General features: G+C 37.8%; 4 protein-coding genes and 3 long non-coding RNA genes across 77 annotated transcripts; 3 read left to right on the top strand and 4 right to left on the bottom strand.

Moving 5' to 3' along the window:
- Positions 1-55676: 55676 nt before the first annotated feature.
- Positions 55677-60500, bottom strand: LOC100056207 (F-box only protein 22). Its single transcript, XM_070242217.1, has 3 exons — positions 60382-60500; positions 57302-57664; positions 55677-57189 (listed from the first exon to the last, which is right to left on the bottom strand). The coding sequence occupies exons 1-3, from the start codon at positions 60498-60500 to the stop codon at positions 56439-56441; spliced, it is 1233 nt and encodes a 410-aa protein (XP_070098318.1). The 3' UTR covers positions 55677-56438.
- Positions 60501-126051: 65551 nt separating this feature from the next.
- Positions 126052-129385, bottom strand: LOC138918765 (uncharacterized). The gene is made up of 2 exons (XR_011428489.1): positions 129272-129385; positions 126052-128242 (listed from the first exon to the last, which is right to left on the bottom strand). It is a non-coding gene; the product is annotated as an uncharacterized lncRNA (long non-coding RNA).
- An 18121-nt stretch (positions 129386-147506) lies between these two features.
- MBD5 (methyl-CpG binding domain protein 5) lies at positions 147507-564191 on the bottom strand. Of its 28 annotated transcripts, XM_070240854.1 has the most exons (18): positions 563353-563962; positions 499799-500044; positions 399358-399451; positions 396000-396068; positions 349659-349805; positions 276171-276292; positions 218151-218324; positions 207965-208075; positions 207402-207680; positions 203844-203946; positions 202564-202744; positions 189721-191856; positions 176503-177528; positions 174736-174944; positions 170154-171362; positions 159069-159142; positions 151059-151134; positions 147507-148116 (listed from the first exon to the last, which is right to left on the bottom strand). In XM_070240854.1, the coding sequence occupies exons 9-18, from the start codon at positions 207512-207514 to the stop codon at positions 148045-148047; spliced, it is 5199 nt and encodes a 1732-aa protein (XP_070096955.1). In that variant the 5' UTR covers positions 207515-207680; positions 207965-208075; positions 218151-218324; positions 276171-276292; positions 349659-349805; positions 396000-396068; positions 399358-399451; positions 499799-500044; positions 563353-563962; the 3' UTR covers positions 147507-148044. The 28 variants fall into 28 exon arrangements, 26 of the variants coding, with proteins under 26 accessions (XP_070096955.1, XP_070096957.1, XP_070096971.1 ...); XM_070240856.1 differs by lacking the exon at positions 499799-500044 and having other exon boundaries at positions 563962-564191; XM_070240870.1 differs by lacking the exon at positions 499799-500044 and having other exon boundaries at positions 177202-177528; positions 563962-564191.
- Positions 241267-255838, top strand: LOC138918764 (uncharacterized). Its single transcript, XR_011428488.1, has 3 exons — positions 241267-241453; positions 248681-248764; positions 251562-255838. It is a non-coding gene; the product is annotated as an uncharacterized lncRNA (long non-coding RNA).
- ORC4 (origin recognition complex subunit 4) lies at positions 563253-640947 on the top strand. Of its 41 annotated transcripts, none has more exons than XM_070240893.1 (17): positions 564234-564379; positions 608102-608150; positions 609246-609319; positions 609409-609477; positions 610096-610366; positions 612137-612213; positions 612800-612890; positions 619033-619108; positions 619575-619660; positions 622095-622143; positions 623963-624114; positions 626660-626833; positions 633066-633152; positions 637157-637265; positions 638014-638109; positions 638193-638260; positions 640486-640947. In XM_070240893.1, exons 7-17 carry the CDS (start codon positions 612888-612890, stop codon positions 640672-640674), a joined length of 1089 nt encoding a protein of 362 aa, XP_070096994.1. In that variant the 5' UTR covers positions 564234-564379; positions 608102-608150; positions 609246-609319; positions 609409-609477; positions 610096-610366; positions 612137-612213; positions 612800-612887; the 3' UTR covers positions 640675-640947. The 41 variants fall into 41 exon arrangements, with proteins under 41 accessions (XP_070096980.1, XP_070097006.1, XP_070097000.1 ...); XM_070240892.1 differs by having other exon boundaries at positions 564277-564379; positions 610092-610366; XM_070240890.1 differs by lacking the exon at positions 610096-610366 and having other exon boundaries at positions 564229-564379.
- Positions 640948-643914: 2967 nt separating this feature from the next.
- Positions 643915-729223, bottom strand: ACVR2A (activin A receptor type 2A). 3 transcript variants are annotated; one of them, XM_070240559.1, is made up of 13 exons: positions 728851-729081; positions 728361-728494; positions 680076-680283; positions 676266-676375; positions 675918-676072; positions 664717-664740; positions 660711-660854; positions 658206-658349; positions 657009-657154; positions 655135-655249; positions 652410-652548; positions 648624-648754; positions 643915-647676 (listed from the first exon to the last, which is right to left on the bottom strand). In XM_070240559.1, the coding sequence occupies exons 2-13, from the start codon at positions 728413-728415 to the stop codon at positions 647482-647484; spliced, it is 1566 nt and encodes a 521-aa protein (XP_070096660.1). In that variant the 5' UTR covers positions 728416-728494; positions 728851-729081; the 3' UTR covers positions 643915-647481. The 3 variants fall into 3 exon arrangements, with proteins under 3 accessions (XP_070096660.1, XP_070096661.1, NP_001229478.1); XM_070240560.1 differs by lacking the exon at positions 664717-664740 and having other exon boundaries at positions 728851-729223; NM_001242549.2 differs by lacking the exons at positions 664717-664740; positions 728851-729081 and having other exon boundaries at positions 728361-728783.
- Positions 729224-790863: 61640 nt separating this feature from the next.
- LOC138918710 (uncharacterized) lies at positions 790864-795394 on the top strand. Of its 2 annotated transcripts, none has more exons than XR_011428411.1 (3): positions 790864-791325; positions 793056-793105; positions 793439-795394. It is a non-coding gene; the product is annotated as an uncharacterized lncRNA (long non-coding RNA). The 2 variants fall into 2 exon arrangements; XR_011428410.1 differs by having other exon boundaries at positions 793051-793105.
- The last annotated feature ends 232121 nt before the right edge of the window (positions 795395-1027515 follow it).

The raw sequence follows: 1027515 nt of genomic DNA, 5'->3' as shown, positions 1-1027515 counted from the left end.
GCGGGAAAGGATGTCAACCAGGGCCACGGCAGCCGCCAAGCGAGCCTGTACTTATAAAGCGCTTATCTCCAAGGCGCCGCGAGCGCCGGCCAATTCGCATCCTGCAGTTTGCACATCCCCGGGAGGTGCGGAGGGTCCGTGCCGTCTGCCCACTCAGAGGGGCTCAGACCCGCCGGGTCTCGCTCGCCCCGAAAACGCGCGCTCAGACCCAGCTCTTTTTCCCTCACCCCGTTTTCGCTACCTGCCCGAAAGAGCTCTCCAAGGTAAAGGCATCCTCGGCTTCGCGGAAGGATGCTAATGGCAGCCCTGATGGTTCATGTTTGCGGCTGCCTGACGCAACAAGTGCACTTGAACCTGTCCCCCAAACTTCATAGTTATTTAGTGGATGGTGGAGACTGACTTCAAAACTATTAGCGTTCTTAAAAGTTAAACTTACACAGTGTAACCAAGGCAACACGCATTTCCGAAGTGGCAGATGTGTGTAAAATACTGAGTGCTGTGGAAGACTCAAAGAAGTTTGAAATAAAAGTTCCTGCCCTCATGGGGCTTTCCAGTTAATGGGATGACAGGACGATTGGAAAGATGAATAATAGTAAGAGATATAAATAGTTGAAGGACAAGGCAAATGGAAAGATAAATGATAGCAAAAGTAAGTGTAAACACTTGAAGAAAACTATACAGGAGAGATGACACAAGCACAAGAACGTGATTAATTACCAAATGAGTTGTACAGGCAATAATTGCCCGTAGAGTTCAGAGAAAGCAGACATTACTTTGGCCTGAACTGGTTAGAGAAAGTTCTAAAGAGGAGGGGAAATCAAGTTGACTCAAATAAACACCAGCTATTGTTGACATCAACCTCTTTTTAACCAAGAGTTTTTCTTGGTTAGTCTTTAAGCTTTGCAGTTTTCCCACAAAATCCCTAGGAAGTGTGTAACACATTTTACCATTTTCTAATAATTAATAAATATTCTACCTAGCTCTGACAAAAGGAGACGGTTTACTGAGGTCCAGAAGTGAAAAAATTGATTCCTATAGTCATTTCTATATGACATCAAAACTCTCTGTCTTCCTCCATTACCTCCTCCTTCTCATCCACTTCTTCCCTTCGTTTTTCCTCCTCTTTCTCCTCCGTTTTCTCTCCGTCTCCCTCTTTGAAAGCAAAATGGTGAATATGGACTTCATGGCAGTTGTCTAAATTAGTCTAACTCGTTTGGCCCAGCAAGACTTCAAACATTGTTTAGCATAGCTTGAGTGTTTTCTATCCACTGTGTTGTTGGAAACAATGGAAATGCTGTGACTCACTTCTTGTAAGCACTACCTTCCTCAAGCTTATAGGCATGTCCTGCTCTGAGTGCTACCCTCTGGAGCAGTTCCAGTTCTCTCCAACGAAGAACAAGACGTTGTTGGGAGGGGGTCAACACTGCATTCAAGCCTGAAAGGGAGGGGATGGGGGGAAGCGATGTTTGAGCAAATGAGTCATCCAGGGCTTTTATCTGAGTGCCCAGCACTTCTCAGGTTCAGAAGGGATAGTTTTCTTCTATTCCCTGTATTTATTGTTACTCTCAAGAAAGGAAATACTGAGTATCAAAAATATACCAGTCACTATAGTGGTACTTTATTATCTCAGTTAATTGAAATCCGCTTAATTCTCATGATAACCCTTTGAGGAAATATTATAATTTTACTAATAAGGAAACTAAGGTTTGGATAGATAATTTGCCAAGTTTCAGCAGTAATAACTCACTGAACTGCGTTCAAATCCAGGTCCAGCCTGACTCCAAGACTCTTGTTTTCTCAGCAATGCCACCCTGCTATGCAAGCTCTTCAGTTTAGAGGCCATTCAACATTCTAAAGTTGCTGACCCAAATTACTGAGACTTTTTAACCAATGGCTAATAGAATGCATAACCCAGAGCCTAGAGATGCAGTAGCCTCAAGCAGGAACAACATCTGCTCTGTTATTCACTGTCTCTCCAGTTCTGTGCCTCACACATAGCAGACACTTAATGTATATTTATTGACTGATATTCCCTAAAGAAATTCAGTCATACTGAACCCATTCCACTCCAGCTTGGAGTTCACATACCTTGTTGGCCTGTCACCTGCCCTAGCCACTGCTGCCAATATTTGCACTTATTATGGCCTACCTTGCTCTACAGCTTCCTACCTTTGGCATAGGAATTTTAGAACCAATTAAAGCAATTCAAAGAAAATCTTTTGAAGCCTGAAATTCTATTACAGGAGCAAGTTTTTGCTGTAGTAGTTATTTTGTTATTCTTTTTCTTTAACCATGTAACAGATTTCTTCCCCAAATCTCCATTTTCCTCTGGCCCTATAGGTAATGATTATAGAGCTGGGAATAAAACAGTTTGAGACAAATAACACAATACGCTTTTTAAGTGAGACACAGCCTGTGTTTTCTTGGCTTCCAATTCAGTGCCCAAACCAGAATGCCTCTGTTTCATATTTGGAAAGTAGCTTTTATTTGTATACAAATATTATTTTTCATGAAGTTTATTTCTATTTGTTGAATACCCATACACTTGTTAGTGCTAAAAACAGAAAATACCTTTTCAACTTTGAAGTAGATCCTATTATAGAATGTCTTTATCAAAACCTGTTTCAAATGATTGTGCAGCCCAGTAGCCTATTTTAATTTCCATATACAATGCACTGAGTACAGTCATTCTCAAATCAGTCCACTTCAAATATGCTCTGGACCAATTCCAAATGACATGCATTTAACCAAGCAAGTGTAGTATATCAACATCCAAGAATTAAAAATAGTTTTAAAGCCATATCAAAAATAAAACCACTGTCTAAATGTAGTCTAAATTGGAATAAAGGTCAAGTAACTGTAAGAATTGGGATTATAGTCCAGTTTCCATTTCCCCATACTATAGTCAGGGCAGGCAGCTTCCAAATAATAAATTACCTTTTGAAAGGAACTTTAAAACTAGTAAACACAGTTGTTATTCAACTATTTCAGAGTTTTATAAATGTCACGTTCATTCTAATTGGCTCCCTGTTTCAGCAAAACCAATTGAAAGTTAATTGGGTTGGTGTGTGAACTGCATCCCACCCCCTACCCCTTATGTTCTCAGGAATGAGCCCAGTACCAATAAAGCTTCGTTGTTTTCCATATGTAATCTGAATCTGGGGTCTGCGTTCATTACAATCAACTGGAATCAGCCCCTTGGTTCCAGTGCCCTATACTGAGGCAACTCTGAATCTCTGAGACATAGGGATGGAGACTGCACTCAGAGGTGACATGCTAAACATCTACTTCCACCTTTATATTCGCCGCCGTGGGAAAACCAGACGCTAAATAAAAATTGTGGCTATGGCCCAGTCTCTTAGCAGCATCGCTCCTTTCAGACCTGGTTGGAATCACAGGGTGCCACCTTGTGTATAAGCTGACGATTTACTTCCCAGTTTCACAAAGGATCCAGTTAGGCTCAAAAATAATCAGCCCAAAACTCTGTATTTTATTAACCAAGGAAAAAAACGAGACAGATGTAATTGAAGGAGACAGATTTGAAAACACACAGCTCCAGAGGGTCCTCAACACTCAATTTTGAATCACACTGACAGCCTGTCTCATTTGTTGCCCCACCCAGGCCGGAAAACACACCCAATGCCCCACACATGGAATAGATTGACGCCGCTCACTCAAGCTTTTGCATGGGGATACCAGAAATAAGTAAAGCTCTTGTGACAGAGCTAATGAGTCTGACTAGGACAATTATCTGTGTCCAGACAGCAAGCGAGCTACATAGATTTAATTTCAAGACTTTGGATTTCTGAGTGGTACTAGGTTCCGTCGAGTATGATCCTACTTACTTTAATAAAGTGCTGAATTTGAAACGAGGGAAACACAATTGTTGGAGCAAGGCCACAGGAGGTAGAATAGGATCCTTTCCAGTCCAGCTACCTTGCCCTCGAGAAATTCCACGCTTCTCTAAATTCAGCACAGCTGCCATTCAGCTGAAGCCATTGTTATGTTCATGGAACTCGCTGGACCTTTCCTATTATTTTCAGTAGGGAGTTGGAGTGGAGAGCCTTGGGATTTGGGGCTACAGGTGCACCTCCCCTCTTGGTTTAGGTCTACTGTAACATGTAGTCCTCCCAATTGCCTTCCCTGGCCTCCTCCACCAGCACATCCTTTTCTCCATAAACTTCTCTAAAAGGTAACTTGAAAGGTGGCTTCTCTCTCCTTGAGAAGGCAGTTTAGTCCCACTGATGTGCTGGCACATCTCAGACGGCTGAAGCAGGCTCAGAGCACCTAACTCACTGGGGTTCAAAGTGTTAGCTGAGGAGAGTCCATTGTTAAGAACCTTGGGTTGCTATTCCAAATGTGGGTCCCCTCATCTATTTTTTTAATCTCTACCACCACCAAAGGACTAATGTTTATAAGCACAGATTTGTGAATGGAATGCACAGTTGGAATCCTGAATTTTAAAAGATGGGCGAATTGATTTAGTAACAGGCAACCTTTATTGATCTTATCTTTATTGTTCCCCAGAACAAAATAGTCTGTTTCCTAAGAAAAGTTTCTAGTATTAGCATATTGAGACCTCCTAAAGAAAATCCTCTGGAATTTGCGTATTGAAAGCCCCGTAGGGGCTGACCCCGTGACCGAGTGGTCAAGTTTGCTCGCTCTGCAGACCAAGGTTTCACTGGTTCCAATCCTGGGCACGGACATGGCACCGCTCATCAGGCCATGTTGAGGCAGTGTCCCACATGCCACAACTAGAAGGACACACAACTAAAACATACAACTATATACTGGGGGGATTGGGGGAGAAAAAGCAGGGGGGAAAAAAGATTGCAACAGATGTTAGCTCAGGCGCCAATCTTTAAAAAAAAAAAAAAGAGAGAGCCCCCCCCCCCCCCAAACTCCAAAGTGACTTGTTAGGAGGCAAAAAGGAAAGCAATTACATGTCTCCAAATTGGAAAAGAGGTCTACTTGTCCTTCATCAGCTATTAAAGGTGACTTTGGCAGAGGAAGAAACAGAAACCATTGAAGTAAAACACACTAATTACCTAGATATTTACTGGCTCATCCACACCCTTCACCTTGTTTCAAAAAGGACTTCAGGTAGATTTTAAGAGTAGCTAAAATGTGCAAGGATAGCATTTGGGTTCTAAATTTCCTAGTAACATGAAATTTCCTAGTCGTGTGAAAATAGGAAACCTTGTCAGCTTCACAATTCACAGTGTCCATTAGATAAAAGGATTGTTCAGGAGATTTGAAGTTGTTCCTGGTCCTGACTATAAAATCCAAGAGTTCATAAACAGAGCAAGTAGGAGGTATGACAGACACCTCAAAAGTATCCTTATTAAAGGGGCATCCTAGGGCTATTTCTTATAGTGACTCCATGTAAAATGATGGCATCATATGCAATCCAGCACAACAATTCTGCAAGGGTTAGAATGGACCTGGATGTGTGAGGCCGTGAGCACCACCCATGCAGATCCAGGAGTATGAATGGACTCCATGGCCCCCAAGCAGTCCTCCTTGAATAGTTGGCTGGTGTTTTTCTCCCCACCGCCTCATGATAAACTGTGCAGCTGAGAGCTCAAAATTGTGCTCTGTTACAATTGCCTGACTTGTGGCTCTTCTAAGTGCCCAATTAAGGGCAGACCCATGAACCTTAAATAACTGTGATGTAGAGGATAGAGTTAATGTCCTTCTCTGGAAAGAAAGGAGCTTAACAAGGACCAGTGCCTGAATAGAATGCTTCCCTCTTGCTCTTGCAGTGAGCTAAGTGTCTATCTACCGGCTGGGCCAAGAGATAATTTTGCCTTTGCATAAACAAGGTATGCATTGCCATCTCAGTTTAGACAGCATGGGGGCGAGGGAGCGGGGGCGGGGGGAGTGGCAGGGATGGAGAAATGGTGTTCTTGCACACTGCATCCACTTGAAGGGTGTCCTCTAGTTGGTGGCAATAGCTGTTTGCCAGCTTTGTTTCATAGCTGTGACTCTGCTTCCAGTACTTACGTTGTGGCTTTACTTAGAGAGCAGCCCCATCTCTAACTGCTACTTGTCATAGGCAGCTTTTGTAGCCCAGCAGCCTGTGCCAAAGCTGATTTTGAAGGAAACTGAGCTTCAGAGTATTCTCCTTTAAAGGAAGATGTCGGCAACTCCTACTCAAAGCCATGGGGGAAGTCCCGCATCTTCCACACTTTCCTACTTCAGCAGTCCTTCGCAGCACCGGGCATTCCCCTCTAGAGCTGGCACACAGGCCTGTGCCTACAGATGACCCAGACTTACCATTTTAGGTTAACTTAATGAGACTCCATGGACAAAAAGATTGCAGAAGTGGAAGTCGGTTTGAAGGCCAATTTTCCCCACCACATGGATGCCCTCCGCTAAGTTTGGGGGCAGCTATAACCTCATCTGGAGCCTGCTGCTTGATGGCCCTATTGACTGTCTTGGTTTTTTCTCCTGCTACTTTTCTATTTCATGGGGATGAAATGGCCTAAATAGTATGCTTTAACCCATGTAAGCAATAGCTTCAGCCATTTAAAACATACCTGAGTGGTTAACCAAAGAAAACAACGTTTGAAACTTATTTTAGGCATAGAGACAAGTCTGGAATATTCTACCAAAATATTCCCTCTAGTGAGGGAAATGAGATTGCAGGGAAATGGGTGGTAGGAAAGAGAAATCCTAACTTCTCATTTCATAAACCCCTCCATATTGGTTAAAAAATAATAATAATAGTAATTCTAGATAAATGATTTTAAAAACTCATTTAAAAAGACGAAAGTCATCCAATGGATCACACTTGGGCTTTGGAGAGAGACAAAGCTTGTCTCCATGTATTCTGTGACTCTTGTTACATTGTTATATTAACCTCTGTGACTTTATTTGTGAAATGGATATAATGTCCCTATCTTATAGGCTCCTTAACATGATACAAATTGGCTAACACAGTATCTAGCAAATAGTAGAGGCTCATGCAACATTAAGACTACTGTTTCTTTTCCCTTCTCTCTGCCTTTTTATTTACATGCCTTGAGGTGATTACAATTAGGTAAAATTAGAACTGTAGCACAAGTAAGATGAAACCCTGAATTTCTGCTCTGGTTTATGTTTTATTTTAAACTTTTTAATTTGAAACTAAACTAAACGGAACGTTCCTCCTACCCGCTATAACATCTCATCCCCTCACCCTGTTTGGGTCTCAGGCATGGAGTGGAACTATTATTCAAGTCATCATAGCCATAGGGGCCTGCCGAAGAGATAACATTGGGTCCTTCAAAATGAGAAGATCTTATCTCTTTATTAAGATATATACTTATATCTAAATACTTAATCAGACTCTCTGAAAAGTCTGATGTATTTTTCATTTTCCAAAAGTTCTCTTCAATAATTATAAGATGAATCACATGACCTTAAGATCCAGATTCGAGGGAAAAGATCTACCTTTTCTTCCTTCTTTCCTCTCACCCTCCCTCACTCCCTCCTTCTCTTCCTTACTTCCATTCTCTTCTTATTTTAGGAAATTTTTAAAAGTTCACGTTTCTGTCTAAACAGCAACATAGTTAGCTCCTGTTCAAAATCAGAAAGAGATAGGCTACTCAGCTGTGAAAAATCCCATCACAATCCATGAGCTAGCTTGTGTCTGAGTTTATTTTCATCTGAGGAATAATGCTACCATGTTGACAAGTGGGATCAGAAAGGACATTAGCAGGGGTCATAATATAACATACTGGGAGGCCTTACAAAAGAATTTATGAATGATATTGGAAAATAATCTTTGTCTAATCTCTCAGAGCATATCCGCCCTAATGTGTGCCCTTCTACACGTCCACTTTGGCTTTGTAAAAAGCCAGATCTCCCTCAGAGTCCAACCTGGTGACTAGAATGAGCCATTTGAGTAGGGTTTTTTTTTTTTCCACAGAGGAAGGAGGTAATGATACTGGTTTGCTTGCATGATTTGTAAACTATCTCTGAAGACCTTTCCAAAAGAAGAATTTCATAAATACAGTCAGCTTGTCCAAGTCTCCACTTTGAAGGATCACACTGATTTAGATGTATGTATGTTGGTGTACTTACTAAGCTAAGCCCTTACTGACCTTCTCTCCTCTTTATTATCCACTGATAAAAATTAATTAAGGGGAAAATATTGGAACATGAGACAGGTAGCCTTGGTTTTATCAACCTTTTCTGACTCCTGAGAGATGAGAAAATTCTCCAGACAAGAGTTTAGCCAAAAAAGAACAATAAACATCCTTTTTGGCACTGTGTTTTTCTGACAAGATATATATTCTTTATTATTTTTACAAATTTATGAACAGCTCTTAAGGCATTCCATTTAAACAAGATAGAGAAAATTCAAGCTTGATTTCATTTGTTAATTTTAATATAGCCTTTAGTCTGTACAGATTTCATCACTTTTAGAGATATCTTATCCTAATTAGAAATAATTTGCCATTCTGTGAAATAGTAAGAAGACAGGGAATAGCCCCGAAATACTTAGAATTGAGAATATCAACTTCATTTTCATCCTCAAACCAAAGATTTGTTTCCTACCCTAGAAGTTCTTCCTTGTTCTCACCAGATCAGCTAACAGCCCAGAGCAGGCACAATTATTGACTTCTCCTCTGCCCTGTTGCCTGATCTATAGCAATAAATTCCCAGAGTGGCTGTGCAATTACACACAATGTGATCACTATCACAGCAGGCCCAGCTAGATATGGATACACACCATGATCACTTACCCAGGAGGCACCGTTCAATATGGTTAGACAACATGATCACTACACAGCAGGCCCTTTTCAATATGGATTCCTAACATGGCCGTGACTAATATACCAGGCAACTTACATGCATCTGGACTGCAACCACCATCCCTGCAGGAACTGCTTGATGGGGACGTGTCATATAATACCTAATTCTACATGTGCACTCAAATGTAGACACCCTAGAGAAGGTCATTTAGCACAGCAGGTTCTGCCATACAGATATTTGACCATGGATACAGTGGAAACAGTTAGATTTGGCCCTGCAGACAACATGTGATAGGACCTTCCAATGAGACTGCTAACATGGCAGGCAATATTCTGACTTCAGCCAAATACTAATAAGCAAAAGTCTAATGATGAATAAAAGATTTGTAACTTAGAAAATGTCATAACAAATGGACCCAAAGAAAAGGACAAGGAGCTCACTGCCTTATGAGGAGTGCGGATGTTCCTGCACCCCCATCACCAGTGCCTCTGGCAGAAAAGGATGCATTTGACATTATCCTGCTACTCTCACTAGAGCACATGCTTGTGATGGAAGGTGCTGTGTCTCTGAGCTGCTTTAATGTGTGAAAATACACCAACATCTTTGTGTAAAGTCATGTTATCAACAGTTGTGTAGAATAAAAGTTTTTTAGGCAAATAAATGGAATACTTCTTTTTTGGCCAGCTTTAAAGAAGCAAATGGATTTGCAAATTTGAAATCAACATGACAAAATTTGAAATCAAATTAACAAAAAGGAGAGTAATTACTTTATCAAAAAGCTTTTCATTTACTTTTAAATGATGCTCCTCCCATAGATTTCAATTTGGTTGTTCTGGAATGTGGCCCAGAAATGTACATTTAACAAACATGCCAGGTGATTCTGCATCAGAGCATTTTATACAGCTTCATCCCTTTGGTTCTCTTTTCTTCCCCATCTTTTCCTTCCTCCAATTTTCGTCTTCCTCTTGCTCTCACTATGTCTCCTCTTCCATTGTCTTGTCTTCTTCCTTTCCTTGTCTCTACACTCCTCCCTCATTTTTTTCTTTTTTTCTCTAAGTATGGGCAAGCATAGGGAGGTTGTTTGGAGGGTCAGGAGAAAAAGAGAAGAATGAAAGGCCTGCCAATTTTATCAGCCTCAAGCCATGTTCCAAAACAATGTGAGGTCTCACTGTATTCCCTGTGCCTCTTTAATTGTAGCACACAGATCGTACCACCTAATTTTCTACAGTCATGGTTAATAGAGAGAAGATAGGCAGAGATCTTGGATTAAGCCTGCAATTGTCTGAGTTTGGTTCCATCAACAAAAAGATGCTGCGTTTAAAATACTTATAGCACATCTGGATTGGAGCAACTATTGTTTTAATTTCCCACCAATGGTATTTTTAAATAATGAAGCTCCAGTGTTCATGGTCATCCCTTTCCTCTGCCCTCTACCCAGATTCTCCGTCTATTTACTGGTCTTCTGGTTTTGTTTGCTTCTGCCATGGGCTGTTTTATTGAACACAAGTGAAGCAATATAGTTTGCAGAACCCTAATTTAGGAGTCAAGAAGCCTGTATCAACATCTGGCCCTGGAATTAGCTAACCCTGTGATCTTAGACAAGTTGTGAAACCTCTCCAGTCTCATTGTCCTTGCTGTAAAGTGAACGTGTTATCTGCAATGCTCATTCTAGTTCTAAAATTATACAGAATAAAAAGAGTCATATTACTCTTCCATAATGCTTCAAGATAAATAAGTCTAGGTGTAAATTAGAACAAAGTTTAGTGTCCAGAATAAATGATTTTTTTATCCTTAAAAAAATAAAAACTAGTAGTATGTTATCTAGAGTCAGTATTAAATGGCCGCCAAATTTCCTACTGTTTTTGTTAGACCATAATCAAAGGTAGTCTGAATGGTAAAACATAAACTTAAAAAGACATTAATGTTTTAAATTAAACTACTGGTTTCTTAAATTTCCTTGTTAATAAGGTTATATTTATTTTTATCATGGTTATCTTTTTAAAAAACTACTGGAAATCTTTTTTTTATTTTATTGAGGTCGTAATAGTTTATAACATTGTAAAATTTCAGGTGTACATTATTATTTGTCAGTCGCCATAAATAAGTGACCCTTTCCCCTTATGCCCACCCCGAAAACCGCTTCCCCTCAGGTAACCACTAATCTGTTCTCTTTGTCCATATGATTGTTCAGCTTCCACCTATGAGTGAAATCATGCAGTGTTTGTCTTCCTCTGTCTGGCTTATGTCACTTAACATAATGCACTCAGGATCCATCCATGTTGTTACAAATGGGACGATTTTGTCTTTTTTTATGGCTGAGTGGTATTCCATTGTAGATATATACCACATCTTCTTTATCCATTCATCAGTCGATGGACACTTGGGTTGCTTCCATGTCTTAGCTATTGTGAATAATGCTGCAATGAACATAGGGGGGCATAAGTCTCTTTGAATTGTTGATTTCAAGTTCTTTGGATAAATACTCAGTAGTGGGATAGCTGGGTAGTATGGTATTTCTATTTTTAATTTTTTGAGAAATCTCCATACTGTTTTCTGTAGTGGCTGCACCAGTTTGCGTTCCCACCAGCAGTGTCTGAGGGTTCGCTTTTCTCCATATCTTCTCCAACATTTGCTGTTTTTTGTCTTGGTGATTATACCCTTCTAACAGGTGTAAGATGATATCTCAGTGTACTTTTGATTTGCATTTCCCTGATGATTAGTGATGTTGAACAACTTTTCATGTGCAGGTTGGCCATCTGTACATCTTCTCTGGAAAAATGTCTGTTCATGTCCTCTGCCAATTTTCTGATGTGGTTGTTTGTTTTTTTGTTGTTAAGTTGTGTGTGTTCTTTATATATTTTGGAGATTAATCCCCTTGTCAAATACATGATTTGCAAATATTTTCTCCCAGTTGGTGGGTTATCTTTTTGTTTTGTTCCTGGTTTCCTTTGCCTCACAGAAGCTCTTTAGTCTGATGGAGTCACATTTGTTTATTTTTTCTTTTGTTTCCCTTTCCAGGGACACATGGTATTTAAAAAGATCCTTCTAAGACTGACGTCAAAGAGTGTACTGCCTGCATTTTCTTCTAGGAGTTTCAGTGTTTCACGTCTTACTTTCAACTCTTTAATCCATTTTGAGTTAATTTTTTTGTATGGCGAAAGATAATGGTCTACTTTCATTCTTTTGCACGTGGCTGTCCAGTTTTCCCAACAGCATTTATTGAAGAGATTTTACTTTCTCTGTTGTATGTTCTTAGTTCCTTTGTCTAAGATTAGCTGTCCATAGATGTGAGGTTTTATTTCTGGGCTTTCAACTCTGTTCCATTGATCTGTGTGTCTGTTTTTGTACCAATGCCATTCTGTTTCAATTACTAAAGCTTTGTAGCGTATTTTGAAGTCAGAGATTGCAATGCCTCCAGCTTTGTTTGTTTTTCTCAGGATTGCTTTAGCTATTCAGGGTCTTATGAATCCATATGAATTTTAGGATTCTTTGTTCTATTTCTGTGAAGAATGTCATTGGGACTCTGATTGGGATTACACTGAATCTGTAGATTGCCTTAGGTTGTATGGACATTTTAACTATGTTTATTCTTCCAGTGCATGTGCATGGAATATGTTTTCATTTCTTTATGGAAATATTGATTTCTTTCAATATGTCTTACAGTTTTCATTGTGTAGGTCTTTCAACTCCTTGGTTAAATTTGTTGCTAGATATTTTATTCTTTTTGTTGCTATTGTAAATGGGATTGTATTCTTGAGTTCTCTTTCTGTTAGTTCATTATTAAAGTATAGAAATGCCACTGATTTTTGTAAGTTGAGTTCATACTCTGCAACTTTGCAGTAGTTGTTGATTATTTCTAATAGTTTCTTGATGGATTCTTTAGGGTTTTCTGTATATAAAAATCATATCATCTGCAAACAGTGAGAGTTTTACTTCTTCATTGCCAATGTGGATACTCTTTCTTTCTTTCTTTCTTTTTTTTTTTTTTTTTTGGTTTAATTGCTCTGGCCAAAACCTCCAGTACTATGTTGAATAAGAGTGGTGAGAGTGGGCATCCGTGTCTTGTTCCCATTCTCAGAGAGATGGCTTTCAGTTTTTTCCCATTGAGTATGACGTTGGCTGTGGGTTTCTCATATATGGCCTTTATTATGTTGAGGTTCTTTCCTTCTATATCCATTTTACTGAGAGATTTTTTAATCATAAATCAATGTTGGATCTTGTCAAATGCTTTCTCTGCATCTGTTGAGATGATCATGTTGTTTTTATTAATGTGGTGTATCATGTTGGTTGACTTGAGGATGTTGAACCATCCCTGCATTTCTGGTATAAATCCCACTCGATCATAATGTATGATCCTTTTAATGTATTGCTGCATTTGGTTTGCCAAAATTTTGTTGAAGATTTTTGCATCTATGTTCATCAGTGCTATTGGATTGTAATTTTCCGTTTTTGTGTTGTCCTTGTCTGGCTTTGGGATCAGAGTGATGTTGGCCTCATAGAATGTGTAAGGAAGTATTCCATCTTCTTCAATATTTTTGGAATAGTTTGAGAAGGATAGGTATTAAATCTTCTTTGAATGTTTGGTAGAATTCTCCAGAGAAGCTGTCTGGTCTTGGACTGTAATTTTTTGATTACTGTTTCAATCTCTTTACTTGCAATTGGTCTATTCAGGTTCTCTATTTCTTCTGGATTCAGTTTTAGGAGGTTGTGTGAGTCTAAGAACTTATCCATTTCTTCTAGATTGTCCAATTTGTTGGCATATAGTTTTTCATAGTATTCTCTTATAATCCTTTGTATTTCTATGGTATCCATGTTAATTTCTCCACTTTCATTTCTAATTTTATGTATTTGAGGCTTCTTTCTTTTTTTCTTAGTGAGTCTAGCTAAGGTTTCTCAACTCTGCTTATCTTCTCAAAGAACCAGAACTTAGTTTCATTGATCCTTTCTATTGTTTTTTTGGTTTCTGCTTCATTTATTTCTGCTCCAATTTTGTTACTTCCCTCCTTCTGCTGACTTTTGGCTTTGTTTGTTCTTATTTTTCTAGTTCTGTTGGGTGTAGTTTAAGATTGCTTATTTGAGATTTTTCTTGTTTATTAAGGTGGTCCTGTATTACTATGAATTTCCCTCCTAGGACCACTTTTGCTGCATCCCATATGGGTTGGTATGGTGTATTTTCATTTTCATTTGTCTCCAGATTTTTTTTATTTCTCCTTGAATTTTTTCAATGATCCATTGGTTGTTCAGCAGCATGCTGTTTAGTCTCCACATATTTGTGCCTTTCCCAGCCTTTTTCTTGTAGTTGATTTCTAGTTTCATAGCATTGTGGTCAGAAAAGATGCTTGGTATGATTTCAATCTTAAGTTTATTAAGGCTTGCCTTGTTTCCCAACATATGGTCTATCTTTGAGAATGTTCCACGTGCACTTCAGAAAAATGTGTATTCTGCTGTTTTTGGATGGAGTGTTCTATATCTATATCTAAGTCTATCTGGTCTAGTTTTCTGCTTAAAACTGCAATTTCCATGTTGACTTTCTGCATAGATGACATACCCATTGATGTAAGTGTAGTGTTAAGGTCCCCTACTATTATTGTGTTGCTGTTAATATCTCCTTTTAAGTTTGTTACTAGTTGCTTTATGTACTTTGATACTTCTGTGTTGGGTGCATATATATTTATAAATGTTACGTCCTCTTGGTGAAGTGTCCCTTTCAACAATATATATTGCCCCTCTTTGTCTCTTATTGCCTTTTTATCCGGAAGTCTACTTCGTCTGATACAAGTATGGTAACACCTGCTTTCTTTTGTTTGCCATTAGCTTGGCATATTGTCTTCCATCCTTTCACTCTGAGCCTGTTTTTGTCCTTAGAGCTTAGATGTGTTTCCTGGAGGCAGCATGATGTTGGGCCTTTTTTTTTTTAATCCAAGCATCTACTCTGTGTCTTTTGATTGGAGAATTCAATCCATTTACATTTAGAGTGATTATTGATATATGAGGGCTTAATGCTGCCATTTTATCACTTGTTTTCCAATTGTTCTGCATTTTCCTTGTTTCTCATCCTGTGTATTTCAGACTGCCAATTTAATTTGGTAGTTCTCTATGGTGGCATTCTCGCTTTTCTCATTATTTATCATTTGTGTCTCTGATTGTTTGTTTAGTGGTTACCATGAAGTTGGTATAAAAAATCTCATAGATGAAATAGTCCATTTTCTGATATTCTTTTATTTCCTTAGTCTAAACAGATTCCATCCCTTTCCTCTTCCCCTTCTAAATTATTGTTGTCACAACTTATTCTGTTTTGTGTTGTGAGTTTGTGGTTAAAATGACAAGATTATAGTTATTTTTGATGTTTTCCTTCCCTTTATCTTTAATTTTATATTTAAGTATTTGCTAACCTGTTCTGATAGAGAGCTGCAATTTTTTTTTTTTATTTTCCCTGCCTGCTTATCTCCTTGCTCAAGGCTTTGTAAACCATTTCTTCTTTATTTCAGGTATGAGGACCTTCTTGATAATTTCTTGGGGGTGGGGGATCTTGTGGCGATGAACTCCCTCAGCTTTTGTTTATCTGGGAAAATTTTTACTTCTCCATCATACCTGAAGGATAATTTCTCTAGATAGAGTATTCTTGGATGAAGTTTTTGTCTTTCAGAATTTTGAATATATCATTCCACTCTCTCCTAGAAAGTAAGGTTTCTGCTGAGAAATCCACTGAAAGCCTGATAGTGGTTCCTTTATAAGTTATTTTCTTCTGCCTTGCTGCTCTTAATATTTTTTCTTTGTCATTTACTTTTGCCAGTTTTATTAATATATGCCTTGGAGAAGGTCTTTTTACATTGATACCATTAGGAGTCCCATTATCTTCTTTTGCTTGCAATTCCAGCTTCTTCCCCAGGTTTGGGAAGTTCTCAGGTATTATTTCTTTGAATAAGGTCTCTGCTCCTTTCTCCCTCACTTCTCCCTCTGGAATATCTATAATCCTTATGTTTCATTTCCTAATTGAGTGGGATATTTCTTGGAGAATTTCTTCATTTCTTTTTAGTCTTAGTTCTCTCTCCTCCTCCGTCTGAAGCACCTCTATATTTCTGTCTCCAATCTGCTAATTCTGTTCCCCATAATATCAGCTCTGTTATTCAAGGACTGAAGATTTTTCTTTATCTCATTCATTGTGTTTTTCATGTCCAACATTTCTGATTGATTTTTCTTTATAGTTTCAATCTCTTTTGTGAAGAATTCCCTCTGTTCATTAATTTTGTTCCTGATTTCATTGAACTACCTTTCTGAATTTTCTTTTAAGTCATGGAGTTGTTTTAGGATAGCTATTTTGAATTCTCTATGATTTAGATTGTAAATTTTTGTGCCTTCAGGATTGATTTTGGGTGCTTGCCATTTTCTTCTGGTCTGGAGTGTTAATATAGCTTTTCATACTGTTTGATGGGGTGAATTTGTGTCTTTGTATAGTGGTAGCATTTGATTGCAGATTTAATCTGCTGCCACAGGAGGGTGGGGGAGGTGGGTAGGAACTGTGTATTTTGAGACTACCACAATCCCTGGCCTCTATGCCTGTCCTTTGGAATCAGTGCTTATATGGCTTATCTGTGATTGCCTGCTCACTGCTGCTGCTTTATAAAATGTATGTGTATGTGCTCTGGCAGGGGTCCCTTGCTCTGGCTGACTGGCTGAACTGGTTCACTGGGCAGAGGGTGGGGTGCTTTCTTTTGCATGCATGATCCTGGGGCATTCTCACTCTGCCCTTGCTATCTGCCCTCCTGGTGTGTTGGCTTGATGAGGACACCCCTGCAATTGATTGGCCTTCTCTGTGTGGGGCTTTTTCATGGCTGGGAGTCAACTTGGAGAGTGAAGGCATTCCCACAGAGAGGTGACCGTCCTCCCCCTCCTCACAGAGCCATGCACAATCCTGTGCCCTAGATGGCTGCTGGGGAGGGAGAGATGATTCCTTTACCTCCTACTTCTTCCTGGGGGTCCAGCACTTTAACCTTCAGACGTATGGCTGTGTGGGTGTCTCAGACATTTATTGTGTTGTGTGAATATCCTCTCTTGGTTTATGAATGTCCTTCTCATTGTATCTTAGGGAGGAGAGTCTAAGGGATTAGCTCATTCCACCATGAGGCTGACGTCACCCCTCCAGAAATCTTTTTTAAAATTAAACAATTCAAATGGATTAAAATGTTAGCACCAGAATCCACATTTAGAGGTTCTCTGAATAATATGAGTAGAAAATATTTTTAATATTTTTCTTATCACTTATAATAAAGATGAGAATATGATGTAGAATTAAGGCATATGGCATTCTTAGGACAGAAAATCTTTCTTCTTGGACACAAAGTATCAACCTTTATGGAGATATTCCACAGAAAAAGGGGGAGAGCTGCGGGGAGGGGAGGGGAAGGGACAGAACTAACACTTATGGAATGACATCATTTACCAGGCACTATACTGAGGTGTTTTTAATTAATTTAATACAGAGGCATTGAATACCTTCTATGCCTAACCTAGGAGCTGAGCATGATATGGTAAGCAAGAAAGACATGGCCTTGCCCACATTTAATCCTACAACAATCTTTAGAAATCCATATTTTTGACCCGTGTTCTTTGCACCAGTCCTTTGCACTGCATCCTATTGCAATTCACAAAGTTTAAAATGTTTCCTCTCATACCTTACAAGACATAAATATACCTTTTCTTTTCTACTCTATACCTAATATTGGTGATGAATTAAGTGCTATTGAGTAAAGAGCTATTCAGGATCTATAAAGCAGGTATTACCTCCTTTTACTCACTTAACTAAATTAATAAGAATATTAGCATTCAACTTTTACCATCTACCTAGACAGAGAAGTCAATCAGAAAAATTAACAACAGCCTGAACTTTTCTTGGATTTCATAGAGTTCTATATTTTTTTGTTTTGATTTTAAATTTTTAATTGTGGTAAAATACACATAATATAAAATTTATAATCTTAACTATTTTTAACGGTACGGTTTAGTATACAATATTCATATTGTTGAGCAACCAGTCTCCAGGACTTTTTTATCCTACAAAACTGAAACTCTATACCCATTAAACAACAACTCCCCATTCCCCCTCTGCCACATCAGCCTCTGGCAACCACCATTCCAGCTTCTGTTTCTAAGAATTTGACTACTCTAGGTACCTTATATAAGTGGAATCATACAGTCTTTGTCTTTTTGTGAGTTAGAATAAGTCCTCTTGATTCTTCCATGTTGTAGCATGTGTCAGAATTTCCTTCCTTTTTAAGGCTAATAGTCCATTAAATGTATACATCATGTTTTGTTTATCCATTCATCCATCAATAAACACTTGGATTGCTTCCACTTCTTGGCTATTGTGAATAATACTACTCTAAACATGGGTGTACAAATATCTCTTTGAGACACTGTTTCAATTCTTTTGGTTACATCCTCAGAAGTAGAATTGCTAGACCATATGGAATTCTGTTTTTAATTATTATTTTTTTAAAGATTGGCCGTGAGCCAACATCTATTGCCAATCTTTTTTTTCTTCTTCTTCTTCTCCCCAACCCCCTCCCCCCCACCCCAGGTACATAGTTGCATATTCTAGTTATAGGTCCTTCTAGTTGTACTATGTGGGATGCTGCCTCAGCTTGATGAATGGCGCTAGGTCCATGCCCAGGGATCTGAACCAGTGAAACCCTAGGCTGCCAAAGCAGAGAGCGCGAACTTAACAATTTGGCCACAGGGCCAGCCCCTATTTTTAATATTTTGAGGAGCCTTTATACTGTTTTCCATAGCAGCTGCAACATTTTACATTCTTACCAACTGTATACAAGGGTTCCAATATCTCAATATCCTCACTAACACTTTTTATTTTCTGGGTTTTTTTTAATAGTAGCTGTCCTCGTGGTATCTCGTTGTGGTTTTCATTTGCATTTCCTTCATGATTAGTGATTTTGAGTATCTTTCATATGCTTCTTGGCCATTTGTATATCGTCTTTGGAGAAATGGCTGTTTATGTTTTTTGCCCATTTTTTAGTTGGGTTATCTGATTAAAAATAAGTAACCTGGTTGTGTAGCTTCTTGTAGTTTATATAGCATTTTCACACACATTGCTACATTTTATATTCACAATAACTATGTGGGGTTGGCAGGTAGATATTTTGCCATCTGCAACAACAAAAACTGAGAATGAGAGAAACTAAGTACTTTGGTCAAATAGCAATTAATAGGCAGGAACAAGAGTTCTTGAGTTGAGTTGTATATTGTTTTTATTTGAACATTTAAAACTATGCATTGTATGTAACCAATAGAAAGAGCATGGAATGAATTTAGGGACCACCCATTAAAAATCATAGAGAGGAAAACCAAGCTGTGAGTTGGAGATAAGTTTTGTGGTGTCTTGCAGAGCTAATCTCAATTTCCATGCCCCCCTGCACTATGCATATTTTCTTTTTCCAGGTGTCAGAGTCAGAAAGCCGTCATCAACAGGAATCTTTCTTTTCCAAACTGTGAGCTGGACCTCCCTCAGTGGCCTTGCATCTGTGTGCTGAAGAAGGTAAAACTAAGAAGCAGTGGGAAGGAACCCTGAGAAACTCAGTCACAGACTTTCCCCATCATGGTCCTAAGATCATTGTTCTTAATCAGAGACGATGTAAGTTAAAGGTCCAAGACTCCCAAACTTGATACTGGTTTACCATATATCTTGACCCAAGTTTAATACTCTATGCCTTGTTGACTTTCTACAAGAAATTATGTGACCCCTTCACAAGAATTACACAGAAGGTACATTGACTGGTAATATGAACTTTTCTAGAGTGTGTTTCTGCTCTCAGCTCTGGAATAAAGAGAGGATATTGGAGGAAGAGTAAAGTATTAGAAACAGTTTATTTTCCAAAGACCATGTCCTTGGGACTTTCACTTTTTTCACTTCATTCATTCATTCAAACATTCAGTAATGCCTACTGTGCGTTCTACTTTTTACTAAGTAGAAAGGCTATGATGATTCAAGATAAGAAAGTATCTGCCATCAGTGCCTATTGCCTAGCAGAGGAGACAAGACATGTACGCAGTTAGCTATGGTACAACATAGAAAGTGATAGGTATCTTAAGAGAAACCTACACAAAAAATGCTATAGGAACAGAAACTACGGAGAGATCACTTCTGGCTGATGGGCCTGGCAATATGTCAGAGAAAGCTTTAGAGAGAATTATTATCTAAGCCTTGAAAAATAGGTGAACAGGTAGAAATGCGGCAAGAAGTGCATTCTTGGTGGAAAGAAATGTGTGAGCAAAGGTACAAAGGAGGAAAGAATACGGTGCATTCCAGGATCAGGAACCTGAAGAATAAAGTATGGTGAGTTGAAAGATCTAGGAAATAGTTGGCAAATCTTCCAGTCCTTGTCCTACCAATTACTGACTCTTTAGTCAAAGTACTCAGTTTCTCTCACTCTTAGTTTTTGTTGTTGCAGATGCAAAATATCTACCTGCCAACCCCACAAGGTTATTGTGAATATAAAATATAGCAAAGTGTGTGAAAATGCTATATAAACCATAAAAAGCTATACAAGTTAGAGGTGTTTTTATTGGTACGTTGGGGCCCAATGATGGAAGGCCTTGAACTCAAGCTAAGGGGTTTGCACGAGCCACATGCATCGGATCCAGAGGTGCTTCAGCGAGAGTTCCCATCGCTTCCCAGGGAAAATCCAGTTACTTCTTACACAGTGGAATATAGTGTGGTGTGTCAGCTATATACGCATGTGTGGTACCTGGTATAGACTACACACCTGTAACTCATGTTATTAAATTAACCTGCTGCATGTTCAAAGTTTTAAGCACAGCCTTCCATGTTCTGCTGTCTTCCTGTTCTATGGGCTGACAGGTTTCTCCTCTGGCCTGGACACTGGGGCAACCATTTTGAATTTCTTGTTCTCACAACTTCCCCCTCTCAAGCCACACTAGGTCATTCGTCCCAGCTCACTGATTCCTGAAGAACAAGATTCAGTCCTGATCTGGGGCCCAGAATCCACTACTTACCTCACATTGAAAGGGATTCCTGCTTCACACAGGTGAAAACAATTTAAATTAATTGAAGGTGAGTGCATTTATACCCAACAATGTCTCAAAGGATCTGCAGTCAAAGTTTGTCATTGGCTCTACATTTTTGTTGGTTTTTATTTTATGCTTAACTTTTTGGTTGTCATTAACAATGGATTATTTGCAAAATTAAAACCTTTCAAAATAAAGAGAAAGTGAATTCTTTGTGAATGTGGTGGCCTCTTCATTCCTGTGGCACACTCGCTAACTGCTCTCAATTGTGGCACCATTTCTCCATGATCAGATGTTTTGCATGGACTCCTACTGGTCTTCTAATTCCAGTGGTCTCCTAACTAGACACTCTTCCCTGGTCTTGCCTTCTTCTCATCCAGTCTCCACAAAGGTGCCAGAGTGGTCACTCTGAACATGAAAATCTGTCTGTGCCTTTCCTTTGCTTCCTTAGCGTGCCATACAGCCTCTATGACCTCACCCTCTGCCACTTCTCCCCAGTCCTCACTCCCCCAGCCTCAGTGTCCACATCCTCTATGTCATACCACACACCCCCTGTGCTCCAAGCTGGCCATGCTCTTTTATAATTTGCTTTTTCACATGCGATTCCCTGGAGTTTCTGCTCAGTATCCTCTTATTTCACCTTCAAGTCTCGTATCTATCAATCCCTTCTCCATGAAGGCACCCTGATGAGGATGTCCTTCCATCCTCCCCCCACCTTGGGCATCACTGATTCAGGCCTTCTCTCAGAACTTCATGCAAAATTAACTCTATTGGGGCATTATTCATATTGTATTATCACTGTTTGTTTGCTCATCTGTCACCTCACTACATCCTGAGCTTTTTATTTTTCCAAGCCCTGGTGTCTGGGAATGGTTGAGCCCAATAAATAGTTGTTAAATGAATGAATAATGTACCCACAGGCCTTGACTTTAGAAAGTACTCTACAGATCTTAGTTCCCTTTCAGCCTTTTTCATATCCCCAATTCTAGGTAGTTCCTAAAAAACATAATTTCCATTTCAGCTCAACCCAGGTCACCATAGGGGGACCCCAACCACAAATGTTCACCTTTAGGGAGTTATCTTACCAGTCATGATGAAAAGGACATTTTCTATTTTCAAGCAGTCTAGAGTGAAAGAAAAATCCTCACATCCATCAACTATATTTCACTCTCTGGCCTGAATCAAGCTTTCAGGTACACATTCACTTTGGAGAGAAATGGTTTTGCCATATTCATTCCTACCCCTGCTTTGTAAAACAGAATTTTACCCAACAGAAGTAATAATAGAAAATAAAAATAGAGGTGATATCCCAACCAATTTAAACTAGAAATTCAGTCCAATATTGGATGCCTTCTCTGCGCCGGTCTAGGTGTGAGCTAGGTCTTTGCACATGTCCTTCTCTCAGGCTGGAGTAATTTACCTAGTCCAGATTTCTCAACATTGGTACAATTGACATTATGGACGAGATAATTTTTTGTTGTGGGAGATTTTCAGTGCATCTTAGGATGTTTAGCAGCATCCCTTGCCTCTACCCACTAGATGCCAGCAGCACCCCAACCCAATTGTGACAATCAAAAATGTCTCCAGATATTGCCAGCTCAGGGGGGTACAATCACCCCAACTTGAGAATCACTAACATAGCTGATTCCTGATCGTCTTTCATATTTTAGCAAATGTGGTACGACCTCTTGGAAGCCTTCCTTGACCCCTCAGAGTGGATCAAATGCTCTGTTACATGTTCTTTTAACATTGTATACCATTCCTTCACAGTATGTATCAAAGTTTGCAATTATTTATTTATTATGATGCTTCTTTGCTTATTATTTTTCTCCTAGTCTATAAGATCCATGAAAGTGGAAACTGACCGGGTCTGTTTTGCTCACTGTTGTATGCTTTATCACAGCACCTGGCTCATATTAGGTACCCCATAAACAAACAGTGTGTAAAAGGGAGAATGAGGATGCAGAAATTAAAGATGTTATCTCTGCCCTCAATAGCAAAATTCAAAAAAATCCGGAGGAAACATAGGTGAACCATTGACCAGAAGTATCTAGGAAGTAATGCAGTTCAAGGGAGATGGGAGCTTGTAAATAATATTCTTTCTGCACAATTTAAAGACAGTGGAGAGCAGCTATGAAATGAACATGGCAGGAAAGCCTCTGATGAGACACCATGCGGGGATGAAGCACATACAGACGTGGAGTCCTCTGTAAGAATTGTGTCATGGAGGCTAATGCCCAGGAGCTGAGGCTCACATAATGGACAATAGGAAGGCCTTCACAATACCATGTTTAGATGGCAGGTCCCCGCCTGCATGAAAAGCAGCAGCAGCAGCTGTGGCCCTTAAGAGACCCGGAACAGGGAGAAGCTAGGGGAGCACGTGTGGAGGATTATCGCTCTGGCTTCTGATACATTCTGTATCCATGGCTAAATTTGTAACAAAGTAAAACATGTTTTTCTTTCCTTTAATGAATAAATAACAGATCATTCTCCTTCATGAAGGTGTAAGCAAAATAAGAACTGAACTATTTCATCTTCTCTATCTGCTGTCAACACCTTTTCCAAATAAGAGGTCTTAAATTGTTCACATCTTTTCTTGCTCTAAACTTTTTGCTTTGACTTGTTTGTCATTTGTTTATGACAGAGATATTAGAGTCAGGGTCTTGGCATGAAAAAGATGGACTTGATAAAGGGATTGTTCATAGGATGTGTTGGGAAATCACAAGGATAGTGCTGTATCTGGGGCCTAGGACCAGTGAGGCACTCTTCTCACCTTTAGGCCTGAGGGGGTAGAGGAGAGGATAGTGGTTACAGGAACAGAGACAAAGGGGGCTATATAGGTAGAAAGCACCACCTGCAATGAGCTGTGGCCTCAGAAGAGGATGTAGCCAGCCTGCAGTGACCAGGCAGGGAGAGAGCACAGAAAATGAATCAATACCCAACTTTGCTCTCCTTTTTCTTTCTCTCTCTCTCTGTCATCTGTGGTTGCTCCTCTCTGATAGCAATCAAGCCAGCAAGGTCACCTGCTGATTCAGTCCACAAAGGTGAGCCTCCTGGGGCCCAGGACAGTGAAGAGAAGGGTACAGAGAGGACATGGAGGGCAGCAGAAACTATCCAGCACAGTGTTTTATTACACATCATTTCTAGAGAGTACACGATAACATTATTTCAGACTTAACACCAACGGTTTGTAAAATCGCATTGATTTTTGTGACATTGTTTTTTACCAGGAGATGGAGTATACTTTCATGTGTGTATATATTTTGAAAGTAGACACAGTATAGAGAAATCCTGCATGACTGTCTCAGAGACTTGATAATTTTTATAGTCATTGTAGCGGCTCAGACTAAAAACTAGGCTAGCACTAGCTTCCAAGCCCTCCGTTTCACTCTTGAGCATGGCTGCTTGAAAGAGACTGAATAAAACTTAGCCTCCCTCTGCCTCTCTCCTTTAGGGGCATGATAGGATCACATGATAGAGGCTTCTTAACTTTCCCTACGAAGGAAGTAGAAGTGGCAGAATTGAGAGGAACCATCATGGCCCTTTGAGGAAGTCTAGAGGGAGGGGGAGAAAGAGAGAGAGAAGCACTTGTTGGGATGAGAGGCACCTTGGGGCAATAGGTGGCTAAAAAGAAGGGTTAGGGTATTTTCCTGTGTGTCGTGCAATATTACATCTCTCCCCTTGGAATTTTCTGAGACCTAAGTAAAGATTTAAATTACTTCCCATTTTTTTATTTGAACATGAAGCTGCTCAGCTAGAGGCCCCTAGTCATCCTAGCCTTCTGTAGGCTACAGAAGCAAAGAACAGATGGCCATCTGGGCAGAGGCCCTAGAGCTGGAGGGAAAATATGAACAGCCTGGGAACCCAGAGACGCCAGCTTCAACACTATGCCTAGGTGAACTCTTACCTACTCTCACCCACATTTTCTAGGAAGAGAGAGCACTTTCATCAAGGGCAATATGGAGGGTTCATGGATGAAGAGAGTACTAGCTCAACACACTAATAGGTGCAAACATTTAAGAAATGGGTTGGCAGCCACACTTACAAGAGAGACCCCATTTCAGGATAATGAAGCCTTCTAGAGATGGTTCTAGTTGCCATCTGAGAGGAAGCCTTGGTTCTGCCTGTCCCATCTCTTGAATCCTTGTCTGGGCTTGTCACCCATGTTCTCATCTGTCCTGCTCACTGCTTGACACTCCTTCCTGTTCATAACCTTAGCCGCCACTGTGTGTACCTTTGATGAGCCCCTCTTGCAAACTCCAGCCCTAGCATGCATGTGAATTACAAGTTTTGGTAGCTGCTTTTCTCAACAATATATTTCTTCCAATCTTGTTTGGGATTCTTAATACTGTCTTGGCTTAAGATATGTACTATTTCTACATCATAACCAGGACCAGTTGGGACCTGACGCTAAACCAAGTTCATAACACTGTCCTCAGGATACTCCAGCCTCTAGGATACTCCAGGCAAGGCTAATCACCTTAATTCCTACAACTTGGTATTATATAACTAGTATTTGTTTTTTTCTATAAGTCTAGAACTTTGCATGAATTATCTCATGGAATCCACAGGAAATGCTTGCATGTAAAAGAATCCTACTTTTCCTGTTTTATAGATGAAAATACCAAAACATAGAAAGATTAAGAAACTTCTCTAAAGTCAGGCAGCCAGCTGGTGGTAGAGCTGGGACTAGAACCCAGAACAGTCAGACTTCTGAGCCTATGCACTCAACCACTGTGCTACATGTCCCCAGAATGTATCTAACTCTCCAGAAAGAGGATGACTCAAGATCTTCACATAGCTGTGCTCTGCAGTCTGAAACACCTGCCCTCATTCTGTACGTGGTGAGCTCCTCCTCACCCTTCAAATGTCAGTTTACCTGTTTCCTCCTTACAGAGACCTCCCTGTTCACCAGTCTAAAGACAGTCTCCTCTGCTTATATTCTCCCATGCCTCCTGTTCTTCTCCTTTGTTGCATTTATTCCCGTATATAGCCCTTTACATGTTTGCTTGTCTACTGTGTTGTCTTGCTCTGCAAGGGCTGTGCCTGGGTTGTTTTGCTCAGTACCGTGTCCCCAATACTCAGCTCAGAAACTAGCCCATAGTAGTCAGTATCTTTTGAATAAGGAAATAAATGAATAGACTTCCTTCTGGCATTCTTCTCACACTAGAATCTTCCAAAATTCTGCCCATTACCTCAATTGTCGAGTCTGTGGCAAATGCTTTTTGCTGTTTGCTTACTGCTAAGAGAGCAAACATTCATCCTTTGAAGGTGGATTTTATTTTCAGAGATAAATAAGTCTTTTGAGGTCAAATTTGCAATGAGCAAGTTTGTCACAACTGGGTAACCTAACTTTGGTTCAAAAATGCCTCATGATTATAAAGTAGTTAGACTTTGTGTATGTCCTGTAGACACTGCAGAAGACAGGTTCTCATGGTTGCCCAGTGGCAGTGGTCTTAACCAGGGTACAGGGAACAACTCAATTGGTTGCATACATTCTAGCACATCTGTTCAAGATTAGCTTTATTGCCCTCTAATTTGATTTCCTATGTGCCTATTTAGTCTAGAGTCCTCAGACTTTTTGGATTTTGGATTCTTTCGTATTCTTAAAAAGTATTGAGGATCCCCAAAAAGCGTTTGTAATAAGGATTGTATCTATCGCTATTTACCATACTAAAAGTTAAAACTGAGAAATTTTAAAAACATCTATTTATTAAATCACTTAAAAATAGCATTTCTTTTGATATTTTGTTTTGGTTAAAGTATATGGAAAAAATCCAGTGTCACTTAGGTATGAGGTTGGAAAATGGAGAAGTCTTTTAATAGCCTTCTCAGATAATTATGGGTATTGTTTGATACTATTCCAAAACTCAACAATTGGTAGTTTCTTAAAGATTAGTTCAATGTGAAATATGAAACAATATCAATGAAATTTTTGTGCTTTGTTACGTTAAAATTCATTCCCCTATCTTCCATGATTTGAATGGACTCATGCATGATTTTATAATATCATGTATTTGGTCACTTGGCAAATATTGGTTCACTGAGTTACACACATCTCCCAAAGCTTCATGCATTTTATTATACGATATCAAAACATTACATTCATTAATATCACTCCTCATATTGTCAGAAAAGTCTTTACATTTTGGCAAGTTGTCAAGCTTATGGTGGAGGATACAAGTTTTCCAAAATTAGTAATTTTTGTTTGAAAGCTTGAATTTTGTCATTGGCAACAAATACTGTCAATTATTTTCCTTAATAGTGACAGGCCTAATTTATTCATTTTCAAGAAAATGTCTACAAAGTAACCATGAAAAAGGCGGTAGTTTAGCCCGCAATCGAAACAATCACACAAATGTTTTTCTCTGAGCTACATTGCACATCAGCACACGGAAGTACTCCATGCCTACTGGCCAGTGTGTCAGACAGAATATCAAAAAGATACATACTCAAGGTCAAGATTAAGTGAAATTAATAATTTTTACTGCCCAACCAAGGAAATTTTTAATGAAACTGGCTTTTCTTTTTCTCTTTCTGTTTTTGTTTACTGTGAGTTTGTGCACTGGAGAATACAATGCCTGTTGCCTGGTGCTGCTATCCCGATTTGTGCAAAGGCACCAGCAGGTCTGACCGCCATTTGCTTTCACACCATCAGTGCAAATGTCAGCACAGCAGCAAAGGCAAACAACATCTCAGTATTATAATGAAAATAGTTTTGACCTTTCTAATCCCCTGAAAGGACCCCGTGGACTTCCAGGAGTCTGCAGACCACTTTTTGAGAACTGCTGTGTCAGTCTATCTGCTATGAAACTTGACAAGAGCCTTCTGCAAAGTCGTGGCATCAGCTTCCAGAATAAAGTGACCAGACAATACAGCTGTAAAACAGTGTAAGCCTAAAACTGGAAAAGGGCTCAAAAACCATGAGGAAAGAGAAGGTGGAAGAAAATAGACTCTGTTATAGACAAGATAAGCAATTTTTGTTACAATGTCTTTGGATAGAAAGACATTACATTGGCACTGATTCTAAAATCTCCTTCTCTTTGCCTACAATATGCTTCAAGAAAAGACTCAATGGTCCTGTGTCTCACTGACTTCTCTAATTCCTATTTCCCAGAGTACACAGAACTATAAGTTTGCCTTTTTTTTTTTTTTAAAGATTTTATTTTTCCTTTTTCTCCCAAAGCCCCTCGGGTACATAGTTGTCTATTTTTAGTTGTGGGTCCTTCTAGTTGTGGCATGTGGGATGCTGCCTCAGCATGGCTTGATAAGCGGTGCCGTGTCTGTGCCCAGGATTCGAACGGGCAAAACCCTGGATCCCCAAAGCAGAGCTTGTGAACTTAACAACTCGGCCACGGGGCCAGCCCCCACGTTTGCTTTTGAGAACAAAGGCAACAGGAATTCAGGGAGATGCTGTCTTACTTAACCAGAATTTGTCTGTTAGCACAAATGCAATTGCTTCCTACCCATCTGATTTGAGTTCTCACTGCTGGCCAATTTCACTGCATCTTCTATCTCTTTCCAGGGTGTTTAGTGGCTAATTCATAAATGTCTGATGACATCTGGGAGAGGACAACTTTGTGAGTAAGACAATTATTTATTTTGGAGAGTGGGCTTTATTCTTAAATTGAAGAGCATGATCGTTCCTTTAAAGAACGTTGCAGCCATGGAGCTGTTCTCTGGGTGGAGCAAATGGGTTGCATTCACAGTCAAGGAGCAGTGAGTAGGGGAGCCCATCTCTTAAGTCCCTTTGTGTAATGTTGGACAACCTGGGATGCTGTGTTTGCATGCCTGGCCTTGGACAGGGATAATCCAGGTAGAGTCATGAAGTGGGAGAGAGAGGAGAACAGCTCATATTTGTCACATCAATGCAGTTTGACTCTTGTCAGGGAAAACAAAACTCTCTCTCCTTTTGGCATCTTCCCTGGCTCTGAACTGTGCAGGCAGAGTTCTCCTGGACAGAACTCATTCCACTTCCAGGGATTAGACTTGCACCAAAAACCTCACACTAGCACCAGGCCAGTGAGCCTGAAACACTGAAGGAGGTTGCTGACTAGGAGGCCTCACCTTGAGACTGTGAACAGACAGCACTGGGGTAGACATGGTGGTGAAATCCCAGAAATGAGTCAGCAGCTACTTCGTGTCCCTGCCCGAATAGTGGATGACATGGACCCTGCTAGAGATCCTGATTGATGAACTGGAATCAAGAGAATTTTTCCAACCCTCTGTATCAATAGGCAGGAGAGAAAGTATTATGAAATATGAACCATCCAGGAGAAGGGAAAGGGAACCAGCATGTTTTTCTTGTTAAGAGGAAAGCCTCATTGACTGGAGAAAACTCGGCCTGAGCCAAAGCTGTTCACGGTAATAAAAACAAAAGTGCCTTACATTTTCTAAAGCACTTTACTGTTATGGAGCATTTTCACATTCACATGACCATAGTTGCACTTCACTAGGACCAAATGAGGTAGGCAAAGGGAAGAGTGAGCGCCACAGCTCACAGAAATGCTGGAGACTATTTCTATAGCAAAGAAATAGACACCTTGTAAGAGCTGCCTGTGTATTCAAGCCACAAGCCTGTTTCTCAGTGTAAAGCTAGAGGGAGAAATGAACGCTTTTAGAAAAATTTCTTTTTGATGTCACAAAACACAAGAAGGACCTAACTTTTCTCTCACATGTAGAACATTCACAATGAGAACAGAAGGTGTTCTGTTTTGGACATTTCTGATGAGGTCGTTTCATTTTTCTTTTCTCTTTTCTTCAAAACAAGAATAAAGGCATCCAGTGACTTCCAGTTTGCCTTAGTCTTTGTTACTCCAAGGGCAATATGAGTTGATAGTGCACACAACTCCAGTAATTAGGATTTGTTTGGTACCCAGGTAAAATTGCCAGCATCCAGAGCTTTCTCAGCTTTAAGCTCCCAAGGGCCTCCTGTGGTACTTAAAGTCAGAAGAATTGGGAAGAGACTCAACTTATTTGAACTTAGGCTTCCAATCTGTGAACTGTGATGATAATATCTATATCACAAGTTATTACAAGTGCTATATTAAAGGAGATATCACACAGATAAAATGTACAGCACAATTTCCTGGCACATTAGTATAGAGTAGACTCATTCAGTGCTATCCTAGAATTGACCTGTGTGAGCTCCCAAGAACTGACTATTATGTTTCAAGAACTTTGCTAACCAGTTGCTAAAACATTTGTAGCTCGAAACCAACCATGGTAAGAGGATTCACACCATAGGAATTACCAAGCTATAAATCAGAGTACCTCCCCAGCCAGTGGCTAAAGATTTACAAGCACACCACTAATGCTCATAATAAATGTGTTTTTCTCTTGGTTTTCAATTTCTTATTTGATATTGTTCTAAAAAATGGGACAGGTGTTGCCCCAGTGGCATAGTGGTTAAGTTCACGTGCTCCACTTTGGCAGCTCAGGGTTCAGATCCTGGGTGCAGATCTTTATACTGCTCATCACAGTCAAGCTGTGGCAGTGTCCCATATACAAAGTAGAGGAAGATTGGCACAGATGTTAGCTCAGGAACCATCTTCCTCAAACAAAAAGAGGAAGATTGGCAACAGATGTTAGCTCAGGGCCAATCTTCCTCACCAAAAAAAAGACCAAAACAAAAAAGGATGAACTAAATATGTATTGGGTATAAATATTTTGAAAACATAATGAATTTTATTTCACTGGGGCGAAGCCTCTGTTGAGTTAAAGCACCAATGAAAAAATTGCAGGATTCCAGGCATCAGCAAGCTTAGTGGTTATGGCAGACACTGTTGGCTGCCTCCCCAACAGCCATTCTCCATGCTCTTGCTTCTCTTCCCTCATTACAGACCTAAACTCCTTGATTTCATAGAAGATAGGCCCAAATCCTAATTTATAGCCTAATTTATAGATGGATCACCATTGCTCCAGTCCATCATGGTAATATGATTCTCCTTTACCAGTAACTGGTCTAGTGGTGGGCATATAACTGAGTACTGGCTTCCCTTCTCAGATTAAAAAAACAAACCCATACTAAAAGAAAGCCCTTGAATCTTTTTCTTTTCATTCACTTTGGTATGGGGATGTGATGCCATGTGACCATAAGGCAACAGTCAGGCAGAAAAAAGGCCGGCTCCCTGAGGATGTCTGAATGGAAGAGTAGAGAGTGTCTATTTCTGTGACAACATCATTGAGCTGCTGACCAAACCGTGGACCTACCTCTCACCAATAAAACTGGTTTAAAGCACAATTATATTTCTCTATTACTTGCAGCCAAAGGCAGTCCTATTTAATACAGGAAGGGCAATATATTGCAAGAGCAGCTGTCTTTTCAAAGTTCCCTAGATTATATTTTGTAGTTGATATCTACTTATAAAGTCCATTCAGGCTCTAATCTCAAAGAACAGGACTTAAGTGAGGGGGACCATATGATGGTGAAAAGAAGACAGGTATGGAATGGGGAGAGGAGGCTTTAATGGGTCTGGGGGCTTCACCTTGGACCTGTGTGGATTTGTTCAGCTATTATAATTGAATCAAGCATGGGCAGACATCACTTTGAAGTTCTTAAAGGGATTCATTGCATCTTGAGATCCCACTCACAGGATATTCCTGTAGGAACAATATTATTAGAATCTTCTTAGGATTATTCTTAGGATTATTTTATCCTGAGTTATTTTGAACGCTTACCAGAAAGGATTTCTTGGAAATTAGTTCACAGTTGGCAAATAAATGAAAGAGATTTTCAGAGAGAGGTGTAGATGGTAGTGGGGCTCTGTAAAATCTATACCTATTACTCTTTCAAACAAAATTCGAAAAGAACTTATCATCATATGTGCGAGAAAATAAGAACCCAAATAGGATGAGGCTTTTCCAACAGAGGGAATAGTGAACTAGTGCATGGTGTATTGGCCAGGTGTCAGAATCTGCTTATGACTCCCCAAAGGACTGGGGATTCTTGTAGCCAAGTCAGTGGAATGCCAGCGGCAACAGAGTGGGAGGAGGACATTTCGAAGAAGTAGGCAATAGGTCTTGTGCTGGAGGCAGAATCAGAAACATCTCTGCCTATCTGGATGGTTTCTCTGCGTGCCCCCACAGGAGGGGTTTTTCCACACTTGCGGTAGGAGCACTGGGCTCAGGAGACAGGAAGTGTGATTCAGGAGGGTATGAAAATAGCCCTATGTGCTTTGTCTCCCCACTGCCACAGTTCCCAGCTTATCTCTTTCTCTGCACAGTCTGTGATCATATCTAATGGCAATTTCTTCCCATACCCCAAAGGCTATAAGCTTCAGAGAACTCAGCTGCCAGATGAGTGCCCAAGAGGGACAATGACGATAGTGAGAAGCCACATTCACATCCTTCAGCACTAGGAAATGGCAGAGAATGCTAGGAAGTCTATGAATGGCCTCCGAGGTTGTTTGGAGCTTATAAAGTCCTCCTTTCTCCTTTTGCTGAAAACTCCCATGGAAGTGAAAGGAACCTCTGTCTGGTTTATTTCAAAGAGGGGTTTGTAGAAAAAAATATTCAACATTATCCAAGTAGCTCCTTAACTGGCTAATTTTCAGAGGTAAATATCTCAACCACTCCAAAACATTTCTTTTTCATATTAGTCAAAGAGAATGGTGACGGGGTTTGACATCAGATGTATTTTCCATTTACACATTCTGTTTCTCTCTCATTAGGGAGATAGCCAACGCTTAAGCCTTTTCAGAAACTATTTTTAGGGAAAAGCTGCTCACTGATAAGAGTTCATCAGAATAAAATCAACTTCAGGAAGCAGGTGAGTTACTGCAAAGTGTTCTTGTTATTTGGGATCAATGAACTCCAACTCTCTTAATGCTGTTGCATATCCATGAAAGAAGCCTGATTCTATGTAGAAAAGTAAGGGAGAAGGTGCCACGGACTCTCGAGAGTTGTGGGCTTTATTTGGGGGTGTGAAGTCTAAATGAATAAGGATACAGCCACGCACTTCCCTCACATCCAGGAAGCAGGCACAAAAACCTCTGTGTGTGTGTGTGTGTGTGTGTGTGTGTGTGTGTTTAAGCTACAATCATGCTACAATTACATCATTCAAAATAAGACCATAGATAATTTCAGTGACAGAGATGCACCCAAGTTACCTCAGAAAATGTGTGTTGGGAGCAATGCTTCTGCTGCTACTGCTGGCGATTTTTAGAAATTGGGAATCCAGGAAATCCAAATACCCTGCTATAGGGAGAGAAGGAATTGGAGTAGAGTTAGGTGAAAGGGAGAGGGGGATTTGTCCAACTTCACACAGGTGGCCTGCCATTCGTGCCTCTTCAGCTACTCCCTTGGTCCGTGCCTCTAGTTCATTATTTCTGCTTTCTCAGAGTTTCTGTCTCTTCATCTCACTCATAGTTTCTGTTTCCAGCCATGTGTGGATCCGACTCTACCTCCCAATTTCTCTCAATATGCCCCTTCGCCCCAGAGCTTGCTTCTCCCTGCCTCAGTCACTAAGTGTTTCCTCATTCCAGGTCCTGGGAGAGAATTTGGTGGCCCAGTTCATCCTTTCCTATACAGCTGGCTATCCCGAGGATTGATTCCCCTTGGATATAGCCAGTTGTAACCTACAAATAGAATCATGTGGTTCAACACATAGCAGTCCTGACAGTCTCCTGCTTGGGGGCAGTAGATGGGGCTGTTCCTATTGACAATGGTGGGTACCATACTGACACGTCTCATATAAATGTGTGAGTATGCAGTTAAATATCCTCTTAATTTAAAATTATATTAAGGATTTTTAAAATTAGATTTGTCTAACAAGACTAAAGTTTATATGTGTGTATATGTGTGTGTTTTATCCTGAATAAGAATTTTGAGGGAAAAAATATCATAGAACCTGCATCTCTGTTCAAATGTTCCCTCCTCATGGAGATGAAATCTGTTGTCAATCTTCCTCTTTTTTCTTTTGTTGGCTTGAGGAAACTTAGCCCTGAGCTAACATCTGTGCCAATCTTCTTCTATTTTGTACATGGGTCACCACCACAGCATAGCTTGACAAGTGGTGTAGGTCCACACCCAGGATCCAAACCCACGAACCCAGGCCACCAAAGTGGAGTGCACTGGACTTAACCACTATGCTATGGGGTTGGCTCCCTTATTTTTGCTGGGAAAGATTCGCCCTGAGCTAACATCTGTTGCCAATCTTCCTCTGTCTCTTTTTTTTCCCTCCTCCCCAAAGTCCCAGTATGTAGTTGTATATTCTAGTTGTAGGTCCTTCTAGTTCTTCTATGTGAGCCACCACCACAGCATGGCTACTGACAGACAAGTGGTGTGGTTCTGTGCTTGGGAATGGGGCTCAGGCCACCAAAGCAGAGTGTGCTGAATTTTAGCCACTAGCCCATCAGGGCTAGCTCTCATGGAGGCTTTCTTGACCATCCAATCTAAAGGAACCACTGAGTCACTTGCCTCTTGACTCCTTATCACTCTCTTTATTTCCTTCATAGTTCTTGTTATTTGAAATTACATTGGTTTTTTTCTCTTCCCCTCTTCCCCAGACTGTAAGTTGCCTTAGGGCAAGGACTTGGCTGATCTTGTTTACCACTGTATTCTCCAGCACCTGAGACAGTGACTGACACAAATAAATATTTGTTAAATAAGTGAATAATAAATACATGGAGTCAATGATGAATGCATAAGAGAAAAAATACTATGTAGTCTTTAGATCTCCAGGTTTAGAGTACATGAATCACCTGGTTCTTGTTAAAAATGCAGGTTCTTTGTAGTGATCCTGATTGAGCATTTCTGGGGGAGAGTGCAGCATTCATCATTGTAAACAACCACTCTGAGTGATTCTGATGTGGGTAGTGCAAACACCACATTTTGATAATTTCACATTTCCATTTGGAATTCCCTAACCAGTCAATACAAGAACAAATGTGAGATTACAGGGGCCAGCAAGTGGAAGATTGAAGTGTGTTCCCTTTGGTATCAAGGGCTGTCATGACCTATGTCCCACCAACTAGTCTGTGACCCCCAATTAGATCATAAGTTGCTTTTACCAGAAGAAAGAGAAATGGGTGTTGGGTAGGTGTAAACAACAGATGTCCACTATAAATATCTTGGCAAGATAGCATCACTCTCAAACTCCTTTGTGTGGCATTGAGGCATTTCATGACCTGATTCTTGATGACCCACCAAGCCACACCTGTCACAACGAACCAATCTCACTATTAACAGTGGACCTGCTGACCTTCAGCAGTTTCCCCTAGACTACATGCTCTTTATCACCTCTGGGCAGTGGTGTGTTGGTAAATGTTTATCAACTGGCTCTTCAGGGGCAAAACCCTCTGATAAGTACTGTTTGCCAATTTCTGTGGTGTAAATACTCATGACAGATTTCAGACTATCAGCCTGAAGTCACTGAATGTGGGGTTGGGAGGAGAGGCAAACAATCAGCTCTTCCAACAGGTACAAGCAGGCTCTAGCACATCACTGCCTCTAGGTCTTCATGCTGTTCTTTCTGCCTAAAACAACTTCCCCAAGTTCCTCCACATCTTCCCACACACTTCCAGGCTGATTCCTACAGAGCTTCAACCCGTGGCCCAGCCGTAACCTTCAACTCTGCATGGAGACAGTGCTCCTCCTGCCTCCTTCCAAGCCCCTGTGTTCCTCTCTGATACAGATGCTCATGCCTGTCTCCATTAGACCATGAGCTCACAGCATCCACTACATTTTGCAGAGTGGTTAGCATATAGTAAGTACTACTCCAAAATGTTTATTGCATGAATGAGTGAATGTACTCCTAAAATCTCCTCATGTGGGCAGCTGTAAACTTGAACTAGTAGGAGGCCACACAGAGCATATTTATTAAAGATGTAAACAATGCAGCTTGGAAATGACTTTCCAAGAGTTGGGCTAGTCACTGGCTCATTCTCACTTCATTGAGATGCTTGTGCCCAAGAGATCAGTAATTCACTTCTTTCTCCCTAGTCCTGTGTTTGCCTTCACTGTCCATGAAGCCCGAGGGAGGCATTCATTAGTGAATGAGCACCTCACACAAGGACAGAAGATATCTGTGCCAGCTGAGAGCCCTGCTTGTTTTGTTTGAAAGAAATGCTCACCAGAGGGATAATAAAGCCCTCAGGATGGGGTGTGTGCGGCGGGGCAGGGAATGCTGGAGCAATGGTGCAGGGAGATGGGGACAAGGAACACTGGAGAGGGAGATTTGAGGGATGCTGACTTATTCTCAATGTATTTTCTGAGCTTGGAGGGAGTGAACATTCTCTATTCAAAGGGCTTTGAAGGTTGGTTTAACATCATACTCTTTTTCTGGGAAATTAGAGATAACAGATCTTTCTGACTCAGCAATAAAAAGGTAGACTAGCATCTCAAAGAAGGGTTGGGATCTACTTGTATAGGAGGTAGGAAATACAGTTTTTATGCCTCCTGGTACCCCATGGAAGAGACTCGTATGCCCATGTCCTTGTCCTCCCCTGCACCTCCACCCTATATGACAGTTAGGATTGGAGTGACGCATGGGCGCACATTCATGGGCACCCTGGCTGTGGCAGCAAAACAGACGGGAAGAGGATGATCGACAGCTGCTGCCTCATGAGAGTGCCTCTATAATTACATGGACCCTGTTGGAATGGAAGAGAACTCTCATTTCTTGAGCCTTGTTATACTCCATAACGTCATTGTTATTGGAAGAGTTTTCTCCTCCTTCTTCTCTGCTTCACTGACTCCTTACACTCTCCCCAACAATTTCTAACACACTTTCATGTAAGAGCAAATATTTCCAGACCTCCACCATGTGCCAGCCCTGTAGTTAGATGGACGTAGGAAAACAGAGGCTTGATCTTTGTCTTTAAGAATTTTACAGACAAAAGAAGTGGTTCTTTACCTGAGTCCATGATCCCCAAGAGAGGCCAGGGATGGCCTTCAGATGTCTTGTGCATGCCTTGACATTGAATGCAAAATTTCAGTTGTCTGGGAAGAGGGTCCATCACTTTCATTGGTGTCTCAAAAAGGTTCCTGAAGTCCACAATGTTGAGAGATGGGCCCATGACTCAATAGAATTAGGCTGCCATCACGGTGTCAGGAAAGCACGGTGGTCTCCCAACAACACTGTGTGGGGGTCAGAGCTCAGAGGTGATGCCCAGAAGGAGAAAGCAGGTGAGCTTTGGCATCAGACAGGTGAACTTTAAGCCCTGGCTCTGCCACTGAGCCACTGGGAGACCCGGGGCAGTTGTGTAACCTCCCTGACCTCAGGTCCTCACTTGCTGCGAGAGCTAAATGGGACAACGCACATGGTGTTTGAAAAGTTGGGCAACGTAGCACAAACTTCTTTTTAAATAACTTGGCAGTTATATTTTCCAACGCCATGCTCAGTATGTTTTTCATCAATCTCCAGACACCTTTTCAGGTGAAGAACTTCTAAATTGAAGCAATGAGTCCAGTTGTTCATCTGGAAAAGTTCAGTAAGGACTTACCTGTTCTGTGTTTCCAGGCTTTTCTGACAGCTCTGTGGTACAGAGAAATTTAGAAGGATTTTACCTGAAAAGGTGTCTGGAGGTTGAAGAAAAATAATATGGAACATATTATTTGAAAATGCAGTAGCACACTATTTAAAAATAGATTTATGGTCCTAGACTTTACAGACACCCTCTATGTACAGATTGTTGAGACACCATTTTATTTTGTTTTTTCCTGTGGAAGAAGCAGAGGAATGCTGCTAGACATCAGCTAACAGCACAGCTAGTGGTCTCCTAATTCCTGGTCTATATTCTGTCAATCATTCACCACCAGCATTGGAGTGTGCAGGTGGCCACATGCCCCTATCCTTCTGTCCCTCCATCCCTCTGTTGCTCTCAACTCCAGTGGCATGGCGGTGTCTAGCATTCCTCCTGAATGCTCTCATCCCTGACAGATGACTACCCTGGGTCTGGCCTGAAGGAAAAAGGCTGCTCATCAGAGAACAATTCAGTCATGTCTATTCATATGAATATGGTTTTTAAAAAGCGATTAGAGACTAAGAAGCCTGGAGGAGTCTCTGTCACTCTCTCCTTGGGATAGGTGCTTGGGTGCCCCAGCTGTGTGCTCCCAGAGACCTGCGCTTTCCCTCTCTTGGCTCTTAGCACCCCAGATTGTAACTGCTTGTTCAGTGGTCTGTCTTCCTCCCTGGCTCACAGTCAGTACTCACCAACACATCGTGCTGCTACACAGCACGTGCTCAACATGCATTTTTCAAAGAATTACTTCTTAAAGAAACTTAATGTCTTCCTGAAAATAGAAGAAGATTGTTACTTGAGATTATTAAGTTATAGTTGGAGATAGAAGTTCCTTGAATAAGAAATAAGTCCTGTTAGGACAGCTAGACATCTGAGGTACAATTTCCCAACTTCTTTTCTCCTGGGAAGCTGTGTCATCAACATGAGAAGACACACAGGAAGTGAAAAAGCACGCTAAGGTGCTAATGGATTTTATTAATGAAGCAGGGAATGCTATGGTGCCATCTCTGAGTCCTACAACAGCTTCATAGATGGTGTGATTAGGACACCAAACACACTTCCGGGTCTAGAAGCAGTGGGAGAAGTGGTTCCCAATCCCAGCAGGTCAAAGGATCACCCAGAAGCTTTTTGGAAAATACAAATTCCCAAATTATACCCGTGAAGGTGCGGATTCAGGAGGTCTGGAGTAGAGCTCAGAATTTGTTTTTAACAAATGCTCCCCATGATTCAGTTAATCAGTTAGGTTTGGGGACTGACTTCTGAGGGACCTGTAACAGGAACTTCTGAGGGATCTATAAGTGAGTAGTCTTGGACAGGGTCTCTATGACTCCCTTCTGGAAAGCAAAGGTTGAGTATGCGTAAGAATCACCGACAGAGCTCGTTAAAAATGCAGATTCCGCATGCGGTAGAAAGAGGCTAAGATGACAGACAGACTACAGCAAATATTGGTAAAGATGTGTGGCAGCTGGAATTCTAATTACTTTGCTGATGGGAGTGTTAAACTGTGCAACATTTTTGAAAAACTGGCATTTTCTTAGGAAGTTAAACACACACCTACCTTACGATTGAGCAATTTCACTCCTAGGTATTTACCCAAGAGAAGCGAAAGCATATGTTCACATAAAGACTCATGCACTAATATTCATAATAGCTGAAAACTGGGAACAGCTTCTGATGGACACACTCTGAGGCGGCCCCCAATAATCACAGCCTTGTATAATCCCTTCTCCTTGAGTCTGGGTGAAATTTGTGACTTCCTTCTATCCAATATGGCAAAGGTGATAGAATGTCACTCCCATAATGATGTTATATTTGATAAGATCCTGTTTTAGTAGACCAAAGAGGAAGGTGCTCCTGCTGGCCTTGAAGGAGCAGACAGCCACATTGTGAACTGCCTGCGGAGAGGGCCACTTGGCAGGGAACTGCAGAGGGCGGCCTCCGTCTGATGGCCCATAGGAAGCCAATATATTCAGTCCTACAAGGACTGCAAGGATCTGAATTCTGCCAACACCCATGTGAGCGAGGAAGAAGACCCTCAGCTCCAGACAGTAATGCAACTGGGCTGTCACTGTCTCACTGTGGTAAGACTCTGAGCCTGTGGCCCAGCTAAACCGTGCCAGGACTCCTAATCCTCGGAAATTGTGAGATAAGAAACGTGTATGGTTTTAAATCACTATGTTTGTGGTAATTGGTTACATTGCATAGAAAACTAATACACAATTCAAATGTCAATCAACAGATGAATACATAAACAGGTGAATTTATAAATGGTAGTACATTTCTACAATGGACTATTACTTAGCAACAAAAAGAAACTAGTGATTGATATGTGTAACAACATGGTGAATCTCAAAAACATTGAGTGATAGAAGCCTGACTCAAAACAGTATATGTGGTATGATAGAAATGAGAACACCACTTGCTTCTGGGGGCTGGGTGATTGACTGGAAAGAGGCCTAAGGAAACTTTCTGGAGTGATAGAAGTCTTGATCGGGGTGGTGGTTACATGGGGTGTATACATTTGTCGAATCCCATTGAATGTATAAATATATGCATTTAATTGTATGTAAATTATACTTCAATTTTAGAAAAACACAAGTACCTCTCCCTCCAGGTTCTGATTCAGTGGGTCTAGGGCAGTAGGATGTAGGATTCTTCATTTTTAATAACAAATCTAAGACAGACAAATCTAAGGTAGAAGTTGTTGGACCACACTTGGAAAAACATCCCAGAACAGTGGGTCATTTAAGGAGGGAGGATGGAGGAATCAGGAACATATGGTTTCTTCTGACTCAATCTAGCTTTCTCCCAAGGGACCTGTATTCTAACTAGAACAACGTCTTCATTTTTATTCAGCCAGTCAACAGGCACTTTCACTCGCTCCAATTAATTGAATATTTTCCAAGTACTTGCTATTTATCGTATTCAAAGCAATCATAAGACATAGCCATTCTTCCAAAAGAGCTAAAAATTTAATTGGGGAAAAATGCCCATACATGCATGAAACTGAAACTCTTCAATCGCAATATAAAGCAAACGGTAACCACCCACTCCTCTAGTTGTCGAATCTAGTTTTTCTTGGTCTCTTTCCCAATAGCCCTACTTTCCTCCTGTCCGTGTATCTTTTTATGGAATAGTTAATCATTTTAGCGATCATTCAGTTGTTGTTCCCCCACTAGGTTTCCTCTATTTTTCGAATCTTGAGGTTTCTTTCTCTCCTTGTAACCATTTTTGTTTTGGTTGGCTATAAATCATGCTGCTGGGAGATTCCAGGAGCTCTCGGTTGAGGATCATGGCAGTTTTAGCCCCACCTGCCTTCCCTGATGTCTTGCAAAGCTCTTGCTACTGCCCCATGTTCCAAGAACCAAGCAAGGAAGCTTACTCCAATCACATGCCCGGCTGGACAGATGAAATACAACATCTTAATCCCCCAGATATGACTGCTTTTCACTGAGCTGACTTCATTTGGGGAAATTTCTGTTAACTACCTAAGCACAAATTTTAATCCTCATTAACTATCGCAATCTATAATATCCATGCAGATTCATATTTTTGAAGGCTTCCCGACTGTTTTCTACATCATTTTCCTCAATTACAGATCATTCTAAGTGATGCTTTTCTATTATGGACAATAGAGCGGTCGATGGTCCAGAGAATAATGTTTATCTTTGGTGATAAAGGTGGAAAATTTCTCCTTTATAAAGGAAGAGTAAATTATTTCAATCTGCAAATGCTTTTCAAACATATTGTTGTTACAGTAAATTCCCATTTAGAGTGTCAATCTAGAGACCCAAACAGAACACAACATATTTAGAGAAAAGTAGCCGGGATGGAGAATGCACAGGGAATCTTTGGTCCAAAGAGGGTAAGGCTCAGATGGGCTGTCTTCAAATATAGGATAGGCTGTCTACATGGCTCCAAGAAGTAAAATTAGGTCTAACAGTGGAGGGTGCCATTCAAAGATAGAATAAGCTTCTTGGGAAGGTTTATTCATTTTCTATGGCTGCCATAAGAAATCACCACAAATTTGGCAGCTTAAAACAATACCCATTTATTACTTCACAGTTCGGTAAGTTTTGGGGTAATTTGTTACAGAGCAATAGAGAACTAATACACATAGCTTTATCCTTAATGCCTCTTTTTGTTTTCACATTCCACATCTAATCCACCAGAAAATATTAACGGCTCTACTTATAATATATCCAGAATCTGACCATCTCTCACCACCTCCACTGCCAGCACCCTGGCCCATCATATCTCTGCTTCCATGTCTGCACTACCTCAGTCTATTCTTAAAGGAGCATTCACGATCCTTGTAAGACATTAGTTAGATCATGTCACTCCTCCGCTCAAAGCCTTGCATGTTTTTCTCATTTCACTCATATAAAAGCCAAGTCTTACAGTGACTCTGCATGATGTTCCCTCCCCTCCCCCCATCCTCTCTAATCTCATCAGTTACTCTTCTACCCCCATCCCTATCCCTCAGTCTCCCCCAAACACTCCACCACACTCACTCTTTGCCTCTGTTTAAATATGCAACCCTCTCTACCTTCCATGCCCCTCCCTACATCCTTAGCACTTATCTCCATCTGACATATTGTTTAGGCCAGCCTGTTTCTGCCTAGCCCAGGACTGCTCTGATGGGCAGTCTTACCCTAGATTTCCCCAATGGGTCGGCAGAGATGCTGTCAGATCTGCAGCATGGTCTGAAGGCTTTCCCTGCCCAATCTTGCTTCCTTTCATCTTTTATGGGCATTATACTCAATAATTTCTTACACTCCTAATTCCATCTCAGTATCTGCTCCCCAGAGACCCAAACTAACACAAGTACCGTTAGAAGAACTTTACCTATACTAACTCATTTAAATGTGTGGCTTTTTTTCTCTTCTAGCTTCCACTCATAGAGCTTTCTAAATTTCTTAGGATCTAAAATCCTAGCAGGATGGAAATTAACTAAGCTTCCTAAATCCTTACTCTTATCAGAAAAACTCTCCCAGTTCTTAACCTTAAATCATGGAAAATTCCTCCATTTTTCTCCTTTTTGGAAAGAAAATCAATCTTTGTTAGATCCTTTTGCCTAATTTTAAAATTTTTTCTGTCTTTTCACTGCCACACTTCCTAAACAGCTGTCTCCTTCTTCTCCCTGCACACCTGTGCCAGGTGCCTGGCAGTCTGGCTTCCCACAGTCCAGGAAACTGCTCTGTTGGAACTCCTGCTGTGGCTGGCACTCTCAACAACTCCCTGCTTGGAACTGTTGACTCTGTTGGATAGTGGCCCACATCATCTCCTTTCCCCTCCTCCTCACTCATCTATTTCTTCTGGATTTTCTTTGCTTTCTCATCTACTCCCTCATCCTTTGGTTTGGATATTCCCAAAGACACAGTGCTTGGCCCTCTTCCCTTCTGTCTCTGCACACTTTCTTCCAGAGAACTCATTCATTCTCATGGCTTCAGCTATCACCTGCAGATAGCTCATGATGTTGATCTCTGTCACTTCAGTGCTTTGTTACCACTTCAGAAGAGAGGCCATAAAGGAAAGCTTGACAGGGAAGCCAGAAGCCATAAGGTAGACACTGATAAATTTGATGACCAAAAACTTAAAACACCCACGTGGCTAAAAATCAAGCCAAGTAATGTGAAAAGAAAACCAACAAACCAACCTACCATAAGCAAAGTTAACAGATTAATCATAAATTGAGAAAGAATATAATTCATATGGCAAAGGACTAATTTTCTTACTATATAGAGGACACTTACAAATCCATAAAAACACCCCAAAACAACTCAATAAGAAAAAAATAGGGAAAAGATATGAATAGAAAATTGATAGGGTTAAAAAAAAGGCAAGTGGTTGCTAGGACAACTGGATATTGGCAAACAAAAGAACAAATATGGTCCCCTACCTCACAGCATACACAAAGGTTAACTCAAAATGGATCAAAGTTTTCAGTGTAAGAGACAAAACTATAAAACTCTTAGAATAAAACATAAGTGTAAATTTTTGTGACCTTGGATTCAGCAAAGATTTCTTAGATATGATGCCAAAAGCACAGCAACCAAAGAAAAAAATAAATAGGACTTTTTCAAAATTAGAAACTTTTGTGCAACAAAGGACACCATCAAGAAAGTGAAGAGACAAGTCATAGATTGGGAGGAAATATTTGCAAATCATATATCTGATAAGGGACTAGTATCCAGAGTATATAAAGAACACTTACAAATCAACAATTAAAAGTTAAACAGTTTTAAAATGGGCAAATAAACAAATTTTAAAATGGGCAAAGCATTTAAGTAGATATTTCTTCAAAGAAAATATATAAATGTTCGATAATCACATGAAAATCTGCTCAACTTCAGTAGTCATTAGAGAGATGCAAATCAAAACCACGATGAGGGGCCAGCCCAGTGGTGCAGTGATTAAGTTCGCACGTTCTGCTTCAGTGGCCTGGGGCTTGCTGGTTCAGATTCCGGGTGTGCACCTACGTGCCACTTGTCAAGCTACGCTGTGGCAGGTGTCCCACATATAAAATAGAGGAATATGGGCACAGATGTTAGCTCAGGGCCAGTCTTCCTGAAAAAACAAAAAAAAGCCATGATGAGATACCACTTCACATGTACTAGGAAGGTTATAACTTCAAAAAAGGAAAATAAGAAGTAATGATAAAGATGTGTAGAATGGGAACCCTTATACTTTGCCAATGGGAATGCAAATGGTACAGCCACTGTGGAAAACTGCCGCAGTTTGGCAGTTCCTCAAAGAGTTAAACACAGAGTTACCACATGACCCAGCAATTCTATTCCTAGCTATATACTTGAGAGACTTGAAAACATATGTTCATACAAAAACTTGTATATTGTTTACAGCAACATTATTCACATTAGGGAAAAAGTGGAAACAAGCCAAATGTCCATCAACTGATGAGTGAATAAACTAAATTTGGTATATCCATACAACGGAATATTATTCAGTCATAAAAAGAAGTAAACTACTGATCCATGTTACGACATGGATGAACCTTGAAAACGTTATCCTAACTGAAAGAAGCCAGTCACAAACAGCCACATAGTACTTGATTCTCTTTACAGGAAATGTCCAGAATAGGCACAGCCACAGAGACAGAAAGTAGATTAGTGGTTGCCAGGGAGTGGGGGAGGGGGGATGAGAATAACTGCTAATGGGTGTGGGGTTTCCTTTTGGGGTGATGAAAATTGGAACAAGATAGAGGAGGTGATTGTACAATCTTTTGAATAAACTGAAAACCACTGAATTGTATACTTTAAAATGGTGAATTTTATGACATATGAATTATATCTCAATTTAAAAAGTGAAAAAAGCAAATGGCTAATAAACATGGAAATAGATGATCAAACTCACTAGCAATCTTGCCTATTCAAATTAAAACAACAGTCAGGATTTGTTTTCCCATCATTAGACTGGCAAAGATTTGAAAATCTATAACACAGACAGCATTTCATGGTTGTGGAGAAACATATCCTGTTAGGGGAAGAGTAATCTGGCATATGTTTTCATACTCTTCGAATAAATAACCTCACTTCCAAGAATTTATCCTATTCTTATATTTGCACATAAATGTAAGAATAAATGTTTAAAGCTGTTGGCTGTAGCATTGTTATTAAGAGTAAAAAACTGGAAACTATTTAATTGTATGTAGGTTTATATGTAAGGATGCCAGCAATATATTGTAATGTTAAAAAAGTTATCACAAATTTATATATATAATAGCTATAACCTTTTAAAAATGTTACATTATATACACTTATATACCTTACATATAAATATATATACATTATATATAAAATAGATCCCATTTTTGTCCAAAATGTATGTATGCATGTCAATTTGTAAAATAAGCAATAAAGAAACATACAATGAAATGTTAGGGTTGTTAGGGGTGGGAGAAGGTGACATTTGACGGAAATTTTACTTCCTATCCAACATTATTATTTAAAAATTTAAAAAGGAACATGTTTGAATCTTCTATAATCGGAAAAATTAATCGCTATTTATAAAAATTAGCAAATATCTTGAAAGCTCAAAACATAATATGAGTATGTTATGGCATATTTTAAGATAAAGTGACTGTTTTAGATAAGAAAATAAAATTTCTTAGAATCTGCCATCTAGGGTATCTAGAATGTTTTTTATTTTTTCTCTCTCACTCACACGATTACTAAGAGTTTTTATCTTTTTCTACCTAAAGAGAAAAAAGCTGGGACTTTGATTGTAAGAGGCTTCTGCTAGTGGACCGTAGTCCTGCTACACAGAGGGTGGCTGTGGTTGTGAAGAATGATTAATTGCTAACATTACTACTATTATCAATAACTTCAGGGGCTGGCCCCGTGGCGGAGTGGTTAAGTTCGCGCGCTCCGCTGCAGGCGGCCCAGTGTTTCGTTGGTTCGAATCTTGGGCGCGGACATGGCACTGCTCATCAAACCACGCTGAGGCGGCATCCCACATGCCACAACTAGAAGGACCCACAACTAAGAATATACAACTATGTACCAGGGGGCTTTGGGGAGAAAAAGGAAAAAAAATAAAATCTTAAAAAATAATAATAAAAAAATAAAAAAAATAACTTCACGCTAACAAAGGACTTCTGCAAATCTCACCTCATTGAACTGAGGGGCCTAATGCTATTACTCTATGCTCCTGAAGAGCCGGTTCCTATTTCATTAACCACCTTGTGTCCCCAGGATCTAGCTCAGGTAGTGTGCATAATACGTGTTTTCTAAACTGAACCAAACTGAAGTTGGGGCGAGAAAGAGGCAGAAGGGTCCCAATTATTCACACGTATTAGGGGAAATACAGGGGTGAAGAGGAGAATGTTGACAATAGAGAGAACCCTAAAGCCATTAAATAAGATTTCAAATTTCTCCCTCCCAGTGCTCTCATCCCACCTTTAAAGTCTAGACAGGAAGGCAGAGGAGAGTGACAAGAGGGAAATGGACGATGGGAAATGACCAAGGCAAGCTTCACCTAGTGTCTATTTTCCAGAAGCCAGTCACGACCCCTGAACTTCATAGGAAAGATTTTGCCTCGATTAGGTAAAAGTATAGGCATTTGATCTTCTTTCCTCCAATCACAGTGAACTGTTTTGTTTCTGTTTTTGTTTTCAGCCCACCACAGTCTGATCTATCTTCAGTATTTAGCTGAGTTCTACCAGGAGGGTGCTATTGGAAATTGTCACACTTTTCAAACACCTCAGCTGGTGATGAGCGTGGCTATACAGCAAAGGATCCGAAGTCTCCTTCGAAACTGCCAAGCTCAAGGTTTCAGGCTGGGACTTGCAGTTGCTTTAAATTCTCTCTCTGCTCTGAATTCTGCTCAGTTCAAATGAAAATCATACTTCCTACATCAAGAAAGACAGGGAGCCATCTGAAATTTCCTGAAACACCTGGAGCCAGGCAGGTTGAGGCAGGCGATCCTGTCGTGCTGCCCTTGACAGGTTGATGATAGCATCTTTTTTTGGTCTTTATGTTATTTACTGGCAAATTCCAAGTAATGTCAGTGCTGATGAATGCAGAGCAGCCACTATGACTGTGCTATCACCACCGCCCAGAGCCAAATGTCAACTGATCGAGAGCAGTTTTTTTCAAACAGGAGGTGGTGTGATCCATTGGTGGGTTGGAAAAAACACCGCAGTCGATCAGGACAGCATTTAAAAGTAAAACAAAGTAGGACAAAAGTGAAAAATATCAGAGTTTGTAGTTCATAGAAAACATAAGACTGTTTTATGAAACAAGTTTTAATTCCATATGTGTATGTGTATTTACGTATGCTGTAGTTTATAATAGAATGTTAAATGCCTTTCTTACAGTTGTGGTCAAAAGAGATTGAAAGCCATTGATCTGGAACAGAGGTTGGCAAACTATGGTTCAAAGGCCAAATCCAATTCATCTGCTCTCTGAATGGACCACAAGCTAAGAATGGCTTTTACATTTTTAAATGTTTGGTAAAATATCAAAAGAAGAATATTTCATGACATAAGAAAATCATACAAAATTCAAATTTTAGTGTCCAGAAAGTATTATTGGAACGAAGCCATACCCATTTGTTTACGTGTTGTCTGTGGCTGCTTTTGCAAGAGTTGAATAGTTAGAACAGACACTTTATGATAGATCAAGCCCAAAATACTTGCTATCTTTGTGGAAAAGGTTACCAACCCCTGAGCTAGAGGACTCATTTTTATGATGCCTTTTCGTCCAGTCTGTGTATCTGTTCAATTTGGATTGTAGAAGCGATAAGGGAACAATCTGACAAGATTGGAGTGTGATATTTTGGGAGTATTGTGGACACTGTGCTGCTCCCCATATCCCCTGGGCACCCTTGTCCTGTTTGGTGTGCCCCTCCTCTGGCATCTGTGCCTTCCAATGGTGCACACCTGCGACTTTCTGCAGAGGCCTGCCCTCGGGCTTCTGGAGTGGCTCTGCCCACCTGTGTGGGAGCTAGAAGTGCCCAGGAGTCTCAGCTACTGCAGGCAGGCCCTTGGCCAAGATGCGAGGGTATGAAATGCTAATTCTCTTGCCTCGAGTCATGAGGACACAACTCTGAAGGTTAACTTCCGTTCCAGAGGTGCCCGGTGGGATCAGGCAGAAGTTCTCCTCCTCTGGACGGGGCCTGAATCACACTCTGGCTTGATCTTTCTTCCTTCTCTGTCCGGCTTGCCCCATTCCCTTCCAGGTTTCCCAGAGCACTTTCTTAACACTTGGGACACTTGAATCCTAGTCTCAGAGTCGTCTTCTGGGGAACCCAGCCTCAGAGCGAGGGAGCAGGGGGAGAGTTCGTAAAAGGCTACCCTTTTTGACAAACTCTGGCTTAGCGAGTCCCACCAAGCTGTCTTGCTGGATGTGGACTCTGTGTGCTGTTGCTGATGTTTTTCAGAAAAGACAAGGGTGATTTTCTCATTGAAGATGAATTTGCAATGCATTGTAATTTCAAAGACCTCTGGGATGAGTCAAGAGAATTGGATTCCAATTCTGATTGATCCCCTGGGCAAGCAGTAATCTCTATGAAACTCATTTCTCCCACTTGAGAGGGAGTTAGACTAGCCAATTTTTAAGGTTTTCTTCAACTTGCTGAGTCTCCTTGTGAAGTGGGTGGTTAAAAGCATCTTCCAGATGCCGACTAATCCTGATTGGGCCAGCTAGCTCACGAACTTGGCTGGACTCCAAAATCCAGACTCCAGTGCACTGCCCACGCATCAGAGGCGCCAGACCTGTCACCCCTAGGTGGGCACTCAGAGTGCAGCAGAGCCCCTGCAGGGGGCCCAGTGCTTCTCCAGACATTGGCAGCCAGTCAGCAGCACTCAGGGACTTTACTTTCTTAATGTGGAGCTGCTACATGTAGTTTTAAGCCTTAATACTATCAACTCTCTCCTACCCCCAATCCCAGCCTGGACTCTGCTGTCCTGGGCTTCCTGCTTGGCATCTTATCTTTGGTCTGTTATTCTTTTCTGTCATGGTCACTCTCCATAGCTGGTCATTTTTGCAGAGCCACACAGCAGTGGGGGGAGGGGAAGCCTAGAAAGGAAATGGGGAACGTAGGATGGGGTTGTGAGAAGGTAGGTGACTGTCAGGCACCACTTTATTTTTATCTTACTCATTATAAAAATTTTAAACAACACAGAAGGATATACTATTTCTTCAACCACGTCTAAGGACCCCTAGGGACTCCAGATATATTGTCTGACGTCTGTGAGTTCTTTACACAAAATTATTTGTAATTGTATCTGTTCATTTGGATACCATCTCAATGATTAAATATGAAAAACTTCATCATCTGGATTCTAGAAGATGACCACATGCAACTTAAAGAAAGACTTCAATTTTATCACCTTTGTTTTCATTTGTGTTTATAACCTTCCTGAGTCAAATGATAAAGTGACAGCATTTTATCTTTTTACTTTTTTCCACAATGAAATCAGCTTTATTGTTCACCTTTTAGTTTATGTAAACAATCACGATTATTTAAAAATATTCTAATATCACATGAAAGGACAAGGAAAAAGTAAAAATCACTCAAAATCCTACCACTCATCCCATAAACATTTTGACCATCCATTTCTGGGTTTTAACCTTTTGTAAGTTGGAAAGCAGGTCTAACTGCCACAAGGTTGGCAGGTCCCAACATCAAAATGATAACTGTCACCCTTATGTTGAATTCTTTTCTAGTTAAGAAAAAACTTGTCTTTGGCTAGCTGTGATAATTTGTACTTGAGTGGCATTTTCATATACAAAGACTTAAGTTTTTAAAATTATTTAATAAGTTGAGAATTCAAGTTGACATCCTGAAAATTAACATGATTAAAATGAGTAATGTACTACTTTAATTAATGAGCAGTAATGAGAAAAGACCAGAAGCAGATCTGATGTGAAGATGGTGCATTTGGGTCATCTGAAAGCCACAGGACTCCGTGCTTGTATTAGTTTGAACATTTCAATTGCAGACAAAATAGAAAAAATGATAAGAAAACTTGAATTATGGTCGTTTTGCAAATGATATGAATGAATCATTTCCCGTTTTTACCATTTTCTTTCCAAATTTTGACTATGAACTCTGTATTGAAACTGCATTTTTTCAACATCTGCCAAAAATAGCGCAAATTCATATATTGTTTTCCTGTTCCCCCAAATATTTAATGTTTTAAAAAAGTTATGATAGTAGCCTTACTTTTAAGGAATAAAACCAATTTACAGTTATCAAGTGTCACATTAAAATTGGTCCATGATTTTGGTTAAATGTGTCCTGATTATCTGGAATTTCAAACATAGACTTGAAGTTTTCCTATTTTTATAGTGTAATAGCAATGTAAAGAGTATTATCAAAAGTCAAATGCAAAAAGATTTAATATAGACTTGTACCTGAGCTCACTCACATCTTTCTACAATTATACCTTCAACAGAGATCTCATTTCAGCACAACATCATTTATCAGTTGGAGTTGGGTTTTTTTGGTGAGCAAGATTGGCCCTGACCTAACATCTGTTGCCAATCTTCCTCTTTTTGCTTGAAGAAGATCGTCACTGAGCTAACATCTATGCCAGTCTTCCTCTATTTTGTATGTGGGATGACACCACAGCATAGCTTGATGAGTGGTGTGTAGGTCTGCACCCAGGATCCAAACAGTGTACTCTTTGTGTGTTTTTGCATTAACTAGGGGATCCCAGAAAGTTAGAACATTAATAGAAATATAAATCCAAAGGCAATTTATAAATTGAATGCCAAAGAAATCTATGTAATAAAAACTCAAATTGGGAGCCTGGCCCGGTGTCATAGTGGTTAAGTTCATGCGCTCTGCTTCAGCGGCTTGGAGATTGCAGAATTTCTAACAGTTATACCTATTTAAGTAAAATTTAGGATTAAAAATTTTAATCCAATAGCAAATATTCAAAGAACTATTTCCCTTTAAGGGATCCATAAATTACTCGAATTTGAGAAACCCTGGTGTGAGGTTAAAAAAAAGTTCCTTGTTGCTATTGCATGTTTTTAGGCTACGTGTGTGTGTGTGTGTGTGTGCGCGTGTGTATGTGTATTTGCCTTTTATATCAATGGGACCATCCCATACATGTTGTTTTGTAACTTGAATTTTTAATTAATAATATGTCACAGATCTCATTCTTTCTAATGCCTATAAAGTATTCCTTTACATGATTGCTTAGCCAGCCCCTCATTAGGATATTTTTGTTCTTTCCATATTTCGTGTTCTCATAAAGAACATTGAGATGAATATCATTGTTCTTTTTGGAAAGTTGCAGGGTAATTTCATAGAAGTGAAATTTCTGAGTCAAAGAGAATGCACACTTAAAGTTTTGATAGATATGGCTCAATTGCTTCCCAAAAAGGCTACATCAATTTCTTACCCATAGAGTATGGAAGTTTTGCCACACTATCACCAGTACAGACTATCATAGAACTTTTAAATATTTGGAAATCTGATGGTTGAGAAGTAAGAATTGCATGAAAGCTGAGTTGGTGGTATTCCATGTTTCAAATGTACATAGATGCTGCTGTTATTGTTGAAATACCAAATCATTTCAAAGTGTAATTGCATTCATTTCTCTACTTATCCCTAAGCATTTTTTCAATCAATAGATACTTAAGCCACTATCCTGCAGACGTTTATGATTTTGTTTCTTTCAAGAAAGGGTACTCATGGTAAAAAATGTTTGGAAGCCTACGATATTTGGGGTTCTTGTCTGCATGAGAATATTCCCCAATATAATGCAGAGAAAATGACAGAGCGGGGCCTGGTATGGGGCAGTCCTGGCAACTGCCCTTTCTCTTGTATTGATACAAATACCATCCCAGCTGCCTCTGGATTAAAAGAGGTCCCAGGAAAGATGGGATCTCTCTCTGAGAGGAGGTTTTTCTTAAATAAGGAATAAAAGTATCTTTTGTCTTTTTTGTTTCCAATTTCCAGAGTCTTAATTGCCACTATTGTGGAATTAGCATAAGTAGACAATATCTTAAAAAAAAAATATGCCAGGCCCAGTTCATGTATCCAGGTGACCTGGAAGCCATGCTCAGTTCGTGCCACTCCACTTGAAGTCCTTTGATGGCAGTTGATGTGCCCATTTCATCCTTGCATCCCCCAGTGCCTGGCACACAATTGAGTGAATGAGTGCTATCATGAGCACACACGCACGCTTGTAAACCTGTGCAGGGTGGCGTGCTTTCTAATGCCTTTCTCACCCTCACTCTTAATTGGGTTTTAGTCTTTAGAGAAATCCTCTTAGAAATGACTGGTATAGGTGCTTCCAATTTAGACTTTCACTGGAATAGGTGACAAAATATTTGAAAAAATGAGTACAAATTCTCTCTGAAAATACAACTAACTGACTTAAAAATGAAGTTTCCTGGGGCCGGCCCCATGGCCCAGTGATTAAGTTCACCTGCTCTGCTTTGGGGGGTACAGGGTTTCACCAGTTCGGATTGGGTGCGGACATGGCACCACTCATCAAGCCACGCTGCGGGGGCATCCCACATGCCACAACCAGAAGGACCCACAACTAAAAATATACAACTATGTACCGGGGGACTTTGGGGAGAAAAAAGGAAAAATTAAAAAAAAGAAAGTGAAGCTTTCTATTGCAAGGGCAGAATATAACCTCCTACTCTGGTTCAGTTGACACAATTCCAAAGAGAAAGTTTATACCTCTGTTAGTGTTGTGGAGACTGGCTTAACCAGTTACCAACTCTACTAGTTACCTTCATCCAGAGTGGAAAGCTTTGATTACTTATAGAAACTCTGTCACTAAGAGAAATGTCAAACACCACATTTCTGAAGAATTTGAAAACTCCACAATTTAGGAGACAAAAATAAAAAGCAAATCTAACAACGGCCAATAAGAGAAGTCTCTCTGCAGTATTACCTGACCTCTCTTGCTTTTCACTTCCTTTAAAATTTTTTTTAAAACTGAGATATAATTCACATACCGTAAAATTCACCCTTTCGAGTATACAATTCAGAATTTCTTAGTATATTCACAATGTTGTGCAACAATCACCACCATCTAATTCCAGAATATTTTCATCACCCCAAAAAGAAATCCCTTACCCCGAGTCCTGACAACCACTGATCTACCTTCATTTCCTTTTACTTATGTCTAGTTGATAGTGCCTCTAGCATTGGGGAGGCAGTGGTCATCAGCATCACAGGCCTTGAGAGAATTCTGTTTCCCAAGATGCTTTTCTCTTTCTGCCCCATCAGTACATACTATTGATCAAGTACGGAAATCTCAGGATTCTCTGTAGGGCAATTACTTTTTTTTTTTTTTTTTTTTTTTTTGGTACCAAAACATTAAATGAAGTTTATTGGTTTCTGCCAATGTTTTCCACTTTATAGTAGCATATATTCTTGTAACCTGTCTCATTGTGGTGTAAGGCAGAAATGAAATATATAAAACAAAAATAATATGTCTTACAAATATTTGACTGTTCTTTAAAATACTAAAATAACTTTCTGATAACATTCTTTCCATAGTATAGATATTAATTTTGTTCATTTAACAAGGATGTTTAATGCTGACTATGTTCTGTTATTTTAGGATTTTCACTAAGCAGACGCACACCCAGTTTCTACAGGTGAAATCAAGTCAGTCATCTAAAAACCTCATAATTTCCAATCAAATTAGAGTCTTCTGTTTCCAGTAAAATGGAATTTATGGTGGTGCTAATCTGAGTTAGACTGTGTCGGCAGAAAACGACAGAAGTTGATTTTTTTTCTTAAAACTTTCTGCACAATGAATAGAGAATTCTCAGATTTGTAGTTTATTTTACATTCTCTGCATGTTCATCGTATTAAGTTGACAATCAAAATCAGTGGCAAAACTTTTCCTATCTGGCCTGTCTTGTCGTACTAGATTGAGAAGTTGGTATGTGTGCCAATATTTAACCAAAGTGGAGAGAAATGTATTAGTGAAGTGACCTACTGGACCCCCCTTCATTAATATAGGTCACTGTAGATTATTAATTATATCAGTGTGCACGGTGTCTATTTCCAGGTCTTAATCCCAAGGCCTACCTTCCCTCCTCTTCCTTAGATTGTTACTTGGCTTATAAAGAGTTTAGTTCTACTTGAATAAAAGGGAATGGAAATAGATTCCTTGACAGCACTTTTACAAAACAAATTGCAGCTGCGCAAAGATTTTGCTTTGAAAGCATATAAAGGAAATCAGTATTTTTAAATGTCTTGATCAAACCATCCTATGAATCTGACTATCACGCAAGAGAAGGCAGTTTAGTGTGAAGACATGAAAGGTACATCTTTACTTCTCTTTGTGCTCACATCAGTTTTTTTGCGTGATCATTTTCCCAGTTTCACGACTGACTACAATGGTTACCATTTCTAGGCACTTCGTATATTTTTAGCTGAAACAGTAATTATTCCCTTAATGCTTGCTTTTGTCTAAGACAAGCCTTTCAAAATTGTAGTAAATTAGTTACTTCATTTTAAATTTGGTTAAACTACTATTCCCCTTCCATGCAACATCAAGGCCTCTGGGAGGCAGGGCAGATGACTTTCATTTTTATCAGTACTACTCATTTCTATTGGGTTAACTTCTCCCCTTTCTATTCTGTACCAAGGTTACAACCTTGTAGCCAAATGAACTTATTGTTCATAACAAACCCCAAAGGCTCAGCTGTAAAAAAGAACCCTATGTTAACTTCAAATATTGTATGAAATGACCCTGCAGCAGGCTCTCCTTTGAGAAGTAATAAAACATTTTATGAGTATTAATTTGAAAAAATAAACTCATTCAATCCTCAGGCTCATTTTGTTCATATTCTCAGTTTTTAAAATCCTTTTTCCTCTAACTATTCAACCAACTCTGGTTAATATCAGGGACAAAGAAAATTTATGAAGTATTTTCCTTATGAGCTATGTAAACATATTCAAGGACTCAAATTTTCAGGTACCGTCTACTTGATAATGGGTACTAATGTCAAATAGAAAAGTTAATAGCTAAATAAAAATGACTAAATATTAACATTCACAGACTAAAAGTTCTATGACAAACTTTTTCTTTGGACTTTCTTCAGGAACTAAGATTTAGGATAACCACAAATACACAAGTATTTTTATCATATATGTAAACAGAGAAAAATCTTTTAAGGTAAAAATTGGGAGAAAAATGATTAAAAATAGAAAAGCAGGAATGTTAATACATGTAATTTCACTTACCTTGCAAGTTTTCTACCCATTTTGTTAGAACCACTGACCTTTACCAAAGTGCCATACATTAGTTATATCATACTGTATTAGGTAGAATATGCTAATATAAAGATATCCTGTAACAAAGACCTGGAAAAAAAAGTGGCTTAGGCAAGATTGATATTAATTTCTGTCTTGTAAAACAATCTGGAGGTAGGCAGTCCAGGCTGGTTATGGTAGTAGCACTTCAACAAAATTACACAGCAACCCAGGATCCTTCCGTGTGGTTCTCTTCCACAGTAGAGCGCTGCCTCTTCTCTAGAGTCCAGGCTGCCTCACTACCAGATCCACTTCCAAGTAACAAGATTGAGAAAGGGCAAAAAAAACAGTCACACCATTTTGAAGGACACATATTTCCGCTCACAGTTCACCAACCAGAACAGTCATACTTTCGAGAGACTGACAAAGGTAGTCTTTGTTCCAGGAGAATGTCTGTGCCTAACTGAAAACCAAAGGTTCTATCACTAGATGAAAAGGAAAGAATGGATACCGCGGGGAAACTGGTCTTCTCTGGACATAGCTCATTTAGATGCTTGCATAATTAGAAATTCAAACTTGAAAATGGTTCTACTGGGAATATGCCAGGATTTACTAGCTGACAAATACCTACTATGCTGGGTTTACTTTTCTAAAGGATTAGTTTACTTCCTTCCTTCACTCACCAAAAGCAATACAATACAAAACACTATCTCCGAATGAGTTCCAAGGTATGTTTTATTGGTATAAAACCAAAATAAGGTGATGTAATTGTCTGGTCTGCCAATTAGCTACCCAGAACTAGGTGAAAATGATTTTCTCTTGTAATTTTTTTACTGACGGAAAAGGAAAAATTTTTTTTATGAAATAATACTGATTCGTCTTGGCAATTTATTTGACTCAGCAACTGCAGAGTACTAAAACAAAAATAGTTAATTTTTATCAAATAAGTAAAAAGTCGGTAATAATTTTGTTACAGCTTCTGAAAAAACTGGTAAAATTATAAAGCAGAGAAAGATTTCTCAAGCCATCTGTGTATTTTTCTCCTTTATTAAGGGAGAAAAAAAAGTCTTCATGATTCTGCCAAAAGATCCTCTAACAATGCAGAAGTAGTCATGGAATGTCTTAAACCTCCATCCTATTGATGAATCTTCTTTCAATCTTCCTATGCAGGAGACTATTTAAAGTCACATTACACAGCAGCTACTGTGCAATAATAATCTGATGCAATATAGCCATGATCAGTTTGCTTGTACCTGATGCAAAAGCTCTCAACTCTAGGCCTGCATTATGATATGTAAAAAAGTTGTCCTCCATCTAATATCTTAAAAACTACCCCCAGTGTAATCATTAGAGCATCAAAGCTACAAAACAGATCCATATAAAGTTATTTTTGTTTAAAATACACATATCCCAAGTTTCCATTTTCTGGAAAAGGCAGAGCCCAAAAGTTACACTGCAAAAGCCACTTTGCAGGTGGCTTTATTTAGTTGACCCAAGATGAATCAGTGCCATTATTGTTGTATAGCTATGAAACAGATCATCATCCTTTACTTCATTACATTTCTTCAATATAAAGTTCCCAGTGACTATGCGATCACAGCCAATTTCTCCATTTCCAAAGAAGCCAAATAAAGGAACACTAGGAAAAAACTTTCTAAATGCATCAGCCTCAACATTCCCCTTGGCTCTGTAATACTGAAAGCCCCTGCCAACGCATGCAAACATGAAGCCAATGGTGTTCTGTTCTGGAATATTGGCTGCTTTGAGGCGCTGCATCGCAGCCTCAGCAGTCTTCTCATCATTGACATCCTCGTTGAGAAGCACTGTGGCGCTCTGAATTCGGTGTCCGCTAAATGACAGTCCAACCACACCTGTGGCATCAATATCCAGAGGGTTCTTTTCAGAGGTCAGCGATGCCAGGTTGTCCACCTGGCCTCCAGCCAAGATGACATTCATATCACTGAAAGTGCTTACGACTCGCTGCAGATAATTACTGGCTCCCGCCTTACAGCAATTATAGCCAAATACAAGGACCACACGAAGCTCAGGGTTATCTAAAAGACCTACTTCAGTGAGTTGATGTCTTTCTAATGTTAAATTCTTTGGATCCTTAATAAAATGAAAAGGTTGTATTTTCACTCCTTCAATTTGAGGGAATAACAGAGCAAAACCAGATTCTCCAATTTCAATTTCCTGAGGTCGATTGCTACATGATCCCATTGGAGTCACTTGGCATAGTGGTTAAGTTTGGCACACTCCGCTTTGGCAACCCACACCGTCAGGGAAACCCACATATAAAAAGTGGAGGAAGACTGGCACAGATGTTAGCTCAGGGCTAATCTACAATTCCTGGGGTCACAATCCCAAGGACTTCGCATTGTTTTGGGAATAGCTTCTCAAGGGCAAATGCTGTTTCCATGGTAGTTCTTTTCCTTGCTCTCTTGTGGCCACGACACTCTTCCAGACTAATAAAAGTTTCTGAATCAGCCATGTAAAGAACTGTCCGTGGTAAGATGTGAACATTCTCAAGCTCCTCTGCCGCCGCACGGACCAAGCAATGCTGCTCCAGGCGGCCAGCCGCCGCGGAGCCCGCAGATATCCAGGTCACACGCCGATGGGTCCGCAACACTCTGCGCGCACACTCCCCCCACAAGCGGCACACGCGGTCCGGGCAAGGCAGTACCGCAGCTCCGCGGGAACAGGTTCTGTAGGGCAATTACTTTTTGTCATATGAAAAAAAAGAGAGTGAGTGTGTGTGTGTGTGTGTGTGTGTGTGTGTGTGTGCGCGCGTGCGTGCGCATGGTGACTGGGGAAGGATTAACTGATGAGCATATGGATTATTGCCTTTGCTGAAGTGGAGTATTGATTGTCATGGATGGCTGAAGATCACATTCTGTTGAAGAGATAAAATAGCTAGGCAATTTCTTTCAGAGTTAAACAAAGACATTTGCCATCACAGAGTCCAAGATTGGGTCTTAAATTCATTAACATATTACAAAACCCTTAACTTGCTGACAATTTGTGTCTGGCATTTTGTCTGGAAATGGAACGAGATGGTTCAGGAAAGAGCTACATAGGAAGGTGTGAAAAAAAAATCAGCCCTGACATCCAGGAGTTGGTCTGGCACTCACAGCTGATCTTGTTCTCTGGTTGAATATATAACATTTCACAGAACACTAACATCAGGTAAGTGAGCAAAAGTGAGGCCATCTTGTTTTGCCAAATGGCCCCAGCCCCTCCTCTGTGTGACTATTTGCTGCTCTGCAAGTACTTTAAAAAATTCGCATGCTCTCCTGATTTATGGCCTCCACTCACGTACGTACTCCCTGATACCTTGATAAATTAAAACTTTCTTCTGTGAGTTTCTCTCCAGGAACAGGCTGACCACAAGTGGGAAACACACCTACATCGTATCCATCACAGCTGACAGAATAGAACAATGTGATGCCTGGAGCCCATGATGCATGGAGACCAACATCCCTGGGCCCCCTCCTCATTGCCCATTTTCCCTATATAACTGCTTCAAGATTTTGTAAACCTTGAAGATGGGTTTTTGAGACATTAGTCACCCATCTTCCGATTAGCCGGTTCATCTAATTAAACTTCCTTTCTCAATCTCTAATTCGTGGTGATTAATTGGCTCAGATTGCAGTGAGCAGAGCAAGCACATTGCTTGGTATCAATCAGACAACGCCATTCTATGACCATGATGGATCAAGATGAAGACCAGGCCACTCTGTTATTATGCCTGCACAGCGACTAAACATGAATGTTGCCCAAACCATGAAAATGACCAAACTTCCTCCTATCCTGGCTAATAGGAGTGAGTGCTGCTTCCTTACCAATCCTAGCTTTAGTTTACCCTCATTTCTCTCAGATTTATTAAGATGTCAAATCACAGAACTACCTTTGTTTCCTGATGGCATCCAGTCCAGAGCAAGGCCCTGTTTCCTTGAATTCTCCTCAAAATCACCTAATGCAAGCCCAAATCCTACCATAAGTGCTTTCTAACGTATTTTGCAGAGATGCCCCACAGTTCTCCCTCAATGAAATGAGTAACAGACTGAACTTATTCACCTACACGTGTGTTCCTCACACTCTTTGGCTGGAGGACATTGACAGGGGAATAGGTCATCTTCTATAAGAGTGATTTCAGGGGACCATACAAGGGTTCCTGCCCTGACACTATTTCACCTGCCTACCTTCCACAAGCAGTATCAGAAATTCCACCAGGAGAATGTTAGTCCTTTGGGTCAACACTTTAATAATTACCTATTAAAGCAGAAATGCTCTTACAGAGGAGAACGACCTCTAAAACACTCTCAATCATAGATGTTTGACTTTGAGCAATCCACTTTCATATTTCATTTGTTCTTTAGATTCACTCACACTTTGGCCCTCTGAAATTAGGACACATCCTATGACCCATAGCATCTTACATTTTTTGAAACATAGTGATGCTTCTGAGCTTCAGTTTCCTCAACTGAGAGATCTAGTGGTGGGTTAAATACTATTTTCCAATCCTCAGTTATTTGCAAACAACTCTCACAATTTTTGCTATATGCATCTGCTACAGTAAGATATTCATATGCTATTTGCCTTTTTAGCAACTCACTTTTGAAATTTAAGTAAATGTAGCTTTCTCCTCATAATAATATCCTGGGCAAGATATGCTAATTATAGCTTTCCCTAAAACTTGTTAAAATATAAACACAACTATATAAAAATTTTAAAATGGTTGTTCATGTTCCACCTAAAAATCATCTTACTTATACCCCAGAGGGAGCTGCGCCACGCTTAGAAAACACTGGACTAGCTGATCCCTGGGTGTCTTCCTAGCTCCTATGTTTGGTGTTTCTGTGGTACAGTCTGTCCCCCAATGTTTACAGTCTAAGGGTCAAGACTGACATAAACAACTCAAAGAAAAGCATACAATCATGCGTATTTTGAAACACAAAAATAGATCCTATTAACTCTGTGGCTTTTAAGTAAGGATAATTGTGTTGGAGTCACCGGAGCTTAAAGATTAGTTAGCTTTATGTTGGCAGAAAGCATCAGATCTCTTGATACTTGGAAACACACACGAAGGATTTCAGATGTGATGTTTGCTTTGAGATTTGGTTTGGGAAATAACGGAAGCAGATTTGGTTTGAGTAGTCTGGCAAAGCCTCTTAGAGGACGAAAGAGTTTAGAAATTACACAATCTCTTCCCTTTATTCCCACCAGCCAGAGGTCCTCTAAGCCCTTGCCACTCAAAGTATGTTTGGTGGATATTGGCAAGGCCTGGGAGCTTGTTAGAAATGCAGGTTCTCAGGTCCCACCTGCAGCCCGGTTGAATCCGAATCTACGTTTTTCCTGATTCCAGGTGATTCGTGTGCATGTTAAAGTTTGAGAAGCGCTGCTCTAAACCACCAGAGCTCACCTTAGCCACTGCTCATCTACAAATGGTCCTTCAAGGACATACCCCAGGTCAGATAGCAAGGGCACTAGAGGTCCCTGATAGATTAAATACATCAGATTCATGTGTTTCCTTGCCACCATCTTTGAGGGACACCACATCACACAGACCACTTAGGAAGTGAACACTTATTTTATTTAGGGGAAAAAATAAACATCAGTTTAAACTAAAATCAAAACCCCAAGCCATAACTTGTGGTCCTTCAGCTGACTGAGGCTGAGACTAAGATTAAAATAACTCTCATTTTCTTCCTTCTTCCGCCCATCGCCACCGTCCCACACACCTGCACTCGCTGGGGCAGAAACACGTGTCCTCCATTGTAAACTGGCCAGCTTCAGTGTGAACACCTAAAGTGGTAAAGATCCATGTAAAGGAAAGTATTTAGGAGTGAATTTGTTCACATGCAAAAGAAAATGTCGTTTTTTACATGGAGAAGGCATGGGCATTTCTATGAGAAAACATTTTCCCTGGAAAGCATTAGCCCAGAGGACTCCTTTATTGCTCTCAGGACCCCTGTTCCTTCCTTCATTCATTTCGGCAATACTCAATGGGTATTTGTTGAATGAATGAATGAAATCACTTCCTCTCATGAGCAACAGCCTAGAAAGCCTTGTTTTCCCCTCAGCCCCTGTGGAAACTCTGGATTTTTGCCAAAGCTGTTTGATAGCACGTTTGCTGCCATCATATCAACAGAATAACATCAAAAGCGTTTTTAAAATTTCCAGTAACTAAGCAGAAATTGATTAAGAAGGCCAAAGGAAATAAGCCAATCGGAAGACAGAGAAACAGCCAATGGCTGCACATAACCATGGAGACTCTGCCTTTTTAAGTGAGCCGCACTCTAATATTTAGATATGAGAGAAAATTGTTTTATTTTTAGTGTACTGAAATTCTTTATTCCTAGGCTTCCATTCTGAACTCAGAATATTGAGTTCAGAATACCAGCCTCCAATATTGCCACTGTTTTATTTCTGTGTCATTTTTCAGCAGCATATTCAAAATTTTTCCCAACTAGCCTCTCAACATTTGCTGTTGGGGATGATGAAATGTTATTGTTAAAATAATATCTCATGTAATTATATATAATAAGGGACTTTGATACATCCATATGAGTAAGAGTAAAGTCATTTATTTGAGTTTAAGGGTCCTTCAATATGGACATTCTGACAAACGCATTTCAAACCCTAAATATTAATGTGTTTTTATTTTATCCAGATACTTCCAGGCAAAGAGGAAGAGTGGAAAGGAGTGGCCAATTCTGTGCCAAACACTCTGCTGGGAGCTTGGTGAAAAATAAAGGTGGACAAAATATTATAATGAAAGATATTACATATGACCTACTATGTGCCAGGTATTGTTTCAGATTCTAAGTGTCAAAGGCAGAAATTCTACATAGTGGTTTTCAATCATCACTGTACAGTAGCATCACCTGAAGTCTTTAAAAATATAAATTAATACCAAGACCCCATTCCCAGAAATTCTGATTTAATTACTTGAGGTGGGCCTGGGACATCAGGGTTTTTTAAAAACTCCCTAGGTGATCTGCCTGTGGGCCAAGGTTGAAAACCACTGCTTTGAAACATGTGTATTAAGTATTATATTAATATCATCCATATGTAAGTCAGAGTGGTGAATTTATTGAGATTTCAGTGTAAATAATAGATAGAACACATCTTTCTTTATGATTCTGGAGAACACAGGCCAGGTCTTTTATTTCCAGTACGTATCACAGTCTATAATCAATAAATGTGTGTGGAGGATCTTAATAATGATGACTGTGCGACTTCTTGAAGTCGTGCTCATACTGCCTGGCCCACCTCAAGCACTTAATACACGTTTATTAAATGAAAAAGAGGGCTTCAATTAATGACACAATGATGATGAGGTGACACAGGACCATATCGCTTCCTTGAAACAAGGAAGACATAGAAACTGTGCCAGCTCCTCTCTTCCTGGCTCTATGGAACTTTACTACCCATCTCCTCAGCTGCAAAGGACTAGCAGGAGCCGTTTGCCACAGATGGACCAGAGAGCCCTGAGCCCATCTCTGGGGCAGCTGTGGAGGTCTTTGGACTCCCCCCCCCACCCCCCGCCCCTGCTGCATCTGAGGCTCCTCATTGCCAGGGTCAAGTTGTGATCAGGCTAGGAAATTAGGTAGGGAGTGCCTTCAGTGGGGGCATCAGGCATGACATAGCACCATGGGAGAAGAAACAGTCCATGAACCTTGGTAGCCAGTGACTGAATTCTGCTGTGAGAGTATCTCCTTTATTTTCTCACTTTTAGTTAAACATTTCCCTTTCATAAATTCTTCCCTCTTTGATGTGACTGACTACAGCAGGACTGAGCTCTCAGGCACTGAATGAGATTCATAAGATCGAGGGATATTATGAATGTGTACATGTGTCTATAAGTTGTGTTTAACATCACTTTCTATGAAAGAATTCCTTTAACAATTGGTGATGCCAGAATTTATGTAGCATATCTTGCTGTCTTGGTACATACTGTACAAGATGTATTACATTGTGTTCTTACCATGGGAGCATCCCGCTATGTTAAAACATGTTGTTACAGAGATTTAGACATATTGGGAATCAAACTGTTTCATGAAGACCTATAATACTACAAAAGACATGTTCCAACATTGTCAGCCATTTTGGTGGATGTTAGTCTCTTCCCCAAATACCAGTATGATAAAGAACTCTCCACTATTTGACAATAACATATGCATCTGGCATGTGAGGTTCTATGTAGGATATTCTACAAGGAAGTCACATGTTGCAGCACCAGCCATTGCAAATGTAGAGTTCCCAAGTGTCTCCCCTGGAAAGATACTAGTTCAAATGGAAGCATCTACTGTTTCTTAAACAGATATGCAAAGAGCAACCACTGGGGATATGCAGAAAGGCAGCAGGAAATTCCTCAGAATTCTGGGAGCCCCAATAGACACAGGTCTGTTCCATGATACCACCTGCAAAGGAGGACGTTGGCAGGAAGAGGGTTCACTTTTGTACGATGGCATAATTGTAGGAGAGGGATTCTATGAACAAATTAGACAACCTCTTCTTCAGCTCTTGCCTCCTCACTTGGTCCATCTGTCACTAATGCTCTTACCCAAACCTTCACTTTGTCTTCTTGATTACACTTAAAAATGCACACACACAAAAAAAGGAAGAAGGAAAAAAAGGAACCTGATTTCCAGAATGAAGAGGTAGGAATATTACTTCATTTTCCTAACTCAAAACTTTCCTGGGATTTTGTTTATAAGAGAATGACTACATTGTCCATAGTTTGATCTTATTTCCTTTCACATTTCTTCAATTTCTTAGTTTCTTTATTGAAAGGAAATTATTGCAGCCACCTAGGGAAATATGTTTGAGAATTAGAGCTGGACACAAGAGGGGAGGTAATAGTTTGCTGGAGCTGCTATAACAAAGTACCACAGACTAGGTGGCTTAAACAACAGACATTTATTGTTTCACGGTTCTGGAGGCTGGAAGTCCAAGATCAAGGTGTTGGCAGGGTTGCTTCCTTCTAAGGGCTGTGAAGAGGAATCTGTTCCATGCCTCTCTCCTGGTTTCTGGTGATTTGCTGACAATCTTTGGTGTTCTTTGGCTTGTAGAAGCATCACCCCAATCTCTGCCCTCATTCTCACATGGGCTTCTCCCTGTGTGTGTGTGTGCCTCCAAATTTCCCCTTTTTATTAGGATATCAGTCATATTAGATTAGAGCACACGTTAATGACCTCATTTTAACTTGATTACCTCTGTAAAAACCCTATCACCAAAGAAGGTTTCATTCTGAAGTACCGGGGGTTAGGACTTCAAATCTAGGGGAACATAATTCAACCCTTAATAGAGGATCACTTTTTCTGTGTTGTGCATGGCTGTACTGGGCTACGTCTCGCTTCCTCAATGGCAGAATTGACTAGACAATGGGTGGTTCTTCCCAGTTTCATCCTGCTGTTTGACCACATGACATTTGTCTCTCTTGGTATCATCCTTCAAAAGAAATAGTCATTACTGGAGAGAGTGAAAATAGTGACTGGGTTTCAAAGAACCTGTCCGTCATCCTTATGTGAAAACAAAAACTCGCTCATACTCTGCACATCCTTGTTCCTGTCCCTCCTCATCCCTCCCTACTCCCTACCCCTTCTCCCAGGCTGTAACCCCATCTGATATTTTCTTTGACCCTCCTCAGTAGTCACTCTGGCTTCAGTGACTACCTGCTGCTTTGCAGAAAGCCAAAGCAACAGCTTATCTAGGTCTCTTTCTCAAATAGCAGAAATGCTGAGCCTTCCTGCTGGGACCCTTTGTCTCTCTCAGCCATTACCACAGAGGAAGACAATCACTGACCCACTGACCAGAGATCAGCAATAGGCTTATCTGTGAGTAAAGGGGTCAGTGGGATGAGCTGAAAATGCCACACCTGGGGGGAAAATGAGTTTAGATGAGACAGAAAATAAATGGAAGAGTCCACGTAGCCATCCAGAAAATTCTGCTTGAAATTTTTGCCCATCAGGTTTCTTGTCAGTCTCCTTGCTACAGAGAGAGCATACCCCTTAGCCAGCCCTCAGGCTTAGGGAACAAAGCTGCAAAGCTGAGGGGTGGTCTAGGTGGTTCTGTTTTTGTTTTTGTTTTCCCAATGGAAAAGCCAGCACTTTGCTCACAATAAAACCATTTACAGAATTTGTGTTCTCCTGATGCTCTGACAGCAACCAAAACCAAAGGTACTTTTGCCTCAGGGAAACTTGGAAACTAACTGAGTTAATACAGAGACTGGGAAAAGTTTATTGAAAATCATCTCCCAATACATCTGGGTGTTACAGCTTCCAGAAGGATGATTACTAGGGGAGTCAGAGAGACTAAGAAGAGACAGAAGAGGGAAAACACATTTTGTCTGAGAAGATATCGGAAAAGGCATGACCTGGGTGTGTTGGAAAGAGCATCCATTTTGGAGTAAAAACACCTCTTAGCAGATGACTCAACCTCTCTGAACCTCAACATTTGCCTTTTAAACTTGCCAAATGGGGAAAATAATCCCTGCCTCAGGGGTAAATATGAAGTGAGATAATACAGAATTACAATATTTTTGCCTCTACAGGTCACTTGGAGGCAAATTCTCCTGCCCATTTCCATAAAAGTATCTCAATATAGTCCTGACTCTAAGGCAGGAAAGGACTGGGCAGGAAAATGAGGGACAATCAACGCAAGAAAAGGAAGTAGCAGCTTAATGCTGAAGCGGCTCTCCGTGTGCAGACTTCCCTGCAGGGCACCTCTTACTCCGCTGCATCAGATTGGCCAAAGTGAGGCTGAGATGACATGCACGTCTCCAACGGAGGCTGCCCTGGCTTCACGTCCCCTAATCCAGACTCAGTCTCTCCTTCTAAACGCATGTGTTTCTGTGCACAGAAACACGTCCACCTGCACACACATGTTCATGGATTGACAAGAGACTTTATTATTGTTCTGGTGTAGGAGGTGAGGAAGAAAGGAGACTTTCTTTGATGACTACAGCTCACTCTAGCGTCTCCCTTCTCTCCTAATTATGTGCCGTCTTTGTAGTATGCTGAAAGTGTTCCATGTATTGTATTGTCTTCCCACATGAATGAAGGGCAGGGAACGAGTCTTTTATTTCTCTTTTATGCACTGAAGTTATGGAATGCTGAGCAGATAGATGTTCAATAAACGCTTTATTAACTGGATTTCCACTCTGGCTATAAGTCAACTTGTGTTAGACCAACTCTTCATTCAACATGTTAAAAAAACCAAAATCCTACTGAGTGAATTTGAGGATCTAATTGGCTTTATTCAATGATTCCTGAATCAGGCAGCATCCTGTCTAACAAATAGAAGGGTGATCCGAGGAGTTGTACAAAACAGAAGGGTTTTATAGGCAGAAATGGGGACAGGACAAGAAACTTACTAGCAAAGCAAAAGAAAGGATTGCTTCAGGCAAGGTCATCTTCCCTTAGGCAAAGGGCAGGGGTCTTATCATGTAGATTACCTCACTAGTACAGCATTCCAGACTGATTGGTTTAGAATTCCACTCCTGGGAAAGGCTAAAACTGCAATTAGGTTAGCTATTAAGTCTTGGTGGGGCTTAACACAAGTGACTCCATTTTGGGCTTCTTGTTTCTTTTTAACAAAACAACTAGAATAGCTGGATTTTTTTAAAGATCCATCTGTTTTTAGTGATCAGAGTTACCAAAGCAGGCAGAAATTAGGGACAGGATCCTGGGGAGAGAGGAAATGCATTGAGGTGAGACCAAGGTTGGGGACACTTCTCCACCCCCGAAATTTGCTGCTTCATAGGAGGGATGGGGCTGAGAGACAGGGGATACGATTAGCAAGTGATAGCTAACCAGTTATATCTCTAAAAACCCCTCAAAAAACCGAATGCTCCTAGAATTCTGAGAAAAAAGAAAGGGATGGCTAAGAGGTAGACAAGCTGAGCACAGTCTCACAGGGTTGAGGAAATAAAAACTGGAGCCGTGGGCTCACCAAGGAGAAGGGGCCTGGGTAAACACCGTAGGCTCACAGCCGTGATCCTTGAAGGGCTGCACCCAGGAGTAAGGAAGAACCAGAAATGACTCTGTCATCAGCAAGACCGAAACCCAACTTCAGATCAGAGCAATCCAAGTCGGGATTAAGGTGAACAGCCCTATTCTAATCGACTTGCAGAAGCAAAAGGAAATGCACTCTGGAGGACAATAGCATCATCCAGAACTTCTATACTTTCCATATGATGTGGAATAAGGCTGCCCCAGCTAGAGAAGCCCAAGGTGACCTGGCCTACATGCCAAACTATACGACCCAGTGGACTTTTTTTTATGGTATGAATTAGGACCGCCCCAGGGAGAGAAGCCCAGGGCATCCTCACCTACATGCCGATCTATATGGCCAGATTCGTATCTAAAGTTATATGACCGCACAATAACCAGACCCCATCTGCACTGAAATCATTTAATGACTTTTTACATCATCTTTTCTTTTCTCCAGTAAAAATAAGTCACGTACCCATGCCTTATAAAATTAGCCCTAACCCTCAACTCGGGGCAGCAGCAGCAGCTCTGCCTGCCTATGGGTCCTGTCCCCATGCGGCAGCAGCAGGAGCTCTGACTGCCCATGGGTCCTGTCCCCATGCGGCAGCAGCAGGAGCTCTGACTGCCCATGGGTCCTGTCCACATGCAGAGGCAGCAGCAGGAGCTCTGACTGCCCGTGGGTCTGGTCCCCACACACCAGCTCTGCCTGCCCATGGGTCCTGTCCCCATGCCAGCGGGGGCAGCAGCAGCTGCTCTGCCTGCCCATGGGCCCTGTCCCCATGCCAGCGGGGGCAGCAGAAGCGGCAGCAGCAGCAGCTCTGCCTGCCCATGGGTCCTGTCCCCATGCTATTCCACACTATTCTCTAAATAAAAGAGCACTACTGCCAGATCTTGAGAGTCTAAGAAATCTTTCTTTCGACTCCTCGGCTCACCGACCCCGCATCACATAGAGTTATGCAATGATATTTCCCTTTATATATCTCCCGTACCCTTGATTTCAAATCCTTCTGGTGAGATATGGAAAAGCATGGAGAGTCAGAAACCCTGGCCTCTAGGTCTGTTTTCTTATTTACACAGTGAGACAGGTATATCCAGCTTTGAAATTCTGGCTCTATGACTAGAACTGGACTCTGCCTCAGGCTAACTGTGCTGCCTCCTGTTCTAATCACCTCTTATTTACCCCATTTGTGAGGGAAGGATTCCTGCCCTAGGGTTATGGGGATGGCCAAACAGAGGACGCTGAACACTGGGCAGGTACACACATATGTACTCACATATACTCACAGCACAGGGAAGGAAGACACTGCATGCCATGCAGAACCACACAGGGGTTGCACTTGAGAACAGAGCAAACAACCAGGGGTGGTGGGAGGCAGGCTTTGTAGTATCAAGAGGTTGCGGTGACCCCTAGTTCTCATGGGAAGATGTGATTGGCTTGTTTGAAATGTTCCATGGGCTGGCAGGGACTTGGAACCCACTTCTCAGGGATAGGCAGGAACTGTGCCTAGTGCCTTTGGTAAGTAAGGTTGTTTGGCAAGAGAATCTCATCTGTGGGAGAAGAATAGGGAGGGGAACTTGCCATTTGCCAAGTTAGGCCATTTGAGGCTCTCCCAGTTTCACCAGTTGTCAAGGCGTTACATAATATTGAGCCTTCATTTTAGGCCTTACACCACACTTCCCAGAAAGAAGGCCATATATCTACACTCAGTACCCAACTCCTGCTACTTGCCTTGATTGTCTTGACTTTTCACGGATCCTTACATCTCATACATCTTTCTTCTTCTTCTTCTTCTGCTTTTTTTTTTTTTTTTTACAGCTATAATACTTTTCTTTTTTATTAGTTCATCCATTCATTTTTTTTATTGTGGTATCATTGGTTTATAACATTATATAAATTTCAGGTGTACATTGTTAGATATTTTGATTTCTGTGTAGATTACGTCATGTTCACCAGCCAGATACTAATTACAATCCGTCACCATACACATGTGCCTAATCACCCTTTTCACCCTCCTCCTTCCCCACATCCTCTGGTAACCAGTAAACCAATCACTGTTTCTATGTATTTGTTTATCATTTTTTCCTTCTTCTACTCATGAGTGAGATCATGTGGTATTTGACTTTCTCCTTCCGACTTATTTCACTCAGCATAATACCCTCAAGATCCATCCATGTTGTCACAAATGGCCAGATTTCATCATTTCTTATGGCTGAGTAGTATCCCATTGTGTATATATACCATATCTTCTTTATCCATTCATCTCTTGATGGACACCTAGGTTGCTTCCAAGTCTCAGCTAATGTGAGTAATGCTGCAATGAACATAGAGGTGCATGTATATTTACACATTCATGTTTTTGGGTTCTTTGGATAAATACCCAGCAGTGGGATAGCTGGATCATATGGTAGATCTCTATTCTTAATTTTTTGAGGCATCTCCATACTGTTTTCCATAGTGGCTGCACCAGTTTGCACTCCCACCAGCAGTGTATGAGGGTTCCCTTCTCTCTACGTCTTCTCCAACACTTATTGTTTCCTGTCTTGTTAATTTTAGCCATTCTGATAGGAGTAAAGTTAATATCTCATTGGAGTTTTGATTTGCGTTTCCCTGATAGTTAATGATGTTGAACATCTTGTCATGTGCCTGTTGGCCATCTGTATATCTTCTTTGGAGACATAACTGTTCAGATCTTTTGCCCATTTTTTAATTGTGTTTTTAGATTTTTTGTTGTTGAGATATACGAGTTCTTTATATATTTTGGATATTAACCCCTTATCAGATATATGGTTTGCAAACATCTTGTCCCAATTGTTAGGTTGTCTTTTCGTCTTATTGATGGTTTCCTTTGTTGTGCAGAACTGCTTGTGTTTTCTTCTAGAAGTTCCAAGGTTCCAGGTCTTACATTCAAGTCTTTAATCCATTTTGAGTTAATTTTTGTGTATGTGTAAGATAGTGGTCTACTTTCATTCTTTTGCATGTGGGTGTCCAGTTTTCCCAACATCACTTAATTGATGAGAATTTCCTTTCTCCATTGTATGTTCTTGGCTGCTTTGTTGAAAATTAGCTGTCCATGGATGAATGGGTTTATTTCTGGGCTCTCAATTCTGTTCCATGGATCTCTGTGTCTGTTTTTGTGCCAGCACCATGCCCTTTTGGTTATTATAGCTTTGTAGTATATTTTGAAATCAGGGAGTGTGATATATCCAGCTTTGTTCTTTTTTCTCAGGATTCCTTTGGCTATTTGGGGTCTTTTGTTGTTCTATATAAATTTTAGGGTTCTTTGCTCTATTTCTGTGAAAAACATTGTTGGAACTTTGATAGGAATTGCATTGAATCTGTAGATTGCTTTAGAAAGTATAGACTTTTTTTTTTAATTAAAATTATGATAGATTACAACCTTGTGAGATTTCAGTTGTACGTTATTGTTAGTCATGTTGTGGGTACACCACTTCACCCTTTGTGCCCTCCCCCCACCCCCCTTTTCCCTGGTAACCACCGATCGGTTCTCCTTGTCTATATGTTAACTTCCACCTATAAGTGGAGTCATATAGAGTTCGTCTTTCTCTGTCTGGCTTATTTCGCTTAACATAATACCCTCAAGGTCCATCCATGTTGATGCGAATGGAACAATTTGGTTCTTTTTTATGGCTGAGTAGTATTCCATTGTGTGTATATACCATATCTTCTTTATCCAGTCATCAGTTTCTGGGCATTTAGGTTGGTTCCACATCTTGGCTATTGTAAATAATGCTGCGATGAACATAGGGGTGCCTGGGACTCTTGGGATTGCTGATTTCAGGTTCTTAGGATAGATACCCAGTAGTGGGATGGCTGGGTCATAGGGTATTTCTATTTTTAACTTTTTGAGAAATCTCCATACTGTTTTCCATAGTGGCTGCACTAGTTTGCATTCCCACCAACAGTGTATGAGGGTTCCTTTTTCTCCACAACGTCTCCAACATTTGTCACTCTGGGTTTTGGATATTTTTGCCAATCTAATGGGTGTAAGGTGGTATCTTAGTGTAGTTTTGATTTGCATTTCCCTGATGATTAGTGATGATGAACATCTTTTCATGTGTCTCTTGGCCATACTTATATCTTCTTTGGAGAAATGTCTGTTCGTGTCCTCTGCCCATTTTTTGATCGGGTCGTTTGTTTTTTTGTTGTTAATCTGTGTGAGTTCTTTGTATATTATGGAGATTAATCCTTTGTCAGATAAGCAGCTTGTAAATATTTTTTCCCAATTAGTGGGCTGTTTTTTTGTTTCAATCCTGTTTTCCCTTGCCTTGAAGAAGCTCTTTAGTCTGATGAAGTCCCATTTGTTTATTCTTTCTATTGTTTCCCTCATCTGAGGAGTTATAGTGTCTGAAAAGATTCTTTTGAAACTGATGTCAAAGAGTGTACTGCCTATATTCTCTTCTAGAAGACTTATTGTTTCACACCTAATCTTTAGGTCTTTGATCCATTTTGAGTTTATTTTTGTGAATGGTGAAAAAGAATGGTCAATTTTCATTCTTTTACATGTGGCTGTCCAGTTTTCCCAGCACCATTTGTTGAAGAGACTTTCTTATCTCCATTGTAGGTCCTCAGCTCCTTTGTCAAAGATTAGCTGTCCATAGATGTGTGGTTTTATCTCTGGGCTTTCAATTTTGTTCCATTGATCTGTGCACCTGTTTTTGTACCAGTACCATGCTGTTTTGATCACTGTAGCTTTGTAGTATGTTTTGAAATCGGGGATTGTGATGCCTCCGGCTTTGTTTTTCTTACTCAGGATTGCTTTAGCAATTCGCGGTCTTTTGCTGCCCCATATGAATTTTAGGATTCTTTGTTCAATTTCTGTAAAGAATGTCCTTGGGATTCTGATTGGGATAGCATTGAAGCTGTAGATTGCTTTAGGTAGTATGGACATTTTAACTGTGTTTATTCTTCCAATCCATGTGCATGGAATGTCTTTCCATCTCTTTATGTCGTCGTCAATTTCTTTCAAAAAAGTCTTGTAGTTTTCATTGTATAAATCTTTCACTTCCTTGGTTAAATTTATCCCAAGGTATTTTATTCTTTTTGTTGCGATTGTGAATGGGATTGAGTTCTTGAGTTCTTTTTTCTGTTGGTTCATTGTTAGTGTATAGAAATGCTACTGATTTATGTATGTTGATTTTATACCCTGCAACTTTGCTGTCACTGTGATTGTTTCTAATACCTTTCCTATGGATTCTTTGGGGTTTTCTATATATAAGATCGTGTCGTCTGCAAACAGCCAGAGTTTTACTTCTTCATTGCCTATTTGGATTCCTTTTATTTCTTTTTCCTGCCAAATTGCTCTGGCCAAAACCTCCAGTACTATGTTGAATAAGAGTGGTGAAAGTGGGCACCCTTGTCTTGTTCTTGTCCTCAGAGGGATGGCTTTCAGTTTTTGTCTGTTGAGTATGATGTTGGCTGTGGGTTTGTCATATATGGCCTTTATTATGTTGCGGTACTTTCCTTCTATACCCATTTTATTGAGGGTTTTTATCATAAATGGGTGTTGGATCTTGTTGAATGATTTCTCTGCATCTATTGAGATGATCATGTGGTTTTTGTTTCTCATTTTGTTAATGTAGTGTATCACGTTGATTGACTTGCGGATGTTGAACCATCCCTGTGTCCCTGGTATAAATCCCACTTGATCATGGTGTATAATCTTTTTGATGTATTGCTGTATTTGGTTTGCCAGAATTTTGTTGAGGATTTTTGCATCTATGTTCATCAGTGATATCGGCCTGTAGTTCTCCTTCTTTGTGTTGTCCTTGTCAGGTTTGGGGATCAGAGTGATGATGGCTTCATAGAATGTGTTAGGGAGTACTCCATCTTCCTCAATTTTCTGGAATAGTTTGAGAAGGATAGGTATTAAGTCTTCTTTGAATGTTTGGTAGAATTCTCCAGAGAAGCCGTCTGGTCCTGGACTCTTATTTTTGGGGAGGTTTTTGATTACTCTTTCTATTTCTTCACTTGTGATTGGCCTATTCAGATTCTCCAATTCTTCCTTGTTCAGTTTGGGGAGGTTGTAAGAGTCCAGGAATTTGTCCATTTCTTCTAGGTTGTTCAATTTGTTGGCATATAGTTTTTCATAGTATTCTCTTATGATCCCTTGTATTTCTTTGGTATCTGTTGTGATTTCTCCTCTCTCATTCCTAATTTTATTTACTTGAGATTTCTCTCTTCTTTTCTTGGTGAGTCTGGCTGAGGGTTTGTCGATTTTGTTAATTTTTTCGAAGAACCAACTCTTTGTTTCATTGATCCTTTCTACTGTCTTTTTTGTTTCAATATCATTTATTTCTGCTCTTATTTTTATTATTTCCCTCCTTCTACTGACTCTGGGCTTTGTTTGTTCTTCTTTTTCTAATTCTGCTGGGTGTCGTTTGAGGTTGCTTATGTGAGCTTTTTCTTGTTTAGTGAGGTGAGCCTGTATTGCAATGAATTTCCCTCTTAGGACTGCTTTTGCTGCATCCCAAATGATTTGGTATGACGTGTTCTCATTTTCATTTGTCTCCAGATAATATTTGATTTCTTCTTTAATTTCTTCGATAATCCATTGTTTGTTCACTAGCGTGTTGTTTAGTCCCCACATTTTTGCACCTTTCTCTGCTTTTTTCTTGTAGTTGATTTCTAGTTTCATAGCATTATGATCAGAAAAGATGCTTGATATTATTTCAACCCTGTTGTATTTATTGATGCTTGCTTTGTTTCCCAAAATATGGTCTATTCTTGAGAATTTTCCATGCACACTTGAGAAGAATGTGTAACCTGCTGTTTTAGGATGAAGTGTTCTATATATATCTATTAAGTCCATCTGGTCTAATTTTTCATTTAATTCTATAATTTCCTTGTTGATTTTCTGTCTGGATGTTCTATCCATTGGTGTTAATGGGGTGTTGAGGTCCCCTACTATTATTGTATTGTTGTTGATGTCTTCTTTTAGTTCTGTTAAGAGTTGCTTTACAAATTTCAGTGCTCCTGTGTTGGGTGCGTATATATTTATAAGTGTTATGTCTTCTTGGTGGAGAGTCCCTTTTATCATTATATACTGTCCCTCTTTATCTTTCTTTATCTGTTTTGCTTTGAAGTCTACTTTGCCTGATATTAGTATAGTGACACCTGCTTTCTTTTGTTCATTATTATTTTGGATTATTGTCTTCCATCCCTTCACTCTGAGCCTGTGTTTGTCTTTGGGGCTGAGGTGTGTTTCCTGGAGGCAGCATATTGTTGGGTCTTGTTCTTTGATCCATCCTGCCACTCTGTGTCTTTTGATTGGATAGTTCAATCCATTTACATTTAGAGTGATTATTGAATGTGGGGGCCTACCGCTGCCATTTTATGTCTTGTTTTCAGGTTCTCTTCAATTTCCTTTGTTTCTCGTCCCATGGTTTAGTCTGTTCTGATGGAGAGCTGCTACTCTCTGTTGTTGTCCTTCTACTTATCTCCTCTGCTCTTGGTTTTGTAGCCCCTTTCCTTTTTTTTGATTTTTTCAGGAATGAGGGTTTTCCTGAGCATTTCTTGAAGAAGAGGTTTTTGTGGCAATGAACTCCCTTAATTTTTGTTTATCTGGGAAAGTTTTTATTTCTCCATCATAGTTGAAGGATATTTTCGCTGGGTAGAGAATTCTAGGCTGCAGGTTTTTGTCCTTCAGATTTTTGAATATATCATTCCACTCTCTTCTAGCCTGTAAAGTTTCTGCTGAGAAATCTGCTGATAGCCTGATGGGGGTTCTTTTGTAGGTTAATTTCTTCTGCCTGGCTGCCCTTAGTATTCTCTCCTTGTCGTTGACTTTTGCTAGCTTCACTACTATATGCCTTGGGGTTGGTCTTCTTGCATTGATAAAGTTTGGAGATCTATTGGCTTCTGTCACATGAAGTTCCATCTCTCTCTCCCCAGGTTTGGGAAGTTCTCAGCCATTATTTCTTTGAATAGGCTTTCTGCTCCTTTCTCCCTTTCTTCTCCCTCTGGTACACCTATAATCCTTACGTTGCATCTCCTAATTGAGTCAGATAATTCTCGGAGAGTTTCTTCATTTCTTTTTAGTCTTAGTTCTCTCTCGTCCTCTGCCTGCAGCATTTCTATATTCCTATCTTCCAAATTGCTAATTCTTTCCTCCATATTATCGGCCCTACTGTTCAGTGCATCTAGATTTTTCTTAATCTCCTCTATTGTGTTCTTCATTTCCAGTATTTCTGTTTGGTTCTTCTTTATAGTATCAAACTCTTTTGTGACATAGCTCCTGAACTCGTTGAGTTGTCTATCTGAATTCTCTTTTAACTCATTGAGTTTTTTAATGATGGCTGTTTTGAAGTCATCATCATTTAGGTTATATATTTCATTGTCTTTGGGGTTGTTTTCTGTGTGTTTGTCATTTTCCTTCTGTTCTGGAGATTTAATATATTTTTTCATATTGCTTGATGGTGTAGATTTGTGCCTCTGCATAGAGATAGAATTTAGTTACTGCTTCCACTTGTTTCTACTGGTGTGGTGGGGGGACAGCTGTTTATACTGCACTGACCAGGAACCCTATCAGCTATTGCTAACTGGGCCTGGGCCACTCCTTTCAGTCACAGTGGTCCTGTGGGTTCCCTATTCAGCTGTGGGAGCCGTCACGGGGGGGCTACAGGCTGCTGGTGCCTACTGTTGCAGACCACCTAGACGTGCTCCCTCCTTAGGGTCTGTAGCGGTGTTATGGGCTTTCCCAGTGGCCAGGGGCAGGATCACTTATATTTGCAGCTCTGTCACTGTCGGTGCCCACAAAATCTCACTTGTCCACTATGGGTCACAGCAGAGCTATGGGCATCTTCTGCAGTCTGTGGTTAGCTCACCTAGCTATGCTACTTTTGTCCCAGGGTTTTCCAGCCTTGTGGTTGCCATGTGGGTGCTCTCTACTAGTGCTGTGCAGAGGCTATCACTGAGTCTGCTGTGAGACTGTAGAGTTTCCCCCTGGGCCACGGAGCCGGGTCGCTGGAACTCCACCCAGCCCCAGTCCTCTCCCCTAGGATCTCGGGGAGCCCCTTGCCCTGTCTGGGGGATAGCTGGAGGCCTTGAGTTCAGTGGCAGCTGGCCGGCTGCTGCCCTGCCTGGGATTCTCCTCTTCGGGACCCTCCCGGCATTGTGGATGCTGGGCAGAGACCTCCGCTAATGGCAGGTAGAGACTTTGCCTGCTGCCCGGATGGAACTCTGGAGTTTCCCTGCCAGGCTGTGGAGCCAGCCGCTGGAGCTCCACCCAGCCCCAGTCCTCTCGCAGGAGATCTCCGGTAGTCCCAAGCCCCTCCCGGGCGAAAGCCCGGTCAGTGGAGCCGGCAGCAGCAGCTGGCGGGCCGCCATGCCATTTGGAATTCTCTCCGGGAGCCTCCTGGCGTTGTGGATCCTGGGTGGAGCCTCTCCGCTAATGGCAGGTAGAGACTTTGCCTGCTGCTCGGACAGAGCTCTGGAGTTTCCTCCCCGGGCCGCGGAGCTGGCTGCTGGAGCTCCACCCAGCCCCAGTCCTCTCCCAGGAGATCTCTGGTAGTCCCGAGCCCCTCCCGGGCAAAAGCCCAGTCAGTGGAGCTGGCGGTGGCAGCTGGTAGGCCGCCGTGCCATTTGGGATTCTCTCCGGGAGCCTCCCGGCATTGTGGATGCTAGGCGGGGCCTCTCCACTAATGGCGGGTAGGGGTTTTCCCAGCCGCCTCCGGTGTGTAACTCTGGAGCTTCCCTCTGGGCTTAGGTGTAATTGTGGGGGGCTTAGGTATGGCTCTGGTCACCTGTTTCCACCGTCGCTCCTCTGGTGTGCGCTCCCTCCTGCCCTTGGTGTGTGGCGATGTTCTGGGGGCATCTGCTGGAAGAAAGCCGCTTGCAGGTACTAGGCTGTTCGGGGGTCAGGGTAGGAGAGTTTTCACCTATCTCCACCTCCTCCTGGAGGGAAGTCCATCCACCTTCCGATGTATAGCAGCGTGGGTCTTTCAGGTGTCCTGAGATGGCCGCCATCTTGGATCTTCTTCCTGAAAGTATAGACATTTTAACTATGCTAATTCTTCCAATTCAGGAGCACAGAATATCTTTCCATTTCTTTGTGTCTTCTTCAATTTCTTTCAACAATGTTTTATAGTTTTCAGTGTACAGAGCTTTCACCTCTTTGGTTAAGTTTATTCCTAGATATTTTATTCTTTTTGTTGCACTTGTAGATGGAATTGTATTCTTAATGTCTCTTTCTGCTACTTTGTTGTTAGTATATAGAAACACAACTGATTTTTGTATGTTGATTTTGTATCCTGCTACTTGACCATATTCATTTATTCTTTCTAAGTTTTTTAGTGGGTTCATTAGGGTTTCCTATATAAAAAATTATGTCATCTGCAAATACTGACAGTTTCACTTCTTCCTTTCCAATTTGGATCCCTTTTATTTCTTTTTCTCACCTGATTGCTCTGGTTAAGACTTGCAATACTATGTTAAATAAGAGTGGTGAAAGTGGGCATCCTTGCCTGGTTGCTGTTCTTAGAGGGATAGCTTTCAGTTTTCCTCCACTGAGAATGATATTAGGGACTGGCCCAGGTGCATAATGGTTAAGTTTGTGTACTCTGCTTTGGCGACCTGGGGTTTGCAGGTTCAGATCCTGGGAATGGACATATGCACCACTCATCAAGCCATGCTGTGGCAGCGTCCCACATAGATGAAGTAGAAGGACTTATAGCTATGATAGATGACTATGTACTGGGGCTTTGGGAAGAAATGAAAAGAGGAAGATTGGCAACAGATGTTAGCTCAGGGCCAATCTTCCTCACCAAAAAAAAAAAAAAGCATGTCTTTGAAAAAAAAAGAATGCTATTAGCTGTGGGTTTGTCATATATGGGCTTTATTACTTTGAGGTACTTTCCTTCTATATCCATTTTATTAAGAGTTTTTATCATAAATGGATGCTGTATCTTGTCAAATGCTTTCTCCGCATCTATGAGATGATCATGTGATTTTTATTCTTCATTTTGTTAATGTGGTGTATCACGTTGATTGATTTGCAGATGTTGAACCATCCCTGCATCCCTGGAATAAATCCCACTTAATCATGGTGTGTGATCTTTTTAATGTGTTGTTGTATTTGATTTGCTAGTATTCTCTTGAGGATTTCGGCATCAATGTTCATCAGTGATATTGGCTTGTAATTTTCTTTTTTGTGATGTCCTTGTCTGTTTCAATATCGGAATAATGTTGGCTTCATAGAATGAGAGAGGAAGCTTCCCTTCTTCTTCAATTTTTTGGAAAAGTTTGAGAAGGATAGGCATTGTCTTCTTTGAATGTTTGGTAGAATTAACCAGAGAAGCCATTGGTCCTAGACTTCTACTTTTTGGGAGGTTTTTGATTACTGTTTTGATTTGCTTACTGGAGTTTGGTCTATTCCAATTCCCTATTTCTTCTTGATTCGATTTTGGAAGGTTGTATGATTATAAGAATTTATCCATTTCTTTTAGATTATCCAATTTTTTGGTGTTAAGCTTTTCATAGTGTCTCTTATAATCTTTTGTATTTTGTAGGTGTCCGTTGTAATTTCTCTTCTTTCATTTCTGATTTTATTTATTTTAGCCTTCTCTCTTTTTTCCTTGGTGAATCTAGTGAAAGGTTTGTCAATTTTGTTTATCCTTTCAAAGAACTAGCTCTTTGTTTCACTGATTTTTTTCTATTTTGTTTTAGTCTCTGTTTCATTCATTTCTGCTCTGATTTTTATTATTTCTTTCCTTCTACTGATTTTGGGCTTTGTTTGTTCTTCTTTTTCCAATTCCTTTAGATGCACTGTTAGATTGTTTATTTGGGATTTTTCTTGTTTGTTGAGGTAGGCCTGAACTGCTGTAAAATTCCCTCTTAGAACAGCTTTTTCTGTGTCTCATGGATTTTAGCATGTTGTATTTTCATTTTCATTTGGCTTCAGGTATTTTTTGATTTCTCCTTTGATTACTTCATTGATCTAATCGTTCAGTAGCATTTTGTTTGATCTCCACATATTTGTGGCTGTTCTGATTTTCTTCCTGTAGCTGATTTCTATTTTACACGTTTGTGGTCAGAAAAGATGGTTGGTATTATTTCAATCTTCTTAAATTTATTGAGACTTGTTTTGTGGCCTAATATGGGATCAATCCTAGAGAATGTTCCATGTACATTTGAAAAGAATGTGCATTCTGTGGTTTGGGGATGGAATGTTCTATATATATCTACTAAGTCCATGTGGTCTAGTGTGTCATTTAAGGCCAATGTTTCCTTATTGATTTTCTGTTTGGATGATTTATCCATTGGTGTAAGTGGAGTGTTAAAGTCTCCTACTATTATGGTGTTACTATTTCTCCTTTTATGTCTGCTAGTAATTGCTTTATATATTTAGGTGCTCCTATGTTCAGCACATAGATATTTACAAGCGTTATCTCCTCTTGTTGGATTGTTCCCTTTATCATTATGTAGTGTCCTTCTTTGTCCTTTGTTACAGTTTTTATTTTAAAGTCTATTTTGTCTGATATAAGTATTGCTACCCTAGCTTTCTTTTCATTGCCATTTGCATGGAGTATCTTTTTCCATCCCTTCACTTTCAGTTTGTGAGTGCCTTTAGGTCTGAAGTGCATCTCTTGTATGCAGCATATATATGGATCTTGTTTTTTTACCCAATTGGCCACCGTATGCCTTTTGATTGGAGCATTTAGTCTATTGACATTCAAAGTAGCTATTGATAAGTATGTACTTATTGCCATTTTGTCATTTTTTTCTGGATGTTTTAGTAGTCCTTCTCTGTTCCTTTCTTCTTCTCTTGCTCTCTTCCCATGTTGTTTGATGGCTTTCTTTAGTATTATGTTTGGGTTCCTTTCTCTTAATTATTTGTGTATTTATTATAGGTTTCTGGTTTGTGATTATCATGAGGTTCATATATGGTAATCTATGTATGTAGCAATCGATATTGAGTTGATGGTCTCTTTAGTTTGACCTCTTCTGAAAGCTCTACTCTTTTGCTCTCCTCCTCCCACTTTCTGTTTTTGATATCATATCTAACCTCTTATTTTATGTGTGTGTATCCATTACCCTGTTATCATGGAAATAGGTAATTTTAGTACTTATGTTTTTGACCTCCATATAATCTTCATAGGTGGTTGATTTGCTATCTTTACTGTATTTTTCCTTTACCAATGATGTTATTGCTTTTTTTTTTTTTTTGATAATTTTCTTATTCCTGTTTGTGGTCTTCTCTTTCCCAGTTATGTCTCCTGATCTAGGAGAAGCAGCCTTAAGTAATAGATGCCTTTTGAGGCCCATCAGTGTGCTTCCCTCTCATCACCAGTTCCAAATGTTCCAGGAGTGATCCATGTGTGGGTTAAGTGTGTCCTTCTGTTGTGGCAGGATTGCTCTTGCTGACAGTGCCCGGAGAGGCTCAGCTGCCCCTCTGACTGGTTGGTTGTAATGCTCAGATATGCGTGGCTGCTATAGACCCTTCCTTCACTTTATTGTGTTGGGGAGCCCCAGACTAGTTGGCTACAAGTTCTAATAGCACATTCCTGTTGCAGTTTTTCTGTTAAGTGAGTAGGGCCCCAGCATGGATGGTTGCTAGGCTGCCATGCAAGGGAGCACCCAATTTTTTCAGGCTTTGGGAGGCAGGGCTAATCCCCTAGGTGGCTGTTTGTAAAGCAAAGGTGTTCTGTTACTGATAAATTCCATGGCCAACAGGTCCACACACACCGTCAACACAGTCCTGGCCTATGCACATGTCCTGATCCCTTGGAGTGTACCCAGCTGCTCCACTGCAGAGGCCTACACACACTCCACCAATGCCCCACCCACTCCAACTGCTCCTCACACATGCCCTGCCCCCCAGAGGCAGACCCACTCGCCTGCCTGCAGAGGATCCAGGCACCTAGTCTATGCAGGCTGAAACGTTACCTGAGGGTTTGCTCTTGTGTGGGGCAAGTTCCTAGGGCAGGCTGCCTGCCCTAGCTGAGCTGAATTAAATCATGCATTAGTAGGTGGGGCAGACCCTGGGCTAACAGGCCAAGGGAAGAACTCCAATGGCGTCTGCCAGTGTCTGTGTCAGCACACCTGTACTAGGTCACAATAATGGCTGCTGCCAATGTCTCAGTCCCTGGAGAGGTCTCATCTCTCATCAAGATGCACCCAGAACCTATCAAGTGAGTCTCTCTTCATCAAAGGAATGCACACCTTTCTTTCTGGTGATTTTAGGTTGCTTTCCAAAATGGGGGAATTTGTGCATGGGCCCTTTAAGAGCTGGCTTTTTTCTGCTTATGTCCAATAGGTTTTCCAGGGATATTCCCCATTGCAGTTAGTAGACAGCAAAGCCAGATATTATGAGACTCATCTCAGTTGTGCTGAGTCCAAAGGGTGCTTAGAGCTCTAATGTTCCCCTGCTGAGGTCCCCTGCTCCTCAAGGGAAGGCTGCATACCTTAGGGTTGCTCCTGGATGGCTGTGAAGTGCTGTGGCTTGTGAAGGTGACTTTTTTCTCTCCAGAAAGGAATTTCTGCCTCAGTCAGGACTGTCCCTTGGTGTGCAGGTTCTTTTTATCCAGTTTTCAGTTCTCTCTCAGGGGTAATTGTTCCAAGAATAGTTGTAACTTGGTTGTGTTCATGGGAGGAGGTGAGTTCAGAGTCCCCTACACTGCCATCTTGTCACCAACCCTTCATACATCTTTCTTATAGTCTTATGGCTCTCACCAGAGTTTGAGTTCTTATCACCTCACATCTGTTGCAATAACATTATGCAATAGGTTTCTCTGCCTCCAAATATCCCCTGGTTGAATCTGTTCTTGTCACAGCTGACATAATAATCTTCACAAAATACCGCTTTAACCACATGGCTTCCCAGTAGCTCCTCACAACCTTTCTATAGCTCCCTACTGAACTTGTGATTTGGCTTCTTCGAGTTGTGCAAAAATGCAGCAGTGGTTAGCACAATGACAGACCAACTGATCTAACCACGATCCTCTGAGCTTCAAGAGCCAATTCTCTGATTTCAGGATAAGAAATGAGATACCTGCCTCTATATTGCTACTTTCTAAACATGATCAAATAATAAAATAAATAAAAAGTAAAGTTAGTGCCAATTTTCTTACTGACATTTTTCTTTTCAATAAAATAGGTAATGTTGGTTGTGAGAATATGTTTCTTATTTATCAGAGCCAGAAGGAGCTATTTTTATCTTGAATGATTAAAAAAAGATGTGGCTGTAACCATTTTTCTTTTTCCTGAGTTGATCCTTTGCAAGAAAAGATTGAGGAAGACAGGCCCATCATAAAGGCTTTCATTTCCCCTGTTAACAACCTGCCTATCACAGGGACCACACAGGATTCCCCTCACATAAATCTGTCACTCTTTCATCCGGCTGACTTTTTTTTCAATAGACTTTATTTTTTACAGCAATTTTAATTTCATAGAAAAAGAAAGTACAACAAGTCCCAATATATGCCCTGCCTCTACATATGCGTAGTCTCCCTCACTATCAACATACCACACCACATTTGTTACAATAGATGAATCTGCATTAAGACATCATTATAACCCAAAGTCCATAGTTTACATTAGGGTTCGCTCTAGGTGGTGTACGTTCTATGGACTGAACAGATGTATAATGACATATATTCACCATTGCAGTATCATACAGAATAGTCTTACTTCCCTAAAAATCCTCTGAGCTCTGCCTATTCATTCCTCCCTCCCCCCAGTCCTTGGCAACCACTGATCTTTTTAGTGTCTCCCTAGTTTTGTTTTCTGCAGAATGTCATATAGTTGGAATCATACAGTATGTAGGCTTTTCAGTTTGGCTTCTTTTAGTAAATAATATGCATTAAAGTTTCCTCCATGTCTTTTTGTGGTTTGGTAGCTCATTTCTTTTTAACACTGAATAATATTTCATTGTCCAGATGTATCACAGTTTATTTATCCATTCACCTACTGAAGGACATCTTGGTTGCTTCAAAGTTTTGGCAATTAAGAATAAAACTGCATCTGGCACACTTTTTCTCTTGCAAATAAACTTACCTGGGCTGGCCAGGCCAAATGAGGCTATGGTAGGAATCCCAATTAACAGCAGCATCATTAAGTGTTACTGTCTGAGGGTTGTGTTTGAGTAAGATACCTGCTAACTACAGCCAAGCACAGGGCTGCATCATAAAATTCAGGTCTGACCACTTTCCAGGGATACCCAATTTCCCCAGTAGAAATTATTCAGTTGGACTCCACAAGCATTACTTGAATATATTCCATGTTCAGGTAGACCAAGAGGTGACTAAGATGACTACCTGCCCTCAGGAAGACTTGAGAGCAGTGTAGAGAGCCCATTACTACTATAATGTCCATAACAATGAACACTTATGGAGCAAGTACTAAGTGCCAAGTGCTGTGCTAGGTACTTCATTTAATCTACACAGTGACCCTGCAAGGACATTTTACAGAACAGGAAACTGAGGCTTAGGCAGGTTAAAGGAAAGCCCTCCCCAGTTGAACTGAAGAAACTCAAAGTCCATTTAGGACTATCTGAACCTGTCCCTGTCCATTTGTTGGTGACCTTAGGACATTACTCCTTGGACCCTAAGGTCCAAGATTATGTTCTCTTTTACTTTCCTTCCAAGCCAAGGGCAGGATCAAGGACTCATAGGAAAAACTCCTCCTTGAGTTTTACACACACACAAATCACAAAAACTACAACAGGCCTCTTATCCTAGCAAAGAACCTCCATGCCTTCCTAACAAACAGTTTGGTCCCCCTAAATAAAGATGAAGACCTCCAGCCAGGAATGACTACCCACCTTAAGAGGGAAAGGGAAGAAGGGAAGTGATTCTGAGCCTGTGGGGCAGTGGACTTTGCAGTTCTTGCCTGATACCTGACCCAAGAGCTTTCTGTGACAAACCATTCAAGAGATAGGCTGATTAAAAATGAAGGGTTGGCAGGGGAGGTCAGAAAAAGAATAACCACCACAAAGTAATAAAACACTAAAGCAAAACAAGAAAGAATTAATGAAAATATAAGGAGAAATTAGTGAACTGAAAACAGTAAAACTAATATAAATATACCCAAAAGCTGATTAGTTAGCAAGAATAAAAAATACAATAGGTAATTTATACTCCCATCACCAGGGGGATGAGAATGGTCTAGCTACTGCCACTGTCGAATGTCAACCTATCAGCAACAGGAACAATGCTGAGTTCCCCATAAAGTACCGTCCCTCATGGGGACCAACCAACCAATTGGTGGTAACCTGGTTATGTTGGACTCCTCCCATTCTGCAAGGTCAGTGATTTCTCTTGGCCAGGATGGGCACATATTATAGGTTTTGATTTGCCTTTCCAGCACCACTATCCAAGGGCTTCCAGGATGTTTCATTCAGTGACATAGAATCCTGCATAGTATCACAAAGGACCAAAGGACTCACTTTACAGTCCGGGAGGTATGCTGTGGACACATGCCCATGGATCCACTGATCATATTACATACTACTCCACCCAAAAGTTGCCAGCCTGATTGAATAATGGGATGACTCAATGCCGAGGTGCCAGCTTATAGAGGATAGCATCTTCTAGGATGCAGTATGCACCCTGACATAATGACTATTATGTTGGGCTGTGTCCCCAGTAGGTAAAATTCATGGCTCCAGGAGTCAAGGGGCAGGGGTAGCAGTGGGTGAGGAAAGCTGTGCTTACTATCATTCTGAGTGATCCACTTGGGAAATTTATGCTTACAGCTCCTGCAAATCTCTGTCTGTAAGTTTAGTGGTCCTGGTTCCCAGAGCAAGAAACTCTTCCATCAGGAGTCACAGAAAAAGTCACATTCAACTTTAAGCTATGACTGCTGCCTTCTCACTTTGGGCTCCTTGAGCAAAGAGACCGGCAGGCAAGCACAAGCATTACTGTCTGGCAGGGGTAATTGGTCCTGATCAGTAGGAGAGGTGGACTGCTTTTACACAATGGGACAGGGTAGATTATGCTTGACACCCCAGTAATCCACTGGGTGTCTCTTGATACTCCTCTGCCTGATTGTGATGGTTAATCCACAAGTGCAGCAACTCTAGCCTGAGGAGGGTATGGCAACCAGGGACTCAGAACCTCAGGCACGAAGATCCTAGACTAGTAGAGGTGACTGCTGAGATTGAGGAAAATCCAGAATGGATAGTAGACAATGAGCATCAGTTGTATCAAGATCAGCTGTAGCAGTGGGGGCTGTAATTTGTGTCATTAACCTTATTTAAGTTTTCCCAGAGAATTGAGGAGTCCTGGAGGTTGTGTTTCCAATGAGATAAATTTATTATACTAAAAAGTAAATCTGAATGCACAAGGGGTGGACTGTAGTGGACACTGTGGTACACTGCCCAGAATCCCTCTTCAGGGCTGAGGCACCCATTCCTCCATCTGCTGGAGGACTATTGTTTGCTGGTGGCTTGGCTCTCAGTTGAGTCTCTCCCCAAGAATTGCCCTTTGCTGAAGGGAGCTATCTCACCCAAGGTTATGCCCCTTGCTTGTCAGCCAGGGTCTAGCTGACATGAGCGTCCAAAATTCTGGCCCCTTTACCTCAGTTTGAGACACCTCTGGAGGGCCAGTCCAGCTTCAGAGCTGAGGCCCCTGATGTAGTTGACTGCATCACAGTTCAACTTCTCCCTCTGCCATCCTGTTTCCCTCGCTGTCTTACAGTATTGTTCCTGAGACCATACCCCAATGATCCACATACACACAACACTCCATCTCACAGTCTCTTTCCTAGGAAATCCAACATACAATACAGGTGATGGGACATTTTAGAAACTGACTCCTCCTGCTTTTTTTGTGGACACCAACCATTGCATCCTTGAGAGCTGGAAGCTGAGGGAAGCTGAGGGTAGGGAGTGCAGAAAGATGGCAGAGGAATCTCAGAAACACCCCCCCTTGCATCCTTGGCTAACGGTTGGCTCTTCAGGGCAACAGCAGCAGCAAGGGTGAAGCCAGGAGTTCTACAGGCTCGGATATTTTCCTTTTCTCTCAATGGTTCTCACAGAGCCTGAGGCCAGAGGACCCTTCTTATCGCTCTTTGGCACTGGTTTTGATTCTGCCTTCTGTGGGATATTTGAGAAGCCTCCTGTTAAGCAATCAGCGAAAGAGCTAACTACTGCCAGGAAGGAAAATAAAAGCACTCCTTCCACTCTGCTCTTAAATGTCTCCTCAAAGAGAAACTAAGGGATATTCCTAAGCAGGATGTGGCTTAATATCTTTCTTTTAAAAAATATTTCTAGCGGCCTACACCTACAGGTAGCTTTATCCAAAAGGAAGCTTTATCAACCTCAAAATCATTTCTTCACATTTCACTTCTCTTCAACTTTTTAAATGCGTCCTTATAGTCTATTAGTCACCAAAAAGACATTTAAAGCAGACCAGAAACAAAGTCAGAGAGACGATGAATGAATTGGAAGATACCTTCTTGCGGTTTTGGGCCCAGCACAAAGTGAGACTCTGGCGGTGTACATTTTAGCCAGACTTTCCTCAGTCTCAGATGTAAATATCTCCCTGTCTTAAGGTCAGCATTGGAGTAGGAGAAATGGCAAGTAGAAGAACGAAAAAATGGCACATGTAGGGTTGCTGCTGCTTCTTCTCTGTCATGATACAATCATACAAAGGGAACTGGAGAGAACAGGCCCATCTAACAGGTAGGTTCAAAGACACTGGCTGCCAGCATGCTCTTCCTCCTTTCCCCCTCCTGTGCCTTCTCTGATGCTCACTCTCCAGGCCCCAGAAAGCAATGACAGGAAATTGCCACTTGGTTTGTATTATAATTCTCTTCTCTTGGGCAGAAAGTAGGGTATTGTGAGCACCAAGCAGTGTGGGGAAGATGACTCGAGGTATTTACTTCAGCCTGTCCCTGGCTGCCTGTCACACAGGGAAGGGCTGATTTTTAGGATGGATGCTGTCTGTGCCTGAGAATCTTCAGGTCACTAAAGGGCCAATGTACCACAAGATGCATCCATGCAGCAACCCATTTACAACAGAATTTCCTGATAAACTGACTTGCCTCTCTTACAAAGGCTGAGCTATTAGACATACTTTGCCTCCAGCAGGCGACTTCACATCTCAAGGATGGAACACGCAGTTACAGGAACAAGGACAAGCAGAACAGAGCCCTGCTCTGCCCCCCTGTCCCTTGCTCTTCTGCTGTGAGGTCCCCAGCCTGACCCTCCTTTCTTCTCCTTGGCATCATTCGCTGACTCCTTTCCTGAGTGCTGAGGTGGGGATGTTTTCAGAAGACCCAGGAGCCTTCTTTTATCAAGCTGTCCTACGAAGAGCCATTTTGCATCTATTAGCACTAACAGAGCCAGGATGTGGTGATGCTGAGAAACCCCATCACACGCTCTCGTGTGTATGCCGGGTGGCACAGCACAAGCGACGCGTTCACACATACCCATGAGGCTTTCACCGGCTCACTCCCAGGTCTGGGCAAGGTTGGCCCCACAGGGGACATTTTCTACTGCAGTCCAGAAAGCTCTTATTTTGTTTTCATTTAGAAACCTTTTTAATCCATGAGAACGGCCACAGTCCAACAACACGTCCAAGCTCAGGCTCAGGAAGCCTTCTGGTTCAACACAAGGACAAAGAGGACTATGGCCCATCATGGACACAGATATTTTCTGTACCTACACCTCATCTGCCATGTCCTTTCCACCATAAACAGGTGCAACCATCTCTTTCTATCCTGTGGCTTCAGTTGTCTGGTCCATGGAAGAGATGAAACAAGGTCACTGTTGTGGTGGAATGAGCTGGTGATGATCAGTTTATTAGGCTGCTTCTAGAAAAATCTGTCTACCTTGACAAGCTTCTGTGTGCTAGGCTCTTAGGATAGAAAGATGACTGAGAAGGCATAGTTGTAGAGTCCTGCCATTGAGGTGTGGCATATGCACTTATAAAAGCATATGTAAAAACAGCATACAGAAAGAAGCAGATTATCCTGTTTCTTTTTTTCTAGTCTTTTTGTTTTTTCTACTTTGAAAGAGAGGTGGTTGGGAAGCCCCATAGAGTAGACAGCTGACTGGGATGTTGACATACAGCCCACAAAACTGTTGTAGGACTCACTGGAAGGAATATGGCAGTATGGGCCCTGGAGTCAGACATTGAGGTCAAATTCTGCCTCTGCTCCTTGCTAGCTGTGGGGCCTTGGGTAAGTGACTTAACCTCTCTGTGTCAGGGTTTCCTTATCTGTAAATTTGGGGGAAGCAAAAGTTCCTCTCTTACAGACTTGTTGTGAGGATTGGATGATTTAACACACATGAAGCTCTTAGCACGTCCCTGGCATACATTAAGTGCTCAATAAACATTAGCTAGTAGACAACTTCAGAACATCTGCCTTTGTTCTTCCCAGGATGGGGATCTTTTCATCTTGCCAGGCAGATATAAAAGTAGAAGAAAAAGAAAACCCAAGAGATGGGGAGGGAAGAGGAGAGGGAAAAAGATGGGACTGGAAGAGTGAAGGGAAGGGGAGAAGCAGGAGGCGCATCCCGGGGGTGGAGGGGGGAGTTTCCCATAAGACTCTGGGGGCCGAGTGAGAGGCCTCTCCCACGGAGAAGGAGCGAGTTATATATTCCAAAGAGGACGCATGGCCCAGGGTCTCAGAGGATCCAAAACAAGAACATTTACAGGAATTCTGAGAAAAGTGAGAAGGTGTAAGACCACAACTGTGAAGGATACACACCCCACAGTTTCACATGTCAGCCCAGGAAATAATGCAGCATCGACAGCAGGGGAGACGTGATTGCGCACCAGTGGAAGTCAGTGTACACACTTAACATTTGTTGTTACATGTGTTGTTATAGGATATACAGAATTTCCTATTGATTAAATTTCTTCTTGTAAATATGAAGGAAGAGTGTTTATCCAGTACTTCACACATTAGGGAATGCTGGAGAAAAGGGCAGAGAGCACCATATCATTTGACTATATTCCATGCTGTTGATTACCTGGCAAATGTATGTTAAAAAACGCCCCGATGTGGGTGCCTCCGAGGGATGAAGAGAAGCTTCCAGGTAGACAAGCAGGGAGGGGATGGACACACCAAGCAGGGGGAGGAATGTGTCTAAAAGTCCAAATATGAAGAAGAGCATGGTTTGCAGAATGCACCAGTGGCAGGGTATTACCTGAGGGTAAACTGTAAGGAGAGGGAGATGAGGCTGAGCGCTGAGGCCAGGGCCAGGACATTGAACTTGATCTTTCTAAGGTGTGAGAAATCACTAAATGGTGTTAAGCAGTGAATGTCAGCTTAGAAACACAGTGGAGAATGGTTTCCAAGGGGCTGCAATGGGTCAGTGAGGAAAATGCTGGGGACCTGGTGCAATAGTTCAAGTAGACTGATGAAGGCCTGAGCAAGAGCAGAAGATCCAGGGTATGCACACTTCACCTTCTGGAAGTGAACTCAGCAGCATGTGGAGCGTTTATCAGTAAGAGAGGGCTGACTCCCTGGTTTCTGGTTTGAGTGATTAAGGAGAAGATGGCGATTCAAGAGATAGAGTACGTGCAAGATGTAGGATGGAGAGGAGGCGTGGAAAGGGGAATGTGTGTAATATGAGTAGGAGTGGAGTTAGTGAGAATTTCCAAAGCAAAGTGGAAAAGACGCTTCGCTTATCTGCCATTCTATCTTTGTGACCTCTCCTTTTCTTTAGAGAGGGAATATTTGAAGACACTCCGAAGGCAGAACAAACAACTGACGTTTACTAAGTGCTTCCTTTGTGACTTCTCTTGGTGGTTAAGTATTTTACCTACGTTACCTCATTCGAGCCTCAAAATAGTCTTATGAAATGAATATTATCATTTCTGGTTTACAGATGAACAAATTGAGACTCAAAGGGATTAAGCAATGTGCTAAAAGCCTCATAGTTAATAAATGGTAGAGCTCATACCACTCTACGAGAATAAAGAAAATTTCAAGAAAGAAGTAAGAAGTTTTCATTGTTCCTATTTCTGGGTGGAGGAAGATATACTGATAAATTTGGATGAACAAATGCACTTTGGCAGTTCTATGAACACCTTACATTTATATGTTCATACTTTTCAAAACATGTTTGCATTCCTTATCTCAGATTTTCCTAAAAATACCTACAGGAGGAGCCAGGGCAGGTGTTGGTGTCTTCATCAGTCAAGGAACAAATATTTGGTGGGCATGACCACTGAGCAAGTCACAGTTCACAGGGTGTGGGCTGACATTTCATTCATGGTCCTGCCTGAAAGGGGTTTACAGCCTAGTAAAGAACAGCTACAAGGGGCTATAACACTACAAGGCCTGCATGCTAAGTGATAAATGGAGGCGGTAAACCATTAGTTTTCAAACTGTATTTCCCAGATCCTAGTGCCCCTAGGGCAATGGTTCTCAAAGGTTGGAATGATTTTGCCCTCTGCGGGACATTTGGCAATGTCTGGAGACATTTTTGATTCTTACAACTTTGCTGGGCAGGGGGCGGGGAGGTGGGGGTGGCAGGGGTGTTAACGTCTAGTGGGCAGGGGGCAGCTATGCTGTTTAGCATCCTACAAGGCACAGGACAGCCCCCCACTAAAGAATTATCCAGCCCAGAATGGCCACAGTGCCGAGGCTGAGAAAGCTGCTCCAGGGTAACACAATTACTTGATTTGAATTTCATTTTTTAAATTACATTTTACTTTAAAATAGCAATAAAACAACAGATATGCTGAAAATTACTACATACTAAATTTTAACACATTGTACTCACCAAAGGGTTAACTTGTGCTGCCAAATTAAATGCTTGTGTGGAGAATTTGGACTAAGTCTTTCTGGCATAGTGATTGTAAAGGAGGACAATTTCTTAAGATTACCTCCTATGAAGAATATCCTAAAATTTCCAGACAAGTCATTATTAAAACAAAAAAAACCCGTTGCTAACTATTTGTATGTATCAGGGTTTTCTCAATAAAATACAGAAATAAATTTGGAAGCTGAGGCTGACACGAGACTGCAAACTGTCATCCACAATACTCAGTTTCATATTTTTGCATTTATCAAACAGCCTAAATGACTGACTTTAAAAGTAAATGCTGTTAAGCTTGAACGTATAAATTTGAGTTAATGAAATACTGATCTCATTTGGAAAAAAAAAAAAAAAAGGCCTGTGCTACTAAAAACAAATTTGAAAACCACTGATAACAGGGCAGAAGCTCCATGGCCTGGGCCTCAAAGTGTGTCACTCAGATCAGCAGCATCAGCATCATCCAAGTGCGTGGTACAAATGCCCCACCTCAGACCTTCTGAATCAGGGTCTGCATTTCAACACGATCCCCTGAGCTTTAGAGTTTGAGAAGCGCAAGTCTATAGGATTTCACAGAAAAGGAAGCCAGTAGGCGGCTTCCTGTATAAACAGTAAGGGCTGCAGGCAAGGTGGGATTTCAGCAGGGTATGATTCGAATTAACCAGACAGGGACATATGGGGAGGACATTCCAGGTGGGGGAAGGGGCAAGACGAGAGGGCCGGGAACAGATGACCCTAGCCGGACAGACGGTTCTGCAAGCAGAACACTTAGGAACAGTTCGACGAATTTGGGGGCAGAGGGGCACTTGGGGCTGACAGAGGCAGCAGCCAGCCCGCTCCCCCACCCTGGGGCTGCTTCATCAGGGGCTGCTTCAGGCCCCCTTACCTCCTTGACAGAGCAGCCTCTGCTGAATTCCGGCCGAGGATTGCCAACCTCTTCGCCACCATGAATCAATTAAACCTTCAATAGCCCCAAGAAGTTGGGACTCATTATCTTCATTTTGTAGATGGGGAGCCAACCACTTCCGGAAGCCGTAATTACTGAAGGTCAGAGGGCACCTGAGGCAGGAAGTCTGGTCTATAACTGCCCATTCCTGGCCCTCCCAGGTTCTCGCTCGCAAGGGGCACAGAGAAGGAGCTGCTCTCCGCTGCTGCTGGGAGCTCTTCCAGAGCTTAAGGGGCTTCAAGGAGCCCTGGCAAGGAGAAAGGGGGCTATTAGCATCTGCACTCAGGCCAGGGTCTGTGGAAGAAACAAGACTCTAACCTCGTGCCGGGTGGGGGCAGGCTGCTGAGAGGGTTTACTGGAAAGACACTGAGACAGGGCAGCCTGGGGGAGGGAAGGGGAGGGTGGAGAGGAGGCAGCTAGGAAGGAGACCTCTAGCGAGGCTATCCCTGAGAGTTGAAACTGTAAAATCCCTCTAATCAAGCGGTGAGGAAACTTCAGTTGAGTCAAGAATCACCTCATTTTCTTAAGAATACAAATAGGCCTGACTGAAGCCTTATGTGTCAGCTGAATTCTTTACAGGCCCACATATAAGCCCTGGGAAACAGTATGCAGCTTGGCTGGTGGCCTGTAGTGTTGATTCTTACTGGGACCTCTTTGACCAGCCCTGATTGTGCTAGGATTCCATCACAGGCTCAGCTTTCGCTCAACCTCTTGACCCAGTGAGGTTTCTAAGCTGAGGCAATGGAGTCCACTCTAGAAGAAAAACAAGGGCCCAGGGGATAAGGGGAAGTGTCAGGGCCAGCTACTCCATCCCTTGAGGGTCCCCTCAGCCACCCTGTCCTGAAGGTGGAGAGGGTGGGATGCCATTGGGCCCTGCCCTGCAGTGCTCAGGGCACAAGTTGACTTCAGCTGGAGCCCCTTAGCTCTGCCTTGAGGCTGATTCATCAACTCCTGGAGGCTGAGTGTGTTGAGGCCCTGCCTCCCCTTGAAGCTGCCCTTTGATTCCTGGTTAATGACTCCCAGCTGTGCTGGTCCTGAGTCCCTTCAGACTTTCTGGGAAGAAAAGGCTCTGAAACCTGAGCTGTTTACTAGGCTGTGGACACTTGGGGACAGAGCAAGTGCTGTTGGTCCCCAGGTGGAGGCTGCACTGTGGCTGGGGGCATCTCCATGAAGGCTGGGAGACAGAGGCTGAGGTTGCTGGGGGGAAAGCAGAGAAGTCACCCCCAGCTTTTGGCCTCTGAGGCCTCCTGGGCAGGCCTCAGGCATGAGGTCTCTCCCCAGATTCAAGGATTGATCTCTGAGACAGGTCTCAGCCTAAAGAGCCTAGGACTTCACCAGGGCAGAGGGACAGGGGTTTCTTGCCTCGCCCCCAGACTCCTGGAACTCACTCTTCTGCGATATTAAGAAACTGTTCCTGACAGCTGCAAAAATCCAGGGAGGGGTAATATTAAGCTGAGAACACCTTACTGTAGGGAGCCTGTTTGGGACCTTCTGCAAGGTCCAGCTAATGGAGAAGTTGACAGGAGAGGGGAGAGGTGCAGAGCTAAACAGGGAGGCCCCAAGTTCAATGTTATGTACTCAGTTAAGGGGTGCCACAGGAGGGCGTACTCCCCTATCATCAGGAGGTAGTGTGGTGCATGAGAATCTCTGGGGGAGCATTTCAGGGGGAGGCAGGGCAGAAGCAAGAAAGGAAGACAGTGAAGCTCAAAGCTGAGCGCTCAGCCCAGCCCCAGCCCAGGTTCCTGTTGCTGGTGTCTTTGGTGAGGGAGCCAGCCATGGGGGGCCAGACTGGATTTGAGCTGCTGAGGCAGGTGTCCGGCAGGGCTGGTAGGGAGACAGGACACTGTCACTGCTGACAGCTTGATCTCTCCAGGGGCCAGGGCGACAGTGGGGCCCAGGTGATTTCAAAACCTGAAGCCCTAGACAAGCATAAGATAACCATATATACATACTACATAACTATTAAAAATCGTGCTATTCTTTAAGAATATTTTAGTATATGGAGAGATTCTCATGATACATTTCTAAATGAAAAGAAGCTAGTATTACAAACAGTACATACAGATTTCACTTATTTTGTTGAATACACACACAGACACACACACATAAACGCTGCAAGTGCGCTGTACTGAAAGTAAGCCAACACATCAACACTGGTTGTCTCTGTGTACTTGCATCCTGGGTTACATTGATTTTCTTCATGTTTTTCTGTACTTTCCAAGTTTTCTATAATCAGCATGCCTCGCTTTTGTAAACAGAGAGGACAATAACTATTTACTTAAAGGGTAGCACTAGTTCTATTTAAACTGATAGTTCTGTTGAAAGTGTCAAAGAGTCAGTGAGCTGTGGGCCAATGAGCTGGGAGCTTGGTGGACACTGCTAGCTGCCTAAGGGAATCCATTTCCCTTCTTCCTTCCTACAAGAGCTTGAGTTTTGTCCATGCTGTGCTCCGTATCTTCCATTTGCCCTTCCAGACCCACTCTTCGCTTCTCTTTTCCTCACTTTGAGCCCCGGGAGGCTGACCTTTATGGACCACATCAAAAGCTCTGGTTGAGTTTGGCTAATAGGGGATACCAGCAGGAGATCAAAGAGAGACAGAAGCAGGAGACCTGGTATTGATTCCTCTGGCTTTCTCCCAGTGGGCTAGCTATGTCTCTCTTTTGAGAGTTGTGGCCTCTTCAAAAGACCCACTCCCCACAGCTCTCTCTGTCTCTAGGTTCCCTCCCAGACCCCTGCAGGCCTTGGGGTGGTGTAGTGTGCTGAGTGGTGGCCTGCCAAAGGACGCATCCTAATCCCTGGATCTGTAAATGTAACCTTATTTGGAAAAAGGTCTCTGTAGATATAATTAAGTTAAGAAACTTGAGATGAGGAGATAATTTTGGATTATCTGAGTGGGCCCTCCCTCCAATGACAAGTGCCTTTATAAGAGAAAGGCAGAGGGAGAGTTGACAGAAGAGAAGGAGGCAATGTGACCATGGAAGCAGAATTGGAGTGATATGGCCACAAGTTAAGGAATGCTGGGAGCCACCAGAGGCTGGAAGAAGCAAAGAACAGATTCTCCTCTAGAGCCTCCAGAGGGAGATCCTGAAGTCTAGCCTCTAGAACCAAGGGAGAATAAATTCTGGTTGTTTTAAGCCTCCCCGTTTGTAGTAATTTGTTATAGAAACCACAGGAAACTAATACAGATGGTAACAGGATGCCCATTATTACTAGCTCTGTGGGGGATGGGTGCCATGGTATTTTTTGTGATTTCCCTATGCCTTTCCTATACCTTTGTAATTAATCCCACTATCAAACCATCTTCACATTACCCAGCTTTCATCAGCCACTTGTTTCCTGCCTGGAGCCTGTCTGATATGAGTGTCCACTTGCCCATGTGTCCCAAGGTAAGCTGACCCCCTCCCACATCCAGGGGGATTCTGATTTGTCCATGGAGTCATGGTAATCCTTTTCCCCCTACAAGTGATTTGTCCAAGAGCAGATGTATCCTTACTCTGGCCAAATCAGAGGGAAACCTGAGGGGCTTCTGGAATAGTTCCTTGCTCCTGTGGGACAGCCAAAGGAGGAGATGGTCATTCTTTCTCTCTCCTTCCTGTGGACATCGGCATGTCTGAGCATGATGCCTGCAACTGCTGTAGCCGTCTTATCACCCATTTGAGCCAACTGGTGGGCCAATGAATCCACCAGCCCTGAAGGTAGTCCTGCTCTGGGCTTCCTGTCATGGAAAATAATACATTTATGTATCACTCATTTTGATTTGAGTTAGGTTGTGTTATTAGCGGCTGGAAGCCTACTAAATGATGGAGAGTAGAATAGTTGTATGTTGCCCTAAGGCAGAGATGGTCAAGTGGTTGTAAATATCCCAGCACCTTTAAAAAAACTTTCAAAACTTGAAAAAAATCTTGATAAAAAAATTTCATGATATATATGTGCTCACATTTGGTTGGTAAATAGTAGCAAAGCAAAATGTGTAGAGATTTATAGTCAACCACCATGTTAAATGGGAAGGGGGCCTGAAATAATAGCAACAAAGTAAAACAAAAACAATTCTGTGCAACACAACTGGGATATTCAATTCAGCAAACCATGATTAAACCTGCTGTATGCTAGGCACTCAGCACCAGGGTGTCAAATGGCAATGAAACATTGGTCATTTTCCTTGAGGTGCTCATAGATTGTTTAAAAAAAATCTTTTTTTTTCCAGATTATGTTTTATCCAAATCATAGAAAAATAAATGTAAAACTCTTCATCCAGCAATACTTGTATTGTTCACTTTCTGCACTGCTGTTGGTTATATGCTTGGTGAGAAATGTACTGTTAAGGTCAAAATGAGTGCAATTCAAAGGTAGAAAAATAGAAAAGAATTTGATTTAAAAATATCACATAAACAAAGTATGGGAACAAAATTAATCTTTACCCCAAAATGCTAAAAATGCTTGTAAAGTATTACTTGGAACTGTAGCAGGTATTTCTCAGGGTCCCGGTTTGAAGAGATCCGGTTGAAGGTTTGAGGGAGCAACGATAGAAAGCTGGACCTACCTGCCAAACTTCACATAATAAAGCAGATGGAGATAGAGCCATTTCTCCACCAGCCAAGACCCCTGCTCCTTAATTCCAGGATGAGGAAGTAGATATGCCTCAGTAAGCAGGCAAGTTTCTCAATCAAAAACTGCTCTTGGGGCCAGCTCTGTGGCCGAGTGGTTAAGTTCGTGCACTTCGCTCCAGCAGCCTAGGGTTTCACCGGTTCAGATCCTGGGCACAGACATGGCACCACTCATCAGGCCATGCTGAGGCGGTGTCACACTTAGCACAACCAGAGGGACCTACAACTAGAATATACAAGTATGTACTGGGGAGCTTTGGGGGGGGGGGGGCAGAAAAAAAAGAAGATTGGCAACAGATGAACAGATGTTAGCTCAGGTGCCAATCTAAACAAAAACCACTCCTGCCAGCCTGATAGTTCTCTATTGAGAGACCCATTCCTTAGGATCAAGTAGGACCACTCCATAAATACTCTTTCAAATACTAGTACCCCTGGGAGGGGTATTCAAATTAATTTACAACAGTGGGTGATTCTTTTAGTTTTTTGACACAGAGAGAAATGGGACACAGGAGGTGAAGAAGAGAGGGATTAAGGGACTTGTTTGGCAAGGCTGATACAGGTGGGACATTCAAGTTGGAATTCCCTGTCAGGCAGAAGGCTGAGTGAGGGCCCTGGAGACAAAGCACTCACCATCCTTTTGCCTCTCTCCTTGGTCCTGTTCCTCATCTCTGCTTAGCCTTCCCCTTTTGAGAAATGCTTAAATAGAAGCCAATCTCACCCAGTGAACTTTTCCAAGGTCTGCTCCATGGAACACTGGTTCTACAAGACGTTCTTATAAAATGCTATGGACTGAAAGCCCTCGGAGAGTCACAAGTAGGTTAGCACATTGATGCCTCTGAGAAGTCCTGCAGTTAGGAATACTAATTGTGGATTGTGTTTATGTAATCCAGCATTTCCCAAACTTTTTTTAATCAAAGAACTGTCCAGTACATGTGAATTATCATGTCTTAGCAAGATATTCTTTTTTTTTTTTTAAAGATTGGCACCTGAGCTCACATCTATTACCAATCTTTTTTTTCCCCTCTTCTTCTGCTTCTCCCCAAGGTCCCCCAGTACGTAGTTGTAGATTCTAGTTGTGAGTGCCTCTGGTTGTGCTATGTGGGACACTGCCTCAGCATGGGCTGATGAGCGGTGCCTTGTCCACACCCAGGATCAGAACCGGCAAAACCCTGGGCCACCAAAGCAGAGTGTGCAAACTTAACCACTTGGCCATGGGGCCGGCCCCTGCAACATATTCTGATAAATGCCTATCTGATGTTCACGGTTTTCAGTTGGAGTGTTTGTCATCCAAGTTTTCAGATACTACAGTCCTATATTTCCTTCTTGTGCCATTTCCCTAGTTAATTCCACCCCATAGCGTGTGAACAGGGAAGAGAAGAGGCCAAATCATACTGGACACTTAGCTGTTTCTTGCCAGTTTTCCTAGCAAGTGATTTGGTTGGGAACAGATTTAAATAATTCCTTACTTTGTAGTTAGCAGGTTAGCCACAGATTACAATGATCTAGGTTCTCGTTTCCTTATTAATATAGAAAAATTGCAAGTTGGCTTCTACTGGGTTGTTCTCAGCAAAACTTGTCTCCTTTAAAAGCAGTAGCCTCCTTAGTAAGCTTCTTTTTATTATTCTGTAATTTTTGGAAAGAGCTCAAACATCTCTCCTCCCTAAGGAGAGCTGGTTCAGGAAAACTACTATTGTTCCTGGCCAGAAAATAGTTCAAATAGAATCATCACAGATGTAACTGGATATTCAGGATGTTGCCTGGAAGCCACCAAACTACGAAGTGTTTGAGACCACAAGAGACTGACCCAAGGCTCATTCTAAGACTTTGCTCCTCCAAGTGAGTTCTCTAAACCAGAAGCTGAGAACTTGTTAGAAATGCAGAATCTGAGGTCCCACCTCAGACCTACCGAAGCAGAATCTGTGCCTGAACAGATCCCCAAGTGATGTGTATCGCTTGTACACCAAAGTCTAAGAAATGTCAGGATTCATCCCACCATTTCTCATTCGTTCATTCGCTTGTTCAACAGGTAATTATTGAGACCTCACTATGTAAAAGGCTTTGTTGTAGGAGGCCACGAGGAACATTTCAGGCAGATGGCACATCTAGAGCAAATGCCTCAAGGGGCAAATGAGCTTGGAAACAGAAAGAAAGAAAGCCAATGTGGCTAAAGCTTAGTAAATTCGGAAACTCTGAGGTCAGAGAGATCGAGAAGGGCCGGATTATGTGCACCAATGGTTCTCAAATTTAGGGTGCATCAAAATCACCTGGAGGAGGCTTGTTAAAACACAGATTGCTGGGTCCCACCCCCAGAGTTTCTGATTTCGAAGCACTTGGGTGGGGCCATGAATTTGCATAGCTAACAAGTACCAGGTGATGCTGACGCTGCTGGTCCAGGGACCACACTTTGAGAACCACTAATGTAGAGCCTGTGGAGCCTTGTAATGAGTTATAGTCTAAGTGTGATGGAAAGCATCGAAGGATTCTAAACAGGGGCATGACAGGAACTGCTTTTCATTTCCCTCTGTCACCAACAGAAGAGCAGATCTTTCCAGTCACCCATTATCACCTGGACTTATCCCTTTCCTGCTTTGCTCATCATCTGGTTTGACCCAATTTCCCACCCTTCCCCTGTATTTCCTCCCAAACATTTCCATTGTGTCTTTTGGAAGTCCATCCCCCACTCTCCCCCCACTCCCCAATCTATGATTCTCACACATCCTTAGCCTGTAACAGCCTTCTCTACCCCTCCTTGCCTTAGTTAGAGCCTGGCTGGTCCCAAGGACACCGTATTCCTGCAGCTTTTTCTGGCACAGCCTATTTGATCTCTTAGAGTCTGCAGACTTCAAGACTAGGAGGTAGGGTTGGTGCCTGAGTGTTCTCCATTACTGTTCTATGACCATAATTCCTATCACCTCTTACAAAGTCCCTGCCTGTTAGAGGGTCCTGCCATGAAACTCTACCGCTACTTCACATGTCCTCATTCATTAAGGGCCACACCCCTGGTTCTCCATCCTCCTGTCTACATAGCATTTTTGTCAATCTCAGTGAAGTTAACCACACCAATGACCCATCCAGCACCCTGGTTTCTCAGTTTCCTTGATCTTTTCATCTCTAATGACCTTTTCTTCCTCCATTCCACTTCAAGGTCATAGTCTGAACCTTGACATCACCAGAAACTGTCAGGCCTCTGCAAGCCCAAATGCCCACTGTCTTCCACTGCTTCCTCTCCTCTAAAGCACTTGCTCAAGTTTCCATTGCAACAATTCTTCAGCTTTGTTGAGGTCTGCTTTCCATTGGCTTCATCACTTCTTTCTATGTGCATCAGCCACCTCCTTTGTTCACTCTTCTTGTTCAGCTTAGGGTTGGTCCATCACCATAAACACTCCCTTCAAAAACTTTCATCCTCTGATCCCCTTATCTTCCAGTATAGTCTCTCCTATAAAACACTAAATGGATCCAACCATCCATTTCCCCATACTTGCACTCAAGTAATTCAATGTTACTATGGGAAAGCCATGTAAACCAGACTGTTTTCACTTTAAATTCATGATCACAGACCTCAAAGTTGTACTCAAAACTGCTAGACAATATTGCTGTTTTCTGGTAAACTAGCATGCTTATGTTTTGAGGCTGCATTTTCATACATTTTTAATCTTTAAAACTCACACAACCCTTCTTGCTTCTTACTCAGCTGATGATCTCTCTGCATATTTCATTGAGAAAAGAGAAGCTATCAGCTGTGAACTCCCTCGTTTTCCCACCTTAAATCTACAAGCACATCTACACTTTCCAGCCTCTTCTCCTTCCCTCTGGTCAGATGTCTGTTGCCCATCAAGGATCCATCAAGCCACTGGTGCTCTGAGTGGCCTCCCCTCATTGGTTCAGTCATCCCCCATCAGCATCTCTCTCTCTCTGTTGGATCATTCCCATTGGCAAACACGCATGCTTTAGCATCTCCCATCAGTTTCTTCTGTAATTTATACCTGCACTTCCAAATAATACACCTATTTTTAGCTTCTTCAATTTTAGACACTTTCAATTGCTTTCCTGTACCCTCCTCATGTACATTCCCCCTCCTTACAACATCCTAATGTAGTTATATCATCTTTTTTTGCTAAATTAATGTCTAGTATTTGCTTTACTATGACTTACATACTCACAACTAAACCATATAGGATGAGTCAACTTTATTTTTCTTGGGGTTACTAATTACCTCACAGCTGGACTTCTCACACCACAGCTCAGGACTCCAAGAGTGAGTGTTCCAGCAAATAAGGTAGAAACTACATGACTTTTTAGGACCTTGGTTGGGAAGTCACATAGTGTCACCATGTTGTAATGGTTGAAGTAGTCAAAAGTCCACCCAGACTCAAGGCAAGGGGCATAAACCTCACCTCTCAATGGGAGGAACATCAAAGAATCTACGTGGCTGTTTTAAAATGGCTACAGAGACACATACACTTATACTTGCATTTGAGTAGAACGTCTTTGGAGGGAATCACAAAAAATGGTAAGGGGAGAAACTGAGTGGCAGGACAAAAGTAGGAAAGAGACTAACTTTGCCCTATAAGCCATTTCTATCTTTCGAATTTTGCATTATTGAATTGTTCTTGCACTACCTTTTCAAAAAATTAAATGACTAACTATTTTTGACCATGTCACAGGTTTGCCTGGAGCTACACTTGCCCTTAGAGGCCATGTCAGTTCCCAGGATACTCTAGACCACTGCTGTTCAATGGAACGTTCTGTGGTGATGGAAAGATTCTATATCTGCATGGTCCAATATAGTAGCCACTAGCTACATGTGGCTACTAAAAGTAAAATTAAACTAAATTATAATTTAATTCCTTAATCATACTACCCACATTTCAAGTTCTAGTGGCTAGTGGCTAGTGACTAGTGGCTACATATGGGACAGCCCATCTCTAGAATGTGGGAGAAGCATACACAAAGGGGATCAGAGTGGGGAGCATGAGATTCCTTGGGTCAATGGTCTCAAAACACTTTTACACATGCACTTCCTGGAACAATTTTAAAGAAATCTATACTCTCTTGCAAAAATGAAAGTTGACATCTATATGCTTCATCCTTAGTTTAAAAGTTTATTTTTGTTAGGAGTTATAAAAGATTAAACATTTCATAAGATGAAATAAGATGAGAACTAACCATAATTAGAATAAATATTTCATGAGATGGTTTGATAAGATAAGTTTAATTACTGAATAAAGCAGACTGAATCTGAAAGAAATCGTGTAAAAAATTCAGCACCACTACCCTGTCCTGCTTTTGTTGTTCTAAATTTAGAGCATCTCAGTGTGGGCCACTGTTCCCCCTTAAAGGAAACACGTAGGAGACAGGGAAAGACAGGAAGCCCTAAGGGGTGAAGGTACCTTGATGAATCATTAAAGAAGCTCCCCAGAACCTACCATATCAATCTCCCCTTTTTTGGCTTGAAGGTTTTTACGCCCCAGAGCAAAGCTCCACGGTGAGATTTCAATGGGTTAGGGGGACATGGGAACACTTGTGAGATGATTTTAGAAATCTGTACTTGGATGTTAAGACTCTGGAAGCAGATTTTCTGAAAGCGATTCTCTTTAGCTCGTTCATGGACACTTAGCCCCTTAAAAAGCCTGTAGACCCCCACGTGTACTCGAACCCTGGTTTGAAGACAGCTGCCATAGGAAGAGGGAAGTTGGGCTTGGCGCCCAGTTGCCTGCTGCTGCTGCGGAAGTTTCATTGAAACCTGCCAAGGAGTGAAGATAAGGACAATTCCCAGGTGCCCTTGGAGCTGAGGCAGGGTAGCCCCACCAGTGTCAGGCCACAGGCCTCTGGTCTTCTCTCCAAGGCTTGTTTGTCACTAATGTGGAACTATTGCCTGGATTTCTTCCACAGAAGCTCACTTGTCTTGTCTGGAATGTTTAAACCTGTTTCAAGTGGTAAAGGCCAAACATGGAGCTGTTTCTTCCAGGGCTTGGGAAAAATTGGCAAGGCAAGGCTTAGTTCCTTCCTACCAGTTGATTTTGTTCCAACACTTTCCTCCTCTGCATCGCCTGGTTGTCCCCTCTCCATCTAATTTCTTTAGATGGAATATAGAATAGGACAGGTTTGGAGAATCGCAGTTCACTAGAAGAGGGGGAATGGGACTGACTCGGTGCATCAAAGTGGACAGTAGTCTAAGCAAGAGATGATTGGAGAGTCCTCCTCATGGAGCCATTATGTCTGACTTCGGTACTGCTTATAAGATGAAAATTATATGTAGTCAAAATTACTCTTAAAGGTCTCTGAAATTGGCCACCCTCACAGGATGGTGTTTATGTGACATATTGGAAAACAATATACCATCTCTCAAAATGTCCAATACAGGCTCCCCTTTTTTTCTGGCCAAGTAAGGATAAATCAGTGTTTCTTTGATCATATACTAGATGTGGAGTTGGGTTGCATCTAAGAACTATATTGTATGAAAAGTATGTTTGTTTAAAGCCAGGAATCATACTCAGTTTGTGGGGTGCTCATATTGTAAGAGAAGGGAGAGAGCTGAGACTGGAAGGAGAGTAGAGCTTCTCTGTCATGTCTCCCTTACATCGGGGCAAATGATCATTGATGGGCTGATGGGCAGAAGCCCTGAGAGTATTTAAACAGTCATTTAAAAATCTTCCCCTGCCCCTTTTTCTTAGCCCAGCAATTTGTAGCTGAATTTTCTAAGTCCGCATCTGTGTGTGATACTTCTCTACTGTATTCCCTTGCTCCTTCTCTATTTTTGGTCATCTCAGGAAGGTAGCAGGTGTTTTTGGATTGCTGCTCCACACCAAGGACTGCTCTAAGTCTATGCATATCTTCAGACGGGGGTTAGCACAGAAGCCCCTTGCCCTCACCCCCAGTCCCCATTTAAAGACTCCACCCCTGCCTACTTGCAGAGTCCTAAAAGATATGAATGACAAAGAAGATGTACACATTTGGCCCACTTCCTCACACCTGTGGGTCCTGAGACTGCCAGGAAGTAGCAAAAGTGGCAGCAATTAAACACCTAACGATCAAATGAGTGTCTAAATGGAGCCTGCCCTGGGGGAAGACAAAAGGGACCCAGGGACATCCAGCAGCTGAAAAACCTGATTGGAAATGAAGATGGATGAGTTAAGTCTGGGAAAATGAAGGCACTTCATTTGCCAAGAGGAATGCCATCTTGATGATCTTCAGTGGAAGAAGCTTAAGCCAGAAATGCATTTTCTCCAATTTTCTGCCTTTGGTGACATTTAAAACATCAATTAACAACTTCTATAGCATGTTATCAATTTGCCTGTAATTGTCATTATAAAGAAAATCAATTGCCTCCTATCAACGTGGTTGATTTAATAGCTTTTAAGACTTGTATCCATTTATTCCATCATGTTAACCTTGGTGGTACGAGCTCATCTCTTCTTGGAAATTGATCCCATATTAACACTCTCACAAGATAATTCACACGCTGCTGACTTTCTTGGCCCATCACACCCCCTTTCCTTAAACTTACACTGTCTGTTTCCCAAAAGGCCCGTTGGGAAGATGCACTGAGGCAAGCTCTCAGAGGGGTCCCTCTGGGTCAACTACCTAAATAGCCCTCTTGCCCTGCAGATGCCAGAGAAGAAACAAGGACAAACCAGCCAGAGAACAAGAGGCCCCTCTGCCAGCAGTGGGTGATGCCAGCTCCTCAGGGGAATCATATTTCTCGTCCAACGCTGCCAATGACTGCCTTCTAGAATATTTAATAATAACTTGACTGATGCTATATCACCTCTATCTCTGTGTTTTATTTGAAGTACCCATTACCAAACTATCAGGATGTTATTTATCCAAGTAGAGAAAAGACTGGTGTTTCCCTCTTTGACTCTGGATCCAGCCCTTGTGCACTCTCTTGGCCTCAGGACACCCTTGTTTCCATCCACCTCGGCACTGTCTGCCCGGGATTATTAGTTGCCTGGTACACTCTCTGCTTGTGCACAGTCAGGGGCTGACAGTCTTTTAAACATATCCCCATGCCCAAGCTGACGATTGTGCTCACACTGCACCTCCCTGGAGATGCCCTTCCACTCCTCCTCTTCCTCCAAGACCTAGTTCTAGCTCCCTTGACATCCACCAGCCATTCTTTCCCTTCTCCATTACCGACATCTTCTTTCTCTGAGCTCCAATAGCCCTCCCAAGCTGCTCCTTTCCATGGCACCTATTTCTGCCTTGGAGTTGTTAATGTGTTTCTATGGGCAAGTTTCAGCTTCCCAACCAGACAGGACTTCCCCTTCTTCAGAGCACAGACTCTGGCTTATTTATCTTGAGATTCTGCCTCACTTCCCTTACCACCATGTCTGGCGCCTGCCTCACAAGAGTAGGGGATCCAACTAGGGTAGAGCAGTATTGGTGTGCAGCCCTCAGGCCCAGAGTGTGCGGGAGAACACTTCAGCCTCCAAACATGCGACTGTGGGCTCCACAGCTCCTCTAGGTTCTTGCTCAGCTTCCCTTTTCCATTCTGGAACCATCAGATTTTTTGGTTGTGCAGGCCAAGGTGGTCCCTGGTGCCCCTACGCTGGAGTGCTGGATGGCAACCAGCTGGGTGGGCTCCGTCACTCCAGGTGGGATCACACTGAGGGTTGAGGAGTGTGAGTCCCTCAGGCAGCAGAGAACTTGAGATCACAAGATGGAAAAGAACCAAGGCAGCCCCTGCCTTTGCTGTGTCTCTCCCTAGAGTTCCTCAGACAAATGAAAATAATCTTCTTTCCGTTCTGTGACACTTGACCATTGTATTCACTGTTCCTAGTCCTGCCACCCTTCCGCCTGTCCCCTGCAGAGGAGTTTTAGCCCCTCCATGTGGGTAGGGGTGGAAAGGTCCTTGTTCAGTTATTTGTTTATACATCAAAGTTTTATTGAGTGACTACTAGGTGCCAGTGAACAAAACAGACCCCTGCTGTCACAGAGCTTACAACCTGATGTGGGGAAGGCAGGTAACAAACAATATGCATAATCAATCATAGTGTTATCTGGTATGCTAGGAGACAACTGAGTGTGAGGGAAAAAGCACCCACGTAGGGTGAGTGAAACACATTTGGGCAGTGAGGGTCAAACCTCAAATTTCCTGGATCACAGAGTTCAGCCTTCCAGAGACGTCTTCCACGTATGGAAACATCACCCTTCTCAGCACTAAGGAGATTTTCAGGTAGAAACTGGGTGTCTGGTAAAGCTCAGGGCTGGTGGTGGAAGAGGATCTTAGAAGGAAGACTTGGGACCTTCCTGATGGCATTCTCATTAGTTTCCTAGGGCTATCATAACAAAGTGTCACAAACTGGATGACTTAGAACAACAGAAATTTGTTGTCTCACAGTTCCAGAGGCTGGAAGTCCAAAGTCAAGATGTCACCAGGACCATGCTCCCTCTGAAACCTGTAGCAGAATCCTCCCTCCCCTCTTCCTAGCTTCTGGTGGTTGGGGCAATTTTTGGCATTCTTTGGCCCATAGATGCGTCACTTGATCTCTGCCTTCATTGCCACATGGTGTTCTCCCTGTGTCTCCGTGTTTTCACGTGGCCGTCATCTTATGAGGACATTAGTCGTATTGGGTTGGGCCCTTATAAGTAGGGCCCCACCTTGCTTCAGTACAACTTCGTCTTAACTAATTACATTTGCAATGACCCTATTTCCAAATGACCTCCATTTTGAAGTACTGTGGATTAGACTTCAACATATCTTGTTTCAGAGGACACAATTCAACCATAATAGTATCGAACTGGGGAGAAACGGGGTGAGGGCCAAAGATAGATGTGCCCTCAAAGCTGGCAATCTACAGGAGGGAGAGCGAGGGATGGCCACAAAACTCTCTTGAAAGTGGGAATATTTTCAGAAAGCAATCATGAACACAAGGGCATGGATTAGGAAGAAAATAAATCTTGCAGAGTAGAGTGAAGGGGAGAGAAAGTAGGGCACGAATAAGGGGAGAGGAGGTGAAGGGAAGGACAGGGCACCTGAGCCCAGGAGGACCCACGGGCTGTGAGAGACATGGGAAGGGAGGGCAAGAAGCACGTTCTGAAGGACAGGAAACCACAGACTCAATGTAGGAAATCTCGTCTTTGCGAGGAGTTATTTTGGAGTTCATTAAGCAATTTCCTGTGTGAGACTAGAAGTGTAGTGGGTGTTCTGTCCAGGAAGCTGATGGTCTTGCCTCATCTTGGTTTAAAAGGTGGAAGAGCACATGGGAGGAGCCCAAGGCCATGGCGTTTTGAGCCAGATCCCCTGAGCTCTGGACCCCAAACCAGGCTGACAGAAACCCCAGGTAGGGGGCTGGCAGAACTGACTGGAGAAGCAGAGTTGCTTCCTGTGGGAGCTGAGCCCAGGGCCTGGATAGACACTGCCTGCCCCTACCCCACACCAGGGAGTGGGCACAGCCAGGGCCCTCCCAGCTCTCTCAGATGCAGAAAGGAATATCATTCCTAGCAGCCAGCTAGACCCCCCAAACGGCATCCTGCCCACCTCTCTCCAAGGGCATTCAGCTTTAGTTCCAGGCAAGAATGAATGAGTTGGGGAGGAAGGAGCAGATTTCTCTGTATGGGGGTCTAGAGAACCACATATGCCTCCTGCCAGACACAATGCTGTACATTAGCACAGATCTCTGTGCTATTCTGACCTATTCTTCAGGGTCATCTCTCAGCAGATTTGGAAAGGAGGTGATGGCTGCCACGCAACCTCTGATCACCTAGAATCCTAGGTTAATGTGCAGGACTTCTAAGTCCTCTCAGTGGGTTCCTAACCTTTCATGTCCCCTGACAGTGTCCATCAAAACATCCCTATCTTATGTCCCATTTTGTCTCCTAATACTAATAGGTGGCAAATATTTAATTTGATAAGGCAATCAGAATAATGTTGTAAAAGACCTAACTTGTAAATAGATTATTATTCTCAACTGACTCTCTTAGTCAGAGGTTTTGGTGGCCCAGAGCAGGAAGGAACTCTAGGCACTTAAGCAGAAAAGTCACTTATGGAAAGGATAGGCAGTTGTTCACAGCGTGGGCAGAGGGAACGAATCAGGCTTCTGTGAGAAACACAGCTGAGCAGAGGTGACTCCTGGGAACATCTTCTAGGTTGCCACCCCTGGTGAGTGGACACTTGGCACCCTTAGACTTGACTTGGTCATAGCACCTGTGGATAATTTCCAACTGGCCTTGGCCTCTGGGACTCTTCTTCAAGATTGACAGTCCTGGGCTGCAGCATTTGATTGGAACACCAGGTCCCATGTCTCTCTCCAGCTTTCTGGAGGTGGGGAAAAGATGATCCATAAATTTTGTTTCTGTAGTAGAAAGTGGAGCTCTTTTCCCTATTTTAGGATTCCTCTAAAATAGGAAGAATGTTCAATGTGGGCAGCCCAAAAGAACAACTGTCCACTAGAATAATATGTGTGAATATTTATAAGAGTCTCCCAAGGTGACTCCCTAATCAGCCGCCATGACAGATGGACAGGGAGACTCGCCTAATGTCATGGGTGGAAGCCTAGCAGTCAAGGCTCAGGTCCTCTGATGACAGATCTGAGCACTGTTGATTGCAACTGGCCTCATTAAGTGCCTTGCACATAGCTGATGCTCAACCAATATTTGCTGAATGAATGAATGAATTGTTGGGTCTTCCACTATGTAATCACCTGCCTGAAATACATCATGAAAAGAGGCAGGATTGAATTATCAATAAATAAAATGAAATCTGAAGGCCCTGGGGTAAGTTACTTAATCTCTCCATATCTCAGTCTCCTTGTCTTGTAAGATAAGAAGGTTGGATAATCTTGGAGAACTTACCTTTGAACAAATTGCAAAAAGAATTTTTTCACATATAAGACAATGGGAAATTTGAACACTGATAAGATAATTTGATGATGTTAAGGAATACTGTTAATTAATTATTTTTTTTAGGTGAGATAAGGATGATATGGTTTGGTTTTTAAAAGTGCCCTTGTCTTTCAAAGATACATGCTGAAAGAATTTTGGATGAAATGATATGATGTCCAGGACTTGCTTTGTAATGAATCGGAGCATAAGGCAGTAGGAAAACAGAAGAAAATGGCCCTGAGTTGATCATTGTTAAGTCTTGGCAATGTGTACATGGGGGTTTGTTACACTATCTTGTCTACTTTCTATGTATTTGAAAATTTCCACAATAAAATGTTTTTTAAAAACTCACAACTCTCTTTTCCTGCAGCTCCTGTAGTGCCCATCCCAGTCAGAGCTCATGGTGGACCCTGGTAGTTGCCAACATCTCTTGCTCCTTGGCTCTTTCCTAAAAGAACCCAGTTTCCCTCCAGGTGCCCTCTCTTCACACACAGCCCCTGTGACTCAAGGCGAGGCGATCCCACCCCCAACTCCAGCTCTGATTAGTCTCAGCCAATGAGTGAGCCCAACATTTTCACCAATGATTGGTTCTGAAAGGACACAGGGTATGAGGAGAGGTTTGCTGGGGCTTTTCAGAAGTTTCCTCCCTACTCCCTGGAGGGCTGCTGGAAGCACTTCTCTCCTGCTGGAAGGAAGGAGGTGGCCCCAAATGCCACCAGCAGCTGTGCTACATCCTAGAGGAAAACCAGCCTCAGAATGAAGCCAACATGCTGAACAGCAGAGCTGAGAGATGTAAAAAACCCGAGTCCTTGATACAAGTGCTGAGCTGCTGGATCAAACAGCTCTGAAGCCCACTCTCTCTCTGGATTCCCCATTACATGATATAATAAATGTTCTTGATGTTCAATTTGATTTTTGCAACCAAGAATATTTATAACCAAGAGTATCCCACAGATACAGTGCTCAGTGTACACTTGCTCTGACTGTGGTGGAATGAGGACTAAGCTAAAGGGAGGGACCCCCTGTTCCCCAGTTACTGCCACAGTTCGGGATGCAGGAAGCAGACTGTGTAGGAGAAAAGAGAAGGGCAGTGGTAGGAGGGGTCTTTCAGAAGGTGGAGACATTGGCATACCCTGGCATCATTTTCAGTCCAGATAGATAGTTCTTCCTAATGTCAGCTCATCTTGTTTTGAATGACAGTAACCTGAAGCTCCAGACGCAAGATCAAGTGTCACCACTAGGAAAGTTGTGCCCAGCCCTCGCTGCTGTGGATCAACTTTGGAATACGATGGTGCTCATTCCTCAGCAGAATATTCATCACAGAAATTATGCAAATCCATTTTTATTATTGAGGACTGCTGAGAAAGGCCATTAACAGGAGCAGGCGGCAGGGGAGGGTATGTAGCCTGTGGAGGGCTCTGGCTTTGCCTACACATTAGAGATGGAATTGCTGGTCTTCTCCCTCATTCTAGGGTCTCACTTCTCTCATCCTTTTTACACGGACTTGAAATCCAGTGGATGGCACACTTCAATGGAGCCTAAGGTCCTTCATAAATCAGAGAGCATCTCCTTAGGTTGCCAGTGAAAGCTGGTGTTGAACATTTCAGGAAGCAATTAACATCTAACTGTGGGAAACCTCAGAGCAGGGGTCATCCTGGACTCTCCTCTCTCCCACATCCCTTGCATGCATTCAAGCCCCAACTTTTTTTTTTTAAAGATTTTATTTTTTTACTTTTTCTCCCCAAAGGCCCCCAGTACATAGTTGTATATTCTTCATTGTGGGTCTTTCTAGTTGTGGCATGTGGGACGCCGCCTCAGCGCGGCTCGATGAGCAGTGCCATGTCCGCGCCCAGGATTCGAACCAACGAAACACTGGGCCGCCTGCAGTGGAGCGCGCGAACTCAACCACTCGGCCACAGGGCCAGCCCCTCAAGCCCCAACTTTTCACCCATCGCTCCTCAGTTGATTCATTCTCCCCTTTCCACTTTCTCTGTCTCCACCCCCATGCAAATTGTAACCATCTCTCACCCGATGATTGCGAAAGTCCAACGGTCTCTCTGAACCCATTCCTGCCCCTTTCCAGCTCCACCCACCCCACAACAGCCAGAGTGATCCCTTAGAAATGCAAATCTGATGATGTCTTTTCCTTTTCTAGAACCTGTCAATTGCTGCCCACTGCCAACCCTGTTCTCCATGCCTCTGCCTACCTCCCCTCCACTCTCTCCCTGTCCTCTCCACTCTAGAACCCTGGACGTCTTGAATTCTTTAAAGACACCCATTCTAGCCACTCTAGGGCTTTCCATATGAGCTGATCCCTCGGTTTGGAGCTGTCTGCTCGCCATCTCTCCTCCTCGTTTTCTCATAGCCCACTCCTGTAGGTCTTATATTAAATGTCACTTCCTTAGATGGAAGTTTTCTTACTCTCTCTCCTGCCCCCAGCCAAGTTACACCCTCTTCACATGTGCCAACAGTATCTTGCCCTTCCCCTTCTTAATATTCAGTGTAACTGGAAATTTTGCTTAATATCTTTCTTCCCCATTAGATTTTAAGCTTCGCAGGGGTAGAGATTTTGTCCACATTGCTCCACATTCCATCCCAAACACCAATCACAGTGCCTGGCACATAATCAACAATTAGTAAATAAATATTGGTTGGCTGTCTGTCAGGTGTAGCTACTGCTGAGGCCTCCCGGAAGTGCAGCCCCTAGTACCCCTTGAGACTCTATTCGACCTCGTAAGCATCCACGAAGCTTCACACCTGCCAAGTTCCCACTCGAGAGGACAGAGCATGGAAAGAAACAGACAGAGACAAATCAGAGTCCAGTTTGGAACCTGGAAGCAATGCTGTTGCCTTACAGAGAAAAAACGGCTTATTAGAATTCAGGACATTCCCCTTGCAAGTAGACTTATTTCTTACTGTTTGTTCTAAAATGTTTTGTGTGACTCAAAGATACAGGCTACAGACTTGAAAGAGAAAGCAAAGGCTGAGAGGAAGAAAGGCTGGAGCCATTTCCTGTTCGCCCACAGTCGGCACCAGGGGAGAGAGTGTCCTGGTCCTCCTCCTGCTTCCTTGGTGATAAGTAGAAGTCTTTAAAGTCCCCAAGTCAGAGCTCTCTCCTGGGCTGCAGGGAGAGGTCTGGTGGGAGAAGCCGCAGCTATGATGCCCAGTGAGTGGGGATCATGTGGTGAAATGTGGTTCCTCTCCCTGAGACGCAGGCATCTGGAGCAGCTCAACTTCCTGAAAGGAGATGTGACCTCGGGGGCAGGCGTGCACCCCTCCCCCCTCCACACAAGGCTGTCAGGCCTTCTTTCAGGGTTACGTGAGCCTCCTCTCTACTCTGGGCATAGAACATCCCCCTCTCTTCAGTCTGTTACAACCGCTAGAAACTCATTGCCATGTGTCCCTCTGGAAAAATCATGGAGTCACTTTCTCCTGGAGTCAGATGTGGAATGGTTGAGACTGTTCTGTCAGGAAATGGGCCACTGATGGGAGTGGAGTGGGAGTGAGGGCCAGGGTGGGGCAGCCGAAGGCTAAAGAGCTTAGTAGCAGGTTTCTGGACACAGCCAGGTGGCTAAGGCATCATGGCCTACAGGGGAGCCTGGCCACAGGGACTCTGAGAGCCTGTCATATTGGAGCTGGGGAAGGCCAGAGGTGGCAAGCATGGGGCAGTTTGTCAGAAGGCTCCAGGCAGGGGGGTGGCGAGATTCAGTAGGCATAATTTGGCTTTGGGCCGTGTGACTGAGTGCTCCTCACCTCTGTGAGGCTCGCTGTCCTCTGATAACATAGTGCTTGTTGTGTTCCTGAAGAGAAATGCGTGTGCATTCCCCTAGCACACAGAAAGCTCTGGATTCAAGAGGCAACCTGAGGTACAATTATTACACAGGGGGCTGAGTTCAAGAACCTCACCTCTGTTCCTTCCACCTCACCACACTGCCTTCTGAGTGGTCTCTCTAACACATAAGCCGATCCTGTCAGTCCTCAGCGAGGGAGCTTTCGAGGCCTCCCTGGGGCCCACATCAGAACTTCTCCAATTTTTCTGCTGAAGTATCCCTAACAAGAGTGAATGCATGCCCCGGAGTAGGAGAGATGAAATTTCTTTTAAGTCTCTTGTTCTATCTTAAAAATTCATGTGAATTTTTATATCTTACTCCATAATATATTTACACTTGTTTTAATGTAAATATATTATTTTCTTCAAATATTCAAATAAAATGGACAGTTCTAGGAAGTTTTGGGGGGAAGGGGGTTGGGCGCTGAGGAAGAGGGGCTTGGCCCCTCACATTTGAAGCCTTGTTTAATTCTCCCATGACACTACAAGGGAAAGACTTTTTTTTGGAAAAGAATTAAAACACTACAGCCTTTATAAAGCAGCATGTGAGCATCCCCCACGATGTAACTCCCTAAAGAAACCCTTGTAAACAGTGCGTGTCGTACCTTTGTTCCACCCGCCTCGCTGAGTTGTTGAACATCCCTGCCCCCTGGAGTCTGTGAGGTGTGTCTCAGTTGTACAGTTATTTGCAGACAAGTCACTTCCCCTTTAATGGAGAGCAGCAGCCTCTTCCCGTATCCCATTCTATTAATTAAATGTAAGCTTTGGCCCAAAGTCAGCTGTGTTAGAAACCAAGAGAAATGACAAGAAGAATCTAAGTTCTCAAGACCCTTGCCTGATCTTTGTTTTAGAAGTAGCTGAACCTGATGGGGGACTCACCGTTGGGTGGAGTCGTGAGCTGCGAGGGAGCTACTCAGCGATCTGTTTGCATAAAGAGAGGAGGTGACATGGACTTCAATCCAGAGCCTGGTGGGGAGGAGAGATAGAGCAGGAAGTCGTGCTGTCTGTGCCCCTGCCCTGTGGATGAGGGGGTGGGGTTAGAAAGAAGCTGCAGGCAGGTCAATGAGCTGCTTGTAATGGGGACTTTGGAGGCCCAGATCCGGAGGATGAAATACAACACAGAGTTGGAGGAAGGTCCATCACCCCATGTCTGTAGGGCATATAGAGGCTCAAGGAGGAAGGCCGTGTTCTCAGAGGTCTAAAGCGCTCATGAGAGGCTTCGTGGGCAGCAGTCAGCAGTGAGGGAGCCAGGCAGAAGGTCCTGAGAGAGGAGATTGTTCTTTCACACAGAGGAGACTCCAGCAACACCCAGGGGAGCCTTCAGGGGATGCCCAGGCAGAGACAATGGGCCAGTATAACTTATTGCTAACGTTTATGTGGCCTAACAGTCACATCCAGGGAAGACTTGGGGAAATTCAGTTTAGAGAAAAAGTCCATCAGCTCAGCATTTAATCACGTGGTGGTTTTTTTTTTTTTTTGGCCTATATATGTTCCTAAAAACGGAAACAAAAACAAAACAAACTAGCACTTATACATGGAATGATTTGCCCCTTCAAAGTGGTACCTCAGGAGGTTACGCACACATTCCAAGATGCTCACGACATTTGCAGAAATCATCTTCGGGAACTGGCTTCAGAGCCGTCCTATGAGTCATCCTTTAGAGTCAGCTGATCTGATCACCCAATTCATTCTTCAGATTTGCCTTTGAATAATTCTTGTTTGATTCCAAAGATAAAATCCTCTATCAAACGATTATGCTCTTTCACCAAGTCTGTTTCTCCGTAGACTGTAAATTTCTTGACCCAGTGAAGCATGTCTGGTTCACCTTCAGCCACTCACACCCTGGCCAGGCCCTTCAGAAATGCTAGATCAATATTTTGTTCACTCCATTCCACAGCCTGTTTCTACCACTGTTAGGTCTTTTATACACTGCAGACATCAAAACGTTTGCTTTCTCTTCTCAGGTAGCTGCATAGCTAATGTTTACTATTTATATTTATACTTATTATAATATTTATTCCAGAAAAGGAAGGGTTATTCCAAGTCAGCACCCACCAAAACCCACAGGAGAAATGCCTTCTGGAATGAGCATCGACCATTTAGCTTTTTCTGTTAGTTGACGTCACAGAGAACAATCTGTCAACATTTTTCCCTACGTTGCTTTTCTTTTCGGGGGCATGGAATAAAGATGAAAAAACACAGCTCTGGGAGCACACAGAACAGAGAGCTGGCACTTGAAGGATGATTATGTATTCACTTATTTATTACAATTTTTTAAAAATGGCCCAGCTGCTTCGGCTTACACAATCTGGGCTGAAATATTTCTCTCAATAGTATTCTCATCTGCTGGTTACAATACTGAGTGATTTAATGCAAAGGTCTTTTAACTCTAAAAGAAGAAAATCAAAATTAAGTAAAAAATAATGTTAATGCCTGAAACTGGGATTTAAGCATTCAAGTGTGTTCAAGGAGTGTCCACCAATTTGCTTCCCCTTCCCCATGAGTGGATCCATAGCAGCCACGTTCTCCAGAGGTGCACATGAGAACCACCTTACCTGACAGAATTTTCCAATTGCTCACGTGTGTCCTTCCTGGGATCTGGAAGGCCCAGGCCCAGACCTGTTCACTTCTATCTTGTGAAACTCCCCCAGGCGATTCTGACGCAGACAGCTGGTTGAGAATATGTGATCTATGGCCATCCGACCACTGCTGACCTGTGGTTACTCTCCTGTGATCATCATTATGCCTGATAAATTATGTTTTCATCAAATGATGGACTAGCCCAACTCCAACTGTCTTAGACAGAAGGAGGAATTTGCTGGCTCATGAAACTGGAAAGTCCAGGGGTAGGTTTGGCACAAGATGTTGCTTGATTTAACTACTCCAGTGCTGTCAAGATCGGGCCTCTCTCATCTCTTTCTTGGCCCCCTCATGTGGTATTTTTCTCAGACAAGCTCTCTTATAAAGGCAAGATGGCTGCCAGCTGCTCTGTTCTCGGAACCTCCAAGTCCATCAGAAAGTTAGCCTCTATTTCTCAACTCTCTGAATGAAACTCTGTGATCTGACTCTCTCCTTGATCCAAGTGGGGTCCCAAGGAACCATCTCATCTGTACCAGTTGGGGTTCACTGGTAGAATACAGAAGCCACTCTAGACATTCAAAGCAGAGAAGCATTTAATTACAGTATCAGGTGCTTACAAAATTGTTGGATAGTCTGAGGAATGAGTTCTAGGTTGAATCTTCAGAAATGACTCCAAGAATACAGCAGAACTGACCTGCTAGGGAGAACTATGACTCCTGAAACACTCAGGACCTTGGGGGAATCAGGAGGCCACCACCAGAACAATTGAGTTCAGGACCACAGGTCATATTTGTGATTCAGGGATCAGGAGGCCAGGAAGCTGATGGCTTCACTGTCATTGCCACCAACCTGCTTCTCAAACCCAAGACATGATTGACCAGATGTTGGACCACTGCTGAGGAGAACACTCTCCATGAGCGTGTGAGCCTACAGAAAATGTGGAAGTCACTGGGAAACTGTCTCTTCTGCACTTCTGCTTCCAAATTGAGTTTGAGTGGAAAATTTTGGATAATAATTTGCATTCAGATCATTGCCTGTAGAAGAGTCTAGAAAAGGTATCTTTTTAGCTGTGCAGCCCTGCAATACTGTGCAGGGCAGTTGGAGAGGATTCTCAGGACCAATCCACCACAAGAGGAGGCTGCAAGGCTTTCCTTGGTCAGGCCTTAGCCACCCCCCTCACCCCCTCCACCTCCCTGCCCCCGTGCTTCTGGGACTGGGGGAAGGGTCAAATCCCTCTATAGCCCGAGGACTAATAGTGGGATGAGGTTGGTTATCCAGAGGAAATTACGTTATAGCGTAAACATTATGCTGTTACTAGAAAGAGACATAAAAGATGCTGAGTGACAAAACCAAAAAATGTCTCCTGCAAGGCACATGATACTTTACTGTTTTAAGAACCTTTGCCTACACTACTACTTTTTTTTTTTGCTTGAGGAATATTCACCCTGAGCTAACATCTGTGCCAGTCTTCCTCTGTTGTGTATGTGGGTCACTGCCACAGCATGGTTGCCAACGAATGATGTAGGTCCCCACCCCGGAACCAAAACCAGGCCGCTGAATTGGAGTGTGCTGAACTTAACCACTAGGCCACGGTGCCAGCCCCTACACCACTCCTTTTGATTCTTACAAAAGTCCCGTGAGGTGGGGAAGGTCAAATACTATTATTCCCGTATTACAGATGAGGAAGTCCAGACTCAGCCAATCTCTTACAGCTAGTGAGAGGCAGCGCTTAGCTTCAGACCTGGTCTCCTGACTCCATCTCATTCCCTTGGGCTGGAGCAGAATATGGAAGAAACTTCTTTGTGAAAGGAAGATTCTGAGCCCCAGGCCTCATGTGCAGAGCCTTGTGCCAGGGGCCTTGAGGGAGAAAGCATTCTCCTGCTTTCTGGCAGCCATGGCCGGATCAGAGCACAGGGCCATGGAGGATCCTTGCACAAGGAAAGAGGCAGGAAACTTACACAAGCACTTGGATGCTTTGCTTTCCCTTCATTTGGTCTTTATTTGAAGAATGAAACAGGGAGTTTCACGTTTGTTTGTTTAATGCTGAGTGTTCCAAGATGCCACAATATCATCTTAAATATCTGAATTTAGGGCATAGTTTGGTTCATGTTTCTCCCAAAAAGCAATATTTTTTGCATTAGCCATTCCCATGTAAATGCAAAATCTTCTTTGATAATAGATCAAAGCAAATCCCTCCTCCCAGCCCTCCTAGCGGGCGGCCAGAAATGACTGGGTTTGCGTAAACCAGATTAGAGCCGCACAGAGCTGCTACCAGCATTACCAACGCCTCCCAGCGTCAGCACCCAGGAAAACTTCTACTGCCAGATTAGCAAGAGCTTCCTCTCCACCGGCTCTTGGAGACTTGGGCCACCATAATGACAAAGATCTCAAAACTGGATTGTACAGTGTCCTAGCCACACCACATCTTGAAGCAGGGGACTTGCCCCAGGGCCAGTGGGGCAACAAGAGTTCAGGGGCATGTTCCTGGGGAAGAAAAGGAAGCATCAGGGCCTGCACCCTGGAAGCTCTGCCTCAAGGTCACATGCTGCAGGGCCCTGCACAGCTGCTGCATGCAGATGGCTCCACCCTGCTGGGCAATGGGGCCAAAACTGTGTTTGAGATCAAGGAGGTTCTTCCTTTTCATGTGTGTGGTTGGGTCCTCCCACTCCTAGAATCCCCACCATCTGCCTTAGTCAGCTCGGGCTGCTATAGCAAATTACTATAGACCGGGTGGCTTAAATAACAAATATTTAAGTGATGGATGCAGTGAGAGAATGCTTTCTCACAGTTCTGGAACTTGGGAAGTCCAAGATCAAGGTGCTGGCAGTTTATGTTCTGGTGAGAATCCTCTTCCCGGTTTGCAGAGGCCTTCTTCTCAAGTCCTCACATGCTGAAGAGCAGAGAGAGAGAGCAAACTCTCATGTCTCTTTTATAAGAATGCTAGTCCTATTTATGTGGGCTTTACCTTTATGACCAGATTACCTCCCAAAGGCCCTACCTCCTGATACCATCACTTTGGGAACCAGAATTTCAACATATGAATTTTGGGGGCACACCATCATTCAGTCCATAACAGCATTCTGCTGTAAAGACGGCTTTTGGTAGGAGCCAGTCACTCCTGGGGTCCTGGCCAAAAGTGGCCAAGTTGGGTCAGTCTTCTTGTTATTCACACCACGTCCCGGTGAAGCCTTTATAACATTGCACATAGTGAGCTAGTTGGTTCTCTTTTCTCCCATTGCTTCATTTAATTAAATTAAGAAAATACTTCTGTTATGGGTTGAATTGTGTCCTCTCCCAAACTTCATATGTTCATATCCTAACTCCCAGTACCATAGAATGTGACTGTATTTCAAGATAGGGTCTCTAAGGAGATAATTAAGTTAAAATGAAGTCATTAGAGTGGGGCCTAATCCAATATGACTGGTGTCCATGGAAGACGAGGAGATTAGACATGTACAGAGGAAGGACTCAAGGAGAAGACAGTCATCTACAAGCCAAGGAGAGAGGTCTCAAGAAACCAACCCTGCCAACCCCTTGATCTTGGACTTCCAGCCGCCAAGACTGTGAGACAATAAATGTCTGCTATTTAAGCCCTCTGTCTATGGTACTTTGTTACAGCAGCCCTAGTTGACTAATATATCCTCTCTCCAGACCAACTAGAGAATGATTTCCTGCATCCGTTCTGCAGCCCTTTCTCTTAATAGCACTGCTGATAATTTGCCTTCTGGATTCAGAGATGGTAATGAGAGCATCACCCATGGGTGTGTGCTTGGAGTTCTTTCCAAAGTATGACCATGGAATCATTCACATACGCACTCTTGCTCTGGGGTTCCTCTAGGGCCAAGGAAATGCAAAGGCATACCAGGTGCTTCTGGCTGGGAAACATTCCATGGAGGGTAACTGAGAGGAGAAGGAACCCACATGTATACGATGAAGCTCCTTGGTCACCACCTTTACCATTCTAGCCAGTTGACTCACCAAATACTGACACTGCCGTTTCTTCTCAGCATTGGTGGCTTAATCCAGGTGGATCTTGCTTTCCCAAGTCTATTCCCAATGATGTCGGCACAATACACAGATACACGTAACGTCTGGATTGGCTTGTGTTTCCTAGATAGGGTTAGTGTCTTGTCTCATGCAGCCATGATGGGCTCATTACAGTCATACATTTGAGTTGATCCGACATCGTCAATGACAGTAATTGACAAACCATCTTGCCCTCAGCCCTTCATGGTACAGTTTGTGTTCTTGTTATAGCATTTATAATAAGGGTTGTGAAATCTTAAGAGGATAAGGATTAACAGCATCACAAATGGTTGTACAGTGCAGATCACCTCTCCCCCTCAGAAGTCCCATGGCACCTACTGTTTGAGCCATCCCAATCTTTCTGTCTGCACCCCAACAATCATATTTCAATATATCTCCCATTTCCTTACCAATCTCCCCTTTGTGGATAGGCTCTTGCTGGGACCATCTCTGTCCTCCCCACTCTACCCCGCACAAGTCCTGGCATGCACAGGGGCTCAGCTGATATTTCCTGCAGGAATATCTTATGGTCATAATTTAGATTAATTTGCACTTATTAGCAATTTTAATTTCAGAGTATTTCTTTTTCATCTCACTATAACCATCATAACAGTTAAGGAAACAGAGACACCTGAAAGTCCAGGGGATTGGGAGGAAGCTCTGCTCCAGTTTTCCAAGCATCATTGTCTTTTTGTTCTCTCTGAGTCTGATACTCTTAAGACAAGTCTCTCCTGAAATATTGGCACAGTATTTTCCGTGGTGCCTGGACTGGAATAGACATTCAATAAATACCTGTTGAATGGATGAATGAATGAATGAATGAGTAAGCAATGAACATCAAGACCCAGAGTAAAGCACAGATGTTCTTATTTAACATTCAGCCAACCAAAACCTCAAAGTTTCCTAAAACTCATGCTCATCTTTGGACCTGATTGCCTCCACCTAGACCATTGCTTTGGAAGCATAGTCACCAAGTGCCCCCAACCTCAGAAAAAGTCGTAACCTTGGTGATCTGGACCAATCGCAGAGCGTCCCACAGCAATATAACTTTCTCCAAAGCCTCCTGTTCGACCTGAAAAGTCCACGTGGATTTTTCATCCTCTTCTATAACATAGCTGTCTTCATGTCTCTATTTTGAATTACCTGAGTGAAACCGATGCTCTCTGAAGATGTGTCGTGTCTATGAGGTTTCCAATGCCTCTGGCACATCACTGTGTATCTTCAGAGGTCTATGTTCCCCTAGTGATTAGCAAAGACTTAGGCCAGGGTGCATGGAAAATATTAGAACTCCTCCTCATGTGTATTTTTCATTTTATCATTTTTGTGTATGTTTTGCCCATGTTATTAATGGTACATGTTACGTATAGTTTAGAACGCAGTACATGTATTTACACGTCAATAAATAAACACATATTGCAGGTGCCTGCTGAAGAAGTTTTCACTAAGGATTTGGTAGTTTCAGAAATGTTTGGAGACCATTAGCTGAGATTAAGAACGAGCTGTTCCTGCCCAGCCCAAGGTCGACAGCCAGCCCTGGGTTGAGCTGCCCATGCTCACAGTGGGAGAGCACCCGGGAGGGTCTCCCTCCCTTCCTCTCTCTTCCTTCCTTCCCTCTTTCCTTCCTTCCTTCCTCTCTCCCTCTCTCCCTCCCTCCCTCTTTTTCTATCTTCCTTCCTTCCCTTCCTCCCTCCCTCCCTCCCTCCTCCCTGCTCTCCCTTTGTCTCTCTTTCTTCCTTTTTATTTTATTGGCTGTAATGAGAGCTGGTGAGACAAGATGTGGAAGGACAGACCACCCCTTGGGCAGCCTTCTGGCCAACTTTCCCCACCTCTGCAGAAATCCAGAGGGGCTGCTTCTTCCCTGCAGAGAAAGTCCTCAGACTCAGGCCTAACCTTCATGCTCTCACAGCTCCCAGAGTAAGTCTGGGCTGAGGCCTCGTCATCTCCATTCCTGATGCTGCCTCTGGACAGGGACCACCAGGAGGTTTCCAGAGGCGCCTGCTCTGACAGCTGGGGTAGCCGAGCATCTCAGAGCTGCCCCCTCAGCCCAGCCTGGGTGAGAGAGCTGGGCCCAGGCTCTCCCACCCACCCTAGTCCCAGCCACCACCTCCTCCAGCCCCGGGCAGAGGCCTGTGCCCCTTCTGAGCCAACATCCCCCACTACTGACTTTGTCCAAGGCTCCAAATGGGGGCACCCACCTCTAGGCAGGTCAATTTTTGGGGTACAAGAAGAAGTGCCTGGGCTTTGGTGTACGACAGGTCTGGATTCAAATCCTGCCTCCTGCAGCTAACGGCTCTTTAATCTTTGGCAAGCTGCCGGTACCCCGTGAGCCTCATTTCCCTACTTCTGGAACAGGATGGGAGGCAGGTGCCTGGACCTGTGACCCGGGCTCCCTCCCAGCTCTGCCATTCACTCTGCACCGAACTTCAAAGTAGTAACAGCAGGTCCTGCCTCCTTAGGCAGTCGTGGACTCTCATGTGATGACGCATGAGATGCGTTAGCCTGGCTCCTGGCCCATAGAAACCCATGCGTGATCAGTGCCCTTGGTATTACCACTGAGAACGACTACGAGTCTGACATACAGTTGGTATTAAATAAACATTTGTTAGATAAATGTGTGAGATGCTCTGGAGGCCAAGTCCCTGCCCTGGCACTCTAAGGATGCATGTCCGCTTGGCGCTAAGACCAATGGAGAACAAGCCTGTAAAGTTCGTAACTTGTGCACATCTTCATCTCTCTGTAGGGTCTGGAAAGGGGATGGGGAGTGAGGGTCTTTGACCTCATAAAAAGATGGGGAAGAGAATTCTTCATTCTTCTGTCACCTGCTAAGTTGCTGACTTAGGGCATCCCCATGGTATTTCCGAGGGTGGCACAGCCCAGCCTTAAACCTGGCTGGCAGCAGGACCCCAGGGCCCCTCCTGTCCCAGCCCCCAGTCCAGGTGGGCAGAACTGGGGGATGAGAGTGTTCCTGGATTCTGGGGTTTGGGGGAGAGCAGCCTGACGCTCAGAGGCCACTGGGAGCAGTGCTTGTTACCCCTCATTCCTGCTGGAGGGTGCTGGGAGGATGCAGTGAGAGCACCGGCAGCTAGAAACTTGGCTTGTTTGTGACATCCAGAGGTCAGAGAAGGAGGCAGCTGGTTGGCAACGGTACTCATGAGGCTGGGAATAGTTTAATCTCAGACAGGGTGCATCTACAGTTGCATTTTTAGCTTGATATCAACAAGAGCCTGGAAGCACGACATTCCTGGTGGGCATGTTCCCAGAGTGCAGACAGATCCAGCTGGGGCTGCCGCAGAGAGGGTACCAACAGGAAAGAGACCTGATAGAGAGTGACACACACACACACACACACACATGCTCACTCACAAAGAGCGGGATCACGGAGTCCAGAGAGCTTCCTACAGCTCTCAGCCCTCAATAGGCATCAGAATCACCTGGCAGTTTGTTACAGACACACGTTTTGAAGCCCCACCCCAGGGATTGCAACCTGTAGCGCTGGGGCGATTTCAGGAAATTTGCATTTTAAATAAGCCCCTCAGGTGGTGCTGACCAGGTGATCTGTGGGCCACACTTGGAGAGACACTTTTTTAATGCCCAGAATTATGGTGATGAGGTAATGAAAGTCCAGATTGCAAAGCATAAGAACTAAATAATTTTGGAGCCTGGGTCACTTCTGGGAAAGGCAGGTCTATCCTCACCCAATTGTAGAACACTGGGCCGGGGGAGTGTGGTTAAGGAGACAGGGTGCCGGGAATGAATGAAAGAGAGGATCCCAGCTTAGCAAGGGAGGCAGAGGATGCAAGGACTGGCCTTCCTGATCACTCCTCCACCATCTGTGGGCCCAGTGTGGGAGCAGCAGGCAAGGACAAATCCGCCAGTGAACTGACTCCTCATAGAGGCCAGGCCTGGCCAGCATCAGTGAGGATCCCCCTGTGGTCTTCCTCCGTTCCTCCCCTAGGCCCCTGCAGCACCCCTTCGCCCATAGATTTCTGGTCCTTTCCCCAACCCGTCTACACGAGCCTGCCCCACCAGCATCTTCCTCCCCAGGAGAGGCCCCAGTGAACACGTCCCAGACTTGCTCTCCTCTTGGGGACAGAGGCAGGTCGGAAGAGAGTAGACAGCCATCACTGGCTCCATCTTTACTAACTGGAGGCCTTGGGGTAACCCCTGGGACACCTCGTCTAACAATTAGCCCATCCTCCCATAGCACTGTCATGGGGAGTCACAGAGAGGAGGCTTGTGGGGGTGCGTTGAGAGGTCTAAGAGCATTTCAAACATCTTTTCAAGGCATCGTTTGACAATATCTTCTCAGTGTAGATGCATGCAGCATGTTGATTTTTTTGAGGAAAATGTTTTGTTTTTCTTCCTGTTCTGGGTAGTTTCTCTTTCCATTTTCTTTCTTCTTTTTTTTCAGGCAGGGGGCTAAGCTCTATGCTTTTGTTTTTGAAAAATCCCTTTGGGGGGATGAGGAAGAGAAAGAGAGAAGGAGACAGCAGTGCCTCTAGGAAACAGGCCCTCAGGGGACAGCTGTGTGCTCCTGCAGCCCAGGGGAAGGAGAGGAGGCCTGTGGGCCCTGTGAGTCCCGCACCTCTGCCTCCTTCTGGCAGCACCTGGCGGGCAGGACCTCACAGAGGAATGGCTGTGTGGCTCCTAGCCCCAAGGTCGCTGCATGTCCTCAGGGTGCCTGAACTTCAGAGGACAAGGAAGTTCTTTCAGAGGGAACTCATGAATGTTGTGGAAAACAAACCCCAGGCTGGAAGGGACTTACACCTTCTGGAGTCCAACTCTCTCACGTTAAAAATGGAGAAACTGAGGCACAGAGAGGTAAAATAACTTGCCGAAGATCATACTGCTAGTTAAAGGCAGAGTTTCTTATGTTTCTTTGAAAATAGTTTGGTTTAATAATTAAAGAAAAGATAGAGAGTGGGAGGTATAAAAAGTGGAGATTTTTACCTTGTCAAAATTAAGCAGAACACATTTAATATTTTACAAGCATTCTAGTATTTAAAATTGTTGCCCTATTTCACCCCTTTGATTAAAGTCTATTTCAGAACAAGAACTGGCTGCGTTTCTTTAAAGTGCAATGAAGTCACACCCTGATTCTCGGGGACACAGAATTCTCGCTGACCCCCAGGATCCAGAAGGCCAGGGATCCGACAAAAACACCTCCGATCTCAGGCAAGTCCTGAAGTAATTTGCTTTTGAAAGTCACATCCACTTGTCTGTGTGGATATATGGGACAGCTGGAAAACTCTCCAGGAAAGTTCCAGAACACCAGCAGGACTCCAGGTGGGTTGGATGTGGAGTGAGGGAGTGAGAGGCAACCAGGACGACTCTGGCTCCCTGGTTTGTGATGGTGAGAAAGGAAAGGCTGGTGGTTGGGCAGGAGGCAGGGTGAGGGTCTGGTGCACAAGCTCGGTTTGGAGTGCATTGAGGCCAGGGGTCTGTGAGGGCCTCTGATTGGATGCATCAAGCAGGCGAGGGTGAGTTAGAGCTCAACAGGCTGTGGCCCTGGGAGCACAGGACCTGTCTTGTTCCCCATTGCATCCTCAGTGCTTCCCACAGTACCTGGCACATGGCAGGCCCTGGGTAGAGATTTGTGCAACGAGGGAGTAAACCAGCCAAGACAAGTGGGTCATGGAGGGAAGACAGAGCTAAGCGAGCCCAGGTCCTCTGGCTCCTCCTCCAAAACCCTGGGCAAGGAAGTCACCTCTGTTCTGTTTCCTCACCTGTAAAAGGGGACGCTGATCCCTGGCCCCTCGCTCATGGGATGTGAGGAGCCTAGGGTATCAGGTGAGTGTCACAGCAGTGTCACCCATGTGGCTTATTTTTCCTTTCAGTTTTTCTTTTTTCACTAAAGAGGAATTTTGATCCTGAACCAAACAGTGAACTCAGATCAACTGGCCAGATGGGTCGTGCACTTCTGGGCGGTCACATCCTCAGCTCTGGCTACATTTTTGATGCTCTGAGCCTATTTCATGCGGGGAGGGGCTGAAAAGGATTGACTGTGGGTCTGCATGTGGCAGGAGCGCTTAGGGGTAGAGGAAAGTGTGATGCTGTCTGGAAACAAGGCCAGAGCAAGACAAGGACGAATATTGTGTCACTTTCTAATGGCCTTTGTGACCTCTGCTGGTTTCTGAAATGCACATCAGACTTGGGATCAATTTTAGGATTTTCAAGAACGAGGTACCAGAGACAAACTTTCTGAAAAACAAATTGTTAGTCAGCATCAGGGGTCTCAGAAATGTGCAGCCTTTGTCCAGTGACTGCACTTGGAGACATCTATGCTGAAGGCACCACCCCAGCGGCCACCAGCCGCATCTCATGCTGGGCTGACTTCACGGCCATGCTGGGAGAGGGCTGTCCCAGGGCACTCTCCACTCCCTGGTCTCCAATCTCACTGAAGATGCTCTTTTCTGTGAACTAATTCTTTTCCTGTTTCTTAATTTTTATGAGGGGCCTTTCTCTGCCTTGCCTTTCTTGGCACCTCCGGCAGCTCCAGGTTGAACTGCACAGTCACTTTCGATCTGACTCCATCTGTCTAGGGACACACCCGATGTAACTCTGAGGTCACATTTTCTCACACACACGTTGGGAGTGTCTACGTCTAGGGGAGAGTCGTTCTCTCTCGAGGTGTTGGCTGCTCGTTCCAACAGCACAGCCACTGCAGCAGACGCCCCCTGGAGCTTGCCTCAGAATTGCCTCAACCACTGTCTTTGGAGTAACCGATGACGGCCAATTTTTAACCATTCAGGAGGTAAATTTAGTTTTAAGAGCTACAGAAAGTCATTTGGGGGCCAGTCTGGCAAAGAGTGGGTAATTTAGCTGGGTTATAGCACTTGGGGTCAAACACAAGAGATGACTCTAAAGCCACAAGATCTCCCCACTGCACTCCTCGGCCCTGCAGGCTGACTCCTGAGATGTTCAGACCCAGGGCAGCATCGTTGGGACACGTAGGAATGTCCCAGGGGACCAATTCAGGGGACGCTGGGGCATAACCCATGCTGTAGACGCTGCTTGTCCCCTCTCCTCCTCCCCAGGGCCAGACCTACTCATGGGCATTTTGATGACTGCCTGTGTGAGCTATCTTAGGGACGCCAGAAACAACTCCCCTTCTCACTCAGGCACTTGTTCATTTACTCATAATATGTTATTTAACAAATATTCTATTATTCTGAGCCAGCACCATCCCATGTGCTATGGATACAGTGAGGAACAAGACAAATCTGATCCCTGTTCTGCTGAAGATTATTGATAATCTGTCAGGAAGAGATGGTCACTGAACAGACGATAACACGAAAAATTAAAGTTAAATTTTTAAAAAATTCTAAAAGAAGTCAAAGTCTTAAAAAATTTCTTAATAATGAGTTTAAAATTTAAAAAGAATTTGTTTTAGTGAAGGCACGTTCTTCTAATAACTGCAAATAAAACTTGAGAGGAAGGCATATCAGGATGTGATTAGTACCAACACTTTAGTATGAATCAGTTACCAAACTTTTCCCTAAATTAGAGCAGAACCAGGCCTCTGCTGTGGGGTCATGTGGTAGGCAAGATTTGTTAAAACAGCTTTATTGAAATATAATTCACATACCATACAATTCACCAGTTTAAAATGTACAATTCAATGGCTTTTGGTGTACTCACAGAGTTGTACATTCATCACCACAATCCACTTTAGAACATTTTCGTCATCCTAAAAGAAACTCTGCACCCCTTAGCCTTCACTCCCCAACCTCTCTTTCCCCAGCCCTAAGCCACCACTTTGTGTCTATAGATTTGTCTGATTTGTACATTGCATATAAATGGAATCACACAATGAGTAGTCTTTTGTGCCTTCTTTCACTTACCATAATATTTTCAAGGTTCACTCATATTGTTTCGTTTATTAGTACTTCATTTCTCTTTATTGTCAAACACTATTCCATTGTCTGGATATACCACACTTTGTTTATCCATTCATCAGTTGGTGGACATTTGGGCTGTTTCCACTTTTTGGCTCTTTGAATAATGCTGCTGTGAACATTCCTGTACAAGTCCTTGTGTGGACATAGGTTTTCATTTCTTTTGGGTATATACCTAAGAGTGGAATTGCTGAATCATATGGTAACTCTATGTTTAACCATTTGAATAACTGCCAGTCTATTTTCCAAAGCAGCTGCACCATTTTACTTTCCTACCAGTAACGTATGAGGGTTCTGATTTCTCCATATCCTCACCAACACGTATTATCTGACTTTCTGATTATAGCCATCCTGAGTGTGAAGTGGTATCTCACACACATTGTGGTTGTTATTTCCTTTTCCTTGATGGCTAATGATGTTGAACATCTTTTTGTGTGCTCACTGGCCATTTGAATATCTTCTGTATCTATTCAGAAGCTTTGCCCATTTTTTACTGGGTTGTCTGTTTATTATGAGTTGTAATACTTCTTTATATATTCTAGATACAAGTCTATTATCAGATATATGATTTGCAAAAGTTTCCTTTCATTCTGTGGGTTGTATTTTCACTTTTTTGATAATATCTTTTAAAACACAAAAGTTTTTAGTTTGACAATGTCCAGTCTATCTCTACTTTTCTTTTGTTGCTTGTGCTTTTGGTATCATATTTAAAAACAATTGTCTAATCCAAGGTCAGGAAGATTTACACCTATATTTTCTTCTAAGAGTTTTACAGTTTTAATGCTTACATTTAAGTCTTTGATCCATTTTGAGCTCATTTTTGCAGATGGGGCGAGGTGGGTAGGCAAGTTTTAATATGAGTTTGAAGGGGAGGGATACAAAGTACAGAGGACACTGAAGAATAAATGATAGAAATATAAAGAAACATCAATAAAAAATTAAGAAAAGAAATATGGAATCATTAGTTCACATAAAAGAAAATTTTTGTGAGCAACTCTCTGAACCCCACATCCAATCCACGGGAAATCCCACTGAACCTGTCACTAATCTGTATGTGGAATTCATCCAGGTGGCCGAGATGGAGAGGTGGGAGGACGTTCCATGCAGAGGAAATGGTGACAACACGAGATGAGAGAGACTGTGGTGCGTTCAAGGATGCATACGCAGTTCTGGCTTCAGCATCGCTGTGAAAGGGGGCAGGCCGAAGAGGAGGGTAGAGATGAAAGGCTGGCACAGAGGCTCTGCGTTAGGCAGCTGGGCCTACCATAACAAACCACCACAGACGGGGTGGCTTAAGGAAAAGAAATGAATTTTCTCACAGTTCTGGAAGCTGGAAGTCCTAGCAGTCGTGGCAGGGTTACTCTCTCCTGGGGCCTTTCTCCTTGGCTTGTGGACAGTTGCCTTCTCACCGCGTCCTCACATGGCCTCTTCTCTGTGCACGCACTCCTGGTGTCTCTTCCTCTTCTTATATGGACACCAATCCTGTTAGATTAGGGCCCCACCCGATGACCTCATTTAACCTTAATTACTTCCTTAAAGACCCTATCTCCAAATACAGTCATGGTGGGAGTTAGGGCTTCAACATATAAATCACAGGGGAACTGTTAGATGGGTTGGGGGGTTGGACGGGACACAATTCAGTCCGTAACAGTCTCCAAAACTACATTCGGGAGTTAAAGTTTTATCTCGTGAGTTTTACGAGCAGTCACGTATTAGATCCGTGCCTTTAAAAGTCTCCTCTGGCAGCAATGTGGATTCTCAATGAGAGAGGGGTGAGCTGGAGCAGACAGCCCGGTGAGGAAGCAGTAGCAGTCATGCAGGACGGGGACGGTGGTGGTCTGACCTAAAGCAGTGGCAGCGGGAGTGGAGAGAATGGAGAGATGTTAGGGAGGTGCAGATTGGCTGTGGGGGCATGGGGAGACCTTCTGGTGGAGGGAGCTGCTCTTCACTAAAAGAGCAAAGGGAGGCCAGGAGCCTGTTTACAGGGCAGCTGGTGGGACAGAGGGAAAGCGAGATAAGCCCTAACAGATCCAACAACGAGAAGGCTGTGGCGAGCTTGGTGGGCTCGGTTTGGGAGCAAGCCTCACAGCAGGGGGCAGGCCTGAAGCTGCACTGCCACCCGCTCCACCACCCGCTCCTCAACCCCTCCCTGCAAAGGAACGTGGGCAAGTTCAAGACCTCTGCGCTGAGCCGGTGACCTGCCCACAAGGATAAATCTTGCAACAGAACTGGCCATGCAAATCAAGAAAAGACCAAGGAATTAAGAAATGTCAATACAGAAATGAAAGTTTAAAAAGTGAACACAAGGTAAGGAATGGAGATGACAGTTGTAGGTGCTCTTTCAAAATGTTGTGGACAGCGAGGAGATGGGAGCTGGGGACTTTCTGCTCAGAGTTTTGTCTGCATCTTAGCTGAGGAGGGAGAGAGACCCGGACACATTTGTCTGCTGGCTGGAAGGAGAGACCAAAGGTGCCCAGGAGAGGCAGCCAAGGAGGCTCCAAGGTGGCAGGATGGGGTCCAGGGCGCAGGTGGGGGACTGGCCTTAGACGAAGGGAGCGTGTATTTTTCTGCTGCAAGAGGAGGTCAGGAGGAGAGGATAGCAGCATAAATGGCACAGAGCAGTTTTGTCTCATGAGGTGAGTGGCGTTCTCATCTGTGGGCTTCCCCCTTCTCTGTTACAGGTTGTGTCATTTGGGGCCCACTCCTGTTTTTCTGTGGAGGAACTCCAGCTGGACTGCCCCACCTGCCCTCTCTCCCCCCAGGCCTCCCGCCCCCTGTGAGGTGTTAGAAGATGGATGATGACTTTGGGAGAGGAGTTGAGAAAGCTCCCTCGGGCCCTAGCCCTCTCCTCCCTTCCTGCTTACCTACTTACCTGCTCCCTGCTGTGTGGGGAGGAGGTGACTGGCTGGGACCACCGGGTGTATGGGAGTACTAACTCCCCATAGATCTGTAGCGAGGAGGCCAGGGGAGGATTTGGGAGGTGATAGTAAAATGGTACGCAGACTGGCTTTGCAGAGCCCCACCCTGGTGGGCAGGATTCTGGAGCTCCGCCCTCCCCCTTGATCCGAGGAGCTCAGCTCTATGTACCTCCTTTGTTTCTGCTTCCCGGTAAGATTTCTTTTGAAGAAAGACTTCTTGTGGTTTAAAGAATCTTTTTTTTTTTAAACCACAAATCTAGTGTGACTCTCTCATTTTTCAGATAAGGGCGCCCAGAGAGTAAACTCTCTCGTCTTCCAGTTTTCAGTTTTGATTTGGGCATCGGATGTTTTCTTAAATTGGATCATACTTTTTATCCAAGTTCCAAACTGCAACCAAAAGAATGACAATGAAACAAATTTCCTTTGAAGGCTGAATTCAGGTGGCATTGGCAACAGCCAACAAGCAAGCAGGTGGCCGGAAACGAAGGAGGCACACGTGTGAAGCTGCAGCTCTTCCCTCTGCTTCCTCAAGTGCAAGCAGCCAGCGAACACAGGGCTGGAAGGCGATTTGCAAAGCAACCCAGGAGGGCCTGATTTCTAGTGTGATCCACTCGGGTGTCCAGAACTCCCATAGAGCCTTGGAAACACATCTCTTGCCAGGTGTCCCCAGCCACTGACCAGCCCCTCCAGAGCGAGGCAGGAAAAAGGAGGGAAACTCCAGGACGCTTCCGGTCCCAGTCATCAGCCTGTTGCTTGCCTGGTTGCCTGTCTCCCCATGTTCGTCAGCTCGCGCTGCCGTAACAGAACACCACCGGCTGCGTGGCTTAAACAACAGACGTCAACTTTCTCACAATTCTGGAGGCTGGAAACTCAAGATCAAGGTGCTGGCAGGGTTGGTTTCTCCTGAGGCCTCTCTCCCTGGCTTATAGACAGCTGCCTTCTCACTGTGTTACAGCCTTTTCTCTGTGCACGCAGCTCCTCTTCTTATATGCACACCAGTCCTATGGAATCAGGGCCCCACCCTTATGACCATGAAAGCCTGTCTGAGAATACAGTCACACTGGGGATTAGGGCTTCAACTTATGAAGCTGGGGGTGGGGGCATGATTCACTGCATAACAGTCCCTTAACCCCTGAAGTGAGGATGCTTTGGGTGGAGGTTGATCCTTTCACACACCTCTTCGTCATGTGTTACCTGAATCAGGTCTGACACAATTCTTAGTAACTCTTTCAACAGCCCAGGCGTGGTCTGGGAACACAGGCAGTGCAGAGGGCAAGTTCCTTCTGTTTTGCTCTTTGAGGTCTGAAATCCTCAAAACCCAAATGCTGGGAAAAGTGGCCTTGTCTAATATGACCCTCATGGGGCCCTCCCTGCCCTTTGGAGATTTAGATTGATTCCCTGGCCTCCCTACAGTTTCCGTGTCCCACTGTCACCAGCTTCTCTCTGACTCCTTGCTAAGTTTCTTGGGCTTCTTGGCCTCAGACTAGACACAGGCGTCCATCCCTTCACAGTTTCCACACACTCACATCAGACACATGCAGCATGTTCATGGGTCACTTACTTTCCTGACGATTTCAGGTGGGGACAGAGCAAGACCATATCAGTATGGAACAACCTTGTGCAATCTCCTCCTGGCTCCTCTCAGCCCCCAACCTTTCCCAAAGCCCAGGCTTCCCTGCCTTATTTGGGGTTCAGTTCTCATGTGTAGTGGATGCTGTGGAGTGCCGCCCAGGTCCTCCCATTCACGAGCGAGGCATGATCCCCCGTCTGCATGGTGTGCTGCCTCCTAAAGCTCTCACAGCTGAGTTTCTCCCCAGGAACCGCCCTCGTCTCAAGGGAACTGCCTCAACTAACAAGGCATCCTAGGCCCAAAGACTTCTCAATGGGGGTGAGGTACAGAGGCACAGCCCCCATGCCTCGGTTTGGGACAACTCTGAGGGGCCACCGCAGCTGGAGTTCCCCATGGAATTGGCTGTAGCCTTGGCTACAACTTCTCCCTCTCCTCAGCTGGGCTGCCCTCACTCCTCACAGGTGTTCATCCTGAGAGCATTCCCTGACAAATTCCTGCCCTCAAACCTCCATCTCAGAGACTGTCTCAGGAAAACCTGACCCAAGACCCCAGTTGGCTGCCGCAGGGGGCAATTGCATCATGCTGATCTGTATTTTCCCAGTCTCCCCAGTATCCTGGTAAGTCAAATTCTCTCAATTTTTTTAATCATCATCCACATTTTATGGACAGAGAAACTAAGGCTCAGGAAGTTGGAGGCATGCAGGCCCAACCACACCCATTCCATTCATGGTTGAGCCAGTGGGAAATGCACAGCCACTGGATAATGTGTAACTCCTAATAGTTTGGTTAGTTGACTTGCCATGTAGCACTGTGGATGCCTGATGGTAAAAGGAAGCCAGATGGTCCTGGCTATAGGAAAAGAAAAATCTCTCCCTCTCCCTTAACCCCATCCCCTCGTGCTTCTTTGCAGGTCTGCTCCATCAACAATCTCTCATATCTCCAGTCTCCCCCACTGGAAAGCTCAAATCTCCCCATCTGATTTGGTTCAGGTTCTTTCAGTTGTCAGGAACTGAAACCCATTCTGGATGGTTCCAATAAGCTCAGATGATCTCAGGAAATCCAATAAAACTAAAGAGCCTCAGCTTAGGAAGGGTTAGACTGCAGGGGCCTCAGAGAGGGTCTCTCAGATCCCTTTTGAGAGGCAGTAGTGCATGTGGCTGGAGCGAGGACTCAGGAGCCAGGCTATCTAGTTTGTATCATGGGTTTACTGTGAGTCATCTTGGGCACAACTTCTTTGTGTCTTGGTTTCCTCATGTGTAAAATGAGGATAATCACAGTACCCATCTCATAGGATTGTTATGAGAAATAAATGAGGTAAATTAATGTAAAGGACTTAGTATAGTGTTTGGCATATATGAAGCACTATAGGTTGGTTATTATCTCCTACTGGGGGCTTCTCCACTTTTCTCCTTGTATCTGCTATTCTCTTTCCCAGCCCCTTCCTGTGGGTCCTCATAACGTAGGTATGCACATGACCCAAAAATAGCCACTTTATTCTCCTCTCCTTGATTTTCAGCTCAAGGATCCATTCCCAAAGAGCATCTTTCATCTGTGCCTCTTGGTTGGGGCTCCTATGAGAAGGAAGCTGATTATCCCATCATCTTTTTGAGCCTGATTGTTCAAGTGATATGTCATGGGCCACTCAGGTTGGCCCTCTTCAATGAGGTGCTCACCTCGGTCTAGTCATCTGAGGCTGGAAGCATGGAGATCACCGATTCCCTCTCCACTCAGCAGGCACATTGGGCAATGGTAAACTCTATGAGAAGAGAATGTAGGGGGCAGAAACCCCAAATATGCTGCATGATCCTGTGAAAGAGCCACAACCCTTTGACTTCCCCCTTCACTATGGTTTCTTTCACTTCCCCACATGTTGAAAGAGCAATCTTTTTGGATGGCTTTTCTTCCTCTCCACCTCCTTAACCCCTTGCATCTGACTTCCCCCTCTACCCACTTACCTGGAAGTATTTCCTTGAAGACCCTATTTGTCTTCTAGAAACAAAATCCACAGACATCTGCTCAGTCCTTTTCCTCCTTGAACTCCTTGCATCATTCAGCCTCTCAATCCTCCCTCCTCTGTGAAATCGCCCTCTTATTTTCCAGGCTGCTAACCATCCTTATGGTCCTCCTGCCTCACTCATCAGCTTAGCCAATTCTGCTACTTTAACAGAGACTTGAGTGTCTAATCTTCTGTCTTAGATTGTAAGCTTCTAGAAGTCAGAGACTGTGTCTTGTACAACTCCATATTCCACATGGACCTACACACAGTAAGTGTGTAATTTACATTAGGAGAGTTTTAATCAACTTTTTCTAGGCTATGCTTTAGTAACAACCTCAAAATTCTAGTGGCCTAAAACAATAAGTTTTGTTTCTTGCTCATGTGTCTTGACTCCTGCAGGTCAGCTACAGCTCTGCTAAGCTCTGTCCAGTTCTGCTCTACACGTCTTGTTCACTGTGGGATCAGATTGAAGGAATAGCTCTCATGTAAAATTAAAACTTATGGATAAAGAAAATAGCAAGAGACCTGACAGAAATACACAATGACTCTTAAATCTCCTTCTTGGAACAGGCTCTGTCACATCTACTCACAAACCATTGGCCGAAACTAGTGCATGGCCAAGCCTTACTCAGCAGGGTGGGGAACTAGGAAGACAACATAAGTCATATGGCAATGAGGTCCTTTTATAGGAAGGGGATGTGAACAATTGGGGAAAATGATAGAGAATTTCTCAGTGATTAAAGAGTACTCTTTAGGGACCATCGACAGGGAGAGTCTTAAAGATATTGAACAGGAGGTGTAATGGCATCGGTATTTCCACACAATGAGGGATCCATTTTAGGTTATGACTCCAACCAGAATATAACTAACTCTTCCCTTTAAATGGGGCATAAAGCTCTTGTTCCTTTTGGTGCTGTGAATATTTATCCATCTCCACAGGGAAATCAGAAAACAGCTATCAGAATGCGCAGGTGGTAGAGACACGAAGCTATAAAACCCACAATACCAGCGCCAGATTTTTCAGAGCTTGAGGGAGGAAATGGAAGCATTTTGTGGGAAACAATGGACACTTTATTGTTTAATGGCTATGTTTTGTGCAAGAGCAAGTGCAAAGGCTGGGACTTATCACCAAGAATCTATGGCAAGAGTCAGTAGATGACACTGGTCAAGAACAACATAGGGACCCCAAAGTTGACCTCAATCAAACCAGAGCTGTGCCTTCTGCTAGACAGGTGAAGAGTTCTTGCCACTTCCCTAATGAAGAGGAACCAGAGACAATCCTTAATGTTCTTTGTTGTTAAGCACAAAGAATAAAAGTTATCTTTCACCACAGTGTTGGGTTAGTCCCGACGAGTACTTGGAGTTGGTTTCATTGACTCACTGAGGGATTGTTATGTATCTGGACTGAGTGGGACCTACTTTCCTAGGAGATTCCTGATATCCAGAGTGGGCAAAACAAGGTGAACAGCGCCTCAATACAGAATTTAGTTTTACTGAGGTTTGTTTGTATCTGGGTATGATAAGCGTTGCAGGCACACAGTAAGCATATGCTGATGGAAGAGATTCATTCTTCCTGGAACAGATTGAGCCTGAGGCCAGTTCCCAGGAAGGATGAAGAGGCCCCTAGTGAGACTGAAACTAGTTAATGAATTCAATCACTCTGTCAGTCTATGAACTACTTGTTATAGGGCATGATTTAAGAACCCAGAGGTTAGTGTCACCTTTATCAGCACGGGACAATTCTGAACTATCCTTGATGTAAAACTCAGCCTCTAAACTAGCTATAACAATAAACCCAATTATACCAAATCCATTGTGATGTTTTGCAATTTCATGAAGATTTTCAGAGACATAGGTGGAGTTCACATGGCACAGCACATAGCATCTTTTTTGTAAATCTCTTTACAAGAAAGAAATCTCTTTTAGATAAGTCTCTTCTCCCAAAATCTCCTGATGTTCCCATGGGAAATGAGGTGGGTTGGAGGGTCGAGGAACTGCCTTTTTCTTCATCCTTCTACTATAATACTCAGTACCACCTTCTCCCTCCGAGAGGCTCCTTCCTGCTCTGCAACCTGGCTAGGGAGGCTCCCTTCTATCTCCCACAAAAGGGTTATTATGGCATCTTTCCCTCAGATCTGACCTCCTCCCTCCAGAAACTTTCACATAATAACTACCAAGAAGAGGAACTTTTCTCCATATCATTATGAACTGTACAAATATGTTTTTGTGTGTGAGGGTGGATAGAGTTATACATCCACTTACTAACTTTGAGAAATCTATTTCGAGTACCTGAACTTCACCTTATGCACACTTATACACATGAGACAGGACATGAGGAAACGTGACAGCTTTGCTTATGGGATAAGCACCTGGACCCGGAGCCCACCTGGGCTCCTCTCCTGGGGCTACCACTTTCTACCTGAGTAACATGGACAAATTACCTAAAATCTTTAAGTTTTAGATTCCAGGTCTATAAAACGGGGAAGTAATAGTACCTGTCCTATAGAATAGGGAGTCGTATGTAATTTAACTCTCACAACGTGTGGAGTGCTTAGCATTGTTCATGGCACATGATAGGTTCTTCAAAAAAATTAGCAATTGTTTTTACCTTAGCAATTCTTAGACCAGCAAAGAGAATATGTTACAATCACATATTTTGTTAAAAAGTGGTGTAGTGGTTTTAAATGTCTGCAAATTTTTGTCACTCCATCAAGAGAGGGAGTTGGACTCCCTTCTTCTACAATGTGGGCTGGCTTTAGGGCCTTTCTTCTAACCAATCAAATTAGGCAGAAGCAATGACATGTGACTTTGGAGGCTAGGTTAGAAAAGGAAGCACAGCTTCCACCTGGCTCTTTCTCTTGTATCTTGGGACACTTGCTCTTGGAAGCCAGATGCAAGGCTGTGAGGAAGCCCAGACCACACAGAGAAGTCACGTGTAAGTGTTCTGGCCAACAGTGCCAGTTGAAGTCCCAGACAGCCAGCATCAATCAGCCCCTGGACATGGAGGGGAAAGCCTTCATCATGACTCCTCAGGCACCAGCTGACTGCAACCAAGACCCCAAATGATAGCCACCTCCCTGAGCCTGGGGTAGGCACACACAGGGGATGTGACACAGCAGTGGTGAATCTTGACAGGAATTGCCACTTATGTTCTTTGCTTATTTCCTAGTTTGAAAATGAGTGAATGACATAGTTGCAGAAGAAAATATGAGTTACTTGTCATCATCTAAGTGGCCTCATTTTTAGGCATGTTGACAGATACACCACCTTTTTGCCCCCTGGAATGACAGGCTGTCACACTGGGATACCTTACCCCATCTTCCCTATCATCCTTGCCACAATTATCAGGCTTTCAGATAATTTCTTTGATTTCACAGGGACTTGTAAATCTTGGCCATAGAAAGTATAGACATGGGGATGGATTGGTGAGGGTGTTTGCTGCCCATCAAAGTAGTAAAAAAGAGAAAGTCAAAATCCATTCCAAGGGAGATAATTGCTTGCTGTGGGGTATAAGGACATGCACACATTAATTGGATTGTTCCTTGTTACCCCATCTGTTTGATTTACTTCATTCCAACAAAAAGGAGAGCGTGAAGTACAGGAGACCCATATTACATGGAGAAAGTGCTTCCAGAGATTGTCTCTTCATTGTCAGCCCATGAGTAGGTAGATCTGACAGAGATTAACACAGAAAACCCCAGCAGAAGTCTCCTTCATAAACACGAATTAACTAGAACATGCTGAGTATTACCCCTCTTCCAGATAATCTTAGAATATTAATCTGAAAGGAACTTTGTTGTCCACTTAAAATCTTTAGGCCCAGTGAGTGGTGTGACTTGCCCAAAGTCACATGGATAATCAGCAACAGAGTGGATTCTACAGCACAAGCCTTCTGACTCCAACCCTATGGCTCTGGGTTCTAAACATAACCCTACTAGATTGCTGGCCTTAACCTGGCCATTCTCCATGCCTTAACTGCAGGGGCCAATGACATCTTGCCTGAGCCTCTCAGAGGGCAACTAGGTTTTTACCTTGAGGTTAGTGAAGCAAACTTGAGCTACAGGCATTTTTCCAGAAGGACAGGAAAAATTATCCATCCCTATATTATGGTCAGGGTGACCTTTCTAAAAGAAAATTATATGATGCCATAGAATCCTACGGTTATCATAACATTCGTTACACTTTAATCATTTTTTGGTATGTGTCTTTGACACTAGACTATATATTCTATTTGGGTGGGAACATGGCAGTCATATTTACCTTGTATCCCAGAATAGTACTGGCATATGCTAAGCACAATAAATATTTATTGCTATGTGTATAGATGAATGAATGGCTGTTACTGATCTGGTTTAAAAGTGTTTCAAATGGCCTTCCATATTCTGCTGGCCTAGAAGACCTGCTGGCACCCCACTTCCACCATGAGCTTAGGCACTCTACTTCTAACATTCTGCTAGGCTTATTGTCTAACTTTCTCCTTCCTGGACATTACATTCAAGACTTACTAATCCCTCACCATTCCCAGAAAACCAGGCTGTTCTCTACCCCTTCCCGTGCCCCACCCTCGCCCCTGGCCTTTACGTTTCACTCTCTCTCTCTGGAATGTCCTTGACTCCTGCTGGTAATGCCTGAACTCCTACTCTTCCATAAGTCACTTATCTGATTCCCCAATATTTAAGCCTCCCCCTATTCCCAAGCTCTTTGTCATTCATACCCGGCTCATGGCTCTTGTCAGTGTATTGCAACAATTCTTTACATGTCTTTTTCATCCACTGGAACACGAGCCCTTGAGGAGCCTTTTTTTATTTTTTTACTTTATCTCAGAGATAAGATGCTCTATAAATACTTTGGAGTGAAAGAATGAACAAATCACATCCTTTGGAAATCTTAGCATTACTTGGAAGTGTGGAAATTTACCCAAATTGCTTTATGGAAGTCTTGGTTTATTGTTCATTTGGTTTATTCTTTAGGCTTATAAAGCTTCCAGAGCTCTGAGTTCAGATCAGAAATCTACCATGAGCCACTTTCCCTCTAAGCTGGGCTCCTCAGGAGGAAAATCCTCAGGAGAGTTAACTCTAGGATCTCTAAGTAAAGTTTGTCTTTATGCCTTGAAAAGACTTTAACACATGAGTCTATATACCTTGGCCTCATTTGTAAGATGTTTTGCGGTTTTGTAAAGCACTTTCATATGCATACTCACGTGAACTTCATGACAACCCTGTGGAGCAGGTAGGGTAATATCAGTGCCCCTAGGGACAGATGAGAAAACTCAGGTTCGGAGAAAGTTGGGCACTTGTTCAAGATCACAGAGCTAACAGCAGAGCTGGGACTAGAACCCAGTTCAGCTCCTTTTCCACAATACCATGACCTTATTAATGAGCTGCCTAGAATCACACACCTTGGGGACCTGTCGAGAAAGCTCCAGAGCTCTCCTGAGGCTGGGAGTGCATGGAGTACATGTGCATGTGCATGGTCAGGGTGCTGACCCACGTCTGTGAGCTGGCAGGCCTCCCATGGCATTGGCATGCCCTCTTACTCCTACCAAGTGTGGCACAGGCAGTATAGGACCTATGGTCAGTCCCTTGCACACTGGGTCAGCAACTCTCCTGAGCAGGTGACAACCTGGCAGTGACCCTGTCTCACACCCAGAGAAATATATTTATTTAGTAGACAGTTTGAGCTTATAGAAGATCAAAGTAATTTACATAAGCTAATATAAAACATACATTCCATGTCAGTTTTCAGATTTGCAGGAATGCTTTCCTCCCTTTCTTCTTTCCTTTACAACTTAACTAGAATTGAACATAAAAAGTTGAAGAAGAAGAAATGAGTCCCTCCTCAAGGAGCTCCAGTTCGTGGTTCAGTTCCATCACTGCCTTTGCTCAGTGGAGATACTCAGCCCCCCAGTATTTCATCCCTTACAGTGATTTCCAAAGTTGAATGCCTTGCACGATTGAATTATCTTGCACAATGCAAGATAATCCATTGGGGTGAGAGACAGAAATACAAAAACTTCTATTTCTGTTTGGTTTTTTTGTCTGTCTTTCCTAATTTTTATTTTGCATGTTTTATAACGCACATGATTTATTAATTCAGTAGTACACACACATATACAAATGCATTTAACTTGTATGTAGTATATCCTCAATTTATTTTTATTTTACTAATAGGAATTTCTGATGATAAAGTTTGGAAATCATTGCTTTAGAACAAGGAAAGCTATTCTTTGAGGCAGGAACTACACCTCTTTTTTATTTTGTTCTCTACTCAGAAAGCTGTGGGCTCCTCAGGATGGCAATCGCTGTGGCCTGATCTCCTTTGGCTGACCTGAGTGCCTTATGAGGCAAATGCACACACCACACCTTCCCCTCCTCCCAGCAGCCTCACCTGCTCTAAGGCTGTCTTGGAAACTTGGGCAGAGCCAGAAAGCCAAGAGTAAGGAGAGGAAACAGTCTCTCCTCTCCTTTGTTGACTCTTGCTCAGACAGATGGCATGTCCAGAGAAAGCCAGTGCATTTCTCCATTCCAATTCTTGCAAGCTTTCTTTTCCAGCTCCTGTGAATTTTTGCTGCCCATTCCTTGCCAAACAAACCAGAACAGGGAGACTTCGCCTGAAATCACAGGCTCCTGAACCTCCATGCTTGTTTGGAAATTTAAAGGAACCTACCGCTTCAAGATAATCCCTATTTGATTGGAAAAGGGGCACAGAGCCTGTAAAAGGTCACAGATGATTTCCTAAGGATATCTTGCCTGACCACGAAAGCTATTTAAGATTAACTTGGCGGGGAAAGCTATGTTCTGGGGGGACTCAGTTACAGTCCAGGTACCAAAGCCTAGGGCGACCAGTCCTCCTGGCCACGTTCCCCACACACTGTGCTCTGCAGCAGCCCAGGGAGCTGAGGAGACAGGAAACCCTAAGCCCCTCGCGAGCTAGGTGTTCAGCTGAACCTACTCCCTCCATCAGTGTTTAACAAATTCTGTCCCCTTTTTTAGCAAGATGTGCCTAAGGCTTAACAGTCTGAAAAGTCTAGCTACAGTATTTAGACATAAACTTCCAATTAAGAAATAAATAATAATCCTTATTAGCACTTAAAAATACTCCCACTTCAGATTATTAGTTCTTTCCTCTCCCCTTTGAAAAGCATGCGTTAGTGTATTATCTCTTTCATTTTCATGCTAGTCTTCTACGCACAGCTAATCTTAGGATAGCTATGAACACCTTCCTCCCCCCTTTCATATTCTCAAATCTTTTGGGAACTGTCTGATTCTTGCTTGATACAAAGTCTTACTCCTCTCAAGAGCACCTGTGTTTCAATCAGGTAAGAGAAATAAATGGTTAAATGTGAACAGCAAGATCTCCTTAAGTGACCAGCCCACAGAATACTGGTTCTCTCTTTAAGAGAGTGAGGGCTGTGCCATTCCCACCCGTGGATGAAGGGACTGAGTGAGGCTAGGCCTCTCTTATTAACAGTAGCTAGACTTGCAGAGCACACTATGCCTGAGACTTCTCCAAGTACTTCACATACTTCATTTAATCCTCAAGTAATTTTAGGACCTTATTATCCCCATTTTTCAGATGATGAAACTAAGGCACCGAGAGGGTAATTTGCCTGAGGTTACACAGCCACTGAATGACTGGATTCACAATAGGACTCTGGCCCCAGGATCTTTTCAGTGATTTGTCCTAAAGCATGGAGCCAGTCAGTGGCAAGAACTAGGACCCCAAATTCAGTCTCTTAAGTCAAATAACACTTTTGCCTGTGCCAAACTCTGCATTCCTCAATTTGACTGATTTTAAGTTGTTTAAACTTGTCACATCTTGAGCTACTTATTTGAAGAGCCGGTTCCAACTTCACTCTGAGGCTGAAGGTTAGAAGTTCGGCTTCTGCTCTGGTTATCACAGCCAATGCGCTGAAATTCTTGGAGAAATCATTTTCCAGACTAGCTTATCGAGAAATCATTTTGCTGGTCCAGTGCTGCATGTGGCATTACGGACAGTAGAATTCATCTAAGAAACACCCTGGGTAGTAGATCCAGAAACTCTGGGCTGGAAGGAGAGAACCAGAAAAGGCCTCTGCGACGCAGTCTGCTTTGGGAAGGTAAACCACTCGCCTACCTTTAAAGACTTCCTGGGGAGACATAGCAACCCCAGACACCAACTCTTCCTTTTCTTTGACAACACCTTTTGCTGGCAGGAAGCTCTCTTTTCTAATCTAAATCTTTCAAACTGTAGCTTCACAGTAAACATTCCCTGAGTGTCTGCTATGTGCTAGGCACTAAGCTTCAGCTGCATTATCTCATTCAATTCTTACTCAGCCCTATGAGGGAAGTGCTATTATTACACACACACACACACACACACACACACACACTTTTTTTAGCTGAGGAAGCTAAGCACAGAAAGGTTAAGTAACTTGCCCAACTAATTAGTGGCACAGCCAAAATTTGAATGTAGATAACCCCCATCCAGGGTCCAGTTTGTAAACATCATAATGGGCTGCTTCCCTGTTGAGGGCCCATTTGCTGTGTACAGGACCCTGTGCTAGAGGGAAGGGCTATTTGCTGGCCTCTGGACACCAGGATTGGATGACTGTTATTGTATTGCCTCTGCATTTTTTTTTAGATAATTAGCTTTCAAAAGCCCTCAAGTTCAATGTTTGCTGAATGTAGGAGGTGACTAATTGTGGTTGGCGATACCCTGAAGAGCATGTACATAATCACAGGCTGCAGTGGATGATGAAAGGCCATTGTGGTGTGCCCCCTCCTGTGGGGCAGAGGTCCCCGAGGCCAGATGGCCTTTTTCTGGGCCCTGACTCTCTATGGTCCTGCTTTCCTTTCCGTTCATAATCCTTGTTGCTCACCTGGTACCTGCGACATCTTGCACGCTCCTCTGTAGTTTCCTGTTTTCCTGTGGAGATGTGTAGCTTGAAGAGTTCATGCCAAAGGCCCACAGCTGATCTACACTTACCTGTGTATTCTGGTTAGCAGGCCTTGCTTTCTAACAATTTAACAAAATTTGGGATTTTAAACTTTCCCGACTTCTGATCCTCAAAGTAGAAACATTATTGTTTTACCAATAGAGCACTAATTTGTGTGAAAGAAATATGGAATAATGTTGTTGCAGTAACTGTAAGTGTACTGGATAGCATTTTTCATGACTATTAAAGTGAATTTACACATATATATTATATACATACCTCAGGACTGGGATGGAACTTGCTCAACAAATGTAATATGAAGAATTATGGTGGGCCCAGGTTTTTAAAAATTTTCAAGGAAGCACATACGTCTAAAAAATGTTGCATTTGAAAGGAGACATTTGCTCTTCAGTGTTGTCCCCCTCCCAGTGCCTGTTCTTCACACTGCAGTCAGAATAATCTTTTTAAAACCCAAACCTGATATCACCCCTCCTTAAAGCCCTCCAATAGTTCCCCGTTACCGTTACACTAAAGTGCAAAGTCTCGACAAGACTTGCCCAGACTCCCACTTTGCTCTTCGCCCCATTTCTCTTCATAACTCCCCTTGCATTCTACTCTTCAGTCATTCTTCTCTCACGCTTCATCCAACCTCCAGGCCTCATGCATGCCATTCTCTCTGCCCCTAACACGTTCTCTTTTACCCTCCGCCAGGCCACATACTTCTCTTTGGCCTGATTCCTATTCATCTTTCCCTGATCCTCACTCAAGCCCCATCCCCAGTGAACCAGACCGGGACCTCCCAAGGGCTCCCCTATCCCAGCCCTTAACACCCTTTATCATACTTACCTGTTTAATTGGCATCTTCTTGGACAGCTCCGTGAGGGCAGAGAATAAGCTTGTCTCATTTGCTATTGAATCCCCAGTGCTGTGCACAGGATGTGGCATAGAGTGAGACTCAAAAAATATTTATTGAATCAATAAATATATTGATGATATCTCCAAGATCTACTGAACTGATTCTATCAGAACTTATAAGAGGATTACACAAACACTCCTGATACCTGAGCCAGGCTGCTGTAGGGAGCTGTTAAAATATATGCATACCATGGTCCCCTTAGCCAAATTCCTCATCTTGACCCAAAGGAGGCAGCTACACCATCATCAGGAAGCCTTCCACCATCTGAAGCTCCTTCCGTTACCCAAAGTGGGCTGTAAGTCTTCTCGCAAACTCTGAACCACAGTTATTTGGATAACTTTCCTAAGCCCTACTTGGGAGTTCTCAAAACATGGTTGTCCTGGGTCTTATGATCAACAGTGTCAACTGTGTTGAAAATGAAACTGCGACTAATGTATTCACTTCCTTAACCACGGACTGAGAAGCACTCATTTGGTATGGATTTTGTCTTGGATTTTGATCTAGGAATCAGTTTCCTGTTGATTTTAGCATGGAAAACATGCCCATATTTTACACAGACATATGTTCCCTAATTGATTCCATTAAGCCAGTGGTTTTCAAATCTCAATTTATCTCCCACCCCTGCCCCCTACACCCACCTCAAGAGACATTTGGCAATGTTGGGTGTCACTGTTGATTGGTACAACTGGTAAGGGAATGCTATTGCATCTGGTGGGTAGACACAAGGGAGGCTGCCAAACATCCTATAAGGCACAGGACGACCCCCACAACAAAGCATGATCTCGCCCCAAATGTCAATGGTGCCAAGGCTGAGAAGCCCTGAGTTGAGGTAACACTCTAGACAAGTTGGCGCACAAGAACTAGGCCCTGTTTACCTGTGTGGTGCTTTCCAAGGTGTATGGAAACAAAGCTGAAAAGAGTAAGTTGAAAAGCAGTAAGAAGACTGTGGTTCTTCCCCTGCCTATGATTTAGAAATTAAGATGCACGGTCTGTCTCTAAAGTAGAATAATCCAGTTTGGGGAGGTTACCTAGGTAGATGCCAATTCTGGATCAATGAATCTCCTGTGGACATCTCATCATACAAGGTATTTAGCATGGAATTGAACAGATTCTTGAGTGTGAAAAGGAGTTTTCAGTTGTACTGAATTCAAAACCATATTTGTTTTTCACTCTGAAAATGTTCAGTTCAGATCATTTTCTTTTCCTAAGAGTACAGCCATTTGGACAAAAATATCCATTTGAAATGCAGGTGAATGTAAATTGCTACTATTCTACATAGACAATCCAGTGTATTTATACTTAATCCATAAAGGCATGATGTTACAAAACACATTTGTATATTGTGAAGCCATCTGGCATCAAATTTTCCAATTTATAGACAACTTTGTATTTACATAACAAATTATTAAGTCAACCACTTTTCTGGTTTATAAAAGGTCACTGAGGTACACACACAGTGTGTATAAAAGCAAATAAGGCTCATAATACATATTTACAGTAGATACAAATTAATCTTTCATATTTGAAGATAATACTTTTTATATATTTTTTTCTATATCAGACTCCCCACTGTTAGCAGGATTTCCCATGCTTGAGTTGTTTATTGCTTCTTGGCTCATTGATTTAATATTCACGTCTGGGTTGTTTACACATATGAATTACTAATGTTCTTATCTCTTTGGCTAATGCAAATGTGATAGAGTGAATGAAAGAAAAAGATAAACTAATTCAATACTACAGTTCTGGCTAGTTGATAGTATTTGTTCACAGTCCCTAAATGAATCAAGTAATGGACAACTCATCTTATATACTACATTGAAAAGTCTTGTGTTACACTATTTGGGCATATATAAATGGGCAAAGTAAACAAGATATCAGATTTTCAGTAAGGTCTAGAACCGTGGCTTTCCTTTCAGAAAGAGGAATGTCACTAGCATCTTAAGCATCTTAGATTTTAAAATCTCAATGCAAAACCGCTTGTGACTTACAAGAGAACATTGCAAACTTCATGGAAGATTACCAAAGTTAACTATAGTGTGTTATCATGGTCTGACACGATAAAAGCAATCACCTTATGGGATAAGTCAGTTGAGATCTTCATAAAACTTACAGAAAGCAAAGTAGCCACCCTCTGCTCCTTCCACAAGTCTGCAGTGTTACGTTCAAAAAGGAAGGTTGTGCTTACTTAAAAAACACACATAGCAAATAACTCAAAGTCAGGGTCCAAATGAAAGACTAAAAATGGCCCATGATATCACAAGGGATGAATATTCCTCTTAAAGCATTTACATTCATAATGGACTGAAATGTACAAATCAAAAATGTCCCTTTAAATAAATAAAAGCCCTGATTTCTTTTAATGCTACAAACAAGACAAATCAAACAAGAGCTAGTCAATTTTCACTCATTTGAAATTATCTTTAGAAACTACGTAAAAGCGTAGCTTATTCTCTTTGTGCTTCCTAAGACTCTTAAGGGACACAAAATAAAATTAGATATCCTGTTCCAAGAGATTGGACTATTATGATCTTTAAAAGAGCAAAAATTTTTCATTCTGTTTGCATTCTCAGATTTGTTGGAAAAAAATTTTGTTTTAGGGAATAAAAAATGTACTAATGTAGAAGGGCTAGCCTTCATTTTTAAAAAAATGACTTGGTTTCAGTACAAAGAAAGAAATGGCTCTATGGGCAAAATTCAAGCATGAGTGACCAATTTTTTAATTGTAAAGTAGGTGCAACATTTAAAAAAATGTTACAGCACTGCATGACCTGTAATGCTAACAATATTTACATTAACTGCTTACACGAAACAACTGTCAAAGAGAGGGAAAAAAACCCCATGTGGACTGAGACAACAACACCTAGCACCCACATCAAAGCCGTAAGCAACCCGTGAAACCATGGGCAGACATACTTTACACGGTCTGCTGATGTAAAGTATACATTGGTGGCGGAAGCACAAACCTAATTAGCTGAAAATAGCAAAAAGAAGGCTTGGTCAACACAAACTCAGTCTGAAGACAAAAAAGCAAAGGCTAAAAAAACTTCTGCATATCAACACACACACACCCCTACATACACACAGATACACCCAACATACAAACACACATATGTGCCTATCTGCGAATAAAAACCACTGTACACAAAACAGGAGAAAAGCGGTTGGTGCAAAGAAAAAAAAGGACAACACTAATGGTTTAAATATACCAAACACATCAACTTAAAACAAAAATGTGTCAACTAAACTACACAAAAGATTACTTCAGGTGACTGCATGACAGACCCAGCAGGGAATCCCACCATTACACAAAAGACAACACGAACCCACCCCCCAGAAGGAAGGGTTCCCGCCTCCAGGCCATGAAGCCCAGTGTGGTCAGTTGCATTCCATCAGGCTTGGGGGTAGGTGAGAGTGGTAGTGGAAAGGACAGAAGACACAGGAGACCTGGGGGAAGAACTGAGAGCTGTTGCTATCAAAAGTGAGCCCAGGTGGAGCGCTCTGCTGTGGCCCCAAGAAACCAACTGGAGGAATAACCTTGGTCTCCTTTTTCCTGAGTTACTGGAACTCTGCTACATCGTGGAACTGCGGAGTTTGGCGGGGGTGGGGGGTGGGGGGGGAGGCAGTGAGGGGGAGGAGTAAGGGAGGTGGTGGGCATTTAGCGATCCAGAGCATGGACCTCCCAGTAGCCCCGGCATTAAGCTGTTGAGTGAGCTCCAGGTTAGGGGACAAGGCAGCACTCTCTAGGGATTTTAAGGGTTTAGGGGTGGGAGCTGGTGGTTCTAAGAATAAACGTATAACAGAACACTTCTTTTGATAATCCATCAACAGAAGTCAGGCTAGAGGCCTGAAAATCTGCTCAGTTGCCTGGGAGATAGGGTTATCACCACCACCACAAAAATTGTGAAAAAAAGACGAAAAATTATGTTGTGCTACATTTCTTATTAATAACCTTGTACTTTACAATGGCTCACAGTTTTAGGTTTGTATACTTGTAATGTAGTATTTTCTCTCTACATTTGTTTCATATCTTTTTCTTACTTAATATAATATAAATAATTTGGTTAATAGATTTAACCTGCACATTTCAGCCACATTAATATATATATAAGAATCTGTTAATGGTATAAATAATTCTTTAAATAAAATAAATCTGATATGTTACATAATACTGATAAAAAATTACCATTGCTAACAATTTTGTAAGCCACTTTAACTTCTGGTTTAAGTAATACTGATGAATGGATATGAAACTTGCTTTGATGATTCATATTTACTTTTGTCACTACAAAAAAACTGAATTTTAACCAACCTTACCTCTGATAATGGTTTCAAGGTGGGGCTCTAGCCTCCATGTATGGAAACAGAAAGTTTTACCTTGCCAGGTATCGTTTGCAAAAAAACTCAACTCTGAGCATCAATGGTGGTGCAGCATAAACTATCTAATTCAGCAGGTGGCTCTCACACATTAACTACAGAAATGACTGAGTAAAATAGTCCATCTAAGATTTTTTTTTTATAAAACCTATTCTACTTTAAAACTTAGGTAAAAAAAATATGCAACAAATGGTTGCAGTTTTTGAATTCTTAATTTAGACGTGTGAGCCCTCATCCCTTTAGAAATCTGCAAGGTTTCAATTTCCTAGACACCCGAACTCAAGTCCAGTGCTTCCAGGCAAAGTTCATTCCAAACAAACAATATAAATGGACACTCAGTGGTGTGCAGTGTATGTCATAATTCAGGTAATACATCATCATGCCTTTTCTCTGCTGTTAGATACAAAAACAGCATCTTTTACATTATCATAGAAAAGCATTTAGGTTGTATTTTTATTTATCACTTTACACTGGTAGTCTCTGGTAGGTGTACTCCATAGAAACCAAAGAATTTTGTACACTATTTCTTTGTACAATAAAAGATAAAGTGTGCATTAGGTACGCTTGTACATGACAATATTGTACAATATTTACATTTCTGATATCACCATGAAATTCTGTATTTTCTATATACAACATTGAAAATTCTTCAGAAACATTTGGACTATTTCTTATAATCACAATTTTAGTATTATAGAAAAAAGAGTTTCTCAGTAATCTCTTGACCATTTATCACTCTCATCCTTCAGGGATTTTGATTGGTTTTTCCAGCATTCATTATCCTTCCTGATCAAAAAAAATACTGTATCACTGCTTCTTTTAGCACCCTGTGGTGGTGTAGCTATCTGCCATAGTATAAATATTGATATAACATCGGCTATATCAATACCTATATACAGATGTATCTGTGCACGTTCCTTTAATAAACACTGTGCATTGGTGGAATAGTCCCTGTTATCTGGAGATCTTCCTCCTCTTGGGTTTGGGGGGTCTCATTTGTCTGTCTCCCTGTGGGATTTGGTGAACCTGGAAATAAAGAGGTGGAAAAAAAAACCAACAGAAGTTGAAATCACAAACACCATTATGATTTCCAGCAAAGAAACAATTGGAAATAGGCCTCAGCTTTAATTTTCGATTATTTCTATCCTAAGGCATTTAAAATTTTTACCAAGACCCCAGATCTCAGTGCACCCACAGTCACTACAGAGAACAAGGAATCCTGGAAACTGACAAGCAGAGCAACACTCTGTGGACCCCCAAAACAGTGGAAGGCAAAGGAGCAACTGGAGAAAAATCAAACATAAGGCAAGGTGATGAGCAGTTCCTACCCCTGCTGTACATTTAAGACAAAAATAAGGCTTTTTCTGTCAGGGATCCCTAGATCACCAATTACACTAGAGTCTGGAAAAGGGATAAATACATACCAAACAGGTTTTATTCTTTACTTCATCACCCGACTTATTTTACAAGTACCAGGAAGGGTCAAAGATTATAAGAACATGCACACAGCTCAGCCCCAGGAGGTTTAGTTATGAGAAGAAACAGGATGGAAAATAGAATACCCCTACCATCTGTTGGCAGATCTAAGCTTATGGAGTCTGGGAAGAGCATTTAATACAACTCACCTTTACATACTAATGCAGAAACTAGCAGCATTTAAGGGCTGTGTATCAGACTGAGCAGTGGTGGGGTGGTAGCAGAGCATGATTGCCAAGTATCAGACAGCAGGTGTGGTTTTGAGGGGCAGAGGGCAGGTGCTAGGGAAGTGATCAGGTGCCCCATGTTGTACTGGCTACTGATAGGAGAGGGCAAGGTCAAGACCCAGGAAAGGCAGCATGGGCCCAAGGCAGTGGTAGCAAATGCTTAACAACCAGCCCCTGTGGAGGGACACAGATTAGCATATGCCAATTTCTGTGGTGTAAATACTTGCACCATGGCCAATTTCAAGCTACCAAGGTGGTGTCACAGAACTCAGAGTTGGGAAGGGATGTGCATAATCAGCTCTTGAGGTCCACTGTAAGTTGGCTCAATTGTATGTTTTAAAAATAACATTTAGATAACAGCAAAGGCCAATGTTATTCAGAGTCAAATGCAGAGAGCTTTTTAAAAAATAATATTAAAAAAAAACTATGAGTTTCTCAAACTGCCTTTCATCTTAACCCCTCCATATACACTTTTTAAAACCACTAGTCTCTGATAAAGAGCAATAGCTGAAAGCTACTTAAAATTGAAGAAAGGAGCCTTTATCCAAGATTACAAACTAGTAACCTGTGGACCAAATGTGCCCTGAAAAGGTCTTTCATTTAGCCATATGGTGTTCTAATAGTTTTAAAATAGCTGTCAACACTAAAAAATGAGAAGTTTTACTTCTACACTTCTGCTGTCTCATGAAAAATGGGAAGATCATGCAACACTGGTGCAATTCTCCATATGGCTCAGATCTGCTGGAGCATGGAAGAAGGAGCTCCTTCTGGAGCGAGCACACTCCCCAGGTTGCCACGGTCCCCATCACTCCCAACTGCCCTCTGGCCACAAAGGCCAAATATCCTGAGGCAGAGACTAGCAAGATGCTTGCCAAACCCATTTTCTCTTCTTCCTGAGCAGGCACATTGTATAATGCATTTCCTAGTCCACTTGAGTTAAGAAGGCCATATGATTGGGTCAGGCCAGTGGGAAGTCAGCATGAGTGACTTTCCAGGCCTGGTCCATAGAACCTATCCTGGCAGTCCTCTGTGTACATTCTCTTCTCTCACCTGCGGAACTGGATGCAAAGGATACAGTGGAGTTCTCTGGGGCTCTAAGGAATGGTAGACACTTAATATAGAAAAAACCTAAGCCCCAGAATGACTGTGTGGAAAAGCCCTTCCCCAACCAGAACCAGACCCAAGTCAGCAACAGCTCACTTGGTTGAGCCTCTAAGACTGAGTGCTGGTAGGCAGCTTACCCTGATCAGTGCATCTTGGTTGGCGTTTCTCAATCTACTCAAATTGCTGTTTTTCTCATAACTGATCTACTTTACTTATTGATAGCACTTGGCCCCAGAAGATATTTCAATTTTTAATCCCCACTCAGGAATTTTCCTACAGTTCGATCAGGAAATTTAAAATATCAAGGCCTCAATTTGGCCATCTGTGAAATGAAGGGTTGGATCACAAAATCTCTAAAGCCCATACAACCCCAGCATTCTATGAATCTATAACTTACATCTGTCATTCAGTAGCCACTGGATGGGTTTCATATAACCTTGTTAACACAACGTGTCAAGTAAAAGTAGAAGAAACTACCTTTCTTTGTTGAATAGCTTAAGATAATTCACATTCTTTTAGCAATTACCAAAATTATATTTTGAGTGTTTACATTAGCCAATACGTGAATTAGAGGATAATGATTAAACTTCTCACATTCAATGCTGTTATATGCACAGTCCAATAAAAATGTAAACAAAAAGTAGACACTACTTCTTTAAAATCAGAGTTTATAGTGTTAAAAAATGTAACAACAGTATTTTGTGCCAAATATTTTATTTTTTAGGTAACAAGAGAAAGGAAATGAGAGGCCTATGCGCTCTTTATCTTGGCCCTATTCTTTCCAATTTCACTTTTCTGTTCTATGGACAGAGTGAAATTTGCATTACTGAATATTTAGGTAACAGTAATGGCCACTGCTATTCACAGAGTCAAATGCAGAAAGTTTACATTGTGAACTTCAATCTGCTGCTTGCATTTTAAAAGAATGTTATGTGGAAAAAAACAAAAGTTATTTATCTCAGAAAAAAGGCAGAGTTAATACGGCTGGGTTATTTTTTCTTAAATTACTTTGAATCTTTTCTGATAACAGTATTTTTTCCAGCCCAGTAATTTAGTATTGCTACCTGAGCTGCTTGACAATATTTTAGAGACTTTACCAAAAAGTATAATACAATTTATTTTTAAAGAAACATAGTATAATGAAAAAATAAATTAACTTACAGTCCCAGACATTTTGTCCAGTTCACTCATGGCCTCATGAATAGCAGCTTCTAAATGGTTATTTAGCTTTCCACTTCTGGAATTAATGAAAACAACACACTAGATTAATATATTAAAGAAACAAAATCTCAATTTAATTCCCTAATCAGAAGTACTAATTCCACCAGAGAAAGTCAATTTATATTCGCATTTGGGAAATTCAGATGACAAAACACTCTGGGATGCTTACCACTGAATATTAAGAATAAAGGGGCAGAACGACAGCAAAAAATTAAACGTGATTGGGGAAAACTGATTCTTTCCCCTTCTACATGCTTCTTCCACAGTCTGATGATTTTGCAAGAAGGTTGGGCCATGGGTCTCTTTTCCCGCAGAGGCCGCTCACCCTCCTGGACTCCAGTCTGCCCTGCGCAGTCTCTTGTTCTGGCTTGTCTCTTGTTCTGGCTTGTCTCAGGCAGCCAGGCTGTGTGGCCAGGGGAAGGGCTGAGGGGCTGAACTGCAGGCTCTGGCCACTAGGGAGCTCCCTCTGCCCTCTCTGGAGCGTCCTGGCTTCTGGAGTTGAGCAAAGTGAAGGCTGAAATCCTGGTGCTGTTTGTTCCAGGTGGGAAACGGCCTAACTCGCTGCACTTGAGGCTCCCTCCATACTTGGGCCCACCACGTTTTCTCCAAAACCAAAATAACATAACTATGTGAAAAGATAAGAATGACAGTCTCAGAGTCTCTATCCCTCATCTGACCTTTTCTCTTCACTCAGCATTCCATTACATACGTTTAGCCTGAATAACACACACATGGCACGTCTGCCATTACTGAAACTTACCTCTAGGAAGCTGTTGAACTAATTACTAAAATCAGGCAAATCCATACTATCCACCTCTGTAGTTATGTACCTTTTGTCCATCCTGACTGTTAACTTTTCCTTCTTTACATATATAAATAACCACCCAATTATTCTGAGTACTAAGGTGATTCATTTCATTTTTCTTGTCATGACAATTACCAGAGAAGCTGCAGAGGTAAACCTTTTTGAAACAGTACTAGCATGGCTTTTCAAGAGTTAAGTCCTGTCTCAGCATCTATATGGAGACCGGAAATGTACAGTTGTGGAAGAATTTGGCTCACACTCCCATTTAGTTTGGCTCACACTGTGTTTAAAAACATATTTGAACTTTTGCAGAATGCCTTTAGATGAGGCCTTTGGGATTACCACAGCCCTCACCAGGTTCTATACTCATGTACCAGGACTGGATAACCTTGGAGAACCCTGAGTTTTCCACTCCTGAGTAGTAAACTGCTAGGCACATTGTAGATACTCCATATATTTACTACATAAATATATTTGTCCAAAGATAGCATGATGGCCCTAAATTTTGGAAAACATATATGTACCAGTCAGTTTGAGAGATTAATGTACTGGTTTTAACTAAAATATAAAGGGTAATGCAGCACCAACCCCCTTTTGCTGACCTGTAAGTGGCCTCTAGCTTTTATATTTTTCCCATTTATTTTTATAAATGTAAGCAATGCAGACAAGTGCATAGAATAAGTTAACAATTCCTAACAAATCCACTTATAAGAAAAAAGTGTTAATAATTTACACATTTCCTTTAAGTCTTTTTTATTTAAAAAATAAAGCTGAAGTTCCCATTTGCCGTCAATTCTGAGTTCCATTGTCTCCCACTCTCCTCCCCAAAGGCAACTGTGTTGTGTATCCTTCTAGTATGTTTTTATATTTTATATGACATATCTATGAACAATACGTAGTATTGTTTTATGGGGTTTTTTTATACATATACACAAAAGGTGTCCTGATACACACAGCATTCTGCAACTTGTCTTTTTTTCCCTTTATCACTGTTTTTGAGCACTGTCCAAGTTGATATAACCTATCCTTATACTGTCTTGTATTTACCTACACATTCCAGTTGTAAGAGACCCCCGGTATCTCGCGGAGTCAGTCTGAGTCGTTTTCCCAATGAGGAGTTTGCTAAGCATAATTCTGGGTGACTGGGTGGGAATCCAATCCCAGGGCCATCTAGGCTTGGCTGAGGTTTTTGTAGGCTGTTTGGCAAAGGTTGTGACAGTATTACACCTGGCCTCATTGCCTGACAATATTACGCCTTGTGTGACATAAACAGATTTAGCCTTACTATTTCTTTTGCATTTAAAAGTATGAACATGTTTTAAAAGATATTTATTTGTTATGCATTTTTATTATAATATCTTATGCGTTTAAAATTCACTACATAAATGTAGTCTAAATGTCTAATGTATAAAAAGAAGGTAAAATGTTTCAGTGAAAAACCATCAGAGGGCTGGCCCTATGGTGGAGTGGTTGTTTGCGCTCTCTGCTTCGGTGGCCCAGGATTTCGCTGGTTCGGATCCTGGGCGTGGACCTAGTGCCGCTCATCAAGCCATGCTGAGGCGGCATCCCACATGCCACAACTAGATGGATCCACAACTAAAATTACAACTATGTCCTGGGGGGCTTTGAGAAGAAGAAGGAAAAATTTAAAAAAAAAAAGTGTCATTCTGCCGAAGGGAATTAAAAAAATTCACTCTATTTAAAAAAAAAAACCATCAGAGAATCTTGGTTCTCTTACTTTATCTTAATCATAAAAATAGCTACTATTTATTGAAAATTTTCTATGTGCCAAGAATTGTATTAAATCTTTATATAATTACTCATTTAATCCTTACAATAATTCTATGAAGTAGGTATTACGACAACTGTTTCTATGCAATACTTCATGACTTCTTAGGGAGAATTGGTGAAATCAATTCCAATTTTGTAATGAATAAGATGGATATTTAACTACAAATAGTTTTCAAAAGTAATAGAGTCATGAAAAAATTTTCCCTATGAAAAATTGCAATAACATTACCATTAAAGTATAAAAATAATTTGACATTGTTGGATGAAAAGATAAAATTTTAGGAGTTTATCATCTTATCCTTCAACAAGATACTTAAAATGTTTGTAAACAACTTGTATTAATTTAAGTTAAAATAGTATAATGTCTTTCCCTTAACAAACTTAAGTAATCAATAGAGGGAGAAACGACTACTTTTGGGAGAGAATAAATATAGAGACATAGGCCATTAAATTCCTTGAATACATCATGAGACTCAAGAGGTAAAGAGAGACTCTCCCAGATGTCAAATCTTCAGTCCAATTTTTACACTAACGGGTCAGGTCAGGGAAGAATGAACTTAAAAGAGGAAGAAAAAGTGCCATGAGTTCACGAAATGAACAATTAGTCAAAATTCAGTCTTCCAGCCCAGAGGCCTCCCTGTGGAGTCTCTTCTACTATTTTCTATTCCCTGCTGACACTTAATAATAAACATTTTCACTAATGGACACTCTAAAACCTACTTGATTAAGAAATAGATGTTCATATAATCACATTTCTTGTTATTAATGGAGATAATTGCCACTTCTCCTCTTTCTTGCCTATACTGTCACACGTTATCCTTATCTTCACTAATCAAAAAGCCAGTACACATCTGTGAATGGTACAAGCAATAAGAAGGAAATGAGAAACTCCATGTTGCTCTACAGTCAGTTTAGAATTTAAGCAACTCACTTCATGTAGAACGGAACAAATTTGGGTCAGACCTAAATGTCAAGAATCTTAGATTCTGAAACCTAACCTGGACAAAGTATGCAGATTTAAGAAAACTTAAGACACTAAGTATCATTTCTTGGTTTTAAAGTGAAAGTGTGATTTATTTTTATCACTTTGTCACTTTCCAACTTCATAAAAATCAGGTTACTAAACAAATTTATATGCACATATAGACAGATTCTCACTTAAATGAGAATCATAATATATCTAAAAGTTACAGAATTTTTTCTTTTTTGAGAAAGATTAGCTCTGAGCTAACATCTGCTGCCAATGCTCCTCTTTTTTTTTTTTTGCTGAAGAAGACTGGCCCTGAGCCAACATCCATGCCCATCTTCCTCTGCTTTATCTGTGGGACACCTATCACAGCATAGCTTGATAATCAGTACGCAGATCCAGACCCGGGATCCAAACCAGCTATCCCCGGGCCGTTGAAGCAGAATGTGCAAACTTAACCACTGCACCACTGGGCCTGCCCCTGGAATTTTTTCTTTAAAGAAAGTATTTCCTCTTTTAAGTACAAAAGGACCCTGAGTAATATCTTCAATAAATATGTTAATATTTCTTTTGTGACTGGGCTGTAATAAGCACATCAATTTAAAGATATTTATTGTACAGTTTGATTGTAGGATATTGAGGATTAAAATGACTACATAGAGTTCTAAACATCTAGTGTGGTGGTAGAATGTTTCAATTGGCAAAAATATCTGATAATTTTCTTTGCTTCACCTGTATCTTTATAATAAAAATAAGTGTTTACTAAATACTTCCCATAGGCCAAGTACTGTGCTAAGGCTCTCTTTATATTATCTATAAATGATAACAATCCTAAGAGGTAGGTATTAACATGCCCATTTTAGAAATGAAGGATTTAGGCTCAGAGAGGTTAAGCAACATACTCAAGGGGAGACAGCCAATGAAGTGGTAGGGAATAGAATTTGAACTCAGGTCAAAAACCAACCTCTTAACCATCTTGTTCCAAATGATACCCTCCTTTTTCAGTCTCTTCTCTCTCCTTTTCCCCACAGTTCTACAAAAGCAGTCAAATCTTTGTCATCCTAAAACTTCTTCAGTTATTTTTCTGGAACTTTTCACATTAAGGGTAGAAAGAAGAGTAAATAATCTGTATCAGCTCTCTCTACTCCTTTCTTATTCACTCTTCAACCCATGGCCACTTGGATTGTATACCCACCACTCTACTGGAAACTGTTTTCAGTAAGGTTACCAATGGCCTCCAAATTGCCCAGTCTAATGGAGGTTTTTCAGTTCTTCTCTTACTGGACCTCTGTTGACCATTCTATCATCCTGGAAGGTTTTAGTCTTTGGCGTCTAACACCCTACTCCCCCACCCCTGATTCTCCTCCTCCTTTCTGATCATTCTTCTCATCTTCTTCATTATCTCCAGTAAGTGTTCAGTGCCCTAGTGTTCAATCCTTAGTCCACTGTTCAAATCGGTCAAAGTATCTCTGTGTGATTGCAGCCATTTTTACATAGTGAAATACCACTTCTTCCCAGTTTCAGACCTGTGTGTCCGACCTATCCAGGGGCACCACACGTTGCACTCAACAGTTCTCTTCCGTATTCTCCATTTCAGTCAGTGTGTCCACCACCCACCAAGTCACCCAAGCTAAAACCTGGAGAGTTGTCCTTGATTACTTGCTCTCCTTCACATGCCAGTCAATCTCCACGATGCTCTGTCACTTTTACCTCCTGTTTCTTGACCACATTCCTTCTCCTTCATCCTCATTGCTTGCCTCCTGGTTTGAGTCCTCATCCTCCCTTCTCTTCTGCCATGACCTCTGAAATGATCTCCCTGTCTCCAGTATTGTTCCTCTAAAATTTACCCTCCACACAGCCATGTCAGAAGTGAAAATCCAACCACAAGTCGCCTCAGACACTCCCAATAGGATCAAGGAGCCGATGGGCCCTTATAAGGCCCTTCACGATCTGGTTCCTGCTCACACCTTTGTCTGCACCCCTTACAATTTCCTACCCGACGCCTTACAGTCCCCAGATCCAAACTCCTGGTCTCATCTCAGCACTATCCCACCCACCCCATCTTGGTCCTTGTTTCCTCTGCCTGGCTAATATCTATGTAATGTGTAAGGCTTGGCTCAGATATCATCTTATTTAGCAAGAATTCTTCTACCTGAATTTAATGTCATTTCTCAATGATCCAAAAACACACTATACACATTGCTGTCATTGTAATTTTAACTTTTTTTTTCTTCTTAAAGATTGGCACCTGAGCTAACGATTGTTGCCAATTTTTTTTTCTGCTTTTTCTCCTCAAACCCCCCAAGTACATAGTTGTATATTTTAGCTGTGGGTCCTTCTAGTTGTGGCATGTGGGATGCCGCCCCAACGTGACCTAATGAGCAGTGCTATGTCCGTGCCCAGGATCCGAACCGGCAAAACCCTGGGCCACTGAATCGGAGCGCGCGAACTTAACCACTCGGCCACAGGGCCGGCCCTGTAATTTTAACATTTTAATTATTTTTGTTTTTGTATCTGTCTCCTTCACTGAACAGTGAGCTCCAGGGACTATAGCACTGTGCCGGGCACAGATTTTTTTTGCTAAGTTAGTCTCCTTAAATTGGGGAATAAATAAATGATCAAATAAATGATTCAGTCCAACACATCATTTATCTTGTACATTACATTCAACTAATTATTTAAGCCATTGGGCCTGAGTGTCCTCATCTATAAATGGGCTCAGTAATTCTGGCCCATCTTGTGATTGGGAGAATAAAATAATGGATTTTAAATCACATGAGCAAAATGTAAAGTACTCTACTGGGCATTTACAAGGCAAGTCAGTCTACTTAGACAATGGTATGATAAATAAAGCTGTTTTTACTAACATGTGCTTCACATTTTCTTCTTTTACCTTGCCAATCTGCAGTCCAAGTTTATGGTTTCATGAGCATTCCTTTAGATAATGCCACTTAGGACTCATATAAATTCACCACAAATAGTAAACTGGCTTTGAAGAAAAAGTTTTCAAATTGCTGTTTCTTACTCATTACCTTTCAGAAATTGCTTAATAGCAAATTTATGGGAAAATAAAGCTCATTTCAAGGCAGTAAATCTAAATATTTGGAGGAGTTATTTCATTTCTTTGTTATCACCTCTGTTTTGGATACTTTTGAACATAATCCAGCTGTCATGCCTCATTGGAGGAAAGATTTTAGGGATTTTTACATGAAATAAACAAGTACCATTGAATATTCTATAGCAAACGCCCCATTGCAAATTTGTGATGTAGGTAATTTGCAATTTTCTTCCTTTCATCCCGGCCTTGTATTAACTTTTGTAGGCATTATCCCAATACTAAACTCTGCATGGGAAGTGTGGCCCTTGCCACGACCAGTACCCACTTGCTATCTTCCAAAGGAGTCCTGAACACAGGTGCACAGGAGTTGCCCCTTGCAGTTGGCATCTTTTATCAGACATTCTAGTGAGGTGAAGAGAGTCTCCCCAAGATTTGTTGAGTTCTAAAGTTTTACCTCTGGCAAGAATTTTTGAAGACACCACTAAGAGAAAGAGAGTGTCCTTTAACAGACATTATTTATATCATTACATAAACCTTTTATACAGATACACTAATAATCATTCCGATCTTGTAATTCTTGGATGTTTGATAATACGAAAACTATAGTAACTGAACAGATATGTTGATTACATATATTTTAAAATAATTTTCCAAGTACATAATACAGAAGCACATTTGTAGTTCTCTACCGTAAAATGAAATAATAGTTATGATACAGAAAAGTACATTGCATTACAGTGGAAATTGTGTTTCAAACATTACCTACTTGTCCATACTATCTTTACTCAGAATATAAAGATCCAGAAAAACTTGAATAATAATGTCCCAAAGTTCAACTTCTTGTTATAACTCCAAAGGAAACCTATTGCCCCTGCCCCAAGAAAAAATTTTTTACCGTCACTTTGATTAACAGCTAATCTGCCTAAATTATTTACATGTGTACAACTGGGGTATCTCGCCCCAAAGTATTTGAATTGCAAGTGGATAAACTTTTGCTGCACTTTCAGAGACCATTTAATTGCTACATGTTGAGAATATTAATCATATTTTCTTTCCCACTAAATGAGAGGGATGGAGATGGAGGGAGTGAGGAAGGGGCCGATAAAGAGGGAAATCTTACTGCAGTGTAAATTACTAAGAAAAGAAAACATTTTCTGTAATAGCTAATTCGGCTTGTCTATAATGGTTCTCTTTGGTGATAACTATTAAATAATTCTTAGGCAGGCCCCAAGATGGACAAAATCAGTCAGATTTCATTGTCCCTTTGGAGGAGAACCAGTAAATTATATCCTTGAAAAACAAAATGGAAGAAAAAAAAATAGTGCTTACTTTCTGTTCCTTTTCCGGGCTCGACTGTAGGCTTCTAAACCTTCTGTTAGTGTCTTCAACTTCTCCGGCTCCACCTGAGTGAAGGTATGAAGACCAAACCACATTACCCAGACCTGCAATTGTTAACACTGTTTGTACTTTCCTGCTGTACAAGTAGGCTCTGCGCTGGGGGAGAGGAGGCTAAAACTTTCACTATCCTGTCAAATGTCCTGTCCTCGCTCAGGCAGAGGTTGGTTCCGTGGCTCCAGGCTGCAAGATCGATGGAAAAGACTGTTTGGCTTTCAAATTGTCAACATTTTGAAAATAGTGTTTTAAGAACAAAACTTGGAATTTAAATAACCTTCAATACACAACACATATCAGTCAGAGATCTTGGTTTGCTTTCTCCGCTGCCTGATGCTCAGCAACTGCAAATCTGTATTCCATCAGGGGAGGACAAGAGCAGTGGTTGGTGAAGGGGTTGGGGCTTTGGAGCCAACAGAGAGAAGTCTGAATCTGACCTCCTTGATTCCTAGCATGAGGAAAACAATTAAATTTTCTGAGCCTCAGTTTCCTCCTCTTTAAAATGAGGACAATAATACCTACCTTCCTGCTAGAATTGCTGTGAGAATTAAAATGCAGCCAGTCATGTTGAACACTTAGCCAAGTACAGAGCAGCTATTATTACCTAGAATGTATTAGGCTCTGCAGAGGCCACAAAACTGTGGGGCAGTGGTCCATGCATAGTCCTTACTGACGTGGGAAGAGGGTGTTGCTACATCCATGGGCACGTCCTCTCCCCTGGCCTGCTCTGTCGCTGTAAGCCTGTGTGAAGTCCACTACCTCATCACAGGGCGGCTGCCAAATGGTGGCTGGGGGATTTCAGGGGTGGGGAGGTGCCTCCAGTAATCTCTATCATGGTTCTCCAAGCCACATCCCCTAAGAAAAACAATTAATAAATAGGAAAACATGTGTGCAACTTGTGAATAAAAACACCTTTAGAAAAACATTGCTATTTTTATTGATCTTAAAAAAAAAATCTAAGTAAAGACAGTGTTGCTTGCTGTGTAAAAAGCTTCAAGGCAAATCCCCCAGCTATCCCTTAACCCAGTTTTCTCCCCACCCTATGCTACTTTTATATAAAAATTGAGAGGTTGCCAAAAGTGCCTCATGGGTAAGAAAATAAACACTAATAAGCAAGAAAATTATTAACTTTTGTCTTTAAATCTTCCTTACTCATGAATATCATTTATAAATAATTTTTCTTTGGCAGCTCAAATCTAGTACACAGTAGTGATTAACAAAGGGTTTCCATTATCAAGTCTGAAAACAAGCATTGCTAATTATTCAATGAGAAAAACAGTCAAATAATAGAAACATTTTCCTTTTCATGATTTTTGTATTTTGTCCTAAAGGATCAAAATATCTTATATGCACAAGTTCACTGGGGATAGGTGATCTATTCTGTGCCAGAACAAGAGATAACTTCGTTCCAGTAACACCTTACAGGAGCTATGAAGAAAAGTATCTTATTGGGATGACTGGAAAAGCTTAAGTAAGCTGAACATATCCATGTGCCGTTTTAAAAAAAAAAAAAGGTGCCTGGATACGCTTTCATATTTCATGTTAGAAATGAGGTTCCATCTTGTATTTACTCACACGAAAAGAATACGGAAAATGTTTCACATGTTACATTTATGTAATTTATAGCTAATTCCACTTATATTTAAATGACTTTCTTGGCAGCAGGAAGGAAGCTTTCCTGTTGCATAAACTTCTATTAGACACAAACTGGGGTAGTGAGAGATCTCAGAAGAGATGGATGCAGGCAACAGAAAGCAGATTCACAGTGAAACAAAGCAAGACACCACAGTGAAAACTTACTCTTTGGTCTTAATTTCAAAAATTGTTAGGTCAAATTATTTTTATAAATCTTCAATTTTTATTTTTAATTAAATAAGGAATAAGGGGCAATAAAAACATTTCTTGTGCATTTATTATGTAAAATGCACTGTTTTATTATTTAATATGGTAATACTGCAAACCAGTATTATTTTTGTTATTTTACAGATGGGACTCAGTAAGTTTAAGTAGCACGGCCAGCACTGAAACTCTTGTCTGGTTCCATAGCACTGAACCTCTCTCCACCATACCAACTCTAATATACATAGAAATGTAGTCATTTTATATATATTATATCATATATATACACACACATATGTATATACACATGTCTATATGTATGCACATGCACAGACATACTGAAAAAATTAGGTCAAATTATTTTAAATCAAATTATATTTTCATAGAAATTCAGATAATTCTTGTCCAAATTTATCTTAAAAAATTTTTTATGCTTGAATAATTTCCTGGTGATTTTTCTGATCTAATTCTCTACCATGATTTCTTCACTTACATTTGCCTCTAAGGCTGTAAGTTACTCTTGTAATGAACTATGTTATTTATAAAGGATTCAATGACCTTGACAGAGAAAGCAACGATGGTGCTTTCCAAAACTAAATATAAATAAGATACACATTTCTGTGTATTTTTCATAAGACAAGATCATACATATCCAGAGGTAAATGTTTAGTTTATTTTGTTTCAGAATTTTAGTACTCTAGTGTATTGTGAAATACAATACATGAAGAGTATGTGTTGTTTCTGGGGAAATATTCATAGACTTAGACAATATTTAAGAAACTCTTTAAAGATACCCCCCCACCCCAAACAGTATCAGAGAAGAACAAAATAAATTCAATTACTAGTCAAATAGAAATCATATTTAATTATTTAATGAACACTACCTCATAAATTATTTAGCTAACTTGTAAATGAAGGAAGTACTGGGAAACCAAATACATAAATGTAACATTAAAAAGGTTAAATGCACACAAATACTTTTTATAAAACTTACACTGAAGGAGCAAGTAATAAGACATTTAATACTTTAATCTGCAATTATAATCTTATATTCCTGTACCTTCACAAGCCAGGAGTTCCATAAATTATTTAATTCCTATCTTGGTGAGAAACTGGGGTAGGACTTTCCAATGTATTTTTACTCATAATCTGCCCACATATTCTCATTCTAATAATGATGGTGCTAATAGTAACGGCCATGATAGTATAACTCTTTTCACATGTCATTTAAAAATTAGAAAAAGATACCCAGAATTTATATGTATTTATAAATCACATCTTACCTCATGTGTAAATATATATATATGTTGAATATTTTTTACTCCTAAATCCCTTCTTTCAGTTACTCAAATTCTTTAGATACAACAATTCTTCAACATAAATAGTCCTATAGCCTGTTCAGTCAGGTTAGAAAGATACTCACAGAGCCAGACATTATTATATGGTGGAGGTTTAAGAGTCTTCTGAACAAGTCTGAATCTCTGGTTGCTTATTTTGTTCACAAGGCACATATTAGACCTTTGGTAATTTCATTAAGTTTGATTTGGGGCCAGCACAGCAGCATGCAGTGTATCTCAAGAGTAACTTAAAGTCTATGACAAAAGGAGACCCAAACCTCTCAGAGAGCCAAACTGCCCCTCTGAAAGTGAGGGATAGCATATATCAGAAGAAACTGAATCGAAGAACTGAGATCACTTTTGAATAGAGCCAGTTAACTAGAGATGATGTAAAATTCCCTCAGGCTTTAATCCTGACAACAGGATTAAGTCTCCTGGTGATTACTTTGCTGCTACTTAGTGCTGAGGCAAAGCTGTCAGTCACACAAAGGTCAAAGAATAGAGCACACGCCACATCACAGATTTCATAGCAGAGATAAGACAGCTGACCTCAAGCTCCCCTTTTCATCCTTCACTTCTCCATCCCATTTCTACATCATCAGCCCCTGTTTTGGGGGAATGGTATAATACAAGGAGTCCTAAGCTTAGAGTTAGAAGACCAGGGTTGGAACCTGGCTTAACTGCCTGTGACTTGTGTCCTTAGGAATGCCACTTCTCTGAGCTTCAGTTCTCTCATCTGTAAAATGGGGATAATTGTGCACATCTTTTTGGGTCACTGAGAGAATCTAAAAAGACAACAAACATGAAGGTGCTTTGTAAACACCAAAGCAGTCTTTCCCAAAGTGCCACTGGTAGCATGTGAAATTATTTTAGGTGGAACATGGACAGACTTTTAAACACTTTTTTTTTTTTTGAGGAAGATCAGCCCTAAGCTAACATCTGCCGCCAATCCTCCTCTTTTTGCTGAGGAAGACTGGCCCTGAGCTAACATCTGTGCCCATCTTCCTCTCCTTTATATGTGGGGAGCCTGCCACAGCATGGGTTGACATGCGGTGCGTAGGTCTGTACCTGGGATCTGAACCGGTGAACCCCGGGTCACCAAAGTGGAATGTGTGAACTTAACCGCTGTGCGACCAGGCTGGCCCCTAAACATTTTTAATAGTTATACTTTCCTGTAAATTTGTATTAGAAAAATACAAAAAACACTATACTTAGATTTCACATGTATTACACCTTAGAATAAGACTGAAGAAGTTATTTAAAAAGTGGCTTGAAGAGTGCCTAGTACATAACAAGTGTCCAAAAAATATTTGTGGAATGAATAAATAAACAAGTAAATGAATATAAAGAAAAATTTTAACTAACTGATAGTATAGGTAACATGCAACTTCATCCGAAGTCTGGGAAACACAGCTATGAAGCAATAAGCAAATATGAGGCATTTATTAGGTTCATTATTATCAAATATTTATTAAAAAGTAAATATTTTAGGGGCTGGCCCCGTGGCCGAGTGGTTAAGTTCGCGCGCTCCGCTGCAGGCGGCCCAGTGTTTCGTTGGTTCGAATCCTGGGCGCGGACATGGCACTGCTCATCAAACCACGCTGAGGCAGCATCCCACATGCCAGAACTAGAAGGACCCACAGCGAAGAATATACAACTATGTACCGGGGGGCTTTGGGGAGAAAAAGGAAAAATAAAATCTTAAAAAAAAAAAGTAAATATTTAAAAAAAATCTTCAAGCTGAAAAAGTCCTTCAAACTTAAAGTGCAATATTTCGATATTTTTTAAAGAATGGGAACTAATGATAAATAAGTAACTCGGGGTAAAAAGTTGACTCACCTGTGACACTATGACAGAAAAAGATGAATCTAATTTTCCAACAATAGTATTTGTGAAAAAATCGATAAATAATCTCATTTTTTCAAATGAACTAACCAAATCCACATTATTACAATTTTAGTCAGTGGCACTTTCTGAGGCCTTTTGTGTGTGTGTGTGTGTGTGTGCTTTCTTTCTTCTTCACTTTAGATAGCAGTGTTTTTAAGTACTAGAGAACTATACTACAGGACTAGAGCAAATCTATTCTAAATACTATAACACATTTCATATCAACTCACAACATATAAATAGAATTAAATGTTTTGGATAAACTCGTATTTCTAAAGAAACACTGTTTAAAAGTTCACATAACAGAAGGAGGTATTTACCTCAGACCTGAGATTCCATTTGCTACTATTCACATGAAAATTGTATTGACAAGCTCAAGAACTCTGTGCTGGGTCTCAGTTAACTGCGAATGGAGATAGTCTTCCTTTTCCTCTGTAATCTTGCTCAAGAAAAAAAATCAAATATTCCACAAGTCACTAAAGTTTATAGTCTTACCTAAGCTTTGTACTCAGTTTAGTCTTTTTCCTAACATTCACATTTTTGGTCTTATCTAGCTTTTCATTTTTTTTTTATTATCTTTCAAATTTTGATCAGGCACCGACTTTGTTTGCCTGGATTTTATCTAGCTTATTTCTTTTCAAAAACTATTTTGCTTCCTTTTCAAGAGGATCCTGTTGCTATAGAGCATTGATTGCCCTCGCTGCCCTAGCAGCCAAAATGCAGCCCAAATACTGTGGATATTGATTGGGTACAGAGAAAAGGATTCATTTCCAGTAGAGGTTAAGAAAATATATTAAGCAAAGCGAATATACAAAGAACACCTTCAGCAGAGAATTATAATACCAAAGAGTATAAACAGCTAACACTGAAAATCAAGCACAAAAAGAATGTTCTTCAAAGTAAAATGTTTAAACATCACAGGAAGACACACCTCTCAAATTTAGTCTCCAGGCTCAATTTCTTAAGTTACACATCCCCAGAATGCAACGGTAAGCTCTCTCTGGTTTTGCTCCACACTGAAAATATGTGTGCGTGTGATGCTGAACTGACATACAGAAAGTGTATTGTCCCCAAATAAACTTGGTTGATGAGTTTTGTCTGTTTTGAACAACTATTCAGAGATCTATTTTATCTCCACCTGACAAATATAACCGTATGGAAAAAAGCCAAAGTGTGGATCTAGAGAAGAGTCTCTACACCCTCCTTTTAAACACATCCTCATTTAATCAGGTGCCGTTATACTGAAATGGAGAACTTTTCTGTGTCATCAGGAGATGTCTCTACCTATCCAACAACAACAAACGTTTCATTGCAAAGAAACATTTTGGTGCCAATCTAGCAATAAATTCTTTCCTAAATTTGGCTTGAGTCAGAATACACATCGAATGTAAGAGAAACGAAATATGAAGACTAACAGGACAATGCTCAAAAAGAGTGAAAATGATCTACTCAGAAAAAAATAAGAACTTTATTTCTTGATTATTACTTGAGACTCAACCCTTTCAGGTTGGTTAACGTAAGATCAAAGATGGCAAATGATAATTACAAAATGTATTTTAGAAAATGAGTATTTTTCCTATTTTTAAATAATTATTGAAACATAGTACATAAAGATAACCATTTTCCCCCACAATTGCATAGGCTTTAAATATTTGCATATTATAGGGTATAGGTGTAATGCCAACAGAAGCCATTTTCCTTCCCAAGAATTCCTTAATACTAGGCCAAGATCAGGGAGTGCATTTCTCCGACCATAACGATGCACTGGAGCACAGCACTGATCTTATTCCTGGCCACTGAACCTCCAACTACAAAGGGTTCATGGTTCAGAGAGAAACTAGCACCATTTATTTAGAAAAAGTATAAATATCTTCAAAATATACTTCACTACAAACTGATGACTAATGAAAAATGTATTAGTGAGGAGATGCCACTTTCTGAATGGTATAATACAAAGTACATAATATTCTTCAGTGCTGTCACATGGCCTCAACATTGGGACAGTATTATATAGCTGTGATTCAAGACAACTTTTTAGACTGTTAAAAATCTCCACTAATTAATATTGTTGCATGTAGCGGGTAGGGTAGGAAGGCAGAGGAAGAAAGTCTGACTTTAACTCTTTTAGAAGCTTTGTGAGAAGGGGGACTTTCAAGTCCTCTCAACAAAGTGCTTTAAAATGCTTCCAAGTAAAACTCCTTCTTGACATGAACAGCTAATATTAACTTATAATCAGATACGCCAATTTGTATGCGATGTGCTGAACTTCATAAAAAATAGTTACAAACTATTTCATTCATTAAATAGATTCTTTATAATCCTTTCATTCTCAACCTGGTTAGTAAATCCTTTATTCAAGGATAGTGCACAGGTGAACAATAACTAAGGTCAAATTACCACAATTTCATAATGGTGGAATCCAAACAGAGAACAGGGATGAGGATGCTAATTTTTACTGAGCCTCTTTCATGTGCTGGGTAACCTATTTATGGTATCTTATTTAATTCCTAAAACCTCACTCTGAGTAGGAATTAATATTCCCACTTAAGAGATGAGGAAAATATAGCTCTGGGAGATTAAATTCCTACCCAGGACCACGTAGGTGACTGACAGAACTGAGATCAAGCTCATGTCAGAAAGCCCAAAGCCCATGTCTCTTTCTGCCACATCCTGCTTTCTCTCTAGTTCTCTGTAGACTGTGTATTTGACGTTTAGAAATCAAACCTCTTAAGTAATATCAGAAACTGCAGAACATTCCTAATGCATTATTAGTAATTCTGTTCCATTTAACACCCCGCCAAAGATTAAAAATGCCTTTCTAAGATCATAAACTGACCAAGTCATTTACACTATAACGACAAACAGTCTGCTAAAGTAGCAACTTATGGACACATGGAGACCTCAGCCTCGGGCAGGTATCAGTGCTCCAATCACAGCATGGACCCCTCACGTCAAAGACCACTCATGCAACCTGAAAACACAGAGGTGCCTGGCTTGCTTTGAATTAGTAATCTGCAATACTGTTACTTACTTATTTTTCTACTTTGCCTGCTTCTGAAAAAAATTTGAGGTGGCTTGTTGAGAACAAAGACTGTAACAGAAAATAAATGACAGGTTTATGGGATGTGGAGGGTGTATAAGAAATCTATTCTAACACTTGAGTTAACGTAGATTTTATCTGGAGAGATCTGACAGGATCTTGGATTGATTTAAAATTGGTGGATATACAAATAGTATAAAAAACTGAAAGGCTAAGAAAGTTTAACATGATAATGTGTAAGAAAATTGTTTAGCAAACCTTTTCTTCTGAGATACTACAAAGATAAACACTAGGGGAAATGGTCCCACATTCCACATTAGTAAGACAGAATTAATAAGATTTTACTATAATAAACAAATTCTTTATGGAGTAGGTCTCTGTCTTTCTCTCTCGACTTTATTAAAACGTCAGGCATTATTACCACAGTGTATAGAGGGGAACCTAATACACTGTCTACCTTTTTAAAAGCTGAAGTCTGATTATTAATGCACAGGATTTTATTTCTCAAACACTGCTGAGGACTAAGGGGTTCTATGTAAATAAAAATTACATCATAATTGGCTCACTTGACTAAGAGTACAAATTTTTAAAAAGTTTTACTGGAAATCTTTTCAAATAGATCATGCTTTGTCTTACACAGATATTGAACATAGTTTAATTTTTTTCGTGATGAAACAGGATTATTACCAAGATATCAGGCAAAAGCCATTTGGCTAGAAGTCAGACAGACTTGTGTCTGAAATTTCACCTTTTCTGGTGTTACAAACTGAGAACACTGTTTGGCTCGCTGGGTATCATTAAATAAGATATGAGGAAGCCCTTCCTTTGTTGTGTGAGCTATAGGAGAAAAAACAGTGCTTGTGAAGTAGTACTTTGATTTTTTTATGTGCAAAAGTGAGGTAGGTCCTAAAAAGACCAGAGGTTTCTAAAAATATTAAGTGCCCTGCAGCTTTTAAGGCTGTTATACCTTGCTTTTTAATGATAGATAAATATTTCATGTGTTGTTACTATTACATGTTTTCAATTTTGCACCTCTGAATGTGTGCTTTAAATGATTTTTTCTGAATTACTAAAAATATTTTTAGTCTATCTTGATATCAAGATTTTGATATCAAGGCTTTGAGAATGCCAAATTACAATGTTAGCCAATGGTAGGGGGAGTATCTGAATTTAGAGAAACAATTTCATGCTTCCTATTAGGAATTCATCTCTTGCCTACAATAACAAAGAAGAATCCAGAGTTTTGAAACGTGTATTATTATTTTATAGTGAATGAATACTATTTGTTTACTTAAATGAAGCAACATAAATGTTTCATGATTCTTGGACTTCTAGATAACAACTTTTTTTTAAGGGTATCTGCCCGAACATTAGTGAGTAATTCAATCTCAGTAGTTTGTGAACACAGACTAATCAGAAGATTAGGACCATAGTTTAACGTGAAATGTGTTAAAAGTACATGCCTTTATTCTCCTGAGGACATAAAAAGATATTTAGACAAGGCATTTAGGACAGGAAGAATGTTTCCAGGAAAGGAAGGTCATAATCTTTTCTTTAGTTAAGTTTTTTGTAAAATGCCACATAAAAAAGACAGTTTCATCTGCACACAGATTGTAAGACAGTTCAGTGCCTACATCTTGTAGTTGCAGCCGTTCCCTTTATATCATAAAAGCCCAATTTTGCTGTTTCTAATTATTTTTTGAATAAAATGTCGAAAATATTTAGGTTTGTCAACATAAAGAATGTTTTGTCTGGTCTCAGAGAGATTAGACAATAAAAAGTTTTCTGACTAGGGAGTATGGAATTCATTTTCTTATCAAACGTAGAAACATAATGCCCAGAGTGTACCTGACAAGTATATATTAGGCATCATAAGCAACGAGTTTTAAGGACCTCCCGGTCATTTGGAGAAAGACAATCTTTTTATTGTGCTGACAAAAATGCTATTGGTTTCCTGCCATTAAACCTAAGTGCCAGTGGAGGTTTGAGCAGAGTTGAAATAGTTTTATACAATATGCTCTTTAAGAGAATAATATGTACCTGTAAGAGTAATTTTTATTTCCTAAGGAGGTGAAAAATTATATGTTTCTTCATCATATGTGGGGAATGTGCATAATTATTTCTTCCCAGTCAAATATAAACTTTTCTGTCTACTTTAAACATTCTGCATATTTCTTGCCTAGTGAGCCAATTCTACCAATTGTGAGGGGGAATAAAGCCCAGAAGACCCCTACTAATTTCTTCTAAATTGAATGGTAGTTTCATGGAGAAGTTTTCATTTAATTTATATGATCAGATTGTGTTAAGTAGAACCAGACTTTGGGGTTAAACATTTCCATATGTTATAAAGGCCTAGAACTTTTCCTGAAAGGAGACAGCATTCTGAACTCAGACATGACCTGCTGCTTCCAGAAATGGCTGCAACTCCACGCCGCTTTTACCCTCTCCCCAGCTCTAAATGTCACACGTAAGCACATGGAGGAGAGGCTCTCCCCTGGCACTTTCTGTTGCCTGGGAGGGCCCCTTCCTCTGCTGCATTCCTGGACTCCAAAAGCCACCAGATTTTTTCCCAGTCATTGCCACTTGCCTTCATCCTCTGTGTGCGGAATGAAGAATTAGGTAAATGCAGGGAAGGAAGGCAGAGTTAACAAGAATCTGGAAATCTGGTTCCTGGGTTAGAGCCACCCTGAGCCCTAGTGGGATCTACAAATGCTTCACAACTCACCCCTTGTTGATACGACATTTTGGTGACTATAACCATCCCCTCTTCATTATACGCTCCAGAAGCTTGTGAGACCTCAATGAGTCATGAAGAATCCTAATTTCAAATCCAAAGAATCCAAAGTGATGATAACAAAAAATAGTAATTGATATCTGAACAAAGGTTAGTTATTTGACAATGGATAAAGATTGGTATACCTTCCCTTCCTCGGGGCTTTGTTGACATGAATTGTGAACGTCGTCTTCTCTTACTAATTTTCCAGGCCAGGAAGTAAGTCCTTTGATTTGGCCCCAGACCAAGTCGCCAACGTTGAACGTCCTTGGCCTATAATGTATCAACTCATTTGAAGAGGGGGAGTCTGGATTCCTTAGGTCATCTTCACTACTAATGCTTTTAGCGTCTGAAGGGCTAGGCACACACCCATTAATGCTTTTGGCATTAAAGTCTCCATTATAATGGATGTAGTCTTTGACCAGAGAACTTTCCAAACTATTTGAGGAGCTTGGAGACTGCTCCTCTAGGACGAGGTCTTGCCTTGTGGTACTCAGCAGCTCTCCAAAGCCCCGACTCTGTCGAGGTCTGTTCCCATTAATGTGTGCACATCTTTCCACAGTGTTCTCTAGTCTCTCCTTAAAAGTCATCATAGTTCTTTTGTAGTTATTATACCTGAAATTTTCCTCCAGAATTTTATCCCCTTGACAGTTTCTTGGTGGTAACAGTATTGGGTGCTGTTCCCCAGGCAGAAATGGCAGTGTAGAGACATTATTGGACCTTTCATGACAAGGACTACTGTGGATATGGCCTGGATGATCTAAAAATTCCTCGCATTTCCACCTGTTTCGTTCCCCTCCAGGGCTTTGCTCCCCATCCCACTGTTTTTTGGATGTGTGGCAACTTGCTGCCTTGAAATATTCAAACCCATCTCCTTCATTTGAGTTTTTCCCATGGTCCAGATTCCTGGGCAGCCGGGCCCCTCTTGCATTCCTCAGCCTACCATCATGATCGACACTGCCCATGTTTCGTCCATGAATGACCGCACTGACAGCACTGGGGAGACTTAACGGGTCACCAATCGAAGCAGTGAAGGCACTCATGGCACTCAGAGCTGGAATGGGGCTGATCTGAGTTGTACTGTTGACTGCAGTGGTGATGACAACCTGCATTCCTTTGCTGGCTGCATCAACAACTGCCTTGTAAATGGCATCTACAGAAGCATCACCTTGGCCACCCATAACAAGGCCATCCTTCACCTGCTGACCAAGAGATGGGTCAATCCTCGGTTGCAACTCACAAGATGTATCTTGGAAAGGCGGAAGTGTAGTGTTCGGATTCTCAGGAAGTGCTGTGAGCCCCGGCTGAGTGCTTATTCTTTTGTTTAGGAGAGTTGCATCTTCCTGCATCCTCACCTTAAAGAAATAGAGAGGAAGCAGTGAAAGGGAGAAAAAAAATTTAAAGATTTCGAAGAGAAAGACCGTAATTTTAAGATTTACCAAAAGACAAACACATATAACAAGGAAGGAAATATAAAGAAAGAACAAAGCTCAAAAATGAAATAAAAAGTCACCCTGTGTAGAAAAACTTGTGTCTTGATTATACTTGGGTACCATTTCTTTGGTTGAAATCATTCAACAGACTTTTTTTTAATCATCCCTACTTTACATTCTCTAGAAAAAGTGAAGTTGAGATGGTTGGGCACAAAATGTTTTCAGGTGATGACTCCATGTATTTAGTGTCATTATACCTTTTGCAACTTGGGATTCAAAGAGAGAAACAAGTCAGTCACCAGCACAGCTCAAATCACAGAGGCAACCAGATTTTGAAAATGATTTCTAACTCACTGATATTTCTACTGAACTAAGTGACATACAATACAAGATAAAACAAAACAAAATACATACACTCCTTTCTTAACAATAAAATATTTCTGATATGACACTATATTTTTGAAGTTTTCAGATAGGGTAGTAACACCTACTCTTCAACCTTACCAGGCTACCAGCTGAGGGACATTCCCATGCTATCAACAGTGACAGTGGCTCTCTATAGAAGTGGTTCCCAATTGGGCAGAGGTGAAGGGAGGGAATACCCACCAGGGAAGAATATCAATGGTCAGGACAGGAAGGATGAGTGCAGTTTGCAACTGTCCTGAGGTTATTCTAATTTCACCAAACCTGTCTAAGAATTGCTGCTCCAGATCCTTGATACTTCAGATTTTCCCCACAGTGATCACTCCCTTACTGTCTTCACATCCTTCCCTTCTATACCAGAGCCTGGGATCCATCAGCACATCAACCACTCTCTTGCCATCCTCCCCTCGTCTACACCTACCAGATAAAATCTTGGATAAGTTTAACTGCCTGCCTTATCTGTATCTACTGTGAGGATGCTGAGTATCTGTCTATAGGAACTTATGGCTTCCAACTGGGGCTTATTGTTTCCATCAATCCTATGATCCTCTAGTTAGCTATCACTCTCCTCCATAATTATTCAGATCTTCATCCACATCTTTGAGCTGGATGCTATACCATCTCGGCACTATTCTTAGTAGATAACCTTACTTAACAGAGAAAATGGAGTTCATGGGTCAAGAATTCTTGTAATTCTTATACTCTGCTATTTCCTGGCCCCAGCAGCACACAGTTCCCTGCAACTATATGTGTCCCAAATCCTGTCCTGCTTCCCAGTGTATGAGGGGCCCCTTCTGCTCTCTGAGGGCAAGTTCTCTATTTACGTCTGGATCCCAAGGTACTCCTCAAGGATCTTGCCTGATCTGTTATCCCTTCTCTTAAGTTCAATCTCTTCCACTTTTTTGGGCTCTTTCCTTTAGTATATAACTATGTGCATAGTTAGTTTTTGAAGGAGTAATCCACACTCTTTAATTCCTAAGCTTTTTCATCCTTCTATTATTGCAATCTGGCTTGTGCTCCCACCTCTCCACCAAAACTGCATTCTACCAAGTCACTGGTGATGTCCTAATTGCTACATCTAATAGATTCTCTTCAGGCTTTATCTACTTGTTTTCTTCAGTGATATGGTTGAACACTTCCTCTTCCCTTCTAAATTATTTTATTATATAAGATGTATACGAATATTTTCTTATTGCCAAAAAAGATAAAAATTTTCCTCATTACTACCCCCTCCAAATCTGTACTTTCCCATCCCACTCCAATCCCATTTCCCTTCTCAGAATTAATCACTGCTGGAGTGCATCCTTGCAGATACTTACTTTTAATACATTAAAGTATGTTGGTGTATATCTAGTTTCCCTTCTTTCCTTCATTCCTTCCTTCTTTCCTTCACATAAATGGTGAGTATTTTAATATTTTTCTGCAATACCACAGTATTGAAGTCTTGCAATCTTGCGGATCTTTCCATATTAGATTATACAAGTCTACCTGATCTTTTAACCTACCAGATAGACGGACATAGCATAACTTATTTAACTATTCCCCTACTGATGGACGCTTAACTGGTTTCTAATTTTTTCCACCACATACCATGTTGTAATGAACAGTCTGGTATGTGTCCCTTTGTTCACATTTGAAGATTTCTCTAAAATAGATACATGGAAGTTGAACTTCTGAGTCAAAGGACATGTCTATTTAAAACCTCATAACCTATCAAATTACCTTCCAAAAGGAATGTATCAGCATACAATCAGACCAACAATACATCTAAAAGAATCCATTTCCCCACACCGCAGTCAGCAAGGGAATCATCAATTTGATGGACATATTAAAGTTGTAATTTGTATAACTCTGATTATTCTTTGCATATGTTTATTAACTTATCTTTCTTATTCTATGAATTGTCTGTTCATATCTATTGCTCTAATCAATTATCTTTTTTATTCCTGATTTGTAAGAACTCTTTTTATATTACAGATGTCAATTATTTGCTATTATTATACAAGTGTTTTTTGCCGGGTTGCCACTTGTCTTTAACTTTGTTTAGAATACCCTTGATCATATAGAAATTTTAAGGTTTTATGTATTCAACTCTGTTATTTCTTTCCTTTTTGACTTCTTGGTTTTGTGTCTTACCACAAGAACCTCCTCTACCCAAGATTATTTTTAAAAACTTCCATATTTTCTTTTTTTGTTTTTTTTTTTAAAGATTGGCACCTGAGCTAACATCTGTTGCCAATCTTCATTTTTTTTTTTGCTTCCTCTTCTCCCCAAAGCCCCTCCAGTACATAGCTGTGTATTCTAGTTGTGGTCCTCCTGGTTGTGCTATATGGGTCGCTGCCTCAACATGGCCTGATGAGCAGTGCCATGTCCGCACCCATGATCCGAACCGGCGAAACCCTGGGCCGCCGAAGTGGAGCATGCAAACTTAACCACTTGGCCACAGGGCTGGCTCCCTATATTTTCTTCTTATATTTATTGAGTGTTACTCTTTCTATATAACTCCTTAATCTTTCATGAATATATTCAGCTTGTATAACTAAGGGAAGACCAGGGAGAGAGAGGAGAGAGCTGGGGCATGTTAAGGATGAGGATTTTAATCGTGAGAGTAATGGGAAATTACAGAAGAGTTTAAGAGGGTAACATGATCAGCTTTTACTCTCAGCTCCAAAGTCACTGAGATGCTTCAGGCAAAATAAAATAACCTTTACACAAAAGACTGGAATGTTTAACAATATTCATTATTGAGAAATAACAGTATGTAGAGGTGAAAGGGCACATAACTTCCTTCTTTCCTCTCTTCCCCCAAATTAAGTGTTTAAACAAACCTAGACATTGTTTTCTGCTTAAGCAACCCAGGGAAGGAGAGTACCTGAAAGTTCTGAAACAGACAAGCCATGGGGTTATTGTTAGCTGGGCAAGGAATTGCGGACTGTCCTTGAAATGCCTGGAGGTTCTGGTACCCCTGAAGAAGTTGCTGCTGTTGCTGATTTGGAGGAAACATCTGATTGTTGTTTAACAGCGACTGTAGATGAGTCAGTTGATGGTTATTCAAAGTATTGTTTATTGAGGACATGTCACCTATAGTTTGAAAAACATAAAATGTAAGTCAATGTGATTCTTTGGAGATCCTATGCCTATCTTTGTACCTGAGGATTTCTGAAACAAAATCTAAAAACTAGACTTACATGGTAATTCTTTTCTCTTTTTCTCCTCAAAGTCTTACTAAGTGGTAAGGAAAGAATAGTTTTATTATTTAATTTTATCTTCAGTAGTTAGTTTTTAAATTTTATATCATGGAGAGACTACTTAGTCTTTGCTCTATCGATTAGGCAATCTTTATATATTGAGCTTCAGTGTTATACAATTCCTTGAAATTATTTTTATTGGAGCATCAACAATTAAAGGTTGAAATTAGTCCTAAAATGTTTTAGTAATCATAAGTATTGGACCAGATGATTAAAACAAGTTAGTTTGATCAGGCTTTTTTTTAACAAAATTTTTTTCTCAAGCCACAATCATCAATAAATACCAGCAAATAAAATTGGATTTGGTTTAGAAATATGTATTTTGTTTTTAAGTAAAAGGTGGGTCACCTGAAATTAAAATTGTAAAGAAAGCTAACAATGCAAAAGAATTCACTGCCATAATCATTAAATATAAATATTATATAATTAGATAGGATTAAACTAAATTTATATTCAAATTAACTTATTTTGAAATTATCTTGAGGATAATGTCATAGAAATTGTCTTGTAACTTGAAATATGTAAATCTGTAATGCTTTTTAGATTATTTGATTTCAACACTAAATAGAACTAATTAAACTGTATTATAAAGAGGTCCATAAAATCTGGAAACATATTTTTTTATGTACTGAAGATGTCTTTGATAATATCATGTATATTTGCCCATGTTTCCAGACTTTGTGGACACTATCTCTGTACTTTATATTATAGTTACCTTCACCAATCAGTTGAATACACTTGACATTTTCTAACTTTTTGTGATAGGGTAATCTACATGAAGGATTTTTGTTTTTAAGCCTCAAAGTTCTAAAGAATAATACTGTCTGAGGAAATCTAGCAGCAGCTATTGGGGTTGTCTGTTTCTTTGAACTTGGGCAAATTTTAACTTTGAATGTTTTTATGCCTTGTTTCTTATTTTGCTGGATAAACATTTAGATTTGTTTATTTAGGGATCACCTGGAAAAACACTTCCTCAAACTGTTTTCATCCACAGTGCAGCTGCTCATACTAACCCTGTGATGCCACACCAACTAAAATTCAAATAAAAGTTATTTTTAAGATGTACCTGTGCTTTATTATTTGAAAAATAAGACTCTACTTGGCTTAAGAGAATGATGGGTAGGTTAGGTTTAGGTGGCATCAGAATTAGAAGAGAAAGCAGATTAAAATGGTATTTAGTATTGCTAGAGTAGGGGAAAAGGAAAAAGTCATTTTCATGTTCGTATAACTATGGTTGTGAGTGGGTGTTATTATATTTAGTTCCTTAAGCAAGCTGTGACATAACAAAAACATTTTTAAAAATAGTGTGACAAAATGGAGTTTTTAAAAAGGAGAAAATAGAATTAGAAAAACGTTTCTTTTGTAAAAATTTGTGAAAAAATTTAACTTACCAAGCAGACCTGTCCCCAGTAGAGGGTTAAGTAGCTGTGGCACCACAGAGTTACTGTTGAGTTTAGCTGGACCAGGTGTATTCCCAGCATTATTAGATATATTCAGCAATGTTTCTGCCATTGACACCACTGCTGTCCCACCAAGTGTTGAGACAGTCAGTGCTGCCACTGCTGATGATGTAGTGGTTGTGGTAGTGGTTGCCTGGGAGGAAGTTGCTATGGAAACCTCTGGATGATTAGCGGTGTTGGCCGATGCCGAGTTCAGGACACCTCCCAACAGCTGGGGATTCAAGGCCATTAATCCTGAGGCCCCAGTGACAGCTGGGAGGAACAGGGGGTTAAAAGTAGTGTCACTGCCTGCAAAGCTTGGTAAAGGGTTCCCCAGGGGGCTGGTTAAAAGGGTCTCAGCTCGGCTGTTCTCTGACTGATTGCTTGGCAAATGGTCTGGTGGGGCTGTCATCTGTGTTAATGAGGGTAAAGGGGTATTTTGCTGTTGCAAAAGATCTGAGATGGTCAGATTGAAAGATGGCAGGGGAAGCATGGCAGCTGCTTGGGCTTGGTTCTGAAGCAGGGCTGCTAAGAGCTGAAAGTGAACAGGTTGCAATACCTGCCCATCCATGTCACCGGAGAGAAAAGCTAAAGCAGCGTTTACATTCGGGTTGAGAAAACCTAAAGGGTGGAGGTTGATCTCAGACTTGCCTTCTCCTGCTGAAGGCTGGAGGATATTTAATAGATTCTGGTTTAGGAGATGCTGTTGATTCACTGGCAAAGAGATAGGTAGAGAACTGAGGAGGCTGGGGTTCAAGGGGTGTGGAAGATGGTTGTTTGAAGTGCTGTTGGATGGAAAATGAAGTGCGTGCTCCTGGCCAACAAAGGGAAAATCACTCCCAATGGGCAGCTGACTCTGCAGTGGGTTTCCAGCTGCGGTGGTGACTATAACGCCATCTTGAAGAACAGATGTTGTCTTTGTGATGGCAGGGTGGTTGGTGCCAGCTATGGCTATGGAGGATGATGGTCCTGAAATGCCTAAAATGAAAAAAACACAAGCCATTTATTAATTACAGATGTTAAGGAAGACAACCCCATTAAAATACATTGAGATACATTTCAGTTAATTCATTACAAGTCATCTTTGCTGATTTTAATCAGATTAATTGTAATCAGAGATAATTTGACACCTGTTAATGAAACTTAAGTTTAACTTCACACTTCCTAATCTACTTGGAAAATAAATATATTGAAGAAACTTAGCATATTAAGAAAAAGCTGTTTCTAACTACCACATAGCTTGTTTTTCATAGCTGGATAAGGTGAAGATGGGGGAATCTGTGTGGTAGTTCATTCAATTTGGTAGATAAATGTAACAAGGCTTCATTTTTCAAAATACATTTTTTTCATTTTTAAAAAAGCTTTTGGTCTTTATTTATAATTATAGTACTTGCTTTTGGTGAAAAGAAAAAACCAACTAGAATATGCACGAGAGTATAAAACAGAAAGTAAAAAGTATCTTGAAAATAACGATTACTATTTTAGTGTATAGTTTTCTGGGCTTTCCCCACCTGTACATATATACATACGCAGATGTATATATACATATTACATATTTTAAACAAAAATGGATTCATGCTGTTTTGTAACTTTTCTTCATTTATCAATACATTGTGAATATCTTTCCATGTTAACTCACGTTAACTACACAAACATTTTACTAACATCATGTGTGGATATACCATAATTTAATCAACCTACAGTCACTGATATTTTGATTGTTTACAGTCTTTTATTATTGTAAGCAACACTATGATAAACATTTTTATTAACTCATTTTTGCCAATATGCCCAATTATTTTCTAAGGATAAATTCTTACAAGTGGAATTCCAGGGACAAAAGGGTTATATATCTTTAAGGCTTTGGATACATATTATCAAACTGCCCTCCAGCAAAGTTGATCAATACACATTCAATTTACATTTCCATAAACAGTGTATGGCAGTGCTCATTTCTCACCAACATTATCTTATCATTTTAAAATGTTTGCCACTATGATAGCATAAAGATACTTTGTACTCATGATTTCTTAAATCAGACCAGTCTTCAGCCAGACAGCATTCTTAATCCTGAAAGTCTTATGCTAGAGATGAAAATTCAGGGAATTTAATATTTAAAAGTACAAAATTTCAGTTGCTTATTATAATTGTTTTAGTTGTTCTCAATCCAAGCTGCACAATAGAATTACCTGGAGTACTTACATACACACACATACACAAAAACAAAACAACGCCTGGGCCCTATCCCAGACCAGCAGAAAACTCATCTCCTGGGGTACAGCCTGGGCAGTAGTATTCATTGAAATCACCCCTGGTGATCCAGATGCACTGGGGTGAGGTGGGAGGGTGAGAATCACATTCTGTTAAAAAGGAACCTACAATCATCTTTTCATAAAAAGGTCTTCTAAAGGGGTGCATTGTTTTATGTAATACATGTATTTGGCAAATATTTATTATTACAAGCATATGCATTTAATTTTATATTAAACATGTATATGGTATAATGAACAATACCAGTGTTACTGACAATCTAAAATAATTCAAACACTTTACTGCTGTGCTATGCCATAACAAGAAACTTTATATTTGACTATGTTACCTTTGAGATCTTGTCCAAACACAATGAAATGTTTCCATAGTTGTGATAGTAGTACAAATGTAATTTTATATTGTTTTCTCCTGATGTAGTAACACATGAATTTTTCCTTTTTGATATATACTTTGTATTAATATTTTTAACCACATAGCATACAGATCGACCATACTTATTGAACCATTCTGATAAAGTTGGCATTTATATTTTGATTTTTTCATCATTTTCTCTAACACAGGGATGAACATCTTTCTGCATATGATACTTTCCTACCTTTGAATTTTTCCTAAGGAAAAATCCTTAGGATCTCATGACATCATTGGTATGATTGTTATGAGAATCAAAAAAGGTAAGTGAAAGGCTTGTAATGTGCAAAAGTCTATACAAATAAAAGGAGTAATCATTGTCATCATTATTATTGACATAAGTAGTTGTAGTTAGTAGTGGTGATGTGGTGATAGTAGTAAGTATAAATCAGCATATCCAACACACCTTATAGAATATTCCTATAGCATGACTTTGCAATTTATCCCAGCTGTCATGTCTTGCTTTTTTTTAAAAGCTCTCTGTTTCATTTCAAGAATGAGATTTAAAAAAACCCTGTTTGAAAATATATAAATATTTATGAACTATTATCATGAAATAATGACTATGTTCACAGAGTAGGGTAAGAACATATTGAATGCTGAAGTAGGCATATGATATACAATTTTTTAAATATTAATTCAGATTTGTAATAAAATACTCAACACCTTAAACATTTCATTGCTTCTTAAATCTTGCTGCTATTTCCATAAATAGGTACTGTGCTTTATTTGCACTTGAAGATCATCTTTTTAAACAAGCTAATAAAAACTCTTACTTACTAGTAATCACTATCTCTGTCTTTATTCCTGTCTGCTAAATAATGACGACATATTTAAATATACAGATCACCATTCCTCTAACCACAGTCAGAGCACATTTTCAAAATACTCTAGTGTATATATGGCAAGGCTTTGTAGATGAAGGATTTCCTTTGAGGTTATTATTTTTTTATCTTTGTTTTGTAAGAGAGAAGCACTCATACTTAAGATTCAAGAAAGTAGCCATTTGGGGATATTATTCTAAAAGTTCTCTATTTAAATATTCTTGAGGAATGACAATAAAGAAAATATAGTTACTCTGGGTTTATTTTTGTGTTACAAACAAGAAAGTGATGAATACCACAAGCTTTTTAAGGGTAATACATGGATCAAGGCCTATTTTTTATTTTCTCTAATGTTCAATAGATCAATTCAACAAACAGGTATACTCTGCTGAACAAAAGGATAGAAATGGTGATACAAAACAAAACAAAACCACAACACCCTGCCCTTTCCTGCAGGAACTCTGAGTTTAGGCAAAGTGATAAACACACAAATTTCCCTGTCTCTCTTTTTGCTCCCTCAAATATACATTTATTGAGAGCTTATTATGAACAAGGAAATTTTAAAGCTTTTTTCATATAGCTAGTGTAACTATAGTGCAATATACTAACAGCTATAACAGGTATGTAACAATTGTAAAAGTGAAGGTGTCAGGGAAAACTAAGCAAGTGGTAACATTTCATCTGGGATTTAAGAGTGGGAAAAGAGACAGAAAGGACTTCTAAGTAGAAGCAAAATAATTTTAAAAAGAAAGACAAGGAGATAATAAAGTGCATGGAGGGTAATAGAGTCCTATGCATACTCAGAACAAAGAAATAGGACTGAAAATATTGCATGCTGCTTTCCCACACACCCAGCCCTCCTACCCATGGTTAAACCTGCTACCTTAGACAAGCAGTGATGAAATTTGAAATTATCTTTCTAAACTATTAAAGGCAAGGATCACTTATTCCCTCCATATCTGCATATGCTTGGCATTAAAGAAATGCTGGTTGGTTGAATGAGTCTATTAAGATCACAAAACTTGCGCTCAACTTCTAGAAATCAGGTCATTTGATAGTGTGTGTGTGGCACATATGTATGTGGAGAAAGGGAGAGAACACCACCCATTTGTGCAGAAAGTGAAAACCGACTCTCCAGTGTATTGGTCCAATGCCAGGAAATAAGAGATGCTAGAAAGGAGATGGCCGGAAGATGATGAGTTATTTCAGAAGACTCCCAGGTGCTCCAGGGAGTCAAAATCACATTACAGAGGAACAGGTCCATCTCAAAGAACTCTGAGCTGCTAAAGTCACTCATTAATGCTTGGGGTCATTCAAGGAGGACTTGAATTTTTATAGCTGGAGGGAAATTGGGGATTGCTTATTTCTGAACCACTTAACCTTGAATAGGCACTCTTTGGTGAATGTACTTCATAGTTCTGCACAAAAAACTTAGGGTCTGTTGTGGGGAAAAATGTTCTCTTAAAGTTCATTTTTTTTTTTTTTTTTTTTTTTTTTTGCAGCCAAGATGTTTTGTCCTTAGTCTAATGAAAGGGAAAGTTGCTAAGAGTTTTTTAAAAGGCAAACTATTCACTAAACATTTAGCAGTTAAATAACCAAAAGGCAGGTGGGAGCCTGGAACAAGTTAGTAAGTTGCAGAAGTTCTTTAGTTGGAAAAAATGATTATTTCACATGAGCCAGCAGCACCATGAACTTGCATAATTTCTTTTTCTCATTCTCTCTGTTGTTTTTAAAGAAGTAGGAGAGAAGATTGGAAAGACACCCAAATAAACTTTCCTGTTGCCATATCATGTGCCTAGACACCCAATCAGGGATTGAGATAGTCTAGTACAATGAGGAAACAATGGTGGGAACTTGCTCGGTGGGGTAGATTTCCAGATATCAACAGTGTTCTTTGCACACACATATAATTTACGATGTGTGAGTTATATATGTATGTATACGGAAATAGCATCAGAAAATTTTTTAAAGGATATTTTCCTACTAATTTCATTCTTGACATGTTTTATCTGCCTTATTATTTAAAACTGCTTTTCAAAACAAAAGTGATGTCTACCTCTTTAAGAGTTCTCTTCTTCACCACCAATATTCTTTGAGAAAAGTGGTTGCTAATATCATGCTACACTCATCTAAGGCTGGCTAAGTATTAACAATATTGTTGTACGTGTCTTTGTACATGTACAAAAGAGGGCATAAAGCTCATATCAAGTGGACCAATGAGGTGTTTAAAAACGTTATACCACACTTTGATCTATAGCTCCAATTTTGAATAAATACTACTTTATGCTAGAAAACTTTTTCTAAATTGATATGCCAAAATACTGATTTTTAACCATAAAATTCAAGAGCCTAAGAAATGAGTCATATAGAAGGTACTCCTTCACCAGTTGACCTTTATCATTTGCTCTGGCAAGTGTACTTTAACTGCAAACGGGGTCAATGGTAATCCTTAAAATGAACGCTCCTAGAGACAAGAGAAAATATCACGCCTTAATGTGTCTAATAAATTGATTCACTTTTCAATCCCATAGAATTTTCTCTATATTTACAGGATTGATTTTAAAAAAATAAATTGAAAGATAACTTTTAGAGGAAGTCTAGATCGTTCAATAACTTTTTTCCTCCCAAGCCTTAGTAATGGCATGGTAATATGTATTTATATATTGATTATACATATCAATCTCTATCTTTGTGCTTTGGATCCTGATGTAAATTCCTGGCATTCCTTTACCAGAAATAGGCAGGAAGCCCTAGGGACTAGTGGCTATCTGTTCTCTACAAGGAAGGGAGGCAGGGACCCCAAACCAAAGCACTTAGGAGCTGAGAGGGAAGGGATCAACTGCATTGTCTGAGACCCTCATCAGGGCCAACCTGCTGGGGAGGAGGAAAGAACACGGATGCAGCTTGAATCTTGGAATGTGATGTCTCAGTAGTTAATGACTATATCAAGGTCAGACTTGTGGTGGTAATGGAGTCAGACAAGAAAAAGAAATGTGATTTTTTTTTTGGCTACTCATCATTTGTTTCCTCTCTTGACACATAGAATTACTCTGAAAACTTGGAATAAATGAAAAATGCTTGAGATTTTTCCCTTGTTTACTCAAGTAACAAAAGGCTTTTTTAAACAAATGTTTTTTATCGCATTTTTGTTAATATTTATTGTAAAGAAACAAATGTTGAGAAAAGAGGTTAAGTCTCTTGCTTGGTAGGATTTCTGTTCTTGGAATATGCTAAAGTTAAAATGCTTCATCAATATCCCAATTGTAACTTTTATCTCATTTTGCTTAATGAGCAGAGCAAGAGTTTTTAGATTATTAATACAGTTAACTTTGTATCTTTCCATTGTATGTTATTTTATCTGCAGCTGAAACAGTGCTTAGCCCATACTAGGTGCTCAATAAATATTTGCTGAGTTAATTGCCTCATGAATATTCTAAGACAGCGTTTAAACCTATCTGAGGCTGCAAAATCACTTTAGTATGCCCTAACCAGTACATTTTGATAAATGAAATAGAAAAGAAAAAAAGAGTCCATTGGGTAGCTGGGTATTATTTTGTGGAAACTGTTTCTGTTAACTTATATATAAGAGTGCTGGGTCATGTCCTGTTAATGGGTGATAAAATCTTTTCAGTGGATCATGACTGTCATAAAAAAAAGAAATAGAACAAGATAGGATAAGACAGAATGGGTCAAAAATATCAGAGTACATCACATGTAATGTGTTTTTTCCAGAAAACTTTTATTTGTTATACATTAAAAACATATCTCTAGTGGATTGTAATGCAAGTTAATTTCTTACTGTGGGAAGAAGTAAAAAAAGTTTACTTTAGGATCAGGCCTCAGAGCTGCTCAGCTCTGTGGGGGATGGTCTATGGAGTTGTGCTCCAGGAAGCATATTTATCAGACTATAGGGTGAAAGGCGTCCCTGTGCACTTGTGCAGCCCAGGAGCCCTGCTCCACAGTGTTTGTGATAAATACTCTCTCCCATGAGTCTTGGATAGATATTCCAAACTTCCCTGGACTAGCTCCTATCCTAGGAGTATCTCAGTAACTACTTCAGGCTTCTGTTGTCTAGTTCCATTTTTAATCTGTAAAAAGGTGAGTTGTTACTTTAAATTTGCAGGAAGTATAATTCTTAGAAAATAATTTTTACTCTACTGTTTGCTTGGTTGGCATTAATGTTGTTTGATATAAGTTCCTAGAAAGTAAGAACATTATGATTTGATTTATTTAGTACTACATGCATGTGGAAATGAAATCCGTTCTGATGACACTATAGGAATATTTTTAAGCATTATTTTTAATGAGTCAAATTTTTTTAGATTAACATTACTGCCTAGAATTTGGATACTTTCAGAAGCTACTTCGCTTCAGGGTTTTCAGACCACTTGATTTTAGTAAGTAACAGCTTATGCATCCACTAGAGAACTGAAAGATTTTTAGTGGCTTTATAAGTGAGCTTAGTGTATTGCAGTGGAATAAAATTTTCCCAATTTGCACACTGGGGCAATTTATTTCTTGAAAGGTACAAAATAAATCATTGAATCAGCAAACATATCACACCACTCTGAGTTATCACCTTTGATTACATAGACTCGATGTCTAAAGTCAAACATATTTTAACTCCTTCTTTTGTACACAAGGAAATATTAAACCTGGAATATGTAAACAAAACAAGTGGTGTAACCCTGATATTAGGAAACCTTCTTAAACAGCAAGACATTGTCTATTGTAAAAATATCTTACAGCAAAGAAGATATGGCTCATTTTGCAAAAATTTAACCCAAAAGAATAGACATAGATTTTTATCATACAACCAAGAATTTAATGTAGTTTTGGTATTTGGTTAAAAAACAAGAGCAGAAGGCAACTTTTAACCTAGAAGCCTTGTGCATCAGATGAGGGATAAAATCTAGGCATTCAAATTTTTGGGTGGAAATACTTTCAATAGCAACTATTATTAATTCTGTCACAACCTTAAAGGAGCTTCTGCCTTTCTTCACTCTATGTTAGTCTATATAAGACTAGAATATTATTTCTACACAAACTTCCCATATCCTGAGAGGGCTAACCTATATAGCACAATCCACGCTCGAGCATTTTTATCTCATAACCTTTTTGCACCTATAACCTCAAATGTAGGGAATGAAAATTTCCCTTTATTTTCTTTACTGGCATGTTCTGAGAATAAATTAATACACAGAACAAAAAACCAAGCTCATTACTTTACAGTCTTTTACCCAAAGTGTTCTTTTGTGGTCTCTACTTCATTTCCTTATACCTACCATATCAATGGCTGTACTGAGTTTCAATCAAATGTATTTTGTGCTGAAAGAAAAACACCTTCTTTCCCAGAGCTTTAAAAAATATATAGAAATATCCATGAACATGTATCTATTCATAGGTTTATTTATATTCTTGTTAGTCATTGTATATCTTTAAGAGTTAAGGCAAATAAATGTTTGAATTATTTTCTCTTCTGGTACAAACTCATACTCTGCCCCATCAGAGGATTATATTTTCATGTGTTTAGAAGAGGTGATTAAATGTGTTTTATCAGAAAAAAAATAGAATATAAAAAGTATTTTAAAGTGAAAAGTTGTATTTAATGATTTTATCACATTGGAGGAAGAACAGGTTCAGTTATTAAGATGGTTAGCAGAGTAGTTTAAATCTTTTTGTCTTTCTGAAAATTGTGAAAAGCCAGAGGGCCATGGAAGGGATGGATTGTCATGTGGCCACTGAGAGGGCTAGGTCCTCTGCAGAGGCCTGGATTATTGGCAGGTGTGTCTTTGTTCTATAGTCAGCGGGCTGGCAGCAGTGAGACGCCCGAAGGAGGCATGAGCCTGATGAAATTTGCCAGTCAAGGGCACTTGATTTTTGATTCCTCCCTAAACCAAAACACCACAGGACATATGCTGGAAACCACTTAAATGCTGAAACTTGTCTCTCTTCATAACCGGAAAAGTTGCTTTAAATGTCTACTACTAATGGATTTCAGAACATACCTGCATTTAGCAGTGTGAATGTTTGGACTAAGAATCAGGAACTTTGGGGTTTGGCTGCCAGATCCATCAGAGCTTTGCTTTATAACTTGAAGAATGTCACCAAGTATCTTACTGGTCAGTTTCTAAATCTGTTACATGGAAATATTCAACTTTACTTGTTATTTGATGTCCAAAAGGCTAACAGAATTGTAAACTTTACAATGCAAAGTGTTTAGACAGCCTTAGTGGAAAGGCAATTTCAAAACATCAACTAGAATTAATAAAGCCTTGTATGGTGAGTTTTAGAAATGTTTTCTAAGCATTTCAGATCTTTTATCCATATATCATATCTTTAATCTTTTACTGTCTTTGCCTCCAATTCCCATACCTGAGTTGCAATACATTTTGTAAATGTGTCCCATAGAACTCACATATAGGCCTAAAAAATCACTATTGGGGTTATTTATGATAGGAAAATTCTCTTTAAAAGAAGTTTTTGAAAATAATTACCAAAAAAATTAAGCATTTTCAGAGCAAGTGATTTCTTGTCTTAATTGATGTCTTAATGTAACATTTTTGAGCTACTGCTTAGGAGAGTGGAAAAAAGGCACTGGATTGCGTTCCGTCCAGGCTCTGTGACCACAGAGTAGAGTTGGACCACATTACCTGTGGGTCTCTTTCACCCTCACTGTGCTATCATGCTTGGAATGGCAAGACCCGCATCTGCATAGTCGTCTCCTTCAAAGGTTTACTGACACATCACCCACTAGGAAACTCATTCCTATCTGAGTAAGTGAGGTGATACCAATTCATTAAAATAAAGGTCACCAAATGTGATTCACAAAGTGGGGAGCAGTTCTCTTGATATTTTTGGCATTTCATCTGTATTGACACAAACATTCTAATCATTGTAAACTATGATATCGGAGTCCAAAGAGAGAAGGCAACAATAACTTGACTTTTGTCTAAAAGTGCATCAAAAATTTACAAATGTGGCTTCTAACATCACCATTGTGCTTTAATTCATTATGTGTTGGACATTTTTAAAGATTTTGAAAGTGAAAACAGTATTTTGGACCACTGAATGTTTCAGATAAAGAACTTAGAAGAAGAACAGCTGGGAAGAAAATGGATTTTAGAATCTGAGGAACCTGAGTTTGAACCTTAATTCAGTTATGTATGATCTTGGACAGTTATCTGTAAAATGGGGACAATAATCCCTTATACTTTGGAAAACTGCACAAATTAGAAATCCTATAGGTAAGTCACCTGGCACATAATAGGTACTCAATGATAGCTATAAGCAATGTGTTAAGAATAAAATGTGTTTTTCTTCTCATTTCTTACTGGTATGCTAGGAATACCCAGCAAAACCTACAGGGATAGCTGTGACTGATATCTGCTGTCTAACTCTGAATGCTCAGCTTTGGCATTTATTTGATGGATGAATAAATGTCAGTGTAAATAAATATCTGGGCTAAGCAATTACAGTGACAGTATACTTAGTTGACACAGTTCACTACGTATCAAAAAGAAACATGGCATTAGAGACCTTGTCAATATTTAGCTCATCAAAAGTTACATTAATTAGTAAATCCACCCATTTTCAAAACCAGCTGCACATCATATCTATGTACATTAATTAGTATTTAATTTTATTAGGTTTAATATTTAAAAAATTCTTACTGACCTAGGTATTTATCAAGCATACGCTTTCTGTTAGCTTACACATCATTGGTCACATCCATATCATTACCAGATATTTATTCTTGTCCCTTTTAGCTATTTATATGCTAACACTTTTCTTATATTAATAAATTTTCAACCTGTGTGTTTTGACAATCCCAGCACTAGCAATCCAGATTCAATGTTTTACAGAGATGCGTGGAACAAGAAAATACACATCCAAGACTATATAAAATAAGTCTAAACTTAACAACCAGAAGAAATAAGAATATAAATAAATGTTGGTCTTTTCCATTGTAGATGAATTGAAATACATCATTAATAAAATACATACACTTTGCAATATGAACTTAGACCTGAAACAAAGTCAGTTGAGGTAAGGGGTATCAAAACTTAAAGATTTAATACAATGAGACTAACAATGTCTCATCTATATGATTGAAGGTATGCTTAATAAATATGGTGTATTTTTGAATAGTGACTGATTTTATGTAACTTTAATCTGCTAAATGAGTAAGATTAAATTTTCATTTGTGTGGAATTATCTAAAAAGGATTATGAGTCATTGAAAAGTTGGAAGCCCCTTTGGAATAAGTATCCTGTTAAACACATAAAAAATAGTTTCATGAGATTCCTTAGACTAAGAATATCAAGAAGGCACTAATCATTTCAATTATCTTCTCCACCTTATATTCTTTTTAACACAAGAGGCCGATGAACAATTCTTCATTAAATACTGACATCAAAACATAACACATAACACAGGCTGTGGAGGATGGCAGGTATAAGTAATGACACCAGGAAGGAAAACATTTGATTTTACTATCAGCAATGAAGACATGTAGCTTATAATGCTTTTCCAGCATGGTGGTATAATGCAGTCTATACGTATCTACACAATAGCTTATTATTAAAAGCCTCAGCAGTTTTCTCATTTCCAGTGGCAATCTGGTTTTTAAAGCCCACTGTTCTCAGATCTGAATAATATCTTTTCTACTATCATCTTTTATTTCCTCTCTGTCATTTCCCACAAATCATTCAAACCATTAGTGTTGGCTTTTAGGTATTCTTTCTAATGTTTTCATGGTCAAATTTTCTGATGTCTCAATGAATTCACCTCTTTAGTGCTTGTTTTGTTTTTTCTAACAATTTCTGAGGATTCTATTACACAAAATACAGTTCTTTCTAATGTGTCTACTTTTAAGTAAATTTATCTCCTTCATTAATAGTGGACGAAGAGATATAATCAATTCAGGTTCAAAACCTTAATGTCAATGGTAAAAATACAGGTTTAGTTCTATAAGAAAATTGTAGAACAATTTCAAGATCAAAAATTCTGGAAATCAGGTTTTCAAGCCTTTTTTTATTAGAAAACTTAAATTATTACCTTTTTTTTAAAAGGGAGGAGCCAATAACCATTTTTGAATTTTCTCAAACAATAATAAAGGATAGCAAACTAGAATAAGAAAACACATTAGAAGACAGCTTTCTACATCATACAACTTCTAGTTACCTTTTCCTATCCATTCACCTATTTCTGGTCAGCAGCAAGAACAAAAAATCCATTTATTTTTGCCTTTTTGGGTTTTCCAAGATGAGCTTCATTTACCTGAATACAAACAAAAGCTATGGGAAACGGCTTTTATATTGGCATAGACCAAGTACGTGTCTCACAAACCAGGAAACCCTGCCTTCTATGGCTTCTTCTGTAGTTTAGAGTCCAATGGTTATAAAACCAACTGAAAGTTGAACAATATTCAAAATGACACAGATTGACAACAAATAACGGAAACACATGGAATCCTCTTGGCTATTTTTTTCTAATAGACAAATCCCTAGCATTCTGTAAATAAAATTATAAATACTAAAGAAATGATGAGAATTTCACAATGGGGAAAGGATCATTTCTTATCATAATAAATATTTTGGTACAAATTTTAAAAAACGTAGAAAAGTTTAGTACCTTTGGGTACTTTTTTCTAATAAAACCATACCTGCTTCAGAACTTGTTTGATTATAGCTGCTAACAATGCTGTTTGGTATCACTGGAGTGGAGGACGTTGAAATTCTTGACTGAGGTGGATTGGGATGTAATGAATTTCCTAAAGCCATGCCCGACTGACTGAGCATCCCACAGTTCCCGCTAGCCTGAATCTGATTTATTAAACCTGCAAGATGGTGGTTCGGGACTGGACTGTTACTGTGAACAAAGTTAGTGTTTGCATTGTGGCAGTGCACGGCTTCCCCTCTTAAAGGTATGTTCTGTGTCAGTGAATTCTGAAGAACACTGGAGTTCATATTGGGATCTGTAAAATGCAGCTGGTTAGCAGAGCAAGGCAAAGCAGTATTTGAGCCCCCACAACCCGGGGCACTATTGCTACTCAAGTGAGAGCTTTGACAACTCATAGACTGTAGTAACTGAGACATTGAACTGATGGGAAATGAACCCTGACCCTGCTTCCTTAGCAAGTCGGGTCCAGGTTTAGGAACTGCAGAACTATCCATTTGCGACTGTCTGAGCAAACTCAACACTGTGGTAGGTGGCTGTTTTCTTTTCCGCAATGAGTCTTTTTGCTGAGACATCAGCTTATCTCTTAGTGCTGCGCGACCACTTTGCCCTTCACCTGTTGGGAGAAGCATGTTGGCAGTAGGAGGGAACATGGTGTTTAAAGTGCTGTGTCCTTCAGTGTTGCCACTGCCAGCAACAGCTCCAGAATTGCTACTGCTGCTATTGTTGTTACCAGCAAGTTTGTTTTGATTTGCTAGCTGTGCTTTGGCTGCTGCTGAGAGTAAACTACTTGCTGGAAAGGAGGCAGCATTGTGCTGGTTCAAGATCTGATTTAAAGGCATTCCCAGCAAACCAGGCTGACTCTTTACAGAACCACTTCCGGCAGATGCAGTAGGAAAAGCTGCACTGCTTGGGGTATTTAGTACATTACTCATTCCAGCAATTAATGGGTTAGGGATATCCTTGTACTGATGATGTCCATCGGACTTGGTAGAAGGGCTTGATGGCATTGATGGCCTTGGGGACCCTATTGTTGACCTTGGTGACCTGGGTGGAACCTTAATACCACTACAAGTGGCCTGGGGTCCTAGAGGTGGCATCATGAAATTTCCGTGATCTGATGATGTGGAAGATGAGCGTGATCTTTGGGGCGATGCCTCAATCCTTCCAATTCCAGTCCCCATCATGTGCACTGGGGATGTCACTGGAGAAGGGGACAAGGAGGTTGAAGCTGAATGCTGAACTCTTTGTACATGACTCCCATGATTCATGTGACCAGGTTTTACGGTTGGCAAAGGGAGATTACTTGGCAAAGGAACAACAGCAGGAGGCATGCTTACATTCATCACAGGTACCTGAGAGTGGACATTTGAATGGAAACTAGTTGGATTAATGATAACAGGGTTCTGATTCACTGGTTTACTAGGAATAGGGTCAAGAATGCCAAGTGGATCTTTCTCAGAAGTTAATGGCTTTTTCTGAAGAGCACAAGAAGGTGGAGGAGGGGGAGGTGGGCCTTGGGGTGGTTTGTGGTGGAACATTGCTCGTGGTATTTCCATATTACTTGAAAAATTACACATTGGTTTTTTCATTACTGGACTCTTGGTAGTCAAGGTTGGGGAAAGAGGTATATTAGTCCTTCCAGCCATTGCACAGGATGACTGTACAGGAGAACCATGTAGCATTACTGAAGGTGGAGAAAGAGGAGTCCTACTCAGGTGAATAGGACTAGAATTGGGAGCTCCATGAAAACCAGGATTATTTCTTGTGAAAACATCAGGGCTTCCAAGTGGGTCAGTCCTTGGAGAGATTGAGCCATCTCCATATATCTGGGAACCTGACGACGCTGGGCTGGGCATGCCTCCATGGCTGCCACGGAATGGAGATTTCTGTCCATGTTCACTGCTGCCCAATCTCTGCCGGGGGTAGACAGGGTGGAGTTCTTGTTGCTGGCTTCCAGGCAGTTCTTGTACATATAGCCTTCCCATGGCATTTGATGATCCAATCATTAACTTGAAAGGATTCTTACATTCAGGCATTACAGAATTTGTAATTCCTTCATGAGACTTATTTCTTACAGATCTTGGAGTTGCTGCCCGTGAAGGTACTACTGGAGTTGCATCTGATGTGAAAGAGAAAAAAAGTTCTGTTAGTAGTCTCAATCCTTTTGTGTTAGGAGGGGGGAAAGGAAAGAAAGGAAAAAATGAGAAAGGGAGAGCATCTGGAAATAGAAATTTGCAAATAGAAGCTGTGACTCTATGCAATTAAAAAAAGTTCTGCATTCTACATTAAACTTTGATTTAAAAAATGTACATTATTCTCCCTTGGTTGACCAAAGGTTCTCATTAACTGCTCATTATACTTGTTTGCCTCTTATCTATTAAGATAGGATGGGGATCTGAATCAGTACATACTGACGTTAGCCATTCTAATTGACAGCCCAGATGGAAATGATGATGTTACTATTTGGTTGGATTTGAATTTTTTAAGAACACAGTAATAACAGAAAATCATAATCTGTGTGGCATAATATCTTCTTGGGTGATTTAAACGAATTGCCTTTTTCACCAGAAAATCTGTTAGGCTATAAATGTTTCTGTTACCTTACTGAAACCTTGTCAGGACGGCTACAGAAACTCTTCCTTATTCCAACATTTTCACTGTGAGAGCAAAAGGGTCTTAATTTTTGTGAATTGAGTGAATGGGATTCTGAATAATGGGAGTGATAACAACAGTAAATGCAGTGATATTACAATTATGCTTAGCTTCACATCAAGCCTGTAAAACTGTAATACTGCAGTTTCTCTGCCCTTAATCAGTCATTATTGTAAAAACAGCTTTAGTCAACCAAATTAGGTAAAAGATGGCAATTCTTTTTTTAGGATAGAATTCCTATGCAAAATTTAGTCAGAGTGCTAAAATCTTCAGTACGGGGTTCCAATTGAGTATTCTCTTTTTACACAGCACATTGCTCCCTCGCTGGCTTTTTGGAATCCCTTCAGTTCTTTTGGAGATCAGACAGAATACAGGCAACGAAAGGAAGCTGGGTCATCATACAGAATTCTCACTCTATCATGTCAGAATTCTAGATTTAAGTTTTTTAGCCCCTAAAGATGTTTAACTATTTTATAAAGTTGTGCCTTCTAAAACAGGGATAGCAAATAAAATTAGTTTCCCATCAACTGGTGATGACTGCTTAGAGAGCTATGTTGAAAAAAATGCTGAGCTTCAGCTGGGCTCCATGAGAAAATGCCAAGGAGTCTCTCCCAGGTACAGGGGATGAGAATGGTACCATTCATACTATATGTTGGCCATCCCTATTCTGGGACTTACAACAAATTAGCAAGTATACTTAGATTCATTTGCAATTAGAGGTATATTTACTTGAATGGATAGTTGCATGTTTGAGACAAACATACTTCTCTTACCTGCTAGGTAGTTTACAGGTTAAATCATACCATAATGATTTTTAAGATAGTGGTTCTCAACCTGGGGTGCACAGAAGTCTAGGCAAGTGCACTCAAGATGTAAGAGAATGCAGTGAACATACATTTTTCTTGGGAAACATGGGCTTTCTGTTTCTAGCATGGTGGAGATTCTTTGATAGAGTGATTTCTGGATATATGAAAAGTTGAGCACCAATGATATAAGAGAATTACAGCAGATAAGCTCAACTGAACTTATTTTCTCATTAAGGAGAGATTTTTGAAGTTTGTAACAAAAGAAATAATCATGAAAAATATTTGGGCTACTGTGCTTGGCATATGGTGAGGACACACTTGTCTGTATTAACATCACTAGCATTACTAAAGGATTGTGTCCTTTTCAGTAACAAAACTACTGAGTTGTGTCTTTTCTTGGCTATTTATATAATTTATCTACAGTTCAATGATTAAAAATATAGACTTTGGGGAGGTGATGTCAGCATCATGATGGAGTGAATTGTTCCATTTGTTTCTCCTCTCTAAGTTACAACTAAATGGACATTCACTGACTACCAGAGGATGCCTGCACAGCACAACAGGATGTCTGAGAGATCTATGCAGCCCTGCACCTGAAGGTAGGTGGGCTGGATCCCTGGGAGGTAGTGGAACTGGGTGAGTGGATCTCTCTTTCCCTCCCTGGTAGCAGCCAGCCAGGTTGTGGATCCTCACACAGTGGCCAATGTGACTGTAAGAGGAGATGGGGGCAGCTCGGCTCCCAAGAATGCTTTTTGGGTTGTAGCCCAGCCTGCAGGAGTGCCCACCATGCCATGGTAGCCCCGCTGGTGGGAATGATCTACACCAAGTGGTGGCGGCTCAGCCTGTGCAAAGATGCCTGCCTGCTGACCACAGTGCTGGGAAGAAGGCACCTGCCCCACTCAGAAGGTGCTCCATCTGCAGAGCACAGCAGCCTCCAGGACCCATCAAATAGTGGCTCAGCCCCCATGTAGGCACCCCTTCAACCTAGCACAGCAGCTCAGTGCGTCCCCTGCCAAGCGCAGTAGCCCTGCCCATGGGAAAACGACCCATCTACCTGTGCAACCTGCAGAGCAGCTGCAGCCAGCCCGTGCAAATGCGGAACAGCCCTATCTGCACAACTTCCAGCAGAGGGGTGGGATCAGAAAACACATCTCCTGCTCCCCACCAGTGGTGGCAAGTGGAATCTGTGACCTGATACTACCACAAATGGGCTGGCAAAGGATCAATTCATCAAACACCACGAAACTACAGAAACACTTCAGAGCAGAAGGAAAATGACAAGTCTCCAGAAACCAATCCTGAAGTCACAGAAATTTACAATCTAAATGACAGAGAATTCAAAATAGTTGTCTTAAAGAAGCTCAATGAGTTATAGGAAACCTCAGAAAGACAGTTTAATGAGCTCAGGAATAAAATTAATGAGCAGAAAGAGATTGAAATTCGAAAAAAGAAACCCAACAAATTCTGGATATGAAGAACACAATTAATGAGATAAAAAATAATCCATAAACCAAAAAAAATAGAGTTGACATTATGGAGGTCAGAATTAGTGAATTAGACGACAGAAATATAGAAATGCTTCATATAGAAAAGGAGAGAGACCTAAGATGTTTTTTAAAAAAATGAAGAAATTCTTCAAGAAATATACAACTCAATTAGGAAAAGCAACATAAGGATTATTGGTATTCCTGAGGGAGAGAACGGGGAGAAAGGAACAGACAGCTTGTCCAAAGAAATAATAGCTGAGAACTTCTCAAACCTGGGGAACATTCTGGACTTACAAGTACATAAAGTCAATAGAACTCCTAATAACATGACTGCAAAAAGACCTTCTCCAAAGCATATAATGTTAAAACTGGCAAAAGTGAATGACAAAGAAAAAATATTCAGGGCAGCAAGGCAGAGGAAAATAACCTACAAAAGAACCCTTATCAGGCTTTCAGCAGATTTCTCAGCAGAAATATTACAGGCTAGGAGAAAATGGAATGATATATTCAAAATTCTGAAAGACAAAAACTTTCAGCCAAGAATACTCTATCCAGTGAAACTATCCTTCAGATATGATGGAGAAATAAAAGCTTTCCCAGATAAACAAAAGCTGAGGGAGTTCATTGCCACTAGACTTGCCTTTCAAGAAATGATGAAGGAAACCCACCTATTTGTAACAAAAGGCAAAGTTTACAAAGCTTTGAGCAGGGAGATAAATAGAAAAAATGAGAAAATTGCAGCTCTCTATCAGACAGGTTAGCAAATGCTTACTTATAACATAAAAGATAAAGGGAAGGAAAGCATCAAAAATAATTATAAACACTTTAATTTAGTCATAAACATACAACACAAAAAAGAATAATTTGTGACAACAATAATTCAGTAGGGGAAGAGTAAAGGGCTGGAACCTGCTTAGGCTAACGGAGATAAGAGGCTATCAGAAAATGCACTATCTCATCTATGAGATCTTTTATACAAACCTCATGGGAACCATTAAACAAAAATTCAGAACAGAGCAACAAATCATAAATAAAGAGAAAGTTGAGAAAACCACAGAAAACCACCAAACTGAAATGGCAGTCAGAAATACAAGGGAAGATAAACTATGGAAAAACAGAACACCCAGAAAACAAGAGATAAAATGGGAATATTAAGCTCTCATATATCAACAATCATTCTAAATGTAAATGGATGGAATTCTCCAATCAAAAGACTCAGAGTGGCTGGATGGGTTAAAAAACAAGACCCAACAATATGCTGTCTCCAGAAAACACATCTCAGCTCTAAAGACAAACATAGGCTCCGAGTGAAGGTATGGAAGATGGTATGCCAAACAAACAGTAAGCAAAAGAAAGGAGGTGTGGCCATATTTATATGAGACAAAGCAGACTTCAGGACAAAAAGACAATGAGAGACAAAGAAGGGCAGTATATAAGGCTAAAAGGGACATTCCAACCAAGAGGAAATAACACTTATGAATATATATGCACCAAACACAGGAGCACCCAAGTATGTAAAACCACTATTAACAGACCTAAAGGGAGAAATTGACAGCAACACAATAATAGTAGGGGACCTCACCACCCCACTTACATCAATGGATAGATCATCCAGATGGAAAGTCAACAAAGAGACAGTGACCTTAAATGAAACACTAGACAGATGGACTTAATAGATATAGAGAGAGTATTCCATCCAAAAACAGCAGAGTAGACATTCTTCTTAAGTGCACAAGGAACATTCTCAAAGATAGACCATATGTTGGGAAACAAGGCAAGGCTTAATAAATTTAAGAAGATTGAAATCATATCAAGCATCTTTTCTGTCCAAAATGCTATGAAACTAGAAATCAACTACAAGAAAAAGGCTGGGAAATGTGGAGATTAAACAACATGCTACTGAACAACCACTGGAGCAATGAAGAAATAAAAAAATACCTGGATACTAATGACAATGAAAATACACCATACCAACTCTTACGGGATGCAGCAAAAGTGGTGCTAAGAGGGAAATTTATAGCAATACAGGCCTACCTCAACAAACAAGAAAAATCTCAAATAAATAATCTTAAACTACACCTAACAGAACTAGAAAACTAAGAACAAACAAAGTGCAAAGTCAGCAGAAGGAGGGAAATAATAAAAATTAGAGCAGAAAGAAATGAAACAGAGACTAAAAAGAACAACGGAAAAGATCAATGAAACAAAGGTCTGGTTCCTTGAGAAGATAACCAAAATTGACAAACCTTTAGCTAGACTCACTAAGAAAAGAAGAGAGAAGTAAAAAATAAATAAAATTTAAAAATAAAAGAGAAATTACAACAGATACCACAGAAATAGAAAGAATTATAAGAGAATACTATGAAAAACTCTATGCCAACAAATTAGATAACCTAGGAGAAATGGATAAATTCTTAGACTTATACAACCTCCTAAAACTGAACCAAGAAGAAACAGAGAATCTGAATAGACCAATCACACGTAAAGAGATATAAAGAACAAACAAAACCCTCCCCCAAAAGCAAAAGTCCAGAAGCCTTCTCTGGAGAATCCTACCAAACATTCAAAGAAGAATTAATACCTATCCTTCTCAAGCTATTCTGAAAAACTGAAGAAGATGGGATGCTTCTGAATTCATTCTATGAGGCCAACATTACCCTTATACCAAAACCAGACAAGGACAACACAAAAAATGAAAATTACAGGCCAAGATTGCTGATGAATATAGATGCGAAAATTCTCAACAAAGTATTGCCAAATCAAATAATAGCAATATGTTAAAAGGATCATACATCATCACCAAGTGGAATTTATACCAGGAATGCAGGGATGATTCAATATCCACAAATCAATCAATGTGATATACCACATTAACAAAATGAGGAATAAAAATCACATGATTGTCTCAATAGACACAGAGAAAGGATCTGACAAGATCCAACATCCATTTATGATAAAAACGCTCAATAAAATGGGCATAGAAGGAAAGTACCTCAACATAATAAAGACCATATATGACAAACCCACAGCCAACATCATACTTAATCGTGAAAAACTGAAAGCCATCCCTCTGAGAACAGGAACAAGACAAGGGTGCCTACTCTCGCCACTCCTATTCAACATAGTACTGGAGGTTTGGGGCAGAACAATTAGGAAAGAAAAAAAAATAAAAGGTATCCAAATTGGAAAGGAAGAAGTAAAAGTCTCTGTTTGTGGACCACATGATTCTATACATAGAAAACCCTAAAGAATCCACCACAAAACTATTAGAAATAATCAACAACTATGGCAAAGTTTCAGGGTACAAAATCAACCTACAAAAATCAGTTGCATTTCCATACACTAATAACGAAGTAGCAGAAAGAGAACTCAAGAATACAATCCCATTTACAATAGCAACAAAAAGAATAAAATATCTAGGAATAAATTTAACCAAGGAGGTGAAAGACCTGTACACTGTAAACTACAAGACAGTATTGAAAGAAATCAAAGAAGACATAAAGAAATGGAAAGATAATCCATGCTCATGGATTGGAAGAATAAACATAGTTAAAAAGTCCAAGGCTAGCCCTGTGGCCAAGTGGTTGGGTTCGCGTGCTCTGCTTCGGCGGCCCAGGGTTTCTACCAGTTCAGATCCTGGGCACAGACATGGCACTGATCATCAGGCCATTCTGAGGTGGCATCCCGCATGCCACAACTAGAAGGACCCACAACTAAAAATACACAACTATGTACTGGGGGGCTTTGGGGAGAAAAAGGAAAAATAAAATCTTTAAAAAAAAAAGTCCACATTACCTAAAGCAATCTACAGATTCAATGCAATCCCAAGCAGAATGCCAAAGACATTCTTCATGGAACTAGAAAAAGGAATCCTAAAATTTATATGGAAAACAAAAGACCCTGAATAGATAAAGCAATTCTGAGGAAAAAAGACAAAACTGGAGGCATCACAATCCCTGACTTCAAAATATACTACAAAGCTATAGTAATCAAAATGGCATGGTACTGGCACAAAAACAGACACACAGATCAATGGAATAAAACTGAAAGCCCAGACATAAAACCACACATCTATGGACACCTAATCTTTGACAAAGGAGTCAAGAACATACGATGGGGAAAGGAAATTCTCTCCCATAATTGGTGTTGGGAAAACTGGACAGCTAAATGCACAAGAAAGAAAGTAGACCATTATCTTACACCATACACAAAAACTAACTCAAAAATGATCTTCTGAATACCACATCTAATCAGGTAAGGGAAACAAAAGAAAAAGCAAACAAATGGGACTACATCAGACTAAAAAGCTTCTGCAAGGCAAAGGAAATCATCAGCAAAATGAAAAGACAACCCACCAACTGGGAGAAAATATTTGAAAATCATATATCAGACAAGGTGTTAATTTCCAAAATATATAAAGAACTCATACAACTCAACAACAAAAACCCAAAAAACCCAACCAAAAAATGGGCAGAGGATATGAACAGACATTTTTCCAAAGAAGATATACAGATGGCCAATAGGAACACGAAAAGAGGTTCAACACCACTAATTAGGGAATTGCAAATCAAAAGTACAATGAGATGTCAGCTTACACCTGTCAGAATGGCTATAATTAACAAGACAAATAATAACGAGTATTGGAGAGGATGTGGAGAAAAGAGAACCCTTATACACCGCTGGTGAGAATGCAAACTGGTGCAGTCACTATGGAAGACAGTATGGAGATTTCTCAAAAAGTTAAAAACAGAAATACCATATGATCCAGCTATTTCATTATTGGATATTTATCCAAAGAACACGAAATCAATAATACAAAGAGATTTATGCACTCCTATGTTCACTGCAGCATTATTCACAATAGCCAAGATGCGGAAGCAACCAAAGTACCCTTCAACTGATGAATGGATAAAGAAGATGTGGTATACATACACAATGGAATACTACTCAGCCATGAAAAAGGCAAAATTGTCCCATTTGCAACAACATGGATGGACCTTGAGGGTATTAGTTATGTGAAATAAACCAAACAGAGAAAGACAAATACCATATGATTTCACTTATATGTGGAAGATAAAAACACGGGATAAACAGAGCAGATTAGTGGTTACCAGAGGGGAAGGGGGTCGGGGGATGGGCAAAAGGGGTAAAGGGGCACGTATGTATGGTGATAGATAAAAACTAGACTATTGGTGGTGAGCACAATGTAGTCTATACAGAAACTGATATATAATAATGTATACCTGAAATTACATAATGTTATAAACCATTATGACCTCAATAAAATAATATAGAGACAGGCGTATGAAAAAAATACAGACAATGGCATTTTCTAAATTCAATAGAATTTCGAAAAGAGCTATGATATAGAAAGGATTTCTTGTAGAAAAATAGTTACCATTTTAAAAATAATATGAATACTAAATAAACAAACAGAAGCCATGCTTAGGAATAGTTAGGAATTAAAGTATTACAAGAGTTGGCAAATGTAAATGCTAGGCACTCATCAAGTGCTTTCATGTATATTCAACTGGACCTTTCAAAAGAATAAACAGAAACTAAATATATGTTTATGTTTGTAAAATAAAGAGAGGTAAAAACTACTATGTGAGTCTTCTTAACTTTTAATTATTTAAAGATCAACCTTTTTAACATACTTTAAAACTAGAAAATTGAAATAAATGCTATGTCTGAAGCTAGTAAAAGAGTAGTAATTAATCCAATAAAGTATACCATTTTAAAAGGGGATAGAGATATACCTCTTACACCTGTACTAGTTAAATATTTACCTTTAATTTCAATAATGAAATTTGTATAGATAGAGTATAAGAAAGGAGCTGGATGAAGATTCTATTAAGGTCGTTAAAAAGGCAACATGGTAGACTTTGTAGAAAGATATAAAATTGTTTGATATAATATGATGTGAAGACACCAGCAGAGTATGTGCAAACACACGTGTGAGGCAATATGCAAAAATGAAAACAGAGTTACATCAAGGTGGCAGGATAATGGTAAATTTTAAATAATTTATTACTATTGAATGTCTTTAAATTGTTACATATCTTTTAACTTAAAAAACATAACTCATTAAAAGAAAAAGAAAAATCCCCTAAAAGATTTTTTTTCTTACATACCTTAGTGGAGCAATTTTTTCTGATCATTCCTGTTAAAGTTTAAAGGTTAGAAGGTTATTGGAAAGGAGCTCTCTGCTAATTTTTCTCTCCCTGTCTTCTCGACATGAGTTCTAAGTGTGGATCTTTAAATACCTGTATGATGTCACAACCGTTCCTCTTTGTATCTAAGGCTGTTAATAATTTGGCCTCAATTTACCTATACAGGTCTAATCTTCCACTCAAGTCAGATTATACAGGTTTGAACTTCCACTCAAGCCAGATTAGTTTCCACAGCATCCCTTAATTATGCTACTCATTTTGGATAAGAATTTTCTTATTTCTCTCATATGTCTAAATCCTTCCATTTTCCAGGGATGGTTCAAATCTGAGTTATTCCATAAATCCTTCTCTGATCATTACGGGTTACGCTCATCATCCCTATGCTTCAGAACTCTGCAAAACAATATCACTTATCCTTCATAAAATAAAATACTTTGGCACTTAGCAATATTTATCCTGAATCATTATTCAAGTATTAAGTAGACTGTAATTTGGAGGGAGTTCATATTCTAGTTTATTACAAAAAGAAGTTCCTCAGTCTTGAACTATAATGCCACAGATTACACATTAATCATAAAGGGAAAGGGTACCTTAACAATGGAGAATTCAGATGGACATAACTTTAAGCAACCAAACTTAATGATATCAATATAAGATAAATTGATAATATATGCCTCCTAATGAGGATATAACATCACCTATGCAGCATTCTTACCAAAATTTGTTTAACCTAAAAATAAATATGAGGAAACAATCAGGCAAATTCAAATTGAGGAACATCTGGCCCAGACTCTTCAAAAATGTCATTGTCATGAAAGATTTAAAAAGTCTAGTGAATTGATGTAGATTAAAGAAATGTAACAACTAATTGCAGTGTACAATCTTTGCATCCTGGATTTAAAAAAGACTAGATTAAAAAAATATCTAAGAAATTATTAGGACAATAGGAGAAATTCAAATATAGGCTGCATATTAGATAATAATATTATGTAAATTTCCTGAATGTGATAATTAGATTGCGGTTTATGTAGAGGAATATTCTTGAGGGTTGAAATACTTAGGGGTGAACTGTCACCATATCTGCAACTTCTGCAACAAAATTCAAATTGGTGAATCTAGGTGAAGGGTACATGGGTACTCAATGAACTGGTCATGTAATTTTCCTTCAGCTTTGAAATTTTTAAAAAACAAAAGCATGTGTGCATGTGTATGTGTTGGGGGACTTATAGAAAGTTCCTGGCAAGGTGATTCCTGTTAGTAGGTGTTTAATAAATGGCTATTAAATGACTGAAAGAATAACACTGCTAGTTCTCGAAAACATTGGTAGTTGCATTTGAGGACTTAATACCACCTGTTTCAATCCAGCCCTAGGAAAAAGGCTATATTTGTTTCCTAAAAATCAGTAGCACTTTCTCTTTTGTTAACTCAGCTCTACATACCTGCATAGCATTTGCATGTGCTAAGTAGTTTTTATTCTGCTTGTTTAACTGGGTAGTTTGGATAGGAAATTTTGGGAACTGGTTTCATAGGAATTTTTCAGAACTAATTTGCTATTTGTAATAAAATGAGAAAACATACATAACTTTAAGCATTGTGTATGCTTGAAAAGTGGACTTGGAAAACGCTTGGCAAAGTGATTTCTTATGATTCCTTCCCCAGGAGAGGAGTGGGGAAGGAAAATTCCTAAAGCCTTCACCATATTACATACTTGTTCCTCCTCCAGGACTGGTGAGCACCAGTGAAGGATGTGGAGCTTCCATGCTTTTATGAAGTGTTGCCACTGCAATGATTTTTCTTTTATGTATGCATAGCTTTGTGACGTCTTCATCTGCTTTAACATCTTCTGCAGTTCTCTGTTTCACAGCAGCTCCAGGATCAAAATTAAACACCTGGAAAAAGCACAGCCTTTGTTTAGAATACGTCTGTAAAAACATTAAATAAAAAGATCTCTTTGTTTAAAAAAAAAAGTTTTACACAGATTAAGCCATAAATCTAAATAAAACTTTTTCAAGTTTTTAAATTTAAGAAAAGCAACTTTATATAACTTAATATATACTTCTGCTAACTCATAGTTTTTAGTGGCAAATAACTAAAATCATCTTAATTCTAAGACAGCGAAGATAAATACATGGAAAGGTATAACATCTGATAATCTCCCCAATTTTAGATCCTTCCTAACGTTAGTATAAAAACAGATGAAGTACAGTTTAAAAACCCTAAAAGCTGACATTTCTACATGCTAACTTTTTCTTTTGCTTTATTTTGTTACTATATTAAGACTACCCTTTCACCTATTTAAAAAGATCTATTACTCTATTAAAAATATCTTATTTATATTATTTATTATCTATTAAAAATATCTATATACTTGTAAGCTATTTCAAATACTTTTTTGGAATGAGTGACACACAAGTAAAAAGGAAAGAGTTATCTATTAATCTTTAGTTTTTAGAACTATTTTAAATTATCTCTATAATAGATATTCAGAGAACATGACTTGTTTCCATAGCAAATAATATTTTATCATTTAAAATGATTTTACTTTTTACCTTGCAAAGGAGTAAGGGTTTCACGTTTTGGCTAGCAGGGTTCAGCTTTGTGATTTTAGAAACATTTGTGGCAGATTTATCAACACTAGTGCTAAAAATAACATTGCAGATTGAGCAGTTATAGTAGGGAAAGAAAATACTGCACTATTAAATAGTGAGCATAGCTATAGCTCTAATGAAAAGGTGCAAAAGAGGTTTTAATGAAATATTTAATATGAACATAGGTTTGTTACCTTTGAAAATGAGTCTTGGATTTGAACTATTTTCCACAATCCTTAAGCATTCCAAAATGCATGCAAAAGATATCTAATCAGATAAAGACTTTAAATTGCACATATTATTGAAGTAATATAAAAATGAACTGCCAAATGAGAAAAGCAAATATATGAAACACCTAAAAAATAGAAAACTGCTGATAGATCTATTGTGAAATGGTTACCTTGGGAAGAATAAGAGGACATTCCAAGCCACACTTGCATGTTCCGTCAGTAAGCAGGTATGTTTTAACCTGCTCCAAGCAAGATAACAAAGACCCACTGGGACTGTAAAAATAGTTTAAAAAAACATCAGGAAATAATTCTGACTGCACATATTATATGAAAAAAAGCCATAATTTATAGTCTTACTGTCCTTCACAGGATAATATTTTCGACTAAGGAAAAGCATTTTCTTTGTCAATATTATGTTAGCTACTAAATTATAGCCTTTAACGCCATTGCTCTTTCTTCTGAACCAAAATATTTCTCAGAAAAATACAGATCTTCATAGAAAATTAAATAAAAGTATTTTGAAAACCAAGAGTGGACTAAGGATGGCAAAAATGCTATTCTTAAGGACAGAACAGGCAAGAAAGGAACAAGAAAACTACATGAAAGTAATCATTATCATTTTAAACTACAAGATCTACTTTTAAAGCTATTTGAGGAAAAACTGAAATTTAGAAACACATTGGAGGTCAAACCAGAAAGTTGCTATGTCTACAAAAGTTGACGCTAACAAGTTCTTCCCTTTAATCTTGAAGTCTAGAACCAAGTTGTCCCTATGTAAAAACAGGCTTTTCTTTTTTCTGCTTCATCCATGTGTTTCTTTGAAGCTAGATCAGTGTGGCCCAACTCAAATTATACTGAAGAGCCAAACCATACTGACAAGAAGAGAGGAGCCAAGCGGAGCTGACAAAGGATGGGCAAGTCTTGAGGAAATACGGTTTTAAGCAGCAGAAATGTGCCTTGCAGATCTTCTGGCTGCTAATTGGCTAGTGCACCCAATGTTACTACTCTTCAGGTCACAAAAGTCAGTACAATACGTGAATACAAAAAAAGTTCAAGTCTACAGATTAGGTACTAATTCAGATGACAGGATAAGTCTTTGATTTTCATTTACAATGAGGGTTAGTTCAAAATGAGCAATTTCCATTTTAGGACTTCTATTATTTATACATTGATATTACAACTTAAATGCACATTATGCTTTGAACATTATTCTATACTTTTCATTCAAGAATATCTTTTACTATATATTTTACCAAGAATATCTATTTACCAAAACCTTCACTTAAGCTTTTGGATCAAATTTATTCATAAACAATACTCTCCATTTCGTATACAAAACATTACACTATTGGAGGTAGACTATTTTGCTGCTACAAAACACAGGTAGTAGGTTTGTATCTATAAATGACTCAGTTTTAAAATGCAATTCTTATTTATGGACAATCATATAAGTGACTTATGCATGTAGAAAATCTCAATTAAAATCCTCAACTTTGTCAACACACTCTCTGACTTATTTAGGCTAACAAATTTTTCCAGATGACATGTAAAGAATAATAATTCCCTTATTACAGAATTGAGTTCCACCCCAGCAGCAGGGGCAACAAGTTTTTGGAGGTCTGCTAATCTTGATAAAACAAAATCACAGTTATCAAGGGAAGAATTCACGAATTTTATGAAAAGAAACTGCCTAACGTTTTACAGTTAAAGAAAGTGTACAGACTGAATCCTAGAGGAATTTAATTGTAAAATTAAACCTGAAGACAAGAATTTCTTAATTCTATTAGAGTATCTACTCTAGACACTTTAAAAACACTTCCTCTCCATCAGTCAGTGGGTCCTTTCCTTCAGTTGTAGCTCTTTAATTAACTTTTGGGAGTAATAATTAACTAAAAAAATAGTTACAAGTCGTATGGCATAGATGAAGCTTAGAAGATTGGAAGCAGGTGGGAAATTTAATGTGTAGCCTCAACGCTACCCTGAGGCAGGAGCAGCTGGAGACTAACCTAAACATTACAAGCAAACTGCGCGTCGAGAAGGGAGCAATAGAAGGAGGGCTAGCCTCCTATATACGTTCAAGCAGTAATATGTTAACTAGTCATAGAGAAACAAACCGAGCTCATGCTGGCTTAATTTAATTTGAAGGTTTTAGCTTATCTGGCAAACTTAGTTTCTAAAATAATTCTTAGTGTACAGATTTGGATTTGGAGAACTCACACTAACAGATAGTGAAGTCCAGTCAGACTTGGAAAATCATGAACAAGATAAGTGACAGATTCCCAGACTTAACTGGCTTCAGCTTCACTCTCAGCAATTTGAAAAGGTGATTTATCTTTCAGAAGCAAAAAAATAAATAAATAAAGATTTTAGAGTCGTTTGCTCTAAACTAAATATATTTGCTCTTTACAAACCAGAAAAATCATAAATATGAATAACAACACTGATATCTTGCTGTATAGTTATAACAAAGTATTTCTGGGAGTTTGTTAACAGTAGTGGCAATAGGAACACTCTGAGGAATTTATTCTATGTGTCCTTGTCCATCTTATCTACCATGGAACAGGCTCCACATTCTCTGCTTTCTTATCCCTTTACTCCAGTTAATACCAAGCACATCTTTAATATTATAGAAACAAAAAATTTATGTGGAAAAGAATTTCAATTGGTAATTAAATTTAACCTCAACAAACACTTTACATAAAACAAACGAACCCAGGATAAAACCTGAACTGCCTTTCTGAGTTGTTATGGCATAAAGTTGTTTGTGTTTCTATAACGGAAAAGACCTCAGTCATGTAAATACATCTTTACACAAATGGAGAATTCCGTTGGAGCTTGGATATAACAACCCGCACTGAAAGTAACAGCATTAACATAGTGATGCAGTGTGATATCTTCTAAAAAGTTCTATGTCTATTTCTAATAGTTTTTTTTATTACACCACAAAGAAAAATTTACGGTATCCTAATCTTTCATATACTTACTGGAAAACTACAAAGTAAGGAACTTAGGTGCCAATTGTTTAATAATAAGACTAAAACTTCTTGCCAGCAGTTCAGTGATTCCATTCAACTTGTTTTACAGGAGACATATGCCATCAAAAGTTAAGAGCAGGCATCTGCATTTTTTTTGTATAATTTTTACTTGTGAGATGAAGAGCCATCTTCATCATGACTTTTTGTTTTTTTTTTTACCATTATATGCAAAAGAATAGATTAAAAAACTGTGCAAAAAAATACAGAAATTATTTTTAGTTAAATATCAGGCATTAAGAAGTTTAATAATTGAAACTACTTATAGATAAAAATACTCAACTTTACATTAGAAAAGCCAGCTGAAGCACTATGAAGGCTAGAACAATATTTTTAAGAGACATTGGGTCTATTTCCAGTATTTTTATTCTCCTGTGAATGTGGTAATGATGTTTATATGGTTCTTTTAGAAATCTTCATATTTTTCTTTATCCTTGTTAAAGAGATAAGCAGAATGACACCTTATATACACAGAAATAATGCACAAAAATTCTCTCTGGTAATCTAAGGCAATTTACACTGCAAAATAGTACGGAATTAAAAAACTCAAATATTTCTAGCTTGAAGATCATTTATTCAAATTTATTTGAGATGCTGTCAGTCATGGTATTTTGTTCCCTCAAAGAAGAACAGACTCTACCTCTTAATTTGGGGACTGTACCCTTGGAGGTAACACAGGTAATCATAAGGGCTCACCTGACATAAAGCACTCCATTTTGATCCACACGACGCTGCCAACCCACAGGAACTTGTACAGCTGGAAGACCTCCATCCTTGTCCCCTCCGTCACACTCCTTGCCTCCATTCATTTTCTGTGTCTGCTTGGGACTCTCCAAAGATATCAGCAATAAGATGATATCCTTATATTACAGGGCATGGTGGCCTTCAAAAATGGCCAATGCAGCACAGTTTTTCCCAGACTGTACAAAATGCATTGGGAAGCTTCGGCTCAGTTTGGAACCAAGTCCTTGAAATCTGCCATTGTGGAAAAAATCAGTTTCCCATTATAATCTACATTAAATAACCAGTATTTAATTCCTAAGGATGGGCTACATGGGTAAAAATGAGTGTTTCTGACTAAGGAAAATCATATTCAACAATGCTGGTACCTGTCTGAAGTGGGGGAGGGGAGGAGTGTAAAGTTTTTAGTTCAACATTTTGTCTTGAACATTGACGTTGGACTAAAATAACCTCTAGTATTTAGAAACTGGTTTCATTTTTACAGTGTGAGTTGGTTAATATTTCCAGGTACTACCCGCCTTTATAGGCCACATTCTTTAAGCTTTCTCTTCATCTTCCAATCTGAATTCAAGATGTTGCAGGCTGGTTCATCTGATGTTTTCATGTCTTCAAAATTCCAATAATGTAGCCTGAAACATATGTAAATATGTAATCTCTATATTAGTGTTGAAAAACTGAGAAGCTGCACACTTGTAAAACAGAATAACTGCTAAGTGTATCAAACCACTTTGATATCCTCTGCTGTCAAAATCACGTGTTAAAGTCCACCTGTTTTCTCCTTCCAACTTGATTCACTTATTCCAGTTAAACCAATTTGCTTGCTCTTTACCACATGCAGCTTTCTAATTACTAGAGATAGACTCATAATTATGGCACTACACACACACAACCTCCTTCTAACACACAATAAAAATATATCTATCACCTCTCATGACCTGACAACTGAAAATTTGTGTTAATCCAATCACATTTGATCACTTAATTCTACATACTCCTATAATTTACTTTTCTTTTCTAATCATCATATTGGCCTAAAGAAGAAAACGTTTCTTTTTTTTTTTTGAAGAAAAAATTAAAAGGAAATAAACTTACAGTAAATTTCCTAGTATAAGTGAAGGTTTTTCCCCACTGTTCTTGAATATAAGAGGGAGAGTTGCTTTATGGTCAAGATTTACAAATTCCCTTCTGTTACGGAATTCTGTTATTAGGAATTCTCCTAATTCCTTTATTGTGCTGTATGGGGAACACATCCTGGCTTGAAACAGCAGCAATCAATGCTAGTGTGGAAAGCTTAGAAGAGGTCATCTTAGTGGAACTATTAAATAAAAAAAGATGGCAAATAAATTTTAAAAAAGATTTAGTACTTAATCCTGGTGGAGAAAGTGATGTCTCTGTTGCTAGCATTATTGGTTGCAGTAAACAAGACGTTTTATAATTAATTTAATACATAGCGTTACATTGTGTTACATAGTGTCACATTGTGGGACTTGTAAAACTACACTAAAGGATGAATTAAAAAAACTGTTGTAGTGCTATATGAGTGGGACTTGTTGTTTGTAATAAAAATTTCCAGTGACAGCATCATCCACAGATTAAAAGATGCCATATCTCAAACAACTTAATTGGAAGTGAAGATGACATGCTCTGGAAAACTGTGTTAAATGACTTAAGATTCATATGGAAGTATTAAAACTCTTTAAAAATTTTAAATAAAAGTTAATTTAGATAATGTTTTAAATACGCATGTATAAAATCAACAAATTAAACAATATAATTAGACACATAACTACTTAAGCTACATTCCCAAAAGTCTACATATTTAAGTTGCCCTCAAACTTTGTTTTGGATCTCTTCATTGGGAAAGCAGAAGAATGCCTCACAGTAAAAGGCATCATGCATTCAGACATATGTCTTATTTCAGCTTCAGTTCTGAGACAGAGAATGTTGTAATGAAGTATACTCATTTAGAAAAAGTCAGGAACCATGCTTATGGGTATGGGAAACACGGGCAGGCAATGGGAAAAGAAGCAAAAATGTATTGGGAAGTATTAGTGGTGTAAGGAAAAATGCCAAGCAGTAATATTCCCAATGGTGTCTCAAGCTGGTAATTTGCAATGCTGGGCCCACTCCACTGTGTCTGTGCTTCTCACAGAAATGACCCAGTTGCAGGCAGAGTGTCCTATTTCTGTCTTCCATTCACTGTACCTTTAACCTGATCATGTATGTGTTTATTCATGTTTCATTCAGCAGTTAGTGAGCAGCTACCACATACTAGGTACTGTGCTATGTGCTGAAGTACAAAGATGGTAAGACACCACTTTATCCAAAGCCCAGTGTAATATTTGGCACTAAAGAGCTGGTCAGTGTGGAAGTACAGAAAAGGAGAGAGGGAAGAGGAGAAAGGATGGAGAGAGCAAGGCAGGGTCAGCCCCTGTTTCTCAAGAAGTTCTTGCCTAGTGCACTACCCAGTACTAGGGAAAGATGTGAAAGAGATACGAATTTTGTGCCATCCTGGATTCTGGGTTTTGTCAAATAGCAACAGAATCTGATGACTGAACCTGTTTTTTTATAGTCCCTTTTCATGCTCATTCTATGACCTTGTTTTTCCTAAAGAAATCTCTTCAGTGGTCTCTGATCATTAGATTGGACCAGCTCTCATTTTCCCTACTTTTGAGCTTTCTGACCATTTGATGCCTTTTTTTGGGGGTCTGTCTGCTCCTGCATGTGACTCCAACTTCCACAAGACTGGCTGGCTTGCTCCATTAAGTAATTTGTAGATCTGCCAGATAATAACATTAAAGTGATTCCTGCCAAATGTCTCCCTTCCATTTCAGTAATCAAAAGTACAAATATCTGATGGCTGGGTTTTGCTTAGACCAGCAGTTCTCAAAGCGTGTGGTCCTGGGACAAGCATCATTATCAATAACAACTGGAACTTGTCAGAAATGCAAATTTACAAGCCTGACCCCAGACTTACTGAATTAGAACCTTTGGGGGGCAACTTGTTTTTTAACAAGCCCTCTAGGTGATTCTGATGCATGATCAAGTTTGAGACCCGCTGGCCTACACTAACGTCCCTGTTTCTCTTCCTAGGACATGGCAGGTTTCACATCTCTACACCGTGTGGGCAGCCAGCCCTCACTCACTTCCTTTTGTCTTTGGGAGGGTCATCCTTTCGTAGCTCATACTTCATCCTTCTAGAGGCAGCTCAATTGTGAGGGTCTTAAGGAACACCTCACAGAGCAGAGGCCCAGTAATTATATAGCTATCATTTATTTATGTGTAAGTGGCACTGATTTTCTCAACATTCATTTTGTGAAATTAGAAAATTCAGAGAAGTTTAAAAAGATGAAAATAAAAACTGAACCGTAATCTCACTGGTGAATAATAACCACTGCAAACATGGATGTACTTTTTTAAAATCATTGTTTGTAGAAAGTCTTAAAAGCACACATAAAAAAAAGAGTTTAATAAACAATGAACTACCATTCCAAATTCACAATATAAGTATTTTGTCAGTTTTGCTTATATTTTAAAATAAAAGACAGAAAATATTACAGATGAAGTTAAACACTATCCCCTACCCTCATCCCCATCCCATTTCCCTTTTTAGTAATATTCTCCTTCCTTCCACCCCAAGGGCAACCATCATCGTGATTCTGGTCTGTATCCTTCCAGGCTATGTTTTTATATGTTTATTACCCATACGTGTATATGTAAACAACATTTGGTATTGTTAAATGTGTTTTAAAATTTTACATAAATACTGTTATACATATATATCATTCTGCAACTTGCTTTGTAAAATTCAATATTGTTTTGAGAGCTATCTCTGTTGAGATATATAGATCTATTTCTGGTGCAGATATATAGATCCAATTCATTAATTTTTAACATCTGAATAATATTCTATCACATGATTATGCAACTATTTATCTATGGGTATATCAACCATATTAATGTTGGGTTGTAGGGTCTGCACATTTTCAACTTTACTGCCAAACTGCTCTCCAAAGTAGTTGTACTGATTGCAAAGTTTTCCTATGAATAAACGTGCCTTTTTCCTTAAATACTGAATTATTACCTCTTTGTATTTTATTTTCATCCTGAGCATTTTACTATGGCATTAAATATTTTTCCAAAATATGACTTTTAATCACTGGACAGAAATTTCCTGGATTGATGTATATAATTTATTTACTAATTTCCCTTTTGTAGACATAGATTTTCTCCTAAATTTTCACAATTACAGTCATGCATCGCATAAGGACGTTTCAGTCAACATCAGACGGCATATATAACGGTGGTCCCTTAAGATTAGTACCACATAGCCTGTGTGTAGTAGGCTATACCATTTAGGTTTGTGTAGGTACACTCCATGATGTTTGCATAATGACGATATCACCTAATGACTTATTTCTCAAGGAATGCATGACTGTACAAGTAAATCTGAGATAAATATTCCCATACATAAATCTATGATCATTTTGATAATTCACTCAGAGTTATTTGATAAAATAGAACTGCATAATTTTAGGGCTGTGGTAAATTTCTTGAAGTGCCAGGAGGGTAGTTTTATTTTTTATTCTTTTTTAAATTTTTTCCTTTTTCTCCCCAAAGCCCCCCTGGTACATAGTTGTATATCTTAGTTGTGGGTCCTTCTAGTTGTGGCATGTGGGACGCTGCCTCAGCATGGCTGGATGAGCAGTGCCATGTCCGTGCCCAGGATTTGAACTGACGAAACACTGGGCCACCTGCAGCGGAGCGCGAGAACTTAACCACTTGGCCACGGGGCCGGCCCGGGAGGGTAGTTTTAAGAAAGCACATCAGATAATGTTTCTCAAACTTCTGAAACCCATGCATGCCCTCTTTGCTAAATATGAAAATCTGTTCTACTTGCCTTCGAGATTTTGATAACACTATTTTCTATATAGAATCATCATTCAAGATTTAGTCAAGCTTTAATTTTATAGTTTGGATGATAAAAATAACAGTTTCTCCTCTATTCCAGATTTAACATAAAAAATACATATCTACAACATTTTCTCTTCACCTCTCCTAAAGATTCCATTATGACCCACTTTGTTTATATGGCTTGGCTTAAGCCCAACAGACACAGGTTAAAACAGAAAAGAATTTGCGTTATAAAAGTCACCTCCATCTCACTAATACTCAGAATCAAGGACAGATCTTATATTTATGATAAAATTTAAATTTATTTCACAAACAGTTCTGATAGCAATAATGAAATTCAAAAAGTGGGGTATATGGGTGTTCTGAGGAGGATATATGCCATAATTCTACCAATGTTTTCATTTTCTTTCTTCCTTTCAATGTGCAAATTGGTCTATGAGAATTGGCTTTTGGTGAATTGAATTTTATGACCTGACTTACTTCTTTACATTGGTTTCTTCCAACCATATAGAATTCACATTAGATGTCATCTCCTCAAGAGACTATACTGTAAACCCTAGGTACTCTCTCACACTTTGTTAAATTTACTGATACCTCTTATTATCCAATTTTTTTCTTATTTGTTTGTTTATTGACACTCTCTCCCCATAGGAATGTAAGCTCCCTCAGAGGAGGGACCTTGTCTCTCTAGGCTCTCCTATATTCTCAGTTCCCAGTATAGTACCTGGCCTACAGTGGGTGCTTAAATACTTCCTGAAGACTATGCATATTCTAATTAGTCAGTATAATTTTATATTCTGATTTTTACCATGTAGGCTTATAAAGTTTGAGCAACACATGTCTAAAATGAAAGAGAAGTTTTTAAAAGAGGCCAAGAGAAGCCAAGGAGTGTGCATGTTGGCAAAATACACAAAGGAAGGATTTTTTACTCTAGATTTGTCCCTAATGATCTCACAATTTCTGGGTGATAATTTCTGTGTAGAAAAAGTATGATAGAGATTCTAAGAAAATTAATATGCTAAATTTATGCTTTATTTGTAAGTTCATCAGTTTTATTTATTAAGTGGTTTATATACACACTTTAATTGGATTAATAAAGGAACCATTATAATAAATGAATGCAATAATATAAAAATTAAACATATTTCAACAGGATGTTAATTAGTGCAATAGACCTTTTTTCTTTAATCTGCTTTACTGACATTCTTGTCAACCTAAGAATAAACTCACTACTTTATGCAGTGTTAAATGTATATTTTAAAAGTTATACCCTAAACATCATCAAAATTAAATATCAGAGAATACGACATCATGAAAATAAGTAAGTAGCTCTTTTTATAAATCTTTCTGAATAATATCAAACATCATGAATTCCTCTGAATAATGACACACAAATTTGACTAATGGTAAAAATAATGAATTGATTTTTGAGCCATGTGATCTGATAAGTAAATTCTATTCAAATGTTTATAATGACATCACACACTGATCTTGTGCTGTTACTTGGACATACAGCAGGACAGAATAAATACCCAGTGAACTATAGATTTATCAAAGTGAGACTATGTAAATTGGGTAAAACACCAATATTTAATGTGTTATATAAGTCTTAATCATCATTTATACTTTTTATACTATGCTTATAAAGTTCATGAAATATTTAAAGTTAAATAAGAAGTCCACTCCATTCCCACACTTGCAAGAGTGAACGCCTCATGTTCTCCAGTTGAGAACAAGTCTCACATAAAACCTACCTCTATACTTAAGTTCCAACAACAGATATGATTGGATTTAAAAAATAGCATTAGCATTTTGGAGAGTAATGTCTGAATGACTACAGCATAATTATCATTTGATTGGATAATAAAAGGATGTACTCATAATCTTTCCATCATTATTAGTTAAATTATGCTTGTTAGAGTAACCCTAAATGACATTTGCCCTTTTCAATTATCTTTCACCCTCACGTCAATTATTCAAACAGCTCCTTCACAGCACTTAGCCAGTCTCCTCATCCAAACTTCCCATCTGTTTCACCTTTCACCTATTTATTCAAGCTACACTTTTATTTAGGAGCACACTTATCTTGCAGTTATATCTTTTTTCATTTTTTAAACACCTTCCAATAGATGAACCCTATTTTCACTCTGGTTATTATTTCCATTTGGTTCTTATCTTCATTGTGCAGCCATCTCTTCTAAAACACACCTCTCAGATACATCTTTTCTAAGAGATCTAGTGCCTCTGTTAGGCTCTACTTACTCAGCCCAAGTATCCCTAGTACATTTGCAGTTGTTTTACACAGTTGTATCAGGATATCTTAAGCACAACTTTCCTGCCCTAATCAATGAAACTCTCTAGTTCCTGACGTCCTTGCCCTTTCAGTGCAGAAGAATGTAAAAGTTCACAACCCGTGCATGAGGGATCACATTCACATAGGAAGACCACATTTTTCACAAACTCTGAAGGTAAAAGGATGGGCTCCTGAGAGTGAGGCCAGTCTTCAGAGTCTAGGTAACAAGCATCCTGGCCTACGCCCATCTATGGTCGGGAGTATTATTTATATCAGGTCATTTCTTGCTACAAACGTTCAGCAAGTTACCAATGTAGTCACACAGAGAAGCCTTCAGAGAACTAAATGCTGAGTATACTAGGCTGACATTGGCCACAAATATTTTGTAGCTCCTTCCATCAGGAGGTGGAATTTATTATTCCACACTGAATCTGGGCTGGCCTTGTGATTTTCTTTGAGCAACAGAATGTGATGGATATGCTACCGTTCAAGTTCTGAGCCTAAATCTCAAGAGGCCTTGCATCTCCCACTCTTGCTTCTCGGAATGCCACTGTCATATGAACAACCTGAGCTATCCCCCTTGAGGATGCAAGACCATGTAGAGAGAGAGAAGTCCAGCTGGTCCAGCCAGTCGAGCTGAGGCCCCAGTCATGTAAGTGAGCCCAGCCAACACCATGTGGAACAGGGATGAGCTGGCCCAGCTGAGTCGAGCCTAGACTGCTAATCCATAGAATCATGAACATTACGTCAAACAGCTAAAAACTATACTATACTCTAAAATATGGTTTTATTTAAATCAATTATAGTATTGAGAAGCTATGTAGCTCTACCCTTTATTAGCTTGTGACCTTGGGCAAATTTTAAATTTTCTTTCCTTATAAAATGGAGATTACAGCCTTATAGAATTGTTCTGGGGATCTAATAAGTTAAAAGTCTTAAACCAGTACTTAGCACACAATAAATATCCAAGTTGTTATTATATATACATAGCTATTAAAATGTTATAGAAAATTTAATAGCCCTGGGAAAGGTCCATGATATGGTCAGGTAAAAAACCATACTACAAAGTTGCATGTGTAATTATAAATCTTCATTTGCAAAGATGCTAATACATATGCAGAGACAGGAACAGAATAGCACTATTCTCCCAGTGGTTTTCTCTAGGTAGTGGGAACACAAGTGATTTTTATTTTCTTCATTGATTTCTGTTTTTTTGAAATTTTCTGTAATAAAAATATATTGGTTCTGTAATCAGAAAAAAAACATTATTTCCAAAAAATTATATGTTATATTTATACAACAGCTAATTAATGTTTCCCTGATCCTTAAAAGCATTAGGGAAGCTTTTTTATTGGAAACAGTCACAGGCTTTGTGCCTAGTATTATCCTATTATTTCTCTTTCAGTTTTAGCAAAGTAGAGAAAAAGATACAGAGGGAGAAAGAATACCACATTAACCTTGATGATCTAAATACTAGAAGGAAAAATTAAGGCTATCCCTTTGATTGGTTCTAAAATGCCTCAGGGTGTTACTCTTATTTTTCTGCCTGGAATACCGTCTCTCATCTTGACCCTCTTGTTCTTCACTAAACCAACTCCTATTTATCTCAGTTTAAACGTCACTTCCTCAAAGAAGCCTTCCCTGGTTTCCCCAACCATTATTTAGCTTTCCAAGTATAACTTTGGTTCCTCTTGTAGTTCTCCCTTATAATATCCAGTAATTCACATATATTACTAAATCTAACTGACTTTGTCTTTGCCCTTGCCATTTATGTGACTGCAAAGAAAAAGCAATTGAGACAATTAACCTCAAGTTAAAGCTTCCCTTCGTGCCTTTAAAAATATATATGGAAGTGAAAAGTGAGGGTCTGTATGCATATGTAAGAGGAGCTTACTATGCATTTTATCTTAAAAGAGAAAAAGTGAATAATCACCAGCTACCAAATACATATCCTTAAAAAAAATTTAGAGAACTCTTTTAAAATGTAGTAATAGGTCATACCAGAACATACGTGAACTAATTGATAAAGTCACTAGAATTCTGAGGGAAAAATTATTTATGACTTATTTCTGTATATTAGCCACCAGCATAATTTGCTATTTTTGCTTTGACATAGTATAGTAAAGTTTCTAACAGGAAATATTTATAAAAAATACTTGTCTGGGGCTGGCCCGGTGGCACAGTGGTTAAATTTGCATGCTCCACTTCGGCAGCCTAGGGTTCCCTGGTTTGGATCCCGGGTGCGGACCTATGCACGGCTTGTTAAGCCATGCTGTGGCAGGTGTCCCACACATAAAGCAGAGGAGGATGGGCACGGATGTTAGCTCAGGCCAGTCTTCCTCAGCAAAAAGAGGAGGATTGGCAGCAGTTAGCTCAGGGCTAATCTTTCTCAAAGAAAAAAAAAATACTTGTCTACACTGATATAATCTATTTAAGAGTGCACTACGCAAGTTTAAGAATAATTTTTGCATCTTATCTATGCATTACTGGTGTTCTGGCTATTCAAGGTGTATCTCAATACACGTAGATCAAATCATTGTTGAAAAATGATGTACACCAATATTGTTTTCTCCTTAAACTGTACTAAAACTGACACAGTTGTGAATTAATGCCCTTTTTAGGTTGTACAGTATACTGAAACAACTATTATTTACCTACTTTTACTATAAAAATGTTTCGCACTCTTCAATTCACCTGGCAGTGGAAGCCAAGTTTCTACGTGGAGTAATTAGTTCTGCATAGAGGTAATGTACCCCCCAATAACCTTGAAAATCAGGTTACTCTTAAAGTGAAAACAGGAAGACTCCTCAGCCAGTGAAGAAACCCACCCAAAAACATTGTCTCTCAATATGTATAAATATCTAGAAACATTCAAGTCCAATCAATATCTCCAGCAAACATAATTAAATACAAAAGACAACTATTGTCTAATAAATTGTCTGATAAGGTTTGTCAAGCAGCAAGTGGAGGAAGATGGTCTCTGTGTGGATTCTAGAAAGGGGAGCCCAAAGCATACAATGTCTAAGCCCCACAAAATAAATGATCTTTTACTGTGTTTGTGCAGCTCATATATCAGGAACAAAATAATACCTGTAGATGTTTAGTGATGTCATATGAAAAGTGTCTCAAGGAGACTCCGTTTACATTTGACTGTTCACTGAAATGCTGAGGGTGGCAGGGAAAATGCAGCAGCCAAAGAAAACTTATGCACAACGTACTCAGGCCTGAGAGTAAGAGAGTTTCAATAACACAAAACCAGGCCTGGAGTATTTTAGAGAACATGCTGAAGAAAAGCAAAACCTGTAGAAAATAAAGTCTCTAATTTAACAAAAAGGTAAGCAACATATGAGACCACGTTACAAACAGGAGGATTCGGCCAAATCCCACTTGTGGAAGTGTTTGGCTTGTACACAGCTTAAGAATAAAAACAACAGTGAATTAGTTGACGATATTTAAACCAAAAGATTTCACATGAAAATTTGCATTTCCTGCTTTACCTGAGAAACTGGACAATGTGGTAACACTAGGTCAACATTCCTGCCTTGCAACAATTATCTGGAACGGAGCAATGGCTGCTCCTTCAGATAGGACTTGGCTCTCCAGTTCACTGCAGTGGCTTCCTGCTTCATTCCCACCAGCCTGGCCTCTGTAGGCACTTGGGTTTCCAACCTCTGGAATAGAAAGGACCTTGAGATAAGGCTTGAAGGACTCACTGTAGCCCTTGACAAGAGGTACAACTTACTTTTTTTTAATGACCATTTAACCTACACTTAATAGTTTTTTCACAAGGGTGGAGGATGAACTCTCAGTGGATCATCATGTATTATTAGTATGTGTAGGATCACCAGAAAGCCAGCTAAAACCACAAGAACACAGTTAACTTTCTTTATGAACGTGAGTTGACCAAGACTGTGGTGATTCTTGAGTTAGCGGAAGTAGAAGGTACAGAGACCTCTCATTCAACTTCAATCCTCTCTTTCCTTCTTTCTTAGCACCATCACCAGCAATACCATATTACCATTATCTCAGGAACTCATCTTGGGATCAAAGAATTATGGAACCAAATTGTACATTACCATGATTTGATTTATAAAATGCCACTGATTTTTTCCCTTAATTTAAAAAATTTTCTTTTAGTAAATAAGGAAAAAAATTTTATAAGAGCTTCCAAATGTGTACTTGAGATCTTACTGTATTTTCTCCTACTCATCTGGGAGACACTAACAAGGCTCTTCCTCAGACTGGGTAAAATAATCCTAGGGACAGTCTAACTCATTTTGTTCTGTTTCCATGGTCATTGGATGACCTTCTGATTGTTTGGTGGATTTCATAGATGCTCTGATATCATTAAGTAAGTGACTTGGATCCCAGGTACAAGTATTTCAGTCAAAGAAAACATACAACATATAAGTCACTTGGCTTATAAATGAATTTCTTGTAAATATGGATGGTCTGTGTCAGACCCTAGAGGCCCATCACCCTTGAAAGCAATGGCAGAATTCACTTTTTAATTGGAAGAGCTAAGAACCACATCTTGGACCACAGTTACTCCACAGGGTGCTCCTCCTCCTCTGAGGTCTTTCCTGAAGCCAGCCTAATTTTTTTTCTTCTTGTTTTTGGGCAAAAGCAGAACAGAGGAATGTGCAGGATGGGATGTAGCAGCATTCTTGAATATTGCTGTTTCTCAGAATGCAGCCAGGAGAGACATAGGAGAAACTAAGGGATGTGGGACCAAGGTTAAATAACTATATTTTATAATCTTGATATACTAAAGGTACTCCAGGCATTAGATTTAATGTTTTAAGTATTTATTTGGCATCAACTACATGTGAGGTACTGTGATGGATACTAGGGACCCAAACATAAAGAGAACGTAGTCCCTATTTCAAGGAGCTTATTGCCTGGGAGGTGGAGGGTAGGGAGTTGGGCAGTCAGGTAAACACGTAATTATAACATTGAATGATACCAGCTATGATAGGGCTAAGTATGGAGTACTAAATGAGCACAAAGAAAGAGCTGGTTCAGTTTTCAGGAATCAGAGAAATGAAGAGGAAGGATACATCTGAAGATGCACAGAGGTTAAACAGGCGAAGAAAGGTTAGCAGGAGACCTGAAACTTCACCCAGTCTGTGCAAATTATCTTAGCTCCAAAAGATTAATCTCGAAGATTTTACACTTCTGTCTGATAATAGCAATTCCAATATTGTACTCATTTTTAGCTGGTAAGCAAGCATAAAGGTCTCATTTTGTCAGACCTTTTAACCTTGAGATGTGATAAGTGATGATGCATTACTGAATGTTTTCCACAGGAAGATCTGGAAGCCTGCCTGATGCCTGAAAGAGAAAATGATGACCTGACAGCCAGATAAGCAAATATTGTTCTCTAGAAGAAATACTATCAAAGAACGATGATTCACTTCAATAAGAAAGTAATATTAGATGAGAGTGCACTGGAAGCTGAAGCTAAAAGGAGCAAGATGTGGATGAGGGGGTCTTAGCCTTTAGATAAAGTAGTTCAAAACTGTTTGGAAGAATATCCTTTAATAAAAGAAGTCCATAAGTGATGGAAATAAGATGACTATTGTGCTAAAGTTATTTTACCCAATTGTATAAATAATATTAGCTGACATTTATCTTACCATCTTCTGGGAGCTGTGCTGAGCACTTTATGCATACATATATTAACTCATTTAATCCTTGTCACAACTGTATAAGTACGTACTATTATTTTTCCTTTTCTAGAACTGAGGAAACCAAGGCAAGAGAAATTAAGTAACTTTACCTTCTCTTTTCCTCTCTGATAATTTATATCCCCCTTTCCTACTTTATTTTTTTCTCTTTAGTATTTATCACTAGTTAACATACTATGTATTTTACTATTTACTCTATTATTATCTTTCTCCTCTAACAAGAATATAAGCACCATGAGCACATGGATACATTAGTCATCATAACAGACAAAAATCTCCGCTATTTTTTGCTTTGGGTTCCATAGCTCCTTGAAGGCTGCTTTGTATCACAACTTCTTTATTTCTCACATCACAAAGTACAGAACCCTATACATGCTGGAGCCAAAAATATTTGTTGAGTGAATGATGAGCACAATTAATCAGTACACATATACTGAGCTCTTGCCATGCTCAACACTTTGCTAGTCACCTAAGATAGGGAAGTGCAAAATACCATCTGGGTTCTCAAAGAACTTAACACTGAGGAACAGAAATAAGTAGAAGCATAAGGAATACCTAAGGTACAAAATAAGAAGTCCTCATATTTCATTACTTTCATTCTTCAATCATCTAATGATGGCTAAAAACACTTACTCTTCACTCCTCCCAAGATACCCTAGGATCCTGCTGCATTAAACTTTCTTTAGCTAAACTCCAGGGTCAACTCCTCCATGAAGACCCCTCCAGCCTCTGGCTTACAGTTACTTGTTCATTCCCCTCTCATTCTACAGTGCTGCTTACACATATGTAACAGCACACAGCACACTCTGTTTCATGTATACTCATTCCTTGTTTCATATATTTTTGTGCGTGTAGTCACCAAACACATTGCCAGGTAGATGGTATGCAAATAGTGTGCTTTGAATTGAATTATTTATTTTTCTCATCTTTCAAAATTCTAAAGAACTTGTTTTACTCGCCTAAAATATAATCATAAATAGAAAAGTTCTTGTTATAATATGTTAATATCACCCAGAGATACACAAAGTGGCTAACTGCAGGTATGTATTCAACCATAATTGAATGGAGGCTGAATAGAAACTACTTTTCTTATTTTATTTTCAGCACAATTTCTAGATACGAGGAATGTCTCCAGCGTCTAGAAGAGATCCTGGTACACAAAAAATTAATTGTTGAATAAATGAATGCCTGTATATAAACCACGGAATTAAATGCTAAAGGGCATGGCACAAACTAAATGTACTATAGGAGATGATGTAACAAATAATAGAAAAAACAGTGATCTAAGGGTTATGAAGTCTGGCATCTGCAATTTTCTAGCTGTATAACTTTGAGCAAGACACTTAACCTTAGGTTTAGTTTTTTAATTTGTAAAGTTAATGGATTGGACCAGATCAGTGGTTTTTAAATTATTTCAGATGTAGATCTCCTCTGTCTAATAAACTCTAAATGGAACCTCCATTATATAAAACAGAAAAAGAGATTTGTTAGTAATAATTCATTTTCTAAGACCAAGTTATAATATTACTTATAAAATCCATCAATAGAATAATGGGCTATTTTGATTAATAAAAAGTATGAAATCAAGGGATATGGGTGACAGTTCCAATTCTAAATCATTTTCATCAACAAATTCACTTCTGTATTTTGTTTTGGCTTTATAATATCGGGACAATTCTGACTGCCACAGAAAACCAACTGCAAATGGAAACGTTTTTTTCTTCTGCTTTTTTTCTCCAATTTCCCCAGTATGTAGTTGTATATTTTAGTTGTGGGTCCTTCTAGTTGTGCCATGTGGGACACTGCCTCAACGTGGCCTGATGAGTGGTGCCATGTATGCACCCAGGATCCGAACCAGTGAAACCCTGGGCCGCTGCAGCTGAGTGCGTGAACTTAACCACTTGGCCATGGGGTTGGCCCCGAAACTTTTTTTTAATACCTAATTTGTCTTTGGCAATATTAAAATCTCTGCAATTAAAATGGTGTAGAAGCTTAAAGAAGGAGTAAAGAAAATTTTGTTTCCAAAATTAAATGATGGTATCTAATCACTACTCATGTTTCTGATCATGAATACAAAATATGGGCAAAACTTAAGTTAAGCCAGGAAACTTTCTTTAATACAACATTATCACATTAATTTGTCATTGCAAAACTGTTAAGGAGTGATAAGGATACGTGGCAGGAAGATGCCCCTATGTCCTGTTCGTATTTATTCAATGGAGCATACACATGCTGTAGCAGTGCTCTTGCTTGCATAATTTGATTTGGGTATATAATAATGGACTCAAGTTTTTTAAAAGCCCAGCTAAAAACTTAAAAATAAATATGCCTACCCATAGGAAGTTCAAATATCTACATGAAAATTGGTAGCAAAGCTTTAGTCAGCAGTCCATAAAAATACAGACTAGCAGCACAGTTTATTTTTGTTTCATGATGTGTTCGTGTGTTACAATTTGGTATAACACATTTGAGTGTCCACGTTATTTTTAGCACAGTGTTAAAATACTTAATATATTTTTAAACATTAGATTTGTGTCCAACATTTGGAAAACTCTGAAGAAATTCATCTAAGCTGGATGTTCTTCTGGTCCTTTCAATTCTATCATTTCTATATAAGCTAGAAAAGCAAGATAGACTTTATAAAGGTGATTTCAACTTTTTCAACTCATTTTACATATATTTACTGAGAAGAGACAACTATGGGACAGGGAAGACCCTGATCAGATTAAAGTGGAGAACTTTTGTTAGGGAGTGTTATGAATGCAGCTTTAAAAAACGTGTCAATCTCCCTAGTATAGGGTAAATCTCTATGCACATGGGCTAAAAACAGCTTTAGTATCACAGATCCACGACATTTCTAACATAAGCATTGCTGGTCTACAGGTATCTTAATTTATAAATGCAATTTCGCTCCTACGTAGTTATTTTCTGATAATGAGATCTGTCAGATGGAGAATAATTTTTCAGTGACTTTGCCTTTATTTATTTGAAGAACATATTCTGATTTGAACTACAGAGGAAACTCTTAACTGACCTCCACTTAAACAAATCACTGAATTAATCAAAACAGCATTTCTCTCTGAAAACAGATGAATGTTTACTTCTGCTCTTACCAGTTGAGTTGTGTGCTTTCCAATGTCAGCTGAATCTTTTCCAAAGCTATCTGAGCCAATACTTGCTGGTTTAATTTAGGTATTTAATAAAATATTTCATAAATTGATAAAATGTAAGTTAAAAACAGAATGACTGTTTCCATGAAAATTAAGTTGAAAGCATAGCTTTTAACACCAGCCTCTTAAAAAGTGAAGTTGAATGAGATGGGAAAGAGGAGAATTTGGGAAGGAAAACCTAAAAATCTTGAATAATTCTGAATTCAGATCATCTTGCAAGTGTTTCTGAGTTCTTGTTCTTCTCGAAAGTTCAAAAAAAATTTTTTTGATGTTACACTATTGGTGTAAAGACAACGCTGTAATAAGTAAAGTCATAATTACAGAGACTTTGCTCTGAAAAGATTGTTGACTGAATATACATTTATACATTATAAATGAAAATAAAATGCTTAATTTTAAGTATTTTTTATGATTGTCTGCTTTAATAAATCTTCAATTAATGAACCAACTACAGGTTCAGATTGTGTTGGATAAGAGACCTTCTCTATTGCTGTTACAAAAGTAATACTTATTTGTGACCAAGAGTCTGAATTTCACATTGAGATGATGAAGACGGTTTTAGGATCTAAGGTCTAATTTCATTTGATTCTCTTATTCTTTCAAAAAACATATTGATAAAGAAGTTACTATATAATTATTAAATTAAAAAATCTTAGTGAGAAATGAGAACTCTGAAAATAGATATAGCCAGCAATACCTTAAAATAACTGACATAAAAAATGACAGAATTACAATGAGAAATTGATCAATCCACAGTCAACAAACATTTCTCAGAAACTGATAAACAGGCAAGAAATTAATAAAGATATACAAGATCAGAACTACACAATTAACATGCTCAGTCTAAGGGAAATACATAGAGAACTACATAAATCTATAGGAATTATAAAAACGTATTTTTTAAAAGCACACCTGAGATTGGAAAAATTAGAATAGTACAGTGGTTAAGAGCATGAATACTGGATCCAGCTGCTGGGATGAAAATCTCACTTCTACTACCTGCTGTGTGACTGAGGGCAAGCTATGTCTCAGTCCCTCAGTTTCCTCATCTGCAAAATGAAGATAATAATAGTATCTACCACACAGTGTTTAGAAAGTTGAATAGATGAGCATTTGTAAAGTACTTAGTCCCTGGCCCACATTAAGCATTATATAAACATTTGGTAAATAAATAATAATAACCGGCCATAGAAGAAATCTCAATGATTCCAAACAAGTGAAATCACGTACAATGTATCATTTGATAAATTCTCATAAATATAGAATATCATAAGAAAATTATATCCCCAAACAACCCTGTATTTGCAAATTTAAAAAAGTCACTCATGGGGCTGGCCCCGTGGCCGGGTGATTAAGTTCTCGCGCTCCGCTGCAGGCGGCCCAGTGTTTTGTTGGTTCGAATCCTGGGCGCAGACATGGCACTGCTCATCAAACCACGCTGAGGCAGCGTCCCACATGCCATAACTAGAAGGACCCACAACAAAGAATATACAACTATGCACTGGGGGGCTTTGGGGAGAAAAAGGAAAAAATAGAATCTTTAAAAAAAAAAAGTCACTCACATTTAGGCAGTGTTGAAAGCCAAGTCAAGGTCAGTAATCATGATTTTATGGCAGAATCCAAAATGCGACCTTATCTATGAGAACATGACTTAGAGGAGAGCAGTATGGATAGAGCTGGACCTCTGGCTTATCTTATCGAGTACAGGCATGGTAAAGCAAAAACAAAATATATCACATAACATTTGAAATTTAATATCAACTGGTCTAAAAATACACACATGGAGGGAGGCAGAGAGAGAATGATAAAGCAAATACAGCAAAATGTTAACAATTGGTGATTTTGTGTGAAGAAAGTTCTTTGTATTATTGTAACATCTAAGTTTGAAGTTATTTCAAAATAAAAAGTTTTAAAAATGCAAGAAAAATGCAAACAAAACCAAAACAGGACCAGAGTTTGGAGATAGATGGGCAAAAGACAGAAGGGTGATGAAGTTTGAGATATGGCAACTGTGTTATTGAAGATATGGAAGAAAGCTGGAAAAAAGCTCTATCTGAAGTTAAAGAACATGCAGTACAGGTATAAAGGAAGGAGCAGAGGAACTGTGGGTATACAAGAAGCAGGAGAAATAGTCTCACCTGAAGGAGTTAAAATATTGGGGAGACAAAACTTAGACACATGAAAATTAGAAGGAAAAAGTGATTGAATGCTCAAATAAATAGAGGAGAAAGAAAAATTCTGTATCACATCAGAAAAACTTAATATAATGGCTATTCTACTTTTGAATCTCTTCTCCATCTTTTCTAACTCCCCCAGCCTCACATACCGGTTGAAATAATTCAAGCTTAATAAAAAAAAAAAGGTGGAGGCTATAGAAATTGGGAAGAATAATCCAACTCCATCTTGCATGAACGGAGAAGGACTGAATTTGGGAAGGGGATAGACAGGTAGAGAAGGAATAAATCTTCTGCAGAAGTTGATCGAAATGGGCCCCTTCACAGGTGTTTATGTGGAAATGAACAGGTCTTGAATATTTAGGAAGACAAATAACTATTATATGAGGTATAATGAATAGAAATAAAGAGATAAAACTGTCAGTACTTGAAGTCAGTATGATCTTGTACCCAAAAAACCCAAACTGAAAAAAATTTAAAACCAATGACAAAAATAGTTAGAGGACAGCTAGCTCATATATACCAACATACAAAAACAAGGTGAAATTGCCACATCTAATAATAAACTACGTTTAAAAAGTTGTATTATTGGTGCAAGAATAGGCAAGTAGTCTAAAAGAAGAGAGTGGCCACAAATAAACTCATAGAAATGCAAATTTAAATTCATGATAGAGGTGGCATTTTAAATCAGTACGAAAACAATGACCAATTCAATAAATGGTGTTGGGACAATTGGATACCCATTTGGAAAAAAACTAGTTACTTCCATAACTCATGTAATTTACAAACATGCATTTCAGATCATTCAAGATTTAAATGAAAACCAAAAACTAAAACAAACTAAAATATAAATGCATTAAGAAAATATAAAAGAATATATTTATTTGTGCCATTTATGAAGGCCTTCTAAAGGAGATACACAAAACAAATGCCATAATGAAAAAGACTGGTAAACTTGACTATATCAATTTAAAACTTCTGTTCAGCAAAAGGGCCACCAAAAACTTAAAAGACAATTGATAGCCTGGGGAAAATATCTGCCACATATATAGCACTCAAAATATTAATATCTGGAGTGTATAAAGAACTTCTAAACATCAATAAGAAAAAGATAAAGAGCCCAAAAGAAAAATGGACAGAAAAATATGGATAAGCTGAGAAGAGGAAATGCAAAAGGCCAGTAAGCATAAGAAAAGATGCTCAACCTAAGCAGTAACCAGAAAATGCAAAATAAAGCAATAAACAAGCATTTCAGGGGCTGGCCCAGTGGCACAGAGGTTAAGTTCGCATGTTCCGCTTCTCGGCGGCCCAGGGTTCGTTGGTTCGGATCCTGGGTGTGGACAAGGCACCCCTTGGCAAAAGTCATGCTGTAGTAGGCATCCCACATATAAAGTAGAGGAAGATGGGCACGGATGTTAGCTCAGGGCCAGTCTTCCTCAGCAAAAAGAGGAGGATTGGCAGTAGTTAGATAAGGGCTAATCTTCCTCAACAACAACAACAACAACAACAACAAAAAACAACAAAAAAAGCAGCATTGCTTTTCACTTATAAGATGTGTAAACATTTAAAAAAGATTGCTGATATCAAGTTTTTTCAGGAATATGGGAAAATAGTGTCATAAATTAGTAGAAGGAGAAACTATTAGTACTTTTAGAAGGGTAATGTCTCGGTATCTATATGAATTTAAGATGTGCACATCCTTTGAAACAGCAATTCCTCTTCTTCATCATGCCTGGAGAAACAATCAAATGTGTGCACAGAGAATTATGTAAAATGATATTCACAGCAGCTTTGATCATTAGAATGAAAAATAGAAAACAATCTAAATGTCTATTAATTAGGGAATGGATAAATAAATTATAAAACATTCATACTATGGAACATGATACAACAACTAAAAGAGGCATTTTTATGGTGATATGGAAAAATTTCCTAGACATACTGTGAAGTGAAGAAAAGTGAGTTTAACATATTCTAAATATGAAAACATTTAAGTAACATTTAAATAGCATTCATAGGTTGTAGTAATTTTAGTATCTATAGATTCATGAAAATGGGTTCCTCTTTTCATAAAATACCCAGAATTTCTAACCTCTTCATCTTTGGGTAGGCTTAGTAAAAGTAATCTTTGTATCTTAATCTTCAGAGACTAAAATTACGTGTTAGTTCAAACAAACATGTACTGAGCACCTATATATATCTAGGTGCTCAAAAACAAATAATACACGGTATGTTCCTGCAAAAGCTGTGCAATAACTTTTGGAAACTACTTGGGAGCTTCACCTAAGTGGCATCAAGCTATTAGGAAGAACAAAATTATGTTTATTTTTGGAAATCTACACAAGCTGAATATTTACTTTCAGGTACTGACTCAGGCATGAATTTTAACATATAACATAGAGCTGTCCAATTACTCAAATACTGTTTTTCTCTGTTCATTAACAGACTTCAATATTTTATAAGAAAAAGCCTAGAACACTAAGTATAAACCTTTATATAAGCATTTGACTTTGTTTCATTTTTATTATGCAAATGTCCTTGAAATTCTTTAGTTTATAATCCAAATCCATTTCCTTGATGACTTAAAATGCTCAAAAAAATTGTTTTTGGACCAAGAATGAAAAAATGACAGTGACCTTGATACCATCATTGAACACACCAATGTGTTACATTTGCGTTTCAAGAATACTCAGCGTGGCAGGAACTCTTGGGAATCTGGAATGACTTGGAGGTTAAAACACTGAAGTTGGCTTAGGAGGCTTTAGGAACATTAAGAGATGAGATGATGCAAGCAATTTTATCTCTGGGCAAATCCATCTAATGTTAATGAAAAAATTTCCATGGCAACCTGACACAGAACCAAAGGTGTAGAATAAAAAGATAAAGCTTTTTTAGTTCTAACTATAGGTACCACGTGAAGACTTTACTCTTTATTGCAGCTTTTTGTTCTTAAACATCAATTGGGATACATTTTAATATTTTATTTTTACAGTTTTCAAGATGGATACTGATGATTCAGATTAACCAATCAGCTAATAAATTAGTCTCTACTGACCTGCAGAGTCAAAGTCTCTGAAATAGGTTATGTAACTTTTAGGGGCATATATTAATTTTAGCTCATGGCTAAGCAGTATTACTAGGTATTGATTCATTACTTTTGTCAGAAACATATCCACATTACAATCAGAAAACAGATGTTAACATATAAATCATCTGTTAAACACAGCAGGCAACTACAAAACATAACTAATAAGTTTTTACACTAAAATCAAGAGGGACAAATAAAAGGAATTTACCAAATTTATAAGAAAATAATCCTGAAAACCTCAAGTAAATTTCAAATTTAGACTATCCTGCCATTTCTTACTAGTAATAAATAATTAATAAATAAATCCAAGTATGTGACTGCAATGATAATTGTAATGTCTCAAGCACGAACAGTTCGTAGACAGCTGCAGTGATAATTTTTATATTTTAGGCATGAACACTTCAACAGACAATATCATTTTTGAAAAAAAAATGCCAGGTTATTGTAATACAAGTGCTGTGATTTAACAGTATTATGTGACTAATGCTGAATGATAAAGGGATAAAATCCTATACTATTTCATATTTTCAACCTTAGTTTTATATTAGGCATTACCAAATGGCTCAATACTATATACTTTCTATTTTTCTAAGAAAATTCCTGGCAGTTTCAAGCTACTTCATATATATATAAATATATATACACACATACACATATTTATGTATATTTATATAACATTAATGTTTATATTCATGTAAATATATTGAAATATATTATGCACACATAAAATATCAGCGAGCCACTAGGAAATTTCATACTACAAAGTCTTCATTAATCTTACAAAATACAAAAAGATGACTTGTCATAAACAATTAAAAATGAAACTGTATTTAGCAAATATACATGTTTTGAGATGATAACGATGATAATCTTTTTCATTTGTTCAGCACTAGATAAACAAGAGTAACTGGGTCATACTGACTCATGAATTCAGATAATGAGGATTTTACAGTACCTGTATGTCCTTTTTCCCTTACTGGACCTTTTTTTTTTTTTTAAAGATTGGCACCTGAGCTAACATCTGTTGACAATCATCTTCTTCTTTTTTTTTCTTCTTTTCCCCATACTCCCCCAGTACATAGTACTATATTCTATTTGTAGGTCCTTCTGGTTGTGCTAGATAGGATGCCACCTCAGCATGGCCTGACGAGTGGTGCCATGTCTGTGCCCAGGATTTGAACCGGTGAAACTCTCGGCCAATGGAAGGTATCTCTTTTTGGCTGTGTTAAGAATGGATTGGGAGAAGCAATCTGCTAGAAGTCTTTGCAATAAAAGCTGACAATCTGAAAAAATTTTGGATGCCTGTGCACAACTGTCTCTTAAGCTACTTCTTTGTATTTAACTCTCACTAACAATAGTAGGCATAATTGCAATAATTGGAGAAATGGTTCATGTTATCTTGGAGATTGTAATAGCCCAGGAAGTACATATTGGGAGTGGTTACACAGGTATTAAGGATTTTGGAAAACCATATTTCAAAGTATTCAAAGACACATAAAAGTGCATTGTCAGTATCTGTTATAAGGAAGGCAAAAAGAGTTTTGAAGTTATGTTTTTTTTAAAAAAAGGACACTCAGATCATGACCATACAACAAGCCTAAGTCCAAAGCTGAAGAAACCAGAGAGACATTTGTAGAGGCTCAAGGGGTTACACAGGGAGCTTAGCACATGGCTTAGGTATTAAGAGGCCATGTTTGAAAAGTAAAAGGAAACACACATAAACCTATGATTCAGCCTTCAAGACTTTATGTGACTTGATTTTTGAATACTTCCCCGACCACATTTTGTACTACTGTCTTCTTTGTAAATGACTCTCTAGTCACATGGTTTATTCTGTTTCTTGAACATATCAAATTTATTTTGGACTTTGGGTTTTTGCAGTTGCTGTTCCCTTTTGTAAAACTCTTCTAATATTTGAGCTCAAATGTCATTTCAAAATGCCATCTTGTTTATTTTCTTCATAGCACATATTCCTAACTAAAATAATTTGTTTCTGTGTTTACTGCCTTTCTCCCATCACTAGAATTTAAGCAAAAGAGAAAGGATTTTGTCTATCGTTTTTATGGCAATGTCCTCAGTGCTTAGCATAGCATCTGGCACATTACAGCACAAAAACCATTTATTGAATGGAAAGAAGGAAGAAACATAAGAAGGGAGGGAAAAATGAAATGGCATGTGAGAAAAATGTCAAAAATTTATCAAGTATAGAATTAATTGAGGCTTTAGAGAAACCCTAACGATATAAAAGGAACTTTTACAGTTATGATTGGAATTACAGGAAGATTAAGGGAAAGACTTTAATTGGATGAACAATGAAATTAAAAGAAAATTAAATTTCAATTTTGTTTCTATGTTTTTGATGAAAGAGAATAAACCTTATGTCAAAATGAAAAAATAAAATTGATTAAGAATATATCATAGAGGACTTTGGATTCTGGTCAAGATGGAATAATAGGGGTCAGATTTGCCCTCTTGCTTGAAACAACCAAAAAAACACAAACAAAATATATGAAACAATGGTTTTTAAGACACTAGACAATACGCAATCAAGGACAGTAATCTTTCAGAAACAGGAAACAAAGGAGATGACCCCTAGAACTGTCCTAGCTTATTGCCTTAAGTGAGTTTCCAGTCTGTGTGCAGAGAAGGTGAACCCAGTTGGAGCTTAGCAGACTCTCCAAGTTGAGGAGACATAGCCCAAGAGTCAGGGATACCATGGCTGTGAGAGTTTGCAGGACAGAGTGCAGAAGAAGAGAGAGCTGCAGAGAAAGAAATGCAGAGATCTGCAGATGGTTACCTTTGAGTGTCCAGCAGAGTACTGGTCAGTGCATGCATATGAGGGAACTAACTGAGGCTGAGGAGAGAATCACCTGAAAGGATAGAGTGAACGGCATTTGGCATTCACACTGGGCTAGGAGCTAGAACACTTCATAACTCATAAGGTATAGGGTAGAATCTCAGAAGTGTCTTGTTCAGTAGTGGGGAATAAGTAGACTTAGACTAAACACTGTTCTGATACTGCCTAATGAGTCTTAAAAGTAAGATCCAGAAGGATCAAATTGTTATTTCCAAGTAACTTAGCTGCATTCCAGAGCAAAGCTGAAGAATATTTAAAGGCGTACAAAAATACTTAGTACTTAACAAGGAAAAATTCACAACGTCTAGCACCAAATAAAAATTATCAGACATGGAAACAAACAGGAAAATAAAACATAGTGAGGAGAAAAATGAATCAATCTTGGATGAACCTCCAGGGAATTATGCTCAATGAAAAAGCCAATCCCAAAAGGTTACATACTAAATGATTCCATTTATTTAACATCTTTGAAATGACACAGTTTTAGAAATGGAGACCAGATTAGTTGTTGCAGAGGTTAGGGATGGGGACAGGGTGGGGCAAGATAGAAGTGGGTGTGGTTATAAAAGAGCAACACGAGGGATTCCTGTGGTGATGGAACTGTACCTTGACTGTGGTGCTGGATACATGAACATACATATGAGATAGAATTGTAAAGAACTAAACACACACAAAAGCACATAAAGAACTACAAGTAAAACTGGGGAAATCTGAACAAGACCACTGTTTTGTATTAATATATTCTGGTTGTGATGTTTTACTAGTTTTACAAGATGCTACTATTAGGCGAAACTGGATAAAGTTGACATGGAATTTCTCTGTATTATTTCTTACAATTGCATGTGAAACTACAATTAAATCAATAAAAATTCCAACTAAAAAAATCGATTGAAACTGATCCAGACTGAACAGGTTTTAGAATTAGCAGATAACAATATAATACACTTATTATAACTGTATTCTATACATTCAAAAAGATTAAAAAAAACCCCAAACTGAACTTCTAGAGATGAAAACTATAATGTATGAGATGAAAAATACACTGAATGGGATTAGCAGCAGAATTAGACATCGCAGAAGAAAAGATTAGTGAGCTTGAAGACGTAACAATAGAAACTATCCAAAATAAAACACAGAAAGAAAAGGGACTGAAAAAATATGAAGAAAGAATCAATGATCTGTGGGATGATTCAAGTACTATACGTGTAATTGGAATCCCTGAAGAAGAGAAAAAAGCAGGAGACAAAAAAAAAATTTAAAGAAATAATGGTTGAAATTTTCCCAGATTTGATGGAAACTGTAAACCCAGAGATCCAAGAAGCAAAATAAATCCCAAGTACAAAAAGCATGAAGAAAACTACCCTAAGGTACGTCATAATCAAATTGCTCAAAACCAGAGATAAAGAAAAGGTCTTAAAAGCAGCTAGAAGGAAAAAAACCATGTTATGTACAGAAGAAGAAAGTTAAGGATGATAGCAGAATCCTCAATGAAAATAATGCCTGTGAGAGGATCGTGGGCTCTCATCTTTAAAGTCCTAAAAAAATCCTCCAAAACCTGTCAACCTAGAATTCTATATACAGCAAAATTATCTCTCAAAAATGAAGGTGATATAAAGACTTTTTCAGATACACAAAAGATGAAAGGATTCATAACCAGCAGACCTGCATTACAAGTAATGGTAAAGAAACTCTTTCAGGAAGAAGCAAAATGATACCAGATTGAAATCTGGATCTAGGAGAAAGGAATGAAGAAAACAAGAAATAGTAATTGTATTGATAAACATATAAGATCTTTTTCTTATATTTAAATTTCTTAAAGATATTAACAATTTGAATTTAAAAAAGTGTGCATGGGGTTTATAACACACGAAAAACTAAAATATATGACAACTATACCATAAAAGTCAAAAGGGGAAAAATGGAAGAACACTAATTATAGGGTTCTAATACTACAAGTGAAGTGATATAGTATCATTTGAAGGTAGATGGCGAGAAGTTAAAGTTGTATACTATAAACTCTAAAACAATCACTAAAATAAAACAAATAATTATAGCTAAAGAGCCATTAAAAGAGATAAAAATGGAATCATAAAAAGTACTCAATCCAAAAGAAGACAGAAAGAGAGGGGAAAAGAACAAAGAACAGATGGGACAAATATAAAGCGGAAAATATGGGACAATGATAGACTTATACCTAACCATATCAATTACCACAGTAACGTAAATGGTCTAAACACCCCAGTTAAAAGGCAGAGGTTGTCAGATTGTATAAAAAAGCAAAGCCCAAATATATGCTGCTTACAAAAAATCACACTTTAAATATAATGACACAATAGGTCATTTTATATATATATATATATATATATATATATATATATATATATATATATATACACAACTCATAGGTCACAATAGGTCAAAAATGAAATTATGGACAAAGATAAATCCTGTTAATACTAACTGAAAGAAAGCTAGAATGGCTTTTGTGATAGCCAAAACTGAAAACAAGCCAAATATCTATCAACAGGTGAATGGATAAATTAACTGTGGCACATCTAGATAATAGAATATAACTCAGAGGAAAAAAAGGAACTATTGACTCATGTAGCAGCAAGAATAAATCTCAAAATAATTATCCTGAGTGTAAAAAGCCAAATGAAAGAAGAGAATATACTGTATTCTTCCATTTACATAAATTCTAGAAGATGAAAACTAATCTATAGTGACAGAAAGCAGATCAGTGGCTGCTTATGGATATGAATGGGGGTGAGGAGAAAAGGGAAGTAGGGATTAGAAAAGAATATAAGGAAACTTTTGGTGGTTATGGTTATTTATGTTCATTATTTTGATTGTGGTGATAGTTTCACATATGTTGAAACATCAAAGTACTCTTTAAATATGTGTTATTGTATGTCAACTATACCTCAATAAACTCATTAAAAATAAATAAAAGGAGGAATCATTTTTTCTTACAGAAGAATTCCAATCAATAAATGCAGAAGGAATGAGGGAGATAGGAAATCACTGTTAGAACACCACAGTTATAATTGTGGCAGGCATGATCCATCAATGAATGCTAAAAATAGTAAAATAGTAGGTGAAGGTTTAAAAAGAAAGACAACATTTGCATAGTATCAAAGTTTCTCCTTCCAAATATCTATTAGTTATAAAGCAACTAATTTATAAGGTATAGCTATATTTATAATTTATATCTATTTATATATTCATGTAAATTTCTAAAGTTATATTTATTAGCAACTTTACAGTGGAGAAACCTGACAGACACCTGCTAAACCAAGTGATCAAGGTTAACATCATCAGTAATAACACATACTAACATCATGTGCCAACTGTTATAATACACTGAGAAGGGTACATCACTTCCTAATATTTGTATGCCAAATGCATACTCTCCATCTAATCAGGACAAAACATCAGGGGGACATTCAACAAAATGCCTGACTAGTACTCAAAAGTGTCAAGGTCATGAAAGATGAGTAGGGACTAAGGAACTCCAATAGATTGGAGGAGACTAAAGAGACATGAAAACTAAATGTAATGTGGGATCTTGGATTGTATCTTGAAAAGAAAAGGTACATTAATGGAAAAAATGGTGAAACTGGAATAAAGTCTACGGTTTTTAATAATATTGTACCAATATTAATATTTTGGTTTTGATAATTGATAAAGATCATGGCTAAGCAAGATGTTAACGTTAGGGGAGGGCAGGCAAAGCCTATACGGATATGCTCTGTACTATTTTCGCAATTCTTCTGTAAGTCTAAAATTATTTCAAAATACAAAAATTTTTAAAAAGAATAAATCACAATCTCAGACAGGTGAAAAAAAGTAACTGATCGTTCATCTGCTTTAACAGATCTGCTACCTGATTCTTGACCTATATGATTTCCTGAAGGAAACAAATGAGAGAACCTGGAGATGAGACGACTGGATTGATGAGAGGACTTGAAGAACAATGGAGACTAGAAGAGATACTGGAAGACTAGATAACAAAACTGTTCCTATCTTTTTAAAAAAGGAAAAGAAAGTGGAGATCTCAAACTACAAACCAGTCAGGCTTTAAATCATGTTTTTAAGCCTTCCAAGATTTCTAGAAGGAATCAATGAATGGATAGCTTTACATGTGTTTAGAAAGGAAGGTAGTGATAACTATGACCTAGTTTGGCTTCCCCAAGAACAAGTCACGTCAGACTAACCTCAATCATTTTCTGAAAAGTATTACTTGCCTGACAGATCTGAAAAATGCTCTAGACCTGGTACATTTGATTTCAAGAAGTTATTTGGCAAAGTCGTTAGAAATCTCCTGTGGACCAGATGGTAAAATAGAGCTGCGTGATATTTCAAAAGTCACACATATTCATTATTGACTAAATTACTATTCATAGATTTATGACTCAATGTTCAAGTTCAATCTCCTATTAGAAAGAGTTCTCCACTGGCAGATCAAAAGGCTTTCTATGCAATCCCATCCAAACAAACATTTTCCATTAGCTAGGATGAAGACACATTGAGCTGGAAGAATGGCTAATGGTTGCAGAATTAGGATCCAAATATCCTTAGAGAGGTAAAAAAAAAAAAAAAATCACCTTTAAAAAATAAGATTAAATGAAAGATAGAGAAGATATAATTTACAGTATATGATTTAAAAAAGACTTTTTTGCTAACTGCAAGTTCAGTGAGTCTTGCTGTATAATATGGCTGGTAAAAGGGCTAACAGGATCATATTTATCAGAGAGTGATATTCAACCTAAATTAGAATGGGAAAGTCTTTTGATAAACTGGAAGCTTTTTCATATTTCATTCATCAATTTTCTTTAATTCACAGACAAAAAATGAGAATAAATAAATCTTCATGATAGATGGAAAATTCAAATGCCTTTGAAACAAGAACCTTTCTTGAAAAATCACCCTGCCCAGATGGAACAAGAGCATTATATCTCATTATACCCCGTTTTTGATAATGTTGGTGAATATGGGTAGAACAAACTCTGTTAGAAAAATGGAGCAGCCTATTTATTAGAGTATCATGGCTAACGTCGAGTGAGAATATTTTATATAAGCTAACTCAGCACAGGGCCAGGATGGCAGTGGAGTGAGAGCTGGAGAAAATAAACAGAAGACAAATGTTTATTAAGCACTGGTAACAGATGCTGAGCAGTAATTTTCCTATTGTGTCTTAGGTGCTAACCTTATTTTAACTAGAACCAGTTCCCCTTTTATTCTATATGTTAGGATTCCAACTGAGATTTCATTACATAAAAGCTTCCTATAGTTATCAATAAAACAAATAAAAAAATCAGTCATCTTTTACGATATAAGGATTAGAAGGCAGAAGTATAGGGACCACAGTACACACACTCATGAATTAACCAGAGAATAATAAGGCCAAATATAATCAAGTAGACCACGTAATCAGTTTGCCAGGGATTGGTAACCTCTACTAAATAGTTGGCCTCAATATCAATCCTTTTCCATTTCACACATTTTTATTTCATAGAGAGATACTGAGGGCCTGAACTAGAATTTTGAGAGTGAGAGTAGAAAGAAGGTGTACAATTGAGTAATATTTGGGATCTGAAATAAGCAAGTCTTAGCAATTACACGGATGTGTGGGGCCTGAGGATGATGTAGGGAGTCCAGGAAAGGGATAGCAAATCAGTTTTAACTCACATGCTACATCAGTCAGGGTCCTGGCAGAAAACAAGACAGTACACTCAAATTGGGTAGTTTGTAGGAAAAAATAAAATCTTTAAAAAAAAAAAAAAGGGGGGGCTGGCCCCGTGGCCGAGTGGTTAAGTTCGCGCGCTCCGCTGCAGGCGGCCCAGTGTTTCGTTGGTTCGAATCCTGGGCGCGGACATGGCACTGCTCATCAGACCACGCTGAGGCAGCGTCCCACATGCCACAACTAGAAGGACCCACAGCGAAGAATATACAACTATGTACCGGGGGGCTTTGGGGAGAAAAAGGAAAAAATAAAATCTTTAAAAAAAAAAAAAAAATTGGGTAGTTTGTGGAAAACTTTATCCATAAGGATGTGGGTAAGATTTAGGGGAACTGACAAGGGATAATGTAAGACCCCAGGGCTGGGAATACTGGACACCCATCATCACCCCTAAGTTAGAAAAGAACAGTTTCTGGAATAGAAGAGGGTATTGACAGGAGTTGTGTCCTTCAATAAAGAGAGGCAGACAACCTACGGCAACCTCTGTAAGAATAAATATCCCAATATCACTCTCCCTCCACTTTCTGTTCTTCCATGAATGCCTCCCAGCAAACCCAACTAGAATACAGAGGGCAAGAAAGCTCCTGATGTAGTCCTAAAGGTGACTGCACAAAGAGCAGAGTGGAGAATAACCAAGGTACTAATCCTAACTGACTGACAGTGGTTGCCTGAAACACCATGTAGAAAAGGCTTTTGTGATGTCATCTAACTGCATTAGGACAGATAACCACGAGAGGTATATGCCTAGTATGAGAATAGGATGAGGCAGTGTCAGCATGTGTGTTCATTGAGTCACATGTCTGTTATAAACATGGGATGGAGGAATGGCAGCACATGTGTCTTATGTTTTCCAACCCTGGACTATGAAGACTTTCATAATTCTAGTTTGTCTGAATGGTGAATGGCTATACCACAAACGAAACAAACAAAGAAAAAAACACAAGAGGAACAAATTTGGGAGCAGGCATGACAAATTCACTTTAGGATATGTTGACGTTGAGATGCCGAAAGATCATCCATGGATATATGAATCTGAAGTTCTATGGGGACGTCTAGGATGGAAATGGGAGTTCTGGAATAAACAGTTTATAAATGACAGTTGAAACTAAAACTGGAGAGAATTAGGGTAAAAAGAGTAGTGTGTAAATATGAAATCTTGAGAAAATCAACATTTTCAGTGCGGGGGGGGGGGGGGGGGTTGCGGCACAGGGAAAGCCCACAAAAAGAAAAAGAGCAAGAGTAGTCAAAAGGTTATAAGCAATACCATGGAAGTGTAGATTCACAGAAACCAAGGGAGTAGAATATCTGTAGAAGAAAGTTGCCATGAATGTCAAATACTGACAAAAGAGCAGTGAAATTAGAACTGAAAAATTTCCACTAGCTATGGCAGTTAGAAGATTAATGGTGCCCTTGATGAGAACAGTTCCAGGAATACAATAAAAGAGGAAGCCTGGGGGCTAGCCCTGTGGCGGAGCGGTTAAGTTCCTGAGCGCTCAGCTTGTGCGGTAGCCCAGGGTTTCCCCAGTTTGGATCCTGGGCACGGACATGGCACTGCTCATCAGGCCATGCTTAGGCAGCATCCCACATAGCGCAACCAGAGGCACTCACAACTAGAGTATACAACTATGTACTGGGGGGCTTTGGGGAGAAGAAGAAGGAGAAGAAAAAAAAAGGAAGATTGGCAACAGATGTTAGCTCAGGTGCCAATCTTTAAAAAAGAAAAAGAAAAAAGAGAAAGCCCGCTTTCAATGGGATGAGAAGTTAATGAGAGACGAGGATGTGAACATAGCACTACCACTTTTTAGAGTACAAGGGATGCGGTGAAAAAGAGAATGAGTTCATGGTAGCTAAATGAGAAAAGGACCGAAAGAGGATTTCTTTTTTAGAGTGACAAAACTAAATAAAATTAAAGTATGAGGAGAAGGCACTAATGGAGTGAAACTGAATATATACGAATGAGAGGACTATCAGAAATGACTGGAGTTTGTTCTACCAATATGTCCCAAAGGGAATATCTCTTGCCCACCGCCCCTGTCCATCACAGCACAGGTTATATGGTGTGGTTCTTCACTCTTCAATACAGGTGATTGACTAATGATAGGCACATAGGTTGGTTAATGACCTGTTACCTATTATGAAAAGATGAGTTGACAAATTGGATTCTCTTTGTTAGGAGGATGAACTAAGAAATATGGAAATAATTGGCTGATTAGTGGTGGAAACTCAGATGAAAGGGTAGTGATATGAAAAGATAATGCAGGGTCAGCCCTGGTGGCCTGGGTTCACTTCCCAGGCATGGACCTATACCACTTGTCTATCAGTGACCATGCTGTGGTGGTGGCTTGCATACAAAATAGAGGAAGACTGGCAACAGATGTTAGGGCAAATCTTCCTCAGCAAAAAATAAAAAATAAAAATAAATGTAGTAGTAATGAGCCATGTTAAAGCTGAAGTTATAGAAAACAAAAACCATGAGTGGCTAAAGGAAGCATCTATAAGGTAGAGCATGAGGAAGCTAGCTTTTACAGAAAGAGAAGAGAACAGAAACTGTGGAGAGAAGCACAGGTTCCATGAGAGACGATATCTAAAGAAGAAAGAGAGAGAGAGAGAACAAGCTGCCTTGGTGTCTGATAGCTTTCCAGTTATGGTCCACTGGCATCCTTACATGAACTCCTCTTTTCTCTTAACATGAATGGGTTTCTGTTCCTTGCACCCCAATCTCTAACACTAAGACAAGGACTAAAAGCAAAGCCATGGAAGAGATAGGAAAGGAAAAGTCAAAGTGGAAAGGGTTGACCTTAACTAGGAAGGGAAAATCCTATCCTCAGTAGTCTTAGGAAAGAAAGTAAGAACGAGTGGTGATGCAGCAGTCAAAAGGAAGTTTACAGCTCAAACACATCTATCAAGAAACAAAAAACGTTACAATCAAATGAGTTAAGCATCCAACTAAAGAAGGTGGAAAAGAGCACAGAGCAAGCTCAAAAAAACAAGAAGGTAGGAAATAATAAATAAAAGGGCAGATGATGGAGAACAACATCAACAACCACAATAATAACAAACAACAAAGAATAGCGCACCAAAAGCTGATTACTTGAAAAGATTAATAAGATAAGCAGACTTCTGGCAAGACCTGAAAAAGACAGAAGAGAGAATGGACAAACAAAAAATACAGAATGAAAAGGGGAAATAACTATAGATACTACAGAGATTAAAAAAGTAAGAATGAGTATTATGAACAACGATATATAAAATATTTGAAAATAGAGATGAAATGGATAAATTCCTAGGAAAATACAAAATATCTCAATTTTTATAAGAAGAAATAAAGAACTTGAATAAGTAATAAAGAAATTGAAGCAATAGTCAAAGATTACCCTTTTAAGAAACCCCAGGACCAGATGGTTTTGCAAGTAGGTTCTTCCAAATTCTCAAGATAATGTTAATTCCTATTTCATGTAAGTTGTTCCAGAAAATATAAAAAGAGCAAAAGCAAATTCAAGTTATTTATGAAACTAATACAATCTTGATCTCAATACAAGATAAAAATAATACTGCAAAAAACAATCTAGCTGCAAGGTAAATTTAGTATGGCAGAAAACAAGAATAAGACCTTATATTTTTATTGGTGCAAAAATGCATTTGCTATTTGTAAAATCTTAAATCAGGAGATTTGTAACATAAAGCAGTAAAAGGTGTAAATAATAACTAGACTGTAATAATAAGTCAACACTGCTTAAATATCTACCTTGTAGTTATAAGCATGACCTTTTCCTTCCGATTCAAAACTACAACGTATCCACAGTGTTTCTCAACAACTCCTCTTTTTACTCCAGTCTGCCAACCTCCCACCCCCTGCCAGTGTATTGTGTCACTGCTACTAATCCCTCAGGTGTGTTAAGGTTCAACATGAAGACCAAGAGTATCTGCTCTGTCTCCAATCCATGTGGGAGGAGGCTGGACTTTCTCTTTCAAAGTTGGTGAACTTCAGGCTGAGAAGGTCAGACTTCCCAAGCCAGGAAAAAAGTGAGAAGACAGAGTTCCGAACAACGAAATGTCTGCTATTGGTTCCCCAAATCTGGTACGTCTGATTAACTTGAGTTAGGACGATTTAGAAGCACTGGTTTATAGCACATAGGAATCAATGAAATTAGCAGTCTGTTGTTTTCATTTTTGAGTGCACACTCTCCTTCTTCTTACGGTTTCAACATCTACTCCCTGCTAACCTGTGAAGATGACTGAACACTAGAGACGTCTTTGGAAAAGCAAGGTGTCAATCACAGACCACGTCGATTTTCTGTTTTGTTATTTATTTGCAGGGGAACACAAAAGTCTGGGCAATGTATTGTTTATTTTCCTTAATCTCAGACTTTTGACTCTGGAGGTGATTTATTTCTTTACATTGCATTATAGAGGTTGAAGAGGAGATTCTGAAACCTAAGGAAACAGATTACGTGGACCTAAATTTAAAAGATTAGATAGGAATATTTCCCCACAGGATCGCCAAACTTCTTAATTCTCTAACGTAGGAGGGTAGTTTCCTTTTTCCTTTATCCAGAAACTCTTGCAGGAGTGAGAGCTGAATAATTTGTTAGAAAGCCTTTATTTTTAGCTCTCTTGGTCTCCATATAAGAAAAAGAATATCAAAAGGCCTGTGGCCTATAATGTTTCTGGAACTAACTAAATCCCAGTGATGCAGAGCTAAAAGAAATATACTGTAACTCCTAGTAAGAATTACAAGCTATATTTAAGAGGCTGAAAGGCAGTGAACTTTTTTAAACTTAGTTTTAAACTGTTCAAATTTGCAATTACATTGAATGAAGGAATGGAAGTGAATCTTTGCTTGTTACCACTATCCCCTAAATTAATATTGGACTAAAATATTTCTTTAAAGAAATCAAGAGATAATATTTCCTAAACTTGTAGCAAGAATGAATGGGACAGATTTTAAAAGTGCTGTCTGTCCTCCAGGGCTGACAGATAAACATAGGGCAGCCATAGGCTGTGCAGGATGAAGAGAAGTTCCCCAGGTAAACTAGTTTAGGGAAACTGTTTAGCACAGAGCCAGAGCTAAGTCTGGTTCTCCTTGGTTTAAGTTGCTGTTTGATTTAAACAAAGATTTAAAAGAGCTGTAACACAGATATAATACTTTAGGTCAAACACACCTAAAAAGGCACGGAACAAAGCTCTTTCAGTACTCAGGCTATGGTGTATGTCAGTGCTTCTCAAACTGCAGAGTGCTTAAGTTTAAGTTTTTAACCAGTGTTGCTTGTTAAAATGCAGATGTCCATGCCAGACTGAAGATATTCTGATTGAGAAGCTATAGTGTAGCATTTAGGCATCTGTATTTTTAACAAGCATCTCCAGGTAATTTTGGTAGAAGTAGAATTCTAGATACAACATATTAAAAAACACTGGTCTATAATATAAAAAAGAAATAGAGTATTTGGCAGTTTCCCAATTGATTTTGTTAATAAAAGCGAGTCAAATCCCATAACAAAGATTTGGACTTTGGATTCATGCTATGTCACTGTGTATTGTCTACACTGCTCTTATTATAGAAACAACCATGGCAATAAGGAAATGTAATATCATTTCTTCCAGAGAACCCATTCTAGTATGAACTGTGTCTACGTTATTAGAAAAAGACATTTGCAATAAGCAGCACTGCTATTATATTCAGGAAAAAACCAATGAAGTAATTTCTACTTTGTGAGAAAAAAGTAAAACAAAAATTTACATAATGTAGTATACCAGACTGAGGAAAGCTACAGCAAAGAATCATTAAATGTTTCATTTGTTTTTCAATAACTCAACACAAGTCAGAGAGAACAGAAAAAAACTGGATACATACAAACGTCAACAGAAACACTCTTTTATAGCACACATGTTCTATATCTGCATCTCTTAAGGAACAAATGGAAAACCTAAGACAAATGTTTATTAATTTATCTATTTTCAGAACAATGATTTGTAAATATTTGTTTTTATCTGACAACTTTATCAATATATCTCTTAGCTTTTAGGCTATTAAGCTTTGACAAGATACAGAATTGAAGAAATATGCCTGTTGTAAAAATATCTGGAAGCTTCCATTAATTCTTTCTTATGTGCTTTCTAAAATCAGGCAGATGAACACATTAGACGGAATTACTGTCTGCTGATAAGAAACCCGTTCCTTGTTTTAGGTGACCCCCAAAGTACATTACTTGTGAAATATATGATGACAAAAGAAAAGCATTCTTTTTTTTTTTTTTTTTTGAGGAAGATTAGCCCTGAGCTAACTACTGCCAATCCTCCTCTTTTTGCCGAGGAAGCCTGGCCCTGAGCTAACATCGTGCCCATCTTCCTCTACTTTATACGTGGGATGCCAAACGGTGCCATGTCCCCACCCGGGATCCGAACCGGCAAACCCAGGCCGCTGAGAAGTGGAACGTGCGAACTTAACCGCTGCGCCGCTGGGCTGGCCCCAGAAAAGCATTCTAGAGTCAAAATTACTTTCAGGCAGGAAAAGAGATTTTAATAGTATAAGATACATTAAATCATCTGAGTATTTGCTAAAATTCCTCATATTCAATGCAGAGAAATATTAAGTCATTATCATTCAGTCTGAGCAAAGCAAGAATATGTCAAAAAAATAGCTGCCCTGCAAATTAAACCTGTAAATTTTTTTTGTTTTTTGTGTTAAAGTATAAACTCATGTGATAAAACTATTTTTAGATACGGATTTTTTTTTCCTAGTAAGTACTGTTCTTTAACATTGTTTTCTGAAACACGCAAAAAATAATCAACATTTCTCTAACCCCTTTATGAAAGAAAAACATACTTTGAAATATAACTTGAGACTATCTAAGATTAAGAAAAATTTTCAGAAACCTTAGAACGTTTTCTTCTCTGGTCTTTTCCACTGTTAGGTTTATTAAAGAGTTCTAGGAGTTTCAATTCACTGGCTTGAATTGTAGAGTTTATAGACCTATGCAGAGTGATTTGTGAATACGCCTGTTAAAGGATGTAACCCTTCCTATCCTAATCAGGCCCTTTTGCTTGCTTTTCTTAGAGAAATATGAAAAGGAATTCCAAAAGAGGTTAATATCAAGAACTTCTGAACACAAAAAGGATGAGTGCAGGGTGCACATTCTATTTAAATTTCTTTTCTTTTTTTAAAATATTTGATTGCATGATCTTTATTTATTTATTTACTTACTTTTGAGGAAGATTAGCCCTGAGCTAACATCTGCTGCCAATCCTCCTCCTTTTGCTGAGGAAGTCTGGCCCTGAGCTAACATCCATGCCCATCTTCCTCTACTTTATATGTGGGATGCCTACCACAGCATGGCTTGTCAAGCAGTGCCATGTCCACACCCAGGATCTGAACCGGTGAACCCTGGGCCGCCGAAGCAGAAAGTTCGAACTTAACTGCTGCGCCACCAGGCCAGCCCCTATTTAAATTTCTTAATTAAAAATTGCTGTTATGGACTGAATTGAGTTGCCCTAAAACTCATATGTTGAAGCTCAACTCCCACCCTCAACATAATTGTATTTGGAAATAGGGTCTTTTAGGAGGTAATTAAGGTTAAATGAGGTCAATAGGGTGGGGTCCTAATTCAAAAGACTACTGTCCTTACAAGAGGAAGAGACAACCTGGGTGGGAGGGCACAGAAAAAGCCATGTGAGCACACAGTGAGAAGGCAGCCATCTGAAAACCAAGGAGAGAGGGTCAGGCAGGATAAAGTAAATATGCCAACACCTTATCTTGGACTTTTAGCCTCCAGAACTGTGAGAAGATACATCTCTGTTGTGTAAACCATCCAGTCTGTGGTAGTTTGTTATGGCAGACTTAGAAAACTAATATAATCATATTATCTATATAATACGTATGTAACATACATATGTTATAAAGCATAATAATAAAATAAATGCCCATGAACACATACTAACTCTCTAATCTCAAACTCCCTGTCATAGAGAGAATCATTATCCTAAATTTTGTATTCATCATTCCTTTGCTTTGGAAAAAAAGTTTGATCACATATTTAGGTATCTCAAAATGATATATTTTGTTCAGTTGGTCAAGTTTTCTATTCCTCTGCCAATACTACACTTTCTTAAATTCTACATCTTTACAACAAATCTCATTATCTGACAGAGCAAATCCATTCATCGTATTCTTCTTTAGGAGTCTGTTGGCTATTCTAGGCTCTTTGCTTTTCCATATAAAATTTAGACCCAAGTAGAGTTCCTCAAAAATCTTGTTGAGAGTTTTCACTGGAATCACATTGATTTAAGAATCAATTTAGAAAAAACTGACATCAAGACTATATTGAGTCTAATGTACCAGTGCAACTCTCCATTTAGATCTCTAATGTTGCTCAATAAAGTTTATAGTTTTTCCATAGAGACCCTGCAAACTTTATTTCTGCGTACTTTAAGTCCCTGTGATTCTAGTAAATAGTATCTTTTCTAACTTTTTGTACATTAGAAATGCAACTTATTATTACTTTTTTTGTGAGGAAGATAGGCCCTGAGCTAACATCTGTTGCCAATCTTCCTTTTTTTTGCTGGAGGAAGAGTTTCGCTGAGCTAACACCTGTGCCGATCTTCCTCTATTTTATGTGGGAGGCTGCCACAGTGTGGCTTGACGAGTGGTGCTAGGTCTCCACCAGAGATCTGAGCCTGCGAACACGGGGCTACCAAAGCAGAGCATATAAACTTAACCACTGGAGCGCGTGAACTTAACCACTACACCACCAGGCTGGCCACATAAATACAACTTATATTTTAACATTGATTTTATAGTCAGTTACCTTGCTAAACTCTAGTTTACCTGTAAATTATTTTCAGTATTACATGTAGACAATCATGTCATCTACAAATGAAGGCAGTTTTATTTCTTCCTTTCAAATGCTTATACTTGATATTTCTTTTCTCTTCTTCCTGTGGGGACTCTGACTTCCACTACAATATTAAATTGTCTTGTTCCAATTTTAAAGAAAATGCTTCTAGTATTTCATTTGTAAGAAGATATTTGCTGCATATTCTTGATAGATAACATTTATCAAGTTAGGGAATCTTCCCTTCTTTTCTAATTTTGCTAAGAGGTCCTCTCCACCCCATGAATGAGTCAGAGAAGTTTTTAAAAAATCTATTGAGATGACCATGCTTCTCCTTTAATCTAACATGCTAAATGACATACAAAGATTTTTTTTCTCCTTAATGTTAAACCACACTTACATTCTTTTGATGCCCTTCTTGATCATGATGCATTTTCTTTTTTTATACATTGCTGTATTCAGTTTGCTAACGTTTTAAGATTTAATATTAACATTCATGAGTGAGAGTGAATTGTACTTTTACTTTTTCTTGCTGTCTTTGGTTTGGATATTAAGGTTTTGATATAGATGTATATTGCAGAGTTTGGGGCTATTTCTTCTTCTATTCTCTGGAAGAGTAAGTTTAAAATGACCTGTATTTAAAAGGTCAGAGGTCAGTTGTAACTGTGGGGCTAGTTTTTGGGATTTTTTATGAGATGGTTTTAACAAAAGATTTAATTCTTTAATGGTTACAGGATTATCTTGGATTTCAGCTTTTGCTTGAGTCACTTCTGGTATGGCATAATTCTTAGGAGTTTGTACATTTCACTTAAGTTTTTATTAATTTTCAGCATAAAGTTGTTCATAGTATCCTCTTATCTTAAATCTCTAGTTGATTTGTAGTTGTGTATCCTTTTTTTACTCAGAATATCATTTATTTCTGCTTTTTCTCTTTAATTTTTAACTGATTAAACTTCCAGAAGGTTATCTATTTTATAGATCTTTTAAAAGATCTGTAAAATTTCAGGCTTCATTGATCCCACCTGCTAAATGTATGTTTTCCTTTTCATCAATTTCTGTTGTTTGTTACCTCACTTCCTACTTTTTCTTTTTTTACAAAAAGCTGTTGTTCCTTTTCTAACTCATTAAATTGGAAGCCAGGCCATTAATTTTCAGTGTCCCGCCTTTTCTAATGTAAGCATTTAAGGCTATGTAGCCTATAAATTTGAAATGTTTAGTTTTTGTCCAGTTAAAAGTATTTCTTTTTTGGTTCATAAGTTATTCAAAGGTCCTTTTTAAAATAAATGTCCAAATGTATAATCATTTAAAAATTTGTTTTGGTATCAACTATTATTTATATGTCAGAAGATGTGGTTTGTAAGACAATTCTTTGAAATTTGCTGACATTTTAAGGTAAAAATATTGTCAATTTTTTGTAAATGATTAATCACTCGACAAGAATACATATTCTGTAATTTTTGGGTGTACAACTCTATACAGACAAATGTATGTTAAAATTGTTATGATATTAAATCGATCAATTTCTTCCCTTAATTTTACTGAATTTTAATATTTTAAAATGTTTTGAGGCTATGTTATTATGGGTATAGAAGCTTAATATTTTATATCTTTCTAGTGAACTGAACCATTCATTATTATGTATTGGCTCTCCTTATCTCTAGTCATGCTTGGCACATCAAAATTGATGCCCTAGCTTTTGTTTGTTTGGTGTTTGCCCAGCATAAGTTTTTACTATCCTTTTATTTTCAACCTTTTCATGTCTTTATATTTTCAGAATGTCACTGGTTATGACTGCCAATGTATTTAGACTTCTTTCAAGTATCTTACCTTTTGCTTTCCATTTGCCCTACTTCTTCTACGCCTAAAAAAAATCTGTCTTCTAGCCTTAAAATATTAACTGGTGTAGTTTTCATTTGTTTGAAACTTATTCCATTTTCTCCTTTCTATTGGATTGGACAACATATACTTCTTTTATATTCTTTTAGTGGGTTACCTTGGAAATTTTATGATGTATACTGATAATCCTTGCTGTATCCCTCCCCAGGTTTTCATGGTATTGTTGCCCAACATTATATTTTTGTCATTTTATCCAACTCCTGAAACTTTAAATAATAATATCTGTTATTATTAGTAGTGGTAATAGTATTTCATACAGATTTTAGTGAGTTTAGTCCTGCTTGCCAATTTTTTCATTCATTTCCTTCTATTTTCCTTTGGAATTATTTTCCTTTTTTCTGTCATTTTACTGATTTCTCAATTAATCATTTCCTTTTAGAAGTTCCTTTAGTTTATGTCTGTTGGTGGTAAACCGTTTTTGGTTATCTATCATTTTTACAAACTTGGCTTAAAAGAAAGTTTTACCAGGCACCCAATTTTAGGTTGACAAATATTTTCTCTCTTTAAAAATATTCCATTGATTTCTAGTTTCCATTGTTGCTGTTGAGAAGTCTGTTGTTCATTTTGTTATTTCTTTTCAGGTGATTTGTGTTATTTCCCCTCAGGCTGCTTTTCGAGTCTTTTCCTGTTTTTGATGTCCTGCAGTTTTACCACACAATCTCAAGGTCTGGATTTCTTTTCATTTCCTCTTGCTTATTATACACTGTGATTGTGCTCTCTGTAACTCCTGCTTATCATTCCTGGAAAATTACCAGTTATTAGCTCTTTAAATATTGCCTGTCCTTCATTTCCTCTATTTTCTCAGTAGGAGTCTTTGATTAGTCTCAGAATTTCACGTTTTAGCCTATAAATCTCTACCTTTATTTCATATATTTGTCTTTCTCTGCTGTATTTTGTCATTTTCAAACATCTCTTCCAATCCACTAATTCTCTCTTCAGCTGTATGCAAACTGATATATAATCCACTCTGCCAAGTACTTGTCTGTTTCTGCTTAAAGCCCTCATTCCCACTCTTCTATGCTCTGCTTTTTATTGTATGAGGTGAGGAGTTTGCAAATGGCTGGATTCTCTGACAAGTTTCCTACTAAATCCTTTCCAAAAGAGGCACCAGTGGGAGATTATAAGGTGCTATTGGGGCAGTAGGGATAAGGTGATTCTGGAACACATCAGTTTGAGAAGCAGCAATAACTTTTGATAATTCCAGCTCTGGTTGAGACACTTTGGTGGAGCGAAAAGTGACTGTAACAGCATCTCAGTGGGTTTAGGCCTATAGACTCCAACCAAGGAATGTTAGCAGCTTCTGAGCTCTGGACATTACTCCTTTTTCCTTTTTATTTGCTCTGCCAGTTATCCTCTCTTTGGTCTTTCTGGTCCTTTTTAATAACCTGTGTAACCAATTCCTTGTATTAAATGGTTTCTGTTTAAAGTAATTAGAATAGTTTCTGTTTTCCCTGACTAGATACTGACTAATACATCTACCCATTAATGATTTCTTTGTCATTTTGACAATTATATTTTCAATTCTTCTAAGTTTAGTTCTGCTGTATTATTTTTTTAAACATTTCAGATTTGCTTCTATATATTCCATATTAGCTAACTTCAATATCTGCATCTTGGAGTGTCTATATAATTTGCCATTTCTGCTAACTCGCACTTATGGTGGCTTATTTCCTTATGTGTTTGCTTGACTTTGACTATGAACTCATATTTGGTTGACATAATCTGTAAACAAAACAAAACAAGAGGGAAAAAGCCCACCTGGAGGATTTAAATGAGAATTATTTCTTCCAGCTTCCCCATCTTGCTATTGGCCTACAGCTTTCTTTTCGGTTAAGTATTATTATTTTAACTTGTCATTAAGACAGCCCCACCTGTCTTGTATGTTTATTGCTCAAGCTTTAGTTTCAGTCCAAATTTTTTTTCTTCCCTTGCTTGTTAAGATTTTGTTTCTACCCATGGAACCTAGCAATGAAATAACATTACGTTTTATTCAGGATTTGGGTGTTTTGTATTAAAACAGCCTTTGAGAGTAATCTGTTATACTGCTGGAAATGGATATCTTCATACTGCTTTTCTACTTATTCTACTTCTGTGCTATTTGAATATTTTCAAATAGTATTATTTTTACAATAAAATTCTAGTTTCTAAAAAGATTTAATGTAGTAATGCAGTTTAGCAAGAACGTATTATATCATTTTTCTTTACAATTAAATATTTCATTTAAATCTAACAATAAATAATAAACTATGAAAATCAATTATTATGTTTAATATAATATTTTTATATGATGTATCTTAATCTCTCCAAATTCTTTTCATTTGGTGTGATAAAATGTAAAAATTCAATCTCACTAATATTAAAAATAGGAAGATGAAAGCCACAAAAATTTGTTACTTTTTAAACAGGTCAACAGATAGCCAATAACTACATGTTTGTAATTACCTAATCACACATTTGTAAATAAATATTTTTCCTACATAGATTATTAAAATATATCTAAGCTCTACTAAATTCGAAGTGAATTTTAATTAGAATATGGACCCTATGGAGATACATTAAGATAAAATTAGCCAAAATTAACAAATAAAAAATGCATTGATTAGAATTAGTGTGTTATTTCAGACAGAATAAGATAAACATTTCTCTCTCTCTCTTTTTTAATAATAGAAAAACCCTAAGTATTTCTGGTAAGGAATAAAAAGTTCTCTCTAACACAGCTGATGAGCTATATATGATATAGTATAAAAACTGAAACTACCCTGATAAAAAGCTGAATTATTTATTCACCTTAAAAGCAACATGAAAAGAAATTTAATCATGCCTTCATACTTACAAAGCTATAACTTATTAAGCAGTAAAAGAAATACTTAAAATAAAGAAATTACTGTTACTCTTCACTTTTGGAAAGCCATGCTCCTAAACTCTTAAAACAGGTTAGCAAATTTGGAGGTTAATTTGAAAAAGTAGCAATATGATTCAGGTCAACTTTGAAATTAAGCAGGAAACCAAATGCCGTTAAACTGATTTTTCACTATTTTATTTTTGCTTAGAATAGTTAAGGATTAATATATAAAACCATTTTACTCACAAAAATTATCATTTTTTAAGGAGTGAAAATATATATAAATTAATGAATATTGTAGAATGCATTAAAAGAAAAAGGCGATTTATATGGCTTATCTATAGTTCCTCGCTTATGTTCTGAATTACAAAGGGGAATACAGGAAGGTCTTTTTCAAGAGGCTCAACCCCAAATCTTGACTATATAATAGCTAATTTCTATACTGTGGGAACATCTTTCCAAGTAAATTTAATGTGATGACAAAATTGATACTTTAATTTCATTTGTTCCCATGATAACTTCAAGAAATATGTACTCACTCAATTCACCAAATTTCTGAAGCCCAAAGTTTAACTTCAAAATATGAACTAACTTTCCTTCTCCTCCCTTGCTTCCTATAGGTACCCGGTGATCCTATAGAAGCACAGAGAGGATGCAGAATATTTACAATGTACAGAAGGGGCAGAAGACAAAGCAAAAGGGAAGAGTTGGAGGAAGCAAGTGAATTACCGGAGGACTACAAAGCAAAGATAATTTTTCAACCTTCTTTCTAGATTTATATAATTTCTTACATGTTGATGAAAAGGATTTAGGGGAAGCAGTGAGAGACATATAACTACAACATCAATGGTCAGACTGTAAGGTAGCATCTATTAGTTCATAAGTTGTCCATTAAGCAAAGACATAGTTGCATCTTAGTGGCTTTCAACTGGCAGTGATTTTGTACTCCAGGGGACATCTGTCAATTTTTTTTTTTTTTTTTTTTTGAGGAAGATTAGCCCTGAGCTAACTACTGCCAATCGTCCTCTTTTTGCTGAGGAAGACTGGCCCTGAGCTAACATCCATGCCCATCTTCCTCTACTTCTTTTTATATGTGGGACGGCTACCATAGCATGGCGTGCCAAGTGGTGCCATGTCTGCACCTGGGATCCGAACCAGTGAATCCAGGGCTGCCGAAGCAGAACATGCGAACTTAACCACTGCACCACCGGGCTGGCCCCTGTCAATGTTTGAAGACAATTTCGATTATCATTATGTGTGAATCTGTGTGTGTGTGCACTACTGGCATCTGGTGGGTAGAGGCTAGAGATACTGCTAAACATCCTACAATGCATAGAAAAGCCCCCAACAACAAAGAATTATCCGTTCCAAAATGCCAGTAGTGCTGAGGGTGAGAAACCCCACCTTACGGGTGCAGGTGTGCTCCTCTCTTTCAGTTCAAGCATGGATGATGGTTAGAGGAGCCAACACTTGGTAGAAGTGATTCACTAAGAGAAGAATTTGGATGCTTACTGAGGACAAAAATTGGGATGAATTTTCCAGAGAAAGACAATGATCTGTATCTGACCTCTAGAAATTTTAAATGATGCAATGAAGATTTAAAATGAAAAATAATCCAGTTCACTGTCATCTGTGGACATCGGTCATCTGTGGTTGCCAACAAAGTTTTGAACACTTTCTTTACATGTGTTAGTTTTCTACAGTATGATTCCAGTCTTCTTAAGGCGGAAATCAGTACATTAGCATTCTCCCAACTGTCTTACAGATAGGCAGTACCTTAGGTCCCAGCAATCAAATTCATACAGTGTGATTTGAAAGTTGAATCAAGCAACCTGATGACGCAACTCTTCTTGGAGAACTTGATATGCTGTTGGAGATAGCAGGTTTTGGGGGATGACAGTGGTGTTCAGACTGATGCATCATATATGCTGGGTGCCAATGGAAATAGTGTCTTTGCTAGAGAAGCTCCTGGAATGCTTGTGCAATGTTATTGACTGGGTAATTTCAGAGCTGGCTCTCTGGTTCTGCTGAGGTCTGTTAGCTACCTAATTAATACCTTTTAACATGTCTCTTCTATTGTTAAACTGGCCAGAGAAGATATTTGTAACAGAATGTTGACTGATACAAAAATATATGATTTAAAAATATATCTTCCCTATATTGTTTTGTTACTAATAAAGTTACTAAAGATTCAGCAGTAGGCCTAACACATGCTATTAAACCATGGTGTTTTGGAGCTGGTGCTTATAGAATTTTCATTAACAACATGTATTATACTTTGGAAAGGATGTGAAAATAAAAGTGCAAGGCTGTGGCATTCAGGATCAATATGTAATATAATATTCGTACACAGCAGGCATTAAATAATGTTAGCTAAGAGGTTAACTTGAATTCAATAAAATCAGTATAATGGAATAGTGATTAAGTATTTAAAATAGTATTGTTTTCTAATGTTAAAAAAAAAGTACAAGCAGGAGTAAAAGAAAGGCACCAAAATGGAAGTATAGTCATACGAATGTATGACAGAAAGGAAGCCAAACATGATAATTAAAGAGGACAGTATAATCTGTGTTATTATTATTATTTTGTTTCTGCTGTACCAACTTGCACATCTGCCTGAGAGCTCATCCTCCTCAGTATCCCAGAGTCCTGAGAGGATCTACTCTGTCCCCCACACCTCAACTTCAGGGCAAGGGAACAGACTGGTCACCTTCAGGCTCTCCTATAAGGAGAAAACACTTAAATGGAAGGTCAACAGGGGCTACACCTTCACTTTCTTCTCTTTAATGTCACTTTAAATTTTAGGTTACACTTAGAAAGTGTTCAATAAGCACTTGTTAAGTAATTGTAATTTACGGAGGTTAAAAAAATTTAAAAACCAGGACCTTAGTAAGACTCATAAGAAGAAATACAGAACCTAATCTCATATTGCTTAGTATTGCTCAAGGGTCTTTTACACTGTAAAAAGACAATAGGATGATTGAGAATTGTTAAACATCTACACATATGTTCAGAATTGGTCCATCCTCTATCTGATTTGTAATAAAAAAAATCCATGGACATACGCATGTTCACATGTGTGTCTACACACACACATAGAAAGATGCTTATTTAGTCTGGAAGAAGTAAATAGGCCTGTGTACTAAGATTTGCAACATTCTGGGTGTGGCAAATTGGCATCTAGTAAGTCACTCCAATCCAATTAAATATTTCAGTATATTATATCAGTAATATAATCAGGTAAGCCTAAATTCAACATTTAAAGGGCATGCACTGAAAAAAGAGAGTGTGGAGGAAAGCCAGAAAGTCAATTATAGTTTTATCAATAATTCTAATTAGTAAATATTAAAAAAAAAGGATTGTATTCACCTGATGACTATTGAGAGTATTTTATTTGGTTTGTGTTTTCATTGAGGGTCTTCCAATAAATGTAACTGGTTTCAGTCTCTAAAAGAGGTGACTTGTATGTAGGTAGAAACTTGTCCATTTTTAAATTTAAGCTATTATCAATATTTATGTCATATCAATATCATTAGTTCGAAATTTCAAAATCTTAAAGGTTCTAACATACTTTGGTCCAGAAGTCTTATGGTTTACAAGTATTGGAAAGAGAATGGACGTAATGTATGAGAAATGAAAGCAAAAATGCTATTTGCAAAATCTCTCCTTTCAATAACAAATACAGAAGAATATGCTTGTATTTTTCCCCCTATCAGATACAAATCAATAAGAATTATTACTGTTAGGTCATCATCTGGTTTCTCACTGTAATAAAATGCTATCACTGAACAAGAACTATTATATCCTGAATTGACTGAAATCTACCAAAATCATGAGTGGAAATAAAAAATAAGTAAACAAAATCTTATCAAAGATATTCTCTCCTCTACTCTCTGAAAACTTTGAAGAGTTAAGCCTATTCAAAAAGTAGGCCTGCTTACTTTCCTGTGCTGTTATAGAATTAATATTTCATTTTTCACTAAAGTCTGTTCTTACCAAAGTTAAAATTTAATTTTGTAGTCATATCAACACATAATCTTTTAAAAATTAGATAAGGACTATAAACAGCTAAACTATGTGTTGATTCTAGTATATAACTAAAAGATAAGACGTAAGTCTTCATTACACTGTAGAGAGCTAATTAAAACAACTGCTCAAGGCTTAATTACTTTTCCTCCACCATTCTGCTGGCAGAACTGGTGAAAATCAGAGACAGAATTGTAGAAAATAACGACTGTCCAACATCCCAACTTCAAATGTATGTGACTTTCCATTAAGTCTTTTTGCATGGTATTTAACGATTAAACTCCTCAAACTTCTTGAGCCCACTATATTTTCTTCCACTTAGCTTACTTCATTTAAACTCGTGTTCTCTTTGCCAACATTTCCCATCTTCTTACCTGTCATCTTAATTTCTATATTCCCACTTTTTCTTGTATTTGGAAATCTCCCTCTCTGTTCAAGGCTGTTTCTCCAAATTCATAACTACTACTTTTCAGAAACACTGCATCATAATGCTTTTCCTACTGGTGAGCGCTCATAGTATAACCATGATGTACTGACCTTCACATACAAGGATGAAGGTAATGATCCAACAATCATTAGTAGGTGGTGAGTCTGAGTTGGGTTTCTAGTAGTGAAGAATGGACTTTCATTAATGAACCTGTATTGCTTTTCCTGGGTGCCTCTCAAAGCCAATGGTATGTGTGAGTTGTATGGCCTGAATGAGTCTACACCAGTTAACCATAGAGAGCCCAACAATCAGAAGAAAGACAAATATTTTCTTAGGAAAAAAAATCCTCATTATTATTATTTTAGATGTCTAATGTAAATGACAAGATTGTATTTGTTGTAACATATAGCATATCACAGATATTCAATAAATTGGTACTATTAATGAGACTATTTATCTTTTTATTCCCCCTGCTTCTTCTCCCCAAATCCCTCAGTACATAGTCGTGTATTTTAGTTGTGGGTCTTTCTAGTTGTGGTATGTGGGATACCGCCTCAACGTGGCCTGATGAGTGGTGCCATGTCCGCGCCCAGGATCCGAACAAGTGAAACCATGGGCCGCTGGAGCAGAGTGTGTGAACTTAACCACTGGGCCATGGGGCCGGCCCCTCAAGACTATTTATCTTAAAATAAGCTGAATTGGAGCACAAAATTCACTTCATATTTTTCTAATCCCACCTTTGGTAATCAAAATTAATGACTTCCACAACTACCCAGTAAGGGTTAGGAGCTCTTACTACATACCTCCATGGCACATCATGCTTACTTTTACCACATTTATTATATTTCATTGTCATGGTTCACTTGGTTTGTCTTAAGCAACTTGAGAATGGGAACTATATCTTCTATGACTGCAACTTTAATCCAACTATAGTACCTGGCACATATGTACATGATTTATGATATACTCAATGAAGAAATCAATGAATGAAAGCCAAATGAGCTGTTTCAACAAGGCATTCAATCACTAACACTAAGGGTGAATTTAACATATTGATGTCTTTTACAGGAAAGTCACTAAATGTATAAGAGAGTCATAATACTGGTATTACGGAAAAAAATCACTTTTACATTTCCAATGGAGCTACTTCTTTGAACCCATACCTGTTAGGAGATTACAGAACCAAAAATGGCTTTCATAAGAAGTGTAAGATGATGATGAAACCATCTAAAGTAACACAGATCTCAATTTGTGATTCTTCGCCTTTCTTCCCCACTCTTAATTATGAATTTCTTACTAAAGATCAGACAGTTTAGAGAAGCTGTAGCAAAATTTTGAAAATCCTGAAGTTCTGGATTTAACCTAGTATTTATAGTCTAGCTTCCTAGAGTATTTTTTTTCTCCATCTGCTGTTTGTTGATATGGTGTAACCTTATACTCAGATTACAAAAACACAGCAAGAATGAGTTTCTCTCTTTTAATATGTTACAATAAAATTCTGGCTTCAAATCATGGTGTGAGACAGTTATTCTCTTGCTAAAAAAATCTGAATGAGAAAGAAAAAGTAGGTCAATATTGGTGCTGAATCCTTTCTTACATAAATAAGAGCTCCAAGATTTAATTCTATAAAATATTTTACATGATCACACATGACCATTTTCTCAGAAAAATTATATGGTCATCAAAAGGTCAAGAATATTATTCACATTTTATTCAGTATGTTTTGAATATAGACTATCAAATTCTTGGTGGAACTAAAAAAATATCTAAGATTCAACAGGAAAAAAAAAACTTCATTTGCCGAAATGCTTATAGATTTACCTTTTCTTAGAAAGCTATTGAATTTTCTGTGAGGAAACAATCTTTCATCTCTCTTAGTATTTATAATGTTAAGAATAATAACATTCCTTCTTACACAGAAGAATCAAAACAATTTTAAAATCCTGCTTCAAACATACTTAAACATACTTGGTCCCTCTCAGTTTACCCCTTTTACTTAAACTTTTGCTTCTGGTTTAGACTTTTGGATTAATTATATGAGGTGATATCTGAATCTATGACAGTCTTGTCTCCTGACTGTCTATTAAGTGGTAAATGTTTTTTAAAAGTTAAACTATACTACACTTTTACTTTGACTAGCAACTCTCAATGTCAAGCAACCAAAAAGTAATAATTGACTTCTAAACATAAAACAAACACTAATTTGTTTATAAAGACTATAGCTTATGAGTACAAAGAAGGCAGAATTTATACTAGGCAGTTTCTTAGTACAAAGTCTTCTTAAAAAACCTATTTCTCAATTTAACATATAATTTATTACCTTTATAGAGTAGTGACAATGCTTTACTATAAAATATAGAAGGTGAAAAAGGTTCCTGGACAAAGCTTTTGTTACATTTGAATTAGGCAGGTAAAGTGGGAGATGAAGAATAAATAAATGTGTGGCAGGTGAGGGGGAGATTGGGGAGAGAACGGATGTAGTAGTTTTGTGTGTCACTTGAAATAGCTGTCTATTGTACATCCTCTAAGTGCATTCACTTAAAATATTAATACCCCGAAATCATATGGTACATTTAACATGAAGAATTTAACATGGCTCACAAATATACTACAAATTCCTTTTCTTGAGGGAGGGGGGTTATTAACACCATATTAATTTTGTGTCATAATTTTATCAATTTGGACAAAGAGCAAGGTCTGGCCTTTTTTCTTACATACCTGGGAACAATTTGACCCATTAGAGTGAAATAGGCTTTAACTCTCAGTGGGCCTACTCAAGTTAAAGAAAGTATTACAACTTTTTACTGTGGTATAAATTCAAACTTAGAGAAATGCTGCAAGCATAGGATAAGGAACTCTCTAGAAACTTCATCTAGATTCCTCAATTGTTTACATTTTTCTCCAATAACTCTGTCATCTAAGTATCTAATTTGTTTTTTTGAGAGTAAATTGGAGCAATGTGTGAATTCATTTCCAAAAACTTCAGTAAGGATTTCCTTAGAACATGGACATTCTCTTACACAACCACGATACAATTTTCAAAATCAAGAAATTTAATATATCTCATCCATAGTCTATATCCAATTTTTGATAATTGTCCCAATAATGCCCTTTCTGGCATTTTTTAGCCAGCCCTGGTGGTCTAGTGGGTAAGATTTGGTGCTTTCACCGCCGCAGCCTGGGTTTGTCTCCTGGTCAGACAACCACACCACTCACCTGCTAGTTCTAATACTCTCGTGGCTGTGTGTTGCTGTGATGCTGAAAGCTTTGCCACTGGTATTTCAAATACCAGCAGGGTTGCCCACAGTGGACAGGTTTCAGGGGAGCTTCCAGATTAAGACAGAGTAAGAAGAAGGACCTGGCTGCCCACTTCCAAAGAAACTGGCCATGAAAACCCTATGAACAGCAGAGGAGGATTGTCTGATATAGTGCTGGAAGGTGAGAGGATGGGGTAAAAAAGACCGGGCAGGGTTCTGCTCTGTTGCACACAGGGTGGCTAGGAGTCGGCATCGAATCCACGGCACTAACAACAAAGCATTTTATACTTTTAAAAAAAAAACCTTGGGCCAGGATCCAATCTTTTATTACATATTACATTTAGTTGTTAAAGTCTCTTTAGTTTCTTTTAAAATAAAACCTTTACTCGGCCTTTCTTTGTCTTTCTTGATTTGACATTTTTGAAGAATGCAGGCCAGTTACTCTGTTAAATGTCCCTCATTTTGAGTTTGACTGATGTTTCCTCATGATTAGTTTTAGGTTATGCATGTTGGTTGGAATACTATAGAGGCAATGCTGTGTCCTTTTCAAGTGCATCATATCATGAGGCATAGGAAATGTCAGTTTAATCCAATATTGGTGGTGTTAACTTTGATCAGTTTGTTAATGTGACGTCCACCAGTTTCTCCACTGTCAAATTACTAGTTTTCCTTTACAATTAAAAAGTAATATGTGAGGAAATATTTTGAAACTGTTTTATATAAAGTTTTATCCACTAATTTGAGCATCCATTGATAATTTTCTAATTCATTATCCCTTGTATTGGTTGGCATTCTAAGGTAAGGAAGAAGGGTTTTCCCTTTTCTCTCATTTACTTACTTATATATATTGGTATGGACTGATGGATTATTTTACTTAGTATGCTATAATTCATTATTATCATTATTTATTTTGATGCTCAAATTGTCCCAGATTTGGCCAGAGAGAGTCTCTTCCAGCCGACTCCCACCCCAAATATTTTTTGCAAGTGAGTTTTCCTTTAAAAAACTCCAATTATTCCACTTTCCACTCTACCTACAAAGAAATAAAATATTCTTACATTATTTTTTTATACAGAAAGTTACTATAATGTCAAATTCAAAAATGTTCTAGAAGAATATGTTATGACATATGACACTGATGACTACTAGATTGTGACAAAAACACTGTTCCTATTTCTGAAAAATGATTTCTTCTTTAGCTATTATTTCCTTAGAGTTGCAAGATATGCAACTTTTCTTTTTTTTTGAGGAACATTATCCCTGAGCTAACATCCGCCACCAATCCTCTTCTTTTTGCTGAGGAAGACTGGCCCTGAGCTAACATCTGTGTCCATCTTCCTGTATTTTATATGTGGGACGCCTGCCACAGCATGGCTTGATAAGGGGTGCATAGATCTGCGCCTAGGATCCGAAAGGCGGAAACCTGGTCCACTGACGTGGAGCACATGAACTTAACCACCTTGCCATTGGGCTGGCCTCTAAGATATGCAATTTTTTAAAGTAAAAAATATGTGCATGATTTTAGAGTATTTCGTCTAGAAACCATAAAGACTAACACTATATAACAACTTTAAAAATCTTTAACACCCTACCTAAATAACCTAAAACCATGCACATATTATTTTTAATTAATTAAAACGATCTAATTTAATGTAGAGTTGTTATAGATAATACTGTGACAAGACATTTTTCAGATAACACTGGTCACTCACAAGCACACAGTTGGAGTTCTTTGCTTATAAATGTACAGTCCTTTTTTTTTTTTAAGGAGAAAAATGTAGATAGATAATTTAAAATCATTGAACATAACATTTTAGAATTATAAGGAGGTATGGAATATATTTAGTCCTGTATTTCCCAAGTTGTCTTCTGAGGATCACTTAATATACATGGTACAGATATAGGGTAACACAGAAACCTTTAATATTATATCTATCTTTGGGAGTTTCACAATGCACACTAATACTAGGTATGGAAACTTGCTTAACTTTGTTTAATCCAGAATTCCCCAAATTTGAGCTCAGAACTGAGATTTTTTTTTTAGACATTCATTCTTAATATCTTACTGGGCAATGGTAGTCTCATTTTTCAGAAGAGAAATATCTTTTATATCTCATAGATAGCTGATCGCAGATCCAGAACAGAAAATGGAAATCTCCTGGCTACTGGTAATTCTCTGTCTTGTTGCAACACACTGCTTCCTGTGTTAATACAAAACCACCTCAGAACCTTTTCGGTTAAAGTCCTCTTTCCTAAGAATTACTAAGAGCAGCATATAATTATTGTGAAACATGCTTTGATGCTCTTATTAATGTCTAGTGATTACTGTCCAAAATACGGGATCAGTGATTCTCTGTTATGGAGTCTAGCTTCTATAACTTAACACACTATGCAACTTTTAAAAATAAGTAGCTATGTATGATAATTTCCTATTTGTCTGACTATATCAATAATGTGAGCCCTGCTTCTGTCAAAGACTGGATCCTATGCAAAGCTGAAACAGCTGTATTAGTAAACACTGGACAAATTCATTCATTCATTCGCATACCCTACCTTTTAAAAATGGCTTTGCAATAGCTCTCTATATTGACACAGTAATGAAACAGAACAGTTAATTTCCCAAACTAGTGTCCTAGAGAAAAGGATGAGATTTGATGTGATGCAAAATGTGAGGTCAAACAAGTTTGGGAAATAGTAGGTATACAGAATTCTTTTCTCCAGGACAACTCAGAAGATTTTGTACAATAAGGGCACTGTGAATTTCTAAGAGAGAAAAATATGAAGAATGTGTGTGTGTCTATGTGTTTGTGTGTGTATTTTAATTCCCCAAATTTACTTGACAACTGATACTTTCTTCTCACTTTCATGATACAGTTTTAAGAAGACTGTTCTATGAAACATCACTTTGGGAAACACTGATCTGGAAAAAAAGGAAGAGCAAATTCATCCAGGAGCTAGAGACAAATCAGAACTAGGTTTACTATTTAATTATAGTAAATTTCCAGTCTTGATAAGTTCCTCATGCCCAATTCCCAAAAAGGTATTAATATACTCTGCCCCACACTTTCTGTTTAGAGTCCTGGTTCCAGGCCACTCTTTTGTATTTGTTTATTCCTTATTTGTTGATTGCATCTCATTCTGCTCAGCTTCTGTCTCACTGAATTGCAGTCCTTACTTCTGTCTCTTCTTGCACTTCAGATTTGATTCTAGCCACTGGGTTTCCGGCTCATGGCCTTAGACTTTTTAGTACAGATTCTGGTCATCTGCCCTGGTACTTTATAATTCTTCCTAGCTATATAAAGAAACCTGTGAATTAGTTTGGCAAGCTAATCTTTCTATCAGCAAGAGGACAAACAATACTACAGAGCTGATCCTTAGCAGAGCTGTGCTTTAATTTTCTTAACTGAGAATTGTGACATAATCTGTTATTTCTTCTATGTTATAATATTTTTGCAATAAGTAAAGAGAAAACAAATCAGATTCTTTCAATACATATATGATTTTCTATTTGAAAGTCAGTTACCTGTGCAGAGGCTTTAACTCATTCAAAGCTTTCTTTTCAGGGTTTTATTTTTTACACAGAAGTATAAAAGGGTGAAATGGCTTTCTACACTGGGAGAACATGGCTTCCTGAATGTAAAAGCTGACTTTTTGGAAGAGATGCTCTATACCAGTCTGACAGATGATAAAATTAAATTCTCTTGATGAACATAATTTTATAATGCAGACTCTAGATACAATTTTATTTTTTAATAATTTAACAGAGTTCACCTCAAATTAGGAAATGGCAACGGACTAATTGCACCTTATTGTGGCTAGATTTCAAAATTAGTAGATTACTATAATACTAAACACAATGCAAATAATCGGGGAAAATTCATAATGAGTCTTATCTGGCATAATCTAAAATTTAAAAATGAAAATGATTATGTGTGCATTTTTAACTGTCATATAAAAGCATTATGTTTTATTATTTGAATATTTTTTGAATATTTTTAAACAATATTTTAATGCTAGCTTAAAAAATGATGGTGCAGACTTTTATAGAGACCTTTTAAAATACCAGCAACATTAAACAGTGTGCACCCTGTAATGTGGAACCAGAATGTTTCTGAGGTTTCACAGTAAATATCAGCAATGCAGCACACTCTACCTCAATTTTCAATATCTAGGTCACATGGACCACTTTGAACACTGTGAACAGGAAAAAAACCAAGCAGGCAGATTTCTGTAGAGCCACCAAGAAATCATAACATTCAAATTAAGAAAAAATAGCATAACATGGTTTTTAAAATATTTCCTACATGAAATAGAAGACAGTGCCCTAAAAATGAATTCACCTATTATGTCAACTGAACAATACGTTTGAGAAGTGTTATTTACTTAACGTCCTTTATTTTTACTACTCCCGTAGATTGTGTGTGTGTGTGTGTGTGTATGTGCGTGCACACTGAACAGTCAGGAACAGATAAGAAGAACATACTGAAAATAAACATATTATTAATCAAAAAGCATATGCAATTAAGGAAAAAATCTTGCAGTAGTTAGCAGTAACCAGAAACTATAGCTTCCAATTACAATAAAGGCAAATAGGTATGATAACGCAAACTGAAATTGCAACCTTTTTACTCACATGAAAGACACAGAAGGTTGACAATATATTTTAACTATGAAAAATGCACAGTGGTTTTGTAATTTCTTTTACCCATAATCATATAGTTGCAGATATTTGGACCTTGAAATCGTCTCTACTGTAATTTTTTATTATTTTCCTTAAAATTTACTGGATTTATTAGGTTATGGATTTGAAACTTCTCCTTGCCTCTTCACCAAGTTATTACGTGAAGGACAGGAAGTAAATATGTTTCTCAGCAAAAATGAGAGATGCTAATAATCTATAATAAAAGTCTGCTACCATTTATAATTTTTACACATGTACAGTTCTTTTTAAGGGAGACAGAAATGAAAGCAACTTGTCTAAGTGCATCTTTCTTAATCTACTGAATATCACTAAAGGGAAATCGCGCATATGTCAGCGTAAAAATTAAGATGGGAAACAATGAAAAACTACATTTAAATGATTACGATTTATAGAGAGAGAACTTTGATAAAGAGATTATTCATATTATAAAGACTTGGCTATAATCAACGTGTATTTCTTTAACAGCATGAAAGCTTATAAGTATCTTTTAATCAAGTACACAAAGGAACTGCTTACCACTGCAAGAAAGCGGGAAAAACACTTTTACATGTAACATTCCATTGGTTGGCAGGAGTTCCCTTTAAAGTACCAAAATTTTCATATAGATATAGGTTACGGGATTTGGATAAGAGAAGTTACTCTAGTTATGGAGATGTTCTAGAGGTGGTTTAAAAATGGGTCTATAGTATGAAGAAAAAGGGGGAAAATGGGCATTACATATTTTAGCTCAATTTAGTCATCATCACCACCTTATGAGAAAGAATTTTGATCCTCATTGCTGTCAACTAACCACAAATAAAAGATATAAACTTCTAGAACTCAAAGTCTGGTTTAAAGTTAATTTATTGCTATTCTATGCCAAATAACATTTATATTCAATAATAAGAGATGTGTTGGTATCAAGTGATAGATGGAAAGTACTGCTAGAGTAGGTAGAGATTAGATTATTTCTGAAAAAAGTAACTTCTGTTTTGGCTTGGGGATTAATGTATTATATAAACATAATTTATTAATATAATATATTTATATAATATAATGATAATAAAAATATATTTTGCTTTTACTAGGAGAAAGTATTTAACTTGTTTCTAGATGATTCTATTTCATGCTATTGATCCATTTATTTAGTTCTTTGTCTAAAAATATACTATCTATGTCATTATTTTAATAAACAATTTTATTGCCTATATTTTGTGCTAAGTGTTATAAATATCACATAATTTCATCCAGGAAAACCTAGTCTGTTAGTTTATGTTGCTATATTTCAAACTCTAGCTAGAACGACCTTTGTTAAATGCCATTTGATCTGGCCATTTTTCTGCTTACAAACTTTCATTGACTTCTAACTAGAGATGGTAGGTAGACCATACACGTTTTTACTTCTTTAAAGATTGGCTAAAATGACAGTACAGGAATAAAAAGTAAATAACACCACAATGGATGGGGATAGACCATGAAAAGCTCAGAGATTTCAAAACATTAATGTGAGCTGGAAAATAGAGAGGAAAAAAACTGCTCCAGTGGGGCACAGGAAGCTGTGGCCTACAGCAGACAGGGAGTGGTGAAAGCTAAGATGGGACCCATTGATCTATAGAACCACAAGAGGTCCAGAGGCTCATGATGCCTGCTAAGAGGGCAGCAGTGAGAGCACGAGTGAGAGGCACGGCTGAAAATGGGGAGACTAATTGAATGTTTGTACAGACGTACCTCACATTATTGTGCTTCATAGATATTGTGCATTTTTTATAAATCGAAAGTTTGTGGCAAGCCCCTGTCGAGCAAGTCTATCGGCACCACGTTTCCAACAGCATTTGTTCACTTTCTGTCTCTGTCATATTTTGGTAATTCGCACAATATTTCAAATTTTTTTCATTATTATTATACCTGTGATCAGTGATCTTTGATGTTACTGTTGTAATCGTTTTGGGGCACCGTGTACTGTGCCCACATACGACAGTGAACTTAATCTATAAACGTTGTGTGTGTTCTGACTGTTCCACTGACTGTCCCTTCTCTCCTCCCACACAATCCCAGTTTCTCTACCTCTCTCCTTGGGCTTCCCTATTCCATGAGACAAAATATTGAAATTAGGCCAGTTAATAATTTGGATGGCCTGTAAGTGCTCAACTGAAATGAAGAGTTGCACATCTCTCACTCTAAATCAAAAGCTTGAAATGATTGAGCTTAGTGAGGAAGGCATGTTGAAAGCTGAGACAGGCCAAAAGCTAGGCCTCTTATACCAGTTAGCCAAGTTGTGAATGCAAAGGAAAAGTTCTTGAAGGAAATAAAAAGTGCTACTCCAGTGAACACACGAATGATAAGAAAGCGAAAAGGCTTATTACTGATATGGATAAAGTTTTAGTGATCTGGATAGAAGATCAAACTAGCCACAATACTCCCGTAAGCCAAAACCTAATCCAGAGCAAGGCCATAACTCTCTTCAATTCTGTGAAGACTGAGAGAGGTGAAGAAGCTGCAGAGGAAAAGGTGGAAGCTGGCAGAGGTTATTTCATGAGGTTTAAGGAAAGAAGTCGTCTCCATAACATAAAAGTACAAGATGAAGCAGCCAGTACTGATGTAAAAGCTGCAGCAAGTTATCCAGTAGATCTAGCTAAGATAATTAATGAAGGTGGCAACAATACACAACAGATTTTCATTGTAAAGAAAACAGCCTTATATTGGAAGAAGATTCCATCCAGGACTTTCATAGCTAGAGAAGAGAAATCAATGCCTGCCTTCAAAGCTTCAAAGGACAGGCTGACTCTCTCGTTAGGGGCTAATGCAGCTGGTGACTTTATGTTGAAGCCAAAGCTCATTTGCCATTCTGAAAATCTTAGGGTCCTTAAGAATTATGCTAAATCTACTCTGCCTGTGCATGGAACAACAAAGCCTAGATGGCAGCATATCCGTTTACAATATGTTTTACGAATATTTTCAGCTTATTGTTGAGACGAACTGCACAGAAAAAAAGATTCCTTTCAAAATATTACTGCTCCTTGACAATGCAGTAATAGTCATCCAACAGCTCTGATGGAGATGTTCATCTCTGATGAACAAGATTAATGTTGTTTTCATGTCTGCTAACACAGCATCCATTCTGCAACCCTCGGATCAAGGAGTCATTTTGACTTCCAAGTCTTTTCATTTAAGAAATACATTTTGTAAGGCTATAGCTGCCAAAATAGTGATTCCTCTGATGGATCTAAACAAAGTAAATTGAAAATCTTTTGGAAAATGTTCACCATTCTAGATGCCATTAAGAATATGTGTGATTCATGGAAGGAGGTAAAAGCATCAGTATTAACAGAAGTTTGGAAGAAGCTGATTTCAACCCTTCTGGATGACTTTGAGGGGTTCAAGACTTCAGTTGAGGAAGTAACTGCTGATGTGGTAGAAATAGCAAGAGAACTAGAATTAGAAGTGGAGCCTGAAGATATGACTGAATTGCTGCCATCTCATGATAAAACTTTAACAGATTAAGGTTGCTTCTTACAAATGAGGAAAGAAAGTGGTTTCTTGAGATGTAATCTATACTTGGTAAAGATGTTATGAAGATTGTTGAAATGACAACAAAGGATTTGGAATAGTACATAAACTTAGTTGATAAAGCAGTGGCAGGATTTGAGAAAGAATGACTCCAATTTTGAAAGAAGTTCTACTGTGGGTAAAATGCTATCAAACAGCATCACATGCTACGGAAAAATCATTCATCAAAGAAAGAGTCAATCAATGTGGGAAACTTCACTGTTGTCTTATTTTAAGAAACTGCCACAACCACTCCAACCTTTAGCAACCACCACCCTGATCAGCCAGCAGCCATCAACATCGAGGCAACACCCTTCACCAGCAAAAAGATTGTGACTCACTGAAGGCTCAGATGATAGCTGGTATTTTTTAGCAATAAAGTATTTTTTTATTAAGGTATGTACATTGTTCTTTTAGACATAATGCTATTGCACATTTAACAGGCCTCAGTATAGTATAAACATAACTTTTACATGCACTGGGAAACCAAAAAATTCATGTGACTTCTTTAATGGGATATTGGCTTTACTGTGGTGGTCTGGATCCGAACCTACAATACCTCCGAGGTATGCCTGTATAAGGAACAGCTGGCATCCACACCCACTGAAGCAAGGCATTCCTAAAGCAACAATCAAAGGGTTCCCCTTGAAGGAAATCGATCCTAGAGCAAAGAAGATCTTTGGTATCTGGCATGTAGGGGATGGACTCTCTACTGTAAAGGCCAGTTCTCTGGCCTCATCACCCTAAACACTTGAAGTCAGGAAAAGCTGCCTTTGTATGCAAAGCACCTAATCAGCTGTTTATGGTATCACTATTAAATATGAACCTGTAACCAAGGATTGCTGGATATTTAAAGAAAGCTTCCTGCATAAAGAAGAGAAATAAAAATAAGCAAATAGAAAAAAGAAGCTGAACTGGACAAAATGGGTAATTTGGGGGAAAAAAGTGAACTTTAAAAAGAACTCTAGCTAGTATCCTCAGGGACAGTGAGCAGATATCAGATCCACAAAATAATAATGATGATGATTATAAGAGTAATGATAATAGCAAATACATATAAGGCTTTCTATATGTCAGATATTCTTCTTAGTGTTTTACATTTATCGACTCATTTAATCCTCAGAATTCTGAGATAGGTATACTGTTATTATCTCCATTTCAGATAAGGACAGACAAACAGAATTTAAAATTGCTCAATGTCACAGAGTCACTAAGAGTGGGACATGGGGATTCAAACTCTGTTGCTCCAGAATCTGTGCTCTTAATCACTACCTTCTTCAGCTTAAAACAAACAAAATAAATGACAAACAAAAACTTCAGAGAATATCAAAGACTCTTGGAAAATAAAAATATAATTTTAAATTTCAACCATCTTATGAATATCTTTTTTTCTTTTTGGTTTGGTTTTATGAATTGAAAGTATATCCTGGAAATAGATTTAAAAAGAAACAGAAAGTATCATTGAAAAGGTGAGACATTAGATGTTCAGCTCATGTGGTCCCTCATAGAATAATAATAGAAGCTACAGAAGGAAAGAAAAAGAAAAGAAAAGGAGGGATGGCCCAGTGGTGTAGTGGTTAGGTTTGTGTGCTCCGCTTTGGTGGCCCAGGGTTCACAGGTTCTGATCCTGGGCACGGACCTAGCACCGCTCATCAAGCCATGCTGTGGCAGTATCCCACACAAAACAAAGGAAGATTGGCACAGATGTTAGCTCAGCGACAATCTTCTTCAAGCAAAAAGAGGAAGATTGGCAACAGATGTTACCTCAGGGCCAATCTTCCTCACACACAAAAGAAAAAGAAAAGAAAAAGGAGGAAATTACTAAAGAAATAATTTCCTAGGGATGAAACTCTTGAGAGTACTCACTGAACACAACATGAATAGATAAAAGCCTACACCTAGACACATCATTAGGAATTGAAAAACACCAAGAAAAACAAGAGTGGACCCCAAAAGTTGCCGGAGGTGAAAAGCAGATGAGCTACACAGGACTAACTTAGGCTAGTGTTAAAGAATTTTAGAAGACTGTGGAGCATCGCCTTCCAAGTTCAGAGGGAAAACGATTTTTATACTAGAATCTCAGACAAACTAGAATTCAGATGGCAAGCAGTAAGATAGGCAGCAATTACTCCTTCTCAGCACCTTTTTAAAGGCAGTCCCTTTCCTACAGTTTTTAACATGATGATTGTTAAGACTGTTATAAAAAGAAGTTAGTAGAAGCGGTACAAAATGTCAGTTTTTAGACAGTGTTTCATGGACAGCACGTAGTTAAATGCAGCACCTTTTAATGTGTTTTCTCCCTCTCCAATACTGATGCACACCTCTTCCCACCTTCCGGCAGTCAGGCCCTGCCCCCAGGCTTGTACCTTTTGATGTCAGAACCTGGATACACCTCTAGTGAAAATAAAATAAAGAACATATCAAACATGTGAAAGTTCAAAATGTTTATCATCCATATATTCTTTCCTAGGAAATTGCTAAGGATATGCTTCATTAAAGAAGGATGTACAATAAAAAAGAGAAAAATGTGCATTGCCATGGCACCAACTGGAAGCTCAGGGAAGGGCCCCAGGATGACAGTTGTGCAGCCAGAGGATGTGAGGCTCTGGAAGAGCAGTTCCCAGGGAAAAGAACAGAAAAAGAGACAGATGCACCAGAATGTTTCACATAATGGAGAGTTGGAAAGAATCTGGATGATGATAAAGACAAACAATGCAAGAAAAACAAAAGGAATTCAAAATTTTAAGGAAACTAAAAAATTGCATGAATAAGGACATATAACCAAAGAAGACTACTTGGAACTATAATTAATCATTAATTCAAATGTTTCTGTGTCCGGCACTGTTTTAGCTACTGAGAATATAGTAATGAGGGGAAAAATAATAAACTAAAAAACATCAAACAAATTAGTTAAAATAGATAATAATCCTTGTTTTCTTGAAGCTATAGTCAAGAATGGGGAGAGCGACAAAAATTTCAAAAATTAAGTGAAATAAAATATATACATCGTACTAATAATAAGTGTAATGGAGAAAAACATAACAAGGCAAGTAGAGCAACAATCCCAGGTAGGCAAGTTGCTATTTGGGATAAGATGTCCAGGGACAGGCCTATCTAACAGCAGCCACTTGGGTCAAGAACTTAAGGAAGGGAAGGATCAAGCAATGTGGTCATTGGTGAATGGACGTTCCTGGTGAAAAGAACAGCAAATACTAAGATCCTTTTCACACAATAATATGAATACTTAATTTGGTTATAAAATAGATGTAATTGGCACCAATTTTAGAAATACAAAAACGAAACAACTGAGGACAGAACCACAGAGAAGGTGAGTGCACTAAAAACGTCATCTGACAGAGGGGACAATCCTTAAGCAGCATCTATAGTTAATGGGACAAGAAGTAAAGGTATTAGTTTATTACCTACAGTTACAACAGAGAAGCCAAAAATAGAGATAAAACTAAATGAAGAATGACAGAGAAAAGGTGGAGGTGTGTAGGGTGAGTGAGTGAATACGTAATGCCTCCTCCTTTTATATGTGTGTGTGTTAACATATGACACCGAAAAGTGATAAATAAAAAATGTAAGGTGGAAGCAAATTACTTTTACCTGGATAAAGGAAGATAAATATTAGCAGGAAAAGGAGAAACAAAAGTGAGTCTTAAGTGGGAAAAGCTGGACCAAAGAACTATTGACTTTAAACATGTACGCATATTAATTTGATTTAAGCACACTTACCCACCCACACCCACACCCTTTGGAGGTTTTCCATTGCTCTTAAGATAAATACCCAAAACATGGTCTACCAGGCCCTGCGTGCCTCACCAGCCTCACCTCGTGCCTCCCTTCCTTGCGTTTTCTGCTCTAGCCACCCTGGCCTCCTTTCAGTTTCCTGAGCAAGAAAGACCCTAGAAGCTTCTGTCTATGCTCTTCCTTCCATCTGAAATGTTTCTGGCCCAACATTCCCCACCCCCGGGCTGACTTATCCATTAGGCACAGTAGGCACAAAAGGGTAGGGCCCACAATACTTTTAGAGGTCCACGAAAATGTTTTAATATATACTATTTACATATTTATCTTCATATCAGTATAACTGCAAAATATAATTTTAAATATTTTTTATGGAGGAAGGGGCACATGAAGGCAAAAGTGTCTAGGTCCCACAAGTCATAATGTGGCCCCTGCCTATCCAACTCCCTAATTCCATTTGGTCTTGTGAATCCTACTCCCTCAGACCTCAGCTAAAGTGCCCCTTCTTCAGGGATCCTTTGCCTGATTCTCCCAGATTATATGAGGTCCCTATATATGTTCTCCCATCACCTTGTAATATGGAAATGAAATAAATAATTGTGTAATTTTCTTTTTAATGAAATCAGGAACCATGTCTATCTTGTTTACTACAGTCATGTGTTTCTTAATGATGGGAATATGTTCTGAGAAATGTGTCATTAGGTGATTTTGTCATTGTGTGAACATCATAGAGTATAATGACACAAACCTAGATGGTATAGCCTACGATACACTTAGGCTATATGGTAGTGATCTTATGGGACCACTGTGGTACCTGTGATCCGTCGACTGAAATGTCGTTATATGGCACATAATTGTACATCCCCAGCACAAAGCCTTGTACGTAGTGATGTGAGACCCTGAAGGACTGAGAATTTTCTACTGTGGCTCTCTCCCATATTTAGTTTTCTGATCCTGGACTTACTACTTACTATTTAATCTCTTATTGACTCAGTTTCCTTATTTTAAAAATAGAGATAATAATGGAGTTATGTGTTAGAAGAGTGCCTGGCACATAGTAAACCCTATTTAAAGCCTAGTTCTTCTTCTTCATGTTTTAGATGATTGTTACTACACCTCTCTTTTTATTGCTATTATCGTCATCATTATTATTCTATACATTGGGTGAGTTAGGAAAATGTTTTGGTTTGTTAATTCTCTTTTACTATCTATTATGTAAATATGTTAAAAAAAAGCGAGGCCATTTTAACAACTTAAGTCACAAAGATTTTAGTGAAGAGTTAGAGAAAGCAAATAACTATAAAGACAGAAGGAAACCAAGGTTTTGGTAACTGAAAATACATAATTATCCATGAATTCAAGACTTCAGGGCTTTCAAAATATCCACAGTAGCCTTTTACCTGATAAGATCAGGCCAGAAGAATATTTTTATCAAAGAATAGTAAAATTGGAATTCTCTCAAATACAAATTTCCATGAAAATCTAATAAAAATGAAAGGTAGAATTTACTATTTTTTTTTTTTTAAAAAAACTTACCTGTTTACTCTGAATAGATGCTCTACAAAGCTGAACACAATTTTCAAGAGTCATACTATTTTCTTGGGGTTACAATTTTTTATACATAATTCCTTTGTAGGTAAATAAAAACACCTACCCCAAAGCAGTAAAAATAAAATAAAGCAACAGTAATGAAAAGCCTACCAATGGTTTTCATTTTGGTAAATATTTGTCTTACCATTTAAGCTTCAGACTCCTGAGATGACCCTTGGGATAAAGTGACAGACTCAGGTTTGATTCCCTCTGGTATTTTGAACAGTACTCCACAAACTAAGGACCATTTTTGAGGATAAATGACTGGCTAGGAGCACTAATGTCCCAAGGCTTTGCCTGGGGCCTATAATCTCACCTAATCATTATTCACAACCCCCTAGAAAAGCCTAACGCTAAAATTGTGATTGCCAGTTAGAACTAAACTTGCAAATTCATTTTTGAAAATCCTTTCTTCTTTCATGATTTCATTTTTTTGTTTAATTCATGTGAATCTTTAGATATCAAGTGCAAAAAGCATTAAAAACTAGAGCAATCGCCAACCTGTTTTGAGCGTTGCTTTCTTTACTAATTTATAAAAAGCCATTTTAATAACAAAAATGCTTAGGGACTATACTACATAATACATGCAACTGGATATAGAAAGTCCTTAAAAGGGATATGAAAAGCAGTGATAATGAGGAAGAGTTTAGTAAATTTAGAATTTTGCAACTCAGTTCTCATAAGCCATCTTTTATTTGAAAGACCAGAAGAATTTTTATAAATGCAAAAATGAATTGAGGAATGCAATAGTCCCTGAAAATCAGGGAGTAAACTAGAGTCAAATCATGCCACAAATTTCTTTAATGAGGGCTTTCATTTTTTTTACTTAGGATGTAAAAAAATATTATTTCTTGCCATTTATGCCAAATCTTTCCACTCTTGCTTTATTTTTAGGATTCACCATTGCAATCCTCTCTCTGTTCTTCCAGTAACTCTGTTTGCTTGAGTTGATAGTGAAATACAATTTCTTACTGATTATAACACTTAAGAGTCTCCTCTTTTAAAACCAGCAATGAAGAGTGAGGGCTATGTGTCTCAGACTGACTGGGGTAGAGTCAGATGCTTTACCTCTGTAAAGTGGAAATAATTGTTCTTACCTCAAGGTACACTGTGAGGATTAAATGAGACAAATGATCGAAAGTATTTAGTGAATTGTCTAATATATAGTAAGAACTCAATAATTGGTGTTAATAATGATAACTTTTTAGAATCTTTTATTTTCTTCTTAAATGTCTTGTGAGAAAACCGTAAAAAGATCATTGTGACTCTGGACAAACTCGAGTTAAACTCTCTGGTCTTTTGTTTTCTCATTCATAAAGTGAAATGATATAACAATATTAATCCAAAGGTCTCTCTCAACTATAAAAACTTACATGATTTTACTTAGCTATGGCTAAAGTTCAGACTTATTTTCCTTCTCTGCTATTCATATGTATGACAATTCTATTTCTGGTTGAGATTAACTTTGTTTTTGTATCCTTCTTCTTTGAATAAGAACCACATCTGATGATATTCTGTACTCTTGTTGTCATTGGCAATCATGGGATATTTTCCTAATTTCCTATGATGAACTACTACCTTCACTATCAAACCCCAGAGAAAACCCTAAGAAGGTAGTTCTTCAGAACTGATATATTAAAAATAATCAGATATTCATCACAGACAACATGTAAAAGTTTGTATTCTATCTAATCCAAGGATTTAAAATATATAGTATACATATATATAGTAGACCCTAACAATATAGTAACATAATTCACAATTAAGGATAGTACCTTCTGAGGACACAAAAACAAAATTTATATCATGGTGTAAAAAGAGTTATAGCTTCTAATAATGTACTTTAGTAAAAAAGGAAACAGAGCCTTTTTATTAAGACATAAGTTTAGTAAGAAAAAAAAGTAACAAAAAAACTCAGATATGTATATTTAATACATGAGATACAAGCCACACATTTTTTTTGGTCACAAGTATTTAGTATAATTAAATTCTTAGACTATTCTCAAATCCTAAATTATGTAACACTAAGCAAATGCTGATCTTTGGTGTAACATTATATGTATGTTGCAGTGGAAGTCGGATTTTACCAAGACAAACTAAAGCAGATGTAAAATACATCTTAGGTAAAATTACCTTTAAAGTCATTGTACATACTGAAATATTAAAATATAAAATGATTTAATGTCTGGATTTGCTTCCAAATAATATAGGAAGTATAAATGAAACAAGATTAACCATGAGTTCTTAATTATTGAAGTAAGATTGAGGTACACGGGGCTTCATTATACTATTCTGCCAAATCTTCTATGTTTGAAATTGTCCGTAATAAACAGTTAAAAAAAGAAAAAAGCCAATGTATAGACAGATACCAAACCAGAAGCCAAGACGAAAAAGACAGAGAGATTTAACCTCATAAAATGCTAATCTTATATGGTAAAAAAAAAAGCACATAAAACAAAAACAAAACATAAAAAAATGAAAAAATGGGTAAACAATTATAAAAAGTGATTTACAGTGTTAATATTCTGAGTATGATTCTTGATTCTTATCAATCAAGAAAAAACAAAGACCCCAAGAAAAATTTGGAATGGGGCATAAATGAGATAGTCATAAAAGAAATATAAAGGACAAATGAAAATATAAAAAATATTCATCTCGCTAGTAATCAAATAAATGAAAATTAACATGCCATACATTTTTCTCATTTCTGGTTTATTTAAAAACAAAAACAGTAATACCAAATGACAAAACTATAGAGAAAGTGGCACTCTCATACACTGCTGGTAGAAATGCAAATTGATAGAGCCTTTCAATAAATTTACCCTTTGATCCACCAATTCCATTTTTAAGAATATACCATAAGCTAGCATTTTCCCAACTGTTTAGTGGGATGTTGACAGATGTTATCTGTGTGTGTGTGTATGTAAGCCTAAGTTTAATTTTAAATGCAAGTTTATACAATGGCATTAAAAAATTTTTCCCTTTCTAAATTTTTTCTTTTGCTTTTAAAAAAAAAAAATAGACTTTACCTTTTAGAGCAGTTTTAGGCTCACAGCAAAAGTGAGCAGAAAGTACAGAGATTTCCCAAATCCTCCCTGCCCCTAAATATGCACAACTTCTCCAATCATCAACATCCTGCAGACAGATCTTATTTTAAGAAAGGATTCTATAGTCAAATAAGTTTGATTTCTAATATCTTAGTATATTACTATACATTGCTATTCTCTAAGATGATGAATAACAGACACTAGTTCCTTATGTTATAAGGCATGAAACCCTTTCATCAGAGAGCATGTTTAGGAACTAAGGTTCTGCAACACTTACTTTTGGAAATTGTCCTAAAAAAAATCATTAGACATGAGTACAAAGATGTTTGTACAAGGATGTTCACTGAAATCATATTAACCACGGGGAAAAATTGGAAACATCCCTAAATACTCAACTGGAAAGTGGTTACATAATTTATGCTATATTCTTAAACTGGACTATTGTACAACCATTACACAATGGTAATGTGTATGATATTTACTGATGTGAAAAATGCCACAACAAATTGCCCACTAAGAAATGCAGTCTAGCTAAGAGCATTTATATTCTATTGTTTCTAGTCCTAATCATAACAATTATATAAATACATATATTATACATCATATACTATATGTCAATAAATTCAGAAAGAACAAAATATAAAGAGTAGTTATCTCAAGGTGGTAGGATTATTATAATTTCCTGTATTGTTATCTTTTTTTTTTTTACAGTGAACACGTATTAATTTTATAATAGAAATATTTTTTGGAGGCAACATGTTTATGTATCTTAACTGCTTGGAGACATCTGGCATTTTAATCTATAGATGTCAGTCAGATGTTTTTCATATTTAGTAAAATTAAGTTCACAGACAAGAAAATTATAGTCACATAAAGAATTCATGGAGAGAACACACAATTCCTACCTTCTGGAGAGAAACTGATAAAAACATAACAAGTGCTGTGAGACCCAGCAGAGTAATGGAGGCAGTAAATCTCTAGATGCTCTATGCCTTTATGAGTCCCTATAAGGGAGTACCTCTTCTCTCTGTAACAGAAATAACATAGACATACACATTTATTTAAAGGAGCAGCTGAATGAAAATCATCCTTAAGTACAGACTGGAGCTATTCAGGCCACCTGTGTTCAAGCAGGGTCTCACAGTTAAACAGTTGGAAATATTACCACTTACTTGCTGTATGTCCTTGGGAAAGTTATTTACCTTCTCTGTTCCTCAGTTTTCTCATCTGTTAATGGAGATTATAATAGTACTCAACTAGAAGGGTTGTTGTAAAGGTTAACATTCACAAAGTACTTACAACAGTGGCACACACCATAGTATATGCTTTATAGGTGTTTTTTTAAAATCAATACCTGGGTGGGGTTGATTATATTAACAGAAATCTTTCACAGAGCATATTAAGGTCATTGACATTTTACTCTTGTTAACATCTCAAGTAAGTCTCACCTCAATTCTGTGAAGTACATATTATTATCATCTGGCCCTCAGTTTTGCAAATCAGAAACTCGATTTTATCAGCTCCCCAAACTGTTACAAACACACAAGAAACTGATCAGTTTAAAAGGGGAACTTTTTTGTTGTTCCAAAATGACAGCCAATGGATTGGATAAAATACTATTTACTGATATCTGGTCTATCTAAGTACCAAACCACTTAGAAATTACCTGATTAGTATAAAATTAAAGCAAGGAGAACTGAAAACTCAAACTGGACCTTCTTTCAAGCCATAGTAGTGTGCTTGTCCACTGTGTTACCAATTTCCTCTTCCTCTTGATATGATCCCTTGAGAAAGCACAGCACCACCAATAGAGTATTCTTGCCAAGAATGTTTAATCTGAATCTCACAATAATAAAAAAATTCAGGAAAAATCTAAATTATGGATATCTTGTAAACAATTAGCTCAAACTTTTCAAAAATGTCAATGACATGACACAAAACGGCTGGGAACTTTTTTTTAGATTATAGGAGATTAAATGGATATGACAACTGAATAACTGCATGATTCTTGATTGGATTTTGGATTGGGGAAAAAAAGACAGCTATAATTACTGGACAATTGGCAAATTTAAAATACAGACTTTTAAAATCTCTACCAGTTAATACATTTAAAATTAACCTAGGTGGTTTATTCCTGTAGATAAAGTTATTCATTCATTTATTTATATATGTCATAATTTATTAAATACCTATTCAGTGTTATAAGCCTGCAGATACCAAAAATTCTTACCACGTAACAGGTAACAGATCCTAAAATATAGACTTGGCTTGGCCAAAGGAGAGAGGTGAGGGATAGTGAGGACCCCTCTATCTGGCAAGTTAGCAAAATAGCTAAACTATCATCTGTTATATTTGAGACTCAGGCCATCTTCCTGTGGAAGTATTTTCCTTTCTAATGGAAGGGAAAAATTCAGAATGTTGGAGCAGGCTGCTGTTTCACGCAGCCTTCAGTAAAGTTCTGTAAGAAAGAGTGGCACAGAGGGACCGGCCCTGTGGCTGAGTGGTTAAGTTCGTGCACTGCAGCTTCGGTGGCCCAGGGTTTCGCCGGTTCGAATCCTGGGCGCGGACATGGCACCGCTCATCAGGCCATGCTGAAGCGGCATCCCACACGCCACCACTAGAAAGGACCCACAACTAAAAATGTACAGCTATGTAGTGGGGGGCTTTGGAGAGAAAAAGGAAAAATAAAATCTTAAAAAAAAAAAGAAAGTGTGGCACATCAAGTAACATAGAAGGGAAAAGAAAGATAGCTTTGCCAAAAGAGCTACTTTCTGTCTGTGGCTGAGAATCAGATAATCTGGAGCCTGGCAGGATTGAAGAAGCCAAATTATAAATGTTTTATAATTATCTTTTATTTATCTTTTGAATAGGTTATTTGCATGACATAGAATTTGAAAGATACCAAAAGGCAGTGAAAAATTTCTCTTCCAATCTTGTCCCCCAGACATCTATTTTCCCTTCCCAGAAGCAACCCCTGTTACCAGATTCACGTATTCTTCCAGAAATGTTTAACGCATTGCCATATCTACACATGTATTCACAGAAATGGAGCAGGCTGTATACACTATTCTATACCTTTCTTTCTTCAGGTAATATGTTTTATCATTTGATCATTTCAGTACTTACCAAACTGCCTTATTATATATTACTATAATAAATCTTATACCAGAAAAATTATAGAGTAGACAAGAATGCAAGAGGATATAAAAGATGTTTTCCCATGCAAAGGAAATGAGATATTGCCACTAGGCAGGCAAAAGCATTGAAGTGTCTGAGTGCAGAGTACTGAAGATGATGACTGAGGAAGCTACCTGGGAGGATTTATCTGAACACATCTTTGGATTCTTAGCATGCCAGTGTATTGTGGCAGACCCTCTAAAAAAGTTACTGAAGCCTCTGCCATGAGAGGGGTGCAAAAATGGCTAAGACTGAAGCTGGCAGACATAAGAGAGACTGGGGTTTGAAGAAACAGGGTGAAGAGTGCACGGTCCTTACAATTGGAGATCATGGTGAGGACCATGGTAGTAGATCCAGTGTATGAGGTCCAGAGGCCAACCAAGAGGAACTATGTCTCAGTGGATGCTGGCACATGGTGCCAAAATGCCAACGGCCAAGCAGTAACTCAGCAGAGACCGGAAAACAGAGAAGAATGTGGAAACCCATACTCATCCATTGATGCCAGGATGATATGAATTACCCCAGGAACTTGGGGAAGAGTAGAAGGAAGGGAGAGAGAAGGGGTAGGGGAAGAATCTTAGTTTAAAGCCTAAATTGACTCAATTTTAATTCAGAAGTAACCAAGCAACTATCAACTGGTAAGATTAAGCTTTCCTTTATCTGTGGAAATGGTGGTGGTGGTGGTGGGGTGCAAGGAAAAGGGGTTTGTGAGATAAGTCAATTTTACATGTAGGCAAACAATATTTTACACAGTTGAGATAAACAACTATAAAATTTAAATCTACATAGCCAACTCACAGGCCTGTTATAAGGATTCAATGAAATAGTTGTGTGAAAGTGTACAAACAATAAATGGTGTGATTTTTTGGTTACAATTTCTGATAGTAACCTTTCTTTGACTTTTCCCCAAGTTCTGGATACCTTTAATGCAGTCCTATGATTTCAGATTTTATTATACATACTCACTTCTGAAGAGTACTAGCTTTGAAGTAAGTCATTCTTGGGTTCAAATTCTACATTAGTCACCCACTAGCTGTATGAATTTGGGGAAGTAATTTAACTTCTCTGAGTCTCTGGATCTTTATTCAAAAAACATAGTGTGATAATAAAAAATTATTCCATACATGTATTAAGTATGATAATGAAACATACTACATCGCACATTGTCTGGCCCACAAGTGGACCTACTTACTTTCTCTAAAGTTTAAACTATGTTGCCCAGTTTTTGATTTAGAAAATTTGATCATCTTGTCATACGTCTTAACTACAAGAGATTGAACTCTGTAATATATGGCTCCTAGTTACTGTTCCCAGGTTGATGAAGTAATAAACATCTCCACATGCTGTGAAGGAAGCAGGTCTGTGTCATAACAAAAGTATTTAAACATAAAATATATGTTACATAAACAGGAATCTCCTCAAATCTTACTCTGAGACTGAGTATCAGGATTGGAGATGGTAATTTCTCATTTTCTCCAAATAGAAATTGTCTTTTTTAAAAAGGTATTTAATTCAAATCTAACAAATGTTAAAAAGAACAAACTACTCAGTAGATAATAAAATCAATAATATTGATTCTGGTTAAAGATGGTAGATTGGACATATACATTTAACTCCATCCCCTTTCAAAACCACACTAAAATACAATATAATATTAAATATCTTATTAAAAAGCATAAAGAAAGAAAAGAAGAACAAGAGATGAATGATGATAACCAAAATTTGGAAGCTAGAAGGCAGAAGGACTATAGCTTACTGACTTAGCAGACTCAAGCAAGTTGAATCCTAAACCAGCAGTAGGTAAAGCCAGGAAGCAATTTTATTTGCACTACAGTTTTCAAAAAGCTTAGGACTTGGTGGCACACAGACTTACGCAAGTGGGTTAAAGGTGGAAATAAGAGCAAGCCTGGCTGGAAGTCTATTTAAGAATTAGTTTCTTACATTCTCTCTCTGCCATTCACAACTGAACAAGTATCCCTCCCTGTTTCATCCCAGCAGAAGACTAAATGTTTATTATTTGGAGTTGGTAAAAAAGAAGGTTCCTGAACTGGGAAATTTTGAAGAATTCTGGAGGGCAGAGTAGTCTACAGAAAACAAAATTGAATGAAATTTTATATGCTGACTATTGAGACTTCCAGGTATTCTTCTACTTGGTTTGCAGAATGCTAGTAGCTCATCTTATAACATTTAAGCAGGAGAGTGGAAGATTCTTCTTTGGTAAATCTACCTGGACTTAAAAGGTGTTCACTGAAATGGTATTGAAGGTTCCTGAACAAAACCTCATAGTCAAATCTAGGAAATTCATGGTCATTAAGTTCTAATTATGTGTTATCTAGGCATCCCCCTTTCTTTCTACCTTAAATATGAACTTGACAGCCAACAATCACTAGACATCTGAAGAAAGCCCCTAACATGAAGGTAGAGCCTAAAACAAATAAACAAACAGGAAATAGAACTACTCAGGGAAAGAAAATTTTTAAAAAATTACCTTCAAAGAGATAAGAGAAGGACTGTATCCATGAAACAAGAACAGATTGCTTAAAAAAAAAAGGAACATTCAGGGAACAAGAAAGTGCTGCTGAGAAAAAAATTGTGATAGAAATGGAAACCTCAATAGAAAGGTTGAAAGATCTCCCAGCAAGTAAAGAGACTAAGAGAAAGAACATGAATAGAAAGGATAATAAAATTAGAAGATCATTCTAGGGGGTTCAACACTCAAATAACAGAAAGAAAAAATAGACAGAAAGAAATCATCAAAGACATAATTCATGAAAATTTTCCTGAATTAAAGAACAAGAATGTCTAGATTAAAAGGGTTCACTGAGAGCCTAGCCAAATGAATGAAAACAGATCCCCAACAAGACACATCACCATAAAATTTCAAAACTCTGGGACAAATAGAAAATTGCAAAAGCTTCCAGTGGGGAAAAATATCTAAAAGAGAAATTAGAATGTCTTTCAACACTGGAAGCTAAAAGACAATGGAGAGAGACCATAAAAATTCTGAGAGAAAATAAATTCCTAAGCAGAATTTTGTACTCAGCCATAACATTACTCAAATGTCAGTTAAGCAAAAAGACATTTCAGATAGGCAAGATCAAAGCTATTGGTAGAAGTGCTCCATCAAAATGAGAGTAAATGAAGGAAAGACATTAAAAACAGGAGATCCAGCTCAAAACGGGGATAAAAAAATGAAGCTTCAAGGTGATAGTAAAAAGAGACCTGTACCAGGTGGGACAGAGGTTGCAGCTTAATTAGAAACAAGTACAGGGGCTGGGCTGGTGGCTGAGTGGTTAAGTTCACGTGCTCTGCTTCAGCGGCCCAGGGTTTCGTTGGTTCAGATCCTGGGCGCGGACATGGCACTGCTCATTAGGCCATGCTGACGCGGGGTCCCACATGCCACAACTAGAAGGACCCACCACTAAAATATACAACTATGTACTAGGGGGATTTGGGAAGAAAAAGCAGGAAAAAAAAAAGAAACAAGTACATGGGAAACCAAGTAAATGAAAAAAAAGAAAAAATGAAAAATAATTACTAATTTTAGGGAGAGCAGAGAATGAGATACATGATAAGGTTCAGCTATGAATTGAGTTTATATAGTTATAAAATGTGTGTAATTGAATATTAAACATCAAAATTATGATACAACTATACTGAGAAGACAGCGTATTTGTGATGATAGGGTAGGGGACATAAAAGAGATCTAAATCTACAGCTTCCATAGTGGGAAATTAATAGATTATATGTGAAGCTGAAAAAAAAATTAAGTAGAAATACATAATCATGTTATTTAAAGATATTCTTCTTCATAAATACCAAAAGAAACAGCTGAAAAAGAACTGAAAGTAATTGCTTTTGGGAATTGGAAAAAGGGTGAAAGAAGGTGCAGAGCAGGGGACTGCTGCTTTTTCTAAAATAAGTCTTGTAGCACTACTTGATTTTTTAAACCAGGTACATGTGTAACTGATAAATATAAAACAAAACAAAAAAACAGCATAAAATTAACATTAACAGTGATTTGCGGAAACAGTAGATGCTTATCAATTCTTAAATGTGGTTACATATGAATTATTTTGTTATAAAACCTTGTAGGGTAAGTTTCTAGAAAACAGGCGTTGCACCAGACAAACATCTGCTATGACAGCCAATACACGGTGGGTATCTAAACATTGCCACTTTAATTGATAACAGTGAAAAACAAAAACAGGCACTGTAGTGGGTTCTAGACTTTCTGGGTTCAGACCTTGGCTCTACCTCTTTCTAGTTACATAATATTGGAGAAGATATTAAACCTCTTAAGCTTCCCTAGCTGTAAAATTCTTATTTCATAGGAATGTTGTGAGTGTTAATTGATATATTATAGGAACAGTGCTTAGCACGGTGCCTGAGACAAAACGAATGGTTAATAAATGTTAGTTATTTTAATTTTAACTCCAAATTCCTAACTCTGAATTGTAAGTATCATGTCTACTGTACCTCCTCCCATCCCCTTGCTCAGACCTTGGGACATTTTATTTCTCACAAATGTCCTATTCAACCACCCCACAGAGATCAGACTCAACTATCACCCTAAAATCAATCATGCCTGGTTCACTTTGAAACAGACTAGAAATAAATGTCATAATTGGAACCATCTCTCTTTTCATATCCATTGCTGCTTCCTTTTTCCTCTGAGGCAGCCTGGAGCAGGATTTCTAACCAAAAGACCTAAGTTTGGGCAGGTCATTTTGCCTCTCTGAGTATCCATCTTCTCATCTGTAAAGTGGAGATGATAATACCTACTAGAGTGGACATTTGAAGTTTGCCTCCCCACCAAGCTTTCCTGTTACTTCTGTTAGCTATATACTGATTTTCCTTTAGACAACTTACTCATTCCCCAGCTCTAGAGGTGGGCCTAACTGCCGAAGCAAGTCAGCATATCTGTTCACATTGATGTATCCAAAGATGGGCACTTAACCAAATCGAGACCAGTGACACTCAAAACTGTCAGGGCCACCAAGTGTGGAGCTGACAGTGGAGCCAATCCAGAGAGAAAGAGCCGGGAGCCCCAAATTAGCCTATCTTAAGGTCATTCCATCCTATGAACCAAAATATCCTTTTTTTTTTTTTTTTTTAGCCTAAGCCTTTGTGCATGCGTGTGTGTGTGTGTGTGTTTGTAGTGGTAGGGGGAGAGGGGAGGGTTCTTCACTGCACCAAATGAGTCTTAATTCCTACCTACCTTGTAAGTATTATCTCCACTGTTTCTAGGATCAACTGAGATAATAAATAAAAAAAATATTTGGTAAACATAGAGCAGTATGTAAATATTATCATAATTTTTAATAAAATAAGCCCAACTTCTTCACAAAGCAAACTCTGTCTTATAACAGTTATAACTTATTTTCACAAAAATCAAAGTACCCTATTAAAAGTCTGGACATTCTAGGGGCTGGCCCTGTGGCCGAGTGGTTGAATTTGCGCGCTCTGCTTCGGCAGCCCAGGGTTTTGCCGGTTTGAATCCTGGGCGCCGACATGGCACCACTCATCAGGCCATGCTGAGGCGGCATCCCACATGCTGCTACTAGAAGGACCCACAACTAAAAATACACAACTATGTACCAGGGGACTTTGGAGAAAAAGGAAAAATAAAATCTTTAAAAAAAAAAAAAAAAAAGTCTGGGGCTGGCCCTGTGGCCGAGTGGTTAAGTTCGCGCGCTCCGCTGCAGGCGGCCCAGTGTTTCGTTGGTTCGAATCCTGGGCGCGGACATGACACTGCTCATCAAACCACGCTGAGGCAGCGTCCCACATGCCACAACTAGAAGGACCCACATCGAAGAATATACAACTGTGTACCGGGGGGCTTTGGGGAGAAAAAGGAAAAAATAAAATCTTTAAAAAAAAAAAAAAAAAAGTCTGGCTATTCGAGATATTATTGGTGAAAACATATTTTGAATAAAAATATAAGAATGTGCAATTGTTGTTCAAATCATTCCAGGTCATGCATGTGATAGCAGCTTATCCATCAAACTTAAAAGGTTAGGCCAGTGCCCCCCAAATCTCTGTTTTACTCTTTGATATTTATGGTTGTATGTTCCACAAACCTGTTTGAATCCTTTTGAAAATATGTATTCTGTGCTATTTCCAAGTGAATTTTATCAAATGTAATTAGCACAGTCTAGAGTAGTACATTTGTTTTATTATTTACAAACAAAACACTAATTAAAGGGAAACTGAAAAGTGGTACCAAGTCCCTATAAAGCTGATCTTACAAACCTTATAAATACTTTATAAAGTATTTATAAAACAAAATACTTTGAAGTCAGAATAAACCTGGAAATAAATGGATACTCTGAATGAGCTCAAAGCCTTTAAAAAGGTACTTGTTATCTTAACTAGATCTATCTCTTCAGTCTATAGGATTAACTTGACTGGCAATTCTTTTCTTTCTGGCTAAAGCAAAAGTAAACTTTAGCTCTAAATAACTGCTGCTTTACAGTACTCGCTCCATCTGATATGTCCTTGATCTTATCTCCAGATTAGAGTCCTTTAGGTAAAGGATCAGATAATCAGGTAATGACGATGATTTTTGGTCTCACTCTCCATTATCATTACCTGATGATGACAACGAATATAATACCCATAAAATCATGAGCATGAATGTACACATTTTCTCATGATGAAAAATATCCAATAAAGAATTTGAAAATGAACTATACTGGCCCTTTTTTTAAGAAAAGAAAATGAAATAAGAATGATATTCTCTAGTTAAAAACAAGTTATAATATGAAGGTCACTGGTAAAAGTTTAATACCAAATCAAAATAGTGTTAGACTGATTATTAGGTAGGAAACATAATAAAATGCTTAAATGCCAGTCCAATAAAACCAACAATTCTTAATAAACCAGAGTTACAAACTGGGATTATGAAAAGTCTGTTTTCTTAATAAATACACTTTAAATCTATTTTGTCCTTCAAAATGGTTATCTTGGGAGGCCATAAACCAAGCCCAGAAATGCTGGAATTGTTAAAAATATTTTTGGAATTTCTCTTTTGTAATCGCCTTTACAATTAGCTTTTCACCACACAAGATCCCTTGTTGTTTTTGACCCAAAAAGACATACATAACTTTTGACACACTAAACTCAGTTTGAGATGACATTTAGTTGCTTTCAGAATTCAGATGAAACTAGCGTGTGTACTCAGAATAGTCTGTCAAGGAACAAAAGCAAATCCATAAATATTTCATGCAAAGGCAGTAGGCATGGAATAAGTCTACATTTTCCAAAGTGCTGCTGAGAAAGAGTCAAATAATAATCCAGATTAAAAAATTTTGTATTTGCCACCTTCCCTACAATTATATCTTAAATTAGAAACAAAATAGCAGTCTGAAAATGCAGACACAATATATTAAATTACACACTGTAAGATTAAATTTTTTAAAAATGAGCAACTCCTAGAAATTAATTCAGTTTAACAAACATTTATTGAGTGTATTCTATATCTCTACAGTAGTGCTAGGTACAACAGAAAAATAAATAATACACAGGCCAGATCCTCAAGGCATTTACAAGCTAGTAGAAGAGGAAGTTATGTACAACAACCACTACAACATTCTATGTTAATTATAGACTTGAACACTGTAAATGAAGGTAAAATCTTCGTTGTATAAGTTAATTCACATTCAAACACTTTAGTCCATATTTTCTCATGTCAGTCCTTTTACCGCTAGCATTGTGTACCTTTATAAATACATATCACATTAAATTGTATAGACTTGTATATATATCTGCCTCCTCAGTTGGTCTATGAGCTTCTCTACATCAAGGACTAGAGGTCACAGCACAAGGTCTAGTGCAACATACACGCACAACAACTGTATAAATGTTAAGGCAGGAAGTTAAATGTACTATCATCAAAAGAAATGCAAAGTGGTATGAGAAAACCAAACAAAGATTAGTTTAATTCCCATTGGAGAGCTTGGGGAAAGCTTCAAAAAGAAAGTAGCATTTAAAGAAAATTGAGGGCTGGCCTGGTGGTGCAGTGGTTAAGTACGCACGTTCTGCTTCGGAGGCTTGGGGTTCGCTGGTTCGGATACCAGGTGTGGACATGGCACCATGTGGCAAGCCACGCTGTGCTAGGTGTCCCACATATATAAAGTAGAAGAAGATGGGCATGGACGTTAGCTCAGGGCCAGTCTTCCTCAGGGGGGAAAAAAAAAGAGGAGGATTGGCAGATGTTAGCTCAGGGCTAATCATCCTTCAAAAAAATAATAATAAAGAATATTGAGATCTCAATATGGAGAAATATAAGAAGAAAGGATTACAGATAGATGGGACAGGAAAGGTTTGCAAAAGGTAAAAAAAGTACTGAATATGCTTTAAAAATAGTTACAACCCAGTATCACTGGAATTCCAAGCTTTTGTGATTGATTGATAGATGCATTAGAGGTTTGGGGAAGAGTAGTGGGAGAAACACCCAGAAAAGTTAGTAGTGATCTGAGTGGGTCTGCTTTCCCAGCCTGGAGAACTGGAGGACCAATACAGGAGCCATGAAAATGGCCCTTGGGAATCTAGCAGCATGACTTGATACAATTCAAGTATCTAAACTAGTTTAGAATAACGCAGAGCACTATTTATCAAATGGAGTTTCATGGAATATTCTCTTAGAGAAATGTAATACATGTTAGCAGAGTTGAGTTCAATCCAGTATATTTTCCCAAATAATTTGACCATGGAACACTTTGCCACAAAATTCCTATAAATATCTCAGTTTGCAATATACTATTTTAATTTCCCTATGTTTAATATGTAAGGTATCACTATGCCTTAACTGAAAATTTGAGTCATTGAATGGGTCTATTTCAAGCATTATAATGTTTTATTACTATTGGGAACAACTCCTAAATATCCACTAATTTGGTAGCAAAGGATGTGAGATAAGATCATAATAAATAAGAAATTACAAACATAAATGAACTTTTGTCTTATATACACAAACCTACATGAAACATTTAATAGTTCATGGTGGATTGATCTAGACTACAGTGGAATTTAGTGAAACAAACATAAGGTTTGACTTAGATATAATATCTTAAAAATATCAAGAAATTGGAAACAAGGGGAATGTCCATAAGTAGGGGAATAGCTGAATAAATTTTGGTATATCCCTACTACGTGATATATTGCAATCATTAAAAAAATAAATGAGAGCTATTTCTACAATATATAGTAGTGTGAGAATGCAAGGTGTAGGGGGGTGTGTGTGTGATCTCACTTTTTAAAGCAATGAACAAAATTCCTCTCTCTCTCTCTGCGTATACACATTGAGTATAAGAGGGATATATACTAAGTTAAGAAAAAAAGACTGCATAAAAATATGACCATGATTTCATGTATATGTAAAATAAAAATATGATCTAAGAAAATGAAGAGTACGAAAACTAGAGAGTTTACATCAAAGTTGATTATGACTAATATAATAAATTATTCCCTGTTTGAATTCTTTGATGGTTTCCCATTAATTACAATGGGGGCTAGGGTGAGTGGGACATACATTACTTAGCATGAGTTAGATATTCCTTCACGACCTGATTCTACTTTTCTCACATTCCCAGTATATCTTCTATTCTAACTACAGTCATGCATCACTTAACAATGGGGATATGTTCTAAGAAATGCATCGTTAGGCAATGTGGTTGCTGTGTGGACATCACAGAGTGCACTTCTTACACAAACCTAGATGGTATACCCTACTTCACACCTAGGCTATATGGTACCATCCTTATGGGACCACTGTCGTATATATAGTCCGTTATTGACTGAAATGTCATTATGTGGTGCATGACTGTATTCTAAACAACCTAGCATTTACCGGAATGCTCCGTGCTACTTCACAGTCCTGTGCCTTTGTAGACACCATGTCCACTGCCCGAAATGTCCTTTTTTCTCTTCTTTGCATGTTCAAATCTTACTTAAACAATTTATGAGTAAGATCTAGCCATATAAATATAAAAAAATGTAACATATTATATAATAAGCATCAAATAAGTGTTACAGGAGTTCAGAGTCCTGACTGGGGTAGTCTGGAAAAGCAAGTATTTGAATTACATCTTGAAAGTTTAGCACTTTAAGAGAAGTGAGGAGAGAAGGTATTCCAACCAAGTTTGAAAGGACGAGAGCCAAGATATGGGTGGTATACAGTGCAAGACATCTATTGGAGGCAGTGTCTGGTATGCAGCCGGTATGTGGTAAATAATTGTGGATGGGTAAATGGATGGATTTAAAAGAGGGTTAATGCAGGGAAATAGCAAGTCATAAGGTGGGAAAATTGGAATGGGGCCAGATAACTGAGAGTATTAAATATGCAGCAAAGGCTCCTAAAATCTATTCTGTACACCTGGACTCTTCAAGCAGGAGTATGTATCCCTAATGTGACACTAGGAAGCCCAGGATAAACATGAAGTATCCTTCTGACTCATCAATTTTATCTTAAAATTTAAAGAATTAAGTAATTTAAGTGGTATCCTTTTTTTTTTTTAGTGAGGAAGACTGGCCCTGAGCTAACATCTGTTGCCAATCTTCCTCTTTTCGCTTGAGGAAGATTGTCGCTGAGTTAACATTTGTGCCAACCTTGCTCTATTTTATGTGGGATACCTCCACAGCATGCCTTGATCAGCGGTGCCAGGTCCATGCCCGGGATCCAAACCTGTGAATCCTGGGCCACCAAAGCAGAGCACACAAACTTAACCACTATGCCACCAGGCCGGCCCCAAGTGATACCTAATTTTAAACATTTTTATATTAAAACAGATGAATTATGGAGTGGGAATTAAAATTTGTGTGAATTTTTAAGATAAAGCAAGAGATTTCAAAGAAATGTTGAGCTTGTGGTGAGGTGCTTTCAGCTATACTACCAGATGCTAGTGGTTGTTCTTTTACATCCCTTGCTGGCAGCGGAAATGTAGAGTCATGAAGGGGATGTGAACCAGGTAGTAACAGGATTAAAGTGATGATTTACTTATATTAATCTACCAGCAGGATGCTGGCTGGCCTAGATTGGGGAGAAGATTAGAAATCTGTATCCTAGCTAGAGAACTATTGCAACAGTCCAGAACGGTAGCTACTAGAATGGAAAGAAGCTTAACAAGCTCCATTAAGGAATTTAGTTATTTTAACTAACATTACAACCACTGCTATATATAATAATTGATTCAGTGACACTAGACTTTCCTTATATGAGAGGAGTTTACTGTTGGTTAAGGACCAACTCTGGTGCCAGAATGCTTGGTTTAAATATTGGTTCAGATACTTAACTAGTTGTGTGACTTTGTACAAATTACTTAACTGTTTTGTATTTCTACTTCCTCCTCTGTATAATGGGGATAATGATAATACTAGCTGCTTCACTGGAGTGCTGTGACAATTAAATGAGTTAATACAGGCATGCTTCACTTCACTGTGCTTCGCTTTATTGTTCTTTGCAATATTGTGGTGTTTTTTTTTTCGTGAGGACGATTTGTCCCTAAGCTGACATCTGTTGCCAATCTTCCTCTTTTTGCTTGCGGAGGAGTGGTCCTGAGCTAACATCTGTGCCCGTCTTCTTCTATTTTGTGCGTGGGTCGCATCCACAGCATGACTTGATGAGTGGCACAGGTGTGTGCCTGGGATCTGAACTTGAGAACCCGGGCTGCTGAAGTGTCGAGTGCTGAACTGACTTGCTACACCATGGGGCTGGCAGCAGCAGACATTGTGTTTTTTATAAATTGAAGGTTTGTGGTAACTCTGCATTGAGCAAGTCTACCAGTACAATTTTTCCAAGAGCATTTGTTTACTTCATGTCTGCGTGTCACATTTTGGTAATTCTCACAATATTTCAAACTTTTTCATTATTATTTCACTTGTTACGGGGATCTGTGATCAGTGACCTTTGATTTTTCTATTGTAATTACTTTGGGGTGACATGAAACATGCCCATATAAGATAGCAAACTTAATTCATAAATATTGTGTGTTCCAACTGCTCCACCAACTGGCTGTTCCCCCATCTCTCTCCCTCTCTTGGAGCCTCCCAATTCCTTGAGACACAATAATATTGAAATTAGGCCAATAAGTAACCCGATGACGGCCTCTAAGTGTTCAAGTGAAGGGAAGAGTCACATGTCTCTCACTTTAAATCAAAAGCTAGAAATGATTAAGTTTAGTAAGGAAGACATGCCAAAAGTTGAAATAGGCTGAAAGCTAGGCCTCTTGCACCAAATAGTTAGCCAAATTGTGAATGCAAAGGAAACGTTCTTGAAGGAAATTAAAAATGCTACTCCAGTGAACACATAAATGATAAGAAAGAGAAACAGCCTTATTGCTGATATGGATAAAATTTTAGCAGTCTAGATAGATCAGACCACTCACAACATTCCTGTAAGCCAAAGCCTAATCCAGAGCAAGGCCTTAACTCTCTTCAATTCTATGAAGGCTGGGAAAGGTGAGGAAGCTGCAGAAGAAAAGCTGGAAGCTGGCAGAGGTTGATTCACGAGGTTTAAAGACAGAAGCCATCTCCATAACATAAAAGTGAAAGGTGAAGCAGCCAGTATTGATGTAGAAGCTGTAGCAAGTTACCCAGTAGATCTCACTAAGATAATTACTGAAAGCGGCTACACTAAACAACAGATGTTCAACGTAGATAAAACACCCTTATACTGAAAGAAGATGCCATCCAGGACTTTCATAGCTAGAGAGGAGAAGTCTATGCCTGGCTTCAAAGATTTAAAGAACAGGCTGACTATCTTGCTGGAGGCAAACGCAGCTGGTGACTTTAAGTTGAAGCTAATGCTCATTTACCATTCTGAAAATCCTGGGGTCCTTAAGAATTATGCTAAATCTACTCTGCCTGTGCTCTATAAATGGAACAACATAGCCTGGATGACAGCACATCTGTTCACAACAGGGTTTACTGAATATTTTCAGCCCACTGTTGAGACCTACTGCTCAGAAAAAAAGACTCCTTTCAAAATATTACTGCTCCTTGACAATACACCTGGTCACCCAAGAGCTTTGATGATGTACAATGAGATTAATGCTGTTTTCATGCCTGCTAACACAACATCCATTCTGCAGCCCATGGATCAAGGAGTCATTTTGACTTTCAAGTCTTCTTATTTAAGAAGTACATTTCATAAGGCTATAGTTGCCAGAGATAGTGATTCTTGTGATGGACCTGGGCAAAGTTGATTGAAAACCTTCTGGAAAGTATTCACTATTCTAGATGCCATTAAGAATATGTGTGATTCATGGGAAGAGCTCAAAACATCAACATTAACAGGAGTTTGGAAGAAGTTGATTCCAAACTCATGAATGACCTTGAGGGGTTCAAGACTTCATTGGAGGAAGTAACTGCTGGTGTGGTAGAAATAGCAAGAGATCTAGAATTAGAAGTGCAGCATGAAGATATGACTGAACTGCTGCAGTCTCACAATAAAACTAACAGATGAGTGGGGCCAGCCTGATGGTCCAACAGTTAAGTTTGCACGTTCCACTTCAGTGGCCCAGGGTTTGCCGGTTCAGATCCCGGGTGCGGACCTATGCAGCGCTTGTCACGCCATGCTGTGGCAGGTGTCCCACATATAAACTAGAGGAAGATGGGCACAGATGTTGGCACAGGGCCAGTCTTCCTCAGGAAAAAAGAGGAGGATTGGCAGCAGATGTTAGCTCAGGGCTAATCTTCCTCAAAAAAAAAAACAAACCAGTAATGGATGATGAGTTGCTTTTCTCTTTCTTTTCTCCCTGAGGAAGATTAGCCCTGAGCTAACATCTGCTGCCAATCTTCCTCTTTTTGTTCTTTATGTATGTGAGCTGCTGCCACAGAATAGCCACTGACAGGCAAGTGGTGTAGGTCCATGGCCAGGAACCGAACCCGGGCTGCTCAAGTGGAGCATGCCAAACCTAACCACTAGGCCACCATGGCTGGCCCAGGAGTTGCTTCTTATGGATGAGCAAAGAAAGTGGTTCCTTGAGACAGAATATACTCCTGGTTAAGATGTTGCAAAGATTGGTGAAAGGACAACAAAGGGTTTAGAATAGTACATAAACTTAGTTGACGAAGCAATGGCAGGGTTTGAGAGGACTGACTCCATTTTTTAAAGAAGTTCTACTGTGGGTAAAATACTATTGAACAGCGTTGCACGCTACGAAGAAATAGTCCGTGAAAGGAATAGCTAACTGATACACTGTTGTCTTATTTTAAGAAATCACCAGTCACCCCACCCTTCAGCAACCACCACCCTGATCAATCAGCAGCCATCAACATCCAGGCAAGACAGTCTGTGAGCAAAAAGATTAGGATTCACTGAAGACTCAGATGATGGTTAGCATTTTTAAGCAATAAAGTGTGTTTTAATTAAGGCATGTATATTGCTTTTTAGACATAATGCTACTGCACACTTAATAGACTACGATATATTGTAAACATCACGTTTATATGTAGTGGGAAATCAAAAATTCATATGACTTGCTTTATTGTGGTGGTCTTAGAACTGAACCTGCTATATCTCCGAGGTATGCCTTGGTAAACAAATGGCAAGCAATAGGATATACTGGAGTATATGAGGAAGCCATTTGGTGTAAAGCAAATTCGGCCTGACCTTGCTTTTCCAAAAGGGCCTGACGTGACCCTTGAGCATGCATTGTATATCTGCTTTAAGATTTGCTCTGTCCCAAAGACTGGGGGATCTTAGCAAGGCCTGCTTGTTCAAAGCCCTCTCTGTGTCCCTTTTTCTCTGCATGGAATGGCAAGCATTTGTTTACCAAATATTTGCTATTCTCAACTTCTTGTAAATTGTTTTCCTCCCCTTTGAAGTACCAGACCACTACCCCCCTTCTCCTTTGCTCAGGATAGCTTTCAAGCCTCAACTGCCTGACTACCTGTGCGTCTCATATTCTTATGGGGCCCCTGTATATAAGTAAATAAATTTGTTTTTCTCCTGTTAACTTCTCTTGTGTCACTTTGATTATTAGACCAGCCAAAGAACCTTGAAGGGCAGAAGGAATATTTTTGCTCCTCTATATTACCCTGTTGCCCCTTCCTTACTATTAAAAAGTCTGTTTTGAGTTTGATAATCTCTTTTAAAAATGTCCACAGCAAGTGTTTCTCGCACCTAATAAGATTATATCTATTTGATATAAGTAAATATTTTCGGTTACAATCAATTATTGATAACAAAAAATGGAGAAAAATGTATCCAAACATACTCAGTATAAGCAAAGTCAATGATATGCTGTATATTATGGTACATTACACTGCATGGATAGTTTTTATTAAATTAAATCATATGAAATTGCCCGTATTCAATCATTTTTGACTTAACAAAAATGACGATTTCATATGGTTCAACATATTTCCTTAAATATAGTTTGCACAAATATATTCTTTCATTTGTCTGAATCAAATTCTACACTTTTCTTTGTTAGTTAAAATAACCAAGAAATGATGTGGACCAATAAGGTCAACAATAGCAAATAAAATCATTTACATAAAGTAATAGTCTGAAACTTGGAAAACTTTGTCTCTGCCTTCAACCTCTAATTCCTCCCCTTGCCCCTGCTGTGCTGTTGTGGTAAGCAGGCTGGCCTAATGGTGGCCTTACAGACTTCTTCCCGCCAACTTTGCATATATTAGCCACCAAATGCCTTGCCTTTGTTTGGGGTATTGCTTTTATAACTATGCTTTAAAGACTTTCTGGAAGGGTAAATTTGTTCTTCAGAAACTTAAAGACCTTTGACTCTACTAATGAATGAAAAAGCAAATTGTTTGTTTGATTTACCACTGAATGCCTTTTGTAATGATTTGGGGGATTTGGTAAAATTCAGAAGGTCGCACTTATTAAAATCAGTAGCAGCTCTAATTATTTGGCTGGCCATGTGCAATCTGGTTATCTGCAATCATTATTTCATGCTCTGAAAACAACTAAAAAGACAAATAGTATCTTCAAATGTAATTTTAGTTTTGAATAACTTGAAATAAAGACATAACTATATATATAATACATAATATAATATGAAGATACATTATTAGCATGTGTATATTTTTTTTAGTTGTCATTTTCAGTTTTAAAAAAATAAAACAAAAGCTACTCCAACTCTTCAAAAAAAAACAAAACAAAAAACCAGAACTGCTTTAATACCTGGATATCAAAAGAATCTAATCTACGTTATACATCCTTCTGAAAGTAAATGGATTTCATAAAAATGTAAGTGTATTTATTAGCAGTAGCTATTAATAATAGCAAGAAACGTGGAAAACATATTGCCCTGGCCTGTTCTGCACCTTAGTTAGCTTCAAAGGTTAAAGGGCTGTCTGGTGGGAGAGAGGAGGTCTTCACTCTAGATTGCTACAAAAGGAAAAATTAAGATTATCAGGAGGACATGGCCAGGAGGCAGGGTTCGGTTTGGAACTATATAGAACATCTTAATTTTATGAGTAAAGCTCAAATCCAAGTAAAATCACCAGTGTTTCCTCACTTCCAATTTAGTCTTCATGCCACAGTCAAAGTAATGTTTTTCAAAATACAAATCTGAGCATAACATCTGCCAATTAAAAACTTTCAACAGCTTTACATTGTTCCTAATATAAAAATAAAAATGTCTTCACATGGTCTTGTAGAGCTGGTATGATCCAGTTACTTAATTTCTCTAGCAACTTTCTAACCATTTACACCCTTCACCAATTAGCTCACTTCATCTTCTGGACACTTCAGGCTCTGGTATTCTCTATGTTCCTTCCATCTACATGGCTTCCTGCTTAGAATGTTCTTTCCTTCCCTTTTGGCAGAGTTATCCCCTATTCTACTGGCAATTAACTATACAACAGTATTATTTATTGCCGTATTGGCCTGTGAATGAAGTGCTATGGAAGGTACAGAGAGCTGATTATTCTATTTGGTACCCTCGCATCTTAGCTACCAATAATAGAAACCAACTCAGTATAATTTCAGCAGAAAATAAATTTATTAAAAGAAAGCAAGCTTTAGATTCAGCTTTGGAGGCTACTCAGCCAGGAAAAGAAGCTGCAGTGTGCAATGCTCCTGCATGGAAGCTGCAAGCTGGATGCTGCCACCAGAATAACTTTTCTGTTATATTTGGAAACTGGAAGTAGCTGTTGCTGCTACTACTACCGCCTTTTCCAGAAATGATGTCTGTGGTCTCTGTTTTTTTCATGTCTCTAGATTTTGCTTCAAAGACTGTGGTGTGCATGCCTGATTGGCAGAGTCTTGTTTATGGACTCATGCTCAATGTGTGAGGGAGACTGAGAAAGTAAGTAGTTGGCATTTTGAGCTTCTAAGGTAGGAACTCTCTCTCATTCAGAAGGTAGGGGACCCCCTACACACCGAAAGAAGGTTCTGGTACTAGTTAGCCAACAACAACACACATCCACTAGATTAAGAATGGAGACAGAAGTGAGGAAAACTTTTTAGAGAAGGTAATATTTTAGTTGAGTCTCTTTCTCTCTCTCTTGTTTTTTGGCTTTTGCTGAGCAAGATTTTATGAGGCAAAGTGAAAGCAAGTGATAGGGAGGATGCTGCAGGGAGAGAAAAGAGAATAGCAATGGTTCTTAAGTAGTTGCAGAATCAACTGGGGAGCTGTCAAAAAAATCATCACAGATGAAGATTCTGATTCAATACGAGTGGATTGGGGCCCTGGCATCTCACATTACTATTAAGATATTGTTGCAATCACTTTAAGCATCTCTGATAGCAAAAGCACGGACATGTGAAATAAATGATATGCTTGGAGGAAGTAACAAGTTGACCCAGTATAAGTGGAGCATAGGAAGAAGATCAGAGATAAGGCAAGACAGGTAAACTGTGGGCAAACAGGAAAGATTATTCTATCGGCCACCAGACATTTTTGAAAATGGGAATGGTACAACATAGAAACTTATTAACCCTGCACATGGATGAAATATAATACTTCAGTGGACAATAGGAAATGACTGGATATTGGTTATTAAACAAAATAGAACAAACATCCCTCCCAAAATGGAATAAAACTGAGCCTTATTTATATGTCTTGCATGTATTTGCCTGAAGGCTTAATCAAGCAATAGATCCAGAAGATCTTTTCCTCCTGTTTTTTGGGGGGAAAATTAGAATAAAGGATTAGTAGTCAATAGAAACTAAGTGGGGAAAAGCAAGAACTCTTAAAACTCTTTAACTCTTTAAACTCTTAAAGTTTAACTTTAGAACTTTTAAAATTCTAAAGAACTTTAGAAAAAGTTCTTTAAGCAGAGGACAGAGGAAAGCTCACTTTTTGCCAGAGAAGCTCTGGAAAGGGAATGGTTGCTGGAGAAGGAAGGAGGGCCTGTCCTGGTCTGTCTTGGGTTAAGTGGGGGATAGAGTAAAGGGAAACTTTCCACTTTCCAGCTTTGTCACACTGAGTATGGATGGAGGCAGTAACGTGACAAAAAATGAGATTGGCTATGATCCAGAATTGCTTATTCCCTTTCCTTGCATATAACCTACAAAGTATCATTTATATAAACAGGGGTCTTAAGTTAGGTTGCACCTATCCATACATGTTGGCTCTAAGTCTACACACATATTATTATTTGGGGATGCTGTCATTCATTGACATGTAGTATACAAAGCGGTGTGTGGTATCATGACGCTCATTTCTAAAACTATAACCAATATATTGATAAATTACAAATCACACAGTAATAAAGATCCTTTTGAAAAGAACAGATAGGTTGATGGGATACCATCCAAAAGTTAATGGCCCAGATCCACTTCTGGAATGGATGAAGAGTGAGGAGCTCACCAGTGAAACAACTGTGACTGCAAAAACTATAAAAACAAAATCATTTAAAATTTCTGGAAATTGTTCTAAGGGTACAAAGCAAATAAAGAAACATTTATGCAAGATAATCTACTATATCTTGGTAAGAACAGTGATGTTCTGTGGCACTTGAGTCATGACCCACTCTTTCCCTTACTCCTGTCCACCAGCTCAGCAAGACAGAGGTTCCACTCCAGGTGGGTGTGGTCAAGGGCTCCCAGCTCCCAGTCAAGGGCTATGGTACCTCCCAAATCATCAACATTGCTCATCACCCCAGCTATGGGCTGCAGAGACTAAATTCCAGCAAGTACAGCTGAGAGGTCAGAGGCTCCCTTCCTGTACCCAGCCCTTTCCTAAAGAGCATAAGTTTTACTCCAGGTAAGGTAGGCTGAGAACACTGGGGCCCCAATCATCCTTGACTTAGCTCAGCCTTAGGGCAAAAGTTCCACACCAGCAGAGGAAAGCCAAGAAGATGAAGGACTCCTGCCCTGCCAATTGCCCTGCTCATAAAACAGGAGTGTCACTCCAAAAAAAGTGGGCCACTGACCCTGCCCTTAGCTTCAGAGCAGTGGCTCAGAGATTCTGCTCAGTGGGAGAGGCAGGCCATAAAACATAAAAACAGAGAGCTCCAAAGATCTCCCCAAAAGAACTGACTTTATGTAGAACAGAGTGTGGGAAAGTTCAAGCTTAAGGGTGCTCTTGAAACAATGGAGATTCTGCTGTTAAGTGAGAAGAGGAGGCTAATAACTCCACAAGAGAGAAGCTAAATGGCACGCCACATTAGTGAACAATAGGAAATGACTAGATTTATCAGTTATTAAACAAAACAGAAAAATAATTCAAGAAAATGGAGGGTATTTACCAGAGAAAACTAAGGAAAGAGAGCTAAGAAGAGTCTTTAAGGCGTTAGAAGAAACTTCACAGAATGACTTTAAAACCTATTCTAGCAAAGGGGCCACAAATTAATTGGATGAGACTGTGGAGCAATTTGTGTCTTTGGGCCTTATCAAAAACAATAGAGCATTCCGTTGGCAATCAGTGGAGCTTAACAGACATGTGAGATACCACCAGAAGCAGAGAGCATATCAGAGATCAGGGAAAGAGACAGTCAAAGAGAGTTCTGATATAACTTCTGTCATTCCAGGATGACCATGTGCATAGGGGTCTGAACTCTCTGAGAAGTATTATCAGACACTTAACACAGTGGGGGAAACAGACTTCACTAAATAGTTCAGCTAAGTATTAAACAAACAAACAAACAATAACAAAAGTCCTGTGAGAGAGGATTAGTATCAAGAGTTGATATAATATACTACATAAAATGTCCAGTTTTCAATAAAAAAATTACAAGACATGCAAAAAACAAGAAAGAATGACACATGCACAGGAAAAAAAGTGAACAGAAATTGCCTGTGAGGGAGCTCAGATGTCAGAAAACAAGGACTTCAAAGGAGTCATTCTAAATATGCTCAAAGAACTAAAGCAAAGTATGATGACAATGTTTTAACAAATACAGAATATTAATAAAGAGAAATTATATATAAAAAAAGAACCAAATGGATATTCTGGAGTTGAAAAGTATAATGACTGAATTAAAAACTCACTAGAGGGCCCCATTGTAGACTTCAACTGGCAGAAGAAAGAATCAATGAACGTGAAGATAGACCAACAAAGATCATGCAATTCTGAAGAATAGAGAAAAATAATGAAAAATGAATAGAGCCTCAGAGAAATGTGTGACACCATTAAACACAGTAACATATGCATAATTGGGAGTACCAGAAGGAGAAGAGAAAGAATTAGAAACAATATTCAAAGAAATAATGGCTGGAAACTTCCTAAATTTGATGGAATTAATGACACAAAGAAATAAACACTCAGATATCTTATACTAAAAATGTTTAAGACAGAGACAAAGACAAACTTTGAAAGCAGTAAGAAAAAAAGGACTCATCACATAGAAGGGAAACCCAATCCAGTCATACATCACTTAACGAGAGGGATACATTCTGTGAAATGCATTGTTAGGCAATTTTTTCATTGTGCGAACATCATAGAGTGTATTTACAAAAACCTAGATGGTATAGACTACTACACATCTAGGCTTTATGGTACCAATCTTATGCGATCACTGTCATATATGCAGTCCACTGTTGACCAAAATGTTATGTGGCACATGACTAAATTCAGAAGATCACTCTCAAGAAACAATGAAGGCCAGAAGGCAGTGGGATGACATAATCAAAGTGCTAACAGAAAAAATCCCCAAACATCTGTCGATCAAAAACTAGAGAACCAGAAATGGTAAACAAGGGGCTAGCTCTGTGGCCAAGTGGTTAAGTTTGCACACTCTACTTTGGTGGCACAGGGTTTCACCAGTTTAGATCCTGGGCACAGACCTACCACCGCTCATCAGGCCATGCTGTGGTGGTGTCCTACATACCATAACTACAAGGACCTGCAACTAGAATATACAGCTAATATACAGCTATGTACTGGGGGGCTTTGGGAGAAGAACAAGAAAAAAAAGATTGGAAACAGATGTTAGCTCAGGTGCCAAACTTAAGAAAAAAAAAATGGTAAACAAGAAGGCTAATATAGCCAACTCTATAAATATGTACTTGCTCTCTTTTCACAAACTAATAATTAGAACTAATAATTAGAACACAAACTAATAATTAGAACAATGTATTCTTAGGTTCACAATCCATATAGATATAAGTACATAACAATAATAGCACAAAAAGGGAGAAGAGGAAATAGAGCTATACAGAAATAATATTTTTCTCTCACTGGAATTAAGTTAGTATGAATCTGAAGTAGAATCAGATAAGTTAAGATGTATATGGTACAGCCTAGAGCAATCAGTAAGAAAATAACCAAAAAACATGGTGAAAAAAATCATTACAAGAACTAACATAGCACATGAAAAAATATTCAACTTAATTCAAAAGAAAGCAGTAAAAGGAGAATAGAGGAACAAAAAAGATACGAGAAATATTGAAAACAAAGAATGAAATGCCAGACATAAATCTAAATATATCAATAAGAATAAAAGTGAAAGGATTAAACAATATATCAAAAAGCAGAGACTGACTGTCAAATCCATCAAAAGGCAGAGACTGACTAGATTCAAAAAAGAATATCCAATATATGCTACAGGTGACAGTTTAGATCCAAAGATACAAATAGGTCGAAATTTATGAAACGGAAAGGCATAGATCATGCAAACAGCAACCTTAAGAAAGCTGGATAAAACAGATTTGAAAACAAAACTAGACATGAGAGATAAAAAGGGACATTTTATAATGATTAAAGTCAATCCATTGGAAAGATGTCATAATTATAAATATATATATACTTAACAACAGAGCCTCAAAATACATGAGATATAGTTGACAGAATTGAAGGGAGAAATGACAATTCAACAATAATAGTTGGAGTCTTCAATATCCCACTTTCATTAATGGGTAGAACAACTAGGCAGGAGATCAGCAAGGAAATAAAAGACACCATAAGCCAACTAACTATACTTAACAGACATCCATAAAACACTCTACTCAACAATATTAGAATACATATTTCAAGCGCACATGGAACATTATCCAGAACAGACCATATCTAGGGAATAAAAAAGTCGCAATAAATTTAAAAGGACTGAAATCATACAAACTGTTCTCCAGTCATAATGCCATCAAACTAGAAATCAACAGAAAGAAATTTAGGAAATTAAAAAATATGTAGATATTAACAACACATTCTTCAATAACCAATGGATCAAAAAAGAAATCAAAAGGAATTTTAGAAACTCTAAGATGAATGAAACTAAACAACATAATAAAACATATGGGATGAAGCTAAAGCAGTGCTTAGAGGGAATTATGACTCTAAGCACCTATATTTAACACAGAAGAAGATGTGAAATTAATAACCTAACCTTCCACCTTAAGACACTGGGACAATAAGAGAAAGTAAACTGAAAGAAAGCAGAAGGAAGGAGACAATAAAAACTAAAGTGAAAATAAATGAAATGGAGATTAGAACACCAATAAAACTAAAATCTGGTTCTTTGAAAAGATCAATAAAATTCACAAACCTTTAAGCAGGACTACCAAGAAAAAAGAAAGAAGACTCAAATTACCAATATCAGAAATGAAGGAGAGGACGTTATTACTGACCTGTAGGAAAAAAAAGAGAATAAGGGAATAAAAAGTCAAAAAATTAGGTAACTTAGATGATATGGACAAATTCCTAAGAGACATAAACTACCAAACCTGACTCAAGAAGAAACAGAAAATATGAAAAGACCTACAACAAGTAAAAAGATTGAATTAGTAATTTAAAAACTTCCTACACATGTGTCAATATACATTCATCAATTGCAACAAATGTAACACTCTGATGGGACATCTCAATACTGGGGGAGGCTAGGCATCTACAGGGACAGGGAATATATGGGAAATCTCTGTACCTTCCCCTCAATTTTGCTGTGAACCTAAAACTGCTATAAAAAAATTAAGTCCTAAAAAACAACAAAACAAAGTAAAACAAACCACTTCCCACAAATAAAAGCCTACAGCCAGATGCCTTCACTGGTGAATTCTATCAAACATTTAAAGAACAATTAAACATTTAAAGAACAATTAACATCAATTTTTCAAAAGTGCTTTCAAAAAACAGAAGAGGAGAGAACACTTCTCAACTGATTCTGAAGCCATTATTACTCTGATACAAAAATGAAACAAAAACATCACAAGAAAAAGAAAACTACAGATCAATATCTCTGATGAATATAGACACAAACATCATCAACTAAATAGTAGCAAACCAAATCCAGCAATACGAAAAGGATCATATACCATGACTATGTGGAATTTATCCCAGGAATGTAGGGTTGGTTTAACATCCAAAAATCAATAATTGTAATACGCATTATCAATAGAATAAAGACAAAAACCATGTCATCATGAAAGACAAATGATGTTCACTCTCACCACTTCTATTCAACATTGTTGTAGAGGTTGTAGCCTGGGAAACTAGGCAAGAAGAGGAAATAAAAGGCGTATAGTATGGGAAAAAGTAAAACTATCTCTATTTCAGATGATATGATCTTGTATACAGAAAATCTAAAGGAATTCTCTAAGGAACTCTAAAAATTAATAAATGAGTTCATCAAGGTTACAGCATAAAAGACCAATATACAAAAATCAGTTGTATTTCTCTGTAATAGCAATGAACATTCTGAAACAAAATTAAGAAGCAACTCCATTTAAAATTGGATCAAATGAATAAAATATTCAGTAATAAATTTATCAAAAGAAGTACAAACTTACATTCTAAACATCGTTGAAAAAATTAAGACAAGTAAATGGAAAGACATCTCATTTTCATGGATGAACACGAGCCTTAATATTGTTAGATAGAAGAATACCCCAAATTGATCTTTAGATTAAATGGAATTCCTCTCAAAATCACAGCTGGCTCCTCTGTAGAAATTGACAACCTGAACTTAAAATTTATCTGGACAGTCAAGGGACTCAGAATAGCCAGAACAAACAATCTTGAAAATCAATAACAAAGTTGGAGGACTCATACTTCCTTATTTCAAACATCTCAAAGCTACAGTAGTTAAGACAATATGGTACTGGCATAAAGATAAACATATAGGTCAATGGAATAGAACTGAAAATCCAAAAAAACCCCCTGACATTTATAGTCAATTGATTTTCAACAAGGGTGCTAAGACAATTCACTGGGGAAAAGAATTTTCTTTTAAATAAATGGTGCTATGACAAATGGATATTCGTATTTTTTAAAAAAATTAAGTTAGGCACATTCCTCATATTCCATTCCCCATTCCTCAGAAAAATTAACTCGAAATAGATCATAGACCTAACTGTAAAAGCTAAATGTACAAAACTCCTAGAAGAAAACAAAGAAATAAATCTTCATGATCTTAGGTTAGCCAAAGTCTTCATAGATATGACACCAAAATCACAAGTAACAAAAGAAAAAATAGATAAGCTGTACATCATCAAAATTAAAACTTTTGTGCTTCAGAGAAATAGGCTTGTGTTTAGAATATATAACGAATCCTTAAAACAATAATAAAAAGACAACCCAATTAAAAATAGGCAAAGCATCTGAATAGACATTTCCTCAAGAAGATATAAAACTGGTCAATAAGCACATGAAAAGATTCTCAACATCATTTGACATTAGAGATACATATTTCAACACTACAATCAGGTATCACTTTACATCCATTAGGATGATTGTAATAAAATAAAACAGAATAGCAAAGATGTGAAGAAATTGAAACACTTAAATACTTCTGGTAGACTGTAAAATGGTGCAGCCACTTTGGAAAACAGTGTGACAGTAATCTAATGTTAAATATAGAGATACCATATGAGTCAATAATTCCACACTTAGTTATATATCAAAGAGCAATGAAAACATATATTCACACAAAAACTTGTATACAAATGTTCATAGCAGCATTATTCATAACAGCTAAAAAGAAGAAAAATCTAAATGTTCATCAACTGATGAATGGAACATAAAATTCATATGTCCATAAATGGAACATTATTAAGCAATAAAAAGGAATGAAGTAAGGATATATGTTACAAAATGAATGAACATTAAAAACATTTACTAAGTTGCCCACTCTAGGGACTGGCTCTATCCAACAGTAAATCCTCAGGCAACTTTTCCGCCTATAAGGACTGGGTGCCTGGATCCTCTGCAGGTAGGCGAGTGGGTCCACCTCTGTCAGGCAGGGAGGGCATGAGGAAAGGGCTGAGCATGTGGGCCCTTGGTGGACTGTGTGGGGACTGTGTGTAGTGGGGTGACTGGGTCCGCTCCAGGGGGTTGGGACATGTGCACAGGCCAGGACTGTGTTGATGGTGGGTGTGGACCTGTGGGGTGTGGGGCTTATCAGAGGGAGAAAACCTGTGCTTCTCAAAGAACCACACAGGGGACTGGCATCACCTTCCAAAGCCTGAAGCAACTGGGTTACTCCCAAGCCTGAGGCCCAGCCATGGTCAACTGCAATCCTGAAAAAGCTGAAAACAGGTTGGAGGCCTATGGAAATTGTAAGCCCTTGAGCCTAGCAACCAGCCATGCTGGAGGCCTACGCACTTAGCAGAAAAACTGCAACAGGAATGTGCTATCAGACCTTGCAGCCAACTGTGCTGGGGCTCCCCAAACCTGAGAAACTAACTGAAGGGTCCACAGCAGCCACACGCAGCTGAGCATTACAACCAGCTGGCCAGAGAGACAGCATAGTGAGAACATCAACAAAGAATTGGAAAATATCAAAAAGAACCAATCGGAGATGAAGAATACAATACTGGAAATGAAAAATTCACCAGAGGGACTCAATAGCAGAGTAGATGATACAGAAGAACGGATTGGCAAGCTGGACAAAAGACTAGAGGAAATCACCCAAGCTGAACAGATAAAAGAAAAAAGAATTAAAAAGAACATGAACAGACTAAGGGAACTCTGGGACATGGAAACAATCCAAGTGCCCATTGACTGATGATTGGATAAAGAAGATGTGGTGGTATATATTTACAATGGAATACTACTCAGCCATAAAAAAGACAAAATCATTCCATTTGCAACAACATGGATAGACTTGGAGGGAATTATGCTAAGCAAAATAAGCCAGACTGAGAGAGACAAACACCAGATGATTTCACTCATATGTGGAATATAAACAAACACATGGACAAAGAAAACAGTTCACTGGTTACCAGGGGAAGGAGAGTCGGGGGTGGGTACAGGGGGTGAAGGGGAGTACTTGTGTGGTGACAGACAAGAAATAATGTACAACTGAAATTTTGCAATGATGTAAACTATTATGAACTCAATACAAAAAAAGAGAAACCAATGCCAAAAGACCACATAGTGTATGATTTCATTTATAAGAAATATCTAGAATAGGAAAATCTATATAGAGAAAAAGCACATTAGTGGTTGCCTCAGGTGGGGTGAAGCCACAACAGAACTTGAGAGGAAATGAGGAGTTATTGCTACTGGGTACAGATATCTTTTGGGGGTGAGGAAAATGTTTTAAAGTTGATTGTGGTGAAGGGTGCACAACCGTGTGAATATGTTGAAAAGCACTGATACACTATAAATGGGTAGATTGTATGATTTATGAATTATATGTCAATAAAGCTGTTATACATAGTTTAAAAAGTCAATAGCCCAACTATACTATTGTGTGCAGACTATAAACAATGCCTGAGCTAGAACTTTGCCATGAAGTGGGTTTCAGAAAATGAAGTTTTGTGTCAGAGAGGTTTAGACAATCCAAGCCAGTGACATTAAAAAAATACATGAGAGAGATCAAGGAGTAATCTGTTTCAAATTGAAGTAAAGCTTTATTTTGGTGGTTCACTAATCTTTCCTTAAAATATGAGATAGAACTCAGCACACGTAATTAGGTCAAAGTTACGAGGAGCCGTTCTATTGGGTCTCAGAAGGAAATGAAGAGCAAATAACGGGTAGCAAGAGCAGGAGTTTGGGGTTGCCACATGAAATGAATAGGCATTCAGCTTGGTTTCTGATGAGTCAAGAGAGGCCCGTTAGGGTCTGGAAAGGAGACTCAGGATTTGTATTGAGGCCTCTTTCATCTAGAAGGAGAGAGAGTCACGGCAGTGTGACTGTGAATGTGATGAGGTCCTCAGTACTTTAAAGTAGTTCTAGTTCGCCTTTTCTATTTTGAAGTTCCTAAAAACTGTTAAAAGGCAGAGTTCTCATTTTTAAAAAGTATGTCTTTCCCAAGAGAAATATGATTTAAGCATTGTTTCTTAGATTAAAAAAAAAGCAGCTTGTTTTTCCCATTCTAAAAATAATACATGATTTTTACAGGATTATTAGAGAATACAAATGAGAAAGAAAACAGTTTTACCACTCAAAAACAAATCACTGTTAATCTGTTGATTTTTTTGCATATCTTCTTCCAGACTTTCTTCCCTATGCTTTTTTTGGTAAAGCAGTGATAATACTGTACTTAAATTTTATACATTTTTAACAAAAAAGTCCATGTTTCAACAAATTCTTTGCAAACACTATGCATAATAACATTGTATTACTGCACTGTAATTGGCTTGTTACCATTCACTATTGTTTATCATTTAGGTTTTTTCCAAATTTAGTTACTTTAAAAAATGTTTCAAAGTTTCCTTGGGATAATGCTTTTTCTAAACTTCTTTAGAATAGATTTTTAGAAATTGGGTCAAACAATAATAATATCTTTAGGCTTCTGGTATACATATATATCTTAATTGCTTTCCAAGAGTTGTACTAATTTACATCCATCAGCAATTTAAGGATCTGTTTCTGAATACCTTCATGAATATGTCATCTCACCCTCATGAGCTATCATCTTAGAAAAGTCTTTATAGTATGAATCTGAAATTCCACTTACAACCTATATTGGAAGAAGAACTCATTATAAGTTTAGTAAGAGGGGTAATGGTTAATATTTGCTATAATGGCTTTGAATAGTTTTGCGAGAGTAGTGTATCACATATTAAATAGGAGTCAAGTTAATTTTTCTTATTGTGAAAAATAATGGGGTTATCAGTCAAATCAAATAAATATTTTGGCCATGTCTACTATTAACAAGGCACTATAGTAGCAGTTGGAGAGTATGATGGATTATAAGAAGCTTATAGCTTGACTGGAAAGGTATAAGCACAAAAACAGTTCAACAGCAATGTGAGATTAAGTTTCAGAAAATAGCAGAAGAGTTTTTCAAGATTGGTACAAAATTATTTGTCATAAAAAGCAATATGGAGAATGAAGCTTCTAGAAGTTCAGAGGAGAGAGAAATCACCTCAGGTCATAAGATTTATTTTCTAATTACAGAACTTACCACATATATAGGAAACCTAGAAAAATCTGTCTTAATGTTATTCAAAAGTCTTTGAACAATAAATGTCAGAATTTTAAATATTCTGATATTTAATTAGTGTTTATAACATTTAACCATTAATATCTCCCATTTCTAGACTGCTGTTTATTCTTTTTATTATTTTTACTTCAAGACTCACTAGCTTGTGATAGATTGCACTAAAGTCATCCCTGTAGGAGTTGTTAATTGCACTTGTGGTTCATCTAGTCCTGTCATCAAGGTTTTCTTTTCCCTGGGATGGATTTGTGCTTGGGGCATTCTGTAATGAAATAATGAGTCAAGTGGTACCACATTCTTTTGTCTAATATCTGTTACATAGAAAAATATCTTTCTTGACTAGTAGAATATTATTCATGCTAAATAAATACCACTATCAACACTGGGAATCCAGTTTAGACAATGCTAAGAATGAATTTCCATATTATTACTTTGAAGAAATTAATTCACTTTTTTCCAAAGTCTGAAGTTTATATACACACACATTTTTGTGAGTACTTTTAAAAAATGTCAAGTTGATTAGTTTATGTAAATGGGGAAACTCTTACATTAAACTCGAAAAGCCTCAGAATCTGCCCACCCAGAAAGCCACAGTTCCACATCCAGAAGACTAAAAGGACAAAACAGGGAGTTCCCATTATCTGAATATTCATCACCCAAGGAAAAGTTCTCACAGCATAAAATACTGACTAATGCATGCAGCACTCATTTAAATGTTCCCTACTCAAATATTCTTCCCTGATCAACACTAAAGAGCCTGTCCTTACATTACGACAAAAATTTTGTTGGTTGGTCTTTCTTTAATCATTTGATGTTGTAAATGTATCTGTCCTTTGGGATGCTATTTATGGCTATAAATAATATAGTGAAATTGACTCAAAGTCAATATTGGGAAAAATCTAAGATTTTATGAGATTACTGAAAGTGATATTTAAATACTACCCAAATCACACATAAAGCTAGTTAGACCAGTTAAAACGTGAAATAGAGAAAATCAGCAAGGATTATGAGATTCAATGGGTGCTCCAAAGGAGAATAATTTGAATATCACAGGATTGGAGAGACCATTGGGAAAACTGGAAACAACCCTGTGAATATTTTTGCAAAAAAGGAACCTCTTTAAAAGCACTCTAGAAAGTTACACATTAAGGGCAGGATGTCATATTGTGTTATCAATTATGTTAGAAATTCCAAAAAAGAAAATAAAAATGTCATTCATTCTTTGTTGATTTTCATTATTCCCACAGTTACAATTATAACCTTATTTAAATAGCCTTTGGTTTAATACTTTTCATAATACAGTCCTACTAAAACTTCCCTTTCTACTCCCATGCCCTCACTACTTACCATGAATTTTTAGTTCCTATTTCATTTAGATTCCTTGTCCTGGTACCAACTATTCTTAGATAACAGCAATAACAACAGAGGACTAGTAATAAAAAGCATCTTGACTCTTAAAAATAATTGCAACCAGATTAATTTCTTTTTAATACAGATATGGATCTTAATTAAACATGCTCATAAACAAAGCATTCCATAGTTCTGGTACACTGTTCACAAAGAAAGCAATGTCCATCCGCTTCAATCTTTGTTTAGACCATGAGAGATTTCAATGGAGCGAGTATAGGGTGTTGGGTGAACAAGTGATTAAAGCTCACCTAAATAAACAGAGGTCTGCAAAGTCTGGAAGATTAAAGTCAATGAGAAGTTATATGGTAAGTCAGCTCATCAGCTCAGGGATCGAAATGCAGAAGAAATATGATCATAACTCTGATTAACTTTGCTGTAACATCTCTCAGCAACTAAGGTTTTTAAAAGATATATATTAAAAGTCAAATGACATGGGTATGGAATAATCAATTTATCACATTAAAAAAAGCAAGACTCATTTGGAAAATGATAAAAGTCAATGATAGTTTTCGAAGATGGAAAGAAAATATGTTTATTTATCAAAAGGAGAAAAAAAACTCTATGTTAAGTAGTCCAACCATTAAACCAAATGTCAGATTCCATGTTTGTAAGAATACTTTAATCATAATAACTGTACATTTTTTTACTGAAATATTATTGCTAAATACTACGTGGAAACCTGAAACACTGGTAATAAAAACAAGTATTTGCTGATGTTAAAATTTATGATAACTTTAACTAAGTAATATAGTATTCCGAAGAATAAGTAGGAAAAAATGAGTGAAGAGGCCAGGTACCAGAATGTAGTGAATTAGAGTGTACGCCCCAATCAACAGTTGCTATGGGCAATTGTGGCCAGATAGTCTGATTATTCAAGTGAAGCCAGAAATTTGAATTTTAATGTAAAATTTCCCGATTTTGAAAGATTATATGATACAAATGATGTAAGTCCACTGGCTGAATCTGGCCTGTAGGCCAGTGGTTGACAAACCAAGCATAAAGCAATGCTATTTTGGTTATGTATGGCTGATTTACATTTATGGTAAAGAAAGAAAATGTTTCAAACACTTTAGTCCAGTTTTCTCATGTCAGTCCTATTAACCAACACCATTCTTACTTTGAGTAAGTATACAATTGGAAATACAAAATTATAAGACATTTTTACTCATGCTTTCATTTCCAAACGTTTTGACATGGGGTAGGAGGTAAACGAAAAAAAAGAAGTTATACGTGTATCCAAACTTGTGAACATTTAGTGAAGAACAATTACCATCTCAAAGATACACAGCTACAATCCAGACTACTTTTTCTGCTTTCCTTCAGTTATCCCTTAGTTATTTGGAATGACAGAGTGCTGTAAACTGAGCTATCTGTTTCAGGAGCAGATGCGAAAAGTAGCTGCTTTAAAATGTGATTAAAATATGAGGCCTCAGTTTAGTATTTATTTTTCTGTTTAAGCTTCAGATTGTAGGCTCAAGCAACTTTAATCAAGAGAAGAAGAACCAGACAGCTGCTGCAGCCCTAGTCCACTGCGTACGCCTCTGCATGGGGAATGCTATAACAACAAACAATCACAGCAAACAGTCAACTCTATCTTCTGCCAAGACTGTGAGAAAAAGTCACTCATATATTGGTGGGGGGAGTCCAGTGATGGTGTACAACCTTTATGGAGAGCAACTGGCCAATACTGATTAAAATTAAAAATGCATTTATTATTTTATATCCTGATTCTGGCAGTAGTTACACAAATCTATGCATGTGTTAAAATTTATAGAACAGTACATAAAAAGACAGAAAAAGTCAATTTTATTGTATTATGATTAAAAAACAAAAAGCAAGTGACCCTAGCATGTGGGCATCAGGGTTGCGGCCATTTTCAGGTTAATAATCACAACACATTAAAGGTGAGTGGTGCTGACAATTTCCATCCATTATCTCATCTAATTTTATGATCACCCAATTGAGATACAGACTAGTCTCCAGTCTTTGCAGAGGAGTACACCAAGCCTCCATGACAGGGGAAGAGACTTGCCCAAAGCCACATGGAAAGGGAGTGAAGCCCAGAGCAAATGCAGGCCTGTCTGCACAGTTTCACCCAGACTCTACTCCCGATGCCTGTACTCATTGTTGTTTTGAAGTGGTAGAAAACAAGAAATGTTTTAAAAAATGCATTTACTCTTTGACCCAGTAATCCTACTCTGAAAATAAATATATCCTATAGATATCCTACACATGTACAAAATGACAATATTCAAAGTTTTTCACTGTAGCAGTGTTTATATGAGCACAAGACTGAAATTGACTGAAGTGTTCCTCCACAAGAGGCTGATTAAACTATGGTACATACTTCCAAAGGAATACCATATGGCTACAAACAGGAATGGAAAAGCCCTCTAAGTACTGACATTAAAATAAACACAAAAACAAAACAAAACATCAAGATAAACTGTTCAGTAAAAAAAGCTAAGTGTAGAACAATATATATAGCATGCCTCCACTTGTGTAAGAAAGGTGAGAATATATCTGTATCTATATCTATCTATGTGTTACGTTTGTGTGTAAAGACAAACACCAGAAGGATGCACAAGAAACTAGTAATAGATTTGACCAGGAGTGTGACCAGGAAGCAAGATATTCAATGAATACTTTTAATATTGTTTTCATTTTTGAGCCATGGTGAGAAGTTAAGAAGACAGTTAAGAAAGAAAGGGGTTAAAAGACAACTGAATGGAGCTATAAGTTTATGTGCTAACCTTTTATTTGGCTCCTAGGAGCAGCAATTTTATTTTAACCTTTGTTCTGTTCCAGCAAGAACAAAGCATGTTCCACTTAGAGTAGTTTCTGCTACATTTGAGTCTAGAGAAGGAAGGGAAAAACTGTACTGGGGACTTAGGTGGGGGAACACATTTCTGGTGACTTAAAATAGAGCTATCAACTAAGGATAAACAGCTCAGTTAGATTTGTTCAGCACATTTAATATATATATTAAAGGTATATAATAATTTTATCTGAATAGGGAAGGAAATGCCTGCTCAACTGACTTCAGAACTAAAATTAGGATTCCTTGATTTCTGCTTCAAATTGCTAAGAACTAAATATTGTATGCTGTGTTTGAAAGGGCAAAGGATTCTAAAGTTTTGGCCTTGCAGTCCAACCATCAAATACAAATACTGGATAGTGTATATCTACTTCACTGCCATCCCTGAAGAGTCATTCTTCACAGAATCCTCACTGAGAGTTTTTCCGTATTACAAAAAGTGCAGGATGGATTGCAAGTGAAACAAACTTTATAGACTCGGGGTTTCCTGCTCTCCATATGAGCTCTATAAAAGCTGCTGTAATCAAGACAAGCAATCACAGCTTATATTTCTAGGGTGATTTACAGTTTATAGATTGTATTCTCATACCTTATTTCATTCAATCTTTACAAACACTCTGGTATGTGGGTATTATCATCTCTGTTTTACAAATTAAGAAACTGAGGTTCAGAGAGGTGAGGTGATTGGATAAGATCCCACCTCCAGAGATTGGCAGAGGCCAGTGTTGAATCCAGATCTCCTGATTCTGAGACCAAATGATTTTCTATTATAGCCCAGCTATACATAATTATTAATGTCTGTCATAAATACACACATGACTAGTGTATAGATAACTAATGATAGTTATATCTGATGAGAAGGTTAAGTCTTAAAGTTGGTCTGCAAGGAAAAAATATCCAGTGGTCAAAATTACCTTTGAAGATCATTTAAATCACCCATCAAATGTAAAACATATAGTGTGAGGAGTTTAACAACCCCAGTAATATTTAATTTCAAAGTACAAATTAATATGTCACATATACTAGGTAATACCTAAAATACAATTTTATGCTACGTGTATTTCACAAAAGAATGAATACAGGTGAATTTTTACAATTAAATGTGCATATCATGCAACTCCACTATACAAATAATAGCTAACATTCATTGAGGGCTTACTACCAGTCACATATTACGTACGCTAACATTTTATATATTATCATCTTTAATCTTTTACATTTATCTATGAGGTAGATAGAAATTCAGAAATACAGATAAGGAAACAAAAGGCTTCGAAAGGTTGAGTCACACAGCAAGTAAACATCAATGCCACAATGTGAATATATCTAATTTTAGTCTAGAAGTCACAGCCCTGAAATATGAATTGGTGATACATCTATCTCAAAGATGATGGCTTTGAAAAAAGATTCATATCCCAATTTCCAAATTCTTATGTGAAAACTACATTGACAGGACTTCTGGTCAAGGTGGCACCAGGAGTACATATTTTAGAGATTTCTCTGTTTCAAAGAACAAGAAACTATGAAACAAAATCAAAAGAAAAGACAAGAATAGATGTATATGAAAAAATACAACAAAGTTGTTGGAAATGAAAATAATATTTATTGAAAAGGAAAACCCTAGTAGACAGTAGAAATTCTAGACTGGATACAGTAGAAAAGACAGTAAACTGGAAAATAGGATTCAGGAATTCATCAAGAATGAAATACAGAGGCACAAAGAGATGAAAACTGTGAAACAGCAGTGAACAGTCATGGAGGATAGAGGCTTTAACAGACATCAAAACAGGAATTTCAGAAATAGAATACAGAAGGCACGGCAGATAAGCAACGTTTGGATATATAATGTCTGAGATATTTCCAGTACTAATCAATATGATATCTAAGATCAAAAACATCATCATCACTAAATTTACAGAAAGACAAATAAAAACAAATCCACACCTCAATCGTCCATAGAGTAAGTGCAAAAATCAAAGTTAATAAGAAAATCTTAATACTATCAGAGAGAAAAAAAGATTATCTGCAAAGTAACAATAATTAAACGGCAGACTTCCTATTTGTATCAAAATACGCTGGAAAATATTAGAATAATATCTTCAAAGAACTGAGGGAAAAATAACTGCAACCTAAACATTTAAAACTAGCTAAACTACCATTAAGTAGGGATAAAGATATTTTTAGGCCTATAACAACTAGTTTATCTGCTAGACATGTTTGTTGAAATTACTTATAGCAAGAAGAAAACTGAACATTGAGGGAAGGTATGGGACATAAGAGATAATTGTGAATATAGAAATCAAATTAATACTTCTTTTAAAATACAACCAACAAAACACAAAGGTGGAATTACAATTCTAGACAAAATTATTAAGAAAGATGGCAGATAAAATGTGCAAAGAATATTTAGGGAGAGGATACACTATAAATGATTTTAAACTCTGTGAGAAAATACTATAGTATATTAAAAATTAATGGGTAATGATTAATAGGCTAGAAACATAAATTTATAGCTTCCAAACCAGCAGAGAAGAAAAAAAAAGCAGAAGAAATATCAGTTCAATAGATGGCATGAAAGGAGGAAAAAGGAAAGAAAAATTAAACAAAATCAAAATAAAATGGTAAAAATGAGTCCAAATGTGTCTTGACTACAATGAATACAAATACATTAAATTAGCTTTTAGAAAGAAAAATACTATCACAATGGAATTAGAAAAATGAATCCAGTTTTAGAACGCTGAGTTAAGCCACCCCTAGAACCAAATGATTCAGTGGTATGAAAATAAGAAAGAATGGAAACGATATTTGATGCAAGTACTAGCCAAAAGAAAGAAAGAACATAGAAGATTTGAAGAATACAATTAAAAAGCTTTTCTAACAACAGCTATATATAGAACCCTGCACCAAAAAATAGGGAATCCTTTCAAGCACATGAGAACATTCATGAAAAATGATGACATACTAAACCTCAAAAAGTATAAAAGATTCAGAATCATATAGACCAGACCTCTAATCATAATGAACTACTGATTCACTTAATGAATACAGACGAATCTCAAATGCATTATGTTACATGAAAGAAGACAATCAAAAGGCTATACATGGTATGATTATATTTATATGACATTCTGGAAAAGGCAAAACTATATGGAGTGAAAACAAGCCACTGGTTGCCAGGGGACTGGAGTTGAGGAGAGGGGTTGACTACAAAGAGGTACAAGGAAATTTTTGTGGGTGATGGAAATTCTATATTTTGACTACAGTGCTGGTTAAATGAATGTGTGCAATCACCTAAACTCAGAACTGTAGACTAAAAAGGTGATTTTACTTTATGTAAATTATACCTTAATTAACCTGGTTTCAAAAATCCTGCTTAATTAACAGTAATAAAGGCATTGCCTCAAATGCATTTATAGAATTAAAGTATAGATTAAAAATCAATCCGATGTTTCAAAGAAGTGAGAAAAAACAGAGTAAATATAAGAAAGAAGAAAGAGAAATGATAAAGATAATAATGTAAACCAATCTCTAGCCAGACTGATGAAGAAAACAAACAAAAGACATTATAAATGAAAAGGGGACATAATTACAGATACAGTAGACATAAAAAATAACAGAATACTAAAACAACTTTAGGATATATTTGATAGCTTTCATGAATTGAACAATTTACAGATTTTATGCCTAGGTTTTCTCTGGTAGAAATCGAGTAAAGGGATGGATTTTACAAAATGCTTCATGGTGTCATACTGTAATCAAATTTTAATGATTTGAATTTGTCCTGAACTCTCATTAGGAATGTTTTTCCTATTACTCAGATTTATCAATCTTTTCAGTCCTAAGGCACTGAGCTTTCCATAAGTTCTTATCATTTCTCATAACTAACTGCCTTACCTACATGGTAACTGTCCATTCAACCAGACCTTACAGTTAACTTGTATTCTCAACTGGGCTTAACATAACGCTCTATAAGTACTGTGAATGACAACTGAAAATTGTTATTTAAGAGTGATGTTGAAGAAAAGGAGACACAACTGTTTTCTCAAGTTATAGAGCCAAGAGTACCTCAAATAAGTATACTAAAACTAGAGAAAAGGTAAACTTTCCCTTTCTTCTTCCTTGGTTTTAACCAAAGAAAAGAAGGGGTTCATTCTGAGGAGTCATATCAAATATTTCCCTATAAAACAGATTTACATCAAAAAAGAGCACATCACTTGAAAAAATATCTTACAAGGTAACTAAAGGCAATGTGTAACTCTTGACTGGAACTTAGACTAGAGAAAAAAATTGCTATAAAAGGACAGTATTGAAATAATTTGTAAAATTTAAACAGACTATATATTAGATGATAATATTGTATCAATGTTAAATTTTCTGAATTCAATAATTGTTTTAAGTCATGTAGAGGAATGTCTTGTTCTGAGGAGATATTTGCTGAAGTATTTAGGTAAAAATCATAAAGTCTGCAACTTGCTCTCAAACGGTTTAGTCAAATAACGATAAGTGATCCATGTATGTGTTGAGACATAAATCAAATTTGGCAAATGTTAAAAATTGATCCATCTAGGTTGAAAGGTATAACAAAATTAATTAAATTATTCTTGCAAATTTTCTGTAGTTTTGAAATTTTTCCAAATAAAATTTAAAAAATAGTTAAATATATAAATAACTAAGAAACATTTCAAATTAAAACACATGTTCAATAAAATATGAAAAAATTTTGCAACTATAAAAATATGAAATCAGGAAATATTGCTTTTAAATGAAAAACATGATTACTAAATTTATAAAAAGTTTTAATAAATGCTGCTAGCAGCAAATAGGTGAATTTAGAAGGCTCTGTTGAAAAATTCTCCTAGAACTCAAATGAAAAGGAAGAAGAAATACAGGACAAAGAAAATGATTTAGAGGATGTGATGGTTAATTTTATGTGTCAACTTGGCTAGACTATGGTGCACAGTTGTTTGGTCAAACACCAGTCTAGATATTCCTGTGAAGGTAATTTTTAGATGTAATTAACATTTAAATCAATACACTTTGAGTAAAGCTGATAAATCTGGCAAAGTGAGTGGGCCTCGTCCAATCACTTGAAGGTCTTTAAAGGAAAGACTAAGGTCCCCCAGGGAGGAAGGATTTCTATCTCTAGATTGCTCTCGAATGCAAGACTGCTGGCCTGCCTTACGTTTCTCAGACTGCCAGCTGCCACAATCACATGAGCCAATTCCTTAAAATAAATCTCTTTATATACATAAAGATAAATCTCTTTATATATTCATATCCAAATATAAATACACATATCCCACTGGTTCTCTGAAGAAACCTGACTAACACAGGACAAATCCAGGAGGTCCAACATAATAAGAATTTGAGTAGGTGAGAAGTAAATGGAAGCGAAGTGATAATCAAAGAATTAATACTGGGAATTTTCCCGAGATGAAAGAAACTATGAATTTTCAGACTGAAAGGGCTTCCTCAAACTTAGGCAAAAAAGACTTAAACCTAGAATACCCTAGTGATACTTATGAATTTAAAGAAGTTAAAGAATAAAGGAAAAACAAAACCCTACATGGGTCTTAGCAGAAAAAAACATGTCATCTAAAAATTAAAAAAATAAGGTTGACATCAGACTTCTCCCATACAACCAAATGTAATAGAAGATAATGTAACATATACAATTAATTTTTAGAAGTAAACAGTATCTACCCAAGAATTCTAAAACTAGCCTACTTCTATCATTCATTTCCAAAGACATGAAAGTATTTCATAGTCATGCAAGGACACAATAACTTTACCCATCCATCATGGAAAAAAAATGACTTTAAGAAATAAAAAACATTTTAACTATAAGGAAGCATCAGCAATAAAACCATTAAAACTTTGGGTTATTTGTTAACTTAACATGGTTCTAAGGCAATGCACATGTTAAAATGATCATTTAACAAAATTTAAGTAATGTGAAAAAAATAACTAATCCTAAGCTAAAAGTCAAGATGATTTCAACAACAAAGTGGTGTGTGGGTGTGTGTATTTGTGGCAAGAGTAAGAATGGGAGGAAGTAAAATCACGTTAAATCTCTCATTGTACATATAAGGAACCACTACATAATTTTGTTCATGACACTGAAAGAAGAAGGAAGCACTTGTAAAGTAAAAATATAATGTAAAACTTCCAAATGGGAACTAGAATAAAGAATGATAAAGAAAAACTTGGCAAGTATAGCAAAATATAGGAGGAGAAAGACAAAACGAAAGAGCAAAGAAAGCATTTTTAAAAAAGAGTCCAGCATTGATAAATACATATAATGAAAGTGAACTTCCCATATACATAAGGAACACAGGCAAATTCAAGCATTCTCACCTTCCAGGGCATGTATGAGATGAAATAAGAGAAAAAGAGAAAAGTTTTCTAAAAAGAAGTATAAAAAAAGAGAAAGCATAAAACAAGAACAAACATATTTCTTCTCATAATAACAGTAAGATCATTCAGTTCTTTGTGTAGTAAAACAAGACCCTCAGATCTGTCTAAAAAACAAAACCCAATTCTTTGCTGCTTTCTATGCTATAAGATTTCTACCTAATTCTACCTATATAAGCAATTCTATGCTATATAAGCAATTCTATGCTATAAGATCCACATCTTAAAAATTTCTAAGCAAAGGTTAAAATTAAAGGAATAGGTAAAGATATATCAGGCAAATATAAACAAAAATAAACAAAAATAGCAAGAGTAGCAACATTAAGACCATACTTGTAGAAATCAAAGCAAAATGTATTATACAGGCAAAGTGAATTATTTTAACTGATTAAAAAGTATAGAGCTACAATAAGGATATATATTTTATGAACTTTTATACTACAAATAACACAGCACTGAGATATGAAACTAAGCTATTTGAAATTCAAGGAGAACATGAAAAGATGGATGTAATTGTTTTGGGAAAATAACTTCTCTCACAGTCATTTAAAAATCAAGCATCCAGAAGTACATTAAAGAATTAACCAATATAATGGATATACATAACATTGTATATAACAGAGAACATAATTTTCTTTAAATGTGCATGTAATGTTTACCAAAATTGGTTATTTTCCATACTACAAAGAAAACTTCACTGCACTCCAAAAATTAAAAAATTTATAAGCCGGCCACTAATCGCAGGGCAATAAAACTAGAAACGACTGACTAAAGATAAAGAGAATAAATAATATTATCTAGAGACTAAAAATCATTCTCCAAAGAGGAAATAACAAATTACAGACGCCATATTTTAAAAATAACAATAAAGGCAGTGAAAGCTCTTAAGATGGGTTTCTGTTATGAGACGATACGTTGAATTCATATTCCTATCTCTTCTCTCTTCAGAACTCATTAAAATACTAGTAAAGAAATAATTTTTTAAAGGGAAAAACAATAAGAAAAATGGATGAGGGGCTATCTGTTAGTGGAAAAGGGAGTTTAACTTCAGAAAGGAGGAAAAGTAGGAGTGGTAAGTGATACAGCAGAGCAACAGAGTTGGTGCCAACCTCCCTTCCAGGAGGAAGCCTGGAAAGGCAGGAAACACAAAACATGACAAATTTTAGTACAGAGATGTAGGAATGAAAACAAGAAATAATTGAAAGCCAGAAGACAAAGCTGTGGGTTTCCCAACTACTTGTTACCCTAGAATGCTCAACAGACAGTCAACTTCCACCCCTACCCCAAGCGAAAAAACTGAGCTTTCTTATCTAAAGAAATTCAACACATCATCTGGTACGAATTAGGGTGGTTAGAATGAAAAGCAATGCTCTCTATCAGAGACAGCAGCATTTTACATTTATGGGTGTAAAACATAACGGCTATTTTCATGCCTACCTCATCCAAAGGTAAGCCGGATGATACACTAGTCTGTTCATGTATACAGAACTCAGAACTTTCCTATTACTCTATTTAAAAAGTAAACAGGAGCCAAAGATCAACAGATACTTGAGGTATATCCACCATTATGAAGAGAAAAAGAAAGACAACAAATACGGAGGAAATTGACTTTGGAGAAAATGGAGAATATTTACAGGATATAAAATTAACTTTGAAAAACTTCCAAAGCATTACATCCTTAAAACAAGAACACAATATCTTTAAGAAGAAATCAGCATGGAATAAGAATGAACTCTTGGAAATATATGATTGCCAAATTCAATAGGGAGTTTGGACAATAAAGTTAAGAAAAATCTTCAAAAAGAATAAAAAGCACAAGATAGGATATGAGAAAAAAGTTAAGAGTTAGAGAGGATTAATTCTAAAAAGTTAACATTCAACTAACAGAAGTCTCAGAACGGAAAAAGAAGGGACTGACAGAGGGAAAAATAATCATAGAAATAATAGAAGGTAGACTGTTAGAGATAAAAAAAGATATAAGACTTCAGATTAAAGGATCCCTGTATGCCAAGTACAACAGATTAAAAAAAAAAAACCCACAACTGGATGTATCTTTATGAAATTCTGCCTCACTAGATAAGGAGATCTTAAAGGCTTCCAGAAAGAAGAAACAAGTCACATATCAATCGTCTGATCAGCAATACTGGAAGAAATGGAGCAATGTCTCAAAAGTTGTGAGGAAAATGATTTTGAGCTTAGGCATCTAGCAAAAGCAGTTTTCAAACAGGAAAGTAGAATAAAGACTTTTTCAGGCATACAAGGACTTAAGCTCACTTCCTATGTATCCTTTCTTCAATAATTACTTGAGTTTGAATGTCTGCTTCAGCAACAGAAGAGAGGAAATCAAGAAAAGGGAAGACAAGGTGAAAAGGCTAAGGGACAAACAGCTGTCACTCAGGAGAGTTGATTAGACACATGTTTAAGCTAGCAAAGGGGAAAAAAAAAGAGAAGTCACTGAAGGAAAGACAAGAGATTCAAGGAAGAATATTGAGCAAAAACAAATCCAAACTTATAGTTAAGTGTAATTGTTGATATACACCAGCAAAAGGAAATTTAGCAACGTTCTATAATGGTTGTGGGTGTAGAGAAATGTGAGAGAAAATTCAAGCACCTTCAAGTTTTAATTTTGTTAAGGTACACTGATTACCTCTATATTTTATTAGAAAATAAAGGTTTATATATATATGGGTGTGGACAAAAATTAAAACTGCATTCAAAATTTCCAAACTACCAAAAGAAAAACCAAGATGAAGAAATTAGATTCAACCCAAAGTAGGAAAATAAATAAAATGAACAAATATGCAAGACAGATAACTACACAATTACAGGGCAGGAAACAGTGCAAATATACCAATAGTCATAACACACACTAATACATTTTACTCCTCCATTAAAGACAAAGACTCTGTCTTAAAAAAAAGGAAAATCCAATGACACATTAGTTTTAAAAAGGCACACTTAGGGGGCCGGCCCCATGGCTGAGTGGTTAAGTTCGCACACTCTGCTGCAGGCGGCCCAGTGTTTCGTCGCTTCGAATCCTGGGTGCGGATATGGTACCACTCATCAAGCCACGCTGAGGTGGCGTCCCACATGCCACAAGTAGAAGGACCCACAACTAAGAATATACAACTATGTACTGGAGGGCTTTGGGGAGAAAAAGGAAAAAAATAAAATCTTAAAAAGGCATACTTAAATCAATATGATGGAGAAACACTGACAATCAAAGGATAAAAAAAAGATAAATCATGAAAATGCTAACAAAGAAAGCAGATATCAGAAAAACAATTTTTAATTGAAGACAAACTTCATTAATTAAGACAAGAAGGATATTTAAATTGATAAAAGTCAAATTCCAGAGGCTGTCCCAGTGTGTAGTAGTTAAGTTCATGTGCTCTGCTTTGGCAGCCTGGGGTTCGCAGGTTTGCATCCCAGGCGTGGGCCTACCTACCACTCATCAAGCTGTGTTGCAGCAGCATCCCATATACAAAATCGAGGAAGACTGGCATGGATGATGGATGTTAGCTCAGGAACAATCTTCCTTAAGCAAAAAAGAGGAAGAAGATTGGCAACAGATGTTAGCTCAGGGCCAATCTTCCTCCCCCGCCCCCCCCAAAAAAGAAGAAGAAGTCAAATTCCAACAAAAATATATAATAATTTTGACATTTTAGTCATATTTAGAAAAATATGTTCTTTAGAAAAATATGTTCTATGTATATATACACACAACATATAGTATTAATATTACATATATGTGCACATCTACACACACACATAAATACTGTTTAATACTACAAAAAGAAACAGTCATATCTATAACCATAGTGGAAAAGTAGAGTACTCTCATAAATCAAGAATCAAGTAGTCAAAAATACATGATAGAAATACCAAGCTTCACCAGCAGAAAATATATATTATTTCTAGATGCCCATAGAAAGCAATTATAGGCCATAAAGATAATTTCAATAAATTCCCCAAGTAGAAATTATGAAGATAACATTATCTAAACTAAGAAATAAAACTATAAATCCACAACAAAAAAATAGCTAAAACTATATCCTTGTAGAACTAAAAAAACCCTAAATTTTCCTAAATTATGCCTGTATTAATAATGCCTATATTAAAGAGGAAATAAAAAATAAATAATAGGCTATCTAGAAATAATTGACCTCAGAAGAAAATCCAGAGCTTGAAATCCATTTATTAAAAAAGAAATAAAGTTTGAAATACATGAACCAAGTATTTAATTCAAGGAGCCAGAAAAGAACAATATAACTCTAAAGAAAAGAGAACAAAAGAAATGAATAGTGATAAACACAGAAATAAATGAAATAAAAACAAAAGGTATACTTGAACAACCACAGCTAAAGCTTGCTCTTTTTAAAGACCAGTAAAACAGATGGTTCCAGTGCTATTTCAATACTTTGAATCTTAGAAAAGAAGGAAAGCCTTTAAACTCATTTTATGAAACATAAGACATGACAGTGACAAGGGAAAAATAACAACTTAAACTAATCTCACTATTCTTTCATTCAGTAAATATTTACTGAGTGTCACCCTGTGCCAGGCACTGTACCAGGCACCAAAGATAAAGCAATAAATAAAAAGACAAATCCCTACTGCACCTCCAGGGAGATTAGATTTTAAAAATAAGCAAATCAAATGCTTGACCAGGTAGAATTTATATGGTGAATATGAGATATTTATTTTGGGAAATTTAATAATATATATTATATTAGTAGGTCAAAAAAGAAAAACCATATGATGATCACCATAAATGTCTAAAGTTATTTGATAAAGTTCAGTATCTACTTCTATTTAAAATGCTCTCCTAAGTGTACCAACTAAACTAGCAAGATAGTTCACGAAGGTGGCCTGTTAAAAAATAAATGTACAATAAAAATAAGAACAAGAAGAGTTTCATATAAATAGAAGCATACCAGGAAAAGAGAGAGAGTTCACAATGGCAACAAAAAGCATATATACTCGGTAATGGTAATAAATCTCACAGAAGCCGTACTATTAAAATCAGTAGGAGCAGGATGGGCTTTTTTAGACAATAGTTTATTTGCATAGAAAAATAAAATTAGATCCCTACCTCAAACCATATCTAAGGCAAATTCCAGGTGGGTTAAAGATCTATACATAAACAGCAGGCTTAAACATAAGACAAAAAAATTAAAGAACATTATATTTTGTTTATCAATAATACATATATTTAGCAAAAATATAAAAACATCCATGCATATGAACAAATTAATTTCAGAATAGTAGTTACCCCTGGAAAGGGAGGGCAGGAGAAGGGATGAAAGTAGGCTTTAGCTTTGTCAATAATATATTTTGTGGGAGAGAAATCAGAATTAAATGTAATTTGACTTCATTACAAGTTAATTATTTTCTGTACTTTTCAGTATGCTTGAAATACTTCATAGCAAAAAATTGCAACATCTTTAATCCATTAGGTCTTTATTTCAGTGTAAATTGTGAGATTAGTGCACTAATTTTATTCCAATCATCACAACACTATTGAATAATGCATCCTTTCCCTAATTTAATTTGAAATGCCACCTGCATCATACTGTAAATTTTTCCATACTTGGGGCTATTTCTGTCTTTTTTATCCTGTTCTTTTTTATCTGTCTATTCTGGTCTTAGTAACTCTGTATTCTAATTACTAAAACCTTGATAACAAATTTAAAAATGGATAGTCAGGCTTGCATTACTCCTCCCTCTCTCACCACCCTTCCCAAGTCAGCATTGCCTGGTACCTCCTTTCCGTTTATTATTCCTTACAGCATTCAAAATAAAAGTCAGAAGATCTGGAATGTTTCCTGATGAAGCTTGGAATCATTTTTGTCAGCTCTGCAAAGACAAGGATTTCCCTATTTTGTTCTTTGCTGTATCTCAACAGCTTCCACAGGGTTTGACATACAATAGTCCCTGAATAGATATATGTTGGCTGACTAAATACAATAAAGATGCAAATTCTCCTCCACATTAGTCTACAAATATAATGCAATCCTAGCTTTTCAGGATTTTTTATGTTTGGCTTTTTTTTCTTTTTTGTAAAATGAGTGAATTTACTGTCACTATGTTTTTAAATGTCTCAGCAAAGTTTTATAATTTTCTTCAGCTAACTTGTGTATGAAACTCCCTATTTATTCTTGGTATGATTTTTATTATTGATATCCTTTTTCTTTCTTTTTAAAACTGATTATTGTTAAACACAGGACTTAGTGATTTTGTGAGTTTATGTTTTATCCAGCAAGCTTGCTGGTATCTTCTTTTAAATCTACATAGATAATAGTAACACCTGCAAATAATAACATTCTGTGTCTTGTTAGCCAATTTGTATATTTCTCTTATTTTTCCTCTTCTTATTGCATTAGGTAGAATTTCTAGTATGTTGAAAAGTTGGAATGATAACAGGCAACCTTTTCTTTTTTTCAGACTTTCAAATGGCATGCTTGCTGTATTTTTTTTAATCACTTACTTATTAAATCTGCGGCCAAATTGAGACACCAAACTCCAATGAGCATCCAAGGGTGGCAGAGGCCAGAGGCATGATAAGTAATGTCCAGTGGAAACTAAATCAGCAGCAGCTTCTGAAGCAGAATTTTCTTATGGTAAGACATTGACTAGGCTTTGCCTTTTTTTGGTTTCCACTACTTTCTTAGGCCTGGTACTCCAGTATTCCTATAGATACTGTGAGTTCTATGATGTTTCCATACAAGTCCTTTCCTGGTTTAGATAGTTGACTTCTATTATTTAAAACCAAAAATCCTGATTGGTACAACTATCAATTGGTACAAGTGCCTAGCAATTATCACTAATGATGCTCTTGCATTTTAGAAATTGCCACTATTTTTCCAGGTAGATCAAAAGCTTACTAGAAAGTCCAAGGGTTTTGAAGCCAGAGAGACCAGGTTTGAATACCACCAATGATACTTACTGGTTGTATGACCTTGGACAATAGACCTAATCTAATCTCTCTCAGCCTCAATCTCTTCATTCCTAAATTACCTTGAGAATTCAACAAGATCACGTTAAAATTTCACATATTCTGTATTTATCTCAAATTCCTAACTCTGCTCCCTTATTGCATGGCTCACATTATATCTATACTTTCAACTCATGCATACTTCCATTACTGTGAACACCACTTGCCAATATGATCAACTCTCTATCTGATCAGGCTATGAAACTCCTATGCATAAATCCAACTGTTGGCTTTCTTCAGTACTATTCTAGGGTTGCCGGTGTACTACTAGAGAAACGGGAAGTAAGCCATATAAAGCCAAGCTGCCTTTTTGCCAGATGCACAATACTCTGTTCAGATAAAAACAAACAAAACAGCAACCTATATCCAAAAAGCACTGAAAAGTGAAGAGATTTTAAATCTTTACTGATCTCTCATGGAGAAGCCCTAATGTAGGATTTCATTGCTAATGAATAGTGAAAGATGTCAAAATTCTCTTTTGTCATCTCCTTGAATCACAGAGTGGGGCAACTGCCCCAGAATCTCATTTTGTACCCTCAAATCTTCAAACTGTCTCTAAGCTCCACCCAGTATGACATTTTCCTTTAATACATCCCCTCCTCCAGTCTTTCTGGATTGATTATTTTCTCCCTCTAACTTCCTAATGTAAATCAATCAACTTTTTCGGCTTCTTTCAATTCTCCTCCCTTCCCAATATATAAAACAGCACAAAAAACTGGCCCTGGAGCTGAGCAGGCAAACAGGGAAAGATTTATTAACTTTTAAGTATTCATATCGTTTATCCTCCTCCATGCCTTCCAAGATTTCTCCTTTCCCTCTTCTTCTCCCTTCCACTTCCCCCATCATCGCTCTCCCTCTCCCTCTCTTTCACACACACACTACAACTGTATAGATTTGGGCCATTATATATTTTGATCTAAAACCTCAACTGTCTTTAAAAATTCTTGGCAATCTTACATTTCCCTTCTTGGTCCTTTTCTCTATTTCCCAGCCCAGATCTTTCTCCTGAGCTCCAGATTCACAAATGCCTACCTTCTGGACATCTCATTTGAGTGCCTTACGGGCGTTTCAAAAACAAAATTTACAGAGAATGAAAAACTAATTCTTTTTTTTATTGTAAAATTGAAGTAACAAAAGCATCTAAGTTATAGAGCGGTTGTGAGGATTGCATCAATTAATATAAAGCTCTTGTAGATTAAGGGCCATATAAATGTTTGCATTATTATTTTATGGCTTTATATAGCCTTTTTGTATTTCAGTCTCATCTATAAATAGAAATAACACGTACAGGGGCCAGCCCCATGGATGAGTGGTTAAGTTCATACACTCTGCCTTGGTGGCCCAGGGTTTCGCTGGTTTTGACCCGGGTGTGGACATGGCACCACCTCAGCATGGCCTGCCTAGTGGTGCCACATCCGCTACTGGGATTGGAACCGGCAAAACCCTGGGCTACTGAAGCAGAGTGAGGGAACTTAACCACAACTAGAACACACAACTATTTACTGGGGGGCTTTGGGGAGGAGAAGAAGAAGAAGAAGAAAAAAAAAACCAAGATTGGCAACAGATGTTAGCTCAGGTGCCAGTCTTTTAAAAAAACAACAAAAAAAGAAATAATATGTACAACATAGGTTTTTTGATATTAGATCATATAAAGAGACTCACATTAGATATCACATTCTCTGTTGAAGCATTCCTGGACCTCCCAATTCCCCAACACAAGAATAAATGTATATGCCCCCACTACAGCCAGTATATACTCTGTATCATAGCATTTATCATATGTAGTTATAACTGACTGCTTCTATATATCTCTCACTACACTGGATGTTCTCAGACTGCAAGAGCTACATATCCACCAGTACCTTTTCCTACTGTACATCATAGCAAAATTTTATTGTAAAATGAATGAATGAATATATATAAAACACCCTTACCAATGTCTAGCAAATAGTAGGTGGCTAATATATGTTAATTCCTTTTATTAATTTTCCGTCTATGGTAGGGATGGTAATATGACAATCCCCTACTATAGTTCTCTCTGCTTTTAATCTTGACCTTTACCAAAGTACCAGGCTATTTGGTGAGACCTTTTACTTGTACCTAAGCCAACTGTCACTGCTGAATTTCAGTATCCCAACCTCAATAATCTCCTCAATAAAAAGAGATTAAGTCCCTATTTCTATTTCTGGCCCTTTTTCTGAAGGGCCAACACTGGAGAAAAATGTCTCTAGCATCAGTTCAGGATACATTCTTCAAACATGACAATGCCATGTGACATAGGAAAACTTGATTTTTCTCTTAAACATCTTCATGGACCGAAGGTTTGTTCAGTTTGAAGATTGTGCCTTGGAGATCCCTTAATTCTCAGATATTTCTCATAAAGATACCTGGTATTTTACAGATATTCATAATTAGAATATGAATCAATATCTCTCAGTGTTTCTTAATGCAGACACCTCTGATATTCTGGATAGGAAAAATCTTTGTTAGATGGGACTGTTCCATGCTCTGCAAGAAATTTAACACTGTTCCAGTAGCACTCTACAATGGCTAGCTCTCTCCATCACTGTGAAAGCCAACAGTGCCTCTAGACACTTTACTTTTTACATACAGAAGTAAAATGTTAGAGGAAATCAACACTTGCATTAACTGTTGAATATGTATGCATTTAAAAAATATTACCTTTGAAATGTTTTTACATGAACTCAGTTTTAAGGTAAACACACAAAACTTGGCACTGTCTCTTAAAATATGAAAGAATGCCTCTGAAAAATGACCACAACTCTTCGAATACCATGAACAGCCAATATTTTAAGTTGAATAGAATGTAAAATGCATGCTTCAAATAAATTTGTATGGACAATTCTACCTTTCGCTCATTAGGTATAGTAAGCTACGGAGAACTTTTTAAAAAATACTTTGAATAGGTATTGATATTTTCAAATTCTTTCTGTCATTTTCATCAAGATGGTCATACAAACCAAAAATATTATGAAAATGCAGATCAATCATTTTTTATTTGGATGATAATAAGAATGGTAAGTCACAAGGAAGTCCATAATGCATAAATAAAGGAAGTTCTCACCTTTCTTTACTTATCATGACACCACTGCAACAACAGTGAAATAAATAATTCAAATACATCAAGCAATAAGGGCTTCTGAAGTACAGTATTTATTGAGTCAAAAGGAAATACAAAGAAAGTCTTAACTTACAATGCAACTTAACCTTTTCTGGTTTTTTTTTTTTTGGAAGATTAGCCCTGAGCTAACTACTGCCAATCCTCCTCTTTTTGCTGAGGAAGACTGGTCCTGAGCTAACATCCATGTCCATCTTCCTCTACTTTATACATGAGACGCCTATCACAGCATGGCTTTTGCCAAGCCGTGTCATGTCTGTAACGGGGATCCGAAGCGGTGAACCCTGGGCTGCCAAGAAGCGGAACGTGCGAGCTTAACGCTGTGCCACCGGGCCGGCCCCAAACCTTTTCTGTTTTGAAATAACTGCCCTGGCAGGCTCTTACATTATTTTGAAGAAGTTGGAAGTCAGGCATTCTTACCTTTCCTCTACACCCATCTGCCCACCACCTTTTCTTTTCTGTTTAAAGAATATTTATTAAGCATTTTTTGTACCCATAGCACTATACCAGGCACTCAGTTATGTCAGGGTGAAAAATGAAGGAAAGGGGAAATGGAAATTAAAGCGAGATATTGCTACACACCTATTAAAATGGCCAACATGTGAACACTGATATCAAATGCTGGTGAGGATACAGAGCAAATGAAACTCTCATGCATTGCTGGTGGGAATGCAAAATGGTAGAACCACTTTGGAAGAAAGTTGGGTGTTTTCTTAGAACACTAAACATACTCTTACCATACAGTCCAGCAATCACACTCCTTGCTATTTATCTAAAGGAGTTGAAAACTTATGTCCACACAAATACCTGGACAGAGATGTTTATAGCAACTTTATTGATAACTGCTAAAACTCAGAAACAACCACATGTTCTTTAGTAGGTGAATGGATAAATAAACTATGGTATATCCAGACAATGGCATATTATTCAGCGCTAAAAAGAAATGAGCTATCAAGTCATAAAAAGACACAGAGGAATCTTAAATGCATATTACTAAGTAAAAGAGGCCAATCTGAAAATGCTACATACTACCTGATCCCAACTACATGACATGCTGGAAAAGCAAAACTATGGAGACAATTATAGATCTTTGGTTGCCAGGAGTTTGGAGGGGGGTGTGGAAAGGCAGAGAATAGCAGATTTTTAGGGCGGTGAACATACTCTGTATGGTATAATGGTGGATACATGTCCTTATACATCTGTCCAAATCCATAGAATGTACAACACCAAGAGGGAACCCTAAGGTAAACTATGAACTTTGGGTGATTATAATGAGTCAATGTAGGTTCATCCTTGGTAAAAAATGTACCATTCTGGTGAGTGATGTTGATAATGGGGAGGCTATGTATATGTGGGGTCAGGTGGCATATGGGAAATCTCTGTACCTTCCTCTCAATTTTGTTGTGAAAGTAAAACTGCTCTAAAAAACAAAGTATTTAAAAAAAACAAAGGAAAGCAAGAAAAAAAGACATATTTAAAAAACACTATTTTTCAAATAGTTTATTTTCTAGACAACAAAATAAAACATTAACAAAGAACTAGATTAAACAGGCACACTGCAAGCAATGAAATATAAAGTGGCTGAGTGGAACAGGAGAAAAAACACTAAATTTGAGTTAGAAAACTTGGGATCGAATCCTAAATTTCTGTGTGAAATTGGGCAAGTCACTTAATTTATTTTTCCTAAGATTCAGTTTTCTGTCACATAAAAATAATAACATTTCTCTTAGAGTTGTTTTGAGAATGAATGAGCTAAATCTCTGAAAGCACGAGCATAGCAGCACACATAAGTAGCCACCCATTAAATGTTTCTTTTCCATAAAGTAGGTAAGTGAAAAACAAGGCAGGATCACCATCTGCTGGGATTTTTTATCCTGTTTCATTAATTTGCCTAAATTTCCTAACCTATAGGAGGAAATACACTGACATAGAGGAGCAGAAAAGCCCTAGCTGTCTTCATTCAAATCTATTTTGCCAATCCATTCCCCACTTTCTATACTATTTTGTGGGACCCAGTGAAGAAAATGGTGTATCTTAAGGCTAGATGTTAGTTGTAGTAGCAGAATTCAGAACATACTGTTTATTACATTAGACAAATGACCTACAAAGGCAGATATGTCCAGAAGAGCCAAAAATAGAGAACAAATGGGATAAGAAAGTAGCTAGAAAGGCAGTTATAGAGTAAGGGTTCTTGACTGTGCCACTATTTACATTTTGGGCTGGATAATTTTTTGTTATGGAGAGGGGCTGTGCATTGTTGGATGTATAGCAGAAACCCTGGTCTCGTATCATACCCCATCCATAATGAACACCCAAAATGTCACCAGATATTGCCAACTATTCCTTTGGGGGAAAAATTGCCCCTGGTTGAGAACCACTGGTTTAGATGGTAACAGTGGCAGGGAGAATAAGAGTGAGGTAACTAATAATACTGTCCAAAAGATTCACAGTTAAAAACAGGCACAATTTAAAAAGATTTATCAACACAAAAATGATATATGTTTATATGAATCATGTCTGGGGTAAACTATCAGCAGTAACTCTCAAGTAGACAATGTAATATCTACCTGATACTACAAAAGAAGAATGAATGTAATGTAATGACTATGTCAAAGGTCAGAAGCTGAGAGAAGGGAATAATGAACTGGATGGGGGTAGACAGAAAGACATGGGAGTGAGTCAGTTCAGTAGTATCTTTTTCAGTGTGCCAATTTAAATTATTTCTTAAATTTTTTCCAAAACAGCAGCTGAGGAACACACAATAGTGGATTTTGTCCCTTTAGATAAGTGGGCAGATGGATAGACGGGTAAGAGAATAGGAAATAAAGGGTCATTTGAATGCAAAAATCAGATTAAAATATAAGAAATCTTTTGCCCGTTTTTCTATATATTTTTTGTACTGATTTGTAATAATTCTTTTTCAATTATATGTGTTGAAATGTCTTCTCCAGTTGTAACTTGTGTTTTCATTCTCTTTAAGGTGACTTTTGAGAGAAGGAAGATCAGAATTCTAATGAAATAAATTTAACAATCTTTTCCTTAATGACTTTCATTTTGTATCTTAAATTTTCCCCCACTCTGAAGCTATTCTAGTAAAATTTTACAGTTTTGCCTTTCACATTTAAATCTTTACTTCACCTAGAGCTGATCTTTACATATGGGATGAAGCAGGGGTCAAATTTCATTTTTCCCTCAATGAATAACCAATGATCCCAATACCATTCACTGAAAAGTCAACACTTTGTCGCAATGGTACCTCTGTTATATATTAAGTTTCCACCCACATAGATGTTTCTAGGCTGTCTATTTTGTTCCACTGGCCAATCTATCTATCTTTGTACCAGTACAATGCTGTATTAATTACTAAAGCCTTATACTAAATCTTCATATTTGGTAGGTCAAGTCTCCCCACCTTACTATTCTTCAAGTGTATCATATTATACCTTAATGCCTCCCTTTATTAATTGGATTTGTTTTATATTCAAATTCATATTCAAATATAAAATTTTAAAAATATAAAATTATATTTATATTCAAATATAAAATTTGTTTTATATTTATATATATTGTTGATAATTTTAATATCTGAAATATTTGTGAATATTATTCTTATGAATATTGTTTCTGATACTCATTCATGATACCTTGTTTTGTAATTTTTGATTGTAAACATATTTGATATTTTACCTGTGGGAATTTTTTGAGTACTGTATTGAAGGTAGATTCCTTCAAAGAGGATTTATGAGTGCTAGATGCAGACCCACCCAAACGTGGGTTTGAATTCTGGCTCTGCAACTAATTCAAATGTCTGTGAAAAAGTCAGTTAATGTTTTTGAGACCATATTTCTTGATATATAATTAGGTAATAATGGTTTCTATCATGCAGTTATTGTGAGGACTACCAATAATCTATGTGAAGCATATGGCACGTAGAAAATGCTTAATTAATAGCAGTTGCTATAATTAATCATTTGCTCTTGCCAGTAAAACAACAGGTAACTATATCAAAGTTCATACTTTCTAAAGCTTCACTCTTATTTTGAAATCTGAATCACATAACAATCAGGTGAGTTTTATCATCTGCACTTTATAGTTGAGCAAAAACTTGCCCAAATTCTCCTATTGGTAAGAATTTAAACTTGAAACAAAACTGCAAATGCTTAATTTGCTCAGTCTCTCTCAAAAACAGTTCTGTCTCATTCAAACAAAAACAAGAGAGCAGAGACGGCAAGGACCTAGAAACTTTCCTGCTGGTTAGTAGAATATTTTCATCAATAAAATTCTTTCATTAGAGTTAGTAAAAGGATGATTAATGATGGGGAAAATAGAAGCAGAGTTCCAAACAGAAAACTGCTGTGAACCTAGGTACTAGTCCAAGGCCTAAGGGTTTCTAATACTCAAAAGATGAGAGAAGTTTTAATATTCTTACTTAAAGTAGTCTAGATAATAGAACTAACAAACCTCTAATAGTGGAGTTAGATTCAATTGTGATCATGTACTTCCTGATCTAACTTTATTATTCATTTGTACCCAAGCCCTCATAATTTTGTAAAGCATGCTCAAAAATTTATCTTTGCTTCAAATGCTTCAAAATGACATAGGAGAACAATTACATGTAACGTTCAAGAATGTGGGCAATTATGTAACTTTTCAAGCCTGATGCTGTCTGGTCTTGTTATGATTCATGGAGTCAAAAAAAGAAACTCATTCATGTGACATCTGCTTCCTAAATCACAAGCACAGTGTCTAGGACACCATTCACCATCTATGAACCACCTCTGAAGGGCTGGACTTGCAAATCCAGGTCTGTGAACAAAGAACTAGAATTTCAAGTAAATATAAACTTCTTGAAGGCAGGGAGTTGGTCAGTCTTGTTCACAGCTATATTACTAGTTTCTAGCACAATGCCTGGCAAACAGTAGATGCTCAATCAATATTTGTGGAATGGATAAATAAATAATGAAAGAGTAAATAATAATTCCTGAGTGATTATTTGAGTTTTCACTCTGCAAAGACAAAATGACCAAGTACAAAATTAAATAATAAATGTATTTTATTTATAACTCATGACATATTTTTTCCTTAATTTAAAAAAACCCAAATAATGTAGATTAAATGAAGTACTACGCATTTAGAGTAAAAATTCTGCTACTAATACACATGCAAAGTTAATGTTATGGTTTAACTACTTCTATTTCATAATGAGTTACTTTTACCCATCCCTTTAGTAAAAATAATGAGAACAGTAATATTAACTGTAACAATGTTTCTACCCTAACCTGTTATAGCCACTAAAATATAGGCTTGACATACATTATCTCATTTACTCTTCACAAAAAACTTATGATACAGATATTACCATTACATTTGACAGATGAAGAAAATGGAGTTTAAATAAGTAATTTGCCCAAAGTCACCAAGATGGCAAAATCCCAATTAAAATCAGTCTAATTCTAAAATAGCTGGTTTGACGATAGAGAAAGTCAATGTACCTATACAGACTCACAGTACATCCAGCTTGCTATCCAACCTCAAACATGAGAGAATAATTCTCTATCCTTTCAACATTTATTGAACATCTATTACGCTTCAGGCATTATGCTAGGCTCTCTTAAAGATCATTTGTAATTCTGAAAGACAGTTAAAAATACATATCAACACTGCTCTCTGGGAACTTACTGTTGAGAGCTATACTCTGAAAGTTTCCCTACTGTGTTCACATCCATGTGTGACATGTGTGTTTTGTTTGTCCCACTAAGCTACAAACTTCTTTGAAGCAGAGTGTTATCAGATTCATTTTTTTTGTATACTCTAAAAATGCCAAGCACAGTGCTTTGCTCATACAAAGTTCTTAATAAATACTGTTCAAAAATAACACTATGCATAAACTGAACTAAATTTCCTTGGATGAGAGAAAATGCAAATGAAGATTTTATCTTCAAATCTTCTGTGCAATTATCTTATAGTTAAAGAAAATCATAAATGCCCAAAACAAGACAGTTTTATTATTTTAAATATTTTATTTCATTGGTAATTTTAATAACATTGTTAAATTTTCATGGAAAAAAATATAAAATCTATTCTGATAAATCTCATGTTCTATGTAAATAGGCTTTGTTTGCCTGTCATATGCTATAACCTTGGGTAATGTTCTTTTTCTAATACGGCCATCTCCTACAATCCAAGTTAGTGCATATGATTTCACAAGGATAAAAGGATTCAATTTTAAAAAGGATAAATAATAACTTTTCTATTTTCTCTCAGAGCCATTATTATGATTACAGAAATATATGAACACTTGTTCTGTAAGAATTATATATAAAAAAAGAAACTGCATCCTGACAGGAATTATTTTATTTCCTCTTCTGACACTGCATTTTGCTTCTTAGACTAGATAAAAACAAAATCAATTTGAAAGGACAGATTTTAATCTGAGATGTTACTGAGTATTTTTTTTGTGTGTGGAAAAAAGACATGTGGCAATTCAGGCTATGCATTAGAGATCAGAATCTGGCCCTAAGTTTGCATGATTGATGGGTTTCTATTTCAACAGTCATAAAGGTGAATAGTAACTGTAATAATGCTTACCACAGAGAGAATTGATACAACCTCAACCAGTTTCCCCTTTTATCTTTAGCATTAAATTGCTTCCACTATAGCAAAAAGTTTTTTAAAACCACATGCAAAATCTTATGCATTGCTTAAATATAACACAAAACTACACATATACACATCTATAACATGATTCCAGTAGACAGAACAAACACTGATGTTAACTATTCATAGAAAAGCTCATTCAAGAACCAATTTCTGAAATTATATGTTTGCCCAGGGTACAAATCATTCATTTGTGAGTCACAAGTAAACCCAGAGGAGAGAAAAGTTCATTACATAATGATATATTTTTTATTATACTCTTTACTGACCATATATACAAATGCTACTTATTTTACTGGGCCTGAGTATTCTCACTGAATATTCTGTCTGGCTCTAAAATTGGAAACTTACTTTGACTCATTCTTTTCTGATGGGAAAAAACGCTATAGTAGTATCTTCTGGTCACCAGTCAGTTGGCTGGCTCTTAAATGCTCATAGGAGAGAAAAGCGCATCACCCAGAACACTGACTATGCAGTCTTAGCATTAGTAATCTTCATTTTGCCCTTCATCCTCTGTATCACAATTAAGCAGTTTCTCCTTCTTATATGGGATAATACTAAAACTGGAATCTCTGGGAGACATAAACTTATCTTGCAGAATTAATTTAATTAATCTGTGCTACTGTTACCTAACAGTAAGATCTCGGGTAAATCATCCTATATAGAATATTTGACCTTTCAACCTTATAGAATAATTGTGGTAATAAAGGGTAGCAGCATTTATGAGTGGCAAAGAAGTTCTAGGTCATGTGCCACACGTTTTACATATATCTGCACATTTAATATTCAGAAGCAACCAATGTTCTAAGGTACATACAGTCATTTCCATTTTACATATAAAGACACTAAAAATCAGAAATTTAAAGTAACACTATAATAAATGGTAAAGCCAGGAATCAAACCTAGGTCTAAGTGACTAAACTGAAATATACATGAATGTGAAATAATGAGGTGAATAGGTAAACATGAAAGTAAAAAGTTCCAATTTTTTACTTCTGGTAATGGTGGAGTAACTTGAATCAGACTTGTTACCTCACTGATAAGAACTGTGAACTGTGGAAAAAATACTAAAACAAACAAATAAAAAACAACTTTTGAAGACACAACGGAGAGTGACCAAAAGGAGGCAGAAACAGAAGAGAAAGGACTTAACCCATGAAAGAAGAGAATATTGCTGAGCAAGATCGACATTTACATGGCTTTTCTCCTGAGGTAAAAATTTATGGAAGCAGCTAGAACTGAAGCAGAAAGCCACACTCTTACTGGCTTGAGATATCAGAGGTGAGAGTTTGGGATTGAGAGAATGGCTGACAACTGAAGGATGCGGGAGGTGGATTTCAGAAACTAGGGAAACACAGAAGAGTTAATAAATTTGTAGATATACTCCCACATGGGCTGACCCCTGAACTGCGCATGCATGGGAAAGACTCCAAAGAACTCAGTGTAAAGTAATAGCTGGAAGGCTGAGACAGGGATTTCTGCTGCTGCCCATTGCATGAGACAAAAAGTTTGAAGTTTGAATCTCACCAAATTAAAGCAGCTTGGTGAACAACTCAGGCTTTCCACAGAAATCCCTGAAGGGCCACATTTTAGGAGCAAAAGTTATATCCCTGTACTAAGAGGGTCACCCTAGAATTAAGGGCAAAAACAAGAGACCTACTCAAACAAAAAATAAACCCAAGCCTTCACCAGATAAAGATGCACGGCCAGTGATTTAACTGTGAGAAAAAAGTCAATACTCTTCAGAGGAATATAACAGAATCCAGAGTCTCTAAAGTATATCATCTATCCATTATACAATAAAAAATTTCGAGACATGAACACATAGGAAAATGTGACCCAAAGTTCACAGAAAAAGCAGCCAATAGAACAGACTCTGAGATGACTCAGACAAACACTTTTAAGGCCACTATTATAAATATTATCAAGAACATAAAGAAAAATACCATCATAATGAATGCACAAATAGACAACCTTAGCAGAGTAATGGAAACAAATAAAAAACGAATCAACTACACTTAAAAATGGTCAAAATGATAAATGTTGTTATATACATTATACCACAATAAAAAATTTTTAAAAATAACTATATTGAGTAATCTATGATACATGTATATGAAGTCCCAGAAGAAGAGAGCAAAAATGAGTCAGGAAAAAAATTTGAAGAAGTAATGGGAAAAATTCTCCTTTTTTGATGAGAAAACAACCACCTACAGATCAAAGAAGCTCACCAAAACTCAAGAAGGAAATATACAAAGAAACACAATCTGGGCACATCATGTCAAATGGCTAAAGTCCAAGAATAAAGAATAAATCTTAAAGTAGCTACAGAAAAAGACAGTTTAACTCTGTCATCAAAGAATTAGTTCATTATAATTCATATAACTCTAGGAATTCAACTACTTACTCAGTTTTGTTTCACTTTTTAAAGATTTTTTTCACTTGCAAATACCTATTTTTTCCTCTACTCACAGCTATGAGAGCTGTAATGTTATGCATCATATCTATGGTGAGAAAAGTATTTACGGCTGAAAATTTGTTAAAAACCATAATAATAACATTGTTCTGCATGACATAATCTACACATAAATCAAAATATATAACGACGTACACCTGAAATTTATATAATGTTATAAACCAAGGTTATAACAATAAAAACAATAGTTTCTGGATATACTAGCTAATTGGAAGGAGAAAGAAATAGAAGATATAAATATTAGAAAGGAAGATGCAGGGGCTGGCCTGGTGGCACAGTGGTTAAGTTTGCGTGTTCCGCTTCGGCAGCCCAGGGTTTGCCAGTTCGGATCCCGGGTGCAGACATGGCACCACTTGGCAAGCCATGCTGTGGCAGGCATCCCACATATAAAGTAAAGGAAGATGGGCACAGATGCTAGCTCAGGGCCAATCTTTCTCAGCAAAAAGAGGAGAATTGGCAGCAGATGTTAGCTCAGGGATAATCTTCCACACAAAAAAATAAACAGATGAAAAAAATAACAAAGAAAAGAAAAGAAGATGTACCACTCTCAACAATGGAGAGATCAATCCAGACAGAGACTCAATAAGGAAAGAGGGGATTTGAACAATACTGTAAACCAAAAGCACCTAATAGACTTGTACAGAATGGTCCCCAACAGTAGCAGAATATACATTCTTCTCGAATGCATATGGAACATTTTTTAGGATAGACCATTTATGAGCCCAGAAAACAAATCTCAACAAATTCAAGAAGACAGAAATTCTATCAAGCATGTTTTCTGACCACAATGTTATAAAATTAGAAATCATAATAGAGAGACACCTAGAAAATACACAAATACATGGAAATTGAAGTGTAGATTCCGGAACAACCAATGGATCAAAGAAGCAATCAAAAGGGAAAGTAAAAAAACATCTTGAAACAAACAAAAATTGAAATACAACGCACCAAAACTTGTGGGATACAGCAAAACCAGTTCTAACAGTAAAGTTTATAGCTCTAAATGCACACATAAAGAAAATAGAAAGATCTCACATAAACAACTCATGGAACTAGAAAAAGAAGAACAAACTAAGCCCAAAGTAATCATAAGGAAGGAAATAATAAAGATTAGAGCAGAAATAAATGAAATAGAGAATAGGAAAACAACAAAAGATTAAAAAATGTAAGAGCTGGTTCTTTGAAAAGATAAACAAAATTGGCAAACCTTTTAGCCAGACTAACAAAAAAGAGAGAGGAGTCAAATATGTACAATTATAAATATAAAGGGAGACATTTCAACAAGAACCACAGAAATACAAAGGAAAGTAAGAGACTACTGTGAACAATAATATGCCAAGAAATTGGACAACCTAGAAAAATAGATACATTCCTAGAAACATACAACCTACCAAGACTGCATCATGAAGAAATAGAAAACCTGAACAGACCAATAATGACTAAGGAGATTGAATCAGTAATCAAAAATGTCCCAACAAACCAAAGCCCAGGACTACAACGTTTCACAGGTGAGTTCTACCAAACATTTAAAGAAGAATTAATACCAAATCTTCTCGAACTCTTCCAAAAAACTGAAGAGAACACTTCTAAACTCATTTTACAAGGCCAGCATTATCCTAATACCAAAGTCAGATAAGGATAATACAAGAAGAGAAAACTACAAGCCAATATCCCTGTGAACATACATGGAAAAATTCTCAACAAAATGTTAACAAATTGAATTCAACAGTATATTAAAAGGATCATACACCATGATCAAGTGGGATTCATCCCTAGGATCCAAGAATGATTCAATATATGCAAATCAATTAATGTGACACATGACATTAACAAAATCAAGATCAAAATTATATGATCATCTCAATAGATGCAAAAAAAGCATCTGACAGTAATATCCTTTCATCATAAAAACTCTCAACATAATAAAGCCCATATATGACAAGCCCAGAGCTAACATAGTTAATGGTGAAAGGTTGAAATCTTTTCCTCTAAGATCAGGAGCAAGACAAGGGTGCCCACTCTCACCGCTCCTACTCAACATAGTATGGGAAGTCTTAGCCAGAGCAATGTGGCAAAAAAGATAAATGAAAGGCATCCAGTGCAGAAAGAAGTAAAATTGTCCCTGTTGGCAGATGACATGATCTTGTACTGTCATGTATCATTTAACAACATGGATACGTTCTGAGAAATGCATTGTTAGGTGATTTCATAGTTGTGTGAACATCATAGAGTGTACTTACACAAACCTAGATGGTACAGCCTACTACACACCTAGGCTATATGGTACTAATCCTATGGGACCACTGTTGTATATGTGGTCCATCGTTGACTGAAACATCATTATGTGGCACATGACTGTATACAGAAAAAGCTAAAGACTCCACCAAAAAACTATTAGAACTAATGAGTGAATTCAGTAAAGTTGCAGGAACAAAATCAATATACAAAAATCAGCTGCATTTCCATACACTAACAATGAACAATCTGAACAAAAATAAAGAAAACAACCCCATTCACAACAGCATCAAAAAGAATAAAATATTTAGGAATAAATTTAACCAAGGAGGAAAGATCTATACAATGAAAACTATAAGACATTGATGAATGAAAACGAAGAAGACACAAATAAGTGGAAAGATAATTCATGTTCATAGATTGGAAGAATTAATATTGTTAAAAAGTCCATACCACTGAAAGCCATCTATAGATTCAACATAATCTCTATCAAAATTCCAATGGAATTTTTTACAGATAGAAAAAACAAACCTAAAATTCATATGGATCCACAGAAGACACCAAACAGCTAAAGCAATCCTGAGGAAGAACAAAGATAGAGGAATCATGCTTCCTAATTTCAAAGTATACTACAAAGCTACAGTAATCAAAACAGTATGGTATTGGCATAAAAACAGACAGACAAATGAAAACATAATTGGGAGCCCAGAAATAAATCCACACATATGGTCAACAAGGGACTAAGTTGACAAGGGAGCAAGAAAATTTAGTGGAGAAAAGATAGTCTCTTCAATAAACGATGCTGGGAAAACTAGATATCCATATGCAAAAAAATGAAACTGGATCCCTATCTTACAACACTCACAAAAATTAACTTGAATTAGATTAAACACTTAAATGTAAGACTTGACACCATAAAACTCCTAGAAGAAAACAGAGGGAAAAGCTTCTTGACATTGGTCTTGGTAATGAGTTTTTTTTGGATATGACATCAAATGCAAAAGAAAGAAAAGCTAAAATAAATTGGTAGCACTACATTAAACAAGCTTCTTCTACACAGCAAAAAAATGAGCAACAAAATGAAAAGCCAATCTATGGTATGGGAGAAAATATTTGCAAATCATTTATCTGATAAGGGATGAATATCCAAAACATATAAGGAACTCATACAACTCAATAGCAAAAAAAAACCCTGATTTTAAAAATAGGCCAAGGAATTGAATAGACATTTTTCCAAAGATACACAAATGGCCAACAGGAATATGAAAAGGTGCTCAACATCACTAATCATCAGGGAAATGCAAATCAAAACCACAAGGAGATCACCCTACACCTGTTAGAATGGCTATTATCAAAATGACAAGAGATGACAAGTGCTGGTGAGGATGTGGAGAAAAGGGAACCCTCAAGCACTGTTGGTAGAAAGTAAATTGGTGTAGACACTATGGAGAACAATATGTAGGCTCTTCAAAAAATTAAAAAGAGAACCACCATGTGATCTAGCAACCCGACTTCAGGGTATACATCTGAAGAAAATGCAATCACTCTCTCAAAGAGATATCTGCATACCCACGTTCACTGCAGCATTATTTACAATTGCCAACTCATGGAAAGAACCTAAGTGTCCGTGAATGGATGAGTGGATAAAAAAAATATGATATATATATATATATTGGAATATTACTCATCCATAAAAAAGAAGGAAATCCTGGCATTTGTAACAACATGGATGAAACTTGAGGGTATTACGCTGAGTAAAGTAAATCAGACAAAGATAAATACTGTCTGATCTCACTTATATGTGGAATCTAAAAAAAAAACTGAACTCACAGAAACAGAGAGGACTGGTGGTTGTCGGGGTTGGGGGAGGCAATGGTGGGGTCAAAGGCGGTCAAAGGGTACAGACTTCCAGTTGTAAGATAAGATGAGTAAGTTCTGGGATGTAACGTACAGCATGGTGACTGTAGTTAACACTATACTGTATACTTGAAAGTTGCTGAAAGAGTAGGTCTTAAAAGCTCTCATGGCACACACACACACACACACAAAAGGTAACTATTTCAGATGATGGATGTGTTAACCTTATTGTTGTAATCATTCACAATATATACATAGATCAAATCACCACACTGTACTCCTTAAACTTACACAATGTTATATGTCAATTATATCTTAATAAACCCAGGGGAAAAGAAAAAGAGGCAATTATATCCTTATTTCCATGATGACACGCATGTATACTTGAGAAACACAAGAAAATTAATGGAAAAACTAAGAAAGAAAAAGAATTCAGAAAGATAGTTAGTTATATAATTAATTTATGGAAATCTATGATTCTCCTATATATAAGCCATGCCTGGTTAGAAAATAAAAACTAGAAACAAACCCATTTAATATGAAAAACACAACAAAAATAAATATAAACAAATCCAGATATCTGCAAGACGTAATTTGTTTTCAGAATAATCGATATTCTAAGACTGCTTATTCTGCCTAAATCAATCTATTATTTTAATAAGGAATTATCTAGGAATATTTTAAAAACAAGAGAAGTAAAGAGGGGGACCAGTCCTTTCAGATATTAAAAAGATTGGAAAGATACAGTAATGAAAGAGTCTAGTCCTAGAGAAGGAACAGACAAATGGAAAATGTATAATGAAGAATCTTCAAATATACTCCAATATACATAAGATTTTAATATATGATAAAAGTGACATTTTAAGAAAATTTTATTCAATAAAACTTCTGAGACACTCACAAAACTCCAGAGGACTTAAAGATTTAAACACAGAAAGTTTTTATAAAAAAATTTAGGGGAGGTAGGGCTGGCCCCGTGGCCGAGTGGTTAAGTTCGCGCACTCTGCAGCAGGTGGCCCAGTGTTTCGTTGGTTTGAATCCTGGGCGCGGACATGGCACTGCTCATCAGACCACGCTGAGGCAGCGTCCCACATGCCACAACTAGAAGAATCCACAACGAAGAATACACAACTATGTACCGGGGGGCTTTGGGGAGAAAAAGGAAAAAATAAAATCTTTAAAAAAAAAAAAAATCAACTGTTAAAAAAAAAAAATTTAGGGGAGGTAGATGAACAGACAGAGCACAGAGGATTTTTAAGGCAGTGAAACTGCTGTGTATCATGCTATTATGGTAAATATATACCATTACACATTTGTCCAAACCCATAAAAATGTACTACACCAACAGTGAAGCCTAATGTAAACTGTAGACTCTAGGCAATAATGATGTGTCAATGTGGGTTCATCAATTGTAACAAATGAACCACTGCAGTGAGGATACTGATAATGGGGGAGGCTATGCATGTTTAGTGGCAGGTGGTCTATGGGAAATCCATATCTTTCTCTCAATTTTGTTGTGAAGCTAAAACTGCTGTAACAAAATAAAGTCCCTTAACAAAAATTAAGCCCTAATGATGGGAAAGAAAAAATGGTACCATATATTTTATAATCTTGGAGATAAACTCCAGAAGCCATAATAGAAAAGACTGATAATTTGACTAACCCCAAATTTAAAATTTCAGTATGGAAAAATAGAAACGATCATAAATTGAGTTGAAGGGCAAATTAAACCACAAAAAATTTTAAAACACATGAAAAAGGGCATATTTTATTAATATACAAAGAGCTCTTAGAAATCAATAATAGAGAGAAATAGTGGAAAGGCCACTAGCAAAGAACAACAAATCTATTGCATTTATGTAAAAAAAAAAAATATATATATATATATAAAACTATATGCATGTGTGTGTGTATGTATATGCGTGTCACAAGTTTTTGCACACGTTTACTTGTATATGGATAGAAGATTTCTGAAATGATACATAAAAAAGGTTATAGAAGTTACTTTTGGGAAGTAGAAACAGGAGGTTTCTACTTTTACTTTTTATTCTATACTTTTCTATAATATTTGTTTATTTTAAAAACCATGAGTATGGATTGCTTTCATAATTCAAAAGCAAAACCTAAAACAAATACGTTACTTCTGATACCGACAGTAATGCACTGATTGAATCAATATATATTCATTTCTGTGGTCCTTCTCTTCACTCACTAACAGTACTACATGTTGAATATTATGGAGTTAAAACATTTCAAAACAGGGAGTGATTTACTAAAATCTTGTAAAACAAAAAGCATTAAAACTCTAGAGAAGGGAAGTTAACTAAATAAAGGTAGTTCAATTTTGTTTTTTTAGGTAGTTCAATTTTATTTCTGAACTTCTTTCCTTATCCTTAAATTGCTTTTGAAATATACAGCAGAGGAAAGGAAATAATTATTGCCGTTTTCATTTTGCTTCTTTAAAGTCAGAACTAGAGAGTTTTCCCCAGGAATTCCTTTCTCTTCACTCCTTCTGGGGCTCCGGAATTAATTGAGTTCTTCCTCCAAGGCCCACCACACTCAGACCTTTCTCTTACAGATGTTGCTTCTCTATCCTCAGCAGTTTTTCTCCGAGGAAACTAGCCTCTCTCCCCAAGAGTCTGGCTACTAACAAGCAATAGCTGGATTAAAAGCAACTTGATCAGTTGCTTGCTCGGCAAAGGAGCATGCAGGCAAGGAACAATGATAGTAATTAACGTTAGGCTCTGAGTCTTACCCTTTAGTAGAGTAATTTGAGATACAATATATTGACTACTATATAGAGTTTTCAAGAAGTTTCTCCCCAAAGATCCTGGATCAAGATGACACTTTTTCTAATAATCATATTGCAATTTCTTTCTGAACATTTAAGTACATTGGAATTCCCATTTCATACATTTCAGTTAGCTCCTAAATGATAAAAGAAATAACCAACATGTGTATAAATGAAATACAATTATGTCATTTAATTGCCTCCATGACACTATATTGTAGTGATTATCAAACCTAGTGCATTCTATTTTTCTTCATATCCATAAATTTTGTCTTCTAATATGGTGTTTGGCACAAAAAATTTTTCAAAATATATAAATGAACAAATAAATGCAAAGAAAAGACTGTCAATTATTTACAAAAATGGTCTATTAGAATAGGAAAGGGCCTTAGAGTTTTTCTAATCCGTAAGAGTTCCATAAGCCACCCCATCCTATCCCTAATCACCATTACTACCACTGTCACACTCCTAGCAAACGGTTTTTCAATCTCACTGGGAACACTCTATTGATGTTAAATCCTCTACCTAAGAAATTAGTCCATTCCAGTTTCAGACATACCCTGGGCTTTGGAACATTGACTTCTGAGGGCAAAACTACAACTCCTAATATTTTCCCCAGGTTTTATTATTTTTTTTTTTACCACTAATACAGGGTATTTACTTCATTACTTCACTGTTACTGATGCTCTTCATACTATAAAGTCCTTATCATTTTATTTGCTTATTTATGTCCTTAAATCCCTTATTTTTCAGTTCAAAGTTTTCCTAATTAGATCAGCATATCTCTAAGTAAATATTGTATTTCCAGTTTTTGTGACGCATATTCTTTTCCAAAAGTCCACTACTCCTGTATCATCTCCGCTTCTAGAGAATCTGATTCTGTGGACTAAAAAATGCTCAAAGTCACACAGCTGGTAACCAGCAGAACTGAGATTAAGCAGTAGAGATGGGGCCAAAAGATCTGTTTTTATAAAGCTCCCCAGGTTATGCTGAAACATAGCCAGGCTGGAGAACCACTAGTCTAGTAATATGATCCAGACTTTAGAAAATCAAATTCCACTCATTAAATACACAGTCAACTATTCATTTAACCATGTACTCCGCTTTTTCCCCAAAGTTTCAACCTTCATTTGGAAAATGAGATAAAATATAAACCAAACCCTTAAGTCCTTCAGTTTACTGAAAAGTTCTGGGGAATAAAGAACATATCTCTACTGCCCAGAACTGCAAACTCTCTAGTTCCTTACCTTTGCTCATCTTTTAGCTTCAGAATTGCCTCCAATAACAGTGCCTCTGGATGCTGTCTACAAGCAGAGGGGCTAATTACAATTTCCTTCATAAACATTTATTTAGGGCCTATTATATGCAAAGAATAATTTGAAGCAAGTTTTACATACCTTCCAAGTATGTTTTGGAAATTTTATGTGTTTCATGCAAGAATGGAAAAACATAAGGACCACACGATAGGGTTTTATAACCCCTCCCTTCTCTTTCAGAACGTCAAAGAGAAGAAAACACACACAAAATCCTTTTATTGAAGTGCTGAAATAAGAGTGTACACCCTGTGTAAGTTTTATTACATAAAAAGTCTGTGACAATTGTCAAAAATATATGGGAGATGACCACAAAGAAGATATGATAAAAATGTAGTGATGACCTATATACCATATACCAAGTTATATATTAAAAAGACTTCACTGGAATGAGCTTTACTAGAATAAGCAGTAAAATTAAGGTTAAAAATATATGGTGGCTGTGTTCATTTTGAAAGGTCAACAATTTTCTTAATTTTATTTTAAAGCAAATTTCTTACTCATGAAAATAAAAAGTAGTCCTGGTCTGAATCAAGCATAGCAAAGGAAAAACTGACTCAGTTCATTTACAAATTAGTATAACTATCAGAGCAATTATAAATACAATTGCTATACCATCTCTAAAGTCTTTAGGGCATCTCATTTGTTGATACATGTAATATGCATACAATCCTTTGATCATAAACCTGTAACCTTATTCTTTGAACTCTGATCTCAAGTAAACAAAGAAACAAAATGAGAGCTATCATTTTATAATTTAAAAAAGAGCTACAGGGGCTGGCCTGGTGGCATAGTAGTTAAGTTCATGTGCTCTGCTTCAGTGGCCCAGGGTTCGCAGGTTCGGATCCCAGGCACGGACCTACACACTTCTCATCAAGCCATGCTGTGGTAGCGTCCCATATACAAAGTGGAGGAAGACTGGCACAGATGTTAGCTCAGGGACCATCTTCCTCAAGCAAGAAAAAAAAAGAGGAAGATTGGCAACAGATGTTAGCTCAGGGCCAATTTTCCTAACACACACACTCACACACAAAAGAGCTATAGAGTAGATGGAAAAAAGTATTATCATGAAACTATCTATGTTCAGGAAACAGTACTGCCAAATCATTAGAAGCAAAACATGAACATCTACTCGTGGCTCATGTCTTGTCACAAGTGAAACAAGCTCTTTCCTAGGAGAAGAAAACTCTGTTTTTAAAATCAATTTTTCTTCCCTAATTTTATTTTCAGTTAAAAACAAAACAAAACAAAACATTGTTACGGGTTGAACTTTGTTCCTCTCAAAAGATATATTCAAATTCTAACCTTGGACATGGGTGAACGTGACCTTATTTGGAAATAGTGTCTTTGCAGATGTAATCAAGTTAAGATGAGGTCATGTTGAATTAGGGTAGGCCCTAATACACTATGACTGTGTCCTTATAAGAGGATTGGAGACACAAACATACAGGGAGAAAACCATGTGATGAAGGATGTAGCAATTGAAGTGATGAGTCGATAAGCCAAGGATTGCCAGAAACACCAGAAGCCAAGAGAAAGGCATAGAACAGATTCTCCCCTAGAGCCTTCAAAAGAGCATGGCCCTATGGACAACTTGATTTCAGACTCCTAGCCCAAGAACTGTGAGAGGATACATTTTTGCTAATTTAAACCACCCAGTTTGTGGTAATTTGTTACAGCAGACCTAGGAAACTAATACAGAGAACCAAATTGTCTGTTTACTTTTATTGTTCAAGTGGAAATATCAAATCAGTTTCTCAGACTAAATAAATTTTTGATCAATGCATACATAAAAGATATTTAATCTCAAGAAGAAGATTCTTCAAATCAGTTTGCTTTGCATATGAAATATTTCTCCAAATAATAGTGGTTGATATAAAGTGAAAATTTTAGAACAGGTAGTGAGTTCATGAATACCCAAGTAAAATTTCTTGCAAAACTTGGAATGTACACAGGTTTCATGTGACTAAAAGGTTAACAATCTTTTTTTTTTTTTTGAACAACTATGTTTTTTAACAGTGATTTCTGGATAAATTGCATTTTCACATGTTTAAACATAAATCTTAAATTTCTTGTTGGGAAACTTCAATGCAAACAAAATTTAGTAGCAGTACAACAGACATAATGATGTAAAAGGAATGTGGCATGAGTATATCCAACAAATTCATTATTTCTTTTGCAAGAGTTGAGCTTACTATGAGGAAACCTGTTTTTAATCATTTCACAAAAAGTAGAATAATTACATCACCTATTTATTGAATTATGTCCTAGGCAAGTGCTAGGTACCCAAGATTTTTACTTATGTTATCTATCCCATTTAATCCTTACAGTCATATTATTATTAGCATCCAAATTTTAAAGATGTACAAATTGGGGGTCAAAAAGAATCACTAATTTGCCCAAGGTCACACAGCTGGTTGGTGTGGCACAGTTGTGGTTTATCAGTCACTCTGTTCTGTGAACTTGTTTCCTTGTACAGCAAACTTCTAAGTCATGCCTGCTATGTTCTAACTGCCATTCTAACTACTGAAAGTTTTTACCACTTTAATTTGAAAATAAACCTTAAAACATAGGAAATAAATGAAACAGTCAGCACTTTATCAATTAGAATATAAATATCTGTGGCTTATTAATGACATGGTCATAAATAGAATGCCATTCAAAGAGAACAAAAGGCTTCTTAATAGAACGTAGAAGAAATATAAATTAGAGCTGACACAAGATATGTTGTTGTGGTTAAAGAATAACTTAAAATCAAAATAAGATACTATATGTGGATGAATGAAAAAAAGAAACAGAGAAATCTGATAATAGGTTGCTTATGGAGAAGGACTGTTTATGTGAACTCTCTTCAGTAATTTAGCAATAATCAATTTTAAATATTTTTTAAAATAGTTAAGTGGATTATATCAAACTAAGAAAAGATTTAAATCATGATTAAAGTATAATTCTGAGAAAAGAAGTTTTAGAAACAGTCACTTAATAAAAGTGTGCAAAGGGTTATAAGAAAGAACTTCCCACTCCGGACGCTGATAAATTAGATTAGTTTCTTGAAGGAAGCAGTGGAATCTATTTCTTTGAAGATCCTTACAAACAGAAGGCATACATTATCAGCAGTTCAGAAAGGTTTAGGTGTGTCTCTGCCAGAAGGCAGCCAGTGGATAACCACTAACATTCCACAAAGCCAGGTGACTGCATAATAATACTATTCTGATAACTGTTAGGCCAGTGCAACTCAGCTGCTTTTTCTTTTCTTTGGTGATCAGGATCTGCTGTCCAAAAAGTTGCAGAATAATTTAAACATAATTAGATGAAATTTTCCCCAACAGAAGAACAAGAATTAATTTTGACTCCAGTTACTGAAAGAAAACTCAGCTCTACACTGGGCTCTTTAAACATTTATAGGCTCCTTTACTTAGAAAGTATTCCTCTATGTACAACTTAAAAAGCAGACTCGTTTGCTGGATGACCTAAGGCCTATGAGTTACTAAGATTAAATAAAAAATTCTGAGCATATCTATAGTTTCTTTTATAAAATCCTTTGAAAAGTTCAATTTTAGTGCATTCCACTTAAATTTTTTAGGTTTACTTTTATTTCATTTTATATTCCTCTACTTAAGTCTTTTTCATGAAGACAGAGAAGGCAGATACTTTACATTTAAATTTTTTTTCTTTAAAATACAGTCAATTTCTTTCCAAGCAAACTTTCCCTTCAAAGGGTAATGTAATTAATTTCGGTTTTGAAAATAGAACTGTGCTCCACAATTCTTGGCCAACTGTTCTTCCAAGAGGACTAAGAGCTGCTAAGAAAGTAACTAAAAGTTCAATGAGATCGTTTGATGCGGGATTCTCACAAAAAGAAAGCTGTGAGGAATATAAAGGGATGACTTCCCAAGATTTTGGAGCACTTTAGAATAGTTGTCAAAAATAAGTGAAAAAAAATGCTGGAGTTAAATAAAAAAATTCATACATGGTATGGAAAACTGTAAAATAAATAGAAAATAACTCTAACTTCCCAAACTGTTTAGTATTTGTAGTTGTATGATATGTGTGCCCATGATAGAAAAGAGCCGTGTTTTCAAATATGGGTACTTAATTTCTGTTATTTAAATTTTTATTGTGTATTTAGGGATTTAATGTAGCTCTGTACTACGTAACAATACGCAAAAGCAGCTTAATGCATTTTCCGACTTGCCACAGTGCCCAAAAAAGAAAAAAAAAATGGAAGAGAGAAATAGCTTAGCTATCCTTACATAAATTGCTATATTAAAGAACACTTTTTATTTTTTCATTAAAATGCAAAACAATTTTACTTGTTTCTACATACTTAATAACAGAAAACTCATAGCACAAATATTTCATTGCTTGCCTCCAAAAAATTGCTGACATCCTCTGTGGCCATCTGCAAAGGTGATCATTCCTTTGTGTTTGATGGAATTAGAGAAGTATCAGGGTTTGTGGATTGATGAAGGAAAATATTCTGTGCTCTTGGCTTCCGGTATTTATTTCCTTGGTCCTGTTAAAAAGGAAACAAGGGTGAATTTACCAATTTTGAACAGGTAGCCAGTTATTCTATATTCCTTTAGATTCATATTTAAGGACATTTTGAGATGTTTACAAGGTCTCATTAAGAATTACATAATTTTAGTCTTACACACAGGCCTTATTAAATATATAACTGCAGGTAAGAAAGAGCTCTATCAACCGGATGATTCAATTCCCATATTTTACAGTACGGGAAACTGAAATCCAGAGAGGTTAAACAACTCAACCAATGTTACAGCCAATTAGTGGCAGAGCCAGCATGAGAAAACAGTTTTTATTACTCCAAGTTCAGGGCTCTTTCCTCCAGCTGTCTCTCAGCAGGTAGAAGAGAAGAATCTTTGGAAGAGGGAGGGAGACTGGGAAGAACATTATCATGACCAACCTAATTTCTTAGCCCTAATGCTTAAAGAAAATTCTAGAACAAGAAACAAAAAACATGACAGTTTAATAATATTTAGGGTTTTAATTCATAGCACTGGACTTGCTCAAAGAGATATTTTATTAAAGTATGATTAAGATATTATTTTATTAAAATAACAAGTCACCGTCAAATTCCTGAATTTCATTCGGAACCATGATCATTTTTTTCCCAGTCCTTACTACCGCAACAATCTACTAACCACATAGCAAAAGAGTGATATTTTTATTATCCACAGAGCAACAGAGTGATATTTTTAAAAAGGAAACTGGATTTTAGATATTCTCTTGCTCAAACCCTCCAAAGATTTCCCATAACATTTATGATAAAGTCCAAAAGCCTGATCTTGTCTGAGATGACTGGTTACCTCTCTGTCAGCCTATCCCATCACTCTTCCCCCTGCTTGGTATTCAAGAGCCTTAGTGGCCTTCTTGTTCTTCTTCAAATATGCTAAGTACACTTGGTCTTCCTTCAGACTGGAACACTTTTCTTCAGATAGCCACATGTCTGTTCCCAATGACTGAAACACTCTTTTCTTTTCCCTTAAGAGTTCCATTGCATGTTTCAAGAATCTGCTCAAAAGTCACCTCCCAGAGAGGCCTTCTCTCACGACTCCAGCTAAACAACCTTCTCACCCTCCAACCCTCAGCACCCTCCCCACTGGCCTTCATTCTCTATATCCATATCTGGTTCATTTCCATTCATGCTATTTATAATTTATAGATATTATACAGCCTAACACAATCCCTATGGGGGCCAGATGTGTTTTGGAATTAAGTATGATTTGAGCTTTTGAAGGTAATACAGTACATGTACTGCAATTATGTAACACATTCCCCCTCCCCGCCCCCATCTGCGAGCTCTGGGGCAGCACTCTGAAATCAAGTATGTTAATATTTTACAGCAAAACATATATTCATTCTAAGTGGGATTTTTAAAAAGACAATATATAGCCTCATATCGGTTTTACTACCACATAACTTAAGATTAGGTCAGGTTTTACCATTATATGAGTTGCAAAAACTTTCAGTTTCAGAGCTTTTTGGTCTTGGAATGAATTGTGAAATATACTACATATTAATTTTTTTATTGCTTGTCTCCCCTATATGTTTGTGTTCCATCAAACACAAAGCAATGATCACTTGGCATGCTCACCAGACCAGAGATCTTTTTTTTTGTTGCTGTATGTCCAGTGCCTAACAGATAATAAACACTCAGTAAATATTAGTTAAGTGGATAAATGAAGGCTTCTGTAAGGATTAGTTGTTTTTGTTGTTTACATTATAAGTAAATCCTATCCTATAGTAATATAATTTCTGTTAATTGAAAGGATACTTGAAAAAATTATTTAAAAAGCTTCTTAAAATTTTTTCTTCTTTTAAGGTTCACTAAAAGAAAAAAAAATGATAAATGACACTTAGATAAAACTACAGAAAACAACACCTGGGCTGTGTAATACAGTGGGAAGAGCTGTTAAGTAGAATTCTAGTGATCTTGGTTTGCTTCCTGAATTCCCATTCTCTAGTTAATTATCTATTTATCATTCATCCATCCATCCTCCATCCATCTAGCTCTTTCTCTTTGATTCACACATCTTATCATTCTTGCCCAATTCATTATTTGTAAAACGAGAAGGTAAAACTCAATGATCTTTAGCAGTTCTATGATTCTACTAACAGTTAAATAATTGAGGTAGCAATCACTATCCCATAAGCTGGCTGACCAGTCTGAAAGATATATAATCCTGCTCATCTACTCTACAATTAAAAAAATAGACACTAGTTTTTAATTAAATTTAAACATATCTAACCCCAATGAAATGAAACATGTGCCAAATCTGTATTTTATATCACAGATACACAATCCTGAATTTTTGTATGAGTCTCTGCATAAGAGTATCCCTAACAATAACAAATATTTATTGAGCATTTACTATGTGCCAGGCACTATTCTAAGATCTTTACATATTTAAATACACAACAACTCCATTAGATAGGTACTAATACCACCCTATGCTGGATTGGATCACTCCTCCATTGTCCCACCACACCACCACGGAAGGTGTATGTGTATCTCTCTCTTTGACTTTGGGCGTGGCCATGTGGCTTGCTTTCACCAATGGAGTAACAGCAGGCATCATACAAGGAGAGCCTTGAAATATGCTTGTGCAGTTGGGCTTCTTCCCTTGTTATCCTATCTTTCACTCTGAGAAAAAAATGCTTCAGATAGTTGTCGATCCAAGCAAGATGAGAAACATGTGGCACAGACCTAGACTCATCCTCTACTTGGAACCATGTCCAGCTGAGCTAACCCTGGATCAGACCCACTCCTCCATACTTGCGGACTTCTGAGTAAGAACTAAATGCTTACTGTGGTATACCAGTGAGATTTCGTGGTGGTTTGTACTACAGCAAAAGCCCACTGATAAACTTCCTTTTATAGCCATGAAAATGAAGGTGAGAGATTGAGTAACTTGTCCAAACTTTGACAGCTAGTTAAATGATAGAGCTAGCACATGAAGCCATACAAGTCTGTCTCAAGGGCTTACACACTTAACCCTTATGCTATATTGCCAATTCATTATACTGGCTGTATTATATGATAAGCCATTTACCAATATGGCAGTGGGTGATCTGGCAGACATTAGAATTCATAACTGTAAATGTAGTCTATCTAATTCTCAATAGACAAAGTTGTTGTGCAGCTTCAAGTGAAATGTTTTATCTTGAGAAATTAATAAGTATAAAATAAATGTACTGTTTTCTAGAATCAGATGAATAAGACTATATATCTCTTGAGGTAGCTTCTCAGCTTATCCTGCTATCAAATAGTGGTCCTCAGTGCTGACAGCTCTACATGATTCGACCATCTGACTTTGGCTGACCAATGCAGGCATGCATCTCTGATGTAAGCTGGACCAGTTAGGTTTCTCTTCCAGTATTTTGAAATCTAGACACACGACTGGGAGCCACCACCAATGGCTCTACTCTGGAGAAAGCTGAAATTCCCAGAGATATTCTTGTTTTTTCCTTCCCATCTGCCAATTCTCTGAGATACTCTAGCATTTTCCCAGACAAATGCCCTTTCTGAATAAGTTTACCAAAATCTGCTTTTCTTGTTGCAACCAAAAGAAATTTAACCAAAATAGGCTTTAAAGAAATCCATTGTTCTTCATGTTATAACTTAAAAGTGCAGAGTAAGGATTTCTTAGACCAAATAAAGCTTGTATTTGTTTTATATTCTATCAAGTAATTTTGTAATTTATAGTTATGGATTGTGTGTTCCCTGATACCTGTTAAAAGAATTCTTTCATATTTCAAAATGCAATGTCCATGAACCCTCAAAGGGTGTGTGGATAGAACTATACTTCAGTAAAGTTAAATAAATTAGATTTCCTTTGTAATCCTACGTATTTTATTTTATGCATTTAAAAACACTTTGTTTATAACGAGCTTTTTGTATTCCTTTTGATAATGAAAGGCAAGTGACATATGAAATTATTTGTGTCACTGATTCACTCAGATAATATTTATGAGACTGAAATATATTCCAGACATTGTTTTGGGTACTGAGGATACAGCAGGGACAGAATAGACAAAATCTCTGCCTTCACAGAGTAGCGATAAGAAAGAATATGTGGAATAAAATGTGAAATTTCATAGTACTATTAGTAGTGAACCTGGTAGAGCTATACAGTAAAAAATGAGAGTAGCTTATAAGCATGAGAGTATGGAGGCAAAACGCCTGGAGAAAATTTATGTGCAATCCTTAATCTATACCTAATCTTCAAGAGGGCTATTATCAGCATGTATAGAGAGCCCTGCCAGAAATCATACCTAAGGGTAAATAATAAAGGGCAACCACTGCCACAATGGCAATATTTACGTTACATTTTTACTTTATCAGTGATTTCATATCTACTATTATATTATAATCACTTAATACTTCTTCCGGATGAGCAGGTAGAAAATGGAACCTCAGAGGTTTGAGAAACTTGACCATTTTGAGCTGTGATAGAACCAGGGTACAGCTTGATTTCCAAGTCTCCCCATTTTATTTTCATTATATCACACTACATCATCCTTACAAAAGACAATTAGTTTCACAGCAGGCAGTGCTGAAATTCCTTTTTACCTACTTCTGTGAGCTACTTGTGAAGTGGGATAGAGAAGCAACATTATTAGAGTTACACAGAAGCTACTGGTTAGAAATTGAACATCTTTCGTTTTCAGGCATATGCTCAAAACAGTAAGAACTTTGGGATGGTGTGATAGATTTGGTAGTTGAGGAGTTTAGGAATGTACCACTAGAGCAAATTTTCCCAACCAGTGGATTTAACCACCTAGAGCAGGGGTTAGCAAACTTCAGCCTGCAGAGAAAATCTGGTCTGCCACCTGTTTTTATATGGCTTGAAAGCCAAGAATAATATTTATATTTTTAAATGGTTCAAAAAGCATCAAAAGAAAAAAATTTCAAGATATCTGAAAATTATCTGAAATTGAAATTTCAGATGACGTAACCAAGATGGCGGAGTGAGTAGTCTTCTTTGTCTCTCCCTCTTTGAATCTACAACTAATTGGACATTCATTGGTTAACAAAGGATATCCATATAGCATCTCAGGATGCCTGAGAGACCTGTGCTGCTATACATGAGAAGGCAGATGGACTTCCCTCCGGGAGGACATGGAGATAGGTGAAAACTCTCTGACCCCTGACCCCCAAAGAGCCTAGTACCTGAAAGTGGCTTTCTTCCAGCAGACTCCCCCATAGCATCTCCATGCACCAAGGGCAGGAGTGTACGCACTCCTGGAGGAGCGACGGTGGAAACAGGTGACTACAGCCCTACCTAAAACCCCCGCGATTACACCTAAGCCCAGGGGGAAACTCCAGGGTCCCACACCGGTGGGAGGGAAAGCCTCTGCTCGCCATTAGTGGAGAGGCCCTTCCCAGCATTCAGAACACTGGGAGGCTCCCAAAGAGGAGAATCCCAGAGGGGGCAGCAGCTAGCCAGCCGCCACCGGACTCACAGACTCTGGCTGTCCCCCAGACAGGGCAAGGGCTCCCGGAGATCCCATGGGAGAGGACTGGGGCTGGGTGGAGTTCCAGCGACCTGGCTTCGCAGCACAGGGGGAAACTCCAGGGTCCTGTACCGGCAGCAGGGAAAGCCTCTACTCGCCATTAGCAGAGAGGTCCCGCCCAGCACTCAGAACGCTGGGAGGGTCCCGAAGAGGAGAATCCGGGCAGGGCAGCAGCCAGCCAGCTGCCACTGGATGCCCGGACCCTGGCTGTCCCCCAGACAGGGCAAGGGGCTCCTGGAAATCCCGTGGGAGAGGACTGGGGCTGGTTGGAGATCCAGTGGCCCGGTTCCGTGGCCCAGGGGGAAACTCCAGGGTCCCACACCGGTGGGAGGGAAAGCCTCTACTCGCCATTAGCAGGGAGGCGCCGCCCAGTGTTCAGAACACAGGGAGGCTCCCAAAGAGGAGAATCCTGGGCAGGGCGGCAGCCAGCCAGCTGCCACTGGACTCATGGACTCCTGCTGTCCCCCAGACAGGGCAAGGGGCTCCCAGAGATCCCAGGGGAGAGAACTCGGGCTGGGTGGAGTTCCAGCGGCCCAGCTCCACAGCCCTGGGGGAAACTCAAGGGTCCTGTACCAGCGGCAGGGAAGGCCTCTACTCGCCATTAGCGGAGAGGCCCCACCCAGCATTCAGAACGCCGGGAGGGTCCCGAAGAGGAGGACCCTGGGCAGGGCAGCAGCCCGCCAAACACTGCCAGACTCACGGACTCCGGCTGGCCCCCAGATGGGGCAAGGGGCTCCCGGAGATCCCGTGGGAGTGGTCTGGGGCTGGGTGGAGTTCCAGCAGCCTGGCTCCATGGCCCAGGGGGAAACTCTATACTCTCACAGCAGCCTCAGCGAAAGCCTCTGTACAGCACTAGTGGAGAGACCCCGCCCAGCAATCACAAGGCTGGAAGGCGCTGGGGCAAAAGTAGCATAGCTACGTGAGCTAACCACAGACTGCAGAAGATACCCATAGCTCTGCTGTGACCTATAGTGGACAAGTGAGATTTTATGGGCTCTGACAGTGACAGAGCTGCAAATATAGATGATCCTGCTCCCAGCCACTGGGAAAGCCCATAACACTGCTGCAGACCCTAAGGAGGGAGCACGTCTAGATGGTCTGCAACAGTAGGCACCAGCAGCCTGAAGCCCCCTTGCGATGGCCCCCACAGCTGACGAGGGACCCCACAGGACCACTGTGACTATGAGGAGGGGCCCAGGTCCAGTTAGCAATAGCTGACAGGGTTCCTGGTCAGTGCAGTCTAAACAGCTGCTCCCTACCCCCGACACACACACCAGTAGAAACAAGTGGAAGCTGTAACTAAACTCTATCTCTATGCGGAGGCACAAATCTATGCCATCAAGCACTACGAAAAAATATATTAAATCTCCAGAACAGAAGGAAAATGACAAATACCCAGAAAACAACCCCAAAGACAATGAAATCTATAACCTAAATGGCGATGACTTCAAAACAGCCACTATTAAAAAACTCAATGAGTTAAAAGAGAATACAGATAGACAAACCAACGAGTTCAGGAGCTATGTCACAAAAGAGCTTCATAGTATAAAGAAGAACGAATCAGAAATACTGGAAATGAAGAATACAATGGAGGCGATTAAGAAAAATCTGGACTCTCTGAACAGTAGGGTCGATAATATGGAGGACAGAATTAGCAATTTGGAGGATAGGAATATAGAAATGCTGCAGGCAGAGGAGGAGAGAGAACTAAGACTAAAAAGAAATGAAGAAACTCTCCGAGAATTATCCGATTCAATTAGGAGATGCAACATAAGGATTATAGGTATACCAAAGGGAGAAGAGAAGAAGAAGAGGACAGAAAGCCTGTTCAAAGAAATAATGGCTGAGAACTTTCCCAACCTGGGGAGAGAGATGGAACTTCATGTGACAGAAGCCAATAGATCTCCAAACTTTATCAATGCAAGAAGACCAACCCCAAGGCATATAGTAGTGAAGCTAGCAAAAGTCAACGACAAAGAGAAAATACTAAGGGCAGCCAGGCAGAAGAAAATAACCTACAAAGGAGCCCCCATAAGGCTATCAGCAGATTTCTCAGCAGACACCTTACAGGCTAGAAGAGAGTGGAATGATATATTCAAAACTCTGAAGGACAAAAACCTGCAGCCAAGAATACTCTACCCAGCAAAAATATCCTTCAAATACGATGGAGAAATAAAAACTTTCCCAGATAAACAAGTTAAGGGAGTTCATTGCCACAAGACCTCCTCTTCAAGAAATGCTCAGGAAAACCCTCATACCTGAAAAATCAAAAAAAAGGAAAGGGGTTACAAAACCAAGAGCAAAGGAGATAAGTAGAAGGACAATAACAGAAAGTAGCAGCTCTCCATCAGAACAGGTTAGCAAAAGTTAAATAAAATATTAAAGATAAAAGGAAGGGAAACACCAAGAATAAATATAATCCTGTCATTTTAACCACAAACTCACAACATAAGAAGAGAAAAAAAAAATCTGAGAATAACAACCTAGAAGGGGAACAGAAAAGGGATGGAACGTTTTAATTCAAGGAAATAAGAAGCTATCAGAAAATGGACTATCTCATCTATGAGATGTTTTATACAAACCACCTGGTAACCACTAAACAAATAACAAGAATAAAGACACAAATTACAAATAAGAAGAAAGCCAATACAGAAATTTACATATCTGAATTAGTAATCCAAAAATCATGGGATGAGAAACAAAGGAAATGCAAGAGAATTGGAAAACAAGTGATAAAATGGCAGCGGTAGGCCCCCACATTTCAATAATCACTCTAAATGTAAATGGATTGAACTCTCCAATCAAAAGACACAGAGTGGCAGGATGGATCAAAGAACAAGACCCAACAATACGCTGCCTCCAGGAAACACACCTCAGCCCCAAAGACAAACACAGACTCAGAGTGAAGGGATGGAAGACAATACTCCAAACTAATAATGAACAAAAGAAAGCAGGTGTCGCTATACTAATATCAGACAAAGTAGACTTCAAAGCAAAACAGATAAAGAAAGACAAAGAGGGGCAGTATATAATGATAAAAGGGACACTCCACCAAGATGACATAACACTTATAAATATATACGCACTCAACACAGGAGCACCAAAATTTGTAAAGCAACTCTTAGCAAAACTAAAAGGAGACATCAACAACAATACAATAATAGTAGGGGACCTCAACACCCCATTAACACCAATGGATAGATCATCCAGATAGAAAATCAACAAGGAAATTATAGAATTAAATGAAAAATTACACCAGATGGACTTAATAGACATATATAGAACACTTCATCTAAAAACAGCAGGTTATACATTCTTCTCAAGTGCGCATGGAACATTCTCAAGGATAGACCATATCTTGGGAAACAAAGCCAGCATCAATAAATTCAAGAGGGTTGAAATAATATCGAGCATCTTTTCAGATCATAATGCTATGAAACTAGAAATCAACTACAAGAATAAAGCTGGGAAAGTGGCAAAAACGTGGAGACTAAACAACATGCTACTGAACAAACAATGGATTATTGAAGAAATTAAAGAAGAAATCAAATATTATCTGGAGACAAATGAAAATGAAGATGAAAACATGCCATACGAACTCATTTGGGATGCAGCAAAAGCAGTCCTAAGAGGGAAATTCATTGCAATACAGGCTCACCTCAATAAACAAGAAAAATCTCACATAAGCAACCTCAAACGACACCTAACAGAATTAGAAAAAGAACAAACAAAGCCCAAAGTCAGTAGAAGGAGGGAAATAATAAAAATGAGAGCAGAAATAAACAATATTGAAACAAAAAAGACAGTAGAAAGGATCAATGAAACAAAGAGTTGATTCTTCGAAAAAATTAACAAAATCAACAAACCCTTAGCCAGACTCACTAAGAAACAAAGAGAGAAGTCTCAAATAAATAAAACTAGAAATGAGAGAGGAGAAATCACAACTGATACCAAAGAAATACAAGGGATCGTAAGAGACTACTATGAAAAACTATATGCCAACAAATTGAACAACCTAGAAGAAATGGATAAATTCCTAGACTCTTACAACCTCCGCAAACTGAATCAGGAAGAAATAGAGAATCTGAATAGACCAATCACAAGTAAAGAAATAGAAACAGTAATCAAAAACCTCCCCAAAAACAAGAGTTCAGGACCAGACGGCTTCTCCGGAGAATTTTACCAAACATTCAAAGAAGATTCAATACCCATCCTTCTCAAACTATTCCAGAAAATTGAGGAAGATGGAGCACTCCCTAACACATTATATGAAGCCAACATCACTCTGATCCCCAAACCTGAGAAGGACAACACAAAGAAGGAAAACAATAGGCCAATATCACTGATGAACATAGATGAAATTGAAATGTCAGTGTCCACAAACAAAGCTGGAAAACAGTCATGCTCATTTGTTTATGTATTTCCTATGGCTGCTTTCACATCTCAACAGCAGAGCTGAGTAGTTTCAGGGACATTCCAGCCTAGAAAGCCTAAAATATTTACCATCTGGCCTTTTACAGAAAAAGTTTGTTGACCCCGATCTAGAAGGTCACAGAGTTTTCCAAGGAGTTCATAATGTTAAAGGCAGTAATGACATCTGTTTAAACTTGTAATTAAAAAAATCTAATAACTGCATAGTTATTTAAATATTTCTTCCCCTCAAGATCACCCAAGGCATTTGAGTGAATGACTACCCCAGGGGCTTTAGAAGTGTGCTTGTACCTCAGCCACTCAGTCAGCTGATCACTTGGATGACCTCCTTGACACCATGGTCTTTGTGATTACTACGTAAGTTTAAATTGTTAACTCTCAGTCCTACATTTTGAAATTTACTCTCACATAGATTGCTGGTTAAAAATAGCAAGCACAAAGAAACTTTTAGTGACATATAATTAATGAGAAGCATAAAAATACTATCAAGACAGTAAATTTGCCTTAAGATAACCACCATCAAACCTATAAGTTGCATTTACCTAATCAAAAGGAACTTTTAAAAGTTTCACTTTATTAAAAGAATAATGGTGATGATCATATCCAAATTTTTCTTAAGCAAAATCTTCTCTAATTTAGAAACTAGAACCAGCTGATTTCAAAAGCATATGATATAAGGAAGAGATCATAAAAGCAGTTTTCTACCTACTTTTGATGATGTAACTTAGAATTACTCTTCAATACACATTTAAATACTCATTTGGTCTCAAAGTCAAATATTGTTTAAAATATCATCTTAATTTTATATTTACTGGGGTCAAATCATTTTCCCCCTACATAATTTAAAATAAATTAAGTAGCAAGACATTTACTAGAAGGGGAAAAAGCTTAAATGTCTTTATTATGCATAATAAATACTAGTTTATATTTAAAATGAATTTTATGATACAATTTTTAAAAATATAGCTTCCCAACATTTTTGTAACTTAAAAACAATGACATCCTTTTTGAAATTTTAAGATTTATCCAATAGAAAAGTGTTAAGAAACATTTTCCCAACAATAGAAAAAAAATAAGTGAAAATATTTGTTTCTCTACTCATTCACTCATTATTCCTTCAGCAAACAGATGAGTACAAACTCTCTGCCATCCACTGTAGAAAAAAGCCAAGAGATAAATGACAGTTCTCGCTTGCAAAGAGCTTACTTACCGGCCAGTGGCTGGAAAAGAGACAAGTATACAGATTGTTAAAATACAGTTTGATAAATTCTCTAATAGATATAAAGCAAGCTGCTGATAGATATAAAGAAGCTGCTACATTATAATCTTGGACAAAAACAAATTCAGTTTCTAGAGGTGAGAACAGAAAAGGGAGAATAAATTAGAGATAGTAATAAGGTAGAATCCATTGGGCATACTGACCAATTAGATCAGGGGAGTAAGACAAAGATTTTAAATTATTGTCAATAAAGATGCCCTTTATTTATACATATAAGGAAAAAGAAAGAAGGATTTAGTGAATGTTTACTCAGAATAAATTGAATATTCTCCTCTACAGATGACCAAATATCCCTCCTCTCTTAATTTTCAGATATTACACACAATCTTTCATCCAAAACTTTTGAAAGCCAGATGCATTCCAGAATTAGAAGATTTTAGAATTTTGAAAGGCAAGCTTAAATTCATTACAGCTACTAAACAAGTATACAATTATTAGTTTTAAAAACACAGGTTTTTAATGTCTAAAACATACATCAAAGACTGCTCTGTACCAAACTATAATTTCAGGCTTCTTGTCACTAAAGACTAACAACTGATTCAAAAAGAATGGACTCTCACAAACAAATGACTAAATACACAAAATGTAGTATATCCATACAATGAAACATTACTTGGTCATAAAAAGGAAATTCTCACATATGCCACAACATGGATGAATCTTGAAATATTACGCCAAGTGAAAGAAGCCAGACACAAAAATCCACATATTGTCTGGTTCTATGTGTATGAAATGTCCTAAACAGGCAATGCTATAGTGGCAAATAGATTACTGGTCGCCAGGGGCTTGCAGTAGAGGGGAATGAAGAGTGACTCCTACGGTGCATAGGGTTTCTTACTGGCGTGATAAAAATGTTTTGAAATCAGATAGTAGTGATTGATGTACAACATCATGAATATACTAAAAAGCACTGAATTGTATAATGTAAAATTGTGAACTTTTATATCAAATGAATGATAATAAAGCTGTCATTAAAATTTTTTCTTTAAAAAAACTGGACTCATTTTATCAGATAATCTTCAATTTCTAAAGTATTTAGAATAAGCTGTCATGATGAATTATACTAGGAAAATATTTCTGTTTGTGACTGTGAATAACCACAGTGATCTTGTAAGATCTACTTAAAAGAAAACAGCAATAGAGTTCTTCACATATTTCACATTTAAAAATCTAAACACACACAAATAAATCTAAACATGGAAGACATATAATAGTACGGATAAGTTAAGAAAAGAATCAAATAATAGAATAAGCCTGGGTCAGACTGTAGTATGTCCTTACTTCAAAGATACAACAGGGGGCCAGCCTGGTGGCACAGTGGTTAAGTTCACATGTTCTGCTTCTCTGCAGCCCAGGGTTCGCCAGTTTGGATCCCGGGTGTGGACATGGTACCGCTTGGCAAAAGCCATGTTGTGGTAGGCATCCCATGCATAAAGTAGAGGAAGATGGGCATGGATGCTAGCTCAGGGCCAGTCTTCCTCAGCAAAAAGAGGAGGATTGGCAGTAGTTAGCTCAGGGCTAATCTTCCTCAAAAAAAAAAAAAAAAAAGATACAACAAAAATTAAAAGTTTCAATCAAATGCTGAAAATAGTCATAGAGAGTTAATCTGGCAATTTTCTTTCTGAATCCAAAGTCCAAATTCTTTTTATTCCAAATTAAGTTAGAGAATGTTTATAAACCAATCTAAAGCCACCATAATAGGATCACTTTGATCAATGGCTTTTGGAAACTAGAGAAAATTTAAAATTGAAGATTCAATCAGAAGATTGAAAGAATGAAGAAACTAGAATCTGTCTGAATTTGAACCACCTTAAGTTTTAACATGTAAAAGATGAATTATAGAGGAAAAAACAAACAAGAAAGAGACAGCAAAGTCCACCAAAATCCATACTCATTTGTTTGGGTCCCAGACTCATGTTCTAGCAGGCTTGAGCTGAAGATATTACTCATGAGGACACATAATTGGCTCAATTATTCAGGTATTAAAATCTGCTGAACAGCACCTTCCACTGGCAGATCACAGCTAGTCAGAATGGATAAAGAGAGAAATTTACTTTAGTAGATTGGGAAAGCCTACACCGAATTTACAACTGCATAATCTTCTATTGTATGTGTGTGTGTATGCCTGTGTCTGTGTGTGTATACGTGTACATATATATAGGAACTATGTAAAGACAAAACTTTTTTAGAGCGTAAATAATAAAACAAAGGATTAAGTGAAAATTTACAAGAATCAAAACACTCTATATATGTAGCAAGAAATCAACACACTTTCTTTAATAGTCACAGACAATAAATTGTAACAGGATAAAATTATTACCAATGTTTATTTCACCTTCTAAATTATCTTTTTATAATTTGTGTTTTATTCACATTGAACAATGGAAGTAAAATGGGTAACCTTTGATTTATAATATAATAATATGATTACTAGATTACTAGTAATTAGTACTAGATTCTAGTATATGACCATGAGCTAAATTCAAGCTGCTCCCAATATTTATCCTAATATGTGGTAAATCACAACAACAATATTAAAATATTCCTTTTTGTTGTTGTTTGGCCTTCAAAGATCATAAATTTAACATTATTAAAATGTTTAATAACATACAGTATAAAATACAATTGGATCTAGGTAATTTAGCAAAATGTGAGCTTCCCAATCACTTTATAAACCTGCTATCTCTTGAATTGTCTGTGTAAAATAATGTTGTATGTTTGAAGTATTACAAAAAAAAGAATTCAGCAGTATTTCACAAATGGTACACTCTTAACATTGGAGGTAGAAAGGGATGATGGGTAGGGTACATACACGTGAAGAAAACATGGCAGTAGCAATTGATTTGCATGAAAATCAGTGTATAGGTCTTATTTAGGATGAAGAAATTTGACTAATGCTTGCAGCTGGAAATAAGTAGTTTTACGGCTTTACTTTTCTTTTTGAAATGAAAATGATACTGAGATCTATTACATAGCATAAAGATACTGTGATCAAATGTATTTATTAAGCTTTTTAAATAAAGTCCACATTAGAATTTTAGTTGGAACTCAAAAAGAAATGAAAAACTAATGCCTTCCTTCAATAGGTAGCAGTGTTTATTCTATACTTTTATTATGAAGTAATAAATGAAACGAAAAATCTCAAACAACACAAGAATATATATAAATGCTCATGTGTAGCAAATTCAATGGAGTATTATGTTGACATAATCAGTCTTAGAAGGTGATAAAAATCTATGTATTCATGGTAAAATCAAATGAAGATGTTACAAAATATTAATATCAATGAAAAGACAGAAGTAATAATAAGGGTTAAAAATCACATTTGGATTTGGAAAAATTTTGTATTAAATATAAAGATGTTTAATAAATCCCATGCAGAAACCTAGCTGGAGACACTTAATTAAAATTTAATTTGCTCCAAATAAATTCTTTTACTATAATTTATAGAACAGAGGCACTTGGTGACACTATTTCTATTAACTTTATAATTCATGGAAATATGTGCTTTGTTATTAAAAGTTTAGTTTTAAAGTTTCTAAGAAAAATAAGTAATTAAAGAGAAAGTTGGGGAACAAAGAGTCCATAACTGACAAACAAGCAAAAAGAATCTATAAAAATCATTGCAATAGTCAAGTGATGTTTACAGGCAACCTTCTTAAAAACAAGAATAACCGATAACTAAAAATGTTAAACAAGATACGTAGTAAGATCACAAAATAGTTTCCAGTCACACAATTCACCTAAAAGAAATGAAGAGTTTATTTATTTATTTATTTATTTATTTTTTTGAGGAAGATTAGCCCTGAGCTAACACCTGCCACCAATCCTCCTCTTTTTGCTGAGGAAGAGTGGCCCTGAGCTAACATCCACGCATCTTCCTCTACTTTTTATATGTGGGACACATGCCACAGCATGGCTTGCCAAGCAGGGCCACGTCTGCATCCAGGATCCAAACTGGCTAACCCCAGGCCACCAAAGCGGAACATGCGAACTCAACCACTGCGCCACTGGGCCAGACCCTGAAATGAAGAGTTTTATAATTCAAACCTACTAAAGTAGCTATGTGGGTGAGGGAAGAACAGTAGTGTCCTTATTTCATGTCTTCACAATTCTATGACATGCAAGCTACATAAAATCAATTGATTAATTAATGTGGAATAATGGAAGGAAAATTCTATTAAGCTTAATTCTCCACTGCAGAATATTTTCAAGTCTTATACATAGGAACTAAAGTATAATTGGATAATATAAAGTAAACAAACAGATTTGTACAATTAGCAAGAAGCCCAGTCCACCCAAAGTACACATCACATGTATTTTCATCTAACATCATCCTTCCTTCTGGCATGCTCTTCCATAGCCTTTCTCATTCTCCAAACCCTCCTCATATTTAAAGACTTAGCCTAAGCCTCAAATTTTCCATAAAGTCCTGTCTACTCCAGCTCACAGTAATCGCCCCTTTCTCTGGATTCTTGGTTAAGAGTATATCCACTTAAAAATCATGAGATACAGCAAAAAGGAAACTGATTTTTTCCCTATCACAGAGATATAACATAATTTGTTTATTTTTAAAGTCATTTTCTATTTATTAAAATAATTCATGATCATGGTAAAATCAAAGCATATAGAAGGGTGTAAGTGAAAAATAAAAGCACCATCTCTTCTCTCCACAGATAAACACCACCAGTAATTTCTTGCATGTTTCACTCTGTAAATTTTATATACCTGTCTTAGAAACTTTTGGGGACAAATGTATTTAGGAAGCTGGAGTTTTTCAGATTTAGAAACGTAATCTGATGCATTTACTGCCTATTAAGTAACACCAGCCAATGATGTATAGGTAGCATCTCGTAATCAAATACATTAATATTTCTGGAGTGAATATTCACCCTTTGATACAAACATGGAACATAAATAATTTCACATATTCATAAATAGCTTTTTTTTTTTTCTCAGAAGATGTCTTTTATTTTCCCAGCTTTATTGAGCTACAACTGACATATAACATTGGTAAATTTAAGGTTTACAATGATGATTTGATACATGTTTATGTTGCAAAATGATTACCATAATAATGTTAGTTAAGACATTCATCATCTTATCTAATTACAACTTTTTTTTTGGCGAGAACATTTAAGATCTACTCTCTTGCACCTTTCAAGTATATAATACAGTATTGTTAACCATAGGTATCATGCTGAATATTAGATCCCAAGAACTTATTCATCTTATAACTGGAAGTTTGTACCCTTTGACCAAAATCTCCCCATTTCTCCCACTTCCCAGCCCATGGCAATCACCATTCTATTCTGTGTTTCTATAAGCGTGGGCTTTTTTTTTTAGATTCCACATATAAGTGAGTTCATACAGTGCGTCATTCTGTCTGATGTTTCACTTAGTATAATGCCCTCAAGGTCTAATCATGTTGTCACAAATAAAATTTACTTCTTTTTATGAAATATATATAAAATATATATATTTCAGTCATAAAAAGATATATATATATCACATTTTCACAAATATATCACATAAATCTTATATATACCAGTAACATTGTCTATATCCATTCATTCATTCATCCATCGATGGACACTTAAGTTGTTTCCATGTTAATGTTGCAGTGAGCATGGGGGTACAGATGTCTCTTCATAATTTCATTTCCTTCAGATATATACCCAGAAGTGGGACCATATGATAGGTCTACTTTTAGTTTTTTGAAGAATTGCCATACTGTTCTCCATAATGGCTGTGCCAACTTACATTCCCACCAACAGTGCACAAAGCTTCCCTTTTCTCCATGTCCTTACCAGCACTTGTCATTTATTATCTTTTTGATAATAGCCATTCTTAAAGGTGTGAAGTGATGTCTCATTGTGGTTTTGATTTGCATTTCCCTGATGATTAGCGATGTTAAACACCTTTTCATGTACCTGTTGGCCATCTGTATGTCTTTTTTGGAAAAACGTGTATTCAGATCCTCTGCCCATTTTTTAATTGGATATTTGTTTTTTGGCTGAGTTGTATGAGTTCCTTATATCTGGGATATTAACCTCTTATCTGATATATAGTCATAAATAGCTTTTAAATTCATGATGAACTTAAGCGCACCCTTGGTTCCCAGGTCAGTTAGGTTTTGCAGCCAAAATGAGTTGGAAAAAGAAACTTGAATTTCACAGCTTCTTGCCTTTTAGAACTGCAATTTATAAACCTGTACTAACTCTACCCATGGAAACACAATATACTACCCAATACCTATAATTATAAATTATAATTGTATCACGATTCACTATAAATGAAACAATCTTGTTCTCTGTCAGGGTTCAATGACTGAAATCTAGAGAGAACACTACATATTTGAGTCTTCCTAAATACAGGTAGAAATTTAATACCACTGGTAAAAAGTCTCTTGGCTGAGTTGTCTCTGGGTTTGTGTCTAATTCCTAGAAGCAGTTCTTACAGAGAATTCAGATAAGAAAATTCAGAGAGTAGGTCAACTGAAGATGCTCTATCAGATGTCATGTGTATTCATTCAATGTCTTTAACTGCTGTCTCCAATATCATGCCTTGCATTGCTTCCAGATGTATCCCACGTTCTCTCTTTGCTATTGAGTATCGCTTATTAATTATTTACATCCTTTATACACGTTTGATTCATCTTTCTCTCTTTTCATTTCCAACTTTTTTTTTTCTTTTTATGTTCTCTTACTAGCTGTGTTCAGTAGATGTTCAATCTGGCTGATAATCCATCTAAATCCTTCTGATATTTCATAAGCATTTGCTTCATGGTTTTATAAAGTTCTTACACACTAAAACTTTCAAGCATTTATAAAAAAGTGCTCAGAAACACATACAATTCACATAAACAATTTTATATGCTGCATTAAGTTCAAAATAGGTACGCTGTTTACTTTTTAAAACTGAATAATTGAAGCTTAATTTTTAAAAGATCAAATTAAAAAGCATTCAGAAATGCATTCCTTTCTTTAAAATAATCACTACCTGCCTGTTACCTCAATTTTATAATTCAGACCTATCTTATATTTGTCACCTACTAATATAGTAAAAATAACAGGCATGGTTTGCTCAGGATCACGTGATGCTTGCACATTTATTGTTTAGAATGATCATATGAAAACCATGCTCAGCTAAACCTTGCAGAAACAAATCAAAGTTTTGTATAAATGTAAATAAGCATGTATGTATCTCCTTTTAAAAAATTATTCAAATGAGAACATTCTATTTATAATGTCCTATAATTCACTTTTTTTAATTTAACAAGGGCATCTTTCCATAATACCAAAGGGATCTATTTCTTTAGACCAGATAAGGCCTATATCATGCAGCTGAATATACCTGGAGAAAAACCTGTAACAATACTGACTGGTCTCACTTTTAAATTCTCAACAACATGTATTAAATAGTCTATCTTTTCCCACTGACATGAGATGCCATCCTCATCATTTTCAATATTCCTGCATTTATTAGGTCTGTTGCTATAGTTCATAATCCTGTTCATTCTGTCAATTCTTACACCAATATAGCTTTTTTCAGCTAGGGTTCTGTGAGAGAATTACACTCTAAAGAAACATGTGACTATTTTCTTAATTATCTCAAGGCTGGTACTTTCCTGATTCTCCCAAAGATGGTAGACAACTAGTACCATTCTAGATGCATAGGAAGGAACTTAATTCATTACATACATAGGCTGAATAATGGCCACCCAAAGATATCATGTCCTAATCCCTGGGACCTGTAAATGTTACCTGATAAGGAAAAAGGATCTTTCCAGATGTGATTAAGTTAAGGATTTTGAACTGTGCCAATTATCTTGGATTATCCAGGTGGGCTCTAAATGCAATCACAAGGATCCTTATAAGAGAAGAGCAGATACACACAGGAGGGGAGGAGGCAGTGTGTCCAGACACACCAAGATTGAAATGATGTGGTCCTAAGCCAAGGAATGCTGACAGCCACCAGAAGCTGGAAGAGGCAAGGAAATGATTCTACTCCCTAGAACCTTTAGATGGGGGAAGGACCCTGCCAATACCTTAATTTTGGCCCAGTGACATTGATTTCAGATTTCTGGCATCTGGAACTATGAGAGAATAAATATTTGTTGCCTTAAGCCACCAAGTTTGTGGTAATTTGTTACAGTAGCCATAGGAAATTAATACAAAACAATATGTCTAGGCATAAGATGGCAGTAAGAACTTAATTGAAAGTTATTTTGGTAAACACACAAGTTACCTATATGGATATATTAATCTTCTGCCACAAGATCTTAGTAAATTCTCTTATTATTTCTAATAGTTACTCAGTTGATTTTATTTTGGGTGATGATTCCAGTTATACAATCACATCATCTGTGCACAGGTGTTTTAACTTTACCTATTTGATTTTTTTTAAAACTTCTAATATCTTCCTCTTGGTCGGTTCCCTTCACCACAATGTTAAATGACAGAACAGTGGGCATCTTTGTAACATTCTTGACTTTTGTGCAAATGCTTTCTGTGTTTTCTCATTCTTCCATCATGCCGATCCCTGCTTGATCTGTTATGGACTGAGAAGAGAATGAATAAACTTTCCAAGTCTAGTGTGTCTTTGAGTAACATCCCTTGTACCTGCATTATTTTTGCTTTATAAGTGTTGATGCCATGTTATTTGATTTGTACATATTCATAACCGAAACATCTTCATTGTGAATTGCACTCTTTGCATTAAAAAATGACTTTGTTGGAGGAATTCCAAGATGGCGCCGTGAGTAGTCCTCTTTGTCTCTCGCCCTTCGAGTCTACAATTATTTGGACACTTATCGCTTGACAAAGGATATCCAGACAGCATCTCAGGACGTCTGAGACACCCACGCGACTATACATCGGAAGGCGGACGGACTTTCCTCCGGGAGGATGTGGAAATAGGTGAAAACTCTCCGACCCCGACGGGCAGCCTAGTACCCGCAAGCGGCTTTCTTCCAACGGACGCCCCCAGAGGATCCACACACATCTAGGGCAGGAGCGAGAACACAACAGAGGAGCGACGGTGGAAACAGGTGACCAGAACCCTACTTAAACCCCCCGCAATTACTCCTAAACGCAGAGGGAAACTTTGGAGTTGCACACCTGAGCCCGCGGGGAGAGTCTCTCCCCGCCACTGGCGGGGAGACCCGGCCTGGTGCTCGGGGCGCCCGGAGGGTCCCAGAGAGAGACACGGAGGGCACGGAGGTCTCCCAGCTGCCGTTGCCCGCCCCGTGGGACTAGGGATTGCCGGAGATCTCGGAGAGGACCGGGGCGGGGGAACTTTCAAAGGCGGGTCCGGCGACCCGGTGGGGAAGCGCCGGAGCTCCGCCAGGCAGCAGACAAAACTCTCTGTCTGCCGGTAGCAGAGGGGCCACGCTGAGCACTCAGGGCTCCCTGCAGAGGCCCGGAGAGAAGCCCAGAGGGCGGGGCGACCCCCAGCTGCCGTTGCCCGCCCCGGGGGACTAGGGATTGCCGGAGATCTCGGAGAGGACCGGGGCGGGGGAACTTTCAAAGGCCGGATCGGCGACCCGGAGGGGAAGTGCCGGAGCTCCCCCAGGCAGCAGACAAAACTCTCTGTCTTCCGGTAGCAGAGGGGCCACGCTGAGCACTCAGGGCTCCCGGCAGAGGCCCGGAGAGAAGCCCAGAGGGCGGGGCGACCCCCAGCTGCCGTTGCCCGCCCCGTGGGACTAGGGATTGCCGGAGATCTCGGAGAGGACCGGGGCGGGGGAACTTTCAAAGGCGGGTCCGGCGACCCGGTGGAGAAGCGCCGGAGCTCCGCCCGGGCAGCAGACAAAACTCTCTGTCTGCCATTAGCAGAGGGGCCACGCCCAGCATTCAGGGCTCCCGGCAGAGGCTCGGACAGAAGCCCAGAGGGCGGGGCGTCCCCCAGCTGCCGTTGCCCGCCCCGTGGGACTAGGGATTGCCGGAGATCTCGGAGAGGACCGGGGCGGGGGAACTTTCAAAGGCGGGTCCGGCGACCCGGAGGGGAAGCGCCGGAGCTCCGCCAGGCAGCAGACAAAACTCTCTGTCTGCCGGTAGCAGAGGGGCCACGCTGAGCATTCAGAGCTCCCGGCAGAGGCCCGGAGAGAAGCCCAGAGGGCGGGGCGACCCCCAGCTGCCGTTGCCCACCCGGTGAGGCTAGGGATTGCCGGAGATCTCGGAGAGGACTGGGGCTGGAGAGAGTTCCAGAGACCCAGCTTAGTAGCCTAGGGGGAAACCCTACAGGCTCACAGAAGCCTTAGGGAAAGCCTCTGCACAGCACCAGTAGAAGGCACCCAGCCGCCAGCCACAAGGCTGGAAGACCCCAGGGCAAAAGCAGCATAGCTAGGTGTACTAACCACAGACTGTAGAAGATGCCAATAGCTCTCCTGCGACCCATAGAGGACAAGTGAGATTTGGTGGGTGCCGACAGCAACCGAGCGACAAATAAAAGTGATCCCACCCCTGGCCGCTGGAAAAGCCCATAACACCGTTGCAGACCCCAAGGAGAGAGCGCATCTAGGTGGGCAACAACAGTAGGCACCTGCAGCCTGAAGCCCCCCGTGACGGCCCCCACGGCAGAGGAGGGAATCCAAAGGGCCACTGTGGCTACGAAGAGGGGCCCAGGCCCAGTTAGCAACTACGGACAGGGTTCCTGGTTGGTGAAGTATAAACAGCTGCTCCCCCCACCGCAGCAGCTGAAACAAGTGAAAGGAGCAACTAAACTCTATCTTCATGCGGAGGCACAAATCAACATCATCAAGCAATATGAAAAAATACATTAAATCTCCAGAACAGAAAGAAAGTAACAAATACACAGAAAACAATCCCAAAGGAAATGAGATATATAACCTAAATGATGATGACTTCAAAACAGCCATCATTAAAATACTCACTGAGTTAAGAGAGAATTCTGACCGACAACTCAACGAGTTCAGGAGCTATGTCACAAAAGAGTTTGATACGATAAAGAAGAACCAAACAGAAATACTGGAAATGAAGAACACAATAGAGGAGATTAAGAAAAATCTAGATGCTCTGAACAGTAGGGCCGATAATATGGAGGAAAGAATTAGCAATTTGGAAGATGGCAATATAGAATTGTTGCAGGCAGAGGAGGAGAGAGAAGCAAGACTTAAAAGAAATGAAGAAACTCTCCGAGAATTATCAGACACAATTAGGAGATGCAACGTAAGGATTATAGGTATACCAGAGGGAGAAGAGAAGGAGAAAGGGGCAGAAAACCTATTCAAAGAAATAATGGCTGAGAACTTCCCAAATCTGGTGAGGGAGATGGATCTTCAGGTGACAGAAGCCAATAGATCTCCAAACTTTATCAATGCAAGAAGACCAACTCCACGGCATATAGTAGTGAAGCTAGCAAAAGTCAACGACAAGGAGAAAATATTAAGGACAGCCAGGCAAAAGAAACTAACCTACAAAGGAACCCCCATCAGGCTATCAGCAGATTTCTCAGCAGAAACTTTACAGGCTAGAAGAGAGTGGAATGATATATTCAAAAATCTGAAGGACAAAAACCTACAGCCGAGAATTCTCTACCCAGCAAAAATATCCTTCAAATACGATGGAGAAATAAAAACTTTCCTAGATAAACAAAAATTAAGGGAGTTCATTGCCACAAAACCTCCTCTTCAGGAAATCCTCAGGAAAACCCTCATTCCTGAAAAATCCAAAAAAGGAAAGGGGCTACAAAACCAAGAGCAGAGGAGATAAGTAGAAGGACAACAACAGAGAGTAGCAGCTCTACATCAGAACAGATTAAACCATGGGACGAGAAACAAAGGAAACTGAAGAAAACCGGAAAACAAGACACAAAATGGTAGTGGTAGGCCCCCAAGTCTCAATAATCACTCTAAATGTAAACGGATTGAACTCCCCAATCAAAAGACACAGAGTGGCAGGATGGATCAAAGAACAAGATCCAACAATATGCTGCCTCCAGGAAACACACCTCAGCCCCAAAGACAAACACAGACTCAGAGTGAAGGGATGGAGAACAATACTCCAAGCTAATAATGAACAAAAGAAAGCAGGTGTCGCTATACTAATATCAGACAAGGTAGATTTCAAAGCAAAACAGATAAAGAAAGACAAAGAGGGACAGTATATAATGATAAAAGGGACTCTCCACCAAGAAGACATAACACTTATAAATATATACGCACCCAACACAGGAGCACCAAAATTTGTAAAGCAACTCTTAATAGAACTAAAAGAAGACATCAACAACAATACAATAATAGTAGGGGACCTCAACACACCATTAACACCAATGGACAGAACATCCAGACAGAAAATCAACAAGGAAATAATAGAATTAAATGAAAAATTAGACCAGATGGACTTAATAGATATATATAGAACACTTCATCCAAAAACAGCAGGTTACACATTCTTCTCAAGTGCACATGGAACATTCTCAAGGATTGACCATATTTTGGGAACCAAAGCAAACATCAATAAATACAAGAGAGTTGAAATAATATCAAGCATCTTTTCTGATCATAACGCTATTAAACTAGAAATCAACTACAAGAAAAAAGCAGAGAAAGGTGCAAAAATGTGGAGACTAAACAACACGCTTCTCAACAAACAATGGATCATTGAAGAAATTAAAGAAGAAATCAAATATTATCTGGAGACAAATGAAAATGAGAACACGACATACCAAATCATTTGGGATGCAGCAAAAGCAGTCCTAAGAGGGAAATTCATCGCAATACAGGCTCACCTCACTAAACAAGAAAAAGCTCACGTAAGCAACCTCAAACGACACCTAACAGAACTAGAAAAAGAAGAACAAACAAGGCCCAGAGTCAGTAGAAGGAGGGAAATAATAAAAATAAGAGCAGAAATAAACGATATTGAAACAAAAAAGACAATAGAAAGGATCAATGAAACAAAGAGTTGGTTCTTCGAAAGAATTAACAAAATTGACAAACCCCTAGCCAGACTCACCAAGAAAAGAAGAGAGAAATCGCAAATTAATAAAAACAGGAATGACAGAGGAGAAATCACAACAGATACCAATGAAATACAAGAGATCATAAGAGAATACTATGAAAAACTATATGCCAACAAATTGAACAACCTGGAAGAAATGGACAAATTCCTAGACTCCTACAATCTCCCCAAACTGAATCAGGAAGAAATGGAGAATCTGAATAGACCAATCACAAGTAAGGAAATAGAAACGGTAATCAAAAACCTCCCCAAAAACAAGAGTCCAGGACCAGACGGCTTCTCTGGAGAATTCTACCAAACATTCAAAGAAGACTTAATACCTATTCTCCTCAAACTGTTCCAGAAAATTGAGAAAGATGGAGAACTCCCTAACACATTCTATGAAGCCAACATCACTCTGATCCCCAAACCTGACAAGGACAACACAAAGAAGGAGAACTACAGGCCGATATCACTGATGAACATAGATGCAAAAATCCTCAACAAAATTTTGGCAAACCGATTACAGCAATACATCAAAAAGATTATACACCATGATCAAGTGGGATTTATACCAGGGACACAGGGATGGTTCAACATCCGCAAGTCAATCAACGTGATACACTACATTAACAAAATGAAAACCAAAAACCACATGATCATCTCAATAGATGCAGAGAAAGCATTCGACAAGATCCAACACCCATTTATGATAAAAACCCTCAGTAAAATGGGTATAGATGGAAAGTACCTCAACATAATAAAGGCCATATATGATAGACCCACAGCCAACATCATACTCAATGGACAAAAGCTGAAAGCCATCCCTCTGAGGACAGGAACAAGACAAGGGTGCCCACTTTCACCACTCCTATTCAACATAGTTCTGGAGGTGCTGGCCAGAGCAATTCGGCAGGAAAAAGAAATAAAAGGAATCCAAATAGGTAACGAAGAAGTAAAACTCTCGTTGTTTGCAGACGACATGATCTTATACATAGAAAACCCCAAAGAATCCACAGAAAAACTATTAGAAATAATCAACAACTACAGCAAAGTAGCAGGGTATAAAATTAACGTGCATAAATCAGTAGCATTTCTATACACTAACAATAAACTAACAGAAAAAGAACTCAAGCACTCTATCCCATTCACAATCGCAACGAAAAGAATAAAATACCTTGGGATAAACTTAACCAAGGAAGTGAAGGATCTATACAATGAAAACTACAAGACTCTCTTGAAAGAAATAGGCGATGACATAAAGAGATGGAAAGACATCCCTTGCACATGGATTGGAAGAATAAACATAGTTAAAATGTCCATACTACCTAAAGCAATATACAGATTCAATGCTATCCCAATCAGAATCCCAAGAACATTCTTCACAGAAATTGAACAAACAATCCTAAAATTCATATGGGGCAACAAAAGACCGCGAATTGCTAAAGCAATCCTGAGCAAGAAAAACAAAGCCGGCGGAATCACAATCCCCGATTTCAAAACATACTACAAAGCTACAGTGATCAAAACAGCATGGTACTGGTACAAAAACAGGTCCACAGATCAATGGAACAGAATTGAAAGCCCAGAGATAAAACCACACATCTATGGACAGCTAATCTTCGACAAAGGAGCAGAGGGCCTACAATGGAGGAAAGAAAGTCTCTTCAACAAATGGTGCTGGGAAAACTGGACAGCCACATGCAAAAGATTGAAAATTGACCATTCTTTTTCACCACACACCAAAATAAACTCAAAATGGATCAAAGACCTAAAGATTAGGCCTGAGACAATAAGTCTTTTGGAAGAGAATATAGGCAGTACACTCTTTGACATCAGTTTCAAAAGAATCTTTTCGGACACTGTAACTCCTCAGTTGAGGGAAACAATAGAAAGAATAAACAAATGGGACTTCATCAGACTAAAGAGCTTCTTCAAGGCAAGGGAAAACAGGATTGAAACAAAAAAACAGCTCACTAATTGGGAAAAAATATTTACAAGCCACTTATCCGACAAAGGGTTAATCTCCATAATATACAAAGAACTGACACTGCTTAACAACAAAAAAACAAACAACCCGATCAAAAAATGGGCAGAGGACATGAACAGACATTTCTCAAAAGAAGATATGAATATGGCCAATAGACACATGAAAAGATGTTCATCATCGCTAATCATCAGGGAAATGCAAATCAAAACTACACTAAGATATCACCTTACCCCCGTTAGATTGGCAAAAACATCCAAAACCAAGAACGACAAATGTTGGAGAGGTTGTGGAGAAAGAGGAACCCTCATACACTGTTGGTGGGAATGCAAACTGGTACAGCCACTATGGAAAACAGTATGGAGATTTCTCAAAAAGTTAAAAATAGAAATACCCTATGACCCAGCCATCCCATTACTGGGTATCTATCCTAAGAACCTGATATCAGATATCTCAAGAGTCCGTTGCACCCCTATGTTCATTGCAGCATTATTTACAATAGCCAAGACGTGGAACCAGCCTACATGCCCAGAAACTAATGATTGGATAAAGAAGATGTGGTATATATACACAATGGAATACTACTCAGCCATAAAAAAAGACGAAATTGGCCCATTCACAACAATGTGGATGGACCTCGAGGGTATTATGTTAAGCGAAATAAGTCAGTCAGAGAAAGACGAACTCTATATGACTCCACTCATAGGTGGAAATTAGTATATTGAGAAGGAGATCTGATTGGTGGTTACCAGGGAAAAGGGGGGGTGGGGGGAGGGTACGGAGGGGGAAGTGGTGTACCCACAACATGACTAACAAAAATGTACAACTGAAATCTCACAAGGTTGTAATCTATCATAACATTAATAAAAAAAAAAAAAAAAAAAAATGACTTTGTTCATCCCATTTGATGTTTATGTGGACTGATTCCTCCGGTCTGACTGAAGTATTTGTTTTCCTTTATCGGGCTTAATTTTTGTACTTCTTTAGTTTCCAAAATTTCTAAACCACTTTAGTTGTGTTTCTTGCATATATCAATGAATAGAATTTTGTTCTGTGATTTGGTTGGAATCCACTGTTTAAAAAACTAACACAAGTTAAGCCCATTTACATTAATTTTTCTCTTGGCTGATTCTCTTCAGTACAATGCTAAATAATAATTGTGACAGTGGGCATCTGATAAATAGAATTGGTCTTTGTTCTGTTATTTGTTTAACTTGTTTTCTGCATTTTTTAAGAAAATATTTTATCATTATCCATCTCTTTTCTCTCCATGTATAGTTCCTCTGTATTTTTGTTCCAGTAGTTGTATTTATAACTCTATGCAACTTTGCATTTACAAATTAAATTATCCAGGGGCTGGCCCCGTGGCCGAGTGGTTAAGTTCGCGCGCTCCGCTGCAGGCGGCCCAGTGTTTCGTCGGTTTGAATCCTGGGCGCGGACATGGCACTGCTCGTCAGACCACGCTGAGGCAGCGTCCCACATGCCACAACTAGAGGAACCCACAACGAAGAATACACAACTATGTACCGGGGGGCTTTGGGGAGAAAAAGGAAACAATAAAATCTTAAAAAAAAAAAAAAAAATTAAATTATCCAATTTATATAGCTTTGTCTTTTATTTCTGTATTCAAGAACTGTTAGTCCACTTCTATAAGGAATTTGCTATTAGTATATTTTCTGATACTTTGTTCCTGCTCTTTCTGCTTCATATTTCAGTTAATATTTTTCAATGTTTGTCTTCGTACTATTAAATTCTGCTTATGCTTTTTGTATTTGCAGCTTTAATTGACATTCTTTGACTTGCAAGTATTAAAGAGGTAGAAATCAACAAACTTACAACTACAAAAACTGAGAGGAAAGGGGAGAAAATAGATCAAGGTAGTATATCATTTCTAATTTCAGTGAATATAGTGTTTACATCTTATTCTTTAACTCTGAGTCCTACCTTCGCTTTAGTCTTTATTTTACAGTTAAATCCTTTCAGTGCTCACTATTCACCCTTCTGTGGCAATTGTTCTAGTTATTTCCATCTGGTTGGCATTAGTTCATTTTCTAGGAATTTTTTCAAGAAGGGCACATTTGACACAATATTCTCCAAGTTCAAAACTGTCTGTAGTCTTTATACCTGAAGATGGTTCGACTGAATTACTTTCTTTTCTTCAAGATCCTGTAGATGTTACTCCACTATCCACTGGCACTAAATGGTGATGTAGATAAATCAGAGATAAGCCACAATATTTTTCCCTTTTATCAGTGACTTGATCACTCCTTCTTCATATTTAAAGTCCAGTAACTTCATGAGGACATGCCTCAGTATTGACAGTTCTAGGTTAATTTTCCCTGGCTCATGGTGCGTTTTCAATATGTGGATTCAAATTGTCTTCTATTTTCTAAAAGTGTTATTAAATTTTTTCCTTAAATATTTATTCTTTTCTATTACTTTGGTTTTTTTCCTTTAATGTCTCTATCTCTGCTTACCTATCTATATACATACAATAAAATTTTGTCTCTAAACATTTTATTCTTTCTTTGGTTTGTTTTATTCATTCTTCTCATTTTAATCTTTTATATTCTTTAAGGTACTTTCCATATTGTCCAATGGTTTTTCCAATTTCATCTTTGAAATAAATACCTCTTTCCTAAGTTTAGCCAGCTCATAATTCATCTTCTCCTCTCTTTCCAATGTCTTTCCCAGAGTTCTGGCTTTCTGGATCATGAGTTTTGCTCCTAGAGTTCATTGCTTTATTCATTTTCTCTCTTCTCTCTCTGCCTCTCTGTCCGTCTATCTGTCCCTCCCTCCCTTCCTATTTTCTTTCCTTCTTTCACAGAGAAACTCATACAGTATATTTTCATCAATATTAGGATTCAGATATAATCCCCAAACTCTAAAACAGACAAAAGTAGCTGAGATCTAGCAGGAACCACATGAGAGTAAGTGAAGAGAAGCAGTCTTAGTGAAATATAATGGAAAAGGACCCCCACAGTGCAGATCCCAAAAAATGACAACAAAAAATATGCCCTTAAGGTATATAACACCCTAAGTTGCCACAAGCCTTGTCTGGATCACAGGTATGGGGACAGAGGTGAGCTGAGTTGCCAGTAGAATCCACCAGACAGTTAAGTTTAGAGAAGCAGAGAAGGTGGGGGCTACACAAAGAATACAGAGACAAGTCACTTTTACTGAAAGTTTTTTTGTCTGTAGCAGCATAGAAGATTATTCCCTTGTGAAGACTAGTAAACCTAGAATAATACTCTGGACCCTCCTTTACTTTCACACTTTCTATAAACATGCAAGCACATGCACACACACACCCCCTCTTGAAAATGGCTAGCCAGCAAAAACCATTACAATCAGTCATGAGTAATAAAAAAGGAACCAGCACAGCTCTGATAACAAAGATACTCTAAGAAAAGAGAATGAAAAGAATAGTAAAACATAGTAACAGGCAGCAATTAATCACTAGAAAAATGTTACCACAGTGCAAGGGGGAGGTTGGAAAATCGAACATTTTCATATGCTTATTAGCCATTTGCATTTCTTCTTTGATAAAGTGCATGTTCATGTCTTTTATAAAAATGATTTGTCTTTTCCATATTGGATTGTTAGCACTCTTTGTACGATAAGAAAATCTTCCTTGTTGTAGCTACCAAATACTAATTCTTAGGTTTTCAAGTGCCTTTTAATTTAATTTTTGGACTTTTTCTAATCATTTAAAAATTTTTACAGTAAAAAATAATCAATCTATTATTCTACGGCTTTTAAAGAGTTGCTTTTTAAATAAAACACCAAAGTTATCATTCAATGTTTTCCAAAGATATTTTAAATTTCACAAATCACATCAATCTCATGCTCAAAACCCATCAATCACTTCTTTTTATGGTTAAAACAAAACTTAAATTTAAAATTGCTTAACATGACATGACCTCTAATGCCTTTACATGTCTGGCCCCTCCTATCTCTTCAGTCATATTTCAAACCACTCTTGCCTCCACTTTCTCCATGCCAGCACACAAGGTTTCCTGCTATGTCTCAAACACATCAGTTCTTGCTGACCCAACAGCCTTTTCATCTGCCATTCCATTTTGCTGCCTGGGCCACTCTTTCCCCAGACATGGCTCCCACTTCCATCATTCAGGAGGTTTCTGCGTAAACATCATTTCCTCAAAGAAGTCTTCCCTGATCATCTTATCTAAAATAGCACTCCCAACTCCCCATGACCCTCTATCTGCTTACCATATTTTATTTCCTTTTTAGAACATGTCACTTTTTAAAATCACATTATTTAATTATTGACTTGCTTAGTGTCTGTCTCCCACAACCAGTAGTAAGCTCCATGAGGGCAGTGACTTTGTCTCCTTTACTGTTTGCGCCAGCTCCTAAAATAATCCTCAGCAAATAGTTGGTGCATAGATGTATTTTTTAAATGAATAACTAACTAGATGATGTTTCCAATGCTTAATTTAAAAAAGTTTTAAAGCAGCTTAAAAAAATTGCTTCTAAGAGCTGGCCTGGTGCCATAGTGGTTAAGTTTGCACGCTCCGCTTCAGTGACCTGGGGTTGGCAGGTTCACATCCTAGGTGCATATCTTCACACTGCTCATTAAGCCATGCTGTGGTGGCATCCCACATATAAAATAGAGGAAGACTGGCACAGATGTTAGCTCGTGGCCAATCTTCCTCACCAAAAAAAAAAAAAAAAAGGCCTCTATTAGTTAAAAAAAAAAGCATATGAAGGCAAACTTTAAGTCAAAAGTGTTTCTTTAGACGTTTTTGCTTTTAAAGTTTGCCTTTATGATGTTCTAAGTATTTTTAGAGCTCATCGGTACATATATAACATGTTATTTCTTGTGTGGTGAGACAAGATCATATTTCTGTTTGAACACAATTTAAGTTTGATTTATACTTGCTTTACACGTTACAATTTTATCAAAACTGAGATTTTATATCTGCAAGCTCCTTAAGAAAGTATCTATATTAGATTGCAAAATCCTTGCCTTAGTGTTGATTAGCTTCTAGTGTGGGTAGATAATAAATATGTACATTACATAATGCATTGGAAAATTCAAGTGCTTTGGGAAAAAAGAAAGCAAGGTAAAGTGAAAGAGGGTTTCAATTTAAAATAGAATAGTCTTACAAGAAAACTGGAAAATTTACAAATACATGGTGATTAAACAAAATGCTACCAAATAACCAATGGGTCAAAAAATAAACCAAAAGAGAAATCAAAAATACCCTGAGATAAATGAAGATGGAAATGCAACATACCAAAACTTATGGGATACAGTAAAATCAGTTTTAAGAGGGAAGTTCACAGCGAAAAACAACTACATCAAAAAACAAGAAAAATCTCAAATGAACAACCTAACTTTACACCACAAGGAATTAGAAAAGGAATAACAAATGAAGCCCAAAGGAAGGAAATAACAAAGATTAGAGTGGAAATAAATGAAATAAAGACTAAAAATACAATAGGAAAGATCAATGAAACTAAGAGCTTGTTCTTTGAATAGATAAACAAAATTGAAAAATATTTAGCTAGACACACTAAGAAAAAAAAAGACTCAAATAAGATCAGAAATGAAAGAGGAGATATTACAGCTGATACTACAGAAATACAAAGTCATAACTATCAACAATTATATGGCAACAAATTTGACAACCTAGAAGAAATAGGAAAATTCCTAGAAACATATAACTATCAAGACTGAACTATGAAGAAACAGAAAACCTGAACAGATCAATTACTAGTAAGGAGATTGAATCAGTAATCAAAAACCTCCCAATAAATAAAGGTCCAGGACCAGAGAACTTCACTGGTTGAGTTCTACCAAACATTCAAAGAAGAATTAACACCACAGTTCTCAAATTCTTCCAAAAAATAGAGGAGGAAGGAACACTTCCAAAATCATTTTACAAGCCCAGCATTACCCTGACACTAAAACCAGACAAGGATGCCACAAGAAAAGAAAATTACTGGCTAATATCCCTGATGAACATAGATTAAAAAATCTTCAACAAAATTTTAGCAAACAAAATTCGACAATACATTAAAAGGATCACACACCATGATCAAGCAAGATTTATTCCAAGGGTGTAAGGATGGTTTATCATCTGCAAATCAATCAATGTGATATATCACATTAACAAAATGAGAGATAAAAATCATATGATCATCTCAACAGACGCAGAAAAAGCATCTGACAAAATCCAGCATCCATTCATGATAAAAATTCTTAAGAAACTGAGTATAGAAGGAACATGCCTCAACATAATAAAGCCACATGAGACAAGCCCGCTGCTAACATCATAGTCAATTGTGAAAGCCGAAAGCTTTTCCTCTAAGATCAGGAACAAGGCAAAGATGCCAACTCTTGCCACTTTCATTCAACATGAAAATTCTAGCCAGAGTCTTTCTATGCAGTAATATGAGCCATCAGAAAGAGAAATTAAGAAAGCATTCCCATTTACACTTACATCAGAAAGAATAAAATATCTAGGAATAAGTTTAACGAAGGAGATGAAAGACCTGTAAACTGAAAACTATAAGACATTAATGAAAGAAGACAGAAATAAATGGAAAGATATTCAGTGCTCATGAATTGAAAGAATATTGTTAAAATGTCCATACTACTGAAAGCCATCTATATATTCAATGCAATCCCTATCAAAGTTTCAATGGCATTTCTCACAGAAATAGAACAATCCTAAAATGTGTATGGAATGACAAAAGACCCCAAATAGCCAAAGCAAACTACTGAATGGTAGACAATATCTGCAAATCATACATCTGATAAAGGGCTAATATCCAAAATATATAAAGAAATCATAGAACTCAGCAAAACAACAAACAATCTGATTAAAAAAATGGGCAAAGGAATTGAATAGACATTTTTCCAAAGAAGACATACAGATGGCCAACAGGCACATGAAAAGATGCTCGATATTACCAATCAACAGGAAAATGATAATCCAAACAGCAATGAGATATCACCTCACACCTGTTAGAATGGCTATTCTCAAAAAGACAAGAAATAACAAATGTTGGCAAGGATGTGGAGCAAAGGGAATACTTGTGCACTGTTGGTGGGAATGTAAATTGGTGCAGCCATTATGAAACACAGTAGGGAGGTTCTTCAAAAAATTAAAAATACAACTGCCATAGATCCAGCAATTCCACTTCTGGGTATTTATCTGAAGAAAACAAAAACACTAACTTGAAAAGATATATACACCTCCATGTTCATTGTAGGATTATTTACAATAGCCAAGACATGGAAACAACCTAAGTGTCCACCAATGGATGAATGGATAAAGAAAATGTGGTATATATATATATGTACACTGGAATATTATTCATTCATAAAAAAGAATGAAATCTTGCCATTTGAGACAACACAGATGGGCCTTGAGGGCATTATACTAAGTGAAATAAGACACAGAAAGACAAATATTATATGATCTCACTTAGATATGGCATCTAAAAAAAAGAAAAAAACGAGCTCATACATACCAGAGAAGAGACTGGTGGTGGCCAGCAGTGTGCGTGTGTGTGTGTGTGTGTGTGTGTGTGGGGTGTGAAATGGATGAAGGGAGTCAAAAGGTACAAATTTCTAGTTACAAATAAGTCATGTGGTTGTAATGTACACCACGGTGACTATAGTTAATAATACTGTATTGCATATTTGAAAGTTGCTAAGAGAGTAGGTCTTAAAAAACAGAAAGAAAATAGAACGGTCAGACAGGCCTTACTGAGGAGGTAAAACTTAGGAAAATGTTTGAAGAAGGCAAAGGAACTATCAATATAGTCAAAAGAATGCATTTCAGGCTCAGAAGGCAATTCTGGAACATATTAAGAAATGTTAACATCATCAGATAAACTATAATCTCCCAAGATAACTATTTTGGAGGATTTAACACTCATTTGGATGGCATGATAAATTTGTTTTAAAGTCAAAACATTTTACTTAGCCATACTTTGTATACTGTACATCTGTTTTTTTGTAGAGTAGACACTCATAGGAAATATGTAATACAGAAGTGTATCAATAAAGAAATCCGTAGAATCTATATTGATAACAAAGCTTTTCCCCTTTAACATATTAGTGCATTTATTATTTGTTTTTCTTTTAAATGCCACAATTTAATGCACAATTAAATGCCACAATTAAAGAATCCTGAAATGCTGAAATATATTCATATTAAAATTACCATCAAAAGTCTGCCACATTATTTGCCTTTGTAATGGTTAGTTTTCTGCATCAACATGGATAGGCTATAGTATAGTTACTCAGTTAAACACTAATCTAGGAGTTGCTGTGATGGTATTTTATAGACGTTTTTTATAGACGTTAACATCCAGAATCTGTTGACTTTAAGTAAAAGAGGTTATCTTATACAATTTGGATGAGCCTCGTCCAATCAGTTCAAAGGATGTAAGAACAAAGCCGAGATTTCCCGGAAGAAATTCTGCCTCTAGACTGAAGCATCAGTTCATGTCTGAGAGTTTCTGCCTGTTGGTTGGCCCTGAAAATTTCATACTTGCCAGCCCATGATTGTGTAAGCCAATTCCTTGAAATGAATCTCTTTACACACACACACACACACACACACACACACACACATACTCATAACATATATATCCCTTAGTAATTCTGTTTCTCTGGAGAACTCTGATTGACATAGTCCTCTCAGACTACATTAGAAGCTACTTAATGAAAGGCACCATGTCTTATTGTGATTCCTGCATCCAATATAGTTCATAGCATGGTGCTTTATTGAAAGAATAAATAAAATCACAGAAAAGCATTTTAATTCCATAGGTAGGTGGCAGCTAATTTTGCTACTGAAGCAGAAGAAAATACCACATAAACATTTATAAATTTTATACAATGAAATCAACAGAGAAGAAGGAAAACAACAATGAGAAAAATATAGCCAAGTTCTTATATCTAATATATACAAAGAAATTGTAAAAACATAAAACCATTATAATTTCTCTGTACAAGAAAATCTAAACTTACTGAGAATTCTGAGTGTTTAAAATAATATCATAATACAGAAAAGCAAGTCAAGTGCTTTATGTGATTACTTTATTTACTACTTACAACAACCTGAGATAGGTAATACTCATATCCCCATTTTACAGATGAGGAAACCAAAGCAGAGACACTGAGGAACAAAACTAGGTATTCAGTGATGGAGCTCTTACGAGGCCATAAGGACCCAGGCAACTGGAGTGCTAAACATGGAGGATACAATACCAAAAACAAAAAGGCAACTAAAAAGGGTTCAATCTTGTTCAATCCTGATAAAGAAATTCAAACCAAAACAACTTTGCAGTTCAACTTTACATTTTAGCAATGAAAAAAAAAAAGAAAAATGTTAAAAGCTATTAAGGCTTTGGAGAAAAAGATACGATCTGTATTGGTCATGGTAATATAAAATACTTTAATTTTTAAGAAGTTAGTGTAGCTAGTCATTAAAAATTTCAGATGCTATGGGTCTAGCTGTGGCCGAGTGGTTAAGTTCGCACACTACACTTTGGCAGTGCAGGGTTTTGCCAGTTCAGTTTCTGGGCATGGACCTAGCACCACTTATCAAGCCATGCTGAGGTGGTGTCCCACATGCCACAACTAGAAGCACTCACAACTAAAATATACAACTATGCACTGGGGGACTTTGAGGAGAAGAATGAAAAATAAAAGATAAATAAAATAAAAAATAAAATAAAATAAAATCTTTAAAAACAAATTCAGATGCTATGGCATAGTAATTCTACTCCAAAGAATAGAGTCTATGGAAATAATAACAATAAAAAATAAGTTTTTACTAAAATACACGCAATAGTAAAATGCTGTAAGTAAGTAAATGTTCAAGAACAGAAGAATGAAGAGCATGATGGTTTATTAATAGAATACATAGCCATTAAAATGATGACTATGGAAAAGCATTCTCAAATGATGACATATGGAATGCTCTATGCAAGACGCATACTCTATGATCTTCTTGGAGAGCATCACACATATTAGCATATTGAAGGCTTTCCTGTAGGAAAGAAACTTCCTTTGCTGTTCAATATTTTCCAGACTTATTTGAAAACAGAACCCTTTCTGTATCAGCTACTTATCGCTGCACAATAACAACACTTACATTGTTTACAAGTTTAGGCAGAGTTTAGCAGGGATAACTTGTCTCTGCTCCGTTTGGTGCCATCTGGGGCAGCTCAAAGACCTGGCACTGAATCATCTGAGACTTGCTCAATCATGCCTGGTGTGGTGGTGGCCTCTCATGTGGCCTGGGCTTCCTGGGTTTGGGGTTCTAAGGGTGAGCATCCCAAGACAGACAGAGCCAAGCAGAACAGTAGTATTTTTCAAGATTAAGCTTCTGAAGCTACCTAGTGTCACTTCCACTGCATTGCACTCATCGAGGCAGCCAAATTTCAGGGAGAAGGAAACAGATTCTACCTCTGGATCAGAGAGTGGGAAGGTTCTGGAAGAGCATGTTGGATCAGAAATATTTCTGTGTCCAGTTTTGGCAAATATAATTTGCCATATATTTTTTCAAGTAATAACTATTAATTTCCCAAGTTTGGTAAATGTTAATGGAGGAACATTAAAAGCTATAATATGTATATATTATCTATGTAAAATATATACATATATATTTTTCCACACACACACTACTTGGCCTAAAGAAAAATACCTGTTGTTTGACACAGTAAAATAGTCCAAATCACTGTGAATGAATTAGGCAATTTCCATTCAAATTCATACGAAATAACAATGGGAATCAGGGCTGTCTTCAGCTCACAGATTTCCCATTGACCACTTGGGCTACAAGATTGTCCATATCCTTGTGTTTCTCAAGAGACACCAAATTTCTGAGGTACTGTCTTATTGATATTAGTGATGAAAAAAATCTTAATTCAACTTAGAAGAAATCTATACAAATGGAGACATATCTATTTTGGTGAACATAACTCTTGGTAACAAGATTTATCCAAGGGGATTGATTCTTTTAATAGCAATGCCTTCTGGAATTTTATTTCTTATGAAAGACTTTTTCAGAATATTTCCCTCATGTAGGTATAGGTACTAAATAAAGGAAAGAGAGAATATTTTTTAATGGTGGCACAAAAACATATTCAAATAGGTCTAATTACCTTTACAAGACATGACAGATTAAGACAATATAAATGAAACCAAAGTGGAAAGATCTAATGTCTACGAAAGTTTAAAACTTAGTGAGAACGAAAAATTACACATCCTTTCTCAAGAAGCTCCTGGAGGACTTGCTCCACAAAAATGAGAGTGCAAGATTTAAAAAAAAAAGAAGGTTTAAGAGTCAGGAGTTTCAACATAGGAGAGAAAAAGGGTATCCTATGAAAGAAGAGGGATCCCAGAATGACACCTGTGCTACCAGACTGCAGCCAGGCCACACTGTAATAATGTGACTCAGTTAAGTTGAGGGCTGGAGTGATGACAGCATCATGGTGGAATGAGTTTTCCCAGTAATCTTTCCCCTTCAATATACAAGGAAAAGGACATTCATACTCCAACAGAGGACATCCAAACACAACACAAAAAATGTCAGTGAGACCCACGCAGCCATACAACTGAGGGCGGAGAGGCTAGAGCCCCCCTTGGAGGAGGTGGAACGAGGTAAGAGAAAACTTCTCTCCCACCCCTAAAGACTGTGATCAGGGACCACAGGTGGCCTCTGAGAGGAAGGAATGGGGAAGGGGATGTTCATTTGCGGGAACATCAAAGACTCCTGAGAGCCCTTGCAACCTAGAGAGAAGCCCTCTACTAGGGTGAAAGCTTTTGCGGGGGGCGGGGGTGACCTTATCAAGCCAACACCCCAGGAGAGCAGATAGCAAGAGCAGAGGGAAAAAACCCTAAGAGCACATGGGAGAAAGTGCTCCTCCCCCCACCTGCTCAGTGCCGCTCCAGGCCCTGGGATTTCAGCCGAAGGCAGAGGGCTCAGAATATGTGGCTCTTGACCCCTACCCAGTGGCAACAGGTGGTAACTATGACCAAATAACACCAGGATGTGAAAAAACAGAGCCACTCTCTCTAGCAATATCAAACACATTAGATCTCCAGACCAGAGAGAAAATGACAAGTACCCAGAAATCAGTCCTAAGGATGCAGAAATATGTAATCTAAATGACAACGAATTCAAAACAGTTATCATCAAAAAACTCAATGAGGTAAAATAGAATGTAGAGAAACAATTTAATGAGTTCAGGAGCTACTTCACAAAACAGATTGAAACTATAAAGAAGAATCAATCAGAAATGTTAGACAGAAAGACATAATGGAAGAAATAAAACAAAATATGGATTCCCTGAATGCTTGAGTGGACACCATACAGGAGCATATCAGCATAATTGAAGATAGATAGGTTGAAATGCTCCAGATAGAGGAGGAGAGAGAACTAAGACTAAATAAAGAAAGTCTCTGAGAAATACCTGACTCAATGAGGAAATGCAACATAAGAATTATAGGTATTCCAGAAGGAGAAGAGAAGAATGGAGTAGAAAGCTTGCTCAAAGAAATAATAGCAGAGAACTCCCCAAACCTAGGGAAGGAAATCCATGTGGAAGAGGCTGCCAGATCTCCTGAATATGTCAATGTAAAAAGATTTACTGCAAAGCATATAGTAGTGAAACTGGTAAAACTGAATGACAAAGAAAAACACTAAGGGCAGCGAGGCAGAAGAAAATAACCTACAAAGGAACCCCCATCAGGCTTTCAGCGGATTCCTCTGCAGAAACCTTACAGGCTAGCAGAGAGTGGAATGATATATTCAAATATTTGCAAGACAAAAACTTTCAGCCAAGAATACTCTATCCAGCAAAAATATCCTTCAGATATGATGGAGAAATAAAAACTTTCCCAGACAAACATAAGCTAAGGGAGCTCATAGCCATGAGACACCCCCCACCCCCCCGCCCCCGGGCAAGAAATCCTCAAGAAGGCCCTGAAAAAAAAAAAAAAACAGACAGAGAAAGGGGTTACAAAGTGTGGAGTAAGGAGATCAATAGGTAGCCAAAATCAGAGCAGGATGGCAAATACTCAAGTACAGCATTAAAGACCAAGGGAAGGAAAACACCGAAAACAAAGATAATCTTGTCATTTTAACCACAAACTCACAACACAAGATGAAATAAGATGTGAGAAAAACAACTTAGGAGGGGAAGAGGAAAGAGACTGAATTGGTTTAGTCTAAGGAAATTAGAGGCCATCAGAAAAGGGACTATCTTACCCACGAGATTTTGAATACAAACCTCAGGGTAATTACTAAACAAAAAAGCAGAACAGAGACACAAATAACAAATAAGGAGAAAACAAAGAAACATAAGATAAAAAACTACATAACTCAACAAGCTGAGGGTTGTCATAATTCTCCACTGGCTATTTGGATGGTTTTTTCTCTCTTTCTCTCTCTTTTTCATTTCTTGATCAGTCTAGCAAGAGGTTTATCAATCTTATTGATATTTTCAAGGAACCATCTTTTGCTTTCATTGATTTTGTCTACCATTTGATGTGTCCTAATTTACTGATTTCTGGTTTTACATTATTTCATTATTTCTAGTTACTTTGGGTTTAATTTGCTTTTCTTTTTCTTAAAATTATCAATTTCACTCTAAGCACTGCTTTAACTACATTCTACAAATTTTAATATGTTGTGTTTTCATTATCATTTAGTTAAAGATATTTTCTAATTTTCCTTATGATTTTTTCTTGACTCATAGGTTATTTAGAAGTGTGGTGCTTAATTTCCAAATAATTGGGAATTGTTCATGCTTTTTTTGGTTACTCATTTGTAACTCAGTTCTTTCTGTTTTTTTTTTTTTTCCAGAGAACAAAGTCTGGATGATTTCAATCCTCAAAAATTTACTGAGACTTGTTTTATGGCCCAGCACATGGTGTATCATGGTAAATGTTCTATGCATAGTGGAAAGAATGTATATTCTGCTGTTACTGAGTATACGTTCTATAAAAGTCAATTAAGTCAGGTGGGTTTTTACTGTTCAAGGTTTCTATATTACTTACTGATTTCTGTTTACTTGTTATGACAATTGTTGAGACAGGAAGGTCGAGACGGGAAGGTTGAAACATCTAACTAATAACTGTGAATTTGTCTATTTCTCCTTTCAACTCTATCAGTTTTTGCTTCATTTATTTTTAAGATCTATTGTTTATTATCATTTAGGACAGTATGCCCTCTTGATGAACTACATTTATCATTTTAAAATTTCCTCTTTATCTCTGGCAAAGATGTCCAGATGTCTACTCTGTCTAATATTAACTTAGCCACTTTAACTTTCTGATAACATGCATTTGCATGGTACATGTAACTTTTTTTTTTTTTAAAGATTGGCACCTGAGCTTTCATTTGTTGCCTATTTGCTTCTTCTTTTACTTCTTCTCCTTCTCCCCAAAGCACCCCAGTAGATAGTTGTATATTCTAGTTGTAGGTCCTTCTGATTGTGCTATGTGGGATGCTGCCTCAGCATGGCTTGATGAGTGGTGCCACATCCGAGCCCTGGATCCAAACCAGGAAAACCATGGGCCACCGAAGCGGAGCATGTGAACTTAACCACTTGGCCACAGGACCGCCCTGGTACATTTTACTTTTAACCTACCTGTGTCTTGATATTTAAAAGGCACTTCCTCTATCAAGTACACCAGGGGTTGGCAAACTATGGTCCAAGGACCAGGTGGTTTCTTTGTAAAGTTTTATTGGAACACAGACATACTTACTTGTTTACATTTTGTCTATCGCTGTTTTTCTAGCTACACCAGCAGAATTGAGTAGTATAACAGAAACTGCATGGCCCTCAAGCCTAAAATATTTACTATCTGGCCCTTTGATAAAAAGTTTGCCAATCCTTGTAGTATAGAATTGTTTACTGGGTTTTTATTGGTCTAACAAAACGTACCAATTCATTGGAGTGTTTAGAAAATTTACATTTAACATAATTATCATGTAATTGGATATAAATCTGTCATCTTGCTATTTATTTTCTATTTGAACCATCTCTTCTTTCATCCTCTGTTCCTGCCTTCTTCTGAACTAATTCAGTTTTTTAGTATTCCACTTTATCTCCTCTATGAACTTATTAGCTATATCTCTATTTTATATCTTTAGTGGTTATTCTGGGGTTTAGACATGCATTTTTAACTTATTACAGACTACCTTTACAAACCAGCACACCACATCTTGAATAATGTAAGAATATTATGAAATTATACTTCCATTTCTCTCTCCCATTTTTTGCAATCTTGTCATACATTTTACTACTACAAACACTATAACCTTCACAATATTTGCTCTTATTTTTTATTACTGTTTTTGATTTAAACAATCAATTGTCTTTTAAAAAATTTAAATGAGAAAAAATCAGTCTTTTATATTTACCCATATATTTCCCACTTCTGGGGCTCTTTGTTCCTTTGTGTGGACTATATTTCATCTAATGTTTTTCTTTTGCCCCAAGACTTCACTTAGCACTTCTTGTAACACAAGTCTGCTGGCAATGAACTCTTTCACCTGCTTTGTGGTGATTTTGTCTGAAAACATCATTATTTTATATGCTTTTTGCTGTATATAGAATTTTAAGTTTATAGCTTTCTTCTTTCAGTGCTGATCTCATTCCAATGTTTTCTGATTCTCATTGTTTCTGATGAGAAGTCAGCAAATAATTATCTTTGGGGTTCTTTTGTATGTAATGTGGCTTTTGTTCTGGGCTTCTATGATTTTTTCTTTATCATTAGTTTTCTGACATGATGTGTCGGTGTGGTTTTCTTTCTTGTTTGGAGTTAGTTGAGCTTCTTGGAATCAGGAGTTTATAGTTTTCATCAAATATGGAAAAATTTTCGCCATTATTTCTTCAAATATTTCTTCCTCCTGGAACTCCAATTACACATTTTTTAGACCACACGGTAGTAGGACAATGAGGTGTTATTCATTTTTTTTCAGTTGTCTTACTCTCTGCTTTGGTTTGGATAATTTCTTAAGTCCACTTATCATCTTATCTGCAGTATTAATGCATTGCTAAACATATCCAGTGGATATTTCATTTCACATATGGCAAATTCTATATTTTCTACACACATTATTTTAATGTTTTTCTTTAAATCCTTGAATATGTGCACAATCAGCTGTTTTAAAGTCTTTGCTAATTATATCATCACTATCATTTCCGGGTCTGTTTCTATTAACTATCTTTTCTTGGCTTGGGGTCACATGTTCTGAAGACTCTTATGGTTTTGTTAAGTATCCAGAATTAGTTGTCTTCCCATCTGGTTCTGTATATCTATGCTCAATTTGGATAAGAACTCATAGGGAAAAAAAACAGGTGACTGACTTTTCCCAAACCTCAATAGCAAAATAATCTGCTATTTAATAATCATAAGTCTCTATTTTAATTTGAGCCTCTTTTCTTCATCACCGCATTAGATTTTCTTTATTCCCTTGAGGGCAATTTGATTTTGGTAATGTTCAGGGCCCTGTAAAGTATTTCCTCCATGATATTGCAATCTACCCTCTTGTTGACAAACCTCATGGGAGAATTGTGACTGTTTCCATTTTCTTTCCTTCTACTCATTTTTCATCCTCCCTGACTTTCTCTATAGTACTATACTGAAACTAAACCAATGATCTAACTGCCAGCTCCAATCATCCTTTCCCATTCCTAATATTCTATGTGCCATATGTATGGGGATACATGATCAAGTAGGCACTAGATGTTCTTCATGAGGATGTTAGAGCTGAAGACAAAGAAGATAATTAGTTTCAAAATTACTTTAATAGAGGTATGGAAATAATGCGAAATATCAACATGTAAGGGCTATGTATGAAAGCCCAGAGAGGTCAAGGAAGCCTTCTAAATAAGTATAATCACTGTGATGTCCAGTATACCTTACACCTCCAAGAAAAACATATCTGACCATTCAGATGAATTAGTTTACTTATTCTGATAAAGCAACAAAAATTATATAAGCCAATAATTTTTCCTTGATTTCAAACTTTCAGACAAAAATTACGTGAACAAATAGAGAAGAAAAATGCAAACTAAATGCTTGGCATATCCAATCTCCCACATTCTAGCTGACTGCTTTTGCCTTATTAAAATAGGTATTTGTTTGTTCATTAATTTGGAGTACAAAAACAATACACGCTTACTGTAGAAATTTAGTAAAGTACAAAAAAGAACAGCAAAAATATTCACCCATCATTTTATACTAAAAGATAATCTATTACATTTTGGTGCACGTGTGTGTGGACATTCATTTTTTTTTTTTAAACAAAAATGAACAGTGCATTATCTCAGAATAATTTATTCTATGAATATACATCATTTAATTAACTCGTATTGTTGGACATTTAAATTGTTTTCACACATCATGATAAAATAATTCTTTTTTTTTTTGAGCAAGATGAGCCCTGAGCTAACATCTGCTGCCAATCCTCCTTTTTTTGCTGAGGAAGATTGGCCCTGAGCTAACATCTGTGCCCATCTTCCTCTACTTTATATGTGGAATGCCTGCCACAGCATGGCTTGATAAACGGTGTGAAGGTCTGCACCTGGGCTCTAAACCGGCAAACCTTGGGCTGCTGAAGTAGAGCACACAAACTTAACTGATATATCACTGGGTCAGCCACAAAATAATTCTTGATAATACACTTAAGAGAAATCACAAGAAATGTGATCTCTGGGTCAAAGAGTACACACAATGTAATGCTTTTGTTAGAGTTTCCTCCAGAAAAATAATACCAAGCTGTTGGACTAGACAAACTACTGGGTCCCTCTCCAAAGATCAACTCTAGCAGGAACTGCAGAGAAAAAAAGCCAGAAAATAAGAAAACTTGAAGCTGAGTAGTGGAGAGGACTGGTCTGAACTGGTGAATGTGCTTGGGTCTTGGAACCTGAGGTTCTAGGGCAGAGGCAGCCTGTAAGCTGTAGAAGACAAAACAGAAAATGAACTATTGAAGTTCTGCTTTTGATTGTTCCCTGGTATTGCCCTGAAACAAAAAATGACTGCGCCCATATCTGTCGGGACTCAGACTACTGTACAAATGCCCTCGGAAGTAAAGAGAGTACTTATAGACAGCTGAGAAAAACAGGTGGGAACTAACTAATCTTGGGCAGTCATTTCCCTGCCCTTTTCTATCAGATCAAGAGTTGGTGAATTACAATCACCAGCTTTGGATGCTTCTTCTCCCTGGTGGGATGGGGAGTTGGGGGAGGGGGGGTGGATGGTAAAGCACAGAGTTGAGGTATCATTTTGGTCACTTGATAAATCAGTAACTGTGATTTCTTAGGTGGCCTGGGGGTTTTCTACCTACCTCCCATCCTCTGAATTCACTGCAAATGACAGGGACTGGGTGCTGGCCTGTCCCATATGTAATGCCAGATAGAGTAGCCAATATCCCCAGGGAAAATGATCTTACAGGTCAAAATATCAAGACATTTTGAGTAGCTCAACTACTTCCAAAGAAAAACAACATACTGGCATACAGATTCTACGAAAAGCAGAAATGCTAGATCTGATGGTCCAAGAATTTAAAATTAGCCTAATAACCATACTAAAAGAGATAAGAGAACATATTAGCAATATGTAATAAAAACAAGAAAACAAAGAAACAAGTAGAAATATTATAAAAAATATAATATTTGAAACATAGAGATTGGATAAAGAATAGAATTAAAATGAGGAATAAATTAATGAATTTGAAGACCAGTTTGAGGAAATCTTCAAAACTAAGAAAAGGACAAAGAAAAAGAAAATATAAAAGAAAGGCTAAGAGATTGTCAGTGCTACATCTGAATAACAAGGACATAGAGAGAAAAATAAAAATATAAAGAAAGAAGTATTTGAAGAAATCATGGAGATAACAGGAAAAAAAAATCACGGATTTCCAAAGTATTGAAGGAAACCTAAAACCTAGAGTTTTATATACAGATATGCAGTCATTCAAACATTTCAAGCATACAAGGCCTCAGAAAACAGTTGTCAATGAAACAGTCGAAAGAGAAACAAATTCAAAAAATGTTTAAAAGATGTATAAAGCAATGCTTATCAAATATCTTGGTAAAGTTTGTTGTATTTATTAAAAACAGTTAAGAGTGAAGAAGAAGAGAAAATCTGACTACAATAGTTTAGAATTTAAAGTAGATGATAGCAACATAGGGAGTTGGGAAAGGAAGGGATACAAAGGGATGCCAGAGTGTACAAGAATCTTTTTAGGGGAGATGTATAAATAGAGGTTTTTTTTTTTTTAAGAAAGAAAGGATTAAAAAGAAATAAAAATACACAGTCAAAGTGTGTGAGAAAAACTGAAATAAGATGCCAGAAACATATTCAAATATATCAAAAATTATAATAATATTATGTGCTTATTGACAATTTTGTTGTTGTTGTTAGGTCTTTCAAGTTCTTAATTATAATCTCTACTCCTTTTTTGTGTTGTAAGTGAAAATACTTTTAATCTTTCTTCTGATAATACATGTACTAAAGTTCCAAACTCTGGAGATAAAGTGAAAATCTTCCAGAGCTAACTACTATTTGGTATCTACTGCAGAGGACATTAGACTAGATGATTGCCTATTTTTTTCCCAACACTTATCTTCCCCGAACATAATACCTTACTTATTCTATTGTCAAAATACTTAGCTTTTACATGACCTTGACGCATGTAACCAGAAATATGGTAATAGTTTTAAAGGATTTAAGGAAGTCAACTCAGGGCATTATTAACCAAAGTTTCTGGTTATAGGAAAGTAGAAAACTATTGGAGTACAGGATTAATTTAGGTTGTGGCAGTGGGAGCTTAAGTGAAGCAAGACTGGGCAGATCAAAGCCCACTGGTCAGGGTTAGGACATTGAGTCCCTGGTCAGTTCGAAAGGAGAGTGAACACTATATGGCTGAGTTAGATGAAAACACCAAGATTGTCTAGACATTTCCTAACTCAAAGGAAACTGGGTCTGGGCGATACCTGTAGGTGGGGAGAGCATCAGGTGTCATCAGTACACATGGTCGGGGGGGAAGGAGGGGCCTGAAGAACCTGAGGAAAACACCCGAATAGATTAAAAAGCATTAAAGACATAAATAGCCTAAAAAAAACTCTCACAAAAATCCTCAGAACCAGATAGTTTTACATGAGTTTTAATGCATGCTAAAGAAACAGTAAATTCTTATAAAGTTGTTCTAGAAAATAGAAAAAGAGCAAAAGCTGCCCATCTCATTTCATAAGGCTAATGTAATCTTAACTGCAAAATCAGAAAAGGAAAATGAAAAGAAAATCATAGCACATTTCACTTAAGAATATAAAGTCTAAAATCCTAAATAAAATATTTGCTAAACAAATACAATAATACACCAGGATCAAGTAGAGTGTAAACTAAGAATGCAGAGATGGCTTAACATTAGAAATTCTATCCATATAATTCACAACATTAATATACCACAGGATATCACATGATTATTTTAACAGATACACAAAAACCATTTTATAGGATTCGATGGCTATTTATTATAAGAATACGTAGCAAGCTAGAAATAGAAGAACCTTTCTTAATCTGGTAAACATTATACATTAAAAACTTTCAGCAAACATTATACTTAAGTGAAAAACTAGATGCACCTTCTTTAGGATTCAGTATAAGATGAGGATGCCCACTGTTACCACTACTGTTAAACATAATTCCAGAGGAACTGATCACAGGTATTGGAAAGACGAAAGAAGTAAAAGTAGAAGGATGAGAAGGGCAGCAATAAAACTGTCATTATTTGTAGTTGATATATGACCATCTATCTTGAAAAAAGAACAACCCATTAAGAATAAGAGAGTTAAGCACTGTTGTTAGAACCAAGATCAAGTTTCAAAAAATCAGTAGCATTTCTGTTCACCTGCATCAAGACATCAAGAAAATATTTTTAACTGAATACTTAAAATATAGATGTGTACTTAAAGAACATCATGCACAAAATTAAAAAGTTGAAAGAATGGGAGTAGATTTTTCTTTAATATCTAAAACTGACAGGAAATGAACATCTAAAGCATACAATAAACTTTTAAAAAAACATTAATCAGGAGACAGATTTTATTATGAAAAATAAAGAGCATGAAGAAGCAATTTCAGAAGAGGGAAGCCAAAAAGCCAACAAGAATATGAAGAAATACTCAAACCCATTAATAATAAGAGGAATTCAAATTAAAACAATGAGCTATAAAATTACACACGTTAGACTGAAAATATCAGAAAGCTAGATAGATAATGTCAAGGGTTGGCAGGGATAAGGGAGTTACTGCTGGCGAAAGTACAGACCAAAGTATTTATTTGATAGACTATCTGGCAGGACTTGGTCAAATATATATATTTAAACATCTATCCTATTACTCAGCAATTCTACTCCTGGATATATATCCCAAAGAAGTCCTTGCAATGTTCCATGATAGGACAAGTATGAGAATGTTCACCATGGCATTGTTTATTGTGACAGAAAGTTGGAAGCAATCTGGGTGGCAATCACTGGGAAACATGGATAGTTAAAACAGGGAGCTACAAACCATGGAATACTATGTAGCAGTTAGAAGCAATGTAAACACAACAGCATAAATAAATGATAAAAACACAAAGTTAATAAAATAAAATAGTAAGAAACACAATGAGATACATAGTACAATACCATTTACGCATATTAAAATTTCATGTACATGAATATAAATGGAGGAAGAGGCAGGGTAGAAAAACAGTTAAGACAAGCTCAACCATGAGATAACTGTTGAAGCTGAGAGATGGGCACATACTATTACTCTCCTTTTCTTTTTTATCTATTTGAAAATTTTCATTTAAAATCTTTAAGAAATACATATATATAAAACAATACTCATATTATGAAAATACAAACAAAAGAGGAGAGTACAGTAGATATTATTTTAGACTATCATATTAGAATGGTTTCCTATGGGTCTCACTCAGGAGCATGGGAGTGGAAATGAGAATAAAAGAAAATACATAAATAAATAAAATAAGTGCTTTGCATGGACCAGTGATGACAGTGTGCCATGAGCTGAGGAGTGTGATTAACTCTATTCTCTGTGCAAAAGGTCCAAAGAAAAAAAGGAATGCCTTATTATTTTTTAATCAGAAGGATCTGTTTTACACTGTGGAAAGGAAGAAACTGTAAAAATAATTTTCTAATTATTATAATTCAGAAAACGATTAAATAGCTGTTCCAAGTAACTAACTCATCATGTAGAAATGGATTAGAAATAAGTAATATCATTTATATTTTCAAGAGAAGTTATTTCTGACAATAATATTCATCACAGAAAACTAGCAAAATCACTAAGCTGCTAACCACAAATTAAGGAGAAAAAATAGACTCTAAGTACTTTCACTCTAAAAGAATAAAGAAAAATAGAACAAAGGAAAAACATTCCCTTAACAGAGGCGGTAAACTGTTTTATTTAGTTCACACAGTGGAAAAAGTGGATTTTTTTCACAGCAAAATTTTATGCTGATAACAAAAATAAAGACTTTTCAAAATTTGTATGTCTGGTTTCTTTTGAAAAAAATTCATAAGATCTGATTTTATTGGTCTTGTATTCCAACTTAGAAAGGACTCTAGAGCCTTTCACAAGTCACATACTCTCCAAGGTTCCATTGTACCCACCTGACATGCAACATTATTTAAAGTACCTTTTTTCCATTTTGTACCCCTTGTATGTCACTCAAAATTTTACCAAAACGTATTTATAAATTTCCTTAGTAATGTAAGTATGTAAGCAATCATAGCAGGCATGAACAAAATATGCTAAATGAAAGGATATGGTAGGTCAAGACAAATCTTTGGAGACTCCAGAAATAGTGAAAAGAGATTTGGTATTCAGAGATAATACTACGAGTACAATACACTATAACTGGGTTTTCTGGAGTGGTTAAAGAACAAGTTCTTAACATATTTAAGGATTGATTAATGAATACCTTAAAAACAAAGTACAGTGGATAGTGGTTTTTGTTGAACCAGTTTTTTTAAGTTTACTGACTACATTGCGCTCACAGTTTTGATGTAAGACACTGCATTTCTTCTACATTCTTAATTGGTTTGCACTCTTCCACAACAATATATCAATATTATCAACTGCCCATTATAAATGAAATTTGATACATCCTGTCAAGATAGTGTTAGGGCATAAAAATTTGTGTCTGAATACGAATGATTGTGGTTGCAAGGTTGCTTAGCTAGGGCTGGGGATAAAAAGTAAGCAAGTTTAGCAACTCAAATTGCAATCTGGCAACTTCAACCATTTAAATGAGATTATTTACGAGGCTATAGTTATTACTTACCTGGAGTGTCTATCTTTTAAAGATCTTGTCTGTAAACCATATAACCTTCAATATCTACTTCCCACATGCAGAAACTGATATCCTCAATAAGCATCTAAAAGAGAAACAAGAAAATAACATGAATTTGAGGTTATAAACATTGTTTCATTTATTTTAAATATAAAAGCAGATACTGAAATTCTCTATGACTTTCTTTGATAAGTTTGGGCAAAGAGGTATGTATCAACAGGTATATTTTACGTAAATAAACCGTAATGAGATTTTCCAAACAACACACCAACTGGAAGAAAGTATTTGCAAATCATATATCCAAAAAGGGTTAGTCTCCATAATATATAAGAACTCACAGAACTCAACTTCAGAAAAACAAACAACCCAATCAAAGAGGGCAGAGGATATAAACAGACATTTTTCCAAAGAAGATATACAGATAGCCAACAGGCACATAGAAGGATGCTTCACATAATCATCAGGGAAATGCAAATCAAAACTACACTTAGATATCATCTTACACCTGTTAGAATGGCTATAATCACTTAGACAAAAAATAACAAATGTTGGAGAGGTTGTGGAGAAAAGGGAACCCTCATCCACTGCTGGTGGGGATATAAACTGGTGCAGCCACTATGGAAAACAGTATGGGGATTTCTCAAAAAATTTAAAAAAGAAATACCATATGACCCAGCTATCACACTACTGGGTGTTTATCCAAAGAACTTGAAATCAAGAATATAAAGAAACTTATGCACCCCTATGTTCATTGCAGCAGCATTATTCACAATAGCCAAGATGTGGAAGCAACCCAAGTGCCCATCGACTGATGATTGGATAAAGATGATATGGTATATATATACAATGGGATACTATTCAGCCATAAAAAAAGACAAAATCATCCCATTCACAACCACATGGATGGAGCTAGAGGACATTATGTTAAGAGAAATAAGCCAGGCAGAGAAAGATGAACACCGTGTGATTTCACTCATATGTAGAATATAAACAAACTTATGGACAGAGAGAACAATTTAGTGGTTACCAGGAGGAAGGGAAATGGAGGGTGGGAACAAGAAGTGAAGGGGCACATTTACATGGCGTCTGAAATTTCTATAGCACTAATTTTATCTGGCTACCTAGTTTCTATAAACATTTTTAAGAAATACAATTCTAAACACATTGATTCTGATGTCCTACATGAACATAACCCCATTGGAGAAAATATTTTCCTCGTTCAAAATGGATAATTACAAAAATATAGTCTTCATTACATTTGAGTTGCCCATAAAAAGCCAAAATCATAGAAAACAACTAGTTAAATATCCTGTCCTCATGAAAAGGTCAAAATTTTATTTCCCTTATCACTTAAATTGCTCAATCAGTACTTTACACCAACCTAGTGAAGCTTAGCAGAAGCCTTTAAGAGAAATTGCCGCTAATAGAGAATTGGGACTATCTAGAGAAAATGTTCTTTGCTGAAAGAATTTGATCCTGATTTTGTTTGATTTTTTAAATCAGCCAGAGACAAGCAGTTAGGGAAACAGGATTTAGATGCTATAGTGGTTTTGAGTACTATGGATTCCCAAGCCAAACATCAATATTTTGGATTAGCAATGTCATTGTTTCTTTTGGTCATTAATGTAGATCCCTGTTTATTAGTTGCAGCTGCACAATAAAAACACTTGGGACACTTTTAAATATATTCAGACAGTTTATTCATTATATATTCTGATTTAACTGGTATGACTTGGGGCAAGGGCCTAGGCATTTTTTAAAAGCGTTAAGGAAGAATATCTGTTCTTCAAGTTAAGAAGCAATCTCAATGCAACTATTTAGCTTAGTTTCTACAGATTAACGAATAAGACAATAACTTCAAAAAAATACTGTCTACAGATGTCCATGAAAACTACTGTGATACTTGCTAATCTGACTGTTAAATATTTAAAATGACTTCAAAGCTTCTATGACACAAACACACACAAACCTACCTCAACAACTATGTAATATTTTAAGTTACGTGGATCCAAGCATGACATAAATGGTGGCTGCAGTGAATCTCATACTATAACGCACTTAAGGACCAAAGGTACTACTGTAAAATGTGGACTCCCGGGTGCCATGCCCAGAGATTCTGATTCAGAAGAACTAGGCTAAGGCCACTGATTCTCTACTTTTACAGACATCTCTGGTGATTACAATGCAAAAGCTCTACAGTTCCTGTGAAGCAGTGCTCTAAGTATTTCTCAACCCTGACTACCTCTAGACCTTCATTATTAGCACTTATAAAAATACTTAAGTTTTATTCTAAGATTCCATTTCTAATCTTAAGAAACAATCCCGAGAACCACTAGGCAAGAAATAGCTTTATACATAAATAGGATTTCAGCAATAAATCAATGTAGATAAGCTAATATGATGTTTATAGATTATATATTTTGTAAGCTTTGCTATCCTCCTAAGTAAACCGTGTAGGTAATCAATAAAATACTTGTGGCAAAAAAGAGAAAACTAGGTTATATTCTATAATGAAAATTTAACCTGAAACCTGATATGTAACTAGAAACATGACCTCAATGTCTTACAATTAAAAATTTTTTGTCCCCAACTTAGCGGGGGGTGGGGGCGGGTTGGGGAAAGCTCTTTTAGCATCATTTGCTGTTTAAACACAAAGCCAAAATTTTTTAAAGAAAAAGTCTTGAATCATTTCCTTCAAGAACACACACACACTAACATAACTTACTAAAAATAACAGTAAGAAAGAGGCTGTTAACATTTTAGATTTGAAAATTCTTATAAACAGGTCTGGAAATACTTCTCAATAAAAATAATATATTACACACACATACTCTTTAGATTCTTCCTGAAAAAGAAAAGTTTAATAAACAGAGGTAAATATCTGAGTCTCTGTTATACATAATAAAGATGGCGATCTCAGTAACTACTAAACTTTTAAAGAAAACTATACTTATTTTCTCTCATCTACCTAGTTTGGAAGTGCTCCCAAAAAAGTATTCTTTCTACATGCATGTGCTGCTAAAGACTTCAGGTTTTTGTATTAAGTCAAGATCAATCTTCAGTTTATGACTATAGTTGATTTTCTTTTACCAGGCCTAGTGCTGCTTCACAGCTGGTAAATAGTCATGGACTTCCTAAACGTCTTCACAAACGGAGCTATTCCACCCGCAAGATACACTGCCCATCTGCCTCTGTGGTTTACACCTATGAAATGAAGTCCCAAGGTCTTTTTGCAAACCTCTTGTTCTTCTACTACCTGACCCCAGCTGCCTTTCTCTCTTATCTCTTGGTCAACTAAAACTTAGCTCAAATACTGCTTCTTCATTGAAGGAAATTTCCATCAACTTGACACTAAAAGCTCTTTCTCTTCTGATTTCCTATAGTAATTATCGCAAATTACTTAGCTAATCAGGCTAATCAGGCACTCATTTATGGTCCCTTTCTTCTATCTTTTGCTACTATTTAAGATTTGGCATGTTTGTTTTATTTCCTCAACTAGATTATAATTTCTCAGCAAGCCCTAGCCTGAAAGCACTTAATAAATATATGATGGTTTTATTTGTTGGTTTTTCTAGTAATTAAATATAGTACTTTACAGTGATTGGATAAGGCACCTAGCTTTCTCTTTGGTATACTTTACTACTATGAATGATTTAAAAATTGTAATCTCCCTATGCTGCATGAACTGTCCCATCTGTTCTGAGGACTACTGCACGTAACTCTCTTTTCTTTTTTTTTTTTTAAAGATCTTATTTTTTTCCTTTTTCTCCCCAAAGCCCCCCAGTACATAGTTGTATATTCTTCATTGTGGGTCCTTCTAGTTGTGGCATGTGGGATGCTGCCTCAGCGTGGCCTGATGAGCAGTGCCGTGTCCGCGCCCAGGATTCGAACCAACGAAACACTGGGCCGCCTGCAGCGGAGCGCGCGAACTTAACCACTCAGCCATGGGGCCAGCCCCAGCACCTAACTCTCTTAATGCCTCATAATCCAGGTAATTTTGGTTAACAGAGAGTAACAGCATAATAATTACCATTATTAGTAACTGAATTAACAAGAATGAAAATATTTTTCAATAAATTAGACTATATTTAAATATACTTAACATAGAAGTCATACGGAACATGGTTCAATGTTTCCTTAGGAAAACGACATATTTTAATAAGAACCAATAACTCTGTAAATCACATAATACTCTATATCCTTTTAAATATACTGGTAAGAGCTAACGTTGATTGATTTCTAAATTCTAAGTAGCATAATTTAATCCTCACAACAATCCTAAGAAGTGCTATTATCATCTACATCTTACAGCTAAGGAAATTGAACAGAGAGATTAATTTGTCCAAAGTTTCACGGCTAATAACTGGCAGAGCTGGGTTTCAAACTCATGCAGTTGATAATCACAGTATTTCTTGAAGGCCCCATCCAGTAGCTGGGAAGCCTTACCTCCAGTAAGCTCTGGAATCTCCAGTAGCTCTGGAAGCCTTATCTGATATATTTTCACGTCAATTTCCGCCTTACACTCTCCACCCTTTTCCAAGGTTTATCAGGTTTCCCACTGAAAGGAGAATGCCATGGTGGTTCACTTTCAACTCTTCTTCCTCATAAAAGAGGATTTCTATGTCCTCATTTAGCTGCATATACTTTCTATTATTTCTGTGTAATTTACATAATAAAGCTTCTGTGATGCTAAGGGTTTATCCTAAAAATCTCACTCTTGCTTCTGAATGTAATGTTCTATAACCCTAATCTAATTAAGATCCATTAAGTATGGTTCAATACAGGGATATTAAATTTACGGTTTTAACTCATTATTTTTTTACAAAAAACTATGCCTTATTAAAATATTACTGCACTTCCAATTTTAAAATATAGCAGTTTTTATAGAAAAAAAAAACAGGCTTTCTACGTCTCTGAGCTATGGGACTAGATCCAAACCTACACTTTTACAGGTGATTGCTTTCATAGCATTAGAGTATGCAATTTCATAGCCCTCAAGATCCCACTCATTCTGATCTGAGAAGTGACTTTTAAAAACTCTAATTCACAAATTTCACATGTGGCTGAATGAACAGATCATAGCAAGAGGTTATAGAATAAGATAAAACCTCACAAGTGTTTTATTTCAACACAAACATTCAAAGAATTAAAAATATTATTATCCAATGTTTCCTTTTTTAAAGTTTCCAAATTTCTTCAGTATAACAGAGCTCTGATCATGCAATCCATGGAAGATTTGTTTTCTCAACTGCTTTTATCACAGAGAATAACCTTGGCCTGAGCATATTCAAGCCATTGCTTAGTAACAGAATCATCATTAGGTTTATTCAGATCACTCATTTGGTGGCCCTTGCCTAACTTTTATTTATGGTTTCAATGCAACTACTCTAGTTTTGCAGTAAAAGTGTAAGAATTCTTTATTGGGCATGCCCATGTCACTTTCAAGAAGAAAGACTACAGGTAATTCTAAATTCTGTCCACCAAATTAAGCCTAGTCTTTAGCTCCCTTGCAACCTGTCCAGATGAAGCCAGATGATCTGTACGAAACTATATTTAAAGTCCAAAGCAATTGAAGTTCTCTCTTTTGATAACAGCCAGCCTATTCAACAGATTAATAGAAGAGTACATATTTTCATTAGAAAAGGAAAAGAAGCAATCACCTAATCTTCAACAAAGGAAGTAAGAACATAGAACGGAGAAAGGAAAGTCTCTTCAATAAATGGGCTTGGGAAAACTGGACAGCTATATGCAAAAGAATGAAAGCAGACCATTATCTTGCACCATACACAAAAATTAACTCAAAATGGATTAAAGACTTGAGTGTAGAAAGTGAAACCATAAAGATCCTAGAAGAAAATATAGGCACTACACTCTTTGACATTGGTCTTAGCCACATCTTTTCAAATACCATGTCTTCTCAGGTAAGGGAAACAAAAGAAAAAGTTAACAAATGGCATTACATTAGACTAAAAAGCTTCTACAAAGCAAAGGAAACCATCAACAAAGTGGAAAGACAACCCACCAAATGGGAGAAAACATTTGCAAATCATTTATCAGACAAGAGGTTGATATCCAAAGTATGTAAAGAACTCACACAACTCAACAAAAATACCAAACAACCCCATCAAAAAATGGGCAGAGGATATGAACAGACATTTTTCAAAGGAAGATATACAGAAGGGCAATAGGCACCTGAAAAGATCCTCAATATCACTAATCATTAGGGAAATGCAAATCAAAACTACAATGAGATATCACCTCACATCAGTCATAATGGCTATAATTACCAAGACCAAAAACAACAAACGTTGGAGAGGATGCGGAGAAAAGGGAATGCTCATACACTGCTGGTGGGAATGCAAACTGGTGTAGCCACTATGGGAAACAGTATGAAGATTTCTCAGAAAATTAAAAATAGAATTATCATACGACCTAGCTATCCTACTACTTGGTATTTATCCAAAGAACTTGAAATCAACAATTCAAAGAGACTTATGCACCCCTATGTTCATTGCAGCATTATTCACAATAGCCAAGATGTGGAAGCAACCCAAGTGCCCAGTGACCGATGAGTGGATAAAGAAGATATGGTATGTATATATATATATATATATATATATATATATATATACACACAAGATATGGTATATATGTATATATATATACATATATGTGTGTGTATATATATATATATATATATATATATATACACACAATGGAATACTACTCAGGCATAAAAAAAGACAAAATCATTCCATTTGCAACAAAATGGATGGACCTTGAGGGTATTATGCTAAGCGAAATAAACCAGACTGAGAAAGACAAACACCATATGATTTCACTTATATGTGGAATATAAACAAACACATAAACAAAGAAAATAGTTCAGTGGTTACCAGGGGAAGTGGGGTGGAGGGTGGGCACAGGGGGTGAATGGGAGTACTTATGTGGTGACCATAAATGATGTACAAGAGAAGTATTACAATGATGTAAACTATCATGAATCTCAATTAAAAAAAAAGAAAAGAAAAAGCAAAAGAAGCAATCCTTTTGTTCTCATTTCACCCCCCTCCCCCCGTCCCCAGCATTCTCCAAAAATGTCCATCTTATCTGGACAGGATATCTCTTCAGCTGTAATAAATAATCAATTTGGTTCTCATAGACCACCTTAATTACATCTGTCACTTGGGGAATATCAGTGAGTGATTTTTGGGTACACTAACATTCAAATACCTTGAGAGCTGATCTTTTTGGAGAGAAAGATGAAGAATAAGATTTTGCCAAATACAGTACCAAGAACATGCATATTAGAGTTCTGACAATAATAAATTTGACCTTAGTTTTGTTGTCCTATTGGTGGTGTTGATAGATAATTAGCTATAGACAAATAGCTAATAGGGTTGGGACCTAGTAAATGGGCTGGCAGCTCATTTATTATTCTAATTTTATATAGTCTCTCCCACTCTTAAAATAAGGTTCTTGAAAACCACTATGGATTGGGAATTGAAGGTTGAGTATGTTGTAGAGAAAAAAACAGGATTGGGAGTCAGAAATAATATGAATATGAAAGTCTACGTTAATAGGTTTACGCTCAATAAAACAAAAATTTTAAAAAGGAATCATATCCTTCCATGTGCGAGAACTTTTCAAGGAATTCCTCTGTGGCAGTGTATAAAATACACTATAAAGTTATTTTATATAGCTTTATTATATTTTATAAAGCTATTTTATTTTTGGAAATAATAAATATACTAGCGATCTTGCTTTCTTCCTCCCTCCAAATGTCGGTACTGTTAGAAGTTTATGACTAGGATGATGTTGTTGCTATCTTCTTCAAATCTTCTCAGATTCTGCTTTTTGCCTTGCTGAGTCCTGACTCAGTAGTCTCTCTTACACATTTCTAGCAGTGTATCCCTCCTTTATCTTTTTCATGGCTTCCTTAAAAAACCACTACCACTAACACCACCTCCATTTTCTTTTCTAAAACATCATATGTCTCTTTTTTTCATTATCGTCATCAACAGGAGTTGTCCACATTTCCAAAAATGCTAGAAATGAGATCTTTTTCAATGCTAGAAAGTTCTGCAGGAGGAAAAAGAAAGGAAGAGAAGAAAAGTAACAGTGATAACCACCGCTGTTCTCACTATTCAGGATTATGCCAAAAACTGTAGATAGAATTACTTGACAAGAGGTAGGGATATCAAAGAAGAAATTTCAACATCAGAAGGTATATTTAAATTCCCTCTGAAACATGCTAACCTTGAAGGTCCCTTCCAACTCTATGATTCTATGAATCTATGATTAGGAATTACAAGAAATTTTATGAGCAAACAAGAGAAGAATGCTTTGAAAAAAAGCATTCACAAGTCAAACACCAAAGTTGCACTGCCCCCTTTTGGAGGCAAACATTCATAAACATTTAAGAGGATAGCATTAATTTTTAAAAATCTATAGCAATGTGGCAAAATATAGGCATTAGTTGTACCAGCCAACAACTTATTACCTAACATATTTAATTAACCCCAAGGTTAAAACAAACAAGACACTATAAATTGATGGTGGGCCAACACAAAGAATAAAACAAAACTCTTGGAGTGATGTTGAAATTGATACCACCAAATGAAAAAATACAAAAGAACTGGAATTTAGTCTAACAAAAATGATGTTTCTGCCACTGCTGAAACAGAAATTGGGTCTATGACCCGGTGTGTGTGTGTGTGTGTGCGTGTGTGTGTGTGTATGACAGAGAGACAGAGAGAGAGAAAGAGAAGAAGAAAGAGAACAAGAAAGAGAGAGAAAGAGAAGAGAGAAAGAAAGAATATTATTTTTGTGCACAAAAATTAAGAGGCTTTGGGGCTGGCCCGGTGGCACAGCGGTTAAGTGCACACGTTCCCCTTTGGTGGCCCGGGGTTTGCTGGTTTGGATCTCGGGTGCGGACATGGCACTGCTTGGCATGCCACGCTGTGGTAGGCGTCCCACATATAAAAAAGTAGAGGAAGACGGGCAAGATGTTAGCTCAGGGCCAGTCTTCCTCAGCAAAAAGAGGAGGATTGGCAGCAGATGTTAGATCAGGGATAATCTTCCTCAAAAAAAAAATTAAGAGGCCTTGAGCCAGCCCTGATAGCCTAGTGGTCAAAGCTCAGCACACTCCACTTTTGTGGCCCAGGTTCTATTCCTGGGTGCAGAACCACACCACTTGTCTGTCAGTAGCCATGCTGTGGTGGCAGCTCACACAGAAGAACCAGAAGGACCTACAACTAGAATATACAACTATGTAGTGGGGCTTTGGGGAGGAAGAAAAAAAAACAGAGAGAAGATTGGCAACAGATGTTAGCTCAGGGCAAATCTTTCCCAGCAAAAAAAGAGAGAGGCCTTAAAGAAGGTGCACGTAATTGGAAGCATTTTTATGGTTTCATGATAACATTTTTGGGCATTTGACACATCAAGACACTAACATCCCAAAGAAAAATACTATTATAAAAACAGATTTCATGAAGCTATCATAAATCTAGTTCAATGTCTAAAAATGTCCAGATCCAGAATATAAACCATAATGCTTATTTACATGGTGATAAAAAAGATAATAATAGTTCTAAAAGCAATTCTACTGTATTGAACTAAACAAATTACTAGAGTGTGATAGCAGCGTAAGCAGAAAATACTGAATCACAACTCAGAAAAAGTCTTTTTAAAAGATGTTCTCTTTATAAAAACAAAAGAAAATCATGTAAGTTGAAAAGTTAATAAGATATGGTAGACATTAATTAGTACTTGTTAATTAAGACTAATTTGAAAGAAAACTAATTAGAGGGAAGATATATTAAAATTAACTTACAGAAAAATTTTAAATAAATATAATTGTAAAGTATGTGCATACAGACTAAAAAGTGCTCTCTTGTAGGTATATTTCAAACAACCAGCTGCAAAATGCAGCTATAGATTATTAACATTAGTATACAAACTGCTTATAGGTGAACATCAAATTCATGCTGTAAGAATTTTTAAAGGTTCTATAATATACAGACAGTCTCCTTCCAATATTTATGGTATTGATAATTTAAAGCATAATGTTTTTATATAATGCATACTTCAGCCAAAGTGACTTCAAATTATCAAACAAAACAAAAGAAAAAAACCTCTCCAAAATGATGTGTCCTCATTACTGGCAATAAATCATCAAGGTATTATTCTAAGCTAATAGAAGAGACTTTAGCCAACATAACTGACAAAAAAGCAACAAGTAGTTGCATCTTGGGAAAAGAGTAAAAAGCTATAAAAGAAAGAAATGGAGAAAAAAATACAAAAATGAAAATTTCCTACATAACCAAATCAAATTGTACCATAATTTCCAATAGAAACAAAAAGATAGCAGGGAGAGGTGTTAGAACTCTATGAAGGAGGTAGAGAAGTCCCCACATATTAGCAGACTGAAAGAAGAAAATGACAAGCAGAGAAAATGCAAATAAATGCCTAGAACAATAGGAATATCGTCCTTAGTGATGTCTGAAAAGGAGGTTAATGTGACTAAAGTACCAAAGCTGCCAGTGCTTGAGGGAAACACTAGGCTCTGACTTTCTGCAGATTTTTGGTGCAGGAACTCATAACAGCAAAAGACACCATATTATGTGAGGAATTCTGTGAGCCAGCAGTAGTGCCTGATTTTATGATGTCTGGAAATAGCTATCTTTTACCAAAAGGGAACAATATTTCAAATCCTACCAAGAACAGCTCAGTATTACACCAACCTGCCAAACAATGAAGAGGTTTGTCAGAGAAAATAACACATTGACACAAGAATAAAATCCTTATAAAACAGAAAAGGATGTCTGGATTATACAAATTATCTCTAAGAGTAAACAAAGATGAGGTCATTACTGACTTGGTGAAAGATAACTGAGAAATCAAAAAATGAAATCCAAACTGAATTTGGATTTGCAACTGAAAAGAGCTTCTGAGTCACTCTGATTTATTAGAGATATTTTAGGTTTAGAGGATTGTCCTCTCAAGTTTCTTTTTTGAGGGTTACAAAAAATAAATGGTATCATTTTAGATCTTTCAAAGGTGACAAATCAAAAGCTAGACATATAAAATGTTAAATATTTCCAGAAATTTGTTCCATCTTCTCTATGTTTGTAATGAACTGAAATGACTATGCAGAAAAATAACCACTTGAATGTTTAAACCAAAACGTTATAGGCCCTTTTGCTCTACGTGAATGATTTAAGTCTTAATACCACCTCTCACACATGGCTTCAAAACTACTTAAAATTAATCAAATATTAAATGTTCCTTATATTGCTGGCATTCATAATGCTGTGGTTTTCTGATGGTTCCTTAGCCCTGAGAATATAGCTGTAGATAGCATTGTAGATATAGTAAGATGCATCCTATATAATATATATAATAGAGAATTTTAACATGGTACAGTAAACTGCAAGTCAGTATGTGGAAGGAAAAAGTATGGGGGGTTCATGTTCAGTAAAAACTAAATATAAAATATTTAAAAATACCTATTGATTGGCTGGTTGCAACAGAGCAACTGAAGTAAAAAATAAAATGAAATATTCAGTTATTCATATAAAGATGATAAAAACAAATAATTTCAAGGCAGTCAATATGTTGGCAATAGATGCCTCTCTACTGGATTGAATCAGATAAAATTGTCCTTTTTATTATTCAAAAAAGGCTGAATAATGGTAATTTCATATGGTTCAAACCAAATGCATTAGTTAACATAGTTCATTTAATTCCATGAAATTGCAATACAAACCAAAAAACAATGTATTCATTGCCTAAAATTTGTATTTCAAATAACTTTTCTACCACATAAAAACCGTGAAAGAGGAATAAATACTATCAGTGACGTGTCTTGCTCCCAGATTATGAAATTAAGAGATAAGGTTTTTACCAAACTTGAACATACACTATGTAGACAATGAGGTAAAAATCATCATTGTTTTATTCTTCTTGGATGTGGATGGAGAAGATGTAATAAGAGGAGAGTTATAAATGAGAACAAATTCACATTTGGAAAAAAGCAAAGCAACAAAGTCCTTTATGTTACTTACAATAGCTTAATAAATTTTTTGGCCAAACGATCATAAGCTGCGAGCTTCCACCACCAAATTATTGCAAGTTCACAATTTTTTAAAAATGGTTGACTGTAAAGGCAATCTATGTTGACTGGCAATTGATCGATCAATCAATCAATGTAACTGAAAAAGGACCATATATTTAAGTAATAGTTTAGCCGAAATCTCAAGGAAGGGATTCTCAATTATGCCTGATCCTAAAAATGTGTCTGAAAAAAACACAATATAAAAAAAAATTAATAGCGCATTTAAAATTTTATATACCCTAATTATAACATTAGGTATACCATAATTACCTATTCAGATATATCTAATATTTGGTCAGAATGAATAGTGTGGCTATATCAGTTGTTAAAATACTAAATAGTAGAAGACTTTCCTGGTTGTTGGAAAATAGCCACTGCTTCAACCTCTCCACATGTCCCCTTCTCTAGGGACCCCTCCCCACCAAGACTTCTCCAAATTCTAATCCCTAAGGAGATAACATCTGGCAGAGCAGGGGCCCTCCAAGACCCTGGCATCCACTCTGATTTGTTGGTGCCTGCACCATACCAAGTGTTATATATTTTGAATCTCTCCTCTGTTAATAAGACAGGAATAGTAGCAGAAGCTTTGAGTTTGGAGTCAGACTGACTATAATACAGCAGCTCTGCTACCTAGATAATCACTGGATCTTTCTGAAATTCTAACCTCCTCTTTTGAAATGGAGTTATTACTAGCTACCTAGTAGGGTTGACAGTGGATTATATGAAATGACATAAAGTACTTATTAGCACAAGGTAGACATACCATTTACTTTCCCCTCCTCTTCCTAGAAACATAGTAACTACTACATGGAAAAAAAAAAGCAAAAACTGCAGTCTTTTACTCACAAAAGGGTCATGTTTCAAACATTTTTAAAGTCAGTAGTCTGGTACTTAGAATGCATTTTCCCCATAATAATTATTATATAAAAGTATTTACATATTTCAACAATTTTATAATTTCCAATTTTATCAATAATGTACTGTTCTCATACATGAAAAAAAATTTATTGAGCATTCGTATATGGTAGGCACTATTCCAAGAATTTTACATTTAAATTATTTAATCCTCAAAACGACCTTATGGAACAGTATGCTTTTATCATGCCCACTTAACAAAAAAGGAAATCAAGGAAAAGAGGTGATAACATGCTCCAGGTTACATTAGGTAGTAAGTGACGGAGCCAGGATTGGACCTAGGCAATTAGGCTCAAGGGCCTATGTTCCGAACCACTATACTACACTGTCTTTGGAGTTATTTGAACCATAAAACATATAGAGATTTACAAAAATTAAATATTGAGAAAAAATACACAAATGTGATATAAACAAAACTGGTCAAATTGAATAAAAGAAGAAAAAAGTATACTGAACTTATCTTGCATGTTGGTGGCTTGAGGAAAGGCAAGCTGAGGTAGACTTGTGATGAGACTTGTGGAGATATAAAGTGGTCTATACGGTCAAAGGCTTTAAATGCTGCTAATGTTGGTTCTTTTTTTTATTGAGGTAAAATTGGTATGTAACACTATGTAAGTTTCAGGTGTACAACATTATAATTTGACATCTGTATACGCTACAAAGTGATCACCACCAAAAGTCTACCATCCATAACAACACAATTGACCCCCTTCACCCATTTTGCCCACCCCTAAGCCTGATAACCACCAATCTGTTCTCCGTATAGATGAAGCTATATATAAAAAACCCTGAAGACTCCACCAAAGAACAGCTAGAATTAGGAAATGAATTTAGTAAAGTTGCAGAGTACAAAATCAAGTTACAGAAATTTGTGGCATTTCTATACACTAATAACAAACTTTCAGAAACAGAAATTAAGAAAACAAGCCCATTTACAATTGTATCAAAAAGAATAAAATACCCAGGAATAAATTTAACTAAGGAGGTGAAAGACCTGCACACTGAAAACTGTAAGACACTGATGAAAGAAACTGAAGAAACACAATAAATGGAAGGATATTCTGTGCTCATGGATTGGAATAATTAATATTGTTAAAATGTAAAAAATTAAAATTGTTAAATGTTATACCCTTGAGACTCCTGTGAATGCTCTGTGACCATTTCTGGCTTTGAAAGATTGCTTTTTAAATTCAGTTTTTGGTGTGCTAAAATGATTTCCATCTAACGCTCTTAGTATTTTTAGATTGCTTTTTCTTTTTTTTTTTTGAGGAAGATTAGCCCTGAGCTAACTACTGCCACTCCTCCTCTTTTTGCTGAGGAAGACTGGCCCTGAGCTAACATCCATGCCCATCTTCCTCTACTTTATACGTGGGACGCCTACCACAGCATGGTGTGCCAAGCAGTGCCATGTCCACACCCAGGATCTGAACCCCGGGCCGCCGAGAAGCGGAATGTGTGAACTTAACTGCTGCGCCACCAGGCCGGCCCCACTTTTAATATTTTCATTTAGGTATTTTATTACATTTTACTTCTACTAACGTATCAAAGTTGCTGTTAAGTATTTTATTCGTTTATTTGACATATTAAGTGTTCTAAATACTAGTTTTCAGTGTCTTAGGATCTTAATACTTTCCTACTTTATTTTCAATTCTTTAGCATTTTTAGGTACCCCTAAACATTTATATTTGAGCATTTTTACTGTATTAATGTTTTAGTTTAGACTATAGGTCTTGGTAAATTTTTTGTTAGAATTATATTCAATTTTTGGTTAAAAAGAATTTTTTCCTAACTCTGGAAGTAAGGTGATAAAAGGTGACCACGTTAAGATTCTTTTAACTACATAAGTTTGCTAATTTTTACCGGTATTTGATGGCTAATAATTTTAATAGTTTTCGGTCACAGAAAAATGGAAAGGAATCTATAATACTAAATATTCCCAGTCCCAAAAAAATTCAAATAGATCACCTTTTTAAACTATTCTAAACAACTATCATAACAGTATAAAATAAATAATACCAACCGAAATGGCAAGGATTCTCATCGTTGCGTTTGTTAGATAGCTGTCTTAGTCGGGTTTCCAAGGAAATAGACTCTGAGACTAAGACTGAGTATACATAATTTATTTGGGAGGTTCAGAGTAACCGGCAGGGGAGTGGAGAAGGTGATAAGAAAAGGGCAGGCAGCTAATACACGTTACATCATTAAGCTAGTAATCATAGAAGCCAACTGAAACTTAATCTCATGGGGGACACTCTGGCAAATGGTGTAAGACAGATGTCTCAGAATTGTCTAAGCCAAGGCCAAGGAAGCTGAAACCTGTCAGTCATTGCTTAAGGTCTTTTCCCGGTGCTTCCAGCAACTCAAAGGCAGTCCTATGGTTTAGACGCAGGTGCTGGCCTTTCAAAGGTGGATGTGCACAAAATGGTGAGGGGCAACAAGAGCATATGGACAGAGAAGCACATTATCTATTACATTAGCAAGACCAGTAAGCACCCCCTAATTACCACAGTGATCATTCCAACAAAGTAAATTTAGCCTTGAATATTGGTGAAATTTTGGCAGAACAGTTTTACCCGGAAGCTGAGAGTATGCCGACAAAATCTAGGTATTACTAACAATAAGCCGGTTTGTAACTTCTCAATTCAAAATGCTAACAAAATAAAAGCCTGGTACTAAGACACTAGGAAATATATATAAGCTCAAGGAATAATGTCAGCCTATGATTTATTCTTTCAAGGAATAATCCTTACGATCCTTACAGATTCCTATGATGTCCCAAACTATAGCAAGGACAAAGACCTACCAGAATAAGGGACGTGAAGGATCATCCTAAATAATCAGTCTGGCTGTTTCCCTAGTAAATGGCTACATTCCCACAGCAACGTGAAGACACATGCTATGAAAAAACAAACCATGGATTAAAGTCATTTGGAGGATCTACAAATTCTTTTTCCAAGAAGACCACACTTCCCTGACCCAAGTAAAATTTCTCTGATTCGGTTTTGAATTATTCCTCACTTTCAAAGTCTTTCCTGGTCCCTCTCACTATTTGTCTGACTTGAATCCTTGGGTCTCTTTCTTTTGGAGTATTCCATAGCCTTTATGTTTCCTGGGGTCAGGTGATAGTGCTGACAGGAGGTCTCAGGTCCAGGTCCCAGCCTCACCATAATGCCAGAGCTCCTTTGGTGAATGAGATGCCAAGTCTAATGGATTATTATTTCTGGATCTTTGCTCTGCTCAATGACTCACTCTGGATTAGAGTTTACAGACAACTGGAAAGCTAAAACTGACTGAGCCCTGTGGACCAGACAGGGACTTGCTATGGTTACATACTGCCCATTGATGCTGGTTTATTACAGAGTAATGATCTTTCGAAAGTTAACATCAGTGAAAAAGCTAAGTGTATGTAAACTATATATCTGTACCAGGACCAATATTTGTAGCTGTGAAACTGATTTGTAGCTGTGATTATTTTTTGCAAAGAATAGGGAAAAAAAGGTGGAAAGCAAGTGTGTATGAAAGTGAAGAAATGACATTTCCCCTTAAACTGTACTATGCTACAAATCATACTATTTCCAGTAATTATGCATGCATTTACTTCCTTTGAATTATACTTTCACAACATAGTTGCCAAGCATTGGTCTATTTCTACTGCAGAGAGTAGGGCCCCAGAATTTGTCAGGGCCCCTCTGCTATTACTCTGTGGGTTCCGTGGTGGTCAGACTTACTTTTAAAGTGTCTATGCATTGGGAGGGTATTTTAGGGGTGGAGAAGTAGCAGGAAAGGAGAATAGTAAGAGATTCACCCAAGAAAAACATTTTTCTTTCTCAAAATGAAGAAGTCTGATAAAGAAGTATAACGCGTAAAGCAGTAAACACTTAGGAAAAAAGAATTAAATTGAATTTTGTATATTTTAAAAGACTAGTAATATAAAATTAAACACTATTAATAACTCGAGTAAAACAACCATTTTATGATTTCTTACCATCTCAAATTTTAATGATCAGAATAATAGAAATTTACAGCTGGAAGGAACCTTAGCAATCCCCTAGACCTTGCCCTCATTTTCAAGAAGAGAAAACAGAACTAAAAGGTTGACTTGCTGAAGGTCATAGACAGTGATAAAAAGGCTAGGATTCAGGTTTCTTCATTTCCTCTTAGATGTTCTTTTTACAAATAATTTAAAAATATTATTAACATAGGTTTTTTTTTTTTCAATTTGCAGATCTTTTCATTTGAGTTCCACAACATTGTACCTTCACATAAATAATACCTGTAGCGAGTATTATTAGCACTGCACCATCTCCCCACATGAATATATTTCAAATTTGTATATCTCTATGTACTTATAATTCATTTTCTTAGTAAGAGAATAGTTGAGAAAAGATGTTTGTATACGGCTGCATATTAAGACTATGGCTTCACAATTCTTAACATTTCCATTAAGATTATGGCTTCACAATTCTTAACATTTCCATTAACATGAAATATATATGAATACTGTAAATTTTTTTAAATTTACAGCAAGTCACAGTCTCAAAGATGGAGCTATTTACTAAAAGTCATACCTTCTAAAATTTAGCAACTTGTGGAAAGGGAGGAAGGAGACATGACATATCTTTTAAAAAATTACCCCAGCACACTAACCCAAAGTTTTTCTTCTTTTTTTCTCTGTTTTTATTATTTTTCACTCCTCACCAAAACTTCACATAAATAATACGAGAAAAGTGCTTCCATGGCTCTTCATCAATCTATAAAACGTTTTTAAGCAACAATGTAATACGACTTCATTAACGAGCCCTCTGGGTACAGAGTTTTTTTGGCTTGGACATGAAACAGGCTGAAGGAAGTTCCAGTCTTGAAAAAGCTGGCTCAGAATGAAGGCCAACATGGACATGACAGGTCTCCATAAACTAGTCTAGATCCACCTGAGGGAAAGGTCCATTTGCAACAAGAAATATAGTAGTATAATTATATTCTCACAAGTGCACAATTGTTTAATTATGTTAAGAGTGAAATAGCTTTTGGAGAAAAACTGTAACAAATTAATCCTATTTATAGCATAGCTTCTATAAGAAAATGTGTTTTAGGTTCCCATTTTGCAGGCTGACAGAACAACTTCCTCTTGCCATAGATGCCATCTACTGACATAGAGGCAACAAGGAGGCTGGAGTTAAGCCTTCCTCTCTAGAAGGAGCTCCACGGGCATAGCACAAATGCGGCATTTGTTAGGTCTTCACAAATCAGATGTTCAGAATCCAGAATGCGTAGACTCATATTCCTAGGGAACGGGACAATCTATAACGATTTAGTCACAGAAATTACAGGTTTTCAAGGGACAAAAATCAAAATATTTTTTCGCAACCTGTGGAAACCCGATCTGGATTCAACTAACACTAAGTTTCTAGCTTATGCTATACGCTTTCCCAAACAAAATGTGCTTTAATCATCATCGAAATCTTAGGGTATAGGTGATATCCTCATTTAGCAGATGAGAAAACTAAGAGACTAAGAGAGGCCAGAGCTCTGGTCCTGGATTGGAAAACTGCGGAGCTGAACCCAACTCCAGTGCTCTATTCCATTTTTCCACATTGCTTTGTGATACCTCTGATAATGACTTACAGTTGTGTCAACATTAAGATTCTAAAATTATTTGTCTCTGTTTTATTACTAAGTGATCAAGGTAGCTTATAAAATATTAGTACCATATATTAAAATGGAAATAAGTGAGGAAGTTGAAACAAAGAAACATTTTAAGTGAGAAACGTTTAAGATTAAGACAGAGTTGTGGGAAATGAACATTTTTACATATCATTCTGATGATGGTACAGTAACATGTTAATACATAAGACCTGCTTTAGCAACATAGCGTTTTTTCAAAATATCATTACCAAAATAGAAACTGCATGGGAGGCTCAGCAAGGTTATAAGGTGTAAATTGCCTCTGGAATTCTCTTTTCTATGGGTTCCTCTCATTTCTAGTGAGGTACCTGTCAACAACCTAAAATCAGACAAGGTCTCCCTTTTCCCAGGTGACTAGGATGATGTGATCTCTGGTAACACTGCCCTAGGAACCTAGTTCCATTTCCTACATGGTTTTTGGAGGTAGAAATGTATTCCCAATTCCAAAACAGTAAATTAGAAAAAAACAAAAAGAAAAAAAGAAAGTGTAACTGGAGGTTTGAGAGTTTTAGTTATTTCCTGTTAATGGAGCAATGCAGAAAGTATATGAGACAACTAGTGCAATGACCAAGAACATCTACACAGATGTTTCTAGCTCCTAAACATATTCATTTCTAAACACAGTATAATTCAAATCAGATCAAACTCACTTTAATAAATTATATTAACGTAATACTAAATTTTGATCATGTTATATATTATGGAAATTGGAAGGTATATTACACCTTATATATGGAAAATCAAAGGAAGAAATCATAAAAAAGTCAAACAGCTGCTAAGTATTAACACTTTCCAAAATAATACCTGTAAAATCCATTTTGAACACATCCTTTCAATTAAATATTTATTAATTAGAATCGAATCACAATTCCCTCCTGGGAAAAAGAAGAGTGTATACATTTAACAGTACAAAAAACTGCACAGTATAACAAAGTTTACAAACCTGGCGTTTATTTTATAAATGCTTTTGGATCTTGTGACATAACAAATTCCTCACTACTCTGAAGAAAGCTAACGCACTCTTCAACTGGGCTAAAGGGTAAAGTGCCAAGTGTGTCTGTCAATATTTAAAGTCACGTGTCTCTGAAATGACTGACACAATGGAAAAAGTGCAAAGGGAAAGAAGTTTAATCGCATCCCAGGTCAGTCTCATCTGCATGCTGTTCTCTTCATCAGCACATACTTTGGTTTCCTAAGAACCTGACATTCCAGGTCCTCTACTTCCAATCCTGCCACTGTAAGATCTGTACGGGGATAAAATTACACATGATGTACATTTTAAATTCTCCTCTCTGATTACCTATTTACCTATTTTCCTTCCTACTTTCCCTCTCTTTCTTGCTTCAAAGATAAAGATTAGATATGGTATTGCTTACTTCTTCCCCAAACAGACTTTGGGAATAAATAGGTACCACTAGTTTAACACTGGAATTTAAGCATTATACTAAAATATCTCTCTGAAGAAACAATAAATGCTTACCTACCAAACGTATTTCCGGTGTTGTTAATAAAACCTGGCTCTTGAAGCTACAAACAATTAACTCCTATGTAGCTATCTCTGCATATATATAATTGGATTTATGCTTGTTATTTAGACTTCCATTTTGTTAGAAGATAACTGAGTCTTCTCCCTTAATTCAATACAGTAACATTTTGAAACCCTACCATGTGCAAGGCAGGTTTTAGGTGCTTCTGGGCATTTTAAGGAAAACAAAGAGTTGGAGATACCAAATACACACAAATCACCATAAAAGCAGAAGTACAGATAAAATGCCATGCAAGCTAAGAGGAAGGAGAGAGTAATAACTCCTTTATAATTCTTAAAGAAGTGACATAAAGCAAATTAAATTATGGTGGACTGAGATTCAAAATCCAATATTAAGGAGCTTAGACACAAGTCTATCCCTAATTATAACTTGCAACAAAAAAACGCATAAATTCTTTGTGCTTATCCTTCTCAAAGAAATCTCCTACAATAGATGCTATGTCTTGGAATGATCCCATTCAATAGCTTCTTGTCATATTTCACATGACCTCTGAAAATGATATCACCTCTAGGAAGCTCTCTCACCTGATCCCAACAACTATGGTTGTTCTCTATAGCATGTAATGACTACACTACCCACATTATTTACTGTAATATCAGTGTACATTTAGAGAACTACCTTAAACTTTGGCGACTTACTTTGTCTCAGTCACTATGCTGAATTGCTTTACTCATATTTATTCTCTTGTTCCTCACAACAACCCTACATGATACTTAACAAAATTTCATGTGTCAAGAAACTAAGGTTTAGACAAATTAAGTCACATGCTCAAAGTAACAAAATTAATAAGTTGCAGTTAGGAATTCTAGTTCCAGAGCCCATACTAACAATTAATAAGAAATACTACCTTGTTTAACATTTTTATAAATGTTATATTAAAAACTCTTGGATATGAAAGTCTGAGATATGACAACTCTATTTGCTTTATGTATAACATGGGACAATTGTACACCAAAATTATCTTAACACTTCTAATTTAGAAACACATTTAGAACACAATTTATTTGCAGACAGAAGACTGATATATTTGAGGCTTTGTGGTGCTGATGTCCAGTTTGGCACAGAAAAATAAAAGCTATGATGTATAGTAGAAAAACCATGGATTTGGAAGCAGGATACTAGTATTTGAGATTTAGTTTACTACCTGTGTAACCAGAGCATGTCAGTGGACTTTGTTTTCGCATCTGTAAAGTGGGTATATGAACAGTTTTTACTTTGCAATGTTTCCATGAAGATTACATGACATGATGGATGTGAATGTATCTAGCATATCGTTGGGAAAATGGCAAATATTCAATAAATTTGATGTTCTAAGCTAGCCCACCAAATCTTATTTAACCTATTCACAGCTACAAGACAGCATAAAGTGCCAAGTACAAACTCTGAGTTCAGAATGTTAATACTATTTTCTCTTATCATGGCTTTATACCATGATTAAGGCATGGTGAAGGCTCTGAGTATAATGAACAGACCACTGATAAAATCAGAGTCCCCTTGGCCAAAGGTCTTAACATAGATACAACTGCAAGAGACTATAGTGGAAAATCTGCATTTAAACCCTTGGGACTAGGGCTTCATGTGTTTAAAGAAGCTCAAGGAACACTTATAATTTTCTTCCAATCTTTTTCTTAGTATGCTTGTTTAACAAAACTGTCAAAACTGCATAATTGTGTATTCAATGCTCTTCATTTGACAATTCTCTTGAGCATTTCCCCAATTCATTAAAAATCCTTTACAAATATTATTTGCAATGGCTACACAGTAGTCTAGCATATGAATGTACCATGTATAATTACTCCCTTTCAATTAAACAGTGATGTTGTTTATAAATTTTTGCTATTATAAATAATGCTGAACTGAACACCACTATTCATTAACATTTGTATATTATGTCCTTAGGATAAATATTTAAAAAAATAATTTATTGAGACAGTGACATCAGCAACATGGTGGAGTGAGCAGTTCCCTTTGTCTCTCTCTCTTAGAACTACAACTAAATGGACATTCATTGATCACCAGATGATACCCACACAGCACCTCAGGATGTCTGAGACTTGTGCTGCTATACATTGAAAGGTGGATGAACTGCCCCTGGGGAGGTAGTGGAGATAGGTGAGAACTCTCCAGCCCCCAAGCAGCGCAGTATCTGTGAGTGACTATTCTCCTGGCTGAAGTGTGAATAGCACCACTGCAGCCCTGAGGGTAGGTGTACACCTTGGCATGACTGTGGCAACAGGTGACAGCAGCCCTGAAGCCCCCATGATTGCTCTTTGGTCCAGTGGGAAAGCCCACAGTCCCACAGCAGTCCTAGGGAGTGACTTGCACTCAGTGGGGAGGCCTCGCCCACCAAGTACATAGGCTGGTGTGACCTAGGAGCAGATGGTGGCAGAGCTGCGAGTCCAGGCAAACAAGCCCCTGGCTGCCTAGAAAGTCATTACACTACCGCAGTCCTGAGGGAGGAGCTCACCTGAGCGGGTCTATAGGAGCAGGTGGCAGCAGCTTGGAGTCCCCCTGTGACTTTTCCCACAGTTGGTGGGAGTCCACACAGGGCCACTGCAATCCCAAGGAGTGGCCCAAGCTTGGACAGGCACAGCTGACAGGGACCCTGGTGGGCACAGATTACACAACTTCTGCACCCTCCCCCCAGTGACAGCAAGTGGAAGCTCCAAACAAATTCTGTCTCTATGCGGAGGCACAAATCCATGCTGTCAAACAGAATGAAAAGATATACGAAATCTCCATAACAGAAGGAAAATGACGAGCACCCAAAAATCAGTCCTGAAGACACAGAAATGTATAACCTAAATAACAAAGAAATCCAAATAGCTATCATTAAAAAACTCAACGAGTTAAAAGAGAATACAGATAGACAATTCAACAAGTTCAGGAGTTACTTCACAAAAGAGCTTGAAACTATAAAGAAGAACCAATCAGAAATGTTGGAGACAAAAAACCCCACAATGGATGACATTAAGAAAAATCTGGACTCACTGAACAGTAGAGCTGATATTATGGAGGAAAGAATTAGCAGTCTGGAGGACAGAAATATAGAAATGATTCAGAGAGAGGTAGAAAGAGAACTAAGACTAAAAAGAAATGAAGAAACTCTCTGAGAAATATCCGACTTAATTAGGAAATGCAACATAAGGATTACAAGTATCCAAGAGGAAGAAGAGAGGAAGAATGGAGCAGAAAGCTTGTTCAAAGAAATAATAGCTTTCTCAAACCTAGGGAAGAAGCTGAAAATCTATGTGACAGAGGTCAATAGATCTCTAAACTGTATCAATGTAAAAAAGACCAACTCCAAGGCATATAGCAGTGAAACTGGCAAAAGTCAATGATAAAGAAAAAATATTAAAGGCAGCAAGGCAGAAGAAAATAACCTAGAAAGGAACCTCTATCAGGCTGTCAGTGGATTTCTCAGCAGAAATCTTATAGGCTAGAAGAGAGTGGAATGATATTTTCAAAATTCTGAAAGATAAAACTTTCAGCCAAGAATACTCTATCCAGTGAAAATATCCTTCAAATATGATGGAGAAATAAAATCTTTCCCAGACAAACAAAAGTTAAGGCAGTTCATTGCCACAAGAACTACTCCTACAAGAAATCCTGAAGAGGGCCCTAATACCTGAAAAATAAACCAAAAAACAAAAAACTCAAAAACAAAGGGGTTACAAAACCCTGAGTAAGGAGATGAGTAAAATCAGAAAGATCAGTTCTCCATCAGAACAGGTTAGCAAATGCTTAATTATAACATTAAAGATAAAGAGAAGGAAAACGGGGCCAGCTTGGTGGTGCAGTGGTTAAGTTCGCACATTCTGGTTCTGTGGCCTGGGGTTCGCTGGTTTGGATCCCCGGTGTGGACATGGCACTGCTTGGCAAGCCATGCTGTGGTAGGCATCCCACATATAAAGTGGAGGAAGATGGGCATGGATGTTAGCTCAGGGCCAGTCTTCCTTAGCAAAAAGAGGAGGATTGGCAGCAGATGTTAGCTCAGGGCTAATCTTCCTCAAAAAAAAAAAAAAAGAAGAAGAAGAAGAAGAAAAACAACAACAAAAAATATAATCTTGTTATTTTAACCATCAACTCACAACACAAGATGAAATAAGATGTGACAATAACAACTTAGAATGGGGAATAGGAAAGGGATGGATCTGGCTTAGTCTAAGGAAATAAGAGGGTACCAGAAAATGGACTATCTGTGAGATTTTTTTATACAAACTAGATGGTAACCAATAAACAAATAATTAGAACAGAGACACAGATGACAAATAAGGAGAAAAGTAGCATAGAAAACTACCTAACTGAATTGGTAGTCCAAAATACATGGGACAAGAAACAAGGGAAATGCAGGAGAACTGGAAAACAAGTGATAAAATGGTAGCATCAGGCCCTCACACATCAGTAATTACTCTAAATGTAAATGGATGGAATTCTCCAAACAAAAGACACAGAGTGGCAGGGTGGACTAAAAAACAAAACCCAACAATATACTGCCTCCAGGAAACACATCTCAGCCCTAAAGACAAACACAAAGCTTGGAAAACGATACTCCAACTTAATGGAGAACGAAAGAAGGCAGGTGTTGCCATACTTATATCAGACAAAGCAGACTTCAAGAGAAAATAGGTAAAGAGAGACAAAGAGGGCCAGTATACAATGAGAAAAGGGACACTCCATGAAGAAGACGGTACACTAATACTTATGCACCCAACACTGGAGCACCAAAGTACATAAAGCAATTATTAACAAACCTAAAAGGAGATAACAACAACACAATAATAGTAGGAGACCTCAACACCCCATTTACACCAATGGATAGATCATCTAGATAGAAAGTCAAAAAGGAAATTGTAGAATTAAATGAAAAACTAGACCAGATGCACTTAATAGATATATATAGAGAACAGTCCCTCCAAAAACAGCAGGTTACACATTCTTCTCAAGTGTACATGGAACTTTCCCAAAGATAGACCCTATGTTGGGAAACAAGGCAAGCCTCAATAAATTTAAGAAGATTTAAATAATATGAGGCATTTCTTCTGACCATAAGGCTGTGAAACTAGAATTCAACTACAAGAAAAAAGCTGGGAAAGGGGCAAAGATGTGGAGATTAAACAACATGCTACGAACAACCACTGGATCACTGAAGAAATTAAAAGAGAAATCAAAAATTATCTGGAGACAAATGAAAATGAAAACACACCATACAAACTCACTTGGGATACAGCAAAAGAGGTTGTAAGAGAGAAATTCATTGCAATATAGGGGTGAAGTGGTGTACCTACAACATGACTAATAATGATGTACAACTGTAATTTCACAAGGATGTTAACTTTCATAACCTTAATAAAAAAATAAAAAAAAATTTACTTGCCATGTATTTTTCTTCTTTTCAGAACTGTCTACAGTGATAATTCTGAGATGTTATTCCATGAGGCATCTGCAGTAGTTTTTATGGTGGATGCTTTAAAGCTTTCTATGTAAGGGACACCAGGGCTTGTGCTGGCTGAGGATGAACTTGAGACTGTTCGAGGTCTCTGGAAGTGCCAGGAAGGCTAGTTTTGTGTTTTGGGATACTTAAATACCCATACTGGTGAAATCATTCCAGCGCCTACGATAAAACACTAGGCCTTTTAAAAATAGTAACCAGAAATGGAAATTTTAAAGTATTATAAAAAAAAAGAACAAATATTTAATTCAAATAATATGTAAAAAATGATTTAAATATTTAATGGTAATCATATCAGTCTATATGACTAAGAGCAAAGGTATTCTAAAAATCATAAAAACAACAATAATGCATAAAGTATGATAGGGAAATTTCTGCAAAGTTTTAAAAGTCAGAACTAAAGATACTGCTAAATAAAGAATGCAATGCCTTCCGATTCTTTAAAAAGATACAGCTCAGATTCATACATCAAATTGATTTGGGCAGGACAGTCTCTGAGAAAAGTCTGTGATTCCTCTGCTAAGATGTGCTGAGCACCATCACAATGCTGTGATTTAAATGAGCTATAAATTAATACTCTTTCCTGTAAATAATTCTCATTGCTTTTTGGTCAAAATTAACTGAGCCTTTGTTTATATTAATTAAATTCACTAAACATTTATTAACTGCAGCTAAGTGCCAGGCACTATGTTAGGGACCAAGGATACATAGACAAAAACAAAAAACCAATAGACCCTCAAGGAGCTCACACTAGTGGAGAAGTTTAACATATAAACAAACTGTTACAGATTGAGACAACTGCAATGAAAAGTTCACACAGAATTGGGCAGAGGCACAGAAGAAATGATTAGCTTAATTTGAGTTTTCAGGGAAAGATTCTTATAGAAGATGACATCTGAGATTAAGTTTGAAGATAAAAATGAATTCATGAGATTGGCAAGGGCCAATGAGCACACCAAGCATTTGGTCAGGTACGGAAACTTGAAATTTCTCCCTTCTGTGGGCTAATTATAAGCTGTTCTGCATTACTAAGTGTCTAAAGGTAAGAGTGGAACCTGTGGGAGCTGATCCTGAAGAGGCAAAAGCCAGATTAAAAAACATCGTGTGCTTTGTTGACAGAGCTTGAATTCAACCAAAAGCCAACAGGGCATCATTGGTGGGTTTTAATTCTGGGAGATACATTATTATATTCAAGTTTTAAAACCGAACACTTTAATAGATCCTGAAAATACCATGCACGATCTGGCTCCTTTGTACCTGTCCAGCTTGATTTTGAGCCACTCTCCGCAGTCCTCTCTATGGCGACAATAAACTGCATTCCATTCCATTTTCTGGGCATTTGCACAAGCGTTCGTCGCTTGGAAACTTCTCTTATCTTTGAGGGCTAGATCCCACTTATCTTTCAGATCTAAACAGGAAGATAATTTATCCTGGAAAGCTTGTGCTCACCTTCATAAACCCACCCGCCATGTGCTACTACCAGTGCTTGCACGTCCCTTCTCAAAGTGCTTATTACATTGTCATGTTCCCTATATGCCTGTATGATTTTCTCTCTAGTAACCGTGAATTTTGTAAGCACAATGATCATATCTAGCTTGATGACCATTATATCCACAATACCTAGGGCAGGACCCAGAACACAGAAGTTGTTCAAAAAATATCTCTTGAATGAGTGCTGAATATGAAGTTTGAAGCAAGCAGCAGATCAGTTGGGTGACCAATGATAAGGGCCTAAGGCAAAGGCAGTGAGAATAAAAAAGACAGACAGGAGAGTAATATAGGAGTTGGAATCAATAAAACTTGGTGACTTACTAGATGTAAGAGAAGGAAAGGAGAATGATAGAGGCATAGTTCCCAATTTTTAAGGAAATCGGTAGATAGGACCAACACAATCATGTTCCCTATAACTCTCTGACTTCTTTCCTACTGCTCTCCCTCTCACACAAGCCAGACACAACGGCCGCCTCATTGTTTTCCCAAAATGTCAGGCACACTGTTATCTCAGCGCGCAGTGTCCATTTCCTCATCCTGGAATAATCTTCCACCAGATAGCCACATAGCTTGCTCCCTCACCTCCTCAGATCTTTGTGCAAATAGCACCTTTTCAGTGATGACTTTTCCAAGCATCCTCCTTAGAACTGCAACACTGTGGGGTAAAGATTTGTCAATTTGATTACTTCACTACCATATCTTCAGCGCCCAGAACATAGCAGGCACTCAATAAATGTTTAATTAATTAATAATTGAATGAACAGTGTTGCCCATATGGGCATAGAGATGGGGGAAAAAAGTATGTAGAAGATGGATTACAAGTTCATTTTTAGATACGCTCAGTTAGAAGATGTCCCTGGGATATCCAACTGGTGCTCAGGGAAAAGTACATGAAGCATATGATACCCAGAGACAATGTGTAGAGGAAAATGCAAATTTTAAAAACCTGTTGAAATTGGGAAACACCAACATTTAAGGAGTGGGCAAAGGAAGAAGAGCAAGCATATTAGTCAGAAAAGGAATAACCAAAGGGGTGGGAATGATGCTGGAAAAGGAGAAAAGAGAATTTCAATATGTTCAGCAGTATCACATATAACAGAAACTAAAATAAAGGAAGAGAAGGACTCATAGGATTTCACAATTAGGTCACTGTTAACTTTAGGCAATGAAGTTTTAGAGGAGCACAAAATAACCTCAAGAATAACCACCACTTATTGAGCATCTACTTATATGCTATGAAAGGTGCTTGGTGCTTAAAATATATTGTCTCTAATCCTTCCAATCATACTGCCAGGTAGCTATGCTATTATCTATATTTTCGGGAAGAAACTTAGGCTCAGAGAGGTTAAATGGCTCTTGGCTATAAATAACAAGTGAAAGAGCTAAGGTTTGAGTTGTAATAAAAATATACTTAAAAATATTTTGTTCATTTGACATTCTTGATATAAATTCCACAAAATTAATTTTCCAGGTAATTAGTTTTCCAAGTACAAAAAGTTTGTCACTTTAAGCATCAATACTCACAATTTTAAAGATCTTTAAAGAAATTTTTAAAAGTCTTTTACTTGGCAAGTCAAGAATGCCATTATGAATATCAATTGCTACATTTATGCCTTTGGGAACTCCTGAGTTGTCCATAGTTTTTACTTTTATGATGAAAGGCACTACAATGATTTATTTTTTGAATATCCGTGTCTTCATTTTATAATTTTTCTGCCTATGAGCCAGAACCATGCTAAGTGCTATACAAATATTATCTCAGGTAATCCTCACCACGACCTTACGATTTAAGTTCTATTATCAGAAATAAGGGGCATAGAGAGGTTAAATAACTTGTCCAATGTCACACAGGCTGGCAGAGGTTCTAGGTCTCTGAGCCTCCAACTCCAAAGCTCACATTCTTAATTCTGACTCAGCTGTTTCACAGGCTGATTTTCCAATGAAGTCTGAGTCACTTTGCAGATAGTCCTGATTTCCAGATAAACAATTGCAGATAGAAAAGGTATTGCCTTAAATGAACTCTGAGATATTAAACTTCCAGAAAATTTAATGTTAACTGACAAAAAAAAAAAAGTTAACCCCTTAGAATTTTGGACAAATTCTAACAATTTGAGAAAAAAATGGAAGGATGTAGTACATTAAGCATAACTTAACCGCCTGTTGTTAAATGTTCACTAACTCAGCAAACCTTCAGTACTTGTTAGTGCCCTGTCCTAATAGTTTAATAACTGCATTAAATTTCCTACTTGCTGCCAAACAAATTACCGCAAATTTATAGCTTAAAACAACAGAATTCATTATCTTGTTCTTCCGTAGGTTAGTAATCTTGCATGGGTCTCAATGGGCTAAAATCAAGGTGTTGGCAGAGCTGCATTCCTTTCTGGAGGCTCTGAGGCACAATCAGTTTCCTGGCCTTTTCCAGCTTCTAGAGGCTGCTCATGTTCCTTGGCTTGTGGCTCCCTTCCTCCATTTTCAAAGCCCCCTCGCACAGGTTGAGTCCTTCTCTCGTGAAATTGCTCTCACCTTTCCTGCCTTCCTCTTCCATATCTAAGGACCCTTGTGATTATACTGGGCCCACCTGGATAATCTAGGATCTCTCTATTTTAAGGTTAGTTGATTAGCAACTTTAACTCTATCTGCAACCTTAATTCCCCTTTGGCATGTAAAGCAACACATTCACAGGTTCTGTTCTGGAGATTAGAACATGGACATCTTTGTGGAGTTATTTTTCTGCCTACCACAGTAACCAAGAAAATCCTTAACTACAGCTTATTATAATCCTACTATTGAAGAACGGAAATGGAGACATGTTTTCCATGTCTTTTTCTTTACTTCTTTTACTGATAGAAGAAGGAAAGAGATACTTGGATGACTGGGAAATACTAAATTGTATTACACTATCTTGTAGGAAAATTTAGACTGAATTTTAAGTTTATCTTGCTGATCTTAAAAATAATCTGCAGATATCCTCAGTCTGGGCAACAATATTTAGCAGCATACTGCTATGGTCCTGAAAGGCACTTACTTTCTATAAAAGTAAGAGTATATTTTTGTTAGTCTTCTTCCGTTCCTTCATCCTTTGTCCTTGGAATTTACAAAAAACTTTCACCCTGCCTGCACATGCGCTTTAGACTCTAAATTTACATACACAATCCAGTCTCAAGCTATTTGAATGAAAAGCATCAAAATATTAGTAATTCACCTTAAGTGTTGAGTGAGGCCTGCACTTTTCAGAGGTTTTACTGTATTTTAGAAGAGCCAGTTATCCCAACTAAGTTTTCCAGTAGTAAAAATACGCAAGGGAAATATTTTTAAGCCATGAGTGGGGAAAGCTTTAGTATCTCCTGCTTATTGCAGCTCACCTTCCTCTCTTTCTCACATTTCTTTCAGTTTCCCAGAGGGTGACTTAATCTACCCCTACTTTCATTGCATGAAGTTCCACAAGGAGGAACTGCTAAATCAAAGATGCTTAAAATAATAATTCACAAATTGTCAAATAAAGGCGAAGTGTCTCTGATATTAAGCAATAATTACCAACTAACCTTTATTACAATAGCAACAAAAAAGATAAACTGCATAGAAATAAATTTAAGACATAAGTACGATCAATATTAAAAAAAACTCTGAAACTCTACTGAGAAAACAGGACATAAATGGAATCACATACCTTGTGGTTAGAATGATGTTAATACTGGAAAGGTGACAATTCTCCCCCAAATAATACACAAATATATTTACTGCAGTGGTTCTCAAAGTATAGTGCCCTAGACCAGCAGCATCAACATCATCCTTGGAATTTAGAAATGCAAATTCCCAAGCCGTAAACAACCCAGACTTTGTGAGTCAGAAACCCTGAAGGTGAGGCCCAGCAAAGTATGTTTTAACAAGCTTTCCACATCATCCTGAATGATATAAGCAAAAATCTGAGATCATTGTTTTAATGTAATCTCAACAAAAGTAAAAACAGGATTTTTTTCCTCAAGAGGGAAACAGAACCAGACAAGCTGGTTCTAAAGGTCAGATGGAAAAATAAACATTAAAAGTTTGGCAGTAGAGAAGGGACAAATTGGCAAAGACATCAATGGAAAAGAATGAAGAGTCCAGAAATATTCTCTATACATAAAGGCATTTAGTACTTAACAAGAGTGGCATTTTAAATCAGAGGGGAATGGAGCCAAGACAATTGGTTAGCACTCACAAATAAACAACGAACCAGCCAAATAAATAAACAAATGGAACAACAAGTTTCTGGAAGAAATTATGGATAAGTTTTTAAAAACTGAGAAGAAGGAAAGGCCTTTCTAGGCAAGACATAAAACCATAGGAAGAAGACTGGAAAATTTGACTATTTAAAAAAAAATAAACAGAGAAAAAATACTGTATACTATGCCAAATGACAAATAATCAACTAGAGAAAGGAATATTTGTAATATATAAAACAGACAAAAAGTCTACTTACTCTAATTCACAAAGAGCTATTACAAATCAAAAACTCAATAAAAAAAAGAGTGAAGGATACGCAAAGAGGCACTGTTAGGGGTGGTGTGTGTGGTGGGTGGAAGAAGAAGATTTACAAATATATGAAAAGATATTACAAGAGGAGAAAATTAAAACAATGAAGAGATATTTTTCCATCTTTGAAACTGGCAAAATATATTTGATAATACAATGTGGCAAATGTAAGGAGAAACAGCATTCTCTTTTACCACAGACAGAAGTATAAACTGATGAAACATCACTGAAGAGGCAATTTAGCTACATCCATCAAAATTTAAAAACAAATACACTTTACATTTCATAGGTTGGAATACATCCTATAGTAATACCAGCACAGATTATCAAATAGATGGAAATGCAATAATGTTCACTCCAGCATTGTTTGAAATAACAGAATAGTAGACCAACCCAAATATCTGTTACTAGAAAATGTATAAATAATGGACTTTCCATCTTTGGAATACCAAACAACTACTACAATAAACTGTGATAGTTCCATGTATCAATCTGGATCAATATCTAAGGTAATTACCAAATGAAAAAAAAATGGTGAAGAATAGAGTATACAGCATCTTTCTATGTACATATAAAAGGAAACATAGATCTTATCTCTATACACACACATGCTTCTGAACAGGCATGTTTATGCTTCATAAACAGGCATATGTTTATGAAGGATGCACAGTAACTGCTAACACTAGCTAATATTCTGGTTGGGATTAGGGGACTAGGTGTTTAGGGTAGAAACCTTAATTATGATACACTTTTGTTCTAATTGTACTATTTCAATTACATTTTAAAAATATAGCTCAATATTCAGAATGGTTCAGTAGAGACCCCCAAAAATAGCTTCTGGGGCTGGCCTGGTGGCATAGTGGTTAAGTTCACATGCTTCGGCAGCCCAGGATTTGCAGGTTTGGATGCAGGGTGTGGATCTATACACCACTTATCAAGGCATGCTGTGGCAGCAACGCACATACAAAGTAGAGGAAGACTGGCAGAGAGATTAGCTCAGGGACTTTCTTCCTCAAACAAAAAGAGGAAGATTGGCAAGAGATGTCAGCCCAGGGCCAATCTTCCTCACCAAAAAAAAGAAAGGGAAAAAAGTGCTTCTGCATAAAAGCAATGATAACTGTCAAAAAAAAAAAGTTTTCAAAACTCTGGAAACTAATGATAGGCTTACAATAATCCAAGGATTGTTTATTAAAGAAAATTAGCTGAATCTTGGTAAGAAGAGCAAATCTTGTGGCATTTTAATTTGCCCTAGTTCCATTCCCCTCTCAGGTTCTAGAGCAGCCTTAAAAACCAAGAGTCTTACAACTCTGGCAGCTGTAAAAACTAGTGGCCTATCAGCCACTGAAAGGATTAGGATAGGTTTAGAGCTCCCAGAAATGTCCATCCCCAGAGAACTGTTGCTATTTAATTTATCTGTAAAGCTCACTAAATGGCTCCATTTTCAGGGTACTTCATTCCACCTCAAAGCTGCCTCTGTGTAAATAGTCCTATCCCCAGGGCATTTGTTGAAGACAAATCAGTGGCAACTGTTTAACATGAAAGCTATTGGAGGTAGCTTTAACAGTCAGGGCTAACAAGAGGCTGATAAAAATAATTAAAGGGAAAATGTTTCAAAACACGTGGCTATGAAAAGCTCCACTAAATTCTTGGGGCTCCAGAGGGTCATGCACATGCACAAGGCTTTGTGTATAACCATGAAACACCTGAGAAGGCTCTAAACTCTCACCTCAGGCCAACTTTGAGGCTATGTGTAAGCAAAAAGTGCAGGCTAAGGCTAAGGCAGAGTTCTAAACTGCCTGGTGTAGCACTGATGTCACACCCCAACACATACATACAGCCTCTTGGCAAAGGCTGAGAAACTTATTAGTTCAATCTCCCATCAATCATTAGCTGACTACTAAGGTAACAGAGCAGAGATTTTAGTGGCCACACACAATAAAGAATTCAGACTTTAAGGAAAAGTCACTTTAAAAACAAATAGAAGCAACAACAAAAACAAAGAGCAACAATAAGAAACCCTGGGGAGGAGGGCATCTGACTTTCTAGAGTTGACAATATTTAAAACGTCCAGTGTCAACAGAAAAATATGAGATATGCAAACAGGAAAATATGGCCCATAAATAGGAAAAATAAATAGAAACTGTCCCTGAGGAAGCCCAAAAGTGGACTTAATAACCAAGAATTTTAAGTCCTCTATAATAAATAAGTTCAAAGAACGAAAAGAAACCATGTCTAAGAATTAAGGAAAAGTATGCAAATGGTGTCTCATCAAATAGAGAATAACAATAGAGACAGAAATCATTAAAAAAAGAATCAAACAGAAATTCTGGCATTGAAAAATATAACTGAAATGAAAAACTTCACTAATCTGAACAACATATTTGAACTTGCAGAAGAAAGAATCAGTTAATTTGAAGACAATGAACTGAAGACAAGTCAGTTGAGATTATTCAGTATAAGAAGCAAGGAGAACTAAAAAAGTTAACAGAGCCTCAGACACCTGTAGGACACCCACCAACCCAACGTAAGCAACTCAGGAGTCCCAAAAGGAGAAGAGAGAGAGAGAAAAACAAAAAGAATATCTGAAGAAATGACGACTGAAAGCTCCCCAAATATGAGTGAAAAAAGAATATTATTCTTAATTTCCAAGAAGCTCAACAAACTCAAGTATGATAAACTCAAAGAGATCCACAATCAAATACATCATAGTCAAAATGTCAAAAGAAAAAGACAAGAAATAATCTTGAAAATAGCAATACAAAATAGACCCATCATGTACAGGGGATCTTCAATAAGATTAACGGCTGACTTCTCATCAGAAACCATGGAGGTGAAATGGCATTAAGATGACATATTCAAAGTGCTGAAAGAAAAAGACTGTCAATAAAGAATCTTACATCCGGCAAAACTATTCTTTAAAAATGAAGAAGAGGGGCCAGCCCGGTGACGCAAGGGTTAAGTGCACACGTTCTGCTTCCGCAGCCTGGGGTTCATTGGTTCAGATCCTGGGGGCAGACATGGCACCGCTTGGCAAGACATGCTGTGGTAGGCGTCCTACACATAAAGTAGAGGAAAATGGGGACAGATGTTAGCTCAGGGCCAGTCTTCCTCAGCAAAAAGAGAAGGATTGGCAGCAGATGTTAGCTCAGGGCTACTCTTCCTCAAAAGAAAAAAAAAAAAGAAGAAGAAATCACGATATTTCCAGAAAAACAAAAACTGAGAGAATATTTTGCTAGGAGTTTTGCCCAAGAAATAAAGAGAATCCTTCAGGGTACACTAGACAATAATTGACCTCTACATAAAGAAACAAAGAGCATCAGTAAAGGTAATTACATAGGTAAACATAAAAGACAGTATAAATATATTTTTCATTGTAAATCTTTTCTTCTCCTATATGATTTAAATAGAGACAACTGCATAATTTTAAAACTGTGTTGATGGATTTATACTGTATAAAAATATAATGTATATGGCAATAATACTAGGAAGTAAAAAGAAGGGAATAGAACTATACTGAAGCAAAGGTTTCGTAATTAAGTTGGTATTAATCTAAACTAGATTTTCTGTTAAGATGATAATTACAATCACCAGGGCAACCAATAAGAAAATAACTGTAAAACATAGTGAAAGAAATAACAAGGGCAGGAATGCAGCACTGGTTGGCCAGGTGGTAGGGGTGCTGAATTTGCATGACAAATGTGGGGAGAAAGTGACAAGTACCCGTAGTGCATTTGTGGAGAGATAAGAGCACAGAGACACAGGAACACCAAAAGTGGAAGGAAATGATGCAGCACTCCAGGTGTGTTCAGCAGAGGAGGAGACCTAGCTGGAGGACCAGATGGAATGGATTAGCTGCTGGGGGGCAGAGCTTGCCAACCAGAGAAGAGTTTCAACTCACACATCCTTTTCTGAGGGGTGAAAGTACCAGAGGAGCAGGGCCTTTCATTTATTAAATCGCATCATACAAATGAGATGGATAGACAGGCCAATCCAAGGGTCCAGGGAAGTATGTATCATAGGCACCATGCAGCTGAGGTGTACTTTGGGTAGTTCCATTTATTTGCATAATAAATATAAGCAAATAATTTGAACAAAGATAGCCTGGAATGACCTATTTATCAAACGATTGGCAACCAATGACTAAGATGGACATTTAATTTTATAACCTATAATTTTCGTGAATATATTTGCATATCTGAAAAAAGAGACAACAAAGGAATTAAAATTGTACACTAAAAAAACATCTAGCAAACACAAAAGAAGGAAATAATGAAGGAATAGAGCAGGGAAAAAGACTTAACAAACACAGACAGCAAACAGCAAAATGGCAGATGTAATTCTTACCCAATCAGAAATTACATTAAATGTAAATAGAATTAACACTCCAATCAAAAGTCAGATTCACAAAATGGATTAAAAAAATGATCCAAATATATATTGTCCATAAGAGATACACTTTAGAGTCAAAGACAGAAACAGGTTGAAAATAAAAAGGATGAAAAAAATATGCCACATAAATAGTAACCAAAAGAGAGCTGGAGTAGATACACTAATATCAGACAAAATAGACTTGAAGACAAAATTTTTGCTAAAGACAAAGGAGGACATTTTATAATGATAAAAGAGTCAATCCATCAGAAAGACATAACTATTGTAAACACATATGTACCTAATGAAAATGCCCCAAAATACTTGAAGCAAAAACTCACAGAATTGAAGGGAAAACATAGACAAGTGAACAATAATAACCAGAAATCTCAGTATTCCATTTTCAATAATGGACAGAATAACCAGGTGGAAGATCAACAGGGAAACAGAAGACTCAAACAGTACTAAAAATGAACTGGACCCAACAGAGATCTATAGAACACTCCATCCAACAACAGCAGAATATCATTTTTCTCTAGTGCACATGGAAATTCACAAATATGTGGAAATTAAGTGACATTCCTAAAAAGTCAATGAGTCAGATAAGATATCACAAGAGAATTAGAAAATATTTTAAATGAATAAAAATGTAAACACAATATACCAAAACTAATGGGATTCAGCTAAAGTAGTACTTAGAGGGAAATTTATAGCTGTAAATGCCTATATTAAAAACACAAAAAAGATCTCAACTCAAATCAGGAATAAAAGAGGGATATCACTACCAACCTTACAGAAATAAGAATTATAAGGGAATACTATAAACAACTGTATGTCAAGAAATTAGATAATTTAGGTAAAATGGACATTCATCAAAAGGCTGTTTGTTGTTGCTTTTAAATATTTGTGTATTATAAGTTCTGCAAAGTGTCAAATCAACATACAATTGACTCTTGCTTTCACAAAAAGTATGATTTGTAATTTTAAATTGAGTTTATTTTACCAAAGTAATACATGCATGTAGTTCATGAAGTAAAATAATACTGAAAGGCTTATAGTGAAAAATGGCATCCTTTTGCCTCATCCTTCTCTACTCTCTCTATGTCCCCAGAGGAAATGGTCCTCAACTGTTCTGACTTTTTCCTCTGGGATTAACATATATATTTCTAACTGATATTCTTATACTTCTATTTCTTCATTTAACAATTTTAAATACTATTGGTTGATTCTCAATCATATATGAAGACTTAACTCTTCCATATCCTTATCCTGCATTTCTACCCATCTCTGATGACAAAATAATGTTATAATTTTAGGTTAAATAGCCAATGTCTACATCATCATGACTCGTAAATACTGTAGGCAAAGAAGTGAACTAGGATCATGCCTATTATTTCTCGTAGAGTTAATATAATTGCTTCATTTTTTCCACTCACCTAGTTCTTTATGTACTTAATACAATTATTATGTACTCTTCCAGTCACTGCTACAAGTGTATAAATATTTTTTTGATATGCTCAAACATATCAATTTCATTTGTTTCCTGGAGTGCTCCTTCCCAAAGTCTCTCTTTTATAATATGGAACTGGTTGCCCTCTTGGTGTGATGAACAGCAGCCATGCCGATACTTTTCTTTATCCTCTCCTGAGTGAGATTCCCTATTTTCAGTTGTCTAGGTCTTTCTCTTTCTTAATTTACTTAATCATCTAGATAAATCACATTCTCCATTAATTTCCTAGGAATCAGTCTAGGGAAAGTATTTTTGCAGGTGGCAGAGGGAATATTCTTTCTATTCTGCCACCATACTTGATTTTGGCTGGGTAAAAAAATTCTATGTAATGAAATTGTGTCCCTTATGATTTTGATGGAATTGTTCCATAGTGTGGCTGTGTAGAAGTGCAAGGCCTTTCTACTCCTTTGGATGTGAACTATCCCCACTCCTTGCCCTTGGGAAGCTCTTACAATCTTTTGTTTATTGTTGGTATGCTGAAATTTTGTGACGATTTTCTGTGGTGTGGGTATTTTTCATTCATTGTGCTGGATAATCAGAGGGCTTTTTCAATGTAGAGATTCATCCTTCAGGTCTGAGAAATTTAAAAGTATTATTTAATCATTTCTCATCCACTCTACTTTTCTGTTGTTTCTTTATGGGAGTCCTATTTGCAACACAATGGGCCTCCTCAGTTAACCCTTGAATTTCATGATTTTTCTGCCTTATGGTTTTTTTAAATCTCTTTGCATCTTGTTCTACTTTCTAGGAGCTCTCCATAACTTTTTCTTTTCTTTTTGAGTAAGATTAGCCCTGAGCTAACATCTGCTGACAATACTCCTTTTTTTGCTGAGGAAGGCTGGCCCGTTCATGAGGAAGGCTTCCCGTTAGGAAGGCTAACATTCATGCCCATCTTCCTCTACTTTATATGTGGGATGCCTACCACAGCATGGCTTGTCAGGCAGTGCCATGTCAGCACCTGGGATCTGAACCGACAAACTCCGGGCTGCCAAAGGGGAACCTGCGCACTTAACCGCTGCACCACGGGGTCAGCCCCATCTTTTCAAGCCTATTTAAGTATATAATTACATTTTATTTATGTTATCATATTTTTAATTTCAAACTCTGCCTCTTCTAATTTGTAAAATTTAAATAGCACCTTATTCTTGTTTAATGGACTCATTTTCTCAACTCTTGAGGATACAGTTTGTTTATAATTTGTTTCTCTAATGTGTATGTTTCCTTTCTTTTTCTTTTTGCTTTTGAATTTTAATATTCTGGCTACCTTCATTCTCAGTTTCCTCTGGATCTCATTACACTGTTGTTTAGGTTTGACGTGTTAGAGGTTTCCCTTAAATTGTTAGACAACTGTTGGAGAGAACTGTTGGACATTCTCTCACATTAAGAACGAAGCACCAAAAGGAAGTATGGGTAGAAGTTGTTAACTGATGGGCTTCATTGTTAATCAGATAAGATTAATCAGATTAATCTTAATTAAAAGATTAATCAGATAATCAAGTCTTATTTGTAGGAGGATCTCCAAATGTCAGGATCTGAAGATCTCTTGCTCTAAAGATATGCAAGAGGCCTCAACAGTAAAGTGCTATTTCCTTACTCTGATTTACCATACTGTTTGAAACTCTGCTTTCAGGAGGCTTTCCAAAACCTACAGCACACTCAAGAATATTTCATAAATCCATCACCTAATCTGACATTATAAAAATTATTTTATAATTAATTCTGATTATAATTTTAAATGATTTGTCAGTTTAAAATGGTTTGGCCAAAATAAAGTTCCAACTATTTAAGACATTTCCACAGACTTTCACAATATGTTAGATATGTTTTATACATCTTTCTTACCTCTAAATACACTAGGAAAAAAAGTACTTTGGATGACACAGCATTTTAAAGTTCAAATTTCAGATAACTCTGATTCAAATAAACATAGAACTAGAGAGGATTTCGAGCTATCATTCCAAATTAACTATCTTATTTTGTAGAATAAGAAATAGCATTTGAATCATTTCTTCAGGAGATTAAATTGGAGAATTGTAACTAGTCAACTATCTTTATATGGGATGGCAAAACGCAAATTAACTTTAAAAAATGGGCAAACATTTAAAGCTATGCACAATGCTTTTACTTGCCTTTGTCTAAAACAGCCTACATACTTACAGTATTTGATCAATACTAAAATTATTAGTTGTGTTTTGTGCTTCTGATTTAGTTATGCAAAAATATACATTCTTTTTCTAAAATTCAAAGTAAAAATCCATTGATAATATACATGAACAAACAAAATGTCTTTGGGATGATATTTAAATCACAAGTTCAGTATGCTGTGGTAAAAAGAGCACTGAAATAAGAATAAAGAGATCTGGATTCTAGTTTGTTACTAGTAATTTGAACCTCGGCAAATCATTTAACTTCTCTGGGCCTCAGCTTCCTCTGCTATTAAATAAAAGCACTAGACTAGACAATCTCTATGGGCCTCGCTAGTGATGAAAATTTAATTACTTCAACATAATACTTCTCACAGCAACAATATTATTAACTAACTCATAATTTGAATGATAGTTTTACAATTCTCATGCTTAGGTTCTGTCACAATTATTCATTCTGCCATTACCATGATGCAGAAGCTTGACCTTAAAGGTTAGAAAGAGTTTAGGGTACATTGGAGCCCATCAAGCCAGGGAAGGGCAGGAACCAAAGCTCAGAGTGATTAAGTCCACACACGTCCAGTGAACATATCAAAGGACAATGAGAACAGGGGGATCACGAGAGTTTAATATTGGAGAAACCTTCCTGAGGGCAAGGGCGCAAGCATGACTGGGACTGTGCTTTAGGTCGTCTGGGGAGAGTGGACATAAAGAAGACATTATCTATAACTATTTTCTCTGCATGTACCAAGGCCTAGCTTTCACACTATTTTTTCTAACATTCTTACATCAGAGACTTAACAACTATCACATCTTACTTGTTGCCTTAAGAAAAAAGTTTAAAGACAACATTCTGGGACAATATGCTCAAGAAATCAACCATTTCCCTTGTACCAACAGAGGCCCAAGCTCAGTCTTTAATTTGATAAATTATAGATAATCTATAGGAAGTAAAGCTAGTCTCAAACTTTGCTAAAAATTACAATTCTAAAATGCAAAAATTCCTCTAAAACAATATATAAAAGTATTTTTCAAATAACATATTAATGAAGTTACAAAGTATGAATTTAGCTTTTAAAAAGAAACAAAACACTAGAAACTGCATTCTCTCAGATTTGCATCCCAAGAGAAGCAAAGATTTATTTGAACTCTTCCAAAACCCAAATCAGATGTTTAATAATTCTTCCAAGGTAAATATTTTTTGAAATTTCAAAATCCAATGTTTTAGTAGTTCTTTTTAAAAGGCTTTATCTTGTGGAGGTCAACAGACAGAAAACTTGGAGATTTGAATTAAGCACTCTCTCTCCCTTGCCCTCCATATCTATTCAAACATCAGGTCATATATGTTCAACTTCTATATCTCAAGCATTCAAATTCTCCTTTGCATTCTTACTGCCTCAACTAGTTTAAAGTCACACTTCTTCTTGATTAGGTTAGTGTAACAGCTTCCTAACCTCCCACTTCATACTGTGCTCCATACAATCCCTTGAAATACAAATTTCCTCATTATGTTTCCTTCCATAACATTTTTCTATACAGGTATTATGTCATGTCATGTAGCTACATGCTACTTTCCAAAAAGTTATGTGGATATACCATTTTAAGACTAAGATTTATTCCTAATGAAGTAAATAAAATACCTTGATAAATATAATTTTCTTCTACATTCTGATTGAAATTTAAGCCTGAATTCTCTGGCTAGACTGCCTGAATTTGACTCTGAATGCGAACAAGTGTCTTCACCTTTCAAGTGTCTTATCTTTTACATATGTAACATTAGGATAATAGCAGGAATATCTCACACGATTGTCCTAAGGATAAAAGGTGTAAAAATACACATAAGTCTTAGAACTCACATGACACTGTATATGAGGTCTTAGTACAGGACATTTCACACAGTAGGAAATTAGTAAACGTTAGTACTGTTTACTGGCACTACATTTTATTATCGTTATTTTTGTCCTCATTTTTGTTACCTGAGATTTAAGTTTCTCTTTTAGTCAGTTTTCTGATAAATAATTCACAATCTGACATTGATATATAGATTCATCCTACACACTGTACAAGGCAGTTTTAAAATGGACCTTGAAGGACATGTAAGATTTTAACAGGCAAAAATGGAAAAGGAGGATGCCCAAGGAGGAGAGGAGATAAGCACCAAAGGAAGAAAGGAGGGGCAATGGAGGGACTATATGGAAAGCAGTAGAATAGCCCTATAATGGAAAGAGCCCAAGGTAAAACAGAGAAATAATGGTCAATACAGATGGGTTCAAAATTAGTCAAAGAATGTCAGCTTAGCAATCAGAAAAGTTAGTAGCAAATAACATGAAAAAGTTTCACCAAGACTAGACTTAGTAAGTATTATATGTATGTATACGAAGAGTGAATGCAAATGCTATATGTTAACTGAGAAAATCAGAAGGGACAGACCTTCTGACTACAAACAGGAGGACTTAGGGACCTTGGGCAAAGGATTCAAAGGAAATTAAGAAGTGAAGCAAGTCTCTGATAATTGAGTCTCAGACTCAATTAAGAAAGGGATGGTGCTAGCCCTAGTGGCCTAGTGGTTAAGTTTGGCATGCTCCACTTCAGCAGCCCAGGTTCGGTTTCCGGGTACAGACCTACACCACTTGTCTGTTAGTGGCTGTGCTGTGGTGGCGGCTCACATAAAAAAGGAAAAAGAAAAGAGGAAGCTTGGCAGTGGATGTTAGCTTAGGGCAAATCCTCCTTGGCAAAAAAAAAAAGAAGAAGAAGAAGAAGAAGAAGTTGGGTTGAATTAACTGGACAGAGGATTCGTGCATTAAGGATTTTCTAAGTAAGATTTCTGCTTAAAGATAGCTACTGTCTGATTTAGTTACTGCTTTGACTGGCAACTGGATAAAACCTCACATTTTAGAAAAGTAACTCTGTTGACTGAATGACTACTCTAATGCCTTCTTTTTAGCAAGGGAGAAATTAAAAGAGTGAACTACATGACCAAAGATATTCTGGAAGGAGACTCCAAATCCATGGTGATGGTCACAACAAATCTATCCAGAAAGAGACCACTGTCTTATCAGACTTAGCCTAATTTCCTCATTTGTAAACTTTCAGAATCGAATTTCCTAAAATTTCTCTTCTTTTAGCCAAAATTTCTGCTCCTCTTTTTCTTCTTTATAACTTGTCTAGGACTAATCTCCCCCCACCCCCAAATTATAACTTCAATCTAAATGTATTGAAACACAGGATATACTTTCTTGTCTCAGGTTTCTTATTTGTAAAACAACATATTACAACTAGAGGACATCTAAGACTACGAAATTCTATAGTTCTCTGAAAAAGCTGAACTTTGAAATTAAACAAATTCTTTCTACTTGCTGAGAAAATGGCTGCCTGAGAGTGTGTCCCTGATGCCTTTAGCTCTCAATTCTAGTACTTCTCCCTCTGATGAGCACCAGGTTGGTGATCAGACAGCTCAAAAAATGTGCAAAGCCATGGGATATGCTGAGACTCTAGAAGGAAGGATCAGGTACCCAATTTTTTTTCCTTCTGGGGTTGACAGAGGCTGGAGGAGTTGTGGCTGACAGGACAGAGGGTATCACCAAAACTCCCAGGGTCCTGAGAGATCTTGGCTTTTGTTAAAAATAAGCACATCCCATTTGTGTAGTTCTAGGAGTTCCAGCTGATATCTGTGGAAGATCTTCCAAGCAAACATAAAGATGGCTGCACTTGCTCTCTACTCCTAAGGAGAACTTTACCCCAAATAAACCTTCTCTTGCCTCAAGAAACGGTGAATAAGCTTGTCAGTTGGTATATTTAAAGCTCACAGAACAGAAAATTTGGGCCTCTCAACACTCAAAGGCTGCACACAGCTATTATTAGGCAAAGAGAAATAATAATGCACCCAAGCAGCCCCAATAATCAGAGAGAGAAAAAACAAACAGAACCCTGAGACCTTGGAAGCACCTAATAGAATGCAATTGCTGGAGGAGGAAAAAAAAAAAAACATTAGTAACAGTAATACAGAGGAATTATCAGCTTTAAAACATATTCTGGAATTTATACATCTGATTTTTAAATTTAAAAGTAGAAGAATTGAAATAAAGTATGTCCCCCTCTTGAGCCCAGAATTACTGGCTTGTAAGACCAAATGGAAGAAATATCTCAAAATATGGGGGAAATATACATAGAGAGGGAAATCTTTGGGGAAAATAGACTTGGAAAATAACTCCAACAAAAAGTGCAGTAAGGAAGATAATAATCACTAGGAAAAGAAAAAAAACCAAAAACATAGAAAACAGATGGAGGTTCTGAATTAAAAAAGAACACAAGTTAACGTTCCCTGGTTTAAAGAATTGTTTGTGAATGAGAGGGCTCACTAAGCTCTAGGTAGATTAATCAAAGAAAGGTATATAATTAAACATATTTTGGTAAAATTCTTATATTATAATGATTAAGAGAAAATGTTACAAATTTCCAGAAAGAAAGAACAAGTTACTTAGCAAAGAAAAAGAATCAGATTGACATCTTACTTCTGTCTGCAACACTTGAAGCTGGAAGACATTGGAATTATGAGGACAGAGAGAAAAGGATAGGCAACAAACACTTCTAAGCCCAACAAAGTCATCATTTATCTTGCAAATTAGCAGAAAGAATTGTGGATATGCAAAGATGAGAGATAATACCACTCCTCTAAACCATCTGATGAAAATATTCAAGAAGGTACCTGAACCAAACAACATATGAATCAGAATAGAAATCTCAAGATAGAAGATGATGAAGAGAAAACAGCGCAATAAGCCCTGCAATATGTATTTTAAAACTAAATGGGTAACGATTATCTGACAGAGAATTTGTAATATAACTGTGAAGTAAGGATTCTTAAAATAGAAGAGACATATGGCAAGGGAAAAATCTAGTAAATCTGAAACCAAAAGTACTGAACTCTGTCAGTAAAACTGAGGCATTGGAAGGGCGTATGGAAAAGTAAAAGCACCCTAAAGGTCTCACTTGGGAAGGGGAATGGGATGGAGAATTAAAACATCCCAAAACTTTCATCAAGGAGAGGGGTATAGAATGGATTGGTGGAGAGTTTATTTGGTTTCTGGTTTTCATATAATTGTGGAGAAATACGTGTTAGCTAATGAGTAGCAGAATAAAAAAGAAAATTATTTCCAGATTAACAAGGCACAAAGGGAAATAATAATGCAGTGAAAAACAAAATTAATAGTAACTTCAATAAATCAGTAAAAATAAAGGGAAGAGAGCAAACAATGAAATAAATAATAAACAAGGTAATATGGAAGAAATACAATAAGGTACTATATATCAGTCGTCACTCTACATAATGATAAGAGGATTCTTCTTAACTAGAGGGAGTTTTAGATTGGGTTAAAAAGTAAAAGCCAGTTACATATTTTACAAAAAACATACTTGAAAGAAATTACTAAATATCTTCCTTGTTTTACTAAGAATTTCAAAATATAACTGTAAATATATATGTATGAATATCTATCTAAAATTAAGATAAATTAAGAGCTGGGCATGAGAAGTAGTAAGTAAAATCAAATTTAGTTTAAAGATTGGATGATACCTGGCCATTCAGCAAAAACAAATTTTTTCATATTCCAGAATACTCTAAAGGAATATTTTCTTTACAACATTCATGGTAATTTGGATACCTACCCTCATCACCCTTGCTTTGCAAATAAATTTTCCTAATGCAATGCGAATTTGGGGACAATTATTTTTCTTTTCAAAATAAGTTAAAAATAGTATGTTTAACTTGCCTTTTTTCTGAAAATAGTGTGACTTTATTTAAATATAATATTTTCTGTATTTGACAACCAAAATGACAAGAAGAACGAAGAAAACAAAGTGAAGGCAGAAATGTCAGACGAAGAAAGTTTATCCAAACGGAAATAAAACCTTGGTGATAAACAAGGGCAAATTCATACCTCAATATCATACTGAGAATAACTCACTTGGAATAACATAATTTTTAAATCTAACGTTTATAAGGTAAACTTCAATACCAAATCTCTTGAAATATGAAAACAGAAAATACACTCTACCCTAACCGACATTTAATTATATCCCAAGAAAAACTTATACAACAATTGTTCTAAAAATATAATATGTATGTTCCTTTAAGAGATGAAAAAACAGAAATTAAACTACTCTTGGACCTCAGGAATAGCAGATGTAAACTTTTCGGTTTCCTTTATAAATGATTACATAATCCTTCTAAATTATGTATTCCAAAACAATGACTGTCAATTTTTCTTTTAAAGTAACATTCTGGTATAGTACTATCAATATCCCCATTTATAATAAAAACTGTTAAGTATGGACTATCCAATTATTTTTAGGTAGCAAGGATAGCATATGAATACATAAGATATAAGTTACGTTACTAAGTCATCCTTCAGATAAGGTTTCACTGTTTCACGCATTTTGTATAAATGAACAAATATTCTTATGCAAATATGTGCATGTGCCTGTAAAAGAAAGAAATGCATAGTTGCTATAGCCTACGAAACCAGGTTCTGATTAGAAAGAAATCACACTATATTCTAACATTCCAGCAAAATCCAAACCATCTTGAAAAATAATGTATAATGAATTGACGATTTAAAAACATTTACCAGTCTACCCCACTGAACTAACCTAGATGAAGAGACATTACAGCTGAAATCTCACTTTCACTCCTGAATAACTTTCTCAAAGATTTGTTTGGGAACTGTCTCATGCTTAGTCACCCTCCAAATATGATTTTTATGAGCAAAACCAGTTAGCTATTTTTGTGTTATGCAAGATGGGAAAAGATGTATGAGTATTCCTTTTTAAGTGACATAATTTGATTTTTATGCTTATTCAATATTAAAAAAGCAGTTCATTTTTACATTTCAGAATTGCCATATGGATGTACTTCACTGAAGATCTCATTCCTATTGAAAGCCTGGAGAACTTCTGTTTACAATAAGAGGTAAAAGCAACAGAAGATAATTTATGCATTGTCTATGTATATTTTATTTTCATTGCAGTTTTTGAACAGTAGACTAAGTAGATTTAGTCTCTAGAAAAATAAAAACATGAAGGAGTAGATCCTAAAAAACTACCACAACGCATATAAAATTCTCTTTTTATAATACTCTAATAATAGTTTTGACTACTGAGCACCTTCAATGTGCCAGGCATTGTGCTCAGTGGATTATCCCATTTAGTCCTCAAAATCGATCTATGCAGCGAGCATAATTATTCCCGTTTTACTAGTAAGGAAATAAAGTTGGAGAGGTCACACGGGCAGTCTTAGCTCAAATCTGACTTCAAAGCTCTTTCCTCTAAAATATTCTAAAAGTCAATTATCAAAAACATTTACCTCTAAACTGACAATGTGCAAAGCAGTCATTAGTTAATAGCAACCAAAAAGACACATACACACATACATACACACACACATTCCTTAGGTAAAAGGTCATCACGCTAAAAAGATACAGTAACATCTCACTCATTGGGAACCATCAAGGAATTAGAAACTTTAAATAAACTTTAAATAAATTTTTCCAGATAATTATAACATAGGACTCTATTCACCATTTAAAATATTTAAGGGAATTTTTCTAAATACACACAATATATTTTCCTAAATTCTTAACAGAATGAACTTTAAAGAATAATATAACTTTTCTTGATAATGCAAGTTTACTTTTATGAAAATTGGGATTTCTTCTGTTTAACAAGTTCAGTGAATGTGCTTTAATTATAGCGGTGAACTTAACTGTCAATGAGTGCAGTACTATTTGCCCTTATTATAGTAGGACCCATATGACCATGCTTTTTAATTTCTTAATCTTTTATAATATCTTCCTATTTCCTCTTATTAGTTGGCTATTGTAAACATGCCTATCTCTGCCTGGTATGCCCCTTACTCCCTTAAGAAAAAACCCTAAACAATTGCAGGTTGGGAAATAGAAAAACAAGTCAATCATTCAACCCTCCTAACTTCCTTCTTCTCTTTTCTCTATTCCTTCAACAAATACTGCCTGGCTTCTTTAGGTCCAGGCACTGTTCAAGATGTTGGTTAGAATTAGATTTTATGTTACAACAAATATGAAAATGACCGATAAACAGCTTCTCTAAAATATTAACTCTTTGGTCTTTGGGACAACTCAATAATATGGAGAGTACCCTAAAGAGTGAGAGAATAGCTACCAGATAGGATGAGTTAACAATGTCTCCACTTAGGCCCTACATTTCTTGAGTATAAAGAAGATGGCATTCTCCTACTAGATAGAAAGAACGACACTGTGATAATGTAAATGGTACACATGGACGCTTACAGACAGAGGAGCCTCAAATAGAGTGTGAGGATAGATGAAGGCATCTATATAAACAAGAGCAGAGAGAGGAAAAAAAGAAAGCCTTTCAGCCTGTGATTATGATAATATTCTAATATAATCACATAATCCTAATATAATCTAGAGGTAAATCAGAAGCCACTTGCATGGGCCCATCACATCACTGGACTACTAGACCCCATCCCCACAGCCTTCCGTAGGTCTTAGCCTCTACCTGGGAATGCTTCATTTATTAAATCACCCAGCTGATGCTGCTGATGGTGGTCCAGGATCCACATTTTGTTAGATACAAAACTATAGGAGACTGGGTAAAAATAATACAGTATTATGCTTGAAAAAGAAAGCTAAGGTTTCATACAAACTGGAAAAAGAAAAGAGAATGGCTGTGGCAGTTCAGGTATTATCTGGATACAGCTTTGGGTGCAGTGTTTCTCAGTATGGTTCACTTAATACCTGTAAAATAATCACCCTTAGTGCTTATTAATAAAAGGTAGATTCCTCAGCCTTATCCCAGATCTACTGAATTAGAAAATCTGGGGTCTAAGCCCTCTAGAATCTCCATTTTTAAGAAACTCACTTCTAAGAATCTAAAAGTAGTCCTTTATAATAAACAGCTATAACTAGAAGCTATATTAGAAATAAAATACCCTTAAAGCTAAGTTAAAATAGATTTTCTATCTTACCTACATAGAAAGGCCATTCTTTCCTTTACTCATTAAAAATTTATGGAACACTTATTACATGTCACACAATGTATCCAGATGTTGGTTATATAAAGATGACCAACAGAGAGTCCCTGAATTCAAAATTCTCGGAGTCTAATATTTGTAAAGACAATAAAATCAACAGTCTTTTCACCCAATAAGCTCTAATTGATTTCTATTTTAGGACATGGACAATTGATCATTGCAATTATAACTTGACCCACAAATCTTCTTTAAAAAACAGCAACAAAATAAGTCCTTTTGATTGACCTCTATACTGCATCTTATGACAAAGAACTTCTCATTCATCTCTTATTATGAGGAAGGGAGATGTTACGGATGAATGCAGTTTTCAGGTAAGTGAAGCTTTACTTATTAAAGTGCCCAAACTATTTTGACTCTAATCACTACTGGTGAGCTTTCTAAAATACATGACATATTAGCCAGTCTCGCCTAACCTTGCCCAGGAGAATCATTAACCATCATTGAGTAAATCCCTGCTGCTACTCACCCTGGAGCATGCTACAATGAGGAAGAGCTGGACTGCAAATCAAGGTCTGCAATTTGGCATGTCCATCCTTTGGACTTCGGATTGGAGACTTACATTTAACACCACTGTTTTCTCCTTCTACAATGTCTTAATACACACACCTGTCTTTCTTGATACAAGAGTCTTAAAGTATCTCTTTGGTATGATAATTTAACTGGTCTGTGAGATAGGAGCCTCGAATTCCCAGAGTGAATTTTGTTTATATCACAAAGCTTATATTTTTAGTCAGACAATCTCAAACAAATGTTTCAAATTTATTGAACACTTTCCACATGCTTGTTTCTAGATGTTTGTATGCTAACAAATAGAAATTTCCCTGTCATAGTAAGTAATATATTGAAATAATTTTGCATGGTTTCATTTACCTAGACCATCACTTACTGTACCAATGTATAAAAGAATGATACACTAGAGGCATTTGAGGTGTACAGGGTCATTGTTATAGCATGTCAGTTTCTAGAAGTACAGTGTTTCTAATGTACTACGTAGGAAGAATTGAGAGCTGTCAGGAGAAACAAGAAGACGAAGTTTATTTAATCAATTTAACTACAACTTAACATTTTCTTAAAATAATGTATTAACATTTTTTTCAAAATAGTAATAATGGCTATAATCCTCTCTTTTACGACAAAATGCTTGGGCTTTGAAACTATTATTTCCCTAAATGTCCAGATTTTGCTTATAGATCCATGGTTCCATAATGGAGTTATTGCAAAGCCTACAGAAGCCACCAAAATGTCTGTAATGTCACAAAATTACGTAAATTTGAAAACTGAATTTGAATCATAAACATTTCAACAATGGAAAAATCGTATTAATTCAAAAATTTTAAAGGTGTCAGTTAGGGAGGCAGTCCAAATTTCAGCATGCTATTGAATAATGTTTAAGTATTCTATAGATAAAAGTTAGTACAGAAAGAAAAAAAAACTGAATTACCATATTATTTAATAAATATGAATACCAAATTCTGTATTTGCCTATTCACCTATTCAATAAACTATGTGTGTATATATATATATATATATTTTTTTTTCTTTTTTTTTTGAGGAAGATTAGCCCTGAGCTAACTACTGCCAATCCTCCTCTTTTTGCTGAGGAAGACTGGCCCTGAGCTAACATCCATGACCATCTTCCTCTACTTTATATGTGGGACGCCTACGACAGTATGGCTTTTTGCCAAGTGGTGCCATGTCCACACCTAGGATCTGAACTGGCAAACCCTGGGCCACCGAGAAGCGGAACGTGTGAACTTAACCACTGTGCCACCGGGCCAGCCCAGTAAACTATATTTATAATATCTGAATTATCAACTTTTGTAGTGTAAAGCCAAAAAAAGCTAAGCAGACGTAGAACTAATGAGTTCTACCCCAAGATTTCAACATTTTCATCAATTGCCATATTCTTAAAACTTATTACCAACAAAATGTTCCTTTTTCTTAATGCTCAGTGATACTTTCAATTCACTGACAACCTTCTCAGTACAATGTATCAGCTGTTCTTCCACTGAGCCTATAAGTTTTCAGACTTAAGACTATGATCTGGTCACTATTTCGCTTAGGAAGTTCCTTAAGTTTCCTTCCGCCACAGCTTGTGTTCCGTCTTCTTGTTCAGGACTGCTAACACCTCTTTGCTGCTTTTAATTCTATTGGAGTGCTGGATCTTTAAAATTGGGGTTGGATGGGTAAAGGCATTTTGGAGATGATTATAAAATGACAAAAAGCAATTTGAAATTGCTGGTTTAAAATAAATAGAATTAAAGTTTCAACAGTTACAAGACCAAAACTTTGTGCTAAATATTACAGTTGCACTGATAGGAACATTTCATCAGATGCCAGGTTTTTTTCCTTAAAGAAACAGAAACTGTGCTGGTATACTGACTAAGGGTAAGTGCAAACATTTTACACAAACGAAACTCCTTAATTTTAACTAAGGTTTTTCTAAGACAGAGATGGAGGTTAAGCTTTAGATATTTGCTGCTGGTAGAAGTTTTCAGATATTTAAAGAGCGACTCATTGGCAATACATGCATATATATACATAAATTTTCATATACATACACGCTGATATATATATATATACACACACATATACATACATGCATACATATGTATATGAAAATTTATGCACTACTTTTTTGTACTGATTGTCACTGCCAATCCATTACATGGCAATGTATAGGTATGAAGGAAAGAGAATAGGTCCATGAAGCAAGAAACTTGGGACTTAGTTTGTTTCAACTCTAATTAATGTGTGACCTTGGACAACTGTCATTGGCCTTCAGGATACCAAGCCTTCTTCTTCCAAAAATACAGGGCTATTATATGGATCAATAATATAAATATTGCATATATTATGTGCATGTAAAGTAATATATGTAGACACGTTTTTTAGAGCATAGTTTTTCAACTGTCACAGTAATTTATTACTAATAATGAAGTACTAAAGTTTGCAAAAAAATTTTTATATATTCTTTTCAAATTTATCTTTAATTTAACTTATCTTACTAAAACATTTTTAATTTTAATTTAAGGAGTGCTCAACGTTACCCTTATACTGTAAATTATATTCTCTCTCTTTTTCAATTAAGTGCGTTCTGACATGCTTTCTTTGAGTAAGGAATGTGTGGTACATGTGACTACTATCCATCATGGAGTCACGTTGGATAAGAAACTATCAATAGCTGTTTAAATATAAACTGCTGGGGAAAAAGATGGTATTATCATTGTTCCTATATTAAAATCGCCCAAGTACGAGGAGGAGGTCTCCTCGTACACACTGTAATTCATACATCGTAATGCTGTAATTCATACAATACCTCACTCTGAGAAATGTTAAGTACAAAGGATTGCTTTGTTTTTTCCTTTTGGTGTGTATGGAGTATGGCAAGGAAGCACCTGGGAGAAAGCACTCACTATATATAGTGAGAGAGAGCATGAACACTCTGGTTATCACATATGGAGGGAGGTATTTAGCCATCTAATAATTAAAATTATATTCCTTCATCCAAATCCTTTAGTAATTTTTCCTTTGTAAAGGTAGCTACTTCTTGACCTACACTTCTCAATGCCCTGGGGTAGATAACAGATTTCTTGAACTTTTTTTTTTTTTTTTTTTTGAGGAAGATTAGCCCTGAGCTAACATCTGCTGACAATCCTCCACTTTTTGCTGAGGAAGGCTGGCTCTGAGCTGACATCTGTGCCCATCTTCCTCTACTTTATATGTGGGATGCCTACCACAGCATGGCTTGCCAAGCGGTGCCATGTCTGCACTCGGGATCCGAACTGGGGAACCCTAGGCCACTGAAGCAGAACGTGCGTGCTTAACCACTGCACCACTGGGCTGGCCCCTCTATTTTTATTTTTGTTACTGCTTCCCTGTAAAGATGGCTAAAAACAGAAGAAAGCATGTACTTGTAATAGCAACGTATTTTTCATTTTCCTTCTAAGCTAGTCATATAGCTCTCTAAATTTCTCTTTTTACTTTCCTTTTCAGCATAACAGAAACTTTTCATAGTTAATCTTTAAAAAATATTTAGAAACATTTTTAGAACACTTCACAGAATTATTCGTCCTTTCAATATTTACTGACCGAGTAAGTGGCAGCCATTCCTTGTGGTAGCTATAGGCCTAGACCTTAAGGAAGTATAATACAAGAGATAGAAAAATAAATAAGGCATCTGCCGTACAATATGATAAATGTTGAAAGGAGTTAAGCAGAGGATGCTGTTGGGCTCTGCTGGAGACACCTTTGAGGTTGAAGATAGTCTTCCAAGAGGACATCAAAGACAAATCCTGAAGTCTGAGCAGAAAAGTAAAAATTTGGGAAGGGTATTTCAAGCAGAGAGAATATCATAAGAATTTATATAATACATTGTATGTCTGTCATGATCAACATTGACCTTTTAGAAAGATGACTATGATTTCAATATGGAGAATGGATCAGAAAAAGGCAAAAACCAGATGCTCACCACTATTCTAATAATTTATGCAAATTAGCAATGTAGCTTATAAGCACTTATATAAAATGAAATAAACAACATTTAAGGTAGAAAAAGAATGCTCATTAAGCCATTTTTGGTAATGATAAAAAGTTAAAAACAAAACAAAAACCAAAACCATAATGAACAACAACAAAAATCCCTAATCTGTAAACAAGGAACTGGTCAAAAAATTACGAAAGTCTCATATCATGGAATAATGTGCAGTCAAGAGAAAGAATTAATTACTGTATTTTTATTGAGTCTAAGATGCTAAAAATGGTAAAATATAATGTGGATACAGAGACATTAAAATAAGAAAAAGTGCTTCTTTCTTACTGATGAATAAAAATTGATGAAATACGGTAATTTTATACATACAAATTCCTATATTTCAAAAACATCTTTAATGTTCTAACAATATGTATATAGTCTTAATCCCACTTGTGTATAAAGAGGGACTATATGTGTTTCTATGTCCTTTATTTACACATATATATTTCTTATATTTAGATAACTACAATTTCTTGATTTGATATATTATATATATACTTATCTTTTTAACTGATTTATATATATTTTCTATTCCTTGATTTTCAGATGGTATTCATTTAATACCAATATTTCTGGAAAAAATCCATTAAATTTAACATACACACCAATTGTAAGAAATATACTAATTTCAAAAATATTAGAAGGTGAAAAATTCTGTATTTGAAATAGTAGAAGTACAGTAATCCTTCTATATGCAAGAAAAATGATTAGAAAGATACAGAAGAAATATAATATTTAATACCTCAGGAAAAAACACAGTGGGGAAAGAGCACTTATTTTTCACTCTCTATCTTTTAAAACTCTTAGAGTAATTTTTTTTAAAGTTTTATTAAGATTATGATAGTTTACAACCTTGTGAAATTTCAGTTGTACATTATTGTTAGTCATGTTGTAGGTGCACCACTTCACCCTTTGTGGCCTCCCCCCACCCCCCCTTTTCCCCTGGTAACCACCAATCAGTTCTCTTTGCCTATATGTTTAACTTCCACCTATAAGTGGAGTCATATAGAGTTCGTCTTTCTCTATCTGGCTTTTTTCACTTAACATAATACCTTCAAGGTCCATCCATGTTGTTGTGAATGGGACGATTTTATCCTTTTTTATGGCTGAGTAGTATTCCATTGTGTGTGTGTGTGTATGCGTGTGTACACACACACACCATAGCTTCTTTATCCAGTCATCAGTTGACGGGCACTTAGGTTGCTTCCATGTCTTGGCTATTATAAATAACACTGCAATGAACATAGGGGTGCATGGAACTTTTGGAATTGCTGATTTCAGGTTCTTTGGGTAGATACCCAGTAGTGGGATGGCTAGGTCATATGGTATTTCTATTTTTAATTTTTTGAGGAATCTCCATACTGTTTTCCATAGTGGCTGCACCAGTTTACATTCCCACCAACAGTATATGAGGGTTCCTTTTTCTCCACAGCCTCTCCAACATTTGTCACTTTTTGTTTTGGATATTTTTGCCATTTTAACAGGTGTAAGGTGATAACTTAGTGTAGTTTTGATTTTGCAGTAATTTTTTTAAATAATAAAACACACTACTCTTGAAATTAAAGTTTCTTAAAAAAAAAAATCACTAAGGACATTTGCATTAATTGCCATCACTGAAGTGATCTGTTCTTTGTCTTGCTGGATCCTTCCCTCTTTTGAGTCTCTACTTTCCTACATGTTCTATCCAATCTCCTTCACTGGATCCCCTTCTACTGCCTAATTCAACATGTTTCCCTATTTTCAGTTCTCAGCAGTCTTCTTCCTACACAGATACCTCCCTTGGAGGCTTCATTTATTTAATGGTGTCAGCTCATCTATATGTTCCTTAGGCCTCATTTCTCACATGTGAATAGTAGATAAATAAAACTGGAAATAGTCTATTACCAGTTGTCGGGTAGACATTTCTTTGTGGATCTCACATAGTCAGTACACAATGGACATATTCAAATACAACAGATCTTATTTATTCTCAATCCTACTTTGACAATTGTTCTACATCTTGGTTATTGAATCATAAACTTTCATGCTAGAAACCTCAGAATCACCTCTGACTCCTATTCTTTTTCCAAGGTCCCCAATCAAGGGAGTTGCCAGTCAGCAAACAGTGTTGAAGTTATACCTATGTTGTTTCTAACATTCTCCCCCTTTCAAAGCCCCTTATCTTGCATACATCTCTCATTTGGATTATAATAGTTTTTGGAGTTCTCTGTTTCTAATCTCCCCATGTCAATTCATATTAAACTCATTTTTCTAAAACATAGACTTACTAACTTAAAAATTTGAAAAACGTCCCACACTATAAAGCTCAAACTCTTCAGTTTTTAATATTTCCACAAATATTTAATAAGTACTTATTATACATCTGCATATGTGATCAACAAGAGAAAGACTTCAAAGAAACATTAGAATTGGAGGTAAAAGCTAAGGAGAAGAGCAGCACTTGATGAGACCACAAAATTTCATATCCTTAGTACTCACTACATCCTGCCTAACTCTCCACTGCCCACCTCCATCTGTCTACCCTTAGTCTTCTCTGCTTTGGTCAAGTCATTTAGCTCATATATGCTCTCTCATATTCTTATTACTAAACTTCTTCTTTAACAGACATAGAGTAGTAAAACATAGCCTTAAAGGTGATGAAAATGGCCAAGAATGAACTCTATATAACACTTCACAGTTTATAAAGGCTGCTTTCACATCCACTGCATTTAACATAGTTATTGACCATTTACTTGACATTTTGAGTCTAACATAGCATAGTTTACTAATTACAGGAAAAAGATAGTCAACCTAATGAATAGGTAAGGTAAATATTTTCATGAAACTATCCTGAGAAAAAGTTAAGAAAATAAAATACCTCACTTATGCAGTTTTTAGGAAGCAGGTGTTTGACATAACTAATTTTATAAGTAACTGATATTACCTCTTCAAACATCTACCTTTAAAAAAATTAACCGCTTCTGAAGAAAAGCATCTTAAAATATACTATTCACATTCCTGCCATCCTAAGTACAAAGGTAAAGAATAATTTTAACTTTACTTGATAATCCCAGTCCATCTATTACAATACAGTGTCATAGTATCATTTTGTATCTCACCATTTTGTAAGAGGAATTTTTTAGCTTCCTCTTTAAACAGAGGTCATCTGTTTTCTATTCAAATACTCCTACAAATCTTTATATTCTGGTATTGCTAAGCTTTTCTGTACTGGACAACTAGAAAACCATGTTAAGAGTCAATAGAGTTAGTGAGGGTCTAAAGAGAAAGGGAATTGCTTTAACACAAGAGCTTCATGGTATCTACTTTTAGTGCTTTGGGTCTTTACATCATTTTACCTCTGTATTTGGAGTTGTACTCAAATGGCTGCTGGTGCTAAAATTTATCTCCTATCAAAAGTGGTGAGGTCTGTTAATTGTAGAGTTTTTCTAGGTAGCTGAAAGAACAATTTAAAAATAGTATTCACATTTTATAAGATGAGAGTAAATCATATGCAATGGTTGTTCATAACCTAAGGAAATTACCATGCTAAAACTGATGCTCTCGTGGTTGACTCCAAAGAATCCAAAGAATTTCATTTCGAAACTTCTTCTCAGATCTATGTGTAACTCATAACAACAGGAAATAAGAAAACATTGTATTTGTCTCCTTTCTTTCAATTTGTCCAAATGAATTCTCAGAATACAAAATGATTTTTTTTACTCTGATATAAAAAGCCTAGAAACTTAATTTTTTAAATTTTAGGATGTCCTTAATGAACGTAGTCCCTCATGGCAAGATGTGTTGCTTTTCACAGCTATTCATTCATGTTCTCTATGAAAGTAGCTTAACTAACTAAGTATCAAACCCAGGATGATGCCTCTCAAGCTTTTGTAAAGACATGGTACATGGCATTTTAAAAGACACATGATCTGAAGAACTAAAGTCTTCTGTAGAAACAGGCAAGGCATAAATAAATACAAACCAAACTAACTTAAAAACTTCCCAAAAATTGGACAAGGGTTTCTGAGTCTTGTATTACCTGATTTTGCAGGCTCTAGATATGTAGCCTTAGACAAGTTTGCCTGAATATTCTTCTACTAAGAGAAATATGTGATTACTGTTGTTTAAAAAAAGACCCAAAAAATCCAAGAGATTGAAATAAAGCTTTGAATAAAATGTTATTTTCTTAAAGAAATGTGTTCTAAATAAGCTGTATGTGTTAAAAAAAAAATAGTGAGATTAATTCATGCATAAATGATGCACATTCTTAATAACAACTAAGATATATTAGTTCTTACAATGGGGCCAACTGCTATTCTAAATGCTTTACTTGTAAATAGTCCAGTCTTTAAAAGGCCCTATAAGGTAGGTACTAAAATCAATCAAACTCATCTTTGCAGATGAGCAAATTCAAGTGCACAGAAGTTAAAGTTGCCCAAGTTCACACAACTAGAAAGTAGAAGCAGTGTTTAATAGCAAGTAGAAGAGCTGTTAATATAACTGAAGGATATTTTAGCTACTGCAATGTCCATATGATGTGGATTCTAAAATACAAAACGTTGAATACAGTGTAAAAATGGAGGAATAAGTATTTTTAATTCAATAATTTAAACATCACACTAAACAAAACAGAAATAGCAGGGAACCTCCTCAACCTTTAAAGGGCATTTATGAAACCTACAGCTATCATCATACTTAATGGTGAGAGACTGCATGCACTCCCCCAAGATCAGGAACAAGACTTTCAGCACTTGTATTCAATATTGTCCTGGAGTTCCGTGTCAGGACAATTAGACAAGAAAAAGAAAGAAAAGACAGCCAGATTTGAAAGGAAAAAGTAAATCAATACTTATTTACAGAAGACGTGATATTATATATAGAAAATCCTAAGAATCCACTAAAAAACTATTAGAATAAACGAGTTCAGTAAGATAGCAGGATAAAAGACCAGGACAAAAGTCAACTGTATGTCAATTTACTAGCAATGAACAATCAGAAAATGAAACAAAAAAATTCCATTTATAATAGCATGAAAAGAAAATACTTAGAAATAAACTTTTTAAAAAGTATAAAACTTCAGCTTTGAAAACCATAAAGCATTTCTGTTGTAAGATATTAAAGAAAACCTAAATAAATTGAAGGACATGCTACATTTCTGAATCGAAAGACTTAATATTGTTAAGCTAGTAATATTCCTGAAATTGATCTACAGATTCAGTAAAATCCCTATCAAAATCCCAGCTGGCAATTTTGTAGAACTGACAGACTGATTATGGTTTTACATGGAAATGTGGGAATAACCAAAACAACCTTGAAAAAGAAGAACAAAGTTAGAGAACCACACTTCAAGTAATCAAAACAAAAGTGGTACTGGCATAAGGATAAACGTACATTAAATAGAACAGAACTAAGAGTAAAGAAATAAACTCTTACATGTATGGTCAACTGGTTTTTGACAAGGATACTACAACCATTCAGTGGAGGAAAGAAGAGTCTTTTTCAATAAATGATGCTGGGTTCAACTCAAGATCCATGTTAACAAGAGTGAAAGTAGCCCCTTCCTTACACCAAACATAAACTTTAACTTAAAATGGATAATAGATTTTAACATAAGAGCTAAAACTATAAAACTTTTAAAAGAAAACATACGAATAAATCTTTGTGACCTTGGGTTAGGCAAAGCCTTCTTTAAATATGATGCCAAAAGCACAAGCAATAAAAGAAAAAAACCTGAACTTCACCAAAATTAGGAACTTTTGTGTTGTAAAAGAAATCATCAAGAAAGTAAAATGACAACCCACAGAATGGGAGAAAATATTTGTAAATCATGTATCTGATAAGGGACAACCCAAATGTCCATCAATTGATGGATGGATAAAGAAAATGTGGTATATCTATATAATGAAGTATTATTCATCAATTAAAAAAATGAAGTTAGGATACATACTACACCATACTACACCATGGGTGAACCTTGAAAACATTATGGTTAATGAAAGAAGCCAGTCACAGAAAGACCACATACTGTACAATTCTATTTGCATGAAATGTCCAGGATAGGCAAATCTATAGAGAAAAGACAGTAAATTAGTGATTTCTTAGAACTAGGGTAGGGGTGGGGGAGAAAAGAGTGTGATCACTAATGGGTACATGGATTTTTTGGGGGGAAGGGTAATTAAGACACTCTAAAATTGACTGTGTTGATTCCTGTACAACCCTGTGAATATATTAAAAATCATTGAATTGTATATTTTAAATGGGTGAATTATACGGTATAGGTTATATCTCAGTAAAGCTGTTAAAATAACTTAACTATCATCTTTTTTACCTTATATAAATTACTTGTGAATGAAATCTACCTTAGGTGACCTGGGGAAATGCCCCCTTTGTGAAAGAGAATAAAAAGGTTAAAATCCTTTCGGTCATGTGTTCCCTAGTTTGACCAACACCAAGCAAGAATAGTTCTAGTACTGACCTATTATCAGATATAATGGTTTAATATTAATCATTGTAAGGCTAAAATGATTAACTTTTAAGTTTTTCTTGAAAACATAATTGATTTATAGCAATAATTTAAGATGGCAAATTAATTCACTTTTGTAACTTGGGGGCACATTTTTAAGGTAACTTATTTAGTAGACTCAGACCATGTCACTCATCTTTTTAGTCAGTCCATGGGAACATTATTACAGAGGATCACTCATTCTCTCTGAATATTTACTGAGTACTGATTATGAGCTTGGCACAGTGATAAGTGCTGGGCATTTGGTGGCGGCCATTCTTCGAGTGCTATAGTGGAATACCCGCAATGCCTACTCTAGTAATGAGCAGGACAAAAAGCTTTATGGTGTTTTATGCTTTATGGTGAAGATTTCCCAGGACTCATTTAATTTTTTTTCCCATGTAGTGGAGCAGATCCAAAACTCTTTTTTACCGAAGATGAAGCATGCCACAAGCGTGAATTTTTAATTCAGTCTGTATTGGCTTTTCTTTTCTAGCTATGAGGCCTTGAACAAGTTAATTAGATTCTCTGTGCCTTAATTTCCACACCCACGAAATGAGAATAATGGTATCTACCTTATTGAGTTCTTATGAAAATTAAATGAGATAATCCATTTAAATGCACATAGACTATTGCCTATGTGATTGAGTAAAAACTCAATAAATGTGATGACAGTGGCAGTGGTGGTGGTTTACATACAGGTGTTCTTTTATGTAGAGTTGAATTCTTTCCCATCTAGGTCTGTTTTCTGGTTAGGCTCTCTAATTATTTATAAAAGCATATAACTTTACCTTTTGTTCACCTGGCTTTCAAAAATATATGGATATATCCTGAATTGGCAAGCTTGAACAACTGATTTCTATCTAAGTTCCATGCAAGGTCTGGCTGCAAGAAATGATATGTAGAAAATTACTTGAAGGTGATGTAATTTGTCCATTCTTCTACCTATTGTAAGTTCTATGGCTACGTAAAACTTGACTCTCAAAAGACTACAAACTTGGATTAAATATATCTTAGCCCTTTGTAGAAACTCCATTTTTTTAATTGAAAAAGTAAATGAACAGCCATAAGAAATCCATTTGTGTACTTGTTATTGAAATTCTCTAGAAGCTACAGCTATGTATCTTTTCATCATCTCCAAAGATGCTTTCACATTCTAGAAATGCCTTTTTTCAGCTTCTCTTGTGGGTAATTACTTAAAAATTAAAAAAAGGAAAAACTGAGAGAAACGATATTAATGAAACATTATTTGTAAGCTATGTCTTTTTCAACTCTTTTAGGTACTATTGTTAAATAAACTTTCACCAACAGAAGGCTATAAACTCAAACTATATTCTCTTACCTACACTATATAAAAAGGCATAAAATAACAAGCAATGACTTTTCTGACCATTGTAATGTATGGAAAAGGACTGAACTTCTATTCTACAAGTTTATCATATTCAGTAATAAAAATTCACTGTTTCCCAGCCTGCTTCTGCCAGGGAACCCCTGTAGCTAGACCTATCCATGTGCTAAAGAAGCCCAACAGAGGCAACAATATTATTAATGGAGATCTACACAGATAAGGATTACTGGATAAAAGGAGGATCAGCAGCTCAAAAGAGAAAGACCAAGGTGAACAAGCTGTGCAAATGGCACCCAATGAAGAGAAATAATGCAAGGAATAGGAGAGGTGATTAAGATTTTCTAATTTTTTTTTCAGTTATATTTGAGAGGTGTTATGCCAATAAAACAAGAATATACTACCATGGAAAAGGAGTAAACAACAACAAAACAACAAAAAAGTTGCACTAATCTACACACTCTCCCGGCACATGAAACTTAGAATCTCTCCACATCCCCAGGTGTTATTATTTTTAAACTGAGTTAATGTGAGAAGCAATGGACTAAATCCATTGCTATTTTTATCTATAATTCTTGCATGTTTAGTTTTCAGATGCTTGTTGTTAGCAGAAAGCAATGGTAAGATTCAGAGGTCTGGCAGGGCATTTCAAAGTCAAGGAGGACTCAGGAATTCTTTGTCAAGGGAAGTCCTGTGCACTAAAGGAATCTGGCAGACATCCCTGGCTCCTGAACAGTGAATACAAGCAGTGCTTTCTCAAAAAGGACCCTAGCATTTCCAATATGTTCCCTGGGGGAGTAGAGAAGGAGCAGTACTAACCACATTTTAAAAAATGGAGATAAGTATTTAAATGTAGAAAATAAAAATGATAAAATCTTTAGAACAGAATATAGGAAGATAACTTTATAATGTTGCAGTAGAGATTTCCTTTCTTAGCACAACACAAAGACCAGAAATCACAAAAGACTGACACACTTGACTAAACAATGTATAAAACTTAAATGTGGCAAAAGGTATAAACGAAAGCAAAAGACATGAAAAATTGGGAAAAAACATTTATAACTTACAAAGAGACTAGTAAATATTAACATAAAAAAATTTTGCTAGAAATTAAAAAAAAAAAGCCATCCAAAAGACAAATGAACAGAAGAAACCAATAGGAAATTCACTAAAGAAGACAATTTATAACAATGGAGATATTTTAATGCCTACTATGTGCCAGGTATAACAGGTATAGAGTGACTGCCTTACATGAATTTCCTCATTAGGAGAGGATACAGAATTCTCAATAATTCTATAAAGCGGCTTCAAGATTCACATGAATTTTATAGTGAGGTCAATTAGCTTGCTAAAGTTACAGAGTACGTCAATGGTGGAGGCTGGGATTCAAGCTCTAATACCATAACTGAGAATTTTATCACTGCACTCTACCAATAATAAACAATTCCACTGCTGTAGGTGTATTTATTTTATGGAAATAATAATAAAACACACAGATGTTTGTACAAGACAATAAGTGTACTCACTATTTGTAATTAAGTAGAAAATAATCTAAGTAATTATCAATAGGAAATTTATTTACTAAAATATAGTATATCCATACCATGTAATATCATGCAGGAATTAAAGAGTAAGCTAAATCTATATGTAGTAATATGGGAGAATGTTAGCAATATACTGGTAGATTTTTTAAAAAGCAACTTGCACAACAGAATTACAGTATGATCTCACTTGTATGAATTTTAAAAATTAAATATATATAACTATATATGCTTATATATGTACTTATATAAACAGATATATCTCTAAAGAATATTATTATAGATAGGAATTTTTACTTTCTGCTTTTTTACATTTGTGTACTATTAGATTTTTTAAAATAACATACATAATTTTTATTGTTTAGAATAGGCAATAAAAACACCCTGATTTGGGGAAAAAAAGAAGGGACATCTACATTACTCAAATGATCTCCTATAAAAGCTCACAGTTTTTATATATCAGTAAATTGTCCTATGCTGTACACAGGACAATTATGTAACTTTTTAATTACTTTTTAATTTATATTGGAAATTCCTAACATGTTATTCCTAAGGACAGCAGGTAGTAACTAACTTATTCTCACCTCCAGACCATTAAACAACAATTTTATAGCCTGCTAAGAGACTATCTAGAGTTCTCAGACAGCGTTTAAACCAGCACTTTCCTTATCAGTCTTCTTTAAAAATTACATTAAGCTATTTCAGTACAGAATACTTCAAAAAAAATTAGTTGAGGGCCAGCCCCAATGGTCTAGTGGTTAGTTTCAGCGTGCTCCACTTTGGTGGCCTGGGTTCAGTGCCTGGGTGTGGACCTACACCGCTTGTCTGTCAGTGGCCATGCTGTGCCAGTGGCTCACACACACACAAAAAAGAGGAAGAGTGGCAATGGATATCAGCTCAGGGCAAATCTTCCCCAGCAAAAAGAGGAAGATTGGCAGCAGATGTTAGCTCAGGGTAAATCTTCCTCAGCAAAAAACAAAACAAAACAAAAAAAAGGAATTGAGCAATATGTATCAAAAATTTAAAAATTTCAATCTTCTTTGATCTAGCTATTATGTTTTTTATTCAAAAGAAATTGTGCCCAAATGTTTATTTTATCAATGTCAGCAGAGTACTAGTATAATACAAAATTTAGATCAACACTAGGAAGGTGTTTAAATAAGCCATGGAACAACTATGCAATATTACACAGCTATATATAATAATAGTGCAGAAGAAAGTTAAATAACCTGAAAAGATGTCTATAATATATTAATGAAAAATTTAAGTAATAAAATGGCATATACAATATAAACTCACTTAAAAAATAAAAATCCCTAAAAAGGAAGATCTGGGAGGGTAAGCACCAAAATGTTTATCTCCGAATGGTGTAATTGCATTGATATTTATTTTCCTTTTCTATATTTTCTAAAGGAAAATAATATAACTTCGTAATAACAAGATTAGTTTAAAAAATAGAAAAGAATGTTTGTTGCGTTATGTCTACCATATGGTATACATAGTCATCTTCAGATTATTCATAGAAGAAAAACGGGGTAACAAAACCAAAGTGATGGGAACATCATTTGCTAATCCTGTTTCACCAGCCTGTCCTGCTCTTCCTAAGCCCTTCATGCTAAAATTGGCTGTTCGTAACAAAATAAGATGTATTGAGGCTACTCACATTCTTCCGCAACAGGGGAGGTAGTGAAAAGGTTCCTCAATGCATGTCATTTTAAGCTCCTCTATCCTGTAACAAAGCTGGGGTTGTCAATAACATTTTAAATAGAGATTAGAAGCTGTTAACAGTAAATGCCAAAAATATCAATAGTACAACTTTGAAAGTAGGTACTATATAAAATAAGAAAGTTTTACACAAGGCAATATTCCCAGCAGATGAAATACAATGCACCTGTCATTATCTAAGAGTTAAACTTTATGTGCAAAAGTGAAGCATTGATCATTAGATCATTGAATGAATTATTAGAAGAACCTAGAAGAAGCTGCAAGTCATACCACCTATTTCTCAACTCCAATCTCACCTCAAGTGTTAGAGTTGGAGAGAATTTGTATGACAAAATGAGCAAGTTTTTTATCTACAGTTTGAGAGTAAGCAGCTGCAGATACAATACAGCTGTAAAGAGGGCCACACAATAAAGAGGGCTGACTCACTGTATGCTGGAGTGGAAGTAACATCAGGGCTTGTTACCTACCTATCTGGTCTAATGAAATTCTCAGATTATCAAACAGATCCAGATGTTTAGATGTTAGAGGTTAGACCAAACAGATGCCTGAGTTTGAGTTAGTCAGTGGCAGAACTGGGCCTCCTGGGATTTCTGAGTCTATTTGAAAGATTTTTTTTCAAGTTCAGCATTATAATAATAGACCCAATGACACTGACAAGTCATAAACAGAATGCAATGGGAATTAGATCTAAATAAAAATTTTATAATTGGGTGGCAAAATAGACAAAGGGAAAGAAGATAATGACTCAATGATAAGCATTTTAAAATTGTAAATTTGTAAAGAGAAGAAATAGCACTTTAGACTGTTATTTTTATTAAGTACTGGAAACCATAAACTGCAAAGAGGCTCATGTGATAATTCCTCATGCTTATTTTATTTTTCGATGTGTGAAAAATTCACAAAGACATTAATTTTGCACCAAGTAGAAAGTATTTGGTACAAAGGTTTGTTAGGCCATTTTAGAAAACCATTTCAAGAAAAGCTAATGAACAGTATGGTTTTTTAAAGAAGGAAAGAACATTTTAGTTCATGATATTTATGACAGGGCAGAACCTCCAATAAAAAATACACACGCCGAGGAGATTGTTGGGGAACAGGATTTCAGTAGAGACTCTAAAGGTTCTTACAAATGCATTGTGTACATACACACACAAACAACTTCTTATACAGGCTGAAAAAACCATGAACTAAAACAAACTGTTAGAGAAATTACTACTAAGGAGATCTAGTGGTAAGTACAGGATAGCTAAATTTAAATTTTATGATGTTATATATCAAAGTACAAAAATACATTTCACTTTTCCAACTTCTTTGAAAAATGTCAAACTTAAGGAAAGTTCCAGAAACAGTATGCCCATGGAACACCCAACTACCTTTCACCTAGTTTAATGAATTTTTAACCTCTTACCACATTTGCCCTGCCCCCTTCATGGGTGTGTGTGTGTGTGTGTGTGTGCACATATATCTACTTTTTTTGCTGAATCATTTGAGAGTTTGATGCATGCATTATGGTACTTGACCCATATCAACTTCAGTTTGTATCTTCTAAGAACACTGATATTTTTTCACACAATATGATACTATAATTATCACCTTCAGGACATTTAACACTGATGCTTAATATGATATAATTTATAACCCATATTTGCATTTTGCCATTTGTCTCCAAAGCATCCTAACCTTTCGTTGTTTTTGCTGGGTTTTTTTTGTTTTTTCAAATTAGGATCCAGTTGATCTTCATTCTCCTTACATCTGGAGCAATTCTCCAGTCTTGGTTAGTTTTTCATATTACTGACATTTTGGAAGAGCCTAGGTCAGTTTTTTTTCAGACTGTTCCTCAATTTGAGAGTGTCTGATTAATTCCTCATGATTAGATTTAGGTTAAACATTATTGGTAGGAATATAACAAAATTGGCATCTTTTCCTTTTAAAGCACATCATATTAGAAGGCAAATGATGCGAGACTGTCCTGTATTGATGTTGTGAAGTTTAATCATTTGGTTAAGATGATATCTGCCAGATTTCTCCATTTTAAAGGTATCTTTTCCTTTCTAATTAGTAAGTAATCTGTAAGGCGATACTTTGAGAACAAGTGAATACCCTGTTTCCAGTTTTTTACCCAATAATTTTAGCATCAATTGGTGACTGTTGCCTAAATCAATCATTGTTACTGATGTAAATAAAGGTGATTTTCTGGGCCACCTCTGGTGGCCTAGTGATTAAGTTTGGCATGCTCCACTTTGGCGGCCCAGGTTTGGTTCTTGAGTGTGGACCTACACTACTTGCCTGTTAGTAGCCATGCTGTGGTGGCAGCTCACGTCCAAAAATAAGAGGAAGATCAGCAGCAGATGTTAGCTCAGGGAGAATCTTCCTCAGCAAAAACAAAAACAAAACAAAAAAGGTGATTTTCTATTTTTATTATTCTTTGTATGTTTATTAGCTGGCATTCTTCTGTAAAGAAGCACTTTCCCTTCACTTCTTCTTCTCTCTAATTTCTTTCACATGTCAGTGTGGACTCATGGATTACTGTTTTTAATTCATTGTTTTAGAATCCATTTCTATCATTACTTATCAATTGTCACAAACTTGTCCAGAGAGAGTCCCCTTAAAGCTGGCTTCTGTGTCCTTTGGACATGTCTCCTCAGTGTTTGAGCCCATCCTAAAATACATTTTAAAAATAATGACCTATTCCAAAACAGAAGTAAATATTACATCCAATAGCAGAACCCTACTAGAAGTATTCCCTCCAAACTAAGGGATAATATAAGGATATTAATAATACCAATATTATTTTAAATGGCTTTGAAATACTTTTTACAAATGCAGAACAACAGAAAAAGAAACATAATGAATTGATACAACATAGAAAAAGGGAAAATATTACTTTGAAGAAATGATTGTATGCTATGAAATCTAAAACAGTCAGCACAGAAATTACACAACTAATGAGTTTAATAAATTTTCCAGATATAAATTATACTAAAGTAATATCACCAAGTAATAACTAGCTAGAAAATACAAAGGAAGAGATTTAATTCCAAATAATAAGGAAAAACTGCATTATTTAGAATGCAATTTAACGAGAAGTGCATTTAATCTTTATGAAAACAACAATGAAACTTAATTAGGAGATTTAAACTACGACTTAAAGAAACGGAGAAAATGTCATATTCTTGAATGGGTGGCCATAATACCATAAAATGAGCTTTTTAGTTAAAAGTAGTGACTTAAATATGTATTCATCTCTACTCCTTCCTGAAACAGCATTTAAATGATAGTAAATATATATATTTTTTAAATTATAACACTACAGGAAAAAACAAGAAAGGAGACAAAAACAGATAAAAGATGTTACTACAATTTTGGAAAGTGGAAATTGGATTAATTACAGATAACCCAAGGAGTGAGAAAGGTAAAGGAGGGAGAAAGGGAGAGAGGGAGGAAAGGAGGGGGAGAGAGAGAAAGCAATTCTATTGCAGAATCTCAGAAAAGCTTAGGAATGGTACTTCTGGATATAAGAGTGCAATAGGGAGGGCTTTAAATGTAAGGATTTGTTCCCATCCACAGATGAATGGATAAAGAAGATGTCGTATACATATACAATGGAATACTACTCAGCTGCAAAACAGAACAAAATCATTCCATTTGCAATAACATGGATGGACCTTGAGGGAACTATGTTAAGTGAAATAAGCCAGTTAGAGAAGAATAATCTCTGTATGACTCCACTCATATGAGGAATTTAAAAATGTGGACAAAGAGAACAGATTAGTGGCTGCCAGGGGAAAGGTGGGGTGGGGGGTGGGCACAAAGGGTGAAGTGGTACACCTAAAACACGAATGACAAACATTAATGTACAACTGAAATTTCACAAGATTGTAACCTATCATTAACTCAATAAAAAAAAAATGTAAGGATTTGTTCACAATTTTTTTAAAGAGGATGCCAAATAAACCAATCTCCTTCCCTCTCTGGAACGAGGTGACTACTCAAGTAGATGACTGAAGTTTTATTCTCTAGAAGGTTGAACCAGAGAGGCCTTAGATTATGAGACACCAAGAAGAGCTGAGCGTGGAATAAATTGCCTTGTTTAACAAGTGGGATTGAGTAAAAATTTATTATACCACCAATCCCTTTCCATTGATTGACTCCCAGAATGCTAGTACCCAGGCTTTTATTCCAGAGGCAGGAGCTTGGGAAATACCTGTGTAATCTGAACTGACCAAGAGTAAAATACCTTGAGATACTGACATTTGGTGATTTCCCAACAAAGAGATCAGTTCATTGCTCATTTAACTCTCAGCGAAGCTTTGCAGTCAACAAGCTCTGCTCATAGCCCTCAGAGACAGGATTCAAACCATATAAACAGAAAAATAGTGAACTTGGAGAAACTGATACAATTCAACAAACTTTAAAAATTAACAAACTTTAGGGGCCGGCCCTGTGGCTGAGTGGGTAAGTTTGCACACTCTGCTTCTGCGGCCTAGGGTTTTGCCGGTTCGGATCCTGGACGCAGACACGGCACCGCTCATCAAGCCATGCTGAGGCAGTGTCCCACATGCCACAACTAGAAGGACCCACAACTAAAAATATACAACTGTGTACCGGGGGGCTTTGGGGAGAAAAAGGAAAAATAAAATCTTTAAAAAAAAATTTACAAACTTTACAAAAGTAAGAAACTATACTGTATCCAGGAAACACGAAGCAGAAACTATAGAAAACAAACTCTCAGAGATACAAAAAAGATCAGAAATGAAAAAATAGCATAAATTTATAAAAAGAGGTCAAAGATAAAGTTGAAGAACTCTTCTACAAGGTAGAACAAAACAACAGAGAAATGAACAATAGGAAACTAGAATAAGACAATTAGAGTCTAAGAGGTCCAATATCCAAATAACAGGAGTTCCAAAAGGATGCAACAACATTATCAACAACAGCAAAATTAGAAGAGAGGAAACTATCAAAGAAATAAAACATGAAAAATTTCCTAATGGAATACCAAAGTCAAAGGATGAAAACAGAAAAAAACAACAAGGTGAATAATTAAGAGAGTATAAAACACTGAGGAAAAAGAGAAGATTTTAAAAGCTTCCAGAGATTGGACAGGGGCAGCTCCTAGGCACAAGGTGAGAATCTGAAAGTAACTGGTCTTTTTAACAATAATACTGCAAACCAAAAGATAATGGTCTTAAAAATCCTGAAATAGATATAAGATTCAGGAAACAGAATTAATGCAAACTAATTTTCATTCCTGTTAATATTTCCTGTTAATTATGGAACACAGTTTTAGAAACACTTACAGAAAAAGCTCAGACAAATCAGTAAAACAATCAGACAAATCTGAATTGAATTCTAGCTTAACCTCTCGCTAGCTTTGTAATCCATGAGTTGGTTAGCTTATTTAAATCTGTTTCATCTTTAATAAGAGGATAATAACGCCTAACTCAGAGCTGTTCTAGGAATTAAATATTACTTTTAGGAAACAACAAAAAGGTACTTGATAAATTATAGCTGTTATCATAAACTTCAGAACTATCATTTTTATTTAACTGCTGTGCTAGCTACAATAGATAAGTGCTAAAAAAGTAAATATTTAAACAATTGGAGAAAATACATTAAATTTTAATAATTAAACAAATAAACTATAATGTGGTTATCAAATTGATAATTGAAAAACCATGTAGAAATATGGAAAAATAATTTAAAAATACTAAAGGAAAAAGCAATTACAAAATATATGTACAGAATAATCTTAACTACAGAAAATACATGTACCTAAGCATTAGAATTGAAAAACCAATATGAAAATATGTAAACATTTGTATCAGAATACTGGCATTGTGAATTATGACTCTTATTTAAGAATTTATTTAATGGAATGTTATATATTTTTAATGATGCTCAGATCATTGTAGAAAATACAAATAAGTAAAATAAAAATGGGCTAAAAATCACCTAAAACTTTATTCCCAAGAGCTATTACTTTTAACCTTTGAGATTAATTATGGTTATATATATATATATATATATATATATATATATATATACACACACACACCATTGTTTTTAAAAACTCAGTTTGTATATTTTAGCTTGCAATCATTTGTTTCTCCTCAACAAATTATCACGAACTTCTTTTAATGGCATAAATATACTTTAAAATTGCCATTTAGCATTTTATTATATGGATATTTTACACTCAATCCGTTATCTTATTATGAGATAATTACTTGCTTCCAGTATTTTAATTTTCTATAAAGTGATGTATTGACCACTCTCGTGGCTAAATCTCTGCGCGTATCTTTAATTCTTTTTATAAATTCTTAGAAATGAATTTATGTGTCATAAATATAAATGTTTTAAGAATTTGGATATACATTGCCAAACTGCTCTACACAGCAGTTGTAGCAATTAACATTCTTGCCAGTAAGAGATACGAAGGTATCTGGATTCTTGAATGCTGGTTAATTTTGAGTTTCAAATCCTGTTTCCTTCCTTTATTCTTTCTTTCCTTCTTTCATTTTTTTCCTTTCTTTCTTTTCTTCTTTACTTTTCTAATTTGATAAGAAAAATGTAACCATACAGTTACTTCAATCAGTACTTCTTGGATTACTAATGATTTTGAATATTTTAAACATTTGTGTCTGTTTATGTCTTTGCCCAGTTATTTCTTGAAGTGCATCCTCAGAGTTAATTTGGGATTTTAGTTTTGGCTTTGCCATTTACAAGCTGTATTAGAGACTTCTATTTCCTGTAACATGAGCAGCACTTGAAAACAACTAAAATAAAATGAGACATATAAAAAATATTTCTTAAATGTTCCCATGAGCTAACAAAAAAAAGTAAGGAAGCCTGAGGACAAGACCAAATAAAGACTGGTATTCATAGTGGTAAGGCAAGCACTTAAATTGTCTTTTACCTTGAGAATGTTTGCTGAATCAGCTGAACTTGAGCATTAATTTTTGTGGCCTCAAAACATGGGGTGTCCAACAGTAGACCCTCCATAGTACTGGGACCACAAAGCACTATTCACTTTGTATAAGAGTAAACTACACATAATAATGGTGATCGTGATAATAAAAGGAAAGACTTATAAAACTTACTCTGTTCTAAGTGCTTCAAAGATATTAACTCATTTAATCCTCACAAAAACATAAAAAAGTACCATTATAATCCTTATCTTAAAGATCAAGACAGTGAAGAATAGAGATGTAATTTGTTCAAAATGCAAATTCAGACAGCCTGGGTCTAGGGACAAAGCTCTTAAGCAGTATGCCATACTCTGCTTTCCTTATAGGAAATGCAAGGAAAATTGCCTATACAGAACTTTGGCACTGGGTAGATGGAAAAAATAAGTTCTCTCAGAGGATTTGTAACAACAAGCTAACTCTCGCTGAATTCTGCAGTCTCTCATTTGCTACACAAAACCTCAAGCCAAGAATATAAAGTGGCCCTATATTAATAGTATCGTACTAATAGTATACTCAGGTATCTGATAGGAACAAATGTAAACCTTGAAAAACCCACTTTCATCACAGGTATCAAAATATTTTCATATGTAAAATTTAAAGAAACATGAGCAGCTCAAGATTCTTAAAAATCATTTACAACATAAAAAAACAAAGCACTACATGTAAAACAAACAAAAATATATGGCAGAATCACTCATAAGAAGTTGCCAGGTATTAGAATTACTGCAGAGACAATATAAATATGTTTAGTATGTTTCAAGAAATAAAAAGTTTAACAATATAAGAAAAGAACACGAATACTGAAAAGGAAGAAAACAATTTTTAAAAATGCAAAGTATAATAATCAAAGTAAAATAAATCAATCAACAGGTTAAACAGTAACTTCAATATAGCTGAAATAAGAATTACTTAATAATTCTTGTGTCTGTTTATGTCCTGGAACAGAGAACTGTAATAAAGAAGTAAACAAATTACATCAAATGTTGTCCTGAGAGGTAAAGAGGCATGGAAAATATTGTGAAAAGATCTAACACATATCTGAATTAGAGTTCTAGCAAAGAGAGAAGGAAGTAGAGGCCATAGTGCAAGAGCAAAACTGTAGAAAATACAAGAAAAAGAAAAGATCTCAAAAGCAAACATAGAAAAGATAAATTATATTCAAAGGACTGACAGACCAATAATTAAATTTTTGAAATAAATAGTAGAAACCAGAAGACACCAAAATAACATCTCAACAGGCTAAAAGAAATTCACTAGTAGCCTAGAATTCTAGACCCAACAAAATTCTTCCAACAATGAGAGTGAAATAAGGTCACTTACAGATAAAGACTAAGAGGGTTTATCACTTTCATATCCTCACCGAATATACTTTCCAGCAAAAGAAAAATAATACTGGATGGGATATCAGAAATGCCAGAGGAATGACAAGAGGGAAAAAAGTGGTAAATATAAGCAATATTAACATTATAAAACAGTGATAGTTCTTTCTTACAGAACTAAAAATGACAGAATACATATAATAAAAATATATAAATTGGGAAAAGGTGAGCAGAGTTAAAAGGCTCTAAGGCTTTTTTGTTTGGGTAGAGAGTAAAGGTTCATACATAATTTAAAAATTACACATGTTAACGTTTCTAGGGTAACCAAGAAAAAACAGAGTATGATTTCCAAATTAATAGAACAACAAAGAATGAGAAAAAAGTAATGAAAAATACAAAAAGAAGGCAATAAAGGGAAGAAAAAGAAACAAAGATACGGTGGGAAAATAAAAACACAAAAAATGATAGAAATAAATCCAAATATATCAGTAATTAGAATAAATGTAAATGGATTGTATGCTCCAGTTAAAAGATAAAAATTGTCAGGTTGGATTAAAAAATTTTTAGTTATATTGTTTTCTTTTCAAAATATACATACATAACAAATAAAAGTACAAAGTGGAAAAAGATAATGGCAAATATTACCAAAAATTATATTGATGTCAGTGAAAATATACTGTCAGGCAAAAAGCATTACTAGAAATAAAGAGTAACTCTTTCAAATGATAAAAAGTTTAATTCTCCAGGAGGATATAACAACATCCAACTTGTATGAAACTAATAACATAACCTCAAAATACACAAAGCCAAATTTGACGAGTACTAAACAAACATTGCAAAATGGGAGGTTTTAATATAGCTTAGTAATAGAACAGTCAAGTAGGCAATGCCAAAAGAACTTCGAAGATTTGAACAATTACCTTTATCTACTGGATATATAAAATGGCAACAACAGCTGTAGAATATACATTATTTCAAGTACATTTCCAAAACAGAACATTTCAAAAACCTGATCACACACTAGGTCACAAAAGCAAGGCTCAGTAACTTTTAAATAATTGATATTAATCAAACCACATTGTCTTACAACAAGATTAAGACAATTTAATAACAAAAAGATAACTAGAAATAATTTAACTTTTGAAAATAAAAAGCATATTTCCAAATAACTCAAAATGCAAACTGAAATTAAATAATCAGAACTAAATGACAACCAAAATGTAATATGAAAAATTGTGTATATACCAAAAGCAATAACTGAAGAGAATTTTATAACCTTAAACGCCTAATATGGAAGACAAAGTTGAAAATCACTGATCTGAAAATCCAATAAAACAGGTTTATTAACAGAAACAAAATAAACTTAAAGAAAGCAGAGCAGTCAATTACACCTCAATAAAAAATAAATACGAAAGCAGAAGACAAGAAATAATTAAGATAAAAAAGAAATTAATGAAATTAGAAAATAAAAATAAAATAGAGGTAACAGCAAAGCCAAAAGGTGACTCTCTGAAAAGCCTAATAAAACTGCAAACCTTCGGAGAGACTTAGCAAAAAGTAGTAAGGAAGGAAGGAAAAAAGGGAGAGAGGGAGGAAGGGAAGAGGAGAAGGAGGAAGGCAGACATGCAGAAATAGCTATTATCAGAAAATACATAAATATAGATGCTGCAATATTTAAATAATAAGAAGATAATAAAACAGTGTCATGCTAATACATTTGAAAACACAGTGGAAATGGACAAATTTCTTGAAAAATATAGCTGACCAACACTGATTCAAGATTAAACAGAAAACTCTGAGCAGTACTATTAAAGAAGTTGAATCTACAGTAGAAATCTTCCCACAAATTAAATTCCAGGCCTATCTATACAATCTAATGTACTATTTAACCTCTATGATTCTCAGTTTATATATCAAATGGGATATTATAATATCCCATTATATTATCTCCTAAGTCTTATACAACCTCACAAGCATTTAATTTGAGGATTTATAAAAAGGTACATGAAGGCAATCTGTGAACTCTAAAGTGTCATAAATACCCAAAATTTTTCCACCCAATTTTAGATTTAAATCAGAAAGCCTACAACTTTAAAAATAGACACATTCCAAAGAATCCACCAAAAGGACAAGTTTTCACCATAAGGTAAATCTTATTTTGCTACTGCATCCACTAAATAATATTCTTGGGGAAAACTGACCATGAAATAATAACAACTGAAAATTAAGAATAATGAACAAATTTTAAACTCATTTCTTTTTTTTTGAGGAAGATTAGCCCTGAGCTAACTACTGCCAGTCCTCCTCTTTTTTGCTGAGGAAGCCTGGCCCTGAGCTAACATCCATGACCATCTTCCTCTACTTTACATGTGGGACGCCTACCACAGCATGGCGTGCCAAGCAGTGCCATGTCCACACCCGGGATCCAAACCGGTGAACCCCAGGCCATCGAGAAGTGGAATGTGCGAACTTAACCACGGCGCCAACGGGCCGGCCCCAAAACTCATATTTTTAAAAAGTCAATATTGTGTGTTAAAAATCTTACTGATAAAGTTATACAATATAATTTAAATAATTTAAAATCTTAATTATTTAAATAAGTTAATATAATTTAAATATAATTAAAATAAAATATTTAAAGATACTTTACATTTAATTTCAAACTCTTATTTTTAAAAAGTCAATATTGTGTGTTAAAGCCTTACTGATGAAGTTATAAAATATAATTTAAATGACAACTATTTTTTGTTTAGTACTACAGGTTTAAAGATCCAAAGGAAGAAAAATATTGTAGGACAGGACAAAGAAGCATAATAAAAACACTGGTTCAATGTTTCATGGGTAACAAGGTAATGCTTTTTTCCTCCTACTTCCTCCTATTCCTCTTTCCACTCATTCTACGAATGTGTGCTTCATAAAATACCTGTAAATCTATTCATATTCTTTTTTTCATGTATGCCTTCACTCAACAAAGACTGTTAACATCTACCAGTGTCAGACACAAGATTAGCTGCTGAGGATACAAAGATGGAAAACTGTGAATCTACAAATTTTACAGACCCATGAGGAAGAGATAGATAAATAAAAAGAAGTACGTAATACGCAAAAGGTGCCACAAATGTTCACAGAGGAGGTAGACTTAACACAAAATGAAAAGATCAGAGAATGTCTCCTGATGGAATGACTTCTAAGCTATATATTAAAGAAGAAATGATTTAGCCAGGGGAAAGGGAGTTAGATGGCCATTCCAGGAGGAGGAAATTTAGGCCACTGCTGCCATAGCTCCTCATATTCCTTATAACCTCATTGTGCACACATTATACCACATTGGTCAAGTACAGTGCCTGCCATAAAAATTACTTCATAAGGAACAAGACTTTAAATTTACTATTGAATAATACTAAAAGTGAGTTTTACTGATATGCTATATATTATATTTAAATCATTCTCCTAACTCTGGCAAGACACCTTAAATTTATTTTTAAACTAAACTTCAGAGATCTGTTTGAAATACAATGTAATTTTAAAAGTCATGCCGATCTTGTTTCAGTTTTTCATGCATTGGCATAGCTAGAAATTATCAGAAAGAAGTCAGGGGCTCTATGATGGGGATGAGAAAGTTGGGCATATCTCTGGTCCAGAACAAAGAAAGCCCTTTCTTTCTTCACTTCACTGAATTCTGAGGCTGACTTTCCAAACTATTCCATGTATTAACTTGCCACTTTAGCATGTGGCATTATCAGAACATCAACAGGTTGTGTGGCTTCCTGAAAAGGTTCCCTGAACTAAGGTCCCTGGCTCTTCCTCCAGCAGTGAGCGGCTTTTGGGAATGCTACTTACACGACTACTTCTATTTTAACTTTTCTATGACTTCAGTATTGTTTACTCATGAGCCACTACATTAAATACTAAAATATTTTCAAGGCTGCAATGTTTTCAATTATGTTAATTTTGATCTCTGTAAGAAATGTAAGCCAACCATTAGGGATATATGTTTCTCTGAAGAGGAAAAAAGTCACTGATGGAGAGCAAAATAATAGAAAGATCAAGCAGTAACACAGCTGGGGTTGTGTTTGGCTTTGGCACCATAAAGAAAAACATAATACAAGTGGATAATGTACATTTCATTTTCTTCATGCTGCTTACATGGATATGTGAGGAATTTATTCTAAGGTAATAGTTTGATTTCCCACAGAATGTCTTTTTTTTTTTTTTTTGGTGAGGAAGAGTGTCCCTGAGCTAACATCTTTTGCCAATCTTTTTCTTTTTGCTTGAGCAAGATTGTCCTTGAGCTAACATCTGTGCCAACCTTCCTCTATTTTATATGTGGGATGCCACCACAGCATGGCTTGGTGAGTGGTATATAGGTCTGCACCCAGGATCCAAACCTGTGAATCCAGGCCACCTGAAATAGAGCACACGAACTTAACCACTATGACACCAGGTGAGCCCACTCACGGAATGTTTTATTTTCTTACAGGCAGCTTATTATATTCTGATTAAATTTTTCCATCTATCTTTTCTTGGTGAGTTGGGATGTTCTGGTCTTGTATGACATGTTAAATTTTGCTTTTCATAGTTTCTTTTTTTATACTTTTTTGGTCATAACAAAGATCTTAAAACAAATTTTGATCTGCCAATGAACAAACAGTGAGCTCCTAGCAGGGCCAATATTATGCTCTTCTAAGTCTTCACTCCAGAAAATGCTCTATACGAACAATCCAGATTTATGTATATGTCTGTAGCTGAATAAAATAAGCAGTTTAAATTCTCATCACTCCTATAAGTGTTAAATGAAAATCAAAATAATATTCACCTGAGAAATATTACAGACAAACTACAGGTACTGATACTAAACTAAAAGAACACAGTATTTGGAGTTAGGTGGATCTGACCTAGTATCCTATTCCTACCACTATGTCACAGCTGTGTAACAGACAAGCCACTTCATTTCTTCCAGGCTTTTGCTTTCTTCTCTGCGAAATAGAATAAAACATACTCTTCTGAGTTGTTGTGAGGATTAAATGAGGTAACAAACGTATAGCACCTGGCAAAAATAGTGGACACTACCATTTTTCGATTCTACTTTTTACCAAAGTGGACTGGGAGGTCTTTTTTAGGTCAGTGACTCTGAGATTTGCCTGAAGTAGGTGAAAACAATATCCTGCTTGTCTTCACGCCCAGTTCAACCTTGTTCCTACAATATTTTTGAGGCAGGAGAAGGGAGGATGGGATGGGTTTGAACAGCAAACGACATTAAGAATAGATACATGACTTTTAAAACTTTTCCTTCTAATTTTAAACAGGCTTTCCTGGATCATTTTAAATCAGAGGACTCAGTGGACGGTTACAATAAGCAAGGGAAAGAAGAAAGGACTTAATTTTGGGTTCATGGCCATGTATGATGTATGTATATAGAGATTGTCCAGTATGTTTATGTATGTATATACATGCACACACATCTTGCACAAACACATATATAAAAGAATATATAAAACAATTCTAGGCATTAGAAAATCAGAGCCAACCAAAGAAAAACAGATATATAATACAGATTAGTTTTAACTTTAACATCTATTTTTACTGAAAGAACAAAGTTTTTTCAAAGTTTAGTATTCTGTTCATGTTATACCTGAGGCTATTAGGCAGTATCATGCAATGAAATGAGGTTAAAAAAAAACAAAAAACAAAGCTGCCCTACCTAGCTAGCAGGCTTGTAAAGATGATAAAGGAGTACTGAAGTTTCTTGACTTAAAATCATTTAGGTTCTGCAAGGATGTTCATTTAATTCCGTTTATTTATATGTCTAAAGTGACAACATAAAAGTGGTATGTAGTGTAATTTTATTACTGTTTTAATTAAAAACTTTGTTGTTTTCCAATCGAGTATGATTTTTCTCAGTACCATTTCTAGCCTTCTTTCTGCTTTTGCATATATCGAACAGGATGGGGCTACTAACATTTATAAAATACCTCAAAAGTAATGTCAAAGACATCATGGATGAATAACCAACAGGTAAGCTATAAAGGACAATTAATGACTGTTAATAATGCAGGGGAATATAGATTTGTTCTTATTTGTGAACATTCTTAAATGAGGAGTGTGCAAGATTGTACTTTCCAAAGATGCTAACAATCAATCAATCAATCCTTTCCCACATTCTCTTCTTACAATGTGACTGACATTCCTCTCACTGAGAGGTAGGTTCTATGTTCCCTTCCCCTGACCGTGGGCAAGAGCTTATGACTGCTCCAACAAATCGAGTATGGCAAAGATGATGCTATGTGATTTCTGAGGCTAGGTCATAAGAACAATAAAGCTTCCACCTAGTTTTCTTCTTCTTGAGATACTTGCTCTTGGGTCCTGGTCACAATGTTGTGAGGAAGCTCAAACTAGCCCATGAGGAGAGATCATAAGAAGAGAGTGGGAAACGTAAGTTTGAGACCATGGCATTTGAGCGCTCTCCTTAATGAATGCTCTTTTCTACCTTTACCCTGCTGTAAGCACATGGACTGAAAGGGAAGACCTTAGAAAACTGGAGGAAGTGGATATTCAGAAACTGCAGTACATTTGACAGGAATGAACAAAGACACACCGAAGTTAGCAGCTTTCTAAATGAGTCCTTCCTAATTCAGAGCACCCAAAATATACCAAAGGCATCAGGTCTGATGAATTTCAGACGTAAAACAATCTTCATTCTGGATCCAGAAAATTTTGCACATCAGACAGTTTTCCCTGGGTTTGTTTTACCTTTCTCTCCTGACACTCTCTCTCACTCCCTCACGTTATCCTAGTCTGAAGACACTTAGATACCTCAGGGTAACCTCCAGAAATCCAAAATCTCCTAATTTATCCAGATTTGCCATTACAAGTGTCCCATACTTAGGACCATACACCTGGTAGGTTTCAAGGTATTACTGATTTCATACATTTTTTTCTTTTCATTAAACTTTAATCTACATGAAACAATATCATTATACAAACTATCATATAAACACATTCATGAATTGACAAAAGTATTAAGTGGATCCCAATTTTTTGAAAAGAAAATAAAGACATCTAACGATTCCAAAATTATTCTCTCCAATTCTCGCAAGTTTTTCCTTCCATTCTTTAATACTGATTTAAATTAAGTATTGATTTCATTATAACAATTAAATCTAGAGTGCAAATCACTTTATCCCTCCCCAGGGTTATCAACAGGAGAAGAGGGACTTGTTTACTTAAATGAATCACCCACAACAGAATGTGAAGAATTACTTTTAAGTTAGGAAGGTCTTTCAGTATTCATTGTCTACTCCAGGTATTCTATACAAAAAGTCTCTCAGGTAGTAAAAGCCCATGCTTTTTGCAGGCTCCTATATTTGCCCCTCTTCCTTGCTGTCACCTACTAGGTGACCTCCTCTTCAAAAACCCCTTGCATTTTTTTATCCTCTAGCACCTGACTCACAGGCTTTCTCTCCTATCCAAATATTACAATCAACCAGAGTAACTTCCATGTGCTACATGAATGACCCCATACTTATCTTCCATTTCTTGATTTTTCTTGGTGATTCAATCAAACATTTCCATGGACATGTCCAGATGTCATTACTACTATACCCTCAAAATAATAAATTTAGACATTCTACTCTCTGACTATGACCTTCCAACTTTCTAGAATTCTCCTCTAATTATAATCCAATATATACATTCTCAAAGTAAGTCATCTCCAAAGTAGGATGTGCAAGACAGATCAGTACAGGCAGAAAATCTTACAACTTTTTTATCTCTTATAATCTCTGTTTTATATTTTTTCTAACTTCTGTTTTTGCAGAATACATAAAATAGGTTGCAGGTTATATAAAGTAGACTTTATTCAAGTATACTTATGTAATTTATTTAATATGCTTTTATAAGTTTTATATAAAGTATATTTGCATAGAAGTAAATACATATAATTTATAAATATATATATATATATTAGCGATATGTGTTTAAAAAAAACTGGAGACCATTTCATAGGGTACTTTCTACCTTTTGTCCTTTCTCTTGACTGCCTTCCCTACTCTGCTTTTATCACATTGTATATCACTTCAACCACTCACCTGTCAATATTTTCAATTCCCCTGTTCCACTGTCCTTCCATTGTACCTAGGCTCCTGAGTGCTTTGAGAGAAAAATAAAATATAAAACTCTCTATATAGTGGTCACCGTAAATCCTTGGTGAGCATGCTCAGTTTGGGTCTCAATGATCACCAGCAATCCTATTAGCTTTCCCTCTTTACCTCTTTCATCCTCTACAGTGATTGTTTCAAATGTTCATCACTTCCCTAAAAACTCTGTCCTTACCATCTCTTCCTTCACTCCCAGAAGATGATATAAAATGCTGGTTTACAGAAAAAAAATCATTGTCCTTTGACAAGAACTCAGCTCCATCAATTTTCTACCACCAATGCGATAAACTGGCACTCACAGATTTCCAACATTTCCTTCTTCTTCCTTCCTTAGAATGGAAAGATGTTTCTCTTCCTGTGCTCGTTTGCTAGTCACACTTCTCTTACCTCTTTATCCTTTTTGTTGCTAATCTGTTCAGTCTCTCTACTGCGCCCCCCCAGCCATAAAACAAGCTCAAGCTTCTCCCATTATAAAAAGAGCCCTCCTCCAACTTCAAGTTCTCTCCAGCTACTACCCTTTTTTCCTCCACCCTTTAACAATCAAACACCATGAAAGTAGAGACATCAACTGTCTCCTTTTCTCTACCTCTCACTTACTACTCAAATTACAGAAACTAGGCTTCTATGACCATTAATTTAGGTCATCAATTCATATTCATGTTGGCAAGTACAATGACATTTTTTGATCATTATTTTTGGTTACTTCTCAGCAGGTTTTGACTCGGCTCATTCCTCGAAATTTTTCTTTTTTTGGCTTGGAGATATGGAAATTAATGAAAGAAACCTTAACTAAATTGGAGTTGGGAAGGCCTGTAGGGGAAGCTCTTGTGCCCTATCACACTTTGTCAATTACTCCAACCAGGAAGAGACATATGCTTGCATCTTGGACAGGAAGTACAACTACTTTACTACTGAAGGAAGATTACTCTCCCTACCCAGCAACAATCCAGCCAGTGAGAAATACTGCAGCACAGCCAATGAGAAGTTGTCGTCACCCTGAACTGTTACTTTCCCCCAATGGACTTTCCTTTAGAACAGCCCCTCCCTTCTCCCCCTTTTGGTCTATAATCACAAGTTCCCCTCCTTTGTTTTCTAGATTCGCCTGTGGTTTGCCACGATATGCACAGCCTGAATTATAATTCTTTTGGCTATTCCTGAATAAACTCATCATGAGGGTAAAATAACTGGCAAATGTGCCTTTTAAGTTGATAGATACAACAGATAGTTTTCCTATTTCACTGATCACTAGTCTTCTTTGTGTTCTCTTCGTTCTCTGGCTAACCCTACATCAATGGTTCTCAACCTTGGCTGTACATTAGAATCACCAGGGGAGCTTTTGAAACATAGGATATCTTAGGACACACTGAGAACAACTGAATCACAATCCCTGGAGTTTGGAGCACAGGTACCATATTTATTAAAAGCTCATTTGATGATTCAGGTGTACTGTGAAAGTTAGGAACCTCTGCCTTAAACATTGTCCACAGGCTTCTGCATAGGTCCTCTTCCCTTCTCACTGTATGCATTTCCCTGTACAAACTCACCTAGTCTTATAGCTTTAGTTATGATTTATATGCTGATAAATCCAAAATATGTATCTTCAGCTCAGATCTCTCTTCTGATATCTAGACCAATGTACACAACTCTTTTGTATGGACATAAATAACTCTGATGTCTTATATGTCTCAAACTCATCATGTCCCAAGTTGAACTAATCACTCCCCATCCTCCATAAAACCCACTCTCCTCTTATTATTGCCCACCCAACAGACTACTAAATTCCAACAATTATACCTCTTAAATATCTCCCCAACCTACTTCTTTCTATTCCCATTCCTTACACAGGTCACTATTGTTGCTTACCTGGATGCTAGAGCTTCTTAACTGGCCTGCTACCTACAATTCATGTTCTCCAATCCACACTCTTCACTGCAACCAGAATGATCTTTCTAAAATGCAAACTTTATTACATTACTCACATCACTCAAACTTTATCACGCTTTAAACCTTCCAGCGGCTTCTCATTGCCTTCAGAAAAAATTTTAAATACCTCAACACAGCTTATAAAGTCCTTCATGACTGTGCCTATGCTTGCCTTCCCCACATATTCAGTGTTCAAGGACTAAACCTCCAGTTCTTAAAAGGGCCATCTTTCTTTCTCCTCTAGGCATTGGCACAATATTATTTCTACCTAAAATAATCTTTCCATCTCTTTCCTGGTCTGGCTAACCTCTTCTTAATTTTCAGGTCTTCATTTAAATGCCACAACTTCTGGGGAAGCCTTTCCTGAATTGTCCAATCTGTGGTGAAGACCAGTGGCATTGTTAGTGCTCAACAGATAGTCAAATGTAGCTCCTCTGCATTTTCTAACATGCTTTCCAGTTAGGTTGGGGGAATGAGGCTGATATCTGGCCAGTAAGATGTGGAGGAAAAAGACGTAACCACTTAGAGGACTGGTCCTTAAATGTCCAATGGGATTATCCAGTACTCCCTTCCCCTGTCACGGCAACCGAAGAAGCCACATGTTTCTGTAAGATAGAGGAGGGCTGCCTCATATAAATTGGACATTAGTCGAGTGAAAAACAAATTCCTTATGTGATAAATTACAGGGATTTCTGGGTTAACCTGTCATCAAGCTTAGCCTAACCTACCCTTACTCACAATAATACATGGCTTCAGCTATACACTCCCACAGGATTCCTTTACTACTTAACACAATTTGTTATTGCTTATCTGTCTGTCTTCTCTGATAAGACTACTAGCATTCTAAGAAAAAGTTTAGTGCTTCTCTCACTCTCTGTCTTTTCTCTAGAATCAAGCATAGTGCTTGAAACATAGAAGGCATTGAGAAAATATGTTACATGAATGAATGGATCAATATAATTTACTTTGTTTAGTAGGATACTACAGTACCACCACTTTGAATTTATAAGTAATACTATACACCAGATACTTTATTTTTTCTATGTCTTTTATTTTTAGTTAAAAGCAGCTATATAAATTCTGTAGGCTGTTTTATTTTTTCACTTAACATACAAATGTACCTTCGTTATTACAAATTCATCATAAACATCACTTATAACGAGTGCGTAATATTCCTTTATAGATAAATACTGTCACACACCCAAACATTTCTTATTCTTGGATATATAAGTAGTTTCCTGCAAACAATTTTAGATGCACGATAGCTTCTATACTTGTTCAACTTAGATTTTGAATAATTACTCTCACATTTTAAAAGATTTCATTTTCTTTTATACTGTAGTTTCCCTGAAAGCTAGAATTTTGTCTTAAAATTCTTATACCTCTATGGTATGCCTTGAACTGAATAAACATTGACAATATGTATTGATTAAATTCTTAACAAATAAAAAATTGAAGCTATCAATTCCAAAACAAGGGTACTTCTACATATTATATAAACAAGACATCTGAACAAACAAAATGTAACCTAATTACCCTACAATTAAGAAGAACACAACAGAAATGGAGACATAGCATTGACTTTGATGATTTTTTGGCTCCTCTTCCCTGCCATAATTCTCCAAAGATAAGTGAAGTTTTAATTCTAAGAACAATGAGAACCGTGGAAAGCACAATGGCTTGGGGTCAGGAGATCCAAGTTCAAGTTTTGGCCACTTCATTTAGTAGTTGTATATCCTTAAGCATATCTCTCTGTATTTCTATTATTTTTGAAATGAGAGCAGTGTGCTTCTTTCTAAGATAGGGTTTCTCAACCTAACATTATTGACATTTTGGACTAGATAATTTTTTGTTGTGGGGGCTGTCCTGTGCACTGTAGGATGTTTAGCAGCATCCTTGACTTCTACCCGCTAGACACTAGTAGCAACATCCTGATGCCCTCAGCTGAGGACAATCAAAAATAACTCAAACACTGCCAAATGTGCCCTGAGGAGCAAAAATCAATCCCAGTTGAGAACCACTACTCTAAGATAAGGAAGAATAATACTTTATAATTCTATAGCTTTGTCATTTCAGCAACTTATCCCCCCAATTTTTCCAGGACACCTAAAAATTACCAGGTTAAAGTTTATAGTCTGTCTGCAGCATTTCCCTTTTGTTCTCTGCTCTCTTGTAATTTGCTTTGAAATAGTCAAAAGCATATCAAAGAAAGAAAATGAAAAAGTGTAAATGTTAAACTGATTAAACGATTTGTCCCAGGGTATTAAAAATTGATAATATGGTTCTTTTAACTCTTAACAGTGTTTCAATTACTTTTTCTATATTCTCTTTTAAGAAGAAAAGGGTACCTCAATTTCCCTTCTCCCACACATAAGAGCCTTTAAGGTGGCTTTATAGCTTAGGGATCCCAATTAACATTTAGCATTGCAAACACTGAACAACATCTGAAACTACTTTCTCACTCAGAACATTTTCTATTCAGGTCTGTTGAAGGTCCTAAGAAGATTCCAAAAGGAATCTAAATCATAGTAATGGCACTGATTTAAAAATGAATATTATGCATAGAGACACGTATTGCTCACAGGTAATTTGTATTTATACTATACCATATACTCTCAAAACACTTTATAAAAGTTAACTTTAATAAATAAATGTTCCCACCTTTTATGAGGAATGAATTTTAAGCATCTGAAAATGAAGTCTTCAAATAAAAGTATCTCCTTAAAATACACTCTATATTATCATGTCACTTTAATACTAAACAAATCAAGAGCACTTTTTACTTAAATACAGATTGTATATGTATTAAAGGAATTAAATAATGAACCCAGTAAAATAAAATATGACAGTAGTCAACTATAAATCATTTCCCAGCAATTAGATTTACTTTTGTATTTCTTTCAAGATGTAATGTAGAAATAACATAAGGAAGTCGTTTTACTTCTAAAGCAATAGCATAAGGAAAAACTTGTTCACTTTCAAATACTTCTTTAAAAATGTTATCTTATTATTCACTGTTCTTTTAGGAATTTGAAAATGAACATTTCTATGACAAACAACATTTTTCCACCTGTGAAAAAGAGTTGCTGAATCTGGATTTCTTAATTGTGATCCAACATTTTCAAGTGATTAAGCATATGTTGTAAGCAATGTCAACCTTTTAACTACATTTAGTGAGCAAAGGCAATCTCTTGACATAACTTTATTTATCCATTTATTATTTATACCCTGCTAGCTTCCAATAATGATTTGAGTTGATCCACCTCATCTTTCATACCTTGGAGTTATGAGATAGCACTGAGAGATAGAAAAAGCACTGGTTTTGGAATCGGACACACATGAGTGTGAACCCTCTCTCTGTGGCATAGTACCCATGGAACTTCGGTCAGTCACTTATCTCACTCTCTGAACAGCAGATTCTATACCTATTAGCTCTAATATCTGTATGTACCTGGCTTGGCATTGGCATTCTCTAAGTTGTATTTCCTCCTCTTCAAAAACGTTTAATTAGATTTTTAGAAAATTAAACATGCTGTTTATCACAGTATTCTGTTCTAGATCAAAAAAGATAAGACTTTGAGCTTGTGCCTGACAGAGAAAACAACAGTCTCAAAATATCAATGCAGATGCCATTCTGGACTCATTCTTTTTTTGAACTATTTTATATGTATTTATACCATTGAATATACTTAAATGCTACTTAAGGGGTACATATGAAAATGACAGTAAAAATCATGGTGTCAAGACAGATGAAATGTAAGTGGGATTTTGAAAAAATTTTAAAGGCCTAAGTAAGGCACTTTAATTTTAAAGTACCTTTAGTTTGGAGCGCTGGGATTCAAATACAGAGCTCTGTATTGAATTTTCCTTCTAAAGATCTGTAGGAAATACTAGACTACACTAATCCTTAGAATGCCAATGCACTTCTTTGATCAAGCTCTGTCTGCAAATTACTAAAAATTTAATCATTCTTTGGAGCAGTTGATCTCAAAGTAGATTCAAGAGAATTCCAAACAAAGAAATTTCTTTAGAAATTAGAAAAACTTAATTTTAAAAATATTTTTGGAAGCTGAGTCTTATTATTTAAGCAGACAAAAATTATGTCCTCAATTCACTGAATTAGCTATACTGATTGTCAATAGAGTTGTATATTTTTGAAATTTCTGCATGTGCGAAAATTTAAAAAATACCTTGTTAACAAAATCATGCACAGAAAAAAATGCATTTTAAATATGGTAATCTGGCTTAAAAACAAACAAAACTGATAATTCTGACAATTTATTGGTGCAAAAAAATGTCTAAATCAGTGGTTCTGCATGAGAATCATGACCTGGAGGGCTTATTAAAACAGATTCCACGGCCCCACCACCAGAGTTTCTGATTCAATAGGTCTTGGGTAGGTCCATGGAATCTGCGTTTCTAACAAATTCCCAGGCAATGCTGCTGCTGCCGGCCAGGTTAATTTAACAGGCTACGACAACCACTGGTCCAAATATTCCTAAATCTTTAATATTTCTAGTCTTCTTTAATGTGATAATCTATCACGTTTTCTAGACCCAATGCATGCATTTATTCCTACAGCTATTTCTTGGCCAGCCTATTTAAGGTTCTGGTGATAAAGTGGTGAACAAGAGAAACAAGGTTCCTCCTCTCATGGAGCTTAAATTCTGCTGGCAAGAGACAATAAACACATAAATAAACAGGAAAACACCAGATTAGGTGCCATAAGGAGAATTAAAACAAGGTGATTTGACTTGAGTGATTACTTTAGATTCATTAGTGGTTGGAGAAAATTTCTCTGGGGAGTTAACATTTAAGCTGAGACCTGATTAACAAGAGCCAGGCATGGAAAGATTGAAGGGAAGAACATTCTAGGTAGAGGGAACAGCTTGTGTAAATGTTCTAAAGGAGGAACAAGCTTAGTTTGTCAAGAAATACACAGGTTAATTTGTATTACAAATGAGGGTGAAGAGACAGGGGCCAAATCAATCACGTAGGGTCATTTGGGCCAGGGTAAATAGTTTGGAGAGTTTTATACAAGTGAAGAGCTCCCACATACTATACTGAAAAATTCTGTCATTAGAGTACAAATAATAAATACTGCAATTGATCTGTTGGCATTGTATCTGTAAGAAAAAGTCTCACTATATAAATAATAGAACACACTTCTGTTCTTTTGTTTTTTTTTTGAAGAGTCATGCACATCCTAGTTGCTTGTGAATCCACCCTGTGTGGTTACTGAATTTAGTTTTGTTTTATTTAAATTCTTCTTTTCTTTTTTTTTTAAAAATTTTTTTCCTTTTTCTCCCCAAAGCCCCCCGGTACATAGTTGTATATTCTTTGTTGTGGGTCCTTCTAGTTGTGGCATGTGGGACGCTGCCTCAGCATGGTTTGATGAGCAGTGCCATGGCCGCGCCCAGGATTTGAACCAACGAAACACTGGGCCGTCTGCAGTGGAGCATGCAAACTTAACTACTCGGCCACGGGGCCAGCCCCTAGAATACACTTCTAATTGGTCAAGGGATGGTGCTAGTAGCAATAGGCATGGTCTAAAAAATTTATGGCACCTAAAAAAAAAAGTCAGATGTTCAGAGGGCTCTGTTACTTATTAGCCATGTAGTCAAGGGCATGGTAAACTGTCTTGTTCTCTGGACCTCAGTTTCCTTATCTATGAAAGAAAACAGAGTAAGCATCTCCAAGACCTGCTATGAAGTTTAAATAAGATGATGAATATACAATACCTAGTAATTACCTTTTATTTTGTGGGTACTTAATAAATAATACTTATAAAAATATTCCAGATCACTCTCTTCTGCTCTTTCAGATATATTCATCAGTTCAAAACAATGAAAGGATTGAAACATGCTAAGTTTTCAAGAAAACTCTTTCATATCTGAATTGCCATAGCTTCAACTTCCCAATGATCCCATATCCTATATGTGACTTTATTTGAACATTTATACACCCTTGTACAATAATAAACCCAAGCATGATGAGCATGTATTTTAAACCAAGATTCAAAAACCTATACACCAAATAACTGTTGATGTGTTCACCAATATCAAATTCAAAGTATAGGATTACAGAGCTACAACTGTTCCAAATAGCTTTGCACCTCTTCTTCTAGAACTACTCTAAGAATCAATTTAAAAGCCTCACAAAAGTCTACTGCTTTTTAACTTTTACCTGTTTTTGACCAAGAAACAAATAAACAAAACACAGAAACTAAAACCTTGCTCATTAGACATTACTCAGAAAGACAGTTGTCTGTAAATTTAAACTTAACCCTCAAAAAATGACTGATAATAGATAACATTCAAAATAATGGGACAGACTGTGAAGACAACCCAAGGAGTTCCAAAAGTATTCAAGCAAAGCAGCAGCACTGAAATGAGTGCATAGCCTCCCATGTGATTACTTTCTAAGAAAAGATACTTTTTTGTACAGATAATTTCTAGGATATTTGTTTAAAAGCAGTCTACCAGTGAGTACATTATGTGTAGGTATACAGGACAGGGTGAAGTTGACAGATCATTCATAGGAAAGGGTCCTATGGGAATACTCCTTAGGAAACTGATTGTCATATAAACCAGTAATCTTCAAGAAAATAAAGATCATGATTAACAAGACGCCAGGCTTTTGGCTGTTCTAACTACTTGGTAGTAAGTACTCCAATATTCTTTCTTTCTGGTCTCAGTTACTTAATAGCTCTAATCATCTAACATATATTTTTGAGTAAAAGCTATTAGTCTTCCTTATGAAAGGAAAATTGAGAGACAGAGAGAAGAGTTAAGTGGATCATTCAAAATTAATGATAAAGGTGAAGTGGTAGGGGCCGGCCCAGAGGCGCAGCAGTTAAGTGCGCACGTTCTGCTTTGGCGGCCCAGGGTTCGCCGGTTTGGATCCCGAGTGCAGACGTGGCACCACTTGGCATGCCATGCTGTGGCAGGTGTCCCACATATAAAGTAGAGGAAGATGGGCATGGATGTGAGCTCACGGCCAGTCTTCCTCAGCGGAAAGAGGAGGACTGGCAGTGGTTAGCTCAGGGCTAATCTTCCTCAAAAACAAACAAACAAAAAAGGTGAAGTGGTAGATAAGAAAGAAGGGAACCTAGTCCCATTACTTCCAAATAAATAGAGAACCACAGATGGTATAAATGGAAAAAGATTTAGGCAGGGCAGTTCCTGGAGTCTAAAGAAGAAAAGAGTGAAAGCAATAGTGAAGCTAGGAGAGCAAAAACCCCATCCCCATCCAGCATCTTGTTAAAGGAGCCTTTAGTAACAGTCTGGGCCTATTGGAATTCCCACTCACATTGCATGATGGGATAAGTGAGCCTTGGAAGCCAGGTGAAGGCAGAAGTAAGGGTGTGTTTATGTTTGAGGATAGGCCAGGGTGGGGTAAAGATTAGATACACTCTAAAAACATTTCCATAGAAACACTGTCAGAAGATCCATAGAACTGTTAATAGAACTATATATTAGTTAATATTTAGTTAATAGAACTAAATACACATAGAACTCTTAATATCATGCCTTACATACATTATGGATTGATTAAAGAGACATAACACCACCAAGCATAACTGCCATGCAAAACAGTATTTCTATGATAAACAGATTCTGAATGACAAAACTGATATACAAATGAGACTGCCTATATTAGTCTTCTCAGGGTGATAAAGCCTGTTATGGTTAACAGTTACTAAATATGTTGACTCCAAGGTCACATGACTAAAACTACTAATGGTCACAATATCTCTCATTCAAAAACCTTGGGGCTAGTAGAATTTCAGAACTGATATAACATATATGTATGTATATTTATTTATTTTAGAAAGGTAATACAGTGCTGTAACATCCCCAGAGGTGACTAGGGCAGCACTTGAGAATCAAACACACTAATATTTCTGCAGTGAAAGAGAAGAACATTCACATATGGGAGATATAAAGCCTATAAATAGTCTCACACAAATTCAGCTCTGGATTTGCCACCAAATGAGTTAAGTTCAAGTCAGATTTTGCTTCCTGAACTAAATATACTTTCACTTAACTTATTCTTATTAGAAAAAGTGTGGGTTTTTCCCCCTCAAATTTTTGGAGTTAAGAATTATAGATAAGGAACTCTGGACACTTATATCAGCATTTATAAACATTATTCTTTCAACACACTTGAATGCATGATTCTTTTTTCTTTTAAAAAAGAAAATCTGGGAGCTTCCTAATTAGCTAAAGACTAAGTGACAGCAGCCAAAAAGCTTTAAAATACCTGGATATCAGTAACTGTTCTAGTGCCCAAGGATTCTTGCAAAGGTTTCAAAAGGTTTGAGGCAACGGGACGAGAACAAAGTTTCTCTTGGACCAGATGCTAGAAAATGCCACTACTCAAAATAGGAGACTTAGATTAGTCTCTCTGCCACAATCAACAACAATTACCGTAATAATAATAATAGTGACGTGGGAAACCTTACTTTACACTGGCTGCCAACAAAACCTGCCATCCCTTGTTTCCTCACACTCAAGTGGAATGCCCTGAATCTGGGTAGTGTTGCTCAATGTTGCCCTGTTTCTGTGGTCATGACCTGCTGTGTTGCTTACACAGATCAAATACATTTACGTGACACAAAGGATGCGATTCCCAGGTCAATCTTCCTAGTGTTTCTTTCTCCCTTCCTCCTACTGACCCCTTTCGTGCCAGCTTCTATATCAGTACTAGTTGGAATCTTCTCACTTCTGATTTCAGGGGCTTCTCTGATTTCAATTTAGACTCCATCTTCTATTGTTTGAGAATTTATATTTTCCTCCCTAGAATAGCTAATTTTCTGGCTGAAGTCGTGTTTGCTGAGACCTTCATCATTTGTCACCTCTTATCAGTCTAAATCAACTTTGGTCCCTGGCTTCTCTTGGCCTGCCTTGTCCTGCACCATTGGTAATGAGAGCGGAACTGTCACTCTTCTGAAAGTACTGGTTTATAGTCATAAAATGTGTCTTCCTTTTATATTTTCTCTTCTTCAGAAATGCTCTCATCAACCTCCTTAATCAAATGAAATGGAAGCCATTAGCCAAATATTTTGCAAAAAGACAAAAACGTTATATTTGAAAGAAAAGGGGACAAATTTAAAGATAATCAAAACTATTTAATACAACTCTTTAAAAATCCATTGTCAGGCCCAGCCCTGTGGCTGAGTAGTTGAAGCTCCTCGTGCTCCGCTTTGGCAGTCGGGGTTCGTGGGTTTGGATCCTGAACATGGACCTACTCCACTCACCAGCCATGCTCTGGTGGTGTCCCACATATAAAAAGTAGAGGAATGGGCGGACCCAGTGGTGTAATGGTTAAGTTTGCACACTGTGCTTCGGTGGCCCGAGGTTTGCAGGTTTGGATCCCAGGTGCGGACCTGCACACCGCTCATCAAGCCACGCTGTGGAGGCATCCCACATACAAAACAGAGGAAGATTGGCACAGACATTAGCTCAGTGACAATTTTCCTCATCAAAAAGAAAGTAGATGAAGACTGGCACAGATGTTAGCTCAGGGCCAATCTTCCTCACCGGAAAAAAAAAAAAGTAGAGGAAGACTGGCACAGGCATTAGTGCAGGGCTAATCTTCCTCAAGTGAACAAAAAAGGATGATTGGCAATGGATGTTAGCTCAGGGTGAATCTTCCTGAGGAAAGAAAACCCCACTGTCATTAATAGTTTGAATTTTCAACCAAACAGATAAGGAAAAATGATGGCAATAAGAAAATATTAGTTGAGCATGGGGGCTTAGGGGAGTGGATTGCTTAAGAATGGGAGAGAAAGTCTTCAAGAAAAAATTCAGCCATCAATAAAAGAAATGGCAAAAATATTCTATAAATAGTAACAAGATATCTTGTATTTACATAATGGCTTTCTTCCAAAGAATTCATGGTGATGTATTTCTTAAAGTGAAGACAAATTTTCTTTTTAAAAGAAGCTGAGCCAATATAGGGTAAGCTTGAATCACTTTTTTAATTATATGATATTCAAATATTGAAGATTATTAATTTCTTGGGCCTAAAAAAATAAGTAGAATACCAAAGACATTGTTTTTTTAATCTGAGACAAAGATCTTAATAGGTCCAAGTTTCCAATGAAAGATCAATGTAAAAACGATGAAAAATTTATATTTAAATAATGACTTGGAAGTCAACAAATACTGTATTGAAATATTTAAATATTTTTAAAAGCTATATTTTAAGAGGTAGAAAATCAGAGTAGAGATATTACCTTAGATCAGTCAAAACTATTTTGTTTCTTCAATGACTATTATAATATAATACCCTTGTTTTATATATCCTTTCTTGGGAATATCTTAAATTCTAGTTGGGTAGAATTTTGCAATCCCAAGGTAAAGATGAAGCTTCTAGTTAGGCATGTCACAGAGAGTTGGTGTCATCCTATATGAGAATAGAAGCATGGAAAAGGTCAAGTGATTTGCCCAAATTAATGGTGAAGCAAGGTAAAGATTTTGTTATTTGACTTCAAGTCCAATGCTTTTAAGTACTACATAAATGCGTGTTCTACAACATAAAACTAAGCATTGTAAACAGGCAAAACAAGAGACTTTATATAGTATTGCCATGCCAGGTTTTCAGCTTTTGTGTGTGCAATGTTTACCTCGGGGAAAAAGTCTCCTGGTAGTGAAAATGTAAAGGATACAGAAGTATTTTTTATAAATGATATAAACAATGGATAAAAAAGGAACTATTTCAGTGAGGGCAACTATTTCAATAATATAGGGCCTTGATTGGGATGCTCTATTTCTTATTTTTGGATGAAAAATGTTAAGCAAACATTATAAAGTAAAAAATATAAATATACTTGGGGGGAACCATATATGTGTCTTTTCAGCATCTTTTTTAAAAATTTCATTTTTAACAAAGAAAGTATGTTTTCTGACTCCCAATCAAGTAGAGGTTATAATTTAAAATATGAAATACTAACATGCAATCAATCCTTTCACAAAAATATTCTCCACTTGAGAGTAAACATTTCCCAGTGTTTCAAAAGTCATGTCTTTCATAATCAAAGTCAACCAACCAAAAAGTAGCTTTGTGAATATGGCTATATCTTGAGTTTTGAAACTAAGAGTCCCTAACATTTTATAGAAGAGAAATATTGTATGGTTAATAAGAGCAAAGGGGGTACACACATTTTATACATTTGACTTTTGATTAATTTCACTAGTGAGGGAAACTAGCAAAAATGAGAGACAACAGAGCTCAGGTTCTGGGATGGAACACACTTGGATTTGAATCTCCACTCTCTTACTTAGTATCTGAATGACTTTGGGTAAGTAATTTAACTTCTTTGTGCCCATTTCCTTAGAAGTTTTTTGTGAGGATCAGAAGAAATCATGCCTATAATGGGCAAGAAGTATAATGTCTAATAAATATCGGATATAATTACCAACAAGCCTTTTATAGAGGATAACCTACTCATTTTGTTGGAAACATGCCAAATGGTCTTGAAATTGTGCCAAGGCTACCAGCAAAAAGGTATGATTGTTTTATTCCTTTTTGGGTTTCAAATGCATAAGAGAGTTCTGTGATAAAAACCTCCTTACCCTGAAATCTCACACAGGTTAAGTAATGGAAGTATAACAGTTGCAGATGCGTGAGGTTAATGTTTTATGTTTCAATTGTACAGAAAACTCCACAAGGGTTTGGACCATGTTTGTTTCTTTTACCACTTATCCTCACATCCAGTACAGCTCTGGTACATGGTAGCGACTCAATAAATATCTGTTGAATGACTGAGTGAATAAGAGAATGAATTAACTAATGTCAATCCAAGAAGATACAGAAGGGCCAAAAGATGAAGAATGGGAAATACGACTTTCTGAGATAAAGAACAATCAGAATGAGATGCTGGTGGTCCTGGGCAAATGGCAAAGACCTGAAGAGTTCAGAGAACCTGTCAGAGCCAAGGAATAAAGAGATTTGAAGAAAACCTGACAGAGAGATGGACATATGCTCTAGAAAAGGCACGATATCACAAGAGACACTGAATGAATGACAAGAATTGGAAAACTCAGGGCTCAGAGTGAAAGATTCTATCACATAAACATTCAAGAAGTTCTGGAGAGAGCAGTTTCAGCCTAAAACTATAAAGGTCTAGGGACAGAGAAAAGAAATTATCCTTTCTCAGAGTCTAAAGGATCCATAAGAAGAAATGCCTCTGATTTTACATATGAAATGCAAAATACTTCCTCAAAGAGAAAAGAAGCATGGACAGACAGAGCAGCCAAAAAGGATCAGCTACAGAATAAATGAAAGCAGAAAGATTCAGAAGAATCTAAAAGTGATTTACATAGAATCACGCTGAAGTGAATAAAGGAAATAACAAGTATACTGGCCATGAGTAAGATTAAATTATTTACCTACTAAATTAATGCCATCACTTTTAAAATGAGTAGTTACTGATATTTTGTATGGTTTGTATTCTAAGATACCTGGAATTTCCCCACAAAAGCGTGAGTTAGAGTGCAGCAGGCACGATGTGCAAGAAATGGAAGGGTTAAAGCTATGATTCTGGGGTAGACCCAGAGTAGGGTGCATCAGGTCATCCAAGCGTGCACAGAACTATCGGGGAGCCTTCTGAGTGGGTTGTGCTGCAAATTCAGGGTCCATTTATGTAAAACAGACCAGGACTATGCAATGTGCCTATCACCTCTCTGCGCTACTTACTATACTCTCATTTCTCCTTAGAGCCTGGAGTTTTGCTATGAGTAAAGGGTGTGTAACTCTTTATCAAGGTTGAGCTTGCCTGGCTCCAAGTTGCTACATTCTCTATAGTTCAAAACATCTTTAATCCTTATGAAAAGTTTCATATTCCTCTAGTTTTACAGCTTAAACCAGGTAAGATGGCGAGGGAACAGGGAACATAGCAATTTACACTGGAACTATCTGTACATAATTAATTAGGAGTTAATCGCATCTCTCTCTCATATGTTATCTGCTCATTCAATACGTACTTATTAAGCTCCTACTATGTCCCAGAAACTATTCTATACACTACAGATTCAAAAATTTAAAAAGACAGAGAAGAACCCCACCCTTATAGGATTTTTATTCAAGGTGTTTGGGAGAATGAGGAGGTTTGGAGGAGACAACAAAGAAGTTAAGATTTATTTAACCCTTTTTACATTAAAACTTATTTGATGTTAATTTTCAAAATTGCCTGTCACACTGACACTGTAAGCTGTGAGCTGCTTCTTATAGTGAAATATACTCTAAACACAGTACAGTGTTTTGGGTACATGAATTATCCTTATATTTAATATAAGTGCCTTTGAAACATTTGCCATAATTAGAAGCAGTAAATGCCTTCTATATTTAATCTTAGCTTCCTTTATTGCATTTTGTAAACACATGCTTATTCTTTTCATCATAAAAGTAACAACCATATTACAAAAATACTAGAATCTAGAAGAAAGAAAAAAAGGTCCTAATCTTAGCACCTTAATACAATCATTCAGCATTTTGATACATTTCCAGCTAATATTTTTAATGTTTAAATAGTTGTATATTTACATAGTTGCAATCATAATATGTATTAATTTTGAATATATTTTAGTTTTAAGTATTTTTCACTACTTCATAATTTTTACCTTTTTTTTTTTTTTTTTTGGTGAGGAAAATTGGCCCTGAGCTAACATCCATGTCAATCTTCCTCTATTTTGTATGCAGGACGCCACCACAGCATAGCTTGATGAGCAGTGTCCAGGTCCATGCCCAGCATCCGAACCTGCGAATGCTGGGCGCCGAAGCAGAAAGCATGAACTTGACCACTATGCCAACAGGCGAGCCCCAATTTTTGTTTACTTTTAAATTTAGTAGATATAAAAATTAGCAAAACAACTGCATATGTATTTATCTCTCTCCCTAACCATCTAAAAACTTTGAGAACGGGAGGAAAAAGTCTATTTTAAGCCTAACTACTCTTTAAATTGAGGCCCAATACAAAAGATTTTAAGCCTAAATAATGCTAGATTAGATTTTGTTTTAAAAAAGCATTATTATATATGACAAAATCTTATATTTACATTATCATACATTTATACTTTAGATTTGCTCTTGAATAAAATTAATGGGAAACTTTTAATGAGATTATTTTTTTCAATAATAAACATTTACTTGGCAACTAGTAAAATATCAAGTTCCAAACATATAACTCAAAAGTTCAGAAAACTAAAGAATCACACTTTTTAGAAGAAAAGAATACGTATCCAAATTAAATTTCTGCTTCTCTCATGACTCAACATTCCTGGATCATTTTTTGAAGTTAGCTGAAATTTGCTATCTGTAGAAGACACGTCTAAAACTAAATGCAGAATACACTGAATTTCCATATATACTGATTTTATTGCAGGAGTATGATTATAATACATCCCTTGCATTACAAGATATAAATGCCTCAGCTGGACCACAACATACTTACAAATTTAGCATACAGATAACTGTCTGCTGTAATTGAGGGAAAGTTTAATCCCCTGCCCCTAATTCCATGCCTCCAGACTCCATCTTCGCCTTGATTCTAAACTTCCTTTACACAATAAGATTACGTGTTCTTTTCTGTTTTTATTTTCTTTTAATAATTCCAAAATATCCACAAGAGAGAACGCGGTATTTATTAACACGACAACATGGTTTATTAAATTAACTAGCTTCAGGGATCTGGACACTAAGGGAAATGGGCAAAGGCAAGTTTTAAGAGGGAGGAGAGTGGTCACAAGGATAACTGAGATAGGCTTGCAGTGGATGGGTGGGGACTGCCTCTCTAACTTGAGAATTTCAGGTACCTAGAAAATGGTGTCTTCTCTATATTCATCCACTAGCCAAGGAGATTCTGTGAAGCTTCACTTTCTCTAGTTCATATTATTAAAACTGACTATGCTTCTCTAACTACAACAACATCCTCGGAGGCTGTAATACTACAAACATTACTGTCACCCTCTAAAACATTTGAAAATCACTGATATCAGACAGGCTGAAAGAGGTTAGGCCAAACCCAGTACTCAGGATATTGGCAACACAATGGCAGTGGTTTTGAGATTGGAAGATACAGCCAAACTATTCACAATTCTGCTGAGATTCCTGGTCAGCATTTTATGAATTAGAACTGGCCTAGGTGGCAATGAGTAACTTCAGATACTTGATCATTTCAATTTTGTTTTAAAAACTTTAATGATGGTAACCTGGAAATACATTTCACTGGATTAATCAAAATGACGACAGAAAAACTATACATCAAAAACAGGTGAGAGAGATGAGTCAACAATATCAAATATTATTTTCTATAAATACATCTGATAGGTATGGGGTCATTTGTTCCAGTCTGTGTAGCATTCATCTCCATGAATAAAATATTTAGATTATAAAATATTTTGATAGTTAAAATATTTTGATGATAAAATAATTAACACACGTATTCTTTTATGACATTAAATTTTCCAACATAATGACAGGACTATTAGCCGTAATACCCAGTGATGTGAAATTACATTTTCAATTAGCATTAACCAAAAGAAGTTCACAATTACCAAGAAAAACGCTAAATTTATAAAGTGGAAATTAGAGATGTGAAAGGGTCAAGAATATGTGTTAAAAGAAGTATCAATGGATAATATACTTACACTGGACTATTTTAGCTACTGCTGAAAGGCAGTCATGTGACCTTGGTGTATAATGGCACATTTGCAGTGGCTAAACCGTACGGCAGTTCACTTTATGGAAATTAACAATAAAATGACTATATAAGGAAAAGGCAATTTTAAATGATAATCTCAGAATTATATACAGTAGCAGTCAATTGCCACGACAAGTGGATCATACATAATCCACAGTAAACACTGGCACATTTGGTGTATTTAGAGCAATCTGCTACTTCTCAAACAAATAGAGGGCTGGTAAAATACTATTCCAACTTGACATACAAATAAACAAGTACCCACTGGATACATAGGCCATTCAGCATCCAAGCTCAGAATCTGATTAGAGTTACTGGAATCACAGACCTGAGCCACATCATTGTCATCGTAATCAGTCATAAAACTAGAAAGAACCTTAGGAATCACTTGGAAAAATATGCTTGCTTACTGTTAAGAAAAGAAACTCTAGCATCCATAAAATAGTTGAGAGTAACGTTTAAGGGTTCAAGCTCTGAAGCACCAGATCTGAAAGAGGACTTTCCCCAAATCTATAAAAATGTGATGACTATGAACAATTCAACAGGATAGAAGCTGACCTTGACCAAAACTAGAATTCTACAGACTATTGTTAAACAGGTTTTTTTGGCATTGACAATCTACATTCCACATATCAGAACAACTTAAGTAGATCCTAAAACTGGTGTGGAATCTGGAAGAGTTCCATAATGGAACATGGGAAAACATAGTGGGGATACAACTGAATTGAGCTCTGATGGTCAATACGAGACTGTATTAAGCACAAGCTCAATGTACCTTTTCTTTTCTCATGCTATAAAAGTTACATATTTTGGAGGCTATTCCTCCAAAACTGCTTTAGAATAAACCAGAATTATTTTATACAATCCTATTCCTCTCAACCTGAATACCCTCTTCCTTTATTTTGAACTTGAGTACCAGGAGTGATTCTCAACTGTCCTTGTACCTCAAGTGCCTCATTCATAGCAGAGACTCTACATATAGTCTTTAAACCACAGCCTCATATTCAGTTTATGAAATATCTAAAAGTATAATCCTTAATAGAGTAGCCCAGTCCATAGTGCAGAAAATAAAAAGTCTACTTTGATGTGTACTTCCACTCCCTGACTTGGATTTCTAAAGTCCACAAAGTTTAGGTCTTATTTCTCCGAGGAAGCAGATATCCTTAGGGTTGCTTTACTTTCTGTTCCCAGCACAAATCATTACTTAATATGTGCATATACACATTTTAGGGGTCTGACCATCTCGTGGCTACCTACCTATGCATTAAATTGAGTAGGGACCCCATGACTCCAATGCCCAGTAATAAGACCACTCAATCACCATTCCAACAACACAGGAAAAGATTTATATTTCCATAGAAATGTAGTATCAGATCAAACAAAAGGCACACTGTTAAAAGAAATCCAGAGCTTACAAGATAATTGTGTATCTTTTATCTGACAACGGGCTACATGGCAGTTAGTTTGAGGAGCTTCAAATTTAAGTACAGATGTTACAGTACGGAAGTCAGCAAACTGTTTTACTGTAAAGGGTCAGATAGTAAAAGTTTTAGGCTGTGCGGGCCACCTATAGCCTCTGTTGCATATCTGTTTTGTTTGTTGCTTTTTCAATCCTTTAAAAATGTAAGACATTTTTAGCTTAAGGGCAATATAAAAACAGGCTGCAGGCCAGATTTGGCCTGTGGGCAATACTTTGCTGAACCCTAATAGAGAATTACTTGCCTCTTGCCACTCTGAGAACCTAGAGAGGAGGGATGAAATGTTTTATTCTCTTTAATATCACCATTGTCTAGTATAGTGACTTGCACATAGCAGCCATTCAATGAATATTTGATTAACGAACCAAAAAATGAGTGAATGAATGAACAGATCTTTAGCAGTCCAGTAACAGAATTATTACTTACAGTGTTAGCTATCTGTACTGCTCATCAATAGCTGGTTCTTCTCTCTGAGGCACACAGAAGGGTAACTTCCCAGCCTCCTTGTAATTGGATGTGTGGCCTCTGGGTTGGAACGTTTAACTGCAGATATAAAACCTTCCAGGGCTCTTTTTTTTTTCCTTTCTTTCTTTCCATCATGATGATCAGCAATCATTGAAATGGTGGTTGCTCCATAAGGTCCCTAAGCGACTATTATGAGTAGAGGTACCTCTGACCATGATGGACATGCAAGGAGAACAAGAAATAAACCATTGTTGTTTTAAACCACCAAGGTTTTGTGGTTGTTTCTCACTACTTAATAATACAGCCTATCCTGACTGATACACTACCAATCATACTCTCATCTTCAGCCTACATGCAATCTATTTTAAAACTCACATCTGGCTCTAATACAAAGCAGAAAGACAAAAGCATCTTTATCACTATTCTAAAAAATCAAGTGCTCTGAGTTTTCAAACTGGTTTCTAAGGGTGATCTAGGATAAATTACCATCATTTCACTTTTGTGACCTGTTTTCCTAACCAGGATAAGATAATCAGAATAATATTTACTTCCTAAGACCACATTTATAGAGCAAAATTAAGAAAACAGCTATATAGATGTTACTTACAATTGAATAAGTTAGCTAATTACTAGTGGCTCCTGATTTCTTGCAGAACAGTTGTTTTGATCACTAATACATTTATGTGAGAACTGAATAAAAAACTGGGCAAGTACTTTCTCATATAAAAGTAAGTCTAATCAATTATTAATCCTAAGAGAGAAAACCTATAGATTCACAAACACTTAAGAGATATACCAACCAATTCCAATGTGTGGATCTTATTTAGATCCTGATTTAAACAAACAACTGTAGAAAAACAAAAACCAAAAAAAACACAAAAAACCAAAGTTAAATACAGTTGGAAAAATCTGCAAACTGATTGATGTATTATGAGAATTAAGGATTATTTCTAATTTTTAAAAGTGTGATAATGGTATTGTACTTATTTTTAAATTGAGTTCTTGTCTTTTAGATATACATATAGAAATATTCATACATGAAAAAAGTTCTAACAACTGATGTTATAATCCTTTCAAGACAATTATTTCCATTTCTCTTAGTCTAGTCTAGTGCCTTAGGAAAAAATGGCAATGAGATAGAAGTGAGACAAAGAACAAAAGTATAGTGACTTCTATTCTGATTTCAAACAGAGTGAATCAGTTTTTACCTTTGCCTGTGATAACCAAAAATATAAAGCAACAAACCTGACTACATCAGTCAGGGCATCCAGTATGCCCTACAGGCCTGTCATCTTTGGCCACTCTTTGACATGTAAATCCCTCTTTTGGAGTCATCTATAGTCTTCCTTCCTTGCTTCATTCTACTCTGGGCTTCTTCCCTGTGCCATCTTTCCAATAATCCTTTCCCACAACGCTTTTCTACAGCACCTCTATTACTGCTACTATAATTACTAATTAACAAGCGATGATCCCCTATACCTCATTGTCTTCACAAAATGATCCCTCAAGAGACCTATTTGCCTTAATAGAAACCCAGAGGACACCTTTCTTTGGTGGCCCTCTCTAGAGGAGGAAACCGTTATTCTCCCAACACCTTTGTATAAAACTATAATAGAGTCTGAGGGAAATAGGTCAGCATTCCTCTAGCCACTCATGGTCATTTCCAAATCATTACTGTCATGTATAAAATTCTATTCCTTTGAGGTTTATTATTTTCCAGTTACACCCACTACTCTTTTTAAAAGGAAATATCTACAAAATTGTTTAACCAGAAAGCTCACATTAGAGTTTGTTTTTTTCCTCCTCATCAATATTTACTGGAAGTCCAATAAACACAAAGGTAAATACTACAGAGGTTTACAAAGGAAAAAGGAAGCGACCAAAGGGAAAAAAAAAAGAAGATATACACAAACTACAAATATAAAAGGTCCTTCTAACACTGAGAGACCTGATGAAGCTAAGTAGACTAGGCAGTGTTATCGCTGCTTTGTAGAAGTTAAAGAACCAAGATTGATGGGGAGAAGAAACACCAGCTGAGAGAAGTGGAGAATACTTTGGGCAGTGGTTTATTTATTGTTTGCAAAGCATGAAAGCTTTATTTACTTTTTCTGATTAGGTAAATCATAGATACTCACTGTAAAACATCCATAGAAGGAAAAGAAAAATCCTGAAAGGCCAGAATAACCAGGGTCAACCATTTTATGCAAATAGAATCATATTATACACTGTATGCTATTTTATCTGTTGTTTTATAAATAATGCACACTTCTATATCAGCAAGATAGAACTATATGACATAATAGTTAATAGCATTGGCTTTGGAATCAGACTTCCTGGGTCCATAATCCAGCTTTTCTACTTAACAGTTGTGTGACCTTGGGCAAATTATTTTTGTGTAAGGTAAATTTCACCTTTAAAATGGTGATAAAAATAGTATCTATCTCATGAGGATACAATGAGATATATTACACCATATTTCTTAGAATAGCACCTAGAACATTAAGCGTAAGTGCTCAATAACTATTAATAAAATAATTTTTACTTCTAAATCTGTCATTTTTATAATTTTATAATGATTTGATAAATGTATACACTGCAAAATGATCATCACAATAAGTTTAGTTAATATCTATCACCTCACATAGTCATGCATTTTTTTCTTATGAGAACTTTTAAGACCTTCTCTCTTAGCAAGATTCAAATATACAATATAGTATTATTAATTATATATAAATATAATGCTGTACATTATATCCCCAGAACTTATTTATCTTATAACTTACAGTTATACCTTTTGACCACCTTTTACCCATTACCCTTTACCCATTTCACTATCTCCCACTCCCAATCCCCCTGCATCTGGCGACCAGCAATCTCTGTATCTCTGAGTTTGGTCTTTTTATTTACTATTTTTTTTAATTTATTTTTTTAAAGATTGGCACCTGAGCTAACAACTGTTGTCAATCTTCCTTTTTTTTCTTCTGCTTTTTCTCCTCTAATCCCCCCAATGCATAGTTGTATATCTTAGTTGTGGCATGTGGGATGCCACCTCAAGGTGGCCTGATGAGCAGTGCCATGTCTGTGCCCAGGATCCGAACTGGTGAAACCCTGGGCCGCCGAAGCGGAGCGCATGAACTTAACCACTCGGCCACAGGGCTGGCCCCATAGTTTGGTCTTTTTAGACGTCACATGAGATCATACTGGATGTCTTTATCTGTCTGACTCATTTCACTTAGAGTAATGCCCTCAAGGTACACCCACGTTGTCGCAAATGGCAGGATTCCCTTCTTTTTAATGGATGAATAATATTTAATTGTGTGTGTATATGTGTGTGTGTGTATATATATATATACACACACACACATATACACCACATTTTCTTTATCCATTCATCCATCAATGGACACTTACGTTGTTTCCATGTCTTGATCATTGTAATATTGTCTACATCTGTCACTTTTAATGACTATGTCATTATAAGAAGGCACCATATGTATTTAAATTATCCTCTATTAATGGACATTTGTTTCCACTGAGGCAATGTTTTTAAATCTAAGAGCAAGGAAGAAAAAGGGATGAGAAAACCATTTATACAGTTTTAATTTGATCCATGAAAAACAATTATGACACTGAATTTTGACATTAACTTCAAAATCACCAGTTTTAGCAATGTGCCCTCCCATTAACTCTGAGAGTTTTATTTGTAAATCAAGAGAAAAGGAGTCTGACTTACCTATAACCCCTTCCCTCAAAAAAACAAGAAATCTAAAATTAAGAGAATGGTGACCTTTTTCTCTTCCAAACTGACTTTCTCACCAGAAGGGGTCTTGATCTGATCTGTCTTCTTGTCACATAGTAACAAAAAATCATCACAGTAAGAATCTCACACTTCTAAGGAGGGTACACTATTTAGATTACATCAGGTACTAAGAGACTAAAATACTTCTTTGGGAGGATTCTTGGTCAGTTCTATGGGAGGAGTCTAAGGCCTTGGGTATGCAAAGAAACCTAGATGGAGTATTCACTCCATCTGGCTATCATTTCATTTCATCTCCTATGCTATTTCTGTTAAAAGGGTAAACTTTAGAGTTGCATATGTGTACTCCAGAACATTAATAAAATAAAACAAAAATTTGTATTTCTCAAGCAAATCATTCTGGTTGATGAGTTAGAAAGCTTACAAAAAATATACATAAACATTTACCACTGGTGAAAGGAAATACTATCCCCAGTCAGATCCAACTGATCTAGTTTTCATAGCATATGAAAATGTGGAATGATAAAACTTCTGAGCTGGTAAATAAATCTGATACATTCATAATATTAAGAGCCTATCATGGAAAATAATGATCTATTGTCAATGGTAATCAAGTGCCATGTTATTCAGTTTTCAAACAACTACTGATATACATGCCCCCTAAAGAACTAAAATGATATGTTATGTGATATGTTAAATCTAAAAGCATTCAACTTACCACTCAATCAAACCCTTGGTTGGTATATAGGTTATGTTGCCAGGAAAAAAATGCTAAGTCTAAATAAATCACAATAACAGCAGCTTATATTTTTATTTATACTGTATAACATATATACTTTGAGAAGTATTTTTTAGATACAGAGCAAATCATGTTGATAATTTGTAAAACAGAAGTTTTATCTATAAAGACTAAAGTCTGCATTTTGGCCCAGACATTTTTTAAATGTTTGATTCCTGGTAAAACAGGAATCTGTTTTGCATCTAAAAATACATTCTCTTGAGGGATGACATTGTGTGAGATGACATAATCTAGCAAACTTATTTTTAACTAAATGATGACTCATTTTTACTACATAGACTTCAGGTAACTATATACGTTTATGTAGTCCCATTATGTAAAGGTGTTTGTTACTTGAATTTCAGTAGGTCTCAAGATATTATATCTATTACAATAAATGCTATTATCATATTGGATAGCATGAGCAGGGTAGACTTTATCTTTGAATTAGCATACTGAATTCTCTAGGCGAATGAACACTGGTAAACAATGATTAAAACAAGCAGTATAGATATGTACATTTAGGTATGATTTCCTCCAGATGAGAACATCTGATCATGTAAGACATTTTGTAAAAATGTACTGTCCAATGAACTTTTAAAATTGTCTTGGGCTGGCCCAGTGCTGCGGTGGTTAAGTTTGCACATTCCACTTCAGTGGCCCAGGGTTCGCTGGTTCAGATCCTGGGTGTAGACCTACACACTGCTTGTCAATTCCATGCTGTGGCAGGTGTCCCACATATAAAGCAGAGGAAGATGGGCATGGATGTTAGCTCAGGGTCAATCTTCCTCAGCAAAAAAAAAAAAAAGAAAGAAAGAAAGAAAGAAAAAAGAAAAGAAAAAAGAAAAAGAGGAAGATTGGCAGCAAATATTAGCTCAGGGCTAATCTCCCTTAAAAAAAATTTTTTTTTCCCCTCATATAATTTTTCAAATTTAGTATTAGAACTCACCAGAAGCATTATTTAAAAATAAAACTTAATGATTACAAAACTCAGAGTATGTTAGATTTTTATTCCATTTTCAACTAAAAAGTCATCCAACATAACATCTTCTATGAAAAGTTTGTAGGGCAAAAACAATGGGCTTTGTTCTTTAAAAGTATTTAAAACAGAATACATTTTAAAGGCAGAAGGCAGCCTGAGAGAACTCAAGGAGAGAACAGGTAATGTTGAGTTATCAGAGAGAACACTTCCTAGATCATCTTTAATGAACCGATTCTCCAACAGGTGGAAACAAATTGGGCATACATATTAGTTACAACACCATAAAGCACGAGAGATCTCAGTTTAGGTCCCAAAGTCTATTACTTAATGACTGTGTGACCTTGGATAAATTACTTCTCCTCTCTACATGTCAGTTTCCTCATCTTAAAAAAAGGGGATAAGAATAATAACTATTTCATTGGATTATCAGGAGGATTAAGTAAGAATAAAAATCAAAGTGACTTAGTACAATGTCTTTCTCAATAATTGTGGCCCTCTGCTAACTAATCACATATTTACATGCACATATACATAAACCCACATCTATATATATACACACACAGAGAGAAAAATACATTATATATAAATATCTCTATATATTTACATATGTAAAACAGTTGGAGTTTGTCAGAAAGAGGGAGAGAATATTACAATCTATTAGACTAATATTAGCGATTTTAACTTTAAATGGAAATGGTTCTCAATATTTTAACATATGTCTGTTATTTTGTTAAACTATTACTTTACTTGGAATTATTATCATTTTATGGTAATATTAGAGGTGTTTTACACTTAATTTTAAAAGACTTCTCAATAAACAAAATAGTACTAAGATCTTGTTTGACGTTACTTCAGTATTTTGAATTTTCACACTAGTGAAGTTACCAGACTTTTCCATAATTCTAACAATCTAGAACATGCTGGGTAGTATGAGACGAATGGCATGAAGCTTAACAATGTGATGAACAAAAAATTTCCAAAATATACTTGTGGACAAAATTTTGAAATGTGAGTGGGAGATATGGCCCTCAAACTTACATATCTTGTATCCTACCAATTGCTACATCAGAGAACCTTGGTCTCAACATGATAAAAATAGAATGGTCATTTTGCTTGAGGATTTTTTTGTTGGTTTTCTTTTCCAGGGGCTCTTTTAATGGTTTAAGTTTTGAAAATCGTGGTGGTAGTTTTGGATAAAACAGTTGGGATGACTTCTCTGTCCTACTTGTAGCAAACATACGACCAATATCAAATTACTGAAATGGCTATCGCATATATCATCGCACAGAAGCACCACTGGTTTAACAATCTTACCCCTAAAGTAGAGTGCTATGTTAATGCAGAGAGAGGTCTTCAGGGAAGTGTCACATGCTTTTGTCCTTTGATCTTATTCAGTTTTTAAAAATTATTTAATTAATGAAGACATTGAAAAGATAAGGAAAAATTGATTTAGCAACACTTTGTACAAATAGGAGCTGCCTGTAGTTCCCCACAAGCTCTTTATTATCCAGCATTGTGACATAGCTGCTAAACACAGTAACATACTATAAGGTGACATTTATATAAATGTTAAATCCAGAAAAAAGCACTAGAGCTGGCTGATTATTTACTGTGAGCTATTAAGAGAGATTCCTGTCACTAAGGAAAAAACATAAATGCCAACAATAGTGGATTGGTCAAATAAATTATGGTTCTCCCATTTAGTGGAACTCTATTCTGTACTTTAAAATTATGTTGATTATGTATTGACATGGAAATATATTCATGACGTATCAAATGAAAAAAGGTTGTATAACAGTATGCATATTTTTATCCCATTTAAAAAATTAAAATAGAAATAGATACATCTTTCTCTGTCTCTCACTTCCTCCCTCCCTCTGCCTTCTATATTTATATGCACACACAGTAACAAAAGGTAGGGAATGAAAAACATGTATGCTAAGAGTGGGTATCTCTGAACAATGTAATTAGACATTTTGAAACTTTTCTCTCATTTATCCATACATTACAATTTTTCAAAAAAGAACATACATTGTTTCTGTAACCTTAAAAAAATTAAATAATCGAATCCTGCATTAGCTGAAAAAATTGGGTTTTAGTCTAAAATGTTTTTCAATTCTTAAGAATCTCTGCGGTATTTTCTCCTGCCTACTGGTAACAACACATCACTTAACATTATAACCAGGGACTGAAAAGCTTCCTTATAAATAATCTCAAAGGTCAAATTTTAAATAAAAGAATTAAACAACTTTATTAGTAAAATTAGATGAAGAATTAGATGAAGAACCTATCAATGTGGTACAGAGAGCAATGATATAGTGAAAAGTCAAAGATACCCACAAAGTGCTAATTAGTTACAACTATCACCTATCATCTCTTCACTTCTTAAGATGGTCCCTAAAGCATAAAAACAAGAAAAGGAACCTATCAATGCACTATCAGTATGAATACTTGATGAATGAACAAATATTGCAATGTACAACCACATCACTTTTTCCAGTAGAAGTTACTTGTTGGAAATATTCTACAACCGAGTGTGGAAAGAACTCTTGAACTCAGATGTGGGTACTATGATCACAATGTGATAGCATCACTGTGCAATAACTAATCCAAGATCTTTGCTTCTGTTCTTTCAACTCATTCTCTCCTAAGTACAGTTTTCTCCAGAAACAAAGTATAGCCAGATCCTCAAGAGCCACCAAGGAATCTTCTTAGGTTCAACTGAATATGCAGATTCACAGGACAACCATAGGCTATCCTGGGCACCAGTCTACCCGGAATGTTACAGGACAAGTACCAACACTTGCCAGCAAGGCAGTGTCAACTGTTCCTCTTCTGCAGAAGTCCTTGCAGCAAGCAGTCCACAGTGGTTCATACAGCCATCTGGTAGCTTTCTTTTCTAGCCTCCTAGATCATGGCTTCAGAACAAGATGAGACCCACATCAAGCAAATGAGGGAGTTGCACTGACTTAGAGGCCTCATGCCCCATCTGGAGTCAACGTCTCTTGTAACAATTCCATAGGCATGGCTTCCAGGACCTCTTCAAAGGACAAGTCCATTTATAGAAGTCACCACATCCAGGGAAACTCAAAGATATGGCTTCCTGCCAGGTATTTATAGTGCTATCAGTACAGATGAATTTTATCAATTAGGGGTCATTTTTACCATAAGCAATGTTGCCTAGTGACACAGCTGATACACTACCCTTATCAGTTACCAAGGAAACAGAGCTAGAGAGTTAACAGAAGGTCAAACTCTCATGCTGAAGGGGAAAAGGTTTTGTTAAACTTTTTCCCATACAGGGCAAGATGCTTTCTTGTAGCACTGGTGAGAGATGAGAGTAAGAATGACCATTCAGCTGCCATGAGATTTTGAAAGTTAGCTTTGGAGTATAGTGGGGAGTTAGAAATAGGGGTAGTAAAAGATAAGGGAAAGGAATTGAATGAAATTATTTTTTGACTCTGAACAGCATACTATTTTTATTTGCTTTAATTCCAGTTAACAGTTGAATAAAAATAGAATCTAAATTGAATGTTTTTATTTTGTAGGCAAGTAGATAGAGTGAGATCCTAAACCATATTTAATTAAGTAACAAGTCATCTGGAATGAATCCCTTGCGTCTTGGAGGCAACAGAATTTAAGAAAAATTTATTTATATCTTGCCAATGAAATGAGGTGTTTACTGAATTCTTGAAGATTCTATCTTCTCTATATCTAATGATAATCAAATATAACAAAAATGTCTAACAATTACTGAGTGGCTCTTAATTGGATTTTAAAATACTTCTTTGATGTAGATACATTTAAGCTCATATACCTTCCAACGCCTAGCATAGTATCTGCTTCAGAGTGAGTGCTCAATAAATGTACTGAATTAATGGATATTCAGATAGTGTGCCTTTTGCATTCTATTTTGCACAGTTATTGTGAATAGTGAATTATGTGAAAACTTCTATCAACATTAACATTAACTAGTGTTTCTTAGCATTAACCAGAATAGGTACAGCTATTCTTAAATCTACATCAGTTTCACAAATACTTATTGAGCACTCCTATGTGCCACGATCTGTGTTAGGTGCTGGGAACACAATCTTCGCTCTCTATGTGTTCTCAGAAAATTCTAGTATGACAAGGAGTACAAAACTGGATGGTGCCATAAGTGCAATAAAGAGGAACAAAAGAAGTCTGACAGGATGTCTAAGCCAAATCTTAAATGATAAGTAAGAATGAAACAAGCACAGATAAGTGAAGTGCATTCTTCATGGAAGGAATAGCTCGAGGAGGAGAGAAAAAACAGGATATGTGGTAGAGCTAAAAACAGTTTAGTATTGCTAAAGGAAATACTAAAGTGAGGAGGTAGTGAGAGATGAAGCATCATCATGGGATGAACGTAAAATACTTACCTATTAACACCTGGCATTTAAAATTAATCAGTCTATAAATCTACTCAGTGAAAATAATACTATAAATGTCTCTTGGCCCCTCCCTACCCCCAAAGCTTTAACAACAGCATCTGCTTAATTTTTGAACATAGGAATGACAGATATGTTCTTATTAATCACACATCAATTAAATGTTAAGTTCATCTTTCTAGCTTTGCTTTGTATATATTCCAGGCAATGAGCAGAAATAGACAATCCTCCTATCTTTAAGAAAACTCACACGAGGCTCAGAGTTTACAGTGTTTTCTACTGAAAAGTCTATAGTCCACAGAAAATTCAACTTTAGCATTTTATTTTGTGACATTCCTATTCCCCACTTTCCATGTCATCTCTGGTTTACCTAACAGGCAGTCATTAACTTTAACACATTAAAATTTGAAAAACTTCATATTTTCTTACATTATACTGGGATAGCCCTATATTAATTTCCTTTCCTGAGATTGATTTTTCCTACATCTTTTGTTGAATGATGATTTCCAATGCCCAGGACACTGCTTGTTAAGTAGTTCCTGTTAAAGGAAATAGTCTGGTTTCAACACGGGTCTGAGATTGCTCACAGTCTAGGAAAACACAGAAGCACCTCACAAACTCATAGGTTTGCTCTTCTCCACTGATAGCCAGAACCTCTGGTTCACAGAGCCTAGTGGTCCAGCCTCCTCCCATCTTAAAGCTATTCTCAGTTTACCTTCCTCCACCTCCTGCCTGAACAATGCTGGGAAATACTAGGCTATCTTCAGATAGGAAAACTTCACCATGGGGCCTAGGTGGCTGGAAAGAGGCCTGCTGGTCCTTCTTGGTGCATGCTTTAGAAAAAAGCAAAGATATTTTACCTTCCCCTGTTCCTGCTCCAAGCAGGGGGAGCTTTACATGTCAAAACCGGGGATGAAGTTGGGAGCTATCTAACCCCAAATCTTCCTTTTGGAAAGCGGTGATACCTAAATTTATTTTCTCAGATGCTGGCTGTGCAACTCCATCTCTGTCAGACTTCAAAGCAGAGAAGAATCTCACCTGCCTACTGGGTTGTGGGGCCTGAAGGAGGTAAGACAAGCAGGAACCATAATTTTAGGTATGAGGAAGTGACCATAATATGTAATTTCAGCTCTCAAGTATGTTATCAGAAATATATTAATATAAAAGTAGAGGGCTACGTATAAGAATGAATTGCTGTCAATATTCTAAGTATTCTGTTTTTCATACATCAATTACTAAAGAAACAAATGAAGGAAAGAAGGAAGGGAAGAAAGGAAGGAAGAAGCAAGGAAAAGAGGGAAAATTGGCCAATACAAAGCCTTCAATTATTTGTCAGTTATCCCAAAGTTACTGCTGCTTTAATTTGTTTGCCACTATGTAAGAGAAGGAAGGTGAGTTCAGCTGTGAGACTTGACGGGTCCTTTGCAAAATGCCTGGGAATGGACAGATTGGAGCTGGGGGCATTAGCTAGCCTCAGAGAAATGTGAGCAGCAGCCAAATTAGAGTGTTCAAGGGGTTATAAAGAATGCAGATTTGTTCCAGGGTAGCATCAACTTCTAAATGACCATATCTGGCAGGAGGAGCAATGTGGAAGGAATCTTTGTGTAGTGGTGACATTTGAAGATAAGTAGTAGGAGCAGGAGGTTTCCTGGAGATCTACCCTATATAACGTAGAGCCAGATGGATGAGGATTCTCTGCCTGGGCAAGGGGACTGCAGTCCCATCTCCTCCCAGGAAAGGAAGTTTACTAGTACTAGACAAGTTATCAAGTCTTCAGTCTGTACCCATTACAGGGTAGTAATGGCGGGAGAAGGCTATACGTTGACGGCATTAGAGTACTCAGGGACTCAATGTAGGCATCTGGATACTGGACTAAAACCAGAAAGATTAATGCCCATGCAAGAATGAGATCACTAATACCTGGATCAGGGACTGGGTTGGGTAAGGCCTGCAGGTCAAAGGTCTTAGATACTGGCAAATAAGAAAGTAGCAATATTATAATTGGTATACTCATAGGTTTTTCAGGATGTGTAAATTGTATGGTGGTAGCAAAAACTGCTGTTAGAGATGCCTCTATCAAGATCAACAACTTTTTCTTTTTAATAAGTGAGCCCTTGTTCACACACAGGCAGGGTCATCCAAACTATGCATTAGAACAGGAGTCATCAAACTAAGCCCATTGTCTGTTTTTTGTTAAAAAAAAAAGTTGTATTGGAACACAGGCATGACCATTCATTTATGTATTGTCAATGGCTGATTTCGGCTACAAAAGCAAAGCTGAGTCTGGCTCATAGAGCATAAAGGGCCTAACTATTTGGTCCTTTATGGAGAAAGTGCATTGACCCCTGCATGAACGTAATACAATCTAGAAAGAATCCTAAGGATCCCCAACTTCCATCCCTGCCATTTATTTTACTTGTATTTCTCAGATAAATTAAAGTCTGGATGTTTTTCAAAGGCAAGATTTATACTAAAACAGAGACAAGAAATGTATAAAGGTCCGAAAATTTCAGGAAAAACACAAATTTAAAACACTTGAAGAGTAATTTAAATTCTGAAGAAATGAAAGCAACACTGGTACTCGATCCATCCACAATCCCTAAAACAAATTCTAAAAGTAATGTGTACCTCAAAACTTTTTTACAAATATTTGTGGTTTTTCTCCCTATTAGTGATCAAGATGACTATTCTCAAAACTTTTATTAGAATATGGAAACATAGCAAGGCTAAGTGCACTGCTTCTCAAACTGGGTCCCAGATGGCAAGGAATCTGCAACTATGTTCTCAGAAATCTTGTGTTCTCAAAGATAATTTGTAAATTTTTTTACTTGCACTTTATTTTGTTAATGTGAGGTGGCAGTTATATCTATGTAAAATATATAAGAAACTGAGTTCATACCTGGTTTATATTGATATAAATACTTAACAAATTTTACAGAAAACAGTCTGCAATATTTTTTTCCTCTTACAGTTGTATACACAATTGTAAAATTTAAGAAACCCTTATCAGAGTATGTCAGTGGAGGAAAGCAAATGATGTCCAAAAACTCATGACAACATAGTTAAAACTCAGGAGTGATTTTATGATTTAAATGCCATTAATTATTAAAAACTCTTAAACCAAAGTTCAAACTAGATATTTGTTTGCCTGTAACAGTAATCACACATCTGCAAAACACAATACTGTTTACATGAATTTAAAATAAAAAGACTTCAGCAAAAGTTTATATATTACTCTGAGCTTAGAGGATACGGACACTAAGTGTTAATCGTTTAAATTACTAAATACAACATATAAAATTATACACAATTTGAAAGAATGTTAAGCACACTTTCTATGATTAGTGTAAGCTCTAAAGAGTGTAGTTTAGAAAGTATGCAAATTTTGAATAAAGACTATAAATGTTTTAATAGCAGAAACTATGTAGTTTTTTACTTTTTACAAATTACGATTCTAGGAAATAATGTCAAATTTTAACATCTTGCAAATTTCCTCTCACCAAAAAAACCCCCCTAAAATGATAACTATCTCTGTGTGTATATACATATTATTACATCTGTTCATCTCAAGGATAAGACCACCAAGAGAAAGAGAATTGTAGAACAATTTTATGATAATTCTGATTTCAATCTAATACACAAACTGGGAAAATATTTTCAGCCAACATGACAAATGTTAATATGTATCCTATATAATATACTCTTACATGTTTATAAATTAAAAAATTAAGCACTCAATGGATGAAAAGAACAAAGTACATGAAAGGATATCTTATTAAAACAAAAGGAAGTACTAATGATAAAAAATACATGGGAAACATTTAATATCCCGAGGACACAAAGAAATAAAAATTAAAGACTTTAAAGAGTAGAGAATCCAAAGCTGTCAATGGTACAGTAAGACATTCTGATATACTGCCAGATGGGATGTGTATATCAATTTCATCTTTCTTAAAAAGTAAATTGACAATATGAAGCAATAGCTTTAGGGGTTGGCCCTGTGGCTGGGTGGTTAGGTTCACGCACTCCACTTCAACAGCCCGGGGTTCGCAGGTTCAGATCCTGGGCCTGGACCTACACACAGCTCGTCAAGCCATACTGTGGCAGCATACCACATGGAAGAATTAGAATGACTTACAACTAGGATATACAACTAGGTAGTGGGGCTTTGGGAAGGAAAAAAAAAAGAGGAAGATGGGCAACAGATGTTAGTTTGAGGCCAATCTCCCTCACCAAAAAAGCATTAAAAAAAAAAAGCTTTAAAAATCTTCATAGACTTTGAAAATCTTCATAGACTTTGATTCAGGAATTTCATTTTCAAGAATTCTAGTCTTTGGAAATTGAGATGTTGACAAAGTCTCACGCAAAATAATATTCACTGCTGTGGAATAATAAAATACTAGAAACAATCTAAGGTCTAAAATTAAGCAAATGGCTAAGTAAATAAGAGTGAATACAAACAAATAAATATTACATTTAAAGGTTTTGAAAAACATGGAAAAATATTTATATTTGGGTAGATTTCCCCTTTTCTTTGAGTAAGAAAAACTAGATGCACAATATGATCTCAATTATGAAGAGGGGAAAGGATAGAGAAAAGACAAAGAAATATGCCAAGTCTTAACAGTGGGCCTTTCTAATTTTATGTACTTCCTAGATTTACCAGAGTAAGCATGGAGTAGAGTTAAAAACAGAAAAGAGAAACATAAAAAGAAAAAAAAATTGCAACAGATCCATTGATCATTTAAATACTATTACCAGCTACTAATAATTACAATAATCATATAATTACAGATTGGTCAGACTTAGATTTCTAATAGGCATGCAGAGTTATTTATGACAAAGGGAAGAGCATTTTGTAAAGGAGTAACATTCCAAATAAAAATTCTAAGGCATTGTAAACATGTTTAAAAAATGAAAAATTAGTAGAAATTATTTATATTTGATTTTTAAACACCTTGACAAACTAACCCTCAAAAACTATTTCAAAAATTGAAAGGCTGGCCCCATAGCATAGTGGTTAAGTTCAGAGCGCTCCGCTTCAGCAGTCTGCATTTGCAGGTTTGGGACCTGGGTTTGCAGGTTCGGCTCCTGGGTGTGGACATACACCACTTGTCAAGCCATGCTGTTTTGGCAACCCATGTACAAAATGGAGGAGGACTGGCACAGACGTTAGCTCAGGGCTAATTTTCCTCACGCAAAAAAAGGACAAGGATTAGCAACGGATGTTAGCTCAGGATGAATCTTCCTCAGCAAAAATAAATGAATAAATAAATAATTGAGTCACCCAGAGATTGGGAAACGTTTTTGCAATGGTGAAGAAACATAAAGAACAAAAGGAGGGATAAAGAGTATTAGCATTAGAAATTAGTCCTATCTAACCTTTTTATAATCTTCGTGGATAAATGTATAAAACCTCTTTGGTTAGGTAATGAAAAGATAGTAAAATAGCCAGGTGACAGTTTAAACAGCAGAACCATATGTAAGTCTATGATGAGTAGGCAAAAATGGTACATATGATTTGACTGAGATAAGGTCATTTAGGGAAAAATGACAAACGTATTTATAGAAAAAATAATCATGCACTATTAGTCATTATAAGAAAAATAAACTTGGAAGTAATTTTTTTTCTATTTCCTCTGTGAAGTCTTTTGTTTGACACTCTTTATAAAATTCTGGGTATTATTAAGAAGGACATTAACAACAAAATATCTTTTACCTTGAACAATTTCACTGAGTTTTGGAGTACTTGAAAGCAGTCCACACCTCACTTAGGCTCTAAAATAATTAGTTTACAAGTGTATGCAACGTACAAGCAGACTAACGCAATTAATCCTCACTACTGTGGAACGAAAACATAGGTGGAAATTTATCAAGTACCACAAGGATGAATGACAAAAATTGGTTTTGTACAAATCATATAATTAAAAGATTTATAAAGTGTGCCTCTCAGTGGAACATTTTTAGGGCATGGCTCCAGGTGTTTGTGGCCTCCAAATACAGGAAAGCATCTTACCAATCAGCAAGAACCAAGATTCCTCCTGGTCCCGTGCTAGAGAAATCCTTTAAAGAACTGGAAGAATTTCCTTTGATTATTTCTTAATTGAAAACTAATTTTAAGGGTATGTAAATTCAGCCTATTAAACACTTTAATTATACTAGCATATTTGCATAGGTCACTTCATATTAAATGTCTATTAACCTAATGTATTAAGGTAAAACTGCTTTACTGCATCTAAACTTCAGAGTATGGTGATGGCTCTAATATAGAACATGGTGACTACAGTTGATAAACACTGCACTGTATAACAGAAATTTGCTAGGAGGGCAGACCTCAAATGTTCTCGCCAGAGGAAAAAAAAAGAAAAAAAGAAAAGGTAAATATGTGAGGTGATGGATATGTTAACTAACTCAATGGAGGGAATCCTTTCACACTGTATGTGTATACCAAATCATCGCATTGTACACTTCAAATATCTTACAATTTTGTCAGTAGTATCTTAATAAAGCTGAAAAAAGAAAGTACAGTGATGCCAATAGGGCAGAAAAGTTGTTTATTGGGCACTTCATTGCTGCAGCTTATAATAAACTATACTTTTCTTCAATGATCAGAACCTGTGTCCAAGCATGTCCAAATATTTTCATATTAAAAAAGCCACTGACAACACTTCAGTTCAGTATGTATTTATGTTATGCTACAATGAACATATGCAAACTACAGAAACAGACACATACTTTTTAAACAAGCAAATAATACCACAATGAAGGATTTCTAAGAAGTTTTTGCCAGGGTTCTTCATCCAGAAATCTTCCTTCTGCTGTGTCTATAATATGAGCAACGTCACAAAGGTACACATACAGGAGACTACATACTGTAAAAACTCATATGTGAAGTTTTCATTTATTTACTCGCTCATTCAGTCATCCATCCATCAACCCAATACACTTCATGAAATGCTTTCATCGTGTTCCAACGACTTAATTTACAGATTTAAATAGCCAAGAGAAGTTCTAACCAAGCTCACATAAGGCCACTATGTTCTTCTGTAATGCCATGCTTAATATACAAAAAAATGCATTCTGGTGGGAAGTTTTTAAACCAATAACTCAAGCATACTTTTTGCCTAATAGACATTCTCTGAGAAAATCTTTTAAAGTCAGACAGAAATACAGGCATAAGTCATTTTGTTGCACCTAGCTTTATTGTATTTCACAGATAATGTTTTTTTTACAAATTGAAGGTTTATGGCAAAACTTTCGTTGTCTAGCAAAGCCAGCGGCACCATTTTTCCAATAGCATTTGCTCTCTTCATGTCTTGGTGTCATATTTTGATAATTCTTGTGATATTTCAAACTTTTTCATTATTATATTTGTTATGGTGACCTGTGATCAATGATCTTTGATGTTACTATTGTAATTGTTTTGGGGCACCACAAACCACATCCATATGAGATGGTGAACTTTATCAATAAATGTATGTGTTCTAACTGCTCCAGTAACTGGCCATTCCCCTGTCTCTCTCCCTTTCCTTGGGCCTCCTTATTCCTCAAGACACGACAATACTGAAATTAGGCCAATTAATAACCTTATGATGGCCTGTAAGTGTTAAGTGAAAGGAACAGTTGCATGTTTCTCACTTAAATCAAAAGCTAAAAATGATTAAGCTTAGTGAGGAAGGCATATCAAAAGTCAAGACAGGCCAAAAGCCAAGCCTCTTGTGCCAAACACTTAGCCAAGTTGTGAATGCAAAGGAAAGTTCGTGAAGAAATTAAAAGTGCTACTCCAGTGAACACATGAATCATAAGTAAGCCAAACAGCCTTAACACTGACATGGACAAAGTTTTAGTGGTCTGGATAGAAGATCAAACCAGCCACAATATTCCCTTATGGCAAAGCCTAATCCAGAGCAAGGCCCTAACTCTCTTCAATTCTGTAAAGGCTGAGAGAGATGAGGAAGCTGCAGAAGAAAAGTTGGAAGCTAGCAGAGGCTGGTTCGTGAGGTTTGAGGGAAAAAACCGTCTCCATAAAATAAAAATGCAAGGTGAAGAGGCAGTGCTGCAGCAGTGTAGAAGCTGCAGCAAGTTATCCAGAAGATCTAGCTAAGACAATTAATGAAGGTGGCCAAACAACAGATTTTTAATGTAGACAAAATAGCATTATATAGGAAGAAGATGCCATCTAGGACTTTCATAGCTAGAGAAGAGAAGTCAATGCCTTGCTTCAAAGCTTCAAAGGACAGGCTCTTGTTAGGAGCTGACGCAACTGGCCACTTTAAGTTGACACAAACTCTCATTTACCATTCCAAAAATCCTGGGGTCCTTAAGAATTATGCTAAATTTACTCTGCCTGTGCTCTACAAATGGATCAACAAAGCCTGGATGATAGGACATCTGTTTACAACATGGTTTACTGAATATTTTCAGCCCACTGTTGAGACCTATGGCTCACAAAAAAAAATTCCTTTCAAAATACGACTGCGCCTTAACAATGCACATGGTCAACCAAGAGGTCTGAAGGAGATGTACAATGAAATTAATGTTGTTTTCATGCCTGCTAACACAACATCCATTCTGCAGCCCAAGAAGGAATCATTTTGACTTTCAAGTCTTACTATTTAACAAATACATTTGTGAGGCTATAGCTGCCAAGATAGTGATTCCTCTGATGGATCTGGGTAAAGTAAACTAAAACTTTCTGGAAAGAATTTACCATTCTAGATGCCATTAAGAACCTTCGTGATTCACGGGAAAAGGTCAAAATGTAAACAGGAGTTTAGAAGAAGTTGATTCCAACCCTCATGGACAACTTTGAAGGGTTCAAGATTTTAGTGGATAAAGTAACTGCAGATGTGGTGGAAACAGCAAGAGATCTAGAATCATAAGTGGAGCCTGAAGGTCTGACTGAATTGTTACAATCCCATGATAAAACTTTAATGGCCGAGGAGTTACTTCTTGTGGATGAACAAAGAAAGCGGTTTCTTGAGATGGAATCTATCCCCAGTGAAGATGCTGTGAAATTTGTTGAAACGACAACAGAAAGTTTAGAACAGGACATAAACTTAGTTGATAAAGCAGTGGCAGAGTTTGAGAGGATTGACTCCAATTCTGAAAGCTGTTCTACTATGGGTAAAATGCTATCAAGCAGCATCACATGCTACAAAAGAATCATTCATCAAAGAAAGAGTCAATCGATGTGGTAAACTTCATTTCTGTCTGATTTTAAGACATTGCTACAGCCACCCTAACCGTCAGGAACCACCACCCTGATCAGTCAGCAGTCATCAACATCAAGGCAAGACCCTCCACTAGCAAAAAGATTACAACTCACGAAAGGTTCAGATGATGGTTAGCATTTTTTAGCAATGAATTATTTCCTTTTTTTTTGAGGAAGATAAGCCCTGAGCTAACATCTGCCACCAATCCTCCTCTTTTTTTTGCTGAGGAAGACTGGTCCTGAGTTAACACCTGTGCCCATCTTCCTCTATTTTATATGTGGGACGCCTGTCACAGCATGGCTTGATAAGCAGTGTGTAGGTCTGCACCTGGGATCCGAACCGGCAAACCCCAGGCCACCAAAGCAGAATGTGTGAACTTAGCTGCTGCACCACTGGGCTGGTCCCAGCAATGAAGTATTTTTTAATTAAAGTATGTACATTGTTTTTTAAGACATAATGATATAGCAAACTTAAGAGACTACAGCATAGTGTAAACGTAACTTTTATATGCACTGGGAAACCAAAACATTCATGTGTCTTGCTTTACTGTGATATCTGCTTTATTGTGGTGGTCTGGAACCAAACATGCACTATCTCTGAGGGATGACAGCAATGAAATTATACTTGAAGAAAACTTCAAGCACTGTGTCTGTCTTATAGAGAAGTTAGAGATAAATGGAAAAGTAAGTGGGGAGGTGGAATCAAACTTAATGATTACACTTTGCTCATTTTTTTTAATGAAGTGATGAAACTAAAGATAAATGACAATGGAGACTATTTAGCAGTTAACAAGTAAGAGCCTCTGAAAACCTTTTATTTAAAAAAAGTTTGCAATGCAAGCGAAGTAAACGCAACCCGGAAGATCAATATCCATATTTGGGACGAGTTAAGCCATCCATGGTCCAAAGTTGCTTCTTAATGAGATCATACATACTGTAAAAGATCTACATAAGAAAATTTATTAAACATAAAAGTTGGCAACATTGGGGTGAGATGGCTTTGAACTATGGTTCTACCCACTTACTAGCTTAGTAACAACAATTAAACTAAGCATTTCAGTCTTGGTTTCATTATCTGGAAAATATGGACAGTATCTAATTTGCAGGGTATCTGTGAGTATCCAAGAACTTGAGTTAAGGAAAACAGTTCATGACGCTGTTAAATGATACAGAAGAGTTCAAGGCTACATAAATGTAATACATATTGTAAGATGCAAGCAGGAAAAAATGCTGACCCAAACTCTAAGGTAAAAGATAGGGAGGTGAAAGTTACTTCTTCTCCCTCTAAAATGGCACTCTAAGAACAATATTCATTGTGGAGTTCAAAGTATTTAAAAGTACTGGTGAAGAATGTCATTGCTGATAATGTCTTTGGGAATGAAATATGAATCACACTGAAGATTTTAATGCCTCTTCTTTAAAACAAATAAATCTGAACCAGATTTACACTAGTCCTTATTTCAGTGTCCAGAAAACAAAACAAACAAATTAGGAAATAAAACAACAACAATTCAAGAGGAGTTTTGAGAATCTATTTTTTTTAAGTACGGAAATAATTTTGTGGACATTCTTTTCATGCTGCTGCTAGTATCTAGCATCTAAGATTCAAGGGGAGAAACCTAAGTAATGATAGTAACGTAAATGCATTTGACTAAACTGCAAACCCTACAGCAACTGAACATATACTTTTTAATCATATTGGATATAAAATTGGAAAAGTTGATCCCAGTAGTACAGTATGGGATTGTAAGGATTATAATCCTTCTACTAAGTAAGCACTGAGGCCTTCATACTCCTCGCATCCCATGACCACAATGCCTTTAAATGTAGAAAATAGTAACAAAAAAAAAGATATTCTTGTAGGCTTGAAGCAAAGGAAAAAAAACGAAACACTTTTAAAGAACTCAGAAGAAATCAGAACATAAACCAGAAAATATTTACAAGAAAACAGTAACAAAAACTCTACATATATCAAAACTTGTGGGATATAGCTAAAGCAATACTTAGTGAATATTTAATAGCCTTAAATGCTTACATTAAAAAAGATAAAAAGCTGAAAATTAATGAGAAAGCACCTAAATTAAAGTTTAAAAAGTCAGCAGAATATACAATGAATAAAACAAAATAAAAAAAGTAGAAGGAAAAAAATACTGATAGGTATACAAATAATTTAAAATAGGAAATAAGCATATAATAGTGTCAGTAGTACCAAAAGCTAGTTCTTCAAAAAGATAAATAAAATTGATAATGCCATCACAGGGTTAATCACAAACAACAGAAGAAAGATTGTTGTAAATTAAAAATGTTAGCTATGAAAAATGGAATATAAGAAATAATGCATATATTAAATAGCTAAGAGAATATTAGGAACAACTTTATGCCAATAAACACGAAAACATAGATTATGTAGAAGAATTCCCAGAAGAATACAACGTATTATCTAAAGAATAAACTAAGACCCTAAATATTCTTTAACCACTGAAGTAATTATATCAAAACTTAAAAACCTTCTCAAAAACAAACGAGTTCTGATGATAGGAATAAAAGGGTAGACTCATCAACTAATTTTACAAAAAAGGACAATTACACAATAGTCTCATTTCATGAACAGAGATGCAAAATGCCAAACTAAACATTTAAAAATTTAATCCAGTGATGTATAAAAAAGATATTGCAACATGACTAAATTGGTTTTATAACAGAAATGCCAAGTTGGTTTAATTTTAAAAAAATCACTTAAAATGTAATTTAACATTTGCATTAACAGATTAAAAGAGAAAAATCATATAGTCATCTCAATAAACACATTTAATGTACCAATGTTGGTGCATGATAAAAACTTTTAATGCTAGCAACAGAAGAGGACTTTAAAAACCTAATAAAAGGCATCCACAAGAAAGAAGTCATACTTAAAGGTGATCTGGAAAGCATTCTTTTTAAGATCAGCAACATTACAAGGATGTCCATTATGACCAGCACTAGAGATTCTAGCCCCCATAATAAAGGCAAAGAGAAGAAATAATAGGTATAAGGTTTGGAAAGGAACAAACAAAAGTTTTACTATTTGCTGAGAATCATTATCTATTTTAAAAATATACTGAGAGTACACAAACAAATTATTAGAATGAAAAAGAGTGTTTAGTAAGCTTTCTGAAAAAATAAATATATAAAAGAGAACTGCATTTCACACAAAAATAACATACTTCATTTCTGTACAAAAATAAAACACAGTGTTTCAAAGTACCAAAACTATACGGAAAAAAGTATACAAGGAAAATTTCAAAACTTTGTGAGACATTAAAGAGGAGGAAAATAGAAGGAGAAGTATCCTCTGGTCTTAGACTTAAAGACTCATTATAATAATGAGGTCAATTCTAATCAAAATCCCCACGAGGTTTCTTATAGACTAAGACAAACCCCTTATGAAATTTATATGGAAAAACTACATAACAATACTTACACTATAAGCTATCAAGACTTATTTTAAAGGTGTAGCAATTAAAGAAAGGGTTAGACAAACTGATCAATGGAACACAACACTGAGTCCAGAGGCTGACCCATACATATATTAAAACACAATTTAAGACCCACTGAGCATTTAATATCAATAGTAAAGGAGAACCTATTCAATAAACAACGCTGGGACTCTTAACCACAGAAGAAAAAAGATAAAATTAGATCATCATCTCAAATTCTACACAGAAATCAAATTCAGGTACAGGTGGGTATAAAGACCTAAGTGTGAAAGACAAAATCTTAAAACTTAAATAAAACTTATTAAACATGACACACAAAAAGAATTAAGAATTTCTGTTCATCAAAGCACCATAAAAATAAATTACAAACTGGGAGAAGATATTTGCAACACACATAATCAACAGAGGATTGGTATCCAGACAGGTAAAGAACTCCTAAGACACGAAAATGGAATCACAGATGTACCATATAGATATGAAAATATATTTAACCTCATTGGTAATTTGGGAAACGCAAATTAAAACTATATCATTTCACACCTACCAAACAGCATAACTTAAAGGCAGGGGGAGGCAATCAGGGAAACAGCAAAGCAATGGAAACTCTCACACCCTGGTGGTGGGAGCATAAATTGACACAATGATTTTAGAAAACAGATTGAATTTATCTTGTAAAGTTGAACATATGTGTAGACTGTGATCCTGCAGTTCTATGCAAACCTATCATAGAGCAGTGCTTCTCAAACTATCCATTGTGAACAATGCTGCATTTTTTAAAATTTCCAATCTGTCCCAGAACAATACTTAAGTAAAACACAATAAAAAAGAATTACTAGATAACTGGTCATATGCTTGGATGTTGCAGCTATGAAAGCTTATAAACATTCTCAACTTCTGTACTCATTTTGTCACAAACCAGTGACAGTCTGCAGATCAGTACTGGTCCATGGAACACCTTTTTAAAAGTACTGTGTTAAAGAAAGCAGTGCTATCCAAGAGAATTTTCTGTGATAACAGAAATGTTGTATATCTGAGCTGGAAAGATTGAAATCAAAGTGTGTTTTCTGACCACAATGTTATGAAATTAGGAATCAACAGCAGAAGGAAATTTGGAAAATTCACAAATTTGTGGAAATTAAATAACACACTTCTAAATAACTGATACATTAAAAAACAAGCAAAATTAGAAAATATTTTAAGACAAAAATGAAAACAACATATAAAAATTTACAGCATTGCAGCAAAAGCAGTGACAAGAGGAAAGTTTATAGCTGCAAATGCCCACATTAAGAAAGAAAAAAAAAGTCTAATCAATAATATAATCTTCCAACTTAAGAGACCAGAAAAAGAGCAAACTAAACCGTAAGCCAAAAGAAAAAATAATGACGATTAGAGCAAATACTTAAAAAATAGACAATCGAAAAAGAAAAGAGAAAATCAACAAAACCAAAAGTTGGCTCTCAGAAAAGATCAACAAAATTGACAAACCTTCAGCTAGATTAACCAAGTGTAAAAGAGATAAGAGTAAAATTACTAAAATGAAGAAGAAAAGCAAGGACATTACTACTCATTTTATACAAATAAAAAGGATTATAAGAGAATAGTATGAACAACTGTATGCCAACAAATTAGATAACCTAGATGAAATGGACAAATTCCTAGAAACACGCAAACTGTCAAAACTGACTGAAGAAGAAAGAGAAAATCTGAATACACCTAGAACAAGTAAAAAGATTAAATCAATAATCAAAAAATTTCTAACATAAAAGTCCAGGACCAGATAGCTTTACTAATGAATTCTACTAAACTTTGTTTGTTTGTTTTTGGTGAGGAAGATTTCCTCTGAGCTAATATCCATTGCCAATCTTCTTTTTTCTTCTTTTTTGCTTGAGGAAGATTAGCCCTGAGCTAACATCTGTGTCAATCTTCGTCTATTTTGTACGTTGGTCACCACGATGCATTGGCTTCACAAGTGGCATAGGTTCAAGTCTGGGGTCTGAACCCGCAAACCAGAGCCACTGAAGCAGAGCAAGTGAACTTAACCGCTATGTCATGGGGCCAGCCCCTCTACTAAATGTTTAAAGAAAAAGCAATAACAGTACTCCTCAAGCTCTTTCAAAAGACAGAAGAGGAAAGAACAGTTCCTAACTCATTCTATGAGACCCTTATACCTTAATCACAAAGCCAAATAAACAAAACACAAGAAAACTACAGACCAATATCTCTTGTGACTATAAATGCAACAATCATCAACAAATACTAGAATATCAAGTCCAGCAGCATTTCAACGGATTATACAGGTTAGCCAAGCGTGGTTTATCCTAGGAAGGCATGGTTGGTTCAACATTTGACAATCAACGTAATAAACCACATTAATAGAACAATGAAAAAAACCATATGATCATCTCAAGAGACACAAAAAAGTACAGCCATGCCTCACATAATAATATTTCAGTGCATGACAGGTCACATATAAGATGGTGGTCCCATAAGATTAGTACCATATAGCCTAGGTGTGTAGTAGTCTATCTACCATCTAGGCAAGTACACTCTATGATATTCACACAATGACAAAATTGCTTAACAACGCATTTCTCAGAATGTATCCCCATCATTAAGTGATGTATTGTATATGAAAAAATCAAACACCCTTTTATGACAAAAAAAAAAAAAAACACTTAAAGTAGGAATAGAAGAGAAATTTCCTCAACCTGAAGGAGCATCTATCAAAAACCCACACAAATGATCATACTTAATGGTAAAAACAGTCAAATCTTTCCTCTGAAGATCAAGAAAAGGATCTCTGCTCATGCCTCTTCTATTCAACATGATACTGGAAGTTCTAACAATGCCAATTGGGTAGGAAAAAGAAATAAAAAGCATCTGCACAAGGAAAGAAGTAAAAGCATCTCTATTTGCAAATGACATAGTCTTATCTATATAAAACCACGAAGAACCCATAAAAAACAATTATTAGAGCTAATGAGCCCAGCAAAGTTGCAGAATACAAGATCAATATACAAAAAGCAGTTGTATTTCTAAACACTAGCAATGAACAAACCAAAGAGGAAATTAAGGAAGCAGTTCCATTTACAATACCTTCAAAAGGAACAAAATATTTAGGAATAAACTTAAGCAGAAAGTGTAAGACTTCTAGACTGAAAACTATAAGACATTGTTTCAAGAAATTAAAGATTTACACAGATAAAAAGGCATCCCATGTTCATAGATTGGTAAATACTATTAAAGCAGCAATAATCCCCAAAGTGATCTACAGATTCAACGCAATCTCTACAAAAATTCCAACAGTCCTTTTTTTTTTTTTTTTTTTGCAGAAATGGGCAAACTGATTCTAAAATTCATTTGGAAATATAAAGGATCCTGAATAGCTAAAACAATTTTAGAAATAAAAAAAAGTTGGAGGACTCACACTGTCTGATTTCAGAAGTTACTACAAAGCTACAGTACTTAAAGCAGTGTGGTACTAATGAGGAGAGGCATTATGAATCAATGGAATAGAAGTGAGAGTCTGAAATACACCTATAAAATTATGGTCAATTGATTTTTGACAAGGGTACCAAGATCATCCAATGGGGGAAAGAATAATCTCTTTAATAAATGGTGTTAGAAAAATTGGATACACAAAAGAATAAATTTGGACCCCTATCTCAGGCCATATAGAAAAGGTAACTCAAAACGGATCAAAGATTTATATGCAAGAGCTAAAAATATATAACTCCTAAAAGCAAAAAGAGGGATAAATCTTTGTGGCCTTGGATTAGGCACTGGTTTCTTAAACGAGACACTAAAAACTCAAGAAGAGAAAAAATAGATAAACTGTATAGTTAAAAACTTTTGTGGATTAAAGAATATTATTAAGAAAGTGAAAAGACAACACAGAATGAGAGAAAATATTTGCAAATATATTATTTGATAAGGGTTTAGTATCCAAAACATATTTAAAAAACTGTTACAACTAAACAATAAAAAGACAAATGACTCATTTTAAAAATGGGCAGGGGTTGGCCTGGTGGCGCAGCTGTTAAGTGTGCACGTTCTGCTTTGGTGGCCTGGGGTTTGTTGGTTCAGATCCTGAGGTGAAGACATGGCACGGCGTGGCAAGCCATGTTGTGGTAGGCGACCCACATATAACGTAGAGGAAGATGGGGAGGCATGTTAGCTCAGGGCCACTCTTCCTCAGCAAAAAGAGGAGGATTGGTGGCAGATGTTAGCTCAGGGCTAATCTTCCTCAAAAAAAAAAAAAAAGGGCAAAAGATTTGAACACACATTTCTCCAAAGAAGATATGGAATGGCCATTAAGAACATGAAATATGTTGAACATCATTAACCATCAGGAAAATAAAATCAAAACCAAATTAGATACCACTTCACACCAACTAGGGTGGCTATAATAAAAAAGACATATAACAAATGTTGGCAAGGATGTGTAGAAACTGTAAGCCTTAAATACTACTGGTAGAAATGTAAAATGGTGCAATCACTTCAACAAGCAGTCTGGCAGTTCCTCAAATGTTTAACACAGTTACCATATGACCCAGCAATTTGACTTAAAGGTATATTCCTACTGAAAATATATTTACACAAAAACCTGTACACAAATGATTAGAGCAGTACTATACATAATAACAAAGAGTGAAAGCAACCCAAATGTCCATCAACTGATGAAAGGATAAACAAAATATAGCATATCCATAAATGAAAAATTATCCAAACAGGGGCTGGCCCTGTGGCCAAGTGGTTAAGTTCGCGCGCTCTGCCTCAGCAGCCCAGGGTTTCACTGGTTGGGATTCTGGGTGTGGACATGGCACCGCTCATCAGGCCATGCTGAGGTGGTGTCCCACATGCCACAACTAGAAGGACCACAACTAAAAATATACAACTATGTACCAGGTGACTTTGGGGAGAAAAAGGTAAAATAAAGTCTTTTAAAAAAACAAATTATCCAATCATAAAAAGGACTGAAGCACTGATGCACAGTACCACATAAATGAAACATCATGCTAAGTGACAGAAGCCAGACACAAAAGGCCACATATTGTAGGACTCCATTTATATGAAATGTCCAGAATAAGCATATCTATAGAGACAAAAAAGTAGACTGGAGGTTGCCAGCGGATAGTAAAGGGGGAAACTGTAAGTGAATGCTAACAGGTTTCTTTTTATAGTGATGGAAATATTCTGGAATTATAATGGTGATGCTCCCAAAACATTTTTATATACCCTAAACCAGTGAATTGTATACACTTTAAAATGGTTAAAATGGTGAAGTTCATGTTTATGTGAATTTTACCTCAATAAAAAAAAGAAAAATAAATCCTCTTCCACCCTCTAAAAAGCAACCAACCGATACAAGGTAAATGTTCAATAAATTTCAGTTATTTTTTCTCTTTGCTTTCTTGTTCAAAAGATATTGCCATAGAGTTCTCGTCAAGATGGCGCTGTGAGCAGACGTTGAACTTGCCTCCTCCCACAAACACAACCAGGTTACAATTTTAGGAAGAATCACCCTGGATTGAAAACTGAAAACTTGATAAAAAGAACCCCACAACAAGGGACAGTCCTGATGAAAGCAGAAGAGGCAGTAACTCCGGCCAGAGAGGAAAAAAGTCACCTTTGGGAGCAGCAGAGCTTCTCAGCTGGCCAGGCGGGAGCCAACCTAGGGTATGCAGCCCTCCCTGGAGGAGTGAGGTCCAGAGCGGGGGCAATACTGCTATAACCATCCTTCGAACTCAGCCCAACTGAGAGGGGGGTCTTACTGTCTGGCTTTGCTGGCTACTAACTGCAGCGAGGACACCCCAGAAAAGCTATCGGCCAAAAGCCGAAAAGATCCGGGTCTTAAAGGGCCCACGCACAAACTCACTCATTGCAGCAACCTAAAATCACCAGAGAGAAGGCTGACTGTCCTTTGGTGAACCGAGACTCACCTGGTGGGCTCTGGGGGCATCTTGGTGAGAGGAGGATCCTCTCCGGAAACTGAGACATTGGTGGGGGCCATTGTTCTGAGCTGGTCCAGGCTTGCTGATACGGACACAGATGGGAGCCATTGAGGTGCGTCCCTTGGGCTGTTAACCCAGGGGTCTGCCACACCCACTAGCATGCAGATTTAATCCAGTTCAGCCAGGGCAAGCAACCCACCCGAGGGACTGGCCCCACCTAACAGCAAGCCCTCAGGCTACTTTTCAGCATGCATTGACTGAGTGCCTTGATCCTCTATGGGCAGGTAAAGGTGTCTGCCTCTGTGGGGCAGGGCTTGTGTGAGGACCAGGTGAACTGTGGGTGGCATTGGGGCAGAGGTGGGGGCCTCTGCAGTGTGGCGGTGGGGTACGCTTCAGGGGGTTGAGAAGTGTGCACGGACCAGGACTGTGCTGACAGTCTATGTGGTCCAGAGGGGGTGAGGCTTATCAGTGGCAGAAGACTTGTGTTTCACAAACAGCCATAAAAAGGATCAGCCCCACCTTCCAAAGCCTGAAACAACTGAGTGCCTCCATGCCAAGGGCTGGCCCTTATCAGCTGCACTCCTAAGAGAACTGACATCAGCCTTGGCCTCAGGCCTATCACAACTGTAAGGCCCTGAGCCTAGCAACCAGCTACACTGGGCACCAACCCAATTAAGAGGACAATTGCAATAAGAGTGTGCTAATAGGCGGGACCAAGATAGCAGAGTGAGTGGTCTTCTTTGTTTCCGCCCCCCACCCCTGGCGAATCTACAACTAATTGGACATTCACCGATTAACAAAGGATATCCAGATAACATCTCAAGACAACTAAGAGTCTCCTGCTACTATACATTGGAAGGCGGATGGACTTCCCTCCTGGAGGAGGTATAAATAGGTGAAAACTCTCCGACTCCCAAGCCCCAGACAGCGTAGTTCCTGCAGGAGGCTCTCTTCCAGTGGACGCCCCCATAGCATCGCCACACACCAAGGGCGGGCGTGTGCACTCACCAGCGGAGCAATGGTGGAAGCAGGTGACAACAGCCCTACTCAAGCCCCCTGCGATTACACCTAAGCCCAGGGGGAATCCCCAAGGTCCCGCACCCACCCGCAGGGAAGGCCTCCGCCCAGAATCCAGAACAAAGGGAAGCTCCTGGTGGGAGGATTCCCTGGCACTGCACCAGACTGCCAGCTGCTGCTGGGCCAACAGTCTCCGGCACACAGGTTGGTGCAGGGGGTGCCCAGACTTGCCGTGGAAGTGCTTGGGGACTTGGTGGAGGTCCAACACCCGACTCTGCAGCCTGGGGGGACACTCCAGGGTTCCCCACCCACCAGCAGGGAGGGCCTCTGCTCGTCATTGGCAGGGAGGCCCCACCCAGCATTCGGAACACTAGGAAGCTCCCTAGAGCAGAATTCCCCACAAGGCAGCAGCTTACAAGCCACCGCCAGGCCCATGGACTCTGGCCGTGTCCAAGACGAGGCAAGGGGCTGCCAGAGATCCCGTGAGAGTAGAGTGGGGCAGAGTGGAGCTCCGGTGAATGGCTACATAGCCCAGGGGAGAACTCCAGGTTCCTACCGAAGCCTCTGCACAGCACTAGTGGAGAGGTCCCAACTGGCAATCGTAAGGCGGGAAGGCCCTGGGGCAAAAGTAGCACAGCTAGGTGAGCTAACAACAGACTGCAGAAGATACTCATAGCTCTGCTGGGACCCATAGTGGACAAGTGTGATCTTGTGGGCTGTCTTAGGGAGAAGCGGCAATTATAGGTGATCCTGCTCCTGGCTGCTGGGAAAGCCCACAACACCGCTGCACACCACAAGGAGGGAGCGCGCCTAAGTGGGCTGCAACAGCAGGCACCAGCAGCCTGAGGCCCCCTTGCAAGTGCCCCCACAATCGACGAGGGACCCCACAGGACCACTGTGACTACGAGGAGGGGTCCAGGTCCAGTCAGTAACAGCTGACAGGGTTCCTGGTTGGTGCAGTCTAAACAGGTGCCCCCCCCCCCCAAACCAGTACCAACAAGTGGAAGCAGTGACTAAACTATATCTCTATGCGGAGGCAGAAATCCATGCCGTCAAGCAGTATGAAAAAATATATTAAATCTCCAGAACAGAAGGAAAATGATAAGTACCCAGAAAACAATCCCAAAGACAATGAAATCTATTAACCTAAATGATGATGATTTCAAAACTGCCACTATTAAAAAACTCAACGAGATAAAAGAGAATTCAGATAGATACCTCAATGAGATCAGGAGCTATGTCACAAAAGAGCTTGACACTATAAAGAAGAACCAATTAGAAATACTGGAGATGAAGAACACAATGGAGGAGATTAAGAAAAATCTGGACTCTCTGAACAGTAGGGTCGATAATACGGAGGACAGAATTAGCAATTTGGAGGATAGGAATATAGAAATGCTGCAGACAGAGGAGGAGAGAGAAATAAGAGTAAAAAGAAATGAAGAAACTCTCCGAGAATCATCCGACTCAATTAGGAGATGCAACATAAGGATTATAGGTATACCAGAGGGAGAAGAGGAGAAGGGGGCAGAAGGCCTGTTCAAAGAAATAATAGCTGAGAACTTTCCAAACTTGGGAAGAGAGAGGGAACTTCATGTGACAGAAGCCAATAGATCTCCAAACTTTATTAATGCAAGAAGACCAACCCCAAGGCATATAGTAGTGAAACTAGCAAAAGTCAACGACAAAGAGAAAATACTAAGGGCAGCCAGGCAGAAGAAAATAACTTACAAAGGAAACCCCATAAGGCTATCAGCAGATTTCTCAGGAGAGACCTTACAGGCTAGAAGAGATTGGAATGAAATATTCAAAACTCTGAAGGACAAAAACCTGCAGCCAAGAATACTCTACCCAGTGAAAATATCCTTCAAGTACGATGGAGAAATAAAACCTTTCCCAGATAAACAAAAGTTAAGGAAGTTCAGGGGGCTGGCCCCGTGGCCGAGTGGTTAAGTTCGCACGCTCCGCTGCAGGTGGCCCAGTGTTTCACTGGTTCGAATCCTGGGCGCAGACATGGCAATGCTCATCAAGCCACGCTGAGGCAGCGTCCCACATGCCACAACTAGAAGGACCCACAACGAAGAATATACAACTATGTACTGGGGGGCTTTGGGGAGAAAAAGGAAAAAATAAAAAAATAAAATCTTTAAAAAAAAAAAAAAGTTAAGGGAGTTCATCGCCACAAAACCTCCTCTTCAAGAAATGCTCAGGAAGAACCTCATTCCTGAAAAATCAAAAAAAGGAAAGGGGATACAAAATCCAGAACAAAGGAGATAAGCAGAAGGACAATAACACAAAGTAACAGCTCTCCATCAGGACAAAATGCAAAAGAACCGGAAAACAAGTGATAAAATGGCAACAGTAGGCCCCCACGTTTCAATAGTCACTCTAAACGTGAATGGATTGAACTCTCCAATCAAAAGGCACAGAGTGGCAGGATGGATCAAAGAACAAGATCCAACAATATGCTGCCTCCAGGAAACACACCTCAGCCCCAAAGACAAACACAGACTCAAAGTGAAGGGATGGAAGACAATACTCCAAGCTAATAATGAACAAAAGAAAGCAGGTGTTGCCATACTTATATCAGAAAAAGTAGACTTCAAAGCAAAACAGATAAAGAAAGACAAAGGGGGCAGTATACAATGATAAAAGGGACACTCCACCAAGATGACATAACATTTATAAATATATACGCACCTAACACAGGAGCACCAAAATTTGTAAAGAAACTATTAACAAAACTAAAAGGAGACATCAACAGCAATACAATAATAGTAGGGGACCTCAACACCCCATTAACACCAATGGACAGATCATCCAGACAGAAAATCAACAAGCAAATTACAGAATTAATTGAAAAATTAGATCAGATGAACCTAATAGATATATATAGGACACTTCATCCAAAAACAGCAGGTTACACATTCTTCTCAAGCGCGCATGGAACACTCTCAAGGATAGACCATATCTTGGGAAACAAAGCAAGCATCAGTAAGTTCAAGAGGGTTGAAATAATATCAAGCATCTTTTCTGATCATAATGCTATGAAAATAGAAATCAACTACAAGAATAAAGCTGGGAAAGGGCCAAAAATGTGGAGACTAAACAACATGCTACTGAACAAACAATGGATTATTGAAGAAATTAAAGAAGAAATCAAATATTATCTGGAGAGAAATGAAAATGAAAACACACCGTACCAAATTATTTGGGACACAGCAAAGGCAGTCCTAAGAGGGAAATTCATTGCAATACAGGCTCACCTCAATAAGCAAGAAAAATCTTACATAAACAACCTCAAATGATACCTAACGGTCTTAGAAAAAGAACAAAGCCCAATGTCAGTAGAAGGAGGGAAATAATAAAAACTCGAGCAGAAATAAATGATATTGAAACAAAAAAGACAATAGAAAGGATCAATGAAACAAAGAGTTGGTTCTTCGAAAAAATTAACAAAATCGACAAACTCTTAGACAGACTCACTAAAAAAAAAAGAGAAGTCTCAAATAAATAAAATTAGAAACAAGAGAGGAAAAATGACAACAGATACCGAAGAAATACAAAGTATCATAAGAGAATACTATGAAAAACTATATGACAACAAATTGAACAACCTAGAAGAAATGGATAAATTCCTAGACTCATACAAACTACCCAAACTGAATCAGGAAGAAATAGAGAATCTGAATAGACCAATCACAAGTAAAGGAATAGAAACAGTAATCAAAAACCTCCCCAAAAATAAGAGTCCAGGACCAGACGGCTTCTGTGGAGAATTCTACCAAACATTCAAAGAAGATTTAATACCTATCCTTCTCAAACTATTCCAGAAAATAGAGGAAGATGGAGCACTCCCTAATACATTCTATGAAGCCAACATCACCCTGATCCCCGAACCTGACAAGGACAACACAAAGAAGGAAAACTACAGGTCAATATCACTGATGAACATAGATGCAAAAATCCTCAACTAAATTTTGGCAAACGGAATACAGCAATATATCAAAAAGATTATACACCATGATCAAGTGGGATTTATACCAGGGACACAGGGATGGTTCAACATCCGCAAGTCAATCTTCGTGATTCACTACATTAATAAAATGAGAAACAAAAACCACATGATCATCTCAATAGACGCAGAGAAAGCATTCGACGAGATCCAACATCCATTTATGATAAAAAACCTCAATAAAATAGGTATAGAAGGAAAGTACCTCAACATAATAAAGGCCATATATGACAAACCCACGGCCAACATCATACTCAATGGACAAAAACTGAAACCCATCCCTTTCAGAACAGGAACAAGACAAGGGTGCCCACTTTCACCACTCTTATTCAACATAGTACTGGAGGTGTTGGCCAGAGCAATTCGACAGGAAAAAGAAATAAAAGGAATCCAAATAGGCAATGAAGAAGTATAACTCTTGCTGTTTGCAGATGACATGATCTTATATATAGAAAACCCCAAAGAATCCATAGAAAAACTATTAGAAACAATCAAGAACTACAGCAAAGTTGCAGGGTATAAAATCAACACACATAAATCAGTAGCATTTCTATATGCTAACAATGAACTAACAGAAAGAGATCTCAAGAACTCAATCCCATTCACGATTGCAACAAAAAGAATAAAATACCTTGGGATAAATTTAACCAAGGAAGTGAAAGATCTATACAACGAAAACTACAAGACCTTCTTGAAAGAAATCAACGACGACATAAAGAGATGGAAAGACATTCCATGCACATGGATGGGAAGAATAAACATAGTTAATATGTCCATACTACCTAAAGCAATCTACAGATTCAATGCTATCCCAATCAGAATTCCAATGTCATTCTTTACAGAAATTGAACAAAGAATCCTAAAGTTCATATGGGGCAACAAAAGACCCCAAATTGCTAAAGCAATCCTGAGAAAGAAGAACAAAGCTGGAGGCATCACAATCCCTGACTTCAAAACATACTACAAAGCTACAGTAATCAAAACAGCATGGTACTGGTACAAAAACAGGTGCACAAATCAATGGAACAGAATTGAAAGCCCAGAAATAAAACCACACATCTATGGACAGCTAATCTCTGACAAAGGAGCTGAGGGCCTACAATGGAGGAAAGAAAGTCTCTTCAACAAATGGTGCTGGGAAAACTGGACAGCCACATGTAAAAGAATGAAAATCAACCACTCTTTTTCACCATTTACTAAAATAAACTCAAAATGGATCAAAGACCTAAAAATTAGGCCTGAAACAATAAGTCTTCTAGAAGAGACTACCGGCAGTACACTCTTTGACATCAGCTTCAAAAGAATCTTTTCGGACACCATAACCCCTCACATGAGGGCAACAATAGAAAGAATAAACAAATGGGACTTCATCAGACTAAAGAGCTTCTTCAAGGCAAGGGAAAACAGGATTGAAACAAAAAAACAGCCCATTAATTGGGAAAAAATATTCACAAGTTATTTATCCCACAAAGGGTTAATCTCCATAATATACAAAGAACTCACACAACTCAACAATAAAAAATCAAACAACCCAATTACAAAATGGGCAGGGGACACGAACAGACATTTCTCCAAAGAAGATATACGGATGGCCAATCGACACATGAAAAGATGCTCATCATCACAAATCATCAGGGAAATGCAAATCAAAAGCACACTAAGATATCACCTTACACCTGTTAGAATGGCAAAAATATCCAAAACCAAGAGTGACAAATGTTGGAGAGGCTGTGGAGAAAAAGGAACCCTCATACACTGTTGGTGGCAATGCAAACTGGTGCAGCCACTATGGAAAACAGTATGGAGATTCTCCAAAAAGTTAAGAATAGAAATACCTTATGACCCAGCCATCCCACTACTAGGTATCTATCCTAAGAACCTGAAATCAGCAATTCCAAAAGTTCCATGCACCCCTATGTTCATCGCAGTATTATTGACAATAGCCAAGTCATGGAACCAACCTAAGTGCCCAGCAACTGATGATTGGATAAAGAAGATGTGGTGTATATATACACAATGGAATACTACTCAGCCATAAAAAAGGACAAAGTCATCCCATTCACAACAACATGGATAGACCTTGAGGGTATTATGTTGAGTGAAATAAGCCAGACAGAGAAAGACGAACTCTGTATGACTCCACTCACGGGTGGTAGTTAACATATGGACAAAGAGAACTGATCGGTGGTTGCCAGGGGAAAGGGGGGTGGGGGGAGGGCACTAGGGGTGAAGTGGTGTACCTACAACATGACTAATAATGATGTACAACTGTAATTTCACAAGGATGTTAACTTTCATAACCTTAATAAAAAAATATATATACATTAAAATGTAAAACTTAGAAATATGTTTAAAATATCAGTATTCCAGACTTAATTCTAAGTATTTGCATTATTGTCAATAGTGAGTAGGTTAAAATGAGTTAACTGATTAAAATTAAGGGGTTGTATTGCTGGCTTGTAAAAAAAAAAAAAAAAAAAAGGAAAGAAAAGACATTGCCATAGGCCTCACCAGCGTAGAAATATAGCTGGAGTGTAAAACCACAGCACCACCATTATTCTATAGCTAGTGCCTACCCAAAGATTTCCAGGAATTTCTAGAGCTATTCAAAATCCTCCGCTGGTTCAAAGAAAAGGTGAAGAATGGCTGACTCCCTGGGATATCCCACAAAGTCCACATGCCACACGATTTCTAGCTTCCAGAGAGCTAAGGTGCTGTCCAATTTCTGGGTACAAATCACTGGGCTCTGAGAACCAGTGAATACACCACTGTCTAGTCAAGCCACAATGTAGTCAGTCAATCTATCATGTACGTTGTTAGCAGAAACCTCCAGCAACCACAGGAAAATGCTATTGCTTACCACCATCTCACAACATGGTCGATTTTACTTTTGCTGCTGGCACCACCTCTCAGACACTAATATCACTAATGAAATCCTGTTCCTCTTCTCCTCCCTCACCCTTTGACCTAGTGTTCAATGCTCACTGTTCAGAGCACTGGCAGTTTTTTCTTAGACTAGGCAAGACTTTATGCCTGATGAGTGGACCACCCTAGCATACTAGGGTAAAACAGGGCAATCTTTCAGAGAAGTTTCTCTCATACCCACCCTGGGAGATTTATCATTTCTCTTTTCTCAGAGGAACAAAGGTGTAACTTCAGGCCCTCTGGGGCACTTCCGAACTACAGAGAGTTCCACCTGGAAAGATCCAGTGCCCTGCATGTTTTCTACTCCCATCCTTTTCTCCTTTAGAGGTTTTCATATCACTTGTCTTTCTCTGAACAAGCTATGTTTACTTAACCTTCCTTTTGAACATGCTCTTCCTTTTCCTTGGAAAGCCTCACTCCTCTCCATCTCCAATTCCAAAGCAGCAAACTGTTCTTCATTCTTCAAGTCACATTCTTCCTTGATGAAGATTTTCCTAACGCCCCCAAGGAGACTTGGGTGCTCCTTCTCTTAGTTCTTCTTTTCTCATAAAATCCCCCACCAAAGCATTTGCCAGGTTATAATTGTTGATTCTCAATATATAATAGGATATAGTGCATATCCTCACTAAACTATAAATTCTTCAAGAGCAGAGGTTATGCCACACTCATCTTTGTAATTCGAGCACCAAATAAATAGTAAGCATTCAATAAATCACTTCTTAAATAAATGAGCTGAAAAAGATTAAACGTCTATCAGAAGCAACAATATAATTAACATTTATTGAATCCTACTGAGAACTTCTGATGGACCAGGCACTCTGCAAATAGCTTTGTACGCATTTTCTCTCTGAAGCTTCCTAAAAACCCTAAGACGTAAGTAGAGTTGATATCCCCTGTTTTTGAATGGGTAAAATGATGCTTAGTGAAACTGAATATTTCAGGATTTGAACTCAAATTCCGATCTCCAAAGTTCATGCTCCTACCCACTTTATACTTCAAATGGAAAGAATAACAAATAAAATGACATAAGAGGATTGCTTCCATCTTTAAGTATTTAAGTTGGGAGTTACCCATGGTTTCACAGAGGAGGCTGCTTTGTGAGGCTTTCTAAAAGAAACAACTGTTATGTATGAGATCTTGTAAACAATGGTTTCTCTAGTCTGCTTTTGCACCTCATGCCTTGGTCAATGCTGTTCTCTTAGTCTACTAAGCCTTTACCATCTTATCTACGTGTAGAATTCCAATTCACACTTTAAAACTTGCTAGGGCATCATTTTGGATTTGAGCTTTTTCTGCCAAAAGAGATATTCTCATTATATATAACTGGCCCAGTGGCGCAAGGGTTAAGTGCGCATTTTCCGCTTTGGCGGCCAGAGGTTTGCTGGTTTGGATCCTGGGTGCGGACACGGCACCGCTTGGCAAGCCATGCTGTGGTAGGTCTCCCACACATAAAATAGAGGAAGATGGGCACAAATATTAGCTCAGGGCCAGTCTTCCTCAGCAAGAAGAGAAGGATTGGCAGCAGTTAGCTCAGGGCTAATCTTCCTCAAAAAAAAAAAGGGAGGGGGGCTTCTGTTCCTCACAACTACTTTATTAACCAACATTTCTAGATGACATTAAATTTATTTATTTATATGTCTATCTTCCCTATTCACTTTTTTTTAAAGGCAGAGTCCTTTTCTTACTCGTCTTTGCACCTCTACTGCTTGTGTAGCACAAAGCCACACATATATTGAGGCATTTAGTAAAAATATTGGCTAACTGAATTTCAGTCTCTCAGTTTGGCCTTCTGGTAGGTTTGAGGTATTACCTGCCCCAAACTCTGGTCAACCATGATGTGAAAAATACCTAAACTTGCCATTGCCCATGCTCCTTCCTTTTTAAAACTTTTTCTTTCTCCAGACAAAATGTATTCCATTCCTTTTGGTCACAGAGCCCTTACTTCAATCCAGGTCTGTCTGACTCTTTGCAGAGTCCAAGGTCTTGATGACTACAATACACCCAGGACATGTATTATGGCTTGGGCTAGATTTGAAAGTACAAACAAAAACAAAGCAAGCACTTCACAATGGCGGGGGTAGACAGACACTGAAAGTAAAGAGATAATTACCTTATATGATGATAGAAGATAAATGAGTATGCCATTAACTATGAAGAGGCAAATTAATTCTGCTTGAGAAGGGTTAGGATGATTCAATAGGAAGTGACATCTGAGTTGGGACTTGCAGTAAAACTATGTTCATTCAGGTGTGGGGCAGGAAGAGTGGTTAAGGCAAGAGGCATTGTAACTGAAGACAGCGCATATGTAAAGGCAAGGAGACCTGAAGAAGCACAAAATAAGAAGAGGAAGCAATTTGATGAGCTGCAACAAAAGATATGGGGGAAAAGTAATGGGAGATGAGGTTTTGGAGGTCTAAAATGAAGCAAAATAATGAAGATAAAGGGCTTATGTGCCAAAGTGAAAATAAGATATTATACAAGCTGAGATGAAGGAGCACCCCTGCAGGTCAGTGACACAACTAGATTATGTTTGGGAACAACTAACTTCAGCAAAAGATAGACTATAGATGAGAGGAGAGAAAGTCAGGGGCAGATTAATTAGCTAAGGAGACTACTCACCATCATTTTCTAGCCAAGTAATGCGCTAAGGAAGCAGCAAGAGGCATAACATGAAGATAGAACCGGAGAGACTTAATGGGTTAGGGAGGAAACAAATTCTATAGAATTTGGGGACTGGCTGGCTATGGAGGTAAAGGAAAGGATACCATCCAAGAGAGTAAATATAAGCAGAAGAGAGATTTGTGGGCAATGTTAATAAGTTTAATTATATAAATGCTGATTTTTGAGGGACCTCTGGGACGTACTGTTAACTACTTAGCCTAGGACTTAATCATATGTTGTTCAATTAACTTGATATATTTATGTAGACGTCTCAACCAATGATAAAATCTTTAAATATCTTCCATTTAATTTCCTTCACATCAACAGCATATAGAAAGCCTTCATTAAAACAACAACAACAACAAACCCTTGATGAACTGATTTGGTTTGTATGGACTATGATTGTGTATATAAATCAAAGCATACTTCTATTATTCATTCTAGGATTAAGGAGCAAGTCTTCAAAATTTCTAGATTGTTATGTACAAAGTCTTAATATACTTAACAGCATGAAGGCACAGGAGAAAGAAGAGACATGACATCTCTTCTTTACACTTACTAGTAGCTGGAGGATATTTTCCCATCTAACTCATAGTCTATCTGCCTTTTACCCTGGAATAATTAGTCTCCAGGCTACTTGAGAAAGTGACCCAATCCAAGTTTAGTTTTTTATTCACCAGTCCGGAGCACTATGGTGTCAGGTATTGGCTCTTCTACATAATGTATGACCTTGAACAAGTTACAAAAGTGGACCCCGATTTAAATCTGTAGAAGAGGATAACAAGACTTATCTCACAAACAAGGATTAAATGCTAGATACAAATATCTACAACTATGCCTGGCATATAATAAGCATGCAAGTTAATATCTGTCCTTCATGTGTTTTTCATGAGTGAAGAATCTACACTGTTTTTTCGAAACAGTTTTTAATATAAAGACTTTGGATATTATACTTTAAAATAAGCTTCAAAGTTAGTAAAGCATAGTGGTTAAGAAGTAAAGTACTGATATTAAACTTAGTTTAAAATTTACTAGACATGTGACCTTGGTTTAGTTAATTCACCTAAACATGTTTTCTCATCTATAAAACAGGAATAAAAATTGTACTTAACTTTGAAGGTAACAGTGTGGATTAAATGACATAATGCACAGAAGTATGTATTTATTATGTACCATTTAGTATGCTAATCAAAAAGTCAGGTGTTGTTAAAACCATTATAATCCATTTTATCAAATATGAAAATATAATGTAATTCTTACTGCAGAGGTAAAATAGCATATTTGTGTGTGAGTACATACTTGTGTTGCCCTTCAGGGGCACTTGAGTAGGAAGTCAAAGGGAACCAAAAATTAAATTCAATACACTGAAAAATATACTATAAAAAGTAGTATATTCTCTTATGAAAATACAAATAAATTTTTAGGTAGGAATAAGATGCTGTGGGAAAATCACCAACCAAATTTTAATCTTTGTAGAATAACTATCTAAACTGTTATTTTTACGTAAATTTCGATGATTACAGGAAACATGAAAAAATTTTAGAGGGTATTTTCATGTATTTTTCAGAAATAAAGAGCTTAGGAAAACAGATTTTACATGATAATATGTACTGAACTAACTTTAATCTGCTGCTTAGAAAGCAATACACAGATTAACATTAAATTTTTTTATTTTACCAATGAATCATATAACAATAGCACAAGTATTTTTCCCAATCAGAAATGGTATTTCTAACTTACCCACTGATCACCTTATAATTATATTTTTCCTCTCAGCAATAAAGATCCTTTCCTGGGCAATTTACATCATTTTACCTGGTCTCCCTTGACTCCCAACATGTTTGATGAGAAAATTGACTAAAATATATGGTATAATCTTTGACTAGGGAATTTTTTCTTCTGTGTTTAAACAAAAAGTCCTAAGAGTACTGAACTCATAACCTGTCTCTCAATACCATAGAGCAGAAGTGTTTACGCATAATACTAAATAGTTCAGCTACATGGGCATACTAGCTCATTAATCCAGACCTAGTAATTTGAAATGAGATAATGGCATGTTCCTATTAGTCTAAAGTTCAACCCTGAATTTATCTATGAAGGAAACCAGCAAAAATAAATTAAGACCATAACAAGATTTGGAAGGAAATGTTTGGTCAAACTTTACATACTATTTTCAAGCAGTCTTTAAACTGTTTTAGCAGCATTTACGTACCACCACTTAAGATGTGCTTTACAAATAAGCTGATTCATTCAGATATATAGATGACTTTTCTTGGAGACGGTTCATACCACTATATACATCTGAAGTAAAGCTGCATATATTTTAAAACAATTTCATAAGTCATGCTTTTCCAAAATTCACAGAGGATCTAACCTTAATTATTCTGACTTCACAGTACTTTCAAGTAGCTATCATTGGAAATCCCAGTCTGAGGTCTATTAAAGTCTTGAGTAACTGTAGATACATCTTCAGAGTAAGTAAGTATATTTTACTAGTTAAATTTATCTTAATTTGTATATCATATGTATCCACAGACCCAGGATCTAAAATGTTTACTTCTCATAACTTATTTCTTTTAATTAAAATGATCAATCCAGCACACACACACACACAAACTCTAAAGCTCTAATTTAGTAGTGAACAGAAGAATCATGTGACAATGCTTGTTAAAATGAAGATTCCAGAAGCCAGGGATTGCAGATTCTAATGCAGTAGGTTTGGAGTACAGCCCTGTAGTCAGCATTTTAACAAGCAACCCAGGCGATTCTGAAGCAGGTGGTCTAGGAGGTTAATTATTAGTCTTCAGAAGATTCACAAATCCCCTGATACATAAACAAGGTGATACAGAATTTTTCATAGACACCCTCCCTCAAGAGTCCAATGATTTTATCAGATTCTCAAAGGGAGCTAAGACCCAAAAGAAGGTAAGAGCCGCATTTGCCTTCGGAATCCCTAGAGCTCCAGTTGAAGAAAAATCCCTGAGTAGCAACGGGATTCCCACGACTTGTAAGATTCCTTTTAGCACAACTCGTCTGGTCTCCTTTTCCTCTAGTATCTTTAGAGGCAGTCACCTTGCAATTTTTACAAAATTACCCAATACTAGTATGGAAACTTTATCAACAGCCCTGTTTTTGTTCCCCCCAAGAGATTCTGAGATCAGCAACTTTTCTTATTTATTCCACTTGTAACTTGCTGGTTTTTTTTTTTTTTTTGGCTCCTCTTCATCTTCCCAAATCTGTTAAAATTTTATTTTCCTCTTTATTTAATGTAGATTTCAGAGTGACTGTATAGTTGTTAGTTCCCTATAGCTTACTCATAGCTGTGAGAAATGTTTTATCTATAAGTCATAAACCCTATTTATTTCTCATAGAAGCATATGCTTCTTATAAGTCATTTAAAGGAAGATGCAACTTAAAAATGTTTATGCGCACTAAAAGTAAATGGCAGGAAAAATTGCCAAGAAAGTGTAGAGATGTGCAATCACTGAATTCGTCATGTAGCAGTGCCTAGTTCACCAGGATGTTTAGTTATTCTAATGATTATTACGTAGAAAAGAAAAGGAAGAAAAAGCATGTTTTCCTGAACCATGGTAACATTCGCCTAACAGCTCTTATTATAATAGTGTTTACTATTTATATCCACATAGATTCTTATAAAAGAGAAATTCTGTATCTTTTTTAAAGCAAGAATACTATATGCTAATCACTTACCTGCAACTAAACGGCTCACCTGAGGTTTAGTAGGCTAACTGTACTTTGGTGCATACCTTTTATGTGTTTGTTCACAATGAAAGGTAGTAAGCAGAAAACAAGGAAGTGAGCAACTCCTCTTAGGTGGCCAGTTTTTCTATCCTTGTCACTCTCTCTCAGAGTAAAATAGAGGATAGGATAAAGAGATATTTAACTAGTTAAAAGACTTACCCTATGCTGTGAGAAGATTTTAATGTGTACGTTTCCATGTTAAGTCCTTCATCTCTAACTGTTTAAGGAGAAAGTCCCTTCCCCTTAAGGAATTTGAAGTACAAGCCAAAAGGTACTAAGTTTTTTGTTCATGCCTTTGGAGAGAGAGACGGTAGAGGGAAAGTGGAAGAAAGGCAGTAGAGACAAGGCAGAATCTTCTTTTGCCCCAGTAATCAGCTTCTACATCAAAACATGTGTAACCTTACTTGTTTTAGAATAACTGGTTGGCAGTGTGTATGATAGGCGCAAGTGTGCACGAGCATTCTGGGACAAGCGGGAGCACTGTTAAACAGGACAGTCCGCTAATACTTGGTTGTCATCTTCCTCCCTAAGAAAGCCTATCCATGATGGCAGAGTGGTGGTTCTTATGGAGGTCCATTTCAAGGCACTAAAGGAAATGAAGGGCTATATAATCCCCTGTTTTTAAGTATTACTTTCCTGAACCTTCTAAAACCACTTCAATATCACCTAAGCTGTCAGAAGGCCCCTCTCCTAAATTCTTCCCTGGGCTGAGCCAGGATGAGTGTTCTCAGCTATCTCGCTCTAGTCTCAGCAACTAGAGCTGAGGATCCAGAAGCCATCCTCACAGGAATTCCTCATCACAGGAATTCCATCACTCCCAAAACAAGTTATAGAGTACACATTCTGCAGTGTCATCAGCTCTCCAGCACCCTGTGAACCCGGGGCTTAAGGATTTCTCAAGCTTAAGGGCATGAGAACTTTAACACAGTGGATCAAAGCCCTAGAACACTAATTCTCGATATTAGCTGCACTTCAGCATCATCTGAGGAACTTTTAAAAATGACAGTACCAGGGTCCCCAACTTCAGAGATTCTGTTTTAAATGTTAGGGGTCAGTCCTGGATGATTTTAATGTGCATCCACTAGAATCACTATGTCAGACCTAGGAGAAAGAAGTATGTGTAAAACAAAAAGTATTGCTTTAACATGTCAAATTGTTAAGGAAGGGGTAACAATTAATAAATTAATGGATGCATGTATATGATAAAAATTAAACTGTATGTGTTATCAAAACTAGTACCATAGCTTGGACAAATAAAAAAGAAAAAATGTTGGTTGTATTAAAACACTATTATCATTTACAGCAATTATTTATTATATTTGCCTAAATATCGTGAATTTCCACAATCAATTATGAATACCATTAAATATACATCAAATTAACTGTGTTAGTTTTATTTCATTAGATAACAGAAATATAGAAATAGAGAATCACAGGCTGGATACTCAACTCTGTTCATATATTATATGCTCAGATTTAATAGATATGAATTTATTTATAATTTTAAAAATTAAAAGGGCCAGCCTGGTGGTTGAGTGCTTAAGTGTGCACACTTTGCTTTGGCAGCCCAGGATTTGTGGGTTTGGATGCTGGGCATGGACCTATACACTGCTCATCAAGCCATGCTCTAGTAGCATCCCACACCCAAAATATAGGAAGACTGGCATGGATGTCAGCTCAGCGACAACCTTCCTCAAGCAAAAAGAGGAAGACTGGCAACAGGTGTTAGCTCAGCGCCAATCTTCCTCACTGAAAAAAAAAAAAAAATTAAAGAAGATATTACCTATCAGTAGGGTGCTCTGATTAAATATCAAACTACACAATAGCCTAGTATTATAGATCACTGGATTCCCTGTTACTAAATGAGGAGCAATAGCACATGCTCAAACTAAGTACCAAATATTTTGAAACACAACCGACAGGCCATTACTCTTGTGCTTAACTGATACTCACATAATAATGTCATTTTTACATATAAACTCCTTTCTCTCTATATTATTTTCATATGGACTCTGCAAACTAATTTGAAAGATAATAAAATTAAACATACAGTAGTAACTCAATAAAATGAATATATTCTTAAGTTAGATACAAATGGAGTTTCTATATGCAGAATACTTTTTCATTAGTTTATGATTAAAATTTCAGAAAAGGTTTACCCTCATTTTTGATTACTATTCAAGCAGCAGTGGCTTCTGACATTTCAGCCCTGAGTTTTCTTGTGTCTCTTTTAGCCCAGAGTAGGAAGTGATTTTAAAAGCACTTAAGTACATCAGAAGAGCTTTCTATTTAAAGCAATTCTTCAGTGAAACCTTTTCACCATTTATTTTCCAGTCTTTGTATGTTCAATTCTTCATGTAACAAATCTCTTAAAATTTGGCACGACAATAAAGTAAAAACAGTATGTATCCCTAAGAGACAAAACCACAAACATATACCAGAAAAATAATAAAGTTTAAAACATACAGGAAACACTATACTCTAACTATAAATAATGTATAAATAATGTATAAATATGAGATATTTAAAGAAAAAAATTTTCTTATAAATTAAAGTATGTTCATATCATCATATCTGGAAGAAAGACACAGTATCATTATTTCTGAGATGACAGATCTAAGGTTGTAAAGCAAAATATGCATTTTTTAACTCTCAGCTATTATTTTTGTCTGTAGTCTGTTGCACCATCTTTCTCCTTTGCCATATGCATGGTAGGTGGGATGTTTCCTGTTGTTACTATGTCTAGCTTTGCAGATTCAACTTTCAAACAGTTTATTTACTTCTCAAAGAGTGATCCTATAATTGTGCTTTGCTGTCCTCAAGTCAAAGTTACTAAGATGTGTACCCAGTTTTCCTATTTAATATCCTTTAAAAAAAAAATTCAAACTCTCTGTTAACCTAAGAGAATTTAAACAGTAACACCAAAAATCAAATACAAAAACTATAAAGGAAACAAAGATGAAATCATATAACTTTCTTACAAATCCTTCTATCTATTAGTGTAGTCAAAATCTTTTCTGTGATTGGAATACCCTTTATAATGTATTATAAAGTCTTTTCTTATCAGACATATACAAGATTAGTCTATAGTAACAGGATTTCAAACTAGTGTTAGATCAAAACCATCACAGGAAAAATTGTCTTTAATCTTCCACCATCTCGTTTTTCTTTTTTTCCAGCAACAAGTATACTGTAGCTTAGTAAATTCAAGATAATTAAAGGAAACAACTTTCTTTACAGAGAAAAGAAAAACATATAGTTATATGTTATATATATTATAAAAGTTATAGCAGATGAGAGTCAGGAACCATGGCACCAACATATGAGGCTTCCCGGGGCACAGAGCTCCCTTTTTAAAATTTTGTACAGTGTCTGGCCCAGTGGCGCAGTGGTTAAGTTTGTGTGCTCTGCTTCGGCAGCCAGGGGTTCGCAGGTTTGGATCCCAGGTGTAGACCTAGCACTGCTCATCAAGCCACGCTGTAGTGGCATTCCACAAAAAATAGAGCAGGATTGGCACAGATGTTAGCTCAGTGACAATCTTCCTCAAGCGAAAAGAGGAAGACGGGCAACAGATGTTAGCTCAGGGCCAGTCTTCCACACAGACAAAAAAGTCTTGTACAAATATGGACTTTAGCAAAACCCTGAAAGGCTATGTAGTAAATGCTAAAGGAGAACGAAAAGAAATTTAAAGAAACTCAAGTAAAATAAAAACAAGCACGAAGAAGTAAGATTAAAAACTACAATTCCAGCCAGTCCCAGCGGCCTAGTGGTTAAGTTTGGGGCACTCCACCTGGGCCACCCAGGTTTGGCTCCTGGGTACAGACCTACACCACTAGTCTATCAGTGGCCATGTTGTCACTGTGGCTCACATACAAAAAGAGAAAGATGGGCAACAGATGTTAGCTCAGGATGAATCCTCTTCTGCAAAAAAAAAAAAACAAAAAACAATTCCTCATATTATATTAACCACATTCAGATCCAAAGTGGCTGGTTCAACTTTCTAGGCACCTTGCCTTACTTTCTTCTCTTTCAGCTTCCTGCTTCAATCCAAGTGGGAAATATAAGTAGACTAGGAGGCAGGGGACCTTGGTCCCAGATATACCACCTTGGATAAACCAATTAGCTTTTCTGGGCCTCTATTTCCTCATCAATATAAATGAGAGGTTGAAAGTTACATGCCTTTATTATTACCCCATAGAAAAGTCTGTTTTATAACTCAACTTCTATCTCCATTCTCTAAGTACCTGAAAAAACTGTTTGTTCTGTGTAATGTAGATCACTCTTAAGTTCCATGGTCTCTGCCTATCTTATTAATTGCTGAATATCTGGCTCATAGCAAGTAGTTAATATTTGTAGAACAAGTAAGTGAATGAATGAATGTTTATTCTTCTCTATAACACTATGAAAAACCTGAGATCAGCGGGCCAGCCCTGGGCTGAGTGGTTAAGTTCACATGCTCAGCTTAGGCAGCCTGGTGTTTGCCAGTTTGGATCCTGGGTGCAGACCTACACACTGCCCATCAAGCCATTCTGTGGTGGCATCACACATAGAAGAACTAGAGTGACTTACAACTAGGATATACAACTATGTACTGGGGTTTGGGGGAGAAAAAAAAAGGAAGATTGGCAACAGATGTTAGCTCAGGGCCAATCTTCCTCACCAAAAAATAAAAAGAGAAACCTGAGACTGCTTCTCATGTCCTAGGACTCTCTTTACCTAACTGCATATATAATATGAATACATACACAACAATGTACGTTTTTTCTCTCTTTGAGAAAAATTCCTGTTTCTGAAAATGTTACTATCCCCTTGAGTCAGGATTTGATGTCCCTTAGCTACTGATTTTAGCCTTAACAATAGTCTAAAAATGTCCACATCAGTCTCATCTAAAGAGAATAATACTTTTCACAAGTCATAACTTTATAAAAGACTATTTAAACATAACTTGATATTTTTTAGCAGAAACTTAAAGTGGTTTAATCACATCAGGATTTACAAAATAATTTGAGTTTTCAAACTGGGTTATTAGGTGATTAGGTTCTGTGAGTCTACATACCCCTAATCAGCAGAACGAAAATACCAAAGGAAAAAAAGACAGAAAACATTTTGTAAAACTTGGTTTACAAAATTTAAACATTATTTCATGTGGAAAACAGCAAGGATATTGTATCTTTGAGTCAATACCTTGCTATTTTAAACACACATAGAATTATTTTGGTTAGTTTTCTATAACAAAAGTGGCATTTTCGTGAACAACCCCATAAATGTGGAAATTTGCAAATGATTAAACTGGAATACTAAATTTTAAGTTTTCTTATTTTTAAAAAGAAAATTCGTAAATTATCTCATATAATAATCCTACCCCCTAAGCAACTATGAACAGTAATTACAAATTTGAAATTAGATACTCTTCTATTACTTATTTGACTAAGCAAGCATTTACAATTCTCTCTGAAAGAGATGATTCTCAGTCTTGGGGTCATCACCATTTATTATTTCCGGATCCCAACCAAACTGTTTATCACTTTGTTTTGTTTTGGTTTTTGGGTGTTTTTTTTTTGAGGAAGATTAGTCCTGAGCTAACTGCTACCAATCCTCCTCTTTTTTGCTGAGAAAGAGTGACCCTGAGCTAACATCCATGCCCATCTTCCTCTACTTTATATATGGGACGCCTACCACAGCATGGCTTTTGCCAAGCATTGCCATGCCCGCACCCGGGATCCAAACCAGGGAACCCCAGGCCGCCAAGAAGCGGAAGGTGTGAACTTAACCACTGTGCCACCAGGCCAGCCCCTGTTCATCACTTTCTTAAACTGATGAATTCTAAACCCTATGCAATATTTTAAACAAGAAAAAACAAACATCTATTTAAAATGTTTCTGTAATATGTCTGTATAAAAATATAGATGCTGTTCTTATAATCCTAGTGCTTTTCGAAAGTTCATTGTACAATAAACTATTCTTTTAAACTAGGAATTGTTTTTTGCAGAAACTAAATATTAAGAATGATGGTTAAGTTTCTAGAATGGCTCAGAAAAGCACATTGAACCCATAATTTATAGTACTAGAGTACTGATAATATGAGAAATAGGGAAGAAATATTTGATCTAGCTCATCAAAGATGGGGGGAAAAACCAGTTGATAACTAAAAAAATATACTCAACTCTTAAATGTCCTAAGGGATAGCTAGGCCAACACTTAACTTTAATTAGTCTAATCCCATTTAAAACAGTTTTATTTTTCCTTTTGTAAGAAGACACATCCAAAGGAGACAAAAGCCAAACACATTTTTGAAGAACAGAATAATATACCTTTAACATTTATTTTGCCAACTAATAGGTTTCTTGTTTGAACACTTAATAAGGAGTAGAGATAGCTTGGCTCAACACACTGGCATGTGGAATATTCTGAATTCTAATTTTAGTCTTTCTACTGACTTTTCTACTGTCATGCTTTAAAAGGTCCTGAACTTTCTGTGTCTGTTCCTTTACAGGAAACAACAGGGATGTTTTTCCCACTCTCTCTCAACAATAAGATTAAGTAGTAAAAAATAATGTGAAGAATTTTGGCAAATATAAAATGCTACATAAAAGTCTGACATACTTTTCAAAGAACTGTAAATTAAATTGCATTTGCTTATTGTGTCACATGAAAAATTACCGTTAGACACTCAAGAAAACATATTAGGCAGTATTTTTTTCTATATTACAACTAAAATACAGACAATACATAAAATCACTATAACAATTAACACTTTTATGGTACTTACTATGTTCCAGGCATTTTTATAAATTTTTATTTTTTATTATTTATTTATGTATTTATTTATTCTGAGGAAGATTCTCCCTAAGCTAACATCTGTGCTAATCTTTCTCTATTTTGTATGTGGGTTGCTGCCACAGCATGGTTGCTGACGAGTGGTGTAGGTCTGCACCTGGGAACCAAACCCGGGCCGCCGAAGTGGAGTATGCTCAACTTAACCACTAGGCCATGGGGCCAGCCCCTGCCAGGCATTTTTAAAGGTGATAGATGTATGAATATGTGTTAGTAAATAATCCTGAGGTGGGCACAATTATTAGACCCATTTTACAAATGAGGAAATTCAGGCACAGAATGTCATATAGCTAGTTAAGTGGTAGAGGAGGGATTTGAATCCAGACAATCTGTCTTTTGAGTCCAGGCTCTTAACTTTTGTGCAATATTGCCTACTTAATGTGGGGAAACCAAGACAAAGAAAGGAAACCTACTTACAAATTATTTCACTTAATAATTACCAAAAGCACTGCTATAAGCTATGAGTTGAATATTTACATTAATGAAGTATGACCATTTATTCAAATTTCCCTAATATCTAGGTTTTACAAAATTTACAGGTGCCCATTTTATTAGCATAGTACAGGAAAGCAAAAAGATGAAGTAGATTGGGTCCTACCTCATCTGCAGAATTTCAGGAACATTTTAAAATAGTTTTAGGAGTAACAGATAATTTTATTTTTTAAAAGAGAGGAAAATAATGCATGCATAATTTCACAAAGATTTTGAAACATGGTTATTACTAGCAATAGAAGCACAGAAGGAAAAGGAAACTAATTTTTAGTGAATGTCCACAACATGCTAAGACTTCATATGCACTCTATCATTTAATAGTCACAACTCTGTGAAAAATGCATCACTTTACTAATTTTACAGATAAACTAAAGTTCAGAACTTAACAGGTCACCTAAGGTTGCATACTATACTATGCAGTATATGGAGCCAGTGTTCAAACCCAGGAATGTCTCTGAAGACCTACAGGTTGTTCCCTATTAACATAAGGGTTATCACTGATTATCTGTGAATAGTGACGAATTAGAAGAATATAGAAACATACTACTAAGTTCAATATTTAATTTTAAGGATAAATATTATAATCTTTCTTTCCCAAAGCTGTAGGCTTGTAGCAACAGAAAATGGTATTTGTCTCACTTTCACATTCTTAACAGAAGTTTTTGCATAGGTGCTTATAAGCAGTGAAGAAATATGAGGAACTACTTATTGAAGAGTGTCCCTCAGATTGCTTTTTCAGGTCGTTAAGAGGATTAAATAAGATAATGTATGTAAAATGCTTAGCACAATGAGTGGCACAAAGTAAGCAGTCAATACATGTGAGTGATTACTATTGCAGTAAAAAAATCCTGTCCAGCATTCTTTCATAATCATGTTTTCTAAAGTTTATTTGTTAAATGAACCTTATGGAGGGGGTGTCATACCTATGAACTTATCACAGAACTAGGGATCTTTGGAATACACTTTGATAGAAACACAAGTAGGAAGCTGTAAAACAGAGGCAACACATCAATCCCCGAATAATTCCCAAGCGATTCTTCATTTCTGTCTAGAAGGTACACTGACCTCTTAGAGTTATTAGATAAATTTAGTAAACTGTCTATTCAGACACTAATAAGCTTCCCAAACACTTATGGTTTATGAATCATCAGTGGTCTGCTAGACACTGCATGAAAAATAAATCAATGCTAGTGATATTGTCTCATTTAGAATGTTTTATAAATAAATAAAAAAGCAAATAAGTAAATAAATAAGCACTAACTCAGTTCTGTAGTTCTTCATTTTAGATATTAATCTGCCTTAAAAGCATGGTCCTGCCATACCTGAGAATACCAGAAAGTTAAGTTCAAGATCACCTGATGAAGGATGATGCATTAGCAGAATTCATCAACCAACAGTAATGTGAAACAGAGTAGTCAATGAATCCTTGCATATATTTTACCTCTTCTTTACAATGTAACATATCTTTGCGATATTTTGGTCTTAATAAAATTCAGGTAACTTAATCCATTTTTTATAATGTTGTTAATATTTGGGGCATTTCTTGAACATTTAGTTATTAATTAGATTATTACTTAACACAGACAGAAACTGGTGTTCAAAGAAACTTAAGGATCAACATGAAACGAAGATATTTATTGACAATGCTATAAGTTAAATGGAAAATAAAAATTGAAAATTAAATTTCTTCAACTTTGTTTTTAAAAGCACTACTCCAAGTGAGATACACCAATATTTTCAAGGCTAACATCAAGGCCTGAAATAATTTATGTAACTCAGTGGCTTATAATTACTTCTGACACTGAATTACTCTAAAAATAACCAAAATACAGTTGGAATTGTATTGCTATCATGTTGCAATTCTACTTTTCTTAAAAGAATTTTTAAAATTTTTGTATTCTAGCAACATTGACACAAACATGCCCTAGATTCAGAACACTCAGTTTGTAAATATGATGTCTTCTACCCTCCCTGTCTTGGTTTGCTTCAGATAACACCCTGTTTCATATCCAGGTGCCAGCTGAGGGTTTTCCCAAGTTGTCCATGTGAATGTGTCCCTTACAATCATTTGCTAAGATCTCACACCAGCCTAGTACACTTGTACGCTTTTTCTTTTTTTCATTGTTCACAACTTAGTCAATCACACCTAGGACGTTTTCTTGAACACATACAGACATCAATTTTAATCCCCTTTCTTGCTTTTCTTTTCTAACCTCTACCTGGTTATGTTTATGGCACGATGTTCTGTTCACTACTTGCTGTTGTTACCTGTGTGAAAGAGGTTTTGAGACCTGGCCACTATAACAATGATTGCACAGGAAAAAGCATTATGAGTTTTAAAGTGAAATAAAAACGAACTCTTGTAACACAACCTTTTTATAAGCAGTAGTAAGTTTTTGTGTTGAGCATAAACAATATTAGTCTAAGTTTAAATATTAACCCTAAGGATAAAGAAAACCTTGGCCTACAACATCCTGCAGCTTGGCTCCTACCTAACTCCCTAGCATCACCTTTTACCACCCACCCTCTACTTCTTAACTTCTGTCACTCTGACCTTCATTTAATGTTAGGCATTATGCTCTCTTCCCTGCTCAGGACCTTTGTACATATTGTTCCTTCCTTCCAGAAAAGTTAATTCTCCCTCTTGATAAAGTCAACTATAATTCATTAAGATTTCAGCTAACTAAATACTTCCTCAAAAAAAATAAAAAAGCTCCCCTTGATCTCACTGATTGGTTAAATCATCCTTCTAAAAGCCTTCACATTAAATACCATGTACATCTCTACAGCAATTGGAACAATTACAACTTTGCATCTATTTATATGATTATTTGATTAACATCCTTCTCTAGCTCTAGGATCTAAGTTCAGAAAAGCAAGACCCATGTCTATTTCTGCTCACTATTCCAGTAAGCACATAACAGGTGTCAACATATACTAGTTGAAGAAAGACATTGGCAAACCACTGGTAAAAACAAAGAGAGAGAACAAAAACCGACTCAATGAGTTTTGAAAGTAAAATCACCAATGACTTTTCGCGTGAAAACAAGATACAGAGCCATATTTGATAGAACTCTTTAAACTTTCCATTTCACAGGAAAAAAAGAAGTTCAATTCATAGTGGTGGAGGTAGATGGGATGGTTACTTACATGATGGGGCCAACTGAAAATAAATTAGATACAAATAAAATTTATAAAGTAGGGGCCGGCCCCGTGGCCAAGTGGTTAAGTTCATGCACTCCGCTTCGGTGGCCCGGGGTTTCACCAGTTTGGATCCCAGGCACGGACATGGCACCACTCGTCGGCCATGCTGAGGTGGCGTCCCACATGCCACAACTAGAGGGACACACAACTAAAATATACAACTATGTACTGGGGGGATCTGGGGTGAAAAAGCAGAAAAAAACCCATAAAGTAAATAGTAAAAACATATGCTACATCTTTTGGTTATTTTTAGAATCTATTTATATAAAATACAGTTTTAATTGAGTACTATTTACTACTGATCCTAGGGACCAACCTGGATATGAATTTTAATTATGAAAGAAAAAAGAACCTCATTATGCTTGGATAAAATTTTCTTCTTTTAACTATACTGTTTCATTTCCAACGTATATTCAGAATACACTTGCTTCAGCCTCAAACAGATTTTCCAGTCATAACTGCAAAGAGCTATTCACTTCCTTATTTTTTTATGCAAGCTATTTTTTCCCTATTTCTTTTCTGATCTGCATTCTGGGAAATAAAGTTTTAAAAACATAAACGCAAGGTATATTATTTCTAATCACTTTCCTAATTTACCAGGTTATTCTGAATTTTAATCCCAGCTTTCAAACTAGGAAAAAGAGACTTCCCCATCCCCTCATCCCATTGGAAGCTTTGTTTACTTGAATTACTCTCTTCTGTGCCAACCGAGGATTTCTCCTCTACCTAAACTCTGATTAACTCATGTCCTCCCAGGAAGCCCACTGTGATTAACTCTACAGAATTCTAATTGCTTCTTTACTCTGCATATTTACATACTCAGTTTGCTGTTATTTTACAAAGGATCCTAAAGTGTTTTTCAAGTACATGTTTCAGTCACTTAAAAAAAAAAGGACTTAATCTTAAAACCTTCTGTTTTATTTTTGCCTTCTATTCAAACCAGTACCTGAATACAAAAAACACCATAAAAATGTTAAGTGACTATGCCATTTGTATTTTGAATGAGCATACAATAATTTGGATCACTGATTAAAATAATAAAAGTCCACCTTAGGCCCAAATGTTATACCTTATCTCACAGTGAAACTGACTTACTGTCTACCAATTTATGACTGACATTCTTCACCACCAGTTCCCTAGTTTTCCCAGGATAGTGAAAAACGCATTTTGCAGTAAGAAGCAAAATATTTAAAAATTAGGATAGATTATATCCATTGTTCCTCCCTCAATTGACTAGCCTTTTCACCCTGTTATATAAGAAGATTAGATCAGTCTAATAGACTTTATTCTTTATCAAGCTATGATGATTGTTAGCCAATACTCAATTGTCTTCAAGGTATTCGAGAGATATGTTCATGTGATGGTTAGCAGCTAGGACTACAATTTTCCTGGGTCATTCTTTTTCTGGTTCCTTTAATACATAAATAAATTCTTCCATTATAAAATTACTACATGAATATAAGCTTATAGTTAAAAATAAATTCAAGTAATGCTAAAGTATACAAAACAATAAGAGTTCTTCAACCTTCCAGCATCCCACATACATACTTTCTATAAACCAAGAATATAATTTAGTATATACTTTCCAGACTTTGTCTTAATCTATTTACATAAATATAAGGCATATATTTGATACAATTTTTTAATTTTATAAATATATGTGCATATAGCATAAAATATATATGTATGCAAACATAATTCTTATACATTACATGCATATTATTCTGTATTGCATTTCTTTTACATAAATGAGATCATACTGTGCATATTATTTCATGATTTGTTTTCAACTTATCTTAGAGAACTTTCAATGTTTTTAGCTTACAAATTCAAACTTTGCATGGTTGTTGTTAGTTCTTATCTTTAGATACCATAGGTAGTTTTTCCTAACTATAATATTCCAAAATAAATGGATCATGTCTTTCATTGCCCAGGAAAATGAGTAATGTAGATTTCTCCATTGTAAGATTTCTTAATTAAAAGCATTTTAGCAAGTAGTCATTCAATTTAATATAATTTTTCATCTTTCTTAAAATGTTTAAACCTATAAATTTATATATCATTTAAAATATGTATATACATAAAGAATGTATACAGTTAGTAAATCAAGGTCTAAATTAATAAAAACTAAAATTTAGTTTTATACAAAAAGAAATCAATATAATATAGTAAATTTGACTACTAATTACAAAAATTAAAAACGTACATTACACAATTTATTTTCTCACTCACTGAGGTAAATTGTGCAAAAACAGAGAAGCTGCTGAAGAAATGCTTTTAAAGAATTCTTAACAGCCTTAAAAAGAAAAAAAAAAAAACTTTTAAAACAGTTTGCCAACCTACTTAGAACACAGAAACCACAAACAGCAGGAACAGCAGACCAGAAAAGCAACATAAGATTAAGTTAGAATCTGTATTATGTGAGTCTAGTCTCCTCTTATACATGTAAGAACACTGGAATAATCTGACTGTTACTTTTGTTTTCTAAGAGGCAACATATTGCTATGGTCTTCAAGCTGGAAACAGGAATCAAATCAATTGGATAGCAAACTAACATCTACTATAGATTTTACTAATCTTAAAAAACTAAACTGGACCATTTAAATAGAATATGCAATAACATAAGCTGTTAGGTTTTATTATCAAAATAAATTGTTAAAGGAAATAGTATACTACTTCCAGTAGAAAATAAGCTTCATTTTTAGACTTTTATGAAAGAATTAAGTGTTAATATCTCCTAAATGAAAAAAAGTATTCATAAGGAGTGGCATGATTTAGGAAAGCCTATGGCTGCAAAAAATCATTACCATCATTACTGGCGATATCTGTAGCTGGTATGAGCTTTCTGATATATACTGAACACTGTAGCTTTAATTGAAGTTTGAATGTTATAAACAGTTAGATGTCTGGCTCTGGCCTGCATTCTAATACCATCAGCAGAACAGAGATGGGAAGCATAAACAAACCTTTTAACTAGATTACAGTCTCTAAAATGGCCAAGAAATCCTTCAGCACAAACTCCTGTGTGACAAATGTAGAAGGAGGAAAATGATCTTGGAATAATGCAAAAAAATAGCTTCTAAATTTCTGCCATTACTGGAACATGTATTTGACTTTCTGAATATGTTGATGTCACTTAATATTCGTTAATAATAAACTTTACGTTTAACTTTCCAAATAAATAAAAATTCTTTTTATCTTACTTAGCAGCTGTTTTTTAGATCAGTATATCCCTAAAGTAAGGAAGCTATTTAAAAATCAATACTTTTTTTTGTTGAATGTGGAATATTTCTCTCCCCCAATATCAGTGAGTGTATATATAGAGCCCAGATTATTATTTTGAGATACTAGTAATATTAAGAACGTACGGATTAAGTTACTTAATGGTCAACAGATGAGTAGACACTTCAGGATTCAAGGTATATAGAAAACAATAGCTTTGAATACAAGGATAAATCTAAATATAATTTAGCACTGAGTCAATCTTAAGAAACATTTTAGGTTTACTTCTAACTTTTGAGTTACAGACATTAAACTGAAAAAATAAAGGCAGCACAGGAATGTAAGTTTGAACACTAGCACCACACAAAAATTTTTCCTCTCATCACTGGAATCTTGGTTGACTGGTAAAGAACTCAGTGAAGCATGGATGTGCAGATTTTTTGCCATTGCAACGTTGGTGACTAATTTATAACTCGTTTTAGTCTTTTAAAACAATACATTCTAATAAATTACTCAATGACACAGAATTTAATTACAAATTCTCTAAGAAAAGGTTATATAGGTCAACTGAAATAAAGAATCGAATCACAATTTGTCACATCTAACTTTGAATAAGGTGTATGCTTTTTACCAGGTATGATATTATTAGTGATTTTCTTTCTCATTATGTCCAGCTACTTAAGAAGACAGATCTTAATATACGTCAAGCCTGGTTCTCACCTTGTCTCTCTGAAGAGTTATACTGAGTTATTCCAACTTGTGAAATCTTACATGATATAGAAATACCTCAAACAGAAATGCTGAAGAGTTAGAATCTTTAATTTTAACTGAATTACCTTTAGGTTATCTAAGGAAATTATTTGGGACCACAGACTCATTCTATCACATGGATTATTCAGATTGTTCTTAAAAGCAAGAAACCACATTTGTTACAAACTTTCCTTTCTGAAATATAAAAGACGACACAGAATACTTCTTTAGCATTTAAAAATATTTCCAAACTCTACAAATCATAATGCACTGACATAACACTTACAAGCTAATAGAGTCAATGTAAGAATATGGAATGAATGTGTATTTACTTAGGAAGGATATGAAAGTTACTTGATTAATAAAATAGAATTTTTTAAAATTATTCTTTTCTCCTAAAAGCAAAGGATGTAAAAATCAACTCTGGTTAGCTGGATCAAAAAGTAGTTCAATTCAGTAGCTGCTTTAAAAAACAACTATATAATAATTTAGGCATCTAGAGAATCCAAGTTGTCCATTCTTACACTAAAAATATTTCTGACTTTAAGTAGTATCAAAAACAGTACAGTAAACTTAATCTTCTATGTGTAATGGAGTAATTGTGAAAATACTGCAAGATAGAGGGTCCATAAGTTATGTGTATATAGGTACCAAAGCACTAGGCATTATAAACTAGCCTTTCTTTAAAGGTTTTCCACTATCAACAGAGTTACATAAAAACTTTTATAGTAAATAACTATTCATTGGGTCACAAATTATTGGAACCCCCAAACTTCACATAAAAAATGCTAAATGTCAACTCCATGCAAGATAAAGGAAGTTCAATATGTACATGGCGTAAGTGTTCTTATTTTTGCCATACAGAGAAGAATAACTTTATGTATATTTTATTTCAAGTTGCACACTGGTCTGTATCTATGTTCCTTATAAAGGATTGGGTCTTTTGTTTGTTTTCCTGTCCTTGCAAACTTTTAGAAATTTTCCATCACTACCAATAAGCTACTAGGACCATGATTTTACTAACGTTTGTCAGAGTACTTTCTGACTGATAAAAACTCTTTACTGTGACTGTTTTGAATTTAAAAAGTGTCATGAATTTACTCTGATGTAGTATTTTGCTGCTTTAGGACTAAATGCTGTTTTTTCAGTAATAAGTTTTCTCATTTGTTACACGGGACCACTATAAGGACTGATTTAGATTGATATATACTTACCATAGTGCTAAGCACTTATAATAAATGATAACTGATTATTACCAAAATAGAAAGTTAAAAATGAATGTAAAAAAGATCAGAATTGACCATCCAGGAATCTATTTACCTTCACAAGATACTGTACTAGTAACGGATTCCCTCCTTCTTTTAAACTGTGAATCACTATCATTCTAAAAAGTATACTTTAAGGAGGGCAAAGGAAATCTCTTTCTCTCTAATATACTTTTAAATTACATATGAAAACTATGACAGGAACCAAGATAGTATTCTTTGTTTTTGAAACATCCATTGACTAAGAAACTTCCAACTCATTTTACTACAGCTATAAAAATAATATCACATAATAAAATTAAGAATTGTAACTGATTTAGAAGTAGAACTGGGAAGTTTCTCATGAGGATCTTGGAGGAATATATCTAGTACACATTAAAAATTCCAAAATACCTAAATAGTGTATACTACAATTATTGCATGATAATTAAATCACACTGTCAGCTTAAACCATGGTAGAAAATAACTAAATGCTCAAAATTATAATGTACAATGTCTTCCAATGAACCATGAAAGATAACCTGTTATGAGATATAAAAAGAAAAAGTTAGGGGCCAGCCCGGTGGCATAGTGGTTAAGTTTGTGCACTCCCCTTTGCCAGCCCAGGGTTCCTGGGTTTGGATCTGTGGCGCAGACCTACATACCACTCATCAAGCCATGCTGTGGTGGTGTCCCACATAGAAAAGAGAGGGAGACTGGCACAGATGTTAGCTCAGTGACAATGTTCCTCAAGCAAAAAGAGGAAGATTGGCAACAGATGTTAGCATACGGCCAATCTTCCTCACTGAAGAAAAAAAAAAAGAAAGGAAGAAAGAAAGAAAAAAGTTACTTTAAAAAAAAGTTTAAGTTTGTAGAGTTTTGTGTTTTGTGAGGTTTTGGCGGAATAATTTAATAAGATACTTTAATGAACAGTGCTGGTCATCTTCAAATAAAAGTGTATAGCAATAAAATACCAGCAATGATAGACACATGGACTGTTCTCATGGTCTCAAATGAGTGAATCATATACAGAAGAGAAATCCCCAGAATACAGTATTAAGTGGAAAATTTTCCTCCATATTTTTCTATTTTAATAAAACACAGTAATATCCTTCTTAAACATGCATTTTTCCACCTAACGGTATCCACTTAGTTCACATAAAATTTATTTAGGTAGAACCATCAAAATAAAGGTATGACCAATACACTTCAAGATATGACCAACACACTTGTGGAATACAATTAAGATATCTCTTCATGTTAAACTGTAGGGACCATCTTTGTTTCTCAGATGCCTAGCACAGTGCCTGACAGACAGTAGATGCTCAATAGATGTTTAATGAATAGCTAAGTACAATCTGTTTTGCATATACATTCAAAATTCAGACAAGTTTGCAAAGGTACATAAGTTGGACATAGTCTTTCTGGCTGACTTCATGGGGTCCCACTGATGACTAGGAGTAAATCTTCATATCCATAGAAAACTGGAAAGTTGATAATTGTCTGGGTAAGGACCAAAAAAACAAAGTCAGGGAAACAGGTCACCTAAGTAACAGTTGCTTTATAGAGCTGGTAAAAGCGGCCTAATCATTACAACAACTTATTGCTCCAGTCACTCAATGAGATAAAACTTAAGTGTATCCTGAATATTTGGTAGTATATTTTTAATAGGAATTTTTTTGATCATCTCTTATTTAAAATAAATCACTTTTGTCAAACTGCATCCTGTACAAGGATTAGAGGGAATATGTTTTTACTTAGTATGAGCACCATACTGTTAACAGGATTTAATTTGGCTATCAGAAAATGTGAGAGCCTCAGTAAAGACAAAGAAAAAAAATTTCATGGTAGTGAGGAAATTATAGCAGGGAGGAAAGGAAAAAAGAGGAAAGGGAAGGATTCACACATACGGGAGTAAAGAAATTTAAATATGCCTAACTCTGATATCAACTATGACAAAAACCTAGTAGAGCCTACTGTGCACCAGACACTGTGCTGTGAGGGATGTAAACGTTAACAAGACAAAAACCTTAGCCTTTAAGAAGTTCGTAGAGCAAGACTCACAAGTAAACATTTATAAAACAATATGCATTCTTCTTACATATATAGGTTCTTAATACAAGAGTAAGAAGTATATTTACTGATTAATCAGAAGTGGGGAAAAATAAGTATTAGGGAAAGCTGAAATAATTCTCAAAATAGTAATAACCTACAATAAGAGACATCTTATTAAAAAAATCAACCTCTTAAAAAAATCAACAGCAAATTATTGAATTAAAAATGGACAAAATTATGGCTTTAAAGTTATTTATCTAAATATTCTTAGAAGAATATGCCTCCACACAAAACCTTTAAGTGCTATACACAGAATTTTGGACAATAGTTTCATTTCTGAAAAAGGAAAGTCAAGTAGTAGTATAGTGAATATGGACAGACCTGAGTTCTCTGATCCATGTTCTGCCCACTTATAAGCCTTGGAACCCTGGGCAAGTTCCTCAAGCTCTCTGAACTTTGGCAATTTGGCAAATGAAGAGTTGGATAAAGTGACCTCCAAGATATCACCCAATTAAAAATTACAATCCTAAACTATATCTTAATATTAAAAAATAAAACATAATAAAAATAAAAGGTTTGCCAAATGTAAATCATTATTCAACTGAGAGGAAGTCTGGAATCTTCAAACCATATGGGGGTGGTGGGATAAAGAACGTGTTCAAGGGAAAACAGAAACAAAGTTAGCAAAGGTATTATTCTCAACACTGTAAATTTTCACTCAGCTGCTTACTGGGCAACTATCACCCCAATTACCTACGATTCGCTTTACTTAAAATGTATTTCTTCACCAAATTTTATTTTCTATCTTTTACACTAAGGTTGCTGAGGTATTCAGGTGAGGACAAGAAATCCTAGGTGGACCTGGAGTAGTAGTACTGATGTTGAGAGGAAAACTTGAACTAGCACAGATTTCTGCCTAAGTGCACCAATTACACCTCAGAGAAAGGTAAGAAACTGCTCAAATTTATAACAGAAAGAAGAGAAATAAGACCATATTGTTTACTGCTACACAGTTTTTTTCCCCTATGTAAATGTCTACTTTTGCACACAGTTGGTAATTAAATTTTACAGAACAAGTTTCTACATATGCAATGCTTTTCTGCAACTAAAATGTGAGTATATTATGTTTTGGCTTTATCATCAAGAAAATAAAAAATTAAAAGTATTATCATGTCTTTATAATATTTATGTCAAAGATCCTTTTAGATTTATTTTTCTGCACATCTTTCTAGTTGATCAAATTGCTGTTTTCATATTGCCAGTCTGATCACAAAATTGCTGCTTTACAGAAGTGTATTTTTTGCTGACATAAATTATGGGATCAGAGATACCAATGCAGTTACAAAAATGGGTGTGAGAGAGAGCAAGAGAGTGTATGAGTCTATACGAATGTGTGCATCCATTTTTAAGGAAAGGATAAAGAAACGCATGTATTAAACAAAATACCACTTTCCAATGTAAGCCCTAGTAAAAGGCCTATATCAGAAACATACTTTCTAGCATTTGTGAAATAAAATACAGCACTGAATTTGAAAGCCATTCACTAAGAACATACCATGTAAAAACAGAAACTAGTAATTTTTATCAAGATTGTTGTTCTATAAACCTAAATACGGATTTATCTTTCAGTGTATATCTAACTACAATGAATATACTAACTACAACTCCATGATTTCTTTGACTCATGAAAATATATTTTAGAAATTTGTCTCCTCCCATATATAGCGAGCAATTTGGTTCAGTACCCCAAGAGATGAAAAACTCATCTCAATTTACAACAGTAAATAAATAATTCAGTTAAAACTGAAAGTGGTACCAATCCAGCAAACTATTGATGGAGAGGTTTGGCTTTCCATGAAGCCAGAACAACATAAAGTTTTCAATGGGGATTACTTGTTCAGACAAGTTACAAAGATGAGAAAAATAACCAGATTAATTAGGAAATAGCTAATATTCTCATCTTAGGGAGAATAAATTTCAAGAACGTATGTCAGGAGAAACAATACCAGAGGTATTTAAACTTCAATCATTTTAAGCTTTGAACTTTATATGCTGATAGATCAAACAAATATGTAACAAAAAAAGCAATAATACAAGTCAGAACCTAACCAAAGGCCTCTATCAATTAAAAAATTGAAATTTTATATGCCGGTCAGACAAATCGAAAAAAGAAAAATTAAACCCAGAAAGCAAAAACCAATCAAGTCTGTTCCAACACTGAGGTCAATATCCAAATCACATACAGAACCAAAAAGGGGAAAACACTCAGGTCTACAAATGGATAAGCACTTCCAATACAATCCAGTTCCCGACATTTTCCCACTCAGAAACAAATGCAGTGGAGCTTTTCCTGAGGAAAAAGGAAAAAAGCTCTCCAAATGAAAATTTTTTAAGTGACATCTAGAAAGTGTGCCTCTTTCTGTCTCTTTCCCTGGCGCCTCATTGGAGGAAGGAGGGGGTTGTTTTTGTATGCTCCCCCACTGGAGCAACACACAATCAGATGTTAGCTGGAGGAGAGAAACCACTTTTGACAACAGCAAATAAAAATAAAAGTGCCCTTCCTCCTCTGACAGGATGGGCACCCACCTCACACACCCCTCCCCACTCCAACCCCTCCTTCACTCCCCCCCCCCCCCCACCCAGCACCACCCCCTCCTCACCCCGGAGCTCCACTGCGTATGTGGTTTGGTGCTACTGTTGCCCCGGAGTGAAAGTCAGAGCCAGGGGAAGGCAAGGAAGCCCCCACAGACACACTTACCTTTCCTGCCCCCCACTTTTGAGTGCCTTCCCTGGAGCTGTGGAGGATGACACAAAGGGTAATAAAGGGGGGAGTGGAGGAGGAGGAGGCGAAGGAGGAGGAGAGCTGGGGAAGTGGCTGCTCCTGGGTGTAGTGAGATGTCTCCAGCCAGGGCCAAGCAGCAGCAGTAGCAGCAGCAGCAGCAGCAGCAGCAGCAGAGAAGGGTCTGTGTTGCTAAGAGGCTTTTGGTCTCTTTCTCTCCTCCTCTCACGGCCAAAGAGGAGGAGGGTGGAGGGGGCTCGGGAGGGAGGCTAGTGGAGGGGTGAGGGGGTAGTAGTCGTGGATGGGGGTTTTCGAAGAAGAAGAAACTCCTTCTCTCTCAGGCTCAATCCCCCTCTCAGGGCTTAGGGCTGGAGGGTGGGGGAAGGAACTCAGCCGCCTTCCCCCCAGCCCCCTCAATTCAAGGTTGAAGTGGGGTAAAATTAGTGTCCTGTCCCTTTAAAAATAGAAATAAAAGGTGCCCCCCCTCTGCCACTGCCTCTCTCTTCATCATCAGCTGCTGCTGCTGCTGGGGTCTCTCTGCTTGGGGGGGGAGGGGGGGTTCGGGTAGAAGAGACGGGAGGCACTCACTGCGCATGTCCCTCTCTGACGGGAGGCTGGTTGGTTGAAGGCAGGAGGAGGGGGAGGGGAGGAAATGAGATGGTTTCCCAGAAGCCTCCGAGGCGCTCGCGACCCGGAAGACATTGTAGCAGGGGGTAGAGGGGCGGGGGCGGGGAGGAGGAGGAAGTCGCTACTCTTTAACAGCCCCAGCTCCCTCCTCCCTCCTAAGGGAAAGTGGAGGAACGGAAGTGGGCGTGGACGGAGGCGAAAGGAGGTCACGTGTTTGGGCGGGGGGGCGGGGCGGGGGGGGGGCAGAGGCGGTGCAGGCGCGGGGCCTGCCGGGAGTAGTGGTGCACTGTTGGCAGCGTCAGGTGAAGTCGACCAAGCTGCGCGGCGACGGGAGCTTGTGGAGCGATTCCGTGGTCGCTAGATCTCCCGTTCTGCCCTGGTAAGGGCAGGCTTTTGTGTGAGAGGTAACGGGATAGGTTGGCCTCAGAACGAAGGCCAGGGCGCCCGTGGCAAAAGGCGAATCGAAAGAGAGAGGACGGAAGGCTGTGGAGACTGGAAATACGGGAAGCGGAGCAGGCTTGTCTAGGCCAGGCAGGCCAGAAATCAGGCGGGCTCCTTCTGGCTCCGTGGCCTCCCTGTGAGCCCGCCAACAAATCCCTGACGAGCGTGAGGAGTCCTGGTGAGACAGACTAGATGTGTAGCGGGGTAGTGACAGCCAATGATGCCTAAGGAATGTGATGGTCCTGGTGTAAGAATGGGAATTCTGGAGCCTCGGCAAATGACTGGCGACTGCTTCTTCAGTTCAGGGCAGGGCATCTGTTCAGGTAGAGAGACAAGCTCTATGTGTGACTTTTGACAACTTCTGGCTTCAGATGCATTGCTTATATGGGGTATTAGGACCGTCAATCCTTACGTCGCTACCCTCTCTGGAATTCTGGAGTGGCTTTGGGGAGGGAGCAGGCTGGGAAGTCTTGAGTGGAATTTCCCTCCATGTCTTGCGTTGTTGCTGCAACACAGCGCCTATGCCTGTTCTCAGAGGGATATGGGATTTTGTAGTCCTTGGTGTTGAGTGGTACGGTTGATAGAGACGGGACATATCAAAGTTTTCCCTTTCTATAATATAGATGAGAGATTTTTAAATTCGTATTTTGGTGACTAGCCTCGGATTTAGAGCCTTTGGTTTGTCAATTAAATGCTGCCTATATTTGCTGGAAATGTTTCCCTTAGATCAGGATTAATTCAAAATATTCAGGAAAGGAGTCATGAATTTACATTAGTAAAACTTTCTTAGTAAAATAGCACTTTCTTTTTCACATTCAGTTCATACAGTCTTAAACCATTCCAATCTTTCAGTTACCTTCTTTTGTAAAGGTATTTTGAAGGATTATCACCCATGTGTGGTTTCTTTTAATACCAAGAATCTAAAATTCCCCATGTTTAGTTGGTATTCTTTATTTCTCTAATGGATCCTTTAGGGTACACTATCAGTTAATGTTACTACTTATTTTCTACGTTTTACTTACACGTTTTGGCAGTGGACCTTATTTATGTATCAGTGCCTACTGCTTACTACTTTATGTGTGTGCAGTAATCTTGTCCAGTGGCATAAAAGCTAGACATCTGTGCCTTAAAATTTACTTTATATTGAAACCAAGTGTTTACCACTCTATGACAACGAAAAAATTATAGCAGAGCATTGAAAGTGCCTTAGATACTTTAAAAGTCTTTTTTATGAAAAAAATTAAATATGCAAAAAAGTGCATGGATCATAGGTATGCAGCATAACGAATAATTATAAAGTGAACACTATAATTACTACCAAAGTCAAGAACTAGAACATTGCTGGTACCAGGGACATGCTCCTCCTGACATCCATCCTGATTGTTCCTCCCTCCTCACCACTCCCAGAGGTTAACTATCTGGATTTTTCTGGTAGTTATTTCCTACTTTTAGTTCAAGTATTTTTTTGACCACCTCTGTCAGCATTCCTAAACAATATAGATTAGTTTTGCCTGTATTTTAACTATATGTAGATGAATTATACATTATGTATAATTTTTCTCTCATGTTGCTAATATTTAACCCTGTTAGTACATTTAGCTTTAGTTCATATATTTTCATTGCTTTATAATAATATCTATAGTAGAGTAAATATAGTGTACTAAGTCTTTTTCTGAATAAACTGCAATTCAATCTGATATTAATCGACGTTTGGATTGTGTCCGGTTTTAGCAGTTATGAATAGTGCTCTATGAATGTTATTATACATGTGTTTTTATGCACATAGCATGTATTTTTGCGGAGTGTAGATAATGCCAAACTTTTCAAAAGTGGATATATCATTTGTATTCCCACCAACAGTATATGATAGATCCCTTTTGTCTACAGTCTCACCAAGAGTTGTTTTTCATTTTTGCCAACCTAACGAATGTAGCTTTATATTGTTTTAATTTGAAGTTCCCTAGTTATTAATAAGGTTGAGTGATTTTTCAAAGTTTATTGGCTCTTTGGATTTCTTCTTTGAATTGTCTTTTTAAGTCTCTTGCCAAGTTTTTCTGTGGGGTTGTCTAGATTTTTCTTAAAGATGTGAGCACTGTGCCAAATATCTTCTCTGTGCTTGGAGCATTTCTCATTTCTTGGATAATAACTTTATCTCCATTTTGTTTCTTACTAGTTTATGTGTTATTATTATTGTTTGAACTTGATTTGTAATTTTAACTCCAGGGAAAAGATTCTATACTTATGCTTTCCAATACAGTAGCCATTAGCTGCATGTGGCTATTGAACACTTGAAATGTGACTAGTGTTACTGAGGAACTGAAGTTTTAGTGTTACGTAGTGTTAATTTAAATTTGAAATTGGTACTTGATTCAATTGTTAGAAAACCCTTCAGTGTATTTGGAATAACTTGGGTATGTAAATTTACTTTCTCAACTGTAAACTTTATAAAGATTAAGTATTTTTTATGACAGTTTAGCATATGGATTGTCTTTTTCTGAAATGTCAAATAAACATCAGATTTCTAAGACTTTTATGAAAACACTGTAAAATACCTCAGGTTTTCATTGTGGTTAAATGTTGAAGTTATAGTAAAGTAATTTCACCTTGTTTTACCTTTTTTAATGTGAGTACTAGAAAATATTAAATTACACATATGGGTGGTATTGTATTTCTGTTGGATAGCACTGTTCTTTACCATCGATGTTTAGTTATATATTCCTATATATTTACCACTTTTGGTGTTCTTCAGTTTTTCTTGTCTCTCTGAATTTTCTTTAGTGATCTTTTTCTTGTGCCAAAGTACACTCTTAAAAGTTCCTTAATGCAGGCATGCTGATGGCCATAATTTTTTGCTTATCTTACAGTGTCTTTATTTCATCTTCAGCCTTGAAGAATGTTTCAGAGGTATTAAATTTCAGGATTGTGGTTGTTTTTCAGTATCTCGAAGATAATGTTCCACTCGTTTTCTTCTTCCATTCTTGTGTTTGAGAAGTCAGCTGTCAGTCTAATTTTTGCTGCTTTGAAAGAAATTCCATCTTTTAAGATGTTTTCTTTGTGTTACGTTTTCTGCCATTTCTTCATGGTGTTTTTGTGTGGATTTTTTCTTCCTATTTTGGGTTCATTGGAATTCTTGAATCTGTGGATCAGTGTCTCTTTAAGAAATGTATCACCTGTGTTCACTCTTACTGTTTCTATCTATTTGCTAGAAAATTGCAATTGTGGCTTTTATTGGCATAGTATATGTAGTTAATTTTTTATCTGTCACTGATAATTTCAGTTTCTGAATTTTTGTGGGTCTGTTTCTGCTGGTTCATAATTTTTTTTTCTTGTGTGCTTGTGTGCTGGTTGTTACATTTCAAAAATTATAGGAATATGTGAGTCCCAGGGTAATGATATGTTTCTTGAAAGGCATGTTTTCCTAGGAAAGATGCTTAGGGATTCTACCAGTCCCAAATCACTTACCTCATGTTCAACACTCGGGATTATTCTGTTATACATATGACGTTAAGCAGGGCTTCAAGTCATATGAGTTCTGTTTTACTTCCGATTATTGCATATCATGATGATATTACCCTGAAGATCTCAACTTAAATTGGGTGATGATTTATTTATTTGAGTTCCCAGGTTTGATGGGTCCTGTGCTTTGATTTTTTTCCCTATAGCCCAGCAAAGCTACCAGTAGCTCAGCCTTTCTTCTTGTTTCTCAGCCTTTCCTTCTGGATAGGTAAAAGTCCTCAGGACAAAAGTGATGGGGACTATGGTTTATTTCTCTGGCTTACTTTCTGCTGGATTTTGGCATGTAATTTCATGTTACCTTATTTCATTGTTTTTATTATGAAGGTTTTTTTTGTTGGCTTCAGCAGGAAGATTGGTCAGATCTGCCATTTCAATAAATAGAACCCTTATCCTCTCTCTTCTTTTTAATTTTTGAGATTTTATTTCAACATCTTTCTCATTCTAGCCAAAATTGTGTGTTTTAACTTCAGTTGTACGTTAGTTTAAACTTTTTTAGATCACATTGGCCTCTATGGTAAAGAAGGCAAGTTAATTAAAATTTAGAAAATATTTTTAAGTAGTTTGTTTCTTCTCTCTCTCTTTTTTTAAGTAACAGTTTTGAGTGTAAAAGAACACATGCTTGAAGAATCAACTACATTTACTTGACTTATTATTAAAAACAGCTCCTTCCTATTTGTCGTAGAGTTGATTCTCCAGAATATTGTCCATCAGAGTGGCATCATGATAAACTGAAATGTTTGGGTCTTTGGCCCTTCACCTTGCTCAGGCCCCAGGAAGGGTGTGATGTTGGACAGTGTAGCTGTTACAGCCTCCATTTCCTCTTCTCTAGGGGCAAACTTTTTAAACTTTCTTTAGCTGATTCTTTTGGTATCTACCTTCATAATTCTGAATAATGTCTATATTGCTGCCTCTTGAGTTTTTCATTTTAGGCATTATCTGTTGACTTCCCATTATGGAAGGTGTAAATTTACATTTTTTCCACAAACACCCCAACCACTCCCCCACTGTTCCACTGACACCTTAGTTTTTGGTAGATAACCATTCAGTGTCTGTATATTTTCTCAATTTTTATGATTAATTCAGTCCAAAACTATCTGCTAGTTGTCAGCGTATTTTCTACGTAGGTTCAGAAGTATCACTTATTTTTATCAGTTTAACCATCATCAGGAAATTTCTCCTAGAACATTCTGATCCATGTTTTAGGCTGACTGTTTGGTACGGTTACCCCTATGTGGCACTATCCTATGATGGATCATCTGTTTCCTATATCCCACATAATTCTTTGTCTTCTGTACTCCCTGATTTTGTTTGGTCACAGTCTCCAGTAGCTGTCTGAGAGGCAATTATTTTGAGGCATTATGTTCCTGTATTTGTTTTTATCATGACTGTTAATTTGACTGGGTGTAGAATTCTAAGTTGGAAATGTTTTTCTTCAGATTTGTGAAGGAATTCTTAGTGTCTCATATAAAATCTGAAACTGTTCTTACTTTCAACAGTTTACACTTCAGTTTTTTCTCCCCTATGTAAGTTTTTACAGCCTTTTTGTTTGAAGTGTATAGAATCTTCTATTTGTTGTACACAGTGTTCTGAAATGTCACAATGATGCAAAGTAACTTATGAGTCTTATAGGCATCCACTTTGCTGTGCATTTCATAGGTTCTTTCAGTCTGGCCCTCAGCTTTGAGAAAGTTTCTGATGCTTTCTCTGTAATTTCCTTGCCTCTCTGTTTTTGGTTCAGGAACTGCAATTAGACATTGTGCTCCTGGATCTATTTCTTTTTTCTCATTTTCATCTTTTTTCAGTCTGGTTCACACTTTCTGGGAAATTTACTTAACTTTTCAAACCTTTGAGACTTTCATTTCTGCTATCATATTTTAATTTCCAGGAGCCCTTTTTCAATATCTGCATTTTTTTCATGGCATCGTGGTATTTTTTTTTCTTTATAGATTTAAAGTTTTGTCTTGTAGTTGATTTCTCCCTGCTTTATTCTGTTTTCTCTAAGTTTATTCCTTCTGTTAGTATATTTTGGTCTCTTATTTCGGAGGCTTTCCTCAGCTATCTTCTGATCCTTGATTGTGTGTTCAAATTTACGTAAGGGGCATCAGAAAGCTATTTCAGGTCTCTGTGAACTTGACTGGGGCTTGCTAGCCATCCATGGTTCTCACTTTGAAAAGATTTGGTTTGCGCATATTTTTGGGGGAAAAAACCCTGATGTCAATTTCTTTAGGTTTTTGGAAGCCTTTTTTCTTGGGCTAATGAGAGTCCAAGGGAAGGATTTTCCAGTCTCCTGCTTCTAAGTCAGAGGTACTCAACTGTGACAGTATGACCCCCAGGAAACATTTGGCAGTGTCTAGAGACATATGTAATTATCAAGAGTTGTTTGCTACTGAAAACTGGTGGACAGAAGCTGTGTGTACTATTGTGCACAGGACAGCCACCCACAACAAAGAATTAACCAGCTCAAAATGTCAGTAGTGTTTATGAGAAACCCTGCTCCAAGATATAGATGTGATTGCCAGTGCTCTGAGAACCAAGTGAAAGCAGAGAGCTGAGGAATCTCAACATTCAATTCTGTTTTTAATCTGTGGTACCCTCACCTTTTAACTGTCAATGGTATCCCCCAGTGTGTTGTCCTTCTCTATTACCCTTTCTAGAATCTCTCATCTTCTGATGGAATAGGATAGAGGCTTCCATTTAATTTTAACCATTTTAGCACTGTAGGCCTTTTGAAGGTGGCTTTGTTGATTAATTCTAGCCCAAATTAAAGTATTGGTCATTAACTGACCTTGATGTTAGTGTTTATCCTATTTGGACAAGATTGGCTGATGAGACTGAATAGCTTTGTGTATTTTTGCTAAATGCTTAAATGGGAAAATAAGATAAGGGTTGAAGATTATCAGCTAGGAGGTAGATGAAATCTGGAATTGACAATTGTTCCCTATTCATTTATTTCAGTTTTATTCCCCCTGTTCACTCCAAATCCTATGTGTTTATCTTCAAATAGACATGTATTTGGTTTGCTAGTTTTTCATAATTTCTTTTTCACTTAATCTCACATTCTTCTCCCAGTCTTCCTCCTCACCTCCAATAAAAACACAACAAAATCTTAGTCTTTTACTGCTCCCTTGATTAGTGTAGGAATTGAGATTAGTATGAAGGTTTGACCAAGAAGTTAAGGTCAGACTTGGCAAGATTAAAGTTCTTAGTATGTTAGCTTTTCTTTTGGCACACACGTGCACATGGTCACTTTCTCCAGTGTGCTTTCATCTTTCTATTTATGAAAATATGCACATTTTATATAGATGACCCAGAAATATCAACTTATATTACTGTCTTAAAATAATCACTTCTAGGTTTGTGTATATATTTCAGTCAACTTACTTTATAGTGAGTAAATACTAAAAATATTTCCTCTAAAAGCTGGGTTACAACTAACAGACATTACATTTCAGTTGTTTATATCATGTCTGATGTGTTATAGCACTACTCTGATGCAATGTCTAGTGAGCATCATGTATTTAAAAATTTACATTGCAACAGATTTTATATGTGTGACATGTTTAAAAGTTAAAACTTTTAGTGTCACTGCACTGATAACTTTATATAGTCAAATTATGTGATATAGTACTTGGTTTAAATGTGCAATAATTATTTTTTAAAGTTAGAAAAAAGGTCATATATATTCAGTGTAAAAGTGATAAAGGAAAAATGAAAATCACTTATATTCCCTGCACCTGGAAATAATTCTGTTGAAATGTTGACATATATAATTTTAGTCTTTTTAAACTATGTTTCTACACATGATTAGGGTCATAGAGTTTTGTTGTGTACTCTTTTTTTTTTTTTTCGCTGAGGAAGATTCACTTTGAGCTAACATCTGTTGCCAATCTTCCTCTTTTTTTTTTTTTTTTTTTTTCCCTTTGAGCCACCACCACAGCTTGGCAACTAATAGACAAGAGTGGTGTGGATTCCTGCCTGGGAACTGAATCTGGGTCACCAAAGTGGAGCATGCTGAACTTGAACCACTAGGCCATCGGGCTGACCTTCATGTACTTTTAAAAGAAATCATATTTAACTAACATCTTTCGGTTATATTAAGTACCTCATAAAATAATGTCATGTTTATTTGCTTTATATTGCAGAAATCTCCTGTCAACTTCTGGGGGTTATTACATTCTTGAATAGTGCTGTGGTCAGTGTTGAGAAGAGAAAATAAATATGAAAAGTTTTCATTCTTCCCTATATCAGTGTTCTTGAAGCATTTGATTTCTTTAAAAACAACAAGAAACAGATGAATTAAAGTATTTTTAAAGTAGCCAACATTTCCCTTGAATTATGGTCTCTTGTTTTGCAAACATTCCTCTAGAGTCACAATCTCTTAAAGCAGTTTTTGCCTATTTTGCCTATTCTTTTTGTTTCGCAGAGACTTTTACTTTATTTTATACATTCTCTGTCTTAACTGACTTTAAAACCAACTACCTTTTGTGCTTATGTTTCATTTTCACAAATCTTCCATAAGCTTGTGTTGCGATCTGGCTTTTCACAAATTATCGTGAAAAATAGTAGAGAGTTTTTGGGGTCTAGATTTGCACACATATTTTGGGATCACTATAGTTGACTGCAGGGAAAAGTAAATGTGACTTTGATTCTTCCTTCCTTTCATTTTTGATGGTTGACTTTTTTTAATTAATAGACATTTTTGTTTCTTAGAGCAGTTTTAGGTTACAGAAAAATTGAGTGGAGAGTACAACAAATTGCCATATGTCCCCGCTTATCTAGCTCTCCTTACCATTAACCCAGTTTCCCTTATTAACATCTTGTCTTAGTGTGGTACATTTGTTACAACTGATGAACCAGTACTGATAACGTTATTATTAATGAAAGTTCATAGTCTACATTAAGGTTCACTCTTTGAGTTTTATATTAAGAATTTTTGACAAATACATAATGACATGTATTTACCCGTATCATAGAGAAAGTGTAACTGCCCTAGAAGTCCCTTATGCTCTACTCTTTCTCCCTTCCCTTGAACTTTTGGCAACTACTAATCTTTCTATTATCTCCATAGGTTTGCTTTTTCCAAATTGTCATATAGTTGGAATAATATAGTATGTACCTTTTTCAGATTGTCAGGCTTTTTCCTTTAGCAATATGCATCTCAGTTGCCTCCCTGTCTTTTTGTGGCTTGATAGTTTGTTTCATTTTAGCACTGAATAATATTTCGTCTTATCGATGTACCACAGTTTGTTTTTCGATTCACCTATTGAGGGACATCTTGGTTACTTCCAAGTTTTGGCAATTGTGAATAAAGCTGTTATAAACATTTGGGTGCAGGTCTTTGTGTGGACATTAAGTCTTCAGCTCATTTGGGTGAATACCAAGGTGCATAATTGCTGGTTTGTAGTTTTGTAAGAAACTGTCAAACTGTCTTCCAAAGTGGATGTCCCATTTTACATTCCAGTCAGCAGTGAATCAGAGTTCTTATTACTCCACATCCTCACCAGCATTTGGTGTTATCATTGTTTTGGAATTACCTATTCTAATAGATGTGGAGTGCTATATCGTTGTTTCAATATGCAATTCACTAATGACGTATGATATTGAGCGTCTTTTCATATGCTTATTTGCCACTGATATCTTATTTGGCGAAGTGTCTGTTCAGATCTTTTGTCCATATTTTGACGGGGTTATTTATTATTCTTCAGCTTTAAGAGTTTTTTGCATATTTCAGATACCAGTCTTTTATCAGGTATATGTTTTGCAAATATTTTTTTCCAGTCTGTGGCTTATCTTCACTCTCTTAATGATGTCTTTTATAGAGCAGAAGTTTTTAAGTAAAGCCCAATATGTCAATTTTCTTCTTTCTTGGATCGTGCTTTTGATGTTGTATCTAAAAATTCATTGCCAAACCCAAAGTCACCTCAATTTTCCATGTCTTCCCTTTTACAAGTCTTGTAGTTTTGCATTTTACATATGAGTGTATGATCTATTTAGAGTTAATTGTTACGGGAGGTATAGGTCTGTGTCAGCTCATTTTTTGCCTTTGGATGTCCAGTTGTTCCAGCTCCATTTGTCGAGATATGGAGAAAGAAAGACTTTTCTTTCTCTTTTGAATTGCCTTTGCTTCTAGTCAAAGATCAGTTGACTATTTATGTGGGTCTGTTTTTGGTGCTCTATTCTGTTCTATTGGTTTATTTTTCTATTCTTTCACCATTACCACACTGTAATTTTTAGTCTAGTTTTATAGTAAGTCTTGAAGTGGGGTAGTTTCAAACCTCCAACTTTGTTCTCATTCAATATTGTGTTGGCTGTTCTGGGTCTTTTGCCTTTCCATTTAAACTTTAAAATCAGTTTATCATATCCACAAAATAACTTGGTAGAATTTTTATTAGGCTTGCACTGAATCTGTAGATCAAGATGGGAACAACTGACATCTGAGCAATTTTGAGTCTTCCTATCCATGTTCATGGAATATATCTCCATTTATTTAGATCGTCTTCAATTTCTTTCGTCAGAGTTTTGTAGTTTTCCTCATACAGATCTTGTGCATATTTTGTTAGATTTATATGTAAGTTTTTTGTGGTATTTTTTTTTAATTCCAGATTCTAGTTGTTCATTACTGGTGTATAGAAAAGCTGTTGGCATTGGTATATTGACCTTGTATCCTGGAACCCTGCTTCAGTAGCTTATTAATTCCAATAGTTTTTTTGTGCGTGTAGATTCTTTGGGATTTTCTACATACACACACAATCGTGCCATCTGTGAACAAGGACAGTTTTCTTTCTTTCTACCTGTCTGTATACCTTTTATTTCCTTTCCTTGCCTTATTACAATGAGCTGAGGGTTCCAGTACATTGTTGAGTAGGAGTGGTAATCCTTGCATTGTTCTTTTTGTTTTGTTTTGTTTTGTTTGGGGTTTTTTGAGGAAGGTTAGCCCTGAGCTAACATCCACTGCCAATCCTCCTCTCTTTGCTGAGGCAAATTGGCCCTGAGCTAATATCAGTGCCCCTCTTCCCTCTAGTTTATATGTGGGATGCTTGCCACAGCATGGTTTGATAAGCAGTGTGTAGGTCCCTCCCCCCCCCCCCCCCCACCCCCTGCCCCAGGATCCGAAGCAGCAAACTCTGGGCCGCCAAAGCAGAGCATGCAAACTTAACTGCCTTTTTTCTCACAATAAAAAATATTACCTGTAGATTTTTTTTTTTTTTAGCTTCTTTTACCAAGTTGAAGAAGTTCCTTCCTATTTCTAGTTTGGTGAAATTTTTCATTATGAATGGGTATTGGATTTTGTCAAATGCTTTTAAGCCATCTGCTGATAACATGATTTTTCTTCTTTATTCTCTTGATGTTATAGATTTCATCAGTTGCTTTAGGAATGTTGAATGAGCCCTGCATACCTGGAATAAATACTGTTCTTACTGTATAATTTTTATATATAGTGTGTTTCAATTTGCTAATATTTTGTTGAGAATTTTTCTATCTGTATTCATGAAAGACTAGTCTGTAGTTTTCCTTTCTTGTAATGTCTTTGTCTGGTTTTGGTATTAAGATAATGCTGACCTTATAGAATGAGTTAGAGTATGTTCCTTCAGCTTCTATTTTCTGGGAGAGAGTGTAGAGAATCAGTATCATTTCTTCCTCAAATATTTGGTAGAGTTTACCAGAGAACCCCTCTGGGCCTCATGCTTTCTATTTTGGAAGGTTATTAATTATTGCCTCAACTTCTTTAACAGATATAAACCTATTTATATTATCTATTTCTTCTTGTATAAGTTTTGTTAGATTGTGTCTTTCAAAGAATTGGCCCATTTTATCTAGATATCAAATTTGTGGGCATAGAGCTGTTTGTAATATTCCTTTTTTTATCATCTTAATGCACATCTTAACGCTACTTAATGAGATAAGTAGTGATGCCCCGGCTTTCATTTCTGATATTAGTCATTTGTGTCTTCTCTTTTTTAAATCTTTTGTTCTTATTTAGCCTGTCTAGAAGTTTATCAATTTTAAATTCAACCTGAACCAGTTTTTCATTTTGTTGATTTTCCTAATTGATTTCCTGCTTTCAGTTTCATTGGTTTCTGCTCTAATTTTTCATATTTCTTTTTTTCTGCTTGCTTTGATTTAATTTGCTTTCTTTTTCTGGTTTCTTAAGGTGGAAACTTAGATTATTGATTTTAGGTGTTTTTTCTGTTCTAGTATATGAGTTTAATGCTATAAATTTCCCTCTAAGGACTGCTTTTGCTGCATCTCTTACCTTTGGTAAGTTCTGTATTCATTTTCATTTCATTCTTGATTTTTCTTCTTTGATCTATCTGTTATTTAAAAATGTATTTAATTTCTGTATTGTGGGATTTTCCAGCTATCTTTCTGTTATTCATTTCTAGTTTAAATGCCGTTGTAGTCTTAGAGCATACTCCATATGGTTTCTCTTCTCTTAAATTTAGAGGGGCCGGCCCTGTGGCCAAGTGCTTACGTTCGTGCGCTCTGCTTTGGCAACTCAGGGCTTCGCTAGTTCGGATCCTGGGCGTGGAGCTAGCACTGCTCACCAAGCCATGCAGCCTCCCACATGCCACAACTAGAAGGACCCACAACTAAAATATACAACTATGTACTGGGGGGTATTGGGGGCAAGAAGGAAAAATAAAATCTTTAAGGTATGTTTTATGGCACAAAATGTGATCTATCTTGGTTAATAGGCCATGTGAGAAGAATGTATATTCTGCTCTCATTGGATGCAGTATTCTATAAATGTCGATTAGATCCATTTGGCTGGTTGTCTTCTTCAATTCAAGTAGGTTCTTACTGATTTTTTGTCAGTTACTGATAGAAGGATGTTGATGTCTCAAGTGTAACAGTAGATTCATCAATTTCTTCTTGCAGTTCTGTCAGTTTTTGCCTCATGTATTTGACCTTCTGTTATGTGCACACACATTAAGGATTGTTAGACCTCATTGGAGAATTAACTCTTTTATTGCCATGTAATGCCTTCTTTATTCCTGATACTTCTTCCTCTGAAATTTGCTCTATCTGAAATTGATATAACTACTTCACCTTTCTGTTAATTAGTGTATGTCTTCATCCATTTCTGTACTAATCTGTGTCATTATATTTAAAGTGGGTTTCTTGGAGACAACATATAGTTAGATTTTGTTTTTTTGGTTTTTTTTTTTAAAGATTTTATTTTTTTCCTTTTTCTCCCCAAAGCCCTCCCCCAGTACATAGTTGTATATTCTTCGTTGTGGGTCCTTCTATGGGATGCCGCCTCAGTGTGGTTTGATGAGCAGTGCCATGTCCGCACCCAGGATTCGAACCAACAAAACACTGGGCCGCCTGGAGCAGAGCACGCGAACTTAACCACCTGGCCACGGGGCCAGCCCCTAGATTTTGTTTTTTACCCACTCTGACAAGCTGTGGGTTTTTTCCTCTTTCAGGCTGTAAGTTATACTTCTTCCTCTTTTTTTTTACTTTTTTTAGTGATTGCTGTAGAGTTTGCAATATACATTTATGAACAATCAAAGTCCACTTTCAAGTAACACCATATCATTTAACAAGTAGTACAAGTATCATGTAACAGAGTATTCCCAATTCCTCACTCCCATTCCTCATAACGTTCTTACCTTGATTATTTCCACATTATTAAGCCTACTAAAGGCATTCATTATTTCTGTTTTAATATTTTCAATTTATGACATTTCCCTTTGATTCATTCTTAGAGTTTCCATCTCTCTGCTTACCTTCCCCATCCATAATTGCAGATTTTCTGCTTTTTCCATTAAAGCCGTTAACGTGTTAGCCTAGTTGTTTTAAATTCCCACTCTGTTCTAGAATCTCTGCCATATCTGAGTCTCACTCGATCTCTTCAATCTCTTTAAGCTGTTTTCTTTTTTTTCCTCTCTGTATGCCTTGTAATTTTTTTATTGAAAGCCAGACATGATGTCTTGGGTATAAGTAACTGAGGTAAGTAGGTCTTTAGTGTAGGATTTTTATGTTCATTTAGCTCAAAGTTAGGCTGTGTTTATTGTTTACTGTGCCTGTAGGTGTCAGAAGCTAAAGTTTCCTCTGTGTCTTTGCTTTTGTCTCCACTGTTTTCTTGGGGTTTCCCTAGAGATTTCTTAAATATGGTCTGAGAGTTCTTCTTTTAGTTGTAATTTCCTACTAAAAGACAGCAGCCCTATTGATATAGTGGTAAGGTGTGAGAGGAGGGAATAATAACTTTTCCTAAGTTATTTTTTATGAACATCAGAATATCACAATAATTTTGCTGCTTATCAGTGATAGTTAATAAGGCAGTGGAATGTTAAACAATGGAACTTTTCAGTTTTCTACATTAACATATTTATTCTATACCACATTCATTAATCATTGAAATAAGAGCTATTTACAGATTCTCAATAAAACAATAAGCTCTGATTAGTAAATTTGTATATTTTCACCAATAAGTACTCGTAGTTTAACAAAGTGAAGACAAACATGTTTCAGTGGTTAAATTGACAGTTTGGGAACTACAGCTGAGCATTTTGCAGTTTGAAGGAATCTTGCAGTCTACCTTTTATTGGGAAGAGTGGTGGTATTGAAACTCATTTATGTATAGGAACCACATAGTATTGAGTTAGTAGGAGATTTTTGTTGTTGCTTGGTTTCTCTAGAATATTATTAAATATCAGTAGTAATAATAGACATATTGTTTGTGATTTTATTTGCCACACTGTTTACAGTGGGTTTTTCATGCCTACTCTGTTTAAATTAACTAGATTTCTAGTACTTTAAACATGCTTTTTAAAATTCATATATGCTATTTGCTAATAAGTATTTGATCAAGAATCTTTGATTGTATTTATGAATTCTGTATGAGCTTCATCTATAAAGATTTTTTCTCTTTGTGTAGTTTTATTAACAAAGATTATATCAATGCATAGAATAAAGTGAAAAGGCCTGAATCTTTTGTCTAGATATTGGAACTCTTTAAATTCCTTTGAACTTCTTTTTTGAATGTTTAGTTAAAAATTAAATTCCAAAACTACCTGGGGCTGTGTTAATTTTTCTCCATAGTTTTGAGCACTTTTTTCATTTCTTTTGCGGTGACTGATTTGTTCAGTTTTTTTGCCTCTGCTTTTCTTACTGTTATTTATTTTATTAATAATTATTCAATCTTGTGTCTCAATCTTTATTTTTTGTTATGCACTCTTTTGGTTTACTTAATTCCTTTTCTGGCTTTGTAAGTCACATGTTACATATTTATTTTGTTCTTTAATGATAAGTTTATAAGTTTGTTTAATTCTAAATGGTTCTGCAGCCACTTCCAATGTAAGAGAAGAAGGCGGATTTCCCCACACCACCAAGCAATTCTCAAACATCAGCTGGGTGTCCTTGAATCCAACTTAATTCTCACACTATCTACCCAGAGATCACCTCTGATTCTGCAGGTTTGGGGCTCACTACTACAAGATTGCTCTCCCCTCCCCCCATTTCAGATGCCAGTCGCAAGTCAAGGTTGTCACCTGTGTTTCTGACCAACCCACTGTAGATACAAAGTTCCAACAACCCCTTCCTTGTATTTGATCAATTTACTAGACCAGTTCATAGAACTCAGAGAACATTTCACTTACTAGATTACCAGTTTATTATAGAAGGATATAACTCAGGAACGGGTGGATGGAAGACCTGTGTAGCACCCAGGGTATATGGGGAAGGGGCATAGAGCTTCTATGGTCTCTCAGAGTACACCACTTTCCCCAAATCTCCACGTATTCACCAACCTGGAAGTTCTTTGAACTCCGTACTTTTGAGATTTTTATGGAGGATTCAGTACATAGGCATGATCCATTATTAACTTCATTTTTAGCCCTTCTGTCCTCTCAAGAGAATGAGGGACGGGGCTGAAAATTCCAAGCTTCTGATTGTGGCTTGGTCTTTCTGGTGACCAGTCCTCATCCAAAAGCCATCCAGGAGTTCACTGAAAGTCTCCTCATTAGAACAAAAGACACTCCTGTCACCCAGGAAATTACAAGGGCTTCAGGATCTGGGGTCAAAGACCAAATATTAGAACAAAAATGTTCCTAGTGTTTTTATCCCTTAGGAAATTACAAGGGTTTCAGGAGCTCTATGCCAGGAACCGGGGGCAGAGATGAATATGTATTTTCTATTGTCTCACAAGTAACATAGTTTTTCTCTAAGTTTTACATTGGTCACATCTTCTAGATTTTGTAATTTTTTTTTTTTTTTTTTGTAAAAGAAATGTCTGTTCATAATGGATCATCAGTTAGTTGTCTCACTGACAGCCCTATAACCTTGGGGAGAAAAAATGGTTTGCAGAAAGGGATGGCTATATTGCACCCGAGTTCTTATCCAGGATCTGCCTGCAACCAGAGCTGTGATTAAATCTGTGTCTCAATTTTTTCATATATGAAAATGAGGGAGTTATGTTTGGTCATCTTGCTAAAAATAAGTGAATCTATAACTTTTCTGAAGACATTTTGGGTGTTTTATTGCCTTAAAATCATCATGATGAATGTGTATTTTGCAATACAAGAGATAACTTAAGTTTTTTGAGCATTCTCTTGGTTTGGAGTCTGAAAAGGATAAAGTTTTCCTCTGTACTGTATGATGTTATATAAGAGAAAATTCTAACGTGTTCTTTTAAAGCAAAGAATACTTTTTAGCCCTCTCTCCCCTAAAAAAGTCCAACTATTTTAAAGTCTTACTACAGTATAAATGTTTAAAGTCAAACTTTCATCTGTTGTGGCAAAGTTACCTAAGCATGTTAATGGAGTAAAGGGGTTGTATATTCATTAGTATTTATTAGTAAACACAGTTGCAGAACATAATTTCTTTTGGCCCTAGTACTCAAATTGTAGGGATTTGGTCTCCTTCTGTTGCCTTTATAAGCTGAAGAATCTTATTAGAAACAGAATACTGGTCTTAAAGTTTTATAGGGAAAATTCTTTTTCTTTTTTTTTTTTTTTTAAAGATTGGCATCTGGGCTAACAACTGTTGCCAATCTTTTTTCTTTTTTTTCCTGCTTTATCCCCCCAAACTCCCCTTGTACACAGTTGTATATCTTAGTTGCAGGTCCTTCTAGTTGTGGGATGTGGGACGCCGCCTCAACATGGCCTGATGAGTGGTGCCACGTCCGCACCCAGGATCTGAACCCTGGGCCGCCTCAGCGGAGCACACGAACTTAACCACTCAGCCACGGAGCCGGCCCCTTTATAGGGAAAATTCTAAGGTGTTGAGTTCACATGGATAGTTTCTAGATATTGTCAAATAGTTTCTCTCTAAGGCAATGTTATTTTTAATTTTTTCCATCCAAAAGTAGTTTAATTAAAATTGGCTAATTAGTTCACTGGAGTTATAGCATGTCATGTTTACATTTGCATAAATTCAACTGTGTGAGCATGTCGAAAAAAAGTTATTTAAGTAGTGGGGAGGATTCTATTCATTATTCTTCTGAAATGAGCATATGTTCTGGAGTCATGGCTTTTGCAAGGAAGTTCAATACTGTACTTTATGGGCAGTTCAGGGCTTTTCAAAGAAAATTTTTCTACATGTACGGTCTCCTTAATCAATGACTTAAGTGCCCAAGTCTTAAATCTTGGATCCCATATATGATACCCCTCCCTTCCAAAACAATGTTTCCATTGATTCAAGTCTTTATTGCTTTTATACTGTTTATCCATCCAACTAAACACATTAGCTTTGATTCACAAGCTTAATTCCTCCTCCTATTGAGCGTGCTTCTAGTCAGATTCCATGTGCTCAGAGAACGTAGACTGCTGTTGGCCAGTATAATATTTAAGATGTAGTTATAAGATAAATTGGTGCCAATAAAATGATATAATGCATTTCAAAAGTTGAGAGGATTTCTAGATTGTTTGCAAATTGGTGTTCCTTTCATTAGCCCATGTAATTCAGAAATGAATATATTTTATTTTTAGATATATGTCTTAAGTCCTCCCAATGTTATTTCTTTTTTATTTATTCTTTTACACTAGTGCAAAGTTGATACTTCTCATCATTTAGAAGAGATATCCCATGGTTAATAATCATAAAATACTGTGATAACTTATAAATGCCTTTTTTTCTGAAGATTTCATATTGTTAAACCTATGATTATCCTACTGATGGTGTTTACTTATTTCTTCATTGTTGGATCCACTATGTTCTCTTTTTTTTTTTTTGAGCAAGATTACCCCTGAGCTAGCTACTGCCATTCCTCCTCTTTTTTGCTGAGGAAGACTGGCCCTGAGCTAACATCCATACCCATCTTCCTCTGCTGTATACATGGAACGCCTACAACAGCATGGCTTTTGCTAAGTGGTGCCTTGTTCGCATCTGGGATCCGAACCGGTGAACCCCAGGCCACTGAGAAGCAGAACGTGAGAACTTAACCACTGTGCCACTGGGCCAGCCCCTCCACTATGTTCTTAAAAAATAACTCCATGGGCGTATTCATTAATATCAAGATTCTAATAGGTACTTTACAAAGTAAATACCTTTACTAAAAGATATATATATATATATAGATGCATATATACACATGTGTGTATACGTATACATGTGTGTGGGTATGTCTCCATGTGTATATGTGGTTCTAGGCACACTGCCGATCAGTACTGAAAACTCAGGTGAGAGAGACCATAGTTTTTCTGGAAAGCTGCGAAGCTTTCATTATGAATTATTTGGTCAGTTGTGAGTATTAGACATTATAAAATGTTTTCCTTCATTTTAATATCAGTGAAGAAAATAGCATGTTATCATATGATTAGACTAAAGATTATTAACCCTCGGATTCGTTTGATCTGAGTATGTTCCTAACTAAATAGTTTTTCTCTATATTCACTGAAAACAAATGAGGAGATAAAAAGATTTTATAAAATTGTTAGCAAGTACCACAGTTATTCCCCTGTGGACAAGTTTATCTAGAAATCACAAAAAGCAATTACATATTTTATTTGGAAATACTGAAGGAAACATTTCACCAGAGACTGTGCCGAAACTTCACTTACCAAATCTGCATAATTTCATAAACATTTTCAATCTGATCCCTTTAGCAAGTAGTAACAATATGTTTACTTGCCTGTTAACTTGGAGTTTATACCTATTTTGTCCCTTATTCCCCCACTTTCAACCTTTCTTTTAACTCTGTGTTTATCTCACCTTGCCATAAATGCTCCAATTGGAAACAGTAGTGTGAAAACTAATTCTAGCTGGCTGAAAAACAGCTTACATATATTGTTACTTCAGTTTCATTGCAAAGAACAATAGTGACGTGGAAGCCACTCACAGGTTTCTCCTAAAATACCTTTTGTTTTACAATGTTTGACTGCTTATCTAATCAAGAACATTTTTCTAACTGAAGAGAGGCAAAGTTCTAACCTTTTGTCCATTCATACTCTTCTCTGAAAAATGTCAACCATACAGAGTTAGACAACAGGCAAACAGTAGTTGAATTTGTATTTTCACTTCTACCTAAATTAAACAGAAGTCGATAGAGGTGTTATTTTTAGTGCTTTCTCAGTCACCATCAGAGAGTACTGTTACCTTTTTTTTTTTAATTTACCGAGAATTCTCTTCCCAAAATAATACTCCCTTCTGCTGAACTTTAGGTTTTTGCCCAAAGAAAGACTATTGAAGAAAGTAGTGATCATATGTGTGTATTTCTTATTTTCAGTTCCGTCCATGAATTTTATAGAGGGTTTTGTAGGAATTCTGTTAGTAAATTTTATCTTCTCTCAAGTAAATTAGTTGTTTTTGCAAACTGGAAAGTGGTATGTTTTTATCTTCTTAACAAATGGATATAAAACTCACTCTTTCTCTTTATAGGAATATGTGTTAATAGATTAGAAGGTCCTCTTTAAGTACATATCTATGGGAATTTTTATAGGTAATTCATTATTTTCAGCCACAAAATCAGAGATGAAAACGTCTTCAGAATGCTCCCTCCATAGCACAAGTTTCTTCCAGAAAGCAGTTTCTTTTCTACTTTTATGTTAAAGTTCTATATAAACTGCTTTTTATTTTTCTTTTTATTTTCTAAAGAGTATGCTTTTGACAGGCAGTCGCTTTTCATTCTGGGGAAGATTCACAGTTTATTGGAACACCTAAATTATATCACTTTCATTTAAACATCCTGACAGTACCTTAGAATTCAGCAAGTCAACTGGATTCATTAACACCACCCATCTGCGTCCATGTATCTACATTGTATAGTAATAAGCTGAAAGTGAATAAACGTGTGATGATGCCGCTTGTAGCCCATATCTGTTACTGATCTCCCATTCTTCCTTAAGGATCCTGAGTTGCTGTTAGTGATGTGACATGACCTGCTGACACAGGGATCAAATGAAGATATTAATGTCAATTTATATATTTTACTTAAGCTTAATTTAGCTGTTATTTTTTAGATAAGTTTTTATAATTAAAAGTTTTTAAATAGCTTCTTTACCTGAGAGGGTTATTTTGTACCAACTATCTAGGGGTCCATTGATCTGTAGGAGAGAAAAGACTGTTGACTCTTTGTCCTACTTGGACAACTTTGAAACTAAGTAAATAGGACATGTTCACACCTGTTTCTCTTATAAATGCATTCTTTGGTATACTGTTTCACAGCTCCTGCTCACATTAGTACTATAGGCTTCATCTAATTTTCCTTTCTCCTTACATTGTCCCATCACTGATTCCATTCATGTGAAATGGAAGATTCCTATAGGGCTTGCTTAAGATGCTTCACTAAACCCAGTTTGCATTAGCCAAAAACAAACAAATAAAGCTTGTAGCTCTGTAATGCTTCATTCAAAAGGCAGATTATTTCACAGTACTTTAAGAGATTTTAGGAACTGGCCCCGTGGCTGAGTGGTTAAGTTTGTATGCTCCACTTCAGTGGCCCAGGTTTTGCCAGTTCAGATCCTGGGCACAGACCTACACACCGCTCATCAAACCAAGCTGTGGTGGCACCCTACATAGAAGAACTAGAATGACTTACAACTAGGATATACAACTATGTCCTGGGGCTTTGAGGAGAGAGAGAGAGAAAAGAAAAGGGAAGATTGGCAACAGATGTTAGCTCAGGGCCAATCTTCTTCACCAAAAAAACAGAAAAAGGCATACCTTAAAAAAAAGATTTTAATAAAAATTTAAAAAATTTTTATTCTACCTAATCTAGACTATTTATTATTATTGACCTGAGATACTTGATTCTTTTTCTCGACCAGTTTAATTCACTAATTCTATTTGTGGTATTTTCCTTTAAGGGAATAATAGAACAAATAATAAAATAAATGTGTAAATATACTGTATGTGTACAAATACATGCACGTGTGTGTATGAGTGTGGCAAGTTCTTCATGCTCTTGTAGAGGAGGAAGACAATTCTTCTACCCTCTAGGTCCTTCTGGCTGGACTAAGAATTAAATTGAAATGAGACAGAATAACAGAAGAAAATCACATAAAGCTTTATAACATCTATGCATGGGAGAAACCCAGGAAAGCTCAGTAATTTGCCAGAATGGCCAAAGCCACCACCTTAAATACCATTTTCAGCTAAAGACAAGGGAGGATTTGGGAGTTAGTGGTTTAGGACTTCAAGGAGGAGGAAGGCAATTTACACAGTACATGGAAAGCATTTGGGCCAACTATAGACAATGTGACCTGAGACACACGTTTTATGTTACACTACAATTAACTTGTAGTGTTAGCTCCTTCCTTGAACAGGCCCTCTACCTTAAATTCTTTTAGACAGTTTGGGAGGGAAGTTCAGAGTTTCTTTCAGAATCTTTTCTTCTTAAAAATAACCAAGCTAAAGAGACACATTTTGGGGTGGTCAATTTTGATCCCCCATACTCCCACCTTTGGAACTTTTAAGGAGTTTTATAGTCTAGAAACTGAGTTGGTAGATTGTTACATCTCGCTAAACATGTCTATTATTCCTGTTCAAAGATCAATACAGTTAAGTTCATTTTAGGAGGCAGTGATGCAGGTCAGCTCCCTAAGCTACGTCTATATTGTGGAAGCAAGCAACCAGGTATTTAATAAGAAGTGTTTCTATAGATAGGAACAGAAAAACAAGGTTAATGGTTGGAGTGAATTATAAACCAGTTTTTGAGCCCAAAGGATTGTCAAGAAGTTTTCTAGATGATAGGATCAGAGTATATTTTGCACCTTGAAATGTCTCTGATGATGTCATCCAGTCTTCAGATATCCTTTTGAGTGGCTAGCATAGCAATAAGCATGCTATCGTGGTGATCTTCCTTAAGTTTATATCAAGTTGTCCACCTTCAGTTTGCAGGGCTTTAGGAACAAGAGTGGTTTCAGCTCCCAGTGATTTCAAATGAAAATGATGGAAAAAATTGAAAATGTTAGTTTGGAAATTTGTAGCCAGATGTTTCAGGAGACTGTAAGAATTCAGCATTCAGTCTAGTTTACAGGTAGAAAACAAAAACTACAAAAAGAATTAGCAGGACTAGAATCTCATATCTACAAATATGTATTATAGTTGCTACTGAAATATAATTTTTCTCTCTAAAATCTCCATCACTTTTACTAAAGATAGCCAAATTAAGACTAATTGGTTTGTAAAATAAGTCTACTTTCAATATATTTGGTCCAATTATTATAAGTGCAGCAAGAATAGTAATTGATCATATTGGCTCCTTTAAACCTGCTTTGCTGGAACTTTTTATAAGGAATCTGAAATTGAACTTGTCTTTTTGTTTTTGGTGAGGAAGATTGGGCCTGAGCTTACGTCTGTTGCCAAACTTCCTACTTTTGCCTTAGGAAGATTGTCACTGAGCTAACATCTGTACCAGTCCTCCTGTATTTTATGTGGGATACCACTGCAGCATGACATGACGAGTGGTGCTAGGTCCATGCCCAGGATCTGAAAATGTGAACCCTAAGCCACCGAAGCAGAGCACATGAAATTAATCACTATTCCACATGCCTGGCCCCTCAGATTATACTTTAAAGGCCACTTGAGGTCAGGAAAGCAAAGCCAAGGACTTGTCAGATTCAACCTGCACTACCCATAGATTTGGATGATTCCTCTCTTTTCGAGGTCCCCAAAATATTTCAAAGTTCCTTGCACCTGTCAGAGCAGCAACCTTCTTTACTCACCAGTAAGGTTGCTGGGAACCCTGTAAACAAGGTACCAGGCCAATATTTCCAAGTGGCTTTATTTCATTAAGTCTAATCTTTGTTCCTCAAAAGCTGTCTGGTCATATGAGTCATTTCTTTCAAATATAACATTCCAGTCAAACTTTTGGTAATATAACCAATCTTTGCAGTTGTGTCCTTTTATAAGGAGCACAGATTCTTATTGAACTTATGCAGATAACTATGTTGCCATGAAAATAGAATTTTCACTCACTAAGAGTATCCAAATTCTGGAGTGATCAGGTTGGGAGAAAAAAAATAAATGTTTCAATTCTGCTTACAAAATTATTTGCCAAATTGCTACAAGTCACAGCTTAAAAGAAAAAATTTTCCTTAAATCTGAAAAAACAAGACATTTTCGAAAATCAGCAATATTTTAAATTAAAAATTGTAAAAGTTAAAATCTTTCTCATCAGTTCAATTAGCCCTATGTAGTCAACTTTTGACAATCCTGATCTTCTCTTAGCAGTTTTATGAAGTCCTCAGTTTCTCTCTTAGAGTTCTGTAATTTTTTACCTAGTTCAGATTTATAATCCAAAAGTTATCAGAAGTCATATTCTAGAGTGTGAGAGTCCTTTCCGTGAATTTCTCTGAAGATGAAACATTTGTAAAAACAGCGTAAAACAAAACTCTCTGTAAACGACAAAAGACTTTAAAAATGGCAGTTGATTTTGTGACATATAACACTTTAAAATAATAACTAGAATTATGAGTGATTACCAGGACGCATCAGAATTTTAGGAATGTCATATAATTTTTGAAACATATCAGTAACATTTGTGTACATAATATCATGGGTCCCTATGAACCAATGCTGAGGTATCCATTTAACCATGGTGACAATTAAAGGACTTTAGGTGAATGCAGAAAATTAAACAGGTGTAAGAAAAACCTTGGCACCTGTGATTAAAGACCTGATAAAAACAATACAGGAGATTTATTTTGATAAAACATGAAAACCTTTTATCTCTTATCAAAAGCAGACTAACAATTCAAGAAAATCATCCTTTTAAGGGAGGGAAGAAAACAAATTCTAATTTTCCACTGGTTTACTTTGGATAGTAAAACTCATTTACTTAAAGTCATTTCAGTCTTAGCCAGTTTGACCATGCACAGCTCTTTCCTCAAGGTTCTTCTTCCAAAAACCTTCTATAACTTTGTCTTTTTACATTTAGAATTTGTTGCATGCCTTTTTTTTTTCCTCCCAATACTTTTGGACAAATTTACCTTTCTTAACCAAACAAAAGTATTTACATTCTTTATGCCTGCTTTACTGAAAAGATATATGTTATTTTCCTTGAATACAGAGATGTTTTCCTCATAAATTTTTAGTAGCATTAATCACATATTCATTAGCACTCTTAACCTTTACAGACCTTAATTTTTAGTGAAAACTAAAAAGTAAGCAATTACGCAGTCTTTTGCATTAGCATATTGTGGCTTGGAAAACTTAGAAACACTTTTCATAATTTCTAGAAACATGTTACTTTGTAGTGCAGTTGTGTAATGAAATATAAGACATGTTTACTATAGGGGAGGCAGAAATTTCCTCTACCCACTTTAGGTTCTTCTGGCCAGACTGTGAATTAAATTGACATGAGACAGAATAACAGGAGAAAATTGAACAAAGTTTTATAACATGTATACGTGGGAGAGACTCAGGAAAACTGAGCAACTCACCAACGTGGCTGAGGTTCTCATCTTAAATACCATCTTCAGCTACAAATTAGGATGTTGGAGGTGGGGGAAGTCACTTAGAGGAGATGACCAGAAAAGTACAGTAAACAGGAGTAAGGTTATTATGCAGATTTATTTCCTTGCTTTCTACATTGGTAAGACTTTTTAGAGATAGGGCCATCCCCTCTTCTTCCTGGTACAGAGACACCTTTACAGATAGAGAATTCCCTTACAAATGTAGATGTCTCTTACAAAGGGTAACTTCTGCTTTTCAGAGTTTCTCCCATGTCTGCAGTTTTTAAAAGTAAGCAGCCCAAAATAATCCTTATGCCAAACACACATATCTTGGGGTGGCCAATCCCAATCTCCCACCTCACTAATAGACCCAAACACTCCTTAGTTTCTTTGTAATAAGACAAAAGTAGGTAAGCTTAGACATGTTTAACAATGTTTTAGTATTTTATCTTATTTGAAAATGATCTAGATACTTAGTGAATTTTTTCATTTAACTTAGCAAAACTTCAAAGTTTCCAGTTCCCAAAGAGTATTTGGAAGCTATTTTCAGTGTACCTGTCATAAACTACAATTCTTGCTAAAAGTTTATCTATAAACTCTTATTTTTTTTATGTCTGAATCATTTTCTCTCAACAATTATGTTTAGATTAACCACGAAAACTTCATGAGACATTAGACAAAATCAGCTATTATTTAAGGCTATTCTTTTATTGACAAATTTGTAATGAGGATAGCATGAGTTTATTTGACTGGTAAACCCAGGGTGTATGTCTGCATCATATCCAATGCTGATAATTCTGAAGACATGCATATTTTAATCAGAAGAACAAACTTAGACAAGCTTTTGTTTACCAAAGATTATCTCATATTGGGTTAATTTGAGTAAGTTTCTTTTACTTTTAGAAATAATTTATGTAAGTTGTTACTTTAAACCAATTAAATAGAGTTCTTAATTTTGGCCATACCATCTGGAGGTAGAAAAATGTCTCTCATTTACAACATGTATTTATAGACACACATGAACACAGAAGTAGACGCAAAGACCTTATAGCTTCTGTTAACTTTTTCTTATGAATCAGGTGCAATAAGAAACTCACTAATTTAGGAGAAACATTTGCATTTCAAACAATGGCTCCTGGGTCCTAGAGAAGATGAGAGTAGAAAATTTGTGTCACAGAGGCACAGAGAAAGCAGTCATGTTTTCTTCAAAGTGGAGTTTCTGGGGCATATTTGTTTTATCATTTCTTAATGTCTTAGTCATTTGTCTCAGTCAATATCTAGGAGCATTTTGAGTTTGGGATTGGCAAAAGGACATGTGAACTTTGGACTGCTTTCTAGAGCCATACCTCCTGCCTTGCAGAGACTTACAAGACAAAAATGGCTGCTTCCAGTTTGCCAAAGAACACTATTACTCTCTGAGTGACAAAAGAACTTAAAACACCCTTCTAGCTACCTTTTTCCAGTATCTTCTTTATATCAGAATTTTTAGCTTAAGAGGTGAATTAAAAATTTTTTATGTTCTAAAACTTCAGGGCAATGTATTACACATTTGAAACTCTTCGCAAAGCGTTTGACAAAGCTCATCTTTCTAAGTGTGCATTTTGACCCCAGACCAATTTACCTTGGCAGGGGTGTCTTTTATTGTCCTTTTTATTAGCACCTGATATTAGCTTCTAGTTTTTAATCTCATACTGTGTGGGCTCAGGCAACCCTGTTGACTTCTCTTTAGTATGTTTAATTAACATTGTTTGAAGGGCAGATTTATATGCTGTCGTATAATCTGGTTGGGGAAAGGTTCCACAGTGAGACACAATGTCTATCTCCACAGTATAATCTATAATACAACCAGGCACAAAAAGATCCAGTCACTTCACATAAAGCCTGTAAATATGTCATTTCCTACAAAATTTCATCTTAATTTCATTAACCCTTACCCTTCTAATCATAGCCTTCATTATCGTTAGGTTGGGTCGTGGTGTTATAATGTTGGATGGGGAAGCAATCCCAGTCAGATATTTTAAAACATACTCAGGCAAAGTTGATACAACCTTTTTATACAAAGTTAGCTGAAACATTCCAACCTAATTAATTTTATCAGCATTTATGCTTTTATATTTCCTCAATTCAATTGTAACCTGAGCCCAAATCTTAAGACTAGTCATTATTTTTTTGTGTTTCCTTTTTCAACTTGGACTTTCCAACCAATAAAACCACTGTGATGAGAGCCTTCAAAACTTTTTTCTCCAAGTTAGAAGTTTTCCCAGTTTCTACCACTGTTTATCTGGCCATATCGACAAGTAGGGTCTTAATAGTGACTCACACCAATAAGCCTTTTATAGCTTAACCATGGACCCAAGGCACGTCTGCAAAAGAAGCAGTCCTCACAAGAACCGAAAGTTCATCCTCAAGAATAGTCTAAGAAAGTAATGGCCATCACTTCATTGCACAACAAGCCATGAAAGTTGAGATGACAGAGTCCCCTTATGGAAGCAACTGGGACCCCTTATGACAAATCCCCTTGAGAGCTGACGCAGCTGGATAAAAAGGACATTTTGGAACCCCACGCTGTTCAACTGACTGCCAAGATGTACGTCAGTATGTGCATCCTCCAGATGGCAGAGACCAGAAAGGTCGCATAACCAAGCTCTCAAGACAGAACAAGGCAAAAGAAAAAAACCTCACTTCATATGCACATTAACAGCTTTAGCTAAGCTTTGGGTCTCTTGCAGACAGATTAATACCTAGGAGGAAGGTACTGTAGGGTTGGGATTGTGTGTGCTTTATAGAGTACTTTGTCATTGGGTGGACATTGTCTTGAAGTTAGTGGAGGACCTGTGTCATTTATCCCATTTCATGACCCAATTTATCCTGTCATGGAGGTCTTCTTGAGGTGATGAGAGCCCTAATGGCTCTTAACTGCTTGACCCATGCCCAAAAGTTTGTGGCCTTTCTGGCTTCCAAGATGCCCTTAACAACAGCTTTCACCTCATGTGCATGTTCCCAGACAACAGGCTTAAAGGTGTCTGAATCTTGCCCTATGGTTTTTCCTTTTTATGTCAAATGACCAAAAACCAGAGACAAGGAAAAAGTGACCATCTCTGGGAGAAGGAACTTAACCAATGAGTACTCAAACCAAATTTCCTAGAGTCGCTGAATCTTAGAAGTTAGCTTCACCAGTGTTTTCTCCTGTTAATCTAAATTTAGAAAAGAAAAAACACTCACCTTCTCACTTCCATTGGACCTTGCAGGCAGACATCCAGGAGACTGACATGGTAAGAACTCTTACCTCCTGCTGGCTCTTATCAGGGGTCTCTCAGCTGCAGTAGTCTAGGAGCGAGTAGCATCCAACCAGTGAAGTTTTATGCCATCCTTGTCGCCAAATTCTAGGGGAGGAAAACAATTCCTCTGCTCTTTAGGTCCTTCTGGCTGGCCTAAGAATTAAATTGACATGAGACAGAATAACAGGAGAAAATCAGACAAAGGTTTATAACGTGTATGCATGGGAGAAACCCAGGAATGCTGAGTCACTCACCAGAATAGCCAAAGCTGCCATCTTAAATACCATTTTCAGCTAAAGACAAAGGATATTAGGAGTAGTGCTTTGGGACTTCAAGGGAAAGGAAAGCAATTTACATTGAGATGGCAATGCGAATGGGCCAACTATAAACAGTGTGCCCAGAGAGATTTTACATCACACTACAGTTAACTTAGTATATTAGCTCCTTCCTGGAATGGGCCTTAAGTTCTTTCAGGCACTTGGGGAGGAAGGTCAGAGTTTCTTTCAGGTTCTTTTGTTCTTAAAAATAATCAAGCCAAGAGACACATTTTGGGGTGGCCAGTTTTGACCCTTCACCCTCTTTTAAGTGACAAATATGAAGCACTATATAGAAGAACCATTTTCGTGAATTGTGTGTGTGCACACGTGCACGCGCATATGTGCACCCTTACAAATAGTGATATTTCTTACATTAGTTTTCCTGAATTTAGCCAAATGAAAATTGTAGGAACTGCAGCACTTTGAATATTTGTTAAACACAAGAGATAATTTTATAAAAGATCCCAGTCTAAGATTTTAAAAAAAGAAGTCCTGGGGGATGGCCTGGTCATGCAGCAGTTAAGTTTGCACATTCTGCTTCGGAAGTCTGGGTTTTTCTGGTTTGGACCCCAGGTGCAGGCCTACACACCACTTGTCAAGCTATGCTGTGGCAGGTCCCACGTATAAAGTAGAGGAAGACGGACACAGATGTCAGCTCAGGGCCAGTTTTCCTCAGCAAAAAGAGGATTGGCAGCAGGTGTTAGCTCAGGGCTATCTTCCTCAAAAAAAAGAAAGAAAGAAATATCATAAGTAGACCAACTAGACTATAGAGAATAATGACATGGATTGGGAAAATAAAATAAAAAATAATTCCTTTTTTATAGTGCATGTTTCGTTTTTAGACAGTCTTGCCTTCCCACTATGAAAAATGAGATTAGCCCTCTTACACATTCACTCCAGTTTTTTGTATAATTATTTTCAAATCATCAAGATTTATATGTTTACAACCTGTACAGTGACTATAATTTTTATACTTGTTTAGTTTTAACTCTATTTCAGTGGATTGAAAGCTCACCACTATGTGTGTGTATGTGTGGTTCTGAGAGTATGTGTGTTGAATCATGCTTTAATTGGCTGGATTTCATGGTTGAATTCCTCACATCACCCCCAACCCCAAACTTTTATTTGCTCTCTTTACTGAGTCCATTCTGAGTTGTCAAGGCTATACTTGTTACTATTATATATAAATTAAATCTTTACTGAGTTTGAATCTGTAAACTCTCTTTTTCTCAGAACTTTGTCAACGTTATCCCATTGTCTTTCAGCATTTATTTTTCTTTGTAGGTGTTTTTCTGTCTGGAGCCCTAATGAATTTTTTCTTTAGGTTTAATAACTGAATTATGACTTTTACAGCTTGCTTCTCTCTTTATTTGACACATTTGTGAGAATTTTTGGGCTTTTGAGAGTGGGATTGAAGTTGGGAGTTGTGCAGAACCATTGTAGAATTTTCTAGGCCTTCGTTTCTTTGTAATATTAACTTCTGCCTTTTTCTTTAGTTACTGCTAGGACATTTCTTTTTTTTTCAGGTTTTTTTGTTTTTATTGAGCTAACATTGGTTTCTAAGATATAAATTTCAGGTGTACATCCTTATATTTCAATTTCTGTGTAGACCACATCTTGTTCTCCACCCAAAGAATAATTACCATCCATCACTGTACACATATACCCTATCATGCCTTTTGCCCTCCTCCCTCCCTGCTTCCCCTCTGGTAACCAGCAATCTCATCTGTGTTTCTGTGTGTGTGTTTGTTCTTGTTTTTATCTTCTACTTATGAGTGAGATCATACAGTATTTGACTTTCTCTCTCTGACTTGTTTCACTTAGCATAATACCCCCAAGGTCCATCCATGTTGTTGCAAATGGCAAGATTTATTTCTTTTTTTTTTAATGGCTGAGTAGTATTCCATTGTGTATATATACCACATTTTCTTTTCCTGTTCATCCCTTGATGGGCACTTAGGTTGTTTCCAAATCTTGGCTATTGTGAATAATGTGCAGTGAACAGAGGGGCCTATGTCTTTACACATTGGTTTTTCACGTTCTTTGGATAAATACCCAGGAGTGAAATAGCTCGGTTGTAAGGTGGTTATATTTTTAATTTTTTGAGGAATCTCCATACTGTTCCATATTGGCTGCACTAGTTTACATTATCACCAGCAGTGTATGAGAGTTCCACTTTCTCCACATCCTCTCCAACACTTGCTGTTTCCTGTTAGTCATAGCAATTCTGATGGGCATGAGATGATGTCTCATTGTAGTTTTTATTTGCATTTCCCTAATAACTAGGGATATTGAACATCTTTTCATGTGCCTGTTGGCCATATGTGTATCTTCTTTGAAGAAATGTCTGTTCAGATCTTTTGCCCATTTTCAATCGAGTTGTTAGTTTTGTTGTTGAGATGTATGAGTTCTTTGTATATTTTGGCTGTTAACTCCTTGTCAGGTATGTGGTGTACAAGTATCTTCTTCCAATTGTTAGGTTGTCTTTTCATTTTGTTGATAGTTCCCTTTGCTATAAAGAAGCTTTTTAGTTCAACGTAGTCCCATTTGTCTATTTTTTCTTTCATTTCCCTTGCCTGGTTAGACATGGTATTCAAAATGATGCTGCTGAGACCAATGTTGGAGATGGTACTGTCTGTGTTTTCTTCTAGAAATTTCATGGGTTCAGGTCTTACATTCAAGTCTTTAATCCATTTTGAGTTAATTTGTGTGTATGGTGTAAGATAATGGTCTATTTTCATCCCTTTGCTTGTGGCTGTCCAGTTTTCCCAACACCCTTTATTGAAGAGACTTTCTTTTCTCCATTGGATGTTCTTGGCTCCCTTGTCAACAATTAGCTGTCCATAGGTGAGTGGATTTATTTCTGGGCTCTCGATTCTGATCCATGGATCTCTGTGTCTGTTTTTCTGCCAGTAACATGCTGTTGTGATTGCTATAGCTTTGTAGTATATTTTGAAATCAGGGAGTGGGATATCTCCAGCGTTGTTGTTGTTTTTTTTTTTTTTTTTTTTTCAGGATTCCCATGGTTATTCGGGGTCTTTTGTTGTTCCATGTAAATTTTAGGATTCTTTGTTCTATTTCTGTGAAAAATGTCATTTGAGCTTTGACATGGGTTGCATTGAATCTGTAGATTGCTCTAGGAAGTATGGACATTTTAACTATGTTAATTCTTCCAACCCGAGAGCATGCAGTATTTTTCCATTTGTTTTATTCTTTCAACAGTATTTTATAGTGTTCAGTTTACAGGTCTTTCACCTCTTCGATTAAATTTATTCCAAGGTATTTTATTCTTTTTGTTCTGATTGGAAATGGGATTGTATTCCTAATTTCTCTTTCTGCTACTTTGTTAGTGTATAGAAACGCAGCTGATTTTTGTATGTTGATTTTGTATCCTGCAACTTTACTGTGTTCATTTTTTATTTCAAATAGTTTTTTGGCAGATTCTTTAATTCATATTACTAACCCACTCTTAGTTTTGCTGATTTTTTTCTATTGCTGTTTAGTCTCTATTTCATTTATTTCTGCACTGATTGTTTCTTTCCTTCCACTGATATTGGTTTTTGTTTGTTTTTCTTTTTCTGTTCTTTTAGGTGCCCTGTTATATTGTTTATTTGAGATTTTTCTTGGTTTCTTGAGGTGGCCTGTATTGCTATAAACTTCCCCCTTAGTACCACTTTTGTTGGATCCCATAAATTTTGGCATGTCATATTTTCATTTTCGTTTGTTCAGGTGTTTTTTGATTTCTTATTTGCTTCAGTAGTTGTTCAGTAGCATTCTGTTTGATCTCCACGTATTTGTGGCTTTTCTCAGTTTCTTCTTGTAGTTGATTTCTACTTTTATACTGTTGTAGTCAGAAAAGATGCTTAGTATTCTTTCACTCTTTTTCAATTTGTTGAGACTTGTTTTGTGGCATAAAATATGATCTGTCCTGGAGGATGTTTCACATACATTCAAAAAGAATGTGTGTTCTGTGGGGTTTGGATGATATGTTCTGTGTATATCTACTAAGTCCATCTGGTCTAATGTGTCATTTAAGTCCATGTTTCCTGTGTGAATAATCTATCCATTGATGTAAGTGGAATGTTAAAGTCCCTTACTGTTATTGTTTTATTGTCTATGTCTCCTTTTATATCAGTTAAATATTGTATTATATTATTTGGGTGCTCCTATGTTGGGTGCTCAGATATTTATGAGTATTATATCCTCTTGTTGGATTGTTCCCTTTATTATTATGTAATGCCCTTCTTTTTCTCTTGTTACAGTTTTTGCTTTAAAATTTATTTTGTGTGACATACATATTGCTACTCCCAGCTTTTTGTTCATTGCCATTGCATGGTGTGTGTCTTTCCATCCTTTGACTTTGTTTTGACAGTGTCTTTAGGTCTGAAGTGTCTTTTGTATGCAACATATATATGGGTCTTGTATTTTTATACATTCAGCCACCCTATGTTTTTTGATTGGAGCATTTAGACATTGACATTTTTTTTTTTTTAAGATTGACCCTTAGCTAACATCTGTTGTCAATCACATTTTTTTTCCTTCTCCCCATAGCCCCCTAGTACATAGTTGTATATTCTAGTTGTAGTTCTTCCTAGTTGTGCTGTGTGGGATGCTGCCTCAGCGTTGTTTGATGAGCTGTGCTAGGTCCATGCCCAGGATCTGAACCAGCAACCCCTTGGGCCACTGAAGCAGAGTGCGCAAACTTGACCATTCGGCCATGGGGCTGGCCCCAAACCATTAACATTTAAAGTGGCTCTTGAAGTGTATGTGCTTACTGCCATTTTGTTACTTTTTTTCTGTATGTTTTAGTAGTTCTCTGTTCATTTTTTTCTTCTCTTGCTCTCATCCCTTATGATTTGATGGTTTTCTTTAGTATTAGTGTTAAATTCCATTCTCTTAATTTTTTGTGTATTCATTATAGGTTTCTGGTTTGTGATTACTGTGAGGTTATATACAATAACATATAAATAGCAATCTATATTAGGTTGATGATCTTTTACATTTGATATTTACTAAAAGCCCTACTCTTTTACTCTTCTTCTCTCATGTTTTATGTTTTTGATCTCATATTTAACCTGTTTTCTGTGTGTGTGTATCCCTTAGCCTCTTATCATGGAAATAGATAATTTTAGTACTTTTGTCTTTTGATCTTCATATTAGCTTTGTAGGTGGTTGATCTGCTACCTTTGGCTGTATTTTGCCTTTACTAGTGGTTTCATTGCTTTTTTTTTTTAAATACTTTTCTTATTCATTTTCATACTATTTCCTTTTCCACTTAAATAAGTCCCTTTAACATTTCTTGTAAGGCTGCTTTACTGGTGATAAACTCCTTTAGTTTTTGGGATTTTTGTAAACTTTCTCTCTCCTTCCGTTCTGAATGATAACGTTTCCATGTAGAGTATTCTGGGCTGTAGGTTTTTTCCTCTCAGCAGTGTGAGCATATCATGCCACTGTCTTCTAGCCTGTAAAATTTCTGCTGAGAAGTCAGCTGATAGCTTTGTGGGATTTCCTTTGTATGTGATTTGTTGTCTTTCTCTTGTAGCTTTTAGGATGCTCTCTTTATCTTTAGTTCTTGACATTTTAATTATAATGTGTCTTTGTGTAGGCCTGTTTGGATTCATCCTGTTTACTGCTCTCTGTGCTTCTTATACCTGGATGTCTGTGTTCTTACTTAGGTTAGTAAAGTTTTCAGCTAGTATCTTTTCTGTTAGTTTTTCTGCTCCTTTGTCTTTCTCTTCTCCTCTGGGACACCTGTAATACAGATGTTAGTACACTTGATATTGTCCTAGAGGTCCCTTAGACTGTCTTCATTCTTTTTAATTCTTTTTTGTTTTCTGTTCAACGTGGTTGATTTTCTCCGCCCTTTCATCCAGCTCTCTGATCCATTTTTCTGTAACACCTATTCTGCTCTTCATTCCTTGTAGTGAATTTTTCATTTCTATTATTGTATTCTTCCATTCTGATTGGTTCTTTTCTATATTTCCCAATTCTTTGTTGAAGTTCTTGCTGTGTTTATTATTCTCCAAAGATTAGTGACCATCCTTATGACCATTAGTTTTTACTCTTTATTGTGCAGATTGTCTTTGTTTCATGTAGTTATTTTTCTAAGGATTTGTCCTGTTCCCTTATTTGGAACATACTCATTTTTGTATCCTCATTTTGCCTGTTTCTCTGTGCTTAAGTAAGAGATGGCTTATGAGGCCCAACAGTGTGTTTCCCTCTTGTCACCAGTTCCAAATGTTTCAGGTATGTCCCACATATGCCATTCTGTTGTGGCTAGGTTGCTTTTGCTGCAGGTACACAAATAGGCTAGGCTGGCCCCTGGCCAGCTGGTTGTAAGACTCAACTGGCTGAAAGGTCTAATAGCACACACCTGGCTGCTGTTTTGCTGTTAAGTGTGTCTGGCCCCCAGTGTGGCTGGTTGTGAGGTGAGGGGCCCACTATTGCTGTAGGCCTCCAGCCTGTGAGGCTGTTGTCAGCTCTCTCAGGAGCACAGCTGGTTGGGGCCAGCCCCAGGCATGACAGTACACAATCGTTTCAGGCATTGGAAGGTGAAGCAGATTTCCTATGTGGCTGTTTGAGAAGGTGAGCAGCCCAGTCTGCTGCAGCTGACACGCCCCACTGCCTGTGGGCCCACCTACCTCATCAGTCCTGCCCCACTCACACACCCTGCCCTGCCTGTTTGGACTGTAGGGCCTCTACACAGCTTGCCTGTTTGGGCCCACAAGTTCCCACTGGGCTAACTGGTGGGCAGGGCCAGTCCCTAGGGCGGGCTGCCTGTGCTGGCTCAGCTGGATTAAATCAGTATTCTAATGGCTAGGGCAAACACCTGCACTAACAGCTCAGGGTCAAAAATCCAATGGCATCTGCCAACATCTGTCTCAGCACAGCTGTACTAGGTCACAATAATGGCTGCTGCCAGTGTCTCAGTCCCTAGAGAGGTAGTCGCAGCCACCTTCTGCCTCTCTGAGATGAGCTCAGAGCTTATCACATGAGTCGCTTTTACCGAAGGACTATGCACCTTTCTTTCTGGTAATTTTGTGTTGGTTTTCAGAATGGGTGAATTTGTGCATGGGCCCTTTAAGAGCAGATTTTTTTTCCTCCTATCTTAAGTAGGTTTTGCGGGTATATTCCATGTCGGTTTTAATAGCCTGTAAAGCGAAGTATGATGACACTCGTCTTGGTTGTGCTGATTTCAAAAGCTGCTTATTGTGGCATAGGTCTCCTTCTCAGATCTCCCACTCCTCCAGGAAAAGCTTCATACCTTAAGATTGCTCCTGGCCATGAATCACTGCAGGTAGAGTGGGGTTTTTCCTTAGCAGAAAGGTATTTCTGTTTCTTTCACTTCCATCAGTGTTGTCCATTGTTGTGGGGGTTCTTTTTATCCAGTTTCCAGTTCTTTCTCAGAGGTAATTATTCCACAGGTGGTTGTCAATTTGTTGTGTCTGTGGGAAATCCTTCTGTGCTACCATCTTCCCAGCAATTTCACAAAGTTTTTCTAATTGTGGCAAAGTACACATGACGTTTAATTTACCAGCTTAAATATTTTTAAGTGTATTGTTCAGTGGCATTAAATACATTAATACTTTTGTGTTTCCATCATCACTATGCATCTCCAGAACTCTTTTCATCTTGTGAAACTGAAACTCTATACCCATTAAAAAATAACTACTCATTCTTCTCTTCCTCTCAGCCCCTGACTACCACCATTGTACATTTTTTCTCTATGATTTTGACTATTCTGAGTCCTTCATATAAGTAAATCATGCAGTCTTTGTCTTTTAGTTACTGGCATAATTCACTTAATGTTCTCAAGCTTCGTCTATTTTGTGGCATATGTCAGAATTTCCTTCCTTTTTAGGGTTTTATATTCTATTGTATTTACTGTATTTTTATTATCCATTCATCTGTTGATGGACAGTTGGGCTGCTTCCATGTTTTGTCAGTTGTGAATAATGCTACTTTGAAATCAGTGTACAAATATTTCTTTGACACTCTGATTTCTATTCTTTTCAGTATATACCGAGAATGGAAATGACTGGTAATTGTATTTTAATTTCTAGAGGAACTACTATACTGTTTTCCGCAGCTACTATACCATTTTACATTCCCACCAACAGTGCACAAGGGTTCTACTATCTCTACATCATCTCCATCACTTGTCATTTTCTGTTTTTCTGATAGTAGGCATCCAAATGGTGTGAGGTGGTATCTCATTGTAGTCTTCATTTGCATTTCTCTAATGATTAGCGATGTTGAGCATCTTTTCATGTGCTTATTTGTATGTCTTCTTTAGAGAAATGTCTATTCAAATCCTTTGCCCATTTTGTAATTGAGTTATTTGCTTATCTGTTGTTGAATTTTAGGAGTTCTGTATATATTCTGGACTTTAATCCCTTATCAGATATGTGATTTGCAAATATTGTCTCACTTTCTGTACATTGCCTTTTTACTTTGTAGTGTCTTTTAGTGCACAAATTTTAGAATTTTTCATGAAGTCCAATTTATTTATTTTTTCTTTTTTTTTTTTTTAAAGATTGGCACCTGGGCTAACAACTGTTGCCAATCTTTTTTTTTTGTTCCCCTGCTTTATTTCCCAAACTCCACCTCCACCCCCCCACCCCCCTCCCCCCACCCCCCGGTACGTAGTTGTATGTCTTAGTTGCAGATCCTTCCAGTTGTGGGATGTGGGACGCCACCTCAACGTGGCCTGACGAGCGGTGCCATGTCCGGGCCCAGGATCCGAACCCTGGGCCGCCGCAGCGGAGCGCACAAACTTAACCGCTTGGCCACGGAGCTGGCTCCTATTTTTTCTTTTGCCTATTTCTTTGATGTCTTATCCAGGAAATTATTGCAAAGTCAAATGTCATGAAGCATTTGTCCTATGTTTTCTTCTATGAGATTTATAGTGTCAGCTTACATAGTTAGCAATTTGATCCATTTTGAGTTGATTTTTTTTAAATATGGTGTTAGGTAAGGGTTCAGCTTTATTCTCTTGCACGTGGATATCCAGTTTTCCCACTGTCATTTGTTGGAAAGACTGTTTTTGCTCCATTGAACGGTCTTGGCACCCTTGTCAAAAACCATTTGACTATCTATGTGGAGAGATATATGTGTTTATTTCTGGGCTCTCTCTTCAGTTTCATTGGTCTGTATTCTATCTTATGGCAATACCACTTTGTTTTGATTACTGTAGCTTTGTGGTTAGTTTTGAAATAAGAAAGTATTAGTCCTTCAGCTCTGTTGTTCTTTTTCAAAGATTCTTTTGGATATTTGGGGTCCTTGAGATTCCATACGAATTTTAGGTTGGATTTTTTTCTTTCTGCAAAAACATCATTGGGATTTTGATAGAGATTGCATTGAATCTATAGATCATTCTGTGTAATATTGACATCTTAACAATATTTTGTCTTTGAATCTGTGAACATGGGACATATTTCCATTTATGTCATCTTTAGTTTCTTTCAGCGAGCTTCGTAGTTTCCATTGTAGAAGTCTTTCACCTCGTTAGCTAGGTTAATTCCTAAGTATTTTATTCTATTTGATGCTATTGTAAATGGAGTTGTCTTCTTGATTTCCTTTCCCAATTGTGTTTGAAATGCAGCTGAATTTTTTGTCTTGACTTGCTATCTTTCTGCTTTGCTGAATTTATTAGTTATAACAGTTTTTGTCTGGAATTTTTAGGGTCTTCTGTATGTAAGAGTATATCATCTGCAGTCAGAGACAGTTTGAGTGTTTTGTTCCAATTTTGGTAACTTTAATTCTTTTTCTTGCCTAATTGCTCAGGCTAGAAGTTGCAGTACTTTGTTGAATAGAAGTGGTGAAAGCAGGCATCCTTGCCTTGTTCCTGATCATAGAGAAATAGCTTTATGTCTTGCACCAAGATATTCACTGTGGATTTTTCAGATATAGCTTTTATTATGTTGAAGTAATTTCCTTCTATTCCTAGTTTGTTTAGTGTTCTTATCCTGAGGATGTTAAATTATTTTAGTGCTTTTTGTGCATCAATTGAGATAATTGTTTTTTTCTTTGTTCTATTAATGTGATATAGTACTCTGATCAATTTTCGTATGTTGAACCATCATTGCATTCCAGGAATAAATCCCACTTAGTCATGGTATATTATCTTTTTAATATGCTACTAAATTCAGTTTGATACTGTTTTACCAGTTATTTTAACATTACTGTTAATAAGCCGTCTTGATGTGTAGTTTTCTTGTAGTGTATCTGGCTTTGGTGTCAGGGTAATGCTATCCTTGAAGAATGAATTATGTAATGTTCCCTCCTCTTTGGTTTTTTGGAGAAGTTTGAGAAGGATTCCTGTTAGTTCTTCTTTAAATGTTTGGTAGAATTCCCCATTGAAGCCATCAGTTCCTAACTTTTTTTGTTGAAAGATTATTTTGTTTTTGATTTAGTCTCCTTACTAGTTGTAAGTCTGTTCAGATTTTCTACTTCTTTGTGCTTTAGTCTTGGTAGATTTTGTCTTTTCTGTGAATTTGTTCATTTTACCTACGTTATCCGTTATTTTGGCATATAGTTCATAGTGCTCTTAGAATCCTATTTTATTTCTGTAGAATTAATAGTAATGTCCCCACTTTTGCTTCTGATTTTATTCATTTGAATCTCATCTCTTTTTTTCTTAGTCTATCTAACTAAAAGTTTGTCAATTTTGTTGATCTTTTCAAAGATCTTTTTGTTTCATTGATCCTCTCTATTGTTTTCCTAGTCTCTGTTTGTTTATCTCTGCTCTAATCAAGTGGCCTTTTTCTGGACTTCTTCTTGCTTACAGTTCTTATTTGAGTAGTTGTCCTCAAATATTTCTTTTATTTCATCATTTGTGACTTACTTTCTAAGAAAAATTTAAATTTCTAGAAAAATTATGGTGCCTTCATCTTCGTTTCCTTTGCTCTTGCTTTTTCTGGTTTAATTTCAAAAATGAAAACCTTTCAACCCTACTTTTTCATATGTTCAGTAATAGATTTAAAGTCTGTTTTTCCCAGTTTTTCGGACACGCTAAAATTGGCATCCAGTGACTGCAGGTTTGAAATGAGTAGAGAGAGTGTTCCTTCAGGGCAAAATTATAAGTCACGAAATGGAAGATAATTGGAGTACTGGTGTCTATTAATAAAATAAATAAAAGTGTAGATTTTGACTACTAGTTTTAATCTTCATTTTAAGCATTTCTCTTAATCTTCCAAATTCTTAATTGAAGACAGTATAAATAAAATGTTAGTCTAATGCCAGGAAAGAGAATATATTACTGATATTTTTTTAAAAACTATATTCATATCAAGCTATCAATCCAGGATTATAAGAAGACAGAAATTTTTCTAAAGACAATTAACTTTACCTTCTTTTGAATCGCGAGACTTTCAGCTTTATAAGGTTTGCAACTTGGTTTAAAAATAATCTGTAGGGGCTGGCCCCATGGCCAAGTGGTTAAGTTCGTGTGCTCCGCTGCAGGCGGCCCAGTGTTTCATTGGTTCAAATCCTGGGCGCAGACATGGCACTGCTCATCAAACCACGCTGAGGCAGCATCCCACATGCCGCAACTAGAAGGACCCACAACAAAGAATATACAACTATGTACCGGGGGGCTTTGGGGAGAAAAAGGAAAAAAATAATAAAATCTTTAAAAAAAATAGTAATCTGTAAAAAAAATTTTCATGTATTTTATCTTTTGTTAAGCTCTTGACTTCTCTGTTACAAGAAATAAATTTCTTAAACAAATTACCTGTATTTTAAACATTTTGAAATTCTGTTGCTGTGATGCTACCATGATAATATTAAGCTGCATATATTTTACTTAAATTATAAAATAAATCACTACATTTAACTTATTCTTTTTTCCTATGTTAACTTGTTATTCTATATATAACATTATTTTATATTGGGCAGTTTTTTTGAGAATTATGGCATGTAGTTATTCAAAATGTTAAAATTAGGCTAAGTAGTTAAGTTAACCTAACCTGGTTCCTTTTTGGCAGCTAGTTTATCTATGAACATCCTCCACTGTCTAGCACTTATTCATTTACCGAATATTTTTTGGAAAATCACTGTATGCCAGTATTGCACTAGTTTATTTGGATACAATTATAGCATAATTTCTGAGCCCTTCTTTCTAGGAGCCTCTGGTCGAGTGGAGCAAACAGATAAGTAAACACAGAGTTAGCTACATCACTGTGCGCTGATTAAGTTCTGTGAAAGGAGAAAAATAGCTTATATCCTGAAAGCACTTGAGTAACACATAACCCTCAGACTTTTCTCAGAGTAGGAATATATAAAGGTGTCACAGAAAGTATTCTGGAGTAAATAATATCTCAACTACGACCTTAGTTTCGAGTGAGGCAGGTTACAGAGAATTGTTGATTGTTCCAGGCAGAATTTTAAGAGAAGGAGCTAATTAGTTAAACTGGGAACTAGTCTTTCAGAAACTTCCTTTTAAATTGTGGTAGGGAATTTGAAATTTAGAATTTGGAGAGTTGGAGATGAAATTGAGTGGTTTTTATGTCAAAATGGTATCACGAATGGAGACAAGACTTAGAGACCCATAAAGAAGCTGTCATAGATTTCCAGTCAAGAAATATTGGTGAACTAAAGTGAGATAGAGGTAGCTAGTGACAAAAGTGGATTGGGTTGAAATTTTCTAGGTGATGAAATAGACCAATTGTTACTTGGAACTTTGAGGTTGAAAAATTAGGTTTATACACTCTAGCAAAACATAATTTGAGATAAGAATCTACAGGAAACCAATAATACAGCAAGTATGGAAGCTAAAGGAGTAATACGAGGATAAGCTGTTCCTTGGGATTACCTGTTTCACTGCTCTTTGCAATAGTATGAGTAAATAATAGTAGAGTCTACCAAATCTGCAACTAAATAATTGCAGTCACCTATGTTTGCATTTGATACCAACATGAGTAGTCACTTAGTCATGCATAGACATGCAGCCCTTCTTACATTTTATGTCTAGTCCTACTATTTCAGAATAGTAAGTAAAATCATAGTATAGAAAGCAGAAGGAGTCCCAGGATCCACTGGTATAATTTGAGGAGAGATTCAAGCCAACTTATTCCAACAATCTACTTGCAAATAATAGAGATTTAGCTGTACCACCAATAATCACCTTTTTTGATCATTAAGCACTTGAAAAAAACTATAAAATTAGAATTTTTTCCTTCAACTTTTTATTTTGAAATTATTATAGACTCTTAGAAGTTGTAGAAATAGTACACAGAATCCTGTAAACCCTTCACCCAGCTTCTCTTAAGGGTGACATTTTATCTAACTGTAGTGCAATATCAAAACCAGGAAAATGACATTGCTATAACACTGATAACTAGACTTAACAGTTAACTTATTCAGTTTTCAGCAGGGTTTTTGTTTTTTGTTTGTTTTTTGGTGAGGAAGATTGACGCTGAGCTAACATCCATTGCGAGTCTTCCTCTTTTTGCTCAGGAAGATTAGCCCTGAGCTAACATCGGTGCCCATCTTCCTCTATTTCCTATATTGGAGTCTGCCACAGCATTGCTTGATGAGCAATGTGTAGGTCCACACCCAGAATCTGAACCTTCAAACCCTGGGTCACTGAAGCAGAGTGTGTAAACTTAACTAGTATGCCACCTTGCCGGCCCCTTCAGCAGTTCTTATTTGCACTCATTTGTGTGTATCTGTATAATTCTCTGTGACTTGATGCCCTGTATAGATTTGTGTGACCATCACCGCAATAAAGATATAGAACTGTTCTATCATTATAAAGAAAATCCCTCTTGCATCCCCTTTGTAGTCATACTCACCCCTCAACCACGTCCCTGTCTCCTAGCCACCATGAATATGTTCTTCATTGCTATAGTTTTATCATTTCAAGAATGTTATTTAAATAGAATCATACAATATGTAATTTTTTGAGATTGGCCTTTTTTTTACTAAGCACAGTGCCCTTGAGATTCATCCAAGTTGTTGCATGTATTAACAGTCATTGCTTTTTTTTGTTCACTTATATTCCCCTGTATGTATGGATGTTTCATAGTTTCTTTAACTCCACTGGTTTGTTGAAGGACATCTGTATTGTTTCCAGTTTTTTTGACTATTACAAGTAAACTCGTTATGAACATTTGTGTTATAGGTTTTTGTTTGAACATAAGTTCTTATTTCTTTTCTTTTTTTTTTTTAAGATTTTAGTTTTCCTTTTTCTCTCCAAAGCCCCCTGGTACATAGTTGTGTCTTTTTAGCTATGGGTCCTTCTAGTTGTGGCATGTAGGATGCCACCTCAGCATGGCCTGATGAGTGGTGCCGTGTCCATGCTCAGGATCTGAACCTGCGAAACCCTGGGCTGCTGAAGCGGGGCACGCAAACTTAACCACTCGGCCCCGGGGCCGGCCCCTCTTATTTCTTAATAATACCCAAGAGTACAGTTGCTGTGTTGCATGGTAAGTGTAGTTTAGTTCTTTAAGAAACTGCAGGGTGGCTGTACAATTTCACATTCTCAGCAGTAGTTGTATGAGGAATCCAGTTTTCTGCATCCTCACCAGCATTTGCTGTCGTCTCTTTTTTTGTTTTAGCTATTTTAATAGATATGTATTGCTGTCTCACTGTTTCTTTAATTTGCATTATCTACTGGCTAATGATGTTAAACATCTTTTCATGTGTTTATTTGCCATCCATCTACCCTCTTTGGTGAAATGTTTATGTCTTTTTCCCATTTTTCTAATTGGTTTGTTTCTTTATTGTTGAGTTTCGAAGATTCTTTATGTATAAGTCCTTTGTCAGATATGTAGTTTGCAAATATTTTCTCCCAGTCTGAAGCTTGTCTTTTGTCTATAATATTGGAATAACCATTTAAAGTATTCTTTGGTATATAGAGTGGAGATTTGCCTAGTACATGGAGGGGCAAGATGTGTTAAAATTAACCTTTTAACTAAGACCATTTACAGTCAGAATTTATATAGGTTAGTCTCTGAAGTAGTGTGTTTGTTTCTTTCATGAATGATCCCCAAATGAAGAAAAATGCATGCTTTTCATAGCTTACCTGAACTATATTTGATGCAAGGAGGCAGATTAGACACCTACCCTGGAACTTCAGACATTTTACTTAGCTTTTCTGAGCAATATTTTCTTAATGCATGAAATGGGGGAAAATTTATTTTAATTCCAGTAATACTGTGACACAGTTAATACAGTTCTAAACAATGAGGCATATTGCAAAAGCTTTCTTCCACTTTTTAAAACTTCAGTCCTCCTTATTGTCTAGGGGTCAGTTCCATGGTTTCCTGTGATTTCAGATCTTGGCTTGTAGACTTTTTTCACAATCAAGTGTATCTTAAACCTGAGTGAGGGTATCATTTCATGTTGCTAAAAGGGTTTTTCACACACACACACACCCCCCTCTCATTTGAGGGAAAAAAATTAAAATAACTAGACTAAGAATAATGTAAAGATTCTCAAGCAAGATACCTTAATGTAGACATAAAAGGCTGTTAGAAAGGTGCCCTAGTGCAGTGAGAAAACCACTTTTCTCCTAAGAAAGAAGATGGTTAAGTGACTAGACATTAGTTGAGTACTCTGTTCTTGAGTTTCCAATTTGGGAGCCTGGAGCTAGAAGCCCTTTGGGGTTTGAGTCTTGGCTACCTGGCTTATACAGCAAGGGGGAGACAGATTTGCTCACTTGGTATCTATCTGTCAAGGCCTTGCTCACCTGCTGTCCTGTTAGCATTTCCAGAGAAGAAGACTACATTCGAAGAGTTGGTGTCTGTTTGTCGGTATGTGAGGTTAATAAATGTGAATGTAAAATATAATATTGCTACAGTGACCGATCTTCCTTCAAGTTATTGAAATTTGTACTGTTTAAAAATAGTTGACTTAAGTAACAATTTGTTATATATAACCAAGTATATACACTTATAAATATATGTATAATAGTTATATGGAACCAAGTATAACTTGGTTGGGTTCAAATCCTGGCTCTGCCACTTACATGCTGTTTGATTTTGATCAGGTTACTTAACCTTTCTGTATCTTCTAATCTTAAAGGGGGATTATAATAGTACATATTCCATAGGATCTTTTTGAGGATTAAATGAGTTAATAAATGCAAAGCATTTGTAAGAATTCCTGGTGCATAAGTAAACACTACTGAAGCTATTACTACGTGACTAATAAAGTCTTCCTGTAGGAAATCAGTAGTAAGAAAATTAGATCTTTTAGCAAAAGATGTTTATCTATGAGTGTGTTGCCCTCAAGGAGAATTTTGCAAAAGTTTCCAATTTTTTTCATTAGTATATTTTTCATTCCAGTTACCATTGCCAATTTTATTTTGGACATTATGCTAAAATGCTTGGTATTTTAAAATACCTCAATTTTGGGATACTGTCAGTTAAACAGACAATTTTGTTTAGTATAATTCGAGTATGGATCGAGAGAAATACAAGCACTTATGGATGTTCACAGAAGAGGCTCTAATGACAGTGTATGATTGATGAGTGGCACAACAAAGTGAAGTCTTTCTAGAAGAGATGATCCTGTGGGATGGATTCGGAGAGAAACATTCTATATAAAAGAAGCTCGTAGGTTTTTTTGTTTTTTTCTTTTAAGGCAAAGAAGGGAAGTTCAATGGTAGATTGAAGGAAAAGGTAGGAGTAGTTGTCTGTAAGAACCATATAAAGTGTGGTATGAGAGTGTCAAATGAGCTCGTACTTATGCAAAAAGGAGACAGTGAGAATTTTTAAAGTTTGAGAAATTTGGACATTTTTCACATTTTGAAACTTGTGTTTATTTTGATTCTATAAAAGCAAATTCTTAATCTCTTTAAGCCAATAGTCTTTATTATATTCATGCTAAACTTTTTTTTTTTTAAGGATTTCAATTTGTTGAAATGAGCAGTCGTAAATTAAAGAGCAACAACTTAAAACATTCAGAGTGCCTTTCACAGGTTAGTATATATTTTCATTAATTTCAAGGTCTGTTAACATGCAAAAGCGATCAGAGAAATAGTCATCTCAACTTGAATTCTCCCCTTAGCACTTGTGAAGAATCGCTCTCCATTCTCAAGGCGAGACTGTCTCATGCTACTTCTTAATTTCATCCTTTGTAAGTCTTTGGATAGTTGGAATCCTAACTTTACTCATGTCTTCCTAAATGTGGTCTGATTTCAGTTTAGTTTAATATTATCTTCAGAGTTTTATACTTCTTTATTTAAATTTATTCCTAAGTATTTTATTCCTTTTGATGCTAAGTGGAATTATTTTCTTAATTTTATTTTTGATTTGTTAATTGCTGGTGTATCTAAATGCAATTGACTTTTGTGTATTAATCTTGTATCCTCCAACCTTGCTGAACTCATTTATTAGTCCTAATAGTTTTTTAGGTTAGTCCTTAGGATTTTCTATATATGATTGCATCATCTGCAAATAGAGATAGTTATACTTCTTCCTTTCCAATCTAGATGCCTTTCATTTCTTTTTCTTGTGTAATTGCCCTGGCTAGAACCTTCAGTGCAATATTGAATAAAAGTGGCAAGAGCAGACAGTCTTGTTTTGTTTTTGATATTGAGGGAATGCATTCAGTCTTTCACCATTGAGTATGTTGTTAGCTATAGGTTTTTGTAGGTGCCGTTTATCAGGTTGAGGAAGTTCTATTATATTCCTAGTATGTTGAATGTTTTTATCATGAATGTTTAATATTTTCTTTTTTTTTTTTTGGAGGAAGATCAGCCCTGAGCTAACATCTGCCAATCCTCCCCTTTTTGCTGAGGAAGATTGGCACTGAGCTAACATCCGTTCCCATCTTCCTCCACTTTTTATGAAGGACACCTGCCACAGCATGGCTTGCCAAGCAGTGCCATGTCCTCACCCGGGATCCATACCAGCGGACCCCAGGCCACCGAAGCGGAACATGCAAACTTAACTGCTATGCCACCAGGCCGGCCCCTAATATTTTCTTAAGTGCATGCTGTTTTCCAAATGCTGAGGATATATCTGTATGTCTCTCTCTCAATGAGTCTAACAGGGAAAGGGCATGATATTTATGTGGCTTGACCAGGCTACATTTTTTTTAAATCAAAACTGAATGTTATTGCCATCCTTTTATAAGACCTTACTTTCTTTCTTTTTGAAGGAAACTGTTTAACTCTGTTCCAAAGAAATTTTCTTAATTGAAGTATAATTTACATGTTTTTGTAAAGTGCACAGATCTTACATGTACAGCATAATTAATTTCTGTATATGTATACACCTGTTTAATCTGCATCTCTGATCACTTTGGAATTTTTGAATCTCTGACTGGTCATTATAGCTTTACTTCACTTTATCCCTCTGTTATATTTTATACATAATTGTTTCCTCTGTAATAGACTTTAATGAAGTGTAAAAACAAAAAGGACTGAGGTTTGTCTTTTGATTTCTAGTCATCTTATCTAGGTAGTGGAATACACATTATGATTAATTGAGTGTATACTCTCATTGAAGTGTTTCACAGGTATCAGCTGTTACCTGTACAATACCAATATTATGTTAGTGCTAGCTGCCTTATTTGATCTTCAAAACAGGCCTGCAAGAATTATTGTCTCCATTTTGTAGATAAAAGAATTAAAATTTAGAAAAGGCTAACTTCAAAATTCATATAATTGGCTCTTCTGGCACCAATCCTCTTACTCTTTCTACTTCCTCTATAACAATAAATATGGATTCTCAGTGAATCGTTTGCTTTGCTTAGCCTCTGCTACGTGTAAAGAGAACTGAGATTTATCTCTTTGGTATGTGAAGGATCAGTCCCATGCTGTCAGTCTGAGAGAAGCAACTAATCTTGGAGGCTTCTTGTTTCTGCTGATAGGGCCAAATCTGAAACAGCCTCTAAAGGGTTTTATCCCTGGAGGACCTCTGTATTAGCAGCACATGCAGAAAAGGAGTGACTTTAATGGTCCATCTTTTTAAAGAATGTGCTACATTGTCTGGCATAATTTTTTACAACTGAGTCTAAGCCCTTCATTCTAAGCCAAATTCAAAATGTAGCTCTTTGCAAGAATTTTTTTCTTAATTTATCCTAACGATTCCTTATTTTATAGCCTAGATGAAGTGATTTCTTCCATATAATTGAGCATTTCCTTATATGCTGAGTTACTGCTTTTTTGCAGGTTGCTTCTAATGTGTCATGCCTTTCCAGTGTATCTGCACTGGTTTTTTAAGACATGGATCAAGGTCTTTTAGTAGTATTGTTCTCTGCAACTATTAGGTCCTCAATAACTATATGTACTTTTAAACTTCTTTTATTTCCTCAGAATCCTGGCTTTTATGACAGGTACAGATTAACTGGGCTTTCGTTAAGTCGGTTTAGATGTCTTGGTCTCTAGAGATTGAGGTGTGGTGCATGAGCATTATTAGATTAAATAACATTATTAGATTCTCTTCTGTCTTTGTTCCTTGGCTGACACGTTATACAAAATGAGGTATTTATTCATTTACGTCCATTAAAACATCCCTCAATTTACTGATGTAGCTAAAAATAAGTTCTTTTCCCTCTTGTTGAAACCTTCACAACTAAATTCTCATCCTTTCTCTGGGACTTGAGATAGGTAAAAAGAACTTAATTTTACAACTCATGAAAATGGTGCCAGAGCTCTTGAAGACAAGTTATTTAGGAAGGGTTGAATTGATTCTTTAATACCTTATTCTGCTATAAATGTATATTCTCATCCATTTTTGATTGCATATATAATATTTTCATTTATATTTATTCACTTTATTTTCATCAGGTACAAAGAATTTTACGTGAAAGATTTTGTCATCAGAGTCTACATAGTAACCTGTTTGGAGTACAAGTACAATATAAGTAAGTTTATCTGTCCCCTTCATATTTCCTTCTGAGTCTACACCCTTTAGGTTTTGCAAAAATTGTCATATACAAATTAGATCTTAAACAAGGCTAACAAACATTTTTTTTTTGCGGTAAAAAATTTTACTTTGTGTATAGAAACTCTGAATACAATGAAACAAGAGCAGATATAAATATTTCCATAATGAGAAAGCCCTTTAACTTTCAAAGTGTCTTGTGTTTCTGTTATCTCATATTATGGAGAGAATTCTTAGCTTCTTGCACTAATACTCAGCAGCCAGCTGTGGAATGAAAGATCCTAAGAGTTGCCACCCTTGTCCCTTGTCCCATATCATCATAAAGACCAAGATATTTCAAACTTACTTTGTTTCCTCTTGAGGTTTCCAGAGAATCAATATTGGCCTACACTCTCTTCTGTGTTGTTCTGTGTAGGACTGTTTAGAGCATAAGTCAAGTGCGCAGAGGGAGAGAGAAGAGGAATGCCTGTTTTTTGTGCATATTCAAATTCAGCTTTTAAAAAGTATTACCTAACAAATTATTCTAGCTTTTCTTTTTAAATTTTGGCCTATTTATGTCATTTCAGACACTTAATTGAGCTGCTAAAAAGAACTGCTATCTATGGAGAAAGTAACTCTGTTCTCATTATTGGACCCCGAGGATCAGGAAAGACCATGGTAAAAGCTGTTGATTTGTGGTGTGTGTTTGTTTTGGTAGTCGTGTGATGATTCTTATAAACAACATCAAAAATGTTTTTCATTATTTTGTTACTAACATTTTGCTTTTTTTTTTTCATTGTAGAAGACATGTAAAGCCTTTAAGGTGTATATTTGAGTTGAGCATATCTTTTTTACCTTATTTTTCCCCACAGTAACAAATTTTTAGCTGATGTTCATTCCATCATGATCTTTTGTCCTTGAAGAATTAGTGATTGCCAGTGGAAAAAGCAAAGTAACATTTATTGAGCATGTACCTTGTGCCTTTTATCTATGTTCTATCACTTATTCTTTACACATAGATTAGGTAACTATCATACCATGCATTCTTTTTTTCCCTATTATTTTATTGTTTATTGTTTAACCCTAACGCAAGCAATTTTTTTCATATGTACACTCACATCTTCTAGAAGTCTCTTCTTCTTTCCCTCTTTATCATATTTGCATAGTTACCTCAAAAAAATACTCTTGTTTGGGGCCGGCCCCAGACAATATGCAGCAGTTAAGTTCGCACGTTCCGCTTCAGCGGCCCAGGATTCACCAGTTCAGATCCCGGGTGCAGACATAGCAGCGCTTGGCAAGCCATGCTGTGGCAGGTGTTCCACATATAAAGTAGGGGAAGATGGGCACAGATGTTAGCTCAGGGCCGATCTTCCTCAGCAAAAAGAGAAGGATTGGCAGCAGATGTTAGCTCAGGGCTAGTCTTCCTCAAAAAGAAAAAAGAGAGGACGAAAAACAATACTCTTGTTTTTTTCCCTTATTCTCTTTTCACCTTCTTCAATATAGGAGACCAATTATAGCTGTTACTTTGAACAAATTACTATTTAATTTTAAATAGTTGGACTGTGTAAAATCTGTTTTCTGCTATATTCAATGTAATAAATTTAGAGTTCTCACTAACATGCTTTTTTTATTTGTAGAAGTAAAATTATGCATTAACTAAAATTATGTAAGATAGAAGTAAAATTATGTTGTTTTTTTAAGAGGTATCTGTTGACTGTATATTATGTAAAGATGAGTAAATTAGGACTTTAAGATTTTACTATTATCACCCGTTTCCAGTATTGTTTGAAGTCTAAATTGGGACTGGAGATCTAGATAATTTCTTTTTTAATCTTTTAAGAATTTTTCACATTTATTATATTATAATTATATTTACAGTAATTTTTTAGTTTTGACTTTATGTTTAATTTGGTTTAGTCTATAATGCTCGTTCCTTTTATACAACCACTATTTATTTTTGAGTTCTTTCTTATGATTTTCCTTTGTGTTTGACTTCAGTGCTGTTTTGGAGAGTTTTTACAAGAGAACTATGTGACTAATATGCTTTGGAGCTATTAGGATATTTTAAATGATTAATAATTCTATTAACAATAGAAAAAATGAGCAAAGGATGTGCATAGAAAAGTCACAGAAAATTAACTACAAATAGATCGTAAACTTATAAACATGTTCAATTTTATTTATAATTAAGTAAATTAAAAACTATAGTAATTTTCTCTATTAGATTGACAAAAAACCTGTAAGATTGATAACACACTAAATTTATGAATTTATGGGGAAATACTCACACATGTTCCTGCTGGTAGTGTAAATTGACACCACTAGAGTTAGACAAAATCTAACCACATTACAAATGCCTGTACTCTTTGACTCAGCAACGTTTCTAGGAATTTACACTTGAGAAATGATGTATGTGCAAAGTTACTCATTACAGCACTGTTTGCTAATAGTGAAAGATGCAACATAAATGCCCACCAACAGGATACTGGTTAATAAATCGTGGTGCATCCATACATGTAGTAGACTATTATACAGCAGTAAAAAAGAATAAGGGAAAATTTGTGTATTTCAAAAAGGGAAGAGAAAAAAGGTTCATATTTCTATTGGTTTGTATGTGGACCAAAAGTTCCTTGAAATATTAAACCATAATAATATTGGGTTATTTGTTGAGGGGAGTAGGACCTAGGCAAACAGGAACAGGGATAGGAAACTTTTCACTGCATAGGTTTTTATACTTTTTGATGCATGAACTATATTACTATACAGTCTATTTAAGAAACTAAAGAATGAAAAGTTGGTTGAAGGCAAAGGGAAAAAAATCCCAACAATCTGGTTAACACAACAAATCACTAAAGCCATCCAGACCACAGAAATATAAAAGAGAAAGGAAGGTTATGGGATTTTGTGTTGAATTTGTAGATCACATGAGAAGAATTGATTTTTTAACTATTGAATCCTCACATTCATGAATGTGGAATATCTCTCCATTTATCTCTCATTTATTTAGGTCTTTCTTCAGAGTTTTGTGGTTTTCCTCATATAAATCTCATACATATTTTGTGAGATTTATACCTAAGTACTTAATTTTTTTTGGTGCTATTTTGAATAGTATTATGTTTTTATATTTCAAGGAAATAGGAAAGCAAATGACTTTTGTGTATTACCTTATATCCTGCAACCTTGCTATAAGTGAGTATCAGTCTTGGTATTTTCTACATAGACAGTCATGTCATCTGCAAACAAAGACAGCTTTATTTCTTCCATTCCTATCTCTATCTATACCTTCCATTTCCTTTTCTTGTCTTACTGCATTGGTATTCATAGGCTATATCTAAGCATTGATCATAAAATTAACTGATATTATACAAACCCTCTTAATATGAACTTCACTAAGGAATAATTTTATTTTTCAGTATATCTTCAGTTTCATTTCTTCTTGTCTTTTCTTAGGATTAGAGTATCCCATTATTAAGCCTTTGTTCTTATTTCTCTGTGTCATTTCTCCTTCGTTCTCTCTTTTCATGTTTTTCTTTTTCTCCCTCAGCATTCTACCATATAACCAATGTGATTTTATTCTTTGTCAGTTCTGTTGTCGTCTTCTTCTGATATGATATTGCATTTTCATTTTCTAATAATCCTTCCTTCTTGTCCAGCTACTTGTCATGTACCTTCTTAGTCTGGTGTTTTGTGTTTGTCTTAAGTCTGGCTTAAATAGCTCAAAACATTTATTTTCTAAAATACACATTTTCAGTAGTAATTAATCTCTTTTCATCAGCTTGTTGTTACCTTTCTTTCATGTTATATCATCTTTTTATAAACTCATGTCATTTTTTTCTTTTTACTCCGGTTTAAAGAAGGAGACAGCCATTAAGGCATACTATTTATCAGTTAATAAAATGGGTATATTATTCTTGGCATACCGACACTTTATCCATTTGTTGTTACTTCTTAAATGAGACCCCTGTTCTGGTGCTGTGGAGTCATTTATCTAGCATGACTTCACTGGAATGTGGAAGAATCCCCTACTTGGTGTTCCATTTTGGTACAATTTAATTTATTCCTTCTGCAATATTGAGAAGTCAAAGAGCTAAAGAGCATTGTTTAACTTGTGCGACTTTAGTAATTCTTAGACAAGAACTATCATTAGTATAATTATGTAAATTCAAATTAAAAAAATAAGATGATAGTATATTTAAAATACCGTCTTTGGCCAAACTACCTGAAATGTGAAAATTGAAAATCTACAGTTAATTGGTAAAGATAATGGATAGTGTGGTTTGTTATATTTCAAACATTTTGTTTCCAAAATATAGATATGATTCCAAATGACAGATTGGATCTTGGAAAATATTCTTTTATATAGAAATTACTGTAGACAGAAAAATTTGCTGGATGGCTCAATAGGATGTTTCTTCTAATTGGTGTTTCTTCTAGTTGCATATCGCTGAATCTTGTGTTTATTAAAGAGTTTGGGAATAGTAATAGTAGGTTAGCATAAAAATCCCTGGATAGGGCCATCCTGGTGGTGCAGCAATTAAGTGTGCACATTCCACTTCAGCAGCCTGGGGTTCACCAGTTTGAATCCCAGGTGCGGACACGGCACCGCTTGTCAAGCCATGCTGTGGCATGCATCCCGCATATAAAATAGAGGAAGATGGGCATAGCTGTTAGCTCTGGGCCAGTCTTCCTCAGAAAAAGGAGGATTTGTGGCTGATGTTAGCTCAGGGCTAATCTTCCTCAAAAAAAATAAAATAAAAATCTCTGGATATTGGCAGGTCTAAGTGAACTATGCCAGTATGTTTGTAGAATTAATTTTTCGCTGCAAAGAATGTGCAAATGGAGTAGCCAAATTGGTTATGTTGCTTGTTGTAACATTAATAACCAACTAAATTTTTTTAGTCTATAACGTAGTGTAAAATATTGGAAAAAATTACAGTGTATTCATGAAAAAATCTGGCTTAAATTACATTATTGGTTACCTAGCTAATTATACAGTAAATTTTACCAATATCCAGATTAGAACTGAAATTATTTGAAGACATACTTGCTAATACATTTAAATTATTATTTCAGACCATACACACTGCCCATAAAAAAGTTGTGAGCTGATTCAAGCGAATTAAAACTTACTGTGTAAAGTAAATTCAATGGAAAGAGTGCTCTAAAGCTGTTATGACTCTTTGTGCATATGTAATATGAAAGTATTATTATTAACCTCATTTCATTCTGCAGAGTATTTAAAATGGTTTTCAACAATTCATCAAACATAAAATGATTTAAAACATAAAATCAGAGCCAGGGAAATATAAATATTATGTAAGTAAAATAACAAGAGATGGGGGCAAGAACATAGCAGATTCCTAAGAAAATATGGCAAAGGCAATATTTTGAGAGCTTGTATCACCTGGGGACAAACTCTTGTGATAGAGTCTCACTTGATCCAAAGGCAGAGAATTACCACCTCATCTTCTGACAGTTCTCTATCAAGAAAGTCACTTCTCACCTAGGCTTTTACTCATAGTATGACAGTTGATATTTTGAGATTGCCCCTTTTTAAGAGGACCTGGACTACCTATGATCTAAAGTAGAATTGCATATGCTTTAAAAACCATACAAATATACCAGGAATGGCTAGTATGTTTGATATCCCATTGTGAAACTTAATAATTTAAAATGAGGATATTTGCTTCTTCCTATTGCACAAAGATGTTGCAGTGACAGATAGAAGTAGAATATTGCAAATACAAATAGTATTTTGTTTTTCAGAGTAGTTTACCAGACATCCCAGTGTCTTTGTTGAATAATCCTATTTGTCCTCACTAAATTTTGATGCCATCTTTACTAATTTTTTTTGTGTGTGTATATACAGCCTGTTTTGCTAGACCACTTATTTTGTGGTGTTACCTTTTATTTTAACATTAGAAAGAATAGTCCTTCATCATTGCTCTTACTTTTAAAAAGACTTTTGGCTTTTCCTAACTCTGTTCATTTTCAAATTTTAGAAAATGTATGCAGTTTTAATATGAAGAGATATGATATTGTAATATGAGTGATAAGATGTCACAAATCAAAAAATATAAAGGATGTAAATGTGGCATAGAAACCTGTAATTATAAAAACATGAACCTTTATAATTGAACAGTTGAAGGTGATATAATACTTTCTGAGTATATTTTTAGTAATGAATATTAAAAGTATATTATTAATAATAATAATTATTTTTCTTGCAAGCTTTAAGTTTCTTTAATAAGGACTTTCTCTCTATACCTGGCAACTAACAGACGGAACATCTCTTTTTCACCTTAACCTCTTGGTATTTCTTTTTTGATTTTCATTTCATGATAACATACAAAATAGTTCATGGTATTTCATAGAAATTGATATTTGAGGGATAGACTTTTTGTAAGCATTTAGCATTTTTCAATAGCTTTTAACTGATTTCAGTGATATTTAGTAGGATAAATGTTTGAGATGTATAATGAACTGAGACATGAAGTTCTTGAGTGGCTATAGTTTTATGTGACTTGTAGAGAAATATTTCTTTGAAAACTCAAGGTTGTTTATAAACATTTACTAGAAGTTTGGGTAGATGACTGAGAGAATGTGACATCAGTCTTGGCTCTGGCATCTTAAGAGTCAGTCAGACATTAGATGTTCTAGTTAAACCTTTTATCTGTAAAGAATCTATAAATTTATTTGTTAATTTAAAATAGCAATATGTTTATATTCTCCTCATGTTACTCATAGTTTGAAAAAGAATATGAGCTTATCATCTTTTGCGTATCATTAACTACTTTATTAACTTTTTAATATTATTTAGTTAATAAACCATGCTTTGAAAGAATTAATGGAAGTAGAAGAAGTGAGTGAAAATGTATTACAAGTTCACCTAAATGGTAAGTATGTCATCATTTGCTATTGGAAATTATATAAGCCATGTGAACTTTTTATAGTATGAAACTAAATTCACTTGTAGGTGTTTTAAATCTGGATTAATTATTATATTTTGAAAACTTAGATCTATGTTTAACAACTTTTGCTTTAGCACTCCATATACAATATTTTTAGAAAGTAAAACAAAATAATAATACAGGAGGCACATAAGGACTCTTGTTTTTTGTCTTTTTCTTTTCTTTCTTTTTAAATAACACTAACCTCAAGGAAGCTGGTTCTTTGAGTCTACCAAACATCTTCATGGCTGAGTTTTAAAAAGGAAATAATGTAAACTAACAGGCTTTGATTTTTTTCTTTCTAGTTAAATTTAAAAAGCATTAGAAAATTTACTTAACTGGAAAATAATCTGCACTGTAGCAAATACATATTTCATTTTAATTAAATACTTTTAAATGGCCTTTATTTCAGGACTGCTGCAGATCAATGATAATATTGCCCTAAAGGAAATCACAAGGCAGTTAAATCTGGAAAATGTAGTTGGAGATAAAGTTTTTGTAAGTATCATTTCCATTCTTTTATTAAATAGGCTTTAAAGTCAAGTCTGTATAACATAGATATTTTTTTATTTTTGTAAAGCTAGGGAGGATTCGGAGATTCTCAATTGAAATATGCAAGATTCTTTTCATAAAAATGTATAATGTACTAGGATGCATTTTTGCATCAAATCTTTGTTTCGATTTTTTGGGGGATAGATTATACTAGCTATAAAATATAGCTGAGAAATTCAGGTTTTGTAGATATCTGTATTTGTCTCTTTATCTGTAAGATAAATATTTGGATTCTCTATCCTTTGAGATAGGTTAACATATTTTTAAAAATATTACACTCTAGCAGTCTATTTCCAATCTTCTGAGACTTGGGTTGCATGGAAGTAGTGGTAAATGTGCTGAATTTGAAGCGACAAAAGTTAGATTTGAATCATCCCTTAAGAACCCATTGACTGCTTGGTGATCATGGTCTAATGAATATTTCTGATTTCAGATTCCTCATCTGTTAAATGGGCATTATCTTATTATACTTACTCCACAGATTTATTCTAAAGACAAAAGGAAGCATTAAACATCATTTATGTTTAAAAAAAATACCAGATGGTAATGTACTATACAAATGTTAGTTATATCTTATTATTAAAATGTTTTCAGGAACTTACCCATACCTCATTGTTGTAACAGCTTGGAATTTCAGGACGGTGAACATCAGTAACTTAAAGAAACTGATTAGAAGTGTTTTGGAACTTTTATTAAACTTTTTACCTATCACTTGATTTATAGGGCTCAACAGAAGAAACATGATTAACTTAATTTGCAGGTTCCTTAATGTTCATGATGAAATGACTCATCCTTATACTGCTTATGCAATTGAAGTAGGTTATATACATTCCAAGTTCATTTTCTAGTCGCTGGTGATCATGAAACTTGGTCACTCTAATCTCTAAACTGTGTATACTCTACTGCAGTGACACAGCCATAGTTGTGTAAGCCTCCTAATATTTAGTAATTTTATTCTTTGATAATTATCTGTAACAAGTTGAGCCAGTCATGTGTTACCCTTTCATTGTCCCCAGGTCTTTGAATTGCAAGTTCAAAATGCCCCTTCTATAAATCTAATGTTCTACTTCTGTTCAGAATGTAATGTTGAACATAGTAGCCTACTTGGTAAAAGAGAGTTACTATCACGTAGGCTCAGTTTGGCTTTTGGTTTCCAATTGATATAAATTGGTGTTTCCAACTTTCCTAAATGAACCTATTCATATTGGATTCATAGGAAATAATAAAAGGTGCAGTTGTTTATCATCCTAGTCAACACTATTGTTATCATAATCATCACATATAAAGATTATTTGTCTAACTTCTACATTATATTGATTAGGCACTTCAGGCTCAGAGAGCATAATTAGCTTGCCTGAAGTCATAAAATGGCAAAGGGCACAAAATATGCGGAAGTTCTTAAGAACCTATTATGCTATTTATGTCAGTTCTCTCGATTGGGAAACAAATAAGTGGGGTTTTTTCTCCTGTACATCTCCTCAAATTTAAAGTTGGCTGTTTCTTTAAATTAAAAAGTGTGAATGGGGGCCAGCCTGATGGCATAGTGGTTAAGTTCGAAAACTCTGCTTTGGTGGCCTGGGGTTCGCTGGTTCAGATCCCAGGTGCAGACCTAGCACTGCTTATCAAGCCATGCTGTGGCACGTGTCCCACGTAAAAAGAGAGGAAGATGGACACAGATGTTAGCTCAGGGCCAATCTTCCTCAAAAAAAAAGACTGAAGGCAATAAAAATTAAGTACCCCTATCCACAAGCTGGAACATCTGGATAATGCATCTACTGCTCTATTAATTTCCATCTAGAATATTTAAGTTGTATCCAAAAAAGTTTGGCTGTGAACCAAGTAAACATAGCCAAATTTGATATGATATATACAAATGCTATGATATACCCTTTAATAGAAAAACACCTTTGTAGTGTCTAATATTTGAGGCAAATTTCATCTCCCTTTTCCTTTTGGATCTCATTTAAATTCATGGGCAGTTTTTTAGCAGTACAAACTAATATGAGACTTGCAAGAGCCTGATGTGTTTGAAGATACAAAATGCAACAGATTTCTAGTTCTCTGACTGTATTTAGAATGTAGCAACTCTTAAAAACTACCTTTAAATAAAGTTAACATTTTTATGGATTTTATCCAGAAAATATAAAATTTTGAACTTGACTTAGTAATGCTATTTTCAGTGCTGTGCCGTGTCTGCTTTTATATTTAATATAAGTTTTAGATTGTAAGCATGGAGATATTCAACTAAGAATCTGGCCAATGCCTATAATTTACTAGAAAAAAATACGTAGTATCTATATAATGTCTATGAGTCAGATAGCTCTCTTTTATTTTTTATTTTACTAAATTTCTAGTCATGGTATTTTTTTTTCTTATTTAGGGAAGCTTTGCTGAAAACCTTTCATTTCTTCTGGAAGCTTTAAAAAAGGGTAAATATTAGCATACTTAACAATATAAAAAGATATTTGTTTAGCTTTGTTTTTCCCCTGACTATAAAGGTAATACATACTTTTACAAAAAAACTAATAAAATAAATATAAAAGAATGATCACTGTAATCCCACCACTGTAATAGTGATCTTTCCAGTTAACATTGACTGTCATGTCTTTATTCACCTGCAGTATGTCATTGATATAGATAGACATAAGAATAAAATCATTTTCCATATTATTGTGTAATCTGCATTTTTCCACTTACTAACAGTATCTCGTGAGGATCTTGTCATGTCATTAAATATTGAGCTGCATCATCATTTTTATCATTCTCATATTCTGTTTTATAAATATAAATTAACTATAGTTAAAAATTATCAGGATAATGAATTAAAACATTAATCACCAATTATGGACTTCTATTTCTAATTTTGTATAATTATGAAGAAATGCTTAGATGATCATCCAGATATTTCCTGGGGTAAATTTCAATGAGTTAAATTCTAGGTTAAAAGATACTACATTTAAAAGAATAAATATTACCAAACTGCCCCAGAAGGTCCATTTTCTAAACATATTTAGGAGTACCTTTTTCTTCACAACTTCAAAAACAATTATTAATTTTTATGTTTGCCTAATAGAAAAAATTATATCTCGGTTTAATTTGCATAGTTTTCATAGTGATTATGCTCATCATTTCATATTTTTATTGGCCACTGATATTTCCTGGTTTGTATTTCCTGTTGGTTCTTTGCCTTATTTTGGTGATGTTTATCTTGTACTTATTTATGGGAAATCTTGCACTGATTTTTTTTTTCTCTTCTCTTAAATTTGGTTTGGAGTTTTCTGCTGAATGGAAGTTTTAAATTTTTTACATAGACAGAATTTTTTCTCTCCTTCAGATTTTGAAGACGTTCACTTATGTTTTCATCTAATACACATGCTTAGAATTCATAATTTGCCTGGAATTTATTTTGGTAAAGTGTAAATTGGAGCTTTAACCTTGACTATACTAATTTTCCCCATTGATATGTAACCCTATATTTTATCAAATACTAGATTTCTTTATTATGTAAGTCTGTTTCTAGACTTTTGAGTAGTTCCTGTGGTGTTTATGCCATTTTAGGTTAGCGTATTTTTTTATCTGTTGGAGTGTGTCCCCTTACCAGATTTTCTTTTCATTTTTTTATAGAAATATAAAATCTTAAACCTTAACGTAATAGTGATTCTTTGAATGCTAAAGTAGTTTCCATTGTTGTGATGAAAAAAATGATTCACAGGCATGTTGAAATTTCCTCTGTTGTTGAAGTATTAAAATTGTGGTTAGAAAGAGTTAAAGTGGCTTTGGTTGAACTTCATGGTCTAGCTTATAAAAATTATTCCTGTAGGAAGGTATACTTTGCATTTCCACTAACTAAACAGTTCTCTTTTGAAGCAATAATTTTTTTCATAAATTAATGACTTCCTCTATATTTTAATCCCGAAGTGTTTTGGGCTATGTAGATGTTAAAAGATCCCTGTCAATTTTAAACAATAGTTTCCACTCATTTAAATGACTGTCTCAATTTTTTCAACAGTAAACTACTAGAGTCTAGTAATTAGGCTGTGAACCACTTGAAGGCAAGGGAGAATATCTTGTCCTGTGAATAATGTTTTTTGTTTAATAAATGTACATGCATTGGTAAGTGCTCTACCCAGAGAATGTTATCAGTATATGTTTGTTGAATTTTAAAAATGGAAATATAGTAATTAGTTTGGAAATTTAAGAAAGGTTGATATAATTGCTTGTTAATATAAAACTCTTATTTTATCTTAGGTGACCGGACTAGTAGTTGCCCAGTGATCTTCATATTAGATGAATTTGATCTTTTTGCTCATCATAAAAACCAGACACTTCTCTATAATCTATTTGACATTTCTCAGTCTGCACAGACTCCAGTAGCAGTTGTTGGTCTTACATGTAGATTGGTAAGTCTTTCTTTCTATTAAAAGAATTGATTGTGATATTTAGAAAAATTAAAGCTCACTGACATAGTCACTTATGTATGTCATTATATTAAGCATTTTTTCAAATGTGTTCTACCAATGCCTGGTACATTTATCCTACTTTTCAACTCAGATTGAGGAAAACAAGAAAACAGTTATCACATATGCTCATAAACTAATACCTCCCTCCTTCCAGTGGAATCACTGCATAAAAAATGTAAAGTCAGATTATGCTAATAAATATAATTTCTATATTAGCAAGTAAAGAGAAAATTAAATAATCTCTCCACCATTTTGTAAAATCGCTAATAGTTTCTACTTTTACATTTAAGATTCTTTCCATATTTTGAAAATACTTGGACTCAACTCAAAATGATAGTATCCCAACTTTGTAAGTACACATCTCCATAAATGGAAGGGATTCTTTCTATCAAGCTGTCACAGTAGATAGGAGCTTCTTTGCTCGTTGGGGGATTTTAGAATGATTTTCACCATTCTGTCAATGTCACTATCACATTACTTTGTGAAGACTTTACATGTTGAACTTTGTGTACCTTTGGACAGCTACACAGGCCTTTTTGTGTTTACCTTCTTTTTCTCTCATATGAACTTCCGTATTGAATTCACACAAAACTGATATTTAAAAGTCACCTCTCTTTTTCATACTCTGGCTGCCATTCATCCATAGCTTTCATCCTTTTCCCTTCTCCAGTCCTGGCAGGCTTATGTCAGACCCATTTACTTATTCTCCTTTCCTGCAGCTCTTTCTCTTTTTTAGAAAAGTGAAACTCTTTACTAAGTCATCTTTCAACAGTCCTCCTTCCAGTTGCTGTTTTTCTGTGAAGTGGCTTTCTCTGTCCTCCTTCCCCAGTGCTCTAGAGCTTATGATGTATGCCTTCATAATAAGCCTCCCTCATAGAACATCTGGCTGGTTCTTCACATATCTTTATTCCTTCTTGCCAAAAGCAGCAGTTTATCATAGAAGTTAAGGAAGTACCTTCCTTCTTGCTAAAAAATCTTCCTTTGCGTGGAAGTGGCACTGGCAAATGTTATTGACCCTGTAAAGGACCAAATAAAGTCTCAATAGCTCCTTAGCAGTGTTACCAGATTCTCTTTTTTATTCTGTATGTATACTTCTCTAACTGTGCTGTTCTTCAAGTCTATCTGTGTGTCCATGTTTATAGAGAAAGAGCAAAGGGATAGATGGAGTCGTGACTTTGCTGGCAAACAACCTCTTCCCTGTTGAAGTAACTCTTTTTTTCACTATTCCCTCTATCTCCACCTTGCCAACATCTGTCATTAATGTCCACCACTAAAATATCTTTTACTTGCATCTCTTTCTTTTCATTCCCAAGTTTAGGCTCTTAATTATTGCTTGCATAGAGTGTTGCTCCCACTAGCTTTTCAGCCACCTACCTGTATGGTTGCTTCTAGAACTGCTCCTTAATAGCAAATAAATGTATAACACTACTGTCTCTGAATGTAACTTCCGTTTAGTTCTCTTATGCCTACACCATATTTTTCTTTAACCTGTAAAAAACATTCTAGGTTTTTCATTCACCCTCTCCCTTCCAACCCCAAGCTATTAATCTTTCCTGTCTTCCTTCCCAAACTAACCACGATCCCATTTTGATCACTTGAATCTTTTCCTCTAAATCATTGGTTTCTTAACCTAGCTATAGTGAAAATCATCTGGGTAGATTTAAAAATCCTTGTTTCTGGGCCTCACCCCAGCTTTTTTTGTTGTTAACTTTTTTAACTATAGAAAATTGACACTAAACTTGGTTTCTAACGTTTTCTTAAGGAAAAATAGCACAAGTACAAGTAGTTTCTAAAATATCACTATAAAAAAGCCAAAAGAATAATTTGTCAATAACGTGCCAGTTTCCTCTTTGACAGCCTGTTCTTCAGTCCAGCAAGGCTTCAGGTTAAATTTGTAGGTAGTTTAGTGAACTGAACTTGTCTCCATTACACATGCTGCTTCTTGAGTCTTTTTACATAAAACAATGAAGATGTTTAAATTTTCATGAATGTAATAAGCCTTACTACATTTTATTATCTTAATTTTTCATCTGAATTCTTCGTGGAATGTATGAAATTCCTTATTGAAACTCTTGATGTTACTGTGGCGTATAACTATTCAATAATAGTTATAATTTTTTTAGCTTTTATTGTAGGTCTTGCAATGTTAAAGATTAGCTGAGAATAACATGGTAGGGAAAAGGCATGGCATCATCAGGCCTACAAATGCTTAGAGGGGCGTTATTTAAAGTAGCTTGCGTAAAAATTGTGTTTAGAGGTTTGGTTTATTTCTGAGCCACACTCTCACCTCTACTGCCTTGTAACCCTAAGGAGATCAGGGGAATAATTTGAGTTTTTAGAGGCTTGCATAAATTTTTTTAAATGCTTAATCGTGTATTATGGAATAAGCATTGCTAATTATAGGTGATAGTTCAGATACTTCTAACATTGGTTTTTTTTTTTGTTTTTAACATGCATCTTATGGAGATTTTTGTTTGTTTTTAAGGATATTTTGGAACTCTTAGAAAAAAGAGTGAAGTCACGATTTTCTCACCGGCAGATACACTTAATGAATTCATTTGGTTTTCCACAGTATCTTAAAATATTTAAAGAACAATTATCTCTACCTGCTGAATTTCCAGACAAGCTTTTCGCTGAGAAGTGGAATGAGAATGTTCAGGTAACTTGGAACAAAGGCAGTAATGTTGAAGTAATTTAGTGTCTTGCCATATCATTTGAAAGTAATTAAGACTTATGGATTTTTAGAATTTGTAAATTCACGCAAAGCTTCTAATGTTGCTGTGGCATACAACTGCATGAATACAAATTATACACTTTTGTGTGTATGTATTTTCTTCTTTTAAAAGACAATTGAAATGTCATATCTATTAAATTTTTTCTGTGAAGAGAACTTTCAGGAGATTTTTGTTTTATTTATATCTAGTTTACATTTTAGGTTATTTTGTTAATGAATTTCCATCATAAAACATTTATTTTCTTCATTTTACAAGTTTAGCAATGTTAGCTTAGTGGTTCATACCTTCCTATCTAGTGTGGATTTCTTTTGTTTTTTTGAGGAAGATTAGCCCTGAGCTAATATCTGCCACCAATCCTCCTCTTTTTTGCTGAGGAAGATTGGCTCTGAGCTAACACATGTGCCTGTCTTCCTCAACTTTATATGTGGGGTGCCTGCCACAGTATGGCTTGATAAACAGTACATAGGTCCACACCTGGGATCTGAACCAGTGAACCCTGGGCTGCTGAAGCAGAGTACACAACCTAACTACTATGCCACTGGGTCCACCCCCCAGTGTGGATTTTTTTTTCCCGTTCTAAACAGCTTCAGTTTTTATGTTACTGGGTCTGTTAGGGTAATCTAGTCTGTGGCACATCTAGTTACATTATCTACATTGGCCAATCCCATCTCGGAGTGGCTGGGGCCCTGAGAGTCTTAGCTATGCTACAAAGGCACATTCACATGTTGTTTTAAAGATTCCCTAGAGCTTGTGGACTCTGTAAATTTACCTACACTTAAGTTGAACAGCCTAACTTGTACAGGCCATTGTTATAGCAACTCAACATACTAGCATTGGTTTATCTTATGCTGACAAGAAGTTTCAGTTGGCAGTGGGAGAGTGTTATGTGTGTGTGTGTGTGTGTGTGTGTGTGTTTAATAACATAATTGAACAACAGTGTTGCTGAATAAATTCCACATGGTAGAATCTTGCAAAACTATGGGTACTGTGAAAGTGGAAAACAGTATAAGAGTCCTTGGTTTTGAAAGAATTGGGAAAAGCTAGTCTATAATATTAAATAGTAATGAGTGAGGATGATTGGATATCTGGATAACTAGAGTTACACAGTCTGTATTCACTGGCTCTAAAAGAAGATTGTTTTGTGTTAAAGCAACAATGATAATTATGTTTTTTTACTATAATCTTAAATATCAATACTGAATTAAAAGTGAGAACTTTGCATTTATTTTGCTTTTAAATGATTCTTATTTTTTCCCATCTTTGTTGAGGTATAATTGACAAATTAAAAGTTGTATATATTTAAGGTATTCAACTTGATGTTTTGATACACTTATACACTGTGAAACAGTACCATCAACCTATGTAATGTATTCATCACCTCACATAGTTACCATTTTCTTTCTTTTTTTGTTGTTGTGAGAACACAAGTTCTATTCTCTAAGCAAATTTCAAGTATACAATACTGTATTGTTAACAGTGGTCACATTGATGAACATTACATCTCCAGAACTTACTCATCTTGCATAAGTGAAACTTGATTCTTTTTTTGATTATAAAGTATAGTCTGTTCATGTAAGCACTCTTAATTTTGACGCATTTCGTTGTTTTAAATTAAAAGTTCATTGAACAAAATTTAATCAGTGCAGGGCCGGCCCGGTGGCGCAGCAGTTAAGTTCGCACGTTCCGCTTCTCGGCGGTCCGGGGTTCGCTGGTTCGGATCCCGGGTGCGGACATGGCACTGCTTGGCAGCCATGCTGTGGTAGGCGTCCCACGTATAAACTAGAGGAAGATGGGCACGGATGTTAGCTCAGAGCCAGGCTTCCTCAGCAAAAAGAGGAGGACTGGCAGTAGTTAGCTCAGGGCTAATCTTCCTCAAAAAAAAAAAAAAAAAATTAATCAGTGCATAAGAATACATGGTAAAAGGTAGAAATTTCCTTTTATCCATGCCCGTCCCCCTTCCTTTTACTACAGAGTAATTTTTTTGGTTTATAGCATTTCAGACCTTATATACATACTAAACTTATTGTTTTACATAAAGGATTCAAACTTTACATATTATTCTTTATCTGTTTTTACGTAGTTCTGATTGATAATTCCATATTATTTTTTCCTAATATAACTATACAGAATTGTATTGAAAAATGACTGACTTTATCCTTAAAATTCAGATATTGTTCTGTGATATAATTTGGTGTGGGTCCTCCCTTTTACCCTTCTCTCCAAATTAATCTTGCCTGGGACTCAAATATTTGTTAGTTCAAGCAAGTTTTCTTTAATATTGTGTCTGTTTATAAGATTCCATTCTTTAGGAGCACTTTATAATTGGTGCTCCCACATTGTCCCTTCTCTTCCTACATCTGGAGTGGATCAGAGCTCTGGATCTTTGGCCTCTGAATCCTCTTTTCAGTGCCACACAGACTTTCACCTTCTACAACTCCTGAACTGATTGTCTTGTTACGACAGTGTGTTTTTCTGACTGCTTTAGAAAGTCAAATGCTATTTTTCATAGTATTTAAATGTCTGCACTTCCTAGGTTTTTATTATTTCTATCCCTGCTCACTTTCTTTTCCTAAGATGAGTACACAGCCCAGGTAGTTCTGTGCTGTCATCCATCTTTCTGTCCTTTCCAGCTCTATTGCATTCTGAGCATCTCTGAGTGGGTATATAAAGGAAGTAGATGATGGGAGTTACTGGTGAAGCATAACTCTGGATGACTCAGAGAATGGTAACCATATGGTAGTTGAGTGACTAACTCTGAGGTTTTTGGTCCTTTTTTGCTGATTCTATGTCACTGACTTTAGGGGCAGATGGTAGGAGTGAATGTGAGGACTATCCTGTCATCTTTCTGACAATCTTGCAGTTCTTCCATAAGGTAGAACGAGTACCACTTGAGTTTGTGTCTCTTAGTTGTAGTATTTTCTTCCCCTTTCCTAAGCATCATTTACCACCTCCCTTTGGCATGCAAATAAATGGGCATCACTTGAAAAATATGTCAGCACCATGGCCAGAGGCCCTGTCCAGGAGGGTTTGGGGAGGCTGCGTTGAGGGAGCTATCCTTTCACTCAGTGCTGACTATCTAGGAAGTTTTTCTAATTCCAAGGTTATACCACAAGCAATGGTATAGATAACGGGTCACCTATGGAATCTCATCCAAGAAATATCTTCAGGGTAGGCTTGAACCTGGACATCCTGCTTAACTTGAATGTTTGTTTTAGCCCTCCTCCAAATGAGTCAGATAAGTAAGGAAAGTAAACACCATCTCTGCATGACAGAATAAGAGAAATCTCTGTGTAAAAGAACATTTAAAAGGACTGTAGCTAATTCTTCTCAAAAGACATTCCCCCAAAGTACAATTGCTCAGTTCAAGGAAGATTTACCTACTGTCTTAACCTTCCCTGTTTAGTTAACAGAAGTTGAGACAGTTTAGCAGTACTAAGAGACTTAGTACATAATGCTGCTGCCACTGAGTTATCCCTGAAGTAGCATGAGTCCTGAGGTACCAGTGTAATCCTGTAACATTCTGCTTTGAATCTGCCTGTAAAGAGGGCACTGCCAAGCAAATTGTGCAGTCAGCACAATAAGAACTTGCTCCTGTGACTGCTACTCATGTAAGTTCATCACTAAAAAGGAAACATATCAGCTTCCCTGAATAACAGGGAAGGTCTGCTTTATTTCCAGGAGTTTCCCCCATGTTCCTGTCAGGGGTGATGTCAGTCAGTCAGTCTCTGTCTTATTTCCCTTACGTCATTTCCTGAGCCAGCCATGAGGGAGTTTTCAATCCAGAGCAATAAGAAATTCAGTCATGTTTTGAAACCCAAGGTCTAATATCTTCAATGACTATCATATTTAATTAAATGTAGTAGGCATCCAATACATGGTTATTGATAATAGCCTTAGCCTTAACTTTATATATGTATAAATATATGTATGCTACAGATATGTATAGTTTATAGTGTTTGAGTGAACATGAAATTTAAAATGTAATGAGAGGTGTTTTTTAACGGCTTGCATATAGATCTTGTAGATGTTTTTTAAAAAAGCAGATTAGGGGGCCAACCCCATGGCTGAATGGTTAAGTTCATGCACTCCACTTTGGTGGCCCAGAGTTTCACTGGTTTGGACCATGGGTGTGGACCTAGCACTGCTCATCAAGCCATGCTGAGGCTGCATCCGACATAGGTGAGCCAGAAGGACCTACAACTGGAATATACAACTATGTACTGGGGGGCTTTGGGGAGAACAAGAAGAAAAAGATTGGCAACAGATGTTAGCTCAGGTGCCAATCTTAAAAAAAAAAAAGCAGATTAAGTAATTATAAAAGCAAGAGGGTGACAGCTTTCAGAAACAACGGGAGTTGGATTCACACCTCTGAAAATATAGAGATAAGCAGAAAAGCAGAGTATAGAAGATTCACCCTTTAATGTTTATCTTGTGTACTTCCAAAGGGTATTCAACCCTGTATATAGTAAAAAGGTACCAGCAAGTCTTTTAAAATAGAAAGAACTAAAAACAATGGGGAATGGGGTCTGTAACTAGGTTAATTTATTTACTGAGAACATAAAGCTTCATTCCATTAGACTAGAATTTATTCCTAAATCTGGATCTTCTTAACAGTGAAAGAAGTAGAGACATAAAGTTTTAGCTCTAGAAAATATAGAAGTACTTAGTTTTCTGAGCTTTTTTTTTTAAGGAAAAAGAATTCTTATCCCTTGCATATGATATTTGAAACATTATGTCAAGCTACTCCAAGCCTTTCTTGGCTCTGCCAACTCTGAATTTACTCTAATTTTTTCTTCAGTGCCAAGTGTACCTCACCTGTCATTAATCCTAATTCACTGCAGTCACTTGGCTCTTTTAGATACTGCTTTTTCAAAGGCCCTATTGATCTCTGAATTTCCAAAGCTGTTAGCTTCTTCTCAAAACATATCTTAATGTATCTTATCTTTTATATCTTAATTTAATATATCTTATAATATATCTTAATTATACAAAGTAGTTTACATTGTTGATTACCACTTCCCTCTTGAAGTTTTCTTCCCTTAGTTTCATTGCTCTCTCAGATTCTCTTCCAGTCTTCAGTATCTTTCTCAATCTCTTACTTTGTTCCTCTGTTCCATCTACTGCTTAAATCTTGATAATCTAAGTTTCACTTCTTGACCACATCTTACTCTTTGCTGCTTCTGCGACATTCTGTCCCCCATAGTATCATCTCTGATGTTTTTCTTCCCCTTCTCAAACCCTTCCTCCCCTACTCCTTACTAGTTGATCCTCCATCAGACATATCTTCTATAAATGTCTTAATTCTCTCTTGTCTTCATACTGCTGTATTAATTCAGACCCTCTTTGTCTCTTGTATGGACAATTGCCATTGCCTCCAATTAGGTTTTCCTGCCTTTATCTTTCTGCATAATCACTTTGCCAATAACTGCAATTCAGGATTACATGACTACTCATCTTCTGTCAGTATGCCACACTCTTCCTACATTGCTCATGCTACATGTTCCCTGTAATTGGAATCCTCTTTTTTTTAGCCTATTGCCTCATACAGTTTAAGCATTCTTTGTAATACTTTACCTTGTTTTCCCAAGTACAGTAACTTTTTTTTTAAAGATTTTATTTTCCTTTTTCTCCCCAAAGCCCCCCAGTACATAGTTGTGTATTTTTAGCTGTGAGTCCTTCTAATTGTGGCATGTGGGACGCTGCCTCAGCATGGCCTGATGAGCGGTGCCATGTCTGCACCCAGGATCCGAAGTGGCGAAACCCTGGGCCACAGAAGTGGAGCAGGTGAACTTAACCACTCGGCCACGGGGCCAGCCCCCCAAGTATAGTAACTCTTATTCTCTGTTGTGTTTTGTGCAGCATTTTGATCATCCCACTAGGATAACTATATAGTTTCCTTTTTTAGACCAGAAATTTTGGGATAGTGAAGATTGCGTTTTATTTTTTTATCTATTAACATAAAGGGATAAGAAGAAAATCAATAGATTGAAAGTTTGATTTTGATTTCTGTGTTCTGAAAATAAGATCAGCACCTATTTAATGATGAATAAATATCAGATAGAGTTAATGAAGTACACCAACCAGTGAGGCACGTGATTATATTTAGGTTTTAAACTGCGTTATTCTTTAATTCTGTTTTGATTTTTTTTCCTCCAGTGTCTCTCAGAAGATAGAAGTGTGCGAGAAGTACTCCAGAAGCATTTCAATGTCAGCAAAAACCTGCGGTCTTTACACATGCTGTTGGTTTGTATTTGTTTTATTTTTATCACTCATTTTCTTTCACTTGGTAAAATTGATTAAAGCTATAGATAAATTTTGGGAGAATTAACATGTTTACTACATTGAGTCTTTCCAATCCCTGTATGTGGTGCATCTCTCTTTCCATTTAGTCCTTTGATTTCTTTCATCATCACTTTATAATTTTCACCACATAGATCCTGTATGTGTTTAAAGTGTATACCTAAGTATTTAATTTCCTTTGGAGTAATTGTAAATGATATTTTGTTTTTAATTTTAGTTTCATCATGCTCATTGTTAGTATATAGAAATGTGCTTGATTTTTGTGTGTTGATGATGTTTTCTGTGACCTTGCTGAACTCATTTATTCTAGAAATTTTCTTGTAGATATTTTGAGATTTTCTATGTAGACAATCATATCTGCAAATAGAAAGTTTTATTTTTTTCCTTTCCAATCTGTATATCTTTTCGTTTTTATATTTCCTTATTTATTTATATTTATTTCTTTGTCTTATTGCAATGGCTAGAACTTTTAGCACCATATTGAATAAGAGTGGTAAGAGTGGACATCCTTGCCTTGTTCCCAGTCTTAGGAGGAAAATATTCAATTTTTTACCATTAAGTATGATGTAAGCTGTAGGGTTTTTTATGCATGTTTGTTACAAATTAAGGTAATTCCTATTATTCCTAACTTAGTGAGATTTTATTATGAAGGACTGTTGGATTTTGTCAAATGTTTATTCGGTGTCAATGGATATGATCTATGATTTTTCTTCATTAGCATATTGATATGTTGGATTACATTGCATGATTTTTGAATGTTAAACTGATTTTGCATACCTTGAATAAATCCCACCTGGTCATGGATTTCACCAAGTAATTATATCCTAGGCTTAAACAGTATCAATAAAGGGATACTTAATTGTTCTGAAAATTAAAGTTCATCCTTCACTAACAGTATTGAATATTTCTAGAAAATTATCTTTGGAAAATACCTTTCAAGGAGAAAACACTTTTGGTTTTCTGAGTTTCTTCTTGGTCACTTTCATTCATAATAATAATAGATATCATTTACTGAATAGTGCATGAGCCAAGTAATATAGTTATTATGTCTAACCTTTGCAATAATCCTATTTTTTATCCTTGGGCATTTTTATCCTTACCTTTGAAGAAACTGAGGCTACTTGAGGTTAAATAACTTGCCGCAGGTCACACAGCTAGTAGAGGGCAAAACAATACTCAAATACAAAGTTCTCTGGCTTCAAGCTTATATTCTACTTTACCATGTGGTTCTGTTGTGTTTATTTACAGATTCTCCTTCCTGATTTCTATTTTTGCTCAGAAAATTTAAGACTTTTTTCCCTATATTCTTTCCTTCTTGTTAGCACATCCCTTTCCCATCCGTCCATCGAAAGCATACTGCTATTTTCAGCAATAGTTGTCCTTATCATAAGGAATTTGGGGACTAAGAGTTTTTAAGAGTAAGGTTTTTAGTTATTTATATACCAAAATTAGACTTCAGTTACTAACTTTTGGTATATAGAGGATGTACACACACACCACGTATGTACACATAAATATACATATACACACACCTCTCGTTATTCTGAAAAATATCCCTGCCTCAAAATTGTCAACATGAACAGTCATTGTTTTGCCAGTTTCCTATTACACTTTTAATTCAAAGTAATAGCTTGATTTTTGTTTTGGTTTTTCTTGTTTAAGAAAAGTTTTGGAATTGGTAGAAATTATAAAGAAGAGGGAAAGACTTGATTGAGATTAGATATAGTTTGGGTACATTTTCAACAAAAAGTCTGGAGTTATACACATAGAAAAAAGCACCCTCATTGCATACCCAAAAGTAAATTCCAGGTTAAGAAACATAAATGTACGTACAAAAATAAAACTTTATGCGCCAGCCCAGTGGTGTAGTGGTTAAGTTCACGCACTCTGCTTTGGCGGCCCAGGGTTCATGGGTTTGGATTCCAGGAGCAAACTGACACTCCTCATTAAGTCATGCTGTGGCAGCGTTCCACCTTCAAAATAGAGGAAGATTGGCACAGATGATAGCTCAGGGACAACCATCCTCAAACAAAAAGAGGAAGATTGGTAACAGATCTTAGTTCAGGGCCAACCTTCCTCACCAAAAATAAATAAATAAATAAACTTTAAAAAATTTAGAAGAAAAACATAAGAGAATATATTTGTAATCTTGAGGTAGGGAAAGATTTCTTAGAGAAGATATACAAATCACAAACCATAAAAGAAAAGATGGATAAGGTTAATCACATTGAATTTCTAAATGTCGAGACACCAAAAATACCATAGAAAAAGTGAAGACTGGTTGACAGGATATATGCAATGCATGTAATCATCAGTACTATCCATAATATATAAACAGCTTCTACAATAATCAGTAAAGGAATGAGCTAAGAATATCAGCAAGCAATCTACCAAGGTAGAATCTCACATGACCTATAATATGCAAAGATGTTAACCTCTCCAGTAACCGGGAAACGGTACAATTTAAACTTTACAATTAAACCTTTTTTTTGTGCCAATCTAGTGGGTATCATTTTATGTCTGATGGTATGGTGGCTGTGACTGTTAAAATTTATTGCTGCTGGTAGTGTAAATATGAATAAGTACTTTAGAGAGCAATTTGGCAAATTAGGTGTCTAGTGAAACTCAAATGCATATGTAGACATATACAAGATTGTTTTTTGCAGCCTTGTTTATAATTGCAAAAAAAAGAAAATGAAATGACCGATATACCTAAATAAGGGAAGAATAATTAAATTGTGAATATATACAAAGGAATACAATACAACAGAAAAAACGAATAAACTAGAATTGATACTTTAACATGGGTAAATTCTCGTAACAGATCTTCAGTGAAGAGAGAAGCAAGAGTACAATATGGTATTTATATGAAACTTGAAAATTACTCTGTCGTCTAGGAATAAATATATATGTAGTAGGATTATAAGACATACATGATTTTTTTGTATAGGGAAGAGTAGAGAATCCAACCGGGGGAAGAGACAGTGACTCCAACTCTAGAAAGATTATATTTCATATGCTGAGGAAATGGTCATGGATATTCATTATGTTCTTCTCTTGCCTTTTTTTATGTCAAAAATAGTTTATAATAAAAGGAAAAAGAAAAGGTAAGAGAAAGGGAAGGAGCTACTGAGTACCTGGGTCCCTCCCAGTAGGGGAATGAAGGACAAGGATTGCCAAACTCTTTGCAACTAAGAACCCTGGACCCTGGTTAAAGTGGGGAAGAGAGTTTCACTATAAATATGTCCCAAATAGTACTTGGTACAGACTTACACTAAGAAATGATTCATTGTTTACCTGGAATGCAAATTTAACCAGATATCATGCATTTTTGTCTGCTAACCATGTTTAAATAACTAAATTTAAATTTCTAAAAATTACAAATAAATAAATCTTCAATCCAGGAATTATATTAGTTGTTGGAAAGACAATTAGCTACATGAAAAGTGGACTCTGCTTTCAGTGAGAGTTGTTTCTGGGTGTAATTTTGGCTTTTATTTTTTTCTTTTTTGTACAATTGAACATAAAGTAGCTAACTTCTGTCTGTCACTTACATTAACCTTGGACTTGTTGATTGAGTAGTATGAATGTTTATACAAATTACAGATCTGCCTGTTTGGTTTGGCTTTGAATAGTATTCTTATTTTTGGTCTCTTCTCCTTGCCCTACTTTTTCTTTTGCAGAGTTGTAATTACACAAGATATGCAAGTGGGAAGGGGTAGAGAGAGCAGCAAGAATGTTTTTTATGCTTTACATTTATAGAGTTATATGGTAAATGAATTGAAACATTATTTTAATAGAGCTAAATATGAGAGAATACCTTTCCCAAGCATTAATATTTACTTTCCTGTAAGAATAGACTCTCCAAATTAAGAAGTTTTGTTCAGTAATATCTCCAAAATGCCCAAGTAAATATGTAATTGTTTTGCTGATCCACATTTCCCTAGATGCTTGCTTTAAATCGCGTAACATCATCCCACCCATTTATGACTGCAGCAGATCTGATGGAGGCAAACCAGCTGTGTAGCATGGACTCTAAAGCAAATATCGTACATGGTGAGAAACCTGCTTGATTAGGACTTTTTTATAAGTTTGAGTTTATATAATTGATAATGAGTTTATATAATAGAATGCTTTTAAAAATTATAATTAACAATGGGTATAGTGTTGTATGTCTAGAATGCTTTTATATCCATACAGCTTTTAACTCAGCCCTTTAAAAGGTATTATCATTCCCATATAAAGTGAAAGAAACTCAACGCTCTGCCTCCCTTGCCACAGTGCAAATCCAGCTAAAACTATTGTAGGCATTCTCATTGCACAAAGTGCTACTGAAAAGCATTGGCTTTTAACCATTTTGGTTTTGCTATCCCTTTTGAGAATCTAATGAAACTTCTCTTGAGGAAAAATTTTAGATATAATTTCCAGGGGTTTAGAGATTCTCTGAATCATCAAGGGCCCTATGTGTTTTAAAGTTACAGAATAATTGCAGCTTCAGTTTTTGTTTACTGTGGGCCATACCGTAAATGCTTGATAATATTATCTCTCATCCTTATAACATCTCTGTAAGTTTAGAAAGATCTTCGTTTTGCAGATAGGAAAACTAAGCTCAAGGAGGTTGAGTAACTCACTTAAGATTATATAGATCATAGTGACTGAAACACAGTTGAACCAAGGGGAGATCTTAAAGACGACCTCCCCGACTCCTCAAAATCATGATCATTCTATTTGGAGGACAGTTATTTCAATCTTATATATCAGAAGTAAACTATGACTCATAGTTTGTTTCCCTTTGTAACTGTAGGTCTGTCAGTCTTGGAAATCTGTCTTATAATAGCAATGAAGCATTTAAATGACATCTATGAAGAGGAGCCCTTTAATTTTCAAATGGTCTATAATGGTGAGATGAGTCTGGTAGTTTCTTTCTGACTCTAACCCACTGCTTATTTGAAGGTACTAACGTTGTCATTGCTTTCTCTCCAGAGTTTCAGAAGTTTGTTCAAAGGAAGGCCCATTCTGTTTATAATTTTGAAAAACCTGTTGTCATGAAGGTAAGATTTAAGTTCACCGTTATTTTTCTGCAGACAGGTATATTTTTACATCCGATTTGATTGTATATATCACAATTGCACTTTCATTAATTTTGAAACATTAGGTATTTATCATAGGAATTTATTTTCAAAACAAAAATCTAAAAATGAAATGTATGAATAATCCTGAAGAAAGCAGCCAGTTCTGTTAGTTTGTGTGGAGGTATACTGCCCTCTACCGTCTGTTCCTAGCACTTGCATCCTGAAAAGGAACTATTCATTACAGTCTATCAAATCTGTCAGTATATAACTATTCCTTTACAACCCAAGGGTTGGCTTTGTAATCTCGGCAGTTTTAAAAAGAGACAAAAATGCAGATATGAACCATTAAGAAACTAAAAGACAAAATATCATTGGCTGGTGAGGATATACAGAGAAAGTTTTATTAGGAGCTGGGTGAGGCATAAGTTTTAAAACTTGAGAAACTTTATTCTAGTGTACCATTGTTCACTAGAACTGTAATGTGAGCTATATAATTTCCTAATAGCAACAAAAAAGTAGAAAATTAGAAAAAGGTAAGATTAACGTTAGTATATTTTATTTAACCTAATATACCAAAAAATCTCAATCTATTATCAATATAGAAAATTATTAATAAAGTGTTTTCCATTATTTTCTTTTGTTGTAAGTCTTTGAAATTCAGTGTGTGTTTACACTTAATGCACATCCTGATTCACTAAATATTCATTGGAAATACTTTCTCTTTAGATTCCATAAAAATTTTAGTTGAAGAAGTAGAGTAACATTCTGAAATTGTTCCAAACATACTTAAAATTTTCTGATTGACTCAAGTATCAGTTTTAAATTAAACTGACTGAAAATTAAACTTTAAAATCGAGTATCACATTTCAAATGCTCAATAGCCCTATGTGGCTAGTACTTACCTTATTGGACAGTAGAGCTCTAGAGGACTTTAGGGGAATAAATATCTCTTTTTTTAAAGCAATGAACCCGTAAGTCTGTTAGCATCTCTTATAAGCCCTAGTGGTCAGAATATTATTTCATGTAGCAACCAAAAAAACGTGAGTACAGGGCATTGCCATTTCTTGAAAACAACAGGAAAAGTATTTAGCATACTGGAGGTTTCTTTTTTAACCTCTTCCTAACATCCATATCTGTCTGATAGTCATAGTTTGTGGGTGTTGTATGAGTGAAAAGGGTTACCTGAGTATTTAAATTCTTATGAGTAATTTGCAGCTGCTCATTTCTGCATTTAAAATAAGAAAGTATTTTGTGCCTAGAAATATTTTAAATTTCCTCTATTTTATTCAGCCCCAAGACGTGCAGCCTCCAAGTGTTTTCTCATTTTCAGAAATGAATACTGTCGAGATATTTCTTTTTCATCAGAAGAATTTTTAAGATACATAAAGAATATATTCCAATGATATTTTTCAGAATGAGGATGTAAGAAAAGAAAGCTCAGGAATCTATTTCAGTGTATCAGTATTTAATGGTTGCTATGTCATGATTTAATGGTTTGTTTTCCTTCATATCCTAGTAAAATACCTAAAACAACAATCAAGGTTAGAAAAGAAATAATACATGCATATTAGAGGTGAGAGGGAGCAGACAGTACAGAACTCTGTTAAGGTGAGGGGATGGAAGAAGGGGACTTTGTGACAGGTTGTGGCAGTCTCTGTCGACTCAGGGAACCAGGAACCTGTCCTCCCCCTTCCATGCCCGGGGCACTCAGCTCAATCATTTATTTATAGGACCAGCTGAACAGGCTGGTGTACTCCTAGGGGGTCTTTCCTGCCTGCCTCTTTTTTTGCAGCTGTTTTAAACTTTTACACAGCTAAGTCTTACAAAGGTAGAAACAAAATGTAAATGTGAATTTGCGTAACCTAGGTAATTAGCCAAAAATTACTGGTCTCATCAGGTCTTGGGTTTTTAGAGAGAACGGGTTGAAACCCTTCATTAAGTACTAGGAGGAGATACGATATAGAATGAGGTTAGGAACAAAAGCCATAAAGTTTGCCCTGTTTACATTCAACAAAGCAGGGACTGGTAACTGTATATTGTGAGGTATGAAGTCTTTATGAGGTTGATGAGAATTACTTTTGAACCCTATTTATTTCTATTAAGTTTTGTTTCCTGGCGCCTGACCAAAACCTTAACTGTTCTCTGGGTTAACGTTGTTACTTTATTTCCCCTATTCAACCTAAACTATTTCTTTCGTCTTTCAGGCTTTTGAACACTTACAACAATTAGAATTAATAAGACCCATGGAAAGAACTTCAGTAAATGCACAGAGAGAGTACCAGCTGATGAAACTACTTTTGGATAATACTCAAATTATGAATGCTTTGCAGAAATATCCCAACTGTCCTACAGATGTTAGGCAGTGGGCAACATCCTCACTAAGCTGGTTATGAATACAATCAGTGGCTTCAATTATGGAGTTTCAGGCATGCTTCTCTAACAGAACTAAAAGCTATTGTCCTTTAATAAGATATGTTATTACATTTTTTATATTTATGAACATGTATTTTTGTATTTATGGGGAACTGTTACACATGTACTAATCTTGGCTGTATCTTGCCTTTGAATCATGAGCAGTTACATGATTTATAATCCCAGTGATTTAGATTATACTGTAAGTAGCAGTTGAAAAAAATAAATGTGACTATTTTAGGCATTCAACCATATGCTTGTTCAACACTTGTGAAGTATTTATGTGGTACATTTGAAGAATGCATTTCAACCTAGCAGCCAAATGTTTTTATAAACTTTAAACAAAGCAGTAAAGAAACAATGGTAAGGATAGAGGTGTAATTGAGTAATCTTCTGGTCCAGTGGGAGGTGCTGCATTTTTTTTTTTTTTTTTTTTTTTTGAACCTATGGAAATTTTGGATTCTGTCCCAGGCGTAGGTCTTCCAGTTCAGGAGACTGACCAGTTTGGCTAGAAGATAGTTCACATGTATTTTGGGCAAAAGTTTAAACATTTTCTTCCGGACTGCTCAAAATATGGTACTCATACCATCTACAGAAGAATCTCTTGTAAGACTTTTTTAAAATGCAGATTCTTGGGCCTACTCTAGGCCAAAAGGATCAGAATTTGTCTTTTTAACAGACACTTTAGGAAATTCCTGGAAAACTGCTCCCACGAATAATAGGAAGTGTTTGACAGTGTTAACTAAATGTATTTATATCAAAAAGTGAATTGCTAAGAGGAATGTGGAAATGTTAGTCAAAGCATCACCTTATAAATTCAGGAATCCATGAACCAATACAGGTATATGTTTAAAATGGAATTTAATAAGCATTTGTTAAGTATTAGTGGCTTCATTTATTCAAGAGTATTTGATTGCCTGTTGTTTTCATGGATGGTTTACAAAAGACAGAGTCCCTAGCCTCATGCAGTTTATAATCCCTTTAACTATTAAAGGCCCTATGATATTTAGATACTGTTATTTGCAGATAAGAATGTTAACACAATAGTGGCAGTGTCCAGAATCACACAGGTAGAGAATGATTGACCCTGAAGTTCATCTCAGGTTTGATTGACGCCAAAGCCCCTGCTGTTAAGACCTGAAGTTCAGTAATGGGTTCCTTACGACGTATTTTTTAAAGTATGCTCTAAGAAATGATTTATCTAGTTTTTATCAAGTCTCGGATGTAGAACGGGATATAAAAAGATTTCTGTGCATAAAAGTAACTCTTCAGTAGTTACAACCTATTCTTTTGCATACATAGCTGTTCCTTCCCTGCCTTCTCAGTCTTCAGATCACTGTCATTTACTTTTCAGCAGTGTCTTGCATAGTGGTTCTATGTGATAGTCTATAGGTTTTCAGGGGATACTTTGCCAAAATACTTAATATGGTAGCCTCACTATTACTAGAAGCAAGGATTTTATACATGAGCTAAAATTGTCCCTTTAAAAAATTTCTATCTACTCTTTTAGGGAAGTACCATCTGCCTTAAAGACACTAACTGTAAAAGCATCTAAAGAACTGACTTGAGGATTGCCAATTTTTACTAGCTTAAGATGCCACTGAAAAGGCTGAGAGCCCTCATTTGCCTCCTTGGCTACTTGAGAGCTATAAAAGATCCATCAACATTTTCATTTTTAGTGAAACAGTTATAAAGCAAATCAGAAAAAATAGGTTAGCAGAAGTCATACAAATAAATTATACGTCTCCATTCCAAAGGCTTTCCTAAATTTTTTTTTTGAGGAAGCTTATCCCTGAGCTAACATCTGCTGCCAATCCTCCTCTTTTTGCTGAGGAAGATTGGCCCTGAGCTAACATCCACGTCCAACTTTCTCTACTTTATATGTGGGATGCGTGCCACAGCATGGCCTGATGACCGGTACGTAGGTCTGCACCCAGGATCTGAACTGGTGACCCCTGGGCCACTGAAGCAGAGCATGCGAACCCGACCACTGCGCCACTGGGCCAGCCCCACCAAAGGCATTTTTTGATGGGAGGAGGAGGAAGGTTGATGTTTCCCTTTCCATATTCCCTAATACAAAGAAGCTAAAATGTACTTAGAAAATATTTAAACTTAGCTTCATCTCTTAAATTGCCTAAACATCATCATCATCAATAAAATAAAAATCAAATCTGAAAAGCCCTAGTAAAACACTTTCAAGAATAATGTAAACAAATATGGCTTAGATATTTTCTTCATTTACTGGAGGAGGAATATAGCCATTTAACAGCACAGTCAAAAACCCATGAACTCCATGGGTCATCAGATTGAAAAGCAGGTGAGGCCAAGTGTTAGAGGCTTCACGAAGTGCAGTTTTTACTTGTGTGATCTGTCTAGATGCCCTACCAAAAACATGATCTTAGTAAAAAACACAAAAAAACTCCAGTTCACGTGCACATGCACATGAATGGCTCTGAAGAATTAAAACCTGTTGGTCCAAACTTACTCTGTCATAATGCCATATGTGTTGAGTATATACTATTGACTTCCTGAAGAAGCAGTGTTTTGCAGAACACAGCTGTGAAAAACAATTTCAGTCTTTCTGTAGCGGTCCCATGCAGGTTCCACCATGGTGTGCATTTTCATTTGTTTTGGAAGCAAATGCAGGTTCTTTCAGACCACCATAACCTGTGTTGCCCCTTCCTTCACCTTTACCCTAAAAAACTGAGAATCCGTTGGTGTAAATTATGACACTCAATATGACAATGTGGGGCTTTTCCACCTTCTTTTTCTTTGAAAGCCACAGGATAAAGAAAAGCCTTTACAACATTAAAAATGATAATGAAAGCTAGTTTCTTTGATGATTACTCTTACTGATGACTCTAAATGAAAATGCCAGAATTATTCCATTCAATTAGTTACATAGTTGAGAAGTGTAGTTTATATCTTTCATGACCATTTCCTAAGCCACACTTCTCTATTTCCATATGAAAAGGCAATGTAATTAATGCCAGCTAGCCTCTGGCTTCCTAAAACTGGCAGGACCAACATAGATACTTCAGTGGGAATACAATCTGCTTAGAAAACAAAGGAGGGAAATGCCACAGCTGACAGACCTCCCTTCTTTCACCAGTCTCCATTCTTGCAAATTTCAAGGTGTAAACTTCACTATAAATTACAAAGCTACTCTTCCCCTCTTTAAGAAGAACATACAGCTAAAGAAAAACTGCATATGCAAATCATACCATAATTCATTTTTTTATTTAACTTGGGGATGGAATGGGGATAGCATACATTTTATTTGTACAATATTTAACAATCACTTATCCAAGGTGGGGTTTTATGGGGCTATTTTTTTTTTTTTTAGCTTTTTGTTAAATACTTGCAGAAAAAAACAGCAAGTACAATTTGACAGTAGTACAACAACCTGTGCCCAAAACACTGACAAGAAATACAGAATAAAGCTAAAATAATTGCTTACCAATATTTTGAGAGGTAACAAATAGGATATGGGTTGAGACTGCATAAAAAATGTACTGCTGGTTGAGTATCTGAGGTAAATGATGTTCAATCAAGATGCTACTTGTATCATTTTGCCCATAAATCAGTAAATAATTTTATGCACATTATACCAAATATTCCTAAAAAGTAATTTTTTAAAAAGGTAAAAAAGAGAAACTGGAAAATATCTGTGGTGAAGCATTTTTTTTTAAAAACAGTAATCAGTTTATTCCACTAAACTATCCTCTGGCCAGGGTTTTTTTCCCTACCATCTGCATTTTACTTAAATGTAGCTGTTACATAGGGGTGAGGAAAGGGGGAAAAAGAGATTCTTTTTCAATTTAATGATATATGATTCTATTTTTAAATTCCAAACTTGTTGGGTTTTTTTCCTGATTGTATTTTCAAAACATCACCATGAAAGATAGTGTGAGTTCACGGGACCAACAATTGTGAGGCACAGTCTCTTGTTCTGGAATTCACAAGGTACCTGTAATAAACATTCAAACAAGAATCACACATCACATGCTAAAAACTTCCTAGCATCTAAAATACATACAAGAGCTGTGCAGGGCATAGACTTTGAATAAAGCCAAACACTGGTTAATCCATCAGTCCTATGGCAGTTGATCATAAAGCATTCCTTACACGGAGATCTGGGCAAGGTAAAGAGTATACGTTAGAGCAGCAGTTCGGATGGGTGTCAGAAAGGCAAAATACAAGATGAATCATAAAGAGCACCATACACATGAGGAAAAAATTACTGGGGTCTTAGCTAACCCCAAAACAAGTCATTTTTCTCATTCTTTCATCTTTCTTTATTTCAGCATCCCTAGCTCAAACTTTTTGTTAACTTGCCCACTCTGCACTGACTGTAAACCAAACATGAAAATGCCCTGCAAAAGAAAGTTTTCACAAGACTAGGTATCAGGACAGGTAGTCACTGGAACATTATTATTTACTGCTTATAAAAAGTGTTTTTATATTAATATAGTTCTCAAAAGGATACAAGTTTTAAAATTGGTTAGCTAGTTAAGTACAATAACCAGGATTTCTAAAAACTTTTTCTAACATGAAGAGAAAACTTCTATCTTGTGAATAATTGGTCTTACAAAATTTATCTCTAGACCTCACATAAGCCAAACATTCATCATAATATTCCTTGTTTTTGTTTCGATTTTTTTTTTAACTTTTAGAAACAGGATTAAATGTAGAACAGGTAGAAATTAGTCTTCAGGAGATCAACAATTTTCATGTATGAACATTCTCATCATTTTCCCTTCTTCATTAGTTTCGAAGTGGAAGCAAAACCAAATCAAGAAATTGAGAGGCCAACTATTTTTTGAAATAAAGAGGTGAACTCAACATTGAAATGGAAATTCTTAGGAATACAATGAAACCTTGGATACATGTGTGACCAAGAGCACAAAGTTTTGTATGGTGTGTGGCACATAGACAACAATGCTATTACTCTTCTTTCCCTCCCTGCTTAGAGTCTGTTGACCTATGTATTATTTATAAATAATTTATTATTCCCAGAGATTGTGCATTTATATGTAAAATGTAGTGTACTGTGTGGTTAAATAGCCATTTGAAGATAACATTCACAGTGAGCTCCTGATAGTGACATGTAAAAACTTCTTTTATAAAATTAATGTATTCATTTTTAAATGACCTGACAAAAGTACACAGTGTAATACTGGCTATTTGTTGGTCAGTAATCTAGAAACTCAGGAAATTAATGTTTTACTTTGGCCTGTATAAATTTGAGGAAGAATCCAATTATATTCTAATGTAATATTGTTTTGAAAAGCACTTTGGCACCTACCTATGATCAATTCCATTTTTTTTAATCAAGGATAAGGCATGAACTATTCTAAATTAATATCAGAGTTAGTTGGGAAAGCAATTTGCAGGAGGAGACTAGGCTGTGTCACCTACATCAACATTGGTTACCTCTAAATGTCATTGCATATTTTAAGTTATAAGTTTAACTTGTTATCCCTGATTTGTTTTAAAGCAGTAACATCTGAAATCTGTGCTTAAAATTTAAAATCTCTATCCTAGGATAATTCTTTATGTATCACAGACATCAAATATTACTCTGTCAAGATGGCACCAAGCAGAAATATCGTGATAAAGTTACAAGTCTCAAAGCAGAGAGTGAGGAATTCTGAGTAATGACACTTCCTGAGGCGATCCTGAAACAGTAATAAAGAATGTCCCACACACATACTGTTTGGTGAAAAGAAATACACTACAATTTTACATATATAAATAGGAAAAAAATCTATTTTAAAAGAATAAAAATGAAGAGCTTTCCAGTGTTACAGCTCATTTAAAAAAATGTAAATCATGCTTTAAATTTTCAAATATTCCCGAAACACAACACACCTAAAAAAAATACTTAGGTAAGTATGCAATATTTTGGGAACCGGATATAAGATGAAGCTTTAAAACATGGGAAGAAGGGGGAAATGACACCATTTTTCCATTTCAAAAAACAGCACTTTTTTTCCTTAAATTACAAGCTAGCACAAGAGAAGCTAAAACACTGCTTTACAAATAGCCACTTATGTTGGCACTAGGCATAGCTTACCTTTTTTTCTTAAATAACACAGTGAATTTGTAATACCTTCTTACAAAACATGGATCAATTTATTATTCAAATTTTGTTAGTGTTTTCAATTTTATAATTTAGCAACCGTGGCACTGAGGTATACCTTGTTGAGGGAGGTTAAAGTAATGCTTGGAAGCCTCTTTACTGTACCCCACTTTGATGACTTTGTTTATGTACACAGAACAGCAGCACACTAAACATTCACAAGCTGTGTCATATTGGCATTACAATAGTCATTTATAGAAACACAACAGCAAATGCAATAAAAACAAGTTACCCTTTTTAAAATCTGAAATGAAAAGTTTTTGATTTAAAAAAAAATAGCAGTAGTTCATTTAAGGAATTAGTGTCTTCTCACAGACATTAACAAATCTGATGTCAGTTTTCAAACACGATTAGCCAGGTCCAAAAGAGCCTTGATTTGGAGAGGGCCACATTCTTCATGTACACTTTTTCAAAAGTTTCTTTGTAGAGTTTGTAACTTTTCTCTTAGTCTCATGTCCTTCACGTCTCTGCTACAGGTAATGTCATAAGTCTCACAGAGCCACATTTTAAACGAGGGTCTTCTTTGCAACATGTCCAAGAGACATCCTACTCGTTTCACACAGAAAATAAACTGTAAGCAGTTTCGTTAGCTTAGCAGCTCCAGTTCAGAGTCCTGTTTCTCAGTGTACACGTGATGCAACCATCATAGACTAGATTCTTTGGGAGGAAAGTCAACGTTTGTCACCATCGTGACCACTGTTACAATGTCCTCTGTGGTAATGATATTTGTTAGTCTTTGCATCTGAGTAATTCTTTCACCTACACAGCCAGCTGATAACCTGGCTTCTGCATCATGATCCCAACATTCTTCTATTGTTTCACAAAGCATTGCCATTCCCTAAAAAGAAAAAATACATTCAAACACCACAGCAATTTTTGTTTTCTATTAGGAAATAGAATAAAATTTCCATAAAGAAATTGCTAGTTTTCTGAGCCAAAGAAAGTTTCAAGATTGGCTAAGTTTGATATTATTTGTCAATAGTCACTTTTGAATATCTACTGAGTGCAGCAACATGAAGAAAAGCACTAGGAGAATTCACGTTTTTTTAAGCACTGGAGACTATCAAAGCAGGTGATTCATTGTTTTAAGTCCAAAAATCCCATCTATTGTTCAGAAACCAATGCTAACCCTTGAATTGAATTCAAAACCAAGGCTAAAGGAGGTCTACCGAATTTTAGTGTTTCTTACTTAATATCCACATTTCTATCCTGCAATTAAATAGAAAGTTTAGAAAGTCATCCTTGAGGATTTCCTACCTGGTTTTATCCGTTTCTGGTTATATCAAGACCAAAATAACCAGGGCAATACTGTTCCATCCTTCATCTACCTAGTCCCTAGTTTTAGAGCATTATTGAGAACTTGAAAGTTTCCAATCCCAAATCAAAAGGCTAAAAAACAAACTCCCATAACGAGGAGAAAATGGATGCTTCACTTTTTAAAATAGCACTTTTTAAAATGTGGAATGGTGGTGGTCAGAAAGGTTATGCATCTATCTGCAGGCACTCCTTTCCCTGAGAAGCTTTCTAAACAGGAGACATACTTATTTGCACAGGAGCAGAGAGATGAAGAGCCCCCTAAGGCTCGATGACTTCACCATCTCCCTTATGAGTATACAGACTTAGCCCTAACTGCTGATTCTAGAACTGCAGTACAGAGCATCCTGTATGAATATCACCTCCCCAGAAAATCCTCCCAGAAGAAAGAGAAATGTACAGAGAGAGAAATCATTCCTCTGAAAAGCATTTTATTGGAATTTCAAATGAAAAGCTAACTGTATAACTTACAGCGTGTTTCTGCCAATAATCTCTTAAAACAGGCCTCTTTTTTTTATGCACAACAACTTCCTGCATGTCTTCAAGAGATGGATGCTGGCCAATTTCCTCCTCAAATGGCAACATGTACTCATCTACAGGTCCTGAAATGGAAAAAAAAAAATCATTTTAATTCAAATTTTCCTGACTTTCAAAGTGAAATAAACTTTCTAAAACATATTTTGTATCACCTTTTCCCAACTGTTACATGCTATAATGACAGGAGAGAAATGGACCCTCAGCCATACTTATACCACAGTGTGACCCAAACTCTAATTTAAGGGAAATTTAAAGTCCATGACTTGGTATGTAACCCTACTAAGGATGTGTAAGGAGCTTTCTTATCTACTGGATGAGGAATGCCTGTCTCCATACGTATAGAGGGCACAGGGAATGATGGATGTTTGCAAACCAAGGATATTATATCCCTTTAAGGTACCCACTCCTCTTGCAATTCAGACCTGACTGTAAACAGTGGTGCTTCCATCTCTGAAGATTTCAGGTTTAATCTGTTATAACCATCTTTATTCAATGACACATTCAAACCCGTTACACGCTGCATGTGAGGAATTAGGTACTTCAAAGTCACACCTCTTCTCTGCCCTCACAAGAGCTGCCAAAAAGACACTTCGTTTTTAAAAAATCACATACTCTCCAAACAGGGTTCCCAAGAAGTCAGAATGTGCCTTCAAGAATAAGCAGGATTTATTCAACATAAATGATCCTTTCTTTGTAGGCCCACTCAAATAGGAAAATGCAGTTAGGAGTTAATAATAACTAATATTTGATGAGCACTTATCCTGACCAGGAACTTTACATATACTATTTACTTCCATTTTATCTTCACAAAGTGAAGATAGCATTACTTCTATTTTACAGAGAGGAAAGCTCAAAAAAGTTCCAGAATTTGCACGAGGACATAAAGCTGTTAAGTGGTAGAGCTGGAATTCGAATACAGCTCTATGAACGACTTTAAAGTCTGTGCTTTCAATCAGTGTACTGTCTCCCCTTGAAAGAAACCAGTCACTAATGAGCAATTTCAGTGACCAGATGTGTCCATGGATAGACATAAATCTTGTACAAGCTCTTGAAATGCACCAATAGTCTTGGATAGATATGAATAATAAATCATGAAGGAGGCCATATAACTCGACCCTCTCTGAATTGTAAGAATCCTTGATGCCTTGATAGTCAGTCTCTGCTTAAGCACTTCCAGTGACTGAGAGGACACTTGTCCTTCGGTTTGGGGATGGAGAGAACTAGTTCTAGGACCTACCTGCAGATAACCAAAATCCACAGACAGCAAAATCCAGGGATGCTTAAGTCCCTTATACAAAATGCCAGAGTATTTGCATATAACCTATGCAATCCTCTCATATACTTTAAATCATCTCTAGATTACTTACTACTTATAATACCTAACACAATGCAAATGCTATAAAAATAGTTGTTATTCTGTATTGTTTAGGGAATGACAAGAAAAAAAGTCCGTACACATTCAGTACAAAGGCAACCATAGTGGGCCTTTCGATCTGCAGTTGGTTGAATCCCCGAACACGGAACCAGTGGATCCAGAGGGCTCATTGTACTGACATTCTAAGGTGTCTGTTCAATCCTTGCCTCTCAAAGTGTGGTCCACAGGTCAGCAGCACTGGCACTGACTGGTGGCTTGTAAGAAATGTAAATATCAGGACTCAATCCAGACCAACTGGGTCAGAATCTAAATTTTAACAAGATTCCCAGGAGTTTGGTATGCACATTAAAGTTTGGGAATCAATGAATTGAACCATCAAGAATTAGCCATCAACAAATTTTAAAGCACTCACTTTAGCAATGTTCACACTGTCCCTTCTGCCCCAATTTCTGACTTGAGTCAGAAATAACTGACTCTGCAATTAAGCATTACATAGCACATGCAAGGCATTTAAGAAATGTCAGCATCCATCCTTTTCTTTTCCCATAAAATCTCCCCTGATAACTCCTCCCACAAACAAAGCAATTTCTCACTCTTCAAAACTCCCATAACACTCCCTTACATTTCTCAGGGACTACATTCATCCAAAAACATTTTCTGAATACCTATGTACTGAGCACTCGAGTAGACAATTCACACTTTACCTTACTGTAGAGTTAACCATCCAGAATATATTTCATCACATTAACTAAACTGTACATTACTTAAAGGCTGCATCTTGTGTATCCCGCATAACCCCATATGCAATGGTTTGCTTTGGAGAGTTCATATTAATAAAGTTCTTATGAAATATATATTCCTATAACATCTGCCATCTGACCTACTTCTGCTTCCATAAATGCACATAATAAATGTACTTCCTCTTCCACTTTGAGACTAAATACACTGAACGGCTTACTCTTTTTCCTGTAGACTTCTAAGCTAAGCTTGAGCCATCCAAATTGCTTCAACCTTTCTTAGGTTCTGGATCCACTCCCATGCCAAACACCCAATCTTGGAAGAATGAATGGATGTCCATTCCTGAGCACTCTCTACTAAGTTCCATTTAAAAGCACAGTACCCCAAATCAGATTTCATATATGGAGGTCTGATATAGGTCATAATAGTCACTCAGTAGTCTGTCCTATACTGAGTGACTATTACAGAACTCAGAAAATAAAGTATTCTTATAAATATCGGTTACGTTGGTTATACCTTTTTAAATATTCAACACAATTTCTGCTATAGTCTTTCACAATCCACAGAAAATTTTTAGGCAATTATAAATTAAAACAAAAAAAAAACAGATCAAGCAAATTTACACTTGTCTGGGAGTTTATCAGTCAGAAAGTTTGTATATTCTCACACCCAAACAAGTGCTGTTAACTCGAAGAGAGTTCGGATCTTATGAGGAGCACTACAGAGGACCTAGAACACTACTTATAATTTTGTCACACCAGGAATATAGTATGTAGGTTTATAATCAATCAATGAATGCATATATTTATCAGGCTTCAACAAGGACTTCAATAACAAGAACAAAAAACAGGAATCCTTTAGAACCAAGGTGCTGCGCTAGGACATGTAATGAATATTCACAATAATGTCCACATCAGGTCAGATTTCAAAGCTTTAAGGAGGCAGAATTTAAATTGTGGTATATCCAAACGCACGTTCAGTTCTGTGTCAGGGAGCACAGACTGTAAATTCAATCTGGTTGGTTAGCTATATGTTGGCATTATGGGAGTGCTGAACAGACTCAGCCTGAGTGTCCCAGGAGGCAAAGTCCCCTGACTCTACTTGCATCTCCTCTCTACTCACATCTCCTCTCGCCACAAGAGCTGACTTGAGAACCTGGGGGCAGGACTCATGGGGTCTAACCAAAGTAGCAGCCCTCTCTCTACATCTGGATCACAGTTTCAAATCTAGGTTTCACCATTTATCACCTTGAGGCTAAAATAGGCAAGCTACTTAATTTCTAGCTAAAATTTGAGCCTTAAATTCCTCATCTGTAAAACTGAGATAATAACTACCTCCAAAGTTGTTTTAGGAAATAAACTAAAAGTATGTGAAATGCCCAGCAAAACATGTGGCAATGGTACAGAATCACTACCTATCAGGAGCTTTCCTCTCTTGCCCGCTCTATCCTCTGCCTCCTGAATTCTCTTTAAGCCACCACCTCTTGGAGTCTCTTTTAAAAAAAAAAAAAAATTGCCCTTTAAAATATTACCTTTGAATGTAATCATCCCTTTTCATATATGTGTAGTAGGCATATATATCTTTTTTCAAAATATTTTTTCCCTTACCATCTGCGGCAGTACAGCGAGAAGCCAGTTCCCACAGGACTAATCCCATGGCGTACATATCTATCCTCAAAAATGCATCCCTTTGGAAGTTTATAGCACCCTCTAATACCTCTGGAGCCATATACCTCCGGGTACCAACCTGAAAAAGATGTTGAAAGCAAACAGTACTCATTCATTAACTTTATGAACTAACATTTTATGATTTTGTAAAAAGAATCAAAACCAAATGTGGTCTACTATCAGATACGGTAACTAAATTATGACCACCAGACTAGAGGGTCAAGCAGAATTTTATTCCATTTCAAGTAATACAACAGCCAAGGCACTGGAAACAGTGGAAGGATCCATCAGTAGGGGCTGCTTAAACAAACAGAGTACTATACAGCTCTTAAAACACATGAGATAAATCTCTAAGGACTGATATGGAAAGATTTCCGAAAATACTGAAGGATGAAAACATCAAGGAATAAAGCAGTAGATATACTAAGATCCTTTCTGGGTACATTAATAAATATATCAACAGATATTATGCTGGTATAGGCTTAGAATTTTTCCCCCCTTCTGGAAATAATCACAAGAAACAAAACTGGTTGTGAGGAGAAGAATGTAGGAAAAAAGTTGTATACTTTTCAACTGTAACTTTGCATAGTGTTTTAAATGCACCTTTTTAAAAAAAAAATTCTTTTTTTTGAGGGTTTCTCTTTCTCTGTATTAAAAAAACTAATAAACTATACAAAACATAAAAAGAATTGGCCAAGTAAAACATGGATAAACTTTTTAAAGATCTATTTGTACAAAGTCTGTGTATTTATTTATTCATGAATTCTGTTTTGGAGTTCTTTATTTATATCTGTCCCTAACAATCTGGTATTTCTTAGTAATGTAACTATGGTTACTAAGCAAGTACAGCTAGCTTTGGTTGGTGCTTGACAACATTCATATAAGAATGCTTAAACATTTTTTGTGAAATAGCTGGGGAATCACAATCTACTTGAGTTTTAGTAGATCTAGGGAGCAGCCCAGATACTGGTATTTCCAAAAAGTTCCATCCTTAGGTGACTGTGACCTTTAGATTAGAAGTTAGGCAATTATCTGCAAATACACCTATAATAGAGATGTTTAAAAAAAAAATAAGGACAGATCACTAAGACCCTAAAGGTCAAGTTTTTAATTCATTTAACAAGGAGAACGCATGAAAGAAAAAAAAGTAGCTCTGCTTCTTTTACTACTTTAAATAACTATTTTAATTGTACTAAAAGCAAGCAGTTCCCAAAAGTCTACTTTTCTCCCAAAGATAAATGCGTGAAATCCAAACTACTACTTTTCTTACAAAATAATGACTTATCTACCTCTTTAGTGTTATATGTCCTCTCTTTTATAAACTGAAGATAACAGATTAAAAAATCTTATTTTTTTCCAGTGTTCTTTGCAATATATAAAATGTGCAATAGCATGCATTTTCAAATTTTCTGATCCTTGAAATCTAAAGTCAAGGAACCAATGATGTAAGTAATTAGTTATTTTCAGCTCATCATGTAACGCAATTGTGAGCATTAAAAGATATGAATGAGTCCCAAAATTTTTTCTTAGAAAAAACAAGGGGTGAGGGGTTATGAGGTACCAAAGGATTAAACTGTTCCCAAAATTTAGTCTGATGATAATCAATCATACTTTCAGCTCAGAAATTTGTCCCTAGGCTTCCTGCACAATCTCCCATCTCAGTAATATTCTCCACAAAACTGCCTTTATTCCCAAATACATTCAAAGTCAACTTGTCTAGAACTATGACTGCTGACCATTGCTCCAAGCTAAATTCTTAAATCATGAGTCAATATTGCCAAAATTTGTTGTGCTATGAGTCCTTAACAACTGTGTACCTGGAGGTCAACAGGATAGAAGAAAAGAAAGCTGAGAATAAGATGACCAAAAAATCTACATGATTTGAAAGATGAACAAATGATCACATGAAACCTCAATCATCCGACTTTGTAAGGAAATGTTACCTTTCAGGTCAAACCAGTTTTTTGATTAAAAGGTAATCTTGTAGGAGTGAAAACACTTTTGTTAGCCTCACAGTTTCTGACAATAAAATGTACGGATAATGTCCCTTTTCTCTTTGGCCTTCTACAAGATTCCCACTGCTGAGATCTCTTCATGCAGACCTTGACTAGAGTTAGGCTTCTCTCTCAGAGCTTTACAATGCTCTGAACTCGGGAGAGAATTCAGAGAAAAGCTATAAATTTGATTAAAGAGTTAATGAAGCAATAAAGACCAAGAAGCAGGAAACTGTAAGTGTTTACTGGACAACTGGGCAGTAGATCTTAACAGACTGTAGCATGAATAGTAACTGATTATTCCTCCATTCCTCTTAAGACAGTGAAAAAAATTAAGCTAAAACTACTGAGTTAATACTAAGAACTCCGTAAGAATGAGGTCTATTAAAATATGTTGGGTTCTTCTTTCATTAGAATCTCATGCCACTTGTCTAGGTTGTTTTATGAATTGCTTGATCTAAACCATCTGAGGTCCTAACAGTCCTTCACTACCATATCAAAATGTCTTCCTCAGCAAATGTAACATATTACTCTTAAGAGAGACATTTTACATTAGATGCCAATTTAATGACCACCACGGTGATTTCAGATCAATTCAGTCCAAACAGTCCATTCTAAAAAAATACAAGACAAGAGCATTTTTTCTTACACTTTATAGTCATCATCCTTACCTGTCCATGGGTATCACCTGCAGACTTGCCAGCCTCAAACTTTAACGCCAACCCAAAGTCAGCAATGCAAGCTGTCAGATTGTTTTTCAACAGCACATTTTTACTTTTGATGTCCCTTGCAAATAGAAAGATAAAGTATTCAAATTAAGTTTACATAAGTTATCTTTTAAAAATTTTCATTGAAAGTAGGAAAGAGGAACTCTTATGGCATACCACGTATGCCAGAAAAAAGTTATTTGAGAGATGAAATACAGAAAAAGGGAGAGAGGAAGAAAAAGCTTAAGCAAAGTCTCCATATAGCTTGAAGCACAAGAGTACAGTGACACACTCCTATTCACAACATGGACAGAAAGAAGGAATTCTCTCCATTAACAAGTTTTATAAAGATGTGCCATTCCAAAAGTACCGTCCAGCCTACATGTTATCGATGTCATTCCTATCTACCAATCATAAAATTGATGTTTTTGTTTAAGATTATAAAAATGTTTCAGTTTATAGTTAGAAACTCCCTTTGAAACTGAAATTGAGAAACCAGAATGAAAGAATTTTCAAATAACAGCTGAATTGGGGCCTTTGCCTACTGATAAATGCCTACATTTTAGAATGGTCCCTTATTTTAGTGGTTCTTATATTCATCAACCTGGGTGTAGAAAAGCATCTCTAGGAACGTATAACAGATAGAAATTTTTCACCATAAATGTACACTGCTCCAGCTAGATCCTGGTCTTCTGAAAAAGACTAATAACCATTTTAAGGCAATCAGATATCCTCCTCTCTACACTAGCCTCAACTGGTTCATACTAGAAATTACTATACCCTGACTAAATGCATCTATGCTATGAGCAGTGGTTAAATTTGTGTGTCGACACAGAGACCAAGAGGGGGATAGGAGAGGCACAGGTAGACACCCACAAGTGCTACAAAAACCAGACTGGACTCAAAAGATTTCTAAGGACCCCACTCCTAATAACCTTTGGGCATTTCCTATAGGACTAGATGAGGAAAGCAAAAATCCAGGAAGAGGCAGTTAGACTGTACGCAGAAAGGTGAGGAGAAAGGAGAACTATATCTGAAGTGGATGTCATTTAAGGTTTGCAAAATCAAAATCTATATTAGAGTTGGATTAAAAGCAATTCCTCCCAGAAATCTAAAACACCACCTGTGTCACTCAAATAAATATCTATATAAATTAAATATCTATTAAATGAATCAGCTATCTACTCTTAAAGCAACCACCTTCAAAATAAACAAGAAGATGACAAACTGATCCTATGTTCAAGGAAGTTAAATACACGATGGCAAACTGAATCCCGTTTTTAAGGAACTAACATTTTCCCTTTTGAGGGTATGACAACTGTTGTTTCCAAGTTCTATTTCTTCACTGAAAAAGGCATTTAAGTAAAGCCAGTTGTTCAAATGATGTCTCCTTCCACCTCGGCTCACATAATGATCATACGGTCATTCAAAACACAAGCAAAAAAGATAGTCAAGGGCTCTCCTTAATTATATCCCCTTATACCTATTTACAATCATCTTTGAAGTAAATCATGTTTTGACGTAAAACAAATTTCTTTCTCCTTTGAGAAAGAGAAAATACACTTTCATTCTTAACCATACTTTTAGAAATTAAACAAATTAAAACAATAATTAAACTAATGCTGACTAACAATTAAGCTAATGATGTTAACATATACATTATCCAAAATATTTCCTGGCCAATCTCAAAGCTAATGTGAAAAACAAATAAAAATCAACTGCCTCCTATAGCATGATTAGATAACTAGGGGAAAAGTGAATTTAGCCCAGAGGATTAAAAATTTAAATAATAAACAAATACTGAATTATTTGGGAAAATAATATAAATTTAGCTCTACCTGTGAGATATGGCGGGTTTGTGGCCATCTTTTAGGCCAGGTATATCCTCATGTAAATATGCCAATCCTCTAGCCATGGTTTCTGCAATATGACACAATTCATTCCAAGAGACCACATTAGCCTTAAGAAAGTCTGACAGTGAACCCTAAAGAAAGGGGGGAAAAAAAACAACTTATGCTCTTGACAAAAGCCTTATGTATATGGAGACTTTCCTTTTTACTTTTAAGAGATTATGGAAAGCAATGTATCTTTCCTTTCAGTGAATAATGAAATCCAAAGAATAATCTTTCTGGAATGGTTCAAGTTTCACATTAATAAACATTTGACTAGAAAAGAATACCACTAATCTTTAAAGGTTTGCTACAAGCACAGTTGGTCAATTTTCCCCTATTAGAAGGCAACATTTTTTTAAAAAAAGACTTTTAGTTGAAAGCCTAAAGTTTTAGAAAACATTTAAAAAGTTAAAACATATGGACTACAGAGATGTTATATCATAGGACTAGGAGAACACAAAATTAAAATATATACACAAGAACTACCATAAAGACACTGCCATCCTTTTGGTCAAGAATTAAGAGAAGTCAAAGAGCCACTCATATTTGACAATGATGAAACTGACTGCCAAGGAGAACACAATTTCCTGTTTCATTAATGTGGACTTGCATACTAACTCAAAGTAAGAACTGAAGGAAAATAGCAAGTGTGCTTTGGTGATAATTACCCTACAAATTAGTAACAGATCAAAGATCAGATAAATTTCTGCCTCTAGTTTTGTCACAAAGCCACACTGATTAAAGAGTTTTAAGAAACAAAATTCAAGCTGAAAAAACAGTTCATGTAATCAAAATGGATCATAAATGGTAAATGAAAATTACTAACCACTGGCTATACTAAAATAATTATTTGTAAGAGAGGTAATTATAGCATAAGAAATCAGGGACAAAAGACTGGTATTACAGAAGTAGAGGGTTAAGCGAAAAAGTTGCCATTTTTGCTCTTTTATTAAAATAAATTACCTTTTAAAACAGATTTTTTTATTTATACATATTAACCACTATAACAACATACCATTTCCAGAAAATAACATACTGTTCCCAACTATAATAACATACAAATCCCAGAGGGATTTGTAGCCAACATGAAGCAAGTAAGCCCACCTTGACTTGACTATGAGTTAACACGGAAAGCGGTTTTACCTTTTCATGAAACGCTGTGATTAGCCAGAGATCCACATCAACGCTGGTGCCTCGTTTTTCTGCACCAATGAACTGTAATATGTTCTCATGCTTCATTCCAGGCAAACTATAGACTTCATATTCATTTTGCCATGACTGTTTGTCCTAAAGTTAAAAAGAAAGAATAGTAAGAATGCAAAGAGTAGCAGGAAATAAGCCATATCTAAGAGATTACTCAAGTAAGTTCTAAGACAAAATAAGAAAAGAAAGCTATTAAAAGATTCTTTGGTTTTGTCTTGTCCTGTTTTTTTAATTAAAAAAAACTCTGACAATAGGTAACAGTTCCAGACCAAATGCCTGCCCTGCCCTATTCCCTCAAAATATACTTTTCTTTGTTTCTAGTTTGTAAACACAGGAGATGGTCAGGAATCCTGCACCTGTGTACCTAACAATGGCAACACATTCTGCTTACAAATTCCTACTACAGTGTAATTTCATCTTGGTGTGAAGTTACTTGTGTTGCTATTCAGAATAATCTCTCTGAGAGATGAAATTCAGATAGAATGACTTCATCTAAATAGAAAACAGTTTTTTTTCAAAGACTAACATTACATCAAACATTCTTAACATAATATTTAGAATACCCCACAAAGTCAATGAGAGCGCAATGGGATATAAATATGCAACACAATAACTTAAAACACCATAGACTTATTTATGCCTGCAAGTGATCCATGCCTACTACATATCTGCTTACAAAGGGTTTGTTTCTTTTCACAATGAAAGGATAATGAAAGTGGGAGGCACCATAGCATACTGGTTAGGAACCTTCTGGATCCAAACTAAAAATTTGCCAAGTTACATACAGTTTCCTCATTAGCAAAACGGGGCCTATAGTGTCCGCCCTATAGGGTTGTTGTATTACATGTATGGGTAATATCTGGACATGCATTAGTGAGTGCTCATATGTATAAGGCACTCTCTCTGACACAATAGAAGCATTCAATAAAATGTCAGCTACTGTTATTGCTGTTGTTACTCTTACGTTAGTATAATCTGAATGTCTTTCCCTAATTTTTAAGCTTTTTCACACAGTAAGAACGCTGATCTGTGAACCTTGGCACAACAGAATAGACCCTTCCTCTGAGAACTCAACTACAGTTTACAGTATCTGCACTGCTACCAAAACAAGAAAGTAATAAACTTCTTCACAGACTCTAAGAAACAGGCTTTAGAGGAGGCAAGAAGGCTAAACTCCAGGTATACTAAGACAAAGAAATTGATTATATGATAACTTTGGAATAAGGAAGATCCATTGTCTAGAAGCAGTAGTGGAGCCTGTATCACCAAACCCAGCCAGGATCACACCACAATGCATGGCATTAGCAGTAGGGGTGTATAAGCAAGAGATAGGAAAGAGATAGGTTACATTGTAGATCTGTAACACCAACGGAACAAAACAAAACATGAGAACGGCTCAGAGGTGCATTAGACCAGGATTTTATGAGGTTACCCCCTTTAAAAGAAAAACAAGTTGGGGCCGGCCTGGTGGTGTAGTGGTTAAGTTCGAGCGCTCTTATTCAGCAGCCTGGGGTTGGCAGGTTCAGATTCCAGGTGAGGACCTATACACCACTGGACAAGCCATGCTGTGGTGGCATCCCATATACAAAAAACAGAGGAAGACTGGCCCAGATATTAGCTCAGGGACAAGCTTCGTCACCAAAAAAAGAAAAACGACTCAACATTAAACCAATTATTTTGAGTCTTGATTCACTCCCTCTGAAAATTAACCAAACAAAATCTGAAATGACTACATAAACAAAGTAGAACAAAAATTAATCAGTCTGGTAATATACCTCCAAACAGCAATTCTAGAAAAAGCACACCATTCTGTCACTCTTCTGTTTGCCTTTTCTTCTGATCACGTCAGTGGGATATTAAAAGTTAATGAGTCAGGGGGGCCGGCCCCCTGGCGTAGTGGTTAGGTTTGGCATGTTCTGCTTTGGCGGCCCAGGTGCACAAGTTTGGATCCCAGGTGCAGACCCATACCACTCATCAGCCATGCTGTGGCAGTGACCCACATACAAAATAGAGGAAGACTGGCACAGATGTTAGCTGAGGGTGAATTTTCCTCAAAAAAAAAAGAGGAAGATTGGCAACAGATGTTAGCTCAGGGCAAATCTTTGTCTTCGGAAAAAAACCCACTCAGACAATGCATTATATTTTTTTATTGGAACCCTCATCTTCACTTTGCATTTCTGTAGAATTTTTATGGGCAAAAGATTTTCCATATGTTCATTTACTGTAATTCCACCACTCCAAACAAACATAACAACTGTTGTACCATTAATTCCACTTCTGAGATGAGAAGGCAGACACAAAAGGGCTAACTGCTTTCCCCAGTATCACAAAGAACCACCTTGGAACACATGGCTTGTGTTTTCAGAGGGTTTCTGAGTAACAATGACCTAGCCAGCTGCATCTTTTAAAAAACATATGGAGGTTAGAAAAATGCAATAAACATACCTGTATTGGAAATATTTTCACAGCCACGTATTCATTAAGCAACTGGGCTTTCCAGACACAACCAAATCTTCCTCTTGCTTTCACTTCTAATAACTGCAGCGGCTTCAAACCTAGTAATGGAGAAGGTGGGGGTGGTCCTGGGTCCTACAGACAAACAATAATAATATTATTAAAAAGAAGCACATGATACATATTAATTCTAAATATGAGAAAAAAGTAAGTATACTGAAGAATCAATTAACAGAAATGGTAAACACATACAAATGAGATTAAGTTCAATCTTGCCAAAACTGAGTTCTCTGGCATTATTAATTATCTCTAGTGACCACAAGGCAAGCAACCTGAATTAAGAGTTTTCATAATAACATTTAGTATCATTGCTATATATGCATAGTAGGAGAAAAGATCTAAATACAATCTTTTTGATCCAGTCTCACTAATTTTCCCAACTAAGATTTTCTGTGACCTTTAGGATACTACCAACAGCATTCCAATGATTTCATCCAGTTGAGATTTCCTTACAGAATGAGGATTTGAAAAGTGCCAGAAACAGCAAATTATAGTGCTATCTCAAAGAAAACCTCTCCTCAAAATCTACTACTTTCCCCAATGACTGTTTAACTTTAAGTCTCCTCTTCATCAGTCCAGATATACTCACAGTCACACTCAAACACATTGCAGATAGGTACATCAAATACAAAGCACATAAGAGAAATATGTAAGTTAATGTTGCTATAGCCAACCTGTTCTATTCATTCTAATTTTTCAACTTATTAACAATTCATCCCTTCACTTATAATTACTTCCCCAAATTGATCTGAGATGAAACTTATCAGTGTTGTGGGGCTGACTGACAAAGAAAGTACAAATCATAATTCAGAAAAGGAATGGTCATCATAGTAGATGATAAGGTATGGTAAAAGAGAAGTGTACTGCTATAGTTAATTTAAAAACAATGGAGCAAATACACTGTATAAACAGGAGAACAACATTAACAAATCACAAGGCAATGCTCCCTACACAAAGTAGAGTGGCAACTCTTCACTGAGGGCATTGTATCAGTTCACTATCTGCAACTAAAGCAAGAAGTAGGAAGCCTTTTGGAAGGCTTCCAGAGAAAAATAATAAAAACGTTTGAAGGGCTGCATAATGAGTATCGTAAAGAGGAATGAAAATTTCTGTGGCAACAGCAACAGACGTTATGACACTAGGAGGCACCTAAGATACTTGGAAATAGTATGTCAATGCATCTTTCTGTCTTTCCTTTCTTCTCTTTTTTAAAAAGTTTCTTCTAACATCTCAAGACTGTCAGTGCTCCCTCTAGACATCATTCAGCCCACTGGTGCCACTCAAGATTTTAAAAAGCTGACATCTGTATTAGAAAAACCCTCAACAACGGAAACATTGCAAGATATTAAAGAAGAAAAATATGTAGTTTCTACTTCTAAAGTAGACAATCTTTATAAAGTGGTTTGAGAATTTCGATTTTAAAACAGTAAGATAAACTAGAAGGCTTCCTAAGACTCATTTCATCCTCAGATATTTATTCTTAAAATGTCTATGAAAGTTGCTTTTCCTTTACATATTCAAAACAGGAAAGGTTAGTAGGGCTAAAGAGCCTTTTAGTTTAACAGAGTGACAGGTCAAGGAAGTCAGAAATAAACCTTATGGAAGTATGGCCCCTAACGTTATGACTCTTAGTGGGAGAGGACACAAGACTCTCTGGAGAGGGTTTATTAAAACCAAACCCTCCCTATCTCATTCCTTGAATGATCACTTATACCTATAGTAAGAGACTCTACTGATAGGAGTATGTCGCTTATGTGAATGTGGAGATGGGAGGGAAAAAATATGAAAACTACTCTCCTAGAGGCAAAGGAAACCACTCAGTGCTCTAAGTCCAAGAATTACTCGATAATCGCATAAAAGAGCAATTACACTAACTAAACAGAAAAAGTTCAATTTGAAAAACTTCAAATAACTATAAAGTTAAAGTCAATGATTCCCCTTTCTTTAAAGATAAGTTAGAAAAGTCAAGTTTTCAAAACAGGGATGCAAAAAACAAAAGTATGCAGATAAGGGCTGAAAGCTGAAGAGGGAAAATAACCAGGTAAAGAGTAATATGGCCCTAAACTCCAACACTAAGCATTTTAACAACTTTTATATAAATTGAATGATAATGCATCTCTAGATAACACACACATTACCCATTCTCTGCTCTAAAGAGTACCAACCACAGAGATATGATTCAGTCTATGAAACAGGATTTAGATGACTTAATCCACATCTCAAACAAAGAACGTGTCAGCAGTCAAAATACGATTTTAATATATTAACCTTAGTATCAGGAAATATAAAATAATTTTCAATGTCTCCGTTTAGAAAAAAAAGATAATTGAATGTTTTCCAGATGCATAGATAGACTCCAAAGTTTCCATAATTTTCCAAGGCTCTGTTCAGCAAGTTTCTAAGCTATCATTATTTCAGTAAGAAATCTTAAATCACTTCCCTAATAACATTACCATTATATTCAGCAATATAACGGCCTGAAAACACACTATTGTTAAAATTGCTTATAAGTAAAAAGCTCAAATTAAGGAGAACACTGCCAATTTTCAAAGGGTGAGAAAAAAGGTCTACAAAGGCACATTCCTGTAACAAGTCAAAACTTTTACAAATGATATGTTTTGAAATAATATTCAATAATATTTAAAAGATTGGGTTCAGAAATGAGTAACTCTGTAATGGATTATAACTGCATAAAATCTATAAACCAATCAATATACCTTTTCGCACTTTAATGAAAAATTATTAGAATATTCTATTTCATACTTTTCAGCCCTTCATTAAATTTATATGAAGCTTTAACTGCATCTCTAACGTCTAGTTTTTCCTTATCCTATAATCTAAGAATATTAGAAACGACTTTCAGCTTATCAGCTTCATTATACTAATTTACCACAAAAAACTCAACTGCTGATTCTAGGAACAAAGATTTATATCTTTAAAATACATGAACACCTGGAGAGACAAATTCAGACTTAAACTTCATAATGACAGCAACATTCTGATGTTATCCATAAAACATGGCTTTGCCCTGTTACACAGAAAAAACACTTTGGGCGGGGCAACTATAAGGACTGCAGAATTCCTGAAAACTTTCCCTAAATCTCCAGTTCTCTTACCGTATAGATGTTACTCTGTATAGTTAAAAAAATATGCATTAGAACATGGCTCTGATTACATCTCTTCTTTACCCATTTCTATGTGAAAATTATGGCATCAGAAGACACCATGTTGAGAAGCAACAAATGACAAGAGCTCGAAAAGTACCCTCCACCCCAACACCACTATCTAATATCATTTTTGTAACTAATATTGGAATAAGTTATTAGAAGTAAAGAGCTGTAAAACAGTCTGTGATCATTTTACTTATTCTGAGTTCTCCACATGAAGGGTGAATTCTAATCTAAATAAAGCCTTAAACTTCCAGACAGCAAAAGATCAAGTTATACTTCCCTAGCTAGCCCCTTTGCTAAAGATGCCAAAGATGAAAGAAGCTTTCTGAAAATATAGATATCATACGAAAAGATAATGGGTTCAACCAGAAAGTCAACCCCTGTTAAAAATGAGCACATGTTGACATTTAAGCTAATGATATACTATAAAAATTAACCAATACAGGGGTTTTAAGGCTAAAAACCTAGCCATTAGGGGTTAAACTCTAATCAATTAAAACAGTTGTTTCTACATTCCACCTTAAGTTATACATAAATATTGTTAACTGTATACTATTTAAAACCAAAAACTATTACTATGGAAAATCAATCATGTTTTTAATACTAAAAGTGGTAAAAAAAAAAAAAAAAAAAAAAACTTTGTAACATAAATTTATAAACCATAAAGGATGCACAATAAAGCAACAACAACAAAAATCTAACAAAATGTTTAGTATGCATCCACAAAAAGTTCCACAACCATTAAAACAAACATCAATGCATCTTACCTCTATCATTATATGAAAGGCGTGCTTGTGAAGAAAAAAACACAGGCAAAAGAAATTACGATTTTTATCCAGAATGGAATGAAAAATGACACATCAGTTACAAAAACAAAGGAAGGAGAATAATGACTGAGCTTTTTAAAAGTTGGTAATGATCCAGTGTATCATATTTTAAAATGAGGACTGGGAAAACCTTCCTTATAAACAGAGGAAAGTAATAGCAAAAAAAGTCTTGGACATTACCTATCTGATGAGGGGTATTATTAAACAGAGGACTCTAGTATGACTCCAAGTTACCTGATCCAATGGACTTCAAGACATCAAATGAACTAAACCAAGGCTTAAATAATCGTTCCTTATTTTTCTAAGAAGTTCTAGAATCTAAACTCTGAGAGTAAAATAAGCAATTTGAGAAGATACACATTGGAATTTGCTTATGGACACCAGAGGGCAGTATTGCCTTTAACAAAAACTGTAGGAGCAGCACTGAAGAAATTTTTATATAGCCCTAGAGTAAGTTTCTCAGATCACACATTCTGACAGTTGTCTTAAGAATCTCTAGAATCTCCTACTTCCTGAACTGCTTTAGTCTCCTTTCATGGAAGATAGCAGAATCATAATAGTGAAACAGAAAAATGTTTGTGGTGTCTATGTGAGTGCGTGCAACATAAATAATACACTAGGGCAAGAAAATAAGACGGGAATAATAAGATCATAAGAATTAAGTGGAACATAGTGACACACCAGGTCTATTGTTAATCGACTTCCTTAGCCACATCCAAGATGAAGACGTCAAGCAGTGGTGGCCCCGGGAACAAGTATCCATACGTACTTTCCAGTCTGAGGACACTCAGAAACTATCTGATAGAGAACAAGATTTTCATTTTCCCAGTCATCTCAAAACAGGTAAGGGCCCAAATTTAAAATTAAGAGAAATACTGTCAACAGTGTAAAGGAAGACTAAGAATTCTACCAATCATTGATTATATTTCCCAGTTTCCAATATTTCTACAGAGAATAACAGCACTGACAAAAAAGATTTGACAACTCATTTATCTGTACTAGTTGCTTAACTAGTTTTGCTTCCCCCTTGATTTTTTCCTGTGATAATGATTCAGGATTATTTATAATTCATCTACAAGGCTTAGCTAATCCTACTATCAAAACATCTTATCAGTACTGCAGAGTAAAATTCATCCCTTGAAAGAAATACATGCCAAATGAATAACTAGACTATAGCTTCCTAAGGCTTAAGCATTCTCAGATTTTGTTTTCACACAGGTGCTTTCAGAGGTAAAGATGCCACTGTAATAACACTGTGCAAGTAGGTGCTATATTCATGCATACCGAAAAGTATACCTTTGCTCAATATACTTCTCAGTAAATGAACATTAGAATAAGCTACAGAATGATCAATCCAAACTCAACGAGAGACACCAAGAATAGGCCTCAATGTATAAACTATGTTACCAAAACCAAATCAGCACATTAACGTCACATAATTAGGATGAGAAAGAGACTTGCTGCTTATTCCTTAAGGGGAAAAGAAAACAACTATTGCCAAACATCAGAAAAGAATGAACAGTACTTCTCCATTCACTCAACAAATCTTTACCGAGTGCCTAGTTTGTGCCAGGCACTGACTACCTAGTTCTCATGACACTTACTGTAGCATGGGGAAGAAAGACTAATCAAAGAATCACACTGAATATTATAAAATAAGAGTAATAAAAAAGAATTTAATACCTTGAGTACCTTAAACCAGCAGGTTAAGTAAGAGAAGATCTTCCTGAGGAGAGGACCCTTGAGAAAGGGAGTAAGTACTAGCGGGAGGAAGATTAGGTAGAAAAATAGTATCGGAGCACATCCTAGATTTCTGACTTGTACAACCCAAATGGATTCTGGTTCCATTTACTGAGAAACAGATTTGAGAAGGAAGATTATTACCCTTGAATGTTAAGTGCTTGGAGATATCTAAGTGGAGATACTAAGTAGAGAGTTAAACAGAATGGAAATACAAAGAAATCCTTCTAGAAATACGGATTTGGGGTCATTTATAGACTATAAATAAATACATATGATAGATACTATAAATTTTCTTATTTACTATTTAAAACATTCCAAGATATATATACATTTTTTTTTTTGATAACTCACTCAACTTCTTAGGACTATCAAGAAGAATTAAGGACTCCCTACTTAAAGTATTTGAAAACTGACAAATTCTGAATTTGCCTCTTCTTAGTCATCTAATTATCTTATATTCTAAGAAATTTTATAATTGGTAATTTAAAAAAAGACTAATCCCAAGCAGGTAGAAATAGAACCTATAAAGAAATAATATAGTGTGTGTATCAGGACAAATGTTTGTGAGCTAGGGAAAGCAAGACATTACACATTAACATATTCAATAATATTGATACTGTCAAATGCACAATCATGATTCTATCCAATTAGACCTTCAAAATTCCTTTGTGATATACCAACTCCTACTTCCTACAGTTTCTCTCGTCTAATTCCTCCTGAAAGCAAAGACGGACCAAAGTGGATAAAATCAGGATTTCTAATAAAGTTCCCTAAGAAGTGATTAGCACCTCAGGGTAGCCAGCACTGGGGTTAAAAGTCTGAAAGAGATGTAGACCTGCCCATCCTTTTGGTTACTGCTCAGATGCATCAGATTTATGAGCGAGTACAGAAGAAATTTTATTTTTATTTATTTTACCATTTGTATTCTTCAGTAAAGCTAAAAAAAAAAAACTGAAAAGGACCACGCTATACATTATTAAACTGTGCTGTGGTAAAATGGCTATGTTTACCTACAAGGCCACATACACTCACTATAAAAACTATTTAAATGTAATTTATGTACTCTGATCCCTTTATCCTACTTTAGTTTTTTATGGACCCCACCTAATTATTTACTGAAATATGCCATTCAACTAAAATTACTTCAGTGGATAATAATCCTTGGCTATAAATGACCAGACTTTGACCCTCAGCAGACTGAGTCAAGGCTAAGTCACATCATCTATCTGTGCCTCAATTTTTTTATCTATAAAATGGACTTGACAAAACAGAACCTACAACATAGGGTGTTGAAAAGATTAAATGTGTTAGAATGTGTAATGCGCTCTGTATAGTGCTCAATAGAGTACTCCAAATGAAATCCTTTATTACACTAAATTTCAAAGTATTGATATATATATATCTACAACGGATTCAATAAAATGATTCCTTTGAATACAATTTTGAAGGTGTTACTCTGTTAGCAACAACAGCTATCAAGCACTTAACACTAGCCAAACACCCCAGATGTGGCTCTTCTCCCAATCACTACACAACTGGAATCAGGTATTTTTCCTCCTTTCGCTACTCTTTGCCCAAAATTGCTGAAGCAACACCATTATTACCTTAGTTACCCTTCATTTCCAAGCTGCAAAGTCAAACAACCAATCAACCAACTTATTTTTACCTACATATTAACTGTGGGCTCGAAAAGGGCCAGCAAGGACTGTCCTTGTGCCATGTACCACGATCCATCCAGCATGGTGCCTGGCACACAACAGGCACTCAAGAATTAGGTGAGTGGCGAAGCTAAAACAAAACAAACAAACAAACCTGAACACCTCTCAGCCTATCTGATACACGCTGCTTTTACTAACAAACAATTTTCATTTTTATTATCTCAAATTAATAGAAGTTTTGATAGCAATGAAGTAGCTAGGAATAAAGGAACAGATCTAGGATGGGGTCCAGGAAATTAAGAATAGAGAGAAAAGCAAATTCACTTCTTCCTATCTATCATCTCCTTGTCAGACAGGAACAAGGAGAAATTTATGCGTACTCTGGTCTATGAGTCAGTCCCATTTGTAACCTGGCAGATGGGGCCCTCCAGAGGCCAAAGGAAAACTGAACTCAAGATTTTAAAATTTAAATGTAAGTCATTTTTAGAAATAAGGTACTCTGATTAATTTTAATGGGCAGCTTTAACTTGTTTTAAATTTTTTTTTTCTTTCTCCCCTTCCTTTCCTTTTGCTTTTGGACATGGAATTTCAGCCAGTCTCCAAGTGGGTCTGTCTGTGCATTTGTAAGTGAAACAACTTATATAGGCCTAACGAGAGTAGTTTTTTGTCAAGCTGCATGTATGGATAATTTATGACACTTCTCCTCACAATTAGTTTAGAAGTATACATAAAAGGAACTTGTAATTTACGTTACCAATACAAAAAGAACCACACACAAAGGTGGAACACAGAAGGAAGAAACATTTGTAGTAGCCCTGAACTACCAGTTAGGCGCACACACACACACACAGACACACACACACAAAGATGCTTACGTGTAAGATAACAGCATTGAATCACCATATTTTAAATATGCTAAAATAATAGCATGTTAAAAATATTTGTGAAATGTAGGTTCCAGCTCTTAGCAGAAACCTAAGACAAACAATAAGCTCATAAAACATCATATTTTGGTATTTCATGAGCATACATAAAAGTTCCACTAAATTTCACTTAAAAGCACATCATTTAATCAGAATGAGATAGAAGTACTGAGCTCAAACCTGCCCTCAGTATACTGTTAAAAGAAACCAAGCGTAGAATACCATTTTACAGTTTATAAAAGAGAAAAAAATATATATTGAAAATGAGATTAGAGAAAGGTGCCAAAGCATATACACCAACCTGTTAAACTGGTTATTTTAGGAAAGTAATAAAGGAAAAAGAGAAAGAATAAACAATTTTCTCTCCTTTTTTTGCACACATTTCTTTCTGTATAATTTGTCTTGTTACAACAAGCAAGTGTTTATAATTAACTTTTAAATAGAAGAGAATTCTAAAAGACAGAAAGTGAAAGAGAAAAAGAAGGTAAATGAAAGAGACATGTGTTCCTAAACTCCAACCGTTTAGGAGGCAGCCTATTTCAAGATGTGCTTCTATGGGATGTAATATTTATTTTGTAAGTATAACTTAATATTAGCATATTAAATACTCAGCAAAGTTTAGTGAATTTCCCCTGCATTCTCCCCAAATAAGAAAGCAGCACTCTCTCCTAAACTGACTTGGCTGAATGATTTTATGCTACCCTTTCAGCATCTTATTAATTTGAAATAGGTACATATACAGACTCACATTCAAGAGGAAAATCCTACAAAGTATTTTCACAGACGGGTTGGTTTCTCAGTGGATAGTAATTTGACATAGCATGAAACGACAACCTATTATTACTTTAATATTAAGGTCAACAGGATTATTTTGTACAACCAACTCGGTATTCCAAACATCTGAAAGCCTTTAGTCCTTATCAGACCAAAATCTAGACAAAATGTCATGACGTAAAGGACTGAAGAGACTGTTGTCACTTTAAAACATACTAATGTTGTGATACTGTAGTGCTATTTATATAGCCTTAAAAATGAACAAGAAACTAACTTCATATCTCTTTAAAGGCAGATAATTTCTAGCTCCTAAAATCCATTTTCTTATCAAGCAATATTTTTTTTATTAAGATTATGATAGATTACAACCTTGTGAGATTTCAGTTGTACATTATTGTTAGTCATGTTGTGGGTACACCACTTCATCCTTTGTGCCCTCCCCCCACCCCCCCTTTTCCCTGGTAACCACCGATCGGTTCTCCATGTCTATATGTTAACTTCCACCTATAAGTGGGGTCATATAGAGTTCGTCTTTCTCTGTCTGGCTTATTTCGCTTAACATAATACCCTCAAGGTCCATCCATGTTGATGCGAATGGAACAATTTGGTCCTTTTTTATGGATGAGTGGTATTCCATTGTGTATATATACCATATCTTCTTTATCCAGTTGTCAGTTTCTGGGCATTTAGGTTGGTTCCACGTCTTGGCTATTGTAAATAATGCTGCAATGAACATAGGGGTGCATGGGATTCTTGGGATTGCTGATTTCAGGTTCTTAGGATAGATACCCAGTAGTGGGATAGCTGGGTCATAGGGTATTTCTATTTTTAACTTTTTGAGAAATCTCCATACTATTTTCCATAGTGGCTGCACTAGTTTGCATTCCCACCAACAGTGTATGAGGGTTCCTTTTTCTCCACAACCTCTCCAACATTTGTCACTCTTGGTTTTGGATATTTTTGCCAATCTAACGGGTGTAAGGTGATATTCAAGCAATATTTCTTTATCAGCACAAATACAGATCTTATAAGCAGGAAACTTAAGCTCACATACAATTATGAAGGCAATGCAAACGGTTTTAATGAAACCACCTTAACTCTAACCACAACAAGACTTCTTAATAATAGAGTCAATGCATCAATTCCCTTATATTCATGACTCACTGACACTAGAAAAACCAGTTCGCATTCAGTTTACTCACTGCAGATTACAAGAGCATCTTCCTACATGTGCAAAGACACTTTCAGCACAGGGAAAAGAAAAGTGACCTAGGTGATGCAAATTAAAAGGATGCTTCGAGCTTGTGATTACAGAAAGAATTGAATAATGGTGTTCTCTTACAAAAGACTGAAATACTTCAACTTATTTTACTCCCAAGAAATACAGCCTCAAGATTTATCATAAAGCACCTGATGTTCATAAAGAATGTTTATTAAACAAATCCCTGGATATACTGCATTATCATCTCAGCATAACTCTAAATGCAACGAAGTCAATTCAGCAATTCAGCACTTAGAGAATGGTTATTACTTACAAACACTGTGTGAGATACAGTAGTGAGTATTATAGCTTGTGTTCAAGGAGCTTATAATCAAGTTGGAGAATGGAACATGTGTACAAATGACTACAGCCTTTCTCAACTGGGGTTATTCATCTGAATCACAGAAGACAGAAACTGACTTGAGCACTATTTTCTCAATTCTTTCAAGGATGGTAAGCCACTAATACCATTCTAGATCCATATGATGGATGTCTTAGAGTATAATGGGAAAAAGAACCCTAAGGCAGACAAAGTATGGAAGACAGGTTATACTCCAAACTTTGTATTCTTTGCTATGGATTATTGAGAGCCCTGAAATATTTTTAAGCACAGAAATAATATAATCCAACATGTAAAATGCTATTCTATAACAACAGTACAGATGAAGACAGAGATCTGGAAGCAAGAAGACCAGCCACAAGATTACAGAAATAATCTCAGCTTCAGGTATAATAATGTCCTGAACTACAAAAGAGTCAGGAAGGATGCAAAGGTGAACGAACTTGGTAAATGACTAGGCCAAGAACAGAAGTAGTTGTCTCCAAAGCTTTCATCCAGGATGACTGGGAAGACAGTGATACCATGAAACAATGTTAGAAACATAGTAGTTAAAGCTTATAAAGAAAGAAGAATGGCTTCAATTAAAAAAACAGGAAAATTACTTTTTTCTATGTCTTTAACTATGCTACATTAATTTTAGAATAAATATTTTACTGGTTACTAAGAACCATAATTCAAGACCAGATGTTAAAGCATGTATATCCCTACATCACTTCTTCAGAATAAAATACTAACAGAACCAGAAGAAATTCTAAACAACTTGAAGTCTTAGAAATAAAGAATCTCACCATTTAACTGCCAGAACCAGCTTATTAAGAGGATATATGTGGATCTCTCTTAGTTCTCCAGAACATCCCACAGGACTAATGTTTTATCCCTGAACGAGAACAAAAGACTGAGATCTGATCAATGAATGAGCACTGTATGTTCAGGTTAAGCTTGCTTTGCTGAGAATCACTGTAAATTCTCTTTAAGTATAGCTCTTATTGTAGGAATGACTCATCAATAAGATATCACCATGTTGAGACTGTCTTACAACAGACCAGTTAATTCACCAATCAGTCTTTAGCCACAGCTTTAAGAAAAAGTTTCTCTAAGAAAACGAATGGCAAATTTTATGTCATCGTCTAAAAGTGTTCCAATAATGTGGAGGAAGAATGTTCCAGAAATCCACAAGAGGACTGTGAGATCTTTTCCTAACTGTCCTTGGAATTAAATGAATATGGAGACATGACCATGAGATAAAATACAGAAGTCATCTTAAGACTGCAAATGTGTAGCACGTCTCCCCTTCCTACTTCTCATATCCCTCAAGTCTTGAATAACTAGTAGACATTGGCACTATCAACTCAGAAGCACAGGAATCTTTACCTACAACCCAATCAATACTCACAAACCCTATTCTACAATAAGCTAAAACGTCTTTTAATAGAAAACACATGACTATGCCCCTCTATATATCTATGACTCTTCTCTTTTGTCCTATATGAGACAATGTGATAATGTTATTGCTCGTTTTAGCAGTCAACCTATTCAACATTCAAAAGTAGAATAAACTTTAGAATGATTTTGGCCTTTAAAACGATTTTGAGATGGCAAGGATGTTTACTAAACTATCTGAAACACCAGAGGCATGTGCTTTCTGGCGAAAGACAGGCAGAACAGCATAAGCAGTGAGAGCAAAGCTTTACTATCAGAGAGTCCTTCACTCCGAATCCAGGTCTAAGACTTTGCTACGTCTCAATTTCTTTATCTATAAAATGGGGATTACAACAACCCCCATTTGATTTGTGAGGTGAAATCAAATCAGTGCTTTCCAGACTTGGCTGGTCATCAGAATCACCCAGGAAACTTACTGGAAATATAATATCCCAGGCTCTATTTCACACATTGAGGTGTGTAGTCTAAGAATTTGTATTTTTTAACAAATTTCAGAGATGATCCTTACATACTGGTCACAATTTAGAAATCATGGAAAAAATTTATATATTTTATATGTTTCTATATATTTATACATATACGTAACTTACCAGTACCCTAGTATACTGTAAATGTTCAATAAATGCTTGATGTAATTATCAATAATTATTTTCAAATAGGAGATAAAACTGAGCATTTTGTAACAAGATAGTCACTACGTATCTTGCAGAACTAGTGTGCACAAATCTCTCACCAAAAATGAGACTTTAAGCATGACACTATACTGTTTGAGACATGGTAAAAAATGACATAAATGAAGTTCCACAATGATGACAACACTCCTTTCCCGCAACCTAGTTTATGACAAAATGAAAGCATGAAGCCAAGCATTTCTTGTATTTTTCATAACAAAGCTTGCCCATTCCAGGTCATTCCACTACAAAATCTTGAAATTCATTCCTTATTTTTCAGTAATTCATACAATCATGCAAATTCACCACAGAGCAATGCAAGTACCAAGTAAATGTGTACAATAACATTAACCATGGCAACAAATATCTAAAACCCACAGAGATGGATACTCACTGAAGATCCCTGGTTCTTAGTTATCTATGAATAATAATTGCATCTTTGCTTTTTAAAAGTCTAAATCCTTGAATTAATTAGCATTTCTTAACAAAGTGGCCTCAAGTACAAGATATCCAGCCCTTTAAAAAAAATGTCCAACCACACTTTTGTATCAATACTATATACAAATCAATGTTATCTATAAGATTACATTATTATTTTTCAAGCTCTATTAACAAATTCGTTTTTAAATATAGTTTCCAGTTTGTTTCTATCATATCACAAATGTAGGATAAATTTGGACACTACTATAGTACTAAGTACTCTCTCTTCTAAATGTAGATATTAAACAAAAAATAGTTACCACCAATAAAGGTAAAGTGTATCCTACGGCCATCTGGAGTAAACTACATATTTTTATTAGGCACTAAAATGTTTACTTTAAAATACTTTTTAGAGATGATTTTTAGTAAACCCACAACTTAGCTACTAATGTTTAAAAGTTAAAATATTTCAATCTACTGTGCACACTAGTGTGTTTACCTAGTTTACTGAATAAAGTATTTTACCTTTGGGTTTATTTCTCCAAATGCACATTTTACAAAGATTATGCAGATCAGAGATCTAATGCTAACAGATTGCTGCAAGGACTGAGAAAGAAATACGTTATGTAAATAAAGCTTAAAGGGAAGAAGTTGTTTTGGCCATTAAATTATACGACTTTATCATTTTCTTCTATCAAGTTTTAACCATTAATCCTACTGGTATTAGAGAAACAAAGTTAAACCAAGAGATCCAGAATGCCAAGCTAATCTGATCTTAAGAGTTAAAGGAAACGCAGTAAAAACTAGGGTTCAAAGATGTTTCAAGCAAGTATAACCAAAAGTTACCACCTTTCCTCAGCCTGTAGAATATTAACTACTTATATTAAAAGTTGTTGTAAAGCACTGGACCAGTGCCAACTGCCTACACGACAGAGAACGAAGAAAATTTCATGAATTTAATCTGATTACCTACCACACCTATATTTTCAGATATATTTGGGGTCAGATACATATTTGAGAATCAAGGGCATTAAAAAAGTTTTTGTCTTCGGTACACACTTGATATGCTGCAAACAAAAAAAATGTACTTGGAACTACCAACAACACACGATGAGAAACATTGCTGTTCTGCTCCTCTTCCCCAAAACAACATTTTAATGGCTATATCTTCCTGACGCCTTTGTGAAACCTCTCTTTTCCACACTTTCTTGGTTACCTTACTGGGTCCCTCTCCATGGTTAAAAGGATGCTTTGACAAGTAGTCTTGAAAATCAAAAAATTTAGGAATGAAAAGGAAAGAAAGAGTTATGATACTGCTTCTCCATCATCAATCACTTCTCAAGAAACAAAGCAGGGTCAGCCCCATGGCCGAGCAGTTAAGTTCACATGCTCTGCTTTGGTGGCCCAGGGTTTTGCTGGTTCGTATCCTGGGCGTTGACATGGTACTGCTCGTCAGGCCATGCCGAGGTGGCGTCTCACATGCCACAACTAGAAGGACCCACAACTAAAATATACAACTACGTACTGGGGGGATTTGGGGAGAAAAGCCAAAAAAAAAAAAAAAAAGATTGGCAACAGTTGTTAGCTCAGGTGCCAATCTTTAACAAAAAAAAAAAGAAACAAAGCAGGGTGCACCTCACACTTTAAAGTACTACAATGACAGTAAAACTCTCCAAAGAAGAAGAAGACTAGGAATACCCTTCATTCTACTCTACTTCAACCCTTAAGTGAGAAAAGTTTAAGACACAGCAAATTAATAAAGTTTCAGAATTAGCTATAGTTCCCATAAGAATAAACATTCAAAAATTAACTCCAAAGGAAAATGGTTCGTAACAACCTAGGGGGTGCCACTACACTCATATTTCTTTAAAACATACAATTTAAAACAGCACAAAATACAAGACAACTTACTTGAGTTGGAACAAGTACGGGAGGGTAGGCCATCTTATGATGCCTGTACACCCAAAATGCACAAATGACAATCCCCGCAATTAACATAAGTGGCACCAAGGAATAGAGCAAGATGTTGTAATAGGGTGGCTTAGGTGTAACTGGATTCGAAGTAGCTGTGGAAAAGGGGAGAAGAAAACAACTCAGATTTGGTCTACAAAATTCCACAATAACTATTTATTAAGTGTCAAATTTTAGGAGAAAAATAAGAGTAGGAGAAGGTAGCAGTAAATTATTCCATCAACACAAATATGCTTTGTTTTCCATCTACCAGTTGAACAGACCTATGTCTTTTCCCTGTGAACTTACGCTGTGTGACTTCCATCTCCGGAAAATAGGAAAACCTTTCATTACACATATTGCCCTCACAGCAACAAAAATATACTTCAGGGCTGTCTTTTTTTTCTATACAATCAGTCCTATAAACAAACAAAGAAGAAATGAGTAAAATCAATATTATTATACTGAATCTACAATAGGTGTTTTTCTAAAGTTCTTCTCAGAGATAAAATAATGAATAATTCATTTACAGTCAACTTCAAGATTTCTATTAATATCCAATAATAATTCTTAAAGGCCAAAAATATTCCTGGAATCCTGTTACTAAATCTCATCAGAAAACAAACCAACAGCTAATTTTATAACACACACATTGGCTCCTTGAGACTATTGCTTTAATTTGGTTTTTAATGATCAATCTAAGGCAACTATCTTTTTTTGTTGTTTTTTTAACCATTAGGAAAGCTTGAAGAGAAATATAAAGCCAACAAAGAAGTTTGGTCTAGGAGTGCTCTTTCTCACAGGAAAATAGCCTTCCCATTTCATGAATAGAAAAACTGAACACTATTCATAAACCTGTATATGTGCATACATATAAATACATACATATACACGTGTATACATATAAATACACACACAAAAAATGGTACAAGTTCATATCTCATGGCAGAACATATCTTAATATTTGAGATGCGAACTAAGCTTGGGAATTAAGAGTCTCATCTTTTGTAGCAGATTTAAATTCCCTGAACACAATGAACAGGGTTGAGATAAACAACAAGTAAAGAACAATGTGTAACAACAAACATACAGGACTTAGTATATGAATCAAAACTTAGTATACGAATCAAATACTGATTCGACTTAGGATGACTGGTGGGGGAGGGTTTCGGGGCAGTCTCCTATACAGGACCTTAGATAGGGATTTAGCATCTAGTGCAAATCCTAATCAGCCACTAAGAAACAGCTATACCTATTTAAAAAATAATAATAATAAAACATTTAAATACTGCTGATAAACATCAGGTGGACTTAAGGACATATCTTAGAAATAAACTGCCTACTTTTGTGATAGTTGTTAGAATAATAAGATTGAACTTAACTCTAAAGTGAAAAGCTCAAGAAATTTCAGGGAGAAGGTAGTTTTAACAAAATCAAACTTTAAAATGAAATCTATACCAATATCTGTTTAGTAGAAAGTAAAAGACAAATGAAAGCTAAGTTTTAACAATTTAAAAAAAAATAAATGCATAAATTTAAAATTTGGACTCATGCTTCAAATTATAGAAGGTTAACATGATTAAATATCTACTCTAACTCAAGAAAATTACTTTTCACCATTCCATTCTTTTTATCATTCTCTTTTCATCTATACATTTCCTTTTTTTTTTTTCCCTGTGGTGAGGAAGATTGGCCCTGAGCTAACATCTATGCCAATCTTCCTCTATCTTGTATGTGGGATGCCACCACAGCACAGTTTGATAAGCGGTGTGTAGGTCCACATCTGGGATCCAAACCCATGAATCCCAGGCTGCCGAAGAAGAGTGCACGAACTTAATCACTACACCACTGGGCCAGGCCCTCCTCTATACACTTCTTGAATCTTCTTTTCCTTTCTCTTACTTTTCTTACTATCCTTAATATTTTTTTTAAATAAATTCAGAGCATAAAAACAAAAACTCACATACTTTTAAATTAGCTATTAACCCCTAGAAACAAGGCTGGTATAGTAATCGCTGACTGTAAGAGCAAGCATTTGTACTGAACAACGCACTCTCCATTATCCAGCAAAGTTTAACCTCCAGTTGATACTGGTTTTAGGTGAGAAGCACAGTAGCTTTTTACTACAAAAAGAACAGGGATCCCTGACTTCAACTAATTAATAAAAGATAGTTGTAGATAAAGATGATCCCCAAACCTTATTTTCGCCCCATTTCTTCCTACTTACCTTTCTTTTTTTATTGAAACATAATTGACATACAACATGATATTAGTTTCAGGCATACAAGATAATGATTTGATATTTGTATATATTGTGAAATGATCACGACAACAAATCTAGTTAACATCCATCACCACACAGTTGCAAATTTTCGTCCTTGTGATGAGAACTTTAAAGATCTACTCTCTCAGCAACTTTCAAACGTACAATGCAGTATTGTTAACTATAGTCACCCTGTTGTACCTAACATCCCCAGGACTCACTTGTTTGATAACTAAAAGTTTGTTCCTTCTGAACACCTTCACTAATTTCACCCACCTACTAGCCCACCCTCTGGTAATCACCAGTGGTTGGTTCTCTTTATCTATGAGTTCGTTTTTCATTTGTTCTTTTTTTTCTTTTTTTATGACTCCACATATACGTGAGATCATAAGGTATTTTGTTTTTCTGTCTGACTAATTTCACCTAGCATAATGCCCTCAAGCTCCATCCATGCTGTCACAAATGACAAGAGTTTCTTCTTTTTTATAGCTATGTAATATTCCAATGTATATACACCACATTTTCTTTATCCATTCAGCCATCAGTGAACACTCAGGTTGCTTCCATATCTTGGCTATTATAAATCATGCTGCGACGAACATGGGGGTGCATATACCTTTTAGTTAGTTTTCTTTTAATTAGTGTTTCCGTTTTCTTTGGATAAATACCCAGAAGGAGAATTGCTAGAAAACATGATAGTTCTATTTTTATTTTTTGAGGAGCCTCCATACAATTTTCCTAGTGGCCCTACTTACCTTTCAAAATAACAAATATCACTTGATGACCACCTCTGTTAATAGAGAGGCTAATATCAGAAATGCAGTTAACATGAATCATTATAGAGACAAAGTCCCTGGAAAATTCAGATTTAGTAGTATACCCTAAATGACTTTCAATTTCTTAAGAAAAGTGGAGCTAATCAATTTTCATGGGCATATTCAATGCCTTTTGCTATTAATCACATATGACCATGATAATCAATTCATGGTAATCAACTGAGGCTCCTGAAAGTGGACTGGAAAGTATTTCGCGTTCCGTGAGTAGATCAGTATTTTCTGGCTCCAAAAAGTCTAGTTACCTAATACTTTGCAGGCTTTCTAGTCATCAGCACCCACCCACAGTGGAAATCCTGTGGCCCAGGCAGTTTAAGTGATCAGCCCAACATCTACGGGACCCCCTACAGACAGATCACAGGCAGTTAAAAACATGTCCACTGTATTTTATCTCCAGTACAGAATAAAACAGTTTAAGCAAGATCTTTTAAATAAAATGTAGCTTTCTATGAGAAGTGTGTTAGTTCTGATGTAATTTTGAACGTCAAGTTAAAATGTCTCTTGGGGTAAAGAACAAAGCTCTATTTTGCAAGAAAAAAAAAAAGGGAAAATGTGGTAAGATCAATTTCTTCCACATACATATAAAGGGAAACTAAAAGGAAATTAAATACTACGATGAAGCTTTATTCTCCTTGACGATAGATTTTCAGCAGATATACTCTCTTTTAAAGCATTTTTAAAAACGCTTTATCCTTAAAATTGACATTCAAAAAAAGTTTATAATCCTAACAACATAGGGAAAGAAACGGTTCTTACCTATAGTTCTCACCACTTGGAAGATTATTCAAAGTATATGTAAGATATAATATCAAAGATAAAAGGTAAAACATACTATATTCATTTTATTACTTTAAAATACATGTCTAGTCATTAGAACATGTTATAACAGTCTTCATAATCCCATCTTAAAAAAGAAACATCTAAATGAAAATCCATGCACTGATCTTCCCCATTTTAAAAAGGGGAGAAGAGGAAGGATGAAAATTATTCAACACTCTCATAAAAGATAAAATGTTTCCTTACCTGTCATAGCAGTTGATATCATCCAGCCAACAACCTTGCTTCACTATTTCAATGGAGCCAGAAATATTCTTCCAGGTAGCAAAACAATGTCGCCGTTTATCTTTGTCACCATAACAGGGTTCGACACCAGTTCGATTGGTTCTGTCTCTTTCCCAATTAGCATTATAGAAAATACACTCCTGAGTTTCTGATCTACCAAGTATAGCACCTATAAGATAATAAAACAACTTCATGTAACTGTATTAGCTCTGAAAATAAAAGATTGTCTCCCAGTACACCAACTTCAGATGTTCATAAAATGTCAATAATCTACTCTCTTCCCAGTGTTACAAGATTTGGTTTAGGTTTCCAGGTCAATCTCTGTACTTTAAGTTTAACAATTAAATATTAATACTAAAATTAATTCTATTAATAATAATAGAAAGTGGTCACATATATCACAAGATTTCTCTGGAAAAGTTCCAGTTTCACTTCACTTAAGAATGTCCTTGATGAAAAGCAGTAAAATTGCTAATTTTATTAAATCTTTACCATTGAGTCAACTTCTTTACAATATTCTGTGAGAAACAATGGGAACTAATAAGCAAGAGCACACCTGCTGTGTACTGATGTACAATGGCTGCTTCAAGAAAAAGCCCTTACATGACTGAGTTATGAGCCAAAACCAACCACAGTTATTCAGAGTTGGGTATCTGGCAGACATTTTCAAAACTGAACCAAGTAAACCCGTTACTTCAACAAAAACAATTAAGAGTATGCATCACCAATAAAAAGATGTGCGTTTTCAAGTAAAAATAGGAATTTTGGAAAATTTGTATCTACCACCACTAACCTGACACCTTCCCAATACTTAAAAGAATTTTCTGATGAGATCATTGGTGATAGTAACAAACGTGACTTTTAAATATTGAATAATGCAATGAGCCAATATTTAGGTCTATATAATTCAGATAACCAACATTTTCCAAATGAGTTATGTGTGACGTTACAAAAACATTCATGAGTAAAAAAATCCATTCAATCCTCAAGACATCTCAATAGTTTTTCATGTCACAGAGGACGAAAAGTTTAATAATGGTTTCAGATTCTGCACTGTAACTAACTTTTAATAAACTACCTCTTGCCTTACATGGAAAAGCAAGGGAACTGGAATACCCAAAATAATTCTGAAAAAGATGTACAAAAGAGAATTCATACTACCTGTTTTTAAGACCAACTATAAACCTTCAGCAATCAAGACAGTATGGTCTTGTGAAAAGACAGACACATGCATCACTGGGACAGAACAGAGAATCCAGAAATAGATTCACAGAGATATGGGCAATTGATACACAGAAAAGGCGCCAACATATTTCAATAGAGAAAATACAGTCTTTTCAATTACCGATGCTGAAACAATTGGACAGCCACATGCAAAAAAAAAAAAAGAACCTTAACTCATATCTCACTCCATAAATAAAAATTAACTCTAAACATACCATACATCTAAAGTACAACGTAAAACTATAAAACCTCTAGAAGAAAACATATGAAGTCTTTGTGACCCTAAACTATGAAAGATTGCTTAGAACATAAAACACATGAGAAACGAAAGAACTAAGTTTAACTTCATAAAAACTTCTCTTCTAAAATTAAGGAAAAAAGTCACAGACTGGGAGAAAATATTGCAAAGTAAATATCTAACAAATAACTGTATTCAGAATACAGACAGACCTCTCACAACTCAATAATAAGAAAACACACTACCCAATTTCCAAAAAAAGGGACAAAAGATTCAAAAAAGATGCTTTGCCAAAGGTCTAAATAGAAAATACTACATGAAAACATATTCAATATCATTAATCATGATGGAAATGTATACTAAAACTAATTCTAGTATTGATTAGAATGACTAAAACAAAAATGAGCAATCTCAAGTGTTAGTAAACATAATGCAAAATAAATGAAGAGCAACCGGGACTTTCACACATTGGTGGTGAGAATGCAAAATGGTCCAGCCACTTCGGAAAGCCAGTTTCACAACTTCTTATAATTAAACATACACCTACCATACTACCCAGCAAACGTATGCTTAGTTATTTACCTAAGAAATGAAAACATATGTCTATGCAAAATCTGTACGTGAATGCTCGGAGTGGCTTTATTTATAATCGCCGAAAACTGGAAACCCAATATCCAGCGCTGGTAAATGGAAAAATATACATCCACGCCATAAAAAGAAAAGAACTAGTGATAGCTGCAACAACACAGATGAAACGAAAATACATTATGCTGAGTGGAGGCAGACTCAAAGTCTATATCTTGTATGATTCCATTTACATGAAATTCTAAAAAAGGCAAGACTATGGGGACAAAAATCAGATCAGATGTTGTCTGAAGCTGGGAGCGAGAAGAGAGGGCCGATTACAAAGGGACATGAGAAAATTTTGGGGGGTGATGGAAATATTCTACACATTGATTGTGCTAGTGGTAATATGACTGTGTGGGTTAATCAAAACTCATAGAATTGTTATCTAAAAGAAAAATACATTTATTCTATGTAAATTAAATTTCAATAAAATCGACTTAAAAAATGCAAAGAAACTACCACTTGCTGATTTTGGCACAGTATCAGAGAAAAACATCCACAACTATCTAAAAAAGCTATTAAGGGCCAGTCCCAGTGGCCTACTGGTTAAGTTTGGCACACTCTGCTTCAGCAGCCTGGGTTTGGTTCTCAGGCATGGACCTACACCGCTTGTCAGTGGCCATGATGTGGTAGCGGCTCACATACAAAACAGAGGAAGAGGGGTCACGGACGTTAGCTCAGGGCACATCTTCCTCAGTGAAAAAAAGCTTTTCAAATAGTCCCCATTTTTCTAACTAATTATATTGTGTGTGGCCAGATTTCCTTCATACCAAAACAATATATCACAAGAGACTGGAGAAATAGATAGGAGAATCCAGTTATCTTCTACTAAAACAATCATTACAGAGATTTGCAAAAGTTTAATTTTTTTGTTTCAGAAAATAGTTTTCGTAAAAATCTGTTCTTTTCTTAATATATAGTAGATTTAGTACTGTCATTTTTAAATAGTCTTAAATTTTCTGTCTTAAATTCTAACATGATAAATATTAATGGATAGAACCCATATCAAAAAAAAATAGCTCTTTTAGGTTCTAAATTTTTTTAAAAGCCTAAAGAAGTTCTGAGACGAAAAGGTTTGAGAACTGCTGCTTTACAATGTACTAGCACAGAGAAGTAATTATAAGCTGCTAGAATCTGTGGCAGTAATGGGTGCTGCAGAATTCCTCTCAACTATGGAAGAATTCCTCTCAACTGTGGAAGAAATAACAGGGTGAGCTGACATATTGTAAACTATGGCTGGTATCTCTATGTTCCTTGTATCCTATAAAAGAAGGGCTGCCATTACAGTCGAGTCACTTAACATAGTGAGGATACATTCTGAGAAATGTGTCATTAGGTGACTGTGTCACTGTGTGAACATCATAGAGTGTACTTACACAAACCCAGATGGTATAGCCTACTACACACCTAGGCTATATGGTACTAATCTTATGGGACCATCATCATATATGCAGTCTGACATTGACCGAAATGCTGTTATGAGGCACATGACTACACTATTTTCTAAGTTACTCCTTTTCAGAAACTGGTTGAAAATAACAGCAAAATAAGTTTCTTCCTTTACTAAATAATCCAAAAGCAATCATTCACTGCCTACATTATTATCTTAAAATAGGTGATGGCAAATTTTTTCTCTAAAGGGGCACAAAGTAAATATATTAGGCAGGCCATATGGTCTCTGTCACAACAACTCAATTCTGCCATTGTAGTACAAAAGCATCCAATAAAGGAATGAGCATGATTATGTTCTAATAAAACTTTATTTATAGACACTGAAAAACTAAATTTCATGTAATTTTTACATGTCACAAAATATTCTTTTTTCAATTTTTATCAACCTATGAACATGTAAAAATCATTCTTAGTTCACGGGCTGCATTTGGTCCACAGGCTATGTGGTCAGCTATTTCTTAAAACAATGTCCCAATTCCAACAGTCTAGCTAATCTGCCTTTTGTTTGTTTTGTTTTATTGGGGAGGGGTCTTCTGTGAATTATCATTCATGTAATTCACATTAAAAACCACTATTAATTATTTTTAATTTCCAAAAGAAGACTCCAGAGGCATACAAACACCACCTAAACTAAACAAAACTGGCAGAAAAACAGAACGTTGCCTAGAGCAGAAACGCCAAATAGGTTTCATCTTTCGTGTCAATTCCAATCAATTAACAGTGGCTGCCTGGAGCAGTGTATGGAGAAGGATTTTGAGGTAAAGGGTCTTAAAATTATTATGTAAGGAGGAATGAGCAACATCAGTATCTTTTACTTGCTACTTGTAGTCTAGAGAAAAGATAAACAAATGACCATTTTCTTTACTAAAAAAATTACTTCTATCACAATTTTTAAAGGCAAATAAGATTTCAGGATGATTTTCTAGACTATCATTTGATTGATATTTTCCATAGAGAGAAAGAAGATTGCTTATAGGGAAAAACGTGACAACCTTGCCACCCACTTCTAAGTTGATTCTATAATCAGTCTCTATCCAATCATGTCTCTAACTGAACACTAAATATAATAACATAGTAATTATAAAAATAAATCAAATTGTAGCCAGCCAAGTGGCATAGTGGTTGGGTTCGCATGCTCCACTTTAGCTGCCCAGGGTTCATAGGTTTGGATCCCAGACGCAGACCTGTGCACTGCTCATCAAGCCATGCTATGGTGGGTATCCCACATACAAAATAGAGGATGACTGCCAGGGATGTTGGCTCAGCAACAATTTTCCTCAAGCAAAAAGAGGAGATTGGCAATGGATGTTGGTTCAGGGCTAATCTTCCTCACCAAAAAATCAATCAATCAATCAAATTATATGTATTTTTATATTCTTAAGCTCACATTGTGACTTTAAAGGTGTAGTTCTAAAAGGGATAGCAAAAGCTACTTATATATTAATTTTTAACAGCATCTCCCAATTTAAAATTTTTGAAACTTTAAATTTCTACCCATAGGTTTAGTCTATCAAAGTAATTCAAAATAGTTAATACTATTTTCAAAAGAAATAAAGAGGCATAAAAGGTTTGTGTGCAGGGTTTAGTACAATGATTCTTAACCAATGATGTGTATCAGAAACCCCTATATGTTTTCTCAAATTCATATGTTTGAGTGACATTTTGTAGGCCTGGGAATGGGTAGCTGAAAAGTACATGGGGAGTGGAGAGGGTGGATATATATATGTGTCCCCGTTTCTGCTTTTTTCTTTTTGGCAAAGACCCACCAGTGATCTAATGTTCCTCCCTAGTTAAGGACCGCTGGCTTAGGAGACTGTGACCTGAACTTGGAATTTAGTTCACAAACTGTGACCGAGAACAGTTACCAAACCTTTCACTACCTGTTTCCACATCTGATTCAATTTCCATAATAATTCCATAAGTATTATGGATAATTCCATAGTTTCATAATTCACACTCAGCATAGTTATAGTAAATCAATGTCTTGTCACTGAATCCAGCACGAGTTAAGTTAGATAATAGTTCTATTTCCAATATACTACTTATGCATGAATGACTAGTACTGACCATTTCATTTTTCCTAGCACTTAAAAAAAAAAAAAAAAAAAAGCCATACACAGGACCTGAAATTTGGCAGAACATTTGGCCATAAAATAGCCCTGCAAAAGTCATATTCACATCTAAATACTCCTCCTATGAGGACAATGTAAATTTCACCTAAAGCAACTGGATCTGAGGACAATCAGGGTTTTTTTTTAAAAAGCATGTAGTGTTAAAATAAAACACCAACACTACTTTTACAAAATCTCTTCCAGTTACAGAAGAAGAGGGATTACTTCACAAGTAATTTTATGAGGCCAGTATTACCTTGATACAAAAAACAGACCAAGACAGCACAAAAAAAGAGAAACATAGACCAACCTCCCTCATTAACTTAGATGCAAAAGCCCTCAACAAAATTTTAGCAAACAGAATTTAATAAATTTTTTTTTAAGTAATACACCATAACCAAGTGGGATTTATTCCAGGTATGCAAGGTTGGTTCAATATTTAAAAATCAATCAATGCAATCTGTCAAATCAATAGGCTAAAAGAGAAAAATCATATAGTCTACCTATCAGTACACCAGGAATAGAGGGGAACTTTCTCAACTCACAAAGAGCAGCTATAAAAAAAACCCACAGCTAACATCATACCTCCCGACAAAAGCCTAAATGCTTTCCCTCTAAGATCAGAAACAAGATAATGATGTCTACTTTCACCACTCTTATTTAATATAGTACTGAAAGTTCTAGCTATTGCAGTAAAGCAAGAAAAAGAAATTAAGGGAATACCAACTGGAAAAGAAGATAATAAAACCATTTCTATTTGCAGATGACATGACCATCTATGTAGAAAATCCCAAGGAACCTTCAAACAAAAAAATGCCAGAACTAATAAGTAAATTCAGGGCCAGGACACAAGATCAACACACAAAAATTGATTGCATTTCTACATAATGACAATGAACAAGTGGAAATGAAATTAAAAATGCAATACCAATTACAATTGCTCCTAAGAAAATAATATACTTAGATACAATCTAACAAAACATATGAGGATGTATATGATGAAAATTATACAATGTTGATGAAAGAAACCAAAGAAGACCTAAAACTTGGAGAGACAGACTGTGTTCATGGATTGGAAGACTCAACATAATAAAGATGTCAATTTTCCCTAAATTGATATATAGGTTTAACTCAACTCATATCAAAAATCTCAGCAAATTTCTGTAGACATAAATGAGCTTATTCTAAAAATTTTTGGAAAAGAAGAATAAAGTGAGAGAAATCACTCTTCCTGATGTTAAGGCTTAGGATATAGCTGCAGTAAGCATGACAATGTGGTACTGGTGGAGGGACAGACACATAGACCAATGGAACAGATAGAGAACCCAGAAACAGATACACAGAAATCTGTCCAATTAACTTTTGACAAATGAGCAAAAAACAACTCAACGGAGGAGAAATAGCCTTTTCAATAAACTGTGCTGGAGCAATGGGACACGGTTTGAGCAAATCTATCCTGAATGCCCTCCCCTTTGCTCTCTATCATCATTCTGGTAGTTCCTGAAAACCCAGCTCTTGCAAAAGACCTCCCAAACTATGTGACAATTTTGAAGTTTTCTCAAGGTAGATATAACAAAATCCTAGAAGTCCTTTAATGAGGACTCCTCCTTCCCTCAAAATGTACACTACTTGCAATCCAATATAAAATGTTTTATTTTATATTTATTGTTTTTAATCAGTTGTCTATATATGTCCTTTTACATGTCAGAATGCCATTGGGTCTAAAACTATCCATCTTACTTGCCCTCTGAACATAATCAGTACTTAATAAATGACAAAATTGAAAAACACAATGTAACAACTGAATAAAAAACCCACCAACTACTGCTTTTCCCTCCCTCTCTCTAACAGATAGACGGAATTAAAGTAGTTTTTACAACTATGAATTATATCAATCTTTTTTCCGATTAAGAGGACAATGTTTGTCATGGCCCCGTGACTAGCCTTACCTTATCACAATCTTCCTATGTATGCAACCAACATAAACAGAAAGAAAAGAACTGTTCTGACAACTTAAAAATCTGAGGCTCACTTCTGGAAAAGTATTCTAATGCTGTGTGAAACTATTAACAAGTCATTAAGAATATAGTATAAACAGGCATGCAACTAAATGCCTTCTCTAAACTTGTGCCTCCCACAGGCAACTTAGTCCTCTAGGAAGGGTTAATGAAGTCTCAAAAATAATAAATCCCACTTGAAAAGCAATTCTTGTTTACCTTTTACATGTCATTGCCTCCTGCCACTCTAGGGATAGAACACATATCCAAAGAGAATCAGCTATGGAAAGGAGACCAAAGTGAATGATACTTTTAAACCAAAATATTTTACAGTACAAATAAAAAAATAAAGAAGGATCAAAAACATTATACAAAAGAATGATTTTTGGTAAATAAGTACTTGAGAAATTCTAGTATAGTACAATCCTCCACGGCACCAAGAAATCCTAAAATAAGTGTGTACAGTATTTTATTAGTTCAACAGGTATTATTTAACAATCTCTCACTATGCTAGGTAGTCACCCAACTACCCAGAAACTTGTAAGTCATGCAACCCTCAATATAAAGGATTCCCCAATTTTCCCCCAGATTTTTTAAAAATTCTGACCAACTTGAAATACCAAAACTTTTGTATAGCTATAGGAAATAGTCCAATGTATTAACTTATTTTATTCATTAATTTAGTTTTATGAATATTTTAGAATCACAAAGCACAAAATTTTTACAAAATTTTGTTCAAACTTCACATATACCTTTCAGCAGGTGTTGTCTCATGACTTTTTTTTGGAGTCATCAAAAAATATCAAAACGTGAACAATCTTCACTTCCATGTAAGTTGTTTGAGAAGCAATACTTTTTGAAGTTATGCAGAACATGGTCACTGGAAATGTTTTTCCAAGCCACAAGTATCCATTCACACAATACTAAAACAGTGGGTTTTTTCATTTTCTATAGGTACATATTGGGATCTTCATAAGGTAACTACTTAAAATATTGCTTTTAAAACTGAGCTTCCAAAATTTTTTTTACCACCTTTGTAAACAGTTTACAACAAATTATGATAGTAAATCCCCCCCTCTAAGAATAATTTATTTGTTTAAACTCTTTATCCCCTTCTACCTAGCCCCTCAGGAAAGCTCCAGAAACATTCGAAAGTAGCACTGACTGGCATCATTTCAAGTTTGTCTGTCTTCTCGAAACATACTTCTATTCAAAATAAAATTATTGAGAGAGCGAGCCTCAAAATATGAAAAACTTTGTAAAACTCAAAAGATGACTCTTTTTCTGAGGAAGAATCTTTTGGAGAAAACTGTGCTTTATACTGAGCACGTACAGATGAAAGAATCGATCATATGCTTGTACCGTAAATTAAAACACCAAGATAAAGACTACAGATTTATAAATGTGGTAGGAATTTGGAGATGATAACCTAGGACCTCCATTAGACTATGAGCTTCTAGAACGAGCCCTGTTATCATCTCTATATCACCAGTGCCTGGCACAGTACAGAAATTCTATACAGTCATGCACCATATAACAACGTTTCGGTCAATGACGGACTGCATATGGGACAGTGGTCCCCTAAGATTAGTACTATACAGCCTAGGTATATAGTAGGCTTACCTTCTAAGTTTGTGTAAGCACACTCTATGATGTTCGCACAATGACAAAATTGCCTAATAACGCATTTCTTGGAACATATCCCCATCATTAAGTGACAACACATGACTGTAAACGTGCACTAAATCAATCAATTCACAAGAAAAGAAAAAAGAAGGCTTTGCAGAGGAAATGGAACTAAAGCAAGGCTATTAAGGAGAGACAGAACTAAGGTAAACAGAGGCAGGGAAGATCACAAACAAACAAACAGGGCTGTGAATAATCAGAATGTTTGACAAGACTGCTCTCAGTAGACACAAATGTTCCGTATTCCTTAGTATTGAATTAAGGCACATTTTGCAAGACATCAAAAGTTTAGAGAAAGAACAGAAGTGATATTTTTAAGATTAATCTCAAAACAATGAGTAAACTGTGTTGGAATGGAAAGAAACTCAGTAAGAAACCAAGGGTCTATAGTATCCGTCTGACCAGATGGTGACAGGTATCCAAAGGATTGGCAGATTAGAGTATGGAGATCAAGTTTTCAGTTTCCATAGTCTCTTATTCGGCCTCTCTGAGTATAAGAAGTAACAGACAAAAGGGATTTGGGTTAGGTGGCTTGCTGTTTCTAAATGTTTATTTTCCATCATCTGACAAAACAAAGCTTGTTTTCATACATATTTTACCCTTTGTTTCTCTTTGTTGCTAAATCTCTTCCTGATATTTAGTCTTACTGGCATGAAAGGTATGTATTGTCCAGGATAAATAAGATATCTTCAAAGATAAGGCACAACAGAAAAGTGCTTTTGCCTACAGCCACAAAATGTGTGACTATCTATAAATGCCCAGGTCTCAAAGAAAATAGTTCTATGCAGTTCTCTGGCACTTATTCAAAACACAAATTACATCAAAAAAGGTACAAGTAGATACAAGTATTACCTTAACTGTGTAAAACAGATTTCTGATATTAGATGCTCATCTTCTGGGGGGCAGAGGAGATCATGGTGACTGTAGCTAGAGGCCAATACCTCCATCAGAATCAATGGGCTATTTTAAAAGTTGTACAAAAGCCAAAATTGGGCACAAATTTAGAAGAGTAAGAGATAAAAGCTAAATTCTCACAATCAGAACAGACCTCCTAAAATAGATTAAGGAAACACACACACATACACAAAGTAGTTCCTACTATTTTTAAAATAACCTACGAGTCTCAATTACACTGAAAAGACACTATGTACATCAAGGTTTTCCAGTGTTTTATTTACTTGGGAAGATGCAGGCCTTCCTTTCAGTAAATCATCAAACTCTACTGCAAAAAAGAGTAAAAATGGATCACTTCAGCTATCATGAAAGTAATGTGAAATATTACACTTGAGGAACCAGTAGTATCAAGAGTAAGAAAATTAAAAAAAAAATCACTAAAGTATTCATCAAAGTAATAGCTTGCAATTTAAAACCAATAATTAAAGAAAACTAGCAATATTTATGAGAGTAGCTTTAAATAGCAAAACAGCTCTATTAAAGGAAAAGAAAGCAAACTGGAAACTCACTATAACATTAAATAACAATGGATATAGAATCACTTAACTAGCCTTACTTTAAAAATCAGCAACAGCCTTTTGCATATTTATAACTAAGACTCCTAGTATTAGAAAAGAAAAATCTAAAATTCTTATTTATTACTTTTGTGTGTTCTGCAATTTCTTTCCCACTTCAAAACTCACTTTAATAATTTATTTCTATGCAACTATAAATATATCATAGGTCTTCTGGTGTTCTTTGTTTTCTACATTAACACACATCATAAGAAGACAAGTCACCTTCCCTATTTGGCTGCCCTGGACTGTTTTTAAGCATTAGCAAGAAAAGTAAAGTCCACAATGTCCCAAAAGACTTCTGATAAACAAGTCAGAAAAATGAGGAAGGAGAATAAATTTTCAAATAAAATTTCTGCATGGCAATGCACAGTTTAGGCTCTGTCAATCAAATTTTTTTTTTTTAACTAAGCACCTTCCTACCACCAAACAATCACTTCTAAAGGAAAACACAAACACTTTCTGGCATTCTTCCCAGAAATTTTTTTTTGCCTTGCCTGTTATACTCTGTGCTTAGTACTTACTAACAGTCTGACAAAACATTGCAAGATTCTGTCCATCCGGCTCAAGTAATACAAACTAAAAACACAACTAATATGAAATAAACTAAAAATATAAATGTTGTATGTTGTGAGACCAGACACACTGTGCGCATGCATAATAAGGAAAGTAAAAGTACTTCGAAATAAACATTTAACCACTGCTTATTTAAGGACTCCTAATGTTTATCGACAAATTACTAAGATAACCACCTAACATGTACTTCAACACAGGTTATCTCAAAAGTGACTAATTTTCCTTCTATAAACAGTTCCAAAATAAGTATATATCTACTTTTGTACAGATCAAGATTTGAAGAGAAACAAATTTCTCAATTTCAAACCTCTTTCTTAAAAAGTCTCAACATAAAGTTTTTGAGTCCTAAAGAAAGCACCAAATTTGTAACAACAGAATTTTCCTTTATAAAAGAGGTAAGTAGCCCCCTTTAAATAAATTCTTTACAACTTGCTTATTTAATTCCCTTAACTGTAGATCCAATTTAATACAAAAGGCACATTTCTATATTAGCAAAACTTCTAGAGGACCTTAATTTTCAAAACAAGACACTGAAAGTAGAAAGCAAGAGAGAAACTCACAAATATTTAGATACTTCTAAACTTCAATTAGGGCTTATTCTAACTACTCCCGCAAGGTACGTGGGAAGCCAGTAATGACAGATAAATAATCAGAAGACCACAAAGACTAGGGAATTTCAAATATGCTTCTTTATCAGTGCACTTTATTTAAAGGAAAAAATCACGTTGATGCCTCTAAAAAAGTAGACTTTTGTCTTAGAACTGAATTTGGAAGATAAAAAGAAATATAAAAATCGAATGAGATATCCTGACTTAGCATACAAAAGTGCTTACTAGTTATCACTGTTACATATTACAAAGCAGCCACATTAACTCCTCATTGGTAGATAGTAAGGACACCTCAGAAAGTAAACCCTCTATAAAGGCATTCATACTAGCTATAAAGAAACCATCAAGGGGTTGGGCCTGGTGGTGCAGTGGTTAAGTTTGCATGTTCCGCTTTGGCAGCCCGGAGTTCGCCAGTTCAGATCTCAGATGCGGACCTACGCACTGCTTGTCTAAGCCATGCTGTGGCAGGCGTCCCACATATAAAGTAGAGGAAGATGGGCGTGGATGTTAGCTCAGGGCCAGTCTTCCTCAGCAAAAAGAGGCGACTGGCAGCCGATGTTAGCTCAGGGCTAATCTTCCTCAAAAAAAAAGGAAAGAAACCATCCATTCATACTTGCACCCTTAACGAATAAAACAATAAAATGTTACCTAGCTTGCCAAACGAAAATTTATAGATAAATGAAACAAATAAAAAAGAGCAAAATCAGATCAGAGATTTAAGTCATAAGCAATAGAATCAGAGAAAATCTAAGCCAGTTTTTGAAGGAGGTGAGTGTAAGTGGGGTAAGAAGATTACTACTGCAAGTCACCTATATCTCTCCCTGGAGTGGAGCAATAGCCTCCCTAACTGACTTCCCAGATTCCACTTTTATCCCATCCAATCAGTTCTTCATCCAGAAGGCAGATCCTTTATTAAAGTGAATAAAATCAAGTCACTCCCCCAATTTAAAGCCATTCAATGGCTTCTCACTGCTCTTGGCCTTAAAATAAAATGAACAAATCTTATAAGGCCTTCCACAATTTGACTCCTCCTCAGCCTCAACCAGATAAGCTGAACTTCTTGCTTTGAACATCAAACTGTTTCAGGCCTTGATACATTCTTCCCATCACCCTGACCCTATCCCTAACCCTTTTTAATGGGTGAGATAATGCAATGGAGTAAAACATGGAGAAAATGCTTGAAAAAGTTGAAGAAAAAATTACCAGATCATGAAATGAAAAAAGGCAAAATATCAACTCTCATTTGGAAATAGTTCTCAAACCACTGAGAACACAGTTTGATTACATTTAACAAGTTTTTTAAATATATACATTTAGCATCTTCTCTAATCTCAAGAAACCACTGATCTCTAAGCTCTCACAAAATTAATCCATTAATTTTCTATGATTTTCTATAACCATTACCTCTCCTTCCAAAAAAGAAAGTCTCATTTGCTATTTATTCATAAGAGACAGAGGAAAGTCCTTAAATCTAACAATTTTTCTCTAAAAATCCCTAAGTCACAATACAAAACATGCATCCCCACCTCCACAACCTAGAGAAAGCTAAGCAAAAATTTCAGACAAACATTCTAAATCAAATGAATATCTGAATCAGTTTACAGTTACTGGCTTCTTCCCTACCAGAAAAATGTAAAAGTTACATTTGTAAAATTTATGTTTGTCCACTTTAAAGATAAACCCATTTATCCAACACCTTTCAACAATTACCAAAATTGTTTTAGATATTGACTTGTCTGAATCCTATAAAAAAGGAGTAGCAGGAATAATAAAATCAGATTAACACACACATTTTTATTTAATATTACAAAGTATATTTAATCTAAATCTTTTCACGTTTACAATTTTAAAACATTTCAGCCAAATCTAGCTTTACCATCTAAACTGAAAGAAAAAAACTTTTCTTCAACACTTTAACAGTCATGCTATATTAACACTGCCCAAAATCTGACAATTTTGCTCTATGTTAATTACCACAAAATAGTTATTTTAATAGTATCTCAATAGACTTATCCCTCCACAACTTAACGGAACAAAATATATATACTACAAGCAACAATTTTTACCATAGGTATTTATATATCTGTCTTAACCAGTCAGTAGTGAAGAAATATAGTTTTCAAAGAGTAAAAAAGCAGCACGATAAATGTAATACTAAGTTTTACTCAAGAATCAAAGTTATGGCAGAACATAGACTGTCTAGACTAACCTTCTTCAGAAGGCTTTCATATAAATATCTGTAAAGCATATTATTTACATTTAGTCTACAAATTTTACTACCTTCACTAATATAACTTTCACTTGAAATGTCATGTTTACACTGAAAACAAGCCAGGCTTATTTCAACAATAATCAATAACTGATAAGTTTTACCGTCTATGTGAATGATTAGCCTATTTTCTAATATGCCACCACCTATACCTCAACAATAAAACCAGAAAAGCCCGTATTTACTTAAGCTAATAGTAAAGCAATCTTTTTTTTTTTTTTTTTTAAAGATTTTATTTTTTCCTTTTTCTCCCCAAAGCCCCCCGGTACATAGTTGTGTATTCTTCCTTGTGGGTTCTTCTAGTTGTGGCATGTGGGACGCTGCCTCAGCGTGGTCTGATGAGTAGTGCCATGTCCGCGCCCAGGATTCGAACTAACGAAACACTGGGCCACCTGCAGCGGAGGGCGCAAACTTAACCACTCGGCCACGGGGCCAGCCCCGTAAAGCAATCTTTTGTGTTCAAGAGTATGATAGACAGCCTTGGAAAAGTAGAACTGAAGAACAATAAAGTTAAACTATATACTTTTAAATTCATTAGTGGAAGAGAGTTCACACATGGATACATCCTTGCTTATGTTCTAGCAAGTTAAAAATCTGGAAAAGAACTGCTAGCCCACCTTGAACGCCATTCCACCATTTCTTTGATATCCTCCCACCCAGACATGTTTATATCCATCATTCTCTTAAAGAACAAAGATCCACAGAACTGTAACGATTATTAGGGCTGTTCCCAGCTCATTATTTGTGAAACATTTAAACATGGGGCAAAAAATTCTTACTAGTGAGCCACTGAAAGATAGCAAAGTAAGATTCAAGTAAGTTCAAATATAGGGTACTTTCTTCCAAGATAAAAGCTACTTTCCCAGTGCCAGAAACTAAGGCCACAGCTAGGCAATGTTTAGGTTCAGGTTCTACCCTAGGAATGGAAGTCTGCAATCAAGACGCGTAGCAGAAAGCAAAGGAATTTAGAGACATAGAAACTTTAGTAATAATGCTACTATTGTTACCCTCTTTCACATTCAGTGATGTATTCACCCACTGAGGAGATGGAGAAGGGACATCAGCAACCAGATAGAAGAAAAGGATGGAGACGAAAAGCAGTTGAAAGGACTGGGGAACAACTGCACCCATCAGAGCTGTTCTCAGTGAAGCAGCTGGCTGGCTGGTGACTCAGGGGTCAACAATTCTAATCCAGGGCCTTCCACTAAGTCTGAAGACCAATTCCTGGTGGAATTCACACACCCTCTTCCTATTTAGCACTTATATCCACCTGCCCCAATTTTCAGTGAAGAACAATTTTGCTTTTTAAAAACAAATTAAGAGCAGGGAACAACTGCAATAAAAGTTCAAGCCCAACAGGAACTTACATATCTATAAGTATGAAAAGCCTCCTAAGGCTGAGGAAGAGAATGACAGCGATAAGCTGATGAGAACTACGTCCTTGGCGCCACAGAACCCAAGATCCACCTTCAATATTAGCATTTTCAAATATAAATAGCACTCATGGCATATACCTAACATTTGAGGGGGTTTTGGGTAAAAACCTAAGCGAAAAGGCAGCAGCACTGGTGTAGGTAAAGAAAATGGGTTTTATCAAACCAAATTTTAATTTTGGCTTACTTTGGTACTTAGGAATTGTAAAATTTTTTTTTTTTTTAAAGATTTTATTTTTCTCCTTTTTCTCCCCAAAGCTCCCCGGTACATAGTTGTATATTTCGTTGTGGGTCCTTCTAGTTGTGGCATGTGGGACGCTGCCTCAGCGTGGTCTGATGAGCAGTGCCTTGTCCGCGCCCAGGATTCGAACTAACGAAACACTGGGCCGCCTGCAGCGGAGCGTGCAAACTTAACCACTCGGCCACGGGGCCAGCTCCAGGAATTGTAAATTTTTATAAGCTATTTCATTCATTTTATAATTATACCTAAACAGGAAAACCAAGAAGTCAAAGAGAGAGACAAAAAGTGAAACATTACAAGAAATGCAAGTAACAGTGAGTGAGCAAACTATTTAAAGGAGAAACAAGAACAAGCACCAAAAACTGAGGATTGTTCATGGGAATGAAGGCATTCAATCCTTTCAAGAGGTAACGGCTAGTGTGGTAAGATGCCTGCAGGAGCACAGTACTAGGCATACGATAATGCGCAACAGTTTTTCTTAACAGAAGTAGTACCGACACTGCCTGTCTATCCAATCTTAACAATTTTCACTACATAATCTTAACAATTTTCACTAAGGGATAGTAACATTTTTGGATCCCTGAAACTAACCTAAAAAGGAAGGCTGAGAAGTACAGAATCCTTCAAGAGCCAGCCATGTCCTCTGATTTACTTTTTCATAAAAATGTTTTATGTGATACTAATCAGCTTTAACCTGCAGGTGGTAGGTCTGTCCCTTCATTTGACATCTGTGTTAGTATCATTTTGAGTTTTTAAAGAAAACATACACAAACACACGTGGAGTTCTGATGTGTAATATTTTTACATTCATTTGCAACCTGAAAACAAACTATTCCTTATTTATGTTATACAGTCAGTGCCTACAATTTATGCCTCTGGAGGCAACAAGAAACTCAGAGCAACGTTTCTCAAAGCGTGGGCCCTGCACAACCACACTTCGCTGTTTGTCTGGGATGCTGCATTTTTAATAAGCATTTTTATACATTAAGTTATGTGTAGGGATTAGATACAAAAATATAAGTGTTTTTAAGCACGAAATGCTGTAAGTAACACAAAGTAGATGTTCGATAATAATTTGCCCTCTCTGGAAATGGAGAAAACGGGGGATTAATCTTTTATCCCCAGAAAGTACGCCAGAGGTAGCGGTGGCTTTTTGTTCTGGGTTGGTTTTTTTGTTTGTTGAGAGCAGAAGGGTTAATCGATGGAAAAAGAATATGAAAAGCAGACTACAGCTAATCCCTAAACAGGACAATCTACTTTAAACAATTAAGAGTCACAGAAGACCTGGGGCCAGCCCGGTGGCGTAGTGGTTAAGTTCCTGCACTCTGTTTCGGCAGCCTGGTTTCAGGGGTTCAGATCCTGGGTGCAGACCTACACACTGCTCATCAAGCCATGCTGTGGCAGCATCCCACATACAAAATAGAGGAAGACTGGCACAGATGTTCGCTCAGGGACAATCTTCCTCAACCAAAAAGAGGAAGATTGACAATGGATGTTAGCTCAGGGCCAATCTTCCGCACTAAAAAAATTATATAATAAAATAAATAAGTAAAAAGAGTCACAGAAATTATGAAAAAAGTTATTTCTAATATTAACATTATTAGGAATTAATATTATTCTAATATTAATATTTCTAATATTAATATTCCTGATAGTAAACATTTTAAACCTCTAAACTTAACAATTAGAATAGATATTAGTCTTTCTTTCAAATTATATATTCATCTGGTTTGAATGTCTATAATCCTGCTTAGCCTCTATGCAACCAATAAAGGCAAAAAAAATTAAATGGGAAAGGGGGAAATAAAAATTAACTGATTATTTTATGCACAGAAAACCTAGTATCAAATAAGAACTGTGATCTACCAAGATTCAGCTAATACAGAAATCATTATAGATTTATAGCTAAGAGCTATTTTATATATACAGCTATTTTATATATATATAAAACATATGTATTATATATTACAATGTATGTATATGTAATATGTATCATATATATTATAATCTATAGATGTCTAAAATTTAATTATCTTTTCATTTAAACTTAGTTTTACAAACTTAAAGATATCTTACTTGAGCCTCACAACAATCCTACAGGGTAAACAGGAATAGATATTATTATTCCTATCCAATTCCTATTCTAGACTTATAATACAATAAGTAGATTCATACTTAATGGAAAACAGATCTTAGAATCAACCTTTCCATTGGTTCTCAGACTGGATGCTTTGTGGATCAGCTACACTTGAATGCTAAATAAAACTTCCTTGGCTCTACCCTCAGAGACTGATTCAGGGGATCTAAGCTGGGGCTCAAGAATCTACATTTTTATCCAGTACTCAAGGTGATTCTAATGCTGGGAGGTTCAAACACTAATCAATTCAATCCCAACTGAGTCCCAGAGAGAAGTAAGTGATTAAGTCATTATGTGGTGGTGATGGGACTCAATCCCAGACTTCTGTTCTCTTTTTCACTATCTATGTCATTCACAAAACAAGACTTAGAAAGTCTTTCTTCACTTAATACAAATTATGTGTAAGGAAATTTTCACCAACTATTAATCAACAGATTTCATCAACCTGAACTCTGAAAATTGCTTTAAGGGGTAAGAGTTTAGAAGATGTGGTGTGAACATGTATTCTGAGAAAACACTATGCTAACTCTTTTTCCTCCCTCTGGATATTTCAAACTAAGAGGAACAACAGGAAGATGTGTCATACTTGTCAAAGTCACTACACGCATAGTCTCATTTAATCCATGTAATCTTATGAAGCAGATACTATTTCTGCCCATTTTATGGATGAACAAACTGAGGCTTAGGTGGTTGTAATTTACCAAGGAATATAAAGTTAAGTCGTCATACACCAGGACTGGGCCAAAGTTAAAAGCATGAGCTCTTAACCTCACTTTATATACCAAGCCCAGTCTATCACTAGGTCCTCTTATTCATTGCCTAAGCAATAAATTTTAATATAGTATTCTGCATAATCTTTCATTTGCTCTTAAGTCACCAAGAACTTTGTCGGGTTCTTATTTCACAAAAATCAATCATTTACCTCAGACCCTACCTCTCCACTATATTAGTGTAAATCATCCTCCCCTGCCTCCCTGCTACCCACATTATTTCTCTGCCATCAATTTTATCTGCTGATCTCAATGGTTTCTCTTGGGTGTCATTATGAGTAACTACTGCTCTCCTCCAAACTATAATGGCACAGCCTAGGCTAAACAGCCCTTAGTTGGGAAAGATGCTTTCCTTAAAATGATAATCAATTACTTTGTTCTTCTTATAGAATACTGGCCATTGTCAAGTCCTGGCATTTCCTATTTTTATCTTCTTTTGAATCTCTGCTGTTCTCATCTTCCAGATGGTTTCCCCACCATCTACCAAAGCTCGGCTTCACAACAGTTTCTCAATTTTACTCTCTCCTGAAATTACAGACCATTTCATACAAAATTCCCTGCACTAGGTCTATCTTAGAAATTCACGTTTGCTCCTCTCATGCCTTCCCCAATTTCCTGGCATCACCATAATTTCACCAAACATTCTAACCTGAGCTGTCCTGCCATGTGTGGTTACTGAGCACTAGAAACATGGCTAATCTGAATTGAGATGTGCCATTAAGCGTAAAGTATACACCAGATTTCAAAGACTTAGTACAACAAAATTCAATGATTTTCATTGACTACATGTTGAAATATTATTTTTAATATACTGAGTTAAATAAAATATATTATTAAAATTAATTTCACCTTTTTTTTGCTTTTTTCAGAGTGGCTACTGGAAAATCTAAAATAACATTTTGTGGCTCACATTTGTGGCTTGCATTGTATTTCTTTTGCAGCAATGTTCTAGATACTCCACCATCCTGAGTTTGACTGGCCCAATGCCCCCGTTGTAACACATGCCAAATGAGCCCTTCTTAGAACATGCACATTCTATCCACTCAATATCTCCTGAAAGCTGTATCAATTAGTTCATCCTATAAAAAAAACACAAAACAATGTTTCATCACAAATAATATTTGTGCATTTCAAGGAATACCATCTGGAAATGAAGCTACCATGAATGTCTCCAAAGGGAACCACAAGTTAGGTGTCAAGTAAATGAGCTATTCAAAGGCACATAAACCACCCTGTCTATTTTTAAAATAGTCCTCTCCTTTACTTGGAAATTATTCTCTGGAACTTTTCTTACTGCTTTCTCTCCTGTGTACTTAAAAGGTGCCCCTAAGAAGGTAAAGCAATGGCTATTTCTAACAAAGGAAAAAGAAAAATTTTAGAAACCACAGAAAGACAAGTATAATTTCTATCATAAAATAACTCCATGTAAAATCAAAGTATTAATACAAGATTCTGGGAGTCAGAAGATACATTATTAAGAAAGAAAATCATTATAACTTTCAGAAAGGATGCATTTAACAGCATCTGCCACAAATCCTGTTTAACCAGATCACCTGAAGACAGTGAGGTGACTCAAGACTCCTACCATGGTCCTCTAGTAGCATTTGTGTCAAAGAAAGAAATCACGCCAATACTTCTTCAATTGTGTGAGCCAAGAGATGTATCAATGACAACTTTCCTGCATTTGCAGAAGTGGCAGTGATAAAGATGAAAAACCATGGCAGTCTGTTGCTGTCAGACTGGAAAAGGAGCAAAAGAGAGAAATTTCTGTTGAGAAATACTCTGAAAACATAAAGTACAACACAATATAAGCTATCAATGCTTTAAATCAACTACTCAACATGTTGAATATCCATGAAATCAAACCTTCCATTAAGACATAATAATAAGCTTTTTACATCAAGGCATATTTTACTTTTAATTAGTCTTTATATAATATGTTCAACACAGAAAAAACAACATACGACTCCTTTTTGATAGATGCAAATCTGGTAGGTGGGACACATTTAAGAAGTTAGCTATCAATCATTAAAATTTTACTGTGGTAGAATACATACATACCAAACCATGGACTCCATGTTTTCAATGCTAATTCAGAGGAGGAAACGGAAAGAATGTAATCAGGTTTGCCACTATGTAGGGTAAAAAAAACTTGCATTAGAGAGCAAGCAAACTTTACCAATAAGAGTCCCTAATACAGAAGGCAGTCAACAAACTGTTTTTCTCCTATTCATGCTAAAGACCAGGAAACAAGCAAAATCAAGTCACAGGAAATGACAACGGGAGAAAGTAACAAGAGATGAGAATGAGCAGAAAAAGTCACAAGATGCCAATTTGAAGAGCAAGAGGATGGCAATGTGAGCAGCAATTTAAGATGATCCCCAATAGCAGGAGGCAAGTTTGTCTTTAAAATGAAATCTTAACAGATGGTTAAACAGGGGACTTAATCCTCAGAATATTTATAAAACGAGTTTTTTAAAATATATCTGCTCAAGTCCACTGACACTAAAAAGACAGTATAAGGCATAAGAACAGCTGTTCCACGCCTTTGTTTGCTAGGACTTACCAGCAGCAGATAGCAGGGGTTTTTACTTTTGTTCTATATAAAATATTGATATACCAGCTATAAAAATTTATTTGTATGTTAAATACATCATATGTACATAAATGCACAGGCACTTAGGCTAGATATTCTGCAAATGTTCCTATGAGGCATAAGATACAAAATTTTTTATTTAAATAAAATCCTGATTTAAAAAGCAAATCAAATTATTTATTGATGTCCCTTCAGCTCTTTAGAATTTAGGTATTAAAATTCAAAGAAAGTGACTAGTAGAAGGTAAATGTAGAAGAAAGCTTATTTAACAATTAATTTAATCAGTAATAATGCATTAACTCATTGGCATTTACTCAATATTGATGAAAAGGAAGGAAAAAATGTCTTCCTAGCAAATTTTTAATATAATAAAAATTCAAAAGTATAAGAAATAGAACTTGCGACACAGTAGGGGTAACACCTTTCCATATATGAGCTCTGGGGAGAGGAGTACCAATCATCAGACAATAACCATATCCAAGTGCTCAGAGAATGCAAAATATTACAGAAATATACCAAAAGAAACAGAATACTATTTTTCTGCCCTGGGGAACCTGCAATCCATTCTGAAACTCAAACTAACAAAAATTTAGAAATTATGTAAAATAACTTGTGTGCTTAGTTGCAAACCAAGTGCATGTGGAATGTGAAGACTTAAAGGGATACAAGGATTAATTAAAAAAGGTTTCATAGAAGAAGCAGTTTACGAAAAAGATTCTAGCTGTATTTGGAAAGTAAAGATATTTGACTGTCTAAAGAAGGAAGAGGGTACTCAGGGAAAAGAATGGCACATATGCAGAGAGCAGTCTGTACCGAGAAGTAATGAAAAAGGAAGCTCATTAAAAGAGAAGAAGGAAGAAGTGGGGTCTTCACAATATAGAAGACTTATGATAATTACCTATAGTATTCAGAGTCACCACATAGCGACTTTACAGGTTAGCAGGCCTGAAGGAGTAAAAGGTAACTCCATCCTAGGCTGCCTACAGGGCACTAGATAGACTGAAGAACAGTACAAAGTGTGACATTTGCTCTCAAGAAAAATCAGAAGTGGCCTGTTAAATTCAGCATTCTGGCAAGGTATACTTCACTCAAAGACTAATTCAAAAAAAGCAAGATAGGTAGTTATTTGTGATTAAAAGTACATTTTTGATTAAAGAAGTAAGAGAAATAACCAAGTAGACTATTAAAGGGAGGAAGAAACAGGCCAACGCTTAATTTAATGCTATGTTACATCAGACTACCACAATGACTACAGGAATGTCCGAATATTGAAGGTTTCCTTTTACTCGAGATATTTTTCACTCCACTAAATTCTTTCTTTTATTTTGCTTTGAAGAAAACACACTCACATCCTCCACACACCCTCCTCTCAATCACACAAATCACATCCTTCTCTCATACCCCCCAAACACCCTCTTTTTACACTCCTACACACACTTTCTCTCACATACTCCCAGACTCTCACACACACCCTCCTCTCTCACATGCCCAATACCCCCACACTCCTACACACCCCCTCATAGCTTCACAACTCCCACACACCCTCACATCCTCTTCTCTCACACATTCCCACAAACTTCACACCCCCACACACCTTTCATATCCCCCATATTCACCCTCTCCCACACTAGCTCTAAGAACATTCATACCCCATTCAATGCACATGTGCCATTCTCATTGTCCCTCCCTATCTAAGCTCAAGTCCCTACCCTCACCTTTCCTCCCCAGCCTATCAACCCCCACACACAACTACTTTCCCATCTATCTAAATTTTAATTCATTTTCAAGGTTCACTGAAGTGCTATTTCCTTTATGATGCTTTCCAGTCTACTTTGCCTCTTGATGATTTTTCTTGGTCCTGTATTTCTCAGTTACTCAGCTGGTTTCTCATGCAACTTAGCATTTAAATATATACTACATCGTAACATTTACTCTTGATTTATACATAGAATTCTCTCTTCAACTGGAGCATAAGCATAGACCACAGCTTTCCGTTTTCTCTACAGGAACACAGTAAGGGGCAAACCCCTTTTGAATGGCTGTTACCCTATATGCTATTCCTCTCTTTGACCTAATCTTATCTAAAAATTCCCCAAACACATTCAATTCCTGAATTTCCTTCCACGATTTCACAATATCACATTTAAACACACAACTGAGAGAGTTTTGCAGTCATAAATTAGACTTTGGCTTAAGGAAATATGCAAAAGGCAAGAATGAATAGTCAGTCTCCCTTATGAATGATGCAAAATCAATTTTAACATTTTTACAAATAACCTGGAAAAGCATGCATAAAGCAAAACCTCCAGACTTACAGATTTCAACAAGCAATTCTAGGAAGCAAGTTACCAAGCTAAAAGGAAGCAGCTTTAGAAAGTTCTCTTAAGTATATAAAAGTGTAAAATTAGAATAATTTCTAATATTAAAAGAAGAATAATGCAAACTCCCCTTATTAAACGATTATCTTCAGGAGGAAAAAAATCTAGAAGTCATCAACAATTGCTTTTAAAGATATTAAAAAGTCAATGACAGAAAGTAGTGATATATCCACAAAGTACATCTTATAATCTTTAGGAAAGGAACTAAAAAAACCAAAAAACAAAAATAGAAATTACTAAAACCTTGCACAAAATAGATAGGTTATCCACATCAGATACTTCAAGAAGATATAGAGCCTTTCTTCAAAATTCAAGAGTTGGTGTTAATTGCCAGTTTAACAATCTGCAAGGGATGTTACACGGGAAAAAAGGAAAAATAAAATCTTAAAGCACAGAACCCAAGACTCCATTTCATCTGTCCCCAATTTATTTTTCTAACCCTCTCCCTCATTACATTTTCTACTGCTTCTCTCCTGTCTAAAAGAAATATTCAGCATATCTGTAAGTATCATATCTACTGCCTCAGTGCTATTGTATACACTGGCCACTCTGCATAGAATCTTCTGCTCCATCAAAGGCCACTTGGTGAGATCCTACCATTCTTCCCAGGTTCAGTCAAATACCACGACCTCCATATGTAACTCTTTTTACATCTAATCAATGAACATGAGCTGAGTACCAACTCCACCAGCACTGAGCCAGGGATCAAGAATTCAGAGATGAATTAGATAAACCCCTTACAGATCTAATGCGAAGAGAGAAAACTAGAGAAAATGTCAATATTGTAGGAAGTATAACAATAAGCGGATGAATAAGGTGCTATAGGAACACAGAAAGGAGCACCTAACAACTTGCCAGGGAAGAGGGATCCCACAGGAATTGGAGGAAGTACAAAATGAGTAGAGTTTGGAGGCAAAATAAACAAGCATGTGGGGGAGGGGAGAGATAAGAAGTTTTTTTAGTGTTATAGGATTAAAGTGGGAGGCAGTGAGTGGCAGGAAATGAAGTTGAAAAGGAACAGTCCCAGGGCATACTGTACATCTGGTTAAAAAGTTTGACCTTCATCCTCAGATATTTCAGTTTCTGTAATCTCCATGGTTTCTAGCAAAGAATGTGGAAGAAGGGTTTTCTTTTTCCCTGGTGCTTTTCTGTTTGCTTTGTTTTGGAGTGGGGGAAAAAAGGTCCATTTAAGAATCCAGGCAAGGGATGGTAAGGGTGGAACTAACACACTGGTGATGGGAATGGGCAGGCAAGAATAGATTCAAGAAATATTCAGAAGGTAAAAGTTACAGCATTTAGTAATTTCCCAGTTTTGGCAGAGCACTAAGAAGTAAGCGTTGAAGATGGCACTCAAGTTTCTGGCTCCAAAAGGTTTAAATTTTAATTTTCCCCTTTTCTATAAACTCTCTCCTGAACCAACCCCTCAAGCACATAAACATCTCAACTTTAGCTTTCTTCCTATATTTCTACATCCCTTCTTAGCCAACATTTCTTAAAAAGTAACTGACCACAGCTGAACCAGCTTCCTCATCTACATTTCACTCCTCATCTTCTACAGCATGGTTTTTGTCTCCAACATTCCACTGAAATGTCTCCTGCTAAAGTTATAAATCATCTCCAAATTGACAAATCTAGTGGTGACTTTTCAGGATCTTTCTTATTTGATCTCTCTGGCGCTGGTGAATATTCCCTCCATCTAGATTTCTTACAATGGCACTATACTTGTTTTCCTTCTACCTTTCTAGCAACATCTTGCTCTCTTCTACAAGCTCTTCCGTGTCCTCGCTCCCTACCCTGAAAACGTTAAGTGTTCCCCAGAATTTAATCTTTGGTTCTCTTTTTGGTTTTCCTTCTGCAAAACAGATTTCATGCCTGTATGCCTATTGGCTGAAGACTCAACTCTCTCTCCAGCTCAGATCTGTATCCACTACTTATTTGACATCACTATCAGGATGAGCCACAAGTACTTTGACCTCAACTTGTTGAAAATTTAAAGCATCTCTTCATGCTAAAGCTCTAATGTGATGAAGCATCCTTGGGCTCAAAATGGCCTTTCCACAGCCTTCAGCATGAAGGTAACACTCCTGTGCAAATGGAGCCCTTCATGATCTGATCCCTGTCCACCTCTGCAGACTCATCCCCCCCCATCACTGCTCCATGCCCCATAATATGCCTTATGATCTAGGTCTTATGAACTAATTCCAGTTCCTCAGACATTTAATAATTATTCATGTCCCTGTATAAGCTGTTTCCTCTGCATTTGTCTGGCCATTCTCGGCTCCTTTAATCCCTTCCTACCCAAAGTACAGGGACTGACAGCATAGCATCGCTGGGAGCTGGGGCTCAGGCCCCACTCCAGACATACTGAATCAAAATCTGCACTTTAACATTACAGTCAAGCACCATATAAAGATGTTTCAGTCGACGATGAATGCATATATAATGGTGGTCCCATAAGATTAGTACCAGATAGCCTAGGTGTGTAGTAGGCTATCCCTGCTAGGTTTGTGTAAGTACACTCCATGATGTTAGTACGACGACAAAATAGACTAATGATGCATTTCTCAGAATGTATCCCCACTGACACATGAGCATATCTCCAAGTGATTCATATGCATATTGAAGCCTGAGAAGCACTGCTTTAACTTGTTATGACCACTGCTACAACATACAAGTATCACAGAAAAGGGCAAATGTAGCACACATCACCTTCAGAGCCTTGGTCTAAGTCATTCCCTTACACATACTGCTTTTGACTGAGTAGCAATGGATTTTATTAACTCTCCTGTTCTTACAGTCACCTCCCTCTGGATTTAACGCTTGATACCATTTTGCTGGCCATGACATTGGCTGTACTGGACAATTCTCACCCTGTGCCTTGAGACTCTATGTCCTCAGTCCTTGGAGACTTCCATAATGGGCTGTCTCACCATAAGGGAGCACACCCACCAGACTTGACAGAGACAATGTAACATATCCCTGCCACTTTATTCAACTGGTGGACGCCTAATCATCCTTCACAACCACCTCAAGCATCACTGACAGAAAACATTACCTGACTCCCTCCAAAATGAATTAGGTCACCTTTTTCTGTAGTCCCAAGGCACTCTAATATAATGTGCTACATAACTGCTAGTTTACTAATCATTCTCCTCTAACTAAACTGTGAATCCTCTAGGGTAAATATGGTGTCTTATTCATCTCCATATTCCCAGTTCTCACATACACTTAATGCTTACTGGATGACTAACAAATAAGTTTGGAGCTCAAGAGGGAGAACAAAGTCAGAGGTATAACTTTGAATGTCTACATTTAGTTAAGAACTAAAGACGAGAGATGGATTACTTCAGCAGGGAAGGGTACGAAGATTAAGAATTCCATAAAGAGGGGCAGGCCCGGTGGCACAGCAGTTAAGTTCTCATGTTCTGCTTTTGCGGCCCAGGGTTCGCTGGTTTGGATCCCGGGTGTGGACATGGCATCGCTTGGCACGCCACGCTGTGGTAGGCATCCCACATATAAAGTGGAGGAAGATGTCCATGGATATTAGCTCAGGGCCAGTCTTCCTCAGCAAAAAGAGGAGGATTGGCAGCAGTTAGCTCAGGGCTAATCTTCCTCAAAAAAAAAAAAGAATTCCATAAAGATTGAATTCTGGGAAACACAAAACTAAAAGTATGGGCGGATTGAATATCGAGGTGGTGAGGGGCTGTATTCAGAAAAACAGAGAGTAAAGGGACAAAAGACTTTCAAGGAGTAACCCAATATAGATAACAAGAATCCTTTAGATTAGGCAATTAGAAAATCATTAATCTTTGAGGAAATTATTTCACTTACTTCAGGTAACAATGGGTTGAAGAGAAAACAAAAGGTATAGATGTGAAGCCAGCGTAGGATAGAAAACTTTCAAGAAACCAGACAGTGAGAGGAAAAGGGGAGACTCTTTCATACTAATTTATTCAAAAAGTATTTAATGAGCACTGGTCACTAGGAATGCAGTGATAAACATGAAGCCTCATGGCGCTTTTATTTTAGCAGCCATAAATTCAGGAAGACACAAAATCAAGGACTCAAAAAGACTAGATCAAGGAGAATGTGAACGGCATTCCTCACCTAATGAAGTCTTAAAAGATAACGAAAGCCTCCAAAAAAAAGAAGTATCACTTAGTGCTGACATTATTTTAGTAATTTATGTGTCAAATGTTTTTGTATTTTACCTTCTCAGTTTCAGAACGTGTATTATGTTTAGAGTATAAGGTTTATCATTCCAAAGTGACTAGTTTCCTAGACAAAGACTTCATATTCCTTTTGTAACCTCCATAGTACATGGCATTCTGAGAAGCACACAGTGGACACCCCTTAAATGTTGGCTGATTTCAATTACAGCTAAGCAGATTAAGGATACGACAATATTCATTTTTCTATAAATTCAGCCACTTCAGTTCAAACCAAATCCCTATGAATTTATTAGTTTCTACTACTCATTTGCCATCTTCTACTCACTAGTCCTAGTCTAAGAAATACAAAAATAAGAGATTTCCTTTTCTTCCTATTCTCTTCAGCATTTTTCACTTTTCTGCAAGCTAATCTATAATTTAAAAGTTATAGTACCAGAAAACTGAAGTCCTTGGATTTGGATAACAAAGTATGCGTTATATCTTTTTATCAATCTGTCCTAATATGAATGTGGGCAAGGGAACCACAAATCCAAGTATCAGAACCATTCATACTTAATGAACGTGTTCTTCCTCACCCACCCAACATAAGTAACAGGCAACAAATGAGCAATTAATGACCACTATCGTTAAATTATTTTCCAAATATGAGTCAAAAAGAAGCTGGATTTGTTTTCTCCTACGTGAGCAAATTTCAATTAACTCAATCTCTCTGAATCAAGGTATAATCATCTTTAAAAGCTGCATTTACTTTGATCATTTGATTCACTAATTACTCAAGTGGTGATCAGAGCAAATGAATTCTGACCTAGTTCTGATTCTGGCTCATTGTATAACCAAAAGGAACAACTTCTGTTTCTCAGTCTTTAAACAGCTGTGGATAAACAATTACTTTAATTTAAGAGGTAGAGAAAGGTCTGTTATATCTGCTACCGGTAGCCGATCAACTCAATTTGCTAACTTAGCATCTTTTACTACATCACAGTTTTTAAGGAGTACCAGCAATAGCAGCTGCTGTCAGGGTCGGGGCAGGGGGAGGGCACGTTGGCAAAATAGGTTCAAAGAAAGTCATGCTTCCTGGAATTGGTAACTCCTATTTTTACATATATTTCAGAATATTTGATTCAACACAAAAAATAGATTTAAGCCCTGTAGACCTAGGTCACATAAACTGGCTCTGCTACTTACATAGTTATGCAGCCTGAGGCAAGTCACTGAGTCTCAGTTTCCTCATCTATAAAATGGGGATAACACTTATCTTGTAGGGCATGTCAGACACATTATCACTAAGACTTAAAACCACTTAGCCCAGAGCATGAAATAACTGGTGGCTGTTAATAACGGAAGTTTTAACAAATGATTATCATTAATAACATTGTTTTACATAATGATTGGGCTGTGACATAACTTGCCAGTTCCAAATGTGACCTAAGAAATGTAATAATGGGGGCCAGCCTGGTGGCATAGTGGTTAAGTTCACACACTCTGCTTCAGCAGCCCAGGGTTTGTGGGTTCAGATCTCAGGCACAGACCTACACACCACTCATCAAGCCATGCTATGGCGGCATCCCACATATAAAACAGAGGAAGACTGGCACAGATGTTAACTCAGGGACAATCTTCCTCACCAAAAAAAAAAGATAGAGAGAGAAAAGAAATGTAATAATGTAAAATTCCAACACATATAACAGGACTACCTAATAATGGCCCATTAGGAAAACAATTAACCATTCTTCATAAAAAGCAAAAGTGATTGAGAAAAGTACTTCTATAGCAATTAAAGGCAAGACTTACCTACAATGTCCTTCAGCAACAATTAACATGTGTGGACTTTTGGTTGCTATCAAGCTATCCAAGCAAGAGCATAACCACCTCTGCCCTGGAATTTGGGCTCACTTTGCTGCTTCCTACTGCCATATAGCTTCTTCTGGCTCCCCGTTCCCCACCAAGCATGGATTTCTCAAAGTGCGGCACAGAATTATCTGCAAAGCAACTACCTCTATAAATGACTGCAAACATCTCCCCCCCTAAGGCTGGGAGATGACAGAGGAGGATGAGAGAAAAATTGGTAAGCATTCTTTACTTTTACAAAAGAATACTGATCTTAAAAATCAGGGTTTAAGTTCTAACCCCACTGATTAGTGACTTCAGGCAAATTCTATTATCTCAGGGTCTGAGTTAAATAAACAAAAAAACACACAAAGGGCCAGCCCAGAGGCGTGTGGTTAAGTTGGTGCACTTCCCTTCAGCGGCCCAGGGTTCATAGGTTCGGATCCTTGGCATGTACCCACACATGCTCACCAAGCCATGATGCGGTGGCATCCCACATCCAAAATAGAGGAAGACTGGCAACAGAAGTTAGCTCAGGGCCAATCTTCCTCACCAAAAAAAACAACAAGACAAACATGAAACGTATTTCAAATAGGTTCAAATAGGATCAACTAGGCACATATGTGAAATCACTTAGAAAACTACAAAGCATTAATAAATGGAAGTTAGCTTCCCAGAAAATGTTGATATTCAAATAAATGTTGATATTCAAATACTGAGAAAACAAAACAATATATACTTTTGGAAATTTCAGTTATTGCCCTAATATACTCACTCCCTTTTGTCTTTATCTCATTTTGGAAAGAAGGTTTTGAGGTGCTCTCATCTGGGAATATACTACTGAATATCACACTATTCCCTTCTATTTTGTAGTTTTCTGAAAAGATCCTCCCTAAATCTCTCTATAAAACAATACCACCAAATTACATAATTGAAAATGTTAGTATTCTTCCCTGAAAACCAACTGATGCTCTAGAATTAAACCAGAGTCCAATAAATATATAAACATAAATATTATAAATAAACACTACTGTATTCTGAACAAAACAGCATGGCCATCTGCAAAAGGAGACTCCCTCACTAAATATACTGAAATGGCCTCAGTTTTAGATTCATACATTGTACTCATTCATGTTCAATAAACAGTTCAAAGCTAGACACTGTGTTAGGCAAAAACAACAGGCAGCATTAGCAACTTTTTTTTAAGACTTTATTTTTTTTAAGAGCAGTTTTAGGTTCACAATAAAATTGAGAGGAAGGTACAGAGATTTCCCACATACCCCCTGACCACACACACGCATAGCTTCCCCCATTATCAACATCACTCATGAGAGCGGTGCGTTTATTAGCTAGGATGAACCTATACTGACACATCATAATCACCCAAAGTTCATAGTTTACCTTAGGGTTCACTCTTGGTGCTGTACATTCTATGAGTTTGGACAAATGTATAATGACATATATGCATCATTATGATATCATACAGAATGTTTTCACTGCCCTAAAAATCCTATGTGCTCTGCCTATTCATGGCCCCCACCCTGCCACACCCCTGGCAACCACTAACCTTTTTACTGTCTCTAATTTTACCTGTTCTAGATGTCATACAGTTGGAATCATACAGTATGTAACCTTTCCAGATTGGCTTCTTTCACTTAGTAATATGCATTGAAGGTCCCTCCATGTCTTTTCATGACTTGACAACTCACTTCTTTTTATTACTGAATAATATTCCATTGTCTGGATGTACCATAGTTTATTTATCCACTCACCTACTAAAAGACATCTTGATTCCTCCAAGTTTTGGCAATTATGAATAAAGCTGCTATAAGCATCGGTGTATAAGTTTTTGTGTGGACAAAAGTTTTCAATTCCTTTGAGTAAAGACTAAGGAGCATGATTGCTGGATCACATGTTAAGAGGATGTTTAATTATATAAGAAACCACCAAACTGTCTTCCAAAGTAGCAGTACCATTTTGCATTCCCACTAGCAATGAATGAGAGTTCCTGTTGTTTCATATACTTGTCAGCATTTGGGGATGTCGGTATTCCAGATTGCGGCCATTCTAATAGGTGTGTAGTAGTATCTCATTGTTTTAATTTGCATTTCCCTGATGACATACGATGTTGAGCATCTTTTCATATGCTTATTTACCATCTGTATATCTTCTTTGGTGAAGTGTTTGTTAAAGTCTTTGGCCCATTTTTTAATGGGGTTGTTCTCTTCTTGTTGAGTTTTAAGAGTTATTTTGGACAACAGTCCTTTATCAGATATTATCAAATATTGCAAATATTCTCTCCCAGTCTGTGGCTTATCTTTCAACTATTATTTTTTATTGAGTTATTTAGAATGCTTACTACGTGCCAGACATCATTCAAAGCACTTTACATATATTAACTCAAATGTACTTTATAATATATAAAGTATCAACTGTACAAAGTTAAAGTACCATTATCATCTCCATTTTCTGGATGAGACAACCGTAGCACAGACAGGTTACATAACTTGCCCTAGGTCACAAAGCAAGAAAATAATGGAGCCAAAATACAAGACAAGGCACTCCGGCTCCAGTGCTCTTAACCTACATCAAACACTAATTTAGCACTACATTGAATGAACTTGAAAGAACTCAAGGTCAGCTAGTAGATGGACATATTAACAAGCAATTATAATACAGAATACGGTAAGCAGTACCATAGGGGTAAGCAATAGGGCTAAAAGATATAAAATCTATGACTTCAGATATTACTACTTGAAACTAATTCTACAAGAATTAGCAATTCCCACAGCAAAATAAAGAATCCCAACTCAGCCTGAGAAAGACGAACACATTTTATAAGGGTTCGTCATCTCTCCATTCAATTAACCAGGTATCAGATGTTCCCTACAGTTTTGTTACATTCCTAGTTAAGAACAATAGCTTTCCTTTCAATCTTTTTCTTCCCAAGACAATTCCAAATCAAGTTAGAGATCACAATCAGCTTAAATTAGTTTTCACCATACTTGCTAACTCAATACACAAGAGAAACAGAGATGTCTTAGACATGTATTATGATTTTTAAGTACTTAAAAGTAGTAACAATCTGGACCAACCAAGTGTTGCTTAAGAGAGGCATTCCCTTAATAACAAAAAAAGAACTATTTCAATTAGCATATCAAAGCTACGAGTCTCCAAAGCCAAGACTCTGCTTGTAACACAATTAATAGCAGGCCCTGTTTTACCTACACCCACTTACAAATTGCCACCTGGGAAGAGGCAACCCATCTGGGTGGCCAGGTGGCCCTGCTACTTGGGTTTCCCTCCTCATTCTCCTTTGAGCTAAAGACAAGATTGTACTACCCTTCCTCACTAAACCTCATCTTCAAGCCCTTGCTGTTTCCGGTATGAGTTAAGAGCCCATACTAGTGGTAAGGTATGAAGGAGCAGGGATAGTAGTACAAAGCAGGAAGAAGAAAAAATAAAGGCAAAATGACAGAGTCCCCTCCTTTCTTACATACTGTGTCATTCTTCATATAGAGTTCCTAACCATGTTCTTCCAATGGCCCTGTCCTAATACTTAAAAGCCAATGCCTCATCTCAAGAAATCTGGTGAGTTGCCACCAACTGGCCTGTTTTCTATCCCCTAAAACACAATGGAGGTCATACGTGGCTTCTTTCCCTACAGGAAAAACAACTTGGTATAATGGACAAAGCACATATTCTAAAGTAAGGTAAGCATCTGTTTGAACTCAGTTGTGAAGCTTAATAGCTACATGACCTTGTTTTCTCATCTGTAAAACAGATAGCTACCTCATAAGGTAACTCAGTACCAGAAACACACTCTAGCAAGCAGTCAAAGGGCTTCCTTTACATTTTTCATTGGGTTCATTTGGCTCTCATATACATTAAGAGGGGAAAAAAGATCTCAGGATCAGTATCTCAAACCCTTAGAATATGGGCTTTCAAACTTTCTGACCCCAAACCACAGAAAGAAACACATTTTTCATTGTGACCCAGTACATAAATACATATAATCACACAAATAGAGGTTTCACAAAACAATACTATCTATACTATGTGTGATTCATTCTGATATTTTCTGTTTTCTTTCTTTCTGTCTTCTCTCCCCCTAGCCCTTCTCCTCCCATTCCCTCCTCCCTAATCACACACACACAGCTTTTTTTGGTCTCATCACCATACCACCCTACTGGAGCCCCAGGAGGCAGGGTACTTCTCAAGACACAAAGCACAGCAGGTAGAAGAAGAGAGAACAGAGAAGAAGGAAATTCTGATAGTGCTGGGGAGAGTCGGTGTTTCTTGTGGTCCAAGAAAGAATACTAAATCCATTTTCCGGCAGAGACAGTGTTATTCCTTGGAGTAAAAGTTGTATTGCTGGAATACAGAGCACCAGAGGTAAAGCAGGCTTGTAGATTGGTCAAGTTAATCAACAGATATGACAATTATCCAATACGAAAATGGTTCCTACATTCCAAACAAAGTTTTTAGAACACAATATATTTCTAAATTGGGGGAGGTGTGCTACTTAATACAATGTACTACGTCAGGGGTTGGTAAACTACTGCCTGTGGGTCAAATCCACTCTGCAGCCTGTTTCTGTACAGCCCTGAACAATGGTTTTTACATTTTAAATGGTTTAAAAAAATCAAAATAATAGCAATATTTTGTGACATATGAAATTCAAATTCCAGCATCTATAAATAAAGCTTTATTGGAACATACTCACACGGATTCATTTGCATATTATCTATGACTGCTTTTGTGTTACAACTGGCAGAGCTGAGTTGCTGCAAAAGAGACTGCCTGAACTATTTACTATCTGGCCTTTTACAAAAAAGTCTGTGGGCCCCTGTCCTAAGCACTTGAAAGCATTCAACATTCATTCAAAAGTATCTGTTAGGCACCTATTACGTGTTAGACACTTGGGAAACTACAGTGAATAAGTCAGATATAGTCTGCCTTATAAATATTACTGGAAGGCAAGTGAAAAAAAAAGCTGAGAGGAATAAAAAGCACTTGGTTTGTTGTAGGAACCATCAGAGCGCCAATATGGCAAAGGATGAGGCTGGAGGAAGGCCATATCAAGCAGTGCCTTTAAGGTCATGGTAAGAAATAGACATTCTCCAATCTTTTATATTCAGTTCTTTATGGAATTAATCCCTTTATCCATAGACAGCATAAAGATAATGTCTACCAAGGAAGAATCACAAATTCTGGGGCCGGCCCGGCGTCACACTGGTTAAGTGTGCACATTCCGCTTCGGTGGCCCGGGCTTTACCGGTTCACATCCCAGGTGCGGACATGGCACCGCTTGGCAAGCCATGCTGTGGCAGGCATCCACACATAAAATAGAGGAAGATGGGCATGCATGTTAGCTCAGGGCCAGTCTTCCTCAGCAAAAAGAGGAGGATTGGCAGCAGATGTTAGTTAGCTCAGGGCTAATCATCCCCCCAAAAAAAGAACCACAAATTCTGAATTAGAAGTGTTATTACAGTTCATGTGAATCCTTCCTATTGTTCTCTACTCCTTGAAGAAGTCATTGCATTAATTATAAATATCTGGAATAATATTTCAAAGTTTCAAAAGTTTCATATATATATATATATATATATATATATATACACACACACACAGACATATATATGCGCAAGTGTCTCATGTTTGTGTATATGACCTTTGATCCTCACTGTAATCTTGTGAGGTATTATAAACGCCATTTTACAGATGAAGAAACTAAGGTTATGAAATTTTCCCAAGTTCACATGGTATATTACACCATAGTAAAGAAAGGCCCAACATCCAAGTTTTCTCTGTACAGAATGTATGCTCTTTCTACCAAACCAGCCCAGAATTTCATAATCATTTACTTTCACTGAATTTGAGATAGACATTCTTACTGCTGTTTGTTTCTTTGTTTTTTCCTTTTTGTTTGACTTTTTTTTTTTTTTAAAGATTGGCACCTGATCTAACAACTGTTGCCAACCTTCTTCTTCTTCTTTTTTTTTATTCTTCTCCCCAAAGCACCCCCAGTACATGGTTGTAGATTCTAGTTGTGAGTGCCTCTCGCTGTGCTATGTGGGACACCACCTCAGCATGGCCTGAGGAGCAGTGCCATGTCCGTGCCCAGGATCCGAACTGATGAAACCCTAGGCCGCCAAAGTGGAGCACATGAACTTAACCACTGGGCCACCGGACCAGCCCCTTTGTTTTCTAAAAAACCATTCCTTCCAACCAACAGCTACCTTTGTGCAAACAAGATCTGCTTTTAATTCTATTGGCCAGCCCTTACTGGCCAACCACATGTTCCAATGATAGAAAATTCTATAAACTATAACAAACTAAGCTCATGTACTCTTCGCTCTCTGGTTTATAGCTGATTTCTCTCCATATCTTGGAAAAAACTAGGAATTACAATTCTCAGTAGGGGCTATTCTCAAGCTACAGTAGCAAAAGACAAAATCTGTGGAGAAAGATGAAAACCTTCATCATCAACCTTCATGATTCAAAAGGGAAAAAGTATAACTAACACTCTTCTCTGACCCTAATCTTTTAATTTTACTCCATCCTTCATAAGTGAGGATCAGCTTGGGTAGTTTATTCTTCATGAAATCATTCTGATAGAAGGAGTTACTGGAGAAAATAGTACCTGACAGTTTGTTAGGCCCTCTCAGCAGTTAAAGCCTCCTAATTTAATTGCTTCCATTACGTCTAACCTTCTCAGTTAATAGGCAATCTCTGTTTACATTTTAACAAACAATATAATTATCAATTAATTTCCTAATTCATCACCCAAACCTAGTTTTTGTATCTCTAAAGAATTAAGGAAGAGAATAAAAAAGGTTACCTGGTAAGATTTGTTATATAATGTTTATATAGAATAAAAGGATTGTCAGTAGCTATTCATTTTTCCTAGTCATTCAGAAAGGTGTCTTATTCAACTTCTGAATGCCTACTAATCAAATTGCTTTACTATTACCATACCCATCTTGTATAAGTTAATATCTTAGAACTGCTCTTCCTCATTTTATCATTCTCTTTTAACTCAGACGTTTCATTTCTCCCCATGTCATTTTAAAGTGTACTTATGCAAGTAATTTCAAGTCAGCTTAAATAAAAATAATTAGCAAATTCTATTCACTAATCCTGCAGTATGAAACTCTACTACCAGGTAACACAAAACCAAGCAACCAGTTCTTTTCCTAGAACTACTTTACTTAAGGTAATAATAAATAAAATGGTCTTTAATATTTACAGGATGAAACTACACTTCTTCAAAGAAGGTGGCTTACCAAAGACAGACAGCTTTACTTGCTTCCAAAATGAATGAAATCCAATGAAAAGAGGCAGCCACTCTCATATTCTTAAATTCAGTAAAGTTTAACGTCTCTTCTGGTTTTATCTCTGTGTAATAATGCAGGTTTTCCTAGTCAAAGATGCTGCTGCTGAACTTCTGCCAATACAGAGTTGATTTCCCTGCGCCAAGCACCACCTCCCCCTCCCACCAACAGTAGAAGCTTGAAATCTTTCACAGATAAAAATAGTCAAGCTGACTTCTTAGAGTTAGAGGCCACAGCCCTGAGTATAAATAATAGCCCACAGTATTAGCTATTTATCCTTTCAGCCTTTATTGTACAACTTTGATAACCTAGAAACATATCAAATTCCTAAAAATTAAGATACAAGATATGCTGAGTTTCTACTTCTGAATTTTCAACCATACCAACAATACAGTATTTTACATGTTTAAAACAATAAAGAGGTGATCTTGTGAATATTATAGGCATTTGAAAAGGAGTAAAGTCCAAGTTTCAGAGAGAAATAGGAATGTTTAGTAAACAAGAAAATAAATTAGCAGATGCACAAAATCTAAACACAGGAATTTGTCACAAAAATTCACTATCCTCTGGTCTGCGTTTTGTTATCTTTTTTGAGTTTGTGTGTGTGCGTGTGTGTGTGACATTGCATTCAAAGTTCTCCTGTGCACAATAAAACTATCCATTTCTTTTTAAGCAACGGTAAGTAGGGAAAAAATGGAATGACTAAGAAAATAGAGGAAGACTGGTAAACATAGGCAAGCTTCAGAATACAGAGAATGTTCAAAGCTGAAGGGATCTTGGAGAGTCTCTCTTGCTAAGGTGGATGTAACAGCCTTCTAACTGGTCTCACCTCTTCACTTTTACAAACCTCCAGTAAATTTTCAAGATAGCTGCCAAAGTGATCTTAACACCTATCCCAGATGTAGCTCCTCCTTAAAACTCCTTGCTTCCCACTCCCCTTTGGGTTTTATTCTAACTCCTTCCCACATTAGAGCAAAACCCTACAGGCTCTTGTCCCTGTCTCTTGAGTCCTATCCCTGCATTCATTTCTTCAGGCAGCCAGTCAAATATTGGTTGAGCTGCTACTCTGTGCTAGAACCTGTGCTATTTCCAGGGGGTACTCTGATGAAGGTGAGACATCTTGTCTCAGAGCTTACACTCTAGCAGTGGAAAGGGCAGATAATAAATAGGTAGATAAACTAAGTAGTTAGAGATTGTGATATGTAAGGCAAATGAAGAGTTACCCTTTCACGACCTAATTTGTTTCTGTCAGAGCATACGCAATAATCTGTAACTATTTTATTCATGAGACTACTTACTTGATGACCAGAAGCTCCACATGGGCATAACCATGTCTGTACTGTTTACTTAGCATAGTGCCTAGCACATAGTTTGACATTTAGTTGTTAAATGAATGAATACTTATTTCATCCTCTTTAAATTAGAGATGAGAAAAGTGAGATCTTAGTGGTTGCCAAGGTCAAAGAAGAGTCAGTAAGAAACTGGGAATTTGAATGAGAAACTCTTAAGTTTTAGTCCAAAATATTATATAACACACTCAAAATACTGATCTCAAAACTCAAACGATCATGTTTTCAAAGCTTGAAGCCATTATCCAAAAGCAGACTTGAGAATCCTTCAAGACTTTACTTTTACATGAAAATTTTTTAAACTTAAAGTCTAAGTGAAACTAAGAAAAATACTTTAAATTCCAACAAATAAATAGAAATGAAGACTTACTCCAATGTTTCCTTCTAATGCATGCTAGAACAACGAGACCTTAAAGAACTCTTTGTAAAAGAACTATGATATCTGAATGTACTAGATATACCCTGGCCCCTATTTGGCACTCTTTATTGATATTTTCTTTGGCTGAATCATTTAGTCAGAATATTATTTTATATTACTGATAAGTAATTTATCAGTAAATTTTAAAATATCCCCCAAGAACTGAATCTATATTTTTAAGCTTTTTACACACTATATTTTTAAAAAGAAGACTTAAAGACAAGTTAAAAACTAACATACATATGTAATATCTACTATAAACCAGCTACTGTGTTATGTGGCATATTATTTCATTTAATGCATCACGGTTTACAAATTAAAAAAAATTAATCTCAGAGTTTTAGAAACTTGGCAAGATCTCATAACTTGTTCATGCCACTTCCTCTTGAAATAATGCCTTGGAACAAGCTTGATTTATCATTTATAGACATAAACATGTGAAGACCAAGAGTTTTTTCCTAATAAAGGTCTCATTTCTATAAAATGTAAATTGTGAAGTTAGTAATCATAACCAGCAAAAATCTTCCCTTAAAGCTTTACATATAGATACGCTTATTTTTCTTACCATATGTAAAGATGATTCATTTTTAAAATCTTTTAAAAAGCAATCTCTCCCTACATGGGTCCTTCTTATTATGATCTTATTGCTTTACATTTATTTTCTTCAGCAACATGAGAGAATAAAATGATTCCCAATGTAACTATAGCTACAAAAACAGTCAACCAAGAAAAAAAAAAAGTGCTTTTATCTGGTCCAAAAGAACGGTATTGAAAAGGTTTAGGATTCAGGCATGAATTGCATATATCCAGTCAGAAAAGTTTCTAAATCTACTTCTATAGAACAGTATAACTTATTTGAGAAAAATGCCTTGCTTAGATTTCAAAGAATAAAATCTGGATGACCAGCATGAGCAATTCAGGCAATTAGTGGAATCTGACCATTATTTAAACACAAACAAAATATTGAGCCACTAGTGCTTAGAATTCTTTAAGTCGACCTCAGTATGAAGACATATCCACCATACAGTGTGCCTGCCCCTGTAAAAGAATATTACATGTTCTCATGTTTTTTATGTACTCTTATTTTCCAAATCCATGTCTGTATTTTCATTCATGCTTATAATCTAAATCCGTATCTGTCTGTAGAATTTCTTTAGTGATGAAAGAGTTTCCTATTTTCTTCTGGCTTGCTATTTCTTTACCAATTTTATCTTGTAGTGCTACCATCCTACTTTAATCTTCAAGTTGCTTTTCTGCCCTATATTACATGTATATGTATTTAGGACATCCATCAAGATCTACATCATCCAATTCTATCTCCTCCAAGTTTTAATTACTTTTCATTTGGATTTAACCCTCTCAACTGAGATTGTTCTACTTCTGCAAACAATTATAAACATCTTTCATCACATAAATCTTCTCCTCAGATTTAGTCAAAATTCCTCCATCTCAACTTCCCTTCCATCCATGGTCAAGTTTACTCTCAAATGCTGTGTTCCTGATCCTGTTTTGTGCCTTTTCCTTCATATTAAGATGAATATCCTTCTCGATCTCCTGCCAATACATTTTATCCCGCTCATTAGGATCTATCTCCTCCAGCAAGCCTTTCCTAATGAAAAAATCTTAACTCTTCAAAATTACAATATAATTTTTAGCACCTTTGTGTGTGCTTAATTCATGCAATTCTCCAGAAAAGAGAAGAGCTCAGCCAGGACAGGTCCATGTTTTCCCTTGGGTGCAATTTTCCCTATATTCTATACCTAGGCACATGTTCTCTATTGTAGATTAAATAATGAGCATAGTTTTCAGTGCACATACTTCTTATTGCACATGTTTATTTATGTAGCTTCCTTCTCTACTCAGGGTACTGGATGGAAAGAATAAGGGATTGTTGAACTAGTTCAGAATTTTTTAGGAGTTCAGAACTCATTAGTTGGTCACCAAATTAATTACGGGTCATAATCAAAAATTTTTAATGAAATAAAATATAAAATAAAGTGTCCTGCACAGTAAGAATTAATTCATGAAACTTCTATTTCTGATACATATACACATTTATGTATATGGGAACTAAGTCATGATGTAATGTATATTTCTTATTGTGAGTTATAGGCAAAAAAGTCGAAAGCCACTGAACTTGAAAGATCTCTAAGATGTCTTCTAAATCTATACAATTCAAACTATATTAAAAGATTTAGTCTAAAGATCAGAGCCACATCATTTGAAAAAATGAACAGGGAGCCGGCCCCATGGCCAAGTGGTTAAGTTCATGTGCTCCACTTCAGCAGCCCAGGGTTTCGCTGGTTCAGATGCTGGGCACAGACATGGCACTGCTCATCAGGCCATGCTGAGGCAGCATCCCACATGCCACAACTAGAAGGACCCACAACCAAAATATACAACTATATACTGGGGGTATTTGGGGAGAAAAAGCCGAAAAAAAAAAGATTGGCAATAGTTGTTAGCTCAGGTGCCAATCACAAAAAAAAAAAAAAAAATGAACAGAACTTAAGGACACTCAAAAACAACCAGCAAAATCATTTTTTCCTAATAAAATGTCACTATTAAACTCTAACCTTAAAACTATAAAATCATAAAGCTTTCAGAGTAGGAAAAAAGTTCAGAGATCCTCTAATCCTAGTTTATCACTTTAATGCATAAAGGGAAAACTTAGGTCCAGAAATGAAAAAATTTCACTCTACTCATTCAATAAACATTTCATGAGTACCTACTGTGTGCCCAGTTCAAGGATGGGGTCTGTGGATAAAGAGAAGATGTCTTTGAAGAGTTCACAGTCTAAAGTGTATATGGGCAAGTAAACACTTGCAGTAATTACTGGAATCAAGGTTATTTACAAAGTGTTAGAAGAAGAGAAAGCAGCTAACCAATCTGGGTTGGGTGGCAGAGAAAATGTTTCTAAAGAGCTGATACTTCTCAGTCCTAAAAACAAAGAGTTAGCCAGGTAAAGGAGGAAGAAATAACATGTACAAAGGTACCACAGTGATAAAATAAAGGATGACACATTCAGGAAACTGCAAGTCGAGTTTGTATAGCTGGAATATAGGACTCACGCTGATGAGGAGCAAGAGCAGAATACCTAGCATTTATGTGACATTTAATCTTCAAACCACTCTCTGAGGTAGGCACTATTAATATCCCCATTTTTTAGATGACAAAACTGAAGCACAAAAGGTGAAGTGATTTGCCCAAGGTTAAGTTGTGACACCAGGATGTAAACTGTCGAACTCCAGAGCCTATACTCTTAAGCACTAGGTTAGAGAAAACAGGCAGGAACCAAATGATAAAGGACCTTGTATGCCATTCTAAGACTTTAGATTTTATGCTAAAGGTGACTCACAGTCAGTGAAAAGTTTGAAGCACAAGTGACATATTCAGATTTATTATTTAATGAGGTCAATCTAGGAGCTATGTGGATGGACTGAAAGAGGAAGTAGTAACAGGGAACTAGCTAGTCTTAGTTAGAAAGGTACTGCAATAACTTAGGTAAGAAAATGATAGATGAGCTAGACAGTGGCAGTGCTGGCACCAGAACAGAAGTCTACTGACCACTATGATGACATCCTTGTCCAGTATCCACAAGAACCTCCCAATTTTTTCCCTTAAGCCCACCATGCTAACAGTTTAAGAAATACAACCTCAGGGGCCGGCCCAGTGGCGCAGCAGTTAAGTGCACATGTTCTGCTTCGGCGGCCCAGGGTTTGCTGGTTCGGATCCTGGGTGCGGACATGGCACCGCGTGGCAAGCCATGCTGTGGTAGGCGTCCCACGTATAAAGTAGAGGAAGATGGGCACGGATGTTAGCTCACGGCCAGTCTTCCTCAGAGAAAAGAGAAGGATTGGCAGCAGTTAGCTCAGGGCTAATCTTCCTCAAAAAAAAAGAAATCCAACCTCAGAGACAAAAACATATTCCCTTTTTAGGTCCCTTTATTAAACAAAATCTGACCACTAGATGTGCTGGGTCAATGAAAGTGACTAACAAATCTAGTTGGGGAATGACAGAAAGTCAATTGTTATCTACATTAGTTTTCTTACCTTCTCAACTTCTCCTTCTTCTTCCTCTATACACTATTCCTGGAACTTTCATGTTCAATAGTCAATTTCAAATCAATGTTCTGTCTAGACATGATTATCATAACCTAACAGAATTAAATCTACCACAGAAGAAGTCTAATGTGGTCCCAGCTGTGGCAATAAATATACTCTCTGATCTGGTCAAGTTTTGGCTTAAACAGGGACGATGAATGAATAATAAAAAGAGACAGACTTTTTGAAAGCAAAGAGTTAAAAAAAAAAAAAGAATATTAAAAACAGAGTAAGAACAATCTAAAGTTCAAGCCATTTGATTCCAAGAGAGTAACACTACTCCCAAGTGTGTATGCAGTATTCCAGAAACCAACGAATGAAATAAAAGTAGAAAAGACTATCTGGTCAATTCTCAAGCATTCTAAATTAAATCTGTTTTCACTTAAACCATGGGTGAGCCCTCTTGAGTGAGCCATCCTTGAGTAGGTTCCACATGCAAGCAGCCTACAGTATGGGAAGTACTGTAGGGACAGAAGAGGAAAGAGAGTAAACTAAGAAGGGAGGAAAGTGGAAAAACTATAATGAAAGAGAAAGGAAGAAAAGATGAGTTACAGAATATGGAATAAAAAGTGAAGAAGTACCAGTGACCTCAACATCAAACATTGCCAACCTTACCAAACTTACTATCTGAAGGGCACCATGACAAGTGGCAACATAAGAGAGCATGAAAAGACAAATATAAATCACAGATTTATAAGACACCAAAGATAAGATGTAAGAGTACCTCCAAAGGAAAAAAGCAACAAAATACTTTTAGAACCTAAAGGAACAATTTAGAGATTATGAAAATCTCATTTGGTTTAGTTATGCTTTACTTCTCATGAAACAATGAGGCTGGTGGACCCAAAAGGTGAAATGTCAGTAGTACCAGATATGCGTGGGGCAGTGTGTTACAAAACAGTATGAGGCTTATTTGCATACTTCTTGTGGGAGTGACTTCAGAATTTTTCCTCTCAATAGTGTAGTGCTACTTATTTTAAGAGTTTCACTGTAATTCCTATCCTGGCTGACTGGTTAACTTCCTTAAAACAAGAGTTCAAATCAAGGTAAGCACTTATTAATTATGGTCAAAATTTAATCTTAAAAATGACAAGGGTCTGTGATAGATCATAGAATATTACTTAATACAGCCTCAATGAGTCTAATGGTAACCAAAACCCAGCTAATGATTCTCAAGAAAATGATGTAATTAAGAAATCACTTTAAAAGTTTCTTGAAATTAAAGTTAGGTAGACAAAAGAATTATCTTTAAAAAAACCTGAATTTATACCTTGAAACCATTGAAGGAACATGTAATAGTGAACATATTTCTTCCATATGAAGCTTAACAAAACTTTCAAGCACTATGTTAATCTCTCTCTCTCACATACATACACACAGACACAGACACACACACCCCCCCCCCCCCCCCCCCCGCCCCGCTGCCACCACATCACCCAGTGATTTCAATAAGGACAAAAGGAAATGTCCCTAAAGATAATTATTATGTCAAAGACACTACTGTATCAAAAGCAAATATAATTAAACTTGATACCTTGACCAATCATTCATCATATCCATGAATATGCAGTCTTCATGAGCACTCAGTTATAACAAATAATTGAGAGTATATTCAGAAGTTAGCAAAATATGTTTATTAAAGTATAATAGGATGAAATAATGTGCCTACCTATAGTAACCTATTTCCTTTACCATCCTAATTTTAAAAGATAATGAAAACACAAACACTTTCAATAAAATGTCACCTGGAGATCAATACCATGTACTTGCAAAATTTAATGACTGACTGTGGGAGGGGGAGCAGAACCCTTTTGCTAATATACTAATGCTTTTAAAAATTAAGAATTTAGAATAAGGCTTCTCAACCTCAACACTATTGACATTTTGAGCCAGATAATTCTTTGTTATGGAAGGTTGTCCTGCATTATATGATGATTAACAGGAACCCTACCCTCTACCCACCAGATGCCAGTAGAACACTCTCCCCTCCTCCCCCACCAAAGATGTCTCCAAATATCCCCCCAGAGGTGCGGGGAGGAAAACAAAAGTCATTCAAGCTTGAGAACTACTAGCTTATCCTAAAAAGAAAAATAATTCCAAATGAATTGGGGGTAGGGGGCAGGGGGTTTGTTTTGTTTTTCTTCTGGTCCTGCTGTTCCAATATATTATATTTGAATTTGATCACAGACAACATTTAAGAGATTCTGCCTTTTAGAAAACAAAGCATTTAATATCTATCACTTGTGAGCCAAAGTTCAGAAGAGTCCCAGAAGATTCACTGCACTGCCAATTCCTCCTCCAACCACACATACACTCACTCACAGAAATACTGTGTGCGCGCGCACTCGTACAGTATTGCCTAGCTGAACTGAAGAAAAGGCACATCATTACTTTATTTCCATTTCTTATTTCATCAAATATACAGACCAGACTGCTCCAGGTCCCAAAAGATCCAAAGGAATTCTCAACTTATTCAATGCAACTCAAATACCACAATAGCTGCATCACACTAGACAGGAAAAACCCAAGTACCAGAGCAAGCATTAAACTCATCCTCACATTTTAACAAATTGTGGAGAAAGATACAAATTAACCACAATGCTTCAAAAACAAAAAACTAAGTAGATTTGTGTTTTGAAACACAATCTGAGGAAGGATAAGCGGAATGAAAAAACTCAAAATCAGAGAGAATCTGAAGGCATTTCAGGATGAGGGCAAAACTCAAAAATGTTTCCCCTGGAATGAGAGGAGGAAAGTATACACTTGGCCATATCCTACAGGAATAGTCTGCACAGTCACTCTCCAGTATACATACCATGGGACGGAAACTGAAAAATCAAAGTCCACAAAATCCTATAGAAAACAGTAAACACCGATTCTAAACACCTGAAATAAAACTGTTCACTACTATTCTCCATTTGATTAAAAAAATCAAATACTCAGAAACAAAAAACTGACAACTTGAGAAATATTTAAATCCTTATAAAAATAGCCATCCTCATGCTTCCAGCATGCCAGATTACATACTACATAGAAAAATCAATTAGGAAAAGAAACATAAAAATCCTTTTTCAGAGTACATTTTAGTCATAACAAAAGCTCTTTAAAAAATCAGACATTTTAAGTACTAAAAATCTTCACGTATAAATATGGATTAAAGTCTTTAAGATTATTTCAATTATCTTCAATAGAATTATATTTTAGTTCAACTAGGAATGTTTATTTTAAAAAAACTACGCAATAACGTTTAATATTAATTTAATGTAAGTGGAACATCTATATGCTCTATAGCAACAAAATTACTTTATTTCAAAATTTTAGCTATTAACCTCCAGCCCAGTGAAAACAATCCTACAAGAAACTAATTCTCAATTCTTTTTACTCCCAAACCAAGCAGAGAAAGCTATAAGATCTGTAGCGACAGCCTGCTTTTCCAGAATACCTTGAGAATGCTCAAGAATAACCTCCTTCACCAAATAGTGCGACTCAGGTGGGTTTGGGAGGGAGTAATGTCCACAATTCCTTGGTCAGTGGCCATGATGCCCCTCCTCCTCAAGGGCAGGAGATCAGAAAAAGGGATCTGAACAAGAGGAGTTCACCAACCAGAACATAGAGAGGCAGAGGAGAAAGAGTACTACTGCGGGGGAAAAACCTACGTGGTTAAGTCATGTCACAAAAGCAAGAGGTTTAATGTTATCAAGGTATTCATTCATTTCAGAGACACCATTGTTTATCTTCCTCTCCAAACCATGCACAAAAAGAACTGTCAGCCTGCCTTAAGCATGTTCCTTCTTCCATTTAAACAGACATGATTCTTTCGGTTAATCTCTGGCAATGATCGCCATTTCACAACACATTCAGCCCACCCGGAACTGATCAATACCACTACAGACATAAGACTAGACTTTATCCATTTATTAACCACAAGGAAATGTACCATTCAGCAGAATTCTATACATTACAAAAGATTCTATTAAAAAGGGGGGGAGGGAGGATGGATGGACACACACACACCACAGAGGTACACAAAGAAAAGACTACCACCCTCTAATTTCCCTGTGGCAAACGAGATAAAGACATGGCCATGAAACCTGTCAGTTCGTTTTCCCCCCTTACAATTCTATCTCACAACCTAGTAACTGAATATTGAATTTTATGATAAATAGATTCATTGTGACTTTTAAACTGTTTCTTCTATCTACCTCTCCTGTTATGTACGTTTGCACACCTTTGAGCTAGATGCTGTATTCATTTACAGAATTTCAAATACAAAAGACTAGATAGTTTTCCAACCACTGGTTGCAACCATAGAATGTTCTCACAAAATCAAAATTTCAAATATAAAAGGGCCAGATTGTTCTTCCAACCTTGGACCAAAACCGATTTTATGACTATTGTGTATTTGACAGTATGAACAATTTCAAACGGGCTGTTCTAAACCGAAAACAATGCTTCAACACAACGCGTTTAAAATAAGTATTCCGTAGGTAAGCAAAATCTATGCCAGAAAAGAGCACATAAATGGTGGTTGAAAGCCAGCACATTACCAACACACAGCGGCATACCTCTTCTGCACTGGGTTATAGTTAACACTCCAACAACAACTACAACTATTTTTAACACTGCTGGACACTGGAGTTGAAGAAAACGTGAGGGGAGACCCAGATGAAATTGCCGATATGATGCATTGTCTCTTACGGTCAAAATTAAGCAGCAACTGACTTGATCTCTGTCGTGATAACCACCGGTGAAGCACTAATTAAAAGACGATTTTTAAAAAAACACCCTTATGCGAGAGGATGCCACACTGACATTTGGGAATACGCCTCTCAGGTCTCAAACCTTCGCATAAATTGTCACTTGTGGTATTTGCGGCTTAATTGCAACCCAACCAGCGCTGTCATCCAGTGTTATGGCCACAAACCATGACTTTCTCACTTCCACAACAACAGAGCAGTGGCTCTTATCAGTTCGCCAACCCAACTCGAAACGAGAAAAATTCATGGAGGTTTCCAGATCCCCATCAGACCTGGGGGGGTGGCGGCCGCGGGGCTCGGGGCGGGGGCGAATCCTCCCCGGGCTCCCACGGAGCTCGCCGACCCAACAACAACCGCGGCCGCCAGCAGCGGCAGCAGCGGCAGCAGCGGCCGCCGGAGCCGCGGGAGCCCCGCCGCGCTGCCGGCACCTACCTGAAGAACAGGAGATAAGAAAGACGGCGAACGCCAACTTTGCAGCAGCTCCCATGTTCCCGAGGCGCCGGGGAATCCGGAGGAAGTTCTCGCTGGATAGCCAGTTCCCTGGGTCTTCCTCGGAGACAAACCTCCTGGTGTAAAATCAACCGTCATAAAACATATTCGGAAGCCCCGACCAAAAAAACGTTCACGGGGTTTAAAAAAAAAAAAAAAAAAGAAAAAAAAGCACAATAATAATATATTTTAAAAAAATGCACCACGGGGGAAAAACCGCCACACACACGCACAACACACAAAACCAAACAACGAAAAGCCAACAACAACAAAAGCGGGTTTAAATCACTGTCAAAATCACTGTCAGCTCCGCTCGCCTCGCGGGTCTCTCGGAACAAAACGCCAGGCTGAGGCGACAAGGAGGCGGTGGCGGCGGCGTCCGCTGCCGCCCGGACAGTCAGGGAACCGAGCTGGGTCCGACGTCCGGACCGACCTTCAACCCGGACACCCAAAGTCCGCGGACCACTGGCGGCCGAGCTCGCGGCGGTGGCGGCCGAGGCGGCGGCGACGGCGCGGGGCAGGAGCGGCGGGCGGCGGCGGCGGCTGCGGCTGTGCAGGCGGCGGTCAAGTTCTGGTCCAGGCTCTGGCTCCGGCTCCGGGCTCAGGGCTCGGCCGCGTTTTCGGTCCCCTGGCCTCCGCCGGCCCCGCCCCCTAAACTTCCGGTTCCGGCCCGAAGCTGGAAGCCCTAAACGGCGGAGGAACGCTCCGCGGCGACGGCGGCGGCGGCGGCGGCAGCGGCAGCGACAGCGGCGGCCGGGCGCAGCGCGCGTGCCGGGCCGGGAGCGCGAGGAGATTGTCGGGGAAGCGAGGCGGGAGCGGGGGAGGGGTGAGAGAGCGAGGGCGGGGCCAGCTGGAGGGCGAGGAGGCGGGGCGCACGGAGGCTCGATACCGCGAGGCCTCGGCGTCCGGCCTGGTCGGCCTGCTGGGCTGTGGGTCTCGAGTGGGTGGGCCAGTGGATGCTGCTGGGGGCCCGAGTGCCTGGTGTCCTAATGGTGCTCGGCTGGCCTCTCTGCAGCGCACGCCCGAGTGGTCAGGGGGAGCCCAAGAGGAACGGGACCCCGAGGCGGGGCGGGGGGCTGATGACTCCTCCGGGGGGCGTCTGCGGCTTCCCGTCTTTCCTCTGGGGGGACGCCTCGTCCGCTCGGAGATGCCGGGCGCCGGGGAGCCGGGGGTGGGAACCGGTCCGCCACGCCTGCCGAGCTGCCCGAGCGAGCTCGGTGCGCGCGAGCTGGGTCTGTGCCCCCGGTCCTCCGGTGCATCCCACCCGTGCGGCTTCTGCTTAAGCGTTTTGTCTTTCGGCTAAAAGAGAAAAAAGAAAGGAAAAAAACTCGCGGAGGATGGGCTGTCCACCCGGTCAGGATATCCACGGCAGTTATCACGATGTGCAGTTTGAATCCATTCCCACCATCCCTTGTAAACACAAAGCATTGTGTTGAGAACTGTCCTGCATGCAATAGGTTCGCAAATATGTGTTACGCTCTGAAGAGAAAACCTGCTGATTTCGATCGACATGTTTGATGGTCAGACAAGTGTTTACTTCTTCAAATTTTAGTTCTTTTAGGGCTTGTTTTTACCCCTTAATCCAAGTTGATTGCTTACAAGGTGCTGTGCCAGGCACGGAATGGGATGCAAAATGTAAAAATAGGATCCCTACGTTAAGGTGCTCCCAGTACTTGCTCTACCTTCTCGAAGTTGGGTACGGAATACAAACTAAAGACGATATTAAAGGTGCTAGCTTTGTCATTTACCACACTTTAGCGAGCTCCGTGAAGGTAGGGATCTTATTATTGTCGTCCCCATTTTATGCTAGCGCTCAGGGTGTCTAACATATGATAGGTGCTTAATAAATAATTGTATAAATGACTAGAGGATAACAGCCTTTTTCTTAAATGTGATATTCCCACATGTACTCTACACATTTTTGTTTTTATTAATAAAAATAATAAAGCAACTGTACTATATGGCTAATTCATGTTTTACTTGTGGTTTACTGATTCCCACATTTTTTCCCACAAAGCCAAACCTTCTCCCTTGTATTTACAGTGTTTCATTTTTCTCTTCCTCTAAATTACTGTGTATTTCTGTCTATTAAGTTCATCCTGTAATTATCTGCCCGTTTCTACAACTTGTCAAGGTTATTAATAATCATTGTGGCTCTTTAAACTCTCTCCAAGATTTCCAGCTCTCAAATCGTGGTGCTCAGAATTTGACTGATATTGTGCAACAGTTAAGAAAAGTCCCAAGCTGGTCTTCTAGGTGTCTAAGTGAGCTCATATTACATAGTTCTCTGGACTTTACGAGCTGGTCAGAGAAATAAATATAAACCTTCTTCCATTCTCTGGTTGATTAAGAGTTGCCACTAATGTTTCTGGAATAGAAAAGTGTATTTTATTCAGTTCTTTCAGGAGTTTGATGTCGGTTAAACCCTGAATCAGGCCCCACTGTTGTCTTATCTCTGCATCACTTCAATATTTCTTGAATTGTGAAACCAGAGCAAGTGGAATAACTGGAATAACCACTAATAGGATTAAAACTTGAAAATATATTTCTTATCTTAACACCCAAAGTACCAGTATAAGATTGTAACAGAAGATGAAAATTATTTTTCTGTCCTATGAAAAAGGAGCAACAAGTCAAAGTCTTCACTAGACTCTTCTCTAATAAAGAGTTAAAATAACCCCATGGGGAAAGTTGTTAACATCCAATAGCAGTAGTTACCTATTTTGTCCCTAAGTCTGTGTTCACTTCCACCTTCTGTGTTTTTTAAAAATTCAAAAGTAATTTAACCTGTAAAAATAACCTAATAATTTAAAGTAACATGAGAGTATGTGACTAATTCCCATTGGAATTCCAAAGCTTAAGAAGGAGATAGAAGTACCTGCAGCTAATTCTACTGCCCCTCTATTCTTTCTATTTTCTCGAATCACTTTTTCTTATCTACAAATCCAACACCTCCCTAACATAGTGTAAGCTGTACAAACTGGGATTAGGAAGGAAAGTGACGAAGGAGAGGAAAGGAAAAGGAAACATAGAAGGAATTGTGGTCTGCCAGGACATTAGAAAATTATGTGTTAAACAGCCTTAGCTAACGTCACTCAATCCCAAAACCTGAGACCTGGGCTTGTATCCACTCCAGTGCTAGAACTTCAAGTCCAGAGACCAACAATAAGTTTAATTGAACTGCAAGTTATTCCTAGCTGCAAGAGTCTTGAGAATCCAGTTCAATCTAGAGATTCAAGTGTGTATTGGCTGGATGAGGAGACAGGTTAAAAAGTGTCGTAGACTGCTTCCGGAAAAAGTGATGATTTCTTTTTATGCTAGAAACTCGTTTGGCTCAAAAAGGTATGGACAAAGTTAAATGTTCAACTCTGAAGTGGGACTGGAATTGAACTTACCTTTGAGATTGGGTAGTATACCATATATTGTGAGGAAATTCACTTTAAGGTGTACACCTGCCTTTGGACATACCAATTGCCACATATAAGCAAGACATGCCAACTCTCTCTTCCTCATCTTCAGGAAGATGACTAACTCTGTTTGGAGTATGAGGGATGTTGAATTCCCCTTAGAGAAAGGTTTTAAAAGTATTTCTGCTATTTTCTAGTTACTCTTTCAGTCTACTCTTGTGTTCAGAGAACGTGGGCATTCCTGAAGTGGCACAAGTAATGAATTTCTTATATACCAGTGCTGTAAGGCATAATACATGGGGAACAAACTTGGTAACTTGTCAAGTCAAAGGAAGACAGATAGTAATCAGCATGTCTTCCTTGAATATTCTCCTCTCCCTAAATGCTCAAGGTGGGAAGAAAACTCTCTATATCCTAACTCTTGCTCCGATTATTCCTTCCTTTCTACTTAGGTCTAGCCATAGCATTGCACTGTGAAAATGGGGTAAAAAAGACACATACTGAGAAGAATAAGGATGTGGGAATGGATCAGGGACAAAACACAAAAGCAGAATATTTTAGGATAGGAAAGAGAATTAGAAGAGTTCAGAGAAACTAGCTATGATGGAAATAATATATCCAGCACTTTGATAAAAAGGCTACATTACCCCAGCTAGTAATATAAATCTCAACAACCAGTTCATTTCTCTGTAACATCCCAAGGGTAACGTTTGACTTTTTCTCTCGTATCACCTCTTTCAAAATCAAGTAAATGTATGGGAAAGAGAAAGAACAGCTTTAATCTAGGGAAAGTTTTTCCCCACCCTCCAATTTATATTCATGACCACAGGGGCTTAGTGTTCCATTTAATTTCTAATAGTTTTATAACTATTTAATTTCTAATAGTTTTTTAATATTTTGTTTCTAATAGTTTTTTAACTATTTTTCTAAATTTTACAAATTTTAGAACTTTTATTTCTTAGTTTTCTATTTTATTTCTAGTAGTTTTCAACTATTCTTTCTATAACAAAGAATAGTTGAGACCTTGAGATTCGCTATCTAAACCAGTCCTGAGACTCTAAGTTATTCAAGTGGAGTAAGCCAACATTACTCAAAGAGGAATTCTCAAACCAGTGTTGGTCTCAAACTGTTTGTTACTGATCTTCAATAAGATTAGTATAGACATTGACAACAACTATTTAATAAGTTTTGTAGAATCTTGACAGAATAATTTTATGTCTGTCAAAGCTAATAAAAGTAATTAGACTTATATTTTGTTTGTTATTCTTTTTATTTTATATTTTTAGTAATTCAATTTTATTGTGTTTTACAAAAGTCTTATAGTTTGGAAATTCACTATAGATAATTTGAGAGACACTGGAGTAGAGAACAGGCTATATTACCCAAAACTGTTTCTCAAAAATATTGCCCTCCAATTTATATAGTTACTGACAAATAATAATGTACAACTGAAATTTTACAATGTTATAAACTATTATGACCTCAATAAAAAAAACCAGTGCTCTCCATCCATTTTGACAAATGCTTAAAATCTTGAATAAAGCTTTTGTGCTGTAGTCCTAAAATTTCTCTAATGCAAGACTGCATAAGAATCAGTTGTTTTCAGTACATTGTCCATCTTTATCTGTGGTATTCATTTATTCAACAAGTAATTATTAACTGCACGATTTGTGCTGGGTGTTGATTGTATAGTGATAAATGAAATAGATGCAGTCTCTGCCCTCACTGAGCTTACAGTATCATGAGAAAGATAGAAAAATAGAAAGTAAACAAGTAATTGTCAAATGGACAGGATTATTTATAAAAGCAGACAAGATGCTGAGATAAATCAGAGTAGTGGGATTGGATAGGAAGAGGGGACCTATCTAGAGAGAATGATTCAGGAAGGACTTACTAAGGAAGTGACTTTTAAACTGAAACCTAAAAGATGAAAAGGAGATAGCCATGAAAGGGAGCTAGTTAAGAAGGAACAGTATGTACAAAGCCTACGGCATGTTCAAGAAATTGAGAGGCTCCCATGGCAATGAAGAGAGTGTGAACAGGAAGAAAGAGGAGTACAGGCCCCAGACCATGCAAGATCTTACAGGCCAAAGTAATGGCCTTGGATTTTACTCAAAGTGAAGCATCAAGCCATTGGAGGCTTTTCAGTGAGAGAGTTATGTGGTCTAGTTTATGTTTTAAAAGATTACTTTTGCTCTTATATGGAGAACAGGTTGCAAAAGATTACCAAAGAAAGCAGAGAGACTAATTAGAAGGGTGTTATATAAGTCAGGCAAGAGAATATGGTACTGTGAACCAATATGGAAAGAAGTGGACATTCAAGATAAATTTCAGAAGTAGAATCAACAGGATTTGCTGATAGATTGAATGACTCCTACTTTTATCCTTGGGCAAATGAGCAGAGGATGTGTCATTTGTTGAGATGGGGGCTATTTAGAGGGAGAGATATGTCACAGGGAAGCAAGTGGAGAGATGGATTGTGAAAAAATTCAATTTTGAAAACATTCAATTTGAGATGCCTGGGAGATATACAAGTGGAGATGTAATTTAAGCAATTGGATACAGGTGACTGAAGTTTGAAGCAACATGCAGTGCTACAGATATAAATTTGGGAATTGTTGGCACACAAATGGTATTTAAAGCCATGGAAATGAGTGAGAGCATTGAAATATAGAGTGGACAGAGAGAAGAAATTTAGCAAGTGGAGGATTAAAAGCCAGGAAAGGGGATGAAAAAGTAGCAGCCAGAGAGATAAGATAAAAACCAAGAGAGAAAGATGTCATACATGAGAGTGTTTCACAAAGGGAAGATAGAACAGTATCGTCTCCTATAGAGACATCAGTAAATTGAAGAACAGAAAAATAAGGGGCCATTGGATATGGCAATCATGGAGAGAGTCCATTTCGTTGACAGTGAGTTTCAGCAGAAGCCAGACTGAAATGTTTGGAAGGTCAATGGTAAATAAAAATTTGGAGGCACTATGAATACCAACTCTTTAAAGATATTTGACTATAGAAAATCAAATGGGGCAGTGGCTAGAGGCAAATGCAAAATTGAGAGGATTTTATTTTATTTCTACTTTCAGATGAGAGATCATTAATTATATTTGTAAACTGAGAGGTATGATGCAATAGGGAGGGAAGATTGAAAATGCAGAAGAAAGAGAGGAAAACTGAATGGACAAAATCTTACCAAGGTGAGAAAGGAGGAGCTTCTTTCCTTTCTGTTCCTTTCCTTTCTTCTCTCTCTCTTTGTTGTTTTGAGGCAGGAGGGAAGAAGAAAGGGCAAGTAGAAATAGGTGAGTTTGTAGAACTGGACAATGGAGGGTGGTGGTATTCCCAGCCGAGAGCTCTAATTTCCCTGAAATATAAAGCAAAGTTTTCAGCTTAAAGTGAACGAGTCATGATGAAAAGGTGCGAAATAGGGGCTGGCCCCGTGGCCGAGTGGTTAAGTTCTCGCGCTCCACTGCAGGAGGCCCAGTGTTTCTTGGTTCAAATCCTGGGCGTGGACATGGCACTGCTCATCAAACCACACTGAGGCAGCGTCCCACATGCCGCAACTAGAAGGACCCACAACAAAGAATATACAACTGTGTACTGGGGGGCTTTGGGGAGAAAAAGGAAAAAAAGAAAGAAAAGGTGTGAAATAGTCCTGAGATTGGAGAGAGAAGCATTATAGTGGACTGCCAGGGCTGAGCGTCCATTTGAGGTTGGAGATCATATTTATCATGACTCCAGTCTGCCCAGCTGTGTGTGTGCTTATTTCCTGCAACACAAATGTGTTGGCAGGCACAGAGAAGGCAGATGATTGAGTCCTTCCATAGCTGGATTTGTTTAGTAAGTGATTTTGAGGAAGAGAGGCACAAGGAAATTATGGAAATTGCATGGGAGTCATTGGAACAATGAATAAGAGAATATGAGTTGGATAAGAAGAAAATATAATCTAGAAGAGGCTGTTGTGGATACAAAGAAGTGATAGGAGCAATGGGTTAGAAGGCTGACACCATTAGGAGGACTCTTGCTTTTTGGCAAATATTTAAGCAAGTGAACTAGAAAGATAGCAGCTATTATCTATGAATAAAAATTCAGAGTTTTGGAGGGGAGTTGTGTCTGGTGATGACACTTACAATTGGAGCGATAGAACAAATGGTCACTGGCAATGAGGAGATCCAAAAATTGGATGTCAAAGTATCCAGGGAGCTGGATGAGTCCTTTGCAAAGATGTTGAAACCACCTAGAACGGTGACAAAGATTAGGCTGTCGAGTAAAAACATTAAGACTTCAAGAATACGGGGATGTATACTCAGGGTCTGATAGATAACAGCATTCCTCAATGTTATCTCTAGCAAGATAAATGGTTTTAAAGTGTTTTCATAGGTAACTTTGATAATTAATTATTATAATTTCATAGATTAAAAAAAATGAGTCACAGAGGGGCTGGCCCCGTGGCCGAGTGGTTAAGTTCACGCGCTCCGCTGCAGGCGGCCCAGTGTTTCGTTGGTTCAAATCCTGGGCGCGGACATGGCACTGCTCATCAAACCACGCTGAGGCAGCGTCCCACATGCCACAACTAGAAGGACCCACAACAAAGAACATACAACTATGTACTGGGGGGCTTTGGGGAGAAAAAGGAAAAAAATAAAATCTTAAAAAAAAAAAATGAGTCACAGAGAAACTACAAACATACTAGAGGCAGTTATAAGGAGGTATGTGGTAAAGAGAGTCAATTTAGTGTTGTCTTTTAAATTAAACTCAAATTTATGAAATAAATTGAGGATGATTTATTAAATATTTAAAAGCATTCTTTTAAGGCTTCCTTTCAGTGACACCTTTCCTAAATACAAGTATATTTTAAATTTCCCAGTATTCAATAAGTTCAATCTTCGTATTTTTTCAGAAGCATATATCCAGCAAAGTAAGATAAAGTACCAGGCAAAGGAATGATCTGAATATTTGCTCCCTTTTATGATATGGTGAGAGAATTTAAAAAAATCTGTATGAGCTAAAATTTAAGAATAATTGTTATTTAAAACTCCACTTCTAAAAAATTATAAAGAATAAGAAGAGAATAGATGTGTTTATTGTTATTATTGTGTGTAAATGTGAATTTTTACACTTTGGCAATAGAGATAATACATATGTATAATATATAATACTTCTCACAATTAAAAAAATCCTGTGGGGGAAAGATAGATTATTTTCCTCTCTATTTAAAAAAAACTTTTTTCTCAGGCTTAACTACACTGAATTTGCCCACTTGTTTAAGCAAATTAAACAAAACACTTAACTGCACTTTATTGTGTTTCATTTTAAGTTAAATCAGAAGAATTTTAATCAAAGTAGTACTAAGGCTTTAGGGGAAACTGAATTGTAGGAATGTTTGTAGTAATTGTAACTGGTCAAAACACATTGTATGCATTTCTTTATATTCAAAATCAGTTATTCTAAGCTACTCTTGCAAATAAGTGATAATTTTATCTCATTTTTCAGGTGAACAAATACAAAGGTTAAATGACTTTCCCGGGGGCACAAATTGAATCAGTAACAGAAGTAGGATTATAACTCTAAACCACTGACTCAAACCTTAGTCCAATGAGCCATGCTATTTCTCAAGTAGTAGGCATATTAATTGTCCCTCCAAGCAGGAAGCAGAGCTCTAAATGGAGCATGTCCCATCCAGAAGAACTACAGAAGACAGTAAAGAGACCTACTTCTTTCACTTCAAAAGAAAAAAAAAAAGAAATCGCACATCAAACTCACCTTTCTGTAAAGAGGAAATACATGTATCTTATGAATTCAAACAGTAACACATTATGAAAAGACACTAAATTTTATCCTTGTGAAACTGAACGATGTTTTTGCTTTTGTTTTTCAATACTGACATTAGACCTGGGATACACAGAATGGTGAATTTGCAATATTAGACAAACACCTACATAATTCAGGAATCCACTTTCACTTTGTTATTTAGGCTAATCATAGAAAAAGAGCAATTGTACAAATTTTGTTTAATATTTGAATAAATGCTTTCCTGACTTATTTTTCTTATTTCAGGCCTTCCCAGATATGTAATTTTTCTGACTCAATTTTAATTCTGCAGTTTTAAAACCGCAAATGAGAAGACTATATTGAAAGTAGAGATTACAGAAAATTGCAAATTAAAAGTAAATGGTTCAACTTCCATTTCTGGCTATGATAGAATAGCTTACATTACTTTAATTCTCCTGTTGAGAACAACTATTTTAGAATAATATATACAACAACTGTTTGAAGTTGCTAGAGAGGAATTAAAAAAGCCAATACTGGAGGGACCAAGATCCCAGTGAGGAGAAAACTGTAATGAATTGAGCTCCACATTCATTTCAGGTTTTCACTTGTGTATTTGCTGATTCCTGGCATAGGTAATAAAGGCTAAGAAGAAAGTGTCAGCCTGGGCTTATGGCAGTGTCACTGGGTTAGGTAGACAGTTGTTGGAGTTTGAGGCTACCACAGTGATTATAACTGGACAGGCTAAGATCCAGGAGTTGACAAAACCACAGAGGAGCGAGCCCAAACTTCTGTGCAATTTCCACTCAAAGCATGTCCTGACTCCTAAATTGTGCAGGGTAAAATGCAGAGAAACTAAGTATAAATGGACAGCTTGGAGGTTAAAGAGCTGAGCAGAGATTTTGGCAGCCTTTGAGAACTTGGGAGATGGAGATGAAAATTTAGAGACCACCAAAGTGCAAGGGCCCAAGTAAACACCTCAGGATTTCTGAGGAGAACACAAGAAGGCTGCTCCTTAAAATTTAAAGACTATGCTTTAAGAGTTAGAACAAACTGGAAACTGTTGGGGCTAACAAAGTCTGAAATCCAGCATTGATAAGAGTAATGTGATCAGTCCATACATTATATTACTGGAGTATATTAAATCCTTTCTGAAAAAAGATAACTTCATGTAGAGTCTTTGCAATTTTTCAACACATTTAAAAAATTGCCAAGTATGTAAAAAACAGGGCCAAAAGGAAATGCTAGAACCAAAAATTACAAGAATTAAAACAAATTAGAAAATGGGTTTATACCAGATTAGGCACATCAGAGAGAAGAATAGTGAACTAAGAGAGAAGGTTGTAGAAAAAATTCAAATTTAAGTATAGAGAGTAAAAGGATGGAAAAAGAGAGAATAATAGCTATGTGGAACAGAGTTTGAAATTCTCATATACGTGTAATTGGAGTCCAGAATAGGAAACATGAATTGAACAAATGCAATGTTTCAAACACTATTGGCAACTAATTTTACTACAAAGTTGCTGAAAGGCAGCAAGTTATGAATTCAAGAAGCTCCACAAACCACATGCTCAACACAAGGAAAACTACACCCAGAGCATCATGTTCAAACATCTGAGAAACAATGATTAAAAAAAAGTATTTAAAGTAGTTAGAGCAAAAAATAATCAGTCATGCATCACTTAACAGAGACATGTTCTAAGAGATGTGTCGTTAGGTGATTTTGTCATCATACATGCCGATTGTCGTTGACCAAAATGTTATTATGCAACGCATGATAGTACTTTCAAAGGGACAAAAATAAGACTGAAAGCTGACTTTCCAATAGAAACTATAGAATCCAGAAGACAATGGAATGACATCATTAAAGTTCTGAAAGAATATAACTGCCAACCAAGAAATATATACTCACAAAAATATCCATCAGAAAAGAAAGTAAAATAAATTTTCAGACAAACAAAAGCAGAGAGAATTTGTTGCCAGCAGACTTATACTAAAAGAAAGTCTAAAGGGTTTTTTTTCAGGTTTAAACATGGAACAGCAGGAAAAATTTAAGAACACAGGAAAGAGTAAATCAAAATACAGAGAATAGTAACAATGCATTATGGAGGTTAAAATAGATGTAGGATTAGAATACATGACAACACATATTATCTCAGAAGTGGTAAATATACTAACTTAGACTGTAATAAGCAAAGGATGAATATTGTAATCTCTTATTTTACGGTAACCAATAAAATAATAAAAAATATATCACTAACAACTAATAGATGGAACAAATGGAATAAAAAACATTTCATTAACCCCAAAGAAGAAAAGACATTAAAAAAACCCCAGATGGTGCAATAAGAAACATATGGTAAGAAGATAGATTTAAATCCAAATACATCAATAATTACATGTAATTAAGTTGGATTAATACTTCACTTAAATGACAAAAAATGGTCAAAGTGGACAGAAAAACAACACCCAATCATATGTGCTTGTAAGAGATACACTTAAATATAAGGACTTTTAATGGTTGCGATAATAGTATGAAAGATATAACATGAAACAATAACCAGAAGAAAGAAATGTGACTATACTCATATCAGGTAAAGCAAAGGCTAAGGCAAAAAGTATTACTAGAGGAAAACAGTGTTTCATAATGATAAAGGGATCAACAGGATTATAAACTTAAACTGAAATGTACCTAATAATATAGGCTTAAAATATGCAAAGAAAGCTATAACAGAGATAAAAGTTTCAATAGTTTGTGTCTTTCTAGTAATTTGTCCGTTTTACCTTGGTTACCTAATTTATCAGCATACAGTGTTCATAGTATTTATTTATAACCCTTTTTATTTTTGTAAGGTTGGTAGTGATGGCCCATTTTTCATTTCTGATTTTAGTAATTTGAGTCTTCTTTCTTAGTTCTTTTTGGGGGGAAGGGGCATCAATCTAGTTAAAGAATTGTCGATTTTGTTGAGATTTTCAAAGAACCAACCTTTGGTTTTGTTGTTTTCTCTATTTTCCCACTCTCTGTTTCATGTATTTCCTCTCTAATCTTTGTTGTTTTGTTCCTGCTTTCTTTGGATTTAGTTTGCTCTTCTTTTTCTAGTTCCTTAAGATGGAAGCTTAAGTCATTCTTTTTTTTTAATATAGGCATTTATATGTATAAATTTTTCTCTGAGCACTGCTTTCACTGCGTGCCATAAGTTTTAGTATGTTGTGTTTTCATTTTCATTCATCTCAAAATATTTTATAATTCTCCTTGTGATTTTTTGATCCAATTGTTATTTAGGAGTGTGTTGATTTCCACATATTTGTGAATTTCTTAAATTTCCTTCTGTTGTCAATTTTTAATTTCATTCCATTGTGGCTGGAGAACATATGTTGTATGATTTCAACCCTTTTAAATTTATTGCAGCTTGTTTTATGGCCTAACATATAGTTTATCCTGGAAAATTATTCCATGTGCACTTGAGAAGAATGTGAATTCTGCTGTCCTTGTGTGGAGTGTTCTATAGAGGTCTGTTGGGTCTGGTGGACCCATACTGTCATTCCAGTTTTCTATTTTCTTGTTGATCTTCTCTCCTTTTCTTCTATTTATTACTGAAAAATGGGGTATTTATATCTCCAATTATTTATTTTTTAATATGTATTTCTTTCTTCAATTTTGTAAGATTTTACTTCATGTATTTTGGAGCTCTGCTGCTAGGTGCCTATATAATTATTATGCCGGATGAATTGACTCATTTATAATTATAAAATACCCTTCTTTGTCTCTAGTAACCATTTTTGTCTTTAAGTCTATTTTGTCTGGTATTATTATAGCCACTTTTGGTCTCTTTTTGTTGCTAGGTCTTTTTGGTTATAGCAACAAAAGAGATTTTTCCTCATTCTTTTCCTTTCAACTTCTTTGTTCTTTGAGTCTAAAGCATAATTTTTATAGACAGCATATACTTGGTTCATTTTTCAAAAATCCACTTTGCCAATCTCTCTCTTTTGATTTGAGTGCTTAAACCATTCACATTTAATATAATTACCGATAAGACAGAATTTACATCTACTATTTTGCTATTGTATTCTATACATCTTGTGTCTTTTTCCTCCTCTATAACTGCCTTCTTTTGTGTTAGGTATTTTCTAGTGTACTATTTTAATTCCCTTGTTGTTTCTTCTATTATATTATTTTGAGTTATTTTCTTAGTGGTTGCCAAGGAGATTACAATTAATATGGTAACTTAAAACAATCCACTTCAGTTAATACTAATTTAATTTCAATAATGTATAAAGAGTTTGCTCCATTATGGGTCTTTTTCCCTCCCCACCTTTTGTGCTATTATTGTCATAAAAATTATATTTATATATAAAAACATATCAACATAGTTTTATAATTTCTGCATATCTTTTAATTCACATAGGAGAAGAAAAGTGTTACAAACAAAAGTACACTTTTACTCTATGTTTTTTGACGGTTTGACTGTAATTTGTTTAGCGGTGAATTTCTTTATGTTCATCATACTTTTGGTTTATTGAGCTTCTTAAATAAACAGATTAGTGTTTTCCATCAAATTTGGGAAATGTGTGGCCATTGTTTCTTCAAATTCTCTTTCTGTCTCTTTCTCTTCTTCTGAGACTCCCATTATGCATATGTTGTACTTTTGATGGTGTTCTGCAGAGCTCTGAGACTCTGTTAATTTTTCTTCATTTGAAAAAGACTTCTGTTTCTCAGACTGGACAATCTCTATTGACTTGTCTTGAAGTTTGCCAATTCTTCTTCTGTGAGCTCACATCTGGTGAATTTTTCATTTCAGTTATTGTACTTTTCAATTCCATATTTTTTATTTGGTTCATATGTATGTATATATGATATAGGTATATATAAGTATATGTAATATATATAAGTGTAATATATTCTCTAAGTATATATAATATATATATTCTCTATTCAATGAGTCATCTTTCTCATACTTTTTTTAATTCCTTAGTTATGATTTCCTTTAGTTCTTTTTTTGTTTTTTTTTGGTGAGAAAGATTGGCTCTGAGCTAACATCTGTTGCCAATCTTCCTCTTTTTGCTTGAGGATGATTGTCCTGAGCTAACATCTGTGCCAATCTTCCTCTATTTTATATGTGGGATGCTGCCACAGTGTGTCTTGATGAGTGGTGTGTAGGTCCATGCCTGGGATCTGAACCTGCAAACCCTGGGCTCCCAAAGCAGAGTGTATGAACTTCGCCACTATGCCGCTGGACCAGCCCCTTTAGTTCTTTAAGTATGTTTACAGTTGCTGATTTAAGTTCTTTGCCTAGTAAGCTCAATATCTGAGATTCCTCAGGGGCAGTTTCTAGTAATTACTTTTTCCCCCTCTGTATGGGCCATACTTTCCTGTGTCTCAGCAAGTTTTGTAATTTTTTGTTTTTGTCGTAAACTGGAGTTTTTGTATAATATAATGTGGTAACTTCAGAAATCAGAATCTCCCCTCCAGGGTTTTTTGTTGTTATTTTTTGTTTAGTGACTTTCGTGAACTAATTCTGTAAAACTTGTGTTTTTTGTTATATGTGGCCACTGAATCTCTGCTTGGTTAGTTAAGTGGTCAGCTAACAATTGCAGGAAGAGTTCCTTAAATGCCTTGAAACAATAAACGTCCAGGATTTTGCCAAGAGGCTCTGTGTGGGTTTGTGTTGGGGCATGCCTTCAATACTCTGGCATTTATGTCTGCTTTAGCCTCACTTCCTGTTTGCACAAGGCCTCAAGTTGCTAGAAGGGAGAGAATAGGGCCTTCCAGGGTCTGGGGCACGCATACAGCCCAGCATATGCATGTGGCCTTCTAGATCCCCAGGAATATGCTGGAGCTTTTCAAAACCCACTATGGATATCTCATTTTCCAGATTTTCCTTTTAAGTTTTTCAGCAAGCCTATTCTTTGTTTCAAATGGTATTTCCACCTTAGGTAGCTGTGATGTTAAACAATTGCCATGAATGTTTTTGACAATGCCTTAGGGTTAGAGCTCTCCTCACTGAGTCAACTCTGGGTCAGGTGAAATAAAGACAAGTCTTGTGAATAGGACTTTTCCAGCAGTTGCCAGATAGGTCAAATAGTGACTATTGACTGAGGAGTTTTGGGGAGCTCCAAATCCATACTGCCCCCTTCAGTGTCTCCTAGGGTGCTTTTCACAGCTACTATGGTGTGAGGCTGCTGATTTTCAAGGCTACCATGGATCTGGAAAGAGGGCAATCAGAATAGGGCAAGTTAGAATGCCACAGAACTCACCGTACTTACCAAAATTCAGTTGTTTTTCTTGAATAAATGATATTAAAGATTGCTTCAAGTCTTTGGCTTATTTCCAGAGTTCTGAAAAAGTTGATTTTGATAAGTTTTACTAGGGTTCTCATTGCTTTTATAGAATACAGGATTATATAGAAATGTAGGATTTTCAGAGGTCCTTACTCTATCATTCCAGAAATGCTTCTGTTTTGGTATTTTCTTAAACTGAAATAGTATACAGCAATAAAAATAATGAGCAACTGCTTCATGTAACTACATTGATGAATCTCACAGAAACAATGTTGAGCCAAAGAAGCCAGACACAAAGAGAACATGCTGTATGATTTCATTTACGTGAACTTCAGACAATTAAAGCAGATCTATAGTGATGAAAGAGTAGGAGTTGGAGTTGTTAACTGGAATAGGGCATGAGGGAATATTCTAGAATGTTGGTAGTGTTCTGTATCTTGACCTGGATGGTGGTTACACAGGTGTATTCATTTACTGCCATTCCTTGAGCAATACACTTTGTGAACTTTATTGTATGAGTGTATACTCTTGTAAAAAACTTAAAAAACAAATAAAAGTAAATGGTTAACCTCAAGGCCCTTCTTTCATTCTTGGATATAGATTCCCTTGCAGAGTTTTATGCACAGAGTGAAAGCTTTCATATTCATAGTTAAGAGATTCATATATATGCCACGTAGACAGAGGAATGATTAGTTTCTAATATTATTGTTACTACTAATAACAGAAGCATGTATGTCTGCAATGCTCTATAGCTCTTAAACTGCTTTCACGTATCTTATCATCTGTACAACTCTTGAAGTTGGAAGTCAGATGTTCTATTTTCCAAATGTGGAGACTCAGATGTACAGTCAGAACAGAAGAGTCAAGGTCGATACTTTACGTGTCTTCCTCTTAGATTATTTTGCTTCTTCATCACTCTTACACTTTCTTTAGAATATTGCTAATTATCAACTTATCAAAATAAGGTGAGTGCCCAAGGTTTTAGAATTCTCTATAAATCATGCTTAAAAGATGGTATTAATCCCTGATTCTGTAGGTGATCCCAGGGTTCTAGGAATAGACGGAATTTTGAACTTCCTCTTTTAAGTCTCTCTGTGAGATAAAAGAATATTTGTCATCCAAATTAAACAAACCTTTTGATGAGATTTCACAATGCTCACTCTGAAATATCACACACCTTTTATGATAAGGAAGTTGTCCCATGATTCTACTGTCTCTGTCTCTGCAGCTTGCTCTTTCCCTGCCTTCTACTCAAATGCAGAGTGATTTATCACAATCTCTGATTCCTTTCTAGATGTTTGAGGAATGTTAAAACCTATTCTCACGTTAGGGATATTTTCCCTACTTCATTCAGACTTTCCTCCTGTCATTTGCTAAACATTCGCATATTGGTTGAACTTTTCCCTCTCAGAAAAGATCCTTGTTTTCTCATTTCATCTATGCCACACAGCTTTATCCTAGAAAACAGCACTCTGATTCAGACCTGGTCAGTTATCAATATAAAGGTTTTGTTATTGTTTTTGTTGTTTCTGATATATCATGATTGCTAGATAATAGCCCGCCTTGTTTATGTAAATGTTTTACACCTATTTCTTTTATTTAGGTGATTTAATCTGCATTTGTCCCCATTGAATGTCACTAGATTTGTGAAGATGACTTTGAATTCAATTGTGTTCTCTAAAGTAAGAGGCATGCCAACTAACTCTGCATCTTTGGCTAGTTTAATAAGTATATTCTCAACATAAATTCTGAAATCACAAATGATAATAATAAGTAAAGTGGGACCCACAAGGCTGCTGTGTATTTGTGGATAGCTGCTAGAAAGCCTTAATTTGCTTTTCAGGCAAATGAAGAATAGCGCACAAGTGAGAAAGTACTATTTATAAAGAGAATAAAGGGCTTGAGAAATTTATTTATGCTTTTTGTAATTAAGTTCTAAATGGCTGACGAAACACCACTTTACAAAAAGCAACTTTAGCTGAATTTTCTCTGCCCCTCATCTTGAACAATAAATGTACCTTCTCAACCACGTAAAGATTTGGCGGGGAGAGATTTCTCCTCCAAATATCTCTCTACGTCCTGACACACTTTTTCCTCTCTGGAGCACACTTTTCCCATTATATCCACCAAAACACACTACACACAATCTGTTCACTCCCATGACTAATATTCCTATTCTTTTGGGCAACTTCGGGAAAAAACTATGGATAAAGAGAAGAGCTACTGGTGTATATTGCTTCATTAGCTCGATACAGGCTGAAAACAGTAAACCATCTCTCCTGAGCTATCTCAGTTCTTTCATTTGCTGCTTTCTCCTTGAGTCCAAACCTTTCAAATCACTGCCCTTTCTTCCTAGCTCACTCTACTTCCATTCTCAATCTGAGAGCAGATAAACCTTTTTTTAGCAGACAATATCCTTGAAGGTGCAGGGTCCTTTTCTGCCTGGATCAGTTTTGGGTTAAAACTGCAGTTCTTGTAGGCATCTGAGTTTTCAGCCTGTCCAGGGTCATTGGGATTGAACCCACAGAAATTCCATGATTAGCCCTCTTTCCTTTATTCTGAATATATGATAATACACAGAGATTACCTCAGCTGGACCTTTCATTATCAGGCTTTCCTGGATATGTTCCTTCCCTTCTTTTCTCGTGTTCTTTACCATCTGGACCCAGAGTTTCTTTAAAATGTTATTTCCTCATAGCACCTTAGTGTAAACCACACTATGTTCTTCCCTCTCCTTTTCTAACTCAACATATATAGGCAACATCAACAACCCACCTGAGTGGCCCCCACCTTCCAGCATTCAGTGATGACCACCACTTTGCTATTATCTCTCTACTTTTCTCCTCATATTATTAAACACAGTTTACCTCAGTTATACTTCAGTCTCTGTTTCTGGATATAGATCCAATGTGGGGGATGAGGCCAAGGGTAATTTCGAGGGTATTTGATAAGATGGACCGCAGTGAAAAACTTGAGAATGTACTTTAATGTTCACTTATTTTAATTTCTTATTATGGAAATATACCAAAGCAGAGAAATATTATATTGAACTCTCAGGTATCCATCATCCAACTTCTACAATTATCATAGTCTGCTTATGTTATTTTTAAAAGAAGTATTTTTGATCACTATGTTGTATTATTGGTTTCTCAAGACTATGATCAATCTGGTCTTTATTCTAAATCCAGTCCTGAAACCAAACTAAAACACAGTGGAAGAAAAAGTGGGAGGAAAAAAAGAAAAACAAACAAACTGAATACAGTTTTTTAATTCCAGGAGTATCTCTTTCATATTAGCTTTACCATATAAGGCAAGTTGCAACACAAAGTGCCTTATAAATTCTCCCTTGATACAATGGCCAAAGGGAATTCTCGATTATTGGAGTTAACTTTTCTTTAATCACACTAGTGTTGTCATGGTTACCGTACGTTGTACTCTTCACTGAAACCTCTGGACAAAAGAGTGAATCGGTTTCAATCTAGGCAGGTTAGGGTCTGGGGAGATCTATTTATGAGGGTGTATTCACAGCTGCAGCATCTTCCAGAAGAGGGAAGAAGCTTTTACAGAACTAAAGTAGTACTGTCTGGTTTATACCACTCCCAGGTAACTGAGCAATTTGACAAAGTTACAAATGAAGAGTATTTAGCCATCACTGTGTTTCTAGATGAGGTGAATCAAATGACAATTAGTGGAAACCTGCTATGAGGATGGTTTTCTTCATATCTTTGTGGACTATCTGGATAAAAGAATTCAGAGAGCATACTGTTAGACTCACAGGGAGCTGAAACAGGTGGTATGCTAATGTTCTAGAGCAGAGAGAGAAATGACCTTGAAAGCTGGTAAAGTGTTAGTCTGAAAACAGGGTGTGAAATTATGAGGTGACAAATATAAGGTGAGGTTTAAGTACAAAGATAAAAGATAATCCTTCCACTATGTTTTTCATTTGACAAACTTTTGCTGAAACAATGTGTCTATCCGGATCAGAAAACTTTAAAATTCTGTAGACAAAATAGAGGAGTTTCCAAGATTAATGGCAAAATCAACAAAAGTAGAGGAAAGGTCAGCTTATAAAATAAGATTTAAAAGGTGTAAAGTACACTATGAGGAATGCTATGATCTGAATGTGTATGTCCCCTCAAAATTCATTTGTTGAAATTCTAGTCCCCAAGGATGATGGTATTAGGAGGTAGGGCCTATAAGAGGTGCTTAAGTCATGAGGGTGGAGCCCTCATGAGTGGGATTGTGCCTTATAAAAGGGTTCCAGAGGTATCCTAGCCGCTTCAATCACGTGAGAATACAATGAGAAGTCTGCAACCTGGAAGAGAGACCTCAACCAACCATGCTGACATCCTGATCTTGGATTCCAGCCTCCAGAACTCCGAGAAATAAGTGTCTCTTATTCATAAGCTACTGCAGTGAAAAGACATACAGTGAAAAGTTTTGTTCTCACTCTGTCCACCGTTTACACAGCTCTCTTAAACACACACACACACACACAGACATACGTTATTATTTTCTTATATGTTCTTGCAGAGCTTCTTTATGCATCTAACAGCAAATATGAATTTATAGTCATTCCTTCTCTTTTTATAAAAAGCAGCACACAATATACACTATTTTATACATTTCTTTATCTTTTTTGCATTTAACAATGCATCTTGATGATTAATACTAGAGAGCTGCTTCTTTTTTTGTGTTAAATTGCTGTGTAGTACTTCACTTCATAAATGTTCAATGACTTTTTAATCATCTCCTATGGATGGGTATGTGAGTTGTTTCCAGTTTTTTATTTCAAGTAATACTGGCATGGATGAAGTTACACACCATACCACTTCACATGTGGGCAAGTATATGTGTATACTTGCAGGGTAAGTTCCTAGAATTGCAATTGTGAATCAAAGGGTATATGAAGTTTCAATAAATCTTGCAAACTTTCCTGTCATCAGAGTTGTACCAATTTCAACTCTCCCTAATGTGTGAGAGGGCCTATTTTCCTACAAACAATAAAATATGTTATCAAACTCTTAGACTGTTACCAATCTGAAAAATGGAATTTCAGTGTAGTGTTAACATATATTTTTCTTATTGCAAGTGGACTCGATCATCTACTTATGTTTACAAGCCATTTGGATTTTCTTTCTGTGACTTGAATATATATATTTCTGCCTATTTTTGTACTGTGTGGTTGGACTTCTATTGGTTTCTGGTAGCTCTTGATATGTTAGGAGATTAGTATTTGTCTATGATATGAGTTTCTCAGTGTGTCATTTATCTTTTGACTTTGTTTATAGTTTTACATGTTAAATTTCTTTTCTTTTCTTTGATGGATTCTAGATTTTGAGGCATAAGTATCTTGTCTACTGCAATGTTAAAAATGAACTTCCTGTGCTTTCTTCTAGTATTTACATGCACTCGTTATTTTGTATGTACATCTTTGATTCATTTGAAATTTATCCCAGTTTTTGTAGAGTACAGTGTGAGGTACAAATGCAACATCTTTTCCCCCAGATATTCTGTCATCATTTACTGATGTGTTTATCCTTTCCTCACTGGTTTGAAATGCTCTTTTTCATATACTGAATTGCTGTATTCATTTGGAATTATTTCTGGACTTTCTATAATATTCTGTTGGTCAGTTTGTCAGATGAACCAGTACCACGCTGTTCTCAGTGTTCAGGTTTTTGTGTTTTAATATATGATAGTGCTAATTCCCCCTCATTGCCCTTTCCCCCCTAATTTTCCTGCCTATTTTTGGTTAATTATTTTTCCGTATAAACTTTATGATCAGTTTGCCTAGTTTCAAAAAACCCACTGTCAATATTTTTCTTATTGAGCCCGTGTTGAAATTGTAAATTAATTCAGAAAGAATTGACATCTTTTTGATGTTAACTCTACTAACCAGGTACATCCTCCCTTTGAAAAACATTTCTTGTATGTCTTCCAGTAGTGTTTTAACATTTCTTATTAAGTTTATTCCTGTGCCTTTTCTCTTTTTTTCCTGTTTAAATGAGCACTTTCTTTCATTATATATTCATACCATTTGTTGTTTGTCTTTTGTATATTAATTTTGTTCTCCACTACTTTGCTAAGTAGCTTTTCAGTTGAGTCTCTTGACTGAAAATTATAATTTATATATAATTATATAATTATAATACCTGGCAGGAAGAATCCTAATGGATGCTGTGGAGGAGAAGAAATTGTGCTTTTCAGTTTAGAGGATAAACAAATCTTAGGAAGGACGAATATGAGTATATTATGGACTCTTTGGTACTCTAATGTTCAGTGTTCAAAAGCTGTAGAATCATTTTAGGAGGGATATACTGGAATGAGGATTGTTCTAAAAAAAATAATTCATTCTTATCTTAATCCCAGTCACAATAATTGCCATCACATCTTACATTTATATACTACTCTCCATTTAAAAAAAATAACTAGGGAGGCCGGCCCGGTGGCGCAGCGGTTAAGTTCGCCTGTTCCGCTTCTCAGCGTCCCGTGGTTCGCCGGTTCAGATCCCGGGTGTGGACATGGCACCGCTTGGCACACCATGCTGTGGTAGGCATCCCACATATAAAGTAGAGGAAGATGGGCACGATGTTAGCTCAGGGCCAGGCTTCCTCAGCAAAAAGAGGAGGACTGGCAGTAGTTAGCTCAGGGCTAATCTTCCTCAAACAACAACAACAACAACAACAAAAAATAACTAGGGGTTGGCCTGGTGGCGCAGCCGTTAAGTTCGCACGTTCTGCTTTGGTGGCCCAGTGTTCGCCGATTCAGATCCTGGGTGCGGACATGGCACCGCTTGGCAAGCCATTCTGTGGCAGGCATCCCACATAGAAAGTAGAGGAAGATGAGCACTGATGTTAGCTCAGGGCCAGTCTTCCTCAGCAAAAAGAGGATTGGCAGCAGATGTTAGCTCAGGGCTAATCTTCCTCAAAAAAAAAAAAAGAGTAAAAAAAATAACTAATACAAAGCTCTCTATTTGTTACCACCATTATTATTACCAAAAATTTCAAAGGTATCTCTAGGATATCCATGTAAGGCTCAAAGGTTCAGTGGAGTTTAATTCTAATACAGTACAGTAAAGAAAAAATCTGGTTGTATGCAACCAACCACCCATCAGTCTTGCAGGAGGATTTGTTTAAGTAGCTTAAATGAATTGCTTTGTGTTTGTGATGGGCACAGCAAATCCTCCTTGCTGAAGTTACTAAACCCTCCTCACCTAACAATGATCTTCTTTGTTGATCTTCAGGGCATAGTATCTCATCTGTTTAGTTTAGCCTTTTATTTGACTTTCATTGACTTTGTGGTCAAGCCTGTTTTCTTTGTTTGATATGTTAGCTCAAATATGTAGGTGAACTCAGCCATTTAGTGATGGGCTTGTAATTTTAAAAACAACTTGTATTGAATTTGATGAGAGAATATAATTTTCCCTAGCAAATGGAGATGCAAATGTCTGGCTTTTGAGTAATATCTTGCTGTCTTTCAGAGGAGTTGCCCAACAGTCTTTTCCTAAGAGACACAGACTTCTGGTTGTTGAATTTCCGCCAGTTTTTTTCCTAATATACAGTGCTCAACCTTAGATTAGACAGACAACTTTAAGTCTTCTTTAAGTGCTTCCTAGGATATTAGCACCTTTTAGTGCTAATTTCTGGAGAGCTGCAGCTGTCACTCAAGTCTTAGTACTGAGCTAGCCATTATAATAGGAAATCGGTGCGTTGAAGAATCTTCTCACTGAGGGACATCACAAGTTGTGTAATATTTTCTAACTGTTACAAAAAAATATATAAACACATGTATGGGGCAGTGTGTCAATGAATAAAAAAGATGTGCAATAGAGAAACCAAAGATTGTGAATATGTAGATTTGCACCTGTTGGGACTAAAATCCTGATTTGGTCTAGCAAATTCATCTTTATAGCCTTGTTTCTGGTATGGTTGAATCTCAATATTTTCCTTTCTTCTACGAAATTCTATAAAGAAAGCCAAGATATAAAATGCTTTTAAGATCCTAAAGAAATTTTATATGTTTTAGTTTTCTCTGAGACATTACTTCTAAAATAAAACCAATGAAACCTCAGATCAAATAACGTGAAAATTGAAATCTTAAGGCATTTATTCTGTGTGTGTTGAGAGATGCTGGCAATTGGAATACTCTCATCAATAGGAGGCTCCTGTTGGCTCCAAATGTGAATTACTTATATAAATATCCCTTTAGAAGCTCTGTTTATGTGATAGAGACCTTATGGGATGTTAGAAAGGGTATTGTCTTGTTTGATAGGCCTTCTGATTTGCTAACATACTTGAAGTTTCATTATTCAAAAGTCATTCATGGAACCCCTTTAGTTGACGTAGTTTTGAAAAGTTTCAGATACCTAACTGCAAATGCTTCCCAAGAACATTTCCTTGTGTCTGGAATGTGCTATGACTTTTATCTTTTTTGTTTTTTGGATTATTATAAAAACACAGTGGCTTTCAAACTTAGAGCGTATTTCAAAGAAAGAGGAGTTGGAAAAGAACAAAGGCAGAATCAAGTCCAGGTTTCTTCACATGGCCAACAGAAGGGCCAAGGAAAGTCCTCTCTACTAGTTTATAATTGACAAGACAGGAGAAGTCTTTAATAAAGAGACCCCTAATTTTACTCCTGGAAGTCTTTAATGATCTCAGTTTTCTGGTGCAAATTGGTATCAAATCAATAAGCAAGAACTTGAAACAATTTCCCACACTTTTGTACAGTGGGAGTATGGGGCAGCTGGTAGACCACAGGGATAGGGTTTAGATTTTTTTTCATTTTAGCAGTTTTTAATGAAGAGTGTATATAAAGTTACCCTGTTCCCACATCTTCTCAATTGTTTCTTCCTTATATTTGCTCTTTTCCTTCCCTACTTGGCAAGAATTGGTTTTATGTTCAAGGATCTTTTTGCCATCTTTGTGCAGTTTTAGCCTGGTGACAACCACTTTGCTGGGCTGCATGCCGACATGGACAGTTGTGTCATTGGCTTCTCCCACTGCACAAGTTCAGTGTAGATGACACATTTCTTCCTGTAAATTTGGACTACTTTGCCAATTTGCTGACCTTTGTAGTGTCCTCACACAACCTGAACTTATCATCCTTTCAGATGGACATGGATTAAACATTGTACTTTTGTCTCAGGTCTTTGGAAAGAGGGAAAGACATAATCTTCCTGCAAATGTGGGAAGGTGCGTTGAAATGCCTTTCGTGGTTCTTGTTCTGATCAGAAGACGTGAACTTCATTTTGGCTGCTGCTGCTTCAGCAGTGGCCACAAAAGGGAAGAGAAGATAGGATTTTTCAGAGCAGTTTCTCCAAGTGTAATCTTGGTGGGTTTGAGTGTGTGGTTCTGCCTTTCTCATCTCTGCTCAGCCATTAGCCTGGCCTACCCAGTGCTTTTTCTTGTAAGAGCTAGGATGTATAATTCCTATACCCTTGGAATGCTAGTTGGGCCTTTAGTTGCCCCCCTTTAAACGAAGGTTTGATTTCGTCTTTTTTATTGCTGTTGTGGTGGGTAGTTTTTTTTTTTTAAGTTTAAAAAGGCATGTTTTACTCATATTAGAAAAAGAATAGGCCCTGGAGTCAGACATGTCAGAGTTTGAATTCATATTCCTTACATACTGACTTTTTCACTTCTTAGACTAGTTTTATAGCATCTCATCTCTAAATTGGGTATAATAAGACCAATCACATAGGATCTGCTATGAAAATTTACTGAGACCATCCTTGTAAAGTGTTACTCAGAGCCTAACACATGGTTAGCACTCTATACATCTGTACATATGAGTGTTTTGAAAACTTATTTGAGAGCCAAGCCTGATGGCCTAGTGCTTAAAGTTCATTGCACTCTGCTTTGGCGGCCTGGGTTTGGTTCCTGGGTGTGGAACCACATCACTTGTCTGTCAGTAGCCATGCTGTGGCAGTGGCTCACATAGAAGAACTAGAACGACCTAGAACTAGAATATACATCTATGTACTGGGACTTTGGGGAGGAAAAAAAGAGAGGAAGATTGGCAACAGATATTAGCTCGGGGAGAATCTTTCCCTGCAAAAAAAAAAAATTTTTTTTGAGGTATTCTAATTCCTATTTATTTTTGTGAAAAGATTTATGTTTAAAAAATGAAAAATATGAACTATCATTCATTCATGAAATATTTGTTGCATACCTTCTTTATGCCAGGCACAAGTTTGAGAGCTTAGAATATGTAGTGAATAAAACGAAAAATATTTAACGAATATTAATTTTATGTAAGATTTTGCATTCTTATGAGGAAGACAGACAATAAACAAAATAAACATGTGAAATATATAACATGGCAAATGATGATAATTACTATGGGGAAGTGGGTTGTACCATGAGTAGGTAATGCTTGAGCAGAGACTTTAATGTGAGGGAGTGAGCCATGTGGATACCTAGGGGAAGAGGAGATGGCAGGTACATTATCACCAGGCAAGGAGGCCAATGTGTCTGGAATGGAGTAAAAGATGTGACCAGACAGCGGAGGCCATATGTGTGAGACCTTGTAGGCTATATGTAAGGACTTTGGTTGTCACTTGGTGAGAATGCGCTGCCAATGGAAGAGTTTGAACAGAAGAATGACATGATCTGACCAAGACTTAGAAAGAAAGCACTCTGGCTGCTCTGTTGAGAAGGACCAGAACAGAAGCAGGAGAGACTAGGGAGGGGGCTCTTACAGTGAACTGCAACGGTCTGGACCAGAGAGGTAGGTAACAGAGGAAGTGGTGAGAAGTGGTTGGAATCTGGAAATATTTTGCATATAGGGCCGATGTAGGATTTCTTGAAGAATTTTTGTAGGGTGTGAAAAAAAAAGAGATGAGTAAAAGATGACTCCAAAATTTTTGGCCAAAGAAACTGGAGTTGCTGGTCACTGAGAGAAGACTGGAACATTAACATATTTGGAGTGGAGGTGAAGAGGAAGATCAGAAGTTTGGATTTGGATATACTAAGTTTGAGATTAAGTGCCTATTAGACTTAGAAGTAGAAATGTTCACTAGGCTTATAAAGTCATGAGCCTGTATGAGAACTGCCAGGAGATGAGGGCACACAGAAAGAGACTAAGTCCTGGGCCGCTCTAGCATTAAGAGATGCTGGAGATGAGGAGGAGCTAGCTGATTTGCAGATATGTTGCTCATAGTGAAAGTATAGTTTGGGAACACATTCTGAAGAACTGTATGTATGTTCACCTTGCAATTCAAACCCTGAGAGAGTGAGGTATTTGCTTCCTGGAGATAACAAATATTGCATATCTATTGCTTAAGAAGCACAGAACTCTAGAAAGGTTCAGGGCATTTTTACATAAAGTAGGTCAAAAAATTGTCTTCACACTGGAGACAGTAAGATCCCTAAAAAAAAAAAAGTCTAGAGCAAGTGTCAGTAAATTTAGAAATGGCTTATAAAGTCATCAGAAGTAGAAGAGTGGGGTACTGGACAGGGTTGGCAAGAGATGGTCAGTGTTGTTAGGAAGTAGAGCCATGTGGCTGATTTAAAAACGGTTTATGAAAGAGATGAACCTTGACCCAAGTTTAGGAGGAAGAGAATAAGGATTTGTATAAAGGAGATAATTTCAAAATCGAGAATGGCCTATTAGCCACTGGATTAGTAGGACTGGTATTTTGGTGAGTCATTTCTTCCTTTCTGTATCACTCAGGATCCCCCAAACAGATGGCTCACTCAAATGGGGCAGTTGAGGAGAATTTAATGAAGGAAATATTTATAAAGGTATAGGCAGAGTTAAACCAATAAGAGGAACCTGGCTAGACCCTTTGCAGGTCCAGGGAACAGGGAAGGCAGCTGTTGCTGTGGCTGTAGAAGAAGACCAGCTGACAGCAGCTGTGACCTTCAGTGGGGAATGCAGACACTGCCAACCTGCAGTCTGACGTGGAGGGAAGGAGGGGAATAAATACCCAACCTCACCATCCTTCCAGTGTCCAGTATCCTGTTGGTGCCTCTCATTGGTGGGATCTGGCAAGAAACCAGAAGGCAAGGAATCTAGTGATGTGGTCCATACAAGTCAGCCTCTTAGGGCACAGATCAGGCATGGAAGGATGGAGAGTGGTTCCAAGGGACACCCTGAGACTATCCAGTACATTGGTCTCCATAAAAAAAGGTTATAATAGGGGCTGGCCCCGTGGCCAAGTGGTTAAGTTCGCGCGCTGCGCTGCAGGCGGCCCAGTGTTTCGTCGGTTCGAATCCTGGGCGCGGACATGGCACTGCTCATCAAGCCACGCTGAGGCAGCGTCCCACATGCCACAACTAGAAGGACCCTCAACGAAGAATATACAACTATGTACCGGGGGGCTTTGGGGAGAAAAAGGAAAAAATAAAATCTTTAAAAAAAAAAAAAAAAAAGGTTATAATAAGGTTCTGTTAAAAGTCAGGATGGTGAGAATGTCAGCATCAGTAAGAACTTTGCACAATCATAAATTGAATAGTGTACTTCTGATCCTCCAATGTTTATTCTCTTCTTTTTAAAAGGTCATATTTTCTCTTTTTTTTTATTTGGAATTATTGTTTTTTCATTTTGTTCTTGTAAAGTTATGCTCAAATTTGTTGTTCAACATTTATAAAGACCTTGGCAAGTCTTTTCTCATTTGAGAAGAATCTGCTTTTAAGCCAGGTACCAGGTTTAAGCTTTACAAAGTCTCGCTTGGCTGTGGCACTGAGCAGACACTTTACGTCTTCAACATTGACACCCTAGCTTAACTTTTCTTCCTGTTAGTTGTAATTGGATAACTTGTCACCAGAGATAAGGAGTTAAAAGTCTCATTCTAGCAGAACAGTCACTCCCCAAATTGTAATTTTTCCCTTCCATACGCTGTTTCCTATTGACCTCAATATTTGCAGCCATTCTCCTTATGACTCTAAAACCTCACTGTAGACGTCTAGTGAGCATACTTGGCCAACTACATAAGAGATAGTAGGATGAGGTAGAGTCTAAAGAAAATATAACACAAAATTACAATATTAATGATGTGTAAAGCTATTTTTAAAATTATCTTAGAACAAACTTCATAATCTATTAGGAATATTCAAATCATTTGCAAATATCTGTTACTTTCTCCCAAGTGCATGTAGCTTTTGTCAAGGACTGCTAACTTTCCCCTGATAGTGATTTTCTTCTTCTTTCTTTAGTAATAAAACTCCTGACATTTCGCTGAGCCCATGGCTGCCCAGATAAAGACTACATTTCCCAGCTACTATTGCTTCTATGTTTGGTCATATATTTTAGGATCCAGCCAAAGGTAGGTGAGCACAATGCAGGCACACTGATGAGAGATGCAAAAGCTATCTCAAGCCAGGGGATGAAAGTTGTGTCTTGAGAATAGTACAACAATAAAGTAGAAAGTGCCTGTCTCCAAGACAGTGAGTGGAGCTGCTGTATGACCCCTGACTGCTTGTGCTCCAGCTCTTACATGAGAAAGAAATCGATGTTTATTTGTTTGAGCTATTGTTCTTGGCCTTTGTGATAGCAGCCAAACTTGTATCCCAATTTACTCATGGCCCTTCTAATAGAGTCCAGTGTGCTAAAGTACGGTAGTAGCCATACTTTATTATCTGTTGATAGAGAACATACATGATGACAAAAAGGTATTATAAATGCAGGAAGATTTTAAATGAATCTTGATTTAATTAAACACAGCTACATACATTTGAAAAACAGTAGTACTGACTGAGGTGAGATATATTGCTTATTCACTCGATTGATAATGCTTGGACTGGCATGTGGATTTAAGGACCCCCTGTCAAACTACTTTTTGAAGTCCATGGACTTAGGCCTTAGAGTTAAAATTGAGATTAGGCGGTATGGGATCCAGCTAAAAATGCAAATAACATCTGAAATGCCTGGTCAACTATACAGCTATTGACTATAACCAGGTAAATGAAGACAGCTGAGGCCCAGAGGGTGCAGCATCTATAGTGGACATTGTGAGAACCTCCTCAACATCACTTTGCCACTTTCACATCATATAGCAGCCATCCCACTTGGTGGGTGATGTACTGGGTTGAATAGCGTCCCCCAAATTCCTGTCCACCTGGAACTTATGAATGTGACCTTATTTGGCAATCTTTGCAGATATAGTCAAGTTAAGATGAGGTCATGCTGGACTAGGGTGGGCCCTAATCCTGTGACTGGCATCCTTATAAGAGGGAAATTTACACACAGACATGTAGAAGATCTCTATGTGAAGACAGAGGCAGAGACTGGAGTTAAGCTACCACAAACCAAGGAACACCAAGGAATGCCGGCAACCATCAGAAGCTAGAAGAGACAAAGAGGGATTCTTTCCTAGAGCCTTCAGAGGGAGCATGGCTCAGTCAACACCTTGATTTTGGACTTCTAGCCTCCATAATGATGAGAGAATAAATATCTGTTGTTTTAAGCCACCCAATTTGTGGTACTTTAGTATGGCAGCCCTAGGAAACTAATACAGTGGGATTGATCCTGCCCCCAGCTGCAGGCTGGGGTTATATTCAAAACGTTTAACAACCAGGATATGATCTATCCAAACAGAAGAGTTGCCTGCTCCATTGCTGGAGCAGGATCCAAATGGATCTTTGCTTTGCAGATGTTAACTTTTTGTTGGATAAAGAGAGGTCAGGGGGATTCCAGGCTGGATCGCTGATGCAGGAAGGAACAGAGAACTGGCTCAGAGCTCTGGGGGGAACTCAGAGCACTGGCTACTTATCATCTGGTTTATAAGCATTTCAGTATTTAAAAAACCTGTGGAGTTGTATCACTGCATGCCAGGCATATGCCTGGTTGGTCTAAACCAATATATCTTTCCTTCTTACCGCTACAGTGATTTAAGAGTAGCCCCAATTGGGCCAATCAGAATGAAGCACAGGACTTTTATTCTTTGGCTAAGGAAGAGCATACCCTCTCCTGGGAGGTATGAATGAGCGAAAACGTGACCCTGGTTGCAGCAAGCTGAAATTTTGCAACATGGAAAAAAGCTAGCCTAGGGACAGAGCCAACAATCAAAGAAGGAAAGAACTGAGACAACTGCAGCCAAATCATCTGGATCTCTGGTCATTTGCCCCTGAGTCTTTTTAATTCTCTGGACTGTTAGTTACATGAGCCAATACATGTTTATTGTTTATGCAAGTTTGAGAGTTTTCTGTTGTTTGTAAGTAGAAGCATCCTAACTGATACAGTCCCTATGGCTTTCTTAGCAGATATTTAGTAGGTCCTTCTCTGAAACATTTTGACGTCTACTAGTATAATTATTTTGTAACTACCTTTTACCTTTGTGTTCTGTTAATAAATGAAAACCAGCCAGGCTTCAAGGAAATAGGACTTTACTGAAAGACTACTGTCATCAATTTTATACTAAATCTTTGTTTTAGAATACAACTCAAAAGCAAATAGACACAAGCATGTGCACACACACACACACATCTTCAATTTCCCCCACTGCATTCCTTGCCATACGTAACAAGAACTAACTTGTATTACAGATGCAATTGATGAGCAAAATGGTACAAACAAATGGGAGAGGATATGTAATCTATGAGGGATAGTGGAAAAATAAAGGAAAATATTAACTCAAAGAAATATGGCTTTGTGAATGAAATTGTCTTCTAAAAGAATAAGTCAAATGATAGTGCAGGGGCCAATATAAATACCGAGGCTAGCAAAGAATGGAGATGGAAAAAGATGAATAGAAGCAGCCAGGGAAAAATCATGAAGTTTCAACTCCTTTTCCTCTGTCTCAGCCTTCAAAATAATCTTTCTTTTGCAGTTCTGAGGGCCATTTCAAAAACAGGGCTAAGGAGTGGCAGAAACAAAGTACCAGTGTTCTCTGTGGCCCCATTAATATGACAAATTTGAGTTGACTCAATTGATTTAGATTATCTTGAATTACTATTCACCTATTTTCATACCAAATTTGAGGCTTCTACTTTATCCTCCTCATGGCAGTTACTGTCTATACATCATTAACAATAAATATTAGAAAATGCAATTCCAGATTTAGCCAACATTTCAGTTACCTTTGATTGATTTTGAAATTAGTATATTGCTTTCAATAATAAGGGAAAAGAATTTTAGAAAGGAAACTGTAAAAATGATAAAGTAGCTTTCCCAGTATGCAATTTATGTTAAATCGCTGGTGTCTGAAGAACACGGATCTGAGATTTTATCAATACATGCAGTACCACACATTTCCTATTTTAGTTGCTAATTAGTATTCAGGTGTGCAGTGGAATACATGAAATTAAATGCTAATGCTGTTTCATTTGTGATTTAACATGTACACGTTGTTACTAAATGCAGCATTATCCTGTCTATGCACATGTATAATTGTTGTTTATTCTTTTTTCTTTGTAATCATAATATCTTCATGTATTCATTTGATTCAATCTTCTGAGGGCATGATATGAATGAATCTTCTTGCTTTCAAAAAATTTATTACCTTCTGTAATTTGGAAATGAAAAGAGATATGTGAGAGTCATTTTTAAAAGGCTTCCATTGAGGACTTAGTTTAATTGACCACTAGTATAGAAACTTTAGTTTTTTCCTATATTTTGTTTCACTTAACTTGTGATTAACAGCTACATAAAATTGTGACCCTCCTAAGCAAAATAGTTTTATAAATACTGCATACCATTTTATGTTCTTCAATCTGTACTTCCCTTATCAAGTATTTTTATGTTAAAAAATTTCAGAGTTAATGTGTGAGGAAGTAACTAGCTACATTAGTTAGTTAGATTTCTCTTCCTTGAAGAAAATTACTATAATGGTTACTTTTGCTAAAATGCAATTACTGTCACTGTAACAATCAATCATATTTTTATATAAGAACCTTTAACAACTTTTGAATGCATTAAGAAAAGCAAATGAAAAAGACTCAATGTGAAATAAGACTAGACACCCAAACTCCCCCACCCTGACATCTGATGTGAAAAAAATTCAGCTACCTCTCTTATAATTCGTTTTAATGCCTTATCTAAGATCACTGTGAAAGTTCTATAAAACAGTAGTAAGCAAGTTTCTTAGAACATCATTGAAAAATGTTACATATATTCAACAACTAGTAGCTATTATTGTTTCTGGTGAATAGTTTACCGCTAATCCATCATAATCTGCAGTCCTTGAGTTTTGCAAATTAAAACAAAAGAGCCATCATTTGAAAAGCTTTAATATTGTTATACTCCTACAGTTGAAAATATCCCCATATGAAAACTGAAGGTTAGGAAATATGAACTGTATCAGTTCTTTTTTTTTTTTTGAGGAAGATTAGCCCTGAGCTAACTGCTGCGAGTCCTCCTCTTTTTGCTGAGGAAGACTGGCCCTGAGCTAACATCCGTGCCCATCTTCCTCTACTCTCTCTGTGGGACGCCCACCACAGCATGGCTTGCCAAGCAGTGCTATGTCCATACCCGGGATCCGAACTGGTAAACCCCGGGCCGCCAAAGCGGAATGTGTGCACTTAACAACTGCGCCACCAGGCTGGCCCCTCGGTTCTTGGTTTTAATAAAGAAATCACTAGCTTAGGTCAGAAAGAAAATTTTTGTCTCAAAATATTGTGCAGTTACATGGAGACAGTGTTTTTTCCCAAAAGCATTGGCAGTATATTCATGAAGTAGAACACCAAACGTAACATGGGGTTACTGCTACTCAAAATATTGTATTTCTCATACAGTATTGGGAATATAGAAACAGATGACTTAGTCCATGTTGCTATTTAATAACGTGTTTTGACATGAAGAATACGTTTAAGTGGGACATTGATCAAAATATATGAAAGAATAATGTATTACGGGTAAAACAGATTATTTTATGTAGCTACTGTATTAAAACACAAAATTAATGTCTTCTTGCATAGGCAATCACAGCTCTGTTCTCTTCTAATCCATTCCTGCCCTGCCCTCTACTCCAACATCTGCTGCTTCCATTTTCCCTAATATCTTTAACGGTATCTCCATCCAACTAGTCTCTTAACTAGTTGCTTCCTCCCTCTTCTTTAGCTCCTTCATTCAATCCATTACTAATGATTTCCATTCGAACTTTGAAAGGTCTCTGTAGACTTTCACTGTCTGAGTTGAGGCCCTGTGTTAGCCTTCTCTATAACCTCTATAAGGTCTCAGTATAGTCAGTCTCTCCCCTTTGTCACTCACCCTTTTCTCTGCTTCCAGAGTTGTCTTTTCAAACTCGTTGGCATCACATACTATTCCCGTTGCATTCTATCTGGTCTCACCCCCTGTTAGCTTCCTGGGCATTCCCTCCCACTGTCCCTTGTCTTGCTAGTGACATAGTTAATCCATGAAGTCCTATAGTGGGTGCTGCTTTTTCTTCCTGGAATACACTTTTCTAGGCCTTTTATTAGAAAATTCCTATTTCTCCATCAAGACCTTCATCTAAAAGGCCACTCTGACAACCCCAGGTAAAGTTAAGTGTTTGCTCCTCTGTGTTGTCATAGCTCTCTGGACATGGTGGTTTGTAGCACTGTCTGTGTTTCTTGAGCTTCCCTCTGCTACACTGTGAGCTTCTCTAGGGCAAGGACAAGTCTTAGGTTTTTTGGTATCTGCAGTGCTTAGTTCAGGGCATGACAATACAGTCGGCGCCCAATACATGGTGAAGGAACGTGGGAACGAATAAATCCTTTAGTGCTTTTAGTTGTGAACTAATTTCAGTGTTATTACTTATGGATTCACACTCTGTCTGGAAACAAGCTATCAAGAAAAATAACAATTTTAAGTCATGCTATAAAAATTAGCTTTTACCAATTTACCTCAAAGTAAAATCCATTACAATTACAGGTCATTCTTCATTATTAGGAAGCCTCTCATTCTTATCGATTCTTTTTTTTTTGGTATTAAAAAATATGAGCTGTGAATGACCAATGGGTAACAGCTGCATGCATGATTATTTGTTAATAAAAAATCCCAAGCAAAGGCAAACCATTACGAGATATCTGTTGGACATTGGATTTCTTTTACTTCCCTCAAAGCTAAAGCTGGCCATAAAGTTCATCTGGGGCAATTTTTAAAATGTATTTTAAGTTGAGACAGCAGCAGGCCAGTGCTATCTATAGAAAACTGCATTTGTTTCTATTGCCAATGTGTGCTGCTTCTTTTTTTTTTATTTCTACACTCTGTTATCAGAGAACTAATAAAGGTGATTCTGTATGTCACTGTCATGCTTTCTAGAAAAGGGAAAAGAATAATAGCATAAACCTTAACATCTCTCTCTCAACTAATGGAAAACTTAAAATTCTTTGATTTAAAGTACAGTTGCATTAAATATCAGTCATTTTAATCTGGCCAGAATCCCTGTGTTATTTGAGGAGTGGCTCTTCCTTTATCCTAGGGGTTTTGGTAGAAATGACAGTCCCAGAGTTTTGCCAGCTTCTGCTGCCGGAGTGGGCAGGAGACCCAAGCCTTTACAATCATGGTATCTCATCCTTCTGTCTTATGGTGTTTGATGCAAGTGGTGGGCATATGACCCAGAGAGGGCAATTTAAAATCCTTCAGTCACAGTGCATGTGCGTGTGTGTGTGTGCGTGTGAGTGTGTTGGGAGAGAAAGGGCTTATTTATTTTTCTTCTTTTCCCCAAAGCCCACTCCCTCACCGAGTACATAGTTGTATAATCCAGTTGTGAGTGCCTCTGGTTGTGCTATGTGGGATGCCGCCTCAGCATGGCTTGATGAGCGGTGCTAGGTCCACACCCAGGATCCAAACTGGCAAACCCCTGGGCTGCTGAAGCGGAGCCTGCTAACTTAACCACTCGGCCATGGGGCCAGCCCCAGGGCTTATTTATTTTTTGCTTCTCAAGGCATAAACATGCACACTTGGGAATACTGGTGCTTAATGTTTTCTGACTTGTGGAGAGGGTCCATCTGGGGTAAGAAAATATAAACTTTACACACAAAGATAAGCAGAGAGTAGCAGAGTTGAGAGATGTGGAGTAAACCCTAATGATACTATTTGCATATCTGAACTTAGCCATACCTGAAGTGAGAGACATCCTTGCATTTAGATGTATGAGCCGATAAATTCCCTCTTTTTCTACTTAAGCTGGTGTGAGTTGGATTTCTATCACTTGCAACCAAAATAGTATACATCAGAGTGGCATTATGCTAAGAAAAACTAAGTGTTATGGCTCTTTAAGCATGAAATGTCAGGGTTAAATACATAAAAAGTACTCAAAATCTGTCACTGTCCCCTAAAAGGGGTCACTCCAAAATGTGACAGTGAAAAGAAGCATGGGAAAAAGCTTCTGGATGCCAATCCTTGACATCTCTCAGTATTTTCCACTCTAGAGAACTTGAAAGTTCTAGAAAATCATTTTATTTCATACCTTCCTATTTTAAATACAAGTTCTAGTTAATTCAAAGTAAAAGTACTAGCCTGGTGAGATGGCTTTGTACTGTATCAATTTCCCTCAATTCTCTTCCCAGGTTAGAGAAATTGTGCAGGATTCGGCAGTGAAGGGCAGCCACTTCTACGTTCCGAGGACTGCTGCAGGGCAGTGCTGTTAGACTTCGTGTATACTGTCCTGGATCTGCTGTTGGCAAGGGGCAGCTGCTGGGCCCACAGCACCCCCAGCTTCCATTAAGCTCCTTCAGCTTCCGAGAATCCTGGGCCAAGGACATGTATAACTTTGTGGTAAAGAAGCTGCCTTATCCCAGAAGTCGCCCAAATCATAGGGAAGGAGGCAGAGAGTGATTAGATGATTTCTCAGTTTTTCCTTGCGTGTTCTGGTTTGTCCTTGGTTGCTCCTACTTTGTGTCCATCTTCTCTTCCTGACTGATGCTCAGGCTCAGCACCAGACCTAGAGGGAGCAGACATCCATGATTCTATAAGGGCTAATAACCTATAAGTATAGTGAATTCCTTGCTCTCTGTTGCTCATATTGGTTCTGCCTGCCTGATCAAACCCTAACTGATGGGTGGTCTACTTTTCTTTCTTTCTTTTTTTTTCCTGATGAAGGTTAGCCTTGAGTTAACATCTGCTGCCAATCCTCCTCTTTTTGCTGAGGAAAACTGGCCCTGAGCTAACATCCGTGCCCATCTTCCTCTACTTTATATGTGGGATGCCTGCCACAGTATGGCTTGACAAGTGGTGCGTAGGTCCGCACCCAGGTTCTGAAATGGTGAAGCCCTGGCTGTCAAAGCAGAATGCGCAAGCTTAACCGCTGTGCCACTGGGCTGGCCCCTGGGTGGTCTATTTTTTGATGTTTGTTTATGAAGCCATATGGCAATTTATTTATTATTGGGACACATCATTGATGAGGTTGAAAGAATTTAGACTTTCTACTCGGTCTTTACATTTTATCTTTGCCACTTATTAGCTGTGTGACTTTGATCAAGTTATTTGGTTTCTTGATGTCTTAGTTTCTTCAACTGTCAAATGGGGAAGACTGTATCTACCAGTGAGATTGCTATTAGGATTCACAAGGAAATAATATTTGTTTTGCCACTAGACTATTGTTCATTATTGCAGTGCCAGCGTCTAGCTCAAAAATTGCTACATTGTACCTGCTCCATAATCTTTTCTAAATCGACGAATAAACAAGTATGCGCTTAAAACATGTTAATTTCTTCTCTTCATCCTTTATTTGAGGAGCTTTGGTAGAGTAAATTATTGCTCAGACAATATTAGTCTCTTCCCCAACAAATTCCTCAAGGGAGAAGTATATTTCCCTATTCCATTGATGTTGATCTTGTTTGACTTGCCCTGGCCAATGGGATGTTAGAAATATGAGCAAAAGTTTGACATGTGCTTTCATACTAGGATTTTCCCTCTTGCTTTCTGCCTCCACCAAGATAAGAATATACCCCAGGTAGCCACTACGCTTTTAGCCTGGGCCTCTGAATGAGACCAGTGAAGCAGAGAAGTTCTGGTCCAGTCTGAGGCAAAGACACTCCAGCCAACCCACAGACATGTGACTAAGAATCAATGCTTACCTTTCCATGACTTAAGTGTTGGAATGATTTGTTATGGAACAATTGCTGACTGATACAGAGGGACTTAACTGCAAAGATAGAATCTATATTTAGAGATTTAGCATGTAAAAGAAACTTTAAAACTCAGTTGGCTCTATGTGCCTGTTATAAATTAGATAGACAGATTTGAACAAAAGTTTAAGACTCTCTTTGGCTAATTGATCCACCCACTAACACAGTCCATGAGTACCAATTAGGCTCACAGTCCTATGACGGCCGGAATTTGGCATTCAAAGAGAATAAGTCTTGGGGCCGGCCCCGTGGCCGAGTGGTTAAGTTCGCACGCCCCGCTGCAGGCAGCCCAGTGTTTCGTCAGTTCGAATCCTGGGCGCGGACATGGCACCACTCATCAAGCCACGCTGAGGCAGCATCCCACATGCCACAACTAGAAGGACCCACAACTAAGAATATACAACTATGTACTGGGGGGTTTGGGGGAGAAAAAGGAAAAAAAGTAAAATCTTAAAAAAAAAAAAGAGAATAAGTCTTGGTAGGTATCCTCAAAGAGTACATGAATATGTCCTGAAGAAAAGTGAAAATACTGCTTCAGAACAATGGCTCATCTCCTAGCCCTGCAGCTGGCTCAGTGTAGCGTCATTGTGTTGCTTATCGTTTGGACATGTAGGAAGAATTCTGCACTCGTTAGAGGCTGTGACCTTGGAGGAGAAGAAACTCAACTCCATTTCCTCATCTTTAAAATGAGGATAAAAATACTTACCGTCCAATGGAGTTGTGAAACCTAAATGAAAGCATGCATACAAAGCTCTTGGCACACTGTCTGGCACATAAGAAGCGGTCAGTAGAAGTTAGCTCTTGTTATGATTGTTATTCTTGTGAGTGACAGAATGCTTAGGCAAGAGGCCAGGCTAATTCTGCCACTCTAAGCCATGGTGAAGTGACAGAGCATTCCAGCTTGGCTCTATGATTGGACAGGGAGTCGCATAGCAAGAAGAATTCATTAAGGGGACAATCTAGGAGACAAGCACCTTAGTCCTTATGAAAGGGAAAATAATATAGATCATAATGTTTTTCACAGCTATTCTTATGGTGTCTGCTGGATCAGATTTCAGATTTCCTTTCCTTGGGCTAAGAAATCCAAATACTTTGTTATCTTTGTTGTTCACTTATGAATTATCTTCTAATTTTTCACATTCCTCATTTTATTTTGTGAAGACAATTGAACAAGGAAGTTCTTATCCGAGCCAACCACAGTGGAACAAGAATAGGCTGGTGTTTTACTATTTTATTTTGTCATTTTGTCTTGCAATATTCATTCCCATCTTTCTTCCTCTATTCTTAGTCAATGGATTGAAAGATGGGGTTGACCCTATTCTCAGCCCTGGATGGAGCCTTCTTGGGCGTATCAATATCTCATCCCAGTGGCCTTTGTGATTGGTTCAGAGTTGGGCATGTGATCCAATCTGGACCAAGGAGATCCTGAACCAAAAATTTGCATTTGTCTATTGGAGACTTTTTCTTCTTGGCTGGCATAATATGAAGGTGTTAGGCTTGCAGCTGCTGTAGATGGGGCCCCTCGGGGCAAATATGTGGAGCTGGAGAATAAAATCAAGAGTGAGTAAGGTAGAGTGTGGGAGAAAGAGACAAGTTGGTTCATTGGTAAAATCAATGAAGCTGCTAAATTCAGCCTTACCTGAGGTCAGAACTGCCTCTGGATTTCAGCTCCTTAAGCTCTGTTTAAGGCAGCTGGAGTTGGGTTTTCTGTTATCTGCAACATAAAGAGTAATGTACCTACATGCCACACCCTTGTTTAAGTGCCCCATGAAAAGCTCAGGTGATCAATAATAATGATATGGTTTTGTTTTTTTTTTTAAAGATTGGCACCTGAGCTAACAACTGTTGTCAATATTCTTTTTTTTTTCCTGCTTTATCTCCCCAAATCCCCATGTACATAGTTGTATATCCTAGTTGCAGGTCCTTCTAGTTGTGGCATGTGGGACGACGCCTCAACATAGCCTAACGAGTGGTGCCATGTCCGAGCCCAGGATCCGAACCAGCGAAACCCTGGGCCGTCACAGCGGAGCGCGCGAACTTAACCACTTGGGCACGGGGCTGGCCACATGGTATGGTTTTAAAAAATCTTTTTCTTTTTCTTATAAGTGAGAGTTCCGCTTTTGTACTGTGGCATTCAGCTGGCTGCCCATTTTTCACTATTCTTTTTCCTTCCTTTTGATTTGAGGTGTGTAGTACGATAGGGATCCCTTAATTGCATGTTCAAAACACTTTCTTAAGAAAACAAAATGTAAGATGTAATACTAGATGACAAAAGCAGGACAAAAAGTTCTATATACATATGTACATATGCACACATATATAATACATGTATAATTCTCTATATAGTATAATCTCAACTGTGTAGACACACAGGAAAATATTACTTTCATAATCAAAAAATAATAAACATTATTAAAAATACTCCTTCCTACTATGGCACTGTTAATATAGAATGCTGTCCTTTTTTGGCAGGAAATAGCCTCCCACTATCTAGATGGTCCTTGTGACGCTTGTTATGCTCATTTGTCACACAATCATTTCACTTAACAACTAGATTGTGATCAAACATCACAGCACATTAATTCCCTAGTGAGACAAGTTAGAATATAGTGTGCCCTGCTGTTTTGTCACATTTTCCTCTTTTTATTGTAACTTTCTTTTCACATCACCAAATTTGGTGCTTTTATCAAAATGATTGACTCCTAAATTGGAAGATCTGTTTGATGGTTAGGCTCCATATCTTGAGTTAGAGAGCATTGCTTAAGATTTATAAGAGCCTGCCAGTGGTGTTATCTCTACCAGCCTTATATAACACACATATCAGGTACAAGGTTTCTCATTCCTGAAGCTATGGTTCAGAAACAAAGAGAAAGTGAAAGAAAAACTTTCCATTCTTGAAGGTAAGTGTAAAACGTCTTAATGAATTTCTGTGCACTCTCTAATCATTACTAAATTTTATTGTCCTCCTTATCTTGACATATACCTTTAAAATAGTTGTCTTTCTCACAAGGCAAAGGAAATAAGTTATTCAAAGTAGAGGGCTAATAAAGAGGACATTAATATAATAATAGTTTTGAAATATCATCACGTGGTTGATTTGTAAGCTCTATGACTAATTTTGTTGTTTTTAGTGTCATGAGAGTATATTTATACTTCCAGGAGTACAGATGAAGTGACGGAATTGTTAATAGGAGGGAAAAAAAGTAACAAAACGGTATATTGCATCCATCTTCCTAGTGAGTGATATCATAGCTGGGATGTTTTTAGAAATTTGAGTTATTTTCTAGTATCTTTGACCATAGTGGCTTCTTCGGGCTGCTCCTCTCACTCTTTGAGGGGATAGTGATGGTGGTGGGGGAGAGTGTTGTGGTCAGAAAAGAGACAAGAGAAGTAGAAAGGAGCCTTGGGCATCTGCTCTATGTTAGTTCAACAAGGAGGTGAGAATTCTGTAGCTTTCTCAAAGTTGACTTTTAAAACACCGATGATACAGTGGAGCCGCTGTTTTATAGCATTAGTGACAGAGATAAAATTTACATTCATCATTTAGGTTTTCTCTGCATTTTGATGAGAGAGATACTCAAGGTCATTATTTGTACTGAAGTATAAATCTAATCTGCTGTAAAATGAGACAAATCATTGCAGGATGATACTATGCTCTGATTCTACCTAGATATTGTCTTATATCTTGATACATTAAATCATAGTAAATGAACATTTACTTTCCTATTGAGATATTTATACTAATATTTTCAACTATAGATATGATGCTAGACAAATTAAGAAAAAATTTTCTTCTTCCTTGCCAAAGATTCATAGCAGAAGCTCAATAGATGCTGTGTGTGTGGAGCACGCTCATCCAACATCCACTGAATTTACTATGATATTTGAAACAATGTGTGTTCACCAAAGTTTGTTAGATTTGGTTCCTTCCTAATCTAAGGATTTTATTACACTTGTTCTTAACTTATACTATAACACACACACACACACACACACACAAATCCTTAGGTACTTTACATATCTAAAGAAAAAATTTTACATATGGCATTTTTTCCCACTCAGCGTTAAGTTTAACAGTTGTTTTAGAAGTTATTAACAGACAAATTGAAAATTAAAAATTCAAAAATTTAACTGTGGTTAGTGTCAGAGCATATTCTTAATATATGTGCATTTAAAATAATTATCAAGCATTAGAATCCATCTTGAAAATATGAGATCTATCGTTATTTTCCCCAAATCTGAAATGGTGCCAGAGCTTTAGCTCATTTTCTGTATTCACATTAAGTATGTTTAAGATTTCTAAGGGGCTTAGACAGATTGTACCCTAATAATTGTCCATGGCCTTTAACTCACAATCTTTTAAAAAATTTACTCCCAGTTGTGAATTTAATAGTATAATACAGAGTTTAAGAGCATGGACTCTGGAGCCAGATTGCCTGGCTAAGCTCCCTACTGGCTATCTAAACTTGTTCACCTTATTTAACCTCTCTTCTCTCATTTACTCATGTGTGAAATGGGGATAGTTGTATACTTCATTATAGTGCCATTGCGAGGATTAAATGAGCTGATAAATGTAAACCACTTAGAATTGTGCCTGGCATAGAGGAGACTTGATAAATGTTAGCAATTCTGAAGATTTTTTTTACCCTCTCTCAACAATCCAATTAATATTACTTTATTATGCTTTCAAATCACAATATGTCACACCAAATATAGATAAGAGCCTCAAGCCCTATATTATTTTATTTAAATGAAAGTTTCAGAGTATCTAATCAATACTTTCAATAATACTTTCTATTGCATTATGTATACAGAACAATTAATTAGTTAAATGAGATTTTCTTCATCTGTGTGACCAATATTCTGATGAATTCAAAACAAAGTGTTTAATATACATATTATAGGAAGCATATAAGTCTAGTATAACTTTCTCATTCCCAGGGTGCTTGTGATCTTTAATTAGTTAACATTTGAAAAATGCTTTGTGGCTTAAAAGTGCTATATAAGTGCTAAATCTTCATTGTTAGTAACAAAAGATCAAGTTTGAAAGAACACATCAAGCATATTTTACAAAGGAATTGTATTTTATTGTAATTTTTGCTTTTCAACTTTGTAGAAAATTGCCGTTAAAGTTTATTCTCCTAAGAGATAAAAGCAAAGCACTCTCTTTGGAAATATCAGCTCAGCTAACCCAGTGATAAATGGTGGAACTTTAACTAGGCCCCCCAAAACCAATGCCTTTCACTTTCATAATTCCTGAAGAGAATATAATCATACTTAACCTCTACCTAGTTAACGCAGACATGAAAATAAATACTTCTGTAAGGCAACATTAGCTTCGAGCTCCTTCTAAGACAGTGCAATTCATAACTGTTATGATTATTGCTCAGTGACACCACATTCGCCATGTATGTGTGCAAGAATGTTGAAGCAGGTAGAGTCTTTGCCCACAGCACTGATTGCAGAGTTAGACTCTCTCCTCTCCATCCCTCTCCATCCTCTCATAAAGAGAGCAAGTGGGAGAGCAAAGCAAGCTGGAGAATTCCTGAGCTGCAAATGCCCTTACAGACAGACCTCCTAGTTTAACACATTCTTTCCTTGGACACAAGTAAAATCTACTTCAAAAAGAAATTGTATACTTTTTATTTATTTATTTATTTATTTACTTACTTCCTTATTTTATAGTGAAGAAGATAGGTCCTGAGCTAACATCTGTTGCCAAATTTTCCTATTTTTGTTTGAGGAAGATTGTCCCTGAGCTAACATCTGTGCCAATCTTTATTTTGTCTGTGGGACGCTGCCACAGCATGGCTTGATGAATGAGGTGTAGGTCTGCGCCTGGGATCCAAACTAGTGAACCCTGGGCCACTGAAGCGGAGCACGTGAACTTAACCACTATGCCACTGGGCCAGCCTCAGAAACTGCACACTTTAAATAAGTGAACTGTATGGTTCATGGATAGTATAGTAATAAAACTATTTTTTAAAAAAAGCTTGCATGAGCAAATGTGTTTATGTAAATGTCTGCTTCTTTGTCCATTCTCTAAGTTGAGTGGCAAACCTACTTTACTGACCCTGTTCTCATTCCATTTGTGGTCTTTGATGGATTGTGGAGTGCAGTGGTGTTGGTCAGACAAGGACCCCACATGATCTCTTCTTTCTTAAGTGCTAATGGAACACGGTGAAGAAGTTCTTTAGGCTTTTCTCTTTTTCAGATGGTATTAACTTTTCAGGGGTTCTGAGAAGGTCTTGTTGACCCATCAAACTTTTCTTTCTACTCTATTTCCCAGCTGAATTTCTTAACCAGTAGCTAGCTGTTGGTTTCTGACATATCACCTGGGAGCTCCACTGCTTTAGGTCAGTGGTTCTCAACTGTGAGTTCTTTATGCATCATTTAGAAATGAGAGAAGACATTTTGTATTACTACAATCAATTGGAGCAGGGGACAGGTGTGATGATAAATGTCCTGCATGAGCAGTCAGTCATGCAGAACAAAGAATTATCCTACCTAAATGCCAACAGTGCATGTGGTGACAGATACTGACAGAGTCTGGCTTAAGACTTTGGTTCCTCTTAATATGTAAATACTGGAGTTGTCATTGTCACTCAGAACTTACCATAAGCTCCATGTTCTTTCCTTAGAACTGGTTTTGATATGTAGACTAATAATAGATGATGCAAGGAGCATACGTATATGAATTTCCTGGAAATGATGACCTCACAAGGGCAAAGAAGATGGGAAGGGAAGAATCTGTGGCAGGTACTGTTGGTTGGCTAACCAACAGTGATTTCCAACCCCCTTCCCTCTTGATTCCTTTCACTAAAGAGGCTGGAAAGGCTAATTTCCTTCCTCAGTTTTTCTTGTAGATGAGTGACCATGTGACAAAATGCTGACCAATGAAATACAAGTAAAAGCCTGCCTGGAGTGGGAGAAGGGGCTTCTGGTAAGGTATTTCTTTACTGGTAAAAGGGATGATATTGCCCCTTCCTCTTTTCCTGCCATGAGTATGGATGTGATGTCCAGAGCCATCCTTCAGCATAAGATGGAAATCATGCCAAGGAAAAGCTAGTACGTTGTTTTCATGTATGTACTGCATATGATGAATGGAAAGAATAGAAAGAACCTGAACCTCACTACATGCTTGAGCAGTTGAACTAATCCTGGCAACTACTACTTTTGATATTGTAAAATGAGAAAAAGAAACTCTGTTGGTTGAGCCAGTTAGTAAGGTTTTGTATTACTTTTAGCTGAACACATTCCTAAGAATACAGAATAAAGGGAAAATTGCCATTGTATGTGTAATTTTGCATATATCTACCACTGCCTCCTTCCAGAATATTCTGTCAATCAGTATCAGCCTACTCTTTGCCCCAAAGAATAACCAAGGTCCTTGTTTGACCAATTTAAAGATTTATTGAGAGTCTACTATTTGAAAGGCGATATGGCAGAGATAAAAATGAATAAGATACAGGGGCTGGCCCTGTGGCCGAGTGGTTAAGTTCGTGTGCTCCGCTGCAGGCGGCCCAGTGTTTTGTTGGTTCGAATCCTGGGCGCGGACATGGCACTGCTCATCAAACCACGCTGAGGCAGCGTCCCACATGCCACAACTAGAAGGACCCACAACGAAGAATGTACAACTATGTACCGGGGGGCTTTGGGGAGAAAAAGGAAAAAAATAAAATCTTTTAAAAAAAATGAATAAGATACAGCTCTTACCTTGGTGAGCTTTAATTTTGAGACAACTAAGGGGGACAAATGACTTTACTAAATTATTCTGATCTGGTCTGTATTAGAACCCTTAATATCATCGCTTTGGAAAGCATAGAACATGATTTGGAAGTGGGAGAAATTGGAGACAGAGAGGTCAGGTAGGAAGTTATGCTTATCATTTAGTCCAGGGCAGTGCCCACACTCAACAGATGCCATTGCTCAATGGCCAAATATATGATATAAGGCAGAGCTTCTGAGTTATCAAGGGTACTCCCTTTTTTACTTGAACAATTGGCCTTTCAACTGCTTTTCCACATTTTCATGACCCTGCTTGCTGAAATCACCTGTTCTCATATCAAAATTTGATTAAGCATCTGTGGTGTACTTAGTGGGAGGAAGTATTGCTTAGTGGTCAGGAGTGCAGAGTCAGGCTTTGAATTCTGGCCCTGCTACTTACAAATGTGGACTTGTAATTTGGTAAGTTACTGGACATCTCTGTGCCTTCATTCTATCATCTGTAAAATTAGGATAAAATTAATACTATATCATCGTGCTGTTGACATGACTAAATGCAATAATATATATTGAGTGTATAGGATGGTGCCTGGCATATATTAAGTGCTCAATAAATACTAGCTATTATGTGTATGGCCTTGTATGAGGCCATTTGGAATGCAAAAAGGGATACAAAGAATGTTAGGGCCATAATCCTGCCACTTAGGGGTTTAACAGTATTGGGGAAGTGATATGAAAGGGGCAATTGAGTTTGTCAAAGTTACCTGGAAGAAGGGGCAGAATTGAGATAAGTCTAACTCAGCAACTCTAATGTGCAGTACCTGGCTCTGTATGTAACTCAAGCTAGGTTCTATACCTGGTGATTTTTAATGCTCAGGCACACGTATACACCCCCAAACTCTTCTCTGCTAACAGTGCAGCTGACACAGGGCTGAGTAGTGTTCCTAAGGCAGCTGGGAGGTAAGCTTTGGACACAGACCTTCTGAACAATGTAGAGTGGAGTCCACCTGCTTCCTGAGCCTGGGGAAGGAAGGTGATTGGGTATGCTTTCCCCATTGCTCAAAAAGGATTTGCGATGGCTTGTATTAATACAATAGGACAAAAATAGAGGAAATTTTAGGGTAAAATAAAAGAAATAAGAGTAGGAAAACAAGATTCGACCTGGATTAGGACTGCAGGGAGAAAATTTGTTGGACCTTCTTAAATTAAAAGGAGAAAACTGAGTAATTCAACATTAAGCTAACAGAGAATTGATCAAAACACTTTATATGAATGGCTAGTCTTTGTCACTTTATTTCGTAAAAATGGCAATATTTTTTCTTTGTAAATTACACGTGTAGTTTTATATAAATGCATTGTTAATCTCAGTGCTCAGAAATACATATATCCCAATATCAGCTTGTAAATGTATGAGTTTTCCCACACTGGATTATATCATTACACCCACATAAATATGTAAACTTCGTGCTGTATTTATTTAACACAACAAGACCCAGTTACTAAAACATCCTTTGTTCCTTTCGTTTTCTACTACATGATATTGTTTAGAGTAATGTTTTGATTTCAAGCACGTAAGACATTTTTTAAATAAATGAGAATTTATTTTCTTTGTGAGGATGTGGGTTGTCTATTTGAAGCATTAGAAAAGCCACTCTTTGGGGCTTACTGTTCATTTGCACAGGGATCTTCAGTGACATACAGCAAGTAAGTTGTTGAAGTGTTCAAATAGCCAGGATTGGAGAAGTCCCTTCTTTGTATTTTTTCCTTTCTCTTACCCTCACACCCATGAATGGAGCCACAGACAGATCCTGTTGCAAGCCACCAGCAGGGGTGGGTGGACTTTTGATAGCCCGCTACCTGTTTTCACCACCTTCATCTGTGGGCACACATTCCAGGGCAGAAGGGAGAATACAAGGAAGGCAAAACTAATCCCAATTCAGATATGTAGGTGCAGAACTTCGTTCTTCCTCTCCCAAAAGGCACAGCGGTGTGCTTCTTTGTGATTTTGCATCTTTTAGCATATTTGAAGCTGGAGAGGTTAGATGCAGAACAGATGAAAGTGCTGATGAGAAATTGTGCAAAAGCATTGTCATTGGTGTATCAGAGAAGTTCTACGGCAATGAACTGAGAAAGGATCATTGAAGCTAGTTTTTACTTTTAAAAATATTTTTTGTCATTTATAATAAGGTTTGCGATTGCCTTTTTTATACTCTTTTGCAAAGATGATGAAAAGAATTTCTGACAACAAAAAGGCTATTGAGTAGACTTTTTTAAGGCAAACTGCAGGATTTTTGTCTGTCTGTCTGTAAGATTCACAAACGTGTTAATGTTAAAGCTGCTAAAATGGAAAACAAAAAGAATAATAAAAACTGAAAGGGTAGTTTTCTCCATTTTTGTGTCATAGAGGGAAACAGAGCTAAGAAACTTTGCAGGTAGTCAGCATGCCACCTTAGTTCTGTAATTAACAATTGATCCTTTGATATGCTTTGAAATACCTATAAATGGGTTCCATAAATAAATAAATAAATAGACAAACTGCTATTTTCATCTTGATGTTTTATAATGTAGATCCTTAAATTATTTTTATTTAAAAATTTGTGAATCTTGATTTACTATATATTTGTAGTAAATTATGATATTATAAGAGAGAGATAATGCTGCTAGTTTTTGTCTTTTTCTTCTTTCTTTGAATTGACCTCATCCGTAATGAAAGTTGATGATTATGATGCTCAACCTAACTCCTGTATTTAAATGCATTTATATCTATATTTGTAGTTAAAAGGGAGGAATGAGTGATTAATTTCCCTTATTTTCAGGAATAAGGAATTATTGAAATTAGAAAGACGTTTATATCATTGTACTAACATCCATGGCCAGTTTTATGATTATTCCTCATGATTCTCCAGGTACTTTGTTCCATCTCACTGTGGATTATTTGAGTGATTAGGTTTCTCATAATTGGCATAATAAAATTTTTTATGATGCAGTGATGGAAGACTTCTCAGCCTCTGGGTTTCCAGTGGCATGGGAACTTTTGAGTGTAGGGAGAGGTTCCTCTTCTGTTCTTGAGGTTCATGACCAAAGATGGAAAAGTTTCTAATATCAGTATTGAAGGACATTTGAGTGTCAAAAATTCACATGGTACTGTGTAGAGTGTGCCAAGAGAATCAACAAGACATGGTTTCCAGATACCTGAGGCTCATAATCTAAAAATATAACCTGCTCATTCCCGGCTCTCTCTCAGAAGTGGTCAGAGCCTGCCTGGACTACTTCTAGGACTTGGACCACGTGTGTGGCCCTGCCAGCCAGCAGACTTGCAGAGAAAGCCAATGCTTTTCGTGCTTAAATCTTTTCATTATTTTTCTACGAGGCTCATTTACTTTTAAACAGAAAGTTGTCCTCTAAAGCATTGCTTGTTTTTATCTCTCTTATTAAATGCTAAGTCAGGCAACAGTTTTTTTTGTTGTTATTGCAAGAATGCACTTTTTATGTTAAGTAGCAGGCCAGCTTCTATATCATCATGCTTTATTACTATAAACTAATAATGTAGAAAGCTACAATAGGGATACAAGACCTCAACACTAAAATTATTTCTACAGATTCCATGTTTTATGATGTTTTACCACTAAAATTGATTTTAAGGAGGACTTTCCCTCCTTACATTGATGTTATTTTACTGACCATAGAGTTATTCTCATGTATATATGATTATGTCATTTGAAAGACATCAAAACTTCTTCACACCCTGCCTTCCTACTTCCAGTGTTACCTCACTGACTAAAATTTGCACAAACAATCCTAGATGTTATGAAATTGCAACCATGAAACTGCTGCTCTGTTCAGCATCTGTGTCTTACTATAAAGTTGGCTATCTGATTAAGTTTGGATGCCTGGGAGTGGGAGAGAGGACAGGTACATTTTGTTGGGAAAGAGATGAGGAAAATTGAAAATATCTATGGCTGCAAGGATTCTCCTAGGCATACCTGTAAGGCCAAGTAACACCCTACCCTGTTAGGGGGAGGAAGATGCTGTAGGGTTCATTAAAAAAAAAGGCAAAGAGTGCACAGAAAATATTTGAAAGCTATGCAAGATTATCTATTTCACATTTTTGACCAGAGAAGGCCATGTCTAGACACCACACTGAAAAAAGATCTGCCAACTTATGACTTTGTAAGAAGTAAATGAGCAGACGATTCATGCAAATTTATTCTAACCACAAAATGAGTTTTGAAAGCCCCAGAAGTTTAGAAATATAAAAATGTGTTTTATTCTAAGTCTATTGAGCACAAAAGAAGTTACATAAGGTAAGTCTACGGATGGTTTGCCAAAATAACATTACAAATAGTGAGTTCAGATAGTTGAGGCTTGAGGTAGACTGAAATACGCAGGGAAAGTTATGAAGAGACCATGTAAGAGATTTGGGGAATTGGTAGGATTTAAATAGATAAGCAGAGAGGAAAGGAGCTGATGCTCCAGAAGGCAAGAAAAGCGTGAGCAAACACAAGAGAATGGGGTTTTGCATAGCATGTTTTGTGGAATGAATGAGGAGCACAGCAGAGCCTTTTCAGTTGTGCAGTTCAGGTGGGAGGGGCCAGTGAGTGGCAGTCATGTCTGAACATATGTTTGAGGAGTTTGCACTTTATGGAGGTGGCACAGAACAGGTGATGTATGTATAGTTAAAGTCATTTATAATAATCATGCTTCTTGTAATCCACCTTTCATTTACAGTTTTAATATACTTCACTACCATGTAATCTGTGAAAACTATACTGGACCTAAAAGCAAAAGGTGGAGTGAGATGACTAGTATTTATTATTTACTTGCCAGGCACTGTACATATACATATATATTTTTTAAGGTAATGACTGTTAGTTACCAACTGCGTGACTAATACAAGTCAATCTCTCTGTGACTCTATTTACTTGTACGTAAGATAAGGATAATAACGTCCCTACAACCATGTACCTACCTATCCACCCACACATCTAATGGACTGGGAAATCCTTAAGAGAATCTCCTTTGTGCTTAATATGTATAATGAGTTCAACAAACATTTGTTCAGTGGATACTTGAATGGGCTGTTTTGAGGCCCAAATGAACTGAGTAACAACTGAGAAAGTATTTTATAGATGGCAGAGTAATATATAAATGAAGGAAAAATTTCTTTCCTCTGCTTCCTTTCCAACTTTCTGCTGGAATTACACTAATTCCTGATCTGAGAGTCATTCCCACTTCAAACTCAGGCTACCCAACTTGAGCTAGGCCACTGTAGCAGAGACACTTTCATGGGCTCACTAAACCCATTTCCTTTTTATGCCTGGCAAACAGCTAAACAAAATTTCCTTCCCTCTCTAGAGGTAAGGTGAGGCAACATGGCTGAGTTCTAGCTTAATGTTATGGGGGTGAACATGACATACAGGCATAGCCCCTAAAGTCTCCAGGAATTGACCCTGAAAACTCCTGCAAGTTTCTCCACATTCTCTCTTTCCCTATCTGCTGGCTGGATGACACTTGGTGACTGGGAAGCTGTATTATTTTCCTAGGATGGCCGTAATAAAGTACCATAGACTGGGTGGTTTAAACAGCAGATTTTATTTTCTCACAGTTCTGGAGGCTGGAAGTCCGAGATTAAGGTGTCTGCAGGGTTGCTTCCTTCTGAAGGCCGTAAGGGAAGCTGCTGTGCCAGGCCTCTCTTCTTTGGTTGTAGATGAATGTCTTCTCCCCGTGTCTTCACATCGTCTTCTATGTGTATGTATCTGTGTCCGAATTTCCTCCTCTTACAAGGACACCAGTCATATTTGATTAAGGCTCAACTAATGACCTCATTTTAACTTAAGTACCTCTGTAAAGACCCTACCTCCAAATATGGTCACATTCTGAGGTTACTGGGAATTAGTACTTAAATGAATTTTGTGAGGAACACAATTAAGCCCATAACAGAAGCCATCGTGTTAAAGTTAGGGGGAATCTAGACACCTTCACGTCCCTAATATGTATTGGCTATGACATGAGCTAAAAACCTTTATTATTTAACTCACTGACATTGTGGTGTTATTATAGCAGCTAGAATATCTCGACTAATGCAGAAATTGGTACCAAGACTGGGGTGTTATATAATAAAATTCTAAAATATATGGCATTGGCTTAGCAGTGGTGGGGAGGCTGGTAGAAAAGAAGCTAATATTAAAGGCTGAAAAAAATGGCAAACATTATATAGTAGCAAACGGTATGGTAAAACTGTCACTGCTTATATTTTGGGAGGCAGATGACATCTCTATTGAGCAAATAGCTGTAGAGGAAATAGTTGGAAAGAATCAAACTGTCAATGTGTATTGACTACTGTTGGCTAATTTTTGGAAAACATTTCAAAAAATAGACCAGGTCAGGAAAGAATTGTCCACTTAGCAGGCAAAAATGAAAGTAATAGAGTCTAGAAATTTAGGGCCTTGAAGAGTTGGCAAGCCCCAATCAGTAAAAAGTAAGATTGAAAAAAATTTTAAAATCCATTAATATCCAAGTATTCGGCAAAGATCAAGTTAAGGATGTGGCTTTTTGACCCAGCTTGACGGCACTGAAGTAACTGCCATTAAGTTGAGCCAGCAAGGTGTAGAGTGAGGAAAAAAAGAAATAATGCATATTTGAGAATTACGTCTAGAAAAGAATTTTGAGATGTTTACTTAGCTAATAGGATGAATATGAGTAAAGTAGATCAGAAACATTCTATGCTTTTGAGGGAACTGTATTACCAAAGAAACTGCAAACTGCAAGCTTGGATTAAAAATGAAAAATCCTGGGGCTGGGCCCGTGGCCGAGTGGTTAAGTTCGCGCGCTCTGCTGCAGGCGGCCCAGTGTTTCGTTGGTTTGAATCCTGGGCGCGGACATGGCACTGCTCATCAAACCACGCTGAGGCAGCATCCCACATGCCACAACTAGAAAGACCTACAACAAAGACTATACAACTATGTACCGGGGGGCTTTGGAGAGAAAAAATAAAATCTTTAGGAAAAAAGAGAAAAAAACATGGAAAATCCTGACTGTTCAAGTAGTAAGACAACTCTTGGACTCCCAAGTTGTACCAACAGTGGCCACGGATAAAATGGTCAAAGGAGTCCTCCCAAAGGAGAGAATCAGGGCCTATACAAAAAAATCTGCTCCTATCCCTCCCTCCAGGGTAGGAGGCTCTCACTGTGTCTGCTCAGCAGGATTTTAGAATTGCTTTAACTCATGTCTGCTTCCTCTTCCCAAATGGGAGTGTTTTGGGTGGTGATTCTGTGCCCATTCCACCAATAAATTTTGAGAGTATCTGTGTCAAGAGGCAGATAACTTGTGCCTTTTTTAGTCCATAGTTTACAAGAACTTGAGAAATCCCATCTGGACTTGATGAATGGTCAGATCATTACTCACAGATCCTGGTCTTTGGGCTGGATGCAGTCACTGAATGGGAACTGAGGCTGCCTCTCATGGGAGGTGATGAGTTTGTTCTTTGTGTGGGAGGAGGGGGCAAAATAGACACGTGGTGACCAGGAGGGCAGACTGTGGCAGACACATTTTCATGTGCTCACCAAATCTGTTTTCTTTTCCAACTGGCCTTCAGCAAAATTATTTTTCCCAGCATCTCCTGCAGTTGGATGAAGGCATTTAACTGAGCTCTGACCAGTGGAATATGTATAGAAGTGATGCACACCTCTTCTGAACCTGACTTCTAAAATGTCATAAATTCTCCACAATTATTCTTCCCTTATCCTCTTATTTGATGATGCCAGGGTGGTCTTGACACCACAGTTGAAGAGTGAAGAAACTGGGGTCCTTGAATGGGTACATGGAGCAGAATCAAGCCCCTCATCTACCCTAATGCTTTACTCCCTCCAAACCCCACCAACCTTCATTGAACTGTGGCATAAAGTGACAAATACACTGTTATTGTCTTAAGCTACTGAGATTTGGCGGCTGTTTGTTGCAGCAGTTGGCATAATCTGATTAATCTAGCCATTGATGATGCTAGATGATCCTTTTACTCCTTCCCAATTTAATCTTCACATTTCCCACAGTGACCTCCTGACTGAGCTCATAAATTCAGTGAAAGGACGGAAGATTCCGTCAGCCTACTCTCAAATTTAAGACTCCAATTGATCCCATGCCCCTCACTATATATCTGAATTCCCCAAAAAGTTGTCTCATGTGCTCTTTTAAGTAGTATCTCTGTGTAGATGACCCTACACCTACCTCTCCAGTTTTGACTTCTGTCTTGAATTCCAGATCTAAATTTCTGAGTGGCTACAGAGCATCTTTCCAAAATCAAGTTGAGTCTGATTTTCAAGTAGGAAATACATCACTACAGTTATTATCTTTCTCTCAAAATCTGGGTCGTCTCAGTTAATGAGATTACAAGTCTTCCTGTAATCCAGCTTGAGGCTCATTTTCAACCTCTTCCTCCATCTGACTCTCTACTCTAGTACACAGTTTTTCTTTGCTTTGTAATACATCTATTCCTTCTCTCTCCACTTTCGTTAATCAGGACCTCACTGTATCTCTGACCCATTAATGTTTTTACCTGACTCTAGTCTCTCCCCCATCAACTCCATCTTTCTAATACTCTCAGAGTTATATTTTTTAAATTGTGGCTGGATCATGATATTTGTTTTCTAAGAAGCTCTGTTATCATGTCATTGTTTACAATATAAACCCACATTCCTTAACTTAGCATTTGAGAGTCCTTATCCGTGTATCCCAACCTAACATTTAGTCCCTACCTGTATGCTCCAGCTATATCAGTCTTCTCTGCATTACTGTCTCCACTTTAACATCCCCTGTTACAGCTATAGGTTGTTAATAAATGTTCTCAATTACTGTCAGTGACTAAATCACTAGAGAACTTAAGAAAATTATATTCCCAGGCACACCCTTATAGATATTGTGGCCCTCTTAATCTATTTCACATTTACTGTGACTGTGCAATGCAAATAATCTCTTTTTTTAGGGGGGTGGAGTAAGAAAAAGAAAAAATTGTAGGAGCTTTAAAAACAGTACGGTTTCTTGGGTGTTTCAGGAACTACTCAATCAGATCTGCAGGGTTAGGATTTCCCCAGACATTTCTGATGTGGAACAGGTTTGGGAACCACTGATAGGCAAGCTGAGAATAAGAGAGTTGAATAAGGTATTAAATATGTACTCCAAATAATACTGCCAAGGGGTGGAAAAGGGAAATATTATGAAATCAAGGAAGATTTCTTTGAGTCAGCATGTTTTCAAAAAACTAGATACACTTGGATCTGGAGTTTGAAAAAGAAAAGTCCCCTTATTCATACAGGATCTTCATCATTAGGAAGAATATGAATAAAGGGAAAGTGACTTCCTTGAGTAGGTAAATTGTTAAAATAGGCATTAAACTTAAACTACACTATGGTCAATGTCATATCTAGCAACAAAGAGAGAATATGTGCTCAGGAAACCTACCCTCTCAACAGACAAGAGACAAAAGCACACTGACAAGCGATTAAAGCAGGAAGACATGAGGAGGCGAGATGACAAAGGCATTTGTGTCCAACTGGCTACATAAGCCAACTGGCTATCCTGTCAAGTGGGGAAGTGAGAGAGAAAAGAGCCATTAAGGACTACACTCTCTCTGGCCTAGACCTTATGTTTCTGCCCTGAATGAAGAAAGAAAAACAGCAATTGAATAGCTCATAACAACAACTGAACAAACCGACGGTAGAAAGGCCTATGACTTGCTGACGACTCTGTGATGAGTCAGCCTCTCTATTCTGACCTCGACATATGAATAGGAGAATTATATCCATTTTGCTTTTGTTCTTGGCTTCAGCAATCAGTAAGCCATTGGATGTCATACAGTAAGCAATATAAGGTAGAATGTGGCCACCGTGGGAATGTCATATTTTGAGATGCAAGAAAATATTTGGATACAGATGATCTTCTGTGACATTTTTTTCTCTTTAACTATGAGCATGATTGTTTCAAGGAATTCCGAGTCTTGAAAAGGGTTAATGAGATAGTGTTTTGAAACCAGATCTGATCTGTTTTTCAAGTTGTGCTGTATTTAGAGATATATTTAGTTTGGCAGATGTCTTGAATCTATCATAGGAATTAGGCTTTCCCATCAAAACCAGACGCTGCTCCTTGAAGAGCCCGAATAGGGTGCTCAAGGCTCTTCAGCAGGACCGTTTTCACTTTTCCGTGCCCTGTGAAGCAGCAGCGCAGCGAAAGAGCTGATGCAGTTCTTCTCTTCTTGCCTGGCCTGGAGAAGCTCTCTCCCATTGGTTGTGCAATAAAGGTTATAGAGTTTTACTTGGGGATTGCCTCGATAAGGAAAATCCTCAGGAGTTGCGTAATTTAGTCAGTTTCAAAGTTTTTAAAAAGTGTAGAAATAGGAATTAAAAAACATGATTTGGAGATTAATTTATATTCTTTCCGGAGAAGAGCTGTTGAAAATGGGGGAAAAACTGTGATGAAAAAAGGAAAGGTGTTTAAGATTCTGATGGTTCAAGATTCTATAATGATCCTCCAACTAGTCAAGGGGTGGGGACCCAAGATCTGGGGAACCCAAGATTGTATCTGAAGTTGGAATAAACAAAAACAGGGACCTTATTTTTTAAATTGGGAACTGAATTTTTAAATGCCCTGGGAATCATCGAGTATGGAAAACAGCCTGGTACATATCTCATATGATTGAATATGAAAAAAATCATTCAGGGTAAAATAGTTTTCTATTGCTATTGTGTTATTTTGTCCAATTTTTCCCCCAAAGGTGTGATTTACATAACAAAGTTAGCAAAAAATTTCCAGGCCTAATTATCACTTTCAAAATAGAACCTGGAAATCAGCCATTGGTAACTGAAGATTACAGATTGTTTTTCAAAAAGCAAATCTTGAGTTCAGCTCAAATGTTACCCTTAAAACAGGATTGTATTATTTTGCTACATCAAATCAAATGCCTTTTTGGCATCAAAGAAAGCAGCTCCAAGCTAATTCATAACTCAAGTGCTGTCAATTTAGGTGATGCTAAAGCTTTAGCTTTTTTAAAGCTAAAAAAATAAGACAATTGTCCCTATATTGTTTAAAATGACAGTTTGCCCATATGGTATTCTACTTTCTAAAGACAAAGACATTAGTTGGAAACCAAAAATATGTGTGTTTTTTCCCCAATCTATGCTCTATTACGGAGACAATAGAGGAGGCGGTTAAGAACATAGGTTAGGGGTTAGCTAGCTAGGAAAATTATATTCGGGCTCCATCATTGGGCAGGTTTCCAAACCTCTCTGTGTATCAATTATTTCATCTGTAAAAGGGAATAATAATAGAACTTCTCTCATGGGGTTTGTTGAGAGGAATAAATGAGTCAATACATGCAAAGCAATTAGTTCTGTGCCTACGAATAGAAAGCATTCAGTATTTACTACACTCTAATATATTCTCCATGGTGAATTCAGGAAGACACAGACTCCTTGTAAAAAGGAATACTTATCACTCCTGGTCATCCACATTCTAAGCTAGTTGAAATTTTTTTTAATGTAGAAGTGATAGAAATTAGTACAGAAAGATTTTTTCAACGTGAATGTAATTTAAGTAATTTTCTTGCGAAGTTAACTAATTTAGACAACATGAGCAACATAAGCTTTTATATCCAACTTTTCCTTAATAAGAGTTTTGTTTCCTAAAATATTTGGATGACAGCCTAACTTTATTGTGTAGTTCAACTAGTAAATAATAAATATTTTCCAAATTCTTATGGAAGACAAGCACTGTGCTAATAACTATCCACAAAGGGGGAGTGGTAATTAAGGGAGTCACACACAGAAATAAATATACAATACTGATCCTGCTCTACATGAACTTATTAATTTTTGGTAATTTTATCCCCATCACAAAGAATTGAGAATCCAACATGCTTTAGACTGTACCATGAGTAAGAAAAAACTCTTTGTGTTGAACTACCGAGGTCTGAGGTTTTCTTCTATAGCAACTGTAGTTATTTACCTTAACTAATAAAGTTGGGTTCTGAAATCTATAATAGGACTGAGAATATGAGGTTTGGTACTGTCAAGTCCAGTGGGTTCCAAGACATCCTGCCTCAAGAGCAGAGCAGATAAACCGCCTTTGTTCACATTTTGAAATTTTGTTGAGCACCCACTACATAAGCAGGTGCTACGTAAGACACTGGGGATAAAAAAGAATGTGTAAGATAGCGTTGCTGTCCTCAAGGAGTTCATGGACTAATAGCAGCAGCAGTTGCAATAAAACAACTAACATTTATTGTTTACTACACACTTCATTTTAATTAGTTTCTTTATTCCTCATAAAATCTCTACTAGGCACTTAGTTCTATGCCCATTTTGAAGATGAGGAAAATGGAGCCTAAAGAAATTAAGGAACATGGAAGTATTTCCAAGTACTATTATTGAAAAAATACACAAATAAAATACAATGGAATTAAAGCTAATTTAATGTCTGCAATTCCTATGGCATTATGCTATATTATTTTATGTATATATATGAACATAATATATATATATAAATATTACACTTAATCCAAATAATATCACCCCAAAGATACATATTATTATCCCCAAGTTACAGAGAAGGAATATAAGTGTCAGAGAGATTAAGTAAATTCCCTTAGATCACTCAGTTTATACTAGTGGAGTAAGAAATTTAAATCTACATCTTTCTGGCTTCGAAACCTAAGTTCTCCCCACCACATCTAGTGGTCAGTGCATGGTGGGGGAAGGAGAAAGAACTGCAAGAGACAAGGCCAGGCCATGGTGAACATTATGGGTGGTGAGCAGCCATTGACAGATTTCGGTAGAAGAATATCAGATTTGTGTTCCAGAAAGAGGAGTCTGGTAGCACTTAAGAAGAATGATTATATCTTAAAAAGTTTTATAAATTACAATTATTACTATACTGCTTTCTTTATTGACTTAAAAGCATCACTATGACAAAGGTCGTTAACGAGATACTTCATCATCTCTCTCTCATTTTGGGACTTAGATTCTGCACTTTCCCTTTTTTCCAGAGTTAGATGACTCATGCTCTTGTCCTACCCAGTCTTAAAGATGGGTTCCCAGCCTTCATGAGTGCCCACTAGAGACCTCTGTACTGGGTGCACTTATTCCGTTTTACATTTTCCTTCCATATTTATGCCATGACATTGCCATATAGATAGACTATGGATGATCTTCTTAGATCAGTGTGGTATTAGAGGCAGCCCTGTGTGCCCTAACAGTGTACTAAGGTGGAATATGTGGTGATTTGGTGGAATTATCAAGGCTGTATTGTGTATTGTACTGTTTAAGAGACAGGGCTCTAGACAAGAACTGCTTAGGTAAGAATCCTGCCAAGCTACTTACTAGTTGTTAAGCACTTTACTCAAGGTCATTTAACTAAACAAATAATTGGAACACAGTGAGCCACTTGCCATAATAGAGGAAAGGACACACATAGACAGTACAATGGGAATGAACTCTGATTGAAAGCTCAGTGCAAAGAGTATGCTAGGCATTATGTTGCATGCTTCACGTATCTCATTGCATTAATAAGAACATGGCAGACCCTGTGTAGCTATATGCTTTGCACATATATTCTTGCACTTAATGAGAATATGGTGGACCTGGAAGATGGGTATTATTTCTCAGGGTTGACCTCCTTGTGCATTACTTTACTTATCTTTATAAAGATAGTAATAGTAAGTATCTTTTAGGGATATTATGAGGTTTAAATGAATTAATCCATTACTATGTGCTTAGCACAGAGTAAGCTCTCAAGCAATGTTAACTATTACCTGGTGAATCAAAGAGTGATTCAAAATAAAACCTCATGGCTTTTGAGACAGAATGATAAGGTATGAAATGGCCATATTTATATAGGAAAAAAAAAAGAAAGAAAGAAGTCCAGCAGAGAGAAAACAGAACCATTTTTCCACCTGGTTTATTAGATTAAAGTAGAGCAAACTGACTAGCTGCAAAAATTGTGCTGTGTATCTATGACCACAAGTACAGAAATAGCACTGGTTTTTAGATTTAAACATCCTTGATAATTTATTGAAAAATCTTATAAAATGAATACTTTAAGCAATTATGTGTTCACTGATTAAACCACAGAAACTAAACTTTAATGAAAGAAAATCAGCTTAACTCTTAAGTGTTAAAGTCTAATGGAATCCAAGTCAGAAAATGCTAAGCTTAAATTCTATGAAACTGAAAAATAAGCAGATGAAATTGCCTGTAAATATCAATTGGATGTCATTTTGATTTCTTAACCAGTTTTATATATGTAAATAACATTAATTTGCATAAAGAGAATATTAGTTAGATGAAAATGCAACCTTATCAAGAAAAACTTACAGGAAAATAACCTGTAGAAGGAAAAAGGGGCAATGCTCATCAAATCAGACTGAGCTGAAAACATGAGTGCCCTGAGCTCTCGAACATGGTATTTCTTTAATGAAATATTAGAAGAATACTGCAATTTTCCTTTAGTAAACACTAAAATGATCCTTGACAAATCTGAGTGACCACACTGATCAGTTTTCCCCTGCTGAAGCATGGTCCAGTGAGGGTTCTGATTAAACTGGCTTTTTTTCTCTATAATAGCTTATTGGGTCAAAAATACCAAATCACTCAGTCTTCACTCTTCTGAGTATTCAATGGCTATTCAACCCTTGATATACCAGTAACTTTAATTTCTTTATTCATTGGCTGTCCAGTCAAAGAAGAAATTTCAGAGATGAATTTCAAACTATATTTTCTAAGTACTGAGGACAATTTGGCTTAATTTTCTTATTTCAAATCATTTTCTTCATGTGTCTGGATTTCTAAGTTGCTTGTGTGCTTGGAGTTTTTTCTCAAGTATTGGTAGCCAATTTGGGGAAGGATGAACCTCTAGAGTTTTGAAAAGGAAATGGCTGATTATAGGTTGGAGATAGTGTAAATAAGAAGATGGTTCTGTCTGCTAATGCTAAAAATACTAAAAAATGATTAAAAAAAAGATTCAGGAGCCCCATTAATGAGGAATTAATCCTTCTCTCCCCAGCCAGATAACATTTAAGAGTCAATAAAAACTAGAGATGGTTGTTTCATATGGTTTTGTCTTGTTTTCTAGCATCAACAGCCATCTCTTTGGAGGTAGTGGTGGAAAGAAGGTTGTATGAGTATGTGTGTGTGTCCATACCCATGAGAGTGTAGGAGAACCAAGGTAGGAGCTGGGCAAAGGGATCCACAGTGACCTTCCTTTGTGAAAGTGTAATTCTTGAGATGTGTCTGTGAGGTGCGTTTGACATTCAAGGAGAAAGTGCAGGTTGCCAGAATGTTAATATTTGTTCTGCCTCTGTTTTTATTCTCTTCTGAAATTCCACTAATCCTTTAGGAAAGAAATTTGCCAAAGTCTGTGCAGTCAGGTGAGTTATTCTTATGGAAACCAAACGGTTAGTGTGGTGAAGAAAGGAGGCCCGTTCTATCCCTTCCTCTCCCAGGTTCCATAATCCTCTGAGTTCCATGTAGAGGTCTAGTACTGAAGGACATCTCCCAGAGAAGCCATCATGGAGGGAGCAGCTCCTGGAGTGGACATGGCAGTAAGAACAGGTTCCGCTTGCACTCAGAGGACAGAGGCTACCATTCTTCTGAAGATGGGGTATTGACCTCAGAGAACTCCTGGGCTCCTTATAAATGCTTCAATGCTGGATTTGCTGCTTGTTGCTGGGCAGCACATCTCCTCCCCCATTTCCACATATGCTTCTTAGGAAACTCCTTACCCTTATGTGACATTTCCTCATCTTCTTTCATCTTTCTAGATTGTCCTTAACATTCATTGAAGGATAACACAAATTTTAATGGTAAAAAAACGTTATTTGAAGATATCACTTGTTAAACATCACATTCTCTGTGGACTTTCTCTGGACACCTTATTTATTAATTATAACCTCTCCCCTATCAACATTCCTTCCCTGATATATTTTCTCCATAGCACTTATCACCATTCTCATATGCTATATATTTTACTTATTGATACATTTCTCCAAATAGAAAGAAAGCTCCATGAGGGCAGGATTTGATCTATTTTTACTTACTACTCTATATCCCCTGTGCCTGGAACAGCATCCATGTCTAGTGATCATTCAATGAATATTTGAGGAATGTTGATGCAGATGACAAATGAAAGTCCCCTGTTCCCTCTGTCTCTGCACAAAGCAACCAGGTGAGTCCCAGTCTCACATGGATAGCTCCTTCTTCTTCTTCTTTTTTTTTTTTTTTTTTTGCTTTTTGGTGAGGAAGATTGGCCCTGAGCTAACATCTGTAGCCAATCTTTTTTTCTTCCTCCACAAAGCCCCAGTACATAGTTGTATATCCTAGTTGTAAGTGATTCTAGTTCTCTGTGGGATGTGGCCACAGCAGGGCTTGATGAGTGGTGTGTATGTCTGCGCCCAGCATCCGAACCTGGACCACTGAAGTGGAGCTTGCAAACTTAACTGCTCGGCCACGGGGCCAGCCCCAGACAGCTCCTTCTTGAAAGCTAGCTTGAACCATCCAATCCAATTTTGACAGTTGTTTTCTTCACAGGCATGGCTTTTGGACTCCACAAGGAAGGTGTAGCACCCCAATTGTTTCCTTCAGCAAACTCTGCCTCATGTGTTGCCCTGGCTCCCTTGATCTCTCAGAATCCTTTCAGCTGCTCAAATACCTGCTATTACTTGTTGAAGGTAATGCGTTAATACAGCCATTTGAGTTATTCTGGCTTCCTCTTCATTGGTTTCAGTCATGCCACTCTGGGAACCATAGATAGGTATCCTTTTCTGCTGACTTCCCTGGAGCTTTTTCTGCTGCCTTCACCAAGGTTGCTTTCATCGTCATCTTTGCCACCTCCCACATCAATGCTCTCCCTCCCTCCCAGAGTCAATGGATGCTTCTCTGATTTTGATTCTGGGAAACAAATAAAGGGCTCCAAACTAAAAACTGTTCCTAGAAGATCATGTGCCCAGATTCCATAAGCTCCCACTCTTGTTCTGAGATCTTTGGGAACTGAGAAAACAAGAAGTTCAAACTAGCCAGGGCCAATAACAGTTCCTTGCCTGCTGGTGGATTTATGTTTGGAACAGCATCACAGGCTTCCTCCTCCTCTCTGACCTCTCTGGCCCTTTGCCTTCGATTGCAAATCTTGTGCTCGGAACTATTTCTGGTTCTGTGCTTGATCCTTGCACTTCATGCTTTGTGCTGTCTGGTCCAGAACTGGGACTTTGAGTCCCCTTTGGCCACAGCCTCAAGCTAGCCCTGCTCATTCTTCTCCTGGAGGCTGCTACTCTCGGAGCTGGGGAGATTGAACCCAAAGTGTTTCTGTTCTAGCCTTTTCATTCCCTATTGAGGATGCCTGGTTCAACCAGAGTGGAGTGGGAATAGGCAATGAGAAGCCAAACACCCTAACTCATGTGTCCTGGAGCAGTGGATCTGCTGATGGCAGAAACACAATTGACCCCAAGAAGATTTAGACCAACACTCTACAGACTCACGACACTCACCACCACCATTGCCGTAGACCAACTTTCAGCAGCTGGGAAATCTTCTCCGATTAGACCTAGGCTGTGGGACCATCTTCCTGAAGCACACGCACATTGTCTAAGGAACTCTGCTTTTTCCTGTCCAGGGTAGCATTAGACTCCCTCATGTATTAGAAGGCTGAGGAAGTCCAGAGGGGTTTCTTTGGGACTCTACCTGTCCTTGGAATAAGGCACTGCTCACAGGTAAGCTCTCCCCACAGGGGCTTTCAACCTTGGAGTACATGGCACATATTTGGTATCGAGAGCAGACTTAGGGATAAGGAGGAATGTCACTTTATTCAATCAAACAGCAACTCCAGGCCAGATCAGGAGAAGGTGGAGGTGAGCAAGAGATTGCTCACATATTGTCTGCTCACTTAGAAGTCTCGATGTTATCAGGGCTGTGATGTCAACAATTCCCTATCTTGACATATAGAAATAAATTCAGTCTCTTGTACATTTATTAATTTGAGCTTTAAAATATTTATGGGCAAATATGTATTGAACACCTACTATGTACACATTGTTGGGCTGGGAGATGGGATTGCTGGAGTTTATAGTGAACAAGACTTATTTCCTGCTTTCCAAAGAGCTTACTGTCTTGTGGGGGAGACAGATGAGCAGAGAAATAATACAAAAGGGTAAAAAAAGGGGCACAGAAAGCAATGAGTGTGGGGGCTGAGAGTGGAAGTAGCCAGCAAAAATTTCTAATTTTAAGCATTAGTGTTACAGTGCATCCAGCTTTTATTTCTGTTGCAAAAGGAAGAATTAAAAATTCTGTGATCTTTTTTTACAAGACTATTAAGCCAAACTACTTCCAACAACTTAGAGAAATTTGGTTATTCATGAGAATAACACCTTTTCTAAAAGAAATAAAGTTAATTTTCTACTCTTCTGCAAGGAGGTCATTAATTATACATTTTAGATTTCATCAATTTCAGTTAGATGAGACTAACATTTTAACTAGATGTCAAGAAAGACGTAGATATTAAGTTAAATACACTGGATGACAATAAATGGTTATTAAAAAACATAATTCTGTTACTCTCATAATTTTCTCAGTTGGATGTCTAATTGAAGGCCTGAGTTTCACATTTAGATAGTCAAGTCAATGTATAGCAATCCTGTGAGCTTTAAACAAAAGCTTATAAAAGATCGAGTCATTTCCAGATTAAGGACAGATGGATTGCATTTTTTTTTTTTTGAGCACTTAAAGAAAACAAAATCAACACTGGCATCCGCAGTAGTAACTATCTGTCTGCAAAAGAGTCAATGTACCTCTTATCCCGCTCCCACTAGGAACTTACTATTTTTGAGATAGGAACTTTATCTCGAAAAAGTTTAATGCTTGTGATCCTGTGTTCTGCTGATTCTCATTGCCAGCAAATGTAGGAAAAGAAGGAAGGAAAAAGCTGAGAGCACTAGCTGTTTGGCACACTTGGTGATTTTCCCAGGTTGCTGTTCTGTGATCGTCTTCTACCATTTTTCAAAAATTGCCCTCTGTTTGGACGGCCCCCTATCAGGATAAACAGGAGAAGTAACACCACGCTCTCCCCAATGCTGCCTGGGGTAACCAGAGCCATCTTTCATTTTTCACATCGTCTTCTGCTCACTTGGCAGAGATTCACAAATGGAGAATTGTTTTTTTTTTTTTTAAATGTTTTTTCTTAAGGAATTTGATGAAAAATATTAATCAATTTTAACTGTTTTTATTAAACCAATGGGCGGGGCATTCTCCTTCTAGCAAAGATTTAAGTTAATGGTTTTCTAGAATATAGTTTTGAGATTAAAAATTTCCTTTAAACCCATTGAATTCACACATGTGGAGTGAAATTTAAGTAGTTCAGACAACTGTGTGATGAGAGATTGATATATGTGGGTTGCATCTGTTTGACACTTGCTTTCCTGTTCTATGGTCTATCCCATAAGTACAGCAAAGCAGTGAAGACCCAAAGGAAGAGTGAAGTGAACTGTACGGCAACAGGTAAGATGGTAAATCACACTGGTCTCTGGTTTGGGTCTTTCACAGAATACTCAAGCTAGTCATACACATTTTCCCCTATATCTTTGCACGTCACCATTTTTGCATTTGTTCAGTCTCTGCTAGATTCATTCTGTCCCTGTTAGATTTCGAGTTCTTCAAGAGATATGGTTACTATCTTCTGCTTCCTGTTTCCTCATGCAGAATCTATGCCAGTACTCTGGACATAGTGGCAGTTTAATAGATAATTGCTAACAGACTTATCTTTTTCCTCCTGGTAACTGATTGAGATTGAATTCGTGCTTTTTTTCTTCATTTTGCTCTATGCAAAATCAGTGGCCTTAATCTTCGGTGTGGAACATAAAGAAAAGATATTACTCGAGTTGACAACGAATTTGAAACAGCAAAGAAATGGGTCATCCAAACTGAAGCCGACAATGTGGAGTCTTCCTGCGTGAAAGAAACCTCTGCTTTGTAAGCGGCCCCTTACTATTAGTGACTGTCACTTATTTGTTGTTTCCAACTATTATGGACTTGATTTCCTTCAGAGTGGCTTTGAAAGACTCTAAGAACAAACTCATCTTTTTAAAATGCTTATTTATAGTTTTGCCCTCTCTTTTCAGTGTGATGTATGGGCATTAAACTCTCAGATTTCATGAAATGGAGTTGAAGCTGAGGAGATAAATTTCCAGTGTAAGAAGGGTAAAAAGTGTCCCTTTGCTATTCTTTAAGAGGAAGAAGCAATTACAATTTTGTAGGTTTTGGAGAGCTTCCCCTCTTTTCCTTTTTCATTCTGTCATCATTTTGCTTTATCAGAAAACAAGTACCCGTCTGTTTTTTTTTTATGAAAAGAAAATGTTTCTTAATTGTGTTTATATGCAAGTCAATAATTCCAAGCAATATGATTAATCTAAAGAAATAAATAAATGACTTCAAGAAAGTACTTATAAAGGCCACTACCTTTCAAGTTTTCAGTTTTTCTCACATTCCCAAATTTTTTGGGTAAAATCCTTCTTGATTTCCCAATTGCTATTAATTTTAATTGCAGTTATTACTGAAAAAGTAAGGTCAGTTGGAGAAAAATGAATCCCTGTACAAAAGAGCAAATTTGTAGTGGCTACCTGAGCTAGGGCTTATCTTTTAGAATAGCAACTGGATAAATCTAAAGCCAAAGAAACTAATATTTAAAAACCTATTTTAGCTATGTCCTCATAGGAAAAGGCTATGTCTAGACAGCATGGCCTATTAGTGAGGTCAGAAAAGAAAGTCAGACTTTTCAATTTGATAGAGATTTTCCCACATAATTATATTGTAATATGGAGTCTAGAAATACCAATTCAAATACATAAAGAAGTTAAGATAATTCCACTGACTCTCACTGGCCAAATGTTTCAGTTCATTTCTTTCTTAGGTGGTCCCTGTTGATTGCTTCACTTGAATAAGGTACTGTTAGTGCGTACAATTTCTTATTCAAGCAGGGCCATAGGTTTCAAAGAAGTATTCAGATAAGGCAATTGTGGAATGAATATGAATTTCCTTCTCAGCTTCTTTGTTCTAAAATAAATTAAAAAAATAAAATTCAGAAGGAAAAAATATGTACCTATTCAGAATACATTTTTGTTTGGACCATAGACCACCCCAAATACTTTGGAAATTTGAAATTTATTTATAATGTATTTTCACATACTGATCAGTCCAAGAAACTGATCAGTGATAATCCAACACCAAAACATCATTTAATAAATGTTACTTGTACACCCTTTGTATACCAGGGACTGTGCTAAAATCTAGAGACACGATGTTCTTTCCTTATGCAGGTTCTAGGCTAGAGGTTCCAAAAACTGGAGAAATAAAATGGCACCTGAGATGGGATTCTAGGAATTCATCCTCTGTTAATAGTTCTTCTTTTAAAGACTAATGGATGCCTTGAACAGGGTATGAGGTGTACTTCTGGGAATGAGTCAGGGTTAACTTAGTCTTGGTGAAGGCAAATAGAAAAGAAGCCCTACATATCTTTAAACTCTGACTGAGAAAGAACAGAGTAGATATTTCACTATCTATTTGAGGAAATGGAAAGGAGACCCAAAGAGAGAAGTGGGACATCCATGTATACAAAGTAGGGGAAAGAAAATGGAATTAAAAAAAGAAGAGAATGAAATATGTATTCAGCTTCATGTGTCCATGTTTCATACCTAGCCATCTAGAAGAGAGCTTTTTTTACTTTCAGTTGGTATTCCAGTCCGAGAAGGCAACCACAAAGACAATAAATCCCAGACCTGTTCAATTCTGAAATCTTGGTCTCTTTTAGCTTATTAACATGGCCTTGGAAACCCAGTGAAATATGTAGAGTTATTGGTGGTGAGGGATGTAGCTGAGACCACTGTGTAGTTTAGCAATAACATATGTTTATTGTTTTATTGTGGATTAATGCTAGTTATATGAATGCTTAATTTGTGTGTTCAAGTATACTTACACTTAAATCTGCTCTCAACATGCTGATGGCCAATATTAACAAGGACAAACAACAACAACAACAACAAATTAGCAAATTCACACATTTTCTCCATAAGACATGGTTAGTTATACAACTGAGGGGTCAAAGTCCTAGCTATGAAAGTATGTTTGCTTTTCACACTGGGGAGCCAAGTTTAGCAGCACTTGAGGAATTCAAACAGAAACTGTGTTTACTAGCCAGAGGCCTGGTAAAGGCCACATTAGATGCATGCTTAGGGAATAGAATCATAAGCATAGGCACAATCCATCCACTCTTGCTTATAGCTCTTTTTTCTTAGTGTCTATTACATGAGTTTCCAGCTTTCACCTATAAATTGGTCAGAGTTTTTAGTTACAAGCCACAGAATCTACTCTGGCTAGTTTAAATAGAAAGAGATTTATTAAAATATCTCAAGTAGCTCACAGAATTTCTGCAAGGGCCATCAGACTAAGTTTGAAGGCAATATGTTCTCAAACAATACGTCTTGGAGCTCTGTTCCACCATACTGCCTGATTGTTCCTACCAAGAGACCACTGCTGACACCCTCCGCTGATTGTGCTTGGTGCCACATGCCAGACACCTCCTGAAAAATCAAATGCCTCCACTCCCACATTTGCCAGAAGATTGATTTCCCCACATGTGGCCACTGGTTCATGTTGCTACCTTCCACATTTCACTTCTGGAGTCTTATATGGGTGTATTTGCTTGATACAACCTGGGTCTGATGATTGCACTGAAGCTGCAATTGAGACCGGAAGGATTAGTGTTTTTTGTTTTGTTTTTTAATTCTACTTTGGCAAGACTAGATTCATAATATCAGAATCTATCAAAATATTGAGAATGTTTAAAAGATATCAGGCAGCTACAAATGATAAAGTTCCAAAGGCTGTGACTGAAGACCCTGAGTGAGGACACATTTATTTCAGGATGAGCTAGAAATTAAAATTAGGTGGCACATTAGCAGGATGTGCTGACTAAAAGTTGGAGGCTAAGATCTTTTTTGAATTTTGATGTGTAGGATTTGGACAAATTATAATTTCTAAGTTGCAAACATCCAAAATACCTAGGGATAAACTTAACATGAAATATGCATGACCTATGAAGAAAGTGATAAAATGTGCTGAGGAGCGTAAAAGAAGACAAGAAATGGAAAGACATCTTTTCTTGGCTAGAAAAGCTCACTAATGTAAAGATGTCAATGATCTCAAAGTCAATCAATATGTGAATGGTAATCCTAATGAAAACTCCAAATGGGTTTTTTGGAGGGAAGTTGACTATGTGTTTCTCAAGATAATATTTCACCATAAATATAGCCAACGGTATTCTGAAAAATATAATAGCCAACAAATGTAACAGCCAATAGAATTCTGAAGAAGCAATGAGGGGTAACTTTTCCTAGCATCAAGACATTAGTAAGTAAAGCCATGTGGTTCTGCTAGCCCAGGAATAGACAGAAGGATGAGATAAAACAATAAGTCTAGAAGGAGACTCAAGTTAGTAAGGGAACAAAATATATGATAAAGGAGACAGTGTCAAAGAGATGGGTTATTTAATGAATAATGTTAAGAAAACTGGTTGGTCATTCAGGAAAAAAAGAGGTCAATACTGTCTTCAATCACTATGTTAACATAAAATACGAATGGATCAAAGATTTAGTGTGAAAAACTAAACCATAGAATTACAAGGAAAAAAACCAAAGGTGGTTAGTGTTACATTCTTGTGGTGGGGAAAGACTTTTACCATCACACAGACACACAGACACACACACACACTCCCTCTCTCTCATATATCCTAAAGGAAAATGCTGAAATACTTAATCATGAAAATAAAAAATTTCAGTAGAGCAAAAGAAACCATGAAAAACAGAAAGAACACAAAACAAATTTGGAAAAACACTTGAAATAAATGTTTGAGAATGTATCTAAAAATAAAATCAGGTGACGATATAGTCTTGTGTTTAAGGAAAACAGTTTTCAATCTTTTCACACTTGTAACATAGATGGACCAAGAGTCTGTGTCACTTCCATAATTTAGTGAAATTTTATAGAATGAAAATTTATAGAATTTTCATTGGCTATGTGTTTTATAGTACCTAGTAAAGCTATGCTGAAAAATTTTTAAAAATTTGATTAATTCATCTGGCAATTTTTTCAAGTTCAAGGAAACATATTTCTTCAAAGAAAGAGTTTATTGTCTACTGTATTAAATCAAGTTTTGTATATTAAATATGTTTCCCTTGACAAAAAATCTTTAGATGGTTTTCATTTCCATAAAAAGTAATGAAAAGTCTGCTGGGATTATGCAGACTCTCTAGCTTCTTTTGCCTCCCTGGATCTAGGGAAGAGAGGCAGGATTTTTAAAGGGAGGTTTGTGTTCCCTTTAGATTGTTATTCTAAATCTGACTTGATGGCAGAATCCAAAGTACATCGTCTCCCAGATAAAGCTAGCTGCTCGCCAGACTGCTCTGTTACAATAGAACTGAAAATGGCTCACATCAGCACATTCTGTCAACTTTATAGAAACCCCACTTTATGTAACGTGATTATAGATCCCCTGAACACTGCGCTGTACCTGCAGCTTGCAGACTGGTTCTCTTGATATTCTCTATCAGACATGATGACCAGGAAAAGCAACATTGGTTGGTGTTTAGGACACAAGCGGAGGTAACAAGTGGCTAGATCATGGTGGCTTGATTTTTCTAGAAGCCTGTCACCCTATGGGCAAAAGAGATTAGGTAACTGTGTTATTTCTTCCTTTTCCCCCCAAGCTTCGATCCCTGTCTTTATTACATCCAGAGATGTTTTGGTGCTGACCTACTTTGGCCAAAGGCAATGAGTGCTCCATAAGAAGAGCATGTGATTCACATGGTCAGCACACCCTTCTACACAATACGATTTATCTAGGAAAGCTTCACTTTTCATTTCTCTTTGAAGAGGTAAGTCCCTTTGGTCCGTGATCAGGCTGTCCTGATGGCATGAAACATTCCTAGAGATTCAGTTCAGATCAACAAGCATTTATTGAGCATCTACTGTGTATAAGTGCACACTGGGGATACCAAGACATATAATGCAAGATCCCTATTTTTGTGGAGGTGACAGCCTAGTGGGAATAGAGACAAAAACCAGAGTTTTAATGTAATATGATTACCACTAAAATAAGACTCTTGGTTGCTGGGTACAGGAAGGGTAGTTAATCTAACCTGGAATCCAGGAAAGGTTTTCTGGGGAAATGATGCTTGATGATGCTTTCTCATCTTGAGGGTTGAGAAAGAATTTCTTAGATGGGAAAAGAAATTCACACAAAAAGTACAGCCTAAAAAATGTTGCAGAGATGTGAAAAAGCATGGGAACATGGGCAGGCAAACTCCCAGAAGTCAGAATTACTGGAAGGAAATGTTTCAGGTGTGGAATGGTGGGAGATGAGGCTGAAGAGGGAAGCAGGTGGAGATCAGGAAGGACTTGGATGCTGTGCTGTAAGCTTTGTCCTTATTCTAGGAGTAATGCCAAGTACTTCGTTTCTTACTTTCTCTCATACCCTCATTCAATCCTTTAGGGAATTCTCTTGGTCAGATATCCCAAATCAGACCACCATCAACAACCTAGTATAGGCTACTATGGATCACAGCAATAGCCCTGCAATTATAATGGGAATCAGTCTCCTTCCATTTCTGCCCCTCTAAAGTCTACCCTCTTCACAGAAGCAAGAGTGGTCCCTCTAAAATATAAATCAGGTAATGACATTCCCTAGTGAGCACCCAAACTTCCAAGCTTCTTCACATCTACAATAAAATTCACCTTCTTATCAAGGCCTGAAAGGCAAAGTCTTACTTGAGTTGGTCCCTGCTCTGCTCCCCACTTCACCTTCCATCCCCTTACATACGCCACTTCAATCACACAGGCCTCTTTGATGTGCCTGGGACATGTGGGCATCTCTCTGTCTCAGAGCTTTGCACTTGCTAATCTCCTTGCCTGGAGTACTCTTCCATCTTTCCTTCCATCCCTCTGGTGGCTGACCCTCTCCCCTCATTCCTCTCTGCTGAGAAAAGGCCTTCCTGACTACCCTTTCTAAAAGTTACCCCCACCTCCCTCACTCTCTGTCTCTATTTTCTGCTATATATGTCATTGCATAGTTGTCTGCTTATTACCTGTCTTACCCACAGGAATGTAAGCTTCAAGAAGGCAAATGTGTCTGTTTTGTTTACTGTGTACTATGCTGGAGCACTGGCGATGTTGAATAAACGAATAAATGAATTCAGGACCATTCAAAACGTGGAAGTGAAAGGATCAGATATGTGTTTCAGTTAGGTCACTCTGGCTACAATGAGGAGGATGTATGTAAGGGGGTAGATTTGGCATGGAGGATGTGGGTTGACAGGAGTTAGAGAGACCGGTTTGGAAGTTCTTGTGTTAGTCCAGGTCAATGGTATGAAGGACTGAACTAAGTCAATGATATTTGGCATGAAGAAAGAGGAGATAGATTTGAAAAGTGTTTTGGAGATAAAATTTGCCAAATATGATCAAATTACTTCTGGGCCTCCCTTTAGTCTTTTGGCTACAGAAGGGGATGATAAAGGATGCTGGAACTGGAAGTGGTCCAGAATCAGAGGGAGCAGGATGATATTCCCTGAGTGCCTCCTGGGACCGGTGATTTTCCATTTCAGCACTTCCCTGGGTTAAAATTGCCAAGGCATTCATGTGTCCCTTGTGAAGCACAGAAACATTGTCTTGCTGCAGATCCGAATGACTACAATGAGTTGGATGTATTTTTGGCACAGGATACATGTTCAATAATAGTTTTAATGATAGTTTCTGCAGCCATTGGGTTTACCCTGGAGGCTTCCCATCTCTCTAATGACTAGGGCCATCCTGCTTAGCATACAAGATCTGGCAAAATTACAGTGTGAACTGGTAATGCCGTGGGCTGTTATACAAATTATAACAGGTCTGTCTCTGAGGAGCTTATCTGATCCCAATGCCTCAAGAAACTTCAAGATTACTGACTTGAAAAGAAGTACTGTGCAATTATGAACACCACAAATCGTGTACCTAACAAAACAACAAGAGAACCCACAGTGCCTAACTTGGAGAAGGATTTGATCTTGAAATTTTTGAAAATGTATTTGAGCTGTTGAAATTGACACTTAGTAGTGTCACAATTTTGTTTTCAACATGGTTTGGGAAAGTTCTTTTTAGCTTGAGAAAATTTATTATCTTTGCCAAGGAAAGAATTATGTGGCCTCAAATCTATAAACTCTCAATCCAAGAGAAATTATGAAATTATTTTGGATGATTGAGACAGAAATCTTTCCAATGAAAAGGTTTATCACATGGGTGATTTAAAACACTACTAAAATTGCCTCTCCAAGCAATGACCTAGAAATCTGACAATGTGATAATGAATTCTCAAACAAATAAAACAAACAAACACAAAAATCACATTGGAACATTTCACAATTGGCAGGATGAAAACTGGCAACGATGACTTCTGGAGAAGTGAGTTGGATCTTATAGCATTAAAATGAGTTTTGGGACTATAACATGAAGTCAACACTTTTGTGAGAATTTTGGAATGCTCAATTTCCCACAATCGTATCATTTCTCTGCCTGACAATTGTAATTATTCTTTATCAACTTGACAGTCAAATTTGCTTCCTGTGGTGCTAATATACCTGCTACCATCCTGACCATATTGGAGAAATAGCTTTTTCTCTGATAGGTTTGTTCATTTTGAAGCTAACTTTCTCTGTTATTCTAACCACTCTCTTACATGATGCATTAACTAATCACCATTCATGCTTCTGACAGTAGTTCGTAACTTTGGAAAAATGAGGGGATACACAATTGTCTTCCTGATTATAAAGAAAAGACTACTTGATTTATGTCACAAATTAAAACTAATTAATTACTCTGGCAAGGTACGACATATTACTTCAGAAAATATTGGATGTTATAGTATGTTTCCAAAACATCCAAGGTCACTAAGTAATCATGTATTTAATGTGTGAGACATTATAAAGGAACCTAATCGTGTACAGGTTGAGAAAATATGCACGGGACACTAAGAACGGGTCATATGTTTAAAAAAGAACAATAATAGGGAAAATAGAATAATTATAAAGTAAAAGTAGCTGGTCGTTATAAAACATATTGATTTGAAATCCATTAATTTAATTATTTATTCAGAACATTTTTACTCACCTCTGAGAAGGTGACATTTGAGCAAGACTTAAAGGAGGTGATGGAGTGAAGCTGGCGGATACCTGAGGAAGCAACCTTCCAAACAGAGGGGACTGCAAAGGCTTTGAGGTGGGACCATGCCTGGAGTGTTGGAGGGGGAGCAAGGAGGAGCATAGAGACTGTGGGCTGTAGCAGGGCAATGCATGGGGGGGATGAGGTCAGCAGGTGGCTGGGGTCTGTACAGGCCAATACAGGGATTTTGGCTTTTATTCTGGTTGAAATTGGGAAGACTTGCAGTGTTTTGACATAATATGACTTCAGTTTGAAAAGATTCAGTCTGTCTGGTATGTTGAGAATAGATTGTAGGGGGCATGGGTGGCATCAAGGAGACTCTTTAGGGGCTAGTCTAGGATGGCAGCTTCAACTACTGAGAGCAGTAGAAGAGGTCAGATTCTGGATGTATATATAAATATACATAAAATATATATTTAAATACACACACACACACACACACACACATATATACTTTTTTTTTCCATAAGGAAGATTGGCCCTGAGCTAACATCCATGCCAATCTTCCTCTATTTTGTATGTGGGATGCCACCACAGCATGGATTGATGAGCACTGTGTAGGTCTGCACCTGGGATCTGAACCTGTGAACCCTGGGCTGCCGAAACAGACCACATGAACTTAACCACTATGCCACTGGGCCGACCTCTGGTTATATTTTAAAGTAACTCTGTTGGATGAATTGTCAGTGTGAGAGAAAGGTGCAAGTTAAGGACTACTCTGAGGGTTTTGGCAAGCAAATGGAAGGAATAATTATCATTGTATTAGACTTTTAGGGATACTGTAAAAAATTACCACAAACTTGGTGACTTAATATGACAGAAATGTATTCTTTCGCAGTTCTAGAGACCACGAGCCCAAAATCAATGTGTTGGCAAGCCTGCACTCTCTCTGAAGGCTCTGAGGGAGAACCCATTCTTGTGCCATCCAGCTTTGGCAGTTGTTGGCGTTCCTTGGTTGCCTCATTTCAATCTCTGCCTCTATGTTCACATCACCTCCTGCTCTTCTGTCTCTTAGGGGCACTTGTCATTGAGTTTAGGGCCCACATCAGGTAATGATCTCATCACAAGATCCTTAACTTAATTATATCTGCAAAGTCCCCTTTACCAAATAAAGTGACATTCACAGGTTCCAGGGATTTGCACTTGGGGTATATTTTGGAGGGGGGCCCGTCAGGCAATCCACCACAGCATTGATTGGGATGAGGAGACTGTGGGTAATGCAGTGTTATTGGGGTGAGAGGGAGGATGCATACAGATATCTACTTAGTGTCTAGACGGTGTGGTTCACTGCACCAGGCAATTCAGAGATACAAAGATTATTGAGAAATAATTTCTATCACTAAAGAACTTACAAATAATAATGTGGCTCAAACTAGTGTTTTTGCCCCCACATTCTGTCCTAATGTGGCTTGTTAAGCATATAGCTTATTTACAGTAGGAATCGTGTGAGTGAGAACATCAGTGACTAATTCTCCTTTACTGGTTAAGATTGACAGTGGTCACAAAATCTTCCTCTTGTTTTTGTTTCCCAACCCTTCTCTCCTTTACATTGAGAAAGTTTAGGCCATCATAGATTGTGAGCTGCGGGTTCCAGAAGTGCTTCAAAATGCAGAAATAAGACACCAGAATGAATACACAGTGGGTGGAATCAGTTTATTTGGAGGAGCTTTTCCTAGAAATAACCCAACCTACACTCTGATTTGGAGAAAAGAGAGTTTACTGAAGAGAAACAAGTGCCGGAAAACAAGCCCCATGAAATGTAACTAATGTAAAAGAAACTGTAATCTTGGAAATGGAAGCATGTTAGTGACAAATGGTCCTTATGGAGTTTAGGAAAGGGAAAGTTGAGGAGTAGGTAGTTTTCAGTGTTTATCCATGACTGCTCCATAGGAGGAAGAGACTATATGTGATGTCGCTAGTAATCTGATCAGCTGAAAAGTGATGAATTCTCTCTGATCTCTCAGACAGCTTGATTTAAATAGTTCACAGGACCATCCAGCCTCCCTTGCAGTGAATTCCCTTGCAGCGGATCTGGGCTCAGCAGACACCAGATTGTTATTTTAAAGAGCTTGGGGGCAATACCTGATCCATAATATGAATTCTACAAAGACTAGCTATTATTATAAATTATTTTTTATTTTCCTTGCTACTTTATCGTTTCTCCTAGTGTGATCAAACTTTTGGGGGGTGAAACTGAAGAAACTGAGTTTGTAAACTTTCTTGGCCCATTCTAGACTGTGATGATTCTGTGATCAGTTATTTAACTAGCCACTCCTGAAACAGTCTACTGGTTCTCTCCTTGTATTACAACAAGAATGTTTTCTCACATTGAAGTAAGATTTTCAATAATTGTCACGTATCATCCCCTAATCATCGTCTCCTTGTTTAATCACAGTGAAGCACTGTTTGATGACAGCTTTCTTCCTTAAACACCTTCAAGTAGGTCAGTGGTATCTACTTGATTGCCTAAACTCCTTAAAGTAGCATTTAAGATCTGCTTGTTGCCATTTGATTCCAACCTGATTCCCACTTATTTTCCTACCACTCCACTGTATTATTTCTAGGCTATGGCCAAATAGATTATTAACATTCCTCCTTTACAAAAACGTATATTCTCCTACCTCTATGCCTTCGCCTATGTGCCACCTGTCTCCTGGAATGATCCAACTTCTTATAGCTACTCATCTCCTGCTAGAATCCTCGCCATCGCTCAAGGGCCAGCTCAGAGGCCGTTGCCTCCACCAAACATTCTCCATTCTCTCTGGTTGGAAATGTCTGCTGGCTGTTAAAAAACTGCAGTTCCTGGGTCTGCTTTTACGGCGTTTTGCCATATCACAGTAGTTTGTGTGTGGCTATCATAGTGTGATATCACAGAAAGGAGCTAATGCTCCTTGGAGTCAGACAGACAAGTTGTACTTACTAGTTTTGTAACCTTGAACTACTTAAACTCCATGAGCTTAGTTTCCTCATTTGTAAAATAAGAATGATAACACTTACCCCATAATGTTAGTATGAGGATTAGATAAGATGATATATGTGCTATAAAGCTCTTGGTGCCATCCCTGGCACGTTGTGTGAGTCCAATATATGTGTGAAATTGTTATTTTATTGCTATTACCATGATCTCCTCTACTTACAAGATTGTAGTCATTTTGAGGTCAAGGACCACGCAGTCTCATTCCTCTTTATATTCATCTTAGCATTGTCCTGCATACAGGCCCTCATTTGCTAAATTGGTGAGTGTATGTATATCAGTTTTGCCTCTCCAACTGTGTTATAGATTTCTAGAAGTCAGGGACAATACCATGTATACTATAACATACACGTTTAGTGCCCAGTTGAAAGCTGGGGTAATGTGTATATACCCACATAGGAATAAGACTTGTTCAGGCATCCTTTGCTAGGAATAACACTTACCTAACCCCAGTCACTTTGGGAAACTGAATCTTGACTGTAGTTGTTGGGATCTTAGGGATCACCTAGTCCAGACAGCATTCTTTAATAAGGTTTGAAGGAATTATGTACAATTGAGAATAACTGAACCTATGATATGAAATTAGTACTATTATACTTAAAATTAAGTTATATTTGAATATATATCTGAAAAATTACAATGGATATTGAATGTTATTCTAACAGTGACTTTCTTCTCTTCATATGAAGGAATTGGTAAAATCTTAGCAAGTGTGGATCAGAGAAATATCTCTGACCTAGTGTTTACTGGGTCCCACGCTTCGCATGTCCCACATCTGCCTGCCTCAGAATGGACTCAGACTCAGGGCTACGATTGGAAGAGGACATTTGGTTGCTACATTTACAGTTGTATAGGGCAGCCTTTAAGTAGAGTTTTTATAAATCATTTCTTTAGGTCATTGCATTGATTGTAATTTGCATCAAATCTATTATTACATCAAATGTAAGGAGATTTCTGTGCCTCCCTATATTCTACAAAATCCTTGCCTCTATTTTGGTCCTTGGAGTGGGACTGTTCTTTGCAAGCATTGCTGCAACTTGGTTTCTCTGAGAGTTTTTTTGATTTGCTCTATATTGAGGGACCAGAAAAAATTATATGTATTTCCATGGGTTTTTGACATAATGGAGCAGCTACTGGTTGGATTCAACCTGAAAAATAAGCCTCTGTTGTGTATAATTCATTTCTGTGGCTTCCTGGGTGTCATAGTCAAATATCATCTATGCCTATCTCTAATTTAAAAAATTTAAGCATTGCTTAAATAACATGGTGCTACTAAACTCTCAACACTTATTGAGTAACTTTGGAGTTTATGTTATTATTCTTACAGTTTATAAGATGTCTGAAATCTAGGAACAACAAAATTCCTAGATACTTATTGTCTAAATTTCACAGTGTCTGAAAAGTAGCTTTGTGATAGTCATGTTGCCTATGTATTACTCTTACAAATGAGGCTTAAGCAATTATGTATCACTATGAAAGTGGAAAGATTACCAACTAATTGTATTAAATCTGGTAGTAATAACATTATCCTAGTATGAAGGAGTAAATTCAGAGATGAAGGTGAGATGATGAAAGGAAATTAATAAGAAATTTGGAATCATTTAAACTTTTCTCCAGTGGATTATTTCCCAATGTCTCTGTTAATTCTTCATCAGTCCTGTGATATCCATTATACATGGTTTTGCAACATTAAACTATCTCTTCTATAGATACTGGCATTTATTTCTAGCAACAAAACTAGACTTTTGTTTGGAAAAGAGATAATTTTTGAAAGAGAAAGGGAAGTTATAATTCAATCATCTTTTCACAGCTGGATAGAAATTAATTTTAGCTGATTAATAAAATTAAGTGCTATAACATTCCTTTTGCTTTGAATAGATGGAGTTCTAGCTCTCATGCTTAGTCCATAGTCCACCTGTCTCATTTTAACAAATTGAAGAGATGGAGAGATATTCAGAGACACAGAAAGAGTTGTACCACAACTCAAGTCTCTTGACTTCTAATCCAGGGCATTTTTCACTACTTTTCATCCTTTCTGTAAGTATTTTAATTGTAAAATTATATCAGAAAGGACCAGTGTTATGGACTGAATGTTTATATCTCCCCAAAATTCATATGTTGATCCCCTGTCTGACTGTTTTTGGAGATGGGGCCTTTATGGAAGTAACTAGGGTTATGTGAGGCATCAGATGGGGCCCTCATGATCAGATTAGTGCCCTTGTAACAACAGACATCAGAAGGCTGCTGGTTTTCTCACTGCCGTGTAGGACACAGTGAGAAGGTAGCCGTCTGCAGTCTGCAAGCCAGGAACAGAACCATCGTTAAAAACCGGTTATGCTAGCACCTGATCTTGGACTTCTTAGCCTCCAGAGCTGTGAAAGAATAAATTTTTGTTGTTTAAGCCACTCGGTCTATGGTAAAGTGTTATGGCAGGCTGAGCAAACTTGTACAACCAATAAAAGAAAAAGCTTTTTTTATATGGCCAAATTTGTCCATTTTCCCTTTGATTTGGTGCTGTTGCAAGTATTGGTGTTGCCTTGATGAAGTACAGTTAGAAGCTGAGAAGAAAAACAGAAGTATCTTCATCCTTGCAGTGCATGCCAAGTCTCTGCAACTCACAAATTCACATTTATAGATAGAGGTGTATTACATGATTTATGTGCAAATTCTATTCTCGGACCTGCCCTAGAGATGGGTCTGCTTAGGCAAACAAAGATTAATTTGATTAAAAAGAATATTTATTATGTCTTAAAATTTTTCTTTCAAGTGGGAATATCTTATTCACTCCTGAGCGTTCAGGGCTATATTAGATGATTCCTAATTATCTTGGTCAAAGGGGTTAGTAGCAGAGGGAGTTTTGTGTTTCTTATTCAGCAGGACATCCATCCACGCTATTGCCCCAGCTTCCAATGAGATAAGAATTACCTGATGGGTAAAATTAGCTCTACAACTTTTACTCAAGACAGAAACCTAACCATTTAGGAAGGAACTAAAATAAAAACTGAAGGTTTCTTTCTAAATTTGTATATGGGCTTTCATTATAACAGAAAAAATGTTCTTGGTTTTCCCATTGTAAGTCAAATCTGACAGGTAATGTGTTTGGGGAGGACACTGTGGCTAATGGTACAGTTTTGGGTTGAGAAGTGTCAGGAAGGGTCACATTGCTTTTGTTTAAATCCAAAGTCAATGTGGATAAAGATATTGATTATAATAAGAAAAGCCTGGAAATGTTTGAAAAGCATAGTAGTTAATAGTGGTTTTCTCTGGGAAATGTAATATTTTATTTTAATAATTTGTGTAATCTATATTATTAGAATAATCTTAAAGCAAAGACAACCAATAATATTTTTAGTTTTTTTTAAGCTATAGCTTTAAAATTAATTAATTTTAAGTCAGAAATAAAACACATTTTCATTTGGGAAAAAGAGGCATTTAAGAAAGTATTCAGTATAGATGCTGCTAGAATGTAATATAGATTGTATTATCAAAATGGACCAGTATGGCAAACACTATACCTCAAATTCTCCAAAACACTTCTTTTAGGATTCTCCTCAGGTTTCCATCCCTACCACTCCAATGGTCTCACCCTTATAAAGGTCTCCAAGGAACTCCATCTTGCCTTATCAATGGTGGGTTTTCAGTCTGTAGCTTACTTGACTTCTTGGTAATTCTCCTTCCTCAAAATTTAAAAATACTTCTTAGGGGCTGACCCGGTGGCGCAGTGGTTAAGTGTGCACATTCCACTTCTGTGGCCTGGGGTTCACTGGTTCAGATCCCGGGTGCGGACATGGCACCGCTTGTCAAGCCATGCTGTGGTAGGCATCTCACATAAAACAGAGGAAGATGGGCACAGATGTTAGCTCAGGGCCACCAGTCTTTCTCAGTAAAAAGGGAGGGTTGGTGGGAGATGTTAGCTCAGGGCTAATCTTCCTCAAAAAAAAATTTCTTTAAATACTTTTTGAATAGATAATGCATGTACATGTTATAAAATTCAAAAGGTCCAAAAGAGTATAAACTGAGAGTAAGTCTCTTTTCCACTCCACACAGTTCTCATGTCCAGAGGCAACCTTGTAACCAGATTACTGTATATCCTTTGGAGATATTCTAGGCATGTACAGAGATATATGTATCTATACTCTTATTTTCTTATTTAGGATATAGGTAACATACTAAAGATGCTAATCTAAACTTTGACTCATTTATCTTAATCATATATCTTCAGGAGCCTTCCACGTGGTATCTGTAGAGTTGCCTCATTCTTTTTAACAGCTGATTAGTATTCCACGTTCAGGTTGAGCTATAATTCATTTAACCAGTTCCCTGATGATACATATGCAAATTGTTTCCAACCTTTTACTATTGAATATAATTTTGCAATGCATATCATTGTACATTTATCATTTTGCACATATCTAAATATACTATGGGGTCAGTTCCCAGAAGTAGAATTGCTTGGTCAAAGGGTGTATTTACACTTAAAATTTTGATATTGCTCTCCAAGGAGAATATGCCAGCTTATTCTCTCACCTACAACATATGAGACTGTTTCCCTACAGCTTCACCAACATAGTGTGTTACTAAACTATTTGATCATTGTTAATCTGATGGGTGAACGATGATGTTTAGATTTTCTTTTCTCTTATTATGAGGGAAATTGAGTATCTTTTCTTTTCCAAGAGCCATTTGTATTTCATTTTCCATAAACTGTATTTCCGTATCCTTTACTCATTCGTTTTCTTCTGGATACTCTATTCTTTTTGATTTCTCACCGTCCTGGTTTTCCTGCTGCCAGACTGGTTGCTCCTCGGTCTCTTGTGCTGGGTCTCCCTCTTTTATAAATCTCTATATGGTTGAATGCCCCAGGGCTCAGTCTCCAGCCCTCTTTTCTTTATTTTCTACTCATTATCTAGTTATCTCCTCCTGTTCTATCTGAGCTGATGCCTTCCAAATGTATACCTCTAAATCCAGTCTCTTCCTCAGATTTTCATCTAACTGCCTGCCCAACATCTCCACCCGGATGTCTAATAGGCATCTCAAATTAAACATGTCTAAAGTGTAATTCTTGATAACTTCCTTTCTCTCCAAGTCCTCCTCATTTCAGTAAAGAGAACTGCCATTCCACCAGTTGAACAAGCTAAAACACAAGCGTCATCCTTGATTTCTCTCTTTGTCTCATTCCAATAGCCAATTTGTCAGTAGGCCTGCCAGTTCTACCTTTAGAATATACCCTGAGACCTACCAATTCTGATTACTACAGCTGCTATGACCACTTCTACTACTGTTGCTACTTCACTACACCAACCCAGTCCAACCAACATCACTGCTTATCTAGACGACTGCAATAGCCTCCAGTTCCCCATCTTGTCTCCTTCCAGTTCATCTTCTACACAGCATTCAGAAAGATCTTTTAACAAGTCAGATCATCTCATTTTTCCATTAAAAAGTATTCAATGACTTTCTGTCATACAACAAATTTCAAAACCCTAGGTTTGGCCTACATAATCTACATAGCTCTGTGATTTTTTCTCTTGCCAGCTCTCCCTCACTCACTCTCCTGTAGTTTCTAGCCTGGCATTCTTGCTATTTTTTGAACACACCAAGCTCATTCTCTCCTCAAAACCTTCACATTTGCTGTTTCTTTAGTTAGAACGCTCTTCCCCAGATTATTGCATAGCTTGCTTCCTCTTCCATTTTGGCATCAAACACCACCTCTGCAGAGAGACCACCCTATCTGAAGTATCTCTTTCATTACTCTCTACCCCTTTACCTTGTTTTATTTTTCTTTATAACACCTGTCATTTCCTGATTTATTTTACATATTTATTTAATTATTATCCATTTCTCCCAATTTGTTGTATGCCCAATTAGGTCAGGATTCTGTCTTTGCTCACAGCAGTATCTCTAGCACCTCGAATAGTTCCTGGTACATAGTAGGCACTCAATAAATATTTGTTGAATGGATGTTGGATAATTACACATTTCAAAGAGCTCAGACCAAGTTCCAAAGTACCAAGCATAATGTAACCCCAAATGTAACTGCGATCTCCTCGCTCCCACCTCCTTTCCTTCCTCCATTCCTCCCTCCCTCTCTGCCTCTTTCCCTCCCTCCTTCCTTCCTTCTGTCTTTCCTTCCTTCCTTCTTTCCACAATCTTTGGTTTTAAGAATATACTATATACTTATTTTAAGTTATGGTACATTACTAAGATATACATTTTTAAGCTATGGTATATTATTGAGGTTTAAAGGTTTTTTTCCCTTTGTAATACTAAAGAAATCTTTCCAGTATTTCAGATTTGTGGTGAGGAGAGCCAGGAACATGTGTTGAAAGAAATATGGGCGAGAGGAAGTCTGAGTGTTATTTTCATCTCCACCACTGGTTACAGTAACCACTGTGGCCAAGTTAATCTCACTTCTCAGAACATTTTACATCGGTAGTATGAAACTGTTAACAATATAAATTTTAAAACATCAACTTTTATTGAGTGCTTATTTTGCTCCATACATAATAGTACCTTTAGGTAAATATCATCAACATTCCCATTTTAGGGATGAGAAAAGTGAAGCACAGAGAGTTTTATTCTTGCCCAATTTTTCATGCTTATAAGCAGAGGAGACAGACCATCTGGTTGACCAAAGCCTGAGCGGTTGTTGAATGTTCTGAAAATTAACAGAATGATTCCCATTTCCCCTTCTAACTCTTGCAGCTTTATCCATGTGTGGAGGAACAGTGTGTGTTCACATGGATCAGAGAATCACTTGCTCTGTGTTCTAGTTTTTTTTTTTTTTTTTTTTTAAATTGGAATTCTTTTTTTTTTTTTTTTTTAAGATTTTTTTTTTTTTATTTTTTCCTTTTTCTCCCCAAAGCCCCCCCGGCACATAGTTGTATATTCTTCGTTGTGGGTCCTTCCAGCTGTGGCATGTGGGACGCTGCCTCAGCGTGGTTTGATGAGCAGTGTCATGTCCACGCCCAGGATTCGAACCAACGAAACACTGGGCCGCCTGCAGCGGAGCGCGCGAACCTAACCACTCGGCCACGGGGCAAGCCCCTGTGTTCTAGTTTTATGGTGCAGCATTGGCAGGAAGCTGAAATAACCCATGAAGAAGAGTGCTTGATCTAGATATTCTTGGTTGCCAAGAGATTCTTACTTCCTATTAGATTTGGAGCATTTTGAGAGCCTTTCAGGACTGTGGCTTATTCATCTCTGTATTCACAGCATTCAGAATAGGGCCTGGTATGTAGTAGGTGTTCAATTAATGTTGGTAGAATGAATGAATGAATGACCTGATGATGGCGGGAGGTGACAGGCATCATGACAGACAGGCTAATGATTTATTGGCCACAAATAATTCGTTCAACAGATATTTGTTAAGCATCTACAGCATAAGATCACATCCCAGTCTGCATTCTAGGTCATTTCAATTTTGGCAGAGGGCACAGGGTTCTTGAGCAGACCTCTCTGATTCCTTGACTCCACAGTTCTTTTAATTATCTCAGATGGAGCCACAGCATTAAGCCTGCTGTCTTGAGCCTGTTTTCTGTTAGGGGATTGTTCTGCTTACTGGTCCATCTCTTATCTTCTGTGGTAGGGCCAATAGTCAGGCTCTCGTTTTGCTTCAGTATCCAATTCCAGTAACTGAGTCCTTGTCTCCTAGGCCTACCTTGATAATTTGTCTGGTCTAGCAGTTGCTCTAGGATGTATCTTACTTAAGACACTTTTCTGAGTTTCTAGAGTCCTGCCTCTGGTCTCCCAACCCCTGTGGCTTGAATACTTGATACTGGTAATAGACTTAACCACCTGTTTTCCCAGACCTAGGCTTATTTGCTGCTGCCTGACTCCTTAAAACTTGACCATCATCCCAGGTTTCCTTCCTTCCTGCCATGTCTGCATCTCCAGGTCCTGCCACCTCTTGCCAGTCAGCCTCATACCGACCTCCTATATGATCCCCCAAATTGGGGTACAATGGATGAGAAAGTCAAGTTGGACCTTTTTTTTTTTAATGGAGGTGATCCTAGAGGGAAAACATCATTGAGATCAAGGAAAGAAGCTCATTCTCCTTTATCCAGTTCACAAGTGCAGTGGACGTTAAGTGTTCTGAGCTCTGTAGGTTGATTTCTGCCTTTGTTGAACTCCTACAACACTTTCTGGATGTCCAGAGTTCACTCTCATCATTTAGATGTCCCATGTGAGTTAGTGGTGTCTTCCAAATGAGACAGTAAGATTCTTCTGAGTGGATATCTTAAGTCTTCTTATTTCAATGTCAGTTCCAGTACCAGTACCAATTACTATTTTTGAGCACATACAGTATGCTAGACACTGTGCTAAGTGCTTTATTTACATTAACTTATTTAGTCTTAGAATAATCTGATAAGGAAGGTGTGACTATTCCTATATCGCTGGAGAAGAAACTAGAATGTGATGGAGTTGCAATTTAAATCCATGTAGATCCAGTTCCAAACATTTTCTTTAAAAGCAAAACACAGCACTGGGTTCAATCAATGAATGATATTTGACTTTAACTTTAGGAAAATACATTTAAAAAGTATTCTTCCTCACACACATCAGGATGACTACCATCAAAAAGCTGGAAAATAGCAAGTATGGTGAGGATATGGACAAACTGGAACCCACGTGCACCGTCGGTGGAAATGCAAAATGATGCAGCCACTGTGGAAAACAGATTATGCTTCCTCAAAAAATTAAAAATAGAATTACCATATGATTCAGCAATTCCACTTCTGGGTATATGTGCAAAATAATTGAAAGCAGGATCTCAAAGAGATATTTGTACACTCATGTTCATAGCAGCATTATTCACAATAACTAAAATGTGGAAGCAACTTAAGGCTTCATTGATGGATGAATAGATAAGCAAAATGTGGTATATGCATACAGTGGAATATTATTCAGCCTTAAACAGAAGGAAATTCTAACCCGTGCAACAACGTGGATGAGCCTTGAGGACATTATACTAAGTAAAATAAGCCAGACACAAAATATTGTATGATACCACTTATATGAGGTATCTAGGGTAGTCAAATTCATAGAAACAGAAAGTAGAATGGTGGTTGCTAGGGGCTGAAGGGAGGAGGAAAAGGGAAGTTGTTGTTTAGTGGGTATAGAGTTATGCAAGATGAAAAGCTCTGGAGAGCTGTTGCGCAACAATGTGAATATACTTAACAATACTCAACTGAATACTTAAAAATGATTAAGATGGTAAATTTTATGTTCTGTGTATTTTACCACAATTAAAAAATATTCTTACACATTCAGGGTAGACTGAAACACTATATAGTATTGTGCTATGTACAACAATACACGCACAGTGTAATTTTGGTATTAAAGATAGTAGTTCGAATGATGAGAGTGGTCCAATTCTTACATAACACAATTGTTCTAAATTCTGAATTTAAAATTTTACTATATTAAAAATGCATATGGGCACTTTTTACAAATGTCATCATGGTGTTGGATAGTTAAGAAAAATTGGTGAAAGCTTAAGGTATTGTGTCATGTCTCTAAAACTGAGTTGGAGGTTTTTTTCTTGGAGCCACATGTAGAAACATCATGTGTGTGCAGACACACAGCTGCACCACACATATTCTGACCCTCTAACTTACTCTGAAAATGTGTATACTTGTCCCTCGGTATCTACTGGGTGGTTGGTTCCAGGATAGCCCACGGATACCAAAATATGGGGATGCTCAAGTCCCTTATATAAAATGGCATAGTATTTGCATCTAACTTATGCACATCCTCTTGTATACTTTAAATCATCTCTAGATTACTTATAATACCTAATACAATGTAAATTCTATGTAAATAGTTGTTACTCTCTACTGTGCAGGGAAGAATGGCAAGAAAAAAAAGTCTGTACATGTTCAGTACAGACACGACCACCTTTAGATCCTCGGTTGTCTGGATCTGCCTGTGTAGAACCTGAGGATACGGAGGACTGACTGTATTACCTGACGAGCCAGTACCTTCCCTGTGTGACTGATGTGCTTTTCTTACACCTTCCTTTCTTATATCTAAAAAAATTACGTCTGGTGCCAAATACTACGGTCAAACTTACCATATATTTCATTACATTTGAAAAGAATATCTTCTCTAGCTTATCTATTAAAACATAGAAAAAACCTACGCTTTTAGTGAGAAAAGCTTTATTTCATAACTTTTTGGTATATTGATGATTCCATTGTCTGTTATTTTCCATTAATGAAAGTTTGTATCGCTTTGGTTTTTATAATGCGATGTATTGTTTCTGATTATTAAAATGCCAAAAAGTTTGAAGTGTTTCAATTTATGTAGTGTAAATACATGCCTGTGGATTTGACGGGAAGCTGGGCAGTTTCCCTGCTCAAAGATAGGCCTCCTGCGGATTTTGAAACGCCACCAGTGATTCACTGCTTTCTGTTAAGCTCTTCTCTCACACAGTGGCCCTTCTCTAAGTTGCAAATACTCCAGGAAGGAGTAACATATTGAGTAACTCACACCCCAATACAAAATAATTGATCATATGTTTTTACGATAGGAGGGACTAGAAAGGAAGAGCTGACAGGGGACGCACAGAAGAACCCCAGCTAAGGCTGGTCCCGATCAGGTAAAGTACAGACTGTGGATTTTCCCTTCTACGTGAACAGACACCCAAGTTCCAGGCCCTTTTTAAAAATGAGTTTCTCAATTGCAAGTTTAAGTTTTGTGGATACAAGCAAAGTGAAATGGAAATCTGGGACAATTACCTAAATCATTTCATTTTAAAAAACCTTCATTAAGGCTAAACAGGGAATTTTGGCTTAAATTATTCAACTGGACTAACTACATTAAAATTATCTAAAATTGCCTTGCTCTCTCTTTCACCTTATCTGTTTAGAGAGACAGACCTTAGGCTGTGTCTGCTTTACTCTGCATGGATTGATTTGGGGCCCAAAAATTCAATTAATTCTATTCACAGAGGGCCATCTTAGCACTGAGCAAATGGCAAAATGAAAACTTCAGGTTTCTTGCTGCCCCATTCCACTGTCAAGCCTGGGCGGGACTGTCTGACATATTTAATGATCCCAGTTCAGTTGGTTCGCTGTGTGTCTGTGTGGATTTCCACTTGGCATCTTATTTTAAATATGTTGACTTCAAAAACTGTTTTGCTTTGGGACAATCCACAGAGCCAGTTCATTGTTTGAGAAGCAAAGAGAGCAAATTGAGGCAGTGTGTTGCTAGTTAACATCTGCTGTGTGCTTACCATGTGCTGGGGATTTATTATTTCATTAGTCTGGGGATTATAGGATGTGGTGCCACGGCTTCAACCCTATGTGGTTTGGCTCTATAATGTGTGCTTAAGTACAGTTCTATGCTGAAAGGCAATAGAGCACACTGGTTTACAATGTAGGCTCCAGACTCAGGTTGCTGAGTAACATTGTGTGACTCAGTTTCCCTCTCTGTAAAATGAGGCTAATAATAGTTTCTATCTCATAGGGCTGTTGGGAGGATAGAGAGTTAATACGTATAAAACACTTAAAAGAGTGGTTGGTGTGTACTAAATTATATAATAAATATTACCTATTATTATTGATGTCATTATTGCTATAATCCCTATAGTCAATATAAGCAATGCTTCCCAAAGGGGTTGTGTGGAAATCCTCGTCTTTTTGTCACTGGATTTACCCCTCCCTACTTTTTACTCCCCTGCACCACTCTCACCCATCCACCATTACACAATCTTAAAAGCTAAGGTTGGCATTGGGACTGTAAATTTGGGCAGATTTATATGTCGGGATCAAATGAACTATTTTGGTTCATGTGACAGTCATATGCTGATTTCTTACCTTTTTACTTAAAAAACAATCATACACGTCATTGTGATGATGAGATTTATGCAGCATTTTATGGTGTTAGCATATTGTTATCTTCATTATCTCATCTGATACAGCAACACTCTTTAAGACTGTACACATGTGACTTCCATCAATAGAAATGGTAATGCAAAGAAGTTCAGTCATTCACGGAAGGACTCCCCACTAGTGTTGGGGGGATGCTGGGACTCCCGTGGAGTCTGAGGCAGCAGAAATTGAGAGAAGGAGCAAGAGACAAGTTTGGTGTTACCTGAGAGTTTGAAGTTATTGGGATTGTCAATGTCACATCTAGGGCCAAGGGCAGGGGTGAAGGAAGCCTCAGAAGTGAAAAAAAGAGAGTGGTCAGAGAGGCCAGGAAAGCAGAAAAGGGAAAGAAAAAGCCAATAGGGAAAGGAGCTGGATAGACTGGGAAGAATATGGAGCACTAATGGCAGTTTCTCCCAAGTTCCTAACTATTCACTTCTAAAAATGGAAGCTCCTCAAAGCCAGGGTCTTTATCCAGGTCCTTAATTTCTCCTCATGGTATTTAGTGTAGATTGTTGAGTGCCTAATGAATTGTTCTCTCCTGTGCAAAGGACTTCCCACTACAGCAGCAACTGTAAGCTCAAATGATGGGAATTGGTTCATTTGTCCCATTGAGGAGGAAGGAGGACCTCCTATGAAGTCAAGGAATTGGATGAAAATGATGGGTATTCTCCGGGGTGGTTGAAATTGGAGCTCTGTGGTCCGGAAAATAAACTGTGCTTCAGTACAGATACATTTATGGAAACATCAATAAACACTGTGATTAAACTGCAGATAGGATTCCATCAGAGAGAACAATTCAAATAATATACAAAGTTATTTTAAACCCCTATTCATGTTTGCAGGTAAAAATTCCATTTTAATCAACCAGATGTGTTATTCAGATGATTTTGTTAAATTCAAATTATGTTAAAGTAAAAATCTAGTGCTGCAGGGTATGAAAAGTTTACTTTTTTCTCCCCTGCTTTGGTGTGCACTTTTTTGCAAAAAATAGCTCCCCAACATTGAAAGTTTTGGTGGGGGTATGGATTCTTTCATTCAAGAAGCAATTATTAGTAACTATTGTGTGGTGAGCATTAGGCTTATGTTGAGGGTGGCCTGAGAGAGTTCTTGCTCCTGAGGAGATTAAAATCTTTTGGAGATTAAAAGACCATGTGACAATGACAAGAGCTCCTAGAAAGACAAGCTCAAAGGACTATGGGAGCTCAGGGGATGGGCAGTCAGGAGAATCACCTGGATCTGTGCCCTAGTTCTCCATCTGGTCGGAAGAGTTGGTGAGGGTGACGAGCCATTCAATGTAGAGAGCTGTGCATGGGCAGAGCTGTGCATGGGCAGAGCCGTAGAGACGAGAATACTCAGGGGTTGAGGATGCTGCTTGGGGGCTAACTTGAGAGACGGGAGAAAAGATGAAGCTGGAACTGTAGGCAGAGTCTAATCTTAGAGGATCTTGTCTGTCATTCTAAAAGTTTGAAGTTTATTTGGAATTCTGTAGGGGAGTCTTTTAAGGGATTTAAGCATTGTTGGTACTGGGGGCAGGAGGATGGGGCAAAAAGGTGGGAATAGAAAGAGTGTGTGTGAATACAGTTAGATGATAAGTTTTGCATTTTAGATAAAGCCCCACGGGCTGCTGGATGAGGAAAGGTTTGGAGGAGGATGTGACCTAGGGCAGTAGGGGGTGATGGAGGAGTCTGCATAAGTAATGACAGTAATGGAGAGAAGGGGACAGGTTTGAGCAACAATAAAATGGAAGAGTTGTCAGAACTTGGTGATTGACCCAATGCTGGTGAGTGAGAGGAGTCAATGAAGACTCACAGATCTCAGGTTTGAGAATCCAGGGGTTTCTTTTACCGAGAGAGGGTATGTTGGAGGAGGAGAAAGTGTGAGGCAGAAGATGATTTAAGATGGTTGCAGTGGGGGAAAAACTGTTGAAATTAGCATTGCCTGGAGTGGTAAACGTCATGGTATCATTTTTCCTGCTTTCTGGCAACTGTCTCTGAAACTTCAGTTTTGATCGTCCTGCCCTGTGTTCTCTATGTCCCTGACTCCCTCTCACTCTACTCCACTGCTGTTTTCTTTCATCCTCACCTGACTCTATTGTGCTTCTTCCCCAGTTCTTCCCAGCCCACCCCCACTGAGATTCAGCAAACACACACATGGATAACAGATAGAACAAATACTGAACCAACATTTTTGTTAAATAGCTTGCCTGCTTTGTGGACAGGGATTTGTCAACACATCTGTTCTAAAGGATTTTCTTTTAATAGATTTTTTTTTTTGTGGAAACCAGATCAGCAAAGCACTGTTACTATGGCCTATCCTTGGAGACATGGAAATTGCAGTACAAAGCAGAACTGATTAAATGGTATTTTACCTGTTTGGAATGAAACACACAGTCTGTTCTTGAAAACTGTTGCTATTATTTGGCCAAAGGTGATTGAGGAGAGGAATTTACTATTCCTTATATTCTAGGACTGAGATTTGTGAACTGCGTCTCTAGACAGTGGGCTCCCACCTCAGTCAGGTAAATGCAACCTGTGAATGTTGAAAGGGACCCATTCAGTACAGAGGGAACTCTGACCATCAATGTAACTAGGGGTACCACCTGATAGAGAACTAGGGCACAGGTCAAGCATGGATCCATGCAGGTTGATGATATCTGGATCCACCATAGAAGAAATACTGTTTCTTCGACATATCCTTCATGTCATGTTCTGTAACAGTCTTGCTTATAAAACCAAAAAGAAAGTGAAGTTTGGATCACCTGGGTGTATAAATTCTGAAGCTATTTGGCCCACAAAGTGAATGTTATCTCCTCAAGAAAGCAATGGGATAAGGAGAGTCTGCCAGCTGTAACGTCCTTTCAAAGTGGGAAAGATGCAGGGTCTGCCTGGTCTTCACCCAGGACACGGACACATACCCTAGAGGTAGTGTGGTAGGTAAGTAAATGTTATCTGTCCAGGCAGCCTGATGCTGTGATTAGGAGCAGAGACCCTGGCAAGCAGGGACCCTGGCAAACAGGGTCCAGCTTCGCCCTTCGTCCATTGCTTGTTTCCCGGCAGTATAACTTTGCGTATGTTGCTTAACCTCTCTGAGCCTCACTTTTCTCTCTGCATAAGGAGAATAACATTAATTACCGTGTTGGGCTGCAATGAAGAATAACTGAGCTACTGTGCTTACTGTGCTTAGCTTGTTGTCTGGTATGTAATGAGGGCACAATAAATGTTAGCTGGTATTATTAGTGACTATCTGATGGGAAGATGCAGTTGGAATTCGAGAATTGCAACCAAGGGCTCTGTAAAATAAAGATGTTTTCATGTCATGGCATTAAGAAATTGGTCTTCGGGGATTGGGTTACAGTGAATTTGCTACAAGGAATAATCCTATACTACAAAAACATTCTTGGGGGTTGTAAAAGTCTTCTTGTTTTCCCCCTATTCACTATCACCATGATCAACAGTATTCTGTAAACTGCTGTCACATATAGTTAATTTCAATCTCTAGCTCTGATTCCTTTTCACCTTCGTCAATTACCAACTTGCAGAGGGAGGTTCCAGACGGCATGTGAAGGGTCGGCCACAGAAACCAGAATCCTGACGCTGGTGTTGTCCATCTCTGGCCTCTTTTCTTTTCCTTCTTTCTTAATCTGCACTGCCAGGGAGATTAAGCATTTTCTGGAATAGAATAGAGCAATGGTTCTCAACTTGGGCTGCATCATTTGTGGAACTGTTATGTTAATAAAATGTAGATGCCTAGGTGCCTGATGCTGAATCCACCGAGGGCAGCTTCTGTAATTCTCCATAGACGTCCTGTGGTGTCCTAGTCAAATCAGAAGAAGCCAAAGGCCACCCACAGTTGTATCAAGCAATCAAGATACCTGTGAATGTCCCCGCATAGTTATGGGGCTCTGAGTATGCATCTTAGGGCCAGCATGCCCATAAAGAACTCAGTCCTATTTGGACATCATTCTCTGCTACAGTTACTTTCTGACTTCACACATGACTTCTGTCAATTGCATTTGTCTTTGACTCAAACTTTTCCTGCTGCTCTTGTACCAATGTATCAAATGGGAGAATTGAGGTTGTAGATTTTTCCTCCAACGTGAATACATGGGAGAATTGAGGTTGTAGATTTTTCCTCCAACGTGAATACGCTCTTTAAAACAGCCTTACAACAAAACTTCCCTATCCAAAATGAATCTATAAGGAGTTCTCTGGGCTGAGAGAAGATGATCTCCTGTCTGCATGTCTCCTGGAAGATTTCCCCTTGTTTGTCAGAGCCCTTTTCTCTGTGGCTGTTTACTGTTTCAAGCTACCAAACGCATCCCCCTCCCCCACCCCACATCTTGGCTATAATAACTGAGGTTACAGACTGTTCCCTGTGAGGAAAGCATGCCTCACTGGGGCCCTGCCTTTAACAGTTTAATGCTGGCATTTATCAAAGCTAGAGCTGCCTTCTCACTGTGAAGTTTATTCACAGGTAAAATTTAAGGTTAAAATGTTTTTATCAGTACTAATTTGAAGGTTGTCATTTTTTTCATAAATGTTGTTGCATTTCCTTCTTTGCCCCCAGTTAAAATAGTCTTGTAAGCATTTCCCAAAAAATGTTCCTTCCTTCCAGGGGTGTTTATAAGTGTTACCAGAAAAGAAAAACATTTCCTGGTGAAAAAGATTGGAGAAATGTTAGAAAACAAATTGGTTTCTTCTCTAGAGGACTTATCAGAACACCTAACGTGGTAATAGTAATTGTACATGCAATATTTTACTCAATTATTTTCTCATAAAACTCTTTTGTTTTTTTTCCACAGAACATCTCTGAGGACTAGGTTTTGGGGAAAATGCTTTGGGGAATGGTGCCCTAAATTTCTTAAACAAGAACTGTAGAACAGAGAAGAGAGAAGACATAATATCTGGGAACAAAAATTGGTAGCCATGGTCTGACATGTTCTCTGACAGGTTGAAATTGGATCTGCCTCAAATAATCCAGAACTTTTGATCAATGTGTACCTTATGCCAAGAGGGTGATGGGAGATGGCACACCCCTGGCAAACTTTGCTAGGCAGCCGTCTGAAAACAAGGGTCTTTGATCTTCAGTTGCCGAAGTTGTTCTCAGCAGTTGGCAGCATCCTTGAAAAAGTGGGTGCACAATATTGAAAGTGGAGTGATCCAGACCAACTCTATAATCTTAACACTGCTGCCTAGGGAGTTAAGAGATTTGGAGCAAAAACCATGGGACCTTTCCAAAATAGACATGATGTTAAATTGCACCAGAGATAAGTAGGCAAGATGTAAAGTGTGGGACAGATGTTGTGGCTGATACTGCTCAGCAGACAGTCAGAACTACTGGATCAGCTTCTTGGTTAGCACCAGGATGGCCAGCCATTAAGAAAGAATCACATTCATGCTGCTCCTGCTCAAAGCATCCGCTGATTCACTCAACAAATATTTATTGCGTGGCTACAAAGTCGTAGGCACTGTTTTGGTCACTTCGGCTAGAGCAGTGACAAAAGAGATAAAGTCCCTGACCTAGTAGGTCTATTATCTAGTTTAATCTTTACAATGTCCCCATTTAATAGACGATTCTAAGAGATTGAGAATGTAGATTTTCAGCTCTGGAGGATATCTTAGAAAACATTTTTATTCAAACTCTTCATTTGACTCATGAAGAAATAAGTTGAAACAGTTAATCTTTTTGACTGAAATTAGTGACAACTAGGACCAAAAGCCGGGTCTTCTATCTTCCAGTTCTGATCTCTCCCTATTGTTGTATGCTTCTTAGAAAATTCATGTGGATATGTACCAGGTAGGCAGTCAGTAGAGGTGTGATTCTCAGAGAGTGGCCGTAGGCTCTGCCCTAACACAGTCAGAATTTGACACTATCAGCTCAAGCTGCTAACTGAAAATCCAAAAGCAGCAGTGGCTTAAGGACGAAGCCAATAGTATTTCTCAGGGTAAAGGGGAGAAGGGACCCTCATTAACCAAGAAGGATGAGATAAATGGTCCCAGAACTCCTGCTCGCATCTCTCTGGATTATGAAAGCACAGTGGATATGCTCCAATTTAAACTTGGCAAGACAAGGGGGATTAAGTTTCATGACACAAGGGGTTGGTATTGCAATCTTTGTAAGTTCTCCATGAGAAGATGGAACTCTTCTGTGTCATTACATGTAGGGAAGAGATTTAAGGACATTATTTATGTTATAAACAGTATTAGAAGTCAGTATTTTATTTACCATTGATTGCAACACTAAATCTAGGAGTGTCAAGGGAGACAAAGTACTTCATGGAATGCTGAAAACTTGGTTAAAAAATCTTAATTGGTAAAAATGTATCAAAGAAAGTATATAAAACAAATAGCACAAATTTCATATTTCAAGGGTTTTTTGTTTGAATCATCTGAATGGATGGTAGATTGATTGACTGAATGAAACAGGCATCTGCTGAATATCAGTCAACAGACATATATTTAGCATCTACCATGTGCAAAGTACCACTAGATAGTAAGAAACATAAAGATGAGTAAATTCTGATTCTTGAGAGATGACAAATGCAAGGATGAAAATTTTCATGTTCATTAAAGAAGTATGGCATGTGTAGGAGAGCAAAATTATTCTCACTATGGAAAATATATTCATAAAATAGTGAGCGAACATTTGTTGCCTATGAGAATGTTGGGTCTTAAGAACATAGTTAGAGATGTGCCACTGAAATTATGGAATTACATGATTTACCTTTTGGAAACTTAATTTTATATGGATGATATGATTCAAAGTACCATTTGCAGTGTGATCTATAATAATAGCTGTTATTTTTTGAGATGATGTTATATTGGCCCAGATCCTTCTGAAGTCGGTTCTGACATTTATAAGAGAGCAGTTAGCTCCTTTGCAGACAGCAAGCTCACCATCCTTGCATACTTGTATCTAAAATAGTCCTAAAATTCTCTTTATTGCCACTACACTGTTTCCCAAAATGAAGCATGAGATCATGGTAGTATTTAGTTATTGGTTCAGTTTCCTGTCTTCCTAGATCTTTTTAAAGCTCCCACGTCCTTACAGAATGACCTCCTAGCTTAATGTCTGATCACGTGATCAGCTATTTACAAAGGGCTGCTGTTCTAATTTGATTCCTTTTGATAACATAAGAGGACGTTTAGTCTTATGGTCTGTGGTAAGGATAATGTATTTCATGCTCTCACAGTCTTTGAGACTGTGCAATGGCAGAAAGCAGACCAACTAAACAGTAACATTCTATAAGAAATTAAGTCAACCCTTCTGTAAAGGAATTTCTTCCAATTATCTTCCCTTGTTGATTATATAGTTCCAAAAGAAATAGATAAAAAAAGTTTCAGCCAGTGAATGTGCCAAATCATGCTTTGATTGTTAATTTTATTATAAAATATGTATTAAATGTCTATGTGTTACATATATCACATCTTATTTGCATAGGGATGTCTGCATTTGAAAATAAAAGTTTTTGATTTGTACTTAAAGTATTTGTAGTACTAGTCACTAAAATTCTCACCCTAGAACCTGTGACTGAAGGTTCCTCTAAGGCAAACTTGTTAGGTACCAGTCCCCAACGTTATTGCAAACCTATTACACATACATAATGCATTGTACACTGTTACAAGATGCAAGTCACTACACCCCAATAATATACTTACATAGAACATTACAGTTATTTCTTTGCAGGATGAAATATCCCCCTTCGTTTGCATTATCCTGTTTTGTGAAAGTTTTGTGGATTTTACCTCTAACCTTAGAGAAGTGGTCATGATTTTATTTAAAAAAAATATAGCACAGTATTCTTATGCAAGTCTCCGTGAGTGGCTATTTTTGTTCTGAGTTTTCAACAGGAACAAGTAAATACTGCAGGATGAGTTATTTTTAAAGGTTTTAAAATAGTGTTTGTTATTTCAAGGCATTATCGAGTAAAACTTCTTAGAAAATACTGGTCAGTTGTGTTTATTGCCTTATGTCAACACGCTTGTCATTTTGAGAAAGTGTCATAATCCTAGAAGAAGATGATTTGCACTCCTTGAGTCAGATTCTAATCTGAGACATGTTTTGTGTATCCCTGTGTATCTCTCAAAGGATCTGTGGCTGCACATCTGTAAGCATCTTGCTTCTCACAGCAGAGTGCATGCGTGTTGGGAAGGCTTAGGTTCTTTTCTTCAGCAATGCAATTGCAAATTGGGTAGCTAATATGGGAAATGGAAGGGTCTTTAGGAACCTGTATTTTTTTTTTTCTTTTTTTATTTCCATAGTCTTTACATTGTTGATGTATTTACGGTAATCCAGTTATACTGAAGAGTATGGACTGAATACAGAGACCTAGATTCCAGGCCTGGACTTGCTCACAGCAGCTGTTAGACTTTGAATGTAAACTTCTCGAGCCTCAGTGTCCTCATTTTGTGAAATGAGAGGATTGTGAACTGGTGGCTCATGGCTTAAATCTAGTGTGCCCTGGTGTTTCGTTTGGGCCTCATATTTTTTTAAAAGCCAGGAAGTTTTACATAAGATTTCTAGTATTTCTTAACAAATGGGAAGATCTGGCAACAGGAGGCCTGCATTCTCAAATAGCAGCAATTTTCTGTAGGTTCCTTAGTTTGTGATCCTTGAGCTTGGCCAGCTTTTGTTCCCTCGATCTTCTACAATGGTGTGACTCTTTTGGTTTTGTTTCAAGGAACATTGTGGGAAAAGTTTAGTTCCTCATAAAATTCATTAGACATGTTACTTTTTTTTCTCCCTTACAAGGTCTTAGTTTTCCTTTGGTTCCTTTCTGACCACACACTCTTACAAAAGATGCAGAACTCCACCTGTGCATGGCCTGTTTTACTTGTGTATGACCTGTCCTTCTCTGCCCCCTTTTTAGGAGCAATGGTGGGGGAACACCCTTGACTTTATTTTTATATATACGTATTTTTTACTGAGGAAGATTTGCCCTAAGCTAATATCTCTTGCCAATCTTCCTCTTTTTTGCTGAGGAAGAGTTGCCCTTCGCTAACATCTGTCACCAATCTTCCTCTATTCTGTATGTGGGCCACCACCACATGGCCACTGATGAGTGGTATAGGTCCCCATGTGGGAACTGAACCCAGGTCGCTGAAGCAGAGTGTGCCAAACTTAACCACTAGGCCACCAGGGCTGCCCCACCATAGCTTTATTTTTCATACCTCCATTTAACTTTTCTCTTTCCATAATTTTACTTCCAGATACATAATGTAAAATAATTTATCTTCGCTTCTGTAAAAATTAGAGAAACAATGACTTTCCACTCATGAAATCCAGACAGTATGTGGAACTGAGAATAGAATAGTAAATCCCACTTTCTGAAGCTGTACTTGTTAATGTTTTTTGGTTACCACACTGTATCTAATAAGATTCTTGCAAAGCAATGCTATGCATGCAATGATTCTCCTATAACTCTCTTTGGAGACACAGCCCAGCTGCTGTGGTGAGGGTTAGCTGCTTCTTATGGCTTGGGATCATCTTTCATTAAAAATCACAGATGGTAGTATATCATTCTCACCACAAGAACTGATATAAGCTTTGGTCAGGGAAAGGAGGAATGTATGACCATGAAGTGCTTCTTTAAGCATTACATCTGTGAATCATGTCCAATTGTCACGTATCTTCAGTTGAATCTTCATCACTGATTCTTGGAGAGAATCAATATAGTCAATAAAAAATCCAGAGTGGTAAAATAACCTTGGCTCTATGAGGTGGAGAGGAGAATGATCAATAAGAGGAATTTATTTCTCGTTGATTTATTGAGTTAAATTTGCATAGAAAAAATATAACTAGTAACATTAAAGGGATGGTATAGAGAAAGACAATACTTATTTGCTAAAATAAAGCATTGGTTCCTTACTAGATTCTTACAACATGGTTACTCTCCAACAGCTGTAGAGTGAAACAAATGTTGCTTATTGTCAAATGTGATCCTTAAAAGGCTTGGTCATTGACAGCTAAGGACCATCTAGAGATAATGCAGATTTTGCAAGATGATTCTCTTTCACCTGATGATTAAATTGTGAAAAATCTGTGAGCTGAAATGCAAATTCCTCTGTTCCTGTTTTACTGGACAGGCTCCCAGGACTAGAGTACAGCTAATGCGAGTTAGAAAATTTCCACCAGTTGATTCAGGGAAATTGCTAGCTTGAAACATAAACCTCTCAGCAGTGAGGTCCTGCATAAAAACACAAAATAGGAGCTTTGGTTCAGTTAAGGAGCATAGTGGGCAACAGAGTTCCTTTTTATAGAATTATTACCTAATGTAGGGAACAAATTGACCAGATTTTCAATTTGTGAATTTATTCTCTCTCTTTTCCTCCTTGTCTCTTATCTGGTTTCTCTTTGCTCAACATTGACTATCTCCTGAAAGTGACACAGAACATCTTTGAGTAGACCCTCTACCTCTGTGCTTTCACACTATGCAATCCCCTAAGGCTTTCATTGGGAAATTCATTCCAAAAGGGCATTGAAAGCATAAGGGGGTAAATTTCATGAGGCACACAGGCAGCAAAAAACTTGGGTGGAAAAGGCTGGTGAATGGATCTCTGCTTCATATCCGACTAAACGTTTTAACAATTCCATGGAAATTGAGTGGAATATTTTGAATATCTTGATATGAAAACCTAGACATGATTTCACAAAAGACAAAGATGTCTGAAAGAAGGCATTTTTGTGGATGTTAATCTCAGGCTCTTTCATATCCAGTCATGATTGGGCTCAGAAAGTTCCTTAATAATATAAAGATTTTGGTAAATTCTTATACCAACTTGTTCCCTAGTGTCTTTGGAGCCCTCAGGATCTGCCGTGAGAGCATCGTCTGCCAAACTGTTCAGGGAGGGTAGCAATCAGTCCCGGGCAAACATTTAAAAATGCTTTATGAATTAGCAATTAGCAAAATTGAGGTGGGGCTGGAGACTATTTTATAAAGCTTGAAAAGGAACTTGGGGTCAGATGGACTAATGCCTTCATTTTACAGATGAGAAAACTGAGGACCAAAAAATGTAAATGCCATGATTTAGGTTACATAACTTCTTAGCTGTGGAACCAGAATGAATTCTTGATTCCCAGCCCAAGGCTTTGTTATTAGAGCCTGCTGCCTTAGATTTTCCCACCAGATCAAGCTGCTGGCTTGGGTAGAATTCTAATAATTGATATTTCATTTTTGATAAAAGTTTGTTTTGTGAAGCCTGCATCACATTATGTCCTTTCAGCACTGTAAAAAGGAGCTTAATTTGAATGTCCTTGTAGCATACTGCACCAACTAAGTGTACCAGCTTAGCCAGTACAGTATCATCACCAGGCTCCAAGAACACTGTGTAACTTTTCCCACCTGATGCTAGCTAGCCCCTATCTGTCATGTTCAGCTTTAATTTTGAAAGACTGCCCACTGTCTCCTGTATCTGACTAATCTTACAGAAAGATGCTGCCTTTAGTGTATGGTGATTTTCAAGGAATCCTCCCCCCAAAACCTGCTTCAAATTAATGCACATAAGTAAGTGGAGTTATTTTTTTCCATAAAAAATATCGGCATAAATAACAAATTAGTTGATCATTATGTTTAGACATCTAAGTTTGCACAAAAATTGCTATTATGCTAAACCATGGAGCCAAAGCCAAATATGTATATGAGACCTATCCTTTGAATGCTTAAGCTGCCTGTCTTTGAATGATAGTATGTTGAAATTGTCACTTTAGAGGTCCAATTTCTCTCTTTTTTGTGTTTGTAAAGATTTATGAAGTCAGATTGCCCAAAGGGAAAGACATTCTTCCTTAAGAAAAACAAAAAGGAAAATATCTGAACATGGAGAAGGACCATCTCAGAATATCTGTGACTCAAAGACTATCTTTGAGCATTATTTATGGGCCTGAGTAATCTCTGTGGGTTATAAGTGCCACAAAAGCCATGGCCTGGGAAAAGGAAAGATGCTGATGGAGGATAAAGAGAAAGAGAGAGGGAGGAAAAAAAACAAAGGAGAGAGTAATGATAGTGGCAGAGTACTTCCAGAAATAGTTTCAAGTATGTCTGTGCTGTGGTCTTTTACTTATAGGTGTTTTGTTTTGTTTTTTAACAGTTTTATTGAGTTATAATTAACCTACTGTAAAACTCAGAGGTTGCAAGTGTACAATTCAATCATTTTAAGTACTTTGTCTTTGTCATTCCATTGTCACTTGGCTTCCATTGTGTCTGATGAGAAGTTAGTCATTAATTGCATTATTGATGATTTTTCTCTCTGTTCTTCAGTTTGGATAATTTCTATACCTCTATCTTCAAGATCTCACATTTTTCTGCCATATCACATTTTTCTGTTGAAACCCTGTGGTGAATTTTTCATTTCGGTTGTTGTGCTTTTCAACTCCAGAATGTCCATTTAGTTCTTTTTATAATTTTTATATCTTTATTAAGATTCTTTACTGGCAGAATCATTGTCATCATATTTTCCTTTGGTTCTTTACATAGTTTCCTTTTCTTCTTTGAACATACTTATTTTTTAAGTTTTTTAAGTTTTTGTCTGCTAAATCCAACTTTTGGCTTCTCTCATAGAAGGTTTCTACACACTGCTTTTTCCTCTGAGTGAGGGTCATAGCTTCTTGTTTCTTTGCATGTCTCACAATTTTTTTGCTGAATATTGGACATTTTAGATAATCTCCTGTAGCAATTTTGGATTCTGATGTTTTTCCCCTGAAGGATTTTTTTATTCTTTGTTGCTTTGTTTAACAACTTGCCTGGACTGAATCTGTGAAGTCTGTCTCCCCTGCAATGTGTGGCCCCTGATGCCTCTGCTTTTTTTTTTCCTTCTTTTTATTTTTAAGCCTGGCTTCATAGGGATCATCTCTACACCTACATAGCTCAGTGTTCAGCCAATAATTGGTCAGAGGCTGTCCTCAAACATCTTGAGTCAGTTCAGCTTCCATACTCTGCTGATGGGTTTATGTGTAAGCCAGGGAGTGTATACAGACTTCAGGTCACTTTCAAGTCTGCCTCAGCTTTTACTTTCTGCTGGACTTTCTTGCATTTCCTTTTCATAGGCCTAGACTCAGCTCTGTCAACCAGGAATGTGTGGGCTGCTGTGCATGTGCATATCTTCTGATCAACCCAGGATATTTGAATAGTTTATCACCTTCCCTATGTATGTCTCATTTCCTACAACTCTCTGTTAAAACTCTGGCTAGTCCACCAGTCCATTGCTTGCACCAAACAGGCTAGCAACCTCACGCTAATGGAGCTCTGGGCCTCCCTTGCTGCCAGATCTCCTCTTTAAGTGACAATGCTCCAAGTCAAGTGAGTTCCCTCCAGTAGCAGCAGTAGCAACAAACCTTGTTGGATTTTCATAGCCTGCCCCTCTCTGGTTGAACTATTGTGCTGAGAGCTGAAGAAGGAATGATTGCAGTCCTAGGCAAAATTTCACAGACTTGTGCTGTTCTTACCCCAAGTTGAGTAGTTTTCATGAATAAATGCTTCTCAGTTTGTTATATGTCTTTCATCAAATTTCAGAGGGCTAAGATGATTGTTTTTGACTGTTTTTTCCAGCATTATGGAGAGAGATTTTTTTGACTTCCTTATTCTGTCATGGTGGAAGTTGGAAGTCTCCTACACTTAGTTTTAACAACAAGATAGTCATTGAAGATGAGTTGTTCATATCCTTCTTATGTGGATATAAAAGTTTAGCATGTGTTCCAAAGGTCATGTACTCTATTTGACAATATGTTGGAAAACAGGAAATACTCCACCCATTATCCATCCTTCAAGAAATGAACAGATTTGAGGCTCTATCCATACCTCTTCCTCTATTTCCTTGTGAATAAACATTCACTGTTCTCATTTCTGAGTGCTGATAACCAAAGTGCAGAGGACAATTTTTTCCCTTGGCAACAATAACAGTCATTTAGTTTTTCGGTTGGGAGATTGATAATGGAAGGGCATTATCCTTCTGACTTCTTAGTAATAAATACTAAAAAAGCATTGAGAATGTCTATCATTTAGTGAGTGCTTACTATGTGCCAGGTATTTTGTTAAGTATTTCACAACTTTATGGATTTTTCTCTCCATTATGAGGCTTAGAAAAGTTAAGTAATATACCCAACCAGGTCACTCAACCAGTAAGTTGTGGAGAAATGATTCAAATCCATGTCAGTTCGATGCCTAATTCCATGTTGTTAATGACCGTGCTATACTCCTTTGGGGTACTGTTACTCTCAGACATCAAGCAGACAAACTAGATCCACGTTTGTTTTGAGAGACTGGCTTCCAATAAAATAACATTGTCAATGATCTGCCATGATGATTCTTGTCTGTCTCAACCAAAATCTTCCTTTTCCAGCCTTTTCTTACTGACTCACTAAATTTAGTTGTAAGTTGGGTAATGGAGGAGGCGTTCAGGGAATTATCCTTAAACAGATTTCATTTTCCTAAATCTTTAATTTTCTCAACTGAAAGGTACATCTTGTCACAGGTTGGGTCCCCTACAAAGCAGCATCTAAACTGGAGATTAGCACACAAGAGGTTTATTAGAGTGTGCTCTAGGAATCAACGCCTCTGAAGGAAATGACAAGTGGCAGAATTGGGCAGAGGAAAGAAATTGAGCTATGATGCAATTTCAACAGAGTCCTCTGACAGCCCTATGGGGAGTTCTGAAGCTAGGATACGCTTTCAGAGTTGGGAGGAAGTTGGGCATTTTATACCCACAAAGATCTGTCCTTGGATATCGGCCACCCTGAGGGAAAGGGATCTGACTTTGGGTGAGGTGGCACTCTTTAGCTGATGCAAGCCTCGAAGGGGACTGACCACTGAGAGCTATCAGCCAGCAGCATCTGCCCCCAGCTGGGGAAAGTAAGTCTTTCCTTCCTTAAGAGAGATCCGGGAAGTTTATTGGAGCACCCAACACAACGATTTATATTCACACATTTTTTTCTGTAATCATTATTTCTTTTAATTTGGCAAAATTGTTTATTGGGAGGAAGTTTTTTTTATTGAGATATATTTGAAATATAACACTGTATTAGTTTTAGGTGTATAACACAATGATTTGATATATGTATCTACTGTAATTCTTTATTCTTTCATTTATTCAAACAACATTTAATTTTTAAGTGTGAAATTTTTGCCAGGCACTGTGTGAAAGGCTGGGAATATGACAACAAAAAATGTGTACAAGTTCCTGTTCTTATAGTGCCTATAGCCAGCGGAGGCTATTCATGTTTAGTCTCCTTCCTTGATGTCTCTTGTTTAATCAGAAATTGGTTCTAGGTCAGTAACTCAATGTGGCCTAATTTAAGCCCACTTTAATCTCTCATCCAAGCCTTAAGCACTTGGTTGGTGTTCCCCAAATCCTTTTAAATTAGTGGATATCTTTCATAGATAGAATTATACTTGACCATGTTTAGAAGATTTTACTGTTTGTAAAATTACAATTGCCAGTTTAATGGACTATGAGCTGAGGAAAAGGAACCTTTGTATTAAAAAAAGGGCATTAAAAATTAATTATAATTTTTGACAGAAAGTGGTGATGGCAGCAGTTGAATTTGTTGCTTGAGATTATCCTAGTTTCTTAGTATTATCCTATTACCCTTAAAAAAGAAATAGTGTGTTTTAATTGTAATTACTTTTGATAATTCTTTTTACCCTAGGCAGTAAATTATTAATTAGGGTGTGCATTATAAATTACTTTTTTATTAGGTGATTTTTGTCTGACAATAGTGTCTAGTTTTTTTTTAATTAAACTATGTCTCTTGGATTTATTATTAATAGCTTTGGGCTCTATTAAGAGGGAGGCTAATCTGATTTCCACCTTATGACTCCACATGCAACTGGAAAAATGATTCTGCCCGGCTGAGATAACCGGTGAATTATGTGTGGCCAATATGAATGGCTCTGTGTGAGGACCCTTTTCTAAATGAATGTTTCATTTTCACCATGGTATTTCACTATAGATTTTAAATTAATTTGCCATTATATATGCATCAGGAGGAATAGAGCCAGGTCTTTAAAAAACTGGTCCGAGCATAAAAAGAAATCAGGGAGAAGACAAGAAAACTCAGTGTAGAATCAACCCCAAGTAATAAAACAAATAAATTAGTGGATCACCGATAATTTTTCCGTTTCTATGTAAATGGAGTACGTTGGCCAGAAACTGAGCACTGAGACTTTTTTCTTTGAAAATTTCACAGGTATAAATGGAAAAAACCAAAACCAATCAATAAAACCCTTCAACAAAACCACTATTAAAATAAGATTTTTAAAAGTGTAAATCAGTTTTTTCTTTAATTTACTTTTTGAGCAACCAGTCTTTTGTTTTGAGAAAATCCTTTGAAAGAATGGAGTCTCGGAGAATATATATTTCAGATATTACATAACACCCCAGAAAGATGGGGGATAGAGCCTCATAACCAAACTCTTTAATATTTCTATAGCACAGCCTGTGGCTATTTACATAAGTAAATAAAGACTGAGTGTAGTTGCTGTCAGTTCAGGTCAGTATTGCTACCTAATGAGTCAGTCCCAAACTTAGGAAAAAACATTGGTTTTTAGAGATCTTTGGATCTAAGAACTGTGGGTAAGAGATCACGCACTTGTACTAATGATAGATCTTTCCATCACCAGAAACGTAGAGTCATTTGTTCCCGGGAAAATATTCTGAGATTTCACCTCTTAAATAACTGAACGAACCCTTGGAGGAAAATTGAGGCTTTTGCTCTGGGTGCCGGTGCCCTTGTTATTCTTTGTTTCGGGGTGGGTAGGGGTGGGGTCTGCAGTCTCGGAGTTACCCTCACTCCCTAAATGAAGACTGTTACTTTATGTTTTACCTACGTACACATAGTTCTCTATTAGTTTTCCTACTCAGGGGAGGGCTCTTCCAAGAAGTAGATTGGTTTATGCAGCAGCCATGGAATCCTCAGCTGCCTTTTAATCCTCTTTACTTAAATGTGATAGGACAGGGGCCGGTCCTGTGGTGCAGCGGTTAAGTTCGCACGTTCACTGTAGGTGGCCCGGGGTATGCAGGTTCAGATCCCAGGTGTGGACATGGCACCGCTTGGCAAGCCATGCTGTGGTCAGCGTCCCACATATAAAGTAGAAGAGTCTGGGTACAGATGTTAACTCAGGGCCAGTCTTCCTCAGCAAAAAGAGGAGGACTGGCAACAGTTAGTTCAGGGCTAATCTTCCTCAAAAAAAAAAATTGTAATAGGACAGCCAAGGAACACAAAGAAACCTAGTGCCATGAAAGAGAAAGACCATGATAAACAAACAAACAAACAAATGAAAAATTAAACCTGAAGGAAACCAAGATCATTTAAAAACAGAGTAAAACATTAAAAGAAAAATACTCAAAGAGGGTTGAGAAAATATTACGTAAAATAAGAGCAATCAGAAAAGTCAGAGCTCTTAAAGAATAAAAACATCATTGCCTATATACAAAGACTTCAGTGCAAGAACTGGCAAATGAGGCAGAAGAAATCTGGAATGTAAGCAATAATAAGGAGAAATAGAAATAGAAGAAAATGCACGAGATAGGAGACCAAACCAGGAAGTCTGCATCTTCCGAAAAAAAGAACAGAGAAAAGGAAGGGGAGGAAATCATCACAGGAGTAAGAGAAAGCAATTTCTCAGAGTTGAAACATGTGACTGTTTGGCTTGAAAGGGCCCACTCGGCGAATGAAAAAAGTCTGAGATCTGAGCCCTGAGGAGGAGGAAGAGGAAGAACCGAGCCAGGTGTCTGTCCTCGGAGAGCCCAGTGCAGGGGGGAGTTAGACCCGCCACATTTGGTGGATTGTTCTGAATACTGCTTGAGGAGTGAACTGTACTTTATTTAATAAATACAGAGTTTTCTCGATATCATTCTGACCAAATGTTTTTGTTGTTGATGGGGAGGAGAGAAAGAGAGTGCCAGAGGTCTTTTTCCACCAGGAAAAGACAAAACATTAGATTCAGATTCTGCTGGCATTTATTAAGACACTTAAAGAAAAGAACTTTGAATGTCCTTATTAACTCAATAGTACAGTGAAAAAGCAGGTTATAATATTATATGTACGCATGTTCTCACTCACTCATATACTCAGGTAAGCTTGGAAAGTAACCTAAAAGGATGTATCCCATCTCTGGATGCCAGGGTGATGGGTGGTTTTTATTTTTTTCTTTGTAATTTCTTATATTTTATACTTTATATTTTATAAATAAGTATACATTAGTTTTATAATTAAAAATAATAAAGTTGCTTCCATTTTTGTTGTTGTTGTTGCTAGGGGGAGAACATTTCTGGATTCAAAATGCAAGTACTCCCGGGAGGAGAAGATGGTGAAAACCTGGGGAGAGTAGCTTGTGAAGGTAGAAGTAGGAGGAACCCCTCAAGGGCACTGAGAAAGAAGGCCTTGGGCGGGAAGAACCACAGAATGAGGAGCTTGTAAAACCCTAAAGGTCGGGCTAAAGATAAGCTTCATCTACCTCACGGTTCACCCAAGACCTGTCTATAGCAATTTCCTGAGAGAAATAATTTTCTTACACTGAGGACATGTTGCCTGAGGGCTGATGCTATCCAAGATTACCTACTAAGGAGCAGAGGAGACAGAACCAGAATCTAGAAAGAGTCTGGTCAGGGCACAGCTGTGAGAGCGAAGGGAAACAGCCCAGGGTTACAGTGAGATGATTGGGCTTGGCTCATGTAAGATATTCTGTGAGCGCAGGGGTCTTTTGAATTTATCTAAAAATAGATAAGCAGTGCTTTACTGACTGCTCCAGCATCCCTGAAGAACATTTCTGTGGCCATCGTCCCTATTACCATGAAGAAAAACGTTTATTCTCTATTGATCCTTGTGGAGGGCTATTTGGGGCACTTTAAAAATCAGGTTAATAAAGTAGAAAAGGTTTCTTTTCTTCTAAGAGCTTGCAGATTATAAGAGAGAACAATTTAAAAGCTTACTTTATGTAAACAGAAATTATAAAATGTAGCTCCTCACAATGGAGCCCTGAATGGCCATGTGATGATCCAATTGGTTGAAAACATCCCTTAATTGATTTCAGGTCACTAACTCTGGCCTAAAAAGGGAGAAAGCCTTGATCCCCATGACAGCTCAGACTTTAAGAACATACAGTACTAAATGCATCTGGATTAATTTGATAACCTATCTCAAAAAGCAATGATGGTGAATTGTCATAGAATTTTCCATCCAAGTTAAACTTTTTATTCAAAAGAGACGTTATGTTTATAAGATTAAAAACAAATAATTCAAACTCTAAAAGTTACTTTTCCCTACAAAAATTACTATTGTAGAATTGTCTTTTTTTCAAGGCTGAGAGTAACAAAAGCAGGGGGAAGGTAGAAAAGGAACAGAAAAGTCGATTTAAGAGATAATGTATTGCATTTAAAGAACTTGAATGCCATTACTTTTCATCACTTAACTTTTCAAAGAACACTTTGGGTTTCCTTATTTGCATGTTTCATTGTTTTCCAGCCTTTGCAGTGTATGCTTAAAATGCAAATGGAATAATATAAGAATAATGAGAAGTAATAGTTGGAAATGTTCTGGGAAAATGTTGAAAAAGAGCCTGGTTCCCATCTGACTGAAAGGAGGTGAGACTTGGAGAGCCATCAGACTAGATATAATTTTATCCTAAGCTCTGAGCAGAAGCACCATTGCTATCTTCCTTTCTTTTTTGTACTGTTGAAAATTAGTTAATATTTCTCTTTCATGACTTCCTTACTCTTTAGCCATTTCTCTTATTCTTCACATTAGGTGCCTATCAATCAGTTAAACTCAATTCAATGAACATTTATTAACTAGTCTTGCCACATCTGGAATACAGAATAAATAGTTCTGTATTAAGAAAAGCAGGGTTTGGCTAAGAGACAAACATGGGGAAACATTTGTCAGGCTCCTCCAACTCCTTTGATGTCTGGCTGTCCATTGAATGGGCTCAAAAAATCAGACATCTTAGTTCCAATCCCAGCTCTGCCATTTCCCAAACATGTTACTTACCATCTCTGAGCTTCAGTCTTCTTATCCGTAAAATAGAATTGTAACACCTTTCTTGTTGGGGGCTGCGATGATTGAGGCAATACAAATAAAGTATTTATTTATACCTCAGAAGCCTGGTCTGTCCTTTGGCTTCTGATACAACAAAGGAAGTATAGGGTGACCAACCACCACAGTTTGCCTGAGACTGATGGCCTTCCTGGGACATGGTTCTTCCAGTTTTAAAATGTGGAGGGTGCTGGACAAATTTGGATGAATTGGTCACCCTAGAGATAGAAGAACGTGTATTCAGTTAGTTATAACCCCAAATCAAATTATTCGAATTGTATGCTAGAAGAACAAAATTATATGGCGGCATAGGGCAGGGCATGGCAAGTTCCTTTGCAAAGAAGGAGAGAGCAATCCATATAGAGGGAACCAAAGAAGCAAAGGTGAGAAACTGCACAGTTTGCTTATGGAAGCCTTGGGCAGTCTGGTGTTGGAAGCATAAGGGCAAATGAGAGGATGCAGAGAGTTAAAGGTTCAAAGAAGTGTGGCATTGCCAGACTATCCAAGGCCTTGTGTGTTAGTGTTATGCTCAAGATTGTGGATTTGTTTGGAGGCAATGGGGAGTTGGCCATCGAGGAGGATGGGGCAGAGGTATAATGTATACTTCTGAAACCTTAGTTTAACCCCACTTTTCTAATGAGGGGCTCATGTGGCCATTTCAAATAGATTAAAATGAACAATTTGTTTTCAGGTCTCACTCTATTATTGAGTAATCACATAATTTTGCATTGTGTCAAAGTTTTTAGATGGCCTTCCTTAGATGATAGCAAACAAAAGGTTCAGCCAGCCCTGGTGGTCTAGTGTTTAAAATTTGGCACTCTATTCTCACCACTAAGGCCCAGGTTTGTTTCTTGGTCAGAGAACCACACCACCTGTCTGTCAGTTGTCATACTGTGGCTCCTGTGTGTTGCTGTGACACTGAAAGCTATACCATTGGTATTTCAAATACCATGAGGGTCACCATGTCCGTGGTGGACAGGTTTCAGCAGAGCTTCCAGACTAAGACAGACTAGGAAGAAGGACCTGGCCACCCTCTTCTGAAAAAATTGGCCATGAAAACCCTAGGAATAGTGGCAGAGCATTGTCTGATATAAAGCTGGAAGATGAGCAGATGGAGCAAAAAGAAGGGGCAGAGTTCTGTTCTGCTGTACACAGGGTCACTAGGAGTGAGAGTCGACTTGATGGCACTAAAAAGAAAAGGAGCGAAGTCATTTCTGCTGCCTTCCAGATTCAAACCTGGGGGCATCTTTGACTCTCCTCTTTCCATTATCCTCCTTTTCTAATCAGTGGCACATGTGTTGGTTATTGTCTTCACAGCCAAATTTTCTTCCTTTCCATTCCCTAGCTCAGGCCTTGGCAACTTTTTTCTAGGTTCAAGAAATAGTCTTATGCAGTCCATGCTCCCAGCCTCTCTCTAGATGAAAATATTCATCCTGAATATTGTGCCCAATTAATCTTGTTAAAGAGCATTATTGTCATGTCATTTTCCTATTCAAGAACCTATTATGGCATCCTATCAACACCTGGATCTAGGCCACTCTTGTCAGCCTGCCTTGAAAATGTCTCCATCAATGGGCCCCTTCTTACAACTACTTGGGTTTCTCAGAAACCATTTGTGCTATTCAGATCCACCTTATTTTTGTCTTTTTCTGTTTTATTTGTTTTTGAATTTTGTTTTGTTTTTAAATTTTTAACTGTGGTAAAATACATAGAAAATTTACCATTTCAAGCAGTTTTTTTTTGGCTGAGAAAGATTCACCTTGAGCTAACACCCGTGCCAATACTCTTCCATCTTGTATGTGGGTCACTGCCACAGCATGGCTGATGAGTGGTGTAGATCTGCACCTGGGATCCGAACCTGTAAACCTGGGCCGCTGAAGCAGAGTGTGCTAAACTCAACCACTACACCATGGGGCTGGCCCCCCATGTTAAGTACAGTTAAGTGTACAATTCAGTAGTGTTAAATATATTCACATTGTTGTGCAACCACAAATCTCCAGAAACTTTTCATCTCTTTTTGCCTTTAATACTATTCTGTACTTTTACAACTCCAGTCCCTTCATCTGTTTCAAGCCACTCACCACACATGGAATTAAGTTTCTCTTCCTTTTCCATTCCTGTTTAAATCTATAGCTAAACTCCAAGAAGAGAAATCCTGTATATAGTCTATAAAAGAGTAGCTGCTCAATACATGGTTCAAGTACTATTGTTGCTATATTTTGTTGTTCTCCAGTTATAGCTTATATGTGGAGGATGCTTTGTCATTCACAGTACTCAGGCATGTAGGTTATCTCATCTGGTCCTCACCACAGTCCTGTAAGTTGAGTAGATGCTCTTACATGCAGTTTTCAGATGAGGAACCCAAGAATGACTAAGGTATCTGCCCAAGAGGATGCAATTAGTAAGTGACAGAGACAGTGGTAGAATCCAAGTATTTTGGCTCCTAACACAGAGCTCTTGCTACTATTTCTAGCTACCTTGTTTCTTTGAAGCATATCTTGTCTCCCCAACAAGAGTGAAAGCTCTTTGAGAGAAGGAACTATTAGAATTGGTGTCAACTTGAGCGTGTGGCTGAGTCTTGGGAACAAAGATTCTATTTCTTAGGTACTTATAAGCATTTGGATAATTCCTTCTTCTCTTACTTATGGTTTTAAAAATATTTCATATCATTTTATGTATATTCCATGTAATTTCTTGCATAACTCCACAGAAGAGACTTCTAGTTCTCACTTAATTCTTCTGGGTACATGGGAAAACTGTATCTTCCTTGCCTCCCCTTCACACTTGGAAGAGATCAGATGACAGGTTCTGGCCAACAGGTTGTGAGTGGTGATGCCATGGGTCTCTCCAGTCTCTTTTCTCCTGCCACCCCAGTCATGGAGGGGGACCTGTGTCGAGATGACAGAGTTCCAGCATCTAAGCATTAAGCATTGCTACCCTGTGGCTTGGAGAACAGCTACCCTGGAGAGTGGCCCAGGTCTGCTATGGACTTTGTGTGAGATTATCAACTTGTGTCATATTAAAGCACAAAGGTTTTTGTTTAGTTTTATTTAACCTCAGCATAGTCTAGCCTATCCTGACAATACAAAATGGAAAGGTTTAATGGCCAGCACATTGGTATCTCAAACTCTTAGAGTTGCCCGAGAAAAATAATAAGGATTTGTTCTTCTTGATTTACAGTTGGAAGAAATGAGGGCCCGGAGAGGTTTAACAGTGACCTTGAGCCCCTCCTCAAATCAGTGTCTTAACCTGAATGGTGATCTTTTCCCACACACTTAAGGACTAGTATAAGAAATATAAATCAGGTGCAGAAAAAGGCAGACTAATACTCCAACCCGCCCTGCTTCTACAATAACATCTTTCAGATTCAGCCCACCATCCCACCTCTTAGCCATCTTCCCTTTTCTGTCTGGTCTCCTCCTTAACTGCCACTTGAAGCCTCTACCAGGGCAGGCTGCATTGAAAGAGGCATTATTTATCACTGTGTTGCCAGAGTAACACCAGCCTGCACGAAGACTCAGTTGAAGCACTGGAATGGGTACAAAAGACAGTTGTGTAGACTTCTCAGTCACCATGTCCTACCCTCGCTCTGTGTTAGGAAGAGATGGGGATCAAGCTTACTGTCTTTCTAAAAGGGAGCAAGTCTCTAAGAGAGAAAGTTTCAGTCCAAAGGCAGTAATTACAGCTTTTCTGTTGCTTCCATTTAAATCCTTTCCCAATTCAATCAATTCTTATTAATAACTCCAAATAAAGTCCGGTTACCAGAGTCTAGGATCTTCCTTTTTTTTTTTTGAGGAAGATTAGCCCTGAGCTAACTGCTGCCAATCTTCCTATTTTTTGCTGAGGAAGGCTGGCCCTGAGCTAACATCCATGCCCATCTTCCTCCACTTTATATGTGGGACACCCACCACAGCATAGTGTGCCAAGCTGTGCTATGTCGGCACCCAGGATCGGAACCTGTGAACCCACCCCCCCTCAGCTGCTGAGAAGCAGAAGGTGAGCATTTAACTGCTGCGCTACCGGGCCTGCCCCAAGGGGTCTTCTTTTTTATCTTCTTCCCAATTTTGGTTGAAATTTAGACTTTTGTAAACCATATATCCCATAAGTTTTGTATATATATATGTTCACACACGTATACATATATATCTCTTACATAACATATAAAACTTTATGCACACACAGTATATATTCTTTTTAAAAAATTTATTCCTTTCTTTCTTTTTTTGAGTTGAGGCTGGTTTTGGGGGGGGGGGGGTAATGAGACATTGAAACTTGAACCCATACTAACTTTTATGTATAAATTAGCATGGCCTGCTGGGAAGTTACTGATGTTTCTTTGTAGCATTATAAAGTTGAATAGATTACTCAATTCATATTTTAACCTCACAATTTACAACTATTAGGAAAAAGCTGAGAGGGACGGTGAAAAGATGTTCCTTGGGGGAGTTTTCATTGCTGAAATAAAAGATACCAATAGACTCACAAAAAGTTCCATAAAACAAATGGGAAAATAATGTTACACTGAAGATACAGATACTTTGGGAAGCTGCAGCCATCTGGTTATGGTCAAAATAGCTGATTATGATGTCCTTAGATGGTACAAATTACTGGCAGACCTCAAAAACCGAAACAGGAATCTGTTTTGAGATCAGATTCCTTTTGCCTCCAAGACATGTTTACAAAGACATCAAGATTAAAGGAAACAGAAGAAGAACTGAAGTGTGGAGAGAACACATCACCAAAGAATTACTTAATTTGGCCAGTGATTAACATGGGCTGAATTTGGATGAGAAGGGAGTTGGATGTCCAGCCCCAGGTCATTCATTTGGCTTTTTCATTTCGCCATGGCCATCAGCACCCCTAGCTTCCCACCCACGAGCTGACTGATGATCTCACATGGAGCAGGTTAACAGTGGTAACCAACAGTTTTCTTCAAGTAGCGTAGTGGACATGAACCATGGAAGATACCAGTTGGTGATAGTGGACAGTTGTTTTTAAGCACATAAGACTCACTCCTTTGGAGGCTCTACTAATAATGTTGGGACAGCCCTTTGCAGGGGTTAGGCAAGGAGGCTGAGAACTTCATTTGTAGGGAGTACTATTGTGATTTGAGCATTAAAAGTAAATGTACTCTGAATTTATATATCACAGCTCAAGGAAACCTTAATATACTGGTCACATGACTGAGCTGCTTCAAGCAGCCTATGAGGAGCTTTCCACTGACTCACCCTCTCCTTCAGTCACTGCATAACTAACTACTCTATATCCTCAGCTCCCCGCTCCCAGCCCCTCTTTCCCTGTTTTTCTGAGTATGGCGCTTTCTTTCCTTTGTTTTTAAGCTTGGCTCTTTCCTTCCCCTCACAACTTCTCTTCTTTCTTTCTCTTAATCTCCTCCCCAATTGCTAGGACTTAGCCTCTGCTCTGGTCCCTATTCTGATTTGCTCTTCCAGCAATCTGTGAAGTCAGAAATTAAGGAATTAAATAGCTTCCTCAAAGTACTTGTTCTACAGTAATGGGGAGGAGAGGATAAGGAAGAGGGTGGTTTGTGTTCTCGTATGTGAAAAAATAATTTGTGTACTTCAACAGACAATTTATACATGCTGTTTATGCATATTTTCAAAAAATCATTTAAAAATGTTTTTTGAAACCATTTTTAAAAAAATACTTCAGAGTAATTGCATGGAATATTGAAGAAAACAGCATTTACGTTACACAGGTTTCATGTAAGACTAGAAAGTTAGTCCTCATATTGTTCAAAACACTGACAATTCTTTTTATGCCTTCAGTTGAAATAGGAATTGATGCACAGTTTGTGTAAATAAAGTTAAATAGTCTTATTCAAACAATTACTATATGACATACCATAAATTCACTTGTGAGCTTCCTTGGAGCCACTTCAAAGAGATAGGTACTCATTCTCTAGATAGGCTGAGATGGAGGCATCATTAGGAACTCTTGGCCTGTGAATTAGGAAAGGTACTTTGCATATGTCAAGGCTCTCTGGACAGAGAAACCGACAGTTGTTTCAAAATGAGTCTTGAGTGAGAAACCTTGAAGGCAGATGTTCTGACTTATAGATGTTGATTTGTAGTCAAGCTACTCTGTGTAGCTGAGCTTCTAGGTGAACAACCAGAGGGACTTATCTACAGGTGGTTAATGCTTCTACTGAGTAATACCTAGGAGGTCGGTCAAAACTTAAATGATTTTAGCAAATTTGGTGCTGATTTTTGCCTGAAAAATGTGTCTGTATTACTTAGAGTAGGCCAACTGCTGTAACAATAGACCCCAAAATATGTTACGGCTAAAACACAATAGAAGTTTATTTCTTGCTCACATGGTAATCCTGGGCAAGTGAACAGGTAAGAAGGGTAGCCCTCTCTCATGAAGTCATTTAGGGCCCAGGCTGCTAAAGGCTGTGCCATCTTCAAAATGTGGCTTCCAAGTGAACAGCTGGTTGGAGAAAAAGGCATAGAGGAGCATGCGTGGAAGGTTCTTATGGGCCAGGCCTGGAAGTGGCATCATAACTTCTGCCCACATTCCACTGGCTACATGGCTACATCTAACTGCAGATGAGGGTGGGAAATATGTCTACCTATAGACGGGAAGAAGTGGAGAACATGGGTTTTAGTGAGCAGCCAGTGTCCGCTTATCAATCAATGGCTGTTGTGACCTGTAGGAATAGACATATTTCATTCAAAGGATAAATTTTGTCAAAATTCAAAAGGGAACTCTCTTTTCCAAAGCATTCAGATGACTGTGACTTCATCCAAGGAGAAATATTTATTTTAATGGACAAGGTTACAAACTTCAGCACTCCATGTTGCCCCAGCTCTGTCTGCTTTGCCCCCAGATCACACAGGAACAGCATTCTGCCTTCATTCCCTAAGATAGTCATTTGATATCCTAAGGCTAAGACTCAGTTTTCTGAAAAAGTGTTTAATAAACCTCTACTTAATCCAATATATTATCATTGAAAACATTTGAGTATGTATTTGTGGGTGTGTCTGTGTGTATTTTCTATCATTGAGACTAGGTCTAGCCCACAGAATGACATAACTATGAATCTAAGTCACTTGTATTGAAGCTACACCCTTTAAGATCCACTCATTATTAAAGTGAGCATGATGTCCTTCTTTGGACTTTTCCGGCATTTGAAAATGAATAAACACACTCTAGTTGGGTAGGCAGTAGGAGTAAGAGGCCTTAAAATGACTTACTGGTCTTGCTCATTACTGGCTTTAAATTGTATTTAATCTAAGGGTGGGCCCTTGCTGCTGATGACTTGTAGAACCAGTTATGTTTCATACAGAATGACTGTGTTCACCTAAAATCAGAGGTGAAGTCTTTGTCCAGGCTAATTAGGTGGGTAAAAGGGCAAAGCAAACAAAACTGCTTTGGAGCCAACTTGATTAGGTAGGTTTATGGAGAACAGTGAATACTTTTATAACTGAAACACGTAGATAATCCCTAAATCTCACTCTACCCATTGGTTTTAATTACTTCCTCCATGGGTTTGGTACCTGGTGCGTCAAATCACCTTGTTTTTCCTCTTTCCCCTGCCCTCAGCCCCTGTGTGCTCACTCTTCTGAAGGGGGATCTGACAAATGGGCACTGAGGGGAAAGTGGTGAGAGGCTGGGTAATCCACGAACTATGTAAGAGGTCCTGGGCAACTGAGGGTTGGCACCAAATGTTCTTTTCTTATCATTGGGTTTATGGCACAAGCCAGGGTGGAGAAATGGGGTGTGGGCTCTGAAGCCGGAGAGACCTTGGTGCAAATTTCACTGCCACGACTTACCAGCTGTGTGATTGCAAGCAATTTTTTAACTTCTCTGAGCCCTAGCTTCCCCATCTACAAAAGGAGACTGAAATGATTCCTTACTTGTGGAGTTGTAGTAAGGATTAAATGAGAGCATGTGTTTTATATTCCTAGTCTGGTGCCTGGCATGCAGTAAGCACTTAATCAGCGTTAGTTATAAGTATTGTCTGTGAGAAAGATGGATGACCTTCCTTCCTTTCGTGCTCCACACCCTTCTCTATTCCTGGTAAAAGCTAACGGGGCATATATTGTTGAGGTTCCTCAACCCAGTGCTGTCTCAGGAGTTTGTGCAATCGCCCCCGACGCCCTCTATGACCTTAGGGATAAAACAGCTTGGTGGTTCAGAGCAGCTCTTTCTTCTCAGCTCTATTTTGTACTTGATATAGCTGTTCTGTTCACACACCTTGCAATCTGTGAAGTTAAAATTAACCTATTTGCCAACCTGCGTCTCAGTGAGAAACTGAAAAATTACACCTTCTCTACGCACTAGACAGTGTTTTCTAGTGCATCTTTGATGAAGAATATGTTAAAAGAAGAGATGGCTTAAAGGGAAAAGACTGAGTTCTCTCTGCACTTAGTTTATTGCCTTGGAAGAGTCCTCTGCAAATGTCAAAAGCTGGATTGAGAGAACAGGATGTGACATGGAAGTCGCTCAGTTGCGTCTCCACACACGTTTTTGAAACGGGGAATCAAATTGTGCCAGTGTAACTGTCAGATTTGGGCATATGGAACAATCTAAGGAATCTGACTCTTTCCAGTAACAAGTTTAGCAACTTCCTTTTAAGAGAGAGAGAAAGAAAAACAGCCACTGTGCTCACAACCACTGGTTATCTTCAGTCAACGGTTCAAAGGTTTCCACTTCTCCATTCCGTCTCTGTCTGACATTTCCTCAACTTCAGGAAGAGGTAGGCAACTGACCTGGATGTTACTGCTCTGATCTTAGGTGCCCTGGATGAACCTTGTTGTCTTCTGCCTCCCTATTATTTCAGAGCCGTGATAGTAGCCAAGGATGAATTTGTTTGCCGTGACCTTGTCCTGGAAAGTAGCTGGGTGTTATCACTTGTCTCTGAGGCAGCCTGGATCATTGCACCAGGCTGCACAGATGTGTGCTCTTCTCTTTATTTCCCATCTCCTTCAGTGCGCCATTGTGAGATATTGCCCAGTCCTGTCAGGACTTCTCTCTCCCCCCAACTCCCTCATGTCCCCAGTAATTCTTAGAGGCTCTGAATTTCCAGGTTTTAGAGACCAGGGTCAGGGAGATGGGGCACAAACTGGGGGAATCTTCAAGGCCTAGACCTAAGAATTTCTAAGACATCAAAAAGTTGCTTGAGACCAGACTCTTAGAGATATGGTAGGAGGAAAATAAAAGAAACAGCCTCTTCCTGCCTGGCACAGTGAACCCAAAATCAGGGTGAGTAGGTATCTATATGGTGGGTAGACTGAGGTATTAGGCTTAACTCTCTGCCCAGAAATAGCCTATTAATATCTGCAATTTTATCACTAGAGATTCATTCCTTTGGATCTGGAGATGTTTTCATTCCCAGAATGTCTCTGTCTACACCTGTCTGGGAAATAAAATTTAAAAAGTGCTTTCCTGTTTATTAATTTAATCCTCAAAACAACCTTGTGAGGCAAGTAGTTATTATTCCCATTTTACAGCTGAGAAATCTGAGGCATAGAGGCACTAGCCACTTGCCCAAGATCCCACAGAGAAGAAGTGGTGGAGCAAGAATTTGAACCCAGTCCATCTAGCTCCAGAGCCCAGCAGTTAGCCCCATGCTCTTGTGTCCTACACTAGCAGCATTAATTCTTGTTTTGATAGCTCTAGCCCCTAACTACTATTGCAGAAACTCCAGTCTCCAGCAAAGCGCTTTCTGCCCTACCCTCAACTATTTCTGGGAATTCTCGAGGTGGTCCAGTAGGTGTGGACCAATCTACCAAATCCTTTTCTCCTGTTCAGATGTCCCCTCGATAGTCTTGCTCCTGCTTCTATAAAAGTTTAACCCAAGAAGGTTATGCTGTTTATAGTCCCCAGTGAATTGAAACCACGTGGTGTGTCATGTTGAAGGAGTGAGGAATTTTTGCCAATGTGAAACATTGGGGCTTTAAGCAGCACTGTGCTGTGTCCAGCGGTACAGAACATCTGGTACCTGGGATTGTCTGCTAGGATCCCTTTGCTAAAAACTGCCCCTCATCCTCATAGTTAACATAGGAATGAACACTTGAGTATCCTTTCATGTCTCCATTCCCAGGCCCTACCTGAGGGGTCCACCCTGGAAACTGGGCCAATCCCCGTAGCCCTCCCTCTGGCCCCAGAGGACTGATCCAAGGGTTCATTCAAGCTGGATTAATGAGTACTTTACTTGGGTGGACTGGGGGCCAGAGAGAGCTTGACGGGAGCCTCTGTCTAGGGGTTAAGTCTATAAGATGTAAAACTTAGCAACTATCAAAAGTCATGTATCCTCTCATTTGAAGAAAATCATTCTGCAGGGGGAGAGGATGAAGTGGACAGGCAGAGAGGCAGGAATGAGGGGCAGAGTAAAAGCCCAGTGTGCAGCTGCATCCTTGATTCCAGTAATTCCAGAGGTTGGGGAGCATCCCTGCTCTTCCCTTGTCTTGCTGTTCTTTTCTTCCTTGAATTTTATGAGCCAGTAGAGTCTCATATTTTCCCAAGCTGATTTGAATTGTGTTTCTGTCTCTTACAACTAAAAGAAATCTAAAGATCCAGCAGGTGATAGTTTCTGGCGTAAGTACCTTGATATCTGTTGACAACTCTCTTTCCTTGCGCTTTGACAGAGGGAGCTGGCCAATTGAGAATTTTCCACCAAAACACTTGCCTATTTTCCACCCTACTCCCTCTGCCCCATCATAATCCATTCCTTAAACCTAAGGCTGATGATTTGAAGCTTTCACTTATATATGCAAATACACCTGGGAAAAGAAACATCTTAAACCAATATCAGCTAAAAGCCATTATCTATAGAGAGACTAGTTGACAGTCAGCTAAGAATAAGACTTGTGGAAAATGAAAGTGGTTGGAGAGCTCCAGAAATTGGATGTGTAAGCCAGGGAAACGGAAGACAGAATTTGTCAAGGACAAATCTTGCTTTCTGGGTGCCTTCCCTACGTTAGCAGGGTGAATCTGGACATTTGCATGTCTGTTGTACTTCTTTTTCTATTGAGAATGTGATTACGGTAAGACCAATGTATATTCTGTGCTGTACTTGAGTATAGCCCAGGGGATTATTGTTTATTTTATTGTACATACTTTAAGTTTGGGGCTTTTAAAACTTAATATTTAGACATTCCAAATAGGATACAAATTGGTAATATGTTCTTTTTGGACCAAAGCCTCTGGAACTTTAAAAGAATCAGATTGCATTATTGCAAATCTACCTTCCTCATCACGATTTAACCTTCACTGAACTGGAGAAACAGGGTTCAAAATCCTGTAAATAAATACCTTTGATTTTCTCCTGGGTTGCTAATCAGCCTGCCTAAAACCAAATCTTGGTTGCTTTCTCTTGGAAAGGGATGGGAGAAGAGAAGAGGACTTAGCTATCCTGATTTTTTCTTGCTTGGTGCCTCCTCCTGGACTACCCCAGCTTCTTGTGTTGTTTAAGAAAGATTTATTGCTAGAAAGTTTATGCACCTGTGCTTTCTGAGCCTCTCACATTATCCAATCACAGAATTTTAGGTCTGGAAGGGACTTCAGGGGTTGAGTGGTCCAAGTCTTTTGACCACAGACGTTAGGAAATTAATCTACCTCGATGAGGGTCATCCAGCTTCTTTTAACTTCTACTTCCAGGTAAGACATAGGATTTTTCCATATTAGGTCTGTTGACCACATATCAAAGCCAAATCTACATTCATTCCCTGTTGTTTCCCTTTGCTTACCTTTCAAGGCATAGTTGACAGAACTCATTTTTGCAAATGTTTGATCTCCCTCTAGGTTCAAAGGGCTTGACCTGAACTAGCAGGACCTGGGGAGTTAGGGGCATTGGGGAGGCAGAATTGGCTTACTGACCGGCAAAAGCAGAGCCAAGGGAACTCTGAAAGCCTGTCCAGATGAGGATCTGATGGTGAGTTTAAAGTGAAATTTCTGTGTGTAGGAACTGAGTGGAGTTGGAAATCAATGACATGGCCATGGGATACAGGATGGAAATCAGTGAGAACCAGGAGGTTGGGAAAGAAGTTCTGGAAGGCAGAGCTGAGAAAGTACCTGAAGCCCTAGAGCATCTTTGGGACCTTCCTTCTCACTTCCCCTTGCCTGCACCCTTCCTTGAGGATGTGGGGGGATTAATCTGGACCCACAAGACCTCCAGTGATTAAATAAAGCAGAAACTTTCTTTATCAGAAAAAGTGTGATTCTGGATAGTATTTGTGGTTGAATAGTTATCAGTCTTGTTTATCCCTTGATTGGAAAGCCCAATGAGGGATGGCACGGTCATGCCTGAGTAGCCTTCTTAAGTCAATGGGTCTATTATGAGCCTAATAGGTATTACTGGTATATAATCACAGAGCTAGAAAGTATATCTTATGTATTTCAAGGAATTATTTTGTGGCAAGTTCTCCATGTGCATCCATGCAAATAATTTATGATTAAAATTCTTACACCCTTCCGTCTGACAAATTGGTGCTGAAACTAAAATGATGAGTCCCTTGAGAAAAGCACTGGAAAAGAATTGTTGAAATATGGATTTTTGTGCTGGCACAAAACTAATTTCTGTTTTCCTTGCTTGAATAGAGAAGGATGGGAATGAGGAAATCTATAGGGATACTTCTAGTTAGAAAATTCATTTCTTTTTCTTATCCTCCATTCCTGATCCATCCTTTTCCTCCTCCTTCATTTGATCTCAACTCAGATTTACAATTTTCAGAAGTCAAGAATCATATGTATATGTCTTGGAATAATGTAATACCCAAATAAATGAAAATGTTTTAAACTTACATGACACATGATGAAGGTGCATGATGAAGGCACAATATATTGTTTTTGTACAACTGGTTAGAATGACAGTGTGGTCATCATTTGAGGAAAGTGAGTGGGCTGATTCTGTGTGCTTGCTAAGTTCCTCTTTGCTACTGGTGCAGCACTAAGTGTGTGTTTACTCTGCCAGCTCATCTCATTTCATTACTGACTTTTTCAGTTCCCCATTTCCAAGCATACTTTCAAAGTTCGGTGCTCTGTCTGTACTTTACAAAGCTGTGGACACAAATGAGTAGGAGATTTGGAGAGAGTTTAGGGGGAGGGAGTAAAAGGAGTTACCTCAGAGAGTGGTTTGTCTGCAGGACCTTCCTGGGAGTTAGGGTGATACAGAACCAATGCCAATGATCCTGGTTGAGTCATTTCTTTTCACTTCACAAGACTGTGCAGACAAAATCCAGTTAAAATGACTCTCGTGGGAATCACGAAGGGAAACACTTGCCTCTTCACCCCATCCGTGATCTCCCTGAGGCTCCAACTGCTTTCTTCACAGCGGAGAAGCACTCTTCCCCCAACACTCTGTACGCCCCTCCCAACAACACAGGGAGTGCAGGGGCACGTCTGTGCACCTTCCTGATGCACCTGCAAGTTGTTCAGGATGAGCCAAAGTGCTAGGAAAACCTGCCTTTGTGGGTGCTTTTCTGGGTGTCTTTGACATACTGTTCCCCAAACCAATACCTCTTTTCTTCCTTTTTATTCTGTTTTGAAGGGGTAAGGGCTGGGAATTCAACTGCACCGGTATCTTCACTCTAGGGTTTGTGTGTTCTGGAGTCTTGCCTTCTGTTCTGTGGATACTCAGCTTGATGTGAATAGGTGATATGTAAAGAGTGTTCAAAGGATGAACATCCAAGGTGGATTCCGTGGCTCACTGAAGACATCAGCAGGCCAGGCTCTTTCCATCTTCTTCCTACTCATTCTCACTGTGTTAGTATTTGGCTCTTGTGCTGGTTACCTCAGGGTTATAACATGGCTACCACAACTCTTGGCAACACGACCACATTCAAAGGCAGAAAAGAGGAGTGGTAGTAGAGGTAGATGGGAGAAGAAATGGCTTAAGCTAATTCTCTCTCTGTCTCTGTTTCTCTCTTTCTGTAAATAGATTGACAGATAGACAGACAGATACACAGATAAATAGATATAGATATGCAGATATATTAAAAGGTCCCAAAAGATTTTCACTCATATCTCATTGACCAGAACTGTGTCCTATGCCGCCCACAGTACAAGAGTCTGGGGAAGCTAGTATCTGGCAAAAATGAATGAGATTGCTGGGAATGGCTTAGCTAATCTTGATTCAAACAATGGGGGCTGAACACATGACTGTTCTGCACAAAATAGTGGTTCTCTTGGTATGGAAGAAGGTGCGGATGGCTGTTGAGGGGCCAGGCAACAGTACTGACACACTAGTGGCATAGTTTCAGTAAGTTCCTCCTTCACAATGTCACAGGAGGGTGACTCATTTATACTGAGTAGCTACTGTCCTTGTCCTAGAAAATGAATCATGATCCTAAATGATTTAAGCCAATCATGGTAGCCCAATTCCCCTTGCCAGTGGTTGAGTTAAGCATGGAAGTGTGGCCCAGATTGGCCGATGAGATGTGAGGGGAATTGGACAGGAGACTTCCGGGAAAGATTTGCCTTTCTGACTAAAAGTGACAGATGGAGGAAAAGAAGAATTTATTTTCCTGCTGGACATTGGCATATACAGTTGTGATGGCTGGTGCTGCTGGAGTCATGAGGGAAATCGTACAATACACTGAGAAAGGCAAGAAGGAAAGACAAAATTTCATGGGGACTGATGGCATCACTGATTGACTGGATTAACTATCCCTGGGGACCTCTAATGAAGGAGTTCTTGTTATATGAGATGATAATGCTTATTGTTTAAGCCATTCTGAATGACTTTTTTTCTGTTACTTTCAGTCTAAAGAACATCAAGACAAGAAGCAAGGGTTATTAATTAGGTCAGCTTCCCAAAATGTATACTGTATAGCCCTGTGTCACTTAATGATGGGGATATGTTCTAAGAAATGTGTCGTTAGGTGATTTTGTCATTGTGTGAACACCATAAAGTGAACTTACACAAACCTAGATGGTATAGCTCACTATATACTTAGGCTCTATGGTACTAATCTTATGGGACCACTGTCTTATATGCAGTTCATCGTTGACCAAAACGTCACCATGTGGCACATGACTGTAACTCAAAATATTATTCCCTGAGTATCTTCTCCAACTCAAAGTAATCCATGACCAAATAAATACGGGAAATTGGAAAACTATAAATGGTCATGGAAGTTAATGATCAAGTTAGTATTTCAAAAGCTTGAGCAAAATGATTTTTAAAGAGAATCTTTGCCTCTGCTTATAATCCTATAGCACCCATTTAAGAAAGGAGTAAATAAATAGCATGTAGGTGAGAGAAAATGCTTTTGAATAGAAAACATATTTGATGTAGTGACTACCCCCCGCCCCCAATAACAAATCCATAAAACCCCTTGCTCTTGTCTGTCTCTCAGCCCTGACTCTGTCCCTGGCACTGGGAAATCACTGGCAGGCCTCTTGTGCTTCACAGGTATCTGAGAACGGTCCATTGTCTCCACTTAAAGAAAGACCAGCTTTCAGAAATGGCTGCACAAGCCTAGTCAATACGCACTGATTATTGATCACCAGCCATGAGCTCGAAACTCTGTGAAATACACCTATGGTATATTTGTGAAGAAATACAAGTATAAGACATGGTCTATGTATTAGTTTCCTAGAGTTGCTTTAACAAATTACCAAAAATAGAGTGGTTTAAAAAAATAGAAGTTTATTCGCTCACAGTTCTGGAGGTTAGAAGTCTCAAATCAAAGTGTTGACAAGGCCACGCTCTCTCAAAAGTCTGTAGGGAAGAACACGTTCTTGCCTCTTTTAGCTTCTGATAGTTGCTGACAATCCTTGGCATTCTTTGGCTTGTGTCAGCATAGCTCCACCTATATTTTTTCATTGTTGTCTTCCCTCTGTGTATCTGTATCTCTCCCCTTATAAGGATGCCCACCATTGGAATAGGGCCCACCCTAATCCAGTACAAACTCATCTTAACTGATTATATCTGGAAAACCCTATTTCCAAATAAAGTCACACTCTGAGGTTCCTGGTGGACATAAATTTTAGCGGCAACACTATTCAATCCAGCAAAATCTGTGGTTGAAGAGCATTCACTCTGGTTGAGTTTGCCTGAAATTCTGTTATTGACAGTGTCGTCCTTACTGTGGAAGCCATGTGGGTCAGAGAGAAGAAAGCATTTTACTTGTCTGGATGAATCAGGGAAAACGTGTGGATTAGGTAGAGCTTGAATGGAACCTTGAAGTATGGCTGGAATTTAGCCTGATGGAGGGGACAGAGCAGAATGTTTTGGATCATAGAGATGGGGAAAATTCATGAGCAAGGACTATGAATCAATAACTCTATTCTGAAAAAATGAATTACTCGACCCCTTACTCACTTGGCCTGTGATTCCCGAGGACATATGTGGTCAAGGCAGTGCAAGGGTGCTTTCCCAAGGCCTAGCCTCTTCTGCATGGCTGGGAAGGATGGCTGTGTAGAAAGGAGATGTGTGTATTTGTATGGGGTGGGGCATTGAGGAATTTCTTTCATGCAATGGATATGGCCTGCCTGTCTCCTTGCAAGAAAGAAATTGGGGATAGTAGCAAGAGAGGATTATATACTTTAAGTAGTCATAAAATCTTACGACAGAAGATGGATGATACCCACTTAACTCAGATATGAGAAGACAAAGTTATAGGTCAAATTTAGATGTGGATTTTTTTTTTGGCTTTAGGCCAGAGGAAAATTTAAAACCTTGATCATTATTATCTACAGTTTGTTTTTTTCTTTGCCATAATTTCTTTTTACTCATTATTAAGATTTGCACACCTGTCTACATTTATCCCCCAAATGTCCTAATAACGATTTATTTATAGCCTTCTAAAGACCTGTAATATTGTTTGGATAGTCCAACTATTAACCTTAGTCATTTTAAAGTAGCTTAGCATGGTTCCACAGGCAAAACATTACTAGAGAAGACTTTGCTCTGCTTCATATGGAACCAGCCGAGTATTTCACTTCCTTTTTCTTTATATAGCTGCTTTTCCCTATATATAGATCAAACAGTTTTAAAAAGTATCTCTAATTCCTGGTCTTCAAAGTCTGCTAAAGCAGCCCTGAAAATTGTCTCCAGAAATAAGTTTCTATGCAGCCTACTAATTTAAATCAGCCATCCCCAAATTTACGAATGGTGTTTGCTCCAAAATCACATCCTTTTCCTTCACTACAACCACAACTTTAGTTCAATGTACTTTTGACCACTGTTCCCATCCACAATGCTCCTGGACGGCCACTTAAATTTTTACCTGTAAACTTCAGATCATATGGGAATGTGTCTCCTGCCTGTCACTGGCTTCTTTAATGAATTTCATCATATTTTATTGGCAAACTTTGGGTTTCAATGGCAAAGTTGTCTTTTTCTCCTATCTTCTGCAGGATGGGATCAAGATGCACTTTCCATGTTTAAATCGATGGAGCTGAACAAAATAGAAAAGTATTTAGTGATCTGAGTAAAAACAGAAAGAATCTCTGACAGTTAAAGGGAAATGATTAAAAGGGATGTATTGAGGGGCAAGGCACGGACACGGACAGTCAGAATGGAGGCTGGGTGTATCAGGTGCCATTTTCGCAGTGCTTTCTGATACCCGTTGCCTTTTCTAGACTGTTAGTACTGTTCGAGTTCTCTCACCCTCTGGGTCATTGAGTCTGTTACTCGTTTCTGTGACGGGCTGCTAGAGAGTAGTGTCTTGCTTCCTAAAGTGCTGGGTGACTTTCCTCTTTGAAGAAAGCTGCTACTTCTACCTTGAGGATCATTTTACATAGAAACTATTCAAGGGGTCTTCCCAGTTTGTAAGTTGGAAACTGACCCTGAAGTCTTTCAGAGAAAAGCTTTGGAAAGATTCTGGCAGATCATCTTTTCTTCCACAGAAGTGGAAGAGAAATGAAAGACTGGACAGAAATCAGAACTAGGTAATGCTTTTTAGCTAAAATTAGTGTGGAAACTTCTGGGAGTTTTGAGGCATCTAAAGAAGAAAAGGGTTTTTGAAGTGTGTTGGCCAAAATGTTGAATCAGGGTTCCGTGTTCTTATGTGACCCTGGTTCAAGAGAATTGTATATTGTAAGTGCGGTGAGGTCAGGGACTAGGTCTGTCATATTATCACATCTTTAGCACCTTGCTCAGTGACTGGCACATAAGAAGCCCTCCATTAATATTTGGTGACTGACTGAATAAATGAAAGACAAAATGAACACCTCTGAGATAGTTACATCTTACTGATAGATGGAAAAGACTTGAAATTCCACCATTAGGAATTCATTTCTTTGTTTTAAATATTGCCCTTCCTTCCCACACCTTCTGTTGAAGCACAAATACTCCTGAATGAGGTTATATACTATATCTCCAATACCTCTGAGGTTTTAGTGTGAGCGAGTTTATCAGATTATGATGCCATGTGACATTCATGAAAGGGGAGCAGGGTTAAATGGTTGTAAATTATTGCAGAAAGGGAAGTAAGAATGCAGGAGACCAATTTGACTGATCCAACTATTTTTCCTAGGGCTGGTCTTGTAAGAAGAACCCTGCCCCAGCTGCTATAATCATTCCTGGAAGCACCTGCAGTTTTGGGAAAGTAGCACAAATTAGGGAGAGGGGAGAAAGGTAGTTGGAGAGTGGACATTTTTTTATTCTCACCCAGTTTTCTATTAATAAAATGTATTTATTACTTAGGAAACATTTTTCCCAGCAGGCAAATTATAACTAACAACATACAATTTTAAGCTAACATTCTTTTTGCTAAAGGCCTCAGTCATAACAGGTGTTATTAAGGGTAATAAGTACTTGAGGAGGAAGAAAGAACAATTCTTTTACTGGAACATTTGTGGAAGGTCCAGTCAATGCAGTTAAGAATTATGTCAAGTACCTTATTTTTCAGCTCGCAGGGAAGACCATGATCTGTAAATGATTTTGTAGTGCTTGGGTAATGATGAATTCTGGTGGATATTGAAACAGTTAGTCCTGTGGGTGATTGTGTCATTGGAGGTAATAACACTAGGTTTAAGGAAAATGCATATTTACATGAAGGAATGGAAACAAACACTGAATGTTCAATCTACGGTGCTACATGCTGTTAGGTTCCTGAAAAGAGAAAGAAATCCTGTATAATTACAGCTTTGAATAGGGTGCAGGGAAGAGGAGAGCTGGGAGATGTGAGTCAGATGGCCGTCCTTCCTATGACCGACCGTGGCGCTCTGAAGGTGCCCTGTGAGAGTACCAGCTCCTGAAAGAAGGGTCCCATGGGCACTACTCTTTTACTTTCTCCCTGGGCCTGGGCTTCTAGAGTGCATGGAGTTGGAAGAGGGCAGGTATGGTGTGCTGGTCAGGTCTGCCAGGTCCAGCACTTGCAGCCTACAGAACATAGGACCATTGTAATAGTCATTTATTGCAGGGGCATTTCACTAGTTTTAAAAACAGACACTAACTTTTTGTTAGTTTTAAAGTCTCCCCTTTAGACCTAAGGGCCATACAGTCTCACTGGCAACCAGTCTAAGTTCACATTGATATCAAGTCGGTAGTATTTATTTCTTTAGCATGTTGAGTGCCTACTATGTGCTCTATTCCAGGGCTTGGTATGTCATTGAGAACAAGACCAACAGAGTCCGGATTTTCGGAGCTTATATTTTAGTGGGGGTGATACACAATGAGCAATAAATAACAAAGATGCCAAAGTAATATTTGAGGAATAGTTTCTACCCAGAAGGGGCTCTCAATGTAAATGGAGAGACTAATACGTCAGCATATACTTATCAGATATAGAAAATACAGTGTCAGTGACTTAGAGGGTCTTTGCGGATCTCTACTTCATGTCAAGTTGCCCCTGTTACGGGGCATTTTACCGTGGAGCCCTTAGACTTCAAGTTGACTCACGTTGTCTCTGGAAACTTTTTCTTTTTTGATGATGTCATCACGTATCTTATTGAAGAAACTAGTATTCTGATGAATTAGGTCACCGTGACATACTGACTGATGACCAGCTTGCTATTCTCCTACAGAAAGTACAGAAAGTGGGAGCATCGGATCAGGCTTCATTGTGGCTAGCCATTCCCATTTTTCAGCTCTCAGCTCAGACATAATCTCACAGAGTGGTCTCTGAACACCCACTCTCTAGCTAACCCCACCCCCCAAGTTATTCTATATCTCCTTGCTTTATCCCAAGGTGTTTACAAACAAGAAGAGGAGGTAAGAAAAATATGCAAATAACCACGAAAAGAAGGCAGAAGGTGTAAAATGCTACAAATAATTACAAATAGTGTTATGTAGATTTAGTGAAAAAAGAGGTCACTTATCTTTACTTCATATTTTAAAAGAATCCCATCCTTGGAGAAAATTAGGCCTTTTATACATATGTATATATATCTTTGAGTCATTGGACAAGAAAATAAAGGTCCTGAAATGTTAACAAGATTTATGAACACAGGAACAAGGTCTTATAGAGGCGATTGAAATATGTGACAAGCATTAGCATTTCAGAGTAGTGATGAGCTATTTGTATAGATTGATGTGGCTAAAAATTAGACAAGGCATATTAAAAGCTGAGATCATTCAGGCTTAGGAGAAGCTGAATATGAGCAATTATGAAGCAGTTAAGCCATTAAATAAAACTGAATATCCTGTGAACTGCCAGAGCAAAAAGGCACCTCCGTGTGACCGAGAGCTTTATCGCCAACACTCTCATCTCAACAACATAAACATTGGGAAATGGTGCCAAGGGCGATGGAGAGTCTCTTTAGAAGCAAACCATTTCACATGTTGCTCGGGACAGCAGTCTCACGCAGAGGAAGCCGTCTCTAACTAGGCGTACCAATTGTGTGAGCAGAATGTGGGGATAAAGTGATTAAGGCCACCTTTTGGTTTGGGGCCAATATGAGATCTGAATAATAGAGAATCCTGTGGAGAATGGCTCACCTGGTTTCCGTCATGCTCTTATAATTGTGCAGTCATAGTGGCTGCCTTCATCAGCTGATCTTCCTGTGGAAAGGACTGTAAACATGGGTAATGCTGTTTATGTTGAAGATGGTTATTCTATTCCCGTCTGCTTGGGTGTTAGGCACTTTAGCATGAGAGGGTTTCAACAACACACTATGTGAGGGGAAATAATCCTAAAAGATCGTTCTTTCCCCAGTCACTGCGGCTTGGCTATATCATTTGATAATAAATAAGATTATTCCATGAAGAAAAGACAGACAGTTTCAGAGTGGATCTTCCCCCATGCAGTGATGCTCTCTCTATATGCCTAAGTTGTTCTGAATGGCTTAATTGGTTGTCAATAGAAACATCTAATATTTATTAAGAATCTGCCATGTGATGGGCATGGGGTAGGCATGTTTACATATTTATTCAGGAGAAGCCGGGTGTCGGAGTAGAAAAGACCTGACAATTAGAGCTTCACTCTTGGCATAGCCTCTAACTGGCTGGGGAAACTAAGCAAGTCATTTAAAACACTCAACAATATAAGGAAGGAAAGCAAAGTCTCTAGATCTGTATTTATTTTACTGCTTAAAAGAGTATGTGTGTGTGTGTTCGTGCGTGTGCATCTGTGTCTGGAAGAGGTTATTTTTCATATTCCTTCCAGCTCTATAGTTCTCTGGGCTGTACATGTACACAGCTTTATTTATATTTTTGACCCTTCTGCTATTTCATGGATATTATACTTTCCATTTGCTATATTTTCTTTCTTCCACATCCAAGTCAGTTATCAAATTCCACTTTGATTCTTCTTTGAAACATCCCTCAAATGTCTTCCTTTCAACCAATCATTCTGTACTGGGAAGCCCAGTGGTTAAGAGTGCAGACTCTAGAGTAGAATAGATTTGGGTTCAAATTTCTTCTTTACCATTAGTGACTGTGTGATCATATAATCTGGTGATCTTGACTACTTGTTTACACTGTCTGAAATGCAGCTTCCTTATCTGTAGAAGTGGATGGTAACACCTACCTCTTAGGATTGTTGTGAATATTAAATGAAAAAATGCATATAAAGTGCTTGGCAAGGTAACTGATGCAAAAAACTCAGTGTTAGCTAGTCCTTTTACTGCTAAATTAATACTACTGGTATTACTACTACCGGTAGTAGTTGTATTATTTTCCTACCATCACTACTGTTGTTTTCACCCTACCATCCTCTTTCATTAGACTAGTTGCTACAACAGCTCTATGGCTGATATTCCTAATTCCATTCACGGAACATCTACTACAATAAATAATTATATTACATGGTAGACTCTCTCTGTGTGTCCTTTTGGAGAATTTCTATTGCTTTGGATTCAGGTTTGCTAATTTTTTTGCTACAGTGTCTAATCTGTTGTTTACTTCAGTCAGTGTATTTTTCATCTCAGATGTTGCATTTTTCATCTAGAGAACTATTAATTGGGTCTTTTTGGTATTACCCATGTCTCTCCTTAACTTGCTCATTCTTTCTTCTACCTTAGTGGTTCTCAAGCAGAGGTGATTTTGCCCCCAGGAGACATATGACAATGTCTGAAGATATTTTTGGTTATCACAAGGCCAGTGGGGGAATGCTACCGGAGTCGGGTGGGTAGAGGTTAGGGATGCTGCTAAACATCCTATAATCCATGGGACAGCGCCCCACAATGAAGAGTTATTTGGCCCAAAATGTCAGTAATGCCAAGGTTGAGAAACCGTGTTCTACCCTCTTGAATATATGGAATATAGTTGTAGTATCTGTTTTAATATGTTTGCCCATTTGTCCTATCATCTGTGTCATTTTTGAATCTGTCTCTGTTAATTGTTTTTTCTCCTCATTATGCTTCTTTGCGTGCTTGGTGATTTTTCATTGGATGCCAGTTACTGGGAATTTTATCTTATTGGGTGCTGGATATTTTTTGTGTTCTTTTGAATATTCTTGAGTATTGTTCTGGACACATTTCAGTTATGTGGAAACAGTTTGATTCTGTAGGCTCATTTTTAAACTTTGTTAGGTGGGATCAGAGTAACCTTTCATCTAGGGATAATTTTTACTCACTACTGAGTCAATAGCCTTAGGAGTACTCTCCCTGATGCTCTGTGTGTTGTGAGGTTTTACACTCCACTGGGCGCAGGGGGGAAATCCATGGATTGCTTCTTTACAGTGCTCTTTACCTAGCCTCAGTAGTTTCATTTCACATATGTGCTGGAAGCACTCAGCTAAAGACATGGAGGAACGCTCTGTAGATGTCTCGAGCATGGTCTCTGTGCAGCTCTTCCCTCTCTGGTACTGTGTGCTATGAATTCTAGCCACCTTGGTCTCCCTTCTGAAAAAACTCTATCTCCTCAACTCAGGGAGAAAGCCAGGCTTTGCTTGGGTTTCCTCTCCTTGTTACAGCCTAGAAACTCTAGGCAGTAAGGGGGGACTATGGAGATGGAACTCACCTGGTTTGCTTCCCTCCACTCAGGATCACTGACCTGTGCTTCCTATTGTTCAATGTCTGAAAATGATTGTTTCACATGTTTAGTCTATTTTTTAAAGTTACTTAAGGTGAGAGGGTATATCTGGCCCCTGATACTCCATCATGACCAGAATTAGAAGCTCATGGTAGACTTTTAAGACAGGTACATAAACAGGGCTATATATTATATTCAAAACAGAATCCAATTTTGTTTTACAACTGTGCTTTTAGAAACATATCCTATCTTCAGAATCAAACTGGCATCAGTGCTGAGATCTAAACCACAAGGTACGTATTTATCAGAACTCTGAACTTTTCTATGTTTCTTCTCTTCTGCTCTCTCTCTCCACTTGGGATTCTTCTCTTGAGAATCTATACTTTAATGCTTCAGCTGTTCCATTTTTAAACCTTTTACCCTCCTGGATCCTATTACTTGCTCAATTAATTTGGACCATTTTTGTATGCTTTGGCCTTTTCTGTAGTCAGGTCCTAAAGTTTATGTATGGCTCAATAATTCATATGTCTGTTTGTTGGTTACAACGCAATTTAATGGTGTATTTATATTACTGTATTTATTAGCTTTGAAATTCCTAAAAGAGGTATCCATTTTCTAACCTCAGGGCATGCTCACATTTTAATTACCACTTATGTATTAAAGAATATTTCTTTACATGTTTCTAGTTACTTATTTCTCTTAAAGTCTTTCAATGAAACATGTTTATTGAAAAGGATAGGGGCAGGAAACATAATGAGAACTGGGGAATAAAAGCAAAATAAAATACGACTGAGTCCCAAGTTTCAGGGCTTGCAGCTGTCCCGCTACTATTTCTCTTGGTGGCATAATGTTTTCAGATTTTCCAAAGCTAGAGGAATGTTAGCTCTTTGTGGCTTATGGTCACTAGCCTGGAAGTTACTAATCCTGATGCTGTTATACTATAGCTTGGGTGAGCTTGATCTGGTTAGGGTTTTGTTATGCTGCTCCATGTAGTATGATGCTCCTCAATAAAGCCTAGGATTTAGATTGAGTGGCTCATAAGATTAGAGATGGGAAATGTGGAGTCTTTCATCTTTTGGTCCCTAATTCAGAGCCAATCAAGAAGTCATTGGATTTAACGACCTCCAGTTAAAGGATCCTGTGAAATAAGCTGTTGCTGTCAATCCTATTTTTAATGGACAAGAATCCCCATAATTCAGTACCACATGCTGCCCTTTGTTCTGTAGGGTTGGTAAATGGGCTGTGAATTGAATGGTTGCTGGAAATAATTTCTTCCTCCCTCCTCAGAGTTTAGGCAATTTGGTAGAATAAAATATAGAAGTGTAACCAAGCTTTATTACTGATCCAGATATGTTATTTGGAGTTATTCCAGGATTTAGGGCTCACGTGGAGAATGAGGCCATGGTAGGAAGCAAACACTATGTAAGTCGAACGAAGCTGGTATCCACCATTGACCTGACAGCTTAGAGAACACAATGGAAAGGGTTCAGTAGTTTTCAAGCCAGAGAACCCACTATTCATTCCATGGGTCAGCAGCTGTTTGAGTTGCCAGAGTGAGGCCTGGAAGTCAAGGTCAAGAACATACTAACACACTGGGCATGTAATTGAATAGGAAACTGAAGATAATAGTCATAGAGAATTTGGAACTAAGACTGCCCCTCTTGACAAAGTCTCTTACATTTTTCCCTGCAGTGGATGCAGATGAATCAATTTAAGAAAATAGTATGTAGATTAAGCAGGATAATGCAAAATGAGGACAGATTATGACAAATGGCAAGATGTCCAAACATACTTGGATTTAAATTACTTGAATTCAACTCTACCTACTTGAGGAAAAAAGAGAAAGTGAAACATACTTTAAATGGGGTGGGTGATTCTGCTTGCCATTCCACCTAATAAATGAGCAAGAGACAGGGGATGTGAACCCCAGTTGTTCTCTGGGTTGGTCTCAGTTTTTATGTGTTTCTCACATTGAGTATTTATCTACACCAAGGGTCATTCACATGTTGAATGAAACAATTTTCATACAACGTGGCCACTAAAAGCAGGTTAACCACTTCATCTTGTACTCGATCAGAGAAAGAATTGGGGGAAATTGGGATTTTAAACCTTCCTAATGGATTTTTTCCAAGGATAACTTTGATTCTATATGATTTTTGTCTCAAGTGCTGACCCTAGAACCCAATTTCCACAGAAGATGCAATTCCATTGGAATGGCAAAATACCTGGCACATGATTGGCACTCAACTAATATTGGTTAAATGAATGAATGTATGAATATTAGATGCAATATATAAGCAGAGTGACAAAGGACTCTATTTCTAGAATATTCAATATCTCTATTAGAAATGTCTCTAAGAATTGCCCTAGCCACCATACGTGTATGTGTATCATCTCTTTATCTATCTATTGATCAATAGATGGATGGATCAATCTGTCTAAAATATGGTTGTAGCTATCACCCATGCTGGGTGCTAAAGAATGACCTTGGTAAAATTTTAGTAAAATTTGAGTTGTACATTTTGTGACTTGCTCATCTTTGGGTTTAAAAATAAATTTCAGTCATTAAAATGAATAAATCATAGAACAGTTGGTAAAAGCACACATTGTGGAACTAGCCCACATAGACAGAAATTCACCTTGTGAAGTAGAGGGAGAACTGGAACAGTAGCCAAGAGGTTCATTTTAAACCTTCCATTGACACTCCCAGTTGACTGACCTTGAATATGCTGTAAACTTTCTACTCTCAGGTTCTTGTGTAAAGTGAGAGAGTTGGAACAGAACAAACTCTGATGCTCTTTAGAGTTTAAACATTCTGTGATGAGTTTTAAAAACCAACTAAGTGCTTCAGCAGACAAAAAGATTAAGAAACCTTTCCTTTTTCAGAGATCTTTAGCATTGTGATTGGTATTGACAGAAGGGGCCAATCTTTGGGAGCTAAGATTTCCACCTACATACCTAATTTGCACCTATTTAGAAACATTTAGCAGTACTATTTGGAATTCTCATCTTAATTCAGTGGTTGTTCTTAAATTTTAGGAAGCATAAATATCAACTAGGGGATTTCCTAAAAATGTACATTCTGGGGTGAGGCCAAGAATCTTAATATTTATGAACACCCTAAGTAATTCTGAAGTGATGGTCTCTGAGTTCATTTTGAGAAATACTGATTTAAGGTATAAATAAAATTGTCTTTGAATGAGACAGGCTTAAAAAGTAACCAATTCCAAACTTCTATCCTCAAAGGCAGAATGAGTTTACTCTCAAAGTCCACCATAGAAAGGGATTATACGAAGTCCTAGTTTTAATTTATTCAGATCTTTAGGAATCCCTTTTTGTGTTAAACCTAAGCCAGTCCTGTTTACCTTTTATAGTTGCCTTACTTTGTTGGCCCCAATACCTCTAGTAAAAATTCTTATGGGATCACGAAATCTTGGAAATGAAAGTGACATTAAGGGATGGTTTTATTGAGTCCTCTGCTTTTTGGCTGAACTAGAATGAAATAAATTTTTAAAAAAATAGTGAAATGATTAGAAAGCTAATATAAAAAGACTTGTTTGGTAAGAGATGTCAAAGGCATTTTGGAGCACACAAAACACTAGACAAAAATGAGGAAGCAATTAGAGATGTTTCAAGGTACAAAATTTTTCTCGTCAGCTACCCTCAGGGAGTCATCTTCAAAAATAAACAACTATCTGGGAGGCAGGTAGGTAAGGAAACTCTGCCCTTGGGAATTTGTGGAAGTGCAGATGGGCCACAGTTTAAGTGGGAGAAGGAAGGTAAGGAGAATGTTTAAAAGCTCTTACCCACCTGTGCTTTGTACCACTAAGGCTCTGGATATCCAATGTCTAGGCTTCAGTCCACAGATGGTGCCTAATGACCTCAGAATTGTTTTTCGTCAGGCATGGCGCACAACTCTGCCTTAGGGTGTGGTGGAGGGTGGGAGGTGGTGGTAGAGAAGACTAGTTTGTCAATAACCTTTCTCATAAGCACGCATAGGCATGAACCTAAAAGTTGTGTTGTTTATTTTGGCTTCCTTGCCACCTTTCTTATGATGAGAATGCTCTTCAGAATTTCACCATCTCCCAGAGGTTACATGAGTGGCTGCTCTTTGTTGTATCACAGGGGGATGATAATGGACAGTGAAGTTCTGGCTCTCATTCATTTGCCCGTCTGACCCCTACAAATGTATCCTGTGGACAAGTCCATTTTATTCTCCAGTCTGAACTTCATCTTTGATTTTGGATTGAACAACACAACATAGCGATGGAAGAGTTGGAACTGGGAGCTGTGCTTATGGAAAATAACAGAAATTGGTCACGTAAGGCTGGCCCAACATGTCAAAAGTAAACTTCATTGTCCACAGAGACTCATGTTGGTGTTTTCAGAAAACATTTACCACCTCCCTTGTTTCTTTTTTTTAATGAAGCGAAATCACATTCATTAAAAAAGAATTTTTTCTTTTTTAATTGAAGCACAATTAAGAGAGCTCTAAAAAGAAACACCTTTTGCCGGTTTGTTAAACCTACATGTGAAGTCATTAAGCTTATCCTTTGCTCTATAGCTTTGCATGTATTCAGAATTTAACCTCGTAATAACTTGTCCTAACAATTTTAAAGTTTGTGTTGAATTAAAACAAATAACCTGAATAAATAATTTCCAATGTGGATGAGTTTCCCTAAATATCTTTTCTTGAATGAAATGAAAATTTTATAGACTCTATATTAATATTATAAAAAATAAATAATATTTAATTCAAATTTATTTGATAATCAATACTGGGGAAAAGATGCTCTTCAAAGACAAAAATCAATGGCTTCAAACTCAAGAAGTGCTTTTCCAGAAATTTCTGAAGCCCTAGCTAGATCATTTGTTTCTTATCTCTGCTCCCACTGCTTCCCATAAATACTTTAATCACAACTCTGTCTAAAAGTACAAGAAAGCAGCACAGCAGGGAGGGCAAGTGTATGAGTAAAACCTAAGCCTGAAGTCCAGTCTCAGCTCCAGCATTTACCATCTGTGTGTCTTTAGACTAGTGAACTCCCTTAGACAGTTTCTTCATCTGTCAAATGAGGATATCACTAGTACCTACCTCAGAGGGCTGACATGAGGATTAAATGAGATAATCTATGGAAACTTCTCAGAACCCTGCCTGGTATATTGGACGCTTGTTAAAATTTAGCTAGCTATGGAGGCCGGCCCAGTGGCACAGCAGTCAAGTTCGCACGTTCTACTTTGGTGGCCCGGGTTTTGCCAGTTCGGATCCCGGGTGCAGACTTACACACCACTTATCAAGCCATGCTGTGGCAGGCGTCCCATATATAAATAGAGGATGATGGGCACAGATGTTAGCTCAGGGTCAGTCTTCCTCAGCAAAAAGCGGAGGATTGGTGGCTGATGTTAATGCAGGGCTAATCTTCCTCAAAAAAAAAGTTAGCTAGCTATGATAATTAATTGTCTGACCCCTCTGCCACACTGCGATTTTCCACAGGGCACAACTCATATGTCAATATTCATGTTTATTCCTCAAGTTCCTGGCATATATTCTGTACTCAATAGATGTTGAATGGAAAAAATGCTTTCCTCTTGGTGACAGTGTGGAATCTAGTTTGCAAAAGGAATTAAACAAACACAAATCAAGCCTCAAAGCTAATATTGTGGAGTATCCACACCAAGAAACAACAGATGCATTATCCCAGATGTTACGTTTTGTGGTGGGGAAAATAATGGAGCTTTAACAACAAATCCTCTACTCCTATTCTCTACCTCCTCCGGTACCTGCTAAATATACACTAAGTTTTAATACTTAGGAAAGGATTTGCAATGCACCAAGTTGACAGAAGACTGCAAAAAGATTATGGAATTTTGGTGCTAGGAGGGTTCCAAACCTCTTATTTCACTGATGTGACTTTGTCGCTGTGGTCCTGTGGTTGATGCGAAAACACACAACCAGTCGTTGGAAGGTCTGGAACCAACGCCCAGGACACCTGATTTCCTGGCCAAGGCTCTTCTGAGCAAACAGGCATAACTGAAGATAGCATGATAATTGATGGGGTAACCTCAATCAGCAAAGAAAGGGAAGTGGGGTTACAAAAAAGCCTCCCAGAAAAGTCAGTGACTCAAGGCGCCAAGCAGCAAACTAGAGTTCTCGCCATCAAGGTGCCGGGCTGCTGTGGGCTGGCAGAAAAGCTTTGACTTCGAGGTTGAGAGATAGCGCTCCTTAGTGGTTTGGAGCTTTGGCTGTGGAGTCACAGAAACCTGGGTTCTATCCCCAGCTCTGTCATTTACTAGCTCTGGATCCCTGGAAAATACCTTACATTCTCTAAGCCTCTGTTTCCTCAACTTTAAAATAGCAATACCCACTTTTTAGAATTATTGGGAGGATTCTATGAGAAAATTTCTATAAAGTATTTAGTACACAATAGTCAATAGTTGGTGGATTAGCTGTGTGGCCTTTGAAACTTCATTAGACTCTCTGAGCCTCAGTTTTCGTATCTGTAAATTGGCATAATAATGTGTAATTTGCAAGACAAATTACATTTTGTCAAAATTCTCATTTTGCAAATTAAATGAGATAATGAATGTAAAATTTCAATAAATGTTCTTTTGAAAATACCTATAGTTGTTTGAGTGCATTGGCCTCTTTTCTACGTTCCTTTGTCTCTTCTGCCTGTGTTCCCTCTTTCTTTGTCTGCCCCTAGCCAAGGATCATGGACCTTAGATTAGCCACTGGTAGTCCAGTACTTCTCACTGATGTGCCGGTTCAAACCTGACCTCCTTGTTAGTGCCCTGTGCTTCTATTTTCATTCTTCCAGGCCAAAACTCCATTTCTCTTAGTGTTCCTCACATCTGAGTCTCAGTAAGGAAAGCAATCTGATTAAAGCAACTCACAATGAGATCTAGACAACTGATAAGTTAACTCACAGACATTTGCATGTTACAACTCATGGGAGGAGAAATATTCTTAAATGAAAAAAATCCACTGAATCTGTGAAATCCAAGAAATCAGCAACATAAATGTGGAAGATAAAGATAAAGAAGAAATATTTTGTGTAAGAAATATTTTGGGAGTGTACACTTTTCTCCTCTGGCAACATTTCCTTCAATATATACAAAAGAAGGAAATGGGTCAGTGTCCCCACTTTGGAAAGTTTTCTGCTAGCAAGAGGGATCTTTTTAAGGTGAGAGTGGATGTAGGAATTTGGATATGGGTCTCTCAAAGGTCTAAGGGTCTCCTATTCGTATGCCTTCTTTAGAGCTATACAGAACTCTATAAGATCTCATTTTTTTGAGACAGCCCCAAGTACCAAAAACATAGACTTTTTTTTCCTTGAGAGCACAATGGAACCCTCTATTTTTGTCTTGGCTGGAAATGAAAGGGAATGCTTCCAAATGTTTCAAATCCTCAGATGTCGTTAGCTTGTATGGAATAATATGAAAGATAAAGGCTGGCGGGAATGTGATTGAAGTCTATAAAGTCACGAAGGGTCTGAGTAGGGTGAATGCAGACTTGCTCCCCAGATCTCTTGAGTGCTAAAGCCAAGGGCAATGTCTTAAAGGTTAAAGGGCTAGCTCGTTGCTCTCAATGCACCTTAACAAACATTCCTTTAATGATATAAAGAAAATAGGTAGAAATCTAAGAGGTTGATTGGATTGGCATATTCGAGGGAGTTTGCCTCAAGAGCTGCTAACTGGACATGTGAATAAACTCAGGAAGAGTTTAGATTTGTTTAAGTTCCACAGTGAATCTGCAATTGAAAGACTTGCATTAGAATACTTCCAAGAGTCTCAGACATTCTGTGGCTTTATTTATAATTAGTGAAAGTTATGGGATGCTTCTAGGTACATCCCTACCTTCCAGAGGCTGGCATCCTGTAAGAATACAAGTTCCTTGGTGTCAAAATTGGAGACTCCCTGTTGGATCCAAAGGGTCTCCCTGTTGGATTGCAGGTCCTCACTTCTCATGAGATGAGTTTATCTTGGGGGATAAAGCATTTATGAATTCTTAAACTATCTTATGAATTCTTAGTTGCCCACAATATCATGTATAAAAGCAGAACAAGAGAATGTTTAAATCCTTGAGATTCATCAGATGCTCACGAAGAAGTCACATTATTATTAGCAACAAAGGTATTCATGTTCAGTTAAGTTCCAATGTATTTGTTTTTTGAGCTACAGTGATTTTATTAGTTTCAAAAAATATAGTGCTCATTTCGAAATGGATTGTGTGCTTGTTATAGCAAATGTATATTGATGTGATTAAAAATGCATTAATTTCTTTAGATTTCAATAACAATGTATTCATTTTCAGAAAGAAAGGGCTGGAAAATGTGCAGTCATGTAAGCTGATAATCTCAGATAAGTGGTATTTAATATTACTCAACAGGAAATTTCCCCCCCATAATTTTAAAGCAAAAATCTCCAATATTAAGTGATGTATGTAGTGCATATGAAGCATTTAGAAGAAAAGAGAGCTCTCTAATTTAACTCAAGGTCACATGCACACTGTCAGAGCAAAGAGGGAGCTGTGAAATTATCCAGGGAACTTGAAACAGTCTAGACAGTCAATCCAGATCATTTAAAAAGATATGTTAAAGATGCTCATAAGAGTAAGAGAGTTATCTGCTAATATGAAGACACAGTTTTGTGACAAATCAAATTTAGTGTTGTTTAGAGCCTTGAAGTCTTTGCTTGAAATCCATTTTACTAGAAACATATACACTTAAAATATTCCCATAGCTGGGAAATTATTTAATAAATTAATATGCTGTATCCATTTATTACAAGTACACGCACAGAGAACCATAGAAATATCTTTAAAAATAACCTAATGTATGTGAATGTTTGCTTAATTTTTCTTCATGTCAAATGGATGGAATTGAGCAAAGCCTATAAAACTCAGGACATCATGTACAAATTCAAGCGAACCCCAGAAGAAGCACTCGCCTGGGAAGAGGAAGAAACCAAGGTTCTCTCATTAAATCTTCCATTGAATACATTTAGGCAAGTCCGTTATTCTTTTTCAGTTTTTTCATTTGCAAAATGAAGAAATGAGATCTGGAAGGACACAGAACAATAACCTCTAAGTATGGCTTAACATAAAGTCTAATAAAATATATCAACACATATTTATGTCAGCTAGACACACCACAATATAAGTCTGCAGCAATTAGCTAATTATATAACTGGGAGAATAAATGGCAAATTAATAAATTATACTTTTATTTACTCTTCTTCAAAAGATAATTGCTCAGTAGCTCAAGCTTCCAATTAGTAGGAACTCATTCAATGATTGTTGAATTGAATTGATTGTGACCCATAGTACATAAAAATGGGTTTGAATTCTCCCAAGTATGCTTGAATTTCACAAATCTTGCATTCCACACTAGGGAAATCAGCCTCAGAAAGTATTTTTATAGCTTGCATAAAGGTGGTAGATTTCACTAACCAATAGTTAGTCTTTGAGAACAGAAATATAAACAAAATCACAACTTGAATGGGGACTCATTCTCCTTTCCAATATATGGAAGGCCAAATGTGTAAGTACATTACCAGTGTGAAGCTCTCTCTTGGATAAGCTGACATGCTAATTCTGCCAGTGGAATGTCAAGCACTTGCCTTTCTCTCTATTCTCAACACTGTCATCATTTTCATCATCCCGAGTTACTCCTGAGTGATTTCTTTGCCCCCAGAGCTGAGCTGTTCAATACAGTAGTCACCAGCCACTGTGGTTATAGAGCCCTTGAATTGTGGCTAATTCAAATTGCAATGTGCTTTAAATGTACAATCCACAGTGGACTTCAAAGAGAATGTAAAATAGCTCAGGACTAATTTTTTATATTGATTGCATGTTGAAATGATAGGATATTGGATAAATTAGAATAAATAAAATAGGCTAGTAAGATGAATTTCACCTGTTTATTTTTACTTTTTGAAATGAGGCTTTCAGAAAATGTAAAATTACCTAAGTGGGTCCACATTTGTGGCTCACATTTTATTTCTGTTGGACAACGCTGCTCTTGAGTATCTGCTGAAAATCAATCTTCCTCACACGCTCTCTCTCAAAAACTTTTAGTGGTACTTTAATCCCATCCGTGGAACCTACATGTTATTTTTAGCTTTCAAGGCCATCTCTAATCTGCACCATTCCTATTTTACTCTTTTAGGGGAAACTACTCCCTTCCTCCTGGAATGCATTGTTTGTTGCCCTTTCTCTCCTGGCCCCACTTTGTGCCAAGGTTCTCAGCACTTTCACTCATCTCACATTTATTGATTGTGCTACTGGGATCTCAGGGCACAGGCCCTCCGCCTTTAGAACATGCAGTCTGGTGGAAGAAAGGGATAAGTAAACAGTAAATGACAATGCAGTTCTTAAGTGCCAAGACTTGGTGAGAACAAGGTGCCAGAAGGTACACAGATAGACCCCTAACTCAGGTTCAAGAGTTTGGAAAAGACTTACCAGAGGAACAGAAGCCTGAGTTGAGACCTGAGGATTGAGTATGAGTTTACTGGGCAAATGTCAGGTGATGGGGGGAGAAAGGGCCTTCCAGGCAGAGATAAATGGGCCAAGGCCAGGACATGAGGGAACACCTAGGTCTCTTAGTGAGATGAAGACAGTGCTATGGGTGGGAAAGGAGACAGGAAGTTCTAGCTAGAGGTCAGAGCTGGCCAGATCATGAAAGCTATGCTAAGGAGTTAAGTCACATATACTCTTTCACATTTTCTCTCTTAGTTTTCTGCTGTAGATTGATTCTATTCATGGATTCAATTCTCAGCTTTCTCTGAATCCTTGCTCCTTGACTTTGCAGTACTTCTCATCAAATAGCTAGTCTATTCTTCACCTTTGAATCTGGATTTGGGTATGCAACTTGTCTTAGCTAATAACATGTTAGCAGATCCTATTAAAAAAGTGCTTGTGCCTTTTCCTGCTCTTTTGTGCTCTGCTTTTGTTGTGAGAAGACATGCCCAGGCTGGTCCTCTGGTCCCAGAAGGAGAGATATATGAAGAGAGCTGAGTCACCCTGGCCAAGCTAGTCAAGGCCATACTTGAGCTGCCTATAGCCAACCAACCCCTAGACTTGAGAGAGAATCCAGCCAAGATGAGAAAATCCACCTAACACCAGATATGTGAGCATTAAATGCTTATTTTGGTTGTACTTGCTTGTTATTCAACGTTATTGTGGGACCATGTAACTGATGCACTACCCAACTAGATTGTATGCTCCTTGAGGGCAGGACCATGTCCTTTCTACCTTTTCCTTAGATCTCAATAAACAGCTAGTAATTGACAGACATAGACTTTTCTTTGATTGTTGAAGATTTTAACGCTGCAGTTACAGTTATAAAAAATGGGAGCTTTCTCAAGCTAATGTTGATGACCTTTCTAAAACTTTCCAGCAAGGAGAGAGAGAGAGCACCTATTTCTCCCCCTTTGCTCTTTTGAAAGGCCCCATCAGCAGCCCCCCAAAGAGAAAAGGTGAGGAAGTTGAGTGTGATTACTCGGTGAGTTTTCCACACCAAAGAGAAGCCCCCCCACGGCTCTGGTGGGGTTTAGAATACCTTACAGAATGGCACATATACTCTTTAAAGAGCAGCTGACATAGAAGAAATGCCCAGTACAACTTCTGGAATCTAAATCTCATTTGACAGTTTTTATAGAACATCCGTCCCTCCCAGTAAAGCTTGGCTCTGACAGATGCTAAGTAGACTGCCAGAGAAAATCGCTGATCTTCATGGACTTTGGTTAGGTGGGTCAGAGTTGATGGCACTGTGTCATAGTCATTTTCCATCACCAAAGAAGTTAGGAAGGCTGCTCAAAAGATCCAGCTTCATCCTATTTTGTGTAGCTATACTTCTGAATGCCACTGGAAATCTAAGAACTGATGTTAGTCTCTGCTTCAGATCTCCTGGAAAACTTTCCCAGAACATCAAGAGTTACTGAACATTGAAAGTCCTTTCTTAACTCAGTAAGCCAGGGTGATATATACATGCTGAGAAAAGCACACACAAGCAGATGTGAGGAATATCGGTCCACTTTGTAGAGTCAGCACAGTGCTGTGGTCTGAAGAATGAAATCATGTGCCCAAGGCTGCGTGAAGGAATCCTTGCCCTTATGGCGAAAGTCTTCCTTGGTGAATCAGAGATGAAAAGTGGTTTTGGAGTCACATTGCCTGGGTTTGAATCCAGCTCTGTTACATCTGGCACATGATCTTGAGCAGGAAAACTTAGGCTCTGAGCTCAGTTTCCTCTCTTGTAAGATGGAAGTGAGAACAGCACCCACCTCACTGAATCCTGGTGAGGACTAAATGGGATGAAGCATGAAAAGTTCTTGACACATTGTCTGGCACATATGAGTTCTCAGTAAATGGTGGCTGTTGCTATTAGTGATTTCTGCAGTCTGTGTCGACCTTGAGAACCAAGTCTCAAGACTAGTAAGCAATACTAATCCAGCTTGTCCTAAAAGGGAATGATTGCCAGAACGCTGTATCAACAAGAGATGAATCTTTAGGGGAAGCTAAGGTTCAGCTTAATACTGGATCACTTGTTCCATTATGAGGCTTGCACTGGCTGTAGATGATGCTGTTGTGCCACTGTTATTGCCATCCTCCCTAATGTGGGTGACAACCAAATTGTTCTGAGGGTGCTTTATGCTCACCTATCCCTACTCTCTCAAGGGTGGACCGCAGTCTACTGGAAAAAGAATTTGCTTACCTGTGGAAGTTGCTTACCACATTCACTGCTCTGGGTAACTGTTCACTCCCGTTAGCTGGAGTCTGGCAGTATGGTAACTTTGGATGATGTAGAGCCTGGGCATTTCAACAGGCCGGTGGGCACAGATGACTATTATCATAGTTTTAATAATGCAAAGTATGTGTCTACATGGTATACACGTATATGTAAGAAGGATATCTGACTTTTACTTCTCCTTTAGTTGTTCAGTCTTTCAGCAAATTTTTACTCAATGTCTACTGTATGTGAGGCAATATGCTATAAATATCATCAAAGTAGATATGCCCCCACTGTTGAGCTATTTGTAAACAGATTCATTTCCTGAGCTTCATTTTCTGGGTTCCCTTGCCAAGTGGCTTCTTGCTGGATTCAGCCAATGGGAGACACTAGAAAGGAGATAGCAGAGCAGGAAGAAGAGAAGCAATGGTGTTTCTCACTGTGTCCTCAATCTCCTGCTTTGGGAAGTGGCTGCGTCTCCTCTGTGTCCCACCTCCTGCCGGGCAGCTTCTGTTGTGAGTCCCACTTCTACCAGAGAGCCCAGATCTCGGAATCATGGAACAGTCCCTCCTTTCTTTGTCCTTCCAGCCCTAGGGATGGTAGCGGCTTCTTGCTCTGTCTTAACTCTGGGTTGTTTCCCTCTCAATTTCTCCAACACCTTTGTAACTAGTATCCTAAGTTAAACACCTTCTGTTAAACTATCTCATGTGGTTTCTGTTTTCCTGACTAGACTTTGAGTAAGATGATCTCAATACTTCACATTTTTGAGGGGGACAGATGTTATTCAAATAGTCCGACAAATATATAATGACATTCTGTGATACGCTATGAAATACAGGCACAGGGAGGGCATGTAACTGGGTGGGGAGGTGTGTTGATCTAGTTCAAGGTGATGCTACTCCAAGTGAGGTCCACCCACCTGCAACATTGCCATCCCCTGGGGGCCTGTTAGAAATGAAGAGTCATATCCCAACCCAGTTATAACTTTCAGGTTCTGCATTTTAACAAGCTTCTCAGCTCAGAGGTGTGATCCACTGATAACATCTACTTTCAATCTGATTGTTGTGGTTCAGTCCTCCCAGCTCTGGTGTATTGGGATTGTACAGAATCAGTGGTGGCCTTGAATCTCAGCTCCATTCAAATGAGGAAACCTTGGGATGCCTGCTTCTTGATCCTGCCTCAGCAGACACTGCCGGTCAGATTCTAGGGCCAATGCAAGATAGAGGGCAGAGATTAGGATAATTGAGGGAGAAGAGCCAGCAAACTGCTTCTCTGTTGCTACGTTGGGGTAGCCGGAAGCTGAGCCCTGCAGGACTGGATCTTTGAAATGTATTGAAGCATGCTGTGGGAAAGTAAATATCTTCCCAAAGTGACCATATCTTGTGTCAGCCTCTGCAAGACATTTGATCACCATAACCTTTCCACACCAGTAAACTTCAGGTGACATTCACATGCACTGTTCTGTAAACCACAACAGAAGAAGATGTCAGTGAGACAGAAATTGTGCAAATGTTATAGACTGATTTTTAATGATGATCTCTTTAAAATTTTTAATAGTACCCCTCCCCCAGACCTAATCATTGATTTTAGATGCGCTATTCCTTTCACTGTGACCATTACCCAGAAGTAGTAGTGGAAGAAGAATAGAAGCTGAAAGCAACAGACCATATCAAGTCCCACCAAGTGCCATTCTGTGAGCTGTGTTACCTTGGGCCAGTGCCTTAATGCTTCTGACACTAAGTTATTTCCCGTGCCAAAGGGCACTGAAAACTCCTTACTCATTGGTCTGTGGTGTGGTTCAGATGGTATAAGAATGCTCTCTGTAAAGTTAAAGAAGCTAACCAGTGTTGAAAAACTATACTTAAAGTAAAATGGCAGAACTATGGGAGAAAATGAAAGGCATCAAAGGTGTGATTAAAGTGAGATGCTCTGCAGCTTCTGTGCTTGGACCAAAAGGACTAAAGACTGCAGTGTCCCCTTGTAAACTCTTGTATTTTTTTTAATGCTAGCTTGCACATTGTTCAACCATTCCCCTTCCTCTTGAGCCTGTTTTGAATTTGTGGTTGCTAATACTCACTTTTTGCTAACTTGTGGCCCTTTGATTCATTCCACAGATATTTGCTGAGCACTGATGTTATGCTAGGTACCATTCTAAGTGTTTGGGATACTCAGTGAGCAGAATAGACCCAAAACTCCTGTTCTCATGAAGTTTAAATTTTAGGAAGGCTAAGTTGATGTAGCAGGACTTAAGTCTATCAAATATCCTTCAGGTGTGCCTAAGGACAAGGAACCCAGCTGGTCCTGCGTGGGATGAGTATGAAGAGTCCTGTTTCAGTTGCCTGATGGTTATATTTGCTGTTTGTTCAGCTCTGATCTTACAGCCATAAAAGTATTCCCTATTCACTCCATTTCTAGGTATCCTCTCCATGCTACTTTCTCCAATGATTGAGTCTTCTCTCATGATTTTATCAAATCTACTGCCAACCTCCTGGGATAAAGAGACCTTCTGCTTGCATGGTATTCCTTCATTCCTTCACTTATTCATTCCTTCACTCATCCCTTTAACTAATATATATTGAAAGTGTTATGTTAGTCACTATGCTAGCAACTGAGGCTACAGCTATAAGCAAGACAGAGAATGATGCTATCTTTACGGAGCCTCCTTTCTAGCAGGGGAGCCAGCAGACACAATTAATTACTCAATTACAATTGTGATAAGGACTACAGAGGAAAAGTGTGCCATATTAGTAGAGTCTCTAATAGGGGTACTTAGACTAACCCGATTATTTCACTTCCCTGAGAAAGGCATTTGAACTGAGTTCTGGATAATTGGGGGTGGGGATGTATTAGTAGGTGAAAGAGGGAAGTAAGAACATTCTACACAGAGGAGCACCATGTATAAAGGTTCTGAGGCAAAAGGACTTGGCATATTTGAGGAAGTGGAAAATGTTGGTATTACTGAATCATAGATAGTGAGTGCAACCAGAGAACAGGATGAGCTGGAGATGTATATAATCTTGTAGGCTATGTAAAGGGTTTGAGTGTTTATGTTAAAGGTATAGAAAACAACTGAAAAATTTTATGTCGAGGTTTGATATGATCTCATTTATATTTCCAAGTAAACATTGTTGGCTGCAATGTTGACAGTGAGTTGGAGGTATGGCAAGAATGGATGTGAGGAGACCAACTGGGAGGCTGTTACAGCTGTCCAGACAAGGGATGAAGTTAGCTTGGATTTGGGTGATATCTTGGAGATAGAAAGAAATGGGTGTTTTTACAGGTATTAGGGAGTGAAAATTGGCAGGGTGTGGTGACCGACTGGATATTGGAGCTAAGGAAAAGGGACAATTAAGGATGATACCTAAGATTTTAGTTTGAGCATCTGGGTGAATGGTGGTATCACAGAAATGAGATACACTGGGAAGACTGGGTTTGGGGGACAAAACAACTTTAGTTTGGAACATATTGGACTTGTGCTGCCTTTAAACATCCAGAAGGAGATGCTGATTTTATGTAGCTGGATATACAGCTTTGGAAGTCATAGGTAAAGTTTGGGCTGCAAATTGCTGCTGATAACTACCTCAATCATTGCTAGAAAAACGCTTCAGATCTTGGAATTAATACTTCAGATCTTGACTGATGGCAGAAGCATCTTATTAGCCCTCCCTGTGAAATGAGTGTTCCAGTTAACATTATTTTCAATGCCTCTTGACAGATTATTAGACTTTTGCAATGACACTGTATTAAACTTCAGACTTTTAGGTGTAGAATGCCAAGGTGGTCTGGACTGCCAGCAACATGATGCCTATGAAATGTCGTCTGTTGCAGATATTGCTAGTTGCCTCTCAATGTCCGTTCATCTTTCCTCCTTGGTAACAGAACCTGGGCTACATTTCCTAACCTGCTTTGGAGTGATATGAGGCCCTGTGACTGAAGTGCTTGCTGGTGAGATGTGAAGACTAGTACTGTGAGGGCAGAGACCTTAATGTGTGGGAGGCAGGAGTGGGGAGAAGCTCATGTCCTCCTGCCTGCTGTTTGGAATTCAGATGTAATGGCTGGAAAACCAGCTACCATTTTGAATTATGGAAATCATATGTGGCAGAACAGCAATATAGGGGGAGCCTGGGTCCTTGATGACTTTGTGGAACCCCGATATTAACCTTAGGTTGACTAAAGTATGTCTTCTTTTACCTAAAAAGGTGGTGGAAATTAAGTTATAATTGAATCTCTGTTATTAGCATTTAAATTCAATTCTTTTACTGCATGTTTGTCAATTACCTGGATATTTTACTGTAGTACAACCTATTACAGCATGAAGTTTGGTATAAAGAGAATAGGTCAGAATTTCATCCAAAGAAGTTTATAACTGGAATGCTAGTGGCATCTTGTTTTAATACTGTTTATCTCCTGCCCAAGGCCTGACCAAAAGCAGTGGAAAGGCAGAGACCAGGAAGATCAGCAACTGAGACTGAATGGTAGACAGGAACTCCAACAGAAGACATGGAAATGAATCAGTGGTTTAAAAAAAATGCTTACAGGGGCCAGCCCCATGGCATAGTGGTTAAGTCTAGTGTGCTCCAATTCAGTGGCCCAGGTTCATGGGTTGGATCCTGGCACAGATATATACCGCTCATTAAGCCACACTGTGGCGGCAACCCACATACAAAATAGAGGAAGATTAGCAACAGATATTATCTCAGGGCCAATCTTCCTCACACACACACACACACGCACACACACAAAAGCTTACAGCTTGGATCAGTGAGCTTTTGCTGCATAACAAATCACTTCAAAACTTAGTGACTTAAAACAATAACCATTTATTTACTTTATGCTTTTGCAGATGGGTAATTCAGGTTGGGCTCAGCTGGGCTGTTCTGATGATCGGGGTCAGGCTTGGCTGCTCTTGGCTGGAGCTCACTCATGCATCTGTGATCAGCTGCCAGGTCAGCTGAGGCTGACTGAGTTTTGGCTGTGGTGCCTTGGTTTTCCTCTATAAAGACTCTATTCTCCAGGACTTGTTTACATGGCAATGGTCGCGGGGTAACAAAAAGTGAGCGGAACTGTGCAAGGCTTCTTGAGGCTCAGGCTTAGAACCACCTCAAGGTTGTATCTGCACTGATCTATTGGCCAAAGCAAGTCACAAGGCCAGCTTACATTCAAGGGTTGACAAAATAAGTTTTATTTCTTGATGGATTTCAAGAAATTGTGGGAGAATAGTTGTTTTTGAAGTCTACCACACAGACACCTAAGGATATGTTTAAAGGAGAAATGATGGAGGAATACAACTTCTAGTGAGAGTCAGATATCCAAACAACGTCTGTAGGAAATGTAATCCAGGGTCAGGTGTGTGGTTGTGCAATTAGACAACTGGATTCAGATCCTGACTGTGCTGTTGACTGGCTGGGTTCCTTACTTATAACGATTATCTTCTGGGTTCATGAGGATTACATGTATGTAAAACTCTTAGCATGGTGCCTGGCATGTGCTAAGCAATAACAAAAGCTAGCTGCTAGAGTTGTTATTATTATAAGATATTCCTATGGCATAGGGCCTGGGTTGTATACAGGATTTACTAGGACTGAAGATGGAGGGTTGGGCAAGACAGAGGTTGGCTCAGGTTGGCAGAGACAAAAGAGAGTTATGACAGGATTATGTAGTGAAATGGGGCAAGACAGAATTCAGGGGCAGACAGGCTCAGGAGTCCTCGTAGTCCTGGGCACACAGGTCAGCACAGGTCTTCCACCAATGCCAGTAATAGTTAACATTTATTGGTGACTGACAATGTGCCAAGCACTGTTCTAAGTGTTTTACAAGTATTAACTCATTTAATTCTCATAATACCCCTATCTAGGTGTTTTTTTAATCCCCATTTTATACTTGGGGAAATTGAGGCACAAAGAGATTTTAGCACATCACCCAAGGCCTCACAGCCCATGAGTGGTGAGCCAGGTCTGTGTTACTCTACCCCAAGCTCTTAGTGCCCTCATTATACTGTGGGAAGATCCCAGGTGGGAGCCAATGTCAGGCAAGTGAGGTTCAGAAGTTTCCCGAGAGGCAGCGAAGATTCATGCAGGCTACTTGTGGCACCCAAAGAACCATAGCTGAGGAACTGCTGGGGGCAAGGCCAGGGGGAAGGTTGTCTTAATAATTGAGACTTTCTATATAGCTCAACGCTCCTCTTTGCACTATTTATGGTACTAAAATCTCTAGTCCTCAAAATGAGGAAGGTGAGAATTACTTTCCTGTCACAACTGGGATACTTGAAAGAATAGTCTCCACTTGTTGACTTTGCTTCCTCCTCTCCTACTGCTTTAGCCCCCTGCAGCCTGAATCCCAACCCCTGCCTTGGTCAAGGTCACCTGTGATCTGGGATGGTTACATCTTGTGGACTCTATTCCGTCCTCATTGCTTGGTGTTGAAGAGCTGTGGTTATTCATTTACTAAAATACTTTCCTCCCTGCCCAGATAATCTTGGCCTAGGGGAAACTCCCACCTTTTATCATGCTTGGCCTCAGGTAACCTACTCACTCTCAGGGCCAAGTCCAAGTCCCAACTCCTCCCCTCAATTTTCCTCAGCATTTACAGTAGCACATTCCTATTCCTATGGCCAATTTCCTGTGTCTCCACTGTTTCAAAAAATTTTTTCCTATTCCTCTGAGTGATAAGAACATGAGTACTTCTACGATCTCTGATTTGAAGTCTAGAATATGGAAATCTGAACCCGGGGCAGTAACTATCTTTATTGAGCCCACATTGCCATACTACTTTATACACAATGTAATCAGTTTTCACCACAACAAGTCTCTGAGCTAAGTAGTGCTATTTGGACTTTACAGATAAAGAAACTGAGGCTCAGAGAGAAAATTAACATACAGCTGGTGGAGGAGAAGCCTGAATTCAAAGATACCCAGGTTATTCTGACACCAGAGCCTGATGCCCCACTGCCTCTCATAATTCATGGATTGTATACCATGGGATCAATAACCTTGACTGCAATAACACTAGAATCTAATTTGCATTTATTTATTTGTTTATTATTTATTTATTCTTATTGCCTTTGGGACACAGCAGAACCTGGCTGACTGATTAAGGAGAATTTCAGCACAGACATGCTTCTCAATTGCCCAGGGTGTGAATGGCCAAAGGTCTGAAATCTATTTGGACGCCTGGGTGCCTCCTTTTCTGTAATTTGCAGCCAGAGCCTGTCCTTAATTAGAATGTCTGTGGGATTTTATGAGGAGGGGAAAATGCACTGGTAAGATTACAGATCAATAGCTCTTCCTCAAGACACAGATATAGAGCAAGCAATAGTTCAGAGATTAGAAATTGCAATCCAGGCATGAAAGCACCTTGGAAAAACACATATTTTATCCCACCCCTCTTTGGGATCATTGAGTGTCACTGAAGCCAATAAGTTAAAACTTAATATGTGAAGCTTAATGGGTGAAGCAGCGTATTAACGGAGGAAAACGAGAAGCATTTCTTGACCTGGTAATTTGGAAGGAGAGTAGGTGAAGTGTGTAAATTAGAGAAAATTCAAAGGTGAGTCATTTTGGAAATGTATAGTAGGCATATATCATACTAACTGCAGCTCAGAATTGTGGCTCTCACCCCTGAAATCGATTAGAGCATGGCTTCCTAGCATTTTCCCCATTTTAATACTTGTGTCGTTGTTTGCTTGATTTTGTCATATGTAGTCTATGTTTATTTAAAGCATCAAATGAATTAAAACGATTCTTTCTCTGAAGTTTTAATGATGATCCCTTCAGGTAATTAGAGGCACTTTGTGGTGGGAGGGGTCCCAGGGCTGAAAATTATGATACTATGGAAATGAAACCCACGTGCTACCTCCTTTCATTTTTAATTTAGAAGGAACAGCTGGACGTATTTTTAAGAGCTGAGGCTAAAAAGAAATGAAGCTCAGTGACCCAAAGAGAGGTGGAAAGAATGGTGACTTTTGAGATCCTTGCCCAAATCTAAGTAAGAATTAGTGTTGTAATTGCAGGAAAGGAAAGGACTATGGCATCCCATTCTGTCAAGAATTTAATCCCTGCCCATGTCTTAGGATGCTAAGTCTAGGAGTTTATTCATTCAACAAATATTTGTTAATGGCCTATTATGTGCCAGGCTCTGTGGTGCTCAGTGGGCGTTCAGTGGTGAATCAAGTAGAGTTGGTGTTCTCAAGAAACTAATATTCTGTTGGGATAGAGTGACAACCAGCAAATAAATAGAATATTATATCAGCCGGTGCTAAAAAAGAGAGAGGAACAGGAAAAGGGAGACAGATTTTGATGGAAGAAGTGCTTTTTTTATTCAGTGATTAGGGAAACACTCTCTGAGATGGTACTATTTGAATGAAGGACTGGTCTGTACCAAAATTTAATGAAGTAAAAATAACAAATAGAATGTAATTGTGAACCTAGGTCACAGGACGGCTAAGAGAGACAGTTCACTAGAATTTCGTTTGAACTCCAACAATGTCTTTGGCTGCACTCATCGGGTCTTATTGCCAGAAAGCTATCATACCCTGGCCTTGAAACTCTGCAGAGTTCTATAGCCTTACTAATATTATGAATCTGTAATGGTAAGGACCACTGAACAATCCCAGTTTGGACACTGATTTAGTTTATCATTGCACCTGGTGCTCAGTGACGACAGGAGCAAGCAAGGCAATCATCCAACTCCAGGGAAAAACAAATCAAGATGCTTGGACTACACAATGCACTGTAGTCATTCTTTTTGACAGGTTGTCACGGTGTGTTAAATAAAATCTCTCATCTACACATCTGAGGGTGAGAAGTAACATGGCAGAGAAGCTTCAGCAAGAATAGAATTGGCTATTTGGGGGAAGTTTTACCTTCAAGACAAAATCACTTGTTTACTTAAGCAAGCCATTATCCATCTGCCTTCTTATGCCTGAACCTTCTCTAGTATATTTCAGGTTTTTGCCTTGGTTGAGAATTTTTTTATCTGTAAGAAACAGAACACATTCAAACAATCTTAAGAAAAGCTGGAGAAATTTATTAGGGAGATACAAGGCAATTGAATAGAACCCAGGGGAAGGAAGTCAGTTGAGGCTCACAAGATACTGAAGCCCGAACTAGAGAATCATAAAGAATGGGAGTTACTTTCTCCAGCTCTTTAGAATCTCATGGTTTCTTGTCTCTGCCTCTCTCTGCTCATCTGCTTCATTTGTCCCTCTCTGAAGAGTGCCTTTCTAGGTTTCTCTGAGTGCATGGCTGCTCCAGCTTCTGCCTTTACATTACTTCCTGGTTCATTCTTAAAAAGAGACTCACCAGAACTAGTCCTATTCATTGAATAATTATGGATAAAAAGCAGATTATAAATAAATATACATAGTGTAATCCTACTCTACACACAGCTGTAGTAGGTGTATATATGCTTAGAAAAAAGAACAGGAAAGAAGTGCGCTAAAGTGTATTTTATGGTTATCTCTAAGTGATAAGATTATGGGTGATTTAAAGTTTTTTCTTTTAGTATGTATGTGCTTTTCCACCATTATCATATACTATTTTTGTAATTGTGAAAGAATTTTTGAAGAAAACGATTAGATGAAACACATTTAGTGAATCCAGTTGGGTTAGGACTGAACCCAACAGTGGAGAAGGCATGTGCCAGATCTAGGGTGCAGGGAGGGAGGACTTGCAGAAGGTGGTGGCCAACTGCCCTGGAGAAGGTAGAAGGAAAGACTTCACACACGGAGAGGGACTGGCTCTTTATTCCTACATTTATTTAACTGTTTTCAAGAAAACATCCTAAGATAGTTGTCAGTACCATCATAGGAAAAGAATTTGCAAATAATGATGACATGCTCCTCAATCTCTGGGTTTGCTTTCCTTCTCCTTCTTGTTTTACTTATGCAACTATGTGTTGTCTAAGATTTGGTCAGTTCTAGAGGGTCCCATGTTGTCGTACTGCTCAGTGACATCCAGGTGATAAAGTTGAGATCCTGAATTCCATCTATTCCCTGACTTGTCGGCTCTTGGAAGACATCAGAGTGAACCTTGTAAGTTTCTCTCCATCTACAAGATACCACTTGCACAAGCTGATTCTTAGAGCTTTTCTCTGGCTCCGGTCATCCCCAGGATCAAGTCCACGCTGCTTAGCATAACAAAGAAAGCCCTCAGTGCTCTGTCTCGCCCCTACTGGCCATCTCATCCCCTGCTGTTACCCCTTTCACTTCACCTACAGCAACACTGATTTGCTTGCAGTTCTCTTAACACACCATAGCATTTCACACTTCTTGAATTTGTGCATGCTGTTCTGTCCTTCTGGAACATTCCTCTCCTCTCTTGTCTGCTTAGAAGCCTTCTCTTCCTTCCTTCTGCTCAGATGTCACATCTTTTACATAGATTTCCTTGAAATCTCAAGTGGAAACTTTATTCTCTGCCTACTTTTGCGCCTTCAAGCACTCCTAGTATTGCTTCTTCAAAGCCACATAGTAATTTGTTTGTGCATGTGCCTATTTCTCCTCCTGGAGGGCAAGAACTATCTCCTTGAGAGCAAGAACTGTTTCATTATTTCTGAATCCTCAAGTCCTGTTATCTAATAGCTAACTAATAGGTGCTCAATAAATGTTTCTTAAATGAATAAATAATTTTTGTTTGGGACTTCTGCAAAGATTGTGTGTTGGAAGATACAGTGGATTAAAGTGAAAGGGAAAATGAGAGGATAGCCTGGAATAGAGGCTTTACAGACATTATCTCCTTTAATCTCCCCAATAGCGTGTGAGATTTTTATTATCCATCCCATTTTACAGATTAGGAAACTGTAACTCAGAGAGGTTAAAAACTTCCCCAAAGCCGTGCTTCTAGAAAGCAGCAGAACCGGGATTTGAACCTGGCTCTAAAGCCTGTGCTCTTTTAACTACAGAATCTGTGTGAATCCAATCTTTGTCTACTAATAATGAGCTATGTGACCTAAAGCGCTTCATTTAATGTTTATGATGGTCAGTTTTCACATTTGTAAAGCAAATAATGTCTAAGGAAATAGTTCTCAAATCCTGATTGATCGTTAGAATCACCTGCAAAGTCTTTATGACCTACCGATGTCTATCCCCTACACCCAGAGACGCTGATATTATTGGTGTGGGGTGGTGCCTGGACATCGGCATTTTTTCAGAGCTCCCCAGGTGATTCTAATGTGCAGCCAGAACTAAGAAGCACTGCTCTGGCTCAGTACTTCTCAAACTTTAATATGCACATAACTCATCTGGAGATCTTGTGAAATGAAGATTCTGATGCAGCAGGTTCGAAGTGGGGCTCTAATTCTGCAGTTCTCACAGGCTTTCAGGTGTGGCTGATGTTGCCGGTTTTCAGACTACACTTTGAATAGCAAGACTTAGGGAAGGAAGCCTGAATCCCATATGACCAAATCTAAATGACCCAAACAAAGATACTTGTTGCTATCACCTCCTCTGTATAGACAAATGCAACTTCCCTTGTCCATACAATTCAACTTCTATAGACCTACAGTCTTTGATCCTGAGAGGCCCTGACCACCATCATCTTTACTACTAGGTCTGGAACGTGGCTCTGGTTTATCTCTCAATAGTTTTACAGAGATTACAAAGCAAAGTAGGAGAAGACCTAGCTTGGGGCACAGCTTGGGCTGGCAAACAGGGCAGCAGAGAGTACTAACCCAAACACCAGGGAATCCAATGTGGGCTAAAATGGAGGGTGTGGGAAGGATGGTTGCAGTCTAGAAGCTAATATAGTAAGGGCTGGATGAGGAGGGCAAAGGAGAGTGAGAGCAAGGCATGAGGGAATGTTAAACAAAGCTGAGCCAAGGGTTCAGAAAGAGCCAAGATGGCTTCCCATGAGGCCAAGCTGTTAATGATCATTAATCAATCAATATTCAGCTATTCACTATCTACTAACTACCAACACTGTGCTGGGTGTATATCACTTGGGAGGGTGTGTGTGGGATAAATGAGTTGAGCAAATGTTTGTGAGTCAAAGAAACCTGGCTTGCAAAGGCCCTGTTTCCATCAGGAAGCCAGACTCGGAGTTCCCAGTCAATTCACAAAAGCACATGATAGTGAAGACCCACGAGTGATTTATTATTAACAATTGCTACATCTTGGTCGAGCAATCTCCCGGAACTCCATAGACACATTCCTGCATGGATATGGATGCAGTTTAGAATGTTTGGTGTTCATATTACCATGAGAGGGAGATTTGTCCCTTTATAGGGAAAAAGCAGAAAGCAAATTTAAGTGAATTAGACATTAGGGAGAATTTCCTCCCCGAAAGTTTGAGAAGCCACTGATGAAGGAACTGTACAGCCTTATTCTCTGTAAATTTCACAGTTTTCTTTCAGCTTTCAATTCTGCTTGGCTTAGAGGCAGGGCAGGACTCAGATGGCGTCTCAGGATGGTCTTCCTCCTCCAAGTGTAGCTCAGGGCTTATGGCTTGGAAAACCTAACGCCCTAACTGCTCAGATACCCTAGACACTGAATGTTTTTCACAGATTTGGTAGCAGGAACACCCTACCTCTTTGTTTAGCCACTTGAAAAGGAGGATTAAAGAAAAAAAGAATCAGAGACTTGCCACGCATAGACGGAATGGAGCTTGCTTTGTGAAGCAGTGCCTCTAAACCGTGCCTGTATTCCTTAAGGAGACTGCAGACAAAGCCAAGTTTGCTTTGTGCAAATTCAGCAGCAGCAGGACCCCTTGGCGGAATGCCACATCTCCCCTTGCTTGGGTGATGTTTGTGCAAAATCTTACTTGGTGAGGCCTTGCTTTCCTCCAAGGAACAAACGGTGGAAATTCCTGATCTACCCAGGTATCGCCAGTAATCTGACCTGCATGCAGGCTTGTACCTGAATACTGATACCTTGGGGTTCAGTGCTCAAATATAATACTTGGGAAAAGAAGAAAAGGAGTAGAGACTCTTCTTGACCTTTGCAAATGTCACACACTGTTTATACAGCATTAACCACTTTTACTTTCCACAGCCTAGGATTTTGCGAGGAGAAAGGAACAGACACCTTAAGCGAAACTGCATTCCTCCAGGTTTGAAATTGCAGCCTCTCCTCTCTGAGAGCTAAGCTTATTGTGGGGACACCACTCTTTAGGGGCTGGTTGCCTCATAAGCAATTTGAAGTCTATTTCTTGGATAATTCACGAAACTGGTTTTCTAACAGCTTCAGGAGAGAAAAAAATTTCTCCCCTAAATTAAATAAATTACCAGCCCTAAAAGACAAGTTGCTATTTGTTGGATAGAAGTTTTAGAATTCTTTCAGTCTGTGTCATAATAAACGCAACGAGTTTTCGTTTTGGCATCTGATCTTAGTAAATAAAAATTGCACTTTTTACAAAGACTGGACTCAAATTAAGTTTCTATTGTCTTGCTTGTATAACCACCAGAGTCCTGAGCTTGGCTGAATGAGTCTCTATGCAAAGGCCAGTAAGTATTTGATAAATTCTAGAAAGGAGGAAGCCACAGAGTCTCGTTTTGACAAACTTACTAACTGTAGGTAGATAAGAAAAGCAAACACAGGTTAATGCCACCCAGGGATAAAGAGAACATGAACCTCCAGGAAATGTGAAGACAAGTCTATAAATGCTGAAATCTCAATGAAGGCACTTGTTTCAACTAAAATGCAGGTTTCATCTATTTGATCCTTTAAGAAAAGTAGACGTCTTTAGACCGAGAGCTTCTAAATAGCTGAAGTGTTAGAGTGTTTTAGGACTAATCCACTGCACCTCGTCTGAAAATGGATGTCAGGACTAAAGTCAGAGGCTGTCAACCAGCAGTGCTCAGGCCACCTTTGGCCCAAAAGTTGTATTTTGTTTGGCCTTCACTGTCTTTTGAAATGAATTCATTGCGACATCTTAAAATGAGGATATTTCAAATAAAAATACAGATTTATGGACTCTCTTGAAAAATAAGTACTTTCTAAGGATTAGCCACATTCCTACTAGGTCTTGATCGGCTGGAACTGGGCAAAGGTTGCCCCTTATATAGGGCACATACTTTCAAGTATGCCACAGGTGGACTGAGGCCCACGTTGCTCCTTTCGGCATGTTGCCTCCTTGACTCCTGTAGGTCTTTGGTTTTTGAGCAAAACTAGAGCCTGAATGCTTCCCTCCAACACAGAGGTGGCAGTCCATGGCAGGAAGGTCCATAGGTGCCACCTGTGACAATTGTTTGTCTCTCTTCCACAAACAGATGAAGACATTTGTTGTCTTTTTCTTCTTCTTGGGCACGCATCACAGCATAGATGAAGGAACCCTGGCTGGGGGTTGGGGAGTTGGCTCTAGTGATAATTGCTTTTACCTAATTGAGTGAATTCAGGAAAGCCACTTAATCTTTCAGTGAGTGTCAGTTTCTTCATCTGTAAAGTGAGGGGTTCATTGATTCATTGGTTCATTCAACTAACATTTAAAACACACCTACTCTGTTCCACAGATTTGAAGATGCACCAAAGGACTCTGTTATGAAAGGACACAAACTGATGCTGTGCAGACACGTTCCGTGTCGATGTCGGGCATCTTTTTTAAAAAGGGTGAATTTGAATGTCTTTGGACGGTTTCCCACAGTCTCTACCGTTCCTAGCCGAGCAGGCTCTCCATTACCTGCCTGGCCTGGCAGTCATTTGAGTTAATGAATGACCCCTGATCTCTAGGCCCCTTTCCTGCTAGGATGTCCTGTGGTTTTTCTCTCTCTTCCGACACTCTCCTCTTCTTCCACCTTGCCTCTCTCTTTTGTTCTCTTTCTGTCTCCATCTCCCACAGCCGAAGGCTTGCCAGGGGCTTAGCTTTTAAAGTCTGCCATGGATTTTCTGGAGAGAGCATTCTTTTGGCTTCATACCTTTGTTGCTTTTCATCCTCACCTTGACAATGAGGACACGATTCTCAGTTTGACTGTAGCTTGGTTTACTGTGAACCGCGGTCCCCCCCGCTTTTTTTTTGCAGCTGTTCTCATTCTTCTAACCATTTTTAAAAGGCTTGAATTTGGAAATACGGTTGCTGCGCGCCTCTTCAGAGATTCATCCATAACTGTCAGAGCCTTTTCATTCCCTGTCTTTTGTATAGGTTTCTTTTATGAGCAGAGTAATTTGCATTTGTCTTTAATTCTTAATTTGTCTTTCCATTTACTGTGGATGTAGCATGCAGCTGAATTTGCATTTTCTTTTCACTTCCATTCTCATGGACTGGGGCTGTCTGAGGTGTAAACCACGGAGAGATTCAGGAGCGCGTTTGCTAGTCGGTAAACTTGGCTCCGCTGGTTTCGTCTTAGCCCTCACCCCTTGTTCCCCGTTGTCTTAGTATATTCAGATGCTCTGAACTGTGATCCTATGTAGCCTGTGTTTTCTCCTCCTTTGGTTACTTAATCCCATTAATGAATGTTAGGCCTTTAAACAGCAGTTGTACTCCCTGATCGGGAGAAGAAACCCTATGTAAGAGGATACTATTAGATTCTTGAGCATAGAAGCTGAGGATTTAATTCTGTCCTTACTACTAACCAGTTGGGTGCATATCATGTAGCTTTCTGGTGCTCAGTTTCTTTGCCTGTAAAAGGGACTCATAATAATGTTTCTGGCTATTTCACAGAGTTCTTCTCAGGTGGAAATGGTAAGATGGATGTGGAACCCTTTGAGGTGTATTGTATTCTGGACCAAGGTACATAAAATACAGTGCCCTGAGGACCCCAGGCAGCGCTGTCCGCAAGCCCTCTGTTCAGCTTCTGGTTGGTTGTTGATGGAGCTTTGGTTCCATAGTTTCACCAACAATGACCACTGTGTTTCAAATGGTATCAAAGTTTCTCCTAAGCCAGGGGAAAAGTACCAGGGTAAAACCCACCCACAGCCTCACCCTAGGGGCTTCTCTTCAGTGCTGTGAAATAACATTTAAACAGAAGGTTAATGCCTTCCACTAAACCTGGAGTCCTGATGTGCCTACCAAAAGCATTAGTTCTAATTACTCTTTGTCGAAAGGCACAGACTAGAAGTGGCCTTATATATTCCAACATTCAATTAAAATGCTGTTCTTGAGAAATAGATTTTTTTTTACTGCATTGTAGAATGTTGAGAAAATTGTTAATTGCTTCTACAGCCCATTCTGTAGCAATATGTAATGTTTTCCTCTCTGAGAGGGAGGAGAATTTCAAGTCAGTGTGAACTAATTGTAGGGTATACAGACCTAGTTTTCAACCAAGTCCAGTGATCCCTCCTCATCGTTTCTCTTCCTCAGAGTTTAATCACCAGAAAGCCTTTGGAGGCAGTGGAGGGATTTCCAGAGTTCCTGTGAAATCTGCCAGGTCCCAGAGACAGGGCCTTAAATTCCCTTAAACCATGAACCTCTTCTCTCCCGGTCACACCCTCCTGCCCTGGGATTAGACCTTCCTTTTGTTTGGGAGTATGCTCTGAAATACAGGGTGTTAATGATTTATCTGAGTCAGAGGGTCAGTTTGACAGTTTGGAGAGTGGGACAGTTTATTCCCTGGCTAAGGAGCTGTTCTCCCTCAATTCTTCTTGTCACTCCTTCCTTACTCCAGGAACCCTGGTTTCTGGGTTTAGGAAGAGGGACGATCTCAGATGACTGCAGAGATCTCTGCTCCAGATGGTTCAAGCGTGGATAACAAGGAATCTGAGGGGAATCTAAGCCCCTTGCTCCTGAGACATACCCCAAAACTTGGAGGCCAGAGAAGAAAGAGGAAAAGAACTCAGGCTAAGAGGTCAGAAAAGGTGCAGAGAATATCACATACCAGGAAAAAAAACAAAAACAAAACACAATAATGTTAGACTGAAGAAGACATTGTTTTTATTGAAATTTTAGAATGAAAGCCTGGGTTGAGAGAGTTACATTTTATTTTATAACTTAACAGTAATATTTCATTGTAGCAGGAAGTTTCTTCACTGCAATCTTTGTAGTTGCAAAAGATGCTGCTGTTTTCTTGGAGTTTACCAGAACTTTTTGACACTATTAACACTTAACTATGAATCAGAGTTTAGGAAGTGGATTTGTTGTTCTGTTTACCTTTGTCTGCGTAGACGAAATGCAAACTTCGTTTCAACTGATTTCTTTGGAAGCAGCTTCCCAATTTCTGTGGTTGGGACGACAGGCCATTCGTTCTTTAGAACTTGACGAGCTTCAATGGGGCAACTATAAATTCTCTTCTGACCTAATCCCTTGCCTAGGGGAGGTTATTTTCTTTTCAGATTGCTGACTGACTTCCTTCCTGTAGTGCTGGAAAGCCTTGTTCAAAGATCTCAAAGACTGGCTGCATCTCTTTCCTAATGAAGCACCCTTAGCTTGAAGCTGGGGGAGAAGGTCCATCTGGCTTCTGCCATATGTGTGTATGCTGTCAAACCAGTAAACATGGCAGAGTTTGCTGACAGTGAGGAGTTTCAGTTAGTCAGTCATAAATTAGAGATGAGATATGCTGTGTTCCTGCTGCTGCGAGCTTTCATACTCCAGAAAGGAATTTCTACTTACCTATCCTGAAGAAGAAAAGGTAGACCAAGGACCATCTGATGGGATACCAAGTCAAATGCACATTACTGTTCAGAGACAGTGAGAACATGCACAGGATCAGGAACCAAAATCATTTCCTAAACACCTGATTTCTATCTGTTTGCTTTTGCAGTTGGTACATTGGCTCATTTCAACAGATATATATCTAGTCAATTATGTTTTTTTCCACTTGGGGTGGGTGTTGGGGGACAATTCCTTGAAGAGTCTTTAAAAACCTTCCTGTGCTGGGTGAACATATGTGTAGTTTCTCCCCAAATGTGCTTTATTCTTGTCTGATAATCAGATAGGGAGACAATAATTAAATTTTAATTGCATCTGTCTTTTTTAAAGATAAAAGTGCTTTCTAACTCTAAATGGCAAAATTTCATTATTATGATTTTAATGCTTTTAGACTAAGAAGAGTTTACATTTAGGCTGCAAAGAAGTACAGCTAACCTGCTCTTCTAAGACATCTTTGTTTCATTTATGGGCTTGCGTTAAGGTGTGTTTTAATGTATTACATTTAAATCAGACTGTGATATGTTAGACTATTTAAATATCTTAAACCAGAATAGTTTCAGATAACATTGCTATCTATATCTGAAGGTATTAGCAGAGGAGGGTCATAATTTCTAAAACAGATTATCCCACTTTCTGATCTTGAACACCCTTCTCTCCCAAGAGGTCCTGTGACCCCCATATGTCTTCATGTCTTCTCACTCTAAAATAGAGTAAGATTTTAAGATGCTTTCAATAATGTGAGAAGTAGGGAAGTATGGCAATCTATTTCTTTCCATTAGTTCAGAAATGATCAGACTCTGACTTCAGCTATGTTTTGTTTCTTTGAGGCTGGGATTTAGGACAGGGGAAGACAGATGATGATGGGTGGGCTGAGAAGAATAAGTAAGCTTCTAATTCATAAAAAAAGACTGATTGTGAAAAAGGACGGGAGGGAGCCAAGATAGTGGCTTGCAAAAAGAGGGAGCTGCTAGTTTTATCCTAGTCTCAGAAATAAACACTATATAAGCCCTTTGAAATTCCCTGTTTGATACCTACTATGAGTAGGATTGACATATTTGTAGAAAAACTTCAGATCTTGCAATTGTTATTCAGTAACACCAAAATTTGATATATTGCTGCAGTGGGCTGAATAGTGTCCCTCCAAAATTCTTGTGTACCTGGAACTTCAAAATCGTACCTTATTTGGAAATTGGATTTTGGGGGATGTACTTAGTAAAGGATCAAGATGAGATCATACTGGATTAGGATGGGACCTAAATTCTATGATTGGTATCCTTATAAGAAGAGGAGAGGACACAGAGACACAGAAAAGAATGCAGTGTGAAGACCAAGATGAAGATTGGAGTAGGCCATCTAATAGCCAAGGAACACCAAGGATTGCTGGCAACCATCAGAAACTAGGAGAGAAGCATGGATCCTATTCTCCCTCAGAATTTCCAGAGGAAGCCAACCATGCTAATACATTGGTTTTGGACTTTTGGGCTCCAGAACTGTGAGAAAATAAATTGCTGTTATTTTAAGCCACCAAATTTATGGTACTTTGTTATGGCAGCCCTAGGAAACTAATGTAGTCACTCAACAACTTTATTCTAATAGTTAATAACCATAGCTTCAGGTACTTTATCAAACAAGACACAATAGTTTTCCTGAGCTTAATTTTTCAGGTCACTATTGAAACTAGATTTATGGGAACCTCCTATGAAAGGAGTTTGCAAAGAGGGGTCAGTACTTCTAAGTTTTCTGTGATGAGGTAAGGGCACAGGGGCACAGAGTGCTCCCAAATGTGCAGTACCCACGTGCCCCTCAACAATACCAATTCCTACAGCATCCCTAGTGCAGAAGAATGATGGAAGCAGTAGGTGTGGTCTTGTTCTCTAGATAGAGGACCCATTCTCCTTGTTTAGGGGAGGGGATATAGAGAATCAAAGGCAGTTATTCTAGAGATGAGAGGCCTTGGTAGTCATCCGACAAGGCCTCTGGTTTAGAAGACATGATGTGTGAGTAAACTATCTGGCTGCATCTCCCAGAGGAGCACTTCCAGGTGAAAGCATCCTCTTGCCATTAAAATGCCTGCTTATGGTCCAAGACTCCTTCTATTTGCTCCTAAGTAGAACCACAGCTTTAAGATGGGAAACAAAAGGGCAAATGTTGTGTTTCCAAAGAAAAATTTTAGGAACACTTTCCCTTCAATGCAAGTACCTATATCCTCTATTTATCTGGCTTCCCAGCCCTTTTTCATGATCTCTTCATCCTCAGATTTTCTCAATTTAGGGCTGCCTTGAAAGTAGGTGGAGTGAGGACTTCCTTAGGGCCTGGAGAAATCCTCATCTGCTTGGGATAGTTGAGGTACAGTCTCTTTGGAAGGAAGTGGTCTTTGAAGGATGGAAAGAGGTCTCATATATTGATATGTGCAACTCACTGGAGGGATTAAGAAGATTTGCCTATGTTCTCTGTTTTGGTAAATAGAACTCCAATCCAACCAGCTGTTCAGGTTAAAACCTGGAAATCACTCTTGACTCTTTGTTCTTCATCATCCCTCATGTCCAATCAATCACCATATGTTATTGCTTCTTCATTTTTGCAGATGGATCCACATCTCTTCATCTCTCTCTCCTCTTTCTGTCAGCACCCTAGTCCAAGCTGCCATCATTCGTGCCTAGATTATTGCAACAACCTCTAGTGACCTCATCATGTTCAGTCTCTCCCCCTTTATTCCTTTCTCACAACCACAGTCAGACTGACCACACTGAATGTGAACTAGATCATATTCCCTTGCTTAAAGTATTCCCATGACTCTAAGATAAAATATGAACTATTTAAGAATAGTGTGATGGTTAATATTTGTGTGTCAATTTGACTTGGCCACAGGGTACCCAGATATTTGATTAAACATCCTGGGTGTGTCTGTCAGAGTATTTCTGGATGACATTAACGTTTGAATTGGTTGACTGAGTAAAGCAGATTGCTCTCCCCAATGTGGGTGTGCCTCTTCCAATCATTTGGAGGCCTGAATAGAATAAAAGGTGACCAATTCACTTTCTCTCTGACTATTTTTGAGGTTCTCCTGCACTCAGACTGGAGCTACACCACCGGCTCTCCTGGGTCTCCATCCAGCTTGCAGATTGTAGGACTTCTCAGCCTCCAAAATCATGAGAACCGATTCAATATAATAAATCTCTATCTATCTATCAATCAATCATCTGTCTATCTAACTATCTCTCTCTCTCTCTCTCTCTCTCTCTAATCTATCACCTCTTATTGGTTCTGATTCTCTGGAGAATTCTAAGACACATTCCTTACAAGGTCTGGTCACTCCGGCCTCATCTCTTGTCATTCTCTCACCTGCATTAAATGCTCTGAATATCTTTCAGTACTCTGAATGGAAAGTCCTCTCTCTAAACCAGTGGTTCTCCTCCTTAGCTGCACACTGGAATGACCCGGAGAGCTTTAAAAACTATTGATGTCTGGGTCCCACCCCTAGAGATTGTTATTCAACTTGTGGGGGTGCAATGGGGAGTTTAAAAATCTTCCCAGGTGATTCTAATGTCTAGCTTAGGCTGAGAACCACCCATGATTCTGGACTCTCATCCCCTTTTCTATTTATCAGGCTAATATTCACTGCATATTGTATCATTCTGGTTTCCAGTTAATGAACATTTGCTCCAGAAACCTTCCTTAATTACCCCTAGACTAGGTTAGTTCTCTCATTATGTATTCCTATAGCATCTTCCTTCTACTTCTTTCTTCTTTCTTCTACTTCTACTTCCAGTACTACTCATCACATTTTATTGTAATTACTTCTTTAATCCTTTGCCTTCTCCTTTATAATGTAAGCTACATGGAGTCAGGAATTGTGTCTGGTTTTGCTCCATATTCTGTTCCCAGCACCTACCTTTGTGTCTGGTATTAAGTAGTTAATGAATATTAAATTGAATGCATAAGCAAATGTGAATGCATATGGTAGTATACACTGGGTAAGGTTCTTATTTGTTTCAGGCAGTCCATTTTGAGGGACTGTCCTCAGTGCAGTCTAGGATTCTCAGCCTTTTTCCAGAGTGACTACCTTTCGGTGATTGTTCTCCCTTTGTATCAAGGACTAGCTCTTATGTGCAGTCTTTGGGACCCATCCTTCCCTGCTGCCATATTTCTCCTGTCACTGGGTCTTCAGGATACCCCTTTCCCAACCCTGACCTTGATCTACACCTCATCCTTTCTCCAGTGGTTATTAGTCAGGAGCTTGCAACAGAATGTCTGTGGGAACATTTTCAAAACATGCTTATTCAAATCTCTATCTTTTTCCAAATTTTGACTTGGTACATTTGGAGTAGATCCTTGGCATTTATATTTTATAAAAGTTCCATAGATGATTCTAGTGTACAATTTGGTCTTTCAAGCTCTCTAAATGTGTGAAGTGACTACTGGGAAACCAAAGAGCGTAATGAAAACTTTAGATAGATAGATATGTTAGTGGGAGAAGGCCAAAGGGAGAGAGACGTTGTCTACAACTTCTGTCCGCCAACTCAGGCCTGGACCCTTATTATACCTATGGCATATTTAGGTGTTCCTAAATGTCCTTCCAGGAATCATGACTCTTTTATTTTCAAATCTAGAGGAGTGACTTTATGACGGCCCCGTCAGAGTGTTGACGAGGCTACGGCAGACCAGAGGAGATGTTTGGGGTTGGCGGAATACTGTTGGACTCTCCAAATTATAAACAGAGCTGAACTCTTTTGAGTTTCATATCACAGGAGAGTTTTCCTCCAAGCTGCCTAATTGAGGCTGGCTTCTGTCAATTTGCAAGAAAGGGGACCTGGCACTTTGCTGTAGTGTCACTAAGCGTTCTACTTTATGTAACACAGCCTTTAGAACATTGCTCTTAAATATATGTTAGGGTTGGACTATTTAAAGCTTAAGACTCATGCTGCTCAGAGATGAAGCACAACACTCTAACATAGCTTTAAGTTACGCAAATTGTTTCTTCTCAGTTGCTGCAAGAAGCTTTGTTTTATGATACTGGCCTGGGGCCAAACAGGTAGCGTGAGGCGAGTAGGCAGCTCTCCTACTCCCTCAAGTTGAAGGCTTCAGCCAGCACTGTTCTCAAACATCCAAACAGGACAGGAACAAGTCTGAAGAGAGATGCGTTGGTAGCCAGCATGGTTTGGTTACATGTAGCCAGCACCTGACCAGAAGGTAGGAGAGCTTGGATGCAGGCTTGGCTCTGGCACAGGGAGGAAGTCTGTTCGCTCTCTCTGCCTCCCATTCTCCACTCAGTCCAAGAGAAGAGCTGAACTGAGTCATCTTTTCTAAACTTAAATTTTACATCTTAAAAACTTTATTTTAATGTTGGTATACGTGCGTAAATAAGGACCGTAAATAGACATCACTTAACTGTATCCTCACGTCAGCCTAGTTTTTTCCCCTCAAAGATGTGGTCTGATTAATTTGGATCCTAGTCAGTCCCAATTCATGGAAACTTAGGTTATCCCATGATTTCTGTCATTTCCCAGACTCATCGTCCTGTCTCTGTTTCACTGCCCCCATCTCCCTGGGTGCAAACTCAGCCCAGTTTATATAAGAAATCCACTCACTCCTAGTATTTGTAACCTTTAGTGGCATTTACTCCTAACTGGGGAGCGGGTATACAGACTGGAGTCACTTCCTGCTATTTATGGTCTCCTGCTACCTTCCTGGCTCTGCTTCCTTCCTCCCATCTCTGCTCCCAGCTCCTCTCTCTTTCTACCCTCCTTGTCTTCCACCGCCAACCCCAAATCACCACAGTTATGCAGAGTAGTTTGGTCTGTGGGGACAGCGGAGGAAGGTAAGGTTCGGCCTCTATCACGGAACTTGCAAGCACAACCTCAGACGACCTACTGTTATTGGGATTCACCCTTCCTAGGGAATGGTCTTGGTTATAGATAGTTTTTTTCCACCCTGTTATATATTTGTTTGATATCTTACCAGGAGCTCAGGTTTATCATGCATATGTATACAATGGAAACTGTAGAAAATTTAGAATGTACAAGTGGGTTCTCCTGCAGGCAAGCTGTATGATGTTATTAGCCCTAAGCTATATAAAACCAGCAAGACTTTCAAGTTTGAACCTGTACTATTTTGGTGTAAAAGAGAAAGTGATGTTGAGGAAGTGTGAGAGAAGGATTGGAGTCTTTAGGTATAGATGTGCAACTTCCAAAGGGAAAGGTGGAAAAATATATAAACCACCCCATGAATATTAATAAGAATACTTTGCAAAGCACTCTGAGTTCTCAGAAGAAAGACGCTACATAAGCACAAACTTTACCTCATTAATCCTAACAGCATCCCTGTGAGAGGAAAGCCAAGGCACATTATTCCATTTTAAAGACAAGGAAATGGAGAAAGGAGGAGACATAACTTGGCCCCAAAGTCATCATTATCTCTGTTGCAGAGGCCCTGTAAACCCCTCCTTTGTGAAGTCTCCTCACACAGGCCAGCCTCACTGTAAGACTTCTTTCCTTCTTTCTTTTTTGAGGAAGATCAGCCCTGAGCTAACATCTGCGGCCAATCCTTCTCTTTTTTTGCTGCGCCACAGGGCCGGTCCCTGCATAAGACTTCTTTATTGCTGGATGCTGTTTGCCATGTCACCTGTTAGTCTCATCCATCCAAACAGACTGTGAGCTGCTTCTTCTTCTTTTTTTTGGTGAGGAGGATTGGCCCTGAGCTAACATCTGTTGCCAATCTTCCTCTCTTTCATGTGGGATGCCCCTACAGTGTTGCTTGACATGTGGTACTAGGTCTGCGCCCAGGATCTGAACCTGTGAACCCTGAGCTGCCAAAGCGGAGTGTGCAAACATAACCACTACACCACCGGGCCAGCCCCTAAACAGACTGAGCTTCTTGAGAGGCGAGCTGGGGCCCTCTATTTTGCATCTCTCCCTCTCACTGCGTCCAACAGAGAACATAAGGGACTTACTAAATACTCAATAAATGCTCCCTGATTGGTGGACTGTTAATGTGGTGTGAAAGTAACAGTAGTTTAGCTATATTTTCCTTTTCCAGTCATTTGCCTTTTTCTATACAAATTTTTAAATAGTTGCAAGTAATATTAATACCTTGTTTTTGTAAAGCAAAATTGAAGCATTATAGAAGTTCCCCTTGTCTAGCATACTCTTCCCAGATTTAATTTCTTATTTATGATAGGATTAAGGAGAATTTTTGGTAATATATTTTTGGGAAAGAAATGTGTGCATAGTACCAATTCATGCACATAGTACAAAATTCAAAAGATATTATAAGAGGATATTTTGTGAAAAATAACTGTCCCTCTACCCTTTCTCAGGGCCACCTGGGTCTCCTTCCCAGAGACAATTGCCGTTACCAGTCTCTTGTGCCCTTGTAGGAAGGTACTTTGCTTACACAAGCATGCATATGCACATAATTTTTAAGCGCAAATGGTAGCATATCACAGGCATTGCTCTGCAGCTTCCTCTTTTTGCTCAATGACACATCTTGGAAATTGTTCCATGTCAGTATTTATAGTTGGTCATTCATAGTATTTTTTTATATGGACATACCATTATTTGTTTATCTACTCTCCTACTAATGAACATTAGGTTATTTTCCAACTTTTGGTATTACAAACAATGCAACAATGAGTGTTTTTCCACAAATATCACATTGCATATGTGCAAATTCCTAGGAGTTCAAAGAATTTCTTCGTTTAAAACTTTGATGGATATTGCTAAATTGTTCTCCATAGAAAAAAGTAGTTCCAATATATACTCCCAACCACAATGGGAAAGAGCACGATATACTTTAGAAAAGTTGTATGTAAGAGATGAAAATGAGGGAAAGGTGCAAGAATCATATTGTAGCATCCTAGCACGTCCTACTGTAGATGCTGATGGAAGTTTCACTTCCATACACAGATTGATCACCAACAGAACCAACAAAACCCATGCAATCACAGGTCTTTCATGTGTAGAGCTTGCTGTATACCAGGCTCTGTTGTGGACTCTTAGATCCATTAGCTCAAAACAATTCTGTGGTTGTTAGGTGATTTTATTTCAAGGGACTTTGGCACCTTTGGTGAAGTAGCTGTTAGAAAAGAACAAACGTTTATTGACTATCTCCTATGTGCCAGGACAGAGATGAAATACTTCCAGTGCTATGTTATTTAATCCTATGAGGTAAGTATTATTTTCCTCATTTTTTTGATGAGGAAGCTGAAATTCAGGTTCAGCAATTTGCCCAAGATATACTGTGGAATTAAAGAAGGTCTCTGTGACTCTTTCTGCTATGCCATACTGGCTGGTGTGATTTGGAAGATTAAGAATACTCAGTCAATTGAAATGACATTTTTCTAAAGAAGAAGGTTATGAGTCCAATGGTATTGCAGCAGGGAAGTAGTCCAAATGTATGTACTTTGAACTTGTCAGCAGAAATAGAACCTGGTAATCAAAGGATATTTTTTGTTGTAAAAATCTCAACAACATCGCTGTTTTCTCTCACATAGTGAGGGTCTTAGAGATGGATCTGTCATCACACATGATGACCCTGCTCAAGAAGAGACAGATTTTAATCTCAGCATCATTTTAGGAATTGGCAATTTAAGGAAAAGGAACATAAGGGAGTTGAACACAGTTTCATTTTCACATTAGGATACACAGCTGAGCTGAGACACTGTCAATGACCAAAATTCGAGTCCTGTGGTTACTGCTATGATGAAATCCTGTGAAAGGGGAGTTTCACTTCCAGACACAGATTGACCACCAACAGAACCAAGAAAACCCCTGCAATCATCTGTTGGTTTTTCCCTACCAAAGAAAACTGGCCACGGAACTTTTGCAGGAAGCCAGGGATGGCAATATGTGTCTTCTGTGAGTTTGTGTTCAAAAGATGGTGGTGCCGGGGCTTTGAAAACACCTTTTTAACAGGAGTATTTTGCATGTTGCACCTGGATGAGTGGCCTCGATACTATTAATTAGCTTAGTGCAATGATTATTTGCTGTGTTCCTGCCAAAATGAGAATATCTCCACGATGAGTCAGCTGGAGGATACATGAAATATAAATTCTTGCCTTTGTGTACTGTATGCAGAGGAATATTTAGTCTAATTGTGCAGATAAAAGCACATACACATGAAAAGCTACACCACATTCCTTCAACAAATGTTTGTTCAGAATCTATTATGTGAAAGGCACCGAGCCAGGTTCTCAGAATGCTAGGTTCACAGGAATCCTAAGTGTTGCTGACCAAGTATTTCTATATTTTGTCCTTGTGGGCACATGGAGGATTATACTTTCCCACCTTCTTTGAAGTTAGGTCTGGCTATATAACTTGTTTTGGCCAAAGCAAGCAAAATCGATGTGTCACTTCCTGCTTGAAACTTTAAGAGCCACAAGCAATTAATCACACCTTGTGCCACTGGTGTGCTGATCCTCATGGACACACATGTTGAGAGGAAGCCTCCTCTGTCAGTCACCAGATGAGCAGAGCCTTCTAGCATTTACAAGACATACATCTTTGTGATTTTAGCCCACTAAGCGTTTGGAATTGTATGTTTCTATAGCGCATCCTGACTCATGAGTGGACTTCCCATTTATTTAAATTTTTTCATGAATATTTATTGAAGAATGCTAAGCACTATTCTTAGGTGCTAGGAATAAATCATAGAAAAATACAGATAAGCTTCTTGTTCTTTTAGAGCTTATATTCTAGTTGCAGAGAGGTTAGGAGATGAAGCTGGAGACAGATAAACAAATAGAAACATAATTAGTAAGATTTTAGATTATGATAACTCTCTGTGAAATAAAGAGTACTTTTTAAATAAGGGATATTTTAGACAGGATAGTCAAACGACCTCTCTGAGAAGATGACTTTTATAGCTAAAATCTGAGGGATGGGGAAGAATCAACCATGTGAAAATCTAGCAGATTCTTCCTGAAAGAAGGAATATAAAAGCCCTGTGGTCAGGAAAGAGTTTGGTTTGTGTGAGGAACAAAAGAAGATCAGCGTGGTCCGAATAAGGTGTTTGTAGGGAGGCAAATGTCATATCGATTGAGACCAGAGAGGCAAGAGCCCAATGCTGTAGGTAAGGTAAGAAGTTTCAATTTCATTTTAGGTAAAATGGGAGGTCATTGCAATACGTTAAGCAAGAAAGTGATGTGACATTATTTATGTTTTTAAAAGATCGCTTTGTTTGCTACGGGAGAAAGCCAAGCATGGTTGCAGGAAGGCCACTTCAGGGACTACTGCAACATTCCAGGAAAGATTTTGGTGACTTGGTCTAGGGTGGCAGTAGTAGAGATGAAGAGAATTCGGCGTATTTGAGATATATTTTGCTGGTATAACACAAGATTTGCTGATGGATTGAATGTGGGTGGATATTAAGGATGATGTCTAAATCTTTGGTTTGAGTTAAATGAATAGTCTCATATATTGAGAGAGGTAAGATTGGAGTAGAAACAGGAAGGAGATTGGAGAGGTGAACTAAGAGTTCTGTTTAGATAAGTTTAATGGGCATATTGTATTAGACATCAAAGTTAAGATACCAAGACAGAGTCTGGGCCTCAAAGTAGATGTTAAGACGGGAAGTAAAATAAGGAGTCACCAGCAAATAGAGAGCATTTATAGTCATGACAGTAGATGAGGATAAGTGGTTCTAAAGCAGTATGGTGTTAGGAATGATTTGGAGGAAAGAGGGAAAGAGAGAGAGAGAGGAAGGAAGGGAGGGTGGAGGAAGAAGGAGAAGGAGAAGAGAAGGAAGAAGAGAGAGGAGAAGAGGAAGAAGAAGGGGAGGACTGTAAGTACAAAATGCTCGAGAACATGTGGAATTGTGAATGCTGATAGAAAGGAAGGCATTGACTTTGACTTCTATGGGTGATTAGGATTTGTGTGGGCAGAAAGGAGTGGGAACATCATTAGCAAGAATATATTTGTGGTAGTTAAGATGGTATTTTGGTGCAAAAAAATTAGTAGGATGGATTGATTGAAGCCATGGCTTTATTAGGGAAATGGTAGAACTAAAGGTTGGAAATATCTAATACAATTGGAGAGTTGCAAGGGAAGTTTGCTCAGTGCAAATTCTGTTCTACCACTGCCCTGACAGGCACCCATTTGGCCTCTGCTCAAAGGTGGGGCAGATTGCAAAGAGCTTATATCTGAGTTAGCTTTGAGAATTCATTATTTAGGCTATGAGAAGCCAGGGTGGATTTTAGAGCAGGAAGGGCTTGATGAAAACAGTATTTTAAGCAGCTTCACAAGGAGGGAGCATTTAGGAGGACCGGAGCAGGGAGGCTGTGGAAGTAGAGAGGCCAGGTGGGAGGCATGTGGGACAGAGGCCAATAAGGGCGGCAGCATTGGGACTGGAGATGAAGGGAGGCAACATGGCAGATGACATTAAAGGCCATAAGAGGAAACATCTGAGACTGTTGATATCTAGGAGGCAGAGTTAGAAAGCGTAAAATGTGATTATACATTTTTAAGCCTTGAGAAGTTGTGAACAGAACAGGATAAGTTAGAGACGTGGACCTTGAGTTTTGAGGGTGATTTTCTTATAAGTGATTTTTGAGCCAGTGAGACTAGAAAAATTTGTAGAGAGAGAGTATGGAGACAGAAGAGCAAGGCATAGAGGAGAAAGAGGAACGAGTGAAGGAGACAGAGAAGAGCAGTGGAAGAGAGAACAGAGTTTCAAGAAGAAAGTTGCATTTGGGGGTCAAATACAACAAAGAGAGGTGATTAGACCAGTATTGGAGATCACTAAGGCTATATCTGCTTAGTTTACAAAGTGCTTTCACAGTGTTTCATCTCATTTACAAGTCTTAGGGCCTTTCAGTAATTCTCTGAGGTATGGAGGGGGTAGTATTCTCATTTTCAGAAAATAGACTTGCTCAAGGTCATATGGCAGTTTCCATAGAGCAGAGGATCTTAAAGTGAGGTTCCCAGAGCAGCATCAGCAGCAGCTTCACCTGGGAACTTGTTGGAAATACGAATTGTCGGATCCCACCCCAGATCTCCTGAATCAGACACACTGAGGGTGGGGCTCAGCAATCTGTGTTCTAACAAACTCTCCAGATAATTCTGATACACGTTAAATTTGGGAACCACCAGCTTCCATATAGCAAGCAAGTGGTGGAAGGAAGATGCCAGAGGGTTAAGGAGTAAATGGGAAGTAAGAAAAGAAGGCAGCTGGAGTGATCACTTTCCCCAGTTAGGTCTGACCTCATTTCCTGGGGTTGTGGTTGGAGGGTGCTCATTCAGGACCTCTGGATTCTGCTTTTTTGGTACTATCTTGACTTCCATTTGACCATAAATTGGTTTGTTAATGCATGTGTTCAGTGCTATTGTATTTATCGGAGTATGGACTCTAATTAGAAAGCAAATTTTATTAGTGGAAGGAAAGATCTCATTAAAAAGAAATTCTCATAGTGCCTAACATAGTGATCAATACTCTATGGTTTCTTGATAAAGACTCATCAACATATTTGTGTATCCAGAAACTACAACATCCAGCCATAATCCTGTCATGGCCATTTAGGAGAAACATGAAAAAAAAACTGACAGAATAGCCTGAAGGAACAAAGGCCTAAGGAATGATGGGAACTGGTCTTGGGATATTTGGTGGTTCTAAGAATCTTTGGGGCAAGTTGAATAGTAGGACTGACAAGAGTTGACTAATGAGAGATGACTGTTAACATGGCACAGGTTAGCAAATTCACATAGTGCTAGACCAAGGAGAGGGATTAAGAAAGCTTTCCCCTTTAACTATTTGGTCTTCTCTAGGGAAGAGAATAAACGCATTTAACATTCATGCTTTCTCTCTCTGCCACGTTTGTCAGTAAGACTCTCCCTTGCTCCAATGTCAAAATGGGCAGTCTGCTTTTTGACTTGGATGACTAGACATTGATTCATTCAACCCCAAGTCCTTGGCCTCAACCTTCCCTCCTTGGTATCAATTTGATTTCTTTTCTAACCCTCTTGGCTTCAGGCTCCAGTTGTGAAGCTTCCTACCTCTTTAGGGTTGAAGACATCTTATTTCCTCTCTCTCCTTATCTTCATCGCTTAGTCATGATTCTTCATCACTTAGGCTGAATGTCTTTGGGTGTTTTGCATGGCTAAAGGAAGGAAGTAAAGCGATTTAGAACATACCACTTCTTTGCTTGTTTTTCCTCTTCCCATTTTGGTCAGGTGTGCCTTCTCTAGTCAAAGAGGTCAGTCAGGGTAGGAATCATCACATTTCCTAGTCCTCAAATAACTTCTGCCTCAGAGAAATTTTGATTGACTAACTTTATGAAAAAAAAAAACAAACCCAAAAAATGCTTTTGGCAATCTTTGATAGGACAGATGGAAATGTGCCTGGCAGAGTTTGATGTTCTAGGACGAAGTTTCCATCATCTTTTGTCTAGTCACAGAAGGTACTTTGGAGTAAGAAAAGTAAAACTGAGTTTGATGTGGGCTCATTTGGCTAGATATAGGCTATGGACATGCAATTTTTTGGCATGGGTGTCCACTGTTTTCTGTAGTAAATGGGGATCTCAGTGAGCATTTGATGAAGAAAACATAAGACCTCAACAATTGCAGCAATGAAAAGAAAACATTAAAATAGGAAACTAAAATCCACATATGTATGTGCAAGTATCTATAAGTTTAAACAAAAACATGTTTATGGGCCAGACCACAGGCACAATTTAAGGAAAGATCTAGGTTAGATCAACTAAACAATGAACAGTATTGGCAGATTTACTCAGCGTGAGGGCTGAGCAAAGGTGTTCTGCTCCTTTTTGATGTGTTGTTAATTAATTAAATGCATGCAGCCTTCCTGTGAAGTGAGGCAGTGTTCCTCATTTCACATGTGAGGAAGCAAGGGCAGAAAGGATAAATGACTTGCCATTTTGCCAACCAGTAGCATCACCCCTGCCGTATTGCTGGAATTTCCAGTGGGGTTTCAAAGGATGACTTTAATTTGAAATTTAGTCTGGGTTCATGCAAGGCCACTTAGGTGTAATCTCCAGGGCTCTGAAGTCACTCGCTTAGTCTGCCCGGGAGGTAGATAATGGTCAGTAAGGGTCTATTTGGAAGGTGTAGGGGTTTTAAGTGCTTCTCCTGGTAACTTAAATTAGCACTTGTCTTGCTTTCTTCATATAAACTTGCCATCCCTGAGTGCCACTTATGTGCTAGATAGAACAAAGAGCAAGCTTGCTAGAAAATTAATTAATTCATTAATTGGTGGCAAAGGAACTTGAAAGCTTGCCATACCAGCAGTCCAGTGTGATCTGTAGCAACGGAACAGAAAAATACCTGAGGAATGAGTTTCATGTTTATCTTTTGGGTACTATAATAATTGGCAATAAGGCTAGGGGCCAATGAGAGCAAACATTATGGATTCAATTTTTCTCTTGCATGATGGGAGCTCTCCATTTGGAGTGACCCCCACACAAGATGGCACACTCAGGGTGAGTTGACAGAGGACGAAAGTAAACAGATTGTCATGGGAGAGCTAACCGTGCTGTGGAAGCTTGGATCAATCCACACAAATTAGTGAGGGCAGTGTGTCTCCTTAAGCAAACTATGCAGAAGGGGCACAGAAACCACAGGGTCCACAAATGGAAGTGAGGTTTAGGAGACATCCAGGATTTTGAAGGATAAGATGTCACCTGTGGGCAGTGATGGTGGGGCGACAGGGAGGGAGGATAAGGAAAGTCCAGTATTAGGTTAGAGAGAGGCATGCTTGGAAGATGGGAACGCAGACTAGTGGGCAGTGGAAGATTCCTGCTGTGTGCTTCATTCCACAGTCCGTGAATATAGAGATTATCACTCTTGCATTTTGCCGGTGGGAAAGGGAACTAATTAATTAGAGGAAAAGAGGATCTTACAGTATTGGGACATTTTGAATTTCAGTGGAGAAGTTGTCAGAGTGTTTCAGAATGAGTCAGAAGGAGCTAAATGTTTAGGGGTGCATGGTTTGTGAGTGTATGATTCAAAGGGGAATTTTATGTGCTAAAAATGTCATTAAGTGTGCTTTCCTGGGTTTTTTTTTGGAGTTCAAATTTGCCTTATTAGCAGCAAAGCTCTAAAGATTTGAAACTCACAGAATTTTGTAGATGAATTTTAATATGGTAATTTCCTATAATGACCTTTCTTAAATGAACCTTGATAAAAACATCAGCAGGTGTTGAACGGCTGGACGAAGAACCACATGTCATGTTCTGAAGGGAGTTCAGAAAGAAATAAGTAAAGATAGATTCATAATCTAAAGTCCTACTTTCAAGTTATATCAAAATACCTAAAGATTGCTACACTCTTTCTTCTCTAAACTCTTTCTAGAGTTCTATCTTATGGGAATAATCCAGAATATGGAAAAAGCCAGTGTACAAAGATATTGATTAAGATATTATTTACAATTATGAAATAGAAAAAAATTGAAAATAATAAGCAAACATAATAATGTCCAAGTAAATTACAACACACCCGTTTGATATAGCCTGCTCTTATGTACTGTTGAACATTAATAAAATGATGGTTATGAAGACTATATAATGAATATGGAAAAGGCATATAAAGTTATTTTAAATGAAAAGATTAGGATAATAATAACGTACATTTATTAAGCACCTATTAGGTAATATCTCTGTTTTAAGTCCTTTAAATATTTTAACTCATTTAATTATCACAACAATCTTAAGTGGTGGTATTATCACCCCCGTTTTGCAAATGAAGAAACTGAGACACAGAGAGGTTAAGTAATTTTCCAAGGTCATACATCTAGAAAGAAGTAGAGCCATCTGGCCCAGAGACAGGATACAAAATTGTGTCTATTACGTGATTAAAACTATTTGTAAAGCATGTACGAAGAGGGAATGCGTCGATTCTAAAAAGTGAAAACATTATATATAACGGTATTTCTGCAAGGCTATTATCATCTATGGTCCTCTTCTTAACTAGCTACGTGAATAAACATGATCTCGTTGGGGCTGAAAGTACCGAATTAATTCTGTGGTTCGTTTTGGGAACATGGGCAGTGGTTTTCCTGGCACTGGATGGGTCATCTGCAGTGGTATTAACTGTAGTTCACCATTTGTTTTCTATCTTGTGAGTCCCGTTACACACAGTTGGAGACCAGAAGAGGTGGTGGATATGGGTGTGGATAGAGCCAAACACAACTCTGCAATTTGATACCACTCTTGGAGGACTTTGTGGACCCTAAACTTCAGACTCACGTGAGACTATCTTACAATAATATTATTATATGACACTTGATTGCTATTTACAGTTCACAAATCATTTTCATCATCATCTCATTTGATCTTCACAAGATTACCTTTATTTTGCAGATGAAGAAAGTGAGGTTCAAAGAGCACTCAAATTGCAATGCCTGAATCCAAACCCTACTATTCCATGCTTTTACACAAAGATGTGAACACACCACATATATGCGTGTACATGTATCTATATCTTTAAGTCTATGTACGTATCTATCATCTATCTAAGTTCCCTGCAACCTGCTTTTCTCACTTAATACTGTATGGTATACATCTCTCCAAGCTAAGATGTAAGTGTGACTTGCTCTTTCAGTAGTTGGACAATAACCTGCACCATATGGATGCATCTCAGTCTATTCAACCATTCCATTCTTGTGGATATGTAGGTTGTTTCAAGTTTTTGCCATCACAAACATGCCTGTTGTAAGCATCCTTGTATATACATCCTCGTGTACTGGTACTTTAATTTTTACAGGATTGATTCCCAGAAATAAAATTGCTGAGTCAAAGGATATGTGCTTTTAAAATTTTAATATATCGTGTCAGATTCCTCTCCAATAGGCTGGGTCAAACACTCTCCCACTGACGATGTCTGGAAGTGCCTGCTCGTCTGCATCCTCACAGCACTGGGAGATGTCATTCCAGTCTCTTACAGGAGGAACCCTCATATTCTGACTTTAACTCCAGCCCTCCATCTTTTCAATTAGGATGTCTCAAACAACAGAGACTTTGTGCAGATTTTTTTTAAAAATAGTTATCTTTAGGAGATTATTCACAACCTAATAGGTTTGGGTTCTGTTAAGAGGTTGCTTTTGGCCTCAGTCACTGCTTTGTGTACACACAACATATCAATAAATAATAACCATTATGGTCGAACATTAGGGTTGACAGTGTAGTAAGTTATGAACAAATCTCCTCATTAGCAGCACCGTTATTTTGGTGTTTGCAGCAATCTGGTAGTCACAGCTAAGTTGAAACAAGAGCCATTATGTATGTAAGACATTTTTAGCTCATTTACTGTGAACTTACTTTGCATACAAGAGCACTTGGCCCACGCCATATGGTATAATGTCAGCACAAGATGCACATTCAAGTGGAGAGGAATACGACCTCTTTGACATGGGAGAGCATTATTGTGTACTTGGATGCTTGTGGCTTTACAACCGAGTTAACAATTGTTTCTGAGTAGATTCAGATTTTAATTTCCATCTGAGTGACCCACATATTTTCTTGTTGCTAAAATGGAAGAGCCACCATCCTAATACATTTATTTATATGTGTCTGTGTTTGCTGATTAGTCAAGAGTTGGAATTGTGACATTGCATCACTGGATTTAATTTCCCTTTTAAAAAATTCTTGTCAATATCTCACAAGCTGAGGTTGGGGAGTTAATTAATTTGAGAGCTAGACTGGGCAGCCTTTAGCTTATCTGGCATCCATTTCCCTTTTTCTAGTAATGGCCCCCTGATTTTACTGTGGGGAACCTCCCTCCCAGCTCCTTTAGTTCATGAGGATGGGGTTTGAGTGCAGGACCTCCCTCCACCCCCCGATCTAGTATATGATGTTCCTTTGGCATACGGTGGGTTCAGGGATGGGCATGTGAGCTAGTCTATGACAATGACAGTCAAATTCTGGGACATTTGTTAGAATTATGGGGAAGAAATAATCCCTTTCTGCTGTGATTGTTAGCTCTAGGCTGAGGTAAGCCTGAGCTGCAAGATCACCATTGCAGGGGAAGGACAGGGTCTACCTAAGAATGAAGCCAACCCAGGGGTTTGCAGAGTCAAACTGAGTCCTGATGATACCATCTGAGTCCTTGGTTCAGATTTCCATGGACTTTACCATGTTGTGAACCAATAATTTCCCTCCCTCTCCTTATTTTTAACTTCACCCATTTTGGGTTGAACAATGTCTTTAACTTACAACTAAATGAATCCTAACTGATTTAGGTTTTTAAATTATTTTGATTTTTCTATTGCATTATGTGTATGATTTTTCAGTGGCTTCACTGTGTCACCAAAGATATTTTAAAGCTATTTCTAACACCAAATATAATATTAATTAGATTAAAAAAGAAACAGGAGCTGAGAGATAAGCTTCTCTTGGGCAGTTCCACGAATCTAAAAAGTTAGTTTCTCTTGTTTTTCTAGTGAGTTTGTTTAGTACGTTTTTAGGTCAAATTTTGGCATCTGAGTTTCCTTCCTCCTTGGTTAAAGTTAACTTTATGGGATTTTTTTTTAATGTTTTTAGTTCTTCAAATAATAGCATACAGAAGCTTATTACTCCAGCACATTAAATATTGCCCTGGGGGCTGAGAATACAGCACAAGCTACTGATAGCGCTAACTGAAGCCAGGCTCCTTCTTTGGGGAACCATTCATGTGAATCACAAATTGTTTCTTAGCTTGCCCTTTGTTGCACCTTGTTCCAACCACCTAAAGCAGACTTTGGAAATTAATATTCTTTTCTCTGAGCTGAGATAGATCATTTGTTAACTGTCTTGTAAAAGTCAATCAGAACATTTAATTGTTTTAGAAATAAAGTGTAAGGGTGGGTGGGGAAAGACAGCATATTTTCCCCCAAACAGGGCTAGGAGAGGGCAAGTCATCGTCTATTTAAACCCCAATCTGAAAAATATTTTTCTCAACAAAAGGAGCCACAAAAACAAAACAAAACAAAACAAAGGACACTTCTCCGGTAGTCTCAGAGCGGCCAAATGTGCGGCTAAGACTGGGAGGCACCTGAAGCAAGGACACACAGACAAGGACAGCACTGGAGGACCATGCACATCGAAAGAGGAGGCTTTCCTGAGTTGAAACACTGTAGAATGTACTGGGGGAAGCAAACGTTCTTCGAAATACCATTGCTATAAACTCTGTTCTGAAACTATATCCTTTGCAAAAGCAAGGACTAAAAATTGCCTGGAATTAGTTATAAGGGTACTTACATGAGGAAATGACACTAAAGCACAGGGCACAGGCATGGCAAAGATAGTGTGGAGTGCATAGAATATGATAGACAGTGTAAGGAGAGACCTAGACAGAGACATTTAGAGCAGAGACATTTCTCTCAGCCCTGCCTGGCTGAGTCTTCACCAATTCTTCAGTGAGCAGAATTGATGCAAAGGAGAAGTATTTGTGGAGTGAGTACTATTGGCCATATACTATGTTAGGTAGTCCAGGGTGAAATGAATTTTATATATTCTTTCATATGTGTTTTGCTTGCACGATTTGCTTGCATTACATCTAGAACACTGTTTATAGTTCTTATTTCATAGAAAGGAATCTGTCATTGTAATTAATCATTTGTTGTTTCCATGAAATCTTTAGTAGGATGCACCTCTCCTAAGTGGTACTGTTCAGATCCTGATGCCCAGTGTGGGCGGACGAGGAGTAGACCCTTGGTAGAAAGATGATCTTGTTGGGGTGGTTTCCATGTGATTGTGCTACCTGGGCCATCTTCCCAAGCTGAGAATTCAAGGAAGTCCTAGGCTTCAGGCCGTACATTGTATCTCCAAAGTCACAGAGCTGGGCATGTACAATGCCAACTCTGTGGATGTTCTTTTTAAACAGCTAAACTGATTGGTGAAAGGAATTCTCCCCAGTGGTACTTCTGCTTTTCCACTATTCATCTGGCTTGCCACTTTTTTTTCCTTCAATTTCCTGTTATTGTAGTAAAATACACATAACATAAAATTTACCACCTTAACAATTTTAAATATACAGTTCAGTGGTATTAAATACACTCAATTTTGTGCAACCATGGCCACTATCCATCCCCATACCTCTTTTCATCTCATCAAACTGAAACTCCACACCCATTAAACAATAACTCCCCATTCCTCCCTCCCTCCAGCCCCTGACAACTACCATTCTACTTCTGTCTCTATGACTTTTTTGTCCAGCTCTCTTCTTGATAACATTCTAGCTGGTCAGGGAGACTTGGGCGGGAGCAGGGAGGTGGTCAAAATATGGAGCTGTAGGAAATACAACAAGGAAGGATGGGACCTGTAATTTGTTAAGCATCCAACACAGTTAGTTCTATGACCTTTGCAAGTTCCTTAACCACGCTGCCCTCAGTTTCCTCATTTATAAAATGAGGATAGTAACAATATTTACCACACATAATTTTTATGAGGAAGAAATGAATTAATACATGTAAAATATACAGAGCAGTACCTGGTACATACTAAGCACTAAATAAATCTTAGTGAGGATGATGACGATGATCTCTTACTAGGATAACCGGCCTTGGTTACGTTAGCCAATTCAAGTTGAAAATGAAGTTATACCTGACACAACCCCACCAGCTTGGGTGGGATTGGAAATTCAGCTGTGAGGATGATTTGCCTGTTCAAATGGCCTGTTTACTATTTCATGTTTACGTCAGCTTATTCAGACTGTGTAGACTTGCAATGTTATCTTCTATTGAAAGCCCCCTACGGCAATGTGAAGGTTGCAGATAAAGCGATATTTCTCATGTGGAAGGGAACCCATGTGTCTATCACTGAAGTTAACGATCATGTTAGTGACCACACCATTGCCTGGAAAATTTTGGCTATTACAAGAGAAAGTGTTTGAGGAGCTATTATAGAATTCCTATTAGGGAAATTGACATTTTATTTACATAACAACCTCGCTGCTTACAACTTGAGCCTTAAACAGCTCAAGAGATGACATGACTTGAGATTAAAAGGCCAAACTGAGCATGTGCTTACACATCCTCCACTTATGCTTTGCAGACAGTGACTAGAGCATTTTTTAATTCCACTCTTATCTTGATGCTGTTATTTGTTTCCATGACACCAGCTCTGGGAATGGCACGGAGCACATTCAGCTGTTGCAAGTGATGGATTAGATAGTAATTGATGTGTGTTATGAAACTCACATCTGGGCCTTCCACCGAGAGTCAGTTTGATTTGATCTGGCAAAAGGAATTTCAAAGCATTTTGTTTTTAAATTATAGTGATTTATAGAAAAGTGCCTCTTAAGATGACTATCAGCTGGTAGCAGGTTGCGTTCCCAGAAAAAGTGAGCTTTCATTGTCCTGACTTCTCCAAATGGCAAACCCGCTACCGTATTCCTCTTCAACATGGCCTCCTGGGGCTATCTCTTCCTTTTGTTGGTTATGCTGCCTACAGATAGGATTGCCGATGCTAAGATTGTACTTTGTTGTGCTGTAAGTTTATTTTGGGTTACCTGAATAATACCTGGATTACCAAAACTGTGAAAATAAAGTACTTTGATGATAAAGTTATAATTTTTTAAATCTTCATAAATTTATGTGAACAAGTTTTTTCTTTTCTATTCAAAGTAGATAGTGTTTGCCCTACAAAAACTGTTATGCCTTAAATTTTGTTTTCTGGTTCCCGCATTCTCCTTTCTCTGTCATGTTATCTCCTCCATGAACAACCTACAAGCACTGAATACCTTCATCTTCTCTGGACTCCTCCTTCCTTAGCAAAACGCGGAAATCTGATATCAGTCTTTTATTCTTGTTTTTGGATTTCACCTTAGTATGATTAAGTTTCTGTCTATATTTTACCTTTTCCAGCTTTATGCTTTTTATTTCTGGTTGGGAAATGAAAAGTTCTTCTCTTCTGCTAAAGGAATTTCAAGCATCATTAAGCATCAAGGACGTCTTTCTGGAATGGGTAAGATAGTCTTCTGATATCATTCTAGACCTTCTTGTAAGACAGGCACTGGAGGTACCCTGATTTAATCACACTGGAAGGACCTGAAAGAGAATCATCAGGAATCACCTTCCACTTAGCTATGGCTGCTGGAAGACTGTACTAGGTGAGAAACAACATGTTTTGGTGTTTTCCACTAAATATAGGTAGCCTATATAGGTCCCCAGGATAGTGCTTCTCAAACTTTAATGTGCATCTGAATCACCTGGCATCTCATTAAAATATTGATTCTGATTCCATAGATATTGGGTGGAGCCTGAGATTCTAGATTTCTAACAGTCTCTCACGTGATGCCAGTGTGGTTGGTTCCTAGACTGCGCCATTTGAGTGGCAAGAGCCTGGAGGGTTCTACTCCTGCAAATCTTCGTTCTTGTCTCTTTTTGACTTATTTCTTTTCCTGAGTTGAAGTTTATATAGATATACATTATGGCACATTTAATGTTATTGTCACTAGTAATTGTGACATTTCAAATGATAATCCCTTTAACATAATCAAATGGCATTATTTAGTCAAAAGATATTTATTAAGCACTCACAGTGTGCTAGGTATTTTACCACATATTGGGCATATATGGGTAAACAAGACGAAATCTATAGCCTCATGAAACTTTCATTCTATTGGGAGATACAGACAATTATCAAATAACAAATAAATATACAAATAATGCCAGATAGCAATAAGTGCTATACAGAAAATTAAGCTAGGGTGAGGGCATAGAGAGTGATGGGAAAAAGGCAGGGGAGAGGAAGTCAATAGCAGGATTGCCCTGAATGACACTTCTCCCAGCTTCTTAAAACTACAGTGAAATTTAAAATATCAAGTTAATTATTAATCAAGTTAGTATTTAATTCAAACACTAGAAACCCAAGGAAAAACTTATTGAATGAAAATAGAAAGTTGTACTTTTTTAATGCCAAAAAACTTGAGTTACAAATGTAGCGTACGTTGAATTATATGGTTTTCCCTAGGAGTAAACCACTCACCACCTGACGTGTATAAACTCTTCCAGGCTATTAGGGCACCACTTATATTACACATTGGCATTTCTAAGTAGCCTAAAACATTAATGACTTCTGAAAAAAATCAATGAACCTTTTCAAAAAAGACTTAAACAATATCAAGAACCACATAAATATAGTCAACTGACTTTTGATAAAGGAACAAGGGCAATACAATAGAGCAAACGTGGTCTTCTCAACAATGGTGCTTGAACAACTGGACATCCACATGCAAAAAAAATGAATCTAGACATAGACCTTACACCCTTCATAAATGTTAATTCAGAATGGATCATAGATCTAAATGTAAAATGCAAAACTGTAAAATTCTTAGGAGACAACAAAGGAGAAAACTTAAATGACCTTGGGTCTGGTGATGACTTTTTGATATAACACCAAAAGCATGATCCATGAAATAAACAATTGATAAGCTGAACTTCATTTAAATGAAAAACTCTGTTCTGCAAAAGATAATGTCAAGAGAATGACATGACAAGACAATCCACACACTGGGAGAAAATATTGCAAAGACACTTCTGATAAAGGACTGTTATCCAGAATACACAAGTAATTCTTAAAACTTAACAAGAAGAAAACAAAAAATATGATTTACAAATGGGCCAAAGACCTTAACAGATACCTCATCAAAGAAGATATACAGATGGAAAAATAAGCACATGAAAAGATGCTTCACATCGTATGTCATCAGGGAAAAGGAAATTAAAACAATGGGACACCACTACATATCTATTAGAATGGCCCAAATCCAGAACGCTAACAATGCCAAATACTGATGAGGATGTGAGACAACAGGCGCTCTCGTTCATTCCTGGTGGAAATACAAAAAGGTACAACTACTTTGGAAGACAGTTTGGTGGTTGCTTACAAAACTAAACATAATTTTACCATACAATCCAGCAATCAAACTCCTTGGTATTTACCCTAACAAGTTGAAAACATGTGCACACAAAAACCTATACACAGGTGTTTATAGCAGCTTTATTCATAACTGCCAAAACTTGGAAGCGTCCAAGATGTCCTTCAGTAGGTGAATGGATGAATAAACTGACGTACATCCAGACAATGGAATATTATTCAGTGCTAAAATAAATGAGCTATCAAGCCATGAAAAGACATGGAAGAATCTTAAATTCATATTACTAAGTGAAAGAAGCCAAGTGAGACTGCTACATACTATATGATTCCAACTATATGACATCTGGGAGAAGGCAAAACTATGGAGACAGTAAAAGGATCAGTAGTCACCAGGGGTTGAGGGTGGAGGAAGAGGGATGAGCAGGCAGAGCACAGAGGATTTTTAGGGCAGTGCAAATACTCTGTATGATATTATAATGATGGATACATGTCATTGTACATTTGTCCAAACTCATAAAATATACAACACCAAGAGTGAACTCTATGGTAAACTATGGACTTTGGGTGATTATGATGTGTCAATGTAGCTTCCTCAATTGTAACAAATATACCACTCTGGTGGGGGATGTTAACAATAGGAGAGGTTATACAAGTGTGGAGTCCAGGGGTGTATGGGAAATCTCTGTATTTTCTTCTCAATTTTGCTGTGAGCCTAAAATTGCTCTAAAAAATTATCTTTAACAAAAGAGCCTATTTAGTCACTTTCCTCACTTGACTGTACGATCAGAGGTTCTGATAATGCCTTTAGTATTCATAACAAGCCAAACCTTCTCATTTTATAGATGAAGATCATGAGGTAAAAAGGGTGGGAACTTAATGGCCAAAGCTCCACTGCTGGTCAGTAGAAGACCTGGGACCCTGAATGTTGGTCTCTAAATTGGCAGCTTCCTGGTCTCTTCACTCTGCACTGTTGCCTCTTGCAGAGTGCTTCAATAGATAGAATAGAATAGCATATTTATCTATTTACTTTTTTTATTGTGGTAACATTGGTTTATAACATCATGTAAGTTTCAGGTGTACATCATTGTATTTCGATTTCTGTGCAGACTGCATCATGTTCACCACCCAAAGACTAATTACTGTCCATCACTGTACACATGTGCCCTTTTACACCTTTCGTTGTCACTTTCCCTCTGGTAACCATCAATCTAATCTCTGCATCTATGTGCTTGTTGTTTTTATCTTCCACTTATAAGTGAAATCATACGGTATTTGACTTTCTCTGCCCGACTTATTTCACTTAGCATAATACCCTCAAGTTTCATCCACGTTGTAGCAAATGGGAAGATTTCATCTTTTTTATGGCTGAGCAATATTCTATTGCTACCATATTCTTCTTTATCCATTCATCCACTGATGGGCACTTACGTTGTCTCCAAGCCTTGGCTATTGTGAATAATGCTGTAAAGAACATAGGGGTGCGTGTACCTTTACATATTTGTGTTTTCATATTCTTTGGCTAAATACCCGGCAGTGGAATAGCTGGATCGTATAGTAGTTCTATTCTTAATTTTTTGAGGAATCTCCATACTGAACAGCAAATGAAACCATCCACAAAACAAAAAGACAATCTAACAATTGGAAGAAGATATTTGCAAATCATATATGTAATAAGTGGTTAACAGCCAAAATATATAACAAACTCATACAACTCAACAACAAAAAAACAAACAACCCAATTGAATAGAGTTTTAGACACAGTGTTCTCAAGACTTTTCAGGGAAAAGATCAAACAAGTGTGCTAATTAAGTCCTCTTTCTTCTCCATAAATATACAGAGATCTGTGACCTAATAATGTCGATTTCTGGCAGCATGTCTGTGTTGAAGCATCTGTACTTGATTGGTGCAGAGCTCAGGAAATATCAACAACAAAAATAAATTGGCATCTTTCAAATAGATGAACATCTTTTTTAAAAAATAGAATTGATGATGGTGTGGTATGGTTGGTGTGTCTGGTCAAAAAATAAGCATTCCTTCAGAGAAAAGCAGCTGGTGCCACAAGATGCACTTTTGAAACAGAGAAAAAGAATGAAGTAACTTCCAAGCGAGTTTTCCATAGCAAGGAGAAGGCTAAATTTGTGTTATTACTCTAAAAATTAGTAAATCAAGAATGTTGGTTTACATTAAAAAAAGAGAATCGATGATACCAGCATTCAGTAAGCTCTTTGGGTGGCAGGTTTGTTGAATGGGTGAGTTGCTGAAACAGCCCCGATTCGAATTTTTCTAGCCCTTGAGCTGTCTGCTTATGCTTGCAGACAAGATAGGTAAGATGCAAGCAAAAACCGGGCAATGTGTCTTCTTAATTTAAGGTTGTTTTTTGTTTGTTTTGTAATTCCAACCTCTAGTTTTACCTCTATTTGATCCTTTAGTAAAGGAACTTGAATTGGTTTACGTTTTCCCTTGTTTGAAGTCTATGTACATACAACAAAGAAAATTAATGTAGCAAGAGTATTTCCTGTTGCTTAAGATTCTTTTCTTTTTTTCTTTTTAAGAACAGCAAATCTCTATTGTCATCATCTCTGATCATTTTGGAACCATCATGTGAATTATACCAATGGCAATTCCTTTAGAAAGATGAAATTTTCAGGTTTTTGCCAATTGAAGTATTCAGTGTAAAAACAGATTTCTCCAAATGTAGCAAATTGTTGGTTCATTTACTAACCATGTTTGTTGCATGTATTTGCATTTGCCAGACAAACACTGAGAATATATATTTTAATTTTATTGCAAAACTACCATTTCAAGGCGTACCGTGAAATTATAATTCATGTTCCTGAGATTTGTGTAGTTTTAGAATGATCATTTCAATTTAGCCCTGGGTACCTTATACCATTATGCTAGGCACACTTCCAGTTTAAACATATATAATTTATTTTTAACAGATTTTGCTTGGAGTACACAAATGAAATGTAACAGTCATTACAGAGATTGTCTTAGTTCATTTACTAAACATGAATCCATGTCCTCCGTTTCCCTTATCCTGTGCGTGACTTTTTGCTAGGCTTCTGTTCTCTGCTTTGATGCAAATTGTAGGTTGAAGGAGGCTCCCAACATGAGGTCCCTTTTAGGGACAATTCTGGCAAAGGGCTCATGTGTGTGTGCTGTGCGTGTGCATGTGTGTTGTTCAGAAATTCCGTATATTTTACATATTTAAAAAAATCAAATTTCTAAATTGATCCTTCCTCCATTCCCAACCCCTTTACATGTGGACCCCTTCTTTGCTTCAAAATCCCCAAAGAAACAGCCTTGACCTTGAGAACTTTCCTCTATGGAAGATGATGGTTTCCTTTTTTGAAGTTATTTTACCTTTATTCAGAAAAAGTTGTTCAAAACTCAACTTCTGATTAGAGCCCTGACTCTCAAGCAGAATAGATCAAAGGAACTAAGGTAGAGGTTCTGCGGGTCACAGCTCCGTGAGCTTCCAGCAGGAATTACAGTGTTGAGCATATGAATTTAAATAATGTAAAAATACCATGTACTGAACCTGTGTCCAGAAAGTTTTGGCCTCCAAATATTTCTATTGGGTTTGTGTTACCTTTGCACATCAAATCTTTGTGGCTTATTACTTATTGTCTAGCTCAGTACACATGGTTTACAAAATATTTCCTTTTATCTGTTCTTACAAAAATGTTTGAGGAAGGTCTCACTGTATAAAGCTGTTTGTTGCTTAGACAGATTTTATGCCATTTGAAACTGGAATGATGTAGAGCAATTATCAAGACTGTAACAGAGATTTTGGGTTCAGCAAATAAGCAGGGCTGAGAAATTAGATTTTCATCGGTAGTGAATAAATCTAAAGGATTAAGGTAGCAGAGCAAGGTTTTGCAGATTTGTATCCACTGTGTACTGAGCTTTCATAAGATGCCATAAGGAGTTTTAGAACTTCCCTGGCAGAAGCTGAAAAATAAAGATGGGATTCTGTGAGATGTTATGGGTTGTTAGGTGACTTTGCTTTAGGCTATCAAATAAAAATGGCACATGTCATTAGCCTTATGGAGAGAGCGTTTTAAATACCTTTCTTCAAAATTACGTCCTCTTTTGATTTATTCTGTGGTCCCTTTTATTTGTCTCACATTTCTGAAAGAGGCCTGTGATGGAGGTGCCCAAGGACTCATCCCTCTTGTAGTCTGACGTGTTGATTTCTGTAGAATCTACTCATTTTTTTTCTTTGATATTGGACACTTTCCAAGCACTGAATTAATTCTGCTCTTTAAAAAAAAAAAAAAACCAAAACAAAACAATCTTCGCACAAGAGCAAAAACTCAAACATGGCTGTGTGCCTTTGAAAAGCAGAAGCCTAAGGATCATATTTGAAACGCTAAAAATCTTTAGCACCACAGCCAAGCCTGGGGCCGATTGGTTAAAGCTCCGTGTGCTCTCCTTCCACAGCCCAGGTTCACAGATTCATTCCTGGGTGTGGACCTACTCCACTCACCAGCCACGTTGTGGAGGTGTTCCACATATGAAAAAATGGAGGTGGATTGGCACAGATGTTAGCTAAGGGTGAATCTTCCTCAGCAAAAAATAATAATGATAAAATATATATATATGTTTAGCGCTAGATGAGATACTTGCACCTCTTTGTGGATGACATTTTGATGGTGCTTCCAGCTTTCGTTCTTGCCCATGCCCTTATTATCTCTGATCTTCAGTCTTCAGAGGAGAAAGATGAAATGTAGCTTCAGAGGGAGGCACATGGATAATAAGAAGGTGGAAGTAACTTCAGTGGATAAAGATCCGCCAAGCACTGGCCCGCAGGCTCTCATTACATAGAGGTTGGAGGAGTGCAATAAAAAGATCAAATTCAGCAGAGATAAATGGCATACATCATCTTAGCTGATCGATAACCAGCTTCTGAGAGTAACCACTGTCAACCGAGCTGTATCATTCTCTCCTGGAGACTCACCGAGTAGTGAAGATCACATCCCTTTCAAGCTTGGAGGCCTTTAAAGTAAGCAAGCCTGTAGGGATACAGGCATGTTGCAATGATTTCTCTGTAACATTTCGGTCTGCTTTATTGATGGAGATACAATAATTTCACCAATGCAAGCAGCACGAATTAAAAAAAAAACACACAAGATTAATTATGCTATTATTGCCACATTTTTCACAGCCGCCCTACTAACCACTGACATTTTAAGAGGAGTTTATATAAAGAGGAACATTATTTTTGATACAATACTGAACTTGCAGGATACTAAAGCGAATACTTTAGAATAGTCTGAGCATGTTCTGACTAGAACTAAGTCTTAGCAATGGCTTCCAGTCAAGCATAGCTACATATTTCATTTAGACGTTTCCAGAATGAAAACGAGAGGGAACTTTTAAGAGGCCTTAAACGCTATCTCCCCACCCGTGCCTTCAAGTATGAATTTAGATAAGTGTAATGTACAGAAAAGAAGCATCCAAATAGACTCATTTGATTATATGGCTTTTCTGTCCAGGAATTATGGAAACAGGGTGCTTTATTTGATCTTGGGATATAATATTACTGAAAGTTTTTGCTAAGGTTAATAAAAAGGAAATTCAATAGATACATTAAAATGTCTGAAACAGGCTCACTGCACTTAAAGCTTGGAAGTCAGAATTCTGACGCCACTCAGCAGTGAGTCTGTGCGTGTCTAAGTGTGTCTGTGTGTGTGAGTGTGTGTGTGTGTGTGTGTGAAGTGAGAGTTTTCTCTGGGAAAAGAAATTTCTTTGGCTCAACATTTTAGAGCATGTTGCTTCAGAGAAACGCCTTTTAATTGGCATTTAAACTCTTCTATTAATACAAGTTGGTATACGAATGACAATTTTCTTTTCTGGGGATTGTTTACGATTGCTCTCATGGATATTTAACCATTGGGAAGTGAGAGAGTCCTATTAGGTTATCTCAAAGATTGTTTAAAAATCTGTGATAATTCGAATCAAAATTCAGTCTGAAAAAGCTTGGGGAACCTGTCTGGCTGGAAAGCTTTTCTCCTTTCCCCTCCCTCCCCCTCTCCCTTCTTAAAGTTATTCTGATTTGCAAGCCCAGGGCAAGTTTAATTATAATTAGTTAATGTTAGTTAATTAGGTAATGTTCATATAGTGCTTTGAAGATGAAAAGTGTTTTAGAAATGCTAAGTGCTATCATTATTAATATCAGCAAAGGGGAAAAATTAAGCATGAAGAACAGTTTTAAAAATGCAGAACTTGAACGTGAAGTGCTTGGTGCCATGTGACTCTTCAGTCCCAGCGTCTCATCTCTTGGTGATGGAATGTGAAGCAGCCTTTTGTCTTCCTTGTTTGGGTGTCCAGAGTTCCCTTCCTCCTTCCCTGTCTTCTGCTGTCACTACTCAAGGAGGTGAGCCAGTCAATCTCAGGCTAAACACTCCCTCAATTATATATACTCAAGAACATATACTCACCTGCATGTATATTCACACACACATGACTCAGCCTTCAATACGAGGTCACACTTGGGTTTATTTCTGAACTCTGAGATGTTCCATAGGCTCCCACTCTTCATATTTTCTTTCATCTTTATTGTTCCATATTTCAGAAGTAAACAATAAAAAATTAACAAGAACAAAAAGAACCACTGTTCTTTGATTATCTAATTTATTTAAGAATATAAACCTGCCGCATAAAAAGTAGCATCTCTTACTTGCAAACACAGCGAATTCTTTCAGTTGTAATTAGTATGCAAATTTGGGAGGCACCATGGCTCCTAAACTTTAGAAATGTGGGGCTGTCCCATGCAACTTGCAGAGTGGAAAGCATTTATAGGCCATGTTATATCTGGACGGTGCGTCACACAACTTTTATTAGCTATGCTGAGGAAAGTAGATCAATATAATTTCTGATATATAGAGGAGGATAGCTGGCCCCGGCCAGAGCTAAGTCCAGGTGAGGATGGAGGTTGCTCTTTGAGGAGGAGTGCAACATGGAGGCAGTGCCTTCCTCCAACCTGTCGGCCAAACAGAACGTACATTCCTCATAGATTTAATTTTGAAGGAGCTTATAATGACCAATGGGTTAAAGTTTGGGATCTTGGAATGAAATGAATTAGTATATGGTGGTAGAGAGACTAAGGGGCAGAAAGAGGGTTCAGAGCCTGCATTGCCGTCTCAAGCTGGACTTCTTCAAAGGAAGTGTAGATGATGTTTGAATGATCCAGGGTCATGGAAAGTCATATGGGAACCTCTCCTCATGATTCCACTCTTCTTTGTTTAGCCCATTGATTCCTTGGTCCTTTTCTTTCACATAAATTGTTTAGGTGAGAGTAATACCAGCAAAACGGCATGGAAGTGTCTTGGAATTGAGTTAAATTGTTCCGGAGAGTCCAAATTGGTTTCTGACTGCTTGGTGGAGTAATTTGTGCATCTCACCGAAGGGCTAATGAACACTTCGCTTTGGCACTTGGAAATAGGCACATTCAGATCATGTTAATCAAACATAATTAACTTTCAAGGAAGGAGGCTGGAAGAGCAGGCCAAAACAAATATGCTGAAATAGAACAGAGATGAATGCAAAGCCCTGCAGTTAAAAAAAAATCAAGTGCAGATACATAGAATAACTTTGTGCTTTACTAAAACAAAGCAAGACAAAACAGCATGCACGCAACTTCAAAGGCTTGAGTTGACTAAAGGTCCGTATGCATGCAGCCATGTGACCTGAATACCCAAGTGCTGAGGCCTCGGCTTCACGTGGCAAGTGTCTGGCACCGAGGCTGAAGGAGGGCTGCTCTGGCCTGGTGAGACCACAGCCCGAGGACCGAGTTTTCCTGGGCTTCGAATTTTGAGAATGCTTGAGTGTCTTATGAGGAATGGTTGAACTGGGAGGGAATTAGCCTAGAAAAGTAGATTCTAGAGATGGGATGCCATTTTAAATTAAATTTTTTGTTTTAAAACATTAAAAAGCCTAACATCTGGAGGAGAGATTAGGCCTAGAATGACTATGGTCAAGGAAAAAATGATCAGTCAAGCTAGGTTCTGGACGTTAAAGCCCTCCATGCATTGACCTAGTCATGCTGTTCTTCGCTGCTCCCTTATCACAATCCTTTGCCCATCTGCACTGGGTTGCCTCACTGTTCCCCAAATGCATCTTCCTAGTCACCTGCAGGGCCTCCCCTCTGTATGCCGTCCCTCCTGCTTTTCTGTTCAGCTGGATCCTTCTGAGTCTTGCCCAGTGCCTCTCAAACCTTGGCTGCATATTAAAATTACCTGGAGAGCTTTTAAAAATACTACACCTAGGCTCCACTTCCAGAGGTTCTAATTTAATTGGCTTGGGGTGGGGCCCAGGCATCAGTATTATTTTAAAGCTCTCCAGGTGATTTTAATAGAAACCTGGTGTTAAGGACCACCAGTTTAGTTTGGTGATGCATTACATGATTTCACTTGTTCCTCTGACTGCCTGCTGGGACACTCACTTGTAATTAATATAATGTCTGATTGAATCCATTCAACAGGAAAGTACTACCTGCTTTCGACTGTTAATCATCTTTCAGGGTGCATACATCTCATTTCTTCAGTTGAATCCTAAATCCCTTGGATGTGTTTTATATTTCATATTCCTTCCTCTCCAACACATAGCACAATGCCTTACATATAGAACTGTGCACGTGGGAATTTTCCTTTAAATTATTATAGAAAATCAATAAATATTTCTTACTTAATTGGCAAATAAAATATGAATTTTGATAGTTGATACTGAACTTATGAAAATCATTATACCCAGAAATGGATGTTAAAAAAAGGGCGGGCTGTGAAAGTTTAGCTAAATTATTGACTAAGAAAACAAGTTAAGAAATACTAGAGTATTTTGGATGTATTTGTTTTTGCAGTAGATATCATGGAGGGTAGTTGTGATGGCTCACCAAAGGTGCCACCTGAAAGAAACAGAATAACTGGGTTTGGCTGACCCTGGGATGGCTTAGCATGACTTTGCTTATGGGTAGTTGGGACGTGAGGCTGCAACAGCATGCGAGGTTAGCTATCTGGCTAATGACGCTATCTTTACTTTCCTTGTTATCTGAGGGAGGATGGCTTTTTGAATCATTGGATTGAAATTTGTTTGAGCTCTGCAGGTGGATTTGTGCCAGCCAGGACAAAAGCTACATGCCAAGAAACTGAAGGAGTAACTAAACTGTTAATAAATTCCTGTGCCACCTAATAATAATACTTTGTATTTATATAGCGTCTTTCTTGGAGGAGCTCAAAGCACTTTATGGGCTCTGAAAGTTAATCAAGTTGGGAATTTTTCAATCATTGTGGGAGTGAGATCCAGGACTACAAACCCCCAAGCTGTAAAGCTTGCTTTCCCTATTTACACATGTGGACCCTGTTAGTGTGGGGACTTCAAAAAGTCTGAGGCTCCTTCGCCTTAGAGACCCTGGAACATGAAGTGAACTGAAATTCATTTCTGGCCAGCTGGTGTAAGGATACAAATGATGTTTAAAATATTTTAACAAATGAAAACATTAAAAAAAATTAGATGCAGCTGTCTGGCAATACTCGTCACCATGACAATTGCTGAAATATAATGATCTCTGGGTTCTTGTTTCTAGTTATTATAGGAATAATTGTGAGGAGGGAGAGGAAATTTTGCTTTAAGTTTTATTTATTGAATCTTTCTTGTCGCTCTTTAATTTGTATAATCTCTGAGCAATAAAAAGGACTGGGGAAGTAGAGGTTTCCACAGCACAGTTAAGGATAAAATGCTAAAAATAAATATCTTGTGACAAAAATGTTAAGTGGTACCTTGATTATTTTCATAGCAATTAGGATATCATTTCACGGAGGAGCCCTTACAATAAGAGCTTTCAAACATGAACAAGAAATGTATCCTGTGATGAAATTTTAGAATTTTGGTTAATAATGAGAATCGTGTAAATAATCCATGTTGTCAAAGACAAGTTGTGTGAACTTAATCCTCAAATCTGTGACCTGTGATCTGCTGCAGCTCTTGCTTTGGAACGCCTTTCTTAGTGCTTGGACTATTGTGGAGCTGGATTTTGTCTAGGTAACCACTTTTCCTTTTCATGTAGCAAGGTTTTATGTATCTTCTAAAAAGGCAGATGAAGTTGACTTTGAGTGTCTGCCATATTGCAGTGGAGTGGATCTTCCAAAATTAGAATGTCAGCTCTTCTTTCAAAGAGACTTTGTAATTCCAAGTACAGTGCAATGAAAATTATTTGGCTCAGTAAGAGTTTGTTGATTGACTTTCCTAATACAGGGTTCCCCAGAGTGAGATGAGTAGCATTGTGATGGTCAAGATGGCTTAGGTGGAGCTGGAACCCTAGATTTCATGAAACTGAATCACATGGAAAGTTATTCTTTTTGTAATTCTCCTTCCATTTTTCCGATTGTATCAAGGAGACAGGCTTAGCTGGTATGTCTTTAACACCGTTACCTTCTAAATAAGAAGAGGGTCTCAGCCTTTGACTGGCAAGAGTGTAGAGAGAGACTTTAATATAATATTGTTTAGTTTTTGGTGTAAATGATACTGGTTTTCAATTTTTGGTAATGTTATAAGGTAAATTTTCAAAAGAAATTTAAGTAGGAAAAAATTAAGAGGTTTAAAGAAAAATATAAAATAAACAATAGCACAGGTGGTGTGTATATGTGACAAAAATTGGTGTATGAGAATGACTGAATTCTCTTACTATTTGGGCTTTTTCCTAAATCTAACACTCGTTTTCACCTCCTCATAATTTTAATTGGAGCTGCTTACTATTTGTTTCACTTCTCAGTACCCCTAGATCATATGTTTACGAATGGCAAAAACCATTATTTCCCACTAATTCCTTACTAACTGTCTGGATACAGGGGTATCCCTTTCTTAGTCATTATTCTGCGGCAGAGTTAAGTAACCACTGTATGTAATGAATGAACTTTCCACTTATGCATTTAGAATAATATTCTCCATGTACCATTCTTGGGAGAATTAGGAAAAGAGTCACTCTGTGTTCTGTGATTCAGAAGAGGAATCCCGGTTGAGAAAGGTTTTTGAAGTTGTTTTTTGCCAAGTCAAACTTATCAGCTTACTTCTCTCTGCTTTGAGAACATTCAGTCGTGTAAAGAAAGGGGAGAAACATTAGGGGGAGGTTAGAAAGAAAAGGACAGAGGGTGGAGAGAAAGGATGGTGTATAGAAATGGTAGACAGGAAGAAAAAGTGAAAGAGGAGTCCAACAGGATCAGAGGAGAGAAATAGAGAAGAATGTGAAAACGCATTGTGAATTAATGTTTGTGTATGGAATACTTGATGTTAACAAAACTATTTTTAATATGTTAAAATACAGATTATTTATATCCTGATAATGTTTGCTTTTGGGGGCTTGGTGGTTTCAAAAGGGAGGATAGATCTTGGCTCAGATTCTGGTACCTGTAATTAATTTTGTGACTTTGGGCAAGTCATGGACGTTTTGCTCTGAAAAGCAATTATAGTATCTGCCCTACAGGAATACTGGGAGGATTAAATGATAGTTGGTGATTATGGGAAAATCAGAACTCTATTACCACACAACTAACAAGTGCACTGTAGAGCTGGGGTCACCAAACCCAAAAGCAAACCAGGAAAAAGTCTCTTTCAGAAGCCAACAAATAATCAAGAAAGAACGTGGATTTCTCTGCTCTTTTCCTCCGCAGCCCTCTGTATTTCATGTTGACAATGCTCTTTCCCTGGTTGCAGAACAGGCAGCCTGCTGCAACCGCTGTGAGTCACGACACCAGGCTCTGGAATCTGCTTCTGGCCACTATCCAGGGGTTGACTTTAGGCTTAAGCCGAGTTGAGGTGGGATCTTTGAGACAGTTGCTATGATGTGTACGTTGTGTGTCGGTGAACATAAAAGTGAGAAAGAGAAGTAAGTTCTTCCCTGAGCTAAAGTGTGGCATAAGAGAATTTTACTTCAGACATCCTTTTTGCCGTATTTTCTCCTCCACAGGACAACTCCTTTTCAGGTACACAGGATCCTCGTCTTATATCTCATCCCTGTTATCACTCAACCTTCGCCCTTCATCAAACCCACTCTCAGGAAAGCAGATTTAGAATTTGTGTGAAATCAAGTTAACAGTATTACCTTTCCCAGGTATGTTTGCAATTTGAGGTTTTTATTGCAAGTTGTGGACCCCTGCCCCTGTTAAACGCATTACAGACAATTCCAGAATTTTCTGGAAAAGGGCCCATGGAGCCAGGATCTTATAGGCAGAATCCTGGAAGAGAGCCACATCCTCAGGCCTTAAGGGCTGACCTTACAGTTCTCAAGGCCAATGTTTCCCAGAGCAGTTCTCATTTCAAGTATTCTATTCTGTATATCAAACCATTGTCTTGGTTTGGTCTGGGAAACATAATTATGTCTGGTGTACAAGAGGCACTTAATTCTTATTTTAATGGATTTGTTCGATGGCAATGTATTCAGTCAATGGATGCAATTGCCTCTATCTGTTGGGGCTAAGTTGACCCCTTACCCTTCCTGAGGTATCAACAGTTCCTGACCTCATTTAGGCCTCCATGTTTGGGGTGTTGTAGCTTGCTAAGCATATTCACAGCAGGCTTAACTCCATGCAGTAATTTTGTCTGTCTATCTGTAGATAGATCTATCGACCTATCTATCCAACTATCCATCATAAAGGAAATGCGGAGGGTGGGGGAGGTGGAAGGCTTTCAGACAATTTCTTTGGACAGTTTAAGATTTTGGATAGCTCTTCCTACCTTGCCCCTTCAAGAAGCCAAGCTTAATAGCTTTTAGGACAAATTGTGAAATGCTGGCTCTTTCAACAGTGCTGCGTGGTGGAAGGGCCTCTTGAGATTTGCAGTTGTAGGCTGCTAGCCTTTAATTTTGATAGTATTGCTGCTGTTCTGGGTTTTAAATATTTTAATGAAAATTTTTATTGTGTTTGTAGACTGGCTTTTAGCAAAGGCTGCAGTTTAAAAAATTCTAATAAATGAATGGGACATGTGTATAAAGAGAACCAAAACTGAAACCTAGTTACTCACACTTACAGAGTATTTCATAAAACACAGTAGAATCTGATGCTGTTTTCAAAGGCGGAGTGCATGACTAGGTAGGTACTGGAGAAATTGATTATGGCCCTCTTTCAGAACTATTACAGCTCCAAAAGTCTGCAAATTCTTAGTTGTTTTAGTGAATATTTGACTGTCTCCTTCTTTCAAGTGGATTATTGTTGTTGTTGTTGTAGTGGGTTCTCTATGTTTTAGAGCACTGCCTGATTACACAAAGAAAAAAGATGATGAAAAAAGGGATGACTTACCTAGAAAATCTAGCCTTGTGTCACTATCTACTTCCTCGTGCAAACAAGTGATGAAACCTTATCCACAGGAGTTCTCTGTTTATAAATTTTATTAATAGGCCTAAATATCTAAACTTAAGTACAAAACATTTCCAGTGAGCAATATAGCTCATTTTGTGAACCCTGCTCGTTCCTCCCATCTCGGGTTTTGACGCCTTAGGCCTTTCCATAAAAAATGAATTTATGCAATCCAGCTAGGTGGTTTACATAGTGCTTTAAAAATGCATTCTCTTTTTGGTGTGGTGGTGCCAGGAGCACTGTAGGATTGCGTGGGCTTATCCCTTCCCATGCTCCCAAATGTCCAAAGATAAAATGGAAAATAAGCATGAAGAGCGATGGTGCTGATTATTTCCCTGTTTTCTCTCACACTGGTGATTCTTAGCCCTTCTCAGGCTCTGCTCCGCATAGTCAGGGTCAGCCAAAGAGAGAAAGGGGCAGGAAATTGGAGGGTGGAGGAGGGGAGAGACCTGGGTATTCTGTCTTCTGTCTGTCTCAGGTAGCAACTCTAGTAGTGTTTCCAGCTCCCAAACAGCCCCTCCTTTGTGGTCCCAGCTTCTCCCAGGCAGGTTTGCCTCGATCCAGCTGTCTCCAGGCTGCCCCAGTCTCCGGGATCCGGCACTACCGCCTCCCACCCCCTCCCTCCATTTGCAGAAAACAACAACATCAACAACGTTATTTTCTGATTATACAAACTGTACAACCATTGTAAAAAACAAAAAGGAAACAAAACGATAAAAAGACAAATGTTGAATTACCTGAAATCCCACTATCCAGCAATAACCATAAGAAAGATATTAGTATGTTTCCTTGCTGTGTTTTTCTGTTATGAATAGTTATAAGCTGGGAATGCTTTTGGAAACGTCTACTCGATGCTATTAGTGGCTTCTCAGGGCTATAATTTGTGGATGAGCTTCTGTGATAAAAGCCTGTGTATCAGAATACCAGTCCAGTTCCCAGGATGGTGGGCACCAATGCCAAGATACAGCAAGCCGTGGATACGGCCCTCTGACCCTCTGCCAAAATACACACACACACACACACACACACACACACACCACTACCACCAAACCCACTCGTCCTGAAGGCTGCCTCCAGGGTAAATGTCCTTGGAAGAAGTCCCACTCTGCATATCGTCCACTGCAGATGGATACTGACCAGCTTCAAAGGTTTCTTTCCAAAGGGAAGCAGGCTTCTGCAGCCACCCAAGGAGGCCTACAAACAAGTGCGTTCCTTGAGCAGCACAGTAGCAACAGCAAAACCTGTGCTTATGGGTGCCATTCTTCTGATGAGTTCAAGTGTTCTGGCTTTATTTGATTCACTGTTTCTTCATCCCTCTGAGGAAGTGGGGAAATTGTTTTTATTCTTTCTCTGTAGATGGGGAATCTGGGGCCAGTGAGGTAACTGTGTGACCAAAGCCACTGATCCCACACGTTCCAATGCTTTCTGACTCTGAGAAGTTTGTGATTTCTCCATTGTGGCCTTGGGCCCGACTCCCAGAGATTCTGATTCCATAGGTTCTGGGGTGGGGCCAAGTAACCCACATTTTCTCCAAGCTCCTTGGGTGTTGGTGTGTAGCCAGGTTTGGGAACTGTTGCAATCGTAACCTTGTGATATTCACACTGACTAGTCTAGTTGTTTAAACCCATGTAGTGCATGCCACATGCTGGTCCTTATAAAATTTTTATGTTCTTTAAAATAGCAGTGCGTCAATCTTTGGGTAGTTAAATTGGGGATACTCAGGCCTTTCTTGGCCATGACTGGTCTTCCTGCTTCTGTTTTTCTGTATAGGTGGTTTTCTGGGCTTGTAGCCATGCCTCATTGGGTGCAGGTGAGTCTCATTTTTGGAATCAGAAGGTGAGTATGTACTTGTGATGACCAAGAGGCGAGTTCTGGGTAACAGTGGGACAAGGTCAAAGCTCCTCTCTGGATCCTTCCCATCTCCTTTCAGGCCCAGCTGGCTCTGCTTTTGTAAGATTTCCCACTGTGATCTACCCTAGCTTGTCCTCTCTGTTAGCATGAATTGGTCTCTAAATGACAAAAGGATATAAGATATCTGACTTACCCCTTTCTTTAAAATACTTTAGTCCTGGGTCTGATTTCCTTGGGGGCTGGGTGGTGAGATAATCTGAACTAATACATTCATGGAGAAAAGGTGGATATATCAGATATCTATTGCGGTAAAACAAACTAACCCAATACTGAGTGGCTTAAAACAACAAACATTTATTATCTCAAAGTTTTTTTGGGTCAGAAATTTGGGAGTTTAGTTGGATGGTTTTGGCTTGGGGTCTTTTATGAGGTTGCAGTCAGGATATTGACTGCATTGTTCTGAGATGGCTCACTTGCAAGGCTGTTCCTCTCCTTGTAAGCTTTTCCACAGGGTTGCTTGAGTGCCTTCATGGATGGATGGCAGCTGGCTTTCCTCAAAGTGGGTGATACGAAAGGGTGTAAGAAGGAAGCCACAGCACCTTGTATGTCCTAATCTCAGAAGTCACTCAGTATCACTGTCACTTCCACCACACTTTTTTAGCTAGAAGTGAGTTACTAAACACAGTCCACACTTAAGTGAAGGGGAATTGGGCTCCACCTTTTGAAGGGAGGAATGTCAAAGAATTGAGGGATGTAGTTCAAAACTACCACAGTGGATAACTTTTTAATATGCAAACCTTTCCAGATACCATATTTACATATTAATAAGGCCTCAAGCTGTTCAATGCTTAGTAAATTTGAGAGCTCCTTTCTCTGATCTGTTGACTTTAGAGAGAGAATAATGGGGACATTTCAGTCTCTGGTTGATTTTGAGTAGCCTCCTGTGTATGTGATATACACACAGGCACATGAACACACACACACACACGCCATCACCCTTGCCAGTTCTGGATCTGGTCCACATCTGGTGAGTCATCTGACCACTGTTGCAAGCAAAACTTTCTCTCCTGCAGGCCTTCCCCACCCCCATTCCCAGCCAGGCTCTGGTCTCTCTGGTTTCTGACTTTTATTTTGAATACTTCATCCCAGTAATCCTATTCTTTGTCCTGAGTTTGGCCTTGAAGAAAAGCAGAGCAAGAATTGGAATGACATTTGTAAGGAGGAGGAAAATCTTTTCCTTCCGCCTATGTATTCAGGAGTTGTGATATCCCCTATATCCTAGCAACAGTCTTGGAGGTGAGGCAATGCTTTGTGAGAATCAAAGCAAGTCTGACTGTAGCAGCATGAGTATTGAAAAGGCCTTTAAAAGATGAAAAAACTGCCAATTATATGTCTTTGAATTGGATTCCATCCAAGCCCTCCCTGAAGGAATCCCATTTGCCTGGTGTCTGAGCAGGGACAGGAAGGGAGGAAGGAAACCTGGAACTCGGCGTGGACTGCCCAAGTACACGAAGCAATTCCTTTTGACAAAGAATGATATCTGTTTCCCAGGTTAGGTTAGTGCAATGTGACGGATGGATAAACCAAAGATTATGGCTTTGTCACGCTTCACTCAGGACATCACGAGTTAAAGGCTTGTAAATCACCTGCGAAATATGCCGTTAATCAATGGTAAAGAGGAATAAGAAAGCTTCTCTGTGTAGGTCAAATATGCAAAGGAAATTGCCAGGAAGCAGCTCATTTTCCAAACCCTCCTCTCTATGTCTAGTCTGAGGAAGACCTGCTTTTGTAAGCCCCTTGGAATAAAGACCTCATTATTATAAGAGGTATAGAAACAGTATTGTTGATTATAAAGTGGTATGTTTTTATGTCTTCCTACGGACAGGGATGGAATCTTACTTGGTTTGTTATTGCATTTGGGTGTGTTTGTGAGGGATGTTAATTAGGAAGAGCAGGTGGCACTGCGTAGTTTTGTTATAAAGCATCCTTTTCTGAGTGGTTACTGAATGCCAAGCATCAAAGCAAGGCCTGTTACTTGCATTATTTTATTTAACCATTGTAACAACCCAGAGAGGTAGCTTATTATTAGCTTTCTTTTTTTATAGGCGAAAAATTTGTTTCAGATGGGTTAGGTAATTTGCCCAAGGTCACACAACTCATAAATGGCCAAAGCAGAACTTAAATTCAGACCCGTGGGCTTCCAGAGCTCTGTGTAGTCTGCTTTGCCTTATAGCTATAAACGTTGCTTGAAGTGGGAGGGTTACAAAACTCTCCCACTTCCCATGTGGGACGTTTTAGGCTTTTTGGGAAAGCATCGAGATGATGCCTTGCCTTTTCTGAGTCTTAATCTGTAAAATGGGCTAATGGCTGGATTATTGTGGGGATCAAATGAGGTATGATAAAGCAACCGGAAAGGACAATTTAAATATAAGGCATTATGCTCTCACTTCATTTAGAACCTGCTTCAAGAGTGGTCAGGTCAGGGGCTGGCCCCGTGGCTGAGTGGTTAAGTTTGCGTGCTTTGCTGCAGGCGGCCCAGTGTTTCATTGGTTCGAATCCTGGGCACAGACATGGCACTGCTCATCAAACCACGCTGAGGCAGCGTCCCACATGCCACAACTAGAAGGACCCACAACGAAGAATATACAACTACGTACCGGGGGGCTTTGGAGAGAAAAAGGAAAAAAATAAAATCTTTAAAAAAAAAAAAAAAAAAAAAAAAAAAAAAAAGAGTGGTCAGGTCAGCTAAGGATTGTGTCATGGGTTCTGGCTGTGTCCAGTGCATGTTTTGCATTGAATGTTTCCAGTTTCGGCCATGATGGAATTTCCTCCTCGTGCCCTTGTGTTACTTCTTGAGAACTGGAGAGTAATGAGTATTTGAGCTGGCTGGAATTGGCACCACACAAAGGTGTCATTTTTTGCGTGTGTTCTCTGCTCTCTCACACTTCTGGAGTTGAGCTGTGTGAGTAGTAAATTGCCACCTTTGTAGAAGAAAAGCAGTTGCCCATTTTCAAATATTATAATCCAAAAGAGGCAAAGGAAAACGTGTTGAGATGATTATTTAGTGCAAAAGGCAGGAATCACCCTGAGGTTCAAGTACAAAAGAAAAACTACTCAGATTCTTCTCCCCAAATAAATTCAGGTGGGAAAGAGCAGTATACAATGAAGTAATTGAATAAATACCATGAGATATTTATAAGAGGAAATTTCTCTTCGTAGAGAGAAGGTCCTGAATGCAAAATGTAAAATATTTATCTTCTTGCTATTCACCATAGTCTATTTTAAATAAGGTTGTCTAGTTCATTAATAATGAAGAAGACAGCAGAACAGCATCATTCTTGAGATGATTGTACAAATTTACAATAATTTATCATTTCTAGGTGCTTACTTTTGTTTACGAGTTTTCTGTACATCAATATCAGCAAGATGGAGGCTATCAACATTGTACTTAATTAATGGATTCTGGAATTCTGCAGTGCACAGAGGTGAGCTTCTTATGATGCATTTCTTGGAGGAAACTGTGGATAAAATGACTTGGATTTAGGTGTCCAACACACAAAACTCCTCGTCCATGGCCTCCTACACCTCATTTTTCAAAGGAGACAATTGAAGCGTAAAGGGACAAACAGGGGTGAGGGAGCTGTGACTTGAACCCTGGTACTCTGTTTCTTGAAGCTTGGCCCTAGTGTGCCTCACACTGAGCCACACCAAGCACTACATGATCAGGGAAGCTGCTCTCCTGGTCTCTGCTCTGCCTTCTGGATGGAGGAGCTGGACTACGAAGGGACGGCGGGTGTGCGGAAATCAGGACACAATGGGAGTCAGCCTTGTAAAAGATTTCAAAACTCCTTAAGCATTTCTTCAGCCCACAACATTTGCATTGGCTTCACTCCCTGCCCACCTAATCATCATCTTATTCCCCATCAGACAACACGTACAAATGCCGGCAGCCACAGCCTCAATTTTCCCGAAGCCACCAGTTCTCGTAAAGCCAAAGGGAAACAGGGGGGCTGAACACTCTCAGCTCAGTTTCTTCTTGGAATTTGGCCCAAGTTTCTTCTCTTTCCTCCAGATTGCTTGTAGTTCTCTAGTCACCTGAGCTTATTTTTGAGGCTGGTGCGGATGGGAGAACACAGAACCGTGTGCCCACGTGTAACTGCAGGGGCCAAGATGGTGATGTAAGATGGCTGGATGCTCCCAGAACCAGCCAGATGGTTGTAAACAAGGTGCAAAGTGAGGCTGAGAGTGGCTCCCAGCAGGGAAAAGGTGTGGATAAAGCACCGGACAAGCTGAATCTCCAATCTCTTCTCTAATGCCTCTACTTTAAATCAGCGTCAGGTTGCTTTGCCCCAGACAGGACTGGCTGCTTTGGGGTCAGAGCAATAAACATGCTCCAGCCATTGTGCTAGGTGCTAGAGTACTTGTCAAGGACAAGACCTATTCCCCTGTCCTGCAAAGAGGTCATCACCTTCATCAGCATCACCTGGAGACTCGATAAAACTCCAGACACCTGAGCTCCATTCCAAGCCTGTGGCACTGGAATCTGAGGGTGGGCCCAGGGATCTGCTACTGAAACAAATCTCCCAGGTTCATCTCCCTAGAGTTTGAGGGAAGGCGAATGAGGAAGCCTTGGATGGCCCCTGATTAGAAGTGGAGGAACACCTGTGTGTCCTAGCTGGGGCCAAACCCTGATGCGATCCTGATACCTGAAGGGACAGAATCTTTGACTTTGGAGCTGTAGGGGCTTGTGGCTGATTGGGTGGGCTTCTATAGGTGTGAGGGATGAATAGCTGAGGCCACTTAGGGAATTTTTATTAATTTGAGTACCAGAATCAAGTCAAACTCAGATCAAGAAATATTTGATACTTACTATGGTCATGGTGCTTTGGGGGGTGAAGGAGAAGTCTAACGCAAGCTCTTGCCTTCCATTTAGCGGTAGACATAAGACTTACTGGTGTAATCCAAAGCGTAAAAAATAAGTAAAACCTTAGAAAGTGTCTGCCCTTGGGGAGGAGGGAGTATGGAGAACATCATTTTGTATGGGGGGCATTTAAATGTGCAACTGAGAATTCTGGGGAGTGATATCAGCATAGTGACTGTGTAAGACATCCCTCCTTTTTGTTAATTAGGCATCCATCCATGAACAAAAGTGCCTCTGTGGGAGTAATGTGATCCAGCGCCATCCATCCAGGGTTTCGGGAGGAGTCTCGTCTACCTGTGCATACAGTATTAGGCAGACAGACATTGGTACAGCTGCAGAACCAGCAGGAGCCAGCGAACCTGCCCCGGCCCCTCTCCACTGCAGATGGAGAAAACCTGCTGACTTGGGCAGACACCCATGGACCAGAGAGACTATGGAAGTCCAGCCTTCCCAAGGGGAGATTCCAGCACTCTGTTGGAGAATCCTGGGGGGAAGGGCGAGGAGCTGAGGTGGATGAGGATACTCACTGATGGGGACACAGCCGTTTTTGGAAGGGCCATGAAGTAAAATGAGTGTTCCTCTCCACTAGCTAAAAATAATGAACTCTTAGGGGGCGCTTTCCATGGGCACTCTTCTGACAGCTGTAAGTGTTAACCTCCTTTCATCCTCACAGCAATATGATGAGTTAGGTGTTATTACTCTCCCCATTTTCCAGAGGAGAAAATTGAGGCACAGGGAAGTTAAGTCAGTTGCCCAAATGTTACCTGGCAAATATACAGGAGACCCAGGATTTGAACTTCAGCAGTCTGCTTCTGGGGCTTTTGCACTATGTAGTTCAGTCCCTCAGCTCAGGGAGCCTGTTGGAGGCATGCACGCTGCCCATCCACTGTACTCTCTCTTCCCTCCAGGCTTCTGCAGAAAAAGCTCATGCTAGTATCCTGGGAGATGGGGAGGGAGTGCTGTAACCATTAAGAACGTCCTATGAAGGAGAGGATGAGAGAAGATAAAGGTAGCTGGAATAAGCTGAGAATTTTCCAGAGCCAACAAAGGCAGCACAACACTTTGGGGCATTTCTCCTCCCTGTGGCCTCTGTCGGTGGGACTTGGGTGCGTTTGTACAGAAGCCAGTTAGCCCTCGTTTGGCTGTTAGTTTTGCTGGCCGGCATCAGCAGCTTAGCCCAGGAACAGAGAGGCATGGTCCACTTTCCCCAGGATCAAGGGTTGACAGCGTGGGCTGTTACACATTAAAGGTAAAAATTTTGAGGAATCCCAGGGTGCTGGCAAGGATACGGTTGCAATGCCTGACCTTGAGATTGGATGTGGAGAAAAGTGAAGCTGAGAGACTAGGGGGCTGGGAGACATGCAGGTTGGTGTCAGATGGAGGACAAACAGCATCAGAGTGGGGAGTTTGGAAGCTGAGAGGTGCTGGCTGCAGCAATGCTTATGAATGACTGAAAGTGGCTCAGGTAAACAGTGGGAGATCATCAGCGAGGAACTGAGAGATGAAGATGTTGAAGGAATCATTACGTGAACATTGAGGTCGCTGAGTCTGTTGGCGATGCTAGAGGCCTCCTAGAAGTGTTCTTGAGTGGGTGGAAGGCAGTGTGATCTGAGATGTTCTGAATTACCTTTCACAGAGCCAACTGTGATCAATGGGCAACTATTAAGTGATAGCGGTAGTAAGAGGCAGGAGAGACCACCGGTTAGGGAAGGATTTATGGAAGATGTGGTACTTGAGCTGAGCCTGATGGACTGGCCTGAGAGGAGGTCTGTGAAGTAGTAGGAGCAGAAGCAGTGATGCAGCAAAGCATGAGACAAGCTGTAGAGGATTGCTTAGAACTTATCCCACTATATAATTGTTGCACTTTGTAATGATCAGTTGTGCAAATGTGTGTATTACTTATTAATATAAATTGCATTAAGGGGCTTGATTTGATGATATGCTGCCTAGTTACCCCAAGAACCATTGAAGGACAGTACATTATGCCAGCACAATTACTGTAGTTACAAAGAGGCCAGTTCTTTTTGGAAAATTTACCTCTGAATTTCTGAGACAGGCAAGTGTATTATTATAAAGAAATAGGGAGCCATGTACAGACCCTTGTCTCTTTCTGTTTCTTATTACCAAGATGTTCTTTATTTATTATTTTGTTTCCAGGGAGGAGGAAGGGGGTGGGGGGAAGGACCCCTGAACATAATACTCCCGCCCTTTTCCCTAGAGCTGGCCCTGGCCCTGCTCAGAAGCTACTCTTTTTTTGAGATGCTGCTGCATGAAAAAACTCTACCAGATATCTTACTAGTTACTGCATCCAGAAAACCTGGATCCTAGTGTGCTGGGCTGTGTGGGTTAGAAAGTTGGCTTAGAGAACTTGCTTTAAAAGAGTCTTTTAAAGCAGAATAAAAAGGCTTTAATGTTTTGGAGAGAAAAGAAAGGTGACTTTTGTGTGCTTCTTAATGCATATGTGTAGCTTTGAATGGATTTATTATGGAACGCAAGAACAGAAGATTAAGAAATTAAGGATCACGATGCTTAAAATAGACACCACTATTTTCTTTTTCTCACTTTAAGCAAAGCAATCTGCTAGGCAGGTGAGATTTCTGAAATGATAATAAGAAAATATCCAGAAGCCTGGGATGCTATCCCTCTACCAGCAAACATTTCTGAACGGACTTTAGATGAATATTTTAAATTTTATCCTAGCAACATACAGATAAGCAGAACTGGGGAAAACAATCTTCTTATGCCCTTCACTGTTCAAGCTGCCCTAAGTACACTAAGTATAAAGGGCTGCAATGCATTTAAAAATGTTTTTAGGGCCTGGCCCCGTGGCCAAGTGGTTTGAGTTCTGTGTGCTCTGCTTTGGCGGCCCTGGTTTGTGGGTTCAGATCTCAGGCACAGAACTATCCCACTCACCAGTCGCTCTGTGAAGGTGTCCCACATACAAGGAAATAGAGGAGGATTGGCACGGATGTTACCTCAGGGCTAATCTTCCTCTAGCAAAAAAAGAGGAGGATTGGCAATGGATGTTAACTCAGGGCCACTCTTCCTCAGGAAAAAAACCCCCCAAACCCCCCAAAACCCCTCCCATTTTAGCCCAATGTTCCTGTGCCTATGTCACCTGCAGATCTTGTTAAAAATGCGGATTCTGGAGTGTGGCCTGGGCTTCAGAATTAAAAAGAAAAAAAGTTCCTAATCTCCTACAAAATCAAATCAGTGTCCCTCTCTGCTTTCTTTTTCAGATTTGTCTTTTGTTTTCGAAATCAGTGACAACTAGGAAGGAGAACAAATCATCCTGGATATTTTTATAAGCTGTATAATTGCTTCTCTTCTCTCATCAGATAACTTTCTTCTTCGATTTGCTATTACTGCCATTAAACCATAAACAGAGACAGAGTGAAGCCTCGCTAGGGTTCCAGCGAGACCATATGCGTAGTTGAAAAAGCATAATCATGACTATATGTATATTGTATCTGAAACTGACCCTTAATATATGCAGACATTCTCTTTCTCAGGAGGAAGTAGTGCTTTCCTCTTGGAAGCCCTGTAATTCTCTGTTTACATGTTTCTGCCTAAGATTGTATTTATTTGCATCTATTTCTTATATGTCATGCTGTAAACTACTTGAAGGCCACAGCTGTCCGTCCTCTTCAACATCTTCAGCTGTGGCTTGCTATTACCAACAGCTAATAAGTGTTTCTTATGACTGAAAGATACAAATAGAAGGGAAAAATCACGTAGGCTCCCCTACAAATAGACTGTCTGGTTTGCTTTGTGGGACACCGAAAACCCACTGTCCTCAAATATATTTTCTCAGATTTGAAATTTCTTCATTTATTTTCACTGTTTTAGGGTTAATGATTTTTTTTCCCAGAAAGCATCTGTTAAAAGTTGTACCTGAAAATAGAGCCTTGAGGGCGTGGGACCCAAGTAGATGCATTTTGAATGAGGAGGGCTGGTGGGAAGGATGTGAAGTTGGGATGATGATGATGGCGGCAGGGATAGTCCTAGGCAGAGGGCACCTGGGGGAAGAGGCTGCTGGGAGGCAGGAAGATAGATTCAAAAGAGACGTATTTTGAATCTTTCATAAGATTCCCAGTGTGAGATATGGAGATTTTAAAAATGTTGGGCCATGAGAATATCTTGCCCGTTAGGTTTTGCAGTGCAATCTGAGGCCTACATTCAGAACTGCTAGTTTACAACCTGGACCCCTGAGTGTGGGTACCCACCTCTGTGTGCAGCTCCAATGACTGCTCTTGGCAGACCCATAGAAAGCTGTAGTCAGGCCAGGTGAGCACGTTCATCCTCTCCAGATCAGCAAGAGTCGATTCTGTACACAGAAAGACTTTCTAAAAACATTCATTTCCTTTAAAACCCTGCAAAAGACTTCAGCAGGATGGAAACCCAGAGGGTGATCCTGGGGGACCATAACAATTCTAGAGCTTTCCAAAGAGGAAGGAAGCTCTGGCAACAGTCAGAGGCAACGTGTCCCAAGACACCTCCCCACGGGGCCCCGACCCCCCTTCTGCTGCTTCTCCCTTGTCGTTTTTCAGAGCCCGTTACACAGTTAGCAAGGGACTCAGATCTAAAGGGTTTGCAGCGATTGCTTGTTTTTGCCCTTCAGAATGCCTAACTGGGAGTGTGGGGTCACACTAAGCAGGCATGGTTAGACAACAATATGTTCCAGGACAGACTTGTCAATCAAAGATACCATGGCTTTTGGCAAACAAATAATAATATTTTTATGAGTTTCTCTGATATAAAGTAGAGTTTTCTTTGAGTACAGAAATCAAAGGCTGGTCAAAAAATAGCCCAGTTCCCTTTTGGTAGCGGAAATGGGAGGAGCGATGGAGAAGGTGGGCGAGAGTGAGAAAGAGAGAGAAGTTGGGAGTCCTTGGGTACTGCAGTTATATTTCAGGGTCTGTCAACATTTCCATTACTGAAACCTCAAGGGGCTGTAATTTAATGTAACTATAAAAATTTACCCTTTGAATTGAAACATCACCTTGGAACTTATTTCGCTGATGTTTTGCATTTTTTTTTAAAGAGGGAGAGGGATGTACTCCCCTCCCTACCATGTTAAAATTAGAAGAGAAACATGGAAAGCCTACTTCATTGGGCTATTTTTGAGAGATCTCTGAAATTAGATAATATAATATGGGCTTGGAATGAAAACTTCTATTTCCACAGCTCCCTTTTATTTTTAAATATTGTCTTAACTTATATCATCTTCTTTGCTTTCCAGAATGTGTGTGTGCGTATAAAATATATTATTCTTTATATCAACCTTCTCTCTACCTCCTCTCCACTAAACAAACATTTGTTCCTATCTGCAAAGCACTGTGCTTTGGCCTCAGAAAAACAAAGAAGAATAAAGCGTTCTATGTCTTTAACAGCCAGGTTCTCCTCTTTGGGAGAAACATTTGGTTTGTTTTATTTTTCTCTGTTACATTTTTTTTTTTTTTAAAGATTTTATTTTTTCCTTCTTCTCCCCAAAGCCCCTCTGGTACATAGTTGTATATTCTTCGTTGTGGGTCCTTCTAGTTGTGGTATGTGGGACGCTGCCTCAGCGTGGTTTGACGAGCAGTGCCATGTCCGCGCCCAGGATTCGAACCAACGAAACACTGGGCCACCTGCGGCGGAGCGCGCGAACTTAACCACTCGGCCACGGGGCCAGCCCCTTCTCTGTTACATTTTAACCTCCTTGAGAGTAAAACCTGGCATTATATGCATAAATAGACTTAAAAGCAAAACAGGACATAGTCTCTTAAAAAGATAATGTCTTCAAAAATGGTGACTTTCTGTGATATTGCTAATTTTTTCCCTTCAACATTCCTTCTTTTAAGCCTGATGGAGTGAGCTCCAGAAGGCAATCTGTACCAGGGTGAGATAGATAATATAATGGTCCCTCAAAGATGTCTATGTTCTAATCCCTGGACTTGTAAATATGTTACCTTACATGGCAAAGAAGAATTAAGGTTGTTAATCAGCTGACCTTATAATAGGGAGATTATCCTCTTTTATCTAAGTGGGTTCAATGCAATCACTAAGGTCCTTAAGAGCAGAAGAGGGAAGCAGAAGAGGTCACAGAGATGTGACATGAGGACATAACCCTCCATTGACGGCTTTGAAGATGGAAGAAGTCACCACAAGCCAAGGAATATGGGTGGCCTCCAGAAGCTAGAAAAGGCAAGGAAATGGATTCTCCTCTACAGCCTCCAGAAGGAAACGTGGCCCTGCCAACACCTTGATTTCAGCCCAGTGTGACCCATTTTGGACTTCTGACCTCTAGAACTGTAAGATCATTAATATTTTGTCATTTTCAGCCACTAAGTTTGTCGTAGTACATTGCAGCAATGGAAAGCTAACATACAGGCTGAACACAAGACAGGTCACTCTGGTGGTTTACTCAGTTAATTCCCCTCCTGGCTGATCAGACCCCTTAAGTTGCCTGGATTTCCTGAGATTGTTTCTTTCTTAGCTATCATTCATAGCCTCCCCATTTCAAACTCTATGCCACGGACTTGTCATTTCTCCATATCTTCTAATTTCTTCTCCAAAACTTACCTGTGTCTCATTGCCTAGGGCTTCTTTCTACAGATGAGAACATCTCTGATAACAACTCTCAAAGATTATCTTTTCAAAATGGGAAAGTTAAGTTTTGTTCTGTATGGTCTATATCAATCAGGATCCAATCAGGAGACATAAACCACATAGTCATTTGAACAAGGAAAGTTGCATATAAAGAATTGTTAGCTATAGCAAGGGAGTTGGAATTTTGAGGAATTGGAAGTTAACTAGAGAGAACTCTGAAGAATATGGAGAAAAGCATGGATAAGGAGCATCCACTACCCCTAGGGCTTAGGTAGAGCACCAGAGGAAGAGCTCCCAGGGCTGAGATCCAGACCTGGCTGGAGGGCATGACTGTGGCTCATTGGGTGCTGGAGAGTTTGTCGTGGTGGCTTGTGAGGGGAACTTGCTGAAAATCTGTCCTCCAGAACTTATCAGAAGTCCATCCTCGAGGTTGCCAAGGAAAGCCCTTCACAGGAAGGTGTCTTGCTGGAGGATCTCTGCTGTGAAACCACCCGAGAGGGATGCTGGGGAAGCTGCTGGCCTCCTCTGTGCATACAGAAGCCAGATGCTGGAGAAGCCATATCTTCTGCAGAAGCTGGCTCCTGGGAAAGCCATGCACGCTAGATCAGGAACCAGGGAGGAAGATCCCTTCCTCCTGTAGTGTCTTTCCAGCCCCTTCTTACTGACAAAGCTTAACAGCACGACCACTGACAGAGGAAATATATTTACATCTCCATTCACAGAGCAGGCAATGAAGGGTGAATTTGGAGCTGAGAGGCAATAAATTGATAACTGGAAAATGGTCCCAAAGCGCATGTAACATAAGACAGTGGTTCTCAAGTTGTGATCTGTAGGTTTCTGGATTCCCTGACATCTTTCCAGGGAATCTGTGAGGTCGAAACTATTTTCATGTTAATGTTAAAATATTATTTGTCTGTTTACTGTGTTGACAGTCATGGTACAGAAACAATGGTAGTAAAACTATTGGCACCTTAGCAGAAAAATAAAGCAGTGGCACCAAACTGTACTAATAGTCATTATATTCTTCACCAGCACGTGCATCATAAACAATTTCTTTTAAGAATTTCCTTGATGAAGCAGTGGAAATTACTAATTTTGCGACATTTCAAACCTTGAATACACGTCTTTTTAATATTCTATGTGGAATAAGAAATGGTAAGAATGCATAATATAATTCTGCTGTACATCCAAAAATGATGATTGTTCTGAGGAAAAGCAAATGTGCAATTGTTTGAAATGCAAGCTGAACTAACCACTCTTTTTCATAGGATGGCATTTCAAATTGAAAGAATGATTGGCAAACTATGGTTATGCAGACTTGGATATTTGGTACACATTGTCTTAAAAATGAACAAAGTGAGCCTGTTAACCCAAAGAAAATCTGAGCATTTGTTGCCAAGAATAAAATTCAAGCTTTCAAGAGGAAATCAGAATTTTGGAAAACTCCTATCTGCCACCATGAGCTTGACAGCTTCCTAATCCTTAAAGAATTTTCTGATGAGATTGGTAGCAATATCACTAATATGACTTTTTGATGTTGTACAATGAAATGTGTCAAAATTTAGAAAATCTAATAACACAGTAAATTAATATTTTCTAAATGACCAATGCATGCTGTCCCCAAATCATTCATGCATCAAAGTTCCATTTAAAGTGTAAGATAGACCAATGGATTTTAATGCAACAGAAGACAAATGGTTATTGATATGGTTTCAGATTTCATATTGTGGTTAACCTTTAAGACACAACCACAGGGTGAGTTTTGGGTAGTATCAAAGAAGAATTTCCAATTATCTGAAAAAGCTGTTAAAATTCTCTTCCCTTTTCCAACTTCTGTGTGAGAATGGATTTTCTTCACATACTCCAACCAACATAGAACAACAGACTGAGTGCAGACACAGGTATGAGAATCCAGCTGTCTTGTATTAAGTCAAAGACTAAAGTAATCTGCAAAGATGCCAAATAATGGCACACTTCTCATTAAATTTTTTGTCTGAGGAAATATGGTTATTTATTTATTTATTTTTTTGAGGAAGATCAGCCCTGAGCTAACATCTGCTGCCAATCCTCCTCTTTTTGCTGAGGAAGACTGGCCCTGATCTAACATCCATGCCCATCTTTCTCCACTTTATAGGTGGGACTCCTGCCACAGCATGGCTTGCCAAGCAGTGCCATGTCAGCACTCGGGATCCCAATCAGCGAACCCTGGGCAGCCATAGCAGAACGTGCGCACTTAATGGCTGCGCCACCAGGCTGGCCCGAAAATATGGTTATTTTTAATAAAAGTATTTTACTTATGTAATGTGTAATTGGTTTATTATATTTTAGATTAATTACTAAATATTTAAATAATTCTCCATTAACATGTCTAATACAGTAAGTACTAATAAATAGAACTCACATAAGGGCCGGCCCAGTGGCACAGAGGTTAAGTGTGCACGTTCCACTTCTCGGCGGCCCAGGGGTTCGCCGGTTCAGATCCCGGGTGCGGACATGGCACGGCTTGGCAAAAGTCATGCTGAGGTAGGTGTCCCACGTATAAAAGTAGAGGAAGTTGGGCACAGATGGTTAGCTCGGGGCCAGTCTTCCTCAGCAAAAAGAGGGGGATTGGCAGTAGTTAGCTCAGGGCTAATCTCCCTCAAAAAGAAAAAGAAAGAACTCATGTACACAAAAGCTCTCTGGAGTACCCAATAAGTTTTAAAGATTATAAAGGGGTCCTGAGGACAAACGGTTGAGAAGTGATGTTGAAAATAGATGGGTGGAAGTCGTAGGTTTTAGTTCAAGGTAAAGAAGTACTATCTGAAAATTAAAGCTGTCACAATCCCACTAGTAATTAGGAAAATGAAAGTTAAAATATCAGATAGAAATAATTTCTTATCCCTGACATTGGCAAAAATTTAAAAATCTGATAGTGTCAAGTTTGGTGAGAGTGTGTAAAAGTAAGAACTCTCATTTATTATTGGTGGAGGTTTGAGTAGTATAGTCACTGGCAACAGCAAGTTTGCGATCTCTTGTTTAATTGAAAATATATTCCATAGCCCAGCAGTTCTACTTTTTATTATATTTGCTTGAGAATCTCTCTCTTGTGCAGGAGGACAGAATGGGCAACGATGTCCATTGTTAGCCTGCTTTGTAATAGCAAACAAACAAATGCAAAGCAGCACCATCATATGGGAACCCAGATAGCTATTAAAGTGAATGCACTAGGTTTCTAAATGTATTCACAGACCTTTAACACATAGTATTCAGTGAAAGCAGCAAATTACAGGGTGATATGTATGGTACAATATCATTTATGTACACTTTAAAAGCCTCACCCACAAAACATCCATGTGTTAGATTGAACCACATGGAATTGCATTCTTTAGGTCAAAAAACAGTTGCAGATCAGCAAATTTATATTATTCAAACTAAATATATAGAAGTTTAAGAAATAACCTTGAATTTGTTACACTAAGTTCCTCTGGGGAAGGAGGTAGGCTGACCAAAGAGAAGGGACTTCAACTTTATCTGTAATATTTAATTTCTTTCATAAAACTGAAAAAAACCCCAAAGTATTAAAACTGTAAATTCTAAATGGTAGGTACTTAGGTATCTATTTTACTATTATATCTTAATTAATTATTTTTTTAACTAGAGTTGTCCAAAAGGGGATGAAACGAGTCAAAAGGCAACCTGTTTTCCTTTACTTGCAGTGTCCAGGGTATTGTAGGGGACATTTAAGCACCCAGTGGTGGGGTCGGGGTGGGGTGGGGGAGGCTTCTGGGAAACCCACTGCCTTTATTCAAAGGAGTAAATGCGCTTAGAGCAGCTTCCAATCCCATGGCAGCCTGTTGGGGAAGAGACGTGGGGATTCAAGATTTCTTTAAAACCCCTATAAATCCCAGTACCTGATTAGGTTCTCAAAAGGCTGACCTCCAGTGCTTAGTGAATGGAGATTTTTATCCTCAGAAAATTCACATCAGCAGAGCTGAAAACACTGACTTCCACCTGACCACTCTAAGAGGGTCCATGTGGATATTTTTTCACCAGCACTGTGAAAGTTGGAATGGTCAGTTAGACATGGACAAAATGGGTTCACGTGTGGAAACTAGCTAGCAGACAGCATGTAACCTAATGTATAATGAGCACCTTCTTTCAGTTGTACTCTTCTTTCTTTTTTTTGAATTGCTTTCTAAGTAAAATTTTTAATGGGAGTCCCACAAGATTGAAAAGGAATGACATGATAAATTAGCATCTAAGTCTTTGAAGCAGATATTACTTGCAGAGATCTGGGTGGAGAAGAAGAGGCAAGAACTGCCCAGGACCTTAAGAAAATCCCAGTCAAAATGGACAGCCAGAGCCCATATAAATGAGATTTCTACCAAACAAGCCGTGGGAAGTAATAAAATTGCGTCTTGGCAGTCCTGGCTAGACAGCGCTAAAGCTGTTGTGGAAAGACCATGAAAGGAGCTGGTGAAGTGCTTGTCTGGGAACAACCTCCCAGGGGAGATGTGACCCTCAGAAGATTGAAAAGGGAGGTGGTCCAATTTACCTGTGTGAGGGATGACTTACTCTGGGACTTCTGATTTTCTGCTGAGTCTGGAAGTTAATTCTGGAAGAATGGATTGAGCTAGCAACACAGGGTGATTCACGACAGAGGCCTGACTCTTGCAAATGAGTCGGGAAACATGAGGAGTGTGAAATATAGTAGGCGATGGCTAAATAGTTCAGGGATGGTTATTGTTATTAGAGTGTGTGAGGCAGTGTTCTATTTATAGCACGCTGTTCTGAGCATTTGTTCAACTCCCACCTCCACCCAAAGAACTCAATGTGACATCAGGCTGGGAGGCCACTCATCTAGGTGAAATTACTTAGGGGATTCCAGTCGAGCCTCAAATTATTCACATTTCAATGACGTTTTCTCATGAAAGATATAGGACTGCTTATAGCCAGCTGTCAGGCAGATAGGGATGCTGAAATGTACTCTGAGGAGGACCCTGGATACGTGGGGTTTTATTTCTCTGTGTTATGGTCATACAGAGGTAGAATCTTCACCAAGTGTTTGCCCTTTATCACTCTGCACTAAGTCAAATTGGCCCAAATAAATCACCTTTGTCATGTATCTGTAGGAGATCTTCTTATTCTTAATCTCCGTCTTCTCGGCTTAGCATCCAGATAGGTTATTTGTTCTCTATTTAATTCAGTCATTCATTTATTTAATATATGTTGAGTAGCATGCCAGGTGCATTTGAAAATAAATAAGGAGTGTTTCATGTAATGAAGGCGATAAAGAACATCCTCAAATAATCTTAAAACAGAACAAGAAGTGCCACATCAACCGAGAGCAAGAGGAGTTCAGAGAAGGGTGATACTCAGATGGTGGCGGGTGGGAAAGGTAGGGAGATAATAAAAGAGGAGGAGACGTTTGAGAGCAATACAGTAGAAGCAGGGCAAAGGTGTGAGCCTCCAACCAGGTTTATGGTTTGGTGGTCCTTCAAACTGATGGTTTTAAAATATTTGCTCAGCATTGTTTAGTGGAGAGAACAAGATCCATGTAAGCCTCTTCTCTACTGCCCCAAGTCGTTCAGCTCTGGTCCCAAGCTTGTGTACCCTATCTAGCAGGAGAAAAGCCCTGCAGTCACCTGGACCCACTCCCTCTGGAAAGCATTCTAGCCACCTGCCATCTGTGGTTATTCACACTTACCCCTGCCAATCCTCCCCACCCCCAAGTGGCTTTATTAAATTATTCCTCCCTAACACCTACAGTACTGTTTCTGAATGGTGTCACAGTTTGCTCCATTTCACTACATTCTTGAGCACTGCTGGAGTAGTTGCCATCTGGCCCTCTCCGTAAACTGGCTCTGAGATGAAGCAACAGCCTGAGCAAAGGTTCAGACTGGAGAGCTTGCGGTTGACCCACCAGAATGTGAGCTATCATCTGTAGAAAAGCAATGGGAGAAACGGCTGCAAAGGAAAGGGCATGAGCTTGTAGGGACCCTGGGAGGCTGGTCTAGTCTAGGAGAATTGCCTCTGTTCACGAAGTCATAAGAAGGCATGGAAGGATTCTGAGCCAGGATTATGCTTTGCATAATCAGATTTGTAGTTTTGGAATTCTTTTTTGGTTAATAAAAGGAAATACTGGACTTAAAGATGTATAAAAGTTATGCATTCTCATTATCATTTTTCTTTAAAAATTTCTACATTTCAAAAATTTCTATAATCACTTAATCATAATCGTGGTTAATATTTGCTGTTTCTGTCTAGTTCTATTTCTTTGTTGTGTACTTACATAGTTGAGATCACACTGTAAATACAATTTATTTTCAGGGGCTGGCCCCACGGCTGAGTGGTTAAGTTCGTGCACTCTGCTTCGGTAGCCCAGGGTTCGCTGGTTTGGATCCTGGGCGTGGACCTACACACCGCTCATCAAGCCATGCTGCAGTGGCATCCCACATAGAGGAACTAGAATGACCTACAACTAGGATATACAACTACGTACTGGGGGTTTGGAAAGAGAAAGGAAGAAAAAAAAAGAGGAAAATTGGCAACAGGTGTTAGCTGGGACCAATCTTCCTCACCAAAAAAAAAGCATACCTTGAAAAAAATACAACTTATTTTCAGTTTTTACACCTAATATGACAAGATTAATGCCCTACATTATTAAAAACTCTTCATGAGTATAGTTTTTATTGATTGTACAATATTTTGTAGAAATAATATTATTTCCTCAACTATTTCTTTATTGTTGAACATTTGGGTTATTAACTATTTATTATTAAATAGTGTTATAATTATTTTATTAAGATGCATTTGGCAGCAATATGATTTGGAGAAGAAGGTTATGTTACACAAATAACACATGATTGGAAATGACAGCCAACGATAGGAAGAAGTTTCAATGATTCCAGGCCTAATGTGGGTAGCAGGAAAGGAAAGGAATAGAGGAAATCAGATGGGTTATTGTGGCCTTCCCAAGTTTTGGTTTACTTGAGGCCTGTCGTAGTTTCTTCCTCTTTCACACCTAGTGAGCTCTCATTACATGTTTGTCAAATGAATGAATGAATGAGCAAATGAACACTAGGCTTTGGTGATGCTGCTGTTGCCAAGAACCATCACATCCATTCTAAATAACATTTTTCCTTCGATGGCTTCCCAAAAGAAAACGTTCTCCATCCTTGGCAACTATTATTTAAACAATCCCAGTGCACCAATTCCCTCTGACATGTCTGATGTATTTACTGTTTTCAGAAACAGAACAGCCATGAAAACACAGAGTGGTCAGTGAAGAAGTTAACGTATTTGCTTCTCTCTTTTTCAATATTTCTTATTTACTTCTGGTCAATGGGCAAGTGTTTATGGAAATTCCTATAATGTGCCTAGCACTACACTCAGTACTTTGGCAAGTCAAGTGTGTATTCTGCTTTACACACAACTTATAATTTAGTTGTATAGCAAAAGCTAACATGCAGGAGTAACAGAGAGTATGATTAGAGATAGTACTTAGTCAAGAATGCATTTACTATCTGCTGATGTTTGGAGACAATGGTAAGAAAATGGGATAGGAATATCAGCAAACAGAATAGAAGGCAATGCGAATTTTATGAACTAAATTGAATTTCTGTCAGTGTTGTGATTTTGTCTAAGTCCATGAAATGGAGGCAGACAGCAGCTGGTCCCTGCTTGCTGTGTAGTTGATCTCCTTTTACTTCCCTAGGATAAATGGGGACCCCTAAACTCACTTAACCAGTGCTTCACCACCACATTCTCCGCTGAGATGCTGGCCTGCAAATACAACCCCAGAGACAGATAGACTTGCACCTAAGACCTGCTATAATCCTTGTGAATAATCGATATCTGCTGGTGCGATGATCTCACTCTGGGAAATAAAGCTTATGAGCTAATTGTGCTAATGAGAATATATTAGCTATTGGTCTAGTGAAAGTGATGGCAGAGTAATCTAATTCCTACTGGCTCCTGGATAACCTTCAATTTAAAGATAATGACATTAAGAAATGTTAAACTGAGTATACTCAAGTGTACATGATATGTACTCATTAGGCAGTGCCAACGGCCATCAAAAATTCATGATGATTCTTTAGAGTAGAGGTTTTTCACCTGGGGTCCCTGGATAGATTTCAGGAATTCTGTGTACTTGGATTGAAAAGACAGTACACTTTGATTTTCCCTAATTTTTAAGGAAACTTAGCATTTGCTTTCATTATGAATATAGACAACTAATTACAGTAGTATTCAAGGTACCTGTGACTTATTCATTAATAGAAACCACAGATAATTTTGTCACATTACAGTTGTTTCCTATATCATATTTTTTGCATTCAAGATTACCTGAAAAATATGATAATTTTTAGACCTTGAAATAGATCTTATTTCATACATTAATAAAGAGTATATTACTACTTTGTTTTTTTAATATTTTGATATTAGTATTTAAATATAATTGGCTTCCTTTGTATTCCTATGCATTTTATTTTATGCTTTTAAGAATATTATTGGGAGAATGCATCACAAACTTTACCTAACTACAAAGGGGTTCATGCACATAAAAATTAGGGGCCCTTATTTAGAATAAGGAGCCTTTTTTCCCCTATGGAAACTTTACTATTTGCAATACAAATTCTTTCTGTTTTTCTGACACAGGGGGATCCCACCAGTCCCTTTCTATGGGGGAGAACTTGGAGTGGTTCTGCTGTCAGTTTACACAGTGAGATCTTACACCATATGTGACTCTAGAGGCTGGAGAGATGACACTCTGCCAAAATGGTTGGGAAACATGGAGAAACAGAGAGCTGATGGCTGGACCATCTTACAAGGAGAAGTGACTTCTGAAAAATTGTATCGTGTTGCAGACTGCTCTCCTCCTTGGCTATTCTGCTTCTGGACTCACAACATATAACAAAGATTTTAAACAAACAAACTAGCAAAACATAGGGATGCATGAGCCAGCTATTCTTCCAGCTATCTGGTTTGGTTAAGGGATGATAGTAGAGCAGAAAAGGAAAAACAGATGATCAGGGCCAAATGGTCACGTCATCTTCCAACATGAGCCCTCATTGGCGATATGACCTTGGATAAGTAACACATCTTCTCTAGACTGCAGTGTCCTCATATTAAAATGTGATTGTAGCTGATTGTAACTGGGTCCTGAGGGCTGGTAAAGATGGAGCAGTTCTTCAGGGCTCAAGAGTTTGCTCTTGCGGCTCTGACCCTCTGACAGCCCAGGCATGTGTTAAGGGGAATGAAGAGAATGGCAGGAACTTGGCTTCTCAGGAGCCACTTGGAAGCCAATCCAGAGTGCTCAGGGTCTCTATGTGAGCAGACAGCACAGGGAAGCTCTTGGACACTAGCTGCCTTGGGTCTTCAAAGGTGAAAAGTTGAACAATGTCACCAGTGAGGCAGTGCAGATTCCATTTCACAAAGACTTTTGGAAAGCGGACTCCTCACTGATCGTGCTCTTGGATGGCTTGTCTATGTCTGTCAGAGTCTAAGAGTAGGTTATTTGGGCCCAAGAATAAGCCTGGTTCAAATGGTCATTATTTTCCCTAATGCTTACTTTACTTTCCATAGCCCATCTCCTTATTTATTTATTTTGCATTACTTCTGCTGATTTTAAAAATTGCTTGTTCTCACGCACTCTGCTCTGAGATGAAAATAAGCCTTGCAGATTAGGTTTTTGTGGCCTAAATTGGGGAAGTAGGGTGCAAAGGAAAAATGTACAACATATGAAATGTAAGCTCCCGGTTAATTGGGTATAATTGTGAAAATGTGTGGTTTCTCAACCTGCTTATCAATTTATTACAGTATTAAAATACTTAAGTAAAATGCTTTATGGGGACACCTTGACTCAGTAAGCATAGATCACAGTGGTTTGAGCAAATAACTTTAGTTCCTTTCTGAACCTGAAGCCCCTCCCTCTTTCTAACAACTGCATCCCTACTTTTGAATTCCGAGAGAGAGAACTGCTGTAAACTCTCTCGGGCTAGTTTTAATGCAGCTCAAAGATTGCTTTATAGAAGATCCCTCATTCTATGGGACTTCACCCAGGAACATTTTGTTTCTTCTTAAAGCACAAAGGACTTAATTTAGCAGAATCTTTGGTTGATTACAATTTTTTAGGAGAGAATGGCAAATGCCAGTGGAAAACCTACTGGTGCTTTGTTCAAGAAACCACCTTTCATATTATGCTTTGGGATTAGTGAAACATTTGTTTCACCTCCTGGACCTGCTATCTAATGACTATACTTTATGACTATGACTAACATTCAGAAATGACCAAAGGCACAGCAAAACCTCAAATTATTAAATATCCAGAAAGGTTTAAGAACAGCAAAGTTTGAGACTCAATTTTCTCTTGCTTAACAACCCTCATTATTAAATCTCATATTGAATATGCTGATTGATTGAAGTTTTACTACCCTTTAGAAAAAGAGAGAAATCTCGCTAAGCTAGGTGCCGGAAGGGAATGGTATCTGACCTCCCATTTAGCATGCAAAACACTATAGTTAAGCTTTAGGTATATTTTGCAGGCTGTAATAGAAATTTAGATTTAGTCATCAATGTAGTTAAAGAGCTAATATCCACTTCATTCTTAATTTATTTGGTTTGTGTATTCTGTAGAATAGAGGAAACTTATGTTTAAGAAATATCCAGCTGGGTAAGGAGGAACAATTAGCATAGTTTTTTAGCTTCAGAATGAGAAAGTTTCTGAAAAGGCAACAAGAGAGTGAAGCAAACTTTTTATGATTTTGAATATCTGATCTTTACTCTTTTGGGGGCAGCAATGGTGGGCTGAGAGGACTCCTCTGATTATTAATGTGTGTAATTCCCATGATCATTGATAGGATTTCTGGAATATAGCACTTTAATCAGTAGATCTGGACTGAACCAGGAGTGGTATGAGATTTGTTTATTATTTCATTTTACTTGAGAATCTGCAGGAGTATTATTCACAGCTCTGGACTTTCTTTTCCCATCCATGTAGCATCTCTTTCAGCCTCATTATTTTATGTCTGTAGCAAGATGAGTCATAAAATCAAATGCAAAATGTTCTTGTTTCCATCCCTGGACAGAGTAGCTAGTGTACAGCTCAGTGAAATGAGGCAATAAACCTCATACTTTTGCACAAAATGTACACAAGTACATACTTTTGTAAATGTACTTGAAGCTTTAAGTCTGGTGGTTTAATAGAGCCTTTAATTTCATGAACAATATGAAGAGAGGCTTGAGATGCAGAAATTAAAACGAATAGTTGCAACTCCATCTAACAGAGTATATAAGTTTAATAAGCTCTACTCTCACATTCTGCCCCCTTTTTCCTATGCCAGTCATCCAGGGAACTGAGCTGGGGTTTTATTCCATAGTATCTTGGCCATGTCCCTTGCTCTCTGTGTTGTCCTTCTGTGTCTTGAAGGTGTGTAGTTCTTTTTGCTCCCTTTGGAAATCAGCAATTACCACCCTCCTTAAGTCAAGTGAGGGCAGCCAAATGCAGCTTTATAAAAAATGCTAATTTCCCATCCATTCAGCAAACGTTTGTTACTGGACCAGATACTGATATACATGTGGAGAAGGCAGCAGTGAATAAAATGGACACAATTCCTGTCTTTGAAGAACTTGGGAAACAGACTCTAATCAAACGAAAAATTATAAACTTCAATTTGTAAGAACTATGGTGGAAAAATATAAGGTACAGTCTTTGATTGAAGATTATAATTGATGTTAGTTTGAGAAGTCAGGAAACACCTTTCTGAGAATGACACTAAGATGACTTGAAGGATGAGTGAGAATTGGCCAAGGAGAGAGTTGGAGAGAAGATTGGTCCAGGCAGATAGAAGCACAAGTATGAAGGACCTGGGTAGAGGAAGAACTGGGAACATTTGAGGAATGGAAAGGCAGCCAATACTGAGGTCAAATTGGCTTATAAAACTGTGTACATTTCAGGTTTATATTATTATATTTCAGTTTCTGTATGGACTGCATTGTGTTCACCACCAATAGTCTCATTTTTATCCATCACCATAGTTGGAGAGGATGCGGAGAAAAGGGAACCTTCATACACTGCTGGTGGCAATGCAAACTGGTGCAGCCACTATGAAAAACAGTATGGAGTTTTCTCAATAAAATAAAAATAGAAATGCCATACGATCCAGCTATCCCACTACTGGGTATTTATCCAAAGAACATGAAATCCTTGCAAGCTTTTAAGCAAGGGAATTACACAATTGGATTTAAGTAGTCAAAGACCACTCTGGCTATGTGTGGAAAACCAATTGGAGGAGGAAGGAATGGAAAATGGACTATCGCTGCTTTAGCTCAAGACAAGATCATGGCAGCTTGGACTCCAGGGATAGAATGAAGATGGGCAGGATTTGGTGGATTCAAATATATTTTGCCAGTGAGTGCGACTTCCAGATTTTTGGCTGGTGCAATTAAGTGGGTGGAAAAGATACCATTTACTGAAATAGGGAAGGCTGGAGTTGGAACGAATTGGAGGGGGAAATCAAAATTTAATTTTAATATGCTATGATTGGAATGTATTTGGGACATTATGGTGGCAATGTTAGAGAATTAGTTGGATATAAGGATCTCTGTTTGGAGATACAAGTTGATGATTCATCAGTACATGGATTCCACTTAAAGCCAGTGAGTGTATAATCTTTTGCTGGTAAACAGCTATAGTAACAAAGGAAGAAGCCCACGACTGAGCCCTGAGGAACTCCAAAATTTAAAGATCACATAGAGGACGTCCTCTTAACGAGCCTAAGAAGGTACAAAGAGGAGAAATAAGAAGACATTCAGGAGAATATGGTATCATAGAAAGAGCTGAAGAGAGTGTTTCAACAAGAGGAGAGTGATTTGTTGAATGTGGTTGGTAGTTTAGTAAGATGAGAACTTAATAACTTAGAGGTCATTGATGATTTTAGTAAGAATAATTTTGGAAGTAGAGGGAAGAGATTACAGTAGACTGAACAAGAAATGGGCAGTGAGGAAGTGGATATAGAAAGTGTGGGAAACCTTTCAGGGAAAGATTGGCTGTGAAGGGAAGCAGAAGGAGGAGTGGTCTTTGGTGGGGGTTGTGGGTCAGGGGAAGACTTTTTAAAATATGAGAGATAGAAGAGCATGTTTGAGTACTGATGGTAATGAGCGGGGGAGGGGAAGTGTATGAAGATGCAGGAGAGAGGAGATAGTGGTGGAGCAGCCTCTCTGAGAAGGTAGGAGGGATGGTAGATCAAGAGTGAGTCATGCCAAAATGTCACAATGAACAGCGTTGGGATTTTACTAGATAGGGGTTGTAGAAACATAGAGGGGCAAGAGATTTGCCACAGAGTACTTTTAGTGATAGATCAAAGATTTTAATCTGGGGAAAGGAAGTGAGAACATGAAGGGCTTAATGAATCGAGAGAAGGGGAGAAGTCAGTGAATTTGAAGACTTGATGAAAGCAGTGAACTACTACAGTGAGTGCTTTGGACAAGAGTCTCTGCATTGGACACTGACTTCACCCATTCACATCTAGGTTCTTTTTTTTTTTTCCCAACTGTTCTGCCTCCTTTTTTTGCATTATGTATTGTAAAATGTCTTTAGAACTCCTCCACAAAAATTCTCATGCTTACAAGCTTAAGTAGCAGAGGGAAACAAGTCAGCTTATCTTAGATTTCACTTAGTCTTGCCTCCTGTCTTAACAAACTTCTTTTTGGCCTGAAAAGCAGTGATCATTTATATGTGTTTGCTGGAGAAAAGTGTTTATTGGAATGTCGGGATCTGTTCACTTAATTTAGCTTCTAGTTAGGTGCCTGAATTTATGTGTTTCTCCCATCAGCAAAATCTGTGTAAAAATCACAGTTGTATGCTTTTACTATATAGACCCTCTAGACCCAAATGTATTTCCTGGCTGAAACCAAACTGTGCCTTAAAATTGTTAAAATTATATTTTATTGGTTTCTTCCCAAACTATGTTCTCGACCTTCATGCTTACATTTAATTATTTGTTGAGTGCTCATCAACTGACTGGCAGTATGCTAGATGGTAGGAATGAGGAAATTAAAAAAATAATCTGCCCTGGGGCAGGCATGCAAATCACAATTCCTTGTGGTAAATGCTCGCAGTAGGTACTTATCAAAGCCTAGAGGAACACAGAGGAAGGGAGCAATTGATTCTAATTTGGTAAAGGAGTTAGAAAAGGCTGTACCAAGGAAGAGATTTTTGAGAATGGCCCTTAAAGGTGAATAGGAGTAGCTGGTAAAAGCATGAATGAATGATAATGCTTGCAACTTGGAGAGGAGTGTGTTGTGGTTGGAGACTAAGTTGTGTGGATCTAGCAGCAGGATTTTAGTTTGGAAAGTTTTGCTTGAGCAAATTCTGAAGAGGTTTATAAGTCAAGCTAACAATTTATACATTATTCTATAGGATAGAAAGCTATTAAAGGTTTTAAAATAGGGGACTGATTTGATCAGTCCTGTTTTTCTTGCTCTATTTCTTGCACTTTCCTTCTAGTGTTAATATATTTGTTAAGCAACTACTTTTCACCTCAGCCAAAATTATGCCGCAGAACTGACACCATTAAACTCCAGATGCCTCAACTTGCACTGCTGATGCTGCCAACTCTGATGTCCCCAATGGCCCTTCTGCCTCTGCTGATTGAGAAAGTGGACGTTCATACCAGGGCTGTGCCACCAAGCCCCAGAATGATTCTCCACCCTCCTTGCTTCTTTGAGTCATAGTCCTAAGTGAGTGAATCTGATTGGCTAGTTTTGGTCATGTGACTGTACCCTAGCTGCAAGGGAGCCTGAGATGATGAATGTCCCCTATTTTCAGTTTCCATACTGGGAAGCTCTCTGCCTTGCTCTAGGATTCCTAAAGGGAGAGACACTCCAAACATAAGTAAGACTACAAATAATGATCAGCTAAAAGAGAGGAAAAAAAGACAAATGCTCACTAGCCTACTTTTTACAGATGAGGAAAATAACTTGTCCAAGGCCCCAGTGGTGTAAAGTAGTAGAGGCGGGACCCAAACCCAGGAAGTCTGATTCCAGAACTCATACTCTGAGCCACTACATCCTATAATTAAACTGTAGGTGATAAAGACTTTGATAAGGTGTGTGAATGGGTGATAATGATGTACTGGAGAGAATAAGGATATCTTTGGCTGTGAAACCGAGTGAAAGTGATGGGAGTGTACAGGAGTCAAGCTCATTGGTCTTATTAGCACTCATGGCATCACCTGGGGGGCCCAGGTTGTTGTAGCCATAGTCAGGAACAGAATAAGGGAAGTACATGCTAAGTTCAGAGCATCTAGTTCTACCAACTTAGCCTTAGTACCATGGCCAATGTCCCTGAGCCTGAATCCTGGCACCCATGGTCTCTGTTGATCTATTCCCCTGAGATCTTTGGCGTTTCCAGCTTTACTCCTGGACCCCTAACTCCCTGCTCTCCCTGTGACTGGCTTTTCTGTGATGTTCTTCCTTGTCACTGAGAATAAGAACCCATGAGAATATTTATAGGGCCTTTTCTGGGAGAAAAACATGAATGTCAGTCACATATACATACGCCAGAGGCAAAAATAAGAATAATAAAAGTGTATAATTTTAGCCAAATCTGTTCATCAAATGCTTCTAAGAAACTATTCCCCTTTTGAATGTTTTGGATCCTTCAATGAAAATAAGTAAATTGAAAGGTTTCTTGTAAACAGCACTCAAAATGTTGTCATAAGTTATCTTCTAAGCTATACAAACATTGAGGCCGAATTACATAATTTCTAATTTTTTTTTCTTGAAAAACAAAACAAAGCAAGAAGGAAATCCTTGTGATGAGTCCCTGTACTTCATCCATTCACCAAGTGTTGGCTTCTCAGTGACTCTCTTTAATGTTTGTGGAATGTGGTACCCTTTCCTCTGACAATAAGGAAGGGCTTCCAAAGCATCTTTCTTCCCTTGTTTTTACCTCATGGCATTATCAAGTTACCAAAGTCAAAATTTGTTAATGCGTTCTTTATCTACCTACAAGTCCTTAGTCTCTGAAAACAGTAGGACTTCTAGTTAAATTTTGTAAATGCAAGGCCATTGCTGAATGCTTTGCAATAATAAATGTCTTATTCCTTTTATACGCAATTATCTTTCTCTCAATCAAAAGGCTCCTGGCACTTGAGGAAAATATATGCCTAGACATCAAATACTCATGAAATCCTTGGTCTTTTCCATCATGCCATTTATTAGTGTTGAACACACATCTGAATACAGCCTTTTCCTTTTCTTTCAGCCACTGCCAATATTTATCTTTCATTTCTTCTGTTTCCCACAATTATCCACCTCTAAACATTATCAGAATTGTCTCCAGGCATCTAAACTTTAAATGAGATTGCAACTTTTCCATTTGGGCCTTGTTTCATTAAACAAATATGTGGGTGCTACATGATTTTGCAGCAGATACTGTTTATGTGGGAGTTGGATTTGTACTGTGTTTACAGCTAAAGAGAAAAAAATTCAACACTTTATTGGACATGTACTAGCATGTGGGTGAGACTGAAGAAAATAATTGAGTGTTGAAATCAAACACATGCCTGGGAAATTATTCCTTTCTGATGGGGCAGGCAGGAAAAGCCAACAGCTGGCACACATGGAGGTCTTTAAGAGTTAGTCTCCTTTTTCAAAATGTTCCTTCAGGAAGCTCAACCTCCTAACTGGAGCTGCTTGCTTCAGAGGAATTCAAGGCAAACTTCTATTTCAGAAGCAAGACACCACAAAACAAAAACCATGCATCTTTACTCCATTGTATATGATCACTCTTATGCCTCTAAAGCCATTTATATATCATCTATTTATTTATCTACTTACCTACCTATCTACAGTCAATTTTCATCATTCATGGTAGTTATGTTCTATAAAGTCATTGTGAACACTGAGTTAGTAAATATAAACCATTGCTCTTAGTGTAAATACAAGGTTTAGTTTCTTGTGAGCCCCTGGTCACAACATTTTCACCAACTCATCAAAACATACCTTGTTTCATGAGTGTCATGAGTGTTTCCATTTAAGACACCTTATTTGATAGATGTTGTTGATCCATTGACATTGAAATCTCAGCCATCAGCACTGTAACTCATGCCTGAATGAAGCATATCTAACACATATATTTTCTCCATAAGGCACATTGCGGCTCTCTTGTAGACAGCTACAACTATTTTAAACAGTGAAATCATCAACCAAAAGCACAAAAATGTGAAAAATATGCCACTAAATAGAACACAAAAAGATCACTTGTTTACAGTATGAGAACTGAAACAAGAACATAGAGCATTGCCTTGTTCAGCCTCAGCTGGGAACATGCATGTCAGCTGACTCAAATCTTTTGCTGCTTTTGGCATGTCCATGAATAAATATGAAAGCAACTCAAGTACTGATTTTGGGGCAATAAATAAATTTTAGTGAGCAGGTGAATTTGGAAATACAGAATCTACAAATAATGAGAACTGATTCTATCTATCTATCTATCTATCATCTATCCATCCATCCATTTTCAGGACATGAAGCATATTGAGAATTTCTGATGACTTTATTTGGGATAATCTACCTTGCAAACATGACATATGTCATCACGGTTTTAAGACTGTTTAAAATATGCAGTCGTGAGATCAAAGATTTTCAGGTCTTCTTCACTGCTGTATACCCAGCCATAGAACAGGGCATGGCACAGAGCCGATTCTCAATAAATATTTACTGAGTGAATCAATGAGTGATTTGCTGATGGCGCTTGTTGCATAGAATAGTATGGGGTTTTTTTTTGAAGAGACAAATGCCTCCTCTTTGCCCTCGGGAGGGCTGGGGTTTTTATTTTCATAATACGTTTCAAATTCTGTGTAGATTACATCATGTTCACCACCCAAAGACTAATTACAATCTATCACCACACACGTGTGTCTAATCATCCCTCTCACCCTCCTCCCCCTCCCTTCCCCTCTGGTAACCACCAATCCAATCTCTGTTGCTATGTGTTTGTTTGTCGTTGTTTTTATCTTGTACTTATGAATGAGATCATATGGTATTTGACTTTCTCCCTTGAGTTATTTCACTTAGCATAGTACCCTCAAGGTCCATCCATGTTGTCCCAAATGGCTGGATTTCATCATTTGTTATGGCTGAGTAGTATTCCATTGTGTATCTATACCACATCTTCTTTATCCATTCATCCCTTGATGGGCACCTAGGTTGCTTCCTAGTCTTGGCTATTGTGAATAAGGCTGTGATGAACATAGGGGTGCATGTATCTTTAAGCATTCGTGTTTTCAAGTTCTTTGGATAAATACTCAGCAGTGAAATAGCTGGATCATATGGTAGATCTTTTCTTCATTTTCTGAGGAAACTCCATACTGTTTTCCACAGAGGCTGTACCAGTTTGCACTCCCACCAGCAGTGTACGAGGGTTCCCTTCTCTCCACATCCTTTCCAAAACTTGTTGTTTCCTGAATAATATGGTTTTCTTTCTCTCGTATTGACCTTAAGTAGGAACATCTCAGAAGTCTGAAAATGTCTCTGCCATTCAGGTTATGCTTTTGCACACCATCTTCAAAGGAGAGGATTAAAGTAGAATAACTAAATAATTTTGATCTATAGAATCAGTGGACCCCACCTTAGTCATCAATTTAGGCAGATGAAAATTACCTCTTGATTTTCTCCCCGTCTCCTACTTCTAGCCCAAATTAAGAAGACCCTACAATTTTCCCAAGTATTTATGTCAATATTTATAGAGCCCTATCATCTGAAAAATCTTTTTTCTTTTTTTGATGGGCGCTTTTAATCTTACTATATGTTAAGTTTTTCCTCTCTCTCTCCCCTTCTTCTTCTCTTCCTTCCTTTCTCCCTTCTCTCTCTCTTTTCCTTCCTTCTTATTACTATCCCTCCCTCCTTCCCTCTCTCCCTCTCTTTCAATATTCCTTCCTTCCTTCCTTTCATACAGTACCAGGGTAAACAATATCTCTTTACATCAAAACCTCTTAGATTAACAAGCTATAGTCTTTAGTTTCTGAGGCAAAACAATGTGCATCAATCTTTTTTGCTGAATATTAACTTATAACTGTTGGATTGTCTTTAGTCTTTATATGCACATTTCTTTTTTGCAGGTGAGTAGTGGTTGAATATATTTCTTTGTGGAAAGTGCAATTGGGACTCTGTGTGTTCAGCAAACTGTTAACCCCAACATATGCCCACAATTGTGTGAAGAGCAAATGAATGTCCAAAAAATAAATAAAGATGAATGAGACTATGTTTTTAGCATGGAGGTCAAGTTATGGCGCATGAAATTAATCTTATAGAGTATGGGAGTACAGGACATTGTGTAATTCAACAAAAGAGATTTATAAGTAGCAGTGAATTTAATGCTCTTCAGCTATGGAGGGCAGTAATTGTGGGGCTGGAATGAATTGCCAGGGAAGCTGCTAGGACTGAATTGTATGAACTGTTTGGTTCAAAATAGTTTTCTAATCCTGGGAGTGAGTCCCTCATAACTCTGGACATAGTGTGCTGCCTGGTATAAGATGCTAATTGAATGTCATTATAAACTTGTTCTCTGAAGATTGTATGCATGCATTTGGGGGAGTATATGGGGTAGGGTAGTAAAGTTGGGGGGCCAAGCTTATGGGAATAATATTATAACAGCTTTCATTTATTGAGACTCTAAACCATTTTCAGGTATCATGATAAATGTTTTATTTTCATCTTATAATTTAATCTTCACAACCCTTTCAAGCGATATTATCTCTCTTTTACATAAGAGGAAAATGCATCTCAGAGAAGATAAATAATCTGCCCAACATCACAGAGCTGGTATAAGGGGCAAAAGAGGATTCTAGCACAAAGATGCATGGCTCCAAAGTCCCAGTTATGTCTTTCTATCTAAAATGAAAAACAGACCAATACAAAGGAAGAACTTATTATATTTTTCTGATTATAAAAAGCAATATAGGTTCATTGTAAGAGACTTAGAAAGTTCAAAATAAATGATAAAATAAAAGTCACCCCCAGTACTATGTTTTGACAAAGCTCTGTTCAATTTCCGTTTAGTCTTTTTCTCTCTATATCTTACATCAATATATTTTTCATCTATACCAGTATTTATATCTATATCTATGTAGATATATGGGAACATTCATATGAACATATATGTCAGGACACATATTTCTGTCTGTATACGTATACACACATAATTGGGATCATATGGCATATAGTGATTTTATGCTCTACTTAAACAATATAGTATTAAAATTCTTCAAAATCAATATGCTTAATGTTCCATGGAATATATGTACTGTAAATGACATATTTTTGGATATTTAGGTGGTTCCATCATTTTTTAGTATTATAAGTAAATTGTGGTAAACATTGTGGTTTAAAAGTATCTGAATCTCAGATTATTTCCTCATGAGGGATACTTACAAGTAGAATTACTGGGTATATGCACAGGTGTTAAGGTTCTATATATTCATAGCCAAGTTGCATTCCCCAATTCACACACTTCTTTTCAATATAGGAGAGAACCAGTATTTCTCACTGCATGTAATATTATTGTTAAAAATCTCCTGCCAATTTTTGATTAAAATGGCATATTGATATTTCACATCAATAATAGTGAGCTTAAACTTTTTTTGTGTGTTTTTAATCTCATGCCATCTTCCATGGCACCATGTCCCCCATTTTGCCCCTTTTAGTTGGCTTCTATAACGTGACTAAATTTTTGCTGCACTCTTAGTATATCTCCCATTATTATGTGACCTTGAAACCACCAAGTCAGCATTTATGCAGTTTTTTGTGACACAGGGACATTGGGTACCATGTGGTTTATCAGAACAGCTCTGGGTGAGTTGCATCAGTCTTTGCCTGTCCTGGCCCTGCCTAGCTGCCTCCTGCAGGCTCAACCCTCCCATTCATGGAACCAGTGGGCACCAAGTGGATAAGGTATCTGTAGCCACATCTCTACTAGAGGTAGGGTTTGGGAATAATACTTGGCTATCTAAGTGTTTGCAGGCTCTTGTAGCATTGATCTAGTGACAGGCTCTTGCAGAGGCCTTCCCATCCATGTGTAGCTAGGCAATCCCAACAGATCTTCTGATCGAAGTCCTGGCCTCTATTTTCTCTGCCACATCCCCTCTACGTGGAAGGTGAGTGCAACCTAGTGTTCTGGAGTTTACTCTGGACCGTCCTGTCAGTAGTCCAGGTGCCTCTCCTTTACTCAGCTTCCACCTTTCTACTCCCTAGTTGATAGCTCTGCTTCCTGACGTGAACTACCACCTTGCAGAAATCTTCAAGTCCCCTCTTTCCTGCCTGGCTCCTACCTGGAACCCATTTGTACTTGAGACAGACTCAAGTTTGGCTTCTATCCTTTGGACTTGTGATTTTGGATCTGACTGCCCCACTTTTCCCACTACAGGATCCCACCACATCTCCTTTCTCTTTCTCCCTCTCCTTTCCTATATCCCTCTCCCCTCTTCTCATTGAAAGATTGGATGTGGACTTGAGCTGTCTGCATTTTATGGAGCTGTGCTGATGCTGATGGAAACTCAGAGATCTGGGTTCAAGCTATATCTTCTACAGGTGTGATCTGACCAAGGTATTTAAATTTTTTGAGTTGCAATTTGTTAGTCTGTAAAATGGAGATTCATTATTTAAACCATTTATTCATTATTTAATCTAACATTTATTGAGTGCATACATATGCGAAAAGTCAATTTTGGCCTTTAACTTAGAGAATTACACCTCTTGAAGTTAGCAAATTATCTCCACATATAATGGTACATATCCTGTTTTACTTGTTTTATCTTACTTATAATTTTCCCTGTATGTTCAAGAGTACGCCAACAACTCTTTTAGAATTATATCCTATTTTACTAATAGCAGTGAAATTTCAATTCAATGGAGAATATCTATAATTCATTATAGCAGTCTTAACATCCTACTCCCTACCTCCAATATCAGGCTGTTAAGGACCTAAATGTTTCCAGAAATGTAGCTTTCTTATTAAACTGACTAAAAAAATCACCCTATAACAGTTAGAATGCAAACTTTCTTTTGGTTAGAAATTCTATATATATCCTATAAATATGCAGGCATATGTTGCCTAATGATGGGGCTACATTCTGAGAAATGCATCATTAAGCAATTTTGTTTTTGTGTGAATGTCATAGAGTGTACTTACACAAACCTGGATGGGGTAGCCTACTACACACCTAGGCTATATGATACTACTTTCATGGGACCACCATCATATATGCAGTTCATTGTAAAAGAAAACATTGTTATGTAGCACATGACCGTACATATAACATTGTAAAATAAGTTAAATCCTTCTCAATTCAAGCAATGAAGAATAGAATCTCTGACCTATACATTGCTTACACTTAAGTGTGTATGTGTGTATTTTAATAGAGTTCTAATACCATTCCACCGTGTATGTAGCATCATTCCCATATTTTCAACAAAGTATTTGTGCTGCATTATTTGTAGGAAAAAAAAGTACTTTATACAGTGGGCTGAAATGGGGACTAATAGAAAGTAAAACCACACTGAATAGAGTCTAGAATTCAACTTTAATCTTTTTGAATGTTTTCTGGCTTTTTTTTTTTAAGGAATATGGATCAAATGTAGGCTTGCTTTTTTCTAATATATGTGTGCATATGTTTCTTCTATATAAGTGTGTGTAAATAACAATGTATGTGTATATTATTTTTTTATTCTGGAGCAGCCTACCTCTGTAAAGACTAGAGGCTTGAATCTTATATTTTCTGAAATGATTGAGCAAAACAAGGCTGATTTATAAACCTGCCAATATCATGACATCCCGGAATGTGATGTTTTTCTAATCTGGAGATTGATGACCCTTCGAAGTGATTCAATACACCATGCCTAGTTCAATTTTTGTTTCAGAAAATAAAATAAGAACTTAGTTGTTCTTTTTTACTGATACTGCTTTTCAATCTTTTAATGGAATTCCGATATTGATTTGCATTTTAAAATGTTGTTCCCAGGTGAATCTCCTGCCATTCTGAATGATTCCAAGGGTCTTATTGATTTAGCTGGAAACCTCTGTGAAGTTTGAAGAAATTATTTTTTATTTACAAATTTCAAACAGACCATTATTTACCATAATGAACAGTCAAATCCTAATAGTGCATTAATCTTTACTGCTTTTACAGGTGACTTAGTCAGAGCTAAAAAAAGACCATGCAGTCCAAGCCAGAGTATGTGGTCCCAAGCCTTGAGGTCTGCATCATCATCCAGGTACCCAGTCCCTACCCAACTTCCTTTCTGTTTCTTGCCCTACTCTCTCCTTCTGGTTTAAGATCCAGTGATACTGGAGGAGGAGAGGCAGGGACAGAGGTGATTGGGAGAGGAAGTGGAAGAGCCAGCTAGTTGCCAACAATTATTTATTGAGTGCCTAGTATATGCCAGGCACTCTTCTGGATCCCGGAGATACAGCAGTGAATTAAGGAGGCAATCCCTGCCCTCAAGCAGCTGACCTTTGCTCTTCTTAACTGGAAAAGTGGGGGCCAGATGTGGGAGGTCAGCAGCATGAAAATTTTGCTGCTTCTATTCTTATTTTAATTTTGAATAGTATAGGAAGATGATAGTCACCACTTATTGCGCATCTCTTACTGTGTGTCAGCACTGTGTTCGAGACTTTCCCTATACGGAATAGCTGAATAGATTCAACTTAAAAGCTACAACTGATGTGAAAAGTCAGCCCCTCTAGTTGAGGGACTCTACTCTCTAGGACTAGTCATCGTAGTATGTTCATGTTACTTTAGAAGTTGCTCCTGTCTTTTTGTTCATTCAGGAAAAAGCAAGCTTATGCTTCAGCCTGTGTCTTCTGAGAAATTCGTGGAATCTACTCTCTCACCCACAAAACGTTTCTTGCAAAAATATACGTGAGCAAATATGTGTGTAATATTTAGTGTCACCATGAAAGTTAGTCAGGTTTCGTTTGTTAATGTCCAGGATATTAAGTTCAAGGTTGTTATAAAAGCTTCATGTATCTTTAAGTTACTTTCCTTATTTTATGTTTTCAGCACACAATTGAATGCCTATTACATGTGAAAGTATGAGACTGGAGACTTTTGATAATGAATTGAGTCTGAGTGGATTATTTCAAACAGCTTAAATGTATAAAAATAATTTTCTACTCATCACACTTATAACAGTTACTTTTGCAAAGAGCAGTTTGAGGGCTTTTATTAGTAGTCTCTAGCCTTGAAATAATATCTATGTTCTTACCAGTACACAGATCATCACTTTTGTTGTGGATCTGCCAACTTAAGACACTTTTAGGTCAAAGAAATAAATAGGTTATTAAACTAGAACTGAAATTAGAATGTTTCCTTCCTGAATTTCTAGAAATTGTTTGGTAATTGACAACTGTCTTAGTCCATTTGGGCTGCTATAACAAAACACCACAGACTGGGTGGCTTATAAATAACAAAGATTTATTTCTCACAGTTCTGGAGGCTGAGACATCCAAGATCAAGGCACCAGGATGGTTGTCTTCTGGGGAGGGCGCTCTTCCTCATTCATAGCTGGAGCCTTCTCCCCATGCCTTCACACGGTGGGAGGGACAAGGGACGTCTCTTTTACAAGGGAATTAATCCCATTCGTGAGTGCGCTATCCTCCGATGCTCATGACCTAAGTACCTCCCAAAGGCACCACCTCCTGATAACATCACATTGGGCATTAGGATATCAACATAAGAATTTTGAGGGGACACAAACATTCAGACAATAGCAACAACTATATTGCTTGACAAATAGACAATCATTTCTTTGGAGCAGATAAGGTGGGGCCCTGAATGGAATCTCAGAATAGGCTGAAGTTACATGCTATGGTCTCCTCTAGCCAGATGATCCTCTACCTTTCTAGCCACGGCCTGATGTGGGAGTGATAGGAAAGCAGTTTAAGAGCAATGGCAGGATAAGGGTCTGTCTTGACTTCTGCTGAAATGACTTCACCATGATAATCTTACAGCAGAATCATCAGGAGATAAAACACATGTTGGGCAATAATGTCATTTTTGCAACATTTTAAATTGGATGCTAACGTGAGGTTCACTTCAATGGGGAATTCATGTCATGTTGCAAATCTTTTGAAAAAATACATTATAATTCAATTCCTACAGATGCTCATTAAAAGTATTTTGAAATTATAACATTATATGATTGTGGGATTCTCAAGATCCTTGCAGACTTGCACTGAAATCGTGAGATCTATATTGCTTTGTGTTTATCATACATGAACGTTTTCTAACAGAGATTGAACTTCCTACTCACATTGAGAAGATGTTTACACTTACTCAAGCAGGAAGATTTGCTGGCCATGTAAATCCACGCCAAGAGGAGTGATTCCATTATTTTAAACATGAGCCTTCTACAAAATAAGGACCAAATTCTGCAAAGATAATTGAACCCAATGTAAACCTTTGGAGGCCTATGAACCAATTTGATGATATTCGTATGTACGCAGCAGGCACTCAATCAAGCTTGCTGACTGATGACAGAGTGCTTTGTACCTAATAGGTGCTCCATAAGTGATTTCCATCCCAAATAATTCAATCTAACAGAAAAGCATAAGATACAGTCCTTTCCCTAAAAGCACTTATAATCCACGTGAAAAGTTCAAACAAGAAGTAACTTAAGAATAAATTATAAGGCACCTGACCATAAGAAGGGAGGTAAAACAGTACAGATGGAGTCAAACTATGCGACATGGATAAAGGGTATATTCGTTTGGTCCTGGGTAAGTAGCCATCACTGAACAAAATGAGATGGATAAAATAAAAGCAAAGCTAACGAAAAAACAACTAACTTTATTTTTTGCTTTATTTTGTGTCAAGTCTTGAGGTAGCAACTTCACAAGCATTTTATTAAATCCTTGCAATAATCCCATGAACATGATGATCCTATTTTTATAGATGAGGACACTGAGGCTTAGAGGAGTTATTGTCACATATCAAACAGCTAAGGAGTGGCAGAGGTGCAATTTGATTTGATAGCTGTTTCTTTCTTTCTTTCTTTCTTTCTTTTTTTTTTGAGGAAGATTGGCCCTGAGCTAACATCTGTGGCCATGTTCCTCTATTTTATATGTGGGATGCCTGCCTCAGCCCGGCTTGATGAGCAATGTATAGGTCCGTGCCTGGGATCTGAACTGGCAAACCCCAGGCTGTCTAAGCATGCTACGCAGACCTAACCACTATGCCATTGAGCTGGCTCCCTTAATGTTTGTTTTAGGCCAATATGCTTTGCTGTTTTCCTAGGTCTGGTGAGATGCTTACTTAGTAACACAAAGTTTTTAAAATCGAGATAGAGGAGCTACCAAAAAAATGATGGAGAGTTGGGGATTCCTGCCAATCAATGCATATCCTACGAGTTAGAGTAATAGACACCTTTGTAAACTCCGTGAGCTCCAGAACGATGGTATGTTTTTGAGGGCATTTTTTTTTTTTTTTTTAAGTATCTCAGACAGAGTCTGCACACTCATAGTCATGTCATTGATGGGCTAAGGAGTTGGGAGGGCTGCAAAAGAGAAGTGGAGGCAATGATGAGGTATTTCCTGCCTTTCTATTATACAATGGCTTTGGCAGGTAGAATATTTTAAAAACATATTTGTTGGAGTACTGTTCATTGAGGCCCAATCATGGTGGTCCAAGGTACCAGAGGGTTCCAGTGTATCTTTAAATTTTGCATAAAACGTGAGAGGGGGACAAAAGAAAGTGAAAAGAGTATTTTCAAATACATTTAGGAAAATGCTGGAAAGTTAAGTACTGCTTTGACCACATACATCTCTTTGGCTGTGACTGCTCAAGTCAATAAAATTCTCCAAAAAATTAGCAATTGTCAAACCGTAGTTTTGGAACTTCTTTTGGAAGGGATGAGAACAAAGGCCTAAAGTATACTTATTTTTGGCACAAAATGCTTCCAGGTGGTGGGTTTTGATGATTGCAATGGAGTTGCCAACTTAAAAGTCCTAATAGTAAGTTTCTTAGGTAGAGACAAAGGCTAAGATTCCATTCCCTTAATGACACGTGAGCTCTAGTGACAGCTGAGGAAAGTGGTCATTATTCTTTGCATGATTGTGGCTGCTGAGAGTTAAGGTTCATTTCAAGCTAGTTGTTTATCCCAGTTGGACTTCACCAACTTGACATACTGAACTTGAAAGCTTTCAGGAAAAAAAGGAAGAAAATGGGGAAATGCTGACAGCATTTCAGCTTTCATTGAATGATATACACTAATCATATGCAAATTTGTATTTTTAAAAAGTCAAGAACTTGAGGACCTACTTTAATAAGTTTGCAGTCCTAGTCCTTTTGAATGCTTTAAGTATATTTCCAGTTAAGATAATAATAATAATAATCTGTTCCCAACAGCCCATTTCATATATTAACCTCAATGAATGTTACCTTTGAGTAGTTCGACAACCTCCCATGGTGCAAATGTCTCTGTTTAACTAACACTTTTTATTTTATTGCATTCAAAATGTACTTGTGAAAATGAAACTGCTTTGTATTGCTGTTATAGCTCCAACAATGTGATTATTTAGCACTTTTCCGAGACTGATTTCCTCTTTAGTATTTATACAGCCCCATGTACCTGATACGGGCATTGGAAAGGTGCAAACAGCATTGGAAGGTTGGAATTTTTTAGCATGTTTTAGAGCAAGAGTGACAATGACTAACGGTAAGAGGGGAACAAAAAGGAACATTTCTAAGAAGTGACATTTTTAGGCTTCTGTTGACAAAACCCTCTGAACATATGTGGAACATAATCAAAATAACTACCCACCCCATCTGAAAACAAAATTCTGGTTGAAGAAAAAGTTGAAGCCTATCCATTCTGAAACACACAACTGAAGGCCCAGTGTTGCCTGATGTTTTGGAAGATGACAAAAGCTTTATTCAAAATATCTGAATGCTCACAGAATGCCAAGAAGGAGAAGTGTGTTATTTTAGATGAGTCCATCCTCAAAAATTTCCAGCTCCAAAGTTTATGAGTTTATTTCTAATTTAAATACTTTTTATTTTTTGGAGAAAGATTAGCCCTGAGCTAACATTCACCACCAATCCTCCTCTTTTTGTGAGGAAGATTGGCCCTGAGCTAACATTCGTGCCCATCTTCCTCTATTTTATATGTAGGATGCCTGCCACAGTATGGCTTAATAAATGGTGTATACGTCCACACCGGGGAACTGAACTGGTGAACCCTGGGCTGCTGAAGTGGAGCACGCAAACTTAACTGCTTCGCCACAGGGCTGGCCCCTAACTACTTTTTAAAAGAAGAAGTTACTTCCCAATTGAATCACCTCTATACAAATTTCTGACTTAGATTTTCCTGGAAAGGAGAACTGGAGATAACCAAGAATGACTTGGGTATGGCCATGCCTACAACCTGGGAGCCTTGACTGAAACCTGATGGGACTGTGTAGGTTAACATTTTCAATTTTCTCTGTATTTGGAGACCAAGGTAGGCTGAAACGTCCTTGTATAGTATGCATTTTGCACCCTTTTTACCATATATAGTTTTCAACCCTGAGAACCTCAGGTGAGGCCCTATAATCTGCTACCCCTTGACCCAGAGGTAATGTGGGACAAGCAGAGTATTTTGGTGGTTCAGAGACAAGCCTTCACAAAACAGAGCTACAATCTCTGGCATTATAATTCTGAGCTTTTCTTACTGCTTGACTTGTGATTGAAGTACAAACAGGAAATGGTTAACAAACTATAATACATCAACACAATGGGGCATTATGCAGCCTTTACTAATTATAACTAGGAGGAATATGTAGAAACTTACAAACTGTTTACAAAATAAGTGAAAATCATATTGCAAATTGATATGGACATCATGATAATAGCTATGTAATGTATATGTAGGAACTGGATGGTAACATAGAAAATAGAGAATAGAGGTAAAGTTGGTTATTTAGGGATTACATTCTTCTTTTTTTGCAAAAAATTATTTACTGTAGTTCCGTCATTTCTTCAATATGTGGTTTTTATACAAACAACCAACTGGTGCTTGCTATGATATGGGGAACTATGGAGAAGATGAGTTTCTAAAATCTGTATGCTTGGGAACAGCATTGAGCCTAAAAGACTTGAATTGAGTCAAACTCAGAAAGTTAACTTGCTTGAAGTGATCATATCTTATGTACATAGCTGTCATAAACCATTTTAAAAGAATGGAATTGAATACCTTGATTCCTTAACTATCATGATGATCTTTCTTTTCTGAAAGGAGAGTAGCCAGGTATTTTTACTATGTGACTTTAAGCATCTCATGGCAGGGAGTACTGGAAAATACTAGTAACATTCACTCAACAGCTGACAAATGAATTAATTGGCTATATTCTATGACCTCTCAGGAAGTATTTTCTTTAAAGGAAAGTTAGGTAGACTTCAACTGAGTTAAAACCTTAGTATGGAACTTTGCGATTGAAAAAGACTTTAGAGATCCCCTGTTCAGGTAATTTTACAAATTCTGGAACCCTGATGCAGGAACCAGTTGTAAGAGACACTACTCTGGTTGAAGCGTGGGAGCTATGCCAACTCCCCTCCACCACCAGGTTGACTTGCTCCTCTTGAGATTGTCTCTGAGCTCCTAGATCATCGTGGTCTTTCTAGTTCCTGACATAGCACAACATGGCCTGAACTCCATTTCTAAACAGGAAACTGGGTCTCCTGACACCCAGACAATGGTCTTTCTATCACGCCAGTGGTTTTCAGAGCTTTTGTGGATCCCTGGGTCACAGTGGAACGGCCCCTGTGGCTGACAGAGGACAGCAGAACTTGAAGGGAGAGATGGAGCAGGAATCAGGGTCCTTTACCCCGCCTTTGACCCCGAGCAGCTCCACTTTCACCTTTTTATATAATGGGGTTAATTTTAATATGAAGAGCATCTCATCATGAAAAAAAGAAAAAATGATGGAAGGAAGAAAGGAAGGCAGGAAGGCTACCACAGGACTATCTTTTCTTCACTGTAATTTCTTTTTTCCAAATAGTCTAATCTTAAGGTACTCATATCTTTTTATCTCCTATTTCAGAAGTGAAGGTGCTGAGATACACATACACACACAAAAGCATTTTAGAAAAAATTGCAATGCAGTGAAAGCTGGATGGTGAAGCAAAATTCCTGACTAGAAAGTGGCTGCTTAGCAACCAGGACCACAATGTTTCTGGCCTGGCCACATGTATTGATTTTATTTTTTAAAGTTCCGATAATAGCTGGAGACTATCCTGCGGTGTGGCTTCGTGACTCCCTGTGTGTCTTTGTGAGCTTGTTTTGTGTGACAGGCAGCAGTCAGCTTTCCTTTTACTTCACCTCTATCTACGGAGGGCTTTTTGGATCACTTGCCAAATCTTCTTTGACCAACATGGAACTGTGGACCACAAGTTGTGGACAGCTGTTCTGGAAAGCAGAAGTCCGTAACCAACAGGTTGCTTAATGGAGAATGATGGGCTGTCGCTTGGCAGAAGAGACTCTGATTATGTGATTCAAAGATATAGTGAAAAGAAACAGATGTTGAAGCGACTTATGGGGATGGGGGAAGAGTGGGCTGTTCAGCTATGAGATGAAGAAGGAGGCATGTCCTCACTACTCTGAAGGGAAAATGATGTCTTATGGGCTTAGACTCCACTCCAGACAAAATCACTGGTAATTTTCCCACGTAAAGAGTGGACACCCAGACAACTTACTGTACTTGAAAAACCAAGACCATGAAAGTGACAATGGAACCACAGCACACACATTTGTGTTATTCCTGTGGACCACTAATGACCATGATGTAAGTCTTTTTCAAAGTAACCTATAAATTAGAGAACCTAGTCCACTAGGAGAATTTAATTAGTATTATAGTAAACACTAGTAAACTGAAAAAATTTGGTTAAGTTTGCAGATAGTATCTCATCTCAATGAAAGTTCCTTGTCTGTTTGTGACTGTTTTACATGTTTCTTTATATTTGATAACTTGGCTGTCCATCTGATTTAGCAGAAGAAATCTTGCACCTTTTAGACCTCATAAGGGTTTAAACATACTCAGGAATCTCAAGAAATGGCCATTCTATCATCTAAAGCCACCCAGGAAGTGGCCTTTACTTTGGACAGCTTTTGAGTGCTTGGAGAAAGCATAGAAAATGCTAATGAACATGGAAATATCTCCATTTCTTGTCTTCCCCTTTCCTTTTGGCCAGGCAATCTTCTGTAGCCCACATACGGCAGGGTCTACCCTCTTTCCTTCTCCTGGGATGTTCTGGGGGCATTCTCCCAGCATTCCGAGCAGCCCTGCCTTCCGAGGGGCCTGTGGAGCTCCATTTCCTCCTGCATTGTGCAAAGTTGCCGCCCTTCAATCATTTGGCTTCTTGGCTCGGCTTTGTGTGTGGGGGTGTGTTTTTCCTGTTTTCTAACTCACATTTTGTTTGGTGGGGTGGGAATATCTTTGTCCAGATGGTCCCCATCCCAGGATATTTTGCAGTATCTATGAGCCAGAAACCACCGGGAATTTTTTTTTCTTTTGACTCGAGAAGGTCCCTCAGTTTGCTCCATGTTGCCAATTCTTCCTGTAAATCTCAAGGCATGTTCCCTTTGCAAAACAACTCTCTGAACACTCACACATACACACACATGCACACACATACCGTTTTATTGGTTAAAAAATTAGTCTGTGGCAAATTAGTCTGTTTGCAAAGGCAAACTGCTGAAAAGGGATAAATTTTCTCTCTTCAAAGGGGCTGGCAAATCTTCCCCTTTTGTGACTTTGCTTTTTAAGCAAAACCCTTGACCCCCAGAAATGCTCTTGGAGCACGTGTTCCTATGTGGACACCCCACAGAGGCTGATCCCCAGGACACAATGTCAATCTAACCGCCTCCCTCCACTCCATCCCAGAACAAACCTGAGTCCTTTTGAAACAAATCACATGGAATAAGCCAGATTGCAAATGAAAGTCGTGCGGTCTATTGGAAGCAGCATAATTTGTGTTTATTATGCTCTTTCAAGTGATGCTGTATCCCCCTTTGTCTCATTTTCTTGTTGCACAGTAGACATCTGCTCATGACTGAAATGCCTTAGAAGAACTTGATCCCTTTGGGCCAGGGGAGGTGAGGGTGGAACAGGGGCTACTTCATCAAAATATTACTTATGAACCTCACTCTTTCGGTCTTTTGCAGAACAATCTTTCTTCTCCCTTTCTTCTTTAGCATAGCACACCCCCCTCCCCATTGTCTTCCAGTGTGCAGGATCTAAGTAAGGGATGTTGTGTTGGATGACTACTCCTGATGAGGGCTTTTAAACACTTTAACATGTGGCATCATTGTTATAGCTGTCATTGCTGTCTTGGAATTTATTCTCAGCTCCGAGAAAGGCTTTTAGCCATGTGTCAGGCAGCACGTCAGCAGAAATTGCCAACAAGCATGATTTATATTCAGCCTTTTAGGGCTGGGAGCGTACTGCCTCAGGCCGCTTCAGGTCTGAAAGGCTAGAACCACACCTTGGCAGTCTGTGACCTACATCTGCCCTCAGTCATGCAAGTCATTTTGTTTGCGGGATTACAGACATTTTCAGTGGCACCGTCCTGAATCTGCTATCCTTGATGGTAGACAGCTTAAGAAAGTGGCCTCCCTCCTTACCGACTGCCCTACTCTAGCCCATATTTGCACTTACTTTTCCTCCCAGAATGCAATGGCATTTAGGAAAAAGTTAGTCCCAGTCTCATTGCCCAACTCTAACTCAAAGTGAGACAGAATTGCTATGATTTACCTATAGGGATGTTTATTGCTGCATAGTTTGTAAATAGGGAGTTGGGGTAAGTAACATGGTACATCTCATTCAGTGGAATGGTTCTTCTTATTTAATGGAATACTCCACAGGCATTCAAGGTGATTTTAACTCTATGTTAATAAAAATTTGATAAGCAAAAAAATAAGTTACCAACCCAAATGTCCATCAACTAATGAATGGATAAATAAAATGTGACACATCCACATAATGGAAAATTATTCAGCCTGAAAAAGGAATAAAGTACTGACACAATGCGGACGAACCTTGAAAATATTATGTTAAGTGAAAGAAGACAGGCACAAAAGGTCACATACTATATTATTTCATTTATATAAAATGTCCAAAACAAGCATATACAGAGACAGAAAGTAGATTAGTGGTTGCCAGGGGCTGGGCAGAAGAGGGAATGGGGAGCGACTACCAATGGATATTGAGTTTCTTTTTAGAATGGTGAAAATTTTCTGCAATTAGGTGCTTGCAAGCTCTTAATATACCAAAAACTACTATACTATATACTTTAAAGGGTTGACTATTATGCTATGGGAATTATATCTCAATAAAGCTGTTATTTAAAAAATAAGACCGAAGGGACTATGAGTCAGAAAGGTCAATTCCTCATCTTCTACTTCCATTTTCTTCCACTCAGAAAATAGTATCACATTAAACATATTGTTTTGAATTCATGACAGAGATAACATGTGGCAGAAAGTAATTTAACATTTATTGAGTGCACCTGGTTGCCAGGAATTCTAAAAGAGCACTGCACTGCCAATTATGTTAACAAATGTTCTTCCTGGCTGGAATTGGTTACATTCAGCACTTCCATTCATGTTCTATTGGAGAGAATTTAGTTAAATAGTCATACCTAGCTGCAAGAGAGGCTGGAAAACATAATTTCTAACTGGTTGGCATGTGCCTTTGAAGAACTATGATGGTTCAGAAGAAGGAAAGAGTGGTTTTGGGGGGAAACTAGCAGATTGCCATACCAGTTGTTCACAGAATATTTTTCAAATGCAGCAAAACTATATTTTTACATGAAGAAAAGTGTCTTGATCAAAAGACAGTTCTAGATTACAATGGGAGGTAGAATAATTGTTGGAGCTCTTTAAAACTTTGTAAACCCTTTGATTTGAATGGTTGATGGATATTCATCTTCCCACAGGCAAATTACTGAATTAAATGACCATAGAAGTTATTTGGAGCTATGATTGTTAGTATCCTTGATTCTATTTTTTTTTTTTGGGAGGAAGATTGGCCCTGAGCTAGCATCTGTGCCAATCATCCTCTGTTTGGTATGTGGGATGCCCACACAACACAGCTTGATGAGCAGTGTGTAGGTTGGTGCCTGGGACCCAAACCCGTGAACCATGGGCCGCCAAAGTGGAGCACATGAACTTAACCACTACACCACTGGGCCGGCCCCTCCTTGATTCTATTATAAAGAAAATAATAAATAATAATTCTTTAACAATAAATAATAAAATCCTCTTTTTAAATTTTAAACAGAGAGGATTCCTGTTTCCTTTTTATCTAATTTTTGCCAAGTGGTGTGGCATCAGGGTGGCTTTTCTATACAAAGAACTCATCATGTTAACTTAAGTCCTGAAATAATTCCTGTATCAGTTAATGTAATCTACCTGTTGTAATAAATAAGTCCCTAAATTTCAATATCTTAATGGAATAAAAATATATTTCTTGCTCAAGCAATAGTGTAGCATGAATGTTCAAAAGGGCAGCTTTCAATGTGGTGAGTCAGGGACCCAGGCTTTTTCCTTCTTTTTACTCTATCAACTTTAGATCTCTGTGGTCCTTAACTTTAGCTGGTGGATGAGGAGAACCTGGAGGACAGGATGGGAGATTTTTACGCCTAGGCCTAGAAGTGGAATACAAAACTTCTACCCATAGCCCATTGGCCAGACATTAGTCATACGACCACACCTAACCAAAGGGAGACTGGGAAATGTTGTCCAGTTGCAGTCTCTTATCTAGGAGGACAGGAAAGACAGCTGGGGAACAATTAACCAGTTTCTGTCACAACTCTTTATCTCAAAGAAGAGAAAGTCTAAACTCTTTATCAAGACCATAACATCATTTACGGTTTGTTCCTGTATGCCTCTAGAGCCCCATCTTGCCTCTTGAATTTTGTTCCATTTCAGGTCACTAAATCACAGAAATCTCTAAGATGTTCATAGCTCATGTAATGATATTGTGTGCCAGTAGAACAGTGACTAGCAATTATTCAAATCTTTTGATCTTCTTATCTTTAGTGTCATGAGACCAACCAGCTTTTATCAACACTTTTCCCACCAAACAAAAAAGACAGACTATTGTGAGCACTCTTGCTTAACCACTGTTTGATATTCTGTGGGATAAGTGTTTTTTTTTTTTTTTTTGGTATCCCAGCAAAATTTAAAGACTAGGAGAGAAGAAGGAGTTTCCATTTATACACGTGGGAGAATTTGTTACTTTCCCAAAGGGCTCTCTGGTCTTTATCTTCGTACTCTCCTAGGTAGAGAATGGTTTAACGGGGGTTATCTAAGATATTGGTTCCCAAATATTGGAGTAGTTAAGAATCACTTGGGGAAGTTTGTGAAAAAGATGTTTTCGGGACTCCATCAGAGAATCTGATTCAATAAGGCTGGTATGACATCCAAGAATCTGTATTTTTATGGTTCTGATATAACTGTTCATGGGTTATGACGTGAAAAACACTAAACTGTCAGGTTAGAGAGTATAGGGTAGTGGACAAGAACACTATTTGGACAAATTTATTCAGCACTACTACTGAATAGCTCTGCTATTGGGCAAGTTTCTAAAATTCTCTGTGCGGCTGGATGAGGGCCGGTGAAATCCTATAGAGGCTCCTGTAATGCTCTGCTTGCTGTGTTTCCAGAGGCCCCTCCCTGCACCTTCAGTAGTCTTGCTCCATTACTGCAGCTGGACTTCCACTCTAGGCAGCTGTGGTGTGTTTCTCAAGAAGGAGTGACACCTTCACACATGAGGACTGAAAAATTGGATTTTAGAACCAGGAAAGAGTTTGGACTTAGTGAAGGAAGGAGTCAGGGGCCTGGTCATTTAAAAATTTTTTTTCTTTTAAAGTCAAGTCCTTGGTTACGTGCAGATAGGAAGCCACTGGTGTGATGTAGCTGCTAAAAACTTCACACACTCGTGGACTGCACTAAAGAGGTGTTAGAATTCATTTCAGCAAAGGGAAGGGTCCTGCTCCACTCTGTGGTGGCCACAGCACGTGTGGAATTGTGTTCCCTTGTAGAAAACCTCTCCTCACTTAAACAGGAGCTTTGACAATCTGGAGCACATCCAGAGGCGAGTGAACAGAATGGCATGAGATCTGGAAACCATTCAGTCAAATTGGGAAGTTTAATTTTTCTGAAGAGAAGACTTGGTGGTAGTTCAAGGTGGTGGGTCACAAAGGGCATGATGATTAATTTAAAATACGCAGGAGATAATAAATGTGAGAAGATCTAGATTTATTGTTTGATAACTTAGAGAGCAAAATGAGGACATTAATAAGACACACATCAGGATAAAAGATCCTTCCATGCTCAGAAACATCCAGATGTGGGAAGAGTAGAGGCTGGTGACCAGATCCTAGAGGTGATTGTGAACAGTATGTCTTTATCAGGAAGTAATTACATTCCATGGCTGATAAGGTCCTACATCACTGGAAGATTCTGTAGTTGGGCTGAGGCGCCGAGTGACTTAACAGGATGCACCATGGCCTTTTGTCCCTGCTGATGCTGTTGAGAATGTGTCAGGTGATTTTAGACCCCTAGGCTTCTGTGTTTTCATCTACTCTATGGAAAAAGTGCTGTAAAAACCCAATTATGTGCTGCTTGTGAGGGCAGACTTATAAAGAGTGTGGCTTTCTTAAAGCATAACCTTATCTTCCCCCACCTGAATTTGGTTGATGGCCATTGAGTATAACTGGGCAATATTCTCCCCACTTTTCTGCTTCTCCCTAGCAGTGGAAAGAGAATATTGTTCCTGGTTTCCGTCTCTAAGGAGAAGACAATTACTAGAAATTGGATGAAGTTTTGACGGTATCATGAGCAGAGAAAGAAGACTGCCTGGGTCAGGTGTTGGCTGGACTCAGCCTTCTCTCTATAAGGTTCCTGAAGCGGAGAGACATGCAGGGAACAAGAGCAGGTAGAAAATAAAGTACCGATTTTTAAGCAAGCTGGTAAAAGCTCTCTGGTAAAATCTCAGTTAGCATGTTAGGGATTTGGGGTGACATTTTGATGGTGTTATGATGTAGACAGTCAGGGCACCAAAGAATGTGTGAATTTTTCCTTGGTCTCCTATACTGCAGGAAGTTTCCCAGGGAGCTCCATCCATGAGCAAAAATGACCAATGGGAAACCAAGCTTCACTTTGTTAGTCACTTCTTGAGTGTCCCTTCACTAACATAGGTCTCTCTAGTGAAGGCTGGCTTGGCATAGATGGCCTAGCCAAAGGCCCACAAAGGCTGTTCTTTCACAAGCCCCAAATCTTTGAATCTTAACTCCTTTTGACAAACCATTAGATACAGAGACACATGCAACATTTTTACATGCATTTATGACTATGTTTGAAAACAGAGAAGAATCTGGGCCTCAGGATATCCTGGCACCGCTTATCCCATGATCCTTGGGGAAGAGAAACAAGTGCCACAAAGGAAAGCAAGATGACCGGCATGCTCAGGTGAGGGTCCATGACTTGTCTAGGAGGATAGGAGTTGAGAGTAGTGAAAGAAAGCCATGAATAACTGGGTGACCTTTAAATGCATATGATTCCATCTATTGAGACATGGCTCTACCACTGCCACCTGAGACCTTGTCTGAAGGAATGAGAATGCTGCAGCTCTGTGAACAGAAGAGGAGAAAAGCATCAAGACGACCAGTTCCCAAGTAGATCTGGGTTCATCCAGTAAAACCCACTACAGGAGGAAAGTGGAAAAGAGTAAAATGGGTGGGTCCGAGGCAGATCTTGGCCAACCCATCTGGCCATTTAGTCACATTGAAACAGGATGACAGACAGCAAGATGGTCATGTTTCTAGGGAGATTTGGCTCAACTTACTAGCTTGGCCATATAACCCGATAATGGCAGAAGTCACAGCAAGATGACCAAGTGTGTTGAGGTCTTAACCAACTAAAGGCCTGGAAGCTGGAAGTAGAAAAAAGTGAGTTCCCCTGCTGGGATCTTTTAACACACAATGGCCCTACCAAGTGTGGTTCCATCAACAACTGAAATCTGCCCAATAATATTAGCAACCTTTTCTCCTGATATGTGAATGAGGGTGAGTGGGTAGGGAGGGTTTGGGATTTTTTGATTTTCCGCTAAAATATTCATGCTACATGGAATGGAGTAATTTCCAAAAGGACTCCTAGTATCTTAAAGGTACCGAAAATTTGACTTTCAGGCTGCTGGGGGCCTATGGTTTTGATCTTCGGTCTCAAAAGCTTCATTCTTATATTATATTAACATTAATGTTATGTTTTCTACAGGAAAAGTCAATCTAGCTTTGTGTTATAAGAAATAGAAGAGCTGTAGGGTGTAGAGTTAAGAGCCTGTGCTCTGAAGTTTGACTGTCTGAACTCAGATCTCACTTCTGCCCCTTCCTGCTCCTGAATGTCTGTTTCCTCATTTGTAAAATGGGATGATGATATTAATATAAATATCGAAGCAGAAAATGCACACAAATCACCAGACTCAGGCATAATAAGCACTCAAAAAGTTAGTGCTTCGGTTTTTTTTTACAGGGAAAAATAATCATGTCGTATTGGTAGAAAATGATCCTCCAGGTTCTTCAAGTATGTATACTTCCTCTAAGGAGATTGAAATGCTTCCCTAGTTGTAATCATAGTTGTCTTCATGGTATCTTGATGATTTGAAATAACTTGAGATAAATGGAGACGTTTGGAACTCAGAACTTAGCCCAGTGTGTGTTCTCAACACAAAAATACGTTGATTTTTGGTACATGCTTGATGTGATGTGAGCTATGCCTTAAGGTTAGCAATGCCCTATGGTTAGAATGCAGAAGTACTACCTTCTCATTCTCTGTACCATCCGTGATGGGCTGGGCTGGTCTTTGGGCCCCAGAGCGAACTTGCAGTTTTGTAGGGAGCGTTGTCTGAAACTTAGGGCTGAACTTCCCAGCAGTCTTACTGGTCACACTAGGCTGCAGAGCCAGAAGGAGAGAAGACAGGGAGACGAGCTGCAGCTGGCTCGGGTGCGTTATTTTTGTCTTGAGGAGGTTGATTTTGCAGTGTCCAATCTTCCCTCTAGTGCACAGGCCTGGAGTATCTCTACGGTCTGTAATAAACTTTCTGTCTCCTATTTCTTGTGACTACACTTGAGGTTATCCATTCTGAATTCCAGAAACAGACACAATTCTAGGAATTTTGGCATTTAGAATCACAGGATGTTACAGTTGTCACAGTATGTTACAGCAGAGATCTTAAAGATCATCTTCTCCAGCCTCCTCAGTTTACAGATTACAAAATTGAGTCCCAGGAAGGTCAAGCAGCTTGTCAAAGGTCATAGAGCTAGTTACTGGAATAACTCAGATTATAGTGTATATTGTATAACACAGTGGTTAAGATTGGTTAAGAAAACAGATTCTGGAGCCAGACAGCCTGTATTCAAGTTGCTAGTAACAACTCTTTCCCAAATAAGAAACTAAGGAAAGTTAATTAACTCCTCTGTGACTCAGTATCTTCATATGTAACTATGGGTAATAATGGTACCTGTTCGTGGGTCGTCATGAGGTTTAAATCTGGTAAAACATATAAAGGACTTTTAGATCAATGCCTAACAGTTAGTAAAACACTTAACAATGTAACCCATTACCATTGATTTTAGATGATGGTTCTTTCAGTCTGGGCACAAGATTTTAGGCAACCAAAGATAGTTGCTGGTTACTTCTATGTAAAAACACATCCCGACCCTTAATAATCTCCAGCCCTTCCACTGACAACAAGCGAGTCTAGGTCCCATTCTTTCTCACGTAGATTACTGCAATGGCTTTCTCATCGGTCCTCCTGCTTCTGCTCTCATCCTTTGTTCTAGTTATGGATTGTTGCCTATCAAACTACACCAAAATGTTTGCTCACAATTTTGTGAGTCAGGAATTCAGAATTGCTTAGCAGGACGGTTTGTCTCTACTCCTTGCTTTGTCACCTGGGGCAGCTTGATTGAGGTGGGAGGATCCACTTCCAAGATGACTGGCGAGTTGGTGCTGGCTCTTGGCTATGAGCTTAGCCAGGGCTGCCATCTGAAGGCCACAATTCCTCTCCATGAGTGCCTTTCCTTGAGGCTACCTGGGCTTTCCCATAGCATGGTGGCTGGGTTACATGAATGAATCTTCCAAGATGCTGGACATGGAAGTTGTCAGTTTTTTTTTCTGTTTATCTCCCCAAATCCCCCCTGGCACATAGTTGTATATCTTAGTTGCAGGTCCTTCTAGTTGTGGCATATGGGACACCACCTCAACGTGGCCTGACTAGCGGTGCCATGTCTGCGCCCAGGATCCGAACCCTGGGTCGCTGCAGCGGAGCGCATGAACTTAACCACTAGGCTACGGGGCCGGCCCCGGGAGCTGTCAGTTTTTGAATGCTTTGGTCTAGAAAACTGGCAAAGCATCACTTTCATTATATTCTATTGGTGAAAACAATCACAGAGCCAGCCCAGATTCAAGCAGAGGAAAAATAGACCCCACCCTTCAATGAAAGGAGTGTCAAAATTTGTGACTGTCTTTAATGTTTCATGTCCTTCTATAATCAGTTATTTTGAGAGTATCACAAGCCAAGTTTAGAAAATGTAAATCAGATCATGTCACTCCTTATTGTTTCACAACTCTTATATGTCTACCCACCACACTCAGGATACAATTCAGACACTCTACTGTTGCCCGTGGGATCCTACACATCAGGCCCTTGGTTGACTTTCTAACCTCATTTTCTTTGTCACCTTTTCAAACTGTATTCTCTGACACTCTATGTACAACAGCACCTTTTTCCTTTCTACACCCTTGCCCTTCATTGTTTTTCTTCATACACTTATCATAACATGACATAGTATATTTTTATCTTTGATTTGTCCAACTCAGGCCTAGAGCATGAGTCCATGATGGCAAGGACTTCAGTTAATCCTGTATCTCCAGTGCCTAGAACAGTGTCTGGCACATACTGAGTGCTTTGTAAATATTTGTTGAATTAATGAATGGTACTTTTTGCATTTTTTTATCCTCCTGGAAAAAAGCTTCTGTTTTTGTGTACTTGACTTTCTGCCATACTTTCTCTCTTTGCCTGGAAAGGGAGTAGCGTTGGTGTCAATCAAGTTTATTTACCTATGCAGTATAAGGAGGGAATGCAAGATGAAAGATACAATGCTTTTGGCAGGAGAAAAGGGTGGAAATCAGTTGGGTAATAGTAATGAGATGTTCCACTGTGAACTTAGGTATTTAGGCCACGTGTGTGCAATAAGAAACAAACGATACAATCTGTGCTCTCAAAGAGTTTGGGATTAGAGAAATGGCATTGTGATGATTACTCAAGAGTGGTAGATAGTCTAAATGAAAAGATTCTCCTTTCTCTAGGCATAAGACCCAACAATCAACTTCCTTAACTTCTCTGAGCCCTGACTTTCTTCATCTGCAAAAGAGAAATTCTAATATTCTCTAAACCTTTCTGTGAGAATTAAATGTGTCATTCTATCTGTGGTGGGTTTAAAACACAACTGCAAATTCTTTGTCAGTCATTATGTTGAGAGGTAGAAACTTAGGTACCCTCCTCTTGAATTTGGACAGACTGTGTTTACTTTGACCGAAAGAGTACAGCAGAAGTGATACTATGTGACCTCCAAGGTGAGGTCATAAATGATCAGGCAGAATTCTCATTCTTGGAACTCTGAGCCATCATGGAAGAAGTCTGATTACTCTGAGGCCACCGTGCTGGACTGGCCATATGTAGGCCTCTGGTTGAGTCCTAGCTGAGCTGTTCTTCAGCCATCCCAGTTCAGGCAACAGATATATGGGTGAAGATGCCATCTTGGATGTGGATCCTCCAGCTCTTCCAGCTCTCAGTTACTGAGTCACTCCCAGACCTAAGAGTTACCCTTGACCATAGCCCCAAACAAGATCAGCAGACAACTGTTCCCACTGTGCCCTTTCCAAATCCCCCACACATAGAATTCATGAGCATAATAAAATAGCTGTTGTTTCAAGTCCCTATGTTTTAGGGATGGTTTGTTACACAGTGAGAGATAACTGAAACAGAGTGGAAATCATCCAACACAGTCCTTTGTACAAGGTAGGCAACCTCAACATGTCAATTCCCTTCTCCTTTCCTTCTAAATTTAATAGGGGGTTAGAGAAGAGAGACATGCCTGTGGACTTTACGGAGTGGTAGATTTTGAGTTAGCTCTTAAAGGTAGGACAAGATTTCAATAGGGAGATGAAAGGGTGTGACAGAAAGACATTCCAGACAGGGAATGTAGGTGGGAGTAAGCGTGGTTATGGCCAGAGACTTAGAGTAAGACTTTAGATGACTCACTGTTAGAAACATGCAGTGGTCAGCCCCAACTCCTACAGACAAGAGATAAAACTGCTCAGAAGGAGGAGACTTCCTAAGTAGCCACCTCCTTTATTTTATGCTGAGAAGTGAAATGTGGTAACATGACCTTCCCACCAGGGCCCCACCCTCCAGGCCTAGTCCTCACCAGGAGGGAGTCATAGAAATTGCAGGGATGCTGGGGTCCTCACACTGTCCGGTTGCTCCTGGCTTGGTGCATTCTCTGTGCCTGCCTCTCTCTGCTCCCTGCTCTGCTCCAAACCTCAGGCTATCTTCTTACCCTACTTGTCTCGTCTTCATTCTCTTTGCTTCCTGCTTAAGACTTCCCTATCTCTCTATGCCCCAACATTTTTTTCCTGCTATTTCCTCTGTAGGAACAAAAATAAAAATGTAATTTTGCCACTTTCTCACTTTAACAAAAAATGGACACTTTTTAAAAAGGGGGAATGTCTGTGAGTGTGCATTTGTTTGTACTTACCATTCACGCTCACCTTTATTTCAGGAGGGCAATTTGTATTAAAAACACTGTATTAGATGGCAGTCTTTTCAGAAGTGAGGACCATGACTTTTGGGTAAATTATGAATCTTGCTTAGGAGAGTTCTCAAGTGTGTCTACACTGAATTAATAATGAATTATCATGGAAGCATTTTCAATTCTTAGCGTGCAAGAAATCGTTTCCACTTCAATGGGGCAGCAGAGTTGCTAGGAGAACTGTCATCACTATGTTAGACTTGAATCTGAGAGCTGAATTGAGTACTCCACACTTGTTCCCTTTCCCTATTAAAACAGACGCAAGTTTGAGATCCCTGTTGGAGCAGAACTCAGCACAACCTGATGGCAGAATTTTTTATCATGGCCTGATTAGTATTATCACTCATTACTCTGGGTCCATTTCACAGCTGTCCTCAGCTAACATGGACATAGTTTTCTTACTTCATTCTCCCAATCTGGTGGTTTCTATCCAGAAACAAGGCAGAAAGATTTTTCTTGGTGTGTTGAGTCATCATTAAAATTCTAGTAACTTTTGTTCAAAAAATAGGCTAGTATAATGCCACTGTAAAGCAATTCCACTTTTTTAAAAAAATAATGCTTCTGTAAACTCAGTTGGTTCTTTCCCTACCCTCTGATAAAATCTTGGGTAAGCTTGGAAGTTATCTTCTTATTTTCGGATAACAAATTTTTCTCTAGACACTTTAGCTAGAAAGAAAAAAAGTTAGACCCAGTTCCTTTTATTGGATCCAGTTTTGTGTAATGATTGAAAGTAGGAACCTCCGTCAAATGTAAAATTTTAGGCCCATGCAGGCAGAAGGCTGGAAGTGGGCAAGGGGATGGAGGAGGTGGTACCTGAATGGTTCCATCTACAATTCTTAGTGTTCTATTTCTACCCTTCTTCTCCCAGCTTGCTAACCATGGTTTCTGACCCTCATCCCCACAACAGAGCTTGAAGTTGGGGGATGGGTATGAAAGGAAAGGTCAGGGGACAGGAGTGGTCTCACGACTGGAACTATTGTGAGCTGGCACTGGAGAACTGAGGGCTTGGCAGAAGATTGAAGCTGATTCTCTTGTGGATTGCTTTTGAGTTTTGGGAGCACCCCTCCCTCAAAAGCCCATCACTGAGGATCTTTGGCCTGCTGTGTTCTGGCACAAGTGAGGTATGTCTGGCTGACTGCCTATGTTACTTTCCTCAACTCTGGGCATCTGGTGATTTATCTCCTGCACATTTCTGCTGAAGTTTCCTTGATCCTCCAGAGGGTCCTTTTCTATTGCTGTGAAACAAGTTACTACAAGTTTAGTGGCTTAAAACAACGTAAATTTATTATCTCACAGTTTCTGTAGGTCAGACGTCCAGGCACTGCAAAACTGGGTCCTCTGCTCAGGATCTCAGCAGGCTGAAGTCAAGGTGTGGGCCAGAGCAGTGATCTCGAATGTGAATAGGGGTCCTCTTCCATTCTCAAATGATTGTTGACAAAATTTATTTCTTTGCAGCGCTAGAACTCACGGAGACTGCATTTTCTAGGCCAGCAGGAGAGCTTTTCTGTGACACTTTGCCTTTTTTTAAAGGCTCATCTAATTAAGTCAAGCCCACTCAGAAAATTTCTCCTTTGATCAGCTCAGAAGATTAGTAGTCAAAATATGGGAGTGATATCCTATCGTATTCCAGGTCTTACTCTATGGAGGCTATTTTGCTAGGCAGGGGACTATACAGGAGTGTGTGCAAGGGGGCCAGAATCCTTGAGGGCTATCTTAGAATTGTGCCTACCATGCCTCTCTTGGAAGGGTCTACAATTCCTCCCTACCTCTGTCATCTCTCTCATGTGGCCTGTGTCTGAGATTCTCTTTCTGTGAGCATGCAATTACTTTCCAGCTACAACTTTCAACTCTTCTTCCACAGGCCACTTTAGGCAGCTCTGGCCCTTTTTATTTCTCAGTTATGGCATGGCCCAGTTTCCATTTCCTATGTCACTCAACATCCAGGAGACCTCTAACAAGCTCACCAAGTGACCACCTTGAAGTCATTCTCATTAGTACTGATATAAGGGTAGAAATTTCCAAAAAAATTTTCTTATTCCAAACTTCAATCCTCCCAGCCTCATCAAATGATTTCCTTATATGCCCATGAGTAGGTATGGGGGCAAAGGTCACAAAACAGTTTGAGAACACCTCCTTTGTAAATCCTGTTCAGGTTGTTTGTTATCTCACTTTGAAACTTGGGAATAATTGGTACCACTCTAGTGGGCTCAGTTAAAACTGAGACCAAAATAGTTCCATAACATTTTGGTATTTGGAGCTTGTTATTGGTCACTTTTATTCAGTTCTTAATGTGTGTTACACTCCACCAAGCACATAAAGAGGGGAAACTAAGGCTTGGAGGTTAAATTACTTGCTCAGGGCCACATAGTTGACAAATAGAGCTGCAATTTAAATTCAGGTCTGACCTCACAGCCCATGTCTTAACCACTGTCTGTCCTGCCTTCCTAATACTAATATTTCTGTTCCTAACTTTTAACCCCCAAATAAAACCACTCAGGTTGCATTGAATCAAATTGCGTGATGATAATTATTCTACTGAATTTATTATCATGTTGGTTCTATCTCTACCTATTTGTGTTATATGTTTATAGAAAAATCTCTTGGTAAATGAAGGTATAGTTAGGGCTGCTTCTTTCCTCCTGCTCTGGGAAAACATCCTCGATGTTCTGATTGATTAGTTTCAAACAACTGACCAAATGCAGATCTGGCCCTTTGTCAACTAGCAGGGCACAACAGGCTCATCCAATTCAGAGTCTGAGGATCCAGCTGCGACAATGGGCAAAGGCAACCCAAGGAGTGCCTTGTTAAAGCCCAGGCAACGTTCTTGCAAGTGCCGGCGTTTACGTGGCAGTCTTAGAGGATTGCAAGTGGAAATTCTGAGAAATTGCATTCCCTGGATGGAGAGCTAATTGTGTGCTGTCGATTTGTTTGTATTCCCTCTGTCACAACTAAAGAGACCACAATTGGATATGGATGTTTATTGAATATATTTCATAACTGTCTTTTTGTAAGTGTCTGGTTGCCTTATGTTAATTCAGAACACTCACCACCTTGCTGCTCAGCTGTTTTTTTGGTCACAGGCAGAGTCAACCCACCAAATAACGCCAAAACTCAGGACTGCATGAGACTCAGCCATTCTCTATGCTGGAAAACATGTCTTAGTAACAATAAGCCACCTCGAGGCATTTGAAATGGCCAGCTCTCCTTGGTTTGGGCCAAGGTGGCAGAGAGTAGTATAATGACTGCATCTTGTGTGGAAGGATTTCTGAAGTAACTTTAGCCCAATGGGCTTGAAAAGTTTGGGAATGGTACCAGGATAAGAATTAGGACCAAATGTGTAGGCAGGAAGGCAGACTTTATTACATTATTGGTTGTTCAGCAGGACACTGACTGCTATTTCTGAGTTACAACTTTGAAATCTTTAGGTCTATAGCAAAGATATGTTGTTCTTGATTAGCCACACAAACTCTTCTGTAGCTTATCCATAGTGAAAATTTAATCTCAGGCTGCCTGCCATTGCTATCAAATGGAATAGGCTCAGGGAATGCAAATTAATTTCAATAGTTGACTAAATAAAACCCAATTAAGAAGATAAATTTGCTCCTAGGAAAACATGTGCTATACATTCCAGAACAATGCACAAATGACTTACTTTGGATGATTTGGCTTTATTCCTAAATTGCCTTCTCCATATTTCTGTTCCCTAATGAGGGAAACAGCCCAGAGGAGACTAAAGGGAGAGTGGGTTGCCTTTTGTAAGCTTTAAAAGGTCATTGTAGGCCCATGAATTTAAGTCTGTGGAGAGAGGAAAGTGGTGGAGAAACTCTGAGCTTGGATGGGGTTTTGTGGTTAGATGTGATGCAACCAGGAATGCGTGTTGGAAGTTATGTTCTCCAGATGGCTTCATGTCTCAGACCAGGCCAGAGATATCCTTCAATTCCCTTGAGCCACTTGTGTTAAATATATCTGGGATAGAAAACACGACTAAGTAAGAAGTCTGTGGAGGAAGAGCCAAGTTCTGGGAAATTCCTTTTCGTGCAGTTGGACTCAGCCCTTTGTGTGGGATTTCTCTGGACTCCCTGGAATAGGATTCTTGGGGAGTGAATGACCATCAGTATTAAATAGTGGTCTTTATGAGAAGGAACCTCATCTTTGTTGAGAATCTACAATATATCATGAATTTAGTACATGGAGATTGAATGAGATAATAATATATAGAGTAGTTTTTTATCTCCATTTTTCAGAAGAAATTGAGTCAAAAAGTGGTTAAAGTAAATTGTCCAGGGGTGAGTAGAAAGATTTGAATTGGAGCAAATATTCTGAATCCCATGTTCTCTCTGATACTGCACCATTGCAATAACGTCATCACTGTAGTAATAGTTAATACATACTTAGCACTTTTAACATTCAAAACTTTTCCTGTTTACTTCCTCATCTAAGTAGGGTAGGTATAAGTGAACTAAGGAGAAGTTGAATGAATTGTCTAAAATCATATAGAAACTTGAGATCAGAATCAGAACCAGGGTCTAGGGGCCTGGTGATTATTTCAGGAAATTGTTCTTCAGCTCTTAGCTCACTTGGGAAATCTGAAGACTAGCCACCTAAGTTGTAGGAGTCCTGGCTGGCAACTTCTTGTCTCAGTTCTTACTCAAGCTGGGAATGTGCTGAGTGAAATATTGTCCTTGAAGGAGTGACACGGTGAGCGTTTACTGGACCACCTCATTTCTTTTCTTGCAGAAGAGGCCGCGTTTTTCTGTAGTGTCTTTTCTTCTTGTTGAGCTTCATTCTGGTCAGTGTTACCTGGACAGAGGACAGTGTGCTGTTCAGAGCTGTTGCATCCTGCCTTGTAGGCTATCTGCTGCATATATAGCCTCTGATGTGTATGGTGACTTTGGAGCTGTGCAAAATGGTGGCTGTACCCAGTAGCTGACTCCTCACATTCTGAAAGTAAGCTGCCAAGATGGAGATGTTGGGAACACATTTTCCTTCTTAGGTCCAGTGCTTCAGTGATCTTCTACCCAACACATTTGTCAGTTCCTTGGATCCATCAGGCTATCATTAGATTCAAGGTTGTTTTGGGCCCTGTGGTGATGGACAGAGATGCCTACCTTGTTGAAGACCCTGGCTAAGATGACCTATTTCCTTGAATAAGAAACGGATCTTCAGGATCAAAGTCTCACATTGCCTAAGTAACAGTAATGATTCTTTTTTTCTCTCTATCTCTCTCTGTCTAACCATCCAACCATCCATCCTTCCCTCCCTCCCTCCCTCCATCTACAAATACAGGGGATTAATTTGTTCTTAGGACTGCCTGATTTTAAGTGTATTTAGCCATTGCCCTTCGCTAATCTACTTTCAATCTGTAACTACATTTGTTTATGATCAACTCTCTTGACTAACTATTGGCAAGACTTTTATGGTCTTGCTCACACTGATTTGTTGATGTAAAATAGCATAAACTTGTGAGGAACTTTCGAAATTCTCAAGGCCCAAATTTGCATTTACAGGAAATTTGAAAATAGGTGGGGCAAAAGCAGAGGCTTTTGTGCCCAAATTTCTCACGTAGACTTAGCTCTTCTCTCTGATTTCTAAGCAATAACAGCAAGGATGGCTGATGATTTGTGTGTTTAGATTAAAAACATTATCACTATGCTAATAACCACTGTTGACTGACATAGCAGATTGAGCTGCTTTATTGTTAAGAATGAATCTATGCAGGTTTAAAGTTTATAAAATACAAAATTTTCTTCTCCAGAAAATATTAAAAATAAAACAACCTGAGTTTCTAGGTTTAAAAGATCTTACCCTGGTCAGGAGTGACAATTTATCTCTAGTCAAAAGGCAATAATTGTTCCATGAGTCACTGGCCACATTTGTGCCTTTATGAATAAGGAACAGAGAGATTTCATTTATTAAGGACTGAATGCAAGCAAATGTTGTTGCGTGACTGGTTTTATAGGGCTTGTCTGCTGCCCATGATTCCGAAAGCTAAGAGCATTGCCATTTATTTGCAGGCGACGTAAGAAGTGATCTTATGTTCTTAAACCTGAACTATCTGAGACAGAGAGAGAGAGTGTGAGAGAGAAACTACACCACTAGTGCCTCTGCTTGTTAGATTTATCTTCCTTTGTGAGGTGTGTTAAGTTTACCTTGGAAAATGGGTTATAGACAAAGTTTGGGGTTTTCTTGATCAAAGTTTGATCCAGAGCTTCCATGTCCCTTTTCTAGAATGCCATCTCCTATAACATCCTTGCTGTGTATCTTGGAAGAGGTCCCTTTCTGTGTGGGTCCCCTCAAGTTTTGCTATGACACAGAAGGACAATTTCTGCAGTGTATAGTTGGGGCAGCAGGGCCAGACTAAAATAACCCATTCTGAGGCTATGATTCCTGACCATTTTTGGAATTACAAACACCAGATCTTTTGACTTCACGGCACTCTCCCACTCCTCTTAAAAGTGCTGTGTGGCACTTTTAAAATTAAAGTGAATTAACACTGTTTGTTTTCAGAATTTGGGGCAGTGTAAAACTAGGGTTGGAACCTATTGCTCTAAAGGTTCTGAGAAGGTGATAACAACTTACATTGATTGAATTCTCACCTGTGTGCCTGGCACTGGGCTAAGCGATTTATATCCTGATATCGTCTACAGCACTATGAGGTAGGTCTCGTTACGAGCACTGTTGTAGAGAAGATAAACTTGAGGCAGAAAGAAGAAAAGTCCATTGCCAAGGTCACCCAGCAAGTAGTGGTGGTGGAGGTAAAATCTGACCTTAGGAAGAATGAATTTGGTCCTACTTCGGGCAGGGAGAAGAAGCCCTTACTGTGTTTGAGGCCCATGAGAGAGGTTATCTCATGGTCTCTTGTGGTGGCTATTTGGGAGATCACCAGATGATATGCTTTCAGTGGTAGTCCTCTCTTCCTAGTGGCATTAGGACTGCACAGGCACCGAAACAACACTTTTGGATGGTATGGAAGGTGTTGGACTCATCAAGAAAGTATTCATCATTTTGCAGTTATACTAGACAAAGGGTACAACCAAATGGTAGGCTGATTCTCTAAAGACTTCTGGGTAGACTATAATGTGTTGATGAGGTAGTCTGACAGTATATTATAAGCCTAAAATTTCCTGAAGCAGCAGCTCCAGTTGGAAATTCATGTTATTCAGTGCAATCATTCATGGGTTAATAATCAAGGCCTCTAGCCTGCTCACATCCTTGAAACGTGGTTGAATTTCCAAGCTAGGCATTGTGTAGGTTATTCTCCTGGCTTGGAGTAGCATGAATGGAGACAGTTCTGAGATCAAATGTCAAAGAATTGTTCAACCCACTGCAGTAAGAATTTCCTGGGTGCCTATTCTGAGCAAAGACACAGGACAGAGATCACAAAGACGAGCAAGACTTAATCCTAGCCCTGACAGAGGCTTATGATGTAGCCTGGCTTTGGGACACATATACAAATAACTTTTCCAAGGGCAGAAACATCACATTTCAATTATCAGGCTTGTCCAGCCTCTAAACCATCCTCCGAATGTTGAATTCATAGCTGATGATTCATTAGCTGTGGAGAGAGATGGTGCTTATGTGGATATTTTCATTTTTAATCCAGTCATTTGTTTATGTAATTGATGGTGGTTCTTTTCCTCATAAGTTTGCAGCAGATCAAAATATTAGTGTTATCACTGTCCTGTGTTCCCTTAGCTTTTGTTGCTATTTCAGGCATTTATTTTGCCAACCTTTGATCCTGTCACTCTCCTGTTTAACGCCTCCAAGGTCTGCCACTGTTCTTAGGCTAAAGTATAAAAACGACAATGTAACCACCATCAACTTCTCTGTTTGCTTGGTACACTCACCTTCTTTTATTTATCAAATACTTATAGACTGCTGATTATGTGCCAGGAGCTGTTCTAAGTGTTTTACATCAGTTAATTCCTTTAAGTCCCATAAAAATCCTATAGGGTTGTTATTATGTCTTCCCCCTTTACTGGTGGGGAGACTGTAGCACAGATTAGATAATTTGTTAAGGTCAGGCGGCTGGTAGGGGCAGAACCACATAGCCTATGTAGCTTGACCCAGGCAGCCAGGGTCCAGAGTCTGCTCTCTCAGCCACTGCACTACACCATTTCTTTCAGGGCTTTGCTATCCCCTTGCTCATGTCAGGAACTAGACAAATACCTTCTTTCAACCCAGAATTCAAGGCCCTGTTTACTCAGCCTCCATCACCAACCTTTTCCCTTCCAGTTTGCCTACCTTTGGCATCGTTCTTTTAGCGCTCAGCTTAATTGCACTTTTCCCTGATCATTACCCCAAACTGAGTTACTGACCATATTACTCCAAAGCACGCTCTATGTTTTTCTCTTATTGCATGTAACACATTGGTGATTAAATTTGAATAATGAAGATATTTTCCATTTCCCCAAGACCGTCATGTAACTTGAGGATGGGGACCATGTCTACCTGTGTCCTCAGTGCTTGGCAAGGTACCTAGCCCGTTGTAGGCACTAAATTAATGTATACTACATTTAGAAGTTAGATAAACCATAAGATTGGGGACAGACAAGCAGGGAGACTCTGTGCGGTAGTGGGATGAATGCTGATGCCTACTGGTCCTGCCTCCCTTACTGACTGGGTGAACAGTGTTTGGAGAGGCCCCTTAACCTCTTTGCCTCCCTTTCCTCATTTGTAAAATAGGGCCCCAAACAGCTGTACCTCTACCCTAAAAGGTATTATGAGGAGTCAATGAAAGGGGAACACTCATGAAGGCACTCTTCCTACCTTTTTATTGGTCATCAAGATTTTTTCATGTTGATTAAAATGGCATATTTGACTCCATTTTCTTTCTGAGGCCTGTTCATGCCAAAGTTGCATAAGAAAAATAAATCAAAGCAGTCTGATCAAGCTTCTGGATCCAGCTTCTAAGTTGCAGGAAATACCTAGGATACAGGATCATGTTGAACTATACCTTGAGTATGCAGTGTGAAAGATCAAGACTGTAAGAAATTTTCCAGCTCAAACAACTTCAAGCCTTCAACAGGCAAATTGTAAGGACACAAAGAGGTGGCGGTGGTGGTGGTAGATTAACAGATATGTCAATTTTTTAAATGAGTCAGATAAAATTAGTGTCCAGGGATGCACACTCGGGTGATAAACCTATAAAAGTGCAAGAAAAGCATTACCGTAAAAGTTAGGATATTGGTTATGCATTTAGGGAGAGGGCATGTGAAAGAGTACCTAGGTGGCTGGCAACATTCTGTTTCTTGACCTAGGTTGTTGGTACAAGAGTTTTGTTTTATAATAATTCATTATACTATATATTTCTTTGTGTTGCTTTCTGTATTTCTGCTTTTTCAATAAAATGATTTAAACATAAACAAATAAAACGATACAAGTAAATAACCCAGTTAATCAACAAATAATAACAATATAGAGCTATAAATACAAAATTAAAGAGATGGTTGAAAACCCACAAACATCAATAAGGATATACACTGGTGATAGTCTAGATCAGGAGTGGGAAAATTTGTGTAAAGGGCCAGATAATACGTATTTTAGGCTTTGTAGACCATATGGTCTCTGTCTCAACTATTCGACGCTGCTATTGTAGGTGAAAGCAGCCACGCACATTGTGTAAAAAATGGGCAAGGATGTGTTCCAATGAAACTTAATTTATAAAAACAGTCTGAGGACTGGATTTGGCCTAAGAGTGCTGGTTTCCTGACCCCTAATTTAAAATTTTAAATCAGAATGCTGTCTGGCGTGTCTTCCCAGTGTCTACTAGATAAAAATCAGCCCAGCCTATATCTAAAAGTTCCTTCAAAGTAGTTACTAGTGGAGGCCACCCACTTATTTTAGCACTGCTTTCTCTTCCAAAATTCTTTGAAAATCTTATCTTTCAGAATTGCCTTCGGAGATGAGATGGCATTGGTGGCATGAATGTGCCTTTTAAACTGAATCTGAGCTTTGGAAATACCTGTGCTAGTCATTCACAGCCAAGGTTGATGAGTAAGATGGGTGATCAAATGGGGTGATGGTGTTTTCAGTCAAAAACATTTTCAGGGGGAGCTCGTTGTAAGCTAGCGCCCATAATAGGCTACTCTTTACTCCCTTCTACGGAGCAGACCCATTCAAATCCTCCCAATAGCTTCATGCTAAATCTAATAGTCAATCTGTTTTTAGGGATGGATTTTCCTTCACATAACGCCACTGATATCAGAGAAACAAGTTCAACACCATCTGTATTTGTGATTTGGGGGGATGTTTTTGTTATTGTTATTTTATTTATTTTTGTTCTTAGTGCTTCCTACTGGAGATTTTGTGAATTATTTTCTGGTCATGCTGCAAAATCAATGTTTCATCACTGTCTATTACTGTCCTTAAAAACAGGGTGTTGTTATTAAACTTCCCTGAGTGATAAAAACACATACTGTCATCTCTGACTAGTCCTACTCAAACATGGTGCAATCTTTACAAACGATCAATTCATCTTTTTCTCACAGTGAACCTATTTCTTTATCTACTTTAACCTGTTCTGCCCAAATTCTCATGTTCAGCTTTCTATTTGAATGATCCCAAATCTCTTCCCTTTTAGCTATTTTCATAAGTTCTGTGTATAGTAACTTAATCAATATCATATACATCTTCCCTGTAAAAATCCTCCTCTTGATGTTACTTTATCCCCATGACATTTTTTTAAAACTATTTCTACTGACTCACTTTAAGATTTATTTAATTTCACCCCATAGTTGACATTAATAATTCTCATTTAAAAATCCACAATATGCAAGCGTATGTACCAGAGTTATTCTGTCAGGCAGCTACGTGTTACTTTGAGAGTGTATCTCTAAGCTGAAACAGGTTGCAACACATCCTTGCCATAATTTTTCCCACTTTGCTTTCAGAAGCCTAATGAAATACACTTTCTCACCAGTGCAGAGTCTCACCTTACAGACCGCATTTTTTTTTTTTTTTTTAAGGAAGATTAGCCCTGAGGTAACATCTGCTGCCAATCCTCCTCTTTTTGCTGAGGAAGACTGGCCCTGAGCTAACATCCCTGCCCATCTTCCTCTACTTTATATGTGGGACACCTACCACAGCATGGCTTGCCAAGCGGTGCCATGTCTGCACCTGGGATCCAAACTGCCAAACCCCAGGCCGCCGAAGCAGAACATGCAAACTTAACCGCTGTGCCACTGGACTAGCCCCACAGACCACAGGTTGATGGTTAGAAGGAGCTTGACATAATTAGCCTTAAAAAAACCCTCACATGAGATATGAGAGAGGAATTCAAGTCTTTGAAGAACTGGTAATGTGGAAAGTAATTAGATTTGTTCCATTAACCAGAATTCATGGGTAGAAGTTCTATCAACAAAGGTCTTGAGTTCTGTTAGGTAGAGTCAATGCTTGTTTGTAGTAGATTGATTACAAAAATTATCCCAGTTGTTGGTGGCTTCCTGCTCCCACACCCTTTACAATGTGACTTTTCAATTCCTCCCATAAAGATATGGATTCTATTATCTCATCTCTTGTTTGTGAGCTGGACTTGTCTTTGCTTTGGCTAATAGAATGCAGTGAATGTGACAATGTGTAACTTCTAGGACTGGACCTTAGGAAGTATTGCATGCTTCCATTTGCTCTCCTGGTTCCCTGCAACTACCTGCTGGAGGATAAAAGGTATGTGGTCCAGTTACTCTGTTGCCCTAGCCAACAGGCAGTCAACCACCTGACATTTGCATCAGGCTGTCTTAGACTTGCCTAACCAACCAACTCACCAGCTGACCAGAAAAATGCATAAGGCTGGCTCAGATAGGTAGGCCCACTCAGCTGATCTGTGGACTTGTGGTCAACAACAAATGCTTATTGTTTTAAGTCACTGAGTTTGGGGGTGGTTTGTTACACAGCAATAGCTAACTAATATACCGCTGTAATTCTAGGACCTAGCACAAATGCCTACCTATCACAGAGTAAGCACTTTTTTGAGTAAGAACACACATGAAAGAATTGCTATGGATCACTAACTGAAAATTAGAGCTTTTCAAGGATGGATGGACTCCTTCAGGAGAGAGTGTTTTCAATGTAGTCCGTGTCATGACCTGTCAGGATCTTTTTTGGATCATAATTGTATCATCTATTTTTTTATTATCCTTTCCCTACCTCATGCCAAAGGCAATTTTAGTGTGCAAGTGTCCATAGACACTTAGAAACATCACTTTAACACTACTCAGTCTCATCTCACTAATATTTCCCCAGGGCCCTATTATAACCATGAGCATTAGAAGTACAGGCAGCTGGACTGGTCTGGTGGAGAGATGACTGAACGAGAATTTGGATACCTGGAATCTTGTCCCAGCTCTTGCAATAACTGTGTAATATTGTGCAGGCATTTTCATTTTAACAATATTACACATTACAAATTTTTCTTCCAGTCCCTCATAACTCTTACTTGTAAAATTAAAAAAGATAATATTTGCCTAATATATAACATGAGAATTTTATGAAAATGTTAAGAAATAACAGATGAGACATATTTTTATCAAAGCCAATGTGCTTCCATAACATTTATTTTATTTAAATACCAGCAATTATTAGCCTGAGACCAATGTTTTCATGTTGTCAGGCACATTGACAATTTTAATTATAGTTCCAATTTATGGAACGCGTTCCCTCAGGACCTTTGTAGCTTTTTTTTTTGGTTGCAGGCTCTTACCAAAACCACTTTTTATCTGCTATATATTTTTGTTGCTTTCTTTTTAACATCAATTAGTGAGAAAAGTAATCATCTGTTCTAGAGTTAAAAAAATATTTTTTTAATCTTATGCTAGTTATATATTGTTTCCTTAAATAAAGTGCTCTTTAATATTATTAGACCTAAGTTCTTTAGTAAATATTTTTGTTTTGATAAAAGGTATTGATTGGAGAATTGAGTCTTAGGCTTTGTCATCAAACCTCAACTTCTTGCAAATGTACGTCCCCTCATAGGAGAGGCAGTCCCCTAGTGCTGGGCACGTGACTCCCAACAAGAACTTCTTGAGTGCCAGACTTGAGAATCTTACTATCTAAAATGGAAATTGTGAACATCATAGAACCTATGATTATGAACACTTCTAATATAGACAGGTTCCCCAACTGTACGGTTCAAGCTACACAAATTGCCACATAGATTTATTCTGCCAAGGTGTTTAGAGAACCTCCGAATAAAGGGAAAATTCCTTTAACGTGTTCATGAGTTACTTTTTTTATTGCTATTAATGCTTGAAACTCTGATTTTGGGATTGGGTGGTAAGGATGGGGAAGGCTGGCTTCAGGGCATCTGGTGTTGGTTAACTAAGCTAATCATGTGCAAAAATAAATCTGGCTTGTATACCAAGCTCTGACTGCTTTTCTAAATAATTCTGTGCCAGCTCCAGGCCTCAAATTAACACCTCTCTCCATATCTCACTCTTCTTTCTTGTTCATCTTGAGTTTTCAGTCGTCATGAGCCACCTCAGTCCTCAGCACAATCCCAACAGACACGTCTCAGAAGAATTTTTGCAGAAGTTTATTCCCTAGTCCTCGAGCAAGGAGGTGATGGAGTTGCTCTGGATGCTCCATGATAACCTCTGTATGGCAAATGACTACTCTGGTTAGGAGACCTGGAAGCAGCTGTTCTCCTCTGTGACATCATCCCTCCAGAGTTTCCCACAATACAAAGCTCTCCTCCCCTTCCAGAAGGATCACTTTTTTATTTCTTCCCAGGTCTGGAGTCAGGGCAGGGAGAAACAGAAGGCAAAGGCAGAGCCCATACTTCCTCTCCTGAGTTCTTAAGAAAGCTGTGATTTCAATATTATAAGGAAGGATTAAAATACAGATCAGACATTTTCTGCTAAGTGGGCCAAAAAAGCGTATATAGGATTATTTATTCATGGGTACAAAGAAGCCATCTAAATATTTTAAACACAAATTAAAATTTTAAAAATGCATGAAAAGAGATTACAGTGTTTAAACTAACCTTAACTCATATGTAGTCACAGGTATAAACCTGCTTTTGAGGATAAATGGTGCCATTATCTTTCTATAAGCTTGCCCTTCCTGATGAAATTATAAATACAAAGGCAGTTTAGTGGATATATGAGATGTTCTATTTTACCTCACTATGGATTTCCACATAATTTTGCTTTCAATTGCACATGCTGAGCAATTTTGAGAAACTCAGTACAGTGATTGTTAGGACGGTGTAGGAGGAGTCTGTGGTACCCTCCTGATGTAACTGGAGGGGCTGCTGCAAGACACTTAGAGCCAAAATTCTCCCATTTGCTGACATTGCTGTGGTACCTGGCATGGCCTTGGTGGGTTTTTTTTAGGGTAAGGAACCAAAGTTCCCAGTGTAAATTTTAACAGGGGAAAGAGACCCGTTAAGGCTACATTGGTACAATAGTGTTTTGTAACAAAGGGAGTCTGGTCCTTGGAATCAAGCATTCCGGGGTTCAAATCCTGGCTCTACTGCTTACTAACCATGTGATCACAGACAGATTATTCATTTTTCACAGTCTAAGTTTCATTGTCATAAAATGGTCATACTCTTCCGTACCTACAGGCCTTTGGAGATGAAATCAGATGTGCACGGCACAGAGAAAGTGCTCAATAAACATTCCCTTCCCCTTCAGAAAGCAGGGCCCACGGGGAACAAGCCTGGACATGTAAGTTGTTTCACGGGCAGAGAGGTCAGGGGATCAGGAATATGGTGGCACAAAGAAGGCTTTCTCTATCAATGGAATACCACTTGGGCTAGTCTTGACCATGGAGTGACCAGGGCAGAAGCTATGATCTGTCTCCCCAACCAACTAACTAGGTGATGTGGAAGGCTGCAGCCAGAAGGGTGCTGGTGGTTCTGAAAACAGACTTGGCCTATCTCTTAATGACGTCTCCAGTGGACTCTGGTGATGGTTGGCATTTCTTACAGTTAGTTCCTTATTCCCCAAACATGGAAATAATGCCAAAATGTTGTATTGCCAAACATCTTCCAAAAACCCAGTAACAAAATAATAATGAAATTTTCATGCTGTTAATTTATACTTTCCCATCCCTGTAATTCCCCAAAGGTTTATGTCCTTTTTTAAATGCTTGCTTTGTTTCCTTATGAGGCTGCAAAATCTCTAAGTGCTAGAATATTCTATTGCTTTGGCTTCTCTCCAGTCTTTAGAGGGAGAACTCAGTCAACATTGGCAATTTCCTGCCTGCCTGCCAGCTACCTCTGGGAGGTGAAAATTCTAAAGCCCAGGTGCTTTTTGTTTTCTTTTATGTTTCTTTTCCATTATCTTTCTCTACTCTATATGTGTGTGTGGATATACACACAAACACTCACACACACATACACATGTACACACACACATCCCTACTGTGTTCCAGCCACTGGGGTGGACATTAGAGTTGCAGTCATGAAAAAGACACAGTTCCTGCCCTCAAGCAGCTAGTGTAATTGATGAGATATATATTTAAAAATGCCGACAATTTCAGGACACTGTGTGTTCAGGATGCTTTGGTTTTTTTCTAGGAAAGCTTCCTGAGTGGGAGGATGCTTGCGTTGAATCCTCAAGGACAGTGGGCGTTACCCAGGAGAAAAAGGAAACAGCCTGTGCAAAGACACAGAGAGAAGATGTGAGAACATTTTTTGCCTCTAAGAACTACTAATTGATAAGAAGAGTAGGATGATTATAAGGGAAGCAAGAAATGAGGCTTGAGAGGTACTCAGCAGCACCATTTAATAGACTCTATGAGCTTTGTTAAACCTTGGGCTCTACCCTGAATGAGATGGGGTTGGTGTGTGACGGTAATGGTAGGATGCAGGGCAGATTAATGAGGATGTTGAACAGGAAATGACATAATCAGATATGGGTAGTTGTGCAGATCAGGGTCTGAATATGTCGGTAGTGGTACAGGTGGAAATAGGAAAACTGTTACGATTTTTTTTCCAGAGAAAGTTTCACCGGGAGCTAACATCCGTTGCTAATCTTCCTCTTTTTTTTTTTTTCTCCCTAAAGCCCCAGTGCCCGGTTGTATATCTTAGTTGTAAGTCCTTCTAGTTCTTCCATGTGAGCCACTGCCACAGCATGACAGCTGCCAGACGTGTTGTGGTTCCACGACCAGAAAATGAACCCGGGCCACTGAAGCAGTGACAGCCCCAAACTTTAACTACTAGGCCATCAGGGCTAGCTCATAAAACTGTTACTAGGTTTTGAAGAGACATTTCCCTGACAGAGATGAAGAACTGCAAACACAGTATGCATTTAGAAACATATCAGTGTGAGTCAATTTAGCCCTCGTGGACTAACGTCACTACTATTCTTATCCTGCAGGCAGTGTCAGGAGGCTGAAGAGAGCCAGTCCTCAACAGTTACAACAGCAATTAATTGATCTTTCCTTTCATTCGTTGAGCAAATACTCATTGAGGAGCTACAGTGTTTTAGACACTATAGTAGGTCCTTCAACTTTTTTAAAAAATGTTGCATATTTATAGTGTTACTCTTCAGCTAAATTCTTTTAAATTCTTTATTCATTTGCTGACGTCCTTACTTGCTTGTGACACTCATTCTTGTTTCTAGCACCTAGGCACAGTCTGGCATGGAGTAGGCTTATAACAACTGTTTGCTGAATGAATTGCTTATTAAATGTAACTCTGCTCTGCAATGGAGAATGACTGAGATAGTGTAGCAGCAGGGAGCCTGCTTGCCACCTGGTATCGTTTCCCCTCTCAGAAGCACATGGTGGCCTCTTCCTCCCTTCCCCTAGTAACCCTTTGAGAAAGGGAATAGCAAGAGGAAATCAACAGAGGCGCCAAAACACCTTTGACTGTGGCTGTGTCTAATTATAGTAAACCTTAAAGGAGGTAATCATTAACAATTAAGTAATAACTGCGGAGTGGTCTGGGAAAGTGGCAATGAGGTATACATGTATTTGGAGAATTAACTTTGTCCAGTAGAGAACTAAGTTGAGACACTTATCTTGTAGAAATAGAAGAAATGAAACTTAAATTTTGAATGTTTCCTTCCCTCCCTCCCTCCTTTCTTTCTTTCTTTCGTTCCTTCCTTCTAGCTGTCTTACTGTCTATATAGCCTATCCCAGAAAGATATATTGAAAGAATGATATCCTCATTCTTGGGTATGAGAAATTATGCTAACTCTTTGCATCTCTGTGGGTTTAGGGGATGGACCTTCTTGTGCTACCAATGCAGCTCCATGTCCTGCTTGAACGTACGATCAAAGACTTTGAAGAAAGCTGCTCTGAAACCTGGCTTCTTGGAAGGGCTGAAGAAACCTTTCTGGAAGTCAGGAAGTTTTATCTAAAGAGGACACCAGAAAGAAAAAGACACTGAAGGCTATAGGAGAGAATTAAAAGTATACAAGACGTTGGTGATTAGAAGAACACGACATAGAGGAGAAAGATGAAGGAGATTAAACTCCACATCCCTGGACTTCTGGCAAACGGCGGAGTTTATCTCCTTGAGGGGGAAAGCTGGACGTCCTCTATGAGAACTAGCACTCTATGTCTCACAGAGCAATAGAGAAGGTTCATAGTAAGTAGCAGGCTTTAGGACTGTCATTACTAGTCTGAAAGGGATATGGGACATGCTTCATGGAGGGCCTAAAACGATTAATAGAAAACTTCAGTGTCTCCCATGACTTGCATTAAATGTGTTCATGAAGGAAAGCATTTAAAGCTGTGTTTGGCACATGATGGGTCTTCAATAAGTGTTGACTATTTTTGTTATTACCATTTTTTCCCCACTGGCATCTAGGTCATGAGGCAGAGCCTGAGAGACCCAACAAACCCATCATCTCTCTGTTGATAGGCTCCACCCACAACCCTCCCTTGTACTTTTCCATCCAAAAGTTTCTCCATTATCTGCAAAAATTAGGGTCAGGAATTTCAAGAACTCCTAAACATGGATGATATTTTCAATTCTCCTTCTAAGGTGATGATCATAATTTTGAAAGAGAAAAGAAAATCTGAGACGGTATCATCTAGCTCCAGAGATGCTGTGAAAGACTGAGTTCTCTTGAATACGGCTCACAAAAGCAGAATGACAAGAGGCAGAGTACATACCACAAACACCAGGAAGAATAAAGAACAAAGTAACAGGGCAAGAAGACCCACCAATCTAATTAAGAAAGCTTTAAACTGAAATTTGAGGGGGAGGAGAAAAAAGGCTATAAACTAGATATTGGGAAGACAGCCGACAAGGTACAGAAAGAACAATGATGAGGGAGGTGCCCAGTAATTTACTGAAGAAAATAACAGGGGAGATGTTTGAGAACTATATTTATGATCTCAGATTATATACAGATTATAAGTAATAAACAAAGTAAACCTGGAGTTTTAATGCTAAGAACTGAATCCAATGACATGACATAGAAAACACTGAGACTTTATGGGCTAAAATTTAGAACAACATGCAAAGGTTTGTCTTGTTCAAAGGGAAGCAATGAAATAGAAATGATAGGCATGCCCCAAAGCCTCAGCTATTTATGGACATCTACAAAATTGAAGTGTAAATTGCATAGTAGAGAATATTACTGAACATAAAAGGAGAGAGAACACAAGTGATTTGGGGGCTAGGGGTGAGGGCATACTGTAAGTTACCTGGCCAGGTGAAAAACGCAAATACTGATGTGATGACTGAAACAGAGTCAAACATGGCAGTGCCGTGGGCAAATTCTACCATCCAGACGTCTGGTGATCTTTCTTTCTGCTAAGAGCTAAGAATTTAAGTTGTCTCAGCAACAGTATCTTTTATCGGAAGTCATAAACTATAGATTTATGAACCTAAAGCTGATCTCTTAGAAAAAAATCTGAGAAACTTCAATTCAGTTAAAAAATTTTAAGTATCTAATAAAATGAGACAGGCATTAGATGGGTTTACAAACATGAGTAAGGCAGACATGAAGCTTGCCTTCTAGAGGAGGATACAGATTTAAACAACTGATTCCATGATTGATTATTTAAATCCATTCAATTGTGAGACACATCACAAAAGAGAAATACAGGGTGATGTTAGACAAAATAGGAGGGGCCTGATGTAGTTGGGGGTGGAGGAGCTCAGGGAGGACTTCGTGGGGGAAATGATGTCTATGTTGCTATTGGAAGAACTTACTTGGCAAGCAGGCCCTGAGATGGGACATGGCAGGGAAGTCAGGTCGACATGAGGAGTAGAGCCCAAGGAGGACAGTGTGGGAGATAAGGCTCCATCATGGATTTCTAAGCTTACATTACTCCAAATTAATCTCTTTAAAGGAAGGAGGTTATAAGGTCCCATCAGCTTCACAAGATGTCTGTGGGGGCATTCGACGGGCCTCTATCCTTGGGATGGGCGCTGCCATGTGGAAAAGGAATATTTTGAGAACTATTATTATTTTTTTTTGAGGAAGATTAGCCCTGAGCTAACTACTGCCAGTCCTCCTCTTTTTCTGAGGAAGCCTGGCCCTGAGCTAACATCCGTGCCCATCTTCCTCTACTTTGTATGTGGGACGCCTACCACAGCATGGCATGCCAAGCGGTGCCATGCCGGCACCCGCAATCAGAACCGGCGGTCCTCGGGGCGCTGAGAAGCAGAACGTGTGCACTTAACTGCTGCGCCACCGGGCCGGCCCCGCTGAGAATTATTTTGACTGGCTCCAGAGGACAGGCCTAAGACTCAAGTGTGCATGTTACAGGGATGCAAAATGTGTGAGAGGTCCTTCTAACAGCTAGAGCTGCCCAATGATGGAAATGCCTACCTGGGAGAAGAGAGCTGCTTTACCTGAATTAGTAGAAAAGGGTCAGGTGGAGGCCAGTGAGCACCTTTCGGGTTTATCTTATCAGAAGGGAGTTCTTACATTTGGGAAGTTGGACAACATACAATCACACTCACTTACTGAGCACCTACTCTGAGGTAGCCATTGTTTGTTTAGGTGATAGGAGCATAGAGGTAATAAAGAGCACCCAGTCATGTCAGGGAGCAGGAAAAATACGATGCAGTGGGGAAAATGTTGTCGCATGTGCTCTGCTGTGCTTTTAACCCGTGACGATCTCTTGCCCAACCCAACCCCAATGCCACTCCACCAAAAACGTCCTTACCTATACCTGCAGCTAATACCACGGGGACTGGGCTTCAGCCGCAAAGCCTGGTTACAGGCACCAGTGTAGCCCTCAGTTTTGCTTCCTCCTCAGTCCCTACTTGCTGCTCTTTTCTGATTTTTATTGTTCTCCATTGACCTGGCCCTTGATCTCTAACTGCAAATCTGTTCTTAATCTTGTGCCAGACCCTTGGACCAAGGCAGGTTTGATTTTTCACTCTAGATATCGTTTCTGGGCATAATGCATTCTCCTCCTTTCACTCCTAGTTCCTCTAACTGTCCTCCCCCTCAGCCCCCAGCTTCCCATAGTCCTGCTCCCTGTCATCTTTCCACTGGAGAGAGATGGCCCATAAGTGCTGGAAGAGTCATTTGAGAGCTGTGGGGGCCTTTAGGCTGTCTTGGGAGGTGAAGCATTGGTGTTGAGCAGTAATTCTTCAGAGGGAGAAGGGCTAGGAGGGAATTTCAGGAAGGAAAGCAACCCAAAGGTGCTCTAATACATGCTATCTACCCAGGAAATAATTGCTCACTCTTCAAGTGGTGAAGTGGAAAAGCATCACTAAGCTGGGTGTCAGAAATGCAGACTTGTGACGCCCCAGTTGCCTGATCCTCCCTGTATCTCATACCCTAGTTTACTACCTGAGCATAAATATATCTGCCATCAGATATGCCCCAACAGGACAGAATTCAGAAAATGAGGTGAGATGGGAGTGTGATTTAGCTTCTCAGAAGAGAACCGTAGAGAGAGTTTTTATCTAAATTAATCCATTTAGTGACCATTAACTACAGTTCCATTGTGATGCACACTAGAGCTTTTAATTATTGATTTATTTAAATAAACTCTTGGTGGAAAGGCCACTTGGGTAGCAGAATTATTTGTCAAGTGGGACACTGGAATTGCTACAGGTCACATCCTGCTTTGTAAGGACAGTCTTGGAGAGCGCGAACTTCTTCCCGCTGCCCTGGCCTGGGAAATCATGGAATGTGATCTTTTCTGCTCAGCCTCCTGATCAGATGCTGCCGACTGGGCCTAGTTGAAGACAGTCATATTCTCTAAGGTGAACCCACGTAATTTTTCTCTTTGGAGTCTTTTACTTTACACTTCTCTTTGGCAAATGTTTTCATATCTGAATTGTCCAACTGAAAAGAATGAAGAAAGGAAGTGCTGTTCAGGTGTAATTTACAGCCAAGGATTCTAGAGTAAAAGTAGGCTCAGGGGACAAAGAGCAAGACACTGGCACTTGGAATGTTTGAGCTACCCAGACTGATGTTGCTCAGCTTCTCTGGTCAAAGGAGATATTTCAGAAAGCATAAGAAAGATATTTCAGAAACCACCTGTCTTGGAACATGTGTGTGTCTCTGGATGGATATATCCACCTCTTTGGGCTCCAAAATAGTGCAAAGTACCAGGAACACCTCCGGGCACATCTGGAACAGACAGAAGATCAGCAGCTCTAGGAGACTGAAAAGGGACTTGAGCTGCAGGCCAGGAGACCTGCGCTCTCCTCCTTTTGCTGTTGCCAGAATTAGCCACATGACTTCAGACAGGTCACTGACCCTGAGCCTCAGGTCAATCACCTATAAAGTGTGGTGGGTGGACCTATGAGGACCCTTCCTGCTGGGATATTCTAGAAGTGTATGTATGACTTGCTTCCCAATATCTTATAGTAGGTTTGGGCTAAATCTGCTACAGAAAGTTATCTTGGTGCCACATGAAGTTCGGGACTCTACACATCCTTATTTCCAAACAGTCGCTACCAGCATCAGGGTTTGGATTGCAGTGGCCTGGGTCAGAGAAGTTCCTTGTTTTTGTTTCCTTTTTCTTCAAACTGTTCAGTTGCCAGTATAGATGGTGGGATGCAATTATATGTTTATTACATAAAAAAGAATATGAAAACAGTGCAAAAATATCTCTTTGAGAGGCTTTGGCGAGGGATATTTTCCACATTGGGATTTGGAAAGTAGCATGGTGTAGTGGTTATGTTATGGGTTGAATAGTGTCCCCCTAAAAAAGATATACTGAATTTTAACCCCTAGTACCTATGAATGCAACTGCAGAAGGGTTCCTGGACACAATTCCAACGTGTATGGAGGCTTCCCCACACCAACAAGCAGTTCTCGGATGCCAGCAGGGCGTCAGAGAATCCAACTCAATTCTGACATTATCTACCAGGAGATAGAATCAGATTCCACAGGTAAAGGGCTTGGTCCCACAAGACCACCCTCCACTGCAGACACCGATCACAAGCCCAGGCTGCTACCTGAATTTCTCGCTGACCAGCTACCAATTGGAGGTTCCCCTTGGGTTTAATTTGCTAGAACAGGTAACAGAAATCAAGGAAACCTCTTTACTCACTAGACTGCCAATTTATTGCACAGGATATTAAAAGACACAAAGCAAAAGCCAGATGAAGAGATACGTAGGGCGAGTCCTGAACAAAGGAACTTCTGCCCTTGTGGAGCTTGTGGCGTGACACAGAGGTACAGCGAAGCATTCTGGTTTCCAGTGTGGAAGCAGTCTGAGAAAAGGAAAGGCTGACAAGCTGTCCTTTTTGGGTTTTTATGGAGGCTTCATTATGTAGTCATGATTGACTGAGTCATTGGCCATTGGCAACTGATTCAACCTCAAGCCCCTCTCCCCTCTCTGGAAATCAGAGGGTGGGACTGAAAGTTCCATTCCTCTAATCACATGGTTGGTTCTCTTGGCAACCAGCCCCCATCCTTGATCGGGGTCAAAAGTCACCTTGATTAACATAAGCAAGACACCTGGTTCACTTTTACAGCCCTGAAGCGTTTTCAGGAACTGAGGACAAGAGACCAAATATTGTAACAAAAGATGCTCCCATTGCTCTTGTCACTTACGAAAGTCCAAGGGTTTTAGGAGCTGTGAGCTGGGAACTGCGGATGAAGAGCAAATAGATCCGAGAAATACATTTTGGTCAGCTGAATGACCAAATATATGTATTTGTTATAAATCACAATATTGCAGTGACCTTATTTGGGAATAGGATCTTTGCAGATTTAATCAAGTTAAGATGCAGTCGTTAGGGTGGGCCTTAATCCAATATGACTATAGTGTCCTTATAAGAAGAGGGAAATTTGGACACAGGCACACAGAGAACACCATGTGAAGATGAAGGCAGAGGTTGGAGAGATGTATCTAGAAGCCAAGAAACACCCATTGTTGCCTGCTGTCACCGGAAGCTAGGAGAGAGAGGCATGGAACAGATTCTCCCTGAGAGCCCTTAGAAGGGCTGACGCATTGATTTTGAACTTCTGGCCTTCAGAATTTGAGACAATCCATTTTTGTTTTTTTAATCCACCTGGTTTGTGGTACTTTCTTATCGCAGCTCTAGGAAACCAATCCAGTTTAGGAGTACAGGCTCCAAAGTCAGACATCTTAAATTAAAAATCTGTCTTTTGACTTACTAGCTGTGTGTGGAGTAAGTTACTTAACCTCTCTGAGACTCAGTTTCCTTATCTCCAAGATGGAGATATAATTATACCCACTTGATAGTAAGGTGAAGATTAAATGTGGTAATCTTTAAAAAAAGGCTAGCAGCAGATTATGATAAATGTTAGCTGTGATCCTCTTCTTGTTTGTGCATCTTAATCTGGAGACTTCCTCTTAGGGCATTTGAGCATAAGGACCGTATTTTATACCATCTCACCTAGTATAGAGAGTTTCATGTCACTGCTCAATAAATATTTTCTACTCCTAGTAACATGAATACAAAGTTACTTTAATTTTGTTGAAGTGCCACTGTGTATGAATGAAGTTGGATGTATCATCCTCTTGGGCTCTCCTCTCAACCCCTGCTGGGTTTTTCTGGGTAATACTCTGATATCGTGGTGAGGAAAGTAAGAGACAGCACAAGTTGGGGTCAAATCCTGGTTATCACTTACTAGTTTTGTGTCCTTGCAGAAGTTATTCCACCCTTCTGAGCTTTAGCTCTTCCTCTGTAAAATGGAGGGCGGGATGGAGAGAGGCTTAATGAACTGAAGGCTGTAGTTTACTTTCCACAGTGCTCTGCGTCCGTGGAGGAGGCTGACTCAGCTGGTTCTTCCCACTGAATTCTGCTCTCCACACTCCTAAACCCCAGACACTCTCTAAGTTGTTGTTTCCAAAAACTAGCTACTTGAAGAATACACCTTAAGAGTTATAACTAACAATATTACTGATTTACGTACATACACACACACACATACACACCAACAAATGCACAAAACAATCAGCCTCAGTAAAAAGCAACATCAAAGGTCTGGCTTAACCTTGGTAGTTTCAACTAATGTGGAAATCGTGGCCTTGGCAGCCTAAGACTCTATGGATGTGGGAATCAGTGGATTTGGGGGCACATCTTACAGAACACGTACTCTGGTTGAAGAGACCCCTTGGTAGCAGGCGTCATGGGGGAGGCAAGTTTCCAAGGCCGGGCTTCCCTCTCAGTTGGCAAACATTTAAGGTCTGTCAGTTCAACATGGAGAACTATGCAGGGAGGGCTGCGCTGAGAGCCCTGGGGAGGACAGGACTGTGAGAGTGATAGATGAGGTGTGTTTGGTGAGGATTGCACAAATTGTTTCCTTTTAACAAGACATAAACTTCACTAAAAACATCACCTGTTTTTGGCTTGCTAATTACGCTTTTGCCTTTCCTCACTTAGCTGTAGGTTTGACGGCCCTAAATTTCCTAAAGGCCTTGTTAAGAAAACTAAAATTAGGGTTTAATTATATGAATATACTACATATGTGTACCTTTTTTAGGTTCTATTAGGAGTGCACCCCCATTTATGTGGATTCATTCATTCATTCAGTCAATCACTTTTATTGGGCCCCTACTATGTTGCAGGTACACTGCCAGGTACTGGAGGTGTTAGTTACATGGCGGCTGCCACTAATCAAGATTTTCAGTCATCATTGTCTACTGTCAACGTACCTCTCCGTTCTAGCACTGGAACTGACAGACAGCCTAGATTGAGACCAGTCTTGCCCTCTCAGTCTTGCCATCTAGCTGGAAGAAGGAGAAAGAGTGACTGGCAGCCTCCCAAAGTGCTGTAATAATAATAGTGTAACCAGAATAGTAATAGGCCTGCTGATAATATTAAGAAGGACAATAGGTAACATGGATTGTTTATTGTGTGCCAGCTCATAAATGATTTAAACAGATTATATTATTTAATTGTCACATGAACCTGATGAAAGAGTTGCCAATATCATGTCCGTTTTATAGGTGAGAAGGCACAGAAGTTAAATAACTTGCCTGGGCACATATATGGAGTATGTGGAGGCACTGTGACTCCAACTCAGGTGGCCTGGCTCCAGAGCTTGCCCTCATGGTCAAGTTTCTATGCTGCACACAGGAACTGCCTCTTAAACAGTGTTATCAATTGTAGCTTTCTGTAAATAAAGCTAGATTTACTTTTATAGGAGGATTTCATGAAATGTTTCTGTAAATAGCAAATGCTCTTGGCACCTTCAAAATAAGGTTCATTTGCCAAAAGATTGATTTCTGCATCTGTCTTCAGGAACATATCTATCCTGTAATGGGCAATTCACCTGTATGTAAAATTTTAATCATCTTCTACACATAGCAGAGGGAGGTAAAAGTGAAATAGTGGACAGCCTTTTCCCACTACGCTACCCATAAAAACATTTTTATTAAGTTTTTTTAATACAGAAAAACATAATGAAGAAAACCAAAATGCAAATTATCCCACTGCACAGATAACCTTTATTGCCTTTGAACTTTAATCACATGCCTCTATTGCTTTTATTTTTAAAACAATAAAGAAAAAAGAAAAAAGAAAATGAAATTTTATAAAATTAAAAATGAAAGGTCTTTTTTCCACCTTAACCCCCTAATATCGAGAATTGTTTCTTGCAAATCCTTGAAGAAACCGGTGTGGAGTTGAGTAAATATTCAACTTAAGGGGCAAGAAGGAGTGAAAAGACACTTTGTGTCATGTGCGGAGTCCCTTCCTCCTGCCCTCGTCAGAGGATATGAAGTCACGCAAATAAATGTTACTTTATTCTGGGCATTAAGTGTGGGGTGCAAGTGGAAAGGAAGATTGTCAAAGAGAAAATCCCAACCACTGAGTCTCCTGTTTCTTTCCCAAGGGTCTCCATCTGACTCTTATGGCCAGGTGAACATGTGAGCCATTTGGTCCCCCATTAGCCTGCCATGATCCAGACATAGCTTGCTCATTGCCATCCGGTCTCAACATGGTTCACATGCTTTTGTCAGCCTCCTTTCCCTGTTTCCTCATTTTTGCCTTTACAACTTGGAGGGGAAGATTTACACTAAAATCCAATGCAGATTCTCCTTTCTACTTATACTCCTTCCTGTTCGCTCTACTTTCCTCTCTGTTTCTCCTTGATCTTTCTTTTCAGTTTTTCTTTTTCTCTCTCATCTCTATGCAGTTCCACTAAATTTTAGACCTTTGCCATTTTTTCTGCACACTAGCGGATATATTTGACAGTATATAATGATAGTGTTTGTGTCCATGTAGTCTGTTGCTTGCATGATTCTGTTTAAGTCCTTAACAGCATGTACAAGTCCTTTGTGGGAGATTTCTGGAGTCAAAAGAGTCCTCACTCTCATCCTACAGGCCATCGCTGAGTGCTGCTTTCATCAATACACCATTGCTAGGCGTGAAATGGGCTATTTAGGATTTTAAGAGCCAAGTGTAAATGTGCTTAATGAGCCTCAAGGGAGCTGTGGCATGGCCAGGGAAAAAAGGCTTTTAGCAGCAGATGCAGACAAAAGTATTGGATTTCATTCTCTGGGTCTCCTGAAAAGTCAAAGACAAAGAAAATGGAGATCCTGGCCCTTGATGGGGTAGGAGTTAGTCAAAATCTAAACCCCAAGCAACTGGAGTCTCTTGACATTTTTCTGTTTGGTAAAGAATTCAACAAATGGTGAGGGGACAGATGGAGCATAATGATTTGTTATAGTTCTGCAAAGCCCCTGGTGCTGTTGGGTATAGCCTAAAGGGGCCCAAGGAACCCCACAATGGAGAAGAAATCTTTGCGGTAGTTTTAAGGTTCTGAGCAGTGATTTTTAAAATTTTTAGATTTTTAGTTGAGTTTAGAAAAACTCATCTGAGTATTCCAAATTTGCCTGAAGTCTCTTTTTGGCTCTGTCAAAACAACATTCTTTGTCTCTTCACTAGTAAATATGAAGGCTAGTTCAGGCATCTCAGTGCATTAGAAATCTGTTGAATGTCTCAAATTTACTCTGCTGTAGCTTGGGGCTGGAGTCTGGGAGACTTCCTGCCTCTGACAACTGTTTTATGCCTACCCTGGTTGGGCCAGCTCTTCTTTACTGTGTTAAAAGTGGCGTGTTTCTGAATATAACAATGCTGATACTTGATCCTGGCAGAAAAAGAAGTGAAAAATAACTCATAAAAAAATCTTTTTTTATGGCTTTAGGCAAGTCAGTAACACTGGGCAATCCGTATGGTTTACATTCTGCGACAGCTGAGCTTCCAGCATTCCCATCCCCTGGGAGGAGGAGAAATGTGGGGTCACCCACACTGTTTGCCTTGATACCCACGCTCCTGCACTCTGGTTTGGAAACTTGAGGCTGGCTGTGTCCACGCTCAGCCTGCACTCTGCCACTCTCAGCATTCCTCCTCCCTGGTTTTTACTCACTTCCTTGATCTACTTGTATACTTCTGTGTCCTCCACTGGCTGATAAGCTCTGGGAAGACAGGGGTGGTATCTTTTTCTTATCTTGCAGAGCACTGAACATAGAATCTTGCTGATAGAAATCAGTAGGTAGATATTAGCTAAATCATAATAATTTTTTTTAAGGTGCTGTATTTTGGTCCTTTTGGTAAGTCCCTAATCTCTTGACAAGTCTGGCTAAATTTATACTCTTGCCACTACTCTGATGATGTCTCACTTGAACTTGATCTGTTCATGAGCCTAAATCCTATGATATTTTTTAATGTTCAACCAGAGGAATATTGGATTGTGTGCCCTGGAATAAATCACTTAAACTCTTGATGTCTCAATTTTTCTGTCTTTTTAAAAGGATAAGAAGAGTCATTACAGGATGCAGAAATGTGAGACTGAGAGTAATAGAGAATGACTATTGCAGTGCTGGCTCACTAGCTGTGTGATCTTTAGACAAATTTATCTACACTCTCTGAGCTTCAGTTTCCCTTTCTGCAAGTTAGGGATAATGCCTAACCTTCAGGTTTGTGGTGAAGATGGAATGAAATTCAATATGATGATACACACATAGCTTTTGGAACCATGCTTGTATTTAGCAAATGCCTGGTGAACTCCGCTGAGGAGGATTGACTTGCTTTTGAGGAAACATGTGGAGATCTGAGACTCAAAAGGGGTTTCCTCTGGGGTTTCGGAGGGGAGAGGAGATCTCTGTGTCCTGGGAGACAGGACCGTGTATCTTGCTCCCCGGCTGTGTCCTGAGGTGAAAGCACAGTCTCAGAGGAAATGATCAGAAGCTACCAGAGGGATGGATCATATTTCCAGGCTGCAAGTGCACCTTATAGACGGTGTTTTCAAAATTATTTAATAACCCAAGAAAATATTAATGTTACCAAGTCAAATGAGAAAATAGGATAGCGTTTAGGTATGTGGTATGGCCATATTAGGATAAACTTTGGAGTATAAAAAGGAATTATTGGACTCTGCTTGCTTTGGAATACTCTCAGTCAATACTATTTGTCTAAGTGGGATTTTTGCTAAATACTGAGGGGTAGTGACTTCAAGCTCACACTCTCTTTCACAAATATCTGGAATGCAGGCTTTCTATGTTGCTGGTTAGGTGTAAGGTAGATCCAAGGTAGGGTTGTTTGACATCCTTGTTGGAAAATTAAGGAGCCTTACTAGGATGCATGCTTAAATGAAAGACCCTCTCACCCTGCCTTGGAGGTGAATCAAAGGAGTGTCTGTGGGCTGGGTCAAGAATTTCTTTGGAAAATAGTTTTGGGTTTCTCTTAACCCAGAGGTCAATGACTAATCAAGGAAGCAGATTACAGAACTGTTTGCTGAAAACTATGATTCTCTCTTGTTATATTTGTGGGTTATTTTAATTTTCTTTTTGATATCTTTAATTTCTAATTTCTCAGCAATGAGCATACATCAATTTTACAATCAGAAAAAATAACAATTAAGCACTCTAATTCACTTATGTACCTATCCCTCATTGGCCTGTTGTCTAAAACCGAGTCACATTTTTATTAATATGCAAATTATAATGACTTTCACCCCACCTGTCCACGAAGGAACTTAGACTCCTCCAACTGCTCTCCATGAATTTCTAAGTGTCTTTCTTATTTCCAACAGAAAGAAGACTATAAATTATCTAAAAATCTATATGTCACATTAGTTCTTTCTGGAGGTTTTAGTCTTAAATGAGTCTACATATTGGAGCTCAATGGTCCAGTCTAAGCTTCTCTGAGATTTCCCAGTCCAGTTCTTGTTATGGTCTCTCACCTACCATGAGGTCAAGATCGGGCTGGTGTGCCTTTTGTCTCATCCTCTCCAACTTGTCTCCTTTGAGTGGTCAAGAAAACACACACATAGATGCACACACATGTACGCATACATACACGTATACACACCCAGGTGTCCACAAGAACAAGTGTCAGGTTGTCTCTATCAAACAGCACAGTAAAAGAAACATTTTCCCTGAAAGAAACAAGTATGAAGACTCCGGCTAAAACCTGTGCCCCACCGTTTACATTACCAAACAGAACTGTTACTTTCTCGGCTGAAAACCCCTGCACTCAGTTTACTCCACGGTTTTCCCCAAGAGCAATAATGGGTGGGGGCTTTTACATTCATGTCACTCTTTATATTCAGGTTACATTTGAAGCAGTTATTCTAAATAAAAGGCACAGTCTACCCCAAAGATGAATTCGGTCCTCTAACTTCTTTGAGAGAAATTTGCCTTGGTTTTGAAGTGGTAGTTTTCCAGATTCTACATAGCGAAGTTGTTTATTGTTTTAAAAAGAGAGAGAGAGAAAAAGCTGAGGACAGACTTTTAGTTTCATCTGGGTACCCTTTTACACCAAGTATTATCATTATTTATGCACCAACACTGACTTTTCATGTGCCACATTTCTACAGGCCTTACCTTCTGCTGCGACTAACCAAGAAATGATGAGGAAGGCAGCAGCAATTGATGATGGCTTACTCTCTTTCTCTTCTCTAGTATCACTAGCAATTTGGAAGCTGCCTTCAGTGCTCTAATCCAGTGGAGTGACTGGTGTGGAGAGTCCCAGGACAGGGATGGCCTTCCAGGCACTGAGGTGAAGGTGGGGCAGTATGGGGCCTCAAATCACATCATTAGTCTTCAATACCAGTACAACCAATCAACTGGCTGGAAAGGTAGGATCTGAGAATCAGTATTCCTTAGTTCTGCTCAAATCTCCATAGGGCTTCCATGTTCTAGGATCAGGAATGGAAAATTGGAGAAAGAGCAGAGGAGAAAAGGCCCAGTGAGGAGATATTGTATGTAAGATTCATTTTAAAAAGGGAAAGCTGAGAATAACTTGAAATCGATTTCAACTATAATGAAGTTGATTACAAAGAGAGTTTATGATTACAGGTACACAGAGGCAGAACCAGAAGGCATGATCTTGTATTGCTTCAAGAATGATGCTAAGAAACTGGGAGCAATTCTGATGGTAAACGTGATTTGGTACTGCAGGAGAGTGTGGCATTCTACCCACAGTCCTATATCCAACCACAGCCAGGCCAATTTCCTCTCAGGTTTGATATCTATCCCCCGTCCCTTGTACCCCTTAGTCAATCTTATCTCTTATTTCTTTTTAAAAAATACTGTCCACCCTAGTCAGGATGGTCATCTTATTACATACACGTATAATTACCTATCTGTCGTACCTCTGTGGCTTCCTTACAGGTAATGCCACCTCCTACACCTGTCTAAGAGTGATGCATCCTTGAAAGCCCAACTCAAACTTCCTTTGCTTGCATAAGGCTATAGTTGAATGTCTACACTGAAGGTCATACCACATACATTTTAGCGCTTAATTATACATAGTAAACACTCCTTTCTTTGTGTGCTCATAACCCTTCTAATGTGTACACGTCATTTGTCATCTGCAGTTTTGCATTATTAGCTTGCATAGTTTTGCATCTATTAATAATACTTTTATGTCCACTCAGTCATTCAATAAACATTTACTATTTGCTTTAGTACAGGCACTGTGTCTGGCACTGGTTGCAGGAAGAAGAGTAAGGCATTGTGTCTGATCTCAATGCATTTTTGTGTTACTGAAGAAAACAGAAGCTGACAGCCCTCTCCAATTTTGTATGAGCCTTAAGAGAAGTATGAAGTGAGTTGCTGTAGGCATCCTTGAGGAAGGAAAGCCTAACTCCAACAGAAGAGGCTTCATGGAGACTGGGCTGGATTGTAAAGAATGGGTTGAAATTTTCCAGGCAGAGAAGGAGGAGGGATATTCTGGGCAGAGGGAGCAAAATGTTCAGGGGTAGAGTCACAAGAGGGTATGATGTCCCTGGTGACTGGTGAACTGAGTAACGGAGCTTAAGCATATGTCGTGTGCATGTGGTTTGAGGGTGGGAAAGAAGATTAAAGTGATAGCTGGGGCCAGCTTGTCAGTGTCCTTATCTGCTACGTAGAGCTAAGAAGTCTGTATGTTTAGCTTTCAGAGTGCTGCAATTTATAAGAAAAGTACTAACATATTCAGATTATTTGATAAGAAGAGAATTCAGGTACAGATATGAATTGTAGACAGAGCGGAGAGCAATTGGTGAGAGAGAGCCCAGTTATGAGACTAACTGGAGCTGTGAGATGCAGAGGAAGGGCTGGATTCTGGAAAACAGAGAAAGAAGGAGAAGAAGCTTCTGTAGATATTACAAGAAGTTCAGTTAAATTGTACATGCCAGGAGAGAAGATCCAAGATGGCGCCGTGAGTAGTCCTCTTTGTCTCTCGCCCTTCGAGTCTACAATTATTTGGACACTTATCGCTTGACAAAGGATATCCAGACAGCATCTCAGGACGTCTGAGACACCCACACGACTATACATTGGAAGGTGGACGGACTTTCCTCCGGGAGGATGTGGAAATAGGTGAAAACTCTCTGACCCCGACGGGCAGCCTAGTACCCGCAAGCGGCTTTCTTCCAACGGACGCCCCCAGAGGATCCACACACATCTAGGGCAGGAGTGAGGACACAACAGAGGAGCGACGGTGGAAACAGGTGACCAGAACCCTACCTAAACCCCCCGCAATTACTCCTAAACGCAGAGGGAAACTTTGGAGTTGCACACCTGAGCCCGCGGGGAGAGTCTCTCCCTGCCATTGGCGGGGAGACCCAGCCTGGTGCTCGGGGCGCCCGGAGAGTCCCAGAGAGAGTCACGGAGGGTACGGAGGTCTCCCAGCTGCCGTTGCCCGCCCCATGGGACTAGGGATTGCCGGAGATCTCGGAGAGGACCGGGGCTGGGGGAACTTTCAAAGGCCGGTTCTGCGACCCGGAGTGGAAGCGCCGGAGTTCTGCCAGGCAGCAGACAAAACTCTCTGTCTGCCGTTAGCAGAGGGGCAACGCCCAGCATTCACGGCTCCGGGAGAGGCCCGGAGAGAATCCCAAAGGGCGGGGCGACCCCCAGCTGCCGTTGCCCGCCCTGTGGGGCTAGGGATTGCCAGAGATCTCGGAGAGGACCGGGGCGGGGGGAACTTTCAAAGGCCGGTTCTGCGACCCGGAGGGGAAGCGCCGGAGTTCCGCCAGGCAGCAGACAAAACTCTCTGTCTGCCATTAGCAGAGGGGCCATGCCCAGCATTCAGGGCTCCCGGCAGAGGCCCGGAGAGAATCCCAGAGGGCGGGGCGACCCCCAGCTGCCGTTGCCCGCCCCGTGGGACTAGGGATTGCCGGAGATCTCGGAGAGGACCGGGGCTGGGGGAACTTTCAAAGGCTGGTTCTGTGACCCGGAGGGGAAGCGCCGGAGCTCCGCCCGGGCAGCAGACAAAACTCTCTGTCTGCCGTTAGCAGAGGGGCCACGCCGAGCATTCACGGCTCCGGGAGAGGCCCGGAGAGAATCCCAGAGGGTGGGGCGACCCCCAGCTGCCGTTGCCCACCCCGTGGGGCTAGAGATTGCCAGAGATCTCGGAGAGGACCGGGGTGGGGGGAACTTTCAAAGGCCGGTCCTGCGACCCGGAGGGGAAGCGCCAGAGTTCCGCCAGGCAGCAGACAAAACTCTCTGTCTGCCATTAGCAGAGGGGCCACGCCCAGCATTCAGGGCTCCCGGGAGAGGCCCGGAGAGAAGCCCAGAGGGCGGGGCGACCCCCAGCTGCCGTTGCCCGCCCCGTGAGACTAGGGATTGCCGGAGATCTCGGAGAGGACTGGGGCTGGAGAGAGTTCCAGAGACCCAGCTTAGTAGCCTAGGGGGAAACCCTACAGGCTCACAGCAGCCTTAGGGAAAGCCTCTGCACAGCACCAGTAGAAGGCACCTAGCCGCCAGCCACAAGGCTGGAAGACCCCAGGGCAAAAGCAGCATAGCTAGGTGTACTAACCACAGACTGTAGAAGATGCCAATAGCTCTCCTGCGACCCATAGAGGACAAGTGAGATTTGGTGGGTGCCGACAGCAACGGAGCAACAAATATAAGTGATCCCACCCCTGGCCGCTGGAAAAGCCCATAACACTGTTGCAGACCCCAAGGAGAGAGCACATCTAGGTGGGCTGCAACAGTAGGCACCTGCAGCCTGAAGCCCCCCTGTGACGGCCCCCACGGCAGAGGAGGGAATCCAAAGGGCCACTGTGGCTACAAAGAGGGGCCCAGGCCCAGTTAGCAACTACAGACAGGGTTCCTGGTTGGTGAAGTATAAACAGCTGCTACCCCCACCGCAGCAGCTGAAACAAGTGAAAGGAGCAACTAAACTCTATCTCCATGCGGAGGCAGAAATCAACAACATCAAGCAATATGAAAAAATACATTAAATCTCCAGAACAGAAAGAAAGTAACAAATACACAGAAAACAATCCCAAAGAAAATGAGATATATAACCTAAATGATGATGACTTCAAAACAGCCATCATTAAGATTCTCAATGAGTTAAGAGAGAATTCTGACCGACAACTCAACGAGTTCAGGAGCTATGTCACAAAAGAGTTTGATACGATAAAGAAGAACCAAACAGAAATATTGGAAATGAAGAACACAATAGAGGAGATTAAGAAAAATCTAGATGCTCTGAACAGTAGGACCGATAATATGGAGGAAAGAATTAGCAATTTGGAAGATGGCAATATAGAATTGTTGCAGGCAGAGGAGGAGAGAGAAGCAAGACTTAAAAGAAATGAAGAAACTCTCCGAGAATTATCAGACACAATTAGGAGATGCAACGTAAGGATTATAGGTATACCAGAGGGAGAAGAGAAGGAGAAAGGGGCAGAAAACCTATTCAAAGAAATAATGGCTGAGAACTTCCCAAATCTGGTGAGGGAGATGGATCTTCAGGTGACAGAAGCCAATAGATCTCCAAACTTTATCAATGCAAGAAGACCAACTCCACGGCATATAGTAGTGAAGCTAGCAAAAGTCAACGACAAGGGGAAAATATTAAGGACAGCCAGGCAAAAGAAACTAACCTACAAAGGAACCCCCATCAGGCTATCAGCAGATTTCTCAGCAGAAACTTTACAGGCTAGAAGAGAGTGGAATGATATATTCAAAAATCTGAAGGACAAAAATCTACAGCCGAGAATTCTCTACCCAGCGAAAATATCCTTCAAATACGATGGAGAAATAAAAACTTTCCCAGATAAACAAAAATTAAGGGAGTTCATTGCCACAAAACCTCCTCTCCAGGAAATCCTCAGGAAAACCCTCATTCCCGAAAAATCCAAAAAAGGAAAGGGGCTACAAAACCAAGGGCAGAGGAGATAAGTAGAAGGACAACAACAGAGAGTAGCAGCTCTGCATCAGAACAGATTAAACCATGGGACGAGAAACAAAGGAAACTGAAGAAAACCGGAAAACAAGACACAAAATGGTAGTGGTAGGCCCCCACGTCTCAATAATCACTCTAAATGTAAATGGATTGAACTCCCCAATCAAAAGACACAGAGTGGCAGGATGGATCAAAGAACAAGATCCAACAATATGCTGCCTCCAGGAAACACACCTCAGCCCCAAAGACAAACACAGACTCAGAGTGAAGGGATAGAGAACAATACTCCAAGCTAATAATGAACAAAAGAAAGCAGGTGTCGCTATACTAATATCAGACAAGGTAGATTTCAAAGCAAAACAGATAAAGAAAGATAAAGAGGGACAGTATATAATGATAAAAGGGACTCTCCACCAAGAAGACATAACACTTATAAATATATACGCACCCAACACAGGAGCACCAAAATTTGTAAAGCAACTCTTAATAGAACTAAAAGAAGACATCAACAACAATACAATAATAGTAGGGGACCTCAACACACCATTAACACCAATGGACAGAACATCCAGACAGAAAATCAACAAGGAAATAATAGAATTAAATGAAAAATTAGACCAGATGGACTTAATAGATATATATAGAACACTTCATCCAAAAACAGCAGGTTACACATTCTTCTCAAGTGCACATGGAACATTCTCAAGGATTGACCATATTTTGGGAACCAAAGCAAACATCAATAAATACAAGAGAGTTGAAATAATATCAAGCATCTTTTCTGATCATAGCGCTATTAAACTAGAAATCAACTACAAGAAAAAAGCAGAGAAAGGTGCAAAAATGTGGAGACTAAACAACACGCTTCTCAACAAACAATGGATCATTGAAGAAATTAAAGAAGAAATCAAATATTATCTGGAGACAAATGAAAATGAGAACACAACATACCAAATCATTTGGGATGCAGCAAAAGCAGTCCTAAGAGGGAAATTCATCGCAATACAGGCTCACCTCACTAAACAAGAAAAAGCTCACGTAAGCAACCTCAAACGACACCTAACAGAACTAGAAAAAGAAGAACAAACAAAGCCCAGAGTCAGTAGAAGGAGGGAAATAATAAAAATAAGAGCAGAAATAAACGATATTGAAACAAAAAAGACAATAGAAAGGATCAATGAAACAAAGAGTTGGTTCTTCGAAAGAATTAACAAAATTGACAAACCCCTAGCCAGACTCACCAAGAAAAGAAGAGAGAAATCGCAAATTAATAAAATCAGGAATGACAGAGGAGAAATCACAACAGATACCAATGAAATACAAGAGATCATAAGAGAATACTATGAAAAACTATAAGCCAACAAATTGAACAACCTGGAAGAAATGGACAAATTCCTAGACTCCTACAATCTCCCCAAACTGAATCAGGAAGAAATGGAGAATCTGAATAGACCAATCACAAGTAAGGAAATAGAAACGGTAATCAAAAACCTCCCTAAAAACAAGAGTCCAGGACCAGACGGCTTCTCTGGAGAATTCTACCAAACATTCAAAGAAGACTTAATACCTATTCTCCTCAAACTGTTCCAGAAAATTGAGAAAGATGGAGAACTCCCTAACACATTTTATGAAGCCAACATCGCTCTGATCCCCAAACCTGACAAGGACAACACAAAGAAGGAGAACTACAGGCCGATATCACTGATGAACATAGATGCAAAAATCCTCAACAAAATTTTGGCAAACCGATTACAGCAATACATCAAAAAGATTATACACCATGATCAAGTGGGATTTATACCAGGGACACAGGGATGGTTCAACATCCGCAAGTCAATCAACGTGATACACTACATCAACAAAATGAAAAACGAAAACCACATGACCATCTCAATAGATGCAGAGAAAGCATTCGACAAGATCCAACACCCATTTATGATAAAAACCCTCAGTAAAATGGGTATAGAAGGAAAGTACCTCAACATAATAAAGGCCATATATGATAGACCCACAGCCAACATCATACTCAATGGACAAAAGCTGAAAGCCATCCCTCTGAGGACAGGAACAAGACAAGGGTGCCCACTTTCACCACTCCTATTCAACATAGTACTGGAGGTGCTGGCCAGAGCAATTCGGCAGGAAAAAGAAATAAAAGGAATCCAAATAGGTAACGAAGAAGTAAAACTCTCGTTGTTTGCAGACGACATGATCTTATACATAGAAAACCCCAAAGAATCCACAGAAAAACTATTAGAAATAATCAACAACTACAGCAAAGTAGCAGGGTATAAAATTAACGTGCATAAATCAGTAGCATTTCTATACACTAACAATAAACTAACAGAAAAAGAACTCAAGAACTCTATCCCATTCACAATCGCAACGAAAAGAATAAAATACCTTGGGATAAACTTAACCAAGGAAGTGAAGGATCTATACAATGAAAACTACAAGACTTTCTTGAAAGAAATAGGCGATGACATAAAGAGATGGAAAAACATTCCTTGCACATGGATTGGAAGAATAAACATAGTTAAAATGTCCATACTACCTAAAGCAATATACAGATTCAATGCTATCCCAATCAGAATCCCAAGAACATTCTTCACAGAAATTGAACAAACAATCCTAAAATTCATATGGGGGAACAAAAGACCGCAAATTGCTAAAGCAATCCTGAGCAAGAAAAACAAAGCCGGCGGAATCACAATCCCCGATTTCAAAACATACTACAAAGCTACAGTGATCAAAACAGCATGGTACTGGTACAAAAACAGGTCCACAGATCAATGGAACAGAATTGAAAGCCCAGAGATAAAACCACACATCTATGGACAGCTAATCTTCGACAAAGGAGCAGAGGGCCTACAATGGAGAAAAGAAAGTCTCTTCAACAAATGGTGCTGGGAAAACTGGACAGCCATATGCAAAAGATTGAAAATTGACCATTCTTTTTCACCACACACCAAAATAAACTCAAAATGGATCAAAGACCTAAAGATTAGGCCTGAGACAATAAGTCTCTTGGAAGAGAATATAGGCAGTACACTCTTTGACATCAGTTTCAAAAGAATCTTTTCGGACACTGTAACTCCTCAGTTGAGGGAAACAGTAGAAAGAATAAACAAATGGGACTTCATCAGACTAAAGAGCTTCTTCAAGGCAAGGGAAAACAGGATTGAAACAAAAAAACAGCTCACTAATTGGGAAAAAATATTTACAAGCCACTTATCCGACAAAGGGTTAATCTCCATAATATACAAAGAACTCACACTGCTTAACAACAAAAAAACAAACAACCCGATCAAAAAATGGGCAGAGGACATGAACAGACATTTCTCAAAAGAAGATATGAATATGGCCAATAGACACATGAAAAGATGTTCATCATCGCTAATCATCAGGGAAATGCAAATCAAAACTACACTAAGATATCACCTTATCCCCGTTAGATTGGCAAAAACATCCAAAACCAAGAACGACAAATGTTGGAGAAGTTGTGGAGAAAGAGGAACCCTCATACACTGTTGGTGGGAATGCAAACTGGTACAGCCACTATGGAAAACAGTATGGAGATTTCTCAAAAAGTTAAAAATAGAAATACCCTATGACCCAGCCATCCCATTACTGGGTATCTATCCTAAGAACCTGATATCAGATATCTCAAGAGTCCGTTGCACCCCTATGTTCATCGCAGCATTGTTTACAATAGCCAAGATGTGGAACCAGCCTACATGCCCAGAAACTGATGATTGGATAAAGAAGATGTGGTATATATACACAATGGAATACTACTCAGCCATAAAAAAAGACGAAATTGGCCCATTCACAACAACGTGGATGGACCTCGAGGGCATTATGTTAAGCGAAATAAGTCAGTCAGAGAAAGACGAACTCTATATGACTCCACTCATAGGTGGAAATTAGTATATTGAGAAGGAGATCTGATCGGTGGTTACCAGGGAAAAGGGGGGGTGGGGGGAGGGTACGGAGGGGGAAGTGGTGTACCCACAACATGACTAACAAAAATGTACAACTGAAATCTCACAAGGTTGTAATCTATCATAACATTAATAAAAAAAAAAAAAATTCAAAAAAAAAAAATTGTACATGCCAGGAGGAGATATCCAGTAGGCAAGAGGAAATAAGGATTTTATCTTAGGAGAGAAGTCTCTGTGTTGGATGGAGAACTGAGAACCACTGGCCTTGAAGCCACGGCAGCAGGTGGTAGATCAGATTACTTTAGGGAGATAAATGGCCAGATGGGAAGAAGGCTGAGAAGATAGATGACTGATACGGGAAAGGGAGGGATAATTGGTAGCACAGGATCTTAGAACAGGCAGAAAGGCGTAGAATCCAGTAGCTAGATAAAAGGGATTCTCCCTAAAGAGGTGACAATATTTGAGGAGAGGTGAGAATTGATGAACTAGAGTACTCGACTGAAGTAGTTTGAGAGTAGGGACTATTTCTTTTTTATGTATTTTTATCAATTATTGCTCATATGACATTGCTTTACACATAATAAATCCATAATAAATCTTTGTTGATTTATAATAGTTTACTTTTTTGCGTGTAAAACTCACCTGTTCATCTTTCTTATACTTGATCTGTTTCCTCACAGTGCCAATGCTTGGTAGGTTTAACTCATAACAATTATTTCATAAATAATTATTGTTAAATAATTTCCTGTTTTGAATTTCTTGGTTCCTGGAGGATGGGATACTAAACACTCGCTACTCAAGATGTCGTCCATAGAGTTGGAGCATCAGCGTCACAGGGAGCTGGTTAGAAGTGCAGAATTGTGCCTCCACCCTAGACCTACTGAAGCAGAATATGCATTATCACAAGATTCCCAAGTGATTTGACTGTAGATTATATTTCGAGAAAGACTGGATTGTAGACACATTTTGGAATCCTTTCCTGTTCAGAGCTCTGGATTTTCTTGCTCTTTGATTGTTCCTTAGAATCTTGCTATGACTCCTTCAGGGTCATTGTGGTGCTTCCAGGAACTGTTGCCTGTTGATGAGGTTTGATATATTGAATCTTGCAAAATAGCAGGTAAGATGGTACTCATTCAACTGGGGTTCTATACATCATTATGAAAAATTAAAAGATCTATAATATATTCATTTTACAGTCACACGAAGAAAACCAATGCTGATATTATAAATATGTTATGTTGCATAGGATCCCAAGGGTTTGTGTTAGGTGTAACTCAGGAATTCTCAGTTGCACATCTACTTCGTTGCTATTTTCTCTCCCACTGACATATAATTTGCAAAATCACCAGTTACGCCTTTTATGATGTAAGGAGAAAGTCAAAAGCAGGAGAGATGGGAAAACTTTCCTTGAAGAGTTGTAATTCCAAATAGAAAAGGAAGCAAAACTATTGGAAGGGACAAATCTCGGGATGCATGCATCTTCCATTTTCATTGCTTTTCATACGAGGGCGTTTGGTTCAGTTTCCAGTGGGCACTATGACTGCCAGGTTTTTGTTTGTTCAATTGACTTTTATTGCTTTGCCTCATTCTTTTAAAATATTTGCAACCCAAGAAGAACTTGTGTAATTCTGGGTACTGATGCATGAGTGTAAAGATCTTTCGAAAACAGTTTGTTAGAAAGGAGAGATTAAGAGCCTTACGCTCATTTTTAGTATTTCATCTGGTACTTTGATTTACATTGTCACTATATGAACAATAACAGCCAGACTTGCTTATAAGAAAATGGAGAAAATTGTCTTCTGTCAAAATTGTTGCGTATGTTTCTGAAGTCTCAGAAACCCAGTTGTAGCTGTATCTTGACAATGTCCAAGGTGGCTGGCCTTTCTATTTTATTGGTATCATTTGTTTTCAACAAAGGAGCAGAATTTCCTCTTATTGGATTAGGATATGTCTTGAAAAGTAAAAGCAAATTATGCTGAACATGAAATTTCAAACCTGAGTGAAAAACATCTGAACACTGGGTGTTCATCTTTCTAACAAGCTTAGCAGATGGATGGGAAGTGATGTTTGATGTTTATTTCCTCAACATATCAATATGTGAGGATGTGGTGCAAAATATGGTTTTCCTGCAAATGAGCAAAACCATGCCAGAAGAGTACAAGCAACATAGTTTGTACTCTGAAAGAACTTTAGAAATTAGAGGGCTACTATTGACTGAAAATCTGCCCAATGCTTTTTACTCATCAAAATCTTAGAATGGTTGTGATTGGGGTTGAAAAGATGCAATTGTTTCTGCTACTCATCCAATCATTTCAAGAGCCCTTAAAGGGTTCTTTCAGACCAGAAACACAAGGACAACTGAAAGCTATCTGCATATATGGCCTTTGAATTAAAAAAAAGAAACTGTAAATCTAAGCCACCAAAAGATGCAGTCCGTGTCAAGCGATTTTTCCAGACTTTAAGCATGTAGTTTTGCAACCAATGACCTTTCTTTGGCTGTCAATCAGTTAAGGATTAGATCACAGTCATGGTTTAATAGTCAATTGGCATTATTTGAGAATAGTTATGGAATTAGTCATAGCAGCGATGTAATGATTTCTGCAGAAGTATCGCATTGATAAAGAGGAGTTATAAGGAAGTGGCAAGGGACTAAACAGCATATAAAACCCTGAGAATTGTCTACTTATTTTGACAAATAGAACTTTCTTGGATTTTTTGTTGAATTCTTGGCACAAGTCCCAAACCTTTTTTCTTCCTCTGTTAATTATTGTTTCTCAATTGCTCTTGTTCTTATGGTATTGATCATGAGTTGCCTACATTTCCTGGAAAATAATAAAAATTCCTCCAAGCCAAGAGGAAGTTACCTTGTCATCCCAAGAAGGATAATGAAGTGGCTTAAATGTTGAAAGATGTATATTCCTATGGGTCAACATTAGACATTTGTAGTCACCATCTTGCTACAGGTGACCTATAAAATTATAATCCATTACTGGGGCTGAGAAAACCAGATGCCTTAGATGCCCACTACATAGCTTATTCTTGGTCATAAGTTTCCATCATCTTTGTGCCTCTGGGTTGGAAGAGGGAATATTCCAAGCCACTTACGCTAGGAGAAATGTTTTTATCTCAGTTCTTGAGTGAGAACAACACATTTAAACTGAGAGGTAGCATATGTGAAACTTTGCCCCAAGAACTTGTGTGGGGCTTCAGCTGATTTGCTGGAAAGCCTCACTCTGGGGCTGGAGAGAGGGCTCCGTGATTCTAGGCCCAGTGTAACCCCTTCTTTCTAAATAGCAGAAAGAAGATTCTTGGATTTCTCAAAGACAGATCATAAGATCATGTTATGCTATTGGAGAGGATGAGGCAGGGGCATCTAGTCTTTGTAAGGGTTTAAATATCTCCAAAAAATTTCTTTTGTAGCTTTCACTCTCTCCAATTGAACTGTTCTACATAAAAGCACTGAATTTTACAAAGATATTCTGCAAAGTGAATGTGAAGACGTGTACCGTTACAAATGGAAGACTGTAATGGGTAGAGAACTGCATTACTTGTTAGGAAATCTGGATACTAGACCCAAATCCTTCTCCTTGGTAGTTGTTCATCTTAGGAAAGCCACTCAGTTTCTCTGACCCTGTTTTTTGCTTTGTTTTGTTTTTTTGTTTTTGGTGAGGAAGATTTGCCCTGAGCTAAGATCTGTTGCCAAGCCTCCTCTTTTTTTTGCTTAAGGAAGATTAGCCCTGAGCTGGCATCTGTGCCAATCTTCCTCTACTTTGTATGTGGGATGCCTCCACAGCATGGTTGATGAGTGGAGTAGGCCTGCACCCGGGATCTGAACCTGTGAACCTGCTGAAGTGGAGCACACAGAACTTTAACCATTTGGCCATGAGGCCAGCCGTGACCCTCATTTTTGACACTTGTATAACGGAGGTTCAACTAGCTGCCCTATCTGTGACCCTGTCCCTTGTTGTTTAAGTAATGTGGCACCTCCAACATTCTTCTTGGTGAGAAGTACAAAAAGGCTAACTGTCAAGACCAATGCCTATTCTAGGCAAAGCAATAGGGAGAGACTTTTCCATATATTCTAAAATGTTTGGTATAGAAAGCTACACAATAAAATCTAGAGCAAGGAGGGGTGACTGTGTCTTAAGTATGATAAGGCTAGGGATATTATTTCATAAAATTTGGGTCATAGTCATATGGGAGAAGTAAGGAGTCTGTCACGTAGACAAGGCAAGTAGTCTTTGGAAAGAAACAAATCCACGGGGTGGCAAGGTGTGTTTATCTAGCTTAAAAGAAAACCAGCCATAGCTAGAGTGAAACCTGCCATCATTTTCCCTGGACCAGAGCTCAGCTTTCCTCATGGTGGAAACAGTTTTCCATGAAGCCAGCAGAATAGAGGCGAAAGTTATGGACATTCAGGAAATATATGAAGCTGTGCAATTTACAAGATGAAAAAACCAAGGAACTGGAAATATGTACAGCTATCCAAGATGGAGAAATAGTAAGGCCAGTCAATCCTCTGGAATTTCCTCTTTCCAGGGGGTACTAGAGGCACACCTTATAAGGCAGGAAGGATGAGTCTAGTGCTTGCATTATACGAGTTTTGCCCAGGAACTTCTAACTCCCTCATCCCATAGCTCCCTGATGTGTCTTTTTCAGTGCTGACCACATTTTGAACTGGAAAATGCAGATGATAGAATTGGGCGGTATGCTAACAGGAGAAAGTAGCCAAGAGTTTCATACTATTTCATGACCTTAAAACATAAACCATTGGCCATTCTGCTGAAAAACATTAACAAGAAGTTAATGCAACAGAGATCCTTACCATATCTCCCATCCTCAGGGAAAAGCTGTGCAATGGTTTGGTATTTCATGCTCCTGACCCGGAGCCACATCAAGATAAACCAA

The sequence above is a fragment of the Equus caballus genome, chromosome 18, assembly GCF_041296265.1.
Source record: "Equus caballus isolate H_3958 breed thoroughbred chromosome 18, TB-T2T, whole genome shotgun sequence".
NCBI classification, from domain to species: Eukaryota; Metazoa; Chordata; class Mammalia; order Perissodactyla; family Equidae; genus Equus; species Equus caballus.
The sequence above is the reverse complement of the archived record's forward strand: the minus strand, read 5'-3'. Positions and strand labels throughout refer to the sequence as shown.

Coding starts and splice junctions, on each gene's coding strand:
- LOC100056207 (XM_070242217.1), bottom strand. CDS start 60,500: ATGGTGGCAAGGAAACACATGAATCTGATGTATTTAATCTATCAGGGA. Junction 57,665..60,381: donor GTAGATGAGCAGTGGCTAAG/GTGAGCTCTGGT, acceptor ATTGCCCTACAG/AACCTGTTCCCGCGGAGCTG. Junction 57,190..57,301: donor ATTGTGACCCCAGGAATTGT/AGATTAGCCCTG, acceptor ACCACTATGCCA/AGTGACTCCAATGGGATCAT.
- MBD5 (XM_070240856.1), bottom strand. CDS start 207,514: ATGAATGGAGGCAAGGAGTGTGACGGAGGGGACAAGGATGGAGGTCTT. Junction 177,529..189,720: donor TCAAACAAGTTCTGAAGCAG/GTATGGTTTTAT, acceptor TTTTCATTTTAG/GCATTTCAGGACCATCATCC. Junction 148,117..151,058: donor TGGACAAAATGTCTGGGACT/GTAAGTTAATTT, acceptor CTTTATTTCCAG/GTTCACCAAATCCCACAGGG.
- ORC4 (XM_070240871.1), top strand. CDS start 564,659: ATGATGCCTAAGGAATGTGATGGTCCTGGTGTAAGAATGGGAATTCTG. Junction 619,109..619,574: donor ATTACAAGTTCACCTAAATG/GTAAGTATGTCA, acceptor CCTTTATTTCAG/GACTGCTGCAGATCAATGAT. Junction 633,153..637,156: donor GGTCTTTACACATGCTGTTG/GTTTGTATTTGT, acceptor ACATTTCCCTAG/ATGCTTGCTTTAAATCGCGT.
- ACVR2A (XM_070240559.1), bottom strand. CDS start 728,415: ATGGGAGCTGCTGCAAAGTTGGCGTTCGCCGTCTTTCTTATCTCCTGT. Junction 680,284..728,360: donor TCTTATCTCCTGTTCTTCAG/GTAGGTGCCGGC, acceptor ATTATCTTATAG/GTGCTATACTTGGTAGATCA. Junction 664,741..675,917: donor CCGTACTTGTTCCAACTCAA/GTAAGTTGTCTT, acceptor TTTCTTCACAAG/CACGCCTTTCATATAATGAT.